Genomic DNA, 920,000 nt, shown 5'->3' on the forward strand with positions numbered 1-920,000 from the left:
GCCAGAACAGGAGCCAAAGCTTTGGTAAACACCCTTGGAGACCTAAAGGTAAGGCCATGAACTGATATCGCACCTCTGCGTTTGCGAATCGGAGGCACCTCTGATGACCCTCGAACATAAGGAAGTGTAGAAATATGTAGAATTCTTGAGGTCGATTAAAAGCCAGGAATCTCCCGGGCTCAGAGAGGCCACCACCGATCAGAGGGATTCCATATGGAATTCTTGAACCCGCACAAGCGGTCTAGAAACTTTAGGTCCAGAATCGGACGCACCTTGCCCTCCTGTCAGGGCACCGCGAACAGATTAGAGTAAAAACCCCCGAAAACCTGTCCCGATGTGACCCCCGGGACGATCACCCCCTGGGCGAGGAGATCCTGAACCGCCCGTTGAAGATTGTGAAAACGATCTGGGGTCAATGAAGATTTAAGGGAAAGAATCTGTCTGCTGGGCGCGATCGAAATTCGATCTTGCACCCCGACCGAATGAGTTCCTAAACCCATCTGTCCTGAATGGCGGACGGGGCCGCCGTGCCAGAGTGGGCGGCTATAGAAGTCCAAGGCTTCTTCTGCCCACCAGAGGCCTGGAAGGATTCGGCCTTGTCATGTGCCTTAAAGGCACGAAAGGACCCCTGGTTAGGATTAAAGGAAGGGCCCGCTTACTGCGGAAAAAACGTACCCTTGGACACATGGAGCAGCAGAGTACTTTTACCCCCAACTCGTCCAGGGAGTCCCCAAAAAGACAATTCCCTGCATAAGGGATGTCAGACACCGTCTTCCTGGAAGTCTGGTCGCTGACCAGCTCTACAGCCACACAAGGCGACGGATAATCACTGCGACAGCAGAGAAGCGTAAGGCTAAAGGGGCCTCATCCAAGGCCTAATCACACAGGCATAAAACCGCCTGAACAATTTGGTCCACCATATCCAAAGTAGCAGGAGGGGCGGAATCAGCCACAAGGGTGCGTCTGAGCACCTCAGTCCACTCCACCACAGCCTAGGAGACCATTACTGAGGCGAACACGGGCTTCAGCAAGGAACCTGCCACCACATAGGATTTGCGGGCAGGAGATTCCACCCGCCTATCTGCCGGGTCTCTAAGCACCGGATAAGGCTCCGTGGGCATCAGAGTGGCCTTGTGTAAACCAGATACCGTGTGGTCCACCTTAGGGGCCACAGTCCAGTGCGAATCCGTCGGAGACGCAAAGGGATTACGGTACTGAAACCACAAAATTTGCGCATTAAATTGCGCCATTGTACATTCACCGTTACGTGAAACTCAGTGGGACAGGGAATACCTGAGCAGCTTTCTGGGTTCTGCGGGTCCCAAAGGAGGACCGCTTACCCGGCGGGTGGGGCTCATCCCTGAAATGCAGTGAATCCACAACAGAACCAGAAGCGCAGACATTACTGCGCGTTCTATGGCCGACCCAGAGGGGGAGTCGACCCCCTCCATCTTCCCACCAACCGAGAGGACTGAGACCCTTCAGGGGGTACACTGTCAATGGCAACTATATCTAGCTCAGGAGAAATAGACTGAGACAGTCTGGGTCTTTTCTAAAAGCCCGCTCAGACATCAACAGAGCCACTTAAGACGCTAAAGTCGCAAGTGCAGAAGGAAGGGAGCTAAGCGCAGAAGATTCAGGCATACCTGAACCCTCCACCAGCGCTGGGGGAAACATGCTTCCCTGGGACTCCAAAAAAACCTACTTAAAATGTTTTTCTGGCGCTGGCCCTTAAAATCAGCGTCAGAGGCGGACCCCGCCGCAAAGAGGACCAGCATGTGCCGCTAAATACAAGGTAACATAGCTGCCAGTAAGGCATGACCCAGAAAAAACAGCATAGAAAAGCCCCCCAGAAGTGTAGCTGTACTATACTAGCTTCCAGCTCGATCCGACTGAAGAAAGGAAGTGATGTCATGCTGCAAACAGGAACTAAGGAAAAATGGTTGTCCATGTAACTCTATGGGGAGGCTCTGGGAAAATGGCCACCGAACCATACACTGCCCACATTAAAGATGGCGCCCGAAAGGGCGCGAATACACTAGGGAAAATGGCTGCTGAATGCCCACACATGAAGCCAGAACAGCATGCTCACACCCAAAATGGTGGCCCCGTGTGTTTTACACCGCAGCGGCCCCCACCGTCATGTCTGTACCCCTAAAGTGACACAAAACACTCCCGAGGGACTCAGGGACCCCCGCAAACCCCCCACAGCACGGCATGACAGCAAATAGCGCCCCAGCAGGGACCGTGAGGGAGACGCAGGGACCGCACAGACAGATATGAGGGGATCACACAGACTCCAACAGACTGCCATCCCCATGAGTGAAGGCCCCACACCCCCGGGTGTACAATGTATAGACAGAGGGGGTAGCATGTTACTCACCGATCCATGCAAATTCATAGGTGCCACTCGGCGACGGGAAGCCTCCCACCCCGGGTGGTGGGGGTGCCGTCAGCCAAACAGGATTCTAGCAACACGCGGCGTACCGCAGTTGAGAAATCCTAGCGAAGTGGCCACTTCGCAGGCTTTGTCCCTGAGGACAGGGACAGGTCATTTGCGAGGCCAGGGCGTACGCATAGCCTGCTAAACGCTCGATGGCGGGCTGGGATTCCATAAGGCTCTAGTACAACCAGTCCGATTCCCAGCTCCGCAAACGCTGTAGTCTTCCGAAGTCTGACTAACTAAGCGCAGGAACAAATAAAAAGCTATTAGTGCAAAGAAAAGCACACAGCAGAAAATAAAATGTAATAAAACAGAAGAAAAGGCTGAGACTGTAGCCCCAGCACAGGGAAGCCTGCCTACTCCTATCTAGGAAAAAGACAAACTGAATTGGGAATGAGGCTAGCCTGGGGTATTGGACCAGAGGGACTGCCCCCTGTAGGTGTGTCTATGCAAAGTGTTGTGTTTTTAACAAATCTTCTGCCTAGCTTACTCCTGTGGATAAGAGGTCAATACCCATTGGTGAAGACTATATGAGGGGCGGCGACTGTCAGAGGACGTAAGAGAAAAGGGGATTCACTCCAGAAATAAAGAAATTATTCTACCACTCTACAAGACTCTGGTCCGGCCACATCTGGAGTATGCTGTCCTGTTCTGGGCACCGGTCTTCAGGAAGGACGTGCTGGAACTGGCAACAAAAATAATTAGAGGAATGAAGGGCATCGGCTATGAGGAAAGTACTGAACTTATTCTCTCTGGAGAAGAGACGATTGAGGGGGGATATGATATCCATGTACAAATACTGTACTGGCGACCCTAGCATAAGGAACAAACTTTTTAGAGAAAGGGAATACAATAAGACACGTGGCAACTCACTAAAGCTAGAGGAAAAATGGTTTAACCTTAAAATACGTAAGGGGTTCTTCACTGTAGAGCAGTAAGGAGCAGTAAGAATGTGGAATTCTCTTCCACAAGCAGTGGTATCAGCAGGGAGCATCGATAGTTTCAAAAAACTATTAGATGGGTACCTTAACCACTTTACCACCGGAGGATTTTGCTGTCTTCCGTCCAGGCCACTTTTTGCGATTCGGCGCTGTGCGACTTCAACTGACAATTGCGCGGTCGTGCGACGCCGTACCCAAACGAAATTTACGTCCTTTTTTTCCCACAAACAGAGCTTTCTTTTGGTGGTATTTGATCACCTGTGCGATTTTTACTTTTTGCGCTATAAACAAAAAAAGAGCGTTTATTTTGAAAAAATAACAATATTTTTAACATTTTTTTATATGAAATTCCCCCCAAAAAAGATGTAAAAACCAATTTTTTTAAAAATTTTTGGCCAATTTGTTTTATGCTACATATGTTTGGTAAAAAAAAATCGCAATAAGCGTATTTTGATTGGTTTGCGCAAAAGTTATTGCGTTTACTAACAAAGGGAAAGATTTCTGTCATTTTTGGTGTTTTTTTTTTTAACGCGTAATGGCGGCGATCTGCGATTTTTTTTGCGGGACTGCGACATTGCGGCGGACAGATCGGACCCTTCACTGACATTTTTGACACTTTTGGGGGTACCAGTGACATTACTGCAGTAATCAGTGCTATATATATGCACTGTTACTGTAAAAATGACACTGGCAGGGAAGGGGTTAATTTTATTGGAGAGGGAGGGGTTAATGTATGCCTGGTGCTTACTGACGTGTAGGGGGGGAGGTGACTGTGTGAGTCATGGACAGATCGGATGTCCAGCTATGCTCACTCCCTGTCACTATGGAGATCGGATCTCCAGACTCGATCCCCGACGATCGGGTAAGAGCAGCGGCGATCGCCGCTGCTCCTCCCCTGGCCCGACTCCCGCTGTGAATGAAAACAGCGGGAGCGAGCCTCCGGCGGCGCGCAAGCGCCGCCCAGAAGGGGGAGTGTCCAACGACGTTAATACTACGTCGCTGGACGATAATGAACCACTCTGCCGCAGTAGTATTACTGTGAGCGGTTCTAAAGTGGTTAAAGACCACAACATACAGGGGTATACAATGTACGGTTAACAGCAAACACACACACACACACATCATAGGTTGAACTGGATGGACTGATGTCTTTTTTCAACCTCACAAACTATGTAAGGATTTACTATTTATAGCCCCATCTGGAATAACAATACTTACCCAGAACTGGCAAAGCTGCAATGTGAAGTCCAGTGGCTAACATATGGTGTTACTCACCTCTGTCACATTTTAACCACTTGCCGACCGCCCACCGCAGATATACTGCGGCAGGCTGGACTCAGCTGCGTGAACCGCTGTACCTGTACCGGAGGCACACGCCCTCCCCCATTAGGAAGTGGGGAAGCCAATCCACGGGGCCGCCGGCCACGATTGTCGCCGGGCACCTGCGATCGCTTCCCTGTGGAGAGAGAACGAAGGTCTGCTGTTGTAAACACATTTGGGATCACAGGTCTCTGTGTTGATTTCTTAAGTCCCTCCCCCATACAGTTATAAAACACTCCCCTAGGCTCACACTTAACCCTTTGACTACAGTAACAGTGCATATTTTTAGCACTGATTACTGTAGTAATGTCACTGGTCCCCCAAAAATGTGTCAAAAATGTCAGTTAGGGGTCCGATCTGTCTGCCGCAATGTCGCAGTCCCGCTAAAAATCGCAGATCGCCGCCATTACTATTAAAAAAAATAAAATAAAAAATAAAAATGACAAATATTTCCCTTAGTTTGTAGACGCAATACCTTTTGCACAAACCAATCAAAATATGCTTATTGGGATTTTTTTTACCAGAAATATGTAGCAGAATACAAATTGGCCTAAAAGACTGAAAAAATTTGATTTTTGAATTCTTTTTTTGGGAATGTTATGTCGGGGTTATTGGGGGTTGATTAAAATAATAATAGGTAAAAAGAAAAGTGATTTTAAAAGCCATGTATTCATATTATGCATAAGAGATTCTGAATGGTGATGCATGGCGTCCATCTTGTTTTTAAGGTGAAACAAAGTTCATATATATACTTGTTAAACGAAATGTCTCTCACAGGCTTACAAAGGGTCTATGGTTTCAACAGAGTTTTTTGTATTTCTATGTAATCGTAAATAAGATTTCTTTTGACATCTCGATCAGATAAAACTTAGTCAGTCTGACGCTATGTTAAGGGGGGATATCTCAGTCTGTCTATAAGTATATAACAATGGACAATACCCCAGTATATTCTAGCAGACATTTAAAGATGAACCATATAAGTTTTTATAGAAAACATCATCATATGTAAGATGTATATTAACGATAATACATTGTATTCTTATTAATATAGAAGTGTGAACTTGATACTTATATAATATTAGATATATAATATATATATATATAAGTATACTTTTCTATGATGTGTAAGGACTTGTGCGTCTTAAAAACCAATTACTTCATTTTAAGGTATGTGGTAGGAGTGTTTATATAAGCGTTGTTTTAGAATAGACTAAGTAATAGATCTTCCAACCTAGACTAGATTTCTGACAGCCTTTGGCATGGTCAAATAAGTAATGGCTTCTTACTAGCCAGAGGTCAAGAGGTCATCAGATAAGAAGAGTGGTAATTGTTCTAATAAGTATGTTAAATACAAAATCTAATGAACGGTACGATACTGCCCTCTGGAGGCGAAATACCAGGTGCAGTCTTGAGATAATTTTAGATATTCCAATATAAAAATATTATATTGTGTTAAATAATATAATTATTGGAATGGCATTACTTGCACAGGTGAATTATGGAGATACAGGTGGACATTTATGTATGTACTGGGAGTCTAGACAAAGTTTTATGTTGTGTTATATGATTAATCTCACATATAGAGAAATCATTTAACTATATTAACGAAGTTTTGGGTTAATTATCAAAAGAGGTGTGTCTCTGACCTCATCAGTTTAGGTATAGAATATCCCATCCAATAGGGATAATGTTTCATCCCTCTGGGTTTAACTTATGGTAATTTTTATAGCTCTTTGTTCTTACCATATAAAAGACCAACCCAGATGAGAGAGAACAACACACATTACACTACTGACAACACACCTCACACTTACACCACACACGCTATTACATTTTTCGATAGACTCATCCAGACATACTTCCTGGTCCATCATTCATCTGAAACTTGGAGGAAACTCCTCCCTCACTGGCATCCATCTTAGGACTCTGGTAACACCATCTTAAGTGTGGTAATTATGCCTTGCTATGTTATTTGATTTTATTCAACAATTGTTTATTCCTTCCTTATATGTTTTATATTGCATATTTAAGGGTAATGAGATTACAATCCCAGCCGTATAAACCATGGTAGATTTTTCTCTAAAAAGCTGATTTTTGTTTTTATACATTTTTATTAATATCAGATTAAGTGCATTATTTGCAATTTTAAGTCTTCCGTTTTGCACGGCTTATTCTCATTCCTTCTGCAGTGGAATGACTTTGGGCCCTGTGATTCGCAGACCATTGTAGTCTGTTTATATAGAACATTAATTTATGGCTTATACTATACCTGGGAAGAAATGGTAATCTTGCTTTCATTTTGTTTTGGTTTCACTTTCACTTTGTTTTAGTTTCACTTTCATAATTGAGCTAAACATCACATTGCATTGATTATTTGAAGTTAGTATTTTTTTTGTAGAGTTATCTTTTTATGTCACTTCCTGTTTGATCATATATTGTGTTTACATGTCTGGCGAATAAATATTTTTATATATATTCCACACTGTAGACTGTACTCACTAAGATTGGTATATGCTTTTAAAAAGAAATTAATCAATTAAAAAGAATTCACGACATTGATTTATGGCAATAGGTGAAGACTCTCCTTTTTCACAGATCTTTGCTTATTAACCATAAATAAATACACTGCTATATTCAGAGCAGTATAAATATTCTGACATAAGTACGAGCGCAAGATATTTATTATTAAATATTCTTACATATAAAGGAGGCACTGCTGAGATAATTATTGATTTCTTACATATGCCAATCATAAATATTGATCAGGTGACATAATCAATAACTTTAAAAAAAAAAAAAATTTTTTTTTTTTTTTTTTTTTTTGGAAATTTTTTTTTATTAATTGTGAATGTGATAGAAATGCCTTAATTAAAAATGTTTATAGCAGGTAATGTTCACGCTGCCAACTCTGGCAAGGTGTCAGTCCCTAGTGGTAATGCCACAACTCCAGTAGATTTGGCACAGATCATAAATGTGTGGAAACACCTCTCTGAGTCTGAAATGGTGGAAAATGTAAATGCTGGTTAGAGTCATATATCAAAATCCTCAGACGTTGGGCCAATAAAGGGCATCTGACATGGGTGGAGGACAACCTGTATGTATGAACTCACCAATAAGCTTATCTAACACCAAAAGACATCAGGAAGTGTAATCACATACTTTTTGGTCATGGCTAATCTTACTGTATCTCTGTGAGGAACTGCACCAGAAGGCTCAGCAAAAAGGAGTTAAGTAAAGTTTCAATCTCCACTCCAAATAAATGAGAGTATGAGATTAGGAACCTCCTTGAGCAGGTGAAAGTAACCTCTATTGGGACACATAAGTTAAGAGAATGTAGCGTGAAACTGCAAAATAAAGTAGAATTGTGGCAAAAGTCTTATCAAGTAACTGTAATGAAAGTAATCATGTGAAAGTGAAATGTAAATGATTAATGCAATAATTAGGAAGTTTTGAGCAAGGAAAAATGTTTTTCTAGCAAAAAGTTGCCAAGTAACCAGCAGTGGAAAAGTTTGAAAAAAAAAAATAATAATAAAAATGTAACTGTTCAAGTCATGACAGGAACTCATCAGTAAATACATAGGAGAGTTCCAAAGGTCGTGGTGTCCATGTAAAAGGGTAAATGCTTAATTAGTCTTGCATTATAAAAATATGAAATAATTATTCATAGACCCAGATATGATTCCCAGTCTGTTGGTTAAGACCCAGACAAGGGGGGGGACCAGGCAAAGAGTCCCTGTCCCACCCCAGCCATATTCCTAAAATAGGAGGGCAGAAATTGGGCAGCCATGCATAAATAGGTATGAGTCGTATCAGGTCATTGCAAAAAGACTAGCACCCCTAAAAAGACACCATGCACCTCCAGTTTTTTTTTTTAACAAAGTTTTAAAAAGAGTACTGTCCTGATTTTGTTATGAAAGTGGTCCTTAAACATTATTGATCATCTTGAGGCCTATGAAAACAACTGTCTGTGTTGTGCCTGCAGGATGTCAATTAAAATGCAGCCCACATAAAAACCTTACTGCTGCTAGAGCTGCTATCTACAATTTAAAATGTAGACAGCACCAAGGCCCCATCATTTTTTTTTGCTGTACTCAAAAGTGCCTAACACCCTTCAATGAAGGAGCTGAGTACAACCACCTGTAATTTAAATCCCTATGCTTTGAGGCATTGCCCATGTACATAATAATAAGTTTGGCAAAGGAGCAAGATATGCCACCTAGGCCCCAAAGGGAACACCGGATACCTTAAGGAGGACACCGGACATCCCATTAACAAGGGGGGGGACACCCACAAATAAATAGGGATTTGCCCCATCCTAGGGTTCCCCAAAATCCTCGGGAAGATCAAGTGACATTAAGGCCCAGACCTCACGCCAGAACCGAGTAACTGGTTCTAATGGGGATCTGTCCCATAGGTCTGAACCCGAGAGACATAGGCACCGCAGGAGGCGGAGCCAATAATCCAATTCTAAAAAGTTTTCAGCAGAGTAGAAGCCAAGTGGGATCAGCTGATCACTTGATTCACTTTGGGCACTACAGCCCAGAACTAAAATAATTCCTCTTTAGGAACAAATCCAATGGCCAGCCAAAGGCCATAAAATCCTTAAATGCCCAAGTGGCAGGAATCAAAGCGATACACTGAATAGAAGTATAGGATGCAGAGGTTCTAACACCCTTTTATCCTAGGTCACAGCATTGAGGATCCTGAAATCCCTGTCAGGGGGGGATCTTGGTTGTGAGATACTAACTACCCTCCTATTTTTCAGTGGTCACTTCATCCCTCTGACTCAAACAGGTCGCTTAAAGCGGACACATTTTGAAAAATCGCCAATGACGGTGATACCAAGGAGGATCAAACCCTTATGACGTAATGCAGTCAAGAGGTTAAAGGTTGTATACGGTAACCAAGAAGGAATCCTCAATGCCAGGTAGTTTTATTGCCTACAATAAATTGCATTGATGCCCCATAGGGGGAGATATATATATATATATATTTTTTTCTCCCAAGTAGTAGGTAAAATTTTAACAAAATATTGTATCATTTTATTATTGTCCAATGCATAGTATCCATGGTGATAAATACATCCCCATGTTAATAAGCCCCAGAAGTCAGTCGTCCTAGGAAAGGTCACATATATAGTCTCACCTTCCCTGGTGTCATATAAAAGGGCTGATCACATGGTGGTCTAAAGGAGAACTCTGAGAAAGCTTAGGGTACCAACATCGCATTGAAATGTCAATTGATAAGAATGTATATTCATACTGTATGTTTCATCCAATAGGAAGAGATTAACCTTCCATGCCAGGTCGTTGATTGGTACAGACGATGATGTTTGCCAAAGACACAGCGATTGGATGGGTCATCTCTCCTTAGAGTCCAGTTCTGGACGGAACCCCTCATTGCATCAGGTCCCTCTTCAGGAATCAAGCTGCGAGACGCCCCAGATTCTTGTTGACGGAAAGGAAGATTTGTTTCAACAGATCTTTGTGCATTTGATCCGAGGAAATCCATTGAGTGAAATCGCATTACCTCCTGTTTTCAGTTGAAGGAGATGTGAGAATGGTGCATTGCACATGTGAGCAAACATCAGTCTAAGTGTATGACACTCTAGGCCATGCTGAAACCATTCATTATCCAACCAACATCCAAGGTTGAATGTCCAAACCGATTTCTCAGATTCCTGATTGCAAACATTGTTTTACTGCGCTTTGAATGGTAGTTGCCAATGCCATTGCAGCAGTTAATTTCTGTCTCCATCAAGACTTTACAAGCTGATGTTGCAGATTTCAAGGAACATTTGTGTTTCTTTACCAGGAGATCAGAATTTAAAAAAACTAATAAGGAACATTTTGTGACATAGCTAACACCAGCAAAGTCGCTACGAACTGACATTTTGAACTGATTTTTTTTTTTTCTCAAATTTTTTTTTTACCGCTGTACTTAAGAGTTATGAACAATTCCCAATATGAACTATTCTCTTAAAAAAAAAAAGAGAACAAGATTTTTTTTTTTTCTTTTACTACTCCTTAAAAGCTTTCTTTCCAGATAGGCCTAAGTTGCTCACTTGTCTACTGGGAAGAAAGGGGGGGGATATGTCGGGGTTATTGGGGGTTGATTAAAATAATAATAGGTAAAAAGAAAAGTGATTTTAAAAGCCATGTATTCATATTATGCATAAGAGATTCTGAATGGTGATGCATGGCGTCCATCTTGTTTTTAAGGTGAAACAAAGTTCATATATATACTTGTTAAACGAAATGTCTCTCACAGGCTTACAAAGGGTCTATGGTTTCAACAGAGTTTTTTGTATTTCTATGTAATCGTAAATAAGATTTCTTTTGACATCTCGATCAGATAAAACTTAGTCAGTCTGACGCTATGTTAAGGGGGGATATCTCAGTCTGTCTATAAGTATATAACAATGGACAATACCCCAGTATATTCTAGCAGACATTTAAAGATGAACCATATAAGTTTTTATAGAAAACATCATCATATGTAAGATGTATATTAACGATAATACATTGTATTCTTATTAATATAGAAGTGTGAACTTGATACTTATATAATATTAGATATATAATATATATATATATAAGTATACTTTTCTATGATGTGTAAGGACTTGTGCGTCTTAAAAACCAATTACTTCATTTTAAGGTATGTGGTAGGAGTGTTTATATAAGCGTTGTTTTAGAATAGACTAAGTAATAGATCTTCCAACCTAGACTAGATTTCTGACAGCCTTTGGCATGGTCAAATAAGTAATGGCTTCTTACTAGCCAGAGGTCAAGAGGTCATCAGATAAGAAGAGTGGTAATTGTTCTAATAAGTATGTTAAATACAAAATCTAATGAACGGTACGATACTGCCCTCTGGAGGCGAAATACCAGGTGCAGTCTTGAGATAATTTTAGATATTCCAATATAAAAATATTATATTGTGTTAAATAATATAATTATTGGAATGGCATTACTTGCACAGGTGAATTATGGAGATACAGGTGGACATTTATGTATGTACTGGGAGTCTAGACAAAGTTTTATGTTGTGTTATATGATTAATCTCACATATAGAGAAATCATTTAACTATATTAACGAAGTTTTGGGTTAATTATCAAAAGAGGTGTGTCTCTGACCTCATCAGTTTAGGTATAGAATATCCCATCCAATAGGGATAATGTTTCATCCCTCTGGGTTTAACTTATGGTAATTTTTATAGCTCTTTGTTCTTACCATATAAAAGACCAACCCAGATGAGAGAGAACAACACACATTACACTACTGACAACACACCTCACACTTACACCACACACGCTATTACATTTTTCGATAGACTCATCCAGACATACTTCCTGGTCCATCATTCATCTGAAACTTGGAGGAAACTCCTCCCTCACTGGCATCCATCTTAGGACTCTGGTAACACCATCTTAAGTGTGGTAATTATGCCTTGCTATGTTATTTGATTTTATTCAACAATTGTTTATTCCTTCCTTATATGTTTTATATTGCATATTTAAGGGTAATGAGATTACAATCCCAGCCGTATAAACCATGGTAGATTTTTCTCTAAAAAGCTGATTTTTGTTTTTATACATTTTTATTAATATCAGATTAAGTGCATTATTTGCAATTTTAAGTCTTCCGTTTTGCACGGCTTATTCTCATTCCTTCTGCAGTGGAATGACTTTGGGCCCTGTGATTCGCAGACCATTGTAGTCTGTTTATATAGAACATTAATTTATGGCTTATACTATACCTGGGAAGAAATGGTAATCTTGCTTTCATTTTGTTTTGGTTTCACTTTCACTTTGTTTTAGTTTCACTTTCATAATTGAGCTAAACATCACATTGCATTGATTATTTGAAGTTAGTATTTTTTTTGTAGAGTTATCTTTTTATGTCACTTCCTGTTTGATCATATATTGTGTTTACATGTCTGGCGAATAAATATTTTTATATATATTCCACACTGTAGACTGTACTCACTAAGATTGGTATATGCTTTTAAAAAGAAATTAATCAATTAAAAAGAATTCACGACATTGATTTATGGCAATAGGTGAAGACTCTCCTTTTTCACAGATCTTTGCTTATTAACCATAAATAAATACACTGCTATATTCAGAGCAGTATAAATATTCTGACATAAGTACGAGCGCAAGATATTTATTATTAAATATTCTTACAGTTATGTAGCAGAAAGTGAAAAAATAGAATTTTTGTAAGAACTCACCGTAAAATTCTATTCTCTGAGTCCTCTGACAGACGCAGCCCTTCCAAGTTTCATCAGACATTACCCCTAGACACATTGAGCTTATTAATCAGTTGCATAGCAAGCAGTACAGGAAGACCAACCACCCCAAAATAGAGGGGCGGGGGCTGCGTCTGTCAGAGGACTCAGAGAAAAGAATTTTACAGTAAGTTTACAAAAATTCTATTTTCTCTTGCATCCTCTGACAGACGCAGCCCTTCCAATTTACATCACGATTGGGACGTCCCAAAGCAGTGCAGGTGTGAGGGGTGGGAAAAGACACAACCAACAGAAAATGGCAACGTGTCAACAAGGCCAGAAAAAAAAAAAAACGTAGCCAACGGCAACAAAAGCTCACCAACCGGAGCTAACCCCAGAACAAAATTTCACCCCCAGAAGAGAAAAGCAGGTCTCTTCTGTGACGGATACGGGTATCAGACCCCTGGCCTTCTCATCCACCTCGTGACCAAAGACCAAGCAATCTCACACCCTGCCGTCACTTGCGTAACAATGCCACTCTCAGCTGCACCCAGCACACAGATTGTCCAGCTTGCGGGACCACAATCTAGATGCCAGCAGACAGAGCGATTGTCACCGGGTTAATTAAACGATTAACCCTTTCACTGCCACCACCGCTACGTTTGAGCTTAGCGGATGCTCCTGATTTCACAAATATCAATTATGACTTTAGAATAACCGTCTGTAACACACACTGTCACCTGACAAGAATGTTTCAGATAGGTTAGCCCAAACAGTACAAATATCAATTATGACTTTAAAATAACTGTCTATAACACACAATAGCGCACTTCAGGAGGCAGATTCGTTTGGGTCAAGTTGCGTTCAAGAGCTTAGAGACAAAGTTTAACACTTTTCAAAATAAGGTTTAATTATAGAAAGGTGAAAAATTGGTGCGAATAAAAATATTTACAGAAAAATGGGTTACAACGAAATGGAGACACAATACACAGCAATTTAGAAATAGGAGAATAAAAGAATGAAAATACTTGCATTAAAACAGTCCTGGTATTACCTTAAGTGTCAGAGTTGAACAGGTATGTTTGGTTCTCCTTGGGGCGGTGTTATGCCGTCGATCTTAGGATGAGAACTGACCTCTCTATCAGTTCCTGTCCTTTTCTCTGAGTTCAAAAGGGGTGGTGACGGGCAGCCCTGACCAATTATAATCAGAGTGGCAAACAGGGCTGTCCTGTGGTTTATGACTCTTTCAAATATACTTTGTGGACAGAGTCATACCACTCTTAATATCTCGACGTATGTAAGGGTTAGATTCTGAAACCTGATATTTTATAACTAAGCATGTCATTTGCTTTCAAACAATATCAAACATGAATATATTTTATCACAGAAGGGGTATCTTATCGATCGTTTCACTTTCCTGTACTACAGGATGACCATGTGCGGTCTCGTCACGATCAGCGTGCCATGCGGCATTCAAATATCTACTTTTTGTTAATATGTTATGTTTGGGTAAAAAGATATGATTTGAGCACGGATTGTGAGATGTAAGGTAACAGTTTGGCTTTGAGGATGTACAAAGCGATTTCACCGGACATCTAATCTGACCCCCTGCTGTCCGCGGAGACACAACTCCTGCTTGGTCACTCTGCTTGTGTATAGTAAAGGTGTGAAAAATGTCAGCTTAGCAGGAACCTGGTGAGGGAGGGGGTGAGGGAGTGCCTTTTGGTTCCACTGATTAGAAAAAGGTGGGGGCTACTTCGCTCAAGGAGCCTGGGTCACTAAACAAAATGGACGTTGAGGAGGACAAGATGGTGTCCGAACACTCAACACCATTACATCTTCCACAAACCGCAGCGCTCAAAACCTTGCGGCCAAAAGAAGCATCCGAGGATGCCATCACGTCAATCTTGTAAAAAAGAGTGTGCACAGACGACCAGGTCGCCCGCTTACACACCTGAGCCACAGAAGCCTGATGGCAAAAAGCCCAAGAGGCACTCACAGGTCTAGTAGAATGTGCCCTCACAGGGAAAGGATGCACCTGCCCCTCAAGGGAATCGGCCTGAACAATTGTCTGCCTGATCCATCTAGAAAAGGTGGCAACGGACGCAGCCGAACCCTTTGGAGGTCCCTCAGGGAGGACCAACAGGGAATGAGACTTCCTAAAGGATTCTGTGGCCGACAGGTAAATCCTCATCGCCAGAACCACATCCAATGAATGCAAGACAAATTCCTTGGGATACTTGGGCTTCGCACAAAGCGAAGGCAAAACAACATCTTCATTGGAGGTGGAAGGCAGACACCATCTTAGGGAGAAAAGACTGGTTGGGTCGCAGAACCACCTTATCCCTATGAACCGCCAGATAAGGCGAACGGCAGGACAGAGCCGCCAATTCAGACACTCTGCGAGCAGAGGTGATAGCCAACAGAAAAGCAACTTTCTGAGGCAACACAGTCAGAGACAGTTCTCTGATATTATCAAAGGGAGGTCGTTGCAAAACAGCCAAAAAACATATTCCAATCCCACAAAGGCAAAGGAGCCAGATGACGCACCCCTTGAATAAAAGTGCGAATCAAGGAATTAGTTGCCAAGGGACGCTGGAAGAAAATGGCCAAGGCCGACACCAGACCATTAATAGTGCCCAACGCCAAACATTGCTTCACACCTTTCTGCAAGAAAGCCAGGACTCTCCCCACCGAAAAGGAGCGAGGATGCAACCCTTCCGACTCACACCAGGCAATGTATGCCTTCCAGGTATGATGAAAAATCTTCCTGGAGGTAGCCTACCGAGCTCTCAGCAAGGTAGGAATAACAGCATCGGAGAGACCACTGTCTCTCAACACCTGGCCTTCAAACGCCAGGCCGTTAAAGCCCGAGACCATAAAGCAGGGCGGAAGATCGGCCCTTGAGACAGCAGATCTTCTCTCAGAGGTAGCCACCAGGGAGGCTCGATGACCATCTTTACGAGGTCTGCGTACCACGATGGACAAGGCCAGTCTGGGGCAACCAGAAAACACTTGTACCCGTACCAACGCCAACCTGCGGAGGAACCTAGACAACAGTTGAATTGGGGGAAAGGCATAAATCAGCCGGTACTGGTGCCAAGGCACCAGCAACGCGTCCATGACATCTGCTAGAGGATCTCGAGCCCTGGCCACGAACCGTTCCACCTTTCTGTTGAGACAAGATGCGAACAGATCCACGTCCGGAGTCCCCCACAGGGCACACAGGAGCCGAAAACACCTCTAGATGCAGGGACCATTCCCCCTGATCCAAGGACTGACAACTCAGAAAGTCCGCCTGTTAGTTCTCCACTCCCAGAATATGAACAGCAGAGATAGCTGGAACGTGCGCCTCGGCCCAAGTCAGAATCCCGGACACTTTAGGTGCCCCCTTGATGATGGATGTAAGCCACAGCCGTGGCAATGTCGGACTGCACCCGAACCGGGAGGCCATGCAGCCGAGGCGTCCAAGGAGCAGGCAGTTTGATCGCCCTGAATTCCAGGACATGGATCGGAAAGGAAGATCGCCCAACAGGGTCAGGTGATAACCCTCTCTCAACAGGAATTTGTCCAGATACCCGAGGATCGCAATCCCCCCCAGCAGGAACAAGGCTAACACCCCGGTCAAACCTTGGTGAAGCCTCAGGATACCTGGGTCACCGGGAACAGGGGTGAATAAAAGACCCCGAAACCTTTCCTGCCGAGGAAACGGCACCACCACTCCCTGCGAGCCCACAAACGAACCCAGGGATAAACGGAGACCTGGAGAAAAGAACCTGTCTGCCGGACGAGACCAAAATACAGGCTTGAACCCTGAACAAATTGGTTTGTGAACCCAGGAGTCCTGAACCAGAGACTCCCAGGGTTCTGGAAGGCAACGCAGATTGCCCCCCCAGCCCCGAAGGTGAGGGTGTCCCTTAATGCGGAGGATGAACCGTCCTCCGAACCGGACTGGTTAGGCTCAGACTCATCTGACCAAGCCTTCTCGTCCTCTCCGGAGGCTCTGAACGGTTTACCTTTTTCCTGTGCCCCAGAGGCACGAAAAAGCCCCCGGTGAGCTTTAAAGGAAGGACCCCGCCGCGTGCGGGGTGTTTTACCCTTCGCGGATTGGGGCAGGAGGGCACTCTTACCCCCCTGTGAGACCCATGACAATCTCATCCAAGGAGTCCCCAAAAAGGTGTTCCCCCAAATAGGGGATATCAGACATGGACTTTTCAGAGGCAGAGACCTTCAGCCACACAATGCGGCGGAGTGCAATCCCCACTGCAGACAATTACATGTGGCGGGAAAGCGACTCCACGCACCTGTCCATCAGGTCTGCAAACACCGGGGAGTCCTCCACGGGCACCACCGTGGATTTATTTAACGTGGAAACAGTGTGGTCCACCTTAGGTGACACAGTCCAGCGATTGGAAACTGGGTCCGCAAAGGGGTAGCGGCACTGAAAACCCTCAGGCACCGCCAGCACGTGCTTAACGCGTTGCCACTGTTCGTTCACGTTATCGTGAAACTCCTCGGGGCAGGGGAAAATCTGACCCGACTTATGGGCTTTGCGGGAGCCGAAGACAACCCGCTTGCCTGACTGGGTGGGCTCATCATCAATGTGCAAAGTCTCCCTAACGTGGCGAATAAGTGCTTCGATCAAATCGCGTTCCCGCGCTGCAGCGGACAACGACAGGGATCCCCCAGGGAGGGCAGTGTCCATGGAAACCATATCAGGCTCAGAATCAGAAGACTGAGAGGGCATCGGCCGTTTTTGAATATTAACTTGTGACATGACAAGATCAACTTTGGAAGGCAAAATTTCAATGACTGCAGATAAAGAACTTAGGGAAGGTGACCCGGATGTTCCAGATGCAAAACAAGATCAGCGGGGAAATTGTCACTCTGGGATAAAAAGGAACGCTGGCCCTTTAAATCAGTGATTGCGGTCTGCACCGCCATCCCACGCTGCTGCTGGAGTCCCCCTTAATATAATCAGATAACTAATAAAAGCAAATGTGTCTCAGGAAACTGCCCAAAAGACCAATAAAAACCCCCAACAGTGCTTGAGAGAGAGAAAAACAAACTGCTCTCCAACGCTTCTCTGCAGCAAGTGAAAGATGGCTAAAGGAAGTGACCAAAATCACTAGAGGCCGAACGGTGCCCTGAGCTACACAAACATGGTGTCAAAAAATATAGGGGGAAGCACAGGGAAAATTGCTGCCGCCCCTACAACGCGGCTTGCCAACATCCAAGATAGCGCTGAAAACGGTGCCAAAAGCACACAGCAATGCAAAAAATGGCTGCTGCACTTAAACTGATGCAGCCAGGCTTGCCCTCACCCAAAATGGCAGCCAAAAACAGCGCTGACAATCAGGAGCCCAGGGACCCTGGCCACTGTGGGAATCCACTACAGGAAACCCCGCAAGACAAGGTAGGAGCTCTACACCCCCCCCATGCAGTGGGCGCCGCTAAAGCACCCCCAAAAGGAGCAGGGAGGCAGGGTCCATCCAGACTGGCCAGGGGGGACCTCACAGATACTGCAGCTCTGACATCCCCAGGAGTGGGTCCACATCACCCCCCCCCCCCAGGACTGTCCCAGGGACACAGGGGGTAGCATCACTCACCATATGATGGACCGCAGGCTCCGCTCTGACACAGCTCGCCTCCCACCCTGAGTGGGGGTTCCGTCAGCCAAGAGGGGACGCTGCAACACAGGGTGTTCCATGTTGATGCGTCCCGGTGAAGAATTTCTCCGCAGGCTCGTCCCCATCGGGGCACCGTCATGGCGAGGCCTGGGCGGACCACAACCTGCACACACTTATGGGGGTACCATAAGGATCTAGATTATCCGGTACGAAGCCCAGCCTGAGTGTCGCTTTTAGTTCTCCAGGAGGATCCCCCTGACTAGCTAGCGATAGTGAGTGAAGAAAATAAAAAACATTTTGCAAAGAAAAAGCTCCTACTCCTGAGCTAGGCAGCAAGAAAACAGATTAGTAAGCTCAATGTGTCTAGGGGGTAATGTCTGGAGGGACAGCCCCTAAAGGTGTGTCTACTGAAAGTTTTTTTGATGAAGTTTCACTACCTAGCCTGCTTCTGCATAGGGCGCCATTACACAATCGTGATGAAACTTGGAAGGGCTGCGTCTGTCAGAGGACGCAAGAGAAATGTTTTTTTTTTCAGAATTGTCGCTCTTTTTATGTTTATAGCGCAAAAAAAAAAAAAAAAAAAAAAAAAAAAAAAAAAAAAAAAAAAAAATCGCACAGATGATCAAATACCACCGCGCAATTGTCAGTTAAAGTAATGCAGTGCCGAATCACAAAAAAAATGGCCTGGTCATTAAGAGGGGCAAAACCTTTTGGTCCAGAAGTGGTTAAGCAATGGCAGGTTGCTCCCATTTGCCCAGATGCAAGCCAGATATGGATTGTCAAACATAACGTAGTTCCCCTACCTTCGATTGCAGCATGCCATTAAAGCCCAAGCATCCTTAGAGAAGGCGGCGTTATCTCCCACCCCTCTTTTCAATATGATGCAGCAATCCACATCCATTAAAGGGTTCATCTCCAGGTGCTATGCGATGCTGCTGCCAAAGTACCTGGAGAATTTTCCAAACACAGCTATGGAAAAATGGGTGGAGGATGTAGGTGATATAGATGGGGATCAGTGGTCGGAGGGCCCTGGAATCGGTCCACGGCTGTTCTTTAAATGTAACCCAAAGGGTGTCCTAACTATATATAGTATTGCGGGTTCATCACACCCCACTTAAATTGTTTACTCTTGGACTAAGCCCAGACCCATTGTGTGCGAGATGCAAGGGAGCTAAGGGGGACCTGATACATCTCCTTTTGCAGTGCCCAAAGTTGCACCGCTTTTGGACTGGCATAGTAAACACCATTAACAATACATTTCAAGTAATCATCTCTCTTGACCCTAAACCTTGCTTATTGGGTATACTGGATGAGGTTATAACAGACATACTTGTCAGAGAGGCGGTGGCCAGAGCAATGTTCCAAGCTCAAAAGCTGATCTTGCAATATTGGATCTCTTCAACTTGAGAGATGTGGTTAGCCAACATGGGGTTGACTTTGAGATATAAGCGCTTGATATATCAGCATAGAGGCAGCCCAAGCCGGTTCAATAAGATCTGGGGATGCTGACTAGCTACCCCTGGCTTGGCTCTATTGAATCAAATTCTTGATAGGCTAATAACTTAAAGTGGGATCTCAACCGCTCCGTGTGTCCTGGCCCTTGGAGTGAGTTTAATTTAAAGTACTGGGGAAGAGAGAGGATGAGTGTACACTGTGAGATAACACGACTAATGACATCTCAGGTTTAAGTTATAAACCTGCTTTGGCTATGTACAAGAACATTATTCTACTTTGTATTCTGTGAATGTATTGTATAATGTAATACTTCGGAATGTGCATTGTTCATTGCACTGTTAAAAGTTGGTAATAAACTTTATTCAGATTAATTTTTTTTTTTTAAAAAGTCACTGCGACTTGAAGTCACACAGATATGAACAGTGTACTCATTGGAAATCATGCCGTTCAACTTGTCATGTGACTTTACAGTCCCAAGTCGCAGGACAAGTCACACAAGTGTGAAGGGGGCCTAAATGTTAGCAGCTAGTTTTTGTTGCTGCGGAACTTTAAATTTTTACATAGGAGACTAGAGCTCCTCTTTATGTATTGAGCTACAGTTGCAAACACCAATAGTACACCAATAAGCAGTGGGTAAAGAAAAGAATCACCTCCTTTAAAATATTCACATTTTGTTGCTTTGCAGCCTGAAATTAAGACAACAGACACGGTTTTGGTTTTATCCAGATGTATTTACTAGTGCAACTTATACCATCTAAGTGAAAGTTATAACCAACAAGTCAGAACACTTTTTTAAAAATTCAAAAACAGAATGTCAGTATTTTGTTGTAGCACATTTTGCTTTAATTACAGACTTTAGTCTGTTGGGGCAAGACAAAAGAAAAGGAGAGCGCGCACATCTCATAGTGCAGTACCGTGAGAAAGATTTAATGAAAACCAATAAAATATTACACTCACAAACAATTGAGAGGGGGTGTGGTGGGAAGCAGGATGCTGGAGCTGACGTGAAGTCCATGAAAGGTACGTCTGACTCCCCACCCTGGTCACAAGCTGGGGAGAAGCGATGGCTGCTGCTGGAGATATGGACATAGCAGCAATAGACAGGAACCGTCCAGAAAACCACCTGTAGTACACTGCAATGCTCCCTTGGTAACAGGACCGTATTTCAAAGCGTTGATATGGTGCCCACCAAAAATGCCTGGGGGTGGGCACAGAGGCAACAAAAGCCAACCACCACAAGGCGGAGACCCGCTGGGGACAGCAGGGAAGTGCAGAGATTAGGGATCTAGGATATGGGTATACAGTTGTAAATGGACAAATAACCAAATTGGTAGTAACATTCCCCAGCAGGACCTGTCAATACTGGGATATCTACTTAGATAAATATTAGAAAGCCACAACTCAGATTATACAGGGTAGGGAAGATGACCAATTCATGTGTTAAGTCCCAGTAGTCAGGTATTCTTATTCTCTCCTGCACGAATACATCTGCCGTCCACCATCCGTTTGGATATTTGTGTCCATTTACAACTGTGTACGCATATCCTAAAGCCCTAATGTCTGCTCTTCCCTGCTGCCCCTGGCGGGGCTCTGCCTCATGGTGGTTGGCTTTTTGTTGCCTCTGTGCCCGCCCACAGGCATTGGTTGATGAGCACCCCCTGATTCACCACAGTAATTACTGTCCTACTACTAGTACGATGGGTCCTTAGGAAGCCTTGAATTGGTCAAACGTTGACCTAACTACCAGAGATATACACAAGTCTATGTGTAGAACTGTATTCGGCTATATCTCAAATGTATTGATTACTTCCGACAGCTGAAGTGGGGCCTACTATTTTTATTGTATCTACATCTGGATCGTGTGTAATTAGCTATGCCTATATTTTATCTATGAAATTTAATATTTTTTTGAATATATATATTTTATGAAATCTGTGTGTGGTCTCCTATATTTGAGCCTATAAAGTCCAATTAGGTAGACTCTGAGTTATGTCAGCCTGCAATTGTTTCTCTCTTAGATATACACACAGATGTGGCTAAGGAAAATCAAACATGTTTTTCTTGGATGGTGAGCTGCATTGGATATCCGCCAGACATATAGTTTGGCGTTTAGGCCAAATAATTAAATTGTAATCTCATCTTGCCACCTTAAATGCACCATGAAGTTTCTGAGGCCACATGGAAGAAAAAGTTATGGTCAGATGAGACTAAAATTTAATTATTTGGCCTCAACACCAAACGACATGTCTGGTGGAAATCCGATATAGTTCACTGTCCAAATAACACAATTACCACAGTAAAGCATGGAGGTGGTGATATCCTGTTATGGGGGGAGTTTCTCTGCAGCAGGGACTGGAGCACTTGTCAGGATAGAAGAGAAATGGATGGGGCAAAATACCAAACTCTTGAGGAAATCTGCTGCCCTCTGCCAGAAAGTGGTCAATAGGAAGGAGGTTTGGCTTCAAACATGACAAAGACCCAAAGCACACAGTAAAAATGGACACAGTGAAGGAGAAAAAGGTGTAAGTCCTTGCCTGGCTTTGTCAAAGCCCAGACTTAAAACCACATTGAAAATCTGTGGAATGACTTAAATACTAGTCACCATCAAATTTAACTGAACTTGAGCAGTTCTGCAAAGAAGAGTTGGCAAATATTGCAATGTCTAGAAGTGCAAAGTTAGTAGAGGTATATCACCTCACAACACACTAAAAGCTGTAATTAAAGCAAAAGGAGGTTCAACAAATTACTGACATAAAAGGGGGGGGGGATCCTTTATCCAACTCAGTGATTGTTTTTTTATTTTTTCCTGACACTTGAATGGTATCAGCTGCACAAGAAAATCTAGCTTGATAAAACAAAAACTGTGTCTTCATTTCAGACCGCAAAAAGCAACAGAATGTGATTATTTTAGATGTTAATTTTTTTTCTTAATTTTGTGTGCTCTAGTAACCCATGTAAGAAACTGATAGTTGCCAGCTGTACACTATACCCACTCAATAACTTTTTTGTAATAGAAACATTGTTTGGAGTGAAATTTGGAAGCAGAAATTGACTTTCATTCGCTGAAAAAACGAAGCAACTAGCATTTTCAGGCAGTTTGGAATCAGAACTCCTAATCTACATACCTACTTCAGGTCAGCAACTGAGCAAATAATCAAGTTTCGATTTACATGACAGCCATTGAGCTAACATTTTCATGACTAGTCCTGTATAGTGGCCTCCATTTTTGCATTAGGTTTCTCTAAGACTGAGGCTTATGATCTCTGTCCAGAAGGTACAGCTTCAGTGGAGAAGCGCATTAAGTTATATAGTAATATATTATCAATCCTCCTGAAGGCTGGGCTAATTACACAAAGGTCTACTGTATAAAAAAAACAAAAAATAAAAAGTTAATGCATGAGAATTATAGTCCCTTTTCTGTTCATTTGTGCTGTCCTTTAGTACCAACAGCATGCTCATGGTCGGCGGTCAGTCCCTCACAGGCAAAGCGATGTAGGGCTACGTCGCTAGCCTGTGAGGGTCTAGGGAGCGCGCGCCCTAAACCCGCGTGGTCACGGACCCCCCCGGGCGTGTGCCCGGCGGACATTGGGTCACTCGCGATCTTCCGTTAGAGCGGGAGAAAGGCAGGCGGCTAATGTAAACAAGCCGCCTGTCATTCTCCCGTGTGGGAATGGTGATCATACAGTTCTACTATGTAGGACCGTTGATCACTGTTCCTACACCTCAAGCCACAGCCAATCACAGTTAGAATCATGCCCCTAGGGACACACATAACCCCTCCCTCTCAAAAAAGGTTAACCCCTTCACTGCCAGTGTAATTTTACAGTAACAGTGCATATGTATAGCGCTGATTACTGTAGAAATGTCACTGGTAACCCCAAAAGTGTCAAAAATGTCAAGTCAAGGGTCCGATCTGACCGCCGCAATCCCGAAAAAAAAAAAAATAAAACACGCAGATCGCCGCCATTACGCGTAAAATAAAAAAAAAACAACAAAAATCTTTCCCTTTGTTAGTAAATGCAATAACTTTTGCGCAAACCAATCAAAATACGCTTTTTGTGATTTTTTTTTTACCAAACTTTCTTTTGGTGGTATTTGATCACCTGTGGGATTTTTTGATCATGCGCTATAAACAAAAAAAGAGCGACAATTTTGGAAAAATAACAATATTTTTCACATTTTTATATGAAATTCCCCCCCCCCCCCCCAAAAAAAGTAAAAATCAACATCTTTTAACATTTTAGGCCAATCTGTTTTCTGGTACATATGTTTGGTAAAAAAAATATCGCAAAAAGCGTATTTTGATTGGTTTGTGCAAAAGCTATTGTGTTTACTAAGGGAAAGATTTGTTTTTTTTATTTAACGAGTAATGGCGGCGATCTGCGTTTTTTTTGCGGGACTGCGACATTGCGGCGGACAGATCGGACCCTTGACTGACATTTTTGGGGGTACCAGTGACATTACTACAGTAATCAGTGCTATACATATGCACTATTACTGTAAAAATGACACTGGCAGGGAAGGGGTTAACCTTTTTTGAGAAGGAGGGGTTAAGTGTGTCCCCAGGGGCGTGTTTCTAACTGTGATTGGATGTGGCTTGTGATGTAACAGCAGAGATCTACGGTCCTACATAGCAGGATTGTATGATCTGTGCTGTTACACAGGGGAGAATGACAGGCAGCTTTGTTTACATTAGCCGCCTGCCTTTCTCCCGCTGTAACCGACAATCGCGAGTGACCGGCGGACATATGTCACTTTGCCTGTGAGGGGCTGACTGCCGATGTAAATCGTCGTTAGGCAGTCGGCAAGTGGTTAAAAGTTTATCTTGCGTGTGTAGTACCCTCTAGTGTGCCACTAATGTAAGTGTAGCTAAATTTATGTTTTGGCTCATGGTTAACTGATAAGTCTTGAATCTGGGTCAAAAGTTTCCTGCCGGTCAGGGTTTGATGACTCCTACAGGGTAGGTCTCTGGTACCTCCCCCTGGTTCTGGGAGTTTGGATAAACTTCTAAAAGCTAGAAGGGTGGGGGCCAGGAGGGTTGATCTGGATACTTGGGGGGAGCTCAGATAAATCCATAGGCAGTGGGCCTGGCATAGTGTCTGAGCCAGCCTTTAAATATGGCTGGTAGGGGAGTCGGGTGGAAGATGTGCCAAGAAGACTGTTGGTGGCCCTTGAGAAGAAAATTAATCTTTTCCTGAGAGGCAGCGGGAGCAAAGGCAGTGTGAGTACATCAGCAAAGTAAGGGACAAGGTGAAAGACTGCCACATGTAACCGGTCTCTCTCGAAGACAGCGTTGTGCCTAATCTTTCCTTTCCCTTGCCCTGGGAGATCTCTGGAGCAAACGGGTGAGCAGGTGGAGAAGCAGCCAACCGGGCTGGCATTTCCTGCAGTTGCTCGATCCGGGACTAGTGTCTACAGGGGAGTTCAAGGTAGTCCGGAAAGCAGTCTGCAATACTTTGTGGTACTTTTGAAATGACTGAGTTCCTAGTCCTTAATGGGCTTTTGCATATTTTTAAATCAGACTGTCAGTGTTCAGGAAGGAGACAAATTTGGAGTTGTACATGAGGAGGAAGTTGTCTCTGAATTTTGTTCTTTGATTCAAGTTGGGTATGCCATATATCCCTTTACCCTATCCAAGTTGTTACCCCCTAATTAAAACAAAAACAAGCCAAGGGTCTGACTTCTTGTGTCTGGATGCAAGAAGAGAACAAGTGTTGCCCTGCTGTGCAGGAGTAGGAGAGCCAGTTACCAGCAGCTCATGCTGAGGTAGTGCTACAAATGTAAAAAAAAAAAAAACACCAACAACTATAAATAAATAATTTTATATTTGCACTAGAACCCCACATCCTCCTAAACTTAGTCTAAAACTGTTTTGGAAAAAACAAGATAGCATTAGAAAAACAAGATAGAATTTTATTGTCCGAAATCCAGACACTGAGGTACGAAGAGAAATTAATCTGTACAAACAGCATTAAATATGGCCCAAAACAGGGGCCTAGTTCTCTCCATGAGTGGGAAAGCACAGAAGAAGCCAGGTCTCCTGAAAGGCATAGAACACATTTACAGGGAGGAGGGAAAATGCATTAAAAAATTTGCAAGAGGCTCCACAGAGTCCAACTTAGTGATAGTATAATGGGACCAACAAAGAGTTCATAAAGAGGCCCATCACTATCCTTGACACACAAGAGAATAGCAGGTGTCACAATGGCATCTTGTTCCCCTCTACACTGATCTTCACAGCATGGGCAGTTCGGTTCTTCTTACGGATGTCTGTGAATTTCCTCATCTGTTTGTCTAGTCGACTTACTCCTTTCTTTGCGCTTCCCTGATAAAAAGAAAAAAGGATTTGTTTGTACATGTCATATCAGATTCATAAAACAAAAACGGTATAAAAGTAAACCTTCCCTTAATAAAAATGCAATGTAGACCTGCAACATCAATAAGTAGACAGACACCCACTGCTACCTTCATATGCCTTTTAATATTGAATAAAAAAAAAAATAAAAAAAACAGGATATGAAACCCCAAGGCATCTTTAAGAAGCATCCTTGTAGTCGGATTTACTTCTCTCTTACTCAATTACAGGCTATTGAGTCTTCTAATCCTCTTTCAAAGTGTTTTGTAACCCTTAAAATGAAAAAAAAAAATTGATTTTTGTCTTACCGTAAAAATCCTTCCTTTGATGTTAATTGACAGACACAGCTCCATACCTTCTTGTCCCTTGGGTTTATGCTCCCTCCTACAGGAGTAGGACACTAGGCGGAAAAAAGTTGGACTATGCCTATAGGACAGTCCCAGGGGGTATACTCCCACTTCCTGCTATAGGTCTTCATTTTTGTAACAAGCAGTGCCAGAACAACATTTAACCCAACTCAATAGAGGGGTGGGTGCGGTGTCCTTCAGACATCAGCGAAAAGGATTTTACGGTAAGACAAAAATCCAGTTCTCTTTCGTCAATGACGGACACAGCTCCATATCTTCTTGACCCTTGGGACGTCCCAAAGCAGTGTCAACATGAGGGGTGGGAAGAACACAGTAATAAACATACTTCCCAAAGGCTAAACGCAGTCAACCAGGGAAAACAGGAGTTCAACCAGGAACCAACTGGAGCTCACCTGACAAAAAATTACATCCTCAAAGAGGACTAATCCTCTCCAACAGCGGCCTGCAAAACCTTGCGGCCAAAGGCAGCATCCGCAGATGCCAACACATCCACCTTATAAAATTTTGTTAAAGTGTGCACGGACAACCAGGTGGCCGCCTTGCAAACCTGCACCATTGACGCCCGATGACGGAAGGCCAAAGAGGCACTAAGCGCCCTCGTAGAATGCGCCTTAACAGGGAAAGGAGGATCCTGACCCTTAGTGGAATAGGCCTGCACCATGGTCTGCCTGATCCATCTGGAAATGGTCGCAGCAGACTTGGCCAGCCCCTTACAAGGTCCATCCGTAAGGTCAAACAGGGAATCCGATTTTCGGAACAACTCAGTCGCCGCCAGGTACACCCTGAATGCCCAAACCACATCCAAAGAATCTAAGGCAATCTCTTTAGGGTGCTTAGGGCATAGGGAAGGCAACACAATGTCTTCATTTAAAATGGAAACCAGAGACGACCTTAGGAAGGAACTACTGGCAGGGACGAAGCACCACTTTGTCTCCATGAACTACCAGGTAAGGTGAATGACAAGACAACGCAGTCAACTCCGACACCCTGCGTGCAGAATTATTAGCCAACAAGGCTACCTTCTGTGACAAAGTAAGCAGAGGAAGCTCACAAATATTTTTAAAATGCGGTTTCTGAAGAACCGACAGCACCGAATTCCACGGAGGCAACAAAGACCTCACCGGAGGAAGCCAGGTGGCGGAACCCCCGAACAAAAAGTGTGAACCAAGGAATATGTGGCCAACGGGCGTTAAAAGAAAAAAAAATCGCCAGGGCCGAAATCTGGCCTTTGATGGTACCCAAAGCCAAACGCTGATCTACACCTCTTTGTAGAAACTCTAAGACACGAGACACCAAAAAGGAAAAGAATGGGAGGGGACTCAATGTTAAATCTTCCTAGAAGTAGATTTTCTAGCTTTTAACCACTTTAAGACAGGAAGGATTTGCCTCCTTAACCCCTTCCGTACCGCGTCATGTCAAATGACGTCGGCACAAATCCTTTCTCGATCCGGGCGGACGTCATATGACGGCGCCCGGATCTCCCCGCTACTGCGCGCCCCCGGGGGCGCGCAGCGCGGCGATCGGGGGTGAGGCTCGTCCCTCGGACTGAGCCCAACCCCGATCAAGGTAAACAGCCAATGAAATTGGCTGTTTACCACGTGATCGGCTGTGTCAATCACAGCCGATCACATGAGCGGCTCCAGCGCGAGCCGCTCGTTCCTTCCTTAATGCGCACCCCCGGGGGCGCGCAGCGCGGCGATCGGGGACGAGGCTCGTCCCTCGGACAGAGTCGATCCCCGATCTAGGTAAAGAGCCAATGAAATTGGCTCTTTACCACGTGACCGGCTGTGTCCAATCACAGCCGGTCACAAATGTCATCAGAGAACACGGTAACTAGCTGTCACCGTGTTCTCCTCCTCACACACTGATCCTGTGTGAGGAGGAGATTGTGGTAACAGCTAGTTACCAAGTACAGTGCACCCCAAACACACTGATTGCCCCCCCCCCAATAAAGAGCACCTGTCACTAGCCCATCAAAGTACCCGAGTACCTGTCACCAGCCCATCAGGTACTCTGATGACAGGTACTCGGGTACTCTGATGACAGGTACTCTGATGGGCTGGTGACAGGTATTTGGGTACTCTGATGATGGGTACTCGGGTACTCTGACGACAGGTACTCGGGTACGCTGATGACGGGTACTCGGGTACTCTGACGACAGGTACTCGGGTACTCTGACGACAGGTACTCTGGTACTTTGAGTACCCGTCATCGGAGTACCTGTCACCTACCCATCAGAGTACCCAAGTACCTGTCACCTACCCAACAGAGTACCCGAGTACCTTCCACCTGCTCATCAGAGTACCTGACACCTGAAGTACCCGAGTACTTGCCACCTGCTCATCATTACCCATCACTACTCATCAGTACTCATCAGTACCCATCAGTACCTATCACCTATTAGTATCAGTACTGATCATCCGTACCCATCATCAGTACAGTATCAGTATCACCTATCAGTATCAGTACTACTCATCAGTACCTATCACCTGCCTGTCACCTGCCCATAAGAGTACCCGAGTACCTGTCACCTGCCTATCGGAGTACTCGAGTACCTGCCACTTGCTCATCAGTACCAGAGTACCTGTCACCTGCCCAGCAAAGTACCCGAGTACCTGTCACCCTTCATACAGCCACCATGTCCAAGTCCAAAAAGGTTTATATACGTCGTCCGTTTAAACCTAAATACCGGTGTTATGGCAGCAGATAGCTGCCATAACCCTGGTATTTTTTTAAACGGTGGACGGTTGGCTTTCCGATAAGGGTGGTCCCAGCGGCGCCGCGGGATCACCCTTCCGGGGTGGCGGAAGAGGTGCCCCCCCCCCTCCCGCTGCATTCTGGTCCTTTTCCCCGTTTACCAGACCCGCCGGCAGCGGGGAAAACGATCCGGTCCCAGATCCTCACAGACAGGATGTCGAGTGAGGGCAAGCTTGCCCTCACTTGACTCTATGGTCTTGGAGGACCGGAGCTACGGCAAACGTCATTGCCTAGCAACCAGTTTAAAGGTCCCTTTTTTTTTTCATTTTATTTAATTTTTTTTTAATTTTTTTTTTTTTTTATTTTTTCTATCTTTTAGTGTACTTGTGAGATCTGAGGACTTTTTGACCCCAGATCTCACAAAAAAGAGGTCCTGTCGTACCTTTTTCTATTACAAGTAATGTTTACATTTCTTGTAATAGAAATAAAAATGATCAATTTTTTTTTTTTTTTTTTAAAAAAACAGTGTAAAAATAAAAAATAATAAATAAAATTCGCAGAAGCGAACGCATACGGAAACCCCGCCCACATATGTAAACAGTGTTCAAACTACACATGTGAGGTATCGTCGCGATCGTTAGAGCAAGAGCAATAATTTGAGCCCTAGACCTCCTCTGTAACTCTAAGATAGCAACCTGTAGAAATTTTTAAAATGTCGCCTATGGGGATTTTTAAGTACCAAAGTTTGTCACCATTCTGTGAGCGTGCGCAATTTTGAAGCATGACATGTTGGGTATCTATTTACTCGGCGTAACATTATCTTTCACATTATGGAAAACAATTGGGCAAACTTTACTGTTTTCTTATTTTTTAATTAAAAAAAGTGATTTTTTTTTTTCCCAAAAAATTGCGTTTGGAAGACCGCTGCGCAAATACGGTGTGATAAAAAATATTGCAATAATCTCCATTTTATTCTCTAGGGTCTCTGCTAAAAAAAAAATATATAATGTTTTGGGGTTCTAAGTAGTTTTCTAGCAAAAACAACTGATTTTAGCTTGTAAACACCAAATGTCAAAAATAGGCCTAGGCAAGTGGCTAGGATGCATGATGATGCTCCTTGGATGTTTAGGCCCCTCTATATGGCTAGGCTGTGAAAAAGTCTCACACATGTGGTATTGCCATACTCAGGAGGAGTGGCAGAATGTATTTTGGGGTGTCATTTTTGCTATGTACATGCTATGTGTTAGGAATATTCTATAAATTTACAACTTTGTGTAAAAAAAAAAAGTTTTTATTTTTTTCCCACATTTTCCAAAAACTTGTGGAAAAAAATGACATGTTCAAAGGACCCATAATGCCTCATAGAATATACGTTGGAGTGTTTGCTTTCCAAAATGGGGTCATTTTGTGGACTTTTCCATTGTATTGGTGCTCTAGGGCCTTGAAAAGTGTGATAGGTAGTAAGAAAGTTTTATGTGTATTTATGCTCCTAAAACGCCTTATGGTGCTACTTGGACGTGGAGTCTCTTTTTGTGGCCAGGCTGTGTAAAAGTCTCACACATGTGGTATCACCATACTCAGAAGGAGTAGCAGAATGAATTTTGGGGTGTCATTTTTGCTGTGTACATGCTATGTGTTAGAAATAGCTTATAAATTGACAACGTTTTGGGAAAAAAAAAGAAAAAAAAATGTTTTCTTCATTTTCCCAAGAATTGTGGGAAAAAATTATAACTTCAAAAAACTCACCATGCCTCTTACTAAATACCTTGGACTGTCTACTTTACAAAAAAGGGTCATTTGGGGGGTATTTGTACTGTCCTGACATTTCAGGGCCTCAAGAAAGGAGATAGGCCATCAGTACATCTGGTGTGATCAATTTTCAGTAATTGTTACCATAGCTTCTAGACTCAATAACTTTCACACAGACTAAATAATATACACTAATTTGGGTTAATTTTACCAGAGATATGTAGCAGTATAAATTTTGGCCCAAATGTATGAAGAAAAATTAATTTTTTGCAAAATTTTATAATAGAAACTAAAAAAAAGTGTTTTTTTTGCAAAATTTTTGCTCTTTTTTTGCTTATATCACGGAAAAAAAAAACCCCAGTTGTGATCAAATACCACCAAAAGAAAGCTCTATTTGTGTGAAAAAAATGATAAAAATTTTGTTTGGTTACAGTGTAGCATGACTGAGCAATTGTCATTCAAAGTGTGAGAGTGCTGAAAGCTGAAAATTGGTCTGGGCAGGAAGGGGGTCTAACTGCTCTGTATGGAAGCGGTTAATGACCAGGCCCTATTTTGCGATTCGGCGCTGCGTTACTTTAATGGACAATTGTGCGGTCGTGCAAAGCTTTACCCAAATAAAATTGATTTCCTTTTTTTCCCCACAAATAAAAGCTTTGTTTTGGTGGTATTTGCTCACCTGTGCGATTATTTTTTGCGCTATAAACAAAAAAAAAGGAGCGACAATTTTGAAAAAAAAAATAAATAATATTTTTCACATTCTGCTATAGGACATTCTCAAAAAAAAAAAAAAAATTAAAAATCAAAATTTAACATTTTAGGCCAATTTGTTTCTGCTACATATTTTGGGTAAAAAAAAAAAAAAAAAAAAAAAAAATCGCAATAAGTATTTTGATTGTTTTTTTTTTTTTACTAGTAATGGCGGCAATCTGCAATTTTTTGCGGGACTGCGATATTGCGGCAGACTGATCAGACCACTAACAGACATTTGACACTTGGGGGTACCAGTGACATTACTACAGTAATCAGTGCTAAAAATAGGTACCGTTATTGTAATAATGACACTGGCAGGGAAGGGGTTAACAGTATAGGTGATCAAGGGTTAAATGTGACCCTAGGGGAGTGATTCTAACTGTGGGGGGGGGGCGTGGCTTCTGAGATAACCATAGAGGCATGTGATCCTATATAGAAGGATCACACGAGCTCTAATCATTTCAGGGAGAAGGACAGTTGGCTGTGTTTACAACAGCCTACCGTCGTCCTCTCTCAGCGGGAAGCGATCACGAGGGTCAGGCGGCAATCTGAGCCCCCCCCCCCCCTAGCTTCCCACGCGCGACCGGCGTAGATCTACGTCGGTTTGCGCAGGAGAGCCACCCTGTCGCAGTAAATAGGCGGCGGGTGGTCGGGAAATGGTTAAGAGTGTAGGAATCACTGATTCATACACCCTTCTATCCTTCAGCAACTGACTTTCAATAGCCAAGCCGTTAAAGCCAGCGACTAAGCAGGATGGAAGATCGGCCCTTGAGCTAAAATTTCTTCTCTGGGAGGGAGCCTTTAAGGGACATCGGCGACCAGCCGTACTAGATCTGGGTACCAAGAAGCGAGGTCAGTCTGGGGCCACTAGGATGACCGAAATCCCTTCTGCCTCGATTCTTCGGAGGAGTATCGGCAGAAGTGTTATCGTAGGAACGTATATCAGACAATACTGGCCCCAAGGGGCCACCAGAGCATCTCTGGCGTCGGCCAGAGGATCCCGAGACCTTACTATGAACCTCTTCTGTACCTTCCTGTTGAGACGAGAGGCCAACAGGTCCACATCGGGAGTCCCCCACCGGAGACACAGTTGATGAAACACCTCCGGGTAAACAGACCATTCTCCCTGATCCAACGTCTGCCGACTGAGGTAGTCCGCCTGCCAATTTTCCACCCCTAAAATATGCAAAGCATTCTGCCCACCTTAGAATGCCGGCTACCTCCCAGGGTGCTAGGACACGTTTGGTGCCCCCTTGATGATTGACATATGCCACGACCGTGGCATTCTCCGATTGAATCCTTACCGGGTGCCCCTGCAGACGATCTGTCCATTGGAACAGGCAAAGCCTGATCGCCCGAATTTCCAGGATATTGATCGGCAGACTGGACTCCTCCAAAGACCAAACCCCTGAGCACAAACCGTGCCCAATACGCCTCCCCATGGTTGGCATCCATTGTGTCCACAGCCCAATACAGGGGGAGAAAGGATTTCCCTGTTGAATCGCCGGAGAACAATGCCACCAGATCAGGGACCCCCTTCGTACCCCTGCTCAACAGGATCAGATTGTCTAGAGACTGTGGATTCTTGTTCTGTTTGGCAAGAATCTTTTTGCAGAGGTCTGGTATGGGACTGAGCAAACGGAACCGCCTCAAAGGTGGAGAGCATCAGGCCCAGCACTTGCATGCAAGTCCCGAGGTGACCTCCAGACGACAGGAGCCGAATCACATCCTGCAACTGGACTTTCACCTCCGGAAGAAACATCGGGCTGAGGCCGAGTCCAGGGTCAAGCCCAGGTAGTCCAGTTTGGTGGACGGGACCAGAGCAGATTTGTGAAATTCAGTTTCCATCCGAACACTTGCAAGGTTCGCACAGAAATGTCCAGATTGACTTTTAAGACATGCAGAGAATCTGCTCGCAGAAGGGGGTCGCCAAGGTACTCCAGTACCGCAATCCCATTCTGCAGTAGCAATGCTACCAGGGCAAAAACTTTCGTAAACACCCGAGGTGAGACCAAAGGGTAATGCCACGAATTGATGGCGCACCTCGCCCATGGCAAAACGAAGGAAACGCGGATGCCCGACATGTATTGGGATATGGAGGAAAGCGTCCTTGATATTGATGGAGGCTAGAAAATCCCCTTGATGAAGGGACGCCACTACCGTGCAAATGGACTCCATCTGAAATTTCTGAACCTGCACAAGGCGGTTCAAGGCCTTGAGGTCCAGGATTGGACACACCTTGCCTTCTTTCCTGGGAACAGTAAATAGGTTTGAATAAAACCCCTGAAAGCATTCCGATTCTGGAACCAGTACAATGACCCCTTGTGAGAGCAGATCTTGTACTGCCTCGAGAAGACCTCGCAGGCGATCTTGAAACCGGACTGAATCAACTCGTAGACCCATTTGTTTTGAATCAAGGAGGTCCACGGACCTGGAAAGAAGCAAAGACTTCCCCCCCACCCCAGATACGAGTGAGAGTGCCTCTTCAAGCAGTGGTGTATTTAAGTTTTGTGCTGCCGTAGGCCAGACTAAACTTGCGCACCCCCTAATGTAAATGGGGTGCCTTGCGAAAGTATTTGGCCCCCTTGAACTTTGACCTTTTGCCACATTTCAGGCTTCAAACAAAGATATAAAGCTGTAATTTTTTGTGAAGAATCAACAAGTGGGACACAATCATGAAGTGGAATGAAATTTATTGGATATTTCAAACTTTTTTAACAAATAAAAAACTGATAAATCGGGCGTGCAAAATTATTCAGCCCCTTTACTTTCAGTGCAGCAAACTCTCTCCAGAAGTTCAGTGAGGATCTCTGAATGATCCAATGTTGACCTAAATGACTAATGATGATAAATAGAATCCACCTGTGTGTAATCAAGTCTCCGTATAAATGCACCTGCACTGTGATAGTCTCAGAGGTCCGTTTAAAGCGCAGAGAGCATCATGAAGAACAAGGAACACACCAGGCAGGTCTGAGATACTGTTGTGGAGAAGTTTAAAACCAGATTTGGATACAAAAAGATTTCCCAAGCTTTAAACATCCCAAGGAGCACTGTGCAAGCGATAATATTGAAATGGGAGTATCAGACCACTGCAAATCTACGAAGACCTGGCCGTCCCTCTAAACTTTCAGCTCATACAAGGAGAAGACTGATTAGAGATGCAGCCAAGAGGCCCATGATCACTCTTGGATGAACTGCAGAGATCTACAGCTGAGGTGGGAGACTCTGTCCATAGAACAATCAGTCGTATACTGCACAAATCTGGCCTTTATGGAAGAGTGGCAAGAAGAAAGCCATTTCTTAAAGATATCCATAAAAAGTGTCGTTTAAAGTTTGCCACAAGCCACCTAGGAGACACACCAAACATGTGGAAGAAGGTGCTCTGGTCAGATGAAACCAAAAATCAAACTTTTTGGCAACAATGCAAAAAGTTATGTTTGGCGTAAAAGCAACACAGCTCATCACCCTGAACACACCATGCCCACTGTCAAACATGGTGGTGGCAGCATCATGGTTTGGGCCTGCTTTTCTTCAGCAGGGACAGGGAAGATGGTTAAAATTGATGGGAAGATGGATGGAGCCAAATACAGGACCATTCTGGAAGAAAACCTGATGGAGTCTGCAAAAGACCTGAGACTGGGACGGAGATTTGTCTTCCAACAAGACAATGATTCAAAACAAAGCAAAATCTACAATGGAATGGTTAACAAATAAACATATCCAGGTGTTAGAATGGCCAAGTCAAAGTCCAGACCTGAATACAATCGAGAATCTGTGGAAAGAACTGAAAACTGCTGTTCACAAACGCTCTCCATCCAATCTCACTGAGCTCGAGCTGTTTTGCAAGGAGGAATGGGCAAAAATTTCAGTCTCTCAATGTGCAAAACTGATAGACATACCCCAAGCGACTTACAGCTGTAATCGCAGCAAAAGGTGGCGATACAAAGTATTAACTTAAGGGGGAAGAATAATTTTGCACGCCCAATTTTTCAGTTTTTTATTTGTTAAAAAAGTTTGAAATATCCAATACATTTCGTTCCATCTCATGATTGTGTCCGACTTGTTGATTCTTCACAAAAAATTACAGCTTTAGATCTTTATGTTTGAAGCCTGAAATGTGGCAAAAGGTCGAAAAGTTCAAGGGGGCAGAATACTTTCGCAAGGCACTGTATGACCCACCCCTTCCTGCCAAGACCACACCCCTTCCTGTTTAAGACCCCCCCTTCCTCTTTAAGCTTCACCAATGCAGCGGCTGGTGTGAATGGATCCTAAGCTGTGTTGAGAGGCTTTTGCTTGCTTCAAGTAGGTTTTCCACACCTATGCAATTCTATTGGAATGCAAAATCTGCATTAAGCACAGGTAAATGCAGGTCAGGAGGTCAAGTGCATCTGTCAATTCTGAATGATCGCTGAAACATCTCAAACTGATGTCAGAACAAATGCCAGTGCTAAGTGATAACAAAAGAACTTCCAGTGCTTCTGCTAAAATACCCCTAAATGACATCACATTGGGCCAGCAGATAGGGTTGGGCTAAATCCATATTTGTGGATTATTGGACATACAATGCTGATCTGACAACACAGGTACCACTCTTGGCTGTCAGTGGCACTTATCCCAGGAGGAACACTGGGGATGGGGACCTGCCTAACTACAGTTCCATTTGAATGTGGTCAGGTGACATTCACAAACCAGTTTAATAGTCAAAGCATTAGGACTCAATCAGGCCAAAAATTACCCCAAAATATGTCAATACACAGACTGAAAGGTCTTTTACCTGTGTGTTTAATTGCAATACATTTTGCTAAATACAACAAGATTAACTGGCATTAAGATGTTCCTACAGAGAAAAACAAGACAAACCAGCAGGTTGCAAAAACCATGAACAAAAGAAGTATATGTTCCAGCTTTACTTCTCATCCAGAAGACTACAAAAGCCCAGTATGCCGCAGAGAAAGGTAGGCGGAGCATTAGGCTGCTAATACCTGCTGCCAGTGCCACACTTACTAGTATTGGCGTCCGCCAGTTGCATTAAGTGCGGTCGTCAGTCTGTCCAAACGTCAGGCCAATCATTGGTCGCCGGCCGGTATTACCATCCTGGCATCAGTGAGGCCGCTTTATGGGGGAGCCAGACCAATTTGTTTCCTAGGCCCTGCCACCCGGCCCAGTCCAGCTCATAAGACTGGCGCTACACTAAAAGTTGAGTGCAAACAGTAGGGACTCTTTTCGTGCAGGAGCTGGGAGGAGGCTTTTTTTTCACATGGGGGCAGCTTTTTTTGTCGCCTCCCTGCAAAGTGCTGCCCTGGGCCTTGTTGGCCTAGGCCAAGATACAGCGTTGCCTTCAGACAGAAGTGGGCTTGTTTGCGGGTTCGGAGGAACCTTCTCTCGGCTTACCAGGCCAGGGCATCTTGAAACCTCCTGTGGGGTTTGGGCGGATTTCGATCCCTTGTCCTGAGATCCCGAGAAATAAAAGGGCCACTTATGGACCGAGAACAAAGGGCCACGTTTGCGACTAGACTCTTTGCTCTTGGTAGTCTGTGGAGGCAGATTACTCCTTACCTCCTGTATAAAGACCCTTAATGATCTCCTCCATAGAAGCTCTGAACAAGCGATCTCTGACAATCATGGCTCCTCCTATTTTGGAGGGCCATATCTACCTTGGACACTAGTGACTGCAGGACCGCTGTCATCGCAGACAAAGCAGACTGGCACCCAGAGGGCCCCACAGCATCTGAGAGGGGGGGGGGGGGGTCAGGTGGTGACACGTGCTCCGGGACTCCATGGGTTAAACCTGGGGACCGCCAACAAGAAATAGGAAAATTGCTGTTAAAGTTCCCCCCACAGCTGCACCAGCGGCATCACAGGTCCCAGCGCACCAAGCTACCGCTAAAGCCAAAAGAGGGAGCCCTTTTGCACCCACAGGGACTAACCACCAATTACTGAGGTACAGAGACAGAGTGCCAAGCTGCACGCCTTGCGGCGATCAGAGAGAAGGAGAAAGCTCAGGAACTGACACTAGAGGCTCACCGCTCCATAGGCTTTAAAAAAAAAAAAAATGTCCATCGTTGATATCAATTGGTGGGTAAATGGGGGGTGGTCCGCAGAGGAACCCCGATAGTGAGGGGGAGCGCTATGTGGGAAGGAAGGGCACTCGGGGGTCTGACCAACTTAGGAACGGGCCTACGCCCACCCCGAAATACCAGAAGGGGGGGGGGGGGACACTATTCACCACATCTTGGAACTGGGCACTACTCCAGGCAGACCACCATACTACTCCAAGTAGACCACCGCACCATCTTGGAATAGGGTGCTGCGGGCCAGAGGCACGCTGTAACTCAGGTCATGATCAGGGCTATTCGTCCTCGCGAGACGTTTACTCGCCGTCCAACCCACGTCCAGTGGGGCTATGTTGCGGCCAACCTAGCGCGGAGCTGAGGTCGGGTCACGCTCACTGGACGGACTGGGGAGGCAGCAAGGATCTAAGATATCCTGTCCGTCGCCTAGTCCAGCAGTTGATTGTTGTTCTCACAGGAACAGAAAATATTAAAAAGCAGCAAAAATAATTCCATTTAAAAAAAAATGCTAGGACCAGAGATCCCAGCAAGGAACTAGGTCCTTACCCCTGACTAGGCTGAAAAAAACTGAAGACCTATAGCAGGAAGTGGGAGTATACCCTCTGGGACTGCCCTATAGGCATAATCAAATTTTTTTTTACGCCTTGTGTCCTACCCCTGTAGGGGACAGCATAAACCCAAGGGTCAAGATGAAATGGAGCGGTGTCCGTCAATGAACGAAAGAGAAATTGGGAGTACAAAAACTTGATTTTTGACTTACCTTAAAATCCATTTCTCGGATGTTCATTGATAGACCGTTTCTGATTCTTCTTAACCATTGGGTATACTGCCCCCTACAGGAGTAGGACACTAGATGGGAAAAAACTTGACTACGCCTATGGGCAGTCTCATGTGGCATACACCCACTCTCAGCTATAGACATATATTGTTACAAGCAGTGCCAGAAGAAAGCCATGGGAATATGTGAAATGACACCCCAAAACACATTCTGTTGCTTCTCCTGAGTACAGGGATACCCCATGTGAGAGACTTTTGGGAGCCTAGTTGTGTACACGACCCCGAAAACCAATCCCCATCTTCCGGTTTTCTAATGGCTGATTTTACCTGTACACTACCTGTCACAGTTTCAGAGGCCCTGAAATTTCAAGATAGCACAAAACCCCCTCAAATGACCCCATTTTGCAAAGTAGACACTCCAAGCTATTTGCTGAGAGGCATGGTGAGTCCATGGAATATTTTATATTTTGCCACAAGTGTCGGGAAAATTATTATTTCTTTTTTTTTTTTTTTTACACAAAGTTGTCACTAAATGATATATTGCTCACAGATGCCATGGGTAAATGTCAAATGACACCCCAAATACATTCTGCTGCTTCTCCTGAGTACAGGGATACCACATGTGTGAGACTTTTTGGGAGCCAAGCTGCGTACGCGACCTCAAAAACCAATCCCCATGTTCAGGTTTTCTAATGGCGTAAATTGCTGATTGTACCACTGCGCTACCTGTCACAGTTTCAAAGGCCCTGAAATTTCAAGATAGCACAAAACCCCCCCAAATGACCCCATTCTGCAAAGTAGACACTCCAAGCTATTAATAAAAAGTTAGGGGAAGGCGCCTGGCCCTTTAAAAAAGATAATAGAACCTGCTGCCCCTTTAATTGTTAAAAACAATATATAGGTATAAATCGTGGATAAAAAGGCGCTGGTAATCTTTTATGTTGCTGGATACAATTATTAAAGGTATCACGTATTTTTATAAAATTATTGGATATTAATATTATGACAAAAGTGTGTAAAAATACGTGCTAAATTAAACAAGTGCAAATTGTAATTGATAAATATCAAAGTGCTTAATAGTGCATCAACCTAAAATTACAAGTGTTAGTTGTCACTAATATATATGTTACATAAATAAATTAATTATTTAGTGCAACAAGCAAGAAAGTGCTTAATAGTGCATGCATAAATTAAATCACATCGAGTTGGATTATAACAATATTAAATGGCCGTGCTCTCTAATAAAGTGCTCAAAGATATATAACAAGTGTCTCTAAAATTCTGAGCAATTCATGCAATCGGATTGTGCTTCTATATTCTTGTTTCTAAGGTGTTCCAGGTGGTGGGGTGTGTCACACGTGGCCTCTTACCAGCTTCCAATAGGTCGTAATGACCCCCAACGCCTGTGATCCCTTTATCTGGGTGGATCAAACCTCTCCTCGATATCTTTGGCTTGAATATCTGCTCCTACATTAGGCGTATATGGACCATATAGTTCGCATATAAAGATAAAAAAATGCCTCCAATAGTGAAATATTGTATGGTTTATTATATATACACTAAAGGATAACAGTTGGTCTCTTACTATTTGCTGTGCCCTCCTGGCACTGGGCAATTCGGCAGTACAAAATCGTTCGGGTATTGGGAAGATATTATCCGAGGATCTACAGCTTCCTCCTATCTCTCCTTTCCCTGTTTGTGTGCGGCGGTCGGCCGGGTTTAGCAATGACCACAATGCAATTGTGGTCATTGCTAAACCCGGAAACAGAAACTCAGGCATTCGTAGCAGGGGCAGGGACGCACGCCGACCGCCGCACACAAAACAGGGAAAGGAGAGATAGGAGGAAGCTGCAGGTCCTCGGATAATATCTTCCCAATACCCAAACGATTTTGTACTGCCGAATTGCCCAGTGCCAGGAGGGCACAGCAAATAGTAAGAGACCAACTGTTATCCTTTAGTGTATATATAATAAACCATACAATATTTCACTATTGGAGGCATTTTTTTATCTTTATATGCGGACTATATGGTCCATACACGCCTAATGTAGGAGCAGATATTCAAGCCAAAGATATCGAGGAGAGGTTTGATCCACCCAGATAAAGGGATCACAGGCGTTGGGGGTCATTACGACCTATTGGAAGCTGGTAAGAGGCCACGTGTGACACACCCCACCACCTGGAGCACCTTAGAAACAAGAATATAGAAGCACAATCCGATTGCATGAATTGCTCAGAATTTTAGAGACACTTGTTATATATCTTTGAGCACTTTATTAGAGAGCACGACCATTTAATATTGTTATAATCCAACTCGATGTGATTTAATTCATGCATGCACTATTAAGCACTTTCTTGCTTGTTGCACTAAATAATTAATTTATTTATGTAACATATATATTAGTGACAACTAACACTTGTAATTTTAGGTTGATGCACTATTAAGCACTTTGATATTTATCAATTACAATTTGCACTTGTTTAATTTAGCACGTATTTTTACACACTTTTGTCATAATATTAATATCCAATAATTTTATAAAAATACGTGATACCTTTAATAATTGTATCCAGCAACATAAAAGATTACCAGCGCCTTTTTATCCACGATTTATACTCCAAGCTATTAGCTGAGAGGCATGATAAGTCCATGGAATAGTTTATATTTTGCCACAAGTTTCGGGAAAATTATTTATTTATTTTTGTTTTTTGCTTTTTTTACACAAAGTTGTCAGTAAATGATATAATGATCACACATGCCATGGGTATATGTGAAATGACACCCCAAAATACATTCTGCTGCTTCTCCTGAGTACAGGGATACCCCATGTGTGAGACTTTTTGGCAGTCTAGCCACGTACAGGACCCGGAAAACCAATCCGCACCTTCTGGCTTTCTAAGGGCGTAAATTGTTGATCTCACTCCTTACTACCCATTACACTTTTGAAGGCCATGAAATGCCAAGATGGCACAAAACCCCCCCCAAATGACCCCATTTTGCAAAGTAGACACTCCAATCTATTTGCTGAGAGGCATGGTGAGTATTTTGCAGCTCTCATTTTTTTTGGAAAATGAAGAAAAAACAGGAAAATGCATTTTTTCATCTCTTTTTTTTTCTATTTCCAAAACTTTGTGACAAAAAGTGAGATCTGCAAAACACTCAACAACATGCCTCTCTGCAAATAGCTTAGGGTGTCTACTTTCCGAAAAGGGGTCATTTGGGGGGGGGGGAGGTTGTGCTGTGAAAACAATTTACGCCCTTGGAAAGCCTGAAAGTGGGGATTGGTTTTCGGGGTCCTGTACTTGGCTAGACTGCCAAAAAGTCTCACACATGGGGTATCCCTGTACTCAGGAGAAGCAGCAGGGCCTCCGAAACTGTGACAGGTAGTGCAGAGGTGACATGCACAATTTACGCCATTAGAAAACCTGGGAGTGTTGATTGGTTTTCGCAGTCCTGTACACAGCTAGGCTCCCAAAAAGTCTCACACATGGGGCATCCTCATACTCAGGAGAAGCGGCAGAATGTATTTTGGGGTATCATTCCACATATACCCATGTCATGTGTGAGAAATTTATCTTTTAGTGACGTTGTGTAAAAAAAAAAAAAAAAAAAAAATTGTAATTTTCCCAAAACTTGTGGCAACATATAAAAATATTCCATGGACTCACCATGCCTCTCAGCAAACAGCTTGGGGTGTCTACTTTCCAAAATGGGGTCATTTGGGGGGGGGGGGGGGGTGGTATCTTGACATTTCAGGGCCTCCTAAACCGTTCTAGGTAGTGAGAAAATGCAATGAAAAATGTACGCCCTTTGAAATTCTGATGGTGGTGATTTGTTTTCGGGCTCCCGTACACTGCTAGGCTCCCAAAAAGTCTTGCATATGTGGTATCCCTGTACTCAGGAGAAGCAGCAGAATATATTTTGGGGTGTAATTACACATATACCCATGGCATGTGTGAGCAATATATCATTTCAATGACAACTTTGTGTAAAAAAAAAAAATCATTTTTTTTTAGTAAATTTTCTAACACCTGTGACAAAAAAATGAAATATTCAATGACCTCAACATGCCTCTCGGAACATTCCTTAGGATGTCTACTTTCCAAAAAGTGGTAGTTTGGGGGGGGGGGGGGGGTTGTACTGCCCTGCCATTTTAGCACTTCATGAAATTAGATAAGGCAGTCAGAAATTAAAGCTGCGTAAATTTCAGTATTTACACCATAGTTTGCAGACGCTATAACTTTTGCGCAAACCAATAAAAATACGCTCATTGATTTTTTTTATGTAGCTAAATATATTTTGGCCAAAAAAAAAATGACATAAATTGAGTATATTGGATATTTTGTAAAAGACAAAGTTGAAAATGTAATTTTTTTTTGCAAAATTTTCGATCTTTTTTTATTAATATCACAAAAAATAAAAAGTGCAGAGGTGATCAAATACCACCAAAAGAAAGCTCTGTTTATGGGAAAAAAGGACGTAAATTTAGTTTGGGTACAGCATTGTATGACCGCGCAATTGTCAGTTAAAGTCACAAAGTGCCAAGTTGAAAAAAGGGGTCTGGTCAGGAAGGGGGTAAAATCTTCCGGGGCTTAAGTGGTTAAGCCTCCTTAGAAGTCTGGTTCATAGACCAGTATTTCAGCCAGATAATACGCCAAAGGACCACTGCTAATACAGACAACGTTGAAATCAAAGGAGCCAAAACCAAGAGGCATCACAGTTAAACTGTAGCCCCTGGACCAACTGATTCACCAGCTCAGCAAAGACAGGGGGAAGTGGTTTCACCTTCAGGTCCCGGCATAAATGGATTTTTGTAAGAACTTACCGTAAAATCCTTTTCTCTTAAGCTCATTGACAGACGTAGTCTTCTTGATTCTCAAGAGCTGGGTTATGTTGTCTCCGCAGGAGTAGGACTAGGCAGAATGACAAAACGTTCTGGCTCCACCCTAGGGGGCAGTCCCTGAGGGTATATCCTCCCTCTCTCTGCTACAGGGAATCAGTTCTGTTTAAAGCAGTACAGAGAATTTAACCCAACCCAACTCAATGATAGAGGGGCGGGTACTACGTCTGTCAATGAGCTTAAGAGAAAAGGATTTTACGGTAAGTTCTTACAAAAATCCATTTTTCTCTATCGCTCATTGACAGACGTAGTCTTCTTGATTCTCAAGAGCTGGGACATCCAGAAGCAGTGCCACAAATGAGGGGTGGGATTGACAAAATCAAATCCAATCTAGTAGGCCCAACCGGTGCCAAACTAGAAGTTTTAAAGGCTCATTATAAACAAAGAATGAGACTAAAAGAAAAAAATTTTCCAACGGAAAAAAACCCTCGAGGTAGACCACTGGTCTCCTCAAATTGCGGCCTGCAAAACCTTGCGGCCAAATGAGGCATCAGACGATGCCATTACATCAATTTTATAATGTTTAGAGAAGGTATGCACCGACGACCAGGTAGCCGCCTTGCACACCTGGACCACTGACGCCTGATGGCGAAAGGCCCATGACGCACTAAGTGCCCGAGTGGAGTGCGCCTTAACAGGGAACGGGGGCTCCCGACCCTTAATAGAATAAGCCTGCACTACCGTCTGTCTGATCCATCTGGAAATGGTCGCGGCAGATGCAGGCAACCCCTTTTTGGGTCCATCTGGGATCACAAAAAGTGAATCCGTCTTGCGAAACGAGTCTGTCGTTTTCAAGTATACCCTGATCGCCCGGACCACATCCAAGGAGTGCAAAGCAAATTCCCGAGGATGACTGGGCTTAGGACACAGGGAAGGTAATACAATTTCTTCATTCAGATGAAATTCTGAAACCACTTTTGGTAGGAAGGATGGATTCGGACGAAGAACCACCTTATCTCTATGAACCACCAGATATGGTGAACGACAAGATAATGCGGCCAGTTCTGACACCCTGCGTGCAGAAGTAATAGCCACCAAGAAGGCCACCTTCTGGGACAACGTGGGTAGAGGAATCTCCCTAATATCTTCAAAGGGAGGTTTCTGAAGAACCGACAACACTAAATTAAGATCCCAGGGGGGTAACGGCGCGTGCACTGGCGGAGCCAGATGTCGCACCCCCTGGATGAAATTCCGCACCAAGGAATGAGTAGCCAAAGGCTTCTGAAAGAAGATGGCTAATGCTGAGACCTGACCCTTGATAGTACTCAAGGCCAGTTTCTGCTCAACCCCTTGTTGCAGAAAAGCCAATATTCGACTAATCGAATAAGACCGAGGACGGAACCCCAAAGGTTCACACCATGCAATGTAGGACTTCCATGTGCGATGATAAATCTTTCTGGAAGTCGCTTTCCTTGCTTCAACTAGAGTAGGAATAACTGAAGCTGACAAACCTTTGTCCTTCAGCACCTGGGTCTCAATAGCCAGGCCGTTAAAGCCAGCGATCGTAAAGCAGGATGGAAGATCGGTCCCTGAGACAGTAGATCCTCTCTGAGAGGAAGTCTCCACGGGACGTCCGCCACCAGTCTGACCATGTCGGCGTACCAAGCTCGACGAGGCCAGTCCGGAGCTACCAGGATTACTGGGATTCCTTCCTCCTCTACCCTGCGAAGAAGTCTTGGCAGTAACGCGAGAGGAGGGAAGGCATATATTAGCTGGTATTGCCCCCACGGGGCGATCAGTGCGTCTGCGGTTTCTGCTAGAGGATCGCGGGAGCGAGCCACGAATCTCTGAACTTTCCTGTTGAATCGTGATGCCAACAGATCCACATCCGGGGTGCCCCACCGTAGGCACAACTGGTGGAAAACGTCTGGATGGAGGGACCATTCCCCCTGATCCAGGGTCTGACGGCTGAGATAATCTGCCTGCCAATTCTCCACCCCCGGAATGAACACCGCAGAGATTGCTGGAACAAATCGTTCCGCCCAGCGAAGAATGCAAGCCACTTCTTTGGCCGCTCGGACACTCTTGGTGCCCCCCTGGTGATTGACATAAGCCACGGCCGTGGCATTGTCCGACTGGATCCGAACCGGGCTGCCCTGGAGCTGCTCGGTCCAGTGAATCAGACAAAGTCTGATCGCTCTCAGTTCCAATACATTTATCGGTAATCTGGATTCTTCCGGGGACCAAAGTCCCTGGGCAGATAATTGACCGAGAATTCCTCCCCATCCGGATAGACTGGCATCCGTGGTCACTATCGTCCAATATATTGGCAGAAATGACTTTCCCTGGCTGAGCATTGGAGACCGAAGCCACCAAACCAGAGACTCTCTGGTCTGTTTGCTCAATCGTATCTGATTGTCCAGGGATTCCGGATTCCGATTCCATCTGAGGAGAATCTCTTGCTGAAGAATTCGGGTATGGGACTGGGCAAATGGGACTGCTTCGAATGAAGCCACCATCAACCCCAGAACCCTCATGCAAGTCCGAAGGGAAGACCAGCTGTTGGACAGTAACAACTGGACTGCTGATTGAATCTTTCGAAGTTTCCCTACCGGAAGAAACACTCTTGTCCTGACTGTGTCTAGAATTAGACCCAGATATTCGAGCCTCTGGGTGGGAACCAGAAAGGACTTTTGCTGGTTCACCAGCCACCCGAATTCCTGTAAAGAAATCATAGTAATTTCTATGTTTTGTAGCAAGGTCTGAGGAGACTCTGCATGAAGCAGAAGATCGTCTAGGTAACCTAGAATCGATATACCTCTTTGGCGCAGAAGTGCCAACATTGGGGCCAACACTTTTGTGAAGACCCGCGGAGCCGTGGCGAGACCGAAAGGTAACGCCACAAACTGATAGTGGTTCTCCTCTACGGAAAAGCGTAGAAAACGCTGATGTCCTGCGAAAATGGGAATGTGAAGATAGGCGTCCTTGATGTCTATGGACGCTAGGACATCCCCTGGATGCAGGAAGGCTGCTACCGTGCGAATGGACTCCATTCTGAATCTTCTTATGTTGACGAAAGAATTGAGTGCTCTTAAGTCCAGAATTGGACGCACTTTGCCCTCTTTCCTGGGTATTGTAAACAGGTTTGAATAAAACCCTTGAAACCGTTCTGTCCAAGGAACGTGGACTACCACTCCTTGTTGTAGTAGATCTGTGACTGCTCTCCGCAGATCTTCTAGACGATCCGGAGATAGTCGGATATTGGAAGGGAAGAATCGCGCCGGTGGGAGAGATCGAAACTCGATCTTGTACCCTGACTTTATGACTTCGCAAACCCATTTGTCCGGGATTCTGGAAAGCCATGGATCCGGGAACCGGCGAAGACGTCCCCCCACCCCAGTTATGGTTATCTGAAAAGGGGATATTAGCCAATGCTTTTTTGGAACCTTGGTCGGCTATCCAACCTTTTAGCCACAGTGTACGCCTGAGAACCACTGCTGAGACTGATGCTCGCGCCATTAATGGAGTGGCGTCTAACGCCGCATCACATACAAACTGTAACCCCTGTATCATTTGTTCCAACAAATCTGATACCGCCTGAGGGACTTCTTCTAAGTCCCGGCGTAACCACTTAGTCCATTCAGTTACAGCCTGCGAAACCAGACCAATAGCAATTATTGGCCTGAAAGCTGATCCAATCAAGGAAAACATGGTGCGAGACATAGCTTCTATCTTGCGATCCACTGGATCTTTAAAAGACGGAGCGTCTTCCAAAGGAATAACCGTGGCTTTATTCAATCTAGCAATTGGTGAATCCACCACAGGTGGTTCTGTCCATTTCTTAATAAGGGTTTCCTCAAACGGATAACGCCTGTCAATGCGTTTGGAAATATTAAAAGTGCGTTTTGGCAGACGCCATTCTTCATCGATTGGATTGCCAAAACATTTGGGCAATGGAAAAACCTTTGCCACCTTGATGCGCTTTTTAGTCCCAAAAGGGATCTCAGTTTCAGCTATTTCTGATGGAATACCCTGTAACCTTAAAGTCTCTTGAACAGATACAATGAGTGCGTTTACCAACGCTTCCTCTCGGGCTATGGCTGATGCCGAAACATCCTCCTCACTGTCTGAAGAGACAGGACCCGAGACACCAATACCAGATGAAGTACCTGCAACTGCAGAAATAGGCTCAGAGTCTGAATCCGAGGTTTCAGATAATAAGGGGTTAGGCGGGGGTCGCTTTCTTGCGCCCTGTCCCTGACAAGCCACTTCCACCCGGGACACAAAAGTTTCCATAATGGCTGACAAAGATTCAATTGTCAATGGGGTGCTGGAGGATCCCGCAGACCCCTCGAGGGGATCCGGAGGAGATACATGAGTGGCAGGGTCCATGTTAATACAGGACACTTTTGCCAGCAATAAACAAAAAACTTCTTTTTTTTTTTTTTTTTGTGTGTCTCCCCCTAGCGCAATAGCGCCCTTCAGAGTACCTGCTTCTCGATCCCAGAGAGAGAGAGAGAGGGACCCCCAAGGCTCACCAACCGATGCAGTGCAGTTTCCAACAAACTGCAGCCAGCGTCTGTCTTACACAGACTGGAAGGAGCTGTTTGCTTTTTCCCGGGCAGAAGGCGTGGCTCCGCCCCCTGTGTACGCCTTCCGGCGTTCCCAGCCCTCCACGAGGAAGCTGGGCTCACAAAACATGGCCGCCCCCATAGAAGAGACATAAGACTCCAAAAACATGGCGGCCGGCGTGACCTGAGGACATACATGCATTCGGTCTACGGCAAAATGGCGGCGGACCGCCGATATCGTCTTCCCAGCACATCCACCTGCACTCTGCTGAGAGGTGACATATGGATCTACAGAGATACACTGCACATAAGGTAGGATTATACCTCCTATGTTTGCTGTAATGTTACAGTCTGCTGGGTAGAGTGTTAGCTCTTGAACCAAGTCCACTTCCCACAAACACATGCTGTATTACAAGGGGGACTTGTAAGTGTCAGATATATACTGACCATATATGGAGGGGCCCATAATATATACTGCCTCATAAATGAGGAAAAAAGGGAACGTTTTACTCACCATACCGAACCGACAGGCACCCTCTCTTCATAATACCCTCTCCACCGAGGTGGGGGTTTGTGGACGCCTCGACTCTCTGGTCCTGGCGTCCAAGCGAGCTTTTAACTCGCAAAGTCAGTCCCTTTACTGGGACTCCGTCGCGGCCGACTCAGCGCACTGGTCTGCACGCGCTTTTAGGCAGAGACCGGGGTGACCACTGGATCTCCCATCCAGCCCGTTGCCCGGCCCCGCATACTTACTTGAATATGTCGCGGCCGACCAAGCGCAATGCCTGGTCTGCACGCGCTCGTAGGCCGGCTGGGGTGACCACAAGTGTCGCCCAGTCCGGCATTTTTGCTTGAAGATCTCACAGGAAAAAACACTGGAGAAAACTACCTAAAAAATGTCTTTTTCTTAAAGAAAAAAAAAAAAGTCTTGCCAGGACCAAAAGATCCCAGCAAGGAACTTAGGTCCTTACTCCTGACTAGACAGAAAAAAACTGATTCCCTGTAGCAGAGAGAGGGAGGATATACCCTCAGGGACTGCCCCCTAGGGTGGAGCCAGAACGTTTTGTCATTCTGCCTAGTCCTACTCCTGCGGAGACAACATAACCCAGCTCTTGAGAATCAAGAAGACTACGTCTGTCAATGAGCGATAGAGAAAAAAGTTTAGCCCACTCAGTCAGAGCTTGGGACCCCAGGGCAATAGTAAATACCAGCCTAAGTGCCGAACCAGCCGCCGTGAACATATGGCGGGCCAGAGCCTTCACCCTTCTATCAGCTGGATATTTAAAGGCCAGGGACTCCTCAACTGGAATGAAGGTAGCTTTATTTAACCTGGGACCGTCCACCTTTAACGCAGTTAATTCTCCTAAGGATACCGCAAGCGAAAAGTGCTTAGGAACCACTGCATTTTGGACAACCCCACTGTTTCGTGACAATGTTGTCAAAGTAAGCGGAAAAGGAAATACCCTCGTTACTTTAGAGGGTCTGTGGGTGCCAAAAGGGACCGGCGCCTCCGATGCAACCTCCTTTTTTTAAAGTGTCATGCACTGACACAAACAGTGCATCCACCGACGCCTTTTCAAGTGTGGCTAGAGAAGCAGAGGAAACATCCTCACTATCTGAGCACTCAGGGTGCGTGAGCGCAGACCCAGTACGGTCACTATGTATTAAGCTCACCCCGGAAAACATAACAATCAGGGGAGGTCGCCAACTGCGATCCTGGAAAGGGGACGCTGACTAGGGGCCCATGAATAGACCACCTACTGGACCCCCCCCCCCCAAAAAGAGGGTCGCCCACCATAGAGGGCATAACAGGAAATAGCCCCCCTAAAAAGGGGCCGCCAGGCGTGACGCGGACGCACAGGCAGGATACCCTGATAGTCCCTCAGCGCTAAAAGGGACAGGTGACCCCACACAATAATGACGGCAAGGCTGGCATTAAAAATGAAGCACCCCCCGCAGTGCCACCCCTTTCAAGGGAGGCACCAAGCTGACCACATGGCCTAGCTCGCCGCAGCCTAAATTTTTGTGGAGGCCCAGCCACAAGTGCACAAATCCGAGCTTGGCAGATGCCCAAAGGAAGAGTGGGGACTTCAGCTAAACGCACTGGGGATGCCCCCCAAACAAAGGCGTCCAACTCGGCTGCATGGCCTAGTAGGCCGCGGTTTAAATTTCTGTTTGAACACGAGCCCTCACGGAGCCGACCACCAAGGGGTAGCGGAGGGGAGGAGGATGCCCAAATGGGAGGCAGTGCCTCACATAGTTTCCGACTAGTAGGCTGCAAAGCCGCGGCCTAATTTTTGGCCAGATCTGGTCGCGGATGCTAAACTATTCCCACCCCCAGCCCAACAACTGCAGCAGGGAGCACAGAGGACATCCCTGCCCTCATCACCAACCCCCAGGGTGGCAGGGAACCCTGCTCCACCCCCGTTGCGCACCAGGAAAACCTGATCAGCAGTCCAGTCAGTGGCAACACCAACCAGCCCCCCCTTAAGAGCATGTGGCAACAGCCAAGCTCATAACCTCACTCAGGGAGGGGGGATGGGGCCAAAAGACCCACAGTGACCACAAAAATTTTAGAGGGGCTGGGTGGGGGAGAAGGAGGGGAATCCAGGAGTCCCACCGTCCCAGGGAGGGGCTCACGTCCACCCCAGAACCCTCCAAGAGTAGAGGGGGGACAGCTACTTACCATTCTAGGAACAGGGTGGGCGCCGCTCCAGACAGATCACAGCTCCATTGTAATGTGGGTGCTGTCGGCAAGGAGGAAACGCTGCGACTCAGGCTGAAGCCAGTTCGTATGCGCCCTCGTGAGACGTTTAACTCGCTGGCCAGCCCCTGTCCAGTGGGACTAGGTCACGGCTGACCTAGCGTGGAGCTGCAGTCTGCACGCGCTCACTAGTTGGACTGGAGGTACCCTAAGGATCTAGATTATCCAGTTCGTCGCCCAGTCCCACACTTGATTGTAGATTACACAGTAACAAAATAAGAGGAAAAAAAATTAAAAAGAAAAAATTGCCATTCCCAGCAAGGAACTAGGTCCTTACTCCTGACTAGGCAGAAAAAAAACTGGGTGCCTATAGCTGAGAGTGGATGTATACTCCCTGGGACTGCCCATAGGCATAGTCCAGCTTTTCCTGCCTTGTGTCCTACTCCTGTAGGAGGAAGTATAACCCAATGGTTAACCTCCTTAGCGGTGATCCCGAGCGTGACTCGGGGTTGGTTTTTCATATCAGGAGCGGTAACCCCGAGTCACGCTCGGGGTGGATTTCAGAGAGCGCAGCGGTGTTCTCTTACCTTCTCCTGGCGATCCAGCGATGATCTCTCATTGCTGTGACCGCCAGCCGAGAGTCCCGCCGCTCCTCCGTCGCTCTGATCACTTCCTAGTTCCGTTCCCTGCAGCAGCAATGCTGCATGGGAGCGGAACTAGGGAGGGAGATTCAAAAAAAAAAAAAAACGTTGCACAAAACACATTTTATATTATATATATATATATATGCATATATATATATATATGCATATATATATATATGTGCATATATATATATATGTGCACACACACATATCTATATATAATATATAATGCATGAATTATAATCTAATCAATAATATAATTTTATTATATATATTATATATTAAATAATAAAATAATATTATTGATTTGATTATAATTCACGTGTTTGTGTTTCAAATTTATCACATCTGGGATGTCTACTAGACTCTTGTTTTGGTCAGGTTTAAGTCAGTAATTACTAAGAATTGTAGGCCTATAATACATAACGCCAAATTTCCATGAAAATAATTGTACCGCTTTTGGTATGTAATTCCTGACATAATCATACCGCTAGGGAGGTTAAGAAGAATCAGGAGCTGTGTCCGTCAATGAACAAAAGAGAAATTCATATATGCTTTTGTTTATACCTACTGCTTAGTGAATATTGTCTGTAACCTTTTTTTTTTATGGAGCAGGTTGCTGAACAATACCTGCTCATTTTGACAGTTTCCTGCGTTCCTGTTTCAAGCGGACCACATTAGCCATGATGGCAAATCCCTCCTAGCACGGTCAGTTTGCTTTTTTGCTAGGAGATAGAGGGGCCAAACCTAGGCTCGGCATTCTTTGTCTACTGAAGTCTGTGTAGTGCCATGCCCGGCATTCTTTGTCTACTGAAGTCTGTGTAGTGCCATGCCCCCTCCTAGCCCTGCTCTGCCTATATAGACAGCAGTGACTCACTGCCTAAACTACAGTGCACACAGACAGGGAATGTTCTTCTCCTCTGTCTCTGACCTGTCATCCCCTAGTCACCCCCAGATGGATAGGGATCAGTAAAGAATCAATTGTAAAGTGTAAAAAATTTGTTTATACAGTGTGCAAGAACAGCTGCAGAAGAGATTGAAGCCCTTGTTACAGATAAGGGAGGACTGCAGACTGGCCAGACTCTCAGGTGGAGGGAAATATTTAGGCACTGTGTGAGGTAGAGAAGGGCTGCAGGAAGCTGGATTGCAGGTTATTGGAAATGGGAGAGGACTGCAGACTATTCTCAGAATATGCTGGGGCACTGTGTGAGCTGAAGGTGTTGAAGAAAGAGCTGGACTGCAGGTGATTTGACATGGGGAAGGGCTGCAGACTATTATCAGGATCCAGTATATGTTGGGGCACTGTGTGAGGTGGAGATTGGCTGCAGAACAGGACAGAGGAGCTGGTAAGCAAGAGTTTAGATGGGGAGGAGAGCTGTAGGCTATGTGCAATACAGATATGAAGCTTGAATGTACGTCCCTGCTGTGTGTGACATCAGACACTGCCTGCCCACTTATTAGTGGGACACGCCCTCTCTGAGGGAGAGAGAACTAAATGACGACTGTACAGTCACGCAATCATTGGGTAAAACCTCATAAAAAAGGGACAAAACGTTTATCTTTTACACAGATACATTTGATTATGGTTTACACATGTCATGTCCTACAATAAAATGTACTGTGGTTGTTCTGAGTTTACATGTCCTTTAATACTGACAGTTAAGGTAGAAGAGGAGCCAGTATTCAGTTTAAGTTCCCAAATCATGTATTTGCATATCAGAGTGACAGTTTTTAAGGGTCCCAGAGCATTTGAGAAGACATTAAAAAAGGTCCACATAGGTACTACATGGTTCCTGCCTTCACTGAGGATGCAGGTTTACATTATTTTTACATAGAAAAGCTAACTTTAAAAAGTTATTTCCAACACTGCTGCCTATGGCATATGCCATTTCTTAGTATGAGCACACATGCAAGTAACCACCTTATCACAACAGCCTGCAGTGCATGCATGTTCCATGAAAGCAAATGATACACGCAAGTATACGACTATCAAGGAGTTTTACTAAAACAAAATTTAAAATAAATCAAGATATCCCCAAGTTAACATATATCCTAAAGTTGTGTAATCAATGTAATGGGGTTGGGCAGCGATAAAATATTTTTTTAAAAGCATTGCACTAAAATATCAGGCAAGTTGCACACATTTTAAAACGGGTTCTAATATTCTAGAAAACATCTCAATCCTGTAAAGCTAAATATTTAACACATTAGTGCACATAAACGTTCATTTTTGGAATATTTCAGTTTAAAATTTTTTGTTTTCCTGCAAGTGACCTGAAAATGTTAGGCCCCTTTCACACGGCGCACCGCCCGACGGAGTGCGTTCTGCTCAGCAGGGGATTGATCCGCCGATCAAGCGGATGACAGCCCCATCTCCGCTCTGTGTGCAGAGACGGAGCTGTCAGATCCCCACTGTCCTCTATGGGGATATCGGATGAGAACGGACCGCCTGTCCGTTTTCATCTGATCCCATCCGATCCTCCAGACGGATGGAAAAACTGAATTTTTGTAAAATCTTACCTGTAAAATTCCTTTCTCTGAGTCCTCCGACAGTCGCCGCCTCTCCATATTCGTCACAATGGGGTAATTGACCTTTGCTCCGTAGGAGTAGCTAGGCAACAGAATATGTCAATATTAAAGCTTTTAGCATATCCCACCCCCAGGGGGTGGTCCCCTCAGTCAATACCCTCCTGCTTCCTGTTCCATACCTCAGTTTCAGTAGAATAGCAGTAGAGTACATAAACAAACCCCAAAAGAGGGGCGGGGGCGGCGACTGTCGGAGGACTCAGAGAAAGGAATTTTACAGGTAAGATTTTACAAAAATTCCGTTTTCTCTTACGTCCTCCGACAGTCGCCGCCTCTCCATATTCGTCACAATGGGGACGTCCCAAAGCAGTGTAAGCATGAGGGGTGGGAAACGCAGCCGCGCCTAAGGCAACGGCAGACCCATATCAAAGAAAGGAACCTTACCAAAGGAAGGAAACCAGCTGGGTAGCATGAAAAAAAACTTTGCTCAACAGGAGCAACAACCCAGGAAGAACAAATAACCCAGGGATAAAAACATCCCAAACAGCCAAGGGCCCAAAAACAAGGGACCTTAAGGTACTACTGCACCAAGAACCTTGCAGCCAAAGGAAGCATCTGCCGATGCCTGAACATCCACTTTGTAGAACTTTGAGAAAGTGTGAACGGACGACCAAGTCGCCGCCTTACACACCTGGGCCACAGAGGCCCGATGATGACAGGCCCAAGACGTACTCAGAGATCTGGTAGAGTGTGCCTTCACAGGCATAGGAGGAACTTTCCCCTTCAAAGCATATGCCTGCTCAATGGGCTGTCTGATCCATTTGGCGATGGTAGAAGCCGATGCCGCCATGCCCTTCCGAGGTCCCTCAGGAAGGACAAAGAGAGAATCCGTCTTGCGAAAGGATTTTGTCGAATTCAGGTAAACCCTGATCGCCCTAACATCCAAGGAATGTAAGGCCACCTCCTTCGGATGCTTAGGCTCCGCGCAAAGCGAAGGCAAGACAATGTCCTCATTGAGGTGAAATTCCGAAATCCTTTTCGGAAGAAAAGAAGGATTAGGTCGCAAGACCACCTTATCCAAGTGGAGTACCAGATACGGAGACCTGCAAGACAAAGCTGCCAGTTCCGAAACTCTGCGAGCCGAAGTGATCGCCACCAAAAAGGCGACCTTTTTGGACAACAGAGGCAACGAGATCTCCCTGATCTTTTCAAAAGGAGCATGTTGTAACACGGACAGAACGAGGTTCAAGTCCCACGGAGGCAAAGGCTCCCTCCGAGGAGGGACCAGGTGCCGCACCCCTTGAACAAAGGTGCCAACCAGAGAATTAGACGCCACAGGGCGTTGAAAAAGAACGGCCAGAGCAGAAATCTGACCCTTAATCGTGGCCAACGCCAAACGCTGGTCCACGCCCGTTTGAAGGAAAGCCAACACTCTCGAAACCGAGTATGAGCGAGGGGAATACCCCCTGGACTCACACCAGGCAAAATAGGCCTTCCAAGTACGGTAGTATATCTTCCCCGAAGAGGCCTTTCTAGCATTGATCAAAGTATGAATGACCTCCGGAGAGAGACCCCTATCCTTCAGGACCTCGGTTTCAACAGCCAGGCCGTCAAAGCCAGCGACTGTAAAGCAGGATGGAATATTGGTCCTTGAGACAGAAGATCTTCCCGAAGAGGCAGACGCCATGGAGCGTCGACCGCCAGATTCACGAGGTCTGCGTACCAAGACCGGCGGGGCCAGTCCGGCGCCACCAGAATCCCCGTTTTTGGTTCCGAGGACAACCTGCGAAGGAACCGAGATAGCAACTGAATTGGTGGGAATGCATACATCAGCCGATACTGATGCCACGGAGCCACTAACACGTCTGACGCGTCTGCCCGAGGATCGCGCGTCCTTGCCACGAACCTTCCCACCTTGTTGTTCAGACGAGACGCGAACAGGTCCACATCCTGAAGACCCCACTTCGCGCACAACATCTGGAAGACCTCCGGGTGGAGCGACCATTCCCCCTGGTCCAGAGTCTGGCGGCTCAGATAATCCGCCTGCCAGTTCTCCACCCCTGGAATGTGAACTGCCGTTATCGCCGGGACGTGCGTCTTGGCCCAAGACAGAATGTCGACTACTTCCCGAGCCGCTCGGGCACTCCTGGTGCCCCCTTGGTGGTTGATGTAGGCCACCGCCGTGGCATTGTCCGTCTGTACCCGAACCGGACAGCCCTGAAGCTTGTCCGTCCAGCGTTGAAGGCAGAGATTTATCGCCCGCAATTCCAGAATGTTGATCGGAAGGGAGGCTTCCTCCTCCGACCAAGTACCCTGGGCGGACAGAACGCCCAGAACACCACCCCAGCCTGACAGACTGGCATCCGTGGTGATCACCGTCCATGAAAGCGGACGAAAAGACTTGCCCCCCGACACCGCCGGGGACTGCAGCCACCACAGAAGATTCCTTCTTGTGTGAAGACTCAACGAGATCTGAAGATCTAGAGATTGTGGTCGCCCGTCCCACCTGGACAGGATCTCCGCCTGGAGACCCCTCGTGTGAAACTGGGCGAAGGGAATCGCCTCGAAAGCCGAGACCATCAAACCTAAACACCTCATGCCCGTCCGGAGGGATGAGCACGGAACGTCCCGAAGGGACCTGACTTCGTCCTGAAGCGTTTTGAGCTTGTCTTCCGGTAGGAAGACTTTCGCCTGAACCGAATCCAGAATCATACCCAGATAGGGAAGACGAACCGACGGGCTTAGCGTCGATTTTGGGAAGTTTATCGTCCAACCAAACTCCTGCGGAGTCTGCATCGTGACGGACAGATCCTTCACCAGACCCTGACTGGTCGCAGACCGAACCAGAATGTCGTCCAGATACCCCAGGATTGAGATACCCTGGGCTCTCAGTAAGGCCAGAACTGGTGCAAGCACCTTGGTAAAAACCCGCGGAGCCGAAACGAGACCGAAGGGTAACGCCACGAACTGATAATGATCCTCCGCAATGGCGAATCGAAGGTACCTCTGGTGACACTTGAAAATGGGGATGTGTAGGTACGCATCCTTCAAGTCGATGGAGGCCATGAATTCTCCCGGAACTAGAGCAGCCACCACCGAGCGCAGGGATTCCATGCGGAACTTGCGAACCCGCACAAAGCGGTTCAGAGCTTTCAAGTCCAGCATTGGACGTACCTTGCCCTCCTTTCTGGGCACAGTGAACAGATTTGAATAAAACCCCCGAAATCTGTCCCGATGAGGCACCGGAACCACCACTCCCTGAGCCCGCAGGTCTTGCACCGCCAGGTGCAGATCCCGCAAACGCTCCGGAGACAGTTGAAGGTTTGAGGGAAAAAACCTGTTCGCCGGCCGAGATAGGAACTCGATCTTGTACCCGGACCGAACGATCTCCTGAACCCACCTGTCCCGAACGCGGGCCAGCCAGGGTTGAAGAAAACTGAGCAAACGTCCCCCTACCCCAGAACTGGGTGAGGGCGTCCCTTCAGGCCGCGTTGTTATGGGCAGCGGACCCGGACTGGCCGGACTTCTGCTTACCTGCCCACGGTTTCTTTTGGGAGCCCTGACCCTTGGAGGGCTTGCCCTTATAGTGCGACCGAAAGGCACGAAAGGACCCCTGAGGGGGCCTAAACGAAGCATGCTTCTTACCTTGAGCGCCCTTAGCCTTGTGAGATTGGGGCAAGAGCGTGCTCTTAGCCCCAGAGATCCCCTTAATCAGCGTATCCAGTGAGTCGCCAAAAAGGCGAGATCCCGTATAGGGCAAATTAGCCAAATTCTTGCGAGACGATTGGTCCACAGACCAACATTTTAGCCAAATCAAACGGCGTGTCAACACCGCCACGCTGTGCACACGTGCAGCTAAAGGAATTACATCTAATTCCGCATCACATAAATACATGACACACTGATGGATCTGATCCACCATTGCCAATGTCGTCGGCGGGGCGGAATCAGCCACCAGGACGCGCCTGAGCACTTGCGTCCAATCCGCGACAGCTTGAGCTGCCATAAGGGAAGCAAAAATAGCTTTTAGCATGGAACCGGTAACCGAGTAAGTATGACGGGCAAGAGACTCCAGTCTCCGGTCCGTAGGTTCCCGGAACACCGGGGTATCCTCTGCCGGAATTGTAGTGGATTTATTCAAAACCGCCACCGCGTGATCCACCGGAGGTGGAACACACCAGCGTTCATCAGTGGCGGGCGTGAAGGGATAACGCAGCTTGAACCTAATTGGTACAGCAAAAGGCTTTTTTAGATTGCGCAATTGTTCACTAATAGCGCTCTGAAAATCCTCAGTGCAAGGGAAAACCTGCGATGTTTTGCGTCTCCGCTGTGTCCCATAAGAAGCCAGAACGGCAGGCGGACACGGTTCATCCTGTAAATGCAACGTTTGTTTGATAGAAGCAACCAATTCATCCATGATTGCAAGCTCTTCGGGCGAGCCAGGGGGAGAATCATCAACCCCCTCAACCTCTGCATCCCCCTCCGACCCTGCAAAGTCCAGGGACGAACGGGACCCCGATAAGGGGACCCCAGCCATAGCAGCCCCATCACCTTCGCCCTCTGAATCAGAGGAAATTGAAACTCTGGGCCGTTTAGTGGATTGAGCAGCCACAAGCATCTGCACCTGAGCAGCCAGGTTAGCCACAACTGTGGCCAAATCACCCCCCTCAGGGGAAACAGCAGCAGCCCCTTGGCCTCCCAGTAAAGCGGGAGGAAATTTGCTTTCCTGAGAATCCATGCCCCCAGAAATGTGCAGGAGAAAAAAGGGTAACTGTCCCTTTAAAAGCGCGGCGAGCGCAGCCCACCGCTCACACACACCAGCACAAGTCGACCCCCACAGGGAAAACTACAAACTCAGGCAAGGAACACAGGACTAAAGAGGATAAAAACCTGGAGAGATCACTGCTGCTGCTGTATCGATCGGTGTGCCCAGGGAAAAGGAAGCGATGCAACAGAAGCCGCTCCTATAAAGCCTATGGAAGGCTACAAAAAAATGGCCGCCGGGGGAGGAGGTAAATGCAGTGCTACATGAGGCCGGAGCGATCGCCGCCAAAATGGCGGCGCTTGGCGCCAAAACGCCGCTCCCAGCATATAGAAGAAGCCCTCATATGCCTGCAGTTATCAATAAAATGGCGGGCCGCAGCAGTGGCCGCCGCATGTTGCAGAAAACATGTACCACAGCATGCCCCACAACATATAGCATGTCACACAGAGAAATCACACAGTTAGTAACACAGAACAGTGTATCACAGCCCCCCTCCTTGCAGCCCACAGCAGCATCCAGACAGGGAGCCTCATAGTGTGAATAGACATGCAGGGTTACACAGTCCCAGACTGACACCCACTAAACAGACAGGTCCCCACACAGAGTACACTTACCTTCTGAATGGCGTGGGGAACCTGCACAAGCGATCAAGTCACTGCACATGGGACAGGGAGAGTCGCAGCCAGGACGCAGCAGCACAGCGGTACGAAACCGCATGGCGTCCAGTGAGGTAGCCACCTCACCACAGCATCCCTGCAGCGAACAGGGATGGGTCGTTCACCAATGCCAGGAAAAATACCTGACTGAACGCTCGATGGCAGGCTGGGAAGCCACTGGCCCACAACCTGCGACCAGGGGGGCCAGCCCGAGACCCAGCCCGCACGATCCTCTTCATCAGAAGAACTAACTAATGCTGACAAAAGTAACAGCTAAGTAAAGAGAGAGAAAAAAACTCAAATAAAATAAAAAGAAGATAAAGGCTGAGACAAAATGTCTCAGCACAGAAACAGCCAGCTAACTCCTGAAAGCTAGACAATGAAACTGAGGTATGGAACAGGAAGCAGGAGGGTATTGACTGAGGGGACCACCCCCTGGGGGTGGGATATGCTAAAAGCTTTAATATTGACATATTCTGTTGCCTAGCTACTCCTACGGAGCAAAGGTCAATTACCCCATTGTGACGAATATGGAGAGGCGGCGACTGTCGGAGGACGTAAGAGAAATAGGGTTTCCATGCGTCTAGATTTCACAGACAGGATTGGATCGGATAGCAGCGGGTGTCTGCAGTGATGTCACCGCTGACAACCGCTGCCCAATAGCGATAGCACTGCATGGAGCATCCGATCAGGTCCGCCTAAAAAACTGACAGGCGGATGGGATTGCCAGTGTGAAAGGGGCCTTATATGGATACACCGATGCATTGGTGCTTTCTGCTATTATAAGCCTAAATTGTCTTTGTTATAGTGGTGTTGTGGTCTTAGCACTATGCACAACTATCTGAACACTTGATAATATAAAACAAACTGCTATAAAAAAAAAAAAAAAAAAGGGAAAGATTTACAAAATGCTAAGTATCTATACAGGCTAAAAGGTTAACTGATGAGTAATCTACTGTAATGTAGAAAGTTCAAAGATTGACTGGTAAATTGAGATATGGCCAACCTGATGACACACACATACGTCAAGACAAACTAAATTACTGCAATATTTTTCTTTCTTAAAAGTGAACCCATGCCTATTAAGCAATGCTGATGATCTGACTTAGTGGGGCTCATTCATATTAACTATAGCAAACAAAAGTGGAGCAGTTTCCACAGTTACCAGATTCCAGCTGTCATTTTTCCTCCTACAGTAATTGAAAGCTGCTATAATGGGCAAGAACCCTAGTTTTTAATTGCTTTAGTTTTCACAAATCAGCCAAGTAATGTTAGTGGGAATGTTCTCAGCAGCAGATTAAAGGTGCATGCACAGCACACACTTATCTTCTTACACCAGCGGAGGTGGTAAGTGATGCTACCTCTCATGGAGACTCAGTGAGGTTCTTGGCCCAGTATCAAAGGGGCATCCTGTTCCCCTCTATGCTGAATTTGATGGCACGAGTGGTTTTAGTGAGCCTTTTCTGTTCAGCAAAACGCCTTTTGTGCTTCTCCAGACGACTAATACCTTTCCGAGCCCCTCCAAACTGACCCAGGATTCCATCATAATAAGTGAAAGAACAAAGAAAAGGAGGAAAAGGAAGGGCACAGGGGAGTAGCAAAAAATGTTCAGTAGTAAGACACTTCCGTAGAGAGAAGTCCACTAAAAGGCCACTCATTCAAAGGAAAAACAGTAAAGAGAAAAGTGGTTCAAGTTTTTTTTTTTACAGAAACATCCAGGATATATGGTTGTTAAAACGTGGGCTACTAACTTACCCGAGAAGATTCCATTTCCACATTCCACTTTGGTCGAACTACATAATCCTTGTTGGAAGGCATTGGAACACGGGCACGAGCACAGAAACCTGGGTCACCGGGTCGTAATGCTCTAAACAAAATTGAAAGGCCAATGTTAGAAAATCTCCCCTATGATACATACCTCCATAAAATACAATTTACAACCCCTTATAAAATGTATTTCTTTAGTTAAACTGCTTTATATTGCATTGAAACCAACAAACCATAGTAAAATATGCAGACACACAAATATATACATGAAGGGAAGTAACATCTGTATATCTAAAGTAGAGCTGCACGATTAATAGTTAAAAAAAAATTGCTATCTAGAGTCAACCCCCCTCACAATCTTAATCCGCTATGGCCACGATTAATGTAACAGCGCAGAGCAGTTCCGTGCTCACAGCTGTCAAAAAAAAAAAAAAAGAAAAAGCTGGCAAGGTTTATCACAACGCTGCTCAGCGCTGAGAGATAAAGAGAAACATTGTATCATTTGTTTTTTTTTTTAGATCAAAGGGATGAACTTCGATCTGCAAATGAGGGCAGTTTAACCACTTGAAGGGATTGTAAACTTTTTTTTTTTTTTTTTTTAAACAACATGTTATACTTGCCCCCTCTGTGCAGTGGTTTTGCACAGGGCAGGCCAAATTCTCATCTTCTTGAGTCCCTCTTTGCCGCTTCTGGCCCCTACCTCCTGTGGACTGCCCCCACAGCAAGCAGCTTGCTATGGGGGCACCGAGCAGAGCTGCAGCTCTGTGTAACCTTTCAGACACAGAGCTGCCGTTCAGCCCCAGTCCCCCTCTCTCCTGATTGGTTAACATTGACTGACAGCAGCGGGGAAACTATGGCGCTGCTGCTGTGTCTCAGCCAACCAGGAGGGAGAGTCCCGGACGGCCGAGGAACAAGTGGACATCGTTGGATAGAGACGGGGCTCAGATAAGTATTAGGAGGTGCTGGGGCAGCTGCTACACAGAGAAAACTCTATCTTAATGCATAAAATGCATTAGGATAAAAAATCATCTGCCTTTACAACTCCTTTAACCACTTTACGTCTGCCTACAGTAATATTACTGCGGCAGAGTGGCTCGTTATCGTCTGACGACGTAGTATTACGTCGTCAGACACTCCCCTTTCTCGGCGGGGCGCTCCCGCCGCCGGAGGCTCGCTCCCGCTGTTTTCAGTCACAGCGGGAGTCGGGCCAGGGGAGGAGCAGCGGCGATCGCCGCCACTCTTCCCTGATCGTCAGGGATCTAGTGTGGAGATCCGCCTGCTTGTGTAAACACAAGTGGGCGGATCTCCTAAGTGACAGGTAGGGTCAGATTGCAGGGTTCAGCATAGCTGAACCCTGGATCTGTCCTTGTGTCACTCAGTCACCTCCCCCCACACACGTCAGTAAGCACCAGGCATACATTAACCCCTCCCTCTCCAATAAAATTAACCCCTTCCCTGCCAGTGTCATTTTTACAGTAACCGTGCATATATATATAGCACTGATTACTGCAGTAATGTCACTGGTACCCCCAAAAGTGTCAAAAATGTCAGTCAAGGGTCCGATCTGTCCGCCGCAATGTCGCAGTCCCGCAAAAAAAAATTGCAGATCGCCGCCATTACGCGTTAAAAAAAAAAAAAAAAAAACACCAAAAATGACAAAAATCTTTCCCTTTGTTAGTAAACGCAATAACTTTTGCGCAAACCAATCAAAATACGCTTATTGTGATTTTTTTTTTTACCAAACATGGGTAGCAGAAAACAAATTGGCCAAAAATTAAAAAAAAAATTGGTTTTTACATCTTTTTTGGGGGGAATTTCATATAAAAAAATGTTAAAAATATTGTTATTTTTTCAAAATAAACGCTCTTTTTTTTTTATAGCGCAAAAAGTAAAAATCGCACAGGTGATCAAATACCACCGAAAGAAAGCTCCGTTTGTGGGAAAAAAAAAGGACGTAACTTTTGTTTGGGTACGGCGTCGCACGTCCGCGCAATTGTCAGTTAAAGTCGCACAGCGCCGAATCGCAAAAAGTGGCCCAGACGTAAGACAGCAAAATGCTCCGGTGGTAAAGTGGTTAAAGACCTTTTTCTGACACTTGTTGCTTACAAGTTAAAATCAGTCTTTTTTGCTAGAAAATTACTTAGAACCCCCAAAACATTACAATATAAACCAATCACAGCAGCAGACCATGACAGTTGTAAACAATGAATGGCTTCCCTTCACACCATTTATGGCAGGGCTTGACAAATTTTCCTGAAATCTAGGAGCCAGCTAAAAAAGTTAGGAGCCAGTTTTTTGTTTTTTTTTGGAGCCAGTTTTTTTTTTTTTTTTTTAAACTAACAACCAAGCTTTTATTTAATAAAACAGATACTAAATTTACACATACGATTAGAACCCCACTCTCCTCTATAGCGCAATTGGATGGAAACAGACTGTTTGTCTCTTTCCATCCGATGCCATCTGATCCGATCCTCGGGATGGATAGAAAATAGAACCACCATCCGTCTGCTTTTGGCGGACAGGATCAGATGGCGGTAGATTACTGCTCAATAGAGGAGAATGAAGGGTCCGATCAGGTCTGCCTGAAAAACTGACAGGCGGACCTGATCAGACAGCCCGTGTGAAAGGGGCCTTCGGCTGTGGCATGGCGATGAGGAAAAAAAAAAAAAAAAAAAGAAAAAAAAAGATTTTATTATATATATATATATATATATATATATATATATATATATATATATATATATATATATATATATATATATATATATATATATTTTTTTTTAATAATAGGGGAAAAAAATAATTTTTTTATTTTTTTTACTAATTAAAAATAAAGAAAAAAAATATTTTTTTTTTTTTACATTTAAAAAATAAATTAAATTAATAATAACCACACTCCCTGTCCAAGGTAACTAACTGGACAGGGAGATGGTAATTGCATTAAGCACAAACAGGCACTGGAAACAGTCATTACTCCCGGCCACCACAAGAGGGCGCCAGTTCCCCATTGGAAGCCGTGCACGGAAGTCAGTGCAAAAATCACTGGACAGCTTCTGCAGGGCACCCCAGGCGCCAGGTCGCTAATTCTAGTCGCAAATGCAACCTGGCGCCCGGGGATTGTCGAGCCCTGATTTATGGTATACATTTATGCTACTAGCTGTGATTGGTCACAGTGATCACATGGTACAAACAGGGCCAAATACAGCCCATTTGTATCATGTGATTAGAAGTGACCAATCACAGCTAAATCACAACACACTATCATTCAGGAAAATTGTTTGTTTATAGCAGTGAAATTTTCATTTTCCAAAAAAGTGAAAAAATTACAACTTCAAAAAATGTGCCATGCATTTCATTAATTACCTCAGTATGTCAACTTTCAATAAGGGGTCATTTGGAGGTTATTCGTACTGTCCTGGCGTTTCAAGAAATGAAATAGGCCATCAGTACATAAGGATTGATCATTTTTCAGATATATACCATAGTTTGTGGACTCCAATGTTCCTACAGACTAAATCATATACAATGATTTGGATTTTTTTTTTGGCCTAAATTTATGAAGAAAGATTATTTGCAAAATTTTACAACAAAAAACGAAAACGGGATTTTTGTAAAATCTTACCGACAGTCGCCGCCCACTCATACAGTCTTCACCAATGGGTATTGACTTCCTCTCCGCAGGAGTAGCTAGGCATAAGACTTGTTGAAAACAAAAGCATTTAACATAGACACACCCATGGGGGCTGTCCCACTGGTCAATACCCCCCTGCAGTAAGCCATCCCAACTCAGTTTGGTAGCATAGCAGTAAGTGTACAAGAAAACCCCAAAAGAGGGGCGGAGGCAGCGACTGTTGGAAGACTCGGAGAAAGAAATTTTACGGTAAGATTTTACAAAAATTCAGTTTTCTCTTACGTCCTCCGACAGTCGCCGCCCACTCAAAATATTCACCAATGGGATGTCCCAAAGCATTGTAGACATGAGGGGTGGGAAACGCAACCGTCAGAAAGGCAACGCAGTACCCACATGAGAGAAAGGAACCTTACACGCACAGTGAGAGAACCTTCTGGGCAACAGAAAAAGGCTCAACAGGAACAACAACCCAGGAAAGCAAATAAACCAGGGGATAAACAACCCCAACAGCCAGGGACCAACAAAAAAACCAGGGTCCCCTATGGCACTGCCGCACAGAGAACTTTGCGGCCAAAGGAGGCATCAGCTGATGCCAGAACATCAATCTTATAGAATTTGGAAAAGGTGTGCACTGACGACCAAGTCACAGCCTTGCACACCTGGGCCACCAAAGCCTGATGCCGGTAGGCCCAGGACGTACTCATCGATCTGGTAGAGTGCGCCTTAAAAGGGAAGGGTGGAACCCGTTCCTTCAAGGCATAAGCCTGAACAATTGTTTGTCTGATCCATTTGGCAATGGTCGCCGCAGACGCAGCCATGCCCTTCCGAGGTCCCTCAGGAAGGACAAAGAATCCGATTTTCGAAAGGATTCAGTGGACGACAGGTAAACCCTGATCGCCCTGACAACATCCAAGGAATGCAACACAACCTCTTTAGGATGCTTAGGCTTCTCACAGAGCGAAGGCAAAACAATGTCCACATTAAGGTGAAAATCAGACACCACCTTAGGGAGAAAAGGCGGGTCAGGTCGCAAGACCACCTTATCCTTATGAACCACCAGGTAAGGAGAGCGGCAAGACAACGCTGCCAACTCCGACACCCTGCGAGCCGAAGTGATCGCCACTAAAAAGGCAACCTTCTTAGACAGCAGAGGCAACCATATCTCGCGGATGTTTTCAAAGGGAGAATGCTGTAAAACGGACAGAACCAAGGTCAAGTCCCATGGAGGTAAAGGCGCCCTCCGGGGAGGGGCCAAGTGACGCACACCTTGAATGAGGGTGCAAATTAAAGAATGAGACGCCACAGGGCGTTGAAAAAGAACAGACAGTGCAGATACCTGGCCCTTAATCGTGGCCAACGCAAGGCGCTGGTCCACACCAGACTGTAGGAAAGCTAACACTCTCGCCACCGAGTATGAACGAGGAGAAAAACCCCTGGACTCACACCAGGCAAAATAAGCTTTCCATGTACGGTAATAAATCTTACCAGAAGAGGCTTTTCTAGCCTTGATCAAAGTAGGAATTGAGACCCCTGTCTCTCAGGACTTGGCTCTCAACAGCCATGCCGTTAAAGCCAGCGACTGTAAAGCAGGATGGAAGATTGGTCCCCGAGACAGAAGATCGTCCCGCATTGGGAGCCGCCAAGGAGACTCGACGCCAGGTGAACAACGTCCGTGTACCAGGACTGGCGTGGCCAGTCCGGCGCTACCAGAATCACCAACGTCGGTTCTGAAGCCAATCTGCGAAGGAACCTGGATAACAACTGAATCGGTGAAAAGGCATACATCAGACGATACTGATGCCAAGGGGCCACCAGCGCATCCGAGGCGTCCGCCAGAGAATTGTGCGTTCTTGCCACGAACCTTTCCAACTTGTGGTTTAGCCGAGACGCGAACAGATCCACATCCGGGGATCCCCACTTCGCACACAGCATTTGGAAGACCTCTGGGTGTAGGGACCATTCCCCCTGATCCAGGGTCTGGCGGCTCAGATAATCGGCCTGCCAATTCTCCACACCCCGGAATGTGAACTGCCGAAATCGTCGGGACATGAGTCTCGGCCCAAGACAGAATGCTGGTTACCTCCCGGGCCGCCCGAGCACTCCCAGTGCCCCCCCTTGGTGATTGATGTAAGCCACCGCAGTAGCATTGTCCGTCTGTACCCGTACAGGACGGCCCAGAAGATGATCCAACCACTGGAAGAGACACAGTTTGATCGCTCTCAATTCCGATATGTTGATCGGAAGGGAGGATTCCTCCTCCGACCAAGTTCCGAGGACTCCACCCCAGCCCGACAGGCTGGCATCTGTGGTAATCACTGTCCACAGTAACGGTTGGAAGGATTTCCCTTCTGACACAGCCGGGGACTGAAGCCACCACAGAAGATCCATTCTGGTCTGGCGACTCAACGAGACACTCAGATCCAAGGACTGAGGCAGTCTGTCCCAACTGGCCAGGATCTCCGCTTGGAGAGACCGCGTGTAAAACTGAGCAAATGGTATCGCCTCGAAGGCTGACACCATCAACCCCAGGGAACGCATACAGGTCCTGAGTGACGAGACTTCGTTGTCCCTGAGGGACCTGATCTCGTTCTTTAAGGTCCGGAGCTTGTCCTCCGGCAGAAACACCTTTGCTTGAGTAGAGTCCAGAACCATTCCCAAATAGGGAAGACGAACCGAAGGAGACAAAGTCCACTTCTGAACGTTGATGGTCCAACAGAACTCCTGGAGCGTCTGTACTGTAGTCGACAGATCGCGCAACAGGCTCTGACTGGCACTCGATCTTAACAGGAGATCGTCCAGATTTCCCAAGACCGCAATGCCCTGTGCCCGCAACAGGCCCAGAACAGGCGCCAGCACTTTGGTAAAGACCCTTGGAGCCGAAGCGAGACCGAAAGGTAGCGCTACGAACTGACAGTGGTCCTCCGCTATGGCGAATCGGAGGTACCTCTGATGACCCTCGAAAATTGGGATGTGCAGGTACGCATCCTTCAGGTCAATAGAGGCCAGGAATTCCCCTGGACCCAGGAAGGCCACCACCGAGCGGAGAGATTCCATAGGGAACTTTCGAACTCGCACAAAGCGGTTCAGAGCTTTCAAGTCCAGGATCGGACGTACCTTGCCCTCCTTTCTGGGCACAGTGAACAGATTCGAGTAAAACCCCCAAAACCTGTCCCGATGAGGCACCGGGACAATCACCCCCTGGGCAAGAAGGTCCTGCACAGCTCGATGCAGGTCTCGCAAACGCTCTGGGGCCAAATGAAGATTTGAGGGAAAGAATCTGTCTGCCGGCCGCGAAAGGAATTCGATCTTGTATCATGATCGAATGATTTCCTGAACCCACCTGTCCTGAATTTGGAGCAGCCAAGGTTGGAGGAAACAGCGCAAACATCCCCCCACCCATGTTAACGGGTGAGGGCGCCCCTTCAAGCAGAGGCGGACGGAGCCGCCGCACCGCCGTGGCCGGCCTTTTGCTTGCCCGCCCAGGGCTTCCTCTGGCCACCTTGGCCCTTGAAAGGTTTGCCCTTGTTCTGTGCCTTGAAGGCACGAAAGGACCCCTGATTGGGTTTAAAGGCGGGACCCCGCTTACCGCGAAAAGACTTGTTCTTCGGATTCTGGGGCAACAAAGTGCTCTTGCCCCCAGTGACTCCTTTAACCAAAGTATCTAAGGCCTCACCAAAAAGGCGAGACCCCGCATAAGGAAAATCAGCCACCGTTTTCCGTGATGTCTGGTCAGCCGACCAGCTCTTCGACCAGATCAGTCGACGGTTAAGTACCGCGACACTAGACAGGTGCGCAGCCAAAGGGGCCTCATTCAAGGCCGCATCGCACAAATACATGACCCCTTGATGAATTTGGTCCACCATCTCCAGCGTAGCAGGGGGGGCAGAATCAGACACTAGAGTGCGTCTAAGCACCTTAGTCCAATCCGCCACCGCCTGAGCCACCATGACAGAGGCTAAAATAGGTTTTAGCATGGAACCTGCCACCATGTAAGCATGGCGGGCAAGAGACTCCAACCTCCTGTCCGTAGGATCCCGGAACCCTGGGGTATCTTCAGTGGGAACAAGGGTAGCCTTGTTTAACACGGCCACAGTGTGATCCACCTGGGGAGCCACACACCAGCGCAAATCCGTAGAAGACGCAAAGGGGTAAAGTAGTTGAAACAGTTTTGGCACCGTGAAAGGGCGTTTCAAACTGCGCCATTGTTCATTCACTGTGTGATGAAACTCAGCGGGGCAGGGAAAAACCTGCGCCGTCTTGCAGGTCCTATGTGCACCAAAAGAGGACACAATGCCCGGAGGATTGGGCTCATCCTCCAAATTTAGTGTTTCTTTAACAGAAGAAATCAACGCATCAATAGCTGCGCGTTCTTCAGGCGACCTAGGAGGAGAATCATCTACCCCCTCCACCTACACCTCCCCCTCAGACCCTAGCGGGTCCTGAGAAGAGCGAGACCCTGAAAAGGGCACGCCACCCACAGCAACCACATCACCTTCTGATCAGAAGAGAAAGAGATCCTAGGCCTTTTCCTAGCAGCCCGTTCAGCCATCAGCGCCTCCATGTTGGGCACTAAAGTCGCCACCACAGCGGCCAAATTAGTCAGGGCGGGGGATTCAGCAGAACTGGGATTCCCCACAAGGCTGGGGGGAATTTTCTGTCCTGAGATTACATTGCAGAACAATAATTTTTTCAAGGTACTGTCCCTTTAAGAGCGCTGCGGATCCCGCAGCCCACCGCTAAATAGACTGTGTACACAGACCCCCCGCAGGGACAAAACTGAGCCAGAAAGGATAAAACAGAGGAAAATGGAAAGGACAGTCTGCAGAGCCCCACAGAGTGTTACCACACAGATCGCTGCTCCAGAGGAAAAGGAAGTGAGGTCGCCAGAGGCTGAACCATATGCTGCAGGCTAAGGGAAAATGGCTGCCCATAGGAAGTAATGGGAGGCTTCGGCAAGATGGCCGCCGACATGAGCACCGAACAAACTGTTGCCACACACAAGATGGCGCCAAAAACACTACATAGAAGCTGTGTAAAAAGACCATAGTGAAGCCAGACATGCTGCCCACACCTAAAATGGCGCACTGCGCGGTTTTCACCCCGCAGCGGCCGCCGCACACACAGTCTGCACCTCCCAACACCGAAGTGACACAGGAGAGGGGCCCCCACACACACACAGCGCCAGCAGTGCAAATAAAGACCCCCGCAGGGATCGCATCAGGGAGCCCCACAAACGCACAGACATGAGGGAACACCACAGCACACAGGACTGCCACCCCAGACAGAGGCCCCACACAGAGTACTTACCTGTACCGGATGGCGTGGGGTGCCTCTCATTAAACAGAAAGCCGATGCCCTCAGATGGCAGGGAACGCCATCAGCAAAAACGCAGGACACTGCAGCATGCGAATAAACCGCAGATGTGTCTAGTGAGGTAGCCACCTCACAGGCTGCATCCCTGCAAACAGGTATGGGTTGTTCATAATTCCAGGGCGAACACATGGCTGAACGCTTGATGGCGGGCTGGGGATCCATCTGACCCTCTGCCCTGGAGAACCAGGGCGACCAGTCCGATTCCCAGCTCCGCAAAATCCATCTTCGTCCGAAGATCTGACTAAACTAAAGCTGACAAAATAAACAGCTAGTAAAGCAAAGAAAAAAATGACATTCTTGCAAATAAAAATCATAAGAAAAAGATTAGTAGGCTGAGACTGTAGCCCCAGCACACTCCTAACGCTAGGCAGAAGACAAACTGAGTTGGGATGGCTTACTGCAGGGGGGTATTGATCAGTGGGACAGCCCCATGGGTGTGTCTATGTTAAATGCTTTTGTTTTTAACAAGCCTTATGCCTAGCTACTCCTGCGGAGGGGAAGTCAATACCCATTGGTGAGGACTGTATAAGTGGGCGGCGACTGTCGAAGGACGTAAGAGAAAATGCATTTTTCTCCTCAAAATGTTTTTTTTTTTGTTGTTTATTTAGCAAATAATAAAACACCCAGTGGTGATTAATTACCACCAAAAGAAAGCTCCATTTGTGTGAAAAAAAAGATAGAAATATATTGGTACAATGTTGTATGACCGCTCAATTGTCATTCAAAGTGCAACAGCACTGAAAATTGGCCTGGCCAGGAAGGGGGTAAAAGTACCCAGCATTGAAGTGGTAAAAAGGGAAGTATAGTCAAAGGCTGTTCGTCTTATGGAGAGACACAGAAGTGAATTTACTTTTGTTTTCTTGTGACCCAAAGTCAGCTAATAGCAGGCTATTAGGGTTGAGCGGACACCTAGATGTCCGTGTTCGACGGGTTCGGCCAAACTTTAAAAAAAAGTCCGGGTCCGTGTCCCGGACTTTTACCGAACTTTTCCCGGACACCGAACCCCATTGAAGTCAATGGGGACCCGAACTTTAAGGCACTAAAATGGCTCTAAAACACCAAAGGAAAGGGCTAGAGTGCTGCAAATGGCAGCAAAACGTAATTAAGAGCATGGCAAGTGCTCTGCAAACAAATGTGGATAGGGAAATAACTTAAAACAACAAAAAATAACAGAAAAATAAAACAATGTTCTTCTTCATCTCTGAAGGACGAGGCCCATATGGAGTAGGAGGGAGGTTGAGGTGGTGGTGGATGTGGCGGTGACATAGGCGTGCGCACAGGGTGTGCTGGGTGTGCCTGGGCACACCCTAATCACCTAGGGCACATAGCATTGCCAGTGAGGAGATGGGAAAGATCTCCCTGGGACCTGCTCTGCTCTATTTCTCCTTGCCTACAGGTACATGGCCCCGATACATTACTCTCCCTGCTGGCAAACACATGCATGTGTATTTCAACTTTGGGGTGCACACCTTAATGCAATAGGCTGCGCACACCTATGGGCGGTGTAGGTGGAAGCGGCGGTGGAGGAGGACCAGGGCCGGATTAACAGCATCATGGGCTTGGTGCTGAGGATTTTGAAGGGCCTTAAGGGCCGTGCCTTGCCATGCACCCAGAGGAGGAAGGGTGCAGCCATGCATGCCTAATTCAACATGGGATGCTGTCTCTGAAGCCCATAAACACATCCATGCATCGCCAACTGTCCCTCCTTGTCCGGCCTTCACGCTGTGTGGGGAGGTTCTGAGGGTGCTGCCTGGGGAAGCGAGCATAGAAGCCAGACTTTTGTGTTTACAAGTGACAGAAGAGCGGTAACAGTGAATATGGCCAACCCGGGGCCTATATAAAAGGTAGGGGCCTGGAGCTGCAGCTCCAATAGCCCCTACATTAATCTGGCCCTGAGGAGGAGGACGAGGTAGCCAACACTGCTTCTTTTCAAAAATTTTAAATGAGGGTACACCCCAAAAGAGTGAGAAAGAGCAAAAATGGAACAATGGGTGGGTAAGGTCGGTATCCATTGCTATTCTGCATAAGGTACGGAAAAGTCCCGTGGGATCCATGCCTGGTTCATTTTAATGAACGTGAGCTTGTCCACATTGTCTCTGGACAGGCGGCTGCGCTTGTCTGTTATAACGCCCCCAGCCGTGCTAAATACCCGTTCAGATAATACACTGGCTGCAGGGCACGCCAGCACCTCCAAGGCGTAAAGGGCAAGCTCAGGCCATGTGCCCAATTTGGAGACCCAGAAGTTGAAGGGGGCAGACCCGTCATTCACTACATGTAGGCGTGTGCACACATACTGCTCCACCATGTTGGTAAAATGCTGCCTCCTGCTAAGACGTTCCATCTGAGCTGCTGGTGCTGCTGTTTGTTGTGGCGTGCTGACAAAGCTTTTCCACATTTCGGCCATGCTAACCCTGCCTTCTGAGGTGCTGGCGGTGCCCTGGTTGCGTTGGCGACCTCCTCCTCCTCCTCCTCTGCCTTGTGCTTCCACTGTGGCCCCGCTGTCAGATGGGAATGCCAGCAGCATGGCGTCTACCAGCGTGCGCTTGTACTCGCGCATCTTGCGATCGCACTCCAGTGAGTGAATTAAGGACGGTACGTTGTCCTTGTAACGGGGATCCAGCAGCGTGGCCACCCAGTAATCAGCACAAGTTAGAATGTGGGCAACTCGGCGGTCGTTGTGGAGACACTGCAGCATGTAATCGCTCATGTGTGCCAGGCTGCCCAGAGGCAACGAAAGGCTGTCCTCTGTGGGAGGTGTATCGTCCGTGTCCTCTGTATCCCCCCAGCCACGCACCAGTGATGGCCATGAGCTGGCCTGGGTGCCACCCTGCTGTGAACATGGTTCCATCTCCTCCTCCAGCTCCTCCTCCTCCTCATCCTCCAGAACTGTGCCCCTGCTGGACAATTGCGTCCCTGGCGTTTGCGTGTGCAGGAACCCACCCTCGGAGCCCCTTGCGAATGACTGCCCTGAAAGCCTTGGAAATGTTACCTCTTCATCCTCCTCCTCCTCCTCATCCTGTGCCACATCCTCTTCCATCATCGCCCGAATTGTTTTTTCAAGGAGGCATAGAAGTGGGATAGTTAAGCTGAGAACGGCGTCATTGCCACTGGCCATGTTGGTGGAGTACTCAAAACAGCGCAACAAGGCACACAGGTCTCGCATGGAGGCCCAGTTAAATTAAATAGCGGAATAGAAAATATGATCCAAAAAAAGTGTATGTATATCACACGTACACAACCACACTGGGCCCCAATTACTATTGTTTGTACCCCTAAAAGGCTAGATGAGGAGTAGGGGGAGTATGGAACAGGCAGCACCCTCAAACCTTCAGAAGTATGAGATGAACCCCAACAACTTGGAAAGGTGGATCTCTCTCACACGTACCAACACAGACTATCCCCCAATTTAACTGATCCCCAAAGGTTTTTGATTAAATAGCGGAATAGAAAATATGATCCAAAAAAAGTGTATGTATATCACACGTACACAACCACACTAGGCCCCAATTACTATTGTTTGTACCCCTAAAAGGCTAGATGAGGAGTAGGGGGGGTATGGAACAGGCAGCACCCTCAAACCTTCAGAAGTATGAGATGAACCCCAACAACTTGGAAAGGTGGATCTCTCTCACACGTACCAACACAGACTATCCCCCAATTTAACTGATCCCCAAAGGTTTTTGATTAAATAGCGGAATAGAAAATATGATCCAAAAAAAGTGTATGTATATCACACGTACACAACCACACTAGGCCCCAATTACTATTGTTTGTACCCCTAAAAGGCTAGATGAGGAGTAGGGGGGGTATGGAACAGGCAGCACCCTCAAACCTTCAGAAGTATGAGATGAACCCCAACAACTTGGAAAGGTGGATCTCTCTCACACGTACCAACACAGACTATCCCCCAATTTAACTGATCCCCAAAGGTTTTTGATTAAATAGCGGAATAGAAAATATGTTCCAAAAAAAGTGTATGTATATCACACGTACACAACCACACTAGGCCCCAATTACTATTGTTTGTACCCCTAAAAGGCTAGATGAGGAGTAGGGGGGGTATGGAACAGGCAGCACCCTCAAACCTTCAGAAGTATGAGATGAACCCCAACAACTTGGAAAGGTGGATCTCTCTCACACGTACCAACACAGACTATCCCCCAATTTAACTGATCCCCAAAGGTTTTTGATTAAATAGCGGAATAGAAAATATGATCCAAAAAAAGTGTATGTATATCACACGTACACAACCACACTAGGCCCCAATTACTATTGTTTGTACCCCTAAAAGGCTAGATGAGGAGTAGGGGGGGTATGGAACAGGCAGCACCCTCAAACCTTCAGAAGTATGAGATGAACCCCAACAACTTGGAAAGGTGGATCTCTCTCACACGTACCAACACAGACTATCCCCCAATTTAACTGATCCCCAAAGGTTTTTGATTAAATAGCGGAATAGAAAATATGATCCAAAAAAAGTGTATGTATATCACACGTACACAACCACACTAGGCCCCAATTACTATTGTTTGTACCCCTAAAAGGCTAGGAGTAGGGGGAGTATGGAACAGGCAGCACCCTCAAACCTTCAGAAGTATGAGATGAACCCCAACAACTTGGAAAGGTGGATCTCTCTCACACGTACCAACACAGACTATCCCCCAATTTAACTGATCCCCAAAGGTTTTTGATTAAATAGCGGAATAGAAAATATGATCCAAAAAAAGTGTATGTATATCACATGTACACAACCACACTAGGCCCCAATTACTATTGTTTGTACCCCTAAAAGGCTAGATGAGGAGTAGGGGGAGTATGGAACAGGCAGCACCCTCAAATCTTCAGAAGTATGAGATTGTGTTCACTGTACCCCACAAAGATTGAGTTCACTGCACCCCACAATGATTGTGTTCACTGCACCCCACAAAGATTGTGTTCACTGCACCTCACAAAGATTGTGTTCACTGTACCCCCCAAAGATTCTGTTCACTGCACCCCACAAAGATTCTGTTCACTGTACCCCACAAAGATTGTGTTCACTGCACCCTAAAAGGATGTTGTTCACTGCACCCCACAAAGATTGTGTTCACTGCACCCTAAAAGGATGTTGTTCACTGCACCCCAAAAAGATTGTGTTCACTGTACCCCCCCAAAGATTGTGTTCACTGCACCCCACAAAGATTGTGTTCACTGCACCCCAAAAAGATTGTGTTCACTGTACCCCCCAAAGATTGTGTTCACTGCACCCCAAAAAGATTGTGTTCACTGTACCCCAAAAAGATTGTGTTCACTGCACCCCACAAAGATTCTGTTCACTGTACCCCACAAAGATTGTGTTCACTGCACCCCAAAAAGATTGTGTTCACTGTACCCCCCCAAAGATTGTGTTCACTGCACCCCACAAAGATTCTGTTCACTGCACCCCACAAAGGATTTTGTTCACTGCACCCCAAAAAGATTGTGTTCACTGCACCCCAAAAAGGATTTTGATCACTGCACCCCAAAAAGGATGTTGTTCACTGCACCCCAAAAATGATTTTGTTCACTCCACCCCAAAAAGATTGTGTTCACTGCACCCCACAAAGATTGTGTTCACTGCACCCCAAAAAGATTGTGTTCACTGTACCCCCCAAAGATTGTGTTCACTGTACCCCCCAAAGATTGTGTTCACTGCACCCCACAAAGATTCTGTTCACTGTACCCCACAAAGATGTTGTTCACTGCACCCCAAAAAGGATGTTGTTCACTGCACCCCAAAAAGGATGTTGTTTACTCCACCCCAAAAAGATTGTGTTCACTGCACCCCACAAAGATTGTGTTCACTGCACCCCAAAAAGATTGTGTTCACTGCACCCCAAAAATGATTTTGTTCACTGCACCCCAAAAAGGATTTTGTTCACTGCACCCCAAAAAGGATGTTGTTCACTCCACCCCAAAAAGATTGTGTTCACTGCACCCCAAAAAGATTGTGTTCACTGCACCCCACAAAGGATTTTGTTCACTGCACCCCAAAAAGATTGTGTTCACTGCACCCCAAAAAGGATGTTGTTCACTGCACCCCAAAAAGGATTTTGTTCACTGCACCCCAAAAAGATTGTGTTCACTGCACCCCACAAAGATTGTGTTCACTGCACACCAAAAAGGATTGTGTTCACTGCACCCCAAAAAGGATTGTGTTCACTGCACCCCAAAAAGATTTTGTTCACTGCACCCCAAAAAGATTGTGTTCACTGCAGCCCAAAAAGATTGTGTTCACTGCAGCCCAAAAAGATTGTGTTCACTGCAGCCCAAAAAGATTGTGTTCACTGCAGCCCAAAAAGATTGTGTTCACTGCAGCCCAAAAAGATTGTGTTCACTGCAGCTCACACACAGAAAAATGGATGTGGATCACTGACACCTGCCTATCTCCAATCCCACACCACACAGCAATATCGATTGTAGTTTGTAGAACACAGTTTCCCTAAAATTCAGCAGACTCTGTCCCTAACAGGATTGAGAAGAGATCGTAGATCAGGATTGAGTGCAGATTCACCCCACCCCCCACACAGCAATATCGATTGTAGTTTGTAGAAGACACTGACCCTATAATTCAGCAGACTCTATCCCTAAAATGCCTACAACTCGCCCTGCCTAAACACTCCGACCTGTCCCTCAATTCTATCCGGACACAAATGGTTTTTTCCTGCCTATCTTTCCCTAATCAGCAGCCAGCACATTGATGTGTGCTCTGTCCCTTAGCTAAGCAGCAGAATGACGCTGCTGCGGCGGCTGCCTCGAACTTATAAAGACTTGGTCACATGCTTCAGACGGCCAATCACAGCTACTAAGACATTTGCAGGCATGGCTGGGATGGCTTAAGGCACACCAGTTAAACGATTGTTGATTGGCTGTTGAAAGCCCGCCATGAAAAGAGCGCCAAAGCATGCAAAACCCGGAAATAAAACGACCGAACACGGATTTTTACCCGAACATACAGTAAAGTGTCCGTGTCCGTGTAAAAAAAATCCAATTATTCGGTACGAACACGAATAATACAGTCCGTGTTCGCTCAACACTACAGGCTATTGCCCAACATCAGTTGACAGGGCAGAGCCACGCCAGGCTTAGACAAAAAAATTATCAGAATCCACTTGACATCTATTGAAATAGTGCGGCTACCCCAAAATAGCCCTTAATGATAAACAGGATGAGACAGAGAATTATGTGCTCAGATGGCCCCAGCAGGCATCCAAACGTCCAAGCAAAAAAAAAAAATCCGGCACTACGTCTCAAAATAAAAAAAAAACATATGGTTTTAATAAATCCATCCAATAAAAAATAAAATTTATTATGACAAAGGCCAAAGGCCTATGTAAGAGGCTAAAATGCACCAACAACTACAGGTATTGACTCCTTTGATTGGATGGATTTAAAAAAAATCGTATAGGTTTTATTTTTGAGACATTGTGGTGGTGGATTTTTTTCTCCTTGATTTGACACCTGACTCCTCTTGACAGTCACTGCTCTCTGCTGCATGCAAACAGAGCTGAATGATCAGCGGTCATGCGATCACTCAGTTCTCAGTTGTAGAACCAACACTGGATGGGTGCAGTGTCACACTGATGCTGCAGCACAGAGGAGTGTATGTAGGTTGAGTTTTTTGTACACTTCAAACTTCTTTAACCACTTCCTTACCGGGCCATAGACAAATGACGCCTGCAGGAAGACTCGCTCGATCCGAGCGGGTGTCATATGACGTCCGCCCGGATCCGCTGCTCTCCAGCTCCCTTGGGGGCGCACATAGATTGGGGATGCGGGGTGTCCGTCGGGACACAGCCCATCCCCGATTGGTGTAAAGAGCCATTAAAAAAAATGGCTCTTTACCATGTGACATGTCCAATCAGAGCCGGCCACATGTACTTCCCTCGTGCATGCAGAGCAGTGATCGGGGATGGAGAGTGTCACTCTTGACACAGTCCATCCCTGATCAGGGTAAAGAGCCCATGAAATTGAGTGAAATTAGCGCTTTACCACGTGACCGGCTGTGTCCAATCACAGACGGTCACAGAATGTCAACAGAGAACACGGTAACTAGCTGTCACCGTGTTCTCCTCCTCACACACTGATCCTGTGTGAGGAGGAGATCATGGTAACAGCTAGTTACCGATTACAATGCACCCCAAAACACACTGATTGCGCCCCCCCCCAACTAAAGAGTACCGGACAGGTACTCGGGTACCCACTGTCACACTACTTGGTTACTCTGATGACAGGTACCTGTCACCAGAGTACCCGAGTACCTGTCTCCAGCCTAGAGTAGCCGAGTACCTTTCTGCAGCCCATCCGCGTACCCCAAGTACCTTTCTGCAGCCCATCAGCGTACCCAAGTACCTCTCTGCAGCCCATCAGAGTACCCCAGAACATGTCAGAGTACCCGAGTACTTGTCACCAGCCCATCAGAGTACCCAAGTACCTATCTTCTGCCCATAAGAGTACCCGAGTACCTGTCTTCTGCCCATCAGAGTACCCGAGTACCTGTCTCAAGCCCATCAGAGTACCCGAGTACCTGTCTCAAGCCCATCACCACCGTCCACAACAGCAGTAGAAAGGACTTGCCCTGGCTCAGGGCGGGCGACAGAAGCCACCAAGAGAGCGTTGTCCTCGTGAGTCGGCGCAAACATATTCTGTCTAAGGACTGCGGATCCTTGTTCCACTTGACAAGAATCTCCTTCTGTGGAGGCCTGGAATGAAATTGAGCAAATGGGACCGCCTCAAAAAGGTCGACACCATCAGCCCCAGGGCTCTCATGCAAGTCCGCAGTGATGAGAAATGATCTCACCCAGCAACATTTGAAGTTTGTTCCCAGCAAGAAAGACCCTTGCCAAAGAGGAGTCCAAAGTCAGTCCCAGGTAATTCAGTCGCACCGACGGGGTCAGTGCAGATTTTTTGAAGTTGATGGTCCACCCGAACTCCTGAAGGGTCTGAACAGTGATTGACAGGTCGCCCAACAAGGCTGAGTGAGATCGACCAGATATCCCAGGACCGCAATCACTTTTCTGCGTAGCAAAGCCAGCACCGGGGCCAAAACCTTGGGTAAAGACTCTGGGAGCGGAAAGCGGTTCAGTGACTTGAGGTCCAAAACTTTGCCCTCCTTTCTGGGCACTGTGAACAGGTTTGAATAGAAACCTCAAAACCGTTCCTGCTGCGGAACCAGCACAATCACTTGTGCAATGAGATCCTGCACTGCCTCCCTGAGTTTATGCAAGCGATCTGGAGACAGACGAAGATTTGAGGGCAAGAATCTGTCTGCTGGGCGAGACTGAAATTCGATCTTGTACCCTGAACGAATCAGTTCTTGAATCCATTTGTCCTGAATCAGAGATGTCCAGGGTTCCTAAAAGTAAACGCCTATGAGCCTTGAACAAGGGGCCCCGCCTACTGTGGGACGCCTTGCCTTTCGAGGATTGGGGGAGAATAGTACTCTTACCCCCCTTTAAGCCTTTGATTAACTCATCCAAGGAGTCTCCAGGCATTCACCCAAAAAAGGGAGATCTGTTAAGGTCTTCTTAGAGGCCTGGTACGCCGACCAGCTCTTCAGACACACCATGTGGCGTATCGCAATCCCTAAAGCTGACAACCAGAGGGGCCCCATCCAAGGCCGCATCACACAGGAACACCAGGGCCTGGGCCATCTGATACGTGAGCTCAATCAGGGTCGGGGGAACTAGGTCAGCGTTCAAGTTACCCCTAAGTACTTTAACCCATTTCGTTACCGTCGGTGAAACTAGAACGGACTCAAAGATCGGTTTTAGTACTGAGCCCGCCAAAAGATGTAGGTGGCGGGAAAGGGTTTCCACCCGTCTGTCCACTGGGTCCATAATATCCTCCTCACCATCCGACTGCGAGGACAGGGATCCCTCGAGGAGGGGGTTGTCTGTGGCAACCGTATCAGGCTCTGAATGGTTGCCACAGATCTAAATCAGAGGACAGAGAAGGCAGTGGCCGTTTTTGGCTAGTGACTCGTTTCATTACAAAATCCACCTTTGATGCCAGATTTTCCAATGCCGAGAAAGAGACATGAGAGACTGGGATCTGGATGCACCGGCTTGGGACTCCATTTTGCAATTTGCAAAAAAAAAAAAAAAAAGTGTACTGCCCCTTTAAATCGCTATTGCGGTCCGCATCCGTTCTATCGCGCTGTAAACGGAGTCACCCTTAAAATGCAGCAGATAGAGTGTGCCCCAGGAATGCCCAAAAAGACCCCTCTACTGTACCACCTTCACACTGTATTCAGCAGCTCTGCAGCATGGAGAGATGAAACGTCTCACAGGAAGTGACCTGAAAGCACAAGAGGCCGAACTGCCTGTGTAGCTTCAGGCTAGGGCTGGGCGATAAAACGATAACGATATGTATTGCGATAGACACGTGATCGATATCAATAAAAAAATTGATCGATAAAACGTTCAATATAGTTTGGTTGCATTAACAAAGGTACTCACACTTTTGGTAACCTAGCAACATAGGGAGTGACACGCTAACAGCCAATAATGCAACAGTGTCATGTTTAGTTGCGCCATATCGTTGTCTCGTGCTCTGTCTCTTCAGTAACCGGCGATTGATAAGCAGAAAATGAGTGCCGCAGCGAGTGAGGAAATTGTAAATAAAAGAGGAAAAGTCAGCTCGCCAGTATGGCAGTTTTTTGGATATTATAAATCTGACTGTAGTCAGACCAATGTCGTCTGCATGTTATGCAAGACCGTCGTACCTGCCAAGACTGGTAATACCACAAACTTGTTTTACCACCTTAGCCGCGCTCATCCTTTGGAGCACAGCCGTATTCAACCAACAACATCTGCAGCTGCAACACCGCACAAGCAGCAGACCACCATGGAGAGGTACTCTGCATCAGTGCCTTATGACAAAGAATCTGAACGGTACAAAGATATAACGGAGGCAGTGGCATATCATATAGCCAAAGACATGCTACCGCTTAGCACTGTCGAGAAGCCAGGTTATAAAAAGCTCATACACGTGCTTGACCCACGCTATGTTATTCCTGGCCGAAAGTACTTTTCTAAGACTGCCATTCCTAAGCTGTATGTAATGTGCAAAGAATCTGTGCAGCAAGAAATATTGTAGCCAAGTACTTTGCAACAACCTCTGACCTGTGGTCAAGCCGTACTTCTGAGCCATACATTAGCTTGACCATTCACTTCATCGACAATGAATGGGGTTTGAAAACCAGATGTCTTGAGACTGCATATTTCCCCGAAGATCACACAGGAGAAGCGATAGCAGAAGGCTTGAAGGAGGCACTGTTGTCCTGGAGTCTGATTGAAGACAAAATGGTGTGCATCACCACAGACAGCGGGGCAAATGTAGTGAAGGCGACTTCACTGAACAACTGGACACGGCTGCAGTGTTTTGGCCATCGTTTGCACTCTGCTATTGGTGAGTAGCTTTGTCATTTTAATGCTCGTCATCAATGTTGGTTCCTTGGGTAATTTTATTAGCTAATATTGAGATTATATATTATAATTATATTATTATGATTTATGAAAACAGCTTTACACACTGACATGACAGTGTGTGTGTGTTTCTGTTTGTGTGCGTGTGCGTGTGTGTGTTTTTGTGTGTGTGTGTTTGTGTGTGTTTCTGTGTTTCTCTGTGTGTGTGTGATCTATTATCAGTTATTTACACTGGCATTGTTTTTCTGCAGGTGCTGCAGGAAAAGATAAAAGAGTGGAGAGGGCTGTAGGTGTGTGCAAGAAAGTGGTATCTGCCTTTTCTTACTCGTGGAAGAAAAAAAGTGCGCTCTCTAAAGCACAGGAACGTCTCCATCTTCCCACACACCAGCTGGTCACAGAGTCACTAACCAGGTGGGGCTCAAGACAAAAGATGGTGGCAAGGGTCCTAGAGCAACAAAAGGCCATCATTGAAGTTCTGTCTTCTGACAAAAACAACAGGCACCTGATCCCAACGTGGCAGGATATTGACGTCCTTGAGTCAATGCATGCGGCCTTAACTCCTCTCCTGGAGTTCACAGACTCCCTTTCTGGGTAGTCATATGTGACGGTCTCGTACGTGAAGCCTGTGCTCCACCTTTTCCGCTCCAGTTTGCTGAAAGTTAATGAGGGGGACACTGAGCTCACAAAAGAGCTGAAGACAAAGATAATGACTTATCTCGACGAGAAATATGCTGACCCTGACACAGATGATCTTCTTGACATGGCTACCTTCGTGGACCCTAGATTTAAAGGCCAATACATCAGACCAGAGAAGGTAGGGGCCATTCAAATGAGAGCTGTGTCTGAGATCATGGATGAAGACCAGGGCTAATCACAGGCAGGGCCTTCTGAAGGAGCAGCAGACCAAGGTGCAGGAGGAGGAGCTGCAAGTGGACCACCTCTGCCACTGGGCGTGAAGAAGCAACGCAAGTCATTGGGGAGCTTTTTCAAAAAACAGTGCCAAGAAGATGATGCTTTGCCTCTCACTGAAAAACAAAAAGTGGAGAGCGAGCTGGAAAGGTACCTGATGTGCACTGATGCAGACAGTGAGTCTAACCCTCTGGACTGGTGGAGGCTACATGAACACAACTTCCCCAGATTGTCTCAGCTGGCGAAAAAGTACTTGTGCATTCCAGCCACCAGCACCCCCTCAGAAAGACTTTTTAGTACTGGGGGTAATATTGTTACATGCACCAGGGCAGCTTTAGACCCAGAGAAGGTCATCCAGCTGGTGTTCCTAGCACAAAACCTGGACTGAAAATATACTTGAATAGTTCAACTTCAAGTATGATGATAAGAATAGCTTGAAGAGTTACTTTTTCATTTTCTGCAGGTTTTATATTTCAAACAATGTTACTGTACTGTAGGTTTGTTTTTTATGTTACAGATGTACCTCAGTTTTATTTGTTTACAAAACACTGCAAATATTTTAAAACACTTTATTCACCAGAAGGTGAACAGCTAGTGAACCTCCTAGCACTAAACTTGCACTAAATTCTCAGGTTTCTCTGTTTATATTTAACACTTTGCACTATTTTATGACACTTAAGATAATTGTTAAGTGTTCATTGTGACTTTAGACTTTACATTTTAATTATTTGAGTTTTACATGGTTGTGTTGACATTTTATTGTCTTAAGAACTGAGGGGATTATGATCAGAGGAAGGTTAAGTTTAAAATAAAAATGTTTAAATGTAACATTTTTCTCCTGGTCCTTATTTTAAATGAGTAATAAAAAATATCAATAATTATCGATATCGACCGATATGAAACACTGATATCATGATACAGTTTTCAGCCATATCGCCCAGCCCTACTTCAGGCTACAACAAAATGGTGCCAATGTAAAAGCATAGGAAGCCCAGGGAAAATGCCCGCTGTACCTTACAAACAGAGAGCCAATGCCCACACTTAAGATGGCTGCCGGAACCGCTGCCATACAGTCAGGACCCAGGCATGAGGCCACCTCAGGGATCCACAGGACAAGGTAACATTGTATACCCCCCCCCCCCCCCCGGGGCACCAGGCGCCAAATATAGCGCCCCCAATGTGGGAGCAGGGAGGACAGGGCTGGATCCTGATAGGCCTGGGGGATCTTTCAGGAAAAAAAAAAACAAGAGTCCTGTTATCCCCAGGAGTGGGCCCACATCTCCCCCCTCAGAGGCCGTTAGGGACATGGGGGGGGGGGGCTCAGCATTACTCACCATACCATGGAACCGGGTGGGACTCCGCTCCAGGCAGACTGCCTCCCACCCTGAGTGGGGGTGCTGCCAGCCAAGGGGTAAGCTGCGACTGAGGGCGTTCCAGGTCGATGCGTCACAGCGAGACAACTACTCACAGGCTCGTCCCTCCACAGGAGCTTTGTCGTGGCGAGAACTAGTGCGGGACTATAACCTGCTCACGCTCGCTGGTCAGGCTGGAAGACCATAAGGATCTAGATTATCCAGTGCAAATCTTCAGCCGGATGTCGCTTGTAGTTCACCAGGAAGATCCACGTGACACTAGCTAGCGATAGTGAGCAAAGAGAAACATAAAAATTCTGAAAAGAATAAAAAACCGAGACCGAAGTCCCAGCAGGAAACCTAGGTTCTACGCCTTCACTAGGCAGCCAGAAACTGATTTGAGAGCACAGTGTGTGCGGTGTTATGCCGAGAAGGACAGCCCCTATAGGCTTGTCAGTGAATTTTTTAAACTGCCTAGTCTGCTCCTGTGGATGGCGCATAACACAATGGTAAAGAAGCATAGCTGCTGCGTCTGTCAATGGACGATAGAGAAAATGGTGTGTGTTGCATTTTTTAATGTCACACGGTATTTGCGCAGCAGTTTTTCAAACGCAACTTATTTGGAAAAAAACACAATGAATAAAAAAAAAAAAAAAAGAAAAACAGTGAAGTTAGCCCATTTTTTTTTTTTTTTGTATAATGTGAAAGATTATGTTACCTTGAGTGAATAGATACCTAACATGTCACGCTTTAAATTTGCGTCTGCCTGTGGAATGGCGGCAAACTACAGTGCTTACATTTCTCCATAGGAGACACTTAACCACTTGCCGACCGCCGCACGACTATCTACGTCGGCGGTCAGCCCCTCACAGGCAAAGTGACGTAGGGCTACGTCACTAGCTTGTGAGGGTCTAGGGAGCGAGCGCGCGCCCCCGGAGGCGCGCTCCCGCTCCCGAGTGGTCACGGACCCCCCCGCGCGTGTGACCGGCGGACCCGATGTCCGCCGGCCACTCTGCGATCGGCGGGGGAGAGGGAGAATGTCAGGCAGCTTGTGTAAACAAGCTGCCTGTCATTCTCCTCGCTGTATGAGAGCTGATCATCTGGATCTACTATGTAGATCCGTTGATCAGTCTGCATACAGCTGAAGCCCCAGCCAATCACAGTTAGAATCACGCCCCTAGGGACACACACAGCCCCTCCCTCTCAAATAAAGTTAACCCCTTCACTACCAGTGTATTTTTACAGTAACAGTGCATATATATAGCACTGATTACTGTAGAAATGTCACTGGTAACCCCAAAAGTGTAAAAAATGTCAGTCAAGGGTCCGATCTGTCCGCCGCAATGTCGCAGTACCGCAAAAAAAAAAAATCGCAGATCGCCGCCATTACGCGTTAAAAAAAAAACAACAAAAATGACAAAAATCTTACCCTTTGTTAGTAAACACAATAACTTTTGCGCAAACCAATCAAAATACGCTTTTTGCGATTTTTTTTACCAAACATAGGTAGCATAAAACAAATTGGCCGAAAATTTTAAAAAATTTTGATTTTTACATTTTTTTTTGGGGGAATTTCATATAAAAAAAAAGGGAAAAATATTGCTATTTTTGCAAAATGGACGCTCTTTTTTTGTTTATAGCGCGTGATCAAAAAATCGCACAGGTGATCAAATACCGCCAAAAGAAAGCTCTGTTTGTGGGAAAAAAAGGACGCCAAATTCGTTTAGGTACAGCGTCGCACGACCGCGCAATTCTCCGTTAAAGTCACGCAGTGCCGAATCGCAAAATACCCCCTGGTCGGAATGGGGGTAAAATCTTCCGGGGCTTAAGTGGTTAATGCCTTTACAGGTTACCAGTTTAGAGTGGCACAGGAGGTCTGGTGCTAGAATTATTGCAGACGTTCACGACAATACCTCACGTGTGGTGCAATCACAGTTTACATTTGTGTGCGGGAGTAACGTATGCGTTCGCATTTGCACATAAACACGATGGGATAGGGGTGCTTTAAATATATATATTTTTTTTTCTACAAACTTTATTGCTATCACAAGGGATGAACATCATTCCTTGTGACAGCATGGCCCGTGACGGGTCCTCTTTATGGAGAGATTTAGGGTCTAGTAAATCCCAAATCTCTCCTCTGGCCCCCCATGCAGCTGATCAGACCGAGATCAGTCTGATCGGCTGCTTCCCTGGCCGCTGGTGGCCAGGTAAACAAAGGGGCGGAACCCGATGTGAGAAAATACTAATCGCTCCCAGTTTCCAGAGTTACAGAGCGAGGGGAACGTCGTCAGTGGGACGCGATGGGAACGTCATCAGTGGGACGCAATGGGACCAGAGAGCCCGGGAGAGGCACCATTCGCAGAAGTGATTTGAGTGGCTAATTAGTGTTTCAAAAACTGCTGATCAAACATTGTCTGTTCTGACGAGTCTCGATTTCAGCTGCGACACTCGGATGGTAGGGTCAGAATTTGACAGACATGAAAGGATGGACCCACCCTGCCTTGTATCAACGGTTTGGGCTGGGGCTGTTATGGCTTAGGGGAAATTTTCTTGGTACCCTATGGGCGCCTTAGTACTAACTGAGCATTGTTTAACCACCTCAATACTGGGCACTTTGACCCCCTTCCTTCCCCGACCAATTTTCAGCTTTCAGGGCTCTCACACTTTGAATGACAATTACTCAGTCATGCTACACTGTACCCAAATGAAATTTTTATCATTACGTTTACACAAATAGAGCTTTCTTTTGGTGGTATTTATTCACTACTGGGCTTTTTATTTTTTGCGATATAAGCAAAAAAAAAAAAAATGGAAATTTTGAAAAAAAAAATATATATATTTTTTACATTTTGTTTTAAAAGAAATCCAATAAAATCTAAATTTATCATAATTTTAGGTCAGGATGTATTCTGCTACACTTCTTTGGTAAAACAAATCCTGATAAGTGTATAATAGGTTTGCTTGAAAGTTTTAGAGTCTACAAGCTAGGCTACGTATCATCGAAAATTGATAAATTCTGATGTACTGACTACCTCATTTCTTGAGGCCCTAAAATGTCAGGACAGTACAAATACCCCCCAAATGACCCCTTTTTGTAAATATGACAGTCCAATGTATTTAGTAAGAGGCATAGTGAGTTTTTTTGAAGTTGCAATATTTTTTTGCCCACAATCGTTCAATGAAGTTGTAATAAATTTTTTCTTCCAACCCCCCCCCCCCCCCCCCCCCACACACACACAAAATTGACATGTTAACAAGTTATTTCTTACACATGGCATAGATAAACTTGAAATTACACCCCAAAATATATTCTGCTACGCCACCTGAGTATGGCAATACCACATGTGAGACTTTTCCACAGCCTGACCACATACAGAGGCCCAACATCCAAGTAGCACCGTCAGGCGTTCTAAAGGCATAAATTACACATTTTATTTCCTGAGTACCCATCATATTTTTTAGAGGACTCAGAGAAAGGAATTTTTCGGTAAGATTTTACAAAAATTCAGTTTTCTCTCACGTCCTCTGACAGTCGCCGCCCCTCATATAGTCTTCACCAATGGGATGTCCCAAAGCAGTGTAGACATGAGGGGTGGGAAGCGCAACCGTCACAAAGGCAACGCAGCACCCAGGTCAGAGAAAGGAACCTTATTTGAACCAGAAAGGCAACAACTCTGGATAACGAGAAAGCTCAACAGGAGCAAAAACCCAGGAAAGCAAAGCAAACAAAGCGGGAAACAACCCCAACAGACAGGGACAGGCAAACGCTATGTCCCCCTCAAAGCACGGCCGTGCACAGGACTTTGCAGCCAAAGGAGGCATCTGCCGATGCCAAAACGTCAAGTTTGTAAAATTTGGAAAAGGTGTGCACGGACTACCAAATCGCCACCTTGCACACCTGGGCCACTGAAGCTTGATGCCGGAAGGCCCAGGACGCACTCCCTGTTCTGGTAGAGAATAGGCCTGTACAATCGTCCGTCTGATCCATTTCGAAATGGTTGCCGCAGACTCAGCCATACCCTTCTGAGGGCCCTCGGGAAGGACAAAAATGGAATCCGACTTCCTGAAGGATTCAGTAGACGACAGGTAAACCCTGATCGCCCAGACTACATCCAAGGAATGCAAGGCCAACTCCTTAGGATGCATAGGATTCGCACATAGCGAAGGCAAGACAATATCCTCGTTAAGGTGAAACTCGGAAACCCCACCTTAGGAAGGAAAGCTTGGTTAGGTCGCAAGACCCCCTTATCCCTATGAACAACCAGGTAAGGGGAGCGGCAAGACAGGGCCGCCAACTCCGACACTCTGCGGGCAGATGTGTTCGCCACCAGAAAGGCACCCTTCCGTGACAGCACCGACAGAGGAACCTCCCCTGATGTTCTCAAAGGGAGGACGTTGCAAAACCGACAAGACCAAATTCAAGTCCCAAGGAGATAAAGGCGCTCTCCGAGGAGCCAAATGACGCACCCCCTGAATAAAGGTGCGTATCAAAGAGTTTGACGCCAAGGGGCGCTGGAAAAGGATTACCAGTGCAGACAACTGACCCTTAATCGTGGTCAGCGCAAGACGCTGGTCCACACCAGATTGCAGGAAGGCCAACACTGAAGCCACCAAAAAAGAGCGAGGATGGACGCCCCTAGATTCACACCAGGCAAAATAAGCCTTCTAGGTGCGGTAATAGATTTTACCAGACGTGGCCTTCCTAGCCTTGAGCAGGGTAGGAATGACCGCCGACGAGAGACCCCGATCTCTCAGGACCTGGCTTTCAACAGCCACGCCGTTAAAGCCAGCGACTGTAAAGCAGGATGGAAGATCGGCCCCTGAGACAGTAGATCGTCTCGCAACGGGAGCCGCCATGGAGGCTCGACGACCAGTTGTATGATGTCCGCGTACCAAGACCGGCGGGGCCAGTCCGGGGCCACCAGAATCACCAACTTCGGTTCCGAGACCAACCTGCGAAGGAACCTGAACAACTGAATTGGGGGGGAAGGATCAGGCAATACTGATTCCAAGGCACCACCAGCGCATCCGAGGCGTCTGCCAGAGGATCGCGCGTTCTTGTCACGAACCTTCCCACCTTGTTGTTTAGCCGGGATCGAACAGATCCACATCCGGGGATCCCCATCGCGCACACAGCATCTGAAACACCTCCGGGTGTAGGGACCATTCCCCCTGGTCCAAGGTCTGGCGGCTCAGGTAATCGGCCTGCCATTTCTCCACACCCGGAATGTGAACTGCCGAAATCGCCGGGACGTGCGTCTCAGTCCAAGACAGAATTCTTGGTCACTTCCCGGGCCGCCCGGGCACTCCTGGTGCCCCCTTGGTGATTGATGTAAGCCACCGCAGTGGCGTTGTCCGTCTGCACCCACGAAGAAGATCCGACCAACGGAGCAAGCACAGTCTGATCGCTCGCAGCTCCAAGATGTTTATTGGCAGGGAGGATTCCTCCTCTGACCAAGTGCCCTGGGCAGACAGGGTGCCCAGAACGCCACCCCAGCCGCAGGCTGGCCTCCGAGGTGACCATCGTCCACAACAACGGCCGGAAGAATTTTCCCTCCGTCAGAGCCGGAGACCGGAGCCACCACAGAAGATCCTCTCTGGCTTGGTGACTCAAAGATATCCTCCTTTCCAAGGAAAGAGGATGCCTGTCCCATCTGGCCAGGATCTCCGCTTGAAGAGATCGTGTGTGGAACTGTGCGAATGGTATCGCCTCGAAGGCCGACACCATCAATCCCAGGGACCGCATGCAGGTCCTGAGCGATGAGGATTCGTTGTCCCTGAGGAACCTGACCTCGTCCTGTAGAGTCCGGAGCTTGTCCTCCGGCAGAAAAACTTTGGCTTGGGCGGAATCCAGGACCATCCCCAAGTAAGGGAGTCGAACAGAAGGGGACAAAGTCGACTTCTGAACGTTGATGGTCCACCCGAACTCCTGGAGCGTCTGAATCGTAGTTGACAGATCGCGTAACAGGCTAGGAGTGGCGAGTAAGAGATTCCACCCGCCTATCCGTAGGGTCCCTAAACACCGGAGAATCCTCCGCGAGCATCAGAGTGGCCTTCAATCTGGACACCGTGTGATCCACCTTAGGGGCCACCGCCCAGCGCGAATCCGTAGGAGACGCAAAGGAATAACGGAACTGAAACCGTTTTGGTACCACAAAATTGCACTTCAAATTGCGCCAGTGTTCGTTCACCGTTTCGTGAAACTCAGAGGGACAAGGAAACACTTGCGCTGCCTTCTGGGTTCTACGGGTCCCAAAAGACGACCGCTTACCCGGCGGGTTGGGCTCATCCTCTAAATGTAGTGTATCTTTAACAGAGGCAATAAGCGCAGACATAGCATCTTGCCACACCAAAGATGGCGCCCGAAAAGGCGCGATACACTACAGGGAAAATGGCTGCTGAAGTGCCCTTACTGAAGCCAGAGCAGCCGCCCACACCCAAAATGATGGCCCCGCGGTTTTCCACCACAGCGGCCCGCACATGCATGCCTGTACCCCCAATAAGCCACCTAAAACAGTGCCAAAGGGGACAGGGACCCCCACAACCCCCCACAGAGCGTCCTGGACGCAATAGTGCCCCCACAGGGACCGGGAGGAAATGCGAGCCCCAGACACACAGACATGAGGGGAAAACACAGACTCCAGCAGACTGTCATCCCCAGACAGAGGCCCCACACAGAATGTACTCACCGATCCATGATGGCGTAGGTGCCGCTCTGCGACGGGAAGCCTCCCACCCCAGGTGGTGGGGGTGCCGTCAGCCAAACAGGACTCTAGCAACGCACGGTAAACCGCAGTTGAGGCATCCTAGCGAGGTGGCCACCTCGCTGGCTTTTGTCCCTGAGGACAGGGACAGGTCGTTTGCGAGGGCAGGGCGTACGCATAGCCTGCTAAACGCTCGATGGCGGGCTGGGATTCAGTAAGGCTCTAGTACAACCAGTCCGATTCCCAGCTCCGCAAACGATGTAGTCTTCCGAAGATCCGACTAACTAAGCGCAGTATAAATAAAAAAAGTTAGTAGTGCAAAGAAAACACTTGGCATAAAATAAAAGTAATAAAACAGAAGAAAGGCTGAGACTGTAGCCCCAGCACAGGGAAGCCTATCTTACTCCTAACTAGGCAGAAGACAAACTGAGTTGGAAATGCTGATAGCAGGGGGGTATTGGACCAGTGGGACAGCCCCTACAGGTGTGTTTATGCAAATTGTTTTGTATTTTAACAAGTCTTATGCCTAGCTTGCTCCTATGGATAAGAGGTCAATACCCATTGGGGTAAAGACTATATGAGGGGCGGCGACTGTCAGACCTATTTTTTTTTTTTTTTTTTTTTTACACAAAGTTTTCAATTTATACAATTTTTTTTAACACAGCATGTACATAGCAAAAATTACACGCCAAAATATATTCTGCTACTCCTCCTAGTATGGCGATACCACATGTGTGAGACTTTTCCACAACCTAGTCTCATACAGAGGCCCAACATTCAAATAGCACTGTCAGGCATTCTAGGAGCATAAATTACACATTTAATTTCCTGAGTACCTATCACACTTTTGAAGGCCCTGGATCATTTTTTAGCCATGTGGACAGATGTGCGCTGATTCATGGGACAGATGTGTGACAGATGTTGATGACTGGGATGTGGCAGATGTTCACTTCGACAGATGTGGGATATGATGTGCGCCAGATGACTACAGATGTGATAGATGATCACTGACAGATATGGCCGATGATGTGCGTCAGATGATCATAGACAGATTTTGCAAATTATGTGTGCCAGATGTGGCAGATCATGTGTGCCAGATGATCACAGACAGATGTGCGCCAGATGATCACAGACAGATGTGTGCCAGATGATCACAGACCGATGTGTGCCAGATGATCACAGACCGATGTGTGCCAGATGATCACAGACCGATGTGTGCCAGATGATCACAGACCGATGTGTGCCAGATGATCACAGACCGATGTGTGCCAGATGATCACAGACCGATGTGTGCCAGATGATCACAGACCGATGTGTGCCAGATGATCACAGACCGATGTGTGCCAGATGATCACAGACCGATGTGTGCCAGATGATCACAGACCAATGTGTGCCAGATGATCACAGACCGATGTGTGCCAGATGATCACAGACCGATGTGTGCCAGATGATCACAGACCGATGTGTGCCAGATGTGCGCCAGTTTATCACGGACATATGTGGCAGTTGATGTGCACCAGATGTGGCAGATAATCTGCGCCAGATGATCACGGACAGATGTGGCAGATGATGTGCACCAGATGTGGCAGATGTGCGCCAGATGATCACGGACAGATGGGGCAGATGTGCGCCAGATGATCATGGACAGATGTGGAAGATGTGCACCAGATGATCACGAACAGATGTGGAAGATGTTCACTGGGACAGATTTTATTGGGACAGATGTGTGACAGGTGTTTTATTGTGGGGGCACTGTGTTTGGGGAAACTTTTGGGGGCACTAGAACAGGGTGATCAATGAGTAAAGAGCAGTAAAACAGCTCTATACTCACTGATCGCCACCTTCCAGCAGCAATCCGCTCTCCTCCTCCTCCCTGTGAGAGGAGAAAGACCCGATCACCGTGACAACGTCACATCACATGACAGCTTTGATTGGACACGGCCGTCATGTGATTAGCAGGGCCAATTACAGAGCCCTCCTGTCGAGCGGTGTTGCTTTGTGTCCAGGGAAATGTCCACTCAGAAGGAGGAAGCTCCCACTCGGCCGTATATGTACATTGGCCGGGTGGGAGGTTGTTAAAAGCCACGGCCTACCTGAGTATTACTGCTGACCATGTCCATCACTTTATGATTACAGTGTACCTATCTTCTGATGGCTCCTTCCAGCAGGATAATACACCATGTCACAAAGCTTATATGGGTTTCTTGAACATGACAATGAGTTCACTGTACTCCAAAGGCTTCCACAATTACCAGATCTTAATAGAACACTTTTGGGATATGGTGGAAGAAGAGATTTGCATCATAAATGTGCAGCCGACAAATCTGCAGCAACTGCGTGATGCTATCAAGTCAATATGGACCAAAGTCTCTGAGGAATATTTCCAACACCTTGTTGAATCTATGCGAAGAAGAATGAAGGCAGTTCTGAAGGCAAAAGGGGGTCCAAAACGGTACTAGCAAGGTGTACCTAATAAAGTGGCCAGTGAGTGTATAGCAATTCAAAAGCATTTAAAACAATATTCTGCTTTTATCAGACTGTTGTGCTTTAAAGAGGTTGACTATGACTTCCATTACCAAGCAGCAAAACTGTGAATTGCTCCACAGTAAGATTTTTAATCAAGAACTTTACATCTAAAATGCCAACATCACACGGTACACAGAATGCACATTTAGAAAGTTGGAAGAACAATGAATTTAGTAAAAAAACAAACACTCACTTCTCTTCTCCTGTTAACACCTTTTCCAGGTCTCTCCGAGGTGTCTGGCCACCCGAACTGCAGAGAAAGGAGTTTAAAAACTGAACATCGATTCAAACACTACCAATACGTTACCCAACAAGATCTGTAATTAGAGTATTCAAAATAAATAAATCAGCTAAAAGCAATTTACCTACTCATTCTTCTGCGCTGTGGCATTTGCTCCAGATCTCTCTGCTCTCTCTCCTCTCTGGTCATCCCTTTAAAGTTGGAACTCAGCCCAAAGATAGGCCGCGACCATTCATCTGAGCATATCAGGAATATATAAATTAGCCATCGGTATTAAAATATTGCACAGATCTTCTACTGCTGGTATACTTATATGGTACCTTCCAGAAAACTTGGCAACACATTTTTGCAGCAGGTTATTTAAAGCCAGCAAACGTGTTTGTAAAAACATCTTCAGATAGTGCTGTAACTGGACATATTAAGTAGATGTCTACCACTGTACAGAAAAGTCTGTCTGGGTGTTACATGATTTGACCACAGCTTGTTATTAGACTGTGGATAACGTGGAGGGGAGCTTAGGGGGGAAGCACTATCTATTTTACATTTAATTTAAATTTACAACTGTCATTTTCTTAAAGCGGTGTCTCTTCCCCCCCCTCCGGTACCACATTTGGCATCTTTCGGTCCCCACTTCGGCCCCCTTCCATTATCGCCCCTGGGCCATTCAGAAAAGCGCAGTGCGCTTTGTGCATGCGCAGTAGGGAATCGGCTGCGGCTGTGAAGCTGCAAGTCTTCACTACCAGTTTCTCTTACAGACTCTGGCAGCGACAGCACCCAAGATCCGATGGAAACATTGGCTGGGGTGCCAACATCGCTGGATTCCAGGACAGGTAAGTGTCCCAATATTAAAAGTCAGCAGTTCACTATGTGTAGCTGCTGACTTAATTCTTAATTTTTCCGTGGGAAGGGGGGGCTGGAGCATGGCTTTAGAGGTTCTAAAGTTTTGTTTTTTTTTTCCCTTAATGCTTTCCCTGCAATAAGGAAAAAAACTCCCCACTAACTGTTCCCCAACCCTCCCTAGTCTTCACCGATCCAGTGCAGTCCCAGCTGCAGCTCTTCTCCCTTCACGTCCTGGTGTCACAGGAGAGACAGGCAGCAGTTAAAGACATAGGATCCTGCTGCTGTCAGGCAAATCCTGTGAATAGGGAGCAGGGGGTGTGGCTATGGATGCACACAGTCCGGCCTGGGAGAGCACCTACATCTGTGCCCCCATAGCACATGGCTTGCTATGGGGGCACCTGCAGAAAGAAGGACCAGACGTGGGCGGGAGATTCAAGAAGGTAAGGGACTGCTCGGTGCAATCCCACTGCACAGAGCAGGTAAGCATAACCTCTATTTTAATAAAAGAAAAAAAAAAATAGAAAGGCTTTAATATTGCAAAGCATTTATAATCCTGTTACATTTCACTCAACATTTCTTTACTGTAAATAATAAAGATAGAGAACTTCAAATATTCTTATAATCCTATAGCTGATGTACTGTTCTAGCACATTACAATATATTTAAATTAACTACGAGGTAACAAGCCTATTGTTCTCTAATTCTAAGAGAAATGCATACTCCAATTAAATCTGCAGTACACATGTAAAAGACGTATCCTATATACTTATTAGCTTTCCAGCAATATCCCTGTTCGGTCTTGACTCTTTTGGATGCTTGTAGAGATACATAACAGCTCTTCCAATGCCACTGTGTTTTAAAGTTTCCTGACTTACACTAGGGAGCTTGGAAGGAAAAAACAAAACAAAAAAACAAAGGATGAGGGATGTTAAAAAAGGAAAACAAACTCAGAGCTTGGCTTTAGCCACAAGTGTGACATTAATGCAAATGACAACATAAAAAAAACAAACAGACAGCAACCTCACCTCTTGCAAGATCTTCAGCAGTTCCTCCCGGATCTTTAGAGCTGGCAAGCTTCGATCAGGTAGGGGCGTGAGCCACTCTTTAATAGCAGACATAACACCACTGTCAATAAAGGTTTCTTTCAAGTCTTGTCTAAAGGAAAAACAGAAACAATATATGTGGAAGAACACAGACATTAAAAGTTATACCATTTACATAACTGGTATATGAAATGGTATTCTTACTTTTTAAGGTGCATTACTACCGTGGGAAGCAAAGTTAGTTTCTTTAGTGCCGGCTTCTTGCTGGTGTTCAGGTTTCTGTCCTCCTGCAAAACATAACAATTAAAGCAGATCACACATTATGATACAAAAAAAAAAAAAACACACTTGTAAAAATATATCTCCATTCATTTGCACACCAAAGCTGGTGGTGCCACTGAAGAAACCAGGATATTCCTTGCCGTTTTCTGTGCAATACTCTAAGGCAGCCATATATATGTAGCATCCATTAACAGAAATATTATTATTAAATCCTACACACTCTTCAAAGTTTCATGAGACACGTGATTGGGCCCACTAAGCAATCTGGGTCTAATAGAACAGCTCTGTACAGATCTGCAATCAGAAATGCACTGGGGATGGGCTCATCATGCTAGAATTAAAACAGGCAATGATAATTCACATTTCATTTACTTGACAAAAGTAAAGTGAGTAACGAAAACCAGAGAGCTACATAGTGTTAACTAATTAATGAGGTAAAGTCAAAAATTGAGTGTTTTTCCTCAAATTGTGGACATAGGACATTTGCAGGAGACCCTGTAGTATTATAACTATGCCTTGAGAGTTTAGGGTTTCCAAAAAGGGAACTCACCTCTGCCGCCTCAGTCATTTTCATAATCATAGCATTTACTACATCGTCTGCATCGCTTATGAAAGTGCCACCATCCCGGTTTCTCCGCCGCTTACCACTCATGCTCTTCTTCTTTTCTAGCATCATCTCAAAGTCAGATTTAAAATCACCTCTATGGAAAATAGAAGACGTGGCTATAGTTAACAAGATTCACATATGCACAATGTAAAAATTCTATTTGCATTGCGTTTATCAGGGCACACGGTAAATACCTGGCATTTATATTCTGTCTACATGGAGGTTAGACACCTCCTTAACAAATAGTCCTCCTATGCACCTCTCTTTGCGAATGCAGTAAGTTGTCAAGTGAAGAGTCAGAAAGAAATTAAGTAAATACAAAAACTATCCTAAAAAGCTATTAAAAAGTAAAACTCAACAAAAAGGACCTCAAACAACAGAATAAAAGTGACATTAAAGGCTAATTTTTGGTTTAAAAAAAAAAAAAAAGTCATACTCAGCTACTCTGTGTAATGGTTTTGCAAAGAGCAGCCCTTATCCTCTTCTTGGGACCCCTGCCAGCGCTCCTGGCCCTCCCTCCAGAGTAAGCAGCTTGCAATGGAGCACCCAAGCAGGATCGTTCCTGTCCATTCACACATAGAACTATGGCTTGAATCCGCTCCCCCCTCTCCCCTCATTAGCTCACAGCCAATGAGGAGGGAGAGTCCCTGGAGAGCCAAGGCTTTAGAACCCCTTTAAAATTAAAGAATTATACTACACCATGCAAAACATGGAGAGAAAGAGTAATTTGCCTAACAAAGCGCTGGAAAGGAAGAGCAGGCAGAAAATGAACCATTCATGTCCACAGTAGCTGCAGTCTGAACAGAAAGTACACCCTTTAGTCCAGAAATCTAAAATGTGGATGGACAGGCGATGCCTGAACAGCCAGCATAAAAGCTGTATTGTGTGATGAATTCCAAAGCAACAGCATAGGGCAATAAAAGATGAGGAGCAGCTGATATCCAGCATGCACCAAACCCACACGCAAAAGTAGTGGTCTGCTGAGGCGTCCTCTACAGTGTATCTATTGATCTACATTGTCCAAACAAGATCAAGCGGGAATACTAAGGTTTTCTACTAATGGAAGGCGCAGTTTTGACTGGCTCAGCATTATTTCTACACGTATCATGGAGAAAAATGGAAGAAGCTAGAGACTTAAAAAATGGCTGCAGTATGCACAACAAGGACAATCTAAGATGGTAAACACAGGTGGAAAGATATAGCTCTAGAAAAGGAAAAAAATAGCTTGCAGCTTTCTGTAGATATAGCATATATCTCAAACATCTATTATGTCTTCCAATGAATAAGAGAAAAGGTTGTGATGAATTAATCAATGATGGTTGCATTTATCGACTTTGTACTTGGCTTTTTTTTTTTTTATAACATATTCCCCCTTTCAATCCTTTGCCAGGAAAAGCAGCTGAAATTCTCAGTAAATTAGGCTAAGTCACTCATGATGTCTGCAGTAAAAGTAACATGTCAATATGAAGTTAGGGCTTTGTTTACACTTGCGTTGGGGGGGTGCGCAGTAATGTTGGAACAGGAAGGGACCATCCCTAAACTACTCCCACAAAGTTGGGAGCATAAAAATTGTCCAAAATCTCTTGGTAAGCTGATGCCTTAAGAGTTCCCTTCACTGGAACTAAGGGGCCAAGCCCAACACCTGAAAAACGACCTCACACCATAATCCCCCCTCCACCAAATGATTTGGACCAGTGCCCAAAGCAAGGTCCATGAAGTCATGGATAAGCAAGTTTGGGGTGGAGGCACTGGTCTGGCCTGCACAGAGTCCTGACATCAACCCGATAGAACACCTAGGGTGATTTAGAGCAGACTGTGAGAGCCAGGCCTTCTCATCCACATCAGTGCCTGACCTCACAAATAAGCTTCAGGAAGAACGGTCAAACATTCCCATAGACACACTCCTCAACCTTGTCGACAGCCTTCCTAGAAGAGTTGAAGCTGTTAAAGCTGCAAAAGGTGGGCCACCTCAATATTGAACCCTACGGACTGGAATGTCATTAAAGTTAGTGTGTGTAAAGGCAGGCATCCCAATACTTTTAACAATATAGTGTATATCTTGCCTCACTAAGACATGTTCATCATATACATCATGAGAAGCATTTGTCTATATTCACTGCTTACATTTTACCAGATTTCATATCAACATCAGAGTCCGAATCTTCATCTGCTTGTTGTTTTGGAGCCACAGGCTTCTCCCCATCTAGATCCTCTTGGTTAAAACCCTATGAAAAGATTGAGAAAACCCTTGAGTGCTGCATAAACGTACAAGAAACTCCTGACTAAACAATATAACAGTTTGCTTCTCTGTGCTTCTAAAAATAAAAAAAGGGGGGGGGGTCCTTCTCACTTACTTAAATCGGCTGATGAACACAAAACTATAACCCTTATGGATATTAGTCAGGAATGGGAAAAAAACTAAAAATTATACCATCAAGTATAACATATACCAATTTTTATGACTTAAAACAATGTGCAGGTTCTATATTTAAGAGGTGGTGGAAGGAGCTATAATTTTATTACGAGAGTACCAACATCCCTATATAAATATTGAAAAATAGAGAAATCTAGGATATGGGACTTTTAAAGGTACTCACTTAATCAAAAAGAGAAAAGGGGAAAATAAGCCCTAAGGCTCGGTTTCCACTAGTGCGACTTGCGGTGCGACTTGACACATGTCAAGTCGCACAGCAAGTCAAAACCCATTGTTTTCAATGGGGTCCGTTTCCACTGCCGCGGCTTCAGTTGCCGCGACCTCAAAAGTAAATCGTGTACTACTTTTGAGTGCGACTTCCCTCTATATATGAGGGACAAGTCTAACTGAAGCCGCGGTTTACTTTTGCTACGAAGTCGTGCTAGAAGTAGCACGACTTCGTAGCCGCACTAGTGGAAACCTAGCCTAAAGAAGGATTTGAATACAACAAAGTAAATGTAAAAACATTTATTTTATTTATAAAGAAAAAACTTGTTACTTTATGAAAAGCATGGAATCCATGGAATCATACAGGACTTTAAATGATTGCAAGTTCAAATTCCGTTCGATTTCGCTTCTTCAGGGATTTGAAAAAAGAAAACTATAACAAGATATATACATGTGAGATACATTAAATACACAAGATTACAGAAATACAAATCTTATTGATTATTCTTATTGTGTTGGGTCTAGTGAATCAATGCACAAAATGCGGGATTGTGTCATACCTGCAAATTGAATCCTATAATTATGGTAAGTGTGGAAATTGATCAAAGGAACCACACCCACCACCATAAACCATCATAAAGAGCAGCTTGATTTACCAGATCCTCAGTGTCTTGCTGCACTCCCAGGGTGCCAGACCTGTGGACATCTGTAGTAAAGGTAAGAATACTCTCTTTCATGAAGCTATATTGGACCTTTAAATACCATCGAATTTCTATTTATAAAGGCTTCTTTTTTCAGTGTTTTGCAGTGTAGGTGGAATTCATTCTGCCCTATCCCATAAAATTGGATCTGAAGTCTCTTTCAAACTTTTCAGTTTTGACTAACATATTGTGTGGAAATGGACTTCCCACATGTTTGATTGAAACCTCTTCATTAAAGAGTTACATTGGGATACACCTTTACTAGGCGCACTTGGCATGACTCCTTACATACTTCAACTTTTTGTAAGTATATTACAATAATGCATTTCTATATATCTATATAATCTTAACTTTAGAGTGTTTATACACCACTTACATATACTTACCAATATAATTTTTGACAGGTTTTTAATCAGATTTATTAATCTTATGATGAGCTGATATACCCCCTCTGTGGGAGATCCACTCGGTGGGCACCATCGTATATTGACTTGCAGCCCTTGTCCATTAGAGGGTGTGGTTCCTTTGATCAATTTCCACACTTACCATAATTATAGGATTCAATTTGCAGGTATGACACAATCCAGCATTTTGTGCATTGATTCACTAGACCCAACACAATAAGAATAAATCGATAAGATTTGTATTTCTGTAATCTTGTGTATTTAATGTATCTCACATGTATATATCTTGTTATAGTTTTCTTTTTTCAAATCCCTGAAGAAGCCAACCCGGCGAAACCGGTCGGAATTTGAACTTGCATTTATTTAAAGTCATGTATGATTCCATGGATTCTATGCTTTTCATAAAGTAACAAGTTTTTTCTGTATAAATAAATGTTTTTACATTTACTTTGTTGTATTCAAATCCTTCTTCAGGGCTTATTTTCCCCTTTTCTCTTTTTGATTAAGTGAGTACCTTAAGAGTCCCATATCCTAGATTTCTCTATTTTTCAATGTGCAGGTTCTAATTAATAAAGTGCTTATAAAATGTCCAGAAAATCAATTTCAACCGGAATCCCTGTAGAAAAAACGTCTCTATGCAAAACAATCCAGTCCAGCTTCCAAAACAAATAATCCATATCGACCCCTTAAAGTGGAACTTAAGTGAAAAATGTAAAAAGGGCAAACAGGCAAGAATTTTAATGCAAAAGAGACATGCTTTGTCTCTTCTCCATTAAAACTATTTATCTGCATGTTCACCCCTGTACAGTGAGGCGTGCATGCACAGCTCACTGTACAAATTCAGCTATGCCAAATCTTACGGAACTCCCGCACATGTGCAGGAGTGACATCATCCCTGTCCGGTCAAGGACAGCAACCGGCGATGGAGACCCGGAAGGTGGCCACGCAAAGATGTATGCAGCCAGGCAGGGAGGGAGCTTGAGGATGGGGCATCACTGGAGCTGAGGGGTGTGTAGCTCCGCTTTAAATCAATAAGAAGGTTCCAGTATACCTTTTGTTGCTTTCCCAGCTCCAGTACAATATTACAATACTGTGGATCCCTTTGGCTTTTGTCCTAAGGTAGTGGAGTTGGAGTACTAATGTTACTGGTGGGGGAAAAAAAAAAGAAGAAGGAGTTACATATTCTAAGAAGGAAAGTAAAGGATAGGAGGAGGCCACCTGGAGCTGGGACAGCTAAAAAGGTGCATTAAGACCTTCTTAATACATTTAAGGTGTCGCTAAATTTGGTGAGTGTTTTTTTCACAAGGGGAACTTGGAGCGGCACTGAAAAGGAAAAGAATATATCTGCAAGTCATTATTTTTTTGGACACAGATTGTTTTGTACACAAAGTTTTTTCACAAGGATTCTAGTTTAAATTCTATATATGTTTTCTGGACACTTTATATGTACTTTATTAATTAGAACTTGCACATTGTTTTAAGGCATAACAATTAGTTTATGCATTTTACACTTGATGGTATAATTTTTGTGACTATTTTAATGTTATCAGAGAGCTGCACCTTTTTTTCCCCCCAAACGATACAAGAACGTACTATATAATGGCAGGCAATGCCATAAAAATTCTTGCCATACAGTTATATAATAGATAGGGATGCACCGAATATTCGGCGGCCGAACATTATTCGGCCGAAAATAGAGAAAATAGCACTTTCGGCGTTCGGCCGAATAAGTCAAAAGGCCGAATAATTTTAAGCCGAACAATGTCAGCTTCAGCCCTGACCGCTCACCTTCCTCATTGCGGCTCGCGGCTCCCTTCTCACACGCCGCCGGTGTCCTGTCCGGCCGCGAGTAGGGGGTGTGACGTCACGCGCGCATCCCGCCCCCTGCTCCTGACTGCGGCTCCTTCACACTAGGTCCACGCCCCGCCCCCCTGTTCGCGGCTTTTGGCTCTGGCTGCAGTTCAGGTATGTGATGTGGAGCTGAGCACATTTGGGGGAGAATACGGTAGCTGGCAGCTGCACAAGCATTAGTGTGCAGACTGCCATATGTTGTTGCCACTTACCATGCTCATTACATTAGAGTGCCCTATAAAGTGCCCCTTAAAAAAAAAAAAAGAAAAAAAATGTGCCCAACAGAGTGCTCCCTTGACATAAAATGTGGCCATCAGCGTGCCCCTTATTTTATGCTAAGTGACATGCTGATGAGCATATTTTATGTTAAGGGGCACTCTGATGAGCATATTTTATGTTAAGGGGCACTCTGATGGGCATATTTTATTTTAAGGGGCACGCTAATGGGCATATTTTATGTTAAGAGCAACGCTGATTTAAATGTTTTGTTTTGCCCATCAGAGTGCCCCCTAACATAAAATGTGCCCATCAGCGTGCCCCCTAACATAAAATGTGCCCATCAGCGTGCCCCCTAAAAATTGGCAAAATAAATGGAAAAAATGCGAAACACCGCGTTCGGTGTTCGGCCTTCGGCCAAGCATTTCATTATTATTCGGCTTCGGCCAAGAATTTCATTTCGGTGCATCCCTAATAATAGAATTCATGATGCAACAAGAACACAGTTTGAGAAGTCATTACACTGCAAAATGCAACTTCTACCTGCAGTCCTACCTGCCAGCTGATAATTCACAGAACAGAGGACAATACCAGTCTGAAAATTAAGCTAAAGCTGTGGCTTTGTGACCAACACAGATGTAACATCTATATCAGTTAGGAAATAAAAAAAAAAAAAAAAACAACCTAAAATCAAATCCAAATAATTTGGACAACATGACCAAGTCTGTGGATTGGTACAATAAAGTAAATGAGACTTACTGTAAACTCTTCTTCCTCTTCATCTCCAGATTCTCCAAAAATATCGGCAATTAGGTTTCTGCATAATAAGATATTAACCCAAGTCATTAAACCTACATTACAGCATAATACAGTTCTCACCATCCTCTGCCCAGATTTGTGACAAAGTAATCCTGACAAGATTCTATACACAGGACACTACGTTTTCACAGATTTCAATAGAGGTTTGCAATATTAAACCTGAGTGTTTTAAAATATAACAGATAAGTAGCAATTAAAAATAAAAAAAATAAAATATGCTGTGCTATTCATAATATAATAATGCTAATATTGCCCTCGAACCATCTAAAAATGATGCAGATCTATGTTGGACTGGGTATCAAAGAAAAAAAAAAAAAAAAGCCTTTATAACAGGTAGCACTTACTCTTCCTTCTCATTCCCAGATTCACTGTCACTGCCGAACAGTTTATTTTCCGGACTCTTTGGCTCCTCCTTAGATTTATCCTGGTCTTCATCCTCACTGTCCGACGACATTGCCTTCTTCTTTTGAGGAGTTTTTTTGGAGTCCGATTCGCTGTCAGAATCTTCCCCATCGGAGAGCATACGGCTCTTTTTACTGGCTGTATTAGACATGAGAATGAGTGCAGGTTATTAATGCTCTGTTACTACACATTCTATATAAAATAAATAGAACACATCTAACAAAGTCATACTATCACATGCACATATGCATTTTGATCTTTTGAAAATGTATACTTGCTGTGACTATTTTGAGGTTAGCATTTACTATCATTGTAAAGTGGTTTGGAGCTGACTACATACACCAGCAGATGGTGGTGTTAAACCCTCTTTCACATTGGAGCGACTTGTCATGCATTTTTTTTTTAGGTCAAATCTCATCCCATTGCAAGCAATGGCACCGTTCAAACCGGTGCGCGGCTGTCTTTGCGGTGCCGCATCGATTTGAAAAAGTAGTTCCTGCACTGCTTTTGGCGATTTTGGGTGCGACTTTGAAATAAATACAACTCCTTTGTTTTCTTAAATTGTGAGCCCATTCCTGAGAATCATACACACACACATATAGATGTACATACATACAATATTATACATATACATACACACACACACACACACACACGATCTTGGAGGTGAAGATGCCGGATGTGGAGATCATGGGCTGGTGTGGTTACACGTGGTCTGCAGTTGGGAGGCCGGTTGGATGTACTGCCAAATTCTCTGAAATGCCTTTGGAGACGGCTTATGGTAGAGAAATAAACATTCAATTCACAGGCAATAGCTCTGGTGGACATTCCTGCAGTTAGCATGCCAATTGCCTGCTCCCTCAAAATTTGCAACATCAGTGGCATTGTGCTGTGTTGATAAAACTGCACATTTTAGAGTGGCCTTTCATTGTGGCCAGCCTAAGGCACACCTGTGCAGTAATAATGCTGTCTAATCAGCATCTTGATATGCCAAACCCATGAGGTGGATGGATTATCTCGGCAAAGGAGAAGTGCTCACTAACACAGATTTAGCCAGAAAAGTGTTGCGTTTATAATTTTGTTATTATATATATATATATATATTACACATACATACATACACACACACACACATATATATATACATACACACGCAGTATCTCACACACAAAAGTGAGTACACCCCTCACATTTTTTAAATATTTTATTATATCTTTTCATGTGACAACAGTGAAAAAAATGACACTTTGCTACAATGTAAAGTAGTGAGTGTACAGCTTGTATGACAGTGTAAATGTGCTGTCCCGTCAAAATAACTCAACACAGCCATTAATGTCTAAACCACTGGCAACAAAAGTGAGTACACCCCTAAGTAAATATATCTAAATTGGGCCCAAAGTGTTAAAATTTTGTGTGGCCACCATTTATTTCCAGCACTGCTTAAACTCTCTTGGGTTCACCAGAAGAGGAAAAGGACTCCAGTTCACAGGTTGTCACTGGAGTCCTCTTCCACTCCTCCATGATGACATCACTGAGCTGGTGGATGTTAGAGACCTTGTGTTCCTCCACCTCCTGCTTGAGGATGCCCCACAGATGCTCAATAGGGTTTAGGTTTGGAGACATGCTTGGCCAGTCCATCACCTTTACCCTTGGCTTATTTAGCAAGGCAGTGGTCATCTTGGAGGTGTGTTTGGGGTCGTTCTCATGTTGGAATACTGTCCTGCAGCCCAGTCTCTGAAGGGAGGGGATCATGCTCTGCTTTCATATGTCACAGTACATGTTGGCATTCATGGTTCCCTCAATGAACTGTAGCTCCCCAGCGAAGGCAGCACTCGTGCAGCCCCAGACCATGGCACACCTACCACCATGCTTGACTGTATGCAAGACACACTTGTCTTTGTACTCCTCACCTGGTTGCCGCCACACACGCTTGACACCATCTGAACCAAATAAGTTTATCTTGGTCTCATTAGACCACAGGACATGGTTCCAGTAATCCATGTCCTTAGTCTGCTTGTCTTCAGCAAACTGTTTGCGGGCTTTCATGTGCATCATCTTTAGAAGAGGCTTCCTTCTGGGATGACAACCATGCAGACCAATTTGATGCAGTCTGCGGCGTATGGTCTGATCACTGACAGGCTGACCCCTCCACCCTTTCAACCCCTGCAGCAATGCTGGCAGCACTCATAGGTTTATTTCCCAAAGACAACCTCTGGATAGGACGCTGAGCACGTGCACTTAATTTCTTTGGTCAAACATGGCGAGGCCTGTTCTGAGTGGAACCTGTCCTGTTAAACCGATTGGGCACAATTTGGACATTTTGCCTTAGGGCTGTACTCACTTTAGCTGCCAGTGATTTAGACATTACTAGCTGTGTGTTGAGTTATTTTGAGGGGACAACAAATTTACACTGTTATACAAGCTGTACACTCACCACTTTACATTGTAGCAAAGTGTAATTTCTTTAGTGTTGTCACATGAAAAGATAATAAAATATTTACAGAAAATGTGAGGGTGTACTCACTTTTGTGAGATATATACATACACACACACACACACACACACACACACACATATAATACCTGGCTTATCGGCAGCCTCATCATCTTCACTGTCAGAAATTATGTTTTTTCTTTTTGAAACCTTTTCTTCTTCACTGTCAGAGGTCTTCTTTTTCTTTGCTCTTTCACTCCCGCTATCATCACTTCCAGAACTGTGGCGTGGGGACCTTTTCTTTTTGTTTTTTGGTTTTCTTTTCTCTTCTTCATCACTGTCATCTGATGAAACAATTTTTCTTTTCATCCTTGGAAACTCATCTTCTGAATTATTGGCAGCTTGCTTAGCAGGTGTATCATCTTCTGAGTCACTATGTGCTGCTGGTTTGGAAGGACGTTCGTCTTCAGAATCACTATTTACAGGTTTCACAGGTGCTTCATCATCTGAGTCAACCACTGCTCGTTGAGAACGTGCCTCATCCTCTGAGCCACTTATTGCTTTTTTGGAATTTTTACCCTTTGAGCCACGTGCTGGCTTTTTGCGACGTTTAGCTTTACGTTTAACAGGAGCTTCATCCTCAGAGTCACTAGCTGGTCCCTTATTAGGAGTCTCATCTTCAGAGTCACTAGCAGCTTGCCTGGTGGGAGCCTCATCTTCAGAGTCGCTAGCTGTTCGCTTTGGAGGCGCTTCATCTTCCAAATCGCTAGTTGCTTGCTTGGCAGGACGATCATCCTCAGAGTCGCTAACTGCCCGCTTGGCAGGAGCCTCATCTTCAGAGTCGCTAACTGCCCGCTTGGCAGGAGTCTCATCTTCAGAGTCGCTAACTGCCCGCTTGGCAGGAGCCTCATCTTCTGAGTCGCTAACTGCCCGCTTGGCAGGAGCCTCATCTTCTGAGTCGCTAACTGCCCGCTTGGCAGGAGCCTCATCTTCTGAGTCGCTAACTGCCCGCTTGGCAGGAGCCTCATCTTCTGAGTCGCTAACTGCCCGCTTGGCAGGAGCCTCATCTTCTGAGTCGCTAACTGCTCGCTTGGCAGGAGCCTCATCTTCTGAGTCGCTAACTGCCCGCTTGGCAGGAGCCTCATCTTCTGAGTCGCTAACTGCCCGCTTGGCAGGAGCTTCATCTTCTGAGTCGCTAGGTGCTCGCTTGGCGGGAGCCTCATCTTCTGAGTCGCTAGGTGCTCGCTTGGCAGGAGCCTCATCTTCTGAGTCACTATCCACATGCTTGGCTTGAGATTCACCTTCAGAATCACTAGCTGCCGCTTTACCTTGCCCTTCATCATCAGAATCAATAATGCGCCTTTTACTGGGTGTGTCTTCATCAGAATCACTTCTAGAATGTCTAGATCTTACCTCTTCCTCTGAGTCACTGGCTCCTCTTTTCACAGGAGTACCATCGTCACCACTGCCTTTTTGTCTGGTTGGCTCATCATCTGAATCACTGGCAATGTGATTTTGAGCATCTTCATTTTCAGAGTCACTAGCATTACGATTACGGCTACCATTCTCTACATCGCTGGAGGTACGCTCCCTAGGTTCATCATCTTCTGAATCATTTGCTTCATTCTCAGACCCGCTGCCTCTTCCTTTCACGTCTTCATCGCTGTTGTCATTCTAAAACAAAAAAAAAAAGAAGTGGCATAGGGATATAATCTTGCACATATTAAAGCATATATCAATGTAAATTAAAAAAAAAAAAAAAAAAAACTGTACATATTTGCAATACATGCACATTTCCCCATATTTTACTGTTTAAACATGCTCCAAATACAGAAAAATACCTTTTGATGTGCCAGAAATATAACTTCCTTGTCCTCATATTGAGTACAGTTATAGTCCATTCACACTAACACGACTTGTCAGCCTGACAAGTCGCGGTCCCTCGCGGCCCATTGACTGCTACAGGACCCGTTCTAATAGGAGCGAGGAGCGACACAAGTCGCTTCGACTTAGAAAAAGGGTCCTGTACTACTTCGGGGCGACCTCGGAGCGACTTGCATAGAAATTCATTAATGAAGTCTGTGCAAGTCGCGCCGAAGTCGCGGTGCACGGGACTTCACAAGTCGCCCCGAGGTAGTACAGAGTCGTGCCGCGGTAGTGTGAATGCGGGCTAAGAATTGCGAAGCAAGGAGGTTTCTGGAAGAGAATAGAAAAGGAAGAAAAGTGTCCTTTCAAGTGTAACTAAAGGCACACATACTTACCTTAGTTCCAATGGTCTAATACCTGTGAGATCTCTTGCCAACATCTTCTCCCCAGGTTCTTCTGGGTGCTGGTCCTTGGTCTATTGTTGCCGGGGGTGACATCATCCCTTGCCGGCAATGTGCCCACCTTTTTGCAACTTTATATTACATTTAGTTCCACTTTTGGTGTATTCAGGGCCAGATGCTGAACAAGACCAAAAGATAGATGAAGCAAGGCAGAATAAGGATACTTGTTCCAGTAAATCTGGTCTGTTTAAAAGAGGCCAAGACTCGTCTACCAGGAGTAGGTCTGCGTACCATGTCCTTGAGGACAAATTCGGTGCAATAAGCATTGCAAGAACTAACTCTATCTTGCGCGGCAGTAAAAAGGCTTAAGGCCCCCATTTCACACGGGTGCCTCCATGAAGCGGAATCCACTTGCTCAGCGGGAGATCTCTCTGCTGATCCCCGTTGAGAAGGCGGATGACAGGTCAGTGTCTGCTCTCCTCTATGTGGCAATCGGATGGAAACAGACCGCCTGTTTGTTTCCACCTAATTCGATAGACGGATGGGGAATAGGACCACCATCCATCTGTCTGTTTTTGGCGGAGAGGATCGGATAAGATGGCGGCAGGTAGAGCTGCACAATTAATCGCTAAAAAAAAAAAAAATGGCAATCTCGATTCACCCACCCCCCTCACGATCTTAAAACGTCATGTCCTCAATTTTTACAGAGCCTTCTCTGCTCATTTACAGCTGGCAAAAAAAAAACCTCCCGCAGATGTTTATCCATATTGTTAGAGGTGCGACAAATACAGTATAAATACAATGCTTTACAATGTATCTTTTTATTATTTTAGATCAAAAGGAATGAACTTGTGTCTGTGAGGGCAGTTTAACCTCTTAAAGTCAAAGCCTTTTTCTAACACTTGTTGCTTACAAGTTAAAATCAGTATTTTTTGCTAGAAAATGACTTAGAACCCCCAAACATTACATATATATATTTTTTTTAGCAGAGACCCTAGAGCAGGAGTTCCCAAACTGTGGGTCGGGACCCACTTGTGGGTCGTGAGCTGCATTTGAGTGGGTCGAGATGAGCCGGAAATCACTGAGAGCGGGCCTGTTTAAATTGTGCTGTGCGAGTCCGTGCAAATTACAGAGAGCCAGAACAGTCAAATCGCGATGTATTCAGGACCCCCGCCCATGCAGTTTATGGAGGCTGGTCTGCGTCTCCCACGAGGAGCATACTTGCATCAGTGAGTACGTATGTTGGCTGTTATGTAGGATATGTTCATGGGGTGCAGAGCCAGCTCCTCGGTCCTGCTGGCAGCAGCGGTGGTGGCTAGACTGGCGGTGGGATTCTCTCAGCTATAGCGGACAGAGACAGCAGCTTTGGTGTCATAGGAGGACCAGGTGGTCTGGCGATGCCAGGAGTTCATGGCAGCTTCTGTGACCCCAGTGAATCCTGTATGTGCTTGGAAGACAAAGTTCAAAGGCCACGGGGTTGATCATCTATTTGATCGGAAAGGGGCCAATGAACTTCGGACCCAGCTTTTTGGGCAGGACAACTTAAGGTTAACTGTGGAGAGCCACACCTTGTCTCCTACCTTCAGAGCTGGACTGTCCTCCTTCCTCTTGTCATAGAATTCTTTGTAATCCATTTGTGCTTTTTGCAAGGTTTTCTGTAAGAGTAGGAAGTTTTCTTGTATAAAGGCTACCCTGTCTTGGACGGCAGGTACAGTAGCTTCGGGCATAGGTGTAGGCAAAGAAGATGGGTGGAATCCGTAGTTCGCCCAGAATGGCGACTGACGAGTGGAGGCATGGATGGAGTTGTTATATGCAAATTCTGCACACGGAAGTAAGACTGCCCAGTTGTCCTGGGAAAAGGTGGAAAAGCAGCAGAGGTATTACTCCAAGGTCTGGTTAGTCCTTTCAGTTTAAACAAGCAAAAAATTTGGGGGAGCATACCCATGTATTTCTAAAGCTGGTGCAGCTATGAACCAAAAGACATGTATATTAAAAAAGAATAGAGCACGCATGCAAAAGAAATTATCACCAAATTTGAAGACAATCCATAAATAAAAATGGGGATTTGGTCCCACCATATGGCCATATAGTGCTCAAGCCCACCACTACGTCAAAGTACCCCATTAACAGTGGGTCCTACACTATCCATGAAAAAGATGAATCCAGCCTTTCTAACCCTTGGAGATAATACTCCTTGCTGGGAAAGATGTGCAAATGCACTGCAGGGGACACCTCCTATATCCACTTGATAGTGGACACTGATAGAGTACAGGTGTTCACTTTTTTAATATACATGTCTTTTGGTTCATAGCTGCACCAGCTTTAGAAATACATGGGTATGCTCCCCCAAATTTTTTGCTTGTTTATTATTATGTATTCGGTCTGACCAGACTACCGAGGTTGAGCAACCCACCCCACCCCCCACACACACCTGTACTCCCATCAGGATCCCTCCAAGGGTTAGAAAGGCTGGATTCATCTCTTTTTCATGGATAGTGTAGGACCCACTGATAATGGGGTACTTTGATGTAGTGGTGGGCTTGAGCACTATATGGCCATATGGTGGGACCAAATCCCCATTTTTATTTATGGATTGTCTTCAAAATTTGGTAATTTCTTTTGCATGTGTGCACTATTCTCTTTTTTAATATACATGTCTTTTGGTTCATAGCTGCACCAGCTTTAGAAATACATGGGTATGCTCCCCCAAATTTTTTGCTTGTCCTTTCAGTTTGGCCGTTAGTTTGAGGATGATAAGCTGAAGACAAGCAGACCTGGATGTTTAAGACCTTACAGAGAGCCCTCCAGAATCTGGAGGTAAATTGCACCCCACGATCGGACACGATGCTGCCGGGTAGACCATGTAGCCTTAAGATTTCCTTCACAAAAGTGTGTGCCGTGTCCATGGCCGAAGGAGTACCTATCATGGGCAAAAAGTGGGCCATTTTTGATAGGCGATCTACCACCACGATTGTGGAGAATCCGTCTGAAGAGGGTAGATCTACTATGAAGTCCATAGACAACATTTCCCATGGCCGACTGGGGACAGGAAGTGGTCTTAGTAGACCCCAGGCTTGGACGTGGCTGCCTTTGTCAAAATTATGTGAGCTCCTGTACAACCTGCCTTCGTAACAGTCTTGCCTTAAGTTTGGCCACCAATAGGCTTGTTGAATTAGTTCCAGAGTTTTGCGGACCCCGAAGTGGCCAGCTAGTTGATGATCATGGCATGTTTTAAAGACTGAGTCCGGTTTCCTGAGGCACAAAGATCTTGTCCTTGTGCCAAAAAAGTTTCTCGTTTCTCGAGTGAAGGAATCTCAGGAATGAAACATTGGGCAGAGGCTGATTCCAGGGTGGACCTAAGATCTGGTTGCATTAGGAGAAAAGTTTGGGAGGACAGGATAGTGCTGGGAGTGGCATCCACAGGGGTTTCAGGGAACATCCATGAGAGAGCGTCCGCCTTCCCGTTCTTGGAGCCCGGACGGTACGTTAGATGAAAATTGAACCTTGAGAAAAATGATGCCCATCTGGCTTGTCGAGGTCTCAAACGTTTGGCCGATCTGAGATATTCAAGATTTTTGTGGTCCGTGAATATCATTATCGGATGGGCTGCACCTTCTAACAGATATCGCCATTCTTCGAAAGCAGCCTTAATGGCCAGCAGTTCCCGATCACCCACATCGTAATTCCTTTCAGGTTGGCTGAGCTTCCGGGAAAAAAAAGCAACTGGGTGAAGCATCGCCTTGGGTCCTTGGCGTTGGGAGAGAACTGCTCCTGTGGCCACTTCCGAAGCATCGACCTCTAGGACGTAAGGCAAGGCTGGGTCTGGATGTTGTAATACTGGGGCACAGGTAAACAGGGCTTTGAGCTTGTCAAATGCCATCTGAGCTGCTGAGGGCCATTGAAAACGGGTGTGTTGCCGGGTCATTTGGGTAATGGGGGCAATGATGCGAGAAAAGTCTTTGATGAACCTCCGGTAGAAGTTTGCGAAACCCACAAACCTTTGGATGCCTTTCTTGTCTGTGGGGGCAGGCCACTCCAGAATGGCAGATAAATTTTGAGTATCCATTGCCACTCCATCTGTTGAGATGATCAAGCCCAGGAATTGAATAGACGATTTTTCAAATTCGCACTTTTCTGATTTTGCATAAAGTCCGTATTTCCTGAGAGTAGCCAGTACCTTCCTTACGTGCATTCTTTGCAGCTCCAGGGTAGCAGAAAAGAGAAGAATATCATCCAAGTACACGATGAGAAAATTGTCCAAACATTCTTTTGAAGATATCATTCACTAGGTGCTGAAAAGTGGCTGGGGCGTTGCACAGCCCGAAGGGCATGACAAGGTATTCGAAGTGCCCGAAGCGGGTTCGATAGGCAGTTTTCCACTCGTCGCCCTCGCGGATCCGTACCAGGTTGTAGGCCCCTCGTAAGTCAGGTTTAGTGAAAACTTGGGCGGTAGGGAACCTTTGAAAAAGTTCGGGAACGAGGGGAAGAGGGTACCGATTTTTAATGGTAATTTTATTTAGGTCCCTGTAATCCACACAGGGCCTGAGGGTGTGATCCTCCTCCTCCACGAAGAAGATCCCAGCTCCTGCCGGGGAAGAAGGACGAATAAACCCCTTCTTGAGGTTTTCATCAATATACTGACGTAGGGCTTCAAGTTCTGTTTCTGAAAGCGGGAAGATACGCCCAAAGGGAATTTCTGCACCGGGCAACAGTTCAATTGGACAATCATAGGGACGGTGAGGTGGTAGTGAGTCCGCTTTTTTCTTGTCAAAAACATCCAGAAAGTCATGATAAACCGAAGGGACCTCTTGGCTGGCATTAGAGATAGGCTGAATAGAGAGACAGCTTGTAGACTGCGGGGTTCCAGATAGCATACAGTGTCGGAGACAGTATGGTGATTTAAAAGGAAACATCCCCCTTGAGCCAGTCTATCTGTGGGTTATGTGCCCGTAACCAAGGAATTCCCAAGATTACGGGAAACATGGGTGAAGGAAGAACATCGATGTCGAGAAATTCCTGATGGCCTGGACTGGTTGTGGTAAGGATGGGTAGGGTTTCCTGAGTAATGGGCCCTGATCTGGGCGTGGTGCCATCTGCAAGGTGGATCTCTAGTTTATGGCCTTTAGTCTGAAGCGGGATATGAAGGGCTTTTGCTAGAGAGATATCCAGGAAGCAGCTGCAGGCTCCGGAATCAATGATGGCTGGCAGCTTGACTTCCCCTTCCGAAACCTGCAAAGACATAGAGAGGACTAGGTGAGTTGGAGAAGGTCCCGGAATCTGGAGATGCATGCGGCTGGGAGAAGGAGCCTTACTTGGTCTCACCGGGCAGTTGCGAAGGAAGTGTCCATCTCCCCCACAGTAAAGGCACAAGTTTGCTTGCCGGCGACTAAGTCGTTCAGCAGGAGTTAAAGCTGTGCGGACCGCCCCGATCTGCATCGCTTCGTCAGGGGGAAATCAGACTGGCAGCAGTGGGCAGCGGTGCAGGAGTTGGTGGGACTTTGGGCAGCATCCAGGACGGCTGAAAAAATTGTGCACGTTCCGACCGACGCTCCCGTAAATGTCTATCCAGCTGAATAGCAAGCTGAATGAGACCTCCCAATGTGGTGGGGTTCTCTATTCTTGCTAGCTCATCCTTAAGGGTCTCGGACAGGCCTAGCCGATACTGATATTTGAGGGCGGCCTCATTCCAACCTGTATCTACAGCCCACCTACGAAAGTCCACTGTATAGTCCTCCACAGGACGTCGGCCTTGCTGTAACTTGTGGAGGGTTGCCTCTGCAGTGGCCGTGCGTTGTGGGTCATCATACAACTGTCCCATAGTTTCAAAGAAAACGTCCACAGAGTTCAGGGCAGGGTCTTTCTGTTCCAACAGATGGTGGGCCCAGGATTGGGGTTCATCGGATAATAAGGAAATAAACCCCACCTTAACTGTCTCCGAGGCAAAAGTTCTAGGCGGTAGAGCCAGATATAGCAGGCAAGCGTTTTTAAACGACTTGAATTTCTTGCGGTCACCAGAGAAACGTTCCGGAGTGGGTACTCTCGGTTCAGGGGGAGGAGCCATCATAGCAGGTGCTGAGTATTCTGAAGCTGAAGGAGTGGAGGCGGAGACTGCAGCGGATGGACCAGGGGTTGCCGGCAAAGATGGTGCTGACAGGTTCTGTAGGCGACCTATCTGGAAGTAATCATCTTGGAGGTTCTTAACTGCCTGGGTTAATGCTGTTACTTGTTGACATAAAGCTTCCAACGGGGAGACACCTCTCTCGGCTTCTGTCATGGCTGGATGATACTGTCACATACCTGATCCGAAGCCGGAGTGTAGAGAGGGCTCCCCCTTGCGGCTAGGTGCAGAGCACCCCTGGAAGTGGGACAGGGAGTGCTGTGCCCGAAGTAGCACGGGTTGCCGGTTGGGATGACCAGATGGAAGCAGGAACAAAGCTTGTTGTGAAGTTCCAAGCAGGTCCGGAACACTTTGGCAAGCCAGGCAGTAGCAAGGTGCAAACAGGAACAGACTGGGAGAATGCTGTAGAGAAGTCAGGAGCCAAGCTGAGGTCAAGTATTGGAGAAGACAACAGGAATCCAAGAGTAAGCCAAGGGGTCAGGAGCCAGGAGAAAACGTCAAACAGTCTGGGTCGGCAACAGGAAATCACGATCAGCAGGTTTACAAGGCACAGGGAACACGGGAGGCTGTTGATCATCCAGCAACTAGTTGTTGCGATTGCTGGCTTTAAATAGGCCGTTTGGCGGCAAGCGCCGTTACGCACTTGCGTATGCGCATTGGCGCACGCACATTCCGGACTGCGTTTGCCCGTGATTGGGCGCGCATGCGTATTTGCGCCAATGCACGAATTCGCTGATTGGCCAAGATGTTGGTAGTACCCTGACAGTAAGATTTTACAAAAATTCCGTTTTCTCTTACGTCCTCCGCCAGTCGCCGCCCACTCATACAGTCTTCACCAATGGCGATGTCCCAAAGCAGTGTAGACATGAGGGGTGGGAAACGCAACCGCCAGAAAAGGCAACGCAGTACCCACATCAGAGAAAGGAACCTTACATGAACAGCAAGGTAACTTTCTGGGTAACAAAAGGGCTCAACAGGAGCAACAACCCAGCAAAGCAAATAACCAAGGGGGTAAACAACCCCAACTGCCAGGGACCCTCAACAAAACCAGGGTCCCCTACGGTACTGCCGCACAGAGAACTTTGCAGCCAAAGGAGGCATCAGCTGATGCCAGAACATCAATTTTGTAGAATTTTGAAAAAGTGTGCACTGACGACCAAGTCGCAGCTTCGCACACCTGGGCCACCATAGCCGGATGCCGGAGGGCCCAGGACGTACTCACCGACCTGGTAGAGTGCGCCTTGACAGGGAAGGGTGGTACCCATTCCATCAACGAATAGGCCTGAACAATTGTCTGTCTGATCCATTTTGAAATGGTCACCGCAGACGCAGCCATACCCTTCCGAGGTCCCTCAGGAAGGACAAACAGAATCCGATTTTCGAAAGGATTCAGTCGACGACAGGTAAACCCTGATCGCCCTGACAACATAAAAAGAATGCAACACAATCTCTTTAGGATGCTTAGGATTTGCACAGAGCGAAGGTAAGACAATGTCCTCATTGAGGTGAAAATCCGAAAACCACCTTTGGAAGAAAGGAAGGGTTAGGTCGCAAGACCACCTTATCCCTATGAACCACCAGGTAAGGGGAGCGGCAAGACAACGCCACCAACTCCGACACTCTGCGAGCAGAAGTAATCGCTACCAGAAAGGCAACATTTTTAGATAGGAGAGGTAATGAAATTTCCCTGATGTTTTCAAACGGGGAACGTTGTAACACGGACAGAACCAAGTTCAAGTCCCATGGAGGCAGAGGCTCCCTTCTAGGAGGGGCCAAGTGACGCACACCTTAAATGAAGGTGCGAATCAAAGAATTTAGACGCCACAGGGCGCTGAAAAAGCACAGCCAGTGCAGAAACCTGGCCCTTAATTGTAGCCAACGCAAGGCGCAGGTCCACACCAGATTGGAGGAAAGCCAACACTCTCGCCACCGAGTATGAACGAGGAGAGAAACCCCTGGACTCACACCAGGCAAAATAAGCTTTCCAAGTTCGGTAATAAATCTTACCAGACGAGGCTTTTCTAGCCTTGATCAAAGTAGGAATGACCTCTGAGGCGAGACCCCTGTCTCTCAGGACCTGGCTTTCAACAGCCATGCCGTTAAAGCCAGCGACTGTAAAGCAGGATGGAGGATCGGACCCTGAGACAGCAGATCTTCCCGCATTGGCAGCCGCCATGGAGGCTCGACGGCCAGGTGAACGATGTCCGCGTACCAGGACCGGCGTGGCCAGTCTGGCGCCACCAGAATCACCAGTGTTTGTTCCGAGGCCAACCTGCGAAGGAACCTGGACAACAACTGAATCGGAGGAAAGGCATAGATAAGATGATACTGATGCCAAGGCACCACCAGCGCATCCGAGGCGTCTGCCAGAGGATCGCGCATTCTTGCCACGAACCTTTCCACCTTGTGGTTTAGCCGAGACGCGAACAGATCCACATCCGGGGATCCCCACTTCACACACAGCATCTGAAATGCCTCCGGGTGCAGGGACCATTCCCCCTGGTCCAGGGTCTGGCGGCTCAGATAATCTGCCTGCCAATTCTCCACACCCGGAATGTGAACTGCCGATATCGCCGGGACATGAGTCTCGGCCCAAGACAGAATACTGGTCACTTCCTGGGCCGCTCGGGCACTTCTGGTGCCCCCTTGGTGGTTGATGTATGCCACCGCAGTGGCATTGTCCATCTGCACCCGTACAGGACGGCCCTGAAGACGATCCGACCAATGGAGCAGGCACAGCCTGATCGCTCTCAATTCTAATATGTTTAATCGGAAGGGAGGATTCCTCCTCCGACCAAGTGCCGCCCTGGGCAGATAGGTTGCACAGGACGCCACCCCAGCCTGACAGGCTGGCATCCGTGGTAATCACCGTCCATAGTAACGGCCGGAAGGATTTCCCTTCCGACACAGCCAAGGACTGAAGCCACCACAAGAGATCCATTCTGGTTTGGCGACTCAGAGACACTCTCACGTCCAAGGACTGAGGTAGACTGTCCCACCTGGCCAGGATCTCCGCTTGGAGAGACCGCGTGTGAAACTGTGCAAATGGTTATCGCCTCGAAGGCCGATACCATCAACCCCAGGGACCGCATACAGGTCCTGAGTGACAAGGATTAGTTGCCCCTGAGGGACGTGACCTTGGCCTGTAGGGTCCGGAGCTTGTCCTCCGGCAAGAACACCTTTGCTTGAGCAGAGTCAAGACAAGGTCGACTTCTGAACGTTGATCTTCCAACCGAACTCCTGGAGCGTAGTGGACAGATCGCGCAGCAGGCTCTGACTGGCACTCAATCTTAACAGGAGATCGTCCAGATAACCCAAGACCGCAATGCCCTGGGTCCGCAACAGTCCCAGAACAGGCGCCAACACTTTGGTAAAGACCCTTGGAGCCGAAGCGAGACCGAAAGGTAACGCCGCGAACGGATAATGTTCCTCCGCAATAGCGAATCGGAGGTACCTCTGATAACCCTCGAATATGGGGATGTGTAGATACGCATCCTTCAGATCGATAGAGGCCTGGAATTCTCCCGGGCTCAGAGAGGCCACCACCGAGCGGAGCGATTCCATGCGGAACTTTTGAACGCGCACAAAGCAGTTCAGAGCTTTCAAGTCCAGAATCGGACGCACTTTGCCCTCCTTTCTGGGCACAGTGAACAGATCGAGTAAAACCCCCGAAACCTGTCCCGATGAGGCACCGGGACGATTACCCCTGAACGGAGAGATCCTGTACCGCTTGATGCAGGTATTATAACCACCCTTTTGATTTGAGGGAAAGAATCTGTCTGCCGGCCGTGAAAGAAATTCGATCTTGTACCCTGATCGAACGATTTCCTGAACCCACCTGTCCTGAACTCTGAGCAGCCAAGGTTGGAGGAAACCGCGCAAACGTCCCCCCACCCCTGAAATGGGTGAGGGCCCCCCTTCAGGCAGAGGCGGACTGAGCCGCTGCACCAGCTTGGCCAGATTTTTGTTTGCAGGGCCAGGGCTTTCTCTGGCCACACTGGCCCTTGAAGGGTATCCCCTTGTACTGTGACTTGAAGGCACGAAAGGACCCCTGATTAGGTTTAGAGGCGGGACCCCGCTTGCCGTGGAAAAACTTGCCCTTAGGATTCTGGGGCAGCAGTGCTCTTGCCCCCAGTGACTCCCTTAACCAATTCATCCAGGGAGTCTCCAAAAAAGGCGAGACCCCGCATAGGGAATATCAGCCACCGCCTTCCTAGATTTCTGGTCAGCCGACCAGCTCTTCAACCATTTCAGCCGACGGTTAAGCACCGCGACACTGGACAGGCGCGCAGCCAAAGGGGCCTCATTTAAGGCCGCATCGCACAAATACATGACCCCTTGATAAATCCGGTCCACCATCTCCACGGTAGTGGGGGGGGTCAGAATCAGCCACGAGTGTGCGTCTGAGCACCTTGGTCCAGTCCGCCACAGCCTGAGCCGCCATGACAGAGGCTAAAATAGGCTTGAGCATGGAACCTGCCACCACATAGGTGTGGCGGGCAAGTGATTCCAGCCTCCTATCCGTAGGATCCCTAAATACCGGAGAATCTTCGGTAGGAACCAGAGTAGCCTTGTTCAATCTGGCTACAGTGTGATCCCCTTGAGGAGCCACACACCAGCGTGCGACCGTAGTAGACGCAAAAGGATAGAGGAGTTGAAACCTTTTAGGCACCGTGAAGGTGCGTTTCAAATTGTGCCATTGTTCATTCACAGTGTGATGTAACTCAGCGGGGCAGGGAAAAACCTGCGCCGTCTTGCAGGTTCTGTGTGTACCAAAAGATGACAATTCCCGGAGGATTGGGCTCATCCTCTAAATGTAGCGTTTCTTTAACCACTTAAGCCCCGGAAGATTTTACCCCCTTCCTGACCAGGGCCTATTTTGCGATTCAGCGTGACTTTAACGGACAATTGCGCGGTAGTGCGATGCTGTACCTAAACCAATTTGATGTCCTTTTTTTCCCCACAAACAGAGCTTTCTTTTGGTGGTATTTGATCACCTGTGCGATTATTTGATCAAGCGCTACAATTAAAAAAGGAGCGTCAATTTTGCAAAAATAACAATATTTTTCACTTTTTTTTTTTTTTTATATGAAATCCCCCCCCCCCCAAAAAAAATGTAAAAAAATCTAAATTTTTTAACATTTTAGGCCAATTTGTTTTATGCTACATATGTTTGGTAAAGAAAAAAAAAAAACTAAAAAGCGTATTTTGATTGGTTTGCGCAAAAGTTATTGCGTTTACTAACTAACAAAGGGAAAGATATTTGTTGTTTTTTTTTTTTAACGAGTAATGGCGGCGATCTGCGATTTTTTTTGCAGGACTGCGACATTGCGGTGGACAGATCGGACCCTTGACTGACATTTATGACACTTTTGGGGTTACCAGTGACATTACTACATTAAATCAGTGCTATACATATGCACTGTTACTGTAAAAATGACACTGGCAGGGAAGGGGTTAACTTTATTTGAGAGGGAGGGGTTAAGTGTGTCCCTAGGGGCGTGATTCTTACTGTGATTGGATGTGGCTACTGGTGTAAGAACAGAGATCAACGGTCCTACATAGTAGAACCGTGTGATCTCCATTCTTACACAGGGGAGAATGACAGGCGGCTGTGTTTACATTAGCGGCCTGCCTTTCTCCCGCTCCAACGGACGATCGAGAGTGCCCGGCGGACATCGGGTGCGCGGGGGGGGGGTCAGTGAGCGATCGGGAGCGTGCCTCCAGCGGTGCGCGCTCGCTCCCTAGAGCCTCACAGGCTAGCGGCGTAGACCTACGTCGCTTTGCCTGTAAGGGGCTGACTGCCGACGTAAGTCGTCGTTAGGCAGTCGGCAAGTGGTTAATGGCAAAAATCAGCGGGTCCAAGAAAATAAAATCATAAAATAGAAGAAGAAGGCTGAGACTGTAGCCCCAGCACAGGGAAGCCTGACTACTCTTGAACTAGGCAGAAGACAAACTGAGTTGGGATGGCTATTGCAGGGGGGGTATTGGACCAGTGGGACAGCCCCCATGGGTGTGTCTATGTAAATGCTTTTGTTTTAACAAGTCTTTTGCCTAGCTACTCCTAAGGAGAGAAAGTCAATACCCCATTGGTGAAGACTGTATGAGTGGGTGGCGACTGTCAGAGGACGTAAGAGAAACACAGATATTGCTAGACTGACAATCAGGTACTACGTATATGAACAATATGTAAAAAGAATCATACAGTATTCTTGCATACACAATATCTGTCCCCACATCTGAATACAAATGTCAGGTGTTTTTCCTGTGTTTAAAGTCCAAGTACCTCCCAGGACTCTGGCGCTAGTTGTGATACTATGAATGGAATGAGTAAAGTTGGGTAAATCCCTGTTTAAAAAAAGACTGAGCCTGTAGTGGTAACAGAATAAACCGTTCAGGTAGACTTGCTACACCATGTTCTGTTAAGGTCATAGAAGGCTACATATTGACTGACTATATATGAATACAGTACCATAACAACCCAATCCAGGTATAAAAAAGTTACAAAGTGATAGCAAGTAATGAAAAGCTGAAATTCTGCCAATAACTCTGTACATAAAATGTGCTGCAGAATATCACGTGCATGACCTGTCTGCCTCTGCAGCAACCTGGCCTGGGATTTACTATTGTACATGACAGACACTACGATATAATATAGTGACCCCATATCTTTAGTATTGGAACGGTCTACTGTATAGTGCCATAACATGAAGACCATAGGGATGACTGCATAAACATAGGATGGGGAAACCTTTAAAGATTATATGCCTTTGAGGAGATAGGGGATCTAAAAAAGGAACTGACTAGTGCTCTGCACAATGCCCAATCATGTAGAACCTTCTGCAACAAAGCCTATTTCCTATAGAAGGTATTTGGAAGAATCACAAACCTATAGAGTAACAAGTTGTGCACTGCATATATAAAAAAGTATGAGATATCCCTTAAAAAAAAGGTACCCTGGTCAGGCTCCTGCCCTGAAGTCTGATCCCTACACCATGCGCACACACCTACACACGTTATCTTCATACAAAGACAACCATATTGCCAATTGCATAGAGTCTGAATTAAAGTGATTGTAAAGTCTTTTTTTTTTTTCTTCCCAATAAAAATAACAAACATGTTATACTTCCCTCCTTTGTGCAGTTGGTTTTGCACAGCGAAGCCCAGATCCTCCTCTTCTTGGGTCCCCGTTTGGCGCTCCTGGCCCCTCCCTCCTGTCGAGTGCCCCAGCAGCAAGCAGTTTGCTATGGGGGTAAAGCCTTGTACACACGCAATGAATTTCCGCCGACCAGTCGTGCATCTTTTGTCCAGAGTGGTGTTTTGTTGGTTGGAATGTGCCTAGACTGCACACGAATTTTCCCGCACGACAAAATTCTACTTCAGAAGTCATGTCATGTGTTGGTTTGCTTTCTTTGTGTTCTTTCTTCTCTGAGCATGCCCAGTCTTGCTCAGAAGATTTTTTTCCTGTGGAAATCTGTACTGACTGCACAAAAATCGGACGTGTTTTGACAGGGGACAAAAATTTTATAGCCTGCACACCAGATTTTTTTCGGCCGAAAAGTCGGAGTCGGTTGTCGGAAGCATCATACTAACAAGCCGAAAATCTGCAGATCGGTCATCGGACGAAAATTCCCGGCCAAATTTCGACTCGTGTGTACGGGTCTTTAGAATGCATTAGGATAAAAACCTTCTGACTTTACAACCCCCTTAAAGCAGTATGCATATAATAAAAAATATACCAAATCGTGGGGCCATCTATGCAGGTGAGGCCCATGTACAAAGTAGACTATGTGGAGTATCAAATAAAGCAGAGTCACAGATAGTATACGACTGACAAAAGCCTTGATTTTCAACAAAGAGGACTTAGTTGAACATCCGCAACTAGATGTCCTAGGTGTATATTTGTGTACTACATGCGCATATTCATTTCCCAAAAATATCATAAATAGACCAAACACAATATTGAGACATAGCATATTGCAAGACCATCAGAGAAGCCTCAGCAGCCAAGCCTCCTGGGCCCTCCACGTACCACTACCATCTGAATATAATCAAAGGGATGCACCTAGAAAGAACTGAACTTCAATGTCATTATATAAAATACATAAGGATAAATTGTTGTGTATAATGCACCATCATACAGAAAACTCTGGAACAGAGCCTGCTTCTAAAAGAAGGCCATTAAAAACAACATATAGATAGATTTATAGGTTGTGAAGTGAACAGTCACACAGCAAATTTCACAAATAAGCCTGGATTTGCAACAAAGGAAACCTAGTTGAACTACAACCACTAGAGATCTTGCCCCCAATTTATCCATTTCATGTGTATGGCAACGATAGACAAAACACAGACATAGAACAGTAGCATACTGCAGAACAATGAGGTCAGAGTCATGGTGTATTCATCTAAGACATACCCCCTGATCTGAATATGCAATTGATGGTTATGCCATCAAGCAGACAGCAGAATCACAGGACCTAGGTATAACTCGCTCTGTGGCTACCCATGCATTATATTAGCCCTCAAAATTTCCACCCGCCTGCTCGCATTAGGCGAGTGGAAATAAGGTAAGGGCGAGTGTGGAGTAGGGGCAGACTGGGCTGGTGGGCAACTGCCCCCACAGGCTGCTCTGATGCCTTATAAAAAAGGGGCACCGCTTCGGCCAGAAGCGATTAGCCACAAATCGGTCAGAAGAAGAGCCGGCTGGATCACAGAGAGAATCTCACGCTGTGACACAGCTTGGATCTAAAATCATGGCTGCTGTCCAACAAAGTCCCGCCTCCTGGACCGGCTCCTATAAAAGACAGCACACTGGTCCAATGCTAGGAAATTTAATCCATGTGCTGCCTATCATAGGAGCCAGTCCAGGAGTCAGGACTTTGACAGTGGCCCGCGTTTCAGATTCAAGCCGTGTCACAGAGGAAGATCCTCTGTGTGATCCAGCCGACTCTCCTCCTGATTCCTCCCTATGATCCCCATGCAGTGATAGGCTGAATTGATAGGCACTGAAGGGCACTGATATTTTTTGTGTTAATATTGTCAAAGTGTTTTTTGTTAATATTTTTGTAACTTAAAGTGATTGTAAAACGATCACCTTGTAAAACAACCAATTCAGTTAAAAATGGAAATTAAAAGGCAAAACATTTGTGTAAAGATACAAAAAAAACTACCCTTTTTTCTCTTTTTTTATAGGTGATCGCATTCCCTCTGTTCTCAGCTGCATAAGAGCTGGGGGAAGAAGAAGCAACTGCACACTGAGCTTCCAGGTGAATGGCTGTGCAGGAGGGGTGAGGCAGGATAAGTCTGATCATTGCAGTAGAGCAGGCTGAGTTCCCAGCACAGCTAGGCAACTGACCACAGTATGTTCTCCTGCTTAGTGTGGTCAGTTTTTATTAGGAATGCAGAGGGTCTGGCAGGATCATCAGGGATTTCACACAAAGGAAGCAATACAGAGAGAACAGGATACTTTATCATACAAGTACATGGTACAGCAGCCACATACCAGGAAACATTTAACAGTATAATTTCATAAGAATTTACAAGGGCGTGTTTAGGGGAGGAATTAGAGGCAAGTAACTTAAGGCTTGGCTAGTAGCTCAGGACTTGAAATTTTGAGCCCTGCATTATATAGCTATACAGTGGAAGTACTGGGGGAAGTTGAGCACACCAACTGGTGAGTATAGTGAATATTGGTAACCCATAATAGGTATAGCTTCCACTCCTAGACCTGACCATAGGCAAATGTTTAGTTGGAGTGGAATCAAGTATAAGGGTCAGTACACAATGGCGGGATGCGGGAAACCCTGAGAATCCAGTTTGGGTTCCCGCATCGCACCTGAATCGCAGGCAGTACACACTACCTTCTGCGAACCGCTGTGGGTGTCAATACAAAATGAATGACACCCCCAGATCAGTTTGCGATCACAGTGCAAACTGTGTGAATTCGGACAGGAATCGTATCACATGGGTATGAAATCCCATGCAATCCAATTCTTGTGCGGACAAAAAAAAAAAAAAAAAAAGGGGGGGGTCCTGCACGGGTTTGGCCTGAATGTGATGCGAATTCAGCCAGAGTTTGTATGGCTGAATTTGCATCGCACAGACATCGCATGTGATCTGCACAGCAATATGGTGCGAATCACATGCAATGTCTAGCATCGCCACAGTGTAAACCGAAACGGTCTAAGTTACTGAAGTAAACAAACATCTCACTGATGAATAAAAACAATTGCAGCGCTCAATGATCAATAATATGCAAAATATGATGAAAAAGTCCAATTAAAATCCAAAGATTTAAATAAATGTAAAAACAGTTAAAAAAGCTTCCCGATGCAGAAGTGAAAATACTGAATCACTCTTGAACGTTGTCCTCCACCTTATAGAGAAAATGCACTCACCAGAGCCAATTTCTGTCTAAATTACAGGGTCAGCTATAGCTTATGTAGCAGCTGGAGTCTTGATCTCTGGTAGTCCTAAAGACCGATCCAGTCACTGCAAGGATCTCCCCATTAGGAGCTGTAGCATCAAGCAAATGCGTGTAGGTCCAAATAGCAAGGAGATACTCATAGGGTAGGATTTGATATGAAAATAAATTTAATAAAAAATGATTAGAGTGGCGGCTGGACCTCAGGCATGTCTCAGTAACTCTACGGTCGTTTTGCGTCACGTGCATCATCAGGAGAATTACATTACACTTTAACTGTTTTTACATTTATTTCAATCTTTGGATTTTATTAGACTTTTTCATCATATATGTTGTATATTATTAATCATTGAGCGCTGCAATTGTATTTATTCGTGTTTTTAGATGTATGTATATTTTGCACTATTTTGCAAGCAGCTTTATATTCACATTTTTATCTCATCTTGAGAGCGCTGATATTTTATTGTATATTATTTGCAAACATCTCACTCAGGTGAGAGGCAACCTAAGCTTCTCAGTTCCTAAGGCCTTATCTAGTCCAGACCTGGTAGTTAATTAAAGCTGCTGTACCCTGAGCTTGTGTAGCCAGAGCAATCAGGAGTACAATACCTGCCTGTGATATCAAGCCGTCATTAGGCACAGGTTAGGTCTATTCCACCCTTGCATAAGGAAATAAGTCCAGGAGCCAACCAATTATATGCTGCAGGATCCACAATTTAGGTTTCTAGTTCAACCCCAGGGTGGGCATTTCCCAGAATCAAAGTACAAAAACCAGATTGAAACCCAGACTGAAGGGAGAGTAAAGGGTCTGACATCTCTTTTAGAGGATACAATTTTTTTTAGGACTCCCTGGGAGGGATTCTTTTGCCACAAGTTTTCTTATGCACTTTTGGCAAAGATTTATGGCCTAGTTGGCTGCCATTTTGACCTCACAGGAAGCACAATGCTTAGGGAGCAAAATGCAAGCCTTAGCCTTTTTGCCTAGTGATCTTGCCCTTAAATAAATAAATACCGGTAAGTGGGATTTTTGACCGTAAAATCAATTTCTCTGATGTTCGTTGACGGACAACTCCTGGTATCCATAACCATTTCGGTATACTGCCCCCTACAGGGAGTAGGACACTAGGCAGAAAAAAATCCCAGGGGGTATACGCCCTCTCTCAGCTATAGCCACTCAGTTTTGTAATAAGCAGTGTCAGGAGAATAATAACTCTACAGAGGGGCGGGTGCTGTGTCAGTCAATGAACAGCAGAGAAATGGATTTTACGCAAGTCAAAAATCCCATTTTCTCTTTTCATTCATTGATGGACACAGCTCCTGGTATTCATAACCATTGGGACATCCCAAAGTAGTGTTAAACATGAGGGGTGGGAACAACCAAAAAAATTCCCACAGCTAAACATTAGCCAACCAGGCAACAGGGGCTCAACCAAACAACCAGAGCCCACCTGAAAAAAAAAAAAAAAAATACACCCTCAAAGAGGATCAGGTCCTCTTGAACAGCAGCCTGAAAAACCATGCGGCCAAAAGGAAACATCCGCAGATGCCAACACATCCACTTTATAAAACTTTGTGAAAGTGTACACCGACCAACCAGTTAGCCGCCTTGCAAACTGACTCCTGATGACGGAAGGCCCAGGAGGCACTAAGCGCCCTAGTAGAGAGTGTGCCTTGACAGGGAGGAGGAGGAACCTGACCCCTGAACCACTGTCTGATCCATATGTAAATGGGTCACAGAGGAAGCAGACAACCCTTTTCGAGGTCCATATGTGAGCACAAATAGCGAGTCTGACTTCCTGAAAGACTCCGTAGCTGTCAGGTACACCCTAATTGCCCGGACCACATCCAAGGCATGCAAGGCAATTTCCATCGGATGTTTAGGCCTGGGACACAGGGAAGGCAACACAATGTCTTTATTTAAATGAAAGCCAGAGACAAACTTGGGAAGGAACGATGGACAGGGGCGAAGAACCACCTTATCTCTGTGAATGACCAAGTAAGGTGAACGACAGGATAACGCCCCCAATTCCGACACCCTGTGCGCAGAAGTTATAGCCACTAAAAAGGCCACCTTCTGGGACAACGCAAGCAGGTGAATCTCCAGAATATTTTCAAAAGGAGGCTTCTGCAGAGCTGAAAGCACCAAATTAGGATCCCAAGGCGGCAACAGAGCCCGCACTGGAGAAACCAAAGGTCGGACACCCTGAAGAAAAGTATGCACCAGAGAGTGTGTAGCCAAAGGTCGTTCGAAGAAGACCGCCAAGGCCGACACCTGGCCCTTAATGGTACTCAAGGCCAATTTATGTTCAACCCCCCCGTTGAAGGAAGGTCAAGATCTGAGCCACCGAGGAGGAACCCCAAGAGATTCAAACCACGCAATGTACGTCTTCCACGTACGATGGTATATCTTCCTAGAAGTAGATTTCCAAGCTTTCAAAGGGGTAGGAATCACTGACTCAAACCCCTATCCTTTAGCACCTGGCATTCAACAGCCAAGCCGTCAAAGCCAGCGACTAAAGCAGGATAGAATATCGGCCCTTGGGACAAAAGATCCTCCCTGAGAGGAAGCTTCCAGCCACACCAGATCGGTGTACCGAGCCCGGCGAGGCCAGCCTGGTGCCACTAATGTGACCGGAATCCCTTCTGCCTCGATTCTGCATAAAAGTCTTGGCAGAAGCTCAAAACAAGGGAAGGGGTAAATTAGCCGATGCTGACCCCACAGGGCCACCAGCGCGTCTGTGGCGTCCGCCAGAGGATCCCTTGACCGAGCTACAAACCTCTGCACCTTTCTGTTGAGCCAAGACACCAACAGATCCAACTCGGGGTGCCCCACCGGAGACACAGCTGATGAAGGGACCACTCCTTGTGGTCCAATGCCTACCTACTGCCTGTCAATTTTCCACCCTGGGAATGTGTACAGCGGAGAGGGCTGGACTGAACCGTTCTGCCCAGCTTAAAATGTTGGCTACCTCCAGAGTCGCCAGGACAGTTCTTATGCCCTCTTGATTGACATAAGCCACGGCCGTGGCATCGTCCGATTGAATGCGCACTGGACAACCCTGAAGACAATCCGTCCAATGAGCAAGACGCAATCTGATCACTCCGAGTTCCAAGATATTGATCGGTAGTTTGGACTCTTCCAGGGTCCAGATCCCCTGAGCTGAATGCTGGGGAGGCATCCTCCGCAAGCTGGACAGACTTGAATCCGTGGTGACCACTGTCCAATACAAGGGGAGGAAGGATTTTCCCAGCCGAAGCGAAAGGAGAACGATCCATATCAAGGACTCCCTCGTTCCCTGACTCAGCCGGATCTGATTTTCCAGAGACTGAGGATTCTTGCCCCATTTGGTCAGAATCTCCCTTTGCAGAGACCTTGTACAGAACTGTGCAAACGGAACCGCCTCGAAGGTAGACACCATCAAGACTCAGCCGGATCGGATTTTCCAGAGACTGAGGAGTCTTGTCCCATTTGGTCAGAATCTCCCTTTGCAGAGACCTTGTACGGAACTGTGCAAACGGAACCGCCTCGAAGGTAGACACCATCAGGCCCAGCAACCGCATGCAATTCCGGAGGGATGACCTGCTGTTGGACAACAGGAGGCAAATTGCAACCTGCAATTTCTGGAGTTTGTCCAGAATTAGGAGCACTCTGGCTAAGGCCGAGCCCAGAGTCAGGCCTAAATAGTCCAGCTTCGTGGACGGAACCAGAGCAGACTTCTGAAAGAACTTCCAATGAGCTGAAGGAGGGCCCACATCTACGACGAGGTTCCTTGCCCTTAGTAGCCTGCTGAAGAAAAGTGCTCTCCCACCTGTGAGACCTTTAATGTCATTATCCAGGGTAGCTCCAAACAGGCGATCTCCTTGGAAAGGAAGATGATCAGTCAAGGCCTTTTTTTAAGTCTGATCCGCAGACTAGCACTTGAGCCACATCCATAGGGGTAACGCCTCATAGGGGTAATGCCTAGTAAAGCGTTTTGGGACCCCACGGGGATGCATTGGTCGCAGAGACAAGCACTTGCAGCCACCAGGATAATCTGCACTACATGCAGCGATCAGGAAGTAAAATGATCCAGGAGTCAGCACCAGGGGAGGAGGAGGGGCTCCCACCATCTAAATCGCCACCCACAGGGCTCCACCGTCATGGACACTGCTATTTTCAAACCACAGCAACTCACCATACCAGGAACCAGTAGGGCACCGCTCCAGACAGAACCCCTCTCCCTCGAAATGGGGGGGGGCTTCCAGTCAGGACGACTGCTGCAAATCGGCCCGAGACCCGGTCGTATACGACCTCGCGAGGCGTTTAACTCTGGTCAGCCCCCGTCCAGCGGGGCTATGTCGCGGCAGACCTAGCGCGGAGCTGAGGTCTGCGCACGCTCGCTGGCCAGACTGGGCTGACCACTGGATCTAGTTATCCAGCCCATTGCCCAGTCCAGCAGTTGATTGTAGATCTCACAGGAAAAATCCAGGAGGGAAAAAATTTTCTATCTAAAAATTTTTTTGCCAGGACCAAAGATCCCAGCAAAGAACAAGGTCCCTCCTCCTGGCTAGGCTATAGTATAACCCCCTGGGACTGCCCATGGGTGTAGCCATAATTTTTTTCTGCCAAGTGTCCTACTCTTGTAGGGGGGCAGTATAACCCAATGGTTATGAATACCAGGAACTGTGTTTGTCGATAAACAAAAGAGAAAAAAGCAATATGATACAAAATCACTGCTACACTAAATAGCATTATGTGCACAGTGGTTTAGTAAGTACAGAGGTGCCCTTAGCATGCTCTGACATACCTTGGTGCGGTCCTGGCTCGCAGGATCTGCAGGGCAGGATGGTGCAGCATCTAACATGGTCAGCATCAAGTGCACATCTAACACGTGCTTCTAAAAAGCTTTTCCTGCCCCTCCTCTGGCCCCGCTCCCAGCTACCCCATGAGTAGTATGGGCTTGCTGAAACCAGAAATGTCACCCACTACAACCAATCAGGATGCACCTTGGAAGTGGCGCATATGGAAGTGTGGCATACCACATGTCCGTGCATACCTCCACCAAGTTGGCACCAGTGAACACCGCAGCCGGGAGCCAGTGCCTGGGGAAAGAGAGCAAGTGTTCCTCTGTCTCCTGGCCATGCAAAAAAAAGGGAGACACACTCAGGGCACTATCGTACAAATGCAGATGTGGGGACAGTTGCTTACCCCCAGTGGGAGCTAAACATCAGGCAAAAGGTGGGCGTAACACCCAGGGAGGTCTTCCAGTCACCCGCCCGGAAGCTGCCTAACCTCCGTAGAGGATTGAAGAGGCAGTTGGATGGAGAAGCCCCTGAAACTACCACAGAGCCTTGTAGCTTTTTAAGAAACTGCTGCTTAACCACTATGATGGCCTGAGGCGCATAGCGGTTAAGCAAGTACAGAGGTGGCCTGTGCATGCTCTAGCTCACCTTGGAGCTGTCCTAGCTGGCAGGATCAAGATTCACCCAAGAGAGCTTTCTCCCAGGTGCTCTTTAAGGCTCCCCTCTCCTCCAATCTGGCCCCACCACCAGCTGTCCTGATATAGGTATGGATGAAGTACCACATGTACACATACCACAAGTAGACACATACTTGCGACATGTATTTTCTGGCTCTCTGTGTTTGGTTTTCATCTTAGAAGAATACTTTTTCCAGGACCCCTGATTGCAGCTTGAAACCAGGAAGTGACGTCCTCGACGTGCCCCGTGTTCTAACATCCCCCTCAGTGCCAAGGCGCCCACCAAAAGATGCCGCTGGCCAGAAATGCGTCACTGGAAGCTCTGCCCACCCGGAAGTCTCGGGACTCGCCCACTGCCATCTTGCTGCACCTACCAGGTGGGAGAGAGGAGGGTGGCGGGCAGCCAGAGGCCCGCAGGCGACTGTCCGATCCAGCTTTGCACCTTGCGCTGTGCCACAGCGCAGTAGGAGGTATACAGGGAGGCATCCTGAGATGCTTTGTTGGCTGGGGGGTATGGTTGCTTACCCCTCAGTGGGGGCAAATCCTCAGGCAAGATGGGGAGGAGATCCCTTGTGGGGGCACTGAGGTATGTGACAGCTTTTTAAATTGGTGGATGATGGGTTTCCTGTTTAAGGGGGGGGAAGAGCCCCATCTCTCAGATGCTGCCCTGGAAGACGACTTGAGAATATAGGCTTTTATTTTTTTTGATCTACCCGATTATAAATAAAACAAATGAAAATGGCATTGACAAAAAGGATGGGTCCCTTAACCTAATATTTTGTAGTACAACCTTTGGAGGCAAACACTGCAAACAAGTGATTTCTATAGCGCTCAATGAGACTTATCCACATACCAACATGTAGTTTGATCCATTCCTCCTGAGAAAAGGCTATCTCCAGACAGCATGTTTCAGCTCTTTCCAAATGTGTTCAATAGGATTCAGATCGCAGCTCACTGAAGGCCACTTTATAATGGTCAAATGTTTTGGTCTTCTCCATTCTTGGGTGTTTTTCCCTGTGTTCTGGGTCATTATCCGGTAATGACCCAAGACCGGAAAAACAAACAGCGTCTGGAACTGGCAGAAGGTTTTACTCCAAAATTCCCACATAGTCTTGAGTTTTTATTGTGTCCTGCACATATTCAAGGCACCCCGTGAGAGATGCAGCACAGCAGCCTTAAAACATGACTGAACCTTCTCCATATTTTACGCTAGAGGTACGATGTCCTTTTCTTTGAAAGCTCCATTTTTTTGGTCTGTGAACATAGAGCCGATATGACTTGTCAACCAGTTGTCATCTGTTCAAATGGCATTCTCTCAGAAGCATTGTAGTTCGTCGATGTGCATTTTAGCAAATTCCAGTCTGTTTTTTTTATATGTTGTTCTGTCAACAGTGGAGTCTTCCTGGGTCTTCTTCCTTTGATTTCACTGTCGCTTAAGAAGCAACGAATGGTGCGATCAGACACTGACATACCTTGTTTGTATATAGTACGTATAGATAGTGGGTGTATATAATAAAAAACTTGGTTCCATAGACAAGAAGAAGAAATGTTCTTATACCTTAACATTAGGGTAAGTGCTCATAAATATAAGCAGGAGAGTTAGAAAGTGGGCACTACACAAACTCACTCCCCATAAACTGATGTACCTTCAGCTTGTATCTCTTTGGAAGTTTTCTTTGGCTATTTGTCTAGCATTCACACTATCCATCTGTTCGATATGGGGCTGATTATCCTTTTGCAGCCACATCCAGGGAAGTGGCTACACTTCTTTGAAACTTAAATGTCTTAATATTGCAACATGTACATGAAGCTGCCTTAGATGGTCTTACAGACTTAACCATCCACATACTGATCATAGCCTTCTGATTTTCTCAAACAATTCTCCCCTGTTCTTCCTATGTTCCGTGTTTAATATGGCACACAGAATGGGGTTGATTTACTAAAGGCAACCACACTGTTCACTTTAAAAGTGAAATTGCTTACTACAAGGGAATTTTCTCCAAAACTTTTTAATGTGGTGAAGCATCACTTCGCAAAGAATACTCAATCACATGCAAAGTAAATAAAATAATAAGAGCATTTTTACTGCCACATGATTGGATGATGGAAGTCAGCAGAGCTTAACTTCATTCATTAGGCTCTGGGGATAATTTCCTTGCAGGGTGCAACTGCACTTGCAAGAGTAAACCGTTTATTTGCTCTTAATAATTAAACCCCACTCATTTAAATAGGCTGCTGGAATTATTACAAGATTGAAGACACATGATAATAAATTACAGAAAACAGTTCGCATTTAATAACTATGATCCAAATATTTATGTTTTCTAGGGGGTACAAAAAATCTCTCTGGGCTATTTTAGAATATCTCTGTATGAAAAAAAGCAATTCATCCCTTTTCAATCATGCTTTGCTTTACGCTTCGTATACTAAAAGGCATGCAGGTATACACAAAATAATTGATTTTAAAGCATAACTAAAGGCAAAACTGATTTTCGTTTTGGTTAGAGTGCAGATGGATTAGACTGCTTTTATTGCGGTCTGTTTCAATTAGCCCCTGTTCACATAGGCGCGATTTGACATGTCAAATCGCAGCCTATTGCCGGCAACAGCACTGTCCCAATCAGGGGGGGCGCCGCACCGATTTCCAAAAGAAGTTCCTGCACTACAATTGGTGACTTTATGGACGATTTTAATTAACATCTGTGTATGAACCAGCACAGATGTCTTTCAAATCGCCCCCGAACTCGCACTGAAATGCGGGTTCAAAATTGTGCGAGTTCGGCTGAACTTGCACGATTACAAAACCGCGTTCAATGTGAACGAGGGCTTAGGGAGATTCATCCTCTCTATTTGTCCTGTGTACCATTCTCATTGAAAGTTAAAGTAAAAAAAAAAATCCCTAATTTTGAGTTGTCCCCCGAAAAGTAATAGAGGGGAAATCTTCCAATGGGGACACTAGTACTGGTGACCTGGTGGTCCCCTTAATTTGCAATAGCGCAAAATCTGACAAAGGTTATAATTCCCCCTTGCTCTATGCAAAATTAAAAAAAGATTTGCCCAGAGTTCTACTTTAATTACATTACTTGTTTCAAGGAGCTGTAAGCGTATCACAAAAAACGTATCCATGTCTGTATGTGAAAGGTTTATAGGTAAAGAAAAAAAAATGGTGCTTTAGTCGAAGAGTTTAAACTCTGAAGTTATACTATTGCATTCAAGTGTTTCTAAAGGCAAGTGTTTGCATTCTTTGCATTAAGGTAAAAAAAAAAAAAAAAAAAAAAAAAAAAAACTTCCACTGTTTGTCTATTACTAAACACTTAACACTTACATGGCAACCCTCTTGATCCAGTGCTATCCTCACCGGCAGCTCCGCTCTGCTCTCTTCCTGTATTCACAGCTTGTCTGAGAGCAGCGGGAGCCAAAAGCAGGGGCGGGGCCAAGCTGAGCTGTGCGTGTCATTGCACACCTGTCCCCATAGCAAGCTGCTTGCTATGGAGGCAGACACAGACAAGGAGGGAAGATTGCCAGTGGAGGACCTCAGGAGAGGAGGTAAACATTTTTATTATGGAAAAAAAAAAAAAAAAAAAACACACACCAACAACTTTACAATCACTTCAGGTTCATACTAAAGATCACACTTAAAACAGTCATTACTTTTCTTGGGGGGGGAAATAAAAAAGGGGGGGGGGGTTCTTTGCTACCTCATATCTATGTACTGGACTTTCAACATCTGACCCATGTTGTTCATTATTTCCCTCATCATCAGAGTCACGCTCATCTTGAACTGGGGTTGCACCACCATCATCTGCAACAAGAAGATACAGAAGTTACTAAATTATAAAATAAATAATTACAAAGAGAATACCACAATCACCAAACCTCCCTCTGATAAAGCTGTGCTACTTCACATTTCAGTGTGACATTTGGACAACATTTTTAAGACATACAATGGAGCGCTCAAAAACCCACCCAAAAAAAAAAAAAAGGAACCCCAAATGGCCTACCCAAGCATATATTGCTCACATTGATATTAACTGGTAGCTTAAGACCCCAGATGCAAAATCCACCAAGCCAACACACTAATGAGTAAACTGCTACACAATTATTTCAAGAATTTAGCAACTGCTGCTAAAATAAATTTTTCACAATTCAAACTAGGCATATAAAAAAGTAAAAATGCATTTGCAGAAGTTATCTCCATTGCAAATCTCCAAAAATATTTTAAAATGAAAATATAATCTTAGGTTTTGCTCATAAGCCTTGCATGCGTCTGTTTGACTCGGGGTCCTTTCACACGGTCCTCTGTGCGGTGCGGATCGTTCTCTGCTCAGCAGGGATCGAACCGCCGAACCCCGCTGAGCAGGCGGATGACAGCTTCGTCTCTGCACTGAGTGCGGAGAGGGAGGTGTCAAGAGCCCCGCTGCTCTCTATGGGGGAATCGGATGAGAGCGGACTGCCTGTCCGCCCTCATACGATCAGATCCCCTGGACGGATGGAAAATAGGGTTTCCATCCGTCCAGATTTCACGGACAGGATCGGATGCGGATGGCAGCAGACATGTCTCCGCTTACATCCGCTGCCCAATAGGGATGCATGGAGGATCCGTTCAGATCCCCCTAAAAAACTGACAGGCAGATCTGATTGGATCGTTCGTGTGAAAGGAGCCTAAGAGCAGTGTGTATAGCAAGCATTTACAAAGTATTTAACCACTTCAGCTCCGGAAGGTTGTACCCCCTTAATGACAAGGCCATTTTTTGCGATTTGGCACTGCGTTGCTTTAACTGACAATTGTGCGGTCGTGCGACCCTGTACCCAAATACAATTGATGTCCTTTTTCCTACAAATAAAGCTTTTTGGTTGTATTTGATCACCTCTGTGGTTTTTAGATTTTGCGCTTTAAACAAAAAAAAGAAGAGCGACAATTTAAAAAAAATAAATAAATCACAATATTTTTACATTCTGCTATAAAACATTTCCAATAAAAAAAAAATAATTTTTATCCATTTAGGCCAATTTATATTGCATATTTTTGTTAAAAAGAAATACAGTATCCCAAAAAAGTGTATATTAATTGGTTTGCGCAAAAGTTATAGCCTTTACAAACTACAGGATTTATGGATTTTATTTTTGATTTTTTTTTTATTAGTAATGGTGGCGATCAGCAATTTTTAAAATCGGGCCTGCGACATTGCGGCAGACAGAACAGACCCCTGACATTTTTTGGGGACCAGTGACATTAATACAGTAATCAGTGCTGAATATGCACTGTTACAGTATAAATGACACTGGCAGGGAAGAGGTTAACACTGGGGGTGATCAAGGGGTTAAATGTGTTCCCTATTGTGCTGTGTGGTGGGGCTTAGCTGAATCACACGATCTTTACTTGCTTCTGACAGAAGAGCCGCCTGCTTTGTTTACATAGGCAGGCGGCTCTTCTGTCATTCTAGCCAAAGATCGTGGGGTGGGCCGGCAGTGATCGAGTCTACTCCTTCCGCGGTCTGACTCCCACCATGTCTAATCACAACGGTCGGCAAGTGGTTAAGAAGAATTCAGCCACCTTCAGGCAGCATTCTGGAAGGCATTTTTTAAATTTTACTGCCCATGTTAAAACAAGGCTTGAAAAATCCCAGACGCCAGCTCGCCATTGCCACTCGAAATTGCGTCCTGGCGCCTGAACTTTTATCAACCTATTCACTGTTTGCACCAGGTGTGAGCATTGCTTGCAGGAGTCGCCAAATGATTGGCTGTGACGCACGCCAACCGCCGGGAATCTCCCATCAAGTCCCCCCTCCTTCGACCCTATTGGTTGCCTCATTTTTTTTCTTCTCAACAAGCAAGGCCCACCCCTGTATTCTGAGTGCTAATTGGATGGGTCGCGGTATTCTCGCCTACGACTGGCCTTGGTGGCTGTCAGTCAGGCATCAGGTCACTGGGCGTCCTCGCTGCCTCTACTTTTGGCTTGGCGGCCGTGACTGGTCAGAGCCCTGTCTGTGGATTGTTGTGGCTGACCTTAGTCGTCATCATCGGTGGTACCTTCCAGGGCTCGGGACATGGAGCGGCGTCAGAGGCACTATCCCGGGGAGAGTAACAAGTGTCAGTGGATGGAGTGGTGGGTGCAGCTCAATGTTGGCTCCATTCAGTGCTCCCCTCATCTTTGCTCACCTGACCAACCCCCTCCCCCAGGCTCCTTATTGGGTACGGAGTGGCACCTGGCATGGGCAGCTGTCAGAGCTCCTCTCCATCCTTCCCCATGCTACCAGCTCCTGCTGGCTTCCGTGTGACATACACACAGGAGACTGTGTGTATCAGGGCGTTCCAGGTCGATCGCGTCCCAGTGAGAGACTTGTCCACTTGCAGGCTCGTCCCCATCCTTTGGGGCTCTGTTGTGGCGAGGCCTAGTTCTGGACTATAACCTGCTCACGCTCACTGGCCAGGCTGGGAGACCATAAAAATCTAGAATATCTAGTCCGAAACCACAGCCGGCTGTTGCTTGTAGTTCTCCAAGAACTCTAACTAGTGAAAGTAAAAAAAAAAAAAAAAAAAAAAAATCACAAAATAAGAAATTTCCCTATTATAGCCAAGACTGAAGTCCCAGCAGGGAACTAGGTCCTATTCTTAAACCAGGCAGAAACAAACTGGCTGCTGCAGCAGAGTGTGTAGGATGCAGGGACAGCCCCCATAGGCATGGTAAAGCTTTTTCCTGCCTAGTGCCTATTCTTGATTGGAGGAGCATAACCCAATGGTCTAAGAAGATATGGAGCTGCGTCTGTCAATGAACGATAGATAACTATAAACACAAGGTTTCTCTAGCATCCTTAACAATGTTGATAAACATTTGCGTGAGCAGAGAAGAGCTCTGTAAGAATTGAGGACTTGCTGTTTTAAGTTCAGGGGGGGTGGGGGTTGAATTGAGATTTTTTAATGATTAATCATGCAGCTCTACGAACAGGCACATCATCCAGCCTGCTCCGGGTTAGGAGCGTGCATGTGTGCACTCCCTACTGAGCCACGCTGGCACTGACTAGAGAGGGATTTTGCCAGCAGGTTCCGGCCAATGATTTATGGCTAAGACCTGCGGATTGACTGTAGCCAATCATAGCACAGAGTCCTGTGTTTACAATCACATTTTAGGCCTACTGATTACTTCTAGCTAGGGATAGACCGATATGGCTTTTTCAGGGCCTATACCGATATTTTGGGCACAACGTATCGGCCTATATTTTGTACATTTAAAGTTTTGAAAAGTAAGACAATTTTTAACAAATCTGGTACTGAACATGTTAATTTTTGTTTAACGCTTAATGGCTGACTGGCACCCTGTGATGGCTGGCTGGTACAGGGCCTGTGGGCGGCTGGCTGTTACAGGGCCTGTGGGTGGGCTGGCTGGAACCCTGTGTGGGTGGGCTGGCTCCCTGTGTGGGTGGGCTGGCACAGGGCCTGTGGATGTGGGTGGCTGGTTGGCACCGGGCTGCGGTGGGTGGGTGTACATGGCTGTGATACCGACTGCAGACGAGGCTGTCCAAGGTGAGGGAGGCGGCCTAAGAAGGCAGAATGACGTCACAAAAATATCGGCCAGTTACGGGGCCGATACGGATATATCGGGGAAAGTGCATATCGGCCTTGCCGATAATCGGTCTTGACGATAATCGGTCTATCCCTACTTATAACCCCCAAAAATATTTTCTGAAAGCAGAGACTGTCGAATAAAATAGCAGTATAAAATATAAAAAAATATAGGAGGTAAATAGATGACAATTATTTAAGCCTCAAAATTGTGCACGTCCTCAAAAATGGCAAAAGTACCCAAAGTTCTCCTTAGAAGACGCTTTAAAAACCTTTGAAGCTCATCAATTTACAGTTCACAGGTAACGATGGCCCTAGAATGCTTGCTATCACTCTTGTATATGTGACAATGCCTATTTCTCTCTCTCATATGCGCATAGTGTGTGTGTGTGTGTGTGTGTGTGTGTGTGTGTGTGTGTGTGTGTGTGTGTGGTGTGTGTGTGTGTGTGTGTGTGTGTGTGTGTGTGTGTGTGTGTGTGTGTGTGTGTGTGTGTGTGTGTGTGTGTGTGTGTGTGTGTGTGTGTGGGGAGGGGGCTTTGAAAACATTTTGCGCTTCATGAGCCTCTTCCCTGACTAAAGAAGCAGGAACCGGACAGCCTCTAACCAGCTAGTGCTCAGAGCTAAATGCTTTTTGAAGCAAGCACAAAAACACAAGTAGAACCTGACAGAGAGAAATACAGCTAAATACAACTCAAAGTCATTTTTAAATAAAATTAGCAGTATTATGTTTTTTTACTCAATGGGGGTAGACTATTAAGGATTTCAGAGGACTGGGACCATGAAGCATCTGTATGGCGTTTCACAGAGAAAAAAAAAAAAAAAAAAGTTTTTAATATATATATATATATATATATATATATATATATATATATATATATATATATATATATATATATATATATATATATATATATATATATACAGGGCTCGACAATCCCCGGGCGCCAGGTCGCATTTGCGACTAGAATTAGCGACCTGGCGCCTGGGGTGCCCTGCAGAAGGTGTCCTGTCATTTTTGCACGGACTTCCGGGCCGTCCGAAAATTGAGGCCCCGGCTTTTCGGCCTACTTGAGATGACAGGCTTCCAATGGGGAACTGGCGCCCTCTTGTGGAGGCCGGGAGTAATGACTGTTTTAATGACTGTTTCCAATGCCTTTTTGTTCTCAATTCATTACCATCTCCCTGTCCAGTTAGTTACCTTTGACAGGGAGTGTGGTTATTATTATTTATTTAATTTACTTTTTAAATGTAAAAAAAAAATAAATAATATTTTTTTCTTTTTTTTTAATTATTAAAAAAAAAAAAATTCTTTTTTTTCCAATTATTAAAAAAAAATATATATAAATTATATAAATAAATAAAAAAAAAAATAAATAAATAAATATATATATATATATATATATATATATATATATATATATATATATATATATATATATATAATAATCATTTTTTTATTTTTTTCCTCATCGCCATGCCACAGCCGAAGGCCCCTTTCACATGGGCTGTCTGATCAGGTCCGCCTGTCAGTTTTTCAGGCAGACCTGATCGGACCCTTGATTCTCCTCTATGAAGCAGTAATCTGCCGCCATCTGATCCTGTACACCAAAAGCAGACGGATGGTGGTTCTATTTTCTATCCATCCCATGGATCGGATCAGATGGCATCGGATGGAAAGAGACAGACAGTCTGTTTTCATCCAATTGTGCTATAGAGGAGAGTTGGGTTCTAGTCGTATTTATGTGTAAATTTAGTATCCGTTTTATTAAATAAAGCTTGGTTGTTAGTTTAAAAAAAAAAAACTGGCTCCTAACTTTTTTAGCTGGCTCCTAGATTTCAGGAAAATTTGTCAAGCCCTGTATATATATATATATATATATATATATATATATATATATATATATATATATATATATATATATATATATATATATATATATATATACATACATACATACATACATACACACACACACACACACATCGTCCCCGCTCGATCACAGGGATCCCCGCGCGAGTGACCGGCGGCTCCGATGTCCACCGGTCACTCGACATCTCCCGCTGGAGAGGGAGAAAGGCAGGCGGCTAATGTAAACAAAGCCGCCTGTCATTCTCCCTGGTGTAACTGCAGAGATCATACGATCCTGCTATGTAGGATTGCATGTCTCTATGGTTACATCAAAAGCCATGCCCCTTGACAGCTAGAAGCACGCCCCTAGGGACACACTCAACCCCTGGATCTCTAAGTTAACCCCTTCCCTGCCAGTGTCGTTTTTACAGTAACAGTGCATATGTATAGCACTGATTACTGTAGAAATGTCACTGGTACCCCCAAAAGTGTCAAAAATGTTAGTCAGGGGTCCGATCTGTCCGCAGCAATGTCGCAGTCCCGCAAGAAAAAAAAAAAAAAAAATTGCAAAGGTGATCAAATACCACCAAAAGAAAGCCCTGTTTGTGGGGGGAAAAAAAAAGGACGTCAATTTCATTTGGGTACAGCGTCGCACGACCGCGCAATTGTCCGTTAAAGTCACGCAGTGCCGAATCGCATAAAAGGCCCTGGTCTTTAAGCCCCTCCAGGGCTTAAGTGGTTAAGAGATTTGTGTCGAAATTTGTGGTTTTGGGGCAAAATTTTACATGTGTGAAAATATCGGTATCAGCAATGAAAATGAAAAACCGATATCGGTCGATCACTAGTTAAAACAACATGTGAGGTATCACCGCTATTGTTAGAGCAAGAGCAATAATTCTAGCCCTAGACCTCCTCTAATGCTAAACTGGTAACCTGTAGACATTTTTAAAGCGTCGCCTATGGAGATTTTTAAGTACCAATGTTTGTCGCCATTCCATGAGCATGCACAATTTTGAGGCATGACATGTTTGGGTATCTATTTACTCGGCATAACATCAGCTTTCACCAAGGGTGTAGGAACCCACAGAAATCTGGTGGGGACAGCATTTTTACTCGCCAGGTATATGCTTTTCCGTGCCCCCATCAATGCAGAGTTCAGCGCGCGAGCCCCTTTCAATGCAGAGCGCCACAGCATTGTCCCCAATCACTGCAGAGCACCACAGCATTGTCCCCAATCACTGCAGAGCACCACAGCATTGTCCCCAATCACTGCAGAGCACCACAGCATTGTCCCCAATCACTGCAGAGTGCCCACAGCATTGTACCCCAATGATTGCAGAGTGCCCACAGCATTGTACCTCAATGATTGCAGAGTGCCCACAGCATTGTACCTCAATGATTGCAGAGTGCCCACAGCATTGTACCTCAATGATTGCAGAGTGCCCACAGCATTGTACCTCAATGATTGCAGAGTGCCCACAGCATTGTACCTCAATGATTGCAGAGTGCCCACAGCATTGTACCCCAATGATTGCAGAGTGCCCACAGCATTGTACCCCAATGATTGAATAGTGCCACAGCATTGTACCCCAATGATTGAATAGTGCCACAACATTGTACCCCAATGATTGCAGAGTGCCACAGTCAGCATTGTACCCCAATGATTGCAGAGTGCCACAGCATTGTCCCCCAATCAATGCAGAGACCAGCGTGCGTGCTCCCTTCAACCCAATGCACTTAACCTGGCGGCGGCGGCTCGGCTATCGGCGGGAAGGTGAGCGGCTTCTCCCTCGTCCTCTTCTGCGGCGGGAACCGGCGGGCGGCCTCTCCTCTTCTCTGCGACGGGAACCGGCGGGAAGGTGAGCGGCGGTGACGGTGAGTGACTGACGCACGCACCGGCACCACCCCCATTGCGACGTCAGCAATCGGATGTCCTGGACGATGATTGCTCCAGGCTGGAGACTGGACCAATCACAGCCAGGACATCACGAAGGTGGGGGTGGCCAAGCGCTCTTTTCTGCGCCCAGGTTACGCCCCCAGAAGGCAGCCAATCGGCGCCTTTCTGGGTCGTAAACCCCACTAAATGGGGGGGGATTTCACCATACCTGTCCCCCCCGCATTATTTCCTGGGGGGGGGGGGATGTGTGCCCCCCCCCCGTCCCCCCGGTTCCTACGCCCATGGCTTTCACATTATAGAAACAAATTGGGCTAACTTTACGGTTTTCTTTTTTCTTAATTCAATAAAGTGTATTTTTTCCCAAATAATTGCGTTTGGAAGACCACTGCGCAAATACGGTGTGACAAAGTATTGTAACGATCTCCATTTTCTCGGGTCTCTGCTAAAAATTATATATATATATATTATATATATAATAAATATGTTTTGGGGGTTCTAAGTAATTTTCTAGCAAAAAATACTGATATTAATTTGTAAGCAACAAGTGTTAGGAAAAAATGGATTTTTGTAAGAACTTACCGTAAAATCCTTTTCTCTTAAGCTCATTGACAGACGTAGTCTTCTTGATTCTCAAGAGCTGGGTTATGTTGTCTCCGCAGGAGTAGGACTAGGCAGAATGACAAAACGTTCTGGCTCCACCCTAGGGGGCAGTCCCTGAGGGTATATCCTCCCTCTCTCTGCTACAGGGAATCAGTTCTGTTTAAAGCAGTACAGAGAAATTAACCCAACCCAACTCAATGATAGAGGGGCGGGTACTACGTCTGTCAATGAGCTTAAGAGAAAAGGATTTTACGGTAAGTTCTTACAAAAATCCATTTTTCTCTATCGCTCATTGACAGACGTAGTCTTCTTGATTCTCAAGAGCTGGGACATCCAGAAGCAGTGCCACAAATGAGGGGTGGGATTGACAAAATCAAATCCAATCTAGTAGGCCCAACCGGTGCCAAACTAGAAGTTTTAAAGGCTCATTATAAACAAAGAATGAGACTAAAAGAAAAAATTTTCCAACGGAAAAAAAAAAACCTTCGAGGTAGACCACTGGTCTCCTCAAATTGCGGCCTGCAAAACCTTGCGGCCAAATGAGGCATCAGACGATGCCATTACATCAACTTTATAATGTTTAGAGAAGGTATGCACCGACGACCAGGTAGCCGCCTTGCACACCTGGACCACTGACGCCTGATGGCGAAAGGCCCATGACGCACGAAGTGCCCGAGTGGAGTGCGCCTTAACAGGGAACGGGGGCTCCCGACCCTTAATAGAATAAGCCTGTACTACCGTCTGTCTGATCCATTTGGAAATGGTCGCGGCAGATGCAGGCAACCCCTTTTTGGGTCCATCTGGGATCACAAAAAGTGAATCCGTCTTGCGAAACGAGTCTGTCGTTTTCAAGTATACCCTGATCGCCCGGACCACATCCAAGGAGTGCAAAGCAAATTCCCGAGGATGACTGGGCTTAGGACACAGGGAAGGTAATACAATTTCTTCATTCAGATGAAATTCTGAAACTACTTTTGGTAGGAAGGATGGATTCGGACGAAGAACCACCTTATCTCTATGAACCACCAGATATGGTGAACGACAAGATAATGCGGCCAGTTCTGACACCCTGCGTGCAGAAGTAATAGCCACCAAGAAGGCCACCTTCTGGGACAACGTGGGTAGAGGAATCTCCCTAATATCTTCAAAGGGAGGTTTCTGAAGAACCGACAACACTAAATTAAGATCCCAGGGGGGTAACGGCGCGTGCACTGGCGGAGCCAGATGTCGCACCCCCTGGATGAAATTCCGCACCAAGGAATGAGTAGCCAAAGGCTTCTGAAAGAAGATGGCTAATGCTGAGACCTGACCCTTGATAGTACTCAAGGCCAGTTTCTGCTCAACCCCTTGTTGCAGAAAAGCCAATATTCGACTAATCGAATAAGACCGAGGACGGAACCCCAAAGGTTCACACCATGCAATGTAGGACTTCCATGTGCGATGATAAATCTTTCTGGAAGTCGCTTTCCTTGCTTCAACTAGAGTAGGAATAACTGAAGCTGACAAACCTTTGTCCTTCAGCACCTGGGTCTCAATAGCCAGGCCGTTAAAGCCAGCGATCGTAAAGCAGGATGGAAGATCGGTCCCTGAGACAGTAGATCCTCCCTGAGAGGAAGTCTCCATGGGACGTCCGCCACCAGTCTGACCATGTCGGCGTACCAAGCTCGACGAGGCCAGTCCGGAGCTACCAGGATTACTGGGATTCCTTCCTCCTCTACCCTGCGAAGAAGTCTTGGCAGTAACGCGAGAGGAGGGAAGGCATATATTAGCTGGTATTGCCCCCACGGGGCGATCAGTGCGTCTGCGGTTTCTGCTAGAGGATCGCGGGAGCGAGCCACGAATCTCTGAACTTTCCTGTTGAATCGTGATGCCAACAGATCCACATCCGGGGTGCCCCACCGTAGGCACAACTGGTGGAAAACGTCTGGATGGAGGGACCATTCCCCCTGATCCAGGGTCTGACGGCTGAGATAATCTGCCTGCCAATTCTCCACCCCCGGAATGAACACCGCAGAGATTGCTGGAACAAATCGTTCCGCCCAGCGAAGAATGCAAGCCACTTCTTTGGCCGCTCGGACACTCTTGGTGCCCCCCTGATGATTGACATAAGCCACGGCCGTGGCATTGTCCGACTGGATCCGAACCGGGCTGCCCTGGAGCTGCTCGGTCCAGTGAATCAGACAAAGTCTGATCGCTCTCAGTTCCAATACATTTATCGGTAATCTGGATTCTTCCGGGGACCAAAGTCCCTGGACAGATAACTGACCAAGAATTCCTCCCCATCCGGATAGACTGGCATCCGTGGTCACTATCGTCCAATATATTGGCAGAAATGACTTTCCCTGGCTGAGCATTGGAGACCGAAGCCACCAAACCAGAGACTCTGTGGTCTGTTTGCTCAATCGTATCTGATTGTCCAGGGATTCCGGATTCCGATTCCATCTGAGAAGAATCTCTTGCTGAAGAATTCGGGTATGGGACTGGGCAAATGGGACTGCTTCGAATGAAGCCACCATCAACCCCAGAACCCTCATGCACGTCCGAAGGGAAGACCAGCTGTTGGACAGTAACAACTGGACTGCTGATTGAATCTTTCGAAGTTTCCCTACCGGAAGGAAAACTCTCGTCCTGACTGTGTCTAGAATTAGACCCAGATATTCGAGCCTCTGGTTGGGAACCAGAAATGACTTTTGCTGGTTCACCAGCCACCCGAATTCCTGTAAAGAAATCATAGTAATTTCTATGTTTTGTAGCAAGGTCTGAGAAGATTCTGCATGAAGCAGAAGATCGTCTAGGTAACCTAGAATCGATATACCTCTTTGGCGCAGAAGTGCCAACATAGGGGCCAACACCTTTGTGAAGACCCGCGGAGCCGTGGCGAGACCAAAAGGTAACGCCACAAACTGATAGTGGTTCTCCTCTACGGAAAAGCGTAGAAAACGCTGATGTCCTGCGAAAATGGGAATGTGAAGATAGGCGTCCTTGATGTCTATGGACGCTAGGACATCCCCTGGATGCAGGAAGGCTGCTACCGTGCGAATGGACTCCATTCTGAATCTTCTTATGTTGACGAAAGAATTGAGCGCTCTTAAGTCCAGAATTGGACGCACTTTGCCCTCTTTCCTGGGTATTGTAAACAGGTTTGAATAAAACCCTTGAAACCGTTCTGTCCAAGGAACGTGGACTACCACTCCTTGTTGTAGTAGATCTGTGACTGCTCTCCGCAGATCTTCTAGACGATCCGGAGATAGTCGGATATTGGAAGGGAAGAATCGCGCCGGTGGGAGAGATCGAAACTCGATCTTGTACCCTGACTTTATGACTTCGCAAACCCATTTGTCCGGGATTCTGGAAAGCCATGGATCCGGGAACCGGCGAAGACGTCCCCCCACCCCAGTTATGGGTGGGGGCGCACCTTCAGGCTTTGGATGGTTTATCTTCGGGTCTGGAGGGGGCGGGCTTTTGCTTGCCCGACCACCGACCCCTGACGCCTCCTGCAGGAGCTTTGGAGGACTTAGTTTTTTCACCCGCTGGACGAAAAAACCTCTTGTGAGCAGAAAAAGAAGGCCCTCGTCTTTGACGAGTTCCTTTACCTTTAAAATTTTGCGGTAAAAAGGTGCTTTTTCCACCGGTGAGATCCTTAATGATCTCATCTAAGTTGGCTCCAAATAGACGCTCTCCTGAAAAGGGGATATTAGCCAATGCTTTTTTGGAACCTTGGTCGGCTATCCAACCTTTTAGCCACAGTGTACGCCTGAGAACCACTGCTGAGACTGATGCTCGCACCATTAATGGAGTGGCGTCTAACGCCGCATCACATACAAACTGTAACCCCTGTATCATTTGTTCCAACAAATCTGATACCGCCTGAGGGACTTCTTCTAAGTCCCGGCGTAACCACTTGGTCCATTCAGTTACAGCCTGCGAAACCAGACCAATAGCAATTATTGGCCTGAAAGCTGATCCAATCAAGGAAAACATGGTGCGAGACATAGCTTCTATCTTGCGATCCACTGGATCTTTAAAAGACGGAGCTTCTTCTAAAGGAATAACCGTGGCTTTATTCAATCTAGCAATAGGTGAATCCACCACAGGTGGTTCTGTCCATTTCTTAATAAGGGTTTCCTCAAACGGATAACGCCTGTCAATGCGTTTGGAAATATTAAAAGTGCGTTTTGGCAGACGCCATTCTTCATCGATTGGATTGCCAAAACATTTGGGCAATGGAAAAACCTTTGCCACTTTGATGCGCTTTTTAGTCCCAAAAGGGATCTCAGTTTCAGCTATTTCTGATGGAATACCCTGTAACCTTAAAGTCTCTTGAACAGATACAATGAGTGCGTTTACCAACGCTTCCTCTCGGGCTATGGCAGATGCCGAAACATCCTCCTCACTGTCTGAAGAGACAGGACCCGAGACACCAATACCAGATGAAGTACCTGCAACTGCAGAAATAGGCTCAGAGTCTGAATCCGAGGTTTCAGATAATAAGGGGTTAGGCGGGGGTCGCTTTCTTGCGCCCTGTCCCTGACAAGCCACTTCCACCCGGGACACAAAAGTTTCCATAATAGCTGACAAAGATTCAATTGTCAATGGGGTGCTGGAGGATCCCGCAGACCCCTCGAGGGGATCCGGAGGAGATACATGAGTGGCAGGGTCCATGTTAATACAGGACACTTTGCCAGCAATAAACAAAAAAACTTTTTTTTTTTTTTTTTTTTTTTTTTGTGTGTCTCCCCCTAGCGCAATAGCGCCCCTCAGAGTACCTGCTTCTCGATCCCAGAAAGAGAGAGAGAGGGACCCCCGAGGCTCACCAACCGATGCAGTGCAGTTTCCAACAAACTGCAGCCAGCGTCTGTCTTACACAGACTGGAAGGAGCTGTTTGCTTTTTCCCGGGCAGAAGGCGTGGCTCCGCCCCCTGTGTACGCCTTCCGGCGTTCCCAAGCCCTCCACTAGGAAACTGGGCTCACAAAACATGGCCGCCCCCATAGAAGAGACATAAGACTCCAAAAACATGGCGGCCGGCGTGACCTGAGGACATATATGTATTCGGTCTACGGCAAAATGGCGGCGGACCGCCGATATCGTCTTCCCAGCACATCCACCTGCACTCTGCTGAGAGGTGACATATGGATCTACAGAGATACACTGCACATAAGGTAGGATTATACCTCCTATGTCTGCTGTAATGTTACAGTCTGATGGGTAGAGTGTTAGCTCTTGAACCAAGTCCACTTCCCACAAACACATGCTGTATTACAAGGGGGACTTGTAAGTGTCAGATATATACTGACCATATATGGAGGGGCCCATAATATATACTGCCTCATAAATGAGGAAAAAAAGGGAACGTTTTACTCACCATACCGAACCGACAGGCACCCTCTCTTCATAATACCCTCTCCACCGGGGTGGGGGTTTGTGGACGCCTCGACTCTCTGGTCCTGGCGTCCAAGCGAGCTTTAACTCGCAAAGTCAGTCCCTTTACTGGGACTCCGTCGCGGCCGACTCAGCGCACTGGTCTGCACGCGCCTTTTAGGCAGAAACCGGGGTGACCACTGGATCTCACATCCAGCCCGTCGCCCGGCCCCGCATACTTACTTGAATATGTCGCGGCCGACCAAGCGCAATGCCTGGTCTGCACGCGCTCGTAGGCCGGCTGGGGTGACCACAAGTGTCGCCCAGTCCGGCATTTTTGCTTGAAGATCTCACAGGAAAAAAAAAAACACACTGGAGAAAACTACCTAAAAAATGTCTTTTTCTTAAAGAAAAAAAGTCTTGCCAGGACCAAAAGATCCCAGCAAGGAGCTTAGGTCCTTACTCCTGACTAGACAGAAAAAAACTGATTCCCTGTAGCAGAGAGAGGGAGGATATACCCTCAGGGACTGCCCCCTAGGGTGGAGCCAGAACGTTTTGTCATTCTGCCTAGTCCTACTCCTGCGGAGACAACATAACCCAGCTCTTGAGAATCAAGAAGACTACGTCTGTCAATGAGCGATAGAGAAAGGTCTAGTCTTTAACCGCTTCTGGACTGAAAGGATTTGCCCCCTTAACCTCCCTGGCGGTCTGATTATGTCAGAATTTTTGTGCTAAAGGTGGTGCATGGAAATATGTTTTATATTTTAGGAATAACCCACTTAAATTTGTCAAAACAAGAGTCTAGTATACACCCCCCGGGTATGATAAAGTTTGAAACACGTAATCATAAACTAAAATAATAAATTTTAGTCAATAATATAATCCAGGGCTTGACAAATTTGTTTGGGATCTAGGAGCCAGCTAAAAAAGTTAGGAGCCAGTTTTTTTTTTTTTTTTAACAACAAAGCTTTATTTTCAATGACGAAAATAACCGATCTTAAATTTAAACAGTGCAGCAAGGTTGGGGCGATAGGAGATCCAGTGACCAAGAGTAACATATGCCACCTTAGGTCCCTTTCACACGGGCGCCTACGCTAAGCAGAATCCACATGCTCAGTGGGGATCTCTCTGCTGATCCCCGCTGAGCAGGTGGATGACAGGTCCTGTCCGCTCTGCTATGCAGATGCAGCCCATTCTCCTCTATGGGGCAATCAGATGGAAACGGACCGTCTGTTTCCATCCGATGCCATCCAATCCGATTCACTGGACTGATGGTAAATAGAACCACCATCCGTCTGTTTTTGGCGGACAGGATCGGATGGCGGCGGCTTGCCACTCCATAGAGACTGAAGGGTCAGATCAGGTCCGCCTGAAAAACTGACAGGCGGACCTGATCAGAAAGCCAGTGTGAAAGGGGCCATCGGCTGTGTGGCATGGCAGGGCGATGATGAAAAATAAATTATTATTTTATTTTTTTCCATAAAAGATTCTTATTGTGAATAAGGGATTTTAATGCAAAACAAAAGATCAACACATTGCAAGGAGATTACAAAATGCAATTTTTAAAGTAAGGCCCCTTTCACACGGTCCGCATTCCGTTGCGGACCGTGCTCTGCTCAGCGGGGATCGATCCGCCGATCCCCGCTGAGCCGGCGGATGACAGCTCCCTCTCCGCACTGTGTGCGGAGAGGGAGGTGTCAGAGCCCCGCTGCTCTCTATGGAGAATCGGGTAAGAGCGGACCGCCTGTCCGCTCTCATCTGATCCCATCCAATCCAATCCCCAGGACGGATGGAAAATAGGTTTCCATCCGTCCGGATTTCACGGACAGGATCGGATACGGATGGCAGCGGGTGTCAGCGGACATGTCACCGCTGACATCCGCTGCTCCATAGGGCTGAATGGGGCATCCGATCAGATCCGCCTAAAAAACTGAAAGGCAGATCTGATCGGAACGCCCGTGTGAAAGAGCCCTAACACTCTTGCAGAAGTGCATAAATATATAAAACACATTATCCTTGAACTTCCAGGAGAGAGCGGTGTAAAATGGGATTTAAAAATAAAATCAAATAACCACACTCCCTGCACACTTACCTTTAACAAAAGGGCGCCAGATGAAGACTGCAAAAACTTCCGTCCCTCCACCCCTTGGGAAGGAGAAGGGCGGGCATTGAAAACAAACAGTAGAAATTCCTTGCATTGCTAGTTACTGCGTGTTGTAATACTCCCGGCCACCACAAGAGGCCGCCAGTTCCCCATTGACAGCATCTCCATGAAGCAGGCCCAAAAGCCGGGGACTAAATTTTCGGATGATGCGGTAGTTCGAGCGCTCGGGGGGGGGGGGGGGGGGGGTGCAAAGCGACAGGACATCTCCTGCAGTGCACCCCAGGCGCCAGTTCGCTAATTCTAGTCGCAAATGCGACCTGGCGCCCGGGGATTGTCGAACCCTGATATAATCAAACCAAAAACACTGAAATGTGTACAAACAAGGAGTGGGATATTACTAGTCACTGTAATAAAGGTTTAGTAAACATCTCGGGTATGAAACATTTTGAAACCTGGGACTGCACAAAGTCTAGGGCTGTAACTAACGATTATGTTCATAATTGATTAGTTGGCCGATTATTGTTTCGACTAATCGACTCATCGGATAAAAAAAAAAGGTTGGTGTATAATTTAGTTAATAATTTTGAATATATGCAGTGGTAAATATAAATATCCAGCTACATAGTTTGATATTTAATCCATTCTGAGACAGATACATGTATTATTAGAGGTTTAAATGTGGTACATATCTGACTCAGAGATCAATATTTTTAAAAGACCTAAAACACGGTTTTGCTAATTTTCTGAATGGATTGGTATATAATATTCATGATAGACTCCCTTATTAATTAATTGATAAAAGCTCCCTGTGCCTGTCACTTATGCTGGCCATACACAAACTAATTTTTTTTAGAAAATTTTTAAAAACATTCATCCAATTTTTCTAACCATTAGTGGGGTCTATTCGGTGTTCCTTGTCAACCACAGTGAAAGGAAAATTTGAAGGAACAGAACAGAAAATTTCTCGATCAAACGAATCTTCAAATAGTGTATGTGGTTTTTGCTCAGAATTTATATTCATTTTAAAATTCAATGTTAAAAGCAAGTGACATTTTCACACAACACTCGCCCATTCAATGAATATACAAATAATTTTTGTACAAATATAGATGAATATTTTTGTCCAAAAATCCAATACATGTATGGGCAGCTTTAGTAGCAGCAGCATGCTTTTTTTATCACCTGTCATGATGGGATTAAAAAAAATAAAAAATAGCAGATATCGCTACTGTAATATAATTATAATTGCTACTGTGAAACCGTGAAAGCATTATATCGTGTATCATGTGTATGTTTATGAAAAAAAATATGCCCAGAAATTGGATATGCAGGATATTTTAACTGGGAGACAGACACATGAAGCTATATGAAGGGTGGAGGGGGGAAAATCACATTTTTATATTAGAGTAGTACTAAAAGCTGAGACTTTTTTTTCATGGATATAATAATTTTAAATATAATGCACAACAATACTATTAAACTTTTACTTTAAATGTAATTGTAATGCCTTATATCACCTCTAGTCTATGGGCCTCCACCTTCTCGGGGTTCAGATGCTCATCTTCCCAGCACAGAGCGCTTATAGTGATTTTTAACATTGGATTTTTTATTTTTAACAACAATCTTGTCATACTTATCCTCTCTGTGTAATGATTTTGCACAGAGCAGCACTGATTCTCCTCTTCTGTCCCCCCCCCCCCACGGCACTTCTGGCCCCTCCTCCCTTCAAAGTGCCCCTATAGGAAGCAGCAAAGTATAGTACTGTATAGAGTGTCCCTATAGCAAGGTAAAAGAACCTCTGACTTTAGAATCACTTGGTTCCTACTCTTGCCCAGGACTACATGTACCCATGAGGCATTGCTCCTCACACATTCACAAGTTCTCTGCCATCTACATACATGTATGGATGGTGTACTGAGCTGTATGTGCGTTTCACTGTTGTTTCTGATATGTAAACAAATGTCGATGTCGATTAATCGATTCGTGGTTTCAGCCCTAACAAAGTCCGACGTCACAATTGGGACAATTCTGGTTTCTTTTCCTATTTTCCTTCCACTGTCATCTCTCTTTGAGAGAACAAACCACGCACATTCTTGTAGGTACTGACTTTTTCTCAGTTGGTGGGATGTAGTCCATGAAGTGATGACCAGTCAGGCGTTCCGGGTTGACAACACCAACAGCACGACGTCCAGATCTGTTCACAGCCATTGATGGTGTTTGGTGACTCAAAGATTTATTTGGCAACTTTCCAAATAAAGTCTGCATGAATCACAGGCTTGTCACTCTTCATTTTGAGCAGAATGTGTGAATTAAACAAGCATTGCTCAAGAAGGCGTCTGAAGATCTTCTAATAGTACTTTTTTGCTGCTTCCTCATAGTTGGGTACAATGTCATTGCTTGATTGGCTCTGTCGACACCTCCCCTTTGTGTTGTTTTAGTCTAATCACTACTTGTGGCTTCATGACTTCTTTCCCACCTTTCATGTGTACCATAAATGTGTAGGTGTTATGTCCTGTACTCTTTGGGCAGACATCTTTCTTATCCCTCCATCGCAGTGCCATCATTTTGCCTTTCTGCCAAGCAACCATTTCTCCTGTCTTGAACTTCTTTTTGCCAAGCATTGGCGGCATGTCACGCCGGTTAGCCCTTACGGTTCCATAGGCATCGGTTTTGTTGTGCAGCAGAACCCCATAAAGTTCAGGAGATGTATAAAACTTGTCCGTTGTTACGCAATAGCCCTGATTTAGCAATGGCTCACTTAGTGAAAGAACAGATAATGTCATTCCATAATTACTGTATTTTTCATCAAATGTTGTTCCTTTTCCAGTGCATATCACTGAATTCCAAATGTAGCCAGTTGACGATTCGCAAAGCATGTAGGATTTTACGCCAAATTTTGCCCTCTTTGATGCAATGTAATTCACCCAGCTGATCCTTCCTTTGTAGGCCATTAGACTTTCATCTCTGCTGATGTCTCTTTCTGGCACATAGCTCCATTGGAAATTCTGAAGAATCTTTTGATATACTTCCCAAATTTTTTTTTGTTTTACATAGTTACATAGTAGTTGAGGTTGAAGACAATAGTCCATCCAGTTCAATCTGTGTAGGTGTGTATGGCCATAATCATCTCTCATACCCGAGTGTTCTGATCCTTGAGATGTACGTCCAAGAGTCTTTTGAAAGTAGCCATACTTACCGCAGAAACGACCTCTTGCGGTAGAGAATTCCACAATCTTGTAGCCCTAACAGTAAAGAACCCCCTGCGTTGCCTGAGGTTAAAACGCTTCTCCTCTAAACGCATTGTATGCCCTCGAGTCCTCATGCAATCCTTTTGACTGAATAGCTTGTCTCCTATGCTGAGATCACCATTGAGGTATTTATAAATTGCTATCATGTCCCCTCTCAGGCGTCTCTTCTCCAGGGAGAATAAATCAAGTGATTGCAGACGCTCCTCATAATTAAGGTCCTCCAATCCCCTAATTAGTTTAGTTGCCCTTCTCTGGACTCTCTCCAGCACATCCCTCCTGAGGACTGGTGACCAGAACTGGACAGAATACTCCAGATGCGGTCGGACCAGAGTTTTATAAAGTGGTAGGATTATAGTTTTATCTCTGGAATACATCCCTTTATTTATGAATGCTAATATTCTGCCGGCTTTGGCAGCTCCTGCTTGACATTGCATGCTATTGCTTAGTCTATCCTCTACCAAGACTCCTAGATCTTTCTCCATTTTTGATTCCCCCAAAGGTCCCCCCCCCAAAGTGTATTGTGCTTTTAGTCCCCAAGCGCAAAATCTTATACTTCTCCACATTAAACCTCATTTGCCATGTCGTTGCCCACTCTGTTATTTTGTTCAGGTCATTCTGTAGGATATCTGCTTCATGCTGTGCAGTTATTGCCCTGCCCAATTTTGTGTCATCTGCAAAAACTGATATAGAACTACTGATCCCGTCCTCAATGCTGTTTATGAATAAATTGAACAAGGTCGGTCCCAGGGCTGAGCCTTGGGGGACCCCACTTACCACCCCAGACGAGTCTGAGTATGCACTATTTATTACCACCCTTTGGACACGCCCTTTTAGCCAGTTCCGTATCCAAGAGCAAACCTTGCTGTCGATGCCTGCAGACCTTATTTTATAAATTAAACGCTTGTGGGGAACTGTATCAAACGCCTTAGCGAAATCCAGGTACACCACATCCACTGGTCTCCCCACTATCTAGCTCAGAGCTCACCTCCTCGTAGAATGTTAAGAGATTGGTTTGACAAGAACGCCCATTTGTAAACCCGTGCTGATTACCGCTGATGATGTCTTTAGCAAACTCTACGATATAGTCCCTTATCATACCCTCCAGAAGTTTACATACTATCGATGTAAGACTGACAGGCCTATAATTTCCCGGGACATGCCTCTGCCCTTTTTTGAATATCGGTATCACCTTAGCTTTCCTCCAATCCCCTGGTACATTTCCTGTCATAATACGGTCAGCAAAGATCAGGAACAGGGGTCTAGATATAGTTTTACTAAGTTCTTTGAGTACTCTCGGATGTACGCCATCCGGGCCTGGTGATTTATTTGTGTAAATTTTATCCAGCCTTTCCCTGATTTCCCCCTCTGTTCGCCATAGTGGCAAGTCCTGTGTATTACTACTAACCATACAGTCATGGTCAGTGTACCCCTCCTTTTCCTGTGTAAAGGCTGAGGAGAAAAAAAGCGTTCAGCACGGTTACTTTTTCAGTGTCCTCTGTAACCATCCTCCCATCATCGTAAATTATGTGTGCAATATGCTCTGCCCTAGTTTTTTGCTGTCGATATATTTAAAGAATTTCTTTGGGTTCTTTTTACTATCCTCCGCTATTTGTCTCTCAAAGTTGATTTTAGCCATTTTGATTTTGTATTTACCTCCTTGTATTGCTCGAAAGCCGATACTGTGCCCTCTGATTTATATTTCTTGAAGGCCATTTTTTTACCCCTAATAAGTTTAACGTTACGGTTTAGCCAGCCAGGTTTAGCTTTGTCTCTTCTAAATTTATTTCCCATAGGAATGCACTGCGTTTTGGTGCAGGATGAGTAGTTTCATCAAATTCTTCATTATTTTCAAAGTGGAGAGGAGATATTGAATTATGAGGGAAAATCTGTATTCTGACATGACCGTGCCAAAGAATGGAGTGGCAAGTAATGTATTGGTTGTCCAATACCACTTCTGCAGGGGTTTCCCCACCACTCCCTCAAGAATTATTAGGCCCAGAAATTTCCAAAGGTCATCTTTGGTCAGTGGTTCCCACTCTCTGCATCTTGCAAACCTCCGATGCGTAGCGCATTGTTGCTCTTTGTACCAGTTGGTCTCGGTATCTATTTTTCCAATAATCTCATCGGTCAAAAAATAATTGTAGGTATGCCAAGCGGTTGTCATGGTCAATGTCAACTTTCCTATCAGGTGCTCCTGTAAATGGGAATCTTGGGGGCGCTGCCTGATCTGTACCGCAGTCAAAAGAGCACCAAGTCTGCAAATCGCTGAGCTCAGTCGCAGAATCGTCATGGTCGTCACTTTCCGTACTGGATGACGAATTTTCCCACGAAACGCTATCGCTCAGTTCTTCAAGTAACCCTATTTCGCTGTTTTCAATTGGTCTAAAAGCGCTTTTGTGTGAAAAGAACGCTTTTTGGATGCCATGGTCGTTCTCAATTTTCCAGGCACAAAGAACTGGAAAAGCATAGGCAGGGCACTGGAAAAGTCACCAGGTATAATCCGGAGGTAAAATGGCATGATATAGTGTAATCCGTTAGGATAACAATTTTGTATCATGTCATTTGGTTTATTTACATTTTTGAAATTGCCGCCGGTTCCACCCCCCTTCTTCGTAATGCACGCAGCGAAGGGAACTGGAAGACCGGTGTCGGCATCGGCCGAGCACACAGCAGGAGGATGGCTGGAGGACGGCCAGGGAAGAAGGCGGGGAATGGAGGGGAAGGTGAGTTTTATTGTGGGGTAATCCCGAGTGTGGATCCCGAGCGTGGCTCGGGGTTATCACTTTTGGTACTCTATCCAATCCACACTGGGGAATACTGCTAGAGGGGTTAATGACCAGGCCATTTTTTGTGATTTGGTACTGCGTTATTTTAACTGACAACTGCGCGGTTGTGCCATGCAGTATCCAAATAAAATTGATGTCCTTTTTTTCCTCACAAACAGGGATTTCTTTTGGTGGTATTTGATAACCTCTGTTTTTTTTATTATGCGCTATAAACAAAAAGAGCGACAATTTTGAAAAAAAAAAAAAAAAAAGCAGCATTTTTCAGCTTTTGCTATACAAAACATTCCCAATAAAAAAAAAAATTAAAAATCAAAATTTTTTTCATCATTTTTGGCCAGTTTGTATTTTGCCACATATTTTTGGTAAAAAAAAAATCCCAATAAGTGTACTTTGATTGATTTGCGCAAAAGTTATCGCGTCTACAAACTAGGGGAAAGATGTCATTTTTATTTTTTTTATGGCGTCGATCTGCGATTTTTAGTGGGACTGCAACATTGCGACGGACAGATCGGACCCCTGACATTTTTGACACTTTTTTGGGGGGGGACCAGTGACATTACTACAGTAATCAGTGCTTAACCGGTTGCCGACCGCCGCACGACTATATACTGCGGCGGTCAGCCCCGGCCAGGCAGAGTGACGTATCGGTACGTCACTCGCCTGTCACTGACTTGCGAGCCTATAGCGAGCGGGCGCGCGCCCGCCGAGGCGCGCGCCCGCCGCGGCTCGTTCACAGGCAAGTCAGTGCGTGTGACCGGCGGACTCGATGTCCGCCGGCCACACTACGATCGCTCCTGTGAAGGGAGAAAGACAGAGCAGCTTGTGTAAACAAGCTGCCTGTCAGTTCTCCCTGTGTAAAAGTAAAGATCTGACCGTTCTACTATGTAGAACGGTTGATCTTTGCTTTTACACCAATAGCAATGTCCCTACACAGTAGAAAGCACGCCCCTAGGACACACTTAACCCCTCCCTTCCCAATAAAGTTAACCCCTTCCCTGCCAGTGTCATTTTTGCAGTAACAGTGCATATGTATAGCACTGATTACTGCAGTAATGTCACTGGTAACCCCAAAAGTGTCAAAAATGTCAGTCAAGGGTCCGATCTGTCCGCCGCAATGTCGCAGTACCGAAAAAAAAAAATCGCAGATCGCCGCCATTACGCGTTAAAAAAAAAAACACCAAAAATGACAAAAATCTTTCTCTTTGTTAGTAAACGCGATAACTTTTGCGCAAACCAATCAAAATACGCTTTTTGCGATTTTTTTTACCAAACATAGGTAGCATAAAACAAATTGGCCGAAAAATGTTAAAAAATTTTGATTTTTACTTTTTTTTTGGGGGAATTTCATATAAAAAAATGTGAAAAATATTGTTATTTTTGCAAAATTTACGCTCTTTTTTTGTTTATAGCGCGTGATCAAAAAATCGCACAGGTGATCAAATACCACCAAAAGAAAGCTCTGTTTGTGGGAAAAAAAGGACGTCAAATTCGTTTAGGTACAGCGTCGCACGACCGCGCAATTGTCCGTTAAAGTCACGCAGTAAAAAATCGCAAAAAAAACCCTGGTCCTTTAGCAGCCAAATCCTCCGGGGCTTAAGTGGTTAAAATATGCAGTTAAGGTAATAATGACACTGGCAGGGAAGGGGTTAACGCCAGAGGCGATCAAAGGGTTAAATGTGTCCCTAGGGGGTGATTTTAACTGTGTGGGGGCCAGACTTGCTGGATGGAAACAGGGCACCTGTGTTCCGAAATAACAGGAACACCGGAGCCCTGTTTCAGAGACAGATGAGCGGTGTGCCGTGTTTACAACAGCATACCGCCTTCTGTCAGTCCCTGCAGCCGGCCATCGCGGCCACGGACCCGTTGCTTAGCTGCAGGGCCAGAGAGCGGGTGGCCAAAAACCCATACATCGGCTTGGGCAGGAGAGCTAGCCTGCCACAGTATATCTGTAGCGGCTGGTCTTTAAGTGATAAAAGAAGTAGGGTTTTTCTTTTTTCCCCATTTATGCTTACCTAGGTGGATGCAGCATCAGTCCGATGCTTCATCTGTCCCCCGATGCCACTGCACTGAGAACCGAGAGATTGAACACCGTCCATCGATCGGTTTTGACAGCTCTCTGCTCTGCCCCCTCCTCGCTCATTTCAGCGCTGAGCTGTGAAGGGGCGGGGAGCAGCCAGCTCAGGCTCTCAGCAGCTTGCTAAGAGGATGAGCCGGGTGTCAGTCCAGGCACCTGGCGGTTCCTGACTCCATGGTCATGAGGACGCGGTGCCTGGACCAACTTCTGTGACCTCAGCAGAAAGCGGACTTCAGTCCGCTCTCTGGTGAAAACGGGTAACAGGAGTGCAGAACGAACTGCACTCCTGTGATCCATAGGAGATGTACAGCCAAAACGAGTTTTGGCTGTACATCTCTTAAGTGGTTAAACTGACTTCATGTACAGACCGAAGTTCAACCCCTAAGACCACTTTCACTCAGGCGGACCGTTCAGATCCGCCTGTCCGCTGACATCCGATCCGTCAAATCTGGAGGGATGGAAACCCTATTTTCCATCGGTCGCGGTCGGTCGCCTGCCATTGATTAGTACAGGACCCGTTCTAATAGGAACGACACAAGTCGCTCCGACTTAGATTAAAGGGTCCTGTACTACTTTGGGGCGACCTGGAGGCGACTTGCATTGACTTCAATTATATGAAGTCCGTGCATGTCGCGCCGAGGTCGCCCCTGTGTGAACGGGCTCTAAAAGAACAAAATTATACATTGTAAAAGATGTTTATAGTTATCTCCCAGCCTGAGCAATGTTGATAAAATATTTGCCAGTGGCTTTTTTTTTTTTTTTGACAGCTGTGAGTGAGCAGGGAATGGCTCTGTACTGTATGACTTGTGAGGGGGGTTGAATCGAGATTGCGACTTTTCAAACCACTGCGGGATGTAATCCTAACAGGGAGTGCGGAGGATGGCACAGTCTCTAAAAAAACATATGGAAAACTAGGTGCTGGAAATTCTCTGCTACTGGCCACCATCTGCCATTCCTCACAAACTGTTGGGCTTTGCCTGTAGGTGTTGGTTAGAGCAAAGAGGAATTGTTCCTCAGCCCCCATTCACATAGGGGCGACGCTACTTCGCCCTGCGACCTCCGAGGTCGCGGTACGAGCAGCGCGCCGCGACCCCGGAGCGGCCGCCACGGACTTCATAACATTGAAGTCTATGGCGGTCGCCTCCTGGTCGCCCCAAAGAAGCTCCGGACCCTTTTTCTAAGTTGGAGCGACTTGTGTCACTCCTATTAGAACGGGTCCGCAGCTTCCCTATGGGAGGCGACCTACGGCGACCAGGTCGCCTGACAGGTCGCCTTAGTGTGAACAGGGACTCACAAGAAAACTATACACAAGAAAGCAACATTGTTTGAAACAGACTAAGAGAACGTAAATACAGTGAGCATTTGATAATTAGAAGCAGACAGGTAGCTGATGAAAAGGAATGACTGATTAGTGATTTCCCCATCTCTCGAGTTAAAAAGCAGCACCTTTGCAGGAAAGGGAAAGGTATACATGTTGTAACCACATATGCGATACAATATGATTGAGTAGTGAATATTATAAAATGTTGCCTCCCCATACTATATGCCAGGGCTCGACAAACCCCGGGCGCCAGTTCGCATTGGCGACTAGAATTAGCGACCTGGCGCCTGGGGTGCCCTGTCCCTTTTGCGCCCCCCACCTCCTCCCCGAGTGCACAGACTACCGCGCCATCCGAAAATTGATGCCCCGGCTTTTCGCCCTTCTGTGAGATGAGAGAGGTTCCAACTGGGAACTGGCGCCCTCTTGTGGTGGCCAGGAGTTTCACAAGCAGTCACTAATGACTGTTTCCACTGCCTGTTCTCAATGCCTTCCCATCTCCTTCCCAAGAGGAGATGAGATGGAAGTTTTTGCAGGCTTCATCTCCCTGTCCACTTACCTTTGCTTAAAAAGGTAAGAGTGGTCAGGGAGTGTGGTTATTTTTTTTTTAATTATTTAAATAATAATAATTTTATTTTTTTCCAATTATTGAAAAAAAATATATATAATTATATATATATATATATATATATATATATATATATATATATATATATATATATATATATATATATATATATATATATTTTTTTTTTATCCCTGCCATGCCACAGCCACACAGCCGAAGGCCCCTTTCACACAGGCTGTCTGATCAGGTCCGCCTGTCAGTTTCTCAGTTTCTTCAGTCTCCTCTATGGAGCAGTAATCTGCCGCCATCTGATCCTGTCCGCCAAAAACAGACGGATGGTGGTTCTATTTTCCATCCATCCCATGGATCGGATCAGATGGCATTGGATGGAAACAGACAGACGGTTGCCCTATAGAGGAGAGCAGGGTTCTAGTCGTATTTATGTGTAAATTTAGTATCAGTTTTTGTTTTTTTAAATAAAGCTTGGTTGTTTATATATAAAAAAAAAAACTGGCTCCTAGATTTCAGGCAAATTTGTCAAGCCCTGCTATATGCAGACAAACACTTTTATGAGATTCTGCAATAGGGCTGCTTTTTCTCTTTTTCTTTGGGTGCCAAGCTGTCCCCATTGATTTTTCATTCCCATAGCCCCCAAGCTTCCAATTCATGGCTGGGAGCAGAGGGCTCGTATCCATGTGGGTTTACCACATGTAAGCAGTGTATAAGGACATAACAAAAAGCAAGAAGGTCACCTCTTTTTCCACAGGAAGAACTTATTCGCTCAGGAACTATATTAACTACAACTCCAAGATGGATATTTATGTTATCAAGTGTAGTATTTGTCAGTTGCAGTATGTTGGTTGCACCATCTGTAATTTAGGAAAAAGGCCTCATGTACACTGGATGTTTGAAACTGGACGCTGGAACTTGTCAGTCTGACCATTTTTACATGCCACATTTACCGGCGTTCATCAACGTTTTCATTTAGAAACGTTTTTGCAGATAAAGAGATGGTCAGCAATGTTTTTCTATTACAAAAGCCTATAAGGCCTCTTGCACACGATACACCTGTTTGAGCATCTCGCGGCTTGAAAATGCTCAGTACAGCTTTTTGAGCTAAAAATACAGCCCATTAATTGTAATGTGCCTATGCACACAGGCGCGTAAACAAGTGCTGTGCATTCTTCAGTAAGAACAAAATAGAAAAATCTGCATTTTTGGTCAGTAATTTAAGCCTCAATGCACACAAATACTCGCAAATACATACAAAAAAAAAGGTCTGGAAAAAAGTAGATGCTCAAACAGGAGTATTGTGTGCAAGAGGCCAAAAGGAGATGCTCAAACAGGAGTATCGTGTGCAAGAGGCCTAAACGTTTCTACTGCGTTTAGACATGTTTGCAAGCTGCTAGCAGCATTTGGCGTTCCAAATGCCAATAAACTTCCGTCCTGAACGCATTTTTTTGCTTTTAAGAAAATGCCTCTAAAAAAACACAAACTGCCTCTAAAGAACTATAAAAAAAACTCAGTGTACATAGCCAGATAAGATGACACCAAGAGTTCAGGGGCTGCGGAAAAAAAAAAAAAAACGGCCAACTGCTCCGAAACGTTCGTTTGTCAGCAACAGTGTACATGAGGCCTAAGAATAATCGGAACACTTGAATGACACGACCAATGTAAATCCAAAGAACATCTCTAATGTTTCCAAACATTTTAGGGAGATACACGCAGGGAATCTTAAATCGGAGTTCCACCCATTTTTAAAATGTACTAGCATCCACATGCCTATAAGACGCATTGCATTTACAAATGGCTAATTATTAATTTTTTTTCCCTAAATACCTTATTTTAGATGTCTTAATGTGGCACTTCTGGTCTGGCCGCCTGGGCGATATCGTCACAAGGCGATTCCCATGGACTCCTGGGATGTCGGCGTCATCTATCCCAGGAGTCCATGGGAATCGCCTAATACTGAAACCTTGGGTGATTTCGGGGGGAGATAGGAATCAAGAAACAGCGGCGCGCAGTGGCATTAGCTAGCTGCAATCAATCCTGGAAATAAAAACAGTCAGGCTTCAGATGCCCACAACAGCAATGGACCCTGCCAGTTTCCAAGATCAGGTTAGTTTTTAATGATTAAAAAAAAAAAAAAAAAAAAGGAACAAATTAGGGACAGTATCCAAATGTTACAATAGAAGTGGTAACATTAATGGGGAAGCATTTACATAAAATTGAATTGGCGGACTGGAACTCTGCTTCAAATCCTTTTCTTTCTTTGGTTTGGAACAGGTTAAAAAACCAGCCAGAAGAGGTGACACACACCGCATCTTACTACATCTTACTACGACGTGAGGTGTGGTGGATACACAATCTCAATACCAGAGCACCAAGTGGAATGGACAATAGAATGGACATTAACCTTTTTTTGAAATTATTACATATATTAGCCATATTTATGGTTGTTTTTCTGTCTCCACAATGTGTGTTCTTCTTGGCCTGCCTTCATCATTCCACCTGTTTTCAAATTATCTTAATTGTAATTAAAATATACCCCCCCCCCCCAACTGTTAGAGCTGTTTTTGAATCTATACAAGTCTGATTTTATATTTTTTTTTTTTAGCTAAGAATAAGGCTATGGCCGAAACGTGTTAGCTTTTTCATGTTGTAACTGCTGGAATAAAATTGCATAGAGAAGCATTCATGTGGCGGCCTTTTTCTGTCATGTGGAAGTAGTTGGACGTTACAGCCTGAGCACTGACACTCAGTTCCACATCCATTTCACTTTGCGGTAGAGCTAGCGTGAGTCTGCATCTATCCCACTGTGGGTGTCAATACAAGAGTTAATGACATCCCCAGATCGGTACACAGATCGCAGTGCCAACTGTGAATTCAGACAGGAATCGGATTGCATGGGTGACACCCATGCGTTCCGATTCAATTGCGGAAAAAAAAGTTTCCTGCAGCATTTTAATGCAAATGCAATGCGAGTCCATCCATACAAAACGTATGGCTGAATTTTTATTGCATGGACATCACATTTGATGTGCACAGCAATGCAGTGCGAATCACATGTGATGTATGTGTTCGCAATAGTGTGAACCCAGCCTCAAATCTATGAAGGCTGTTCACAAGGTTTAGGAATGTGCCTATGGGAACGTTTGACCATTCTTCCAGAAGCACATTAGTGAGGTCAGGCACTGATGTTGGACGAAAAGACCTGGCTTGCAGTCTCCGCTCTAATTCATCCCAAAGGTGTTCTATCGGATGGAGGGGGTCAGGACTCTGTGTAGGCCAGTCAAGTTCCTCCACCCCAATTGCTGCTTATTTTTGTCTTTATGGACCTTGCTTTGTGCATTAACAAATAAGTATCTCCCATGGGACTTTGTTGCAGCAATTAGGATTCCAACTAATTATATTTTTTATAAAAAGTAAAAAAAAGTTCATTTATACAACAGGATAAAGGACATTAAATTTAACCTATGGCATACCAATGACAAACATCCCTTTTCTCTTAGGCATACCCACACAGAGTGTGAGGCTTGCTGCGATTGCTTCCAATCCAACTAACTCTGATTCCTTGTGGGTCTTTGAGCCCACCTCCATACTGGGACCCTTAGGATGTGCTACAGTTGCTCTTTTTTGGCTCTGTATTGATATAATCTATGCATGTTAAGGGCTCTTTCACACGGGCGGTCCGATCAGATCCGCCTGTCAGTTTTTTAGGCAGATCTGATTGGATCCTCCATGCAGCTCTATGGGGCAGTGGATGTCAGCGGAGACACCTCCGCTGACACCCGCTGCCATCCGTATCCGATCCTGTCCTTGAAATCAGGATGGATGGAAACCCTATTTTTCCATCCGTTCAGAGATCAGATCAGATCGGATGAGAGCGGACAGGCGGTCCGCTCCCATCTGATCCCCCATAGAGAGCAGCGGGAGCTGTGACACCTCCCTCTCCGCACAGCAAGCGGAGACGGAGCTGTCATCCACCGGCTCAGCGGGGATCGGCGGATCGATCCTCGCTGAGCAGCACGGATCCGCCTACGGTGGCGGACCGTGTGAAAGAGCCCTAAATCTGTAAACACAGTGTACGGTTATTCATTTTTGTTTTCTGTGGAACCCATGTACTCTTTGTTATGCTTCTTCTCTGTCCATCTAGGATTGCTCCCACCTCACTGTCCCCTGAAGACTTTTATGTATTCGAAACGCATTGAACAATGTTGGTGGTTATGCAATCAATAGACTTTATATATGGCATCTTTGCTAGCTATATACAAGATTTTATCAATACTAGATTAGAAAGTGGACTGTTTAGACCAGATGATTTTATCCTGTTGTATAAATAAACTTTTTTACTTTTATAAAAAAATATAATTTGTTGAAATTCTAATTGCTGCAACAAAGTCCCATGGGAGATACTTCTTTGTTCTTGATAAATTAAGGGACAGAGCAGACATTTAATCCATGCTACACTCAACTGCTGTCTTGCTTTGTGCACTGGTGTACAGTCATGTTGGAACAGGAATGGGGCCAACCTTAAACTGTTCCCACAAAGTTGGGAGCATGAAATTGTCTAAAATGTCTTGGTATGCTGACGCCTGAAGAGTTCCCTTCACTGGAACTAAGGGGACAAGCCCACCCCTGAAAAACAACCCCACACCATAATCACCCCTCCACCAGATGATTTGGACCACTGCACAAAGCAAGGTCTATAAAGACATGGATGAGCAAGTTTGGGGTGGAGGAACTTGACTACCCTTCACAGAGTCCTGACCTCAACCAGATAGAACATCCTTGGGATATATTAGAGCAGAGACGGCGAACCAGGCCTTCTCGCTCAACATCAGTACCTGACTTCACAAATGTGCTTCTGGAAGAATGGTCAAACATTCCCATAGAAGCACTTCTAAACCTTGTGGACAGCCTTCCCAGAAGAATTGAAGCTGTTATAACTGCCAAGGGTGGGCCAACTCAATATTGAACCCGACGAACTAAGACTGGGTTGCCATTAACAGCTTCCGGACTGACCACCGCACATTTACTGCAGCAGGCTGGCCCTCCTGCGCAAACCGACGTAGCCCTACGTCAGGCGAGCACGCGCCACTGGCTGCATGCTTCCCCCCCCCAAATAGGCAGCGGGGATGCCGATACACAGGACCGGAGGCCGCGATTGCCGCAGGGCACCTGCGATCACTCCCCGCTGAGAGAGAACGGTCAGCTGTTCTAAATACAGCTGGCCATTCTCTCTGAAATGATCAGAGTGCCAGAGTGCCTTGATGATACTCAAGGCCAAATTCTGTTCAGCCCTCTGTTGAAGGAAGATCAAGATCCGAGCCAACGATAAGTAGTAAGGAAGAACCCCAAGAGACTCACACCACACAAAGTTTATCTTCCACGTACAATGGTAGATCTTCCTAAAGGTAGATTTCTAGCTTTCAAACAGTGTAATCACCGACTCAAATAAACCCCTATCCTTCAGCACCAGGTGTTTAACAGCCAAGCCGTCAAAGCCAGCGACTGTAAAACAGGATGGAAGATCGGTCCTTGGGACAGCAGATCCTCCCCGAGAGGAAGCTGCCAAGGAACATAAGCGATCCAAAGCACCAGATCGGCATACCATATCTGAGCAGCCAGAGGCAACAAGCCAATCTGAGCCATAATGGTTGTCAGGCATAATAGCTATCCCATGTGCTTCTGCCGCAAACTACGTCACTAAGGACAATTTGGCATTAGCCAGCCTTGAGGGTAAGATTGCTGACATAACTGCAGCATCACAAAGAGGGAAGAAACTTGATAAATCCCCCTTACCTGAGCCACCCCCTGAATCAGTTCAGGATTGGGCAGAAGATGTGGAAGAAGTAGCTGAGGATTACCCTATAGAAGGTCAAGCTGAAGTTTCCACTTCTGGGGAGTCAGGGTCAGAGGAGTCTGTCAGCCTTTCAAACCCAGAGATTGTTGGTTTAGTCTCTTACTGAAATGGTCCAGTTTGGACACAAATTTTCTCCCTTACAGGACGGCTGAAGTCTCTTTTTCCTCTCTAGGCTCATTGTGCCCTCCTCCTAGTCCTCTGACGTTTTCCACACATCTGCTCTTGGAGCAAGAAATGTATAATTATTGGGACCATCCTGACAGGATATTTTTTGTTCCTCCTAAAAAGTTTTTACTATTGTATCCTATGGAAGAAAACGTTTACTAAGAAATGGTATATACCCACTGTGGATGCTGCCATTTGTTTGGTTAACAAAAGTTTAACCTGCCCTGTGAATAATGCCCAGGTTTTGAAAAGATCCAGCAGATAAAAAGTTGTAATCTTTATGGAAAGCCTCCTTTGAGGTTGCAGGATCTGCGATACAACCAGCAGTAGCGACCATAGGAGTTTGTCAGTCTTTAAAGGAACACATGAAGCGAGTGTCCAAGACCGTTCCTTCTCAAGGAGAGTCTGTGGTTCGGTCAGATCTACCTTGCACTTTATGTTTTGAAGTGGATGCTCTTACAGACTCCATAAGGCAAATGTCATGAGTTGCTCTGACGACAATGCATATGTGCAGTATCCTTTAGTTAAAGAGCTGGTCTGCGGAATTACCATGTAAAAAGTACTGTCTGGCTTCCCTTTTCAGGGAGAACACTTTTTTTTGGTGAGGATCTGGATAAGTATATCCAAAAGATCTCGTGGGGAGAGTATGTTGCTACCTGTGTAAAGGAAGAGCAAGCATTCTTCTTTTAAGATCCCCAGCCCTCATACTACCAGTGCTTCTAATTTCAGATTGGGGTGATGGCCTCAACCATCTGGATTCCCTAAAAAGGTCTCCGTTTCTGGCATTGGATCTCAAAGCTCTAAACCAGTTTCTGAACGTTTGTACTTTCTGTATGGAGTCAATCCGTTCAGTCATAGACTCCCTGCAGGGAGAGGAATTTCTAGCACCCATAGTCATTAAGAAGGCATATCTTCATGAGCCTATATTCCAGGCCCAGCAAAGGTTTCTACGCTTTGCAATAGGAAACTGTAATTTTCAGTTTGTAGCCTGCCCTTCGGGTTAGCCACAGCTCCAAGAGTGTTCACAAAGATCCTAGCTACAGTATTGGGAGGGATATCTGTAATATCATATCTGGACGATATATTACTAATAAGATTGATCGGCTTTGGTTCCAAGCCGAAATGTCTTCCAGACAGTACAATTTTTAGAACATCTGGGTTGCATACTGAATTTAGTAAAGTCAGCATTACAGCCGGTCCACTATCTGGAATACCTGGGTCTTCTTGTGGACAGGGTACAGGCAAAGATATTCTTGCCAGCAAGAAAGGTTTTAGACCTAAAGGATTTGGTTTGGTCCGTATTAAGGTGGAGATGTTCTTCTATACGTCTTTGCATGATGTTACTAGGAAAGATGGTGTCTGCATTCAAGGCAATTCCCTATGCTCAATTCCATACCAGACCCTTACAGAACAACATTATGTCTACATGGACCAGAAGGGTTCAGTCTCCGGACTAGGCCGGGTCTCTGGTACCAAGAGTACGCCAGAGTCTGAATTGGTGGTTGTTGACCAGTTATCTGGAAAAGGGGAAATCCTTTTCTTCCAGTGACCTGGAAAGTGGTGACTACAGAGGCCAGTCTCTCCAACTGGGGAGCGGTTCTGGAGGAAGCCACTGTCCAGGGAAAATGGTCTTGAGTAGAGATGTCTCATCAACATTCTGGAAATCCGAGCAGTCAGGCTTTGAAATACTAGACGCCCAGACTTCGGGGTCACTTTGGGGTGCAATCCGACAATGCCACGGCATGGCTTATGTCAACCATCAAGGAAGCACAACGAGTCAGTTAGCCCAGAAAGAGGTGGATATCATCCTGTCCTGGGCTGAGAAGTTTGTGCCATGCCTGACAGCAGTGTTTATTCCAGGAATAGAGAAATGGCAGGCAGATTTTCTGAGCCGTCAATAGATGTTTCCAGGGGAATGGCTTGTACATCCTGAGATTTTTCAATCAATCAGCCTACGCTGGTGGGTCCCAGATATAGATCTGTTGGCATCCAGATTCAACAAGTTGAAGATATTTGTGTCCAGGACCAGGAATCCACTCGCAGTCGGAGTGGGTGCTTTGGTGACCCAGTGGAAGGAGTATTCCCTGATTGATGCATTTCCTCCGGTACAGCTGATACCGCGTTTATTGCGCAGGATCCAGCTAGAGGAAAACCAGTAATTCTGGTAGCTCCTGCATGGCCGAAGAGGATTTGGTATGCACAAATCCAAAGGTTGGAAGTGACGAGGCCTTGGGTTCTTCCACCGTGTCCGGATCTACTCTCTCAAGGTCCGATATTCCACCCTGCTGTACAGTCTAGCTTTCCTTCCAGCAGGAGTAGATATGAAAGTAGCCTTAAGCACTATTAAAAGGGCAAATTTCAGCCTTATAGGTTTTCTTCCAAGAACCGATAGTTTCCCACAGACCTTCCTCCAGGGAATGTTACGTTTGCTTCCACCTGTGAAGCCACTATTGTGTCCTTGAGACCTAAATTTGGAGCTGGCAGTTTTACAAAAACATCCTTTTGAACCTATGGGGCAGTTTCCCCTGGTTCGTTTGACCAGAAAACTGGTCTTTTTGATTGCAGTAACTTCAGCTAGAAGGGTAACGGAACTAACAGCTCTTTCTTGTAATGAGCCATTCTTGATTTTTCATCAAGATAGGGTGATTTTACGTCCACAGCCAGGCTTTTTGCCCAAGGTGGTGTCCGCCTTTCATTTGAATCAGGACATTATAATACCTTCCTGTTTTCCAGATCCTCACTCAGGAGGAAAAGTTTTTTGCATTCTCTTGATGCAAAACGTGCACTTAAGTTTTACTTAGAGAAATCAACTCGGATTCGTAAGACTGAGAGCTGGTTTGTGCTGCCAGAAGGGCCCAGGAAAGGGTTGGCAAAGTCTGCAATATTTAATTTGGATTTGCCAGGTTATTACCCAGGCATATGAGTGAGTAGCAAAGGTTCCACCTTTTTCCTGTAAAGGCACATTCTACCAGAGGAGTAGGTGCCTCTTGGGCACATCGCCATCAAGCCTCTATGGCTCAGATTTGCAAGGCCGCGACCTGGTCGTCGGTCTATACGTTCACTCGTTTCTATCGAGTGGATGTTAGGTCCCAGGAGGATTCTGCATTTGGCCGCAGTGTTCTGCAGGCAGAAATGTGATCCTTTTGGTGATCAGATGGCGGTATTTATTGGTGTCCCCCTCCCCTTCAGATGCATTGCTTTAGGACATCCCATAGGTTATGATTTTGGGCTCTGTGTCCCGTGATGTACGATAAAGAAAATAGGATTTCTCCGACAGCTTCCCTGTAAAATCCTTTTCTTGGAGTACATCACAGGACACAGAGGTCCCTCCCCTCTTCTATGGGACCTTTATTGCTTGCTACAAAACTGAAACACTTCTTGTGTGGGAGGGTTTATATAGGGGGACATCCTTTCTGATTGGTTACCAGTGACCTTTACCTGAAGGTGGCTATATACCCATATGTTATGATTTAGGGCTCTGTGTCCCGTGATGTACGCCCAAGAAAAGGATTTTACAGGTAAGCTGTATGAAAAAAATACTATTTTTAAAGACTATTCCGCAGACCAGCACTTGAGCCAAAAAACAAGCTTGAGGACCAGTGCCAAAACAGAGAGGCAAGCCATCAGGGGAACCGTATCCATAGAGGAATCACAGATAAACTGCAGCCCCCAACAAAAAGTAGGGGGGAGCTGTTCCCCCTCCAGGTCACGGTGTAGGAGCTTAGCCCACTCGGTCAGTTTGCGACACTAGGGCAATGGTGAATACCGGCCTCATTGCTGAACACAGCCTCCACCTTCCAGTCAGCCGGATCTTTAAAGGCCAGGGACTCTTCAACCAGAATCATGGTTGCCTTGTTTAATCTGGAAACTGGAGGGTCCACCACCGGTGACACAGTCCACATCTTAAGAAGGAACTCCTCATAGGGGTAATGCCTAGTAAAGCGCTTAGGGACCCCACGGGAATGCTTTGGTCGTCCCCACTCTTTAGCGACATCTCTGTCAAAATAGGTGGGGAAAGGAAACGCCTTTGCTGCTTTGGATGGCTTGTGAGTGCCAAAGGGCACCTGCGCTTCCGTCGCAGCTTCAACTGCGTCCATCTTCAGGGTCTCCCGCAGGGATACAATCAGTGCACCCACCAGCGCCTTTTTGTGTGCAGTCACAGACGTGGAGCAATCATTCTCGCTATCAGAGGATTCCAGGCGTGTGGTTGCAGACCACGTCCGCTGGGGCCGAATCAGATTCAGGATCTGAAGAGACGGGAAGGTGGGGGACGCTTTTTGCTAATCTGTCGCCCACAAGCCACCTCCAGCCGGGACACAAGGGACTCCAGGACCGCCGTCGGTGCATGGATGGTTGGGACCCGCAGCCTCAGAAAGGGGATCAGGTGGATAAATGTGCTACAAAGTCTCCATGAGTCACCAGGGGGACCCCACAAAAAGTCTAACACACTGCTAACAGACAACCCCCACTGCGCTGGCAGCACCACCCGGTCGCCAGGCACAAAGCACCCAGCGATCCTCAGCAGAGAGGGAGAGGACCCCACCACTAGGCTTGTGACGGTATCAGATTTTCATGCTGCGATTAATTGATTAAGGTTTTGCCACGGTATACGGTATTATCACGGTATTCTATTATTAAATTTAAATTATTAAATTTCCACCTCACTTCAATTTCATTGCTGAATTTAGGGGCTTTGGTTCACTTATGCACATTATTATATAGTCAGTCAGTACAGACTCTGTGAACCAGGCCTAAAATAGGTCATCAAGCAGTGTCTGGCCTAACTGGTGATAACTGGTCCTGGCGCTCGGCTCCGATCCGATGGCCTGGTCATTAAGAGGGCAAATCCTTGTGGTCAAGAAGTGGTTAAACCTGAAGGAGGTGTTGTTTATAAATTACTTTACTATTGCTTTAGGCCTGGTTCACATGTATGCGGGTTGGTGGTTCACATGTATGCGGGTTGGCGGCCCACATTTGCATAAGCATAGCAGCCCACTGATTTGAACGGGCTGCTATGCCCTCATTTTCCGCAGAAAAAAGGTGCATGCAGCATTTTTTTAAAATTCAGTGGCCTTGAAATCCATCCTGCTTTTGCACCATGCGACTAACCTGCAGTTCCTGCTCTGGCAAGCTTTCTGCATTTTTTGTATACGTGGGCACGGCATTTAAAAACAGTTTGCGTGTGCAGCAACGGCAGGTAAGTCGCATGGTGCAAAAGAAGGATGGATTTCATGGCCACTGCATTTTTTTTAAATTCTGCATGCACCTTTTTTCAGCTGAAAACGCAGGCATAGCAGCTCAAGCCCATTCACATCAATGGGCTGCTATGCCTGTGCAAATGTGGGCCCCCAACCCGCATGCATGTGAACCAGGCCTAAAGCAATAGTAAAGTCATTAATTGGTTAAACCTGCAGGAGGACCGGTGTTTTTATCTTGATTTGCCCCTTTAAAGACCAGGCCATCGGATCAGAGCGCCAGGACCAGTCATCACCAGGTAGGCCAGACACTGCTTGATGGCTATATAATAATGTAATGTGGGCTGCTATGCGTGTGTGTGTGTATATATATATATATATATATTAGAGCTGCACGATTCTGGCCAAAATGAGAATCACGATTTTTTAGCTTGGAATAAAGATCACGATTCTCTCACGATTCTCTGTGTAACAAAAAAAAAAAATTGGGATAACTTTACTGTTACGTTTTTTTTTTTTTTTATTCATTAAAGTCTATTAATTGCGTTTGAAAGACTGCTGCGCAAATACAGTGTGACATAAAATATTACAACAATCGCCATTTTTTTCTGTAGGGTCTCTGCTAAAAAAATATATAAAATGTTTGGGGGTTCTAAGTACTTTTCTAGCAAAAAAAAAAACTGATTTTAACTTGCAAGCAACAAGTGTCAGAAAAAGGTCCAGTCTTTAAGAGGTTAAACTTCCTTTCTCCCTGGCAGAGGGAAGGAAAAGATACAAATGTAATCATTTTTGTTTATAGTTATTGGGAGACTTATGCTGAAAGGCATTAGCTGTGTGAGTGAATGAGTCATCCAGCTCACTGAAATGTATAAATTCACAAGTCAGACCCAGGAGCAGAGAAACTCAGTATTTTAAAAATGCCACAATAACAATACCGTGGGTATGCAATACCGCGATATATCGAATTACCGAAAATCGGCATATGTCTACCCACCACCCACAGAAACAGGCACCAGGAGAGTCTGTACTACACGTACGGCTATCAGGAAGTAAAACGATCCAGGAGTCGGCACCAGAAGATAAGGAAAGGCTTCCACCGCCAAACTCGCCGCCCACAGGGCTCCACTGTCATGGCCGCCGCTATTTCCAATGGGAAACCACAAGACAATGGCCATCCGACTACACAAACATGGCTGCCGTGTATATAAACATACATGCTATAACAAAACAGCGGCACCACAAGGCTTACAGGGACCCAGGAGGGAGACCAGGCCTCAAGGACAGATCCAGGCAGGACAGGGGGCAATGGCAGGAGCCCCCACCCCCCTCCGCACAATCGATCGGCGGCGCAACCCAACGGCCCCCCATAGTCATTCAACATCCTGCCCCTATCCCAGGAAAGTGGCCAGACCACCCAAATAGCCCCAGTGTGGAGGGGGGGGGCAGGATGAAGGACTTGGAAAGGGGGGGGTGTGCCTGCGGGAAGAAAAAGGGGAACCCAGGTGTCTGACCGCCCCAAGGAGGGGCCCACGTCCACCCCAAAACCCTCCAGGGGGAGGGGGGAAAGCTACTCCCCATACCAGGAACCAGGCGGCACCGTTCCAGACAGAACCCCTCTCCTTCGAAAAATGGGGGGCTGTCGGCCAGGAGGAGCGCTGCGACTCGGGCTGAGACCCGGTTGTATGCGACCTCGTGAGGCGTTTGACTCGCAGGCCAGCCTTCGTCCAGTGGGCCTATGTCGCGGCTGACCTAGCATGGAGCTGAAGTCTGCGTGCGCTCACTGGCCAGCTTGGGGTGACCACTGGATCTAGATTATCCAGCCCATCGTCCAGTCCGGCAGTTGATTGTAAATCTCTCAGGAAAAAATCTAAATCTAAAAAATGTTGCCAGGACCAAAGATCCCAGCAACAAAAATAGGTTCTTACTCCTGAGTCCTGTCTAGGCAGAAAAAAAAAAAAAAAACAGTGGCTATAGCAAAGAAAGGGAATATACCCCCTGGGACAGCCCATGGGTGTAGCCAAAATTATTTTCTGCCCAGTGTCCTACTCCTGTAGGGGACAGTATAACCCAATAGTTATGAATATCAGGAGTTGGGTCCGTCAGTGAACGAAAGAGAAATAGAATTTTGTGCACTTAGGATGCAATTAGACACCCTAAACATCGCTATAAGCATATAACACATAAGTAACGCAACTCATCTTTGCTAAAACAGTAACAATCAGAATTCATCTGGTCTGACCTGGAAGCATGTGCAGAGAAGAGAGGAGATTTCAAATCCCATCTCCGCTGGAGTGGCTGCGGGGGTGCTGACTGTCCGGCAATCCTGGAGGTAAGTACAGCAGGGACTGGAAAAAGGGGTGCTGAGGGTATCCTGTGTTAATTCACACTTATATTTTCTCTCTGTATAGGCAAACTAACCCTTTAAAGCGGAATTCCACCCTAAAATTAAACTTACCTCCATCTTCATGCCCGGGGTCACCTGAATAACAAATCACAATCGCAATTTTTTTTTTTTTTTTTTTACTTACCTGGTTTAGAAGAAAATATACTTAGCTTACTTCCTCTTCCTCCCCTCAGTGGACACGGCGATTCGTCACTTCCTGGCTTGCAATGATTCCTGGGAGCTGAACGTCATCGCTCCCAGGAATCAATGCGCCTGCACCAGCCCCGGCGTCAGTTCCGGTGCAGGTGCCGTCATACCTTGCTAAACAGCTTCTGGGCATGCCCAGAAGCTGTGCAGGGATGACGCTGCGGCACCGGAAGTGACGGCAAGGCCGGTGCAGTGCATCGTGGGACCAAAGAAGACGGAAGAGGACACAGAAGAGGATTGCGCTGGCTTCAAGCTGCCCACACCTGAGATGGCAGCTCTGGACAATACTTTTTCAAAGTATTTCTTCTAAAAGGTAAGTGCAACCCGGGACAGATCAGAGGCTAGCCATTGTGAAATGTACTAGCCCGGACTGTCCCGGGGGTATTTTTATTAAAAAAAGCTTTCCCAGTGTGGAACTCCGCTTTAACTACCTCCCATCTGCTGTATAGACAAATGACGGCGAGCGGGATGTTGTGATGTTCTGGAAAGACATCATATGATGGTGCCCCAGTCTCACCGTAACACTGGGATACGGCGCGACCCCAATCCCAGTAAAGAGCCAATTTTGTGGCTCTTTACCTATGTTATCAGCTGTGTCCAATCATAGCTGATCACATGTAAACAAGGAAATGGCAGTTAACGTCTCTCCTCACCTCATACCGACTGTAAGGTGAGGAGAGCTGATCAGCAGCATTTCCTCACAGGGGAGACCTTTAAGGTAATCGGGGCACTGGTCATTAGTGCCCTAATTATCAGTGCAGCCCCAACGCAGCGGTAAGGGGACTTTCCATTCCTGGGAAAGAATGGCGTCAGGCCGAGGGCAGCTCAGCCATTCACAGAAAGTACTTTTATGAATGAATATAAGGCTTCCTCTAATTGGCAAGGGAGGAGAGGTGGGCAGATAAAGTAGTTCCAAGCATAAAAGCTCATAAATCATAGCTGCATTTAAAAAACAAAAAAAATTATGTACACACTCACATAATTGGCCAATCATTCCCCAGATGAAGCACAGAGATCACCTGAGACAAGGACAGTCAGGGGGATTCCACTCCTGGCTTGTACAATGGGACAATGCATAGAGGCTCGTTTACACCACAATCCCTGCTTTCACTCTGAGTTTCTACATACGTTTTCAGTACATTTTTGGAACAAACTTTTTTTATTTTCACCAATTTGTTTTTGTGCATGTTCATGTGAGATGCAGAAATGTTATTCTTGCATATGTTTGTAGTACAATTAAATGCATCTGATGTAATTGGGCCCTTAAAGGTCCAGCCAAGTCCCATGTATTGGTCAGCTCTGCCATTTAACACAATGGGTGAAGAGAGGACAGTGCTGCCTCGTCACCTGTGTGCTGACACACCTGGCCTCAGCACTGTATGGGGGATGAACAGAGGGTCCCAAGCAAACAACTTTCACCATGAAATCACGGCTGTCCTCTATAGTGGAAGAGCCGGTATCAGCACCACAGCCTGGCTGCATGTGACCCAGAGCAGATAAGACACTACACTATGGTGCTGCATGCTTCTCCCTCCCCCGTCCGGTCTCCTTACCTGAGTGTTCGGGGCTGTAATAGTCCGCTTCCATGGCTCCGTTTCTCACACCTCCACAGTTCTAAAATGCACTTACAAAGTGCCTCAGCATGCCCCCCACGTACCGGCAGCGCGGCCCCACAGACAAACCACCAGGCCGCAAATCACCGGGTCACGCATGCGCACTAGAATCCACAACGACAGGTCACCAGAGAGGAAGAGGCCGACTCGCTGCCTAACACGGCCGTCACGTGACCACTTCTAACATGGTGGCGGGAATGGGAGAGGCGTTGTGTGTATAGTGTGTGGAAATTGTGAGCAGACCTTCTCTGACTACACCAGAAATATATAGAAACGTGGGTCGCCATTGACTGTTTTCTTTTGTAATCTTCTCAGGATAGGTATAGAAGGCTAAAAGACCTCCAGTGGCTGTGTAAAACATGGGCACTTGTTCTGTGTCACTAGGTTCTGGGTATACAAACCTAACACCGACAAGCAACCACGTTTTTCAGGAGGTGGGATATGGCGGCCTACAGGTTTTTCTTTGTACTGGGTGTTCTTGAGAGAAGATTGTATTGGGTTTGGTAACTGTTCCAGTTATAGTATAAAAGTGGGAGTAAACGTCCATGCATAATTTGTACCTATAGGTAAGTCTGTAATAAGGCTTACCTACAGGTAGTGTTAATATCTCCTAAGTGCCGGTGTAACGTGAGAATTACCTACCCCGTGAGAATTACCTACCCTCGTCACTTCCGGGCAGAAACAGCTGAGCAGTGTGCATGCTCAGAGCCCCGGATACCTAATGGAAGAACAGAGGAGCTTACTAGTGCGCATGCGCACTAGTATGAAACGATCACGGTGTACCGTGAAATAAACCTACCGACGCGGCGGTTACATAAAACAGCTGTGCAGAAATACGAGTCATCTCCGCTCCTGTGCCTGTCACTTCCCTGCTCTCGGCAAGTAAATAAGAAAGCGGCTCTCGGCTCCGTGATTTATGTATTCATACAGCCGCCGCCGCTTTTATATTTACTATCTGAGATGAGGGAAGTGACAGGCACAGGAGCGGAGATGACTCGTATTTCAGCACAGTTGTTTTAATGTAACCGCTGCGTTACATACAGTGCCGAGCACCGGAAGTGACGAGGGGTAGGTTTTTCTCACGGGTAGGTAATTTTCACGGAACACCGGGTCACACTTATTGAATTATTGCGAATTCGCAGCCTGTTCCCGCATCGCAAACGCACCCCTGGCAGTTCCGATCCTGATGCGGCTGAAAAAAAAGGGTCCTGTGCGACTTTGCTGCGGGTGCAGTGCAAATTCAGCCATACAAAGTGTATGGCTGAATTCGCACAGCCGATCGCATGTAATGAAGTAGCAGTGCACTCCGATATTACATGCGATCGCCGCAGCCGCAAGCATGTGAACCGGCACTCAGGCCTGGTTCACATTGGTGCGATGTGGGAACCCTGCGAATCCACTGCAGTTTCTTGCATCACACTGCCATATGCAAACTGCTGGGAGTGTCAATACAAAGTTAATGACACCCCCAGATTGGCAGTAATGTAAATCACATGCAATGTCTTCCATCGCACCAATGTAAACCGAGCCTTAGGCTCCTTTCACACTATCCGTCCATCGGACAGATGCCGTTTTTCTCAGCGGGGGATCGAGCCGCCGATCCCTCGCTGAGCAGGAGGATGACAGCTGTGTGCGGAGACACAGCTGTCAGTTCAAAATGCATCTCTATGGGGTAAATCGGATGGGAACGGACCGTCGGTCCGTTCTCATCCGATCCGCTGGACGGATGGAAAAATAGGGTTTCCATCCGTCCAGATTTGACGGATCGGGTGTCAGCTGACATGTCTCCGCTGCCATCCGATGCCCCATAGGAATGCATGGATCAGATCCGCCAAAAAAAAACGAACAGGCGGATCTGAACGGTCCGCCTGTGTGAAAGGGGCCTAAACGTGCACCGTTTAACAGATATTTAGTGTAAATATTTTTTGTTTAAAGATTATTTTCATAATCAATTAGTTGGTCAATTATTGTTTCAACTAATCACATAACTTTAAAAAAAAGTGTGGTGTAAAATGTAGTTAATATGTAAAGATTTTTTTATAAAGGCAATTTATTCTTAACGGCTTGCTGACCGCCGCAAGTACATATACTGCAGCGGTCAGCCCCGGCCAGGCAAAGTGACATACCGGTACGCCAATAGCAGGCGAGCGCGCGCCGCTGGAGGTGTACTCCCGCCCCGGCTCGTTACCTAACAAGTCTGCGCGTGTGTCCGCCGGTCACTCGCAATTGTCCGCTGTGAAAGGAGAAAGGTAGGTGGCTAATGTAAACAAAGCCGCCTGTCATTCTTCCCTGTGTAACAGCAGAGATCGAACGGTCCTACATAGCAGATCTCTGCTGTTACATGTAAAGCCACATCCCTGCACAGTTAGAAACACGCCCCTAGGGACATACTTAACCCCTCCTTCCCCAATTAAGTTAACCCCTTCCCTGCCAGTGTCATTTTTACAGTAACAGTGCATATGTATAGCACTGATTACTGTAGTAATGTCACTGGTACCTCCAAAAATGTCAGTCAAGGGCCCGATCTGTCCGCCGCAATGTCGCAGTCCCGCAAAAAAAAATCGCACATCGCCGCCATTACTCATTAAAAAAAAAACAACAAAAATGACAAAAGTCTTTCCCTTAGTAAATGCAATAACTTTTGCGCAAACCAATCAAAATAAGCTTATTGTGATTTTTGTTTTTACCAAACATATGTAGCAGAAAACAAATTGGCCAAAAATGTTAAAAAAAAATTGATTTTTAAATTTTTTTGGGGGGGAATTTCATATAAAAAATGTAAAAAATTTTATTTTTGCAAAATTGTCGCTCTTTTTTTGTTTATAGCGCATGATCAAAAAATCGCACAGGTGATCAAATACCACCAAAAGAAAGCTCTGTTTGTGGGAAAAAGGACGTCAAAATTCATTTGGGTACAGCATCGCACGACCGCGCAATTGTCCGTTAAAGTCACGCAGTGCCGAATCACAAAATACCCCCTGGTCAGGAAGGGGGTAAAAGCTTCCGGGGCTTAAGTGGTTAAGGACCTTCTACGGCACTGTTCAGCTCTCGTAGAGTAACTGCCTGTCTCCTGGAATCTCCTCCATGCACTTGAAACTGTTCTGGGAGACACAGCAAACCTTCTGGAGTTGGAATGCCTGTGCAACCTCTATAGGGTCCAGGTATTGCCTCATGCTACCAGTAGTGACACTGACCGTAGTAAAATTCAAAACTAGTGAAAAACAGTCAGACAAGATGAGTAGGGAAAAAAAATGTCAGTGCCTTCACCTGTAAAACCATTCCTGTTTTGGAGGTTGTCTCATTGTTGCCCATCTAGTGCACCTGTTGTTAATTTTATTAACAACAAAGCAGCTGAAACTGATTAACAACCCCCTCTGCTACTTAACTGACCAGATCAATATCCCAGGAGTTTTATTGACTTGATACTATACTTTGATTAAAAAGTGTTCCTTTAATTTTTTTGAGCAGTGTAGATGGAGGAGGAATGTATAAGGACATACTGTATCTGGATTTCACTAAGGTATTTGTTACAGTACCCCATAAATGCTTAAAGGGGAATCTCACCCAAAAGGGCGCCTCCATCAAATTTGGACACTGATACCCCCATTCAAAAAGCACAGCATGCACAGTTGGAAGCCGACTTTAAAGCTTCAAGGAGTCCTAGCCAGCTTCCTATACTAAGGATGCTGTTGCCAGGGCCTGAAGACCATTGAAGAATCAGCTTCAGTGAAGATGGCACTGGATCCCTGGACAGCTAAATGTTCTTTTATTAAAAGTCAGCTGCTACAGTATTTGTAGCTGCTGACTTGTCATTCTTTGTTCCCTAAGTGAAGATTCTCTTTAATTTACAAATTAAACTGTTTACTAAACCCAGGACCCTTCATTCACTATATCTGGTAATACTTTAAAAGTGCTTTTGTCACTGTTTGTAGTATTGCTGCAGAAACGCTCAACGCACCGGTCACAATGCTGCACAGTGCACAATACAAATCCACTAAAAATGCGATTGGGTAGTTTAGAGCTCTAGAGAACCTTTTGAAAGAGTTGCTAGTATAGGTAGATGATTCCTAAAAGTAGTGGCGCCAACATCCCTGGTATGTATACAAAAAAGTATTTGTTTCCTCAGGTCAATAAGTGGGACTTTAAGGCAATAAAGAAAACGTATCAGCATACGTGCGTTTTGTAGATTTTATCGTAAAAGATACATGAATTTACAACATGTTTGTTTCATAAATTATATAGTGCAGGGTGGGTGAGAGACCCATCCGTGATAGTGCAAGAAGGTAAAGAAGTGACACTTGTGAATATTTGGTGACTTTAGAAACACAAATTAAAAACTGTCCAGATGTACAGCGAAGAAGAAAGAAAATTGAAGGACCACCTGGAAAACTACAGCAAACAAATTCTCCGTAAAAAGGAGAAAAAGTACTGGCGAGACAAGAATGCCTTCGCCCAAGGAAGAGCCTACAGATGGAACAACCCGAGAAGGACGTACAAAAATAAATCACAACCTGGCACAAAATACACCAACTATGACAACACCTACTATTCATCAGACTCCTCATCACATGCCTCCGGGTCAGATAGCCGCAAGAGAGGGCAACCACCCAGAGGACCGCTACCACGACAAACACCAACACCCAACGAGAGAGAAGACGTAGAGGCCAGAACTGAAAATGAAAGTGAAGAACTGGAGAGTCAAACACAAGGTGGTACAAAAAACCAGGGAATGGCTACAAGGTTTCGAGTAAATAGAGAGGAACCCTCCAAAAAACAAAAGGCTTTTTTAGGAAAGACCTTGAAACAAACCAAACTTCCCGTAGTCACCGACCCCCAAGGATCGAAACAGATGGAGAGGAGAGACGATCTATAATCAATCTCTCATCACAAAATCTGACTACCCACGAAGAAGAGGTACTACGGCTAGGCCTCTCCTTCTGCCCAAGAAAAAATGCAGACAAATTTGAAGTTATAAAAGACATCAACTTATTTGCACGCAAAACATTATTCCAAGCCATGTATAACAAACCCCCTCCAGAAATAAAAGATCCCCACCTCACGGCTGCAGAATTTCGCGCGATCAGAGATTTAAACATACTGTTGGAGGAAGGTGGTCTCGACGATGATTGGGAAGATCCCTCATTACCACCTGAAGAAGACAAAAGTGAGGAAGAAGAGGAAGATCCAGAAACACCCCGCTTCCAGAAAAAATCTCAAAAATTCCCCCCATTAAGCCTCAATCCAGCAGTCGCCCTATTTGTCAAACAGACGACTAAGGAAATCGAAGGACTTAGTATGAACAAAACAAAGGATAATCTATCCAAATCACAAAGGAAAGCACTTAAAGACCTAAAAAGCTATGAAAACATCACGATAAAACCAGCTGATAAAGGCGGGAACATAGTTATCATGGATAACCAGAAGTATAAGGAGATGTGCATGAACATCTTGGATAATCGGCAATGCTACAAACAAATATCACCACTGATGATAAAATCCTATAATGAAACATTCTACACAAAAGTCGACAAGGCCTTAAACGAAGGGGCCATTTCAAAAACCCTATGGGAATACATCAGAACTACACATCCTAGAACACCTACGTTCTATTCTTTGCCAAAAATACATAAAGATGCCAACAATCCGCCAGGGAGACCCATAATATCTGGGAACGGGAACATCTCAGAAAATATGAGCAGAGTCATAGATGCCCACCTTCGACCTCATGTAACGAAATTATCATCATACACGAAGGACACCATCCACCTTTTGCAAATCCTGGAAGGCATAACCATCCCACCAGATACGTACCTTGTTACAATTGACGTAGAATCACTTTACAGCAACATACCGCATGATAAAGGGATTCTTGCAGTACAACAAGCACTTAGCCAACAAAGTGGCTATGACCATAAATTTAATGATTTCATTATCTCTATGTTACACTTCATCCTACATCACAATTATTTCTGCTTCGATGGCCTCCATTTCTTACAAATCTGCGGTGTTGCCATGGGCACTAGCTGTGCCCCATCATATGCCAACATATATCTGGGCATGTGGGAACAGGACTTCCTCCACAGTGAGGAGAACTCTATATACTCTTGCCATATAATACTATGGCAGAGATATATAGATGACATCTTCCTCCTGTGGAACGGACCCGAAGACTTTCTGAAAAAATGCCTGGAACGCATGAATAGGAACTCCTTCAACATGCATTTCACTATGCAATATAGCCAAACCAAGATCAGCTTCCTTGATACCTGGATCCATAAAGACTCCGACGCTAACCTCAACACAACACTATACAGAAAAGAGACTGCAGGCAATACTGTTCTGCACGCGGACAGTTTCCACCCCACAGCCCTAGTCAAATCGATTCCATATAGTCAATTTCTAAGGCTAAAAAGGAACTGTACCTTACAACATGACTTTAAACTTGAATCAGACAAACTATCTGCACGACTCCGACTGAGAGGGTACTCCAAAACCTGCCTGAGAAAGGCCTTCAATCGAGCTAATGGCCAGGAGAGACATGAAATCTTATTCAAAAAACCAATTGACAAACCACCTGAAAACGCCAACAGGATCATCATGCGATATACTAACCAGCATGACTCCATCAGGAAAATTATCAAAAACAACTGGCACATTCTCACCGGTGATCCAAGTCTTAGATATCTACTCCCAGAAAATCCCTTAATCACATTTAAGAAAGCTGGATCTCTCCAGCAATCACTAGTACATAGTGAATTCAAAAATGGATCTAGAAAGGATCCCTGCAAGGATAAAGGGACATACCCATGTGGAGGATGTTCCCAATGCCACGTCATTGTTAAATGTACAAGCAAAATCTTACCAAATGGGGAACTGTTCATGCCAACCCATTTCGTTAACTGCAAAACTCGAGCAATTGTTTACCTGATGGAATGCAACTGTGGGGCCTTCTACGTTGGGAAAACGAAACAAGAATTTCGTAAAAGAGTTGGTACACACATGTCAACCATGGAGATGTGCAACTTTTATCTCCCACTTGGGAGACACGTAAGAGACAAACACCAATCAAAAATGCCCAAAATAAGCTTCATGGCCCTGGACAGGATACATATCCCGGGGAGAGGGGGCGATTGGAACAAGACCCTCCTACAAAGAGAGATGAGGTGGATTAGACACCTTAGAGCTACTATACCTCCTGGCCTCAACGAAGCAGAGAGCTTTAAACCCTTCCTTGAAGGATTTGTATCGGGCAAAACCGACTAATAGTACTTGGAAAATAATCAGTACCAGTCAAACATTACAAGCCTTTATCTAGGCTCAAAAATTCAAACAAACAAATCTCATTTACTTATATATATATTTTTTAATTTCTATTTTTTACCAATCCAACTCTCATATGGATTACTATAATTCTCATCCAACCACCCATACCGTTTCCCCTATTACTGTGCCCCAAGATACAGGCCGCACCTGACAGGCCTATCCATCCCAAGAACAACAATCTATGAAACACCATTTACATCAATTGGCTGACATCAGATATCTATGCAATCCCCAGTCACCTATATACCCCCGTTTAGGGGACTGTCTTCCTTTTACATAATTTTTCATCTATGTTTCTTTTTTGTCTCCTTCTTTTTAAATGATTGTACGTTATTGCTGCCAAAATGGAAAAGAATCATACATATGTATATATATACGATATAGATATATTGCTGAGATGAATATATAGACTCGATGTTAAACAGACTCGGATCGTTATGGAATCCTTTATTCCCCTTCCTGAATACCCAATAGTAGTCCCCGGCACGGTAAGCCCCGCCCTTCGAGGCGGGGCACTGTTTTGGGCCACCAACATTTCATCTGAGCCCGATGGCTTGTTTACAGCCTGACGGCATCGCGAATGGCCCCCCCTCTCCGTGTCGGCGGCGTCCTTAGTTGCCAGGCAGCAGGGGAAATCCTCGCCGCAACTCGCGCAGGAGCTTCGGCACATGCGCAGTACGCGACGTTGAAGCCCTTCCGCCCTGACATATAGTACCGCGCTGCGCAGTAATGCGCATGCGCGGCCTATATATAAGGCGCCGGGGATCCCCGGAAGAGTGCCATTCACCTCCGGATGCCGGAGAGGAAACACTCCTAGGACGACGGTGACGCAACCAGCCTCCCTGAACAGCACATGGTCTCCCCCTGCAGGACTAAGGTAGAAATTCACTACAAGCCTTTTCTTTAGGACAATCCTGTTAGATTTTTACAGGAAATATTTCCTTAAACCTGCAAATTACTTTTTGCAATACAGACACAGTCCTGTAACTTGGAGATTGGAAGGAAACAACAAGCACCGGTCCCATATATCTTATTTGGCCTACTTCCACTGGACCAAGGTATTTTTGCACCTAAACCTTTTTGTAATGCAATTATATACCACTACATGGAACAAATTTCCAAATCCCAATGTATAATGTTTATACAGATACGGCCTTATACCCCTAAGACTGAAGCAGAGGAGATACCGCCCTGCTTTTCCCTGAGACCGGCAACAGAGAAGGTATTTCACTTAATTTTCTTTTAAGCCCATCATGTTCTGTCCAACATATATTCCTTGGATATATTATATAAACATATAATTCCAGGGACAGTCACCACTTTCATCAGGGACTGCGGATGTGGGAACCAGTTACTCTGGACCATGTGAGTACCCCTGTGAACTCTAAGTGGGTAAGAATCTATATATTCTATATATGTCATGGATATTTATGGAACAGCAATTTGGTCTTTCTAGTGCCTGCATCACCACTACTCCGTTCCTTTATGGGGATCTTGTGACTACCTTGGGAAAAAGAGGGGAATGTTCCAATAACAACGACCGAGAAACTGTATATACACAAAAAAACAAAATGTAAGCATTTATTCAAACTATACCACACAAACTAAGTATTCAGTGCATAATGACACTTATAATGTCTAAAATGTCTAAATATCATTTTAGATATGGTGATACCTTGAAAAAGGCATAGCCGCTTTAGGCAAGCCGAAACGCGTGGGAAATTGAGACGCTACCTGCAATATCCAATACTGACGGATGGCAGGATTTTTGTGTTTCTAAAGTCACCAAATATTCACAAGTGTCACTTCTTTACCTTCTTGCACTATCACGGATGGGTCTCTCACCCACCCTGCACTATATAATTTATGAAACAAACATGTTGTAAATTCATGTATCTTTTACGATAAAATCTACAAAACGCACGTATGCTGATACGTTTTCTTTATTGCCTTAAAGTCCCACTTATTGACCTGAGGAAACAAATCCACTAAAAAATGCTTTCTATATTAGAAAGTATATTATAAGTGGATTACACCCCTATATAGTGCACTGCACACCTATAACAAATACCAGTCCTTAAAATGATTTTTGTGGACCTTAAAAGAGCGATTTGTGTCACTGACGATTTGTCCCTGGGGCATACAGCAAACCTCTCCCTACACTGACAAAAGAGACAGTACACCTATACCAAATACCAGTCCTTAAAAGGACTTTTGTGGACCTTAACAGAGCGATTTATGTCACTGACGATCTGTCCCTGGTGCACACAGCAAACCTCTCCCTACACTGACTAAAGAGACTGTAGACCTATACCAAATACCAGCCCTTAAAAGGACTTTTGTGGATCTTAACAGAGCGATTTGTGTCACTGACAATCTGTCCTTGGTGCACACAGCTGACCTCTCTCTACACTGACAAAAAGCAGAATGTGAAATGGCCGCCAGCTCAGGTCTATTTATAAGGTAGGGGGTATGTCCATGTGCTGCAATGTTTCAATTGGCTGTCCCGTTCCATCTGATGGCTGTGTCATGGGTCAAAGTTCTCCCCAATGTAAACTAATATGGCCGCCGCCAACAATGCCATGTGTTGGCAAAATTGGCGGCTACGAACGAGCAAAGTTCGCCGTGAACCGACCGCCGGGCGAACCGCAAGGCCATCCCTACTGGCAACTTGAAAAGTTGCCAGCCTTCCTGATTACAAAAAAATATATAACAGTATGTGAGTGTCAGGTGAGCACTAGTTAAAGCTTGTAGAAAGAGTTTTCATACTGCACTGAGCGGTCCTATCAGGATGTAGGACCCCTTACCCTCTGTCTGGACAGTGCTGATTGGAGCTGTGCTGATCATGTTCTTGAGTCAGTGGAAGAAGGAAAGGATCGGAGGAGACAGAATCAAACAGCATTTTACACAATGCGGAGGATTGACCCCTTAGAATATTTATATATTCTGTGATATTTGTACTAGTTTTTTTATTCATTTACAGGTGGTTTTTCATTTATTTATATATACCATTATATGGTCACCAGGTAGTTGGTTAATAAGAAAATTTCAGTCTGATATTCTAATATATCCTTAAAATAAAAAGTGCAAGTGCATCTGTGACCTTATAATCAAGAATATGTGTTGTGACAGGTAAGTATTCTCTCAAAAAAATATATTTTTCTTGCACTTTATCTATATTCACCAGGAGGCTGGCTATTTTTAGTATTCTTTTGCACTTTATATATAATAGCCAGGAAGCTAGCTGTTTTTTGTTTACTTTTTTGCACTTTATACACATTTGCCAGGAAGCTATTTTTGCTACTTTTTTGCACTTTATAGATACCTGTAAGATAGCTGCTATTTTCATATTGTTTACACTAGCACAATACACTTTAATAATATTCATTCATGAATTTTCAGATTCCAGATACTGTTGAGTAATAGTTTTAGGTTTTGTGGGTGTGAACCTAATTTTCGCACTTGCACTTTTATCTTAAGGGACATTATTGATTCAGTCTGTTTCGGGAAATATAAGAATTTGTGCTAATCATTATCTTTATTATATATTTTCTGAATGGTCTAGAGTTGTCAGTTGGGTACCCATGGGCTCTGTAACTTATTCATAAATTATAGAGGTTGGAATAAATAGTTCAATCTCAGTGTTTGCTGATGATATAAAGCTAAGCAAGGCGATAACTTCACAATAACATATAACAACTTCACAAGAAAACCTAGATAAACAAGTGGGATGGGCAGCTAAATGGCAAATGAGATTAATGTAAAAAATTGTAAAGTAATGCACTTGAGAGCTTAAAATGCTAGTTATTCACTAGAGGAGGAACCTCTGGATGGAAAAGAATCTGGGGGTTCTAGTAGATCTAAGACTCAGCAATAAAAAATCTTTCAAAAATGAGATTAGCATTGGATGGAAACAATTTAAGCAGAGGTCTCGAAAGTAGACATATGGCCATACAATGAAGTTGGACGAGAAGCGTTTCAATCTTAACCACTTGCCGACTGGGCCATAGCCACTTGATGCCTACAGTGCGGTTGGATTATTCTGGGAGGGCATACAATGACGTCCTCCCAGAATCACGCTTCCCCTGCACCCCCTGGGGGCATTAAGATAAAAAAACCTCCTGCCTTTAGAACCACTTTAAACCCACAACATTAAAAAATCATCAGTACATGCTTTTTTAAATGCTGTTTTCTACTCACTCAGTCACTTTGGGAGTAATTTTCTGTATTCTGCAAAAAAACTGGTTGATACTGCTGTTCACTGTCCCTCCCTTCTTGTCTGTGTTCCTGCTGCAGCCTGAGATTAGACCAGCCATTGCCACATCAACTGAGCATGCTCCAGTTTCAGTTCCCTTCTTTTTTATACAATTCTTTTTTTTAAAGGTTATGCATCATTAAAAACAGGCACATTGAAATTCACACCTGTTAAGGTCATTAGCCATCATGTACAGGTGCATCTCATAAAATTTGAATATGATCAAATAATGACATCATGCACAGCTCTCTCTCTCTCACTCTGGTGTGAGTTTGCCAGCAAGGGAGGAGGGGTGAGTCACATGTAAGCCAAGAAGAGCTGCAGAGCTGGAGTGGGCCGGATGATGGGGGAGATAACAGGAGACTGCAGAGATCTATGAGTATTCATTAAAAGAGAGGGGAAATATGCAGGCAAGCAGTGGTGTGAGTGTGTCTGCTTGTATATACAGGTGCATTTCATAAAATTAGAATATCATCAAAAGGTTAATTTATTTCAGTTATTTAATTCAAAAAGTGAAACTCATATATTTTATATAGATGTGTTACACACAGAGTGATATATTTCAAGCATGTTCTTCTTTTAATTTTGATGATTATGGCTTACAGCTAGTGAAACCCCAAAATTCGGTATTTCAGAAAATTAGAATGTTACATAAGCCCAATAAAAAAGAAAGGATTTTTAATATAGAAATGTTGGCATACTGAAAGGTATGTCCATGTACATTATAGTATGCACTCAATACTTTGTCAGGGCTCCTTTACATGAATTACTGAATTAATGCAGCATGGCATGGGGGCAATCAGCCTGTGGTACTGCTGAGGTGTTATGGAAGCCCAGGTTGCTTTGATAGGGGCCTTCAGATGATTTGGGGAGCCATGGCATCTGCTGGAGTTGGTCCACTGTGTTATATCAAGTCCAAAGTCAGTGCAGCCCATTACCAGGACATTTTAGAGCTCTTCATGCTTCCCTTTGCTGACCAGGTTTATGGAGATGCTGATTTCATTTTCCAGCAGGACTTGGCACCTGCTCACACTGCCAAAAGTGACAATACCTGGTTTAATGATCATGGTATCACTGTGCTTGATTGGCCAGCAAACTCACCTAACCTAAACTCCATAGAGAATCTGTGGGGTATTGACAAGAGGAAGATGAGAGAAACCAGACCCAACAATGCAGATGAGCTGAAGACCGCTATCAAAGAAACCTTGGCTTCCATAACACCAGGGCTTGACAAATTTGCCTGAAATCTAGGAGCCAGCTAAAAAAGTTAGGAGCCAGTTTTTTTTTTTTTTTTAAACTAACAACCAAGCTTTATTTAAAAAAACGGATACTAAATTTACACATAAATACGACTAGAACCCCACTCTCCTCAATAGCGCAATTGGATGGAAACAGACTGTCTGTCTCTTTCCATCCGATGCCATCTGATCCGATCCACGGGATGGATAGAAAATAGAACCACCATCCCTCTGTTTTTGGCGGACAGGATCAGATGGCGGCAGATTACTGCTCCATAGAGGAGAATGAAGGGTCCGATCAGGTCTGCCTGAAAAACTGACAGGCAGACCTGATCAGACAGCCCGTGTGAAAGGGGCCTTCGGCTGTGGCTGTGGCATGGCGATGAGAGAAAAAAAAAAAAAAGATTATATATATATATATATATATATATATATTTAATTTTTTTTAATAATAATAATTGGAAAAAAAAAGAAAAATAAATTATTTTTTATTTTTTTTTAATTATTTTGTAAAAAAAAAAGAAAAAATTATTTATTTTTTTAATTTAAAAAATAAATTAATAATAATACCCACACTCCCTGTCCACTTACCTTTAAGCAAAGGTAACTGGACAGGGAGATGAAGCCTGCAAAAACTTCCCTCTCATCTCCTCTTGGGAAGGAGATGGGAATGCATTGAGAACAGGCACTGGAAACAGTCATTACTCCCGGCCACCACAGGAGGGCGACAGTTCCCCATTGGAAGCCTCTCTCATCTCACAGAAGAAGGCCGAAAAACCGGGGCCTCAATTTTCAGACGGCGCGGAAGTCCGTGCACTCTGGGAGTGCAAAAGGGACAGGAAACCTCCTGCAGGGCACCCCAGGTGCCAGGTCGCTAATTCTAGTCTCAAATGCCACCTGGCGCCCAGGGTTTGTCGAGCCCTGCATAACACCTTAGCAGGCTGATCACCTCCATGCCACGCCGCATTGATGCAGTAATTCATGCAAAAGAAGCCCGACCAAGTATTGAGTGCATACTATACTGTACATGGACATACTTTTCAGTAAGCCAACATTTCTGTAATAACTCTTCCTCATCCTGCCTTTAGGGTACAAAAAATTGTAATCGGGGCCTAGTCTGTGTTTGTACGTGTGAGATACACCGTTTTATAAAAAATTTTCTATTCCGCTATTCAATATACACCCTTTTGGGGTGAAAAAAATTAAATTGCGGCATAGTCTGTATCGGTACGTGTGAGATACACCTTTTTATATATACTTTTTTCTATTCCGCTATTCAATATACACCCTTTTGGGGTGAAAAATATTAAATTGCGGCATAGTCTGTATCGGTACGTGTGAGATACACCTTTCAAATTTTTGGGGCGCATCTTCCACCGCTGAGGATTGCAGGGCGCTTCGGTTTGCCTCCTGTTCCAAACTCCTCCTACTCCTCATCCTCATTCTGCCTTTAGAGTACAAAAAATATTAATCGGGGCCTAGTCTGTGTTTGTACGTGTCAGATACACCGTTTTATAAAAATTTTTCTATTCCGCTATTCAATATACACCCTCTTGGGGTAAAAAAAATTAAATTGCGGCATAGTTTGCATATTTGACTGTGAGATACACCCGTGCGATACTGTTGTTGTTTTGTTCCGCTATTCAATAAACACCTTTCTAGGGCAAGATCGTAAATTACAGAAATATGAGGAGAACGTCAAATAGGGGCCGTGGTGCTGCTGGTAGAGCTCCTGTTGCAAGGAGAGGACGTGGTCGATCTGTGCCAGCTACACGCATAAGTGAAACACCTTCCTCAAGTGTGAGTAGGCGACAGAACCTGCAGCAGTATTTGGTAGGGCATCATGTGCCTCTACAAGTGTTGAGGCAAGAACAAGTAGAGGTGATAGTAGATTGGTTTGCTGACACTGCCTCCAGTTCCTTCACATTGTCTCCCACCCAGTCTACTGCAGAAAAGTCAGAGTTGGAACCTGCAGCCGATGTCCAACCGTCTTTCACCTCACCCCCTTGCAAATCAGTCTCTTCTTCTTTTTGATGACTCTGTCAGCAGGGTTTCCCAGGGCCATCCACCTAGCCCTGCCCCAGAAGTGGAAGAGAATGAGTGCAGCGATGCCCAACCACTTATTTCTCAAGATGAGTACATGGAAGGACCATCGCAGCACGTCTCCGATGATGACGAAACGCAGGTGCCAACTGCTGCGGCACTCAGAATTGTGGAGACCGACAAGGAGGGCAGGGGTGAAGACTGGGTGGAAGATGATGTGGAGGACTATGAGGTCCTCGACCCCACATGGAATGAATGTCATGCAGGTGACCTGAGTAGTTTGGAGGAAGAGGCGGTGGTCGCACAGAGCCACCAGCACAGCAGAAGAGGGAGCAGGGTGCAGAAGCGGAGCGGCCGTGCCCTAGACACTACGCCTGCTACTGCCCAACGCAGCAAGGGACCGAGCGCACCAAAGCCAGCTCAAAGGAGTTCTCTAGCGTGGAAGTTCTTCAGACAATGTGCTGATGACAGGACACGAGTGGTTTGCACCCTGTGCAATCAGAGCCTGAAGCGAGGCATAAACCTTCTCAACCTGAGCACAACCTGCATGATCAGGCATCTAAGTGCAAAGCACGAGCTGCAGTGGAGTAGACACCTTCAAAACCAAGAAAGGTCTCTGGCTCCTCCTGCTTCCTCTTCTGCTGCAGTCTCGGCCTCTTCATCCACCTCTGTAGTGATACCGGCACCTGCCACCCCGCAAACAGAGGATCTGTCAGCAACACCACCACCTGGGTCACCAGCCATCTCCACAATGTCCCGTGGAAGTGTTCAGCTTTCCATCTCGCAAACACTTCAGAGGAAGAGGAAGTACCCCCCTACCCACCCGCGATCCCTGGTTCTGAATGCCAGCATTTCAAAATTCTTGGCCTTTGAAATGCTGTCATTCCGTCTGGTGGAGACGCACAGTTTTAAAAGCCTTATGTCGGTGGCTTTCCCACAGTACGTCGTGCCCAGCCGCCACTACTTTTCCAGGCAAGCCATCCCTTCCCTGCACAACCAAGTGGGGGCAAAAATCAGGTGTGCACTGCGCAACGCCATCTGTGGCAAGGTCCACCTTACTACCGATACGTGGACCAGTAAGCACGGTCAGGGGCGTTATATCTCCCTAACGGCACACTGGGTAAATGCAGTGGCGGCTAGGCCTGAGGCGGATAGCAATTTGGCGCATGTCCTTCCACCACCAAGGATTGCAGGGTGCTTCAGTTTGCCTCCTGTTCCTAACTCCTCCTACTCTGCTTCCTCATCCTCTATCGCCTCCTCATCCGGTCAGCGTAACACCTTCACCACTAACTTCAGCACAGCCAGGGGTAAACGACAGCAGGCAGTTTTAAAACTTGCCTGTTTGGGGGGAAAACCACACCGCGCAGGAGTTGTGGAGGAGCATGGAACAGCAGACCAATGAGTGGTTGCTGCCAGCGAGCCTCAAGCCCGGCCTGGTGGTGTGCGATAACGGGCGAAATCTCATAGCAGCAGCTCTGGGCCTAGCCGGTTTGACGCACATCCCTTGCCTGGCGCATGTGCTGAATTTGGTGGTGCAGAGGTTCCTTAAAAATTACCCCGATATGTCAGAGCTGCAGCAGAAAGTGCAGGCCGTCTGTGCGCACTTTCGGCGTTCTCACCCTGCTGCTGCTCGCCTGTCAGCACTGCAGCGTAACTTCGGCCTTCCCGCTCACCGCCTCATATGTGACGTGCCCACAAGGTGGAACTCCACCTTGCACATGCTGGAAAGACTGTGCGAGCAGCAGCAGGCCATAGTGGAGCTTCAGCTGCAGCACCCACGCGTGAGTCACTCTGCGGAACAGCACCACTTCACCACCAATAACTGGGCCTCAATGCGAGACCTGTGTGCCTTGTTGCGCTGTTTTGAGTACTCCACCAACATGGCCAGTGCCGATGACGCCGTTGTCAGCTTAACTATCCCACTTCTATGCCTCCTTGAAAAAACGATTCGGGCGATGATGGAGGAGGAGGAGGAGGAAGAGGGATAATTTCCAAGACTTTCAGGGCAGTCATTCACAAGTGGCTCCGAGGGTGGGTTCCTGCACCCACAAACGCCAGGTACACAATTGTCCAGCAGGGGCACAGTTCTGGAGGATGAGGAGGAGGTTATGGAGGAGGAGATGGAACCATGTTCACAGCAGGGTTGCACCCAGGCCAGCTCATGGCCATCACTGGTGCGTGGCTGGGGGGGATACAGAGGACACAGACGATACACCTCCCACAGAGGACAGCCTTTTGTTGCCTCTGGGCAGCCTGGCACACATGAGCGATTACATGCTGCAGTGTCTCCACAACGACCGCCGAGTTGCCCACATTCTTACTTGTGCTGATTACTGGGTGGCCACGCTGCTGGATCCCCGTTACAAGGACAACGTACCATCCTTAATTCGCTCACTGGAGCGTGATCGCAAGATGCGCGAGTACAAGCGCACGCTGGTAGACGCGATGCTGCTGGCATTCCCACCTGACAGCGGGGCCACAGTGGAAGCACAAGGCAGAGGAGGAGGAAGAGGTCGCCAACGCAACCAGGGCACCGCCAGCACCTCAGAAGGCAGGGTTAGCATGGCCGAAATGTGGAAAAGCTTTGTCAGCACGCCACAACAAACAGCAGCACCAGCAGCTCATATGGAACGTCTTAGCAGGAGGCAGCATTTCACCAACATGGTGGAGCAGTATGTGTGCACACGCCTACATGTAGTGAATGACGGGTCTGCCCCCTTCAACTTCTTGGTCTCCAAATTGGGCACATGGCCTAAGCTTGCCCTTTACGCCTTGGAGGTGCTGGCGTGCCCTGCAGCCAGTGTATTATCTGAACGTGTATTTAGCACGGCTGAGGGGCGTTATCACAGACAAGCCAGCAGTGCATAATAGAGATGGATACCGACCTTACCCTGCCATTGTTATATTTTTGATCTTTCTCGCTCTTTTGGGGTGTACCCTAATTTAAAATGACTGATAAAAGCAGTGTTGGCTACCTCGTCCCCCTCCACCGCTGCTTCCACCTACACCGCAACATCCACCGCCACCTCAACCTCCCTCCTACTCCATATGGGCCTCGTCCTTCACAGATGAAGAAAATTGTTTTATTTTTCTGTTTTTTTTGTTGTTTTAAGTTATTTCCCTATCCACATTTGTTTGCAGAGCACTTGCCATGCTCTTAAATACATTTTGCTGCCATTTGCAGCACTCTAGCCCTTTCCATTGGTTTTTTAGAGCCATTTTAGTGCCTGAAAGTTCGGGTCCCCATTGACTTCAATTGGGTTCGGGGTTCGGGTAAAGTTCGGAAAAAGTCCGTGTCACAGACCCGGACTTTTTTTTCAAGTTCAGCCGAACCCGTCGAACACGGACATCCAGGTGTCCGCTCAACTCTAGTCTTATGTAATATTCTAATTTTCTGATACAAAATTTTGTTTTTTTTACTAGCTGTAAGCCATAATCATCAAAATTAAAAGAAAGAAATGATTGAAATATATTACTCTGTGTGTAATGCATCTATATAAAATATGAGTTTCACTTTCTGAATTGAAATACTGAAATAAATGAACTTTTTGATTATATTCTAATTTTATGAGATGTACCTGTACAACATAGGCCAAAGCGCAAACAAACCTTTTCAGAATAATAGATGACAATCAGTGTTCATACAGAAGAGGCGGTTTTCAGTTATGAAAATAAGGTACTTACCTTTTTTATTATTATTAAAATAAATACAGTTCCTTCATCCATATACATAAAGAGAAGAGATAATATGAATTAAACAGTATGTGTTAAGTAAGTGCAAAGTGAGCTGTAGTTTAGCATGCAAAGTTCTTACGTGGGTAAATACCCCAACATATACGTTAAATAAATATTTTAGACTGCAGTGTTAATTAAATATTTCACAAAGTCTCATGTCAGTGCAGTAGTTAATCCCTCTCTAGCAGACATAGGGAGGGGGGAGGAAGTAAGAATGTCAGAACATAATGGGATTGCCTAGTAGGGAGCATTGACCTGTTTTCAGTTCCACCACACAGAAGCCTCTGATATCTGCTGCAGTTACAGCATCCCACAGATAGTGCATCAATGGAATTCTACAAGTGTCTGCTACATGTTTGCAAAAATCAACTCTATTTCCAGTCATTTATCTGATATTACACGTATGCTTCAGTAAGTACAGGTTTTGCTGTACACATTTCTCTTGTTACAATTTTTCTATTGATTTTTTTTTGTTTATGCACAAGTATTGTTATGTAGTTTAGACTGAACAGCAGAGATGTTTTACAAAATAACAAGCATTTTATTTAGCATTTGTACAGTAAACTAGCAAAGTTTGCCTGTTCCTTGAATGGGTCATTCAGCATAATTTATTGGAATTAGTTATATGGCTTACATAGTGTTTTATAATACTCTGGTGTAAACAATGTTTTATTTAAGGCATTCTAAATGTATAGCTATCTTTTATGTGGTTTTGTCCCACCTGCCATTATGAACTAAATTTCCATTAGCTTTAAGCACTGGAACTTTGGGAACCATGTTCCTTGTTTATGGAACCTCTCTCAAAGCACCTCTCTAAAGGTGACTGGCATCTATATTGATAGCGAGCCATGGAAAATACTTGTGTGTCTAGTGTGCTAGGCTGGCAGTGTGGGAGAGGAGGTGTGAGGGTACATTTTTTATTTTTCATGTCTTCATCAAGCTTTAAACATATGAAAAATAAAAAGTACCATCACACCTCCCCTCCCACGATGCCACCATATCACACTAGTCATGCAAGTAATTATCATGTGGAAGAATGCAAAAAATTGATTTACAGTTATAGACAACACCTCCATTAGAATCTATTTTCAACATTTCCGGCTTGGGGCCAAAGAGTGCTGCTTGGAGCTTGTTACATGCTTTGTAAATGCTTACTGAGTCTGATGCTTTTTAGACTAACCTGTACAAGGTAAGATTAAACAATGCATGTGTGTTTCAAGCCTGAAGCTGGCTATACAGTAGTAGATTTTCAAATGAAAATTCATACAAATATTCATGCAAAAATTCTTTGTACATTTTATGAATTTCATTTTAAAGTACTTAAAAATTGTATTTGCTTTTTTTAAAAAACGTTGAGTTGTTGCTTATAGAGACCAGTCAGTTTCTGTGAAAATCCATAGTCAAAATCTGATCAGGAAGAAATAGCTAAACAAGCAATACAACGTGCAATTCATGTTAAAGTGATTGTAAGTAATCTGCAATTAGATCTAAAATGTTATGTATAATTTCTTTCTGTAACCAATACACAAGGATGATTTTATTTTCTGTCTTTAGGTATAGCATCAGTTCATATCTTAGAAAAGTCATTTATTAAGAATCACCTAAATGCAAATGGGAATTACATTTTGCAGTAAATAGGATAGGGAAGCTTGTAAAAGAACTGCATAATTTCAACCAATCTATCAGAACCCCCCCCCCCCCCAAAAAAAACAATAAAAAAAAAAAAACAATCCCTTTTTTCCCCTCAAGAACTTTGCTGTATTCTTTTGTTATAAGTGTTAAAAGCAAATAAAACAATAAAATGCAATTTCTTCACATATTCCCAACTCACTTTATTCCCTTGAATAAAATACAATTCTATGTATAGACAAGGGAAAATAAACGTTTACTCAAAGAATCTGAGTCCCCGTTCACACTAAGGCGACCTGTGAGGCAACCTGGTCGCCTTCCATAGGGAAGCTGCGGACCCGTTCTAATAGGAGCGACACAAGTCGCTCCGACTTAGAAAAAGGGTCCGGAGCTTCTTTGGGGCGACCCGGAGGCGACCGCCATAGACTTCAATGTTATGAAGTCCGTGGCGGCCGCTCCGAGGTCGCGGCGCGCTGCTCGCACCGCGATCTCGGAGGTCGCCCCCCCCCGAGTCGGATCGCCCCTATGTGAACGGGGCCGAAGAGTACTTAATTTTAACCTTTTTCAGTGAAGAAGATTTTCTTATAAATATTTTCAAAATAATGAATACAATATTAAAGATTTGTTTGGAGTCCAGAACATTTACCAATTATTTTAAAGCATATTAGTTATTGGTTAGTAGAACACTTGCATAGAAACTTTGGAGTACATTAGGTACAGTATCGCTTATAACCATTTTGCTTGTTTGACTTTCCTTGGTTTAAATTTCAGATTGTCAGTCTGAGATTGTTGGTATAATCCTGATGTCACTATGAAGCTAGACTATGGTAAGCATTGTTATAGTGTATATGAGAAATGGATGATTGTCATTTAAGGACATTAAAGCACATGTTACCCTAACATTTTATATTTCTGATATGTGCCTGCTGTACCATTTACTTGTATGAGAAATTATCCTGTCCTCTTTGTATTGCTTTCTTTTTGTAAAAAAAAAAACCTGGTGTTCCTGCCAGACCCCTTGCTTTCCTATTAAAACTGACCACAATAAGCATGAGAGCACAGCATGCTCTGTTTTCTGGCTGAGGTGGGAACTCAGCCTGCTGTCCTCCAATGATCTCAGACCTGTGCTGACGTGCCCCCCCTAATTCACTGGGAAGACCAGTGTGCTGCTGTTTCTCCTCCCCAGCTCTCTGAACTTCTTAGAAAAGAGGGTATGGGAAAAAGGAAACAAAGGTATTTATAATGTTTTTTAAATGTATAGTTTTTTAAATGTATATGCAAATGTTTTCCCTTTCATTTCTATTTTAAACTGAACAAGTTGTTTTACAAGTTAAGGGGTTTTGTATACTTTAATATAAGATAGCAGTTTTTCTAATAAGTTTAAATACACAAATTTTAAGAACAGGAAATCCAGATGTCCAAAGGGCAGTGGTGGCAAATGCAACCTAATCTAGCAAATATGCAGACATTAACAGTGCTTTATAATGAGAGGGAACACTGGGAAATTTAAACAAAAATGAAAAACAGCTAGCAGAAGGGATAATGACTAAGGCTAGATTCACACTTGTGTGGCTTTCCAAGCCCCATTTTGTGTGGGCGCGGCAGCCCATTCATTTAAATTGGCTTCGGTGCCTCCAGAAAATGCAAGGAAAAGGTCCCTGCACCTTTTCTAAAAATACAGCCTACATTGGAAACCACAAGTGCAGTGCCGTTCCCAGTGCAGTTAAACTTTGCTGCGTTTTCCAGTGTGTGTGTGGGTGCCATTAGAATTAATGGTACCCCCACACATCTCCTTAGTGGCAGCGGGTTTTTCTGTTCAAGTGCTTGCGGCTGAGGAAGCAGGTATGGTCCCACAGCGGCAACCACCCGCACAAGTGTGAACCCAGCCTAAAGGTTGGTTGTCATCTCACCATTTAATTCACTGGCGTAGATCTGTCAAAGGGGCTGAGGATACACAGAGACCAATTGATCGTGCCTATGGCTATTTCCAAATAACAAAAACCTTATTATAGTAAGTATAAAAATCACATCAATAGACAATTAATTACAAGACAACCCTTCACCACCAAAAAAAAAGACCATGTTGTCTTTGGACACATTCATACGCCTGAATATTACTCCTACCAAAGTCAAAAAAGCAGGCAACTTTGGATGCTTATCAGGCATCCGGGTTAACCCAATATGAGTTGTTAGTCCTCAACAAGAAATTAGTAGCTAAGTGCATTTCTGGCAGACCAACTGGTGTTTTTGTGTACTTGCATAGTCTTCAAAGGTGATAAAATGTGAGGAAATGTACTTGTATTTTTTATTTATTTTTTTTATTGCACCTTGACATACAGTTTAATTCGATTAGGAGAATTTTATTTTTTACTGTTTCTTTATCTGGTTAACAACACTGTATGCTTTGCAGTTAAATTGCACTGCAGCATTTTCACTTAGTAGCCTATGGACTTGTAGTTCAAGTAATGCCAAACAACTTAAGGCCTATCTCTCGCCTTTTTCTCTTTAACCACTTAAGCCCCAGAAGATTTTACCCCCTTCCTGACCAGGGCCTATTTTGCGATTCGGAACTACGTGAATTTAACGGACAATTGCGCGGTCGTGCGACACTGTACCTAAACGAATTTGGCGTCCTTTTTTTCCCACAAACAGAGCTTACTTTTGGTGGTATTTGATCACCTGTGCGATTTTTTGATCATGCGCTATAAACAAAAAAAGAGCGTCAATTTTGCAAAAATAACAATATTTTTCACATTTTTTTTATATGAAATTCCCCCCAAAAAAAAGTAAAAATCTAAATTTTTTTAACATTTTAGGCCAATTTTTTTTTTTACCATATATTTGGTAAAAAAATCGCAAAAAGCGTATTTTGATTGGTTTGCGCAAAAGTTATTGCGTTTACTAACAAAGGGAAAATTTTTTGTCATTTTTGTTTTTTTTTTAAACGCGTAATGGCGGCGATCTGCAATTTTTTTGCGGGACTGCAACATTGGGGCGGACAGATCGGACCCTTGACTGACATTTTTGACACTTTTGGGGTTACCAGTGACATTACTACAGTAATCAGTGCTATACATATGCACTGTTACTGTAAAAATGACACTGGCAGTGAAGGAGTTAACTTTTTTTGAGAGAGAGAGAGGGGTTAAGTGTGTCCCTAGGGGCGTGTTTCTAACTGTGATTGGCTGTGGCTTGATGTGTAAGAACAGTGATCAACGGTCCTACATAGTAGAACCGTTTGATCACCATTCATACACAGGGAAGACTGACAGGCGGCTTTGTTTACACTAGCCGCCTGCCTTTCTACCGCTCTCACGGACGATCGCGAGTGCCCGGCGGACATCGGGTCCGTCGTGCACACGCGCGGGGGGGTCGGTGACCGAGCGGGAGCGCGCATCCGGCGGCACGCGCTCGCTCGCTCCCAAAACCCTTACAGGCTAGCGACGTAGCCCTACGTCGCTCTGCCTGTGAGGGGCTGACTGCCAACATAAATAGTCGTGCGGCAGTCGGCAAGTGGTTAAAGTGGAACTAAACTGTATTTGAGCACCACAAACTGAAAATGCTATTTAAATCATTTTTAATATTTAAAGCAAATGCTACCTTGCATTAATGTCTCTATGTTTTATTTTGTTGAGAAATTGCTTTTAAAAACACCCCCCATGCATTTCTAGCTGTGGACATCTTAAGGAAGAGCAGATGATTTTTATGTATTTACTTCCTGAAATTCATTGGCCCATAACTCAGAAAAATGCAGGCATGAGGATGTGCTTAGCAGCAGGAGGATGTACTTAGTGGCAGGAGGATGTGCTTAGTGACAGGAGGATGTGCTTAGCGGAGAAAGCCTATCCTTCCCTCCTCCAGATAAAAGGAAAAAAAAGGGTAAAATCAGAAAATGTAATATGCCATTATATCTATTTAACCACTTTACGACCAGTCACTGTGCCTCTACTGCGGCACAGTGGCTCATTATCGTCCAGCGACGTAGTACTACGTCGCTGGACTCCTCCCCTTGTGGGCAGCACTCGCGCGCCGCAGGAGGCCTGCTCCCGCTGTATTAATTCACAGTGGGAGGCGGGCCAGGGGAGGAGCAGCGTTGATCGCCGCTGCTCTTCCCCGATCATCGGGGAATCGAGTTTGGAGATCCGCCCGCTTGTGTAAACAGAGCGGGCGGATCTCCTAAGTGACAGGCAGGGTCAGATTGCAGGGTTTAGCATAGCTGAACATGCGATCTGTCCCTGTGTCACTCAGTCACCTCCCCCCACACACGTTAGTAAGCACCAGGCATACATTAACCCCTCCCTCTCCAATAAAATTAACCCCTTCCCTGTCAGTGTCATTTTTACAGTAACGGTGCATATTTATAGCACTGATTAATATAGAAATGTCACTGGTACCCCCAAAAGTGTCAAAATTGTCAGTCAAAGGTCCGATCTGTCCGCCGCAATGTCGCAATCCCGCAAAAAAAATCGCAGATCGCCGCCATTACTCGTTAAAAAAATAAACACCAAAAATGACAGAAATCTTTCCCTTAGTTAGTAAACGCAATAACTTTTGGGCAAACCAATCAAAATACACTTATTGTGATTTTTTTTACCAAACATAGGTAGCAGAAAACAAGTTGGCCAAAAATGTAAAAAAATTTAGATTTTTACATTTTTTTGGGGGGGGGGGGGGGAAATTCATATAAAAAAAATGTGAAAAATATTGTTATTTTTTCAAAATTTACGCTCTTTTTTTGTTTATAGCGCAAAAATTAAAAATCGCACAGGTGATCAAATATCACCAAAAGAAAGCTCTGTTTGTGGGAAAAAAAGGACGTAAATTTTGTTTGGGTACGGCGTTGCACGACCGCGCAATTGTCAGTTAAAGTTGCACAGTGCCGAATCGCAGTGCCAAAAGTGGCCTGGACGTAAGACAGCAAAATCCTCCGGTGGTAAAGTGGTTAATAATGCTAACAACATAAGGGTTAAATATAATTAATGTTGACTGTGAAAGTCGAGCCTGCAGGGCACTTTCTTTTTTCCTTTTGGGAATGTCTTGGTCCTGCACAATATATCTGTTTGTTTTGTAGTCTACCCTACCCATATATCTTCCCTAAAATGGGCAGACTGGATGGACTACTCTGTCTTTTTCTGCCTTCACTTTTTATATGTTTCTATATTATACTATATTATTAATATTATTGTCTTTGTCGGGACAGATAGGGCATTCATCTGATAGCAAATTTGGATACATCTATTTTTATTTCCTTGTTTTTATTTTGAATACATAGAGAAAAAAAAAAAAAAGAATTCCCTGTTATTTTTCTAAATGCAACATTTACTTAAAGTAGAACAACAGTTTTAATGTTGCCATCTATGTCCCATTAGGGAGGTTTCCCTTCACCTCCTGTCCCATAGCCAAAACAGGAAATGGAAAGAAATCCAAAACAAAAAAAGGTTTTGCCTTTATGTAAACGTTCATGTGCACTATTTGCCATAATCACGTTACTGTGACTTTTATGTGATGTCGCAGAATGGTAAAACAAAATGTATGCATTTTACTTTGGGAGAACTTTGTTACCCTTTCAATACTACATTGTAACACACACAAGAGAAAAAAACTGTTTGCCTAAGGTAAGCCATAGATGATGCAATTTTATTTCCTGCAACCACGGGCTGGATTCCCCCATCAGCACAGTCAGTGGAGCTATTGTGTTCTGCTGGCAGAGAAACTCAGGAAGTTGTCCCTGCCGGGCGAAAACAGTGATTATTACTAGCGGCTATAGCCGCTGGCAATAATCACATTTAAAAATCTACCATGCTGGTTGTACCCAAGTTGATCAATGGATCGATTTGAGTACAATCAGCCTGCCCATAGACTGTTTGAATCTCAGCCGGTTCAGCAGCAACCATCTATGGCCAGCTTATATTGTTAGAAAAACATTAGCATAACATTAAGTTGGGTTGAGGAGAGTACATATTAGCATGGCAGCGACTTTTTCACAGGTTTACGAACACTAAAAATTCAAATGAGGTTTCATTCACTTTGATGCTTGCTCAGTAAATGCAAATGTTATACTGATGATCCAACATAAGCTGCAGGCATCATCCCCGTATTGTTTTTTTCAATTTTTTTCAGCTGGCGGTCAGCTTTCTTGTAAAAGCAATCCTAGTGGATAATCAAGCGCCATTTTTGAATTGGGAAAGCATCTGATTACACTGATCTTAGTGTAATTAGATGTTGTTAAGGGCAGAGGAGAGATATGGGGTCTAATAGACCCCAGATTTCTCACTAAAGAGTACCAGTCACTGCCTATTGCTATCACAGGTGATAATTACATTTCCTGTGATAACAATAAAAGTGATCAAAAAGAAAAAAATAAAGGGATAGTGTAAGAGAAAAAGCCAAAATAAATAACAAAAAGAAAGAATTTAAGCATTCCCCTTAATCCCGTGCTTGCGCTCAAAGGCAGACACACGTGTCGGTCCTCTCCTGTGTAAATCTAAAGTGGTAACCTGTAAAGGCTTTTAAAGGGTCGCTTATGGATATTAGAAATTGACGTAATTTGTCACCATTGCAATCGGCAATTTTAAGGCCTCATGCACACAGGGCGTTAGAAAAAACGAGCTGCAGAGCCACTGCTAACGCCAGGAAAAAGCAGCTGTAAAAACGTGCTTTTAGTAACTTTTTCCATTGGCGTCAATGCACGTTTGGCCACGTTCGCTTTTAGTAGCGTTATTCTGCCTCCATTCAAAATCAATGTTTGCCTATGAGCCGTCTTTGATAAGCTTTCAGCCCATTGATTTGAATGGGAGTCGCGTCCAAGTCGGATCAGGATGATCCAACCTTTGGTGCGACTTGCACTCTGAGGATCTTAAGGGGGAACTCCATGCCAAAATCAGAAAAAAAAACGACGTGGGGGTCCCCCTCCCCAGGTTCCCAACCAGGCCCTTTGGGGCCATATGGTCATAAGACGATGTGTGACGACATAAGGGGGCGGGGTCTCGGAGTGACATTACCTAGTGGCCACACCGAGTGGAGACATCATCGGAGAAGGACCGGAGGGAGAAGACTGGAGGGAGAAGACTGGAGGGAGAAGACTGGAGGGAGAAGACGAGGGAGAAGACTGGAGGGAGAAGATCGGAGGAAGATTTTTAATAAAGGATTTCTCAAAACAGTCTCTTGTCATTATTTACACTACACTGCCTTTTTTGGGGTTAATGGGTAGTGGTACAATGTACCCCGTACTCATTCACATAGGGAGGGGGTCTGGGATCTGGGGGGCCCCCCTTGTTACATGGGCCGTCCAGATTGCGATAAGCCCCCTGCCCGCAGACCCCCACAACCACCGCCCAGGGTTGTCGGGAAGAGGCGCTTGTCGTCCTCAACATGGGGACAAGGTGCTTTGGAGTGGGGGGGGGTGGGGCGTAGAGCCCCCCGCTCCAAAGCACCCACCCCCCCATGTTGAGGGCGTGTGGCCTAGGAGGAGGTGCGGCCACTCGCTAGTCCCCTCCCCTCCCCTTTCCTGACCTGCCGGGCTGCATGCTCAGATAATGTTCTGGTATGGATTTTGGGGGGGACCCCATGCCGTTTTTTTGGCGTGGGGCTCCACTCAAAATCCATACCAGATCCGAAGAGCCGGATTCGGAACCTGGGGGGGGTGACCCCTACGCCAGTTTTTTCCCCCATTTTGGCGTGGAGTTCCCCTTCAAGATCCTCAGAGCGCAAGTCACATCACAAGTCGGATCATCCTGATCCGACTTGGATGCGACTTCCATTGAAATCAATGAGCTCCCATAGGGAACCATTGATTTCACATAAAAATGAAAACATTTAACGTGGCTTAACGCCGTATAAGCAACGTTAAGCAGCCTTTGGCAGTGTCAAACATTTTTACAGCTCTAACGCTGGTCCTCAGAATGCACTGGCCCTTGTTTTTTTTTTTTTTGCAGCTTGAAAACGCCTATGTCACTCACCGCTGCAAAATGTCTGCGTGTGCATGAGGCCATAAGATAACATGGAGGGGCGTTTTTAAGCTGCAAAAAAAAACGTCGGACACTCCTAAAAGCAGCTGCAAAAACGCCCTGTGTGCATGAGGCCTAAAGCATGACCTGTTTGGTATCTATTTACTCATCGTAACATCATATTTTTTATTTTACCAAACAATTGGTTATTATAAGTAGATAATCATAACACAGTGCTAACGACAGTGCAATACATCAAACATATATGTAAAACAAAACAAAATCATCCACCCGTGTTCTATGCAATAATAATGCGATCAAGAAATTAAAAGAAACAATTGAAAAAAACAGTGAAAAAAAATTTCATAAAAAATTGCTTCCTAAATTTTTTTTTTATATATATATATATATATATATATATAAGCAAGTGTCCAGTGAAAGTTCGTGAAAAGTGTTCTTAAGTCACAGCATCCATGTGACTTTCATGCGACCGCGTGACTTTCCGGGTATTTGGAACGCAAGCGAAAGTGTGTTGGAACACATGCCGCTATATCAATGCTCCACATATGGTACCATTGAAATATCAGACGATAGGAGCTATAAATTTTGTCTACACGTCTATTAACTTCTGAATCATTGTAAGTGCATTTATTTTGGATTCACCCAATTAAATTTTTTTGAACATACTGCACTATTGGGATTTTTCTCTATCTTCCATGCCGAGTATTGAACACTAGGAGACACCCAAGGAGCCCCATCCTCGACGCATACCAGCCAAAGCTTGCAAAGACCCCTATGCAATACTACGTAGGGGTCCATATATTGTCTGGTATATGGAACCACTTTGGGGGGTGTGAGACACAGTCTCCTCACTCGAAAGTCACATGGATGCTGTGAATTAAGAGCACTTTTCACGAACTTTCACTGGACACTTGCTTATAAATAAAAAAAAATTATGAAGGAATTTTTTATGAAAATTTGTTTTCACAGTTTTTTCAATTCTTTCTTTTCATTGCTTGATTGCATTATTATTGCAAAGAACACAGGTGGATGATTTTGTTTTGTTTTACATATATGTTTGATGTATTGCACTGTCTTTATCGCTGTGTTATGATTATCTACTTATTCTTAGTCACCTAGTGATGAACAGCAGTGGCAGTTTTTGAAACATTGGATATTCACGTAGCACAGGAAGGGCTCTGTTTTAGAGTTATTTATTATATAACAATTGGGTATTATATTGTGTTTTTGTGCATTAAAAATCAAAAGGGATTTTTTCCCAAAACATGTTCATTTGAAAAACCACTACACAAATATCCTGTGACACTCTAACACGCCCTTTTCTGTGCCTACCCTATTCCTTAAAACCTAGCAAAAATTACTGATTTTTACATGTAAACAAAAAGTGTCAGAAAAGGCTTGACCTTCAAGTGGTTAGAAGAGTGGGTGATGTGTAGTGGAAGCTGCGAATGTTGGGCATAAAATGCCAGGACAGTTCAAACTCCCTTCAAATGACTCCTTTTTGGAAAGTAGACACCCAAGATATTTGCTCAGAGGCATGTTGAGTCCATGGAGGATTTTATTTTTTGCCACAAGTTTTTGAAAAATGGCACAATAATGTATTTATTTATTTTTTTTTACACAAAGTTGTCACTTTTAATTAGATATTTCTCACACATGCCATGGGTATATGTGGAATTACACCCCAAAACACACTCTGCAATCCCACTTATTCCATAAAACGAAACGTAAATTGGCCTGGGCTCGTAGATCTCTATTTGAGTTCTCGAACAAACCCGGCGCAATGTTGGCTCGGTTGCTTAGGGGCCCCCACTCTAGGACCTTCATTTCCTACCTCATTTCGGCAGGTGGTGAAGGTGACCTCCTCACGGGACATGGCTGCAGAATTCTGTGGCTTCTTTAAACGACTTTATGGTAAGCCGTCCCTGCCCTCTGAGATATCGGAGGAACTGGAGGCCCCCATCACGGTAGAGGATCTGGACTTTGCTCTGGCACAGTCTAAACCTAGAAAGGCACCGGGGCCGGATGGCTTCACTCCATCCTATTATAAGACTTTCCATGACGTTCTCTCCCCCCACTTGCTAGTTGCCCTCAATGCAATTAAAGACAGCCACCATTTTCCAGCTGACTCGTTGCAGGCCCATATCTCCCTGATACCCAAAGAGGGTAAGGACCAAGTCTTCCAAAACCCCCCTTCTCCTGCTATCTACGGATGCGGAGAAGGCTTTTGACAGGGTTAACTGGCAGTTCATTAGGGCAGTCCTGACCCACATTGGCCTCGAGCCATCCATGCTGTCTTGGATTTTGTCCCTCTATTCGCATTCCTCGGCTGCGGTCAGAATCAATGACACTCGTTCTGAATTCTTCCCCATCTCCAATGGGACTCATCAGGGGTGCCCTCTATCGCCCCTAATCTTTGTCCTTACCCTGGAACCGTTTCTCTGTATGGTCAGGAAGGAGTCGGAAATCGCGGGATATCGCGATATTCGATAGAAGAATGGTCAGAACTCTGGCAACTGAAATTTAATGTGGATAAGTGCAAGATAATGCACCTGGGGCGTAAAAACCCAAGGGCAGAATATAGACTATTTGACACAGTCCTGACCTCAGTATCTGAGGAAAGGGATTTAGAAGTAATTATTTCAGAAGACTTAAAGGTGGGAAGACAATGTAATAGAGCAGCACGAAATGCCAGCAGAATGCTTGGATGTATAGGGAGAGGTATAAGCAGTAGAAAGAGAGAAGTGCTTATGCCGCTGTACAGAACACTGGTGAGACCTCACTTGGAGTATTGTGCGCAGTACTGGAGGCCATATCTCCAGAAGGATATAGATACTCTAGAGAGAGTTCAGAGAAGAGCTACTAAACTAGTACATGGATTGCAGGAAAAAACTTACCAGGAAAGGTTAAATGACCTTAACATGTATAGCTTGGAAGAAAGAAGAGACAGAGGGGATATGATAGAAACTTTTAAATACATAAAGGGAATCAACTCGGTAAAGGAGGAGAGCATATTTAAAAGAAGAAAAACTACCACAAGAGGACACAGTTTTAAATTAGAGGGGCAAAGGTTTAAAAGTAATATGAGGAAGTATTACTTTACTGAGAGAGTAGTGGATGCATGGAATAACCTTCCTGCAGAAGTGGTAGCTACAAATACAGTGAAGGAGTTTAAGCATGCATGGGATAGGCATAAGGCTATCCTTCATATAAGATAGGGCCAGGGACTATTCATAGGATTCAGATATATTGGGCAGACTAGATGGGCCAAATGGTTCTTATCTGCCGACACATTCTATGTTTCTATGTTTCTATATCGCAAACCCTCTGGGACCCATAAGGTTGCAGCTTTTGCCGATGACCTGATCTTTTTTCTCACCAACCTCCGCACGTCACTCCCAGCCTTGATCCGGGCCATTAGTCACTACGGAAACCTTTCCTTCTTTCGTATCAACTTCACCAAGTCCTATGCCCTGCCTATCACCATCCCGGCTGTTGTTGTGGAGGGCTTGCGTCTCATTGGATCTTTTAGCTGGGCCACTGGCTCTATCAGGTACCTTGGCGTCAACATCACGCCCAACCCTGCGGCTCTCTATGAGGCAAATTTTATTCCTCTCCTTGCTCAAATTAAAGCCGACTTGGCACATTGGCACTCTCTCACCCTGACTTGGTTTGGCAGATGTAGTGCCCTGAAAAGGATCACTCTACCCCGAATCCTCTACCTGCTGCAAGCCCTTCTAGTGCGATTCCCTGCTGGCTTTTTTAGTCGAGTAGACGCTCTGTTCCGGGAATTTGTTTGGTCCCACCATCGGCCCTGCATCAAACTCCAGCTCCCATATCTTCCTAAGATTTGTGGTGGGGTGGGCTTGCCAAACATTATGGCTTATTTCAGGGTGGCTCACCTAACCAGATTGATTGGCATTGCCACTCGGCGGCGAAGCGTTGGGTGGCCATGGAATTGGAGGACTCGGGTGGCACAGCTAGGAGTTGGCCGTGGATTTCTACGCCTCTCCCAGGGGAGTTGCGGGATCATCCCACTTTGGGATGTATGCTCTCTGCTGTCAGAGACATGTTTTTGCACACTACGGTCTCCCTGCTCCCCTGTGGTGGGCAACCCGGATTTCCCTTCTGGGCTGGATGGCGGTGGGTTCCGTGGCTTGACTGCCGCGGGCCGTGTCCATCTGGTGTACATTTTGGGCAGTGATGATGGCCTCTCTGTGGGGGCATTATCGGGAACCGTGGACCCTCCACTAGACTTTTGGAGTGGTCTCCAGCTTCGGCATTTCCTCCGGGGGACCCTCCACTTCCCCAGTATCTCCCGTCCTCTGACCACCCTGGAGCGGATTTGCCACAGTTGGGAACCGACGTGACACACCCTTTCTATCGCTTATGCGGCACTGAAAAATCCCCCCCGCTGATTTTTCCCCTCCTTTTCTTGCCCACTGGGAATCTGACCTCCGTACCACTTTCACAAAATCCCAAAGAGACAAGATCCTTCGCTTTGCGCTTAAATCCTCTATCGCCACTAAGATCCAGGAAATGGAATACAAGGCTCTCACGTGTTGGTATAGGGAACCATCTTTCTTACACCGGTGTTTCCCTCTGGTATCGGATAAATGCTGGCGCTGCAATGACGCCACGGGGACGATGTTTCATATTTTTTGGGAATGCCCGCTGGTCAAACCGTTTTGGCAAGCGGTGGCCGGCGTTATCAAACAGCTTACAAACATGGACGTGGCGGATGATCCTGCGGCGTGCTTACTGCAACTCACCCAATGGCCAGTTAAGAAATACAAGTCCTCTCTGACTTTTCAGCTTTTAAATGCTGCCAAAGCCTGCATACCCCTCTGTTGGAGGTCACCTGATACACCCCAGAGGTCTCTGTGGTTTTCCAAGGTTAAGGAGCTTTGGGACATGGAAGACTTGTCGGCTACCTTGTACAATCAGGAAGAAGCTTTTGGGACAAATGGAGACCGTGGGACTACTTCACATGTACCGACGCTTACCTGTGGGTGCTCTCTGTCTCCGACTAGGGCTCTGGGGGCGCGGGGGGGGGGGGTTACGGGCCTGGGGACCCGGGTATCGCCGGTCTCTTCAGCTTCCTTCCTATTCCCTTCCTTCCCCCTTTCTTCTCTCTGTTACCTTTTTTCTTTTAACCCTGCGTTTCCTGCTCCTTTTCTCTTTCTCTCCCATCTGTTCCTACTCGCACTTTCCCCCCCGAGACTGGGATCTTCTATAGCTTTTATGCCTGCTACCTGTTCATTCCCTGACTGACTCCATGGTTTGGAGTTACCGTTTCCTGCTCCTGCTCTGTACAGGAGCCCGTCCGTTGGTACTACCCTGGTACCTGACACCCATAAGTTTGTTATAAATTGAGGTTGTTTTCTTGTTATCCAATCTGCCATCCTTTGTAACATTTGGCATGTCTGTTCTCTTGCACATCCAGGGGGGGGGGGGGGGGGGGCTGATCCCACCTTTCTGTTCCAGTGTACTATATTCTTTTTACAGCTATGGTAACCTTGGTGAAGCGCTGTTTATGATGCTGTTATCAGATTGTACTGTTTCATCTTTACCTGATGTGCCTTCACTCTGTATTGCAACCTCTTACTAAATAAAGGAATTAAAAAAAAAAAAAAAAAAAACACACTCTGCTCAGGAAATGGAGTGATGGAATTACACCCTTTGAAATACTGATGGTGGTCATTTTCTGCCCCTGTATGCGGCTAGGCTCCACATATACCCATGGTATGTATGAGAAATATCTCATTATAGTGACATCTTTGTGTAAAATATTTCCATGCACTCAACATGCCTCTCTGTAAAAACAGTGGGGTGTCTACTTTCCAAAAAAGGGGTAATTTTGGGGGTGTTTGTACTACCCTGGCATTTCTGGGCCTCCAAAACTCTGATAGGTAGTCAGGAAATGAAGTGAGCCCTTTGAAAGCCTGAAGGTGGTCATTGACTTTCGGCCCCATTCGTAGCTAGGCTGCCAAAAATTATCACATGTGGTATTCTCATACTCGGAGAAGTAGAAGAATGTGTTTTGGGTTTAATTCCACATATACCCATGGCATGTGTAATTTTTTTTGTCATTTTCCAAGAACTTGTGCTTATCACTGTGAAGAACAGAGCTGGGCCAGCACTAGAGGAAGTAAAGCCGATGCTTTCTGTATAGCGCCGACTCCTGTCACTGGGGGAGTGATACTAAATGCACTCCGCCTATGACAGTCACAGGAGCGATACAGGAAGCAATGGCTCTGCTCTCTACTGTAGCCGCATGCTTCCTGTTATACTGATGCTTGGGGACTGTGGGTTGGGAACCAGCTAGCAGTACCCACCAGCAGTTCCATCTAGCAGTACCCACCAGCAGAACCAGCCAGCAGTACCCCGCCAGCAGTACCATATTGATTAGTGGTTCAAAATTAATAACTACTGCAGTAGGTAGCAGACACAAAAAGATAAACTGCGCATCTTTCCAAAATAACTGTTCTGTTTTATTTGACACAGTTGAATGCTTTTATACACATGATTACGTAGGTATTACATTAATATTACAATTGTATACAAATAAAATTGAAAAGGTCATGGAACTTTGAATGAGGCCGGCCACTTTGCCAAAATTAGTAAACAAAATACATATAATAATAGATTTATTAAAAAAAAAAAAAAAAAAAACAGCAAAGCAAACAACAATGTTCCATGATCTTAAGGTACATAGTAACAATTTCCGAATATGGTAAGAACATATGAAAAGAAGTGCTGACATGTAAAAATTCATAGTTGATAAAGTAAATTCAGGTTAGTACAATAAAAAGGTATCATTGCATAATGCCCATACACCCAATATTGACATTTATTTTTAATAGTTCACATTATATTCTACTTTACCTTGTTATTTTCACAAAATGTATTCCATTTGCACAGTGCAGAGGTTCACACCATTGATTTTAAAGTAGCGCAGTGCTGAATAGCAAAAAATGCTGTGGCCATGAAAGGAGTAAAACTTTCTGAAGCTGAAGTGGTTAAGGGACAGAAATTTGCAGCTGAAAAATATGAGATGGATGTCACAAATATAGAGATTAAAGTGGTTGTAAAGTCTCTTTTTTTTTTCTTTCAAAAAAATAACAAACATGTTATACTTACCTGCTCTGTGCAGTTGGTTTTGCACAGAGCAGCCTTGATCCTCCTCTTCTCTGGTCCCTCTTCAGCTCTCTTGGCCCTTCCCTCCCTTTGAGCGCCCCCACAGCAAGCAGCTTGCTATGGAGGCACCCGAGGCGAACTGCAGCTCGATGTATCCATTCAGACACAGAGCTGCGGTTTGGCCTTGCCTTCTCTCCCTCCTCATTGGCTAACTGACTTTGACAGCAGCAGGAGCCAATGGTGCCACTGCTGTGTCTTAGCCAATGAGGAGGGGAGTCCCGGACGGCTGAGACAGTCGTGGACATCGCTGGATCGAGAGGGGGCTCAGGTAAGCATTAGGGGGGCTGAGGGAAGCTGCTGCACACAGAATGTTTTTTTTATCTTAATCTGATCACTTTTATTGCTGTCACAAGCAATGTAAACATCCCTTGTGACACCAATATGCAGTAACAGCAGAGTAACCCGGAAGTGACGTCATGGAAGCCGCCTCCGGGTTACGTCATCGAAGACCCGATCGAAGACGCTTCCGGCTTTGATCGGGACTCCATCCAGCCGGCTGATGTGCCGGCTGGGTGCTCGGGTCTCCCGGTGGGAAGGGAGGCCTGGGCGAAGTCACGTCAGTTTGCGGTAAGTGGTTAACCCCCTTCATTGCCCTGTCACAGTGTCACTGTTATAGTGTACAGATCTTTTTTCTGATCACTGTATTAGTGTCCCAGGTGACATCAGATAGCATTAACGTTAGTTAGTGTCAATACAGGATAGCGTCAGATTGCCCGCCGGATATTTAGTAATATATTTTAACCCTTTGATTGCCAGTGATACACACACACACACACACTAAGCACCTCCATTACTAGCATAGCGTCTGATCGGATCAATATCTTTAATCATATCAGAACTATACTAGCGTCCCAAAAAGTTTAGTTTAGTGTTCCCAAAACGCAGTGTTGGCAGGATCAGCCCCCGACACCTGCCAGCACCTGCGTTTAGCCCCTCCTACACCCCAACAAGTGCAGAATCAGCAGATTCCTGTCACTTCCAATACACAGCACACTAAACTGTAGCGTTAGCAGAGTCGGGCCTGATCTCTGCTAGCACTAGCAGTTACATTTTTTGGTAGTGGTTCAAACAGTCCTTGACAACCAGGTGCTTTTTACCTGTAAGTCATACTAGGTACCTATAAATTTATTGACCAAAATGTCCAAACAGAGGTACATTAGTGAAGAGGCCTACACGATGCTGAGCATGACAGATGAGAGCGATGGGGAAGCCTCATTGTCAGAGTCAGGCTCAGTATTCAAACTGGTAGAGAGCAGGGGCACCCTGATAGATAGCTCTGACCACGAAGTAGTGGTACCTGGTGTACCCGACCCCATTCTTCTGTTGCTGAGGTGCAACAATCGCAGGGTTCTCGTATGCAGCAGAGTGTCAGTACTTGTGCCGCTCAACCTTCTAGTGAACTGGCAAGCACCAGCAGCCTAGTACATCCTGCTCATAGTCAAACCAGCACTGCAGTAACACCTGGGGACGTAGCGAGTCCCATAAGTGCAGTTCAAGCTGGTGCAGTGGCTAGCACAAGTAGTGTCCGGCAGCCACCAATAGTTTGAAGACAGGCCTGCAGAGCCCATATTGTCTTTCCTGATGCGCTTGCAAATCCTGATTGGGAGCCCACCAATTCTGCAGCACCCATACTTCCCCCATTCACTAGCCAACCCAGAATTCAGGTGGAAACAGCCGATTTTACTCCCCTCAGTTTTTATGAGCTGTTTTTCACAGCAGATCTTTACAGATCTAATGTGGACCAAATCAATTTATTTGCTGATCAATTCATCGCCACAAATCCAAACTTGACCCTTGCCAGAGAATTTGCATGAAAACGTATCACTGGTTCAGAAATTTAATACCATTGTGGGCTATCCCTCGTTATTGGCATTACTAAAAAGAGTGAGTTGCAGTCATATTGCTCCACTGACATGCCCGTGTTCTCTGCTGCCATGGCCAGAACTAGATACGAGCAAATCTTGCGGTTCATGCACTTCAGTGATGATGAACTCTGTTGTCCTTGGGGTGACCCTGGATATGATCAGCTCCACAAAATTTGTCCCTTCGTAAATCACTTCAACCAGAAGTTTGCAGCCTTTTATATGCCCCAACAAGCTGTCTACGTTGATGAGTCCCTGATTACATTTTCTGGCCGCCTTGCTTTCAAACAGTTTTTCCCCAGCAAGCGTGCCAGATATGGAGTCAAGATGTATAAGCTCTGTGACAGGGCAACAGGCTATACATGTAGTTTCTGGATTTATGAGGGAAAAAATAGCAATTTGGAGCCCCACAACTGCCCAGACTACATGGGGAGCAGTGGCAAGATTGTTTGGGACTTGGTGTCACCCTTATTCGTAAAGGGCAATATGGAAAATCCCCTATGGGTGGGGCTTTAGTGGCACATGAAAATAGTAAATAGTATATGAATAAAAACAATTTTTATTAATATAAATTCATAAAAAAAAAAACTAGTACATGAAACTATGTAGCAGCATACAAATATTATACAAAGAAAAGGACACGTGGGATACCAAGTATATAGCACTATGAGATATGACGGGTTGACATCAGTCACCCAACGTGTTTCAGGGCTGAAAAAGCTCCTTCATCAGGGGTGTTACTGAAGTTGACAACCTACTAAAAAGTGTAAGATATAAATATATTTGAAACATAGTGATCTGACAGTATTTGTAATAGAATAAGGTACAGTATAACTTACTATCAAAAGGTGATGTATAAACAAAATCCATATCGTTATAAAAGCAATACATAGACAAAACCAAGGTCCCAGAAGAGTATAGCAGTACATCCTGCCCATCGAATATAGTAATATTGTGTAAAGACACTGAAGTATAAATATAGCAAATATACTTATAGGGTGTCATTATCCATTTTTTTACATCACCACCCCCCCATCCCCCATTGGCTAATACACCTCATTGACACCTTACTTTACTTGTAGTTAATCTGCTTAAAGGATATATTGATATTGTTGTGAACTACTTTTTCAGGGTTTGTGCTCTCCTTTGAGCCCAGCATCCAGGACGACTCGGTTGGTGATCTCACAGCTTATTTGCACACTTCAGTGTCTTTATACAATATTACTATATTCGATAGGCAGGATGTACTGATATATTCCTCTGGGATCTTGATTTTTGTTTATGTATTGCTTTTATTACGACGTGGATTTTGTTAATACATCACCTTTTGATAGTAAGTTATACTGTACCTTATTCTATTACAAATACTGGCAAGATCACTATGTTTCAAATATATTTATATCTTACACTTTTCAGTAGGTTGTCAACTTCAGTCACACCCCTGATGAAGGAGCTTTTTAGCCCCGAAACATGTTGGGCGATTGATGTCAACCCGTTATATCTCATGGTGCTATATACTTGGTATCTTCTTGTCCTTTTCTTTGTATCATATTTGTATATGCTGCTTCATACTTTCATGTACACGTGAGCACCTTACGGGGTAGCAGCGCTGGGCGTGACGTCACCAGCCTGGTATCGGGGCATTTACATCTGTGGAGATACATTCGCCTTGGAGGAGTTGCAATAGCCGGTTCCTTACTAGGACATAAGCCTTGTCGATCTCTATTGCTATACAGCATAGGGGTCACCATTGTCCGGTAAGTGAACACCCAAAGGGGGAGGTCCGGCACTGGCTCACTGCACTACAAAAGATTGCATGTTTTGTGCACTTTCTTCCTGGCACTCCAGCACCTTTGTGAGACATCTTTTGGGACTGTGTACATCTTATCATCTACTGAGATCTTAAACAACTATTACATCTGGACTGGCACTTTATATTTATATATTTTAATTATATTTATACAGTATATGTTTACATGGTTTCTACACCCCATTTTTTGCACATAATTGCACGGTGCACTTTATGAGTTTTTTTGAGTAGAACGTAATCACTTTACTATCATACACTATTGTTTGCGCTGTGATATAATTTTCTCGTTTTCATGTACTAGTGTTTTTATGAATTAATATTTATAAAAATTGTTTTTATTCATATACTATTTACTATTTTGTTGGTGCCACTAATGTCCCACGCATAGGGGATTTTCCATATTCTTCATATTTTAGGGACACGGCAGTATCTTGAGGTCCTACACTGACTACATTACATTTATTCGTAAAGGGGTACCATTTATACGTTGACAATTATTACACAAGCGTGCCACTTTTTAGTCGCCTTTTTGATTTTGGAATTGGCGCATGTGACATCGTGTGACCTAATCGCCAGGGCTTCCCTCAACGGCTTATAAATTCCCAACTTAGACGGGGGAGAGAGCCTGCTTGAAGTGCAATAAATTCCTTGCAATGAAGTCGAGGGACACGGAATGTTTTCATTCTGTCCTCCATTCACGCAGATACGACAAATTGCAACGGCGACTGGTGTTGTTGGGAAGCCCCTCTGTGTTCATGAATACAACCTTAACATGGGAGGGGTGGACTTCAACGACTAGATGATGTCGTCGTACTTAATTGCCCGTAAGGCCAGACGCTGGTACAAAAAAGTGTTTGTATACTTATTCCAATTGGCTCTGCTGAATGCTTTTGTGCTATACAAAGCATGAGGAAGAAGTGGATCCTTCCTTAAATTCAAGAAAGAGATCATCACAGCCCTTCTGTATCCAGAAGGTGCTGTGGCCCAAATTCACAGTCCAGATGCAGTGAGCCGACTGCATGAGAGGCATTTTCTGGATGTCCTCCCTGGTACCCCTACCCAAAGAGCACCCCAAAGAAGATGTTGTGTCTGTAGAAAATGCGGGTAAAGGACTAATACCCGCTTTTTTTGTCCCTTCTGTCCTAGCCAACCTGGTCTCTGCATCGGGGACTGTATCCATTACTATCACACACTAGTAGAGTATTAGTATAGGGTACAGCAGGGCACAGTCTAGGGCACACGTTCACACAGGCTCTCAAAAGATGTTAGATGGCTTTGGCATTTTGAGAGACCCTAGCCTGGAACAGTTTTTTTACAGTTACAAAAAAAGTGTAAAAAAAAAAAAATATTTAAAAACAATTAAAAAATAAAAAGGCCAAAAATAGTTGTCGTTTTATTGAGTTAATTTTCCGTTCTTACTCTACTTTTCTACTCTTTCTTCTTTTACTGTACTTTATAATATACTGTTATACTGTAATGTTTTATTGGTACTGTTTTACATTGTTAACCATAGTTTTCTTTGCAGATACCACCATTCTACTGTTTTACTGCACTGTATACTATTATATTGTAATGTTTTATTGTTACTGTGTTTTATTGTTAACCATTTTTGCTTTGCAAGTACGCCCATTAGCTGCAGCACTGATTTGTTCATTCTGACAGCAACAGGGTTTGTTCTCAGCATATACGCAAGTCAATGATGGCAGCGCTGTAGGAGGTGATTTTACCACCGCAGTCAAAAAAAAGAGCATATATGGCTAAGCATAGGGGATGGGGTGGACACAGAGGGGGGATCTCCCCTATGCTTCTCCTTATATTTTTTAACACTTTTCTTGACAGAGATTTCTTCATCCACATTGATCAATGTGAATGGAGAAATCTGCTATGTTCTTTTATACCCATCATTAGAAGTGAGTGGATGCTGGGTGGTCTAATGGTGAGCATACCACACACTTCCATGTAAAAGCAATCCTAGCAGATAATTAGCCGCTAGACTGCTTTTACAAGCAGTGGGAGGGGACTACCCCCCCACGCTGCCTTCCATGGTTTTAACCCGAGACTGCAGGCGGCAGCTCCGTCAGCTAACCATAGAGCTGATTGGAGACCAGAATGGCTCCAATCAGCTGTATGGTCTTAGATCCTGGAAGCTACGAGCAATTTATGACTTCAAGTTCCCCAGATATAAACAGCGCCATTGGGAAATTGGGAAAGCATCTCTTCATACCAATCTTGGTGTGGTCAGATACTTTAAGGGCAGAGGTGAGATCTAATAGACCACAATTTTTTTTTAAAAAGAGTACCTGTCACTACTTATTGCTTGTGATAACAATAAAAATGATTTAAAAAAATGAATGCACCCTGTCCCCCACCGTGTTTGCCCACAAAGGCAAACGCAAGCATCGGTCTGGTGTCATATGTAAACAGCAATTGCAGCATGCATGTGAGGTATCGCTGTGAACGTCAGATCGAGGACAGTAATTCTTGCAGTAGACCTCCTCTGTATAACTAAAGTGGTAACCTGTAAAGGATTTTAAAGGGCTTTAAAAATGTACATAGTTTGTTCCTGCCGCATGGGCGTGCGCAATTTTAAAGCATGTCATGTTAGCTATCTATGTACTCGGCATAAGTTCATCTTTTATAGTCTATCAAACAATTGGGCAATATATAGTGTATTTGTGCACTAAATTTCCATCAAGGGTCAGGTTCCTCCTTTCCCTGTTAAGGCGCATTCTACGAGGGCGCTTAGTGCCTCTGGGGGCCTTCAATCATCAGGCGTCAGTGGTTCAGGTTTTCAAGGCGGCCACCTGGTCGTCTGTGCACACATTCACAAAGTTTTACAAGGTGGATGTACTCTCATCTGTGGATGCTGCTTTTGGCTGCAAAGTTTTGCAGGCTGCTGTTGCAGAAGCTCCTGCCTCTTGAGGGTGTATTTTTCTTTGATAGGTGAGCTCCAGTTGTTCCTTTAGCTCCTGGTTTACCTGGTTGGCTACATTTAGCCCTTGTTGGGAAATATGTTTATTACTGTGTTTTTTCCCACCCCTCATGTTGACACTGCTTTGGGACGTCCCAAGGGTCAAAGAAGATATGGAGCTGTGTCCGTCAGCGAACGAAAGAGAAAACTGGATTTTTGTCTTACTGTAAAATCCTTTATTCTGATGTTCATTGACGGACACAGCACCCACCCCTCTGTTGAGTGGGGTTATGCATTCTTCTGACACTGCTTGTTACAAAACTGAAGTCCTATAGCAGGAAGTGGGAGTATACCCCCTTGGACTGCCCTATAGGCGTAGTCAATTATTTCTCGCCTAGTGTCCTACTCCTAAGGAGAGTAGCATAACCCAGGGGTCAAAGAAGATATGGAGCTGTGTCTGCCAATGAACATCAGAGAAAAGGATTTTATGGTAAAAAAGACAAAAGTCCAGTTATTCAATGGGCTCAACATGCCTCTAAGGAAATTCCTTGGGGTGTCTACTTTCCAAAAAGTGGTAATTTGGGGGGGGGGGGGGTTTGTACTGCCCTGCCATTTTAGCACTTCAAGAAATGAGATAGGCAGTCAGAGAGTAAAAGCTGCGTAAATTCCAGTATATACACCATAGTTTGTAGACGTTATAACTTTAGCACAAACCAATAAATATAAAAATTGAGTTTATTGAATATTTGTTATAATAAAAAAGTAAAAGTAGAAAATGTAATTTATATCGCAAAAAAACAAAAACTGCAGAGGTGATCAAATACCACCAAAAGAAAGTTAAAATCATGCAGTGCCAAATTGCAAAAAATGGCCTGGTCATTAAGGAGGTAAAACTTTCTGGTCCAGAAGTGGTTAAGTCATTACCTTTTAACTCACTGTAAAAACAAACACAAAAAGGGGGGCGCATCAGCCTAGCGCATTATCCTCAGTGAGGGGCTGTGCAGTTTTTTGTGCGATGGGGATGTAGTATCTCGTCCATTCAATTGGTTGTTAAATTGATTATTTATTTAGATATATGGTCATATTTACAACTAATACTGTGCATCTATTAGGTCCAGAATGTATAGAGTGATAGAGTGGTGTACCTATGGAAGACTCTGTATTGTATTGTATTGCTGTGCCTTGCTTTTGTTTTTGTTATTATTGTTTCCATTTGGGTAATTAGCTATGCAGCCACGCCCTTAAGGGTGGTATCTCCTCCCACAATTTGGAGGGTCATGTGGGGCCTGGCCACTCTATTTAAGTTGTGATCTTGGTCATGGCCCCCAGGCTCTGAGGAAGAGGCACGGCCTCGAAACGCGTCAGCCCTCCGTCTACAGGAGTGGACTTTCCTTGAAGCTGATTTTAGGAACTGATATGCTGTCCTACCACGCATGTTTGTAGTAGCTGATTTTAACCTTTATTATTAATAAAGCTCGCTGAGGATAATGCGCTAGGCTGGTGCACCCCCTTTTTTGTGTTTGTTTTTACAGTGTGTTCGACCACCCCGGTCGCAGTGGGCAGCAAGGCTTAACCATCTGGGATGCCAAGTGTGGGTTCCAAGATTTAAACAGCCTGAGGATCTGGTTCTGAGCGCAGGAGCAGGGTGTTTAACTTCACTCTTTTTGTTTCTGGACCTTTTAACTCACTCCCTCTCTGTCTAGGACTCAGTCAACTGCTTAGGGAAATTAATAAAAGTTATCCTCTCTGGGAATATTGATCTGCTCTCTGCCCCATCAGTCCTTGAGAACCAGGCCCAGTTCATTTAATGGAGTGAAAATAAAACAATGAATATCCCCATACTACTCCTGATTTACCTAAACCCAAAAAAAGCTACTAGCAGGAGCAGCAACCCACTAAAAATGTGTAGTCACACCACAAAAGCAATAAATACAAGAGTGTAAAATAGTTAGGTGCTCCATTTCCTATCTAGTGAATACAAATAACTTATTGACAAACAAATGTTTGTCAAACAATCAAACAGTATCCTATTACAAACATATGTAGTGCCCTCCTAGGTAGGTACTAGGATGAGTGTATAATAGTTTTTGGTTTCTCTGCTTAAAGGAGAGAGAGCTTGGTAAATTGAATTGCTGTCTGCTTAGCAGAGAGCGGTGATCGCCTAATGTAGTCTGCTGAATGTGCTCTAATGCTGTTAATGCTGTCTTAAAGCTTCACACTGTCCTAGCAACTATAGAAAGTGCTGGATAGTAGGTGAAAACCATGCAGATGGGAGCATGAATATCCATAAAGCCCTGGCCAATCACAAGCAGAGGGGGCCCCTAGGCTTGTTGGGTGCCTGTGTTTATTTTTTAGGAGCACACTGGGTCATTGCTAGCAGAGGATTACACCAGGCTGAGGAAGAGGCGCTGCCTCCCCCAAAACTTGCTGCCATGTGGCTTCATGTGAAGTCTGGGTGGCTGACCCTGGTACTACCATAGCTGACAGAGGAAGAGTCTACAATGCATCAGTTCTGATATCACAGAGAAAGAGAAGGCTGCCAGTGGTGCTGCAGGAGCCTTGTGAGTGCAGACACCCTTAGGCTGGCCATACACTATACAATTTTCTTGTTCAACTTTCCTTTAGATTTACCAAAACCATATAATATAAGTTCAAACCTGAAAACTTTTAATTTGTATGCAATCAGGCAGGCCCTTGCACTACATAGTTGAAGGTAAATCTAAAGGAAATTGAATAAGAAAATTGTATGGTGTATGGCCAGCCTAAGGATCCTTAGTCCATTATCCCCTCTTGTGTGGTAAGTCAGCTGAGGGTCTACATAAAGAGAACATTGGCTAGTGTTCTTAGAGTTTTGTCCAGGACTGTCCACTACTTTACTAAAAGATATTGCTCTATTCTGCAGTCAGTTTGCTGCTGCTGCTGTGAAGAAGTATTTATCTGCCTTCTGCAAGGACTTCAGCCACATTTCACTAGGAAAGGAAGTGAATAGTTGATGTGAATAGTTCAACTTGGAAGTATCCCAATATATCCCTTACCCTATCCAAGTTCTCTAAAAAAACAAGTTCTCCAATAAAACAATCAAAAACAAAACCCCTAGACTGGTCATTGGAGTAACGAAACGGAAGTGAGTGTGCACCTAGCTATGGGAAATACCTTGTGCCTGGCTGCTGGACAAATAGTGGGAAACATACCAGCGGCTCCTGCGAGGGTAGCGCTACACACGTATATTGTATGAATGTCTTTTCAAAAAGGTATATAAAGTAAAACTACTGTGTATAAAAAAGAAACACCATAAGATTCAAAACTCTACCCTCTTGTGCAAAAATTCAAACACACCACCCAATGTGCTTCGATGGATGTGCCCTCACCTCTTACTCTGGACTTCACAATTAACTATAAGGTTTGATATTGCTTTATAAAAATCACAAGGCTCAATAGATCTCTTCCCCCTGTTGCAATCACATTACATGTGAGGTCTAGCAACTGATCTCCTGATCTCCTTCCTGCAAATATCCTCCACTCAGCTGTACACATAATGGAAAAAAGACTTCATAGTGCATACCACTATATTTATTTTGAAATCCAATCCACTTACATAAAATATATAAATTCAAGCATATATTTATAAGTCACAGTCTGTGATTGTTACTGGCTTTAGAAATTTCACAGTGCTGACTCTGGCCCGCCAAGCAAGATGACATCAGCGCCACCATGCCCACATGATACATTGCATTCCTCCTGTATATACCTGATTCTTTTAAAGGAGGAGAATATCTGCAGGAAGGAGATCTGTTTAAACCAGTTTCTTAACCTCCCTAGCGGTATTCCCGAGTGTGACCCGATGTTGATATAGAGCAGTGCTCCCCAACCTTTTTATCGCTGTGGACCAGTTAAAGTTTTTCTGTGGCCCGCTGAGGGGGGGGGGGCGTCATTGTATAGTGACCAGCGTACCCTCAATCAATGAAGAGTGCCACAGCGTGCCCCCATCAATGCAGAGTGTCACAGCATGCCCCCATCAATGCACAGTGACCACAGCATGCCCCCAATCAATGCACAGTGACCACAGCATGCCCCCAATCAATGCACAGTGACCACAGCATGCCCCCATCAATGCACAGTGACCACAGCATGCCCCCAATCAATGCAGAGTGCCACAGCATGCCCCCAATCAATGCAGAGTGCCACAGCATGCACCCAATCAATGCAGAGTGCCACAGCGTGCCCCCAATCAATGCAGAGTGTCACAGCATGCCCCCAATCAATGCACAGTGACCACAGCATGCTCCCAATCAATGCAGAGTGCCACAGCATGCCCCCAATCAATGCAGAGTGCCACAGCATGCCCCCAATCAATGCAGAGTGCCACAGCATTCCCCCAATCAATGCACAGTGACCAGTGCACTTACCTGATTTGCAGTGGCGGCTTCTCCTCAGTCTCCCCGCATCTCCTCGATTCTTCCCTCCTTCTCCTTGGCCAATTTCATGGGTTCACCTTTCGGCCAATCAGGAAACGCGTCTCGGACCTGCTTCCTGATTGGCTAGGAGGAGGATCCGTGTGACAATAGCGAATATTCATTCACTATTGTCACACAAATGGGTGGGCTCAGGGCGCACTGCTCTGCGCCCCGGGTCCACCCTTTTCTGAATTTTTTTTTTCTAAAATGGAAATAATGTAATGTTCTTTGGGCGGACCGGTACCGTTTGATCCACGAACTGGTACCGGTCCGCGGCCCGGGGGTTGGGGAACACTGATATAGATTATCAAAATAGCCACACTCGGGATTATCCCAAAATAAAACTCACCTTCCCCTGTGATCCCTCGCTGTCCTCCAGTAATCCTCCCGCTGTCCTTCCGCTGTGTGCTCGGCCGATGCCGGCACCTGTCTTCCGGTTTCCTTCCCTGTGAGCGTCGTGATGCAGGGGGGTGGAACGGGCAGCAATTTAAAAAATGTAAATAAACCAAATGACATGATACAAAGTTGTTATCCTAACGGATTACACTGTATCATACCATTTCACCACAGGATTTCACCTGGTGGCTTTTCCAGTGCCCTGCCTGTGCTTTTTCCAGTTCTTTGTGCCTGGAAAATTGAGAACGACCATGGCATACAAAAAGTGTTCTTTTTGCACAAAAGCGCTATAAGATGAACTGGAAAACAGCGACAGCAAAACTGAGTTACTTGAAGAACTGAGTGATAGCGATTCGTGGGAAAATTCATCATATGGATCAGGCAGCGCCCCCAAGATGCCCATTTACAGGGGCAACTGGTATGAAAGTTGATGCTGACCATGACAACCCCTTGGCACTCCTACAATTATTTTTGACCGATGAGGTTATTGCAAAAATAATTATCGAGACCAACTGGTACAAAGAGCAACAATGCGCTACACATCGGAGGTTTGCAAGATGCAGAAAGTGGGAACCAGTGACCAAAGATGACCTTTGGAAATTTCTGGGCCTAATAATTCTTCAGGGAGTGGTGGGGGAAACCCCTGCAGAAGTGGTATTGGACAACCAATACATTACTTGCCACTCCATTCTTTGGCACGGTCATGTCAGAATACAGATTTTCCCTCATAATGAAATATCTCCATTTTAAAAATAATGAAGAATTTGAAACTTCTCATCCTGCACCAAAACTAAAAAAAATTTGGGAAGTATATCAAATGATTCTTCAAAATTTCCAACTGAGCTATGTGCCAAAAAGAGACATCAGCATAGATGAAAGTCTAATGGCCTACAAGGGAAGGCTCAGCTGGGTGCAATACATTGCATCAAAGAGGGCACGATTTGGCGTAAAATCCTACATGCTATGCGAATCGTCAACTGGCTACATTTGGAATCCAGGGATATACAGTGGAAAAGGAACAAAATTTGATGAAAAATACAGTAATTATGTAATGGCAACATCTTCTGTTCTTTCATTAATTGAGCCATTGCTAAATCAGGGCTATTGTGTAACAACTGACAATTTTTATACATCTCCTGAACTTCATGAGGTTCTACTGCACAACAAAACCGATGCCTATGGAACCGTAAGGGCTAACTGGAGCGACATGCCGCCAATGTCTGGAAAAAGAATCTCAAGACAGGAGAAATGGTTGCCTGGCAGAAAGGCAAAATTATGGCACTGCGATGGAGGGACAAGAAAGATGTGTGCCTAATGAGTACAGTGCATAACACCTCCACTGTTATGGTAAGCATGAAAGGTGGGAAAGAAGTTATGAAGCCACAAGTAGCGATAGACTACAACAACACCATGGGAGGTGTCCACAGAGCCGACCAAGCAATGACATTCTATCCAGCTATGAGGAAGCAGCAAAAAATACTATAAGAAGATCTTCAGACATCTTCTTGAGCAATGCTTGTGGATTGCATACATTCTGCTAAAAAAAAAGAGTGACAAGCCTGTGATTCATGCGGACTTTATTTGGAAAGTTGCCGAACAAATCTTTCTGAGTCAGCAAACACCATCAATGGCTGTGAACAGATATGAACGTCGAGCTGTTGGCATTGTCAACCCGGAACGCCTGACTGGTTGTCCCTTCATGGACTACATCCCACCAACTGAGAAAAAGTCAGCACCTACAAGGATGTGTGTGGTTTGTTGTTCGAAGAGAGATGACAGTGGAAAGAAAATAAGAAAAGAAACCAGATTCTATTGTCCCGATTGTGACGTCGGACTTTGTGCAGTCCCATGTTTCAAAATATTTCATACCCGAGATGTTTACTAAACCTTTATTACAGTGACTAGTAATATCCCACTCCTTTTTTGTACACATTTCAGTGTTTTTGGCTTGATTATATTATTGGGAAAATAGTGAATATACTGCGCTAACTAAAAAACGTATCTATGTAATAAACACAATAGAAAGCTGCTGACACTCCAACCGACAGTGAGGGTGAACAGAATAATATAAAAATAGTGCAGCGCTAATTGTGTAAATAAATTGTGCACAACAAAATGCATGAACAACCAAAGAAAATTGTTAAAAAAAATGATGAAAAACCAAAGTCCAATAAGTCCAAAAGGTGTAAATTGTGACTTGAAAAGTGTTGAATCCCACAAATGAAATCATGACTGGAACAAGTGACAAATCCCACACCAAAAGAATAAGGATATGCTCACCAGATGGTATGGATCCAAAATACTGTACAGAAAATGGGTCATACACGCTGTATGTGTAGATGTCCTCGGTACCGAATGGTAGGAACCTCAGCAGCGTCACTGGATTACAGATAATAAAGAGTATCCTCCAGACTGCTCCAAACGAAATTGCCTAGGAATCCCCACTCATGGGATTGTGTGGAGGGATAAACCAAAAAGACACCATAGCATAATATGGTTTGGGCAATTTATTGGAAGATAAAAAGAAATACACTTACAATATGTCAGATAAGAAGCATTCAGGCACTCATGATACTCCTAATGCGTTTCCTTAAAAATAACATCCTCAAAGGAATTAGCCTGGTGCCTGAACCAACATACCTTGTATTTATAATCTTTAATTCCTGGGAAAACAGCTGATGTGATTGTGGACTGATAGCACACCGTGCCATTCCAACATGGCGCCGGCATGCGTGTCAAGCCTCTCTCTGAATAGCCAATCTGGGGCAACCACATCTCTGTGGGTGGCGCTAATCAAATTCCACATTCGCATTCCCCATGGTAATTGGGCAAGCTCCCCGCGCGTCCACACAGACCGCGCTGGGAGCCAATCTAGGGCAACCGCATCACTGTGGGTGGCGCTAATCAGATTCCACATCCATATTCCCCATGGCAATTGGGCAATCTCCCTGGGCGTCCACACAGATCGCGCCGGAAGTGACGTTATTGCGTCATCAAAGATGGCTGCGATAGTACATTCAAGCCTCGTTTACAAACCGGAAGTGATGAAAGTAAACAGCCGGATGTATCCACGGAGAATAAGGGTAAAGCTCAGTGTCTGCACACTATGTACTATTCCATTGTGTGCGGATTAGAAGATTGTAAGTGTAATATTAAATATAATGGACGACCCCAAAGGTTATTTGAGGGGATCTCTAATATAAATAGTAAAATTAAAAGGTGCAAACATGTGAATTAATCATAATGTGAGCACAATTAAATATTAAATTATTATATGTAGTAGGGCGGGAACAAAAATTTAAATTTATTATAAATACGTTTTAACATCTAGGTATAGAAAAAATAAATAATAATAAAAAAAGTTGAGTAATAATAAAAATGTTAAAATGGATATAAAATACAAAATATAAAATTAATAGAACTAAATGACAGGGGGTGGAGAGCAGGGAACTCTCAATTTACATAAGACATATTGACTGATGTAAATTATCAATAAAAAAAGGAGAATGGAACCATAAATTCCATATAGGACAACTATGAATTGGACCAAATGAATAAATAAAATGTTAAACTTGAAAAGAGGGGTGAAAAAGAAAAACGGAGGGGACATCAATGAACTTCATGAGGTGTTAATAAAGGCATTGATGTCCCACTCGACATTTAAGCCATACGGGATATATGTCTGTAAAGTATATATCCAGTAGGTCTCCAAAAGGGACACCCCACGTTTGACAGACCCACCCCTCCATGGAACTGTGTATTTGTCTATGATTTGAAATACAGTGCCCTTGGGATCTTTATTGTGATTACATAAATAGTGTTTGGGGACACTATGATTAGTCTTTCCTGCAATTATATTGGAAATGTGTTCATTCACTCGACCGGTGAATGTACTGATGGTCCGACCAATATATTGTTTTTTTGCACAGACGTGATTAAATATACCACGTGCGTTGTAGTACATGTGGCAAAAAATTTAATGTGATAAATTGTGTCGGTAACAGTAGACTGGAAGGTCAAAAATTTGCTTCTACAGTCTGCATTCCATTTACAAACATTACATCTCTTGCACGGAAAGAACCCAAAGAAAGTGTGAAAAAATGTAGGTTTAACAGGTGGGTTAATAATGTTGGGGGCCATTTATTATTATTATATTATAATTTACTAGACATTAAGCCTGTTAAATTAACGGGCGCTAGAACATATGTGGTCAAACATTTGTAAAAACAGACTTAGCAGTAAGTCCACGCGAGCGCGCACCCGCCGCGCGCCCGCGCACACCAGCCACTTCCAACAGTTTTGCCCGGCTGCCCGAAGTCTCTGCGCTCCAAGTCCCAACGGCTGTCCGTGGGGCACATGCGCAGTAGCGCAATCCCACGCACACAGGGACTGGAAGCAGAGACACTTGTACTTTATATGTATAGATTATTTAGTATACTTAGAAGAGAAGGAGCTATATATATGGGGGGAGATTGTAGTGGGGGGGATTGTAGTTTGTTGGGGGGAGGGGATTGTAGTGTATGGGGAAGGGAGGGGATTGTAGTGTGGGGGGGGAAGGGGATTGTAGTGTATGGGGGGACGGAGGGGATTGTAGTGTATGGGGGGGAGATTATAGTGTAAGGCGGAGGGGTTCTACAGTGCATGGGGGGATGGGTTCTACAGTGTATGGGGGAGGGAGGGGATTGAAGCATGGGGGGAGGGAGGGGATTGTAGTGGGGGGAGGGGATTGTAGTGTGTTGGGGAAGGGAGGGGATTGTAGTGTATGGGGAACGGAGGGGATTGTAGTGTATGGGGAAGGGAGGGGATTATAGTGTGGGGGGGGGAGGGAGGGGATTGTAGTGTTGGGGGAGGGAGGGGATTGTAGTGTATGAGGGGGAGAGGGAGGGGATTGTAGTGTATGGGGGGAGGGGATTGTAGTGCATGGGGGGGAGGGGATTGTACTGTATGGGGAGGGAGGGGATTGTAGTGTGGGGGGGAGAGAGGGGCTTGTAGTGTATGGGGGAGGGAGGGGATTGTAGTGTATGGAGGGGAGGGGATTGTAGTGTATGGGGGGATTGAACGATAAATGTTGGGTTGGAGATTGGTGTGGGGGAGGGGAGATGTGAGGGTGGGAAATCAGAGAGGAGGGGGGAGGGGAGCTCCTCGCACACACAGAACAGTGGATCATCCAATAGGAAAAGACCCCCAAATCCACCACCACCTCCCCTCCCGAAAAAATTGCTCTCACAGGCGAACCAAAGATGCTGGAGACCCCAAAATTGTACCGCAGGTGGCCAAGACGCTTCCCCACAGCTGATAAAAATTTGGGGTTTCGGGGATGAAAGGGCACGGAGAAGTGACCCCGAGATCCGGGCCACCCCCCGCCATATACTCCAATGTTAAACCTGGTCACCTCGCAGTTAGGTCGTGGTCCCTTTGGGGAGGGGATTGTAGCGTGGGGGGGAGGTTGTAGTGTGTTGGGGAAGGGAGGGGATTGTAGTGTATGGGGAAGGGAGGGGATTGTAGTGTATGGGGAAGGGAGGGGATTGTAGTGTATGGGGAAGGGAGGGGATTGTAGTGTATGAGGGGGAGAGGGAGGGGATTGTAGTGTATGGGGGGAAGGGATTGTAGTGTATGGGGGAGGGAGGGGATTGTAGTGTATGGGGGGGACAGAGGGGATTGTAGTGTATGGGGGGGGGAGATTATAGTGTATGGGGGAGGGGTTCTACAGTGTATGGGGGAGGGAGGGGATTGAAGCGGGGGGGGGAGAGGATTGTAGTGGGGGAAGGAGGGAGGGGATTGTAGTGTGTTGGGGGGGAGGGGATTGTAGTGTGTTGGGGAAGTGAGGGGATTGTAAGCAAGCAATGACATTCTATCCAGCTATGAGGAAGCAGCAAAAAATACTATAAGAAGATCTTCAGACATCTTCTTGAGCAATGCTTGTGGATTGCATACATTCTGCTAAAAAAAAAGAGTGACAAGCCTGTGATTCATGCGGACTTTATTTGGAAAGTTGCCGAACAAATCTTTCTGAGTCAGCAAACACCATCAATGGCTGTGAACAGATATGAACGTCGAGCTGTTGGCATTGTCAACCCGGAACGCCTGACTGGTTGTCCCTTCATGGACTACATCCCACCAACTGAGAAAAAGTCAGCACCTACAAGGATGTGTGTGGTTTGTTGTTCGAAGAGAGATGACAGTGGAAAGAAAATAAGAAAAGAAACCAGATTCTATTGTCCCGATTGTGACGTCGGACTTTGTGCAGTCCCATGTTTCAAAATATTTCATACCCGAGATGTTTACTAAACCTTTATTACAGTGACTAGTAATAAAATGTTAAACTTGAAAAGAGGGGTGAAAAAGAAAAACGGAGGGGACATCAATGAACTTCATGAGGTGTTAATAAAGGCATTGATGTCCCACTCGACATTTAAGCCATACGGGATATATGTCTGTAAAGTATATATCCAGTAGGTCTCCAAAAGGGACACCCCACGTTTGACAGACCCACCCCTCCATGGAACTGTGTATTTGTCTATGATTTGAAATACAGTGCCCTTGGGATCTTTATTGTGATTACATAAATAGTGTTTGGGGACACTATGATTAGTCTTTCCTGCAATTATATTGGAAATGTGTTCATTCACTCGACTGGTGAATGTACTGATGGTCCGACCAATATATTGTTTTTTTGCACAGACGTGATTAAATATACCACGTGCGTTGTAGTACATGTGGCAAAAAATTTAATGTGATAAATTGTGTCGGTAACAGTAGACTGGAAGGTCAAAAATTTGCTTCTACAGTCTGCATTCCATTTACAAACATTACATCTCTTGCACGGAAAGAACCCAATGAAAGTGTGAAAAAATGTAGGTTTAACAGGTGGGTTAATAATGTTGGGGGCCATTTATTATTATTATATTATAATTTACTAGACATTAAGCCTGTTAAATTAACGGGCGCTAGAACATATGTGGTCAAACATTTGTAAAAACAGACTTAGCAGTAAGTCCACGCGAGCGCGCACCCGCCGCGCGCCCGCGCACACCAGCCACTTCCAACAGTTTTGCCCGGCTGCCCGAAGTCTCTGCGCTCCAAGTCCCAACGGCTGTCCGTGGGGCACATGCGCAGTAGCGCAATCCCACGCACACAGGGACTGGAAGCAGAGACACTTGTACTTTATATGTATAGATTATTTAGTATACTTAGAAGAGAAGGAGCTATATATATGGGGGGAGATTGTAGTGGGGGGGATTGTAGTTTGTTGGGGGGAGGGGATTGTAGTGTATGGGGAAGGGAGGGGATTGTAGTGTGGGGGGGGAAGGGGATTGTAGTGTATGGGGGGACGGAGGGGATTGTAGTGTATGGGGGGGAGATTATAGTGTAAGGCGGAGGGGTTCTACAGTGCATGGGGGGATGGGTTCTACAGTGTATGGGGGAGGGAGGGGATTGAAGCATGGGGGGAGGGAGGGGATTGTAGTGGGGGGAGGGGATTGTAGTGTGTTGGGGAAGGGAGGGGATTGTAGTGTATGGGGAACGGAGGGGATTGTAGTGTATGGGGAAGGGAGGGGATTATAGTGTGGGGGGGGGAGGGAGGGGATTGTAGTGTTGGGGGAGGGAGGGGATTGTAGTGTATGAGGGGGAGAGGGAGGGGATTGTAGTGTATGGGGGGAGGGGATTGTAGTGCATGGGGGGGAGGGGATTGTACTGTATGGGGAGGGAGGGGATTGTAGTGTGGGGGGGAGAGAGGGGCTTGTAGTGTATGGGGGAGGGAGGGGATTGTAGTGTATGGAGGGGAGGGGATTGTAGTGTATGGGGGGATTGAACGATAAATGTTGGGTTGGAGATTGGTGTGGGGGAGGGGAGATGTGAGGGTGGGAAATCAGAGAGGAGGGGGGAGGGGAGCTCCTCGCACACACAGAACAGTGGATCATCCAATAGGAAAAGACCCCCAAATCCACCACCACCTCCCCTCCCGAAAAAATTGCTCTCACAGGCGAACCAAAGATGCTGGAGACCCCAAAATTGTACCGCAGGTGGCCAAGACGCTTCCCCACAGCTGATAAAAATTTGGGGTTTCGGGGATGAAAGGGCACGGAGAAGTGACCCCGAGATCCGGGCCACCCCCCGCCATATACTCCAATGTTAAACCTGGTCACCTCGCAGTTAGGTCGTGGTCCCTTTGGGGAGGGGATTGTAGCGTGGGGGGGAGGTTGTAGTGTGTTGGGGAAGGGAGGGGATTGTAGTGTATGGGGAAGGGAGGGGATTGTAGTGTATGGGGAAGGGAGGGGATTGTAGTGTATGGGGAAGGGAGGGGATTGTAGTGTGGGGGGGGAGGGAGAAAATTGTAGTGTATGGGGGGAAGGGATTGTAGTGTATGGGGGAGGGAGGGGATTGTAGTGTATGGGGGGGACAGAGGGGATTGTAGTGTATGGGGGGGGGAGATTATAGTGTATGGGGGAGGGGTTCTACAGTGTATGGGGGAGGGAGGGGATTGAAGCGGGGGGGGGGAGAGGATTGTAGTGGGGGAAGGAGGGAGGGGATTGTAGTGTGTTGGGGGGGAGGGGATTGTAGTGTGTTGGGGAAGTGAGGGGATTGTAGTGTATGGGGAGGGGATTGTAGTGTATGTGGAAGGGAGGGGATTTTAGTGTATGGGGGACGGAGGGGATTGTAGTGTATGGGGGGGAGGTGATAGTGTATGGAGGAGGGGTTCTACAGTGTATGGGGGAGGGAGGGGATTTAAGCGTGGGGGGAGGGAGGGGATTGTAGTGTGTTGGGGGGAGGGGATTGTAGTGTGTTGGGGAAGGGAGGGGATTGTAGTGTATGGGGAGGGGATTGTAGTGTGGGGGGAGGGAGGGGATTGTAGTGTATGAGGGGGAGAGGGAGGGGATTGTAGTGTATGGGGGGAGGGGATTGTACTGTATGGGGAGGGAGGGGATTGTAGTGTATGGGGGAGGGGATTGTAGTGTGGGGGGGGAGAGAGGGGATTGTAGTGTATGGGGGAGGGAGGGGATTGTAGTGTATGGGGGAGGGAGGGAATTGTAGTTTATGGGGGGATTGAACGATAAATGTTGGGTTGGAGATTGGTGTGGGGGAGGGGAGATGTGAGAGAGGAGGGGGAGGGGAGCTCCTCGCACACACAGAACAGTGGATCATCCAATAGGAAAAGACCCCCAAATCCACCACCGCCTCCCCTCCCGAAAAAATTGCTCTCACGGGCGAACCAAAGATGCTGGAGACCCCAAAATTGTACCGCAGGTGGCCAAGACGCTCCCCCACAGCTGATTTGAATTTGGGGTTTCGGGGATGAAAGGGCACGGAGCAGTGACCCCGAGATCTGGGCCCCCCCCCACCATAGACTCCAATGTTAAACCTGGTCACCTCGCAGTTAGGTCATGGTCCCTTTGGGGAGGGGATTGTAGTGTGTTGGGGAAGGGAGGGGATTGTAGTGTATGGGGAAGGGAGGGGATTGTAGTGTATGGGGAAGGGAGAGGATTGTAGTGTATGAGGAAGGAAGGGGATTGTAGTGTATGGGGGAGGGAGGGGATTGTAGTGTGGGGGGGGAGAAGATTGTAGTGTATGGGGGGAAGGGATTGTAGTGTATGGGGGAGGGAGGGGATTGTAGTGTATGGGGGGGGGGGGACAGAGGGGATTGTAGTGTATGGGGGGAGATTATAGTGTATGGGGGAGGGGTTCTACAGTGTATGGGGGATGGGTTCTACAGTGTATGGGGGAGGGAGGGGATTGAAGCGTGGGGGGGGGGAGAGGATTGTAGTGGGGGAAGGAGGGAGGGGATTGTAGTGTGTTGGGGGGGAGGGGATTGTAGTGTGTTGGGGAAGTGAGGGGATTGTAGTGTATGGGGAGGGGATTGTAGTGTATGGGGGGGAGGTGATAGTGTATGGAGGAGGGGTTCTACAGTGTATGGGGGAGGGAGGGGATTGTAGTGTGGGGGGAGGGAGGGGATTGTAGTGTGTTGGGGGGAGGGGATTGTAGTGTGTTGGGGAAAGGAGGGGATTGTAGTGTATGGGGAGGGGATTGTAGTGTATGGGGAAGGGGGGATTGTAGTGTGGGGAGGGAGGGGATTGTAGTGTGGGGGGAGGGAGGGAATTGTAGCGTATGGGGGGGGGATTATAATGTATGGGGGAGGGGTTCTACAGTATATGGGGGAGGGAGGGGATTGAAGCGTGGGGGGAGGGAGGGGATTGTAGTGTATGGGGAAGGGAGGGGATTGTAGTGTGGGGGGGGGGAGGAAGGGGATTGTAGTGGGGGGGAGGGGATTGTAGTGTATGGGGAAGGGAGGGGATTGTAGTGTGGGGGGGAGGGGATTGTAGTGTGGGGGGAGGTAGGGGATTGTAGTGGGGGGAGGCGATTGTAGTGTCTGGGGAAGGGAGGGGATTGTAGTGTGGGGGGGAGGGAGGGGATTGTACTGTATGGGGGAGGGAGGGGATTGTAGTGTATGGGGGGACGGAGGGGATTGTAGTGTATGGGGGGGAGATTATAGTGTATGGGGGAGGGGTTCTACAGTGTATGGGGGAGGGAGGGGATTGTAGTGTGTTTGGGAAGGGAGGGAATTGTAGTGTATGGGGAGGGGATTGTAGTGTATGGGGAAGGGAGGGGATTGTAGTGAGGGGGGGAGGGAGGGGATTGTAGTGTATGGGGGGATGGAGGGGATTGTAGTGTATGGGGAGCTATTATAGTGTATGGGGGAGGGGTTCTACAGTGTATGGGGGAGGGAGGGGATTGTAGTGTGTTGGGGGAAGGGAGGGGATTGCAGTGTGGGGGGAGGGAGGGGATTGTAGTGTATGGGGAGAGAGGGGATTGTAGTGTATGGGGTGACGGAGGGGATTATAGTGTATGGGGGGGAGATTATAGTGTATGGGGGAGGGGTTCTACAGTGTATGGGGGAGGAGATTGTAGTGTATGGGGAGGGGATTGTAGTGTATGTGGAAGGGAGGGGATTGTAGTGTACGGGGGGGGAGGGGATTGTAGTGTATGGGGGGACGGAGGGGATTGTAGTGTATGGGGGGGAGGTGATAGTGTATGGAGGAGGGGTTCTACAGTGTATGGGGGAGGGAGGGGATTTAAGCGTGGGGGGAGGGAGGGGATTGTAGCGTATGGGGAAGGGAGGGGATTGTAGGGTGGGGGGGAGGGAGGGGATTGTAGTGGGGGGAGGGGATTGTAGTGTATGGGGAAGGGAGGGGATTGTAGTGTGGGGGGGGAAGGGAGGGGATTGTAGTGTATGGGGGGAGGGAGGGGATTGTAGTGTATGGGGGAGGGGTTCTATAGTGTATGGGGGAGGGAGGGGATTGTAGCGTGGGGGGAGGGAGGGGATTGTAGTGTGTTGGGGGAAGGGGATTGTAGTGTGTTGGGGAAGGGAGGGAATTGTAGTGTATGGGGAGGGGACTGTAGTGTATGGGGAAGAGAGGGGATTGTAGTGTATGGGGGAGGGAGGGGATTGTAGTGAGGGGGGGGAGGGAGGGGATTGTAGTGTATGGGGGGATGGAGGGGATAGTAGTGTATGGGGGGATGGAGGGGATTGTAGTGTATGGGGAGGGAGGGGATTGTAGTGTATGGGGTGACGGAGGGGATTATAGTGTATGGGGGGGAGATTATAGTGTATAGGGGAGGGGTTCTACAGTGTATGGGGGAGGGGATTGTAGTGTATGGGGAGGGGATTGTAGTGTATGTGGAAGGGAGGGGACTGTAGTGTACGGGGGGGGAGGGGATTGTAGTGTATGGGGGGACGGAGGGGATTGTAGTGTATGGGGGGGAGGTGATAGTGTATGGAGGAGGGGTTCTACAGTGTATGGGGGAGGGAGGGGATTTAAGCGTGGGGGGAGGGAGGGGATTGTAGTGTGTTGGGGGGGAGGGGATTGTAGTGTATGGGGAAGGGAGGGGATTGTAGTGTGGGGGGAAGGGGATTGTAGTGTGGGGGGGAGGGAGGGGATTGTAGCGTGGGGGGAGGGAGGGGATTGTAGTGTGGGGGGGGGGGAAGGGAGGGGATTGTAGTGTATGGGGGGACGGAGGGGATTGTAGTGTATGGGGCAGGGGTTCTACAGTGTATGGGGGAGGGAGGGGATTGTAGCGTGGGGGGAGGGAGGGGATTGTAGTGTGTTGGGGGGAAGGGGATTGTAGTGTGTTGGGGAAGGGAGGGAATTGTAGTGTATGGGGAAGGGAGGGGATTGTAGTGTATGGGGGAGGGAGGGGATTGTAGTGAGGGGGGGGGAGAGGATTGTAGTGTATGGGGGGGAGGGAAGGGATTGTAGTGTATGGGGGGATGGAGGGGATTGTAGTGTATGGTGGGATGGAGGGGATTGTAGTGTATGGGGGAGGGGTTCTACAGTGTATGGGGGAGGGAGGGGATTGAAGCATGGGGGGGATTGTAGTGGGGGGAGGGAGGGGATTGTAGTGTGTTGGGGAAGGGAGGGGATTGTAGTGTATGGGGAAGGGAGGGGATTGTAGTGTGGGGGGAAGGGAGGGGATTGTAGTGTGGGGGGGAGGGGATAGTAGTGTATGGGGGGGCAGAGGGGATTGTAGTGTATGGGGTGACGGAGGGGATTATAGTGTATGGGGGGGGAGATTATAGTGTATGGGGGAGGGGTTCTACAGTGTATGGGGGAGGGAGGGGATTGAAGCGTGGGGGGGGAAGGAGGGGATTGTAGTGTGTTGGGGGGGAGGGGATTGTAGTGTGTTGGGGAAGGGAGGGGATTGTAGTGTATGGGGAGGGGATTGTAGTGTGTTGGGGAAGGGAGGGGATTGTAGTGTGATGGGGAAGGGAGGGGATTGTAGTGTATGGGGAGGGGATTGTAGTGTGTTGGGGAAGGGAGGGGATTGTACTGTATGGGGAAGGGAGGAGATTGTAGTGTGGGGAAGGGAGGGGATTGTAGTGTATGGGGAAGGGTGCTGTCACGGGCGAACCAAAGGTGTCGGAGACCCCAAAATTGTACCGCAGGTGGCCAACACGCTCCCCTCCTGCTGAGAAAAATTTGGGATTTCGGGGATGAAAGGGCGCGGAGCAGTGACCCCGAGAACCGGGCCTCCCCCCGCCATAGACTCCAATGTTAAACCTGGTTAGGTCACGGTCCATTTGGGGAGCTGTCACGGGCGAACCAAAGGTGCTGGAGACCCCAAAATTGTACCGCAGGTAGCTCCCCTACAGTTGACAAAAATTTGTCTCGAGGATGAAAGGGCGCGGAGCAGTGACCCCGAGAACCGGGCCGTGACCTAACCGCAAGGTGACCAGGTTTAACATTGGAGTCTATGGCGGGGGGAGGCCCGGTTCTCGGGGTCACTGCTCTGCGCCCTTTCATCCCCGAACCCCGGAATTTTTCTCAGTGGGAGGGGAGAGTCTTTGCCACCTGTGGTACAATTTTGGGGTCTCCAGCTCCTTTGGTTCGCCCGTGACAGCAATTTTCCCGCGGCAGTGTTCTCTGCTTCCCAACTGCTGTTTGTTCAGCACATGCGCAGTAGCGAATTTCACGGACGCAGGGAAAAGCAGGGAAAGCGGACGCAGGGACACTGGGGTTTTATTAATAATTTATGATTTCGTGTTTCAAACTTTATCATAACCGGGATGTCTACTATACTCTTCTTTGCACAGATTTAAGTAGGTTGTTCCTAAGAAATACAGGCCTAAAAACAACATATTTCCATGCAAAACAAAATGCTTTTAGCACACAAATTCTCACATATTCAGATCGCCAGGGAGGTTAAAGTGATAATAGACCTCTAATGTGATATGATTACAACTGCGGTAAGCGATCTATTGAGCCTGGTTTTATAAAGCGATATCAGACCAGCGTAAGAGATGAGGGCACATCCATCAGAGCACTTTGGGTGGTGTGCTTGAAGTTTTGCACAAGAGGGCTGATTTTTTATTCTTATGGTGTTAATTTCTCACGCAAAGTAATTTTGGTGTGTTTCACTGGAAGTTGGAGGTGTACCAACTGCTTTTGCCATGGATAAGGCACAATGGCACACATCTCTTGGATCTGCCCCTTTCATATTTGATTGTGTAAAAGGGTATACAACCTCCCTTGCTCCCTTCTTGATACTAACCTATGTAACCATGTTCTCAAAAAACTTGTGACTATCTAGTGAAAGGATAATTATCCACATCTTTATGGCCACCAGACTAACCAATAAAGCTTAAAAGGTCCCCTTCCTAAACCTTGACAATTCAAAAATTGCATAAATAGCAGCATAATTATCAATGAGAAACGAACCACCTTCCCAACAAACATGTACAAAAGACTCCCGAAAGTACAGTGGCCTTTAAATTTACATACACAACCCACTGCTCCTAAGCATTTCTTGCTAGCAATTTGAATAATAGACAACCGCTGAACTCTCAACCCCCCCCCCCCCCTCCGCCTTTGTTTTCTTAATTTCTCCTACCTTTTGTTTTCCACTCTACCACACCCTTCTCTGTGCCTACCTCATTCCTTTATTCCTTCACTTACTTCTGCCCCTACCAAACTCTAATGCCCAACTACCTGCCCCCACCCCCCCAACTTCCTATTTTAACATTTTGTCTATATGGGCTCTCAGTGACTCTCGGTGTTGCATAATTTCGTCAAATTGCCCTTCCATTTCCTCCCAATCTGCTAACATTCTGACCACACCTTAATATTTTGGTTTACCCCTCCTAGACACTTCCATCTCTCTCAAATGTTGACCTCCTAAAATATAGAATACTTCATAGTATGTTAATATCTGTATGATGTTATCACCATTTTCTTCTGAAATTGTCTCTCCTTGTGTTTGGCATCACAAACTCTGTAACCTATAAAATTCAATAAAACATTTAGAAAAGATGACCTAGGTGCAGATCTTTCAATCTAGTTTCATTTTTCACGAAACATGACTAGTAATGTTACACAACACATCTGAAATGGTTAACAGCCATTAATTTATGGCTATGTAAATGAGGCAAGGAACAGGAATTAGCCTGCTAGAAACTAGGGTAAAGTCCAGCGATAAATGAGACAGTGAGCAGTGACATGTAAATCCTTTTCCTGGGAATCTTGGCCGAGAAGCACACATAAGGTAAAACTTTATATAATATAGAAAATTACAATGTACTTAGTGATATAGAAACATATCTAATTTCAAGGGAATGTAATGGTCTACATTTTGTTATTGCTCATCTTCAATCTAGGACACACCACCATAGATTTCCAAAGTGTTATACTGTTTTGTATGGAATTCTGAATACACAGGCTGAGCAAAATGGAAAGCAATGTAAATGTCATGTGGCTAGATTAGTAGTTAGTGTTTTTGCCTGCTAAATATAGTTTATACCTCTGAGCAGTGGAATAATAATAATTCCACTATAATTCCACAATAATAATAATAATAATAATATAATTATTTTGTGCAAATAGTGCTAAAAATAGGAACCTTTACAGGGTAAATATTTAAAACTAGGGATTAGGGAGAGTCGCATTGGTAGAAAGGAAATCAATATCTCTACCTAAATGATAAGAGCAATAAACAGCAACACTGTTAAATATTTATTCTGCATTAACCTTCTAACATAGTTTGAACAATAAAATCACTCAGGCTTTAAAACTTTTGAGCGTTTTAAGGTATGATTTTACAAAGGAGGCCTCTTGTGTTGTGTAGAACATTGGCAAATATTAGGTGTTGCGTGTTTCCTCGTAACCTAACATGATCAGGGCCAACTAGCCATAGGGCTGCCTGTTACGCAGTGAAAACTTTAGCCATCGCTTATTTAGTTAATATTGTATTTATTTGTCTGTAAAAATGCAATTCATTGAGCTGCAAACAAAACATCAGGGGGTTGTATAGAAGTCGATCGGTAGGTCGACTTCTGTACAACCTCCCTGTCCATACATGGCTACCTTTACAACCATAGAATAAACTAGCTAAATATTTCTGGACACCTTACTATCACACCTAAATGAACTTGTTTGACATACTATTCCAAAGATATGGGCATTATTATGGAGTTACCTCCTTATTTGTGTGTATAAAACCATCACTCTTTTGATAGGACTTTCCACAAGATATTGACTGTGTCTGGGACATTTTATGCAGATTTAGCCAAAAGTAGATTTTTGAGATCAGGAACCTGGCTTACATTTGACATTCCAATTTATTCCACGTTTATTCCAGGTACTCAGTGGGGTTGAGTTTAGGGCTCTGTGCAGGCCACTCAAATTACTCCACACAAGACTTGTAATACCATGGGGGTGATTTACTAAAGACAAATAGGCTGTACATGTTGCAAGGAAAGTTGGGCTATTAATATTGCTGGCTGTGCTCTCTTTTGGAGAGACAGGGTAAAATGTAAAGGTAATGGTGTCTGCCACTATGCGAGAAGTGATCACAAAGCAAGTATGAATGAGGACCTTGTTGATGGAGTGTATGATGGTGCTAAAGCATTATGGGTGGAACTGCCTATGCGTGTGCGTACTTTAAAGTTAATTACTGGTGTTTGTTATAGGCCATCCAATGGTATTGAGGAGGTGGAGACTCAACTCAGTGAACAGAAAGGACTGCAAGGGCTGGGACCGTGATGATTGTGGAGGATTTTAACTACCCTGAAATTGACTAGGGTAATGCCACTGCTGGAACAGTTAAAGTAGGAGAAAACTCCCTTTGTTGATTTTATCTTATTATAGCCTTACCTCTAGGCACAGTTAATATCTCCTAAATGTGCACGATTTAGGGGATGTTTACTTTGAGGGATTGGCATACCCATTGCGCACCTTTAGAGCCCTGTGCCTTGAACATTCTTCAATTATATTAACAGTAAAATGGTTGAGTCTGAGAATGTAGGCCCCTTAAAAACAAATTTAGAGTTGATGACTAAGGACAAAGAGAAGGCAAATTTATTAAATATCTTTTTTCAACTATATACAAAGGAGCACCGGGGAACTCAAGTCCATAATGGGGATAGTATTGACATAACTCCAAATAAACCACTATGGTTCAAAATTGATATGGTCCAGAAAAATTTAGTAAGAATAATGGTGAATAAAGCACCCGGACCAGATAGCATACACCCACATGTTCTAAAAGAGTTGAGTTATGTTATTTTAGAGCCATTGTTTCTAATTTTTGGAGTCTATTCTCCTCCATTCATTTGGGGCCATAATACTATTATGATCATCAATAGGAGCGCTGGCAACTTCATCCGAAAGGGATTGAGCGCTTGACTAAACTGCTGCCACGATCTGACGCCTTAGTTCTGTGAAGTGATGACATCTACCCAGTGACATGGCTGCATAATTTTATCCACAAATGCCAGTCCATTTGATCTCAGCATTAGAGGGTCAAACTATCTGGTAAGGAAGTGATGTGTATTTGTGGTGTTGGTGGTCGATACAGCCTACACAGTGGATTGCTAGCACTTGATTTTCACTCAACACATGGACTATGTTTTAAATGTTCTAGATCAGGGGTATCAAACTCAATTTCATAGAGGGCCACATCAGCATTATGGTTGCCCTAAAAGGGCTGGTTGTATGTGCAAGACTATATAAATTTATCCAGGGCTTTTTTTCTCAGAGGATAGATTCAGGAGCTTAACCATGACCCCCCCCTGCTGAACTACATCCAATGGTGGATGTGGCCAAATTTCACAAACAGTGGGAGGATCCTAAATGGGCAATAAATACCAAGAGTGCGTTATGTGTGGCATTTAGGAGTGCAAGGGGTACAAAGTGCAGTTTCAAGGATGCCCTATGCACAGAGTGCAGAGTTCAGGGGGTTTGCTGTGTACACAGTGCAGGGATAGAAAATGTGCTACTGGCTTTAAGAGCTGGCGAAGACCTTTCTGATAAAAAATCAGCAAACAAACCACACAAAAAGATGGCAACCACTCCAATTTATAACTAGCCCTTCCAGGTGCAAAGGTTAGTTAGAATTTTTGGAAGTTGCCATCCTTTTGTATAGCTTGTTCGCTGATTTGGTGTGGAGACATATTGGATGACTTCACCTGCTATTGGGTGCTTGCTGGGCATCCAATATGTCTCTGTACCTTTAAAGTAGAACTATAGGCAAAAATTTGCAAAATCTGTGTCCCATTTCGGAGATTTCCCTTTACTTCTTGTCCCACAGCCAAACAGGAAGTGGAAAAAAACCCTGCAAATTAGGGAAATTCCTTGGGGACTTCCAGGTCACCAAAACTAGTGTCCCCATTGAAAGATTTCCCCTATATTACTCTTCTGGGGACAACCAAAATTTGGGATTTTCTGTTACTTTCACTTTTAATGATAATGTTAAACAGGACAAATAGTGAGGGTGAATCTCCTTAATGGGGTCACAGACAGCAATAAAAATCTGACAAGGGTTCTAATCCTCTCCACTCTATCCAAAACTAAAAAAAAAAAAGTTTTACCTTTAGTTATACTTTAACCAATTGAAGACCAGGCTGTGTCCGTCAATGAACATCAGATAAAAGGATTTTACGGTAAGACAAAAATCCAGTCTTTAAAAATTTTAATGAAAATAAACACAATACTTAACCAAATTGTCTCATCGAGTAAATAGATACCAAACATGTCATGCTTTAAAATTATGCACGCCTGCACAATGGCGACAAACAATGTAAATTTTACTATCTATAGGCGACTCTTTAAAAGCCTTTACAGATTTACTTTACTTTAGATGTAAAGAGAAGGTCTAGTGCTCGAATTACTGCCTATGATCTGACGTTCGCGGTGAAATCTCACCTGTGTGGGATGATCGCGGTTTGCATGTGTTTTGGACCGACACACGCGTTCACCTTAGCACGTTAGCACAGAGGGACGGGGGAACTTTCATTTTTTTTTATTTTAATGATTAATATATATTTTTTTATTTTTGCACTGTTGCTTTAAATGTAAACACCCCTTGTGACATCAATAGGCATGTGACAGGTACTGTTTATGCAGGGATCTGGGGTCTATAAGACCCCAAATCCCTCCTGAGCTCTTGAAAACATTCAAAACTCCAGGATCAGCATTTTTTTGAATACATTTGATTTTCAAAAACTGGCGCCTTTAGGATGGCAGTAAACCGGAAGTGATGTCAGGACATCGCTTCTGGGCTACCATATCCGAGGCCCGATCAAAGCCGATTCTGGCGGACACGCCAGCTGGTCGCTCGGGTCTCCCGGGGGGGCAGGAGAGCCCAGGCGAGCAGCAGAAGGCAGCGGGAAGGGGGGATGTCTCCTCCCGCTGCTTGTAATAACATCTGAACAACTGCTGAGCCGCATCGGTTGGTATTACAAGAGAGCCGACTGTCAGCTCTAAAAACGGTACCGGGTAATGCCTGCAGCTGCAGACATCACTCCGGTACAACCACTTGAATTCAAATGACGTACAGGTATGTAATTTGCGGCAAGTTTAAGAAGGAGTGGGCTCTCCCCAGGCAAACCTTCCCCTAAGTTATATATTGCTATACATACTACAACTCGGGGGCTCTCGAAAATATAGAATTAGGATCACAGCACACAGAGGAGCCTTAACGTGGGCACTACGGCTTCCACGTTTATTTGCAAATGTATGTATTGAAACCCTCTGTTTTTACCATGAATTGTTTGACAGGGTCAATTTGGTTTGTTTGCAGGCTTCCTTGTAAGTATGCTGGAAAATCCTTTCTAATAAAAGTCATGAGGAAGCTCTAGAGCCACCCAATCACTTTTATGGGGCTCTCAAAGGGGCACAACCCCCCCCCCCCCACCGAAGGCACCGGCAGCACCTGCGCTAGTTCCCAGTGGTCTCCCATTTAATCAGGGGGCCCAAGACTGCTTGAAACAGCTTCATTGGTTACAACAGGAGCTTAGGGAACATCTGTTTCCCAATTCCTCCTGAGACTAATGACCCCCGAAATGGCATGTATTACGTTGTTTCCAGAGTCACAGCAGTCATTCTTTGGCTAGTGTAGCCAAGGATGCAGCTATTCTAGGCCAATCTGCATTGGACAGCAGTGGAGACACTGGGGGGCGAATAGTCCCCCAATGTCTCCATAAAGAGTACCTGTCACCTGCCCATGCTATCACAGCTTTCTTAGCTACCTTGTGATAGCAATAAAGTTAAAATAAATAAATAAGTGTAAAAAGACACAAACCCCATATAAAAATTGCAGTGCAGGATGAGCAGGTGTATGTAAACATCAGTTGTACCACACATGTGAGGCATCATTGTGAAAATCAGAGTGACAGCAATAACTCTGGGCCATAGTGTACTGTTAACTCTAAATTAATGACCTGTAAGGCTTTTAAAATGTCGCCTGTGAAGAATTTTGGGTACCCTCGTTTTTTTAAATTACTTGAACATGTGCATTTTAAGACTTGAACTGTATGGTATCTATTTACTCAGCGCAACCCAGTCTTTTAAATTTTCCTTTAAAATTATGTACTGTATAATATTGTGTGCTTTGTACCAAAATTTATTTTAGTGTTTTTTTTCCTGGAAATATGTATTTGATAAATAACTGCGCAAATAACGTGTAACATAAAAAAATTGCAACTACCACCACTTTTTTTCTCCAGGGTCTCTGCTTTCAGAAATTATATACTTTACACGGTAATTTTTAGCAGAAAGTACAGATTTTATTGTGTGCAAAAAATGAAAAAAAAAATGGCTTCGGTAGGCAAGTGATTAGTTTGCAAAGGCAGCGGAAGTGGGTGTAGCCATGCCAAGGATGCAGCAAGATTTAAACTCCCTGTCACATTTGGCAGGCAGTACCACCCATCAAACATAACCTAATTAAGTGTTGTGCTGCAACTGAATGAAATGCACATGGTTGTGATGTAGTGGTGCAAGCTTTTACATGTTAAAAACAAGCATTAAGGAGGCGACAAAACACCTCATTTATTGCCTGTCAATTGCCCTCTGAAAAGTGATCCACCACTGATCAGCCCATCAAGTGGGAGCAAACTTCCATGTATGATGGTTACCTATAGGTAAGCCTATAATAAGGCTTACCTATAGGTACGGTAAATATCTCCTAAACATGCATCGTTTAGGAGATATTTACTTGCACAGGAACAGCATATTCTTTCCTTCAGAGCCGTGCTGTAAACAGTGACTCCCGTGGGACTGAAGTCATCACTGGCTCGGCCATTCATATCGCCGAAGCCCGCGAACCCGGGTGAAGATGGAAGTGCCTTCAGCGGTTTACTACCACTTTCAGAGGGCTAACAGTGTGTGTAAACTAGCCCATACTGAAACATTATTTCTCTTTCGTTCATCAACGGACACAGTGCTCCATAAATCATAACTACTGGGTTATATCGCCTCTTTCAGGAGTAAGACTAGGCATAACAAAAACACTTGGCTACACCCATGGGCCGTCCTCAGCTGGTATGAAACCCCATCTCTGCTATAGGCTGTCTAGTCAGGAGGAAAGACCTAGGCTCCCTGCTGGGATCTCTTGGTCCTAGCAATTTTTTCTCCTTCCTTGCCTCTTTTTGCTGTTTTTCCTGGGAGATCTACAGTCAACTGCTGGGCTGGGCGACAGGCTGAATAATCTAGATCCAGTGGTTCCCCCAGTCCGGCCAGCGAGCGCGTGCAGACCACAGCTACGTGCTAGGTCGGCAACAACAAAGAGTTATGGACAGTGGCTGGCTCGCGAGTTAAAATCTCGCAGGGTCGCATACAACTGGGCGCTGGTCTGAGTTGCAGCGTTCCCTTGGCCCACAGCTTCCCCACTTTGGTGGTGAGGAGTTCTGTCTGGAGCGTCACCTGCACCATGGATTGGTAAGTCTCCCCTCTCCCCTTTTGGGTAGTTTTGGGGTGGATGCGGGTACCCTCCTGGGATAGTTGGGCCTGCCTGAGGGTTCCCTCCTCCCATCCTAAAGTCTCTCAGTTGAGCTGGGCTTCCCCCCTCCCCTCCCGTGAATGTCCCAGGGCACAGCGGAGACCCCTAGGTGCATGTCCTGCTGTATGCAGTATGAGGTATAGTGCAGATGGGGGTCCCAGTGCAGGGCACAGCAGTTTGCAGAGGGAGCAGCAGAGTCCCCTTCATATATTTCCTGCCTGGTGCAGGGTAAGATATAGTGCTCGAGGGATCCCTTTGCAGAGGGTGCAGCGGTGCAGAGGGCGCAGGGAGGATCCTGGCAGCCGGATTCTCGGCGTCCGGCGGCCATGATTGAGAAGTCAGATGACGTCACGACTGCCATTTTCCCTTGGTTTAGCTTTGTCTAAGCCGGCGGCCATGCTTGCGTAGTCCATGACGTCAGGGCGGCCATTTTCACTTCAGCGCCCCGCTGGTCTAAGAAAGCCAGAGCCATGTGGAGATGCCAGGGCTCCTCCTCTTCCTCCTCATTCTCCTCCTCTGCCTGGGATATATGAATTAAATGGCACTTTATGGTGGTTGCTGGGTCAAAATTGCGGTGCTCCTCTGGCTGGTAGGGTGAGTTTTTGGGGGTCCCTATAAATCTTTCTCTCTGCTAATAGGTACCTTGAGCATAGGGGGATCCTTAAGTATTCCAAAAAATGTGCTGCAGGGTCTCCCTTATCCTGATGGAACCTCAGGGTCACTGGGTCTCTCTGAACCCCAGCTTGCACTAACAGAGGTCCTACAGTCCTTGGCATCTCGGGTGCAAGTGGCGTGTGGGCAAAGGCCTAGGAGGAAGCGTCCCCCGCCTTCTCCTGCTCAGTCTGTCTCATCTGATTCTGAGCCTGGTACCGCCGTGAACATGGCCCGTCCAGGAGGAATTGATATCACGCCCCCAAATCTGTCCAATAGAGAGGATGATTCCCCCGCGATCGCAGCAGCGAATGAGAAAGTGCTGGTAGAGGCACTTATTACTGCAGTGCTTGAAACTTTAAAAAATGGGGGTGGGACTGATGTGACCATGGATGTGTCTGTCTCTTTTTGTACACACAAGTCACCTTGCACAGCTAAGGTGTTTCCTTATCTTCCTTATTTTGACAGGTATCTTACTGACATCTATAAGGAATGGAACCAACTAAAGCAAACCTTTAAGGTCCCCAAACATTTCTCAGTAATTTACCCCTTTGAGGAATCACTTTAAAAAAGTGGACTAGTCCACCAGTGGTTGACCCCCCTGTTTCCAGGTTGAATAAAGCAGCCATGATCCCAGTATAGGAATCCCCATCCTTTAAAGACCCGGCTGACAGGGATGCAGAAGCTGTGGCACGCAGCATGTTTACTATGGCTGGTTCGGCTTTGCGACCAGTCTTAGCCTCAGCCCTGGTGTCTCAGACCCTAACTAAATGGCCCAAGGTTTTGCGCCAGAGCCTGGGGAGTGAGCAGGTTCCCACTGTTTACATTGAATTACCTTAATTGAATTACCTTTACCTTAAAAGCGGGCCAGTTGGTCCAGGGGCTGCAGTTTATTTGTGATGCAGCTTTATATACTGCTCCTGTGCTGTCCAAGCTTTCTGTTTCAGTGGTGGTCATTAGTCACATGCTGTGGCTTAAGAATTGGTCTACAGACCAAGGCTCCAAGTAAGCTTTCATTGATCTGCCCTTTCAAGGCAAACCCCTACTTGGGGCTACTCTGAATAACATCATTAAGGGTCTCATACCTTCCTGCCACAGTCTAGGAAAGGAAAGGAGCCTCGTTGCAAATGTGGGCCCTCCTTTTCAACCCACAGAAAATTCTTTCATGCTTCAGGGACGGAAACCAAGGGAAATAGATCCTTCAAGTCTTCCCCGGGAGGTTCCAAGCAGCCTTGGCCTGGTAAGCCTAGAGCTGGCTTCTCCGGATATGCAGACAAGACCCCTTCAGCATGAAGGTCTGCCCTCACCCATAATTGGGGTGGGGGAACATCTTCACAGCTTTCCAGCCCATGGACCTCCTTTGTGAGCATCAAGGGGATCCACAAAATAATTATTTTGGGGATACCAAAAAGGGGGGCAAAGTTCGTCCATTTAGTGTTTTGTAGGCCCTGAGTCTCCTTGTGTGGATATAATTCCTGCAAAGGCTCGGGTGACATCCGGACTGCCTAAGGTCCCCCTTTTCCCTGTCCAGAAAATGTAATCACCTGGGTCTGACTCTGGATTTAATGTTGACCAGGGTGGTCCTTCTTCTGGTCAAACTTTGGAAACCACAGGCCATGATTCACTGGCTGCTGTTATATAGAAAGTCTTCTCTCCCGACTTGCATACAGGTTCTGGGTCTGGTAGGGGTCCACCTTCAAGCCAATTTTGTTTGAACAGTCCTACAGGCAGTTGTCTATTTCCATCCAATGCCATCTGATCCGGAAAATAGGACCACCATCCATCTGTTTTTGGCGGACAGGATTGGATCGGATCGCGACGGGTGTCAGTGGACATGTGTCTGCTGACATTCACCGCTCCATAGAGGAGACTGGAGGGCCCAATCAGGTTCACCTGAAAAAACTGACAGGTGTACCTGATCGGACAGCCCGTGTGAAAGGGGCCTTCGGCTGTGTGGTGGCTGTGGCATGTGGCATGGCAGGAAGTGCAAACTGAAAATGAAAAAGAAAATTAATGTAAAAAAAAAAAAAAATTAATGAAAAACGGTTTCTGTCTTTGTGGGGGAGGGGTGTGTAAATAGAACTGAAGCCATTCCAACCAGCTGCCCTGTCCACTCACCCTTATGGAAAGGGCGCCCGCAACACCTTCAACCTCTTTCCAGCTGTCGGGCAGTGAGAGCAGGCAAGGGAAGCCCTCAGGGTCATCAGTGACTGCTTGTCACAGCCCCGTCCACCAGAAGAGGGCACCAGTTCCCCTGCCAGTGAAAGCAATGTAAGGGAATATCCTCAGTCAACAGAGCGAGCGGTGCATCTCGCTCCAGCAGGTTGAAAAAGCCGCAACCTCAATTACTGACTGGCGCGGTATCTTAGTCCACGCACCCGTGGGGGGCCACATGGGGTCAAGACACCTGCTGCAGTCTAGCCCAGGCGCCAGGCCACCAATTCTAGGCACCAATGCGACCTGGCACCTGGGGTTTGTCAAGCCCTGGACTAATCTATATGCATATTTATAGCCTGAGTCCAAATACTAAAGGAAATACTAAATATAGGGAATTATGTGCAAAAAGCACAGTATCAGTTTCAGAAAATATTCTGATTGTTTTTCAAACTTGTTCTGTCTTCACAGATGTTGCCTTTGGTTCTAAATCAACATGTATTATATTAGCTACACTCCCTAGGTAAATTGAACTTGATTATTGCCCTCATGGAACAGAACTCTGCCTGGTGATTTTGATGTAAACAGTCTCCCATGTCCATGCTGTGCCTTGAAAGTCTTCTAGGCACAGCATGGACTAATTCTGGACTAATCTATATGCATATTTATTACCTGGGTCCAAATACTGAAGGGAATACTACATTTAGGGAATTATCTGCAAAAAGCAAAGTATCACAGTTTCAGAAAATATTCTGATTGTTCTTCAAACTTGTTCTGTCTTCACAGATGTTGCCTTTGGTTCAAAATCAACATATATTAGCTACACTCCCTAGGTAAATTGAACTTGATTATTGCCCTCATGGGACAGAATTCTGCTTGGGGATTTTGATGTAAAAACAGTCTCCCATGTCCATGCTGTGCCTTAAAAGTCTTCTAGGCAGCTTGTTGTATCGGATGACAGACGGGCAACTGAATATAGGAATTTAAATGATTATTGTGACTAAAGCTGTCAATACACTGTAAGATCTCTATGACTAAGCCAATAAAGGTGTGTAGCAAGGTTTCCAGGCCTGTGGTCTGATGTGGGTCTGCCATTGTTACCGGTTACCTTTCCAGCCCATGTGAGCTGCGACCCTGGGTGTGAGAACTGAGACATTGACAACTCTGGCATCTTGGTTTTGTGGTTTTATTGTAGATAAGGGGATGGGAGAAGGGAATGAGTGGGATACTCCTTAGGCTCAACTAAATACACTTGGGACTTTATCCAGGAAAAATGTCTGTTAACGCTGCCTTGATACCAGCCGACGCCAGCCAACGCTCACTGACTCTCAGAACACACTGTAACTTGATAGAAGTGCTGAATCCAGAAGATCCAGGACTGTGGATTATAGAACTACTGACACTGCGGTACTGCAAAGTCACTGACTACTTCCCTCCCAGCCTTGCACTGGCTTAAGGTAGTTTGTTGTAGGTTCCTGTATGGCTGCAACTCTCAACTGACACTCTGTACAATTCCGGGCCCAAACTGCAGATGCTCCCTTTAACCTTGAACTCTTTAGGGTTTACTGACTTTGTACCCCCCTTCCTCAGCTAGCTGGAACTGGATCCTAGAACCTCTTCTGGAGTGGTCCCCTCTGACTCTAGGCAGACCCCCAGGGGCAATCCTCAATACTCAAGACTTGTGTAGGCTTTCCTGGGACTGGACCCCTCTCGCTCTCCGCAGGCTCTCGGCACACCGAATCCCCTTAGCTCAACTCAGCACTCTCTGGATTCCCAGGCGACACCCCGAGACATCCACTTCCTCAGACAGGAGGAGAGACAGCCGTCCTCTCCCTCCTTGGACTCTGCTCCTGCCAAAGACCCCGTGTCACGCACATTCCCCAAATTTATATCCACTCCCAGAATCCTTTTGCGGCATAATCTGCCTCCCGGGGTAGCTACAAGCTTGAATGTGTCCCCTGATTGGGCTTCCTCCACTACCCTCTCATAGGATTCAATGGGGAGACTTCCCCCTCAGCAAACACATCTGGAACCCATGACACCCTTACTAACAGAAATCACAGCCCTGCTGTTAGGCAGGCAAGGCCCACTATACATTTACCTAGCACCTACCTGTAGGGTGCTACAGGTGCAACATATCAGAGAGAGGGGCAGTCTTCAGGGGGGCATGAGCTGTGTTGTTTGTATTAAATACCGTATTTATCGGCGTATAACACACACTTTTTCCTCCTAAAAATGGAGGGCAAAACAGCAGTGCATGTTATACGCCGGTATATTAAAAACAAAAGGCCAGGCAGTGCTTAGAAGCAGAGGGGGCGGGCTGGGCCGAGTAGAAGGAAGGAAGAGCGGTCGCTGTTCTAGGAAGTCATCCTATGATAGACAGCACAGTGGCCCAATGCCAGGACCTGTGACATCTATTATAGGCGCCGGGATTTCAGATGATAGTGGCCGCTCGTCCTCCCTTCTCCTCAGCCTGGCCCGCCCCCGCTCTGTGCAATGGCGCGAGCAAGGCAGCAATACTGGACACGGTGCTGGCGAGGCTGCATTACTGGAACCCTGCGCTGGCGAGGCTACATTGCTGCACACTGCACTGGCGAGGCTGCATTGCTGGACACTGCGCTGGCGAGGCTGTATTGCTGGACACTGCGCTGGCGAGGCTGCATTGCTGGACACTGCGCTGGCGAGGCTGCATTTGATTAAAAAAAAGTTCTGAGTTCAAAGCAGTTTTCTCTATCGCTCATTGACAGACGTGGTCTTCTTGATTCTCAAGAGCTGGGTTATGTTGTCTCCGCAGGAGTAGGACTAGGCAGAATGACAAAACGTTCTGGCTCCACCCTAGGGGGCAGTCCCTGACGGTATATCCTCCCTCTCTCTGCTACAGGGAATCAGTTTTTTTCTGTCTAGTCAGGAGTAAGGACCTAAGCTCCTTGCTGGGATCTTTTGGTCCTGGCAAGACTTTTTTTCTTTAAGAAAAAGACATTTTTTAGGTAGTTTTCTCCAGTGGTTTTTTCCTGTGAGATCTTCAAGCAAAAATGCCGGACTGGGCGACACTTGTGGTCACCCCAGCCGGCCTACGAGCGCGTGCAGACCAGGCATTGCGCTTGGTCGGCCGCGACATATTCAAGTAAGTATGCGGGGCCGGGCGACGGGCTGGATGTGAGATCCAGTGGTCACCCCGGTTTCTGCCTAAAAGGCGCGTGCAGACCAGTGCGCTGAGTCGGCCGCGACGGAGTCCCAGTAAAGGGACTGACTTTGCGAGTTAAAGCTCGCTTGGACGCCAGGACCAGAGAGTCGAGGCGTCCACAAACCCCCACCCCGGTGGAGAGGGTATTATGAAGAGAGGGTGCCTGTCGGTTCGGTATGGTGAGTAAAACGTTCCCTTTTTTTCCTCATTTATGAGGCAGTATATATTATGGGCCCCTCCATATATGGTCAGTATATATCTGACACTTACAAGTCCCCCTTGTAATACAGCATGTGTTTGTGGGAAGTGGACTTGGTTCAAGAGCTAACACTCTACCCAGCAGACTGTAACATTACAGCAGACATAGGAGGTATAATCCTACCTTATGTGCAGTGTATCTCTGTAGATCCATATGTCACCTCTCAGGTAGAGGAGAACCAGAGTGCAGGTGGATGTGCTGGGAAGACGATATCGGCGGTCCGCCGCCATTTTGCCGTAGACCGAATACATATATGTCCTCAGGTCACGTCGGCCGCCATGTTTTTGGAGTCTTATGTCTCTTCTATGGGGGCGGCCATGTTTTGTGAGCCCAGCTTCCTCGTGGAGGGCTGGGAACGCCGGAAGGCGTACACAGGGGGCGGAGCCACGCCTTCTGCCCGGGAAAAAGCAAACAGCTCCTTCCAGTCTGTGTAAGACAGACGCTGGCTGCAGTTTGTTGGAAACTGCACTGCATCGGTTGGTAAGCCTTGGGGGTCCCTCTCTCTCTCTCTGGGATCGAGAAGCAGGTACTCTGAGGGGCGCTATTGCGCTAGGGGGAGACACACAAAAAAAAAAAAAAAAAGTTTTTTTGTTTATTGCTGGCAAAGTGTCCTGTATTAACATGGACCCTGCCACTCATGTATCTCCTCCGGATCCCCTCGAGGGGTCTGCGGGATCCTCCAGCACCCCATTGACAATTGAATCTTTGTCAGCTATTATGGAAACTTTTGTGTCCCGGGTGGAAGTGGCTTGTCAGGGACAGGGCGCAAGAAAGCGACCCCCGCCTAACCCCTTATTATCTGAAACCTCGGATTCAGACTCTGAGCCTATTTCTGCAGTTGCAGGTACTTCATCTGGTATTGGTGTCTCGGGTCCTGTCTCTTCAGACAGTGAGGAGGATGTTTCGGCATCTGCCATAGCCCGAGAGGAAGCGTTGGTAAACGCACTCATTGTATCTGTTCAAGAGACTTTAAGGTTACAGGGTATTCCATCAGAAATAGCTGGAACTGAGATCCCTTTTGGGACTAAAAAGCGCATCAAAGTGGCAAAGGTTTTTCCATTGCCCAAATGTTTTGGCAATCCAATCGATGAAGAATGGCGTCTGCCAAAACGCACTTTTAATATTTCCAAACGCATTGACAGGCGTTATCCGTTTGAGGAAACCCTTATTAAGAAATGGACAGAACCACCTGTGGTGGATTCACCTATTGCTAGATTGAATAAAGCCACGGTTATTCCTTTAGAAGACGCTCCGTCTTTTAAAGATCCAGTGGATCGCAAGATAGAAGCTATGTCTCGCACCATGTTTTCCTTGATTGGATCAGCTTTCAGGCCAATAATTGCTATTGGTCTGGTTTCGCAGGCTGTAACTGAATGGACCAAGTGGTTACGCCGGGACTTAGAAGAAGTCCCTCAGGCGGTATCAGATTTGTTGGAACAAATGATACAGGGGTTACAGTTTGTATGTGATGCGGCGTTAGACGCCACTCCATTAATGGCGCGAGCATCAGTCTCAGCAGTGGTTCTCAGGCGTACACTGTGGCTAAAAGGTTGGATAGCCGACCAAGGTTCCAAAAAAGCATTGGCTAATATCCCCTTTTCAGGAGAGCGTCTATTTGGAGCCAACTTAGATGAGATCATTAAGGATCTCACCGGTGGAAAAAGCACCTTTTTACCGCAAAATTTTAAAGGTAAAGGAACTCGTCAAAGACGAGGGCCTTCTTTTTCTGCTCACAAGAGGTTTTTTCGTCCAGCGGGTGAAAAAACTAAGTCCTCCAAAGCTCCTGCAGGAGGCGTCAGGGGTCGGTGGTCGGGCAAGCAAAAGCCCGCCCCCTCCAGACCCGAAGATAAACCATCCAAAGCCTGAAGGTGCGCCCCCACCCATAACTGGGGTGGGGGGACGTCTTCGCCGGTTCCCGGATCCATGGCTTTCCAGAATCCCGGACAAATGGGTTTGCAAAGTCATAAGGTCAGGGTACAAGATCGAGTTTCGATCTCTCCCACCGGCGCGATTCTTCCCTTCCAATATCCGTCTATCCGCAGATCGTTTAGAAGATCTGCGGAGAGCAGTCACAGATTTACTACAACAAGGAGTGGTAGTCCACGTTCCTTGGACAGAACGGTTTCAAGGGTTTTATTCAAACCTGTTTACAATACCCAGGAAAGAGGGCAAAGTGCGTCCAATTCTGGACTTAAGAGCACTCAATTCTTTCGTCAACATAAGAAGATTCAGAATGGAGTCCATTCGCACGGTAGCAGCCTTCCTGCATCCAGGGGATGTCCTAGCGTCCATAGACATCAAGGACGCCTATCTTCACATTCCCATTTTCGCAGGACATCAGCGTTTTCTACGCTTTTCCGTAGAGGAGAACCACTATCAGTTTGTGGCGTTACCTTTCGGTCTCGCCACGGCTCCGCGGGTCTTCACAAAGGTGTTGGCCCCAATGTTGGCACTTCTGCGCCAAAGAGGTATATCGATTCTAGGTTACCTAGACGATCTTCTGCTTCATGCAGAATCTCCTCAGACCTTGCTACAAAACATAGAAATTACTATGATTTCTTTACAGGAATTCGGGTGGCTGGTGAACCAGCAAAAGTCATTTCTGGTTCCCACCCAGAGGCTCGAATATCTGGGTCTAATTCTAGACACAGTCAGGACGAGAGTTTTCCTTCCGGTAGGGAAACTTCGAAAGATTCAATCAGCAGTCCAGTTGTTACTGTCCAACAGCTGGTCTTCCCTTCGGACGTGCATGAGGGTTCTGGGGTTGATGGTGGCTTCATTCGAAGCAGTCCCATTTGCCCAGTCCCATACCCGAATTCTTCAGCAAGAGATTCTTCTCAGATGGAATCGGAATCCGGAATCCCTGGACAATCAGATATGATTGAGCAAACAGACCAGAGAGTCTCTGGTTTGGTGGCTTCGGTCTCCAATGCTCAGCCAGGGAAAGTCATTTCTGCCAATATATTGGACGATAGTGACCACGGATGCCAGTCTATCCGGATGGGGAGGAATTCTTGGTCAGTTATCTGTCCAGGGACTTTGGTCCCCGGAAGAATCCAGATTACCGATAAATGTATTGGAACTGAGAGCGATCAGACTTTGTCTGATTCACTGGACCGAGCAGCTCCAGGGCAGCCCGGTTCGGATCCAGTCGGACAATGCCACGGCCGTGGCTTATGTCAATCATCAGGGGGGCACCAAGAGTGTCCGAGCGGCCAAAGAAGTGGCTTGCATTCTTCGCTGGGCGGAACGATTTGTTCCAGCAATCTCTGCGGTGTTCATTCCGGGGGTGGAGAATTGGCAGGCAGATTATCTCAGCCGTCAGATCCTGGATCAGGGGGAATGGTCCCTCCATCCAGACGTTTTCCACCAGTTGTGCCTACGGGAAACCGCAGACGCACTGATCGCCCCGTGGGGGCAATACCAGCTAATATATGCCTTCCCTCCTCTCGCGTTACTGCCAAGACTTCTTCGCAGGGTAGAGGAGGAAGGAATCCCAGTAATCCTGGTAGCTCCGGACTGGCCTCGTCGAGCTTGGTACGCCGACATGGTCAGACTGGTGGCGGACGTCCCATGGAGACTTCCTCTCAGGGAGGATCTACTGTCTCAGGGACCGATCTTCCATCCTGCTTTACGATCGCTGGCTTTAACGGCCTGGCTATTGAGACCCAGGTGCTGAAGGACAAAGGTTTGTCAGCTTCAGTTATTCCTACTCTAGTTGAAGCAAGGAAAGCGACTTCCAGAAAGATTTATCATCGCACATGGAAGTCCTACATTGCATGGTGTGAACCTTTAGGGTTCCGTCCTCGGTCTTATTCGATTAGTCGAATATTGGCTTTTCTGCAACAAGGGGTTGAGCAAAAACTGGCCTTGAGTACTATCAAGGGTCAGGTCTCAGCATTAGCCATCTTCTTTCAGAAGCCTTTGGCTACTCATTCCTTGGTGCGGAATTTCATCCAGGGGGTGCGACATCTGGCTCCGCCAGTGCACGCGCCGTTACCCCCCTGGGATCTTAATTTAGTGTTGTCGGTTCTTCAGAAACCTCCCTTTGAAGATATTAGGGAGATTCCTCTACCCACGTTGTCCCAGAAGGTGGCCTTCTTGGTGGCTATTACTTCTGCACGCAGGGTGTCAGTACTGGCCGCATTATCTTGTCGTTCACCATATCTGGTGGTTCATAGAGATAAGGTGGTTCTTCGTCCGAATCCATCCTTCCTACCAAAAGTAGTTTCAGAATTTCATCTGAATGAAGAAATTGTATTACCTTCCCTGTGTCCTAAGCCCAGTCATCCTCGGGAATTTGCTTTGCACTCCTTGGATGTGGTCCGGGCGATCAGGGTATACTTGAAAACGACAGACTCGTTTCGCAAGACGGATTCACTTTTTGTGATCCCAGATGGACCCAAAAAGGGGTTGCCTGCATCTGCCGCGACCATTTCCAAATGGATCAGACAGACGGTAGTACAGGCTTATTCTATTAAGGGTCGGGAGCCCCCGTTCCCTGTTAAGGCGCACTCCACTCGGGCACTTAGTGCGTCATGGGCCTTTCGCCATCAGGCGTCAGTGGTCCAGGTGTGCAAGGCGGCTACCTGGTCGTCGGTGCATACCTTCTCTAAACATTATAAAGTTGATGTAATGGCATCGTCTGATGCCTCATTTGGCCGCAAGGTTTTGCAGGCCGCAATTTGAGGAGACCAGTGGTCTACCTCGAGGGTTTTTTTCCGTTGGAAAATTTTTTCTTTTAGTCTCATTCTTTGTTTATAATGAGCCTTTAAAACTTCTAGTTTGGCACCGGTTGGGCCTACTAGATTGGATTTGATTTTGTCAATCCCACCCCTCATTTGTGGCACTGCTTCTGGATGTCCCAGCTCTTGAGAATCAAGAAGACTACGTCTGTCAATGAGCGATAGAGAAAAATGGATTTTTGTAAGAACTTACCGTAAAATCCTTTTCTCTTAAGCTCATTGACAGACGTAGTACCCGCCCCTCTATCATTGAGTTGGGTTGGGTTAATTTCTCTGTACTGCTTTAAACAGAACTGATTCCCTGTAGCAGAGAGAGGGAGGATATACCCTCAGGGACTGCCCCCTAGGGTGGAGCCAGAACGTTTTGTCATTCTGCCTAGTCCTACTCCTGCGGAGACAACATAACCCAGCTCTTGAGAATCAAGAAGACTACGTCTGTCAATGAGCTTAAGAGAAAAGGATTTTACGGTAAGTTCTTACAAAAATCCATTTTTTTTCAAATTTAAGCTTTTTTCCTAAAATTTCCTTCCTAAAATTGAGTTGCGTGTTATACGCCGGTGCGTGTTATACGCCGATAAATACGGTAATATAAATTCACTGAGCTATGTGACATCATTGGTCTACAGCTTCTTAATTTCCATCACAAGAAGAATTTGGTTTGAAAACATTTGTTTCAAGAACGTTTATTTGATTTTCAAGTCATTAGTGGGGTCAAATCAATGTTAATTTTTATATTTCAATATTTTTATTGAAGTAATAAGACCATGCCGGATAAGGTACAATTTGTGAACAATAGTGCAAACAGGTAAAAAATCAAATACAAGTACAGGAATGTATTTCCTTCAATTATTCGTAAACATAGAATCTCCTAACAGTAAACCGGGAAATCCCAGCATTGAGTGATCTCGATAGAATTATCAGTCAGGGTAACAAGACAATATATGAGTATGAGAAGGAAAGAAAAAAAAAGGTATAGCGGATCCCCACTGTTCATTCCATCAATATAGGACTATATGTTCCATCAAAATATTTTGTAATTATTTAAGAGAAAAAAGGTAGGAAAAAGGGGAGTAGATCAGGGAAAAGGAAAGAAAAGAAGGAAGAGTCAGTCAAAATTTAATTAGGATACGGATAATTATCGTATCCATGGATCCCACGTCGCATCTAATTTCTTGGTGGAATTGCGGAGAATACAGGTAAGTCTATCGTTAACCATTATCCAGTTAAGTTTATTCTTCACATACTCAAGGGGAACCATCGACTGCTTTCAGTATTTAGCAATAGTTATTCTAGCTGCCAAAAATATATAGGTAATGAGTTTTGTCAATTTTTTGGGAACCTCCTCTGGAAGTTTTTGAAAAAGCGCTGGTTCCTGAGATCTATGGATGTTAATTCCCATCACTGAGTGTATCAGATTAAATATGCAAATCCAGAATCTAGTGACTACCAGACATTGCCACCAGTAAGCAAGTGGGGGATGCAGATGGATGCATCTTTGCAACTCTGGTCGGGACTAGGTACCAACGTAGGAGCGTTTTATAATTTGCTTCAATTAATTATGTGTTATTGGGTATTTTGGATAATGCATAGGCAATATCTTGCCATTCAGATATATCAAAAATGGTATTCAAATCCCATTCCCATTGAGACATATAAGGGAGTTTGGTGGTCGGATCAGTAAGAGTGGTATATACCGTAGATAACCATCCCTGTAGGAAGTTCTTCATTTGACAAGATAATTCACAATTTGTAAGTGTAAAGGGGCTCTTTAGTAAGTTTAGTTTAGATTGTATAAAATAAATAGGCTGATTGTGTCAGAAGAATTCACTTGAGGGCATTAGTAACGTATCTTCTATTGTAAAGAGTGTGGTTGGTCGCCATTGGGATAGTCACCTGTCCTAAAAAGCCCATTATTAAGCCAATATAAAAATGGCATCAGAGTCATTCCGGGAGAGATTTGAGGATAGAGGATTGCAAAACAGGGGGGCCAGTGGAGACGACAGGGGTTTACAATGTTTTACTCCATCCCAAACCTCTAGGGAGTGGGACAGGGTAGGGCATAAAATAGGGGGCAACAATGGGCAGTAAGCCACATTAGGGGACCAATGGCAGAAGGGTGGCACGAGAGAGCTTCAATAGAGACTCAAAGAGGTGTGGATCCCTTTGCTGCTTTATAGGACAGCTGAGTTATTTGAGAAGCTTGATAATAAGCTTGTAAATTAGGGAGGACAAGTTCACCACTCGGATTCGAGACATACAACGTCCGTTTATTCATTCTGGGTTTTTTATTGCCCCAAATAAAATGAAGAACTTCTGATTGTAAATGCTGCAAGTCTCTTTTCGGGACAGCAATCAGTAGGGTTCTAAAATAATAAAGTATTCTGGGTAGAAATGTCATTTTAATAAAGTTAATTCTGCCAATCCAAGATAGTCTGGCCACCATCGAAGATCTTCCTGAAGTTGACGAAAAAGTGGATAATAATTAGCCTGATAGAGAGTGTCAATTGAAGGAGTCAGTTGGATACCTAAATAGGGAAGCGAGTGTAGTGCCCATTGAAAGCTATTAGTGTTGTGTAAGGTCTGGACCATCAAGGGAGGTAAAGAAGTATTAAAGGCTGTTGTTTTTTGGGTGTTCAAAGAAAGTCCTGAGAGTTGGGAAAATTTGTGTAACAAAGTCAAAAGATTAGGTAGGGTAGTTTGAGGGTTGTTGACATACATGAGAACGTCATCGGCAAACAAGGAACATTTATGCTCTTGTTGCCCACAACATATACCAGAATGGGATTGAATCACTATGGCTAAGGTTTCGATCACCAATGCAAATAGCAGTGGAGAAAGTTGGCAGCCCTGTCATGTTCCAAATCGGATAGAAAGCAGAAGCTACTGAAAACCCTTAATAGAAACCTGGTACAAGTAAAGGGTAGATACAGAAAGCCTACCGTCCCTTCCCCAAAACGAATTCATGAAAGAGACCAAGGAAGTGTCCCTGGGGAATTTAACTGGACAAGGCTGAGTAGTAAAAGAGTATGAAGAAGTAGAAAAATAGGGTAAAAAATAATAACATTTATTGTTTCATATTAAAAAGCTAAACGTACAAAGACAAAAACACTTAATAGAAACCTGAGCCGACGGATTGCTATAAAGCTTTTTCATTAGTGAAATAAAGGTAGAGCCAAATCCAAAGGCTTCTAGAATGGAAAATAAATAATCCCAATTTAGGCTATCAAAGGCCTTTACGAAGGTCTAGTGAGAAAAGTAACAATTCTCTATGTAGAGAAGAATCCCAGTTGGAGCGCACTGCAGAGCTCAAGACTATAGACAGACAGATCTGAACTAATAAAAATGCAAAATAGTGTAGCGCCAATCAAAATACATAAGGGAATAATAAATTATATAAAAAATAACCATTAATATTGCATGTGATAAGTCCAAAAGGAAAAACAATAGTGCAAAATAAAGTCCCAAAAAAAGGTGAGGATGAAATTGTGAATTTCCAAAAATAAACATCCAAAAGTGACACGATAATATCCTTCTTGTGACACTACAGGGAAGTGCAGGTAGGGGACACCGCTGTGCAAAATAATAGGAGGCAGCTTACCAGAACACAATGGCCACTCAAATTAATGAGAAAGCCTCTGCAAGCATATAATAACAGATGGACTCCGTTATCTCCAAAAGGAATCAGCACCAGGGCACATCCGAATCCTCACAGCAGGTCCATAAGGGTCAAGTAAACACGAGCATGTATGGCAATATATGACAAAGACCATAGCGTAATCCCGTAGTATAATTAAAAGGATTTATTTATAAAAAAACTACTCACAAACAAGACGGTACAAGCAGGCACATCAATATAGGAACTGAGGGTCCGACCGCGGCGTCCCGCGTGTTCCCAAGCAGTATGGAGAGAATAGGCCGGCACAGATGGGGGCGTGTGGACGTTGCGCCTGGTGCCGCCGATGCGTTTCGTCATCAAAAGACGTCGTCTGGGCGTGGCTACCAGACGCAGCACACATGCCTCATATCCCCCGAGAGACGGAAGAGTGGCATATATTCAGGCCAATCGCTAACGCGAGAGGGCGGAAGTGAAAAACGCCACATCACCGTAGAAAGGGCGGAAGCACAACAGTGACCTGGCCTCCATAAAAATATATATATAACCATACGAAAAACATATTGAATCATAAAAATTGGCACAAAAGATTATCTCAGCAGTCCAAGACAGTACATATAATAATAATTTCTACCAGTGTGGATACATCCAGTATAACAATGCACCATATGCGTGGCCGGGATGTAGACGGCGCCGGACGTGTTCTTGTAGAGCTCTTCACCATCCTGATCTTATCCGGCTCCATCCACGGCCCCTGTGCCTCGGATCACGGCGGTTTTGCCCTCCTCCGCATCGGGCACAGGTGGGGCACGAATGCCGGGGAGAAAATCCGGGGTTTCAACACCGACCCCGCGGCCTCAATGATCGGTCCCGCCGCGAGGCGCGAAAGCGGCCGCCGCCATCTTGCAGGTGCAGGCCTCCTCCTCTTCCTCTGCAGCCACAGGCGCCCGAGCCTCCTCAAAGTCGGGGAAGATGTCTGCGGGGGCCGGGAACCCTCCTCTGGCACAGCCTATGGACTCAGGTACCGAGGGGTCATTACTGGGGACCGCTGGACAGACTGGGGGGTCACTTGGAGGGGGGGGATATCACTGCTCCCATCCTGGCTGCTATAGACGCCTCAAAAACTGCCCTGATGCTCCGGATTGACCACCTGGCCTCTGAATGCACCCTGATCCGCCATGATTTGGATAAAATCAGGGGGCGCCTGACTGAGACTGAAGGCCGGGTGTCTGAGGTGGAGGATGTCACCGCTTCCCATTCGGCACAACTCATTGCCATGCAGGCCCAGGTGAATGCTATGGCAGACAAGATGGATGATGCTGAGAACCGACAGCGTCGCAACAATATCAGGGTGGTCGGATTGCCAGAGAAGGCTGAGGGATCTAATTCTACATTGTTTGCTGAGAAATTCCTTTGTGATCTACTCAAATTGCCTCCCCCTCCCCCGACATATGTGGTGGAAAGGGCCCATAGGGTTCCCACGGGACCTCGGCCGCCCGGGGCCCCCCCGCGCCCGTTTCTGGTCCGCTTTTTGAACTTTCGTGACAGGGATCGTATCCTCTCTGAAGCCAGGAAACAGGAGGAACTGCAGTTTGAGAACAGCAAGATAATGTTATTTCCTGATTTCTCTGTGGAAACGCAGAAAAAACGCAGATCCTTTACTGAAGTGCGCAAACTCCTGAGAACCAAGGGCCTGAAATATGGCATGATGTACCCAAGCCGCCTGCGTGTGGATTACAAGGTATCCGTCCTTTTCTTCAATTCGGCGGGGGAGGCTGCAGACTGGTTGGAATCCATTTAATCTCCTCTGATGCACCTGCTCTCCTGGATGGTATGGGGCTCTTAGGGCCCTGCTTCACTGTACCCCCTATTTGCAGCTCCTGTCTACGCACGGTCTGACTCCTCAATTGCTGATGGGGGGGCATCTATGATTCCTGCATTGATGATCCTGCCCTGAAGTTTCCTGGGTTGCCCTGGGCTGGATCCTTGCTTCTATCCCTGGGGCTGTGGAGTGGTTTACAGTTCATTGGAGCTCTGTGTGCTACACGTCGTTGAACTTGACTTTTTTTTCAGCTTGGTTTTTTTACCTTTTCTTCGACCTACTTGCAAATTTTTGTTTTTTTCTTTTTTTTTCTTTACCCTTTTTATTTTTTGTTTTGGACGTTTTTGACTTTATTTTTCCTCCCTTTTGCTTTCCTTCCCTTTTTGGGGACTGACGATCTGACAGCCCCCTTTTTGGGGCTGCCTTTGGTGGACACGAGTAACACCGGCTGCGGTTTTATGTTGCAGCCATGCCTTTAACATTTTTGCTGGGTTTTGGGATTAGGCTGGATACCCTGTTGCACTTTTTCTTGTTTCAGGTTTGGGTATCACAGCAGGGATGTTTTTGTTCTTGGCTCCAGGCTCCATCCGGTGGTCACTGTTTTTTTTACTTATGTGTATATATTGCTGAATGTCTGGATGGAGTTGGAGGATCGGGTTGGTCCTCGGGCTGTGCTTGGTCCTCCGGCTCCCTCCTGCTATGTACCCCTCTGCTGTTCTATGGCTGAGCTACTTAAGATCATGTCATGGAATGTGCGGGGTCTCAATGACAAGGTGAAACGCACAGCCATTTTTAGGTATATTAAATCTGTTCAACCTCATGTTATCCTCCTCCAGGAGACGCATTTGGATGGAAGCAGGGTGCTTGCCTTGAAGAGGCCTTGGATTCAGAGGATCTTCAACGCCACGTACTCCACGTATGCCCATGGGGTGTCTATTTTGCTGGGTAGAAATGCACCCTGCTCGATTCAAAAGGTAATTACGGATCCTGGCGGACGGTATGTTATTGTTCTCCTGGAGATTTTTCACCGGCAGGTGGTACTGGTGAGTGTCTACTTACCTCCCCCGTTCCGCTCCCAAATTCTGGTAGATCTCCTGGTGACCTTGGCCCCTTATATGCACCTTCCTCTAATCATGGCGGGGGATTTCAATGCTGTTCTGGACGGCGGGCTGGACTCCTCTAACCCGGGTAGACTGTCGTCCCCTGAACTTGTGTCCTGGTCTTCCGTGGCTCAGCTTACGGAGCTGTGGCGCTGGAAAAACCCTGGGGTACGTGGCTACTCCTGCTGGTCTGGGGTGCACAGAACGGCGTCCAGGATAGATTTGGCTTTTGCTAATGAGCCTTGTCTTACTTTGGTCCAGGATGCCACATATTTGGCGGGTGGTCTCTCCAATCATAACCCACTGCTGCTGACTCTGCGGGTGGGAGCGGGTGGGACTAGGGGTGCATGGCGCCGGGTTGGCGCCGGGTTGGCTGCAGACCGAAAAGGTGATGCAGCAGGTGGAGCTCCAGATGCCTACATATTGGGAAGATCATGCCTCGTCCACGGCTGGGGTAGTCCTGTGGGATGCTTTCAAAGCGGTTATGCGGGTTCATTACATCTCTGCGATTAAGACGTCCCGTAGGGAGGCTAATGCTGATAGAGAGGCTGTTCTGCTGGAGGTCCGTAGGTTGGAGGAAGAATACTCGGCTACTCCGGGACCGGCGGCCTATGCGGCCCTGGAGGAGGCCAGGAGGCGTTTGGCTTTGTTGGATACTGATTTTGCGCATGCCAACCTTAAACATAGAGCGGAGTCACTTTTTGAGAAGGGGGACAAAAATGGTAAGCTGTTGGCTTTTTTGGTGGCAGATCAGAGGGCTTCGGTAAGTGTTCCATGCATCAAGTCTAGTTCAGGGGAACTGGTTAGGGACCCGGGGGAGATCTCCCGGGTCTTTATGGATTACTACTCTGACACCTATTCACCCCTGCCTGCATATGACCTGGAGGAGTTGGAGCGCCTTTTGTCTGGATTGCCGGTTCCGGTCTTGGAGGGTAAGGACAGCGCGTGGCTGGACAATGACATCACGTTGAAGGAAATAGAGAAAGCCATCTCATCCTTCCCCCCCAATAAATCGCCGGGCCCTGATGGGTTCCCGGTGGAGTGGTATCGGCAGTACTCGGACTCCTTGGCTCCCAGGCTTCAGGCTTTGTATGCTGCGTGTTTCGATCAGGGGGCCCTGCCGGGTTCCATGCTCTAGGCGTATGTTGTTCTCCTACCCAAGCCGGGGAAGGACCACACCCTGTGTTCCTCCTACCGCCCCATTGCCTTGCTCAATGTGGATCTCAAGATACTCACGAAGGTCTTGGCTACTAGGCTGGCAGTGGTCTTGCCTTCCCTGGTAGACATTGATCAGACCGGGTTAATGCCGGGCACCAACCATTGATCAGACCGGGTTAATGCCGGACACCAACCTTCGACGCCTGTTTACTCATTTGCAGGTGTCCCATGCCTCTGTTGGCACTAGGGTGGTGGTGTCCCTGGACATTGCCAAGGCCTTTGACACGGTGGATTGGGTGTACATGGGGGTGGTGCTGAGGCGCATGGGGTTTGGTCCTAAATTTTGCAAATGGATTTCCCTCTTGTATTCTTCCCCACGTATGGCGTTGAAGATTGGATCCACCCTGTCTCCTTTTTTTGAGGTAGGTAGGGGGACTAGGCAGGGCTGCCCTCTTTCGCCCTTTTTGTTCTCCCTGATGATTGAACCCATGGCTATTGCATTACGTGCGTCTCCGGAGGTGGGGGCGCTGGAAGTGGGCTCCATTAAAGAGTGCCTGGCGCTTTATGCGGATGATATGCTTTTATTTTTGAAGGATCCCAATGCTTCCCTGCGGGCGGTATTCAATATCCTGGACACTTTTGCAAAGTTTTCCGGCCTAAGGGTTAATTGGGATAAATCCACCATGCTCCCTATTGATCCTGGTGCCATTGCTGCAGCTGATGGGGCGTTGCCATTGAAATGGATGACTGAGTTTACCTACCTGGGAGTCAGGGTGTCGGCGAGGGTGGCGGACTATCTCAATCTGAATCTTCACCCATTGCTGGAGGTCTTTAAACGCAGGGCGGAGGTGTGGCGCAACTTACCTTCGTCGGTTCTGGGGCGCATTAATTTGGTGAAGATGAAACTCCTCCCTGTCTTTCTGTATTTCCTTAGAAATTCCCCGGTGTGGGTCCCGCGTTCTTTCTTCCGCCGCGTTCATGGCCTGATAGGTTTCTTTATCTGGGGTACCTCTCCTCCTAGAATTGGTATGCAGGTGTTACAGGAGCCCTGGGGTCAGGGGGGACTGGCTTTACCTGATCTTTATAAATATTTCCTGGCCGGGCAAGGAGTGGTGGCACGGCGCTGGCTTACGTGGGAAGGATAGGGACTCTGCCACGGTGCTGGAGGCGGCTGTTTTGGGCTCCTACGAGAGTCTTAGACTTTTACTGCATCGGGGGTCCAGGGCTAAATTTGAGCTGACAGGAACGATGCATTCCACCATCAAAGCCTGGGAACAGATGCAGGTGCTGGTGGAGCCAGGAGCAACTGGTGTTTCCTCGGCCTCCCCATTGTGGTGGAACCCCAAGTTTCCTCATTTTGCCTCGATATCTGATCCTGCCCTCTGGGCCGTTAAGGGGGTGAAGTTGCTGGGGGATATTGTCTCTGGTGGGGAGCTGTGCACCTTTGATGCCCTGAAGGCGCGTTATGATCTTCCAAATAGGTATTTTTTTTCTCTATCTTCAACTTCGCCATGCATTTGTGGCACAGTTCGGTTCCTCCCGAGTTGTGATTAAAGCTTCAGCTCTTGAAACTGCGATACAGGCGGCGGATATGCGGAAGCCCCTCTCGGAATTGTACATGGAATTGTTTGCTACCACTCCACCTGCTGTACGTAGGTGTCGGGAACGCTGGGTAGAGGAGGTGCCTGACCTGGATGGTGATGACTGGGATGATATGTGGAGTTCACCCTTCGCCTACCTGGTCTCTGCGAGGGACCGCCTGATTCACTTTAAATTTCTGCATCGGATTTATTACACGCCGGCGAGGCTGGCACGTATTTATCAGACGGCCTCGGCGGAGTGCTGGCGTTGTTCGCATTCTCCGGCGGACTTCAGCCACATCTTCTGGGGGTGCCCGGTGGTCAAGGACTATTGGGCATCCGTCTTAGCTTGCATTGTGGAGGTGGTTAAGATTCCGGTCCCCAGCTCCGTGGAGGTCTGTCTCTTGGGGTTGGTGGATGGCTTGGCCCCCGCGAGGGCCGTTCGTACTCTGGTCAGTTTACTTCTTTTCTATGCTCCCAAGGCCCTGCTCTTACACTGGAAAAGTCCCTTAGCTCCCACGATCCTCTTTTGGAAGGGCTTAGTTAATAAAGTGACTCCGCTCTATAAGGCTACGTATCTCAGTAGGGGATGCCCCCGCAAGTTTGATAAAGTGTGGAAAACATGGATAGACTCCCCGGCCTCGACCTCCGTTGCTCGGCTTTAGTGTTCTGTGTGCTGCTGTTCAGGGTTGTCTGGGGGGGGGGGGGTGGTCATGCCAGTTGGTGATATTCTCATATTCATTGTGTACTTGCTGCATATGTAGAAGTCTCTTTATTTTTTGAATAAGCCATGGGGTTGCTGATTATGGGTTCTGTGCTGGACTAATCTATATGTTCTATGACCTTGCTACTTGATAGCTGGAGCAGACTTGAGGGGTATCTTTATTACTGATGGAAGCTTTGTTTTTGCGCTGAACGTGCTGGGTGGAGCCTGGAGTGGGGGGGGGGGGGTGGGGGGGGGGAGGTATGGGGGGGTTTGACCTGTTGTCACTGTTTGTGCTTGTTGCCCTGCGTGGCATTGTCTTGTCTGTTTTTATGTGCAAAATTTAAATAAAAATAAATTTTCAAAAAAAAAACAATGCACCATATACCACATACTGAGCAATCTGAATATCGTCATCATGTGGACGCAAAAAAGTATAACGCTTATAAATATTAAAAAAGATTTCATATATGCTAAGAAATTATAATAAAAAAGGCATATATGTAATACCACACTATGCCAAATTAAATATATCTAAAATATAATAAATAGTACTGTATATAATACACAAGATGTCCAAAATTCGCCACCATGTGGGCAAAAAAGGTGATAGTACATATGAAATTATACTATAAAAAGGTGTATGAAACCAATCTATAGAAGTGTATAAATGTAAACCTATATATATATATATATATATATATATATATATATATATATATATATATATATATATATATATATATATATATATATATATATATATATATATATATATATATATATAATCATCTGCCAAAGGTCGTGAGTACAACATCAATTCCTTTATTACATGCTCGACCACCAATGTTGTTTACCTCCTGCAATGTATGTGCGGTAAGCAATATGTGGGGCGAACTACGAGGAAAATGCAGACCAGGTTAGGAGAACATGTAGGGAACATTAAAAAGGGATTCACTGGTCATAGTGTGTCTAAGCACTATGACCATTGCCACCATAAGAATCCCAATAACACACTATTCATCGCTATTGACAAATTTATCCCTCATTGAAGAGGATCCAACGTGAAGCGCGAAATTTCACATATGGAAACACGTTGGATATACTCTCTCAAGACTTATGTGCCATATGGATTAAATGTCGAATGGGATGTGAACTCTTTTATTAACAATAGTTGATTTATTTTAGTTGGTTTTATTGAGGTTTGTTTACATATACCTCGATGTGGTTATATCCACCATGTACTACATATTGGGTTAATTTTGTAATATAATTATTATTATAACTCTTTATACATTGGTTTTTATATACCTCGCATATGTACTATATCTATTATGTACTGTATATTGGGTAATTCATTTTTTATATAATCAAATGTATAATAATAGCCCAATCTGTGCGTCTCAGTTCGTTATATCATACATTCAGCGGCGCTTCAGCACACACAATGTATGTGTGCAAGTATATTAGTCAGTTCCTGCAGTGCTTCAGAGCCTGCAATTGCAAACTAGTCCCAACTCCACAGGATGTGCAGTCACAGCCAGCAAAAAGATTTCTCCTCTGATGTTCAGCACCAGTGATTGTACACACAGTATCACTAATCCTTCACCACACCGACTGTGCACCCCTATGAAGTGGCCACTCACCGAATTGCCCTTGAAATATCGCCTTTATGCATAAGCTGCATGAGCCCTTGCTTCTAGTCGGTCTGTCGTCGCTTAGGCACGTCCAGATCCTATCCGTCCACCAGGGGTCACTATCAGGCTGTATATCTCCTCAGTGCAATTTGTAAGCAAACGACATGAAGCAAGAGAGTAGTGTAATACTGTTTCGACTTTATTAATTAAATAAAACTTCCCTCCCCTTCAGCGTATATGCTTACATTTCAATCACCCTTTGCACGCATATCATAAACACAGAGGCTTTGAAAGGTACCGCCGCTCGCCGACCGCGAGCTAGTCCCTGCTGTGGATTACAGCGCTCCTGCGGCTAACAGGCGAGATCCAGAACAACAGCGGTATCCTCCCTTCGTCTCCTCAGCAGCAGCGTACGTGCATCCTGACCGGTTTCGTCTGGTAGACTTCAACAGAGGACTAACGTGCGCTGCTGCAATCAAGATTAATGTATGCAGCCGGAGGACCTCCCTCCCATCATGATTGGTTTACACCACTGATGGGTTCAAACACCTCTTCATTGCCATTACCTGGCCTGAAGGAAATTCAATATGGACATACCATAGAATCATTTTCTAAATACCGGAAAAACAAGATTAATCGATACAAAACAAAGTTTAATACCGCTATCAACTCTCTTATTACTGCAACCAGTATCTGAATGGGTATTCCCGGGTTTGAATCACACAGAACCCCAGTTTTTTTCAGATTGGCCATCTTTGCCCGATCTGAGCATGTATGTTCAAAATTTCCAAACCTATCGATTTGTAAAAATTGGTCATGGAGTTCTTTCTACCCCTAATTCTACATGCCATCTTGCCCTATCCGGATGCATACATCTTAAGTACTACTAATATTTAAAACGGTTATGCTAAAATCGATATAACCAAAATTTGACACAAAAATAAACCTACAGCACCTGGTATTCCCAGGTGGTCTCCCATACAGGTACTAACCAGGCCCGACCCTGCTTAGCTTCTGAGATCAGATGAGATCAGGCATGTTCAGGGTGATGTGGCCATAGGTAAAATGTAAAGTGCATTCTAATGGTGAAACCATCATGTATGACCACTATCCTCAAGATGTCATACTTATTACATAATTAGCACATGTCATGTAATTTCTGATATGTTTTAAAACCAGTAAATGTCAAATCTTAAATAAATCATTTCATAAATAGTAGATACATAATAAATAAATACATTAACTTCATAAATAATAGGTACAATTCATATGTTGAGATTACAAGAAAATGTTGTTCATAGAGGCCAAATCGCAAATATAATATATAAAATTCGCTCTAAAATATCTTAGTCCATAACCAATAGTACTAAAGGTTAAAATATATAAAAAATAAAGGCGTGTTGCCATAAGGAATCAATGGTCGAGGCATAATCGTAAATTCGAGTAAAATTGGAGAAGGATAAAAGTATATATAAAATGGAATCCATAAAACGTCCTGTCTAAAAAATATACTTAATAGTTGCTTAAAAAACAGTTCAGGTCAAGTTCTATATTTAACCCGTTGGGCGCCAAGGAGTTTGTCTTGTAAATCCATTCAGTTTCCTTTTTGGACAGTTCTCTTACTCTATTGCACCCTCTCCAGTTGCTTGGCATCTTTTCTATACCCCAAAATTTCAGTGCTGAGGGGTCTTTATCATGCTTTTCCCTGAAATGTAGTGGGACACTGTGTTCCTTGAAGCCTGTTGTTATTTTATAAATGTGCTCAGAAATCCTGATGCCCAATTTTCTCTTTGTTCTTCCTATATACAACATACCGCAAGGGCACTCCATTCCGTATACCACGTGGGTCGTGATACACGTGATACACTCCTTTATTTCAAAGGTCTTCCCATTTGCTCCTGAAGTGAACTCCGTTAGACCCCGAAAGTGTGTATTCACTTGTCTGCAAGCCTTACACCTTCTGCATGCGTGAAATCCAGACAAGTCCCAGAACATCTTTGGTGGTCTGGGAGGGTCCAAAACTTTCCTCACCACTCTGTCTCCAATAGTGGGAGCCTTTTTGTATATAAATATTGGGTTATCCGGAATCACGGGGCCCAGAACCTTATCAAGCTTCAATATTCCCCAGTGCTTTTTCATGATAGATTCAAATTCCCTGAACTGGACATTATAATTTGTTATGAAGCCCCATTGGTGCGATTCATTTGGAATCTTATTAGTTGGAGCCAGGCAGGACTCATGTGAAACCGCCAGTACTTCTTTCACTGTCTCCTCCAGTACCTCCGGTCTGTATCCCTTATCGGTAAATTTGTCTGTTATCACGCGTGATTGTTCCAAAAAATCCTCCTCCAAGGTGCAATTCCTCCTTATCCTCAGCAATTGCCCCTTGGGGATGTTCCTTAGCCAGCACGGGTGATGGCCACTGTATACTGGAAGATAGCCGTTTCTATCTGTAGGCTTAAAATATGCCTTAGTGATGATCCGTCTGTTTTCAATCCGCACAGATACATCTAGATAGTTAATTTCTTTTTTGTCCCATGTACATTCTAATTTGATGTTGTGTTTATTTATATTTAAATGCTCAGTGAACTCTGCTAGCGATGTCTCTGTACCAGCCCAAATAAAAAATAGGTCGTCGATGTATCTTTTGTAGAAGACCAGCTGCTCTTTTCTGTGGGCATATATACTCCTATCTTCCCACTCGCCCATAAATAGGTTGGCGAGGCTGGGTGCATATTTTGCACCCATCGCCACACCTTTCTGCTGCGTGAAGAATTGTCCCCCATACCAGAAATAGTTGTGGGTTAAGCAAAAGTCCATAACTATCCCCAAGAATTTTTTCTGGGTATGTGGTATGTCCTCTCTCTTACTCATTGCCCAATTGAGGGCTAGTAATGCATCCTCGTGCTGGATAATCGTGTAGAGAGATGCTACATCAGCTGTTACAAAATATATCTCAGGGGCATCAGGCAGAGTTAGATTGTCCAACAAGGTTAAAAATTCCTTCGTATCTTTCAAATACGCTTTTAATTCAACCACACTTTTTTGAAGGAATACATCCAAGTATTCCCCAATTCTTGAGGTCACTGATCCGATACTGTTTACTATCGGTCTTGCTGGAGGGCAAGACTGATTTTTGTGGATCTTCGGGAGCGTATATATGGTAGGTACGCGATTAAAACTAGGGAATAAATATTTTTTCTCCTTCATAGTTAAAATGCGTTCATTAAAACCAAATTCAACCAAATTGCACAAATCCCTTCTATACATCAATGTGGGGTCCTTAGGTAAAATCCTGTACGTGGTGACATCATTAAGCATGCCTATCAGTTGCTCGTGATAGAATTCTTTCTTTAAAATAACCACTCCCCCTCCTTTATCTGCTGGTCTGATCACGACCTCTTTTCTGTTTTCTAGGGCCTCAATGCCCTCTTGTATGTATTTAGGATTGGCATTCCTTATTGGTTTTATTTTCTCCAAGTCTGTCGTTATTAATTGTTTAAAAACCTCGATGTTGTGGTTGGACGTCTGTGGAGGATTAAAAAGCGAATTGTTTTTGAGTCCACTATTAACACTTGTTGTTGCCGATGGGACAATATTCTCCCGATTTTTACCTGGGTTTATATTCAAGAAATACTTCTTCATATTCAATTTTCGTGTGTATTTTTGAATATCCATGTAGACATCAAATTTGTTTAGCGACCTTTTAACAGTGGCAGCTAGTGCATTAAAAGGATGCACAGAGTGACATGTTTTACATGATTTTATCTACATGATTTTATTTACTATTTATTCATGATTTGAGTAGATATATTTATTTCTTTATACCTTACACTGATTTATATATATATTTTAGCGCCGGGCGGGTGGTTGACGTTTTTTAGCATCAGTTACCTTTTACAATATTTTTCTAGTTTTCACCTGGCAGCTATGGATGCAGTGCAATATCTGAAAAACAGGCAATTGGACCTGAAAATAGTGTTTGGTGGACAAGAAACCACTCAGATTGACAATGATATTTCAAGTACCCTTAATGCCCTATCCAATGTCCTTGAAAAACAAATTAGGACCTGGTGGGACATTAGCACTTTTGAGCAATATAGTAAGGACAAAATCATCATGAGGAGCCTCAGGTGGGAGGTGGCCCCTCAAGACGGGCTTGATGATATTGATTCTATGACTGAATGGTTGGATTTTTTCAACCAATCGGGTCTTAAATTACAAGAGTTAGTACTGAAGAGAAAACGTAAGAAAATGTTGTATCTAGAGGCAAAAATTGCAGATTTACAGAAGAAATTAGAGGCACATAAAGACACACCATTAGTGACAAAATTCAATACAGATATTAAAAAACGATTGGAGAAATTGGACAATGATACCCAGAAGAAGAAAGTTAAGAAATATCAGAGGGATATTAACGATTTCAGGAACAAGCAGATATATTTATGGCAAATTCCAATGCAGGAAGGGGTGAATGATACTGAAGTCAGATGGACTATGGATGATGAGGGACCATCAACTAGTGCAGGTCAGATGAAAGAAATGGCCAAAGTAAGTACCCCCAGGAAAAATAATTGGCAGCAGGCCAAAAACGCATGGAAGAAGCCCAAACCAGCGAACACTGTGAACACCATCAGGCCAGGTGGCCCTACATCACAGCAGATAAACAAGGAGGGCACCAGAAATGGAAAAGAGGGATTCCAGCATCATACCCCGCAGAGGGTACCAACTATGAATAGATTTGAACCCCTCTGGAGGCAAAACGAACAACAAGGCAATGGTTTCCGTCCTTTTTTATGGAGAGGTGGGAGGGGGAGGGGTCGGGGACGAGGAGGGAGACCATGGAGGGGTCGACCCTGGAACAGGGAAGCGCCCAGAGACATGAGGGACTATGGCCCACAACCAACAAACCAGTATATGCCAACAAACAATCAACAAGTAGGGGCTGCCGAGCTGGACGAAAAATCCAAAAAAAGAAGGCTGGGACAGGATTAAAAGGGATTTATAATTTGGCTGAAATAGAGCTGAACCAAAAAGAAATCAACGTATTAAATGCGGGACTCAAATGCGGTATTAAAAAGTCGCTAAACAAATTTGATGTCTACATGGATATTCAAAAATACACACGAAAATTGAATATGAAGAAGTATTTCTTGAATATAAACCCAGGTAAAAATCGGGAGAATATTGTCCCATCGGCAACAACAAGTGTTAATAGTGGACTCAAAAACAATTCGCTTTTTAATCCTCCACAGACGTCCAACCACAACATCGAGGTTTTTAAACAATTAATAACGACAGACTTGGAGAAAATAAAACCAATAAGGAATGCCAATCCTAAATACATACAAGAGGGCATTGAGGCCCTAGAAAACAGAAAAGAGGTCGTGATCAGACCAGCAGATAAAGGAGGGGGAGTGGTTATTTTAAAGAAAGAATTCTATCACGAGCAACTGATAGGCATGCTTAATGATGTCACCACGTACAGGATTTTACCTAAGGACCCCACATTGATGTATAGAAGGGATTTGTGCAATTTGGTTGAATTTGGTTTTAATGAACGCATTTTAACTATGAAGGAGAAAAAATATTTATTCCCTAGTTTTAATCGCGTACCTACCATATATACGCTCCCGAAGATCCACAAAAATCAGTCTTGCCCTCCAGCAAGACCGATAGTAAACAGTATCGGATCAGTGACCTCAAGAATTGGGGAATACTTGGATGTATTCCTTCAAAAAAGTGTGGTTGAATTAAAAGCGTATTTGAAAGATACGAAGGAATTTTTAACCTTGTTGGACAATCTAACTCTGCCTGATGCCCCTGAGATATATCTTGTAACAGCTGATGTAGCATCTCTCTACACGATTATCCAGCACGAGGATGCATTACTAGCCCTCAATTGGGCAATGAGTAAGAGAGAGGACATACCACATACCCAGAAAAAATTCTTGGGGATAGTTATGGACTTTTGCTTAACCCACAACTATTTCTGGTATGGGGGACAATTCTTCACGCAGCAGAAAGGTGTGGCGATGGGTGCAAAATATGCACCCAGCCTCGCCAACCTATTTATGGGCGAGTGGGAAGATAGGAGTATATATGCCCACAGAAAAGAGCAGCTGGTCTTCTACAAAAGATACATCGACGACCTATTTTTTATTTGGGCTGGTACAGAGACATCGCTAGCAGAGTTCACTGAGCATTTAAATATAAATAAACACAACATCAAATTAGAATGTACATGGGACAAAAAAGAAATTAACTATCTAGATGTATCTGTGCGGATTGAAAACAGACGGATCATCACTAAGGCATATTTTAAGCCTACAGATAGAAACGGCTATCTTCCAGTATACAGTGGCCATCACCCGTGCTGGCTAAGGAACATCCCCAAGGGGCAATTGCTGAGGATAAGGAGGAATTGCACCTTGGAGGAGGATTTTTTGGAACAATCACGCGTGATAACAGACAAATTTACCGATAAGGGATACAGACCGGAGGTACTGGAGGAGACAGTGAAAGAAGTACTGGCGGTTTCACATGAGTCCTGCCTGGCTCCAACTAATAAGATTCCAAATGAATCGCACCAATGGGGCTTCATAACAAATTATAATGTCCAGTTCAGGGAATTTGAATCTATCATGAAAAAGCACTGGGGAATATTGAAGCTTGATAAGGTTCTGGGCCCCGTGATTCCGGATAACCCAATATTTATATACAAAAAGGCTCCCACTATTGGAGACAGAGTGGTGAGGAAAGTTTTGGACCCTCCCAGACCACCAAAGATGTTCTGGGACTTGTCTGGATTTCACGCATGCAGAAGGTGTAAGGCTTGCAGACAAGTGAATACACACTTTCGGGGTCTAACGGAGTTCACTTCAGGAGCAAATGGGAAGACCTTTGAAATAAAGGAGTGTATCACGTGTATCACGACCCACGTGGTATACGGAATGGAGTGCCCTTGCGGTATGTTGTATATAGGAAGAACAAAGAGAAAATTGGGCATCAGGATTTCTGAGCACATTTATAAAATAACAACAGGCTTCAAGGAACACAGTGTCCCACTACATTTCAGGGAAAAGCATGATAAAGACCCCTCAGCACTGAAATTTTGGGGTATAGAAAAGATGCCAAGCAACTGGAGAGGGTGCAATAGAGTAAGAGAACTGTCCAAAAAGGAAACTGAATGGATTTACAAGACAAACTCCTTGGCGCCCAACGGGTTAAATATAGAACTTGACCTGAACTGTTTTTTAAGCAACTATTAAGTATATTTTTTAGACAGGACGTTTTATGGATTCCATTTTATATATACTTTTATCCTTCTCCAATTTTACTCGAATTTACGATTATGCCTCGACCATTGATTCCTTATGGCAACACGCCTTTATTTTTTATATATTTTAACCTTTAGTACTATTGGTTATGGACTAAGATATTTTAGAGCGAATTTTATATATTATATTTGCGATTTGGCCTCTATGAACAACATTTTCTTGTAATCTCAACATATGAATTGTACCTATTATTTATGAAGTTAATGTATTTATTTATTATGTATCTACTATTTATGAAATGATTTATTTAAGATTTGACATTTACTGGTTTTAAAACATATCAGAAATTACATGACATGTGCTAATTATGTAATAAGTATGACATCTTGAGGATAGTGGTCATACATGATGGTTTCACCATTAGAATGCACTTTACATTTTACCTATGGCCACATCACCCTGAACATGCCCGATCTCATCTGATCTCAGAAGCTAAGCAGGGTCGGGCCTGGTTAGTACCTGTATGGGAGACCACCTGGGAATACCAGGTGCTGTAGGTTTATTTTTGTGTCAAATTTTGGTTATATCGATTTTAGCATAACCGTTTTAAATATTAGTAGTACTTAAGATGTATGCATCCGGATAGGGCAAGATGGCATGTAGAATTAGGGGTAGAAAGAACTCCATGACCAATTTTTACAAATCGATAGGTTTGGAAATTTTGAACATACATGCTCAGATCGGGCAAAGATGGCCAATCTGAAAAAAACTGGGGTTCTGTGTGATTCAAACCCGGGAATACCCATTCAGATACTGGTTGCAGTAATAAGAGAGTTGATAGCGGTATTAAACTTTGTTTTGTATCGATTAATCTTGTTTTTCCGGTATTTAGAAAATGATTCTATGGTATGTCCATATTGAATTTCCTTCAGGCCAGGTAATGGCAATGAAGAAGTGTTTGAACCCATCAGTGGTGTAAACCAATCATGATGGGAGGGAGGTCCTCCGGCTGCATACATTAATCTTGATTGCAGCAGCGCACGTTAGTCCTCTGTTGAAGTCTACCAGACGAAACCGGTCAGGATGCACGTACGCTGCTGCTGAGGAGACGAAGGGAGGATACCGCTGTTGTTCTGGATCTCGCCTGTTAGCCGCAGGAGCGCTGTAATCCACAGCAGGGACTAGCTCGCGGTCGGCGAGCGGCGGTACCTTTCAAAGCCTCTGTGTTTATGATATGCGTGCAAAGGGTGATTGAAATGTAAGCATATACGCTGAAGGGGAGGGAAGTTTTATTTAATTAATAAAGTCGAAACAGTATTACACTACTCTCTTGCTTCATGTCGTTTGCTTACAAATTGCACTGAGGAGATATACAGCCTGATAGTGACCCCTGGTGGACGGATAGGATCTGGACGTGCCTAAGCGACGACAGACCGACTAGAAGCAAGGGCTCATGCAGCTTATGCATAAAGGCGATATTTCAAGGGCAATTCGGTGAGTGGCCACTTCATAGGGGTGCACAGTCGGTGTGGTGAAGGATTAGTGATACTGTGTGTACAATCACTGGTGCTGAACATCAGAGGAGAAATCTTTTTGCTGGCTGTGACTGCACATCCTGTGGAGTTGGGACTAGTTTGCAATTGCAGGCTCTGAAGCACTGCAGGAACTGACTAATATACTTGCACACATACATTGTGTGTGCTGAAGCGCCGCTGAATGTATGATATAACGAACTGAGACGCACAGATTGGGCTATTATTATACATTTGATTTTGCAAGTTTTACGTTTACAGTGGCAGCTAGTGCATTAAAAGGATGCACAGAGTGACATGTTTTACATGATTTTATCTACATGATTTTATTTACTATTTATTCATGATTTGAGTAGATATATTTATTTCTTTATACCTTACACTGATTTATATATATATTTTAGCGCCGGGCGGGTGGTTGACGTTTTTTAGCATCAGTTACCTTTTACAATCATTTTTTATATAGGTTTACATTATACACTTCTATAGATTGGTTTCATACACCTTTTTATAGTATAATTTCATATGTACCATCACCTTTTTTGCCCACATGGGGGCTAATTTTGAACATCTTGTGTATTATATACAGTACTATTTATTATATTAGATATATTTACTTTGGCAGAGTGTGGTATTACATATACGCCTTTTTTTATTATAATTTCTTAGCATATATGAAATCTTTTTTAATATTTATAAGTGTTATACTTTTTTGCGTCCACATGATGGCGATATTCAGATTGCTCAGTATGTGGTATATAGTGCATTGTTATGCTGGATGTATCCACACTGGTATAAATTATTATTATATGTACTGTCTTGGACTGCTGAGATAATCTTTTGTGCCAATTTTATATATATAATATATTTTTATGGAGGCCAGGTCACTGTTGTGCTTCCGCTCTTTCTACGGTGATGTGGCGTTTTTCACTTCCGCCCTCTCGCGTTAGCGATTGGCTGGAATATATGCCACTCTTCCATCTCTCGGGGGATATGAGGCGTGTGTCCTGCGTCTGGTAGCCACGCCCAGATGACGTCTTTTGATGATGAAACACGTCGGCGGCACCAGATACAATGTCCACACGCCCCCATCTCCATACTGCTTGGGAACACGCGGGACGCCGCGGTTGGACCCTCAGTTCCTATAATGATGTGCCTGCTTGTACCGTCTTGTTTGTGAGTAGTTTTTTATAAATAAATCTTTTTAATTATACTACAGGATTACGCTATGGTCTTTGTCATATATTCCCATACATGCTCGTGTTTACTTGACCCTTATGGACCTGCTGTGAGGATTCGGATGTGCCCTGGTGCTGATTCCTTTTGGAGATAACGGAGTCCATCTGTTATTATATGTTTGCAGAGGCTTTCTCATTAATTTGAGTGGCCATTGTGTTCTGGTAAGCTGCCTCTTATTATTTTGCACAGCGCTGTCCCCTACCTGCACTTCCCTGTGGTGTCACAAGAAGGATGTTAGCGTGTCACTTTTGGATGTTTATTTTTGGAAATTCACAATTTCATCCTCACCTTTTTTTGGGACTTTATTTTGCACTATTGTTTTTCCTTTTGGACTTATCACATGCAATATTGATGGTTATTTTTTACATAATTTTTTATTATTCACTTATGTATTTTGATTAGCGCTACACTATTTTGCATTTATATTTATTGGATCATTGTCTGTTGGTCTAGTGTCAGCAGCTTTTCCGTTCCTTTATCACTGGTTTTTCATTTTTTAGCGCAGAAATCCCTCCTTCCTATTTTTAGATCTGAACTTATGTTTTGCGTTCCTTTCTAAAGCCGGATAGATCTTTATGGATATAGTGCGCTAAGAAGGTACCTAAACGTAAAGCTAGAAGTTTCATTAGAATTTTGAGGTCACAATTAATCAATGAAATAGGGTGGTAAAAAGGGATATCAGTAGAGTCTTTATTCGGTTTGGGTATAACACTAATGAAGGCCCTATTCTCATCCAACAGAACTTCTCTGCCGTCGTGCAAGGAGTTAAAATAAAGAGCCATTTGAGGGGTCAACTGTTCAGAGAATTTTTTATAGTAATTATTGGGGAGACCGTTGGGACTTGGTGATTTATTTAAGGACAATGTTTTGATAGTGGTGTGAATTTCTTCACCTGTGATGGCTTGGTCCATGAACTCCCTATGGTATTCTGTGAGAGACGGTAAAGCTAAGGTTTTCAGGAACCTACTAATAGAAGTGGAAACAGGGCCCTGAGGTGGGTTGTATAATTTGGTATAAAAGTTCTGAAATTCTTGAAGGATTTTTTTGGGGATTTTGAGAAAGATTGCCCCCTGAAAGTTTAATTTCTCTGTCGCTCATTGACAGACGTAGTCCTCCTTGATTAATATCAACTCGGGTTATACTGCCCTCTACAGGAGTAGGACTAGACAGGAAAGAAAATGTTCTGGCCACACCCTAGGGGCAGTCCCAGAGGGTATATCCTCTCACTTCCTGCTACAGCAAATCAGTTTTTTTCTGTCTAGTTAGGAGTAAGGACCTAGATTCCTTGCTAAGATCTTCGGTCCTGGCAGGATTTTTTTAGAAATACTTTTTTTTAGACAGCTTTTTTTCTCCAGTGTTCCTGTGAGATCCTCAAGCAAGTACGCTGAAACTGGGCGACGGGCTGGATGTTGAGATCCAGTGGTCACCCCAGTTCAGCCTATGAGCGCGTGCAGGCCATAGCTCCGCGCTGGGTCGGCCGCGACATAGTCCCACTGGACGGGGACTGACCCTGCGATTTAAACGTCTCGCCTGGACGCCAATGACCAACAGAGTCACGGCATCCGTATTGGTCGTCAGCCCCCCCACCCCGGTGGAGAGGGGTTCTGTCAGGAGTTGGCGCCCGCCTGGTTTCCAGTATGGTGAGTAGAATGTTCTCCCCCTGTCGGGTTTGTTGGTGGACGCGGGCCCCTCTCTGGGATGGTCGGACACTCAGTTTCTGGGTCTCCCCTCTATCCTATAACAGGTCACAGATCCCCCAATTTGAGTGTGATTTTTGTGAATAGAAACCAGGAGGCTTGGTTTGGGAGCTGACTATCTAAAGTCACTATATGACTGTAAGGGTGACTGAAGTCAGTGGCAGACTACTAAAAGGCATTACTATTGAGGTATAGAGGTATCCTACCTGTCTAGTGTGTACACAGGCCGATGCCTATGCCTGAGTTACTGCAGCCACAGATCGCCATCCCTCCAGAAAGCCGGTCACTTCCACAGGCCGCACAGCCTCCCGCAGGCCGAGGACACCTCCCGCAGGCCGAGGCACTTCCGCAGGCCGCACCGGCCCGAACGCACACATCCCGCAGGCCGCTGCTAACTTGCCATCCGCCGCTATCCTACACAGGCTGCCGCCATTTTCCTGCAGATCGCACGAGGCCGCCATATTGGCGTAGCCTCGTGTCTCCAGCATGGGGGCGGCCATGTTTGAGGTGACCAAACACCTCGTGGAGTAATTGGGAGGCGCTGGAAGGCGTGTAAAGGGGCGGAGCCGCCTCCTTGGCCCAGGGAAAGCAAGCCAAAGACTTCCTGTCTGTAACAGACAGTGCTGGAAGCAGGTTGATAAGAAACTTCTGTGCATCAGGTGAGCCTTTAGGGTCTCTCTCTCTCTCTCTCTCTCTCTCTCTCTCTCTCTCTTTCTGAGGGGTCCAAGCAGGTAAACTCAGGGGCTCTACTGCGCTGGGGGACTAAGTTAAAAAAGAAAAAGAAAAAAAAAAATGTTTTTTTCTTGCAATTAATTTTTTTGTGTTTGCTGGCAAGTGTCTTGTTACATGAACCCTGCCACACATGTATCCCCACCTGATCCCCTCAGGGTGGCCGCAGGACCCTCCAGTACCCCACTTGTGATGATGCATTATCAGCAGTTTTGGAGTCTTTGGTATCCCGGGTGGAGGTAGCCTGTCAGGGACAGGGGTCAAGAAGAGCGACCCCTGCCTACCCCTATGTCATCTGATACCTCAGATATGGATTCTGAGCTGGTCATTGCAGTCCCTTTTCTGGGTTTGTTGTCTCAGGTACGGTCTCCTCAGACAGTAAGGAGGACGCTTCTGCCTCCGCCATAGCACAAGAAGCGTTGGTGGAAGCACTAGTTGTGTCTGTCCGGGAAACCTTAAATCTTGAGGTTACACCGGCAGAGGTAGCTGAGACTCATATTCCTTTTTTGGTACTAGCAAGCCTACCAAAATGGTGAAGGGTTTCCCTTGCCCAAATAGGGTCGTCCGTAAATAAGCCCTGCTATTTCCAAACGCATGGCTAGGCGCTATCATTTTGAGGAATCCCTCATTACAAAGATGGACGGTACCACCAATAGTGGACTCACCGATTTCCAGACTAAATAAAGCCACTGTTATCCCGTTGGATTGACAGAATGGGCCCCCCCCATCTCTAGGGTGGGGGGACGTCTTCAACGGTTTCCGGATCCAGGGCTTTCCAGAATCCCGGTAAAAGGGGTTCGCAAGGTCATATGGTCGGGATACAAGATCGAGTTTCGATCACTTCCACCGGTGCGATTCTTCCCTTCCAATAGTCGACATCCCCGGGTCGCTTAAAAGCTTTGCGGGGGACAGCTTGATACAACAAGCAGTGGTAGTTCCCATTCCTTGGTGGAGTTCTAGTCGAACTTGTTCACAATGCCCAGGAAAAAGGGCTAGGTGCGTCCAATTCTGGTCTTGGAAGAGATGGAGTCCATCCATACAGTGGTGGCCTCCCTGCATCAGGGGGATTTCCTGGCGTCCATAGACATTTAGGATGCCTATCCTTATATCCCCATCTTCGCAGGACATCAGCGTTTTCATTGCTTTTCCCAAAGATCATCCCTGGTTCCCACCAGGAGACTGAACTATCTGGGCCTAATTTTGGATACATCCTTGGCAAGAGTGTTTCTCCATGCGGAGAAACTCCAGAAGATTCAGTCAATGATTCGGATGTTGCTGTCCGTCAACTGGCTGGGATTGATGGTCGCCTCCTTAGAGGCAGTACCGTTTGCCCAGTCTCATACCCGAATTCTCCAAAGAGGAGATTCTTCTCATATGGAATCGGAATCCCGATTCCCTGGACAATCGGATCCGATTGAGTGAGCGGACCAGGGAGGCTCTGGTCTGGTGGCTCCGGTCTCCGATGCTCAGCCAGGGGAAGTAATTTCTTCTGATAAATTCCAGGTTACCGATAAATGTGTTGGAACTGAGAGCGATCAGACTTTGTCTGATTTACTGGACCGAGCAGCTCCAGGGCAGCCCGGTTCGGATCCAATCGGACTATGCCACGGTCATGACTTAGGTCGATCACCAAGGGGCACCAAGAGTGCCCTGGCGGCCATAGAAGTGGCCAACATTCTTATTGGGGGAACAGTTGTTCCAGTTCTCTCCGCGATATTTATCACGGGGGTGGACAGGCAGATTATTTCAGCCGTCAGATTCTGGATCAAGAGGAATAGTCTCTTCATCCAGAGGTATTTCACCAGCTGTCCCTTCATTGGGGCACCCTGGATATGGATCTGTTGGTAGGTTGGCTCAACAGGGCTCGCACCCGCGATCCTCTAGCGGACGCAGCAGACGCGCTGAACGGCCTGTAAAGGCAGTATCAGCTACTATATATCTTCCCCCTCTCAAATTGCTGCTGAGATTTCTCCGCAGGATAGAGGTGGAGGGAACTCCAGTTATCCTGGAAATTCCGAGCTGGCCTCGTCAAGCCGGGTACGCCGACTTGGACAGGCTAGTCGCGGACGCTCCTTGGAGACTTCCTCTCAGGGAGGATCTGCGGTCTCAAGGACCGATCTTCCATCGTGCTTTACAGTCGCTGATTTTAATGGCCTGGCTATTGAGACCCAGGTACTGAAGGACAGAGGGTTGTCAGCTTCAGTTATTCCTACTCTAATTAAAGCAAGGAAAGTGACTTCCAGCAAAGTCTATTATCGCACATGGAAGACTTATATCGCGTGGTGTGAATCTTTGGAATTTCCCCCTCGTACCTATTCGGTGACCCGAATCTTGGCTTTTCTGCAAAAGGGGGTTGAGCAGAAACTATCCTTGAGCACTATCAAGGGTCAGGTTTCAGCATTGGCAATCTTCTTTCAGAAGCCTTGGGCTACTCATTCCTTGGTGTCCAGGGGGTGCGGCACTTGGCTCCACCAGTGCGCGCGCCCTTACCGCCCTGGGATCTTAATTTGGTTTTGTCAGTTCTGCAGAAACCTCCCTTTGAAAATATCAGGGAGATTCCCTTGCTTACATTATCCCAGAAGGTGGCCTTCTTGGTGGCTATCACTTCTGCATGCAGGGTGTCAGAACTGGCTGCATTATCATGCCATTCCCCATATCTAGTGGTTCATAGGGATAAGGTAGTTCTTCATCCGAAGCCATCCTTTCTTCCTAAGGTGGTTTCAGATTTTCATCTGAATGAAGATATTGTGCTACCTTCCTTGTGTCCTAAGCCCAATCATCCTCAGGAATATGCGTTGCATTCCTTGGATGTGGTTCGGGCAATCAGGGTATACCTAAAGACTACGCAATCGTTCCGTGAGACGGATTCACTTTTTGTGATCACGGATGGCCCCAGAAAGGGGTTGCCTGCATCTGCCGCGACTATCTCCAAATGGATTAGACAGACGGTGGTACAGGCTTATTCTAATAAGGGTCGGAATCCTCCGTTCCCTGTTAAGGCGCACTCCACTCGAGCGCTCAGTACTTCCTGGGCCTACCGCCATCAGGCGTCAGTGGTCCAGGTATGCAAGGCGGCTACCTGGTCGTCGGTTCATACCTTTACAAAATTTTATAAAGTTGATGTGATGGCATCGGCGGATGCCTCATTTGGCCGCAAGGTTTTGCAGGCCGCAATTTGAGGAGACCGGTGGTCTACCTCGAGGGTTTTTTTCCGTTGGAATTTCAGTTGAGTCTCATCGTGTGATTGATGAGCCTTTAAAACTTCTAGTTGGCATCGGTTGGGCCTTCTAGATTGGATTTTTATTTACATTTTCCCACCCCTCATTTGTGGCACTGCTTTGGGACGTCCCGAGTTGATATTAATGAAGGAGGACTACGTCTGTCAATGAGCGACAGAGAAAAATGGATTTTTGTAAAATCTTACCGTAAAATCCTTTTCTCTTAAGCTCATTGACAGACGTAGTACCCGCCCCTCTGTTTTTGAGTTGGGTTGGTTTAGATTCTCTAAACACTGCTTTGTGACATAACTGATTTGCTGTAGCAGGAAGTGAGAGGATATACCCTCTGGGACTGCCCCTAGGGTGTGGCCAGAACGTTTTCTTTCCTGTCTAGTCCTACTCCTGTAGAGGGCAGTATAACCCGAGTTGATATTAATCAAGGAGGACTACGTCTGTCAATGAGCTTAAGAGAAAATGATTTTACGGTAAGATTTTACAAAAATCCATTTTTTTGGAAGGAATGTATATGTATATGTGTGTTAAGGATGAGTTTGCGGGCTAACAACGAGCCCGGTCGTTCACGCCAGGTAAAGAATTTCTTATTAGCCCAGCGTAAGTCTTTCTCCGTCTTTGTAGTTAGGCAAATGTTACGTTTTGTGCAAGCTTGTTCAAGCTTGTTCAATAGATCAAGGTGGGGGGAACGTTGGTTTGTATTCCTTAGTTTTGGCAGTAAATACCTCATAGCCATCTAAGTCTAGATGACAGCTGAATCAGAAAACCCTGAATAAAAGCTTTATGCGCCGCCCAGTTGATAGCAGGATTAGTGTCATCTGCTTTATTAGTATCAAAATAGGTTTTCAAGTGGGTACTGATATCTAGACAATGAGATTCATTACTGAGGATAGATTCCTTCAATCGCCAATGAGATGTAACCAGTTTGACTGTCAAATTAGAGAATAGTAAAACAAACAGGGTCATGGTCAGACCAGGGTGTTGAGAATATCTTAGCTGAAAGTAGTTTAGATAGCAGTCCCGAAAGGAGAAAAATGTGGTCAATACGCGAATAGCAGCTGTGTGCTTTAGAAAAATGAGAGCAGTCTCAAGCAGTAGGGCTGGCCTCCCTCCAAGCGTCAATAGGATCATGGTGATGTAACAGTTGAGCGAATTTGAGGCTCTGTTTAGGAGGGGATAGTAGCTGAGATGTATGAGATTTGTCTAAAATTTGATCTAGCACCAAGTCAGAGTCACCCTCTAGAATAACATCTACCTCAAACTCTGGAGCTAAGTATCAAAGTAGGTAATGGAGAAAGGCCACCTGGTTCGTACTGGGGGCATAGTAAACCAAAAATGTTACCAAGTTCTCTCCCAGGTGTCCCTTCACCAATAAGTAGCGCCCTTTCTTATCTTTCAGTATTTTAGTTTCTGTAAAGGAGAGCCATCGTGACAAACAGAGCGCTACTCCTCGCTTTTTCTCCGTAGCATTAGCAACGTAACAAACTGGATAATCTTTATGTATATAGCAGGGAGTGAAAGAGGTAGTAAAGTGTGTTTCCTGAAGGGCTACAATATCAGCACCTAGTGTTCTATAGATATATAGTAATGAAATACTTTAATGTGTTTAGAGGATGAGCCCAGCCCCTGAACATTATGGAAAAGCAGTCGCACGGTTCCAGTGGAATTGTTTAACTTGGACATGGTAAAGGATATAGATATCTGTAGACAAGTAGACTTACCCACCAACGTTTGTATTCATGACTCTTAGGAACCAAGTAGAAACTCCAACTGACCCTCAGAAAGGAAAAGGAAAAAGCATTAGTACCAGAAAAGTAAGCGAGAAGAAAAAAAGGAGGATGCCCAGTATCAAAGGCTGTAGCATAGTGATTAAATTAGCCAACTGAAACAGTGAGTATTATTATTAGTATTATCGCCAAAGTCAACCAATGGGAAGAGTCCAAAAAATTGGGAGAGTGCATAGCCTCCTCCTGACACAGGTGTTAACTAGTGGAGAAAATAAAGGCCCTCTTAGGAGCCCTTAAGTAGCCTAAGAAAACAAAAGAATAAAACAGTTACTATAAGTCAACAATTATTAGGTGTATGGTGCAGAACTAAAAACGTAAAATTTGCAAACCAAAAAGTCTGAGGTCACCTAGGGAATAAAAACAGCAGGTTTAAGATACATAGAGGATAGCGATCAAAAAGGGGTAGCTGCTAATGTCCCATAAAAGGACCACTGAGAAGCCACCACCATAGAAAGAGTCAGCTGGCGTTGTTAAATTCTCAGGTAACTCGCGTGAAGTTGTAGCTTTCTTTGATGATGGGGAGGACCGAATAGGTGAAAACAGAGGGGGGAGATCGCTGGATCTAGGTTGATTCCAAGATGATGGACTGTGAAAGATAAATCCCAACTTCAGCAGAAGTTTTTCACCATCAGCGAGAGTAGAGAAAGAATAAGATTTGCTGTTATAAATTAATTGCAGCCAGAAAGGATATTTCCATCAGCAATGAATGTTATGTTGAACTAGTGATGAAAGTAAAGGTTTGAATGCTCTCCTTTTTTGAATAGTAGCTTGTGAGGTGTCCACGAAAATCTGGATTTTATAGCCTTCAATTTCCAAATCAGCATTCTTCCTAGCATACTGCATGGTTGCTTCCTCGACTCTGAAGATATGGGGCTTCACAATCACGTCTCTAGGGGGCCCGTCAGGTTTTAGGGGAACTAAGGCCCTGTGAATGCGTTCAATCTGCATATGGATTTTATCAATATCTAGCAAAGCAGATTGCATCAAAGAGTAAGTGAAAATGGTGAGATCTTTCACCGTTTCTGGCAATCCCTGTATACAGAAATTATACCGCGTGGTATGATTCTCAAGATCATCAATTTTAGCGTTAGCTTTTTCTAGGTGATCTTGAAGATCAGTGATCATTGAGGAATTTTGCACCACTCTGTGGACAGTATTGTCAACTTTTTTTTTAAATCAAGAGAAAAATTTATTGAGAAATCGCAGGCAGATGCAAACAGTGCAACAGAAGAAACAAATAAAAACAGCCACAAGATAAGGCACATAATGTATTACAGATCTCAGCCACAGAACCAGTATACAGCAGAAATCAGAGAGCAGCCTGAACCAAAAAATCGTAGCAAAGAAGAACAGTCATGCATCAAAATCAAAGCAGCTCTCTCAACCACATACCACCAGAGGCCCACCCCCCCACCCCCCCCAATCACCTAAAGCAGCAGACGGTCGAGGACCAGGTCGGTGGGAGCCATCCCCGGAGAACTCAGCCAGACTCCCCAAATTTTCTGGAACTTAGCCGGGGCACCTCTATGCAGGTAAATAAACTTTTCCATGCGAAGGGTGGTGCCCAGCCGCTCCAGCCATATCCGATATGTAGGAGGATCCCGATCAACCCAATGTCGGAGAATAAGCAGCCGAGCCTGAAACAGAGCTCGCGCAGCCGCCTCTCGCAAATATCTATCATCTATAATGTGATCCAATATACCCAAGAGGCAGTGCTTGGGATCCACAGGGATCGCCAAGCCCAGAACTCTGTTGATAGTGGAGGTCACAGAGGTCCAGTACCGATGCAGTTTTGGGCATCTCCATAACAGGTGTATTAGGTACCCCACCTCTCTCTCACATCTATTGTACATATTGTCCAATCGGATACCCATAGCATACAGTTTCGCCGGGGTATGATGTACCCGTAGAAGGATATACAACTGGGACACCTGATGGGAAACATTAAGCGAGCACTTTTTAACTCACTCTAAGGCCTCCTCCCATTGCTCAGCAGGTATCTCCCCCACATCCCCGCCCCACTGGTCACACGCCTTACAGGGATATCTGTCCAGATATAAACCCAGTAAGGCTGCATAGCAGGCTGATATAAAACCCTTAGTAGAAGTATACTGCTCCATAAGGAAAAATACTGGTGTGGAGGACAAGCTGGAGTGGGACAAGGAAGGCTGTGCCCGGAATGCATGCTGAAGTTGCAGGTAGTAGAACTTCATATTATTTGGCAAGGAGAACCGAAGTTGCAATTGCTCAAAGGGTATTAGCGCCCCATTGAGCAGAATGTGTTTAATGTGGGAAACCCCAAACGGCAGCCACCTTCCAGCCTGATCCAGCTTGTCCAACTCAGGGTATGTGCGATTATGCCATATGGGACTATAAGAAGTGTAGCCGGTAACCTGTTGTAACTGTCTGGCCTTATCCCAGACTTTCTGAAGAAGTCTATAGGTAGGGTGAAGTTTGTTAGATTTAGCAAAGAGTTGAGCCTCCAACCCCTCAGGAATGCCGTGGGCACCTGTGAAATGCCCCATCAGTGTCAGAGCAGGGCCATCCCCCGTTCCAGCCACAGCCCCAACCAAGTGCTGCAGCTGAGAAGCTAGATAATAAATCCAAGGATTGGGGAGAGAAAGGCCCCCCAGGTCCCTGGGTTTCTGCAATTGCTGAATCCGGATCCGGGCCGCCTGCCCTCGCCAGATAAGAGACCTAAACAACGTATTGACTACCCGGAAGATCTTCAGCGTAATGACTACGGGGGAGTTGTGTAGAAAGTACAGGAATTGTGGCATCAGAACCATCTTTATCAGGTTCACCCTGCCGGCATCCGATAACCACAGCTTCTTCCAGACCTTAATTGTGTCGCGAAACCGAGCCAGGAGTGGGTGGACATTTAGATGACAATATTGAAGCAAATCTGCGGAAACCACTATCCCCAAGTATTTAAAACTAGTTACCACAGGTACTGGACAGAGCGTTCCCAGGAGAGGATCCCCAGGTTTATCCAGCGGCAACAAGGCCGACTTGGACCAATTGATAGTGAGGCCAGAGTATCGGCCAAAATCCTGTATGGTGGCCATAGTGGCTTGTAAAGAGGCACCAGTGTCCCCAAGCATCAGGAGCATATCATCCGCATATAGCAGAATCTGCTCCTGAAGGGGGCCGTAGTGAAACCCAACTATGGAGTCCTGATTTCTAATGGTAGCCGCCAGCGGCTCGATAGCCAGTGCGAATAGAAGCGGGGATAAGTATTGTCAACTTTAGATTCAATGCTGTCCAGTCTACATCCCAATGCCTGGAAATCTTGTTTTAAATCAGAAGGTAATTTAGTGGTAGCTTTTTCCAATTCCCTCTGCAGCATGTCAGCAAAAGCGGGTAAGAAGAATAGTGTCAGGGGAGTATAGTAGTGGTCAGGGCCGCTGTTAGAAATCATGGGGCCCCGTACAGCCTACCTAAGGGGGCCCCTCCGACCCCGCCCACCTCAACAAAATACAGCCTTGTCCTCAAGTGATATTTGTTTTTCTCCTGCCTGTTATAAATTTGATTAGACTAGGCTTCAAACACACCTGAGATCATCCCTTTTTGATGAGAATGTTGCCACTGCCTTTAAGTGCATGTTCACACATATGCGTTCATGGACATTGCATATGATTCGGAGCGCACTGCTCCTAAAATCACTGTTTGTATGGCTGAATTCGCACCGCAATCGCAGTGCACTTGCACAGGACCCTTTTTATGGTCCGCAGCAGAATTGGATCGCATAGTGGTTCACACTAGTGCGATCCGATTCCTGTGTGAACTGTGAGATCGCACTGCGATATACGATCTGATCTGGGGGTGTCGTTAACTTTGAATTTATACCCCCAGCGTATCGCATATGGCAGTGTGAACTGCCTGTGCTGCGGATGTGATGCGAGGAAAACGCAGTAGATTTGCAGTGTTCCTGCTAATGTGAACCGGGACTTAAGCATACATTTTCTTTAAAGCATAAGTTGACCTTTGGGAACATGTTACATGTTCCACCCAATTTTAGGATGGAACATGTAACATGTTCCAAATCCTGCAGCCGCCACTCACTGCCCCTGTGGCAGCAGTATGGGAAGACCTTTCCCGTACTAGCTATCACTTTTTTTAAAATCAACCCCACATGGCCACGTCATTCATTCACACAACTACCTTGTAGTTCATTCAGTGTGTGAATGAACTACAAGGCCCCACATCCTTTGTGGCTGTCGGCTTATAGTTCTCAAAGACCTACAATGGTGCTGTGGAGCACCGTGGTAGTTCATTGATTGTCAGTGTATCTGCAAGCCTGTACAGGATGTAGAGGCACACAGATATACTGACAAATCTGAAGAAGACCTGCATGGTACCAGGGATCTGCTGATCGCTGGTGCAATACTTTACAGGCTCCAAAAGAAAAAAAATAATAAATGCACATTTTTTTTACCTGCAAAGAAATGTGCATTATTATTTTTTTTTTAACAGGTGAACTTATCCCCGAAGCCTTAAGGTACATCTATGATGCCTTTAAATCAGCTGAAGCATGCACTCCAATAATTATTTAAAAATCTTTAGGAGCTTTTTCACACTAGCATTGCTCTTTGAAGAGTGATCTGCATCCAGATCTCTCTTCAGAGAGCATTTGGCTGGTGGGAAGGAGGCATTGCATCACCTTTTCAGCACCTGTTTTAACCACTTAAAAATCCTAATAACAGTTGAATAGGATCGTGGCCAGCAGGCAACATGGTGGATGGTCCAGTGGGGATAATTTTTGCTGTGCAAAAATTTGAGCTTTATGGTTGTCACATATGTACTTTCCATGCCGCTACATTTCCAGCATAAGGGCTCTTTCAAACAGAGCTTCTCTGCTTAGCAAGGAATCCGTGAGTGGATTCCCTGCTGAACTGAAGCTTATCGGTATAGATGTCAGTGTTAAAACATCTGTGCCAGTTCAGTCTGTGTCCATGTACACCACACAGTGGATAGGGGTGGACTTGTGATGGCTCTATGGGTGGCCAGATGGAAATGGAAATGTGTCCATTTACATCAGCCTATGTTTGATCTGTCATGTTTAGGTCTGTATAAATAGAAAAGGATGAAGTCATTTTCCATTTTTTTCAGGAACTGAACAGATCCAGAGGTAGGTGGATGTAAACAGACAGCAGTTCATTTACATCCAGACTTCTGTAGAGCTACATAGAGGTCTGCACAAAAAAGTGACTGGCAGATCTAAGTGGAAAGCTTGGGCAAATATTTCTTATGGGGAGTTGTTGGGGGCCCTAAAAACACAGCTCAGCCATTTACTGCCCCCCTAACAGAAATGTAACCAAGCATCTCATGCTTATGATTACCATCATTATAACGATCTGAGCACAGCAGCTGCTCTGTCACAGTGTCACTGTTGGTTGCTGATTTTGTTATGGCTGTACTGTGTTACAATCTGCAACATACAGTACAGCCATAAAGTTAACATAATCAGCACCCAACAGCAATGTGACACAGCAACAGAGCAGCTGCTGTGCTCAGATCGTTATAATGATGGTAGGCACACAGTGGGCAGTCAGAGAGTGTACCTTCCTTCCTTAGTAGTCAGAGTCATTGTGTGAGGCTGTGCAGCACCACCCGTCATCCGATTAAGCCTGCACTTCCCTCTCAGCCTCCAGCCGCCTCACATCAGTCTCTCCCTCTGTCCGTGGAACTTACTGAGGGAGCAGTGTAGAAATAAATCACTCCGCCAGTGAAAACATAGGCAGTGGGTGGCCAGGACCGGAACTATGATATGGGCAGCACATCTGCTTGTCTCCCTGCACCCGAAAAATGAAAAAAAGTCCCTCCTCTGCTGACATCTCCTGATAAGCAAGTTGAAGAGGGTATGGTTTAGAATTTTTTTTTTTATTTATTTAGGCAGAAATAACTATAAAGCTGCCCGGGCCCCCTGCTGGACTGATAGAGCCCAGGCCCGGTACAACAGGGCTGGTTGTACTGCCCTATCAGCGGCCCTGGTAGTGGTGCAGGTAGAGGAGCTGGAGACCCCTCAGGGCTATCAGCATCTGCGTCCTGTCCACTAGTTTGGCTGAGGAAGATGTCTGCCATGTCCCTGTCCAGAGCAGAGGAGGTGCAGGAGGCATGGCCTGGAGAGGCCTGTGAGGGGGATCTGGCAGGGCTGGAAGCAGCGTAGGGAAGGTCCGCTGGCTCACCCAAGGACGGATGGACTTTGGGAGGATCCTTGTTGTGTGCCTCTGAGCCAGGAGGCTTCACTTTATCCCTCTGAGGCTGTGGCTGCCCCCTTCCTGCATGTGTGGAGCTGGTGCCGGTTGCCATCTTGGGTCACTTCCCGGGTGTACGAGGCGGGTAGCAGGGGTTGGTCTGGGTCTTCCCCGCTGACCGGGAGGACATCGAGTGGGTCTCTGTGTTGTCCGCCCGCTGCCCCGCCACTGTACCGAAGTGAGCGGGGAAAGAGGGCCACTAATGTAGGCTGTTTGTGCCAAGAGTGTGCGGAGTGGTTCAGGGTTCCATCTGCTCTGGCCGCCTGTGCATGCGCTCCTCAATGTTAAGTTTTAACTAAAATGAAGAGAAAATTTAAAGGAGTAGGATGGAAATGTTTTCTCTGTTTCATTATTTTTTTATTGAAGTATTTCACAATAGCAAAGGAAATATAATGATTTAACAAAGAATATGTATCTTCCACAAGTGTCCAATACACATTATAGGCCTACAGACCCACAAACATATGAAAAAGGAGTTTCCTTAAGCCCCGTACACACGTAGCGATTGTCGGCCGAACGATCGGCCGTCTTTTCTCCAGTGCTGTCCTGTCGGTTGAAAAGTGCTAAAGACTGCACACGAATTTTGTCGGCCAACAACAGCCGACTGCAGAAGTGATGTCATGTGATAATTAACTTTCCGTGTGTTTTTTCTTCTCTGAGCATGCCCAGTCTTGCTTATCTGCTGTTTGTCGGCCGAATTCTGTACTGACTGAGGAACAATCGGCCGTTCTGGTGTTGGCCAACAAAAATTTTATAGCCTGCACACCAGATTCTGTTCGGCCGAAAATTCGCATTCGGTTGTCGGAAGCATCATACTAACAAGCCGAAAATCGGCCGATCGGTCGGTGGCCGAATATTTACGGCCGACAATCGCTACGTGTGTACGGGCCTTAACTCTCTTCCTTCATTCTTTTTTCTCCTTTTCCCCCCCCCCCATCTTCCTTTTCCTCTTTTAGGAAAAGAAAAGTCTTCTCAATCTATATTAATCATACTAGCTTTGTGGGCTATCCCCAACAATTGTGTAAATTCTTGATGTCACATGAATAAGGCACTTCACAAACTCATTATACAATAAAAAAAAACGATACTAGCATGTGTTGTGTCTCCAACTCCATGGGCGGCCCACAACCCCCTTACAGGCTGGATGTGAGCCTGACCATAATCTTACATCTGCGGGAGGGGGCCCGGAATGCGGGAAACCGGTTCCCACATCGCAACCGACTCGCAGGCAGTTCAGACTGCCATATGGGAACTGCTGGGAGTGTCAATACAAAGTTATTGACACCCCCAGATTATTTTGCATATCGAAATGCGAACTGTCAATTCGGACAGGAATCGATCGCATGCAATCCCAACACCCATGCAATCCGATTCTGGTGCGGGCCAAAAAAATGGTTCTGCGCGACTTTGGTCTGAATGCGATGCAAATTCAGCCATACAATCTGTATGGCTGAATTTGCATCGCACAGACATTGCATGTGATTTGCAGAACAGTCCGTTACGAATCACATGCAATGTATGACAACGCTATAGTGTGAATCGGCACTTAAACCCCAATAAAATTTCTATGGAATGACTTGAAGATTGCAGTCCACAAACGGTCAACATTAAATTTAGCTGAACTTGAGCAGTTTTGCAAAGAAGGGTGGGCAAATATTGCAAAGTCTAGATGTGCAAAGTTAGTAGAGACATATCCCAACAGACCAAATGCTGTAATTAAAGCAAAAGGTGGTTTAACAAAATACTTACACAAGGGGGTGATCCTTTTTCCTACTCAGTGATTATGTTTTTGAATTTGTTTAAATTTTTTTCTGACATGTTGGTCTTCTATCTTTCGCTTGAATGTTATAGGTTGTACTGAGTAAATACACCTGGATAAAACAAAAACAGGCTGCAAAGCAACAAAATGTGATTATTTAAAGGGGGGGGGGGTGCTAATTTTCTATACCCACTGTATGTATGCTTACAGAGCTGCATTAATTTACGTCTTTTATATCTCACTAGAAGTCAGATTTATTTTGTGAAAATAATAAAGAATGTAGACCACTTACAATATCCCAAATATTTGTGAAGTATGAGACGCACAGCCACTTAGTGGTCAGTACGCCTACCTAGCAGCACTAGGGTTACAACCAGGACACTACCTGCATGAGGTTTGTATGTCTTTCCTGTGCTTGTGTAGGTTTCCTCTGGGTACTCTGGTTTCCTCCTATAACTTAAGACAAGCTGGTAGGTTAATTGGCTCCTTTCTAAGGCCCCTTTCTCATAGGTCAGACTCCGCCCGCAATCTGTTTGCTCAACAGGGGATCTGTCCACTGGTCCCTGCTGAGCTGGAGGTTGGATGACAGGTCCGTGTCTATTCCACTTATGCAGAGCAGACATGGACACAGCCCCCTCTCCATTATGGGCAGGCGGATGTAAATGGATTCCAGAGCAAGCACAGCTTTATTCAAATGAAAGGAGAAAAGAGTGATTTTAAACCTTTAATTTTTATTTATTAAAATAATAAACATTTCATACTTACCAGCTCTCCCCCCAGCTGAGTGCTCCCATTGGAAGCCACTTCATATGGGTGCACTTGTGCATGCTCAATCCTAACCTGGGCTGTTTTCATTTATTCAAACACACAGCCCGGCTTGACCCCGCCTCTCACTTTTTGCTTACAGGTTTTGACTGACAGCAGCAGGAGCCAATGGCACCCACTGTTCTCAGCCAAGCCTGTAAGATAGGAAGAGGGACGAAAGCGCTGCTTCAGAAATGCAAAGTGTTGGATCTAGATTAGGCTCAGGTGAGTATTTAGGGGGGCTACTATTAACATTTTTTTTTACCCTAATGAAAAAAATGCATTAAAACTGAAAATTTATATCAAATACTTACCGTAATTTTCCTTTCCTGATGGACTCCATGGCAGTCTACGTGTGGGTTAGTCCCGCCTCCTCCTACCTCATAGGACCCCACTCCCATAAATTTCACTCTGCCCCAGAGACCATGTTCCATAAAATAGCCTCCTTCGGCAGATAGGTGGGGAAAATTACGGTAAGTATTTGATATAAATTTTCAGTTTTCCTGACAGACTCCATGGCAGCCTACGTGTGGGAAATAACTAGCCAAACACACCAGGGTGGGCAAACTGCTGTTCAAAAGAAATTTAATTTGCACCATCAACTGATAGTATCCGTAAACCAAAATCAACAGCTGATAAAGAAGCTGGCTCGACACAATAATGATCCATGAAAGTATGAATTGAGGACCATGAGGCCGCCTTTCATACAACTTCAGGAGCCACATGACGGAACGCTGCCCAAGAAGTCAACATTCCTCTTGTAGAATGCGCTGTCACAGCCTCTGGGGGAGCCAACCCTTTAGCTCTATAAGCCCACTGAATGGACTGGACAATCCAAGATGCAATTGTTCTAGACGAAGCACGCAAGCCTTTATTCTTCCCATATAGCAGGACAAACAGATAATCCGTATGGCGGAAATGAGATGTGGCTTCCAGATATAGTTTCAGAATTTTCCCTACATCCAGTGGATGAGTCGCAGAATCAGAGGATCTGAATGTTGGCAAGACAATTTCCTGATTTTCATGAAAAATAGAGAATACTTTGGGATGTGAATCCAACATGGGAATCAGAACCACCGATCCAGGAAAAACGTCAAAAAGGGTTCTTTGCAACCCAAAGCTCCCAGCTCAGAGACCCCTTTTGCTGAGGTGACTGCCACCAGGAACGCTACTATAAGCGACAATTCTTTGATGGAGAGTTGAACCAGGTTATCTCTTCTGAGGTCTGCAAAGAAATCCAGAACAAGTGGAAGATCCCACTTAGGGAATCTAGGCTTCCTTTGCGGTCTGAGCCTAGAGGCTCCTCTGAAAAATTGCCTCACTAGAGGATGCTTTGCCCAGGATGTTCCTGTGAAAGCCGAGATAGCTGACACTTGAACTCGAAGAGAGCTGACTGATAAAGGCAGATCCAGGCCAGACTGTAGAAAACTCAAAATGTGTTGAACCTTTGGAGCGCCTTGCACATCCATACTCCCGGTGATGTGAGACATGAACTTCCTCCAGATCCTTTCATAGACTCTATTTGTTCCAGCTCTTCTTGCATTCAACAGTGTGGAGATAGCGCCACTTGGACATCCTAATGCCTCCAGCCTTTCCCTTTCAAAAACCAGGCCATCAGGTGCAGATGAGCCGGGCAAGAGTGTAGCACCGTTCCCTGAGACAGGAGATCCTGCCTGGAAGGTAGTGGAACTGGCTCGCGAAAACTCAGCTGTAGTAGCATCGGAAACCAGGGCCTGTTCGGCCAATATGGGGCTATCACAAGGGCCTCCACTTCCTCCGACCTGAGTCTTGTCAGGAATCGAAGGAGGACTGGAACTGGTGGGAAGGCGTAAGCCTTGTGAAACCTCCACTGCTCTGTTAGGGCATCTACCCCGAAATCTTGTGGGCATTTGAATCTCGTGTAATACTTCTCCAACTTGAAGTTGCACGGGGAAGCAAACAGATCCACTTCCGGAAGGAACCCTAGGGATTTGAGCCACCGAAACACATCGGCATGCAGACTCCACTCGTTGTTGTCCATGGAGATTTGTGATAGAAAATCCGTCTGGATGTTCTGTGTCCCTGGCAGATAAACCGCAGTGAGGTTGGATAAGTATTTCTGAGCCCAGACCATTATTGGCTTGACTTTTCTCAATAAAGAGTGACTGCGAGTTCCCCCTTGTCGCTTTATATACGACACTGCCGTCGTGTTGTCCAGCCTCAGGAGGACAGATGTTCCTACTGTAAGGTGATGAAATGCTTGGAGAGCCTGAAACGCTGCCCGAAGCTCCAGGATGTTTGAAACTTCCCTGTGTAACCGAGGATTCCATTTGCCCTGGGCTATCTCTGATAGGCAGTGAGCGCCCCAACCTGTGTTGCTGGCGTCCGTGGTTATCGTGACCCAAAAGGTGGGAAGGATGTAATGGCAATTGAGTAGATTCCTCTTCTGCAACCACCACAGGAGACTGTCCTGCATTACTGGGGAAATCCAAATCAGATGATCCATGTCGCCTGGGCACCATTGGCGAAGAAATCCTGTTTGAAAAGGACGCATCCTCCATTGAGCCCATTTCACCATAGGTGTCATGGCCACCATAGTACCTATTATTTTGAGGCACTGTGAGGCCCGGAGATGAGATGATGACATGGCCAGCTGTACTCTGTCTCTGATAATCGGGATTTTCTCTAGAGGCAAGGAGATGGTGCCCTTGACTGTATTGAATTGAGCCCCGAGAAAGATAAGTGCCTGTGTGGGCTCCAACTGGCTCTTTTCCAAGTTTAGCAACCAGCCGAACTCGAGAAGAGTCGCCGTGACTAGATCTCTGTGAACCAGGAGTTGCTCTCGATCTTGCGACAGAAGTAGTAAGTCGTCTAAATAATGGTGAAGACGAACTCCCTTGATTCTGATCAGGGCTACCACAGCCAATAGGAGTTTTGAAAATACTCGAGGAGATGTTGTGAGCCCGAATGGGAGACATGTAAACTGAAGATGGTTTTGATCCACAGCAAACCGCAGGTATTTCTGGAACTCTGTTGCTATAGGCACATGGAAATATGCATCCTTCAAGTCTATTGACACAAGTCAATCTCCGGGCTGAACCGCCTGGCGGATTGTCAAAAGCGTCTCAATTTTGAATCTTTCCTATTTTATAAAGGAGTTTAGATGTGTGAGGTCTATGACCGGTCTCCAGGAGCCGTTCTTCATTACTAAGAAGAGTGGAGAATAGAGGCTTTGAAACCTTTCTTTGGCTGGTACTGGAACTGCGCCTTGAAGTATCAGCGCATCTACGTATGCCGAAAGGATTTGCCTTTTTTCTTCTGACCGTGGAAGAGATGTGGGAACAAACTTGAGGATAGGTGGACTGCAGAACGACCAAGTGTGGCCTGTGGAGATTGTCCTGATGACCCAAAAATCTTTTATCGAGGCTGCCCAGACGTGTCGAAACCGGAGAAGGCGAGCTTCGACCTGATCCGTCTGGACAGGCCCAACATCAAAAGGACTTAGCAGCTTCCCGGCTACTAGAAGACGCTCCTTTGGAATCCTTTTGATTTGAAGATGGATTTTTCCTCCATGTTTTCCGGAATTCACGACCAGGCCTGTAACTTCGAGCATCCTTCGCTCTATCGGAATATTGTCTGGACTGTGTCCTTCTCTGACCCAGTAGGCGACGATCCTGCGGGAGGAACCCCGACTTACCACCTGTGGCCCGCAAAATAGCGCTCTCCAGTTTGTTTCCGAACAAGGAAGACCCTTCGAATGGAATCCGGCACCAAGCCTGCTTGGAGGCAGGATCAGCCAGCCAGGGGCGCAGCCATAGAGCCCGTTCAGCTGTCACTGAAGAGAGCATGACCCGGGCCACCAGACGAATAATATCTAGGGAAGCCTCCCCCAGAAAAGAAGCCGCCAGTCTGAGCTCATTCACTGCTGAAGCTCTGGCTACTTCTTCTGATACGGACCTTAGATCCGAATCCACCTCTATTGTCCAGGCCTCCATGGCCTTGGACAAAGCCACAATGGCTAGGGCTGGCTTACAAGCCATTCCAGCAGACACATAAATCTTCTTAAGGTCAGTGTCAATTCTTCTTTCCAGCCCATCTTTAAAAGACACTGTGTCTTCGAGTGGAAGAGTAACGTGCCTCGCTAATCTCATGAGGGCGGCGTCCACTAGGGGCGCTGACTCAAGGTGTTTCACATCCTCACTCTTGAATGGGTACATCCTGGAAACTTTGGATACCAGAGAATTTTTCCTCTCTGCACATCCCCACTCATCTGAGATGATTTTGCCCAGCTCACCTAAAAAGGGAAAGTTATTGCGCTTGAAATATAGGTGCTTGAAATACCTTCTTTGTTTAGATGGTGACTCTACTGGCTCCTCCCACTTTAGGCCTTCCTTAACTGCCTTAACCAGGGTAGGGACCAAGGCAAAATCAAAGCCTGTGCCAGGAGCATCCTATTCGTCCTCACTATCCGAGGAGTTGAAGCCGGAAATGCTCTGCTGAGAAGGGCCGGCAGTACTGAGGCTATCCCTAACAGGGATGTCTGCCAGACCAGCCGAGGGGCTACAGGTGCGGTCAACCTCCAGGTTTTGTAGGGATTCTTGGACCACCCGTCTAACCAGGGATTCTACCTGCTGGTTATCATTCCCCCTTTCTCTAGAGGCTTGGGCAAAACTTGCATCGCATAGTGAATTGCCATCAGAAACACGTGCTCCACAACCCCAGCAAGATCTTCTATCAGAGTGTCTGTGTGCTGATGCAACAGTGGAGCCTTCCTTGTGATGTTTGGTAGAAAACTTGTGGCGACTAGTGCCAGGAGATGCGTGATGACGTTGTGACCTGGTAAGGTCCTTATCTTCGCGTGCTTTTGATTGTTTATCAGACCTAGAAGCAGACATGGGAGTAAGTCACACATGTGCAAGTCACAAGCAAGTCTCATGTCTTAACCTTCAAGTCTCAAGCAAGTCCCAAGTTACTGTGGTGAAAAGCAAGCAAGTCAAGTCGAGTCCCTGCTAGAAGTCAAGCAAGTCAAGTCAAGTCATTTATTTTGGTCAAGTCACAAATCAAGTCAGAATACTGATCTACCCCAATTTTCACCTTTAAAGCAGTTGGGAAAGGTTTTATTTTATTTTCAACATTAACAAAACTGCTTAGTGCTTTTTTTCTTGGCATATTAACCACTTTAGCCTCGGAGGATTTGGCTGCTTAATGACCAGGCCACTTTTTTCTACTTGGCACTGTGCGACTTTAACTGACAATTGCACGGTCATGCAACACTGTACCCAAACAAAATTTACATCCTTTTTTTCCCCACAAACAGAGCTTTCTTTTGGTGGTATTTGATCACCTCTACGATTTTTAATTTTTGACAAAAAAGAGCGAAAAATTAGAAAAAAACACAATATTTTTCACATTCTGATATAACATTTCCCCCAAAAAATTTAAAAATCAAAATTTTTAACATCTTAGGCCAATTTTTTTTCTGCTACATATTTTTGGTAAAAAAAATCGAAATAAGCGTATTTTGATTGGTTTGCGCAAAAGTTACTAACTATGGAAAAGATTTGTCATTTTTATTGTTTTTTTTTTCCACTAGTAATGGCTGCGATCTGCGATTTTTTGTGGGGCTATGACATTGCGGCGGACAGATCGGACCCCTAAGTGACATTTTTGACACTTTTGGGGGTACCAGTGACATTACTACAGTAATCGGTGCTACAAATATGCACTGTTACTGTAATAATGACACTGGCAGGGAAGGGGTTAACACTGTTGGTGATCAAGGGGTTAAATGTGAGCCTCATGCTTACTGACGTGTGTGGGGGGAGGGGTTTTCTGTGACACAGACAGAGATCGCAGGTTCAGCTATGCTGAATTCTGTGATCTCCTCCTGTCTGTCAGAGAGAACACAGAGAGTTTACACAAGCGGGCGGATTTTCTCAGTCTTTCCCCGACAATCGGGGAAGAGAGACGGTGATCGTCATCTCTCCTCCTCTGGCCCGACTCCCGCTGTGTCTAAACAGCGGTAGTGAGCTTCCAGCAGTACGCGCATGCCGCCGAGACAGGGAGGAGTCCAGTGACGTAGGTCTACATCGCTAGACCCAGGGCTGCCACCTTGCTGCAGTAGCAGCAACATGAGCGGTCCTTATGTGGTTAAAGAAACACTTTGAATGCCCAAACAGCTCAAAATCCTTTGTCCGGTCATGTTTCAACACCACAGTCACTAAAAACATGTTAAGTATTTCCATTGTTAAACAGCCAGTGTCCTAAAAATCTGAGGTGTTTTAAGTGACTGTGGTGTCAGAAACATAACAGGCACATTCATTTTGCTTTAATACATCTTGAGAAAATGCAAATATTTAATAACTTAAAAAAGTAAAGTAATTTCGAGTCATATGTCTCAAGTCAAAGTCAAGTCTCAAGTCATGAATGCCAAGTCAAAGTCAAGTCGAGTCTTTTATTAATTTTAGTTAAGCAAGTCTCAAGTCCTCAAACTGGTGACTTAAGTCTGACTTAAGTCAAGTCATGTGCCTCAAGTCCTCCACCTCTGCCTAGAAGGGCTAAGAGAAAGGGAAGAATTACCCATACTGCCCTAAACCCGAACCGTACAGGGATAGATAAAAAGAGCCACTCTTACCTGTAGAGTAAGGGTTGGCCACTGGGGGGCGGTGAAGTATCCATACTGCTCTAACAGGAAGACTGTAACAAACACAAGTATAAGGAAGTGCTGCACACACCAGACTGCACAAAGACATCCTGCAGGATTAAGCTTACCACTAGCAGAGACCGATCAGACACAGGGAAGCCGCCGCATATGCCCGCAGTACAATCCCAATGTGATCCGCTGTGACAGCAGTTTAAATCTGCGGCCAGATGATGACGTCACCGCCCCCCCCTTACAGACAGCATTCGTGCGCATGTGCGAGCACGAACAGCCACTCCACTGCGCCGGCGCCGCCCCCAGACACCCCAGCGGTGACCCGGAAGCTGCACTGGGACACAGGAAGAGCCGGGGCCGCAAGATGGAACGCACCTGCGTTCCAAAACACCGCAAGACAAAATACAAATACAAAAAACGGCTGCCATACGTTACCAAGCACGCTCCAAACCACGGTCAGACCTGGGACACGAAAACCTCCAGCGCATCGATTCGGGGCGTATTAATGGGCCTCCCGCTAGTAGCCAGGACGATTGGCCGTATTCAGCTTGCCGGCCAGTGGCCAGGCTTTATGCTTCTCCAATGCATGGGATTGCACACACGTGTCCTACCCCGCTAGTAGCTAGGGCGTACTGGACTCTTCAGGAATTCAGCCTGGTCTCAATCGTGTAAATCACCAGGAAATAGACCGAAAATCTTCATGAGGTAAGACTTGATATCCATCCAACAGGAGGAGGACAAAAAAGGAACATGGTCTCTGGGGCAGAGTGAAATTTATGGAAGTGGGGTCCTATGAGGTAGGAGGAGGCGGGACTAACCCACACGTAGGCTGCCATGGAGTCTGTCAGGAAAGTAATATTCATGTAGCATTTCCTTCCTGGAATTGATTTGCCTTTAGCTCAGGCATGCAGACAGAAGGGTATCCTTAGCTGAAAAAAGCCCCTCCTCACCTCCTCCAGATTTTTTAAAAAATGTACATAAAGACTGCTGGGATGTATGACATAATTTTGACCTAGGCCACAAAACCGGGAAACAACTGAAAAAATGTAAAAAAATAAGTTTAAACAAATTTAATTTACCTTCCTATCTATTTACTAATGCTAGCATCATAAGGCTTAAAAAATAGTTAAAGCAGTGTTAAACTCAAAACCAAAAATGTAATACATTGCCGCTTGCCAATTATTAGATGTGGTGGCTGCATTAATTTTCTTTTTTTAGGCTTTTTCCCCCCCTCTGTTTTCACCTGGTGATCTGGCTAGTAACACACCATCGTTATTAGAGAGCCTCCAATCTGGTGGATTGAGCACAGGGGGCTCCTTTGGACAACAGCATTGTCAGTCTTGGGGTAGGGGAGTATTACATGAACTAACAGATTTAACTACACTCAACTACATAGTTCTTTCATAGTTAGTCTGATTGAAAAAAGACACAGCCAATAAATGGGGAAAAAAAATCATATAATATTATATACACAATCCTATACCCACAGTTGATCCAGAGGAAGGCAACAAAAAACCCCAGCACAGCATGATCCAGTTTGCTGCAGCAGGGGAAAAAAATCATTTTTATCCCCCCAAGAGGCAATTTGATATTTCCTGAATCAACTTTACCTATAAATGTTAGTATCCAGTTGTATTATGTACATTTTGGAAAGAATCCAGGCCTTTTTTAATCACTTGACCTCCAGAAATGTACCCCCCCCTTCATGACCAGCCCATTTTTTGTGATACAGCACTGCGTTACTTTAACTGACAATTGTACAGTCATGCGACGCTGTACCCAAATAAAGTTTATGTCAATTTTTCCCCACAGATAGAGATTTCTTTTGGTGGTATGTGATCACCTCTGTGGTTTTTATTTTTTGTGCTATTAAATTTGAAAAAAAAAATATAATGCTATAAAACATATCCAATAAAAAAATGGAAAAATCTAATTTCTTTATAAATTTAGGCCAATATGTATTCTGCTACATACTTTTGGTAGAAGATAAATCCCAATAGGCATATATTGGTTTGGTAGAAGTGTAGATTGGTTTGCTCAAAAGTTATAGCTTCTACATATTATGGGATTTTTTTTGTTTGTTTTTTTTTTAATTTTTTTGTTTTATTTGTTTTCTCTCGTAAAGACAGCGATCAAGGACTTATAGAGGGACTGTTATATTGCAGCTGACAGGCGGATATTAATACAGTGATTAGTGCTATAAATATGCACTGTCATCGTACTAATGACACTGACTGGGAAGGGGTTAAACACCAGGGGCAATCAAAGCATTAACTGTGTGCCTAGCTAGTGTGTTTGTGTACTGTGTGGGAGATGCTTTTACTAGGGGAACGCAAGGATCCATGCCCCTGCTTTGCAGGAACACAGGACCCATGCCTTCCCTACTGACAGAATGGCAATCTGCCTTGTTTACATAGGCAGATTGGCATTCTGCCTCTGTGCTGGGTGATCGGTGGGTGCCGGCTGACATTGAGTCCGCGGTATACGCAGATAAGCTCCCACTGTGTATAATCAAGCTGTGCACCCCCGATCCAAGGGTTTTGGATCACATACTAGGTACCTGATTGGGCACAGCAGTGCCACCTTGCCGCTGTATAAGTAGGTTATACGGGCAGCAAGTGGTAAAGGAGTCTATTTTACATTTTCACAGCTCTTACTGTTAAAAAGCCTTTTCGAATTTGGAGATTAATCTTTATTTTCCTCCAGACGTAAAGAGTGCTCCCTTGTCCTCTGTAATGATCTTACAGTGAATAACTCAACACCAAGTTCACTATATGGGCCACCTATGTACTTAAACATGTTGAATATATCCCCCCCTTAATCTCCTCTTCTCAAGAGAGAATAAATTCAGTTACTCTAATCTTCCTCATTACTGAACTCCTCCGTGCCTCTTATCAGTTTGGTTGTCCTCCCCTGGACTTTTTCTAGTTCCCCAATATCCTTTTTGTAAACTGGTGCCCAAAACTGAACTGCATATTTCAGATGAGGTCTTACTAATAATTTATACAGGGGTAAAATTACATCGCTCTCTCTGCAGTCTATACCTTTCTTAATACTAGAAAGGATTTTGCTCACTTTGGAAACCGCAACTTGGCATTGCTGTGATTGGCCCTTTACCCCCGATCATCATGGACACTTCTGGCTGCTAGAGCATGGGAGGCCGTCATATGATGGCCTCCCTGAACTAGAAGGCCACGCTGTAACCGTCAGTCGGCTATAGCGCAGTCGGCAAGTGGTTAAGCTTTTGATCTACCAGAACACCCAGATCCTTCTCCACCATTGATTCTTCCAGTTGTACTCCCCCTAGTATGTATGATGCATGCATAATCTCAGCCCCCAAGTGCATAACTTTACATTTATCAAAATGAAATCTCATCTGCCACATAGTTGCCCAATTAAACAGTGCATTGAGGTCAGCTTCTAAGTTGGAGATATCCTGTAAGGAAGTTATTCCACTTCAAAGCTTGGTGTTATCTGCAAAGACTGAAATAGTAATTTTAATCCCAGACCCTATATCATTTATAAAGGTATTAAAAAGTAGGGGTCCCAACACTGAACCTTGGGTTACACCACTGATAACCTTAGACCATTCAGAGTATGAATCATTAACCACTATTCTCAGAATTCGGTCTTTTAGCCAGTTTTCTATCCATTTACAAACGGATCTTTCCAAGCCTGTAGACTTTACTACACATAAGCCGTGTGTGGGGAACTGTGTCAAACGCTTTTGCAAAATCCAAGTATACTATGTCCACAGCCACCCCTCTGTCCAAGGTTTTACTTATCTCCCTCTTCAAAAAGAAATCAGATTTGTCTGAGAACTTCTATCTTTCATGAATCCATGCTGTCTGTTTCTTACCTACTTCCCACCCGTAGGACGTCCATGGACATCCTCGGGTTTCAGTGGTTATACCGGGATTATGCCTGCACCAATAGGCATGACATTTTTCAGCTGGAAATTCTGTTTCTAGCAGAAGTGATTCGAGTTGCTAAATAGCTCTGTCGTCACTTCTGGTTTCACCTCTTTGTTTACTTGGCCATTAGCAGCCAGGAAAGGAGCGGATCAGACCAATCTGTGTCTGATCAGCTGCATTTCAGGCTAGAAGAGAGATTTGGAGTCTAATAGACCCCAGATCTCGCCATAAAGAGGACCTGTCACGGCCAATGCTGTCGCAAGGGATGTTGTACATCCCTTGCCATAGAAATAAAATTAATCAAATAAAATACAAATGTAAAAAGTGTAATAAAAATGTTTTGTATAAAATAAATAATAATAAAAATTTAAAGCACCCCCGCCCCCACGTGGTTTACGTGCAAACTATTAACGCATCAGCTACTCCCGTACGCATATGTAAACAGTGATCGAACCACACACGTGAGGTATTGTCCTAAAAATCAGAATGGGAGCAATAATTCTAGTGCCAGACCTCCTGTGTAACTCTAAACTGGTAGCCTATAAAGGCATTTAAAGCATCACCTATAGAGAAATGTAAGCACCATACTTTGCCGCCATTCCAGGGGCAGGCGCAATTTTAAAGTGTGACATGTTTGGTATCTACTCAGCGTAACATGATCTTTCGCATTGTACAAAAAAATTGGGGTAAATATTGTGTTTTTTTTTTTTTTTTTACTTTATTGAATTGTATTCTTTCTAAAAAAAATTGGGTTTGAAAAAACCACTGCACAAATATCATGTGACAGAAAAAATTGCAACACTCATCATTTTATTTGATATGGCATATGCTAAAAAAACTATATATATATATATATATATATATATATATATATATATATATATACTATTTGGGGCTTCTAAGTAATTTTCTAGCAAAAAAAAAGATTTTTACATGTGGGGCGAAGTGTCAGAATTGGACCAGAAGCGAAGTGGTTAAAATATTTTTTTCCCAGCTACATTAACCGTAAAACCTTTATCCCAATGGGAAAAAAAAAGGGTTGGCTATAACTGCTTATAAAGAATTAGCTGGAGTTTGGCTTCAAATTGTTAGTGTATCTAAAACTGCTAGTCCATCTAAGACTCCCCTTCCCCCTGATTGACAATGCTGCTGTTCAAAGGTGCCCCCTGTGCTCCTTCATTCAGCGTGTAGGAACAGAAATTGTGTTACTGGCTCGATCACCAAGTAAAAACAGGGGGAAAAAGCCTAAAAAAAGAAAACAAATGTGGCTACCACATCTAATGACTGGTGAGCTGCAGTATATTATATTTTTGGTTTTGAGTTTAATACTGAACAAGCTGAAGATTGAAGCTGATTGGCTGCTATGTACAGTTGCTTCAGATTCTGGCTGCTCCAGTTTTTATAAACCCCCCGCCCCCCATTATATATAAAATTGTATACTCTGCACAGAAAGCCTTATTTAAGAAAAAAAAAAACATGTTTTCTCTTACGTCCTCTGACAGTCACTGCCCCTCATATAGTCTTCACCAATCGGTATTGACCTCTTACCCACAGGAGTAAGCTAGGCAGAAGATTTTGTTAAAAACACAAAACTTTGCATAGACACACCTACAGGGGGCTGTCCCTCTGGTCCAATACCCCCGGCTAGCCTCATTCCCAATTCAGTTTGTCTTTTGCCTAGATAGGAGTAGGCAGGCTTCCCTGTGCTGGGGCTACAGTCTCAGGCTTTTCTCTGTTTTAATTACATTCTATTTTCTGCTATGTGTGTTTTTCTTTGCACTAGTAGCTTTTTATTTGTTCCTGCGCTTAGTTAGTCGGACTTCGGAAGACTACAGCGTTGCGGAGCTGAGAATCGGACTGGTTGTCCTGGTGTCCCAGGACAGAGAACCTTATGGAATCCCAGCCTGCCATCGAGCGTTAGCAGGCTATGCGTACGCCCAGGCCTTGCAAACGACCTGTCCCTGTCCTCAGGGACAAAGCCAGCGAAGTGTCCACTTCGCTAGGATGTCTCTACTGCGGTATGCCACGTGTAGTTAGCGTCCTGTTCGGCTGACGGTACCCCCACCCGGGGTGGGAGGCTCCCCGTCTCACGGCGGCACCCACGCTATCGCTGGTCGTGAGTACCGTGTTCCCGTCTGACTGTGGCATTGTCTGTCGGGGGCAGTCTCTTTTGGTGTCTGTGTTGTTCCCTCATGTCTGTCGGTGTATGTCCCGTGTGTCCCTCCCGCTCCCTGTGGGGGCGCTGCAGCGGTTATGCCGCGCTGGGGGGGAGGGGGTGGGTTGCAAGGGTCCCTCTCCCCTGTGGGTGTTTGGACTACTTTGGGGTGTCAGACGTGTGTGTGGGGCCCGCTGCCATTTTCCCGGAGCCTCCCCATAGACTTTCACTGGCAACCATTTTTCCTTAGTCTAGTCCTCTAGCAGAGTGACATCACTTCCTCTCCTCAGACTCTCTGATCGATCCTGCGGCATGGGTAACTGTATGCACATATTTCTGGGGGTTTTTAAGCTTTTTCTGTGTACTTTTCATGCTGGCTACTTTTTTCCTGCAGTTTTTCAAACTTGTGCTATTTCTTCCACTATTGCGGTAGCGGTGCGATCCGCGGCTGTCGCGATTTAAAGGGCCAGCGCCATAGAAGTTTTAAGTGTGTTCTTAATGGATTCCCAGGACAGAAAATTCCCCCCAGCTCTGGTGGAGGGTTCAGGTACTCCTGAATCCTCTGTGCCCTGCTCCCTTACTGCTGCACTTGCGATTTTCGCATCAAAGTTGGATCTGCTGATGTCTGAGCGCACTTATAGAAGAAGGCCCAGGCCTTCACCTTCCTCTGATTCAGTTTCTGTCATGGTTGCCACAGACAATGTACCCCCTGAGGGGTCCTCTCAGTTGGAGGGGGAGGGGGAGGAAGAAGTGGTGGAGGAGGAAGTTTTCCCCCGCCAGGATGGCCAGTGATCGCGCTGCTATGGCTGCGCTCCTAGTTCTATAAAAGAGCCGCTGCATTTGGAGGATGAGCCCCACCAGCAGGGTAAGCGGTCGTCTTTTGGGACCCGCAGAACCCAGAAATCGGTTCAGGTTTTTCCCTGTCACGCCGAATTTCATGAAATGGTAAACGAACAGTGGCGCAATCTGAAGTGCAACTTTGTGGTACCTAAGCGGTTTCCGTACCGTTGTCCCTTTGCGTCTCCAACGGATTCGCACTGGATTGTGGCCCCTAAGGTGGACCACACGGTATCCAGATTACACAAGGCCACTCTGATGCCCATGGAGGCTTGTCCGGTGCTTAGAGACCCGGCGCATAGGCGGGTGTACTCTCTTGCCCGCCACTCCTATGTGGGGGCAGGTTCCTTGATGTAGCCCATGTTCGCCTCAGTAATGGTTTTTCAGGCTGTGGTTGAGTGGACTAAGGTGCTCAGACGCATGCTTGTGGCTGATTCCGCCCCTCCTGCTACTTTGGAGATGGTGGACCAAATTGTTCAGGCGGTTTTTATGCCTGTGTGATGTGGCCTTGGATGAGGCCCCTTTAGTCTTGCGCTTATCTGCTGTCGCAGTGATAATCCGTCGCCTTGTGTGGCTGTAGAGCTGGTCGGCCGAGCAGGCTTCCAGGAAGACGGTGTCTAACATCCCTTATGCAGGGAATCGCCTTTGTGGCTCCCTGGACGAGTTGGTAAAGGGGGTCACTGGGGGTAGAAGCACTCTGCTGCCCCATGTGTCCAAGGGTAAGTTTTTCCGCGGTAAGCGGGACCCTTCCTTTAAACCTAACCAGGGGTCTTTTCGTGCCTTTAAGGCACATGACAAGGGCGAATCCTTCAAGGCCTTTGGTGGCCGGAAGAAGCCTTGGGCGGTCAAGTCTATAGCCGCCCACTCTGGCACGGCAGCCCCGTCCGCCATTCAGGACAGATAAGTTCAGGAACTCATTCGGTCGGGATACAAGATCGAATTTCGATCGCACCCAGCAGACAGATTCTTTCCCTCAAATCTTCTTTGACCCCAGATCATTTCCAAGACCTTCAACGGGAGGAGCAGGTTCTCCTCGCCCAGGGGGTGATCGTCCCGGTGTCACATCGGGACAGGTTTTTACTCGAATCTGTTCACGGTGCCCTGAAAGGAGGGCAAGGTGTGTCCGCTTCTGGACCTAAAGTTTCTAAACCGCTTTGTGCGGGTTCAAGAATTCCAAATGGAATCCCTCAGATCGGTGGTGGCCTCTGAGCCCGGGAGATTCCTGGCTTTAATCGACCTCAAGGCTTCGTTTCTACACATCCTTGTATTCGAGGGTCATCAGAGGTACCTCCGATTCGCAATCGCGTAGGAGTGCTATCAGTTCGTGGCGTTACCTTTCGGTCGCGCTTTGGCTCCAAGGGTATTTACCAAAGCTTTGGCTCCTGTTCTGGCCCTGTTGCGGGCGCGGGGGATCGCTATCCTTGGATATCTGGACGATCTCCTGTTAAGGTCGAGTTCTAGTTCAACTCTGTTGCGCGATCTGTCAGCCACGGTTCAGATGCTCCAGGAGTTCGGGTGGGCCATCAACTTTCAGAAGTCGACATTGCTCCTTTCTGTTCGTCTCCCTTATCTGGGAATGGTCCTGGACTCCGCCCATGCGAGAGTTTTCCTGCCGGAGGACATACTCCGGACTCTGCTGAACGAGGTCAGGTCCCTCAGGGACAACTAATTCCCATCACTCAGGACCCGCATACGGTCCCTAGGATTGATGGTGTCAGCCTTCGAGGCGGTCCCATTTGCACAGTTCCACATGCAATCTCTGCAAGTGGAGATCCTAGCCAGGTGGGACAGGCATCCTCAGTCATTGGACAGGAGGATATATTTGAGTCACCGGGTCAGAGCGGACCTTTTGTGGTGGCTCCAGTCTCCGGCTCTGACGGAAGGGAAATCCTTCCGGCCGTTGTTTTGAAAGGTGCTCACCACGGTCGCCAGCCTGTCGGGCTGGGGTGGCGTTCTGGGCAGGGCACTTGGTTGGAGTAGGAATCCTCCCTACCGATACATGCCTGGGAATTGAGAACGATCAGACTCTGTTTGCTCTGTTGGGATCCGAGGGATCGTCTTCAGGGCCACCCTGTGCGGGTGCAGGCGGACTACACCACTGCGGTGGCGTACATCAATCACCAAAGGGGCACCAGGAGTCCCGGGCGGCCAAGGAAGTGGCCGAGACGCGGGTCTCAGCGCTTTCGGCAGTTCACATTCCAGGTATGGCACACTGGCAGGTCGACTATCGGAGTCGCCAGACCCCAGACCAGGGGGAATGGTCCCTATACCCAGAGGTGTTTTCAGATACTGTGTGCGCGATGGCACGCCTCCTCTAAACAACTAGGTGGGAAGGCTCGTGGCAAGAACACGCGATCCTCTGGCAGCCGCCTTGGACGCGCTGGTGGTGCCTTGGAATCAGTATCGCCTGATTTATGCCTTCCCCCCCGATCCAGTTGTTGTCACGGTTCCTTTGCAGGTTGGTCTCGGAACTGAGGTTGGTGGTTCTGGGGGCCCGGACTGGCCGCGCCGGTCTTGATATGCGGACATCATGCAAATGGTCGTTGAGCCTCCCTGGCGGCTCCCCTTACGAGATGATCTGTTGTCTCAGGGGCTGTTCTTCCATCCTGCTTTACAGTCGCTGGCCTTGATGGCGTAACTGTTAAAAGCCAGATCTTGAGAGATTGGGGTCTCTCGTCGGAGGTCACTCCTACCTTGCTTAGAGCTATGGAGGCCTGGTAAGATTTATTATCGTACCTGGAAGCCTTGCTTCGCCTGGTGCGAATCCCGGGGTTTCCATCCTCACTACTTTTCGGTGGCAAGGGTGTTAGCCTTCCTGCAATCTGGTGTGGACCTACGTCTTGCACTGCCCACTGTTGAGGGTCAGTTATCTGCGCTGGCCATTCTTTCCAGCGCCCTTTGGTGTCAAATTCTTTGACCCGCACCTTTATTCAAGGGGTGCGTCATTTGGCCCCCTCGGTGGGCGCCCTTTACCCCTTGGGACTTGAATTTGGTTCTGTCATTTTGCAACGTCCTCCCTTTGAGAACATCCAGGAGATTCCTCTGCTTGCACTGTCACGGAAAGTTGCCTTTCTGGTGGCGATCACATCTGCTTGCAGTGTGTCGGAGTTGGCGGTCCTATCTTGCCACTTCCCCTACCTGGTGGTTCATAGGGATAAGGTGGTCTTGCAACTTCATCAATCCTTCTTTCCGAAGGTGGTGTCTGATGTCCATCTCCATGAGGACATTGTTTTGCTTTCACTGTGTGCGAATTTTACGCATCCTACGGAGTTTTGCCTTGCATTCCTTGGATGTTGTCAGGGCGATCAGGGTTACCTGTCATCTACTGAATCCTTCAGAAGGTCGCATTCTCTTTTTTGCCCTTCCTGAGGGTCTCGGAAGGGTATGGCTGCGTCTGCGGCAACCGTTCCTCTCTGGTTCAGACGGACGATTGTACAGGCTTATTCGCCTAGGGATCAGGTTCCGCCCTTCCCTGTCACGGCGCACTCTTAGGAGCGGAGGGGCGCGTTTTGGGCCTTTCGCCATCAGGCGTCGGTGTCCTGGATGTGCAATGCGGTGACCTGGTCGTCCCTGCACACCTTTACAGAGTTTACTAACTTGATGTTTTTCGGCATCGGCAGATGCCTCTTTTGGCCGCAAAATTCTGTGTGCGGCAGTACTTTAGGGGAGACATGGCATTTTTAGCCTGTCCCCTCCTGTGGGGTTTTTTTTCCCCCTTGGTTATTTTACCTTCCTGGGTTTGTTCGCTCCTGTTGAGCTTTCCTGTTACCCAGTGGGTTACATTTCTGGTTCAGATAAGTTTCCTTTATCTGACCTTGGGTGCTTCGTTACCTTGAGACGGTTGCGTTTCCCACACCTCATGTCTACACTGCTTTGGGACATCCCATTGGTGAAGACTATATGAGGGGCGGTGACTGTTAGAGGACGTAAGAGAAAACTGAATTTTTGTAAAATCTTACCGTAAAGTTCCTTTCTCTGAGTCCTCTGACAGTTGCCGCCCCCGCCCCTCTTTTGGGGTTCATGGACTATCTACTGCTTGCTACCAAACTGAATTGGGAATGAGGCTAGCCGGGGGTATTGGACCAGAGAGACAGCCCCCTGTAGGTGTGTCTATGCAAAGTTTTGTGTTTTTAACCTCCCTGGCGGTATCCCCGAGCGTGACTCGGGGTGGATTTTTTAGACTAGGATCGGTATCCCCGAGTCACGCTCGGGGTAGATGTGCAGAGCGCGCAGCGGTGTTTCTTACCTTCTCCTGGTGATCCAGTGATGATCTCTCATTGCTGTGACCGCCAGCCGAGATCCCCGCCGCTCGTTCGTCGGTGTGATGACTTCCTAGTTCCGTTCCCTGCAGCAGCAATGCTGCATGGGAGCGGAACTGGGAGGGAAATTCAAACGTTGCACAAAACACAAACACATAACACATTTATATTATATATATATATATATATATATATATATATATATATATATATGTGTGTATATATATATATATATATATATATATATTAGGGATGCACCGAATGTTCGGCGGCCGAACGTTATTCGGCCGAAAATAGAAAAAATAGCACTTTCGGTGTTCGGCCGAATAAGTCAAAAGGCCGAATAATTTTGTGCCGAACAATGTCAGCGGCGGTCACTAAATGGCGGCCCGCGCGATGCTTCCGCCCGGACCGCTCCCCTTCCTCATTGCGGCTCCCGGCTCCCTGCTCACACGCTGCCGGTGTCCTGTCCGGCCGCGAGTAGGGGGTGTGACGTCATGCGCGCGTCCCGCCCCCTGCTCCTGACTGCGGCTCCTTCACACTAGGTCCAGCGAGCGTGACACTATGTGCACGCCCCGCCCCCCTGTTCGCGGCTTTTGGCTCCGACCTGGCTGCAGTTCAGGTATGTGGAGCTGAACACATTTGGGGGAGAATACGGTAGCTTCACAAGCATTAGTGTGCAGACTGCCATATGTTGTTGCCACTTGCCATGCTCATTACATTAGAGTGCCCTATAAAGTGCCCCTTAAAAAAAAAAAGAAAAAAAATGTGCCCAACAGAGTGCTCCCTTGACATAAAATGTGGCCATCAGCGTGCCCCTTATTTTATGCTAAGGGGCACTCTGATGAGCATATTTTATGTTAAGGGGCACTCTGATGGGCATATTTTATGTTAAGGGGCACTCTGATGGGCATATTTTATGTTAAGGGGCACGCTAATGGGCATATTTTATGTTAAGAGCAACGTAGACATATGCCGGTTTTCGGTAATTCGATATATCGCGGTATTGCATAGCCACGGTATTGTTATTGTGGCATTTTTAAAATACCGAGTTTCTCTGTCAAGTCTGCCTGACTTGTGAATTGATACATTTCAGTGAGCTGGATGACTCATTCACTCACACAGCTAAGCCTTTCAGCATTAAGTCTCCTAACTATAAACAAAAATGATTACATTGTATCTTTTCCTTCCCTCTGCCAGGGAGAAAGGAAGTTTAACCTCTTAAAGACTGGATCTTTTTCTGACACTTGTTGCTTGCAAGTTAAAATCAGTTTTTTTTTTGCTAGAAAAGTACTTAGAACCCCCAAACATTTTATATATTTTTTTAGCAGAGACCCTACAGAATAAAATGGCGATTGTTGTAATATTTTATGTCACACTGTATTTGCGCAGCAGTCTTTCAAACGCAATGATTAGACTTTAATGAATAAAGAAAAAAAAAAAACGTAACAGTAAAGTTATCCCAATTTTTTTTTTTTGTTACACAGAGAATCGTGATCTTTATTCCAAGCTAAAAAAATCGTGATTCTCATTTTGGCCAGAATCGTGCAGCTCTAATATATATATACACACACATACACACACACGCATAGCAGCCCACATTACATTATTATATAGCCATCAAGCAGTGTCTGGCCTACCTGGTGATGACTGGTCCTGGCGCTCTGATCCGATGGCCTGGTCTTTAAAGGGGCAAATCCTTGCGATCCAGAAGTGGTTAAACCTGCAGGAGGACCGGTGTTTTTATCTATTAATGACTTTACTATTGCTTTAGGCCTGGTTCACATGTATGCGGGTTGGCGGTTCACATGTATGCGGGTTGGCGGCCCACATTTGCACAGGCATAGCAGCCCATTGATTTGAACGGGCTGCTATGCCCTCATTTTCCGCAGAAAAAAGGTGCATGCAGCATTTTTTTAAAATTCAGTGGCCTTGAAATCCATCCTGCTTTTGCACCATGCGACTAACCTGCAGTTCCTGCTCTGGCAAGCTTTCTGCATTTTTTGTATACGTGGGCACGGCATTTAAAAATAAACAGTTTGCGTGTGCAGCAACGGCAGGTAAGTCGCATGGTGCAAAAGAAGGATGGATTTCATGGCCACTGCATTTTTTTAAATTCTGCATGCACCTTTTTTCAGCTGAAAACGCAGGCATAGCAGCTCAAGCCCATTCACATCAATGGGCTGCTATGCCTGTGCAAATGTGGGCCCCCAACCCGCATACATGTGAACCAGGCCTAAAGCAATAGTAAAGTCATTAATAGATAAAAACACCGGTCCTCCTGCAGGTTTAACCAATTAATGACTTTACTATTGCTTTAGGCCTGGTTCACATGTATGCGGGTTGGGGGCCCACATTTGCACAGGCATAGCAGCCCATTGATGTGAATGGGCTTGAGCTGCTATGCCTGCGTTTTCAGCTGAAAAAAGGTGCATGCAGAATTTAAAAAAATGCAGTGGCCATGAAATCCATCCTTCTTTTGCACCATGCGACTTACCTGCTGTTGCTGCACACGCAAACTGTTTTTAAATGCCGTGCCCACGTATACAAAAAATGCAGAAAGCTTGCCAGAGCAGGAACTGCAGGTTAGTCGCATGGTGCAAAAGCAGGATGGATTTCAAGGCCACTGAATTTTAAAAAAATGCTGCATGCACCTTTTTTCTGCGGAAAATGAGGGCATAGCAGCCCGTTCAAATCAATGGGCTGCTATGCCTGTGCAAATGTGGGCCGCCAACCCGCATACATGTGAACCACCAACCCGCATACATGTGAACCAGGCCTAAAGCAATAGTAAAGTCATTTATAAACAACACCTTCAGGTTTAACCACTTCTTGACCACAAGGATTTGCCCTCTTAATGACCAGGCCATCGGATCGGAGCCGAGCGCCAGGACCAGTTATCACCAGTTAGGCCAGACACTGCTTGATGACCTATTTTAGGCCTGGTTCACAGAGTCTGTACTGACTGACTATATAATAATGTGCATAAGTGAACCAAAGCCCCTAAATTCAGCAATGAAATTGAAGTGAGGTGGAAATTTAATAATTTAAATTTAATAGAATACCGTGATAATACCGTATACCGTGGCAAAACCTTAATCAATTAATCGCAGCATGAAAATCTGATACCGTCACAAGCCTAGAGCAACGCTGATTTAAATGTTTTGTTTTGCCCATCAGAGTGCCCCCTAACATAAAATGTGCCCATCAGCGTGCCCCCTAAAAATTGGCAAAATAAATGGAAAAAATGCGAAACACCGCGTTCGGTATTCGGCCAAGCATTTCATTATTATTCGGCTTCGGCTTCGGCCAAGAATTTCATTTCGGTGCATCCCTAATATATATATATATATATATATATGTATATATATGTATATATATATATATATATATATATATATAATATAATTTTATTATATATTATATAATAAAATTATATTATTGATTAGATTAGTTTCAAATTTATCATATCTGGGATGTCTACTAGATGTCTTGTTTTGGTCAGGTTTAGGTCAGTAATTACTAAGAATTGTAGGCCTATAATACATAACGCCAAATTTCCATGAAAAAAATTGTACCGCTTTTGGTACATAATTCCTGACATAATCATACCGCCAGGGAGGTTAACAAAATCTTCTGCCTAGCTTACTCCTGTGGATAAGGGGTCAATACCCATTGGTGAAGGGGCGGCGACTTTTAGAGGACTCAGAGAAAGGAATTTTATGGTAAGATTTTACAAAAATTCCGTTATTAATTACTCACCTATACCTGTGTATCTTCTTTTATTTCCAGAAAATAAAACGCATACAAAATACTGAAAAGCAATGGTTATTCTCCAAAAGGTATGATTATTCTTTACTCACTTTTCACAGAAAAAAATGTGGCCTTTCAAAACCAATATAGCTTTTAAAATACTCATGTTTGGTATATAGTTCTTAGTCAGAATTCTCTTTAGGCAATATTTTATAATTTTTTTTCCCCCCATCTTCCGTAACATGTACTTGTGAAATTAGTTCATGCAGGCTGCCATTTCTGATCCTTTCTTTTAAAAATGCTAGTTGCTTGGCTTTGAGTCTCATCTCGTGGCTGTAGGCTGCATTCCCACTAGTGCGACACCAAAGTCACATGATTTTAAGTACAACTTTTATGCAACTTTACACTCTCTGGCACTCAAGTCACAAGAAAGTTGCATAAAAGTAGTGCAGGAACCTTTTCCAAGTTGCTGTGACTTTAAGTCGCATAGATGGGAACAGGTACCATTGAAATTAATGGGCTGCGACTTGTCATGCGACTTTATATGTTCCAACTCACACTAGTTGGAACAGAGCATAAGTGTTTTCTAAGCCACTTATCCAGAACAAACATACAAATATCTTTGTCTTCACTTTAGAGCGGTTTGTTCTCAATCAGTGACTTAGAAATTACTGAACCTAGAGACAGCCAAGTAGCAATCATTTTCAGAATTATTATTATTATACAGGATTTATATAGCACCAACAGTTTGCTCAGCGCTTTACAGTGTGGGGGAAGACAATACAGTTACAGTACAATTCAATACAGGAGGAATCAGATGGCCGAAGAGGTCAGCAATGGAGTTCTTCATGTTTCTGTCAGTATAGGCTTCTTTTGACTACATCAGTACTGTCATTTTTCACCCCTTTATTACCAGGCCATTTTTCCGCTTTCAGTTCTGTGATACTTTGACTTACAATGACGTGGTCAAGCAACACTACCTGAATTATTTTGTTTAAATCATTTTTTTGAAACATATAGAACTATATTTTGGTAGAATTTAGTAACCACTGGGTTTTTGTTTTTTTAATATATAAAGGAAAGCTAATTCCTTTACTTTCTGTTTTAAAACATAGCAAATAAAGATTCCAGGTCATTAGGAACACCCCTGAAATTACCCTATTTTGCAAAGTAGACACCTAAAGGTGATCTGATTTTTTTTTTCCCACACAATTGTTTAGAAATGAAGAAACATGTTGGCAATAAGGGGGGTTAAAAACATTGTGCTTGATAATGGTGCGTTTGATACATTAAATGTACAGGTCATACACAGAGGGATCAGAAGGGTTAATGCACAGGGCACATACAAGGAAAAGATGGAGATGATAGTGTTAATGTACAGACATGCAAGAGGTGAGGGGTTAATATACAGGTCAGATTAGAGATAGGGTGGGGCTGACATATACTGTAGAGAGGTAAATGACATTAGAGGGGTGTATTTTTTTATGTACTGTACTGTATTGTACTGGTTAATGGCCAGGAAGTATCGTTGCTCTCACACAGCTATTGGTGACCACCTGCCAGTATAGGACATATGGCTGCTAACTGCGGATAGTGTTTACATTCTGTGATTCTGTGATTGGTCACAATGATCGGGTGAGACATAGCTACTCCCATTGGCTCTGAATCATGCCTGTGATCAGCTGCCTCCAATCACAGCATGATCACAGGATTATGTGCATGCAGACACACACAGATCAGTTCCCAGAGGACATACCAATACGTCCTCCGGACCGGGAACAATAGAGGACTAAACTGGGTGTGCATTTACAAGTCAGACAATAATATATTGGCTGTCTATAACCAAGAAAAAATGATGACAGAGACGACTCCAGTTGGTAACACTGTGTAGGCATAACACAGGGAAAAACTATGCAATCAATCAGCCTCCATGGGTGGCAGCAGAGCCAAAGAGTCGCTGGTGAGTTTAAGCACACGTACTGAGCTGTAGTGGTACTGAAAGTAACAGAATAGCTGCCATTTTTTTTCAAAGACCCAACTACAACAAACATGAACTGCTATCCAGCTTGGGGCTGAAATTTAGTGCCAGTGAGATCAAGAATACTGGCTGTAAACTAATGATGTAAAAATAATAAAATGTCAAATAGGTTTTCAGAGGTTCTCAGTGTTGGTTTACTATTATGCAGCGGATCCCAGTGCAAGAGTGGTGGGTGTGCAAACAGGGAGTTAGAAAATAAAAAATGAAAATTAAAAGCAGATCTTGGGGGAGGAGCTACCTTTGAAAACATTGCAACTTATTTGGTCACAGGCATCCAAGAGCTCGATCTGTACCCTGTGTAAAGAAAACAATACAATATTCTTTATCATTGGTACAAACACCAGACTTTCTCCATTCCATATATCCCTTTGCCGATCGTGGATGCTGGCAATGTATTAAAGACATAGGTCAAATTTACTGGTCTTGCTCATTGATCATCCCCTATTGGCGGATGGTTCATTCCCTCCTCCATTCCATCTTTGCATCCTGGATGCCTTTCAATACCAAAACCTTTCTCCTAGGTCTCCTGACTGCTTCGCTAACTGACTCCCTTGAAGCTCATAATTGAATGGGGTATGGGAATTGTGGGATATTTTGGAAACTCCCCTAACCTGACGTTTCTCTAAAAAAATGATGCTGTGTGTAGATGGTTATTTTGGATTTTGTTGGGGTCCTGACACAGGTGGATGTTTTCTTGTTACCCTCTCCACTCTCTCTCTCTTTCTCTTCTTCTTGCCTTTCCGTAATTTGAGCAGCTATTGTCAGACTTAATGTTAACAAATATTATATTTTTCTTTGGGATTAATTTTTCTTAACCATGCTTTTCTGTTGAATGCTCTGCAAGTTGGCACCTTTTTGGCTTTTGTCAAAATATTTGTCTTATACCTTTCTGTTTTTACTATTGCAAACTAACAGAATTGTCAGTTTTAAAAAAATGAAAATTTCCCCCAGCTGCTCCAGTAAATCTCAAATATTCAATTGTATAGCAGCTAACACCCTTGTTGAATGACCAACATCATATAATAAAGTGAAAATAGTATAAATGTGCAGCTCTCCTTCTTAAAACATATAATCATTGGGGGCGTGGCCTGGAGCGGCATGGAGTAGGAAGCTAGTGACTAGAGCTCAGCCGGCTGATTATCCTGTTACCCCTTTCATCCTGCATCCCGGACCTTACTTTTGGCTCCACAGTGTCCTACCTGTGTCCTGACACCCCGGTATCATGTCACCTCCGAAGAAATCCACGGACACCGTGGCGAAGCTTGATAAGTTCCGCCGACTGGAGAAGGACGGTGCTGCCCAAGATGGCGCTGAGGCGGGAGCGGGGGGGAGCGTGGCGACTGCAGACACTACCCGTGTCTTGGATGCAATATCTGTATGCCAGGCTTCCCTTACGGCGAAGATTGAGGAGATCAAGGTCGATATCTCCCTGATCCGCCAAGACCAGCAGAAGCTGCGGGACCGGGTCGGCGAGGCCGAGCATAAAATCAGTGGTGTGGAGGATTCCCTGCCCCCCCTTGCAGCATGTCTCTGATCGCCTCCATCTCCAGGTGAGCCAGCTTTTAGTCAAGCAAGATGACATGGAAAATCGGCTGAGATGATGCAACATCAGGCTGATTGGTCTCCCGGAGGGGGCTGAGGGCAGAGATCCGGCAGATTTTCTGGAACGTCTCCTGACTGATACCTATGGCCGGGAGGCCTTCTACCCCACATTCACTTTGAAATGTGCCCACCGTTTATCGGGGAAACCCCCTCCTCAGGGGGCGCCCCCCGCACCTTTATTGCTAAGATGCTAAACTACAGGGATAGAGACACCATTCTGCGCCTGAACAGGGAAAAGGGCAATATCCCCTTTGGGAATGGGAGGATTGCGATCTTCCCCGATTTTTCGGCCGAAGTGCAGAAGAAACGCAAGACCTTTCTTGAAGCCAAGCGCAGACTCCGCGTCAAGAACATCAAATATGCCATGTTATTTCCTGCCTGTCTGCGGGTTGAGGGGGCAAGAAGAGTACATTTTTTTGATAATCCTGAGGCTGTAATATCCTGGTTGGAACGCCTGGACACTCGGAACTGAACTCTTCTCCTGCATGTTCCTTTCCCTGATGCCTGCAAGTCAATGATTTCTCCACAATATCCTTTCATGCTTATTGTTTTACGGGATGGGGGGGGGGAGGCTTTACACCCCCATTTGACAGGTGGCTGTGGCAACCACTGGCTTGAATGGACATGCCTCACTTGTGTACTCTCCGGCCACCTGTCATCTCTCCGTTTTCTTAACCGGTCTGGAGGAGGACCTTACTGTTCTCCACAGTGACTCGCTTGTCTCCTATGCCTGCATTTTCCCTTCCATGCCTACCTCCTTGTCCCTGTCGTTTCTCCGCCTTCTCCTTAGATGACTCAGGGTACACTGCTGGATGCTGCTGTCCGTGACTATGGCCGGCGGGCCCCGGTCTTCTTTTTCCTCTTTTTTTCCTCTCTTCATACATATTTCCCTTTCTTTCTCGTTTTCTCCTTCTCCCTCTTACTCGGTTGGTCTTCTGCCTTTCTGTGGCTTCTGGGGGTTCTTCCCCCCCCCTTCTCTTCTCCTCTCCTCATCTATGTGTTTCTTTCTGGCTCTCTAGCTTTTTCCTACGCTTGTGTCTTGCTACCCAGCGAAGTTTCGCCTGCAAGCTCTGTGACTGACAGAGCTGCGCACCAACCACCCCTCCACTGTCTGTGTGGTCAGTGGGGGCCTATGCTTAGTTTGTTGTTTTTCTGGGCCAGATGCCGGACCTGCTTGTCCCTTTTTTTTCTTGTACTGTTTTTATTTTTCTATGTTTTGCAGGTCCAGTCTTTGCTGTGGTTGGATTTGGGAATGGTATGCCCGCACGTGTTTGGGTTGGTGCAGGGCGGGGTGGGGGGTGTCATTTTCTTTATTGTTCACATTTGATCTATATCTGTGGGAATGTATATCGATTATTCTGTTATGTTTTTCACGTTTACTTGCATTATCTCAGGAACAGCTGTATGCCTGCCTGACCGAGGCTACTTCCTTAACACACTTTATGAGTTTTCTTCTTCTGGGTCGAACGGAACCCCCGAGGCTCCTATACTACTTATCTCCCCTAGAACTTGATGGCCCAACTTAAATTTCTGACCTGGAACGTCCGGGGATTGGGCGATAGAATTAAACGCTCTGCAGTGTTTACCTATCTCAAGGGTCAGCGTGCGGATGTGGTGGTGCTGGTGGATACCCATCTGGAGGGCCGTCTCCAGATGGCGCTTCGGCGCCCGTGGTTCGGCTGGACGTTCCATTCCATGTTTACTTCCCATTCCCGTGGAGTGGCGGTATTGGTGGCCAAATCGGTGCAGTTTGAGCTTCGGGGATCCCTAGTAGACCCTCAGGGTAGATATGTATTTCTCTCTGTGCTGCTATGTGGGGAGCCCTTCCTACTCATGGCGTTTTATGTGCCCCCCCCTTTTTCGTCCACTGTCCTCACAGAAGGTCTAGACTTTATGTTGTCGAACCCCCACATTCCAGTGATCTGGTTGGGCGACTTCAATAATACCTTGAACCCCTCCCTAGATAGACTACACACGACAGCTCCGCCTTCCCCTTTACCCACCTCGACTAGATTTGCTAGACTGTTGACGGAATTTAACCTGTTTGACTCCTGGAGAGCTAAGTACCCTGACAGACAAGCCTATTCCTGCTACTCATCTGCTCGTCAATCCATGTCTCGTATAGACTTTATTTTGGTCTCCACCTCCCTCCTCCCACGCCTGGTAGATGCTGGATTTTCGGCTCGTGGGTTTTCGGATCACTGTCCCTATTGGGTGCAGATTGGCTTTGGCCGCGGCCGTCCCCTCCCAGCGTGGAGGCTCAACCCTCATTGGCTTGGGCTTCTTCCGGTGGAGGCGGATGTGGCGTCGGTTTGGCTACAGTTTTTCATGGACAATGACCACTCTGCTTCCTCGTCAGTGGTCTGGGAAACGTTTAAGCTCCATGTCCGGTCCCATTTATCGAACAAACTTAAGTCTGACTCTTTGGAGAGCTATCACAGTGCCCTGCGCAATCTGTCCACGGCGGAGAAGGCCTTCCAGGCGGCCCCTACGCCGGAGGGAGCTGCACAGCTCAAACTAGTCACTAGAGTGGTAGCACAGTTGGAATATGACAGGGCCCGCAGGAAGCTGTTTTTCCAAAGACAGAAATTGTTCGAACATGGGGATCGAGTGGGTAAGCTTCTGGCTTATTTGGTACAGTGTGAGGATAGACCCCCTGTGGTGATTCGCTTGCGCTCCACGCAGGGAACCCTAGTTACTGACCCTAAACTGGTGGTGGACTCCTTCCGGGTGTTTTTTCAAGATCTCTACACTTCTACGGCCCCGGCGGATGATTCTCTTATGGGCGCCTTTTTGGCCTCGTGACCTTTCCTCGGTTGACGGCCGAGCAGGTGGAGTCTTTGGAAGCCCCACTCAAGGTGGAGGAAATCACGGAGGCCATAGCGCAGTTCTCGAGAGCTTAGTCACCCGGCCTAGATGGCCTCCCGATAGAATTCTATTCTATGTATGTTGAAGACCTAGCCCCACACCTGCTAGCGTTATTTGAGGATCTTTTTGAGACCTTTACCTTACCTCCGTCCATGAGGGAGGCTCTGGTGGTTCTGAGGGTAAAGGTGATGGACTGGCCAAGCATGTCTCCAGACCTAAACCCTATTGAGCATCTGTGGGGCATCCTCAAATTGAAGGTGGAGGAGCACAAGCTCCGTGATGTCATCATGGAGGATTGGAAGATGACTCCAGTGGCAACCTGTGAAAACATAAAGCAAAATCTACAATGGAATGGTTCACAAATAAACATATCCAGGAGTTAGAATGGCCAAGTCAAAGTCCAGACCTGAATCCAATCGAGAATCTGTGGAAAGAACTGAAAACTGCTGTTCACAAACACTCTCCATCCAACCTCACTGAGCTCGAGCTGTTTTGCAAGGAGGAATGGGCAAAAATTTTAGTCTCTCGATGTGCAAAACTGATAGAGACATACCCCAAGCGACTTACAGCTGTAATCGCAGCAAAAGGTGGCGCTACAAAGTATTAAATTAAGGGGGCTGAATCATTTTGCAGGCCCAATTTTTCAGTTTTTTATTTGTTAAAAAAGTTTGAAATATCCAATAAATTTCGTTCCACTTCATGATTGTGTCCCACTTGTTGTTGATTCTTCACAAAAAATTACATTTTTATATCTTTATGTTTGAAGCCTGAAATGTGGCAAAAGGTCGCAAAGTTCAAGGGGGCCGAATACTTTCACAAGGCACTGTAACTGTAGTGCATTTCTGCAAAAAGCTCCAAAAAATGCATAGGTGTGAGCCAAGACGTTTAGTAGCAGCAGCATGCTTTTTTTTGTAACACCTGTCAAAGTACAAAAAGAGTAGATAATCGCTACAATAACGGGTTTATTTATACTGTGAAACAGTGAAAGTAATAATATATATTAATTATATCATTTACAGTATATATATATATATAATAAAAAATACATCCAGAAGTAGGATATGTGGGCATTTTAACTAGGAGTCAGACATGAAGCTATATGAAGGGTGGAAGGGAGATAAAAAAAACTTTTATATTAAAGTAGTACTAAAAGCTGAGAATTTTTTTTTTCATGGATACGATCATTTTAAAAATAATGCACAATACTGGTAAAAGTTTACTTTAAATGTACAGTAATTGGAATGTTTTATATTACCTCCAGTCTATCAGCCTCCACCTTCTCTGGGTTCAGATGCTGATCTTCCCTGCACAGTCTTTAAAGTTATGAACTTTTGTAAACAAACATGTTATGCTTACCTGCTCTGTGTAATGGTTTTGCACAGAGCAGCCCTGATTCTCCTTTCTGGGGTCCCCCACCGGCACCTCTGGCTCCTCCTGCCTTCAGAGTGCCCAAATAGTGAGTTGCAAAGTATAGTATAGAGTTCCCCTATAGCAGTGATGGTGAACCTTGGCACCCCAGATGTTTTTTTTAACTATGTTTTCCATGATGCTCAACTATACTGCAGAGCGCATTAGCATAATGGGAAATGTTGTTCCAAAACATCTGGGGTGCCAAGGTTCGCCATCACTGCCCTATAGCAAGGTAAAAAAAACTTCTGCCTTTAGAACCACTCACTTCCTGCTAAGCACTACATGTTTCATGAGGCATTGCTTTTCACACATTCACAAGTTTTCAGGTATCTAATGACATGTATGGACGGTGTACTGAGCTGTATGTGTGCTGCACAGTATTTCCTGATATGTAAACAAATAATGCATTCTTGTATGCAGGCCAACTATTCGGCTGACCTACTAATTGAATATGACAATAGTTGACGACTATTTTCATAGTCGATTAGTTGCTGAATAATCGATTAGTTGTTTCAGTCCTAGTTAATACCAAAAAATAGTCAAATAAATTATACAGTGAAAACCCTCTAATCATGCATATAGTCTGTGTAAAAAAACATTAAAAGCCACACAACACAGTCCATATGAAAGATAGTCCCGGAATAGCAGACAATGCGCATGATTTAAAGATTTTCACTGTATAAATATTTTATGGTATTTATATACTGTATATCAGTGGTCCTCGACCCTGGCCTACAGGGCCCACTAACAGGCCAGATTTGCAAGATAACTGAAATACATCCCAGGTGATATTATTTGCTGCTCAGTGATTGCAGTACTAGTCTGCATCTCCCCAAGGTAATACTTAAAATCTGGCCTGTTAGTGGGCCCTGAGGACCGGAGTTGAGGACCACTGCTGTATATGAGTGATACAATTTATATGAGGGGCTTTTGATCTCATCCATTATTTATTTTACACTTGCATGAAATTATTGGTATGTTTATATAAAATAAGATATTGGGTTATGCAGGTGATACAGTATATGTTTTAGGAAGGGTCGCGGCACATTTTTATTATTTTAATTTTTTTTTTTTTTTTTAAACAGGTAGTTAGGTTTATATTAGGAAGGGTTAGTGTATATTTTGGGGTAGGCGGCATGTTGTGCTCTGCTTTGGGTGCTCTTTACCTGTAGTGCAAACACACTGATGGCACTTAAAGGTAATGTACAAAACTTGACTTGACTTCATGGTTCATTCTTTGGCACTTTTTTGTGAGAGATTCCTACTGACTACATAGAAATTGATTAGAATTAGACCACCTGGCACAGCGCTGTGCCTGAATAATGCACACAATTATTAAAAATGGCTATGCCCCAAGAGAATTCATTACTACATAACAATGGGTACACTGACTGACTGTGCAGCTGTATGTTATTTTGTCAGATTGGTGACTTACTGCTTTTTTTGGATGTGACAGATTTTTATTCAGTTGTCTACATAATGTAAATAATTGAATTATCAGTTAAGTATTGGTTACTTGCTGTTATTTAATAGTGTTATTTATTTTAGTATAATGTTTTACATGACTTTAGTTACTCTAAGCTCCAATGTCTCATCGAGAGCTACTGTACACTCATGTTAGTTGCATGTTTCTTCTTTACAGTGATATTTGTCTACCTTTTTCTCCATAAATAATATTTTTTGTCCTAGTCACTCAGTACCAGTCTACAAATCCAAACTAATCTCATCTCAGCCACCCCATGGCCACAGTTGAGCAGGCCATTATTGCTTCCTATGGACAGGCCAGTATGAATCATTAATAGTAGGCTTCCCAGTAGAATAGTGCATAGTATAATAGCGCAAGCCCATCTTACCTTCCCCTGTTCACATCTACCCCCTGTCTTGACTTTAAGTCATATTTATTTTTTCAATAAGTTAACTTTTTTTTAGTCTCTGTGTTATCATTTAGGCCTGGTTCAAATTAGTGCGATGAGTTTCGAATGCAATTTTGAGGTGCGATTATGCAGTGCAGGTGCTGTGCGTTTTTTGTGCTGTGCTGTGTGAATTGCAATTTTCATACAGTTTCAGTGCTGTGCATTTTTGGATGCAATTTTTTGGCTTGGGATTGCTGCTACTGCTACTACTGTCCTCGACAGGAGGGGAATACTTCAGCAAAAAACGCACCAAAATCGCATAAAAAACACATCTACATGCATTTTCGATACATTTACATTCTATATTCTATATATTGCATTGTATCAAAGTAGTACAGGACCCTTCTCTAAACTCGAAACGCAGTAGTGCTGCATTGATGTGAACAGCCACCATTGAAAACAATGCTATTTCCATTGCCATATAATTCTGTGTTTCTCAAGTCACATCAGGAATCGCATTAGTGTGAACCAGGCTTTAAATGTGCTTTTTTTTGAAGAAAATAACAGTAGCATATTTTTATCTGGGATATGAGTAGTGACTTTGTTGCTGTTGGTAATTTATGAACAAAGTCAAGCCTAACAAGCCCATGACCTTTCATAAGTTATAATGTTTCAGAGTGAGGCCAAATAAAATATTAATAAATTCTCAGCATTTTAATTTCTTCCACCTATAATGGAAGGAAAGAAAAATGCATAATGTATGGCCTGCCTAGGACTTTCCAGAGATTCTTAAAATCAGTCATGACACCTCCTGAGAAACATCTGACAGGCATGCCCTGACACTGTACTTTTAAAAGTGTTCTTGAACAGTGGCTATGGGCCATATGACTTGTGATATAGAAAACGCCTGGGAACAGCTCTCCTCACTTAGTGCTGGGTCCTTCTCTACTAAGGAGGTTAAAGAAGCGACACTCTGTTGTACTATACATTCACTGCCACACTGAACTACAGTACCTGCACTGTTAAAGTGTTTGCACTATGCCATGATAGCATACTATGGTACCTACACTGGAAGAATCACAATTCAAGTCAAAGGAAGAATTTTCATTACACTGGCTATGTAATGTATTATCCTATTATTATGTAATTTACCTGAGAAAAAAAGATTACAAATAAAGAGTCATTCCATGCGTGCAGAGTAAGATTTTTAAGGGCCATGAATGGAAATGTCTTTGCTCTTTATTACCCCAAGCTATTTACAACTGCACACATATTATTGCAGGTTGTCCTTTAATTGTCATTAACATGGTCTGGAATTAACAATATACATTCCTTAGAAACGTCACTCCTGTTTTGTATCCAGGATACAAGAGCATTATAAAAAATAAATTATTTTGTTTGCTTTATGGATGCGGGTAGCTTGTGGCTCCATCTTACATACAAGTGGATATCAGATTTTAGCAAGCAAGGCAGTTTGGAATTATGTAAATTCTTAAATATTACTGTAGCACCCTCCTAGGTAGTTGTTAGGTAAAACATATCTGTGACCCTGTTCTGCTTATCAGGAGGGTCTGATCTACTAGTTTAGCCTGTCACATGTTTCTAGGTGAGATTCACTGGGTCTGAGGGAGTGTCCCCACTGCAGCCAATGAGGGACCTTGTTGGACATTGGAGGAAACCTAGCCAGTGGCACGCTCTGTTTTATGTCAGTTCCAGTGGGAGGGCATTCCTGCAATGCATCCTGGGATTGGAGATAAATAGGAGGGGAGCATGTGACAGGGTGTCTTTGGGCTGCAAGCCAGGTCCCAGGAGGAGGGTGACGGCTGTCTCTCCTCCTTTTGCTGAGGAAAGTGGTCCAGGCAGTTGGCCCAGGGACCGGGGGTTGAGTTGTGCTGCAGAGGATCCAGTGTGCTGACCAAGTGGAGCTGCTGGGCAGGATTCTTTTGGAAAAGAGAGAGTGGACCACTCCAGAGAGGTCAACCACTCCAGAGAGGTCAAGGGGATCAAGGAGCCAGCTAACCCTGGAGTGTTACTGTAAAGGGGGTTCCAAGTTGTATAGCCCTGAAGATTAGGGGTTAAAGGGGGTGCCAGGAAGGGCCCTGATGTTGCTCAGCAGTGTAGTCTACTATTAAAGTCAGCTACCTCAGGAAAGGAGTGCCTTAGAAAGCTAATAGGACTCTTTCAGAGTCAAAGGTGAAATACAGTAAGCGGCCGAGCCGGGACTAGCTCGAACAGAGTTAACCAGCGTCAGTCAGCATTAACCAGCGTCAGTCAGCATTTTTTGTACAGTCCCTGCCTTTTTGTGCACAGTTCCGTTATTGGAGTATCCCACTCATCCCTTCTCCTATCCAAATTACAAATAAAAACACAAAAAACAAAGAAACTGAGCTGGTCCTTGCCTGAGGTAAAAACACTTGGAAACATGTCAGAATGGTCTACTGTTGCTAATGGTAACCCAGGGGAACCCACACACAGCAGCTCCCATGGGAGTAGTGCTACATTACAGTGACAAATTTGTGTGTCACTGAATATTATTTTATTGTATGAGGTGTGTCTAAAAAGTTTGGTGAATGGTCCGACATCTTAACGGTAACATGGGCCAGGTGCACGTGCATGCACATGACTATCCAGAGATATGTCGAGAAGTGCCACCTAGTGTGTAGTACATCTGACTGTCAGGGTAAACCCACTACGGACAGTCGAACGTAGTCAGTGTGAGAGGCAGGGTTACAGTGCAATGGAGCAACGAATGAACATCAAGTTTGGCTACAAACTGGGGAAAACGGCAATGGAGATGCATGAAATGTTGGTGCAAGTGTACTGGAAATGTGTTTACGACTGGTTCAAATGCTTTTGCTATTGGAAAGAAACAGTTTAGAATGAGCCTCGTTTGGGTCATCCGTCGACAAGCAGAACCCCTAGACATAGTCGAGCGAGTGTGACAAATGCTGGCACGAGATCGGCGACTGATTCTATGATTGATGGCAGAGGAATTTGGCATTGGTAAGGACACAGTGCGCACCATTTTGGAAAGATTTGGGTAAGCGGAAGATCTGTTCCCGGTTTGTGCCGCACAAGCTGCCAGACGAACAGAAAGCAAAACAGATAAAAACATCTGGAGATTTCATTACCATGTGTGACCAAGTTCCATCCTTTCTGTGAGACATCTTTACAGGGGATGGAACCTGGTACTACCACTTCGATCTAGAATCGAACCGGTAATCGATGGAATGGCATTCACCCTCTTCCCTGTGATCCAAAAAGTCCAAGGTCAAGACAATGTTGATCGCCTTCTTTGATGTGGCGGAAATCCAAGAATGCTGACAGTTTCCAGAAGCTTTATGAACGTTGCCAAAAGTGTGTTGTGAAGGATGCTGATTATTATGACAGCCAATAAAGGTAATTTGTTTGTAGCTTCTGTTTTTTTGATACCATTCATCAAACTTTTTAGTCACACCTAATATACTTATAGCTGTTTACTAAAGGATGATAAGCCTTTTCAGTATTTGTCTGTTTTTCAAAGCTTTAAATAACTAATTACAAATAAAAAAAACTGCATAACATTTAAATATCTGCATCAGAAGCAGGCTACTGTAACCCATTAGCAAAGCGCAAAAGCAAAGAAACATTTAATTATGCCTATATAAGTTTTATTTCTTAACATTTCTTTTTAACTTGTATTTTACTTTCACTCTTTTTGCACAAACATTTGCTGCATGCCATGTGAAACATAGTCCAAAAGTATCAAGCCTACACCACATTACTACAGTAGTCTAACATCACATTACATCAAGCCTACTAGTGCCTAATGTTTACTCCTACTATAGTGAAATTCACCTAAACATTAGAGAAGTAAGTGATGTGTAAAGTACTTGAGTTATCATACAAATAAAAAAAGATATATCTACCTATATTCTGAAAACAGGGAGAACATGTGTGGTTTGAAATTACTTCTGAAAGCAAAGTGCCCATTGGTGCAGTGGTTAGAGATTCTCACAATGGAGAGACAATGCTTGAAGATGATGATGGCAAGGTAAGTGCTCTGTCTATTCACTCCGTCTGTCTATCTATCCATAGTTAGATTGCATAGCATAGTTTGTGTTCCAAGAAAATTGAACTTGATTTTGGATGAAGTAGTGGGGGAATTTGTCTCCTGCTCATCAAATGAAGGACCATTTTTCTACTGTGCACATAGACAGCAGTGAAATAATTACATAATTTTCAAGCCTTTTCCACTTTACTAAAGGAAAAAAAAAATATTTTTTGTGGTCTTTATCCCAAATGGAGAGGTTCTCATCATTTCCCAACTCAACTTATTTTTTAATCCTTTCCTACTCTATGAGAACCAAAAATGAAAATTGGCCGCAGTTCCACAATAGCATTTGAGAACTGAGCTATGAGCAGTCCTGCACAGGTAGTTGTATATAATTTAACCTCTAGGTTCGAGTTGTGTTGTATAAACTAGCATAAAGTCTGAGTTGCATCGAGTTTTACAAGAATGATAAACCTAAATAAAAGTTTTACATATCTGTCTGAGTGCTGGTTCACACTACCGCGGCACGACTTCGGGGGCGACCTGTGAAGTCGCAAGTCACGTGCACCGCGACTTTGGCGCGACTTGCACGGACTTCACATAATGGAAGTCAATGCAAGTCACTCCGATGTCGCCCCGAAGTAGTACAGGAACTATTTTCTAAGTCGGAGCGACTTGAGTCGCTCCTATTAGAACGGTTCCTGTAGCACAGAATGGATCGCGACTTGTCAGGCTGACCAGTCGCCTGACAAGTCGTGGTAGTGTGAACCTACACTAAGATTCTGTATGGTTGTTTTAAATAAACCACGGGGGTACCAACAGGCCTCATTTTACACAAGTTTGTAATATGATATAACCCCATTATGGGATCAATATATATATATAAATTGTATCCAAAGTTTATTGTTGAATAAATATCATAATTAAATCATTTTGGTATTGATGCTTATAGACATACAAGTACGTGCATACATTTTTAACCCTACCCTCCTAGTCACTCCTACCCAAAATATCACATATAATTACAGCGATGTTAACATGTCATGCTTAATACAACAGGGTAACAGCAATTAAGCAAAAACATTATCTATACAGTTGACAAGAGTTGGGCAGTGTTAAATTCACTATTAGATTTTTTTTTTTCTATGGCTGTCTACGACCCATTGGTTCAATCTCTTTTACCTGTCTACTCACCAGGACTGGTAAAAGTAAAATCGCTCCAACATGGATACCATACAAAAGAGAAAGTTAGTCAATGTTATATAGCGGTTTGTGTCCAAGTTGGGTTATTCCTCATTTCCAGTTTGGTCTCTGAGATAAGAGGTGATTGAATATCTATCCAACATGGACACAGATAGCAATAACAACTCAAAAGAGGTTCTAGTTTTTTCCCACTCTATCCGAAACTTGAAAAACAATTTAGCTGGAGTAGCCCTTTAAGCCAGAAAAATATTGAAAATGCTATTGATATATTGAATATTAGTAAATATAGATTTGTCTGTCTCAGGAACACTGGATCTCTGCCCGAAACATTAACAGCATCCATCCCATGCATCCAAGCTCAGCCCAGGGAGTGGAAGACATGATCAGACTGGGTGACCTTAATGAAGCTGGTATTGTCCACAACCTGCATATCCGATACAAAGAGAAAAAAATATATGTAAGACAACAAGACTTAGAAATACCTGTTTATCTAGAATTACTTGGCAGAGGAAAATAAGGCACCTGCTTGAAGGTGCTGGTTTTTAGAAACAGTACTGTGAATGAGCTGGAAATGATGGAAACTTCTATGTCAAATACAGTAGATTATGCGATGTGCTGTATCCAAAAAGAGGGCTTACGTTGGATGTACAGTATGTAGTACATGCAGATAGTTCCGTAACATGATAATAACTGATCAGCGTTCTAAGGGGTGGTCTTTTTTTTTTTACTCAGATCTTTTTACTCTACTATACAATGCCATAAAAATATACTGTATTGCTGTGGGTCCTTTTCCCTGTCTTTGCATTTTTTGGCATATGAAGGTGCTATATCTCGGGTTAAAAAAATATAGGGACACATCTAATAGGTCATTGATAGCCACTTTTTTTCATTTTATATACATTTAAAAGTAAGGGACAGTGTTCTTGAAGGTTATCTCCGCTACCTGCATTTTTCCTGCAAATATACTGGAGTAGGGTTGGGGTTCTTATTTTCTTTATTTGGGGGGGGGGGGGGGTGAAAATTACTTTGTCAAAATGTAATTACCTATGTTTCAGACATACACTGGTGCTATCTTGGTAGCTGTTAATCCATACGAGGAGCTTCCATTCTACAGCACTGAACAGATCAAAATATACAAGAATCGCCGAATTGGGGAACTTCAACCACACATCTTTGCTTTGGCAGATACCTGTTTCTTCAATATGCAGAAAAATAATAATGACCAGTGCTGTGTCATCAGGTATGCCAGTAATAATCAGTTTGATTCGTGACACTCTAGTTGTTTAGTTCAAATCATCATTACAGTTTAGAATGGAATTAGTTCATTTAAAATCCAGGAATACTATACAACACAGTAATGCTTTACAACTACTGTATACAGTAAACCCCCCTCTATCGCGGGGGTTACATTCTGGACCCACCCGCAAAAAGTGAAAATCCGCGAAATAGAAAAACCCTATTAAAATACACTGTAGGCATGTTTTTTTTTACTGTCACTATACTTTTAAAAGCATTTTAAGGTCTTTAAACACACTTTTAAAACAATAGAAACTCATTTAAACACATAAAAGATACTGAGAGACAAACTGGAAAAAACAAAAATATTCAATTTTCAATGATTTAATTAGTAAAATAACATTACAGAAAAAAACGCAATATACCGGGACCGCAAAAACTGAACCGCGATGGAGCGGGGGTTTACTGTAATCTCATAATGCTTTGGGAAAAGTAGAAGTATATTATAAAGTATGCAGCAGGAGAAGTTGGAGATTTTTCTCTTGTATCAAAGATATGTAAGATGCTTGGGGCTGACACAGCACAACACTTTTAATTAATATCTATATCCATATTTCTTGCGTATTTCTCTAATAACGCTTGTACCTTACATTGCATCAAACCGTCTTATGTGAAACATTGTAGGAAATTTGGTTGGCTAAATGAGCTCTGGTTTAGGTTATTGCCTTCACTTACAGTAGTTGGTTGAACAGATTTTTTTTTTTATTGGCAGAGAGCGATGAGGGTCTTAATATTCCAAACATTTGACAAATAGTTGATACTCAAGGAGACGTGATCCCTCTACATATCCAAAATGGGACCAAAAATGATGATTATCAGAAACATATGTTTTGACGATGATGTTGTTTTTCTTCTTTTTTTTTTTTCAAAAACAGAAAAATAACCTAGTATAAATAGTGACAAATCTGTCATCTTCCTTCATGCCGTGTGAAAGATGATTTCATAGGCAGCCAAACAATGCTTTTATATAGAAGTTGAATAATATGATAGCAGTAAACCTTTTTTTAGGCTTGTTCGTTATTTTGTTTTCAGGAACTTTCTCAGACAATAGCTATTAAAAATCAAGCAATCTACAAATGTAAAAGCTGGTTACATGTACTGGATGTGAACAGTTTTCTACAGATTAATTGTTTGGTCTACACTATTTATTTCAGTGGAGAGTCTGGAGCAGGGAAGACAGAGAGCACAAAGCTAATGCTGCAGTTCTTCGCATTATCAACTGGGCAGCATTCTTGGATAGAGCAGCAAATTCTAGAGGCCAATCCTATCATGGAAGGTAAGCAGACTAAACAGATGCAGAGCAGTAGTCTTAAAGTGATACTATACTAAACACACACTGTTTAATTTACGTTTTTTCCTTCTATTTCTGTATATGGATGATGGCATAGTCATTATTTTAATTAAAGAAAATGTAATTACCTTTTTCCTAATCAATATACAGCTGTCACATGACCCAGCAGGAGGAGCTTTTAGTCCTCTGCTGTCAGTCACATGTACAAAACTAAAACAAAAAAAAAAAAAAAAACAGCCTTTGGGATACGGAGTAAAAAATAAATAATTCAAATAAATAAACTGTTTTAAATCATACATATATACAGTTGCGAAAGTATTCGGCCCCCTTGAACTTTTCGACCTTATGCCACATTTCAGGCTTCAAACAAGATATAAAGCTGTAATTTATTTCGAAGAATCAGCAAGTGGGACACAATCATGAAGTGGAACGAAATTTATTGAATATTTCAAACTTTTTTAACAAATAAAAAAACTGAAGAATTGGGCGTGCAAAATTATTCAGCCCCCTTAAGTTACTACTTTGTAGCGCCACCTTTTGCTGCGATTACAGCTGTAAGTCGCTTGGGGTATGTCTCTATCAGTTTTGCACATCGAGAGACTGAAATTTTTGCCCATTCCTCCTTGCAAAACAGCTCGAGCCCAGTAAGGTTGGATGGGGAGCGTTTGTGAACAGCAGTTTTCAGTTCTTTCCACAGATTCTCGATTGGATTCAGGTCTGGACTTTGACTTGGCCATTCTAACACCTGGATATGTTTATTTGGGAACCATTCCATTGTAGATTTTGCTTTATGTTTTGGATCATTGTCTTGTTGGAAAACAAATCTCCGTCTCAGTCTCGTCTTTTGCAGACTCCATCAGGTTTTCTTCCAGAATGGTCCTGTATTTGGCTCCATCCATCTTCTTATCAATTTTAACCATCTTCCCTGACCCTGCTGAAGAAAAGCAGGCCCAAACCATGATGCTGCCACCACCATGTTTGACAGTGGGGATGGTGTGTTCAGGGTGATGAGCTGTGTTGCTTTTACGCCAAACATAACATTTGCATTGTTGCCAAAAAGTTCGATTTTGGTTTCATCTGACCAGAGCACCTTCTTCCACATGATTGGTGTGTCTCCCAGGTGGCTTGTGGCAAATTTTAAATGACACTTTTTATGGATATCTTTAAGAAATGGCTTTCTTCTTGCCACTCTTCCATAAAGGCCAGATTTGTGCAGTATACGACTGATTGTTCTCCTATGGACAGAGTCTGCCACCTCAGCTGTAGATCTCTGCAGTTCATCCAGAGTGATCATGGGCCTCTTGGCTGCATCTCTGATCAGTCTTCTCCTTGTATGAGCTGAAAGTTTAGAGGGACGGCCAGGTCTTCGTAGATTTGCAGTGGTGTGATACTCCTTCCATTTCAATATTATCGCTTGCACAGTGCTCCTTAGGATGTTTAAAGCTTGGTAAATCTTTTTGTATCCAAATCTGGCTTTAAACTTCTCCACAACAGTATCTCGGACCTGCCTGGTGTGTTCCTTGTTCTTCATGATGCTCTCTGCGCTTTAAACGGACCTCTGAGACTATCACAGTGCCGGTGCATTTATACGGAGACTTGATTACACACAGGTGGACTCTATTTATCATCATTAGTCATTTAGGTCAACATTGGATCATTCAGAGATCCTCACTGAACTCCTGGAGAGAGTTTGCTGCACTGAAAGTAAAGGGGCTGAATAATTTTGCACGCCCAATTTTTCAGTTTTTTATTTGTTAAAAAAGTTTGAAATATCCAATACATTTCGTTCCACTTTATGATTGTGTCCCACTTGTTGTTGATTCTTCAAAAAAATTACAGTTTTATATCTTTATGTTTGAAGCCTGAAATGTGGCAAAAGGTCGAAAACTTCAAGGGGGCTGAATACTTTCGCAAGGCACTGTATATTTGAAATAAAATCTTTATTTTTATTTTTTTTTTGCAATAACATGGTATGGCCAGTTTCCTGGAAGCCTATGTCTTAGAATCAAGATGTAATATCCTGCCTTCATTGTGTTTAGCTGGTTAGTGGGCATGGAGGAGGGGGGAGGGAGTGGGCTGTCATTTACCAATGTGTATACGCCCACATGTGTGAGTCTTATGGGCTTCTCAGATGTGAAAGGGAGGAAATGCTCAGGATAGAAACTCACTGAAAACTGAGCACGTAAAGAGCTGCCAACACTGCTCTGCAAAATCCCCAATAGTAGTGGGGACATGGACAGAAGGGAGAGATAGAGAAAAGCAGGATTAACCTGTTTTTTTGCAAAAAACAGAAAATGAATACCATAGTGAGTGAGTATAAACAGCATGTAATACAGAATTTATTGATAGTTTTATATGATGTGGGTTTAGTGTCACATTAAGGCTAAACACTTGCAGGTCATCCTGGGCATTCTGGTGATTAATGTAAATAAAAACAAGTAAATATGTAATATACTGTATATTTTTGTTTACCTTTTTATTCATTTTACGATACAAACTTCCATCCTAAAAGGCATATTTTGTTGGTTGATTTTTGTTAGGATTGTTTGTATTGTTAGGACCATTTACTTTGTTTTACTTTTCAGCATTTGGAAATGCAAAGACCATCAGAAATGACAACTCTAGCCGTTTTGGCAAGTACATAGACATTCACTTCTCCAAGGACAGTGTTATTGAAGGAGCTCGTATTGACCAGTTTCTCCTGGAAAAGTCACGTGTGTGCAGGCAGGTATGTCAGCCTAGACATCATTTATCTACTGCTCCCTTATAGCTTGGAAATGAGAGAACTGTACCATTGTGTATAAAATCTGTATGAAACTGGCAACACATATTCAACTCTGATTTTACAGTTTTATTTGATTTATCAATAACTATGCTTTTTATTTTGAATATTCATTACTGTTGTGTTTCAAATAAAATATAAATCATTGAAGTATTTTTGTTATATATTGATAGACTCTGTTAGTTACATTTAACTCAAATATTAATGTAATGTATTCCATAATACAGGACTGTATAATATCAGCTGTGTCTAATACAGGAGTGTTTGTCAGTTTGTCAGTTAATCAGGAAATCATGAGTGGGAAAATAAGATGTTTTGTCAACCATATCTACAGTATATTACCAACTCTGTAACAAAAAACTTTATAAAGCTGGTAGCTCCAAAATACTGTAAGGCTAGGTTCATATCTGTGCATTTGCATATTAATTTTTCATGCATTTTCCATATGCTTTAATTATAATCTATGAGGCCAAAAACGTGCGTTATCCCACCTGTATTTTGTCCAAGATGCACAATAGAAAAACGCACGTGTAAATGATCTCCATAGAACATAACAGTAATCCTTTTATCATTCATTGTCATGCGTCAACCAAGGCTCATACAATCGCATAGGTGTAATCAAGTACTCACTTTCAGCACTCTCACACAAAGCAAAGCACCTTGTGGCTGGAAAGCAGGCAACCTCTGGTGCCACTAAATACTGTTAGTGTGCTATCTACTAGCTAGATCCACTCACTGCCGTACCCACTCTAAAAATTAGAAATTCTGGGTATAGGGCAACAATGAATAATCTGTTCTCAGTCCCACAGTGCTGATCTAGTTTTCTGTGTGGCTTTTTGCCAGGCCAAAGCAGTGGCTTGTGGAGGCAGTGGTAATGCCTAACAATATGCAAATGTAAACTTTCAAAAAAGTTGATTTCTCTTTCCTTCATTGACGGACACAGCTCCTGATATTCTTAACCATTGGGTTATTCTGCGCCCTACAGGAGTAGGACACTAGGCAGAAAAAAGTCTGGCTATGCCCATGGGCAGTCCCAGGGGGTATACTCCCTCTCTCTGCTATAGGCACTCAGTTTTTTTCTGCCTAGTCAGAAGTAAGGACCTAGTTCCTTTTTAGGATCTTTGGTCCTGGCAAATGTTTTTCTTTTTAGATAGAAAATGTTTCTCCTGGATTTTTCCTGTGAGATCTACAATCAACTGGGTGATGGGCTGGATAATCTAGATCCAGTGCTCAACCCAGTTTGGCCAGTGAGCGCACACAGACCTCTCCATACACCTATCTACATGTGATCAATCAAAAGTGCAGTTGCAATATGATTGGGAGTCACATACGAACATTGGAATGCCTTTGACCCTTACGGGTCTTTCTCTCAAGTACACTACTACTAGTACTTGTACTCTAAGTACACATTGGTATTATTTGATATTTCTCTCAGTACCTAGAAGGTTAGGAAGAATGCATATCTATATGGTCATGCATTGCATATGAAAATGTTTTATTCATGTTTTTATTTATTTTTTGCATTTGGATTTCTTGAATTGAGTGTTTCATAAGCTGCTTTATTTAAAGTGCTGCTGCCACAGCCTGGTACGTTTGTGGGGATGGGTGGATGGTGCTGGTATTGGTGGGTGCCCCCCCCATCCCCCGCCTGTCCACCCTTGCCCCTTGTGGGGCAGGACAGGAGTGGGTGGAGCCAGCTCTCATTTAGCCCCCTGACAGTCCAGTGTGTGGTTCAGCAGCATTTCTTGGCTCTGAGGAAGGGGGCTCGCCCTCGAAAAGCGTAAAAATAGCCATAGCAGTTTCATGCAGTACACTGCATGCCATCCAGCATTGCACAGTGCCTTGGCTACCTTGGAGATTTCGTGTTGATTATGTTGATGTGTGTAATATTCACACCTGCTTTGTGAGTATACTATATACGTTTTACTATTTTAATAAATGTTTTTAGTGGTAATGCACTAGGTCGGTGCGCCCCTTTCTTTGTTGTTGTTTTCTAGGAAGAACAGTTCCCCTCTGCCTTTGCCGGGCTGGTGGACCAGCTGGTCCAGGGGCTGCAGTTTAGCTGTGATGCCTCTTTGGATGCGGCTCCCCTAGTGGCTTGTTTCTCTGTTTTGGCTGTGGTCCTTCAGCGTGTCTTTTGGCTCAAGTGCTGGCCTGCGGATCAGACTTCTAAAAAGGCCTTGACTGGTCTTCCTTTTGACTGTTTGGGGCTATTCTGTATGAAACCATTAAAGGTCTCACAGGGGGGAAGAGTACTTTTCTTCCGCAGGCTACTAAGGGCAATCAACCTCGTTGTAGATGTGGGCCTTCCTTCTCGGCTCATAAGAAGTTTTTTTGTCCCTTAGGGTTGACTGACAATGGCTCAAAGCCTTTCAGGGCCTCCTCTAGAGGATCCAAACAAACCTGGTCTGGCAAGCCCAGAGCCCTGGTGCAAGACAAGTGGATCCACTAAGTCATTCGGTCCGGCTACAAGATCGAGTTTGCGCTCTTGTTCCCTGGAAAGGTTCTTTACCTTCCAACTTGCCCCTGTCCCTGGACCGCTTGCAGGACCTGCTTGGGGTGGTACAAGACCTGTTACTTCAAGAGGTGATTGTTCTGGTTCCAACTCCAGAATGTTTTCAGGGGTTTTACTCAAACCTGTTCACAATTCCCAGGAAGGAAGGCAAAGTGCGTCTAATCCTGGACCTCAAGGCGCTAAACTGCTTTATGCTGGTGTAGAAGTTCAGAATGGCGTCCTTTTGAACAATGGTGGGATCCCTGCGTCAGGGGGATTTCCTCGCCTCTATCGACATCAAGGATGCCTACCTTCACATTCCAATATGTGCCAGTCACCATTGCTTTCTCTGCTTTTCTGTGAGAGAAGAGCAGTATCAGTTTGTGGCATTACCCTTTGATCTAACCTCTGCTCCTCGGGTCTTCACAAAAGTGTTAGCCCCGGTGCTAGCCTTGTTACGCCAACGGGGGGTCGCGGTACTGGGCTACTTAGATGATCTCCTTCTGCGAGCGGAGTCTCCTTCTGCTCTGGTGGAAAACCTGGAAATCACAATACAAACTCTGCGGGAGTTCGGCTGGATTCTAAATTTTCAGAAGTCTGCTCTGGTTCTGTCCACGAAGCTGGAATATCTGAGCCTGACTCTGGACTTGGCCTTAGCCAGGGTGCTCCTTCCTCTGGACCAACGCCAGAAATTGCAGACTGCAATTCCTCTCCTGCTGTCCAGCAGATGGTCATCCCTCCGGACTTGCATGCGGTTGCTGGGCCTGATGGTGTCTACTTTCGAGGCAAATCCGTTTGCACAGTTCGGTCCCTGCAAAGGGAAATTCTGACCAAATGGTACAAGACTCCACAGTCTCTGGATAGTCAGATTCCTGCTGAGTCGGGGAACGAAGGAGTCCCTAAAATGGTGGCTTTGTTATCTGGCGCTTGGGCTGGGCAAATCCTTCCTCCTCTTGTATTGGGCAGTGGTCACCACGGATGCCAGCCTGTCCGGCTGGGGAGGCCTCCTCAGCAAGCATTCTGCTCAGGTGATCTGAACGCTGGAAGAGTCCAGACTACCGATCAATGTCATGGAACTCATGGAAAGATCAGTCTGTGTCTGGACCATTGGACAGATCAACATCAGGGTTGTCCAGTACTCATTCATTCAGGCAATGCCACGGCCGTGGCTTATGTCAATCACCAAGGGGGCACAAGAAGTGTCCTGGCGGCTCTGGTTGAAGACCGGCATTTTAAGGTGGGCGGAACGGTTCTTTCCAGTCTTCTCCGCCGTACACTTTCAGGGGTGGAAAATTGTCAGGCGGATTACCTCAGTCGGCAGGCGTTAGACCAAGGGGAGTGGTCCCTTCATCCAGAGGTGTTTCATCAACTGTGTCTCCTGTGGGGCACCCCTGAGGTAGATCTTTTAGGGGCTCTGCTCAACAGAAAGGTGCAGAGGTTTTTGACTCAGTCAAGGAATCCTCTGGCAGATGCCACAGATGCCGCTAGTGGCCCAATGGGGTAAGTATTGTCTGATTTACGCCTTCCCTCCTCTCAAGCTTCTGCCAAGACTTCTCCGCAGGATCGAGGCAGAAGGGATTCCGGTCATCTTATTGGCTCTGGGCTTGGGACGCTGATCTGATGCAGCTGGTCACTGACGTTCCTTGGAAGATTCCTCCCAGGCATGATCTGCTGTCCCAAGGACCGATCCTCCATCCTGCTTTACAGTCGCTGGCTTTGACGGCTTGGCTGTTGAACGCCAGGTGCAGAAGGATAGGGGTTTATCTGAGTCTGTGATTCCTTCCATGTTGAAAGCTAGGAAATCTACTTTTAGGAAGATTTACCATCATACATGGAAGACATACATTGCGTGGTGTGAGTCTTTTGGGATTCATCTACGCTCCTTCTCAGTGGCTCGGATCTTGACCTTCCTACAACAGGGGTTGAACAGAAATTGGCCTTGAGTACCATCAAGGGCCAGGTGTCGGCTTTGGTGACTTTCTTCCAACGACTTTTTGCCACCCACTCCCTCGTGCGTACCTTTCTTCAGGGTGTCCGACATTGGTTCCTACAGTGCGTGCTCCATTGCCGCGCCGGGATCTCAATTTGGCGCTTTCGGTTCTCCAGAAGCCTCTCTTTGAGAACCTTCGGGAGATTCCCCTGGTTACGCTGTCCCAGAAGGGGACCTTTTTGGTGGCTATCACCTCTGTGTGCAGGGTGTCGTAACTGACAGGGTTATACTGTTTTTCACCTTGTCTGGTGATTCACAGGGATTAGGTGGTTCTTTGCCCCTATCCGTCGTTCCTTCCAAAGGTTGTCTCTGTTTTTCATTTAAAATGAACACATTGTGTTGCCTTCCCTGTGTGCCAGGCCTAAACATCTGAAGGAAATTGCCTTGCATACCTTGGATGTGGTCCGGGCAATTAGGGTGTACTTGGCAGCTATGGATTCTTTCAGGAAGTCAGACCCTCTATTTGTGCTCACAGATGGATCTCGTAAAGGGTTGTCTGCTTTCTCTTCTTCCATTTCCAAGTGAATCAGACAGATGGTGATTCAGGCCTATTCCATCAGGGGTCAGGTTCCTCATTTCCCTGTCAAGGCGCACTCTACTAGGGTGCTTAGTGCCTCCTGGGCTTTCTGTCATCAGGCATGAGTGACTCAAGTTTGCAAGGCGGCCACCTGGTTGTCGGTGCACTTTCACAAAGTTCTATAAATTGGATGTGTTGGCATCTGCGGATGCTTCTTTTGGCCACAAGGTTTTGGAGGCTGCTGTTTAAGAGGACCTGATCCTCTTTGAGGGTGTATAGTTTTTTTCAGGTGGGCTCCAGTTGGTTTGGTTGAGCTCCTGTTTACCTGGTTGGCTATAGTTTGGGCTTGGGAACTTATTTTCCGCTGTTCCCACCCCTCATGTTTTACACTGCTTTAGGACGTTCCAATGGTTAAGAATATCAGGAGCTGTGTCCGTCAATGAATGAAACAGAAAAAGGGATTTTTGACTTACCGTAAAATCCATTTCTCTGATGTTCATTGACAGACACAGCACCCACCCCATCTGTGGAGTTGTAATTCTCCTTACACTGCTTGTTAACTGCGTGCCTATAGCAGAGAGAGGGAGTATACCCCCTTAGACTGCCCATGGGCATAGCCAGACTTTTTTTCTGCCTAGTGTCCTCCTCCTGTAGGGGGCAGTATAACACAATGGCTAAGAATATCAGGAGCTGTGTCCATCAATGAACATCAGAGAAATGAATTTTACGATAAATCAAAAATTCCATTTTTTTTATAGCATCTTAGGGGTTACTGCAAGAGAGCTGATTGGTGGCCAGGCACATTAAAGGTTCTGGGTACCTCACTGGAGGGTACCTTCTACCCAGCTTCTGGATCACTTTGATTTGTCTGACCCCATACTAAGCCTACGGCTTTTTGCTAATGATGTAAAGGATAAAAACAGAAGTGTCTTGATTCTCTTGAATAAATTTTGTTGTTTCTTGGTGCAGTGAAGTGTATATAGTAGAGGGTTGCCTAGAGAAATGCTTGGCAAAATCATTAGCATGTGCTAATTTTGCCTACTTCACTCACTCTTGCACACAACTATTTATGTGAAAATAGTTTTTGATGGACTTGATGTAGTAATTTTAATTAACCTAATTCTTGTCATTTATCAGGCTACAGGAGAGCGAAACTACCACATATTTTACTGCATCTTACTCGGCATGAGTTCAGAACAAAAGAAGAAGCTAAACCTTGGCAACTGTTCAGACTACAAATATCTCACTGTGGTATTGTCACTCATTTGTGTGCCTCAAATTGTTCTTGATGACTATACTCACACAATCTTTTATGTAGATATTATATGACATTTATCAATTGATCAGATACTGTATATCATATCTGTACACAATGTAGGGTCTGCAGCGGTATTGAATGTTTGCTGGGGTATTGAGAAATGTGCTTACTGTAATATCTGTTGTGTAAAAATGATCAAAAACCTTAAATCAACAAGAGAGGGGTTAAACAGACTGAAAATTGAGAAAGAAAGTTTATTTCTCGAGTTATTAACATCTTTTTGGAATGTGTGTTTTTGTACATTGTCCTATGACTCCTACCTTTATAATGATAGCAATAATTCACTTAGCTGTAGACTGATAGATCTTTTTCCACGTAGGCTGATCATAGACAGGTAGGTGTGTTTTTGAAATGGTGGGCAAGAAGACATTTGTCCATCATCAACATGACTTATACTATAGTGAACAATGGGAAAAAGTAGCGCTCGACAGAAATAAATAAATATATATAAATAAATATAAATATATGCAAATAAACAATGGATCGTGCAACAAAGTCTCTGGTGTTCAAAGCAATTGGATTGATGTCGGCCAATATGGAAAACACAGACTTGATAGGGTGGTTTCTTTAACAAAGCCTTCACCTTCACACGATCACCCAGTGAAATATGTGTATGAGCCGCTTACCAGAATCACTGGACCCCTTAATTACAGGGGGTCAAACACGCTGTGTATTCCAATAGGGATTCTAGTGCATCTCGCTCCCATAGGTATAGATCATCACAGCCAGAATCGATGCCATAATCAGAAAGCCAAGCCATATACAGGGATAAAAGAATACTCTCATGGTGCAGTATCTCTTAATGGTCAAACATTTATTTAAGATAAATTGCACTTACTAGACATAGGTAGATAAAAAGCCTTCAATAAAATTGTTTGCTGGGGATGGGAGACGCCGCTCCACGCTGCGCTCCTCAGACCTCAGACCCGGATGTGTATGGTCTCACGTTCCCGACGTTTCGCCAGTCACAGCTGACGTCATCAGGGGATCATGTGATGAACGATCCATTGTTTATTTGCATATATTTATATTTATTTATATATATTTATTTATTTCTGTCGAGCGCTACTTTTTCCCATTGTTCACTATATATCACGTCTTCACGTTTGTGTAGCAGCTGACAGTGTGGGAGAAATTCCACTTTACCATTTCATATCCACATTTAATTAATTTTCTATTCACACCATTTGCGCAGTTTCCTACCCCCTTTTTTCACTTTATGACTTATACTATGACATGCCCAATGGGCAGAAGCAGTGCAGGTGCCCTCACTGATTTAGGTCCATTAATGAATAGCCTGATCCTCACCTGAGCATCACATCTGGAAGCCAAATCAGAGAGTCACATAATGTTTTATGGCCAGCCTAATAACCTCCACATGCGGTAAAGGTGACCTGGAACTTTACTTAATTAATAGGGGTGTGTCAAGGAACTGTTTGAAGCAGGGACATGTTTCATGCTGGTCTGACCAGAGAGCTGAATCAAAACAATATATTTATTATTTATTCAATGTATTCTCAACACTTGCAGTCTATTGGCAATATAATTTTGTTTTCTTAGATGCCGAGAGAGTACAACAACATTAGAAGTCATAAATAGTTTCTTTTTTTTGTGCTGTCCATTTAGTTTAAAAGCTAGCTAGTGAACACAAAATCATAGTGAAATCTTAATCATGCTGATAAAGTACCAATCACAGAGTAACTACCTGATTATAGTTTTAGTGATCTTTAGAGATCATAATTGGGTTTAGGTAAAATTCTTTAGAAAAACAATTGATTTCAATCAAATTCTTCCTGATCCTACTCTAGGGCAACTGCATAAAATGTGATGGGCGCAATGATACTAAGGACTATGCTGAAGTCTGCTCCGCTATGAAGATTCTTCTTTTCTCTGAGCAAGATCAGGCTGACATAAACAAACTGCTTGCAGCTATTCTTCACTTGGGCAACGTGGAGTTTCAAAGTATGTAATGTTAAACTAGGTTTTATTGAGTTGTGTAAATATTTTTGTACATAATATAAAAGTAGTGAAGATGTTTTATATTGTTCATGCTGATACTTGAAATACATTTTTAAGTTCCTGATTACATATTCCTTTAAATAGGATTTCTGTCTAAAATTATACTTCACATGAATCAGTAAGACACGTCAGCATTGCCAATTAATTTTTTTAAGTGCCCCTTTTGCGAAAATAAAAAAAACGACTGTTCCCCATCATATATCATATGGTTTCTGGCTATCATTACTGCAGATAATCTATTGATTCTAATCAGCAATGAAATTATGAAATGGCATACCCTATGTGCATCCAAAATTGTAATTAATTCTAAATGAAGCCCTAGAGATTATCCAAAACCAAGAGGCAGTTTTTTATTACCACCACGTAAGAGCTTTTCATGTCCAGTGCACATTTGTTTCCATCTGTGTTTGGCTGTATATTACCAGTATCTGCATGATTTCACAAGACAATTTTTAAAGAACTAAAAAACACTAGGCTCTCATTGAAATCATTGCTACACTCCCTTTCTAATCTGGTGCTGTGGTAAATCATAAAAAAAGAATGTGAACTGGAAAGTTCATAGAGGAGCCATTCCACATAGTAACAACAGGAAAGTGTTACTATGTGGACTGCCTCCTCTATGAACTTTCCAGTCCACATTCATTTTTTCTGATGGTTTTGTGTGATATATGTTCTTATATATGATCACTTCATTTATTTTTTAGCGCTGCACTTATGTATTTTAGTTCTATGCAATTTTGATCAGTTGTAGTGTTAGCAGCTTTTTCTTTCTTTTATATTAGCATGGTAATTTTTCTCTTTATCTCTTTGGGAAATCAAGTTGTTGCTTTCCCCCACTGCATTGGTACAGAGTAGCTGTAGGAGAACCTGGTTTCCTACAAAGGAGTTTTCATTTTTTTTTTTTGTTGTTGCCCTTAACATAAGTTTGTCATATGCAAATAAACCCATTGTCATATGCAAATAACCCCTATGTTGGTAATAAGCAATGTAGGGTTATACTGCCGCTTACAGGAGAAATGGACACTAGGCACATAAAATACTGTAAGCCAGCCCCCTTGATACTATAACCTCTCATACTTACTCAGTTGTAGCAAGCAAGCAGTCTAAAGAGAGAATGATGGCATATGTGGGGAAGGCGTACAAACAAATCCTATGTTCTCTATCATCCTTTGAGGGACACAGCCTGATAATAGGTAACCTAGGTAACCAGCCCAACAAGAAGAAACAAAGGGAAAAACAAGGGAATTAAATATCTGTTTGCAGAACCTTTTAACTAAAACTAACATCTGCCGAGACAGATGGCCTTATAGAACTTTGAAAATATTTGTAGAGAAGGCCAGGTTGCAGTGTTACAGGTCTCAGACACAGAAGCCGGATGACTAAAATCCCAAGAAGAACTTCACTGCCCTAGTTTATCTTGCAACTCAAGCCTTCATAGCAATCTGTCAAATCTTTTCAAAAATAGAGGATCTAGAGGCCGGAGAACATCTTTTAGGTCCTACTAGAACAAAATACAGGGAATCCATCTTACTAAAACAAGCATTGGCTGGGAGATAAACCAATGTAGGACACAGGGAAGGTATCAAAATATACTCATTAGGGTAAAAAGTAGAGACCACGTTAAGTAAAAAGGAGTTCCTGGGTTACAAACAACCTTGTCTTCATGTAAGATCAAAGGACAGACGGAGTGCTGTCTACAAGAAAGGATACCTTAAGAGATAGAAATGCAAAGTCCCAAATAGGTTCAAATACAGTAGAGTTTTTTTGCAGCAGCAACAACACCGAGATTCATACTTAACTCCTTACCTCACCTCACCTTCATGAGTCAGCTGACCGCACCTGCGCACTAGAGCCCTATAGAAAGCTATAGGGTCTGTCCCCCTCCATTTCCAGCCACTTGCAAGCTGTCGTCTAAAAAAAAAAGAGGTCCCGCAGAAATAGCAGCACCACAAAGCTTATCTGCCACCACCAAGAGCTTTCAGTATCATTCCTTATGACTAGGGCTACTCCTGAGCGGCAAAAATGTGTGGAAAGACAGAGTTTGGGTGTGCACATGTCCAGCTTTTAGCTACAGCCGCTTCCATGACAGAATAATACACAGAAAAAAAAAAATCCAGGTTGCACTAAAGGAGAAATACCCAAATACCATACCCATTGACCTGCTTATGCCACTTAAAAGAAGTGATTCTTCAGAAATGGGGACAAATGAAACTGCCACAGCTCTGGTTCTGAAAACTCACTGAAGAATAGCAAAAAGTACTGACCTGACCTGAAAGCAGGGTGCTTAGTTAACTGGAACACTGATAAGTTGTCACTGCTAACTGCTGGACTGTCTCAGATCATCAGTATATAGTATTATATATAAACATTATCTATATTTTTTAGCAGAGAACCTAGAGAATAAAATGGCGGTCGTTGTAATAGTTTATCTCACACTGTATTCATGCAGCGGTCTTTCAAACAAAATTTCGTGGAAAAAATACACCCCAATGAATTTAAAAAAACTAAACAGTAAACTTAGCCCAATATTTTTGTATAATGTGTAAGATGATGTTACGCCGAGTAAATAGATACCCAACATGTCCTGCTTTGAAATTGCACACACTCGTGGAATGGCGACAAACTACGGCACTTAAAAATCTCCATAGGCAATGGCTTAAAAAAGTTTATCGGCTACCTATTTAGAGTTACAGAGGAGGTCCTTGTGCTGGAATTTTTGCTCTCGCTCCAACAATCACGGCGATACCTTACATATGTTTTTTATACACTCTGTACATGTGCGGGCACGACTTACATATGTTTTGGCACGCAAGCATGGAGGGTTGTGGTGCTTTAAAAAAGATATACATATTTATAGGATCTGGGGTCAAAGACCCCAAACCCCTCCAAGATCGGCGTTTTTGAATACTGTGTATTTTTTAAGACCTCTGTACTCACAATACTGTTTTTCCAGAGTCTCGCAGTGCCCCAACTCCTCAGTCAGTTCTCCTGGACCTCTGGGTTCAGCTCCACACTGTAGGTGCACCAGGCCGACTGCCTGTGACCATCACCAACTGCTGCAGAAGAGGAGGCAGCCGCCACCCACTTTCTGGGACTCTGCTTTCTGCCAAAGACCTCTACCTCATGTGCCCATGGCTTTTTTTACCCTGCCCCATAATGTGCCGAGACCAACTGTTTGTTTCAATCCTCGGGCAGTACCAAAAGCCTGTGTGTCATTGGTCAGGTTTCCTCTAGTATCCAATGTGCCTCCCCATTGGATCAGCTGGGGACACTCCCTGAGGCCAGATGAATCACACACTGAGCACACTGAGCAGACCTGACTCACAGATCCTGCTCTCTGTTAAGCAGAGAACAATATACATTTTGCCTGCTGCTCCTCTGATAGGCAGACAGAGCCATAACTATACTCTCTACCTAGCACCTGACCAGGAGGGTGCTACACCTGCTTTGTGCAGTGATATTGCACATTGCAGCCCCTAACCTCATCTTCTGGAGTCCCACGCTGATGCTGTCCACTCCTTCTTCCTTTAGGTACCCTCTTAGCAAACCATGTGCTATGAGGGCACCCATGGGGTCACACTCCTGAGCCAGGTTGTGTGCATTCGTAGACATACAAAGCGTGGCTCAGCCTCACCCCCCACTTTCTCCTTACATGATTTGACTGACAGCAGCAGCCTATGGCTACCACTTCTCTCCACGTTTCCTGTGAGACCAGTAAGAGGGAGCAGCAGCGCTGCAGTGAGGAGAGTGCTGATGCGTGAGAAGACTTTGTGTATAGGGATGGGGGGAAATATTTTGAATTTAGAACCACTTTAATAAACTGAGAAAACCTATAGTCGATGGCAAACTGGAGAGCCCTCCAGCCACTGAATCTACCAGTAGCTGTTGATAGAAGAGAAATATCTTCAAGTTTAAATTAAAAACATACCATGAGGAAAAGAGGACACTAAGCAAAACTGGGCAGGTGAGGTGTTATAGCCCCAAGAAGGGTGGCCTCCAGTTTTCTGTGTGCCTAGAGTAGGTTATACAGATTCCCCTGTAGGCATCAGTATAATCCTAGTTAGCTTACTTTGGAGCTGTATCTGTCAATAGACAGTTGACAATTTATTGCTTTTTCTGATAAACTTAATAGACTGTTCCCCTACAAGCTTTAAGTATCATACATTTCAGTTATGGCAAACACTGGTATATAACTAACTTATTTTTCTGATTCATAAATTACATTTTTAAACCGTTTTTTAATTACATTTAAAAGTATCTGATTATTTGTATTATGCCTTGCCTCAGTTTTTAGTTTTATTTAATATAGATATTGTCCTGTTGTGACTTGTAGGTGCAATGTATGGAAATATCGACAGCTGTGATGTCCATGAGTCCACCCATTTGTCTACTGTAGCCGCTATGCTTGAGGTATTTATCAAAATGTTTTATTATTTATCATCTCTTTACCTTTATTAGTGGTTTGTTTGGTTACACAGACCAACTGTGAAGAAAAAGTATGACCTGGTCATTAAAAACCAAGATTTGCTATTCATTCTGAAGGGTACGGTAATTCATATCATACCATACAAAGCAGATTTCATTTTGACTAGAAAGTTATTTTTTGACTTATTTGTGGAAATGCTGCATTAATTTACCAACAATAAAAATGTGTTATGCACAATTGACCATAGGTATAGCTGTAAAGTTTTCTGTTATTGAAAAGGTATTTTCGTTGCGGGCATAACTGAAGCATAGCCTGGTAAAGAAATACTTTTTTTGAGAAAAAACTTGTTATTATGACAATTTTGTGTAAAAAAAAAAAAAAAAAAATTATTTCTTAATTTTCCCAAGAATTGTGGGAAGAAATTACAACTTCAAAAAACTCACCATGCCTCTTACTAAATACCTTGGACTGTCTACTTTCCAAAAAGGGGTCATTTGGGGGGTATTTGTACTGTCCTGACATTTCAGGGCCTCAAGAAATGAGGTACATCAGGTGTGATTAGGTGTGATCAATTTTCAATGATTGGCACCATAGCTTGTAGACTCTATAACTTTCACACAGACTAAATAATAACCACTAATTTGGGTTATTTTTTACCAAAGAATACTCCCAAAAGAAAGCTCTATTTGTGTGAAAAAAGACAAAAAATTTGATTGGGTACAGCGTTGCATGACTGAGTAATTATCATTCAAAGTGTGAGAGCACTGAAAGCTGAAAATTGGTCTGGGCAGGAAGGGGGTGTAACTGCTCTGTATGGAAGTGGTTAATTTAATAAAATAGCCTTTAGCAAAAAAAAAAAAAAAAAAGTCTCTCTTTCATTGAGCCTTGCAAAATCCCATAATTTTTTTAGATTGTACGCATCTTTTCACTCCTGAAGTTCATTTTCTGAACTTCTAAAATACCTCCAAGTATTCTGTACCTACCTATACAGCCAGGAGAGATCCACTATCCCATAAAGACTCGCCTCTCAGTATGTACAGAACTTGGCATCCACAAACAGACTGGAACTGATGTTGCAAAGAAATCATCCTTCGGGTCTTCAGGCTGGAACCTCAGATCTCTTTCTTGTGGCATTCACTGGAACTTTCAGGCCTTGGGTTGGCCTCATGGCTCTTCCTCTAGGCATTCCTACTACCTTTTCCAACAGGAGTCTATTTCAAGCTCCAGCTTATGAAAAGGCAGAGAAGTGTCTCCAAAATGATGGCTTGGCAGATTTCTTCAAATAGAACAACCGGATAGAGGCATGAATAAGGGGCAGATACTTCTCCAGTCAGCATGAATAACCACAGAATCATCTAAACTACTAGATAAAGTCTTTCTTAACCATTAGAGATGTTAAAAATAATATTCTGCGATTTTAAGAATCCAAACATAAGTCCATAAGACCATTAAGTATGCAGAAATAAAGTGTTTTCTAGCAACAGTTTTAATTACTAGACATATATATTCAATTGAAAATCTTTCTCAAGACCAAAATTGCAGCAGAATTCAACAAATCAGAAAGAGAGCTCCCAAACTCAGATTGGATTCAGAAGTGACCTGAGGCAAAACACCTTCAGTTCCTTACCCTCTGGACCCAAGTTAAACCAAGGAGTCCCAGAACAGAACCTTTCACCTTACTTAAGCACAGATTCTACCTCAGAACATAGTTTCTTAACTTTGCAATACATGTATATCATAAGCAGATAAAAACAGTAATGAATATAAACAATGTAACAATAAAATCAAATATCCAAAAGGCAATTACTTTAAGAATGTAACCAAACAAACCTTCCTACCAATAAACCATAGCATCTTTTTCAAGGGCATGTATATAACACTTGGAAAACTGTAGTTCAATCATGGTTACTTAATCTCAGTAATTCTTACTACTTCATAATTTTACCTATTTCTTTACCAAAATCTCACGACGCCAGAGTTATCCTCTCCCCCTCTTTTTTTTTTTAACCACTTCTGGACCTGGCCTTTTTCTGACACTTGTTGTTTACAAGTTAAAATAATTTTATTTTTGCAAAAAATTACTTAGAACCCCCAAACAGTATATATATTTCTTTTAACGGAGACCCTAGAGAATAAAATGGAGATCGTTGCAATATTTTTTATCACACTGTATTTGCGAAGCGGTCTTACAAACGTAAGTTTTTGGGAAAAAATACACTTTTTTGAATTAAAAAAATAAGAACAGTAAAGTTAGCCCAGTTTTTTTTCTATATATTCGTAGAAAGGCGACAAACATTGGTACTTCCAATGGTAAATCCCCATAGGCAACATTTTAAAAATTTGTACAGGTTACCAGTTTAATGTTGCAGAGGAGGTCTAGGGCTCAAATTATTGCTCTTGCTCTAATGATCACTGCGATACCTCACATGTGTGGTTTGAACACCGTTTACATATGTGGGTGTGACTTGCGAATGCGTTCGCTTCTGGGCGTGAGCTAACGGGGACGGAGAGCTTGGTCCTCCAAGGCCATAGAGTCGAGCGAGGGCCATCTTGCCCTCACTTGACTTCCTGCCTGAGAGGAGAGTGGACCGGAATAGTTGGTAGCGTGAAAAACGACTGGGAAGCGGTGGGGGGGGGGGGGGGCACCTCCTGAACTAGCCCTAAAACTCTCTGAACCTTTTCTAGAAACTGAATCATTTTAGTATCTCCTTGTGATTCTTCCAAATCACCAAGGAGAGAGTGAGTTAATATTAGGGCAGAAGAGAGTGCTGAGAGCTGAGGCTTATGTCTTTGTGTGCAGTATAGGAATTCTCCTAGTTATCCTCCTTAGGCCGGTCGCTTTCTGCTGTTTCATTCTAGCATATATATGTTAAAACTCCGCGCTTATGGTCTATTTGGATAAAAAATTAATAATAGATGGATAAATGAATAAATATATAAATATATAAATAAATAAATATCTAGAGGTATTAGGCTGCAGCCTCCCTATACTATAGTCAAAAAGACTATATGGTAAATAGAAAGGAGGGTAGGGTGATGGCGCTGCCTAATAAGGAAAATATAGTAGGGTGCTAATAAAGTGCTGATATGCTGAATAAATATATATATATATATAGTGCACTGTAAGTCCAGTAAGGGAAAGGGCACTGTAGGTACAGCTATATAGTATGAACCAAAAAACGTAATGTGGCAAAAATGTCACAAGTAAATATTTTGCACTATTAGACAAATGTACCTAGTAGGTGAATAAAAGTGACGTGTGCATATAAATGAGATGGAAGTGTAACTATTAAAAGGTAAATGGAAAAGTGGTACAACTAATGCGGTGTGAACAAATGAGTGTAAATATGAATAAATACCAATATTTAAAGTGATATGTGCATGGATGGTTTCACAAATTATTCAAAACATAAGCTATATGAAAAATATAAATCATACAGTATATAACTGTGAACAAATTAAAGTGCTCTGTGCATACCAAAACACCCAAAATAAAAAGGTGAGGTAACAATGGAACAGATTAAAAAATATATGCAAGCAATTAAAAATATATAACAAGTGATGAAGAGTCCAATATTAGTGATTGGTGCCTATATAAAAGTGCAGTGGCAATAAATAAATATAAGTGATAGACAAAGTTCAATATTGATAGCAGGTGACAGTCTTCCTATAGCAAACTGTAGTGGGTGACCCCGTGGTGGGCAGTGAGGTGCTAGGTGACCTCTCTAGTGAATAGCGCACTCACCAGAGATATCCACCCTACACAGGGGTATAGAGCGGGTATATAGATGAATCCTGTGGGCAAATAGGTCCTGGTGTCCTCTACAGATCCTAAATAAGGACATCCTGGGAGATCTCTGAATGGTCCTAGGTAAGAGGAAAGTTCCCCAAGGAGAGAGGCCGGGATCTAATGGGTTCCAGCCTTTGGCTGCTAAAGACCTCTCTCTCCCTGCTATAGGATGTCAGTTTTTTTTCTGCCTAGTCAGGAGTAAGGACCTAAGTTCCTTGCTGGGATCTCTGGTTCTGGCAAGCTTTTTTAGATAATTCTTTTTTTAGCTAGCTTTTTTTCTCTGGTTTGTTCCTGTGAGATCTACAAGCAATTATGCCGGATCTGGGCGACGGGCTGGATGTTGAGATCCAGTGGTCACCCCAGCCGGCCTACGAGCGCGTGCAGGCCCTAGCTCCACGCTGGGTCGGCCACGACATAGTCCCACTGGACGGGGACTGGCCTGCGGGTTAAACATGCCGCCAGGTCGCCATACGACCGGTCTGCGACCGAGTCACAGCGTTCCTTTTGCCCGACATCCCCCCCCCCACTGAGCGGCGAGGGGTTTTGTCAGGAGTGGCGCCCGCACTGTTCCGGTATGGTGAGTAAATGTTCCCCCCCCTTTTCCTCATGTCAGGCTCTGGGGTGGATGCGGGCCCCTCCCTGGGATGGTCGGACCTCCATTTCTCTGGGTTCCCCTCTGTTCTCCTGTGCACCCCCCACCTGTGGTGCCCCTCTCCCCCCCCCATCCTCTAACCCTCCCCCCTGGGGGGGGGTATCTGTCGCTATGTGTGGGGTGGCTGGCTGTTCATGCAGGCCGCTGAGGGGGCGGGGGGTCCCGATGGTGCGGGCGGCCGTTGTGCGGGGGGGGGGCTTCCCTCCTGGCTCCCCAGGGCCTACCTGCTGATCGATCGTCAGTCAGTTTGGAGGGGGGACCCCCTTTTCCGCCGCAGCGCGCGGGGCTGCCATTTTCCTGTAGCCTCCTCGTGTTGTACATAGCGACGGCCATCTTGGTACACCCAGCTCGTTCTTTCCCTCAGAGCTGGGCTTCAGTGGGAGTTCCTGGAGGCGTGTGAGGGGGTGGAGCCCTCCCTAGACCCGGGCACATCGCTCCACACGCCTTTCTTTTCGTGCAGACAGCGCTGCTGAGCAGACATCTGGGATACTTGTGGTGCAGTTTTCGTGGGTGGTGAGCCTTTGGGACTCTCTCATTTCTCTCTCTGCGGGGGGTCTTTAGGCACGCTGCCTGGCCACTGGGGGGGGGGGGGGGGCGCTGTAGCGCTGGGAGACATTTAGAAAAATTTTTTTCGTTTTGTCAAAGTTTGCTGACGGGTTCCTCTGGTGTACCATGGATCCTGCTGCACATGTGTCCCCACCTGATCCCCTCGAGGTGGCCGCAGGGCCCTCTGGTTCCCAGCTCACCATTGATGCACTTTCGGCAGTCCTGGAGTCCTTTGTTTCCCGGGTGGAGGTGGCCTTTCAGGGGCGGGGGGCTAAAAAACGACCTCCGCCTACCCCTGTCTCGTCTGATGCCTCAGATTCTGATTCTGAGCCAGTCGCTGCTGACCCAGGTCTCCCCTCTGGAGCTGCTGTCTCATGCCCCGTCTTCTCTGATAGTGAGGATGACCTTTCTGCCTCCGCTGTCGCGCAAGACAAGGCGCTGGTGGACGCGCTGAAGGCGTCTGTCCGGGAGACCCTGAAGCTGGAGGATGCAACTGCGACTGGTACGCAGGTCGCCTTTGGCACTCGCAAGCCTACCAGAGTGACAAAGGTTTTTCCTTTTCCCACATGCTTTGACAATATCATTAAAAAAGAGTGGGTCCGTCCGAAACGCCCCCCTGGGATGCCAAAACGGATTGCTAGGCGCTACCCGTTTGAAGAGTCCCTCCTTAAGAAATTGACGGTGCCGCCTTCGGTGGATCCGCCGGTCTCCAGGCTAAATAAGGCTACTGTGATCCCGGTGGAGGATTCCCCGTCCTTTAGGGATCCGGTTGATTGTAGGGCGGAGTCTGTGTCCCGCACTATGTTCTCCCTGGCGGGGTCGGCTTTCAGACCAGTGTTTACCATTGCTCTGGTTTCACAAACATTGACGGAATGGGCCAAGTTGTTTTTACGCCATGACCTGGAGGGGAGAAGCCTCCCCCCTGCCGTGGCGGAGTTGCTGGACCAGATGGTGCAGGGGCTGCAGTTTGTTTTTGACGCCACACTGGATACAGCTCCACTGCTGGGACGTTTGTCGTTTTCGGTGGTGGTCCTCCGGCGCATGCTATGGTTGAAGTGCTGGTCGGCGGATCAGGCTTCTAAAAAAGCCTTGACTGATCTCCCTTTTCAGGGGGTTCGCCTGTTTGGTGTTACCTTAGATGATATTATCAAAGGTCTCACTGGGGGCAAGAGCACCTTACTCCCACAGGCTGCCAAGGGTAAGGAACCTCGTCGCAGGCGGGGACCCTCCTTTTAGGCCCACAAGAAGTTTTTTCATTCCTCCGGGGCGGGCGACAAGGCGAAGCCATTCAAGGCCCCCTTGGGGGGGTTTCCAAGAGACCCTGGTCTGGTAAGCAGGAATCCGGTTCCTCCAGACCTGAGGACAAGTCCGCTTCGGCCTGAAGGTGCGCCCCCACCCATGTCAGGGGTGGGGAGACGTCTTTGCCGGTTCCCGGACCCGTGGCTCTCCAGGATTCAAGACAAATGGGTTCATGAGGTCATATGGTCGGGATACAAGATCGAGTTTCGGTCAGTTCCACCGATAAGGTTCTTCCCTTCCAATGTGCGACTGTTCCTGGATGGACTAAGGGCTCTGTTGGGGGCAGTACTGGACTTGGAACAACAGGGAGTAATAGTTCCAGTTCCCTGCGGGGAACGTTTTCGGGGGGTTTTACCCAAATCTGTTCACGGTGCCCAGGAAGGAGGGCAAGGTGCGTCCAATTTTGGACTTAAAGGCTCTCAATTGTTTTTTCCGGGTGCAAAAATTCAAGATGGAGTCCATTCACACGGTGGTGGCTTCCCTGCATCAGGGAGACTTTCTGGCCTCCATAGACATCAAGGATGCCTACCTTCACATTCCCATTTACGCAGAACACCAACGTTTTCTGCGCTTTGCTGTGGGAGAGGACCATTATCAGTTTTTGGCGTTACCCTTTGGTCTCGCCTCTGCTCCTCGGGTATTCACAAAGGTTTTGGCTCCAGATCTGGCACTGTTGCGGCAACGGGGCATATCGGTCCTGGGCTACCTGGACGACCTCCTCCTCCGTGCGGAGTCTCCGCAGGCTGTGTGGTCAAATTTGGAGATCGCCATGACCTCTTTGGAAGAGTTCTGGATGGCTTGTGAACCCGCAGAAGTCACCCCTGGTTCCCTCCAGGAGACTGGACTATCTGGGTCTGACTTTGGATGCGTCCTTGCCCAAGGTGTTTCTCCCTGCGGAAAAACTCCAGAAAATACAATCAGCGACTCAGCTGTTGCTGTCCGCCAACTGGTCGTCTCGTTGGACATGCATGAGGGTTCTGGGACTAATGGTGGCGTTATTCGAGGCAGTACCTTTTGCTCAGTTTCATACGAGGACCCTCCAAAAGGAGATCCTTCTCAAATGGAACCGGAATCCCGATTCTCTGGACAATCCGATCCGGCTGAGCGAGCGGACCAGGGAGTCCCTGGTTTGGTGGCTTCGGTCTCCGATGTTCAGTCAGGGGAGGTCATTTCTTCTGATCTATTGGACGATTGTCACCACGGATGCCAGTCTATCCGGGTGGGGAGGGGTTCTCGGCAGGTTTTCTGCTCAGGGATTCTGGTCCCTGGAAGAATCCAGGTTGCCTATAAATGTATTGGAACTGAGAGCGATCAGGCTTTGCCTGGTTCACTGGACCGAGCGTCTTCTGGGCTGTCCAGTGCGGATTCAGTCGGACAATGCCATGGCCGTGGCTTATGTCAATCACCAGGGGGGCACCAAGAGTGTTCTGGCGGCCGTGGAAGTGGCCAGCATCCTTCGTTGGGCGGAACGTTTTGTTCCGGCTCTCTCCACGGTTCACATTCCAGGCGTGGAAAATTGGCAGGCGGATTTTCTCAGCCGTCAGACCTTGGATCAAGGGGAATGGTCTCTTCATCCAGAGGTGTTTCACCAGTTGTGCCTTCGTTGGGGCACCCCGGATGTGGATCTGTTGGCATCTCGGCTCAACAGGAAGGTGCAGAGGTTTATAGCTCGCTCCCGAGATCCTCTGGCGGATGCCACAGACGCACTGGTTGCCCCGAGGGGGGCAGTATCAGCTGCTGTATGCCTTTCCTCCTCTCAAGTTGCTGCCGAAACTTCTTCGCAGGTGTAACTCTCCTGCGTTTTTAGTATAGGCTGGATTTGCAGCTGCAAAATCTCCACTCAGTAGTCATGTAGAGATGTGTTGAATACCAGATCCAACTCTCCAGGACTCATCACCGTGGGCCTGTCAGCTTCAACATACAGATATATACACACTCAATGAGATGTTCCTGGAGTGATAGGATGTATATGATAGTATGAAGGTGATGTGCTGAAGGGACAGGTGTAAACAGTGACAAGGATGGTAATCACTTGATAGGCTTGTATAGGAGAGTTCAAGATGGTATTTAGGAATGCAGATAGGTTAATATCGAGTATGCTAACAGGTGGTGAGGACAGCAGATGACAAATAGAGGATAGAGTAACCCAGTGCAAGGATAGATAGTAGTAGACAGGAGAGCTAGCAATCTAAGCAGCAGTGCAGATGATAGATGGTAGTACGCTCAAGAGCTAGCAATCTATTTTAACAGTGCAGATGATAGGATAGTATGGATAGGTAGTAACAGTCCTTAATGTGCATAGGTAGATAGTGCAATAAGGTTATGGAGGGTTCCCCTGCGGGGTACTTATCACTTGTAATGTTAGTAGTTTAGAGAGGTCCAGTAGATAAGGAATGATCCGGTAGCGAGATACAGGGATCAGTAGCGAGGTTCCGGTCTGCTCCAGGTAAAGGGAATAGCTGGAGGTTTCCGATCGAGAGACAGGCTTGAAAGCATGTGGATAGCAAGGCAGGTTGAACGAACAATGTGAGTGAGACCGCCGGCGGTTGAAATAGCCGCTCTGCGGCGCTCAGCAGTGACATCATCGTTCTTAAAGGTATATGCGTACCACCTGAAGAGAAAGGTGGGACGCATTACAGAGGAAAGTGGTGATTAAGGGTACCGGAGGTACCGGAATCTTACAGTACCCCCCCCCCCCCTTAAGGCCGGCTCCGGAAGGCCTATAGGACAGGTTTCTCTGGGTGTTTCGAGTGAAAGTTCCGTATAAGTCTAGGCGCATGAATATCAGAGGTATCTAGCCATGTGTCGTCTTGGGGTCCATAGTTCTTCCATCTTATGAGATACTGGAGTCTTCCTCTATGGATGCGAGAATCCAAAATTTCTTTGATCTCATACTCTTCTCCGCCTTCAACTTGTATTGGAGGTGGAGGCAAGATGGTAGGCCTTATTCCTTGGTTAGGAACATGGGGCTTCAGTAGAGACACATGGAAGATGGGATGGATCTTGAGATCTGCTGGTAGGGTGAGCTGTACTGCAGCTTTTCCGATAAGTTTTTTAATTGGGAAGGGTCCCAAAAATAAAGGTCCAAGCTTCTTGCTAGGGATTTTTAATCTTAAGTTCTTTGTCGATAGCCAAACAAGGTCCCCAATAGCATACTGAGGAGAAGGTCTTCTACGAAGGTAGTAGTATTTTTTTTGTTGACTGTGAGCGTGTGATATAGTGGTATTGAGTAAACCCAAAGAGTCTTTTATTTAGGTAAGGTAATCCGAGGCTACTGGGTTACTCGATGGCAGGATGCGTGGTGGAAGAAGAGTGGGATGAAACCCATAGTTCAAGTAGAACGGACTTTGCTTCGTAGTACTGTGGGTTGCATTGTTGTAAGCAAATTCTGCTAGAGGAAGGAGATCCACCCAATCATCCTCCAAGTATGATGTGTAGCAACGTAGATATTGCTCAATGCACTGGTTGACTCTTTCAGTCTGTCCGTTGGTCTGAGGATGGTAGGGAGAAGTGAGCTTTCGCTCAATGCGTAAAATTTGACAAAGTGCTTGCCAAAATTTAGAGATGAATTGTGAACCACGGTCGGACAAAAGAGTTTTTGGAATTCCATGCAACTTAAACACATGTTTCATCAGTAGTTCCGCTGTTTGTTTAGATGAAGGTAGTCTACGGATAGCAATGAAATGTGCCATCTTTGTCAAGTGGTCCACTAACACTAGGATGGTATTAAATCCTTTAGAGGGTGGTAGTTCTACTATGAAATCTAAGGACACAACTTCCCATGGAACCTGGGGTATTGGTAGACTACAAAGTAGTCCAGATGGTTTTGTAGTGTCAATTTTGGACCTTGCACAGATGTTACATGAAGAAACAAATTTTTTTACAGACGTCTTCATATCAGGCCACCAAAACTGCCTGGTGAGCAAATTAAAGGTTTTCGTCATACCCATATGTCCTGCCATGGGCACATCATGCGATAACTCCAGGATCTTGGTGCGCATAGTAGGGGGTATGTAGAGTTTGTCATTGTAATAGAGGAAGCCTTCTGCATCAGTACTTATTTGTGGTGGAGGTGAATCCATTCTTATACTGTGCAAAATCTCTTCCTTCAAGGAACGGACAACACCAATAATGCGTTCATAGGGTATTATGGGAATGGAAGAGATTTCGGCGCAGTTATCTTCGGTTAATCATGATAGTGCATCCGCTTTTTTATTTTTGTCTGCAGGCGTGTAGGTCACTAGGAAATTAAATCTTAAAAAGAATAGTGACCATCGTACCTGCCGGTGAGAGAGAGTCTTGTTAGTCTGGAGGTATTGAAGGTTTTTATGATCTGTATATATGAGTATTGGTAACTGGGTACCTTCGAGCAGATGTCGCCAATTCTCCAGTGCCAGTTTTATGGCAAGCAACTCTTTTTCACCCACTGGGTAATTCACCTCTGGGCTGCTTAGTGATCTTGAAAAGAAAGCAACTGGGTGGAGTGATGAAGTGTTTGTTGCACGTTGGGAGAGAACTGCTCCTACTGCCATATTTGACGCATCTACCTCTAGAATATATTGGAGGGATGGGTCTGGATGGCTTAGTATGGGAGCAGAAGTGAAGCTTGATTTTAACAAGCAGAAAGCTTGATTTGCTTCTTCTGACCATTTGAATGTTTTTTTTATACTTGTCAATTGTGTGAGAGGTCTCACAATAGCGGAAAAGTTCTTGATGAACTTCCTATAGAAGTTCGAGAATCCAAGGAATCGCTGTAGGGCCTTACGAGTCGTTGGTATAGGCCAGTCTAGAATACAGGATATCTTACTCATATCCATCTTAATTCCAGTTTTGGATATGAAGTATCCTAGAAATAATATTTCTTCTTTATGAAATAGACATTTTTTTAATTTCACATATAGTCTGTGTGAGAGCAGTCTGGACAACACAAGTCTTACATGTTTTATGTGTTCAGGCATAGATCAAGAATAAATAAGTATATCGTCTAGGTATACTACAACACAGACATCAAGTAAGTCTCTAAAGATGTCGTTTATGAATCTTTGGAAAGCTGCGGGAGCATTACATAGCCCGAATGGCATCACAAGGTATTCGAATAGTCCGTATCTGGTTCTGAATGCTGTTTTCCACTCATCCCCGTCACGGATTCGGATTAGGTTGTATGCCCCTTTCAGGTCTAATTTGGTGAAATAAGTAGCCCCACGCACCTGTTCAATAAGTTCAGGGATGAGCGGCAAAGGATAGCAATCCTTTATCGTAATCGTGTTTAATTGCCTATAATCGATAATAGGCCTGAGACTGGAATCCTTATTGCGGACAAAGAAAAGTCCTGCAGCAGTGGAAGAAGTAGAGGGTCTAATGAAACCCTTTGTCAAATTCTCATCCAAGTATTCCTTGAGATGAGAAAGTTCATCCTGTGAAAGGGGATAAACATGCCCGAAAAGGCAATTTGCTGTTAGGGAGTAGATCGATAGTGCAATCGTAATCCCTATGGGGAGGCAACACTTGAGCATTTTTCTCAAGGAACACTTCGGACAGATCCTGATAGCATAGTGGTGCAATTTCATCTGACACCACAGACAGAATCTTCCCATAAGATGGGAGGTTACACGTATTCTCACAATAGTGAGAAGGGAAAACCAAAGTCCGTTTTTTCCAATCTATGATTGGTTGGTGTGTGTGTAACCAGGGAAGTCCCAAAATAATAGGAAAATGGGGTGAGGATAGTATGTCAAAGGTGATGGTCTCCACATGTGATTCGTTGGTAGTGGCAAGGAGTGCCTGTGTCTGGTTGGTGATTGGACCAGAAGACAGTGGAATACCATTAATGAAACTAACAGAAACAGGCTTAGATTTTGAAATTATAGGTATTTTATTTAAGGTAACAAAGCGTGTATCAATATAGTTTCCACAAGATCCAGTGTCGACCATAGCCTTGGTGGTGATCCTAGTTTGGTCCCACTGTAATATTAAATGAACAAAAAGATAGGGGTTAGAAAAGGAAGTCGTTAATCCTCCCAGCAAGACATGTGAACACTCACCCTCTTTTTTGCGGACAAGGGGACAGGTGCTTATCAAATGATCTGAGGATGCGCAGTACATGCAGAGATTTCTGGATGTTCTTCTAGCTCGTTCAGTAGTCGTTAAAGGTGGGCGTATGGTTCCTACATCCATGGGAGTAGGGTCAACGGCCGAAATCTGAGAAGGACTAGACAATGGCATTCCCATCTTTTCAGCCTTTCTTTCTCGCAGTCGTCTGTCGATGTTGATACTAAGTTGTATCAAGGCCTCCAAGGTGCCAGGTAAATCCGCTCGGGCGAGCTCGTCTTTAACAGCTTCCGATAACCCGAGTCTGAATTGAGTTCGCAAAGATGTGTCATTCCACCCTGAATCAAGGGTCCATCTTTTGAACTCAGATACAAAGTCTTCTACAGGTCTCCTTCCTTGTTTTAAGGCCCTCAACTGAATATCAGCAGTACTCTGCCTATTGGGGTCATTGTATAAACTAGCGAGTTCCGCTAGGAATAAAGAATAGGTGTTGAGAATCTGATCATTATTCTCAAAGAGAGAGTCTGCCCAGGCCCGTGGATCACCCGTCAAGTATGAAATAACGGTACAGACATTTATTTGATCAGTGGGGTATGTATGAGGTTTTAACAAAAAAAGCAATTGACATGCGTTTTTGAATTCACAAAATTTTTTCCGATCACCTGTAAACACTAGAGGAGAGTTTATTTTAGGTTCAGGAGGCTGAACAGCAGTAAGCCGTGAGAGCTGGGTTACCTGCTGTGTCAGAGTCTGATTCTTTTCTTGTACGTCAGTCAGAGCAAGTATTAACGCTTTTACTTGTTGTGTTAATTGTGTTAATTGTGTTACTTGAGTGGGTAATTCTGCTGAATCCATTTTTTTTGGTTCGTTCAATCTGTAACGCTCCTGCGTTTTTAGTATAGGCTGGATTTGCAGCTGCAAAATCTCCACTCAGTAATCATGTAGAGATGTGTTGAATACCAGATCCAACTCTCCAGGACTCATCACCGTGGGCCTGTCAGCTTCAACATACAGATATATACACACTCAATGAGATGTTCCTGGAGTGATAGGATGTATATGATAGTATGAAGGTGATGTGCTGAAGGGACAGGTGTGAACAGTGACAAGGATGGTAATCACCTGATAGGTTTGTATAGGAGAGTTCAAGAGGGTATTTAGGAATGCAGATAGGTTAATATCGAGTATGCTAACAGGTGGTGAGGACAGCAGATGACAAATACAGGATAGAGTAACCCAGTGCAAGGATAGATAGTAGTAGACAGGAGAGCTAGCAATCTAAGCAGCAGTGCAGATGATAGATGGTAGTACGCTCAAGAGCTAGCAATCTATGTAACAGTGCAGATGATAGGATAGTATGGATAGGTAGTAACAGTCCTTAATGTGCATAGGTAGATAGTGCAATAAGGTTATGGAGGGTTCCCCTGCGGGGTACTTATCATTTGTTATGTTAGTAGTTTAGAGAGGTCCAGTAGATAAGGAATGATCGGGTAGCGAAATACAGGGATCAGTAGCGAGGTTCCGGTCTGCTCCAGGTAAAGGGAATAGCTGGAGGTTACGATCGAGAGACAGGCTTGAAAGCATGTGGATAGCAAGGCAGGTTGAACGAACAATGTGAGTGAGACCGCCCGCGGTTGAAATAGCCGCTCTGCGGCGCTCAGCAGTGACATCATCGTTCTTAAAGGTATATGCGTACCACCTGAAGAGAAAGGTGGGACGCATTACAGAGGAAAGTGGTGATTAAGGGTACCGGAGGTACCGGAATCTTACAGCAGGATAGAGGCGGAAGGAATTCCGGTCATTCTCGTGGCTCCAGACTGGCCTCGTCGGGCCTGGTACGCCGACTTAGTCAGGCTGGTCGCAGACGCTCCTTGGCGGCTGTAATGTTCTGGTACCTCTGGTACCCTTATTCCACTTTCCAATTCAGTGTATGCGTCCCACCATTCTCTTCTGGTGAGTGCGCATACACCTTTAAGACCGATGCTGTCATCACTGAGCGCCGCAGAGCGGCTATTTCAACCGCCGACGTTCTCACTCACATGTTCGTTCAACCTGCCTTGAAGCTCATATGCTTACAAGCGTACCTTGCTGCTGATCCCTGTATCCCGCTACCGGATCACTCGCTCATACCGAACCTCTCTACTACTGCTTCCTACTAACCTTTCTACTAAGCTTACACTATCTAGCACTGCATATTAAGGACTGTAACTATCATCTGCACTGTTGTTTTAGATTGCTAGCTCTTGAGCCTACTAACATCTATCCTTGCACTGGGTTAGTCTCTCCTGTATGTCATCTGCTGTCCTACCACCTACTACCATACATGATTGCTAACCTATCTGCATCCTACCTGTTACCATCTATACTCTCATGAACACTTGCTGTTCACCTATTTGTCACTGTTCATACCTGTCTCTTCAACTCATCACCACTATACTGCTATATACATCTATCACTCCAGGAACATCTTATTGAGTGTGTATATTTGTATGCTGAATCAGACAGACCACAGTGATGAGTCTTGGGAGTTGGAATTGGTATTTCAACGTATCTCTACATGACTACTGAGTGGAGTTTTTCTGCAGCTGCAAATCCATCTTGTTTCAGAAAACGCAGGAGCGTTACAGATTGAACGAACCCAAAATGGTGACTGCGTTAATACACGCTCTTACTGAATTAAAAGAAGACAATCAGGCTCTGAAGCAGCAGGTAACCCGTCTATCACAACTTGCCGCTGCTCAGCCCCCTGAACCCAAAATAAATCCTCCTCTAGTGTTTACAGGTGATCACAAAAAATTTTGTGAATTCAAAAACGCCTGTCAGTTACTTTTCTTGCTAAAACCTCGTACCTACCTTACTGATCATATCAAAGTCTGTACTATTATTTCATACCTAACGGGTGATCCACGGGCCTGGGCAGACTCTCTTTTTGAAAAAAATGATCAGCTTCTCAACTCCTATGCTTTATTCCTAGCGGAACTCGCTAGTCTATATGATGACCCCAATAGGCAGAGTACTGCCGATATTCAATTGAGGTCCTTGAAACAAGGTAGGAGACCTGTAGAAGACTTTGTAGCAGAGTTCAAAAGATGGACCCTTGATTCAGGGTGGAATGATACATCTCTGAGAACTCAATTTAGACTCGGCCTATCAGAAGCCGTTAAAGACGAGCTCGCCCGAGCGGATTTACCGGACACCCTGGATGCTTTGATACAACTCAGTATCAACATAGACAGGAGGCTGCGAGAAAGAAAGGCTGAAAAAATGGGAATGCCATTGTCCAGTCCTTCTCGGATTTCGGCCGTTGACCCTACTCCTATGGAGGTAGGAACCATACGCCCACCTTTATCAACTGCTGAAAGAGCCAGGAGACGATCCAGTAATCTTTGCTTGTACTGCGCATCCCCAGATCACATGATAAGCGTCTGTCCCCTTGTCCGCAAAAAAGAGGGTGAGTGTTCACATGTCCTCCTAGGGGATTGACAACTTCATTTACTAACCCTTATCTTTTTGTTCGTTTGACATTGCAGTGGGACCAGACTAGGATTACCACTAAGGCCATGATCGACACAGGATCTTGCGGAAATTATATCGATATACGTTTTGCTACTTTAAATAAAGCTATTATTTTTTTAAAACCTAAGCCTGTCTCTGTGAGTCTTATTAACGGTATTCCGTTATCTTCTGGCCCAATCACTAATCAGACACAAGCACTCCTAGTCACCACTAACGAGTCTCATACGGAGACCACTACCTTCGACCTATTGTCTTCGCCCCACTTTCCCATTGTTTTGGGACTTCCCTGGTTACACACACATCAACCAACCATAGATTGGAAGAAACGGACCCTAACCTTCCTCTCTTACTATTGCGAGAGTACGTGTAACCTCCCGTCTTATGGAAAGATCCTGTCTGTGGTGTCAGATGAGATTGCACCACTATGCTATCAGGATCTGTCCGAAGTTTTTCTTGAGAAAAATGCTCATATACTGCCTCCCCATAGGGATTATGATTGCACTATTGATCTACTCCCTAATTCTAAATTGCCTTTTTGGTCATGTTTATCCTCTTTCGCAGGATGAACTTTCCCATCTCAAGGAATACTTGGATGAGAATTTGACAAAAGGTTTTATTAGACCTTCCACTTCTTCCACAGCTGCAGGACTTTTTTTTGTCCCCAATAAAGACTCAAGTCTCAGGCCTATTATCGACTATAGGCAATTGAACGCCATTACAGTAAAAGATCGTTATCCTTTGCCGCTTATCCCTGAACTCATTGAACAAGTGCGTGGAGCTACCTACTTTTCAAAATTGGACCTGAAAGGGGCATACAATCTAATCCGAATCCGTGATGGAGATGAGTGGAAGACAGCATTCAGAACCAGATACGGATTGTTCGAATATCTTTTAATGCCATTTGGGCTATGTAACGCTCCCGCAGCCTTCCAACGATTCATAAACGATATCCTTAGAGACTTACTTGATGTCTGTGTTGTGGTATATCTGGACGATATACTTATTTATTCACGATCCTTGTCTGAACATATAAAACATGTAAGACTTGTGTTATCCAGATTACTCACACACAATCTATACGTGAAACTAAAAAAATGCTTATTTCATAAAGAGGAAGTATTATTCCTAGGATACACCATATCCAAAACAGGAATCAAGATGGATATGAGTAAAATATCCTGTATTCAGGATTGGCCTATACCAACCACCCGCAAAGCACTACAGCGATTCCTTGGATTTTCAAACTTCTATAGGAAGTTCATCAAGAACTTCTCTGCCATTGTGAGACCTCTCACACAACTCACAAGTATTAAGAAACCATTTAAATGGTCAGATGAAGCAAATGAAGCTTTTCGCTTGTTAAAAACAAGCTTTACCTCTGCTCCCATACTACGCCATCCAGACCCATCCCTCCAATACATTCTGGAAGTAGATGCGTCAAATATGGCAATAGGAGCAGTACTCTCCCAACGACCAACGAATACTTCACCACTCCATCCAGTCGCCTTCTTCTCTAAATCTCTAAGCAGCCCAGAGGTGAATTACCCAGTGGGTGAAAAGGAACTGCTTGCTATAAAACTGGCTCTGGAGAATTGGCGACATCTACTTGAAGGCACCCGATTACCAATACTCATATATACAGATCATAAAAATCTTCAATATCTTCAGACTAACAAAACCCTCTCCCACCGGCTGGTACGATGGTCACTATTCTTCCTAAGATTTAACTTCCTAGTAACCTACACACCTGCAGACAAGAATAAAAAAGCGGATGCGCTATCACGATTAACTGAAGATAATTGCTCCGAAATCCCTTCCGTTCCTATAATACCCTACAAGCGTATTATTGGGGTTGTCCGTTCCTTGAAGGAAGAGATTCTGCACAGTATAGGTTTGGATTCACCTCCACCACAACTAATTGCTGATGCAGAAGGCTTCCTCTACTACAACGACAAACTCTACATACCCCCTACTATGCGCACCAAGATCTTGGAATTGTCACATGATGTGCCTATGGCAGGACATATGGGTATGACAAAGACCCTTAATTTGCTTACCAGGCAGTTTTGGTGGCCTGATATGAAGACATCTAAACAAAAATTTGTCTCTTCATGCAACGTCTGTGCCAGGTCCAAAATTGACACTACAAAACCATCCGGTCTACTATGCAGTCTACCAATAACCCAGACTCCATGGGAAGTTGTGTCCTTGGACTTTATAGTGGAACTACCACCTTCCAAAGGATTTAATACCATTTTAGTGTCAGTGGACCATCTGACAAAGATGGCACATTTCGTTGCTATTCGCAGACTACCTTCGTCCAAACAAACAGCGGAACTACTGATGAAACATGTCTTTAAGTTACATGGTATTCCAAAAACTCTTTTGTCTGACCGTGGATCACAATTCATCTCCAAGTTTTGGCAAGAACTATGCCACATACTACAAATTGAGCGAAAGCTCACTTCTCCCTACCATCCTCAGACCAACGGACAGACTGAAAGAGTCAACCAGTGCATCGAGCAATATTTACGTTGCTATACATCATACCTACAGGATGATTGGGTGGATCTTCTCCCTCTGGCAGAATTTGCCTACAACAACGCAACCCACAGTACGACCAAACAGAGTCCGTTCTACTTGAACTATGGGTTTCATCCCACTATTCTTCCACCACGCATCCTTCCATCAAGTAACCCAGTAGCCTCAGACTATCTTACCCAAATAAAAGACTCTCTGGGTTTACTTAATACTACCATCTCACACGCTCATAGTCAACAAAAAAAGTACTATGACCTTCGTAGAAGACCTTCTCCTCAGTATGCTATTGGGGACCTCGTTTGGCTATCAACAAAAAACTTAAGATTAAAGATCCCTAGCAAAAAGCTTGGGCCTCTATTCTTGGGACCCTTCCCAATCAGGAAACTTATTGGAAAAGCTGCAGTACAGCTCACATTACCAACAGACCTCAAGATACATCCCATCTTCCATGTGTCGCTACTGAAGCCCCATGTTCCTGACCAAGGAATAAGGCCTACCATCCCACCTCCACCTCCTGTACAAGTTGAAGGCGGAGAAGAATATGAGATAAAGGAGATTCTGGATTCTCGTATCCACAGAAGAAGACTCCAATATCTAGTACGATGGAAGAACTATGGGCCCCAAGACGACACCTGGCTGGATACCTCTGATATACATGCCCCTAGGCTGATTCGCAATTTTCACACGAAATACCCGGAAAAACCAGTTCTAGAGGCCTTCCGGAGCCGGCCTTAAGGGGGGGGTACTGTAATGTTCTGGTACCTCTGGTACCCTTATTCCACTTTCCAATTCAGTGTATGCGTCCCACCATTCTCTTCTGGTGAGTGCGCATACACCTTTAAGACCGATGCTGTCATCACTGAGCGCCGCAGAGCGGCTATTTCAACCGCCGACGTTCTCACTCACATGTTCGTTCAACCTGCCTTGAAGCTCATATGCTTACAAGCTTACCTCGCTGTCGGATCACTCGCTCATACCGAACCTCTCTACTACTGCTTGCTATTAGTGATAAGTACCCCGCAGGGGAATCCTCCATAACCTTCCTACTAAGCTTACACTATCTAGCACTGCATATTAAGGACTGTAACTATCATCTGCACTGTTGTTTTAGATTGCTAGCTCTTGAGCCTACTAACATCTATCCTTGCACTGGGTTAGTCTCTCCTGTATGTCATCTGCTGTCCTACCACCTACTACCATACATGATTGCTAACCTATCTGCATCCTACCTGTTACCATCTATACTCTCATGAACATTTCTCTCAAGTGCTGTTCACCTATTTGTCACTGTTCATACCTGTCTCTTCAACTCATCACCACTATACTGCTATATACATCTATCACTCCAGGAACATCTTATTGAGTGTGTATATTTGTATGCTGAATCAGACAGACCACAGTGATGAGTCTTGGGAGTTGGAATTGGTATTTCAACGTATCTCTACATGACTACTGAGTGGAGTTTTTCTGCAGCTGCAAATCCATCTTGTTTCAGAAAACGCAGGAGCGTTACAGCGGCTTCCTCTCAGGGAGGATCTGCTGTCTCAGGGGCCGATCTTCCATCCTGCTTTACGGTCGCTGGCTTTGACGGCTTGGCTGTTGAGAGCCAGGTGCAGAAGGACAGGGGGTTGTCTGCTTCAGTTATTCCTACTCTGATTAAAGCGAGGAAAGCGACTTCTAGAAAGATCTATCATCATACGTGGAAGTCTTATATTGTGTAGTGTGAGTCCCTCGGGGTTCCTCCACGCTCTTACTCGGTGGCTCGGGTCTTGGCCTTCCTTCAACGGGGGGTTGAGCAGAAGCTGGCCTTGAACACTATCAAGGGTCAGGTTTCGGACTTGGCGGTTTTCTTCTAGAGGCCACTGGCCATTCATTCCCTGGTGCGGAATTTCATCCAGGGGGTGTGGCACCTGGTTCCTCCGGTGCGCTCTCCCTTACCGCCCTGGGACCTTAATTTAGTGTTGTCGGTTCTCCAGAAACCTTTCTTTGAAAATATTAGGGAGATTCCCCTGCTTACCTTGTCCCAGAAGGTGGCCTTTTTGGTGGATATCACTTCTGCGCGCAGGGTGTCGGAACTGGCTGCATTGTCCTGTCGTTCCCCCTATCTGGTGGTTCATAGGGTAAGGTGGTTCTTCGTCCGGATCCGTCCTTCCTTCCTAAGGTAGTTTCCGGTTTTCACTTGAATGAGGATATTGTGTTACCTTCCCTGTGTCCTAAGCCCAGTCATCCTCGGGAGTTTGCGTTGCACTCCTTGGATGTGGTTCGGGCAATCCGGGTGTACTTGGCTACTACTGACTCCTTTCGTAAGTCTGATTCACTTTTTGTGATCACGGATGGCCCTAGAAAAGGGTTACCTGTGTCTGCCGCGACTGTTTCCAGATGGATCAGGCAGACGGTGGTGCAGGCTTATTCTATTAACGGTCAGGTTCCTCAGTTCCTGTTAAGGCGCACTCTAATCGGGCTCTTAGTGCTTCCTGGGCTTTCCGCCATCAGGCGTTGGTGCTTCAGGTTTGCAAGGCGGCTACCTGGTCATCTGTTTATACCTTTACAAAGTTTTATAAGCTTGATGTGATGGCATCGGCAGATGCCTCTTTTGGCCGCAAGGTTTTGCTGGCTGCTGTTTGAGGGGACCCTTGGTCTACCTCGGGGGTTCTGTTTTTTTCAGGTGGGTCTCATCCTGTTTCGAAGAGTCCTCTGTTCTTTCTGGTTGGCTCTTGTTTGGCCTTCTGGATTGGTTTCTTCTGTTATCCCACCCCTCATTTATGGCACTGCTTTGGGACGTCCCTACGGATATCAAGATATGGAATCTGCGTCTGTCAATGAGCGACAGAGAAAACTGGATTTTTGACTTACCGTAAAATCCTTTTCTCTTAAGCTCATTGACAGACGCAGTACCCGCCCCTCTATTTTGAGTTGGGTTGGTATGGTTTCTCTGACACTGCTTTGTTACACAACTGACATCCTATAGCAGGGAGAGAGAGGGTATACCCCCTGGGACTGCCCATAGGTGTAGCCAGAACTTTTTTTTCTGCCTAGTGTCCTACTCCTGTAGGGGGCAGCAATACCCTACGGATATCAAGATATGGAATCTGCGTCTGTTAGTGAGCTTAACCGCTTGCCGCCCGCCCGCCGTCATATGACGGCGGAGCGGAGCGACCATTATCCTGGGCAGGCGCGCGACCGCGTGCGCGCTGCCCTGCACTGCCGGTGTCGGCGTGTACCAGGGACACCCCCCGTCACCGGCAGGGGGGAAACAGCCGATAGGCATGGCTGTTTCCCACGTGATCGGCTGTGTTCCATTGACACAGCCGATCACAATAGAGGGCGGCAGAAAATGACCGCGCATGCGCGATCGGGAGCGAGCAGCGCGGTCATGTCTGTGGCTATGTGTTCCCTAGGAACACAGCTAGTCACTGACAGTGTAAAACAGCCAATGACAGTGGCTGATTATCATGTTATGGGCTGTGAGGCCATTCACAGCCCATCACAAATGTAAACAAAGAGCAGTAACTCACTGTTACTAGCTCTTCTACCCTCACACACCGTTTCCAGTGTGAGGAGAGGAGAGCCAGAAACAGTGAGTTACTGATCTGTGTACCTGTCAGTGAAAATCAGAAAAAAAAAAGTGTCATCAGTCCCCCCCAATTGCACCTGTCACCCAACAGTCACCTGTCACCATCACTGCCCAAAAATCGCTACCTACAAAGTGCACCTGTCACCAGAGACTGCCATCAGTATCGCCAGCGGTACACCTGTCACCCATCGGTGACCAGCGCCCGTCACCTGTCACCCCATCAGTCATCGTCACCTGTCACCCCATCAGTCATCGTCACCTGTCACCCCATCAATCAGCGTCACCTGTCACCCCATCAGTGATCGTCACCTGTCACCCCATCAGTGATCGTCACCTGTCACCCCATCAGTGACCGTCACCTGCCACCTATCCGTCACCTGCCACCTATCCGTCACCTGCCACCCATCAGTGATCATCCGCAGTCACCCGTCGCACAGCCAGAATGTCAAAAAGGATGTTCAGCAGCAACGAGGCATTTGAGATCATCTCTATGTCTAATGAGGGCACCGGGGAGCTCCAATTCCGAATCCGATTCGGAATTTGAAGTCGCTAATAGTAGCGGATCGGAGATGGACTCGGAGGAAGAATGGGTCCCTCCCAAAAGGGCACAGCGCTCTGGAAACCAGCCAGCCACAAGGGATACACCCCAGGATCCTAGACCCAGTACCAGCACTGCCACCAGCAGTACACCCCAGGATCCTATGCCCAGTACCAGCACTGCCACCAGCGATACACCCCAGGAGCGAATGTCCAGGCCCAGCACCAGCGCTGCGGCATCACTCCCAATTTCTAATCCCCCTTCTACCAGCACTGGAGTGTCACATCCCCCAAGAGCCAGGGCCACTATCCACCTCCCAGATGCTCTTGCCAATCCAAGATGGCTGCCCTCCAACTCAGGATCAGCAAATATTCCCCCTTTTACCGCACAGCCAGGTGTGCAGGCCAATACAGAAAATTTTTCTTTTATTGATTTTCTCCATTTATTTTTGCCCAACGATTTTCTGCAATACATCGTGGACCAAACAAATCTGTATGCCCAGCAGTTTATTGTTAACAACCCCCAATCTTCCTATTCCCGTCCGTTTGAGTGGAGAGAGTTAACCTTGGAGGAGTTCAAAATGTTTTTGGGCCTCACCATAAACATGGGGGTTACAAAGAAAAATGAAGGACATGCCTGTTGGTCCACCCAACCCATACACAGTATGCCCATATATTCTGCCCAAATGTCCAGGTCCCGGTATGAAATTTTCATGCATGCGCTTCCTTCATTTTAGTGACAACAGCCAGTGCCCCCCCCAAAACCATCCAAATTTTGACAAGCTGTATAAAATTCCCCCCCTCATAAACTTTCTTTCCCAAAGTTTTGCAGAACTTTACGTCCCTGATCAAAACATTTGTGTAGATGAGTCCCTGCTACACTTCACAGGCCGGCTAGGAATAAAGCAGTATATTCCGAGCAAAAGGTCCAAATATGGGGTCAAATTCTATAAACTGTGCGACAGAGCTACGGGATATCTGTATGCGTTCCGCATATACGAAGGAAGAGATTCCCAGCTCAATCCCCCTGACTGCCCGGCCTACATGGGCACAAATGGAAAGATTGTATGGGACTTGGCGTACCCACTGCTGAGGAAAGGCAGGAAATTTTTATACCAGCGTGCCCCTCTTCAAACATCTGTACCTTGAAGGAACCTTGGCCTGCGGAACCACCAGGAAGAACAGGAAGGGCTTCCCACAGTCCTTGATGAATAAAAGAATGAGGAAGGGGGAAATAGCAGCCTTGAGAAGCAATGAAGTGCTGGCCTTGAGATGGAAGGATAACCGAAATGTATACATGATGTCCACCATTCATGACGACACCACAGTGGAGGTTCGGAGACAAAGAGGTCCCATCCAAAAACCATCATGTGTGCAGGATTACAATCTTTACATGGGGGGGGGGGGGGATTTTAACGACCAAATAGCCTTTTATAACTCTTATGTAATTTAACCAAATCCACTGAAAGCCCCATCTCCTTCCTAAAATTCATTGAAGAAATTATCACGACCCTCATCTACCCACAAGGACTCCCCCAAGAAAACCTTCGCTCTGAGGCTGTTAGCTGACTTACTGAGCGCCACTTTCCAGACTACGTTCCACCGTCTGAATCAGGCCGAAGACGGCAAAAAAGATGCCGTGTATGCAGCAAAAGGGGGTTTCGTAAGGATACCAGCTTCTATTGTCGGTACTGTCCCTCCCAACCTGGCCTGTGCGTTGGAGAATGCTTCACGCGTTACCATACATTGGTAAATTACTAGCCCATTTCCCCGTTTTCATCTGTGCTGACCAATTTTCCTCATATCACCATGCCACTGCCTTCCACATAAACTGACCCTGGCCTGTTTTTCCACTATGCCTCTGCCTACTGTTTGGACTGCTTTCACGTGAACTGACCCTGGCTTGTTTTACCGATTACGCTACTTCCTACTGTTTGGATTGCTTCCCTGTGAACTGACCCTGGCCTGTTTTTCAACTACTCTTCTGCCTGCCGCTTGGATTGCTTGCACGTGAACTGACCCTGGCTTGTTTTACCGACTATTCTTCTGCCTACCGCTTGAACTGATCTGTCGCCCCCTGCTACTGTAGTACACAGGGGTCTCACATATGTGAGGGGCTCCAGAGTTGTTTTTTCCGGATGGAGAAAACCAATTTTTTGGTTCTCTCTGGGTTTCGTAAATTCCGGATTAGGGTCTGGAGTCCGGAGGCTTCAAAGAGATTTGGGTGGGAGAAGCCTCTACCCCTGTCCCCAGGTCTCACCTGACCAAGGCCCTCAGCTTACTACCATCATGCCTCTGCCTGCTGCATGATATTAGCTGGAGAGTGGTACAATCATTGTCTGCAGTGTACCGGGACCAATATTATGGCTGTGTTGACCATGTCTCTGCCTGGAAAATTCATTTGGACAAATGCTGCGGCTGTGCTGACAATATCCCAGTATTGACTATAGACTATATTCCTGCCTGCTGCCTGGAAAATTGCTATTGTAGTCGCTAAGCATATCCCTGCCTGCTGCCTGGACTAATGCTCTCCTCTGTGGACAACTGCACTACTACAACCACAGGTAATAATTTTTTTTACACTTTCCTTTATAGAATGTATTTTGTAATGTAATTCTTGGTATGTACATGCTATGTGTAAAAAATATGAGGGGCCTTCAAAAATGATAGGTTGTCATTTATACAACGGCCATTAAAGCTAAATACTGGGGTTATGGCAGCAGATAACTGCCATAACCCTGGTATTTTTTTAAACGGGGGGCGGTCGGCTTTCAGATAAGGGTGGTCTCAGTGGCGGATTCACCCCGGAATCCGCCGCAACGGTGCAGGGGAAGAGGTGACCCCCCCTCCCGCCGCGTCCTAGATGTTTTCCTAGCTTACCGGACCCGGCAGCGGGGAAAATTATCCGGTCCCGGATCCTCAGAGACAGGAAGTTGAGTGAGGGCAAGATGCCCCTCACTCGACTCTATGGTCTTGGAGGACCGGAGCTACGTCAAAAGTCGTTGCCTAGCAACCGGTTTAAAGGGCCATTTTTTTTTTTCCTTTTTGTTTTATTTTATTTTTTTTATTTTTTAGTGTAGTTGTGAGGTGTGAGGTCTTTTTGACCCCAGATCTCACAATAAAGAGGACCTGTCATGCCTATTTCTATTACAAGGGATGTTTACATTTCTTGTAATAGGAATAAAAATGATCAAAACATTTTTTTTTAAAAAACCGTGTAAAAATAAAAAATTATTAAATAAAATAAATAGGAAAAAAAAATTAAAGCGCCCTGTCCCCGTTAGCTCGCGCGCAGAAGCGAACGCATACGCAAGTCCCGCCCACATATGTAAACGGTGTTCAAACCACACATGTGAGGTATCGCCGCGATCGTTAGAGCGAGAGCAATAATTTGAGCCCTAGACCTCCTCTGTAACTCTAAGCTTGTAACCTGTAGACATTTTTAAAATGTTGCCTATGGGGATTTTTAAGTACCAATGTTTGGCGCCATTCCGCGAACGTGCCCAATTTTGAAGCATGACGTGTTGGGTATCTAATTACTCGGCGTAACATTATCTTTCACATTATGGAAAAAAATTAGGCTAAATTTACTGTTTTCTTATTTTTTAATTAAAAAAAGTGAATTTTTGTTAAAAAAAATTGCATTTGGAAGACTGCTGCGCAAATATGGTGTGATAAAAAATATTGTAACGATCTCCATTTTATTCTCTAGGGTCTCTGCTAAAAAAAAAATATATAATGTTTGGGGGTTCTAAGTAGTTTTCTAGCATAAAAATGATTTTAGCTTGTAAACACTAAGTGTCAAAAATAGGCCCAGTCTTAAAGTGGATAAATGGACAACTTTGTGTAAAGAGCTACTTGGATGTTAGGCCTATGTATGTGGCCAGGCTGTGTAAAAGTATTACACATGTGATATCGCCATACTCAGGAGGAATAGCAGAATGTATTTTGGGGTGAAATTTTCGCTATGTACATGCCATGTGTTAGAAATATTGCATAAATTGACAACTTTGTGTAAAAAAAAAATGCATTTTCATTTTCTTTCCACAGTTTCCAAAAGCTTGTGGAAAAAAATGACACGTTCAAAAGACTCATTATACCTCACAAATTATACGTTGGGGTGTTTGCTTTCCAAAATGGGGTCATTTTATGGGAGTTTCCATTGTCCTGGTGCTCCAGGGCCTTCAAAAGTGCGATAGGTTGTCAGGAAATTATATGTGTAATTTCTGCTTCTAGAATGCCGGACGGGGCTACTTGCATGTTGGGCCTCGGTATGTGGCCAGGCTGTGAAAAAGTCTCACACGTGTGGTATCCACATACTCAGGAGGAGTAGAAGAATGTATTTTGGGGTGCAATTTTTGCTATGTACATGCTATGTATTAGAAATATTGCATAAATTGACAACTTTGTGTAAAAAAAAAAGCATTTCCATTTTCTTTCCACATTTTCCAAAAACTTGTGGAAAAAAATGACATGTTCAAAAGACTCATTATGCATCAAATATTATACGTTGGGGTGTTTGCTTTCCAAAATGGGGTCATTTTATGGGGGTTTCCATTGTCCTGGTGCTCCAGGGCCTTCAAATTGCGATAGGTTGTCAGGAAATTATATGTGTAATTTCTGCTTCTAGAATGCTGGATGGTGCTACTTGCATGTTGGCCCTCTGTATGTGGCCAGGCTGTGAAAAAGTCTCGCACATGGGGTATCGACATACTCAGGAGGAGTAGCAGAATGTATTTTGGGGTGCAATTTTTGCTATGTACATGCTATGTGTTAGAAATATTGCCTAAATGGACAACTTTGTGTAAAAAAAAAGCATTTTCATTTTCTTTCCACATTTTCCAAAAACTTGTGGAAAAAAATGACATGTTCAAAAGACTCATTATGCCTCAAAGATTATATGTTGGGGTGTTTGCTTTCCAAAATGGGGTCATTTTATGGGGGTTTCCATTGTTAGGCCTCTGTATATGGCTAGGCTGTGAAAAAGTCTCACACATGTGGTATCGCCATACTCAGGAGGAGCAGTAGAATGTGTTTTGGGGTGTAGTTGCAAGTATACATGTGCTGTGTGAGAGAAATAACCTGTTAATACGGCAATTTGTAAAAAAAATAAAAAATAAAAAAAAAATCTTCATTTTGCAAAGCATTGTGGGAAAAAATTACAACTTCAAAAAACTCACCATGCCCCTTATTAAATACCTTGGAATGTCTACTTTCCAAAAAGGGGTAATTTGGGGGGTATTTGTACTTTCCTGACTTTTTAGTGTCTCAAGAAATGAGATAGGCCTTCAGTACATCAGGTGTGATCAAGTGTGATCAATTTTCAATGATTTGCACCATAGCTCTATAACTTTCACAAAGACCAAATAATATACACTTATTTGGGTTATTTTTACCAAAGATAAGTAGCAGTATAAATTTTGGCCAAAATTTGTGAAGAAAAATGACTAATTTGCAAAATTTTATGACAGAAACATAGAAAAATGCGTTTCTTCACGATATTTTCAGTCTTTTTTTATTTATAGCACAAAAAATAAAAAACCCAGTATTGATTAAATACCATCAAAAGAAAGCTCTATTTGTGTGAAAAAAAGGACACAATTTTTCTCAGTCAAAGTGTGAGAGCGCTGAAAGCTGAAAATCGGTCTGGGCAGGAAGGGGGTGAAAGTGCACTGTAGGCAAGTGGTTAAGAGAAAAGGATTTTACGGTAAGTCAAAAATCCAGTTATATGTACCAGTGATGATGATTAAATTACTGGTGGTGACCAATAAAAATATATACAGTGAATATATGCACAAAACAATGAACACCAAAGAAACAAGCAAAAAAAGTTTGTTTTAGCAACAAAAAAGTTCCTGCGATTATTAAGTCGCTAAAAGTGTGAAAGTCCCAATGAAGTGGATGATGTCTTCTATGGCAGCTTCAAAAGCGATTTATGGAAACCAAAACTGCTTACCAAATATTATTGGTCGACCAAGTTAATGGACAGACCTTGGCTCACTTTTGGTATAATGATGACAGGATCCACTTGCTGAGCTTCTCAATGGTATGAGGGAAGAAGACTCTCAAAGGCAGATGTTCAAAAGGCCATATGAATCAGACAAAAGAAAAAAACACATAGTGTAATACCGTAGATGAATTGGCAAAAGAAAAGAAAATATAAGAATAGCACTCACAAAGTGTCCATATAGTTATGGTGTCTCACAGATGATCCCAATAAAGGAGAGGGAAACCGCAGATCCCAAGATAAAGGCAAACTTCACATGCAAAACACTTGCAGACCAAGTGTACACCTGTGAAAAACACCTCAATAAGAGCAGTTATATGAGACTCTTACCAAATGTACATGGTCATCCAATCAAGGGATAGACCTCACCAAGTGTGTATAGTTGCTCTGGAAATGCCTCAGACACATAGAGCGATAAATGGATATTCAAATCCCCATGGGAGACAAAAGCAAATATGCGGACATAGCATAATCCCATTTAAAAAACACTATTTATTAATAAAAAGTTAAACTCAGATGATGTGATGCAGTATTGGGCATAAAACACATGTAAGCGGTGCTGGAGGAAGACAACAGCATCTTCATGCTAAAAAAACCGTAGGCCGGCTCCGGGGGCGTGGTCACGTCACCTCTGACTCCACCCAACACATATTGTCATAGGTTTGACCACACCCCACAATGTTGGGTGGAGTCAGACGTGACGTGACCACGCCCCCGGAGCCGGCCTATTTGCTTTTGTCTCCCATGGGGATTTGAATATCCATTTATCGCTCTATGTGTCCGAGGCATCTCCCGAGCAACTATACACACTTGGTGAGGTCTATCCCTTGATTGGGTAACCATGTACATTTGGTAAGAGTCTCATATAACTGCTCTTATTGAGGTGATTTTTCACAGGTGTACACTTGGTCTGCAAGTGTTTTGCATGTGAAGTTTGCCTTTATCTTGGGATCTGCGGTTTCCTTCTCCCTTATTGGGATCATCTGTGAGACACCATAAATATATGGACACTCTGTGAGTGCTATTCTTATATTTCCTTTTCTTTTGCCAATTCATCTACGGTATTACACTATGTGTTTTTTTTCTTTTGTCTGATTCATATGGCCTTTTAAAAATCTGCCTTTGAGAGTCTTCCCTCATACCATTGAGAAGCTCAGCAAGTGGATCCTGTCATCATTATACCAAAAGTGAGCCAAGGTCTGTCCATTAACTTGGTCGACCAATAATATTTGGTAAGCAGTTTTGTTTTTCATAAATCGCTTTTGAAGCTGCCATAGAAGACATCATCCACTTCATTGGGACTTTCACACTCTTAGCGACTTAATAATCGCAGGAACTTTTTTGTTGCTAAAACAAACTTTTTTTGCTTGTTTCTTTGGTGTTCATTGTTTTGTGCATATATTCACTGTATATATTTTTATTAGTCACTCACCACCAGTAATTTAATGATCACTGGCACATATATATAATGTTTTAACATTTGTTTCTAAATCACATGCAGTGTCTGTGCGATGCAAATTTAGCCATACAGATTGTATGGCTGAATCAGTATTGCATTCGGACCAAAGTTGCACAGGACCCTTTTTGGTCCGCACCAGAATCGGATCGCATGGCTGTTCACACCCATGCGATCTGATTCCTGTCTGAATTATCCCTTTCTATATTATCTGTCTATGTAGTCTCTACTAACCTTTGCAGACATATCTTTCCATTCCACACGTCCAGACTTCAGGGCCCTGGGAGCAACAAACTCACACAAGAGCATAGTGAATGGATTACTTAATTTGAATTCCAGTCTTTGGGGTCTTGTATACAGTATACAAAACAGGATAAAGTTCCAGTCTATACATGTCATATTCTACATATAATAAAATTAGAATCATGCATAACGGGAAAAAGTCCTTTACCATAATCGTCAACAAGAGACACTTAAAAATATACTTTTACGTAAAGGAAACAGATCTATATACAACAGAAAAGCAAACTCAAGAAACAGCTTTTCAGAATAGCAAAATATCGTCCAAACAAAAATGTTCTCACAACTCGGTTAACAATGGGAGGAAATTTTACATCCTCAACAGCAAAAATATCCAAGTTGCAAAGGGAGAGATTTTCAGTAGCATTAAAAGTTAAAGTATAACTCCAAAGTTCAAGTAAGCATGACTATATAACATTTGAATAAAGCAAAATTCTAACACCGGGTAACACATGTCCCACTGAGCTTTTGCATCTGGTCTGTGTTTCCAAGGGGAGTTCACGTTATATCTCCATGATATACACTGTCCATGGGTTGCTCATTAAAGGAATCCAAAGATCTTCTGGACCCCCAGTGTCTCATCCAAAGGCAATCAGCTAATTTGTCTACTCCAATGAGAGGCTATAGGCTATGCTTAAAATGTTGCCTAGAGAACACAGCTGCACCTAGCTCCAAGTGACTTGCCAAAGCACCTAGCAAAAACCAGTTGTGCCTTATCATAGCAATTCTTGCAGAAGTCTGATGTGGACTTGGAGCCTGAGCTACCACAAACGAAACAGGAGTTAATGTCCTGCATGAGTTTATTACCTACTTAGAAAGACATTAAAACACTCTCCCACAACACGGAGAACAATCATATCAATGGAGTTTACCTGCTTGCCGACCTGTGCCGCAGATATACTGCGGCAGGCTTGCTCGGCTGCGCAAATTGATGTATGGGTACGTTGGTTCGCGGGAGTGGTCCTGGGGGTCGGGCTGCACCCTCCCCCACTAGGCAGCGGGGATGCCGATCCATGGGACCGGCGGCAACTGTGTCCGCCTGCCACCCGCGATCGCCCCCCGCTGAGAGAGAACAGCGGTCAGCTGTTGTAAAGACAGCAGATCATTGTTCTCTCCAAAATAATCACAGAGCACCTGTGATCCTCCTATATAGGATCACAGGTCTATATGTTCATTTCACAAGGCCCTCCCCCATACAGTTAGAAAACACTCCCCTAGGCTCACACTTAACCCTTTGATCACCACTGGGTTAACCCCTTCCCTGCTAGTGTCATTATTATAGTAACAGTCCATATTTTTAGCACTGATTACTGTAGTAATGTCACTGGTCCCCCCCAAAAGTGTCAGTTAGGGGTCCGATCTTTCCGCTGCAATGTCACAGTCCCGCTAAAAATGGTAGATCGCCGCCATTACTAGTAAAAAAAAACATAAATCTTTCCCCTAGTTTTTAGACGCAATAACTTTTGCGCAAACCAATAAAAATATGCTTATTGCGATTTTCTTTACCAAAAATATGTAGCAGAATACAAATTGGCCTAAAGGGATGAAAAAATTTGATTTTTAAATTTTTTGTGGGGAATGTTATAAGGCACAATGTGAAAAATATTGTTTTTTTTTTTCAGAATTGTCGTTTTTTTTTTTTTTTTTTGTTTATAGTGCAAAAAATTTAAATCGCACAGGTGATCAAATACCACCAAAAGAAATCTCTATTTGTGGGGAAAAAAGGACATCAATTTTTGTTTAGGTATAGCGTTGCACGGCCGCGCAATTTTCCGTTAAAGTAACACGGTGCTGAATTGCAAAAGATGGCCTGGTCATTAGGGGGGCAAATCCTTCTGGTCCAGAAGTGGTTAATGACCTCTGGAGAGACCTCCAACTCTTCAGGATTTGCATTAAAACAGTTTAAAAAACTGCTCGCAGAGCTTATCCAGTCCCTGCAAGTAGTGCACAAAACTAAGGCAACTCAACAGCCTAGCCTAGATGTTGCTTGGTCTCACCTGGATAACCTGGAGAAGAAGGCATGGCAGGAAGTTAGTCATCTAAGGGGCATACCAGAGACCAACAATGTTCCCTCTAATTTTTTACTGTGCTGAGCAAATAAAAAAAATTCTGAGCGCAAACCTTTAGACTAAGCAATTTCATCAAAAATCTTATATTGTCACAAAAAGTGCATGTGTCCACACATAAACAATCCAGTATTCCTTTTTAAACACCTCTGTGAGTGATCTATAATCCAATCACCGTGTGAAGTGGTCTCTCACCTCCACTGTAGACCCAATAAGGGGTCGGTAACAGCCTGTAAAATACAGAGATCCACAAGCCCCGGTGACTCCAGCCAGCCTCTCACTGATCTCTACTGTCCACAATCGCGCATAGCAGTCAGCTAGTACAGTTCCAGGAAGAGAGACGGCACCCAGCACACAGGCTCCGCCCCTATACGTGTTACGTCGGCGCATACCAAGCGTTGACTTCTTCGGTAGGGGTCACTACCTTCATGTCGTCTGCGGCTGCGCGTTCAGAATTTGTGCTGCGCGGGACCTTCAATTAGACTGCGCGTCCGCGCATGCGTGCAGCTTAAAGGGAACATTGGAGACCACTGGTTCTAAAGACCTGAAAATTAAAGTGCATGCCAAATATAACACATTGCCTGAAATATCTGTGATCGAGAAGATTGTACTAGACTGCCTGCACAGTACACCATGTGCTATGTAAAGATCCCATGTAAACATCCCTTGTAATAGGATAAGGGCATGTGAGGTCCTCTTTATGGAGAGATGTGGGGTCTGGAAAGCCTGAGATAAACAAAAAAAAAACCATCTCCGTCTTTCCAGCTGAACACACGGCAGTGTTTACATCTGCCGGTGCCAGGCATGACGTCATAACGTCACGCCCAGCCTCCGCGAGTCATAGAGATGGCCGGGGACCATCTGGTCCTTGGTCAGCTAAACTTCCACTGCCATCCCCTCCCATTGCCTGTAAAAACAATCAAGCCGCTATGATTGTTTTTACTGTGCAGGGAATCGCTAGCAGAAAAAAAAGATATCTTAATGATGCCTATAGCTGCAGGCATCATTCAAATATCTCCACTGAAAGCCCAGGATGTCAAATGACGTTCAGCGGTATGGAAGTAAACTGGTGTGGTGAGAGAGGAGTCTATTAGCTGTGTTGTTTTAGCTGGAGGTAATCAGTGTGTTAGGTGCAGCTCATGCTTGGATAAGGAGATGTTGTGCAGCACTGCCTTTTTGAGGTCATCCCAAGACAGAAGGCTTTTTTCTTCTATGTAGTGTTGTATCCATTTTTTGCACAATAAAAGGTTTATTACAAAAAGCACTATGTTTTTCATTCCTTTTTATCTTTGAGCATTAGCGATGAGCCTGGAGTTTAGCTAGTGTGCTTGGTTTGTCACTTTATGCTTGCAGCTCAAAAGTTTTATTTTATTCTGTGCGCAAGATTTTTTGGGATATTTGTCAGGACCTGGACTTAAACCTGGGAGCTCTGCTGTGTCTGGCAATGACTCTGCTTGCTGAGCCCCCTGGAATGCTAGACAGTTCCCTGGACAATTCCTAGGATGATCCTGCCTTGAATTTTGTTTGTCTTTAACCTTAAAATCTTTGCTCCTCCCATAAACGTCCTGTTTGCCAGATTATTGTGCTCCTTCCACCGACCTTTGACTTGCTCATCGACTACGCTTCTGCTTAATCCCAACTGTCAACTACTTGTTACTGACCTTCTGGCTTGTTTCCTGACTACACCTTTGCTTGATCCCTACCTGCTATATATGCTACTGGACCCCAGCTTGCTCACCTCCTGGTGGGGTGATCCTGAGGGCTGCAACCTTGTACTGTCATGCAGCAAAACCCATCTCCACCACCAGGAGCTCTGGTGATTACCAGTTAGCACTTAGACCCGCAGGGGAACCCGTGTCATCAGCCAGGGTGACCTGCTTGTATACCTCTCCCTCTTGTCGGTGGGTGCTGCTGCATTGCTAAAACTACTGGCCTCCGAGCCTGATTCCAGACCATGACAATATTATTGATTCTGTCTCCATGGACACATCTCCCTCTTACACCCAGCAAATGAATTGAGAAATTCTCAGATGGCTTATATTAGACTTTTATGCTAGGAGACTGCTCCTGTTCCTGCAACACACTACTACTTAATTCCTGCCTTGTCTTATTAATAATATTAAAAACTGACTCTTGCTGCATTCTATCTCTTGTGGTAGATAAGACATTTATCCCATAGGGGTTGTTCAGACTTACCCACTTCAATAGTAAGACAAGTTGTCATGCCTCCTCTGCTTATGATATGTCGTCTGAAATGTGTCTACTCCCTGCTGCCAGATCTGACCCCCCCTTCCCCCTCTTCTTGTTTAACCTTTACCTGTACCCCTCTCTCTTCTATGTAACCCTATTTTCTGATTAAGCTGATCTAGGGGCCAAATCCCACCAAGCATTGTGCTTTAATTAATTTTGATAGGTCTAATCTTACATGAACTCAGTATAGGACAGCGCCAGCCTTTTAGACAATATGGATCACTGGGTCCTTAAGAGCACTCCATTCTTGGAATATGTCTACTTCCCTATAGAATCTAACTTGTTGACCTATTTTTTTGTTTTATTGAAAAGGTTATTGCACATCCTGCTGGACCTTTGAGTTACGTGGGAGAAGGCCATTCTTCTTTTCTTCCTTGTCCTGTGCCAGAACATGCGTCTACTCCTTATAGATTGGTTATCCCTGCTTCCTGTGAATAGTGCGCCTATGATGCACTAATGCAACTTCAACCTAGAGTTGAAAATATGCCTTTATTACATCTATCTATGGGCCAGACAGGACGCACCTGTCTTGTATCCACCTTTTCCGACATGATATGATACCCAATTGAGGTTTTGGAGGATTTTTTCTTTCCTCCATTTTATCCCTGCCTATGTTAGCAGAGTACACTCCCCAACCACCTCGGGCCTCTCTCTTTCTTTACTTAATTCCTAATGGCTAATTTACGAATTGGCTCTTTAAATGTCAGGGGCTGAATGCAGCAAATAAATGTCCCCAAATCATTTACAGTATGCATACAATGAAAACACAAATTGCTAAAACTCCTGTACTATACAACTAGTTCTTGTACAAATGGGTTCTTAGCTCCAGTTATTGATAAAATCTTCAGGTATGGCTATTATTAATTACGAGGGTAAATTTGTCTTCCTCAAATGCTCCACCTTTCATACGATAGCCACTTTGGCCAGCATATACCCTATTAAGCACGGTCATATCCCTACATTGTTTCAGAAGATATTTATTTTGGCTAACATATACCCTTTTAACCAAGGTCATATCTGTACATTATTCACCTGAAATTCTTCACTGAGGAAGTTCTAATCTTAGGTAGTAAATTTTGATTTTGTTATGGATCCTTCATTGGATACCACCTCAGGCAAATCTCTTTTCTCGTTCCCCTCACTAAACAAACAAAAAAAATACCTCAACTTATTATGACTTGTCAACATCTGTCAGATTTGACTCCCATGACTAAGGATTTTAATACAGTATATTCAAACACACATAAATCCTATAGCAAGATCTACTTTTTCCTTTCCACACACCATGCTCTGTCATGGTCCCCTTACACCAAAATTGGGACACACTTATGGTCTGACTCATAGGTGTGCACAGCCTATTGCATTATTGTATGCACCCCAAAGCTCAAACACATACTGTATGTGTGTGTGCATGTGTGTTTACAGTTGTGTTCAAAATTATTCAACCCCCAATGCTGTAAAGGGTTTTAGGGAATTTAGTGTACATTTGTAATTGTATTCAGAATGAAATCCTACAAGGACTTCTTAAAGAACAATATGCAACTAAAATGACATCATTTGGTTTTGTAATACAGTAGTAAATATTTCTTTTGTGAATTCTTCATTGACACAATTATTCAACCCCTTAAAAACTACCACTCTGAAGAACAGAGGTTCATTGAAGTGTTTTCAATCAGGTATTGAAAACACCTGTGGATGTCAGGGAGCAGCAATAAAGCCTAATAAGCACCAATTAGGCAGCTTTAAAATGACTGTAATACTCAGCTCCTTCTAGACATTTACTGGTGTGGTTACAAACATGGTGAAGTCAAGAGAATGGTCCAGGAAGACAAGAGAAGAGGTGATTACTCTTCACAGGAAGGGCAATGGCTATAAGAAGATTGCAAAGATTTTAAACATACCAAGAGACACCATAGGAAGCATCATTCGCAAATTCAAGGCAAAGGGCACTGTTGAAACGCTACCTGGTCGTGGCAGAAAGAAGATGCTGACTTCGACTGCTGTGCGCTACCTGAAGCGTAGAGTGGAGAAAAGTCCCAGTGTGACTGCTGAGGAACTGACAAAATATTTGTCAGATGTGGGTACTGAAGTTTCTGCTCAGACAATACGGCGCACACTGCGTAATGAAGGCCTCCATGCCAGAACTCCCAGGCGCACCCCCTTGCTGTCTCCAAAGAATAAGAAGAGTCGACTGCAGTATGCCAAAAGTCATGTGGACAAACCACAGAAGTTTTGGGATAGTGTTCTGTGGACTGATGAAACAAAATTAGAACTGTTTGGGCCCATGGATCAACGCTATGTTTGGAGGAGGAAAAACAAGGCCTATGAAGAAAAGAACACCTTGCCTACTGTGAAGCATGGCGGGGGGTCAATCATGCTTTGGGGCTGTTTTGCTTCTGCAGGTACAGGGAAGCTTCAGCGTGTGCAAGGTACCATGAATTCTCTTCAGTACCAGGAGATATTGGATGAAAATGTGATGCAGTCCGTCACAAACCTGAGGCTTGGGAGACGTTGGACCTTTCAACAGGACAATGATCCCAAGCATACCTCCAAGTCCACTAGAGCATGGTTGCAGATTAAAGGCTGGAACATTTTGGAGTGGCCATCACAGTCATCAGACTTAAATTCGATTGAGAACCTCTGGTGGGACTTAAAGAAAGCAGTTGCAGTGCATAAGCCTAAGAATGTGACTGAACTGGATGCTTTTGCCCATGATGAATGGGCGAAGATACCCGTAGATCGCTGCAAGACACTTGTGTCAAGCTATGCTTCACGTTTAAAAGCTGTTATAACTGTAAAAGGATGTTGTACTAAGTACTAAGATTGAATGTCACTTGGGGGTTGAATAAAACTGATAATGATGTGAGCACAGAAAAGACATTTGTGGTTATTTCATTATAAATGTTATGTTATATTTGTCTGACCTACACGTGCCTCTTTGATTTAATTGTAAGCAGGATGACTGAATGATCAAAATCAATGTCAAACTGGCCAAAACAATCAATTTCAGTGGGGGTTGAATAATTTTGAACACAACTGTATATACGAATGGTGTCATTAGGGCAAAGATTGGTGTCAGTAGGGCAGTGACCGGTGTCAGCAGTTTTTGTTTTTATTATTTTATTTTTTAACCAGATGTGGACTGCCCTATGTACATTTACTGTGGCAGGGTGGCCGCTCTGTGCAGAATCACGTAGAGGTACAGAATTCTGCACCCTCGGGTCTGGTGCGCCCTCCCAGTGTCCAATCACAGCAGGAGCTAATCAGCAGGTCTGGCGGATGCAATGTCCGCCGAGACCCACAAATCATTCGAGACACAGGCAGAATGGCGATCTGCCTATGTAGATAAGGCAGATCACTGTTCTGTGACATAGGAAGGCATGGGTCCTGTGTTTCTGCTAAGCAAGAACATGGATCTCATAGTTAGATAGTTACAGTGCCTTGCGAAAGTATTCGGCACCCTTGAACTTTTCGACCTTTTGCCACATTTCAGGCTTCAAACATAAAGATATAAAACTGTAATTTTTTTTGAAGAATCAACAACAAGTGGGACGCAATCATGAAGTGGAACAAAATTTATTGGATATTTCAAACTTTAACAAATATAAAAAACTGAAAAATTGGGCATGCAAAATTATTCAGCCCCTTTACTTTCAGTGCAGCAAACTCTCTCCAGAAGTTCAGTGAGGATCTCTGAATGATCCAATGTTGACCTAAATGACTAATGATGATAAATAGAATCCACCTGTGTGTAATCAAGTCTCCGTATAAATGCACCTGCACTGTGATAGTCTCAGAGGTCCGTTTAAAGCGTAGAGAGCATCGTGAAGAACAAGGAAACACCAGGCAGGTCCGAGATACTGTTGTGGAGAAGTTTAAAGCCGGATTTGGATACAAAAAGATTTCCCAAGCTTTAAACATCCCAACGAGCACTGTGCAAGCGATAATATTGAAATGGAAGGAGTATCAGACCACTGCAAATCTATGAAGACCTGGCCGTCCCTCTAAACTTTCAGCTCATACAAGGAGAAGACTGATCAGAGATGCAGCCAAGAGGTCCATGATCACTCTGGATGAACTGCAGAGATCTACAGCTGATGTGGGAGACTATGTCCATAGGACAACAATCAGTCGTATACTGCACAAATCTGGCCTTTATGGAAGAGTGGCAAGAAGAAAGCCATTTCTTAAAGATATCCATAAAAAGTGTCGTTTAAAGTTTGCCACAAGCCACCTGGGAGACACACCAAACATGTGGAAGAAGGTGCTCTGGTCAGATGAAACCAAAATCAAACTTTTTGGCAACAATGCAAAACGTTATGTTTGGCGTAAAAGCAACACAGCTCATCACCCTGAACACACCATCCCCACTTTTATATATGGTGGTGGCAGCATCATGGTTTGGGCCTGCTTTTCTTCAGCAGGGACAGGGAAGATGATTAAAACTGATGGGAAGATGGATGGAGCCAAATACAGGACCATTCTGGAAGAAAACCTGATGGAGTCTGCAAAAGACCTGAGACTGGGACGGAGATTTGTTTTCCAACAAGACAATGATTCAAAACATAAAGCAAAATCTACAATGGAATGGTTCACAAATAAACATATTCAGGTGTTAGAATGGCCAAGTCAAAGTCAGACCTGAATCCAATCGAGAATCCGGGGAAAGAACTGAAAACTGCTGTTCACAAACGCTCTCCATCCAACCTCACTGAGCTCGAGCTGTTTTGCAAGGAGGAATGGGCAAAAATTTCAGTCTCTCGATGTACAAAACTGATAGAGACATACCCCAAGCGACTTACAGATGTAATCGCAGCAAAAGGTGGCGCTACAAAGTATTAACTTAAGGGGGCTGAATAATTTTGCACGCCCAATTTTTCCGTTTTTTATTTGTTAAAAAAGTTTGAAATATCAAATAAATTTTGTTCCACTTCATGATTGTGTCCCACTTGTTGATTGTTCACAAAAAATTACAGTTTTATATCTTTATGTTTGAAGCCTGAAATGTGGTAAAAGGTCGAAAAGTTCAAGGGGGCCGATATACTTTCGCAATGCACTGTACATAGTAGAATGGCCTCGTGTTCTCTTGCACTCTTTGCGACTGAATAGTTTTTTTTCTATGCTGAGATCACCGTTGAGGTATTTGTAAATCGCTATCATGTCTCCCCTAGGCGCCTCTTCTCTAGGGAGAATAAATCAAGCGCTTGTAAACGCTCCTCATAATTTAGGTCCTCCAATCCCCTAATTAGCTTAGTTGTCCTTTTTTTGACTCGCTCCAGTTCCAGCACATCCTTTCTGAGGATTGGCCGCCAGAACTGGACAGAATACTCCAGGTGAGGCCGGACCATAGTTTTATAAAGTGGTAGGATTATAGATTTATCTCTGGAATATATCCCCTTCCTTATGCATGCCAATATTCTGCTGGCTTTGTCAGTTGCAGCTTGACATTGCATGCTATTGCTTAGTCTATCTTCTACTAAGACTCTCAGATCTTTCTCCATTCTTTATTCCCCCCCAGAGGACCCCCCCAACATGTATTTTGCGTTTATGTTTTTAGTCCCCAAGTGCAATACCTTACACTTCTCCACATTAACCACTTAAGCCCCGGAAGATTTTACCCCCTTCCTGACCAGGGGGTTTTTTGCGATTTTTTACTGCGTGATTTTAACGGACAATTGCATCGTGCGATGCTGTACCTAAACGAATTTGACATCCTTTTTTTTCCTCAAACAGAGCTTTCTTTTGGTGGCATTTGATCACCTGTGCGATTTTTTTGATCATGCGCTATAAACAAAAAAAGAGAGTCAATTTTGCAAAAATAACAATATGAAATTCCCCAAAAAAAAAATGTAAAAATCAAAATTTTTTAACATTTTCGGCCAATTTGTTTTATGCTACATATGTTTGGTAAAAAAAATCGCAAAAAGCGTATTTTGATTGGTTTGCGCAAAAGTTATCGTGTTTACTAACAAAGGGAAAGATTTTTGTCATTTTTGGTGGTTTTTTTTTAACGAGTAATGGCGGCGATCTGCGATTTTTTTTTTTTGCGGGACTGCGACATTGCGGCGGACAGATCGGACCCTTGACTGACATTTTTGACACTTTTGGGGTTACCAGTGACATTACTGCAGTAATCAGTGCTATACATATGCACTATTACTGCAAAAATGACACTGGCAGGGAAGGGGTTAACTGTATTGGAGAGGGAGGGGTTAAGTGTGTCCTAGGGGCGTGCTTCTAACTGTGATGGGACATGGCTACTAGTGTAAAAACAGAGATCAACGGTCCTACATAGTAGAACCGTCTGATCTCCTTTTTTACACAGGGGAGAATGACAGGCGGCTTTTTTACATTAGCCGCCTGCCTTTCTCCCTTCCTGGAGAACGTTCGCGAGTGATCGGCGGACATCAGGTCCGCCGGTCACACGCACTGACTTGTTAGGGAACGAGCCGGGGCGGGCGCTCGCCTCAGCGGGCGTGTGCTCGCCCGCTATTGGCTCACAAGCCAGTGACAGGCTAGTGACGTGTATATATACGTCACTTTGCCTGGCCAGGGCTGACTGCCGCAGTATATGTACTTGCGGCGGTCGGCAACCGGTTAAACCTCATTTGCCACGTATTTGCCCACTCTGTTATTTTGTTTAGGTCATTCTGTAAGATTTCTGCATCATGATGTGAAGTTATTGCCCTGCTTAATCTTGTGTCATCTGCAAAAACTGAGATTGATCTTACAATCCTGACCTTGATGCTATTTATGAATAGATTGAACAAAATTGGTCCCAGGACCGAGCCTTGGGCCACCCCACTTATCACTCCAGACCAGTCTGAGTATGCATTATTTTTTCACCACCTTTTGGACACGCCACTTTAACCAGTTTTCTATCCAAGAACAAACCTTGTGGTCTAAGCCTGCAGTGCAGACCTTATTTTGTAAATGAGTCATTTGTGGGGGACTGTATCGAAAGCCTTAGCAAAAATCCAGATACACCACATCCACAGGTCTCCCCCTATCTAGCTCACAGCTCACTTCCTCGTGGAATGTTAACAGATTGGTCTGACAAGAACGTCCTTTTGAAAACCCATGCTGATTATTGCTGATGATACTGTTGACTTTAGCAACTTCTTGGATATAGTCCCTTATCATCCCATCCTGTAATTTACATACTATTGACATCAGGCTGACCGGCCGATAATTGCCCGGGATATGCCTCTGCCCTTTTTTGAATATTGGTATCATGTTAGCTTTCCTCCAGTCACCTGGTACAGTTCCTGTCAAAATACTATCTGCAAAGATCAGGAACAGGGGTCTAGATATAACCTTACTGAGCTCTTTGAGTACTCTTGGATGCACGCCATCCGGTCCTGGTGATTTATTTGTGTTAATGTTATCAAGCCTTTTCATGATTTCACCCTCTGTTAGCCATAGTGGCAAGTCCTGTGAAGTACTGCTAACCATACATTCGTGGCCAGTATACCCCTCCTTTTCTTGTGTAAAGACTGAGGAGAAGAAAGCATTAAGCACAGGTGCCTTCTCTGTGTCCTCTGTAACCATCCTCCCATCATCGTTAATTATGTGTGCAACATGCTCTGACCTCGTTTTTTTGCTGTTTGATATATTTAAAGAATTTCTTAGGGTTCCTTCTACTTTCCTCTGCTATATGTCTCTCGCAGTCGATTTTAGCCTTCTTGATTTCGTATTTACATTTCTTATTCAATTCCTTGTATTAGGTGGAAAGCCAATAAAGTCCCCTCAGATTTATATCTCTTATCCATTTTTTTCCTCTAATAAGTCTTTTTACATTACGGTTTTGCCATCCTGGTTTGGCCTTGGCTCTTCTAAATTTATATCCTATAGGAATGCACTGCGAGATGCTTTTGTTTAATATGTTCCTAAAGCATTCCCATTTTTCCTCCGTAGTCAGTGTTCCTAGGGCTTTGGTCCCAGTTTAATTTCTCTATCATTGAGCACAGTTTGGGAAAGTTTGCCCTTCTGAAGTTTAGGGTTCTCATATTCCCCTCTTGCCTTGCTATCTTGTGATTTACGTTAAATGTGATTATCCTGTGATCACTAGAACCCAAGTTGTCCTGGACTCCTACATCTTCTGCCTTCTCATAGTACAAGCACTTCCTCCACAGTTAGGAAGCACTGCCTAGGGACACATTTAACCATTTGATTGCCCCTGATGTTAACCCCTTCCCTGTCAGTGTAAGTATAGTGACATATTTTTAGCACAGATCACTGTATGTGTCACTGGTCCCCAAAAAGTGTCAAAAGTGTCAGAATGTCCGCCACTATACCGCACTCCCACTATAAGTTGCTGATCGCCGCCATTACTAGTAAAAAATAAATAAATAAATAAAAATTCCAAAAATATATCCCATAGTTTGTAGATGCTATATCTTTTGTGCAAACCAATCAAAATAAGCTTTTTGGAATTTTTTTACCAAAAATATGTAGCAGAATACATATTGGCCAAAATTGATGAGGAAATTGTTTTTTTAACATTTTTATATTGGATATGTTTTCTAGCAGAAAGTAAAAAATATTGGGTTTGTTTTCAAAATTGTCGGTCTTTTTTTGTTTATAGTGCAAAAAATAAAACTGCAGAAATTATCAAATTCCACCAAAAGAAAGCTCTATTTGTGGGAAAAAAAGGACATCAACTTTATTTGGGTACAGCATCACACGACCGCACACTTGTTAGTTAAATTAACTCAGTGCCGTATCGCACTACTATGGTCGCTTTCCCCAACTTTTCTCACATTACAGATCCCTGACACTATCAAATCTCCTGTTAACCACTTTAGCCTCAGACGCCACAGATGTACTGCGGCAGGCTGGCTCTCCCAGGCAAAGTCCCGTACATGTATGGCGCTCGCCGGTGAGGAGCTAGGGGGCGATCGCGCGCCACCTGAGGCGCGCTCCCGCTCCTCAGTGGGGAAGCTAGTGACAGGCGGCTCCGATGACTGCCGGCCACTCGCGATCTCCTCCCGCCGCTGACAGAGAAGGACGGACGGCTGATGTAAACACAGCCCTCTGTACTTCTCCCTGAAGTTTTTACAGATGTCATGTGATCCTGCTATATAGGATCACATGTCTCTGTGATGACTTCACAAGCCACGCCCCCCACAGTTAGAATCATGCCCCTAGGGTCACATTTAACCCCTTGATCACCCACAGGGTTAACCCCTTCCTTGCCAGTGTCATTATTACAGTAACAGTGCATATTTTTAGCACTGATTACTGTAGTAATGTCACTGGTACCCCCAAAAGTGTCAAAAATGTCAGTTGGGGATCCGATCTGTCTGCCGCAATATCGCAGTCCCACAAAAAATCGCAGATCGCCGCCATTACTATAAAAAAAACAATAAAAATGACATAAATCTTTCCCGTAGTTAGAAAACGCAATAACTTTTGCGCAAACCAATCACAATACGCTTATTGCAATTTTTTTTTACCAAAAATATGTAGCAGAAAACCAATTGGTCTAAAATGTTAAAAATTTTGATTTTTACATTTTTGTTTGAGAATTTCATATAAAAGAATGTGAAAAATATTGTTTTCTCTTACTTCCTCTGACAGTCGCTGCCCACTCATACAGTCTGCACTTCTGGGTATTGGTCTTATCCACAGGAGTAAGCTAAGCATAAGATTTTGTTAGAAAACATTCATAAAACCTTTGTATAGACACACCTACAGGGGGCTGTCCCTCTGGTCCAATACCCCAGGCTAGCAGCATTCCCAAATCAGTTTGTCTTTGCCTAGCATAGGAGTAGACTGGCTTTTCCCTGGCTGGGGCTGCAGTCTCAGCCTTTTTACTTCTTCTTATTTTTTCTCTCTGAGAAAGTGTTTTTTCTTTTATAATAATAGCTTTCTCTTACGTCCTCCAACAGTCGCCGCCTCATCACTATTGGGTATTGACTTCCGCTCCGCAGGAGTAGCTAGGCATAAGACTTAGTCAAAAGAACGAAAGCATTTAGCATAGACACACCCATGGGGGCTGTCCCACTGGTCAATACCCCCCTGCAGTGATCCCTCCCAACTCAGTTTGTTTCTGCCTAGCGTCAGGAGTAGTTAGGCTTCCCTGTGCTGGGGCTACAGTCTCAGCCTTTCTAATCTTTTTTCTTTGATTTTCTTTGAAAATGTCAGTTTTTTCTTTGATTTACTAGCTGTTTATTTTGTCAGCTTTTAGTTTTTAGTCGGATCTTCGGATGAAGATGGATTCTTGCGGAGCTGGGAATCAGACTGACCACCCTGGTTCTCCAGGGCAGAGGGTCAGAGGGACCCCCAGCCCGCCATCGAGCGTTCAGCCATGTGTTCGTCCTGGCATCATGAACGACCCATCCCTGCTCGCAGCAGGGATGCAGCCTGTGAGGTGGCTACCTCACTGGACACATCTGCGGTGCTGCAGTGTCCTGTCCTTGGCTAACGGCACTCCCTGTCAGATGAGGACAGCGGCTTTCCGTTCATAGAGTCACCCCACGCCATCCGGTACAGGTAAGTTCTTTCTGTGTGGGGCCTCTGTCTGGGGTGGCAGTCCTGTGTTGCTGTGTATTCCCCATGTCCGTGCCTGTGTGGGGCTCCCTGATACGATCCCTGCGGGGGTCTCCTTTTACATGCGCTGTGTGGTTTTGGGGGCCCCTTCCCCTGTGTCACTGCAGTGTTTTGGGGGTGCAGATTGTGTGTGTGGCGGCCGCAGCGGATAAAAACCGCGCGATCCGCCATTTTAGGTATGGGCAAGCATGTCTGGCTTCACTGTGGGCTTAACTACATGCTGTTTTGGCGCCATCCGGCGCCATCTTGTGTATGGCAGAACGATCGTTCCGAGCACATGTTCGGTGGCCATCTTGCCGAAGCCTCCCATTCAGTTCTATGGGCAGCCATTTTCCCTGGGTCTTGCAGCTTATAGTTCAGCCTCTGATGACCTCACTTCCTTTTCCTCTGAAGCAGCGATCGATGTGGTAACACTCTGTGGGGGCTCTGCAGACTGTCTCTTCCATAGCTCCTTGTTTTGTCCTTCCTGGCTCAGTTTTGTCTCCTTTTGGGGGTCTGTGTTCACTGTGCATATAGCGGTGGGCTGCGCACTCCGCAGCAATCTTAAAGGGCCAGTACCTTTTCTTGTACTTTTTTACTGTAACTTGGGCAATGGAATCTCAGGACAGCAAATTCCCTCCAGCCCTGGTGGGGGACCCCAGTCCTGCTGTACCCCCTGTTATACCTGATTAGGCCGCCGTAGTGGTGTCTTTAGTGTCCAAAATGGAGGGGCTGATGGCTGAACGAGCTTCTAGGAAAAGGCCTAGATTATCTATCTCCTCTGATTCAGATGGTGATGTGGCTGCTGTGGCGGGCGTGCCCTTTTCAGGGTCTCGCTCATCCCTGGACCCACTGGGGTCTGAGGGGGAGGCGGAGGTGGAGGGGGTTGATGATTCTCCCCCGGGGTCGCCTGAAAAACACGCAACTATGGATGAGTTGATCTCTTCTGTGAAAGAGACACTACATTTGAAGGATGAGCCCACTCATCCGGGCATTGTGTCATCGTTTGGTACACATAGGACCCGCAAGTCGGCGCAGGTTTTTCCCTGCCCCGCTCAATTTCATTACACTGTACATGAACTGTGGCGCAATTTAAAATGTCCATTCACGGTACCTAGTCGGTTTAAACTGCTTTATCCCTTTGCGCCGGCTACGGACACGTGCTGGTGTGTGCCTCCACAGGTGGATCACACTGTGGCCATCTTAAACAAGGCTACCTTGATTCCCACTGAGGACACCCCGGTGTTCCGGGATCCCACGGACAGGAGGTTGGAGTCTCTTGCCCGCCATTCCTACACGGTGGCGGGTTCCTTGCTCAAACCTATTTTCGCGTCCGTCCTGGTGGCTCAGGCGGTGACGGATTGGACTAAGGTGCCCAGACGCAACCTCGCGTCTGATTCTGCCCCACCTGCCATGCTGGCTATGGTGGATCAAATTCACCAAGGAGTCATGTATTTGTGCGATGCGGCCTTGAATGAGGCCCCTCTGGCTGCACGCCTGTCGAGTGTCGCGGTGCTTAACCGTCGACTGATCTGGCTGAAGAGCTGGTCGGCTGACCAGACATCACGGAAGACAGTGGCTGATTTTCCCTATGCAGGTTCTCGCCTTTTTGGCGAGGCGTTGGATACCTTGCTGAAAGGCGTCACGGGGGGCAAGAGCACGATGCTGCCCCAGAACCCGAAGAACAAGTCCTTTCGTGGCAAGCGGTGTTCCGCCTCTCGACCCAATCAAGGGTCCTTTCGTGCCTTTAGGAATCAAACCAAGGGCAAGCCCTTCAAGGGCCAAGGTAGCCAGAAGAAGCCCTGGGCGGGCAAGCAGAAGTCCGGCAATGCCGGTGCGGCTGGTCAATCCGCCTCTGCCTGAAGGGGCGCCCTCACCCATTTCTGGGGGGGGGGGACGTTTGAGCGGTTTCCTCCAACCTTGGCTGCTCCGAATTCCGGACAGGTGGGTTCAGGAAATCATTCGATCAGGGTACAAGATCGAATTCCTTTCCCGGCCGGCGGACAGATTTTTTCCCTCAAATCTTCATTTGACCCCAGGGTGCCTGCAGGACCTGCATCAAGCGGTGCAGGACCTCCTTGCCCAGGGGGTGATTGTCCCGGTGCCTCTTCGGGACAGATTTCGGGGGTTTTATTCCAATCTGTTCACTGTGCCCAGAAAGGAGGGCAAGGTGCGTCCTATTCTAGACCTAAAAGCGCTGAACCGCTTCGTGCGCGTTCTGAAGTTCCGTATGGAATCGCTCCGCTCGGTGGTGGCCTCCCTGAGCCCAGGGGAATTCCTGGCCTCTATAGACCTGAAGGATGCATACCTACACATCCCCATTTTCGAGGGTCACCAGCGGTACCTTCGGTTCGCAATAGCGGAGGACCACTATCAGTTTGTGGCGTTACCTTTCGGTCTCGCTTCGGCTCCAAGGGTCTTTACCAAATTGCTGGCGCCTGTTCTGGGCCTGCTAAGGGCACAGGGCATTGCGGTCTTGGGATATCTGGACGATCTCCTCTTAAGATCGAGTGCCAGCCAGAACCTACTGCGCGATCTGTCCACCACGGTACAGACGCTCCAGGAGTTCGGATGGACCATCAACGTACAGAAGTCGACCTTGTCCCCTTCGGTTCGTCTTCCCTATCTGGGAATGATCCTGGACTCTGCTCAGGCAAAGGTTTTCTTGCCGGAGGACAAGCTCCGGACCTTACAGGACGAGATCAGGTCCCTCAGAGACAAGCCATCCTCGTCACTCAGGACCTGCATGCGGTCCCTAGGGTTGATGGTATCGGCCTTCGAGGCGATACCCTTTGCTCAGTTTCACACGCGGTCTCTTCAAGCGGAGATCCTGGCCAGGTGGGACAGACTACCTCAGTCCTTGGACGTGAGAGTGTCTCATTGAGTCGCCAGACCAGAATGGATCTTCTGTGGTGGCTCCAGTCCCCGGCTGTGTCAGAAGGAAAATCCTTCCGTCCGTTACTGTGGACGGTGATTACCATGGATGCCTGCCTGTCGGGCTGGGGTGGAGTCCTGGGCAACCTGTCTGCCCAGGGCACTTGGTCGGGGGAGAAATCCTCCCTTCCGATCAACATATTGGAATTGAGAGCGATCAAGCTCTGTCTCTTCCAGTGGTCGGATCGACTTCGGTGCCGTCCTGATCGGGTACAGACGGACAATGCTACCGTGGTGGCTTACATCAACCACCAAGGGGGCACCAGGAGTGCCCGGGCGGCCCGGGAGGTGACCGACATTCTGTCTTGGGCCGAGACTCGTGTCCCGGCGATTTCAGCAGTTCACATTTCGGGTTTGGAGAATTGGCAGGCCGACTATCTGAGCCGCCAGACCCTGGACCAGGGGGAATGGTCCCTGCACCCGGAGGTCTTCTGAATGCTGTGTGCGAAGTGGGGATCCCCGGACGTGGATCTGTTCACGCCTCGGCTAAATGGCAAGGTGGAAAGATTCGTGGCAAGAATGCGCGATCCTCTGGCAGACGCCTCGGATGCGTTGGTGGCCCCTTGGCATCAGTATCGTCTGATGTATGCCTTTCCTCCGATTCAGTTGTTGTCCAGGTTCCTTCGCAGGTTAGCCTCGGAACCGCACTTGGTGATTCTGGTAGCGCCGGACTGGCCACGCCGGTCCTGGTATGCCGACGTTGTTCACCTGGCAGTAACGCCTCCTGCGGGAAGATCTTCTGTCTCAGGGACCGATCTTCCATCCTGCTTTACAGTCGCTGGCTTTAACGGCCTGGCTGTTGAAAACTAGGTCCTGAGAGACAGGGGTCTCTCCCCAGAGGTCATTCCTACTCTAATCAAGGCTAGGAAAGCCTCATCTGGTAAAATCTTCTCCCCTCGCTCGTACTCGGTGTCGAGAGTGTTGGCTTTTCTCCAGGCTGGTGTGGACCAGTGCCTGGCGCTGGCCACGATAAAGGGCCAGGTATCTGCACTGGCTATTCTTTTCTAACGCCCTGTGGCGTCCCATTCCTTGATTCGCACCTTTATTCAAGGTGTGCCACATTTGGCCCCTCCCCGGAGGGCGCCTGTGCCTCCATGGGACTTGAACTTAGTTCTGTCCGTGTTACAGCGTTCTCCCTTTGAAAACATCCGGGAAATATCGTTGCCTCTGCTGTCTAAGAAGGTTGCTTTTTTAGTGGCGATCACTTCGGCTCGCAGGGTGTCGGAGTTGGCGGCGTTGTCTTGCCGCTCTCCTTAATTAGTGGTTCATAAGGATAAGTTGGTCTTGCGACCTAACTCTTCCTTTCTTCCTAAAGTGGTGTCTGATTTCCACCTGAATGAGGACATTGTGTTGCCTTCGCTCTGTGCGAAGCCCAAACATCCCAAGGAGGTTGCATTGCATTCCTTAGATGTTGTCAGGGCGATCAGGGTTTACCTGTCGTCCACTGAATCATTTCGGAAATCGGATTCCCTCTTTGTCCTTCCTGAGGGACGTTGGAAGGGCATGGCGGCGTCTGCGGCGACCATTGCCAAATGGATCAGACAGACGATTGTACAGGCCTATACTTTGAAGGAACGGGTTCCGTCCTTCCCTGTTAAGGCGCACTCTACCAGATCGATGAGTACGTCCTGGGCCTACCGGCATCAGGCTTCGGTGGCCCAGGTGTGCAAGGCTGTGACTTGGTCATCGGTGCACACCTTTTCCAAATTCTATAAAGTTGATGTTCTGGCATCAGCTGATGCCTCCTTTTGGCCGCAAAGTTCTCAGTGCGGCAGTGCCATATGGAACCCTTCTTTTTTTGTGGGTCCCTGGCTGTTGGGGTGTTTATCCCCTGGATATTTGTTTTCCTGGGTTGTTGCTCCTGTTGAGCCTTTTCTATTGCCCAGAATGTTCTCTTACTGTGCGTGTAAGGTTCCATTCTCTGATGTGGGTACTGCGTTGCCTTTTCTACGGTTGCGTCTCCCACCCCTCATGTCAACACTGCTTTGGGACATCCCAATAGTGATGACTTAGAGGAGGCGGCGACTGTCGGAGGACGTAAGAGTAAACGGAATTTTTGTAAAATCTTACCGTAAAATTCCTTTCTCTGAGTCCTCCGACAGTCCCCGCCCCTCTTTTGGGGTTTTTTCTTGTACACTTACTGCTATGCTACCAAACTGAGTTAGGAGGGATCACTGCAGGGGGGTATTGACCAGTGGGACAGCCCCCATGGGTGTGTCTATGCTAAATGCTTTTTTTCTTTTGACTAAGTCTTATGCCTAGCTACTCCTGCGGAGCGGAAGTCAATACCCAATAGTGATGACTTAGAGGAGGCGGCGACTGTCGGAGGACTCAGAGAAAGGAATTTTACAGTAAGATTTTACAAAAATTCAGTTTTTTGTTTGTTCCTGTGCTTAGTTAGTCGGACTTCGGAAGACTACAGTGTTTGCGGGCTGGGAATTGCACTGGTTATCCTAGGGCCTTACGAAATCCCAGCCTGCCATAGAGCATTAGCAGGCTATGCGTACGCTCAGGCCTCGCAAATGACCATGTCCCTGTCCTCAGGGCAGAGCCTGCGAAGTGGCTACTTCACCTGGGATGTCTCAACTGCGGTACGCCGCGTGTTGCTAGCGTCCTTTTCTGCTGACGGCACCACCACCCAGAGTGGGAGGCTTCCTGTCACAGACCGGTACCCATGTTTCGCTTGACCGGTGAGTACCATGCTACCCCTCTGTCTATGGCAATTGTCTGTCGGGGTGTGTATGTGGGCCCTCTGTTTATGGGGATGGCAGTGCACATGGATCTGTGATATCCCCCTCATGTCTGTCAGTGCGGTCCCTGTGTGTCCCTTCCCGGTCCCTGCGGGGGCGCTATGGCGGTTCTACCGCTGTGTGGGGGGTTGCGGGGGTCCCTGATGTCCCTGAGGTGCTTCGGCAACGTTTTGGGGGTACAGACATGGTGTGTGGGGGCCGCGATCGGTGTAAAACAGCGGGGCCCCATTTTAGATGTGGGCAGGCTGTTTGCCTTATTGTGAGGGCAGCAGCCATCTTCTGGTATTCTTTTGGCGCCCTTCGGGCGCCATCTTTAGTGTGGGTGCTATGTTTCTTTATGTGAACAGCCATTTTCCTGGAGCATTCTCCAAAGACTTGTATTGGCAACCATTTTCTTGTGGCTCAGAGCTGTGTTCTGCCTCTAGTGGCCTGAGGTCACTTCCTTTCTTCTCACAGGCAGATCGAGCTGACAGCGTGTGACAAGGTATAGGCACACTTTAGGGGATTTTATGGTGTTTCTTGGGCTGCATTCCTGCTGGCTTTCATTCTTTTGCAGTTTTTAGTAGCACAGGCATAGTTCCTCATTGCGGTGCATTTGCGCTGGTAACCGCGGTCCAGCGGTTTTAAATTCTGAAGTGCTATGATGGAGTCCCAGGATAGCAAATTCCCTCCTGCTCTGGTGGAGGGTTCAGGTACTCCTGCATCCTCTGCTATAGTCTCACTTACTGCTGCGCTTGCGACTTTAGCGTCAAAAGTGAATTTGTTAATGTCTGACCGGGCTTCTTGGAAAAGGCCCAGGTTTTCTCAGTCTTCTGATTCAGAGCCAGATATGGTTGCCACGGACAGTGTACCCCCTGAGGAGTCTCAGTCCTCTCGGTCGGATGTGGAGGAGGATGAGGATTCCACCTCCGGTTCAGCAGGAGAACGCGCTGCAATGTCTGCGCTTATTAGCGATGTGAAAGACACGCTAAATTTAGATGATGAGCCCCACCTGTCGGATAAGCGGTCTTCCTTTGGGACCCGCAAAGCCCAGAAGTTGGGTCAGGTTTTTCCCTGCCCCGCTGAGTTTCACGAGACCGTGAATGAACAATGGCCCAATTAAAGTGCAATTTTGTGGTGCCCAAGCTTTTCCAGTACCATTATCCCTTTGCGGTTCCGGTGCATTCGCGCTGGACTGTGGCTCCTAAGGTGGACCACACTGTGTCCAGGTTAAAAAAAGCCACTTTAATGCCCGCAGAGGATTCTCCGGTGTTTAAGGACCCTGGGAATAGGCGGGTGGAAAATCTTACCCGCCACATCTACATGGTTGCGGGTTCCTTAATGAAACCCGTGTTTGCTCCCGTAATGGTCTCTCAGGCTGTTGTGGAGTGGGCCAAGGTGCTTAAATGCACACTTATTACTGACTCCGCCCCTCCTGCTACTCTGGAGATGGTGGATCAAATTATTCAGGCTGTTTTATATGTATGTGATGCGGCCCTGGATGAGGCCCCTTTAGTCTCACGCCTGTCTGCAGTTGCTGTGACGATTCGTTGCATCGTTTGGTTGAAAAGCTGGTCGGCCGACCAGTCTTCCAAGAAGACGGTGTCTGACATCCCTTATGCAGGGAGTCGTCTTTTTGGGGACTCTCTGGATGAACTGGGGAAGGGGTCACTGGGGGTAAGAGCACGCTGCTGCCCCAGGTGTCCAGGGGAAGATCCTTCCGCGGTAAAGGGGGGCCTTCATTTAAACCTAACCAGGGGTCCTTTCGTGCCTTCAAGGCACAAGACAAGGGTAAGTCCTTCAAGGCCTCTGGTGGCCAGAAGAAGCCTTGGGCGGGCAAGCCTAAAGCCTCCCACACGGGCATGGCGGCCCAGTCCGCCTCGACCTGAAGGGGCTCCCTCACCCTTTTCAGGGGTGGGGGGACATCTGCACTGTTTTCCCGAACCTTGGCTGGCCAAGATTCAGGACAGGTGGGTTCAAGAACTCATTCGGTCAGTGTACAAGATCGAGTTTCGATCAGGCCGAGCAGACAGATTCTTTCCCTCAAATCTTCATTTGACCCCAGATCGTTTCCGAGATCTCCATACGGCAGTTTAGGATCTTCTCACCCAGGGGGTGTTTGTCCCGGTGCCACATAGGGACAGGTTTCGGGGTTTTTACTCAAATCTGTTCACAGTACCCAGAAAAGAGGGCAAGGTGCGTCCGATTCTGGACTTAGTTTCTGAACCGCTTTGTGCGGGTCCAGAAATTCCGGATGGAATCCCTCCAGTTGGTGGTGGCATCCCTGAGTCCAGGGGATTTCCTGGCTTCCATCGACCTCAAGGATGCGTATCTACACATCCCTATATACGAGGGTCATCAGAGGTACCTCCGATTCGCAATTGCGGAGGAGTTGCCTTTCGGCCTCGCTTCGGTTCCAAGGGTTTCTACCAAAGTGTTGGCTCCTGTTCTTGCCTTGTTGCGGGTACAGGGGATTACCATCCTGGGGTACCTGGACGATCTCCTTTTAAGGTCGAGTTCCAGTGCCACTTTGTTGTGCGATCTGTCAACCACGGCTCAGACGCTCCAGGAGTTCGGGTGGACCATCAATTTTCAGAAGTCGATATTGTCCCCTTCTGTTCATCTCCCTTACCTGGGGATGATTCTGGACTCCGCCCAGGCGAAGGTCTTTCTTCCGGAGGACAAATTCCGGACTCTGCAGGACGAGGTCACGTCCCTCAGGGGCAACGAGTTCTCCTCGCTCCGGACCTGCATGCGGTCCCTGGGCTTGATGGTGTCGGCTTTGGAGGCGGTACCATTTGCAGTTTCACACACGATCTCTGCAAGTGGAGATCCTGACCAGGTGGGACAGGCATCCTCACTCCTTGGAAAGGAGGATCTCTTTGAGCCCTCAAGTCAGATCGGATCTTCTGTGGTGGCTTCAGTCTCCGGCTCTGCGGGAAGGAAAGTCCTTTCGACCATGGCTATGGACTGTGGTAACCACGGACGCCAGCCTGTCGGGCTGGGGTGGTGTTCTATGCAATCTGTCTGCCCAGGGCACCTGGTCGGAGGGGGAGTCCTCCCTTCCGATAAATGTCTTGGAACTGCGATTGATCGGGCTCTGTTTGCTCCGTTGGTCGGATCGTCTGCGGGGCTGCCCGGTGCGGGTGCAGACGGACAACGCCACTGCGGTGGCTTACATCAATCACCAAGGGGGCACCAGGAGTGCCCGGGCTGTCAAGGAAGTGGCCGAGATTCTGTCTTGGGCCGAGACGCAGGTCCCGGCGATTTTGGCAGTTCACATTCCAGGTGTCGAGAACTGGCAGGCGGACTATCTGAGTCGCCAGACCCTGGACCAGGGGGAATGGTTCCTACATCCGGAGGTGTTTCAGATGCTGTGTGCGCGGTGGGGATCCCTGGATGTGGATCTGTTCGCGTCTCGGCTAAACAACAAGGTGGGAAGGCTCGTGGCAAGAACACGCGACCCTCTGGCGGACGCCTCTGACGCGTTGGTAGTGCCTTGGAATCGGTATCGCCTGATTTATGCCTTTCCCCCAATTCAGTTGTTGTCCAGGTTCCTTCGCAGGTTGGTCTCGGAACCGAGGTTGGTAATTATAGTGGCCCCAGTCTGGCCGCGCCGGTCTTGGTACGCGGACATCATGCTACTGGTCGTCCAGCCACCCTGGGGGCTCCCACTACGAGACGATCTTCTGTCTCAGGGGCCGATCTTCCATCCTGCTTTACCGTCGCTGGCTTTGACGGCGTGGCTGTTGAAAGCCAGGTCTTGAGAGACAGGGGTTCTCTCCTACCTTACTCAAGGATAGGAATGCCTCGTCCGTTAAGATTTATTATTGTACCTGGAAGGCTTATTTCGCCTGGTGTAAATCCCAGGGGTTCCATCCCCGCTCCTTATCAGTGGCGAGGGTGTTAGCCTTCTTGCAAACTGGTGTGGAGCAGCGTCTGGCGCTGACCACTATTAAGGGCCAGTTATCTCCACTGGCCATTCTTTTTCCGCACTTTCATTCAAGGGGTGCGTCACCTGGCTCCCCCTAGGAGGGCACCCTTGCCCCCTTGGGACCTGAATTTGGTTTTGTCCGTTTTGCAACGTCCTCCCTTTGAGAACATCCGGGAGATTCCTCTGCCGGCACTGTCGTGGAAAATTGCCTTTCTGGTGGCGATCACATCTGCTCGCAGAGTGTCGGAGTTGGCGGCTCTGTCGTGCCGCTCTCACTATCTGGTTGTTCATAAGGCAAAGTGGTCTTGCGACTGCATCAGTCTTTTCTTCCGAAAGTGGTTTTGGATTTCCATCTCAATGAGGACATTGTCTTGCCTTCACTGTGTGCGAAGCCTAAGCATCCTAAGGAGTTTGCCTTGCATTCCTTGGATGTGGTGAGGGCGATCAGGGTTTACCTGTCGTCTACTGAATCCTTCAGAAAGTCAGATTCTCTTTTTGTCCTTCCTGAGGGACCTCGGAAGGGTACGGCTGCGTCTGTGGCAACCATTTCCAAATTAATCAGACAGACGATTGTACAGGCCTATTCAATTAGGGATCAGGTTCCACCTTTCCCTGTCACGGCGCACTCTACCAGAGCGGTTAGTGCGTCTTGGGCCTACCGCCATCAGGCGTCGGTGTCCCAGGTGTGCAATGCGGCGACCTAGTCATCCGTGCATACCTTTACAAAATTTTACAAACTTGATGTTCTGGCATCGGCAGATGCCTCTTTTGGCTGCAAAGTTCTGAGTGCGGCAGTGCCTTAGGGGAGACATGGCGGTTTTTAGCCTGTCTCCTCCTGTTGGGGTTTTTTCCCCCTTGGTTATTTTGCTTTCCTGGGTTTGTTCGCTCCTGTTGAGCTTTCCGGTTACCCAGTGTTTACCTTTCTGGTTCAGATAAGGTTCTTTTCTCTGACCTGGGTGCTGCGTTGCCTTTTTGATGGTTACGTTTCCCACCTCTCACATCTACACTGCTTTGGGACGTCCCAGAAGTGCAGACTGTATGAGTGGGCGGCGACTGCCAGAGGATGTAAGAGAAAATAGAATTTTTGTAAGAACTCACAGTAAAATTCTTTTCTCTGAGTCATCTGACAGTCGCCGCCCCCCACCTCTCTTTTGGGGTTCATGGATCTCTATACTGCTTGCTACCAAATGGATTTGGGAATGCTGCTAGCTGGGGGTATTGGACCAGAGGGACAGCCCCCTGTAGGTGTGTCTATACAAAGGTTTTGTGAATGTTTTCTAACAAAATCTTATGCCTAGCTTACTCCTGTGGATAATACCAATACCCAGAAGTGCAGACTGTATGAGTGGGCGGCGACTGTCAGAGGACTCTCCATTTCAATATTATCGCTTGCACAGTGCTCCTTGGCATGTTTAAAGCTTGGGAAATCTTTTTGTATCCAAATCCGGCTTTAAACTTCTCCACAACAGTATCTCGGACCTGCCTGGTGTGTTCCTTGTTCTTCTTGATGCTCTCTGCGCTTTAAACGGACCTCTGAGACTATCACAGTGCAGGTGCATTTATACGGAGACTTGATTACACACAGGTGGATTCTATTTATCATCATTAGTCATTTAGGTCAACATTGGATCATTCAGAGATCCTCACTGAACTTTTGGAGAGAGTTTGCTGCACTGAAAGTAAAGGGGCTGAATAATTTTGCACGCCAATTTTTCAGTTTTTTATTTGTTAAAATAGTTTGAAATATCCAATAAATTTTGTTCCACTTCATGATTGTGTCTCACTTGTTGTTGATTCTTCACAAAAAATTACAGTTTTATATCTTTATGTTTGAAGCCTGAAATGTGGCAAAAGGTCGCAAAGTTCAAGGGGGCCGAATACTTTCGCAAGGCACTGTATATACTGGAATTTACTCTTTTAAGCAGCTCCGACTTTCTGACTGCCTATCACATTTCACTTGAGGCACCAAAATGCCAGGACAGTACAAACACCCTCCAAATGACCACTTTTAATAAAGTAGACACCCTAAGGTATTTGCTGAGAAGCATGTTGAGTCCATGGAAGAATTTATTTTTTTCCACAAGTTTTGGGAAAATGACAAACAAAAGTTTTTTTTTTTTTTTTTTACATAAAGTTGTAACTTTAATGAGATATGCACATGCCATGGGTATATGTGGGATTAAACCACAAAAAACCTTCTGCTACTTCTCCCGAGTATGGGGATACCACATGGGAGAGATTCTTTGGCAGCCTAGGCAGCTACAGTGGCCCAAAATCCAATACGCAGTCTTTCAAAGGGACATTAATTATGCATTGGATTTCTTGACTACCTATCACATTTTCGAGGGCGCTAAAATTCCAGGACAGTATAAACACCTCCAAATGACCCCTTTTTGGAAAGTAAACATCCCATGATACTTGAATGTGAAGGCAGCCAATTAAGGTTTGCAAGCACCTCTGGAATTCTACTATGGGCTCTACGGGTCTGTGCTTCAATTCTTTGTGGCTGTGGTTGCATTACGCTTCTAGTGCTAGGCACCTCTCCAGCTTGTAACTACACTGCTGGTGCTCGCCACTTCACCATGAAATACTGCAGTGTTGGTGTCTAAAAGGCCAGGATGTAATGTGGTGCAGGTTTCCAGCACTTCAGCAACATGGAGTTGGGTACACCTGATTTTAGCAGGGACCTCTTCACCATTGTCCGAGCTAGCTGACAGTGTGTCGCTGATTTCTTTAGGTATTCTGAGCCTGATTCTGACAGTGAGGCCTCCCCTTTCCTCTCATCTGTCATGCTCAGAATCCTGTACACTTTTTCACCAGTGTACCTTTTTATGACATTTTGGGCCCTAACTTTACAGGTACCTAGTGGTAACTATGGGAAAAAGCTGCTGGCTAGCAATTGGGGACTGCTTGCACGCTAGAAGTAAAATGAACTGCTAGTGCTAGAAGAGATGAGGCCTGATCTTGCTAATACTTCACATTTGTGGACAATGTATAAGCGGTGGCAGTGATCAGAAACATTATACTGACATTGCACTTGGGGGTGGGGGGGGGTGTTAAACACAAGTTTTGCTAGTGCACGCGGTTGATCTGGCTAACACTGTGTTTTTGGGGACACTATACTATTGGAGACACTAGTATCGTTCTGACCAAGATAACTAACTGACACTGGCTGGGAGGGACACTAACTGACTCTGACACTATCTGGTGTCGTTAGAGACACTGATACAGTGATCAGTGATAACTACTATACTGACACTGGCTGGCTGACAGGGGTGATCGGGAGGGCAATAAAGGGGTTAACTGTGTGCCTAACAAGTGTATGTGTGCTCATTTTACTTACAGACTGGTGGCATTTCTCCCTGACCTCAGCTCCGAATGGTAATTGAGATCAGGTGAGAGATCTGTGTTCTGTGTAGCACACTAATCTCTGTGCTGTGGTTGGCCACAGCTATCAGCAGGTTCACCACAGCATGAGCAGCAGGGGGTGCTTGCACGCACACCTGCAAACCCGGAGGTTCTCCTATGACATATGGGTACGTTGCGGGGGAACAACAGATCCACCAGCCAGCAGTAAAAGTACAACTGCTGTTCATTAGGTAGGTAAAATTAACCTTCTCCCATGCTTTTTTATCCATTTTTAAAATTATACCAAACCCTCACCATAAATATTTTATTTTCTAGCCTAAAATCAGCTTTATTGAAATATGTTTGGGGAAGGAAGAAACCTAGATTTTAGATATACCTAGATATACCATCCTCACTTAGAAAAAAAGAACACGGAGAAATGCTCTACCCAATGTTAAAATGCAATGAATTGTAATACAAAGCTCTTTTTCTACTGACAAAATAATGCCTGCTCAGATTTGTTATATAGAGCACTTATTCCCAGACAATGGTACTCCACCAAAACTCCCTTTATCCTGGAATGGATATCAGAATGATTCCATATGATGAGAAAAGATGAATTGATAGCCATCGCTCATTTAGGAATAAACTCATAAATTATCTTCATGAGTTTGAACTAGTTCAAATCCCTGCCATCAGCCTGAAAATATCTAAACATTCAGAAGAACTGTAGGCAAAACTTGTTTTTCATTTTGGATAGAGTGTCATTGGGGAGAATCACCTTCACTTCCTGTCCAATACCAAAAACAGGAAGTGGAAGGAAGTCCCTACAAAGGAATCCTTTGGGGACCCCTAGGTCCCCAGAATTAGTGTCCTCATTGGAAGAATTTCTCTTTACTACTTTCCTGGGGACAACCCAAAATTTAGGATTTTCTTTTACTTTCAATGATAATCGTAACAAGTCAAATAGAAAGGGTGAATCTTCCTTACGGGAACACAGATGGCAATAAAAAAGTGATAGGTCACCACTCTGTCCAAAGCTAAAAAAAAGTTTTGCCTTTAGTTATACTTTAATATTGCTCTTTAGATAAAGCTTGAAGTTCATGTTTACAAACTGCCCCCCTTCCTCTCCACCTTCTTTCCCTCGATCTATTCCTCCCTTGTTCATACCTCCCAACATTTTGAGATGGGAACGAGGGACACCTATTAGCAAAAGTATGTAGACATAGGACACCCCTCTGCCACACCCACTTAAAGGACAATTATACAAAAAAAAGATTAGGTAAACCCACAAGTGCTTTGTTTTCTACCACTGCTATTCTATTATACTGGCTTTTGACATTTACAAATGCAGCAATTAAGAAATTGGATGAAAGGTTTAGCACTGGAAAATACTTTTTAAAAGCTGAATAATGCATTTTATATATAACTATATCATACCTCCCAACATTTGAACTTCGGAATGAGTAACAGTGAAAGAAGGAAAAGATCTGTGGCGCGCTGTGGTAAAATATGGGCGTGGCCAATTGCTTAGCAGTGGGAGGGGTTTAAGGGATGAAGTTAAACAAAACCCAGGCTTCCTTGTACCCATAACATATGCTTTGATTGCTTTGTCTGATCCTACCTTAAAGAAGAACTTCATTAAAATAGTGAGGGACTGCACAACAACCAGCAACTGTTGTGACAATGAAGACTTTGGTAAGAAGTATATAATGTACAGTATTGTGTATATAATGCAGGAGTATGTAATGTACAGAATGCCCGGGGGCAGGAGTATGTAATATACAGAATGCCGGGGGCAGGAGTATGTAATGTACAGAATGCTGGGGACAGGAGTATGTAATGTACAGAATGCAGGGTACAGGAGTATGTAATGTATAGAATGCTGTGGGCAGGAGTGTGTAATGTACAGAATGCCGGGGGCAGGAGTGTGTAATGTACAGAATGCTGGTGACAGGAGTATGTAATGTACAGAGTGCAGGGTACAGGACTGTGTAATGTACAGAATGCAGGGGGGCAGGCATGTGTAATGTACAGAATGCAGGGGGAAGGAGTGTGTAATGTACAGAATGCAGAGGGCAGGAGTATGTAATGTACAGAAGGCAGGGGGCAGGAGTATGTAATGTATAGAATGCAGGGGACAGGAGTATGTAATGTATAGAATTCAGGGGACAGGACTGTGTAATGTACAGAATGCAGGGGGGCAGGCGTGTGTAATGTACAGAATGCAGGGCGCAGGAGTTTGTAATTTGTAGAATGCAGGGGGAAGGAGTGTGTAAAGTACAGAAGGCAGGGGCAGGAGTGTGTAATGTACAGAATGCAGGGGACAGGAGTATGTAATGTGTAGAATGCAGGGGACAGGAGTGTGTAATGTATAGAATGCAGGGGGCAGGAGTGTGTAATGTACATAATGCAGGGGACAGGTGTGTATAATGTACATAATTCAGGGTGCAGGAGTATGTAATGTATAGAATGCAGGGGGCAGGAGTATGTCATGTACAGAATGCAGGTGTTAGGTGTGTTTAATGTACAGAATGCAGGAGGCAGGAGTATGTAATGTACAGAATGTAGGGGGCAGGAGTATGTAATGTACAGAATGCAGGAGACAGGAGTGTTTAACCACTTGCCGCCCGCCCGCCGTCAAATGACGGCGGGACGGTGCGGCCATTGTTCTGGGCGGACGTCATATGACGTGATCCCATTCATGTAGGGCAGGCACGCGATCGTGTGCGCGCCGCCCTGCACTGCCGGTGTCGGCGTGTCCCCGGGACACAGCCCGTCACCGGCAGGGGGGAAACAGCCAATGGGCATGGCTGTTTCCCACGTGATCGGCTGTGTTCCAATGACACAGCCAATCACAATAGCAAAGCCCGGAATCAGACTGCGCATGCGCGATCAGGAGCGCGCAGCGCGGTCTTGTCGGTGGCTCTGTGTTCCTTAGGAACACAGCTAGTCACCGGCAGTAGTAAACAGTCACTGACAGTGACTGTTTACTATGTGACCGGCTGTGAATCCATTCACAGCCGATCACAAAATGTAAACACAGAGCAGTAACTCACTGTTACTAGCTCTTCTCCCCTCACACAGTTTCCAGTGTGAGGAGAGCAGAGCCAGAAACAGTGAGTTACTGCTCTGTACACCTGTCACAAAGTAAAATCACAAAAATAAAGGTCCCCACACAGTCCTCAGCCCCCCCAATTGCACCTGTCACCCAACAGTCACCTCATTAGTGCCCAGAAATTGACACCCATAAGGCTACGTTCACATGTGAGCGTAACGATCGCGGGCAGAATCACTGCGATTCTGCCCGCGATCCGGAAATCATTGCAAATCACGGGCAACGCAATAGCACCCCAAATGCTGTGCCATGATGCCGCGCAAACAACGCATGACGCCCAAAAAAGGTACAAGAGTTTCTTTGGGGCGTCATGCGTTGTTTGCGCGATGTTACAGCGATTTGGCAGGCGGAAATCGCTGCAACATCGCACAGCGTTTGGGGTACTATTGCAAATCACGGGCAACGCACAGGCGTCCCGCGATTTGCAATGATTTCCAGATCGCGGGCAGAATCACAGTGATTCTGCCCGCGATCGCTACGCTCACATGTGAACATAGCCTAAAGTGCACCTGTCACCATAGACTGCCATCAGTACCGCCGTGCACCATCGACCGTCACCTGTCACCCATCGGTGACCATCGCCCGTCACCTGTCACCCCATCAATCACCGTCACCTGTCACCCCATCAGTCATCGTCATCTGTCACCCTATCAATCATCGTCACTTGTCACCCCATCAGTGATCGTCACTTGTCACCCCGTCAGTGATTGTCACCTGTCACCCCATCAATCATCGTCACCTCATCAATCATCGTCATCTGTCACCCCATCAATCATCGTCACCTGTCACCCCATCAGTCATCGTCACCTGTCACCCCGTCAGTGATTGTCACCTGTCACCCCATCAATCATCGTCCCCTCATCAATCATCGTCATCTGTCACCCCATCAGTCATCGTCACCTGTCACCCCATCAGTCATCGTCACCTGTCACCCCTTCAGTCATTGTCACCTGTCACCCCATCAGTCATCGTCACCTGTCACCCCATCAGTCATCATCACCTGTCACCCCATCAGTCATCGTCACCTGTCACCCCATCAGTCATCGTCACCTGTTTGCTATATACATGCAACCACTTACCGACCGCCTAACGACTATATACGTCAGCCATTAAAAGCTAAATACTGGGGTGCTGCCATAACCCCGTATTTTTTTAAATGGCGGGCGGTCGGCTTTCAGATAAGTGTGGTCCCAGTGGCGGATTCGCCGCGGAATTACCCTTACGGTGCAGGGGAAGAGGTGCCCCCCCCCCTCCCGCCGCGTCCCAGACGTTTTCCCAGCTTACCGAACCCGCCGGCAGCGGGGAAAACTATCCGGTCCCGGATCCTCAGAGACAGGAAGTCGAGTGAGGGCAAGATGGCCCTCACTCGACTCTATGGTCTTGGAGGACCGGAGCTACGTCAAAAGTCGTTGCCTAGCAACCGGTTTAAAGGGCCGCTTTTTTTTTTTCCTTTTTCAACAATTTTTTTTTTCTTTTTTAGTGTAGTTGTGAGGTGTGAGGTCTTTTTGACCCCAGATCTCACAATAAAGAGGACCTGTCATGCCTATTTCTATTACAAGGGATGTTTACATTCCTTGTAATAGGAATAAAAATGATCAAAACATTTTTTTTTTAAACTGTGTAAAAATAAAAAATAATAAATAAAATAAATAGGAAAAAAAAAAATTAAAGCGCCCTGTCCCGTTAGCTTGCGCACAGAAGCAAACGCATACGCAAGTCCCCCCCACATATGTAAACGGTGTTCAAACCATACATGTGAGGTATCTCCGCGATCGTTAGAGTGAGAGCAATAATTTGAGCCCTAGATCTCCTCTGTAACTCTAAGCTGGTAACCTGCAGAAATTTTTAAAATGTTGCCTATGGGGATTTTTAAGTACCAATGTTTGGCGCCATTCTGTGAGCATGCGCAATTTTGAAGCATGACATGTTGGGTATCTAATTACTCGGCGTAACATTATCTTTCACATTATGGAAAAAAATTGGGCTAAATTTACTGTTTTCTTATTTTTTTAGTTCAAAAAGTGAATTTTTTTCAAAAAAATTGCATTTGGAAGACTGCTGCGCAAATATGGTGTGATAAAAAATATTGCAACGATCTCCATTTTATTCTCTAGGGTCTCTGCTAAAAAAATATATATAATGTTTGGGGGTTCTAAGTAGTTTTCTAGCAAAAAAAAATGATTTTAGCTTGTAAACACCAAGTGTCAAAAATAGGCCCAGGCTTAAAGTGGATAACTTTGTGTAAAGTGCTACTTGGATGTTAGGCCTCTGTATGTGGCTAGGCTGTGTAAAAGTGTTACACATGTGGTATCGCCATACTCAGGAGGAATAGCAGAATGTATTTTGGGGTGCAATTTTTGCTATGTACATGCTATGTGTTAGAAATATTGCATAAATGGAAAGCTTTGTGTAAAAAAAAATGCGTTTTCATTTTCTTTCCACATTTTCCAAAAACTTGTGGAAAAAAATGACATATTCAAAAGACTCATTATGCCTCAAAAATTATACGATGGGCTGTTTGCTTTCCAAAATGGGGTCATTTTATGGGGGTTTCCATTGTCCTGGTGCTCCAGGGCCTTCAAAAGTGCGATAGGTTGTCAGGAAATTATATGTGTAATTTATGCTCCTAGAATGCCGGACGGTGCTACTTGGATGTTAGCCCTCTGTATGTGGCCAGGCTGTGAAAAAGTCTCACACATGTGGTATCGCCATACTCATATATTATATGCCTACCCATATTATTAAATACCTTGGAATGTCTACTTTCCAAAAAGGGGTCATTTGGGGGGTATTTGTACTTTCCTGACCTTTTAGTGTCTCAAGAAATGAGATAGGCCTTCAGTACATCAGGTGTGATCAAGTGTGATAAATTTTCAATGATTAGCACCATAACTTGTGGACTCTATAACTTTCACAAAGACCAAATAATATATACTTATTTGGGTTATTTTTACCAAAGATAAGTAGCAGTATAAATTTTTGCCAAAATTTGTGAAGAAAAATGACTCATTTGCTACATTTTATGACAGAAACAAAGAAAAATGTGTTTTTTCACAATATTTTCAGTCTTTTTTTATTTATAGCACAAAAAATAAAAAAAAACAGTAGTGATTAAATACCATCAAAAGAAAGCTCTATTTGTGTGAAAAAAAGGACACATTTTTTATGGGTACAGTGTTGCATGACTGAGTAATTGTCATTCAAAGTGTGAGAGCGCTGAAAGCTGAAAATCAGTCTGGGCAGGAAGGGGGTGAAAGTGCACTGTAGGCAAGTGGTTAATGTACAGAATGCAGGAGACAGGTGTATGTAATGTATAGAATGCAGGGGACAGCACTGTGTAATGTACAGAATGCAGGGGGCGGCTCCATCCATTCCTCTCAATCCTATCCTGGCTCCATCCACCACTCTGTACCCATTGCGGCACCATCCCGATCCAATCCCAGCTCCATCCATCCCCCGATCCCATCCCAACTCTATTTGTTCCTCGATCTTACTTTGGCTCCATCCGTCCCCCAATCCCATCATGGCTTCAACCGTTCCCCCGATCCCATCATGGCGCCATCCATCCCCCCGATCCCATCCCGGCTCCATCTGTCCCCCGATCCCATTCAGGCTCCATTCATCCCCTGATACCATCGTCGCTCCATCCTTCCCTTCCCCCCTGATCCCATCCTGCCTCCATCGTTCCCCCCGATCCCATCCCGACTCCGTCCATCCCCCCGATTCTCATCCCGGCTCTGTCAATCCCCCATCCCATCCCGGCTCTGTCCATCCTGGCTCTGTCCACCCCCCGATCCCATCCCACCTCTGTCCACCTCTGTCCATCCCCCCAATCCCATCCCACCCAATCACCCCGATCCCGGCTCCGTCCTTCCCCCTGATCCCATACCAGGTCAATCCATGTCCCTAATTCCATCCGGGCTCCATCCATCCTCCACACCCATCCCAGCTCCATCCTTCCCCCTGATCCCATATCAGCACCATCCATCCCCCACACCCATCCCAGCTCCATCTATCCCCCTGATCCCATCCCAGCTCCATCCATCTGCCACACCCATCCCAACTCCATCCACCCATCACACCCATCCCAGCTCTATCCATCCCAGCCTCCCATCCATCCCACATGCCCACCCCAGCTCCATCCACTCCAAATGCCCACCCCAGCTCCATCCAACCCAAATGACCACCTCAGCTCTATCCACCCCAAATGACCACCTCAGCTCCATCCACCCCCCACACCCACCCCAGCTCCATCCAGCCCCCACACCCACCCCAGCTCCATCCACCCCTCACACCCACCCTAGCTCTATTCACCCCCACACCCACCCCACCCCCATCCACCCCAAATGCCCATCCCAGCTCCATCCACCCCAAATGCCCCACAGCTCCATCCACCACAAATGCCCCCCTAACTCCATCTACCACACACCCTCCCCACTTTCAACCACCTGAAATGCCCCCCTCCAGCTCCATCCACCCCAAATTCCCACCCCAGCTCCATCCACACCCATCCCAGCTCCATCCACCCCCAAAGGCCCCCTTCTCCATCCACGCCCAAATGCCCCCCAGCTCCATGCCCCCAGCTCCATCCACCTCAAATGCCCTCCAGCTCCATCCACCCCAAATGCCCCCCAGGTCCATCCACTCCAAATGCCCACCTCAGCTCCATCCACCCCAAATGCCCCCCAGCTCCATCCACTCTACATGCCCCCAGCTTCATCCACGCCACATGCCCACCCCAGCTCCACCCAAAAGCTCCCCCAGCTCCACTCACACCCACCCCAGCTCCATCCACCCCCAAATGCCCCCCACCCCAGCTCCATCCTGCCCCAAATGCCCCCTCTCCATCCACCCTTAAATGCCCCCCAGCTCCATCCACCCCCAAATGCCCCCAAGCTCCATCTACCCCAAATGCCCCCCCAACTCCATCCACCCCCCTCCCCATGCTTCCCTTTTCTGCAAATTAGTATAGTAGTTAAAAATCCCAGACCTCAGATCAGAGTGGTGTGCTGGTCCCCGCCTCCTCTGTGTACAGAAAACACTGGAAGGAGGAGGGGCGGGTTCAGTGCATTCCGCTCTCTGCACTGTCAGAGCAGTGATGAGAGAGACCTGCTGCCATGTTATGCTCACGGTGTGCGGGAACAAAGCGGCCCTGCACCGCTTAGGGCATTCCGGGACTCAGCCCTGATTCACCGGGATCCCGGGACATGGACCATTTTTCCGGGAAGATCCCGGCGAATCAAGGATGGTTGGGAGGTATGCTATGTAGATCAGACCAAAATGAGGAGGAAAGAGGGACAGAGGGACTTCGTTCCTAATCAGGGACACTCCCTCCAAATCAGGGACAGTTGGGAGCTATTCTTGTTCTCATATGCCTAAACCTGAACCTAGCCCACACGAGTCTTCCTCATCCTGTTTATCTCCCTTCCACCTCATGTAGCTAACGCACTCCCACTGCACTCAGGTGTCTAGTAAACCCAACAACATTTTTAATTTTTCTCATGTATTAGTTTGTGATTTTTATCCATATGGTCAAGATAGCAATTCTAAATAAAGGTTACGTATATTTTATTTTGTTAAACTTGCTTTGTCATTATAAAACCATGTGCATTGGCTGAAAAGGGGTTACCTTGTCTCATACGCAATGCAGTATTTCCCACTTTTGCACCCTCATCCCTTTTCTTAATTCTGTATCCCCTATTTGGAAAAATGTGTTTTCTTAAAGGGTAAGTTCAGTTTTTGTTGTTTTATTTTTTTAGATATGCAAGTGAATGTTGTCAGCCTAATATAATTTTTTTTAACAATATTTATTATTGTTTGAAAATCTGAAAATCCATTTTCTATGTATAGTCTGTTATTTCACATGTATATGGGCATTGTTATATACAGTATGTAGGCAAATATTTTCTGCTTATTTATTATTTTGCACTATGGTTGTGTTGCAGAAAGTATTAATGTATACTTTGAGGGCCAGATCTTTGATTATCTCTTCTGTTATCCTTTAGGTCAATGCAATGGAATTGAGAGATTGCCTTATCAAGCACACCATCATAATACGAGGAGAAAGTGTTTCTATGCCTTTGACATGCTCTCAGGCATCTGATGGCAGAGATGCTTTTACAAAGGTAATAACATTGTGCATAGTTTTAAAATTCTGAAGGATTAGTGCTTCCCCTGCAGCTATTACCTTTTGTACCACCTCCCTCCCTTTAGATTGTAAGCTTCATGAGCAGGGCCTTTCTATTTCTTCTGAGGTGAACTGTGTTGTAATTGTACTGCCCCCTTCATATTGTAAAAAACTGTTGCCGCTATATACAATACCCAAATCCAGCAAAGTTGGGACGCTGTGAAAAATCTAAATCAAAACCGAATGCAATGATTTTCAAATCTCATAAACCCATTTTTTATTCACAATAGAAAATAGAAAACATCAAATCTTTATACTAAGAAAATATACAATTTTAAGAAAAAAATAAGGTAATTTTGAAATTGATGGCAGCAGCAGCACGTCTCAAAAAAGTTGGGACGGGGTAACAAATAGGGATGATCGAACTTTTGAAAAGTTCGGCTCGACCAGAACACCCAAATTTCCTGAAAGTTCGGTTCGGATTCCAGAACCCCATTGAAATCAATGGGACCCGAACTTCTGTAATCAAAAACACAATTTTGAAGCCCTAAAACCCAATAAATGCCCCTAAAAAGTGCCTAGGGTTCTGGGTCATGCCCCAGGGACTATTAATCACACAAAAAAAAGTTCTTAAAAATTGTCATTTTTTGATAGAGAGCCAATTATTGAAAAAATTATTGAAAAAAAAATGAGATTGCTTTGGATTTAGTGTCTGGGGGGTCTAAAAAGTGTACCTGTGAAGTTTCAGCTCTGTAGCATGTCCAGAACCAGAAAAAAAGTTTGTTTGTATTAGAATTAATATAGAACAGGGATATGGCTCCGCTATTTTCACACCTTGCCGGTTTTGTAGCAAGCGTTTTTTTGGGCATTTTTTGGGGGTTATTGGAGGCAGGCAAAACATCTGAACTTTTGTATAGGGGTATATATACACACACACTTATATGTATTTATACACATACACACATATAGGTGTGAAAATAGCAGAAAACTATGCTTGCGCTAATGAAATAATTAACAGGCATGTCTCCGCTCCTATAACACCTATATATGTGTATAAATACATATAAGTGTGTGTGTATATATACCTCTATACAGAAGTTCAGATGTTTTTCCTGCCTCCAAAGACCCCAAAAAAATGCCCAAAAATAACGCCTGCTGCAAAAACACACCTGGGCGTTTTTGTAGCTGGCGTTTTTTTGGGCATTTTTTGGGCGTCTTTGGAGGCAGGCAAAACATCTGAACTTCTGTATAGGGGTATATATACAATACACACACACACACTTATATGTATTTATACACATACACACATATAGGTGTGAAAATAGCAGAACACTATGCTTGCGCTAATGAAATAATTAACAGGCATATGTCTCCGCTCCTATAACACCTATATATGTGTATGTGTATAAATACATATAAGTGTGTGTGTATATATACCCCTATACAGAAGTTGAGATGTTTTGCCTGCCTCCAAAGACCCACAAAAAATGCCCAATAAACGCCTGCGCCAAAAAAAAACGCCCAGGTGTGTTATTGCAGGCGTTTTTTTTGTGCATTTTTTTTTGGGGTCTTTGGAGGCAGGCAAAACATCTGAACTTCTGTATAGGGGTATATATACACACACGCTTATATGTATTTATACACATACACACATATAGGTGTTATAGCAGAGAAGCCATATGGGTGTTAATTATTTCAATAGAGCAAGCATAGGTTTCTGCTATTTTCACACCTATATGTGTGTATGTGTATAAATAGATATAAGTGTGTGTGTGTATATATACCCCTACACAGAAGTTCAGATGTTTTGCCTGCCTTTTTTTTTTTTTCTCTTTCTCCTCTTTAAAATGGCAGACTTGGTTCAGTGCAGGAATTGTTGTGCATTTATTTCATGTTCCACTCTTTGGAGATTCGGATGCGGTCAGATCTGTAGGCAATTCTCCTTACTGCAGCAGGAAATTGCATTTTTGAAATCAGAGATACTTAAATTATCTGTTAAACAAACTCCAGCTGGGACTGCTGCAATGCCACTGCCACAGAGGACCCCCATAAATGGCAGATGGGTTACTGTAGGTTCTGGAAGACTTAGAGTGGTGGATAGAAGACATGTCCCACAGTCGGTGGTTCTCCATAATTCATTTGCAGCACTCTCAGAATGTAAGGACAACATGGATATGGACTCAAGCACAGAGGGTGAGAAACCATTGACTCCTATGTCTAATGTATGCAAGACTGCAGCCAAGGACAAAAAAGATAAAGTGAAGTCTCAAAGGAAGTAGCTGTTGCTGGGTGATTCAATCATAAGAAGTGTGGAGCTTAAAGAAAATGGTTTTGTGAGATGTCTCCCTGGTGCTACTGCTAGACGAGATAGAAGACGTATTATTAATATTGTTAAGCAAGCAAAGCAGGAAGGGGACGTGGATGTTCTTGTCCATCTAGGGACAAATGACCTGGCTTGCAATGAAGTGTCAGAGGTGAAAAAATCTTTTATCACACTTGGTAATGACGTACAGGATTTTGCATCCACCATTTCATTTTCTGAAGTTCTGCCTGTGCATAATGTTCAGAATGATAGGCAGAGGCGCATAAAGGAGTTCAACATATGGCTTAGTAAATGGTGTCAAGAGCAAGGATTTGGCTTTGTTTCTCATGATAGCTCTACTTGGAATAGAAAGGAACTGTACAAAAAAGATGGTTTGCATCTTTCTCTCAAAGGAACAAATGTACTTAGTGAACAACTCCAAGAATTTGCGAAAGAGTATTTAAACTAGGAAGGGGGGGGCAAAAGAGTGAAAATACAAGAGTCCAATTGCCCCCCGAAACAATGCCAGAACAGGTCCGAAGCACAGAGGTTAAGAAATGATAAGCACAGAGTCCTGTCTACAAATGCTCGCAGTTTAGGTAAAAAAATCAATGAACTTGGGTCAATAATGGCATCTGAGAATGTAGATTTAGTGGCTGTTACGGAGACATGGTTTAATGAAAGAAATGACTGGGACATAACCATACCAGGGTACTCTTTATACAGAAGAGACAGAGAAGGCAAGAAAGGAGGAGGAGTGGCCCTGTATGTGAAAGATAGCATTAAATCTAACCTAATACAAGTTGGTGAGGCCAACATAGTCAGTTTGGGTTACGTTGCAGTTTGCTAATCATGCAGTAACTCGTGTAGGTGTGATATATAGACCACCTGGTCAAGTTAAAGAACTAGATGATCTACTAGTTGAAGAAATAGCCAAAATGACAATGAAAGGAGAAGTTATCATTATGGGAGATTTCAATCTTCCAGATATAAACTGGAAAACCAAAATAGCAAGTTCTACCAGGAGTACAGATATTCTAAATTCCCTACTGGGGTTGTCTCTGCAACAAGTGGTTGAGGAGCCAACCCGGAGGGAGGCCATTTTGGATTTGGTATTCACAAATGGGGATTCGGTATATGATGTCTTTGTAGGCGAAACCTTGGGATCTAGTGATCACCAGTCAGTGTGGTTTAATATAAGAACTGTGAAAGAGTCACACCACACAAAAACAAAAGTTTTAGATTTTAGAAAAACAGACTTTAAAAAAATGAAATTAGTCATAAATGAGTCCTTATCAGACTGGAACGGATTACATGGAGTCCAGGAGAAATGGGACTACTTAAAAGGTGCATTATTGAAGGCAACAGAAAATTGCATTAGACTTGTCAGTAAAAGCAAAAAAAGGAAGAGACCACTGTGCTACTCAGCAGAAGTGGCCCAAATCATTAAAAATAAAAAGCTAGCATTTTGTAATTGTAAAAAAACCCAGAGCAATGAAGATAAGGAAATCTACAAGATTAGGCAGAAAGAGGCCAAGCAAGTTATAAGAACTTCTAAAGCGCAGGCAGAAGAAAAACTAGCTCAGTCTATGAAAAAGGGGGATAAGACATTCTTCAGATATATAAATGAAAAAAGGAAATTAAAACAAGGAATAACTAAACTAAAAACAAAGGACGGAAGGTATGTAGAAGGGAATAAAGGGCTAGCCAACTGCCTTAATGAATACTTCTGTTCAGTTTTTACAGAAGAAAAAGAAGGAGAAGGACCTCCACTTGAAAGGATGACTAATGAATCGTTTGATGCATGTGTCTTTACAGAGGAAGACGTTCTAAGATTGCTGTCTAAAGTGAAGACAAATAAGTCACAGGGTCCTGATGAGATACACCCAAAATTATTAAAAGAGCTTAGTGGTGAGCTGGCAAAACCATTAACAGATTTATTTAACCAATCATTAGTAACAGGAGTCGTCCCGGAAGATTGGAAATTGGCAAATGTCGTGCCCATTCACAAGAAAGGTAGTAGGGAGGAATTGAGCAACTATAGACCAGTGAGTCTGACATCAATAGTAGGCAAATTAATGGAAACCCTATTAAAGGATAGGATTGTGGAACATCTTAAATCCCATGGATTGCAAGATGAAAAACAACATGGGTTTACTTCAGGGAGATCATGTCAAACAAATCTTATAGATTTTTTTGACTGGGTGACTAAAATAATAAACGGTGGAGGTGCAGTAGACATTGCATATCTAGATTTTAGTAAGGCTTTTGACACTGTCCCACATAGAAGACTTATCAATAAACTGCAGTCATTGAGCATGGACTCCTATATTGTTGAGTGGATTAGGCAGTGGCTGAGTGACAGACAACAGAGGGTTGTAGTCAATGGAGAACATTCAGAACAAGGTCATGTTACCAGTGGGGTACCTCAGGGATCTGTACTGGGACCAATTTTGTTTAATATCTTCATAAGTGATATTGCAAAAGGCCTCGATGGTAAGGTTTGTCTTTTTTCTGATGACACAAAGATATGTAACAGGGTTGATGTTCCTGGAGGGAAACACCAAATGGAAAAGGATTTAAGAAAACTAGAAGAATGGTCAGAACTTTGGCAACTGAAATTTAATGTGGATAAGTGCAAGATAATGCACCTGGGGCGTAAAAACCCAAGGGCAGAATATAGAATATTTGACACAGTCCTGACCTCAGTATCTGAGGAAAGGGATTTAGAAGTAATTATTTCAGAAGACTTAAAGGTTGGAAGACAATGTAATAGAGCAGCACGAAATGCCAGCAGAATGCTTGGGTGTATAGGGAGAGGTATAAGCAGTAGAAAGAGAGAAGTGCTTATGCCGCTGTACAGAACACTGGTGAGACCTCACTTGGAGTATTGTGCGCAGTACTGGAGGCCATATCTCCAGAAGGATATAGATACTCTAGAGAGAGTTCAGAGAAGAGCTACTAAACTAGTACATGGATTGCAGGAAAAAACTTACCAGGAAAGGTTAAAGGACCTTAACATGTATAGCTTGGAAGAAAGAAGAGACAGAGGGGATATGATAGAAACTTTTAAATACATAAAGGGAATTAACTCGCTAAAAGGGGAGAGCATATTTAAAAGAAGAAAAACTACCACAAGAGGACACAGTTTTAAATTAGAGGGGCAAAGGTTTAAAAGTAATATGAGGAAGTATTACTTTACTGAGAGAGTAGTGGATGCATGGAATAACCTTCCTGCAGAAGTGGTAGCTGCAAATACAGTGAAGGAGTTTAAGAATGCATGGGATAGGCATAAGGCTATCCTTCATATAAGATAGGGCCAGGGACTATTCGTAGGATTCAGATATATTGGGCAGACTAGATGGGTCAAATGGTTCTTATCTGCCGACACATTCTATGTTTCTATGTTTCCAATGACGCCCAAAAAATGCCCAAAAAAACGCCAGCTACAAAAACGCCCAGGTGTGTTTTTGTAGCTGGCGTTTTTTTTGGGCATTTTTTTTGGGCATTTTTTTTGGCGCAGGCGTTTATTGGGCATTTTTTGTGGGTCTTTGGAGGCAGGCAAAACATCTGAACTTCTGTATAGGGGTATATATACACACACACTTATATGTATTTATACACATACACATATATAGGTGTTATAGGAGCGAGACATATGCCTGTTAATTATTTCATTAGCGCAAGCATAGTGTTCTGCTATTTTCACACCTATATGTGTGTATGTGTATAAATACATATAAGTGTGTGTGTATATATATATACCCCTATACAGAAGTTCAGATGTTTTGCCTGCCTCCAAAGACACCCAAAAAATGCCCAAAAAAAACGTCGGCTACAAAAACGCCCAGGTGTGTTTTTGCAGCAGGCGTTTTTTTTGGGCATTTTTTTGGGGTCTTTGGAGGCAGGCAAAACATTTGAACTACTGTATAGGGGTATATACAGGTCCCTCTCAAAAAATTAGCATATTGTGATAAAGTTCATTATTTTCTGTAATGTACTGATAAACATTAGACTTTCATATATTTTAGATTCATTACACACAACTGAAGTAGTGCAAGCCTTTATTGTTTTAATATTGATGATTTTGGCATACAGCTCATGAAAACCCAAAATTCCAATCTCAAAAAATTTGCATATTTCATCCGACCAATAAAAGAAAAGTGTTTTTAATACAAAAAAAGTCAACCTTCAAAAAATTATGTTCAGTTATGCACTCCTCAGCCTGTGGCACTGCTGAGGTGTTATGGAGGCCCAGGATGCTTCGATAGCGGCCTTGAGCTCATCCAGAGTGTTGGGTCTTGCGTCTCTCAACTTTCTCTTCACAACATCCCACAGATTCTCTATGGGGTTCAGGTCAGGAGAGTTGGCAGGCCAATTGAGCACAGTAATACCATGGTCAGTAAACCATTTACCAGTGGTTTTGGCACTGTGAGCAGGTGCCAGGTCGTGCTGAAAAATGAAATCTTCATCTCCATAAAGCTTTTCAGCAGATGGAAGCATGAAGTGCTCCAAAATCTCCTGATAGCTAGCTGCATTGACCCTGCCCTTGATAAAACACAGTGGACCAACACCAGCAGCTGACATGGCACCCCAGACCATCACTGACTGTGGGTACTTGACACTGGACTTCAGGCATTTTGGCATTTCCCTCTCCCCAGTCTTCCTCAGGGTCCGGTCACCTCTTCACGTTGTGCAGCATTTTCTGCCACACTTTTTCCTTCCCACAGACTTCCCACTGAGGTGCCTTGATACAGCACTCTGGGAACAGCCTATTCGTTCAGAAATTTCTTTCTGTGTCTTACCCTCTTGCTTGAGGGTGTCAATGATGGCCTTCTGGACAGCAGTCAGGTCGGCAGTCTTACCCATGATTGCGGTTTTGAGTAATGAACCAGGCTGGGAGTTTTTAAAAGCCTCAGGAATCTTTTGCAGGTGTTTAGAGTTAATTAGTTGATTCAGATGATGAGGTTAATAGCTCGATTAGAGAACCTTTTCATGATATGCAAATTTTTTGAGATAGGAATTTTGGGTTTTCATGAGCTGTATGCCAAAATCACCAATATTAAAACAATAAAAGGCTTGCACTACTTCAGTTGTGTTTAATGAATCTAAAATATATGAAAGTCTAATGTTTATCAGTATATTACAGAAAATAATGAACTTTATCACAATATGCTAATTTTTTGAGAGGGACCTGTATACACACACACTTATATGTATTTATACACATACACATATATAGGTGTTATAGGAGCGGAGACATATGCCTGTTAATTATTTCATTAGCGCAAGCATAGTGTTCTGCTACTTTCACACCTATATATGTGTATGTGGATATATACATACATGTGTGTGTGTGTATATATACCCCTATACAGAAGTTCAGATGTCATGCCTGACTCCAAACATGTCCTCAAAAAAGCCCTATAAACGCCTGTAGCAAAAAGCAGGGTGACCGGAGAGAAGCCATATCGCTGTTCTGTAAGTGTTCTAATAGAAACAATCTTTTTTCTATGGCGGTCACCCTGACATGGAAGGGTTTTGTCACCCTGCCATAGCAGTCAGAGTCAGTTCACCCTACACTACGCTACGGTCACCCTGGCACTTAACACTTTCCCTACAGAAACTAGATTTTTGAATCTAACTAAATTGGAAAATAGCACCCTAACTACACTATATATCCCTTTCCTCACACTAATAATTGCTAAATGACACTTTGAGAGCAGAAGTAACAGAACTGCTTTCACTCTCTTCCACAGCCCTGTATTACAATGCTAGGAATTTGGCGGGGCTATCTTATATACTGGGGGGCGTATTCACTAATGATTGGCCTCTGGACCCCCTAGTCCCTCCAATCACATTCTTGGCATTCTTCTGCCCCCTCAATTGGCTTTTACTGATGGTTCTGGTCCAATCACAGGCTTTTAAAGCCCATTTCCTGTCGCATTGCATTTTGGTCGTTTCTGGTTACCGAATTCCGAACTTTTTCAGCAAAAAGTTTGGAATTCGGCCGAATTTCGAACACCCAATGTTCGGGTCGAACCGATGGTCGACCCAAACCATTCGATCATCCCTAGTAACAAAAAGCTGGCAAAGTAAGTGCTACTAACAAGGGAGAGCTGTAAGAACATTTTGCAACTAATTGGGTTATTTGTCAACAGGTCAGTAACATGACTGGGTATAAAAAGAGTATATTAGAGAATCAGAGTGTCTCAGAAGTGAAGATGAGCAGAGGTTCACCAATCTGTGAAAAGCTACCTCTAAACATTGAACAATTTTAGAATAATGTTCCTAAATGTAAAATTGCAAAGACTTTACCCGTTCCGGACCGCCCATTGCATATATACTGCGGCAGGGTGTCCCGGCTGTGCAAAATCACATATAGGTATGTGATGCTTGCCCACGCCCACCATTCCAGCGGTGACCTGATTTGGTTCAGAACTGATCAGTAATCAGGTTTAGGCCAATGATCTATGGTCTGGACCTGGTGATCGGTTCTGACCAATTGCAGAACGAATATGATGCAATCTCCTCACCTGGAGTCCTTTTCTGTTCCAGCATGAGAGGAGAAAGCATCATAGTGAGTACGCAACCACTACACTGACACCAGTACACATAGGCACATATTTAACTCCCTGATCACCCCCTAGATCACCCCCAGTTAACCCTTTCACCCCCTGTCACAGTGTCACTATATACAGTATACAGATAATTTACTGATCACTGTATTAATATCACTGGTGACACCAGTTAGCGCCAGCGATAGCTATCGTCATTCCCAGATAGGTTTAGGGTACCTGCCATATATCTTCTAATAAAGGTATAACCCCTTGATCACCCCAGTTAACCCCTTCACTGCCCTGTCACAGTGTTACTATATACAGTATACAGATAAGTTACTGATCACTGAATTAGTGTCACTGTGACACTAGTTAGCTAGTTATCCTCTGTAAGAAACAACAAAGGGACCTCTATATATAGCGCTGGGGGATGTGAGTCTATACAGTCCAATGATAGTCCATGTGCTTGCACTTTCCGGCTGTTACTTGTAGTCCCAGGGAATGGATACGAGACATGACCAGATGAAGGGCCACGCCGAAACGCATTGTAATGGTGACAGCATTGCAATGGACGGCCAGGCATCGGATATATCACCCCTGATCTACATTCCATCCACACTGGGGAGCGCGGCTTCAGCTGTCCAGTCTGACTCTTTCCCTTCTGGGATTCCACTGACAGCTTGACCTCCCACTTCTGGCTTCCTCATTCGCTGTTCGGCCCCAGTGTGCATTGTGGGTCTGCCACTGCAGCGTCCGGGACAGCGCTCCAGGGACACACAGCCAGTGGGGCAGAGCGGCTACCCCTCCCGGTATCCACCATCATCCCCTAAGACATCACAGAGGGCGATCATATTGCAGTACACCACGGAGACACAGCTGATCATATTGTGGAGATAGGTCAGTTTCTACCCGGGCAGATCACTTTCTGTCTTCATTTTAGCGTTTGGTTCCTGGTATGTGCAGCTTTACAGTGTTATTGTTGATATGATGGCTCATGAACATCTGTTTTTGTTATATATTGCCTACAGTTGTTCACAGTTCTGTTGAAAGTTTTGTGACATATTAATAAACTATTCACTATCACCTTTAATTGTGATTGTATCCATTCCGTGAGACTACCTTACAGCCGGCAAGTGCACATGGATCCATCCTAAAATTCCAGCAAGAGTTCATTTCAGCCTCTCTGTATCCAGAAGGTGCTGTGGCCCAATTTCTCAATCAAGATGCAGTGAGCCGACTGCATGAGAGGCATTTTCCGGATGTCCTCCCTGGTACCCCTACCCAAAGAACACCCCAAAAAAAGATGCCATGTCTGTAGGAAGCGCGGATATAGGTGTGACACCTGCTTTTTTGTCACTCTTGCCCTGTCGATCCTGGTCTCTGCATCTGTGTTTCTGTTGCTACCACACACTAGTGGAGTGTTAGTATAGGGTACAGCACGGCACAGTCTAGGGCACACTTTCACACAGGGTCTCAAAATATGTTAGAGGCTATCACATTTTGAAAGACCCTAACCTGGAACGTTTTTAGGTACAAAAAAAGTGTAAAAAAAAAAAAAAAAAAAAAGCATAAATAAATAAATAAAAAAGTCTAAAATAATTGTAGTTTTATTGTACCTACCTTTTTACTGTATTTTATGCTATACTGTAATGTTTTGTTCTTACTGTGTTTTATTGTTAACCATTGTTTGCTTTGCAGGTATGTCATTCTACTGTTTTACTGTACTGTTACTGTGTTTTATTGTTAACCATTGTTTGCTTTGCAGGTACGCCATTCATTGTTTATTTTGACAGCAACAGGGTTTGCTCTCACGATACATAAATCCGTGACTCCAGCGCAGTAGGAGGTGATTTCACCACCGCAGTTTTTAAAAAAAAGCATATATGCCGAAGCATAGGGGATGGGGTGGACACAGAGGGCAGTAGACCTCCTCTGTAAATCTAAAGTGATAACCTGTAAAGGTTTTTAAATGCTTTTAAAAACGTATGTAGTTTGTCGTGTGCAATTTTAAAGCATGTTGTGTTTGGTATCTATGTACTCGGCATAAAATCATATTTTATATTTTACCAAACATTTGGGCAATATAGTGCGTTTTTGTGCAATTAAATTCAAAAAAGTGTTTTTTTCCCAAAAAAAATTTGGGTTTGGAAAATCGCTGCGCAAATACTGTGTGGAAAAACAAAAATTAAACACCCACCAATTACCCCATTTTGGAAAGTAGACACTCCAAGCTATTTACGGATAGGCATGTTAAGTCCGAGCAATATTTTATATTTTGCCACAAGTTTCGGGAAGATGACAAAAAATTGTTTTTTTTTACACAAAGTTGTAAATTAAATGATATATTGCTCAAACATGCCATGGCTATATGTGAAATGACACTACAAAATAGATTCTGCTGCTTCTCCTGAATACGGGAATACCCCATATGTGAGACTTTTTGACAGTCTAGCGACATACAGGACCCCGAAAACCAATCACCGCCTTCAGGCTTTCTAAGGGAGTCAATTGTTGATTTCACTCCACACTACCTATCACAGTTTTGGGGGCCATTAAATGCCAAGAAAGCACAAAACCCTCCCCAAATGACCCCTTTTCAGAAAGTAGACACCCCAAAGTATTTGCTAAGAGACATGGTGAGTATTTTGCAGCTCTCATTTATTTTGGAAAATGAAGAAGGAAAAGAAAATGTATTTTATTTTATTTTTTCAATTTTCAAAACTTTGATACAAAAAGCAAGATCTGTCAAATACTCAAATGCCTCTCAGCAAATAGCTTGGAGTGTATAAATTCTGTAAAGGGGTCATTTGGGATGGGTGGGGGGGGGGGGGGGTTTGTGCTATCTTGGCATTTCATGTCCTCCTAAGCTGTGATAGGTAGTGTGAGGTGAAATCAACAATTTACGCCCTTAGAAAGCCTGGAGGCGGTGATTGGTTTTCAGGGTCCTGTATGCGGCTAGACTGCCAAAAAGCCTCACACATGTGGTATCCCCGTACTCAGGAGAAGCAGCAGAATTTATTTTCAGGTGTCATTTCACATATAGCCATGGCATGTTTGAGCAGTATATCATTTAATTTACAACTTTGTGGTTTGCGCTGTAAACTTTTGTGCAAACCAGTAAATATACGCTTTTTAATTTTTTTTTTACCCCAGACACATGGCTGAATACATTTTGGCCTAAATGTGTGCCAAAAATTGAGTATATTGGATTTTTTTATAACAAAAAGTAGAAAAAATCATTTTTTTAAACAAACTTCAGTCTTTTTTCATTTATATTACAAAAAAATAAAAATCCCAGTGGGGATCAAATACCACCAAAAGAAAGCTCTATTTGTGGGGAAAAAAGTTGCATGACTGCGCGATTACCAGTTAAAGCAGCGCAGTGACAAATTGCAAAAAGTGCTCTAGTCAGGAAGGGGGTAAAACCTTCCGGAGCTGAAGTAGTTAAATTGTAAGGAAAAAAAGAAAGAAAAATGCTTGTGGCGTGTGATTTGTTTGGGGTTGCCAGAAAGGCTCCAGTGCTACTAGAAGGTTGTGGATGGGCAATACTGCAGCATAATGGTTTGGTGAAACAGTATAGGTTAAATAACCAGAATCAGAATAAATGTTTGATAAATAATCAATAATACATCAATCATCCAAAAGCCAAAATAAACAATCCGGAGGTTTAGCTGATACTAAACAATGAAAATGCATTGGCTGAGCTAGGCTGCCTCCTCAGTGTCAGACCGGGAACCTGGTAACTGTAAAGAAAAGAAGGAAAAGAGAGGGGCGCCAAAACTGCCTAGTGTAGTAATATTCTTTATTGACACAGAGTTAAAATAAAATAATTTCACTCACAAGTGTTAAGCAAGTCTGGGCATATTACAGTTAACCAAGTGGCCGACTGGGAGAAGATTGCAACTTGGGTAGATGTGGAACTCTAGAGCCGGGAAGTATGGAAGACATCGCTTTGCACCACTGGAGCCGCTGGGAGCCTCTCGCTAAAGCCAGGGATAGGATTGCTGAAGCTGCCACTCTAAACGGTGATATGTCCACACCTGCTTAACTCTTGTGAGTGCAATGATTTTATTTTAACTATGTGTCAATGAACACTTTTTCTACACTAGGTGGCGGCTTTGGCATCCCTCCCTTTCCCTTCTTCACTTCAAAGACTTTAAATATATATTTCTCTATCGCTCATTGACAGACGTAGTCCTCGGTGATACAGCACCTTCGGGTTATGTTGCCTCCACAGGAGCAGGACTAGACAGGAAATTAAAAAGCTCTGGCCACACCCTAGGGGCAGTCCCAGAGGGTATATCCTCTCTCTCTCTGCCTCAGCAAATCAGTTATTTTCTGTCTAGTTAGGAGTAAGGACCTAGATACCTTGCTGGGATCTTCGGTCCTGGCAAGATTTTTTTCTTAAAAGATTTTTTAGACAGCTTTTTTTCTCCAGTGTTCCTGTGAGATCTTCAAGCAAGAAAGCTGAACTGGGCGACGGGCTGGATGTTGAGGTGGCGCTGGGGGTCTGAAAAAAAAAAAAAAAAAGTTTTTTATTTTTGAATTATATTATCCAGGAAGTGACTGGAATTATCATGGACCCTGCCACACATATTCCCCCACCTGTTTCCCTCGAGGGGGCCACGGGACCCGCCGGTGCACAGAGTGTAGAGGCATTTACAGCAATTTTGGAGTCTATGGTGGCTCGGGTGGAGGCGGCCTGTCAGGGACGGGGGTCAAGGAAGCGACCCCCGCCTACCCCTATACTATCTGACACCTCTGACTCAGATTCAGAGATGGTCACTGCAGTTGCAGGTCCCTCTGCAAGGGCTGTTACCTCAGGTAAAGCTCCCTCAGACAGTGAGGAGGACGTTTCTTCTCCCGCTATAATTCAGGAAGAAGCATTGGTGGACTCACTAGTTGTGGCAGTGCAGGAAACCTTAAAACTTGAGGTTTTACCGGCAGAGGCAACTGAAACAGAGATTCCTTTTGGTACTAACAAGCCCATCAAAACGGTGAAGGTTTTTCCTGTACCCAAGTGTTTTGGTAATAAGATTAAAGGAGAATGGGAGCATTCTAAACGTACCTTTACTATTTCCAAGCGTATTGCTAGACACTATCCGTTTGAGGAATCCATCATTAAGAAATGGACGGTACCACCAGTGGTGGATCCACCTATTTCCAGGCTGAATAAAGCCACGGTTATCCCAGTGGAGGACACTTCGTCCTTTAAGGATCCGGTGGATCGAAAGATGGAAGCAGAGTCCCGCACCATCTTCTCTCTGATAGGGTCAGCATTTAGACCAGTAATTGTTATTGGTCTAGTTTCCCAGACACTTACGGAATGGGCGAGAATGGTACGCCAAGACCTTAGGGGAAAAGATATTCCCCAGGAGACATCTGATTTGATGGAACAGATTATACAAGGGCTACAGTTTATCTGTGACGCAGCCTTGGACACTACTCCCCTATTAGGGCATGCATCTATGTCAGCGGTTATCCTCAGACGTGTGCTGTGGTTAAAATGCTGGTCAGCTGACCTAGGTTCCAAAAAGACCTTGACAAATCCCCCCTTTCAGGGGAATCGTCTATTTGGGGCCACCCTAGATGAAATCATCAAGGATGCCACTGGGGGCAAGAGCACTTTTTTGCCACAGGCTGCTAAAGCTAAGGGACCTCGCAACAAGCGAGGACCTTTCTTTACCGCCCATAAAGGGCGCCCGGCTGGAACAAGCGGGAAAGGCAAGACTCCTCCAGGAGGGTTCAAGAAGGGCTGCTCGGACAAACAGAGGACCAACCCAGCCAAACCCGAAGCAAAGGAGTACACAGCCTGAAGGTGCGCCCCCACCCGGTTTCAGGGTGGGGGGACGTTTTCACCGGTATTCAGGACATTAGATCGAGCATCAACCACTACTACCGGTGCGATTCTTCCCTTCCAACATTTAAGTACTACAGGAAGCGGTAGTTACCGTTCCCTGAATAGATCTTTTCCTTTACCTTTTCCTAAGATTAGTCCCTATGCCTCACAAGAATCGGATCTGGTTGACCAGACAGGCCAAGAAGCCTCTAGTCGGGTGACTTCGGTCCCTGAGGTTCAACCAGAAAAGATCACCCTTCCTGATAACAATCAGGTATCTGATAAATGTGTGGGAACAGAAAACGACCAGACTTTCTCGGATGGTCGGGGCCAGATACCTCTAGGGACGCCTGGTTCAGATCCAATCAGCGCCAGTGGTCCTAGAAATTCTAGGCTGGCCTCGTCAAGCCGGCCTGGCCGACTTGGACTTGCTAGTCGCAGACGTTCCGTGGGAACTTCGTCTCAGGGAGTGTCTGTGGTCTCAAGGACCAATTTACCATCGTGCTTTACAGTCGCTGGTTTTAATGGCCTGGCCATTGAGACCCAAGTACTGAAGGACAGAGGTTTGTCTACTTCAGTCATTCCTACCCTTATTAAAGCAAGGAAAGAGACTTCCAGCAAGGTCTATTATCACACATGGAAGACTTATATTGCGTGGTGCGAATCTTTAGGATTTCCTCCACGTACCTATTCGGTGACTCGAATATTGGCTTTTTTGCAACAAGGGGTTGAGCAGAAGCTAGCCTTGAGCACCATCAAGGGTCAAGTTTCAGCATTAGCAATCTTCTTTCAGAAACCTTTAGCTACCAAGTCCTTGGTGTGGAATTTCATCCAGGGGGTGCGGCACCTGGCTCCACCAGTCCGCGCGCCCTTACCGCCCTGGGATCTTAATTTGGTTTTGTCGGTTCTACAGAAACCTCCTTTTGAAAACATCAGGGAGATTCCCTTGCTTACTTTATCCCAGAAGGTGGCCTTCTTGGTGGCTATCACTTCTGCTCGCAGGGTGTCAGAACTGGCTGCATTATCATGCCAGTCCCCATACCTAGTGATTCATAGGGATAAGGTAGTACTTCATCCTAAGCCATCTTTTCTTCCTAAGGTGGTTTCAGATTTTCATCTGAATGAAGATATTGTACTACCTTCCTTGTGTCCTCAGCCCAAGCATCATCGGGAACATGCGTTGCATTCCTTAGATGTGGTTCGGGCAATCAGGGTATACCTGAAAGCTACGGAATCATTCCGTAAGACGGATTCACTTTTTGTGATCACGGATGGCCCCAGAAAGGGTTTGCCTGCATCTGCCGCGACCATTGCCAAATGGATTAGACAGACGGTGGTACAGGCTTATTCTATTAAGGGTCAGAGTCCTCCGTTCCCTGTTAGGGCGCACTCCACTCGAGCGCTCAGTACTTCCTGGGCCTTTCGCCATCAGGCGTCAGTGGTCCAGGTATGTAAGGCGGCCACCTGGTCGTCGGTACATACCTTTACAAAATTCTATAAAATTGATGTGACGGCATCGGCGGATGCCTCATTTGGCCGCAAGGTTTTGCAGGCCGCAATTTGAGGAGACCGGTGGTCTACCTCGAGGGTTTTTTTCTGTTTGAAAAAAAAAAAAAAATTTTTTCTTTTTTGTTGAGTCTCATCATTAAGGATGAGCATTGTAAACTTCTAGTTGGCACCGGTTGGGCCTTCTAGATTGGGATTTGATTTTCATTTTCCCACCCCTCATTTGTAATACTGCTCTGGGACGTCCCGAAGGTGCTGTATCACCGAGGACTACGTCTGTCAATGAGCGATCGAGAAAAATGGATTTTTGTAAAATCTTAACGTAAAATCCTTTTCTCTTAGCTCATTGACAGACGTAGTCCCCGCCCCTCTGTTTTTTGAGTTGGGTTGGGTTAAAATCTCTAAAGACTGCTTTTTGACATAACTGATTTGCTGAGGCAGAGAGAGAGAGAGGATATACCCTCTGGGACTGCCCCTAGGGTGTGGCCAGAGCTTTTTAATTTCCTGTCTAGTCCTGCTCCTGTGGAGGCAACATAACCCGAAGGTGCTGTATCACCGAGGACTACGTCTGTCAATGAGCTAAGAGAAAAGGATTTTACGGTAAGATTTTACAAAAATCCATTTTTTCATCTCCATAAAAAATATAATCCAAATATTCCTAGATCCTTGAGAAATCTCTCTACACAAAAGACAAGGCTGAAACGCAATATTGGAAGGCCAGGATCTTGGAGCTCTTAGATGGCACTGCATTAAAAATAGGCACGATGCTGTGACGGACATCACTGCATGGGCTCAGGAATACTTACAAAAATCACTGTCTGCGGACAAAGTTCACAGTACCATCCAAAAATGCAAGTTGAGCTCTATCATGCAAAGAAGAAACCATATCTGAACATGATCCCGAAAGGCGACCCTCTTCTCTTGGCCAAAGCTCATTTAAAATGGTCTGTTGCAAAGTGGAAAAATGTTCTGTGGTCAGACAAAATCGAAAAATTTACATTATTTTTGGCAAACAGGGATGCCACATGCTCCGGATGAAAGAGAAGAGGGACCTTCCACCATTTTATGAGCACTCAGTTCAAAAGCCTGCATCTCTGATAATATGGGGTGCAATAATATGTATGGAATGGGCAGCTTGCAAATCTGGAAATGCTTTAAAGGTTTTAAACCAGCATATGCTTCCATACAGATGATGTTTTTTCAGGGAAGACCTTGCATATTTCACCATAACAATGCTAAACTGCATGCTGCATATACAATATTAAAACAGCACAGCTTTGTAGTAGAATAATTTGGGTGCTTAACTGTCTTGCTTGCAGTCCAGATCTTTTACCAGTTGATAATATTTGGCACATCTTAAAACTAAAAATACGACAAAGAGGAACTAGGACTGTTGAGCAGTTAGAATCTTACATCAGGCAAGAACATTCATCCCCCAAAATTCCTGCAACTGGTCTGGGGATGCTATTCTCTGTTGTGAATAAAATATTATTTTAAGAGATTTGCAAATCATTGCATTCTGTTTTTATTTAGATTTTACACAGCATTCCTTTTTTTTTATTTTGTAATTGGGGTTGTAAATCCTGAAGAATAATAATAATCATTGGTATTTAATTTTATAGTTTAACACTGAGTAAAAGTAAAAAAATCTATTTATTTTCTAACGTATGTTAAAAAAAATGTCAGGATATAGTAAATATATACAGTTTCTGCTTGTGTTGTAGGCCCCATCATCGTTGGATTTATACTTTTGGTCCCCCACAGGGTTAACTAATTAATCCTTTATTTCCATTGTGATTCTGCATCATTTTACTTTTCACATGATATACATCTTGCGTCACATGAAACATGGTATACAGCTTGTGTTACATAGTACTTTTACAGTGCAGTAAAGGAAGGACAGGGATGGATGAAATCTTTTGGTTTTCCAAAGTTGCCACTCTGCGGTTGATCAAGAAGTCTAATGAAAGGCCACCTTTGGTTGTGGTCACAGAGGGCCAGGGGCAGTTTAACACTTAACCTTACAGTGAGCATGCATAATGATAAGTTAACAAAACAAACACAAATGTAGTGCATGTCACATACACTTTGAGAGACTTGATAGAGCAATTGGTGATCTGGCTGGCCCTGGGTCACAGCTTAACCCTGTCTAATGGATTTAACTAAAGTTCATAGACTAAATCACTGTATCATAGTGTTTAAGTAGCATCCAGACTTCTGACAGGGTTCTAGGATCTCCTAGTAAATAAATGTAGGTTAAGAATATATGGTAACACTTAGACTTAATCAAGTGAGTCGCATGGGGAAAATTGAGTGAACCACATTGATTTTTAAAGGACTATTAAAAATGAAGAGATGAATGAGATTTTCCTATATTCCTCCCTAGTGCTGTAGCTTAGCTTAATCTATCGTTCTACAAATTTAAACAAAAAGTTGAAAACTCATTTGAATATTATGGGAGAAGAACACTAGATAAATTGTGTTTGTGCCCCGAACAATTCTTGTTGGTTTTGCACAGAGCTGCCCTGACCCTCATTGTCTGGGGTCCACTGCCAGCGTTACTGGCTCCTCTTGTTTGTTGAGTGTCCCCATAGGAAGTGTGTGAGCTCGCTCCCGAGCTGCCCTGCCTGCATCTATAGTCAGGTTTTAACAATTTGCCGCTATGTGGTCCATTGGACCTGTACTGCTTCTGTCAAGGAACAGCCACTATGATCCAGCACTTAGATCCTAAGGGCACCCAAGTAAAATACCATGCACACAAAGCATATCCTAATGGCTGTTAGGAAAAATATTCCTCAACGATGATCCAACCATTATTAGTATTCTATAGTTTTATATTATATAATAAACAAAATTGTTTTATTATGTCCATAGATAACATTCCTGAGTATATGGTTTGAAGAAAAACAGAACAGTGAGCATCTAAATAACAGTATCATGTTTATATTGTCTATTATAGGGCATTTATGGCCGAATGTTCATGTGGATAGTGAACAAGATCAATGAGGCTATTTTCACACCGATGCCCAAAGAAAGAGCAAATGAACGCAGGTCTATTGGCTTATTAGACATCTTTGGTTTTGAACATTTTAATACAAACAGGTAATTTATAAAAGAAAATAGAATTGAATTAGTATTAATGCAGTAGTAACCAGTGTCATGGAATAATACAGGCCAGGACTAGTAGAAGGAAGAATAGCTACTAGCTATTGATACGTAGTTTGTCCTATAATATTATATAAAAAGTCAAATCTTTATTCTTGTGTCTTTAGTCTTTGAAGCCTGACTACAGCCACATTGTTTTTATACTTTGGACAGTGAAAGCGTTACAGCATACATCATGATTTAAATTATGTCTGCGTCCATGCTAAGAAGATTTCAGCTCACTTCCTGTTTTGACATGAAGTTTCTGTTTGTAATCTGGACAGAAAGTGAGGATAAATTGGTGCAAACACAGGAATACAATCCTGACAGAGGTCCTACAGTATCTCACAAAAGTGAGTACACCCCTCACATTTTTGAAAATATATTATTATATCTTTTCATGTGACAACACTGAAGAAATTATACTTTGATACAATGTAAAGTAGTGAGTGCAAAGCTTGTATAACAGTGTCAATGTGTTGTTCCCTCAAAATAACTCAACACTAACCCATTATTTTCTAAACTACTGGCAACAAAAGTGAGTACACCCCTAAGTTAAAATGTCCAAATTGGGCCCAAAGTGTCAATATTTTGTGTGGCCACCATAGTTTTCCAGCACTGCCTTCACCCTCTTGGGCATGGAATTCACCAGAGCTTCACAGGTTGCCACTGGAGCCCTCTTACACTCCTCCATGACGACATCAGGGAACTGGTGAATATTAGAGACCTTGTGCTCCTCCACCTTCTGTTTGAGGATGCCCCACAGATGCTCAATAGGGTTTAGGTCTGGATGCTTGGCCAGTCCATCACCTTTACCCTCAGCTTCTTTAACAAGGCAGTGGTCCTCTTGTAGGTGTGTTTGGGGTCTAGGGCTGCAACTAACGATTATTTTAATAATCGATTAGTTGCCGATTATTTTTTCGATTAATCGGATAAAATAATAAAAAAACTCAATATGCCTTTTTTTTCATTTATTTAAAATAATAATGAGCAAACAGAGTGTAAGTGCCGGTTCACACTTGTGCGATGCTGGAAGGCCACGTATTCGCAGCCTGTTCCCGCATCGCATCTGCACAAGAGGCAGTTTACACTGCCATATGCGATACGCAGGGGGTGTCAATTAAATGTTAACGACAACCCCAGTTTGATCACATATCGCAGTGCGATCTGACAGTTCGCACAGGATTGGATCGCACAAGTGTGAACCACTGTGCGATCCGATCCTGATGCGGCTGAAAAAAAGGGTCATGTGCGACTTTTGTGCGGGTGCGGTGCGAATCAGCGCACCCGCAGTAGTGTGAACCAGCACTTAGTTGCGGTTCACACTTGTGCAGTTTGCGAGATCGCATGTAATTCGGAGCGCACTGCTCCTAAATTACATGCGATCTCATGTGCGGATGCGAGTTCAGCCATACACTTTGTATGGCTGAATTCGCAGTGCATCCACAGCAAACTCGCACATGAGGCATTTTTTGAGCCGCCTCAGGATCGGATCGCACCGCACAGTGGTTCACAGTTGTACGATCCGATTCTGTGCAAACTGTCAGATCGCACTGCGATATGCGATCAAACTGGGGGTGTCGTTAACATTTAATTGACACCCCCTGCGTATCGCATATGGCAGTGTGAACTGCCTCTTGTGCGGGTGCAATGCGGGAACAGGCTGCATATTCGCAGCCTTCCCGCATCGCACAAATGTGAACCGAGCCTTATACCAAAACTTTTTTTTTTTTTTCCTTAATTAAGCTCCTATATACTGTAAATAATATAATAAATGCTTATCTAGATAAAAGAGTTAATATTCCTTATAAGGTGCAATATTATAATAGAAAAATAAGTAAATAAAAACATCCATGTCAGCCATAGATATGAAATAGGCAGCATAGAATGACCCCCTTTATGTGCTCTATGGACGTTTTTAATCACTTATTTTTCTATTAGAATATTGCACTTTATAAGGAATATTAACTCTTATCTGGAGAAGCTTTTATTATATTTTTTGGCGGGACAGTGCATGGACAGTCACAGGACACTGTAGCTCTAATCTCTGCACTCACGTTCTGCTGCTTCTGTCCTCTTTTCTGCCTCGATATGACTCACTCCCTCACTGACATCAGCAAGAGGGCGGAGAGGAAAGGCAGAGAGTAAAGGAGGGGGGAGGGGGGAGGAGGGAGGAGGGAGGAGGGGGGGAGTCACGGAAGTGCAGAGCTGTGAGAGAGAGAGAGACAGTGAATGCAGCCGTCGGCTTCACAGAGCAGACAGCTTGCTGATAGGCGGGGAAACTTCACAAAGCAGCACAACTAATCGACGGAGCAACTAATCGATAATGACAATCGCTGACAACGATTGTAATTATCGATTATTATCGATTTAGTCGATTAGTTGTTTCAGCCCTATTGGGGTCTTTATCATGTTGGAATACTGGCCTGCGGCCCAATCTCCGAAGGGAGGGGATCATGCTCTTCTTCAGTATGTCAGATTACATGTTGGCATTCATGGTTCCCCCAATGAACTGTAGCTTCCCCAGTGCCGGCAGCACTCATGCAGCCTCAGACCATGACACTCCCCTCACCATGCTTGGCTGTAGGCAAAACACACTTGTCTTTGTACACCTCCTCACCTGATTCCCGCCACACACGCTTGACACCATCTGAACCAAATACATTTATCTTGGTCTCATCAGACCACAGGACATGGTTCCAATAATCCATGTCCTTAGTCTGCTTGTCTTCAGCAAACTGTTTGCGGGCTTTCTTGTGCATCATCTTGAGAAGAGGCTTCCTTCTGGGATGATGGCCATGCAGACCAATTTGTGCGGCGTATGGTCTGAGCATTAACAGGCTGACCCCTTCAAATTCTGCACCAATGCTGGCAGCACTCATACGTCTATTTCCCAAAGACAACCTCTGGATATGACATTGAGAACGTGCACTCAACTTCCTTGGTCGACCATGGTGAGGCCTGTTTTGAGCAGAACCTTTCCGGTTAAATCACTGTATGCTCTTGGCCACCGTGCTGCAGCTCAATTTCAGGGTCTTGGCAATCTTCTTATAGCCTAGGCCATCTTTATGTAGATCAACAATTCTTTTTTTCAGATCCTCAGAGTTCTTTGCCGTGAGGTGCCATGTTGAACTTCATGTGACCAGTATGAGAGAGTGAGAGCGATCACACCAACTTTAACACACCTGCTCCCTATTCATACCTAAGACCTTGTAACAATAACGCGTCACATGATACCAGGGAGGGGAAATTTCTAATTGGGCCCAATTTGGACATTTTCACTTAGGGGTGTACTCACTTTTGTTGCCAGTGGCTTAGACATTAATGGCTGTGTGTTGAGATATTTAAGGGGTCAGCAAATGTACACTGTTAAACAAGCTGTACACTCACTACTTTACATTGTAGGAAAGTGTAATTTCTTCAGTGTTGTCACATGAAAAGATATAGTAGACTATTTAAAAAAATGTGAGGGGTGTACTCACTTTTGTGAGATACTGTACACCTTCCTCTTTCTACTAAAAATTTGTTTTTGGCTGTCCCCATTAATGGGATTTCCCTGTAATTTTTTTCTTGTCTGAGTGAGGAGAAGCCTGGAACAGACAGCAATACGCAGTTGGCAAAAGTTTTAACCCCTTTTGACAGATGTGTTTTAATGCATATTACGTTTTCTTTCTTTTTATCTTTATTATTTTTTTATAGTCCAAGCAAAATAATTGAACATCTGGAAATCAAATGTTTTCTTTATACGCTGTTTTTGGGTGCAAAAAAGTATAACAAATGGAAAAACATTTTTTTAACTTTGTATAGAAAAGAGAGGAATTAGAACATCTGTCTGGTTTTTATTGCTGTCTATGCCCCCTTAAGGGAGAAGCACACTCTCTTTTTGCCCTGTTTAGTTTCATCAATGGTGAAAGAAACTCAAATTTTGGGTTGTCACCAGAACAGGAATAGAGGAGAAGGTTTCCAATGGGGACACTAATTCTGGTGACAACCAAGTATTCCCTCACTTTTGAGGAATTTCCTTTCACTTCTGTTTTCACAGGAAGTAAAGGGAAATCTCCCCAATTGGACACAAATGGCACAAGAAAACTGACAGGGGTTATAACCCTCCCTTACTTAAACATGTTGTGTTGCCTTAAGGCAGCCAAAAATTGATTAAATCACAGCCAGTTCAGCAGGGACCGGCTGAAATTGGATCCATCTATGGCCAGGCTGATCGTAACAAAGTCGATCCATAGATTGACTTGGTTACAACCAACATGTCGGATTTTTAACATACAATTATTGCCAGTGGCTATAGCCACTAGCAGTAATTACTGTGCTCCCCAGGATGGGGAAATCAAGTGATTTTCTTTCAGAAAATTGCATAACATGTAGCTTGCTTTACTCTTTCAAAAAGACAACACAACGTGCATTGGAGCATAGCAATGCACATTAACACATGCATTCTAGTGTGAATGTGCCTGGACAATTGGCTAGTAATTTCATTAGACAGGCCAAATACTCCCAAAGCGTTATGATAGATGTAAATTCCATATTGGCCAATTTATAAACCACTATATAGTGTGAGGTCCTGCTTAATGGGATATAAATTCATATTATTTTAAGTTGATTCCTATTATAACATACTTTAGTACATATGTATATATCAGACTTTAGCTGAGTAGCTCTTAACTTTATCACTTTTGAGGAAAAGCTTCCTGTTCTATTTGAGCTGTATTATAATCAGCATAAAGCAGTGTACTCCACAAAAGTAAAAGTCATAATTAGTTAAATCCATTGGTTTGAAAACAAAAACCTGCATCTTATTATTTTTTTTTCAAGCATAGAATACTATAGATAAAGATAGTTCTTTCTCTCTACTGATGCAGTGTTTTTTGTGTAATTCAGAATTAAGGGAAACCCATTCAATTTAGGGTTGCTTTTACTAATCACATATTATAAACTGTATTTGACCTTCATATCTAGCTATAATTATTTTTTTAGTGCATAAAACTGCAATGCTAAAGAATGCTAAAGAATGTAAAGAAAAAAGCTGTGCTGATGTAAAAAAGCCTGAATTTTGGTAAGTGATATACCAAAACAAATAAATTTATAAATATGAAAAAATCACAAAAAAAATGTAAATCCTGAAATGTAATAAAATCACATCTACAGAAGTGCAAACTAATATGTGACTAAGGATCGCAGATGAATATAATAAAAATCACCAATTAATACGGGTAATTGATACGGGTCCTCGGGTACGGCGTGCTGACGTCACTGCGCTACCCCGAGGACAGGCTACATGAGAGCCGGCCGGCTTGTTTGTTCTGCTATACGTGTTTTACATCCAATGTAATGTGAATGCAATCTTTTATTCGTTTAATAAATTGTTTTTTTACGTTATTTCACTATGGAGCCTATTGTTCTTTTATATGGCACCTTCGGAGACCCTATCTGAGACCAGTGTTTGGATCATACCTTTCCATTCCTGTTATTTATGTTTTGGGCTCACTGGAATAAGGGATCCTGTATGAGAAGCTGTGTTGAGAGGAGATTGGTGTATATGCTGTTGTATACCCTGAGTCTGGTAAGCTGATATACATGTCATATTCATTGGAGCACCGTGGTGACAGCAGCTATTTATTTCCTAATCTTCACCCACTTCATCTATCCTAATCGACTTTGGATTGATACCTTAGGACTTTTTTTGCACATATATTGTTTATATTATTTATGGACACTATATCATGTATCAATTGGTGATTTGTATTATATTCATCAGCTATCCTTAGTCACATATTAGTTTGCACTTCTGTAGATGTGATTTTATTACATTTCAGGATTTACATGTTTTTTGTGATTTATTCATATTTATGAATTTATTTGTTTTGGTATGTCAATTACCAACATTCAGGCTTTTTTACATCAGCACAGTTTTTTTCTTTTTCTTTACATGTTTGCTTGGTGTTATCACACTATAAAGCTGCTGCTTCCTTTCTAGATATTAAGCGCAGTTACACTTTTACCTAATGCTAAAGAATATTCCTATATTTTTCTACTTTGATGCAAGAGGTGTTAATGAAACATTTTGAATGAAAGAAACCAGAATATACAATATTAAATGTGTGGCTTATTTATGTCAACAGCCCTTCCTTTCAGCCATAATAGTACTTAGATATCCAGATAATTCTCTTTTCAGCTTTGAGCAGCTCTGCATCAATTTTGCCAATGAGCATCTACAGCAGTTTTTTGTGCGTCATATATTCAAGCTGGAGCAAGATGAATACGCTGCAGAGCAGATACAATGGCAGCTTGTGGAATTCTCAGATAACCAACGCACATTGGATATCATTGCGCTACGACCCATGAACATCATTTCACTTATCGATGAGGAAAGCAAATTTCCCCAGGTAAGGCTCTAACAACAATCATCCAACTAATGAAACCTTACAGAACAAATCCAGTTAAATGTTACTAACCACTACTAGCTATACCAGGATCCGAGATAGGAGAACTTACAGACAGTATTTTAAAAAACCTCATGTATTACTATTGTGGGCTATATAAAGTAAAATGAATACATAATTTTCATTGTAATGTATGGCACCTAATATAGTGATACCTAATAATCTGAAAAAGGAACAAGGGGAGTCACCTCCTCAAAATTCCCTGCACTTTAAAAGCATTTTGTGGCCAGAATCACGCTCACTTCTTAGCCAGGTGCTGGAAGGGCCTGTGCTTAGTCACCTAGAATTCTGGACCCCGGCGTTGAATATGTATAAGTTAAAAAAAAAATGCATAAAATAACAACTTTTACATGAAGTTAAATAACATACTTTTTGGTAATAACAAATAAAAACAAATACCTTTAACCTGTTCTGACATGTATATACTTTATGTAAATACTAGCTAGATGACATTTAATGTGACAAAGCACTGTGTTTTGTAAAAATAAATGCATTTTTTAAAATCCTGTTTTCACCTTTTTTGGATCTGTGTTGCTGATCAATTGCTGTCTTTTTATATCAACTTCCTGTTTACTTGCATGCTTTCCAGCTGTCGTTGTATGTCATTGATCAAGGCAGGCTTCCTGGTGGTGACAACAGTGGACCATGTCTGCACAATAAACATTGGCATGGCCACTTATAGTCTCCACCAGAAACACATTTGACTGGCTGACAATGCATGTAAGCAGTTTGGGGCGGGGACAGAAAGTTGGTATGCCTCAACAGAAAGTGCTTGAACAAGGACCTTTTATGGCAGTATCACAAGTTCTTATTTTAATAAAAGATGTAGATTTAAAAAAAAAAGATTGTGAATGACTTTTGAAATTACATTAACATGTATCTACTTGACCCTTGGGTTTATGCTGCCCACTACAGGAGTAAGACACTAGGCGGGAAAAAGTTTGACTATGCCTATAGGGCTGTCCCAGGGGGTATACCACTTCCTGCTATAGGTCTTCAGTTTTTTTTCTTCCTAGTCAGGAGAAAGGACCTAGTTCCTTGCTGGGATCTCTGTTCCTAGCACAGCCTAGGGGCTGGCGAATAAACGCCTCGTGAGGAAGCATAGCCCTGGTCACGACCCTGGTCACAACCTGAGTCGCAGCGTGCCTCTGGCCCGCAGCACCCCCATTCCAAGATGGTGCAGTGGTCTTTTGGGGTGGACGTGGGCCCCTCCCTAGGATCCCCTCCATCCCCCCCAGCCCTTCTAAAGAGTCACTGTGGGGTTTTTGAGTGGGTTCCCTGCCTCCTGGGGGGTTAGTGACTAGGGCAGGAATGTCCTTTGGGCTCCCTGCAGCTGTGGTTGGGCTGGGGGAGTGGATGTTTTATCCCCTCACGCACTCGGATCAGGCCAAAAATTTAGGCTGCGGCTTTGTGGTCTACTTGTGGTTGACGGACCAAGCTGTCTGAGCTACTGACCAAGCTGTCTGAGCTACTGACCAAGCTGTCTGAGCTACTGACCAAGCTGTCTGAGCTACTGACCAAGCTGTCCGAGCTGCTGGCCAAGCCATCTGAGCTTCTGACCAAACTGGGGAGTGGATGTTTTATCATCCATGGGTACGCACCTCACGTGGCCGGATCGGGCCAAAAATTTAGGTCGCGGCTTTGCTGGCCAAGCTGTCCGAGCTGCTGACCAAGCTGTCCGAGTTGCTGGCCAAGCCATCTGAGCTTCTGACCAGGCTGGGGAGCTGATGTTTTATCATCCACGGGTACGCGCCTCACACGGCAATCCCGGCAGTTGTAAACTCTGGAAGTGGAAGACTGCACTCCGACCTAAAAAATATAGTAATTTATTGGTAAATCCAAAAATCCATAGCAGACAAAAATGTCAGGGACAGGAGACAAGAAATAGTTGATGCGTTTCACGAAATCAAATTCGCCTAATCATAACTATGAACATGCATGTGGAGTAGCTGCATAAATAGTAGACAACAGCTGAAAGTCATCAATGTTAATTGCACACTATGATGCTGATTAATGAAGTGTGGTTCTTACAATGAAGAAACTCCACATGACCAGAAGAAAAAGAAAGAAAGAAAACAATGTGAAAGAGGAAGAATAAAAAAAAAAAAAACACGAAAAAGGGAAACAGAAGATGAAAGACCTCCACCACATATATATATATATATATATATATACATAAATATAAATGTGAAAAAATAAGCGTGAATGAATAAACATAAATGAATAAACAAATAGTGTTGAATAGATAATGACCAAATGTGTACTAAAAATATATATACACATATCACTTCATATGAAAAATGAAAAATAAAAAATAAATAATAAAAAATAAACAATAAAAATTGTTGCAAAGGAGAAAAATCAAACAAAACACGATAAATTTTGACTACTGTAAAAACTTTGGTAAAGCAGTATCTAACCATGTTCATACTATATTGAATTGCATAAATATACATACAATCAGTGACAGTCTAAAAAGATACAAAGTCACAAAAAACAAAGTCAAAGAACACTAGATAAATCCATATCCAAAAAGATGTGGAAACATTGTGTTTATGATAAAATTCTCCTTAAAGGAGGAGGAAAAACAACGAACACAGTCAGACATAATTGAATTGAATAGATTAAATAGATTAAACATGTTGAAAAACTAGTTTAAATTTTTTTCCAAAAAACCTTTTTGCTTCACCATTGATAATTATATTGAAAATTAAGTCATGAAGTATATGTGTGTGTATATATATATATATATATATATGTATGTGTCCAAAAATTATCCATATGCATATGTATAAAGATTGTTAATACCAGAAAATTATTCCGTGCAAGTAATGGACATAAATATCCCAAATGTTTCATGAATGCATATAAAGAGTAAAGCCTCGTACACACAATCAGATTATCGGACGTTCTTCCGTCCGTTTTTTTGGTGCATGCTAGTCTCATGTCAAAAGTGAAGAGGTTACTTTCATGCGAAAATTTTGGTACGACAAAATTCTACTTCAGAAGTGATGTCATGTGTTGAATTGTTTTGTATGTGTTCTTTTTTTATTTCTGAGCATGCCTAGTCTTGCTCTTTTACGATTTTTTTCAGACGAAAACTGTACTAATTAAAACGAAAAATGGACGTTGTGTTGACGTAAGATAAAAATGTTATAGCCTGCTCATCCAAATTCGTAATCGGTTGTCGAAAGCACTATACTAACAATCTGTAAAACAGCAGATCATTCATCTGACTAAATTTTACTTCCGATTTTCGTATCGAGTGTACGGGCCTTAAGAAGCTGACTCCTTAAAAGTCCCCTTTTGATCCCATTATCTTGAAAAACTTATATTCATACTTGTATTGCCTTGGCCCATTATAGAGCCATCACTACTGTCTCTTGCAATATTCAACATTCAATAATCTTGGATAATTAAAAAAAAACCATAACTAAATACATGAACATGTGTACACGTACATGCACACACACACACACACACATACATACATGTACAAAGTCGGGCGAGAAATCTACATAGAGGAAAGGATTAATTAGTTTGCAACCCGAGGAAAGCCATACATAAAATTTACTAGAAGTATCCACAAATTATTCCTAAACCATTAGTAAAATCCCGATCTACGGAGATGTAGGAAAATGCCAAAGAGCCAGGTGCAACAAAATAATTGACAACGAACAAATGACAAGAACAGGTTACTGTAATGTAACCCACACAATGTATATCATGAACCATAATGTATATCATTCCAAAGGGATATCTTAAGAGAGAGGACATGGAAAAGGGGGTAAGAATAAGAAGACCCAGAGAAAATGTATGAAGAGAAGAGGAACAGTTGTTATTACCATGGATACGCAACACCCGGAAAAATCCTAATGTATAAACATCCATGAATGGGACAAATTAATATAAAAAATGTGTGCAAAATATCATCTGTCACACAGATGCTACTAGGGAATTCGTAAATTATAAACAGATAATAAAGTAGTGTCATACTAGTGCATATATCAACAAACTACACCGCATCCCTGTAAAAACAATCTACAAACAGCATAACCAGCATGCATAGACTTTGAGCATGTAGGCACTCTCTGTGGTATATTTCTATTTATAAAAGTGAGTGACATCCCATTCAAAATGTAACCATTTGGGCAATCTGGTTTGGAGTTTGAATATCCAGAAGACCTCCCTTTTACTTAGGAGGCGAAATACATCACCTCCCCTATGTGATGGTATAACTTGTTCTAAAACCTAAAAAATGACTAAAGAGAGATCCCCACTATGTTCTCCATTAAAGTGTTGGGCAACATTCATGGACTGGCAGCCTCTGATATCACTAAGATGTTCTCTGAATCTATCTTTCAATTTGCGTGTTGTTCTGCCTACATACTGCACGGAACAAATCTTACAAGTAATCATATAAATCAAAAATCTCGTATTACAGTTGAAAAAATTCCTAATACTGTATGTTTTGTCGTCTGATGTTGAATGGAATTTGTCACCCTGGAGAATATGAGGGCAAGTCAAACAGTCTTTCATACCACATCTGAAATTGCCTGTAAAATGAAGCCATGTGGGGAATTTTAGTGATGTTTTGCTGGATGAAAAAAAATTCCCTAATGTCTTGGCTCGTTTAGCCACCACATTGATACCTTTTTCCAGAATTTTGGCACACACATTATCTCCATATAGAATAGGTAAATGTCTATTTATTATGTGTTTTATTCTGCCAAATTCCAGACTAAAGGGAATAGCCAGTGTGATGGAGCTATCCCGTTTGACACAATGTTTATTACGGTCCGTTCTGGGTGCAAGAAGGCTTCCTATCTTTATTTAAAGCTATTTTATAGGCCCTTTCTAAGGTCTATCTAGGATAGCCTCTGGCCAAAAGACGTTTCTATAGAAGGCCAGACTCTTTTTTGAAAGTAGACGTATCACTGCATATTCTTCGGAGTCTAAGAAATTGACCCACCGGGATACCTTTAATTGTGTGCAAAGGGTGAATGGATTTGGCATGTCGTAAACTATTGCCCGCCAAGGGCTTTGTAAATAGACGAGTGATTGCATGGTTACCCTGATGTTCAAGAGTGACATCTAGAAACTGGATTGTATCCAAATTCCGTTGTCCTGTGAATCTCAGATTAAGTCTGTTGTTATTCAAATAATATAAAAATTGATCCAGATTCACACTGTGTTCACATATGAAGATCAGAGCTGTTCGAGCTGCTGACCAAGCTGTCCCAGCTGCTGAAGCTGACAGAGGTACAGGACCCAGAATACCATATAGTACCTGGATCTGTAATGCTTGAATGGTAGATGATGGTTATTTGAGTCCGTACGATGACATCAGATGCATTAGTGTAATAAGGTAGCTGGTATATGCAGCGATGGCTCTCGTTCGGAAATGGTGAACATAAACCCGAAAGAAGCAAGAAATAGTGTAAAACTGCTACAAATTTATTGATAAAATTAAGCAATTACACTTATAGACATCCCAAGAATAGTGCATCAAAAGTACATGGATAGGCTGTCCGTGGCGTGACTTTTACGCATTTCAGCAAACCTGCCTTTCTCAAAAGGTGTAGCCAACCTGAGGACTCGTTTGTGGTGTTTATTTATAGATAGGAGATGATTATAATCATATCCCACCTGTTAATAGCTGCCTTATGTTATTTTAATTGTCCAAAATTGCTCCGACGTGGCTGTAGGGTGTACTTGGCGGCGACTGGGTCGTTCCAAAAATCAGATTCCCTGTTTGTCCTTATTGATGGACCCCGTAAGGGGCTGGCCACGTCTGCTGTGACCATTTCCGGATGGATCAGGCAGATGGTTTTGCAGGCCTATTCCATTAAGGCTCAGGTTCCTCCTTTCCCTGTGGTGCATTCTAAAAGGGCGCTTCTGTCATCAAGCGTCAGTGGTGCAGGTTGCAAAGAGGCCACTTGGTCGTTCGTGTACGCTTTCACAAATTTTTATATCTTCATTCTTCACATGATTAGGCTATTAATATTCATGGCTATGCTCTCTTTCAGAAAAACAGGGTAAAACAAAGGGGTGTTGGTTTCTGTCTCTATGTGAGAAGTGATCTCAAAGTGAGTGTGAAAGTGGACCTAGTTGATGGAGAGTGTGATGAGTCTGAGCAGTATGAGTGGAATGGGTGTGTACATGGGTGTGTGTAATACAAAGATTATCATTGGAGTTTGTTTTAGACCTCCCAGTATTAATGAGGAGGTGGAGAGTCTGCTCCTGGCACAGATAGTAAGGGCTGCAAGGGCTGACCAGTGATAATAATGGGGGATTTTAATTACCCAGACATTGACTGGAATAATGTCACTGCCGAAACAGTTAAAGGGCAACAATGTATGAATCTCTTACAATACAATTTTATGGTACAGTTTATTGAGGCCCCCACTATAAATGATGCTCTGTTGGACCTGGTAATCTCAAACCATGCAGAGATTATTATTAATGTTCATATAAAAGAACATCTGTGTAGCAGTGACCATAATATGATTTAATTTAATGTTAGCTGTAAGCAAAAAACGCATACAGGAAATACAAAAACACTTAACATTTAGAGAGCAGATTTTCCAAGGATGAGGGCTGCTCTCCAGGATTTAGACTGGGGGGGGGGGGGAATATTGGCATCGATGAGCACAGAACAGAAATGGGAAATTTTCAAAAAGACAAAATGCAAACTTACTGCAAAGTGTATTACCAAAGGCTAAAAATAAAACCTATGTGGCTCATGGCCAAAGCTATAAATAAATAAGAAAAGAGCTTTTAAAAAATATAAAAATGAAAGAACACTATCATTGTTTAATTGTTACAAAGAATATAACAGAATATGTAAAAAGGAAATCAAGGACGCAAAAATTCAAAATGAACGACAGATTGCAAAAGATAGTAGGATAAACCCCAAAAAATTCTTCAAATATAGTAAAGTCTACAGGGAAAGATCAGTTTGTAAATGGATAGAAAATTACCTAAAAGATAGAATTCAGAATGTAGTGGTTAATGATTATTACTCTGAATGGTCATAGTAGATTATCAGTGGTGTACCCCAAGGTTCAGGTTCAGTGGTGTACCCCAAGGTTCAGTGTTGGGACATTACTTTTTAATATCTTTATAAATGATATAGGGTCTGGGATTATAAGTACCATTTCAGTCTTTGCAGATGACACCAAGCTTTGCAGTGGAATAACTTACAAGCTGACCTCAATGCACTGTTTCATTGGGAAACTATGTAGCAAATGAGGTTTAATGTTGATAAATGTAAAGTTATGCTCTTGGGGGCTAAGAATATGCATGCAACATACATACTAGGGGGAGTAGAACTGGGGGAATCCATAGCAGAGAAGGATCTGGGTGTTCTGGTAGATCCTAAGCTTAATAATAGCATGTAATGCCAAGCTGGGGTTTCCAAAGCAAGCAAAGTCATTTCTTGTATTAACAGAGGCATGAACTCCAGAGAGAGAGATCATTTTTCCCCTGTGCAAATCATTAGTAAGACTTCATCTGGAATATGCAGTTCAGTTTTGGGCACCAGTTCTTAAAAAGGTTATCGGGACCTGGAGAAAGTGCAGAGTAGGGCAACCAAACTGATAAGAGGCATGGAGGAGCTCAGCTGTGAGAAAAGATTAGAGGAACTGAATTTATTCTCTCTTGAGAAGAGGAGATTAAGGGGGGATATGATCAACATGTATAAATACATAAGGGGTCCACATAGTGAACCTGGTGTTGAGTTATTCACTTTAAGGTCAAAACAGAGGACAAGGGGGGCACACTTTACGTCTAGAGGAAAACAGATTTAGTCTCCAAAAACGGAAAGGTTTCTTCACCATAAGAGCTGTGAAAGTGTGGAATAGACTCCCTTCAGAGTTGGTTCTGGCTAGCTCACTAGAATGCTTTAAAAAAGGCCTGGATTCTTTCCTTTGTGTACATAATATAAATGGGTACTAATAATTATAGGTAAAGTTGATCCAGAGAATATCCGATTGCCTCTCAAGAGATCAGGAAGGATTTATGTCCCCTGCTGTAGCAAATTGGATCATGCTTTGCTGGGTTTTTTTTTGCCTTCATCTGGATCAACTGCGGGTATAGGATTGTGTATATGAGATTGTATGGTTAGGTTTTCTTTACTGTTTTTTTTTTTATTGATTGAGCCAGATGGACTTGTGTCTTTTTTCAAACTGACTAACTATGTAACTATATGGTGGATGTGTTGGCATCTGCGGAGCCTTTGGCTGCAAGGTCTTGCAGGCCACTGTTGGAAAGGATTAGTCCTCTTGAGAGTGTAGTTTTTTGTCCCCTCATGTTGACACTGCTTTGGGACGTCCCAAGGGTCAAGAAGATTTGGATCTGTGTCCATCAATGAACGAAAGAGAAAACTGGATTTTTGTCTTACCGTAAAATCCTTTTCTCTGATGTTGATTGACGGAAACAGCACCCACCCCTCTATTGAGTTGGGTTATATGTTCTTCTGACACTTCTTGTTACAAAAACTGAAAACCTATAGCAGGAAGTGGGAGTATACCCCCTGGGACTGCCCTATAGGCATAGTCAAACTTTTTTCTGCCTAGTGTCCTACTCCTGTTGGGGGCAGCATAAACCCAAGGGTCAAGAAGTTATGGAACTGTGTCAATCAATGAACATCAGAGAATCCAGTTTTTTGAGGTTGGGTTTACTTATACACTACTTGGCCTGTGGACAGCATGTAGGATTACACTTTTAGTATGTATTTTAAAGCAATAAAATGACTGGTAGGTTTCTTTTATATCCTGCTTATTTTACACAAAATGAAAATCATTGATGAAGCTTGCATGTATTGGAAACCTTTAGCAAGCACAGACCTACTTTAGTTATCAATCTTTAATGAATTAAAACTACTAGAAAAAACAGAATGAATACAAGTTTGTGTTTTTACCAGCAACCACTTTGATTGGGTCTCCTTGAAGCTCAGGGTACTGCCTTTGCAGTTTGAAAATGTATGTTTTTTTTTTTCTATTAGATTGTATCCTACATGTAAGGCTGCACACTATCCCACTGGAATCTGTAACCATCTTTTTTGTTTGTATTGTTTTCCTAGGGAACAGATGCTACCATGCTGACCAAACTTAATAACATTCACAGCAAAAGTAAAATTTACATTGCATCTAAAAGTGTGCATGACACAAAGTTTGGAATAAACCATTTTGCGGGAATTGTATATTATGAAACAGAAGGTAAGTATTAGGTTATAGTCACATCAATGTTGGTTCAGTAAGTTAGCGGCTGGCCCAGGCTGGGGGAAAGGGTTACATTATGTGTGCTCAGTTCCCAGGCTTTTTGGTCCCAGCCAGTCCACCTGTGCTATAAAAAGGGAAAAGGCTGAGATCCGATAGCCTCGGTTGGTTCTGTTCCCGCTTTGAGTGTTGCAGTCTACAGAAGGCACCGGGGTTCTCGAAGGACATCCAAGTCATGGAGATTACCAACATGAACTATCACCTCATGGAGGTTTGCCTGGGGAGCCATACAACTGTAGTTAGGGTTAGGAAATGGACATTATTCATATTGGACTGTTATGTTGATGTTTCTACACTAAAGTTACATTAACTGTTCTAAGCCTCGTCTGAAGTTATTCAAAGGGGTAAATATGGGATCTGGGGTATCTAAAGAACCAGGGTCTGTAAAGCACAAAGGGTTATGAGCATCAGCTACTACCAAAAGAGATTAACTTGGCAAGACAAGGAAGAGCAATGCAGTTGCTAAGAGCACAAGTTCAAGACACCAACCAACCAGTTATTAGGCATGGTACCTGGTCCTCCAGTAACGAAGGGGTCATTGCCTGGCTCCCTCCCTAGCGGTCGGTACCCAATAGCATCTGAACTCCTGTTACAGAGATCTATGGCCTGGTCATGAGGTACAGAAAGGAAAGGGTTAATGAGCATGCATCTGATCTGCGCTATGTGCTCGGTGGGATCCCATTATGTTACTGGGAGTGAGGTAACAGAGGCACGCTGGACTGGTGGAGTGGACGCAGACTCAGCACATCCATTCTAATGCAACATCTACTAAGTTACAGTGTGTACTGACTTTGGATAGCACTTTTTAGAGGAACTCTGTACTTTAATTACTGCACACAGTGGAGGCTTATCTCTTAAGTCAGGGAACTGCCTTAATGTTCGATTGTCAACATGACTGCAGTCTCCACCTGGTCCCAGGCATTGATGAGTGTGCCCTACGTGAAAGGTACTCCCATGTGTCGGTTGAGTGGCCCCTACCACAGGTGATTAGCTCATCCTGCAATTTTCAGCCAATTCGCGTGACTAGAATGACAGGTGAGTATGAATAGCTTCAGTGGCTCAGGAATGCAATGGCAGGAAGCATCAGCGATTGCATGTGGTCAGGGACCAATGATCCTGGCTGGACGCTGACTGCATACATCCAGTCATGATCACAGCAGGTAATCACTGGCTGTGCAGACTATCATGAATGGCTGCAGCCACTGTCAGTCTATCGGTGAATTGTATGAGCTGAGCAGCTGCAGCTATTCATACACACCTGTCATTCCAGGCACAGGATTCGCAGATTCTTGATGCTGGATGTGGCATGGAGTGCTAATCACCCGTCTGAATGTAGCTTTATAGAAGAATAGACTCTTTAACCTATTGCCAATGTTTAGGTAATTTTTACATTTTGGTGACACCACATTCTATTGTTTATTATCATTGTCTGTTGTTTAAAACCATTTTATATTTATGTAAGCTGTGATAAAGTGCTAGGATTCAGTTTCCAGATTTGTTGATAATCATAACCTCTTAAATATGCTTGACATTCCATATTTTACACTTGAGCTTAAAAGAGGAGTTGCTCTGTTATAACACATTCCGTTTAGAGCTACCCTTCTTACTCAAAGACTTACCGATACTGGGCCCAGGAGGTAGACAAATTCCCATTAACCCACCATTCTCCCTTTCAATCCTCTCTCATATATCAATCCACCCCCCCCCCCCCAAACACACACACACACCCTACCCAACTATCCCACCTACCTAACCTCCCCAAACGACATTACCCTTTGAGAAACCCAACTAGAGAAGAGGTTACTTTAGAAGTAACAAACCATACCACACCAAAACAAGTAACTTGAATAAAAAAATTCTCAGCAAAAGTTTATTGAATATTCTGCATTACCGAACATGCATGTTACAAGCAACATTTGAGTTGATAATGCTGTACTTGTAGTCAATGAATAGATTATGAAAGAACAAATGCAGTTTTATGTATACATAATATGCCATTTTTTTCTGGTTTAGGATTTCTGGACAAGAACCGTGACTTGCTGAGTACAGATTTTATCCTTATGATCCACTCTTCTACCAATAAGTTCTTGAAGCAGGTCTTCCAGCTAGATAAAAATGCTAATAATGCTTCCATTCGTGGAATTATCCGAAACACAGGCTTCAACACCCAGAAGGTTGTTTCCATACATTTTTTGGGTCTTTCGGTCCTCATCTATCAGCTCACTGCCTGTAAAGGCTTATTGTGCACATTAAAAAGAAACACTTTCAAGACCTAAATAACCTGGGCCTTTGTCTTCTAGTTGTTTTATGCACTTTTTGTTGTCTCTGAAAAATACATTTTTTAGGTTAAAAAAATATTATTTACAGTTTATTTGCCAAAAATAGCTATTTTTAGAGCTTTCTCCTTCCATAGAAACAGTAGACTAGACCCTTGATTAATATTCAGGCCCACAATGCCCAATATAGCAATGCTGTCTTTATCACCATTGTTCTACACTGTTCTTCCTTAAAGCTCGTTCATCCCTTCTCTAGCAACCCTACCCCTTCTCTGCTGAAACCCCTAATTTGGTCTGAAGAAGGGAGTGAAATGCCATACAGGAGCATTGTCTTACAATGAACACAATTGCCCAGGCTTTCAGCTGAGAGATAAACCAGGATTTTCTATGGAATAAAAGACCATAGCTCTAAAAAGAAAAAGCTAGTAATAGTAACAAAAAAAGATCAAAAGATACTTTCCATTAAACTAAATGAAAACTTTAACATAGTTCAAGAACTTCAGGTCCTTTTGAAGGTAAAACCTATTTTCATGTTGCATAAATAATAACGTAGATGTAAAAAAATAAAATGTACCCATTTTCTCTTAAAATTACTTGCTTGCTTCTGGTTGTGCCACTTCACTGTTTTTTTTTTTTTTTTAGTAATGAAATGTGACTACTGCACATGCAGAGCGAGACAAGTGATTATACAAGATTTCCAATCTAAATGAAAACATTCATATAGCTTCTAATGGCAGAGATTAATCTCCAAATTTAATCTATCAGGGCAAGTAGGACAACCATAAGTATTGGAACCTTAGATAGTATTAGGACAACACGGCCCATGTTTGCCAAGTAGAAGTTAATTCTAAATTAAGCAGTGTTTAATCCTTTGTGTCCTTTGCTCACCTGCAGATCTCAGACACAAACAAGTCTTTACCTACTCTTGGAGGACAGTTCAAGCAGTCACTGGAACAGCTGATGAAAATTCTGGGAAATTGCCAACCTTACTTTATTCGTTGTATCAAGCCCAATGACTTTAAGAAGCCATTGGTATGTGTGACCTGTTTTGTAGGTTTATTTCTAGAGTTGTTTGAAAAAATACATTTGAGAGTAATGTTAATCATCTTCATCTTCATGCCCACTTTTCAGTTCATTAATTGCACATTATTTCATACATATTAAAATAACACATAGGATAACAAGCTTCTCTAGAAGCCTGATAGAAACATATTCTTTTGGCATAGATATTTGAGCACACCTTTTCAGGGTCAGCCATTTGTGACATGCTATCTCTGAACCAAATTTTGGTCTTGTCATTTCAGAAGAAAAAAATGAAATTGCTTGGCACAATATTGTTCTGTTTAATGGTATTAGTGTGTCATGATTTTTTTTTCTTATTGTGATCACTGAAATTATTTTGGCAAATCTTGACTTTGGGGTTCGATTTAAAGTCTAGGGTTAGGATTACAAATAGGGGTTCAGCTGAGGTTACAGGTCAGGTAACTTGCTCAATATCCTTTTTTCAATGCGCTAAAATAAATTTGTTTGTGATCATTTTGCTCAGAAATAGTGTACCAGATACATGAAAAGTCTCAAGGATTTATGGAAATAATTTTAGTTCAGTGGTAAACAACTAAAATGTATCTAAAGCCAAAACATTTTTTTTTAATTTTGGAAATAGTGGGGAATAGTTAAAACCTCTTTAAAGCATCTTTGCTGTCTGTGTTCCAACAGGAAGATTTACTTTTACTTCCTGTGTTGGAAGCATAACAGTCATTTAAAGAAAATCTCTCAAAATAAAGGAAATCCTCTTTTTATAGTTATTACCCAAACAAGTGCCCCCATTGAAAAATGTTCCCTTCCCTTCTCGCTTAACCACTTCTGGACCAGAAGGATTTGCCCCCTTAATGACCAGGCCATTTTTTTGTGATTTGGCACTGCATTACTTGACAATTGTATGGTTGTGCGATGCTGCACCCAAATAAAATTGATGTCCTTTTTTTCCCCACAAATGGAGCTTTCTTTTGGTGGTATTTGATCACCTCTGCGATATTTTTTTTTTTTTTTGCGCTATAAACAAAAAATGAGCAACAATTCTGAAAAAACAAAACAAAAAAAAAACAATATTTTTCACTTTCTGCTATATAACATTCCCAAAAAAAAAATTAAAAATCAAAATTTTTTAACATTTTAGGCCAATTTGTTATCTGCCACATATTCTTGGTAAAAAAAATCTCAATAAGCGTATCTTGATTGGTTTGCGCAAAAGTTATCACGTCTATTAACTACAGGAAAGATTTATGTCATTTTTATTGTTTTTTTTACTAGTAATGGCGACGATCTGTGATTTTTAGCGGGATTGCAGCAGACAGATCAGACCCCTAACTGACATGTTTGACACTTTTGGGGGGACCAGTGACATTACTACAGTAATCAGTGCTAAAAATATGCACTGTTACTGTAATAATGACACAGTCTAACTGTATGGGGGCAGGGCTTGTGAAATGATCATAGAGACCTGTGATCCTGTATAGAAGGATCTCAGGCACTCTGTGATCATTTCAGAGAGAACGATCAGCTGTGTTTACAACAGCTGACCGTTCTTCTCTCTCAGCGGGGAGCGATTGCGGGTGGCAGGCGGCAGTTGGAGCCACTTGCCCCATGCATCGGAGTTCCCGCTGCCGAGTGGGGGCAGGAGCGTGCTAGCGGCGGTGTGCGCTCGCCCCTTTGCTGCAGGCGGACGTCTATATACCTACGGCGGTTCGCGCAGGAGGGCCAGCCTGACGCAGTATTTCTCAGGCGGGCGGTCCAGAAGTGGTTAAGTGACAACTTTAACATTTTGAATTTTCACTCTAAATAGAGTGAATTTCCTAACAGAGACATAGCAGTAAAAACCTAACAGGGGTTCTATCCCTTCCTTACCATATAAAACTAAAAATGTCTTTAGATACACTTTAAGCAGCGAAGGTCTGCATACAGTTTAGCTTAATAATTCTGTTAAACTAAACACTCAAAACCGAAGCCAATAAACTTCAACATGGAAATTAACCTAAGGCCTTTGTAAAACCTACAAAAGGATTTTAAGTAGACAATGTCGCTGGTTATGGTTTTATGTTTTAGAAGTAGGGGTGGACTGCCGATTCAGTCCAAACTCATGTTCCCATCTGCAGTGGGAAGTGAAACAGTTAGCAGTGGTGTTACTACTGCTGCTTAATGTGACAGCTTTCTGCTGGAGCCTCCTGGTTGTTGGGGTGCTGGCAGCTGCTGGTGTTCTATAAAACCAGTAATGTATCCCCACCTGATCCATTTAGCTGTCAGTTGGGGTTTCCTGGCTGACAGGCAATTAAAGGAGCGGTGGCAGTTTGAAAAAAAAAGCATTGTGGAGTGCCCCCCAAATTTCATACCAGATCTTCTGGGCCTAGTATGGATCCTAAAGGGAAACCCTGTGTAAAAAAAAGAAAGCAAAAAAAGCTTGTGGTCTCACACAAAATCCATGCCAGACCCTTATCTAAACATTCAGAAAAGCAGACCAGGTAGGAGTGAAGTCTTTGTGCCCTCCTTCCTTCAGAACCATAACAGGCCACATTCCCTCAATATTGGGAGAGCACCTTATCTGCATGTTGATGTGCAGACAGGCAAGGTGATAATCGGAATCTGGAAGCCCCCCCTTAAAAATGAGGGGAATCTCTGGATGTCGGCTTCCTATCATGTGAACAAATAAATGGCACATAGCACCCCCTCTCATTCACAAAAAATGTTAATAGCTAATAAAGGCACACATTTTTAGGCAAGTCCTTTATTAAAAAAAAAAAAAAAACACCAAAAATGTCCTAGGATGTAAATCGATCATCAATCATGGCATCCATTAATGCTGATTCTTGTCAATCTCGATGAACAGCACCAAATATAAACAAAGGGATTGTAGTCTCCCAGGTGACATTGACCAAATATGGACATGACCATATTTGGTCAGTGACATCATAGGTTCATCATTGACTAGGATCTGCATTGCTTGATGACAGGATTCACAATGGATTTACATGGGACATTTATATATATATTTTTTTTAATGTAAGTTTTAGTCAAAAAGTGTGTCTTTATTTATTTTTTATGCTTTTTTATGATTGAGCAGGGGTTCTTTGTACCCTTTACTCATTCAAATGGGGAAGAGGGAGCCAGTACCTTGGAGCCCCCTTATTTTTAAAAACGGTTTCTAGATTCCAAAAGGCCCCGCCCACAGATCCCCACAACCACCTGCCATAGCGACAAGGTGCTTTTCCAGGGTGTTTCCCTCTGGTAAGGTATCCTCCCCATGTTGACAGCATGTGGCTTGGCATGGTTCAGAAGAGAGAGTGCATGCCCATCTCCCTATTTCCTGGCCTGCCAGGCTGCATGCTTACATAAAGCTCTGGTATAGATTTTGGGGGACCCCAAGTTTTTTGTTTGTTTGTTTTTTTTTTTGGGGGGTCTTTCTTGACATCCATACAAGACCATTATCAAGGCTGAGGATCTGGTATGTATTTTTAGGGGGAACTCTGCATTTTTTTTTTGTATTGAGTTATTTACCGACGGCATAAATTACATTTATTTTCTGTCAGTATTTTTGACAAAGGCTACATACAGGCAGATTAGGGATATCCACGGGCATACTATTTAAATAAATTGTGCATTTTAAAGTTTCACTTCAAGCATAACAGTACTTTCTTTAAACATTTTTTTTTGCTTTGGTACATGTTCATATTTGTGCATTTAGGAAATTTAGGAGACTTACATTCCAGGTCAAAATAGGGTGGCCACAATGAATTGATTTACATGGGTCAGAAGGCCCACATGGGTGGCATTAAAAATTCTAAAGTCTTCAGCAATAAAACATGTCTTCCTTGTGTTTTCCAGCTCTTTGATCGCGAGCTTTGCATTCGGCAACTAAGATACTCTGGAATGATGGAGACCATACGAATCCGAAAAGCCGGATATCCAATCCGTTACACCTTCTCCGATTTCTTTCACAGATTTAGAGTGTTGTTGCCATTAGGTTCTCAAAGTCGCAAGACGGTAAAAATATAGCCCAGTCTGATAAATGATAATGTATAATATTATAAAGACTAGAAATATTGAAAAGCTTATATATAAAACTAAAACAAAGCAGCTTGGGCTGGGGTGGTAAATTTGCGATAAGTCAAAATATTATAAAATGGGTCTGTTGTGTATTGTCTACTTTATAAAACTTTTAGTTTGAGGCGTTTTAGTCGTTGAAATGAAAGCACATCATTCCAAAGCAAAGAGTGAAACATACAAAATCACATTACTAGGACAGATAGGTTTTTTTTAACAATATACTGTATTTTTATTGAAGTTTAAAGATGTTTACAAAGAGAGAGGAAAAATAACGTTCATCAACAGAATGGTCCTACTGTCATCCTCATATAATCAATCATAAATGACAAATAAGAATAAGAAATTTCATTAATGTTGTACAATAAATTCATCAGGGGGAGAGACTTATGAAGTTAGTCATAGATTTGTGGAGATAAGTTCCATTTAGAAAGTGTTTTTTTTGGTTAAAGAGTTTGGACCGTCACCAATCTAATTAAAAAGGCCAAGAGTGGCCTAGGGTTTATTAAAAAAAAAAGTTAAATAAATAAAAGAGAACTTTAGGAGACGGGGGTTAAAGTGGATGTAAACCCTATTCATGAAAATTGACCTGGGCACATACAGTATCTCAGAAAAGTTAGTACACCCCTCACATTTTTGTAAATATTTTATTATATCTTTTCTTTTCAACACTGAAGAAATTACACTTTGCTACAATGTAAAAGTAGTGAGTGTACAGCTTGTATAACAGTGTAAATGTGCTGTCCCCTCCAAATTACTCAACACACAGCCATTAATGTCGGAAACGCTGGCAACAAAAGTGAGTACACCACTAAGTTGAAATTTCCAAATTGGGCCCAATAAGCCCTTTTCCCTCCAAGGTGTCATGTGATTCGTTAGTGTTACAAGGTCTCAGATGTGATTGGGGAGTGTGTGTTAAATTTGATGTTATCGCTCTCACTCGCTCATACTGGTCACTGGAATTTCAACATGGCACCTCTTGGCAAAGAACTCTCTGAGGCTCTGAAAAAATAATTGTTGCTCTACAAAAAGATGACCTAGGCTATAAGAAGATTGCCAAGACCCTGAAACTGAGCTGCAGCATGGTGGCCAAGACCATACAGTGATTTAACAGGACAGGTTCCACTCAGAACAGGTCTCGCCGTGGTCGACCAAAGGAGTTGATTGCACATGCTCAGCATCATATCTAGAGGTTGTCTTTGGGAAATAGACATATGAGTGCTGCCAGCATTGCTGCAGAGGTTGAAGGGGTGGGAGGCCAGCCTGTCAGTGCTCAGACCATACGCCACGCACTGTATAAAATTGGTCTGCTTCCAGAAGGAAGCCTCTTCTAAAGATGATGCACAAGAAAGCAAGCAAACCGTTTGCTGAAGACAAGCAGACTAAAGACATGGATTACTGGAACCATGTCTTGTGGTCTGTGGGGGTGGGGGGTCATCCTGTCAGTGCTCAGACCATATGCCGCACACTGCATCACATTGGTCTGCATGGCTGTCATCACAAAAGGAAGCCTCTTCTAAAGATGATGCTTCTAAAGAAAGCCTGCAAACAGTTTGCTGAAGACAAGCAGACATGGATTACTGGAACCATGTCCTGTTGTCTGATGAGACCAACATAAACTTATTTGTTTCAGATGGTGTCAAGCGTGTGTGGCGACAACCAGGTGAGGAGTACAAAGACAAGTATGTCTTGCCTACAGTCAGCATGGTGGTGGGAGTTTTGTGTTCTGGGGGCTACATGAGTGCTGCCGGCACTGGGGAGCTACAGTTCTTTGAGGGAACCATGAATGCCAACATGTACTGTGACATACTGAAGCAGAGCATGATCCCCTCTCTTCAGAGACTTGGCCGCAGGGCAGTATTCCAACATGATAAAGACCCCAAACACACCTCCAAGACGACCACTGCCTTGATAAAGAAGAAGGGTAAAGGTGGACTGGCCATGCATGTCTCCAGACCTAAACCCTATTGAGCATCTGTGGGGCATCCTCAAACAGAAGGTGGAGGAGTGCAAAGTCTCTAACATCCACCAGCTCCGTGATGTCATCATGGAAGAGTGGAAGAGAACTCCAGTGGCAAATTGTGAAGCTCTGGTGAACTCCATACCCAAGAGGGTTAAGGCAGTGCTGGAAAATAATGGTCACACAAGATATTGACACTTTGGGTCCAATTTTGACATTTTCACTAAGGGGTGTACTAACCTTTGTTGCTAGTGGTTTAGACATTAATGGTTGCCTGTTGTGTTATTTTGAGGGGACAGCAAATTGACACTGTTATACAAGCTGTACACTCACTACTTTACATTGTAGAAAAGTGTAATTTCTTTAGTGTTGTCACATGAAAAGATATAATATATTTGAGGGGTGTACTCACTTTTGTGAAATACTGTATATCTGTAGTGTTTACTTATCTCTTGCCAAAGCCCTAAGTCCAGTGTCTTTCTGTTGCTATGTTCCTCTGTTATCAGAATGATAACTTCTGTCAAGTTCTCAGAATCAGGAGATAAGAGCAGATGGTAATTTGTGTCGGGTGGGTGCATAAAGATAGATTAGCAGAGAGCTGTTTCTTCCTTCCTCTGCCTATGTGGAGGGAGGGGGGGTGTGATTTTCCTCCAATCAGCTGTCACACAGTGTATGCCAAGACTTCACACCGAGTGCTGGAGCAGGAAGGAAAAATCTAACACAATGTTCACTTTCTTGACTTTAAACATTGTCTTTTTATTTAAACTTTATTCATATGAAAATGGCGCAGTTATAAGTATATTTCTTGATGAGTCAACAATAAACAAAAAGATATATAAAATTATACATTCAAAACTGTCATGGAAGTCCATAATCCCAGAGGGATAAAGTTTCATGCAAGACACATTGCAATTTACAATGAAAGGAGAACTATTATGCTGAACCAGGAAGTCATGATAAACATTATAGGATAACCAGAAAGCTACAATGTTCATTTTCTAAGACAGCAGATATACAAATACAACCTATGTAGGCAGATTTGTTTCATCTCTGTGTTTCATCTGAGGATGTTCACTTCACTGTGTATATGTGAGGGTTTACATCCACTTTAGGGAGGGGAGGGCTACCTAGATAATAGCACCTGAACTGATGAGATTCAATCCTTCAAAGTATCACAGCATACTGACATTGGCTGGGTGAAGAGTGGCAGCACTAAAAAATCAAAGTGAGCTAATTGTGATGTAGTAAAGAGATCATCACGTTAACAGGTGTGAAATTCAAGGCCACTGTAGAACAGTATTCAAGGAAGCCCCACCTAGAACTGTGAGTATCAGTCATATAGTTGTGCTGTCCATTTTTTCATCTACATTAATACATTCAGTTTATACCTTTTCCTACATTGTTGGAGGGGCAGTAGGAATATTTTAAAGCTCCATAACTCCCACAGTAGACATACCAAGAATATGCATATATATATATATATATATAATATGCATACAACTCCGTGACTGTTCTTGAATGGCCCAGCCAGAGCCCTGACTTAAACCCAATTGAGCATCTCTGGAGAGACCTAAAAATGGCTGTCCACCAACGTTTACCATCCAACCTGACAGAACTGGAGAGGATCTGCAAGGAGGAATGGCAGAGGATCCCCAAATCCAGGTGTGAAAGACTTGTTGCATCTTTCCCAAAAAGACTCCTGGCTGTATTAGATCAAAAGGGGGCTTCTACTTAATACTGAGCAAAGGGTCTGAATACTTAGGACCATGTGACATTTCAGTTTTTCTTTTTTAAAAAATCTGCAACAATGTCAACAATTCTGTGTTTTTCTGTCAGTATGGGGTGCTATGTGTACATTCATGAGGAAGAAGAATGAACTTAAATGATTTTAGCAAATGGCTGCAATATAACAAAGAGTGAAAAATTTAAGGGGGTCTGAATACTTTCCGTACCCACTGTACATACAGTAGGTGGGGAAAATCTTGGAAAGCTCCTTAATGTTGATATAATTGATATCAGACCTTTAGATTAATTACATTATGGACACTTATAGCCTCATGTTGTTGTGTAAACCTTTTAACTTACCTTTTGCATTATTTGCATTTCTCTTGCAAAGGATATAAATATATACATTTCTCGTTATTAGTGGGATCACCAGGCTTGCAGTGTTGATATCTGTGGTGCTATTATTGGAAAACATGAAGACTGGAAAGTAGGAAAAACTAAACTTTTCCTAAAGGTAATAATTAATAATACTTCCTACAAATGTAGATGTAATTTGATTTTCCTACATTTTTACCTGTAAAATCAATTTCTAGGGGTACATCACGGGACACAGAGCAGCCATAATAATTACTATCTGGGTGATATGCCACCTATAGGTGAATGGACACTGGCAAACCAAAATACAGGAAGTCCCCCTCTATATGACACCTCCCATACAGGAAGTACCTCAGTTTTGTAGCAAGCAATACATTCCCAGACAAGATGGGAGGGACCTCTGTGTCCCATGATGTACTCCAAGAAATGGATTTTACATGTAAGAATGTAGGAAAATCCAATTTTATTTATTGTACATCACGGGACACATTGCAGCTATAATAATTACTATCGGGGACATCCCAAAGAAATGCCCTTGAGGGGAGGGAGACAGTGTTTATGACAACCGTCATCAGACTAAAGGACCTACATTGCTGCTTGCAGCACACTGCGACCAAACACAGTATCCTCTTGCGCCCTAACATCCACCTGATAAAATATATTGAATGTATGTACTGAAGACCAAGTAGAGATCTTTCAAATCTTGGCAATAGATGCTTGCTGACGAACTGCCAATGAGGCACTTACTCTCCTTGTAGAGTGTGCCCTTACCTGAAAGTGTGGGGCTTTTCCCTTTATCCCATAAGCCTGATAAATTACCTGGCTGATTCATTAGGATAGTTGACTTAGATGCTGTCTGCCCCAAACAAAGAATCGGTTTTCCAAATCTGAGTTGACGTCTTCAGAGAGACTCTGACAGCTCGTACCACATTGAGTCTGGGTTCACACTAAATTCAGAGCGGCTCGCAGCAAGGGTCCGATGCATTCCCAATTCCTGTTTCAGGTCTGAATTAGGTCCAAATTATTGACTGAATTCGAACCTGAAATGTACCAGAAGACGCACAGGACTTTTCTGCAAGCCAATCCGCAGCCAACACGGAGCTGTGTGAACCGTCTCCATTGAGAGCCGGGCACAGTCCCCTGACATGTGAATTGGATGCGGGGAAACCCGCATCCAAATTTGCAACATTGTGAACCCAGCCTGAAGGAATGTAACAACTTCTCCTCTGCAGAACGAGGATTTGGAGAAAAGGAAGGCAGTGTGATATCTTGATTCAAATGAAAACTAGACACTACCTTGGGCTAAAACCCCAAGAGGTCGCAAAACCACTCTATCTTGTTGCAAGATCAAAAATGGCTCCTTGGGGGCGTGGCCAGGATGTGAGAGGGTAGAGACGTGCCCTGCATTAGTTCCTGCCATTCATCTAGTTGATCCTCCTCAATCTTGGGCTCTCACCCACTATCCTGCTTAGCAAATTTCTCCTTCCTGTCCGGGAAACTGCTCCGGTACTCTCCATATGAGGCAGGCGGAATTCAAGCAAGAAACCAGCTTCCTACGGCCCCTGGATCTCTGCACCGAAAACTTGTGCAGCGGCCATCTTGCCTGTCACTTTCTCTTCTGCAGCTTCAGTGGTGGTGCAGACCGAGGGGTGGATTGGTGCAGCCATGGACTCCGGCCGGGTGGCTCTTCTCCCCCTGCAAATCCAGGGCTCAATGGGGATCAGGCGACTGCTGCAATCCTTGTCAGCCATCACAGAAAGTAAGTCTTCCCTGGAAATGAAAATTAACACACTTGCTTTGTAATTTGGGCTGATCAGAGAAATGCAGAGGCCATCTCAGAGCAGCAGAACATACACATCTCAGAAATGGAAGTCACCATGGCCTTCACTGCTCAGACACTAGTGGATCTCCAGCAAAAGGTCAAACCCCTTATGGCCCACTCAGAAAATGCTTGAAAACCGCTGCCAGCGCAATAATGTCCGGGTGGTTGGGCTTCTGGAGGGCGCAAAATGAGATCTACTTCATGCAACTCTTGGGCTTGCAACAATTGTCTCCTGTGTATGTAGTTGAACGAGCACACAGGGTCCCCACTGGTCTGAGACCCGCTGGATTAATGCCACGCTACTTTCTAGTCCGCCTGCTCAATTTCAGGGATAGGGATCTGATCCTGGTGGAGGTCTGTAAGCACCCTGCGCTGCGGTATGAGAATGCGGTGGTTCATCTATACCCTGACTTCTCTCCTGATCTACAAAAGAAAAGGCACTCCTTCACGGATGTTCGCAGATGACTAAGGGAGAAAGGTCTGATCTATAACATGCTGTATCCTATTTGCCTGAAGGTCATTCATAATGGCTCTGCAAAGTTTTTTGAGTCCCCTGCTGATGCAGCTGACTGGTTGGACTCAATTGCCAAAGCTGCAGCTAGGCTGTCTGGCCTACTTGGTCCTTACCCTCCACTGAGGGCACTTTAACTTACAATGTTACGGGATAGCGCTTGGGAGTTGTTGCAATTACAGCTTGCTTCCAGGTTTATTCTCCTATGCAAGTTGTTTGTATCAGAGAGACTGGAACTTTATATCCAGTCAAAGTGGGATGCTAAGCTACTGTTCTGGGCGCTATGATTTAACTGTACATCTCCCTGGTTCCTCTCTAAGCAGATGATCCTTTGGAACACTCTGCTGTTGTTTTTTCTAGTTTTGGGACTGAAGTTTCTCCGGAACTTTTTCTATTTTTCTGGTTTGTTCAGCCGGAGCAAACAGGGCGTTGAAACTATATACAATTTTTGTTTCTTTTTTTTTTTGTTTTTTTTTTTCTACTCTGCCCTAGAAGTTCAGACCTCTATTGGGATTGTCCTTCCCTGGTCTGTTTACGGGTCTTACATTTGCCTTGCACAATCTGTACTGTTTTAATATTTATGTCTGGTGGGGTGTGGTTCTCTGTATCCCGAATTTCTGTCCCCCTCTCCTCCCCTCCTTTTAGCCATATCCTGTCTTGATGGGATGCAAATTTTTTCTGTATGAGTAATCTTAAAATTCTTTCCTGGAATGTAAGGGGGTTGAATTTGAAGTTTAAAAGATCCCTGGTTTTACAATATCTTAAATCCCAGAATCCACTTATAGTTCTGCTTCAGGAGACTAATTTAGTTGGTAATAAAATGTACACAATAATTGCCGCGAGATATGAGCCACAGTATAGTATATAGTATAGTATAGTTGGTAATAAAACACTTTCCCTTAATAGAAACTGGATTTAGAGAACTTTACACTCATTTATACTCATTCCTCATATGGCAGAGGTTTTGCCATTTTACTACACAAAAAATTAGCTTGTACTATTGAACATGTGGTCACAGATCCCCAGGGCCGGATGTTGCAATTGTGATTCTGCACATCGAGTCCCAACTACTGGCAGTAGTGAATATAAATATATATATATATATATATATATATGTCCCACCTCCCTTCCAGTGTACGGTCATATACACTGCCTTGGAGAAAGTTGCTAATTTTGGTCCACTGAAGCTTTTTGTGGCAGGCGACTTTAATAAAATCTTAGATTGTGCTTTAGACACTTCAAATCCAACCTGCATGCAAAACCTTGATCTTAGGCACTGGGCTGATTCAATTATTCCTACCTTTCTCATGTAGCAGCCTCCTCATCCCACATTGATTTAGCCTTTGCCAACTCTGCTTTTCTACCCCTGATTACTGATGCCTGTTATTTAACTGGTGGGATCTCTGACCACACCCTTGCAGGTTATGTTAAGTCTTGTGCTGGGAAGAAATACGAGTGTTTGGTGGCTGCACCTGGGCTGGGTAGCGGAGCCCTCGGTGGAATACTTAGTGTCTCCACACTTGAAAGAGTTCTGGGAGCCCAATAAGGCACTGCCGCATCCACGTGGGGTGTTTGTTTCTGCTATCAAAGCTGCCAGGGTGGACCAAAATTTGAAAAAGATGAACCGAGCTGTGCCAAAATTCATGCTGATTTGCCCTCCCCTACTTCTTTGGCTGAGCTACAAATGGCAAGGTGGGCATTGTTAGTTCATTTTCAGAACTTCACCCAATGTGTTTTTAAACAACGGGCAGAAGAATTGTTTGAGAAGGGTGACAAAAAGGGAAAATGATTGACCCTCCTAACTCCCGTAAGTCCAGGTAGGAGAGGATCAGCAGCAGAGGGTCAGACGGCAGATCGGCCAGTCCCAGCAGCCCCCTGCAGTGAGATACAGATACAGCGTTGGATCACCAGGACCTTTAAAAGAAACAGCAACTGTGTACAAGGCTGTATACACACAGAGTTCCAGTGAGTAGGGATACTTAAGCCGGGAGCACCAGCACCGTGTACAGGAGTGGAGCACTGGAGCACTTTTCAGCTCAGCCACTTTATGAATTGTGTGCACTAAGAGAAGGACATTTGTTTGATCTTATGAAATTGCAGGACATTTATTGATTGATTGATTGATTTATTATCCACGCAAGTTTTAGCACTTTTTTGCACCCAGCAGTTTATGTAATGTATTATTGATTTATTTATTTGTATACTAATTAATATAATGGAAGGATCTTTTGCACTGAGGGCTGCGCTGACTCAAATACTTTCACTTTTAAAGGCACAGACACCTTATTAGTCAGCAGCAGCCATCACTAAATTAATACTTTACACTTGCAGACCATAACCGCTAGGACTTTTCCTTTCTATCTTTCCCATCTAGTGTACAGTGGTTTAAAATCCTCTTATTCCCTTACCTCCTCTATGCACTCGGTTATAAAGGCATGGTCTGTGATACATGCGTCTACATCGTCAAGCCCTGGTCAGCTGTCTCCCATGTTCTGCTGTGGAGAAATCCAAACTTAACACATTTTTATGATTATTCTGATCCAGTAGTTTGGACCAAGTATGGCATTAAGACGCTACAACATATAGTATCTAATGGTTCCCTAATGGCCTTTAATGATATTAAAGAGTACTACGAAGTGACTAATACGCAATTTTTCAGATATATTCAATTGAGGCATGCCTTTTTGTACCACTTTGGATCTGACCCTCTTAACCTTGAACCTAGATCTACTGACCCGCATTGACTTACTTACCAAACCAATACCACTATATATAAGGACCTCTTTCCAGAGACCATTCAGTTGCTAGAGCCATGCAGATTGGCTTGGGAGGCTGCAGCTCTTGGTCTGGATCATGACGATTTGGATGAGGTCTGGGAAGCTCCATTTAAGTGCCTTGTTTCCACTAGAGACGACTTGATTCATTACAAATGTTTACATAGAGTTTACTTTACCCCAGCTAGGCTGGCTTGAATATATAGGGGCCAATCCTCTATATGCTGGAGATGCTCCATGCCTCTAGCAAATTTCTTACACTTTCTTTGGGAGTGCCCTGACATTAAGCGTTTTTGGCAAGAAATTGCTACATGCATTTAGTCAGTCACTTCCATCTCGATTCCTCTCTCAGTTGAAGTCTGTTTACTAAGCCCGGTTGAACCTCTGGCTACCCCTAGAGCTAGATGCACCCTTCTCACCCTTTTATTGTTTTATTTAAAATAACTGATCATTTTGTCCTGGAAGAAGTCCTCTGTCCCAACATTGGGATCATGGAAATCACTGGTTAATAAAGCAGTCCCTTTTTATAAAGCTACTTATTCAAGTAGAGGGGTCTTGGCCAAATTTGAAAAGGTATGGGGTGGCTGGATGGCATCTACAGACACAGTTTCTGATTGAATTCCTATGTATGTATTATTCACTCCTTGGTATTGTTTGAATAAGTATATTTAATGTATTTCTGGGGTGGAGGGTTTTGTTGGCTTATCCTATTCTAGTGATATATTCAGATAGGTGTTTTTTCTGGGATTTAGTCTCCTGATGGGGGAAGTTGAGAGTTCTCAGCAATAGTAAAGAATGTTTTACCAAATATGGCTTGAGGGGGGGACATCGCCCACTAGACGTTTTTTGTTTAATACATTTTTATTGAGAAATTTTTAACCAGAAAAAACATAGGAACACAGAAAATGAACCAAGAAAATCAGATGATACATAGTCTGTGAAAAAGTAGTATACAACAATCCAGACATGTGGTCGAGGGTTATAGAGTTATTCTGAATATTACTTTCAGAAGGAGAGGTAGGTGAGATAGAAGGGGGGTGGGGGGGTGGATGGAGGGAAAGAAAAAAGGTGGTGAACAAAGGGGGGGAGATAGGAAGGAGGGGAGGGGCCGGCTGATCATTCCCCAAGAAGATAAGAAGATAAACAATCTATGACCTTATCTTATAGCAAAACACTGTATTTGACAGTACGACAAACTACGGATCTAGCTTCTCCTTAAGGGGTGTGAGAAACTGCAGTAGAGCTAGATAGTAAGGCGGCGTATTCTTCCATGTGTGTGAATGCCAGCCAACAAGCCCATATTGCATTGGATTTGGAAGAGAGGTTGCACAAAGAGTATGACATGTCCTCCATACGGTAGGTGTGATTGACAGCGAGCAGCCATTGGCGGCCGTCGGGGCAGATGGTTGAGCCCATAGTTTTGGAATAAGGGACTTAGCGGCGTTCAGAAGATGAGGACTTATTGATTTCCTATAGTTGTGAAGCGGTTCCGTTGTGGAGTGGAACAGAACTGTCCATGGATCATCCGGAACCGGGCATCCCTGAATTTTATGTATTAGTGGGAGTATTGTGTTCCAGTATCGTCTAATGATGGGGCAGGACCACCAAATCTGAGCATGTGTTCCCTTGCCTCCACAACCTCTCCAGCAGCGGTCTAAGGAAGAAGGGAAGATGCGGCTTAAGTTGGAGGACGTAAGATGCCATCGAGTGAGTAATTTGTAGTTCATTTCTGCCGTGTGGGTGGAAACCAAAGTTTTATGGGTCATGGTTAGGATCGCCGTCTTCTGCTCGTCTGACAAAGAACCTTCCAAGTCTCTTTCCCAGGCATTGAGAAAGCGAAGTTCCGTAGAGGTGTGAAGATCCAACAACGCTTTGTAGAAGGACGACAACTATTTGGCTGGAGGAGGGGAGTGAGCCAAAATGTGTTCTATTGACGTAAGATCTGCATAGGAGCGTATCAGCGTTGGCAGTGCTTTCACAAAATGTGTTAATTGGGAGTGTCTCCAGGTGTCCATTAGCGTAGGGGGGGAGTTGACTGAAAGTTCTTGTAGAGAAACAGTCCTATTTGGCGACGCCACCTGGTGTATAAGTGGGTCCGTGTGTTTCATCCATGTCCCATACAAGGGGTCAAGGTTGCCCGGGGGGAAGTAAGAATGGCCCAACAATCGCCCACTAGACTTGACATATGTTTGCCTCCCGCTCGAGGTCCTTGAAGTGGGCATGTTTGACTGGGCAAATGTTTTTTGTTTAGTCTTATTTAGTGTGTTTTTTATAATTTTTTTTTCTGTTATTGTAATGGGTTTACTTCCGCTACATGCAGTTTATACTATTGTGTACACTTTTTATTAAATTCCAATAGAAAAAGAAAATGGCTCCTTACAAGAAAGAGCCGCCAACTCTGTCACAAAAAAAAAAAAATACATTTTTTGTCAAGAGAACCAGTAGAATATGCCAAACTAGATTTAAATACCAAGGGCACAAGGGTGGCCTAATTGGCAGAAGCATACGAATCACCCCTTGTATGAAGGCTCGCACTAAAGAATGCAAAGCAATCAGCCTTTGAAAGAAGATAGATAAGGCTGAAATCTGACCCTTAATTGTACCTAAAGCCAGCTTCATTTCTACTACTGTTTGCAAAACAGCAAGAATCCTCCCAATTATATATTTACGGGGGTGCCAGTTCCTGGCTTCACACCAGGAAATGTAAGATTTCCAGACTCTGTAGTAAATGTTCCTAGGAACTGGCCCCTTAGCATTTATCATAGTAAAAACTGCCGAACCTGAGATTCCCTGATCCTTCAAAATTCTGGCTTCAATAGCCAAACCATCAAATTTAGAGACTGTAAAGCAGGATGGAATATCGGACCTTGGGAGAGCAGGTCCAGGCGGAGTAGACCGTGGCCTTCCCACCACCAACTTTACAATTTGCTCATACCAAGTCCTTCTGGGCCAAGCCGAGGCTAACAGAATCACTGCTTTTCCCTCTTCCTGTATCCTGCGCAGAAGCTGGATCAGAGGAAATGCAAAGATCAGAGAAAACTGATCCCAAGGAGGTACCAAAGCATCTTCCCTGATTGCGAGTGGATTCTTGATTCTGGACACAAATCTGTCTAGCTTATTGTTGAACCTGGATGCCAACAGATCTATGTCCAGGGTACCCCATCGTTGGAAAATTGACAAAAAAATCTTGGGATATAGGGAACCACTACCCTGGAAACAACTGCTGGCAACTAAGAAAGTCCGCCTGCCAGTTCTCCACTCCCAGAATGAATGCTGCTGATAGGAATGGCACATATTTCTCTGCCCATGTCAGTATGTGAAAATCGGCATATGTAGGCCTGCATCTTCGATGTCTATGGATGCAAAAAAAACCTCCGTGCGAAGCAATGACTGAACAGATTGACTCCATCGGAAAGAAGCACATTTATAAAATGGTTCAGAGCCTTGAGATCCAGAATGGGTCTCACCTCTCTGTTTGGTTTTGGGACTGTGAAAAGATTTGTGTAGAAGCCTCGGAACCTCTCGTTGGCCGGAACTTCTACAGTCACTCCATGTGATCTCAGATGGTCTAGCACCTAAAAGAAAGACCATTTATTTAATGGATCTGCAAGAACATTGGGTCTAAAAACAGAGAGGGGGGACACATCTGGAGTTCTATTTTGTACCCCTGTGAAACTGTGGAAATGACTCACCTGTCCTGAATCGCCTTTTCCCAGGCATCTGGGAACTGTAGAAGCCTTCCCCCCACCAAATGAGTGGGGGAACCTCTTCATAAGGTGGATTTAGGGCAAGGCTTGGCAGGCCTCTGGACCCAGGGCCTTTTCTGCCCGTGACTTTGAGGTTGACCTCTAGATCCAGACGACTGAGGCTGTTGAAACTGCCTAGAATTTGAGGTAATAGGCATCAGAGTGAAAGATGGCTGTTTACTCCTTCTCTTAAGCGGTAGAAGCGCACTCTTCCCCCCTGAAATAATTTGGATATACATATCCAGATCATCACCAAAAAGCCGCTCCCTGTGAAAGTGCAAACCAGTTAGTAACTTTTTGCAAGGTAACTCCAAAGACCAATTCTTAAACCACAAGATTCTGTGTACCGACAAAAGAGCAAAACGTGAAACATGCTGTATTGAGTCTTCAAAGGCATCCACTGCAAAGCACAAAGCGCAAGGTAAATCTACCAACTCTTGAGCAGACTCCCCTTGAGCAGGAATACTCTTAATTAAACATCTAGCCCTGTCTTTTATAGATTGAAAAATTATTTTAGCTGCCATCGCCAGTTGTGCTGCAGACTCAGCAATAGCAAAAGAAGCCTTTAGCAAAGAATCCAATTTCTTATCTGCTGGGCCTTTAAAAACCTGGGCATTGCCTAGGACAGGTTAAATTTCTATTCACAGAATAAATAGCAGCATCCACCGTTGGCATACTCCATTTCTTTTAAAATTTTCCTCCATATGATACAAAAGAGAAAACCTTTGGGAGGAACAGAAACCATATCAGGGTGATCCCAGTCAGCATACACTATCTCCTCTAAAAGCGGCTGCAAAGGGAAGGCCTGAGAACTCTGAGGAGGATGTAATGAGCCTAATGAAGAAAAGGACACCTCAGAAACCTCTAATGGAGGTAACTTAAATCCAGACTGCATCATCTCAGTAAGAGACTGAATAAACAATCTCTGGGACTGAGAGAGTGAAAACGGCTCCTCCGAACCTGACTCCTCAGAAGTGGAATCCTCAGCCTGACCTTCCTCCAGGTCATTCAAAGCTACTTCTTCCACATTTTCTGGCCAATCCTGTTCTAACACAGGGGAGGGGGGGACTCAGGTGAAGGGGATCTATCTCACTTCTTACCTCCTTTAAGACACTGAGGCAATCATACCAGCTATTTTATCCTCTAGGCCAGCTAAAGCTGATGCCAAATCGTTCTTTGTGATGTAGGCTGAGGCAGAAGCACTTGAAGTAGCTACAGTACAATGCCTGATAACCATAATAGCTCAGATTGGCCAGTCCCTCTAGCCTTTCAGGGGAGGTTAATACAGAGGACGCACAGCTAGGATCCTCCAATCCTGACGGCGAGTCACTTGCGCCCCTTCCTGCCTTGCCCCTCCCCCCACTCCTCTTCAGGGAGGAAATTGCTCCTAGCAACAATATTTTGAGGTACCAACACCCTCTGTGTGCTCAACCCTTATGCTAAGCTGCAACCAGCTTATTGCAAATCACAGCTCAGTTTTCACACAGTACCAGAATCTGTCAGTGCCTGTATCCATCCACCCACCCACAGTGACTCACATGCCCAGCCAAAGCTCTGCTCTGTGTCCCATCCAGCTCACTTGCTGGAGTCCACGTGCAGGGAAACACTTCCTTAAATAATATAGCCGCCTTTGCCCCTTACTGCATCTGTGTGGCGTGCTACGTGAACGCCCTTACCATGCAAGTACTGTATGTGACGGAAGCTGTTCCTGCGCTTGCATGTGCATGCCCTGCCGATGTGGCCGCATATACAGCGACAGGAAATGGCCACCGAAGGCACTGGGCATGAGATCAGGTGCGCGGGCCCGGGAGTCTGAGTCCCTCCGCTTGCTGGGCTTTCCTGAGCCGCCAAAAGCATCCTCACAATGTATGGAATGAAAGGTATGCATAGCACAGTCTGGATACCTGACACCACTGCCCTCTAGTGGGGAAACAAATCATGGCACCCTGGCTTACTGCTTAACTATAGGATGCGGTTTCAGGTTACAAACGCACAATATGTTTTAAAAACAAGAAACTTACCAATCCCGCCGCAGGACTCTGCTTATAGCTAGCATCCAACCTTCACCCATCACAGCGGGCCTGTCTCTTATGGACCTAAAAGGATCGGGTCCAGGTTCGTCTCCCGTCTCCCCTCGCTTTCAGACAAGGATAGAGAGGCACTGGATCTGCCGCTGTCCCTGTTGGAAATTGAGGCTGCAGTTGCCTCCTTCCCTAACAACAAAACTCTGGGGCCAGGTGGCCTGCCCCGGCGAATGGTACAAGACCTATTCTGAACAACTGGCTCCCAGGCTCAAATTGCTTTTTTCACATTGCTTGGATGTGGACTCCCTCCTGGATAGTATTTATCAAGCATATATAGTCTTGCTGCCCAAGCCGAGTAGGGACCCGACCCATTGCTCCACCTATAGACCCATTTCCCTCCTAAACTATGACCTTAAGATCCTCACAAAGGTACTGGCCACCAGGCTGATAAAGGTGCTGCCCTCACAGGTCAGCATGGATCCAAGGACATCAATTTTAGATGGGTATATACTCACCTTCAGCTTCCCCCTCTTGACTCTGAATCGTGGGTCATGGTGTCTTTGGAATACAGAAAAAGCCTTTGACACTGTACGCCTGCGGTACCTATTCGAGGTTCTTGAACTCCTCGGGTTCAGCCCGGTGTTCCTGAAATGGATCCGACTGCTCTACAATAGACCCTCGGCATGCATTTAACTGCATGGCAAATTATCCTCACCTTTCCAGGTCAGAAGGGGGATGCGACAAGGGTGCCCGTTATCGCCGGCGCTGTTCGCGCTGGCTATGGAGCCTCTAACGGCAGTGATTAGATAGTCGCCTAGAGTACAAGGGATACCTGTGGGTTCCATAGTTGAGAAACTTGCACTTTACGCAGATTATATAATCCTTTTCCTACACGATCCTGGGCCCTCCCTGCGGGAAATACTCGCAATCCTTGAGAAGTTTGCCACCCTCTCGGGCCTGCGCACAAACTGGGACAAATCCCTAGTCCTCCTCATTGATGCCAGAGCTGTGGCTCTGTGGGATCTGGACTCACCACTGCAACTCACTTAATCTATCAAGTACCTGGGTATGCGTATCTCCTCAAATATACATGATTTTGTTACCCTCAAATTACGGCCTAAAATTCAATGGTACAAACAGGTGCTGAGTACTTGGTCTAGTCTCCCCCCTGTCCCTGATAGGAAAGATTAACCTAATTAAAATTAAAATTCTCCTGGTGCTGCTATATATTGTCAGACATTCCCCAGTGTGGTTGCCAAAGTTTTTATTTAAGCAAATAGATTCCCTTATGACCACCTTCCTTTGGTCCCCATGCCCGGCCAGATTTAGCAGAAAGTTGTTGTGAAGACCTTGGACACATGGGGGGTTGGCCTGCCCTGACTTTTGTTTGTACTATATGGCAGCCATGCTGATCCAGGCTCACGGTGGCTGGTCTGTGATAAAACGAATGCGTCTGTGGTCCTGGAGGCAGCATTTGTGGGATCTTATGAGACCCTGAGGAATACCCTTTATAGGGGACCGAAGGCAGTGCATCCCAACCTGACTACCTTCATGCAGACAGTGGTCAGAGCTTGGCATGCTATTGTCACTATACCCAACCAGAAGCGGGCGATCTGGTCCCCAGAAACCCCACTGTGGTTTAATCCACGTCTGCCGGAGTTCCAATCAATCCCGGATCCCGCCTTGTGGGCGAGTAAAGGGGTGAAATCACTGGCAGACATCTGTAAGGGGGAGTCCCTGTTTACGTTTGATAGATGTAAAAATAAGTTTCAATTACCAAATTCCTTTTTCCTCAGATACCTACAGCTCCGGCATGCCCACCGCGCACAATTCCAGAGGCCCATAGTTAGTCCTGAACGAGACAAGTTGGAAACCCTCCTTAGGGAAGATACCCTCAGAAAGCCTCTGTCTATAAAATGCTTCACCCCTCCATCCTGACTGGTCTGGATGGATTGCGTGCAACATGGAGCGCGGAGAGGCAGGGGTTAGATGAGGAGGACTGGGAGGAGATGTGGGATGGTCCATTTAAATTCTTGGTGGCGACTAGAGATAAACTGATCCAGTTTAAACTGTTGCATAGGATTTATTGGACCCCACAGCGTCTACACCGTCTATTCCCCGATATCTCGGCCTCTTGTTGGAGGTGCCCCTGCGACTCTGCGGGATTCTCCCATATTTTTTGGGGGTGTCCCGCGGTCGGGGGCTTCTGGCAAGTGGTGACGAGTTTTGTGTCTGACCTAATCACCGGTGTTGTCCCTCAGACGGTCAACATTTGCCTTCTGGGGTTGGTGGACACTTTACAGGCTCCTAGAGGTATTGATAATGCCCTGTGGGGGGGGGGGGGGGGGAAACACGTCTAGCCAATGCAGAGTGTACCACGTCACTTTCGGTCGGTGGAATGCACGCCGGAAGTACACCGGAACCACCGCACCGTACATTCTTAGGAGGATAGCAGTACTTTTTAATGTGAGTGGATATGTTATTTTTCAATAAATTGTTTACATACTTCACCATGGAGATCCCCTTTCTTTATTTTTGAGTCACAGTGCCACACGGCAACCCAAGCATTCTATACTGAGGCAATGTATCCTTGCCAGCTGCCATTCATATGGGACCAGGACCTCTATTCCAGTGGTTCTCAATTCCGGTCCTCGGGACCCACTAACAGGCCAGATTTTAAGTATTACCTTGGGGGATGCAGACTAGAATACTGCAATCACTGAGCAGCAAATTAGATCACCTGTGATGTAATTTAGTTATCTTGCAAACCTGGCCTGTTGGTGGGTCCCGAGGACCGGAGTTGGGAACCACTGCTCTATTCAATCCCAGGCTTATGATCTTCACCTTTCTGGTGAGTAGGGTCACCATAAGGGAGCACCAACTGGAGCACATTTTCAGCACTTAAAAAAGCATTCACCCAGCACTTGAGAGCACTGAGAGCACTTTACATGGAATTTTTTTTGCTGTATTTTATTTGCTGAATTTGATTATTGATCATTGATTTTTGATTGTTATTTAGTATCTATATATTTACACAGATATGAGTATATTTATTTAATGTCCTAGGATTGCACTGTTTATTACACTACAAGATTCCGCACTATTGGCACTTGATTTGTATTTGTAGCAGTGCTAATATTTTTTTGGTATTTCCTAGAGCAGTGCGTACCCTGGTGGGGATTCTCCTGTTCTATGCGCGGAAGGCGATTGTCCTGAAATGGAAGTTGGCACTTCCTCCAATGCTGGGTTTTTGGAAAGGACTGGTTAACGCAGTGGTACCACTCTATAAAGATGCTTATACATCCAGAGGTTGTCCTCATAAATTCGACAAAGTGTGGCATTTGTGGATGAGCTCATCTCTAACGACTGATGTCCAAGATTAACTAATTGATTTTATGTATAGGCTTGTGACCCAATTGGGGGCGTGCTGCATATCCGGTTATGCTGGGTGGGCTTGATGTGCTTGCTTAATGGACCTTGGTTGTGGATGGAGGGATCTTATTTTGCTATATTTGATGATGATATTTCTCCTGGAACTATGGTTTGAAGGGTGCACTTTAGGTTAGTTTCAGCCCTATTTTACGGGTTGGGGCTGTCACTGACCTACATGTTTCATAGTAGTGAGTAGATGATTGTATTTTGTTTTTTTTTTAAGCCGTGGTATGCCCCTATTGGCTATGTTATGTGTTTGCAAACATTTTCAATAAAAAGAATAAAAAAAAAAAAAAAGGATCAGGTCTCCCTATAATCTTGGGGTTCTCTCTCTTGGATCTGTAAAGCACCCTGCTGGGATGCCTTTGGAATCTTTCTTACCAAAGGTCCAGATTCCAGGGTCCAGTGCCCAAAGGGTAGCATTACAGGCAACACCTCGCAGTTTCCATCTACCGAGGCTCAAGTACCATCCATTTTAGTCTTCCACCATCCGGAGGGATCCGATCGCATAGTCCCTTGAATCTTGACAGGATCCTTATCCGGGACAATATCATAATCCTTAGATCATGGAGAGCTTTAATGACACTGACCCTCACATTCAAAACACTGGGAAAAAAATTGAGGTACTTCCTTTTTATGGGGGGGGGGGGGGTCATATAGAGGGGGACTTCCTGTCTTTTTGGTTTTCCAGTGTCCATTCACCTATAGATGGGGTATAACTCAGATAGTAATTATTATGGCTGCTCTGTGTCCCGTGATGTACGATAAAGAAAAATGTATCTCCCTAACTTTTTCGATGCCAAACCTGGTTTTATTTTTTGTTTGGCACACGTTACAATAATAATTTGAGGTCTGTAGATTACTTAAACCCCCAAACAGTATACATCTGTATTTTCTGAAATCAGAGACCCTGGAAAAAAAAATATAAAAGTTCTTACAGGTCATCAGTTTAGAATTACCATTAATAATGGCCCTAGAATTTTGCACTCACTCCAGCATGCATGGCGATATGTAATATGTCTAATGGAATCAACAATTTCATACATAGGTGTCCTCGGCATGTATGTTTATGTACATACGTGCATGAACACGGGGAAGGTTTTCAAGTGCATGGGTGTACTTTTAGTTTTTTTTTTCCCACAAAGTCATGCGACTTTGACAAGTCGCACTAGTGGAAACGTAGACTTACTTTTGTTGCCTGCACTATGATTATTGTAGACTGTGAGCTGAGACCCCAGCCTCTTTATTGAGGCATCAAGGGCCTATTAGACCTGCAGCCATTGATCAGTGTATTCTGACAGCAGAGGGTGCATTTGTGTGAATGGAGGAATCAGTTTTTTTTTTTTCAGCCTGCTGATGGGAAAAAGAAAAGAGCAGCATATGGTGAGCTTTAGTTCTGCTTCACCTTTGGAGTATCCTTATCCTAGGATATCTTGGTGACCTCCTGCTAAAGGAACAATTAATCTAGACCCTAACAGTGGTTGGGATAGATCTAAATATCCAGAAGTCAGCACTGGAGGCAACCCACCACTTGTAGTATCTGGGCTTGATCTTGAATATAGATTGTCCAGGGTTTTCCACTACCAGAAAAGCTCCTGGCTCTCTGCTCCCCCATTCAGACCCTATGGTTCAGGAGCTGTCCCACCATTGCCTTTTGTGTGAGGGTTTTGGGCCTAAGAGTACCCTCCTTCGAGGCAGTATCATATACCTAATTTCACTTCAGACTGTTGCAACTCACATTCGGGCAGCGTAGGTCAAGCAGACTCAGTCTATGGACCAGCATAATGGGAGGTGTCCTGGACAGACTCCATATGCCTGACCAGGAATACCAGGCTTGCCCTGGTGTGGTATGTTTTCCAATATGGTGCGGGAATTGGGGAGGTCCTTTCTCACAATGACTTGGAAGGTGTTCACAATGGATGTTAGGCTGTTAGGTTGGGGGAAGGGGTGTCCTGGATACCCTCTTGGTTCCTGGGTCTTTGGAAGAAGCCCAGCTTCTGATTTGTAACCTGGAACTCAGGACAATTTGGCTCTCTTTTCAACACTGGACCTCTTGGCTGCTTCTGCGTGAAAATAACATTTAGTTATTATCCATATCGGGAGGAAAACAATCAGACACAGAAATCCTATCAACAGGAAGAACTTCCAAGATGTCTGGGGACTGATCTATGACATCTTGATTTGAGACTATGTCTGAATCAGAGTCATAGTCTATTTCTTCTTTCTGGGCATCTCCTAGGCTTGTAAACCTGTTTCACTCCCTGTCTCTTTCTGGGTTTTTCTCACCTGTTTCATCTTCTTTCACGTCTGCTCCACCCTTTTGGTCTTTATTCCATATCCTGGGATCCTCTGGAATCCTTCTCACCTTTGATGCATGGATCCAGGCTTGGGAGTCAGCTGTCAGTGCCGCTGTTCTGGTTACTGCCGTTACCATTGTGGGCTCTCCGTATGGAGGATTTGTAGTTTTATGCCTGTGAAGCTCCTTCACCACCACTCGGTCCCCTATTACAAATGGATGTGTTGGTTCCTGGGATGGAAGTGGAAAAGAGAGAGACACATCACCGTAGATGCCATTCAATTTCCTTATGAGATTCATCACATACTCTTCCTGAATCAACTCCAAATCATCAGGCATTATGACAGTGGGACCAGTGGTCCAAGGAGTGGGAAAAGGTCTTCCCATCAAAATCTCAAAAGGTGACAATTGAGATGTTTTACTTGGAGTCGTTCTTATCTATGCTATGACAGCAGGTAGGTATGCCTCCCATTGTACAAATGTTCCACCTGTGGCTTTTCTCAACTTCTCTTTTATGGTCCTGTTCATTCTCTTTACCATCCCCAAGTTCTGAGGATGCTAGGGAATGTGAAATTTCCACTCAATTGCCATCAGCCTTAAATCTATCTGTGTTACCTGTGATGTGAAAGCTGGACCTTTGTGTAAATCTATGATCCAAGGACAACCCCATCTAGGAATGATTTCCTTACACAAAACCTTGGCTACTGTTCTAGAGTCCTCTCTGTTCATAACAAAAACCTCTACATTACCTTGAAAACCTGTGCACGATTACCAACAAATATTTACCTGTACTTCCTTGTGGCATGTGAGTAAAGTCTACCTGTAATTCCTGAAATTGGCCCTTTGGAGGTAGTAAATGTTTATGTTGGCCATGTTTATTTCCAACGGGGTTATTTCTAATAATGCGACAAATAATGCACCTGCCTAACTGATCCTAAACTCTGGCCTTGAGATTTTATAAGCAAAATCTCTACCTGAGTTCTTGTAATGTCAACTGCTGACCTTTGTGTCCTATACCATGAAACTATGCAATCAGTATGGATGCACTTTGTTGAGGTATGCCTATTAATCCCCCATTTGTCAGTAGGCTATATGAGTCTAATGACAATCCCTTCTTTTTCCAGTACTCAGAATCATTCTGCGTGGCAGTGAGTTGAAGTTTGTGTAATAGTTAATGTTCTGGAAGTGTGGAGGGTCCTAGTATAGCCATGGACAAAGTAGCTTGGGGTCTCAATGACAGCTGAGCAACCTTCTTGGTTTCTCTGTCTGCCAATGCATTACCAAGAGCTACATTATTATCGGAGGTGGTATGTGCCTTGCATTTAATTACTGCTTTAGACCTTGGTTTGTGTATTGCTTCCAGAAGATCATTTACCAGTGAAGCCTGTGATCTACCTTTTACCATCTGCAGCCATGAAGTCTCGTCGCTGCCAAATACATCCAAAATCGTGCGTGACACCATTTGCATATTTGGAGTCAGTGTAAATGTTGACATCCTGTCCCTCAGAAATCTGACATGCCTGTGTAAGTGCGATCAGCTCGGCTGCTTGAGCAGAATTGAATGGGAGGGGCTTTGCCTCAACTACTGTGTTAGGGAGTTGAACAATAGCATAGCCTGACAAATATATGTTATCATTTGGTCTTGAACAAGAACCATCAACAAAAATGTCAATAATGCCTGGCTGTGGGTCTTTCATCAAGTCAACGCTGGGTGCAGTGTCTTCATGTTTGACTTGTACACAATCATGTAGAAAGGAAAATAGTGCTCTGCACTGAATAAAACTAAAACAATATAGTATAAAATGATGGTTTAGGAGAACTGCTGCATATACCTATTACAAGTATTCTAACACTTGAAAGGCAACAGGATAGGAGACAATGGTAATGCGCTATTCTCCCAAAAAAAAAAAAAAAAGTGCAATCAATACCTATTAAGTGCTACAAAATGGCTAAAATAATTTGAAATGTGCAAGTAACAATGAATAAAGTTAAAAATAACCACATATGTAAGCAAAGAATCCAAGTGACATAAAATATTAATAATGCAAGCCAGATATATAAAAATGTAAATGTAGTAATGAATACATATGTGCCTTAATAAAGAATAAAGTGCTAATATTGTGCTAAAGCGATGTGATAAAAAGGGGTCATCCGTGATGTATCACAGAAGTGATTTGTTAAAAAGTTCATCTGAAAAGGTGCTCGGCCTGCTGGAAATTAAGTGCTAGAAGTGACAGGATCCAACGAATTTCATGTGCAAATTACAAGGTAACCTCTAAATGGTTGGTGCTTAGCCTCTTCTCACCCGGTGTGCACCTGTGAGTACAATGCGCACTCACCTGAAGCACACTTGATATGTGCAAAAGCGGCAAGCCAGTAATCCTTCCTCTCTATGCTCGCAGGGATCTTTGTTCTTTCATTCTGGTTATCATGTCCTCATATTCAGTATATCTCAAGGCATCACACAGTATCCCAAAGGAAGAAAAAAGGTACTCATAGTGTAATAGGTAAAAAACAAAGTTTATTGAGAAATAAAAACACTTACATTTCAGTAAGGTGTAGCAGATGAAGTAAATAGCCAGCTGATTGCACTGCTGTTTAGGCAGGGAAAGTGGTTGTTGGAGCTCTATCTGAGGATCTTACCATCCACTGCAATGATCAAAACGTCACTGATTGACTCCTCCTACGCGTTACGTCACATGACACGTGACTTCATCAGGGCGGGTGAGCCTGTTAGAATTTATTTGCTGTGCTACTCACTGCCAATTTGGATTGCTTTTGGATGTCCCATGGTCCAGGACTCTTATCCCTTGTCCTGTAATGTAGGATTAGGAAAATAGGATGTTTAACCACTTAAGCCCCAGGCCTATTTCGGACACTTTTTGTTTACAAGTAAAATCAGCATTTTTTCCTAGAAAACTACTTGAACCTCCAAACATTATATATATATATATATATATATATATATATATATTTAGCAAAGACTCTGGAGAATAAAATGGCGGTCATTGCAATATTTTTTGTCACGCGGTATTTGCGCAGCAGTCTTTAAAACGCCATTTTTTTGGAAAAATTCCGAAAAATCACATTTAACTGCATTTAAAAAAAACGAAACAGTAAAGTTAGCCCATTTTTTTTGTATATTGTGAAAGATGGTGTCATGCCGAGTAAATAGATACCCAACATGTTATGGTTTAAAATTGCGCACACCCGTGGGATGGCGACAAACTACGGTCAATAGAAATCTCAATAGGCGACGCTTTAAAAATTTTTAATGGTTACCAGTTTAGAGTTAGAGTGTAGCTCTTTTTTTTTAAATTATTGCTCACTCTCTGACGATCACGGGGATACCTCACATGTGGGGTTTGAACAGCAATTTCATTCGCGGCTCGACTTCCATATGCGTTTTCTTTCATGCGCAAGCTAACGGCAACGGGGGTGGTTAAAATTTTTTATTTTTTTTTCCTATTTATTTATTTATTTTTTTTACTTTATCACAGGTTTTTTAAAAAAAAAATCTGATCACTTTTATTGCTGTCACAAGCAATGTAAACATCCCTTGTGACAGCAATATGCAGTGACAGGTACTCTTTATGGAGGGATCGAGGGTCTGAAAGACCCTAGACCCCTCCACTACACTTCCATGTATTCAAAATGACGCAAATGGCATTTTTGAATACACTCGTTTTTTAAATTTGCCGTCTTTAGCAGCAGAGTAACCCGGACGTGACGTCATGGATGCCGCCTCCGGGTTACGTCATCGGAGACCCAAACAAAGCCGCTTCCAGCTTTGATCGGGACTCCATCCAGCCGGGGGACGGAGGGACAGGAGACCCGGGCAAAGCCGCGGAAGGTGGCGGGAGGGGGGGGGACGTCCCCTCCGGCTCGCCTGGGGAACGACCGAGCGGCTCCCGAGCCGCATCAGTCGTTACCGCCGGAAAGCCGACCGCCGGCTCTAAACAACAGTTTTGGGGTGATGCCTCTAGCTAATACCAGTTATGAGTCATGGCATAGTTGCATTGCCTTTCACATAGGCAAAGGAAGTTCAAACATAACCTAAATGTCTGATAAGGAGCACCAATGTTCTTCACTGTGAAAGTGCAAAACCCCGAACCTACGTTCCCGAAAGGTGGCTAAAAATTACCCATCTTGTATCCACAGGGCAAATTGTTGGCGAGTAATTACTGGTGTTAGAACAAAGAGGGTCGGATTTGACAAAACTGAACCCCCCCATATTTCGCATCACTGTTATTGTGACTTCAATGGTGGGGTGGTTGAGAATATGACATGGAACATCACGATGTAGCCATGGCAGGCCTCCCAACAAACACTCTTAGAATGCTTGTTCAAATTGTACCCATCTCTTCTCTTGAGCATCACAGCCTAAAATTTGTGTACGTTGTGCAGTTCAGTGCCTCCTAGAGATTTTGGTCTAGTCTAGTTCCTGATGAAGCCTAGAGACCTTTCCTGTCCATAAAAATCTCCCAAACTCACGCCTCAGTTATCTAAGAAAAGATCCTGGTATATTTCTGAGAAAAGTCTAGAATCTGTACAGTAGCCTAGGGAGTATGTTCATCTTGAGTGCACTGCTTTGGCCAAACCAAGATAGCAATTTGGTGGACCATCTGGAAAAGCCTTTTCTAACTTGAGTCAAGAAAAGGGGAAAATAAGTAGCAAAGATATCCCCAACCACTGGAGTGAGAAAAATCCCCGAATATTTAAGGTGATGTGGATTCCATCTAAATGAGAGGTATGAGCGTAGGCTTTTGAGCGCCGATTGCAAAAAGGTTTACGTTCAACGTTTCTGACTTTTGTAAGTTTACCCTAAAATTAGCAAGTTTGCTATGTGTTTTAGGTTCAGCTAACAGGTTAGGTAACAAAGTTATCAGGTGTGTTATAAAAAATCATAAATCATTGGCATACCCTGTCTCTTTATGTTCCCCTAAGTTTGTAGAAATGCCCCAGATTTTGGGGTACTTCCAAATCCAGCCCAAAAGGGGCTCTAATGTCAAAATAAAAATAGGATGGGACAGTGCACAGCCCTGCCTAATGCCGCTATTACTTTAAAAGTGTTAGATAATAATCCTTTATTTTAATTGTAGCTGTTGATTTGAATATATTGCACCTATCCGCGTCAGGAAATTCACCTAGTCAAACACCTTTTTGGAGTCTGTGGAAAGGAGCATGAGCAGGAGTGTCTTAGTGCGCACCCAGTGGATGACATTTATGGACCTAGTAGAATTGTCTTTTGCTTCTCTTTGGGGCACGAAACCCACTTGGTCGTGATTACCAATTTTTTGAATCAGGGATAACAACCTAGTTGCTAGAATTGTCGTAAACAATTTTAAATCTGCATTTAACTGATAAATCGGGAATTCCTTTCTTACAGTTGTACAGACAGCAATAAAAAAAAGAGAGAGGGTTTAAACAATTCCTACTCTATCCAAAATGTAAAAAGATCTTTTGACCTTATGTACACTTTAGCCAAACATTTACTAAATTTCAAGTGCAAAAAAAGCTAAACACTATAACCACCACCAGTTAGCAATTGCGCTAATGCCAAAAATAGCCTGCATGTACAGGATAATATAGTTCTGAAAGGGTGGGTAACAGAATACAAAAATAACTTTGCTGCTCTCAATACACTAGCGGGTACCAAAAACTGAAAAAAAAAGAAAAAGAAAGAGAGAGCACTATGCACAATGAGCCTGTGCGCTCTCTCTTTCTTTTTGTTTAAAAAAAGCAAAACAGAGCACATAATTCAATTAGCACATTTTTATTGACTCAGATCACCAGTCATAATTATATATATTATATACACTTAGAATGAACTTAGAATTTAGTTGCTCTTTTATTATATTTACTCTAAAGATGCTAAAATATATCACAAAGTCCAAAATATTAGTGAACATTTTTATTCTAACATGTACATAACAAACCTTACAATAAAATACTGTGCAATCAGTGTGTGTATATACAAATGTTTCTGCCAGGTATTTTTTTCCTAATTTATAACTAATATAGAATTTGCTTGTTTTTTTTTTCTTTGTTCAGGATTTCCATGACACCAAACTGGAAGTGGAGAGAGAAAAAGCACTCATTCACAAAGCAGTCATTATTCAGAAGGTTTTGAGAGGGTATAAAGACAGGTAGAGTAAACATTGCATATTATTATTGTTGTGTTTTCTTTTCTTTCTTGTGACTGTCACTGTACTCAGTGTTGTGTTTTAGCAGTGGAGACAGACTGGTAACAGGTCACTATTGTTAATAATCACACAAACTTTCTGCTCCAACTCCTCCCACTATCTCCTAAAGTGGAAGTAAATTCACGCTGTTACTCATTGTGAGCCGGCAAACAGTTTTTTTTACAGAAGAGATATATACGGTCTCTTCTACAACAAAATCCACTTACCTGCCTGTTCCCAATGCTCTCTGGCATGCAAACCTAGCTTTGCATGTGCATCTCCGTCTACAGTGCCATCCCAATCCCTGTGTGCCGGGAGGACATCTCTCCTTTGCATGCGCAGGAGCCAGTCATCCCGGCACAATGAAGATGGCCGAAGACTGGCACACAGAAGAAGATGCTGGTGCAGGGCCCATTGTAGGAAAGGTAAGTAAAATTCTCTCTAGTTATACTTTGAAGCTCTTAAAGTAGAAATACCATAACATTTCCTTACAATAGCAATACACAAAATGTAATACACAACATTCTCCACCCAGTTACACTTCAAAACTTGATGACATTATAAAATACATAGTCATGTGCCTAGGTAAAGTTTTGGTGTGCTCTGAGCACTCTACAGATCATGAGAATGTAAGGTGTTGTCCAGGCCTCCAAATGTTTGTAAACAACAAACAAACACAGGGGCGCACAGGCCTAGTGCATTATCCTTTGGTTGGTTTATTAAAAATAAGAAGATTAAAAATACTCACAAACGAGTTTCTTGGTTAAAAGCATATCATGTAAGGAACGCAGTCCTCAGTAGTATGATCCGAGGGTAAGTTATCCCTTTGTTTAGTAGTGGCTAACGCGTTTCGAGGGTTAGCCTCTTCCTCCAAATGTTTGTGGCTGTGAGGTGGAGCTAGACGCATCATCCTAAGTAAGCCTATAAGGAGTAGTGTTCTGCCTTATCAAAGGGTCTTGAACAAGTACTAACCTGCTCACCTGCCAAGCTGATCAATCCTCATCGCTTTTGTTCTGTCTCAGAAGTGCAAACAGACTGTTAAGGGATCACCATCTTTATTATTCAACCAAACTTCCTGCTCCAACTACTCCTACTGCAGTATCTCCCAAAAGTGAGTACACCCCTCATATTTTTGTAATTATTTTATTATATCTTTTCATGTAACAATACCGAAGAAATTACACTTTGCTACAATATAAAGTAGTGAGTATACAGCTTGTATAACAGTGTAAATTTGCTGTTCCCTCAAAATAATACACAGCCATTAATGTCTAAACCTCTGGCAACAAAAGTGAGTACACCCCTAAGAGATAAATATCCAAATTGGGCCCAGTAAGACATTTTCCCTCCCGGTGTCATGTGACTCATTAGTGTTACAAGGTCTCAGGTGTGAATGGGGAGCAGGTGTGTTAAATTTGGAGTTATCACTCTCACTCTCTCATACTGGTCACTGGAAGTTCAACATGGCACCTCATGGCAAAGAACTGTTGCGCTACATAAAGATGGCCTAGGCTATAAGAAGATTGCCAAGACCCTGAAACTGAGCTGCAGCATGGTGGCCAAGACCATACAGCGGTTTTAACAGGACAGGTTCCACTCAAAATAGGTCTCACCATGGTCGACCAAAGAAGTTGAGTGCACATACTCAGCATCATATCCGGAGGTTGTCTTTAGGAAATAGACATATGAGTGCTGCCAGCATTGCTGCAGAGCTTGAAGGGGTGGGAGCCAGCCTGTCAGTGCTCAGACCATACGCCACGCACTGTATAAAATTTGTCTGCTTCCAGAAGGAAGCCTCTTCTAAAGATGATGCACAAGAAAGCAAGCAAACCATTTGCTGAAGACAAGCAGACTAAGGACATGGATCACTGGAACCATGTCTTGTGGTCTGAGGAGACCAAGATAAACCTATTTGGTTAAGATGGTGCCAAGCGTGTGTGGCAGCAGCCAGGTGAAGATTACAAAGACAAGTGTGTCTTGCCTACAGTCAAGCATGGTGCTGGGAGTGTCATGATCTTGGGCTGCATAGATGCTGCTGACACTGGGGAGCTACTGTTCATTGAGGGAACCATGAATGCCAACATGTACCGTGACATACTGAAGCATAGCATGATCCCCTCCCTTTGGAGACTGAGCCGCAGGGCAGTATTCCAACATGATAACGACCCCCCAAGACAACCACTGCCTTGCAGAACTGAGGACAAATGTGATGGACTGGCCAAGCATGTCTCCAGACCTAAACCCTATTGAGCATCTGTGGGGCATCCTCAAACGGAAGGTGGAGGAGCGCAATGTATCTAACATCCACCAGAAGAGGACTCCAGTGGTAACCTGTGAAGCTCTGGTGAACTCCATGCCCAAGAGGGTTAGGGTAGTGCTGTAAAATAATGGTGGCCACACAAAATATTGACACTTTGGGTCCAATTTGGACATTTTCACTTTCGGGGTGTACTCACTTTTGTTGCCAGCGGTTTAGACATTAATGGCTGTGTGTTGAGTTATTTTGGGGGGACAGCAAATTTACACTGTTATACAAGCTGTACACTCACTACTTTACATTGTAGCAAAGTGCCATTTCTTCAGTGTTGTCACATGAAAAGATATAATAAAATATTTACAAAACATGTGAGGGGTGTACTCAGGTTTGTCAGATACTGTACATAGTTAGGCTGAAAGGAGACACATCTAGTTCATCTATTTTAACCAATAAAAAATGTAATAAATAGAAAATCTCTATATGCACAATCCACAGCTTCTCCTTTGGGAAGGAAATAAAACCCTATAAAGCATGGTCCAATTTGCCACAGAAGGGGCAAAACTCTTCCACATCCCCCAAGAGGCAATCAGATATTTCATGGATCAACAATCTCTGGTGTTACTATCCAGTTATATTTTAAGCATTTGGGAGTGCATCCAGCTCTTTTTTAGAACAGTCTACTGTGCTAGCCAAAACTAGTTCTTAAGGGAATCTATTCCACATTTTCACAGCTCCTACTGTGAAGTTCAGCTAATCTTTCCTCATAGCTGAGCTCCTCCGTGCATCTTATCATTTTTGTTGCCCTTCTCTGAACTTTCTCCAGTTCTCCAATATCTTTTTTGTGAATTGGAGGCCAAAACTGAACTGCATATTCCAGCTGAAATCTTACTAATGATTTGTACAGGGGCAAAATTACGTCTCTCTCTCGGTCTAGAGTCTATACTTCTTTTAATACAAGGGGGTTGGACAAAATTATGGAAACAAGTGTAAAATAACAAAATCATTAACTTATATGGTAATGGATCGCTTTTGACATCCAAGGCGGCCTATATTCTCCTGGCAATATACAAATATAAGTCTTGGATGGTAGATAATGGAATTTGACACCACTCTTCATGCAAAACACCTGGTCACAATCCTGCGCAATGTGTCTTTCAGTCAGTTGAGCGTGCCCTTTGATATTGTACCTCATAACACCAAAAATAAATTGGCAGCTACAGTCACCGAGGCACCAGCTAAGCCGCCACTAGCAGCGTATGCAGTAAATGACAAAAGTGAGGCTTTCCACCTGTTAGCTAGGTGTCTCTTCACACAGCGGAAGCAAAATATGTTACTTCAATTTTGCTTTCAATGCGAAACATGTCATTACTTTTACATCTGCAAATTATATAGTGTTTTCATATTTTTGTCAAACCCTTGTATTTTACTAGCTTTAGAATTGTATGCTTTTTCAAATCTTTAATGTACCAGAACACCCAAGTCTTTCTCTTCCATAAACTCCCCCAGCTGTTCTCCTCCTAAAATGGATGATTCATGCATGTTTTTAATCCCCAAGTGCATAACTTTACATTTATCAGTATTAAACCTCATTTGCCACATACAGTAGTTACCCAATTAAATTGCGCATTGAAGTCAGCTTGTAAATTGGAGAAATCCTGAGACAATATTCTACTACAAGTGTGGAGTCATCTGCATACACTAATATGGTAATTTGAATCCCCAAATCTATATAATTTATAAAAATGTTAAAAAGTAAGGGTCTTAATGCTGAACCTTAGGGTACACCACTAATAACCTTAGACCATATTGCTCTGTTGTATTTAAAACAGATAGATGAACTGCACCAGTGTCATTGGACCCAGTATGCATACGGTGGGAGGGGGAAGTAGGACACCCAGGACAGGCAATGACATTAAATTATTATACATAGCTACTTTAGGCAAATCATTATGTACAACAGCTGGTATTAGAAATTGTTAGAGGGTGATACTGAGAAATGTGAGCAAGTTTTATTTCAGAAAATAGTTCTTCAAAAATAGGGGAGGATTATCATCATTAAACAAAAAAGCAGAAGACAACACTATCTAAGTGTATCAGTTTATTAAAAACAGTTTAAAAAATAGTTAATACAGGCTCATCGTCAGTCTTTAGCTGGACTCCAGCTAGTAATTAAAGATTGATGATAAATCTGTCTTTCTTCTACTCTTGTGATTTAATCTTTAACCATTTTTAAACAGTTTTTTAATAAAGTGATACACTCAGATGGTGGAGCCTTCTGCTTTTTTGTTTATCGTAATGCACAGAGATCATCCAAAACTCTACTAGAAGAGCTGCAGCCATCATTCAAGTGATTCTCCCTAATTGGACTTATTTACTTTGGGGCTTTACTATTCTTTTTTTCACCATTGAGTTTGTTTTTTTTTTTTTTCTATCAGGATTATCATCATTTACTGTTGATAAAAAAGTCAAGTGCCATGAGGCACTCTCTCAAGCACTCACAATCGACCTCTGCAGTTTAATATCCATTTACTGTGGGTGACTCTTGAAGCTGTTAAGAGGTGGCAGGAAATACACAACTGTCATTGAGTTCATGGAATTGGTAAAGCACAAGTTCCAATGGAAAGGGGAGATGGGTGTAATGGAATGTAAAAGATGATCCGCAGCTCTCAGGATTTAACATCAAGAGGAGATACACAGTACAATTGCAAACGAGTAACCAAGGCGCTGGATCATAAATAAGCAAAGTTTATTAAAAGTAGCAAATCATTTACCTAAAAAACAGCAATAATGTCCCCTGCGCAGAAATAAAACCAAAAAAAATCAACAAACTAATAATGATACAAATAAATAAATAGAAGCGTCTTGAAGCTTTAGAGAAAGCCATAAATGTTACTTTAAATTAAAGAATGACTATACCGGGCTCATTCAAAAACTATACCTGCATTAAGTGCTAAATGCATTAAAAGTCCCAATAAAGTGGTGGTTCCAAATTATAACAAACTTGAAGTGAAAAAAGCTGAAGTCTGTGCCTTGGAAAATAAATGACACTCAAAATAACAAATAGTGCTCTTCCTCTTCATCCAAATAGTAACACTCCACACTCACCAGAAATATAAGACCTCTTTTTGCAAAGAAGGTCACACTCACTTGGAATAAGTATATCTCCCAATATACAACATATACTCGATCCACCAATGGAATCCTAAGTCTCTAGCTGGCTAGATGGATCATCTCTTGTAAAGTGCTCCTGTGCCTTTAAGAAATCCTGCATGTGCCTCATTCACAGGGGAGAAAAGTAAAGAAATCTCTCATTGTGTAGCATGATCAATTTTTATTAAGAAGCAAATAAAATTACACTTACATCAATGAGAATTATCATAGACATATGAAACCTCAAAAATGTCAGTTTGCATTCCACCTGTGTTCCATCCACCGGAAGTGACATGTTTTGAAAAAGTCCCACCCAACTCATTTCATCAGCAACATCTGACCTCATCAGGAGTCGCACATCAGAACATTATATATACCCCTATTGCCGCCTACAAGGTCTAAGTCAATCCATTCAAAATCAAAGCCGCCCTTTGACTAAAAAGCAATTAGTGACTACTCCCTATATTGTAAGCAAATATTTTATTTATATCCAACACCCTTTGTGAAAAAATATATTTATTGTTTATTAAATTATATATAGTGTTACGCAAAGAGACCTATGGTGGTCAATATGGGAACTCAATATACTACCTTGAATTGATAAGATTATATATAGTGTTCCGCATAGGGACCTCTGGTGGTCAACATAGGAATTACATATGAAACCTGTGACAGACCACCTGGAATGCAGCCTGGGTGCTTTTGCCAAGATACAGCTTCCTCCAATCTGGAACCAGGAACAAGACGACACTAGCTTATGTGGAAATTGGAACTGACTTTATTGTAAATTCACACAGAATATATATATATACTACAGAAGATCAGGTAAGAGCTTGATCACATTATGCTAAACAATGCAAACTGTAAACAGTAAATCTAATGAACAGCCAGCCAACATAAACAGTAAGCTAATTAACAACCAGTCACCTAGACAAGCCTAGGTGACTCCGGTCACTGCCCACCCTGACAATGCTTGATTAATCAGAGATCCCACCCCACCTCAGACTGTTCGGTAATAGTCTACAACAGTCTATGAGACAAAACTCATACAATGTTCCAGCAGTCTGAAAAAGTGGAATTAATTTATCGTCAAAGATTTGGTTGTTGATAAATATTTTGGTGCCAAGTGGAGGGGCTTCTCAAACTCAATCTGCAGGAGGGCCACTATATATACCCTGACCATTAACCTGTACAAGATTAATACTGTACCTTTCCACCCACTCAAAAAAGGTAAGCTTTATTGTCCTTATTCAGAGAATTAAACCAAGCCTCGCTCTCAGCACCTACCTCCAAAATCCTCTGTCCCAGTTGGGCCTGTCACATTTCTCCCCTATTAAAGGTAGACTAACAAGGTCCCAGACCTCCACCTGGTCTGGAACTGAGTTAGTCGGACAGAGTGAACCCACATAGTTGGTCCACATGATTTCCATTCTTGGCTGCAGGGAATAGTTGTCATTGGTAGGTGTGGGGCAGAGGTCGAGGACACTCTGTCTAGCTGCCAGCGCTTCAGCTGGGAGGTCTTTGCCTTTCCAGAACTCAGTCTGCTGCTGGGGAGAGGGGCTGACTACCCTGATTCTGTCACATACCTGGTGGAAGAGCCTGACATGGTGAGGAAGGCCTCTCGTACACCTCTGACTTAAGGCCCCAAATAGAGTAGACTGGTAGTGCAGAGTGGCACGAGTGCCTATTAGTCTTGCTAACAGCAAGGCTGGATGGACTCTCAGGAACAAGTAGGGGAAGATCAGTAGACCGCAACAAAGCAGGAGTGCCAGATGGACACCAGTGGAATATCGGGAGAGGCTTGTAGCAGGCAGGTCAGCAGTGATTGAGACAGAAGCAAAGTCAGTTGAACTGGTTCATACACAGGCAAATGGATCAGGTACAGATGCGGAGACAGGAGAAATGTCCGAATGCAGGCTGAGTCAGTAACAGATCAGTGGAGCAACAGCAAGGGGAACAGGCAGAAGCATGGTCAGAGGCAAGCTGGGATCAATGCAGGCAGAGTTCAGGAGTAGTCAAGACAAGCTGGGGGCGATACAGTAGTCAAATGCAGATTTACAGGTTTCAGGTATGCACAGGAACGCTGTAGACAAGACCGCACTGAAGCATAGCACAGGCTCAGTTTAAATAACCAATTGGGTACCAATACAAGCAACAGAAGCGCGTGCAAGCAACATATGTACGTGCACAATTCCATCTCCCATACGCTCATCCAGCTGCTGGACAGATATTTCTTTGGTATTGTCTCCCAGGTGCGTCGATCTTTACTGGAGAAGAAGGACCATTTCCTCTGCTCCTGGGTCATCATACCGCCACTGGGGAGTTGGACTGACTGCCCAATCTCCTGAAGCCCCTTCCAGCCACTGGGGAGGAATGCCAGCCGCATACCTTCCCGGGTCCTTACACTGTCACTGGGGAGTAGAAACACTTACTACTTCTCCCTTAGGTTCCCATGTCACTGTAGGTGTTGGGCAGCGGTAGTAGACCCTCTCTCCGGCTGCCAATGCTTCTGCTGGGGGCTCACTGGGTTGTTCATCCTCAGCAGGAAATAAATCCCCAGTCTCTGGAGCTGGTGGCAAGGATAGATGTTCATTATCTCTTCTTCCTGGATCCCTGGAGTCATTGAAGGTGCTGGACAGAGGTTGGCAATGCTCTGCTCCAATGCTAGGGGACGCAACATCCTTTGATGAAAAGTCAATTAAATCCATGCTTTCTGGGATCTGGGGCAGGAGAGTGAGGACAGCTTCCTCTCCTCCCTGGTCCCTGAACTGCCACTGGGGAGATGAGCCAGCTGCTCCATTTCCCATTTCCTCATCTGTCTGCTGGACAGATGCATTCCTCCATCCATGCTCATCCTGTGCAGAAACAAGTTCATCAAGGTGGGTTAAAATTTTCTGCATCCGCCATAAGAGCTTCTCTTCCATAGCTGTAGATGGAGGTGGGCAAAGCACACTGTTACTCCGCCCCATTGCCGACACTTCAGCTGGGATTTCAGAGCTGTCAGAGCCTGGCCCAGCTGCTGAGCAGCTGTCTGTAGGTGATCTCCAGCCCCCATTTCTGAATAGCTAGAAACTCTGTAATCCATGATTTTCTCCAAATGCCACTCCAGATCGCTCCCAAGGTCAGGGTCCTGTGACAGCCTCCCGTACAACAGCCCCAAGCCACCTTAGCCAAAGCCTTCCATCGGGCTGTTGTCCGCTTTCCAAGGACATACTTGGGCTTCATGCCACCGGAGGGCTCTGTAGCTTTTATCCATCTGCATCTCTGTCCAGACAAGCCTGCTTAACCTAGATGTCCACTGCTTGCGCAGTTGTTCCCCCAGTAACAACACTCACACTTCGTACTGCAACCAGTACCTTTCCTGGATGGAGAGGATAATTTTTTCCCTGATGGCGCTGCTCACGGTCTCGCTACCCCCTTCCTAATTCCTCTTCAATGGTGGCTGGTATCTGTACCTCTCCTCTTCTGTTAACTGGACCTCGAATCCCGGTGGTGGTTTGCATATCCCGGACTGCAGGAAGCATCCCATTGCTGCCACCAAATTTGACTGTCCCCCTGGCAACCAGTTTGGATGCTTCCACCAAGATACAGCTTACTCTAATCTGGAACCAGGAATTATAGCTGAATATTGCACACAAGAATCAGACAACACTAGCTTAGGTGCAAACTGGAACTGACTTTATTGTAAATTCACACAGAATATATACCACACAAAATCAGGTAAGAGCTTGATCACATTACCCTAAACAATGCAAACTGTAAACAGTATATCAAATGAACAACCAACTTAAACATGAACACTAATGTAAATAAGCATTAAGCTAATCAAAACACAAGCCTAGGTCACTTGGGTCACTGCCCACCCAGACAATGCTTTGAATTATCAGGGACCCCACCCTACCTCAGACTGTCCATACTACTGTTTGTTCAGCAGCCTGAAAACATGGAATTAATATATCTTCATAGATTTCTTGAGGGATGTTGTTGATAAATATTTCTGTCCCAAATGGAGGTGCTTCTCCAACTCAGGCTGCAGGAGGACCACCATATTTCCTCTGACCATTAACCTCTACAAGATTAATATTGTAACTTTCCATCCACTCCAGAAAGGAAGCTTTACAGTAAACCCCCCTCCATTGTGGGGGTTACGTTCTGGACCCAGCCGCGAAAAGTGAAAATCCGCGAAATAGAAAAACCCTATTAAAATGCATTGTAGGCATGTTTTTTTTTTACTGTCACTGTACGTGTAAAAGCATTTTAAGGTCTTTAAACACACTTTTAAAACAATAGAAACTCATTTAAACACATAAAAGATACTGAGAGACATAGCAAGAGCTATGGAAAACACAAAAATATTAAATTTTTAATGATTTATATAATAAAATAACATTATAAAAAAAAAACGCAATATACCGGGACCGCAAAAACTGAACCGCGATGGAGCGGGGGTTTACTGTATTGTCCCTATTCAGAGAAATAATCCAAGCCTTGCTCTCAGCATTCATCACGTTGTTGTCCATCATTAGAGAATGATCTGCTCTCTCCATGGGATCAGAGGCTGAACTGAGCTCTTTACCATACTCTGACTGGAAGAAGCAGACAAAATTCCCAGTCGCCTCCATGGGCCATAATCAGTGAGTAGGAGGCTTGCCCCTAGACCCCTCCAAAAGCCCCTGTCTCAGTTGGGTCTGTCATAAAACCCACAATAATAAATTATATTAACCTCCCTGGCGGTAATCCTGAGTGTGGCTCTTGAGTTCATTTTCAGTACCAAAAGCGGTAACCCTGAGCCACACTTGGGATTACCCAGTGGGGAAACTTACCTTGTCCCTATGATCCCCCGATGTCCTCCGGCTAAAGCCAGTGTTCTATCAGAATACCGCTACCTATTAGATTCTGCAACCGGAAGTGACGTTCGGTCGAGAAAACCTACTGAGCATGCACCATGCGTTCCAACATGCACACTATGCGTTCCATTAGCTTCCTAATGTGACAGAACATAAAGCAGCAGCAGACGTGTTCTTACACCCAAGCAACTCCCTGAATTTCTGGCTGATTTTAGCAGTAAACTCACCTTATATACTGAAATAGACTATTTCACCACGACCGAGTGAAATAGTCTATTTCACTATATAATCAGTTTGTTGCTGAGCAGTGCGGGGTGTACCAAGATGGACGTCGCCACCTTCTACCTGCAAGTTTCTCGCTATATTTACTATATTACAATAATAATAGCAATGTAATACTAGACATTAAAAGAAAAACGGGTGTTACCCATGCTATGGACTAGGCTAGGCCCCAACGAGTCCATATATAGATTAGGAACAACCCAAAGGATGGGACTTTGAAGGTGAAGTTCGCTTGGTATATATAGATAAATAATAATGTAAAACCATGAATAAAATACAAAAAAGTTTATTAATACAAATTCATAATAAAATTGGATCACAAAAAGTGATACTAAACATCAATACATAGATGTAGGATATTACAATTGGAGAACCATATCTTGCGATGATTGGGTCACAAGGGTCCGACATGTTTCGCCCTCATTACATGGGCTTCTTCAGGGACCTTTAGAAAGTGGTGACCTCCAAATAGATTCTAAATGTAGACAACATGTTATAAATCTTCAAACAATTAGACAAAAATATGTAAGCATGAAACATTGTATAAGATTTGCTCACCAATTATTGTATTCGGGGCATAACATATGTATCTGTACCCAAGGGCAAATACTGTGCACCCATCCGGGGAGTATACCACTCCTGGACACAGTCCAGCTGAACACATCCTCCCTAAATGACAGGGACTGAACCGAAACGTGCCAGACAACAGAAATTTTCATCTATAGGATCGATAGCCTCCCAATATATCCAGGTCCATGTCGCTGATTGGCTGTGATAACTACACAGTTATAGATTGTATTTCTACTTCATCCCTTTCTTCTTTTTGATCCAAGGGAGGCAATAATTCCTTTACTATCGATCCTATAGATTAAAATTTCTGTTGTCTGGTACGGTTCGGTTCAGTCCCTGTCATTTAGGGAGGACATGTTCAGCTGGACTGTGTCCAGGAGTGGTATACTCCCCGGATGGGTGCACAGTATTTGCCCTTGGGTACAGATACATATGTTATGCCCCGAATACAATAATTGGTGAGCAAATCTTATACAATTTTTCATGTTTACATATTTTTGTCTAATTGTTTGAAGATTTATAACATGTTGTCTACATTTAGAATCTATTTGGAGGTCACCACTTTCTAAAGGTCCCTGAAGAAGCCCATGTAATGGGGGCGAAACATGTCGGACCCTTGTGACCCAATCATCGCAAGATATGGTTCTCCAATTGTAATATCCTACATCTATGTATTGATGTTTAGTATCACTTTTTGTGATCCAATTTTATTATGAATTTGTATTAATAAACTTTTTTGTATTTTATTCATGCTTTCTCATTATTATTTATCTATATATACCAAGCAAACTTCACCTTCAAAGTCCCATCCTTTGGGTTGTTCCTAATCTATATATGGACTCTTTGGGGCCTAGCCTAGTCCATAGCTTGGGTAACACCCGTTTTTCTTTTAATGTCTAGATTTATTAAGGATGTGGTGTAAATTCGCTTGGTTTAATGGCATTAGAGTTTGGCACCTAAAACAATATTTAAAGCAATGTAATACTGTTATTCAGTCTATAAGGTCAGTTTACTGGCAAAATAAATCTAAAATTCAAGACTTGCGTGGGTGTAAGAAGATGTCCGCAGCAGGGAGATTAAGGACATCTATTGGTAACAAATATATAAAAACATTTTTTAAATGTTTAACCACTTGCCTGGGCACTTATATCCCTTTCCTGCCCAGGTCAATTTTCATCTTTCAGCGCCGACACCGTACCCATATGAAATTTTTATAATTTTTTTTCACACAAATAGTACTTTCTTTTAGTAGTATTTAATCATCACTGGGTTTTTATTTTTTGCTAAACAAACAAAAAAGCCTGAAAATTTTGAACAATATTTTTCATAGTTTGTTATAAAATTTAGCAAACAGGAAATTTTTCTCCTTCACTGATGGGTACTGATGAGTCAGCACTGGTGAGCACTGGTAGGCAGCACTAAAACAGTAGACGACACTGAATGGCAGTACTGATGAGCACTGATTGGCACCATTGGTGGGCACTGATTGGCAGCACTGGTGGGCACTGATTGGCAGCATTGGTAGGCTTTTGTTTACATCATGATTAGCTGTCATTGGACACCGCTGATCAAGTGGTAAAGGGCCACTATGATTGGCCATTTACCCCTATTTGGGATCAGCTCGATCAAGCAATGATGTCCATGGACGCCCTCCTGGCTAAGTAAGCCCACGATGTAGCCATATTTTGGCTATAGCGGGGGCGGGAAGAGAATAAGTCCTCACTAGAGACATCTATTGGTCATATATGAGCAAATTTCTGCAAAATCCAAGATCTTAAATTTGAAATATTAAGATTGATCCAATTTTGATTGGACGAAGTTATTGTTACAAATGTTCATTAAAAATGAGAAATAAAACAATTTAAATCTTTATCCATGTTCAAGCCAGCTGGACATAAAGTATTTAACTCAAAAATCCACTTGGTTTCATTCATGGAAATGGCTTGTTACAACCCCTCTACTCCCATACAATCCTATCAATACCACAAAAAGTTAATACACTCTGATCTTTTTTGTGGTACAACCTAAAATGGTTGGATAAACTTTGTTTGTGGAATCCCTTCTTTATATTATTAATATTCACAATTTCCTTGTAGTACATCCCACATACTGTATCCCACAGGGACAACTAAATAAATAAGTAACATGATCACTCTGAAGTGATGAATTGCATTATTTTATATTCTTTTCCCGTACTGGTAGATTTATACATAGTTGTTTTTCTTACCCTATTTTTGACTGTTTACAAGCGTTTTACCTTCCAGTAGAGAAAAAAACATTCTGATACAAAAAGGTACAGGATCTTTTGGGAGGGTCCTGTATACTACAAGCTAGTCTATTTCTTAAGTTAGGGACATTCTGATAAATAAACTTCGGTTTTCTAGGGAGGCGATCAGCCAAAGTCTTATCCATAAGGAGAATGGGCCAATATTTTTTAATTATGCCTTCAACAGATTTATAAACTATATTAAAATCTGTTTAAAGGCTATAGCCAACATATTATTTTTATCTCTGTCGCTATCTCCTAATAATGTCTCTCTTCTCATTTTCTGGACTGTGTCCTTAACAAAATGCAACATACTGTTCTTATAACCTTTTTCCGTAAATCTGTTTAATAGCACCTCTGATTGTTGATGAAATTCCGCAATATTACCGTACTACAATTGCACCTAATGTTCATAAGTTGACTTTTCGGGATTCCTCCCAGCCATTTAGGGTGGTGGCAGCTCCCGAAGGAGAAAATCATTTACTGTTGACTTAGGATGATCATCACTTGGTTTACTAAGTTGGAAGCTTTTACCCTCCTACTTTGCAGGAAACTGTTTCTTAGACAAAGAAAGGCTGCAGTGAAGATTCAAGCAGTGTGGAGGGGATTCCATAGCAGGAAAATATATCTGAAGGTACAATTTTTCATGATTTAGAACTTTGTAATCAAACTGTTGGGGTTTGTGTAGCACCTAGTCAGCATGTGTATTTAAATAAGATGTGAATGCAGAATTTGGCTATATGTAAAAATTTTCACCTGCTCTTCAGATATTTTCACAAGTCATTTTCTTTTGTATTAGATGCGACATGGTTTCCAGAGGTTGCAGGCACTGGTGAGAAGTAGACAGCTTCACCAGCAGTATCAAAAATCTCAGTTGGTCATTACAAAACTACAGTCAAGATGCAGAGGTTTTCTCCTGCGACAGAAGATTGTTCGAGAAAATAAAGCAGCATTGGTTATACAGACTTACACCAGGGGTATGCTGGCTCGTGTGAGTTACCAGAAACAAAAATACAATGTAAGAATAATTGGTTTATTTAACAGGCAATGATACTGCTTTCCTTTTGGTGTTATGAGCTCTGTTGTCTTTAAAGATGTATTGTTATTGGTAACAGGGGTTCATGAGTCAGCAACAAATGGCAATGCAAGAGCAAAGGAGGATGAAGCAGAAGGAAATGCTTCAAGCCCAAGAGAAAGAAAACATGGCCATGGTGGAGCAAGTCTTTGGCTTTTTGCCTGACGATGTAGGTACCAAATCAGTTTATTTTAAAGGAAGGACTCTGTGGTAGAACATAAGAACATGTTTGGAAGCTATGCTGAATTACAAATAACAATCCTCTTTTCTTTTTAGGACATGGATTCCCCACAGTTTTTGGTTGAAACAGATCTAGATGCACTGCCTCTTAAGCTGGGAAAAGACATCGACCACCTGACAGAATTCACTTTTCCCAAGTTTGCTGCAACCTACTTTCAGGGCTCAGCAACGGATAACCATATACGAAAGACATTACACCAGCCACTTCTATATCATGAAGACCAAGGCGATGTTTTGGTACTGGTTACAGTTTTGACATCTCTGTCTTTCAATATGTTCCTCTAGCTCAGGAAGTTAAAGAAAAAGCTGTAGGAAGAACAAGTATTTTTTATATGCAGAAGTAGTTGGTTGGCTGATAACAGCTCTCAGCCTAACTGAGCCTGAACATAAGCTCATTCAGTTCATGTGCTGAGTTTCTTATCAGTTTCCTAATCAGTTTCTTAACAAGGGGTGGAATTCACACCTACAATAAAAATCCAATTTGCTTTGTCCCGTGTTCCCAAATGCACTTACCTTTTTAATAATTTCTAAATGGTAGAAAGCTGTTAAAATAATATATCAGTTTTATATTTTTTTCTGTTTATTTTAGGATGACAAACAATTTTATATTCTGTTTTAGGCCTCATTAGCTGTTTGGAAAATTATATTACGTTTTATGGGGGACCTTCCTGAACCGGTATTATATGCTGCCAGATCTGCAAGCCAAAGCAGCTCTGTGATAACACAGATTTATGACACCTTAACCAAGAAAGACAAAATTCAAGCTGGAATAAAGCCTAATATGCAAGGAGTAAGTGGAAAATATATTTAATGACCTGTATTTTCATAGTACCTTGAGGATAAATGGAAGGGCCATGGGTAGAGCTGAGGCAAATCTTGGTAAAACATTGGCAGTTCTTGCTTGGAGTCTATTTTTTCGCTGAAATTATGCAGGGATTTAAGATGCTTGACATCTAAGCACATTAGCTTGGTATTTTGTTAATGCAGAGTAAAACATTAAAAACAACATTTTATTTTTAATGATTAGGATGCTGAGTAACTTTATATTCATAAACTAGTAGAAACAAAACTAGTTTTTGATGATTTTTTTTTTCACATTCAATGAATGCCATTTTAATAAACACTGTAAAGTTACATCAAAGTAGGCAGACAAACTTACATTACAAGGCACATAACAGAATTACAAGCCATTTATGGTGGTCCGTAGTATGTATATCAGACAAACCACGTCTAGCAGCCTGTTTTGTTTTCCGTTAGTAGAACATTAGCATCTTTAAAGCAATGAAATTACAATTATCATCCCTGGATGAAATTTCTCTTTTGTAAATAACAATTAAAAAAGAGGATATTAACACTTGGGTTGAGAAAGTGATAACAGGGAGAATGAAAGTTAAACCTAGTACACACTATGAGAAAATAGAACGATCAATCTTATCATAATGTAACCGAAATTATATTAACTTGTATAAAAAAATCAAGAACGACAAAGGCAAACATAGCTACCAACTAGTGTAGTAGCAGAGGAAGTGATATAGTGTACGTGACCCTTCCAGCCATGTCCATCAAATACATTTGATTATTACAGTACGATTACTGTACACATTTCATGAAAATCGTACATTGTGTTAACTTGCATAAAAATTTTCTAGCTTGCACCATTTTTTTCGTCCAAACTATTAGTATCGGCTGTCGAAAGCACTTTACTAACAAACACATAATTGACCAATTGTTCCTCTTATGGAAATTTTTAGCTGATTTTCTTATCATGTGTACTGGCCATAAGAAAGGAAGCTAGATTGGTGAGATATGATAAAAAGAAAAAGTTTGGAAGAAGGAAGGGTGCGCTGGATGAAGAAAGGGATACTAAGAGGAGCCCCATGAGTTTTCAATAACAAGGGAAAGTCATCTTGTATTCTTGAGAGCATATAAATTCTATACAGTAAAATCAAGGTTTTCTCTATTTTCCCTCTTGATGTTTAAAGGAGGCTGTCAGATCTTCCATATCTTGGATCTCACGAATGTTTGCAAACCATAGGCTGGGGGGGATTCCCGTTTACAAAGAGTGGGTATGCAGATCTTGACTGCATTTAAAAAGCTGTATCAGGGGGCCATGACTTGGACATGGCCGATTAGAGACGTGTATTCTCTGAGCTTCGGCCCGTCTCCTCTCCAGCCCAGCTAACTTTGCTCTATCCCGGAAAACTATGCTCTCAGCTAAGAAACGCAGAATGAGGGGAACTTCTAGAGGAGCCAGAACACCCAAAACCTCCAGGGAAGTACTGTGTTTCTTCCCAAACTCGCCCAAGCCGGCCTCCCCCGAAATCAACATGGCGGTACCACGTGGCTCGCCCCGAGGGGCCTCGGGCCTTTGAGATCTCCCCGCCTAACCCGCTGCTTCCTCTGTGTCAGAGATGGGCTCCTGGATATCCACCGGTTGGATATCCAGGAGTTTAGGAAGCACGTGCAGTCAGCTTCAGATCGCCTAAAGGCTTGGGAGCCCTCCCTGCTGTCCCTGGAAAACCGAGTGAAGAAGCTGGAGTCTCTACAGACCTTGCACTCAGACAACGCAATATCCCTCCAGCTGCATATGGATAAGATGGAGGACTGGAGCCCTCGGAATAATCTCCGGCTCTGGGGACTCCCGGAGGCCACAGGGGCAGAGAATCTGGCAGTCACGGCAGCTGCGATATTACAACAGATAGCGGGGAAGGATATGCCAGATAACCTGACATTTGATCAGATCCACAGGGTCTTGGGCCCAAATTCTCCTGACCCTAACAGACCAAGAGATATAATATGCCGCTTGCACCACTATACACACAAAGAGATGATGCTCTGAAAAGCCTAGGAAGCAGGAGAAGTTGAATTTGACAGGGCCTCCATCAAAATTCTGCCGAATATTTCCAGAGCAACACTGCAATGGCAATTCTGGCCTCTTCTGGACCTCGCCCGCCAGTTGGGTTTCCCCTACCGATGGGGCTATCCCCTCTTGGTCACCTTTAGAAAAGATCAACGCTCCTTCACCACCTGAAACATGGCTGATCTCCAGGCCTTCTTCACCTTCCTGGGCATTGCCCCGGTCCCTGTCCAGAGCTGGCTTCACTTCATCTCCAGACCCGCTGGTCGTAGTGCGCGGTCTGCACCATGGAGGAGCCAGCTGCCCAGACCGCAGCGTGAGAGACGGAGGTCCCTTGTGGCTTCTCCAGAGGGTTCACATGAGTCTTCACTGGCCCCTTAGACCCAATGACTCTGGATGCTGTGCCTCTTTGGCAGGGATTTGCTGACTTCGTGCCCTATTCACTGCCACTACCTATCTCCTGGACTAAGGGCTCTGTTCCCTAATTTTTTCTTGACTCCGGGTATTACTCAGAGTCTCCTTGATACACCTTCCCCCGACTTATCATCCGTACAGGATGGATTTATGTACCTTATCGAGGACACTCGAGGCAGCCAGGCCAACACGTTACCTCTGCAGGCGGAGGGCCTTTTATACACTGGAGCTTTTTTGACCCACTGCCTACTTCAGATTATATGCATGGACGGGTGAAAACTTTACACGTACTGTTTGGGGGGGAGGGGGGGTTGTTTACTGTATTTATATTGTCGGCACTGATTTGGACCCCCTCTTACTCTCCGCTCAGCAACCCTCTGCGTGACCGCACTCCCCCCGTGTTTGATTGGGGTTGGGTGGGGTGGGCATGGGGGACTTGTTCTATTGCGGATTCTGTGATGCTCAGTGTCCGGACAGGTGGAGTCTGTTGTTTCTGTGCCTCATCGGGCGCAAGTTATATTGTTATTGAGTTACTGTTATTATGTTTTTTTGTTTTCTTTTACGGTTGGGCTGGGGGTGACCTGTTGAAGAGTGTTAGGGAGAAGGATGAGAGGGACGGAGCCTTGAATGGCAGTGGGAGTGGGCGCTTGGAGCTGTACATTACACTCCTACTCTGTTGTTGTGTGCCGCTGGTTCGGTTCCCTCCCTCTCATCTCTCCCCCGGAGCATGGATGCCTAGCTTAACCTGTGTGGGCCCTCTTCGCTGGCTTTTTCCATTTATAGTGTGGGGCTGGCTCCCTTGGGGATGGTCTCGGTGCATCTTGCCTCTGGGTGGTGATGCGATTAATACAAATGCATGAGTGCCTTAGCCTTACCACCCTTATGTGCTGCCGGCCGATATTGTGGCCGCTTGGGGGTTGGTGTCCCCATGATGCCGTTGCGGGTTGGCCGCTGGAGACAGCCACACACTATCCACCTCTGCCTACCAACATCTAATCTGGTCCGCATTGTCTGGGAAGTTATACTTTGTATAGTTTATTCTTAGATATATGCTCTGCTGGGCTGGGGGAATGGTCAAAGTAGGCTCTGCTTGGGCTTTCTCCTTCCACATCCCCACCTAGGCTGGCACACACTACTGCGACATATGTTGCTGTGTGCCTTAGCAAGTTGACTTGCTTATTTTAGATACTCCGGGACCCCTATTGGAACCTGGATAATCCCTATTACCCGTTTCTCTTACCCCTTTCTACACTGTGATTCTTCCCCTTGTTACTCCACTCTAACTACTTTCTTCTCTCCTCTCTTTCCCTCCTACCCCTTACCCTCTTTTCCACCCTTTCCCCCCCTTTTTTTGTTTTTCTTCCTCTCGCCTTCCCATACCTCCAAAACACCCCTGCCACCTATTTCCAAATGGAGAATATAACAATACTCTCGCTGAACGCTAGAGGTCTTAATATACCCGAGAAAAGACGAATGTTACTAAATGATCTGAAACATAAGCGTGCGGATATTGCCTTTATAAAGGGGAGCACGTCAGGGATGACAAAATACCTGTTCTCAAGAAAAGACATTACCCAAAACCTTACCATGCGACTAATGCAGATGTAAAAGCCAAAGGGGCCTCCATTCTAATCTCAAATAGACTCCCATGGTCCTGCCGAACAACACTCCTAGACCCTAAAGGTCATTTGCCTTTGCCAAGGAACTTATCGGAGACACTCTGGTGACGCTAGCATCAATATATGCGCCTAACTCCCAGCAGGATACCTTCATCTCACACTTAATAGACACACTGTCAGAATTCAAGGAGGGCCAATTGGTCTTGGGGGGAGACCTTAACGTCCCCTTGATCCCCACACTAGATACGTCCACAGGTTCCTCCTCTGTACCTCCTCGCGCTAATAAATGTATAGCTCAAATCCTACACAAAGCTCAATTGATTGATGTATGGCGGTTGCAACACACAGGTGAAAGGGACTACACATTCTCCTCTTCCCTGCACCGCATGTACTCCAGGACCAATTGTTTCCTCATTCCTCGCAGCCAACTCCATGCAGTACTTAGCACCCCAATTGGGAATATAACCTGGTCCGACCATGCTCCAATTCTTTTATCTTACAAACTGTCTGAAGCCCCCTGCTCCACAACCAGATTCTGGAGACTAAATTAAAGTCTTTTTCAAAATCCAGAAGTCCTAACGGATGCCTCCAGGGAACTTCAATCCTACTTCCACACAAATGACCAACCAGACTGTGACAAAGGAATCTTATGGGAAGCGCATAAAGCAGTCATCAGAGGCGTCCCAATGCAGCACGATTCTAGACTTAAAAAGGAGAGAGAATCAACTTCAATCACTCCTTTTCAGACTGCACATTGTAGACGCTCAACACAAGCATGCACCATCCTAATCCTTAACCTTGGAAATGACGACTATCCGTAAACAAATTGTTGACATTCTCTAATACAAAGCTAAAGCGGCACTCCAGAGATTCCGCAAAATAGGCTATGAATCGGGTGACAAGTGCGGTAAAGTTTTAGCGAGATCAGTCTGGAAACTTAGGACAGCCTCATACATTCCACACATCATGCCCTCAGAGGGCAAGAAACTATCCCTTCCAAAACAGATTGCAAACACATTTAAAGAGTTCCTCTCCTCTCTTTATAGCTTACATGACTCTTCCCCCTCCAGTCATCATATAGAAGAATTCGTCAACACATCCTTACTTCCCAAGCTACCAATGTGCTGAATGATTTAGAAACCCCATAACACCAACAGAAATACAACAAACACTCGACTCATTGAAACCTGGGAAAGCCCCCGGCCCCTATGGCCTTATTTCACAATATTATTAAACCCTACTCCCAATCCTCAGCCCATACATGGTCAAACTCTATAACGCAGCAGGCTCATATTCAGCTTGCGGAAGTTACAGGCCCATATCTCTACTCAATCTTGACCTTAAGATCTTTACCAAAATATTGGCTATGCATTTAGCACAACACCTACAACCTCTCATTCATTTAGACCAAGTGGCCTTTTTCCCAATCAGAGAAGCTAGAGATAATACTGCCAAAGTTCATAACCTGATCCATGTAGCTAATACATCCTACCTGCCCAGCATATTCTCAGGGATGGACACAGAGAAGGCCTTTGATCGTGTAAACTGGAAATTCATGTTCGTGGTCCTTAAACATATCGGTCTGGGGGAGAAAATTATACAATGGATCTCATCGGTCAACTCCACCCCGGAAGCCCAGGTAAAAGAGAATGGCATCCTCTCTGAATCATTTTCCATCTGGAACGGGACAAGACAGGGTTGCCCTCTATCACCCCTTCTCTTTGCCCTCTCATTAGAACCACTTTTAGGCAAGATCCGTCTAAACCCTGACATCACTGGCATCCCAGTAGGAGATAAACAATACAAAATTTCGGCGTATGCTGATGACCTACTATTTTCACTCACTAACCCTGCAATGTCTCTTCCCAATCTTATCCATGAATTTGAGATTTATGGAACTTTATCCAACTTGAGGATCAACTTCAGCAAGTCAGAGGCCATGGGAGTTGAGTTACCATCCCGTCTCTTGCAGTCTCTGAATTCGAGCTTTAAGTTTAAGTGGACTGATATTGCATTACAGTACCTAGTTACATGCATCCCCCCCACCCCGTCTTGTCCTATACATAACTTAATTTCCCCCCGCTATTTAGCTTCTACACGTATCCTCCTTGAAAAGTGGTGTGGAGACCTCCACTCCTGGTTCGGTAGATGTAACCTAATAAAGATGTGTATATTGCCAAAATATCTATACCTTCTTCAGACACTGCCTATTCAGCTACCATCCAAATTTTTTAGACAGGTATGAACATTTGTAAGGGCTAACAAAAAACCTCGCCTACCATATCATTGCCTCACTCTCCCGAAATTGTATGGAGGCCTGGCATTTCCTGATTTCAAAAAGTACCATCTAGCGACTCATCTTGGTAGGATTGTTGATTGGGTTTGCCATGCTGACACCAAACTATGGGCTCAGTTGGAACAAAACCGGACAAAGATCCCCCTCAGCAGAGCCCTTTGGTGCTTTCAGAACCTGCTGCCAGCCGTAAAGATACACCCCCTGATTGGATCCACGCTACGTATCGGTATAGTGGCATGCAAACAAACCTAATTTTTCAGCCCAGACTCCCTCTTATACCCTATTCTGGGGAACCCTAAATTCTCCCCGGGTTTGTACTCGCAACCTCTAATATCCCTCAGAGACTTGAGGATATTCCAGGCATCACACTTCCTAAAAGGCAACGTCTGGCCCTCGATTTCCACACTAACTAATAACCTAGACTCTTACAAACTTCCGTTCTTGTGTGCTCTGCGACTACACCACTTCCTGCATTCCATCCCTAATCCTCTGCGCTTTGACCGCCAATAATTGCCATTTGAGGAATTTTGCTCAGAAAAGGGGATTCTGCCTAGGGTCCTCTCCAAAATGTATAATCTACTAATCATTCTGCTGGAACAGCCCCGGGTTCCCTGGTTGGATAAATGGGAAACAGACCTGAACCAGTCTTTCTCAACTAACCAAAAGTAATATATGATTAATTTTGCGCTCAGATCTTTAATATGCACTAAAATTCAGGAGTCCAACTTTAAAATCCTGACGAGCTGGTACTTCACCCCTGCAACACTCCACAGATGCTTTCCTGCCACATTGAACCGTTTTTGGCATTGTCATGGGGGTGTAGGCACTCTGTTACATATTTTTTGACCTGTCCTGAGCTCTCTCACTTTTGATCAGAAGTCCGTAGAATAACACAAAAATTTACAGAACACGTCATACCAAATGATCGCGCTTTCTGTCTTTTTCACCTATCCGACATTCAGCGTCGACGTCTAAAAATTCAAGCATGCATACCCCTCTATTGGAAAAACCAATTGTCACGTACCTGATCCGAAGCCGGAGTGTAGAGAGGGCTCCCCCTTTTCTGCTTTTGCATAAAATCCATATTTTCTGAGGGTGACTACTACTTTTTTACATGTATTCTGTGCAGCTCCAGGGTGGCAGAAAAAACAAGGATATCGTCCAAGTAAGCGATAAGGAAATTGTCCAGGAACTCTCTGAAGATGTCGTTCACTAAGTGTTGGAAGGTGGCTGGAGCGTTGCACAATCCGAAAGGCATGACCAAATATTCGAAGTGCCCGAAGCGGGTTTGAAAAGCAGTCTTCCATTCCTCGCCCTCACGGATCCGCACCAGGTTGTAAGCGCCCTGCAAGTCTAGCTTAGTGAAGACTCGGGCGGTACGGAACCTCTGAAAAAGCTCAGGAACGAGAGGAAGAGGGTACCGATTCTTGATGGTGATCTTATTCAGTTCTCTGTAATCCACACATGGCCTGAGGGCGTGGTGTTTTTTCTCCACAAAGAAGATTCCAGCTCCTGCTGGGGAAGAAGAAGGATGAATGAACCCCTTCTTGAGGTTTTCGTTGATATATTGCCGTAAGGCTTCAAGTTCAGTCTCTAAAAGCGGAAAAATGTGGCCAAAAGGGATCTCTGCACCAGGCAACAGTTCTATCGGGCAATCATAGGGACGATGAGGTGGTAGTGAGTCCGCTTTCTTTTTATCAAAAACGTCCAGGAAGTTGTGATAGACAGAAGGGACATCTTGGCTGGCATTGGAGACAGGCTGAATAGAGAGACAGCTAGTAGGAGGCGGGGTCCCGGGTACCACACAGTATTGGAGACAGTATGCTGATTTAAAGGAGACTTCCCCTTTGGACCAGTCTATCTGTGGGTTGTAAGCCTGTAGCCAAGGGATTACCAGAATTACAGGAAACATGGGTGAGGGAAGAACGTCAAAGTGGAGAAGTTCCTGATGGCCTGGGCCGGTTGTGGCGAGTATAGGTAGGTTTTCCTGAGTGATGGGCCCAGATATGGGAGCGGTGCCATCTGCAAGATGAATTTCCAGTTTCTGACCTTTGGCCTGGAGCGGAATATGAAGGTCCCTTTCCAGAGAAATATCCAGGAAACAGCTGCAGGCTCCTGAGTCAATGATTGCTGGCAGCTTGATTTCCCCTTCCGCCACCTGTAACGAAACAAGGAGGACTAGGTAAGTTGGGGAAAGTCCCGGAATCTGGAGGTGCATGCAGCTGTGAGCAGAGGGCTTACTTGGTTTAACCGGGCAGTTGTGGAGAAAGTGTCCATCTTCCCCACAGTAGATGCACAGGTTTGCTTGCCGGCGACAAAGTCTTTTAGCAGGGGTTAAAGCTTTACGAACCACCCCAATCTGCATAGGTTCTTCAGGAGAAATCGGGCTGGTAGCAGTGGGCAGGGGTGCAGGAGATGGTGGGACCTTGGGTAATATCAAGATAGGCTGGAAGGACTGTGCACGTTCAGACCGATGCTCCCGCAAGCGTCTGTCCAGCTGGATGGCAAACTGAATGAGCCCCTCTAATGTGGTGGGGGTCTTTACTCGTGCCAGTTCATCTTTGAGGGTTTCAGACAGGCCTAACTGATAAAAAAGAAAGTATTCACAGTAGTGATACCTCTAGAGCTTGCTATTCCCTAGTGGAGATTCATAAATATTAAATAAATACTACAAATACATATATAAATTAGTATATCAAATGCATAAATTATTTTAAATCACTCTCAAATAAATGTCCATCCAGTGTGTAGTGATAAATAATCAATAAAAATTAAATAAATAATCAAAAATAAATAAATAGTAGTCCAAATTCAATATAAATGGTTAAAGTGCTGGTGCTTCTTCCTTGATCACTTAGTGCTTCCTTCACCGTGAAAATATATAAATTGCCCACTCACCAGATGCTGTGGGTTCTATATGTCTTATGACATTAGAACCAACCGTGCTTCAAATAAAGGATCCTTTCCCGGTTCGGATTCCCTCTCCCTGGGTATGGACAGTTGCTGCGGTTAGCCTTCCACCATGGGATGAGTCTCCTCCAACCTCGATCCAATACACGAGATATGCTCCCCTGTAAGTCACCTCCACCACAAATCGTGATGGGGGAATAAACGGATAGTGTGGTATTGCTTTCCAAAATTTTATTTCACACACCCCGTCCAATACACGAGATATGCTCCTCAGGGGAGCATATCTCGTGTATTGGATCGAGGTTGGAGGAGACTCATCCCACTAGCAGCTGCTATTAAATTAATTTAAAAAATCACTACATAATTTTTCACAAACACAATTCTACCAGGTTCTTGAAACCGTCTCCCTGGCGCGCTAATATACAAAGTATATTTTCACAACAGGCCTAACTGATACTGATATTTGAGGGTGGCCTCGTTCCAACCCGTGTCTGCAGCCCACCTACAAAAGTCCACAGTGTAGTCCTCCACAGGACGTCGTAGTTTATGGAGAGTTGCCTCGGCAGTGGCCATGCGTTGCGGGTCATCGTACAGTTGGGCCATAGCTTCGAAGAATAAATTAATGGAGCCAAAAGCAGGATTTTTCTGTGCCAGTAAATGATGGGCCCAGGACTGGGGTTCATCAGATAACAAAGAGATAACAAACCCCACCTTAACTGTCTCTGAGGAAAAGGTTCTGGGTTGCAAGGCCAGGTATAGTAGGCAGGCGTTCTTGAATGATTTGAACTTCCTACGATCACCAGAGAAGCATTCTGGAGTAGGTACTCTCGGCTCAGGAGGAGGAGCCATCACGGTAGGAACTGGAGCTGAATGTTCCGGAACTGAAGGAGGGGAGGTGGAGACCGCAGCGGATGGATTGGGGTTTGCTGACAGAGATGGTGTTGTCAGATTCTGTAAGCGACCTTCCAGCTGGAAGTAACCATCTTGGAGATTCTTCACAGCCTGGGTTAATGCTGCGACTTGCTGGCACAAAGCTTCCAGCGGGGAAGCACCTCTCTCGGCTTCTGACATGGCTGGATGATACTGTCATGTACCTGATCCGAAGCCGGAGTGTAGAGAGGGCTCCCCCTTGCGGCTAGGTGCAGAGCACCCCTGGAAGTGGGACAGGGAGTGATGTGCCCGAAGTAGCACGGGTTGCCGGCTGGGATGGCCAGATGGTAACAGAAGCAAGCTGGTTGGGAAGTCCACGATAAGTCTGGAACACTTGGCAAGCCGGGCAGACACGAGCCAGGAACAAGAACAAGCTGGGTCATGCACTGGAATGCTGGTAAAGCGAAGTCAGGAGTCAAGCCGGGTCAAAACACTGGAGAAGGCAGAATAGAGTCCAGGAACACCAGCAACATCCAGAACAGCCAGGGGTTCATGGGGTTCAAGAGAATCTAGGTCAAAGCAATCCGGGTTGGCAACAGGAAGTCAAGATCGGCAAGTAAACAAGGCACGGGGAACACAGGAGGCTGACGATCATCCAGCAGCTAGTGACTGTAGCTGCTGGCTTTAAATAGGCCATTTGGCAGCAAGAGTCATAACGCACGGCACACGAGCGTGCGCACTGGCGCCCGCACTTTCCCAACTGTGCTTGCCTGAAATTGGGCGCGCATGTGCATTCGCGCCAATGCGAGATTCCGTTGATTGGCCACAATGTTGGTAGTTCTTTGACACCAACGCCCCCAACTATGACACACTGGATGCAAAAGGTGGAAGAGATAAACAGGATGGAGGACCTTATTTCCACTGCCCAACACAACGCCAACAATACTCCAAAATGTGGGGTTTATGGAATATTTTTGTCTTCTCGGAAGAAGGTGTAACCTTACTTGGGTCATATTCACGATCCCGCAGACCAAGACAGACATGCAAGACCGATTGTTTTCCTCACCCCCCCCCCCTACCCTTCCCCCTCTTTTTTTTCTCTCCCTCTCTCTCCTCCCCTTTCCTCCTCCCCTCTTTTCTTCACTCCCTTCTCTCTCTCTCTTCTCTTGCCCTCCTGACAGGGCCGGACTGGGAATAAAAACCAGCCCTGGAAATAATTTCATACCAGCCCCATAGCATTATTATAGCGGCCCAACAGCATAGCGTCATTTTCTTGATCATAAAAGGGAAAACCATGCATTTTAAAGCACATGTGAAGCGTGTATTATATGTACATAAGACAGATATGAAATCACATAGGGTTTTATATATATATATGTATATAGATAGATACATACATACTGTACATAAGAGCAAATTCCAGTTAAAAGTGGAGCAATTATCAAGAACAGTCCACTTATTGCGATGGTGATATATTACCAGAATAAAAAATAATCAAAGTCTGCCTTTACATGAGGGTCCGCAGAGTTCCCCCTTGCACTGTAATGGTGAATCCTGCAGACTGATGTAAAGGGGAACCCCAGGAACTCTGGAAATGTGACCAGAGACCACCTTCTGCAGAAAGAAGGGGGGGGGGTTACTGATATAAGGGGGGGCCTTTATATCAGTGCCCCCTTACATTACTGTATTCACTTCCCCCTTATGTCACTGACCCCCACTCAGACTGGTCTGGTGGAGCTGTCACTGACCTCCTCTCAGGTGCACCATGCAGGGCTCAGTCAGTTGGTTCCAGCTTGTTGGCTCTGGGTTTATCCTATAGTCTTCTCTCCACAGTCCACATACATCTGACTTCTCCCGTGACCCCCATCCCGGCGGCCCTCCCACTCCTGACTCCTCTCCAGACTCCCCCTTTAGAGACTGCAGACATGATAAAAGACAAGAGATGGTCATAGGCTGTGCGGACATAGTACAGGAGATGTCAGAGTTTGCAGACATGGTACAGGAGATGTCAGAGGTTGCAGACATGGTAAAGGAGAGGTCATAGGCTGCGGACATGGTACAGGAGAGGTCATAGGCTGCGGACATGGTACAGGAGATGTCAGAGGTTGCAGACATGGTAAAGGAGAGGTCATAGGCTGAGGACATGGTACAGGAGATGTCAGAGGTTGCAGACATGGTAAAGGAGAGGTCATAGGCTGCGGACATGGTACAGGAGATGTCAGAGATTGCGGAGGGGTCCAGTCTTACCCGCCCCTGGTGTAGAAAGGCGCGCTCCACCACCCCGACCAAGATCAGTGCCTTCCTATAAAAATGACACCGCCCAGTGCCATTACGTCACTACTGGCCTTTCCCAGCCTAGCTGCAGCCATATACTATATGGGTGCCACCAGGGCTGTTGTAAAGATTTTTGACACCCTAGGCAACCCCCCTCCCCCCAGCTAGGAAGCAGGGCCAAGAGGAGTGAGCTGGGTACGGGCCTCCTGTATGAGGCCCAGGCCCCATCAGTTCAGCAGGAGGGCCCAGGCAGTAGGAGGAATCAGATCATGGAAAAGGGGGGTGACTGGTGCGGCGGGAGGAAAATTACAGGAACCGATCCCCTGTATGGGTCTCCCTGTAGCAGCTGAAAGCTGGCTTTTCCTCCTCCCTCTCCTGCTGCTTTGGTTCTTGCAATTGCCCCCCCTCTATACTGATCACCCCCTCCTGTCCATGATCAGATTCCCCCTTTTCCCTGCTGCCCAGGCTCCCCTGTATGTGTCCCCCTTACTCGCAGCGCTGCTGGCTTCATCTTCTCTCCCTTCCACCAGTTTTCAGTTGCTGCAGAGGGGGGGGAACCACAGGAGATCTGTTCTAGTAAACCACTGTTGATGACCACTTTCCGCCTGCTGTCCTTTGTGCCCCTACAGCAGCGCTGACGCTTCTCTTTTTTCTGCTGCCGGCTGCAGGGTAGGGGAGAATAGCTTCAGGATAACAAAAACAGGTCTGGTAGGCTATACAGGGCCCCTATAATTTCTAACGGCAGCCCTGGTTGTAGGTGAGGAGGGTGATATCAGTGGCAGTGCTGAGGGGGGTGGGATAAGTGGCAGTGGATGTGGTGAGGGGTGGGATCAGTGGCAGCAGTGGTAGTGAAGATGGTGGAATCAGTGGCAGCAGTGGTGATGATGCTGGTGGTGGTGAGGGGGGGAGTTGGGATCAGTGGCAGCAGTGGTGATGATGCTGGTGGTGGTGAGGGGGGAGTTGGGATCAGTGGCAGCAGTGGTGGTGAGGGTGGTGGTGGTGGTGAGGGGGGGTGGGATCAGTGGCAGCGGTGGTGGTGAGGGGGGGGTGGGATCGCTGGCAGCGGTGGTGGTGATGAGGGGGGTGGGATCGGTGGCAGCGGTGGTGGTGATGAGGGGGGTGGGATCGGTGGCAGCGGTGGTGGTGATGAGGGGGGTGGGATCAGTGGCAGCGGTGGTGGTGGTGGTGAGGGGGGTGGCAGCGGTGGTGGTGGTGAGGGGGGTGGGATCGGTGGCAGCAGTGGTGGTGAGGGGGGTGGGATTGGTGGTGGTGTTGAGGGGGGTGGGATTAGCGGTGGTGGTGAGGGGGGTGGGATCGTTGGCAGTGGTGGTGGTGGTGAGGGAGGTGGCAGCGGTGGTGAGGGGGGTGGGATCAGTGGCAGCGATGGTGGTAGTGATGAGGGGGGTGGGATGAGTGGCAGCAGGGGTGGTGGTGAGGGGGTGGGATCAGTTGTGGTGGTGAGGGGGGTGGGATCGGTGGCAGTGGTGGTGGTGAGGGGGGTGGGATCAGTGGCAGGGGTGGTGGTGGTGGGGGGGTTGGATCAGTGATGGTGGTGAGGGGAGTGGGATCAGTGGCAGCTATAGTGGTGAGGGGAGATTGGTGGCAGTGGTGATCGGGGGGTGCGCCCCCCCATCCTATCAGGAATAAGATAAGTGGGGGTAGTGAGACCAGCAGGGTGTAGTGGTGATGGAGGATGGGATTAATTGCACTGCTGATTACTGTACTTACTTTGTCAGTCGATTCCTCCTCAGCCTCAGTGCCTCTTCACACGTGCCTGCAGGGAAGCTTCTTCTGACGTGTGGGTCTCCCAGCAGAGAGCAGAGCTCCTCCCCCTCACTCTATTGGTCGTCAGCTACATCGGCACCTTCAGCTTCTCTCTCTGAAGCTATGGGTGGAGAGGATAGGCGGTCTGCAGTGACACTGCTCAGCCAGCAGACAACGGTGGCGGCCACTCCCCCAGTCACACACAGCAGCGGAACTTGCGGGCGGCCGTGAATGGCGGGGGCGGGCGGCCTGAACTTGCGGGCGGGCAGCCTGAACTTGCGGGCAACCTGAACTTGCGGGCGGGCGGCCGTGAATGGCGGGGGCGGGCGGCCTGAACTTGCGGGCGGGCAGCCTGAACTTGCGGGCGGGCGGCCGTGAATGGCGGGCGGGCGGCCGGAACTTGCGGGTGGACGGGCCCTCTGAGTGCTGCTGCTCTCAAAGCGGCCCCAGGGCAGTCGGCCTACCGGGAAATCTCCCGGTATCCCGGTACGCCAGTCCGGCCCTGCCTCCTGATATCACGGCTTGCTGTTGCTTCAATCCTTCTGTTTATAAAAAACTGAAAAAATGGTGCAAGGTGGAAGAGCCACACACAGTGTAGAATTAGCACTATCATATGATATGTTGTATGCGATGTTTACGGAAGCCTTGTACACTAATTGTGCAAACGTTGTATGTTGATTTACTGTACGCACTACGTGCTTTAATAAAGTTTATATTTGGAAAAAAAAAGGTGTATCAGGAGGGACCTTTTGTATTTGCATTTGGAAAGAGTAGAGAGAGGGAGAAGGCAAACTGCTGGCTAATTTGCAAGCGCTACCTCTGTCAGTTCTTGGGCAGGTTTTCTAGAGGTCATAGAGTTTTTTGCAGCACCAAAAGATGTGTATCAGAGACCCCTGTGCTCCTCCGCATTTTCTGCAGGATCAGGATGTGTTTAGGAAAGTTTTGTGGAGGACAGTAAGCACTCTGTATCATTGTGTTGGAATAACAGAATCTGATTCTTGAAATTTATTGGCAGTAGACGATTGTGCCAATGTTAGAGAATTGTTGAAGTAATTTTTCCATTTTTTTAAGAGGAATGAAGGAGTTAAAGGCTAAGTTCACCCTTAGTAATATGTTACACCCGTATTTACGGTGTAACCTGTAACATGTTATCATGCAGAACCCCTCGCTTACCCCCCCCCCCCTCTTCTCCTTGCACCTGCTGTCTCTATTTAAAAGGGGCAGCTGTGAGGGCCGCACAGCCGCATCATTAATTTACGGGAATGTGTGAACGGGTGAACTTTAAGACCTGCGGTAGACTTGTAGCATCAGTGAACTGCGAGCGCACTGATCAGCACGCACTTAGTTCAGTCACACTACCTACAGCTCAGTCACTCTCATCATTTTAAGCAGCTTTCTATTAAACTAAAAAATAACATTGTAGTACATGTGCAGCAGGAATGTAGATTCTGGCTATAATATCCATCAACAATGTACATACCACCAAGATAGTGATAGACATCCTCTGGCTGTGTGGGTAAATGTAAAAAGGAGTCAACGCTTCACTCAGAAGATGGGCACCAGGGGGCCGCAGGCATCGGGGAGAGGGAACTTATGCACAAGGACCCCACAGAGGTCCCCAATAAAGGGTTGTCGGTGCTCAAATGGCCCAGGTGGAGCACTGTACGAGATACAATACGAGATACAATAATACATGTAGTGGGTAGGGTTTTTGGCCAAAGTACCCAGTGGATTCCCCTGAAGTCTTCATTCCTCCCATGATGTGGCTTATTTAAAATCAGTACAATCAAACCTGAATTCCCAAATGCACAGTCACACACTATAGTGTGGGAAGATACCGGGGTTCCCTGTCACACTATCGGACTGGTAAAAGCCAATGGCTTGTGTTCGCCCTGTGGGAAGAATGAGTGGGCAAAGGTTCGGGTTAAATAAGTCCTACTCAATGTAATACTGCATCCATATAAGTAGGGTGTAGGGGTCTAGAAATCGGTTTTTATTTACCTTCTGTAGTTTAGATGGTGCGTGTAGTCCCTCCAAGCGCTGCTTTTAAAGCAGACCTGCTCTGGACTTTAATATGGCACTGAACATCGATGGTTGCCGCCCTTGTGCAGACCGACGACCAATGGAACTGACTGTCCGCAGAACGCACGACGCTGCCCAACACAATGGTGGGGTGCCGCCATGCGCTCCACGGACACCGGCACATACTGCCGATCCATCTGCTAAGCTGACTGCACATTCCCAGACTCATACAGGTGAGGGGAAGGGCTCACAGCAGTGGACCTGCTTTATGGTGGGCCCCACACATATTTATGCATGTGCCCCCCCCCCCAACCCTACCCGGGGATTAACCCGTCATCCAATGGTAAAGCAGAGACTCTTAAATGCATAAACCATGGGGAAAGCAATAATGGAAGACATCACCATATGGATAGACAGCAATCAGAGTGGAAATAAACAAAACATCCATACAAGATGATGCACCACAATAACAGACAGCCAAACACCTGAGGTCCTGCAAAGGGCCTCCATCCCTTTGTGTGCAAACATAAATAACCTCTCCATTTGCATGTCTGCAGGCATGAACACCAGTCCCCCCTCTCTCTTCAAAAAGAGTGGTTTGGCTGTGTCTGCTGGGCAGACACCCTCTATTCCGTTCTACATGCTGGCCAATATAACCCCCCTATCACCATCCTACAGTGTAGCGACCCACCGATCGTAGGTCGGAGAACCTACAAAGCAAGATAACGATAGGTACACCTATTGTATTTAGGACATATGGATCCATTCCTGTTTAAATGTGTCTTGATTTATTTTATTATACATCTCTGTGATATAGATTATCAGGGCCGCTGATAGGGGGGGGGGACCACCAGCCCTCTTGTAGGGGGCCCTAGCAGAGAGGGGGATTAGTGATGGACAACAATTACAGAAATCTTCCTCCAGCACCTGAATCTGATCTGTCCCTCTCCCTGCTATCAGCTTTGATCTGTTGAGAAAGAGACAGTTGTCCCTCACTAATCCCCTTCCCTTGTTTGGGCCCCCCCTCCCAGCACTTATCTCTGCTCAGGAGTTTATTTGTAAATTGTAACTTTGTTTCTCTCTCTCTGTCTCTCTGATCACTGAGCTCCAACTGCCCAGCCTGTATATTTTTCTCATCTCATCTTCTTTTTTATTTAACATCGTTTTTTTTTTAGATTTAGCAGGAATTATGCGCGTTATGTTATATTTTTGTCTGATAATATGATAATATGTTATGATAACGATGATTTTGTTGTAATTTTAGCTAAATATATCTTTAATATTTTCTTGAGGGGGCCCTGCCAGGTACTCTGTGCAGGGCCCCGCGATTTCTAGCAGCAGCCCTGTAGATTATGCCTTGTAGTTTTAAGGATAGATTTTTAACTTTCATCAGTGACTAAATAAATGTTTATATTGATCCGTATGTCGAAGTGACTATTTTAATATGTGATTAATTAGTGATCCTGCGAGCTAAAAATAGGTCTAGCACTTACTACAGAGTATTGCAGGGAGCACAGCACTCTCCCTAAAGTATACAAAATCCAAGAATAATAAAATATGCCGCGCAACATAAAGTGCTTTATGAATATATAATCAATAAGTCTCTAATAAATGTGCATTTGATCAAATCATGATTAAAATAAAACAAATATTATATAAATAGTAAAGTGCATTATCTGTTAATAGTAATTCTTCAAATATAAACTATGCTGATATCATCAACAGTGTTTTTTAAATTATTATAAAACTGATAAATGTAAATTAATATTGCACATAAAAACAATGATCAAAAAGATAAATAGTGAATAAAGTGCCGGGTGCCAATTTCCAGTGCTATGGTGTTTTTATATATAAATAGTCCATTAGAGACGTGCTTTCATAGAAAACTTCTATAGTGACCTCCACCGCAACACCCTGTGTGCCTGGGTTCTCACCTACTCTCCTGTGACCAAGCCGCTAAGCAAGGTCTCACTGCGCAAGTTACCCTCTCATGGTCGCCCTTCGCGGAGTTGATGGTATAACAGCTTTTCAGGGGGATATTTCTCCTTAGTAGATGTCCATCATTTAACCATGCGGAGTCACATGAAAGAAATAGGGGGGCCACAATAGTGCTTATATCTTTCAAACAGTGTTTCTTTCATTAAAAGGTTAGTAATGTACTCACAAGAATTGGGTGCTCATGTGCACCAAACATACAGCATTTTGCATAGATTAGATGTGATGGCGATCATACTGTAGATGTGAGCTGGAGGATATCCTTACCCAATCCCATGATGACCAATATATGTCCTCAACTAAAGATATATAGTTTGAAACCCCATATTAACTTAGTCGCTTCAACATACGAATCAATATAAACATTATTTAGGTTGGAAATCAATCCCTAAAATTACAAGGCATAATCTATGTCACGGAGATGTATAATAAAAATAAACCAATTCCCCCTAAGGAGTGGGACTACATGGGTGACCAAACATTCAAAAAATACTCCAATAGTAAGTTTCAAGATAAAAACAATTTTAATATATACAAACAATAAAAATTGCATATAGAGACCAGGCATCTCTGTATGCTGAGAGGAGAATGATAAAATCAATAATTGATGAATACACAGCTTACAAAAGAGGGTCATACAAACAATAGGTGACTAGCGGGAAGACACGTGTTCTGAAGAGACCCAACGCTTTTCGGGGTGTGCCCTATATGGGTCATACAAACAATTCATAATTCATAAATATATGAACTGTAAAATAACATGCCATGTTGTAAGAGAAATTCTTTATTATTCTTTTGACAATATAGGAAGTTGTACGTTTCCTATATACAGCCCCCTGAAGAAGGGCACACCCGAAACGCGCTAGGTCTCTTTGGAACACGTGCCACCCCGTTAGTCACCTATTGTTTGTATGACCCTCTTTTGTAAGCTGTGTATTCATCAATTATTGATTTTTTCATTCTTCTCTCAGCATACAGAGATGGTCTCTATATGCATGGTCTCTATATGCAATTTTTATTGTTTCTATATAATAAAATTGTTTGTAAACTTACTATTGGAATATTTTTTGGATGTTTGGTCACCTACATAATCCCACTCCTTAGGGGGTATTATTTGTATCTCTTGATTTTGGGATGATGGCCACCTACATCTAGGTTTTACATGATGTGGTAATACCCTTCAATAAAATAAACCAAGACACATTTAGACAGGAATGGATCCATATGTCTTAAATACAATAGGGGTACCTATCGTTATTTTGCTTTGTGGCTTCTCTGACCTACGATCGGTGGGTCGCTACACTGTAGGATGGTGATAGGGGGGTTCAATTGGCTGGCATATAGAAGGTACTGTATTCACCCATCAGACACAGGCAAACCACTCTTTTTGGAGAGAGAGGGGAGGCTGAGGTTCATACCTGCAGGCATGCAAGTGGAGAGGTGGTTTATGTTTACACACAATGGGATGGAGGCCCTTGGCGGGACCTCAGGTGTTTGGCTGTCTATTATTGTGGTGCATAACCTTGCATGGATGTTTTGTTTATTTCCACTCTGATTGCTGTCTATCAATATGGTGTTGTTTTCCTTTATTGCTTTCCCAGGTCCACTGCTGTGACCCCTTTCCCTCACCTGTATGAGTCGGGGGATGTGCGGTCAGCTTGGCAGATAGATCGGCAGTAAGTGCCGGTGTCCATGGAGCGCATGGCACCGCCCCACCATTGTGCGGGATAGCGCCATGCGTTCCACAACAGTTGGTCCCATTTATCGTCGATCTGCACATAGGTGGCGACCGCGGTGCGCATGCGCGGGCATTTAACGCCGTATTAAAATCTAGGACAAGTCCTCTTTACAAGCAGCGTCTGGAGGGACTACATGCACCATCTAAACTACAGAAGGTAACAACAAACCAACTTCTAGACCCCTACATCCTACTTATATGGCTGCAGTATTACATTGGGAGAGACTTATATAACCTGAACCTTTGCCCACTCTTTCTTCCTCTAGGGCGAACATAAGCCATTGGCTTTTACCAGTCTGATAGTGTGACAGGGAAGCCCGGTATCTTCCCACAATATAGTGTGTGACTGTGCATTTAGGAATTCAGGTAAAATTGTACTTTATTTGATTAGGCCACATCATTGGAGAGATGATGACTTTGGAGGGATCCACTGGGTACTTTGGCCAAAAACCCTACACACTACCTGTATTATTGTCTCGTACAGTGCACCACCTGGGGGGCATTTGAACACCGACAACCCTTTATTGGGGACCTTGTGCATAAGTCTACCCCCCATGCTTGCAGCCCCCTGGTGCCCAACTTCTGAGGGAAGCATTGACCCCTTCTTTTAAAATTTACCCACACAGCGAGAGAATGTCTATGACTACCTTGGTGGTATGTACATTCTTGATGGAAATCATGGCCAGAAATTACATTCCTGCTGTATATGTATTACAATGTTATTTTTTTTCTTTTAATAGAAAGCTGCTTGAAACTATGTATCTCCTTTGATTTACCCCTAAGGAAAGGCGAAAAAACAGCTTATTACCTATAAATTGTGGTTATATATGATACATGGCTAGGGGATATGTTTTTATAATTTTCTGTATTACTCATTTGTAAACACCTTTTTAGCATATATTAATAAATGTTTTGTTTATACGAATATCTGGTGTCTGAGCTACCTTTTCAAAGTCCCATACACACAGGGGGAATTTTCCTTTTTCTACATTGACTGGGATACTGGCAGCCAACACCAAGTTCTGATATAGTGAAAAACCTGTTTCTTCCCTTCCCACTTATATTCGTCATCATATTGGTGCTGTTTCTCCGCATGATACAGCAGAACATTCGCGACCTTCTGACTTCTCATAATGAATTTAAGGTTTCTGCATATGCAGATGATCTGCTTTTTCTCTCTGGCCCAACCTCTGACTTCTCTCCCCAACCTCTTAAAGTGGTTCTAAAGGCTGAAGGTTTTTTTACCTTTATAGATTCTATACATGAAGGTAAAAACATTCTGTGTGCAACAGCCCCCCTAATACTTACCTGAACTCCCTCTCGATCCAGCAATATGCACAAGAGCATTGGCTCTCTGGGGACCCTCCCTCCCCATTTGCTGAAACAGCAATGGGAGCCATTGGCTCCCACTGCTGTCGATCACAGTCATTGAGCCAATGAGGAGAGAGAGGGGCGGGGCCAAGCTGCAGCTCCATGTCTGAATGGACACACAGAGCAGAGGCTTGAGAGTGAGCCTGCTTGGGTGCCCCCTGTCACGTACCTGATCTGAGGCCGAGATGCAGAGAGGGCTCCCCTTGCGGCTGAGTGCGGCACACCCCTGGGGTTGAGACAGAGGGTGTAGCGCCCACAGAAGCACTGGTTGCCGGCAGGGTCCTGATGGTGGGCAGGCGGTCTCTAGCAGAGTGCTGGGCAGGAATACACCGGACAGTCCAAGGAGGAACTAGGAACAACCAGGCAGTAGGTGTAAGACCGGCCGGGGGTCAAACACAGGGCTCGGCAGGAAGCTGCAACAGGTGCAAGCCAAAGGTATAACAGGAAGGCCAGAAGCAGACAAGTCGGTGGGAAAGCCGAGATCAGGTACTGGAGGGCAGGTAGACAGGAAGCAAGTCTGTGAACCAAGCCGAGGTCAGATAACTAGAGAGCCAAACTGGAGCAGGGATGGTCAGACTAAGCCGAGGGTCAAAGCCAGGAGAGAGAGCAGACAGGTCAAGAACAAGCCGGGTCGAACTGGAATCCAGGAAGTAGCAATGCTCAGGAAACAGGAGGAGCTGAAGACAATCCAGCAATTTGATGGGCTGAGCAGAGTCCTTTTATATGTCAGTGAATTAGTCTATGGCCTGAGTCCATTGTGGCCATGGGAAGTACTGGCAAAATTGCCAGTTGCAGCACAGCCATTTCACTAACAATGAGTCTATGGCCTGAGTCCATTGCGGCCATTGGAAGTATTGGCGGAGTTGCCAGTTGCAGCATGGCCATTTCTCTGACAGTGCCCCCCCCAAGGGGCAGCCTCCGGATGCCCAACCGGGCCAAGCTTCCCGGGAATCTCCTGTGAAATTCTTGTACCAGCCTGGGGGCATGCAGGTTACTAGCGGGTTCCCAGGAATTGTCTTCAGGGGGGTAACCTTTCCATTTAATAAGATACAGAGTTTGCCTCCCTTTCTTTCGGCAATCCAGTATGGGCTCAACTTCAAATTCTGTCTCCCCTTCGATCAAGACAGGAGGTGGAGGTATCTCGTCTCTCCCAGGAAATGGACCGGGGACAACTGGTTTGAGCAAGGAGATGTGGAAAACTGGGTGTACCTTAATGGAGTCAGGAAGTGCCAGCTCAAAAGCCACAGGATTGATCACCCTCTTGACTTCAAATGGACCGATGAACCTTGGCCCAAGCTTCCTGGATGGGCATGAGAGTTTAAGGTTCAAGGCTGACAGCCAGACCTTGTCTCCAATCTTGAGATTCGGACCCTTCTTTCTTTTACAGTCATGAAACCTTTTATAGTCCTCCTGGGCCTTACGCATGGCTTCCTCTAGGGTTTGATACTTGGTTTGAATGAAGCTGATCCGATCTTGGACAGCAGGAACTGATGCTTCCGGAAGGGTGTTAGGCAGGAAGGAGGGATGAAATCCATAATTTGCCCAGAAAGGGGACTGGTTGGTGGATGCATGAAGAGAATTGTTGTAAGCAAATTCTGCACAGGGGAGGAGCGAGACCCAGTTGTCTTGGGAACAGGTGCAAAAACATTGTAAGTATTGTTCTATAGTTTGATTAGTCCTCTCTGTTTGCCCATTGCTTTGAGGATGGTATGCAGTATTTACAGTGATCCCTCCAGAACCTGGAGTTAAATTGCACTCCTCTATCTGAGATAATGTTGTCTGGAAGACCATGTAGCCTGACTATCTCCCTTATGAATATGTTGGCTGTGTCCAGGGCTGAAGGTGTGCCAACCATGGGTAGAAAATGGGCCCTTTTGGAAAGGCGATCCACTACCACCAAGATGGTGGAAAATCCTTCTGAAGGGGGTAGTTTAACAATGAAGTCCATAGATATCTTTTTCCAGGGTTGCTCAGGAATGGGAAGTGGTCTTGGCAAACCCCAAGTCTTGGCACTTGACCCCTTGTTACATTGGCAGATGGTACAAGAGCCGATGTAATCCTTGCAATCCTGCCCAAGGTTGAGCCACCAAAAAGAGCGTTGGATAATCTCTGAAGTCTTCCGCACTCCAAAATGCCCAGCAAGTTTACTGTCATGAAATACTTTAAGAACTTGAGGTCTTACTTGGGGAGGGACAAAGATTTTATCCTGATGCTACAGCAACCCTTCCTGTTTTTTCAAGGAGGGTACTTCAGGATCCAAGAAAAGGGCTGAGGCCTGTCGGATTGCTGTCATCAGGTCAGGCTGGATAAGGAGAAAATTATGGGCAGAAAGGATGGTATCAGGTTCTGCTGTTTCTGGGGTATCTGGGAGAGAGCATCTGCTTTCCCATTCTTGGAGCCAGGTCGATAAGAAATATGGAAGTTAAACCTGGAGAAAAATAGCGCCCATCGGGCTTGTCGGGGTCTCAAACGTTTTGCAGCCCTGAGGTAATCCAAGTTTTTGTGGTCCGTGAAGATCACGATAGGATGGGTGGCTCCTTCCAATAGATATCTCCACTCTTCTTGTGCAAATTTAATGGCCAACAGTTCTCGGTCGCCAACGTCATAATTCTTCTCCGGAGGTGACATTTTCCTAGAAAAGAAGGCCACAGGATGGAGAAGAGATTTGAGCCCTTGACATTGTGACAGGATTGCCCCGGTGGCCACTTCCGAGGCATCGACCTCCAACACATAGGGCAGATCAGAGTGTTGTAGGATGGGTGCAGAGATAAATAGCTGTTTAAGTTTGTCAAATGCCATTTGGGCCTCCTGAGACTACAGAAAGCGGGACTGATGACAGGTTAACTGGGTGATGGGGAAAATGATGGAAGAAAAAATTTTCACAAAACGCCTGTAAAAATTAGCAAAGCCGACAAATCTCTGAACACCTTTCTTGTCACAAGGAGCAGGCCAATCTAGGATTGCTTTCACTTTTTGTGGGTCCACGGCAATCCAATCGCTGGAAATGATGAGTCCCAAAAACTGAATGGACCCCTTTTCAAAGTCACACTTCTCTGCCTTGGCATAGAGTCTGTGTTTTCTCAAGGTAGAAAGGATTTTTTAATGTGAACCCGATGGGGTTCCAGTGAGGCAGAAAAAATGAGGATATATCGTCAAGGTATACGATGAGGAAGTGGTCAAGAAACTCCCGAAAGATATCATTTACCAGGTGCTGGAACGTGGCTGGGGCGTTTTACAGGCTGAAGGGAGTGACAAGGTATTCATAATGTCCGAAACGAGTTCTGAATGCGGTCTTCCACTCATCTCCAGCCGTATCCGGACAAGGTTACAGGCTCCCCGCAGGTCTAACTTGGTAAAGAGGCGGACAGTCAGGAAACTCTGGAAGAGTTCAGGGACAAGGGGGAGCGGATACTGGTTTTTGATAGTGACCTTATTCAGCTCCACACAGGGTCTCAAGGTGCCATATTTCTTTTCCACAAAGAATATACCAGCACCTGCAGGAGAAGAAGATGGGCGAATAAACCCCTTTTTCAAATTCTCATTGATATAGACCCGTAGGGCCTCCAGTTCCTTTTCAGAAAGGGGGAATTTCCTTCCAAACGGGATCTCGGAAAGCCGAGATCAGGTACTGGAGGGCAGGTAGACAGGAAGCAAGTCCGTGAGCCAAGCCGAGGTCAGATAACTGGAGAGCCAAACTGGAGCAGGGATGGTCAGACTAAGCCGAGGGTCAAAGCCAGGAGAGAGAGCAGACAGGTCAGGAACAAGCCCGGTCAAACTGGAATCCAGGAAGTAGCAACGCTCAGGAAACAGGAGGAGCTGAAGACAATCCAGCAATTTGATGGGCTGAGCAGAGTCCTTTCATAGGCCAGTGAATTAGTCTATGGCCTGAGTCCATTATGGCCATGGGAAGTACTGGCAAAATTGCCAGTTGCAGCACAGCCATTTCACTAACAATGAGTCTATGGCCTGAGTCCATTGCGGCCATTGGAAGTACTGGTGGAGTTGCCAGTTGCAGCATGGCCATTTCTCTGACACCCCCATTGCAAGCTGCTTGCTCTGGAGGGACTCGACAGGAAGGAGGGGCCAGGAGCGCTGGTGGAGGACCGAAGAAGAGGAGGATTGAGGCTGCTCTGTGCAAAACCATTGCACAGAGCAGGTAAGTATTATATGTTTGTTTTTTTTTTTTTTTTTTAATTGCCTTTGATATCACTTTGAGGCATTGGATGAGCTCCAGAATACCACAAATTTTGAGATTAACTACTCCAAGTCCTCGGCCCTAAATATCACCTTACCTCCGGATACCATAACCCAATGTAAACACAATTTCCCCTTCTAATAGACATCACACTCCATTAAGTACCTGGGGATACATTTGCAATCAGTGTGTAGCACCCTCCTAGGTAGGTTCTAGAGAGTGAGTATAGTTTTTGGCTCTGTCTGCCTATCAGAGGAACAGCACGTAACTTTTATATTGCACTCTACTTAACAGGGTGCAGGATCTGTGAGTTAGGTCTGCTCAATGTGCCCAGTGTGTGATTCATATGGTCTGAGGGAGTGTCTCTACTGTGCCCAACGGGGAGGCACATTGGACAGTGGAGGAAAGCTGGCCAATGAGGACACAGGCTTTGATACAGCCCCAGGGATTGGCATAGACGGCTGTTTCGGTGCATTGTGGGGTGTAGTATAAAAAGCCAAGAGCACATGTGCTTAAGGTCTTTGGCGGTAAGCAGAGTCCCAGAAGGAGGGTGGTGGCTGCCTCCTCTTCTGAAGCAGTTGGTGTGTGGCCACAGGTGGTCGGCCTGGTGAGCCAGAGGTGTGGAGCTGAGCCCAGAGGTCCAGGAGAGCTGACTGGAGGAGTTGAGGCACTGCAAGAATCTGTAAAGCAGTATCGTGAGTACAGAGGATCTTGCCTAAGGGTCTCCCCAGGAAGGGGAGTAGTGTAGTCAGTGGACGGGTGTCAGCTGGAGGAAAGGGGGTACTAGGTGAGTGCCCTGAAGAGAAATACTATAAGAAACATTTACCTCAGATTTATCCAGTGGCAGGGTGAATTAGCAGCTTTGCCGCATCCTTAAGTTAGAAGTCCTCAGAATTGTGCATAGTTCAAGTGTTGGAGTGTCCCACTCATCCCTTCTCCCATCCCAATATAAAATAAAAATATATTATAAGGGCACTTGAGCCGTGCCAGCTGATATTCATATACAGACAGCGGCTTACCGCCGTATATCTAGGAATGGATGCGGGATGACATCAGATGTCAGGCTTCTATCCCATATGCGTTACATCTGAGTTTGGACTTCGTCAGTAGGGGAGGAGCCTAAACCAATCCCACTGTTTAAATATGCATGGCTGCCAGTGATGAAACAGTCAGCTGTATTAGTGATTGCCTAAGAGACACTCTGGCCAGAACTGCTCATCAGTGACACACTGAATAGAAAAAAACAATAGTTCCATGGGGGCACCTATTCTGTTGGCAATTGGTAATCCATGTAACAAAACATTCTCTAGCAGTCATCCTCATCTCGCGGCCCCGCCTGTTATATTTATTCTGAACACAAATTCTATTTCCCTGTCACTTTTTTGCCACGCTTTGCCAAAAACCTAGAACTTTTCTGTGGCATAATAAAAGCCCCAGTAACTTACACTTACTAAAACAGCCAGGGGCATCGGCTTCCCAGATATCCAAAAGTACTACTGGGCCTATCATCTATCATCTGTTGTCTACTGGTCAGCACACTTCTCATTGAAGGACTGGATTGCACTTTAGCAGTCCTTTATGCCTACTCCCTTACAACTTTGCCCTGGTTTAGTAATCCCACTATTCTGATTAAATCCCACCTTCTGCTGAATGTCACCATGTCTATCTTTAAGTCACTCAGACTCCGATATTCCCTGATGGCTAAATACTCTCCCCTTATGCCAATACATTACAACCTGGAATTTCCACCTGGGAATACCCCTTTTTTTCCCCAGATGTGGTGGGCTTCCCCCCTACTGCCAGCAAGCAAATTCTTTACCTGCCACATGTTTTGCTCTCTCCAGGAACTTCAAGAGCTAGATAAGCCAGAGCCTCCTCCCAGGTGGACCTACCTTCAGATCCGACATTTGTAAATGATACCCATGTGTGTGCCTGTCACACTAGGCCCCTGACAGACTTTGAACATCTCTTTTACCCTACCTCCCAACAGACCCATTTCATCCCCATGACTTATTCTATTATGCTCTCTGATACCCGGTCCCTTCCTGGCGGTGACACTGCAAAGGAGGCCTGGAATACTGACTTGGAGACTGATCTTATGGACGAGGGCTGGTCCTTTATAAATGCCAATCTCCTGAAAGAGTCTATTAATGTTAATGAACTATAAACTCTGTAGCCAATGGTATCGTACTCCGGTGCATCTCTAAGCTATTTTTCCTGATTTTTCCTTATCCTGAGTCTGCTTGCACTGCCACTCTGACAGTGCTTTTACATATTTGGTGGTACTGTCCCCGGATACACCCCTTCTGGCTGGATGTACACTCTACAATTAAACAGATCACAGATCGGGACATACCTTTCGAACCAGCCATTTGCCTTTTACAACATACCGACATGTCTCCCTCCACATACAAACGATCTCCTACCATCTATGTGCTTAATGCCACCAAAACACGCATTCCTAGATTTTGGAGATTGACTGAGACCCTGGGGCTCTTTGGCTGGTTTCATCACATTGATCCATTGGGAAAGATGGAAGAACTGGTACATACAAGTAGAGAAACTGTGTCCTCGTCTCTATCCACCTGGACGGGTTGGTTAGTGTTTAAAGACTTTGATCTTTACAAGCAGCAACGCTCTTCCAGAACTAAATGCTCCAGGCTCTAAACTCAACCTCTGGGACTCCTGCCCCCCCGGTGGGCACTTATGTGGAGGACTGACCAGTACACCCAGGGGGTCCATATCACGTCCCCTACCCATTACCCCCCCCACCCTTTTAACATCCTAACCCTTTTTCCATCTCTATCTTATCATCCTCCGTGCCTTCCTCCTCTGGTCCCTGTCCCTTCCACCCCCTTTCCTTTTTTTTTTTTCTTTACCCCTCTCCTCTCCTTTAAACTCCCTGACCACCTTCCCCAGACAACTTCCCTTGTATATTACACCCTGATACCTGCTCACTCTGTTATGGGGACATAATCCTTGCTAATGTAACCCTTTTGGGTTTGCTCTACATTGGTGGGTACTACCTCCTTAACAGTTGTTGTTTGACATACTGTACCCTTTAGATGATAACCTGTACTTTTATTGGTACTGTCTGGCTGCCTTCTATGCTTACTAAACCTGCATGTCATTGTTGTATGTAACTACATGTGCCAGACAGTTTGTACATTGTTGTTTGTTCTTTCCCTAAAAAACATGGAACAAAAAAAACAAATAAAAAAAAACATTATAATAATGTCTGGATAATGCATAAACAAAGATGGCTCCATCCTTTTGGAGAAAAACATATAGGTAGGCATTGTCAGGGGCTGTACTGTAGGAATATCTCTGTGAGAAGTAATAACTACCCGTGAGTGTTATACTTACTTGTTACTTGGCATCCATGCACTTAATTTAAAATTTACTGTATATCTAATTTGGATTTATAAGATCATATGTATACTTTTACAGTCACAAAGAAACAATCCAAGAGTGAATTTTTCCAGAGAAATTTCCTCCATGAAGTTGAAACGATCTTCAAAATTAGCTGTACAGGTAAAACATAAAAGACCATAAGAAAAGAGAATAACATTGTTTACTGGTTTTCCCTCTGTATATCCGATCCATACAAAACTAAATATTAAAATGTATTGTTTATAATGTTAAAGGTTTCAAATCAGCTGAGCAGTGGAAAAGATATACCAGACGATGAAAGCTCTCTGATAGATAAACCCATGTCCATGTTGGAGAAACTACATTTCATTGCTGGCAATGGAATCCTACGTCCCGAAATCCGGTGAGAATCATTTATACTTAACAAAAATGTGACATACGCTGTACGTATTAACGAACTGTGAGCCAGTGCTTGGGAAAGCACCAAACTCAGAATTTACATTTAAGAGTCAAGTCAATAAGCTTGTTCAAAAAATAGTAAATTAGTCAGATTTAAGTTTATTTTAGAAAGTACATCAACACGATTTTTTTGTTGATTGTTTTGGGTTACTGTATTTTACATCATTTAGAAAGGTAAGCCAGCATTTCTATTCAAATAAAGAAGCCACAGTAAAATTGTATTTGACAGAATTAGAGAAGAATGACCTTAATTAGTATATTATAGTTTTTAATCTATTACTATAATATAATTGTAGCGCTACCCCTGCAGGAGCAGCTTGAATTCTTGTTTGCCTGGGTCTCCCACTAATTAATCCACAGGCAGACAAATGGTATTTTCCACAGACAGGTGCACACACTCTTCCGCTTGTTATCTCCATTGACCAGTCTAGAGGATTTGTTTTGATGTTTTATTTGGAGAACTTGGATAGGAGAAGGGATTTAGTTGGATACTCCAAATAAACTATTCACAAGTGAGGACCGCTTTCTCAATAAAACTGTGTAACAGAATATCAGTGGAATCATACAGCAGGCTGTACAGAATAAACAAGTCTCTTCGTAGCAGAAGGAACTCAGTGGACTTTGCCTCTTCAAGACACTAGCCAGTTTTCGCTTTAGCTTACACTCAGTAACTGACTTTTAGCACCAGGAGGGTGATTTATCTGCACAAATCCCAAGGGTCCCTTTAGGGGGGCTGTACTCATAAGGCTCCTGAAGCACCACCAGCACCCTTCCTCAGTAGTACCAGACAGGATCCGTGGACATCCTCCCTAAGTCAGCTCTCATTCAATGTTTCAGGCCCTCAGGTCATCCACCTGAGACTGCAGGGCAGCCTGTGCCTGAGGAGGGGCGGCAGCCCAGAGCCCATTTGCTCATCGAATATAAATACAGTCACCCAGCATGCATTAAGGGCGGGGCACATCCCCTTCTAAATGGCCAGGGCTGTGTGGACATTCATGCTCTCATCTGCTTGGTTTCCTCCCACTGTCCAGTACATTCCAAAGCTACTAGACTATTGTGAAATTTCTCAAGACAGCATGAGCAGTACCAGAGCACCCTGAGTAGGCTCTGCTGAACAATCACAGCCTCTGTTAAGCAGACAGCACATAGATTGACCTACTGTCTGTTAAGCAGAGAAACCAAAAACTATATACACTTACTCTAGCACCTACCTAGGAGGGTGCTGCATCAGGTTTATGTTATAGTAATTTATATTTCATAAGCATAAGCAAGTTATTTATTCTGTTCTTTAAATTTAGATCCAAGTAATCTTCCAAACTTTTTAGACCAGACTTTTTACATACTTGCAGTTTTTATTTTGCCACATTTGGTTTACGGTCATCCACAGTGGCGTCGGTAGGGGGGGGTGGGCTGACCAGGGCTAAAGCCCGGAGTTTTCCCCCAAAAAGCCCCAGGTCTCGTGTTCACTCTAAATAATTATTAGCCCAGAGTCTCCATCCTCCTCCTCCTCTATGTGCTGGCTGGCCTCACCTGGCTCTACTTCCTTGCCTGCGTGCCGCGGACATACTGGTTGCTAGTATGGCCTGCCACTTGGTGTCTAGCAACCAGTGATGTCACATGACGTCAGCATCGTCAGCGTCAGGTGACAGCAGCCAGAGCACGGGCCCAGACTCCGAGTCCCAACGGAGGAGGATTTCAATTCCTCCTCCACGCCTAGAACTCTCCACCCACTGGCCACCTCCCGCTTCTCAGTACGGCTCAGCTTAGAGCCGAGGGAGGCCCTGAAGGAAGCGTGGCAATGGCACTGGTGCCATTTCACACGTACTCCAGGAGCTGGCCAGATTAACAGCATCAAAAAGTAAGTAACTATAAGTGTGCATATGTTTATATTGATATATGTAATAAAATGTTCTGATGTGCTGAATGAGAGTTGTGGTAGAATTTGGTGCCAGCCTCAGTGATTTTCTGAAGTGTTGAAAGACAGTTGTGGCGAAGATTTGGGGTCTTTATGATATCCTAAGGTGCAGAATGACAGTTGTAGTGAACTCTGGTATTTCAGCCAGTGTTCGGAGGTGTCCAATGACTATTGTGAGGGGTCAATGGTGTCTAAAAGGTGCTGAAAGGGTAATGAGTTGCTTTTAAGACTTAGTCAGCTTTGTGTGCAATCTTAGCCTCAAAAAGACAGTTAAATATTTTTTCCAGCATTTTATCATTTAGTCCTAAACATAATGTAAAGATAAATGATAAAATGCTGGAAAAAATATTTAACTGTCTTTTTGAGGCTAAGATTGCACACAAAGCTGACTAAGTCTTAAAAGCAACTCATTACCCTTTCAGCACCTTTTAGACACCATTGACCCCTCACAATAGTCATTGGACACCTCCGAACACTGGCTGAAATACCAGAGTTCACTACAACTGTCATTCTGCACCTTAAGATATCATAGAGACCCCAAATCTTCGCCACAACTGTCATTCAACATTTCAGAAAATCACTGAGGCACCAAAGTCTACCACAACTCTCATTCAGCACATCAGAACATTTCTCTGATACCAGGCTGCATCACAACTGCCATTGAGTACGTCAAAACATCACTGAGACAACATACTTCACCATAACTGTCATTTAGCACCTCGGAACATCGCTGAGACACCAAACGCCACCACAACTGAGATTCAGCATCTCAGAACAATGCCGAGACACCAAAGTCCACCACAGCCATCATTTAGCACATCAGAACATCACTGTACCATCTAACTCTATACCAACTGCCATCCAGAACCTCAGAACATCACTGTAACATCAAACTCCATCACAACTGTCATTCAGCACTCAACACATCGCAGTGACACTAAACTTCACCACAACTGTAATTAGGCACCCCAGACCCCCACCTCTGCCTTCCCATCTTGTCTCCTATACAGCCTATGAATTTTACTAAGACTCCAAGGGCACTTTAATAATTCAGTGAGAGTTTGATGTTATGCAAAGTGTGGCAACCCAAAGAAGCCAATCAGAGGCTGCTGTGATAATTTGGTATGGGTTACCACTCTTTGCCCTTCATGTTGCTAAATTGGCTTTTTATTGGCCATTGCAGGACATCTATTGCTCTATGAAGAATTAGCGCAGGCTCTTGGTTCTGTCATCCATGGCTGATCTCTGAGTAAGACCAATAAGTCAGCAGTATGTCTACAGCAAGAGACTCCTTGTATTTCCAGCTGATCTGCAGTCGGAGAAAACATGTCACTTTATATTTTTTTATCACATCATAGTTTTACATGAGAAATCCCTTTTTTGCAGTACAGTATTGTAATCCATTATTTATAGGATCTATAGATAATCTATAGGAATCTATAGGAATATATCATCTATTTGAATACAAAACTCACTTGAGGAAGTCTAAATGCTCAGGCGTGTTCAGGTTCCTATTCCCAACCCACCTGAGCAATCCCGCCAGGAAGCCATCACTGCACACCAACAATCATGAGCAACGTGTGTATGTATGTGCAGCTGCGGGCCAGTATATGCCTCACTTCCTATGATTGGCAGTGTGCAGTGACGGCTTCCTGGCGGGATCATTTAGGTGGTTTAGGAGTAGGATCCAAACACGCCTGAGCCCATCACAAGATGGAAGCAGTCACTGCAGTCCCTGCAGTCCCTGCATGAAATTACTGCCGTCTTAAATATAGGTTTATATAATACTCCTAATTGCTAATTATTAACAATTCCAAGATTTGGTGTCATAATGGGTTCATAGAACATTTTATGGGGGGCATTGGGTGGAGCTTGGTGTTACTTACTTTTAAATGTGGGAGGAGCTTGGGTGGGACTTACTTTAAAATGTGGGAGGGGTTATCAAATTTACCTTCGGCTGAAGCCCCTGGTCTTTTTCCCACCTAGCAACGCCCCTGGTCATCCACATACATCTAACACAGTGAGGTTGATTTACTAAAACTAGAGAGTGAAAAATCCGGTGTAGCTGTGCATGGTAGCCAATCAGCTTCCAACTTCAGCTTATTCAATTATAAGATAAGTTCACCTTTTACCAAAAACATTAAATGCACATTTTTTTTGCAGTTAAAAAATGTGTATTTACTATTTTTTGTTTTGGGAGCCTGTAAAGCAGGGGTCCCCAACCCCCGGCCTGTTAGACTCCGAGCCGCACTGCCACTGAGAGGAGAGACGACCCATACACTTGTTGGAAACTTGGCCCCAGAGAACAAACCACACTGCCTGCAGCCCTGGGACACTGCTCGCCTAGTTCTCTCACAGCAAGTGACACGCTGCATCTGGTGGCAGGTGACAGTGGCAAGTGACACGCTCAGGGCTCCCACTGATTCTAAACTATGGTGATTAAAACTATTTCATTATATATTACAATGTAGTAAAATAAATAATGTGATTCATTCATCCTGACACCATATTGAGCATGGTGTCAGGATGATTGAAGTGCTAACCCCAGCCATTCACCCGACAAATCACCTACTGCCGAATCCCCCACACCCCATCCAACACCTTCCCCCATAAACCCTCTGCCCTTGGCAAAATGTTTTTCCGCAAAACCAGTCCCAGTGCCAAAAAAGATGGGGACTGCTGCTGTAAAGGATTGCACCAGCAATCAGCAGATTGCTGGTACTCTGCAGGACTCCTGAAGACCTGTCGGTGTATCTGGTTGCTTGTACCTCGTATGGGCAAGCAGATACTCACTGACGGTAAATATGAATGAACTACCACGGTGCTCAACAGCGCCATGGTAGTTCATTGAGAATTACAAGCCACCAGCTGCAAAGGCAGTCGGGACATGTATTTTCCCATTCACAGAGCACTGTAAATGAATGATGTGGCCGGGCGGGCGGTGCCCTGCACAGCCATGTTCGTTTCAAAGAGTGATAGTGGGCACCTGAGTAAGTTCTGGGGGTGGATTGAAATGTTTTGGGGGCAAGGCCTGGTGGGGTTCAGGCTGAGACTGCCATTTACCATCACACAGCAGGTCTTGTCTTGATGTGCGGCTTCCGGGACATCTAGATACTCTTCACCATTGTTCGGAGCATAGATGAGCTCCCTTCCTGGTCAGCACTCACAGCAGCAGGCACAGGACTACATTCCAACACAGCCTGAGCGGCTCACACACATTACTTTGGTTTGCATGGAACATGTAACATGTTCCAAAAGGTGAACTTATCCTTTAAACTTTGGCAAGAAAACCTGGAAGCTGATTGGAGTGCAGAGCTACACCAGATGTTGCACTCTCCAGTTTTAAAAAATCAACCCCAGTATGTCTTTAGAAAGGCTGCCTGTTACTTTTCTGGGGGCTGAAGAGTAATTACACCATCATATATCTCTATTGATGATTATCAAAGAGTTTGTGCTGTGAAACCTCCTAATATGTTTGCATTTCTGTTATACATTTGGTAGAATGCTTTTTTAAAACGATATCATGTATACAGTATGTATCATTCGGGTCCTCTCACATGGCCGCTCCGTGTGAAAGGTCCGCTGCGGGACTTTTATTTTTCCACGGAGCGGATGACATTTCTGTCATCCGCTCCGTGTGCCCGTATATTATCCCATCCGTTTGCGGATGATATGCGGACATAATGTAAGTATATGGCACTGCGGATGTCAGCGGATGACACCGCTGACATCCGATTTTCCTTCCTTTGCGTTTTTTACACGGAAGAAAAAATAGGGTTCTGTTCCATTCGAAAAAACGAAACAGAACTGAAAGGAGGAAAATCAGATGTCAGCAGATGGTATTCCGCTGACATCCGCAATGCCATTCACTTACATTATGTCCGCAAATCATCCGCAAACGGATGGGATGATTTGCGGACACACGGAGCGGCCGTGTGAAAGGACCCTTTATCTTTACATCAGTACTGTTTTTTGCACTTATTTAATGCCTACTTTCGTAATATCTTCTTTGTTCGCTTATGAGAAAATCAAATGAAGGTAATGTTGGCAACAGACTCTGCAGCTCAGGTAACACATAGCCATCATCTCGTTTTCTTGCTGCTCCTTACTCGCGGTGTGTGCACACCAGTGGGTGACCTGTGAAAGAAAAAAAATAATGTGGTAATAATGCGGTATGTTGGATTCTATGCCACACCCTGGTATATTTATGCTGTTGCAGTCACAGACATGTTCAAAAAATAACCAGAATATATGAAAAAATGCATATCATATACAGTAAAACTGTGGATTGCGAGCATAATTAGTTCCTGGAAACATGCTTGTGATCCAAAGCACTCTTATCTCAAAGCAAATTTACCCATAAGAAATAATGGAAACTCAGATGATTCGTTCCACAACCATTTATTCATAAATTTTTCAGTTTATAGTCCATATAAAAAGATTTTAGCAATGTGAAGGTTGTGTAACCATAAAATGTCCATCCACAAATGGCAGCCTCCACAAGGGGATTAGCAGGAGCTACAGAGTATAAAAGAGAAGAGAGGTGCCTCTAAGTGTAGCAATATGGGTACATTTAATGAAGGTACAACATTTAGCAACTCACATAATTGATGATTAAAAACAGGCACATCTAAGAATGCAGGCATATGGGGTAAAGCTGTCCACATAGATCGCCCTCCGCGCCGCCAGCTCTCACCGCTGTCAGTCTGCAATCATGCCCGGGAAGAGTCAGACTACCCTGCAGTAGAGTGATCTGAAAACGAGGCTTGAAGCGCTCGTGGAGAGCAGAGTGGAAGGGATGACATTGTTCACGGTGCGGAGGACGGTCTATGTGGACAGCTTTACCCCGGATGCCTGTATACTTAGATGTGCCTCTTTTAATTATCAACCATGTGAGTTGCTAAATGTTGTACTTTCATTAAATGTAACCATATTGCTACACTTAGAAGCACCTCTCTTCTCCTTTATAGTAAGTTGTGACATGACGCTATTTGTATATCAAGACATCGCTTGTTTATCAAGTCAAAATTTATTAAAAAATTTTGCTTGTCTTGCAAAACGCTTTTAAACCAAGTTACTCTCAATCCAAGGTTTTACTGTATATGCTCCTAAGACATCGTGAACACCTAAAAGGAACCTGAATGCATCATTATAGGTTTTTATCTTTTCCTGAACCACCAAAACATTGGCAATTCACTTCCATCTTCACCCATCTTCATTCCAGGTATACAGACTTCAGCTGTGTGAGTGGCCGGAACCGCGATTACGTAACTCCCAGGCGTGGGAGGCGCCGTTTACAACACAGGACTTTGAAGGAATGGTCCGGGTGGCAGTTCCTTCAGAGTGCAGAGTGATGTCACTATCTGCATCTACAGTAAATGTCTCCCAAATGGTGCACATTTAGGAGATATTTACATTACCTGTAGGTAAGCCTTATTATAGGCTTACCTATAGGTAAAATTTATGTTTCTCTGTCGCTCATTGACAGACGCAGTCCTCTTGATTAATAACACATTGGGTTATACTGCCCTCTACAGGAGTAGGACACTAGACGGAAGGAAAACGTTCTGGCCACACCTTAGGGGCAGTCCCAGAGGGTATATCCTCTCTCTCTCTGCTACAGGAAGTCAGTTTTTTCTGTCTAGTTAGGAGTAAGGACCTAAGTTCCTTGCTGGGATCTTTGGTCCTGGCAGGATTTTTTTAGAAAAACTTTTTATTAGGCAGCTTTTTTTCTCCAGTTGTTCCTGTGAGATCTTCAAGCAAGTACGCTGAAACTGGGCGACGGGCTGGATGTTGAGATCCAGTGGTCACCCCAGTCAGCCTGCGAGCGCGTGCAGGCCCTAGCTCCGCGCTGGGTCGGCCGCGACATAGTCCCACTGGACGGGGACTGACCCTGCGAGTTAAACGTCTCGCCTGGATGCCGACGACCAGTTAGAAACGAAGTCACGGCGTCCACATTGGTCGACAGCCCCCCCACCTCGGTGGAGAGGGGTTCTGTCAGGAGTTTGGCGCCCGCCTGGTTCCGGTATGGTGAGTAAAATGTTCCCCCTCTCCCCCTGTCGGGTTTGTTGGTGGACGCGGGCCCCTCCTTGGGATGGTCGGACGCTCTTGTTTCTGGGTCCCCCCTCTAGCCTATAACAGGTGTCACAGATCCCCCAATTGAGTGTGATTTTGTGAATAAGAAACCAGGAGGCTTGGTTTGGGAGCTGACTATCTAAAGTCACTGTATGAGTGAGCACTGTTAAGGGACCATGACTGAAGTCAGTGGGGCATTACTGTGATGATGGCCATGTATAAGGGTGATAGCATCCTACCTGATAAGGTTGCAATACAGGCCGATGCCTGTGCCTGGACTACCGCCATCCGCAGGCCACCATCCTTCCACAGGCCGTACACCTCCCGCAGGCCGCACAGGCCGGTGACTACCTCCCGCAGGCCGCTGCTATCTTGCCACAGGCCGCTGCCATCCTCCACAGGTCGCGCGGGGCCGCCATCTTGGCGTAGCCTCGTGTCTCCAGCATGGGGGCGGCCATGTTTGAGATGACCAAACACCTCGAGGAGTAATTGGGAGGCGCCGGAAGGCATGTAAAGGGGCGGAGCCGCCTCCTTTACCCGGGAAAAGAAGCCAAAGACTTCCTGTCTGTAACAGACAGTGCTGGGAGCAGGTTGATAGAAACTTCTGTGCATCAGGTTGAGCCTTGGGGTCTCTCTCTCTCTGTGGGGTCCAAGCAGGTAACACTGAGGGGCGCTATTGCGCTGGGGGATTACAAAAAAAAAAAAAAAAGTTTTTTTCTTTGCAATTATTTTTTTTTTTGGTTGCTGGCAAAGTGTCTTGTATAATCATGGACCCTGCCATACATGTATCCCCACCTGATCCCCTCGAGGTGGCCGCAGGACCCTCCAGTACCCCACTTGGATTGATGCATTATCAGCAGTTTTGGAGTCTTTGGTATCCCGGGTGGAGGTGGCCTGTCAGGGACGGGGGTCAAGAAAGCGACCCCTGCCTACCCCTATTTCATCTGATACTTCAGATACAGATTCTGAGCTGGTCACTGCAGCTGCAGGTCCCTCTTCTGGGGCTGTTATCTCAGGTAATGTCTCCTCAGACAGTGAGGAGGACGTTTTTGCCTCCGCCATAGCACAAGAAGAAGCGTTGGTGGATGCACTAGTTGTGTCTGTCCGGGAAACCTTAAGTCTTGAGGTTACACCGGCAGAGGTAGCTGAGACTGAAATTCCTTTTTGGTGCTAGTTAGCCTACCAAAATGGCGAAGGATTTTCCTTTGCCCAAATGGGGTCGTCTGAAACGTACCCCTGCTATTTCCAAACGCATGGCTAGGCGCTATCCGTTTGAGGTATCCCTCCTTAAAAAATGGACGGTACCACCAGTGGTGGACTCACCGATTTCCAGATAAAACCACTGTTATCCCGTTGGAGCACGCTCCGTCCTTTAGGGATCCGGTGGATCGAAGAGTGAAAGCGGAATCCCGCTTCATTTTTTCCCTGATAGGGTCAACCTTTAGGCCAGTGGTTGCCATTGGTTTAGTTTCAAGAATGGGTTGGCTAATCTCCCCTTTCAAGGGGATCGCCTGTTTGGGTGAGATTATAAAGGATCTCACTGGGGGGCAAGAGCACTCTCTTGCTAAGACAGCCTGATGCGCCCCCACCCATCTCTGGGGTGGGGGGACGTCTTCACCGGTTTCCAGATCCATGGTTTTCCTGAATCCCGGACAAAGGGGTTCAAGAGGTCATATGGTCGGGATACAAGATCGAGTATTCGATCACTTCTACCGGTGCGATTCTTCCCTCCCAACATTCGTATGCTACAGGGAGCAGTAGTTCCCGTTCCTTGGATAGAACATTTTCAGGGGTTCTATTCGAACCTGTTCACAATGCCCAGGAAAGAGGGCAAGGTGCGTCCAAATTCTGGACTTGGGAAAGATGGAGTCCATCCGTACAGTGGTGGCTATCTTCATATCCCCATCTTCGCAGGACATTAGCGTTTTCTTCGCTTTTCCCAAAGATCATCCCTGGTTCCCACCAGGAGACTGAACTATCTGGGCCTAATTTTGGATAAATCCTTGGCAAGGTGTTTCTCCTTGCGGAGAAACTCCAGAAGGTTCAGTCAACGATTCGGATGTTGCTGTCCGTCAACTGGCTGGGACTGATGGTGGCCTCCTTAGAGGCAGTATCGTTCGCCCAGTCTCATACCCGAATTCTCCAAGAGGAGATTCTTCTCAAATGCAATCGGAATCTCGATTCTCTGTACAATCGGATCCGGTTGAGCGAGAGGACCAGGGAGTCTCTGGTCTGGTGGCTTCGGTCTCCGATGCTCAACCAGGGGAAGTCATTCCTTCCGATAGTATCCAGGTTACCAATAAAGGTATCGGAACTGAGAGCAATCAGACTTTGTCTGATTTACTGGACTGAGCAGCTCCAGGGCAGCCCGGTTCGGATCCAATCGGACAATGCCACGGTCGTGGCTTATGTCAATTACCAAAGAGGCACCTAGAGTGTCCTGGTGGCCATCGAAATGACCAGCATCTTTCGTTGGACTGAACGGTTTTGTTCCGGCTCTCTCCGCAGTATTCACTCCTGGGGTGGGAAATCGGCAGGCAGATTATCTCAGCCGTCAGATTCTGGATCAAGGGGTATGGCCTCTTCATCCAGAGGTATTTCACTAGCTGTCCCTTCATTGGGGCACCCCGGATGTGGATCTGTTGGCGTCTCGGCTCAACAGGAAAGTGCGGAGGTTTGTAGCTCGCGCCCGCGATCCTCTAGCGGACGCAGCAGATGTGCTGATCGCCCCGTGGGGGCAGTATCAGCTACGGTATGCCTTCCATCCTCTCAAGTTACTGCAGGAACTTCTTCGCAGGATAGAGGTGGAGGGAATTCCAGTTATCCTGGTAACTCTGGACTGATCTCGTCGAGCCTGGAACGCCGACTTGGTGAGGCTAGTCGCGGACGCTCCTTAGAGACTTCCTCTCAGGGAGGATCTGCGGTCTCAGAGACCGATCTTCCATCTTGCTTTACAATCGCTGGCTTAATGGCCTTCAGGTACTGAAGGACAAGGGATTGTCAGCTTCAGTTATTCCTACTCTAATTAAAGCAAGGAAAGCGACTTCCAGCACATGGAAGTCTTATATTGCGTGGTGTGAATCTCTTGGATTTCCTCCACGTACTTATTCGGTGACCCGAATCCTGGCCTTTCGGCAACAGGGGGTTGAGCAGAAACTGTCCTTAAGCACTATCAAGGGTCAGGTTTCAGCGTTAGCAATCTTCTTTCAGTGTTGTCGGTTCTTCAGAAACCTCCCTTTGAAGATATCAGGGAGATTCCCTTGCTACGTTATCCCAGAAGGTGGCCTTCTTGGTGGCCATTACTTCTGCACGCAGGGTGTCAGAACTGGCCGCATTATGTTGTCGTTCCCCATATCTGGTGGTTCATAGGGATAAGGTGGTTCTTCGTCCGAATCCATCCTTCCTTCCTAAAGTGGTTTCAGAGTTTCATCTGAATGAGAATATTGTGTTATCTTCCCTGTGTCCTAAGCCTAGCCATCCTTGGGAGTTTGCATTACACTCCTTGGATATGGTTCGGACAATCAGGGTACACTTGACTACTACGAACTCGTTACGTAAAACGGATTCACTTTTTGTGATCACGGATGGCCCTAGAAAGGGGTTGCCTGTTTCTGCCGCGACCATCTCTAGATGGATCAGACAGACGGTGGTACAGGCTTGTTCTATTAAGGGGCGGGATCCCCGTTCCCTGTTAAGGCGCACTCTACTCGGGCGCTTAGTGTTTCCTGGGCCTTCCGCCATCAGGCGTCAGTGGTCCAGGTTTTCAAGGCGACTACTTGATCGTCGGTTCATACCTTTACAAAATTTTATAAAGTTGATGTGATGGCATCGTCGGATGCCTCTTTTGACCGCAAGGTTCTGCAGGCCGCAATTTGAGGAGATCGTTGGTCTACCTCGAGGGTTTGTTGGCTGGTTGGCTCCGGTTGGGCCTTCTGGATTTTGATTTCTGTTATCCCACCCCTCATTTGTGGCACTGCTTTGGGACGTCCCAATGTGTTATTAATCAAGAGGACTGCGTCTGTCAATGAGCGACAGAGAAAAATGGATTTTTGTAAAATCTTACCTTAAAATCCTTTTCTCTTAAGCTCATTGACAGACGCAGTACCCGCCCCTCTGTTTTTGAGTTGGGTTGGGTTAAATTCTCTAACACTGCTTTGTGACTGACTTCCTGTAGCAGAGAGAGAGAGGATATACCCTCTGGGACTGCCCCTAAGGTGTGGCTAGAGAAGGTTTTCCTTCCGTCTAGTGTCCTACTCCTGTAGAGGGCAGTATAACCCAATGTGTTATTAATCAAGAGGACTGCGTCTGTCAATGAGCTTAAGAGAAAAGGATTTTACGGTAAGATTTTACAAAAATCCATTTATAGTAGTTTACTCCCACTTTAAGAGCCTGTATGTTAAAGAATAAAGAAAACCAAAATAGTGGGACTTTAAATGAGGTCAATTAGACAAAGATTTTATTGGTATTCCTTGATGGATAAATAGGAATATATGTAAAAACCATTAGGACACATTCATATGAATATAGACATATACAGAAAAATGGCATACAACAAACTTTACAATTCATATTGAAAAATAGAATATAGGTACAATGTTTGGATCTAAAATTGGATCTTTGGATCTCTGAGGATAAAATATTCCAATATAATATCTTGGTGTCTGTCACTTCATAGTCTATATATATCAAATAAAATAGAACATCTGAGTTATATGTAGGCTTGACGCATTTCTTGGACCTCCGTCCATTCATCAGGAGCTTTGGATACATGTAATGTATCTAAAAAGAGAGGGGATTTACATTATAATTCATTATTGTATTAGAATATCGAAAATAGGTAAAGAAATCTGATTCAACATATATATGGAATAATACCTTGACTAATCTCAAAGGTTAACTGTCAAGGTGCAAGCCAAAACTGGAAAGGGAAAATGGAGGCGTCCCGGGCATAGCCTGACCTTAGGGTTAAGGCACAGATAATTGCCCAGCGCAGAGGGGATAAAAAAGCCACAGTCAAAGCAAAGATCGGATCTCCAAGACAACACTCCAGAAGGTAAAAGTGAGGCACAGTTGGACCAGAAAGGGTCTAAAGGTAAATATACATATAGGTATTAAATATAAGTCAGTGACAGAATCTGTGTATATAAAGGAAATCTGATAGTATAGATAAGCAGACCCTGAGAGAGTGCCCAAAAAAAAAAAAAATTGATAAAGACCATGTGACTCGAGTGAGAGATATCAATAAAATGAAGTATTGTGGATGTGGTCGAAGGGTTGATAAACAGTGGTGAATTAAATTATACAAGGGGAAAAGGAGGAGAAAGAACCCCAAGTGACAAATGCTGAACCAAATGCACTGGCAGCAGGGTGCTCAAATAGAATATAAAAGTGAGTGAGGAAAAGATTAAAAGACATACCCAAAATAAACGTGACACAAAAAGAAAGGAATTCCCCATTAAGGGACTGGTGAAAAAGAGAGCCGGTCCAACCCTGGCCTGGTACCCCAATGATCAAAGGCAGGTCCACGCTAGCGCCATGTCAACCGCCAAATATATGGATGGAAACCCGACCCTCCACATCCGGTCAGGTTGGCCGGAAATGGGTGGCGTCGGGTCGCCCAGGGTGTAGATGGAACAAAAAGGGGGCTGTTCCGGTGATACAATTCCAGAAGACGTCACACACCAGACTAACCTCACATGGCACCGATGGGAGGCGTGACACCCCGCCCCTCAGCCTGGATGCATCCGTAGAGGGGGGGGGGGGCCAGACCACCCATCGCAGCCCCGTAAAGGGAAGCCCAACACACCACACAATGAACCCACTCCAGATTGGGTATAGATGTATATATGAAAAAACCTAGGTAATCAATTATATTCACAAAATGAATGTAACACAGCACAGTAGACAAAAGGGGATATTCTGATACAAAATGAACAAAGACCTTTGTTTATATACAAAGGGTGGCAGATCATGAGAACCGGGGTGTCTTCCACCCAATTATAAAAAAGAACAAAATATGATCTGCCACACATAGAAAATGTCTAATTGCCTCCATCCTTAATATGTATAGAAAAAAGAAAACCAAAATATTGGGACTTTAAATGAGGTCAATTAGATCTTGAAAATAGGTAAAGGAAATCTGATTCAAAATATATATGGAATAATACCTTGACTAATCTCAAAGGTTAACTGTCAAGGTGCAAGCCAAAACTGGAAAGGGAAAATGGAGGCGTCCCGGGCATAGCCTGATCTGGGGCTAAGGCACAGATAATTATCTATTTTCGATATTCTGATACAATAATGTATTATAATGTAAATCCCCTCTCTTTTTAGATACATTACTTGTATCCAAAGCTCCTGATGAATGGACGGAGGTCCAAGAAACGCGTCGAACCTACATATAACTCAGATGTTCTATTATTTTTGATATATATAGACTATGAAGTGACAGACACCAAGATTTTATATTGGAATATTTTATCCTCAGAGATCCAATTTTAGATCCAAACATTGTACCTATTTTCTATTTTTCAATATGAATTGTAAAGTTTGTTGTATGCCATTTTTCTGAAAATTTCTATATTCATATGAATGTGTCCTAATGGTTTTTACATATATTCCTATTTATCCATCAAGGAATACCAATAAAATCTTTGTCTAATTGACCTCATTTAAAGTCCCACTATTTTGGTTTTCTTTTTTCTATACATATTAGGGATGGAGGCAATTAGACATTTTCTATGTGTGGCAGATCATATTTTGTTCTATGTTAAAGAATACAGTATGTTACCCAAAATGTCATATTCCTGAGATGTGTGCATATTATACTGTGTACTTTTGTTAAAAGTATCCTGTTCTATTTCTATTGCTTCCTTTCTGTGAAATACCTTGTGTTCCTGCCAGTCCTCCTGCTCTCCTGCTTCAAACTGACCACACTAAGCATGAGAGAAAATCCATCCCAGTGTGGTCAGTTTTCTGGCTATGCTGGGAGAACAGCTGGCCTGTCCTCCAATGGTCAGACTTGTACTGACTCACACCTCCTGCACAGCCATTCACTGGCAAGCTCAGCGTACCGCTGTTTCTCCACCCCGAGCTCTCTAAAACCTTTTGCAGCTGAGTAGAGTAGTTGTCCTTTCTCACCTTTCTCTTTTCAAATAATTATGACTTGAGTGTTCATATAATGATCACAAGATGGCAGTATCACACATGTCAAATGTATCTGGAAAACTAATTGCGTTCTATCTTGTATTTTAGAGATGAGATTTACTGCCAGATCTGCAAGCAGCTCTCTGGAAACAACAATAAGTCTAGTTATGCTCGTGGATGGATCCTCCTGTCTCTTTGTTTGGGTTGCTTTCCACCTACAGAAAGGTTTATCAAGGTAAATGTCTTGATGGGGTCCCATAGTCGTAAAATGAATAACCTATGTAATATATAACATTAAAGTGATTGTAAAGTCTTGTTTTTTTTGTTTTTTTTTTAAATGAACAAACATGTTTGCACAGGGCATCCCGAATCCTCCTCTTCTTGGGTCCCAGGCTGGAGCTTCTGGCCCCTCTCTCCTGTCGAATGCCCCCACAGCAAACATCTTGCTATGGGGGCACCCGAGCCGAGCTGCAGCTCCGTGTGTCCATTCAAACACGGAGCTGCGGTTCAGCCCCCCCCCCTCTCCTGATTGGCTAACTGACATTGATTGACAGCCGTTGGTGCCAATGGCGCCGCGGCTGTGTCTCAGCCGATCAGGAGGGAGAGTCCTGAGGGACTCGTGGACATCACTGGATAGAGATGGGGCTCAGGTAAGTATTAGGGGGTGCTGGGGAGGCTGTTACACACAGAAGGCTTTTTATCTTAATGCATAGAATTAATTAATATTATAATATATATAAATGGATTAAATTCATTATTTTACTCAATATTCTACACACAATACCCCATAATGACAATGTGAAAGAAGTTTGTTTGAAATCTTTGCAAATGTATTAAAAATAAAAAACAAAAAAAATTACATGTGCATAAGTATTCACAGCCTTTGCCATGACACTCAAAATTGAGCTCAGGTGAATCCTGTTTCCACTGATTATCCTTATGATGTTTCTAAAACTTGATTGGAGTCCACCTGTGGTAAATTCAGTTAATTGGACATGTCTATATAAGGTCTCACAGTTAACAGTGCATGTCAAAGCATAGACCAAGCCATGAAGTCCAAGGAATTGTCTGTAGACCTCCGAGACAGGATTGTATCGAGGCACAGTTCTGGGGAAGGTTAGAGAAAAATTTCTGCAGCATTGAAGGTCCCAATGAGCACAGTGGCCTCCATCATCCATAAATGGAACATGTTTAGAAACCACCAGGACTCTTCCTAGAGTGGGCTGCCCAGCCAAACTGAGCGATCGGGGGAGAAGGGCCTTAGTCAGGGAGGTGACCAAGAACCCGATGGTCACTCTGACAGAGCTCCAGCATTTCTTTGTGGAGAGAGGAGAACCTTCCAGAAGAACAACCATCTCTGCAGCACTCCACTAACCAGGCCTGTATGGTAGAGTGGCCAGACGGAAGGCACTCCTCCGTAAAAGGCACATGAGCCCACCTGGAATTTGCCCAAGGCACCTGAAGGACTCTCAGACCATGAGAAACAAAATACCCTGGTTGTCAGGGACACAGTCGTACTCGCATTTCTGCCAGTACTAGTCATGGACGCTCCTGGCTCAATCGACACAGCCCTCTGCTGGCCCATCAGGGAAATCGCCGTAGGAGAACTGGCAACATTGCCAGTAATAGCAATGGTCGCTCCTGCCTCAATTGACACTGCCCTCTGCTGGCCTATAAAAGGTGGTCATAGGAGCAGACTCATTGCTGGATTATCTCTCAGCTTCCTGTGTTCCTGTTACAGTAAACCTAAGGTATGTTCCTAAATGCGGCCATTGTAAACAATAGACAAAAATTATGTATAATGAGGGAGAGCACGCCCCTGTATATCCTCCCAGAGGTGGCCGTTGACCAAGCACAATGTACATAAAAAGAAAAAGGGGAGATAAAGGATCCTCCCCACAAAACGGATCAACTAAGGGCACCAGTGGGATGGATTTCAAAATAGAACAACTTTATTAGGCACATATGCCGATAAAAAACATGTGAGTGGATGAGGCACAGCAAAGTAAAATAGTGTGATTAAAAACAATGCAGTAAACAATGGAGAGACATCAACCCGGGTTGGTTCAGGGGACTGGTAGATGTACAGAAGGAGACCTGTAACGGCTGAAAAATAGATATTGCACAGATGCCAACAGTCAATGACTGATATCAAAAAATAAATAATGGAGCTGAACCAGATACAGTCTCAAGCAGTGGAAGTCACCACACTGGGTGATTGATGGGCCGGTGTGTAAGTACAAAAGAAATATAACACTAAAAAGTGTTGGTTTCCTCTAAGAAAGGGGGGGGGGGATTTTTAAGGCAATGAAAAAATGTATTATATATAGAAAAAACAATTGCATAGCAACAATATAAAAAACTATGAAAGTTTATTGAATACAATTAGAATATAAAATGACAATAGAGTCAAACTGGAAATGATTGTTGACATCCTAATCTTAAATTCCATGGCCAAAAATGGAATGAACCACAATTGGTCATGGATGACAAAAGCCACAATGGATAAATACAATAAAGCAGTGGAAGAGAAGTAAGAGGAAACAAGGGATACACCACTCCCGCCCCGGGATAACAACCCCAGGGGAGGGAGAATGTTGAATCCAACGCGTTTCAAACTGTTTATTGAACTTCTAAGTTCCGATCTTCATCAGGGATATCAGGATTGGTGATCCCTTTTTTTTCTTCCTAAAGAAAACAAAACAACAAACATACACATAGAAAGAGAAAAGGTATATATAAGAAAATAGATATATGAATGAATGCGCTGCAAAACTTGCCTTATACACAGCAGCTAAGGATATGAGCACTACAATTGCTGGCACATGAGCAAATACCCACCCAGTCTTCCTGTTCTCAATTAATTAGATATATAACTGCAAGAATCCAGAAGTCTTTAAAATGGCTGATGGCCGAGAGAAGACACGGCGAATCCGAAAGGCTAGACCGAATATCCCATTTGGTAGGAATGTCTGCCCGTCCAGTAGGTTCACGGGGTGTGGATAGACAAAGGTACCCCCTAAAGTGTGGTGCCTTGAAAACAAAGAGATAAACATGCATGTATAGTGATGGAAAAGAAATGTGGCCACATAGGCCACAAATATAAAGAGCAAAAGGGGCAGGGGTGAATATATAAACCAACCATAATGCCTGGCATAGGGTTGAAAACCCCGACTAGGGACCAAAAAATAAATATAATTACTTACACAAGAAAGGGTCCCCAGTAATTCAGCGTCAGGTCCAAAATATTACAGGCTTCCCATAGATAATATATGTATTGCAGAGTCCTCGATGACTCAAAGCTGTACACATGATGTGGTACAGTACCGCATGCACGAGATCCCCTTACCGCCTCCTTCAGCATGGGAGAGCGGAGGGTAATGGCGCCAAATGTGAGCCTTGGCGTCCTCTGTATAAGACCGTGCGTGGCGGGAAGCCACGCACTGGGTCCCTCCCATGGGTTGGCACTACCCGGAAGTAGTCGCCTCCCTGCTGACAGACCGGAAGCGTCGCACTCGGCGCACCAGAAATGACGACAAACTTCAGCCATCTCCGTCCGGCTTCGGGGGGAAAATAACATAAGGATTAACGAACCACCGACACAGGAGAGGCAAGTGCAAAACACGTCGGAATACAGAATTCCAACCATGTAAAGCACATTGCTCAATGCCCACCACATATAAAAAATACATGTGTGTGGGCTTACCTGTACCGGACTGGAGGAGCAGAAATGACCATCAAGGGGAATGCTCTCTAACTGGCCACCAAACAACATTAATGTACCATAAAAATAAAAATTATTGATAACTAACAATCAAATCCCACCATAGATGCTACTAATTGGGATCCTTCATAACCCAGAAGGGAGAATAGAAGGCTAGGCCTTATAAAAGAGAAGGGAAGAGGGGGGGAAAAAACATTTAGTGCCGTAGGGTGCCAGCAATTGCCTAGAGCACTCACAATCCACAGACTAAAGCTGGCATACAATTCAATGCAGCACATGCATATCTAATTTTAAGCCAATAACAATAACAAAAAAAAAAAGTGCAAGAAATGCAAAAAATACACATAAACTCAGCTCTGTTGTTCAAAAGTATGTCAAATGGTGAAACACACGAAACACAAAAAAAAAAAAAGGGAAGAAGGGGAGGGAGGGAGGGGGGAAAAAAAGGAAAAGAAAAAAAAAAAGAAAAAGAGGACTGGATGAGGTTTGATCTGTCTTGCCAGAGCTAAACCCTTGCAAGAGGGGTCTAAAGCTCTCCGACTCATTCAGACCTGGTCGTTTGGTGGCATCAAGGGTCCGGATCCGACGTGTCTCCCTTTGGAGTAATAACTTATTCCAATCCCCGCCTCTTGGTGGAATGTGAATGCGGTCCAAAACAGTGAAGTTGACTCGGGTCATGAGATAGTGATGATCCCAAGCAACATGTCTGCCTAAGGGCAGATAGAGGTTACCTATTCGCATGCCTGCTAGAGGTTTATTAGCCCGTGCCTGAACTTCTTGTTTCGTCTTCCCCACATAAAATGAACCGCATTCACACTCCACCAAGTAGACGACCCCCCTAGTTTTGCAATTTGCAAAGTGGTGCAATCTGTAGCTTTCACCATTAGGGAGGACAAAGGAGAGTCTTCTCTGTACAAAGGGACAGAAAGAACATGCACCACAGGGAAAAGTGCCCCAAGTACGGCAAGGATCACGTCTGCGGTCACCCTTGAATTCACACTGAACCAGCTTTTGGCCAATGGAACCGGCCCTTCTCTAAACCACGGATGGTTTATGAGAAACAAATTTGGATAAAGTAAGGTCATCCGTCAGAATGTCCCAATGTTTAGCAAGGACTTTCATAATAGTCTCATGCTCTTTGGATGGGCCGGTGAGTAATACCCCAATTGGGGAAGAGCTGACTCTGGTGCAGACAATGCAATGATAAGCTTGGAGGCAAAAAAAGAGAAGGGGGGGACCGGGCTTCAATCCAACTGAAGGTTCCAAGGTGGGCCGTTCACAATGTTAAACAAACATAAGTAGGTAGAAAGCAGATCTTCTAGTTACCGTCCAGGGGACATAGTTGCAAGCCAACAATGTAATCCAGGGATGTTAGTACCTTTGTGGCAGTATATCGGAATATGCCGGCGTTGGCATTCCTCGTGGTGCGCTCTCCCTCTGTGTACTTTCTAGTATCAGCCCCAGGTACGCCGGCTGTGGCCTGACGTCACACCGGACGTAGAAGGTGGGAAGCGGGGGAACGGAAAGGAAGCAGCCGTGCAGTGTCCGAATGTCACAGCGGTTACTGGTCCATTGACTGCGATCAGGTGACGTAAACGCTGACGCGTTTCACTGGCAAGATGCCAGATTCCTCAGAGCTAAAGGTGGAAAGCAGATAATTCCGTATTTATAGTAATCCTCTGATTAAGTGCAGGTGTGGCAACCATTCCACGCTTAAACACATGTGATACCGTCTTTTAGCCACAAGATGTCTCCACTTAAACTGAAGAATTTAACAAATTAAACATTCCCACATACGTCAAAATCTTCTCTCATGGAGTATATGTGGAAATGAAAACATTATTATCCATCTCCATGAGGAGTTAAGCAATGAAGCCCAAAGTGACCAATATACTGTAATGAAAATGTAAGATTAAAAATCCTGTGTTCCTGTGCTTCCTGTTTGGACTTCCTGTTGTGACCCGGCTTGTTTCTGAACCATCTGATCTGCTCCTGGTGTTTGACCCTCGGCTTTGGACTTTGCTCTTGCTGCTACCTGCCTGTTTTCCCAGTGTATGACCCCGGCTTGCCTAAGGACTCTGTTTCTGCCTGCTCACCTGTGTATGACCCCGGCTCGTCCCTGTTCTGCTACTTACCTTGCTCTTGGACTGATCACCAGTGTTTGACCCTCGGCCTGGCTTTTACTACTCCTCTAGTTGCCTGACTTCCCCATAGTTCCTGAAATCATCTGGTGCTCACCACATGCGACCTGTGCTACTTGGGACGCTTCACCTCCTGTAACACTTCCAGGGGTGACTCGCACTGAGCTGCAAGGGAAGCCCTCTCTGCACTTCGGCCTCCATCCAGATTGTGACACTGGTCTGATGAAACAAAGATTGAACTCTTTGGCCTGAATGGCAAGCATCATGTCTGGAGGAAACCAGGCACCGCTCATTACCTGGCCAATACCATCCCTACAGTTAAGCATGGTGATGGTAGCATCATGCTGTGGGGATGTTTTTCAGCGGCAGGAAATGGGAGAATAGTCAGGATCAAGGTAAAGCTAAATGCAGCAATGTACAGAGACATCCTTGATGAAAACCTGCTCCAGAGCACCCTGGACCTCAGACTGGGGCAAAGGTTCTTCTTCCAACAGGACAACTACCCTAAGCACATAGCCAAGATAACAAAGGAGTGGATACATTACAACTCTGTGAATGTCCTTGAGTGGCCCAGCCTTGAACCCGAACATCTCTTGAGAGATCTGAGAATGGCTGTACACTGATGCTTCCCATCCAACCTGATGGAGCTTGCGAGGTCCTGCTAAGAAGAATGGGAGAAAATGCCCAAAAATAGGTGTGTCAAGCTTGTGGCATCATACTCAAAAAAACTTGGGGCAGTAATTGGTGCCAAAGGTGCTTCAACAAGGTATTGAGTAAAGGCAGCTATCCAATGCAGTGAAAACGCAAGGTGGGCCCAATTTGTGGGTACAATCACCCACTCCGATATTCAATTACATGTACGAGGTTGATTCATACAGAGGTTTCATCTCCCAGTGTTACTCAATTCTATTAAACAATTTCCTAAAGGAGCACCCCATGAGTGTGGTATCCAAATGGGAAGGGGATGTAGGTTCTTTGGAGAAGGAACAGTGGGAGGAGGCTCTCCTGGCAGTCAAGCAGTGCTCCCTGAATGTGGCACAGCGTCTGTCACAGCTATATTTACTCCTATGGGGGTCCACTACACCCCAGTGAGGTTATTCTGCATGGGAAGAAAGGAATCCTCTACATGCTCCAGATGTAATGGAGACCGGGGAGACTTGATTCACCTTATGTGGTGCTGCCCAAAGCTTCATAGATATTCGAAAGAGGTCACTGCCACCATTGCCAATGTCTTTCAGGTACATATACCTGAGGATCCAAAAATCTGTGTGCTGGGAATTCTGAGTGACCTACAGATAGAGGATGCACCCAGGCAGGCAATAGCGAGGGCATCATTTCAAGCCCAGAATGTAATACTTTGCCATTGGATCTCTGCAGACTCCCCTACCTCGAAGGAATGGTTAGTTCAAATGCGGGATACCCTCCGATTAGAGAAAAATATTTTTTAGCACAAAGGCTGCTATGATAAATTCAATAAACAATGGGCACCTTGGTTAACCACTTTAGCCCCGGAGGATATGTGAATAATAGTGATTGTTGCTGAGCTCTGTGCAAAAATAACGTGTTTCATTTTATAGAATATCTTGTATGCTGTGGTCACCTTCACTACTGTGCATGAGTCCTGTCACGAGAAGAAACAAGGTAGCAACATTGTGGTCAATACTTAAAAGCTGCCTTTATTCCTCCATGTGAATTCATATTAGTTCATTGGAGTTGTACAGATATTAACCATATTTCTGTTCCATCCAAAGGTCATTAAATGTAAAACAAGTCAGTCGCACCTATCATGTCAACAAGTCTTTGGTTTAATTTGTAATCTTCAAATGTATCTTAACACATAACACACATAAAGACCCCTTTGTCTTTAGCCTAGAAAACCTTGTAAATGAGGTAATTTAAACCAGACTATTATTTATTATGTTTCCTTTGTGCAAGTGCCAAAAGTGCTTGGCACTTCTTAAGAGGACTGCCCAATAATAGCATTAAAATGCATTTAAAGGTCATCATGTGAGGAAGAACAGAAACTATTCATCCCCTCATAAGTCAGAACAATACTGTCTGCACAGAGAGTACTAGCAGCTAAACTCTTCTCTAAAAACATGATTGTCTGCTTCTTTAATAATGAAAGACTTTTAACCTTTCAATAAAAAAAAGTGTTAATAGTCATTTTATCAGTTCTAGTAGTATCACCCTCAGATGTTTCCCTGTCTTGCATGCTAGTGCCATCATATTTCTTTCTGAGTCTCATATTCTTGGTATGGAGATCCAGGTGACTGGGGAAGAAACAACTGCTTATTTAAAACTGCCACCTTGCAAAGCCACTTGTTTTGGTGTCAGCACAGAAGTGTAGAAGACATTTTACAAAAAGCTTCAGTAAATTGTATAAAAAGTGTAAATAGATGGACTTACCTAGAATTGCTCTTGCCACCATGATGCTTCTAGCGCTAGCTAGCTTGGCATTTCCCAACATTCAATCCTATTATGTAGCTGCTCAACTGATTCCCATCCATGACTGGCTAAAGCTGACAAGTGACAACTGACAAAGCCTTTATTGCTACAGAAGCTGCTATTATGACTTCATTTGAATCCCCAAATAATTCTGTGTACTGTAACAGATAATTATGTGTAGCAGTGGGTAACCTACTAAAACTCTCTAGCTATGTCAGCACAACTATCTGTAGGTCTGGTTTGTCAATTCATATTGACATATGGGGCAATATAGTAACATTCCCATATGGGGCAAGTTAGAATTCCTAGTGCTGGGTTTTGGTCCTCTTTAGGTCTCACAGTTATCCACAAAATCTTCACTAATGGAATATTAAGGAGCTTCCAAACTACAATATTCAAGTAGAGTATGCACTTCTCACCAACAAATTCCTGAGGCTCGTAGAGGAACTCCAAATCCCCTCATATGCTAAGCTAGTACCAAGGGTACTTTTATGGCAAAAAAACAAGTCTATCAACTTGAAAGGGTGCCTCTTCTCATCTCTAACTAAATTAAAAAATGTGATTCAATTCTGCCTCTATCTTTTGCCATCTCATATATACTAAAAGGGATTCTCCCTGAAAGTTTGATAAAAATTTGTGGTATGTGGTCTACATCCTCGCTTACAACATACCCCACAAATGAGAACACCAGGGGACTACACTATTGTCTATCAATACACCCTACTACGTATAATGTTATCACCATGGTTATTGAAACTGCCTACATCTAAATGAAGTAAAAACATGAGTCTGTATAGTTTTTTCCTTATTTCTCACTTGTACATGTAACATAAAGGACCTTTGTGTTTTATAATTCATGCATAACTGTTTTATTTTTATACTAAAATTCAATTTAAAAAATCATCTTTAAAAAAGTGTGAAGAAAGCTAATTAGGAAGCTTATTATGCTTGCTGCATGTAATACTTATACATTACTTTGCGCAACAGTGCAAGAGTTGTTGATCAGCTTTTATCTCTTCCATAAAGACCTGCCCAATTTAAATTAGAATAAATGGGAGGACATATACTGCTCAAAAAAATTAAAGGAATACTCTGAAAACACATCAGATTTTTTTTTAACACTCTTTATTACAAATTTTCTTACAAAAATACACAATACAATATCTTGGTTTCGACCTTGCCCGGGAGCGTGGCTTGGCAGCGGATGTAGCCAGATGCTGGGTCTGCTCTCTCTCCCCCCCCCCCGGGTATCTGTATACTGATCCTGTTGGCACCTTATCTGCATGCCACGCCAGCTCCAGATCCAGATGGACCAGAGCCTACACTCATACTGATCCTGTTGGTACCTTATCTGCACTGCTTCGAGTGGAACTAACCACACCAGTCGACTGCCTAATAAAGTTCATTATTTTCTGTAATGTACTGATAGACATTAGACTTTCATATATTTTAGATTCATTACACACAACTGAAGTAGTGCAAGCCTTTTATTGTTTTAATATTGATGATTTTGGCATACAGCTCATGAAAACCCAGAATTCCTATCTCAAAAAATTAGCATATCATGAAAAGGTTCTCTAAACGAGCTATTAACCTAATCATCTGAATCAACTAATTAACTCTAAACACCTGCAAAAGATTCCTGAGGCTTTTAAAAACTCCCAGCCTGGTTCATTACTCAAAACCGCAATCATGGGTAAGACTGCTGACCTGACTGCTGTCCAGAAGGCCATCATTGACACCCTCAAGCAAGAGGGTAAGACACAGAAAGAAATTTCTGAACGAATAGGCTGTTCCAAGAGTGCTGTATCAAGGCACCTCAGTGAGAAGTCTGTGGGAAGGAAAAAGTGTGTCAGAAAACGCTGCACAATGAGAAGAGGTGACCAGACCCTGAGGAAGATTGTGGAGAAGGACCAATTCCAGACCTTGGGGGACCTGCGGAAGCAGTGGATTGAGTCTGGAGGAAGACTGGGGAGAGGGAAATGCCAAAATGCCTGAAGTCCAGTGTCAAGTACCCACAGTCAGTGATGGTCTGTGGTGCCATGTTAGCTGCTGGTGTTGGTCCACTGTGTTTTATCAAGGGCAGGGTCAATGCAGCTAGCTATCAGGAGATTTTGGAGCACTTCATGCTTCCATCTGCTGAAAAGCTTTATGGAGATGAAGATTTCATTTTTCAGCACGACCTGGCACCTGCTCACAGTGCAAAAACCACTGGTAAATGGTTTACTGACCATGGTATTACTGTGCTCAATTGGCCTGCCAACTCTCCTGACCTGAACCCCATAGAGAATCTGTTGGATGTTGTGAAGAGAAAGTTGAGAGACGCAAGACCCAACACTCTGGATGAGCTCAAGGCCGCTATCGAAGCATCCTGGGCCTCCATAACACCTCAGCGGTGCCACAGGCTGATTGCCTCCATGCCACGCCGCATTGAAGCAGTCATTTCTGCAAAAGGATTCCCGACCAAGTATTGAGTGCATAACTGAACATAATTATTTGAAGGTTGACTTTTTTTGTATTAAAAACACTTTTCTTTTATTGGTCGGATGAAATATGCTAATTTTTTGAGATAGGAATTTTGGGTTTTCATGAGCTTTATGCCAAAATGATCAATATTAAAACAATAAAAGGCTTGCACTACTTCAGTTGTGTGTAATGAATCTAAAATATATGAAAGTCTAATGTTTATCAGTACATTACAGAAAATAATGAACTTTATCACAATATGCTAATTTTTTGAGAGGGACCTGTACTTACCCGCTCAGTGGCAGACCACGCGACCCATGATGACGGCCTACCTCCTCGGCCGGCGAAGGAAAAGTATAAGGAGGATGCTCAAAAGTTCTTTGCCAAGCCTTCTGTAAGGAGGCTCCACTTCCATCTACTTCTCCTAGTATTCACAGTGGGGAACAGTCAGAAGCGGATTATACAATTCCCTTGGATGATGCTGCTATCAACCTACCAGAGTAGGATACTGTAAGTATACTAGCAAACATGCTTGCTTTGCATGCCACACCAGCTCCAGATCCAGATGGACCGGAGCCTACACTCAGGGATATCCTTTCAGCAGTTACTGCCTGCAATGCCTCTATTGCTTCCCTAGCTACTCATGTTAAAGGGGTTTAAGCTGAAGTTTCTTCCATCCGTCAAGATATGCAAAAATGTAGAGACCGCAACACGGCTTTGGAAGGCCGTATTAGCACCCTGAAGGATGCTCTGGTGCCCATGCAACATGATCTCACTTATACACATACTACAGTTACCAAACATGCCACATGGCTGGAAGATCTCAAGAATCGATTAAGAAGGAATAATATCAGAGCCATAGGGATTCCTGAAAGAGCTAGAGGGAAAAACCCGGTCACATTTATTAAAAAGTGGCTTCTATCTGTGTTTGGGAAGGATTCCTTGTCCCCTATGTTTTCTGTGGAGAGAGCACAAAAAGTCCCTTCGTGCCCACTGCCACCAGGTGCTCCTCCTAGCCCCTTCCTATTCAAGCTGTTAAACTATAAGGATAGAGATGCCATCTTATCCAAGGACAGAATCTTGGGGGCGGCCCTGTGTGAGGGAAATCACCTTAGACCACAAGCTGACACAAGAAGTATACGAGGAGACAGGTTTTACATAGGCATAGGCCTATTAGCTACAGTGACATGTGGAATAGGTTCCTTTCACATGCAGCCAACCTGTCTGGCTTGCATATGGTGTCTCTTATCTTATATACATTCTAGAACATCCTGTCCAAAAAATAACCCTCCCCTTTGGACAATGATTGGTAGGCCTAAATACGGCTTTATTGTATCCTGAAGGGGGGTTAGCTAATATCTCACATACTTAATGCGAACAGTAGCTTATTGTGTGTATATATATATATATATATATATATATATATATATATATATATAGTATACTGTCACTATTCATTAGACACATGAGCCTTTTCCTGGACTACAAGACATATGGACAGGATATAGCAACGTCATGGAGTATAGTAAGCCATTGTTAGCAGGATATGGTGAAAACTCATGTGATGACTTGCAGTTTCTAACAAAACTACTTATGAAAGCATATGTATATATTCTTATAGGCATAAATGATTATAAAACATATAAATAATTATGAAACCTTCATAATTTATTTAACACCCTGGCCATCTTTGGCAGCACAATGGCCGGATCGTGAAGAGAATGCACTTTGAGAGTATGCTGCAAACCACCAACTTCCTACTTGAGAACTCTCTTTAATTTTTCCACATTACCTTTAAGTTTATGCCCCAGGTTCTTTTTGTCAAGGCAGATGTCTAAAAGAACCTGGTGATTTCCCTTTCAATCAAACATTATTCTATTCTCCTTCACTGGGAAGCTTCACATACGGAGTAGGCTAGCTGATATGTTTTCCCCCACGGTTGTCCTACATGGACATTGTGACTTATTTGAGTTTCAGGACCCAGTTGGTCCATATGTTTTTTTTTTTGCTAAAGTTTCTGTCTACCTGTGTTACGTTATATACTATAATTTCACTCTTCTTGCAACAGATTTGGGAGGGTTAAATACTTACCTTGGTCATCACAACTCAAACTAGACTGCTCTTCATTTTCATGACTAGTTACAATCTATACGGTGCGGTTGACTTACCCATGGACCCAGTCAGCATTAGACCTATGTGGCTCATCCAGATGGCTATTTATTCCCCTGTACCCTATGGCAAAAGGGTCTGTGATTCTTTCTTGGAATGTAAGAGGTCTGGGTAACCGAGTATAGCGACTGTTCAGCAATCTGCAAAGCATTTAGGGTCCTCTCTGGTATGTCTCCAGGAAACACATTTAGCTCCTGTCAATAACTCCCCATTCTCTCGGAGACTGTGCAGTCACCAGTTTCACTACACCTACTCCTCTTATGCTAGGTAGGGGAGTCAGTGTTTTAATACCCCATGGTATTGGTATACAATTTTCATGTTTACAACAGGTTATAGATAGAATGGGAAGATATGTTTTTTTTTCACGCTGTATACTGGATGGTCAGCATATTGTGTTGATAAAGATATATATCCCTTCGCCTTTCTCTGTGGGAGTCTTAAAATTGGTGGCCTAATTTTTAGCACGGTGCCCTGGCATGCCTGCTCTCATAGTAGGCAATTTTAATAATGTCTTGGATGCTTCTTTAGATAAATTCTCAGTTCATTCTTAGATCAGCTCATTGCCTAGAGTCCTATTGACGTTTTCGAGACTTGTCGCAGAGTTGGGCTTGAGGGATGTCTGGAGAATGTTACACCCCACGGTAAAACAATTTTCCTGTTATTCTGCGATTCATGGGGGTCTATCTAGGATCAATCTGGGCTTAGCTAATGAGGAAATACTTCTTTGATCTCGTCTGTCAATTATGAAACACACCATATCTGATCATTCTCCCATATGGGTAAAATTAGCTAATGCGGGACCCCCAAAATTAGTTCTTTGGAAAATGAATCCCTTCTGGCTTGAGTTATTTCCTGATCGAGTAATAGAAGTGATATCCTATTTCTTTGCTATTAATGAGAATACTGCTTCCCCGGGTATGCTGTGGGACACCTTTAAGGTTTTTCTGACGGGGCAGTTTAAAAAAATAATCTTGGTTTCAGAATTACAAATACAATTACCATTTCATATATCTTCTTACAATTTCATTCTCGTCCCTACACACATTTACTCTCATCCCACCTCTACTTCCACCCTCCACTGCCTCTTTATTCTATATACCTTACTTCCTAGTCTCTTTTCAGATTGTTCTAGTTTCTACCCCTCCTTTGTATCCAGAGACAAATAGGAATTGTTCCATTTCCCCATATTTTATGGTATTTCTGCTGATTTCCTCTATGTTCATACATTATTCTTTTGTATGGTAAAATCAGATTTATGGCTTTAACACATTGGCTAACCAATGGAGCTGTAAGTTGAATCCACCTTTCCACTATTTGTTTCCTTGCCATAAAGAATACTTCTTGCAGGAATATCTTGGTGTTTCTAGACCAGTGCTCATCTTCTAATAGTGCCAGTAAACATACCTCTATCGTACCTGAGACTTGTCTTTTTAAAATTTTTGACAATTTGTCTATAATTAGTTTCCAATATCCCAAGACATTGCTGCAGTACCACATCACATGGAGAAAACCTGCCCCTTTCCAGTAGCATCTCACACAGTTTGAAGTTGCCTTTGTCCCCATTTTGTTCAAACTAGTTAGACTAAGGTATGTTTGATGTATAATATTTAGCTGAATTATTTTATTGTAAACTGCTTGAGATGCAAGCAATTGTGAGAAGCAGATCCCCTCCCAATCACGATATGTCATCTGTGGCATAACTACTTCCCATTTATCCCTTACTCTCATAGGTTTCTGGCATATTTTACTCTGCAGTAAATGTAAATACAGTATAGATATTAATCCCTTTAGTCCTTGTGATCTCGATATCCCAATTAAGGATGATCGAACTTTTGAAACGTTCGGTTCGACCAGAACACCCGAACTTCCCGAAAGTTCGGCCCGGATTTCAGAACCCCATTGAAATCAATGGGACCCGAACTTCGGTAATCAAAAAACACAATTTTTAAGCCCTAAAACCCAATAAACGCCCCTAAAAAGTGCCCAGGGTTCTGGGTCATGCCCCATTAACTAATAATCACACAGGACAGGTAGTTAGTTTCTCTCCCGGTTTAATAGCAGGCATTTTTTGGGGTTCTTTGCAGTCAGGAAAAACATCTGAACTTGTGTATAGTGGTACTGTGCACAAGTTCAGATGTTTTGCCTGTCCCCAAAAACCCCCAAAAAATGGCAGCAAAAACACACCTGGGCATTTTTTTTTTGGACGCTAGCGTTTTTTTTGGCATTTTTTTGGGTTCTTTTGAGGCAGGCAAAACATCTGAACTTATCTATAGTGGTATATATACACACATAGATATATTTATATACACACCTAGACATATATAGGTGTGATAGTAGCAGAAATATATTAGTGTAAATGATTTCATTAGCGCAAGCATATATTTCTGCTACTATCACACCTATATATGTCTAGGTGTGTATATAAATATATGTATGTGTGTATATACACCACTATAGACAAGTTCAGATGTTTTGCCTGCCTCAAAAGAACCCAAAAAAATGCCAAAAAAACGCTAGCGTCAAAAAAAAAAAATGCCCAGGTGTGTTTTTGCTGGCATTTTTTGGGAGTTTTTGGAGGCAGGCAAAACATCAGAACTTGTGCACAGTACCACTATACACAAGTTCAGATGTTTTTCCTGACTGCAAAGAACCCCAAAAAATGCCTGCTATTAAACCGGGAGAGAAACTAACTACCTGTCCTGAAAGAAAGTGTTCTAATACAAACGATCTTTTTTTTCTGGTTCTGGACATGCTACAGAGCTGAAACTTCACATGTACACCTTTTAGACCCCCCAGATACTAAATCCAAAGTAAAAATCAAAAAATCTCTTTTTTTTTTTTTTAATTTTTTCAATAATTGGCTTTTTTATCAAAAATGACAATTTTTAAGAACTTTTTTTGTGTGATTTGGTGTCTGGGGGGTCTAAAAGGTGTACCTGTGAAGTTTCAGCTCTGTAGCATGTCCAGAACCAGAAAAAAAAAGATCGTTTGTATTAGAACACTATCTTTCAGGACAGGTAGTTAGTTTCTCTCCCGGTTTAATAGCAGGTATTTTTTGGGGTTCTTTGCAGTCAGGAAAAACATCTGAACATGTGTATAGTGGTACTGTGCACAAGTTCTGATGTTTTGCCTGCCTCCAAAACCCCCCAAAAAATGCCAGCAAAAACACACCTGGGCATTTTTTTTTTTTGACGCTAGCGTTTTTTTGGCATTTTTTTGGGTTCTTTTGAGGCAGGCAAAACATCTGAACATGTGTATAGGGGGTATATATAGACATATATGTCTGAATATATACCCCTAGACATATATAGGTGTGATAGTAGCAGAAATATATTCCTGTAAATGATTTCATTAGCGCAAGCATTTATTTCTGCTACTATCACACCTATATATGTCTAGGGGTATATATTCAGACATATATGTCTATATATACCCCCTATACACATGTTCAGATGTTTTGCCTGCCTCCAAAACCCCCCAAAAAATGCCAGCAAAAACACACCTGGGCATTTTTTTTGATGCTAGCGTTTTTTTGGCATTTTTTTGGGTTCTTTTGAGGCAGGCAAAACATCTGAACATGTGTATAGGGGGTATATATAGACATATATGTCTGAATATATACCCCTAGACATATATAGGTGTGATAGTAGCAGAAATATATTCCTGTAAATGATTTCATTAGCGCAAGCATTTATTTCTGCTACTATCACACCTATATATGTCTAGGGGTATATATTCAGACATATATGTCTATATATACCCCCTATACACATGTTCAGATGTCATGTCTGACATCAAACATGTCCTCAAAAAAGCACTGGCAGTGGCAGCCCCTGCAGCATAAAAAATGCTTGGCTGGTGAGAAGCCATATTCCTGTCCCGAAGCAACTCAGAGAAATGATCATTTCTCTATAGCGGTCACCCTGCTATGGAAGGGTTTTGTCACCCTGCCATAGCAGTCACTGCCAGTTAACCCTACACTACACTACAGTCCCCTTACACTTAACACTTTCCCTACAGAAACTCAATTTTTGAAGCTAACTTAAGTGTAAAGGAGCACTCTAACTACACTAGATATCCCTTTCCTCACACTAAAAATAGCTAAATGACACTTTTAAAGTAAAATTAACAGAACTGCTTCCATTCTCTTCCATGTCCAGTATAACAATGCTAGGAATATGGCGGGGCGATCTTATATACTGGGGGGCGTATTCACTAATGATTGGTCTAGGGACCCCCTAGTCACTCCAATCACATTCCTAGCATTCTCCTGCCCCCTCAATTGGCTTTTGCTAATGGTTCTGGTCCAATCACGGGCTTTTAAAGCCCATTTCCTGAAGCATTGCATTTTGGGCGGTTCTGGTTGCCGAATTCCGAACTTTTTGGGCAAAAAGTTCTAAATTCGGCCGAACCTCGAACACCCAATGTTTGGGTCGAACCAATGGTGGACCCGAACCGTTCGATCATCCCTAATCCCAATAGGGGAACCTTGATATTTTGGGGTTCTCTTTACCAAACTGCACTTGCATTACATGTCAGAGTTGCAAGTATTTATAAAATGTATTTGGAATTTTATATTTCTCTTTCTTTCATTGACGGACACAGCTCCTGATCTTCTTAACTATTGGGTTATACTGCCCCCTACAGGAGTAGGACACTAGGCAGAAAAAAAGTCTAGATAATAGTGCAGAATCCACGCACACTCATACGGGAGCAGCTAGAAAAAAAGTCTGGCTATGCCCAGGGGGTATACTCCCTCTCTCTGCTATAGGTACCCAGTTTTTTTCTGCCTAGTCAGGAGTAAGGACCTGCTGGGATCTCTGGTCCTGGCAATTTTTTTTTGTTCTCCTGTTTTTTTTCTGTGAGATCTACAAGTGAAAAAAATAAATCCAATCCACACTGTAACGAAACTGTTGTCCCACACTGTGTTTGTGGGATTCCGTCAGTATACGGCTTCCTACAGTCTTGAACATATATATATACCAGATTTTCCAGCCGCCCTACATACAAAACTAGCCGACATAGCTAATCCCATCTAGACAAGGTTGTCATTCACATGCTAATTAACTTAGCGCACTTAAACCAGCTGGGATGACAAGACTGCCCAGCAACAAAGCTAAAACAAAATACAAAATTACACATTATCCTAAGTATAAAAACAGAACACCCCAGTATCAGTCTGTCCATCTCCTACATTGAAGTACATGGAATATACATGAAAGCATTGCTTTTATTATTTAGGAGTCACAGACTTCATGGCAACGGTCTACAACAGTCTATAGGTCTCACAGTGTAGGTGGGATTAAATATTCATAGTTTTTGAGATATATTGTTGATAATTATTACTGTCCCATTTGAAGTAGTCCAAACCATATGCTGTGTTCATTAAGTCCATCATTTGGCACCCTTTGTCCCTATGACGCAGGGTGACTTACACATAAGAGGGGCCTAGGGACCTGAGACAGGGATTTCCCAACCTCTCAAAGGTAAGCTGGGTTCCACAGGCCCCCCAACCAAAGTGACTCATGTCACACACACGTATACAAAAAAAAAATGTATAAAATCCCTTGTGAGTCCATATTAATTTCTCAACAATGTCCTTGTCCAAATATTTTTTCTCCTTCCTGCTGGCCATTTTGTAACCATTTACTTATTCAATATATGCACCAATGTAAATATCCATTCTTGAGCTTGTTAAGGGGTATTAAAAAACATAACTTTCCCTCCTTCCTCTCCGTTTTAACTCATTAAAGGATGCTCGTTGTTTTTGCAGCTTCAATGAAAAATCCGGAAATATTGATACTTTGCTGTTTTTATGTTGTATTGTCCCTTACTGTTTCGCTTTCTGCAGGATTAGATCTCTATCTCTACAGTTCAGTAACCTTGCCAACAGTGGACTAGAAAGTTCGTCAGGTTTTGGTAATGCTGCAGCTCTCTACTGCAAAAGCCATTGAAAACTCTGCATCAGGGAATACATTTTTCAGCCATTTTTCAACAAAATCTCTTGGCTTTTGTCCCTCTACCCTCTCTGGTAAATCCACAATCCTGATATTATCGCGGTGCATGCGGTTCTCCAAATCATCTGCTTTCTGTTGCCACAGAGAGATTTGCTTTCCCGCCACTGACACTTTGTTAACCATAGGTGATACCATGTCCTCAAGGGTGAATATCCTACCCTCAACTGCTCCCATTCGGTTTATAACATATCTTGTCTAATTAGACCAATGTACTCTTTAATCTCATCCATTTTACCTGTCATAGCCATGTTGCAGGATTGGATAGCTGCCAGCAGCTGGGAGTTCACTTGTTCCAGTATCAGTTTGATCTGTTTTTCCTGCTTCTCAGTCTGTGGAGTGTTTTTTTTTCTGTATCTCTGTTATTAGCGGGCCGCCACTCCACGTGTGTGGAGGGCTACGCCCGCCTTACAGCTTGTCTGTCCTTGAAAACTCCTTAAGCCTCTCTATTGCTGAATGTTGCTGGTCTTTGCTCATCTCCTTGCCAGGTCTACAACTTTCCTTGTTGATCGGATTTTTGGGTACTGCCATTACTGCTACTCAGGATACTGCCGGGGGTCCGGGCTGCTCTCGGAGCTCCCGCTACCCACATCCGTTTGTGTCCACGGAAGTCATGCACCAACACATCCGATTTTAATGGGGAAAAATATCATGCTGGATATCTATACTGATATGGACTTGGTAAAGTGTTAGGAAGGAAAGGATGCCACATAGTTTGATGGAAATGAAAATTATCACCCTACAGAGGGCTGAATTCAAGGACAACCCGAAAATCAAACTGAAAAAATTATGCAGCAGGCTAGTCCATTTTGGTGAAATTTCATTGCAGCAACTCAAATTGGTACTCAGTAGTTTGTATGGCCCCTACATGCTTGTATGCATGCCTGACAACCATGGGCCAGATAATGAGACGACAGATGGTGCCTGGGGGTATTTCCTTCCAGATCTGGACCAAGTCATCACTGAGCTTCTGAACAGACTGAGGTGCAACTTGGCGGCGGCGGATGGACCGAAACGTAATGTCCCAGATGTGATCTATTTGATTTAGGTCAGGCGAGCATGGGGTCCATTCATTGGCATCCATTCCTTCATCCACCAGGAAGTAGCTGCATACTTTCGCGACATGCAGCGGGCATTGTCATGCACCAGGAGGAACCCAGGACCCACTGCACCAGCGTAGGGGCTGACAATGGGTCCAAGGAGTTCATCCCAATACCTAATGGCAGTCAGGGTGCCAATGTCTAGCCTGTAGAGGTCTGTGTGTCCCTCCATGGATATGTCTCCCCAGACCATCACTGACCCACCACCAAACCAGTCATGCTGAACAATGTTACAGGTAGCAGGACAATGTTACAGGTTCTCAATGGCTTCTCCAGACCCTTTCGCGTCCGTCACATGTGCTCAGGGTGAACCTGCTCTCATCTGTGAAAAGTACAGGGCGCCAGTGGCGGACCTGCCAATTCTGGTGTTCAATGGAAAATGCCAATCAGGCTACACAGTGCCAGTCAGTGAGCACAGGGCCCAGTAAAAGATGTTGGTCCCTCCAGCCACCCTCATGAAGTCTGTTTCTGATTGGTCAGAGACATTTAAACCAGTGGCCTGCTAGAGATAATTTTGTAGGTCTCTGACAGTTCTAATCCTGTTCCTCCAGATACCGGTACTTCTGATGGGTTAAGGACTTTCTACGGCCCTGTCCAGCTCTCCTAGAGTAACTGCCTGTCTCCTGGAATCTCCTCCATGCTCTTGAGACTGTGCTGGGAGACACAGCAACCTTCTGGCAATGGCACGTAATAATGTGCCATCCTGGAGGAGTTGGACTGCCTGTGCAACCTCTATAGGGTCCAGGTATTGCCTCATGCTACCATTAGTGACCCAGACCCTAGCCAAATGCAAAACTAGTGAAAAATAGTCAGAAAAAAATGTCAGTGGCCTTCAACTGTAAAACCATTCCTGTTTTGGGGGTTGTTTCATTGTTGCCCATCTAGTGCATCTGTTGTTAATTTAATTAATGCCAAAGCAGCTGAAACTTAATGACAACCCCCTCTGCTACTTAATTGACCAGGATTCCCAGGATAATATCCCAGGAGTTTAATTGATTTGATGCTACACTCTGATTAGAAAGTGTTCCTTACATTTTTTTTTACCAGTGTATATAACATTTCAAATAACCTATGTATATATCAGAGTTAATATTTCCAACATGCTTTGACCTGTATCAAGTGAAAAACAGCAAAATATTTATGTGGAGAAATGATACTTTCCTGCATATTTCGCCGAGAAGTTGCAGACACTAGTGGAGAAAATAGCCTTGTGCAGTCTCAGAACAGTCCACCCACAGCAAGAGAAAGTAAAAGCTTCAGATAGCTTGCTTTCCCTGCTTATCTTGCACTTGGGGGTAGAGTTTCAGAGTACTAAACTGATTGTTTGGCATTGAGGTTTACCACACCTAGAGTGCCTACTTACTGGTTTTAACTTGCCATTGTTTTCCTTCTAGTAGTATACAGTAACTGCACACTTCAAATGTGGTTAAAGCATGACACCGTTTAATATTCTGTTCTCTTAGTACTTGCAGAACTTTATCAGCGGACAGCAGATCGCACACAGTTCTGTGTGCATGAAACAGCTGAATCGTGTTGCAGCTAATGGAGTCCGTTCAGAGCCTCCCAGTTGGCTAGAACTACAGGTATTCATTATATAGTTTATAGCTGATTACTTTCATTCATGATTGCCAATTAATAATCACAACCCATAATTGCAAAGCATTTCCTATCTCCTCTCATTTTGTTTCTTGCTTCTCCAATCATATATGCTTTTTTTTTTTTTTTTTTTTTTTTTTTAATATTGTTTGTTACATTGTGGTGTTGAATGTTCTTAAAGTAATTAGTTGATCATTACCTAGTCCTCTGGTGCCCATGCCATACTTTCTCCTACTTATTTTGCAGCCCTGGGACCCCAACAGCCAGTAGTACGTTTTTTCCTGCCTAGGTGGGCCAGCGAAGACAAAATATTAAAGCACTAATAAACCCAAAAGCAAACATGTATTATATTGCAGGTTACCAATTTTTGGATGTGATGGCTGCCTTAGTTTTCTTTTCTAGTCTTTTTTTCTTTTATTTTAATCTGGTGATAGAGCCAGTAAGTCTGTTGTTTTTCATGGATGAGACAAACCATTTACCACTGACAGGGGTGCTTACAACCATCAGCTTGTATTTATTAATGTACAACCTTTATCCCAAAAAGAAAAAAAGACAGTTAGCTGCAAATGAATATAAAATGTGAGTCGGAGTTTGGCTTCAATTTTTTAGTGTATCTAAATCTGCTAGTACATTTAACATCCCCCCCCCCCCCCCCCAGGCTGCTGTCTGCTGTGCCCTTTTTCTGCTGTGTGTACACTGTTGACTGCTAGAAGATTTTTTTCTTCCACATTGTCTTACTTATTCATTACCAATCCAATTATTTTTCTTCCGTTTGTGCTTTTGTGTTCTTTTAACATCTTGTTGTAGCAAACACCAGGTGGAATAGCCGTATTTCTCTTTCGTTCCTTGACGGACACTAAAATCAATTTCTCTGATGTTGATTGACTGACACAGCTCCTAATATTCATAACCATTGGGTTATACTGCCCCCTACAGGAGTAGGACACTAGGCAGAAAAGAATTCTGGCTACCCCCATGGGCAGTCGCAGGGAGTATACTAGCCACTCAGTTTTTTCCTGCCTAGTCAGGAGTAAGGACCTAGTTCCTTGCTGGGATGTCTGTTTCTGGCAACATTTTTTTTTTTTTTAGATAGAAATGTTTTCTCCTGGATTTTTCCTGTGAGATCTACAACCAACTGCCGGACTGGGCGACGGGCTGGATAATCTAGGTCCAGTGGTCCCCCCAATCTGGCCAGTGAGCGCGCAGACCTCAGCTCCGCACTAGGTCAGCTGCGACATAGCCCCACTGGGCAGGGGCTGGCCTGCGAGTTAAACGCCTCGCGAGGTCGCATACGACTGGGTCTTGGCCCGAGTCGTAGCGTTCCTCCTGGCCGACAGCCCCCCCCCATTTCGATGACAAGGGGTTTTGTCTGGAGCGGTGCCTACTTGGTTTATGGTATGGTGAGTAGCTGTTCCCCCTCTCCCCCCTGGAGGGTTTTGGGGTGGACTTGGTCCCCTCCTTGAGACGGTCGGACCCCCGTTTTCCCCTCCTTCCCGCAGGCACCCCCCTTGCCGAGTCCCTCATCCTGCCCCCCCTTCACATATGCTGGGGCTGTTTGGGTGGTCTGGCCACTATTCCTGGGGTGGGGGCAGGGCACTTACTAGCGATGGGGGCTGGGGGGGTGCGTCTCTGGCAACCAGATAATCAACTGTGCGGATGGGGGGTTGTACCTGGTGGGGGCTCCTGCCAGGATCTATCCTTGAGGCCTGGTCTCCCTCCTGGGTACCTGTATGCCTTGTGGTGCCGCACAGGCCACCATTTAGTTGTAGCCTGTGTATTTCTGTACACGGTGTCCATGTTTGTGTGGTCTGGTGGCCATTTTGCTTTGGTTTCCCATTAAATATAGCAGCGGCCATGACAGTGGAGACCTGTGGGCGGGGATTTCGGCAGTGGGAGCCCCTCCTCATCCCCTGGTGCTGTCTCTTGGATTATTTTACTTCGTGTTACGCACGTGTAGTGCATTATCCTGGTGGCTGTAGGTGCTTGTTTCTGTGGGTGGTGAGTCTGGTGGGGTCCTCTCCCTCTCTACTGAGGATCGCTTGGTGTTTTGTGCCTGGTGATCGGGTGGTGCTGCCAGCGTGGTGGGAGTTGTCCCTTAGCAGTGTTTTACACTTTTTGTGGGTTCCCCCTGGTAACTCATCGAGTCTTTGGAGCACATTTCCCCACCTGACCCCCTCTCTGAGGCTGCATGTCCCTCCGGGTTCCAACTATCCATCCATGCACTGACGGTGGTCCTGGTGTTCCTTGTGTCCCGGAGGTGGCTTTCAGCGATGGGCTAGCAAAAAGCGCCCCCTGCCTTCTCCTGCCTCATCTGTCTCGTCAGATCCTGAATCTGATTTGGCCGCCACAGACGTGGGTCACCCTGTTGGGTCTGCAACCACGCGCCTCGAATCCTCTGATAGTGAGGATGATTCCTCCATGTCTGCGATCGCGCACAGAAAGGCGCTGGTGAACGTACTGAAGCTGCGACCCGAGGCACAGGTACCCTTTGGCACTCACAAGACATCCAGAGCAGCAAAGGTTTTTCCTTTCACTGCCTATTTTGACAGAATAGTTGCTAAAGAGTGGGGACGACCAAAGCGTCCCCGTAGGGTTCCTAAGCGCTTTACTAGGCGTTACCCCTATACCAGGGCTTGACAAATTTTCCTGAAATCTAGGAGCCAGCTAAAAAAGTTAGGAGCCAGTTTTTTTGTTTTTTTTTAAACTAACAACCAAGCTTTATTTAATAAAACGGATACTAAATTTACACATAAATACGACTAGAACCCCACTCTCCTCTAGCGCAATTGGATGAAAACAGACTGTCTGTCTCTTTCCATCCGATGCCATCTGATCCGATCCACGGGATAGATAGAAAATAGAACCACCATCCGTCTGCTTTTGGAGGACAGGATCAGATGGCGGCAGATTACTGCTCCATAGAGGAGAATGAAGGGTCCGATCAGGTCTGCCTGAAAAACTGACAGGCGGACCTGATCAGACAGCCCGTGTGAAAGGGGCCTTCGGCTGTGGCATGGCGATGAGAAAAAAAAAAAATTATATATATATATATATATATATATATATTATTATTATTAATATTATTATTATTTTTTTTAAATAATAATAATTGGAAAAAATATATATATATTTTTTTATTTTTTTTAATAATTAAAAAGAAAAAAATATTATTTAGTTTTTACATTAAAAAAATAAATTAAATTAATAATAAATAACCACACTCCCTGTCAAAGGTAACTAACTGGACAGGGAGATGGTAATGCATTGTGAACAATCAGGCAGTGGAAACAGTAATTACAACAGTCATTACTCCCGGCCACCACAAGAGGGCGCCAGTTCCCCATTGGAAGCCTCTCATCTCAAGTAGGCCGAAAAGCCGGGGCCTCAATTTTCGGACGGCCCGGAAGTCCGTGCACTCCGTGCGCGGAAGTCCGTGCAAAAATGACAGGACACCTTCTGCAGGGCACCCCAGGCGCCAGGTCGCTAATTCTAGTCTCAAATGCGACCTGGCGCTCGGGTTTTGTCGAGGCCTGCCCTATACCCCTGTGCCTTCTTCAGAAGTGGACTGTGCCACTGGTAGTGGATCCTCCTGTTTCTAGAATAAACACAGCAACCATGATTTCAGTTAAGGAGTCCCCAGCCATTAAGGATCCGGCTGACCAGAGGGTGGAGGCCTTAGCCTGCATAATGTACACTCTGGCTGGTTCGGCAATGAGGCCGGTATTTACCATTGCCCTGGTGTCGCAAACTGTGACCGAATAGGCTAAGCTCTTACGCCGTGACCTAGAGGGGGAACAGCTCCCCCCTGCCTGCTGACCAGCTGGTTCAGGGGGTGTAGTTTATCTGTGATGCCTCTTTGGATGCGGCTCCCCTGATGGCTCGCCTCTCTGTTTTGGCAGTGGTCCTTCGGTGTGTCTTTTGGCTTAAGTGCTGGTCGGAGGATCAGACTTCAAAAAAGGCCTTGACTGATCTTCCTTTCCAAGGCGATTATCTGTTTGGAGCTACCCTGGATGACATCATTAAAGGTCTCACAGGGGGGGAAGAGTACTTTTCTTCTACAGGCTACTAGGGGCAAGGAACCTCGTCGTAGATGTGGGCCTTCCTTCTCAGCTCATAAGAAGTTTTTCCGTTCCTCAGGGTCGACTGACAAGGGCTCAAAGCCTTTCAGGGCCTCTTCAGGAGGATCCAAACAAACCTGGTCTGGTAAGGCAAGATCGGGCTTCTTCATACCCATGGACAAGGCTCCTTCAGCATGAAAGTGTGCCCTCACCCGTATTGGGGGGTTGGGGGAGGTCTTCGCTGGTTTCTGGATCCGTGGACTTCCCTGGTGCAAGACAAGTGGGTCCACAAAGTCATTCGGTCCGGCTACAAGATTGAGTTTCACTCTTTTCCCCCAGCAAGGTTTTTTCCTTCCAACTAGTGCCTGTCCCCAGACCACTTACAGGGCCTGTTTGGGGAAGTACAAGACCTGTTCTTTCAAGGGGTGATTGTCCCAGTTCTGATTTCGGAATGTTTTCAGGGTTTTTACTCAAACCTGTTCACATTTCCAGGAAGGAAGGTAAAGTGCGTCCAATCCTGGACCTCAAGGTGCTCAACTGCTATGTGCGGGTACAGAAGTTCAGAATGGAATCCATTTGAACGGTGGTGGCATCCCTGCGTCAGGGTGATTTTCTCACCTCTATCAATATCAAGAATGCCTACCTTCACATTCCAATATGTGCCATTCACCAGCGTTTTCTCCACTTTGCTGTGGGAGAGGAGCATTATCAGTTTATGGCGTTACCCTTTGGTCTCGCCTCTGCTCCTCAGGTCTTCACAAAAGTGTTAGCCCTGGTGCTAGCTTTGCTATGCCAACAGGAGATCGTGGTACTGGGCTACTTGGATGATCTCCTTCTGCAAGTGGAGTCTCCCTTTGCTCTGGTGGAAAACCTGGAGATCACAATACGAACTCTGTGGGAGTTTGGCTGGATTCTGAATTTTCAGAAGTCTGGTCTGGCTCAGTCTATGAAGCTGGACTATCTGGGTTTGACCCTGGACTCAGCCTTAGCCTGAATGCTCCTTCCTCTGGAAAAACTCCAGAAATTGCAGGCTGCAATTTGTCTCCTGCTGTCCAGCAGATGGTCGTCCCTCCGGACTTGCAATGCGAGTCTGGGCCTGATGGTGTCTACCTTCGAGGTCGTTCTTTTTGCACAGTTCCATACGGGGTCCCTGCAAAGGGAGATTCTGACCAAATGGGACAAGACTCTGCAGTCTCTGGCCAATCCGATCCGGCTAAATCGGGGAATAAGGGAGTCCCTGATATGGTGTCTTCGTTATCCGGCTGGGAAAATCCTTCCTCCCCTTTTTATTGGACAGTGGTCACCACGGATGCCAGCCTATCCAGCTGGGGAGGCATCCTCGACAAGCAATCTGCTCAGGGGATCTGGACGCTAGAAGAGTCCAGACTACCAATCAATGTCTTGGAACTCTGAGCGATCAGACTGTGTCTTGATCATTGGACGGATTGTCTTCAGAGTTGTCCAGTGCGCATTCAATCAGACGATGCCACAGCATGGCTAATGTCAATCACCAAGGGGGCATTAGAAGTGTCCTGGCAGCTCTGGAGGTAGCCAGCATTCTAAGGTGGGCAGAACAGTTCGTTCCAGCCCTCTCCGCCGTACACATTCCTGGGGAGGAAAACTGGCAAGCTGTTTACCTCAGTCCGCAGGCGTTGGACCAAGGGGAGTGGTCCCTTCATCTGGAGGTGTTTCATCAGCTGTGTCTCTGGTGGAGCGTCTCAGCTCCACAGAAAGGTGCAGAGGTTTGGGGCTCATTCAAAGGATCCTCTGGCGGATGCCACAGACACTCTGGTGGCCCCGTGGGGTCAGTATGGGCTGATTTACGTCTTCCCTCCTCTCAAGCTTCTGACAAGATTTCTATGCAGGATCAAGGCAGAAGGGATTCTGGTCATCTTAGTGGCTCCGGAATGGCCTCGCTGGGCTTTTGCTTACGTTCCTTGGAAGCTTCCTCTCAGGGAGGATCTGCTGTCCCAAGGACCGATCTTCCATCCTGCTTTACAATCACAGGCTTTGACGGCTTGGCTTTTAAATGCCAGGTGCTGAAGGATAGGGGTTTATCTGAATCTGCGATTCCCACCCTGTTGAAAGCTAGGAAATCTACTTCTAGGAAAATCTACAATTGTACGTGGAAGACGTACATTGCATGGTGTGAGTCTCTTGGGGTTCACCCTCGCTCCTTCTCGGTGGCTCGGATCCTAAACTTCCTTCAACGGGGGTTGAACAGAAATTGGCCTTGAGCACCATCAAGGTCCAGGTGTCAGCTTTGGCGTTCTTCTTCCAATGACCTTTGGCCACACACTCCCTGGTGCGTACCTTTCTTCAAGGTGTCCGACATTTGGTCCCTCCAGTGCGGGCTCCGTTGCCACCTTGAGATCTCAATTTGGTGCTTTTAGCTCTACAGAAGCCTCCCTTGGAAAATATTCGGGAGATTCCCCTGCTTACGCTGTCCCAGAAGGTGGCCTTTTTGGTGGTTATCAACTCTGCGTGCAGGGTGTCGGAACTGGCGGCGTTATTCTGTTGTTTACCTTATCTGGTGATTCTCAGGGAAGGTGGTTCTTCACCCCTGTCCGTCATTTCCTCCAAAGGTTGTCTCTGATTTTCATTTAAATGAAGACATTGTTTTGCCTGCCCTGTGTCCCAGGCCTAAACATCCAAAGGAAATTGCCTTGCATGCCTTGGATGTGGTCCGGCAATTAGGGTGTACCTGGCAGCTACGGAGTCTTTCAGGAAGTCAGATTCTCTATTTGTGCTCACGAACGGACCTCAAAAAGGGTTGTGTGGTTCCTCTGAGACCATTTCCAGATGGAATAGACAGACGGTGGTTCAGGCCTATTCCATCAGGGGTCAGGTTCCTCCTTTCCCTGTCAAGGCACACTCTAATAGGGCGCTTAGTGCCCTCTTTGAGGGTGTATTGTTTTTTTCAGGTGGGCTCCAGTTGTTTGGTGGAGCTCCTGTTGCCTGGTTGACTAATTTTAGCCTTGGGAATTTTTTGGTTGTTCCCACCCCTCATGTTTAACACTGCTTTGGGACGTCCCAGTGGTTATTAATACCAGGAGCTCTGTTCGTCACTGAATGAAAGAGAAAATTAGATTTTTGACTTACCATAAAATCCATTTCTCTGATGTTCATTGACGGACACAGCACCCACCCCTCTTTGGAGTTATTATTCCCCTGACACTGCTTGTAAACTGAGTGGCTATAGCAGAGAAAGGGCGTATACCTTCTTGGACTGCCCATGGGTGTAGCCAGAACATTTTTGCCTAGTGTCCTACTCCTGTAGGGGGCAGCATAACCCAATGATTATAAATACCAGGAGCTGTGTCTGTCAAACATCAGAGAAATGGATTTTACAGTAAGTAAAAAAAAACTAATTTTCTTGTGTGGCTGTAGGGTGCACATGTTTTAACCATTTCCCACAAACCGACGGCTTGAGGAAGTCTTCAGGCATCACCCCGGTACCATTTTTTAGAGCCGGCGGTCGGTTTTCTGGAGATAACAACCGATGCGGCTTAGCAGCCGCTCGGCCACTATCCCAGGGAGCAAGAGCGAAACACCCGCCACCTTCCGCCACTCTGCCTGAGTCTCCTGTCCCACCAGGAGATCCCAGCAACCAGCCAAATGTCCGACGGCTGGTTGGAGCCCCGAACAAAGCCGGGTTCGGCTTCGATTGGGTTTCCGATCATGTAACCCAGAAGCGACGTCACTTCCGGTTTACTCTGCTGCCAAGGGCGCCAATTTAAAAAAAGTGAAAGTATGCAGAAATGCAGATTTCACCATTTTGAATACTTTGTGCAGTGGAGGGGTCTAGGGTCTTTTAGACCCCAGATCCCTCCATAAAGAGTACCTGTCACTGCCTATTACTGTCACAAGGGATGTTTACATTCCTTGTGACAGCAATAAAAGTAATCAGTTTTTTTTTTTTAAACAGTGTTAAAAATAAAAAATAAAATAAAATAAATGGGGGGAATTATTTTTTCTTAAAGCGCCCCCGTCCCCGTGAGCTCGCGCACGACAGAAAAAGCATACGTAATTCGCGTCCGCAAATTAAAACGGTGTTCAAATCACACATGTGAGGTATCCCTGCAATCATCAGAGAGAGACATCTTCTCTGTAAATTGGTAACCGTTAAACATTATTAAAGCTTCGCCTATGGAGATTTTTAAGTATCATTGTTTGTCGCCATTCCACGAGTGTGCTCAATTTTAAACCATAACATTTTAGGTATCTATTTACTCAGCGTGACATCATCTTTTACAAAAAACAAAAAAATTGGGCTAACTTTACTTTTTCGTTTTTTTTAAGTTCAGTGAAGTGTATTTTTTCCCAAAAAATTGCGTTTGAAAGACCGCTGCGCAAATACCGCGTGACAAAAAATATTGCAACAACAGCAATTTTATTCTCCAGAGTATTTTCTAAAAAAAAAAAAAAATATATATATATATATATATATATAATTTTTGGGGTAAAAAGTAATTTTCTAGCAAAAAACACTGATTTTAACTAATAGGCTTGGTCCTTAAAGCGGAGTCCCGGCCACAAAATCGACATAGTCGATTTTGGGCCATCCGCTTGCTATAGCTCACCTGAAAAAGAAATGGGTAGTTAGGATTTTTATTTTTTTTTACTTACCTTGTAATTGCAGAAAAACATACTCACCTTTCTTCCACTTCCTCCCTCGGCGGCCGCGGCCCGCGCCGTCACTTCCGCTTTGCAATTATTCCTGGGAGCTGAACATCATCGCTCCCAGGAATCAATGCGCCTGCACCGGCCCCGTCGTCAGTTCCGGTGCAGGCGCGTCATACCTTGCTAAACAGCTTCTAGGCATGCATGACGCTGCAGACCCGGAAGTGACGGCAGGGCCGGCGCAGTGCATCGTGGGACCGAAAAGGACGGAAGAGGACGCAGAAGAGGATCGCACTGGCTTCAAGTTGCCTACACCTGAGATGGCAGCGCTGGAGAAGAAATTTTAAAAGTAAGTATTTCTTCTAAAAGGTAAGTGTGAACCGGGACAGATCAGAGGCTAGCCATTGTGGAATGTACTAGCCCTGACTGTCCCGGGGGTATGTTCATTGAAATTTTTTTTCTGTGGCCGGAACTCCGCTTTAAGTGGTTAAAGTAGTGATTTGTAAATGGGCTGTAAAGGCAATAATATCTAGCAGTATCTTGTAAAATGTCCTCTGTTAGGCTCGGTTCACATTTTTCTGTGCGTTTTTTGTTTTTGCACACCCGATTTGACCGCAATTTGCGGTTTTTATGCTTTTTTTGCCAATTTGTTGTTGGACAGATTAAAAACCGCAAATTGCAGCAAAATTGCGGCAAAATCACGGCAAAAATGCACTACATGCTTTTCTGCAGCTTCTACATTGAAGTCTATGGAACCAAAAAAAGGAAAGAAAAACGGAAAATTTATATCAATACTTACCGTAATTTTCCTTTCCTGATAGAACTCCATGGCAGCACACGTATGGGTAGGCTCCGCCTCCTCTCCTACCCTATAGGACCCCACTCCCATAAATTTTTGCTCCAAGCCAGGAGCCGTGTTCCATATATAGACTACTCCAGCAGATGGGAGGGAACTCCTGCTGCCATGGAGTTCTATCAGGAAAGGAAAATTACGGTAAGTATTGATATAAATTTTCCGTTTTCCTGACAGACTCCATGGCAGCACACGTATGGGAAATAACTAGCCATACACACCCGGGTGGGCAACTGCTGGTCAAACAGAAATAGGTTTAATTTGCACCGTCAACAGACAAAATTTTTAAACCAAAATCAACTGAGGATAAAGAAGCAGGTTCAACACAATAATGTGACATGAAAGTGTTAATTGAGGACCATGAGGCCGCTCTGCAAATGACATCTGGTGCAACATGAAGGGAAGCCGCCCAAGACGTAGAAATCCCTCTGGTGGAATGAGCCGTCACCACTTCCGGAGGAGCCAGTCCCTTGGCTCTATATGCCCACTGGATGGTCTGAACTATCCAGCTAGAAATTGTTCTGGAAGAAGCCCTCTTGCCTCTGTTCTTTCCATAAAAGAGAACAAATAGATAGTCTGACTTGCGAAAGGAAGCTGTGAACTTCAAGTATGTTTGAAGGACTTCGCCCACATCCAACGGATGGGTACTCTGGTCATCTTGAGACTTGAATGTAGGTAAAACAATCTCTTGGTTGACATGAAAAACTGAATTTACCTTCAGATTGGACCCTAGCATAGGGACCAGGACGACCCGATCAGGAAAAAATGTCAGAAAAGGTTCTTTGCAACCCAGGTCACTAATTTCAGAGACACGTTTAGCCGATGTGATGGCTACTAAAAAGGCCGTCTTCATAGACAGATTCTTAAGGAAGAAGGAATCTCCATGTTCCAAAACTGTTGCTGAGAGAAACTCAAGGACTAGTGGAAGGTCCCATTTGGGGAACCTGGGTTTCCTGGGAGGTCTCATTCTTGACGCACCTCTGAAAAACTGCCGGACCAGAGGATGTTTTGCCCATGAGGTCCCCGTGAAGGCAGAGATTGCTGAGATCTGTACTCTGAGAGAGCCAACAGCCAGAGATAGGTCTAAGCCTGTCTGGAGGAACCCCAGAATGTGATGGATCTTAGGATTAGTGATGGAATCGGACTCATTAGACATGTAATCCTCAAACTTAGACCAGATCCTCTCGTAGACTTTGTTGGTGCCCGGTCTCCTGGCACTCATCATTGTGGACATTGCCGCACTTGGACAGCCAAGAGCTTTTAGTCTTTCCCTCTCAAGGACCATGCCATGAGATGTAACTGCGCTGGGCATGGATGCAGCACTGGACCCTGAGATAGAAGGTCCGGCCTGAATGGCAGGGGAACAGGATCCCGAAAGCTCAGTTGGAGCAGCAGAGGAAACCAGGGCCTCCTTGGCCAAAACGGAAGAATTGCTATGACTTCTACCCTCTCTCTCCTGAGTCTCTGCAGGAACTTGAATATCACTGGGACCGGGGGAAAAGCATATGCTTTGTGGAACTTCCAGTGGTCCGTCAGAGCATCTACCCCGTAGGCTTGGGGGTAACGCCATCTCGAGTAGAATTTCGTCAGTTTGGCATTGTTTGGAGAGGCAAACAGGTCTACCTCCGGAAGAATCCCCAGAGAGATGACCCACTTGAAGGTTTCTGGATGAAGAGACCATTCGTTGTTGTCTAGATTGATTCTTGACAGAAAATCTGCCTGAACGTTCTGGACTCCTGGAAGATAAGCAGCTGATAGATTGGAAAGATTCCGTTGGGCCCATGCCATGATCGGTTTCACTTCTTCCAGAAGGGAGGAACTGCGGGTGCCCCCTTGCCTCTTGATATATGCGACCGCCGTCGTATTGTCTAGCCGTAGGAGGACCGAGGACCCTTTCACCAAGTGACGGAAAGCCATGATGGCACGAAAATGTCAAAAAGGGGAGTGATTGGCGCTGCCAGGAAAGTAGGTTAATGGGAAATCTGGGTTAGGCTCCTATAGTTCAAGACCAAGTTCAACACATGCAAATGCACATAGAATGTATGTGGGAATAAGAACTATATAAGTAATAGGATATAAAAACACAATGGGTGTGTAATATGTGTGTAAAATTAACACTATGTGCTGATACCAAATCAATAAATAAATAAATGTGTTCAATACCTAAAAGGCTTATTGAGACTCAACATAAATATGCAAATATAAGTAAATGTAGGTATAAAAATATAAAAGCATATAAAGATGGTATTAATAAATTATGGTGATATAGAGAGTTAGTGTGCAAAGGTGCTAAAAAATAAATATAGTGCACTAATCACACTAAATAAGGTGCATTCCGAAAAGTCATAACCATCTATTCAATAAAGTGCAACTGCATACTCCTAAGCAATGAAAATAAATAAGTGGGTGAACTATGTGCATCCCACACTGGTGACAATATAAACACTAGTAAATAAATAAGTGCAGCCGTGCAAATAACTATATAAATTATGAAAGTGAGAACCATATAAATTCAAAGGCTCAAAAAGCAAGTTCTGTGTAATTTAAAATTGTCCAAAAATAGTGCAATCAGAGCTGGTACAGAAATCATAAAGTTCTATAGTCCATATAAGGATGGAGTAAGGTGCTCTTTTTTTCTATGAAGCCGGGAGTGCAGTGAGTGATTGGAAGATAGGGTGCTCCCCCTCTCCTGAGGTCCTGTGCTTACCGGATGTCCGTACCCCTACAGGGGTAAATGGCGGGTCGATAACAGGGATCGCTCCCATACACCGGCAATCTGGTTCCGTCCTATCCTTCCTATTACCACTCGTATCCACTCCTTGTTCCGGTACACATAGGGGTTAAAGCATCAGGGAGAGAGCTCCAGTACAATTCCCGGGTATATGAAAAAGGGGAAAAACAGAAGCCTCCGATAGTGCAGGATTGCCTTTAAAACTTTTATTTAGATTCCAAAAAAGACATGTACTCACATAAAATCAACATGCAGCGCATCCGTATGGCATAGGGTCCGCAACTACCTCATTCGCGGTGCTCGCCTGGGATCAGCGTGCGTTCCTAGCCTCGGGATCGTTCAGACGGAAGTGATGTGGTCACGTTCTCGACGCGTTTCGTCACACTGACGTCATCTGGAGCGACGCTTCTCCAGATGACGTCAGTGTGACGAAACGCGTCGAGAACGTGACCACATCACTTCCGTATGTAAGAAAACGCATCCTATAAGGTAAGACTTCTCTTGCGGAAGGAGGACAAAAAAGGAACACGGCTCCTGGCTTGGAGCAAAAATTTATGGGAGTGGGGTCCTATAGGGTAGGAGAGGAGGCGGAGCCTACCCATACGTGTGCTGCCATGGAGTCTGTCAGGAAACACTGTTTTACATTTAAAAAAGTCCCTGACCCTTGTCAAAAATGCAGCAGCTGAAAGCATAGATGTGAACCTGTCCCATAGGAAGCCATGTTAAATGGACTGTAGTGCGTTTCTGCAAAAAGCACCAAAAAAAACCACATAGGTGTGAACCAGGCCTTAATGACTGTCTTTTGCACCAAGCCTCTAATTTCCAAAACCAGTAGTATGTTCAAAATCTCTGACAGTCTCCTGTAGCAAATCTATAGTCTCTAACAATCTCCTTTAAATTGTGACAAGATTATATACTGCAATTTGGTAATATACAGCTACATTTCAAGCTCCCAATATTACTCAAAAGTTGGCCTAGTCTGGCTGGTTATTATTGCATGAAAAGCAGAGTTGTATAAAGTATTTGAAACCCATACTTGAGTAAAAGTACAAGTGCTCGATCAAAATGTGACTTGAGTAGAAGTGGAAGTGCTCTATCAAAAAGTGACTTGAGTAGAAGTACTTAAGTATTCAACATTTTTTGTACTTAAGTATTGCAAGTAGTTTTTTTTTTTAATTTTGCTACTCAAGTACTGAAAGTAAAAGTACCAGTAGTTTTGAAAAAAAAATTGCTACTCAAGTACTGAAAGTAAAAGTACAAGTACTGTGTTATGTAGTTATTAAAGAAAGAAGTCAAAAGTTTGAACATCATATTGTTTTTTATTATTTCAAATGCAGCTTTTATTTATACATACAGTAGCTTTTATTTTCGTATGCGCTGATAATACACATGTTTTGAGCTTCATGAAACCTGCCATCTACTGTTCTGGCAGTGGTAATATTTCTAATTGTAACGAGTAACTATACAGCACAAAAAAAAAATATCGGAGTAGAAGTATTGAAATCATTGAAAAAATGTAGTGAAGTAAAAGTGGAAGTAGGAGAAAAAAACTTCTACTCTAGGAAAGTACAGATACCACCTTTCGGTACTTAAGTACAGTAGTGAAGTAGTTCTACTAAGTTACTATACATCTCTGATGAAAAGACAACATGAAAGAGTAAATAGGAATCAAATTGACACAGAACTTGGCCTGACATTCGTGAGGCTTCAAAATCGCATATGACATGCCTGCTTTTGTTTGTGTAAATTTAGCCTTACAGTAGGTAATCTGTGGGCATCCACGCTGGGTCAGTAGGAATCCCACTCCATTTATTATATGAATTAGAGCTAAAACTGAAGAGGCAAGTATTTTAAATTGTCAGTCTTTTTTTTGATAAAAATACAAGTTGTTAAACTTATATTAGTGCCTTTACAAGGGGTTTATTGGTATGATTTCTTTTTTGCTTATAATAAGTCCCTCTCCATCATATTTTTGTCTTGTACAGCAAATGAAGGGAGCAGCATCTCTAGAAATACCTATCAAAATCATGACTGGAGAAACGGTAGTCATCCAAGCAGATTCTGCAACCAATGCCAAGGAGGTCTGCAGGAGCATATCCCAGAAGCTAAAGCTGGTGGACACTTTTGGATTCTCTGTTTACATATCAATTTATGACAAGGTGCTTTAAAAGCTTTAGTATCATATGCATTATGTGCTGAAACTACTAAAGACTGATTAATGAAATAAGAAATTTAAACCTAAATATATGTTCCTCTGCAGGGATACATCTTGTTCATGGTATAGCTCCACATATAAATGTACTCATTGAGACATATATGATATGTTTATTTAGGCTGCATTCACACTTTCGCGTAGCAGGAACAAGATTTTGGTTGGCTGATTATTGCGCGATCACATAGGGCTAGCGTATTCTGCTCCTTTCTGGGCGACAAGCATTGCGTGTTTTTTAAGACGCATTTTGCTGCGATTCTGTTGCGTTCAGAGTTGCGGCCATTTTGTCCATGATTGCAAATCGCCAAGTGTGAATGGAGCCTTAGTGTTCATAAGCTTTCCCTTAACATCTTTCAGGACAGCACCTGAGAGAGTGGCTCCTCCCACTTGCCAACAGGAAACACCACTTCCACCAAACTTTAAAAGGAGGCTCCTCCCTACAGCTCATGAGTTTTTGTGTTTCCTCCGGCCGAGGAACACCTAGTAGGGAGTCAGGAGCTCTTAGGTGCTGTCCTGAGAGACCAGGCTTCCTGCTCCACCGTACCTGTATTTTTTACATTGAGAGTCTGTTCCTCCCATACCGCACAACTGGCTGTTGGATGGGCTCCTTCTCCCTCTTTGGGACTCGGGGAGAGCCTGTACTGCTATGGATGCCGCTTCAAGGCAGCAGTGGAGGCTGGCAGTGGGCATTGTTTTTTTCCGGCCCCACCCGCCGGTCTAGATACGCAGGATTCTGCCGCCATATTTTCGGTTTGCTGAGGTATTAATATACGTGAGGTATTCGGCGAGGGGCGGCGCTCGCAGAGCAGGCGCGCGGCGTCACAGAGGGAAGGGAGAAGGGAGAAGCACAGAGGGAGAAGGGAGAATTGGATTTGGTGCCTATATCTGGCCCGGCGCAGCGGTGCTATTGGAGTCTGGAACCGGCGTTCCTAGCCACATGCGGATGCTGCAGCACTGCTATGGAGAATATGGTCACGGCAGCAAGTGGGACAGGCACCAGCAATGCCCAGATTAAGGGTTGATGGGTGATCTTGTCCTGATTACTGTAGGGTCTCTCTCTCCCTTACTCTCTTTCTCACTGGTGGCTGGAGCCTGTCTGGGCACAAGAAGTTTTGTTTGACTCCTGTGCACCTGTGGTGACCCTGTTGAGAAGTTAGGTTGACTCACTGGGATGGCTTGTCTTGTGTTTTTTTTTTTTTTTTTGTTATGGCAGGCTAAGAGCTGACCTGTCGGTAAAAAGAAATGCCCTTCATGCAAAGCAAAGTTAACTGGGGGTTGGTAGAAAACACTATGTCAGACATGCATTGACTCCCTGGTTAGGGAGGAAGCTTCTACTGCATGCAGTGACTTGATTGCATCTGTTAAAAACGAATTGGATGCTGCCATTCAGTCCTTTCGCTGTTTGCTAACAAAACCATCCTTGAGTCAGCCGACTACCTCACAATCCTCTCAGGGCTCACAGTTAATCCCTGCGGTGGAGGTTTAAGTCAGTCCTCCTATCCAAGAGGGACCTTCCCCCTCTCATTCCAAAGAAGGTTCAGTGGAAGAGGAGGAGGAAGGGGCAAAGGATGTGCCCTTCTATTGCAAGTTGTCTTTAGATCAAGTTGATAGTTTGTTAAAGGCAGTTTATGTTACATTAGGCTTAGGAGAAGAGAAAAAAGAATTGTCTCTGCATGATCGGATGTATGCAGGTCTAAGTGAGCCTAAGGCCTCATGCACAATGGATGTTATTAAAAGCCAGTAGAGAGCTGTAGATGGAGTTTTTCAGCTTTTTTGCAGTAGTGTTTTATAGCATTTTTAGCATTTTTTAGCTTTTTTTTTTAGCAACACTATACCCCCACAAAAGCTTTTGGCTAAAAGCACTAATAAGTGGTGAATAACGGAAAATTTATATCAAATACTTACCGTAATTTTCCTTTCCTGATGGACTCCATGGCAGCATACGTATCGGGTTTGGCCCCGCCCCCAAACCTACCCATAGGACATCACTCCCATAAATCTTTGCTCCTGTTCAGCACACGTGTTCTGTAACTATCCTCCACAGAAATCTGGGAGGGAACTCCTGCTGCTATGGAATCCATCAGGAAAGGAAAATTACAGTAAGTATTTGATATAAATTTTCCATTTTCCTGACAGACTCCATGGCAGCATACGTATCGGGAAATAACTCGCCGTACACACAGGGTGGGCAGGTGCTGAACAGAAAAAAGTTTAATTCACTTTGTCAACAGACAAGATTTGCAAACCAAAATTTACAGATGAGAGAGCCGCTGGCTCAACACAGTAGTGTGACAGAAAAGTATTAATAGAGGACCATGCCGCTGCTTTACAAATTACGTCGGGAGCAACGTGTCTGGAGACTGCCCAGGAGGTAGCGACGCCTCGCGTTGAATGAGCGTAACTGCTGTTGGAGGGGTCAAGCCCTTAGCCCTATAAGCCCACTGTATAGTTTGAGTAATCCATGAGGAGATAGATCTCGTGGAAGCCCTGGAACCTTTGTTCTTCCCATAGAAGGCAACAAAAAGATATTCTGATTTCCTGAAGGAAGATGTTGCTTCCAGATATTTTTTGATGCAATTGCCGACATCCAAAGAGTGAACCGGAGAATCTTCCTCCTGTCTGAAAGTTGGTAACACAATTTCAACGTTCTCATGGAAAACAGAAGTCACTTTCGGTCTTGCATCCAACATAGGGATAAGAACCACTCTGTCAGGAAAGAATGTCAAGAAGGGCTCTTGTGCCCCTAGGGACCCAATTTCTGATACCCTCTTAGCCGAAGTTACAGCTACCAGGAAGACTAATCAGAGTAAGCTCCTTGACTGTGAGGGGCTCCGACGTGTCTTGAATCCGATCAGACAGGAAATCCAGGACCAAGGAAAGGTCCCACTTGGGAAATCTAGGCTTTCTTTGAGGCCTAATTCTCACTGCTCCTTTAAAGAATTGTCGTATCAGAGCATGACTAGCCCAAGAGACCCCTGTGAAGGCCGAGATAGCTGACACTTGGACCCTGAGGGAACTCACGGAAAGAGGGAGATCCAAACCTGATTGCAAGAAGGACAACACATCTTGAATTTTGATGGAAGAAAGGATATCAGGTCTTGCAGCCAACTGTGCGGAAAACCTTGACCAGATTCTCTGGTATACCCTATGTGTTGAATCTCTCCTGGCACTGAGTAGCGTAGAAATCGCAATTTCAGGACACCCTAGCGACTGTAATCTCCTCCTTTCAACATCCAGACCCTCAGATGTAGACGAGCCGGGTATGGATGTAGCACCGACCCCTGGGACAGCAGATCCGGTCTGATGGGTAGAGGGATTGGGTCTTGGACACTGAGAAGTGTCAGGAGGGGAAACCATGGCCTGTTGGGCCAGAAGGGAATTACTGCCAGTATTGATAAAGGACTGAAATATGCCCCAAAAAAATGTTTGGATAAATTTGAAACATATGTAGGTATCCAAAAATATATTAGGAAATTAAATATTAAAAAATATGTTCTGAACAACCCAATAAAAGCCACTAACAAAGTAGGAGAGTCCAACGTCATCCAGCATAGTAATTTGAAAAATAAATCTGTTTTTAATCCCCAGATCAATGACAATAAGTGTATTAATGTTTTTAAAGAATTGGTTTTAGATGATTTAAAAAATATTAAAATAAAGAAATATGATGAGTCCAAAGCCATCCAAACAGGCCTAAAAAAACTAGCAGATAGACAGAATGTAGTACTAAGACCGGCAGACAAAGGGGGGGGAATAGTAATTCAGGACAAAGAAAAATACCAAGAGACTATGGTAAACATGCTAAATGATGGAAAAACATACACTAAATTATTAAGTAATCCCATTCATAAACATAAAAAAGAATTGGAGCAATTAATTCACCTAGGCCTAAAAAAAGAGATACTCAACAAAAAAGAAGCTAAATTTCTAGTACCAGAAGCCTGTAGAACACCTATAATATACTCAATACCAAAAATGCATAAAGATGGAGTAAATCCCCCACCGAGACCAATAGTCAACTGTATAGACTCACTCACCATGCGACTGGGACAATATATCGATACATTTCTGCAGCCTATAATCCCACAAACAAAAGCCTTCACTAAGGACACGAAGCACATCTTGCAAATATTAGAAGAAACCCAACAACAAGAGAAAGTACAAATGGCCACAATAGATGTGGCTTCATTATACACAGTAATAAAGCACCATGAAGCATGTGAAGCCACAAAATGGGCCTTAACCCTCCTCTTATGTTAGAATTCCGTTACTATCCATGATGTTAGGGTCAGTTTTGACCAGTGTTTTAAATCAGCCATAAAATACCCTCTGAATAATTATTTATCATCAAATTTGTTTCTTACCTCTTGGTTACCTTGTTAGGCTTCTTTATCCTTGAAAAGATTGGTTTTAATATTTCTGGTGTGACCCCTAGACCTTTCTTTTGATAGCATACCTCTCATTGTCAAATTGAAAAAATGGTAAAATAAAGTCAGCAACTCTGAAATGAATTTGTCCTATGTTTCTTCACTTTATTTAGAGAAGCAGACAAGCAGGAAAAGAGATAGGCCCCTCCCTAACTACAGCTCACAGGGTTGAGAGGGGATTGGCTGTCACTGTTACTAAGCAGAGAGAGTGTTTATGATTTCAGTTTTGGCACTTATTAGTGTCCTAAAATCCTATATTATAACTGGGTCAGAATTGACCCTAACACCATGAACGTCTTAATTTTCACCACAGTATTTTATAATTTAGTGAAAAGGATTACTTTTCTATTACATTGTTTAAATAGAGGTTCCTGACAAAGTAAAAAAATCTTGATGCAATAAACAAATTTATGTGATACTTATAGACATTCAAAACCTGAAAACGGGTCAGTTTTGACCCTAACACAAGAGGAGGGTTAAGAAAATATACTGGATTGATTTGCAAGCAGAGAAAATTTCTGATCAAATGTTTAGATTTTTGTTTGAAGAAAAATTATTTTTGGTACAACAACACATATTACCATCAAAGCATTGGAGTCGCAATGGGCGCGAAGTTTGCGCCAAGTATAGCCAACATATTCATGGCCCAATGGGAGGAGGAAGCCATATACCAAAACAGACCGCCAGAACTCATCTTATATAACAGATAAGGGATCAAAAAACACACTTGAAGAATTCCTAGAAGAATTGAACAAGAACAATAAAAATATCAAGCTAACCTGGAATATCAGTGAAGAGGAAATTACATACCTGGACCTCCGCATTTCTCAAGAAAATGGAAAAATATTCACAAAAACTCATTTCAAGGAGGTAGACCGCAACAGCTACCTCCCCATCACCAGCTGCCACCACAAAAACTGGCTGTGGAATATTCCGAAGGGACAGCTATTGAGGCTTAAGCGCAACTGCACAAAGGACAAAGATTTAGAAGAGCAAGCAAATATTTTAGCCCAAAGATTCATGGATAAGGGGTATGAACAAGACTTCATGAAAAATAAGATAATAGAAGTACAAAACACACAGAGAAAGGAACTACTGGAGAAGAAACAAAAGAAAAACTCCTATATAGATAATGCTCCAATAATACTGAATTACAACATGCAATACAAAGCAGTGGAGAAAATAATAAAGAGGCATTGGCATATTCTAAAAATAGATAAACATTTGAAGAATAACATACCAGAAAAACCAAGATTTATATACAAAAAGGCGCCAACACTCAAAAACAAAATTGTCAAAACCATCATAGACCCCCCAAAAAAACCTTTGTCGTTCTTCACCGGTAAGGGGTTCTACCCCTGCAAAAGATGTTTTGCGTGCACAAAAACAAAACATCCAAAACAAAAAATACTAGAGTTTACATCTACTAGCAATGGAACAAAATATAAAATCAGAGACTTCATCTGCTGCAACACAGAAGGAGCAGTCTACGCCTTAGAATGTAGTTGTGGACTGCAATACATAGGTAGAACCTGTTAAGAATTCGCATAAAAGAACATGTGCAAAACATAATAAAAGGAAGCGACAAGCACACCGTGTCGAGACACTTTGCCAAATATCATCACAAAGACCCCTCAAAAATGATTTTTTTTTTGGGGTATAACGCCCTATAAAAGACACTGGAGGGGGAGTCACAAAGTCCGAACCCTGAGTAGATTAGAATCCCAATGGATTTTTAAAATGGATTCCTTCACGCCCAATGGTCTAAATGTGGACTTCGACTTAAACTGTTTTAGTTTCAATAATTTTTATTATTAGTAAATCAATAACAATAACAGTATGCGATAAGTCGCAATGTACAATAGCGTAAGTACAGCAAACAGGTAACAAGCACAATTTGCAATGGATAGAGGAACCAACCAGTAGAATCACATTTAACAGAATGAACCAAATCGCTTCTACTGGGTCGTGGGATTTCCGCTCCCCCGGGCACCCCATAGGGATCACACTGTGCCCAAGGGAGGGGAACCCACTATAGCATAAAGAAACATCAACATCAATACACACATCGAAATGTCAGTTCCTTGGCATAGGCCCATTGTTACACCATAGGGGATCGGAGAGGAGGGGGGGAGGGTCACACAATAGGGGGGGGGGAACATATAAGAAGGGAAGAAACAAGAGGAAAACGCAAGGGTAGATAATGCAGAAAGGTAGATCATCGTAATTTATATGCAGGTATATATCATATAGTGACAGTACATTTTCAATGTGATAACCAAGCATCCCACTTCCTGTGAAAGGAGTGCACACTAGAGTACATGCGGGCTAGGATGAATTCCAACTCACATTGTTGGTTCAATGTGAGAATGGTATCCTTCATCAGGGGGGAGTCGGTAGATTTCCAAAGTCTTGTAATCGTAAGTTTGGCAGCTAGGAGGAGGTGTACTATTATAGCTCTATATTTAGGCAAGATAGTATGGATATTGAGATGAAGTAGAGCAAGGGCAGGGTCGGAGGGAATTTGTCGACCACAGATGTCCGATATCAAGGAAAATATTCGGTTCCAAAAGGATCTAAGTGAAACACAGGACCACATTGTATGATATAGGGTACCTTGTTCTCCACATTTCCGCCAACACAAGGCTGAAAGTGATGGATATATTTTGGAGAGTCTAAAAGGGGTCAGGTACCAGTGGTGGGTCGTTTTGAGGTATTGTTCCCAGTGGGCGGCACATTTAGTAGCTGAGTAAGTAATGGAAAATGCTTTCAACCAAGATGCCACAGGGAAGGACACCCCAAAAACACCCTCCCATTTCTCCATCGTGGTGGTTTTGGGAGTGGAGTTTTGCTGAGAGTCCATCTGGTAAAACAGGGTTATGCCCTTACAAAGGTTATGCGTATTTTGGAAAAATTGCATAATAGCCGTGGGTATACAAAGATGTGTGGGTAGAGGACAGGCACGGAGAAAGGAACGGATTTGGAGGTAAGTGTGGAACGTTTTGGGGGGGAGGTTAAATTTCCTTACTAATTCAGCAAAAGGGACTAGTTCCCGGTCTGGGCAGAGGTCTTGGAGGTAAATTTGTGGGCAGGAGGGGTTACTAGACGACCAGCGTCTAAGATCTATCTGAGGGATAAAGAACGCCAAAAGAGTAAGCGGGAGTGGGATCTGCTGACCCTTGTCCCCGGGAGGTAGCTGTAGTGAAAGATCTTTCCACGTCTCAAGCGAAGCTCGTATCGTTGGAGAAAGGGTCGGAGGAGATTTGGCTCCTATTTTAACAGCTAAGAGTGCGAGTCTTAGGTCTTTCCAAGGTGTCATGTTGGTTTCAATTGTAGTCCATAGTTTATGAGGTGAAGGCGTCCACCAATATTTGAGTTGATCTAAAACACAGGCCTTATAGTAGGCTTTAATATCAGGGACCCCCATGCCACCCAGGTGTCTATGTCGAGTCATAATGCGGAATGAGCATCTAGAGGGTTTATGATTCCAAATAAATTTGGTGATATGTTTTTGGATGGCCGCGAAGAAAGATTGAGGGATAGGTATTGTCAGGGTGCGGAACAAGTATAATATTTTCGGGAGAATTATCATTTTAAAGGTCGCAATTCTGCCCGTAGTAGAGAGTTCTTGGGTTTTCAGGGAATTTAAGAGTTGAGGGAGGGATTCTAAAAGGGGTTTAAAATTACTGGTGTACATTTGGGACACGAGTGGAGTCAGATGAATTCCTAAGTAGCTCAAGGAGTGCTTGGCCCATGTAAAGGGGAACTGCTGGGTTATAGCCCGACGTTGAGAAGGAGATAAGTGCAGCTCAAGTAATTGGGACTTACTGGCATTTAACTTGTAATATGAAACTGCACTGAACTCCTGTAACAAGGTGCAAGTCGCCTCCAAGGATGTGGAAGGGTCGGATAGTAAGAGCAGGACATCGTCCGCAAACAGGCCGATCTTATGCTCTTGACCATTCATGGTAATGCCTTTGATGTGGGTGTTGGAGCGGATTTTTTGGGCCAGCGGTTCCATAAGGAGGGTAAAAATAATGGGTGAGAGAGGGCACCCTTGACGAGTGCCATTGGAGATATGAATTGGGACTGATTTGATGCCAGACGTCAGAACAACAGCTGACGGGTTAGAGTACAGGGACATTACAGCAGCCTGGAGCCAGTCGCGTATGCCAAACGTGTCCAAGACCTTCTGTAAATATCCCCAGTGGACCCTGTCAAACGCCTTCTCCGCATCCAAGGAGAGGAGCAGAGAAGGCGTTCGAGAGGGCCCGACCGACGCAATCAAATTTAGAAGGCGTCTAGTTCCGTCTGGTGCTTGTCGACCCGGGACAAACCCCACCTGGTCCGGGTGGACCAGGAGGGGGAGGACTTTCTGCAGTCTAATGGCCAGGATCTTGGCATAAATCTTGACATCTGTATTAAGAAGAGATATGGGTCTGTAGTTTGCCGGGGATGATGAATCCTTGTTAGGTTTGGGAAGAGTAACAATTACCGCCCGTAGCATATCAGGTGGGAAAGAAGCAGTGGAGGAGGCGAGAGCGAAGACGGACTGTAGGTGGGGAGCAAGGTTAGTAGAGAGGCTTTTGTAGTATTCGTTAGAAAACCCGTCTTCCCCCGGGGATTTATTATTCGGAAGTGTGGCAATGACATCACAGATTTCCTGGGAGGTGATGGGTTGGGAAATCGATGCCAGCTGGTCAGTGGATAAGGTTGGCAGCTTAATGCCAGACAAAAACTTGGCAATGTGGTCTGGTGTCGGTTGCGGGGTATTCACATCACTGCGCAGGTCATACAAGGACTGGTAGTACTTCGCAAAGGCATTGGCAATGTCCTTTGGATTAGACAGGAGGTCGTTCTGGGTAGGACACCGTAGGGATAAAATACGTTGTTTAGCCTGTTTGGACTTAACCCTATTGGCTAGCCAAGCTCCTGCTCTATTGTGGAGGGCATAAAAACCTGCTTTCATGTATTTGAGATGTGCTTCATATTTGTATAATAGAAGGGATCTGAGGGTTTGTCTTAAAGAGGTCAGTAATTGTGTGAGTTGGGGGGACGGGTTCAACTTATTTAGCTTTTCCTTGGTCGTTATAGATGCCAGTACCTCTTCTATTCGCCTCCTCCTCTGCTTTCTAAGTATGGAAGTCAGTTTGATAATGACCCCGTGCATATAGCCTTGTAGGTATTCCACAATGTGAATTTGTTAATACCCGGAGTGTCATTATACTCAAAAAAAGTGTCATGTTCCTGCAGGATCGACTGGCGCAATTTCTCGTCCGCCAAAATCGTGGAGTCAAGTCTCCAAATGTGAGGAGGGGAACTACGCAGGCCATCATCGATTTCTAGAATTACAGGGGCATGGTCGGACCAAGAGATTGCGCCAATCTTGGCCGCAAGCACATTTTGCAACATGCATTTAGTAGTCAGAAACAGATCAATGCATGAATAAGATGAATGTACGGCAGACAGAAATGTATAATCTCTTTCATTCCCATTGAAACAGCGCCATATGTCATACAGTTCATATTTGAGTAACAACGGAGTAATGGAGTGGATAGGACGTCTAGAAGGGGTGGTAGAGTCCATAGATGGATCTACGACAGTGTTAAAATCTCCCCCTATAATGAGGGAACCTTGCTGTACTTCTGAAATTTGGGAGAACAAAGGGGCCAAAAATTTACGTTGTTTCGTATTCGGAGCATATAGGTTCACCAAGGTAAATAAAGAATGATTAAGCTCGCAAACTAAAATAAGAAAGCGCCCTTCAGGGTCTGCCACAGACTGAATACATTTGAAGGTGACCGAGTGTCTTATGGCGATGAAAACTCTGCATGTTTTTTTAGGACCATTAGCCATGTAGATGTGGGGAAAGTCCGAAAGGGACAGTTTAGGACATTTATCAATAGCAAAATGTGACTCCTGGACAAAGAGAATGTCCGCCTTGAGTGACTTTGCTTCTTTTGAGAGGGCCGATCGTTTGTACGGGCTATTAAGGCCCTTAACGTTCAGTGAAATCAATCGTAAGGGCATGGTAGATGCTTGCAAAGTGCGATTAGGAGTGCGTTGTCAACTTCATAGGGAAGGTGGAAACAGTACCTGATGCGGAGAGTCTCTGATTGGGAAGGCGCACATATCCTAGTGTACTGAGGATCCTGTTGAGCCATGAGATGCTCGGCAGTGGTGAGGAAGTGGAGAGGTGGTCGATGCCAAATCGGTGATGCTGAAGAATCCGTGATTGGTAGTTCGGCAGGACGATGAAGCGGAGCAACTGCAAAGAAAAGATGGGGGGACAAACAAGACAGACAAGACAGACACCAAAAAATTAAGAAAGGCCCGAAAAAACACAGGCACCATGGGCGGCTGCAAGATGAGCCGCTGAGGCAAATGGGGGATAGCACACTGCTCAGCCTTACACTGGGCATTGTGCTATGCAGGCAAGGAGCTTCCAAAAAAAAAAAAAAAAAGGTAAAAAATCCCGTGGAAGCGTACAAAACAAAAAGTGGAGGAAAAAAGAAAAAAAAACAATGTAGACTTGTCGCAATTCTTGTGTTGCAGGGAACTTAAAAAAAAAAAGACAAGAAAAAAAAAAACTCAGAGTCCAAGTGGACTCCTCCGGCAACTCAGGTGAACAGATGGAAAGAACCAAACATTCTTAGGCAGGCTCCCGGCAGACCTCAGCGTGGTTGAGGGAACACAAGACAGAGACCGGGTGGTTGCAGTAAGTAGACTCAGGTCCATTCGTTTTGCAGGCGCGTGGGAGATGGAGCGGAGGGTGGTGGAGCATCTGAAGGCAGGAGGTGCCATTGCTTGAACAGGAGGATGCCTTTATCCACGCTGAAGATCGGGTATGTCTTCCCATTCCACGTAACCAGGAGCTTTGTGGGAAATCCCCACTTGTAGATCACGTTATGATTACGCAGGATCTTAGTAAGCGGAGCAAGCTTTTTCCTGTTAATCGCTGTTTGCTGCGAAATGTCAGTATAAAGTGAGATACCCATGAACTCGTCTGGTACAGCTGGACTTTGCTTGGCAGCTCTCATAACACGTTCTTTAACGTGGTAGTAGTGGATTCGAGCTAGTGCATCCCTAGGGGCCGTATCTGGGAGAAACTTAGGCTTAGGGGTTCTATGCGCACGATCAACACATAGCTCAATGTCGCTGAGCGTCGGGATCAGAGATTTCATCAGACGCTGTATAAAGATAGTGAGATCCGCGTGCGTCACCGACTCAGGGATGCCTCTAAACTTTATATTATTGCGTCGCGAGCGGTCTTTTGGGTCCGCTATTTTGTTCTGAAGACGCTCAATTTCACTTTCCTGGTCTGCGTACGCATCCACTACATCATTATGGGCTACATACAGGTCCGCCATCTTTGTTTCTATGTGGTTGATCTTGTCCTCATGGAGTACAACTTTATCATGTAGGGGAGCAAACCTGGCAGATAGATCATTATACAAAGTGTCCCGCATTGACAGCAACATCTTTTCAGTGTAGCTTCAGATAAGGGCTGGTCAGAGGCTGGGAATGCTTCTAAGGTGAAAGGACCCTGTCCTGCTACATGCTGGGCGGATGGGGGATTCTCCACCTCCCCTACACGTTGTCTGGAGATGCGGGTGAGGAGGGAGGGGAGCACTCCTCCAGGCCCGCCATAGTCCCCAGACTGCCCCCATCTGCTTCCCCCTCTCCCTCCATCGGCTGCATGCAGCGCTCCGCGCCGAGGACGGCGCCATCTTGCCTACCTCTCCTCGGACCGGCTGGGAAGAAGTCCGTGAGCCTCTGAGGCGGTTTCACCGCCTTGCGGCGCTTCGACATGCCGGCTGTGACTGTGGGGAATTCGGCAGCTCAAAGTGAGTGTGTAGGTGTCCCGGGTCGCTGTCGCTGTGGGCTGATGTGAGCTAGGTCCGCCGGAGCTCTGCAGTTACGCTGCCATCTTCCTTGCTGGCCAGACACGACCCCCGACTTAAACTGTTTTATTAGCGATTTTTAATTTTAATATAGAAGTACCCACATTTACAGAATATGCCTTAAAAATATATAAGCAGCACAAAAAGAATTTGAAAAAGAATTTTAAAGAGATGATTTTATGTCTTTTATTTTATGTTAATAAGAAGTCATTACAGTCCCCTCTCCCATACATTTAAAAGAGTTAAATAGAATTTTAGCGGAGCATTCTATGCTGAAAATGAGAAGATGTTGCAAAAATAAGAGTCCGGAGAAACTGACTCACTCTCCCTAATTTATGTAATCTCTCCTGTATGTTTCTTATGAACTAGTACAATAATCAGCGACAATAAGATGATCGAATATCATGTTTCTTTGGTTGTATGCAATGTACAGATATCATTATAGTTAACATGGTTCATAACCTCACTTCCGGGGTAAATAAAGAAAAAAATTAGTGTAATCAAGCTCGGGAACATTGAGCAATATGGCGGATTGTCAACATCCGCCGGAACTGCATATACAAGTTCCTTCAAAATGGCCACGGCGACACTTCCGGCCCGACTAATATAAATAAAACGTCACATCCAGTATAGGCCACTCCCTGAGGAAATCACGTGACGTGACGTAACGCGTAGGAGGAGCCGCCGAAAACCGAGAGTGACGTTAAGGATCGGAGCGAAGTTCTCCCAACGCTATTCAGATTGTTTCTACGCTTATAAGAAGTTGACTAAATGTAAGTGCAATCGTTTTTTTATGAATAAATTGATTTTAAATACTGCACCATGATGGCCCTTTGTGTTTGATGAGCCCCGAGGTCGTGATAGCAGTCAAGGACCCCTTAGGACAAAAGCACCCCAATACGGACCCTGAGAGGTATCCCGGGACCACGAATAAGATTCTGGAGATAGGATACGCAAGCCGTTGATCACCAAACCGGGGGTCAAATATATATACACGGGCGATTTATATACTCCATTAAGGTGAGAGTTTAGAGCACCTAGAAGTGACACCTGGTGGAGGAGCAAGTCACAGCACTTTTGTTTGCACGGAAGCACTTTGTGATTTAAGTTGAAGGCACACAGCTGAATATATATATATATATTTTTTTTTCTGTGGTGGATGGAAACAAACGGACATTCACTGATATTGCACTTTATTAATTTAAATGAGTTTTTAAAGACTTTGTTGGCATGATATGTATCTATTGAAGATTGAAAGCACCCAGCACCTTATAGTTTGGAATACTTGTTTTAGCACTTTATAGAATACGTATTTATTTATTTAATCACGATTGGATTGAAGTTCAACATATTCACAATTACAAGGATACGGAATTGTTTAAAAACATCACTTTATTTTAGTATTCCACTACACATGTATTTGTTATATTTTAGTCACAATTAATAGTTTTAACCCTTTCCACTTCTGAAGCGCGCCACAAACCCCCATATTTAAATTACTGTATCAACTGGTTCCTGGTACCAGTCTCGTGGTGCAGCAATAAGAAGGGACCCATACTACCTCAGATAGCGCAGGAACCACCCACACACACATTACTGCCAGTATTTCTACAGGCTCTGACCTGAGTCTCCGGAGAAATTTCAAAATTATCGGAACCGGTGGGAAAGCGTACGCCCTGTGAAACCTCCACTGGTCCGAAAGGGCATCTACCCCGAATGCCTGGGGATCCTTGAACCTCGAGTAATACTTCCGTAGCTTGTGGTTGCAGGGGGAAGCGAAGAGATCGACTTCTGGGGAGAACCCCAGTGACAGGATCCAGTTGAATACTTCCCAGTGTAGGGACCACTCGTTGTTGTCCAGGTCTACTCTGGACAGAAAGTCCGCTTGGGCATTCTGGATTCCTGGGACATAGACTGCTGACAGATCTGAGAGGTTCTTTTGTGCCCATGACATGATCGGCTCTACTTCCCTTAAGAGGGACCAGCTGCGCGTTCCACCCTGTCTTCTCACATACGCTACTGCTGAGGTATTGTCCAGTCGTAGCATGACAGGTAGACCTTTTATCAGATGCGAAAATGCCCGAAGGGCTTGATATGCCGCCCGGAGTTCCAGGACGTTGGACACTATCCCTTGGGTAGGAAACCTCCACCTGCCCTGAGCCACTTCCGACTGACAGTGGGCGCCCCAGCCTAGATTGCTGGCGTCCGAAGTGATCACTACCCACTGGGCTGGTCTCAGCAAGTGGCAGTTCAATAGATGATCTTTGCACAACCACAACGGAAGACTCGCTCTCATAGCTGGAGTCAGAAAGATCGGTTGATCCAGGTGCCATGCATCCCACTGCTGTAGAAATCCCTTCTGAAAAGGCCTCATCTTCCACAGGGCCCATTTTACCATGGGAACTACTGCGACCATAGTCCTGATTACCTTCAGGCATTGGCGTGCCTGAAGATGAGAAGACGAGAGGGCAGACCGAACTCTGTCCCGGACTGTATCTATCTTCTCTACCGGCCGGGATATTGTCGCCTTTGCCATATCGAACAGAGTGCCCAGATAGACGAGGAACTGTGTTGGGGTTAAATGGCTCTTTTCTTCGTTCAGAAGCCAGCCGAAACTCTGAAGGGTGGATATGACCTGTCCCAGATGAACTACCAGTTGATCTTTGTTTTGAGACAACAGGAGGAGGTCGTCCAAATAGTGATGGAGGCGAATACCTCTCGTTCTCAGCAAGGCTACCACGGCCAATAAGATTTTTGAAAAGGTCCGTGGAGATGTGGAGAGCCCGAAGGGGAGACAGATAAACTGTAGATGTGAACCCCCCACTGCGAACCGGAGATATTTTTGAAAACTTTCTGCCACAGGAACATGAAAGTAGGCATCCTTCAGGTCGATGGACACCATCCAAGCTGAACTGCTTGTTGTATGGACAGCAGAGACTCCATCTTGAACTTCTCTCTCTTTATAAACTGGTTTAAGAAAGTGAGGTCTATGACTGGTCTCCACGACCCGTTTTTCTTTTGTACCAGAAAGAGTGGAGAGTAAATTCCTTGGCCTCGCTCGGACTCTGGAACGGAGATGTCAGCCCCCTGAGTAATGAGAGACTCGACGTAAGAAAGTAAAATTTGACGTCTTTCTACTGAGGATGGTAGGGCAGTAAGCAGGAATCTTGGACCTGGAATCTCTTTGAAGACCCACTTGTGACCTGAAGACACTGTCCTGACGGTCCAGGGATCTTGAATCGAAGCCGCCCAAACATGACGGAAAGAGGGTATGCCTGAGTGGGCCCAACTTCAAAAGGACTTAGTGGGCTCGCTGTCCCCGAAAGAGACGTTCTTAGAAGCTTTCCTGGAGGATTGTCTGCACCTCCAATTTCTATTAAATTCTCGTCCAGGCCTGTATGTGCGAGCCTCCCTGGCTCAATCTGGAATGAACTTCCTATTAGACTGCCCCTTCTTTACATTAAACTGGCGTCGATCCTGAGGAAGAAACCCAGATTTCCCGCCCGTGGCCCGGGTAATGGCCTCATCAAGCTTGTTCCCGAAAAGGGAGGACCCCTCAAAGGGAATACGGCACCAGACTTGCTTTGATGCCGGATCAGCGACCCATGGACGAAGCCAAAGGGCCCTCTTAGCTGTGACTGAGGACAGCATAACTCTGGCCAACAGCCGGATCAGATCTATGGAAGCCTCCCCAAGAAACGACGAGGCCAGTCTAAGTTCCTGAATTGGGGAACTTCTGGCGACCTCTTCCGAGACTGTCTTGACGGATTCATCCACCACATCAGCCCATGACTCCATAGCCTTGGATAGAGTGGCCAGGGCTAGGGCCGGTTTGCAGGCCATACCTGCCATCAAATAAATTCTTTTTAAGTCTGAGTCCATTCTTCGATCCAGCGGATCTTTGAACGAGACGGTATCCTCTAGGGGAAGGGTCACGTGCTTCACCAGCCTCATTACTGCTGCGTCCACCAGAGGAGGTGACTCAAGATTTTTGACGTCTTCCTCTTTAAAAGGGTATAACTTGGACATCTTGGAGGCTAAGGAATTTTTTCGCTCCACCTTACCCACACTCTTCTGAGATAATATCTCCCAGCTCTCCCAGGAAGGGAAAATTAACACGCTCCTTATTGAGCTGTTTAAAGTATTTCTTTTGCTTTGGAGGGGGAACCGCCAACTCCTCCCAATTCAAGGTCTCCCTTACCGCCTTTACCAAGGAAGGAACTAAGGCGTACTCAAACCCCAAACAGGGGTCTTCAGCTTCAGAGTCGCTTTCCGACAAGAGTGCCGACTGATGGCTTGTCTGAGCAGACTCCAGGTCTTCCTGCGGACGAAGCATTGCAGGGGAAGGGCTAGGAGGAGCCGTTGTAGAGCCTTGGGATTGATTGACACCCATCTCGGCTAGAGAGTCCTTTACTACCCTTTTGACTAGGGCTTCAATACGCTGGTCAGAGGTATCCCTTTCTCCCGCAGCCTGGGAAAAACACCTGTCACACAGGGACTTCTTTTCAGGCACACAAGCTCCACAGCCCCAACAACCTGCTTTGTCATGTTTTCTTGAGTGACTAGCTGATGTGGACGCTCTCTTATGGTGATGGGAGCCCGATGGGGACTTCCGAGAAGAAGAATGCCGGTGGTGTGAACTTGAACGCCTTTCACTCCTATGAGAGGAATGCCGAGACTCTGAATGAGAAGGGCTGAAACGAAAAGAGAAAGCAAAGAGACACAAACAGGAAGCTAGGAACATGTGTTCCCGTCCCCCCCCCAAAATCCACACCCCCACCCTGAAAAGCCCCTAATACCTGATAAGGGCGGGCTGACCACCGGAGGGCAGAGAGGCTTCCATTCTGGCGTTGACCTACAGGGTGAGCCGGACAACGATATCAGAAAAGGAAGCAAACAAACATGGGGGGGGGGGGAGGCTCCCAAACTGGGGACCAGCTACTCACCAGGAAACCAGGTGGATAGAGGCAGAGCGGCAGCGATGCAGCAGGAAAAGTCTTCCAGGAACAAGCTGGCAGCACACAGAGCGTCTCCTAGCAGCAGTGTATACACACAGACACTGCTGACAGCTGAGGAGATTTAAATATGGCGCCCTATGACGTTATCAGCGATCGCCGCCTGAAAACGTCACTGCGCATGCGCCGCTTCTCTACTACGCATGCTCGAGAACCGAGCCTCGTTCTTGAGGGTCCGCGCATGCGCACTATGGATCCAACCGGCGACCGAACAGGAAGTGCACACCGATCGGTCCCGGACCGCTAGCCACCAGGGAACATGTAAGAAACATAAAGGCAATACATATATCAATATATACAATCATAGCTGCCATGGAGATATTGAAACAAGGGGTACTCACAAACCGCTACCACCAGGGATGGATGATCACACACACCGGACTTTATGTCACTTTAGGGTACCGGCCACCCGCAGCAGCTGGGCTTTTTGGCCAAAGGCTGCATACATCTTCGCCCCTACTCCATACCCCGCAGCAGCTGGGGCTTATTGGAGACTCAATACCCGACAGGTAGAGATATCCATCTCCCGGGATCCATCTTCAGGTAGGATACAGGTAATCCATTGGAGGACAAAAAAGGAACACGTGTGCTAAACAGGAGCAAAGATTTATGGGAGTGATGGCCTATGGGTAGGTTTGGGGGCGGGGCCAAACCCGATACGTATGCTGCCATGGAGTCTGTCAGGAAAGCCGTGTTTTTTAGCTTTTTTCAGCGTTTTTAAGTTTTTATCAGAGCGTTTTTACAGCTGAAAACACCTCTTAAAACCCACTTGTTCTGGGGATTTTTTCCAGCCAGAAAACGCCCCTGAGAAAAACTGCTGATAACAGCCTATGTGTGCATTGGATAACATGCTGGGGAGTTTACTGGCTGCAGAAAAAAAGTCTGACGCCAAAAACAGCAGTTGTAAAAGGTCTAATGTAAATGAGGCCTAAAGGTCGCACTTTTCCAGTACATTCGGTAATCTCTCAGGCCATTAAAAAAAGAATGGGCAGAACCAGAGAGAGAGCTTTTTTTCCCCAAAGGCCCATAAAGGGCATTTTCCTTTAGAAGAAGATTGAGAGGCACTTTGGAATAAAGTACCTAAGCTCGATGCAGCCTTTTTCCAAGTTTACAGAACAACTGACCTGGCATTTGAGAACATGGGTATAGTGAAAGATCCCATGGACAAAAGTAAGGATCAATAACTTAAAAAGGCTTGGCAATCCATCATGAGCAATCTCAAATCAGCTATGGCGACTACTTGCATATATAGAAATATGGAGTACTGGATAAATCAACTCAAGGCCCATATTACCCCAAATGAGAGATCCTTGATTCTTTTACGACCCTGTCAATGGCTGTAGCTTACATTACGGATGTATCGGTAGAATCTGTAAAGATGACAGCAAGATCTGCAGCCCTAGCTAACTCAGCCAGAAGAGCTCTGTAGTTGAAGACCTGGTCAGGGGATGCGGCATCCAAAAGCAAACTTTGTAGTATTCCATTCATGGGGGATCTACTATTCGGTCCTAGATAGGAGAGCCGACAAAAAGAGACCACTCCCTGTTAAGAAGAAAAAGCAAACAGCTAAATGCCTTTTTTTACCTCAAAGGGCTCAGGAACAGGATAGCAAGCCCCAGGGGAAAAGAAGGAATTGGTCGGCGCAGAGGGATAAAGGCAGAGGGAGTGTCCTTTTCCATCTTCCCACGTCAACCAACAAAACTCAATGGTGTTTCATTACCAGTGGGAGGAACTGGAAGACTTCAAAAATTCCTCCCCCACTGGGCAAGTGCGACAGAAAATCAATATATTCTAGTCATGCTGTCACAGGGATACCAAATGAAATTTTCGGATCCTCCTCCAAAAATAAATTTTGTCACAAACCTTCCAAAGGACACAACAAAAGCCCTGGCTATGAAGGACTTGTTAAAGGATTTGATGCGACAGGGGGTTGTGAGTCAGGTATCACCAGAGGAACAAAAATATGTGAATGGATTTCTGCGCTAAAAGTATTAAATGATTGTGATCCAATATATCTAGTTTGAAAAAGGGGGAAGCTGCACCCATGGACCTATAGAAAATCCAGAAAAAGTGTGTATAAATATGTGTAGCGCTTAACCCAATAATTAATGAAAATGGTGAAATGATGTCAACAAGTGATACTCAAAACAAAATTATATGAAATGTAATATGTAAATAAACAGTTATTGTGGATTGTAAGTCCTTAGTAAATCAACATAAATAGTCCCAATAATCGTGCCAATCTAAAATAAGTGGAATATTGATATGGAGAACCAAAAGTCCCAGCACATATGCGTCACTTTGTTTGCTAGAAGAAAAAAACACTCTAGGATATGTTCCAAAAGGCTGCTTACCAGATGTGAATGGTCATCCAATTTAATGGATAGACCTAGGTTCACTTAATTGATGATAATGAAATCCACCAGGTGTAATTCAATGCAATATACGGTAGAGGATATCCAGTAGCAGAAGCTCAGAGACCATATGTAAAAAATATTAAGGACATAGTGTGATACCGTACACACAATCACAAAATAAAACCAAAAATATTGCACTCACATAAAAACTTCAATCTAATTTATAATCGTGAAGGCGCCTGGTTCTGCTCTCTTTGGAGTGATATATTTGTACCTGCTGCCTCTTTTTATTGTGTAAAACACAAAAAACACAGACTTCCTGATGACGCTGTAGAGCAAAATGCATTGTGGTCTTGATTACACCCGGAAATACTGAGAGCCAGCAACGTCACTTCCACCTACCAGTTGGAACGCACACCGACCGCTGCCACGCTACAGGGGCTGCACTGATACACATGTAAAGTGCAGAGGGATACACTCACGAATAGAAAAAGGGAGTTATAACTGCGCTAACTAATGAATACAGCAGCAACTTAATTTGTGACAAACAAAAAAGAGGATAAAGGGGCTAAGACGCGCTACTAAGTGCTGATTTGATAAGTAACCATCAAACAAGACACAATGATTGATAGACCAAAAAGTCCTCTATGATGTAAACGTGTTATCCAAATGACAGATACAGTCCAAATTCCAGATTTCAGGGTCAGATGATCATATCGAAATTCACATAATCTCCTTACCAGAAAAAGGAATAGAGTTCGCCCAAAAAACTCAAACGGAGTTGAATCAACCTCAGATGGATGTACTCAGATTCGCCTCTCATCAATCGATGGCAGTCATACATGGGAAAAGAAAATAGACTCCATAGCGTAATACTGTTAGGTGCTCATGTACCACCCTGGAAAGTGCACACCATCACCAGAGCCAAGTAACCAAGAGAGTGGAGCACAGACCCCCTGAGTACTAAATGCTTACCAGATGAAATGATGTTTAGGGTGAGACAGAGAAAGGAGAAAGGTAGCACACTGAAGACCTTGTCCAACACCACTGCCGCTTACCAGACTCCAATGGGTTAACAGCCAAACAGACCCATAAGCGATCCCTCAGGCAACCGACAGTCGACGTGGGTAGCGCCTGTCATTTGCAAGAGGCGAGGTTCTGGAGTGAGCTTCATCGGTTGCCTAAAGGATCGTGGTTAGGACTGTTTGGCTGTTAACCCATGAGATTCTGGTCTGGAGTGATCTTCACCGGATGCCTGAGGGATCGCTTATGGGTCTGTTTGGCTGTTAACCCATTGGAGTCTGGTAAGCGGTAGTGGTGTTGGACAAGGTCTTCAGTGTGCTACCTTTCTCCTTTCTCTGTCTCACCCTAAACATCATTTCATCTGGTAAGCATTTAGTACTCAGGGGGTCTGTGCTCCACTCTCTTGGTTACTTGGCTCTGGTGATGGTGTGCACTTTCCAGGGTGGTACATGAGCACCTAACAGTATTACGCTATGGAGTCTATTTTCTTTTCCCATGTATGACTGCCATCGATTGATGAGAGGCGAATCTGAGTACATCCATCTGAGGTTGATTCAACTCCGTTTGAGTTTTTTGGGGCGAACTCTATTCCTTTTTCTGGTAAGGAGATTATGTGAATTTCGATATGATCATCTGACCCTGAAATCTGGAATTTGGACTGTATCTGTCATTTGGATAACACGTTTACATCATAGAGGACTTTTTGGTCTATCAATCATTGTGTCTTGTTTGATGGTTACTTATCAAATCAGCACTTAGTAGCGCGACTTAGCCCCTTTATTTTACACTCACGAATACATCCATACCCTTGAATAGCAAATAGCCCCTTCACCGTGTGCCAGGGGGGCACACTTAAATGTAAGCAGCCAATTTTATTTCTTGATTTTATTTATTTAAATAAATGGTATTACACTATTTTGGCTTCCTACTGTCTTTATATATACTCACTTGCCTGAGTCCAACATCTAATGATTCGGAGAAAAGGAGGAATAAGGAGAAGGTTTTATTCCTGTGATAAATATCCAATTCCAATTAATAGCATTGATCAGAGGAGATTTGATGTGGAGGAGATTGGTGGAGGATTGATCCATCCTAATTGAATACTGATCTAAGGCTCAATAGGTCTGTGTGACCTGATGATATCTGGTAAGCAGGATTGATTACCACACTATCACAAGAGCACGAGGCAGAGCAACCATACTGCACGAATGCAGTCACCATTTGCACAATATATTGTCACATATTATTTATATTTTACTTTGCTGCACAAACTATAATCACCTTTTGCACAATAACTGTCAACAACTGCCTTTTATATTTGTGCTGATTATAGTCGTTAATTGTAGAATTGTGGCTATAGATTGGCCAATTTTGTGTTATTTAAGTGACAAGTATAGTAAATAAGTGCACCTATCCTGTCCTATATATATATATATATATATATATATATATATATATATATATATATATATATTTTTTTTTTTTTTTTATAAATATATGTTTACACACATTTGTTTTGAATATATTCAGATGTAAATTTATACACTCACAGGGCACATATTTAAACTTTAGAAGTAGGAGCTCAGGTACTAATTGGCTCGCACCATTACTAATAGCTCAATCTTGTGCACCTTGAGCCATCCCCTAGAATATATTGGTATATACTTACCTAAGGAACACACAGTTATCAAAACCAGCGCCTTCTTCATTTTTACTATAAAAACTTTGATGTTGAGCATATATTTTATGCAAGACAAAAGGGCAGAGAGAGGAACCACAAATCCCAGCAGGCAAGATACCACTCCGTAAGTACACTTTCTATATCTACTTACGGAGTGGTATCTTGCCTGCTGGGATCTGTGGTTCCTCTCTCTGCCCTTTTGTCTTGCATAAAATATACGCTCAACATTGAAGTTATTATGTGAGTGCAATATTTTTTTTTTTTGTGATTGTGTGTACGGTATCACACGATGTCCTTAATTTTTTTTACATATGGTCTTTGAGCTTCTGCTACTGAATATCCTCTACCGCATATTGCATTGAATTACACCTGGTGGATTTCATTATCATCAATTAAGCGAACCTAGGTCTATCCATTAAATTGGATGACCATTCACATCTGATAAGTAGCCTTTTGGAACATATCCTAGAGTGTTTTTTTTCTTCTAGCAAACAAAGTGACGCATGTGTACTGGGACATGTGGTTCTCCATATCAAAATTCCACTTATTTTGGATTGGCATGATTATTGGGACTATTTATGTTAATTTACTAAGGACTCACAATCCACAATAACTGTTTATTTACATATTACGTTTCATATAATTTTTTTTGAGTATCACTTGTTGACATCATTTCACTATTTTCATTAATTATTGGGTTAAGCGCAACACATATTTATCACCAGAGGAATGCCATCAGGGATTCTATTCCCATATCTTTCCTGAGGGGAAGCAATCTGGAAGTTTTCCTCAACTCAAAGCAGCTGAACAGGTCAATCCTATACAGAAGATTTTGTATGGACTCGATCTTCACTGTCAGGAATCTGTTGACCAAGGGATGCTTTATGGCATTGATCGACTTAAGAGATGTGTACCTACACATTCCTATAGCCCCTCAGTCCCAAAAATTCCTGAGGTTGGCAGTGGATATGGGGAAGGAAGTCCTGCATCTACAATTCAAAGCCCTCCCTTTCGGGCCTTTCATCCGCCCCACAGATTTTTACAAAGATAATGGCAGAAGCCCTTGCTCCTCTCCGCCTTCAAGGAGTCTCAGTAATCCCATATCTGGATGACCTCCTCTTCTTTGCCCCTTCCAGGGAAAGATTGCAAGAAGACCTGGGCAAGGCCCACAGTCACTTGGAAACCCTGGGTTGTATTGTGAACCTTCAAAAATGAAACTTCAGTCCGGCCCAGCTAGTACAGTTTCTGGGTTACCAGTTAGGTTCAGTAGAGCAAAGAATCTTCCTTCCAGGGGGGAAGAAAAACAAGGTCCAGAATGTAGTAGATATGCTACAGACAAATCAGGAGAAGTCGGTCAGGAGGGTTATGTTTGCCCTAGGGACCTTAAAGAGGTTGTAAACTCAATAATATTTTTATTTTTTTTTTCAACCTGAAAGAGAAACACATAATGAGCTAGTATGCAACGCTCATTATTTCAGGAACTCTGGGTAAGGCAAGCAACTAGAGGAGTAGTAAAGCCAGGCCGAGGGTCAAACACCGGTGATCAGTCCAAGAGCAAGGTAAGTAGCAGAACAGGGACGAGCCGGGGTCATACACAGGTGAGCAGGCAGAAACAGAGTCCTTAGGCAAGCCGGGGTCATACACTGGGAAAACAGGCAGGTAGTAGAGCAAAGTCCCGAGAGGCAAGCCGAGGGTCAAACACCAGGAGGAGATCAGATGGTTCACAAGCCGGGTCACAACAGGAAGTCCAAACAGGAAACAGGAAGCACAGGAACACAGGAAGCTGAGAGATAATCCAGCAATGAGTCTGCTCCTATGGCCACCTTTTATAGGCCAGCAGAGGGCAGTGTCAATTGAGGCTGGTGGAACGACCATTGCTATTACTGGCAATGTTGCCAGTTCTCCTACGGCCATTTCCCTGACGGGCCAGCAGAGGGCTGTGTCGATTGAGCCAGGAGCGTCCATGACTTGTACTGGCAGAAATGCAAGTACGGCTGTATCCCTGACAGTGCCCCCCCCCCCCCAAGGGGCAGCCTCCGGATGCCCAGATGGGCCAGACTTTCAGGAAATGGATAAGCCTTGGGGCATGGATATTGCTCATGGGTTCCCATGAATTATCTTCAAGGGGATACCCCTTCCACTTAATTAAGTACTGAGTCTGTCTACCCCTTTTCCTGCAATCCAAGATGGATTCGACCTCAAACTCAGTTTCACCTTCCACTGAAACCGGCGGTGGAGGTAGCTCCTCTCTTCCAGGGAACGGGCTCTGTACAACTGGTTTAAGTAGAGAGGTATGGAACACTGGGTGGATCTTGTAGGAACTGGGCAGAGCCGGTTCAAAAGCCACTGGATTAATCACCCTCTTGATTTCAAAAGGGCCAATAAATCTGGGCCCAAGTTTCCTAGAAGGACAAGACAGTTTCAAATTCATAGAAGAAAGCCATACCTTATCTCCAATCTTGTAATCAGGATTTCCTTTCCTCTTCAGATCATAGAATCTTTTATACTGAAGAAAAGAAAGACACTGCTCCAGGTGTATATCGTGTGGTGATTGCCAGGAGATAGGATATCCAATAGAGTGCTGGCCCCGGCCCGCCTCCGTGGGAACACTTGTAGGAAAAGAATTAGCCGCACATCCAGGGATTCCAATAGGTTTCAAATACCTTTATTTCCAAAAAGTTGCAAGTGATGACACCAAAGACACCAGCATAAAGTCTCGTTTACGAGACTTTATGCTGGTGTCTTTGGTGTCATCACTTGCAACTTTTTGGAAATAAAGGTATTTGAAACCTATTGGAATCCCTGGATGTGCGGCTAATTCTTTTCCTACATAGAATCTTTTATAGTCCTTTTGGGCCTTGAGTATGGCATCCTACAGTAACTGGTAGTCCACCTCTGTCTGATACGATATTGTCCGGAAGCCCGTGTAACCTAAGTATCTCTCTAATGAACACGTTGGCAGTATCTAGAGCAGAGGGTGTACCGATCATGGGTAAGAAGTGGGCCATCTTTGAAAGACGGTCAACTACCACCAGAATAGTGGTGAACCCTTCTGAGGGTGGTAGATCCACGATGAAGTCCATGGAGAGCTTCTTCCAGGGTTGTTCAGGAATGGGTAGAGGTCTCAGTAGTCCCCAAGACTTGGTTTTGGACCCCTTTTACGTTGGCAAGTGACACAGGAACCAACATAAGCCTTGCAGTCCTGATTCAGGCTGGGCCACCAGAAGAGGCGTTGGACCAGTTCGAGGGTCTTCCGTACCCCGAAGTGACCGGCAAGCTTGTGGTCATGAAAGCTTTTTAAGACCTGAAGTCTTACTTGAGGGGGAACGAAAATTTTGTCTTGATGCCACAAGAATCCATCTTGTCTGCTTAAGGGAGGAGTTACTGGTTCTGTACTTTGAGCAGAGGCCTTCTTAATCGCAGTCTTCAGGTCAGGCTGGATAAGCAAAAAAAAAATTTTGAGCAGAGAGAATGGTATTGGATTCAACCATCTCTGGGTTGTCAGGAAACATCCGAGAAAGAGCATCTGCTTTTCCATTCTTAGACCCGGGCCTGTAGGTGATGTGGAAGTTGAACCTTGAAAAGAACAGAGCCCACCGGGCTTGTCGAGGTCTTAGACGTTTAGCTGTTCTGAGGTATTCTAAGTTCCTGTGGTCAGTGAAAATCATGATGGGATGGGCGGCCCCTTCCAGCAGATATCTCCACTTCTCTAAGGCACATTTTATAGCCAAAAGTTCACGATCACCTACATCGTAGTTCCTCTCTGGAGGAGTCATTTTCCGGGAGGAAAAGGCCACGGGGTGAAGGAGCGCCTTCGGGCCTTGACGTTGGCACAGGATTGCCCCAGTAGCAATTTCTGAAGCGTCAACTTCTAATATATAGGGCAGAGCTGGATCCGGGTGCTGAAGGATAGGTGCCGAGATAAATAGTCTTTTTAGTTCGTCAAATGCTGCTTGGGCCTCCGGTGACCAGCGGAATCTAACCTGCTGGCGGGTGAGCTGGGTGATGGGTGAGATGATCATGGAGAAACCTTTCACGAACCTTCTGTAAAAATTGGCAAAGCCAACAAACCGTTGGACACCTTTTTTGTCGGAAGGGGCTGGCCAATCTAAAATAGATTTTACTTTCTGAGGATCCATGGAGATTCCATTGGTGGAGATAATCAGTCCTAAAAACTGAATGGAATCCTTCTCAAAGTCACACTTTTCTGCCTTTACATAGAGTCCATACTTCCCCAGGGTGGCAAGCACTCTTTTAACATGAGCCCGATGGAGCTCAAGGGTGGCAGAAAAGATGAGGATGTCATCTAGATAAACGATCAGAAAGTTGTCCAGGAATTCTCGGAAGATGTCGTTCACGAGATGTTGAAAAGTCGCTGGGGCGTTGCACAGCCCAAAAGGCATGACCCAGTACTCAAAGTGGCCAAATCGAGTTCTGAACGCTTTCTTCCACTCATCCCCCTCTCGGATACGGACTAGGTTATAGGCTCCTCGAAGATCAAGTTTGGTGAAAATTCGGGCACACCGGAAGCGCTGAACAAGTTCAGGAATAAGGGGAAGAGGGTACTGGTTCTTAGCGGTAATCTTGTTGAGTTCTCGGTAGTCCACACAGGGTCTTAAAGAGCCATCTTTTTTCTCCACAAAGAATATGCCAGCCCCAGCAGGAGAGGAGGAGGGACGGATGAACCCCTTCTCCAAGTTCTCATTGATGTAGACTCTGAGAACTTCAAGTTCTTTCTCGGATAAAGGGAATATCCTCCCAAACAGGATCTCAGCTCCAGGGAGTAATTCAATGGGACAATCGTAGGAGCGGTGAGGGGGAAGGACCTCGGCTTTCTTTTTATCAAAAACATCCATGAACTCCCGATAGACTGCAGGGATGCTGGAAAGGGTGTCGGGTACTGGTTGAACCGCCAAGCAGGTAGAAGAACTATGAGGCCCGGGAGGGAGGCAGTGATTATGGCAGTACTCAGAAGTGAAGAGGATCTCCTTCTTGACCCAATTAATCTGAGGGTTGTGGGCCTGCAGCCAAGGGAGTCCTAGGATGATGGGGAACATGGGTGAAGATATTACATCAAAACGAACAAACTCTTGATGGCCAGAGTCTGATGTAGTTAGAATAGGACAGGTCTCCCGAGTAACTGGACCAGAGCTGGGCAGGGAACCATCGGCTAAGTGGACCTCAAGTCTTTGTTTCCTCGGCTGCAAAGAGATACCCAGTCTCTTAGCCAAAGCAAAGTCCATGAAACAGCTGCAGGCCCCGGAATCAATGATCGCCAGGAGCCGAACCTTCCCTTCCGCCACCTGTAGGGAGACGGGGAGAACAAGGTGAGAGGAGGAAGGCTCAGAGACTTGACAGTTCGGAGAGCTTCGTAGGTAAGACTTACTGGGTCTTTCAGGGCAGTTGCGCAGGAAATGACCGGTCCCACCGCAGTAGAGCTAGAGGTTGGCCTGCCGGCGGCGTTGTCTTTCCTCAGGAGTCAAGAAGGAGCGAATCAAGCTGATCTGCATGGGATCCCCATCCGTGCTCAAGGTAGCAGGTGACCCAGTAGGAGGTGCAGTAGCTGATGGAACCTTAGGCAATACCCAGGTGGGTCGGGAGCCTTGGTAACGTTCGGAACATCGTTCTCTCAGACGTCTGTCCAATTGAATGGCTAGTTGAATAAGACCCTCGAGAGAAGCAGGGGTATCGACACGAGCCAGTTCATCCTTGAAGATTTCGGACAGTCCATGGAGGTATTGATATTTGAGAGCCGCCTCATTCCAATCAGTGTCTGCGGTCTGTATCAAGAGTATAGTCGTCTGCTGGTCGTTTCCCCTGTTGTAAAGCATGCAAGGCTGATTCGGCAGTAGCGACACGCTGGGGGTCCTCATAAAGCTGAGCCATAGCCTCAAAGAAGGAGTTCACCGAATTCAGAGTGGGACTCTTTTGTTCCAGAAGGTTATGGGCCCAAGTTTGGGGTTCCTCAGATAGTAGGGAGATTATGAACCCCACTTTCACAGTCTCGGAGGAAAAGGTCCTAGGCTGGAGGGCCAAGTACAGCAGGCAGGCATTTTTAAAGGACCTGAATTTTTCGTTCTCCGCAAAAACGTTCAGGTGTTGGCACCCGTGGCTCTGGTGGAGGTGCCATTGCAAAATGTGGAAAGCTGGGGTGCTCTTGTTGTGCGGAGGCAGAAGCGGAGCTAGCAGAGAGTTAAATGCTGCAGATGTCCTTCTAACTGGAAGTAGCCATCTTGAAGCCTCTGGACTGCTTGGGTCAGGGTGGCGACTTGTTGACATAGCGACTCGAGCGGGGAAGCACCTCTGTTGGCCTCAGACATGGCTGGATTATACTGTCACGATCTGGATGAAGGCCGAAGTGCAGAGAGGGCTTCCCTTGCAGCTCAGTGCGAGTCACCCCTGGAAGTGGTACAGGAGGTGAAGCGTCCCAAGTAGCACAGGTCGCCTGTGGTGAACACCAGATGATTTCAGGAACTCTGGGTAAGGCAGGCAACTAGAGGAGTAGTAAAAGCCAGGCCGAGGGTCAAACACCGGTGATCAGTCCAAGAGCAAGGTAAGTAGCAGAACAGGGACGAGCCGGGGTCATACACAGATGAGCAGGCAGAAACGGAGTCCTTAGGCAAGCCGGGGTCATACACTGGGAAAACAGGCAGGTAGTAGCAAGAGCAAAGTCCAAGAGGCAAGCCGAGGGTCAAACACCAGGAGGAGATCAGATGGTTCACAAATAAGCCGGGTCACAACAGGAAGTCCAAACAGGAAACAGGAAGCACAGGAACACAAGAAGCTGAGAGATAATCCAGCAATGAGTCTGCTCCTATGGGCACCTTTTATAGGCCAGCAGAGAGCAGTGTCAATTGAGGCTGGAACGACCATTGCTATTACTGGCAATGTTGCCAGTTCTCCTACGGCCATTTCCCTGATGGGCCAGCAGAGAGCAGTGTCAATTGAGGCTGGAACGACCATTGCTATTACTGGCAATGTTGCCAGTTCTCCTACGGCCATTTCCCTGATGGGCCAGCAGAGGGCTGTGTCGATTGAGCCAGGAGCGTCCATGACTTGTACTGGCAGAAATGCCAGTACGGCTGTATCCCTGACACTACCTCATTCCTCTGTTATCTGCATGAGTCACTTCTGACAGCTGTTCTTGTCACTAACAGCAAAAAGGTGACGGGTGGGGGGGGGGGATCCAGCACACAGCCTGTGATTGACAACCCGCCTCTTTTCCTCTGTGTCGTCGTGTTAAGGGGATGGCTCTACTCACTGAGCTCTGCACAATGTAACTTTAGCTCCCTGCTACCTGCTTTCTGAAAGCTCAGACAAGCTGTATAAATTCTGCACTTTGAATGGCTGTAGAGGAAAGAGGGCCGCAGATAAACAGGTACAACTTATGTAAGAGAATTTTTTTAATCTTTGTGTATCACCTGAGGCCAGTCACTTCACTGAGTATACTGAGTATAAAGGTTTACAACCACTTTAACTAAACTTAGCTCCTTTTCTCCATATTCACTTTTTCTGCATCAGGATCTTTTGTTTAAAGGCCTTCACTGAAAACACCAGTGTTGGAATTTCAAAGACTCATTTAATGCACAGATTAAACTAAGCATAGGCAGCACCATTGCAAACAGTTAAAATCGTTTTCAACATTTAGTAATAGGATATAAAATGGAATTTAAATTTTCGATTAATTATTTAATTGACTTCTGTGGTTTTGAGCCTTGTTTTTTATTTCTTTGTACAGTATTTTGTTTTGGTTTTATGGGATGTAGCACAAATGTACAAGTGGGAGTCATTTTGATTTCCACACTGAGATGTTGGTTATATTTCAAAGTATCTAGTAACTAAACAGGTTTATATTTATATTGTGATCTTTTCCTGTGTTTCAGGTGTTGTCACTGGGAAATGGGTCAGAACACTTGATGGATGGTATCTCTCAGTGCGAACAGCAAGCCAGAGACAAGGGCGAACAAGAGAAACACGCACCTTGGCGACTGTTTTTCCGTAAGGAGATTTTCACACCATGGCATAACTCTTCAGAGGATCCCATCAGCACAGACTTAATCTATAACCAGGTCATACGTGGCCTCTGTTTTGGAGAATATCGCTGTGAGAAGGTGAGCTTTGATTAACAGTTATTATTTAATATTTTAATGAAGTATTTTAATTTTTTGTCCAATTAAAAATGATATTTCAGTTTTTGTATGAATGCAGTTAGTCTGAATCACTCAGGCATTTCATATATATGGGGGACACAAGTACAGACATCTCTGTACTTAAATTTCCAGCTCTGTATCCCTCACATCCCTGGAACAATATTCTTTTTTAATACATCAGTGAGAATGAACAAAGTGGATTGTAACTTGTTGACATGGCTTCGTAAGGACCGCAACATGGGCAACAAGGAAGAGACTGAGAGTAATGCCCCGTACACACGTACCGATTGTCGGCCGTAAATATTCGGACGACGACCGATCGGCCGATTGTAAGCTTGTTAGTATGATGCTTCCGACAGCTGACAGCGCATTTTCGGCCGAACAGAATCTGTCGTGCAAGCATTCAAATTTTTGTTGGCCAACACCAGAACGGCCGATTGTTCGCCAGTCAGTACAGATTTCGGCCGACAGACAGCAGATTTGCAAGACTGGGCATGCTCAGAAAAGAAAAAAGACAAGGAAAGTTAACCATCACATGACATCACTTCTGCAGTCGGCTGTTGTTGGCCGACAAAATTTGTGTGCAGTCTTTTGCAGTTTTTAACAGACACGACAGCCCTGGACAAAAGACGGCTGATCGTTCGGCCGACGATCGGTACTTGTGTACGGGGCTTAACATTGTTTTTTCAGTCATTTGGTATTCAGTTTATAAACTAAACTAAACTTGCATGGGTGCAAAATCATGCAAGTTATAATCTTATTTATTTTTATTTTTATATTTTTATAATAAAAACACAGCTAATTGTAGAACTGGGTCTGCAAGTATAAAGAGATCCTTTAAGGGGTGTCTCAAACCTACAGTATCTGCAAAATATTTGAATGAAGGCACATCTTCAATTGGCATAGTGAGCTGTTTGTTTAAGACTGAGATAACTGGGCCAACTATTGGAACAGACCTTTTAAGTGAACTCTTTTCCCACTGGATAGAGTTCAGCAATGATTTTCAGAGAAGTGAAAATATTTTAGTGATAACCATAAATTGTCCATTATATTTTTTTAAGAATGGGGAATGCCTTTATAAATTTTGCAGGTCCCTTTGTACCAAAAGGGGCAAGGAGATTTAAAGAAGAATTGATTGTAACAATGCTGAGTAGTGATGATCGAACGGTTCGGGTCCACCATCGGTTCGGCCCGAACATTGGGTGTTCGAGGTTCGGCCGAATTTAGAACTTTTTGCCCAAAAAGTTCGGAATTCGGCAACCAGAACCGCCCAAAATGCAATGCTTCAGGAAATGGGCTTTAAAAGCCAGTGATTGGACCAGAACCATAAGCAAAAGCCAATTGAGGGGGCAGGAGAATGCTAGGAATGTGATTGGAGTGACTAGGGTTTCCCTAGACCAATCATTAGTGAATACGCCCCCCAGTATATAAGATCGCCCCCGCCATATTCCTAGCAATGTTATACTGGACATGGAAGAGAGTGGAAGCAGTTCTGTTAATTTTACTTTAAAAGTGTCATTTAGCTATTTATTAGTGTGAGGAAAGGGATATCTAGTGTAGTTAGAGTGCTCCTTTACACTTTAGTTAGCTTCAAAAATGTAGTTTCTGTAGGGAAAGTGTTAAGTGTCAGGGGACCATAGTGTAGTGTAGGGTTAACTGGCAGTGACTGCTATGGCAGGGTGACAAAACCCTTCCATAGCAGGGTGACCGCTATAGAGAAATGATCATTTCTCTGAATAGCTTTGGAACTGGAATATGGCTTCTCACCAGCCAAGCATTTTTTATGCTGCAGGGGCTGCCACTGCCAGTGCTTTTTTGAGGACATGTTTGATGTCAGACATGACATCTGAACATGTGTATAGGGGGTATATATAGACATTTATGTCTGAATATATACCCCTAGACATATATAGGTGTGATAGTAGCAGAAATAAATGCTTGCGCTAATGAAATCATTTACAGTAATATATTTCTGCTACTATCACACCTATATATGTCTAGGGGTATATATTCAGACATATATGTCTATATATACCCCCTATACACATGTTCAGATGTTTTGCCTGCCTCAAAAGAACCCCAAAAAATGCCAAAAAAACGCTAGCGTCAAAAAAAAAAAATGCACAGGTGTGTTTTTGCTGGCATTTTTTGGGGGGTTTTGGAGGCAGGCAAAACATCAGAACTTGTGCACAGTACCACTATACACAAGTTCAGATGTTTTTCCTGACTGCAAAGATCCCAAAAGAATGCCTTCTATTAAACCGGCAAGGTGTTACAGGAGCGAAGCAAACCCCCTGTCAGAAAGTTTTCTAATAAAAACAATCCTTTATTTTTCTGGTTCTGGACATGCTACAGAGCTGAAACTTCACAGGCACACCTTTTAGACCCCCCAGATACTAAATCCAAAGTAAAAATCAAAAAAATCTATTTTTTTTTTTTTTTAATTTTTCAATAATTGGCTTTTTTTTTATCAAAAATGACAATTTTTAAGAACTTTTTTTGTGTGATTTTGTGTCTAGGGGGTCTAAAAGGTGTACCTGTGAAGTTTCAGCTCTGTAGCATGTCCAGAACCAGAAAAAAAAGATCATATAGGTGTTAAAGTTAAAGGAGGGTCCCAACCCACATCCCTGTTCTACTGAAAAATTATCTTTTTTTTTCATGGTTCTGGACATGCTACAGAGCTGAAACTTCACATGCACACATTTTAGACCCACCAGATACTAAATGCAAAGTAAAAATCAAAAAATCTCTCTTTTTTTTTTTTTTTTAATTTTTTCAATAATTGGCTTTTTTATCAAAAATGACAATTTTTAAGAACTTTTTTTTGTGTGATTAATAGTTAATGGGGCATGACCCAGAACCCTAGGCACTTTTTAGGGGCATTTATTGGGTTTTAGGGCTTCAAAATGGTGTTTTTTGATTACCGAAGTTCGGGTCCCATTGATTTCAATGGGGTTCTGAAATCCGAACCGAACTTTTGGAAAATTCGGGTGTTCTGGTCGAACCGAACTTTTCAAAAGTTCGATCATCCTTAATGCTGAGGCTTTTGCGCACAGCAGAAGTGAGCATATCCACATTAGACCCAAAGCCATATATATGCGGTGCTACTGTTAACTAAGTATGTGTACTTGATATACGCAATGCCCAATAAAGTGCTTAACTGCAATACTTATGTTACCTCTTCAGTGCTATTTGTGACCCAATAAATAAGCAATTAAATCAATTCATAATATTAACCACTTGCTGCAAAATCATGTACCTGTGCATCATTTTGCTCAAGTGGTTGTACCGGGGTAATGCCTGCAGCTGCAGGCATTACCCTGGTACAGTTTTTAGAGCCGATGGTCGGCTTTCTTGTAATACCAACTGATGCGGCTAAGCAGCCGCTCGGCTGTTATTACAAGCAGTGGGAGGGGACGTTTCCCTCCCCCCTTCCACCGCCTTCAGCTAACAGCCGGCAAATCTGACAAACATAGCTGGAAAGCGATTTTGATTGGGTCTCCGATGTAGTAACCCGGAAGTGACATCACAACGTCACTTCCGGTTTACTCGGCAGCAAGCGGCGCAAGTTTTTTTTTTTATATAAACTTTATTTCAACATTTTCACAAATATACACATGGATGAACAGTGGAAAAAAGGGTAAAGTGACAGTCAGGACACATGGTAACAATTGTCCAACAAAGCTGGCCAAGATGGCTTGGAGGTAAATCAGCAGTACAAAGAAATAAACAAGTGACCAGTATTGAGCACCGAAAACAAGTAACCAAGGGCAATGGCCCTGTTCAGTATAAACAATTGAACCACAATATGCAGTGCTCAAACTGACCCTTCCAACTCTCCAAGTAACAGGTCTAAGTGAAGTCCAGGAGAGGATGAAAAAAGAGGGCAAAGAAGATAGGAGGGAGGGAAAGCCAACCGGGGGGGGGTAAGAAACAGGGAAAGGAAGGTCCGAAGGTATTGAAAAACTATGTGTGAAGTACAATGTCAGAAGGCGCTGGCAGGGTGTCTGCAAAGGTGTCAAAGGAGAGGTCTCATCGCTCTATCGAGCTTTATGTGTGCTAGGGGGAGAAGTGGCATCTTCACTTGGTCCTCCAAGACCTGTGCCTGGATATCCAGCCAGAAGGGCCGCAAGAGCGGGCACCCCCACCACACATGGAGGAAGGAGCCCCGGCCCCCGCAGCCCCTCCAGCAGCTGTCCGACTGTCCCGGGTAGATCTGTGCGAGCCGGGATGGTACTCTATACCACCTAGTCAACTCTTTATATCCGTTCTCCAGCATCCTGGTATCTACCGTGCTGGAGTGGGTCAGTTGATACATGTGGTCTAGCTGTTGCTCTGAAAAGGTGCACTGTGGGTCTCTCTCCCACTCCCGTATAAACAGAGGCCTGGATGCAAGGTCCCCTGAAAGCAGGAGCTGGTATAACAACGCAATGGAGTGCGGGATCGGGTCTTTGGAGATGCAAAGCTTCTTGTAAGGGGTCATCAGCGGTGGGGGGCGTACCGTATCCAATATGGACGTCGAAAGTAAGTTTGTGATACCTCCAAAAGTCCATGGGAAATCTCCCATATCTGTCTCGGAGGTCTGACAGTGACAGTATGATCCCCTCCTGGACAAACCGACCACAACGGATCTCCCCGCCCGACGCCCACGTTCCAAAGAAGGAAATGTCCTCCCCGGGAAGGAACCAGGGGAAACCCCCCCAGAGGCGTCAGTGGGGAGACCGCTGCAGAAAGTCGTTCATTTACCTCGTCCCAGACCTGTAAGGTGTGGGCGGTGGTGGGGAAGACCAGTGAGGAGAGGCCCCTGTGCGCCCCCGGGAGCCACGGGGCATGGGACAAGTTCCTGACTGCCATGAATTTCTCCATGACCCAAAGCTTGCCCCAGACATGGTGGTGCCAGTCAAGAATCCTCTGAAGAAGCAAGGCTATCGCCTCATAATATCTCCGAACCACTGAATCCCCAGGCCACCTGTGCGTTTAGGGCGTTGCATGAGTCGAAAAGCCAGGCGGGGATGTTTGCCATTCCAGACAAAGCAAATAAACAGGCTATTAAGACTCGAAAAGAAGGACCTAGGCAGGTGGACAGGCAGCATCTGTAAGTAAAATAAGATTCTGGGCAGGATTTTCATTTTAAGCACATTCACCCGGCCAATCCATGTCAGTGTCAGTTTAGTCCAATCAGCAAGATCCCACCGGATTACCTTTAGAAGGGGAGGGGTATGTAGTTAAGGGAGAATACGTCTGTGGTACAATCAGGTAAGTAGACCCCAAGGTATTTGAGCTTGGAGTGACACCATGTGAATGGCAAGGAGGATCGCAACGTGGTGCCCATCTTCTGCAGGAGGTTGAGGGGCAAGATTTCAGATTTGTCAAAGTTAATTTTAAAGTTCGAAAGCGAATGGAAGGCCCTTAGTTCCGACATGAGAATGCGGCGCAAGTTTTAGAAATCAACAGTATTCAAAAATGCTGGAGTACCTGTCACTACCTATTACTATCACAAGGGATGTTTACATTCCTTGTGACAGCAATAAAAGTGATCAGAATTTTTTTTTTAAAGGGACATTGTAAAAATAAAAATAAATCAAAAGGGAAAAAAAATGTTTAAAGCGCCCCATCCCTCCGTGCTCACGCGTCAAATCAAGTCGTGCCTGCAAATGTAAACAGTGTTCAAACCACACATTTGAGGCATCTTCATGATCATTAGAGCGAGAGCAATATTTCTAGTGCAGGACCTCCTCTGTAGCTCTAAAAATGGTTAAAAATGTTCAAAGTTGTCGCCTATAGCTACGGCACGCGCTACGGGCTCAGTTTCCCCGTGGGTGGACTCTGGCAATGGACCCTGTGGAGGAGTTGTTAGCCCAGGAATCCCTGTCTAAGCCCCTCTCCTCCCTTTATGTTACCCTGCAGAGTTCACACTCTCCGAGAATGGACAGACTTTGGGACTTATGGAAGGGAGTTTTGCCTGACCTTGACCGTGAGAATTGGGAGGACTGCTTTGAGGATGGCACACGGTTGATGATCTCTGCTAGAGACCGCTTGATTCAGACTAAATTCTTACATAGAATATATTATACTCCTCAGAGATTACATAGAACTTCCCCCAGAGATCTCCAGACTGTCCTTGCTGCCTTGCAGAGTAGGAGTCTTATTTCCATATGTGCTGGAGTTGCTCCAGAGTGGCACAATTTTGGTTGGAAGTATTCAATGTAATTAATTATCGGTTGCATCTGGCTCTCCCTGTCTCCCCAGAGATGGCACTGTTGGGTGTTATGGATGACGATCAGAGACCCAGACCTACCAAGATGTTGATTACTTATCTTTTGTATTATGCCAAGAGAGAAATTATTTTGAAATGGAATGCTCCTTACCCCCCTCGGTGGTCTCCTGGGAACATTCCGTTAATGCAGTCCTGCCATTATAAAAGCTAACCTACTTGCTTGGGAACTGCCCCAAAACATTTGACAGGGTGTGACAGCCTTGGTTGGCGCCCTCTGGCTAGCCTTGGCTGTCTTGCCTACGTAATTTTTACGAGACGACCGATTGTGTGGGTTCTGGGAATGTTGAATAACCCTATGTATGGATGTCCTGTTTTCTTCTACATATGCGCTGTACTGTTGTTCTTCCAGTTTACATATGACTGTAATGGTTTTCTACTCTGTTTTCATTCCACTGTTTTGAATAAAGGAACCGTTTGACTTGTAAAAAAGTTGTCGCCTATGGAGATAGCAGATAGCTGCCATAACCCCAATATTTTTTTACACGGCGGGCAGTCCTCTTTCACATAAAAGTGGTCCCAGTGGCAGGTTCACTGCGGGATCACTTTTTTGGGTGGCGGGAGAGGGGCCCACCCCCCCCTCCTGCCGCTTCCCGATCATTTTCCACTCTTACCGGAGCCGTGTCGGTAGCGGGGAAAACTATCTGATCCGTCCATGTCCCAGGCAGGAAGTCGAGTGAGGGCAAGATGGCCCCTATTCAGATCTAGGGTCTTGGAGGACCGGAGCGACATCATACATTGCTTCCTCCCAATGGCCTTAAAGGGCCCATTTTTTTTCTTGCAGAAAAAAAATTACACTTTTTTTTGCTTTTAAGGGTAGATGTGAGATCTGAGGTCTTTTTGACCCCAGATCTCACATTAAAGAGAACCTGTCCTGCTTATTTCTATTACAAGGGATGTTTAAATTCCTTGTAATAGAAAAAAACGTTATCCAAAAAAAAAAAATTTTTAAAGGGACAGAGTAAAAATAAAAGGTAAAATAAATAAGAAAAAGAAAAAAAAATTGAAAGCGCCCCGTCCCTCTGAGCTCGCACGCAGAAGCAAACGTATACGCAATTCCCTCCCACTTTTGTAAACAGTGTTCAAACCACATATGCGAGGTATCGACGCGATCGTTAGAGTAAGAGCAATATTTGTAGCCCTAGACCTCCTCTGTAATTCTAAACTGATAACCTGTAGAAATGTTTAAAGCGTGGCCTATGGAGATTTTTAAGTACCAATGTTTTTTGCCATTCCACGAGCGTGTGCAATTTTGAAGCACATGACATATTGGGTGTCTATTTATTCGGTGTAACAGTATAGAAAAAAATTGGGCTAACTTCACTGTTTTCTTATTTTTTTAATTCAAAAAAGTGTTTATTTTAACAAAAAAATTTGTTTGTAAGACCGCTGCGCAAATACAGTGAAACATAAAGTATTGCAATGATTTTCCTTTTTTTTTCTAAGATAATGTATAATGTTTGGGGGTTCTAAGTAATTTTCTAGCAAAAAATACTGATTTTAACTTGTGAACAACAAGTGTCAGAAATGGGCCTGGACCTTAAGTGGTTAAAGCGTAACATGTTAGGTATCTATTTACGTGGCTTAACATCATCTTTCACATTATACAAAAAAACTGGGATAACTTTACGGTTTAGTTTTTTAAATTCATTGAAGTATATATATATATATATATATATTTTTAAATTACGTTTGAAAGACCACTGCGCAAATACAGTGTGACATAAAATATTGCAACGACCGCCATTTTATTCTCTAGGGTCTCTGCTAAATATATATATATATATATATATATATATATATTGTTTAGGGGTTCTAAGTAATTTTCTAGCAAATAATACTGATTTTAACTTACAAAGTTACATAGTAGTTGAGGTTGAATAAAGACTATAGTCCATCCAGTTCAACCTGTGTAGGTGTGTGTGGCCGTAATCATTTCTCATACCCCTGAATGTTCTGATCCTTGAGATGTACGTCCAAGAGTCTTTTAAACTTAGCCATACTCCCCGTAGTTACCATTTGTGGCAGAGAATTCCACAGTCTTGTAGCTCTTACAGTAAAGAACCCCCTGCGTAGCCTGAGGTTAAAACGCTTCTCCTCTAATCGCATTGTGTGGCCTCGTGTCCTCATGCAATCCTTGCGACTGAATCGTTTTTTTCTATGCTGAGATCACCGTTGAGGTATTTGTAAATTGCTATCATGTCCCCTCTCAGGCGTCTCTTCTCCAGGGAGAATAAATCAAGCGCTTGTAAATGCTCTTCATAATTAGGGTCCTTCAATCCCCTAATTAGTTTAGTTGCCCTTCTCTGGACTTTCTCCAGCTCCAACACATCCCTTCTGAGGACTGGCGACCAGATCTGGACAGCATACTCCAGATGCGGTCGGACCAGTGTTTTATAAAGTGGTAGGATTATAGTTTTATTTCTGGAATACATCCCCTTCCTTATGCATGCTAATATTCTGCCGGCTTTGGCAACTGCAGCTTGACATTGCATGCTTTTGCTTAGTCTATCATCTACTAAGACCCCCAGATCTTTCTCCATTTTTGATTCCCCCAGAGGTTCCCCCCCCCCTAAAGAGTATTGGGCTTTTATGTTTTTAGTCCCCAAGTGCAATACCTTACACTTCTCCACATTAAACCTCATTTGCCATGTAGTTGCCCACTCTGTTATTTTGTTCAGGTCATTCTGTAAGATTTCTGCCTCACGATGTGAAGTTATTGCCCTGCCCAATTTTGTGTCATCTGCAAAAACTGAGATTGAGCTAATGATCCCGTCCTCAATGCTATTTATGAATAAATTGAACAAAATTGGTCCCAGGACTGAGCCTTGGGGGACCCCACTTACCACCGCACACCAGTCTGAGTATTTATTACCACCCTTTGAACACGCCCCTTTAACCAGTTCCATATCCAAGAGCAAACCTTGCAGTCGATGCCTGCAGACCTTATTTTATAAATTAAGCGTTTGTGAGGAACTGTATCAAACGCCTTAGCAAAATCCAGGTATACCACATCCACAGGTCTCCCCCTGTCTAGCTAACAGCTCACCTCCTCGTAGAATGTTAACTTGTAAGCAACAAATCTCAGAAATAGGCCTGGTCTTGAAGTAGCTAAAGTACTCTGTGACTGTGTGTCAATTCATATATATAATAAAGTGCTTTGTGCCTAAAACAAATCAGAAAATGTCCATAAACATATATAAAGTCAGTGGTGCTTCAAAGTGCTCTGTGCTGTAGAATCCGAAACAGTCAGTGTTCCATGTGCAAAACAACACTCTGTTTTCCCCTCCTTTGTCTCCACACTCACCAGATCAAGATGATATAACCACTTTATATGTAAACCAACAGCCATCCTTTTGGTTATCCCTGCTGCTTTCATTTTGGATGGGCAAGTACTCCTCTGTGTTGCTCGGTCATGCGGGGCATGTTTGGGGAATATAAACCAGACAATACCCCATAGCATGATACAATTTTATTAAAGCAAGAAAAAACATTTAAAAAATTGCTCACATTATAAAATTGTTCCCATTACACGAGCTATAAGGCTCATGCGGTGTTTGTATTAGTTCTAGTATATGACAACCATCTGTGTTCTACAGACCGGAATTAGGCAGACTGATGCAAGTAAGTCTAGCCCAACTCGTTTTGTCACACTGACATCAAAATAAGCGGCAACGTAATTCCACCTCTTATATACCCTGTGCTGCATTAACCCTTCAGTGTAACTCAGCTGGCTCATTGGGACTCATTGAGCTCCCCTCCATCCATCGCGTCTCGTTTTTTGACACTTCCCTTTTCTTATTGTTACCTGTACAGTGGAAATTAATTTTATCTATGCCATAGAAGATCAACCCCCTTGGGTCTCTCCCATGGTATTCCCTGAAATGTTGGGATAAATTGTGTCCTCTAAAGCCTTTTTTTATGTTATCCACATGCTCACATATCCTTTTGGAGAGACTCCTTGTGGTTGTTCCCAAATATTGCAATTAACATGGGCATTCGATTATATAAGTGACATGGGTACTATTACACGTCAGTGGCGGTTCTACATTAAATTGCTCCCCGGGCAAGACTCCCCGGCGCCCCCCCCCCCCAAAAAAAAAAAAACAACATGACAACATAACAATAAATGCAGAGTGCCACGGCATTGTTGCCCCCAGTAAATGCAGAGTGCCACAGCAATGCCCCCAATAAATGCAGAGTGCCACAGCAATGCCCCCAATAAATGCAGAGTGCCACAGCATTGTTGCCCCCAATAAATGCAGAGTGCCACAGCACTGTTGCCCCCAATAAATGCAGAGTGCCACAGCATTGTTGCCACCAATAAATGCAGAGTGCCACAGCATTGCCCCCTTTCAGTGCAGAGCGCCACAGCAATGCCCCCTTTAATGCAGAGCGCCACAGCATTGCCCCCTTTCAGTGCAGAGTGCCACAGCAATGCCCCCTTTAATGCAGAGCGCCACAGCATTGCCCCCTTTAATGCAGAGCACCACAGCAATGCCCCCTTTAATGCAGAGCACCACAGCAATGCCCCCTTTAATGCAGAGCACCACAGCAATGCCCCCTTTAATGCAGAGCGCCACAGCAATGCCCCCTTTAATGCAGAGCGCCACAGCAATGCCCCCTTTAATGCAGAGCGCCACAGCAATGCCCCCTTTAATGCAGAGCGCCACAGCATTGCCCCCTTTAATGCAGAGCGCCACAGCATTGCCCCCTTTAATGCAGAGCGCCACAGAAATGCCCCCTTTAATGCAGAGCGCCACAGCAATGCCCCCTTTAATGCAGAGCGCCACAGCATTGCCCCCTTTCAGTGCAGAGTGCCACAGCAATGCCCCCTTTAATGCAGAGCGCCACAGCATTGCCCCCTTTAATGCAGAGTGCCACAGCAATGCCCCCTTTAATGCAGAGCACCACAGCAATGCCCCCTTTAATGCAGAGCACCACAGCAATGCCCCCTTTAATGCAGAGCGCCACAGCAATGCCCCCTTTAATGCAGAGCGCCACAGCAATGCCCCCTTTAATGCAGAGCGCCACAGCATTGCCCCCTTTAATGCAGAGCACCACAGCATTGCCCCCTTTAATGCAGAGCGCCACAGCATTGCCCCCTTTAATGCAGAGCGCCACAGAAATGCCCCCTTTAATGCAGAGCGCCACAGAAATGCCCCCTTTAATGCAGAGTGCCACAGCATTGCCCCCTTTCAATTTAGAGATGGCATGCCAGAGTGCCACTTTTCAATGCAGAGCGCCAGCGTTCCCCCCGACCCGTCCGTGCACTTACCTCATAGTCACTTCTCTTCACTTCTCTTCGGTCCTCCCGCGGTGCCTCCTCCTCGGCCAATGGCGTGGGGTTTGCCTTTCGGCCAATCAGGAAGCGGGAGGACCCGCTCCCTGATTGGCCAGGAGGAGGATCAGTGTGACAATAGCGAATTTTCATTCGCTATTGTCACACAATGGGCGGGCTCGGGGGGGGAGCAATGCTCTGCTCCTCGGCTCGGCTCGGCTGCGGCGATTTTAGGCATGGGCGAACGGGGCTCGGGCGGTCCGGTACCATTTGATCCACGGACCGGTACCGGTCCGCGGCCCGGGCATGCCGCCCCCCACGTGGTATGAAAAAATGCCGCTCCGGGAGGCTGCCCCGTTCGCCCGTGCCTAAAACCGCCACTGTTACACGTAATTAATCCCCCTATGTTATACTCCCTATTCCTCACATTAGATTTAAATCTAGTGTGTTTTCTCTCTCCATTCCACATTAGTAAGCTTGTTGCTTGATGCTGCGGCTTCAGGGCTATAGGAACTTGGAATTAAGAAATCTTCCAGAGCCTATTATAACATTGCCTCTGGGTCATCTTCGTTCCCTTATACAGTATGTCCGGCTCTTCTAAGATGGGTATATCAGGATCTGACTTGGGTAGAGACAGAGGAGCTGAAGAATGGTCTTGGCTTTTTAAAACCCTGGACAGAGATGGCTGCATTAAAGCTGTTCATTTTCCAAAGGAATAGTGATATAGATGCTGAAAAATCTTCCTTTGTCCAGGAGGCCGCTTATTGGATGCAGAGACAGATATTAAAATGGGTTCTTACTCCAGGGCAAGGGAAGCATAGTCACTGTGAGGTTAAGTGTTCTACGGGCCTTCGGTGGAGTGAGTGTTTGCCTGAGATTTTGCCATAGCTCCCGTTTGGATGGTTTCCACAATAGCTACAGATGAGGGTAATCCCATGTGGGGCACTCACAGAATAGAGTGCGGAATACAGGATACGTGTGTCTGGAAGGCGTATGCAGCAACCTGGGTGTAGACCATCCTATAACAAAGACTTTGTGGAGAAAAGAGGGCGAGGAAATACCTGAGTTCCTTATAATGGCTCTAGCGGAAATGGCGGTAAAGTGTGAGACCAGTGGTGTGATGCATGTCATCCATGCAAAACTGGTCTCTGAGTAGTCGTATTTAAGCAATATGTTTGAAAAGTTACACTGGAAAGTGAATACATTTCAAATATAGCTCCTGTTTTTACAGTGATGGTCAGAGATACAGGGTGACTCCGTTTTATCTGTCCTTGATGCTGGTCCCTATATAGAGTCCAGGCTTTACACGTCATGGTGGGCACACCCCTGACAGGATCATCAGGGTCTGGGTTTCATAGGGAGGGACCATGGCCCTGGACTTGTATAGCACCCTGCGGCTGACTACACGCATTGCACAAATTTCCGAGGTTAGCGCCCTTGCAGGATCGAATGGTCTAAACAAAACTTGGCTAGCTCCCAAGGTTTTACTGAGGTTGCACTGGCCTGGATGCACTGCTCCTTTTGTGGTATTAGAAGAAAGTGAAAGCGTTGAATGAAGAATACAAATATAAAATAATAAGCTAGTTAAGGTAAGAGTGATTTCTCTGTAGAGAAGAGGTCCATCACCTTAGGACACTAGCACAAAACTGAGGACTCACAGAGTCGGGTAGGGTTATAGGGGAGGCACCAAAAGGGGATGTCCTCAAAAGCTTGCCAGTGTCCAATCTATTGAAAGTACCAGCCTATAACTAAGGATCCGTGGATACTCAGTCTTTATCCTGTACTGTACAATTAAAACAAAGCATATAAGTATAAAGTATATGCTTTGATGTAAGGAGTGCAGAATATGTTGTAAAACCCAGTGAGTGGTTTGGGTACCATTTATAAAATGCTAGAAAAAAGAAAAATACCAATGTAGCTTACCACTATGTTCAGAAACATAACTTTACAATGGAATCTTTGAAATTTCATATTCTGAAATGAGTTGACCCATCATAGTGGTGTAGAATGAGGGCAGATGGCATCTCTCTCTGCTAAGCAAGGTAGAGGTGTTCTGAATTTTCACTCTGGATACCAGAACACATAACCTTAACTTTGAATGGGCCGTACTTCATTTTTATCGTTAAAGCAAGTATGTCAGGTGGTTAGTTTGTATCTAATCCCTTTCTGTATTTTTTCTGCTTTTTCACAATTTTTCCCCTTTTTCTTCTGGCCTACTGCATTGTGCAAGTGCTTAATTGTGGTGCCACCATATTGCCATTGTATATAAACTCAGATTTCTCTTGCAGGAGGAAGACATGGCACAGTTATTGTCAAAACACTACTATATTAAATATGGTGTGATCCTGAAAGATGAGTTCATACAAAGTGCTGTGAAAGACTGCATACCATCAAAGCAACTGCTCACTAAAGGCACTCACTGGGCAAATCAGTTGAAAGAAAAGCATGCTACGGTAATACTCTTGGCAACAATTGCTTTGACTAGCATTTAAATATGTTTATTTGGTTATATGTTAGTAGTGATGTTTTTTTTAAATTTATATCTTTATTGGTGATTTTTTTATATATACATACATTTCAAACATACATTGCCATGCTCTGCCCAAAACCCCCACCCCCCCTTACTCCCCCCTCCCTCCTCCCCCCGATTATACCAAGGAACCCAAAAAAAAAAAAAAATTATAAACACAGTCCCAGCATTCCTCTATATAGATATGTATCACATTCTATACTACTGTACGCCTAAAGGGGTGTGGGGACCGTCTACCCGCAGTCTGGACCAGGCACCACCCAGGGTGACCCTCTCTTATACTCCTCTTAAGAAGAATTGGCTTCCAAGTATTGCACCCAGGGTCTCCATCTCAACTTAACCTGCTCCTCTCTGTTTCCCAGTGTGGCAGACAGTTCTTCCATTTTAAGAATCTCGTTGACCTTCCCACGCCACAACTCGAAAGTGGGAATCACTGTCTGTTTCCAAAAGATAGGTATGCATGCCTTTGCTGCATTTAAGAGACGCAAAATCAGGGATTTCCTGTAACTCCTTATTGAACTTCTTGTTAAATGCAGTAGGCACATCGCGGGATCCTCTAGTATATCAACATTAGTCATAAGTTTTATGGCTACTGCTATTTTATTCCAAAATGGACGCACTCTTTTGCATCCCCAAAAAATATGCAACATATTTCCATCCTCCAATCCACACCGCCAACATTTTCCTGAGACCGCCTCTTTTATTCTGTGTAATAATGATGGGACTCTATACCATCTGGTTAGAATTTTATATCCTGTTTCTTGGATCTTACTATCTAGTGACGATTGGTGGACTAATCTCAAGATCTTATTTATCTGCTCTTTTGACCACACGGTATTTAACTCCTGCTCCCATTTTTGGATAAACGGCAATTGTTGGTCCCCTTCATCCTCTGACAGTTGTGTATAGAACCTTGAGATCAGATGGCCCGTCGCATTACCCGTTCTACACATATTTTCCAAATCCGTCAGCTCTCGTGCTACGTACCCTTTCTGCTGAGCCGATCTGATATAATTATACAGCTGATAGAGACTGAAATAATCTAGCGATTCTCCTGAACCTGTCCTAAGTTCTTCTAGGAAGGGCATAGGACCATTTTGCCATATATCACATAGGCGCCTTCTACCTTCCTGTGCCCACCTACGGATTCTGGCATTTATGCACCCCGGGGGAAAATCCGGGTTCCCCAAGATCGGTGTCATCGGAGATAGACCAGGGGCTACCCTCCAATGAGACTGAATTCTCTTAGTATCTTTTATAGTCGCTCCTACTGTAGGATGTTTGAGAATAGCGTCTTTAGGTTCAAACACCGACCATGGGGCTGGGGGGGTTAACTGTCCTGTTTCCCCATTCTCTAACTCCACCCAACGTTTGGTAAGTTTATTGCAGTGCCAGTCTACCACCCTTACTATATGGACCGCCCTGTAATATCTCAGGATATCTGGCAATCCAATCCCACCTCTTGCTTTGGGTAAGGCCAACGTCTGCATCTTAATTCTAGGGGACTTATTTGCCCAAATATAGGCACGAAGTATGCCCTTGATTGATTGAAAAAATTCTTTTGGGACTGCTATCGGAATTGTCTGCATTAAATACAGAATACGGGGTAGCACATTCATTTTGATTACGCTACAGCGCCCGAACCAAGTCAGTGCTAAAAGCTGCCATACTCTAAGATCTGCTTTAATCTTTCCTAATAGCGAAAGGTAATTCTTTCTATAGAGTTCCGCGGGATCTGCCGTTAACTGTATCCCTAACGCGGCCACCTTATGTTGTTCCCCCCCACTTTGGATTCCCATTATATCCGGAGAACTCCGAATTCTGCACAATAGGGGTTCCAAGCACAACACAAATATAAGCGGGGATAATGGGCACCCCTGCCGGGTGCCATTGGAAATTGGGAAGTAACTTGACCTCCAATCATTTACCCTGACCGCTGCCGTAGGAACCGTATAGAGTGCCAGGATAAATTGCAGCATTTGCAGTCCCAAGCCTATGTATGACAGGGTGGCCCGGATAAAATCCCACGCCACCCTGTCAAAGGCTTTCTCCGCATCTGCTGCTAAGAGAACCATCTTCTTCCGTGATGTACGTGCCAGATGTATTAAGTCTATGGCTCGGATTGTATTATCCCGGGCCTCCCGGGTAGGAATAAAGCCCACTTGATCGAAATGGACCAGGTCTGCCATATATGGTAAGAGCCGGTTTGCTAATATTCTTGAGTACAGTTTCGTATCTACATTTATCAGAGATATCGGGCGGTAGGTACCACAACACAAGGGATCTTTCTCTTCTTTAAGTATTAAAGTAATATGCGCCCGTAGAGAATCCAACGGGAACGCTGCTCCTCTTCCCACTTTGTTAAAATGTGACAGCAGGGGGTTCTTTAGACGCTCCCCAAATTTCTGATAATAACTTAAAGTAAAGCCATCTGGGCCAGGGGCCTTATGTGCCTTGGTCTGTGAGATTGCAGCGGATAGTTCTTCCCCCGATATCTCACCTTCCAGTGTCAGTACTTGATCTTCTGTAAGTGTACGCATGCCCGAATCTCGTAGATACTTCTCTAACTGCTTCCCCTTATCTGGACTTTTCTTACCCCCTATTTCCGGTAGGTTATAGAGTGACCGATAGAAAGAGCAGAACTCTTCTGCTATGTCAGCTGATGTGTGGACCTCCCCTCCTTTTGTATTTCTAAGAAGTAGAATTTGAGTTTGTCTTTTTGGGCCCCTCAGTGCTCGTGCCAACATCGCGCCTGGTTTATTTGCATATTCATAAAGATGTCTTTTCAACCACAACATATTTCGTAATGTCTTTTGAAAAAGCATCTGGTTCAATTCCTCTCTTGCCTGCATGAGTGGGATCAAGTGAGCTTCTGCGAGTGTTCTCTTATGCTGTCTACTCAGCTGCTCGATCTTAGCTAGATATTCTTTGATTTTCGCCTCCCGCTCTCTTTTACGCTGTGCGCCCAACTGTATCAATACCCCTCTTATCACACACTTATGCGCTTCCCAGATCGTTGAAGGTGAAAGCGACTCCGATGTATTTTCTATAAAGTAGTTATGTAACGCCTCATCTATCATCCCCTCCGCTTCCGGGGATTGTAACATAGCCTCATTTATGCGCCATGACCTTGGACTACAGTTTTTTGATTCCCATTCTATGCTCACGTACACCGGGAGATGGTCAGAGATTGAAAAATCCCCAATATCTGAGTCTGTCACCAATGGCAAGTCTGCCTGGGTAACCAGGATTCTGTCTATCCTACTATATGCATTATGGATTGGAGAATAGAAAGTATAATTTCTCTCTCCTGGGTGCATCAACCTTCATGGATCGATGAGACCCAGGAGGGAAATCTCTTTTTGCATCTTTCGTAATTTTGCAAATGACATGCATGAGCTTCTCTTGGAGGTATCTATCAGTGGTTCTGGGGCATAGTTAAAGTCGCCTCCCATCACTAAATGCCCTTCCCGGAATTCCGACACAACTGGAAGCAGTTTCTGCAAAAACATTACATGCTCGTAGTTGGGAAAATAGACATTCACGAGGGTTACCTCGACACGTCCTATCCACCCCTTTACCAACACAAACCTACCCATTGGATCAGCCAATTCTTCTTTTAAAGTCCAATTCAAAGCACTTGATATTAAGATACTCACCCCCTTTGATTTAGCAATAGGGGATGTAGCGTGGTAAACCCATGGAAAGTCCTTATTATACAGTTTTGGTACTGCATCTTTACGGAAGTAGGTCTCCTGGATGAAAGCTATTTGCGTAGCATCTCGTTTTAGGTCCCCCATAAGTCGCCTACGTTTCTGTGGAGTAGATAGTCCCCTCACATTATAGGTCGTAATCTTACAACCTGATGTCCCCCCCTGGGTCGCTCCTCCCCCAGCTGCCATTGCGGACGGTCCCCCTCCTCCCCACGGCCTCACAGCCTATGTCAGTCAAATCTCACAAAACTCAACACCCAAAAAAAACCCCTCTCCCACACACGTATGTATATACTATTTAATACCCACTGCCCCTAACCCCCTCTAGTGGTTAACTAAACCAGCGCGCCCAGGCGCTATCTACTGAGGGGGCCGTGGTTCCCAAAACACCGCGAGCAAGCCACTGTACCCGGGCACTCTCCTTCAAAAAAAAAAAAGAAAAAAACTAAGCACCAAAAATTGGAGCTAAGAAAATGGGCTCTACTTCTCCTCACCCCTTTCGTGGTAGCAGGATGTAGTCCCGATCTCGTTCACAAACCTAAAATAAAACTATAAATTTTTAAGTACCCAGTTAGAGGAGCTCTGTCCCGATGGGCGATCGCCTCCATTCACGTAATGTCCATGTCCTACTCCCCCCCCCCCCCGTCCCAGAGACCCCCTCCTACACCTCCTAATCTAAAGAACCCTAACTATGTTATTGAGCACACTCTGGGTTTTACTTTCCCAGCCCTCCTCCTACAAAAGGTTGCGCGGCCCTATACGACCGAAACGTCACCCCTCTCCCCTGGGGGAACGGTTTTCTCGGGGCCCAAATGCACCCCTAGGTCGGAGTCAAACCACCCCGAACCAGGTCGCAAATAAAGGGAAATTGATTGCTACATAATCAGGCCTCCCACTTAAGCCTTCTACTCTTATCATTTTATTCATTCCCCTCCCCATCCCCCCAACTCCCTCCAGGGGGGCCCCGGAACCCCCTCACCCCCCTTCTGCATATCTCAAACACTTCCCCTTCCCCTAACTCCATCTTAACTCTTCAGACTTTGAGTTGGGTCCAGGGAAGATCTCTCTTACTAACTTCTAGTTGCTGTTAACCCTACCTATTCCCTGAGTCGCTATACCCTCTGCAAACACCCTACTAGTGAATTAAGTTTGGTATTGCTAATTCTCACATACCTACTTTCTTGTGTCTTAAACGTGTCCCGCATGAAGTGAGGGAACACTCCTATATTACCTCCACCTCAGTGCCCCCTTCCCTCGTGACCCTTTAGATCGTGCTCCGGCCCCCCATGGCTGGCGGGAGCACGAACAGAAGCAAAAAACCTTGTGAAGTTATAAGTGATTTCTACAAATACAAATACTAAATCTCCGACATTCCTGTGAAACAAAAATCCAAAAACACACACCACACTTCCCCCCAAAAAAAACCAAAAAAAAAAAACCAAAAAGGAAACCCCCCCCCCCCTTCCCTTGCGTGGGTGACTCAGATAGTAAAGAGGACTAGTAAGAAAGAAAAAAAAAATGCAAAAAAAAAAAAGCCCACAACTAGATAAACCAAATGTTCAAGGCGGGTGTGAGGATACCGGGGACCTGCGCGCATCTTGATTCCCCCCCCCCCCCCAAAAAATAGAGGGGGAGGAGGAAAAAGAAAAGACAAAAACGGGAAAGTAAAAAAAGAAAAAACATGGAATGGGCCGGGAATCTGTGTGCACATCTTAATACCCCGCTTATTTTGAATAGCACTTTTAGGTTCGTTGTATTAATGTCTCCTTGTCCTGAGCATCTGCTTTTCTCCCACACCTATCTTCTCCATATTTCACCCGTATTATGTGGCTTAATTCAGGTAATAGTTCACGGAGTTTTCTAGGACATCCAGCCAGTCACTCACATGAATCGGAGCACACCCCAAAAATGTAAAGAGCCCAGGGAGCTGGTCTGGCCATTTCAATAAGAACGTTTCCCTGTCTTTCACCACCTTCAGATGGTAGGGGTGCCCCCAAAAATTAGTTGTTCCCACTTTTCTAGGAGGGGTTTAATTGCGGCTCTCATCTTTAGGGTCCCCCGTGAAAGATCTGGCAACAATTTCAGCTGAAAACCTTCATACTCGATCTGCCCTTTTGCCCATGCTTGTCTCATTATGTCTTCTTTAAGTGAAAACAGGTGAATCCTAATCAAGACATCTGGGATTAATTCTATTTCCGTCCTTCGGGGCGCTTTAACACTGTGCACTCTGTCAATTTCCATTTTTTCCATTTGGGGTCTCTCCAACAGACCATTCAAAATGCCCACTACCGTGGTTCTGAGCTCGGGGCCCTTTACGGATTCCGGCAAGCCCGGCAGTCGAATATTATTCCTCCGGCTGCGGTTCTCACCATCATCCTGCTGCAACCGCAACCAGGTGACTTGTTTTTGCAGCAGCGCTCGTGAACTTTCTAATTCAGAGATTCTGACTTCAAAATCACATTGTACTGTCTCTGTATTCACCATCCTGCCTTCAATTTGATCAACTTTTTGTTTTAAACCACATATTTCCGTTTTAATGTCACTCACAATTGCTGCAGCCATGTCTTGGATGTCCTGTTTCGTTGGGATCAGCTTTACAAACTCACCCCACTCCACTGTCGTTGGTATTTGCGGTTGTTGTGGCATAATCAGGGACTCTTTGGGAACTTCATTCCTTTGTTCCTGCGATGTGTCCATTACTGAAGTCTTCTTCCCACCTGTAATATCCCCAATAGATTGGTCATTTGTAACTTTGGGCCCTTTCTGCTGAACTGCCATTCCTGAGTTTGTCTGACGTTTCTGTGACACCTTGGTCCCAACAGTACTTCGTGATGCAGCAGTGTGCCTCAGAAAGTAGGAGGTAATATCTGTCCTTTTCTCTAGGGCTTGCTTCTGCTCCGGGCTGGCTGTTCGACTCATATATACGGGGGAGACCAGCGACCTCCGCGTCTGCTGTCCCAGCTAGCACACGCCCCCGGCTCTCCTCCTCCTCAGCCCCACACAGTCACGCAAGCCCTGCCGCCCTGTGCTGTACCTCTCTCACTCTGAGGCAGGGTCTCGTACATCCAGAGCGTGTCCGCCAATCTCCTTACTGCAGCCGCCGCTTTATGGCTCACCGAGCCTGAGCTTCCCTATTGCTGGCTTCCATGAGCCTCGGGCCCCGCTCTGCACCTAGCGAGGGAGGGAGGGGGGAGAGCCGACTCACTCACTGCACAGCGCTCTCATCCACCACGCAGAGCTCCTCGCTGCCCGGCCTCTCACGGCGCCATTGACGAACCACGCCCCCCCCGTTAGTAGTGATGTTTATCCCCACTGCCCAGTAAGTTAAAATGTAAAAAGGAAAAATGCTTAAGATGAGTATGAAACATGAAGTATATGTAAACTCTTACTTTGGAAAATAACCCATTCAGTTTAAGATAGAAATGTAGGCAAACCAGCAGCACACCGGTCTTCCCAGTGAATGGCTGTGCGGGGGAGGGGGTGTCAGAACAAATCTGATCACTGGAGGACATCAGGCTCAGTTCCCAGCACAGCTAGAGAACTGACCACGCTGTGCTTACATGCCCAGTTTGGTCAATTGTTAATAGGAAAGCGGAGGGACTGGCAGGAACACCAGGGATTTTACAAAAAGGGAGCAATACAAAGAGAACAGGATACTTTGTTATACAAGTACATGGTACAGCAGGTACATATCAGGAACAATAAATGTTAGGTTTACATATTTGTTAATGAGTGCATGAAAGGCCTATCAAAGGGGAGGTTATTACTTTTCCAGGATTAGATTCTCATGTTCACTATTTGTGATATCTGCTTTCAGTCTTAGTCTTAGTCTTAGTAGAACTATAGGCAAAACTTTTTACCATTTTGGATAGAGCAAGGGAGGCTTATAACCTCTGTCAGATATTTTTTTCAGCCATCTGTGTCCCATTGCGGAGATTTCAATTCACTTCCTGTCCCATAGCAAAACAGGAAGTGGGAGGAAATCCCTGCAAATTAGGGAATTCCTTGGGGATCCCCAGGTCACCAGAACTAGTGTCCCCATTGGAAGATTTTCCAATATTACTTTTCAAGGGACAACCCAAAATTTGGGATTCTATTTTACTTTCACTTTCAATGCTAATGGTAAACAGGACAAATAGAGAAGATCAATCTCGCTAATGGGGGCACAGACAGCAATAAAAACTGACAAGCATTCTAATCCCTCTCCACCATTTCCAAAACGAAAAAAAAAAAAAAAGTTTTGCCTTTAGTTATACTTTAACTGTGATTTCCTGCTCATTTAATTGCTGCGTCTGCTATGCACCAATCTTTTATAAAGCTACACCCTGCTGTGTTGTAATCCTCAATATGTGTCTAACCACTCTCTGCCCAAACTTTCTGCTCACCCCATCTTCCACCAGCTGTATTCCCTCCATATTCCTTTCACTTCTTTCTCATCATATTTAACCCTCTGTTTGTTTCGTATTACACCCACTTTGTATATATGATTTTCATTCCACTCCACTCTGTTCACTTAATACTCTCTTTTTGTTCGATCTTCTGCTCACAACACCTTTAGCCCCACTTTGCCAACCTCACCTTGTGCCCTACCCTGTCCAACCTATGCTGTCCACTCTCAGCACCCTCTCACTACACAATGCTTTTTATCTGCAAGGTCAGAGTTTTCCTAAAGGAGTTAAAGAAGATATAGACAGTTCAGTGTCAAATGGGTATTAAAGAAATTACTGAGAGTGGTCATCTGCAGTATTCTCCAATAGCAAGGTCTACCCCAAGAACAACCTTGTGAGTCTCCTCTCCTTGCAGCAAAGCCATTCGGTCTAAAGTACTAACTAGTAGAGTTGAGCGGACACCTGGATGTCCATGTTCGGCGGGTTCGGCCGAACTTGAAAAAAAAGTCCGGGTCCGTGTCCCGGACTTTTTCCGAACTTGCCCGGACACCGAACCCCATTGAAGTCAATGGGGACACGAACTTTCAGGCACTAAAATGGCTCTAAAACACCAATGGAAAGGGCTAGAGTGCTGCAAATGGCAGCAAAATGTAGTTAAGAGCATGGCAAGTGCTCTGCAAACAAATGTGGATAGGGAAATAACTTAAAGTGGAGTTCCACCCTAATTTTATACTTACCTCCATCTTCTCGCTCCGGGTCACCTGAAAAACTAATGGATAATCGCATTTTTTTTTTTTTTTTTACTTACCTCGTAGAGAAGAAAATATACTTACCTTACTTCCTTCTTCCTCCTTCCTCGGCCGCGGCCTGTCGTCACTTCCTGGCTTTGCAATGATTCCTGGGAGCTGAACGTCATCGCTCCCAGGAATCATTGCGCCTGCACCGGCCCCGACGTCAGTTCCGGGGCGCGCACGTCATTCCCTTCTAAACAGCTTCTGGGCATGCCCAGAAGCTGTGGAGGGATGACGCGCGCGCCCGGAAGTGACGGCGGGGCCGGCGCAGGGCATCGTGGGACCGAACAAGAAGGAAGAGGACGCCGAAGAAGATCGCGCTGGCTTCAAGCTGCCCACACCTGAGATGGCAGCGCTGGACAAGACTTTTTCAAGGTATTTGTCCTAACAGGTAAGTGCAACCCGGGACAGATCAGAGGCTAGCCATTGTGGAATGCACTAGCCCTGACTGTCCCGGGGGTATTTTTAAAAAAAAAAAAAAATTCCAGGGTGGAACTCCGCTTTAAAACAACATAAAAAAACGGAAAAATAAAACAATTTTCTTCATCTGTGAAGGACTTGGCCCATATGGAGTAGGAGGGAGGTTGAGGTGGCGGTGGGTGTGGCTGTGTAGGTGGAAGCGGTGGTGGAGGGGGACGAGGTAGCCAACACTGCTTTTTTTCAGTCATTTAAAATTAGGGTACACCCCAAAAGAGTGAGAAAGATCAAAAATATAACAATGGCTGGGTAAGGTCGGTATCCATCTCTATTCTGCACAAGGTACGGAAAAGTCCTGTGGGATCCATGCCTGGTTCATTTTAATGAACGTGAGCTTGTCCACATTGTCTCTGGACAGGCGGCTGCGCTTGTCTGTGATAACGCCCCCAGCCGTGCTAAATACACGTTCAGATAATACACTGGCTGCAGGGCACGCCAGCACCTCCAAGGCGTAAAGGGCAAGCTCAGGCCATGTGCCCAATTTGGAGACCCAGAAGTTGAAGGGGGCAGACCCGCCATTCACTACATGTAGGCGTGTGCACACATACTGCTCCACCATGTTGGTGAAATGCTGCCTCCTGCTAAGACGTTCCATATGAGCTGCTGGTGCTGCTGTTTGTTGTGGCGTACTGACAAAGCTTTTCCACATTTCGGCCATGCTAACCCTGCCTTCTGAGGTGCTGGCGGTGCCCTGGTTGCGTTGGCGACTTCTTCCTCCTCCTCCTCTGCCTTGGCCTTGTGCTTCCACTGTGGCCCCGCTGTCAGGTGGGAATGCCAGCAGCATCGCGTCTACCAGCGTGCGCTTGTACTCGCGCATCTTGCGATTGCGCTCCAGTGAGTGAATTAAGGACGGTACGTTGTCCTTGTAACGGGGATCCAGCAGCGTGGCCACCCAGTACAAGTTAGAATGTGGGCAACTCGGCGGTCGTTGTGGAGACACTGCAGCATGTAATCGCTCATGTGTGCCAGGCTGCCCAGAGGCAACGAAAGGCTGTCCTCTGTGGGAGGTGTATCGTCTGTGTCCTCTGTATCCCCCCAGCCATGCACCAGTGATGGCCATGAGCTGGCCTGGGTGCCACCCTGCTGTGAACATGGTTCCATCTCCTCCTCCATCTCCTCCTCCTCATTGTCAGGGATACAGCCGTACTGGCATTTCTGCCAGTACAAGTCATGGACGCTCCTGGCTCAATCGACACAGCCCTCTGCTGGCCCGTCAGGGAAATGGCCGTAGGAGAACTGGCAACATTGCCAGTAATAGCAATGGTCGTTCCAGCCTCAATGGACACTGCCCTCTGCTGGCCTATAAAAGGTGGCCATAGGAGCAGACTCATTGCTGGATTATCTCTCAGCTTCCTGTGTTCCTGTGCTTCCTGTTTCCTGTTTGGACTTCCTGTTGTGACCCGGCTTGTTTCTGAACCATCTGATCTCCTCCTGGTGTTTGACCCGCGGCTTGCCTCTCGGACTTTGCTCTTGCTACTACCTGCCTGTTTTCCCAGTGTATGACCCCAGCTTGCCTAAGGACTCTGTTTCTGCCTGCTTACCTGTGTAAGACCCCGGTTCGTCCCTGTTCTGCTACTTACCTTGTTCTTGGACTGATCACCGGTGTTTGACCCTCGGCCTGGCTTTTACTACTCCTCTAGTTGCCTGCCTTACCCAGAGTTCCTGAAATCATCTGGTGTTCACCACAGGCGACCTGTGCTACTTGGGACGCTTCACCTCCTGTACCACTTCCAGGGGTGACTCGCACTGAGCTGCAAGGGAAGCCCTCTCTGCACTTAGGCCTCCATTCAGATTGTGACACTCATCCTCCTCATCCTCCAGAACTGTGCCCCTGCTGGACAATTGTGTACCTGGCGTTTGTGTGTGCAGGAACCCACCCTCGGAGCCACTTGCGAATGACTGCCCTGAAAGCCTTGGAAATGTTACCTTTTCATCCTCCTCCTCCTCATCCTGTGCCACATCCTCTTCCATCATCGCCCGAATCGTTTTTTGAAGGAGGCATAGAAGTGGGATAGTTAAGCTGACAACGGCGTCATCGGCACTGGCCATGTTGGTGGAGTACTCAAAACAGCGCAACAAGGCACACAGGTCTCGCATGGAGGCCCAGTTATTGGTGGTGAAGTGGTGCTGTTCCGCAGAGCGTGCTGCACCTGAAACTCCACTATGGCCTGCTGCTGCTCGCACAGTCTTTCCAGCATGTGCAAGGTGGAGTTCCACCTTTTGGGCACATCACATATGAGGCGGTGAGCGGGAAGGCCGAAGTTACGCTGCAGCGCTGACAGGCGAGCAGCAGCAGAGTGAGAACGCCGAAAGTGCGCACAGACGGCCCGCACTTTCTGCAGCAGCTGACATATCGGGGTAATTTTTAAGGAACCTCTGCACCACCAAATTCAGCACATGCGCCAGGCAACGGAAACCGGCTAGGCCCAGAGCTGCTATTAGATTTCGCCCGTTATCGCACACCACCAGGCCAGGCTTGAGGCTCGCTGGCAGCAACCACTCATTTGTATGCTGTTCCATGCTCCTCTACAACTCCTGCGCGGTGTGTGGTTTTTCCCCCAAACAGGCAAGTTTTAAAACTGCCTGCTGTCGTTTACCCCTGGCTGTGCTGAAGTTGGTGGTGAAGGTGTTACGCTGACCGGATGAGGAGGCGGTAGAGGATGAGGAAGCGGAGTAGGAGGAGTTAGGAACAGGAGGCAAACTGAAGTGCCCGGCAATCCTCAGTGGTGGAAGGACATGCGCCAAATTGCTATCCGCCTCAGGCCCATCCGCCACTGCATTTACCCAGTGTGCCGTTAGGGAGATATAACGCCCCTGACCGTGCTTACTGGTCCACGTATCGGTAGTTAGGTGGACCTTGCCATAGATGGCGTTGCGCAGTGCACACCTGATTTTTTCCCCCACTTGGTTGTGCAGGGAAGGGATGGCTTGCCTGGAAAAGTAGTGGCGGCTGGGCACGACGTACTGTGGGACAGCCACCGACATAAGGCTTTTAAAACTGTGCGTCTCCACCAGACGGAATGAGAGCATTTCAAAGGCCAAGAATTTTGAAATGCTGGCATTCAGGGCCAGGGATCGCTGGTGGGTAGGGGGGTACTTCCTCTTCCTCTGAAGTGTTTGGGAGATGGAAAGCTGAACGCTTCCACGGGACATTGTGGAGATGGTTGGTGACCCAGGTGGTGGTGTTGCTGACAGATCGTCTGTTTGCGGGGAGGCAGGTGCCGGTATCACTACAGGGGTGGATGAAGAGGCAGAGACTGCAGCAGAAGAGGAAGCAGGAGGAGCCAGAGACCTTTCTTGGTTTTGAAGGTGTCTACTCCACTGCAGCTCGTGCTTTGCACTTAGATGCCTGATCATGCAGGTTGTGCTCAGGTTGAGAAGGTTTATGCCTCGCTTCAGGCTCTGATTGCACAGGGTGCAAACCACTCGTGTCCTGTCATCAGCACATTTTCTGAAGAACTTCCAGGCTAGAGAACTCCTTTGAGCTGGCTTTGGTGCGCTCGGTCCCTTGCTGCGTTGGGCAGTAGCAGGCGTAGTGTCTAGGGCATGGCCGCTCCGCTTCTGCACCCTGCACCCTGCTTCTGCTGTGCTGGTGGCTCTGTGCGACCACTTCCTCCAAACTACTCAGGTCACCTGCATGACCTTCATTCCATGTGGGGTCGAGGACCTCATCGTCCTCCACATCATCTTCCACCCAGTCTTCACCCCTGCCCTCCTTGTCGGTCTCCACAATTCTGAGTGCCGCAGCAGTTGGCACCTGCGTTTCGTCATCATCGGGGACGTGCTGCGATGGTCCTTCCATGTACTCATCTTGAGAAATAAGTGGTTGGGCATCGCTGCACTCAATCTATTCCACTTCTGGGGCAGGGCTAGGTGGATGGCCCTGGGAAACCCTGCTGACAGAGTCATCAAAAAGAAGAAGAGACTGCTGCATGACTTGGGGCTCAGACTGCTTGCCTGATTTGCAAGGGGGTGAGGTGAAAGACGGTTGGACATCGGCTGCAGGTGCCAACTCTGACCTTTCTGCAGTAGACTGGGTGGGAGACAATGTGAAGGAACTGGAGGCACTGTCAGCAGCAAACCAATCTACTATCGCCTCTACTTGTTCTGGCCTCAACACTTGTAGAGGCGCATGATGCCCTACCAAATACTGCTGCAGGTTCTGTCGCCTACTCACACTTGAGGAAGGTGTTTCACTTGTGCATGTAGCTGGCACAGATCGACCACGTCCTCTCCTTGCAACAGGAGCTCTACCAGCAGCACCACGACCCAGGCCACGGCCCCTATTTGACGGTCTCCTCATATTTCTGTAATTTATGATCTTGCCCTAGAAAGGTGTTTTTTGAATAGCAGAACAAAACAACAACAGTATCGCACGGGTTTATCTCACAGTCAACTATGCAAACTTTGCCTCAATTTAATTTTTTTTACCCCAAAAGGGTGTTTATTAAATAGCGGAATAGAAAAACAGTATACAAATACAACGGGTGTCACAGTCAAATATGCAAAGTATGCCGCAATTTAATTTTTTTCACCCCAAAAAGGGTGTATATTAAATAGCGGAATAGAAAAAAGGATATAAAACGGTGTATCTCGCACGTACAAACACAGACTAGGCCCCAATTACAATTTTTTGTACCCTACAGGCAGGATGAGGAGTAGGAGGAGTTCGGAACAGGAGGCAAACTGAAGCGCCCTGCAATCCTCGGCGGTGGAAGGAGATGCGCCAAACAAATTTAAAAGGTGTATCTCACACGTACCGATACAGACTATGCCGTAATTTAATTTTTTACACTCCAAAAGGGTGTATATTGAATACCGGAATAGAATTTTTTTTATAAAACGGTGTATCTCACACATACAAACACAGACTAGGCCCCGATTACAATTTTTTGTACCCTAAAGGGAGGATGAGGAAGAGGAGTAGGAGGAGTTTGGAACAGGAGGCAAACTGAAGCGCCCTGCAATCCTCGGCAGTGGAAGGAGATGCGCCAAACAAATTAAAAAGGTGTATCTCACACGTACCGATACAGACTATGCCGTAATTTAATTTTTTACACTCCAAAAGGGTGTATATTGAATAGTGGAATAGAAATTTTTTTATAAAACGGTGTATCTCACACGTACAAACACAGACTAGGCCCCGATTACAATTTTTTGTACCCTAAAGGCAGGATGAGGAGTAGGAGGAGTTCGGAACAGGAGGCAAACTGAAGCACCCTGCAAACCTCGGCGGTGAAAGATGCGCCCCAAAAATTTGGAAGGTGTATCTCACACGTACCGATACAGACTATGCCGCAATTTAATTGTTTTTACCCCACAGGGTGTTGATTGAATAGCGGAATACAAAAATTTTTATAAAACGGTGTATCTCACACGTACAAACACAGACTAGGCCCCGATTACAATTTTTTGTACCCTACAGGCAGGATGAGGAGTAGGAGGAGTTCGGAACAGGAGGTAAACTGAAGCACCCTGCAATCCTCGGCGGTGGAAGATGCGCCCCAAAAATTTGGAAGGTGTATCTCACACGTACCGATACAGACTATGCCGCAATTTAATTCTTTTTACCCCAAAGGGTGTAGATTGAATAGCAGAATAGAAAATATGATATAAAAGGTGTATCTCACACGTACAAACACAGACTAGGCCCCGATTACAATTTTTTGTACCCTACAGGCAGAATGAGGAGTAGGAGGAGTTCGGAACAGGAGGCAAACTGAAGCACCCTGCAATCCTCGGCGGTGGAAGATGCACCCCAAAAATTTGGAAGGTGTATCTCACACGTACCGATACAGACTATGCCGCAATTTAATTCTTTTTACCCCAAAGGGTGTAGATTGAATAGCGGAATAGAAAATATGATATAAAAAGGTGTATCTCACACGTACAGACCCAGACTAGGCCCGATTACAACTTTTTTTACCCTACAGGCAGGATGAGGAGTAGGAGGAGTTCGGAACAGGAGGCAAACTGAAGCACCCTGCAATCCGCGGCGGTGGAAGATGCGCCCCAAAAATTTGGAAGGTGTATCTCACACGTACCGATACAGACTATGCCGCAATTTAATTATTTTTACCCCAAAGGGTGTAGATTGAATAGCGGAAAAGAAAATATGATATAAAAAGGTGTATCTCACACGTACAGACCCAGACTAGGCCCCGATTACAATTTTTTTACCCTACAGGCAGGATGAGGAGTAGGAGGAGTTCGGAACAGGAGGCAAACTGAAGCACCCTGCAATCCTCGGCGGTGGAAGATGCGCCCCAAAAATTTGGGAGGTGTATCTCACACGTACCGATACAGACTATGCCACAATTTCATTATTTTTACCCCAAAGGGTGTAGATTGAATAGCGGAATAGAAAATATGATATAAATAGGTGTATCTCACACGTACAGACCCAGACTAGGCCCCGATTACAATTTTTTGTACCCTAAAGGCAGGATGAGGAGTAGGAGGAGTTCGGAACAGGAGACAAACTGAAGCACCCTGCAATCCTCGGCGGTGGAAGATGCGCCCCAAAAATTTGGAAGGTGTATCTCACACGTACTGATAGACTATGCCGCAATTTAATTCTTTTTACCCCAAAGGGTGTAGATTGAATAGCGGAATAGAAAATATGATATAAAAAGGTGTATCTCACACGTACAGACCCAGACTAGGCCCGATTACAACTTTTTATACCCTACAGGCAGGATGAGGAGTAGGAGGAGTTCGGAACAGGAGGCAAACTGAAGCACCCTGCAATCCTCGGCGGTGGAAGATGCGCCCCAAAAATTTGGAAGGTGTATCTCACACGTACCGATACAGACTATGCCGCAATTTAATTCTTTTTACCCCAAGGGGTGTAGATTGAATAGCGGAATAGAAAATATGATATAAAAAGGTGTATCTCACACGTACAGACCCAGACTACGCCCCGATTACAATTTTTTGTACCCTAAAGGCAGGATGAGGAGTAGGAGGAGTTCGGAACAGGAGGCAAACTGAAGCACCCTGCAATCCTCGGCGTTGGAAGATGTGCCCCAAAAATTTGGAAGGTGTATCTCACACGTACCGATACAGACTATGCCGCAATTTAATTCTTTTTACCCCAAAGGGTGTAGATTGAATAGCGGAATAGAAAAATTTTATAAAACGGTGTATCTCACACGTACAAACACAGACTAGGCCCCGATTACAATTTTTTGTACCCTACAGGCAGGATGAGGAGTAGGAGGAGTTCGGAACAGGAGGCAAACTGAAGCACCCTGCACTCCTCGGCGGTGGAAGATGCGCCCCAAAAATTTGAAAGGTGTATCTCACACGTACCGATACAGACTATGCTGTAATTCAATTTTTTTCACCCCAAAAGGGTGTAGATTGAATAGCGGAATAGAAAATATGATATAAAAAGGTGTATCTCACATGTACAAACCCAGACTAGGCCCCGATTACAATTTTTTGTACCCTAAAGGCAGGATGAAGAGTAGGAGGAGTTCGGAACAGGAGACAAACTGAAGCAACCTGCAATCCTCGGTGGTGGAAGATGCGCCCCAAAAATTTGGAAGGTGTATCTCACACGTACTGATAGACTATGCCGCAATTTAATTATTTTTACCCCAAAGGGTGTAGATTGAATAGCGGAATAGAAAATATGATATAAAAAGGTGTATCTCACACGTACAGACCCAGACTAGACCCCGATTACAATTTTTTGTACCCTACAGGCAGGATGAGGAGTAGGAGGAGTTCGGAACAGGAGGCAAACTGAAGCACCCTGCAATCCTTGGCGGTGGAAGATGCACCCCAAAAATTTGGAAGGTGTATCTCACACGTACCGATACAGACTATGCCGCAATTTAATTTTTTTTACCCCAAAAGGGTGTAGATTGAATAGCGGAATAGAAAATTTGATATAAAATTGGTGATTTTTAAATAGCACATGTGAACACAGCAGTGTCTTATGTTTTATGTCACGGTCAGCTCAGCAGCAGGCTATGAAGGGAAAAAAAAAAATTCCCCTTTAACTTTGTAATTTTTAAATAGCAGATTAGTACAGACTATGCCACAATTTATTTTTTTTTAACCCAAAAGGGTGTATATTGAATAGTGGAATAGAAAAAAAGTATATAAAATTGAAAATCAATCAATAGTACATGTGAACACAGCAGTGTCTTATGTCACGGTCAGCTCTGCAGCAGGCTATGTAGGGGAAAAAAAAAAATTCCCCTTTAACTTTGTAATTTTTAAATAGCAGATTAGTACAGACTATGCCACAATTTATTTTGTTTTAACCCAAAAGGGTGTATATTGAATAGTGGAATAGAAAAAAGTATATAAAATTGAAAATCACTCAATAGCACATGTGAACACAGCAGTGTCTTATGTCACGGTCAGCTCTGCAGCAGGCTATGAAGGGAAAAAAAAAAATTCCCCTTTAACTTTGTAATTTTTAAATAGCAGATTAGTACAGACTATGCCACAATTTAATTTTTTTTAACCCAAAAGGGTGTATATTGAATAGTGGAATAGAAAAAAGTATATAAAATTGAAAATCACTCAATAGCACATGTGAACACAGCAGTGTCTTATGTCACGGTCAGCTCAGCAGCAAGCAGGCTATGAAGGGCAAAAAAAAAAGAAATTCCCCTTTAACTTTGTAATTTTTAAATAGCAAATTAGAACAGCAATCTGTAGTAAAATATAGCTGAACGCTGCACACAACAGACTGATAAAAATATATTTTTTTCTCCCTCCTCCTCCTCAGTGGGCTCAAGTGAGGGCAAAAAGATCGTTCACTGCACCACCCCCCACACTGCAAAATCGATGTAGATCGCTAACGGACGATTGTTCTGTCCCTGCCTAATCTCTCCAGCCTGTCCCTAAAATGCTCAAATAACTTTCCCTGCCTACACTCCGACCTGTCCCTGCATTCTTTTCGGGCATAATTTTTCACTGTCTGTCCCTAATCAGCAGCCAGCACGTATGATGTGTGCTCTCTCCCTAAACTACAGCAGAATGACGCTCCCCGCTGGATCTCTCGAACTTATAAAGACATGGGTCACATGCTTCAGATGGCCAATCACAGCTACTAATACATTTGTAGGCATGGCTGGGATGGCTTAAGGCACACCAGTTAAACGCTTGTTGATTGGCTGTTGAAAGCCCGCCATTAAAAGCGCGCCATTACATACAAAACAGGAAATAAAATTATCAAACACGGATTTTAAACCCGAACATACAGTAAAGTGTTCGGGTCCGTGTCCGGGTAGCAAAAATCCAATTATCTGGTACGGACCCGAATAATACTGTACAGTCCGTGTTCGCTCAACACTACTAACTAGGGATTCTCCAAGTGTCATAGAGTATTAAACAAAACATACTACAAAATCTATAATTTCCTCCCAATTTCTGTATTCTAATTACTCATCTTTTTTTATTATTATTATTATAATCTCAATTTTGCATATTTGCTTTAGGTACAACTTTGCGTCAAAAAAAGTGGCGAAAGGTTAGAACCTCTGAGAGATGTTTAATGCTATCTTTTTCAGTTATAGCAATTTTTTTTGCTTACTTCAAGTACTGTCTGACACATTGACAAATTTCGACAGGAACTAAGGGAACATCTTTATGGAAGCAGCAATAACTTTTTTTACAGAGGTTCTAAGCCTTTTATATTGTACTAGAAAATGTGCTTTTATTGGGGATATCTCTCTACACTTTCTGTTTTGTCTGACACCTATCTAATAGATAAATGTTGCTTGTTCTCTCTTACACCCAATGCTTTCTTTCAGCTGGAACCTGGTGGAACTCAGTTTCACCACCTCTGGCTCAGGCCTTCTGCTACCTACTCACCACTCTCACTTGTAAACACAAGCCTCCCAACAGCTTCCACAGATCTGATCTCCTGAGCGCCCCCCCTCTGAGTGCAGGCTGGGGAAAACAAGGGAGATGCAGGTACCAGGGGTGCAGTGCAGATTCCGACACCCCTGCTGGATGATCTCCCTGCAGTGAGAGAGGCAGAGCCCCCTACAGTGTGCAGGGAGGTACTAGAGATGGCTGGGTGCTTCAGCTTAAAGAGGTTGTATACCCCCCTGTACTGTTTGTACTTATAGGTAAGCCTATAACAAGGCTTACCTATAGGTACTGTAAATATCTCCTAAACTTGCACCGTTCAGGAGATATTTGCATTGCATGCAGCCAATGATATCATCGGCCCATGCGCTCTGAGGGAACGGCCGCCCATGACGTTTCTTTATAGCCCTGTGCCATGACTGGCGGCTCCCGCGCGCATGCGCAGGAGTGACGTCACGCGGCTCTGGCCAGTAGCACAGCTGGAGTCCGCAGAGTCCGCAGTCCGCAGAAGGAAGAAGGGGGAAGATGGATGCGGCCTCCAGCAGAAACGACGCAGGCTTCGTTTGCGGGTAAGTGCCACATAATGTGCTAGTATGCATTGCAATTTTAAGGAGGAAGGGAGAAGATGGGGGGCAGTGGAGAAGGAAGTTGCATGCAGAGGTCAGAGTTGAAGAGGGAGAAAGCCCTGCTTACATCAATCAGTTAGACACACAGCAAGAAGAACTCTCTTATACATGTACCTGAATAATAATCAAAGGTCCCTATTCTAAAACTAACAAAAACATTTGGCTAGAAAGATCAGGCCTGCAGATAGAGGCAAAGCCTAAACGGAGGGCCTACATGACTATGTTTGTCAGTCTAGGCTCAGCAGTACAGGGGTTAATAGGTGGGAGTATGTAAAGAAAATAAATATAAATATAGGTCTTACCTTATTCGGGGAAAACAGGGTGGGGCAGGGTGTGGTCTGGGTGGTATCCTGATGGGAGGTGGTGCTCAGGGCATAAGTTGCAAGGGGACAGCGCAGGGAAAAGATTCAGCCTCCCACCCACCCTCAGTTGTTTTTTCTTTGGTTCATGGTTATGGGGTGTCTCATTTTTTCATAGGGTGGGGGCCAGTTTTTTAGTCATAGCAGCAGGCAATGGTCGATGGGTTTTAAAGGGCAGGGGATGGTTTTGTTCTTTGGAGAACGATGGGTTGGGCCCATCTTCGGTATGGGTGTACCAGCCCTGTTAAGTGTCAGAAGTGACAGGTGATTGATTATTTGGCTGTATCAGCTGGTGTGTTGTTAAACAATTGTCCCCGAGCAGGTGTAGTTGCGGCTAGGGGCCGAAGAGATGCGAGTGGGTGCCAGATACAGCCGGTTGGTCATTTAAGGGGTGCCTTCAAAAGTTCAGATAGTACATCAGGCTGTTAGTTATGATATGTTTTCTAAAGAATGTATTTTTGATGTAATTTTATGTAACGAAGAGATTTCATGGTTAAATTATGGTTGTTTAATAAAAAGGCTGCTATGGCCATTTTAAACCTAATGTGGAGTTGTGTGGTCTAAGTCATTACTTTGGGGGGGGGGGGTAAAGAGGGAAGATGATGTGGTGTCCTTGAGGGAGTGTCATGGCAGCCATAACATGGGCAATACCCCAGTCATGGAGCTTACTCTATGCCTGTGTAACCCCTTGTACAGCTCCCACACAGGCATTCCTGCCTTATGCCTCTGAGATAATTGGAAGTAGCTGGAGCACTACATAAAATGCTTTCTTAGAGGAATAGTTACTGATTGTATGTAGTATGTTTATGTGTTAAAGGCTCAGTATGTGACAAGTAAGACTCCGGTACCAGGAGTAAAGGAGACGGTGGTGGATTATTCATGGCTGCAGTGGCCTCTGTTGTTTTCAAAGTTCTTTGAAGCATCTAAGTTTTCTGGTAAGATAAAACACTACCATAGTCTTTAGTATATCTATTGTTTGCTTTGTCATGTTTATTCATCTCAACTATCTCCCACATCTTTTGCAGGACCTAGTATAAACAGGAACCATTTTATTGTTGCAATAAACTGGAAGGGGGTTAGTTTTCTAGATGACACTGAGAAGAAACTACTGGATCTTTCTTTTCCTGAATTAATTGGCATCCATACTAAGAGGTAAATTCAGCCTAAGCAGTGAAATACTCTGTGATTTTGTTTTAGAATTGTATTATTATACAGGATTTATATAGGGTCAAAAGCCATGGATGTCTGCAGAACATTTTTCAGGGGGGGGGGGCATCATTTTAGGGTCACCCATGCTCCACCCCTTTTCGAAAATGTAATGAAGGCGACGTCAGTCACCACGCAAGCCGCGACTCACGAGTATTTATTTTTAAAGGGGAAATGACAGAATTTATTTCATAGCGTTTGTTATCCTAAAAAAAAAATATTGATCCTGTTCCCTTAAAGCATGTTATACAGTACAGTGCTTTATGCTGTATAATTTGGCCCCTTCTATCATCTAAAATACCTGGCTTATCCTGCCTGGCTATGTCCTCCCCTCTGTAAACTGACCACGGTATACCATGGCTGCTAAGCCCTGAGACCGTGGTCAGTCTACATGCCCCTGTCATCCGCAGCCATCCTGTCCTCCTCTGTCCTCTCTCCCCTCTCCCTTCCTGCCTGCCTGTCTGCTCCTGTGTCAGTGCCCGCATCCTCCCCTCCTTGTGCTGTAGTTCCTTTTAAAGTTTCATATCCTGTCTACAGTCTGTTTAATAATCCTGTGTGCCCCTGTGTATGTGTTTTATAAAAATAGGCAGTTTTCAGAGCACCGATCACCGCTCATGTGACCCGATGCCTCTCTCCTTCTCTGGGCCTCTACTCCTCCCCTCCCGACTGATGTCTTCGGCCCCACCCACTGCAGGCAGCTGTCAGATTGGAAGAGGAGAGCCGGCGGGTCACGTGAGAGGCAATTGGCGCTCTGGAAACTAGTAAAGAACGGTTTATTTTTTGAAAACACAGACACAGGGGCACGGGGCATGGGCACACAGGGTTATTAAAAAGACGATAGGACGGTATAAAGTGGCTCAATGACCACATTAAAGGGGTAGTTGAGATTCCAGGGGGGGGCACATCCCCCCCTTGTGGATGCCATGTCAATAGCACTTGTGAAAAAGAAAGGGAGATGGTATAGTTGCAATACAATTTAAGAAAAGAGGGTTAGGAGAACCCTGCTTGTGAAAGCTTGCAGTCTAAAGGGAAGGTGATACAAAAGGTAATAACTGCTTAGGGATGATTTGTTAAGGAAAGTAAAAAAAAAAAAAAAAAAACAGTTGTTAGCTAGAGGTTGTATAGGCTTGTCTGAACAGATACGTTTTCAGAGGTTGGTAAAGGTGATAGGTGGAAGTTCATTAAAAATCCAGCCCACCAAAACTGATATATTAATTATAGGTGGAGCTGATTAACTGGGCAAACCCTTGGCTTCCTATATATCTTTCCTATAGCTTCCTATAGATACAGTAGTGACCTCTCCCAGTTATCATTCCTGATGCAAAAAAAAAAAAAACAGCCACTACAGGTAGAATATACAAATATGTACAATAAAAAATGTAAAAATTACATAAAAATTGCTTTCAGATAATAATATATGTAATTCCTGAAAATGTTCTACTGCTTCTCTCTTTAAAATTATTAGTCCAATAAGAAAAAAAATCACACCTTAAGGTACATTTTAGAGTTTTGCCAAAGAATATATGAGACTTGTATTATTTGTAACACTTAGGGTCCATGTACACGGGACGCTGGAAATGGCCGTTTAGGAGCAGTTGGGCGTTTTTTTCAGAAGCCCCTGAACCCATCTACATTTTATCTTATCTGTCCATGTACACCAGGTCGTTTACAGTCATTTGCAGGCATTTGCGTTCAGGGACTTTTTTTAGAACGCTATTATTTGCGTTCGAACGTGTGTTTCCCGGCGTTTCAAACGCACAAACGCGTCCGAACGCGTATGAACGCGTCCGAACGCGTCTGAACGCGATGACCCGTGTTTAGCGTTCGCATTTTTCCATTTTAAAGGGGAATAATTTTTTTGACCTCTAAGAACGCTTCTAAACGCAAACGCCCGCTAAACGCGGGTACAAACGCGACCGAACGGACGTTTCAAACGTCCTAAAAATTCCAGCATTCAAAGGGACTTTTAACAACGTCCCGTGTACATGGAGCCTTACTCAACTAAACAAAACATGAAGCCTGAGAAGAGGACCTAAAGGCTAATTAAAAGAGAAGTATGGGTTTCCTTTTTTTCTTAATCTTAATCTCTATGAGCTGCTAGTATCTACCCATCTTTCCTGCCCTCTGTGAAGTGCACCGTTTCTGTTCAAATAGAGTTAATTACCTGTGGGAGGGTCTACAGACTTTATTGAAGTGTCATCAGACAGAGGAAGTCTGGATCCGCCCCCCCTTCCTTCTCTCTGTGATTGACATCCATTCTACTCTCTCTGCTCCTTCTGAGACTTCACATAACATTCAATTCTACATTCCTGGTAGTTATAATGCAAAATATCCTATATTGGTGCAGAGGATCACTGAGCATGAGAAGTTGGCTGACACTTCCCCCCCCTTCACAATGCTGACAACCCCATCTCCCTCCCCATCCCCTGTGCTTGCAGGGCTGGAGAAGCTGACATAGGCTTTGACAGCTGCTGATTGATGGCAGGGGGGGACCAGCCCAGATAGTTTAGATTAAAGCCCATGGGATAAGTGGAGGAAAGCTGTAGAGGGAAGAAGATACAAACTGGAGGGAAAGTGCAGCCAAGAACACAAAACCACCAGCAGAACTACTGGAGGTTAGGAAACTGACTGGGTTTTGTTGTGACAAGTTACCATGGAGATGGAGGCACGTGAAGAGCGGCAGCTGGGGGTGTGCCTGTTCACCAAACACAGCCGCATGTCCAAGAGAGGGAGGGACTGAAAGAGGGAGTATATTGCTGGAGAGGTTTCCACCCCCCCCCTATACTTTCAAACAGAGAATGAACAATTACAGGCTCCTTCCCGACAGTTCAAATGCTATTACCTCACAAATTAAAAGCCTGGGGAAAGAAAGAAAAGACATGAAAGCATAAGGGTAGTATGTACTGCTTATTTTTCCTTTCCCATACTTCTCCTTTAACCACTTGCCAACCGCTCGCTGCAGTTTTACTCAGGGCCGGCCCAAGACATTGTGCTGTCTGGGTCCAAGAATGAAATGCTGCCCCCCATCCCCCCCCAAAAAATTCACGCCCTCCAAAAGGCCCCCACATTCTATAGAACTATGAACGCAGTCAGAGGGGTGTGAGTGTGTACGGAGTGACAGCAGTAGCAGGACAGAGCAGTAGACACTGGGCAGATGAGCGCACCAGGCTTTCTACTGTCTATATTGCCACAGTGCCCTGCAGTTCTGCGGGCATGGTACAGGAGAATGCAGTGCTGTGGGCATAATACAGAAGAATGCAGGGATGTAGGCATGGTACAGGAAAATTCAGGGCTGCGGGCATGGTACAGGAGAATGCGGGGCTGCGGGCATGGTACAGGAGAATGCAGGGATGCGGGCATGGTACAGGAGAATGCAGGGCTGCAGGCATGGTACAGGAGAATGCGGGGCAGCGGGCATGGTACAGGAGAATGCGGGGCTGCGGACATGGTACAGGAGAATGCGGGGCTGTGGGCATGGTACAGGAGAATGCAGTGCTGCAGGCATGGTACAGGAGAATGCAGTGCTGCAGGCATGGTACAGGAGAATGCGGGGCTGCGGGCATGGTACAAGAGAATGCGGGGCTGCGGGCATGGTACAAGAGAATGCGGGGCTGCGGGCATGGTACAGGAGAATGCAGGGCTGCGGGCATGGTACAGGAGAATGCAGGGCTGCGGGCATGGTACAGGAGAATGCGGCGGCGGGCATGGTACAGGAGAATGCGGCGATGGGCATGGTACAGGAGAATGCGGCAGCGGGCATGGTACAGGAGAATGCGGCAGTGGGCATGGTACAGGAGAATGCGGCGGCGGGCATGGTACAGGAGAATGCGGCGGTGGGCATGGTACAGGAGAATGCGGTGGCGGACATGGTACAGGAGAATGCAGCGGTGGGCATGGTACAGGAGAATGCGCCGGCGGGCATGGTACAGGAGAATGCGGCAAACGGGCATGGTACAGGAGAATGCGGGGCTGCAGGCATACTACAGGAGATGCAGTGCTGCGGGCATGGTACATGACACTGCATCTTCTGTAGTATGCCCGCAGCCCCGCATAATGGCAGGTAGTGTGGCTGTGGAGGAGTGTCACTTACCTGTTCCTGAGGCTTTAGATTTGAAAATGGCGCCGGCCGGCGCCAACACGTCACCGCGCATGTGCCGCCGCCGCTCGGGAAAGCCCGCACATGTTCGGCTATTTCCACCAGGGCATGCGCAGTGTGCACGTCGGGCCGGCCGCTGAGCTTTTTTTTTTTTTTACTTGAGCCGAAGCCCGAAGAAGAGAAGAGGCGTCTGGGGGCCGCCCCTCTCTAAGTGCCGCCTGGGTACCATGGTCCCGCCGGGACCCATGGTAGGGCCGGCCCTTGTTTTACTGCGGCAGGCTGGCTCAGTTGCGTGAAACGAAGTAGGGGTACGTCAGTTCACGGAAGTGGTGCTGGGGGCGAGCGCGCACCGCCTGCAGCACTTTTGCCACCACTAGGCAGCGGGGATGCCAATCCACGGGACCAGTGGCCGCAAATGCCACTTGGCACCCGCCATCACTCCCCGCTGAGAGAGAAGGACTGTCAGCTGTGTTTACAAATTTTTATCTCTGAAACTATTCTCTCTGTGTTTTCTTCTCTCTGAAATTATCACAATGTGCCTTTGATCCTTCTATATAGGATCACAGGTCTCTATGATCATTTCACTAGCCCATCCCCCACAATTAACCCTTTGATCACCCCTAGGTTAACCCCCTTCCCTGCCAGTGTCATTATTACAGTAACAGTGCATATTTTTAGCACTGATTACTGTAGTAATGTCACTGGTCCCCCCAAAAGTGTCAAAAATGTCTATTAGGGGTCCGATCTGTCCGCCACAATGTCGTAGTCCCACTAAAAATCGCAAATCGCTGCTATTACTAGTAAAATAAATAAATAAAAAAGGCATAAATCTTTCCCCTAGTTTGTAGAAGCGATAACTGTTGCGCAAACCAATCAAAATACGCTTATTGCGATTTTTTTACCAAAAAATATGTAGCAGAATACAAATTGGCCTAAGAGGATGAAGATTTTTGATTTTTAAATTTTTTTTGGGAATGTTATATAGCAGAATGTGAAAAATATATATATTTTTTTTCAGAATTGTCATTCTTTTTGTGTTTATAGCGCAAAAAATAAAAATTGCAGAGGTGATCAAATACCTCCAAAAGAAAGCTCTATTTGTGGGGGAAAAAAGCACATCATTTTTTTTTTTCGGTACAGTGTCACATGTCAGCGCAATTTTCCATTAAATTAACGCAGTGCCGAATCGCAAAAAAATGGCCTGTTCATTAAAGGGCCAAATCCTACCGGTCCAGAACTGGTTAAATAAATGTTCCAGAACTGTCCTACATAGGTATAATTACCAGCATTCTATATTGCTCAAAAAGACCACATTTATTTATCAGATGAGACAAAGTGACATTTTGATACTTCAAAAGGCACAGGAGCCCTGTGAGGCTCCAAAATGTTGCATTGTCTAATCTGATAATTATATGCTCTCTTTTTGAGCACAATGGTGTGCTGGTAATTATACTAGAACTTTGAGTTATAAAGTGGCACCATCTTCTTTTTTTTTTCCCCTAGCACACACTATTTATGATTAGGGTTGAGCGGACACCTAGATGTCCGTGTTCGACGGGTTCGGCCGAACTTTAAAAAAAAGTCCGGGTCCGTGTCCCGGACTTTTACCGAACTTTTCCCGGACACCGAACCCCATTGAAGTCAATGGGGACCCGAACTTTAAGGCACTAAAATGGCTCTAAAACACCAAAGGAAAGGGCTAGAGTGCTGCAAATGGCAGCAAAACGTAATTAAGAGCATGGCAAGTGCTCTGCAAACAAATGTGGATAGGGAAATAACTTAAAACAACAAAAAAAAACAGAAAAATAAAACAATGTTCTTCTTCATCTCTGAAGGACGAGGCCCATATGGAGTAGGAGGGAGGTTGAGGTGGTGGTGGATGTGGCGGTGACATAGGCGTGCGCACAGGGTGTGCTGGGTGTGCCTGGGCACACCCTAATCACCTAGGGCACATAGCATTGCCAGTGAGGAGATGGGAAAGATCTCCCTGGGACCTGCTCTGCTCTATTTCTCCTTGCCTACAGGTACATGGCCCCGATACATTACTCTCCCTGCTGGCAAACACATGCATGTGTATTTCAACTTTGGGGTGCACACCTTAATGCAATAGGCTGCGCACACCTATGGGCGGTGTAGGTGGAAGCGGCGGTGGAGGAGGACCAGGGCCGGATTAACAGCATCATGGGCTTGGTGCTGAGGATTTTGAAGGGCCTTAAGGGCCGTGCCTTGCCATGCACCCAGAGGAGGAAGGGTGCAGCCATGCATGCCTAATTCAACATGGGATGCTGTCTCTGAAGCCCATAAACACATCCATGCATCGCCAACTGTCCCTCCTTGTCCGGCCTTCACGCTGTGTGGGGAGGTTCTGAGGGTGCTGCCTGGGGAAGCGAGCATAGAAGCCAGACTTCTGTGTTTACAAGTGACAGAAGAGCGGTAACAGTGAATATGGCCAACCCGGGGCCTATATAAAAGGTAGGGGCCTGGAGCTGCAGCTCCAATAGCCCCTACATTAATCTGGCCCTGAGGAGGAGGACGAGGTAGCCAACACTGCTTCTTTTCAAAAATTTTAAATGAGGGTACACCCCAAAAGAGTGAGAAAGAGCAAAAATGGAACAATGGGTGGGTAAGGTCGGTATCCATTGCTATTCTGCATAAGGTACGGAAAAGTCCCGTGGGATCCATGCCTGGTTCATTTTAATGAACGTGAGCTTGTCCACATTGTCTCTGGACAGGCGGCTGCGCTTGTCTGTTATAACGCCCCCAGCCGTGCTAAATACCCGTTCAGATAATACACTGGCTGCAGGGCACGCCAGCACCTCCAAGGCGTAAAGGGCAAGCTCAGGCCATGTGCCCAATTTGGAGACCCAGAAGTTGAAGGGGGCAGACCCGTCATTCACTACATGTAGGCGTGTGCACACATACTGCTCCACCATGTTGGTAAAATGCTGCCTCCTGCTAAGACGTTCCATCTGAGCTGCTGGTGCTGCTGTTTGTTGTGGCGTGCTGACAAAGCTTTTCCACATTTCGGCCATGCTAACCCTGCCTTCTGAGGTGCTGGCGGTGCCCTGGTTGCGTTGGCGACCTCCTCCTCCTCCTCCTCTGCCTTGTGCTTCCACTGTGGCCCCGCTGTCAGATGGGAATGCCAGCAGCATGGCGTCTACCAGCGTGCGCTTGTACTCGCGCATCTTGCGATCGCGCTCCAGTGAGTGAATTAAGGACGGTACGTTGTCCTTGTAACGGGGATCCAGCAGCGTGGCCACCCAGTAATCAGCACAAGTTAGAATGTGGGCAACTCGGCGGTCGTTGTGGAGACACTGCAGCATGTAATCGCTCATGTGTGCCAGGCTGCCCAGAGGCGACGAAAGGCTGTCCTCTGTGGGAGGTGTATCGTCCGTGTCCTCTGTATCCCCCCAGCCACGCACCAGTGATGGCCATGAGCTGGCCTGGGTGCCACCCTGCTGTGAACATGGTTCCATCTCCTCCTCCAGCTCCTCCTCCTCCTCATCCTCCTCATCCTCCAGAACTGTGCCCCTGCTGGACAATTGCGTCCCTGGCGTTTGCGTGTGCAGGAACCCACCCTCGGAGCCCCTTGCGAATGACTGCCCTGAAAGCCTTGGAAATGTTACCTCTTCATCCTCCTCCTCCTCCTCATCCTGTGCCACATCCTCTTCCATCATCGCCCGAATTGTTTTTTCAAGGAGGCATAGAAGTGGGATAGTTAAGCTGAGAACGGCGTCATTGCCACTGGCCATGTTGGTGGAGTACTCAAAACAGCGCAACAAGGCACACAGGTCTCGCATGGAGGCCCAGTTATTGGTGGTGAAGTGGTGCTGTTCCGCAGAGCGACTCACGCGTGCGTGCTGCAGCTGAAACTCCACTATGGCCTGCTGCTGCTCGCACAGTCTTTCCAGCATGTGCAAGGTGGAGTTCCACCTTGTGGGCACGTCACATATGAGGCGGTGAGCGGGAAGGCCGAAGTTACGCTGCAGCGCTGCCAGGCGAGCAGCAGCAGGGTGAGAACGCCGAAAGTGCGCACAAACGGCCCGCACTTTCTGCAGCAGCTCTGACATATCGGGGTAGTTTTTAAGGAACCTCTGCACCACCAAATTCAGCACATGCGCCAGGCAAGGGATGTGCGTCAAACCGGCTAGGCCCAGAGCTGCTATGAGATTTCGCCCGTTATCGCACACCACCAGGCCGGGCTTGAGGCTCGCTGGCAGCAACCACTCATTTGTCTGCTGTTCCATGCTCCTCCACAACTCCTGCGCGGTGTGTGATTTGTCCCCCAAACAGGCAAGTTGTAAAACTGCCTGCTGTCGTTTACCCCTGGCCGTGCTGAAGTTGGTGGTGAAGGTGTTACGCTGTCCGGACGAGGAGGCGGTAGAGGATGAGGAAGCGGAGTAGGAGGAGTTAGGAACAGGAGGCAAACTGAAGCGCCCTGCAATCCTCGGTGGTGGAAGGACATGCGCCAAATTGCTATCCGCCTCAGGCCCATCCGCCACTGCATTTACCCAGTGTGCCGTTAGGGAGATATAACGCCCCTGACCGTGCTTACTGGTCCACGTATCCGTAGTTAGGTGGACCTTGGCACAGATGGCGTTGCGCAGTGCACACCTGATATTTTCCCCCACTTGGTTGTGCAGGGAAGGGATGGCTTGCCTGGAAAAGTAGTGGCGGCTGGGCACGACGTACTGTGGGACAGCCACCGACATAAGGTTTTTAAAACTGTGCGTCTCCACCAGACGGAATGACAGCATTTCAAAGGCCAAGAATTTTGAAATGCTGGCATTCAGGGCCAGGGATCGCGGGTGGGTAGGGGGGTACTTCCTCTTCCTCTCAAGTGTTTGGGAGATGGAAAGCTGAACGCTTCCACGGGACATTGTGGAGATGGTTGTTGGTGACCCAGGTGGTGGTGTTGCTGACAGATCGTCTGTTTGCGGGGTGGCAGGTGCCGGTATCACTACAGATGTGGCTGGAGCGGCCGAGACTGCAGCAGAAGAGGAAGCAGGATGAGCCAGAGACGTTTCTTGGTTTTGAAGGTGTGTACTCCACTGCAGCTCGTGCTTTGCACTTAGATGCCTGATCATGCAGGTTGTGCTCAGGTTGAGAAGGTTTATGCCTCGCTTCAAGCTCTGATTGCACAGGGTGCAAACCACTCGTGTCCTGTCATCAGCACATTTTCTAAAGAACTTCCACGCTAGAGAACTCCTTTGAGCTGACTTTGGTGCGCTCGTTCCCTTGCTGCGTTGGGCAGTAGCGGGCGTAGTGTCTAGGGCACGGCCGCTCCGCTTCTGCACCCTGCTCCCTCTTCTGCTGTGCTGGTGGCTCTGTGCGACCACCGCCTCTTCCTCCAAACTACTCAGGTCACCTGCATGACGTTCATTCCATGTGGGGTCGAGGACCTCATCGTCCTCCACATCATCTTCCACCCAGTCTTCACCCCTGCCCTCCTTGTCGGTCTCCACAATGCTGAACGCCGCAGCAGTTGGCACCTGCGTTTCGTCATCATCGGAGACGTGCTGCGATGATCCTTGCATGTACTCATCTTGAGAAATAAGTGGTTGGGCATCGCTGCACTCAATCTCTTCCACTTCTGGGGCAGGGCTAGGTGGATGGCCCTGGGAAACCCTGCTGACAGAGTCCTCAAAAAGAATAAGAGACTGCTGTATGGCTTGGGGCTCAGACTGCTGGCCTGATTTGCAAGGGGGTGAGGTGAAAGACGGTTGGACATTGGCTGCAGGTGCCAACTCTGACCTTTCTGCAGTAGACTGGGTGGGAGACAATGTGAAGGAACTGGAGGCACTGTCAGCAGCAAACCAATCTACTATCGCCTCAACTTGTTCTGGCCTCATCACTTCTAGGGGCGTTTGATGCCCTACCAAATACTGATGCAGGTTCTGTCGCCTACTCACACTTGAGGAAGGTGTTTCACTTGTGCGTGTAGCTGGCACAGATCGACCACGTCCTCTCCTTGCAACAGGAGCTCTACCAGCAGCACCACGACCCAGGCCACGGCCCTTATTTGACGGTCTCCTCATATTTCTGTAATTTAAGATCTTGCCCTAGAAAGGTTTTTATTGAATAGCGGAATAGGAAATATGATCCAAAAAAGTGTATGTATCTCGCACGTACAAAACCACACTAGGCCCCAATTACTATTGTTTCTACCCCTAAAAGGATGGATGAGGAGTAGGAGGAGTATGGAACAGACAGCACCCTCAAATCTTCAGAAGTATGAGATGAACCCCAAAAACTTGGAAAGGTGGATCTCACACGTACCGACACAGACTATCCCGCAATTCAATTGATCCTCAAAGGTTTTTATTGAATAGCGGAATAGGAAATATGATCAAAAAAAGTGTATGTATCTCGCACGTACACAACCACACTAGGCCCCAATTACTATTGTTTGTACCCCTAAAAGGCTAGGAGTAGGGGGAGTATGGAACAGGCAGCACCCTCAAACCTTCAGAAGTATGAGATGAACCCCAACAACTTGGAAAGGTGGATCTCTCTCACACGTACCAACACAGACTATCCCCCAATTTAACTGATCCCCAAAGGTTTTTGATTAAATAGCGGAATAGAAAATATGATCCAAAAAAAGTGTATGTATATCACACGTACACAACCACACTAGGCCCCAATTACTATTGTTTGTACCCCTAAAAGGCTAGATGAGGAGTAGGGGGGGTATGGAACAGGCAGCACCCTCAAACCTTCAGAAGTATGAGATGAACCCCAACAACTTGGAAAGGTGGATCTCTCTCACACGTACCAACACAGACTATCCCCCAATTTAACTGATCCCCAAAGGTTTTTGATTAAATAGCGGAATAGAAAATATGATCCAAAAAAAGTGTATGTATATCACACGTACACAACCACACTGGGCCCCAATTACTATTGTTTGTACCCCTAAAAGGCTAGATGAGGAGTAGGGGGAGTATGGAACAGGCAGCACCCTCAAACCTTCAGAAGTATGAGATGAACCCCAACAACTTGGAAAGGTGGATCTCTCTCACACGTACCAACACAGACTATCCCCCAATTTAACTGATCCCCAAAGGTTTTTGATTAAATAGCGGAATAGAAAATATGATCCAAAAAAAGTGTATGTATATCACACGTACACAACCACACTAGGCCCCAATTACTATTGTTTGTACCCCTAAAAGGCTAGGAGTAGGGGGGGTATGGAACAGGCAGCACCCTCAAACCTTCAGAAGTATGAGATGAACCCCAACAACTTGGAAAGGTGGATCTCTCTCACACGTACCAACACAGACTATCCCCCAATTTAACTGATCCCCAAAGGTTTTTGATTAAATAGCGGAATAGAAAATATGATCCAAAAAAAGTGTATGTATATCACACGTACACAACCACACTAGGCCCCAATTACTATTGTTTGTACCCCTAAAAGGCTAGGAGTAGGGGGAGTATGGAACAGGCAGCACCCTCAAACCTTCAGAAGTATGAGATGAACCCCAACAACTTGGAAAGGTGGATCTCTCTCACACGTACCAACACAGACTATCCCCCAATTTAACTGATCCCCAAAGGTTTTTGATTAAATAGCGGAATAGAAAATATGATCCAAAAAAAGTGTATGTATATCACACGTACACAACCACACTGGGCCCCAATTACTATTGTTTGTACCCCTAAAAGGCTAGATGAGGAGTAGGGGGAGTATGGAACAGGCAGCACCCTCAAACCTTCAGAAGTATGAGATGAACCCCAACAACTTGGAAAGGTGGATCTCTCTCACACGTACCAACACAGACTATCCCCCAATTTAACTGATCCCCAAAGGTTTTTGATTAAATAGCGGAATAGAAAATATGATCCAAAAAAAGTGTATGTATATCACACGTACACAACCACACTAGGCCCCAATTACTATTGTTTGTACCCCTAAAAGGCTAGATGAGGAGTAGGGGGGGTATGGAACAGGCAGCACCCTCAAACCTTCAGAAGTATGAGATGAACCCCAACAACTTGGAAAGGTGGATCTCTCTCACACGTACCAACACAGACTATCCCCCAATTTAACTGATCCCCAAAGGTTTTTGATTAAATAGCGGAATAGAAAATATGATCCAAAAAAAGTGTATGTATATCACACGTACACAACCACACTAGGCCCCAATTACTATTGTTTGTACCCCTAAAAGGCTAGGAGTAGGGGGAGTATGGAACAGGCAGCACCCTCAAACCTTCAGAAGTATGAGATGAACCCCAACAACTTGGAAAGGTGGATCTCTCTCACACGTACCAACACAGACTATCCCCCAATTTAACTGATCCCCAAAGGTTTTTGATTAAATAGCGGAATAGAAAATATGATCCAAAAAAAGTGTATGTATATCACACGTACACAACCACACTAGGCCCCAATTACTATTGTTTGTACCCCTAAAAGGCTAGATGAGGAGTAGGGGGAGTATGGAACAGGCAGCACCCTCAAATCTTCAGAAGTATGAGATTGTGTTCACTGTACCCCACAAAGATTGAGTTCACTGCACCCCACAATGATTGTGTTCACTGCACCCCACAAAGATTGTGTTCACTGCACCTCACAAAGATTGTGTTCACTGTACCCCCCAAAGATTGTGTTCACTGCACCCCACAAAGATTCTGTTCACTGTACCCCACAAAGATTGTGTTCACTGCACCCTAAAAGGATGTTGTTCACTGCACCCCACAAAGATTGTGTTCACTGCACCCTAAAAGGATGTTGTTCACTGCACCCCAAAAAGATTGTGTTCACTGTACCCCCCCAAAGATTGTGTTCACTGCACCCCACAAAGATTGTGTTCACTGCACCCCAAAAAGATTGTGTTCACTGTACCCCCCAAAGATTGTGTTCACTGCACCCCAAAAAGATTGTGTTCACTGTACCCCCCAAAGATTGTGTTCACTGCACCCCACAAAGATTCTGTTCACTGTACCCCACAAAGATTGTGTTCACTGCACCCCAAAAAGATTGTGTTCACTGTACCCCCCCAAAGATTGTGTTCACTGCACCCCACAAAGATTCTGTTCACTGCACCCCACAAAGGATTTTGTTCACTGCACCCCAAAAAGATTGTGTTCACTGCACCCCAAAAAGGATTTTGATCACTGCATCCCAAAAAGGATGTTGTTCACTGCACCCCAAAAATGATTTTGTTCACTCCACCCCAAAAAGATTGTGTTCACTGCACCCCACAAAGATTGTGTTCACTGCACCCCAAAAAGATTGTGTTCACTGTACCCCCCAAAGATTGTGTTCACTGCACCCCACAAAGATTCTGTTCACTGTACCCCACAAAGATTGTGTTCACTGCACCCCAAAAAGATTGTGTTCACTGCACCCCACAAAGATTGTGTTCACTGCACCCCAAAAAGATTGTGTTCACTGTACCCCCCAAAGATTGTGTTCACTGCACCCCACAAAGATTCTGTTCACTGTACCCCACAAAGATTGTGTTCACTGCACCCCAAAAAGATTGTGTTCACTGCACCCCAAAAAGGATGTTGTTCACTGCACCCCAAAAAGGATGTTGTTCACTCCACCCCAAAAAGATTGTGTTCACTGCACCCCACAAAGATTGTGTTCACTGCACCCCAAAAAGATTGTGTTCACTGCACCCCAAATATGATTTTGTTCACTGCACCCCAAAAAGGATTTTGTTCACTGCACCCCAAAAAGGATGTTGTTCACTCCACCCCAAAAAGATTGTGTTCACTGCACCCCAAAAAGATTGTGTTCACTGCACCCCACAAAGGATTTTGTTCACTGCACCCCAAAAAGATTGTGTTCACTGCACCCCAAAAAGGATGTTGTTCACTGCACCCCAAAAAGGATTTTGTTCACTGCACCCCAAAAAGATTGTGTTCACTGCACCCCACAAAGGATTTTGTTCACTGCACCCCACAAAGATTGTGTTCACTGCACACCAAAAAGGATTGTGTTCACTGCACCCCAAAAAGATTTTGTTCACTGCACCCCAAAAAGATTGTGTTCACTGCAGCCCAAAAAGATTGTGTTCACTGCAGCCCAAAAAGATTGTGTTCACTGCAGCCCAAAAAGATTGTGTTCACTGCAGCCCAAAAAGATTGTGTTCACTGCAGCCCAAAAAGATTGTGTTCACTGCAGCTCACACACAGAAAAATGGATGTGGATCACTGACACCTGCCTATCTCCAATCCCACACCACACAGCAATATCGATTGTAGTTTGTAGAACACAGTTTCCCTAAAATTCAGCAGACTCTGTCCCTAACAGGATTGAGAAGAGATCGTAGATCAGGATTGAGTGCAGATTCACCCCACCCCCCACACAGCAATATCGATTGTAGTTTGTAGAAGACACTGACCCTATAATTCAGCAGACTCTATCCCTAAAATGCCTACAACTCGCCCTGCCTAAACACTCCGACCTGTCCCTCAATTCTATCCGGACACAAATGGTTTTTTCCTGCCTATCTTTCCCTAATCAGCAGCCAGCACGTTGATGTGTGCTCTGTCCCTGATATAAGCAGCATAATGACGCCGCTGCGGCTGCCTCGAACTTATAAAGACTTGGTCACATGCTTCAGACGGCCAATCACAGCTACTAAGACATTTGCAGGCATGGCTGGGATGGCTTAAGGCACACCAGTTAAACGATTGTTGATTGGCTGTTGAAAGCCCGCCATGAAAAGAGCGCCAAAGCATGCAAAACCCGGAAATAAAACGACCGAACACGGATTTTTACCCGAACATACAGTAAAGTGTCCGTGTCCGTGTTCGGGTACAAAAAATCCAATTATTCGGTACGAACACGAATAATACAGTCCGTGTTCGCTCAACACTATTTATGATCTCAAAGCCATTTTGGGTGCACCTGAATATGCATTTTCTGTCCTAAATGATAATACATAATTCACATTCAATTCATACTCATTTGCAGAGAACTGTCACTTTGACACAGGGACCTTACTGACAGTACAAGAGCAAAGTGATCTCCTTGGCAATACAGTAATGCTCCTTGTTTATCCAATCAGCAGGCTTGGGTAGGCAGACTAAGCTATAGTGATGGTGGCAGCAAATATGAGGTCATTGATTTGGAAATGCTTTCCATGGCTATATTAATTTCTCTATCGCTCATTGACAGACGTAGTCCTCGGTGATTCAGCACCTTCGGGTTATGTTGCCTCCACAGGAGTAGGACTAGACAGGAAAAAAAATGCTCTGGCCACACCCTAGGGGCAGTCCCCGAGGGTATATCCTCTCTCTCTCTGCCACAGCAAATCAGTTTTTTTCTGTCTAGTCAGGAGTAAGGACCTAGATACCTTGCTGGGATCTTCGGTCCTGGCAGGATTTTTTTCTTAAAAAGATTTTTTAGACAGCTTTTTTTCTCCAGTGTTCCTGTGAGATCTTCAAGCAAGAAAGCTGAACTGGGCGACGGGCTGGATGTTGAGATCCGGTGGTCACCCCAGTTCAGCCTACGAGCGCGTGCAGGCCATAGCTCCGCGCTGGGTCGGCCGCGACATAGTCCCACTGGAGGGACTGACCCTGCGAGTTAAACGTCTCGCTGAAACGCCAAGGACCATGAGTCACGGCGTCCGTATTGGTCGACAGCCCTCCCGCCCCGGTGGAGAGGGGTACTGTCAGGAGTTGGCGCCCGCCTGGTTCCGGTATGGTGAGTAGTATGTTCCCCCTTTCCCCCTGACGGGTCTTGTGGTGAACGCGGGCCCCTCTCTGTATGGTAAGGATGAGTTCCCCTCTATCCTATAACATGGCACAGATCCCCCTACTTTGAGTGTGATTTTTATGTGCAAAAAGCCAGGAGGCTTGGTTTGGGAGCTGACAATCTAATTGTAAATATGTTAAAAGATTGTAATCAGTGGCAGTACGGTAATCTTACTGTGATAATATAAGTATCCTACCAGTCAGAAGCCACGGACATGTAGACTGCTTTCCAAGTCAGGTCTCCAGCAATAGCAGGCCTTCCGACGGCCATCCGGTCCGCCACGGTCCGGTACCGCCGACCAGGCTAATTCCCCATGTAGAGAAGGTGTTGTAATGCTCTGCAGTCACGCCGCTATTCGGTACAACCGCCGCCATTGCTTGCTAGATCGCACGAGGCCGCCATTTTGGCGTAGCCTCGTGTCTCCAGCATGGGGGCGGCCATGTTTGAGGTGATCCAAACACCTCGTGGAGCTAGGGGAGGCGCCGGAAGGCGTATGGAGGGGCGGAGCCGCCTCCTTTCTTCCCGGGCAGCCAGCCAAGAGACTTCCTGTCGATTCGAGACAGTGCTGAGACAAGTGCAGTGGAAAACTCTGAGCATCAAGTGGTGAGCCTGGGGGTCTATCTCTCTCTCTCTCTCGCTCGATAGGGGTCCCTGAGCAGCTAACACTGAGGGGCTTTGTGGCGCTGGGGGTCTAAAAAAAAAAAAAAAGTTTTATTTTGGATTGAATTTTCCGGGTAGTAACTGTAATTATCATGGACCCTGCCACACAAGCACCCCCACCTGTTTCCCTCGAGGGGACCACGGGACCCGCCGGTGCACAGAGTATAGACGCATTTACATCAGTTTTGGAGTCTTTGGTGGCTCGGGTGGAGACGGCCTGTCAGGGACGGGGGTCAAGAAAGCAACCCCCGCCTACCCCTATATCATCTGACACCTCTGACTCAGATTCAGAGATGGTCACTGCAGCTGCAGGTCCCTCTGCAAGGGCTGTTATCTCAGGTAAAGTTCCCTCAGACAGTGAGGAGGACGTTCATTCTTCCGCCATAATTCGGGAAGAAGCATTGGTGGACGCACTAGTTGTGGCGGTGCGGGAAACCTTAAGACTTGAGGTTTTACCGGCAGAGGCAACTGAAACAGAGATTCCCTTTGGTACTAACAAGCCCATCAAAACGGTGAAGGTTTTTCCTGTACCCAAGTGTTTTGGTAATAAAATTAAAGAAGAATGGGAACATTCTAAGCGTACCTTTACTATTTCCAAGCGTATTGCTAGACGCTATCCGTTTGAGGAATCCCTCATTAAGAAATGGACGGTACCACCAGTGGTGGATCCACCTATTTCCAGGCTGAATAAAGCCACGGTTATCCCAGTGGAGGACACTTCGTCCTTTAAGGATCCGGTGGATCGAAAGGTGGAAGCGGAGTCCCGCACTATCTTCTCCCTGATAGGGTCAGCATTTAGACCAGTAATTGTTATTGGTCTAGTTTCCCAGACACTAACGGAATGGGCGAGATTGGTACGCCAAGACCTGAAGGGAAAAGATATCCCCCAGGGAACATCTGATTTGATGGAACAGATTATACAAGGGCTACAGTTTGTCTGTGACGCAGCCTTGGATGCTACCCCCCTATTAGGGCATGCATCTATGTCAGCGGTAATCCTCAGACGTGTGCTGTGGTTAAAATGCTGGTCAGCAGACCTAGGTTCCAAAAAGACCTTGACGAATCTCCCCTTTCAGGGGAATCGCTTATTTGGGGCCACCCTAGATGAGATCATTAAGGATGCCACTGGGGGCAAGAGCACTTTCTTGCCACAGGCTGCTAAAGCTAAGGGACCTCGTAACAAGCGAGGACCTTTCTTTAACGCCCATAAAGGGTTCGCACACCTGGCTGGAACAAGCGGGAAAGGCAAGACTCCTCCAGGAGGGTTCAAGAAGGGCTGGTCGGACAAACAGAGGACCGACTCAGCCAAACCCGAAGCAAAGGATTACACAGCCTGAAGGTGCGCCCCCACCCGCTTTGAGGGTGGGGGGACATTTTCACCGGTATTCAGGACCTTAGATCGAGCATCGACTACTGCTACCGGTGCGATTCTTCCCTTCCAACATTTAAGTACTACAGGGAGCGGTAGTCACCGTTCCCTGAACAGATCTTTTCCTTTACCTTTTCCTAAGATTAGTCTCAATTCCCCACAGGAATTGGATCTGGTTGACCAGACAGACCAAGAAGCCTCTAGCCAGGTGACTTCGGTCCCTGAGGTTTAACCAGGAAAGATCACCGTTCCTGATAGGAATCAGGTGTCTGATAAATGTGTGGGAACAGAAAACGACCAGACTTTCTCGGATGGTCGGGGCCAGATAGCTCTAGGGACGCCTGGTTCAGATCCAGTCAGCGCCAGTGGTCCTAGAAATTCTAGGCTGGCCTCGTCAAGCCGGCCTGGCCGACTTGGACTTGCTAGTCGCGGACGTTCCATGGAAACTTCGTCTCAGGGAGTATCTGTGTAACGCTCCTGCGTTTCATGTATGGTGTGGATTTTCAGCTGCAGAAATATTCCACTTCAGTAGTCATGTAAGAGAGATGCTGAGATACCATTCCCAACCTCAATGACTCATCATGTGTGGAAGGTCTTAATTCAGCTAGTAAATACACACACTCAACAAGCTGGTTCCTAGAGTGACTTTATGTATGTAGTAACACAGTGATGAAGATTTAAGAGACAGGTTGAGTGGAGGTGGTAGGTGACAGACACTTGAAGGTAAGACAGTAGCAGATGGATGCAGGTAGGTTTAGCAATCATGTATGGTAGCAGATGACAGAGTAGCAGGTGGACATACAAGAGAGATCAACCCAGTGCAGAAATAAGTAGCAGTAGTCTTAAGAGCTAGCAATCTAGATATGCAGATGTGATAAATAGTCTTTACTATGCAGAGCTAGATAGTGTAAGCTTAGTATAAGTTTATAGAGGGTTCCCCTGCGGGGTACTTAGCACTAATAGCAATACAGCCGAAGGTTGGTTCAGGAGGAGCGGATGATCCGGAAGCGGGATGCAGGGATCAGCGCAGCGAGGTTCCGTCAGCGAGGTATGCTTGCAAGCACGAAAGCTTCAAGCCAAGTTAGCATCCAGGTAAGGGTGTTTGAACGAACACATGTGAGTGAGAACCAGCGATTTAAATAGCCATCTAGTCCGGCGCTGAGTGATGACAGCTTCAGTCTTAAAGGTGTATGCGCACCTTTCCAAAAGAGAATGGTGGGGCGCATACACTTGTGAAAAGAGTAATTTAGGGTACCAAAGGTACCGGAACATTACAATACCCCCCCCCCCCTTAAGGCCGGCTCCTGAAGGCCTCTGGAGCTGGTTTGTCTGGGTATCTCGCATGAAAATTGCGGATTAATCTAGGGGCATGTATTTCAGAGGTGTTTAGCCAGGTGTCGTCTTGGGGCCCATAGTTCTTCCATCTAACCAAGTACTGAAGTCTTCTTCTGTAGATACGAGAATCCAGAATCTCTTTTATCTCGTATTCTTCTCCACCTCCAACTTGTACAGGAGGCGGAGGTGGAATATTAGGCCTTATTCCTTGGTCCGGAATATGGGGCTTCAGTAGCGACACATGGAAAATGGGATGGATTTTTAGGTCTATTGGCAATGTAAGCTGTACTGCAGCTTTTCCAATAAGTTTTTTGATTGGGAAAGGTCCCAAGAACAGAGGTCCAAGCTTTTTGCTAGGGATCTTCAGTCTTAAATTTTTTGTTGAGAGCCAAACGAGGTCCCCTATAGTGTACTGTGGAGAAGGTCTTCTGCGAAGATCATAGTACTTCTTTTGTTGACTGTGAGCGTGTGCAATGGTAGTATTTAATAAACCCAGAGAATCCTTTATTTGGGTAAGATAGTCTGAGGCTACTGGGTTGTTTGAAGGAAGGATGCGTGGTGGAAGAATAGAGGGATGAAACCCATAGTTCAAGTAGAACGGACTCTGCTTGGTTGTACTGTGGGTTGCGTTGTTGTAGGCAAATTCTGCCAGAGGGAGAAGATCCACCCAATCATCCTGTTGGTAAGAAGTGTAACAACGTAAATACTGCTCGATGCATTGGTTGACTCTTTCAGTCTGTCCGTTGGTCTGCGGATGGTAAGGAGAAGTGAGCTTCCGCTCGATCCGTAGTATGTGACATAGTTCTTGCCAGAACTTAGAAATAAATTGGGATCCACGGTCAGACAGAAGAGTTTTTGGGATACCATGTAATCTAAAGACATGTTTCATCAGGAGTTCTGCCGTTTGTTTGGACGAAGGTAGTCTGCGAATAGCAATGAAATGTGCCATCTTTGTCAGATGGTCCACTGACACCAAGATGGTATTAAATCCTTTGGAAAGAGGCGATTCTACGATGAAGTCCAAGGACAAAACTTCCCATGGAGTTTGGGGTATTGGTAGACTGCATAGTAGACCGGATGGTCTCGTAGTGTCAATTTTGGACCTGGCACAGACATTGCATGAAGAGACAAATTTTTGTATAGATGTTTTCATGTCAGGCCACCAAAATTGCCGGGAAATCAAATTAAGAGTCTTTGTCATACCCATATGTCCTGCCATTGGCACATCATGAGATAATTCCAAGATCTTGGTGCGTAGGGTAGGTGGTATGTAAAGTTTGTCGTTGTAGTAGAGGAAGCCTTCTGCATCAGTATTTAGTTGTGGTGGGGGTGAATCCAAACTTATACCAAGCAAAACCTCTTCCTTCAAGGAACGGACAACTTCAATAATGCGTTTGTGAGGTATTATAGGAACGGAAGGGATTTCAAAGTAGTTTTCTTCAGTTAGTCGTGATAGTGCATCCGCCTTTTTGTTCTTATCTGCAGGTGTGTAAGTCACTAGGAAGTTAAACCTTAGAAAGAATAGTGACCATCGTACCTGTCGGTGCGAGAGAGTTTTGCTAGTCTGAAGATATTGGAGGTTTTTATGGTCCGTGTATATAATTATTGGTAATTGGGTGCCTTCGAGTAAATGTCGCCAATTCTCCAGAGCCAATTTTATAGCAAGCAGTTCCTTTTCACCCACGGGGTAATTAATCTCGGGACTGCTTAGGGATTTAGAAAAAAAGGCGACTGGATGAAGTGGTGAAGTGTGGGTTGGTCGTTGGGAGAGTATTGCTCCTACTGCCATGTTTGACGCATCTACCTCCAGAATGTATTGGAGGAATGGGTCTGGATGGCGTAATATGGGAGCAGAAGTAAACCTTGTCTTTAACAGGTGAAAAGCTTTATTGGCTTCTTCTGACCATTTGAATGTTTTTTTTATGCTAGTGAGCTGTGTGAGGGGTCTCACAATAGCAGAAAAGTTTTTAATGAACTTCCTGTAGAAATTTGAAAATCCCAGGAATCGCTGTAGCGCCTTGCGTGTGGTTGGTGTAGGCCAATCCTGAATGCAGGATATTTTACTCATGTCCATCTCGATTCCTGTTTTGGATATGATGTAGCCTAGAAAGAGTACCTCATCTTTATGAAACAAGCATTTCTTCAGTTTCACATAAAGGTTATGTGCAAGCAATCTCGATAGTACAAGTCTTACATGTCTTATGTGTTCAGACAGGGATTGTGAATATATAAGTATATCGTCCAGATATACCACAACACAGACATCTAGTAAGTCTTTAAAAATATTGTTTATAAATCGTTGGAAAACTGCAGGGGCGTTGCATAGCCCGAATGGCATCACAAGATATTCGAACAATCCGTATCTGGTTCTGAATGCAGTCTTCCACTCGTGTCCATCACGGATTCGAATGAGATTGTATGCTCCTTTCAGGTCCAATTTTGAAAAATAGGTAGCTCCACGCACCTGCTCAATGAGCTCAGGGATAAGCGGTAGAGGATAGCGATCTTTTATTGTGATAGCATTCAATTTCCTGTAGTCGATGATAGGTCTGAGACTTGAGTCCTTATTGCGAACAAAAAAGAGTCCTGCTGCTGTGGAAGAAGTGGAAGGTCTAATAAAACCTTTTTCCAAATTCTCATCCAAATAGGTTTTGAGATGGGAAAGTTCATCCTGTGAAAGAGGATAAACATGACCGAACGGCAATTTGCTATTTGGGAGTAGATCAATGCTACAATCATAGTCTCGATGAGGAGGTAATGCTTGAGCATTTTTCTCAAGAAAAACCTCAGAAAGATCCTGATAACATAGTGGTGCAATCTCATCTGTCACCATAGACAGAATCTTCCCGGAAGACGGGAGGTTACACGTATCCTCGCAATAGCAAGAGAGGAAGGCCAAGGACCGTTCCTTCCAATCTATGGTTGGTTGGTGTGTGTGTAACCAGGGAAGTCCCAACACAATGGGAAAGTGGGGTGAAGGTATTAAATCGAAGGTAGTAGTCTCCCTATGAGACTCGTTAATAGTGACTAGAAGTGCTTGTGTCTGATCGGTGATCGGACCAGAGGATAACGGAACACCGGTAATAAGACTTACTGAGACAGGTTTAAGTTTAGAAATAATAGGAATTTTATTTGAAGCAGCAAAACATATATCAATATAATTTCCACAAGATCCTGTGTCAATCATGGCCTTAGTAGTAATCCTGTTCTGGTCCCACTGTAATGTCAAACAAACAAAAATGTAAGGGTTAGTGAATGAAGTTGTCAATCCCCCTAGGAGGACATGTGAACACTCACCCTTCTTTTTGTTGACTAGGGGACAGACATTTATCTTGTGATCCGGGGATGCACAGTACAAGCAGAGATTTTCATATCGTCTTTTGGCTTTTTCCATAGTTGATAGCGGTGGGCGTATGGTTCCTACCTCCATAGGAACGGGGTTAACGGCCGGAATCCGAGAGGAAACGGATAATGGCATTCCCATTTTCTCAGCCTTTCTTTCTAGTAGTCTTCTATCTATGGTAATACTGAGTTGTATTAATGCATCCAGGGTTTTTGGTAGATCCGCTCGGGCGAGCTCGTCCTTAACGGCTTCTGATAGGCAAAGCCTAAATTGGGTTTTCAGAGATGCATCATTCCATTCTGAATCAAGGGTCCATCTCTTGAATTCCGCGACAAAGTCTTCTACAGGCCTCCTTCCTTGTTTCAAGGATCTTAATTGAAGATCGGCAGTACTCTGCCTATTGGGGTCATCATATAGACTAGTGAGTTCTGCTAGGAACAAGGCATAGGAGTTGAGAAGCTGGTCGTTTTTCTCAAAAAGAGAGTCTGCCCAGGCTCGAGGATCGCCTGTTAGGTAAGAAATAATAGTACAAACCTTAATGTGATCAGTAAGGTAGGTACGAGGTTTTAGCAAAAAAAGTAACTCGCATGCGTTTTTAAATTCGCGAAATTTTTTGCGATCGCCTGTAAATACCAAAGGGGGATTTATCTTGGGTTCAAGGGACTGAGCAGAGGTAAGTTGTGTCAGTCTAATTACCTGCTGCGACAGAGCCTGATTGTCTTCTTTTAATTCAGCAAGTGCGTGTATTAACGCAGTTACTTGCTGTTTTAATTGTGTCACCTGAGTGGTTATTTCTGCTGAATCCATTTGTGGGTTCGTTCAATCTGTAACGCTCCTGCGTTTCATGTATGGTGTGGATTTTCAGCTGCAGAAATATTCCACTTCAGTAGTCATGTAAGAGAGATGCTGAGATACCATTCCCAACCTCAATGACTCATCATGTGTGGAAGGTCTTAATTCAGCTAGTAAATACACACACTCAACAAGCTGGTTCCTAGAGTGACTTTATGTATGTAGTAACACAGTGATGAAGATTTAAGAGACAGGTTGAGTGGAGGTGGTAGGTGACAGACACTTGAAGGTAAGACAATAGCAGATGGATGCAGGTAGGTTTAGCAATCATGTATGGTAGCAGATGACAGAGTAGCAGGTGGACATACAAGAGAGATCAACCCAGTGCAGGAATAAGTAGCAGTAGTCTTAAGAGCTAGCAATCTAGATATGCAGATGTGATAAATAGTCTTTACTATGCAGAGCTAGATAGTGTAAGCTTAGTATAAGTTTATAGAGGGTTCCCCTGCGGGGTACTTAGCACTAATAGCAATACAGCCGAAGGTTGGTTCAGGAGGAGCGGATGATCCGGAAGCGGGATGCAGGGATCAGCGCAGCGAGGTTCCGTCAGCGAGGTATGCTTGCAAGCACAAAAGCTTCAAGCCAAGTTAGCATCCAGGTAAGGGTGTTTGAACGAACACATGTGAGTGAGAACCGGCGATTTAAATAGCCATCTAGTCCGGCGCTGAGTGATGACAGCTTCAGTCTTAAAGGTGTATGCGCACCTTTCCAAAAGAGAATGGTGGGGCGCATACACTTGTGAAAAGAGTAATTTAGGGTACCAAAGGTACCGGAACATTACAATCTGCGGTCTCAAGGACCAATCTACCATCGTGCTTTACAGTCGCTGGTTTTAATGGCCTGGCCATTGAGACCCAAGTACTGAAGGACAGAGGGTTGTCAGCTTCAGTCATTCCTACCCTTATTAAAGCAAGGAAAGCGACTTCCAGCAGAGTCTATTATCACACATGGAAGACTTATATCGCGTGGTGCGAATCTTTAGGATTTCCTCCACGTACCTATTCGGTGACTCGAATATTGGCCTTTTTGCAAAAAGGGGTTGAGCAGAAACTAGCCTTGAGCACCATCAAGGGTCAAGTTTCAGCATTAGCAATCTTCTTTCAGAAACCTTTAGCTACCAAGTCCTTGGTGCGGAATTTCATCCAGGGGGTGCGGCACCTGGCTCCACCAGTCCGCGCGCCCTTACCGCCTTGGGATCTTAATTTGGTTTTGTCGGTTCTACAGAAACCTCCTTTTGAAAACATCAGGGAGATTCCCTTGCTTACTTTATCCCAGAAGGTGGCCTTCTTGGTGGCTATCACTTCTGCATGCAGGGTGTCAGAACTGGCTGCTTTATCATGCCAGTCCCCATACTTAGTGATTCATAGGGATAAGGTAGTACTTCATCCTAAGCCATCCTTTCTTCCTAAGGTGGTTTCAGATTTTCATCTGAATGAAGATATTGTACTACCTTCCTTGTGTCCTCAGCCCAATCATCATCGGGAACATGCGTTGCATTCCTTGGATGTGGTTCGGGCAATCAGGGTATACCTGAAGGCTACGGAATCGTTCCGTAAGACGGATTCACTTTTTGTGATCACGGATGGCCCCAGAAAGGGGTTGCCTGCATCTGCCGCGACTATCGCCAAATGGATTAGACAGACGGTGATACAGGCTTATTCTATTAAGGGTCGGAGTCCTCTGTTCCCTGTTAGGGCGCACTCCACTCGAGCGCTCAGTACTTCCTGGGCCTTTCGCCATCAGGCGTCAGTGGTCCAGGTATGTAAGGCGGCCACCTGGTCGTCGGTACATACCTTTACAAAATTTTATAAGATTGATGTGATGGCATCGGCGGATGCCTCATTTGGCCGCAAGGTTTTGCAGGCCGCAATTTGAGGAGACCGGAGGTCTACCTCGAGGATTTTTTCTGTTGAAAGATTTTTGTTGAGTCTCATCATTGAGGATGAGCATTGTAAAACTTCTAGTTGGCACCGGTTGGGCCTTCTAGATTGGATTTAATTTCCATTTTTCCCACCCCTCATTTGTGGTACTGCTTTGGGACGTCCCGAAGGTGCTGAATCACCGAGGACTACGTCTGTCAATGAGCGATAGAGAAAAATGGATTTTTGTAAAATCTTACCGTAAAAATCCTTTTCTCTTAGCTCATTGACAGACGTAGTACCCGCCCCTCTGTTTTGGAGTTGGGTTGGGTTAAATTCTCTAAACACTGCTTTGTGACATAACTGATTTGCTGTGGCAGAGAGAGAGAGGATATACCCTCGGGGACTGCCCCTAGGGTGTGGCCAGAGCATTTTATTTCCTGTCTAGTCCTACTCCTGTGGAGGCAACATAACCCGAAGGTGCTGAATCACCGAGGACAACGTCTGTCAATGAGCTAAGAGAAAAGGATTTTACGGTAAGATTTTACAAAAATCCATTTTTTACTGTCGCCTATTGATTATATTTTAATATCAGAAAAAAAAAATCAGTGGAAAAAGATTTGAATAGATAAATATAGACAGAAAGACAATACAATTTGAATATCTCTGTGAAGAACTACTGTAATATCATAAGATTTGTCTTGTTATTCTCTTTTAGGGCTGCAAAGCAGTTTGGTCAGTGCTGTGTTTTAAATACAGTTCGTGGAGAACAATTTGTTCTAACAACACAGAACAGTGAAGAAATCTCTAAGCTGCTTCTTTACTTTGTGGATGGCCTGAAAATCAGATCTGTATATGCGGTGGCCCTGCAGGACAGCCCCCGGACAGCAACAGAGTACAACAAAACAGGCATGAGCTAATGTTCCTCGCTTTGTGAACACTAGGAACAGTAAAAAGCAACATTAAAAAGTATCTAAAGCCAAAACTTCTGTTTTGTTGTAGACAAAGTAGGGAATGGATAAAACCTTTGATGTTTCTTTTTTTCTTTCCACTTCCCATTGGGGAGACTTCCCCTAATTTCCTTTACTTGATGTAAGAGTGAGGGAACGTGATAGTTGTCACTGAAACAGGTGTTTCCACTTCTCTACATTCCTTTTCAGCTATAGTTTAAAACTCTGGACTTTCTCTCAATTTCAGACCCAGTGATAATGATCACCAAGAAAAAAAGAGAGAACAAATCTCTCCTGTGTGGACACAGACAGCAATAAAGACTTAACAGGGGTGCTAACCCTTCCCTACTCCATCCAAAGCCACAAATAAGTTTGAGCTTCATAAACAATTTAGGGGCTTGAACGCTCATATTTTTAGGTAAAGCACATAGGAAAGTACAGTTGTTTTCTGAATTCTAGAGAGATTTTATATCAATAAATAATTGCAATTATTCCTATTGCTATGCAACAATATACAACACTTTGAAAAAGATGTAGCAGTGCAACCACATTAGGAATCCTGTAACCTTGTAATGTGTGCTAGCCAACCAAAATCTCCCTGCCTTTTTTTTTTTTGGAGTGTAGGAGTGTTTCAAACCTTTGGTAGTAGGACTTATAATACAGTTACATATTTTTACATATAAACTTTTTTATATTAAATGTAGCAACTGTCATTATTTCCTCACATTTTTTTTGTCATTAGGTGTTTCTCTAGGAATGTGCAATTTGGGAATGTTTCCTATCAAACAATCCTATAACATTTCTCCTCCAAATTTTTTGTTGGCGACACCTGCTTCTTCCAACATGTAAACAGATATCTGATGGAAAGACTTTCATTGCTTTCCATGTTGGTGGGGAAAGCTGTATTTGCATTGTATTGTTGCTAATGTCATGGGGTCTTCAGTAAGATAAGTGAAAAGGGTCAGCCTATCAGGTTTCATCTACAGTTCATTTAGTGTAGTCATTATAAAGAATAAATTATGATCGGTTTCTAAAGGTTGCAGCAGTTGCTTCTTGCCTTATTGTCTTGCCTTATTGTCTTATCAAATACATTTTTTAAAGAAGGCTTTCTTTGAGACTTTCTTTCTTTGGGTTTTATATAAACACACAAAAGGTAAATTCGCTATTAGCAGATTTTAGATTGTTGGCTGTATGCATCATTTTACCTATTGGAGCATCATTTTTTTATCTGACACATGCATAGGTTTTACATAAGATGACAGAGGATGCAGAATGTGCTCAAAGAGATAGCATTTTTTATTTTATTTTATTGTTCTCTTTACAAACTATCATTATGGTATTAACACAGATATATCATTATTTCCCTAGATGAGCCTGAGCTTTTGAGTTTTCGGACTGGAGACCTTCTGCTGCTTAACAGGAGTCCAGAGTTCCAATCAGGGCACAATTGGATCTTTGCCAAGAATGAGAGGACTGGCAATAGTGGAGCTGTGCCTTTGGATGTCATCCATATTGTACCAAGCCTTAGTAAACCCACCCCTGAGATAATTGTAAGCTTCTGTACAACTTTTTAATATGAAACAAACAGGCTTATTAATGAAAGTGGTAAAGCAGCTGATGATGTTTAGTAGCAAATATAATTCAGTCATATTTCTTGATGAAGTCAAATCAGTGAAAGATGAACTCTGGGTAGTAGTGTTGGTAACCTTTCTTTGTGTTTTAGTTGTACTTTTGAATAACTTGAAATGTACTTAATACAATTCTGCACTACAGATAAGGAAACCAAAATTGGTCATTCATACATGATTTGTCTTCAAAAACCATTTGCAGTAAATATGTGTATGTGTAGAATTGTGCTTTCTTAGTGACACATTCTTAAGGAGCAGCTTCAGCCAACCATTACATAAGACGGTGAACTACTAGTAGTGTTTAAGAAACACTGCAATTGTACTAAAGTCAGAAAGTCCCTTCATCTTTGTTGTTCAAAAAGCAAGTGCAGTCAGTTTTGCTGAGCTTGAAACTAGGTTTTTGGTATAGAGCTACAACATCTTGTCACATGATTCTGTGCTGTGCAGAAGATGGTGTATAACTAGAAACAAACAAAAGAGGGAACACCAGCCTAGTACATTGTCCCACAGCATTTATTTAAGATCAACAAGAATAATACTCACAAACTTGTGACTGAGAGCCGGTTCACACTGGGGCGCCTGACAAGTCGCCTGCCATAGATTAGCACAGGACCGTTCTAATAGGAGCGACAAAAGTCGCTCCGACTTAGAAAAAGGGTCCTGTACTACTTTGGGGCGACCTGGAGCGACCTGCATTGACTTCAATGATATGCACCGCGACTTCACAGGTCGCCCCGGGAAGTCGGGTCGCTCCTATGTGAACCGGCTCTTAAAATCACTCATCAAGCTACTCATATATAACCCAGTAGTCCTGGGTTTGGCACCCTCCAAAGTGCAGTGGGATCTCACCAGGATACTTTATGGCGAATGCGTTTCGAAAGGTAACCCCTCCTTCATCGAAGCCAAAACTTTTGACTCTGATGAAGAAGGGGTTACCTTCAAAAGGGCATTTAATATGAGCCAGTTGATCTGTGCCACACCTTTATTATGGTCACCAGTAGACTATATACAAATTATAGGATATCCTGTAGACTAACCTGGATATTTCATATTGCTGTGTTTTGTTACAAAATGGCAGTTTATATTTTATTTACTTCTTATTAATTTTAAATATACCCAAAATGCCGTTGTCTGTTTCAGCGACTTATTGCAATGTCTCCAGAACAGCGCAAATCAGAATTTGTTAATACTCAATCTGATGACTTTGGTGAGCAAGAAGAGGTGAAGCCATACACTTTGGAAGAATTTGCTATGCAGTATTTCAGGTATTAAAAATAACACCAGAAAAGAAACACAGCATCCACATTGAGATTATATCATAACCCTATATATAAATGTAATTAATTTGATGATGACATTATGTGTACTATGCAGGCCTCCAGAGGCTGAGTCTGTTTCCAGGGCCTTTCTTCAGAGATCGCGAGCTAAGACTCAACTCTGGGCTTACTCTAGGGAGCCCCTCAGACAGCCTTTGCTCAAGAAGGTGGTGGATATGCCTGATCTACGGGATTATGCATGCCAAGCTTTCACTGATATCCTTTCGTAATGCATTCGATCGGTACTAATATAAAGGATATGACCTAGGAAGTGGATTCAATTAAACTTATTTAAAGTTTTTTAAAAGAAGCCTACTGGGAAAAATGTGATGACTGCCTTTGCTCATACACACTGACTTCAATGTTCTTAAAACATTTGCAATATGCTGTTTTTTTTTCAACTTTATTAAACCTTAACATGTTTTACCTATCATGAAGTACATGGGTGACTATCCATCAAAGCAGGCTCGTTCCCCAGTGGAACTTACAGATCAGATATTCTCAGGCCCCATACGTGAGGAAGCTCTAAGAGATGAAATCTATTGCCAGATAATAAAACAAATGACAGGAAACAACAACAGGTAATAAATATAAATAATTGAATGTAAACAAATTAATTGTTGTATAGATATGGGACTATACCTGTCCATCCACCAATAAAAATTCAGACTGTTTAGCTGGGACCAGACAAATTTTGATCAATGTGTGGCTGTCCCTGCTTGAAAGAAGTTAATTGTTTGATCGATTTTTGTCAGGGAACATGTTGGAAAATGTTAGCCGTAGGTGCAGCTGTTAGGATAGAATGTCCCAGCAGGGGTATTTCTTCAACCACCTTGTTTGTGTGGATAGAGCAACCTGTTTTTTGGGGAAAAAAATATGATCAGCTTAAGTTAGTAAGTTAATGAAAACAAGCACAAATGGTTTAAGTTTGTGTGAAAGAGATATTTATTAGTTGCTAGAGGGAGAAATATTGTTCAAAGATAAGAACAAAGCCAACGCCAAGACCTTTTTCCCTTAAGTCGGTAATACCATTAATGTGACTAGAATAAGGGCCTTGGAATATATTTTGGTGAACATGGGAAGACATTCTAACAAATAACTGCACCATTTCCCAAGTTCTCAGAGACTGAACGGCTTACAAATTTGCAGGTAGAAGCACAAATGTTTTGATGGTTTCATTTATATGTCAATAAAACACATCAGAAGTAGCCTATTATCTGAACTTCCCCACCAATGCATCAACGACAGCCTTTGTTTATATCTATGATATTTGGAGCTTTTATACTTATGTAGTATATGTTAGTACTGTGGGCCATATATGGACCACAATTACATAGCAATCAATCCTTGTATACACCAAAAGCCAGCCATACATGGATTGACATGCAGCTGGTTCATCAGAAACTGGCCAAATTTCGATCCATGTGTGGGCACCCTGGTTTTACAGAAGTTAATTTAGCAATCGACTTCTGTACAACCAACCTGTTTAGTTTTTCCTGATTGATCAGTGCCACTGACTATAGCCGGCAGCAATAATCATTGTATTTTAAGGTCGGGTAAGTCTCCCTGCTGTCAGAATACAGTAACTCAGCAGGAATGATTCCCTCATCCACATCGAATGTGTGGATGTTGGATTTGGATAATTTTTTTTCGTCCAACCCGCTGGGTAAAAAAAACAAATGATTTATATATGGACTACCAAACTCCACAGCAATAGCTATGAAAAGAAAGCCCACCACACTCATTGAGTGTTGCTGCTCTCCAGAACTTGAAGGCAAATGTTACAATTATACCATTAGAGAGCCAGTCTACCCAAAACTGTTTTATAACTCCAGACTGGGCCAAACCCCCCATTTTTAAAAAAAATCTGTATACATACCTTTTTCCAGGTGTCTCTGGTATAGTCTTTTGACATTGTGGGTTATGCTGCATTTCTATGCAGAATGTCTTCTTGTAATGACAAGAGAGCAGCAGGCTCTAGTGAGCTCAGGACAGCTTTGTGACATGTTTCCTGGAAGCATCTTTAAACCTAGAAAAGGAGTGGTGCTAGATTGTGAGGAGAGCTCTAGGGGGTGAATTTTGCAGCAATATTTGCTTTTTGAATTCTAACTGGTATAAAGCAATGTATTATTTTATTGTTTTATGTAAACTAAAATTGAGCTTTAATTGTTAGTATAGAGAGCCCATGATGGTTTTAGTAGGTCACTAATAAGGCTATGCATATAACAACGATTATTATTGTTTAGTTTTACTACAAATCGTCCACAGGAAAAATTGTTTTGCCATTTAAAAGTTTTTCTTTCATTCTGATAGTATATTGTACCATCATAACTGTCACCATACCTTTTCAACTGCTGAATGTCAGTTTGTGTTTAATTCCAGCTATAGCATGGCCAGCGGATGGCAGTTGCTTTGGCTCTGTACAGGGCTGTTTCCACCCGGCAAAGTTCTCCTAAACCATGTTCAAAAATTCACTGAGAATCATCGAAAAGAGCCACTAGCCAAGGACTGCCGAACAAGGATGCAAAGAGTGCTACAGTAACATCTGCTCATTTTTATATAGATTTTCAGTGTCTATACTTTAGTATTCTGCGCAGAACTTTACCCATAACAATGCGATAACAATAATGTTCTTTAGCAAGAAACATACATTTTACATTAATAATTATGTTACCAAAATTACTGTGCTGTAAACTGCCTCCAGCATTGTTTCTGTTTCTTCTTGCTGGAGGCTGCCATTTTGCTGAAGCCCAGAGCCCCTGAACAGCAAAAAAACTTTAGGCTGTCAGCAGATCAGGCTCTAACAATTCAGCACAGTGCCTAAAAATAAAGAGCAACTGAGCATGTGCAGAACGAATAAATTTGTTTAATTTCGGATAGATTATATTACTAATTTTGTATAGTTGATTTGTCTCTGAATTTGTTTAGTTTCATTTATTAATTTTCTAACGAATTCCAAATATTCATAACAATTCAAGTTCAGATCGGTCGATACATGATCGACTGGTTCCAATTCTGTATGTAGAAAAGCTGGTTGTTAAGGAGCAGGCCGGGAAGCCGGCTGCCGTATCCATAACAACTGATCAGCTGTCAGTGGGCCTCCCCGCTGAGAGCTGAAATGTAAACAAAAGAATGCCAGCAATAGAAAATTCAGGAAAAAAAAAACAGTGTGGGGTACCCCCGGCCTGGTATAGATTTTAAAGGTAACCCCATGCCAAAATTAAAAAAAAAATGGCATGGGGTCCCTCCAAAATCAATAAAACACCCTTTTCCAAGCATGCAGCCCAACATGCCAGGAAAGAGCGGAGCGAGCGAGCACCCCCCCCCCTCCTGAACTATACCAGTCCACATGTCCTCAACATGGGGGGTGCTTTGGGGCAAGAGGGCTCTGCCCCCCACCCCAAAGCACCTTGTCCCCATGTTGAGGGGGACAAGGGCTTCTTTCCCAAAACCCTAGGCAGTGGATGTGAGGGTCAGCGGGTGGGGGGGCTTATCGGAATCTGGAAGCCCCCTTTAACAAGGGGGCCTACAGATCCCGGCCTTCCATATGAATGAGTATGGGGTACAGACACCTACCCATTCACCAAAAAAGTGTAAAAATAAAGACACAACACAAGTTTTGACAATTCCTTTATTAAAAAATGTAAAAAAATGTCCCTCTGATGTAGATCCATTGTCAATCACGACACCCGCTTCCACCCCCGAACCTGAAAAAAAAGAAAACAAAAACACTCCTGTTGACTGCCTGCTCTGCTCTCTGACATTTCTTAAATAGCTAAGGGGCAGGGTCACCCGATTACGTCAGCGGGTGATTGCGCCCCCTGTGACGTCATTGACCCAGCATGATTGACGATGGCTCTACCCTGGGGACTATTGTTTTATTTTTTTTTTATGAAGGAATTTTCAAAAACTTGTGTCCTTATTCACTTTTACACTTTTTTAGTAAATGGGTAGGGGTACTATGTTCCCCATATTCATTCATATAGGGGGGGCTTGTTAAAGGGGGTATCCAGATTCCCATAAGCCTCCCCGCCTACAGACCCCCACGGCCACCACCTGGGGTTGTGGGGAAATGGCCCTTGTCCCCTACAACATGGGGACAAGGTGCTTGGGGGTGGGGGGCACCTTTTGGGCCCCCCCTGCCCCAAAGCCCCCCATGTTTAGGGCATGTAGCCTGGTATGGTTCGGGTGGGGGCGCTCACTCACCCCCCTCTCCTTTCCTGGGCTGCATACTCAGATAAGGGTCTGTTATGGATTTTGGGGGGGACCCTACTTTTTCTATTTTCTATTACCAGGATTTTTGTTTACATTTTAGCTCTCAGCAGGGAAGCCCGCTGACAGCTGATAAGTCATTGGTTGTTAAGGACATGGCGGCCAGCTTCCTGGCCCACTCCTTAACAATCACCTTTTTTTCACACAGAATTGGAATTGGTTGATCATTTCGACCGATTCCGAATCGTTCTAAAAATTTGGAATTAATTAGAAAACTAAATGAAATGAAACGAATTTCAACTAAATTTGTTACTATTTCATTCAGAGACTTGGATATATCCGAATCTTCAATGACCATAAATTTGACTGAATTTCCATTTGGACCGAAACAAATTGCACTTGTCTATTAAGACAGTGTATTAGTGAATTTTAAACAGTATAGGAACTTTTTTTTTTTTGTTTTGCATAGCTATAACTGCAAAAGGGGCCAGCCTGAAGTGATCTAGCAGGACTTAATTTTCTGACTGAAGTTTTACTTTAATGTGCGCAATGTTTTGTAGTTTAAAATGAGACCTCATTTACTCAGGCATACCTAAGCCTGTGAGCACTGTGTATGCCTGCATGGGAAACACAGGACTACCATGCATTTGCATGCAGGCAGTTTAATTTGTGTCAGTTAAAAAGCAACAACTGCACAGATACAACCACTGCTCCCAATTTTAAATCTGCGTGGGTGCGTGTTCCCGAACTCACGCGGTTTGCGTTCGAGGCCACTTCCCCACACAGATGACAAATTGGCAGTAGCGGCTGTGTCCGTGCAGTTGCTGCGTATTGATTGACATGAATAGAACTTGCTGCACGTGGATGCACAGAACACCTGTGCATTCTGTGCGGGCTAATGCAGCCCGTATGCTTAAGTAAGCCTGTGTGAATGAGGCCTATTACTCTTAATTTTTCATCCATTTAGTCATGAGTAATGTTACACATGCTGTAAATATCAACTATAGGGAACATTTAGGCAGAGAGTTTACAAATGGTTTGATAACTGTGGTCAAACAGTGTTAGGGAATTAAAAAAAAAATAAACTCAAAAGTATGATTTATAAATGTCAGTCCTAACTGTTTATTCTGTGTCTGACAGAACTGGTGTCAGAAAACAACCCCCTCACTTGGTGGAGGTGGAAGCCATACAACAGATGAGCACCAAGATCTTCCACAAAGTGCTCCTGCCAAATGATACAGAAGAGGTATGAGTGCCCTCTGAACACATTTGTAATACCTCAGTGCTTGTCATTGCCTTTGTGTTACCCCCCTACCCTAATGTGTATGTGTATGGTTAGCTTTTGTCAAGGCTTTTTTTCTCAGAGAATAGGTGCAGGAACTCCTCCCTTCTGAGTCACCCCTTAACTCTGTCCCCTACCCACCCCCGAGCACCATTCCTACCCCCACCAGCAATAACAGACTTCCCCCCAGCAACATAGACCCTCTGCGCAAATAGATCCCTTCCAGCAACAGATAGATCCCCTCCAGCAACACTAGATTCCCCAGTTGCCAGCATCAATAGACCCTCCAGCAGCCAGCAACAAAGACCCCTCCCTCAACAATAAATCCCTCCCAGCAACAACTGACCCACTAGCAGCAAAAGACCCACCCTAGCAACAATAAATCCCTATGAGCAACAGAAGACCTCCCCAGCAACAATAGACCTCCATCCTCTGCAGCAATAGATTTCCTATTAGCCAGCATCAATAGACCCTCCAGCACACCCCAGCACCCCTTGCTATTACATACATTCAGTTCTGGAGGTGTCGGAACTGCGTTCCCCTGCGTTCCTGCTGAAAAAAAGCCCTGGCTTTTGTACTGTAAGGCAGCTTTCCTGATCGGTGGAGTTTACCTGAATTTCTCCTGTTTTTCCTCCAGACAATTGAAGCTAGAACACACACCAAGGTGAGAGAAGTTTGTCAGACTATTTCCAGCAAACTGCAGCTAAACTCCTGGGAGGGCTTCAGCATCTTCTTAAAAATAGGAGACAAGGTAAATTTGAAAATATTAATGGTGTCCACATTGTTTTCATACATAATAAATCATATTGATATTAACATAGCGGTTTGGAAGGCAAAATCATCATAACTGTTTCTATAGCATGCAGACAATAGGCTCACTAGATTTTCATTTTTTTTGCAAAAATATTTTACAAAACATCTTTATACACACAACTACAGCCTTAGCAACCTATACGTGTTTCTGTGGACTATGTTTCTGTACATTGATCGAACATTGATCCACCTGCCTAAGTCAGCTTAGGTTTATGGTGAAGTTCCTCTTATTTTTAACACAGAACAGCAGTTTATGAAGAAGACGCTAAGTGTCTAAATAGCTTTTCTAACACCTGCAAACTATGGAATGTCTCATTCAAATGACGCCATAGATGGTGCGATCTTCTTTCCTGCTACCATGCGTTGCATGAAAGAAAATTGCTTGATTCCCTCATCAATACAGTTAGTGTTGATGGGGGAATCCCTCCTGCGGAGCTATTGTGTTTGCCCGCTGGTGGGGGGGAGCACTGGGAGTGATTATTGCTAGCAGCTACATCTGTTGGAAGAAATCGCATGCCAAAAATGCAACATGCTGGTTGGATCAACTTGGGTACATTTAGCCTGTCTTTAGATGGCTTGAATCTTGGCCGGTCCCAGCTAAACTGGCTAAGATTCAAACCATTTATGGCCACCTTAAGTTTAAACTCTGTCAACCTGCTTCTTGCACAGTCATAATTTGGTGTATTCACCATTTTTAGTACTAAACAGTTTTCAGTGAAATGTCAGTATCCCCATTCCATTGGCATCACCTGTCTGGATTTTCAGGAATAATTTACATTATGTCGCCTAAGTGATATTTGTTTGATGCAGGTTATCAGTATGAATGAGCAAGATTACTTCTTTGATTCCCTGAGGCAGCTGAATGACTATATCCGGAAAAGCCGTCCCACTGCAGGTGAGCTAAACACTTGTTTTTTTATTCTAAAGAATTTATCTTGTTGTTTTACTGTTGTATAGAGATAAAAAATATACTACTGAAACCATGCTGCATGTTTTTTCCCATTGAAAAATATATGGTTTAGTCTTAGAAGTTAGTTTACTAAAGACAAATAGGTGAAGGTGCTCCTAAACAGAGAACATCTCACTTACAAACACAGGGGGACTGCCTTGAAATTTGACCGTGTGTGGGGACCGTGGCTGGACGTTCCTGGCCTAGCTCCCACTCATTTAGTCACCAACCGATTCCTGGGTGGGGTTGCCTCCTCCACGTGAGGTTCTGCTGCTGATCTTGTTGACACCCGGAGTGCTTACAGGGGAGAGCAACTCATTGCATGCTAGGTGGTGGATGCCTATATCTGAGGGAGCTCAGTATCTATTTAACTCTACTGGTTAGTGGGGAGGATTCATCTATTGTATTCTGTACTACGTGTGCTGCCGTCATCTCTTGGACCTGTGAGGCGGAGGGGGATTGCTGTTCATTAGGCGTAGATGAATGCATGTCTTCTGTTCAATAGATGTATTACATTGCCTTGTAGCCTCATGCTATGCCGATATCTACCCTCTCTCCCTATTCCCTGGTATTGTTATTATCCTCTGTATGCACGTGCTGAATACTTTTGACTTGTGAGCTGTTGTGCTGTTTCTCTGTTGTTTTCTTTTGTTTTTGTTTTGTATTGTTTGTGACAAAAAAGTTTTCAATAAAAATTATCTGATTAAAAAAAAAAAAGACAAATAGGTGGTTCACTAAGTAAGCTAATTCGCTTTTCAAAAATGACCCAATCCAGTGTGCAAATAGCTTTTTAAAAATCAGTATTTTTGCTTGCACAGGATTACTTTCAATATTTCTTTATTGGGTTAGGAAAAAGTTTGTACAGAGAAAAGTGTACAGCTTCAGTAAGAGTAAATGCTTAACAATAAGCGGTGTTGTACAATAAGAATTTCGACATTACATTCACAATAAGCTGCCATACAATTAGTCAATTGTGTATAAGTTTCACCATTGGATGTGCTAGTGGCTGTAAGAGCCAGTACACTTCGACATTAAAACATATGTAGCTAAACAATTAAAAAAGGGAAGAAAAGAGAGAAAGGAAATGGACAGGGCTTGCACAGGATTAAATAATAGAAGTCAGCAGAGCTTCATGCCATTCACTAAGCTAAGAAAAAAATATTTAAACTGCCTATTTGCCTATAATTCAATCCCTAAGTATCAAAGTGTTCCTAATGTATTCAGAAACCGGTTCCTCTATATCACATAGTTGTCATACACAGTGGATAAAGCAACTTATTTATCTCCTGACCGTTAATAAGTGTTATAAACATGCCCAAAGAAAATCTTATCAAACATATATGTAAATTTGATACTGAAGTACTTTCCTCCACCGAATTGCACATGTTCAGCAGCTAGCATTCACATTTATTTGCTTTTGACTATGTTAAGAAAATAATTTATACCTTTATACACATGAAAAAAGTCCATACTACACCTGTATAATGCCTGACATACATCTAAAAAAAATGCTTTAAAATCGTCAGGAACACACGTCAGGAACTCTGTGAATACAAGCTAAGTGATTAGAGTGAGTTCTGTAGTGCTAACCCCGCAGGAGCCACTTGAGTAATGGTGGTACCTCATATCCCCAAGAACAGACTCAACTCCACTGGCACACCTGGTAATATGTGAGTGTATGACAGAACATACAGTACTCTGTCACCTGGTTGCAGATTTTGTGCCCGCACCCTGAGGTCAAAGTTTCTTATGTTTCTCTGCCCTCGGGCATCTGAGGCAGCTTGGGCCTTCTCATAGGCGGTCTTTACATTTTTCCTCAGACGATCCACATATCCTCTATAAGAAGTTACTGAGGTGTGATCTAGGGATGTGCCAAATGTCAAGTTGACTGGCAGTCGAGCCTCCCATCCAAGCATCAGTCGATAAGGAGAATAACCCATAGCATCATTCGCTGTACTGTTATAGGCATGCACAATGGCAGCTATATGTTTGCTCCAATGCTGCTTCTGTTCTAAATTCAGAGTCCCAAGCATATCCAGGAGAGTCCGATTGAATCCTTCTGGCTGAGGATCTCCCTGGGGATAGTACGGGGTGGTTTGTGACTTCTTGATGCCCAGCATATCTAAAAGTCTCTTGATGAGGCAACCCTCAAAGTCTCTCCCTTGATCGGAGTGGATGCACTGAGGCAGACTGTAGTGCACAAAGAACTTCTGCACTAGGATCTTGACTGCAGTGGATGCTTGCTGATCCTTTGTGGGAAAAGCCTGGGCGTACCTAGTGAAGTGATCAGTCACTGCCAGGATATTTCCCTGTACACTCAATTCAGGCACCAAGCACAGAAAGTCAATGCACACCGTGGGTCCTTGGCTCTGAAGATGGCCCATTGGGGCAGCTTGATGAGGCAAAGTTTTCATCTGTATACATCTAAAGTATGAGTGGCAGTAGCCCTCAACTTCAGCCCGCATGCAGGGCCAAAAGAACCGGCCCCTCACCAGGTTAAAAGTCCTATCGGGGCCCTAGATGGCCATAGTTGTCATGGAGAGCAGCCAGCAATGTCTCTCTATGCTTCTCAGGTAGAAATAACTGCCATTTCTCTTCGGAATCACCAGAGGGGCCCCTTCGGTAGTCATCTCTGTTGCACAGTTGCAACCGATCCCACTCTCTATGAAGCAGACAAGCTTCCTTTGGGGTGTTGATGAGGAGCAAATCAGGACGCTGGCTCTCCCCAGCCTTTATCACTGGACAGCAAAGAGGGTCTTCCATCTGTTTTTTTTTCTCAAGTCTTTCTTGGAGAGCTTGGATAGTCCTTCATCCCCAACCTGGGTAATGTTGCAATAACCCATGGGAACTCCGCTGCAGAAACTCCAATTTCTTACACCCTTGATCCACCTCCAGCTCTGTACTCTGCACCCAGACAAAGAACTCGTATACCTTCAAGGGGCCAGCTGGATCCATACTTCCAAAGAGTCCTCAGGACCATGAGGCCTTCTTGACAGGGTGTCTGCGCAACCCCTGGACTGTATTTCAGACTGAAATTGAATTCAGACAAGGCAGACAACCACCGATGACCAGTGGCGTCCAACTTGGCGGTAGTGAGGATGTATTTGAGAGGATTCTTGTCTGTCTTGATCACAAAATCTGCTCCATATAGGTAATCCCTCAGCTTATCCACCATTGCCCACTTCAAAGCCAGAAACTCGAGTTTATGTGTGGGGTAGTTCTTCTCTGTAGGTGCTAGACTCCGGCTCACATAGGCGACTGGGCGCAGGCAACCGTCATGCTCTTGATATAGTACACCGCCTAACCCTTCGCCTGGCCTCGACATGTAGCTCGTATGGCTTGGTTGGATCTGCATAGGCCAGGACTGGAGCAGATGTCAGGCTCCACTTTAAATTTCTAAAGGCCTCTTCGCACTGCACAGTGCACTGTTCTTGAATGGACTCTCAGGGTCTTCTAGGCCCTCCAGCTGGTCTGACAGGTTTTGTTTGGACTGAGCCATCATCTTCCTCTTCAGTCTTCAGTAGTTCATTGAGTGGGTGAGCTATTTTTGCGAATCCTTCATGATGAATGATCTGAGATCGGTCACATTGGTAGGCCTTGGCCAAGAGGTGACAGCTTCCAACTTCTAGGGGTCGGTGGCCACTCCTTCAGTGGACACCACATGGCCAAGATAGTTTACCGAGGGTTGATAAAATTGTCATTTTTCAAAAGATAGCTTCAGCCCTTCGTCCTGAAGTCTCTTCAACACCTTCTCCAACACCTTCTCAACACCTTCTCCAAACGCTCTTCGTGTTCTTCCAAAGTCAAAGACGATGATGTCATCCAGATACACCAATACTTCAATCAAGTTCATATCGCCCACCGTCCTTTCCATCAGTCTTTGGAAGGTGGCTGGAGCGCCAGACAGACCCTGAGGCATCCAGTTAAATTTGAAGAATCCCACTGGGGTGATGAAAGCTGTCTTCTCCCGATATTCAGGGTGCATAGGGATTGGTAGTACCCACTCTTCAAGTTCAGTACGTGGAACCATTTTGCCCCTGACAGGCTCTACAGGGCATCTTCTATCCTAGGGGTGGTATATTGGTCAGGGATGGTCCTCCGATTTAATGTCCAATAGCCGATACACAGGCACAGGGATCCAGTCATCTTCCGTACCACCACTATCGGCGAAGCGTATGGACTCTGAGACTCTCGGATGATACCTACTCTTTTCAGTTCTGCGAACTGCTGCTGCAGGTCTTCCAAATCCCCCATAGGGATCCCTCGCACTCATTCCCGGAATGGCATATCCTCCTGAAGGTTTGTCTGGTGGGGGACACTCTTTGCACAACCCACGTCAAACTCATTCTTGGAGAATGCGATCTGCCATCTCAGTAGCTGATTCTTAACATTTTTCTTCGATTTAGGTGGCAAAGGAGTGTTCTTCGGGTAGAACTCCTCCACAGGGATTCCATCCTTTGCTCCCCCACCAAATCAGACTGTGAAACTGGGGTGGATTCACTTGACCTAGCAACATCTGAGCCGGCATCTTCACTGGATAGGTCATGATATTACAGACACTGACTGAGACCTTCGCTCGACTTCTATGAAGCGGCTTAGTTAAAACCACCTCTGGGATTATTTCCAACCCTGTCTTCTTCTTGGCCATCCGCTTCAATGACACTGAAAGGACCTGGGTACCCTCAACTGAGTTTGACAGTGGCTGGCAGACAAATCACTTCACCAAGCTGTAATACCTTCTCACACTGATCCAGGTGTCATATCTTCCCTCCCCCCTCAACTGGGGCCTTCTGCTCTTGTTCTAGGTGCTGGTAGGCTTGTCACAGCATGGGGTGTACATCGGTAGTTGAAGTACTAAGTTCCAGAACCAGAGGTGTCAACAGCCTTCGGACAAGATCTGTATTTGTCCCTTTGATCAAAGAACTCTTGCTGGCCCCAGGTAGGCAAGGGCAAACTACTGCCAGTGTGTCAAACGTCTCCATCTTTCTAGCTACAGGGTCAAAGGTCAGTTTGATTGGTAGATAGCCATCGTAAGGGAAACTATGGGTCCTAATTCCCCATATTTCTAACTCCTCCAACTTCTGCAATGGCAGGTGCTTGAGGTGTCTGTCCTAGAAGTCTCTGTAGAGTAGGGTCACTTGAGCTCCAGTATCCAAAAGGGCCTTAGTATAAACTCCCTCTACTTGGATGGAGATAACAGGAGAAGGTCCGACTAGCTCAGCAGAGAACCTGTAGGAAGAGTTTGCTTTGGCCTTCTCTATAGCCTGTATCCGTGCCTCCTTTTTTGCAAAAACTTTGATCCAGTTGGAGTCTTCTTTGATTTCTGGGGGTCCAGTGTGCATTGACTTCAGGACGCTGGGCAGCTCTGTCTCAAGGGGAGTGGAACCCTGGGTCGCTCAGAGGCAACAACAGAATTCCTTTGTAAGGTTTTGGGCTTCCGCCACTGTCTCCTCATATCATTGGCTTTGGAGCTGGCTACTGTAGATGGGCACCCGGTTTGCTCCTTCACTGGAGCCCTCTGGAGTTTCCCGCCAGCTTCTGGCGCTTGGCTTTAGACTTCACCGGGCTCGGGCACACCCATTGGTAGTGTCCCACTGCTCCACAGTTGAAGCAGAATCTTTGGTTTACTGGTTTTCTCATCTGGGTTACTGGAGAGTTAGAGGATTTATTGGACTCTGGAACTTCTTCATCGGGTGTAACAGTTGGTCTAACGGCCAGCAAAGCCATCATCACTATCAGTTGCAATACTTGAGTCTTAAGGAGCTAAACCTCTGGGTCACTATCTGCGGCACTGGCCACTCTTATCCCGACCACAGGTTCTGACCTCTGGTTCTTCTTTTTGTTTTCCAACATGGCCTCTTCCTCCCGGACAATCTGGATTAGATCTGGGTATTTCAGGGTGGCACCATCTTGTGGAGTTCTTAACAGTAGAGTGATGAGATCCAAGGGCTGGGCACCCCTCAAGACTAGCTGGGCTCTGACTTCATCTAGTTTCAAGTGGTCTACTATGCCCTTCTTCAACAAGATCTGGTGTATAATTTTGTCTAAACGCCTCATGTAATCAGACAGTTCCTCTCCTTTGTTTTGATAAGTGTGCTCCAACTGATACATGAGATCAGAAACTTTCTCTGTATGCCCAAACATATTTATGGGTCTTAGGGATGTCGCATTCATCCAAGGCTTGTGTGGCCTGATCCAACCACTATTCAAAGTTGTCCTCTCCTGTGGGCACGGGTCATCTCCCTGAGAAAACTCTGAGCTTCCGATACCCATTTCTTGAGTATGTTGGAGTGTCTTTCTGACACTTTGACACAAAGTCCCCCAGGGCAACAAAGAACTCTGGCCCAATTGTGGCCAAAGATTGCGAGAAAGAGACTTCTTCTTCTGCAGCCTCAGCTTGACTGGAACTTGCTGGACTCATGTCTTTTGTGTTTAGCTGGGTTAAGCGAGACTCAGTTTTGTTGGCCAGTTGCACACTGGCTCCTCGAAAACTGTCAGGTACTCCTCGTTTCCAGTCTAGCAGAGCGTGAGTGTGGGAAGCTCCTCGGTCGGGTCTAACATCAATCACCCAGACCTTCCTGTCTGGTGACAACATCTTCACTGCCTGGCTGATTTGCTCTTCAGTCCAGGTCTCCCCAGGAAGTTCAATTACCACACTAAGCTCTGGTTGAGTGCCTTCTTCAGCACTGCACGGGGTTTCAGCAATGGGGTCCATCTCGATACTGTTAGGGGTGCTGTCTTGAGGTGTTGATTGCAGAGTAACTGTAAAATTCCGAACGAGCCCCCACGTGTAACGCTACCCTCGTAGGAGCCACTTGAGTAATGTTGGTACTTCACTCTGCTTCCCAACCCCAAAAACAGACTCTACTCCACTGGCACTACCTGGTAATATGGGAGTGTATGACAGAATAAATACACACAAGTTGTAGTGAACTCAAAGAGTATTTTTTCCTTGGATTCTCTTAGAAAGAAGGATAGGAAAGCTAATAAAATAGTAACAGGTTGTTACTATACTTTACATGAGAAATTACTTAAAAGTAAACCAATATTCGTATTCATGTACAATCTGGCTAAAGGGGAATCCCTGGCCGGCCTATAATACCTATATCCCAGCAAGATATGAAGTAATCTAGATACCAGTAACGTGCCCCCCCTTTAAAGCAATTATATAACAATTTTCTACTTGCAAAGCCTTGCTAGGATCTTCGCCCGCAGTTGGAGCTCATAAACTAATGATTCCCAATGTGGCACAGTGTGTAACAAGCAATGCAGAATAGCTGATTCTGATTTTAAAAGATCCTGTGGCTGATCCAACTGTAAAGTGTCTGTGTTTAGTGTAACTAAGAACTGTTGTAACTGTGGTTTGAACTCTGAGCAGGTGCTCTCTCACCAAATCCTGATGTTCATCAATGAGAGTCCTGGAAGAACAGACAATGGCAATCCTCCACGCTGCGAGGCTCTGAGATGGCTGCGCTCTGCTGTCTCAGTGAGTCCAGCCGACTCCACGATCAGCGATGCTGCAGGGATGTCTGCGATGTAGCGATGAACATCTGTCCTGCCAGGGCTGAGTCTACAGGCAGATGGGTAGTGTGCAGTAGGCTGCAGTCTGCTATCTCTCTCTCAGCACAGCAGACTAATGTGCACAGGATGGACCCCGGGAAGCAAGAGAAATGGGCCTGTTCAGCAGATCCCTTTTTAGTCTCCCAAGATGCTCTCCTGTAATCAAAGGCTTTCTGGGAAATACAGTTCTTAAACAATCCAGCAATATAGTCATAGCCTTACAGAAGACTGCAATTCCCACGATGCCTTTCTTCCAGTCTCACCAGTATGATGTATGAACCCTGAGACATACTCTAGAGGGATACAGAGACAGTCTAAAGGAGTAGAAAGTAAGTCTGCTTTATCAGATAATGGTAGCCCGCTACAGTTCAAAAATATTTATTCTACTAAAGTCGGTTCAACAAAATCAATAGGTCCAGTTGATGCATTTTGGGGGCAAAAATATCCCCCCTCTCCTCCCATCAGGGCCTTTGTTGAATGCCAAATCGCTACTTGGTGGAATTAGTTGGATAATATAATTGTGGTACTTAAATTCACAGGAACAATCTTTGGCAGCTAGCGCTTCTCGCATTCTGCATACAACACAAGCTCTAGTGAAAAAGGCAGCTTTAGGCCCTTGAAACACTTTGGCTGTATCTGTCAATCTTGTTAAAATGACTTTATTGGGGGGGGGGGGGGGGGTCGTAGCCGGGATGTAAGCCAGACAAACATGCAGGCTGTGAGCTCTGAGACCATCTTTTCTTTACTCCTGATGAGCGATAGATTCCTCCTTTTAGCGCACAGCTATTTGTTCCCCAGCCAGCTAGGGATGGATCCAGCCGCACATGATGTCCTCCAAGGGCCGGAGGAAGCCAGCCAAAGCTCCAAAGCGTCAGAGCACTTCCAGAGGACGGGCCTCCTGTCCGGCCGGGCGCTATCTTGCCTTCCTCAGACAGCACAATAGGTCACCACTCTCTGCATGTGGGTAAGTCTATTGCATCCCCCATGGCTGGAACAGGTGAGTCACTGCCTCATTCTGCTCCTGCTTCACCTGCAGCCATAGATAAAGAACAGGAGGTGATCATTAAGCTGATCCTGGTAGCCATAGAGCGGTGTAAAGCTGTCCTTATGCTATGCATTGAGCAGTTAGCCTCTCAATGTACACTGATGACGCATGATCTTGATACTTTTAGAGGAAGGCTCACAGAGGCAAAGGATCACATAGGATTTGTGGAAGATCTTCAGGGCTCCCATTCAACTCAGCTTGCTAAACTGCAGTCACAAGTTACATCCTTGTTCACAAGGTAGAAGATGCTGAAAATCGCCAGCGGCAAAACAATATAACAGTTGTGGGCCTACCTAACGGAGCCGAGGGTCCCAAACCAGCAGTATTCGCGGAAGCATTTTTTTAAAGCTACTTATCAACATGCCTGATATGCCACCTACCTATGTTGTTGAAAGGGTGCACCGAGTCCCGTCTGGAGCTCCTCCATGTCACTTTTTGATGCGTCTCCTAAACTTCAGAGATCATGACATGATTCTTGTCGAAGCCAGGAAACACCAGGAATTTCCCTTTGAAAATACAAAGATCATGCTCTTCCTGGATTTTTCAGCCGAAATTCAAAAGTGGAGAAGATCCTTTACGAAGGTGCGATGACGCCTAAGAGAAAAAAACATTGACTACAGCATGCTTTACCCGAATAGGCTTTGCGTTCCGCGTCGTGGGGTGGTTAAATTCTTTGATACTCCGCTAGAAGTTAGCAACTGGTTGGAAACCCTGTGAGTGAGTATTGCCTTCGGGCTGTCTCCCTATGCCCCTACAAGAAATGTCCTGCAGGAGTTCTTCAGTTTACAGTTTTTCTCTTTCGTTCATTGACGGACACAGCTCCTGATCTTCTTAACCATTGGGTTATACTGCCCCCTACAGGAGTAGAACACTAGGCAGAAAAAAAGTCTGGCTACGCCTATGGGCAATCCCAGGGGGTATACTCCCTCACTCTGCTATAGGTACTCAGTTTATTTCTGCCATGTCAGGAGTAAGGACTTATTTCCTTGCTGGGATCTCTGGTCCTGGCAATTTTTTATTTTTAGATAAAAAAATTTTTCTCCTGGATTTTTTCCTGTGAGATCTACAATCAACTGCCGGAGTGGGCGACGGAATGGATAATCTAGATCCAGTGGTCAGCCTAGTCTGGCCAGCCTGCGTGCACAGACCTCAGCTCCGCGCTAGGTTGGCCGCGACATAGCCCCACCGGACAAGGGCTGGCCTGCGAGGTTAACGCTTCGTGAGGTCACATATGACCGGGTCTCGGCCTGAGTCGCAGCATTCCTCCTTGCTGATAGCCCCCCATTTGGATGGAGAGGAGGTTCTGTCTGGAGCGGTGCCCACCTGGTTCCTGGTATGGTAAGTAACTGTCCCCCCTCTCCCCTGGAGGGTTTTGGAGTGGATGTGGGCACCTCCAGGGGACGGTCGGACCTCTGGGTTCCCCTACTTCTGTGGCCCGCAATATGTACACCCTGGCTGGTTAGGCACTGAGGCCGATATTCACAATTGCTATGGTGTCGCAGACTCTGACCGAATGGGCTAGGCTTTTGTGCTGTGACCTGGAGGGGGAGTAGCGCCCCACCTGCCTTTGCTGAGCTAACGGACCAGCTGGTCCAGGGGCTGCAGTTTATCTGTGATGTCTCTTTGGATGCGGCTCCCCTAGTGGCTCGACTCTCTGTTTCGGCAGTGGTCCTTCGGCATTTCTTTTGGCTCAAATCCTGGTCTGCAGACCAGACTTCTAAAAAGGCCTTGACTGATCTCCCCTTTCAAAGAGATTGCCTGTTTGGTGCTACCCTGGATGACATCATTAACGGTCTCACCAAGGGAAGAGTATTTTTTTTTCGCTGGCTACTAAGGGCAAGGACCCTCGTCGTAGATGTGGGCCCTCCTTTTCATCCCTCAGGGTCAACTGACAAGGGATCGGAGCCCTTTGGGGCCTCCTCTGGTGGATCCAAGCAAACTTGGTCTGGCAAGTCAAGAGCAGGCTTCTTCAGACTTGCGCACAAGGCCCCTTCAGCATGAAGATGTGCCCTCACCCGTATCTGGGGTGGGGAGATGTCTTTGCTGGTTCCCGGACCTGTGGACTTCCCTGGTACAAGTCAAGTGGGTCCACGAGGTCATTCGGTCCTGCTACAAGATCGAGTTTTGTTCTTACCCTCCAGGAAGGTTCTTCCTTTTAATGTGCGACTGTCCCTGGTCCGCTTAAAGGCTCTTTTTGGGGCGATGCAAGACATTTTACTTTAAATGGCGATGGTTGGATGACCTCCTTCTGCGAGCGGAGTCTCCTACTGCTCTGGTGGAAAACCTGGAAATCACCATATGGGCTTGAGGGTGTTTGGTTGGATTCTTATTTTTCAGAGGTCTGCTCTGGTTCATTCTATGGACTCAGCCTTAGCCAGAGTGCTCCTTCCTCTGGACAAACTCCAGAAACTGCAATGCTTTAATTCATCTCCTGCTGTCCAGCAGATGGTAATCACTCCGGACTTGCATGCGGGTGCTGGACCTGATGATGTCTACCTTCAAGGCGGTTCCATTTGCACAGTTGCATACGAGGTCCCTGCAGAGGGAGATTCTGGCCAAATGGGACAAGAATTCGCAGCCTCTAGACAATCTGAGCGGGGATCGAAAGAGTCACTGATATGGTGGCTTCGTTCTCTGGCGCATCGACTGGGCAAATCCTTCCTCCCCTTATATTGGACAGTGGTCAATCATGGATGGCAGCCTGTGTGGCTGTGGAGGCGTCCTCAGCAAAAACTCTGCTTAGGGGATCTGGACACTGGAAGAGTTCAGACTATAGATCAATGTCTTGGAACTCCGAGCGATCAGACTGTGCCAGGAACATTGGATGGATAGTCTACAGGGATGTCAAGTGCGCATTCAATTGGACAATGCCACGGCTGTGGCTTATGTCAATCACCAGGGCGCCATAAGAAGTGTCCTGGTGGCTCTGGAGGTAGCCGTCATTCTAAAATGGGCAGAACGGTTCGTTCTAGTTCTCTCCGCCGTACACATTCCCGGGGTGGAAAACTGGCAGGCGGATTACCTCAGTTGGCAGGCGTTGGACCAAGGGGAGTGGTTCATTCATCCGGAGATGTTTCATCAGTTGTGTCTCCGGTGGTACATCCCCGAGGTGGATCTGTTGGCGCCCCAGCGCAAAAGAAAGGAGCAGAGGTTTGTGGCTTGGTTACGGGATCCTCTGGGGGATGCCACAGATGCCCTGGTGGCCCCATGGGGTCAGTATTGTCTGATTTGCGCCTTCCCTCCTCCCAAGCTTCTGCCAAGACTTCTATGCAGGATCAAGACATAAGGGATTCCGGTCATCTTAGTGGCCCTGGACTGGCTTCGGCGGGCTTGGTACGCCGACCTGGTGCGGCTGGTCGCCGATGTTCCTTGGAAACGTCCTCTCAGGGAGGATATGTTGTCCCAGGGACCAATCTTCCATCCTGCTTTACAGTCGCTGGCTTTGATGGCTTGGATTTTGAATGCCAGGTGCTGATGGATAGAGGTTTGTCTGAGTCAGTGTTTCCAAGCTGTTAAAAGCTAGGAAATCTACTTCTAGAAAGATCTACCATCATACGTGGAAGACGTACTTTGCGTGGTGTGAGTCTCTTGGGGTTCATCCTCTTTCTTTTTTGGTTGTTCAGATCTTGACCTTCCTTCAACGGGGGGAAGAGCACAAACTGGCCTTGAGTACTATCAAGGGCCGGGTGTTGGCCTTAGCGGTCTTCCTTCGACGGCCCATGGCCACACACTCCCTGGTGTGTACTTTTCTTCATGGTGTTAAGCACTTGGCTTCTCCAGTGGGTTCTTCGTTACCGCCTTGGGATCTCAATTTGGTGCTCTCAGTCCTCCAGAAGCCCCCTTTTGAGAATCTTCAGGAGATTCCCCTGCCTACGCTGTCCCAGAAGGTGGCCTTTTTGGTGACTATCACTTCTCCCTGTAGGGTGTTGGAATTGGCGGCGTTATTCTGTTGTTCACCTTACTTAGTGGCTCACAGAGATAAGATGGTTCTTCGCCCCTGTCCATCGTTCCTTCCCAAGATTGTCTCTGATTTTAATTTGAATGAACAAATTGTATTGCCTTCCCTGTGTCCCAGGCCAACAAATCTGAAGGGAATTGCTTTGCATGCCTTGGATGTGGACCGGGCAATTAGGGTGTACCTGGCAGCTACAGAGTCTTTCAGGAAGTCAGACTCACTATTTGTGTTGACGGATGGGCCTCAGAAAGGGTTGTCCGTTTCCTTTTTGACCATTTCCAGATGGATCAGACAGACGGTAATTCAGTCCTATTCCATCAGGGGTCAGGTTCCTCCTCCCCCTGTCAAGACACACTCTACTTGGGCGCTCAGTGCCTCCTGAGCCTTTCGTCATCAGGCGTCAGTGACGCAGGTTTGCAAGGTGGCCATCTGATCGTCGGTGCACACTTTCACAAGGTTCTATAAAGTGGATGTGTTGGCATCTGCGGATGCTTCCTTTGGCCGCAAGGTTTTGCAGGCTGCTGTTTAGAGGACCTGGACCTATTTGAATGTGTAATGTTTTTTTTAGGTGGGCTCTAGTTGTTTTGGTTGAGCTCCTGTTTACCTGGTTGGCTATAGTTAGCCTTGGGAGTTTCTTTTCGCTGTTCCCACCCCTCATGTTTAACACTGCTATGGGATGTCAATGGTTAAGAAGATCAGTCAATGAACGAAAAAAAGGAAATGGGATTTTTTACTTACAGTAAGTACATCCTTGTTCACAAGGTAGAAGATGCTGAAAATCGCCAGCGGCAAAAACAATATAAGAGTTGTGGGCCTACCTAACGGAGCCGAGGGTCCCAAACCAGCAGTATTCGCGGAAGCATTTTTTTAAAGCTACTTATCAACATGCCTGATATGCCACCTACCTATGTTGTTGAAAGGGTGCACCGAGTCCCGTCTGGAGCTCCTCCATGTCACTTTTTGGTGCGTCTCCTAAACTTCAGAGATCATGACATGATTCTTGTCGAAGCCAGGAAACACCAGGAATTTCCCTTTGAAAATACAAAGATCATGCTCTTCCTGGATTTTTCAGCCGAAATTCAAAAGTGGAGAAGATCCTTTACAAAGGTGCGATGACGCCTAAGAGAAAAAAACATTGACTACAGCATGCTTTACCCGAATAGGCTTTGCGTTCCGCGTCGTGGGGTGGTTAAATTCTTTGATACTCCGCTAGAAGTTAGCAACTGGTTGGAAATCCTGTGAGTGAGTATTGCCTTCGGGCTGTCTCCCTATGCCCCTACAAGAAATGTCCTGCAGGAGTTCTTCAGTTTACAGTTTTTCTCTTTCGTTCATTGACGGACACAGCTCCTGATCTTCTTAACCATTGGGTTATACTGCCCCCTACAGGAGTAGAACACTAGGCAGAAAAAAAGTCTGGCTACGCCTATGGGCAATCCCAGGGGGTATACTCCCTCACTCTGCTATAGGTACTCAGTTTATTTCTGCCATGTCAGGAGTAAGGACTTATTTCCTTGCTGGGATCTCTGGTCCTGGCAATTTTTTATTTTTAGATAAAAAATTTTTCTCCTGGATTTTTTCCTGTGAGATCTACAATCAACTGCCGGAGTGGGCGACGGAATGGATAATCTAGATCCAGTGGTCAGCCTAGTCTGGCCAGCCTGCGTGCACAGACCTCAGCTCCGCGCTAGGTTGGCCGCGACATAGCCCCACCGGACAAGGGCTGGCCTGCGAGGTTAACGCTTCGTGAGGTCACATATGACCGGGTCTCGGCCTGAGTCGCAGCATTCCTCCTTGCTGATAGCCCCCCATTTGGATGGAGAGGAGGTTCTGTCTGGAGCGGTGCCCACCTGGTTCCTGGTATGGTAAGTAACTGTCCCCCCTCTCCCCTGGAGGGTTTTGGAGTGGATGTGGGCACCTCCAGGGGACGGTCGGACCTCTGGGTTCCCCTACTTCTGTGGCCCGCAATATGTACACCCTGGCTGGTTAGGCACTGAGGCCGATATTCACAATTGCTATGGTGTCGCAGACTCTGACCGAATGGGCTAGGCTTTTGTGCTGTGACCTGGAGGGGGAGTAGCGCCCCACCTGCCTTTGCTGAGCTAACGGACCAGCTGGTCCAGGGGCTGCAGTTTATCTGTGATGTCTCTTTGGATGCGGCTCCCCTAGTGGCTCGACTCTCTGTTTCGGCAGTGGTCCTTCGGCATTTCTTTTGGCTCAAATCCTGGTCTGCAGACCAGACTTCTAAAAAGGCCTTGACTGATCTCCCCTTTCAAAGAGATTGCCTGTTTGGTGCTACCCTGGATGACATCATTAACGGTCTCACCAAGGGAAGAGTACTTTTTTTCCGCTGGCTACTAAGGGCAAGGACCCTCGTCGTAGATGTGGGCCCTCCTTTTCATCCCTCAGGGTCAACTGACAAGGGATCGGAGCCCTTTGGGGCCTCCTCTGGTGGATCCAAGCAAACTTGGTCTGGCAAGTCAAGAGCAGGCTTCTTCAGACTTGCGCACAAGGCCCCTTCAGCATGAAGATGTGCCCTCACCCGTATCTGGGGTGGGGAGATGTCTTTGCTGGTTCCCGGACCTGTGGACTTCCCTGGTACAAGTCAAGTGGGTCCACGAGGTCATTCGGTCCTGCTACAAGATCGAGTTTTGTTCTTACCCTCCAGGAAGGTTCTTCCTTTTAATGTGCGACTGTCCCTGGTCCGCTTAAAGGCTCTTTTTGGGGCGATGCAAGACATTTTACTTTAAATGGCGATGGTTGGATGACCTCCTTCTGCGAGCGGAGTCTCCTACTGCTCTGGTGGAAAACCTGGAAATCACCATATGGGCTTGAGGGTGTTTGGTTGGATTCTTATTTTTCAGAGGTCTGCTCTGGTTCATTCTATGGACTCAGCCTTAGCCAGAGTGCTCCTTCCTCTGGACAAACTCCAGAAACTGCAATGCTTTAATTCATCTCCTGCTGTCCAGCAGATGGTAATCACTCCGGACTTGCATGCGGGTGCTGGACCTGATGATGTCTACCTTCAAGGCGGTTCCATTTGCACAGTTGCATACGAGGTCCCTGCAGAGGGAGATTCTGGCCAAATGGGACAAGAATTCGCAGCCTCTAGACAATCTGAGCGGGGATCGAAAGAGTCGCTGATATGGTGGCTTCGTTCTCTGGCGCATCGACTGGGCAAATCCTTCCTCCCCTTATATTGGACAGTGGTCAATCATGGATGGCAGCCTGTGTGGCTGTGGAGGCGTCCTCAGCAAAAACTCTGCTTAGGGGATCTGGACACTGGAAGAGTTCAGACTATAGATCAATGTCTTGGAACTCCGAGCGATCAGACTGTGCCAGGAACATTGGATGGATAGTCTACAGGGATGTCAAGTGCGCATTCAATTGGACAATGCCACGGCTGTGGCTTATGTCAATCACCAGGGCGCCATAAGAAGTGTCCTGGTGGCTCTGGAGGTAGCCGTCATTCTAAAATGGGCAGAACGGTTCGTTCTAGTTCTCTCCGCCGTACACATTCCTGGGGTGGAAAACTGGCAGGCGGATTACCTCAGTTGGCAGGCGTTGGACCAAGGGGAGTGGTTCATTCATCCGGAGATGTTTCATCAGTTGTGTCTCCGGTGGTACATCCCCGAGGTGGATCTGTTGGCGCCCCAGCGCAAAAGAAAGGAGCAGAGGTTTGTGGCTTGGTTACGGGATCCTCTGGGGGATGCCACAGATGCCCTGGTGGCCCCATGGGGTCAGTATTGTCTGATTTGCGCCTTCCCTCCTCCCAAGCTTCTGCCAAGACTTCTATGCAGGATCAAGACATAAGGGATTCCGGTCATCTTAGTGGCCCTGGACTGGCTTCGGCGGGCTTGGTACGCCGACCTGGTGCGGCTGGTCGCCGATGTTCCTTGGAAACGTCCTCTCAGGGAGGATATGTTGTCCCAGGGACCAATCTTCCATCCTGCTTTACAGTCGCTGGCTTTGATGGCTTGGATTTTGAATGCCAGGTGCTGATGGATAGAGGTTTGTCTGAGTCAGTGTTTCCAAGCTGTTAAAAGCTAGGAAATCTACTTCTAGAAAGATCTACCATCATACGTGGAAGACGTACTTTGCGTGGTGTGAGTCTCTTGGGGTTAATCCTCTTTCTTTTTTGGTTGTTCAGATCTTGACCTTCCTTCAACGGGGGGAAGAGCACAAACTGGCCTTGAGTACTATCAAGGGCCGGGTGTTGGCCTTAGCGGTCTTCCTTCGACGGCCCATGGCCACACACTCCCTGGTGTGTACTTTTCTTCATGGTGTTAAGCACTTGGCTTCTCCAGTGGGTTCTTCGTTACCGCCTTGGGATCTCAATTTGGTGCTCTCAGTCCTCCAGAAGCCCCCTTTTGAGAATCTTCAGGAGATTCCCCTGCCTACGCTGTCCCAGAAGGTGGCCTTTTTGGTGACTATCACTTCTCCCTGTAGGGTGTTGGAATTGGCGGCGTTATTCTGTTGTTCACCTTACTTAGTGGCTCACAGAGATAAGATGGTTCTTCGCCCCTGTCCATCGTTCCTTCCCAAGATTGTCTCTGATTTTAATTTGAATGAACAAATTGTATTGCCTTCCCTGTGTCCCAGGCCAACAAATCTGAAGGGAATTGCTTTGCATGCCTTGGATGTGGACCGGGCAATTAGGGTGTACCTGGCAGCTACAGAGTCTTTCAGGAAGTCAGACTCACTATTTGTGTTGACGGATGGGCCTCAGAAAGGGTTGTCCGTTTCCTTTTTGACCATTTCCAGATGGATCAGACAGACGGTAATTCAGTCCTATTCCATCAGGGGTCAGGTTCCTCCTCCCCCTGTCAAGACACACTCTACTTGGGCGCTCAGTGCCTCCTGAGCCTTTCGTCATCAGGCGTCAGTGATGCAGGTTTGCAAGGTGGCCATCTGATCGTCGGTGCACACTTTCATAAGGTTCTATAAAGTGGATGTGTTGGCATCTGCGGATGCTTCCTTTGGCCGCAAGGTTTTGCAGGCTGCTGTTTAGAGGACCTGGACCTATTTGAATGTGTAATGTTTTTTTTAGGTGGGCTCTAGTTGTTTTGGTTGAGCTCCTGTTTACCTGGTTGGCTATAGTTAGCCTTGGGAGTTTCTTTTCGCTGTTCCCACCCCTCATGTTTAACACTGCTATGGGATGTCAATGGTTAAGAAGATCAGTCAATGAACGAAAAAAAGGAAACGGGATTTTTTACTTACAGTAAGTACATCCTTGTTCACAAGGTAGAAGATGCTGAAAATCGCCAGCGGCAAAAACAATATAAGAGTTGTGGGCCTACCTAACGGAGCCGAGGGTCCCAAACCAGCAGTATTCGCGGAAGCATTTTTTTAAAGCTACTTATCAACATGCCTGATATGCCACCTACCTATGTTGTTGAAAGGGTGCACCGAGTCCCGTCTGGAGCTCCTCCATGTCACTTTTTGGTACGTCTCCTAAACTTCAGAGATCATGACATGATTCTTGTCGAAGCCAGGAAACACCAGGAATTTCCCTTTGAAAATACAAAGATCATGCTCTTCCTGGATTTTTCAGCCGAAATTCAAAAGTGGAGAAGATCCTTTACGAAGGTGCGATGACGCCTAAGAGAAAAAAACATTGACTACAGCATGCTTTACCCGAATAGGCTTTGCGTTTCGCGTCGTGGGGTGGTTAAATTCTTTGATACTCCGCTAGAAGTTAGCAACTGGTTGGAAATCCTGTGAGTGAGTATTGCCTTCGGGCTGTCTCCCTATGCCCCTACAAGAAATGTCCTGCAGGAGTTCTTCAGTTTACAGTTTTTCTCTTTCGTTCATTGACGGACACAGCTCCTGATCTTCTTAACCATTGGGTTATACTGCCCCCTACAGGAGTAGAACACTAGGCAGAAAAAAAGTCTGGGTACGCCTATGGGCAATCCCAGGGGGTATACTCCCTCACTCTGCTATAGGTACTCAGTTTATTTCTGCCATGTCAGGAGTAAGGACTTATTTCCTTGCTGGGATCTCTGGTCCTGGCAATTTTTTATTTTTAGATAAAAAATTTTTCTCCTGGATTTTTTCCTGTGAGATCTACAATCAACTGCCGGAGTGGGCGACGGAATGGATAATCTAGATCCAGTGGTCAGCCTAGTCTGGCCAGCCTGCGTGCACAGACCTCAGCTCCGCGCTAGGTTGGCCGCGACATAGCCCCACCGGACAAGGGCTGGCCTGCGAGGTTAACGCTTCGTGAGGTCACATATGACCGGGTCTCGGCCTGAGTCGCAGCATTCCTCCTTGCTGATAGCCCCCCATTTGGATGGAGAGGAGGTTCTGTCTGGAGCGGTGCCCACCTGGTTCCTGGTATGGTAAGTAACTGTCCCCCCTCTCCCCTGGAGGGTTTTGGAGTGGATGTGGGCACCTCCAGGGGACGGTCGGACCTCTGGGTTCCCCTACTTCTGTGGCCCGCAATATGTACACCCTGGCTGGTTAGGCACTGAGGCCGATATTCACAATTGCTATGGTGTCGCAGACTCTGACCGAATGGGCTAGGCTTTTGTGCTGTGACCTGGAGGGGGAGTAGCGCCCCACCTGCCTTTGCTGAGCTAACGGACCAGCTGGTCCAGGGGCTGCAGTTTATCTGTGATGTCTCTTTGGATGCGGCTCCCCTAGTGGCTCGACTCTCTGTTTCGGCAGTGGTCCTTCGGCATTTCTTTTGGCTCAAATCCTGGTCTGCAGACCAGACTTCTAAAAAGGCCTTGACTGATCTCCCCTTTCAAAGAGATTGCCTGTTTGGTGCTACCCTGGATGACATCATTAACGGTCTCACCAAGGGAAGAGTACTTTTTTTACGCTGGCTACTAAGGGCAAGGACCCTCGTCGTAGATGTGGGCCCTCCTTTTCATCCCTCAGGGTCAACTGACAAGGGATCGGAGCCCTTTGGGGCCTCCTCTGGTGGATCCAAGCAAACTTGGTCTGGCAAGTCAAGAGCAGGCTTCTTCAGACTTGCGCACAAGGCCCCTTCAGCATGAAGATGTGCCCTCACCCGTATCTGGGGTGGGGAGATGTCTTTGCTGGTTCCCGGACCTGTGGACTTCCCTGGTACAAGTCAAGTGGGTCCACGAGGTCATTCGGTCCTGCTACAAGATCGAGTTTTGTTCTTACCCTCCAGGAAGGTTCTTCCTTTTAATGTGCGACTGTCCCTGGTCCGCTTAAAGGCTCTTTTTGGGGCGATGCAAGACATTTTACTTTAAATGGCGATGGTTGGATGACCTCCTTCTGCAAGCAGAGTCTCCTACTGCTCTGGTGGAAAACCTGGAAATCACCATATGGGCTTGAGGGTGTTTGGTTGGATTCTTATTTTTCAGAGGTCTGCTCTGGTTCATTCTATGGACTCAGCCTTAGCCAGAGTGCTCCTTCCTCTGGACAAACTCCAGAAACTGCAATGCTTTAATTCATCTCCTGCTGTCCAGCAGATGGTAATCACTCCGGACTTGCATGCGGGTGCTGGACCTGATGATGTCTACCTTCAAGGCGGTTCCATTTGCACAGTTGCATACGAGGTCCCTGCAGAGGGAGATTCTGGCCAAATGGGACAAGAATTCGCAGCCTCTAGACAATCTGAGCGGGGATCGAAAGAGTCGCTGATATGGTGGCTTCGTTCTCTGGCGCATCGACTGGGCAAATCCTTCCTCCCCTTATATTGGACAGTGGTCAATCATGGATGGCAGCCTGTGTGGCTGTGGAGGCGTCCTCAGCAAAAACTCTGCTTAGGGGATCTGGACACTGGAAGAGTTCAGACTATAGATCAATGTCTTGGAACTCCGAGCGATCAGACTGTGCCAGGAACATTGGATGGATAGTCTACAGGGATGTCAAGTGCGCATTCAATTGGACAATGCCACGGCTGAGGCTTATGTCAATCACCAGGGTGCCATAAGAAGTGTCCTGGTGGCAGCCGTCATTCTAAAATGGGCAGAACGGTTCGTTCTAGTTCTCTCCGCCGTACACATTCCCGGGGTGGAAAACTGGCAGGCGGATTACCTCAGTTGGCAGGCGTTGGACCAAGGGGAGTGGTTCATTCATCCGGAGATGTTTCATCAGTTGTGTCTCCGGTGGGACATCCCCGAGGTGGATCTGTTGGCGCCCCAGCGCAAAAGAAAGGAGCAGAGGTTTGTGGCTTGGTTACGGGATCCTCTGGGGGATGCCACAGATGCCCTGGTGGCCCCATGGGGTCAGTATTGTCTGATTTGCGCCTTCCCTCCTCCCAAGCTTCTGCCAAGACTTCTATGCAGGATCAAGACATAAGGGATTCCGGTCATCTTAGTGGCCCTGGACTGGCTTCGGCGGGCTTGGTACGCCGACCTGGTGCGGCTGGTCGCCGATGTTCCTTGGAAACGTCCTCTCAGGGAGGATATGTTGTCCCAGGGACCAATCTTCCATCCTGCTTTACAGTCGCTGGCTTTGATGGCTTGGATTTTGAATGCCAGGTGCTGATGGATAGAGGTTTGTCTGAGTCAGTGTTTCCAAGCTGTTAAAAGCTAGGAAATCTACTTCTAGAAAGATCTACCATCATACGTGGAAGACGTACTTTGCGTGGTGTGAGTCTCTTGGGGTTCATCCTCTTTCTTTTTTGGTTGTTCAGATCTTGACCTTCCTTCAACGGGGGGAAGAGCACAAACTGGCCTTGAGTACTATCAAGGGCCGGGTGTTGGCCTTAGCGGTCTTCCTTCGACGGCCCATGGCCACACACTCCCTGGTGTGTACTTTTCTTCATGGTGTTTAGCACTTAGCTTCTCCAGTGGGTTCTTCGTTACCGCCTTGGGATCTCAATTTGGTGCTCTCAGTCCTCCAGAAGCCCCCTTTTGAGAATCTTCAGGAGATTCCCCTGCCTACGCTGTCCCAGAAGGTGGCCTTTTTGGTGACTATCACTTCTCCCTGTAGGGTGTTGGAATTGGCGGCGTTATTCTGTTGTTCACCTTACTTAGTGGCTCACAGAGATAAGATGGTTCTTCGCCCCTGTCCATCGTTCCTTCCCAAGATTGTCTCTGATTTTAATTTGAATGAACAAATTGTATTGCCTTCCCTGTGTCCCAGGCCAACAAATCTGAAGGGAATTGCTTTGCATGCCTTGGATGTGGACCGGGCAATTAGGGTGTACCTGGCAGCTACAGAGTCTTTCAGGAAGTCAGACTCACTATTTGTGTTGACGGATGGGCCTCAGAAAGGGTTGTCCGTTTCCTTTTTGACCATTTCCAGATGGATCAGACAGACGGTAATTCAGTCCTATTCCATCAGGGGTCAGGTTCCTCCTCCCCCTGTCAAGACACACTCTACTTGGGCGCTCAGTGCCTCCTGAGCCTTCCGTCATCAGGCGTCAGTGACGCAGGTTTGCAAGGTGGCCATCTGATCGTCGGTGCACACTTTCACAAGGTTCTATAAAGTGGATGTGTTGGCATCTGCGGATGCTTCCTTTGGCCGCAAGGTTTTGCAGGCTGCTGTTTAGAGGACCTGGACCTATTTGAATGTGTAATGTTTTTTTTTAGGTGGGCTCTAGTTGTTTTGGTTGAGCTCCTGTTTACCTGGTTGGCTATAGTTAGCCTTGGGAGTTTCTTTTCGCTGTTCCCACCCCTCATGTTTAACACTGCTATGGGATGTCAATGGTTAAGAAGATCAGTCAATGAACGAAAAAAAGGAAATGGGATTTTTTACTTACAGTAAAATCAATTTCGCTGATGTTCATTGACAGACACAGCACCCACCCCTCTGTGGAGTTGTAATTCTTCTCAAACTGCTTGTATCAATACTGAGTACCTAACGAGAGATGGGGTATACTCTCTCTCTCTATTTTTTGCCTGTTTATTATGTATTCGGTCTAACCAGACTATCGAGGTTGAGCAGCCCTCCCCACCCCCCACACACACCTGTACTCAATCAGTGTCCACCATCAAGTGGATATAGGATGAGTCCCCTGTAGTGCATTTGCACATTTTTCCCAGCAAGGAGTATTATCTCCAAGGGTTAAAAAGGCTGGATTCATCTCTTTCATGGATAGTGTAGGACCCACTGATAATGGGGTACTTTGACGCAGTAGTGGGCTTGAGCACGATATGGCCATATGGTGGGACCAAACCCCCATTTTTATTTATGGACTCTCTTCAGATTTGGTAATAATTTCCTTTGCATTTGCGCGCTATTCTTTTTTAATATACTCTCTGGGAGTGCCCATAGGCGACGCCAGACTTTTTTTTTCTGCCTAGTGTCCTACTCCTGTAGGGGCCAGTATAACCCAATGGTTAAGAAGGAGCTGTGTACGTCAAGAAACATCAGAGAAATGGATTTTACGGTAAGTCAAAAATCCAATTTTTCATGATTACTTTGTTCCGGATCTAACATTCTTACCTTACCAGTATATTCCGCAATGAACATATTCCAAATGTACCTAGTTATTCCCTGTGGGACGGGCATCTGTTCACCTCTCTTGTTATGCGATACTTGAGAAATAGGTTCACCGATTTATTTTGCTAAATACTGTAGCCATAATCCTTAAAGCTCCTACACTAAGATCACTGCTCACAATGTACATTTAATACCCCGAGTACGGCCTTTCTAGTTGGACAATTTCAAACTTTTGCTGTCTTAGGCGTGGTTACACCTCTTCAATATAGTTTGGTTCAGGGATAAGGCTGCGTTTACAGTTCGCCAAGTGGCTAGTTCAAAATTACACAGCAGCAGGGAGTTTTTGGTTTTGTGGACTGTTTTATTGGCCTACAGTGCAATACTTTTCTTTCTTTTATTTTTTGTTTCCTGAATATTTGCATGACATGTCCTCTCTGTGTGGTGCCCTAGGACACGAATCATCTTCTATCTTAGCATTTATGTTTTACTATCCTCAAAAATGTCGGTCACTAAATTACAGCTAGTCTCCTGGAATGACAGGGGGTTAAACAACAAATTTAGAGGTGAAAATGTTTTTATTTATTTTTTTTATCGATGTAAAGAAAAAAAACAATAAGCACATCAACTCTTACAGACAATTCAGTTGTGTATGATGGAAAATTCAAAACAGATAAGGACCAATAACAGGAGGCATTATTAGAAAGCAACATAGACAGTTTCGTATCAAATAATGGGGAGCCATAAAGCCATACGTGGGCAGAATTAAAGAGACTCGTGGTACCATAGAAAGCTTTAGGACGGCCTCATAAGGAGACGTGAAAGAGAATACAAGAAAGACGAAAAACTGTCAAGCCTCAAAGGCAATGGTCTGTAAAAAGAAAATGAAATGGGAATTTAAAGAATGTAACCAAGGGGGGTAAGGGAGAGAAGAAGATGAGGGAGGAGAAAGAAAGAGAAGAGAGAAGCGGGAACAGTATGGAAAAGATATTGGGAGGAGTATTAAAATGTAAATATTGCATAGCAATAAGCGGTGAGGCTGTGTACCAGTAGGGGGGGGGAGGGGGAACCAGGGAGGCCATGGACCAGTTCCCAATATTGCGAGTCTATACTAAAAGCAAAAAAGAAAAAAAAATGTCAGTAATTAGGAGGAGGAGAGCAGATTTTTAAGAAGAGGAAAAATTTGTCCAAACGAGCCATAAGGCCATAAATTGGGAATAAGTGTTGTTATTCAGGGCCAACATCTCTTCCGTGCGCATAATGTCATTCATGACTGAGACCCAGGTGGCCAGAGGCAGCGTCCTCTCTGTCTTCCAAAATAGTGGAATAAGCTGACGAGCAGTCGACAGAAAAAAACGCAGCAGGGTCCTTCTTTGAGTGGCAACAGAACCAGGTAACATGGAAAGAAGAGCAATTGCAGGTTTGAGACTCAGAGTGGCCCCATAGACAACACATTTTTAAAGAGCCTAAGTGTTCCAATATCTTAAGCCTCTATGACCTCATGTGATATTCTTCCAGGAGACACACTTGGATGGCAGCAGGGTCTTAGCCCTCCACCACCTTTGAGTGTAGAGGGCGCTACATACTACGTACGCAACATATGCCCAGGGAGTCTCTATACTAATCAGTAAGACAGCTCCATATACTATACAACAGGTTAGAACAGACCCAGGGGGCCGTTATATAATTGTGGCAGCAGATTTATTCACTTGAAAAGTGGTACTGGTAAAGGTCTACATTCCTCCGCCATGTCAGGTACAGGTGTTATATGATGTGGCGAAAAAACTGGCTCCGTTCATGCACCTCCCTCTTGTTCTAGCCAGGGACTTCAATGCAATTCTGGATGCTGTGCTTGACACCTCTAACTCATCCCGCTCTACATCCTCTGAGCTTTTAGCATGGGCTGATTCGGTGTCCCTAACTGAGTTGTGGAGATGAAAACATCCAGAGGGAGTTTGTTTTTCGCATCTTTCTAAAACCCATCGGTCCTCCTTGCGGATTGACCTGGCTTTCGCCAATTCCCCGATGCTTCAAATAGTTAGATCCGTGGAATATCTTCCAGGAGGCCTTTCGGATCATACTATTTTATCTATAAATTTGGGATTCCTCTCCCTGCAGGCGGTTTTTGGGAAATTAAACACCTTTTCTACTTATTCAGTACTAAGAGCAAATTTGGGAAAGTCCAGTATTCTGCCTATTGATAATGGCTTGCTGCTCCTGATATACCCATACCTTGGGTGGTTGAAATTAAATATCTTGGTGTTGTCATCTCTGCCAAAGTACTGGATTTATTGGCCCTTAATCACCATCCCTTAATCCCTGCATTTAAAAGACGTCTGGAGGCGTGGAAACATCTACCCCTGTCATTGCTGGAAGAATCAACTTACTTAAAATGAAGATTCTACCCATTATTTTATATTTCCTACGAATATCACCAGTGTGGATCCCTAGCTCATACTTCAAAAGGATTGAGGGCTTGTTTTGCTCCTTTCTGTGGTGTTCTTCACACTCAAGAATACGATTACGAGTTCTTCAGAAAACCTTTAGGTCAGGGGGTCTAGCATTGCTGAATCTATATACTGTAAGTGCTTTTTGGCAAGTCAGATGGTATATGCACGTAGATGGTTAACCAAAGGTGATGGAAATGTGGCCACTGTTTTGTAAGTGGCTCTTTTGGGCTCATATGAGGGACTGCATCATCTACTTTTTCAGGGACCACAAAGCTATAGGGCACTGACTGGTTCCATGAGGGTCACGGGTAAGGTGTGGGATAGGGTACAAAACATTATGCAACCAGAGGGCATCAAGTACTCCCCCTCCACGTCACTTTGGTTTAATCACCATTTGCTCCATTTTGCAACAATACCAGATCCCACTGTGGGGGCAGAGAAGGGAATTAGGCAGTTAAAAGATATTGTGGGAGGAGGGCAGCTGCTTACATTTCATAAACTTAAGTCCAAATTCAAACTTCAAAATTGGTATTTTTTCCGTTACCTGCAGCTGCGCCATGCTTTCCTTCTCAGTCTGGATTGGATTCACTGCTCTAGAGCTCAAATCCTCAGAATTGGAACAGTTGCTGGAATCTAAACAATTCTCTAAGATGCTGTCTGTAGTCTACAAAGATTTATTTGGCACGCCCAAAACCAATTGACAAATGTAGGGAGTGGTGGATGTCTGTGATACCCAATTTTCAAGGTGATGACTGGGACGATATGTAAGATTGCCCCTTTAAATATTTGGTGTCTTACAAAGACCACCTCATACAATCTCTCCATCGGATTTATTATACTCCGGCCAGAATTGCTTGGATGTATGCTTCTGTGGACTGTTGGCATTGCCGGCATTCCCCAGTGGACTTCGAGCATATATTCTGGTAATGCCCACTAATACAGCAATTCTGGCTGGAGGTAGTTCGGACTCTTGAGGATATTACAGCTCTGAGCGTGCCCCTAAATTTGTGTGTTTACTTGGCCTAGTGGAAGAGTTAGCACCCCTCAGGGCACAAAGGACTTTGTTGTCAACTACTTTGTTCTATGCGCGTAAGGCCATCCTCCTATACTAGAAGAAAGTGGTGGCACCCTCACTGACGTACTGGAAGACCTTAATTAAAAAGTCCTTATCCTTTTTTAAGGCAACTTACCAAAATAGAGTCTGCCCCAAAAAATTCAAAAAGGTATGGCGGAGCTGAATTTCGGGCTCATCCACACTTACCTGAAGTGGTCATAATTCAACATGGGTTGAGGTGGTCACTTACGTTGAGAGATGGGGATGCCTCCTGACTATTATGGCAATCATGTTGAGTACCTAGATAGCTGTCTAGTGTGGACAGGTGATGTCAATATGCTGACATAGATGTGGGCTCGTGTGAAAGTGACATTACATTACCATGATGAACTTCTCCTGGGATGTATCTTAAATATAAGTGTGTATATATCCTTCTGCAGGTATTGCACTAGGGGAGGGGGTTGGGATTTTTAAGGCTGTTTTAGTTGCCTTATTGTTTTTCCTTTGCACCTGGCTGTGCCAGCTAATGCTAATGTATTTTGTATTTTTTTTGTTTTTGTTTTGAGTTATTGATACTCTGTTTTGTATGCCCTATACATAAATCAATAAAAATAATTTTCCAAAAAAAAAAATTACTTTATTGGAAATTTTTTTTTTTTTTTTTACATTAACCTCTTAGTGTGGTGTTCCTGTTATTTGCCTTCCTTCAGCTCCACCCTGATGTTGGTTTGGAAGCCCTACTTAACAGATGTTGAAACGCTGTAGTTCCCCAACCCTACATTATCTATAAAGGTAGAACCACCCTGAGGTTACAGTGTCAACTTTCCCTCTCCTCAAATTATTTTACGCAAATTATTTTACGTCTCCCAGCACCTAGTAGTGCATAGCAGTATAAAATAACATGGGCAGTTCATTTTCCTATTACCTACAGGACTGTTAATGTAGGAGCTGGGAGACGGTCTGTAAGGCAAGCAGTGGACAGGGCAATAGCTGTGAGATTTCAGATCACCACTGACTTCTGCTACTCAAGCTAAAGTGTCAGGCTTAGACAAGTAAATGGTAACTAAGGGAGTAAAAATAGAGTGTTCATAAGTAATTTGTAATATTTTAAGACTGAATATTCCGATACGTGGATATACCAAGTTATTAGTGGATCTCTTTAAAGCTAAAACAAACTGATATGTGTTTATAATCCAGCTCATGGCTTGCCAGCACTTCTGAAAGTCATGTATTGACCTATCAATACAAAGTTTAAATAGGAGAGTTTACTGGTTAGGAAACCATTTACATTGTATGTGTTATCAGCTGTCACTGGAGTACATGCTGTGCTCAAGAGTGACCATCTAAAGCCTGATATACACTTCATTTTTTTCCTGATCAACCCAGTAGGCTAAACAAAAAAAAAAAGGAGCTGTTGGACAGACTTATGTACACATGGGCCGAAAGTTGGACGATTTCTGTTGAACTGGCCAATACTGCCGATATTTGTCCCATGTGTACCAGGCTTAAGATCTGCCGGTGAGTTTATTATGTAACCTGTGCCTGTTTTACCATGTTTTTAAAAAAGCAATGCTGCTTGAGAGTTTCAGGTGATATTGTTCCTCTAAATCAGGGATCCTCAAACTATGGCCCTCCAGCTGTTGCAGAACTACACATCCCATGAGTCATTGCAAAACTCTGACATTTGCAGACATGACTAGGCATGATGGGAATTGTAGTTCCTGAACAACTAGAGGGCCATAGTTTGAAGACCCCTGCTCTAAATGGTCTCTGAATTTCTAAAAATAGGGAAATGGATTAACAGTATCATGTCTTACTCTAGGGGCACCCACATTTTCCAGTTTCCAGCTGTATTTTATGCGGAAGTTGTGGGTCAATGCCAACCCGGGAAAGGATATTAAAGCTGATTGCATATTTCACTATCATCAGGTTAGTAATACCAACAGCAAAGTCTGAGCTGGGTTGTTGTAATTAAGAGAAAACTAAATGAACTTTGATTTTCGAACAAAATTTTAAATTCAGGAGCTTCCAAAATATTTGCGTGGATACCACCGCTGCTCTGTAGAGGATGCTGCAAATCTAGCTGGCCTGATATACAAAGTACAGTACAACAACGACCGTACCCAGCTTGCAAATCTAAATAAGATCCAGCGAGATTTACTTCCAGAGTACCTGCTGCGCCTTGGTACACCAGAAGAGTGGAAGAAGGTCTGTAATGTATTTTTTTTTTTGCAACTTTTCACACTGCCATTTAATGATTTCTGTTGTATCAAAGGTTTTGCTATGAAAAATTGTTTGGGAATGTAACTTCTATTTTTTAATAAGGCTGGGAGGGGGTGTACCAGACATGATGAAAACTGCAGCTAGCTTTTGTTTATATATCAGAGTTCACCAGCTATCAGGTCTTCTGCTGAACTTTCCAGGATATCAGAGCCAATAGTCAGACACTTGGTAGTATCTTTTATTTTTAAAAAAAATGTGTTTTGGATAACAGGACTGGGTTAGGATTTGTAATTGGATTGAGGTCAGTGACCTCATTTTGGAGATTTTCCATACTTCTACTTGCATGGCTCCCAGAAATGGGGGAGTGGTTGTCATCAGAATAGATCGGCACAGACAGTAATACAAACATAGTCAGTCTTGACAAGAAGTGAGGGCATATATAGTGACCTGGAGGCTTTGTTCTGTAATGACACCTTATCTAAGGCGTTGTTGACCATATAAAAGCAACTGCTTATAGACACAGGTGTAGTTCTGCTGCCATGCCTGGTTGGCCAATGTCCCTCAAATGGATGGTGATATTTGGGAGGCCCCTTTCACTAGCCCGATATCTGCTAGAATTCACCCTATTTATTACAAGCTCCAGCACAGGATATATTTGACCCTGGCCAGGTTATATAGAATCTATCCTTAGACCTCAGGTTGCTGGTGTTCTTCTTCTCCCAATGCCAACTTCATTCATACTGTAGATTTTGTTAGTCGGCCACAACTTTGGTTATACAGTCTTCTATTGAAACCTGTTTACTAAGTTTTATGGATTCCCTAGCCCCCACAAAGGTTATATGCACCTTGCCTACTTTATTTTCTATGCTAGGAAACTCATCATCCTCTCGTGGAAAAATGCACAGCTCCATCCTTGTCGGCCTGGAAAGCGCTGATAAATAAGGCCCTGCCTCTTTACAAAGCTACATATGCGAGCAGGGGGGGGTACCTGCCAAATTTGATAAGGTTTAGGGAGGGTAGGTTCTCTCCATGTCTGCGGTCTCTGATTATTATGTTGTACTTTATGGATTCACTTGTATGGGTACTACCTTGCCCGTGAAGCCCATTAGTTGGTCTTCTTGGTCTTTTATTTGGGCCACCTTTCTTAAGGTGACTATTGGTATACAGCTCTATTTAGGGTCCACTGAGATTGGTTTTGTAATCTGTTAACTAACTGTGGTAGACTTGTCATGTAATAACCACTGTATGCATCTTGTTTGTTTTTCTCATATGCAATACCTGAGCTTGAAGATGCTTAAGCTATGCTGGCTGCTGGTGCTGTAGCACTGAAATGTCTGTCTGTTGTTGACAGTCTGTAACTATTATTTGAATGTTTTTATTTTTTGTTTAAAAACAATAACAAAAATTTTCAAAAATAAAGAACAGTAGGGAGAGGGCTAAACCAGATTTCCCTTTCTGAGGTCGATATTTGTCTATTAATGTCCTAGGGTTGGAGGCATCTTGGACATTCTAGAAGACAGTGAAATAAATGTACAGGGATGCTGCATTACTGTTCTGAATAGAAAAGGATACTTTTGGTTATATATACTGCATGTTCTGTTCATTGGTAAATTACCAGGAATCTACTACGGATAATGTGATAAAATGTTCTTCCATCTATAGACAGTTTGGGATCTAGCTTCCATGCTTCTTTTCTGAATATATTACACAGAATACTAATACATTTTTTTTGTGGACAGAACATCATAGCTGCTTATAATAAACATGAGAAGAAAACAGTGGATGAAGCCAAAGTGTCATTTCTTAAGCATATTTGCAGATGGCCAACATACGGCTCTGCCTTCTTTGAGGTCAAGGTGAGAAAACAGAATATAGGTTGCATTTGAAAGTTCTGGGGCTGCAGACTGTTCTGAGTATTCAACTACCTAAACGAACATGTTCCAGGAAGTTTATATACGAGAGTGGTTGAGGCATTACAACATACAGATTATAGTGAGAAGGGACTTAATAAAACCAAAAAGCACACAACTGTAATCAGTGCATACCACAGTAAAGACTTTCTAAAACATGTCCTATTCCATCATATATTCCAAAAATAAGATCATAATTGCTAATTTCAGGACAGTGGGTGGAGCCATGTAAATTAATATTTTATGCCCAAAACAGCCAAGTACACATCCAGAACTGGGGGTGTATAGTGCAAACATAGCCCGGTATTATAGGAACATGCATTATATAACTGCAAACAGTCTTTTTGACCATTATCAGTGCAGTGTTTGGAAACCATGGCTTCTAAGGTGTATCACTATGTACTAGTTGTTGATAAAGGGATCAAAACTAGTAGCATCCTGACAAAAATGTAGATAATAAACAAAACATTTTATGTGGTCCAGCTACATTTCTAGTCTATGGTCATTTAGTTTGGAAACACCTTGGTAATGTTTGGAAAATGTTCTTTGTTTTTTTTTTGTCATTATTTCTTATATAAAACTGAAAGTATACAGTTGCCAACCATTGTAATTTACAGGGGCAATCATAATTTTGAAGATTTTTGCCCAAGACATTTTTGTTCTTATGATGATCCTAATTTTGAGCTTCAAGCCTTCCATACATAAATCGAAATGTGGCCACTTTGTCAGGGACTGGCCAAATTTCGATTCATGTATGGACAGGGTGGTTGTACAGAACTCGATCTATTGATCGATTTTTGTACAACCTCCCTGTCGGATTTTTGACACTCGATCAGTGTATTCTGATTACGGGGCTGTCAGAATAGTATAGCAGGGAGGATTCCTCCATCCATTGAGTGCCAGTTTTTTATTTGTTCAAAAATGACTAATTTATGGGCTGCCTGTCACATCCAATTTTTGTCTATGTATTAATGAAGTTGAGCTGGGGTTTTACAGTCAGTCCTGGTTCACACATATGCAATGCGGGAACCCTGCAAATCCACTGCGAGTTCTTGCATCGCATTCAACTTGCAGGCAGTTCACACTGCCATATGCATATCGCTGGGGGTGTCAATTTAAAGTTAACGACAGCTCCAGACCAGTTCACATATCACAGTGAGAACTGTCAGTTCAGACATGAATCGGATCGCATAGGTGTGAACACCCATGCGATCCGATTCTGGTGCAGACCCAAAAAAGGGTCCTGTGCAAGTTGTGTCTGAATGTGATGTGAATTCAGCCATACAATCTGTATGGCTGAATTTGCATCACACAGACATTGCATGTTATTTGCAGAGCAGTGCGCTGGGAATCATATGCGATGTCTGTCATCGCATATATGTGAACCATCACTCACTGTCTTCGGAGATAATACTGTTTAATTTTTATGCCCCAGAAAACTACTTTTAAATGCTGGCACTAGGATAGTAAACTGTCCTTCCAGGAGTGTAATTGTATTTTTTTTTGTAATTAAGTTTTTTTTTTAAGTTTTCTCCAGGATACAGCAAATTGACAATTATATTACAAAACAATCAATATCCTTGATCAATGACATTTTTTTTGACTGAGACTATAAAATACATATGGTTTAATATTTAATTTCATTTTATATCATACAGCCAAAAAAATGTAATTTTATTATTAACAGTTCTCATATTTTAATATGTAATTGATGCATTTGCAAAACTAGACCAGGACCCAGTGGACTCCTTAGTGCTCATTAATAATGAACTTTTAAGAGGTTTGTATACCAATGCTAGAAGCCTGCCAACAAGATGGGAGAACTGGAGCTGCTAATGTATGAGGAGGATTTCAATTTTGTTGGGATTTCAGAGACTTGGTTTGGCAGCTCTCATGATTGGCTGGCGACCATTGAAGGGTATTCCCTTTATCACAGAGATAGAGAAGGTAAAAAAGGGGGAGGGGTATGTCTGTATATTCAGAACAGTGTACAGGTAAATAGGAGGGACAACATCGTAAACGGAGCTAAGGAGGAGGTAGAATGCCTATGGGTAGAACTTCAAAGGGAAGGCACTATGGGGAAAGTAATATTGAAAAAACTAAAGTTGAAAAGGATTAAAAGAGGTGCATGGAAGTTGAGTTGTTGAGATACTAGACTAGTCATGGATGGGGGTGGGTTGGGGGAGGTTTGGGCTGCTCCCTCCCTCCCACCTGCCTCCTATCCATCCATTTAGCAGCCATGTGCTTCCATTGTGGAGACACTCAAATTAGAAAGTGTTAGGACTGCAGGTAAAGCAGGGTGCCATGTAGTGGCCCTGCAGCTTACACATGTGTTTTCCAATGCGTGTCAGCTAAACCCCTGTTCTTTATTTATATCATGAGACAGGTCTACTTGGTTGGTGGCAGACTGGAGGGTGAGTACATCAGACTGGGGGCTGGCTGGCTTCCATGCACCTCTTTTAATCCTTTTAACTTTCGTTTTTTCTGATACAGGGATGGAGACACTGGGCATTACCTGCTGGTGTCTTGCTTAAAGTCCCACATAGCCTACATTGTTTAAGTAATATTGAAAAAAGGGGATTCACTCCAGAAATAAAGAGATTTCTCTGTCGCTCATTGACAGACGTAGTCCTCCTTGATTCATATCAACTCGGGTTATACTGCCCTCTACAGGAGTAGGACTAGACAGGAAAGAAAACGTTCTGGCCACACCCTAGGGGCAGTCCCAGAGGGTATATCCTCTCACTTCCTGCTACAGCAAATCAGTTTTTTCTGTCTAGTTAGGAGTAAGGACCTAGATTCCTTGCTAGGATCTTCGGTCCTGGCAAGATTTTTTTTTAGAAATACTTTTTTAGACAGCTTTTTTTCTCCAGTGTTCCTGTGAGATCTTCAAGCAAGTACGCTGAAACTGGGCGACGGGCTGGATGTTGAGATCCAGTGGTCACCCCAGTTCAGCCTATGAGTGCGTGCAGGCCATAGCTCCGCGCTGGGTCGGCTGCGACATAGTCCCACTGGACGGGGACTGACCCTGCGAGTTAAACGTCTCGCCTGGACGCCAATGACCAACAGAGTCACGGTGTCCGTATTGGTCGACAGCCCCCCCACCCCGGTGGAGAGGGGTTCTGTCAGGAGTTGGCGCCCGCCTTGTTCCGGTATGGATGAGTAGAATGTTCCCCCTCTCCCCCTGTCGGGTTTGTTGGTGGACGCGGGCCCCTCTCTGGGATGGTCGGACACTCGGTTTTCTGGGTCTCCCCTCTATCCTATAACAGGTCACAGATCCCCCAATTTGAGTGTGATTTTTGTGAATAGAAACCAGGAGGCTTGGTTTGGGAGCTGACTATCTAAAAGTCACTATATGACTGTAAGGGTGACTGAAGTCAGTGGCAGACTACTAAGAGGCATTACTATTGAGGTATAGAGGTATCCTACCTGTCTAGTGTGTACACAGGCCCATGCCTATGCCTGAGTTACTGCAGCCACAGATCGCCATCCCTCCAGAAAGCCGGTCACTTCCACAGGCCACACAGCCTCCCGCAGGCCAAGGACACCTCCCGCAGGCCGAGGCACTTCCGCAGGCTGCACAGGCCGAATGCACACATCCCGCAGGCCGCTGCTAGCTTGCAAGCCGCCGCTATCCTACACAGGCCGCCGCCATTTTTCTGCAGATCGCACGAGGCCGCCATATTGGTGTAGCCTCGTGTCTCCAGCATGGGGGCAGCCATGTTTGAGGTGACCAAACACCTCGTGGAGTAATTGGGAGGCTCCGGAAGGCGTGTAAAGGGGCGGAGCCGCCTCCTTGGCCCAGGGAAAGCAAGCCAAAGACTTCCTGTCTGTAACAGACAGTGCTGGAAGCAGTTTGATAAGAAACTTCTGTGCATCAGGTGAGCTTTGGGGTCTCTCTCTCTCTCTCTCTCTCTCTCTCTCTTTCTGAGGGGTCCAAGCAGGTAGACTGAGGGGCGCTACTGCGCTGGGGGACTAAGTTAAAAAAAAAAAAAAAAATGTTTTTTTCTTGCAATTAAATTTTTTGTCTTTGCTGGCAAGTGTCTTGTTACATGAACCCTGCCACTCATGTATCCCCACCTGATCCCCTCGGGGTGGCCGCAGGACCCTCCAGTATCCCACTTGTGATGATGCATTATCAGCAGCTTTGGAGTCTTTGGTATCCCGGGTGGAGGTAGCCTGTCAGGGACGGGGGTCAAGAAGAGCGACCCCCGCCTACCCCTATGTCATCTGATACTTCAGATACGGATTCTGAGCTTGTCGTTGCCGGGAAACCTTAAATCTTGAGGTTACACCGGCAGAGGTAGCTGAGACTCATATTCCTTTTTTGGTACTAGCAAGCCTACCAAAATGGTGAAGGGTTTCCCTTGCCCAAATGGGGTCTTCCATAAACGAGCCCCTGCTATTTCCAAACGCATTGCTAGGCGCTATCATTTTGAGGAATCCCTCATTACAAAGATGGACGGTACCACCAATAGTGGACTCACCGATTTCCAGACTAAATAAAGCCACTGTTATCTCGTTGGATTGACAGAATGGGCCCCACCCATCTCTAGGGTGGGGGGACGTCTTCACCGGTTTCCGGATCCAGGGCTTTCCAGAATCCCGGATAAAGGGGTTCGCAAGGTCATATGGTCGGGATACAAGATCGAGTTTCGATCACTTCCACCGGTGCGATTCTTCCCTTCCAATATTCGACATCCCCGGGTCGCTTAAAAAGCTTTGCGGGGAACAGCTTGATGCAACAAGCAGTGGTAGTTCCCATTCCTTGGAGGAGTTCTAGTCGAACCTGTTCACAATGCCCAGGAATAAGGGCTAGGTGCGTCCAATTCTGGTCTTGGAAGAGATGGAGTCCATCCATACAGTGGTGGCCTCCCTGCATCAGGGGGATTTCCTGGCGTCCGTAGACATTTAGGATGCCTATCTTCATATCCCCATCTTCGCAGGACATCAGCGTTTTCTTTGCTTTTCCCAAAGATCATCCCTGGTTCCCACCAGGAGACTGAACTATCTGGGCCTAATTTTAGATACATCCTTGGCAAGAGTGTTTCTCCAGGCGGAGAAACTCCAGAAGATTCAGTCAATGATTCGGATGTTGCTGTCCGTCAACTGGCTGGGATTGATGCTCGCCTCCTTAGAGGCAGTACCGTTTGCCCAGTCTCATACCCGAATTCTCCAAAGAGGAGATTCTTCTCATATGGAATCGGAATCCCGATTCCCTGGACAATCGGATCCGATTGAGCGAGCAGACCAGGGAGGCTCTGGTCTGGTGGCTTCGGTCTCCGATGCTCAGCCAGGGGAAGTCATTTCTTCTGATAAATTCCAGGTTGCCGATAAAGGTGTTGGAACTGAGAGCGATCAGACTTTGTCTGATTTACTGGACCGAGCAGCTCCAGGGCAGTCCGGTTCGGATGCAATCGAACTATGCCATGGTCATGACTTATGTCAATCACCAAGGAGCACCAAGAGTGCCCTGGCGGCCATAGAAATGGCCAACATTCTTTATTGGGGAAACAGTTGTTCCAGTTCTCTCCGCGATATTTATCACGGGGGTGGACAGGCAGATTATTTCAGCCGTCAGATTCTGGATCAAGAGGAATAGTCTCTTCATCCAGAGGTATTTCACCAGCTGTCCCTTCATTGGGGCACCCCGGATATGGATCTGTTGGCAGGTTGGCTCAACAGGGCTCGCGCTCGCGATCCTCTAGTGGACGCAGCAGACGCGCTGAGCGCCCCGTAGGGGCAGTATCAGCTACTGTATGTCTTCCCCCCTCTCAAGTTACTGCTGAGATTTCTCCGCAGGATAGAGGTGGAGGGAACTCCAGTTATCCTGGTAATTCCGGGCTGGCCTCGTCAAGCCGGGTACGCCGACTTGGGCAGGCTAGTCGCAGACGCTCCTTGGAGACTTCTTCTCAGGGAGGATCTGCGGTCTCAAGGACCGATCTTCCATCGTGCTTTACAGTCGCTGGTTTTAACGGCCTGGCCATTGAGACCCAGGTACTGAAGGACAGGGGATTGTCAGCTTCAGATATTCCTACTCTAATTAAAGCAAGGAAAGCGACTTCTAGCAAAGTCTATTATCGCACATGGAAGACTTATATTGCATGGTGTGAATCGTTGGGATTTCCCCCACGTACCTATTTGGTGACCCGAATTTTGGCTTTTCTGCAAAAGGGGGTTGAGCAGAAACTATCCTTGAGCACTATCAAGGGTCAGGTTTTCAGCGTTAGCAATCTTCTTTCAGAAGCCGCTGGCTACTCATTCCTTGGTGCGGAATTTCATCCAGGGGGTGCGGCACTTGGCTCCGCCAGTGCACGCGCCTTTACCGCCCTGGGATCTTAATTTGGTTTTGTTGGTTCTGCAGAAACCTCCCTTTTAAAATATCAGGGAGATTCCCTTGCTTACATTATCCCAGAAGGTGGCCTTCTTGGTGGCTATCACTTCTGCACGCAGGGTGTCAGAACTGGCTGCATTATCATGCCATTCCCCATATCTTGTGGTTCATAGGGATAAGGTAGTTCTTCATCCGAAGCCATCCTTTCTTCCTAAGGTGGTTTCAGACTTTCATCTGAATGAAGATATTGTGCTACCTTCCTTGTGTCCTCAGCCCAATCATCCTTGGGAATATGCGTTGCATTCCTTGGATGTGGTTCGGGCAATCAGGGTATACCTGAAGGCTACGGAATCGTTCCGTGAGACGGATTCACTTTTTGTGATCACGGATGGCCCCAAAAAGGGGTTGCCTGCATCTGCCGCGACTATCTCCAAATGGATCAGACAGACGGTGGTACAGGCTTATTCGATTAGGGGTCGGAATCCTCCGTTCCCTGTTAAGGCGCACTCCACTCGAGCGCTCAGTACTTCCTGGGCCTACCGCCATCAGGCATCAGTGGTCCAGGTGTGCAAGGCGGCTACCTGGTCGTCGGTTCATACCTTTACAAAATTTTATAAAGTTGATGTGATGGCATCGGCGGATGCCTCATTTGGCCGCAAGGTTTTGCAGGCCGCAATTTGAGGAGACCGGTGGTCTACTTCGAGGGTTTTTTTCCGTTGGAATTTCAGTTGAGTCTCATCGTGTGATTGATGAGCCTTTAAAACTTCTAGTTGGCACCGGTTGGGCCTTCTAGATTGGATTTTGATTTCCATTATCCCACCCCTCATTTGTGGCACTGCTTTGGGACGTCCCGAGTTGATATGAATCAAGGAGGACTACGTCTGTCAATGAGCGACAGAGAAAAATGGATTTTTGTAAAATCTTACCGTAAAATCCTTTTCTCTTAAGCTCATTGACAGACGTAGTACCCGCCCCTCTGTTTTTGAGTTGGGTTGGGTTAAATTCTCTACTTTCTCTGCTTTGTGACATAACTGATTTGCTGTAGCAGGAAGTGAGAGGATATACCCTCTGGGACTGCCCCTAGGGTGTGGCCAGAACGTTTTCTTTCCTGTCTAGTCCTACTCCTGTAGAGGGCAGTATAACCCGAGTTGATATGAATCAAGGAGGACTACGTCTGTCAATGAGCTTAAGAGAAAAGGATTTTAAGGTAAGATTTTACAAAAATCCATTTTTTTCTCCCACTCTACAAGACTCTGATCCGGCCACATCTGGAGTATGCTGTCCAGTTCTGGGCACCGGTCCTCAGGAAGGATGTGCTGGAACTGGGGAGAGTCCAGAGAAGAGCAACAAAAATAATTAGGGGAATGGAGGACATCAGCTATGAGGAAAGACTACAAGCACTGAACTTATTCTCTCTGGAGAAGAGACGATTGAGGGGGGATATGATATCAATGTACAAATACTGTACTGGTGATGACCCTAGCATAAGGAACAAACTTTTTAGGCAAAGGGAATATAATAAGACACGTGGCCACTCACTAAAATGAGAGAAAAAACGGTTTAACCTTAAAATACATGAGGGGTTCTTCATGGTCAGAGCAGTAAGGATGTGGAATTCTCTTCTACAAGCAGTGGTATCAGCAGGGAGCATCGATAGTTTCAAAAAACTATTAGATGGGCACCTTAAAGACCACAACATACAGGGGTATTCAATGTACGGTTAACAGCAAACACACACATCATAGGTTGAACTGGATGGACTGATGTCTTTTTTCAACCTCACAAACTATGTAACTATGTAATATTGGGCGTTTGCTATAGGCCCCCCAAACCAGAGGGAGGAGGGGGAAGCAGACCTCCTATCACAGCTTGGAATGGCAGCAAGGATGGGAAATGTCATTATAATGGGGGACTTTAATTATCCAAATATAGACTGGGCAGAAGGAACCGTGCATTCATCCAAGGCTCGGTAGTTCCTAAATGTTTTGCAGGACAATTTCATGGGTCAGATGGTGAACGCACCGACAAGAAACAATGCGGTACTAGACTCACTGATTACCAACAATAGTGACCTGATCACGGATATAGAAATACGGGGCAACTTAGGAAACAGTGACCATAGGTCAATTAGTTTCAGTATAAATCATATAAAAAGGAAACACCAGTGTAATATAAGGACGTTGAATTTCAAAAGAGCTAACTTCCCTAAACTGCGCTCTTTGCTAGACAATATAAAATAGGATAGAACCCTGGGAACAAAGAACACAGAGGAAAAATGGGAGTGCTTCAAGAACATACTAAATAAAGGGACTGGCTAGTGCATTCCAAAGGGAAATAAGTTTAAAAGAGTAAAAATAAACCCTGGGTGGCTAAACTCCAACATAAAAAAGGAAATTAAAACTAAAGAAAAGGCCTTCAAAAAATACAAGGCTGAGGGGTCACTGGCAGCATTCCAACATTACAAAGAGTGTAATAAGGAATGTAAAGGCGAAATCAAGGTGGCTAAAATAGAACACGAAAGACACATAGCGGAGGAGAGTAAAATAAAACCCCATGAAATTCTTTAAGTATATAAATAGTAAGAAAGTGAGACCAGAGGAAATCTGGCTACAGAGGACAGAGAGAAGGCGAAAGTGCTAAATAAATTCTCTACAGTCTTCACAAAAGAATTGGGGGGCTACACTAACCCAGCTTGTAATGTTAAAATAAATAATACACCTCAGGAAGCACCCTCATGGTTAACAGAAGACAGACTTAGAACTAAACTTGAGAAACTTAACATAAATAAATCACCAGGTCCGGATGGCTTGCACCCGAAGGTTCTTTAAGAATTCAGCCAGGTGATAGCCAAACCGTTATTCTTGATCTTTATGAATAGTCTACAGATGGGTATGGAGCTAGCTGATTGGAAAAAAAGCCAATGTGGTATGAATATTTAAAAAAGGGCAAAGATGTATCCCGGGTAACTATAGTCTGTAAGATTTTGGAGGGGATGTTAAGGGACTATATACAAGACTATAATAATGAAAAGTGTATTATTAGTAGTAATCAGCATGGATTCATGAAAAATTGTTCTTGCCAGACCAATCTATTAACCTTCTAAGATGAAGTGAGTTGTCATCTAGGTAAAGGAAGGCCTGTGGATGTTGTGTATCTGGACTATGCAAAGGCATTTGACACAGTTCCCCACAAACATTTACTGTACAAACTAAGGTACAGAGGTATGGACCCTAGGGTGAGTACCTGGATAGAGAACTGGCTCCAGGGGCGAGTCCAAAGGGTGGTGATAAATGAGGAGTACTCGGATTGGGAGGAAGTGGAAAGTGGGGTTCCCCAAGGATCTGTCCTGGGACCAATCCTGTTTAATTTATTCATAAACGACCTAGAGGATGGGATAAACAGCACAATCTTAGTATTTGCGGATGATGCTAAGCTAAGCAGGCCAATATCTTAAATGCAGAATGTGGAAACCTTACAAGCAGACCTGAACAAAATAATGGGGTGGGCAACTACATGGCAGATGAGGTTTAATGTTGAAAAATGTAAGGTAATGCACTTGGCTGTCAGAAACATGAACGCAAGTTACTTGCTAGGGGGGGGACCTCTGGGTGAATCTAAGAGGAAAAGGACCTGGGGGTCCTAGTCGACAACAAACTTGGCAGTGGCATGCAATGCCAAGCCGCTGCAAGCAAAGCCAACAGAATACTGGCATGTATAAAAAAAAGGGATTCACTTCAGAAATAAAGAGATTATTCTCCCACTTTACAAGACTCTGGTCTGGCCACATCTTGAATATGCCGTCCAGTTCTGGGCACCGGTCCTCAGAAGGGATGTGCTGGAACTGGAGAGAGTCCAGAGAAGGGCAACAAAAATAATTAAGGGAATGGAGGACATCAGCTATGAGGAAAAACTGCAAGCATTGAACTTATTCTCTCTAGAGAAAAGACACTTGAGAGGGGATTAGATATCAATGTACAAATACTGTACTGGTGACCATAGCAAAAAGAAACAAACTTTTCAGAGTAAGGGAATACAATAAGCACGTGGCCACGCACTAAAACTAGAAGAAAAGCGGTTGAACCTTAAACTACGTAAGGGGTTCTTTACTGTCGGAGCAGTAAGGATGTGGAATTCTCTTCCACAAGCAGTGGCATCAGCAGGGAGCATCGACGGTTAACAGCAAACCCACACACACACGCACACATCATAGGTTGACCTTGATGGACTGATGTATTTTTTCAACCTCGCTAACTATGTAACTAAGAGATGAAAGCACAATCAAATTATTTACCTTGTTAATTAGCTCTTACTGAAGACGTATTTTTTAGTTTTTAGATCCTTTCCCTTAGTTCAAGCCTTCTATGAGAAACCACAGAAACTGTACTATTGTGCTGTCAGCATGATGATTATATCCATAAAACTAGAGATCGTTGTTCTAAGTAATGTGTGATATATCAGTGGGGAAATAACATTTGTAGTAAAGGTTTCTTAATTATATCATATTCTTCTGTCTTGTAGCAATGCTCCGACCCATCATATCCTGACATAGTGCTCATTGCGATAAACAGGCTTGGAGTATCACTTTATCACCCAAAGACAAAGGTAAAATAATTAAAGATCTAATATACAGAGGCTTCTAATCTAAGGTAATGCAGCAGGAGCCCCATGCCTCGATTTAATTATGACTGCAAAGCAAATGCATTCCTGCACTGGGAATGTGTACAAACTTAAGCCTAGTACACACTGCTTGTTTTTTTTGGTTCAACACAATGGGCTACATGAAAAAAAAAACGTTGGTCGGATCCGCTGTACTAACATTCCAATGTTAGTACAGCGATCTCCCCTGCTGTTTGTTGTGTTCTGGCAGGGGGGGTGGCCCCCCCCCTGCCAAAACGCTCTGGTTAGCCAATGGCTGAGAGAGCTGATTGGGAGCCAGTCAGCAGACCTTTTTCAGTCATGCCCCTTCGACAGAAGCTGGCCTGGCTGCAGTACACATAGGCCGAATGTCGGCTGTTTTCTATTGAACCTGCTGATGCTGCCTAACATTCTGCCCTTGCGTACGGGGCTTAATGCTGGCCATACATTAATACATTTTTTTTACTTCAACCAAAAAACTGATCCAATTCCCACATCCATACATTTGAGGTGGATGGGGGAAACCCTAATAATCCAGCACGTTGTACAAAATGGCTGAATTCCTGGAGTTCAGCTTTAAATAGCTAATAAAGTATAACACTTGAATTCCAAACTTTCTAAAATAATTTGGAGATAAATATCAAATATTAACATTTCATTAACTACTAACTTTTAGCATTAATTGAAGACTGGTACAAGACTCCATTATTTTATTAATAATTTTAAATTTATAAATGTGCTTATATATTCATCTAATAAAACAAATGTATTTAAAACATGTTCTAAACCCTATTATTTTAGGATATTTAAACCCTACAACACTTTTATATTAGGTAAAAGATAGTCATGTGATAAGAAATTTACTGATTTTATTTATAATGTGATACATTTCTTTCCTTGAATATTAAATTAAAACATTATTTTTAAAAAAGCCCTATTCATTTTCATTATGTTGCAATCTGCCCACATGCATATGCAGTTATAGATGCCATCAGCTAGGGTGATCATTTTCTATGTCCAACATTACAGTCAAGGCACTTGCATGCATTTAGCTTTGCCATGTAATATGCACTCATGGCAGCCATTCTTTGATAAATTAAATAAAAGGAAAAAATATTCTCTTGCACACTTTAAAAATCTTTGTTAGCTAAAAACAACAGAACTAAAATGTAAAACAATAAATTTATCCTAAAAGATTGTTTGAATGTAAGAAGTAACATACTCTAATAATATCCAATCACTTTACTGACAATAGTGAGTTAGGTTTTTGTCGACAACAATTACTAAAGTCAAGGCTAGGTTTATTGAAATAAACCAATGTACAGACAAGGAGCTCCTGTTGCAGCCACCTGGGACATTCCAATAAGGTTGTCTGCACATCCACTGGTCAATACTTATAAGAATAAACAGTTAGTTAACTGTAATACAGGATATTTGGTGTATGTTATTACCAGTGAAGAATGTAACAACATATACCACATATATTTTATTACATTCACCGTGTTATTAGCTTTGAAAGGGATGTTTCCCATTATTATGGCTAGGTGAAAAATAATTTTGTTTTCCTCATCTAATTGATCTATATATATATATATATATATAGCCTTGTAAATTGAGCAATATGTATCAAAGAGAATGTCTCATTTCATCTTAGTGTTAAATAGATTTATATTAGTGCTATATCTATAATGTGTTTTGATAAATTTTTCTGATGATTTTATTTATTTTCTAATAAACGATTTTGTTGGTATAAGGTTCTATGATCTAATAGGCTGGAACTCTAAATGAAATTGGGTCAATTGTTAAGCTTAGAATTTTGATAATTGTGAATATACTGAAATGTAGATATAATGGAAAATTTACTATCAAAAACTTACTGTAATTTTCCTTTCCTCATGGACCGCATAGCAGCATATGTTTGAGTAGCCCCGCCTTCACTCCTATCCCATAGGACCTCACTCCCATACATTTTCAGGCTGATCCAGAGGCCACTTTTCGTTACTAGCCTACTCATGATTCTGGAAGGGAACTCCTGATGCCATGGAGTCCATCAGGAAAAGAAAATTACAGTAAGTATTTAATAATACATTTTCCATTTTCCTGACAGGCTCCATGGCAGCATACGTTTGGGAACTAACTGTCCAAAAAACAAGGGTGGGATGTCCGAAAAGCAGGTTTTCAATCATAACCAACAAAAAACCCTATAGATACGTAGATATTAACAGCATAAGAAAGTTAGCTACACCCCACAATGAGCCAGAACAGCCTTAATGGAAGACATGTCATCCTCCTACAACTAATCCTGTCACCCTTCCACAGGGAGCCCACAAAGCCTACACACTCCTGAATGAGTGTGTGGTGACTGCTTCCCTAGGAACCAAGCCCTAAGCTTTATAAGCCCAATGGCTGGCTGGAATGACCCATCCAGTGAAAATTCTAGATGACATCTCTATCCCTATCTATGTCCTAAAACTTTGAGCAAATCTGTAGCTTGAGAGCATGCTTGAAGTATCCCAATATCCATGGCATGGAACCAGTTATCCTTGGTGGTCCTGCATATGGGAGGAACAAATCTTTTGTTCTCATAGAATGCAGAAGCCACCTCAGATTGCCACCCAGTATGATCCCTCTCAGCACAAGGCCCAAACCTCCTGACTGAGGAAAAAGAACCCAAAGAAAGGCTGCTTTCATGACTGAGACTTTACCCAAAACTGGACTAAAAGAGATTCCATCTAGAGCAGCAAGCTGTCAAGGGACCTTAAAGGCCCTGATTCTGGCCAAGCTTCCTGCTGAGGATGTAACCCTAGAGAGATTGACATCGTGGCTCAATCCATACTCCAGCTGGACTGGAGGTGATCCCACCTGGAGCTGTAAGTCACCAAAGGAGCCTTTCTAGCCTAAAGCTTTGATCTTGGCAACTTCCTGGCTGAAGAGATAGCAACTTCCTGGCCTTAGAGTGCATGTCTTCATAGCTCAGTCTTCTCCCAAGCTGGACTGAAAAGAGAACTCATCTGGAGCTGGCAAGGAAGTACAGAGCAAGTAGTAAACCCCATCTTAAGAGTCTTGGCTCTCCACCTGAAATTTCAGGTGGAGAGCTCAAGAGATTGCTGGAGGGGTTGTCAGGCGATTGGGACAATATCCCATATATGGTGGGAGTGTCCGAAAATTAAAAAATTTTGGAAAGAAGTCTTATCCCTGGTAAACAAAATCACAAATATACATTTCTCTATCGCTCATTGACAGACGTAGTCCTCGGTGATACAGCACCTTCGGGTTATGTTGCCTCCACAGGAGTAGGACTAGACAGGAAATAAAATGCTCTGGCCACACCCTAGGGGCAGTCCCAGAGGGTATATCCTCTCTCTCTCTGCCTCAGCAAATCAGTTTTTTTCTGTCTAGTCAGGAGTAAGGACCTAGATACCTTGCTGGGATCTTCGGTCCTGGCAGGATTTTTTTCTTAGAAAATAATTTTTTAAGACAGCTTTTTTTCTCCAGTGTTCCTGTGAGATCTTCAAGCAAGAAAGCTGAACTGGGCGACGGGCTGGATGTTGAGATCCAGTGGTCACCGCAGTTCAGCCTACGAGCGCGTGCAGGCCCTAGCTCCGCGCTGGGTCGGCCGCGACATAGTCCCACTGGACGGGGACTGACCCTGCGAGTTAAACGTCTCGCTGAAACGCCAAAGACCATGAGTCACGGCGCCCGTATTGGTCGACAGCCCTCCCACCCCGGTGGAGAGGGGTACTGTCAGGAGTTGGCGCCCGCCTGGTTCCGGTATGGTGAGTAGTATGTTCCCCCTTTCCCCCTGACGGGTCTTGTGGTGAACGCGGGCCCCTCTCTGTAATGGTAAGGATGGGTTCCCCTCTATCCTATAACATGTCACAGATCCCCCTAATTGAGTGTGATTTTTGTGTACAAGAAGCCAGGAGGCTTGGTTTGGGAGCTGACAATCTAATTGTAAAGATGTGTAAATGATTGTAGTCAGTGGCAGTACTAGAACTTTACTGTGATAGTATAAGGTATCCTACCTGTCAGTAGCCACAGGGCGATGTCTATACATGTATACTGCATTCCAGATCATTCCTCCAGCTAAGCAGCGGACCGCATACGGCCCGCTAGGGTCCGGTACCTCCGACCACGCTGACCACCATGAGGGTGAAGGGTTGTGAGGCCGAGATCCTTCTGCAGACATGCCGCTATTCTGTGCAGGCCGCCGCCATTGTCTGGTAGATCGCACGAGGCCGCCATTTTGGTGTAGCCTCGTGTCTCCAGCATGGGGGCGGCCATGTTTAAGGTGACTCAAACACCTCATGGAGCCAGGGGGAGGAGCCGGCAGGCGTGTTAAGGGGCGGAGCCGCCTCTTTTACCCAGGAAATAGGGCCAAAGACTTCCTGTCTGTAACAAGACAAGCACTGAGCAAGCTGATGAAAACTTCTGTGCATCAGGGATGAGCCTTGGGGTCTGTCTCTCTCTCTGTGGGGTCCAAAAAGGCAGGTAACACTGAGGGGCGCTGTTGCGACTGGGGGACACAAAAAAAAAAAAAAAAAAAAAAGTTTTTTTTTTTTTACTTTGTCATTTTTTGTCGCTGGCAAGTGTCTTGTATAATCATTGACCCTGCCGCATAGGTATCCCCACCTGATCCCCTCAAGGTGGCCGCAGGACCCTCCAGTACCCCACTTGTTTTTAATGCATTATCGGCAATTTTGGAGTCTTTGGTATCCCGGGTGGAGGTGGCCTGTCAGGGACAGGGGTCAAGTAGCGACCCCCGCCTACCCCTATTGTTTATCAGATACTTCAGATACGGATTCGGAACTGGTCAATGCAGTTGCAGGTCCCTCTTAGGGGGCTGTTGTCTCAGGTAATATCTCCTCAGCAGTGAGGAGCACGTTTCTGCCATAGCACAAGAGTGGTGGATGCACTAGTTGTGTCCGTCCGGGAAACCTTTAGTCTTGAGGTTACACCGGCAGAGGTAGCTGAGACTGAGATTCCTTTTTGGTACTTGTTAGCCTACCAAAAGGGCGAAGGATTTTCCTTTACCCAAATGGGGTCGTTTTGAAACGAACCCCTGTTATTTCCAAACGCATGGCTAGGTGCTATCCGTTTGAGGAATTCCTCTTTATAGGATAGACGGTACCACCTGCTGTCTTGCCACAGACTGTTAGGATAAAAAGACCTCGTAACTAACAAGGACCTTCCTTTTCTGCTCATATAGAGTTGTTCGTTCCGCGAGGGCGGGCGATAAGGCGAAACCCTCCAAAGCCCCTTTAGAGGGGTTTCAAAGGGCGCTGGTCGGGTAAACAAAGAGTCCGGCTCAGCCAAGCCTGAAGAATATAGCCTGATGCGCCCCTACCCATCTCTGGGGTGGGGGGGGGGATGTCTTCACCGGTTTCTGGAGGACACAGGATCGAGTTTCGATCACTTCCACCGGTGCGATACTGCCCTTCTAACATTGAAGGGTTTCAGGGGTTCTATTCGAACCTATTCACAATGCCCAGGAAAGAGGGCAAGGTGCGTCCAAATCTGGACTTGGGAAGAAATAGAGTCCATCCGTACAGTGGTGGCCTCCCTGCATAAAAGAGATTTCCTGGCGTCCATTGACATATAGGATGCCTATCTTTATATCCCCATCATCGCAGGACATCAGCGTTTTTTCGCTTTCCCAAAGATCATCCCTGGTTCCCACCAGGAGACTGAACTATCTGGACCTAAGGTTGGATACATCCTGGGCAAGAGAGTTTCTCCTTGCTGGGAAACTCCAGAAGGTTCAGTCAACGATTCGGATGTTGCTGTCCGTCAATTGGCTGGGACTGATGGTGGCCTTCTTAGAGGCAGTACCGTATACCCAGTCTCATACCCGAATTCTCCTGAAGGAGATTCTTTTTTAATGGAATCAGAATTCCGATTCCCTGGACAATCGGATCCGGTTGAGCGAGCGGACCAGGAAGTCTCCGATGCTCAACCAGGGTAAGTCATTTCTTCCGATAGTATCCAGATTACCAATAAGGGTATCGGAATTGAGAGCGATCAGATTTTGTCTGATTTACTGGATCGAGCAGCTCTAGAGCAGCCCGATTCGGATCCAATCGCATATGGCCTCTTCATCCAGAGGTTTTTTCCCTAGCTGTCCCTTCATTGGGACATCCCGGATGTGGATCTGTTGGCACCTTGGCCTAACAGGAAGGTGCGGAGGTTTGTAGCTCGCGCCACGATCCTCTAGCGGACGCAGCAGAAACGCTGATCGCCCCGTGGAGGCAGTATCAGCTACGGCATGCCTTCCATCCTCTCAAGTTGCTGCGGGAACTTCTTCGCAGGATAGAGGTGGAGGGAATTCCAGTTATTCTGGAAATTCTGGATTGACCTCGTCAAGCCTGGTACGCCGACTTGGCGAGGCTAGTCGCGGACGCTCCTTGGAGACTTCCTCTCAGGGAGGATTTGCGGTCTCAGGGACCGATCTTCCATCTTGCTTTACAGTCGCTGGCTTAATGGCCTGGCCATTGAGACCCAGGTACTGAAGGACAAGGGAGTGTCAGCTTCAGTTATTCCTACCTCCAGTTAAAGCAAGGAAAGCGACTTCCAGCACATGGAAGTCTTATATTGCATGGTGTGAATCTATTGGATTTTCCCCACATACCTATTCGGTGACCCGAATTTTGGTCTGTCTGCAACAAGGGGTTGAGCAGAAACTATCCTTGAGCACGATCAAGGGTCAGGTTTTTGGCGTTAGCAATCTTCTTTCAAGAAACCTTTGGCTAATCATTCCTTGGTGCGGAATTTCATCCAGGGGGTGCGACATCTGGCTCCGCCAGTGCGCGCACCCTTACCGCCTGGTATCTTAATTTAGTGTGGTCGGTTCTTCAGAAACTTCTCTTTGAAGATATTAGGGAGATTCCCTTGCTTACATTCCCAGAAGGTGGCCTTCTTGGTGGCCATTACTTCTCTACGCAGGGTGTCAGAACTGGCCGCATTATCCTGTCGTTCCCCAGATCTGGTGGTTCATAGGGATAAGATGGTTCTTCTTCCGAATCCATCCTTCCTTCCTAAAGTGGTTTTCGTAAGACGGACTCACTTTTTGTGATCACGGATAGCCCTTGAAGGGGGTTGCCTGTGTCTGCCGCGACCATATCTACATGGATCAGTCAGACGGCGGTACAGGCTTATTCTATTAAGGGTCGGAATCCTCCGTTCCCTGTTAGGGCGCACTTCACTCAAGCGCTCAGTACTTCCTGGGCCTTTCGCCATCAAGCGTCAGTGGTCCAGGTATGTAAAACGGCCACCTGGTCGTCGGTACATACCTTTACAAAATTTTATAAAAATTGATGTGATGGCATCGGCGGATGCCTCATTTGGCCGCAAGGTTTTGCAGGCCGCAATTTGAGGAGACCGGTGGTCTACCTCGAGGGTTTTTTTCTGTTTGAAAATTTTTTTGTTGAGTCTCATCATTAAGGATGAGCATTGTAAACTTCTAGTTGGCACCGGTTGGGCCTTCTAGATTTGGATTTGATTTCCATTTTCCCACCCCTCATTTGTGATACTGCTCTGGGACTTCCCGAAGGTGCTGTATCACCGAGGACTACGTCTGTCAATGAGCGATAGAGAAAAATGGATTTTTGTAAAATCTTACCGTAAAATCCTTTTCTCTTAGCTCATTGACAGACGTAGTACCCGCCCCTCTGTTTTTTTGAGTTGGGTTGGGTTAAATTCTCTAAAGACTGCTTTTATGACATAACTGATTTGCTGAGGCAGAGAGAGAGAGGATATACCCTCTGGGACTGCCCCTAGGGTGTGGCCAGAGCATTTTATTTCCTGTCTAGTCCTACTCCTGTGGAGGCAACATAACTCGAAGGTGCTGTATCACCGAGGACTACGTCTGTCAATGAGCTAAGAGAAAAGGATTTTACGGTAAGATTTTACAAAAATCCATTTATTCCTGAAGATCCTTGGAGATGCCTATTTCATGGAACACAAATGTCAGTTAAACAATATAAGAAAACACTACTTCCCCACCTACTATACTCAGCTAAAAGTTTAATTCCCTTGAAATGGCAAAAAGAAGATCCCCCATCAAGTAAAGAATGGTTGATTAAGGTGGAGATCTTTAAAAACTCAGAGGAATACAAAGAGATAATAGGAGAAGGATTGATAGAAGGGGTAAGGGTAGGGGAGGCAGAGGGGAGGGATGAGGGTTAAAAGGCTTAAAGGGTAATATGTCAATTATATTGTAAAGATATGCTCTCCAGTGATTGGAGTGTTGTAATGTTTTTTTTTTTTACCTGAAAAAATTTAATAAAGAAATATAATAAAAAAAAAAAAAAAAAAAAAAAGAGTCTTGGCTCTCCTTCGAGTCTCAGAAGCAATCCCCCATTAAAGTATTGGACGAGTAAGAGATAGTCTACTTATGAGACATTGAATATGACAGGGACTGCAGAGATCTGCCCTCTAAGAGAGCTTCAGGATCAGTTGAAGTCTGGAATGCACCTGACCCGAGGACTGAAGCAAAGAAAACAAAGCAGTTTAAACTGAACAAGCTCTATTCAAATCCTTTTGTATGGTTTCAAGATATTAGCTTAGAGAAACTACAGCCAAGGCTGATCAATCTCTTCCTGCCAGGATGAAAAACTGGAAGAGATGAACAAGGGTGGAATATTGCTCTCTAAAACAGGAGATCTCATCCGAGAGAAAGGACTTCAATACAATAACCTGTTATCAAAAACCGGAACCAAGGCCTATTTGGCCAATAGGGAATTACTGCAAAAATTGCCACAGTCTTTAGCAACTGACCCCCCCAAAAAAAACTCTATGTGAATCAAACTGGAAAGTATATGGCTTGTGAGATCTTTCATGATCTGACACAGCATCCGCACCCATGGCCTGGCCCAGGCCCCTAGGGAAAAGCTTTCCAGCTTGTAACAATAAGGAGATGCTACCAGATGTACTGTAACTCTGAAATCTTTTCCAGAGATAAAATCCACTTGGAGGAACCTGGATGTAGGAACCACTTATTGCCCATTTGGGCCACAGAATATGGATTCTTCCCAGAAATTTCTATGTAGACCCAAAAGAGATGATAAAGAAGATTCTACTCCACCCAGATCACAGTCATCTCTACCTCTTCTCAGTGGACTGACCCTGCAGGTCCTGACCCCCCCCCCCCCTGATGTAGGACACCACTGTGATGTTGTTCAGCCTCACTGGAGACTAGAAAGCCTGCTATCTGGTGACAAAGGGTGAAGGGAGCATAAGAAAGATGGCCAGAAAACCAGAATGTTCAAAATAACTTCCCAACCAGGGAGTTCTACTGGCAAAATAACTTCCCGACAGGGGCATTCCACTGACAATAACCCAGCAGCACAGAAGATTACTCTGTCAGCAACCAAGGCTTCATTTGCCTGTTGGCGAGACATGAATTGCTAGGTGCATGATCAACATTGGAGAAAAAAATCCTTTCAGGACAGAAGGCCATTTCTATTGAGCACACCTCAATATAAGGATGGGAGAGACCATAGTCCTGATCATCAGATATTGAGATGCTGATAGGTGAAGAGAGAAAAGCCAGGATTACCCATCATCCTATCACCAGTATGCTCTAGTGGCAAAAACTACAGTAGCTCACAAAAGTGGGTACACCCCTCACATCTTTGTAAATATTTTAATATATCTTTTCATGTGACAACACTGAAGAAATTACACTTTGCTACAATGTAAATTGAGCGTACAGCTTTTATAACAGTGTAAATTTGCTGTCCCCTCAAAATAACTCAACACACAGCCATTAATGTCTTAACCGCTGGCAAAAAAAGTGAGTACGCCCCTAAGTGAAAAAGTCCAAATTGGGCCTAAAGTGTCAATATTTTGTCTGGCCACCGTTATTTTCCAGCACTGCCCTAACCCTCTTGGGCATGGAGTTCACCAGAGCTTCTCAGGTTGCCACTGGAGTCCTGTTCCACACCTCCATGACGACATCACAGAGCTGGTGGATGCTAGGGACCTTACGCTCTTCCACCTTCCGTTTGAGGATGCTCCACAGATGCTCAATAGGGTTTAGGACGGGAGACATGCTTGGCCAGTCCATCACCTTTACCCTCATCTTCTTTAGCAAGGCAGTGGTCATCTTGGAGGTGTGTTTGGGGTCGTTATGTTGGAATATTGCCCTGCGGCCCAGTCTCTCTAAAGAGAGGGGATAGTGCTCTGCTTCAGTATGTCACAGTACAGTGCATTCATGGATCCCTCAATGAACTGTAGCTCCCCAGTAATGTCAGCATTAATGCAGCCCCAGACCATGACACTCCCACCACCATGCTTGACTGTAGGCAAGACACAATTGTCTTTGTACTCCTCACCTGATTGCCACCACACACACTTGACACCATCTGAACCAAATAAGTTTATCTTGGTCTTATCAGACCACAGGACATGGTTCCAGTAATCCATGTCCTTAGTCTACTTGTCTTCAGCAAACTTTTTGCAGGCTTTCTTGTGCATCACCTTTAGAAGAGGCTTCCTTCTGGGACGACAGCCATGCAGACCAATTTGATGCAGTTTGTGGCATTTGGTCTGAGCACTGACAGGCTGACCCCCCACCCCTTCAACCTCTGCAGCAACGCTGGCAGCACTCATACGTCTCTTTCCCAAAGACAACCTCTGGATTTGACGCGGAGCACGTGCACTCAACATCTTTGGTAGACCATGGCGAGGCCTGTTCTGAGTGGAACCTGTCCTGGTAAACAGCTGTATGGTCTTGGCCACCGTGCTGCAGCTCAGTTTCAGGGTCTTGCCAATCTTCTTATAGCCTAGGCCATCTTTATGTACAGCAACAATTCTTTTTTTCAGATCCTCAGAGAGTTCTTTGCCATGAGGTGCCATTTTAAACTTCCAGTGACCAGTATGAGAGAGTGAGAGCGATAACACCAAATTTAACACACCTATTCCCCATACAGACCTGAGACCTTGTCACATGACACCAGGGAGGGAAAATAACTAACTGGGCCCAATTTGGACATTTTCACTTAGGAGTGTACTCACTTTTGTTGCCAGCGGTATAGACATTAGGCTGTGTGTTGAGTTTTTTGAGGCGACAGCAAATTTACATTGTTACACAAGCTGTACACTCACTAATTTACATTGTAGCAAAGTGTAATTTCTTCAGTGTTGTCACATGAAAAGGTATAATAGAATATTTACAAAAATGTGAGGGTGTACTCACTTTTGTGAGATACTGTATGTATCCTGAACCGTGATGAATTAAGCTCTTAGATACACAGGGATTTGTATAGGAGTGTCATGACCCTTTTTAAAAGACTAGCTAGTCAATCTCTTTCTGAGAACACCCTCCGTATACTTGACAGGGATCCCTGTCTAGAGGAGTCGTGGATCGAGAACCCAACCACCAGACATACATGCTGCATGACGTCTTGACCCATGTAGAAACAGAGGTATGTCAGAAGACAGCTCTGGGAGTTGGAAATAGGTATCGCTCTGAGCAATGATAGTACTCTTTTTAAAATCACATCTGCTGAAATTGGAATTGCTATCCCTAGAAATGGCAAGAACCACGTTGGCTAACAGAACTTGTCTATTGTTGCTATAGCAAAGGATTCCTCCTGGCACAGTCAGAGGCTTGAAGGTGACTGATTGATCAACATGGCCCGAAGTTCTTGACCTGAGGCTCCAACCATCCAAGACCAAAGCTGTCTCTTCCTATCAGAAGAGGAGCAACCAGGTACCCATAAGTTACGTATGGATGGCACAAATATGAAAAAGGCCAGTAAGCAACCTCTCCCCCAGAAGTGGAGCTCTTTGCTGACTACTTGGTTGAGGACTTTTTCCCTCTTCAAATCTTTATGGACTCCAGGGGAAAACTTAGACGGTACTCACCGTCACTGGGAGTGAAGGACAGATACTTAAGGGACACAGAGAATATGGTTTGGATAACTTCAAATGGGAGAGTAATATTTATCAACAATATCTCTCAAGAATTACTGTATTTATCGGCGTATAACACGCGCCGGCGTATAACACGCACCCCAATATTTGGAGAGAAATTTCAGGAAAAAAGCTTAAATTTAAAATAAACAGCTTTGAACTCAGAACTTTTTTTTTTAAATCAAAAGGATATCTCACCAGTGCCCATGAATGCAGCCTCATCAGCAGTCCAACAATGCATCCTAATCAGCAGTGTCCATAATGCAGCCCACCAGCAGTGTGTATGTATGCAGCCCACCAGCAGTGTCCATGTATGCAGCCCACCAGCAGTGTCCATAATGCAGCCCAACAGCAGTGTCCATAATGCAGCCCACCAGCAGTGTCCATAATGCAGCCCACCAGCAGTGTCCATGTATGCAGCCCCACCAGCAGTGTCCATAATGCAGCCCACCAGCAGTGTCCATAATGCAGCCCACCAGCAGTGTCCATGCAGCCTCGCAAGCGCAATGTCCAAATATGCAGCCTCGCAAGCGCCATTGGAACTGACCATATTTGTTTTAAAAAAGGCCGGGAAGGAGCGCTGAGAGCAGAAGGGGCGGGCCGGGCCGAGGAGAAGGAAGGACTAGCTGTCTGTCATAAGAGCAGAAGGGGCGGGCCGGGCCGAGGAGAAGGAAGAACGAGCGAGCGCTGTCATCTGAAGTCCCGCCTCCTCTGCCGAGACTGCGCTCACTCGTTCTCCCTTCTCCTCGGCCCGGCCCGCCCCCTTCTGCTCTTATGACAGTTCGTCCTTCCTTCTCCTCGGCCCGGCCCGCCCCTTCTGCTCTCGGCAATGCTTCCTGGCCGTTTTTTTTTTTAAGATCGGCGTATAACACGCACTGCTGCCTTTTCCTCCATTTTTAGGAGGAAAAAGTGCGTGTTATATGCTGATAAATACGATATAAAGATTTAATCCCACTTTACACTGTGAGACATATAGCCTGTTGCCATGTAGTCTGTGACACCTAGATGTGTATTCCATGTACTTCAATGAAGGAGATGGACAGACTGTCATTGGCAGTCTTGTCCTATTGTCTATCTATTGAGGTGGGATGTGTATTGTGTGAAGTCTGTCTGTCCCATTGTTAAATGTTAATGACCTCACATTGTTGTCTAGATGGCTAGATAATTAGTTCAGGTTAATTCTGTGTGTGTAAAACTCTGTTTTTATTGGATTGTGAATTTCATGTCCTGGTCCCAACAATGTCCACCTGGGTGGTAACCTTGTGGGGGAAAACTGTATAAAAGAGCAGCTGTACCATTAAACTTAGAGTTCTACTTCCCCCTCAATCTAGAGTCCTGTCTCTTATTGAGGGAATCTGCTACAAGGGATTGCTATGCTCTCCATACTCCCTTGAATAATCACTAAGCTCTTGTAAGAGCTTGTTCCTGTCCCACTTTTTGGGGAAAGAGAGCTTCACCCACTGGAACCTGGAGCCTTATCGTAGATCCAGGGTGGGTAGGAGACGGCAAGACCCAAACCAAGCTGCGGCGGTTTGTGGGGTCTGCGGTGGTTATGGTGTCTGGTCAGGTGGAGTGCTTGGAGCCCTCGGGAAGCACTGGGAGCATCCGTCAACGGAGATACCCAGTCGGGGTGCCAGTTGATCAGTTTCATTGGTGGCAAGTGGTAGGATGGCATCCTAGTGCGAGGAGAAGCAGCTCTCGGAGACGCCGGTAATGTTATGGAGCGAGCTAACACCCATGCAGCGTCCCCATATGAGGAGGAGTTTCTCTGGAGGTTGCAGCAACACTTGGCCCAACAGGATGGGCTTGTATCAGAGGAAGGCATACTAGGCTGGAGAGATTCCACTCGAAAGGAACTGTGGTATGAGGCCTTAGAGGATGTGCAGCGGAGGTGGAGAGAGAGCCTTCCCAGTGAAGAACAGAGGTTCCAGCTATACGTTGCCCTGCGGTTACCTTTCCTAGGAGAGCAACCCCTCAATGAGTGGGTGATGGAGTTGTGGGACCTGATTTGGAAGGAGTTGTGGCTGGATGGAGCTTACCGAGCACTAAAGTGGTACGCCACCCGGCGCAACCAATGGATGACTGACGACAATATGCCGGAAGGTGAGGACTATAATGGCCCAGGCTTACTGTGGGAGGCCTTTGAGGAGAGCAATGACTATGGATGTCCAGCAGAGTGTCAGCTCTGGGACATCCACGACACCAGGGAAACCCTACTGGATCTCCTCAGAGCAGACGACCTGGGGCCAGACCTGATTCATCTGGTCGGAAGTGAGTGGGAACTGGAGCAGGACTAATAATGCCTGCTCTGCTCCATTCCGCCCCAATTTACCCTGCCAGCAGAGCCAGAGTGCTGGGCGGCAGATCCAGACCTACAACCCTTCAGTTGGAGAGACATTATAGACTGGTACTGGGAAGATCCACCGATGGCAGGTGGAGATGGGACCGAGGTCTCTCTACCGGCCCTACAGGGAGGCTGGGCAGCCAGCCCAGATCCCCAGCTACAGCAGAAGTTACTGGGAATAGAGACAATCGGTTCAACTCCCCAGCGGCAGACAGAGTCACAGGGCGCCGAAGGTGTCGTCCTTCCTCCCCAGCGGCAGTGTACCTTCCAGGGAGAGGACACAACTAATCCTTCTCCCCAACCACAGGGAGACAGCAGCCCTGACCCCAATTGTGCAGATGGGACCGCGGTGTCTGCACCAGACCTACAGTGCAGCTGGCCTCTGCCCTCAACCTACAAAAGATGGAGGTCCTGTGGTAGTGGATGGGACTACAGTCTTCACTTGTATACCCCAGGAATGCTGGATGGCCAGTCCAGATCCCCAACCTACCCTGCAGGAATACCAGGAGGAAGAGGTAGGAAATTCCTCCTCTCTCTAGCAGACCCCCAACTAGGTCCTGGGGGTAGTATTCACCAACCCCAACCCAGCAGAACAGCTGGCAACAGAGCAGAGTGTGGCTGGCCTCTGTCCTCAACATACAAAAGATGGAGTTCCTGTGGTAGTGGATGGGACTACAGTCTTCACTTGTATACACCAGGGATGCTGGACAGTCGGCCCAGATCCCCAACAGCCTGACGAAGTGAGCCCCACCACCCTGTCTTCTCTCCAGCAGCTGAAAGGACTCCTGGGAAAAGGGCCAGTCCACGCTTATCCCCAGTGGTGGGTACAGTATGTGCTACGAGAGAGGTAGAGGTTGGCTAGGTGAGTAACGCTGTTTTCCAGACAATTTGTTTGGGGTACTGGGTGGGTGCAGACATTGGGAGGGCCCATGGAACACAACCTACCTTAGAGAGGTTGGAAAATCACTCTCTTAGCCCCCTAGGCCCCTCTTATGTCTAAGTCCCCCTGTGTCTATTAGGGACACAGGGTGACCAAGAAGCCCAGTCTGGCCTGCCCAAATCAGACTTCCACAGACTGATTGGCTATGAGGAACTTTGTCAAGGAAGCTGCCATGATGGATTGACCCATTGGGACTTGTTACTCGACTAACTCAGGCACAGACCAATTGGAGGTCTAGTACCTGGTTAGTCTACCTTTGGTGGGAAGATATGTGACAGTACTCACCGTTACTGGAAGTGAAAGACAGATACTTAAGGGACACAGAGAATATGGTTTGGATAACTTCAAATGGGAGAGTAATATTTATCAACAATATCTCTCAAGAACTATGAAGATTTAATCCCACTTTACACTGTGAGACCTATAGCCTGTTGCCATGAAGTCTGTGACACCTAGATGTGTATTCCATGTACTTCAATGAAGGAGATGGACAGACTGTCATTGGCAGTCTTGTCCTATTGTCTATCTCAGTGTTTCTCAACTCCGATCCTCAGGGCACACTACCAGGCCAGATTTAAAGTATTACCTTGGGGAGATGCAGAATAGAATATTTCAATCACTGAGCAGCAAATTATATCACCTGTGATGTATTTCAGTTTTCTTGCAAACCTGGCCTGTTAGTGTGCCCTGAGGACCGGAGTTGAGAAACGCTGGTCTATCTATTGAGGTGGGATGTGTATTGTGTGAAGTCTGCCTGTCCCTTTGTTAAATGTTAATGACTGGGTTAATTCTGTTTCTGTATACAATTTCATCTGCATATGATAATGTAATAAGGCAGAAGGGAGGGATTGTGCACACTGTATTGGAGTGACTAAGTGTAAAAATCTGTTTTTATTGGATTGTGAATTTCATGTCCTGTTCCCCACAAGGGCAACCTGTACTGTATCCTTGTGGGGGAAAACTGTATAAAAGAGCAGCTGTACCATTAAACCTAGAGTTCTACTTCCCCCTCAATCTAGAGTCCTGTCTCTTATTGGGGGAATCTGCTACAAAAGATTGCTATGCTCTTCATACGCCCTTGAATAATCACTAAGCTCTTGTAAGAGCTTGTTCCTGTTCCACTCTCTGGGGAAAGAGAGGTTCACCCACTGGAACCTGGAGCCTTGTTGTAGGTCCAGGGTGGGTAGGAGATGGCGAGACCCCAACCAAGCTGCAGCGGTTTGTGGGGTCTGTGGTGGTTATGGTGTCTGGTAGAGGGCTTGGAGCCCTCGGGAAGCACAAGGAGCATCCGTCAACAGAGGTACCCAGTCGGGGTGCCAGTTGATCCATTACACAAACCTTTTGGAGTTAGACACTGAGTCTTGAGCTGCAGTCCACTTTCATTCAGCAGACATGTAATCTGAGGCAGAAGGCTAGACTAAACACAGCTCTTAGCTGTCAAATGAAGCTAGCCCTTGAAGAGGACCGTGTAGACTCTCGCAAAGCAGACAAAATTGTTCTGCTTGTACAATCATCTCCAGCTATTTACTATCAAGATAAAGCTACCCCCTAAGGGGGGCAGTTTAAACTCTTGCAATGCAGACCAGATTGTCCACTTGTCAGAATTATTCTTTAGGATAGAATTTATATTCTTCATCCCAACTTCCATTGCTTTGGAAGAGAGGCAAGGGTTAAGGCAGGCTCCCAGGCTGCAACTGCAGACAGATAATACGCTTTAGGGACAAGTCCAACACAAAGCTACCACCAGAAGATGCTACACCCCCCCCCCCAAGGACACACCCAGTCATAATGATTGAGTATACCCCTGAAGGATATAGCGTTCTCCAATGACAACTCCATGTATACGGCTAAGCTCATGAAGGCCATGTCAACCAAACAGGCAACTCATTACGCTGGAAAACCTCTTCCCCATAAGTGCCTTAATATGACATCCTGCATTGCAGGTAGAAGTGGTTGGGTTTTGAACTGAGCAACCCAGTACTGCAAGGTTCTGACCACTAAGGCATTCTGCTGCTCTGTCCTGTTCAATATGCACCCCTTCTTCAAGAATGGGATTCTAGCTTAAACATCATAGGAAAAAAGGCAATGCGCTCCTTTTTTCAAAAATGGGTAATTTTTTCACTTTTTAGAGATGTTTTGGTTGATTTTTGTGTTGTCAGGTATATTCATTTCCGTTCCCAGCCCTTATAGTTTTTTGTGACTTTTTAGTCATAGATAACTGTAGTTTTTTTAATCTAATTTCAGGTTTAGGTTAACTGAAGCTGGGTTTGTTATGTTTATTCATGCATTGGCCACTAGATGGCTTTGCACTAGTTGTTTCCATATCTCTTTATATGTAACTTCTGGTTCCTTTATCCGATATGGCACCTAACTTACTAATACTGGTCACTTGTTACAGTGACCGTACCGTATATGTTCAATTTTAAAATTATAGGGTTAAACCATTATTTTATCTATTATCATAGTATTATGGGGAATTTTGCTCAATTTACAATATAGGTTTATTATTAATGGGGGGGAATACTGCGCTTCAAGGATAATATGGAAATATGTATTTAAGTTATAATTATACTATTAAAATATGTGAAAATAAAGGGGTTGAGTAAATAAATTAATAAACAATAAACACTTAATAAACCATTCATTTCCTGTGCTTCTCTGTGCAATATTTAGACCGATAATATATGCATAAATCATATGAATTCAAATAAACATACAAGCTCAATATGTCCACAAAGAAGTGCTTGGTGACTTCAGTGCAATAACAAAAAATAAATATTTAAATATAAGGTGCATGTATTGTTTAAAGTAGTGGTACTGTGCAATCTTCAATATACATAAAGTGCATATATTATGATACTGTGTACCAATATCAATCTTACCAAAAATAAACAAATTCAAATGAACATACAGACTCAATGTATCCACAATGAAGTGTTTGGTGACTTCAGTGCAATAACCGATAATTAATATATAACTATAAGGTGCATATATTGTTAAAAGTAGTGGTGCTATGCAATCTTAAATGAATATAAAGTGCATATATTATGATGCTGTGTGCCAATATTAATCTCACCCAAATACTAGTGCTTATAATCACCTAAAGTGCTTAGTGCCAATAAGTAAACAGGGTAAAATCTATTTCATATGTTTTTTTCAATACAAGTCCATTAGACAAGGTGCTTCAGTGTCAGAAGACGGGTGCCAGTGTCCCAATCTCAGATCCAATATCCTTTAATACACCTCTTCCACCTCTATAATGTGTAAGTGCTGGTGATCTTCAGTGTCAATCACTTCTAGGTGTGCAAACTGCTCACCTTACTGCTGTGTATAATACGCCTTGGTTATTATTGCCAGTATGGGGGCTCCACTCCTATGTTCTTATGGTTATCCTTCCATCTCTTTGCGGGACTGTGGGTACACTTTCCAAACCACTGGGATATTGTGGGGTATTAACGGGCCCTCTTGTATCACACTCTCCTCACATCTGCCTCACAATTATACTGTGTTCTCAGAAAGAATTATAGGCCATCATAGTGTAGTATTGTTAGGCTTTTTTTTATAGAAAACGTAGTGACTTACAGTTAAAAATAGTCCAATCTGCTCGTCCTGTTTGCTGCGGGGTTCGTTTGAATATCCCGTAGTGTCACTTCCGGTGTATGCTTCCTAGTACGCCCTACGCGTTACGTCACGCTACCACATGACTTTTTCAGGGGATCCCAGACATCCTCCCAGTCCTCCGAGTCCAGGGTTTGGACCTCCGCAGCCCAGAAGGCCCGTAGGGCCTCCAGGCCAGTGTGCACATTGGGGAGCAGGGTACTATATATGGAAGAAAGCGTTTTTTTCAAATTTTCAGCATGTAGGAGCGCCTCTAGGTCGGCTTGGGTAAAGTCAGAAGGAGAGTCGCCGAATTGCGTTCAAAAGGCATGTCGGAGTTGGAGGTAGCGAAAAAAATACGCATTAGGCAGGGAAAACTTGGCTTTTAGCTGGTCGAAGGTTAGTAGTGTCTCCCCCTGACATATGTGTGATAAATAAAGGAAGCCCCTGGTGGCCCATACAGAAGGATCTGGGATGGGGAAGAATTCCGGAAGTTCCGGATTTATCTCTAGTGGGGAGTTCGGGGAGCAACTACCCGGACCCCTCCGAACGTAGGGAGACATCAGTGTCCAGACCCTGATCACGCCTTCATGGAAACCGTGAGGGGGTAAGGAGCCCTTGCCCCCCCCCAAGTAGTACATTACGCAGGGCCTCAAAGGACCCCCAGCAGGGCCACCTCTAAAGCAACAGAAGTATTAGAGGTGTCAGACACTAGCCAATTGTGTGCATGCGTGAGGAGACCTGCAACGTAGTAGAGGAAGAAATCAGGGCAGGCCAAACCCCCCCGTGTCCAGGGCTGCTGTAGAAGGGAAAGTCGGAGATGAGAGGGGCTGGCACCCCACAGGAAAGTAATGATATGGGAGTTAAACTGTTTGAGTACTTTCTTCGGGATCCATATTGGGGAGTGGCGTAACACGTGTAGGAGAGGGGGTAACAGCTTCATCTTAAAAAGATTGATCCTACCAATTAATGTCAGAGGGAGGTTGGCTCAAGTCTTAAGTCGCACCTTAAATGTCTGCAAGAGGGGAAACAGGTTCAGGTCGCAAAAATTGCTAACCTGAGGGGATATTACAATGCCCAGGTATTTAAGTTGGTGGGTCCAACGCAGGGGCAGAGATGGATCCTCCTGAAGTCGGGCCGTCGCATCAGCGGGGAGAATAAGGGACTTGTCCCAATTTACCTTAAGGCCGGAGACGTCTGAAAAGGCCGAGAGCAGGTCCAAGGCCGACCGGAGAGACGGGCCGGGGTCCCGGAGGAAAAGGATAATATCGTTGGCATATAATGCCAACTTTTCCTCCAGGGACCCAACCCGAATCCCCACGATCCCCCTGGAGCCACGGACGGCCACAGCCAAAGGCTCCACCGCTAAAGAGAACAGTGCCGGCGACAGCGGGCACCCCTGTCGAGTGCCCCGCGCAACACTGAAGGCGGAAGACAGTTTGCCTCCCAGTTTGATCTGGGCTTGTGGGTGACTGTAAAGGATGCCAATCCATTTGTGAAAGGTCGGGCCAAAGCCAAAGGCCTCCAGCACCTCCCCCATGTAGGACCAGGCCACCGAGTCTAATGCCTTTTCTAAATCGAGTGCCACCATTACCCGTGCCCCCCGGAGCCTCAGTCGGGACCTGCAAATGCGTGAGCACCCTATGAATGTTAATATCGGTAGACTTGCCCGGCATAAAGCCAGTCTGGTCAATGTCAATCAAAAATGGGAGAACCTTCATCAACCTGGTGGCCAACATTTTGGTAAGGATTTTTAGGTCATAATTAAGGAGATAAATTGGGGGGTAGGCCGAGCAAAGGGAGGGATCCTTTCCAGGCTTCTGGATCAGAACAATATGAGCCTGAGACAGGGAGTCAGGGAGTGCCCCCAACTCCAAACAAGAAGCATACAACTTCAGGAGCTTGGGGGCCAACTCCGAAATGTACATCTTGTTCCAGTCGCCCGGCAGGCCATCAGGGCTGGGGGTCTTCCCGGGGGGGGGGGAGGGAGCGAATAGCCAGCTCTACCCCCTCAAGGGAGAAAGCAGCGTCTAAGGATGCGGCGTCCTCCTCCGACAGTGTTTGTAAGGACAAGTCCCCGAGAGACCCCAGGCCCCCCCCCCCCCCCAGCCCAAGGGGATGGCTGTGCCCCATAAAGGTGCTCATAGTAATTCCGAAAATGTCAACAGAATCCGAAATGGTATCCCGCTGGGCATATTTCAGGGTAGGAACTAAGGTTTGCAGTCTAGAGTCAGCCACCAGGTTTGCCAGGAGTCGCCCATTCTTGTCTCCAATTCGAAAAGTCTAGCTCTGAGCGACCCTGCCTCAGTCGCAGTGACCGAGGAAATGTGCAAGTGCAAATTATGCCTGGCCTGGGCCAGGGAGGAGTACGCCCCAGGAGCAGAATCCAAGGCAAAAGCGGCCTCGGCCTCTGCCACGCCATTCTCCAGGGATACTCGCTCCGCAGCGCCCTCCACCCTGGCCAATTTTATAGCCGAGATATACTCCCCACGGATGGTGGCCTTAAATGCATCCCAGCACACCAAGTCAGAGGCAGAGTGGTCATTAAGGTCCCAATACTGTGAAATCTTGCCCTTCACACCCTCCATCACTTTCTGGTCCTGCAGCCATTGACAACCCAACCTCCAACAGCCCTGCCCCCCCCCCCCCCCCCGAGCCCCCAGCCGCAAAACAACCTCCAGCGGCGAGTGATCGGAGAGGCCGGCAGGCAAGTACCTGACAGAAACAACATAGGGAAGGGCGTGCAAAAAGCCAGATCTATCCTAGAGCCTGAGCGATGGGAGAATGATACATGTGAGTAAAAACAAGCCTGGGGATTCTTCCACCGCCACAGCTTGGTGAGCTGCAAGGCCGAAGCCCATGTAATCAACTCCTGGCAGGACTGTCTACCCGGATTAGAGGTATCCAGTTCTCCATCAATAATGTTATTAAAATCCCCCACCAAAAAGATCCTTGGAGAATTAAGTTCAGCAAGGCAGTCATAGACATGTTATAATATAGCACTGGAAAAAGGTGGGGGGACATAAACATTTACAAAAACATACAGGAGCGCTTCAATTTCTAAAATTTGATATTGACCTTTGGGATACGTGATGACCCTTTCCATCCTGCAGGGCAGAGTCTTCTTGATCAGGACAGAGACCCCCCCTAGCATAGGAGGAATAGGAGGCATAGAAGGACCGGCCCACCCAGTGCCTGCATAGGGCTAAAGTGGCACTCCCTGTCAAATGGGTCTCCTGGAGAAAAAGAACGTGTGGCTTAGAGACTTGCAGGTATTTAAAAAGGAGAGCACATTTAAATTCATTATTAAGGCCTCGCACGTTCCAAGAAATCAATCTAAGGGTGTCTGCCATACCGTCGGAAGAGACTCTGCAGCAGGAGACCTAAGAATAGAAGAGCCCCGGGCCGGGGTGGAGGGGGTACCAACCATGCCTCCCATAAACACAGCCACAGAAGTAAGGACTCAGATAACAAGGACCCACAGGTGCAACATAATGATGGTAAAGTAGTACCGCATATGAGTAACACAGTAGTTCGAGGGAAGAAAAAAACAAAAGGAAAGAAAAAAAAAACAGTAAAACCCTGCCGACCAGAAGACAACAGTGTCCAGGGTCGGCTTCATCCCAGGAAAAAAAAAAAACTCGTAGAGTAGGGCCGTCAGCTTAGACTGCAGACAGCCAACATCAGGCATATGGACCAAAAAAGAAAACGATCCCAGTAGCACAGTCAACGTTCTTGCGGGGTAGAGGGGAGCACCGGCCAATATTTACAGTGCCGGAGTAACCGTGGATAGGTAGTGGAGAGGTAGTCCGGAAGAACAAAAAACAGAAAAAAAAATAAAACGATATCCATCCGGGGGAGCTCCTCCAGACACATACTCCAGACAGGAGTCATCCATTAGTGATAGGAGAAGGAGGCCACCAGGGTGAGGTAGGGGATCCATAGCAGATGGAAAAGTACTGGCAGGATACACAGAGGAGAAGGGAAATGTCAGCAGCAAAAGACGAGGTACCTGTTCACAGACCGCAGCTTCAGTGCAGGGTCAGGAGCCAAGTATCCGCATCCTTAGGGGTATTGAAGAACCGCACTGTACCACCATGAGTGACCTGCAGACGACTGGGGTACAGCATGCCATATTGCACACCCTTCTCCCGCATCTTCCTCCTCACCTCCGTGAACGACTTGCGTTTCCTCTGCAGGTACACCGAGAAGTCAGTATACAGGTGCACAGATGTGTTCTCGTAGTGCAGCTCAGGGTGTTTACGGGCCTCACCTAGGATCCTGTCCCTATCCCGATAGTTGAGGAAGCGCACAAGGAAGGGTCTTGGGGGGGCGCCTGAAATCCTACTGCCGGTGGGGACCCTGTGGGCCCGTTCTACCACATAGGTGGGGGACACCTCCATCAGGCCCAAGAGATCCTTAAAAAAACCCTCAGCAAAGTCAGCCGGGAGTCACCCTCCGCTCCCTCGGGAAGGCCCAGGACTCGCACATTTTTGCGCCGCATCCGATTCTCAGCGTCATCGGCCTTAGCCATCAGTACATCAACCTTACTCTGCAGAGTCTTCAGGAGGCCCGAGTGCTGTGCGGTGGTGTCCTCGGTGGCAGAGACCCGGTGTTCTGCCTCCGTAAGGTGACCCCTTATTTTGTCCAGGTCATTGCGGATGAGGTTACATTCCTCCGCAAGATGATCAATCCTGACCAGTAAGGACGTCTTGCTGCTTTCTATGGCTTGCAGGATAACTGTTGTGTCCTGGCCCACAGCGTGGTCCGAGGTGTCCGGGGAAGGATCAGATACCCGCACCGCCTTCATGTCAGTGAGGAGTGCACGGAGCCTGTCGGCTAATATGGCGTCGGAGCATGCGGCGGATGTCGCCAAGAGCTTTGACGGAGGCGGCGGCACCACGGACTTGCGATTGGAAGACATGAGCAGGAAGCGGAGACGTACCCCTACACAAAGAGAGTCACTTCAGGTAAAAAACAAAGAAGATGGTAGCAGCAGGATGGTGAAAAGGGCTCAGGATGTGAGAAGCTCCCAGGGAAGACGTCCACACCGCTCTACATCCAAGCCACGCCCCCCGTACCTCTGCCATTTTAGGCATCCTAACAGCATTACAAAAAGGAGGTAAAAAACCTGCTCAATAATCTTCCTCATCCGCATGTTCCTTTTAGGAATTGTTTGACGAGGATTAAAGCGGCCAGTTGACTGGTTCTGCAAGGAAAAATCTTGACATTGTCAGAGTAGAGAATCCTTGAACAGGGAGAGTTGTAACAGACTCCTCTAGAGTGTCTTGACTACCCCTTGCAACCTGCCGGTCATTGTGATCTTGCTCCCTGGATGCCTGAGCAAAGCAGGAAATTGATACAGGGTTTTACAAGCCAAGGCATGAGCAGCAAAGGCCCAGCTTACGGTGTGCATGATACATTCAGATCTAGAGAGGCTTAATAGCAAGTGTCCATTAGTCAGCTTTTCATACACCAGCTTTAAGAGGCCTGCAGAAGGGCTGACAATCCAGGAACAGTATCAGTAAGTAAGATACTGCCCCCTCCAGCTTTAACCTACATAGAGCAATCAAGGCTTAGAGGTATTAGGCTACAGAACACAAGGACGTGTTGCAGAAATATGCAAGTCTAAAGCTGGATACACACTTTACAATTTTCTTTAGATTTTTTTCCTTTAGATTTACCAAAACCATCTAATATGAGGTCAAATCTAAACACTTTTAATCTGTATGCAGTCATGCAGGCCCTTGCACTACATAGTTGAAGGTAAATCTAAAGGAAATCTAACAACAAAAGTTGTATAGTGTGTATCCAGCATTAGAGAGAACTCCACATTGTTAAGAAAATAAATATTATAACATGTACAATTGCTACTCAAGCCATGCAGTAATTTAATAAATACCCTTCCCAATTCAAACTGCAGCTGCTGTAGTCTCCTAAGCTATCCAGAGAGACAAAGTAACAGTTGTTTGTTTACTAGAAGAGAGAAAGAGGTTAACCACTGCTAAAGGAATACTACCACTGCAGACTTATCACATCAGAGCATCACTACACAGGTGATTTCATTAGACAGAGCCTCCAACACAGAAAGAAAACCCTTACTTAGGGCTCTTTCACACGGGCGGTCCGATCAGATCCGCCTGTCAGTTTTTTAGGCGGATCTGATCGGATGCCCCATTCAGCCCTATGGAGCAGCGGATGTCAGCGGTGACATGTCCGCTGACACCCGCTGCCATCCACATCCGATCCTGTCCGTGAAATCCGGACGGATGGAAACCCTATTTTCCATCCGTCCTGGGGATTGGATCGGATGAGAGCGGAAAGGAGGTCCGCTCTCATCCGATTCCCCATAGAGAGCAGCGGGGGCTGTGACACCTCCCTCTCCGCACTGCAAGCGGAGACCGAGCTGTCATCCGCCGGCTCAGCGGGGATCGCGGATCGATCCCCGCTGAGCAGCACGGATTCGCCTACGATGATATATTGCTCACACATGCCATGGGTATATGTGTAATTACACCCCAAAATATATTCTGCTGCTTCCCCTGAGTACAGAGATACCACATATGTGAGACTTTTTGGGAGCCTAGCTGTGTACGGGACTCCGAAATCCAATCCCCACCATCAGAATTTCAAAGGGCGTACATTTTTCATTGCATTTTCTCACTACCTATAAAGGTTTAGGAGGCCCTGAAATGTCAAGATACCACAAAACCCCCCCAAATGACCCAATTTTGGAAAGTAGACACCCCAAGCTGTTACCTGAGAGGCTTGGTGAGTCCATGGAATATTTTATATTTTGCCACAAGTTTTGGGAAAATTGCAGTTTTTATTTATTTTTTATTTTTTTTAACACAAAGTTGTCACTAAAAGATACATTTCTCACACATGACATGGGTATATGTGTAATTACACCCCAAAATACATTCTGCTGCTTCTCCTGAGTATGTGGATACCACATGTGTGAGGCTTTTTGGGAGCCTAGCTGTGTACAGGACCCCGAAAATCAATCACCATCTTCAGGTTTTCTAATGGCGTAAATTTTTGATTTTACTCCTCACTACCCATCACAGTTTCGGAGGCACTGAAATTTCAAGATAGCACAAAACCCCCCCAAATGACCCCATGTAGACACCCCAAGCTATTTGTTGAGAGTCCATGGAATATTTTATATTTTGCCACAAGTTTCGGGAAATATATTATTATTTTTTTTTGTTTGTTTGTTTTTATTTGTTTGTTTTTTACACAAAGTTGTCACTAAATGATATATTGCTCACACATGCCATGGGTATATGTGAAATGACACCCCAAAATACATTCTGCTGCTGCTCCTGAGTACAGGGATACCCCATGTGTAGCCGAGTACAGGACCCCAAAAATCAATCCCCATTTGCAGGCTTTCCAAGGGCTTAAATTGTTGATTTCACTCCTGACTTCTCACAGTATTACAGTTTCAGGGGCCATGAAATGCCAAGACAGCACAACCCCCCCCCCCCCCACCCAAATGAACTCTTTTCGGAAAGTAGACACCCTAAGCTATTTGCAGAGAGGCATGTTGAGTGTTTTTCAGATCTCACTTTTCGTCACAAAGTTTTTGAAATTGAAAAAAAATGCATTTTTCTTTTTTTTTCTTCATTTTCCCAAAAAAATGAGAGCCGCAAAATAATCACCATGCCTCTCAGCAAATAGCTTGGAGTGTCTACTTTGCAAAATGTGGTCATTGGGGGGGGGGGGCTTCAAAAGTGTGATAAGTAGTAAGGAGTGAAATCAACAATTTACGCCCTTAGAAAGCCTGAAGGTGGGGATTGGTTTTCGGGGTCCTGTACGCAGCTAGACTGCCAAAAAGTCCCTGTACTCAGGAGAAGCAGCAGAATGTATTTTGGGGTGTCATTCCACATATACCCATGGCATGTGCGAGCAATATATAATTTACTGACAACTTTGTGTAAAAAACAACAAAAAAAAAATAATAATTTTCCCGAAACTTGTGGCAAAATATAAACTATTCCATGGACTCACCATTAGAGTTGAGCGGACACCTGGATGTCCGTGTTCGACGGGTTCGGCCGAACTTTAAAAAAAAGTCCGGGTCCGTGTCCCGGACTTTTGCCGAACTTTTCCCGGACACCGAACCCCATTGAAGTCAATGGGGACCCGAACTTTCAGGCACTAAAATGGCTCTAAAACACCAAAGGAAAGGGCTAGAGTGCTGCAAATGGCAGCAAAACGTAATTAAGAGCATGGCAAGTGCTCTGCAAACAAATGTGGATAGGGAAATGACTTAAAACAACAAAAAAAAACAGAAAAATAAAACAATGTTCTTCATCTCTGAAGGACGAGGCCCATATGGAGTAGGAGGGAGGTTGAGGTGGTGGTGGATGTGGCATTGTCATAGGCGTGCGCACAGGGTGTGCCGGGTGTGCCTGGGCACAACCTAATCACCTAGGGCACATAGCATTATCACTCTGTTTGCCAGTGAGGAGATGGGAAAGATCTCCCTCGGACCTGCTCTGCTCTATTTCTCTTTGCCAGCAGGGAGAGTAATGTATCGGGGCCATGTACATGTAGGCAAACACATGCATGTGTATTTAAACTTTGGGGTGCACACCCTAATGCAATAGGCTGCGCACACCTATGGGCGGTGTAGGTGGAAGCGGCGGTGAAGGAGGACCAGGGCCGGATTAAGAGCATCATGGGCTTGGTGCTGAGGATTTTGAAGGGCCTTAAGGGCCGTGCCTTGGCATGCACCCAGAGGAGGAAGGGTGCAGCCATGCATGCCTAATTCAACATGGGATGCTGTCTCTGAAGCCCATAAACACATCCATGCATCGGCAACTGTCCCTCCTTGTCCGGCCTTCGCGCTGTGTGGGGAGGTTCTGAGGGTGCTGCCTGGGGAAGCGAGCATAGAAGCCAGACTTCTGTGTTTACAAGTGACAGAAGAGCGGTAACAGTGAATATGGCCAACCCGGGGCCTATATAAAAGGTAGGGGCCTGGAGCTGCAGCTCCAATAGCCCCTACGTTAATCTGGCCCTGAGGAGGACGAGGTAGCCAACACTGCTTCTTTTCACAAATTTTAAATGAGGGTACACCCCAAAAGAGTGAGAAAGAGCAAAAATGGAACAATGGGTGGGTAAGGTCGGTATCCATTGCTATTCTGCACAAGGTACGGAAAAGTCCCGTGGGATCCATGCCTGGTTCATTTTAATGAACGTGAGCTTGTCCACATTGTCTCTGGACAGGCGGCTGCGCTTGTCTGTGATAACGCCCCCAGCCGTGCTAAATACCCGTTCAGATAATACACTGGCTGCAGGGCACGCCAGCACCTCCAAGGCGTAAAGGGCAAGCTCAGGCCATGTGCCCAATTTGGAGACCCAGAAGTTGAAGGGGGCAGACCCCTCATTCACTACATGTAGGCGTGTGCACACATACTGCTCCACCATGTTGGTAAAATGCTGCCTCCTGCTAAGACGTTCCATCTGAGCTGCTGGTGCTGCTGTTTGTTGTGGCGTGCTGACAAAGCTTTTCCACATTTCGGCCATGCTAACCCTGCCTTCTGAGGTGCTGGTGGTGCCCTGGTTGCGTTGGCGACCTCCTCCTCCTCCTCCTCTGCCTTGTGCTTCCACTGTGGCCCCGCTGTCAGATGGGAATGCCAGCAGCATCGCGTCTACCAGCGTGCGCTTGTACTCGCGCATCTTGCGATCGCGCTCCAGTGAGTGAATTAAGGACGGTACGTTGTCCTTGTAACGGGGATCCAGCAGCGTGGCCACCCAGTAATCAGCACAAGTTAGAATGTGGGCAACTCTGCGGTCGTTGTGGAGACACTGCAGCATGTAATCGCTCATGTGTGCCAGGCTGCCCAGAGGCAATGAAAGGCTGTCCTCTGTGGGAGGTGTATCGTCCGTGTCCTCTGTATCCCCCCAGCCACGCACCAGTGATGGCCATGAGCTGGCCTGGGTGCCACCCTGCTGTGAACATGGTTCCATCGCCTCCTCCAGCTCCTTCTCATCCTCCTCATCCTCCAGAACTGTGCCCCTGCTGGACAATTGTGTCCCTGGCGTTTGTGTGTGCAGGAACCCACCCTCGAAGCCCCTTGCGAATGACTGCCCTGAAAGCCTTGGAAATGTTACCTCTTCATCCTCCTCCTCCTCCTCATCCTGTGCCACATCTTCTTCCATCATCGCCCGAATTGTTTTTTCAAGGAGGCATAGAAGTGGGATAGTTAAGCTGAGAACGGCGTCATCGCCACTGGCCATGTTGGTGGAGTACTCAAAACAGCGCAACAAGGCACACAGGTCTCGCATGGAGGCCCAGTTATTGGTGGTGAAGTGGTGCTGTTCCGCAGAGCGACTCACGCGTGCGTGCTGCAGCTGAAACTCCACTATGGCCTGCTGCTGCTCGCACAGTCTTTGTAGCATGTGCAAGGTGGAGTTCCACCTTGTGGGCACGTCACATATGAGGCAGTGAGCGGGAAGGCCGAAGTTACGCTGCAGCGCTGACAGGCGAGCAGCAGCAGGGTGAGAACGCCGAAAGTGCGCACAGACGGCCCGCATTTTCTGCAGCAGCTCTGACATATCGGGGTAGTTTTTAAGGAACCTCTGCACCACCAAATTCAGCACATGCGCCAGGCAAGGGATGTGCGTCAAACCGGCTAGGCCCAGAGCTGCTATGAGATTTCGCCCGTTATCGCACACCACCAGGCAGGGCTTGAGGCTCGCTGGCAGCAACCACTCATTTGTCTGCTGTTCCATGCTCCTCCACAACTCCTGCGCAGTGTGTGGTTTGTCCCCAAACAGGCAAGTTGTAAAACTGCCTGCTGTCGTTTACCCCTGGCCGTGCTGAAGTTGGTGGTGAAGGTGTTACGCTGTCCGGATGAGGAGGCGGTAGAGGATGAGGAAGCGGAGTAGGAGGAGTTAGGAACAGGAGGCAAACTGAAGCGCCCTGCAATCCTCGGTGGTGGAAGGACATGCGCCAAATTGCTATCCGCCTCAGGCCCATCCGCCACTGCATTTACCCAGTGTGCCGTTAGGGAGATATAACGCCCCTGACCGTGCTTACTGGTCCACGTATCGGTAGTTAGGTGGACCTTGGCAGAGATGGCGTTGCGCAGTGCACACCTGATTTTTTCCCCCACTTGGTTGTGCAGGGAAGGGATGGCTTGCCTGGAAAAGTAGTGGCGGCTGGGCACGACGTACTGTGGGACAGCCACCGACATAAGGTTTTTAAAACTGTGCGTCTCCACCAGACGGAATGACAGCATTTCAAAGGCCAAGAATTTTGAAATGCTGGCATTCAGGGCCAGGGATCGCGGGTGGGTAGGGGGGTACTTCCTCTTCCTCTCAAGTGTTTGGGAGATGGAAAGCTGAACGCTTCCACGGGACATTGTGGAGATGGTTGTTGGTGACCCAGGTGGTGGTGTTGCTGACAGATCGTCTGTTTGCGGGGTGGCAGGTGCCGGTATCACTACAGATGTGGCTGGAGCGGCCGAGACTGCAGCAGAAGAGGAAGCAGGATGAGCCAGAGACGTTTCTTGGTTTTGAAGGTGTGTACTCCACTGCAGCTCGTGCTTTGCACTTAGATGCCTGATCATGCAGGTTGTTGTCAGGTTGAGAAGGTTTATGCCTCGCTTCAGGCTCTGATTGCACAGGGTGCAAACCACTCGTGTCCTGTCATCAGCACATTTTCTAAAGAACTTCCACGCTAGAGAACTCCTTTGAGCTGACTTTGGTGCGCTCGTTCCCTTGCTGCGTTGGGCAGTAGCAGGCGTAGTGTCTAGGGCACGGCCGCTCCGCTTCTGCACACTGCTCCCTCTTCTGCTGTGCTGGTGGCTCTGTGCGACCACCGCCTCTTCCTCCAAACTACTCAGGTCACCTGCATGAAGTTCATTCCATGTGGGATCGAGGACCTCATCGTCCTCCACATCATCTTCCACCCAGTCTTCACCCCTGCCCTCCTTGTCGGTCTCCACAATGCTGAACGCCGCAGCAGTTGGCACCTGCGTTTCGTCATCATCGGAGACGTGCTGCGATGGTCCTTGCATGTACTCATCTTGAGAAATAAGTGGTTGGGCATCGCTGCACTCAATCTCTTCCACTTCTGGGGCAGGGCTAGGTGGATGGCCCTGGGAAACCCTGCTGACAGAGTCATCAAAAAGAAGAAGAGACTGCTGTATGGCTTGGGGCTCAGACTGCTTGCCTGATTTGCAAGGGGGTGAGGTGAAAGACGGTTGGACGTCGGCTGCAGGTGCCAACTCTGACCTTTCTGCAGTAGACTGGGTGGGAGACAATGTGAAGGAACTGGAGGCACTGTCAGCAGCAAACCAATCTACTATCGCCTCTCTGTGTTCTGGCCTCATCACTTCTAGAGGCGTATGATGCCCTACCAAATACTGATGCAGGTTCTGTCGCCTACTCACACTTGAGGAAGGTGTTTCACTTGTGCGTGTAGCTGGCACAGATCGACCACGTCCTCTCCTTGCAACAGGAGCTCTACCAGCAGCACCACGACCCAGGCCACGGCCCTTATTTGACGGTCTCCTCATATTTCTGTAATTTAAGATCTTGCCCTAGAAAGGTGTTTATTGAATAGCGGAACAAAACAACAACAGTATCGCACGGGTGTATCTCACAGTCAAATATGCAAACTATGCCGCAATTTAATGTTTTTTACACCAAAAGGGTGTATATTGAATAGCGGAATAGGATAAAAAACTGTGTATCTCACACGTACAAACACAGACTAGGCCCGATTAAATTTTTTTCTACCCTAAAGGGAGGATGAGGAAGAGGAGTAGGAGGAGTTGGGAACAGGAGGCAAACTGAAGCGCCCTGCAATCCTTGGCGGGGGAAGGAGATGCGCCAAACTAATTTAAAAGGTGTATTTCACACGTACCAATACAGACTATGCCGTAATTTAATTTTTTACACTCCAAAAGGGTGTATATTGAATAGCGGAATAGGAAAAATTTTATAATACGGTGTATCTCACACGTACAAACACAGACTAGGCCCGATTACAATTTTTTGTACCCTAAAGGCAGGATGAGGAAGAGGAGTAGGAGGAGTTGGGAACAGGAGGCAAACTGAAGCGCCCTGGAATCCTTGGCGGGGGAAGGAGATGCGCCAAACAAATTTAAAAGGTGTATCTCACACGTACCAATACAGACTAGGCCGTAATTTAATTTTTTACACTCCAAAAGGGTGTCTATTGAATAGCGGAATAGGAAAAATTTTATAATACGGTGTATCTCACACGTACAAACACAGACTAGGCCCCGCCGATTACAATTTTTTGTACCCTAAAGGCAGGATGAGGAAGAGGAGTAGGAGGAGCAGGCAGGAGGCAGACTGAAGCACCCTCAAAACCTCGGCAGTATGAGATGCGCCCCAAAAATTGGAAAGGTGTATCTCACACGTACCGACACAGACTATCACGCAATTTAATTGTTTATACCCAAAGGTTTTGATTAAATAGCGGAATAGAAAATATGATAAAAAAAGTGTATGTATATCACATGTACAGAAGCACACTAGGCCCCAATTACTACTGTTTGTACCCCTAAAGGCAGGATGAGGAGTAGGAGGAGTATGGAACAGGCAGCACCCTCAAATCTTCAGAAGTATGAGATGAACCTCAAAAACTTGGAAAGGTGGATCTCACACGTACCAACACAGACTAGGCCCGATTACAATTTTTTGTACCCTAAAGGCAGGATGAGGAAGAGGAGTAGGAGGAGTTGGGAACAGGAGGCAAACTGAAGCGCCCTGGAATCCTTGGCGGGGGAAGGAGATGCGCCAAACAAATTTAAAAGGTGTATCTCACACGTACCAATACAGACTAGGCCGTAATTTAATTTTTTACACTCCAAAAGGGTGTCTATTGAATAGCGGAATAGGAAAAATTTTATAATACGGTGTATCTCACACGTACAAACACAGACTAGGCCCCGCCGATTACAATTTTTTGTACCCTAAAGGCAGGATGAGGAAGAGGAGTAGGAGGAGCAGGCAGGAGGCAGACTGAAGCACCCTCAAAACCTCGGCAGTATGAGATGCGCCCCAAAAATTGGAAAGGTGTATCTCACACGTACCGACACAGACTATCACGCAATTTAATTGTTTATACCCAAAGGTTTTGATTAAATAGCGGAATAGAAAATATGATAAAAAAAAGTGTATGTATATCACATGTACAGAAGCACACTAGGCCCCAATTACTACTGTTTGTACCCCTAAAGGCAGGATGAGGAGTAGGAGGAGTATGGAACAGGCAGCACCCTCAAATCTTCAGAAGTATGAGATGAACCTCAAAAACTTGGAAAGGTGGATCTCACACGTACCAACACAGACTATCCCGCAATTTAATTGATCCCCAAAGGTTTTTATTGAATAGCGGAATAGGAAATATGATCAAAAAAAGTGTATGTATCTCACACGTACAGAAGCACACTAGGCCCCAATTACTACTGTTTGTACCCCTAAAGGCAGGATGAGGAGTAGGAGGAGTATGGAACAGGCAGCACCCTCAAATCTTCAGAAGTATGAGATGAACCCCAAAAACTTGGAAAGGTGGATCTCACACGTACCGACACAGACTATCCCGCAATTTAATTGATCCCCAAAGGTTTTTATTGAATAGCGGAATAGGAAATATGATCCAAAAAAGTGTATGTATCTCACACGTACACAACCACACTAGGCCCCAATTACTATTGTTTGTACCCCTAAAAGGATGGATGAGGAGTAGGAGGAGTATGTAACAAGCAGCACCCTCAAATCTTCAGAAGTATGAGATGAACCCCAAAAACTTGGAAAGGTTGATCTCACACGTACCGACACAGACTATCCCGCAATTTAATTGATCCCCAAAGGTTTTTATTGAATAGCGGAATAGGAAATATGATCAAAAAAAGTGTATGTATCTCACACGTACACAACCACACTAGGCCCCAATTACTATTGTTTGTACCCCTAAAAGGATGGATGAGGAGTAGGAGGAGTATGGAACAGGCAGCACCCTCAAATCTTCAGAAGTATGAGATGAACCCCAAAAACTTGGAAAGGTGGATCTCACACGTACCGACACAGACTATCCTGCAATTTAATTGATCCCCAAAGGTTTTTATTGAATAGCGGAATAGGGAATATGATCAAAAAAAGTGTATGTATCTCACACGTACACAACCACACTAGGCCCCAATTACTATTGTTTGTACCCCTAAAAGGATGGATGAGGAGTAGGAGGAGTATGGAACAGGCAGCACCCTCAAATCTTCAGAAGTATGAGATGAACCTCAAAAACTTGGAAAGGTTGATCTCACACGTACCGACACAGACTATCCCGCAATTTAATTGATCCCCAAAGGTTTTTATTGAATAGCGGAATAGGAAATATGATCAAAAAAAGTGTATGTATCTCACACGTACACAACCACACTAGGCCCCAATTACTATTGTTTGTACCCCTAAAAGGATGGATGAGGAGTAGGAGTATGGAACAGGCAGCACCCTCAAATCTTCAGAAGTATGAGATGAACCTCAAAAACTTGGAAAGGTTGATCTCACACGTACCGACACAGACTATCCCTCAATTGAATTGATCCCCAAAGGTTTTTATTGAATAGCGGAATAGGAAATATGATCAAAAAAAGTGTATGTATCTCACACGTACACAACCACACTAGGCCCCAATTACTATTGTTTGTACCCCTAAAAGGATGGATGAGGAGTAGGAGTATGGAACAGGAGGCACCCTCAAATCTTCAGAAGTATGAGATGAACCTCAAAAACTTGGAAAGGTTGATCTCACACGTACCGACACAGACTATCCCGCAATTTAATTGATCCCCAAAGGTTTTTATTGAATAGCGGAATAGGAAATATGATCAAAAAAAGTGTATGTATCTCACACGTACACAACCACACTAGGCCCCAATTACTATTGTTTGTACCCCTAAAAGGATGGATGAGGAGTAGGAGTATGGAACAGGCAGCACCCTCAAATCTTCAGAAGTATGAGATGAACCTCAAAAACTTGGAAAGGTGGATCTCACACGTACCAACACAGACTATCCCACAATTTAATTGATCCCCAAAGGTTTTTATTGAATAGCGGAATAGGAAATATGATCAAAAAAAGTGTATGTATCTCACACGTACACAACCACACTAGTCCCCAATTACTATTGTTTGTACCCCTAAAAGGATGGATGAGGAGTAGGAGGAGTATGGAACAGGCAGAACCCTCAAATCTTCAGAAGTATGAGATGAACCCCAAAAACTTGGAAAGGTGGATCTCACACGTACCGACACAGACTATCCCGCAATTTAATTGATCCCCAAAGGTTTTTATTGAATAGCGGAATAGGAAATATGATCAAAAAAAGTGTATGTATCTCACACGTACACAACCACACTAGGCCCCAATTACTATTGTTTGTACCCCTAAAAGGATGGATGAGGAGTAGGAGTATGGAACAGGCAGCACCCTCAAATCTTCAGAAGTATGAGATTGTGTTCACTGTACCCCACAAAGGTAGCGTTCACTGCACCCCAAAAAGATTGTGTTCACTGCACCACAAAAAGATTGTGTTCACTGCACCCCACAAAGATTGTGTTCACTGTACCCCAAAAAGATTGTGTTCACTGCACCCCACAAAGATTGTGTTCACTGCACCCCACAAAGATTGTGTTCACTGCAGCCCAAAAGGATTTTGTTCACTGCACCCCACAAAGATTGTGTTCACTGCACCCCACAAAGATTGTGTTCACTGCACCCCAAAAGGATTTTGTTCACTGCACCCCAAAAAGATTGTGTTCACTGCACCCCACAAAGATTGTGTTCACTGAACCCCAAAAGGATTTTGTTCACTGCACCCCAAAAAGATTGTGTTCACTGTACCCCAAAAAGATTGTGTTCACTGCACCCCAAAAGGATTGTGTTCACTGCACCCCACAAAGATTGTGTTCACTGCACCCCAAAAGGATTTTGTTCACTGCACCCCACAAAGATTGTGTTCACTGCACCCCACAAAGATTGTGTTTACTGCACCCCAAAAGGATTTTGTTTACTGCACCCCAAAAAGATTGTGTTCACTGCACCCCACAAAGATTGTGTTCACTGCACCCCAAAAGGATTTTGTTCACTGCACCCCAAAAAGATTGTGTTCACTGCACCCCACAAAGATTGTGTTCACTGCACCCCAAAAGGATTTTGTTCACTGTACCCCAAAAAGATTGTGTTCACTGCACCAATATTGTGTTCACTGCACCCCACAAAGATTGTGTTCACTGCACCCCAAAAAGATTGTGTTCACTGTACCCCAAAAAGATTGTGTTCACTGCAGCCCACACACAGCAAAATGGATGTGGATCACTGACACCTGCCTATCTCCTATCCCACACCACACAGCAATATCGATTGTAGTTTGTAGAACACACTTCCCCTAAAAATCAGCAGACTCTATCCCTAACAGGATTGATAAGAGATCGTAGATCGGGACTGAGTGCAGACCCCACCCCACACAGCAATATCGATTGTAGTTCGTAGAACACACTTTCCCTAAAAATCAGCAGACTCTATCCCTAAAATGCCTACAACTCGCCCTGCCTAAAACACTCCGACCTGTCCCTCAATTCTATCCGGACACAAATGGTTTTTTCCTGCCTGTCTGTCCCTAATCAGCAGCCAGCACGTTGATGTGTGCTCTCTCCCTAATCTAAGCAGCAGAATGACGCCGCTGCGGCGCTGCCTCGAACTTATAAAGACTTGGTCACATGCTTCAGACGGCCAATCACAGCTACTGATACATTTGCAGGCATGGCAGGGATGGCTTAGGCACACCAGTTAAACGCTTGTTGATTGGCTGTTGAAAGCCCGCCATGAAAAGCGCGCCAAAGCATGCAAAACCCGGAAATAAAACGACCGAACACGGATTTTTACCCGAATATACAGTAAAGTGTTCGTGTCCGTGTTCGGGTAACAAAAATCCAATTATTTGGTACGAACACGAATAATACAGTCCGTGTTCGCTCAACCCTACTCACCATGCCTCTCAGCTAATAGCTTGGAGTGTCTACTTTGCAAAATGGGGTCATTTAGGGGGGTTTTGTGCTATCTTGAAATTTCAGGGCCTTCAAAAGTGTGACGGGTAGTGCGGAGGTAAAATACACAATTTACGCCATTAGAAAACCTGAAGGTGGGGATTGGTTTTCGGGGTCCCGTACACAGCTAGGCTCCCAAAAAGTCTCACACATGTGGTATCCCTGTACTCGGAAGAAGCAGCAGAATGTATTTTGGGGTGTCATTTCACATATACCCATGGCATGCGTGAGCAATATATCATTTAGTGACAACTTTGTGTAAAAAAAAAAAAAAAAAATTGTCACCTTCCCGAAACTTAGGGCAAAATATAAAATACTCCATGGACTCAATATGCCTCTCAGCAAACAGCTTTGGGTGTCTACTTTTCAAAAAGGGGTCATTTGGGGGTGTTTGAACTGTTCCGGCATTTTATGCTCAATCTTAGCCACACATCACCCACTCTTCTAACCCAAGCCTTTTCTGGGACTTTTTGTTTACATGAAAAAATATTTTTTTTTTTACTAGAAAATTACTTTGAACCCCCAAACATTATATATTTCTTTAAAGCAGAGGCCCTACAGAACAAAATGGTGGATGTTGCAATTTTTTTTGTCACACAGTATTTGAGCACAGATTTTCCAAACGCAATTTCTGTGAAAAAAATACATTTTTTTTAAATTGAATGCACAAATACACTATACAATTCCAAATAGTTTGGTAAAATTTAAAAGATGATCTTATGCCGAGTACATAGACAACAAACATGACATGCTTTACAAATTGTGCACGCCTGTGCAGCGGCAACAAGCTACGTACATTTTAAAAGCCTTTAAAAGTCTTTACATGTTACCACTTTAGACTTACAGAGGAGGTCTACTGCAAGAATTACTGCCCTCGACCTGGCGTTCGTGGCGATACCTCACATGCATGCTACAATTGCGGTTTACATATGACACTAGACCAACGCTTGCGTGCGCCTTTCCACGCAAGCACGGGGGGGGGGGGGCTTGATTTGTTTTTTTTTTTGTTTTTTTGCTTTTTTATGTTATTTTGACACCTTTCCTTTCATTTTTTTTTTTAATCATTTTTATTGTTATCACAGCGAATTTAAATATCCCCTATGATAGCAATCTGTAGTGACATGTACTCTTTTTTTAAAAAATTGGGGTCTTTTAGACTCTAGATCTCTCCTCTGACCTTAACGCATCTGACCACACCAAAATTGGTGTGATAAGATGCTTTCCCAATTTCCCAATGGCGCTGTTTATTTCTGGCGAAACAGAAGTCATGAAATACTCGTAGCTTCCGGTATCTTAGGCCATAGAGATGATTGGAGCCATTCTCATCTCCAATCAGCTCTATGGTTAGATAATTGAACCATCGGCTGCACTCTCGGGTTAACCGGTGAAACAGCCCGAGAACAACCACAGAAGGCAGCGGAAGGCGGTGGGGGGGGAGTCCCCTCCCACTGCATGTAAAAGCAGTCTAGCGGCCAAAAAATAAGAGAACCTAACAGAAATCACCACAGGAATATTGTGTAGTATTACACACCATTAACCGCCCAACAACCAAACCCACTGATTTAATGGTGGGTACACATGACAATATTCCACGTCTTCCTATATGTATTTTAACTGCAGTGGTGAAAACAACCTACCACAGCTGCTGCCATCAGAGGTATCCATATATGCTGAGCGCAAACGCTGTTTGTGTCAGAATATAAAAAATCAGTGTGGCAGCCGATGGGTACCTGCAAGAGAAACAGGTTAAGAAAAGAATGAAAAACAAAGTACAGTAAAAGTACAGTAGGAAGAGTAGAAGAACATAAAAATAACTGACATGACAACTGTTTTTGGCTTTTTTTATTTTATATTTTTTTTGTATTTTTTTTTAACACTTTTTTTTGTGAACTGCAATTTTCAAGCTTGGGTCTCTCAAAATGTCGATAGCCATCGAATATCTTTTGAGACCCTGTGTTTGTGTGCTCTACACTATGTCGTGCTGTACCCTACACTAATGCTCTACTTGTGTGTGGTAGCGCTCAAAACATTCCCCGATGCAGAGACCAGGTTGGTCAGGACATTTGGGACAATAATAGCGGGTGTCACGCCTAAATCCATGCTTGCTACAGACACAACATCTTCTTTGGGGGCGTCTTTGGGTAGGGGTATTCGGGAGGACATATAAAAAAATGCCTCTCAAGCAGCTGGCTCACTGCATCTGGAAGGGGAAGTTGGACAGGAACACCTCCTGGGTACAGGTTGGCATTGATGATCGCTTCCTGGAATTCTAGGAAGGATCCGGTTCATCCTGACGCCCTGTATAGGACAAAGGCATTCAGCATAGCCAATTGGAATAAATAAACAGACACTTTTTTGTACCAGCGTCTGGCTATACGGGCAACTAAATATGACGCCAAAAGCTAGTCGTTAACGTCCACCCCTCCCATATTAAGGTTTTATTCGTGGACACAGAGGGGTTTCTCCATAACGCCAGTTGCCGTAGTAATTTGGACCGTTGTGTCTGCGTGAAGGGAGGACAGAACGAAAACATTCCGTGTATCCCTCCACTTCACTGCAAGCAATTTGTCCGTTTTCAAGCAGGCTCTCTTCCCCCCGACTAATACGGGAATTTACAAGCCGTTGGGGGAAGCCCCGGCGATTGGGTCGCACGGTGCCACATGCGCCAATTTGTAATTCGAGCAGGTGACTAAATAGTGGCACGCTTGTGTAAAAATTGTCCACGTACAATTGGTACCCCTCTTCAGATAAGGGTGACACCAAGTCCCAAACTATCTTGCCGCTGCTCCCTATGTAGTCTGGGCAGTTGGGGGGCTCCACACGGCTATCGTTTCCCTCATAGACCCGGAAACTAACTGTATAGCCTGTGGCCCTGTCACAGAGCTTATACAGCTTGACCCCGTATCTGGCACGCTTGCTGGGGAGGTACTGTTTCATAGCAAGGCGGCCAGTAAACTTAATCAGGGACTCGTCAATGCAGACAACTTGTTCGGGGGTAAACAAGGCTGCAAACCGCTGATTGAAGTGGTCTATGAGGGGCCGAATTTTGTGGAGCCGATAATATTCAGGGTCTCCCCGAGGACGACAGATTTCATTGTCGTTGAAATGCATAAATCACAGAATTTGCTCGTATCTCGCCCTGGACATGGAGGCAGAGTCCACGCACATATGGTGAATTGGGCTAGTGGACCAATATAGCCGCAATTCACTCTTTTTGGTTATGCCCATGTTCAGGGAAAGGCCCAGAAAGATTTTAAAATCGTTAACCATTAAAGGTTTTCAGCCGGATGGTCTAGCAAGTGTAGCAAGTGGCAAATTTGGGTTGGCGGCGATGAAATGACGTGCATATAAATTTAATTGATCCACAATAGATCTGAAAAGATCTTCTGTGAAGAACAGCTCATAAAAATACAGGGGAGTAAAATTAACTGTTTCCACGTGGATTTCAGGTTGGGCAGTGAATGGGGGAAGTACTGGCGCTGTAGTATCAGTGGGTTGCCAATTGGAATATGCCAGCGCATCAGGGAGGGCACTATGGGCTCTACGGGCCTGTCTTCGAATATGCAGTGGCAGTGGGCCACTATTCCTGCTAGCCACTGCACCAGCTTCAACTGCACTTATAGGACTCGCCAAGTGTTACTGCAGTGCTGGTTGTACTGGGTCCAGGGTGTACTAGGCCGTGGCGCTTGCCAGGCCACCAGAAGGATGAGCGGCACTAGTACCGACACTCAGCTCATACAAGCACCCTGCGATTCCTGCATTTCAGCAACTCCAGAATGGGGTCGGGTACACCTGATTCTAACAGGGACCCATCCGTCGTCTGAGCTATCTGTCAGAGAGCCGCTGCTCACTTCAGGTTTGTATACTGACCCTGATTCTGCCAGTGAGGCTTCCCCATCACTCTCATCTGACATGGTCAGTATACTGTAAGCCTCTGCACTACAGTACCAACGTTTGGCCATTTTAGTAACTAAATTTACCGGTACAGTAGTGTGACTCACAGGTAAAAAAAAGCACTGGGTTGTCAAGGACTATTTCAACTGCTACCAAAAAAAACTGCTAATGCTAGCAGGGATCAGACCTGACTCTGCTAACACAGCGGCTTTGTGTGTTGTGTTTTTTGTAAGTGACAGTAATCTATTGATTACTACACTTGCCTGGGTGGGGTGGGATGGGGTGGTCTGGGCGGAGGGGTTAAACGCAGGTGCTGGCAGGAATCAGTGCTGATCGCGTTTTGGGAACCCTAAACTATGGGGACGCTAGTATAGTTCTGATCAGATCAGATATTGATCTGTTTAAACACTATACTAGTAATGGAAGTGTGTGTGTGTGTGTGGTAATCAAGGGGTTATTTCTAACTATGCGCCAGGTATCTGCGGTAAACCTACTTGGGACAGAAAATAATTTTCAAGCGCTAACTCAAGTCACAATCAAACTAATACAAAACTACAGTAAACCACTATATTACGTGTGTATAGTGTGCAATGTGACAGGTGGGAAGGGGTTAACTGGGGGTGATCAGGGGGTTAAAACTTTATTGGGGGGGTGGCGGAGACCCTAAACCTAAAAGGAACGGCCGCAAGCGCTAAACCTGGTCACAAGTCACACTGATACAGGTATATAGGAAACTTCTATATACTGTTTGCAATGTGTGTTGTGACAGGGGGTGTAGGGGCTAAATGGGGGTGATCAGGGGGTTAAATATTTATTGGGGGTGGCGGGGACCCTAAACCTCCTTGGGACAGAAACTTACTCACTAGCGCTAACTCAAGTCACAATCAGACTAATGCAAAATACAGTAAAACACTATATTATGTGTGTATTAGTGTGTAATGTGACAGGGGGTGATCAGGGGGTTGAATCTTTATTGGGGGGGTGGCGGGTATCCTAAGTATAAAAGGAATGGCCGCAAGCGCTAAACCTTGTCACAAGTCACACTTATACGGGTATATAGGAAAATGCTATATACTGTATACAGTGTGTGTTGTGACAGGGGGTGTAGGGGGGATCAGGGGGTTAAATCTTTATTGGGGGGGTGGCGTGGACCCTAAACCTCCTTGGGACAGAAACTAACTCGCTAGCGCTAACTCAAGTCACAATCACACTAATGCAAAATACAGTAAAACACTATATTACGTGTGTATTAGTGTGCAAATTGACAGGGGGGGAAGGGGTTAACTGGGGGTGATCAGGGGGGTTAAATCTTTATGGGGAGGCTGACGAGTATTCTAAGTTTAAAAGGAATGGTCGCAAGCGCTAAACCTGGTCACAAGTCACACTTATAAGGGTATATAGGAAAATGCTATATACTGTATACAGTGTATGTTGTGACAGGGGGTGTGGGGGTTAAGTGTGCCTATCTAAGTCTGTGGCTGTACTTGGTGCAGTACTCACAGTTTAAAAGACAAGAACTCACTGCTCGAGGTGGTGTGATTGCCTGATGACTCACACCGGTGCATGCCCTCCGTGAAAACTTGATAAAGGAAAAGGAATTGGCAGCACTCCAGGTTGAGTCAAAATCCAGATTTATTGACTGGACATCCAAATATGACAATCGTGACAAGGCAGACGCGTTTCACACACTGACTGTGTGCTTAATCAGTACTTTGTTTTGACGCGTTTCACACACTGACCGTGTGCTTAATCATTACAAAGAAAAATGGATATAACATCTCAATATATACGCACACAAAAATCCAATCATCAATTAAAAAACAGGTGATACAAATAAGGGATAAACCATTTTCCTAATTACCAAGGACACAAGTGGACCCATAAAACATCTATGTAAAACAAGTGAAAAATCTAAATGTGAATACTGTGACACAAGTTTGTATGAAAAAATATATGTGAATGCAAAAAATCTGATAAAGTCTGAATATATATAAACTATGTATAAAAATTAAATGTGTTGTGATTGAGGATGTGAATAAAATTGCCATTGTTTAATAATATGTGTCAATTATAAGATGAGAATAAAAGCGCAATAAAAATGCAAGGAATAGTGAATATATATATATTAATATCTGTACAATCCAATTATGTGAATATAAAACTATGATATAGTTTATTATTGGATTTTCAATTTTAAAAAATGTCAAATATATAAATCTATTCGTGCATATTAGTTGTATGGGTCAGAAGAGAATCGATCGCATACCATACACAGATCAAACGATATATGTACAATAAAAACAATTATACTTCGGACAATATGGTTTTTAAGACAAAATAAGCACATATGATCCTGTGTATATATGCATCAACCGGTCACCCATAAAAACAATTACAATCATATCGGGGTGACCGGAAAGAGATATATAATTTTCGAGGAGATCAAAGTTAAATACATCAGATTACAACACTAGATACCGAACAAGATAGGGGATCCATACATGGTAAGATCTAATTGTAAAGAATCCTTATATGGAAGGATATATGGAGGGATATAGATCTGGGAGATGAATAACTATGCAAAGTGTATTTAATATTATGCAGGATAATGGCTAAACATCTAAGCTCATTATATAAATAGAATGTAAAGTATATGTAATGTAGTATAAACTCTGCAGTGTTGGCCATATCATGCTGTAAACTCTTAGGGACGGACATCGAGATCTAGTCAGAGTTTAAAGGATCCGAGGAACAAAGCTAAATACACCAGACTACAACACTAGATATCGAACAAGACAGGGGATCCATAAATGGTAAGATCCAACTGCGGAGAATCCGCGCATGGAGGGACATAGATATGGGAGATAAATAACTGCGCAAAGTGCATTTAATATTATGCAGGATGTGGCCAAACATCTAAGCTCATTATATAAGTAGAATGTAAAGTATATGTAATATAATATAAACTCTGTATATGTAATATAATATAAACTCTGTAGTGTTGGCCACGTCATGCTATGAACTCCTGGGGATGGACATCGAGATCTAGCCAGAACTCAAAGGATCCCGAGGAACAAAGGATCAAATAGTCAATCAAAAGATCCAGAGATCCTAACCCCCAATTGTGAAAAAACATGCAGCAATATATATGGACAATTTCTATTATAATTGAATGTGGAAATGCAACAAGTTTAGAGACAATTGCGTATCTGGATTTGTTACCCGATGTCAACGTCCAATCCCAAGCAATGTGTGAAATAGATCATATTGTATATATTTATTGTTGTATCATATCAACGATATTAACAAATTGCATGGGAATTGTAACAACCCTGGAGATGAGTGCTCCAATGTGTTACATTGGACGGACAATGGATATGGAGGATTTCAATCATAAATGGTTTAAATCCATTTTATGTGCAGGAGAAAATACCCTCAATATTTTAAATATCCATATAAACCACCATTTTCTACATAGCATACAGAACACACATACCCAGTCTGCGAATAGGGCCAGAAATTATATATAATATCATAAAGATATGTGTTTGCACAAGACCTGATGGATGTGGTGTCTACAAGTAAGGAAATTATGTTTTGGCCCGACCCATTGTGCCGTATGTGTGCAGATCTAAATGAATCATGATCTAAGTAAATCATGTCAATGATCGCCGACATCTCCCGATGTATGAACAAAAGCGATTATAATGATGAATCATCAGTTTATTGTACATAGAAATATAAAAAACACTGACTTCCTAGATGTAGGTCGCTATGGATCATTATCTTTTAGATATGCACACATATAGCTGATGTTTGAAGATATAAAAAGGCACCTATTCATAAAAATGGGTTACATCCCATTCAAAGTTCATGCCTTGTGGCAACCTAGTTCGCAAGTGGAAGATCCAAAAGACCTCTCTCTTGCATAGAAGCCAAAATATATCACCCCCCCAACCAACCCCCCCCCCCCCCCCCCCCGTGGTGGTGTTTTAATTTTTTCAATAACTTGTATGTTCATAGCTGTAGTGTCTCCATTGTGGCACAAGTTAAATTGTTTGGCTACATTGGTTTTTGAATTTTTATTAACACTATATAGATGTTCATTGAAGCGATCTTGTAGTCTCCTGATCGTTCTACCCACATATTGTACATGGCAGATTTTAAATGTTAACAAGTATATGATATAGTTGGTATTACAGTTGAAGAATTCACTTATATTCTATCTTTTGCCTGTACATGTGGAGACAAATTGGTCTCCCATGAGTATGTGGCTACAACATGGGCATCCAGTACTGCCACATCTGTAGTTACCTTTAAAATGAAGCAAAGTAGGAGTTTTTAGAGTATTTCTACGAAAAAAACTCGGGGAGAGTGATTGGCCAAGGGTGGGGGCACATCTTGGGACTACATTAATGCCTCCCTTAAGTAATTTTGCACATGTTTCATTGGCACTTAACATAGGGAGGTATCGATTAATAATGTCCCTAATTTCTCTAAATTCAGAACTGTATGGGGTAGAAAAGGTAAGTTTGGTTTGGTGCATGCTCCTGCTGTGTGGTCTTTTTAACCCTATAAGATCCGATCTTTTTTTGTTTTTGGCTATATTCCAAGCCCTATTGATCATGTACTTTGGGTAGCCTCTGTCTAAAAACCTATGAAAAAGGGAGGAAGCTTCTCTGTCAAAGTCGGCATCATTTTTGCATATCCGTCTAACACGTATAAATTGTCCAACCGGAATGCCTTTTATCGTGTGTTTGGGGTGTCCAGATTATGCTGACAGGAGTGAATTACCTGACAGGGGTTTTCTGTATAGTGTAGTTATGATTTGTCCATCAATACCTTTTAACAACACATCCAAACAGTGTATTTCTCTAGCGTTGGCTTCTCCTGTAAATTTTAAGTTTTTATTGTATGAATTTAACCTTTCAACTCCATCCTCCATGATAAACAGGAGGTCATCTATAAATCGAAAGTAAAATTTAATAAAGGGTCTGAAGGGGTTCTCACCCCCAAAGATGCGGGGCCTCTCCCACCAGCCCATATATAGGTTGGCGAGTGAGGGCGAAAATTTGGCCCCCATCGCAGCCCCGCACCTTTGGAGGTAAAAAACCCCATCAAAGCAAAAAAATGGATTTTTGTAAGAACTTACCGTAAAATCCTTTTCTCTTAAGCTCATTGACAGACGTAGTCTTCTTGATTCTCAAGAGCTGGGTTATGTTGTCTCCGCAGGAGTAGGACTAGGCAGAATGACAAAACGTTCTGGCTCCACCCTAGGGGGCAGTCCCTGAGGGTATATCCTCCCTCTCTCTGCTACAGGGAATCAGTTCTGTTTAAAGCAGTACAGAGAAATTAACCCAACCCAACTCAATGATAGAGGGGCGGGTACTACGTCTGTCAATGAGCTTAAGAGAAAAGGATTTTACGGTAAGTTCTTACAAAAATCCATTTTTCTCTATCGCTCATTGACAGACGTAGTCTTCTTGATTCTCAAGAGCTGGGACATCCAGAAGCAGTGCCACAAATGAGGGGTGGGATTGACAAAATCAAATCCAATCTAGTAGGCCCAACCGGTGCCAAACTAGAAGTTTTAAAGGCTCATTATAAACAAAGAATGAGACTAAAGAAAAAATTTCCAACGGAAAAAACCCTCGAGGTAGACCACTGGTCTCCTCAAATTGCGGCCTGCAAAACATTGCGGCCAAATGAGGCATCAGACGATGCCATTACATCAACTTTATAATGTTTAGAGAAGGTATGCACCGACGACCAGGTAGCCGCCTTGCACACCTGGACCACTGACGCCTGATGGCGAAAGGCCCATGACGCACTAAGTGCCCGAGTGGAGTGCTCCTTAACAGGGAACGGGGGCTCCCGACCCTTAATAGAATAAGCCTGTACTACCGTCTGTCTGATCCATCTGGAAATGGTCGCGGCAGATGCAGGCAACCCCTTTTTGGGTCCTTTTTGGGTCCATCTGGGATCACAAAAAGTGAATCCGTCTTGCGAAACGAGTCTGTCGTTTTCAAGTATACCCTGATCGCCCGGACCACATCCAAGGAGTGCAAAGCAAATTCCCGAGGATGACTGGGCTTAGGACACAGGGAAGGTAATACAATTTCTTCATTCAGATGAAATTCTGAAACTACTTTGGTAGGAAGGATGGATTCGGACGAAGAACCACCTTATCTCTATGAACCACCAGATATGGTGAACGACAAGATAATGCGGCCAGTTCTGACACCCTGCGTGCAGAAGTAATAGCCACCAAGAAGGCCACCTTCTGGGACAACGTGGGTAGAGGAATCTCCCTAATATCTTCAAAGGGAGGTTTCTGAAGAACCGACAACACTAAATTAAGATCCCAGGGGGGTAACGGCGCGTGCACTGGCGGAGCCAGATGTCGCACCCCCTGGATGAAATTCCGCACCAAGGAATGAGTAGCCAAAGGCTTCTGAAAGAAGATGGCTAATGCTGAGACCTGACCCTTGATAGTACTCAAGGCCAGTTTCTGCTCAACCCCTTGTTGCAGAAAAGCCAATATTCGACTAATCGAATAAGACCGAGGACGGAACCCCAAAGGTTCACACCATGCAATGTAGGACTTCCATGTGCGATGATAAATCTTCAGCACCTCGCGCCATTAATGGAGTGGCGTCTAACGCCGCATCACATACAAACTGTAACCCCTGTATCATTTGTTCCAACAGATCTGATACCGCCTGAGGGACTTCTTCTAAGTCCCGGCGTAACCACTTGGTCCATTCAGTTACAGCCTGCGAAACCAGACCAATAGCAATTATTGGCCTGAAAGCTGATCCAATCAAGGAAAACATGGTGCGAGACATAGCTTCTATCTTGCGATCCACTGGATCTTTAAAAGACGGAGCGTCTTCTAAAGGAATAACCGTGGCTTTATTCAATCTAGCAATTGGTGAATCCACCACAGGTGGTTCTGTCCATTTCTTAATAAGGGTTTCCTCAAACGGATAACGCCTGTCAATGCGTTTGGAAATATTAAAAGTGCGTTTTGGCAGACGCCATTCTTCATCGATTGGATTGCCAAAACATTTGGGCAATGGAAAAACCTTTGCCACTTTGATGCGCTTTTTAGTCCCAAAAGGGATCTCAGTTTCAGCTATTTCTGATGGAATACCCTGTAACCTTAAAGTCTCTTGAACAGATACAATGAGTGCGTTTACCAACGCTTCCTCTCGGGCTATGGCAGATGCCGAAACATCCTCCTCACTGTCTGAAGAGACAGGACCCGAGACACCAATACCAGATGAAGTACCTGCAACTGCAGAAATAGGCTCAGAGTCTGAATCCGAGGTTTCAGATAATAAGGGGTTAGGCGGGGGTCGCTTTCTTGCGCCCTGTCCCTGACAAGCCACTTCCACCCGGGACACAAAAGTTTCCATAATGGCTGACAAAGATTCAATTGTCAATGGGGTGCTGGAGGATCCCGCAGACCCCTCGAGGGGATCCGGAGGAGATACATGAGTGGCAGGGTCCATGTTAATACAGGACACTTTTGCCAGCAATAAACAAAAAACTTTTTTTTTTTTGTGTGTCTCCCCCTAGCGCAATAGCGCCCCTCAGAGTACCTGCTTCTCGATCCCAGAGAGAGAGAGAGGGACCCCCAAGGCTCACCAACCGATGCAGTGCAGTTACCAACAAACTGCAGCCAGCGTCTGTCTTACACAGACTGGAAGGAGCTGTTTGCTTTTTCCCGGGCAGAAGGCGTGGCTCCGCCCCCTGTGTACGCCTTCCGGCGTTCCCAGCCCTCCACGAGGAAGCTGGGCTCACAAAACATGGCCGCCCCCATAGAAGAGACATAAGACTCCAAAAACATGGCGGCCGGCGTGACCTGAGGACATACATGCATTCGGTCTACGGCAAAATGGCGGCGGACCGCCGATATCGTCTTCCCAGCACATCCACCTGCACTCTGCTGAGAGGTGACATATGGATCTACAGAGATACACTGCACATAAGGTAGGATTATACCTCCTATGTTTGCTGTAATGTTACAGTCTGCTGGGTAGAGTGTTAGCTCTTGAACCAAGTCCACTTCCCACAAACACATGCTGTATTACAAGGGGGACTTGTAAGTGTCAGATATATACTGACCATATATGGAGGGGCCCATAATATATACTGCCTCATAAATGAGGAAAAAAGGGAACGTTTTACTCACCATACCGAACCGACAGGCACCCTCTCTTCATAATACCCTCTCCACCGAGGTGGGGGTTTGTGGACGCCTCGACTCTCTGGTCCTGGCGTCCAAGCGAGCTTTTAACTCGCAAAGTCAGTCCCTTTACTGGGACTCCGTCGCGGCCGACTCAGCGCACTGGTCTGCACGCGCTTTTAGGCAGAAACCGGGGTGACCACTGGATCTCACATCCAGCCCGTCGCCCGGCCCCGCATACTTACTTGAATATGTCGCGGCCGACCAAGCACAATGCCTGGTCTGCACGCGCTCGTAGGCCGGCTGGGGTGACCACAAGTGTCGCCCAGTCCGGCATTTTTGCTTGAAGATCTCACAGGAAAAAAACACTGGAAAAAACTACCTAAAAAATGTCTTTTTCTTAAAGAAAAAAAGTCTTGCCAGGACCAAAAGATCCCAGCAAGGAACTTAGGTCCTTACTCCTGACTAGACAGAAAAAAACTGATTCCCTGTAGCAGAGAGAGGGAGGATATACCCTCAGGGACTGCCCCCTAGGGTGGAGCCAGAACGTTTTGTCATTCTGCCTAGTCCTACTCCTGCGGAGACAACATAACCCAGCTCTTGAGAATCAAGAAGACTACGTCTGTCAATGAGCGATAGAGAAATAATTGTGTGACAAAAGGTATTCAAGGACTTCCAAAATGTAATCTTTTTGCTCAACTGGTAGAGATGTTAGTGAATCTAGAAAAAAATGACACCGCTATGACAGCCAGATTGTGTGGAATAGATTAATATAGATTGACCACATCGCATGTAATCCATGCATGGTCAATATTCCATACAAAGTTTTCTACCATTTTTAATAAGTAGTTGGTGTCTTTAAGATAACCAGGTAATTGCTGGACTAATGACTGTAACTAAACAAAAGGGAGCAAGTGAAAGGAAGCCCGGAACCGTATAAAACCTTGCTCACCCGGCGCACAGCCTATATACTGTCTAAGGCTGGCCATACACTATACAATTTTCTTATTCAATTTCCTTTAGATTTACCTTAAACTATGTAGTGCAAGGACCTGCCTGACTGCATACAAATTGAAAGTGTTTAGGTTTGACCCTATATTACATGGTTTTGGTAAATCTAAAGGAAAGTTGAACAAGAAAATTGTATAGTGTATGGCCAGCCTTACCCACTAAGCAGCTGCTATAAAATAACACAATGTATAAAAGGTGTGTACAGTAAAGTGTCTAAGCATCTGGCTTCAACTATATCAACACACTAGCAGCGCTGTAAAAGTCCATACAAAATGAACTAAAATAAATAAAATAAATAACTATGTGCAGGAAGAAATAAGAGTTCATGCATAAAGTCCCAATGTTAGCCAAAGGATGAAAGTCCTGGCCATACCCGGAGGCTCGAGGCTGGTACCGAGCAGCGGGCCACTACGACGGGCTACGGCGACAGGACGCAGGTTTTCCCATTCATTTTACGCTGTTATGCTGATCTGTTTGTAAGTGCAATATGTGAGGGATTTTTCGTGTGTGGGGAAATAAAGTGTTTTGCAGTATCACGCTATGTCACTCCATTGATTTACATGCATTGTGAGTACTACACTGAGAAGACCTCTGGCTGGGAGTCATCTATTTTGTCCTCATCCGGTTGAAATTACCCTGCTGTTGGAGGCGGTCGGGAGATCTTATATACCAGTTGCTTTGGCGCATTTATCTTTTGTATCTGGTGAGTCCCCAACCTTAAGGGTTACACTGTGGTGAGGTGGAAGTCTCCTGCGCTTTTGGTTTGGTGACAAGTCTATGCGGATTCACAGTCTTTGGACTTTCATCCTTTGGCTAACATTGGGACTTTATGCATGAACTCTTATTTCTTCCTGCACATAGTTATTTATTTTATTTATTTTAGTTCATTTTCTATGGACTTTTACAGCGCTGCTAGTCTGTTGATATAGTTGAAGTCAGATGCTTAGACACTTTACTGTACACACCTTTTATACATAATGACTGTAACTGCCTGTCTAACCACTGTCCTAGTCTTTCATTAAGGGAACTGATTCCTGAGATTATAGGATGGCTATACAGGGGGTCTAACCCCTTATGGGTTTTAGGTAGATGGTAAAATGTGGGAATGACAGGATTTTCAGGGATCATTTTTATGGATTCCTTTTCATTAAATACACCTATTTTCACTCCCCTGTTAATGATGCTGGTCAGAATAGATTTATAATGCTTTGTGGGGTTATCTTTGAGTGGTAGATAGGTATGAATATCCATTAATTGGCGAATAGCCTCACTCACATATATGTCGGTGTTCATGACCACTATTAGACCCCCCTTGTCTGAATTGCGGATGATAATTGTATCATCACGCTGCAAATTCTCCCATGCTGATCTCTCTTCCTTTGTTAAATTATCTGACCATTGTGTGCAACCATTAATGGCTCTGGTGGATAGGGCTGTCAGATCACGTTCCACGGCTCGTTGGAACCCAATCATTTCAGGGCTACGAGAGTTAACAGGATAAAAGTCTGACTTGATATTTAGTGGAACGTATCTGAGAGCTGAGAGTTAGAAGTGTCTATGGCCCCTTCACACTATAAATTTTTCAGATCTCGGATTGCACAAAGTTCCCTAAAGGAGAGTGAATCCTCCTCGTGCAATCAGAGATCTGGTTACCTTGTTCATCATCAATAGCAAAAAAATGTTTTCTAATTGTTAGATTCCTAACAAGTTTATTAACATCAAGAATTGTTTCAAAAAGGTTAAGATGTCTTTGAGGGCAAAAGTTTAACCCTTTAGACAATAAAGACATTTCGCTGACAGAGAGAGTGCTGCTAGACAGATTTAAAACATTAGAAAAATTATTAATATTCAAAACTTGCGTGTTGGCCTGCGGGATGGATAGCGTTTTTCTTCCTCCGTATCTCTTGCGGCCCCTCCGTGTCCTTTTGCTTTTCTGTTCCTGTCCCTCCTGCGGGGTCTGCGTTTGCCTACCCCGTTTTTTGGAGTGGTGGTTGTAGCTGAGCCCACCAATTCACCTCTAGTAGTTGACCCCGATGGAGATGAATCCGAATCCATGTTAGCTGTAGTGTAGTCCATAGACTCAGATTCAGGATCTGTAAAGCTAACACATTTGGGGGTACTCCCCGTGGGCTGGAAGGATCCTCTGTGTTGTCTCCTCCTTTTCCATACATAGACAGTTTAGATCTGCTCTCTCCTCTCGATGAATCCAAAAAGGATCATGGGAGGGGAGAGCAGGTCTTTTCTGTGCCTGTGTTTACATTTCACAGGCACAGAACAGAATCTGATTGGTCCGGACCGATCAACAGGTCCAGGCCAAAAATCATTGGCCTGGACCTGATGACTGATCGGTTCTGAACCCAATCAGGTCATAAGCGGGGCCGGGGGCGCGCTGGAGCGTGCCCCAGAGTGACGGGAACGAGCGACGTAGCGATACATCGCTTTGCCTGCACGGGGCTGACCGCCGCAGTATATGTACTGAAGGCGGTCGGCAAGTGGTTATATTCACCACGGCTAAGAGAGGTTGAACACAGAGTACTAACTTCATGCTGTTATGTTAGCGCTTGAGATTGGCTACTGTGAATAGTGGGAAATTAGGCCTCATGCACAAGGCCTCATGCACACATGGCATTTTTACAGCTGCTTTTAGGAGCGTCAGACATTTTTTTTTGCAACCTTAAAACGCCCCTCAATGTTATTTTATGGCCTCATGCACACACAGACGTTTTGAAGCTGAAAGTGGCATAGGCGTTTTCAAACTGCAAAAAAAAACACAGGGCCAGCGTGTTCTGAGGATCGGCGTTACAGCTGTAAAAACGCCTGATGCTGCTTAATGCCGCATACAGCGTTAAGCCAACTCAGACGTTTTCGTTTTCCATGTCAAAATCAATGGTATAGACTATACCATTGTATAGTCTATACCATTGGAGCCCATTGATTTGAATGGAAGTCGGATCATGATAATCCGACTTGTGGTGCGACTTGTGCTCTGAGGATCTCGAAGGGGAACTCCAATGCCAAAAATGGAAATAAAATGGCATGTGGGTCCCCCACAATTTCCATACCAGGCCCTTTGAGTCTGGTATGGATCTTAAAAGGGAAACCCACGCCAAAATGTAAAAAAAAAAAAAACAGCGTGGGGTCCCCCCCAAAGACCATACCAGACCCTTGAGTCTGATATGGATTTTGAGGGGAAACCCCACGCCAAAGAAAAAACAGAGTGGGGTCCCTCTAAAGCTCCAGATCCCGCCCCCCCTTGTTACAGGGGGCATCCAGATTCCAATAAACCCCATGCCTGCAGACCCCCACAATCACCACCCAGGGTTGTTGGAAAAGGGGCCCTTGTCCCCATCAACATGGGGACAAGGTGCTTTGGGGTGGAGGGCGCAGGGTCCCCCCAGCCCCAAAGCACCCCCTCCATGTTGAGGACATGTGGCCTGGTATAGTCCAGGAGGGGTGGGTGCCGCTAATTTGTCCCCTCCCCTTTCCTGACCTGCCGAGGTGCATGCTCGGATAAGGGTCTGGTATGGTCTTTGGGGGGGGTCTTTTGACATGAGGTTCCCCTTCAAGATCCTCAGAGCACAAGTCGGATCATGATGATCATAATGATCCGACTTGGATGCGACTTTCATTCAAATCAATAGGCTTAAAGTAGTATCAAAGACGGCTCGTAGGCGACCATTGATTTTGAATAGATGCAGAAAAACGCTGCTAAAAGCTAATGCGGCTAAACGGGCATTAACGGCAATGGAAAAAGCTACTAAAATCAAGTTTTTACAGCTGCTTTTTCCTGGCGTTGGTAGGTGCTTTGCAGCTCATTTTTTTCTAATGCCCTGTGTGCATGAGTCCTTAACCATGAGAATCATCCACCCAGCTCATTGAGGCAAGCTCGTAAATGCAGGTGTGTTTCTGATCTTGATATGAGGATTGTCTCACTGGGCTAATTTCCCTCTATGATTAAGCTCCTGTTGGGGGTGTGAAATGCATTAGGTTGCTTGCAGCAGGTGGACTTGTCTGGGCATTGGTTTGTTTCAATAAACCTAACCTTTGATTTATGGTGAGCGGCTATTTTCCCCCTATTTTTCAGAGGAGTAGTGTGCTGAATGTGAAGCCATTCACGATTGTGAGTAGCCTGCTCCTGATGCTGGAGGATGGGAGAAGTGTTGAAGCCTGTAGCAGACCACAATCTTTTTGATTGATTAGTCCAAACAACTTATCCTTGCTGGCAGCGTAAACTTGAATTTTAGTGACCTGGTCCCATATTATCAAATGTTTTTACTGTATGTGTTCATGTTCTGTATACATCCTGCCCTCTTATAAACAAAGACATTTTTGCATATTGCATTCTTGCATATCATGCATAGTCAACATAAGGCACAATAAAGTAGGCTCAAACTGTATCTTAGATAATACAACATATTCACAAAGAACAGAATACTAAAGGCTTAGATCTAATTTTCTGCCAGAATATGACATTTTAATGCCTATTGACTTGTCAGCATTGGAGGAGATTTACTAAAACTGGTACACACAGAATCAGGCACAGCTCTGCATAGAAACCAATCAGCTTCAAACTTCAACTTGTTCAATTAAGCTTTGACAATAAAACCTAGAGGCAAATTGGTTACTATGCCCAGCTGCACCAGACTCTGTGTGTGCACTCCTTTTAGTAAATCTCCCCCATATGACATAGCGCTTCAACAGCTTGCTTTCAAACTACAAGGGTGAACTAAAAGTGTTATGTTAACATCCCTAATGCCTAGTGAGATATATGCTCCGTTTATTGCCATATTGGTATTTAATATCTTTGTCTTGTCAACCAGGAGTTGCTGGTCAATCACCCTTTGAACAAGATTTCTCGCTGGAACAGTGGCAATACATACTTCCAGATGACAACTGGAAGCCTTGTGCGAGACAACAAGATTCTGTGTGAGACTTCATTGGTATGTATACATCCTGTCTCTGTAACATTATAACCAATACAAAGGTTGTAGACCTTTCCACTGTGAAAAAGTGTGATAGGACTGAATAAACAGTCCTGGCAGGTGTAGATCAGCATCATATACCAAATCTACTAGGCTCACAGTCACAGGTCTCACCACTTTGAATTTGTTTGTGTAAGCAACCAGAGATTTGGCATTGTGAGCAGGCCATCTATTGGCAGTTCTACTTGTCTCTGTATTGTACACTAAATCCAGCACAGGTATGTACTGGTGTATGGATAGTGGAACTCTTCTTGTATAGAGTTCAGTATCCAGTAATCAATTCAAGTGACTTATGTGGCACTAGTATGAGATTGCCATTGCCATATCTGTCTGTAGAGATCTGTGCAATGGAATGCCAATGATTTTGACTTAGGACAAAAGAAGAGAATCCTCAGAGTAGACCATCAGGTCATCTTTATTTTAGGTGTATTGAAACACAAGAAAAAAATCGTTAATATACTGCAGCTGACCAAACTTTTGATGTGGTAACTGCAATGTTTTTTTATTTCCTTTATTTAGTCCAGAGATCCTGCCAGTAACATACTTGCTGTCCTAGGGGGACAATACTTACTCACCATACTGCACTATCAATCTAGAAGAGGACAATGGAAAAACTCCATCTCTCCTCTTCTCCTTAACATAGGGGGTGGTATTTTGTAGTCCATAGTCAAGACTTCTTGCAAGATCAACAGCTTTTTTTTTTTTTTTTTTGCACATCGAGAACAGTTCTACCAAAACACCTTCAATTGTATATTTAATGGATGCAAAAGGATGCAAATTTAAGAAGTTCATTTTTATTGTTTACATACACTTCATGCGCTTATAAGCATCTGATGATTTTGTTTTAGATATATTGTTTTTCAGGTCTCACTAACTCCAGTTTAATAAATTTTGGTTTGATAATGTTGCTGTGTTTTGTTGCTGTTAGTTCTGTTTTCTTATTTGATAATATCTTTATCTTTGTTTAACGCCAACCCTTTCTACGCTCTATACCTATCTTGCGTAATTTCTGCTTATTCCATTAAACTGAATCTTGAATGTATCGGGCCAATGGGTGGAGTAGCTAAGAGAATGCCTGCATCCCTTAATATGAACAACAAGAACAAGAAAGTTCCCTCTGAATAGGATTTTGAAGGGCAGTAGTGTAGAGTACAGAAATATCAAGGAAGGTTTGTGTAAGATCAAATTATATGGTTTATTGCAGAATACAAAAAATCAAAAACAGCAAAGAGTATATATACAATACAAAATTGATTAAATATCCAGGCGGTTCAAATACATAAGTGACCAACATTCATGTTTACTATCCACAAAAAGGACAGCGGAAGACCCAACGCGTTTCGAAATAAAATGTATGTTTCTTCATCAGGGCTCAATGAACATAGTACAAAGTTGCATCTACAAAGTAAAAGCATTGCCATTAGCTTCAAATACAAAACACATGTGCAGCAGAACATTTTTTAAATATGATATCATCTACAGCTCAAGACTAATACAGACCTTGATTTGAAAGTAGTTAAAAACAACAATGAAGTGACCATCATAGCTGCACCTAACCGTCTCCAACAGTCTCTCCAAAGGTGTCTCATGGAGGGCCACAGAGAGCCTTCCACAAGGGGCAACTGAAGCACAGACCCTCAATAAACTAGAGGCAAAGGTCACAGTGATCCGTTGGGGCATGTAGAATAAACTAGAGTTACATTTATCTAATTGCAAAGTTTATAAAACAAGGCAGAAAATATTAATTGTATTCATACCTATAGTGGTATATGCAGATATCTTGCCAGTAATCCAAATGGAGGATGGTAGAGGTGAGTATCTATTTAGGAGTTTAGCTGACAACTGGATAAATAAATTTATCCCAGTTACTACAAATCCCTCTAAGGATAACAGAAAAATATAAGGGGCATATTAGTATCAAAAATTATATGTATGTATATATGTAGATTTAAATATATAGCAAATAATGAATAACCAGCTACGGTGCAGTTGCTGGTAACAACCAGTCCAAAGATAGTAGACATGAACGTTAGTCACTTTTACATTTAAACCGCCTGGATTTTTTAATCCATTTTGCATTGTATACATACTCTTTTGCTGTTTGATTTTTATGTATTCTGCAATACACCATATAATTTTGTATTACACAAAGGTTCCTTGATATTTCTGTACTCTACACTACTGCCCTTTAAAATTCCTTGTTTTTGGTATTTCATTAAACTGTGTAGTGTGTCATTGTTCTGAAGAGTGTTGACAAGAAATTATCACTCCTTCTGAAAGAGAATCTTTCTATTTTTACTTGTTATTAATATGCTAATTATTATCTTGCAGGGCTATAAGATGGATGATCTGTTGACATCGTACATCAACTACTTTCTGTTAAAGCAGCAAAATGCAAAGGATCCTTAGTGCAGCTGTTCTGAGACCTCTAAATATACTCAAACTGAAAAATGAATTGTAGCCAATCCGTGCCTGATGCTGAGTTCAAAACAAAACATGGCCGTCGGAATGATGACTACAGAAACCAGTCTATCCTTAAATCACCAGCTGGCACCAGCATCTTTCTTATCTGTACTGATAAACATTAGTGCCTAGTGTTGTATTCAGTTAAATGAAGAGAGAAATCTATTTTGTGACAAGCCATCTGGGAGATGTTTGTAATGTCTTTAATTTTACACTGATTACCACAAGAAATATCTGTTCATTGACAAATAATTGTCAGGCTCCAGCAAAGCAGATGTGCATTGTCTAGACTTTCTACAGAGCATCCCTGTGCCACATCAGTGCCAGAGCCAGTAATTATCACAAACAATTTAAATCCTTAAATGTTCTGTGGTCACAGCATTCGCTTTATAACATCAGCATTCTATTAGCAATACAGTCAATATGTATTTTTGACAATCCAATATAATCTTACTTGAAAAATCTCCTTTGATGCTGCAACCACTGCCTGTCTGCAGGTCATCTCTTTCCACAACTTCCTGTATTCCCTGCACACTATACTCTTCTGCTTTTTATTTTAATTTCTAAGCACTACATATCCAATGGTATCTTGCTCTCTGCAAGCTGTGATTCCTGTACTGATTCTGCCTTCTGGAGCGGTTCTGTTCTGTTCTTCAGAAGGCAGACTCAGTGAATTCTGAGACACAACAGTGCCTAATTACAGGGCAAACTGAATACATGTAAGAAATCATGGAAGTAAATGTGTTGGGATCTTCACATAGTTTACAAACTTTAATATCATTCAAATTATAAGGAGTAGGCTAGAAATAATTGAAATGCAATGTTTAAATTTATATATGAATTCAAATTTTGATCATAGATACATGTTAAGCACTTCTAGAATTATAATGTATGTAAGTCATCCACCAATTCTCTGCATCAAACTGCCAGATGATTCATAAAACCTCTCTCCCTTGTAGCAAAAAACCCTTATGTTCTGGCTATATAATGCAACATGTGGCACAAATACTTTAACAGCTGTCACCTAGTAGTCTACAGGACCTTTAATTAATTGAAGCTCACATAAAGCTTACAAGTACGTTTTCAGCTGGTAAGTAATTGCCAGGAAAGCACAAAGTATCTGCCCTTCCAAATAATAATGATACTGATTTGCATATATCACTGCAATTACCATCCCCACACAGTACAGCTATTAAGCCACCTTCAGGACACCTCCTGTGACTTGGCACCTTTTGCCAGAAACCATTTTGCTGTGAGTTTGGAGGCCTTATATGCTGGTGCCTTTATCAGAAACAACCTATGCAACAAGCATAAGACTTCACAGTATATGACAAGTAATAGGAATTGTTTATGTGGCTAAGGTAACAATAAAACAGTTTTGAAATATACATGTGTAATCATTAGTCGGTTCTCTGTTATTCAATTTATATACTGAAGGTCACTGCACACACTACAGTAGGTCAAAAGGCTATTAAACATCAGCAAGGAGTTCCATGACTATATTATGGCATAGGACCTCAGGTTGGGTACTTCACACTGGTCAGAGAACTCTGAGTAGACTTCCCATAGCTTATAAACTACTATAGGAAGTGTGTTATCTTGTGCAATATGTAAAAATATGTGTTTTTCACCTGTTACGAAAAATGTAGGCTTTAGATTTAAATGAGGAAATCAAGGTGCCAGTGTCCTTCCTAATTTATTACTAATTACTAATACCTTAAAAATCATAATACTACACTTTTGTCAGATTGGTGAATGTTATATTGAAGTGTACCTGTTTACACAATTTACAAGTTGGTATCTATAAAAAATGTTATTGCCATCCTATCGGGGATCGTATCTATACATATTTTTATTGCCATCCTGTTGGGGATAACCCCCCCCTCCCCTTTCTGTTTGTCTTGGTGACCATTGTCATTGAGACAGAAAGTAATGGGAAATCCAACATTTGTCACAGAAATAGGAGTGGAAAATCTTCAGTGGGGATAGTTGTCCCATTGATAACTGGTTTGTCCATTTCCTACTGTATCCAAAACTAAAAAGAAAAAAAAACACAGCCTCCTTTTTTGTTCATTGAGGGATACATGGAGTCATTAGCTGTTATATTATACTGCAGCCTTCAGAAGGATTGGACACTGGCAAACAAAAAAAAGATCTGTTGGCCAGCCCAGAATACTGCTCCTGCTAGCAGCAAACCTTTTTTGCTAGTGTCCTAGGAGATTGGACATCTTTTCGTCACCTCTGCTGGTAAAAGTCTAAATATTTATTTGCTACCTTTTTGTTTTTTTAATCTTTCTTCAATCAAGATTCCTTGCTACATTGTTGTGTGAGGTGGTCTCTGCACAGTAGCTATCAGGATCAGCCTTTCCTCAGCAATACCTGAGGCCACTGAAATGGATTTATTGGGGCTAGCCTGGATATCCCCTTTGGGCACTGGGTGGGTGCTTTCCAGCCCCTGTCTTGTAACAAAGTAGCTGCAGAGCACATTCCCAGTCCTGAGCCATTGACCCGATCACTAAAGACTCACTTTGTAGGCTCATATGGCTCAGCACTGGGAGCTATCTTTTTATTTGTATTGTTGAGCACATTTAACTTTCCAGCTTTCTGTTGATTTTACCCTGGAAGGGGTTAACACTGAGGGACTCCATCCACTGGATGCAGTGTCACCATGCACACTTAGCACTTTACCATCATTCAGCTTTGAGAAAGCACCTCCTCACTGCTTTTCCTGCTCTGCAAAGAGCCATAGAAAATTCCCTCTTTCTCTCCGTTCCTGTCTCCCGCTTAAGGTTACTGGGATATCACCGGCTGACCGGCCGACCCTACACCTGCTACTAGCGTCTGGGTTTTGTGAGTACCTGGGACTTGCCTTGTACCCTGAGCCTTGTTGTCTTACCACCACGTGGTTGCAACATGTCTAATTCTACACATAGAGGGGACAGTCCTACTGTACTGAGTGCCCCCAGCTCAAACTCCATTAACGGCTCTATTGCTGCTTTTTCACTATTGCAGTCTGCAGCCTGGGACCTTTATGCCACCTGCTGCTAGAGTTTGTGCCATTTTCATAATTTTAACTAGCTCCATCAGGCATGGCCACATCGTCTGCCCTGTCTAAGGAGGTTTTTACTGCAGTAATTCAAGCATTGTTGCCAGTCTAGGATTCTTTAAAGCCCTAAGACTGCCAAGACCTTCCAATGCACTGCAGTTTTCAGCCTTCCTTTAGGGACACTGGAGACATTCTGACAAGGTGTTTGTACCTCCCAAATACTATATGTTTGAGGAGGACATTATTTTGTGGATGCGGTAGAATCCTGTCTTAACAAAGGTTCCACCATTCCAGTTGAGGATGTACCTGTCAGTAATGATCCTACTGGGAAGCGACTGGAAGCCCTCTAAGCTTTGTTCTCTCTGACAGGTTCTGCTCTGCAACCTGTTTTAGCTGTGACTTTGATCTTCCAAACACCTACTGACTGGTCTAAGGCTATTAGAATGGATCTGATTACTACTGCGTTTCATCCTTAGTCATAGAGCATTTAGAACAAATTCTTGTAGCTCTGAACTACAATGTTGGAGGGTTGTTGGAAGGTTCCCATTTAATTTCTGGTATGAGTGTCCTGGCAATGCACACTTTGGCTAAAGTGTTGGACCATTTAACTTGCATCAAAGAAGCGCTTACTCTGCATCGCTTTTGAGGGATAACCCCTTACACAGCTTTAGGCCAGGGCCCCCCTGGTCCTGATCACCAACATTTCCCAGGGCCCGCCCACTGGCTGTCTTACCAAATGCATCCACTGGCTATCCCACTGAGTCCTTCAACCAGTCACTTACCAACCTCTATATAAGACCCCCTGACACCCACCTACCTCTATTTAAGACCTCTGGAAACCTACTTACCTCTATATACGACCCCCTGACACCTACCTACTGCTATATAAGACCCATGATGCCCACCTACCTCTATATAAAACCTACTGGCACCCACTTACCTCTATATAAGACCCATTGTATTAGGAGGAGGGGGCTGGGGGGGTCAACATTTTATTAGGGGGAGGTGGGTCAGCATTGCATTAGGGGGAGGGTGGATCAGCATTGTATTAGGGGGAGGGGTCAGGGGGTGTCAGCAGTGTATTAGGGTTAGGGGGAATCAGCATTGTATTAGGCAGAAGGGGCCGGGGGGACAGCATTGTATTAGGGGGAGAGGCCGGGGAGGGGATTAGCATTGTATTAGGGGGAGATGGGGTCAGCATTGTATTAGGGGGAGGGGGCCAGGGGGGTCAGCAGTATATTAGGGGGGTGAGAGGGGGATCAACAGTGTATTAGGGGGAGGGGGGAATCAGCATTGTATTCGGGCCCCTAATACAATGCTGATCCCCCCTCCCCTTAATACAATGCTGTCCTCCCCCTAATAATATGCTGATCTCCCAATTGTAAGGGGAGGGGGGATAAGCATTGTATTAGGGGGAGGGGGGCAGGGGGGGAACAGCAATTTATTAGGGGGAGGGGGGAACAGCATTGTATTAGGAGGAGGGGGATCACAGTTTTATTAGGGGGAGGGGGCCAGGGGGTGGCAGCATCATATTAGGGGGAGGGGGGGTTAGAAGTCTATTATATAATGGGGAGGGGGTCAGCAGTGCATTAAATAGTGGGGAGGGGGCAGCATTGTATTAGGTAGTGGGGAGGGGGGCAGCAGCGTATTCGATAGCGGGGAGGGGGGGCAGCAGCGTATTAGATAGCGAGGAGGGGGGTCAACAGTGTATTAGATAGCGGGGAGGGGGAGTCAGCAGTGTATTAGATAGCGGGGAGGGGGGGGTCAGCAGTGTATTAGTGGGGAGGGGGGGCCAGCTGGGCTGTTCCTAGAGCCTGTGGCCTCCCAGCTGGGCAGTCCCTGGAGCCTGCACCGCTCTCTCAGCCTCCCCCCCCCCCCAACAAGGAGTAAGAGAAGGAGTAAAAGGAGAGAGGAAAAGTGGGGGTTTTAATTCTGTATGAGTGAAAGGGACCCAGAGAACTCTAAATGTCCGCTGGTTAGGGGCGCAAATTTACTTGCCTTGGGAGCTGACAACCCACGCTACGCCACTGGGGCTGGTATGAAATGATTTCCTGGGCTGGTTTTTATTCCCAGTCCGGCCCTGGTCCTGAACCCCCTCTATAGTTACAGATCCCCCATCACCAAGGAGTGCAGGGGAGTGATCAGAGGCGCCCCTCCCTCCCATCAAGGAATACTGACCCGCTCAGGAGAAGAAGACCCCTGAACAGGAGGAGTGCATGGAGGCAATTAAAAAAAGACCTTCTTCCATCCATCCAAGATTGCAGACAAATATATGAAGACCTCCATCCGGGAAAACAGGAGCCCCCTACCCCTGCAGTTAAAGGAGACTCCCAGCTAAATGGACTGCAGGGGAGCGATCAGAGGGGACCTCAACACAGACCCCTCCTCCAGGAGAAGGAGACCCCTAGTTATTAGGGGTTCAGGAGAATGATCAGAGGGGACTTCAAAACAGACCCCCTCTGCCCACCCCCCTCCAGGAGAAGGCAACCCCCAGCTAGAAGGACTGAAGCGAGTTAATTAGTGGGGACCCCAAAACAGACCCCCTCCAAGAGAAGGAGGCCCCCAGTTATTAGGACTGCAGGAGAGTAATCAGAGGGGACCCCAACACAGACCCTCTCTGTCCAGAAGAAGGAGATCCCCAGCTAGGAGGACTGCAGGGAGGTGATCAATGGGGACCTCAAAACAGACCCCCCTGCCTCCAGGAGATGGAGACCCCCAGTTATTTGGACTGCAGGGGAGTGATTAGAGGAGACCCCAACACAGGCCCCCTCTGCCCACCCACCTCCAGGAGAAGGAGACCCCCCAGCTAGTAGGACTGCAGGAGGGTGATCAGAGGGGACACCAAAACGGATCCCGCTTCTAGGAGAAGGAGACCACTAGCTAGGAGGAATGCAGGGGGAGATCAGTAGGGACACCAAAACAGATTCCCTCTGCCCAACCCCCTCCAGGAGAAGAGCCCCCCAGTTAGGACTGCAGGGGGGGATCAGTAGGGACCCCAAAACAGACCCCCTTTGCCAACCCCCACCAGGAGAAGGAGACCCCCAGTTAGTAGGACTGCAGGGGGGTGATCAGAGGGGACCTAACACAGACCCCCTGCCCATCCTCCTCCAGTAAAGGGAGACCCGCAACTAGAAGGGTTGCACTGAGCTGCCTTCCAAGGCCGCCCTGTGATGGAGATAGAGATAGCATGAGCTCTCGGGAGCTGTACAGGAGCTGCAGAGGGGACAGAGGAAGACTCGCAGTACTGGAGGAGTAGAAAGAAATCCTGCATTGGCTTTGCTGCTCTCTCTGCTGGCGTGTAGACAGGAAGGGAGATCCCAACGCCTGTTGGAAAATGCACTTTTTCCCACCCTAGTCCCGATCCTGGTCAGCAGCAACAACTTCTTGGTTTGGGCCCACGCCAGGCCCCTCAGAACTCCCGGGCCCATACATTTGTATGGGTTGCCCCCCCCGATGGCGGCCCAGATACCATTGATACCATCCTCAAGGATGATACTAGTGGCAAGAGCACTCATCTTCCTCAGCCAAAGAGATCAAGAAAGGTCCTTTTTGTTACTCTGTGGTCTCAAGCTCAAAATCCAGGCAAAAGGCTGGCTGGCTCCCATTTCATCAGGAAACACAGAGCTCCAAGTCTTTGAAGCTTTGAGACAAATATTGGTCTGCAAAAGCGTGTGCCCCCACTTTCTCAAGTGGAGGGGAGTCTGTTAGCCTTGCCTTTGTGGACAACTTGACAGTCGGCCTCTCAAATGCTTGGGTGCAGGAGGTAGCTTTCAAGGAACATAAGCTAAAGTTTCTGTCCCAGTCCTCTCCCTGGTTCCTCAATACCAGCTGTCCCGTGTCGCCGTACAAATTAACTGATCTGGGTCTTATGAGATAGGGTTTTTATTGCCCCAGTTCTAGTGGCAGAATGGTTTCAGTACTTTTACATCAATCATGATCCCAAAGTCAAAATGGAGCGTCTGTCCCTTTTTGGATCTGTAAATTTTAAATGTCCTTATTTGAGCTCAGAAGCTCTCTATGGAATTAGCCGGGTCAGTTATCTGTGGATATCAAGGATGCATTCCTACATGTTACCATTTTTTCAGCACACGAGCATCTCCCACACTGTGCTTTAGGCCCTCTGCACTTCCAGTTTGTGGCTCTGCTATTTTACATTTGAGGTGTTCCCCAAGATGCTGGCTCCAGATCTAGCCATTCTGTGCTCGTATTTCCATTGCATGATAACTAGACAATCTCCTAATGAGGGAACAGTCAGCTCAGGTTCTGGTGGACAAGATATCCCTGACAATCCAGGCCTTGTAGATGTTTGGGTGGATCCTGAACCTTCAACGTAAGCCCTGAAACCAAGTCATTACTTGGTCTAGTCATAGACATTGAAAATAGTGGGGTGTGCTAAAACAAATATAGGAATCCAACCAAAATACAAAAATCAAATTGTATGTGTAGGTGCATGATATAATTCAAAAGTCCATAATGAATAAATCATAAGTGTCCATAGTGATGAATTCAAACTGATAAACGTGAAGTAAAATTCTTGAACTTCAGTTGTGAAAACCCACCACCAGGTGAAATTCCTCCTTACCAGACGGAAAAATAAGGTGCACACAAATTACAAATCAACTGATGACCACCAAAAAAAGTGCTTCCAATCTTCCAAGTGAACCACCCAAAATGGTCTCTTACCAAACAGCAGGTAGTAAGCGCTTGTGTTTCAATGATATCCCCTACTCCTCCGCTGTCTCCAGCCTACACCAAGGTGACTCTCAGACCACAAAGCCGATGGTTCACAAGCCTCCCATTCTTCTAGGATACTGAGGTGTATAGTGTGTGGTGATTGCCAGGAGATAGGATATCCAGTAGAGTGCTGGCCCCGGCCCGCCTCCGTGGGAACACTTGTAGGAAAAGAATTAGCCGCACATCCAGGGATTCCAATAGGTTTCAAATACCTTTATTTCCGAAAAGTTGCAAGTGATGACACCAAAGACACCAGCATGAAGTCTCGTAGACGCGTTTCACACATACATCTTGTGCTTAATCATTACGTAATGATTAAGCACAAGATGTATGTGTGAAACGCGTCTACGAGACTTCATGCTGGTGTCTTTGGTGTCATCACTTGCAACTTTTCGGAAATAAAGGTATTTGAAACCTATTGGAATCCCTGGATGTGCGGCTAATTTTTTTCCTACAAGTGCTCCCATTCTTCTAGACTTGACCTGACCTGGTTAGCTGGAACATTAAAACATTAAAACTCGGCATGCAGCATCCTCACACTCTACTCCAAAGTCTAGAAGAATGGGAGGCTTGTGAACCATCGGCTTTGTGGTCTGAGAGTCACCTTGGTGTAGGCTGGAGACAGCGGAGGAGTAGGGGATATCATTAAAACACAAGCGCTTACTACCTGCTGTTTGGTAAGAGACCATTTTGGGTGGTTCACTTGGAAGATTGGAAGCACTTTTTTCGGTGGTCATCAGTTGATTTGTAATTTGTGTGCACCTTATTTTTCCATCTGGTAAGGAGGAATTTCACCTGGTGGTGGGTTTTCACAACTGAAGTTCAAGAATTTTACTTCACGTTTATCAGTTTGAATTCATCACTATGGACACTTATGATTTATTCATTATGGACTTTTGAATTATATCATGCACCTATATCCTACACATACAATTTGATTTTTGTATTTTGGTTGGATTCCTATATTTGTTTTAGCGCACCCCACTATTTTCAATTATTATTTGTATTCATTTGGCACTGAATATCGGTTGCAGCTTTAACCATTATTTGCGCACCCTTCTCACATACACATAGTCATAGACATACAGTCTATGGTCTAGTCTAATATTTTGGTCTAGTCATAGACATACAGCTTAAGCCAGAATTTTTCTTCCCTAGTAAAACTTCAAACTTTCTGTTCCTCAGACTTGTACTCTCCAGTCCACGAGTCCTGCTTTTCACGCATGAGAGTTCAAGACTGGTGATAGCCTCCTTCAAAGCGGTCCTATTTGCCCACTTCTACTAAAGACCCCTACTGTACAACATTCTGTCTTTGTGGGACAAGTAAGTCCAGTCCTTGGACAGACCAATTTGTCTAGCATCAAGGACCAGGTTGTCCCTGGCTTGGTGGTTCAGGAATTTGGCTCTGGAGTCCAGATACTCCTTCCTTCCAGTCTTTTGGAAGGTGTTCATGACGGATGCCAGCCTGTTAGGCTAGGAAGGAGCTGCAGGGCACTTGCAGGTCGAAAGAATCTCATCTTCCAATCAGCATTCTGGAACTTTGGGTGATTTGGCTTTTCTTTTAAGCATTGAACCACCCAGCTGGAGGGCCACCCAGTCAACACAATACCACAGCAGTGGGTTACATAAACCATTACAGAGGAACCAGAAGTCTTTCCACTTCAAAAGACGTAGAGAAGACCCTGGGAAAAAGTTTGCATTTCAGCCTTTTACATCGCTGTTGAGGACTATTGGCAGGCAGACTTCCTCAGCTGGCAGCATCCAGACCAGGCATGTCCAACCTGCGGCCCGGGGGCCACATGCGGCGCGGAACCGCAGGCAATGCAGCCCACTGCCCCCTGAAAAATTTGTTTGCTGGGGAGGAATGAAGTCGAGTCGGGGGCACAGCCACAGAGGCTGCCTCGAAGGGGATCATCCACTAGTTGTGTTAAATTAGTGCTGGGGTGGGGGGGTGCGGCAGCATGGGAGGGCACGGCAGCGTTTTATTACTTTTATACCTTAACTATAGTATATATTTTATATGCGGCCCTAGAAAAATTCTCTACACTCAATGTGGACCAGAGAAGCCAAAAGGTTGGACACCCATGATCTAGACTACTGGAAGTGGTTCCTATACCCAGACCAGGTGTTCCAGGACCTGATATGGATGACATGGACATCCCAGCATTTGGGTTCAACAAACTACACAAGTTTGTCTTCATGTACTTGCCCAGGTTCTGAGAGACAGAAGAAGCTCTGAATTGGTTATTTCCATGATGCTGAGAGCTAAGAAAGCTATGAATTCTGCTTCTCGCAAGATCACTCTATGTGGAAGATGTATTTTACCTGGTAAGAGGCATAAGGCTTTCACCCTAGGACTTTGGCTTCCCCGTCCTTGATTAAGGCCTTTGTTCAGGGTGTGTCCTATTTGGTTCCCTCTGATTGCTTACCTTTGACTCTTAAGAATCTGAATTTGGCTCTTTAGGTTCTCAAAAACTGCCCCTTGAACCCATCAGAGATATTCCTCTGTCTAATCTTGTGCATCAGGTTTTTATTTCTTGTAGCCTTCATTTCAGGAAGGTGAGAGTCTGAGCAGGCTGCCCTGTCTTGTAAAGAACCCTTTCTGGTTCTGCACAAGGAAAAGTTAGTTTTGAGGCTCAGAACTTCATGCTTACCGAAGCTTTTCTCAATCTTTCACATGCCCTCATAAAGTATCTCATGAAATGACACTGTTAAAAGGCAAATGAAAAGGCATTTCAGCCTTTTACATCGCTGTTGAGGACTATTGGCAGGCAGACTTCCTCAGCTGGCAACGTCTAGACTACTGGAAGTGGTTCCTATACCCAGACCAGGTGTTCCAGGACCTGATGTGGATGACGTGGACATCCCAGTATTTGGGTTCAACAAACTGGACAAGTTTGTCTTCATGTACTTGCCCAGGTTCTGAGAGACAGAAGAAGCTCTAAATTGGTTATTTCCATGATGCTGAGAGCTAAGAAAGCTATGAATTCTGCTTCTCGCAAGATCACTCTATGTGGAAGATTTATTTTACCTGGTAAGAGGCATAAGGCTTTCACCCTAGGACTTTGGCTTCCCTGTCCTTGATTAAGGCCTTTGTTCAGGGTGTGTCCTATTTGGCTCCCTCTGATTGCTTACCTTTGACTCTTAGAAATCTGAATTTGGCTCTTTAGGTTCTCAAAAACTGCCCCTTGAACCCATCAGAGATATTCCTCTGTCCAATCTTGTGCATCAGGTTTTTATTTCTTGTAGCCTTCATTTCAGGAAGGTGAGAGTCTGAGCTGGCTGCCCTGTCTTGTAAAGAACCCTTTCTGGTTCTGCACAAGGAAAAGTTAGTTTTGAGGCTCAGAACTTCATGCTTACCGAAGATATTCTCAATCTTTCATCTCAACTGGGACATTGTTCTTCTGTCCCTCTGTCAGACAGTACGTTCATCAGAAGGAAATATTTCTTTATCGTCTGGATGTAGTTTAGGCTGTAAGAGACTGCTTCCTTCGGAAAGGCTAAAGCTGGATACACACTATCCAACTTTTGTTTTTAGATTTCCTTCAGATTTACCTTTTCTATGTAGTGCAAGGGCCTGCCAGATTGCATACAAATTGAAAGTGTTTAGGTTTGACCTCATATTATATGGTTTTGGTAAGTCTAAAGGAAAAAGTCTTCAGAAAATCTTATAGTGTGTATGGCCCATTACTCTCCCTTTGTCATCCCAGTTGGTTCCCATAAGGATGAACCAGTTTCTTGTACCACCATAACTTAGTGACTCAAACAAACCAATATCCAAGCTTATGGTCTCAATGAAAGAGTTCAACCCTTTACTGTCATGGCACACTTTATTAGATCTGTGAATGTATCTTGGGTACTTTGGCATCGGGCTACTGTTTCCAAGATTTGTATGACTGGCACCTGGACTTCTGTTCACACCCTGTTCACACCTTGTTCCAAGTTCTAACTCTTCTGATTCCAGTTGTGGGGGTAAGGTCCTTCAGGCAGCTCTTTGAGCTGTGGGCAGTGTTTCTGTTGTTTTTAGTTGTCCTGTTAGCGTTGTTTGTTTGCTGTGCATAAAACATTTAACAGTGTCATTTCATGAGATACTTTATGAGGGCATGTTTAGGGACAGAATTAGAGGCAGGGTAGGGGTTGGGTGAGGAAACTGGTGGCGTGTAACCATTAAGGCCTGTTTAGTAGCTCAGGACTTGAAATTTTGAGCCCTGGCTTAAAAAAACATTTGTGATTGTCATTGTTTCCCTTTGTGATAAACAGTGTTGGAACATGACAACCTCACTTCTTACCCCCTTCTCTCTATATGTAACACTGCCCCCTAGAGGACTGCTGGTGATTGACACTTTTCAATTCCCCTGGGTTATCCATAGCATTGCATGCAGAATTCATAACACTTTACATTCTTGGCTCAGTCAATGATCAGTCTAGGGGTAGGTATTTTTGTTGTTTTTATTTTATATTGGGATGGGAGAAGGGATGAGTTGGATACTCCAACCTTGAACTATTCACAAATTCTGAGGACTTCTAACTTGAAGATGTGGCAAGGCCGCTACTTCATCCTGCCACTTGAATGAAGCTGAAGTAAATGTTCCTGTTTGTATTTCTCTTTAGGGTACTCCCCCAGTACCCCCTTTCTCTATATCGGCTGACAACCGTCCACTGACTACACTCTCCGGATTGGTCCCCTTCATGGGCAGACCCCTAGGCAAGATCTTCTGTACTCACGATACTGCTTTCCAGATTCTCTCAGTGCCCCAACTCCTCCAGTCAGCTCTCCTGGACCTTCGGGTTCAGCTCCAAACTCTAGGTTCACCAGGCCGACTGCCTGTGACCATCACCAACTGCTGCAGAAGAGGAGGCAGCCGCCACCCTCCTTCTGGGACTCTGCTTCCCGCCAAAGACCTCTACCTCATTTGCCCCTGGCTTTATATACCCCACTCCACAATGCACCAAGACAACTGTCTGTGCCAATCCCGGGGGCTGTAACAAAGCCTGTGTTTCATTGGCCAGGTTTCCTCCACTGCCCAATGTGCCTCCTCATTGGGCACAGTCGTGACACACCCTTAGACCAGATGAATCACACACTGGGCACCCTGAGCAGACCTAACTAACAGATCCTGCTCCCTGTTAAGCAGAGTGCAATATAGAATTTACCTGCTGCTCCTCTGATAGGCAGACAGAGCCAAAACTATACTCGCTCTCTAGCACCTGTCTAGGAGGGTGCTACATCAATAAACATGAGGCTTGGCCAAGCTGAACTGCCATGTTTTTGCACCTGTGTAAATCTATTTTTTTTTAAGAGTTGGACCAAATATATTTTGGCTAACTTATGGACTTAAAAGCATAGTCCACCTTTGTAATAATTTTTTATGTTACACCTATATATAAGGTATAACCTGAAACATGTTCATATCTCACACCTTCAAACTGCCCCCCACTTACCTGAATTGAAGAGTGCTTCCACTTGGAGCACTCTGTGTTTTTACTTTTTTTTTTTTTTTTGCTTTGCAGGCTTTAATGCAAAAATTTCCTAAATGCACATTATTTTGGTTTATTAATGCGGGTGCATTTTGTTAACTTTTGCAAAAGGTAGACTATGGTTTTAAATATGCAAACTGGAAAGAAAGTAATTTCCCCTGAAATTTGTCTGGCTGTAAAGGTATTCTAATGGCTTTAGAGCTGATCAGCTAATTAGGATAAAAAAAAAAAAAAAAAAATGATAGCAGTAATTCCAGGTTGCATTTAAAAATAAATAAATTTAACTCTAATACTTTCTGTGTCACTGGAACAAGTATTTAGATTATGAGTTTTGATTTAAAGCTGAACTAAACTGTATCTGAGTACCACAAACAATGCCTAACTACTTCACCTCCGGAAGGTTTATCCCCTCCTGACCACGTCAGCGATATACGGCGCTGCGTTACTTTAACTGGCAATTGCGTGGTTGTGCGATGCTGTATCCAAATAAAATTGATGTCCTGTTTTCCACAAACAGTGCTTTCTTTTGGTGGTATTTGATTACCTATGCATCTTTTATTTTTTGCACTATAAACAAAAACCGACCGACAATTTTGAAAAAGAAAAAAACAATAATCTTCACTTTCTGCTCTAAAACACATCCAATAAAAAAAAAAAAATGAAAAAATCAAATTTCTTCATCAATTTAGGCCAACATGTATTCTGCTACATTTTTTTGGTAAAAAAAAAATCCCAATAAGCATATATTGATTGGTTTTCCCCAAAAGTTATAATGTCTATAAACAATGGGTTATTTTTTTATATTTTTATTTTTTTACTAGTAATAGTGGCAATCAGTGACTTATAGCGGGACTGTGATATTGTGGCAGACAAATTGGATACCTGACAATCACAAAATCACAGCGGGAGTTAGCCACCATCCCGATACCTGGAAGTGCAGGATCACTTATATATAGCCCAGCCCTGTAGCAGTAAATCTGCTATAGGTGGTCTGCAAGTACTTAAGGTAGAACTAAAGGCAAGACCGCAATAAAAACTCTAGTTTTAATCTCTCTCTCCTCTATCCAAAACAAAAAAAATGTTTTGCCTTTAGTTATACTTTATTGCCTATGTAGCACCCTACAAGGTAGGTGCTAGGTAGAAGCATAGTGGGCATTGGCTGCCTAACAGCAGGGTCATGATTTTCAGCTGGGCTGTCATGTCTCCTAGGTGTGGCTGCTAGGAGGGGAGTCTCCCCACTGGCTCCATGAGAGGATTCTCATTGGGCAGTGGAGGAAACCCAATCAGTGGTCCATTCAGGCCTGTATCTAACCCAGAAGGCAGATTCTGCCGCAGAGGATTCTGGAAGTGGGTATAAGTTTGAGGGGAACGCATGATGCAGCATCTTTGGCGGGAAGCAGAGTCCCAGAAGAGAGGGTATGGCTGTCTCTCTTCCTGTCAAATGGTTCGGGTGTCTCGGGTGGCTGCCTGAGAGTCCAGAGAGAGAGCTGAGCTGAGTTGCAGATAGGATGCGGTGTGCCGAGGACCAGTTGAGATAGAGGGGTTCAGTTCCAGGAAAGCATGCCAAGGTCGTGAGTACTGTGAATTGCCCCTGACGGTCTGCCTGAAGTGTAGAGGGGACCACTCCGGTGAAGGTCCCAGGGATCCGGGAGCCAGCTAGTGTCAAGGGGGTGCCTAGCGAGAGGACCCTGCAGTGTTAGAGGGGGTGCCTAGTGTGAGGACCCTGAAGTGTAGAGGGGGCGCCAGCGGTTGGGCCCTGAAGAGTTAAGTGTAAAGTGTTAAGAGTTGCAGCAGGACAAGCAGTTACAAGGAGCTACCTCAGTCAATGAAGGGCTGGAGGGAGCTATTCACCTGACTTTTGAGCTAAACAGAGTGTCAGGAGTCAAATGTCTTACAGTCCTGGATCTTCTATGTTAATCTGAGTATTAAAGTCGAAGTTTCAGCACAGTTCAGCAGAACAGTATCTTCAAGCGTTGGCCGGCATTCAGCTGGCATCAAGACAGTGCTAACAGGCATTTATCTGTACAGTGTCCCAGTTGAACCTAGTTGAGCCAGAGGAGTATCCCACTCATTCCCTTCTCCCATCCCCATTACAAAATAAACAAAACAAACCAAAGATGCCGGAATGGTCATTGTCTCAGTTCTCACACTTGGGTTTCCAACTTAAATGTGTTGGAAGTGTTACCGTTAACGATGGCAGCAGTGGCGTCGGGAGGGGGGTTCTGACCAGGGCTATAGCCCCAAGTGGGCCCCCAAAAAGCCCCGGGTCTCGTGTGGATCGTTTAGTGTCATTAGCCCCGAGTGTCCACTGTCCGATATGCTCCTCCTCCTCCTCTCCGTATGGCCTCTACAGTACTGCCTGGCCTGACACACTGGTTGCTAGTATCGCCTAGTATTGCCTGGCATCTAGCAACCAGTGATGTCAGTCGTCACGTGACAACAGCAGCCAGCAGGAGAGGCTCCCATTGCTCAGAGCGAGGAGGATTTAAAATTGCTCCTCGGCGCCTAGAATTGGCTCCGCCTTCACCCACCTCCCTCTTCTTCGATCTACATTGCAGAGGCGGCGGCAGCAGAGGGAAAAAAGTAAGTGCCCTGCTCCCGAGCAAGTCTCCGTATGTGACTGGATAGGAGGGGCGGTAGGGCGGCTGCATAGGAATTGATCTTTCCATATTTCTCCTGCAGCCGCTGAATGCCTGATTCTCCTCCTCTCCCTTATGCAGGCATTCAGTAGCTGCAGGAGGAATATGGAAAGATCAATTCCTCTATATGCAGCTGTCCCACCCCCCTCCTATACAACTTCTTTTGCTGGCCCCCCAGTGCTGTCTAGCACCCCCCCCACTTTCCAACACCCCCCCAGTGCTCTTCAGCCCCCTCTCTCTCCCCCCCCAGTGCTCTTTAGCCCCCCCATGTGCTCTTTAGCCCCCCCTCCCCAGTGCTCTTCAGGTCCCCACAGTGCATTTCAGCTCCCCCCATGCTCTCTGGCTCCCCTAGTGCTCCCTGGCTCCCTTCCGGTGATCTACAGTTCCCCCCAGTGCTCTCCAGTCCCCCCTCCCCCCATTCTCTCTGTCCCCCTGGGTTTCCCTGCCCCCCCCAGTGCTCCCTGCCCCCCACCCCAGTGCTCTCCAACCTCTGCACTTTCCAACCCCCCTGCAATGCTTTCCAAACCCCCCTCTTAATTCTCTCCAGTCCCCCCTAACCCCCTAATGCTCTCCTGTTGCCCCCCCCGTGCCCTTCAGCTCCTCCAGTGCTCTCTGCTTTCCCTGTGCTCTCTGGCCCCCCTAGTGCTTTTCTATCTTCTGTCATAACTGCAGTCTCTAACCATCTCTTGTATCATGTCCACAGTCTCTGACCATCTCTTGTATCATGTCCGCAGTCTCTAACCATCTCTTTTGTCACGTCCACAGTCTCTGACCATCTCCTGTATCATGTCCACAGTCTCTGACCATCTCCTGTATCATGTCCCCAGTCTCTAACCATCTCCTGTATCACATCCGCAGTCTCTGACCATCTCCTGTATCATGTCCACAGTCTCTAACCATCTCTTGTATCAGGTCTGTTGTCTCTGACCATCTCTTATATCACGTCTGCAGTCTCTGACCATCTCTTGTATCATGTCCACAGTCTTTGACCATCTCTTATATCATGTCGGCAGTCTCTAACCATCTCTTTTGTCACGTCCGCAGTCTCTGACCATCTCCTGTACCATGTCCTCAGTCTCTGACCATCTCTTGTATCGTGTCTGCAGGCTCTAACCATCTCTTTTGTCATGTCCGCAGTCTCTGACCATCTCCTGTACCATGTCCTCAGTCTCTGACCATCTCTTGTATCATGTCCGCAGTCCCTAACCATCTCTTTTGTCACGTCCGCAGTCTCTGACCATCTCCTCTATCATGTCCTCAGTCTCTGACCATCTCTTGTATCATGTCCACAGTCTCTGACCATCTCTTGTATCACGTCCGCAGTCTCTGACCATCTCTTGAATCATGTCCACAGTCTCTGACCATCTCTTGCATCATGTCCGCAGTCTCTGATCATCGCTTGCATCATGTCTGCAGTCTCTGACCATCTCTTGTATCGCGTCCACAGTCTCTGACCATCTTCTGTATGATGTCCTCAGTCTGTGGCCATCACTTGTATCATGTCTGCAGTCTGCAGTCTTTCAACCTAATTTACTGAAACTGTACAAAGGCACCCTAAACCCTGTGACAATCAATTAGAATTCATCTTTTGCTAGTGTTATGTCAGCTAGTAACACTTAACATTTTGCTTTGTGCACGGTTTCTTGAATAAGCCCTTGATGTTCAACTTTCCCAGGAAGTCATAGAGGAACTGACTCACCATTTTCTGGTTACAGCTAATTTGGAAAGATTTGGCATTGGTGCTTCATCTAGGCTACTGGGAAATTAATTTCTCTTGTGTGTTGTGGATGTTCTGGGACCTCTACTATTTCGAAAATGACTGAAGCAGTTCCAGAGGAGCCTCCAGAAAAGCTTCTACATGGGGCACCCTGATTGCCATAATTTGTGCTCTCAATTGCTTTTATGTGAAGAGTTACAAGTAAAAGTGGAGATTAGAAAGTTGAGAGATTAACATGCGTATGGTCACATTTTTTAACATTTTATGGTGGGGCATTGGGTGGAGCTTGGGCGGGACTTACTTAAAAAATTTGGGTGGGGTCATCAAATTTAACTTCAGGCTGAAGCCCCTGGTCTTTTTCTCACCTAGCAACGCCCCTGGATGGCAGAACCATATCAGGCCCAATGCCTGGAAATATTGCTACACATAGAATGCATTAAGGTAAAAAAAAAACCTTCTGCATTTAGAACCACTTTAATTTGGCATGCCAGGTTTGACAGGGGTTGTCTGTCAAATTTGCCAATTGAAGTCAATTGGGCAAGATATAATTGCGAGCTAAACGCTTGACTTATGCTTGTGGCATGATGTTTTTATGTCAAGAATTCCTGATCAGAAAAAGCAAAAACAAAAAAAAGTCAATCAGGTGGTGTCAGGATCACCTCCTGAACCCTGGGGGTTGCTGCCCTGCCTACTGCAAATCGCCTTTTGGAGGGCAATAGAAACTACTACCCATGTGAAAGAGGTCCACCTGAGTGGGGCCGTGTTCTAAAGATGGAGTAAAGAAAGTTGAAGCCAAAACAGTGCTGCTATCTAACAACCAAACAGGTCTCTGTAAATACAGAAAAGTGACTATGGGTAGCTGACCCATTTATGTTCCTGATTTAGTAATTTTCTCCTAACACATTGAGGGGAATTTAATAGGAGTGGAACAGCCAGAATCTGGAGCAGCAATCAGCTTCTAGCTTTCTTTTTCAAAGCTTATCTGAACAAACTGAAGCTAGAAGCTAATTGGCTACTATGCACAATGGCTTCAGATTCTGACCTTCCTCCTCAGCGTGTCCTACCCTGTAAGTGTAAGACAGTGACGTCCCTTGGTCTTTGCAAAGTTCTTTTAATAATTACAGGTAACCTCCAAAAAGAGACATCTCTTACTGATGCTACTTGTATTTCCTACCTAAAGCCCCATGTTCTGCCTACATGACCAGAATGCTCTTTGGCAACGTGTATGCAGCTGTGCTGGACAGCAGAACAAGATGAGTATGTGTGAAGCCAGCACATGACAGGGGATCTCTGATGAGGGGGTTATTATTGGTAATGGCACACAAGGAATGATAGTTTCATCTGACAAAAGTCGTTGCCCCCTCTAGCATGTCCCCCCAAGTTACTATGACAACCGTGCACTCATCCATTCCCCAGACACACTCCTCTCTTTGTCCTACTGTGAAAAATGCTGCTGTTCCAATGTGATTGAGGGGTGAGGGAGCGGACAGAAATGTGGGGGCGCCCTCCTCTCTATTCAAAGAGCTGGATAGTCTACCCCAACAGAGACGCACAGTCCTACTTAAACTAAGGCACGCGGATCAGAGAAGAAGATCAGCTATTGAGTGAGGAACTGGGCTTGAAGATTTGAGTGAGCTTGTAAGTATGCTATTACTTCCAGTGAGTACACATCAATATGCTAGATGTATAATAGTGCAATACATGTAATATGCTACAAGTATGAATCTATATTCTACCTGGGGTTACATTATCATTAAATGTGTGCTGTATGTTGAGATTATTACTTAGCAGACCATTCATTTCCATAGTTATAATTACGTGTACGCATGTATGAATAGTGAGATAGGCACAAATAATCTATTTTAGACAAAACTTCTGAAGGAACCTTCAAAACTTTTTTTCAGTTTTAGTTTATTAACAGCAGTTTATGCACAGCATTGTTATTTAGAAGCAACCTGGATTTTTATTGTGTGCATTTTTCTTTTGACTTTGACACTGGGCAGCACATGTGCCTTTGTGGATGGCACTTCTGCCTTGCAACACTGGGGTCGGTTTAAATCCCATGCTAGATGATATTTGCATTAAGTTTGCAGGTGCCCACTGTGCTTCTGTGGGCTTACTACCACACTCTAAAGACATGTTGTAGGTAATAAAGCCCTAGTATGTGTGTGCATGAATGTATACATGTGATATATGGACTTTAGATTGTAAGCTCCCTAAGGGCAGGGAATGATGTGAATATACAATATGTAAAGTGCTGTGTTAAATTATTGGCTATATAAATGCTTGGATTAAATAAATAGTTGGAAATCGGTATCAGAATACAAAGCTGGAATGGGACATAAATATTTAATGATCATTTTTATTGATGGGAAATAATTACAGGTAGGACAGTAAAAAGGTTGTTCTTTATTTCAACATTAGTGGATGTGCATCTATTGTACAATTTCATACTAATTATAAATGTAAAAAGGATTTATGTCCATTCCATGTGCATACTGTATATATATATATATATATATATATATATATATATATATATATATATATATATATACACACAGTATAACGCTCCTTCTCTCTTTTTTACATATACAGCATATATATATATATATATATATATATATATATATATATATATTATATATATAGTTTGTGTGTGTGTATATATATATATATATATATTTTTTTTTACAACATATATATTACGGCCAGAAATTACTGGTTTAAATCATATATAGCACACTAAAATGTGTAATTCAGCTAATATTTCAGTTTTTGGTAGGTGCTGGAAAGTTGAATCACCCATAGTTTTAGTGGTCTTTGGGACTGTAGTAGTGCTAATACTCTCAGCCATTCACTACATCAAAGGCAATAAAAAGCACTCTCCTTGTTGAATTTACAATTTTTGTATCATGTAAGACCTAAAGGTAAAAGGGAAGAGTGCTATGAACTCTAGCAGGGGGATGTCATCATTGGGATCTATGATATTGGCAGCTAGCAAGTTACTCTGCTTACAGCACTGTATATCTGAAATGTGTCCTTTTTGATGGACCAACCTTTTAACAGAACATCTTAACAGTTTTTTCTTTTTTTACACCTTAAAAAAGAAATGTATTTTGATCATACACTTCCAAACTTGATAGTACAAATATGTTGTCTGAAATCAGTTTTATAGAACATTTTTACCCAAATTAAAAAAAAAAATCCTTCATCAGACTGGACCACTAGTGCAGTTTAAAATCACGCATTTAAGCTTAATTATTTGGACAGTGTAAAGGCAATTATAATGTGCAAAGTACAGTACCTTTTACTTGTAACTTGGAGTTTAATAAGTTCTGATTAATTGTCATGGGTTACTGCACTTGGTATACAACTATTTTACATGCTAACTGGGTGATTACCAATTCATTGCTATTAAAGTGTATCTATACCCAAAACTTTTCTCAGACAGGAGATGAAAAAAATGATCTATAATGAAGGAATAGTGATAACCCTGACAGGGGCTGTAACTCTGCCCACCTTAATAAAAAAAAAAAAAGGGTATCAATAAACAAGTGGCTGATGTCATATAGAATTTCTGCACACAGAACAATGGGGTAAGTCTTTTCCATGTTCAGCCCCTTGAGCACCTTTCACACACGTTAGGAGTGCAATAACTCCACATCTTTTGGGTTTCATATATATTGAACGTCAATAGTGTATACCTATCCAGTGTCAAGCCATTTATATCTTTAAAAAAATGTGTGACATATATATACATTTGAAATCATTTTATAACTGTCATCACAATAATAGTATGTAACTATATTTATAAATTCTTTGGCTCCAAGACCCAAAGTAACCAGGCCAAATTAAACTGTTGTCAATTTATACAGTATCCTACAAAAGTGTGTACTCCCCTCACATTTTTGTAAATATTTTATTATATCTTTTCATGTGACAACACTGAAAAAATGACACTTTGGTACAATGTAAAGTAGTGAGTGTACAGCTTGTATAACAGTGTAAGTTTGCTGCCCCCTCAAAATAATTCAACACACAGCCATTAATGTCTAAACCACTGGCAACAAAAGTGAGTACACCCCAAATCAAAATGTCCAAATTAGGCCCAAAGTGTCAATATTTTGTGTGGCCACCAATGTTTTCCAGCACTGCCTTAACCCTCTTGGGCATGGAGTTCACCAGAGCTTCACAAGTTGCCACTGAAGTCCACTTCCACTCCTCCATGACGACATCATGGAGCTGGTGGATGTTAGAGACCTTGCGCGCCTCCCCCTTCCATTTTGAAAATGCCCCAAAGATACTCAATAAGGTTCAGGTGTGGAGACGTGCTTGGCCAGTCCGTCACCTTTACCCTCAGCTTCTTTAGTGGTAATCTTGGAGGTGTGTTTGGGGTCATTATCATGTTGAAATACTGCCCTGCGGCCCAGTCTCTAAAGAGAGGGGATCATGCTCTGCTTCAGTATGTCACAGTACATGTTGGCATTCATAGTTCCCTCAATGAACTGTAGCTCCCCAGTGCCAGCAGCACTCATGTAGCCCCAGACCATGACACTCCCACCACTATGCTTGACTGTAGGCAGAACACACTTGTCTTTGCACTCCTCACCTGGTTGCCGCCACACACACTTGACACCTCTGCTTGTCTTCAGCAAACTGTTTTGCAGACTTTCCTGTGCATCATCTTTAGAAGAGGCTTCTTTCTGGGACGACAGCCATGCAGACCAATTTGCTGCAGTGTGCAGCGTTTGGTCTGAGCACTGACAGGCTGACCCCCCAACCCTTCAACCTCTGCAGCAATGCTGGCAGCACTCATAGGTCTATTTCCCAAAGACAACCTTTGGGTATGACGCTGAGCACATGCACTCAATTTCTTTGGTCGACCATGGCAAGGTCTGTTCTGAGTGGAACCTGTTAAACCGCTGTATGGTCTTGGCCACCATGCTGCAGCTCAGTTTCAGGGTCTTGGCAATCTTCTTATAGCCTAGGCCATCTATATGAAGAGCAACAATTCTTTTTTTCAGATCCTTCAGAGAGTTCTTTGCCATGAGGTGCCATGCTGAGCTTTCAGTGACCAGTATGAAAGAGTGAGTGCGATAACACCAAATTTAACACACCTACTCCCCATTCACACCTGAGACCTTGTAACACTAACGAGTCACATGACACTGAACAGGAAAAATAGCTTTTTGGGCCCAATTCGGACTTAGAGGTGTACTCACTTTTGTTGCCAGCGGTTTACACATTAATGGCTGTGTGTTAAGTTATTTTGAGGGGACAGCAAATTGACACTGTTATACAAGCTGTACACTCACTATTTTACATTGTAGTAAAGTGTCATTTCTTCAGTGTTATCACATGAAAAGATATAATAAAATATTTACAAAATGTAAGGGGTGTACTCACTTTTGTGAGATACTGTATGTTAGTACCTACTTAGCCTGTTTTCAGTTTTCACCCTACAGTCCATTTCACATGGTTTCCTATGGGTCAGATTTACATCTGTGCATTTTATGGACAGGGCCAGGGACTTTTGTCTGGTTTTTGGTTCCATAGACTTAAATGGATCAAAAATGTGTATTGAAAAAATGCAAAATGCACCTAGAATATGCAAACTGCAACCTGCATAGGTGTGAACCAGGCCTTAGTGCAAAACTGGAAGGTTTTTAGGATGATACAATATCCACAAAGTGGGACATTTATAGTTAGCAGCACAACCCAGAGGCTTTTAAAGAATGCAGTAAAATATAGTGACTAGGTGGCTGCAGGTGTGATTGCCATCATCCCTAATAAATCATAAAAAACATACTACAATCTCAAAGATTTTCCCTTGCTGTAAATACATCCCAGCTGTCTCATAGCTGAGCTCGGAAACGCCATTTTTTTCACTTAAGTTAATTTGTAACTACCACTGCGCCTTTCATTTTTTGCGATATTAATAAAAAAATAGCGAAAATTTTGCGAAAAAATTGACATTTTCTACTTTGACAGTTAAAAAATATCCAATATATTCAATTTTTGTCATGTATTTAGGCCAAAATGTATTTAGCTACATGTCTTTGACAAAAAAATCCTCAATGAGCGTATTTTTAAGACCGGAAGATTTTACCCCATTCCTGACCAGGCTATATTTTGCAATTCTGGACTGCGTTACTTTAACGGACAATTGCGTGGTCGTGCGACGATGTACCCAAATTAAATTTATGTCCTTTTTTTCCCCACAAATAGAGCTTTCTTTGGTGGTATTTGATCACCTGTGCGATTTTTAATTTTTGAAAAAAAGAGCGACAATTTTGAAAAAAAAAACAATATTTTTTACATTCTGATATATAACATTCCCAAAAAAAAAAAATGTGAAAATCACATTTTTTTAACATTTTAGGCCAATTTATTTTCTGATGTCCATATAGTATGGGTACAGATGCATGATATGGTTTCCAGAAACTCCAGCATGATCCACTCCAGTATGTACAGAATGCTCTGCTCCTGACCACCCCTTTGTTTGCCCCGTTCACACCTAAGCGTTTTTCTATTTGAAGCTTGTAGCTCTAAAACACTCAACAAGCCAAATCCTATTCATTTCAATGGCCCCTGTTCACATCTGAGATTTATGTCACCTGAAGCAAAATGGCTGAAGCCAAAAAAAAAAAGTACATGAGATTCTTTTTGGCAGATTACAAGTGTTTTTGGCCCCATAGACTGCAATAGAAATGCGTGACTCGAGTATTTTATAAACGTTTTACGAGCGTTTTACAAGCTTTTTCTGCTCAAATAGCAGCTCTCCACCCCTAATTTCTTCTCCCTCTCCTCCCCCTAGTGCTTTCTATTGGGAAAACAAAAATATCTGAAGCTGTAAAAAGCTTGTAATACAATTCCAAAACCACTTTAAAAAAAAAGCTTAAAAAAAACGCCCAACAAATGCCAGTAAATCGATACACTTTATAAGAGTTTAATTGCTTAAAGGAGAAGTATAGACAAAGCTATTTTGGCTATACTGCTCCTATGGATCACAGAAGTGCAGCTCATTCTGCACTCCTGTGACCCGTTTATAGCCAACAGCGGGTGAAAGCCAGCCCCTCCACAGCCCAGCAGAGCAGAGAGCCAAATAATGACAGCCACCACCCTATACATAGAGCATAGGGAGAGAACTGAGCAATCGGTGGTGTTTGATTGCTCAGTTCTCGGGGTTCAGCTGGAAGGAGGCAGCTGCAGCTGGGATTGGTGCTGCAGCCATCTAGGTTTTTTTTTCTATTCCCGAACTTTTCTTTTAAAATCAGCAGATTGTATTCCTCAAGGTAGAGAGAGTATAAGGGAGCTTTTTGTACCTGCTGGGATGGGTTTGATTTCCTCCAAGCTGAATCGTAAGATATACTAGCTATGATTCCCAAATCAGTGTAATACACCATAGAAAGCATGTTTGGCACACACTTAGTTACTATTAACTGCTCACTAGTGCTGTTCCTAAATCCTTCGTTCCAGTCATAAAATCTGTATAATGAGCTCATTGTTAAAATTCTCAGTTTTGCAGAGAATTTTAATGAAATGCATGTTAATTTGAGTTATGCCTCTGGACAGATTACTTGATAATAAGGCTTTATGAGCATTTCTTACCACTATAAAGACAGAATTGTCTCAAAAGTCTGCACCCTATTTCACCCAGCTAGCCAATAAATGGCTAACACTGCACAACATATTTTTATACAACTTGATAGCTCTCATCTATCTCCAAGGCTCATTGATGTGCATGTTTGGCAGCAAACTGGACAAACTCATGGATATAGTAAGACTATAGTGGTAGGTAGTAAGCACTGTATTTAACCACCTGTGAATATCCATACAGATTTTAGCAATTTGTTTTTAAAGGGATTGTAAAGGCAGAAGTTTTTTTTTATCTCAATGAACCCTATGCATCAAAGTGATTTTAAAGTTTCGTGTTTTTTTTTGTTTTTTGTTTTTTTGAGTAACAAACATGTTACACTTACCTTAAGGTGACCAGATTATTAAAATGAAATCCGGGGACATTTTTTTTTTTTATTGGCAAATGGTAAACTATTTCATAAGCATATTTTCCTCAAATGATATATGCAGTGAATGTGGTATGCGTTTATGGAATGATTGTATGATATACAGTATCTTACAAAAGGGAGTACACCCCTCACATTTTTGTAAATATTTTATGATATCTTTTCATGTGAAAACACTGAAGAAATAACACTTTACTACAATGTAGTGAGTGTACAGCTTGTATAACAGTGTAAATTTGCTGTCCCATCAAAATAACTCAACACACAGACATTAATGTCTTAACCGCTGGCAACAAAAGTGAGTACCCTCCTAAGTTAAAATGGCCAAATTGGGCACAATTAGCCATTTTCCCTCTCCGGTGTCATGTGACTCGTTAGTGTTACAAGGTCTCAGGTGTGAATGGGGAGCAGGTGTGTTAAATTTGGTGTTATCGCTCTCACTCTCTCATACTGGTCACTGGAAGTTCAACACAGGCACCTCAAAACCCCCCCCCCCCCCCCCAAAAAAAAAAAGAATTGTTGCTCTACATAAAGATGGCCTGGGCTATAGGAAGATTGCCAAGACCCTCAAACTGAGCTGCAGCATGGTAGCCAAGACCATAGAGCGGTTTAACAGGACATGTTCCACTCAGAACAGGCCTCCCCAATGGTCGACCAAAGATGTTGAGTGCACGTGCTCAGCGTCATATCCAGAGGTTGTCTTTGGGAAACAGACGTATGAGTGCTGCCAGCATTTCTGCAGAGGTTAATGGGGTGGGGGATCAGGCTGTCAGTGCTCAGACCATATGCCACACACTGCATCAAATTGGTCTGCATTGCTGTTGTCCCAGAAGGAAGCTTCTTCTAAAGATGATGCACAAGAAAGCCCGCAAACAGTTTGCTGAAGACAAGCAGACTAAGGACATGGATTACTGGAACCATGTCCTGTGGTCTGATGAGACCAAGATAAACTTATTTGGTTCAGATGGTGTCAAGTGTGTGTGGTGGCAACCAGGTGAGGAGTACAAAGACAGGTGTGTCTTGCCTACAGTCAAGCATAGTGGTGGGAGTGTCATGGTCTGGGGCTGCATGAGTGCATGAGTGCTGCTGGCACTGGGGAGCTACAGTTCATTGAGGGAACCATGAATGCCAACATGTACTGTGACATACTAAAGCATAGCATGATCCCCTCCCTTCGGAGACTGAGTCGCAGGGCAGTATTCCAACATGATAATGACCCCAAACACACCTCCAAGATGATTACTGCCTTGCTAAAGAAGCTGAGGGTAAAGGTGGTAGACTGGCCAAGCATGTCTCCAGACCTAAACCCTATTGAGCATCTGTCGGGCATTCTCAAACGGAAGGAGGAGCGCAAGGTCTTTAACATCTACCACCTCTGTGATGTTGTCATGGAGGGGTGGAAGAGCACTCCAGTGGCAACCTGTCAAGCTCTGGTGAACTCCATGCCCAAGAGGGTTAAGGCAGTGCTGGAAAATAATGGTGGCCACACAAAATATAGACACTTTGGGCCCAATTTGGACATTTTGACTTAGGGGTGTACTCACTTGTGTTGCCAGCAGTTTAGACAATAATGGCTGTGTGTTGAGTTGTTTTGAGGGGACAGCAAATTTACACTGTTATAAAAGCTGTACACTCACTACTTTACATTGTAACAAAGTGTCATTTCTTCAGTGTTGTCACATGAAAAGATATAATACGATATTTACAAAAATGTGAGCGATGCTTACTTTGGTGGGATACTGTATAGGTTATTTCTCACATTTCATCCATGAAATATGACTGCCAAATGTTAAGAAGATAAGATGGAGAAAAAACTGGGAGGGAAGGATGGGGCTGCAAAATCCAAATCTATTCCGGGCAGGGGCGACTCCAGACAACTTTATTTGGGGATGCTATGGTGGTGCTTGTGGTAAAAGTGAGGGTGCTTTTGTGGCGTGCTACTTCGCACCTGTGGGCGTGGCCAAAAAGGTGGGTGTGACTGGCAAGTGGGCGTTGCCAGCAAGTTGAGGTTTCTTCATGGTGTACAATGGTGATCAGTATATCCTGGCCTCTGTATACCAATAAAAAGCCAAAAAATGCAGCCCAACCTACACTTCCTTTATACAATTCTACAAATGGGCTGATAAGTGCAATGTTAAAACCTTTAAATGAATATCCAGTGCAAATCAACCAATGTATTGCAATATAGTAGTGATGGTGTCACTCCCTGTGCAAAAATATTTAGAGAAATTGCAGAGCTTAAATGTGCAAATAATGGTGAAACCCCCTACATACAATAATAATAACAGAGATGCAAATCAACCAGTGGATTAGAACATAGTAGTGATGGTGTCACCCTCTCTGCAAAAGGTAAGAAATATTGCAGAGCTGCAATGTGCAAATAGTGGTGAAACACCCTTATATATACTCATAAAAAAAAATTATAATTGATGTACATATTTTTTTTTTTACAAATAAGGAGTGCTTTATTGAAAAACAATAGTACAGTACAAATCACAGTAACAAAAAGGAACTTTAACCACAAAGGACACAATACAGTAGGCCAACGGTATACAGTACAATAAAGAAATATTCCAAAGTATACAGCGTAGAGATAATAACCCAATAAGACAATGTGAAACCTTTGAAGTCCACAGCAAAGCCAGGTCCAGCCTTCCTCTAAAGGGGAGAAGAGAGGGGGAGAAGAGAGAGGGAGGGAGGGAGAAGGGGAGAAGGGGACAAGGGGGGGAGGGAGAAGGGGACAAGAGGGGGGAGGAGGCCAGAAGAGGAGGAGAAGAAGGAGGGGAGGAGACGGGACCATATGGAAGAAAGGAGAGAGGGAGAAGAGGAAGGAAGAGGAGGAGAAGGCGGGTGGGGGGAAGCCAGAGGGGAATAGCAGGGAGAAAGGAAGGGGGAAGAGACAACGCACGGGGTCACTCAGCAGTCCAAGGGGCCCAAACCTTGTCCTACTTCCAGGGGCAGCCCCTACTTATATAGGTGAGTTTGTACATGGGCAGATCTGCATCAGCTTCAGCCAGGAGGAGAGACGCAGAGGCGAGGACCATTTGAGTAGAATTTATTTTTTGGCATAGTACAGCAGATAAGAGATCAACAATTTAGAGTGATGTGCCTTCTGTTCATCATCATGTATACCCAGCAATACCAAGGTAGGGGAGATTTGGAGAGAGAGCTGTAAACGGGAATTCATGGCCTCAAAAACCCCGCCCAGTAATTAGCAATGATCCGGCAGTCCCAGAACATATGCAGGTATGTACCTTGTTGCGTATGACATCGGGGACAGTCAGGGTCTCTTGCAGGGTATATACAGGGCAGTCTCACAGGAGTGTAGTAAACCCTATGCAGAAATTTAACTTGTATCAATTTGTCTCTTGAGGAAATAACCAGTTTAGGACCAAGTTCTAGACAGCCCTCCCAATCCTCCCTGTCTAGTGAAGGAAGGTCAGCCTGCCATACATTCAATCCTGGGCAAGTCAGTCCCCAGAAGTAACGCATAAGGCAATGACAGCGACTTTTTCAAGTCCCCTGGGGCCAGGAGTTTCTCTATAGGATCAGGCTAGAGGAGAGGAGGCCCAGGAAATTGGGCCAGAAGGGCGTGATGCAGTTGGAGGTACCGGAAGCGCATCCACACGGGTATATGAAACCTACTACAAAGGTGTGAGAAGGATACGATTGTACCCGAGGGCATAATATCCGCAAGTGTCTTCACACCATACCGGAGATGCGGCAAGGAGGGGTTCCCCCACAAGGGCTGGGCAGGAGACCACTGAGTGGGCTTAATAAACCTACGTCTAGCTACCACCCACACCCTCCAGGTAACTCGAGTAGGGCTTGGTACAAACTCATATGCACTCAAACCCCTGTAGACCAAATTCCTCAGATCCGCAGGAACCCAACAGGGAGCGTTGTGAAAAATTTAAGTGAATTTGGGCAACACCATAATTTTTATTAGATTGATCTTCAATAAAAGATTCAGCGGTAGATTAGCCCACGAAGAACACCTTGCCTTCATGTCAGTAAGCATAGGCACCAGGTTTCTATCAAGGTAGTTAGAGAGAGGATGAGTCACCTGCACTCCCAGGTATCAGAACTCCGTCACCCAGCAGAGGGGGGTCGGGTAAGCAAACCGTACCGCATCCTCATCAATAGGGAAGAGCACCGATTTTGTCCAGTTTATGCGTATGCCCGAGAATTCTCCAAACATGTAAAATAATTGCAACGCTGACTGAAGGGAAGGACTCGCATCCTGTAAGTACAAGAGAGTATCGTCTGCGTAGAGGAATATTTTTTCTTCTAGAGCACCAAACCGCAGAAATCCAACTTCACCCGCCGCCCGGATCAGAATAGCACCTTCCACAGATACTCCCACTCCACCGAGTCAAACGCCTTCTCAGTGTCCAGAGAGGCAATAACCCTAGTGCCAGCATTGTCATGCGGAATAGCCTTTGATTATTGATGTCAGTCCCCTTGCCCAGCATAAACCCCGTCTGATCAACATTGATGAGATCCTCAATCACTGTAGAAAGACGGGCAGCCAGGATCATTGCAAAGATTTTTGTGTCAACCATCAGCAGCGAGATGGGATGGTAGGATGCACAGTCCAGAGGATCCTTACCGGGCTTGGGGACCAACACAATAACCGCCTCCTCCATAGAGACTGGGAGAGAGTCCAGGGAGGCAAAGTCAGACAGCAGAGAGAAGAGCCGCGGAGCCAACAGCTCCTCATGGGCAGAGTAGAATTCACAAGGGAGTCCATCCGCCCCTGAAGTCTTACCCGTCTGCATCCCAGCAATGGCTACCTGGATCCACTGCTGTATTTTGGCCTAGGCCGACAAGGCCTAGGCCTAGGGCGGCACTTTGCGGGGGGCGGCAAAAAAGCCGCCGTCCCCACATAAAAAAAAAAAAACGATCCGCTCTGAGGCTCACCTGCTTGTCTGTAGTGCTCCTGTCACTTTGCGTGCCGAGTCCTGCCGCATTGTCTGCTCCCCTGGTCCTTGCCTGCCTCCCGCCGCCTCCTCCCACACACACAGTCTACTGTCTCCAGCTTTCAGTGAAGGGGCGTCAGGGCTGGTACAAGGGGTGGGCGGGAGGCGCAGCGGAGGTGAAGTGCTGATAATGTGAGCACCACCTGCAAGGCTTTTGTGTGCTTAGTGCTCGGGTTTAGTGTCAGCATCTTCTGTCTGCTTCTCTCCCCGACCGTCAGCCCGCCCACCACCTGCATTGCTTTAGAATTCTTAGCTCTGTCCAGGTTGAGTCCCGGCGTTTTCTGCATCTTCTGTCCCTGCCCACCTCCTATCAGACCTGTAGTTAATGGTCTAGGGAAGTGCTGTACGTGGTGGGCGGGGATAGAGGCCGGCAGAAGATGAAGAAAATGTCGGGACTCATGGCAGAGCTAAGGATACTAAAGCAATGCAGGTGGAGGACACTCAGATGGGGACAGAAGCAGACAGAAGATGCCCAGATTAAACCCAAGAACTCTGATGAATTACAGGTACAATGCAGTGATGTTCTGCTCTTTTCAGCTCAGCACTTTGTATATGATTAATAAATAGGGGAGTACTCAGCAGAAGTATTTTATAAAGTGACTTTGTGCTATTAAGTAAAATATGTTGGAGGCACTTTTGTGTATGTATTTTCCTTTTAGGTGACTATTATATCAGGTTCACACTAATGCGTTTGCTGTGACTCACATTTGCGCAGGCACAGCAGCACATTCATTTAAATGGACTACTGTAATGGACAACTGTACCTGCAGAAAACAGGTCCCTTTACCTTTATGAAAATGCAGCAGGGAATTTCCGCAGGGAAATCACATGGTGCAAAAGCACCATGCAATTTCCCGCACCAAAAAACGTGCTGCATTTTCAGATGCGCGGGAGTGCCAATAAGAATAAATGGCAGCCTTGCGCATCTGTAAAAGAGCAGGGGATTTTTCCTGCAGGTGGTTGTGGGTGTGGGAATAGGTGCCATTTACACACTGTCCCACACATGCAACCACCTGTAACAGTGTGAACCTAGCCATGGGCTCATTTACACTTGCAGTTGGCGGGCAATAAAACATGCTGCTGAGCCTCATAATACAGCTCCCTATCACTCCTGCCATTTAAGCTAAAGAGGCAGCAGCTAGAGGTTTACAGATGCCACTGCTGCAATATTTTGATTTGCAGCAGTGGCAGGAATTATACCGCCCGTCACTTTCAGCATGCACTACCATCTGCTGAAAACAACCTGTTCAAGTGAATGGGGACACACTGCAACCTCCCCGGAACTGCGTGCAATGCCTCAGTCTCAGCGCAGTGCCACTATAGAGTGAGGGCAGACTGTCTTATCATGTGACATATCACATGACTGGAGATAAGAGAAGCTGCCTTCACTCCCAGCGGGTGTCACACTGACACCGAGATGTGAACTGTGAATACACATGGGGGGGGGGGGGGGGCGCAGTTTGCCATCTTTGCCCAGGGCGCAGGATGGCCTTGTCCCAGCACTGAGGGGCGTACATACTTGCCAGGGAGGGAGGGTGGGACTGTTGCCCCCATAGAGCGGCAATGAGTGGCCAGACGGGCTGCACTTCAATGAGTGGGTGGGGTGGAGCCTAATGCTCCACCTACCCACCCTCCACATGGCGTGTAAGAGGGACTAACTTCTCCCTGGGGCAGGGTCTATCTATGTCGAGGAGGAGGAGAGAGAGGAAGAAAAGGGAACCTCCAACCAGGCCAGGACATCTGACAGCAGGTAGGAATCACGATTTTAGGTTACCACCCACTGCTATTGCTACAATTACAAATTCATAATTCCATTATATTTTTGCATTAAATATATTTTCAACAAATATGGAGCACTTTGCAGTACATGAACTTTCATGCATGTGAACTGTTAAATGAGTTTGCATTGGTTTCAGCGTGTACAAAAGTGCTCCATGCATGCTTAAATCAATGCAAACACATTTAACAGTTCTCATGGAGTGAAAGTTCATGTACTGCAAACTGCTCCAAGCTTTATCCACTTCTGGACTGGAAGATTTCCCCCCTTAATGACCAGGCCATTCTTTGCAATTCAGGACTGCATTACTTTAACTGACAATTGCGCAGTCATGTGACGCTGTACCCTAAAAAAATCAATGTTCTTTTTTTCCCACAAATAGAGCTTTCTTTTGGTGGTATTTGATCACCTTTGCAATTTTTATTAATTTTTGTTATTAAAAATTAAAAAATCTAAATTTTTTATTTAATTTATTTAATTTGTTTTCTGCTACATATTTTTGTTAAAAAAAAAATCCCAATAAGCGTATTTTGATTGGTTTGCACAAAAGTTATCACGTCTACAAACTAGGAGAAAGATTTATGTCATTTTTATTTATTTAATTTCTTTTTTACTAGTAATGGCGGCAATTTGCGATTTTTAGCGGGACTGCAGCGGACAGATCGAACGCCTAACTGACATTTTTTACACTTTTGGGAGTACCAGTGACATTACTGCAGTAATCAGAGCTAAAAATATGCACTGTTACTGTCAAAATGACACTGGCAGGGAAGGGGTTAACCCAGGGGTGATCAAGGGGTTAAATGTGAGCCTAGGGGGTGTTTTCTAACTGTGTGGGGGGGGGACTTGTGAAATTACCACAGAGGCATGCGATCCTAAATAGGAGGATCACAGGCTCTCTGTGATCATTTCAGAGAGAACAACAGTCTGCCACGTGTACAACAGCTGACCGTTCTCTCTCAGCGTGGAGCGATCGAGGGGGCCCGGCGGCAATTGCAGCCACCTGCCCTGTGGATTGGCATCCCCGCCGGCGGGTCTGAAACATGAAGGGGTGTGGCCTTCACAGGAAGGGGTGGGCCGTAGTTAAATTAGGGGGTGCACGAGTTTAGTCCGGCCTAGGGCAGCACAAAACCTAAATACACCATTGCCTGGATCTCCTCCAGGAAGATAGCGGCCTCCAACCTATCCCTGGCAGACATCTCCAGAACATGGAAGGTAACCCCATGTAAATAGCTAGACAGGGCAGGCAGGGTATAGGATATCCTGGAGGAGTAAATATTTTAAAAAAACTTCAGGTTTGGGCACAGGACCATGTTGAAGTCTCCCAACAAGAGGACATTGAATAATGAAAAGAAATGGCTGCACTCAGATGTTGTCAAAATCCAGGTTTATTGGACATCCCAATGTGGCAAAAAAGTGGCAAGGTAGATGCGTTTCACACACTAAGATGTGTGCTTAATCATTACAAGGAAAAACTGGTATAACATCTCAATATATACACACACATGCATTCAATAGACAATTGACAAATGGTAACAGGTGGTACAAGTGAAGAGGTAAACCATTATCCTGGATTGCAGGTGATACAAATGCACCCTTTAAAACATCTTGATTTTGGTGATGAACAATGTGAACAATTTAGATTGCATAGTGTATGGGCATACAAATGTATGCATAAAATCCTAAAGGGAAAAGAAACAAGTGCATGTGTAGATTGGATAAAACATGTGAACAAGAAAAAGAACTTATATAATGTATGACAAAAATTGTTTAAAACAACCTATGTAATACAATCAATAAAACATGAATAAGCACATAGGTGTAAATACATGAAATGCATTATGACATAGTGGATTATCCGCTATGTATATATATATATATATATATATATATATATATATATATATATATATGACAACCAACCATTCCCCCATAAAAAACAAATCATAGAGAAATGGAGTGGCCAGGAGTGTGTAACATCGGATGAATCACCGATTGTATGTATATCTGACCGTGTATGTAGGCGAAACAGGAAAAAAGGATATATATATAAAAAAAGAGGACATTGAGGGTGTCAAATTGCAAGAGTGTATCCATAATCATATAGAGAGTCCGCACCGAGGTAGGAGGGGGCAAGTACACTCCCACAATCACCAATAGGACATCATAGATTCGAGCATGGAGCATAACATACCTACCCCCCGGGTCTGTTCTAATATCTACTGTCTGGAAAGGAAGGGACTTACGAACCAACACACTCACCCCCCTAGCATATGTGGAGTAGGTAGCATGAAAGTGAGGCCCCACCCAGGGCCTCTTGAGACTATTGAGCCAGAATCCCTGCAAGTGCGTTTTCTGTAGAATACAGATATGAGGGTTGTGTTTCTGTAAGTACTTAAATACCAGGAAGTGTTTGACAGCAGCATTCAGCCCTCGGACGTTCCAAGACACCAGCTGTGACATAGGGGAAGGCACGTAGGCAGGAGTAAGACAGCTGACGGCCACGAACAGTTTAAACAGAATACTCTTGGAAAGTACAGATGAGTTCCCAGTGCCAAGGGAGTCAGAAGAAAAAATAAAAGATGTTCAGTGCTGTAGGTAAACGTGGCATCCAAAACAAGAAATAGTCTCCTGGGATTCCAGGGGCACATGCTTAAAGAGAGCAAAGTATAGTAATGTACATCTGGCACAACAGGTGCAAACGAGGGAGAACTGCAGGCAACTCCCAATCACCCACCAGGCCACAGAGTAAGGGCTCTTTCACACGGGCGTTCCGTATGTCCGTTTTTCATCCCATCCGTTTGCGGATGAAAAACGTACATAATGTATCTCTATGTTTATACGGATGTCATCGGATGATCATCCTCTGACATCCGTTTTTTGTCAGTTCAGTTCAGTTTTTTTGAACGGAGGAGAACCCTATTTTTTCTTCCTTTCAAAAAACGGAACTGAAGCAAAAACGGATGTCAGTGGTGTCATCCGCAGACATCCGTATTTACATAGACATGCATTATGTCAGTTTTTCATCCGCAAACGGATGGGATAAAAAACGGACATACGGACCGGATGACACAAGTGTCCGTTACAAAAAAAAAAAAAAGGACCTGATCGGGCAAAAAAAAAGGAACGCCCGTGTGAAAGAGCCCAAAGTCAGACTTCACGGCTCAACAGGGAGCCATCCCAGGTGGGTAGACATCAGCGGTGCGGTGGCAGCGTCTCCATCCAGGCCTAAACTTCATGAGGAGAAGTGAAGAAACAAACTGACTCTCCATCTTGAACCCTAAGTTGGGCAGGGAAAAGCACACTGTACTTCATACCACGACCACGCAGAGCAGCCTTCATCTGATCAAAGGATTTCCTGTGTTTTTGGGTCTCAACTGAATAATCAGGGAAATTCAGTAGCTTGTTATTCTGGTATGCCAGGGCCCCCTTCACTCTTGCAGCTCGCAGCACCTCATGTCTGTCTCGAAAATTCAATAGTCGCAGGATCAGCGTGCGGGGGGGTGCCCCGAGTGGACCTGGTTTTGGCGGCACGCGATGAGCCCTCTCCACCGTGTAATAGGGAGAGAAGTGTGCATCAGGCAGAAGAGAGCAGAACAGTTCCTCCACAAACAAAGTGGGATTAGCCCCTTCTGCGCCCTCCGCCAAACCTACTATGCGAAGGTTGTTTCGCCTATTGCGGTTTTCTGCGTCCTCCGCCTTGTACTCCATGTCCTGACGGAGAAGTCCCACATCTAACTGGACAGCCTCTATTTTAGAGGTGAGGGTCGCCTGAAAAGCAACAATAGCCGTCATCACATCAGCCAGTCCCAGCTGCGAGGAGGCAGCCGCGTCCTCTAGCTCTGTCTGGGACGCCATGTTGGAGAAGGAACGCGGGTGGCCCGCCACAAGGCCAGGAGCAGCTGGGGAAACTTCCTGCTCTAGCCCCTGAGTTTTTTCCCCTCCCCGAGTGTCCTGCGGAGCGTTGGCACATGGGGGAAGGAGCAGGGTCAGTCAGGCAGCACGAGGATCATTAAGGCTGGTGATCAGACAGGATATCCAGCAGAGCTCCGGACAGTGCGTTCGCTCAGGTCTCCATCTTGGCCACGCCCCCCGATGTACATATTTTACATTTTATTATTATTATATAAAGGGGGGGGGGGTCACCATTATTTGCACATTGAAGCTCTGCAATTTCTCAAAATATTTTTGCAGAGGGTGTGACACAATCACTACTATTTTGCAGTGCACTGGTTGATTTGCAGTGGATAGTCATTTTTTTAACATTGCACTTATAAGTGCATTTGTACAATTGTATAGATAAAGTGTAGGGCAGCACTGCATTTTTTGCTTTTTATTGATTCGCATTAGATGAGGGAACCAGCTAATAAGATTCTCTTATTGCTATAGAAATTTTTTTGTTGAATGGTAGTTGTTTTACTTGATTTGTTATGTCCTCTGTGTACTGGTAACCAATGGCCCTGCATATTGGTTGTCAGTGTGCCCCTGTATATTGGTGGCCCCCTGTATGCTGTTTCTACCTGCAGGGTGCAGCAGGATGCTACGTGCAGTGTGCAAGAGGATGCTGTGTGCAGGGTTCAGGAGGATGCCACGTGGAGGGTTCAGGAGGATGCCACGTGCAGAGTGCAGGGTTCAGGAGGATGCTACGTACAGAATGTAGGATTCAGGAGGATGCTACGTACAGAATGTAGGATTCATGAGGATGCAACGTACAGAGTGCAGGACTCAGGAGGATGCTACCTACAGAGTGCAGGGCTCAGGAGGATGCTACCTACAGAGGGCAGGGCTCAGGAGGATGCTACCTACAGAGTGCAGGGCTCGGGAGGATGCTACGTACAGAGTGCAGGGCTCAGGAGGATGCTACGTACAGATTGCAGGGCTCAGGAGGATGCTAGGTACAGAGCGCAGGGCTCAGGAGGATGCTACGTACAGAGTGCAGGGCTCAGGAGGATGCTACGTACAGAGCGAAAGGTTCAGGGATGCATTACGTACAAGGCGCAAGGTTCAGGAGTGCATTAAGTACAGAGTGCAAGGTTCAGGAATGCATTACATACAGAGTGCAATGTTCAAGAGTGCATTACGTACAGAGTGCAAGGTTCAGGAGTGCGTTGTACAGAGTGCAAGGTTTAGGAATTTGTTAAACTGTAAAGACACCAATTAATTAAACACAGCACACTTATCTTCTAAAATCTTGATTAGCACCATACAGGAGCCGAGGGAAGAATGGTGGCATCAGGTTGATAATAAATGAGTGCAGCCCAGCAGGACATTCAGCAGTGTGAATATTCATCCAGCACAGCCAGGGATTGGTGGGCAAGCCGGGGGCGTACGTCCGCAGTGACAGTGAGTGGAGCTGTCAAGTCCAACCTCTGATGTCGGGGATGGACGGGGCAGATATGCGGAGCTCCGTCCCCTTTGTCAGACAGCCAAACCATGCATAGACAAACAGCCAGCGTGTATACATTGGTGGGCAGGGAAGAAGGGGGCAGGACCAATTGCAACTACTGCATGTGCACCCACAGCGCTGTATGATAAACCTGAATTATACACCACTGGGGGTGCACATATAGTAATTACAATTGATCCTGCCCCCTGCCAACGTCAGCTGCTTGTCTCTACACGAGTTGTCTGACAAAGAGGGTGGAGCTCTGCATATCGGCCCTGCCCATCTGACGCCCTTGAATCCTGGGACAGAACCAGGAACAGACTTGGTCCGGGGACATTGTACTCGGTCTGGTCACCCTAACTTACCTGCTCTGTGCAGTGGTTTTGCACAGGACAGCCCAGTTCCTACTCTTCTCAGGTCCCTCTTTGCTGCTCCTGGCCCCTCCCTCCTTTCTAGTGCCCCCACAGCAAGCAGACACGGTGCTGCCTTTCGCCCATGCCCCATTATTTTTCCTGATTGGCCAAATAACTTTGATTAACAGCAGCAGGAGCCAATGTCTCAGCCAATCAGGAGGGAGAGTACCGGATGGCCGAGGGACTAGTGTAAATCGCTGGATAGAAATAAGGCTCAGGTAAGTATTAGGGGGTGCTGGGGCGGCAGCTACATACAGAAAGCTTTTATCTTAATGCATTCTATCAAGATAGAAAAATATAAGATAAAGATAAAAAACCTTCTGCCTTTACAACTCCTTTATAATAAAAAGCCTTCTGTGTGCAGCAGCCCCCCTCAGCTCCCCGAACACTTAACTGAGCCCATCTTTATCCAGCAATGTTGCAGGAGTGTCTCAGCTGCCTGAGACTCTCCTTCTCATTGGCTGAGACAGCAGCGCAGCGTGATTGGCTCCTGCTGCTGTCATTTAAAGTCAGTAGGCCAACCGGGAGATGGGGCGGGGCCGGGTTGCGGCTCCATGTCTGAATGGACTTAACAGGAGGGAGGGGCCAGGAGCACAGAAGAAGAAGAGAAGGATCCGGACCACACTGTACAAAACCAACTGCACAAAGCAGGTAAGTATAACATTTTTGTTATTTAAAAAAAAAAAACAAGACTTTACAATCACTTTTCTCTAACATTCATTGGTACTTGAGATGTCCAAATGTGCATGTTTATGACAAGATCCTTTTAGAAGACAGTTCTTTTAGAATGTATGCATTTCTATGTCCTTGCTTAGCTTTAATTGGATCCTACTGCAGTTATGAATAAATGTGTAAAATGCAAATAATTTCATTGAATGCCAATTATTACAATGCTAAGCAATGTCTTTATTTTTTTTCTAGTGTTGCAGATTTAAAATTATTGAAGATGACTGGTTCACAGAACAAAATGTTTACAAATTCCTCTGTATTTGCTTTGGTGGATCCATGTGTACAGGAAACCTGGTTGGAGAATGCTCTTTTGTCTGTTTGCTACCTGATGGGCCTTTTTGTAGGAGGCCTGGGAAACATCCTAGCGCTCTCACTGTTTGCACGAGATCGCCAACCCAAATCACCATCTGACATTTTTCTCCTGCATCTTGCACTTTCAGATCTCTTCCTACTTCTCAGCCTTCCCAACAGACTCTTCTATCATCTCTCTGGAAATAATTGGCCTTTTGGCTCACTGGCTTGTAGACTGTCTGGCTTTGTTTTCTATTTAAACATGTATGCCAGCCTTTATTTTCTAGCAGGGATAAGTATTGATAGGTACTTGGCCATTGTACACCCTCTCAGCTCTGTCAAGATTAGAAAGCCCTTACATGCTCATGTTGCATGTGGCTTTTTGTGGGCTGTTGTTGCATTTGCTACAGCCCCACTACTGTTAGGCCGAGGAGCATCAATGGAAGAAAATGTGTGCCGTTTATTGTATCGAGAAACACCATCTTTAAGGGCACTATCCTCTCTCAGTGCAGCTTTTGCCATCCCCTTCTTGGCCACAGTCATTTGCTACGGACTTATTTTAAGGCGTCTTAGACAAGGAGGTGACAGGAAACCAAAGGAGCGTGCAGTGAAGATGGTTCTGTTGGTCTTAACAATATTCCTCATCTGCTTTGTTCCCTACCATCTCAGTCGTACCTTATACCATGTTTTGATGCCTGGAGGTGAAAGCACAGATGTGTCATCTTCTTGTGATTTAAGGCAAGGTTTGGCATTGGCTAACAGATTTACCTCCTGCCTTAGCACTCTTAATGCTGCCCTGGATCCTCTGGTCTATTTCTTTGCTGTCAAGAAGTTCCGTCAGAGTCTTGTTCAGTTTCCATGCAGACGGGATAGGAGAGACAACGAAAAAAATCGCGAGGAAGGTCGAACAGAGGACAGTTCTCTCAGTGCCAAGACAGAAGTATAACAAAAAATTAAAGGGTTAAAAAAGGTTGCAGATGACAGCAACAAAAGAGAATCAAATTACCAACTGTCAGACTTTTTCCTCATCAGAGAAAGAAAGAAAGAAAAAAGGCCTGATCTTTGGGTAGTGAAAACTGAAATTCACATCCTGTGGCTAATTTTGGAGGTTTAACAAGCTACAAAGACAAATCACTTAATTAATGCCTTAAATTGTAGTTTTCAGAGAAAGGACAAGTACCACTGACTATACAAACATTCAGTATAATGTCATATCCAGGGGAGATGCTAAATATAATGTCTCTGTGTAATTGGAGTTGACTCACCTGGCTCAGCCAACACTTACCGACACACTTAGGGCGCCTAAAAAATGTATTTGAATAGCAACAATCTGCGAAAAGACAATAAGCATGTCAAAGAGCACACAAGCAACAAAGCAATATATTTTGTATGGAGGGAATAATAGCTAAGCACAAGAAATAGTCGTTTCTAGAAATATGCAACTGAACGGGTAGCCTATGATTAGTATCAAGAGGGAAAACAAGGCTAATTATAATGGATAAACAGTCCCTTCCTCACTGGCAAGTAGTAGATGAGATAAGCACATTGGCCAGCAGTGGTGGGGCCCTTTAAGAAATACCACAGTCTAGGGAAGAAAGTAAATTAACTTGCTGAAGTTTAAGCTCCTACCAGTCCCAAGCTCACTCCCAGAATTGCTATGCATTCACACGGATTCAGTTTGGTATAACAATCAGCAGGCTCTACCAGGAAGTCCAGTCACACAAAGAGTTCACCAAATGCCTCACACTCTCCCAGGGAGTAGGCTCCCAATTTCCAACCCAAAGAAATCAAGCGGTGGCGGCTTGTCCCTTGGCTTCCTGTAATTATCCTTGGGTGACAGCCACTCACAACAGGGTCCCAGGATCTTCAGTGGTGGGGTACCTTGCAGATAGGCAGCTCCGCCCCAACACACTCCTGCACCCACTAACCACGTGTTCTCATTCCTTTGCCTCATCCAGGTCCTCCTTCTCTCTCTTAGATAGAATCAGACACTGCTAAAGTGGCTGCCCCCAGTGATCTCCTTAAAGATGGCCGCCTCCTTTCTGTATTAATGAATGTTCAACTAATGGTCTTCTTAAAGATGGCTGCTGCATTTGTACACAAACAACTGTTTAATATAACTCTGTTAATTCCATAGAAGAATAATGCAGCGATAGCAAGACCAAAAGCAAATGTTGGCAGCAACTATAGTCTTGGCTACATCAGCCAAATCCTAAATTCGAAGAACAGTGTTTTTTTGCACTCTCTAAATAAGCAGTATAAAAGGGATTGAAAATGAAACCTAATTTTACAAGGTCATGTTATACACCAGTAATATATGCCAGTAGCAAATATATCACCATAACAGCCCATGGGTCCTTGGGGAAAGAGGGACCTAAAACTTGATCCCCTTGTGTTCCTCCTTTCACCTAACAAACCCTAAGGATTTACTCTGACAGGCTGTGAAAACCCCTTGCTTATCTCACATCTTACACAATGCTGCATTAGAAGATGTAATTACGTGCAGATCCATACATATGGGCCAGGCCTTTTTATGACACCCAATGTTAACAAGTAAAAATCTGTATTTTATTTGCTAGAAAGTTTGAACTCCCAAACATTATACATTTTTTTTGCAGATGCCCTAGAGTATAAAATGGCAGTCGTTGCAATTGTTTATATCACACAGGTTTTGTGCGCGGTCTTTCAAAAGTAGTTTTGCGTGAAAAAATAAACTTTAGTTATTTAAAAATTCAAAACACAATATATACCACAATTTTATTGTAAAAAATGAAGGATGATGTTACGCCGAATAAATAGATACCTAACATGTCATGCTTTAAAATTGCACACCCTCATGAAATAGCGCCAAACTACAGTACTTAAAAATTCCCATAGGTGACATTTTAAAATTTCTACGGATTACCAGTTTATAGTTAGAGAAGGTCTAGTGCTATAATTATTGCTCCCACTCGGACATTTGTGGCGATACAGTGCGAACACCATTTACATATGAGGCAGTGATCTACGGGGAGACAGGGGCGCTTATAGAAAATACAAATAAAATTCCCTTTTTGAACATTTTTACACTGTCCCTTTAAGAAAAAAAAGAATTATCACTTATGTTGCTTTTGCAAGGAATGTAAATATCCCTTGTGATGACATACAGCATGACAGTTCCTCTTTATAGAGAGATCTGGGGCCTAAAAGACCCCAAATCTCTTCTCTACCCTTAAAAGGAAAAAAATAAAAAGAATAATTGATCTTTTGCATTAAAAAAAAATGGCTTTGTTTTCATGGGTCCAGAACTGAAAGTGACGTCATGACGTCACACCGGTTCTCCTAGGTCATAGAGATGAGCGGAGGCCGTCTTTCCTTCACTCATCCCTGTGCCCAGCCAGGTAAGCCCCAAAACCATTGTAAACCCGCTGCTTTTCGGTGGCTTTCGAGCTCACCTGGCTGAGGGGGGTGACCCTTCTAAAAGTGATCCAGCAGCGACTCTGCAGCTCGGACCACTTTTATGAGAAAAACTAGAGCCTTAGGGAAAAAATAATACCGGGGTTATGGCATCTAGCTGCAGCCATAACCCCAATATTAAAACGTCAAAATCATAATGCATTTTCCTAGTTAGGCGCTCAGCAAGTGGCTATAGTGGTTGTAAACTCATGCATTTGATGATTAAAATAAAGTTACCTGTAGGTGCAATGAATATCTCCCAAATGTGCACCTTTTTGGAGATATTCCAGTGAGCAGCAGCAGGTGACGTCACCAACACATGCACTCTTAAGGAATGGCATACTGTGCCATTCCTGCAGAGCTCTGTGACTGCACGGGGGTGACGTCGTCACAATGCGAGCATTCAAGCAGCCAAAGCCTACCAATCCTGAAGGATGAAATTTGAAACCTCTGCAGCGGTGGCAGCACGCTACTGGAGGGCTTCGTTTCAAGGCCAGTCTTTCATAATGTACTAGTATGTGATGCATACTAGCACAATATGCCCCTTTACGTTGCAGGGGTGATTTTTTTTTTAAACCCCGCTTTAAATAGTTTTTCCAATACTCTTATTAAAGATTTTATGGGTATAATTGAATGTAAAAAAAAAAAAGCCTATGTAGTATTATATGTATATATTCAAGTGCAGAAAGGATAACCGTGTCAAAGCCAAAGGAGGGCAAATATCCATGCATTTTAATGACTATGGTCCAAACCTTTCACTCAAAACTCAATTATAGATTTCTGAAGCATATACCAAAGGGACATACAGTATCTCACAAAAGTGAGTACACCCCTCACATTTTGTAAATATGTTATTATATCTTTTCATGTGACAACACTGAAGAAATGACACTTTGCTACAATGTAAAGTAGTGAGGGCACAGCTTGTATAACAGTGTACATTTACTGTCCCCTTAAAATAACTCAACACACAGCCATTAATGTCTAAACCGCTGGCAACAAAAGTAAGTACACCCCTAAGTGACATTGTTCAAATTGGGCCCACAGTGTCAATATATTGTGTGGCCACCATTATTTTCCAGCACTGCCTTAACCCTTTTGGGCATGGAGTTCACCAAAGCTTCACAGGTTGCCACTGGAGTCCTCTTCCACTCCTCCATGACAACATCACGGAGCTGGTGGATGTTAGAGACCTTGTGCTCCTCCACCTTAAATAGGGTTTAGGTCTGTAGACATGCTTGGTCAGTCCATCATCTTTGCCCTCAGCTTCTTTAGCAAGGCAGTGGTTGTCTTTGGGGTCATTATCATGTTAGAATACTGCCCTGTGGCCCAGTCTTCGAAGGGAGGGGATCATGCCCTTCTTCAGTATGTCACAGTACATGTTGGCATTCATGGTTCCCTCAATGAACTGTAGCTCCCTGGTGCCGGCAGCACTCATGCAGCCCCAGACCATGACACTCCCACCACCATGCTTGACTGTAGGCAAGGCACACTTCTCTTTATACTCCTCACCTGGTTGCTGCCACACATGCTTGACACATCTAAACCAAATAAAATGATCCTGGTCTCATCAGACCAAAGGACATGGTTCTAGTAATCCATGACCTTAGTCTGCTTGTCTTCAGCAAACTGTTTGCAGGCTTTCTTGTGCTTCATCTTTAGAAGAGGCTTCCTTCTGGGACAGCAGCCATGCAGACCTCAAGGTCTCTAACATCCATAGACTCAGTGATGACCTCATGCAGGAGTGGAAGAGGGCTCCAGTGGCAACCTGTCAAGCTCTGGTGAACTCAGTGCCCAAGAGGGTTAAGGCAGTGCTGGAAAATAAGGGTGGATACACAAACTATTGCCACTTTGGGCGGGCCCAATTTGGACATTTTACCTTAGGGGTGTACTCACTTTTGTTGCCAGCGGTTTAGACATTTATGGCTATGTGTTAAGTTATTTTGAAGGGACAGCAAATTTACAGTGTTATACAAGCTGTGCACTCACTACTTTACATTGTTTTAAAGTGTCATTTCTTCAGTTTTGTCACATGAAAAGATATAATAAAATGTTTACAAATATGTGAGGGGTGTACTCACTTTTGTGAAATACTGTAATCCTATATTGCTACTGGTAAGTCAAACGATTCACAATGGGGAGAAAATTTGACTTCAAGGATTCACATGTTGTATGAGATAAAATGATTTTATTGACTTGTATACATGAAATGTTTGTTAACTTGTTCTTCTGGTTTATCCTTCTAGTTTAATAGGTTAATTGCAAATTGAAAATTTTAAGTTTTTCCCTCTCCCAGAAGGACTTTTCTTTACTCTGAAGGCTCCATTCTACAGAATTCTACAATATTTCGCTCTTGTTTCTTGCGTTTTACAAAATGCCTCGTCATTCCATACCGAATGCCCTGTCCTCCATTCCTGTCAACCATTGCTCATTTCAATTCACAGATTATTTTAAACACAGCTGGAGACAATTTAGGCTCAGACATTTGACTGTTCACTTGTTGAAGACTCCTTATATGCAGAATATAAGAACAACTTGATTATCAGATCCAGGCACACAAGTTTAAAAGCAATAAAGTTACTTTTCAACAGTTGATGCATTCCTTTGTAGTTTAACAGTCTCTGCAACTCCCCCCAGAACAGGGAATGTCATCACAACTCACATGGTTGGCCTTGTGCACTCTCTACTCTAAAGGAGATCCTTCCTCCTCTTCTGCCACCACCAAGTGATCATCATACCTCCACAACAGGCACTCGTAGTAGTGGTTGGGAATAACCATCAACCAGGTACAGAACAGGACTAATGTTACCATACCAATGAAAGTAGGGTCAGATCTCCTAATTCTGCAGTTCTCAACAATGCTGGCTGTTGTAAGTAATTGTAGATGCTTTTTAGGGGGCAAGAATCTAACAACCACTATGGTTACATTTCAGTACAGAGAGATGCCTGACATGATTTGAGTTTTCATTTCCTAGCAGATTTGCTTTTCAGATTTCCTCCTGTACAGTGAACCTGTTTATTTTCTTGTATAGTCAAAGTGCATGTTCAGTTTATCAGATAAACTTAAAACAGAACTATAGGCAAACATTTTTTTTTCATTTTCGATAGAGTAGGGAAGGGTTCTAACCCCTGTCGGATTTTTTTTTGTATTCTATTGGGGAGATTTACCTTCACTTCCTGTCGCAAAGCCAAAAAAGGGAATGAGAGGAAATCCGTGAAAATTAAGGGAATCCCTTTGAGCCCCAGGTCACCAGAGCTAGTGTCCCCATTGGAAGATTTACCCTCTATCACTTCTCTGTGGACAACCCAAAATTTGTGATTTTTTTTTACTTTCAATTTTAATGATAATGGTATAAAAAAAAAACAAATAAAGACGGCGAATTTCCCTAATGGGGACACAGACAGCAATGAAAAGCCAACACGTGTTCTAATCCCTCTCTACTCTGTCCAACATTAAAAAAAAAAAAGTTTTGCCTTGAGGTATATTTTAATAAAGAGCTCTACAGTTCTGGCAAAAAGTGTAAATTTGGATCCCAATACGATACATTTATGAAAATCCATGAAGTTACCTCTCCTTGTTGCTTTATAAGGACCTTTGTCAAACCTATGCATCACATACAATTACTTGTTGTTGTTTCAGTAATAACTAAAACGGAACTGCACTTTTGTTAGGAAAAAAAAAATTGTCTTTTTGTCTCTGGGTCAGTGTTATGGGGAAGAGGGGATCTATCTGCTATAAATAACAAGACTGCTTGAGAAAAGCAGAAAAAAGCAGGAAGCCAGTCAAATTAACAGAAAAAAAATCTTGGGTGGGTTGTGCACATAAACAGTACCCTGAATGCCCCCACTGTTACAATGAGTAAAAGGAAGGAAAAAAAAAAAAAGGGAAAAAAAGTTAAAATAGAACTAAAGGCAAAACATTTTTTATTAATTTCGGATAGAATAGGGGAACGTTATATCCCCTGTCATTTATTTTCCACCATCTTTGTCTCAATGGGGAGATTTACCATAACCAAAACAGGAAGTGAGAGGAAATCCCTCCAAAGTGAGAGAATCCCTGGTTGTCACCAAGGTCTAAGCAAATAATGTTCCTGTTCTGAGGACAACCCAAAATCTGCGATTTACTTTCACTTTTGGCAATTATGGTAAACAGGCCAAATAGACAGCAATTCAATCCTGACGGATGTTCTAATCCCTCTCCATGCTGTCCAAAATTTTATAAATAGTTTGGCTTTAGTTATACTCTACTTCTTAGCAATGCCAATTTTCACAATATCCTTATTAAAAAAAAAAAATGTTCAAATTTGCAGCTAAAGCTCCAGTGATATTCTGTCTTCTAGAATTGGCTGCCTGCCTACCTTTATTTTAATGTTGGAAATGTACTTTACTTTTTCTGTCCAGGCAAACCACTGCAATGAGGCATCAAAGGGTGTTATGCTTCACAGAGAAGCAAAATGTTAAAACATAATGACAGAGGAAAGGTTAAGACCCTGTTCACTGGGGCGACGCTACTTGGCGGGGCGACCTCACAGGTCGCACCGCGACCTCGGAGCGGCCGGCACGACTTCATAACATTGAAGTCAATGCAGGTCGCTCCGGGTCGCCCCAAAGAAGCTCCGGACCCTTTTTCTAAGTCGGAGCGACTTGTGTCGCTCCCATTAGAACGGGTCCACAGCTTCTCTATGGCAGGCGACCTGTCAGGCGACCAGGTCACCTGACAGGTCGCCCCAGTGTGAACGGGGTCTTAAGGTACATCTCACATCAGGTTATAAAAACAAACTCTGTTTAAAGGATATCCAAACCCAAAAGCAAATATATAATATATTACAGCTTACCCAACTTTATACATGACAGCTTGATTAGTGTTCCTTTTTAGACTAAAACATTTTCATGCACAGAAATATGCTGCGCACATTCAGTCTGACGTCATCAGGGGTCCCAGTTGAGTGATTTATCACTTTTGTGCTTACAGCTTGCATTTAATGTATAATTGGTGCCTAGAGTCACATTAAAAACTTTTTTTAGCAAGCACAGAAAAATACCTGTTGATACTGCTGGAAATCCAGTACTTTCTTGCGAAATTAACTAAAACCTCACACAATCAGCTTCATGATGAGGAGAAGAAAAGGCATTCTTCAGTCATGTCCTAGAGTGACAACACTGCTCCTCTATAGGTACAGTGCAGTAAGTAAGTGTGTGTTGTCACCCTAAGACAGGAAGTATGTAACTGGCAGGATTGCCAGATTAAAAAAAAAAGGAAATTAAAAAAGAGAACTAATGCAGCCACCACCCCCAAAAGATTTGTAAGCTGCAATATATTAAATTAGGCTTCAGATGATGTACATTTATTTGCTTAAAACACATGATTGTTCCTTAAAAAATTTGCTACACTGAGTGAGTTTTGGGGAGCTCCTTCAAATATTTAGAATTTATGAGTTGCATATTTATTTCTATGGCTATTTTGCATGTACACTGTATATTCAGATTGTTGCATAGTAATATGGATTTTTTTAACCGTAACATTGAAATCGTGTCATACATTACTGATCATTTCTTTGGCACATTTTCTGTTTCTATATTTTTAACTGACAAAGGTTGTTAGCATAACCTGCAGTATTAAAGTGAAACCCCAGCTTCATTATTTATTCACCAAACCTCGTGAACCTTTATATAAGCCAATAAAATTCAGCTGCTGCATTTACCAATTTGTGCCAGTCCTTTTGTGGGCCAGATGCCAGAATTAAATGTAAGTGTTCTGTGTTGCCCTTACCATTATTTCCTTAACATTATTTAGGCTTAACTAGATTATTCATCAATGACAGAAGTCAAGGAAGCACACCAAACCCATCATTAGAAACTAGCAGCACTACATCATTTGAAGATGCGCTGCTAGGTGGACTTTCAACACTAAGCATGTTAACTAAAAAAAAGGTTGACACAAAAACTGGGACTAGGGACAGACATATGACAGTCACCATCCCCAGTCCCCAGTTTTTAATGGTACTCAGAAACTCATTCAGGGTGTCCCTCCTTCTCAACTTCTGATGTTGGTAGGTAATCAAGTCATGATAATGTGCATCATTGCACCACATACTGCTGGATTCAACCACCAGTAGGTGGTCTTTCAAAGGTAAAGTGAGTTTAGCATTCATAAATCAGTTTAATCATTAGAATTGAGTGTGTCCTTAAAATGTACTTACCGGGTCTAGTTGACTTTTTTGCATTGTTTTCTGGTTTCAAGCCATATGACTGTAAAGTGGCAGTGACGGCTGAATTTACCACTCTATGATCCATCATCTCCATTCTATAATCCAGGAGGCCAGGTTGGAATCGGCTTATTTGGCAGCAGCATTTTTTTCACTGACACAGCAGCAGGTTGTTCCTCTCACTGACATGGAAGCAGAGCCATTTTTTTCATCCCACTAACACCAGAACAGAACAACAGAAATTTTTTCTTTTGTTAACACCACCAGGACAATTTTTTCATCAAACTGATGCTGGTGCATTTCTTCCTGTTGGTCCCATATTTTGCGCTGCTAATAAACTCTTCAGTGTGCCACAACCATTGGCACTACTTTGGTGCAAGTTGCAACCATTATATAAATGTTTCTTCTCTCGAGGGTCCACCTTCAAGAGGGAGGGGTCCACAAAACATACAGGTTATCAATAACCAACAGAGTCAGGTATATAGAACACATACCCCTTCCCATCCCCCTATGTACAATGAACAATATAATGTACCAACATATAATAGCTATTGACATTTGGAGTATAGGTACGAGGAAGAAAGAGCCCCGGCTATGAATGCAGAACCATACTGGAGGGCTTTTCCCAGGAGGGGTTATCGAGAACCCCTTGGGAACCCCAATCATTTTTGAGGACACAGGGGAAGAGTGAGACAAACGTACGGGGGCGGAAGCAGGGGTCCAGGAAGGCATTGGGGATGCCCCCAAGCACCTGTGGGAATAAGAGAAGGAGAGGGGGGGGGAGATATAGAGGATATAGGGGAGGCCGCAGCAAAAAAGAAACAAAAAAATTAGGACAGGGCATTTTTAATTTGACTGGAGTAGTTTTTTTTTGGATAATGAATTGAAAGGACTGGAGCTGGGACTCAAATAGGCACCTGATAAAGATTTTTATGAATTTGGGACTTACTGTATATAGACAAACAAAAGTTTATACGAAAGTTGAACATTAAAGTGTAAGTCCACCCTAAAACTAAAATCCCTGCATCTATAGACTTCTGCGATCTAACACTAACCTATCTAGCCCTGTAAAGAAGTAATCAGTATACATACCTTTTTTGAAGCCAATCCGATCCTGTCTCCAGCGGCGGAAGCTCTGCAGAGGACACAGTGGAAAAAGGCTGGGAAAGGAATGGGGAGTGACATCACCCATAGACTTACTATGGGGCTATTGTCGCATGTGTCCTCTAAACCAGCCTCCACAGTGAAGCCACAGCTAACAGCTCAGCGTGGGATCAGGTCGGATCGGCTTCAAAAAAGGTATGTATACTGATTTTTTCTTTACAGGGCTTGATAGGTTAGTGTTAGATCGTGGAGGTCTATAGATGCAGGGATTTTAGTGTTAGGGTGGACTTCTACTTTAACCACTTAAGCCCCAGAGGATTTGGCTGCTCAAAGACCAGAGCCTATTTTGCGATTCGGCACTGCGTGACTTTAATGGACAATTGCGCGGTCGTGCGACGCTGTACCCGAATTAAATTGATGTCCTTTTTTTCCCACAAACAGGGCTTTCTTTTGGTGGTATTTGATCACCTGTGCGATTTTTATTTTTTGTGCTATAAACAAAAAAAGAGCGTCGATTTAAAAAAAATAACAATATTTTTAAATTTTTTTTATATGAAATTCCCCAAAGAAAATGTAAAAATCAAAATTTTTTAACATTTTAGGCCAATTTGTTTTCTGCTACATGTTTTTGGTAAAAAAATCGCAATAAGCGTATTTTGATTGGTTTGCGCAAAAGTTATTGCGTTTACTAACTAAGGGAAAGATTTATGTAATTTTTTTTTTTAACTAGTAATGGCGGCGATCTACGATTTTTTTTGCGGGACTGCAACATTGCGGGCGGACAGATCGGACCCCTAACTGACATTTTTTACACTTTTGGGGGTTCCAGTGACAATACTACAGTAATCAGTGCTAAAAATATGCACTGTTACTGTAACAATGACACTGGCAGGGAAGGGGTTAACATTACTGGTGATCAGTGGGTTAAATGTGTCCCTAGGGGAGTGATTCTAACTATCAGGGGGCGTGGCTTGTGAAGTAATCACAGAGACATGCGATCCTATATAGCAGGATCACATAGCCTCTGTGATCACTTCAGGGAGAATGACAGACGGCTGTGTTTACACTACTCAGGACATTGAATGCAAGTATTTTCATTTCTAATTCTTTATTTTATTTTCTAAATTGCTGAATTGTGTCTCTAGTTCTTTGAAACCCTTTTTTCTGTAAATATTTTACTTGCACCAATTTTAACCTTTTTATTATTAAACCTTATTTTGAAAAATGTTAATCTTGTCCCTAAGCTCTTAATGCAAACTACCAAAGAACCTGTCTCTTGAAGAGTGCTACTGTATAGAATGAATCCTCTGAACATTCCTGCCTGTGATGACAGTGTGTGTGACAGATGATTATTCTAAAGTCATAATTGGTATTTCTAAAATTACGAGCATCCGATGGGCTCATAAAATAACGTAGCGGTGGTGGCAGAGAAAGGGTTAATTGCTTAATTAGACAATCGCTCTCAGCCTGCTGGCATCTAGATTGTGGTCCCGCAAGCTGGAAAATCTTTGTGCCGGGTGCAGCTGAGAGTGGCATTGTTACGCAAGTGACGGCAGGGTGTGAGATTGCCCGATCCTTGGTCACGAGTTGGTGAGAAGGGCAGGGATCTGATACCACCACCGTCACAGCCATGAAATGGCAAGATGGCACAAAACCCCCCCCCCCAAATGACCCCATTTTGAAAAGTAGACGCTCCAAGCTATTTGCTGAGAGGCATGGTGAGTATTTTGCAGCTCTCATTTTTTGGAAAATGAAGAAAAAACAGGAAAATGCCTTTTTTTCCTCTTTTTTCAATTTCCAAAACTTTGTGACAAAAAGTGAGATCTGCAAAACACTCAACATGCCCCTCTGCAAATAGCTTAGGGTGTCTACTTTTCGAAAAGGGTTAATTTGGGGGGGGGGGGGGTTTGTGCTGTCTTGGCATTTCATGGCCTCCGAAACTGTGATAGGTAGTCAGGAGTGAAATCAACAATTTACGCCCTTGGAAAGCCTGAGTGGGGATTGGTTTTCGGGGTCCTGTACTCAGCTAGACTGCAAAAAAGTCTCACACATGGGGTATCTCTGTACTCAGGAGAGGCAGCAGAATGTATTTTGGGGTGTCATTTCACATATACCCATGGCATGTGTGAGCAATATATCATTTAGTGACAACTTTGTGTAAAAAAAAAAAAATAATTTCCTGGAACTTGTGGCAAAATATAAAATATTCCATGGACTCACCATGCCTCTCAGCAAATAGCTTGGGGTGTCTACTTTGCAAAATGGGGTAATTTGGGGGGGTTTTGTGCCATCTTGAAATTTTAGGGCCTCTGAGACTGTGACAGGTAGTGTGGAGGTGAAATGCACAATTTACGCCATTAGAAAACCTAAAAGTGGTGATTGGTTTTCGGGGTCCTGTACACAGCTAGGCTCCCAAAAAGTCTCACATATGTGGTATCCCTGTACTCGGGAGAAGCAGCAGAATGTATTTTGGGGTTTAATTCCACATATACCCATGGCATGTGTGAGCAATTTATCTTTTAGTGACAACTTTGTGTTAAAAAAAAAAAATGTAATTTTCCCGAAACTTGTGGCAAAATATAAAATATTCCATGGACTCACCATGCCTCTCAGCAAATAACTTGGGGTGTCTACTTTCCAAAAATGGGGTCATTTGGGGGGGTTTTGTGCTATCTTGAAATTTCAGGGCCTCCGAAACTGTGATTCGTAGTGAGGAGTAAAATCAAAAATTTACACCATTAGAAAACCTGAAGACGGTGATTAATTTTCGGGGTCCCGTACACAGCTAGGCTCCCAAAAAAGTTTCACACATGGGGTATCCCCATACTCAGGAGAAGCAGCAGAATGTATTTTGGGGTGTCAGTCCACATATACCCATGTCATGTGTGCGAAATGTATCTTTTAGTGACAACTTTGTGTTAAAAAATTACAAAAAAAAATGGTAATTTTCCCAAAACTTGTGGCAAAATATAAAATATTTCATGGACTCACCATGCCTCTCAGCAAACAGCTTGGGTGTCTACTTTCCAAAATGGGGTCATTTGGGGGTTTTTTGTGGTATCTTGACATTTCAGGGCCTCCTAAACCGTTATAGGTAGTGAGAAAATGCAATGAAAAATGTACGCCCTTTGAAATTCTGATGGTGGTGATTGGTTTTCGGGGTCCCGTACACAGCTAGGCTCCCAAAAAGTCTCACATATGTAGTATCCCTGTACTCAGGAGAAGCAGCAGAATATATTTTGGGGTGTAATTACACATATACCCATGACATGTGTGAGCAATATATCATTTCAATGACAACTTTGTGTAAGAAAAAAATTTTTTTTTTTAGTCATTTTTCAAACACCTGTGACAAAAAAATGAAATATTCAATGAGCTCAACATACCTCTCAGGACATTCCTTAGGATGTCAACTTTCCAAAAAGTGGTAATTTGGGGGGGGGGGGGGGTTTGTACTGCCCTGCCATTTTAGCATTTCATGAAATGAGATAGGCAGTCAGAAATTAAAGCTGCGTAAATTTCAGTATTTACTCCATAGTTTGTAGACACTATAACTTTTGCGCAAACCAATAAAAATATGCTCATTGAGATTTTTTTTGTCAAAGACATGTAGCTAAATACATTTTGGCCAAAATATATGACATAAATTGAGTATATTGGATATTTTATTTTAAGACAAAGTTGAAAATGTCATTTTTTCTCAAAATTTACGCTCTTTTTTTATTACTATCGCAAAAAATAAAAAGCGCAGAGGTGATCAAATACCACCAAAAGAAATCTCTGTTTGTGAGCAAAAAAGGACATAAATATTGTTTGTGTACAGCATTGCATTGTCAGTTAAAGTCATGCAGTGCCAAGTTGAAAAAAGGGGTCAGGTCTTTGAGCAGCCAAATCCTCCGTGGCTTAAGTGGTTAAGGACTGGTATAGGTGCTTTTGTCAGTGTAGGAAGAGGTTGCTGTGTGGAGCAGGGACAGACTGTTAGTGACACAAATCGCTAGCAAATAGGTCCTCAAAAATCCTTTTAAGGACTGGTATAGGTGCTTTTGTCAGTGTAGGGAGAGGTTGCTGTGTGGAGCAGGGACAGACTGTTAGTGACACAAATCGCTAGCTAATAGGTCCACAAAAGTCCTTTTAAGGACTGTTATAGGTGTACTATTGTTTGGTGTGCAGTATATTGGGGTGCAATACACTTATAATATACTTTCTAATATAGAAAGCATATTATAGTGGATTTGAAGCGAGGTGTTATATAACAATATACTTTCATAATAGTGTATTTTAGTGTACAGCAGAAATTTTGCCTCTTTCGCTGCGTTACATCTGCTACACACTGTGACAAACGTTATTGGGAAAAAAAGTATTATAACTGGTGTGATATACCAGTGGCCCCCCAAAACGACAGATTGAAGCGGTGTGGTATAAATACTTTCATAATAGTGTATTTAGGTACTGCAGAAATTTTGCCTCTTTCGCTGCGTTACCTCTGCTACACACAGTGACAAACGTTACTTGGGAAAAAAGTATTATAACTGGTGTGATATAGCAGTGGCACACCAAAACGACAGATTGAAGCGGGGTGTTCTATACCTTCTTCCACATATACTGAGCTTCTCTAGAGACTTTTGTCACAGGGTCATTTAAAAAATGACAGGCAGAGGAAGAGGCAGGCCCTTCCGCAGAGGAGGTAGGGGTAGGGCAGGAGCACCAGGCCAGAGCCAAAGTGGGAAGTTGCAGAAGGTGCGTTCGATTACGTCAAAGGACGCACCAGACTTGGTTGAGTGGCTCACTCAGGCGTTCTCTTCTGCACCCTCCTCATCCTCTCTATCTTTACCCTCTTCACTTTCTGCTGTGTGCACCCCCAAGGACACCACCACCAACACCACCATATACCTTCCGCTTGAGTCACAGGAATTATTTTCCGATGTGCAGCCATTCTTGGCATTGGATCAGGAAGAGGAGGAAGCAACAGCAGCCACTCAGCAGTCTGACGACAGTACCCAGATCAGCCCAAGGAGGTTGGTCCCCGCTGTTGCTGCCTACTCCGAGATCTCAAATGTTAGTGGTGGGGAAGGAGACGTCGATGATGACGTGTCTATGGACGTCACGTGGGTGCCCACAAGAGAGGAAGAGGAGGGGAGTTCAGAGGGAGAGATGGACCAGCAGATAGGGAGGAGAAGCAGGCCGAACTTACATTGCACAGGAGGGACAAACCAGACTGGTAAAGTATCAGGAGCGAGCCATCGACCATGTACGGTATCATCTGGCGCTCCCAGGACGCTGGCACATGGCTCCGCAGTGTGGGCTTTTTTTAACGTGTCAGCTGCTGACAATAGTGCTGCCATCTGCAGCCTTTGCAGAGAAGAGACAGAGGGGATATGATAGAAACTTTTAAATACATAAAGGGAATCAACTCGGTAAAGGAGGAGAGCATATTTAAAAGAAGAAAAACTACCACAAGAGGACACCGTTTTAAACTAGAGGGGCAAAGGTTTAAAAGTAATATGAGGAAGTATTACTTTACTGAGAGAGTAGTGGATGCATGGAATAACCTTCCTGCAGAAGTGGTAGCTGCAAATACAGTGAAGGAGTTTAAGCATGCATGGGATAGGCATAAGGCTATCCTTCATATAAGATAGGGCCAGGGACTATTCATAGGATTCAGATATATTGGGCAGACTAGATGGGCCAAATGGTTCTTATCTGCCGACACATTCTATGTTTCTATGTTTCTATGTGTGTCTGTCAATGTTATATGTCGTCTAAACGGATTAAATGTATTAACTTTAACTAGCATCTCTTAATCCCCAATGTTTTTTTCTCCTTAATATTAGCATATCCCACTATTTACATTTTCAGATTAAGCCAATGCCTACGCTACCTTGAGCGAAACGAGTCCGTGCTATCTAAGCTGCTCTCCGTGTGCTGCTGCCTCGCTGTCTGTCCACTGGCTGCTTGTCTCCGCTAGGTATCGGTTGCCTCTGGTCAACCGTGGTAGCGCTGCTGGTCTGCTTCGTTCTCTGGGGTGTCCGCTATCCAGGAGGAGGTATAGAGAGTGCAGTGCCGGGCTAGTGACGTCGACGCGTTTCGCTCAAGGTAGTTCCAATACACCCACTCAGACATTCAGACGGATCCGAACTTCCTAAGGAGTCTATCAAGAAAATCCTACATCATTCCACAAATTGCAGGATAACATCATGATACAGTTTTCCTTGATACCATGATTATGTGCACCGGCCGGTTCTGTTATTATCTGTTGTTTAATGTTTTGTTAGTCTTGTTTCTTGTAGTCACCACTGGTCACATTACAATTGTAACTTGCACGGTAGTATATTGTTACATGGAAATTAATCAATAAATATCTATGAGCACACATTCTATTGTTCCCCTACTTATTTTACAGCCAACATTCTTTAACCTACTTTCATTCTGCAGCCTATGCAGAATACCTTGTATATAGGGAAGGTACAGTATATAACTTTTACTGCCCACTGGGTGAACCTTCTGACGGCCGTCAAGCATGTAACCCGTAGCACCCGTATAGATTTAGTTTTACCGCCACGGATTGCATGCAGACCTGCCTCTTCTTCTCCTCCTCCTACTCCATCCTCCCTCTCCTCCTTTTCTGCTGCTACCGTCTCTTCCACTGCGCCGCCCAAGATCCCCAGAACCTATTCGACATGCCAGGTGAGATGTTGCCATGCTGTGCTGCGTCTGTTGTGCCCGGAAGCCAAGAGCCACACTGGTCCTGCACTCCTTTCAGCTTTGCGTTCACAGGCAGATCAGTGGCTAACACTGCTCAATTTGACAGTTGGTAAAGTGGTGTGCGACGACGGTGCCAATCTTCTGCTGAGCGCGCTGAAACAGGGCAAAAATTACACACGTGCCATGCATGGCACATGTCCTGAAATTGATCGTGCAGCGATTCGTTGTCAAATACCCTGGGGTCCAGGATGTCTTGCGGCAGACCAGGAAAATCCATTTCAGAAGGTCTTACACAGCCATGGCTCGCCTTGCTGACATTCAGCGGCGACACAACCTGCCCGTCAGACGTTTTATTTGTGACTGCCCGACGCAATGGAACTCAACCTTGTATATGCTTGATAGGCTGCTCCAGCAGAAACGTGCACTTAACGACTACCTTTACGAAATCTGCGGCTGGACAGGTTCTGGGGAGCTTGGTTTTTTTTCACCGCACCAGTGGCTGTTCATGCGCGATGCATGCAGGCTTCTGTGGCCATTTGATGAGGTCACCAGACTGGTCAGTCGCAGCCAGGGCGCCATCAGTGATATCGTACCTTACGCCTTCTTTCTGGATCGTGCATTGCGTTGTGTCATTGATCAAGCCGTCGAGGAGCAGGAGCAGGAAGATGAGGAAGTCGCAATGCTGGATGAATTCCCAGGGGGGGCTACTACATTTGAGACAAGTCAACAACAGGAGTCTGAAGAGGAGTCAGAGGGGGATGGTGCCAGGGCAGATGAGGAGGAGCAAGAAGAGCATGCTTTAAACCTTTCTGGGATCCCTGGTGTTGTCCGTGGATGGGGGGAGGAGAACAAGGACAACATTATCCTGGATGATGAGCAGGAGCCAGGCCACTACACGGCTTCCAGTTTAGTGCAAATGGGGGCCTTCATGCTCCAGTGTTTTAAGAGGGACCCCCGTATAAAAAGCAGAAATAGCAAGGACCAGTACTGGGTGGCAACGTACTTTGACCCCCGGTACAAACAAAAAATGGCGGAAATGTTACCACCATCACAGAGGGCTGTCAGAATGCAGCACTTCCAGGCCAAAATGCTGCATTCTGCTTTTGCGTACAATGGCAGAGGAATTTCCACTTACAGAGAAACCATTGCTGGTAGCAATCCAACAGCGCCTGCAAGAAGAGGGCAGTTTAAAGATGTGTTGGTCACTTCTGATAGGAGATCATTCTTTCAGCCGACCCATCCACATCTGTTCTCCGGATCCAGCATCAGGGAATGCCTAGACGGACAGGTGTCCAACTACATCGGGTTAACGGCCGATGTGGACGCTCTGAGAAGTGATGAGGTTTTTCATGTTCGCCTGCCATTAAAATGAATGGGGCCCGCCGCGAACCAGCGGTTTGCGAACATTTGAGCGAGTTTGCACAAACCGTTCGTGAACCGTCCCGGCAGATGTTCATCCATCACTACTGCTATATAGAATCGCATGTCTCTGTGATTATTTCACAAGCCCAACTCCCCTAGGCTTACATTTAACCCCTTGATCACCAACACCGTTAACCCCTTCCCTGGGAGTGTCATTATTACAGTAACAGTGCATATTTTTAGCACTGATTACTGTAGTAATGTCACTGGTCCCCCCAAAAGTGTCAGCAATGTCAGTTAGGTAACCGATCTGTCTGCCACAATGTCGCAGTCCTGCAAAAAATAGCAGATTGCCGCCATTACTAGTAAAAAAAAAAAAAAAACAATAAAATTTACATAAATCTTTCCCGTAGTTAGTAGACGCAATAACTTTTGCGCAAACCAATCAAAATACACTTATTGCAATTTTTTTTTACCAAAAATATGTAGCAGAAAACAAATTGGCCTAAAATGTTAAAAAATTTAGATTTTTACATTTTTGAGAATGTCATATAAAAGAATGTGAAAAATATTGTTTTTTTTTTTCAAAATTGTCACTATTTTTTTGTTTAATTTGTTTATAGCGCAAAAAAATAAAAATCGCACAGGTGATCAAATACCACCAAAAGAAACCTCTATTTGTGGGAAAAAAAAGGACGTAAATTTTGTTTAAAATAACGCAGTGCCGAATTGCAAAATAGGGCCTGGTCATTAAGGGGGCAAATCCTTCCGGGGCTGAAGTGGTTAAAGCCCACTTAACTGCTCTTAGAGTGTCATCTTGGCAGATATTAATGTATAACGAGTCTACATCAATGGGGGCTAAAATCAGATTCTCTTCTATCTGAAAGTCTTCTAAAATATTAATGAGTTGTTTGCGGTCTCTGAGGTAAGATGGATACTGTTGTGCTAATGGTGGCAAATAGATAGGTGTTCCCCAAGTATAGAAAAATGAGAGATTACCCCCACTAACAATGGGTCTGAGTCTAATTTTTATGGATCTTGAAAACTTGGAAGATAACTGTCAAATTAGGTGCCTCTGGTAAAAGATAGCACTACTCCCTTGGGAGCTGCTGGTTACGGATTCCCCTGGGTTACCCTTAGCAACAACTTGACAATAAAGCACCTTCATAGTACAAACCCAAATTCAAAAAAGTTGGGACACTGTACAAATTGTAAAAAAGGAATGGACTAATTTACAAATCTCATAAACTTATATTTTATTCACAATATAATATAGATAACATATCAAATGTTGAAAGTGAGACATTTTGAAATGTTATGCCAAGTATTGTCTCATTTTGGATTTCATGAGAGCTACACATTCCAAAAAAGTTAGGACAGGTAGCAATAAGAGGCCGGAAAAGTTACCAGCTTGTATGGTAAGCTTTTACCATACAAGCTGGTGGAGTCTGAGGCCTTCAAAAAATTTGTCGCTATTGGGACACCGCAGTGGAAGGTACCCGGCCGAAATTTTTTTTCACAAAAGGCAATCCCCAACCTGTACTCTATTGTGGAAAAGGAAGTCATGTCATGTCTGGCACACAGTGTTGGGGCAAGGGTCCATCTGACCACTGATACCTGGTCTGCAAAGCACGGTCAGGGCAGGTATATCACTTACACTGCGCATTGGGTAAACCTGCTGGCGGCTGCCAAGCATGGAATGCGTGGCTCTGCAGAGGAGTTGGTGACACCGCCACGACTTGCAAGCAGGCCTGCTGCCACCTCCTCTACTCCTCCTACTCCATCCTCTTTGCTAACCTCCTTGGCTGAGTCCTCTTCTGCTGTTGCATCTTGCTCCACACCAACTGCACCCCCCCCAGCACCCCAGGGGCTATTCCACATGCCGGATACGACAATGTCACGCTGTCTTGGGGTTGACTTGCCTGAAAGCAGAGAGTCACACCGGACCAGCACTACTGTCCGCCCTGAACGCACAGGTGGATCAGTGGCTGACCCCGCACCAACTGGAGATCGGCAAAGTGGTGTGTGACAACGGAAGCAATTTGTTGGCGGCATTGAATTTGGGCAAGTTGACACCTGTGCCGTGCATGGCACATGTGTTGAATCTGATTGTACAACGCTTTGTGCAGAAGTACCCAGGCTTACAGGACGTCCTCAAGCAGTCCAGGAAGGTGTGTGGCCATTTCAGGCGTTCCTACACGGCCATGGCGCACTTTTCAGATATTCAGCTGCGAAACAACATGCCAGTGAGGCTCTTGATTTGCGACAGCCCGACACGTTGGAATTCAACACTCCTAATGTTCGACCGCCTGCTCCAACAAGAAAAAGCCGTCAACGAGTATTTGTATGACTGGGGTGCTAGGACAGCCTCTGCGGAGCTGGGTATTTTTTTGCCACTTTACTGGATGCTCATGCGCAATGCCTGTAGGCTCATGCGTCCTTTTGAGGAGGTGACAAAACCTAGTCAGTCACACCGAAGGCACCATCAGCCACATCATCCCATATGTTTTCTTCCTGGAGCGTGCCCTGCGAAGAGTGCTGGATCAGGCCGTAGATGAGCGTGAAGAGGAAGAGTTGTGGTCACCATCACCACCAGAAACAGCCTTATCATCGCTTGCTGGACCTGCGGCAACGCTGGAAGAGGAGTCGAAGGAAGAGGAGTCAGAGGAGGAATGTGGCTTTGAGGAGGAGGAACACAAACCACAGCAGGCATCCCAGGGTGCTCGTTGTCACCTATCTGGTACCCGTGGTGTTGTACGTGGCTGGGGGGAAGAACAGACCTTCAATGAGATCAGTGAGGACGAGGAATTGGACATGAGTAGCTCGGCATCCAACCTTGTGCAAATGGGGTCTTTCATGCTGTCATGCCTGTTGAGGGACCCTCGTATAAAAAGGCTGAAGGAGAACGACCTGTACTGGGTGGCCACACTACTAGACCCCCGGTATAAGCAGAAAGTGTCTGATATGTTACCGAATTACCGGCAGTCGCAAAGGATGTAGCAGTTACAAAACAAGTTAAAAAGTATGCTTTACACAGCGTATAAGGGTGATGTCACAGCACAACGGGAATCTAACAGGGGAAGTGGTGAAAGTAATCCTCTTCCTACCACGACCACGCCGCCAAGGACAGGACGCTTTACAGACGTGTTGTTGATGGAGGACATGCAGAGTTTTTAAGTCCTACGCATCGCCACAGCCCTTCGGGGTCCACCCTCAGAGAACGACTTGACCGACAGGTAGCAGACTACCTTGCCTTAACTGCAGATATCGACACTCTGAGGAGCGATGAACCCCTTGACTACTGGGTGTGCAGGCTTGACCTGTGGCCTGAGCTATCCCAATTTGCTATAGAACTTCTGGCCTGCCCTGCTTCAAGTGTCCTGTCAGAAACGACCTTCAGCACAGCAGGAGGTATTGTCACTGAGAAGAGAAGTCGCCTAGGTCAAAAAAGTCTACATTACCTCACCTTTATTAAGATGAATGAGGCATGGATCCTGAAGGGACTGACAGTGGGGGATGCATTTGACTAAAAAAGGCCTGATGAGATGCCTTGGGCTAAAAAGGGTCCACACGCTGCTGTATTTAATCTCTGCATGCCGGATGACTTACGTGACTTCTCCGCCACCAACTATGGTTCAAGCCGCAATGTTTTAGTGCACTTTCTGCCTGGAAAACCTACATTTTTCCAGCCGCTGCTGCAGCAGCAGCTGCAACAATACCTACTTTTTCAGGCATGTGTACATGCCTAATTTTTCTGGCCTCTGGTGCTACACTGTGGCTGCAAAAAACAAAACACAAAAAAAAAGGCACATACATGTGTCAATTCCTCTTCGTGATCGTTACCTTGTTGTAGTGAAGGGGCTTGCGTATCACAATGAAGCTATCACCTCTAGGAGTGTGTTGGCAATGTTGGCACACCCCAGATGATAAGGTCGTTGCTTCATTGTGAACAGACCAAAAGCGATCCGCTGGATAATTTTTCATAGAAAATACATTAATTTTCTTTATGATCATCTTGGGTGATCATTAAAGCCTACTAGGCCAACAATGGGCCCACACTGCAGAATCATTGTTTTCTGGGTCACTTAATTGTCACTGAACTACCTCAGCACTACCATAGGCTTTGAAAAACCGCCATCGCCTGCAATCTCCCAAACGTGCGCATGAGCACAGTCATCACTACAGCAAGATTGACGCATAGAGGAATAAAATTTATGTCATGAGTGTGTCAACTATTGACAACTCTTTGCGGTTGTCTAAAATCTATTCGATACATGCCCCCTGATAGGGGATGTAACAGGGATTAAACTGATAAGAATAGTATTACTTAACACACCACTCATATAGGATGGCACAGTACATTGCACGGCGCACGCGCAGTGCCCAAAATTGGAAGTAAGAGGACAGACCAACCATCTTTTTCCATCTCCCGGTTCCTAAAATCTATTCCATACACCGGCCCCTGATAGGGGACGTAACGTAACAGTGATTAAACTGATAAGAACAGATTTTTTTAATTAAAAAAAAAGAGGACAGCCTCTGCGGAGCTGGGTATTTTTTGACCGCGTTACTGAATGCTCATGCACAATGGCTGTAGGCTCATGCGTCCTTTTGCGGAGGTGACAAACCTGGTCAGTCAAACCCAAGGCAACATCATCGACCTCATCCCATATGCGTTTTTTCTGGAGCGTGCCCTGCGAAGAGTGCTGGATCAGGCCGTAGATGAGCATGAAGAGGAAGAGTTGTGGTCCCCATCACCACCAGAAGCAGCCTTGTCGTTGTCGATTGCTGGACCTGTGGCAACGCAGAGAGAGGAGTCTGAAGAAGAGAAGTCAGAGGAGGAAGGTGGCTTTGAGGAGGTGGAAGACCAACCACAGCAGGCGTCCCAGGGGGCTTGTTGTTACCTTTCGGGGACCCTTGGTGTTGTACATGGCTGGGTGGAGGAAGAGACCTTCAATGACGTCAGTGAGGACAAGGAATGGGACATGGCTAGCTTGGTATCCAACCTTGTGCAAATGGAGAGTTTGCGGTTGTGCAAATGGACTGACTGACTGTTAAACGGGGAGTTTGGTCTGTCAGAGTTTGGTCTGTCACTGTGAAGCGGGCGTAACCCTTACACTACCTGATTGATACAACATCATACCTGATCGTATACACACACTGGATATTTTAAAGCACGTTATTCCAAACAATTTAGGAATGTTAGGTGATTTATGCCCTTTATGGATTAAAACCCGACTCTGCGTCAACTACGTAATTTTCCATGGGAGTTTTGCCATGGATCCCCCTCCGGCATGCCACAGTCCAGGTGTTAGTCCCCTTGAAACAACTTTTCCATTACTATTGTGGCCAGAAAGAGTCCCTGTGGGTTTTAAAATTTGCCTGCCTATTGAAGTCTATGGCGGTTCGCCTGTTCGCAAACATTTGCGGAGGTTCGCGTTCGCCGTTCGCGAACAGCAAATTTTAGATTCGCGACATCGCTAATTACTAGTGGCCCAAAGTCTGACACCTGACAATCATACTTATGGTATATGAGATTGTTGGACATCCCTTTTAAAAACTATGGGCAAGAAAGTAGACTTTCACCCTCTGAATGCACTTGGCATCAAGTTATTTTTTTCTCTGGTTTGTTTTCCTTTTTTCATTTTTTTTTTTTTGTACACCCTGTCTTGCGGCTGCCATTCTTGTCTAGGCGAAAATGACGTCTCTAATGCCCCGTACACACGTGCAGATTATCTGCAGACTTTTGTCTGCAGACTTACCTTTTCTATGTAGTGCAAGGGCCTGCCGGATTGCATACAAATTGAAAGTGTTTAGGTTTGACCTCATATTATATGGTTTTGGTAAGTCTGCAGACAAAAGTCTGCAGATAATCTGCACGTGTGTATGGGGCATTAGACTTTGAAATGTGTTCACCACATATACCGGGATGCTTCGCTTTCCATTCACCGGCCTGTGTAAGAGGTGCTGCAAATCACAGCAGGACAATGCTTGTTGGATCTGTTGGGTTGGGCAGGTGAGTGTTCCCACATATAACATGTAAGAGGAGGGAAAAAAAATGATGGGACAATGGTTAAGTTCCTCTTTAATATTGAGTTGGTCTCCCCTTTGGATCTGTAAACAGCTTCCACTTTTCTGGGAAGGCTTTCCACAAGATTTTGTATTGAGCTTGTGAGAACTTGTGCATTTTTGAGGTCAGGTACTGATGTTGGAGAAGAAGACCTGGCTGTTAGTATTTACATTTACGCCAAAGGAGTTTAATAGGATTGAGTTTAGGCTGCATTCATTTATGTTCCATCTGATGCCGGCAGTACTCCTCTCCATACCACCCCATGACTGACCCCCTGTACTCCTCTCCTCTCCATACCACCCCATGACTGAACCCCTGTACTTCTCTCCTTTCCATACCACCCCATATCTGACCCCCTGTACTCCTCTCCATACTACTCCATGACTGACCTCCTGTACTCCTCTCCTCTCCATACCACCACATGACTGACCCCCTTTACTTCTCTCTTCTCCATACCACCCAATGTCTGACCCCCTGTACTCCTCTCCATACCACCCCTTGACAGACCCTTGACTGAGGGGGCCATTGGGTGGAGCTTGGGCGGTACTTACTTTTAAATGTGGGAGGAGCTTGGGCGGGACTTACTTTAAAGTGTGGGAGGGGGTTGTTAAATTTATCTTCGGGGCGGAAGCCCCTGGTCTTTTACCCACCTAGCAACGCCCCTGCTGCCAGGTACACCCAAATCGCTCTTACCACATCTAAGGAATGTAAGGCAATTTCCTTAGGATGTTTAGGCTTAGGACATAGGGACAGTAGCACAATGTCCTCATTCAAATGAAACCCCGAGACAACCTTAGGAAGGAACGCCTGATAGGATTATAACACCACTTTGTCCCTATGAATCACCAAGTAAGGTGCCTGACAGGAGAACGCAGCCAACTCCGACACGCAACGTGCGGAAGAAATAGCTACTAAAAAAGCCACCTTCTGAGATAGAGTGAGCTGATGAATATTTTCAAAGGGAGGCCTCTCAAGCACCGACAGAACCAAATTGAGATCCCATGGAGGCATCAGGGATCTAACCAGAGGAGCAAGATGGCAAACTCCCTGCACAAAAATGTGAACCAAGAACTTCGCCGCCAACAGCCTTTGGAAAAAATAGCCAAGGCAGAAATCTGCCCCTTGATGGTGTTCAGAACAAAACGTTGATCTACACCCAATTGTAGAAACTCCAACAGGCGAGTCACAGAAAAGGAGCAGGGAGAAACTCCCCACGACTCACACCAAGTAATGTACGTTTTCCAAACTTGATGATCTTAGAAGTAGATTTCCTAGCCTTCAACAGCGTAGGAATCACCGACTCCGATAGCCCTCTGTCTTTCAGCACCTGGCTTTCAATAGCTGGCTTTCATGCCGTTAAAGCCAGTGACCTTAAAGCAGGATGGAAGATTGGTCCCTGAGACAGAAGATCTTCCCTGAGAGGAAGTTTCCAAGGGACATCTGCTACCAGCCTTACCAGGCCTGCGTACCAGGACTGGCGAGGCCAGTCCGGTGCCACCAGATTGACTGGAATTCCTTCTACCTCAATTCTGCATAGCAGTCTCGACAGAAGTTGAATTGGAGGAAAAGCGCAAATCAGATGATACTGACCCCAAGGGGCCACCAGAGCGTCTGCGGCATCAGCCAGAAGATCCAGAGACCTTGACTCGAACCTTTTCACATTCCTGTTGAGACAGAAAGCCAGCAGGCCCACATTGGGGGTCCCCCAACGAAGACACAGTTGATGAAATACCTCTGGGTGAAGAGACCATTCTCCCGGATCCAACGTCTGCCGACTGAGATAGTCCGCTTGCCAATTCTCCACCCCCGGAATGTGCACAGCAGAGAGGACCGGAACACATTGTTCTGCCCACCTGAAGATACCGGCCACTTCCCGGGCTGCCAGGTTACTCTTTGTGCCCCCTTGATGATTGACATATGCCACAGCCGTAGCATTGTCTGATTGTATCCGCACAGGGCGCCCCTGCAGACGATTCGTCCACTGAGACAGACAAAGTCGGTTCGCCTGAATTTCCAGGATGTTGATCGGCAACCTGGACTCCTCTCGAGTCCAGACACCTTGGGCCGAACACACTCCCAAGACACCTCCCCATCCGGACAGACTGGCATCCATGGTGATTACAGTCCAACCTTTAAGGAGAGAGGTTGTGTGCAGCAGGAGCTCCCGGAAGGATCCAAAGCTTTCAGTCTTAGGCCTGAGGGGAGCCCCTTGGCCTGGTTCAGAGGAAATGGCCCCTGGCCACCTGGAGCTCGCCTTCGAGGACCGGCTCTTTCTGGACACCCAGAAAGAGCTCCTGGATTGGTCTAGGGCCCTGCCGGTGAAAATCAAGCAAAGGTGGAGGCAAGGAGCGAGAGTCAAATGCTTAATGAACAAAGTTGCCTGTGTTTTTGAGGGGAAAATGGCCCGGCTGAGTGCTCTTCGGAATCTGAGGGACAGATCAGGAAGAAACAAGAGGGCCGGTCTCAGTAAAGACATCACGGTCCTGAAGGATGAATGCCGGGGGCTGTGGAATCTTGTTGGTGACCTATCCCGTGGTGGCCCTGGTGAGAGGGACTTCCTATCGGCCATATCTGAAAGACTGCAGAGGGCAGCCAGTCCGTAAGGAGGTCCCAGCTTGCATCACAAGCAGCTAATGTGGAGGTAAGACCCATCTGTAGTGAAGTTTGTGGTACTAACAAACTGGGGGCAGGGAGTGTGCCGGAGGCTGAGGTGTTGGCAACCCAGGGTGAGTAGGCCTGCAGTGCTGTAGGTGAAACCTCCGTACCTATGGTGGGGACAGTTAGTGCCTCATCCCCAGCTAGTAATGCAGCTGAGGTTGTTGTAGCCAGGGTGGTGCAGGTTTCCATGGAGGTCCCTGTGGTAGTAGGTTCTGTGGTGACCCCTGATTTAAGTGTGCCTAAAAAAAGCTCCATTGGTTGAAGTGGCCAGTGGTCCCCCATGTTGTCCCCCCCCTGCTATACATTCTACCTCCCCGCCTGTAATAAATAATCTTGGTGGAGTTTCCTTACCGTCTCCAATGCAGTTGATGGCAGAGGGTCTGAAAGTGATGGATATCGCTGAAGCAGGCAGGAGAAACCGGATATCTTTCTGGCCCCTGCTGCCTCATTTCCCAGTGTTGCTTGAGTGCTGGGCTCGGTTGCTGATGCTCAATGTGGTTAGAAAGGCCCTGAAACGGCGGCCATGCCTGGAGACAGCATCCCATGTGTCAGTCACTTCCGGATTCCACACTTCCTGTCCGGACTGGAAGTGATGTCAGGAACGACCAGAGAGATGCCTGGAGGACCAGAAAGTGCTGGGGAAAACACAGACCGGATTGTAAAGAATGTAGAAAGTCTAAACCAGTGGTTCTTAACCTGGGTTCGATCGAACCCCAGGGGTTCGGCGAGTCAGTCTTGCGGCTTCGGCAGGGGTCAAGACAAAATATTACTGATTGTGAGGCCGAGCGCACCCCGGGAAATCAGAGCTGCGGTTGGGACAACTCACAGCCATTACACATAGACACTTGATGCTCTGCCCCATGTACCTCCCCCAGCAGGTTTCCAGCCTATCTCCTGCAGGCTGCTTGAGTGGGCTGGATGGGGATGTACCTGACCACGGAGATCGCGCCCGCCTGGAAGAGGGAGGTGTGAGCAGCTGAGCAGAGGGAGCCGAGTGAATGTTCCTGGAGGTAGGCTCAGCTAGCTGTACATGGTGGATTTGTTTACAAGCACCTCTATGCCAAGTCTGCTGAGTTACTGCAGCTTAGCATAGAGGTGCTGTTAGCTGACAAATGGAAATGCATGTCCTTTTCATTTAGCTCAATACAGCATTGTGAATGCCCCCTAGTGCGTGCCCTCCCAACACCTCCCCCCAGTGTGTTCTCTTCTGACATCCCATGGTATGTCCTCCCAACCCCCCGAGTGTGTGCCCTCCTGACACCCCATGGTATGACCTCCCACCCCCAGTCACACTGATTTGCAGTAAATATTCATTATTATGTTTTTGTGTGAAAATCATGTTTTAATGGTTTTGTTCTTTGTTCTTAATGGTTTTGTTCATTCTGTGCACCTATGTATAAATATATACCTTTTTGTGATGTTAAAAAATATTAAAAAATATTTTCCATACAAAACATAAATAGTGTATATATAAATAATCAATAGTAAAGTGCCGGTGCTATCCTCTACTTATGTAGAAAAATTAAATTATTTGCTAGTGTATTCACATAATACATTAATATACCATAATAGTGCATATAAAATCAATAAATCCGATTAGTAAAGTGCAAGTGCTATCCTTTGCTTGTGCAAAAAAAAAACAAAAAAAAAAAACATTTAGCTAATCCAAGTGCTTATTAGTGCATACACATAATAAATTTATATAGCATACAATAAATATATGTGCCCACTAGTACCGTGCTAAAATAAGTGGAAAGTGCTTAAATAATTAAATAGTCCAAGACAATTCATGCAAAAAATATTTTTCCGTGCAGGTTTAATTGCTTGGATCTGTAGTGCTCCAGGTGGTGGGGTGTGTCACTCGTTGCCTCTTACCAAAATGAAGCAGGTCGCAAGGACCCCCAACGCCTGTGATCCCTTTATCTGGGTGGATCAAACCTCTTAATCGACTCCTTTTTTCTGAGTATCCTGCTCCTTTTCTTTTTGTGCGTTACTTGTACATGAATCAGTACATTCCGCATGTATAAAGACACACAAAAAATGCCAAAAATAGTGTAATATTGTTTGCTTTAATGAAAGATATAAAAAACATATAGTTGGCTTCTTACATTTAGGTGTGCCCTCCTGGCACTGGGCAATTGGGCAGAAAGTGGTTTGTGGGCATTAGGATGACACCTTATCCGAGGATCTGCAACTCCCTCCCGTGTCTCCTGTTTCCCTGCTCACTTGCGGCGGTCGCAGCGTCCCAGCCTATGCTCCAAACTGCCTGTATTTCCTACTTCCGGGTTTAGCAGAGACCACTCTGCACCCGCCACAAGTGAGCAGGATTTATTGATTTTATATGCACTATTATGGTATATTAATGTATTATGTGAATACACTAGCAAATAATTTAATTTTTCTACATAAGTAGAGGATAGCACCGGCACTTTACTATTGATTATTTATATATACACTATTTATGTTTTGTATGGAAAATATTTTTTAACATCACAAAAAGATCACCAGCGCCTTTTTACCAATCATCTATACCTATTTATTGTTTTTTAACAATTAAAAGGGCAGCAGGTTTTATTATCTTTTCATTAGGGCTAGGCGCCTTCGCCAAATTTTTTAAAATAAATATATACCTATGTTTTGAATTTGGAAAAATCATATTTTATTTTTTCAATTAAGAAGGGTTCGGTGAATGCGCATATGAAACTGGTGGGGTTCAGTACCTCCAACAAGGTTAAGAACCACTGGTCTAAACAGTGCTGTAAGTGTTATGGAAAACCTGGACAGAGCTGCAAGTGATGTGTTATCATCAGGAAATGTGTCCCTACAGCCTAGCCAAGTCACTAATCGGGGGGACTGTGTTATGGGGGTCCTCCAGACTGACTGTCCAGCTCTTGACTGCATTAGGCAACTGGAGGAGCCGCAGGTGTCAGCGTCAGAGGGTGAAAGTTCTCCTTCTGTGTGTAAGGATGCCGCCACCTCTGGTTGGCCTGCTGACTGGGGGACCTTAGTTGAAAATGCGGGGTCCCTGGTTGATGGGGCTGCTGACCAAGGTGAAGGGCGGAGCACGGTTGTGGTTGTTAAAGAAGATTTGAATATTGTGGCAATAGGAGGAGGTATGGGTGACGGTACTAGGGGGGCAATAGAGGCAGATTCCCAGGCCCTGGGAGGGGCAGCTGAGGGCCCAAGTACGGGGGTGGTGTCTGTGGTTGAGTCAGTGAAGGAGGGTGGACCAGAAGTGGCCTGGGGGTCTTCTCCTGAGGCGGTCTCCCATGTAGCTGGAGGGCCTTCCAGACTTCTGGGCCCTTCTCAGGAGGGTAGGCTTCTCTCTGCTCTGCAGGAGGGATGCACCTTTGCAAATATCGTTGGTGTGCCCGCCAGGATTGACCATTTATATGGTCAATTTGACTCCCGTGTTTTTCTGGAGCCCCCTGGTGGGGCGGGTGTGGGGGTTTGGTCTAAGGGGGTAGGGGGGCCTGAGAGGAGACGCAGTAACGTGGTACAGGTGAGGTTCCATGGCTCAGGTTCCAGCCCAAGCAGGGGGCACGTGATTGATTTGGTCCTGGGTTTGGGGGTTTAGGATGGCAGACTTGTTTGCGGTCATTCACCCCCACAACTCGGCCGGATATGATATCAGTTTTGTGTCCCCTGTAGCCATGGAGCTTTTCCTAACTAAGTATGAGCTGGTCAAGGGTCATGAGTCCTGGAAAAACTTTCATCTGATCGCCCTCTGCAGGCAAGAGGAGGTTAAGAATACCACCATCCTTGTTAGGAATGAGTCTCTGCCCCCTGAGGACATCATGACCTGGCTGGGGAGGTATGGCCAGCTCTCCAGAAGAATTTGGATGAGCGAGGGATTTGGAGTGGGGCTTGGTCGGCCCGTGTTACGCTCCACAGGAGGGGCCTGATAGTTGCGCACATCCCTGCTAGTGCCTTTATTGGCAGGGACCGCCTTCTTGCCTTTTACCCAGGTCAACCGAAGCTATGTTTTAAATGTGGCAGCCTGACGCACTTCAGTGCGGATTGTGCTGTACTTAGGTGCGTGCGGTGTGGTGGCCTGGGTCACCTGGCAGAAGAATGTGCACTGATCAGATGTAACCTCTGTGAGGAAATGGGGCACCCCTTTAGTAGATGCCCCAGGGCTTTTAGGGGTTACACCTCAGGTGCCAGTGAGGCTCAGGCGGGAGGGGGGTAGGTGAATACAGGTCAGGGGGTAGGGCAGAGGGGGACAGGACATGAGATGGTAGGTCTGGGGAAGATAGGTATGGGGCAGGTGAGTCTAGGTCGGTGGTGGTGGGGGTAAATGTTGGTGCGGTTTCTCCGGGGGAAGGTCCCGCAGTAAGGAGGAAAACTGCCTCCCAGGTAAAGCGGGCGGAGAGGAGAAGGAGGGGCAGGCAGCTGCATCTGGAGGAGGGGTTGATGTGGCAGAGGGGGTTGTGCAGGCTGCGGGTGTGGGCTGCAGGTCGTGAGAGGGAGGAGCTTGTGAATCCGGCACCCAGACGCTCTGGGACGAAAGTTCCTGTGTCGTCTATGGTCGAGTCAGTTGGGGGTAAGGTGCCGGTGGAGGCTTCTCCTTTTCCCTCTGTCCCTGTCCCTTTGGGTGTTCTGCCCTTCGTTCCTTCCCCTTCCTTTCCGCCCCTGCTGCCACTCAGGCAGCGTGGATCGGGGGGGGGGGGATGATCACGGCTTTTGGATCCCCCTGACCCAGGGGGTCGGAGTGCTGTTGTGGGGGGAGAAGGGTCCTGATGGCTTCAATCTTGGGGGCATAAGCACCTGAGAGGGAGTTTGCCTGGGGTGGTCAGTGGTCCCTCCAGTGAGGAAAGTGCTGGGGAGGTGGGAGGCAATAAAGGGGGGTGGGAGAAGCAGGGAAAGAGGAAGCGTATGTCTCTGAGGAGAGTTGAACCTCAAGTGCCTGATGGGCAGGTTGGGGGGCTCAGAGATCCGCGGGGCATGGAGGTTTTGTCCCTCTCCAACATATACGGGGTCCTCTCCTCATCAGAATCTGAAGGGGAAGATGAGGAGGTCTCTGGAGAAGGGAAGCGTTGAATGTGCAGTAGGAGGGAGCATCACTGCCTTCATAACTATGGATGGCTGTGCCCGCTCCAATCCGGCTTGGGACCATTAATGTCTACAGGTGCTCGTTATATGGCCTTTGATTTTCTCAGCCGGGTTGAAGCTGACATTTTATTTTTGCAAGAGACCTGGCTGGCATTGGAGGCAGAGATGCACCTGGCAAAGAGGGAGTGGAGATGTGGGCCCTCCTTCTCTTGGTCGCTTGCGGCTGAGCCTTGTAGTGGAGTCGCGTTCCTCTTTAAGACTGGTGCGGTAGACTGCCGACGAGTGATTGAGGTGGAGGTTGGTAGATGTTTGGTGGTAGTCGCTGTCGTGAGGGGGCTATCCCTTTGCCTTATAAATTGTTATGGACCAAGTGGGCAAGGAAGAGCCTTCTTACGGCGGTCAAGCCTTATCTTTTTTCATCCCAGCAAGTGGTTTTTGGTGGCAACTTCAATGTCCTTACTAGGCCAAAAGACAGGACAGGTGCCAGAAGCCCGCTGGGGTATGATAGTATATTTTTAAATAGTATAGTTAGGGAAGCTGGACTGGTGGATGTGCACGTTCCATCACTTCCCCAGTCTCACTGGTTTCACTTCACAGGTGGTAGAGATTTCCGAACACTGTATGGTGTCTGTAGCCTTGAATGTAGCTGAGACTCCCCAGAAAGGGAGTGGAATCTGGCGTCTAAATGGGATGCTGCTTGAGGACTCTTCTGTCAGGGAAGCCTATGAGGACTTCTTCTCAGAACAAGCCTCACTCCTTGAGAGCGGCTGCTCCCACCTTGAGTTGTGGGAGGCAGTGAAGAAGAGGTCGAAGTGTCTCCGGAAGATCTTCCGGAAGATCTCTAGGTTCAGTGCAGTCTCTAAATACCGTGCCTACCTGGGTTTGCGTAGGCGTCTTGATCGCCTCCTATCATCTGGTGGTTCTCAGGGGGAGATCTCTGATCTGAAGCAGCAGCTGAGGGAGTGCCAGTATGATCGTCTTGCCTCCCCGACCCTTGAAAGGAATTACGGGAAGTTTTGCTCCCCGGATCCTTACAGGAGTTGTGGGATGGCAGTGAGTTTGAAGACCATACACGGCCTGAGGGACACCTCGGGGTCCATGGTCGGGTCCAGATCAGGGATTCTGGGTGTCGTGAGGGACCACTTTTCCGGCATCCTGGGGCTAGATGAGGAGAAGGCCAGGAGGTTCTTAAATCGAGACTCCGTTAGGGGAGGAGTTTGACTTCTCTGAGGCCCCTTTGACCGAGGACATTTATCAGTGGCTGAGGTAGAAAAGGCCATTGACTCTGTCATCTAAAAAGTCGCCAGGGCCAGATGTGCTCACGGCAGAGTTCTACAGGACCTTCAAGGGCCTGTTGGCCCCTCATCTGGTGGAGATTTTCAATCAGTATTTGGCAGAGGTCCTTTTACCTCCCTCAATGAAAAGGTCAGCCCTGATCCTTTTATCAAAGGGGAAGGATCCGTCTGTAGTTGAGAATTGGCTCCCTATCACCCTTCTTAACACAGATAAGAAGCTGTTGGCAAAGGTCCTTTTCTTGCGTCTATCTGCAGTAGCTGGTGGGGTACTGTCTGCATCGCAGCACTGTGCAATTCCAGGCCGCAGCACCTTTAGTGCAGTCCTTGGCGTCCGGGAGGCTGTGAAGAGGTGTAGGGCTGATGGGTGTGGATGGTATTTGTTGTCATTGGATCAGGCCAAGGCTTTAGATCGAGTTAGCCACAAGTACTTCTGGCTTCTTCTGGAAAGGTATGGTCTGCCGGGGCGGGTGATCAATTGGCTTTGTGTGCTTTATAGAGGGGCTGAGAGCTTCCCTCTTGTCAATTACTGGATGGGTCCATCCTTTCCTGTGGGTGCTGGTGTCAGACAGGGCTGTCCGTTGAGCCCCCTTTTGTATGCCTTTGGGGTCGACCCCTTCGTTAGAAGGCTAGATTGTGGGCACTTGAGGGGGGTTCCGCTAGAGCCCGGTGATGGCCGGGGCCCGGCGGTGAGGGTGATCGCCTATGCAGATGACATTTCAAGTGATCTCTTAAAGGGGTTATTCTCCTTTCCTGTCTGTAAATTGTATTATGGCAGAAGTTTCTTTTCAATAAAATAATTACAGTCCAATATAAGGGAAGAAAAGATTTTCCCAGACGTATTGCCGGGGAGCGAAGCCACCATAGCAGAGACTCCCTCGAACCCCGCCTCAACAGAATTAGATTGTCCAATGACAGTGGAACCTTTTTCCATTTGATCAGAATCTCCCTTTGCTGGAACTGCGCAAATGGAACTGCCTCGAAGGTGGAGACCATCAGAACCAGTACTTGCATGCAAATCCTGAGAGACGATCAGTGGTTGGACAACAGGAGCCGAAACAGCTTCCTGTAGCTTCAGTAGTTTTGTCTGAGGAAGAAACACCCGGGCTATCCAGCGTCAGACCCAAGTAGTCCAGCTTTGTGGACAGAGACAGTGTCGATTTCTGAAAATTCAGTGTCCACCCGAACTCCTGCAGAGTTCACACCGTAACCTCTAAGTCAGCTTCTGGAGCCGAAACAGACTCTGCATGCAGAAGCAGATCGTCCAGGTAACCCAGTACCGTGATCCCCTTCTGCCGTAACAAGGCCAACACTGGGGCCAAAACCTTTGTGAACACTCGAGGAGTTGAAGAGAGACCAAAGGGTAACGCCACCATTTGAAAGTGCTCCTCGCCCATGGCAAAGCGAAGAAAACGCTGATGCCCGACATATATTGGAATATGAAGGTAAGCGTCCCTAAGATCGATAGAAGCCATCAGATCTCCTTGATGAACGAAAACTACTACTGTGTGGATGGACTCCATCCGAACCTTCTGAACCCGCACAAAGTGGTTCAGAGCCTTGAGATCCAAGATCAGACAAACCTTTCCTTCCTTCCTGGGAACTGTAAACAGATTTGAATAAAAACCTTGGTAACATTCTGACTCTAGAACTGGCACACTAACTCCTTGTGCTAACAGGTCCTGCACTGCTCGGTAGAGGCCCTGTAGCCACTCTGGAGATACGTGTAAGTTGGAAGGAAAGAACTTTGCCGGAGACAAGGACCGAAACTCGATCTTATAACCGAACCAAATCAGTTTGTGGACCCATTTGTCCTGAATGAGCAAGGACCACGGATCGGAAAAAGATGAAGACGTCCCCCCACTCCAGATGCAGGTGAGGGTGCCCCTTCACCTCACTTTGGACCTACCATTCCAGGGTCTCTTGGAGCCTCCCGCAAAGTTACGGGTGGATCTCGAGCCCTTTTCCTGCAATTTAAGCGAACAAAAGGGCAGCTTGTGAGCCGAAAAGAAGGGACCCCTCTTACGGCGAGGTTCCTTGCCCTTAGCAGCCTGTGGAAGCAAAGTACTCTTGCTTCCCGTAAGGCCCTTAATGATTTCTTCCATAGACGCACCGAACAAACGTTCACCTACAAAAGAAAGTTCAGTCAGTACCTTTTTAGAAGCCTGGTCAGCTGACCAGTACTTCAACCAGGTCATGCAGCGAAGAATCCCCGCCGTCACAGAAACCCTGCGGGCCAGGGGGGCCACATCCAAATATACTGTAACCCTTGAATCAACTGATCTCCTAGATCCGCCAGTTCATTAAGATGTTGACTGACTCCCCTCCAGATCCTGGCGCAAAGCCTTAGCCCATTTCCGTTAAGGTCCGAGATATCAAGATGATAGCAAATACCGGTCTTAAAATTGAACCAGCCACAGCGAAAAGGTACCGGACCAGAGCCTCTGCTCTTTTGTCCACGGGGTCCTTAAAAGAAGGGGAATCTTCCACCGGCAAAAGTGTCGTCTTATTCAGCCTGGAAACCTGAGAGTCCACCGACGGTGGTACCTTCAGTTTCTTCAGAAGAGACTCCTCAAAGGGATATCTTCTAACAAAACACTTCGGTACACCAACCATGCGTTTCAGGGAATCCCACTGACTAGTGACAATCTCGTCAAAATAGGCAGGAAAGGGAAAAACCTTATTCACCTTGGAAGATTTGCGGGTGCCAAATTGCACCGGCGCCACCGACTTAGCCGTAGCTGAGTTCTCCAACTTTAAAGTTTCCCGCACTGATACAATCAGGGCCTCCACCAGCGCTTTTTCATGCGCGGATGCAGAGGAGGACTTGTCCTCACTATTAGAGCACTCCGCATGCGTGGACGCAGACCCAGTGGGCCCAGCTGACTTTCGTCTGCGGCGGCCAAATCCACCTCAGAATCTGAGGAAGCAGAGGATACAGGTGAAGGTGGGGGCGCTTCTTGCCAGGTCTCCTTCGCAGGGCCATATCTACTTTGGCTCCAGTTCAACCTATGATGTGTGTGTGTGTGTTTGCTGTTAACCGTACATTGTATACCTCTTTACGTTGTGGTCTTTTAGGTGCCCATCTAATAGTTTTTTGAAACTATCTATACTCCCCGCTGATACCACTGCTTGTGGAAGAGAATTCCACATCATTACCGCTCTGACAGTAAAGAACCCCCTACCTATCTTAAGGTTAAACCGTTTTTCCTCTAGTTTTAGGGAGTGGCCACGTGTCCTATTGTATTCCCTTTCTGTGAAAAGTTTGCTTCTTATGTTAGGGTCACCAGTACAGAATTTGTACATTGATATCATATCCCCTCTCAAGCGTCTCTTCTTCAGAGAAAAGTTCAATGCTTGTAGTCTTTCCTCATAGCTAATGTCCTCCATTCCCCTAATTATTTTTTGTTGCCCTTCTCTGGACTCTCTCCAGTACCAGCACATCCTTCCTGAGGACCGGTGCCCAGAACTGGACGGCATACTCCAGATGTGGCCGGACCAGAGTCTTGTAGAGTGGGAGATTATCTCTTTATTTCTGGAGTGAATACCCTTTTTTTAATACATGCCAGTATTCTGTTGGCTTTGCTTGCAGCGGCTTGGCATTGCATGCCACTGCCAAGCCTGTTGTCCACTAGGTCCCCCAGGTCCTTTTCCATCTAAGATTCACCCAGAGGTTCCCCCCTAGTGAGTAGCTTGCTTTCCTGTTTCTGATGCCCAAGTGCATTACCTTACATTTCAACATTAAACCTCATTTGCCATGTAGTTGCCCACCCCAATTTTTTGTTGAGGTCTGCTTGTAAGGTTTCCACATCCTGCATAGAAGATATTGGCCTGCTTAGTTTAGTATCATCTGCAAATACCAATATTGTGCTGGATATCCCCTCCTCTAGATCGTTTATGAATAAATTAAACATTTTGGAAAACAAAAAAAATTAAACAGGATTGGTCCCAGGACAGGTCCTTGGGAGACCCCACTTTCCACACCCGCCCAATCTGAGTTCTCCCCATTTATCACCACCCTCTGGACTCGCCCCTGGAGCCAGTTCTCTATCCAAGTACTCCATACCTATGTACCTTAGTTTGTACAGTAAGCGTTTGTGGGGAACTGTGTCAAATGCCTTTGAAAAGTCCAGATACACCACATCCACAGGCCTTCCTTTATCTAGATGGCAACTGACTTCATTGTAGAAGGATAATAGATTGGTCTGGCAAGAACGATTTTTCATGAATCCATGCTGATTACTACTAATAATACAGTTTTCATTACTAAAGTCTTGTATATAGTCTCTTAACATCCCCTCCAAAATTTTGCAGACTACTGATGTTAGGCTGAACGGCCTATAGTTACCCGGGATATATCTTGGCCCTTTTTTAAAAAAAATTGGTACCACGTTGGTTTTTTTTCCAATCAGCTGGCACCATTCCCGTCTGTGGGCTATCCTTAAAGATCAAGAATAATGGTCTGGCTATGTCCTGGCTGAGCTCTTTAGGAACCCTTGGTGATTTATTTTATGTTAAGTTTCTCTAGTTTAGTTCTAAGTCTATCTTCTGTTAGCCATGGGGGTACTTCCTGAAGTGTTTTATTAAGTGTTCTTGCATGGCAAGACCACTTACTGTTATCTCACATATACATTCTTATTATAGCCAAATTTACCACCCTAACTCCTCCAACATTTTTTACACTACATAGACAGTAATATAGCAAAACTAGTTTATTGTTCCCGATTGGTGCGCTATTACTTTGTGGAACGTTTCGCCAAATGGTTCACAAAATATCAGCGTTTTTGTGGCGAAATTGGTCCCATAGGAATGAATGGTGGAATGTTCAAAACTAAAGTGGGAGCTGACAAAAGCTAGAGTGGGAGCTGAAAAATCAGGACATAATTTCTAAACTGCCACCACTCCCTCATTTTCAAGCCCATCTACACAAATCTTATATCAAAACGTTCAGGTATACCTGCTGCCACTAAAAATGTCCACGGCTAAGCCATAGTCCTGATAGTTTTCAAAATGTCTTAACTGCTGCCACTCCCACACACACACACACACCACCCCCCCCCCCCCCCCCCACACACGGCAAAAACACTTCACACAATTTCCCTGGAAATTGTAAATTTTCTAGTTTAATTTATCATTACAAGCTGGGTTAGTGTAGCCCCCCCCAATTCTTTTGCGAAGACTGAAGAGAAGAAATTATTTAACACTTTCGCCTTCTCTCTGTCTTCTGTGGCCAGATTCCTTCCCTTCGTCGTCTTTTGTGGGGCCAATGTGTTCTGGTTTCGCTTTCTTACTATTTATATACTTAAAGAATTTCTTGGGGGTTTTTTTAATCTCTTCCACTATATGTCTCTCGTGTTCTATTTTAGCCGCCTTGATTTCGCCTTTACATTTCTTAATGCACTCTTTGTAATGCTTGAATGTTGCCAATGACCCCTCAGCCTTGTATTTTTTGAATGCCTTTTCTTTGGTATTAATATGCATTTTTATGTTGGGGTTTAGTTTTGCTCTTTTAAATTTATTCCCCTTTGCAATGCACTGGCCAATCCCTTTGTTGAATATGCTCTTGAACCAGTCCCATTTTTCCTCCGTGTTCCCAGGGTTCTATCCCAATTGATACTGTATAGCAAAGAGCGCAGTTTAGGGAAGTTGGCTCTTTTGAAATTCAGTGTCTTTATCCACTTAAGCTCCGGAGGATTTGGCTGCTAAAAGACCAGGGGGTATTTTGCGATTCGGCACTGCGTGACTTTAGCGGACAATTGCGCGGTCGTGCGACGATGTACCTAAACTAATTTGACGTCCTTTTCCCACAAACAGAGCTTTCTTTTGGTGGTATTTGATCACCTGTGCGATTTTTTGATCATGCGCTATAAACAAAAAAAGAGCATCAATTTTGCAAAAATAACAATATTTTTCACATTTTTTTATATGAAATTCCCCAAAAAAAAAAAAAAAGTAAAAATCTAATTTTTTTTAACATTTTCGGCCAATTTGTTTTATGCTACATATGTTTGGTAAAAAAAAAATCGCAAAAAGCGTATTTTGATTGGTTTGCGCAAAAGTTATCGCGTTTACTAACAAAGGGAAAGATTTTTGTTGTTTTTTTTTTAACGCGTAATGGCGGCGATCTGCGATTTTTTTTGCGGTACTGCGACATTGGGGCGGACAGATCGGACCCTTGACTGACATTTTTGACACTTTTGGGGTTACCAGTGACATTTCTACAGTAATCAGTGATATATATATGCACTGTTACTGTAAAATTACACTGGCAGTGAAGGGGTTAACTTTATTTGAGAGGGAGGGGCTGTGTGTGTCCCTAGGGGCGTGATTCTAACTGTGATTGGCTGTGGCTTGAGCTGTAGGAACACTGATCAATGGTCCTACATAGTAGAACCGTATGATCAGTGTTTCTACACAGGGGAGAATGACAGGCAGCTTGTTTACACAAGCTGCCTGCCTTTCTCCCTCTCCCCCGACGATCGCAGAGTGAGCGGCGGACATCGGGTCCGCCGGTCACACGCGCGGGGGGGGGGGGGGGGTGGGGGGTCTGTGACCGTGCGGTAGCGCGCTCGCTCCCCAGAGCCTCACAGGCTTGTGACGTATATATACGTCACTTTGACTGTGAGGGGCTGACCGCCGCAGTATATCTACTTGCGGCGGTCGGCAAGCGGTTAAATTACCCTTGTGTTTCCTATAACTATGATTTATGATGAAACAAATTGACCTATGGTCTCTGTTTCCTAAGTTGCCCCATATTTCTATATCCGTGATCAGGTCTGTATTGTTGGTAATCAGTAGGTTTAGTACCGCATTGTTTCTCGTCAGTGCCTTCACAATCTGACCCATGAAATTGTCCTGCAAAACATTTAGGAACTGCCGAACCTTGGGTGAATGCGCGGTTCCTTCTGCCCAGTGTATATCTGGATAATTAAAGTCTCCCATTATAATGACATTTCCCATCCTTGCTGCCAATCCAATCTGTGAAAGGAGGTCCACCCTCTGGTTGGGGGGGCCTATAGCATACGCCCAATATTACTTTCTCCATAGTGCCTTCCCTTTGAAGTTCTACCCATAGGGATTCTTACCTCATTCATAGCTCCATTGTTAATATAATCCCTCATATTTACCTGTACACTGTCCTTAATATACAGACATACCCCTCCCCCTTTTTTTACCTTCTCTATCTCTGCGATAAAGGGAATACCCTTGAAAGGTCGTCAGCCAATCATGAGAGCTGTCATACCAAGTCTCTGAAATCCCCACAAATACGAAGTCCTCCTCATACATCAGCAGCTCCAGCTCTCCCATCTTGTTGGCCAGGCTTCTAGCATTGGTATACAAACCTCTTAATTTTGACCATATTCATACTATATCCTTGTATGCATCTTGCGATTTTTACCCATACCCACCTTGGGTTTAGGAACTCTGAACACCCTACTGCTAATGTCCCCATTTGTGCATGCTGAACCTTGCTCCCCCGCTGGCTAATTCTACATCTGTACCCTCCCCCCTCATCACCTAGTTTAAAAGCCCCTCTAACTTGTTAGCCATCTTTGCGCCCAGTACAGTTTCACCCTCCCTATTTAGGTGCAATCTGTCCCTACTAAAGAGTCGGTAGCCGACTGAGAAATCAGCCCAGTTCTCCAGGAACCCAAAACCCTCCTTACTACTACACCAGCTCCTCAGCCACTTGTTTGCTTCCCTAATCTCCCGCTGCCTCTCTGGCGTGGCTCGAGGTACAGGTAGTATTTCTGAAAATACTACCTTGGAGGTCCTACTCCTCAACTTAGCTCCTAAGTCCCTGAAATCGTTTTTTAGAACTCTCCATCTCCCTCTGACTTTGTAATTGGTACCCACGTGTACCATGACAGCTGGGTCTTCCCCAGCCCCACCCAGTAATCTGTCCACCAAATCTGCGATGTGCCGAACTGGAGCGCCCGGTAAACAACAGACAGTTCGGCACTTACTGTCTTTGTGACAAATTGCCCTCTCTGTCCTTCTAATAATTGCATCCCCTACCACCAAAAACTGTCTTTCCTTTCCCTTGCTCCCGCCCTCACTGGAGGAGTTCTTCCCCTTGCAGCTACGGGCATCGCTCTGTTCCAGCAATGCTGGTACCTGACTGGTTTCCCCAACATCATGCAACAGGGTGTATTGATTGGGGTGCTCCAGCCCAGAACCGGCCTCCTTGCCTTGTTCCCTTCTATCCTTCCTTAGGCCCCTTTCACACTTGCTGCTCCGTCTGCGGACTCCGTTTTTCTCAGTGGGGGATCGATCCGCCATTCCCCCACTGAGCAGGCGGATGGCAGCTTTGTCTCCACGCTGTGTGGGGAGACAGAGCTGTCAGGTCCCAGCTCTTCTCTATGGGGGAATTGGATGAGAACGGACCGCCTGTCCATTCTCATCCAATCTGATCCGCCAGACAGATGGGAAATAGGGTTTCCATCCGTCAGGATTTGACGGACAGGATCGGATCGGATGTCAGCAGACATGTCTCTGCTGACATCCGATGCCCCATAGAGATGCATGGGGCATCCGTTCAGATCCGCCTGAAAAACTGACAGGCGCATCTGAACGGTCTGCAAGTGTGAAAGGGGCCTAACTGTCACCCAACTACTCTGCTCTGATGCCTGCACCCTTGTATCTCCGCCCTCCTATGTGCAGGCCCCTGCCTGCACCTGACAGGTACGTTCCCAGCTCTCCTTCAGTATGGAGATTCTTCTCAGTGTTGCCAGTTGCTTCCCTAGATTCAGGACCTGAGCTTCTAGGGAAGCAACGTGCTTACATTTTGTGCAGCTGTAATCGCCCACGATCGCATGATCGAGGAACATATCCATGCCACAAGATGTGCACCGAGTCACATCTTCACACCCGCCGGGCATTGTACCCACTATCTACTCTAATGGGGATTCAGTCATTTAAGTCTGTCCTGTGTGGCTGTTTTCTAGCTTCCTAACTCTACTTTCTCACCCTCTGGTACTCTGCGACACTCACTGACACTCAGGCACTTAGGCACTCACTGACACTCAGGCACTCCTCCTTGTATCCTTGAAAAGGTACCTGCACTACTTTGATGCGACTTTGATCCAGAGAGTGTAAAGTTGGATCAAAGTCGCAGTCGCACTCTAAATCGTAATAGTGGAAATGTAGACTAAAGCTCTGCTTTCACTAGTGCGACTTATCATGGACACACAAAGTCACATGATAAGTCACAGCCCATTTATTTCAACTGGCACCCATTCCCATCTATGGGACTTAGAAAATCAAATGACCTTGAAAAGGAACCTGCACTACTTTGATGCAACTTTTGATGCGACTTTGATCCAGGGAGTGTAAAGTTGGATCAAAGTTGCACTCCAAAGTCGCACTCTAGCCTAGTGGCTATGTTTCCACTAGTGCAACTCTTAAGTTGTGCGATTTAGAGTGGGACTTTGATCCAACTTTACACTCTCTGTATCAAAGCCGCATCAAGGTATGCATCAAGGTAGTGCAGGTTCCTTTTCAAAGTCGCTGATTTTTAAAGTGGCATAGATTGGAACTGCCATTGAAATCAATGGGCTGTTACTTGTCATGCGACTTAATGTGTCCAAAGTTGCATGAGAAGTCGCACTAGTGGAAACGGAGCCCAAAGCTCATTACTCACATGTAATGAGCAACAGAAATGGATCTGTATCCTTCTAAATTTTCACAAATGTTCCTTTGTACCTTATTTCTTTTATATATTGCGCTGGTCACGTGACCCCCCCTCTCTCTCAGGAGAAGCTGTCAGCATAAACAAGGCTATGAAGACAGGAGATCATGGTGAAGGATAGGAGGGATGGGGGGCGGGGCTTGGCAGGTCTAGACATGCCTGTCTAAGATGGACGGACACCTTATCAGGAAGTGAAAGGCAGCTTATTAATTTCAGATAACAGGAAATAAGAGTTGTCGGTGAAGAACAGGAAGAAGCGGTTTATCCAGCTTAGATAAGACTTTGTAAGCTATACAAGCAGCTAGGCAGAAAATGAAAAATATCAAAGATAAAGATATTTAACATACTATTAATAGGAAAAATTTCATTTTTGACTGGAGTTTCCCTTTAACCATCCAAACCATCCATGGAGCAGCCTATAAGCAACTTCAGGTCAGGTCAGCCCAGGGGAGTATGAATAGTCAAACCAACATGTTTTCGGACGTATAGTCTGTCCTCAGGGAATGTATATTTGTTTGTGAATGTAGATATAGAACAATCAGTGAATTTGTCTACAAATCTGTGCATAAGCATGTATATATATATATATAAACCTGTAATATTGTAATTTTGCATGGAGTATAATTACTGATCATACTTACAACAATAGATATAAGAACAAAGAGAAAGAGGAGACATGTGCATTCTCATCTGTAGAAGCAGCTACAGAGCACAACACAGGGGGAGAGAGGAGGGAGCCCATTGGGAAAGACTCCCAGACCAGTCACTGCTGCATACACAGTAAGGGTGTTAAAAACAGTCATTGAATCGCGATTAAATAAATGACATCATCCAAGGGGTCTCGCCACTCCTGGGACAGCCCTGCCAGCGTACTTTAAAGAAAAAAAAAAAAAATCACTGCCAGCCCCTTTTCAAAGATGTTTCCTACACTGTGTCTGTGTAAATCAATGCCTGTAACTACCTTATTAGCTCAGTTCTTTCCGGCCACTCTCCTCCTCCGAGTGTAGCTTTAGTCTGGAGGAGGAGAGTGGTCATGTGAATGGCCACAAAAGATCGGAGTAGAGCGGTCATGTGACAGGCTGGAAAAAACAGTGCTAATAAGGTAGTTACAGGCATTGGTTTATTTTTTTTTTAAATCTCTTTTTCATTAATTTTATAACCAACAATCATACAGAAAAAGAAAGAAGAAAAAAAAAAAAAAAGATAACGATCACAATATCAAAATCTATACTCTATGATAGAGAGAAAAAAAAAAAATATATATATATATATATATATATATATATATATATATATATATATATATATATATATATATATACACAGTGGGTACAGAAAGTATTCAGACCCCCTTAAATTTTTCACTCTTTGTTATATTGCAGCCATTTGCTAAAATCATTTAAGTTCATTCTTCTTCCTCATGAATGTACACATAGCACCCCATACTGACAGAAAAACACAGAATTGTTGACATTGTTGCAGATTTATTAAAAAAGAAAAACTGAAATATCACATGGTCCTAAGTATTCAGACCCTTTGCTCAGTATTTAGTAGAAGCCCCCTTTTGATCTAATACAGCCAGGAGTCTTTTTGGGAAAGATGCAACAAGTCTTTCACACCTGGATTTGGGGATCCTCTGCCATTCCTCCTTGCAGATCCTCTTCAGTTCTGTCAGGTTGGATGGTAAACGTTGGTGGACAGCCATTTTTAGGTCTCTCCAGAGATGCTCAATTGGGTTTAAGTCAGGGCTCAAGAACAGTCACGGAGTTGTTGTGAAGCCACTCCTTCGTTATTTTAGCTGTGTGCTTAGGGTCATTGTCTTGTTGGAAGGTAAACCTTCGGCCCAGTCTGAGGTCCAGAGCACTCTGGAGAAGGTTTTTGTCCAGGATATCCCTGTACTTGGCCGCATTCATCTTTCCCTCGATTGCAACCAGTCGTCCTGTCCCTGCAGCTGAAAAACACCCCCACAGCATGATGCTGCCACCACCATGCTTCACTGTTGGGGCTGTATTGGACAGGTGATGAGCAGTGCCTGGTTTTCTCCACACATACCGCTTAGAATTAAGGCCAAAAAGTTCTATTTTGGTCTCATCAGACCAGAGAATCTTATTTCTCACCATCTTGGAGTCCTTCAGGTGTTTTTTAGCAAACTCCATGCGGGCTTTCATGTGTCTTACACTGAGGAGAGGCTTCCGTCGGGCCACTCTGCCATAAAGCCCCGACTGGTGGAGGGCTGCAGTGATGGTTGACTTTCTACAACTTTCTCCCATCTCCTGACTGCATCTCTGGAGCTCAGCCACAGTGATCTTTGGGTTCTTCTTTACCTCTCTCACCAAGGCTCTTCTCCCCCGATAGCTCAGTTTGGCCGGACGGCCAGCTCTAGGAAGGGCTCTGGTCGTCCCAAACATCTTCCATTTGAGAATTATGGAGGCCACTGTGCTCTTAGGAACCTTACGTGCAGCAGAAATCTTTTTGTAACCTTGGCCAGATCTGTGCCTTGCCACAATTCTGTATCTGAGCTCTTCAGGCAGTTCCTTTGACCTCATGATTCTCATTTGCTCTGACATGCATTGTGATCTGGAAGGTCTTATATAGACAGGTGTGTGGCTTTCCTAATCGACAGGTGTGTGGCTTTCCTAATCAAGTCCAATCAGTATAATCATACACAGCTGGACTCAAATGAAGGTGTAGAACCATCTCAAGGATGATCAGAAGAAATGGAAAGCACCTGAGTTAAATATATGAGTGTCACAGCAAAGGGTCTGAATACTTAGGACCATGTGATAATTCAGTTTTTCTTTTTTAATAAATCTGCAACAATGTCAACAATTCTGTGTTTTTCTGTCAGTATTGGGTGCTATGTGTACATTCATGAGGAAGAAGAATGAACTTGATGATTTTAGCAAATGGCTGCAATATAACAAAGAGTGAAAAATTTAAGGGGGTCTGAATACTTTCCGTACCCACTGTATATATATATATATATATATATATATATATATATATATATATATATATATATATTATAAAAGAAAAATATAATTTCTCAACATAGGCTGGTCCATGTTAAGAAATTATATTTTTCTTTTGTACTATATATATATATATTTTTTTTTTTTTCTCTTCTTTTCTCTCTATCATAGAGTATAGATTTTGATATTGTGATCGTTATCTTTTTTTTTTTTCTTCTTTTTCTGTATGATTGTTGGTTATAAAATTAATAAAAAAAGAGATTAAAAAAATAAATAAACCAATTCCTGTATCTACCGTATTAGCACTGTTTTTTCTTCTTTTTGGTATTGGCATTGGTTTAAAATGACACAGCGTGTAGGAAGGATCTATGAAAAGAGGCTGGCAGTGATATTTTTTTTTAACTTTAGAGTACGCTGGCAGGACTGTTCCAGGAGATTGGGGGTCTCCTGGGAGTGCAGGGGGGCTGAGCAATCTAAAAGTGGCTTTGCAATGTAAATGGGGCTATGCAATCTAAAAGGAACTTGGCAATAAAAAGGAGGGCTGTATAATGAAAGGGGCTGTGTAATGTGCAGGGGGGGGGGAGTATGCAATGTAAAGGGGGTGCTGAATAATGCATAGGGGACTGTGTAATGTAAAGGGGGCTATGTAATATACAGGGGGCTGCATAATGTAAAGAGGTCTGTGTAATGTGCAAGGGGGCTGTGGAATGTAAAGGGGGCTGTTTAATATGCATGGAGGTAATGGAATGTGCTGGGGGTCTGTGGAATGTGCAGGGGTGCAGGGGGGCTGTGGAATGTAAAAGGGACTGTTTAATGCAGGGGGGCTGTGGAATGTAAAGGGGGGCTGCATAATGTGCAGGAGGGTGTGGAATGTAAAGGGGGCTGTTTAATATACAGGGAGGGGACTGTGTAATGTGCAGGGGGGCTGTGGAATGTAAAGGGGGCTGTTTAATATGCAGGGGTCCTGTGTAATGTGCAGAGTGGCTGTGGAAAGTAAATGGGGCTGTTTAATGCAGGGGGCTACATAATATGTAGGGGGGCTGCATAATGTGCAGGGGGCTGTGGAATGTAAAGTGGGATGTTTAATATGCATGGAGGGCTGTGGAATGTGCAGGGATATGCAGAATGTAAAGGAGGCTGTGGAATGTAAAGGGGGGCTGTAAAATGTAAAGGGGTCTGTGTAAAAGGAAGTGATGTCATTTAGTATTTACTGTTAGGGTCCTTTCACACGGCCGCTCCGTGTGAAAGGTCCGCTGCAGGACCGCATATCATCCCATCTGTTTGCGGATGATATGCGGACATAATGCAAGTATATGGCACTGCGGATGTCAGTGGATGACACCGCTGACATCCGATTTTCCTTCCTTTCCATTTTTTACACGGAAGAAAAAAAACAGAATTTTTGTAAAATCTTACCTGTAAAATTCCTTTCTCTGAGTCCTCCGACAGTCGCCGCCTCTTCATATTCGTCACAATGGGGTTATTGACCTTTGCTCCGTAGGAGTAGCTAGGCAACAGAATATGTTAATATCAAAGCTTTTAGCATATCCCACCCCCAGGGGGTGGTCCCCTCAGTCAATACCCTCCTGCTTCCTGCATTCCTACCTCAGTTTCAGTAGCATAGCAGTAGAGTACATAAACAAACCCCAAAAGAGGGGCGGGGGCGGCGACTGTCGGAGGACTCAGAGAAAGGAATTTTACAGGTAAGATTTTACAAAAATTCTGTTTTCTCTTACGTCCTCCAACAGTCGCCGCCTCTACACTGCTTTGGGACGTCCCCATTGTGACGAATATGAAGACATGAGGGGTGGGAAACGCAGCCGCCTAAGGCAACACAGTACCCACAGCAGAAAACAAAGAACCTTACCAAAGGAAGGAAACCAGCTGGGCAACACGAAAAAACTTGCTCAACAGGAGCAACAACCCAGGAAAAAACAAACAACCTAGGGATAAAAACATCCCAAACAGCCAAGGGCCCAAAAATAAGGGACTCTAAGGCACTGCCGCACTAAGAACCTTGCGGCCAAAGGAAGCATCTGCCGATGCCTGAACATCCACTTTGTAAAATTTTGAGAAGGTGTGAACGGACGACCAAGTCGCCGCCTTACACACCTGGGCCACAGAAGCCCGACGATGACAGGCCCAAGACGTACTCAGAGATCTGGTAGAGTGCGCCTTCACAGGCATGGGGGGAACTTTTCCCTTCAAAGCATATGCCTGTTCAATGGTCTGTCCGATCCATTTGGCGATGGCAGAAGCTGACGCCGCCATGCCCTTCCGAGGTCCCTCTGGAAGGACAAATAGAGAATCCGTCTTGCGAAAGGATTTAGTCGATGACAGGTAAACCCTGATCGCCCGAACAACATCCAAGGAATGCAAAGCCACCTCCTTCGGAAGCGAAGGCAAGACAATGTCCTCAGAGGTGAAATTCCGAAATCCTTTTCGGGAGAAAAGACGAGTTAGGTCGCAAGACCACCTTATCCAAGTGAATCACCAAATACGGAGAACTGCAGGACAAGGCTGCCAGCTCCGACACTCTGCGAGCCGAAGTGATCGCCACCAAAAAGGCGACCTTCTTGGACAACATAGACAACGAGATCTCCCTGATCGTTTCAAAAGGAGCATGTTGCAACACGGACAGAACAAGGTTCAAGTCCCATGGAGGCAACAAAGGTGCTAACCAAGGAATTAGACGCCACAGGGCGTTGAAAAAAGAACGGCCAGCGCAGAAATCTGACCCTTAAATCGTGGCCAGCGCCAAACGCTGGTCCACGCCCGTTTGAAGGAAAGCCAACACTCTAGACACCGAGTATGAGCGAGAGGAATACCCCCCCCCCCCCCCCCTGGACTCACACCAGGCAAATTAGGCCCTCCAAGCACGGTAGTAAACCTTCCCCGAAGAGGTCTTTCTAGCCTTAATCAAAGTGTGAACGACCTCAGGGGAGAGACCCCTATCCTTCAGGACCTTGGTTTCAACAGCCAGGCCGTCAAAGCCAGCGACTGTAAAGCAGGATGGAATATCGGCCCATGAGACAGAAAATTTTCTCGAAGAGGCAGACGCCACGGAGCGTCGACCGCCAGAATCACGAGATCTGCGTACCAAGACCGGCGAGGCCAGTCTGGCGCCACCAGAATCACTGTGTGCGGTTCCGAGACCAACCTGCGAAGGAACCTGGATAGCAGCTGAATCGGTGGAAATGCATACATCAGTCGATACTGATGCCACGGAGCCACTAACGCGTCTGACGCGACTGCCTGAGGATCGCGCGTCCTTGCCACGAACCTTTCCACCTTGTTGTTTAGACGAGACGCGAACAGGTCCACATCTGGTGAACCCCACTTCGCGCACAACATCTGGAAGACATCTGGGTGAAGGGACCATTCCCTCTGGTCCAGGGTCTGGCGACTCAGATAATCCGCCTGCCAGTTCTCCACTCCCGGAATGTGAACCGCCGTTATTGCCGGGACGTGCGTCTCGGCCCAAGACAGAATGTCGGCCACCTCCCGAGCCGCTCGGGCACTCCTGGTGCCCCCTTGGTGGTTGATGTAGGCCACCGCTGTGGCATTGTCTGTCTGCACCCGAACCGGACGGCCCTGCAGCCTGTCCATCCAACGTCGAAGGCAGAGATTTATCGCTCGCAATTCCAGAATGTTGATCTGAAGGGAGGATTCCCCCTCCAACCAAGTACCCTGGGCGGACAGAACGCCCAGAACACCACCCCAGCCCGACAGGCTGGCATCCGTGGTGATCACCGTCCACGATAAAGGGCGAAAAGACTTGCCCCCCGACACCGCCGGGGACTGTAGCCACCACAGAAGATCCCTTCTGGTGCAATGGCTCAATGAAATCTGGAGATCCAGAGATTGCGGTCGCCCGTCCCACCTGGTCAGAATCTCCGCTTGGAGACCCCGCGTGTGAAACTGGGCGAAGGGAATCGCCTCGAAAACCGAGACCATCAATCCCAGACACCTCATGCACGTCCGGAGGGACGAGCACTGAACGTCCCTGAGGGACCTGACCTCTTGCTGAAGAGCCCTGAGCTTGTCGTCCGGCAGGAAGACCCTCGCCTGAACAGAGTCCAGAATCATTCCCAGGTAGGGAAGACGAACCGACGGCACAGCGTCGATTTTGGAAAGTTTATCGTCCAACCAAACTCCTGTAGAGTCTGCATCGTGACGGACAGGTCGTTCACCAGACCCTGACTGGTCGCAGACCGAACCAGAATGTCGTCCAGATACCCCAGGACCGAGATGCCCTGGGCTCTCAATAAGGCCAGAACCGGCGCAAGCACCTTGGTGAACACCCGCGGAGCCGAAGCGAGACCAAAGGGTAACGCCACGAATTGGTAATGATCCTCCGCAATGGCGAATTGAAGGTACCACTGGTGACCCTCGAAAATGGGGATGTGAAGGTACGCATCCTTCAAATCGATGGAGGCCATGAATTCTCCCGGAACCAGGTCAGCCACCACTGATCGCAGGGATTCCATGCGAAACTTGCGAACCCGCACAAAGCGGTTCAGAGCTTTCAAGTCCAGAATCGGACGTACCTTGCCCTCCTTTCTGGGCACAGTGAACAGATTGGAATAGAAAACCCCGAAATCTGTCCCGATGAGGCACCGGGACCACCACTCCCTGGGTCCGCAAGTCCCGCACCGCCAGGTGCAGATCCCGCAAGCGCTCCGGAGATAGCTGAAGGTTTGAGGGGAAAAATCTGCTTGCTGGCCGAGAGAGAAACTCGATCTTGTATCCGAATTGAACGACTTCCTGAACCCACCTGTCCCGAACGCGGGCCAGCCAGGGTTGAAGAAAACTGAGCAAACGTCCCCCCACCCCCGAACTGGGTGAGGTCGCCCCTTCAGGCCGCATTGTTATGGGCAGCGGACCCGGACTGGCCGGACTTCTGCTTACCAGTCCACGGCTTCTTCTGGGAGCCTTGGCCTTTGAAGGGCTTGCCCTTATAGTATGACCGAAAGGCACGAAAGGACCCCTGAGAGGGTCCAAATGAGGCAGATTTCATACCACGAACAACCTTAGACTTGTGAGTCTGGGGCAAGAGCGTGCTCTTACCCCCGGTAATACCCTTTATCAGAGTATCCAAGGAGTCGCCAAAAAGGCGAGATCCCGCATAGGGTAAATTAGCTAAAGTTTTGCAAGAAGCTTGGTCAACAGACCAACATTTTAGCCAAATCAGACTGCGTGTCAACACCGCCACGCTTTGGACACGCGCAGCCAAAGGGACTAAATTTAAGTACGCATCACACAAATACATGACACCCTGATGAATTTAATCCACCATAGCCAATGTTGTCGGCGGGGCAGAGTCAGCCACCAGGATGCGCCTGAGCACCTGCGTCCAATCCGCGACAGCCTGGGCTGCCATAAGGGAAGCAAAAATAGGTTTCAGTATGGCGGGCAAGAGACTCTAATCTCCTGTCCGTGGAGTCCCGGAACACCGGGGTATCCTCCGCCGGAATCGCAGTGGACTTATTCAAAATTGCCACCGCGTGGTCCACCGGAGGTGGTACACACCAACGCTCATCAGTAGCGGGCGTAAAGGGATAACGCAGCTTGAACCTACTCGGCACAGCAAAAGGCTTCTTTAAATTGCGCCATTGTTCATCAACAGCGCGCTGAAATTCCTCAGAGCAAGGGAAAAAACCTGCAATGTTTTGCGTTTTCTTTGCGTCCCATAAAAGGACAGCAAGGCAGGAGGACATGGTTCATCCTGTAAATGTAGTGTTTGCTTGATAGAAGCAACCAACTCATCCATGAGTGCAAGCTCTTCAGACGAGCTAGGTGGAGAATTATCAACCACTTCTACCTCAGCCTCCCCCTCAGACCCCACAAGGTCTAGAGATGAACGGGACCCTGAGAAGGGCACCCCAGCCACAGCAGCCCCATCGCCCTCTGAATCAGAGGAAATTGACACTCTGGACCGTTTTGTGGATCGATCAGCCACCAGCATCTGCACCTGAGCAGCTAGGTTTGCCACAATAGTACCCAAATCAGCCCCCTCGAGGGAAGCAGCAGCCCCTTGGCCCTCCACCAGAGTGGTAGGAAAACTTGCTTTCCTGAGAATCCATGCCCCAGTGTTGTAAGAAAAAAGGGAGTACTGCCCCTTTAAGATCGCGGCGAGCGTGGCCCACCGCACACTAACTGAATACACTGACCCCCACAGGGACAAGGAATACTAGGCAAGGAATACAGGAATGGAAGGTAAAACCTGGAGAGGTCACACAGGCTGCTGCACCGATCGCTGTCCTCAGAGCAAAGGAAGTGATGCGAGACTGACCGCCCCTAGAAAGCCTATGCAAGGCTACAAAAACATGGCCGCCGGCCGAGGCTGTAGAGGCAGAAAAACACTGACATGCGGCCCGTGCGAGCGCCGCCAAAATGGCGGCGTTTGGCGCCAAAACGGCGCTCTCACCACACAGGATCGGTCACCACCAAACATGTCACACAAAAATGGCGGACCGCAGCAGCGGTCGCCTTACAGTATGCCCACAACATGTCTCACAATCATGTCATCCACAGCACACAGCATGTCACACAGCCTGATACACAGAGCAGAGCAGGAGAGCCCCCCCCCCCCTTGCAGCCCACAGAGAAGCAGCTATACTGACAGGGAGCTCAACATTATGCACAGACATGCAGGGTCCCACAGTCCCAGACTGACACCCAAAAACAGACAGGTCCCCACACAGAAATACACTTACCATCTGGATGGCGTGGGGAGCCCGCACAAGCGATCAAACCGCTGCACTTAAGGACAGGGAGAGTCGCAGCCAGGACGCAAAGGAACTGCGGTGCGAAACCGCATGGCGTCCAGTGAGGTAGCCACCTCACCGCAGCATCCCTGCAGCGAACAGGGATGGGTCGTTCATATTTGCCAGGGGAACCTAGCTGAACGCTCGATGGCAGGCTGGGAAGCCACTGGCCCTGAACCCCGGATAACCAGGGAGGCCAGCCCGAGACCCAGCACCGCACGATCATCTTCATCAGAAGATCTAACTAGAGCTGAAAAAGAACAGCTAAATAAAGAAAGAGAAAAAACTCCAAATAAAATCAAAAAGAGAAAAAGAAGCTGAGACTGAAAAGCCCCAGCACAGGCACAGCCTAACTAACTCCTGAGCTAGACAAATGAAACTGAGGTAGGAAGCAGGAGGGTATTGACTGAGGGGACCACCCCCTGGGGGTGGGATATGCTAAAAGCTTTGATATTAACATATTCTGTTGCCTAGCTACTCCTACGGAGCAAAGGTCAATAACCCCATTGTGACGAATATGAAGAGGCGGCGACTGTCGGAGGATGTAAGAGAAATAGGGTTCTGTTCCAATCGAAAAAACGGAATAGAACTGAAAGGAGGAAAATCGGATGTCAGCGGATGGTATTCCGCTGACATCCGCAGTGCCATTCACTTACATTATGTCCGCAAACGGATGGGATGATTTGCGGACACACGGAGCGGCCGTGTGAAAGGACCCTTACAAAAAAAATGCTGTTGTCTGCTGTGTTCAAACTTTGCTACATGTAGGGAGTGTTTTTTTTTTTTTTTTTTTTACTTAAGAGCAGATAAAAAAAAAAAATTGAGTTCTTCTGACTGCTTGAATTTTTTGATAAAAACCATGGGCAGTATTCGTGATGCATCGCTGAATCAAATCAAATCGTTGACAAAATAATCATAATCAAATCGAATTGTAAGACCAGTAAAGATGCACACCTCTAATACACAAGGAAACCCTAAGGTGGGTTTTGTCAACACACCCCAAGTGAGGGCACCAGTCACTGTGTGATAGTATCTATAAATTAAAAAGGGCAATAAAAGAGCAAGTAATTCTCAATGCGTAAGCCAAGCAAAGACCGGCATTAAAAAGCATCTGAGAGTATTGTATAAGATCGATATAATTATGGCCTAAAAGGAAGTTGATAGCATCTATGTTGTTTTAGAGTGTGCCATTGTACAAACATATGCCAGGAAGAGTAAATTACCTTTTAGGAAAGCAACAGCATGTTCACCTGTCATCTGCAGACTTGGGCTGGGTTCACACTAGTGCGAATTGAATGAGGGTTTCCCCGCATCCAATATGCATGATAGGAGAGCTCAGTGGAGCCTGAAACAGAGAACAGAGACGGACCGGACCCCTGTTGTGAGCTGCATCCGTATTAGGAGTGAACCTAGCCCTAAAGTGGAATTAAACTTCCATCTATTGTTTGCACCTATAGGTACTGTAAAGGTCTCCTAAACGTGCACTGTTTATGCAGCCGATTACATCATTGGCGCATGCGCTCTGAAGGAACGCATGCCGTGCCCTTGTGAAGAGCCCTGTGTCGTGGCCGGCCGCTCCCACGCGCATGCGCGGGAGTGATGTCACGTGGCTCCGGCCAGTCACACAGCAGGACTCTGTGGACCCGGAAGGAAGTTGGGTGAAGATGGATGTGTCCTCCAGTGGTGACGAGGGTTTCCTTTGCAGGCAAGTTTTACATAATGTGCTAGTATGCGATGCAGGTCCGAAAGAAAAAAAAATGGCGCTGAACTTCCTCTTTAAGACTGAGAAAAACAGAGTGGCATACTGTATAATATAGGGGAACACCTCCCTTGATTGATTCAGATTGGGAGCAGCTGGTGCTGGAAGCAAGCCGTCCTGCCAAACTGGCCTAAATTGCACTTCAGTGGGTTCCCCTGGTAACGCAGCACATGGCGTGACCCTGTCTGGAGGGCAGGATGACGTCATGCGGCGTGTCACTGCCAACAAGTGTTTTTTCTGGAATGCATGTCATGCGGAAGCAACAGTAACCACACCTCTCCCTGAGCCAGATACATGGCTCTGGTCAAAGAACCGCTGGAGCCCTGCGCGTCAGGTGATGCCTGCAGTGACATGGGGGGCGCGGTGGACATCACCCATGTTTAAGTGCAGGCACATGGGCCACCACAAACCGGAGCACAATAACAGTGTACAATAACATACACAATTGACAAGTGCAAATAAAAAATGCTTCTGCATGATGTGCATTCCAGACTGGAACGTATGTCTGGCCTTGTCACACACCAGCAGAGACACAGCGCGTAACGTCATCCTGCCCTCTGGGCGGGGTCACGCCACTGGAACCCACTGAAGCGCTGTTCAGGCCAGTTTGGGAGAACAGCTTGTTTCCAGCGTCAGCTGCTCCCAATCTGGATTAATCAAGGGAGGTGTTCCTCCCATAATTGCCCATATATTTTACAGCATGCCACTCTGTCTGTCTCAGTCTTAAGTCTGCAGATGACAGGTGGATATGCTGGTGCTGTCTTAAAGGTAATGTACTGTTCCTGGCATATTTTTGTACAATGGAACACTCTGTCATATCTACCTTAATCTGTTTTTAAACAACATAGATGTTATATACTTCCTTTTAGGCCATAATAATATTGATCCTCTACAATCCTCTCAGATGCTTTTTATGCCAGGCTTTGCTTGGCTTACGCATTGAGAATTACTCTTTTAGTGCCCTTTATTATTTATAGATACTATCATGCAGTAACTGGTGCCCTCACTTAGGGGTGTGTTGAAAACCCAACCCCCCCCCCCCCCAGGGGTTCCCTGTGTATACAGCAGTGAGTGGTCTAGGAGTCTTTCCCATTGGGCTCTCTCCCCATGTTGTGCTCTGCAGCCGGAAACACACGTCTCCTTTACTTCTCTTATATCTATTGTTGTAAGTATGATCAGTAATTATACTCCATGCTAAATTACAATATTACAGGTTTATACAGTGCATTGCGAAAGTATTCGCCCCCCTTGAACTTTTCGACCTTTTGCCACATTTCAGGCTTCAAACAAAGATATAAAACTGTAATTTTTCTTTGAAGAATCAACAAGTGGGACACAATCATGAAGTGGAACAAAATTTATTGGATATTTCAAACTTTAACAAATAAAAAACTGAAAAATTGGACGTGCAAAATTATTCAGCCCCCTTAAGTTAATACTTTGTAGCGCCACCTTTTGCTGCGATTACAGCTGTAAGTCGCTTGGGGTAGGTCTCTATCAGTTTTGCACATCGAAAGACTGAAATTTGTGCCCATTCCTCCTTGCAAAACAGCTCAAGCTCAGTGAGGTTGGATGGAGAGCATTTGTGAACAGCAGTTTTCAGTTCTTTCCACAGATTCTCGATTGGATTCAGGTATGGACTTTGACTTGGCCATTCTAACACCTGGATATGTTTATTTGTGAACCATTCCATTGTAGATTTTGCTTTATGTTTTGGATCATTGTCTTGTTGGAAGACAAATCTCCGTCCCAGTCTCAGGTCTTTTGCAGACTCCATCAGGTTTTCATCCATCTTCCCATCAATTTTAACCATCTTCCCTGTCCCTGCTGAAGAAAAGCAGGCCGAAACCATGATGCTGCCACCAACATGTTTGACAGTGGGGGTGGTATGTTCAGGATGATGAGCTGTGTTGCTTTTACGCCAAACATAACGTTTTGCATTGTTGCCAAAAAGTTTGATTTGGTTTTATCTGACCAGAGCACCTTCTTCCACGTTTGGTGTGTCTCCCAGGTGGCTTGTGGCAAACTTTAAACAACACTTTTTATGGATATCTTTAAGAAATGGCTTTCTTCTTGCCACTCTTCCATAAAGGCCAGATTTGTGCAGTACACTACTGATTGTTGTCCTATGGACAGAGTCTCCCACCTCAGCTGTAGATCTCTGCAGTTCATCCAGAGTGATCATGGGCCTCTTGGCTGCATCTCTGATCAGTCTTCTCCTTGTATGAGCTGAAAGTTTAGAGGGACGGCCAGGTCTTTGTAGATTTGCAGTGGTCTGATACTCCTTCCATTTCAATATTATCGCTTGCACAGTGCTCCTTGGGATGTTTAAAGCTTGGGAAATCTTTTTGTATCCAAATCCGGCTTTAAACTTCTCCACAACAGTATCTCGGACCTGCCTGGTGTGTTCCTTGTTCTTCATGATGCTCTCTGCGCTTTAAACGAACCTCTGAGACTATCACAGTGCAGGTGCATTTATATGGAGACTTGATTACACACAGGTGGATTTTATTTATCATCATTAGTCATTTAGGTCAACATTGGATCATTCAGAGATCCTCACTGAACTTCTGGAGAGAGTTTGCTGCACTGAAAGTAAAAGGGCTGAATAATTTTGCACGCCCATGAATAAAAATAGAGGGCACAGGTCTGGACACCAAGGGGTGGCAAGACACTGGCTCCTCTTAGTAAAGGAAGATGGATTTGTTGAGGAGGGCTCCTGACAGGTGAGCATGAATTAAATAACCAACCACATATTACCAAAATACATATAACTTTATTGAGTAGTTAAAAAAGATTAAAAAGAAGAATCTCAAAATAGAATCTACAACATATCCATGGTAGTCTCAACCAAAGGGGGGGGACGGGTCTGACGCGTTTCGCCCTTAGGCGGGCTTTTTCAAAGACCACCTTCTGTCCCAGGTAGACTATTACAAAAGAGAAGATAAGTCATTAGTTTATAATAATGCATGCATTTTCATTTTTATATTCAACAACATTTCCAACTCTCTTATAGATAACTATTCATATTAGGGTATGAGATTTCCAAAAGTTGAATTATGCTCACCACATTATAGATAATGTTGAATGATGGCGATGGAGAACCAAGAGATCCGGTCACTGATCATGCGCATGGCGCCATGAGTATCCACGGGGGGTCAGAGCAGAGGGGCTCATAGCCCAAAAGAAGGAGACCAGGGCTGTACCAAAAGGGTGAGATGTCGAGTCCGGTACTTTTGCACGCCCAATTTTTCAGTTTTTTATTTGTTAAAAAAGTTTGAAATATCCAATAAATTTCATTCCACTTCATGATTGTGTCCCACTTGTTGTTGATTCTTCAAAAAAAATTAGTTTTATATCTTTATGTTTGAAGCCTGAAATGTGGCAAAAGGTCGAAAAGTTCAAGGGGGCCGAATACTTTCGCAATGCACTGTATATACATACTTATGCAATGATTTGTAGACAAATAACAGATTGTTATATATCTATTTTTAGAAACAAATATACCCTATTCCCTAAGGCAGGACTATACCTCCGAAACATGTTGGTTTGACCAGAATACTCACCTGGGTTGACCTGAAATTGCTTATTAGGTGGCTCCAGGGATGGTTTAGATGGTCAAGAGTATCTTTGTACACAGAATCATAAGATATGTATAACTGTATGTGTATTTTTGTTCTATATGTCATTTTATAGTGACTATTTTCCCTTTTTTACTTGTTGTTTAAATAAAATTCTATACGTTTTATACATGCCTCCAAAGTCCATGAGGGGTTTCTTGGATGCACTTTGTGCAAACCTAACTATCTATGTTCTAAATTTGGATGTTGGAAAATCACACTGCACCCACCCTCAGCCCATAGTTTAACCATATTTGGTGATTTATGTAAGCCACACAGTGCCTTTATTTGGTTGTACCCTATTTGGGTGTCCTTGCAGAAGAGCAGTCCAGTGGTGCAGATTCATCTGTATTGCTCTGAGCTCCAGGATGTTGATGGGGAGCTTGGCTTCCACAAGTAATGCTCCCTGAAAGGTGAGGGACTGTTACACTCCTCCCCAGCTTGAAAGATTGGTATCTGTGTGATATGGAAGGAAGGACTTCCCCATTGTAAAGGCTGGGATGGAGATTCACCAAACCAGGGAAGGGAACCCCTTGCTTGGCTGGACAGAATCATGGGTAGGTTGAGAGAAGGAGCCTCCTTGTTCCATGCCAACAAGATGTTGTGTTGGAGAAGGAAGGTAGGTGAATGGAACAACCTTCAAAGGAGGCAACCATGAGACCTAGAACTTTCATGGAGAATCTCACAGAGGGGGTATCTTATCGCAAGTGCAGAGCATAAGTTGTGAGAGTGCTGTTTCTTCTCTGGAAGGAAAACTTTTGCTTGGAATGTGTCTAGGATCAGACTCAAGTATGCCAGGTGAAGAGAAAGTTGATCATTAAACCAAAAACCTGAAGCATCATAGTTGGATGTTTGCAGATAGCTTTCAGGAAGAGTCCTTCACAAGATGATCATCTAGGTAACCTGTAAACTGGATGCCCTGAGTTCCTAGAAGGGCAAGAGGTGCAAGTACCTATGTGAATACTCTGGGGGCTGAGGACAGGCCAAATGGGAGTGTGGCAAACTGGAAGAGATTATCACCTACTTGAAAGCATAAAAGTGCTAATGGAGGTACAGTAGATTAATGGGAATATGTAGATAGGCATCTTCATTCCAAGTATTCTTCTTGTCTCAGAGAGGCGATAACGGACCTTGAATTCCATGGCAAGAGCAACAATGCCAAGGTTTTACACAAGGAGAAGTGAGCAAATCCACAACGGCAAGCATATTGAGTGACATCATAATGCCAATTAGATATCAGGCTTTCATGGCATCCTCTAACACAGCCTCTGGGTCCTCTTCATTCCCTAATATGTCCACCCCCTTTTAGGCCAGGCATACAAGGATCCACTTGGGTAAAGAGAGCCCTGGATAGTAATGGCTGTATTAAAGCTGTTAGTTGCAGAAAAGTTTGCCTTAGTCAGGTAGGCTGCATTCCCGAGATAGAAAAAGAATCGAATGTCGATACTGGGGTAAAATTAGGTCCTGCTTTGGTGCAAGGGAAGCCTCATCACTATGAAACTGAGTGCAATGCGTGGCTTCAACAGAGTGAATGTTTGCCTGATCTTTTATAGTAGGTCAGTTTTACATGGTTTCCACCAGTCCTACATGTAAGGGTATTCTGCTGTGGTGTACTGTGGGAGTAGGGTGAGGAAATGGGGTGAGTGTGTCTATTCTAAGAAGGAAAATGCAGATACCTGAGTGTAGACTATCCAGTAGCAAAGTCCTCATGGCAAAAGGGTGGGTGTAAGGGCCTGAGTAACTTATAAAGAGCTCCAGGCAGAATTGCTGGTAAAGTGTGCAGTCGGTTGTGTGATGTAACGCCTGATTATCCACCTGAGAGTGTTTTAATTTTAGCATCAAGTTTACACTAAAAGTGAATGCATTCCAAACACAGACCTGGTCTTTACAGTAACAGTCCGAGATACAGGGTGGCCTTTTTTTACCTGTCCAAGTCGCTAGTCCCTGTATACCATCAGGGGGGTCTTCAGGGTCTGCTTTTTATAGGGATGGACTATGACCCTGGATTTGTATAGCCCCCTACAGCTAAAACATTGCACAATGTGCCCATGTGAGCACCCCTGCAGGGTGCAGTGCCTGAAGCCACACTACAGGCTGTCACCACAGGGTGTGGGGTCCAGGTGTGGTTCTCAGTGTTTTTTTTTTTTTTCCACAGAGGTTGCATGAATCCAGATCCACTTCGTCAATTGTTGTACTAGAAGAGAGTGAAGAGTTGCTTGAAGAATCCAAAAAGAAAATAAACAAATTAAGCTAAGAGTCATTTTGCCGTAAGGGAGAAGAGGTCCATAACCTTCGCAAAAAACCGAGGACTCATTGACTGGGGTAGTGTGAAGGAACACTCAGGGGGAATTTTCCAAAAGCCTGCCAGCCTTTAATCCCCTAAAGGTACCAGCCTATATCCCAGGGTATATGAATACTCAGCCTGTGTCCTGTAGTGTACAATTAAGATATAAATGTTAAGACAAGTCTAGTAATGTGTCTCATCGATTGTTCCACACACACACACACACACACACACACACACACACACACACACACACACACACACACACACACACACACACACACACACACACACACAGGGGGCAGACAAATCGCTTCAGGGAGCATTGAAAATCATAATCAAACCATAGGTACTTTAACATTCATACTAACAACATTGTTCAACAAAAAGGAAATAAAACAAGCAGAATGTTTTCATTATTTGTTGAGAACTTTACATTCCGCATTTCTTACAAAAACAAAAAAAAAAAAAAACGTAACAACTATTTAACTGACAAACTGTACAAATTTTTGCAGTTTTTTTTTTTCTCCCAGCTTTTGAGGGAAGGAAGGGCAGGAAGTGACAACTGAGGACCTTAGCATTGATGAAAAAGGACTTAAAAGAAAAACAAAAAAAACAAACATGGTTGGATTGCTTTTTGCCCTGGAGTTCTATGATGTTTCCAGTGTTCCAGCAATTAATATAGTTTATAGTTCTAGTCACAAGCACAATCCTCTTCAGCACTGATGTCACTGCCATCTTTAAAAGTCCTGTTATGTTTGGTCCAATATGGACTCTTTATCGACTCCTCCCACCTCCGCTGCTACTACTTCCACTCCCCCGAGAGCCTCCTCTCCACTGACTAGAGTTTATACTGCTGTTAGATCCAGATCCTCCCCGGCCCCATTTTGCCCGAGAACCCCTTGTTGAACCCTCCTCGTGTTCTTGGGAGCTGGAACGGCTAAGTCTTTGTGACCGTGTTGGAGGTCCAGACATTTCACTGGCTGTATGGTATAAAAACAAGAGACAGGGAGAGAATAAATACCTAGACACTTTATAATTTTACCAACACCATATATTTACAGAAATAGATTGTAAATAATGAAGCTTATCAGATTTTTTTTTCTGAGTACAACGGTGTGTCACATTCATCAGCCAGAAAACCTTGCTATGTTCACCTTAGGTGAACTTTGTTGCTAGAAGTCTGACTTCCATGGCCATCAAGGGTGCATTTATAGGATGGGGTCAGACAGGAGGTACTTAGCTCAGAACTTAGGACCTTGATGATAAAGTCAAAGCGCAAACAGCTTTCTGGATAATAAACCATGTGGTACCCTATGAATTGAATTAGACTCCAAAAAATAGGGAAAGTGCACATCTAGATTCTGTGAAAAACTACACTCATCTGTCTGCAAATATTAAAAGAGAAGTTCAGGATTCCAAAAACAAAACATTCATACTCCCCTAGGTGGATGCAGCACCGATCATAACTGCATCTGTCCCCCACTGCTTATAAAACCGAGAACTGAACAATCAAGGACTGCTGATCATTCAGTTCTTGGTCTTCTGTGAGCAGACAGCCAGTTAGTGTCAGTCACCGGCTCTCTGCTCTGCCCCTCCAGTGCTCACTGGAGCGCTGGCCTGTGAAGGGGGCGGGAGCAGCTTGCTCAGTCTCCTAGCAGCGAGCTGAGAGGCTGAGAAAGCTGCTAGTCCAGGCATCTAGGTAAATCATGAAAAGAGCTTTGGCCCTACTTCTCTTTTAAAATTACTGGGCTTAAAGAATTTTACCTCCTTGCAGATTTTGATGACAGATTATGATTCTGACTGAAAATAAACAGACAATCCTTCTCTGCAGATTTAGAAATTCTTTTTCTTAGAAGTTCACAAACAACTTCTCATTCTGTAGAATTCATGTTTACCTTTCCCAGGTTCATCTCCTGAGCCTCCCATCGCATCCATATCTCTATGATCATCGGTTCCAGGCCCATCATGCCAAGGTCTTTTGCGTGGTGGTAGAGAAGCCATGTCCATGCCTTGTAAAGAGGATGAGCGTTCCCTGCTGGCTGGAGAGTGACCTTCTGGGGTTGGAATGTCCTGGTGAGGACTGCCCTGAAAGTGATCTGGACCTGATGGAGAAAACATGTACGTTCATATACAAAATAAGCTTACCTGAAGGGTAAATTGCCAAAACACAAGAAAATAATTTGTGCCTGTAACAAATGCACTGAGTATTCTACTTCAACAGTGCCTTTATCAATATACCATATTTGTTTTCAATAGGTAGCATCCATTCAGAAGGCAAAATCCTTTCTTAGGTGTTTTTTTTTTATTGGATTAAAGCTAATCTGGTCCATTCAGTAGGCAAAATAATTTCTTGGGTGTTTTTTTAATGGATTAAAGCTAATCTCAAGGCAACTATATAGAAAATTCCATTTAGTCTAGCAGTTCGATTTTATAAAGCAAGCACTGTTGAATCATTCACTCTATAGTAAAAACACATTGCTTGTGAAAATTCATGTCCACTGACACCCGCTCCTATCCAATCCGTATAATCCAGACGGATGGAAAAACCTATTTTCCATCCATCTGGAGGATCAGATGAAAACAGACAGGCGGTCTGTTATCATCTGATCTCCCATAGAGGAGGGCGGGGATCTGACAGATCTGTCTCTGCAAAGTAAGCGAAGACAGACCTGTTATCTGCCTGCTTAGCGGGGATCGGGGGATCGATCCCTGCTGAGCAAAACGTAGTCCGCTGGGCAGAAAGCCCGTATGAAGGGGGCCTTACAAGGTAAAGTGAGGATAGCTTGTTCATGACAGAAAAAAAAAAACACTCCAAGGTCTTCTAAAGATAGTGAAACAGTAAAAGTTTTACAAAGTGCAAAAGTGAATATATCGGCACAAACAATTGGCTGTATGCAATCAACTAAAGGTGCTAAAATAAGCTGCTATACCAACTGAGTTTACCACTACAAAGCAATTCAATAATCCAAAATAACGGTACAGCGCTAATAAGGTGCATTCAGTGATAATAATAAAAGAACACATATCTGAGGAAGTCAAGCGTCTGATTGACAGATGACGCAACGCGTATAGGGGGGCGGAGTCTTCACCGGCAACCTGGAAGCTTACAGCTAGTTTGCTGCTCAGTAATTGCGGTTTCGATGCCTGTACATGTGAGTTTTTTTACCATTTTCTGTCCTGAATAAAAACCCCTGTTCATACTGAGAGCATTAGATCCTGTGCCTTTTATTTTTTATGTGATATCCATGATGAGATCTGTGTCCCTATGTTTGGCTATCCGTACACACGTACCGATCATCGGCCGAACGATCGGCCGTCTTTTGTTCAGGGCTGTCGTGTCTGTTGAAAACTGCAAAAGACTGCACACGAATTTTGTCGGCCAACAACAGCCGACTGCAGAAGTGATGTCATGTGATGGTTAACTTTCCGTGTGTTTTTTCTTTTCTGAGCATGCCCAGTCTTGCAAATCTGCTGATTGTCGGCCGAATTCTGTACTGACTGGCGAACAATCGGCCGTTCTGGTGTTGGCCAACAAAAATTTTAATGTCTACACGACAGATTCTTTTCTGCCGAAAGTGCGCTGTCGGCTGTCGGAAGCATCATACTAACAAGCCTACAATCGGCGGATCGGTCGTCGGCCGAATATTTACGGCCGACAATCGGTACGTGTGTACGGGGCTTTAGGGCAGCAGTGTGTCTACTGAGAGGCTGTGAGAGAGCCTGCTAATCCCTGCTGGTGATTTGCTTATTTTGACCTTGTGGTGAAACACAGGTCAAAACTTCAGGTGAGAGGCCAATTATCTTAGGTGTTGATGGTGGAAGACACACAGATTCACTTGTAAAACACTGGCTGGATTATCGCCATCAAGCTAATTTTGCACCAATTCTAGCACAAGACCACTGGACTCTTTGGATCTATCAATTTATATATTATATGAATTTGATTTATTACAAGCACTTTATTTCTATTATTGCACCTTAATATTGTGCAGTTATTTGTACTATGGCACTTTAATACTGCACAGATTTATGTATTATAGCACCTTAACCACTTAAGCCCCGGAAGATTTTACCCCCATTCCGACCAGGGGGTATTTTGCGATTCGGCACTGCGTGACTTTAACGGACTATTGCGCGGTTGTGCGACGCTGTACCTAAACGAATTTGACGTCCTTTTTTTCTCACAAACAGAGCTTTCTTTTGGTGGTATTTGATCACCTGTGCGATTTTTTTTTTTTTTTTGACCATGCGCTATAAACAAAAAAAGCGTCAATTTTGCAAAAATAACAATATTTTTCACTTTTTTTATATGAAATCCCCCCCCCCCCCCAAAAAAAAAAATGTAAAAATCAAAATTTTTTAACATTTTCGGCCAATTTGTTTTATGCTACATATGTTTGGTTAAAAAAAAAAAAAAAAAAAAAAAAAAAAAAAAAAAAAAAAAATCGCAAAAAAACCTATTTTGATTGGTTTGAGCAAAAGTTATTGCGTTTACTAACAAAGGGAAAGATTTTTGTCTTTTTTTTTTTAACGCGTAATGGTCGGCAATCTGCAATTTTTTTTTTTTTTTCTGCGGGACTGCGACATTGGGGCGGACAGATCGGACCCTTGACTGACATTTGACACTTTTGGGGTTACCAGTGACATTACTGCAGTAATCAGTGCTATACATATGCACTGTTACTGTAAAATGACACTGGTAGTGAAGGGGTTAACCTTTTTTTGATAGGGAGGGGCTGTGTGTGTCCCTAGGGGTGTGATTCTAACTGTGATTGGCTGTGGCTTGAGGTGTAGGAACAATGATCAACGGTCCTACATGGAACCGTATGATCACTGTTCCTACACAGGGGAGAATGACAGGCGGCTTGTTTACACTAGCCGCCTGCCTTTATCCCGCTGTCACGGACGATCGTGAGTGAGCAGCGGACATCGGGCGGACACGCCGGGGGGGGTCCGTGACCGCGCGGGAGCACGCCTCCGGCGGCGCGCGCTCGCTCCCCAGAGCCTCACAGGCTAGTGACGTACCGGTACGTCACTTTGCCTGTGAGGGGCTAACCGCCGCAGTATATGTACTTGCGGCGGTCGGCAAGTGGTTAATATTGCATAGATATAGGTTCTTTTATTTTTACATATTATCACTGAATGCACCTTATTAGCGCTGTACCGTTGTTTTGGATTCGTAAAAGTTTTACCTCCATCCCGGCTTAGATCTCGAGACTGGTTAGGCCCCCGATCTGAAACAGGAAACCGATCTGGGGTGGGTAGAAGTCCTTTTCTTGCTTCTGCTAGAAAAATAAAAAATAACAAAAGATATCAACTGTATTAACAGTTCACCAACCAGATTATATCTATAGTAACAGTTAACAAAACAGCTTACATATGAGGTGGCAACTAACCTCTCTGAGAACCTCGACCACGACCTCTACCAGAATCCCGCCCTCTACCAGGTTCATCCTTTATATCATAGTTGTCATCAGGACCAAATTCATCTGAATTAAAGAATCCTTCCCTCCCTCTAGAGCCACGACCCTCATGTCTTTGAGGACCAGACCTGCGGAAACTAATTTGAACAAAACAAAATAAAACAAAATAAAAAATGTTTGAATGATTTTGGTTTGACTGGTTGAAGTTAGAATGCATTATGCATTTTAAAAAGACTAAGCACAAAATGCTGAGCCACAATCTTATTTCTACAAAAGTTTCAATGTGTCAGAAGACTTTTTTTTTTTTTTTTTTGTATGGTTCATTATTTACAGAGACACCAGAGATGATTTTCCTCTGTTCTGTACCGCTGAACAAGAGAGGTATATCTGTACTGAGACTACAGTAATGATTCCTCTGCCCTGCAGGAGAGAGGGGTAGTGGGAGTATGTCTCTACAGAGTCTCCAGTAGTTACCATATTTCTACATTAAACAGCTATTCAGCTGGCATGAAAATCGGATTGATTTTTAAATGCATAAACTATCCCCAAAAAACAAAAACGAGTGCATTTGTTTAGACTTGCTTATGGTTATATGTCAGTTGTTTTTCTGTTTTTTTTTTAATAAGCCATTATTCCAACATTTCATATTCCTGATAGGTCTGTTGTACCATATACTTTTGTTTAATAAAAAGTATCCTGTTCTCTTTGTATTGCTTACTTTGTGTGAAATTCCAAGTGATCATGCCAGGCCCCCCACTTTCCTATTTCAAACTGACCACTCTAAGCATGAGAGCACATTCATCTCATCATGGTCAGTTTTCTGACTGCGCTGGGAGATTAGGAAGCCTGTCCTCCAATGGTCAAACTTGTGCTGACCCACCCACCTGCCCAGCTATTTACTGGGAACACCAGTGTACTGCTGTTCTCCAACCCCACCGCTTTTATTATATCAAGCACAATATACAGCACTGGCACTATTAATAATTTGGCATTTATAAAGTATTTATATATATATATATATATATATATTTTTAAAGAATTAATACTTTGAGCACTGGCACTTTATTACAAAATATCACCTTATATATTGAATTGTGATTATTTTATTGTGATTAATTTATTGTACCTCATCAAAAAAAATAAGTTTTATGGTTTTCATCACATACCCTTTATTTTATCAGTGCCCTACATTTATTATATTTATTTTAATTGTGCATACTTTTAAAATCTTGAGGCAGCAGATAAAAATATCTTCCAGAACTCCACCTCATTTATAACTGAGCGCCTTCACCCATCTTTTATTATGTATGTATATATACATCCACATATATACACACATACACAAACTGAACAAAATTATAGGCTCGACACTTTTGTTTTTGCCCCCATTTCTCATTAGCTAAACTCAAAGATTTAAGACTTTTTCTATGTACACAAAAAATGGATTTTTGTAAAATCTTACCGTAAAATCCTTTTCTCTTAAGCTCATTGACAGACGCAGTCCTCTTGATTAATATCAAATTGGGTTATACTGCCCTCTACAGGAGTAGGACACTAGGCAGAAGAAAACGTTCTGGCCACACCTTAGGGGCAGTCCCAGAGGGTATATCCTCTCTCCCTCTGCTACAGGATGTCAGTTATGTCACAAAGCAGTGTCAGAGAATTTAACCCAACTCAATAGTAGAGGGGCGGGTACTGCGTCTGTCAATGAGCTTAAGAGAAAAGGATTTTACGGGAAGATTTTACAAAAATCCATTTTTCTCTGTCGCTCATTGACAGACGCAGTCCTCTTGATTAATATCAAATTGGGACGTCCCAAAGCAGTGCCACAAATAAGGGGTGGGATAACAGAAATCAAAATCCAATCTAGAAGGCCCAACCGGTGCCAACTAGAAGTTTTAAAGGCTCATCAGACAAAAGGATGAGACTCAACTGAAAACCCAACAGAAAAAAACCCTCGAGGTAGACCAACGGTCTCCTCAAATTGCGGCCTGCAAAACCTTGCGGCCAAAAGAGGCATCCAACGATGCCATCACATCAACTTTATAAAATTTTGTAAAGGTATGAACCGACGACCAGGTAGCCGCCTTGCAAACCTGGACCATTGACGCCTGATGGCGGAAGGCCCAGGAAGCACTAAGCGCCCGAGTGGAGTGCGCCTTAACAGGGAACGGAGGATTCCGACCCTTAATAGAATAAGCCTGTACCACTGTCTGTCTGATCCATCTGGAGATAGTCGCGGCAGATGCAGGCAACCCCTTTTTAGGGCCATCCGTGATCACAAAAAGTGAAGAATCCGTTTTACGAAAAGAGTCCGTAGTTTTCAAGTATACCCTGATTGCCCGAACCACATCCAAGGAATGTAACGCACACTCCCGAGGATGACTGGGCTTAGGACACAAGGAAGGTAGCACAATATCTTCATTCAGATGAAATTCTGAAACCACCTTAGGAAGGAAGGATGGATTTGGACGAAGAACCACCTTATCCCTATGAACCACCAGATATGGGGAACGACAGGATAATGCGGCCAGTTCTGACACCCTGCGTGCAGAAGTAATGGCCACCAAGAAGGCCACCTTCTGGGATAATGTAAGCAAGGGAATCTCCCTAATATTTTCAAAGGGAGGTTTCTGAAGAACCGACAACTCCAAATTAAGATCCCAGGGCGGTAAGGGCGCGCGCACTGGCGGAGCCAGGTGCCGCACCCCCTGGATGAAATTCCGCACCAAGGAATGGGTAGCCAAAGGTTTCTGAAAGAAAATTGCTAACGCTGAAACCTGACCCTTGACCGTACTCAAGGCCAGCTTCTGCTCAACCCCCTGTTGCAGAAAAGCCAAGATTCGGGTCACCGAATAGGCACGTGGAGGAAATCCAAAGGATTCACACCACGCAATATAAGACCTCCATGTGTGATGATAGACTTTCCTGGAAGTCGCTTTCCTTGCTTTAATTAAAGTAGGAATAACTGAAGTTGACAATCCCTTGTCCTTCAGCACCAGAGTCTCAATAGCCAGGCCGTTAAAGCCAGCGATTGTAAAGCAGGATGGAAGATCGGTCCCTGAGACCGCAGATCCCCCCTGAGAGGAAGTCTCCAAGGAGCGTCCGTGACCAGTCTGATCAAGTTGGCGTACCCGGGTCGACGAGGCCAGTCCGGAGCTACCAGGATAACTGGAATTCCCTCCACCTCTATCCTGCGAAGAAGTTTCGGCAGCAACTTGAGAGGAGGGAAGACACACAGTAGCTGATACTGTCCCCACGGGGCGACCAGCGCGTCTGCTGCGTCCGCTCGAGGATCTCGGGAGCGGGCTACAAACCTCCGTACCTTCCTGTTGAGCCGAGCTGCCAACAGATCCACCTCTGGGTGCTCCAATGAAGGCACAGCTGGTGAAATACCTCTGGATGAAGAGGCCATACCCCTTGATCCAGAATCTGACGACTGAGATAATCTGCCTGCCAATTTTCCACCCCCGGAGTGAATACCGCGGAGAGAGCCGGAACAAACCGTTCCGTCCAACGAAGGATGCTGGCCACTTCGATGGCCGCCAGGACACTCTAGGTGCCCCCTTGGTGATTGACCTAAGCCAAGGCCGTGGCATTGTCCGACTGGATCCGAACCGGGCTGCCCTGGAGCTGCTCGGTCCAGTAAATCAGACAAAGTCTGATCGCTCTCAGTTCCAATACATTTATCGGTAACCTGGATTCTATCGGAAGAAATGACTTCCCCTGGCTGAGCATCGGAAACCGAAGCCACCAGACCAGATACTCCCTGGTCCGCTCGCTCAACCGGATCCGATTGTCCAGAGAATCGGGATTCCGATTCCATTTGAAAAGAATCTCCTTTTGGAGAATTCGGGCATGAGACTGGGCATACGGTACTGCCTCTAAGAAGGCCACCATCAGTCCCAGGATCCTCATGCAAGTCCGAAGGGAAGACCAGTTGACGGACAATAACATCCGAATTGTTCACTGAATCTTCCGGCTCCTGGTGGGAACTAGGAATGATCTTTGGGAAAAGTGAAGAAAACGTTCTGCTCAAGGAACGTGAACTACCGCTCCCTGTTGCATCAAGTCCATTACTGCCCCCCGCAAAGCTTTTAATCGATCCGGGGATAGTCGAATGTTGGAAGGGAAGAATCGCACCGGTAGAAGTGATCGAAACTCGATCTTGTATCCCGACCGTATGACCTCGCGAACCCCTTTGTCCGGGATTCTGGAAAGCCATGGATCCGGAAACCGGTGAAGACGCCCCACCCCCCACCCCAGATATGGGTGGGGGCGCACCTTCAGGCTGTATTGGTCTTATCTTCAGGTTTGGCTGAGCCGGACCTTTGTTTACCCGACCAGCGCCCTTTGAAACCCCCTGTAGGGGCTTTGGAGGGCTTTGCCTTATAGCCCGCCCCAGCGGAACGAACAAACTTTTTATGAGCGGAAAAGGAAGGTCCTCGCCTGTTACAAGGTCCTTTACCCTTAGCAGTCTGTGGCAAAAAAGTGCTCTTGCCCCCAGTGAGATCCTTTATAATCTCATCCAAGGTGGCCCCAAACAGGCGATCCCCTTGAAAAGGGAGATTAGCCAAAGTCTTTTTGGAACCCTGATCCGCCGACCAGCACTTTAACCACAACACGCGTCTGAGGACCACTGCTGAAACCGATGCACGCCCTAGCAAGGGAGTGTCGTCCAGGGCGGCGTCACAGATGAACTGTAGCCCTTGTATAATCTGCTCCAGCAAATCTGATACTGCTGGGGGGATACTTCTCCCCTTTATGTCACAGCGTAACAATTTGGTCCATTATGTCAATGTTTGTGAAACTAAACCAATGGCCACCACTGGCCTAAATGTTGACCCTATCAGGGAAAAAAATGGAGCGGGATTCCGCTTCCACTTTTCGATCCACCGGATCCCTAAAGGACGGAGCGTCCTCCAACGGGATAACAGTGGCTTTATTTAGTCTGGAAATCGGTGGGTCCACCACTGGTGGTACCGTCCATTTTTTAAGGAGGGATTCCTCAAAATTTCGGACGAACCCATTCTTCTTTAATTAGATTACCAAAACATTTGGGCAAGGGAAAAACCTTCGCCATTTTGGTAGGCTTGCTGGTCCCAAAGGGAATTTCAGTGCCAGCTACCTCTGCCGGTGTAACCTCAAGACTTAAGGTTTCCCGGACAGACATGACTAGTGCGTCCACCAACGCTTCTTCTTGTGCTATGGCGGAGGCGGAAACGTCCTCCTCACTGTCTGAGGAGATCGTACCCGAGACAGCAGCCCCAGAAGAGGGACCTGCAGCTGCAGTGACAAGCTCAGAATCCGTATCTGAAGTGTCAGATGAAATAGGGGTAGGCGGGGGTCGCTTCCTTGACCCCCGTCCCTGACAGGCCACCTCCACCCGGGATACCAAAGACTCCAAAACTGCTGATAATGCATCAATCACAAGTGGGGCACTGGAGGGTCCTGCGGCCACCTCGAGGGGATCAGGTGGGGATACATGTGTGGCAGGGTCCATGATTAATCAAAGACGCAAACAAAAAATAATTACAAAGAAAAACGTTTTTTTTTTTTTTTTGTAATCCCCCAGCGCAACAGCACCCCTCAGTGTTACCTGCTTTGGACCCCACAGAGAGAGAGAGAGACCCCAAGGGCTCACCACCTGATGCACAAAGGCTTCTATCAACCTGCTCTCAGCGCTGTCTCTTACAGACAGGAAGTCTTTTGGATCGTTTTCCCGGGTAAAGGAGGCGGCTCCGCCCCTCTACACGCCTTCCGGCGCCTCCCATGCTACTCCTCGAGGTAGCTGGTCATCTCCAAAATGGCTGCCCCCATGCCGGAGACACGAGGCTACGCCAAGATGGCGGCCCCGCGCGACCTGCGGGAAGATGGCGGCGGCCCCTGTGGAAAGATGGCGGCGGCCCCTGTGGAAAGATGGCGGCGGCCCCTGTGGAAAGATGGCGGCGGCCCCTGTGGAAAGATGGCGGCGGCCCCTGTGGAATGCAAGCATCGGCCTGTGCGGCCTGTGGGAGGTGTGCGGCCTGCGGGAGGATGGCGGCCTGCGGGAGGATGGCGGCCTGCGGGCGGCGGTAGTCCAGGCATTGCCACCTTATATCTAAGGTAGGATCATATCACCCTTTTACATGGCCATCCTAACAGTAATGCCAGCCACTGACTTCAGTCATGGTCCCTTTACAGTGCCCACTCATACAGTGACTACCGATAGTCAGCTCCCAAACCAAGCCTCCTGGTTCTTATTCACCAAATCACCCTCAAGAGGGGGATCTGTGACACCTGTTATAGGATAGAGGGGGGACCCAGGATCATGAGGGTCCGATCATCCCAGGGAGGGGCCCGCGTCCCCCACAAACCCGTCAGGGGAAAAGGGGGAACATTTTACTCACCATACCGGAACCAGGCGGGCGCCACTCCTGACAGAACCCCTCTCCACCGAGGTGGGGGGGCTGTCGACCAATACGGACGCCGCGACTCAGTTTCCAACTGGTCGTCGGCGTCCCGGCGAGACGTTTAACTCGCAGGGTCAGTCCCCGTCCAGTGGGACTATGTCGCGGCCGACCCAGCGCGGAGCTAGGGCCTGCACGCGCTCGTAGGCTGACTGGGGTGACCACTGGATCTCAACATCCAGCCCGTCGCCCAGCTCCAGCATCATTGCTTGAAGATCTCACAGGAACAACTGGAGAAAAAAAGCTGCCTAAAAAAAATTTCTCTAAAAAAATCTTGCCAGGACCAAAGATCCCAGCAAGGAACTTAGGTCCTTACTCCTGACTAGACAGAAAAAAACTGGCATCCTGTAGCAGAGGGAGAGAGGATATACCCTCTGGGACTGCCACTAAGGTGTGGCCAGAACGTTTTCTTCTGCCTAGTGTCCTACTCCTGTAGAGGGCAGTATAACCCAATTTGATATTAATCAAGAGGACTGAGTCTGTCAATGAGCGACAGAGAAAGGCCTATTTATCTCAAATATTGATGAAAAGGTAGGGTGATGGCGCTGCCTAATAATATAGGTGTAAAAAGGTGTTGGTGGGTGCCAATACAAAAAACTGGAGGTGCAGTGTGGTAATATAGAAAGGTGACAGCACTATTGAATATTTGATGTATAGATGTCGGTAGACATTTGTAGCGATGAGTGCATATAGGTGTAAATAAAGGAAATAGTAAATGGTGATGAGAAAGATCTGAATGATATCTAGATCAAAAGGAATATATGCAAAAAAAGTGTATCAAATATTAATCGAAACACAAGCTAAATACAATCTTAATCATGCAATATAAACTTGTTGATAAATTAAAGTGCTCTGTGCGTTGCAAAATACCCCGTTAATACCGCTCACTGTGGTATGGAGGTAAGTGAAGAATAAGTAGAACCAAATATATAGCAACCAACAGCAACAAAAAGTCCAATATAGGTGCTTAATGTCTATGTAACAAGTGTGGTGACCAAATAAAATAGACAAAGTTCAGATGTAGATAGCAGGTACCAATATTCTTATGGTGAGCTATAAGGAGTGACCCCGTGGTGGGCGGTGAGGTGCTGGGTGATCCCTCTGATAAAAAGCTCACTCACCAGAAATACCCACCCCACACAGGGGTATAGAGCGGGTATATAAGTGTGTCCTACGGCCGGAGAGATCCTAATATCCTTGCCAACTCCTGGATGGGGGCGTCCTGGAGGTTATCTGGAGGGTCCTAAATGGATGGTTCCCCAGGGAGAGTAATCGGGATCTAGTGGGCTCCTGTCTGTAGGTAGTGGGCGTCCAAAAGTATTCTCGGGGTGTCACTCGCAGTGGTGTACTGCTTACTTGGGAGAAATGTGCTGCAGAAAACACTGCTTAAAAGCTCACCATAAGAATATTGGTACCCGCTATCTACATCTGAACTTTGTCTATTTTATTTGGTCACCACACTTGTTACATAGACATTAAGCACCTATATTGGACTTTTTGTTGCTGTTGGTTGCTATATATTTGGTTCCACTTATTCTTCACTTACCTCCATACCACAGTGTGCGGTATTAACGGGGTATTTTGCAACGCACAGAGCAGTTTAATTTATCAACAAGTTTATATTGTATAATTAAGATTGTATTTAGCTTATGTTTTGATTAATATTTGATACACTTTTTTTGCATATATTCCTTTTGATCTAGATATCATTCAGATCTTTCTCATCACCATTTACTATTTCCTTTATTTACACCTATATGCACTCATCACTTCAAATGTCTACCGACATCTATACATCAAATATTCAATAGTGCTGTCACCTTTCTTTATTACCACACTGCACCTCCAGTTTTTTGTATTAGCACCCACCAACACCTTTTTACACCTATATTATTAGGCAGCGCCATCACCCTACCTTTTCATCACTATACACATATAGTATTCGGACTATAATTTAGGGAGGCTGCAGCCTATATTTTACCAACACTTTAAATTATTATACACACTTTTATACTTTTTATATTTTTACACACATCCTCCTTTCTATCCAAATAGAACACAAGCGTGGAGTTTTATACCTTTTATCTCAAATATTGTTCACAAATCTGTTAGTGAGCACTTCTCCTCCTTTGCCGATATAATCCATCCACCTCACAGGTGTGGCATATCAAGATGCTGATTAGACAGCATGAATATTGCACAGGTGTGCCTTAGGTTAGCCACAATAAAAGGGCACTCTAAAATGTAAAGTTTTACTGTATTGGGGGGGTTCAAGGGTCAGTACCATTTGCCTCACGCAGTGCAACACATCTCCTTCACATAGAGTTGATCAGGTTGTTGATTGTGGCCTGTGGAATGTTGGTCCACTCCTCTTCAATGGCTGTGCAAAGGGACTGGATATTGGCAGGACATGGAACAAGCTGTCGTATATGCAGCTCCAGAGCATCCCAAACATGCTCAATGAGTGACATACAAACAAAACGTTGGTGCAAAGTCCCTATCGCCTGCGCTCTGAGTGGTGTGATCCTCTATCCACCTCAGCCACAATCACGCAGCTGTTGAGAACTATCGACTCGGCAACACTGGATAGCTTCGGCCTTGCAGCCCCTTACAAGACCAGGGTAGTCCTAGACCACTAAAAATGACAAAAACAAACAAAAGGGTGCACCGGCCTAGTGCATTATCCTCCAAAAAGGTTTATTCAAATAAAAGGTATAAAAATACTCAAACGAGTTTTTGATAAAAGCATATCAAATTAGGTACGTTGTCATCCACATCGAGAGCTAAGGGTGTACCATCCCCTAAAGCTGAAAAGGCTTACGTGTTTCAAGGCTTAGCCTCTTCCTCAGAGCCTCCAGGAAGCTCGAAACGCGCAAGTCTTTTCAGCTTCACGGGATGGTATACCCTTAGATCTCGATGTGGATGACAACGTACCTAATTTGAAATGCTTTTATCAAGAACTCATTTGTGAGTATTTTTATATCTTTTATTTGAATAAACCTTTTTAGAGGATAATGCACTAGGCCGATGCGCCCTTGTGTGTGTTTTGTCATTTTCAGTGAGTGACAAGTCCGGAGAGTATCCTGGCCATGCAAGAACTGGGATGTTTTCAGCTTCCAGGAATTGCGTACAGATCCTTGCAACATGAGGCTGTGCATTATCATGCTTCAACATAAGGTGATGGTCATGGATGAATGGCACAACAATGGGCCTCAGGATTCTGTCACGGTATCTCTGTGCATTCAAAATGTCATCAATAAAATGCACCTGTGTTCGTTGTCCATAACATACGCCTGCCCATACCATAACCCCACCGCCACCATGGGCCACTCGATCCACAACATAGACATCCGCAAAATGCTCACCCACACAACACCATACATGCTGTCTGCCATCTGCCCTGTACAGTGAAAACCGGGATTCATCCATGAAGAGAACACCTCTCCAAAGCGCCAGACGCCATTGAATGTGAGCATTTGCCCACTCAAGTCGGTTACGGCGACGAACTGCAGTCAGGTCGAGACCCCTATTGAGGACGGCGAGCATGCAGATGAGCATCCCTGAGATGGTTTCTGACAAGTTTGTGCAGAAATTCTTTGGTTATGCAAACTGATTGTTGCAGCAGCTGTCCAGGTGGCTAGTCTCAGACGATCTTGGAGGTGAAGATGCTGGATGTGGAAGTCCTGGGCTGGTGTGGTTACACGTGGTCTGCGGTTGTGAGGCTAGTTGGATGTACTGCCAAATTCTCTGAAACGCCTTTGGAGACGGCTTATGGTAAAGAAATTATCATTCAATTCACGGGCAACAGCTCTGGTGGACATTCCTGCAGTCAGCATGCCAATTGCACACTCCCTCAAAACTTGCGACATCTGTGGTATTGTGCTGTGTGATAAAACTGCACATTTTAGAGTGGCCTTTTATTGCGTCCAGCCTAAGGCACACCTGTGCAATAATCATGCTGTCTAATCAGCATCTTGATATGCCACACCTGTGAGGTGGATGGATTATCTCGGCAAAAGAGAAGTTCTCACTTAGGCCCCTTTCACACAGGCGGACCGTTCAGATCCGCCTGTCCGTTTTTTTGGCGGATCTGAACGGTCCACCCATGCATCCCTATGGGACTACGGATGTCAGCAGAGACATGTCCGCTGACATCCGATCCGTCAAATCTGGACAGATGTAAACCCTATTTTCCATCCGTCCAGCGGATCGGATGGGACCGGATGAGAACGGACCGCCTGTCCGTTCCCATCCGATTTCCCCCGTAGAGATGCATGGGGAACTGAAAGCTGTGTCTCCGCACACAGCGCGGAGACACAGCTGTCACCCTCCTGCTCAGCGGGGGATCGGCGGATTGATCCCCCGCTGAGAAAAACGGACTCTGTCCGACGGACAAAGTGTGTGAAAGGGGCCTAAGGCCCCTTTCACACATACGGTCTGTTCAGTTCATCAGTTCAGTCACGTCAAAATGTATCAGTTTTTCATCTGTTTTTCATCAGTTGTCATCCGTTTTTCGTCAGTTGTTATCTGTTTTTCATCCATTTTTCATTCGTTTTTCATCCGTTGTCATCCGTTTTTCGTCCGATCCACTTTTTTGATGGATGAAAAAATAGGGCATTCAACCATTCAAAAAAATGGACACTGACGGAAGCGGATGAAAACGGATGTTAACTGATGATCATCCGTTGTCATCCGTTTTTACATAGAGATACATTGATGTCCGTTTTTCATCCGTCAACGGATGGATGAAAAACGGACAGCATGTCTCATCTTTGAGTTCAGCTCATGAAAAATGGGGGCAAAAACAAAAGTGTTGCGTTTACAATTTTGTTCAGTGTGTATATATTACACATACAAATACATATATGCACACACACACACCATTTGCCTTTTTCTTTTCTACTTTAAACTGAATAAGTTTTTTTACAAAGTAAGGGTTCACATACACTAAGCTAGTATTCAGCCTAAAAGATGGGAGGTGCCTTCTAAGATTGTTTTAACTTCAGTCATTTCAGTGTTATACTATGTCTGCTATTGTCATGCACGTATAATCCCTGCAGCCAGAATCCAGCTGTTATTTCTGCAGTTGAGGTTAGGAAATGAATGCAGACACTGGATTGGAAAAAAAAAAAAAAGACTCCCTCCACTACTATTTTTATAAGTCTACCTATTTACAAACATGGCTTTTTTAACTCTATGGTTAAAAGACATATTATATAATGGGGATTGTTGCCCTCTGCAAGCTATGTTTGCTAAGCTGGAGGGGAAATCATCCTTTTTGATCCATCCCTTTAAAAGCAAATTTTACACATGAAAATTCTCATTTTAATCTTTCCACTATTCTAGGTCACCTTTCATCTCTTTGTCCACGAAACCTCATATCCTCTTCTCTGGGATATTGGTCATCAGAGTGCCTCCGCCCTTCCCATCGGGTTGAATCTCTTTCTCGATCAGGGTAATCTCTGTGATTGGGGGGATATTGTGGGCTAGAACCTCCTCGCCTCCATTTGTCATCCGGCACTGCAGGACCCCCACCACGTGGTCCAAATCGCTCATCGGCGTAGTACTCATCAGATTGCTCGTGTACCTCAGGGGCTGCACCTCGTCTGTCAGGAGGGGCTCTACTGTCTCTGGAGTCCATCCACTCTTGGCTACCTCGGAAAGGACTTGGTTCACGTCGTCGTTCAGGCTGGTGGTTTGTAGGGCCACGCACATCACCTAAAATAAAAATGGGGGTTTTTATTTGGCTCTGTACTGTAGCCTTAGTGTTAATTTTCAAATATCCTCCGCCAACAATAATGTTAGATGAAAAAAGTGAGGGAATAAGATATTGCCCCAACAATACCACAGCATTAAAAAAGTACTATAAAAAGAGTCCTACCTTTATTAGAACTTGGTCCTTGTCCATGTGGAGGTGCACGACCCTGTGGTCCTAGACCAGGCAACAGAGGAGGTGGAGCCTGGCCTTTGCCACCCTATGAAACAAATGGAATATCAAGATAAGTTTCTACTAGGCTTTGCACTTCATTTTAAAGGTATGGTTGTGTGTGTAAATGACACATTCAGTCATTTGAGATATAGTATATTAAAACTATTTGGGTTCATTCACACAAATCTGGACCCTATGCTGCTAATGCCTCGTACACACGTTCAGATAATCGTACAAATAAAATCGCTTCAGACTTGATCGCACGATAATCTGATCGTTAGTACACAGCTTTCGACAGCCGATCACGACGTACAATAGCCTAGCGAATAACAATCGTTTAATCAGTACAGTATGCGTCCGCTAAAAATCGATAGACAAAGACCACGCATGATCAGAGACACGAAAATAACCCGGAAAAAGCCTGGCTGCCATTGTTTTTGTTTTGCACTATTCGATACATAGCTACGCAACCAGGAAGCTTTTCCAGAATTGTAGGACAAAAATTATACGGTTAGTACGCATTGTTGAATTCGATAATAGTATCATGCAACAAAATGCGAACGATAAGTCGTACGATTATCTGAACGTGTGTACGAGGCATAAGAATCAGCGGTTCTCTGTGGCAGGTATGCACAGGTGTTTCTCGATCAGCTGCAGCCTGTGTAAATCAATGACAAGAGGACTGCAGCTGTGTAAGTGCAGATGCTAGCTGAAGCCTAATAGAAGTTGGTGATGCAGCAGGACAATGACTAAGCATAGAAGTAAACCCCCACAGACTAGTTTAGGAGTGGCCTAGCACAGCCCAGTACATAACTCTATAGAGATGCTGTGGAATGACCTCAATAGAGCCGTTCACACCAGAAATCCTACAAACATGTCTGAGCTGAAGCAATTTTGTAAAGAGTAATGGTCTTACAGTCCTCCTGAACATTGTGCAGGTCTAATTAAGAGCTACTTAAAGCACTTGCTTGAAGTCATTGCTGCCAAAAGAAGTTCAACCAGCTAGCAACTTTTGAAGGTTTACTTATTTTTTCCCCTAGCACTGTGAATGTTTATTGGGTGTGTTCAATAGAGCCACAAGAAATTAGAATGGCCAAAAACAGACCAAAAACAGAAGATAGCAGAAGATAACTAGGCAACTAGCATTATCAAAAGAGGTCGGTAATGGAAGAACTCTTGTTTCTCTCATTGCAGGGTTATTTTACAACTCTCGCTTCTTTAGTAATACACTGAATAAGGGCTGGTTCACACTAGTGCAATGGCAATTTGCACCGCATTTCTGTGTAGATCACATGCGATGTCTGTGCGTTGCCAATTCAGCCATACAAACTATGTCTGTGCGTTGCCAATTCAGCCATACAAACTATATAGCTGAATTTGCATTGCATTCAAACCAAACTTGTGTAGGACCCTTTTTTTGTCCGCACCAGAATCAGATCGCAAGGCTGTTCACACCCATGCGATCCGATTCTGCAAATCGCAATGCGTTTTGCAAACTGATTGTGGGTTGTCGTTAACTTAACCACTTGCCGACCGCCCACAGTATATTTACTGCGGCAGTCAGCCCCACACAGGCAAAGCGACGTAGGACTAGGACTCTAGGGGACCACCCCCGCTCGCTCCTGCACATCCCCGCGCGTGTGACCGGCGGACCAGATGTCCGCCGGCCACTCGCGATCTCCCGGTGGAGAGGGAGAAAGGCATCTCCCGGTGGAGATGGAGAAAGGCAGGCGGCTGATGTAAACAAAGCCGCCTGTCATTATCCCCTGTGTAAGAACAGAGATCATACGGTCCTGCTATGTAGGATCGTATGTCTCTGTTGTTACACCACTAGCCACACCCCTTGACAGTTAGAAGCACGCCCCTAGGGACACACTTACCCCTGCATCACCAATAAAGTTAACTCCTTCCCTGCCAGTGTCATTTTTACAGTAACAGTGCATATGTATAGCACTGATTACTGTAGTAATGTCACTGGTACCCCCAAAAGTGTCAAATGTCAGTCAAGGGTCCGATCTGTCCGAAAAAAAAAAAAACAACAAAAATTACAAAAATCTTTCCCTTGGTTAGTAAACGCAATAAATTTTGCGCAAACAAATCAAAATACGCTTATTGCGATTTTTTTTTTTACCAAACATATGTAGCAGAAAACAAATTGGCCTAAAATGTTAAATTTTGATTTTTACATTTTTTTTGGGGAATTTCATATAAAAAAGTAAAAAAAAAGTTATTTTTGCAAAATTTACACTCTTTTTTTGTTTATAGCACAAAAAGTAAAAATCGCACAGGTGATCAAATACCACCAAAAGAAAGCTCTGTTTGTGGGAAAAAAGGGATGTCAAATTCGTTTAGGTACAGGAAACCACGACCGCGCAATTGTCCGTTAAAGTCACGCAGTGCCGAATCGCAAAATAGGGCCTGGTCAGGAAGGAGGTAAAATCTTCCGGGGCTTAAGTGGTTAACATACACTTCACAATAAGTTTGCATGAACAGGTTGCGATTTTGATGCGGTGCAAATTTGCAGAGAATTCGCACTGCATCTAGTGTGAATCGAGCATAAAGTAGGCTATACTTTCTAATAATGAAAATGTATACTGCCCCAATGAACTTTTATTTTTAATTGGCTACATTCCAAACACATCAAAACAAAAAGATGTGCAAAGTCTTAGCCCCCATTCACATAGGGGCGACGCTACTTCGCACCGCAACCTCCGAGGTCGCGGTGCGAGCAGCGCGCTGCGACCTCGAAACGGCCGCCACGGACTTCATAGCATTGAAGTCTATGGCGGTCGCCCCAAAGAAGCTCCGGACCCTTTTTCTAAGTCGGAGCGACTTGTGTCGCTCCTATTAGAATGGGTCCGCAGCTTCCCTATGGGAGACGACCTACGGCGACCTGTGAGGTCGCCTTAGTGTGAACGGGGGCTTATAGTTTGTTTTCTTTATAAATTAGCCACTTCTAAAGCAGAAAGTTCTATCCTCTGCCAGCATACTGCAGAGAAAGTCCCTTGCTCTCTGCCATAATCTCTTTGCAGACGTAAGACACTTTGGTCTCATGTACACTGGATGTTATCAAAATGTCAGTAGAAAGCTGTAGCTGTAGAAGGCGGTTTTCAGCTTTTTTGCAGTAGCGTTTCTTTAGCAGTTTTCAGCTGTAGCATTTTTTAGCTTTTTTTTTTTTTTTTTTTTTTTTTTAGCAAAACTACACTCCCGCAGAATAGCCGCGTTTTTTTTTAGCTTTTATCAGAGTTAGAGCGTTTATAGCTGAAAAACGCCTCCTAAAACCCACTAGTTCTGGAGGATTTTTTCACAGCCAGAAAACGCCCTACCAAAAACTGCTGATAACAGCCTGTGTGAAAAAAAGAGAAAAGCACACCAACCCATTTAAAAAAATTAGAGGGGCAGGTACTGCGTCCGTCAATGAACCTAAGAGAAAAGGATTTTACGGTAAGTCAAAAATCCAGTTTTCTCCATCGTTCATTGAAGGACGCAGTCCTCTGATGAATATCAGTAGGGACGTCCCAAAGCAGTACCAAAATGAGGGGTGGGAACAGCAAAAGAAAAAACAGTCCCCAGGGCCAACATGGCCAACCAGGCAACACAGGACTCATCAGAACAACCAGATGAGGTCCACCTGAAAACAAACAGAAGAAAACCCTCAAGGAAGGCCAAGGGGCCCCCTAAACCACCGCCTGCAAAACCTTGTGGCCAAAGGAGGCATCTGCAGATGCCATCACATCCACCTTATAAAAAATTTGGTAAAGGTGTGAACAGACGACCAAGTCGCCGCCTTGCGCACCTGTAGAGTGCGCCTTGACAGGGAAAGGTGGAACCTGACCCTTAATGGAATAAGCCTGCACCACTGTCTGTCTGATCCATCTGGAAATAGTCGCAGGAGACACAGGCAGCCCTTTCTTGGGGCCATCCGTGAGCACAAAGAGCAAGTCAGACTTGCGAAAAGACCCGGTAGATGCCAAATACACCCTGATCGCCCGAACATCCAGGGTATGCAGAGCAAATTCCTTAGGATGTTTAGCCTTAGAGCACAAGGAAGGTAACACAATGTCCTCATTCATGTGAAAACTGGAAACCACCTTCGGCAGGAAAGACGGATCCGGCCGAAGTACCAACTTGTCCTTGTGAACCACCAGATAGGGAGAACAACAGGGCAGCGCCGCCAGTTCTGACACCCTGCGTGCAGAAGTGATAGCCACAAAGAAGGCCACCTTCTGAGACGAGGTAAGCAGGGGGACCTCCCGAATATTCTCAAAGGGAGGCCTCTGGAGAACCGACAGCACCAAATTAAGATTCCATGGCGGTAGCGGAGGTTGCACCAGAGGTACCAAGTGTCGCACCCCCTGGATGAAACTACGCACCAGGGAATGGGCGGCCAATGGCCTCTGGAAGAAAATAGCCATGGCCGAGACCTGACCCTTGATGGTACTCAAGGCCAACTTTTGATCAACTCCCCGTTGAAGAGAAGTCAAGATACGAGCCACCGAATAGAAGCGAGGGTGGGTCCCAAGGGACTCACACCACGCAATGTACGACTTCCACGTACGATGATAAATCTTCCTGGAAGGCGCCTTACTCACTTTTTGCACAGTGGGAATCACTGAAGCAGATAAACCTCTGTCCTTCAGCACCTGGCTTTCAACAGTCAAGCCGTCAAAGCCAGTGACTGTAAAGCAAGATGGAAGATTGGCCCCTGAGAGAGCAGATCCTCCCTGAGAGGAAGTCTCCACGGGGCGTCTGCGACAAACCTGACCAGGTCGGCGTACCAAGCGCGACGAGGCCAGTCCGGAGCCACAAGAAAGACCGGAATCTCTTCCGCCTCTATCCTGCGAAGAAGTCTTGGCTGCAACTTGAGAGGATACATCAGCCGGTACTGGCCCCAGAGGGCCACCAGCGCATCTGCCAGAGGGTCCCAGGAGCGGGCCACAAACCTCTGTACCTTCCTATTGATTCGAGACGCCAACAGATCAACGTCCGGAATGACCCAGCGAAGGCACAACTGGTGAAACACCTCTGGATGCAGGGACCACTCCCCTGCATCCAAGGCCTGGTGGCTGAGGTAATCCGCCTGCCAGCTTTCCACTTCCGGAATGTGAACCGCGGAGAGAGCTAGAACATGCTGCTCCACCCAACGTAGAATGTCCGCCACTTCCAGGGCCGCAAGGACACTCTTGGTGCCCCCTTGGTGATTGACGTAAGCCACGGCCGTGGCATTTTCTGATTGAATGCGCATGGAACAACCCTCCAGACGGTCGGTCCAGTGAATCAGGCAAAGCCGGATCACTCTCAGCTTCAAGACATTGATCGGCAATCGAGATTCCTCCAGGGACTAGACTCCCTGAGCCGAGTCCTGATTGAGGAGTCCTGATTGAGGTTTAGGATCGGCCGCACCCTGCCCTCCTTCTTGGGAACCCTGAACAGGTTGGAATAAAACCCATGAAAGCGGTCCACGTGCGAGACACACTATCACTCCTCGCTGTAGCGAGTCCTGCACTGCCCCATAGAGTGCTCGCAAGTGATCCAGGGATAGGCAGACATTGGAAGTGAAAAACCTGACTAGAGGAATGGATTGAATCTCGATCTTGTACACGGACCGCACAACCTCCCAGACCCATTTGTCTGGAATCCGGGCCAACCACATGTCCAAGAACCGGCAAAGGCGTCCCCCCCCCACCCCAGTCATGGGTGAGGGTGCACCTTCAGGTCGACGGGGACTTGTCTGCAGGTCTGGCGGAACCGAACTTCTGTTCCCAGACCAGGGACACTTGGAAGCACCTGAGGGAGCCTTAAAGGGCTTAGCCTTATCGACTGCCCCCGAGGGATGAGAATACTTTCTGTGAGTCAAAAAGGATGGACCCTGCCTACGGCGAGAGTCCCTACCCCTGGAAGCCTGCTGGAGAAAGGTACTAATACCCACCGTAACACCTTTAATAATGCCGTCCAGGATAGCCCCAAACAGACAGTCCCCCTGAAAGGGGAGTTCCGTCAAGGCCTTCTTAGAAGCCTGATCCACAGACCAACACTTCAGCCAGAGCATACGCCTCATGACCACTGCTGAAAATGACAGACGACCCCAAAAGGGAAGCAATGTCCAGCGCAGCATTGCAAGCATACTGCAGCGCCTGCACCATCTGGTCCAACAGTTCCCCAAATTCAGGAGGGACAGGCTTGCCCTCCACGTCACAGCATAGCAGCTTCGCCCATTCAGTCACTGTTTGGGTGACAAGGGCCGAAGCAAAGGCAGGCCGTAGTGCAGTCCACCGAGCGCCGCACCCCCTGGCCCCCCATGTGGCCTGCACACTAGGCCCCAACCTCAGGTAGGCCCGAACAGTCCCCCACGTAGGGGGGGTTGGTGGGGGGGGCAAGGAGGGGGTCCCAACAGGACAGAGGGAACCCTGGAGTGTGAGGGCCCGACCATTCCAGAGAGAGGGCCCGCGTCACCCCAAAATCCACCAGGGAAGGGGGAGGGGAACGTTTACTCACCATATAGGGAACACAGGTGGGCGCCATCTCATGTCAGGACCCCACGCCACCAGAGTAGGGGGGCTGTCGGCCAAATAGGAACGCTGCGACATCAGCCTAGACCCTATCATGTGCGTCCTGGCGAGGCATTTAAGTCCCCGTCCAGCCGGACTATGTTGCGGCCGACCCAGCACGGAGCTAAGGCCTGCACGCGCTCACTGGCCAGACTGGGGTGACCACTGGATGCGGGGGTCAAGTCTGTCGCCCAGCCCGGCAGAATTGCAAGAAGATCTCACAGGAAAAACGATCCGGAGAAAAAAAAATCAACATAAAAAAATTACTTCTATGCCAGGACCAAAGATCCCAGCATGGAATTAGGTCCTTACTCCTGACTAGGCAGATTAAAACTGACATCCTATGCAGGAAGAGAGAGGGTATACCCCCAGGGACTGCCCATAGGCGTAGCTAGAAATTCTTTCTGCCTAGTGTCCTACTCCTGTAGGGGGCGGTATTACCCTACTGATATGCATCAGAGGACTGCGTCCGTCAATGAACGATAGGAGAAATAGGGTTTCCATCCGTCCGGATTTGACGGACAGGATCGGATGTCAGTGGACATGTCCCTGCTGACATCCGCTGCCCCATAGAGATGCATAGGGCATCCGTTCAGATCCGCCTGAAAAACTGACAGGCGGATCTGAACGGACAGCATGTTTGAAAGGGGCCTAACTGTTTGGCTTTAATACTTTTGAATCACTGACCTGGAATAAGAATGCAGTACAGTCAGAAACTTTAATTTGCATAATTGGTTTGGTTTCAAAATTTAAAAAAGGAAGAAGTCAGTTATTGGGGAAAATTCAGAAGATAAGCTGGCTTCTTGGTTAATGAATGGCTTTCCACTGAGTACTGTCCACGATAGGGAGCTTACGATGTAAGCTGCTAACACATACCAAACATTTCAAGCGGTATGCTAAATTTCCTGTCAAAGAAGCAAATTTATCTAGAGATCTTTTTCTCATTTACATCAAGCAACTTTGTAAGGAAAGCTCAAACCTGTTCCCCCTCTAACTTAAAAAGTTAGCCATTGCCTAAAGGCCTCGTTCACACCATACAAGCACGAAAACTGTTGGGAACTGATGGGAAAACTGCACAGATTTTGCTTGCAGAGACATGAGTTTACATCAGTTTCACATAATTTTTCATGCGCGTTTCAGTGAGTTTTTTTATGCATGTTGACATCAGTTTTCACAGTCCATATTCCCATCGCACACATTCCTGGAAAAAGCTCTTAACCACTTACCCACAGGCCAATTTTTGACACTTTTTGTTTACAAGATAAATCAGTATTTTTTGCTAGAAAATTACTTAGAACCCCCAAACATTATATATATTTTTTAGCAAAGAATCTGGAGAATAAAATGGCGGTCATTGCAATATTTTTTGTCACGCGGTATTTGCGCAGCGGTCTTTAAACGCAATTTTTTGGGAAAAATTACGAAAAATCCCATTTCAATGCATTTAAAAAAAAACTAAACAGTCAAGTTAGCCCATTTTTTTGTATATTGTGAAAGACGATGTCACAAGTAAATAGATACCCAACATGTTACGGTTTAAAATTGCGCACACCCGTGGAATGGGGACAAACTAAGGTCAATAGAAATCCCAATAGGTGATGCTTTAAAATTTTTTAACGTTACCAGTTTAGAGTTAGAGTGTAGCTCTTTTTTTTAAATTATTGCTCACGCTCTGTCGATCGCGGCGATACCTCACATGTGTGGTTTTGAACAGTGATTTCATTTGCGGCGTGACTTCCATATACGTTTTCTTTCGTGCACGAGCTAACGGCTAAAATTTTTTTTTTTCCTATTTATTTTTTTTTTAACACAGGTTTTTTTTAAAAAAAAAATCTGATCACTTTTATTGCCGTCACAAGCAATGTAAACATCCCTTGTGACAGCAATATGCAGTGACAGGTACTCTTTATGGAGGGATCAAGACCCCTCCACTACACTTTTTTTTTTTTAATACACTCGTTTTTTGAATCTGCCGCCTTTAGCAGCAGAGTAAACCGGACGTGACCTCATGGACGCCGCCGCCGGGTTACGTCATCAGAGACCCGATCGAAGCCGCATTCGGCTTAGATCGGGACTCCATCCAGCCCGTGGACGTGCCGGCTGGGTGCTCGGGTCTCCTGGTCGGACGGGAGACCCGGACAGAGCCGCGGAAGGCGGCGGGAGGGGGGTGGGGGGAATGTCCCCTCCCGCTCGCCGGGATAACGATCGAGCGGCTCCCGAGCTGCATCGGTCCTTGCCGTCAGAATGCCGACCACCGGCTCTAAACAACGGTACCAGGATGTTGCTTCTAGCTAGAGGCATCATCCCGGTATAACCCCGCAAAATCTGCTGATGTATGTATACGTCACTTTGCGGTAAGTGGTTAAAGTACCGGGTGTTGTAGCAACCACCAGCTGGATACTGGAACATACATGGAGATATTTGCCAGCACACCAAGGCTCTTCAATTACGTCCAAATGATTTTTTATTGAAAAAAGATCACATCACATACAATGCAGTGCAATGTTTCGGAGCCACGCAGGACCCCTTAGTCAGGCAAGAGTTTTGCGGGGCTCCGAAATATTGTACACGATTTGTGATGTGATCTTACTTCAATAAAAAAAGTTTGGACGTAACTGAAGATCCTTGGTGTGCTGGCAAAAATCTTAACATATATTATTACATCTGTTTTCATGCATGTCAATTATGTGCCCTGTTTACACTAATGTTGATGTTGTCAGTTTTTTTCCCCCCATGCAGAAAACTGCATACACATTGCCGATGTCTGTGCAGAAAAAAAATCCCCATGTGATACCAGTGTTGTTGTGTGAACGGGGCACAGAGAACAATTGTTTGTTTTTTTCTTTTCTTATGCCCTTGCAGAATGCGTGGAGAAAAACAGACCTCTCTGCACCATGGTGTGAACGAGGCCAAATTATAATCTAAAGCCAAAACATATTCTATTTTTTTTCCCCCAAAACATACCATAAAAATATCCTTATACAAAATAAACCACATGTGAAAAAAGAGCACATTAAATCCAGCATTACATATTCTATTCTGACCCATCCCTCTGGTCCAAAAAATGTTTTTTGGATTGAGTAGGGAAGTGTTATAAACACCTTTTTGGTATTTTTGTTGTCCGTTTCCCACTGCAGATATATCACTTCACTTTTAGATGGCAGAAAAAACAGGACACAAGAATAAATCCCCTCAAAAATGAGGGGAATCTCCTCTTGGACAGCCATTTTTAGAAAAAGTGTCCGCATTGGAAGATATAACCTCTATGGCACATTTTATTTGGCACACTCTAACTTTCAGGACAAATAGAGGGCAAATCTCCCTAACAGGGAGACCGACAGCAATACAAAAATGAAAGGAGTTACACCTATTTCCTACTCTATTCAAAATTAGAACTTCGGTTTTAGATACACTTTAAAGGAGGTTCTAAGGGCTGAAGGTTTTTACTTTTACCTGAACGCATTCTCTGCATTAAAGTAAAAAAAACAAAAAAATTAAACATTATTGGTGCAGCTTTCCCTTCAAGCTCTACACCAGCCACCCCCCCCCCCCCCTTTCCCCAAATATTTACCCGCCCGATCTCAATCCAGTGCTATGCATGAAAGCAGCAGCTCTCTCCCTCCTCATAGGATTCAAGGACAGCTGCAGGAGCCATTGCCTCCTGCTGCCGTCAATCACAGCTAGTAATGAGAGCGCGGGGGCAGGTCCAAGCTGCACTTTGTGTGTCTATGACACGCAGAGTCGGCTTGAGAGTGAGCCCACACAAGTGCCCCCATAGCAAGCGGCTTGCTATGGTGGCACTCAGTGGGGGGAGCCAGGAGCACTGGCAATGACCTGAGAAGAGGGGGATTGGGGCTGCTTTGTGCACAACCATAACACTTTGTTGTTTCAACCAGTACATGTTTATTTGACAAAAAAAATTGTGGGTTGGGAAATAGTCTTTTCCACATAGGGAAGAGGTCAAAGCTGCAAAGGGAGTCAACTTACTTAGAGAGGGCTTGAGCGGAGGGTGACCTCAGGGTATCAGTGCTAGGCACCCAACAATTCTCATTTAAGCTTGGTATGCAAAAAATGGGATACTCCGTTATACTCAAACTTCAATCCAGGAAACCAACACTCTTTAAGGAAAGTCTCCTGAATGTTCAACAATGGAGATGCCAGAAAAAAGTACTAAGATGCACATAGGGACCAGTGCCGAAGGCAGAGTCCAAGGCTGCAGGAGGATGCTAAAGGGTCAAGTCCTTACAAGGAAAAAAAATAGCAACAGGGGCTGATCCCTACTGAGCTCTAGATTGGGCTGAAAGGGTTGAGGAGTGTCATGCAAAAAAAGGGGCTGAACCACATCTAAGAGAAGAACTGCATGGGAAGTAGCATGAGTCTGAGTGAGATCTTATTCCCTAGGACAGGTTCCTACAAAAAGGTAGGCTTCAGAGTTCTCAGGATGCGAGGAACACAGACAAACCTGGGAAGATGCACAATCGGGTACAGTAAAACCAGAAGGGCAAAGGGGGACAGATGAAGGGGAAGCACAAATTGAGGGTCTAGACTTAAGGCGTGGCTTGAGCACCTAAATTCCATTAAAGCAAACTACCTAGGGACCCAGCAGAATGAACAAAAGTCCCCCCCCTCCACTTGTAGAAGACAGCTGAGCAGAGGGGTTGGAGGACTCTGGCTTCAAACCCTATCACTTGAGTTGGAAGGCTCTACATGCTACTAACGCTGTAGTAGATAAAGGAGAAGGGTTTGTTATGCCCTTTCTCCTTACTAGGAGGACAATCCTAGGAGGTAGGAGCACAATCTGACTACAAGTGGCACTGTTAATAAAGTCAAGATCAGGACAAAGGAGGCAACTTCCCTTGAAGGACAACTAAGTCAAATGTTGCTTGGACATGTCATTGGCATCACAAACACATAGGCAAAGTGCCTATCAGGCATCAGGGCCATGTGAGAAATATGCGATGATGCTTAGAATAGGCTGTCACAGCTACAGCACAAAGCTCCAGACATTTGTGCCAAATACTCAACTGAAAAATGGGCCCCAGTGGGCAGGGTCCTCTGAGGGATTTAATCTAAAGTGACAGTTTCACAAACCAAGGGCACCGCCAACACAGGGAAGAATGCCTTTTCAGCTTATTCAAACTGAGATCTAAACAGATCATCTTTGAGATTTTACCACATTCTCTGGAGGGACCAAAGCTCCTACAGGGCACTTTCAGTTTCCATAAAGGAATGAACGAAACAGTGGGTGTCATTTTAAGGTCTTTGCAGCATTGGGAGCTCTAGAAAACTCTGGGCCTGAAACAGCAGCCTGATTTTCAAAATGCAGGGTAGCAACCAGGTTAAAGAATATAAAGCGCATTGCGGCTAACAGTACACAAAGGTCTGTAAAGCATCACAATGCAGGGCTCAGTGCCCAAAGATCACATTCCAGGCTAGCCCTGCAATCTTCCATTAAAGGAGGGTTCGGGTACAGCATCCAAAGCTGTTGCTGAGAATACACCTATCCAGATAGCTTCTATGTAGAGACCAGCTCAAGCAGCGGTATGGAAGTCTTGAGAGAAGTCATTGAGAAAAATATTTGTCAGCGGTTTAACAAAGAATTTTCATTCTTTAACCACCTCAATACTGGGCACTTAAACCCCCTTCCTTCCCAGACCAATTTTCAGCTTTTAGCGCTGTTGCATTTTGAATGACAATTGCGCGGTCATGCAACATTGTACCTAAACCAAATTTATGTCATTTTTTCCCCACAAATAGAGCTTTCTTTTGGTGGTATTTGATCACCGCCAGGTTTTTTCTTTTTTGGTGCACAAATAAAAAATAAAGGAAAAGTTTGAAAAAAAAAAAAGTTTTTTTGTTTAGGTTATAAAATTTTGTAAATGGATACGTTTTTTCCTGCACTGATGAGCACTGATGACGCCGCACTGACAGGCACTGATGAGGAGACACTGATGGGGTGGCACTGATGGGGTGGCACTGATGGGGTGGCACTGATGGGGTGGCACTGATGGGCACTGATAGGTAGCACTGATATGCAGCACTGGTGGGCACTGATAGGCAGCACTGATGGGCACTGATAGGCAGCACTGATGGGCACTGATAGGCGGCACTGATGGGCACTGATGGGTGGCACTGATGGGCGGCACTGATGGGGGGCACTGATGGGCACTGATAGGCAGCACTGGTGGGCAATAATGGGCACTGGTGGGCGGCACTGATAGATGGCAATAACGGGCACTGGTGGGCAGCACTGATAGATGGCATTGGTGGGCAGCACTGATAGGGGGGCACCACTGGCAGGCTCTCTGAGCCCTGTTTCCCATCCCTGGTGGCCATGGTGGGCATCCCTGGTGGTCATGGGTGGGCATCCCTGGTGGCTCTAGTGGCATCCCCTCCCCCCAGGGCTGCACTGGTAATCAATCATCTGATTACCAGCACAGACCCCCCCTGTGATCAGTGAGTAATTAGAAATACTCACTGATCACCCCGGCTGCAGAAACGATCCTCTGATCTTCTCCTCACTGACAGGATCTGTCAGGAGGAGAAGAGATCGAAGCCGTTACAACGGCTGTATTGACATTACATGACGGCTGTGATTGGTCACAGCCGTCATGTGATCAGGAGGGCCAATCACAGGGCCCTCCTGCCGAGTCTCATTGCTCTGTGTCCTAGGGACACAGGCACATCGAGATCACGCCTCTGCGCGTGCCCACGGCGGCGCAATCTCTCTCCTTCTGAAGGACGTTCCGGAACGTCCATTCAGAAGGAGGAAGCTCCCACCCGGCCGTATATGTACTATGGCCCGGGTGGGAGGTAGTTAAAAAAACATTATACAAATAGAAGGCTAGCAATAAAACTGAGGCATGCTGGACTGAAGAGTATTCTCTTGACTCTCCCAGTCTAAATGCTGCTGTATAGCGATTATAAGAGGATGATACCAAGTCAAGTTTAAAGCGCTTTCATTAGCTGTATTTTAACCACTTGACCTTCAGAAGATTTACCCCCCATGACCAGGCCATTTTTTGCAATATGGCACTGCGTTAATTTAAATGACAATTGCGCGGTCATGCGACGCTGTACCCAAAATACAATTCGTTTTTTTCCCCCCCAGAAATAGAGCTTGCTTTTGGTGGTATTTGATCATCACTAAGTTTTTTTTTTTGCACTATTAAAAAAAAAGACAGACTGTTTTGAAAATACAAACTATTTTTTACATTCTGCTATAAAACATCCAATATACAAATTAAAAAAAATCTAATTTCTTCATAAATTTAGTCCAATATGCATTCTGCTACATATCTTTGGTTAAAAAAAAAATCTAATAAGCATATATTGATTGGTTTGCTCAAAAGTTATAGCGTCTACAAACTATGGTAAATATACTGGAATTTTTACTTTTTTATACTAGTAGTGGAGGTGATCAGCAACTAAAAGCTGGATACACACTATTTTCCTTTAGATTTACCTTCAACTATGTACGGCAAGGTCCTGCCTGATAGCATACAAATTGATGTTTATGTAAGTGTTTAGTTGTGACCTCATATTATATGGTTTTGGTGAATCTAAAGGAAAAAATCTAAAGAACATTGTATAGTGTGTATCCAGCCTTATAGCGGGACTGCGATATTGCAGTGGACATTCTGACGCTTTTCGGAACCAGTGACACTAATACAGGAATCAGTGCTAAAAATATGCACTGTCCCTGTACTAATGACACTGGCTGGGAACATCTAGGGTAATCAAAGGCTTAACTGTGTGCCTAACCTGTGTTTTTATGTAAACTGTGTGCTGCTTTTACTAAGGGGAAGTGATGGGTTTTTTTTCCCCTTTCCAGGGATACAAAATCCATCACTTTCTCCCTATCAGAACGGAGCTCTGCCTTATTTACATAGTCAGAGCTTCTTTCTGTGTCTCTGCCCGATGATTGGTGGGTTCTGGCGGACATCCATTCCTGGGTACGGCTCGGCTTCTGCTGTGAGTAATCGCAGCAGAAGTGGCCCGCATCCCCTAGGCGGAGGTTCAGAATCATGTATATATAAGTATATCTGCTAAAGGGCGGTCTTTAAGTAGGTAAAATACACTTCATGATCTTTTACCTCCTAGCACCAGCGTCTCCTATCCCTTTAAGAAATTTCAGATGGCGGGAGGCAGAGATTTTGGTCATGTGACCGATGTGATTGGCTGTCACAGTGGTCACATGATCGGAAAGCTCCTGATCGAGGCTTTCCATTACCCACCAGTAAGGCTTCATGTACCCGGGAGGTTTGAAAACCTCTCCTGAACGCTGGAACTTGACAGCTAGGAACCAACGGTTAAAAATGTCCATTCTGCCGCGTTTACATGCTGCGTTTTAGAAGTGTTTTTTACATTGTAAAATGGTCAGAAATGTATCCCCATTGAAAACACCTATAAAAGAAACGCTTATAAACGCGAGTTACCATGTTTAGACACGTTTGCACACGGTTACAAGCATTTGGTGTTTCAAATGCCAATAAACTTCCATCTGAAGGCATTTTTCTGCTTTGAAAAAAATGGCACTAAACTCAATTGCCTCTAAACAACTATAAACAGCTCAGTGTACATGGGCAGATAAGATAACAGAGGAGAGTTCAGAGGCTCATCCATTTATCAGCAGTACATGAGGCCTAACTGTGCTGGGAGCGGGCAGAGTGCACACTCTGCACAGCATTGTTTACATTTTGTTAAGCACATATGGGGCCTCTCTGCGTTAAGGCTCACCCGGTCGCATACATGCGTACGGCCAGCACGAAGAGGTAATGAACATGTAACTACATTATTCTGTATGTTTTTATATCTACCTGGAGTTCAGATTTATCCCCTTCACAACAGCTGCCAGCAGCCCTTTAAGTGGACTTTAATGTGTGGAGGCACAGCGGCTTCCTGATCAACGGTCCACTGCAATTGGCTCTCACTGCATCATAACAGATTTGCACCACTCCAAGCCCACACTATCAGTCTGCCAGGTTCACACTGTGGTCAGGTACTGGCAGAGAAAGACCATGAGCTCTAAGGTACAACATGGCATACAGGTATCACCACACACTGTAAATAACTCCGTTGTGAAGTAAATGAAAGACAGGCTTCAGCTCAAGTCCCTGCCCATCGGTCATGTCCCTCTGACATGTTGCACCTACATTGGGCTTAATTGTAGATGTAAGCACGTCCTGTGACAAAGGGATTCTATGCATTCATGGAGCAATACTTATTTGCTATATTGGCCCTCACAGTGCTCATAGAAGCTGTTAACTAAGGCTGACCATACATTATAAAATGTCCTTTTTTAAATTCCTTTAGATTTACCTTCAACTTCGTAGTACAGGGAGGCCATTGCATACAAATTGAATGTGTTTAAGTTTGATCTCATATTATATGGTTTTGGTAAATCTAAATGAAAATTGTATATTGTATGGCCAGCTTTAGTTTTCAAACACATAAAATCAGACCACAATGGACAAATATGTGACGTCTGGGCGGAAAAGACTACTTTCCCTCCCACGGCATATATGCATCACACAGTCAGGAAAAGGTTGAAGTATAACTAAAGGCAAGACTTTTTTTTTCCTTGATAGAGGGGAGAAGGACTAGAACGCCTGTCACATTTTATTGCAGTCTGTGCCCCCCGTTAGGGAGATTCACCCCATTTGTCCTGTTTACCATTTTTATTAAAGTAAAAGAAAATCCCAAATTTTGGGTTGTCCCCAGAAAAGAAATAGAGGGGAAATCTTCCAATGGAGACACTAGTTCTGGTGACCTGGGGTCCCCAAGGATTTCCCTTAAATTTGCAGGGATTTCCTCACATTTCCTGGTTGGCTAAGAGACAGGAAGTGAATAGAAATGGGACACAGATGGGGAAAAAAACAAAATCTGACAAGGGTGAACCCTCCCCTTGCTCTAGCCAAAATAAAGAAAAACTTTTTGCCTATAGTTCTGCTTCAAGGGAACACCAATTTACCCACTTGCCGACCAGCCGCCGTACTTCTACTGCAGCAGGTCGGCTCTGTCCCGCAAAAGGACGTACCTGTATGTCATTTTGCGGGACAGCTAATGGGGGGGGGGGGGGTGCGCACGTGCCAATTGGCCACAGGGGGAGCCAATCAGCAGGTCCAGCGGACGCAATGTCTGCCGGGCACCCACAATCGCTCCCTGTGGAGACAGAACGCCGGTCTGCCGATGTAAACACAGCAGACCGCTGTTCTGTCAGTGATGAACACAGGGATCCGGTGTTCCACCTCTTTAGGAACACAGGTCTGTGTTTTCATCCAGCAAGTCCATCTCCCCCCCCACAGTTAGAAAGCACCCCCTAGGGACACATTTAACCCTTTGATCGCCCCTGGTGTTAACCCCTTTCCTGCCAGTGTCATTAGTACAGTAACAGTGCATATTTTTAGCACTAATTACTGTAGTAATGTCACTGGTCCCCCCAAAAGTGTCAGTCAGTTAGGTGTCCGATCTATCCACCGAAATGTCGAAGTCCCGCTAAAAAACGCTGATCGCCGCCATTACTAGTAAAAAAAAAATAAAAAATCTTTCCCCTAGTTTGTAGACGTGATAACTTTTGCGCAAACCGATCAATATGCACTTTTTTTTCTGCAAACCGATCAATATGCACTTATTGGGATTTTTTTTTTTTTTTACTAAAAAATATGTAGCAGAGTACATATTGGCCTAAAATGATGAAAAAAATAAGATTTTTGACTTACCATAAAATCCCTTTCGCTGATCTTCATTGACGGACACGGCTCCTAATATTCTTAACCATTGGGTTATACTGCCCCCTATGAGAGTAGGACACTAGGCAGAAAAAAAAAAGTCTGGCTACGCCTTTGGGCAGTCCCAGGAGATATACCCTCCCTATCTGCTATAAGTACTCAGTTTTGTTACAAGCAGTGTCAGAAGAATACAACTCCACAGAGGGGTGGGTGCTGTGTTCATCAATGAACATCAGAGAAGTGGATTTTACAGTAAGCCAAAAATCCCATTTTCTCTTTCGTTCATTGACGGACACAGCTCCTGATATTCCTAACCATTAGGACGTCCCAAAGCAGTGTTAAACATGATGGGTGGGAAAAGCAAAAAAAATTCCCATGCTTAACAATAGCCAACCAAGCAACAAGAGATCGATACACCCTCAAAGAGTATCAGGTCCTTTCAACAGCAGCCTGCAAAACCTTGCAGCCAAAAGAAGCATCCGCAGATGCCAACACATACACTTTATAAAACTTTGTGAAAGTGTGCACCAACGACCAGGTGGCAAACCTGTGTCACTGACGCCTGACAACGGAAGGCCCAGGAGGCACTAAGCACCCTAGTAGAGTGAGCCCTAACAGGGAATGGAGGAACATGACCCTTGATGGAATATGCCTGAATCACTGTCAGTCTGATCCATCTGGAAATGGTCGCAGAGGAAGCTGACAACCCTTTACGAGGCCCATCCACGACCACAAATAGCGAGTCTGACTTCCTGAAAGACTCCGTAGCTGCCAGGCACACCCTAATTGCCCAGACCACATCCAAGGCATGCAAGGCAATTTCCTTCGGATGTTTAGGCCTGGGACACAAGCAAGGCAACACAGTGTCTTCATTCAAATGAAAATCCGAGACAATGTTTGGAAGGAACGACAGACGGGGCAAAGAACCACCTTATCTCTGTGAATCACCAGGTAAGGTGAACGACAGAATAACGCCGCCAGTTCTGACACTCTGCGCGCAGCGGTGATTGCCACCAAAAAGGCCATCTTCTGGCATAGTGTAAGTAGGGGAATCTCCCGAAGATTCTCAAAGGGAGGCTTCTGGAGGGCCGACAGCACCAAATTGAGGTCCCAAGGCAGAAACGGAGACCGACTGGAGGAACCAAACATTGGACACCCTGAAGAAAGGTACGCACCAGGGAGTGCGTGGCCAAAGGTCATTGGAAGAAGATCGCCAAAGCAGACACCTGGCCCTTGATGGTACTCAAGGCAAATTTCTCTTTAACCCCCTGTTAAAGAAGGTCAAGATCCACGCCACCGAGAAGGAGCGAGGATGAACTTCAAGAGACTCACACCACGCAATGTATGTCTTCCATGTACGATGGTAGATCTTCCTAGAAGTAGATTTCCTAGCTTTTAACAGCGTAGGAAACACCGACTTAGATAAACCTCTGTCCTTCAGTACCTTGCGTTTCACAGCCAAGCTGTCAAAGCCAGCGACTGTATGACAGGATGAAAGATCGGTCCTTGGGACAGCAGATCCTCCCTGATAGGAAGCTTCCAAGGAACATCGGAGACCAGCAGCGGTCAGGCCAGTCCAGAGCCACTAAGATGACCGGAATCCCTTCTGCCTCGATCCGGCGTAGAATTCTTGGCAGAAGCTTGAGAGGAGGGAAGGCATAAATCAGACGATACTGACCCCACTGGGCCACCAGCCTCTGTACCTTTCTGTTGAGCTGATATGCCAACAGATCCACCTCGGGTATGCCCACTGGAGACACCTGATGAAACACCTCCAGATGAAGGGACCACTCCCCTTGGTCCAACGCCTGCCGACTGAGGTAATCCGCCTGCCAGTTTTCCACCCCGGGAACAAACTATTCTGCCCACCTTAGAATGCTGGCTACCTCCAGAGCCGCCAGGACACTTTTTGTGCCCCCTTGGGGATTGACATAAGCCACAGCCATGGCATTGTCCGATTGAATGCGCACTGGACATCCCTGAAGATGATGCCGTCCAATAGTCCAGGCACAGTCTGATCACTCAGAGTTCCAAGACATTGATCGGTAGTCTGAACTCTTCCAGTGTCCAGATCCCCTGAGTAGAATGCTTGCCGAGGATGCCTCCCCAGCCAGATAGGCTGGCATCGATGGTGACCACTGTCGAATACAGGAGAAGGAAGGATTTGCGCAACAAAGCTAACACCGGTGCTAACACTTTTGTGAAGACCCAAGGAGCAGAGGCGAGACCAAAGGGTAACGCCACAAACGGATAATGCTCCTCTCCCACGGCAAAGCAGAGAAAGCACTAGTGACTGGCACATATTGGAATGTGAAGGTAGGCATCCTTGATGTCGATAGAAGCAGGGAAATCCCCCCCAAAGCAGGGATGCAACCACCGTGTGAATGGACTCCATTTTAAAACCCGCACAAAGTAGTTCAGTGCCTTAAGGTCCAGGATTGGACGCACTTTGCCTTCCTTCCTGGGAACTGTAAACAGGTTTGAGTAAAACCCCTGAAAACATTCAGAAGTTGGAACCGGGAAATCACCCCTTGAAGCAACAGGTCTTGTACAGCTCACAACAGACCCGTGAAACTCGATCTTGTAGCCAGTCTGAATGATTTTTGGGCCCACTTGTCTTGTACCAGGGAAGTCCACAGGTCCGGAAACAAGCGAAGACCTCCCCCCCCACTCCAGATACGGGCAAGGGCGCACCTTCATGCTGAAGGAGCCTTGTCCAGGGGTTTGGAGAAGCCTGCTCTCGGTTTGCCAGAGCCCGTTTGTTTGGATACTCCAGAGGAGGCCCTGAAAGGCTTCTAGTCTTTGTCAGTCGACATTGAGGGACGAAAAAACTTCTTATGAGCTAAGGAAGGCCCACGTCTACGTAGGGCTGGGCGATTTTGCCTAAAAAAAAAAAAAAAAATCTTTGATTTTTAAAGAAAAATTCGAGTTTCGAGTCGATTTTCGATTTTTTTTTCAATGCACTTAAATGACTGCAGACATCCGATATAGTGTCAAAAGTGCAACTTTATAAAGTGCTTGTAGACTGTCTTGCTGAAGAAAGCATAGTAGAGCCTTTACATCCAGTGCTTCCCTATCAGAGTCCCCCTTTATATCCGTTTTCCAGTCAGAGTCTCCCTTTACATCAGTGTCCCATCAGAGTCCCCCTTTACATCCAGTGTCCCTGTTAGTCCTCCTTTACATCCGTGTCCCCATTAGAGTGCTCCTTTACATCTAGTGCTTCCCTATCAGAGTCCCCCTTTATATCAGTGTCCCAGTCAGAGTTCCCCTTTACATCACTGTCCCAGTCACATAGCTCCTTTATGACCCACGGTCAGAGTGCCCCTTTATTATTGCATTCAGAGTGCCCCTTTATTATTGCAGTCGGCGTGCCCCTTTAGTATTCCAGAGTGCCCTTTTATTATTGCAGTCGGCGTGCAAATTTAGTATTCCAGAGTGCCCCTTTAATGTGTCCCATATGAGTACTGATCGTAGTATTCCAGAGTGCCCCTTTAATGTGTCCCATATGTGTACTGATCATACAGAGAGAGTTAGAATCTGACATTAGATTCTTCCCGCTCTGTCTCTCGTCGAGAAATGCCCCCAACGGACTGCGCACGCGCTACAGAGCGAGGCAGAATCTGACATTAGATTCTTCCCGCTCT

The 920,000-nt window shown here is 44.9% G+C and overlaps 4 protein-coding genes across 6 annotated transcripts in view; 2 read left to right on the forward strand and 2 right to left on the reverse strand.

Annotated features, from left to right (window-relative positions):
- Window positions 1-25,917: 25,917 nt before the first annotated feature.
- Window positions 25,918-174,871, reverse strand: IWS1 (interacts with SUPT6H, CTD assembly factor 1). 3 transcript variants are annotated; one of them, XM_082249899.1, is made up of 15 exons: window positions 174,694-174,871; window positions 133,660-133,763; window positions 106,993-107,365; window positions 105,841-106,524; window positions 103,201-103,396; window positions 102,797-102,854; window positions 98,349-98,449; window positions 96,168-96,318; window positions 95,540-95,622; window positions 95,318-95,447; window positions 95,059-95,176; window positions 93,577-93,688; window positions 93,405-93,461; window positions 61,255-61,366; window positions 25,918-26,350 (listed from the first exon to the last, which is right to left on the reverse strand). In XM_082249899.1, the coding sequence occupies exons 1-15, from the start codon at window positions 174,725-174,727 to the stop codon at window positions 26,225-26,227; spliced, it is 2,439 nt and encodes an 812-aa protein (XP_082106025.1). In that variant the 5' UTR covers window positions 174,728-174,871; the 3' UTR covers window positions 25,918-26,224. The 3 variants fall into 3 exon arrangements, with proteins under 3 accessions (XP_082106025.1, XP_082106024.1, XP_082106023.1); XM_082249898.1 differs by having other exon boundaries at window positions 105,841-106,797; XM_082249897.1 differs by having other exon boundaries at window positions 105,841-107,365.
- Window positions 174,872-236,537: 61,666 nt separating this feature from the next.
- MYO7B (myosin VIIB) lies at window positions 236,538-781,706 on the forward strand. The gene is made up of 48 exons (XM_082249873.1): window positions 236,538-236,609; window positions 313,850-313,899; window positions 327,507-327,614; window positions 329,122-329,274; window positions 329,873-330,057; window positions 331,268-331,389; window positions 333,990-334,132; window positions 340,325-340,438; window positions 342,314-342,467; window positions 346,858-346,934; window positions 414,134-414,253; window positions 433,422-433,564; window positions 439,791-440,001; window positions 449,144-449,279; window positions 451,353-451,513; window positions 452,510-452,647; window positions 456,491-456,649; window positions 460,816-460,908; window positions 483,429-483,523; window positions 497,481-497,565; window positions 497,731-497,949; window positions 498,047-498,175; window positions 498,283-498,483; window positions 498,866-499,036; window positions 528,022-528,105; window positions 528,219-528,346; window positions 543,647-543,773; window positions 565,064-565,183; window positions 579,447-579,620; window positions 609,964-610,191; window positions 624,074-624,238; window positions 645,327-645,444; window positions 645,535-645,661; window positions 671,673-671,863; window positions 673,273-673,454; window positions 674,673-674,797; window positions 674,907-675,064; window positions 675,276-675,429; window positions 677,231-677,386; window positions 680,201-680,306; window positions 680,980-681,093; window positions 681,966-682,050; window positions 710,359-710,465; window positions 710,559-710,744; window positions 712,499-712,615; window positions 723,522-723,605; window positions 778,451-778,570; window positions 780,944-781,706. Exons 2-48 carry the CDS (start codon window positions 313,882-313,884, stop codon window positions 781,019-781,021), a joined length of 6,369 nt encoding a protein of 2,122 aa, XP_082105999.1. The 5' UTR covers window positions 236,538-236,609; window positions 313,850-313,881; the 3' UTR covers window positions 781,022-781,706.
- A 38,505-nt stretch (window positions 781,707-820,211) lies between these two features.
- Window positions 820,212-821,440, forward strand: GPR17 (G protein-coupled receptor 17). The gene has a single exon (XM_082251777.1). The coding sequence runs from the start codon at window positions 820,221-820,223 to the stop codon at window positions 821,238-821,240; it is 1,020 nt and encodes a 339-aa protein (XP_082107903.1). The 5' UTR covers window positions 820,212-820,220; the 3' UTR covers window positions 821,241-821,440.
- A 60,468-nt stretch (window positions 821,441-881,908) lies between these two features.
- The window catches only part of WDR33 (WD repeat domain 33), a 257,209-nt gene continuing 219,117 nt past the window's right edge, over window positions 881,909-920,000 (reverse strand). The window contains exons 17-22 of the mRNA XM_082249874.1: window positions 899,031-899,124; window positions 898,501-898,867; window positions 886,674-886,837; window positions 886,470-886,562; window positions 883,173-883,379; window positions 881,909-882,257 (exon numbers count right to left, since the gene is read on the reverse strand). Of these exons, the coding sequence (XP_082106000.1) occupies window positions 882,052-882,257; window positions 883,173-883,379; window positions 886,470-886,562; window positions 886,674-886,837; window positions 898,501-898,867; window positions 899,031-899,124 (1,131 nt within the window). The 3' untranslated portion in view covers window positions 881,909-882,051. The remainder of the gene's footprint in view (window positions 882,258-883,172; window positions 883,380-886,469; window positions 886,563-886,673; window positions 886,838-898,500; window positions 898,868-899,030; window positions 899,125-920,000) is intronic.

Source organism: Pelophylax lessonae (genome assembly GCF_965119305.1).
Source record: "Pelophylax lessonae genome assembly, chromosome: 3".
NCBI lineage: Eukaryota > Metazoa > Chordata > Amphibia > Anura > Ranidae > Pelophylax > Pelophylax lessonae.

Excerpts from the sequence above, each read along its gene's own strand:
- MYO7B (XM_082249873.1), top strand. Across the intron at positions 499,037-528,021 it reads TAAAGCCTAATATGCAAGGA|TCACAAAGAAACAATCCAAG; the intron begins GTAAGTGGAAAA and ends ATACTTTTACAG. Across the intron at positions 528,347-543,646 it reads ATCCTACGTCCCGAAATCCG|AGATGAGATTTACTGCCAGA; the intron begins GTGAGAATCATT and ends CTTGTATTTTAG.
- GPR17 (XM_082251777.1), top strand. The coding sequence starts at position 820,221 with ATGACTGGTTCACAGAACAAAATGTTTACAAATTCCTCTGTATTTGCT.
- IWS1 (XM_082249897.1), bottom strand. The coding sequence starts at position 174,727 with ATGGAAGCGGACTATTACAGCCCCGAACACTCAG. Across the intron at positions 98,450-102,796 it reads AAGAGGAAGAAGAGTTTACA|GGTTTTAACCAAGAGGATCT; the intron begins GTAAGTCTCATT and ends ATCTTTTCATAG. Across the intron at positions 93,689-95,058 it reads TATTGCTGGAAAGCTAATAA|ATGAATGGTCGCGGCCTATC; the intron begins GTATATAGGATA and ends TGATATGCTCAG.